General features: G+C 39.6%; 2 protein-coding genes and 1 non-coding gene across 4 annotated transcripts; 2 read left to right on the top strand and 1 right to left on the bottom strand.

Annotated features, from left to right (window-relative positions):
- The first annotated feature begins 319,304 nt into the window (after positions 1–319,304).
- Positions 319,305–932,424, top strand: SGCD (sarcoglycan delta). Of its 2 annotated transcripts, none has more exons than XM_052644383.1 (8): positions 319,305–319,437; positions 525,174–525,362; positions 696,188–696,289; positions 774,062–774,149; positions 780,622–780,741; positions 823,813–823,885; positions 928,049–928,172; positions 929,538–932,424. In XM_052644383.1, the coding sequence occupies exons 2-8, from the start codon at positions 525,174–525,176 to the stop codon at positions 929,709–929,711; spliced, it is 870 nt and encodes a 289-aa protein (XP_052500343.1). In that variant the 5' UTR covers positions 319,305–319,437; the 3' UTR covers positions 929,712–932,424. The 2 variants fall into 2 exon arrangements, with proteins under 2 accessions (XP_052500343.1, XP_052500344.1); XM_052644384.1 differs by lacking the exon at positions 319,305–319,437 and adding an exon at positions 497,371–497,502.
- TRNAC-ACA (transfer RNA cysteine (anticodon ACA)) lies at positions 405,925–405,996 on the bottom strand. The gene has a single exon. It is a non-coding gene; the product is annotated as a tRNA-Cys (tRNA).
- Positions 932,425–1,107,503: 175,079 nt separating the features above from the next.
- Positions 1,107,504–1,124,791, top strand: LOC128051057 (hepatitis A virus cellular receptor 1-like). Its single transcript, XM_052643549.1, has 4 exons — positions 1,107,504–1,107,549; positions 1,109,482–1,109,814; positions 1,112,697–1,112,728; positions 1,124,579–1,124,791. Exons 1-4 carry the CDS (start codon positions 1,107,504–1,107,506, stop codon positions 1,124,789–1,124,791), a joined length of 624 nt encoding a protein of 207 aa, XP_052499509.1.
- The last annotated feature ends 9,581 nt before the right edge of the window (positions 1,124,792–1,134,372 follow it).

Consider the following 1,134,372-nt stretch of genomic DNA (forward strand, 5'->3'; position numbering starts at 1 on the left):
CAATTCAATTTTTTTGGTAACTATGAAACAAAATAGAAATTTCCAAAATATTTGCTTGTTCCTCTGTAAAAATAATTAATTGAGAGTATCAGTGCATCATTTATCTTCAAGCCCTGTTAACATATTAATTGTAACGATGCCTGATAAGTTGTTATGAGTCTTTTCCCCAAACTGATTTCAAGTTTATAAACTCCAAGTAAGAGGTTTCAGTTTTCTGGGCATCATTTATGCTTCATAATCACCTTGAAAACTGTGTCTTTATATTTTCTTCCTCTTCTCAAATAATCAGCTTGCATCCTCAAAAATGGATCTGGTCAAAGAGAGAAATTTATACAAAGACATGGTATCTTATGTGAGGATTATGTTATAAAGTCTAGGCATAAAGTATAAGCACATATACCCACATTTGACCTTGAAAAACATATTAGAAGATTCCATTTGCAAAGTAATGAATTGCCTGTCAATGAAAGCACAGCCAGTGTTCCCTTCTGTTTTGGATTGAGTGACTATTTGATTGAGTCCTAGATAAAATGCTTCTCCTGGATCTAAGGGGCATACTTTAGGAAAAAATCATACCTTTAAATACTAGAATGATGCTCACATAGCAAGAATGCACACACTGAGATTAACAACAGATTTGTGTATCCCAAATTGTGCACACACAGGGGGTATGCTCACTGAGTCCATCAGGTAAAATGGTCCTCATTTTAAAACTTCTTTGTCTCTCTCTCTCAAGTGTATACAGTTGAAGTCTCAGTGTGTACATGCATAAGTGTTACGGGTTGTTTTTATATATCTCTCACAATATATATGTTGATACCCTGACAACCAGCGTCATGGTATTTGGAGGCTGGCTTTGTGGAGGTTATTAGGGTTAAATTGAATCATGAGAGCGAGGCCTTCATGATGGGTTTAGTGGCCTTACGAGAACAGGATGAGAGATTTCTGTTTCCCCTCAAGTGTACACTGAGAAAAGGTCACGTGAGCACACAGTGAGAAGGCGACCTGTAACTCAGGAAGAAAGCTTGTCCCACAACTGGACTATACCATCTCCTGATCTCAGACTTCCAGCCTGCAGAACTGTGAGGAATATATTTCTGTTGTGTAAGCCTGTGGTATTCTATTATGGCAGCCCAAACTGACTAAGACGAGTGATGAGAACTGAACTTTTGACTCTTTCCTTCTTCCCAGTCTGAGGGTGGAGTGGTTCTGGGAGGATGACTTCCGACTTGATGCAGGACTGTCTGATTCTTACTCCCATGCATGTAGACCCAGGAGCTGAGAAGGCAGACACTGAGTGGGGATGCTACAGTTAGAATGTGACGTAGCCTCAGGGGTGGGCTACACATCGGAGTCTAGGTGGCTTCCTAGGTCTTGGTCGTAGCATTCACAAAGCACCAAAATACTTCTTCCCTTGACTTAGTTCCACTGAGCACCATGTCCTTCTATTAAAAATTGAGCCCTCAACTCCCTTCCATACACACAATTTGGCTCCTGCTAACTTGAAGTGAGTTTCTGTTTTATTCAAAAGACCCTGATTAATCAGCTGCCACACCTTGAACAAACACAAACAACCAATTATTCTTAGAGTGGTATGAGTATCTTCCTGTAGAACTGAGATTTTGAAACTCAAAATTAATTTCCTCTGCAATTTAGAATAAATGACAGTATACACACACACATGCATACACACACACACACACACTCAGCTCATAGAGGCCTTGCTTTTCTCTTGGGTCTGTGTTGTTCTTTTTGACTTTCCCTTCCTTCTTTGCATGTAGCCCTGCGCTTTCAACTAGAAGTTTCTCACTTTTCTGTTTTTCTAAAGTCTCAGATATTTTTAAAATTTACATTGTGCTGTGCTTCCTCTCTTCATTGTACATTCTCCGTTTTCCTTAATTAAGCCATTCCTTTACATAGTAAAAACTGGTCTGAGGCACATTTGTTAATTGCCAGAGGGTGTTGCTAAGGATTAGCGTGTGGTTTCATTTTTATAAACAAGACTGTTTATAACATATTAGAAGAAAGTCATGACTTAGAGATACTGGAAAGAGATGTCATGCATTAATCAAAGTCCTTTTTACAGTGATGAAAGGAAAGCAGATTATTTGATAGTAAATGGAAGAGTGGGAAGGAAATGACCTTACAGCATTGTCATTCAGTCACTTCTTAACTGCTTTCTACTGAAACTTAATTGAAGAAGCTTGGTGCCACCATCCCTTACATTAGAAATGCTGCCAGCAGCACAGAATTTAAGTTGAAGATGGACAGTGACTAACCTAAGTTTGCATACTCAGTTAGAAACATCATTATAAGGAGCATTTTCATATATTACAAGAGTATTATAGCAATGGTTAATTCTGGGTTATCTATTCTAGTCCACTTGATATCTGAGTGACAGTTAATTTACCATTTGGTGCCCCCTTTATCTGTAAAATGGGGCAAACTTGCCTTGACCTCAGTGAGATGATACATAGGAAACACTTGGCATGGCCATTTTTCAGTTTTTAACTATGACCAAATTTTTGCCCACATATTCCACATATCTGCTGCCTTTTATATAATCTTTTTAGTTTAGTGATTTAATGATGGTAATATAAAGGCGTATAATATGTGCTTTCTTCTCAGTGGGTTTTTGAAGACACATTAAGGGGTCAAGTTAAAAGGCCAACCACTAGTTTTACAAATAACCTTCCTTTTCATTTTGCCCAAATGAAGTTATAACAGTGAACAATTTTATTACAGACTCTTTTCTCTGTAAATGTGTAGCCTTTCACCCCACTTAACCTTCAACTAGAAAACAGAGCTTAGAAACATTTCATAGTTGTAACCATTCTGGTGATAAGATGGGAGACTTTTAGGAAGGTATCAAATGGCTTTCTGTATTTCATACAACCTCCTGGGAGACAGAGGCTAAGATTCCTTAGTAAAGCTAATTCATTATCTGCAAACTCATTCTTCATGCCAAACCAGGGTTCACCGAAGACTAGGAAACACTCCCATCTGAATGATGGTGACTCTTCAGGACCTTGCTGTCTCTCTCTAATCTGTGATGTCCTTCGGTTGGGAGGGTTCACTTTTCTTGTCTTCTTGCCCATGTGCTTTGGTCCGAATAGATTTGCTTTTTAAAATTTTACATATAAATCTGGGAAGAACGGAACTTGGAGTTTTCTTGGTTGGTAAAGTAATAATTATCTTTGTGGCCACCCATGAAAGAATGCCTGGTTGGTGAAATCCATGTTCTGAGGGTCATGTGCAATGTGAAGTTGTAACTACAACATTGGAACCTCTCTTAAGAATGTTACTGATGATGACTTTTAGTAATTGGAGAAAAACATAGAGTACTTAACTGTATCATGGGATTTTCCCTGAACATAGGAATTTTGTGATGTTAAATCTTTAATTTCTAACTCAAGCGTACATACCAATCTGTTGACCTCTTGCCCAGTTAAGTAAGTATAAAAGTCAGAAATCAGTTACTTTTTGGTGTTTTCCTTCAGATTTTTTAATAATATAGATTTTTAAAAGTGAGTAAAATTCTAAAATGAAGGAAATATTCTTTTCTCACTCTATGAGTCTTGTATGTATGTATTGTGCTAACATACACACTTGTAGGTTGGTGGAGGCTTTTCTGACTGTATCTTTGTGTTTCATCCATCCTCATCCTTGTGGTTTGTGAAGGACTTTCGTCCACATCCTCTTATGTTCTGATTCTTTATGAAACATGGAGGTTTGATTTTTAAAAGTCATTGGTCTTAAATCACCAAATTTTTGCTTCTAAGAGTTTATACTTATTTTGCCAACAAACCCACCATTGCTATCTTGTCATACCATATCTTTCCCTCTAAGGGAATTTACTCATAAGTTTCTGAATAACACAGAAAAAGAAGATATGTAAAATAATATTCTCCTTCTAATGCTGCTGATTGCTTAGATCTTTTTTATTTCTCCTTGGATCCCATCATGTAGGTAATTCTTTTCTTGTTTCATTTTTAAAAATTCTTTTCTGTTTAACCTTTGTACCTTTCCTTCTTGAGCTGCTGGTAACTCAGTTTGATATTTTTTTGTTCAAAAAGAGTTTCCATTGTTCTTAATCATCTTTGTTGATTTGATAACTTCAAAGGCACAAATTTGAAAATATGAAAAATAAAACTGTGGAAACATGAAACACTCACTTTTCTGTACTTTATTTGTACTATGCTTTTTATTTTTTTATTATTTTTTAATAGGAAAATGTTAAAATTTATTATTATTATTTTTTTGGCTTCAGAACCTAAGTTTTTTTTTTACTTTACAATACTTTATTGGTTTTGCCATACATCATGCAAATTAGTACAGCCACTATGGAGAACAGTGTGGAGATTCCTTAAAAAACTGGAAATAGAACTGCCTTATGACCCAGCAATTCCACTGCTGGGCATACACACTGAGGAAACTAGAATTGAAAGATCACGTGTACCCCAATGTTCATCGCAGCACTGTTTATAATAGCCAGGACATGGAAACAACCTAGATGCCCATCAGCAGATGAATGGATAAGAAAGCTGTGGTACATATACACAATGGAGTATTACTCAGTCATCAAAAAGAATAGATTTGAATCAGTTCTAATGAGGTGGATGAAACTGGAGCCGATTATACAGAGTGAAGTAAGCCAGAAAGAAAAACACCAATGCAGTATACTAACACATATATATGGAATTTAGAAAGATGGTAATGATAACCCTGTATGCGAGACTGTACTGTCCCTTTTAAAATTTTACAAATTTATTCAATCTATTTTTCATTGTGCTGGGACTTCATTGCTGCACACAGTCTTTCTCTAGTTGGAAAGGTGTGCAGACTCCTCACTGTGGTGGCTTCTTTTGTCACAGAGCATGGGCTCCAGGGTATGTGGGCTTCAGTAGCTGGGGAGTGTGGGTTTGGTTGTCTGATTGCACATGGAATCCTACTGCACCGGGGATTGAACCTATGTCCCCTGCATGGCAGGTGGATTCTTAGCCGTTGGACTACCAAGGAAGCCCCACTGTACCATTCTTAATGAGAACAACTGCTAACATCCTTTGAGTATTTACCATATCCTAATGTCTGGCCAGCATATGTGTTCTGTGTGATTGTGCTCTTGTGTATGGATGTGTGTTTAAGTGTGTCTGTGAGTGCATACATTTGTGAGTGCATGTGTGTCTGTGTGGGAGTGACATATTTCATTTCTTAAACAGTTCTATGAAGTTGAGTACAGTTATTATCCTCCTTTTTTATATAAGGAGACAAAAATTCAGAGTAATGAATTGATTTAACCAGTATCACATAGCTAGTATGCAGTGGAATCAGTACTCAGAATCATGCTTTTGATGATGACACTACTGCCTTGGTACTTTTCATTTTGCATCATGACACAGTTGTTTGGGGACAGGTTTATCTCACTGTAGTGTATTAGAGATGCTGTAAATTCTTTGACACACTTCCCATTGAGTGGTTGAATCTATTTTCCCTTTCCTCCAATTTGAACTTTCCTATGACTGTGGCAGAAAGTGAAGAGGAACTGAAGAGCCTCTTGATGAAGGTGAAAGAGGAGAGTAAAAAAGCTGGCTTAACACCCAGCATTCAAAAAATGAGGATCATGGCATCCAGTCCCATCAATTCATGGCAAATATATGGGGAAACAATGGAAACAGTAAGAGACTTTATTTTCTTGGGCTCCAAGAAAATATGCAGAATCTATGCAGATGGTGACTGCAGTCACAAAATTAAAAGATGCTTCCCCTTTGAAAGAAAAGCTATGACAAACCTAGACAGCATATTAAAAGCAGAGACATTACTTTGCTGACAAAAGTCCATCTAGTCAAAGCTATGGTTTTTTCAGCAGTCCTGTATGGATGTGAGAGTAGAACCATAAAGAAGGCTGAGCGCGGAAGAATGGATTCTTTTGAACTGTGGTGTCGAAGAAGACTCTTCAGAGTCCCTTGGATTGCAAGGAAATCAAGCCAGTCAATCGTAAAGGAGATCAATCCTGAATATTCATTAGAAGGACTGATGTTAAAGCTGAAGCTCCAATACTTTGGCCACCTGATGCAAAGAATTGACTCACTGGAAAAGACCCTGATGCTGGGAAAGATTGGAAGCAAGAGGAGAAGGGGATGACAGAGCACAAGATGGTTGGATGGCATCAGTGACTTAATGGATGTGAGTTTGAGCAAGCTCTGGGAGGTAGTGAAGGACAGGGAAGCCTGGTGTGCCGCAGTCCATGAGGTCGCAAAGAGTCGGACATGACTGAGCAACTGAACAACGAACAACAGCATGACTATGAAAATGAAGCTAGGGCAGTTCTGGATCTCACCTTAAAAAGATTTGTAGCTACCACTTTGATCCTTAGGTGTTCAGAGCCAGTGTGTAGAGGTCCAAGGACCCTGACATTCCTTGCTCTGAGGAGCTATGAGCCACATGTTCCATGTGCTAAGTTGTGTCTGACTCTTGCCAACCCCATGGACTACTGCATGTCAGGCTTTTCTGTCCATGGGATTTCCCAGGCAAGAATACTGGAGTGGGTTGTCATTTCCTTCTCCAGGGGATCTTCCCCACCCAGGGGTCAAACCCGTGTCTCCCACAATGCAAGCAGATTATTTACTATCTGAGCTACCAGGGAAGTCCCCTATCCTTCTAAGGTTTGTCTGAATTCTTGGCTATCAGAATTGCAAACTATATTAATAACAACATTGTTTCAAGTCACTAAGATGTAAAGTGTTACAGAAGAATAGATAATCAAACCAAACATATTTGTGAATAATATACTCATTAGAAATAGGGATGCTATCTCATCATCTTTTCTATTTCTCGCTTCTATTTTAGAAGAACAACACAGTATCCTTCTTGCAGTTGCAGCTTGATTAATTTTAGTTGATTGAATAAATGAATGCATGGAGGGAAGCTATTGAGAAGATAAGCATGCTAGTTTTATAGAGCTCAGTTCTAGATGGCATCAGGGGAGACAGACAATAAAGAAATACTCTCAGGTGGTCAAGGGTGCAAATAAAGAAAATAAGGTAGGATAAGAGGAGATTTGTGCAGAGACTTACATTAGGTAAGTTGACTGAGTTATGCAGTACTTGTACGCCATGTGGACTGTGGTTTTTGATGCTTAAAAACCAAGTCGTTGGCATCTTTGTCCTCTGTTTCCATATACCCCTGGGTCAGTGGCAGTATTCTGTCTCAAGGCTGGAAAAGGGATGATGCCAGAATAAAATGGAAAATGGTGGAAAAGCCATTGGTTAGAATATCATTCAATGAAATCATTCTCTGAACATAGACATTCTCACACTTCCAAGCACTTGCAAGTGAAGTTCTGTCTACACGGAATGTTCTTTGCTACTGAAAGCTCTCTCGTCTTTTTCTTGTCAAGTTAAATGTTCCATTTCCAGACACGTAAATCTCTTCCTCTACTGCGTTACAGATCTTTGCTTTAACAGCACCTCTCTGTGATGCTTGCTCATCCTCCCTAATATAAAAGATGTTTATATAGCTTTCCCCCAGTTATTTGAGAAATCAGTGAAAGTACGATGTGTGTCTTACCATCATATCCAATATAACACTTACTGTAGTGTTTTCCAGTGGAAGATGCTTAATACATGCTTGTTAAAAGCAAGAAGCAGAGGAAAGAAATAAGGAAAAGGCCATACCTCTCTAACTTTATTTATGTAGGTTTGGCCCATAGAATGTATCCAATAAATAACTGATGAATGGATGAATGGGTGTGTGAATGAATTAATGCATGACTAATACAACACCATTTTCAGTATTTTTGAGCAAGAACAAATTCATTTTTTTTCATCATAAAATCTCTCCTATTAAATTCTTAAAGGCAAATATATTTCTGCAGATAGTGAGTAGTCCACATTAAACATCTGGGTATCATATTATTTATAATGTCTGAAAAAGATTGAATTACCCAGTGTTGTAAAACATAGTCACCAGATCATGCCCTCAAGTTTTGTACATTTAATTCTGTTAATGTTTTAATGGAAACCACATTATTCCAGTGTGAGAGCTGCTCCTGGGGAGTAATTGGATTTAGAAGCTAATATGTATTCTCTCCTTTCTCCTCCTCTTCCTCCTCTCTTCCCTTCTTCTTCCATCCCTCTCTTTCTTTCTCCCCTACGCCCCACGCCCACCATCAGAACACAGTCTATTAACATTTAAGTTCATTGACTAAATATTACTGACCTGAAAATGTTAATTTTTTTAACCTTGAATATCCCCGATTTAAGAAACGATTTATGCTGTGACACGCCTTAATGTGAGTCTCTCTTATATCTGTCTGTCCCTGTATCTACCTATCATTTGTCTGTTGGCATGTTTGTCTATTGATCTATCTAGCTTATTTAGTACAGTCCAAATGAAGAATTGTGAAATACATTTTTGTGACATATGCCTGTGGTCTCTTTACAGGGAGCAGCTTACTTAAACCTTTGCTTCCTCAGGTAGGTTTCTGTAAAGTATTGATTAATTTGGAGAATGTATGGTATTAACTGCAATTCTTATATGAGTAGCTGTCGAGGTAACATGGTGTGAGATTCAGAGCATGTTGAAAAGACATCAGATATGTTGTCTTTGGGTCACACTGGAAACGGACCCCTTTTATCCTTCTCTTGTGTCAGATGGCACGAAACATAACCCTGACCAACACCTCATATGTCACCTCTCCCTTTTGAATATCATAACTGACAGAAGTACATGTTAGTAAAGGTACAAAGCTAATTTCTGACTGAATGAAATAAAAATGACCTTGAATGAGTTGACACAGTTAAAAAAAAAAAATTAATGAATCTGATTCAATATGTTTAAAGAATTAAGCCAGACACTTTAAGCTGGGGCATTAGAATGAATGACCATTATCATTTGCTACTTAAATATCAGAAATTGAATGCTTGTTTGTCGTTTGCTGTTTGTTTAATTGGTTGGTTTCTGGCTGTAAAGAGAACATTGTGCTCATCCGAATTGATTAAGTACCTTGTTTCTCCATATTCTTTAATTTTGGATTCAAGGCCTGTATGTAATCCATTTGATGGTTTTATTTGCTTTTCTCTGTAATGTAACTTTGCTGACTAGGAATTGGTTTACTCTTTCATGTCTGAAGGCTCTGATAAATTGAGGAGCTTAGGCAGACAGCTCTTTTATCCAAGAGCCCTTCCTGGGCTGGTGATATTGCTGAAACCTGCCTAGACTCAAAAAAAAAAAAAGGCTCAGGAAGGAATAAGAGTCCTGCAGGGAGGAAGAAACAAGTGAAATTTTTTTGCAGTGCCCTCAAGAAAGAAAAAAAGATGAGTTTACTCACGCAGAAGTCTGTGCCAAAATGAGAGGATGAGAGTAGGCCTGTTCAGCCTTGGCTGATGAAAGGATAGTGAACTGAAAAAATGATCAAAAGTGACATCGTGGGTCAACTAAGAAACATCAAGGAGAGTATACTGCCGATCAGTCATGGAATTCACTGTCCACCAGGGAGGGGCTCCATGAATGTTTGCTGAGTGATCATGTAGAAAGTGTGGTAGGTGGTGTGACAGATGCAGTGATAACATTTGCTGGGTGGATCTTCCCCTTGCTGTCCTCCTTGACTCTGCTCTTCTCCTTCCTTTGCATGGGTGGGACCATGTCAAGCACAGTCTAGGGGATATAATGATGCTGGAGATGTAACTCTGGACTTAAAGGAAGTCTCAGTCTGACGGAGGATACAGAAGTAGAGCTGGAAATGTTTATCTGAATATTTTGTTTTGCTTGAAAGCAGAATCTGGTAAAATCATAGGAAGTCAATGGGGTTGGAGAAGCCTTATTACATTAGTAAATGAGCTGTGATTTTTATTATTGTCAAAAGTTATCTGTTCTGATTTCTTCTATTTTTATGTGCCAATTAGTTAGGAGCTTTACTAATTACCATTCCAATCAGCTGGTATATTTCTCTTTCTGAGAAAATCATGTTGCATCTTGCCTTTGCCTGTCTTAGTCACACATATCAACTTAAGGATTAGACTTACAAATATGACATGAATATGGCAAAAAATATTCTGTTCTTTGGGATTAATATGTAATATTTTTAAGATCCACATCGGTTAAATGATCTGAGCTTGTGAAAAGACTGTCTCATCAGCTTTCTGGAGGATCACAAGTGTACCTAGGGAGTCCATAGTGTTCTTGGATGAAAGAGATGAAAGAGAAAGGAGTTTGTTGTGGGGTTAAAGCAAAGGCAGTTTCAGCTGCAAGCTGACATCTTGGTGTTTTTTTTTCTCCTGTATGCTTTGAGCGGTGTACTGTTAGAGGGTCCTATCAGTGCATTCGGCCTTTTATGTGTCAAGACACATCAGCCAGTGGAGGAATACAATGTTATGACTAATGCTCATACTCAGTGCTGACTTTTGATGGTTTTGGGCTTCCAGTCCTGGCAGCCTGCCTGCATGCTAATGAAAAGTAGCCCCAGTGCTACTGATACATAGGTACAACTCATGATAAAGCACTATCCCTTTGGAAAGCTCTTCGCTGCGTTTTCCTCATCAGTCCATCATTTTGGCCTCGTTGCTGCTGCTAAGTCGCTTTAGTCGTGTCCAATTCTGTGCAACCCCATAGATGGCAGCCTACCAGGCTATCCCGTCCCTGGGATTCTCCAGGCAAGAACACTGGAGTGGGTTGCCATTTCCTTCTCCGATGCATGAAAGTGAAAAGTGAAAGTGAAGTCGCTCAGTCGTGTCCGACTCTTAGCGACCCCATAGACTGCAGCCCACCAGGCTCCTCCATCCATGGGATTCTCCAGGCAAGAGCACTGGAGTGGGGTGCCATTGCCTTCTCCTCTCCTTCTTTCTACACCACCTTTATTTTGCTTCAGAGAATCATTTCTCTCTCAGTAGGAACCTGTGGGAAATAGTGTAACGTGGTGCTGAACTTGGATGGTGTCTAGAGGCAGACTTCTTTGAATCCTAGTTCCATCAACACTAATCCCATAGCATTTGTAACCTTGCCCATCATCTGTAGTGACCATACAGTAAGTCTCCTACGTACGAACTTTCAAGTTACAAACTTTCAAAGATGCGGTTTTATTTTGGGGGGCTCCAAAATCACCGCAGACAGTGACTACAGCCGTGAAATTAAAAGATGCTTGCTCCTTGGAAGGAAAGCTATGACAAACTTAGCATATTGAAAAGCAGAAACATCACTTTGCTGACAACGTGCCATAGAGTCAAAGCTATGGTTTTTCCAGTAGTCATGTATGGATGTGAAAGTTGAATCATGAAGAATACTGACCGCCAATGAATTGATACTTTTGAATTGTGGTGCTGGAGAAGACTCTTGAGAGTCCCTTGGACTGCAAGGAGCTCAAACCAGTCAAAGGAAATCAACCCTGAATATTCACTGGAAAGACTGCTGTTGAAGATGGAAGCTTCTACCTTGATGTGAGGAGTCAACTCATTGAAAAAGACCCTAATTCTGGGAAAGATTGAAGGCAAAAAGGAGAAGGGGTTGGCAGAGGATGAGGTGAGCAGATAGTATCACTGGCTCAATGGACATGAATTTAGGGCAAACTTTGGGAAATAGTGGAGGACAGAGGAACCTGACATGCTGCAGTCCACAGGGCCTCAAAGAATCAGCAGGACTCAAAGAAAAGCGACTGAACAACCAAGATACCAATGTGCTTGTCAGCCCTCGTATACCAGCTGTTGTACAGTACTACTGAACTTCTCAAGGCACTGTACTGTCAGACTAAAAATGTTTTCTTTATGTTGTGTATGTGTGTTTGTTTTTTATGTATGTATTATTTGTACGAATAGTATTATAAACCTATTACGATACAATACTGTGTAGCTGGTTGTGTTAGATAAGCACCTAAACTGACTTTATTGGGCTTATGAACAAATTGGATGTACAATTGCGCTTTCAGAACAGAACTCTTGTGTCTGTAGGGGACTTGCTGTACTCATTTATTCTTATTGATCTACCTAGGTCTGTTCCCAATCAACTGAGCTCCTTAGGAGCTCCCTGAGTTGTCATTTTTATGTGGGCAACCTCAGCTGTTCGTCCAGAGCCGAGAACAGGATAGAAGCTCAGAGGATCAAGTGAAAGGGCTGCTGTCCTGTATAAGCACACAGATTACTGCAGAATAGGTGTGGCATTGTTCTTGCTTCATCTGTACTCTTCAAAGTTGAGTGAAAAAATATTTTGATAGTTTGATGTTTGGAGAAGTGTCTACTTCCACCTAAAAGTAATGGTAACCATTTCTCAGACTGCTTTTTCCTTGTAATATATATATTTTTTTAATCCTAGATGTGCTATAAGTTGGTGTTCAGATCACTGAATGAATGGAGACGGTTTAAGGAAGTCTAATCCTTTGAAAATTGCTAATAGATTTGAAACTGTTGTGATATTACCTTATTTATTAGTAATTGAATATTTTTGTTTGGTGTAGATAGGGTCTTTTCAACAAGTTGAAGACTTGTGAACTTATACTCTTCATGTTTTTTGGCATTTGAATTCTTGATGGAGACTTCTTGAGTGAGTAGGACATTTATCATTACTTCTCTATTGTGAGATTATCTTAAAAGAAGCCTTTTTCCTTTCCCTATTGAGTAGTAATGTCAAAGAGGAAGAAGAATGGGAAATATAAGTCTATGAATTTTTCTTGTAGTAGGAAAGTTAAAATATATTTTTTTGAAAAAGGTCCTGGTCAAATGAATGAACATTGACTTTTGAGAGAAAAGTGAAGATGAAAGAAATTTAGAAAAATGATAATTCATCCCTTTAATGTGAAGGGATAACAAACTTTCTGCAGACTCCTTTTATTTGTTGTTTATAGGCTTTGAACTAGTGAAGTTTTATATCATAGACCCCGAATCGTATCCCTGCATTTTTAAGTGCTTGAGTCAGAGCTGTCCGTGTAACAGAAGACAGGTGCCCACTCATGTGGTCTGAATCTTGATTTCAGAATGACAGTTTTCTTCTTGCTCTTATTTATATTTTGCGTGAGTTGAGAGATGCTCCTAATAATTCTTTCTTCTCTGACTTGAGTTGATTTCATCTTGGATTTGGTTATGCTAAATGTCCAAGATTTAAGACTGAAAGGATTCCAGTTATGATATAATGAATATAAACATCAAGGAACTGAAAAGAATAGTAGTACTGTTATGTAAGAACTTATTATCAGCATGCATTAATAGATATTTAATAAATTGAAAACTCAGTGATTAGATGTTTGGATCTCATCTTATTTAGCTTTTTTAGAGAAGACAATGCGTTTTGAGCTCTTGGGCTGCTCTCTCTGGGGTCACACAGAGTCGGACACGACTGAAGCGACTTAGCAGCAGCAGCAGCAGTCTTGCTATAACTGTGCTGTAACAAAGCAATTTTAGTAGAAAAAATGGATTTGGAGCACAGTTTCTTGTTGAGTTTTATAGAATTTGTTGGTTAGAGAAAAAAATGCCTTACTGAGAATGTGTTTGCTTCTCTGCTTACACGTTCTCATCTTGGTGCTGATGTTATTTGAACAATTGCCGACATGCCTTTTTACCTTCCAATAGTTAGGAGTAAAACGTTCATTCTCAATTTCTGTTTTGTTCTTGTGCCTTTAAAAACTTGATTAAAAGTCGGCAGGTTGCTCAGAGTTCTAAGTGAATAGACATTGTCATTAGCTCTTCGGTAATGTTCTCTGTGTTCTATAAACCAAGTAATCAGGTTTAGCTTGTAGTTGTTGTGTCAAAGTTCCCAGAAGGTGTACTAATGAAAAACAGAAAGGCAATATATGCCATTGTAATGATCCCGTGTTTTGTTTAAAATAATTTGAAAATAAAAAACTTTAACCCCATGTGCCTCTGACCTTAGAATCCCCAGGTTTCTCTCTGTCATTGTTTCAACTATTACAAGTCAGGGTGAATTAACCAAGGTCATGTCTGTATCAACATTTCAATTACCCAACGCTGTTGTTGGCTTGTTGAAATTGCTTTTATCTGGCAGGTTGAAGGGCAGTAAAGTTATAGTAGGGATAGCAGCTCAACACTCGGTGACTTCTTGATGTATGCTTCTTGTCGTTGGATGACTGTTTTTTAACATTTATAAGAGTACATTATATTTTATGATTAAAAAAACACTGGCACATCAGAAGGAGTTTTTATTGTTTGGAAACTTCAGTGGTTTAAGGCATTATAACATATCTCTAAAATAAGAGTTCCTTAATTTAAGCACAGCCCCAACTGTGGGAGGCTATTCTGTACATTGCAGGAGTTTTAGCAGCATCTCTGTCCTGATTCGCTAGATGCCAGTAGCATATGCTGTCCCTGCCACACCCCAACTGTGACAATCAGAACATCTCCAGACATTGCTAAATGTCTCCTGGGAAGGTAGGGGGAGATTCACCCTGGGTTGAGAACCACAGCTCTAAATTATAATTTTATCCAGATTTTATTATGTTGTTTCATTTTTGTTACCCTTTGTTATGACTTAGATGATCAGGTTTCATGTAATTTTCCCCTAAGAAGTTATTCTTTCTCTTGGGTACAGAAACAAATTTCAATTTGTACTACACTTCTTTACCTAACTAGCTCAGCTTCCCATATTTGTTTAAGCTGGTTTGAGTATAGGTAGATTATGCTGATTCAACTTTTGGATACTATGTTTAAGCTATTAACAAAACAATACGTTCTTTCTAGATGGATAATGAAAATTTTTATTAATAGTAATTGGAACCCAGGGTAAAGTTGCTGTAGTGAGGACCTTCCCATATTGATGTGTCCCCTTATCTCAATATGAATATCATGTATCACAAAATTTCATTATTTTAATATAGCAATAAGATTCATTATTATTTTGATGGCTGATACTAAGCACTGATTGTGCCAGGCAATGTAGTAAAGCTTTATTTATGTTGAATCATTGAATTCTTATAAATACCCCGAGGCAGGTATTATTGTTGTCAACTGCTCTGTGTAGAGAGAATAAAGAAACTTGAGAAAAGTTTATAGTCACTTACCTAAAGTCAAAGATTGTTCAAGGGCGGCTCCAGGGCTTGCATCTAGAGTTTCCTACTCTTAAAGGTTCTGCTGTGAACTTCTGTGCTGTTCTGCCTGCCACTTTCTGTTCACTGTAGCATTCCCTCAGGCCTATCATTCTGGTACATTCTAGACCACCTTTAATTGCCAACATAGACATGTCTGCCTGAGGGTTTTCTCCTGACCCCTTCTTAGATAGTCCTACAAGTCCACATTCAAGGCAAGCAATTTCAGAGAATTAACACCTACCGCTCATTCCCTCAGCAGCTTTCAACTAGTGACTGTTAGGAGTGGTTGGTACATACCCTGGGTTCCCCAGCCTTAAGGACAGATAGTTTTGCGGCTGCTACACTGGATTCCACACTCCCCCAGAAGCTTTGCACCCACTGTGGTGTGTTTGCTTATTACAATAGCCTTTGTTAGTTGCCTTTCCTATCTTAACTCCCTTTCCAGTATTTCACTTCCCAAGTCGACTACTTGCACTGGAAACCTTACCTTGAGGTCTGCTTCTGGAGGACCAGTTATGCTGGTTATGTTGCCAAAACTTTACTTGGATGATGAAGATGGTATATGGTTGATTTTTAACCCCTACTACAATTCTACATTAATAGAATAAAAACTTATTTTACATTTATATACAGTGGTGGAAGAGTGGTTCAGATATTTTCAGCTAAGTGTGTTGCAGTGTGTTTCTTATGTTGTAATATATTGATATATTACATTAAATTTTAATCTACCAAAATGTATAGCTATATGTTTAACCTAAATAAAATGCCATATGGAGACTCAGTCTTGTTAGCAATCAGTGCAAGAAGGCTTTGGTGACTTTGGAAATTTTTAATAGTTTTGTTTGTATACTGTTTGAATCTGTAGTATCTGAATAGACACTGTATTTTCTTCTACTTCCTTGAATGACTCTGCTAGATATTGTAGGCTGCTTACTCTTAAGATGATTAAAATCAGTTACAGGAAACAAAACGTGTACTCTTGAAGCAAACTAAAGAACAAGATAAATAGTAATAACATGATTTTTCAAAATTTTGCCATTTTCAAAGGATACTCATATATTGTGTTAGAGAAACTGACTGTATAATGGAAAGGTTCTCAGGCAGGAGTCCTGCTCTGTTTGTTTCCTAGGGCTGACATAACGAAACACCGCAAATTGGGTGGTTTAAAACAACATAAATGTGTTATTTCACAGTTTTCGAGGCTAGAAGTCCAAAATCAGGGTGCTGGCAGGGTTACGTTTCTCTGAAGCCTCTCGGGCTCGATCCTTTTCTGCCTCTCTCTACTGCTGTTGGTTTGCCAGTAATCCTTGGTGTTCCTTGGCTTGTACACGTGCCACTCCCAACTTTTATCTTCACATGGCCTTCCGCTTGTGTCCCTGTCTTCACCTGACCCTCTTGTTTGGACACAGTTTTATTGAATTAGGAGCTCATCCTATTTGATAGATCTCATCATAACTAATTACATCTGTAGTGCTTTTTCTTAATAAGGTCACATTTTGAAGTGCTGCGGGTTAGAACTTCGACCCTCTCTTCTGGGGGGACACCATTTAACCTGCAATACCTGGGTTGTGATTCTTTTTTTGTTTTTAACTGGCCACTGATGGCCTTGGGCAGATTCATTAGCCTCTCTGGGCCTCAATTTCCTCATCTATAAAAGAAGAGACATGGTTAGAATTTCCAGCTCTGAAGTTGTTTTTTTTTTTCTTATTTTTCCTAAGCATCTTGAACTATAAGCAGAAAAATCATATCTAATGTTTTGCTGTCTTATCCATTCAGATCCAGTAAAATCAAGGGAGTTGGCCAAGGCCATACTATTTCTTGCTGACAAATGGTGGATTAGAGTCCACCAGTACTTTTTCCCCATATCAAGTAATTTCTCTACATGACAGTCTCCTTTTAAGTGTGAATTATACAGATAGGAACAGCTTTGATTGACTGAACACATTCTAAGATCTGGATCAGTTCAGTTCAGTCGCTCAGTTGTGTCTGACTCTTTGTGACCCCATGGACTGCAGCGTGCCAGCCTCCCTGTCCATCGCCAACTCCAGGACTTTACTCAAACTCATGTCCATTGAGTTGGTGATGCCATCCAGTCATCTCATCCTTTGTTGTCCCCTTCTCCTCCTGCCTTCAGTCTTTCCCAACATCAGGGTCTTTTCCAAGGAGTCACTTCTTTGTATCATGTGGCCAAATCTGATCTGTGAACCTCAATTCTCAAGGTGTGTCTCAATCACCTGGGGCCTTTAAAAAGTAAAAACACCAGGCCCAACCATCAAGATTATGATTCATATGATTTCAGGTAGGGCTCAGGCATTGAAACATATTTTTAAAGTTCTCCAGGGGACACTAATGTGCAGCCATGGTTGAGGACCATTGACCTAGGTGATTTGCTAGACAGTTTTTATATGAATTAGATATACTCTTCACAGAAATCTTGAAATATGTTTGTTTACAGTCTTTTATCTGATATAATCAGATTGATGAATTAAATAATTAAACATGTTATATTAAAACAGTAAGCATTTAGTTTAAATCATGTGAATATGCACACACTTACCATTCTTTATTTATACAGTTAAAGCCTTTTCTTTGAGGATATGTCTGTTAATTGGAACAGAGTGTTCTTTTTTGCATCTACCATATCCGTAATGAATCATCTTTGATGTTCAGCTTTGGTTTCTTAAAGTGAAGCAAGAAATTAAGACAACTAGAAAGAGTTTTACTACAGGCCAAGGTGGAGTATTAGGGCTGGGATTTACTTTCATACTTCAGACAGCTAACATGTAAAACATGTGAAACAAGGGCATTCAGGACACTGGATATTAAACAGTGAATGATGTTGATCCTTGAGAAACAGGAAACAAGTTAGTAAGCCCTGCCATTGTTCCACTCCAAGCCTGGAGTGAATTTCCAGGTTGAAGTTCAAGGAGAGAAAAACCAGGTGTAGTCAACAGTCTCCAGAGTTGAGTATATAGTAGTGGATGTCCAGTAAGGTCAATAAAACTAGAACTTGTGGGATAGAGCACTGGACTGAAGAGAGCTGCAGAGAAGGGAAAATCTCCAGGGATCTTCAGTAGACAAGTACCTGAGAACAGTTGGAACTATCCTTCATATTTTCAAGAAGTAATAGAAAAGATTGTTCATGTTCAGACATGAAAAAATTATATATATATACATACATACATATATATATGTAAATATATCCAAAACTTGTAGACACAGAAATTGAAATGGTGCTGGTAAAAATATAGTGTTTGTAATTAACTTCTGCATTGCCAAATAAAATATTAATGAACCGAAAAATATAGCAATAAAAATTAAATCTATCAAATATATGAAACACAGACAAATATACCAACCAAAAAAATCGAAACAGCACATATGCTCATATACATATACTAAAAATGTAAGTTGTCAGAAAAGTCCAGTTCAAAGATAGAGACTAGCTTGGATTTAAAAACTAAAATCCAGCTATGTGTTGCCTACAGGAAAACCACTTTAAATATAAATGCACCAAAGGACAGTCCAAAAGAAAAAAATAAGCTAAGCTTTATCAGGGATAAGAACTCTGCTTTTTGAAAGCCACAGTTAAGAAAGTATAAAGACAGGCTTGAGAGGGAGTAAATATTTGTAGATCATATAAATAAGAAAGGTCTTTTATCCAGAATTTATAAAAAATTCTTAAATCTTACTAACAAAACAGTTTAAAAATGGGCCAAAGATTTAAATAGTCACTTTCACCAAAACATATAAAAAAGGCAAATATGGACATCAAAAGATTTTAATTTAGTCATTAGAGAAATGCAGATTAAGAGATACCACTAGACACCTATTAGAGTGATTAAAATTTTAAAAGAATGACCATACCAGTTATTGGTGATGACATATAGGAATAGAATTCACAACAGAGCTCTCATACATTGTCAATGAAAATCTAAAATGGTACAAATTTTGGAAAACAGTTTCACAGTTTGGAAAGGAACTATAACTCAAGCATTGTTTACTCAAAGGGAATAAAAATATCTGTTAATACAAAGAATTGTACACAGATGTTCATGGCACCTTTATTTGCTTTAGACAAAAATTGAACACAACTCAAATGTCCAGCATCAGGTGAATAGATAAACAAGATGTGGTATAGCCTTTCAATGGAACACTAATTAGCAGTAAAGGGAATGAATTACTACACAGAAAAACACAGATAAATCACAGAATAAATAAACTGAGTGAAAGAAGCCTACTAAAAATAAGTATATATTTTATGATTCCATTTATTTAGAAAAAAACAGAAAGTTTCGAAGATGCAATCTGTAGTGACTGAAGCAGCCCACAGAATTGCTAGGAAATGGAAGAGATGGGGAAGCATCCTGGGAGGTAGAGAGATTACAAAGGGACCTAGGAAACTTTGGAGTATGATGGATAGGTGCTTTTTGTTGATTGTGGTGATGCGCATGCGTCTATGCATATCTCTCACTTACCAAATTACACTGTTTAAATATATGTAATTTGTCTTACGTCAATTGTACCGCAGTAAACCTGTTTTTTTAAAACAGTTTTGAAACCATCTGTGTGCAGAGCCTTCTAAATTTTATAGTCTTTTATAAAGTTGTCTATGTCTAATTTAAGAGTACCATTTTATAAACTCAACCTTGATTGAATCTTGATGAAATATTCAACTTAGTTTTTGGCAAAACAACTCTTTTCCCATTGGAAATACATTGTTTCATGTAATAGTTGTATTATCTAATTAAGATAGCAAGCAAAATTTAAGATGTGCTAGCAAAACTGGCCTAATCTATGTTGAGAACAAGCACAGTCAATACATGGGAAGTGATCAGGGACTGTCAGAGCAGAAGAGGCTGTAGGTCTGTTAGAGCCATTTTCACTGTCTGTCTGTGGACCGCTGACATTCGCATCCCCTGGAAACTCTTTAGAAATGCAGAATCTCAGGTTCTGCATTTCTCAGACTGAATCAAATTTCTTAGATGATTCTTATACACATGAAAGTGTGGGAAGCGTTGCATTTGAGAATAGCCTGTTAGCTCTGAGAATTCCACATGTTATGACCATCTGGCAATACATTATTTTCTCATGGAAATGGTGAAGTTTAATTCCAAATATTAAATAGAAAGTGATTCACTTATTTTCTACTGTTATAATTATATTTTTTTCAGGTGCAGCTTTATTAAGGTATAATTCACATTCACTAATAGTCACCAATTTTACATAAACAATATTTGTGCCCCTTTGAAATTATTGCCTTACCCTTTCTCTTTGGCCTTTGTAATCACTGATCTGCTTCTATCACTATAGTTTTGCCTTTTCTAGGATTTCGTATAAATGAAATTACTTTGTATATAGTGTTTTGTATTTTTTCACTTAGCATGTGCTTTTGTGATTTATTCATGCTGCTGGGTCAGTAGTCTATGCCGTTTCTTGCTGAGTAATTTTCCATTGTATGGATGTACCTTAGAGTTGGTGGTGGGAGGCAAACCTGAACTAGTGTTTCGGGGACTCACCAATCACCATGAGACCCTACGTGGCTACAGAGGCTACTATGGCTGTGACCTTAAAAATGGCCCCCAAGTTAGAAACATGGATCCTCGTGGTGGGTGTAAACGCTTGTCCCTATCCCCCAACTCCAGGTGATAGTCACATCTTACAATAGGAAGATGACCTGGTGATTCACTTAGCCCAGGGCCATCAGAGTCCAGAAGGTTCCCTGAAATTGTCAAAAACCTTCAGATTTCTGGCCATTACAAGGTCACTAGAAATCCCCCCACCATACATACAGTGCTCTTTGGAGAGGAATATGAAGAGGAAGAGACAGAACAATTTACTTGCAGAGCTGAATATTTACCTAAATATCTTTACATATTTTTGCATGGGGCAAAGCCAGTGGTTTTCTTTCTCCCTAGTAACGTGTGTAGATGTATGTGGAAAGATCAGACCAATCAGTAGGAAAACAAAGATGTGACATTTTCTAAGGAACCCTGTCACACAGTGTGAATTTTGGACCAATTTGCTTTTAATAGAATTTATTTTAGAAGGTTATATGAAAACTCCAAATGGTTATGTCTTGCTTTTAACTGACAATCCCAACCTTTAAACGTTTTTAACCTTTTGATACATTTCATCATTTTAGAAAGGTTGCATCTTGGTTTAATCATGATTTTTAGTTGAGAAACTTTGTCAAAACTCACATCAAACTTGAATGTGGTCTTATTAATAGTTACTTTTCCTAAACTCTCTCTTGCAGTGATTATAATTAGCCACTGGACAACTGTATCAGAGCTAGCAGTTCAGTACCAAATCAAGAAAGATAAAAGTAATCGGAGGATTTGCAAACAATTAGGATACTGAATTTCAGGTATGTATTTGAAAGATTCATTTCCTTTTTGTAAGTCATTGCAATCTCATTTCACTAGATACCTTGTAAAGTATTCTTGATGAAATGCTTGCTTCATGGGAATCATTCTTTTCTTTGTATTTGGGTGTACTTACTTAGAGGCTCTCGAGAGATTCACTTAAGATTTTCAAGTTTTCTGCATTAGATATTTTTAAGAAGCACAATAAAATCCAGGGAATATATCTTTTGAAGTGGAAAGTCTGAAACAAAAATAATTTGATGGTTGTCACAGACAAAGCAACTAGAGCCCTAAAGTATAATTCAAGGTTTTTATAAACTCCAAGTTATAGGTTACTCTTTGACAAATAAAAAATGAGTTCTGAGTCTGGAGGTGGTTTAATGTGAGAACTTAAGTTGAGGAAAAGAGTGGAGAATCTGAAGGTGTGGAATAGCTCACACATGTATGCATTTTAAATTATTCATATAAATACACATGCAAATATAGATTGTTATATAGCCAACAAATATTTATCAAATGCATTTAATGTGCCAAACCTAGTCCTTGCCATTATTGAGCTTGCAGTATAGTGGGGAATGACTTACAATAGAGAAGTAATTAAAACAGCTTTGATAAGTATTATGATCACAGTTGTACCTGCTTATAGAAGGACTCGTTGGAAATGATACTTATGCTGGGAAAGATTGAAGGCAGGAGAAGGGACCGACAGGGGATGAAATGGTTGGATGGCATCACTGAATCAATGGATACGAGTTTGAGCAAACTCTGGGACATAGTGAAGGACAGAGAAGCCAGGTGTGCTGCAGGTCATGAGGTCACAAAGATTCAGACATGACTGAGCGAATGAACAACAACAGCATATAGGAATTTAACATGTTCAGGTTCTTTCTGCTTCACTTTCATGGGAGAAATATCTGAGAATCAACCAGATTTTACCTGCAGGTGGGGGTTTCTTCAGTTCCCAGATGGAATCCATGATTTCCTCTTTTCTCCTGGGTGCCTCCTAGAGATTGTTTTTCCTGTAGTGAAAAAGTCACTTCCAGGCTCCCATAGATTCCATGAGTCCTGAGGTGGCACCCTTTTTCCCCCACCCCAGCCTTATGTTAAGTAGATTAATAACCAGAAACAATAATTAATAACAATATCATATGGTATGTTTACTTTATACCAGCCACTATGCTGGTATAGTCTTTACAGAAGAGTACCATGGTATACACATTTAACTGCATGTATTTGCTGCTCCCTCCAGCCTCTCTCAAGAAAAGGAGACAGAAATTAAAATGTAAGCTGTATGGGTGATGCTGCTAGCAGTTTTTCTCAGTGAGTCCTGACCCCAGAGTGATGTGTCCTAGGAAGCTTGACACATTTTCCCTGGCACTTGGCACAATTTAAACATCTTGCTGAGGACCCTGTGCAGTTTCTAGGGTACAAATGATATTTTGATCTTGTGCAAGTTTTCACTTTATTAACTAACTTTTGAACGTAGCCCTTGATTTTCACACCCTACATATTTGCCTTATTTCAGTTGATTCTTCCAGAATTTCTCTAAGATAGAGACAAGTTATGATCTCTCTTTTAAGGAAAGATGGAATTGTGGCTGAGAGAACTTGTCTGGCTTGTCCATGTATCTAGTAAGAACATGGCATGTCCATGTTCTAGTAAGTGGCAGAGAGAAGAAACACACCCGACAAGTGTCGTTGGTGTGCTCCCTGGGATGCTACCTTCTTGCTGTTAGCAGTTCTTAGGAAACATGGAGATATTTGGTTGGAACCCTCGTGGCGAGAGAAAATCCAGAAAGGAGGTTCCTGTGGTATCGTCATGTCAGGAAATGATGTCAGCGAAGCAGTGAGCACCATCTTTGTTGTAGAGAAGTTTTGAAAGAACCTTGGAGAGATCTGAATGGATCTTGGGGTGGACAATTGAAATACTCTGGCTTGAATGAAGGGGGGCTTTGCCAGCTGAAGCCAGGAGCCAGATAAAGTATAACAATATTGAGCCTGCGTCATTCCCGGGGCAAGAGGCCTCCATCCAGACCCAGAGCTGTTGTCAAGGCTGTTCATGCAGCCTGGCTTCCCACCTGGCTGCAGTTTGAGACAACAGGTTCTCATTATGCTTTACTCTCTCTCTCTCTTTTGTAATGTGTTTTTGAAATTGAATTAAATTTGCCTCCGTCGTGGTGTGTGTAGATTTTTTAATGACTTCCTGGTGAGTTTTCTCCAAGATCTTTAACCACAATGCAAAGGTTCTCAGGGTAAAATGAGAGATCCAACCTGATGAGAAAACAATATTTTATTTTCTTACCTTCAGGTTTAACTCAAAGATGCTGTGTCTTGACCAAACAAGGTCTTTATTTCCCCCAGTGATTTTGCTTTCCCTGCTGGGATGGTCTAAGTCAATTACCCTTTTTTCCCTGAGGCTTTGTTAGTCTTCATTCTCAGAACAAAAAAATTCATACTGTTCTCCAACAAAATTGCCAATCTTCTTGAAATGATTACATTTTCCGTGGCTAGTGAAATACAGTCTCCATGGGAGAGCTGGAGATGAGGTCAAGATCCCCTGTAAGGGTTTCTGAGGGATCTGATCAGAAAAATACCTTCCTTCCTTAAATTCTTGAGGAGGAAGTAGAATCAGTAAGTTCTTCATAGTTCTTTAATTATGCATTCATTTATCCATTCAATAAATATATATTGAGAATCTATTGTGGTTCATGCACATAATAGAACAAAGAGACAAAACTCTTGTCCTCATTGAAATTGCCACATCACTGGGGGAGAGAGACAACAAACAAATATAAAACAAGATGTGTTGGATATTGGTAACTGCAAATGAGAATATGCGGCCTTCCCACGTGGTGCTAATGGTAAAGAACCCACCTGCCGCTGCAGGAAACAGGAGACCCTGGTGTGATCGCTAGGTTGGGAAGATCCCCCCTGAAAAAGGAAATGACAGCCCACTTCAATATTCTTGTCTGGAGAATCCCATGGACAGAGGAGCCCGGGGTCTACAGTCGATAGGGTTGCAAAGAGTCAGACATGACTGAAGCGACTTACCAGGGATGCAGGCAAAGAGAATACGTACACAGTGAGTGGGAAGCGGAGGGAGTCCGGTGGCATCTGGGTATGTGGGTATCTGGATACTGGTTGCTAGAAGTCTTAAATAGATTTCCAGGAAAAGTTTTCCTCCTAAAAGTCTGAAAGAAATGAGGGCTCTTTGGAACAACATTTTCCAGAGATGAAAACAGTAAGTGTGAAAGGTCTATTGTGTTTGGAGATTAGCACGGTGACCGGGGCAGAGTGTCCTGATCAGGAAAAAGAATGGGAGGTGAATCTAGAGGGTTGATGGGAACAAGATGTGGTGGTCCTGACAAGGTTGTTGGCTCTGCTCCAAGCTGGATAGAAAGCCTTAGGAAAGTTCTGAGCAGGGTAGAGATATCATCTCGGTGATGATGAACACAGCAGCTCTGGCTGCTGTGTTGAGGGCTGAAGGGTGGTAAGGCTGGTGGCAAGGAGGTTGTTTAGGAGGTGGTCTGAATTATCCAGGCAAGAGTTGGTGTTGGTTTGGATTAATAAAATGAGAAAGTAGTTTCCATGGCTTGGTTATTAGAGTGATTTAAAGTATTATCTTTAAAGTTAAATGAAAATGTCTCTGTATTTGAAATTTACTGTTACATCTTGACAACTGAAGCTTTTTTAAATGGAATTTTTATATAGATTTAAATGCATAAATCATTAATTAAGCACCTATTAAATATCCATCTAAATGATAGGAGCTGTATCTTCTCCTGAGCAAGTTATTTTAATCTCATTGGACAAGCTACAAAAACATATGAGCATGTATTCTGAAATACATTATGCTTAAATGTTTGTAAGAAACCTAGTATTTATAGTGCATCCATTAGCTACCAGAGTTTGTGCTGGACATTTTACATAAGGGAAGCACATTTAACCTTCAAAACAATTCTGTAAGAGCAGTTTTCAAAAGTTTTGGTTTTAGGACCCCTTGAGACTTTTAATTCCTTGAGGACCCCCCAAAATTTTTGTTTGTGTGGGTTATATATATATATATGTGTGTGTGTGTACACAATAGATATAGATATATAGATACTTATTATATTCAGAATTAAAGCATTTAAACATTAGTAATTCACTTGAAGTAATAATAAACTCATCGTGTTAACAAATAGCATGTATTTAATGTTGTTGTGTTGTTTCGTTGCTAAATTGTGTTTGACTCTGTTGGGACCCCAAGGACTATAGCCCACCAGTCTCCTCTGTCTGTGGGATTTCCCAGGCAAGAATACTGGAGTGGTTTGCCATTTCCTTATCCAAGGGATCTTCCTGACCCAGGGATTGAACCCATGTGTCCTGCTTTGGCAGGCAGATTCTTTACCGCTGAGCTACCAGGGAAGCCCCTTTATGAAAACACCATAATTTATAAAAATTTAAAATGCAGTAACAATAGCACTGATTTACATTTTTGCAAGTCTTCTTAATGTCTAGCTTAATAGATGTTTGGATTCTCGTATTTGCTTCTGTGTTGAATCTGGTGTAATATATGTTGTGGTTGAAATATATGAAGAAAATCTGACCTTGTACAGATATGAAGTGGAAAATGAGGAAATGTTTTAATAACATTTTCAAATAGTTGTGGGTATTGCTCTTTGATGCTACAGTGAAACTCAACAACTGGAGGTTTCTAGAAAGTTAATTGTAATGTAGAATCTGAGGTATATTGTTTACTTTTTTACTTTATTAAAAGTAACTTTACTTTACTTTATTTAAAATCCACTGATCGCCTCTCATGTACCCATGCATGATATTTTAACATCATACATTGGTCATTTGGAAAATATTGACTCATAAATGATGCAGATCTCCAAATGTTGACACATTTCACTATATATTATTTGTTAAATGTCACATGTGTTCCTCTATCACCAATCTTCTTAGAAGAGCCTTTCTATCATGGGAAACTATCAAGATCACAAAGACGCAAGTTTTCCAAAATTCTACGTTTTACTTAATCAGATTTTATCATTGGTCATGAAAGTTATCAATGGTTTTTCTTGAAGTAACAGGCTTGCTTCGTTGAGTTTCAGAAAGATGCATACCACCTATCCAAGTCACAATAGTCATAGTTTATCTCAGTCTCTGTTTCCAACAAAAATGGTACCCAGTGGCATCAGCACACAACTGAAACAGTTGCACACATGCTTTTCCGCAAACAACCATGCACTCCAGTGAGCAGTGCCAGTGCTTTATGTGGACCACTCGTTTTGTCACAGGGAATATTAAAGAAAATGAGCACATAAGAGTCAAGGTTTAATGCTATCAATCACATGTCTTCATTTAGGGCATTCTTGTGTGAGACAGACCTTTTCTTTTTCCTTCTCCCAGAGCTGAGTGGAGGAGAATACAGTGACCACTAAGACAGTTTGAAGCCACTACCTAGATTCACACTGGGGCACGAGCTTTACTCTCCATTACTTTTGCACCATTGGTGCCAATGCCAACATAATGACAAAGGGAGACAGCATCTTATTGTTACTATAAAATATTTGGTCACTGCAGACTCTAAGAGGATCTGAGAATTATGTGCCCAGCCCCAGCCCCACCTCATGGGTCTGTAGGCTGCAGTTTGAGAATTGCTCCTCTGTGCAATAGGTGTTTTGGAGAAGGCAATGGCACCCCGCTCCAGTACTCTTGCCTGGAAAATCCCATGGACGGAGGAGCCTGGTAGGCTGCAGTCCATGGGATCGCTGAGAGTTGGACACGACTCAGTGACTTCACTTTCACTTTTCACTGTCATGCATTGGAGAAGAAAATGGCAACCCACTCCAGTGTTCTTGCCTGGAGAATCCCAGGGACGGCGGAGCCTGGTCAGCTGCCGTCTATGGGGTCGCACAGAGTCGGACACGACTGAAGTGTCTTAGCAGCAGCAGCAGAAGCAATAGGTGTTTTAGGAGTGGAGAAACTGAGTCTTTGAGAGGCTAGTCAGCTCGTCTCAGGTCACATGGCTTGTCAGAAGCAGAATCAGGAGTCAAGCCAGACCTGTCAGACCTAAAGTAAGTGCCCCCCTGCTCCCCTCCCCATCCAACCACACAAAACGGCAGGCTTTAGCTAGGACCTTAAAGGAAGTGTAAATTTGATTATATACAAGGTTGCAGGGATCTGGATGATAAGAATAAAATAAGCTTAACTGTAAGGCCTGAAATGGGCACAGTTTATGCAGAGGGATAAAGGAAAGACTCAGACCAAAGTGGAGCATCCATTTGGCCATACATGATGTGGGTAGGGATGAAGGATGCAATGAACTGATCAAGGACTTGAATGTCAGTGAGGACACTGATTTTAATTTTTTAAAAAATCTTAAACAGAGCATATGTGATAAAAATAGCATTAAACTGGTATTAGTGGTGGAGGTATCACCAAAGGAAAGAGAATCGGGGCAGAGAAAATCTTGGATGACATATTAAGCATGCAGTAATGACTTAAACCATAGCAAAAGGGTGAGAATACTCAGAAAAATAAGGCAAAGGTAGAGCACCCAGAGTACAGGAGTTGGTAATGAGGGATACAAAGGGCAGTGATCCGGTTTACTCCCAGCTTTCAAGTGTGAGGTTCCGAAGAAGACACGGCATTTCTCAGAGGTTGGTGGTACTGGGGGAGAATATGCTGATGGTTATGGTGAACAGGCAGTGATTTCAGTGCAGCCAGCTGAGGATGTCTTGATGTCAGCATGGCCCACTGAAGATGTTTTGGAAACAGTTCACAGGTGGCCTTGTATTTTGTATTAAGGTTGTAATTGATAAAGATTGATTTCCTGAGAGTGGGTGGCTGAGGGCTTATCACAGAGGATGCTTATTGTTAGGCTAAAATGAAGAGCCACATTAGGAGACAGAGGAGTTTAAGAGGTAGATGTACATTAGTAGCAGCAGCAGTACCTGTAGTCATCATGGTAGTATTAGTTGCGATCAGTTCAGTTCAGTCACTCGGTCATGTCCGACTCTTTGTGACCCCATGGACTGCAGCACGCCAGGCCTCCCTGTCCATCACCAACTCCCAAAGTTTACTCAAACTCAAACTCCAGAAGTTTACTCATCCAACCATCTCATCCTCTGTCGTCCCCTTCTCCTCCTGCCCTCAATCTTTCCCAGCATCAGGGTCTTTTCAAATGAGTTAGTTCTTTGCATCGGGTGGCCAAAGTGTTGGAGTTTCAGCTTCAGCATCAGTCCTTCCAATGAATATTCAGGACTGATTTCCTTTAGGATGGACTGGTTGGATCTCTTACAGTCCAAGGGACTCTCAAGAGTCTTCTCCAACACCACAGTTCAAAAGCATCAATTCTTTGGTGGTCAGCTTTTTTTATAGTCCAACTCTCACATCCATACATGACCACTGGAAAAACCATAGCCTTGACTAGATGGACCTTTGTTGTCAAAATAATGTCTCTGCTTTTTAATATGCTGTCTAGGTTTGTCATAGCTTTTATTCCAAGGAGTAAGCATTTTTTGATAGTGGTAGCTGATAACTCTTGAGATCTTACTCTGTGCCAGGCTTGACATGCAGTAGGTCATTTAATTCTGAGAACAGTTTCATGGATGAGAACAGGTTTTAGACTCAGTTTATGAGATGGAGAAAAACACAGATTAGAAACATTAAATAGTTTATCCAAGGTCATAGCTCTAGCACCTTGACTGAGCCAGCCCTGCATCCTTACTCTCTCTGTCTCCAGCACTGCTCCTCCATCTTAATGCAGTCTTAGGGAAATCAAGGAGTTGAGTGTATTCAATATGTGCTGTGTTAAATTCACAAGTGAAGCTGGGGCTATGAGAACAGAGGAAGACCATCACATTAGGTTTTCATGTGAAGTCTCAACAGAGAGATAATATTGGAAGCAGGAGGCAAAAAGTAGTGATTTGTGTCTAAGCACATGAAGGGACTTAGCAAAATGGACTGCTTGTGGGAGAGATTTGTGATTAAAAGGAAAGAAAACTAAAATAGTTGTAAGTTAGTATGGATTAATAACTGAAATGGTTTAGAATCTAGGTGAAGGGAGGCTTTAGTTATTTGAAAGTGCTTAGGAATAATGGGTCAGGTGACAGGAAAACATTTGCATGTGGGTGTGGCAGGTGACAGAGGTGGGAGAAACAGGTAAGGGGCAGCAGGGTTCAGGGTAGATGAGCAACTTTGACATAGAAGAGTGACCTTTCTGAAATAGCAAGGAACATGGAGAATCATTCTTATAGAGACTAGACTTTACTAAGATGAATAGCAAAGTGGCTGGTAACCTAGGCTGGTGTTATTAGTGAATTAAGGAAAAAAAGAGGTCATCTCTTGTTATGAAGCTAAAAGCGAAGTTGTAGACTCTCAGGGTTGAAGGGGACTTGACTTTGTATGTCAATACTTCAGATTATCCCACTCTATTATAATTATTTTATCATGTACTTTGAAAAGACCTGCTAATTGATAAACGTGGCTTTCATGTCCTTTTCTTTCTTGTCCTTCCTTTGGTTACCAGAAGGAATCCTACTTGCAGGCAGTGTGCGTGCTAAGTCACTTCAGTCATGTCCGACTCTAGGTGGCCCTATGGGCTGTAGCCCACCAGGCTCCTCTGTCCATGGGATTTCCCAAGCAAGGATACTGGAGTGGGTTGCCATTTCCTTATTCAAATTTGCAGGCAGGGAGCCTCCTAATTGTTTCTGAGAACTATTGGATGCCCAGCACCTAGACTATTGTATTTGATACATAGCAAAGACTCAAGAATAGTTGTTGCATGAATGAATGAATTTAGTCTGTCTTAGACATCAGGATGCTTACTTTCCCTTGATTACTCCACTCTCTCACATTTGCATAAAACTCTGCAATTTGTAAGATGATTTTAATTTTTTCAGTCATTCTAATGAGGCTGTGACTCAGGTGGACTGTCACTGTACCCATTATATAGATGTGGATACTGACTCTCTTAACTTAAGTTTATAGCACAGGGTAGTTGTTCAGAGCCTGAACTTTGGAGTCAGATGGAGCTGGTCTAAGCATTGGCTCTGCCAGTCATGAGTTTTGTTCCTTTGGTGGGTTTCTTTACCTCTCCTGGGCTTAGTGTTCTCATATATAAAAAGGGGACATAAAACTATCTCACAAAGTGATTGAAAGGAATAACATAGTGGCTATAAGCTGTGTAACACAAAACTGGATACAACATATGGTCTTGGGGAGAGAGTGCTTCAGAAGGACATTTTCACATGTCACACAGACTCTGGAGCCAAACAGTCTGGGTTTGAACCTTAGCTTTGCTATTTGCTGCTTTGAGACCCTGGGCAATGAACTAGACTTTTGGCACCTCAGTTTCCTCATCTGTAAAATGTGGGTAATGGTCATACCATCTAACTCCCATGGTTGATATAAAGATGGAGTTGATAATTGTAAAAGGCTTAGAACAGTACCTCACAAGTGTAAGTGCTAAAAGTGTTAATAAATGATATCTGTTATAATTTTTAAAGGGTTAGTGTTAATTCTGCTTTACCAAGGATTTATATATGTATATATCTGTTGTAATTATTAAGATGACAGAATCAGTGAATGGGCTGCTGTTTCTTCTTGACCATCATTGGTGAATCAGCAGTTAACTCCCCAGATCTTATTTATATTATTAGTTCTTGCCTCATCCCTAACTAAATACTTTAAAGGGATCTGTTAGTTAATAAACCTGACTATCATGTCCGTCTCTATCTTGTTTTCTCTTTGTTTACCAGAAGAAGCCCCAGATGTAGAGTGATGGGCAGAAAAGGAGAAGAATCAAGGATTTTAATATTCTGATGATTCTATCATCTGCTCTGTCCTTATAAAAGATACCTTAAAATGAAGCTTTCCCTTAAATACCAAATCTTTAGACTCCTTCTCCACCTGCCCTGAATTCTTAATACTAAGAAATCTACTATGGAGATATATTGCTCTTAAATCAAAATAAAAAAAAATAAAAGTGATTTTGGAGTAGTCATGTTAAAATGTCCTCTTGAAATGCTCTCAAGATGATGTCTTTTTGCAGGTGAACCTTGTTCTATCTCTGCTGGTTTTGCTCAGAGGTCACTGTACTTGATTATTATTTTGGCTTATCACTATCAGCAGAATGAATAGAGTCCATTTTCACAATTGTTGCTTTCAAAGCAAATTACTTGGGATGAAAATCTTTGCAGGGTCAGAAAATAGATAAATATTCTCAACAGGGATAAAGGTGGGCATGGAGTGTATTGCATCATTGTTTTAGCTTTGTAACTTATGCAGAGAGATTTATGAAGAGAAGTTTTGTAGTTAGGAAGAAGACTCAACAGACGCATTTGCTGTTAACTCTCCCTACATGGTATGACGGGCTGTTTGTGCTAATCTGGGGGACATCCCCCTTAATATGTGAGGCCCTGCTTTACAGAATTATAACATTTTGGAGCAAAAATATTTTAATGTAATTATTCTCCCCTGTATTGATAAAATGTCTATTGTTCAAGACCACTGGTGAAATTGCAGGGCCCTCCATGTATACCCAGAATATGGTCCAGGAAATCTAGAGCCTGCTTCCATGTCTTTAGGATGTGCTGCCTCTCTGCCAAAGCCCTTATTTATTCAGAAAACCATTTTAGGGACTGTGATATGTCAGACCTTGTGGCAGGCAATGAGATGATAAGAAATACGTGGATGGGTGTAGCTGCCTGGGGATCTGGGTTAATGACCTAACAGTGGTTAAAATGAATGTCAGTGCCATAAACAAAATGCTGCAGGACCACAAGCAAGGAGGGTAAAAGGAAGAGGAACTGCTGTGTTCTGAGCCTCTGCTGTGCACCAGGCATTATACTATGTAGTGGGGTGCTGAGAGGGAAAACAGGAAAGTAGGGAATTGAGCCTTTGGTAGGTAGATGAGTTATGATGGAAATTTTACCCCTGCAAGTAAACATGTTCAAAGAATGGCTGGCTGATCAGCGCATAAATTTGTCAAGGGAGGGATAATGGCAAAGGGCTGGAAAGGAAGCTGAAAAGAGTTTGGTACCTGTGATGCTTGGAAGTGGGAACCACCCAAGTCTTAGCCACAGAAGCACCAGATCATTGGATTTACCATGCTGAGACTCTGAAACCTGGAGGATGAGTTGGAGAAGAGAATCAGGAGAGTCAGAGTTCTGTTAGGAGGAAAGAACAGTTGCCAAAGCAAGTGTTATTAAGAGCTGACAGTTGTGTTTAAGGGGAGAAGAAGCAAGTGGACAGTTGATTGAAGCAATGGGAGTTGATAGCCCCTCAGGAAGAGGGAGGGCCTTCTGCCTGTTCTGATCCATAACTCTGTGCATGTGATGATGTAGCTACTTATGAAAGATGAGGCTGAGGAAGAAGGGAAGTTAATGAGTTACTGTTTCCTGGCAGGGTAGGAAGCTGCAGCCTTAGTTTCCATCTCTACAAGGAGAATGAGAACATCTCCAGTCAGATCAAATAAGATAATTTATATGAAACTGCAGCACAATGCTCAGGACATCACAAACATACACACAGAAAACTTTATCATCTATTGGCACCTTTAAAATCCTGCCCTACATTTAATAGTATTTTTAATGCTACGAAGTTAATTTTAAAAGTCCAGTAACACCACTGTTAAAATAGAGAGGCAACCAACAGACAGATGACTGAATAGAATTCTTTCCCAGAATTGTAGATGAAAGTTAAAGGAGGGTATATGTTTGTAAGGAAATGGTTATGTACATCATGTACATTTCTGTTGCCAATTATTGAGTAGTTTGGCTATCTTCCTGTTTGTCCTAAAATTTTTATTAAGTACTTCTTCGCGTACCATGGAACGCCAGATGCTATACTGAGAGAATTAACTGCCTTAACTATATAATATTTTTTCCTGGTCTGTTAGTGAACTGTTATTAATGTTAAACTCATTGCTTGTCTGGTATGGGCAAGATTTGGGTTTATAATATCATCTAGGAAAATGTTGTGACAACCCACTCCAGTATTCTTGCCTGGAGAATCCCCATGGACAGAGGAGCCTTGGCAGGCTACAGTCCTTGGGGTCGCAAAAAGTCGGGCACAACTGAGTGACTAAGCATATGCACACACAACAAAATGTTGAGAACCAACATTTGTTGTTATTTGAAATGTTCTTATAATTGGAGCAACAAATCTATATCAGAACTTTATGGATAAAAAAAACAATCTGGTTTGGAAAGGACTTGGAGATTTTTTTTTTTTTTTTCATACCAAGTAGATATCCCCTGTACAGAAGCCAGTTTCTGGGACAGTCTCCAAGATCTTGCAGCTTCTCTTACGCAGGGCAGGGTGACGGTGATGATGCACTGAATATTCCTTCAGATGCTGGAGCGAAGGCCACAGTGCCTGGAGGGAATTTTCTGTGGTTTCAGCCATCTGAGACTGAGTTCCCCCTCTCCAGGAGAATTCTAAGCCTCACTTGGTAGATGTCCAAGGCAGTTACCACAATTCTAGTGTGCCTCAGTTAGCCAAAATTTCCATTAGCAGCTTTGCTGCCCCATGGAGGAAGTTAATGCTTACCCTCTCTACCTTTGGGACTTCTCTCTCAGCACCCCACATTGCCTGGGTAGTCAGGATTTCATCAAAATGAAAATTAGAGTGGTATAATGGCAAAAAATTCCTTAAGAGTCATAAAAGATGAATTCTAATGAGACTCATTAGCTGTGTGACCTTGGCAAGGCAAACCCCTCTGAGTCTCAGTTTTATTACCTCTACAGGGTAGATAATGATGCCCAGTGCTCAAGGTTGTTGGGAAATTTTAATGAGATTACTATATGGAGGAGCTCATAGAAACATCCTGGTACATGTAGTTGCTCAAGAAATATTGATCCACAGAGAGTTAAAAATTCTTATCAAAAGATTTGCATGTTAGAAAACTGAGGTGAAAATCTTTCCTGAGTCCGCTATGTGATGAATGTCAGGTTTCTTTGGAAAGAAGCCTGAATTCAAAGTTAACAAATCATTTGAGTTGGAGACTTCTAAATATTCATTCACAGTTGTCCTTTGGGCCTTAAGAATCTTCGCTTTGCAAAATGCCATGCTAGTGAGGCACAAATGCCTTATTATGGCAACAAATTCAGTAGTGGAAATACCTTGCTGATTTTTGGCAGTTTATCCATCAATAAATGTTCTTTAAAATGCACATGCAGAAGAGTTAGAGCAGCTGCCATTTTTGAGAGGCTTTTCTCCTCTAGGCACCGTGCTAAACTCTTTACATACAATGTGGACTTGTTCCTCTCTGCAACACTGTGAGATGGATTTTCCTCTCCCAGTTTCATGGATAAGGAACTTGAGACTCAGAGAGACTGAGTAAATTACTCAAAGTGAGACAGATAAGAGAAATAAGACTTAAAATCAAGGTGTGTGGTTCTTTTCTGCCTGTTGAGCCTCTGCCTCATATCCACAGCTATAGAGAAACATATCCACAGGACAGGGGATGTCCAGCCTGGGATTTCAGCCTCTTAGGTTATAGATGCCATCAGGGCCAGGGTAACAGCTGAATGGAGCCAGATGCTTGTAAGGGGTTTGTGACAGATGACTGAAAGGAAGTCATTAGGTTGGTGAGGACTCCCAGGACCTCGTGGATGTTGGGCACTTGCTCGGCTGAGGGGCACTTACTTGGATGAGAAGATGAGAGGTATTGAGTCCTGCTGCCACTCTGCTCACTGGGCTGGACCACCTGCAGGGCTGTGGCAGGGAGAGGAGCCTTTTTCTAATTTGCACAGAGGCACTATGGACTGGCCGCAGCCCGATCCTCCCCCATTTCACAGCCATGCCTCCCAGCGCCCCATCGGCGCAAAGAACCACAAGGGGCAGGAGCAAAGAACGCCGAAGAGAAAGCATAGACCCATTCCTTAGCAAGTGGAGTTCAAAGGAAGGTCACAATCAAACAAAATATTTAGGAAAGAGGAATCAAAGGCAATTAGATGTCTTTGAGGAATAAAAACCCACCAAGTGAATATTGACCTACTGTTTGAAAGGCCCCTGAAAAACTAGGGGAAAATTGCCCCTTACAGTAGAAACATACTTAGATATCCAGTAAGTAGCCACCAGCATAAGAGAAAATGTAAATATTAATGAAGTGACAGGGCAAGACATTTTAAAAGGAGCTTTTTTCTCTGAGTATCATTTGTAGAGGGGAATAAAATCTTTAAACTTTAAAGGGATGTATTTTTTTCTACTGTATACTGGAATTTTATAAAGCACTGCCTCCTGTCAGACTCTTTACAATGGACTTTATATTCTTTTGGCGAGAAGCATTTGAGAATCTATTAAAGCAGGTCAGGCCTAAGGTGTTATGAATTTATGATAGCAAAGGAAGAAGAGAAAGAAAGAGACAAACTGAGACAATAGAAGATGAGCTAAGAAGACTGCCTTATTTTATGACATGATGAAACCATCCGGGAAAAAATGGAAGCGTAGTGAGCTGATGAAGCTGTGGTTTGGGGCCTCTCAATGATTGTAAAGCCTGGCCTTGTACATGAAGAGTTATTTAAACGGAAATGTGAACTCATGTTTTGGCTTCTAATGCTTGTTCCAAATAATCTACCCGTGGGTTATTTTTGACTTTTTAAAAATAATTTCTTAAGAAAATAGTCTAGATAATTAGCTAAGAGAATCTTTATTTCTATGTCTATGTCTCTGTCTCTTTGAGAAGTATTAATACTTCTGTATCTTGAACTTTGTTCTGGCTGCCATATTAAATATTTTTAACCATAGGATTGTCCAGAAATCAGTTTGTAGTGTAAATGCACTATTTCCCTATATTCACTGACTAAATAGAAAACCCAAAATTTTTGAGCTTTAGAAAAACATTGTTCAAGCGGACATGTTAAATGACAACAATTATATGATAATTTAAGCCTGATTTCTTCTTGGGGTTGTGAGATCAGATCCATTATAAATATGAAATTTTAGAGGTGGGAGAGACCATTTGCTTCTATACTATAAATATGATACAAATATGAGGTACTCTTAAGTATCTTCCTCAATATAACATGGCCGTAAGTTGGCTTAAAGCTCAAATTCAGAAAACGAAGATCATGGCATCTGGTCCCATCACTTCATGGGAAATAGATGGGGAAACAGTGGAAACAGTGTCAGACTTTATTTTTGGGGGCTCCAAAATCACTGCAGATGGTGACTGCAGCCATGAAATTAAAAGATGCTTACTCCTTGGAAGAAAAGTTATGACCAACCTAGATAGCATATTCAAAAGCAGAGACATTACTTTGCGGACTAAGGTCCGTCTAGTCAAGGCTATGGTTTTTCCTGTGGTCATGTATGGATGTGAGAGTTGGACTGTGAAGAAGGCTGAGCGCCGGAGAATTGAGGCTTTTGAACTGTGGTGTTGGAGAAGACTCTTGAGAGTCCCTTGGCCTGCAAGGAGATCCAACCAGTCCATTCTGAAGGAGATCAGCCCTGGGATTTCTTTGGAAGGAATGATGCTAAAACTGAAACTCCAGTACTTTGGCCACCTCATGCGAAGAGTTAACTCATTGGAAAAGACTGTGATGCTGGGAGGGATTGGGGGCAGGAGGAGAAGGGGACGACTGAGGATGAGACGGCTGGATGGCATCACGGACTCGATGGACGTGAGTCTGAGTGAACTCCGGGGGTTGGTGATGGACAGGGAGGCCCGGCGTGCTGTGATTCATGGGGTCACAAAGAGTTGGACATGACTGAGCAACTGAACTGAACTGATACTTCTACATATTCGAAGGTTAAAATAGTAAGTGGTAAATGGTTTCTAGCCAGGGCTCATTGAGACATGCAAAAATCTACACTTCTTTTTGAGCTCTATTCTTTGGGCATTTTTTGGTAGCAGTTCTTTTGTAAAACTTGCACTGGAAGATGAGTGAAAACAGGTAAACTACCTAATAATTTAAGTCCCTATGGAGGAAGTAAAAACCAAATTCTTCCAGCTAAATATTTGGTTAACTAATAACGAACTAATAACTCTTTCTTTTTCAATTACTCCCCATTACCCTCCTCCTCCCATCTCCTGGCAACCCCTAATCTACTTTATAGAAATTTTACTGTTCTAGGCATTTTGTATAAATGAAGTCATACAATGTGAGGTCTTTTGTAACTAGCTTCTTCCACTTAGCGTGATGTTTTCAAGTTTCATATGTAGTTCAATTCAGTCGCTCAGTTGTGTTGCACTCTTTGCGACCCCATAGACTGCAGCATGCCAGACTTTCCTGTCCATCACCAACTCTCGGAGCTTCCTCAAACTCATGTCCATCCAGTCAGTGATGCCATCCAATCATGTCATCTTCTGTCATCCCCTTCTACTCCTGTCTTCAAGCTTTTCCAGCAGCAAGGTCTTTTCCAATGAGTTAGTTCTTTGCATCAGGTGGACAAAGTATTGGAGTTTCAGCTTCAGCGTTAGTCCTTCCAGTGAATATTCAGGACTGATTTCTTTTAGGATTGACTGATTTGATCTCCTTGCTCTCCAAGGGACTCTCAAGAGCCTTCGCCAACCACTTTTTATTTTTACATTCATAGCTGATTGACATTTGAGTTGTTTATTGCTTTGATTACTGTTAATAATAATAGTGTTGTGAACATTTGTATGCAAGCTTTCATGTGGACGTATGTTTTCATTTCCTAGGAGTTTAGTTGCAGAGTCACATGATAACTCTGTGTTCAGCACTGTTTTCCAAAGTGCCTGCACCATTTTATATTCTGGCCAGCAGTATAGAGTCCTATTCTCCATATCCTTGCCAGCACTTATTATCATCTGTCTTTTGAATTATAGCCATCTTAGTGCATATGAATTGGGATCTTGTGGTTTTGTTTGCATTTCTCTGGTGGCCAGTGTTGAACATATTCTGTATGTTTACTGGTCATTGAATGAATTTTACATTTTTAGAACTTGGTGAAATATCAGTGGTTCTTAGGAATACCGTTGTAGTTTGTTAAGACTTACTGAAAAAATGAACAGAAAGATTCAGGAAGAGAAATCAAGGGGGTGAAATTCTGGTAGAGATGTAAAAGAGGGATATTAATGCATGAAAAGTCAAGAAGGATGGGAAAAAGCTATGTTTTTTCCTCTACAAAGTATCAACTTGCAAGTAAAACCTGACAAACAATGAAGTAAACATTTGAGCTTTATTTTTCTCTTATTAGGGACATTATGTAGAGACGTGGATGGTGCCTGGCACTGGTTTAGCTGCTTGTCAGAGTCACCCGATGGTTGCGACACTCCCAGACACTACATGTAGTTTCAAAGTAGAAGAAAGAATCAGAGTGAGAGACTGTCCTAGTTGGATGTATTTCACTTTTATTTGTACAGTAAGGACTTTCCCCAGAACCCTAGATACTTTTACTCACAGCTTGCTAGCTACAGGTATTGTACATGATCACGTGAATTCTCCAGGAAAAGAAAGGCTGTATGTGGATTTAATAGTTGATAAAAGTTGATACTAAGACATGATATGAAATAGAAGCCTTTTGAGACCCTTACTAAGACAGTATTTATTTCTTTTTAAAAACTTCATTAATGTATAATTGATAAGTAAGATGCATGTATTTAAAGTACATAATTTGTTGTTTGACATATATCTATATGCACCCATGAACAATCACCACAATTGAGATAATAAGCATATATAACTTCCCCTTTTTTACTTGATCAATATACTAGGGAATTTTTAGTTTTATTAATACTTATGTTCTTAACAAACCAGTTCTGATTTTATCTATATTTTTTCTTTGTTCTGCTTTATTAATTTCTGCCCTTTTAAGATTTATTTTCTTATTCCTTTCTTTTGCTTACTTTGGATATTATTTGCTCTTAATTTCTCTAATTAATTATCATGGAATCTGAGGTTTGACTTTTAAGACCTATCTTGTTTGCTAATATAGATGTTTAGTTTTAGATTTCCCTATCAGCGTTATTTTTAGATGCAGCCCACAAATTTTGATATGTTTTCATTTTCATCCAGTTAAAACTACTTTTTAAATTTCTTTTTTAGCCAAAAGTTATTACAAAGTATGTTATTCAGTTTCTAAATATTTGAAGATATTTCCAGTTATCCTTCAGTTATTGATTTGTAATCAAATTCTGTCTTGGTCAGAAAATATCCTTTGTATGATTTGAATCCCTTTAAATTCATTCAAACTTTTTAATGGCCCGTATATAGCCAATCTTGATACATATTTTGCATGTACTTACATGTTCTGCTATTGTTGTATGGAGTAGTCTATAAATATCAATTAGGTCACATTGGTTGATAATATTATTTATGTCTTTTGTAGCATTATAAATTTCCTATCTACCTGTTCTATTAGTTATTAAGAGAAGAATGTTGAAATCTATGACTGTAACTGTGGATTAAGAATAGTAGTATTCTTAAGGTACAGATAAGATTCATTTATTCCTTACTTCAGAGTGCTAACTTCTGGGAATGAAAGAATGAATAGGGAAAATGTGGTTCCTATAATCATGGAACATATAGTGAGGCAGAGAGTGCATCATTCCTTAAAAATATTAGTAGCCCTGATTTGCCTTTAAAAAACAAAAAAAATTCCACTGATCTTCTAAGCTAGCCTGGTCACCCTCCACTTTATTCCTAAGTTTCTCCAAATACATTTTTTCCTTTATTCCTTCTTCTTTTCGAGTCATTCTTCTTACTATTGTTTGGCTGATCTTCTAAGGACAATTTTTAATTACATTCATCTATCCCTATTGATCCAGGCTCTAGCACAATGACTCATGAAGTTGCCATGACTACTGGTCATTGACACTTTACATCTGATGAATGAATTCTCTGTTTGACACCCTTGTCTTCTTATAGTCCTTCACATCCAATCTTAATTTCTTTTGAGATAATCCCTAAAATCCTTATTCTCTACCACTTATTGATATAAATGTTTTTTCTGTTCCCTTCCAGCATAAATCATTTCTCCATTTCCTGATCTCTTCACTAGGCGTGGATTACATGAGGTTATACATATTTCAATGAATAGGACACCTGTAAGAAATTAAGATTTTAAACAACAGATTTCATTTATTATTCCATTTTCTTTGTCTTCATGGCCAGCATTGGTGCTTTAGCACATCATTCAGTTATTAAACTTAGTAGGAAACCAGCAATATTTATGTTGAACTCACTTGAAATGCTATTCTTGTCTATTTATAAATCATCTACCACCATTTTGCTTTGGAAATTCATAACCAAAAGGATAAATACAAAATATTTATATTTTAATAAGAGCATGCTTCTTAAAAGTTAAAAAAAAAGCACATCACTGTGCAGTTATAATTTCATGACTCACCAGGGGAAAAATACTTCTAAAAGGAAGACAGGAAGCAACTTATCCAAAGTTTTAAATTATTTAGTCTTCAGTTTTAAATACCATCTCAGAAGGTTCAACATGGCATCTATTTTTAATCTTTAAAATCTTCCTTCTTTTCAGCCAGGATCAATTTTTATATAGTCTCAACACACTTTAAGGAAACAATTCACTATACCCTAGACTTCTTTGAACATTTACACCATTGCTCATATCAGCAGGAGTTTTCTTGGAATTCAACAGCAATTTTTATGACCGTACATGTTTTATACAATGTTGCAGCTTTTTTTTTTCTTTTTCTGAATTAGTTTTTCAAAAGAAGGAGATAAACACACTTGCCATTTTATAAAAAGTGAACAACACCTTCTGGCCTTACTCAGTTGTAGGAAATGAGTTTTCATGAAGATATGAAAGATAGGAAAGAGCAGTTTTTACAATTTACCACAGTGAGAGGACAGATATATATTAAAAGTAACAGTAGCAACAACAAAAACTACTGGACTTCTAGAAACTTCTTGAATAGGAGAAAAGGCTTAGTGAATTTGGGTTTGTCAAAGATTTTTAACATAATACAAAGAGCAAAAGGAAAAAAATGTTTTTGCTCTTTCAGAAGCACAGTTTTAAAAAATGAAAAAGCAGAGTGTAGACTGGGATAAAATACTTTGCAAACAGACATTAAACAAAGGACATGGACTATAGAGTCTATCTAGACTATATAGAGAACTTACATAAGTCAATAATGAAAAGCAATCCAGTGGAAATGGGGCAAAGATTTAAAGGGTTGTTTGACCAAAGAACATGCATAAGTGGCAAATGAGCACATGAAAAAATGTTCAACATCACTATCATTGGGGAAATGTGCATTTAACTAAGAGGGAGATATCATAGCACACCTCTAGAGCTCTTAAAGTTAAATTCTAGAAACCTGAAAATACCAAGTGTTTTTGAGTATGTGGAACAGCTCTCATGCATAACTAGTGAGAATGCAAAATAGTACTGCTGCTTTGGAAAACAGTTTAATAGTTTCCTAAGAAAGTAAACACGTACCCCTTAACATATGGCTGAGCCATTGTATTCCTAGGTATTTACCCAAGAATAAAGAAAGCATATGTCCACACTGAAGAACTATACATGAGTATTCACTGGAGCTTCATTTGTAATAACCCAAACTGGAAACAACAAAAATGTCTAGCAACAGATGAATGGATAAACAAATTGTGATATATCCATGAGGTGTAAAAGTACTTGGCATTAAAACAGCTGATGCATGCAGCATCATGGATGAATCTCAAAATGATTATGCTGAGTAAAGGAAGCCAGACAAAAATTGAGTACATACTATATGACTCCATTTATATAAAATCCCAGAAAACACAAGTTAACTTTATAGCAATGTAAAACTCATGTCCGTGGTTGCCTCGAATGGAAAAGGGTGATTGGAGAGACACAGGAGAAATATTACAGAGGAATACCAGGAAACTACTGGATCTGATGGATTTGTTTCTCATCCTCATTGTTGAGACAGTTCTGTAGATGTGAACATATGTTAAAAATTATCAAACCATACCCTTGAAATATATGCTGTTTAATGTATGTAAATTATAACTCAACAGATCTTTAAGACAAAGAAAATGATATGGATGGATATGGATGACAGAAATGAGCCCTTTGCAGAGCATTCTACTTGGGAAAATTATCTCAAATATAACCTGGTTCATTTGTTCTTAAAGACTCTTGTAACACTTATGATATTTCTCTAGGCCTCTATCTGCCTTCCATCCAGGTGCAGTCATTTAAAGGTGTTTCTATATTCTCAGAAACCAGTGTATTATTTATAACCAGAATTTAGATTTTCAAGATGGCTTTGCCTTTTTTTTTTTTTTTTTTAAGGTGTTGTGGCTTTTTCCCCTTTCTCTTCAAAGCTGTAATGGCAGCTGTCCAACCCAGAAGCAAGGCTGTCTGGTGGTCCTGTGGTAGTTCTGGTATAACCTTCTGAGGAGTGGACATAATCTCCATACTCACTTCTGTGAGCAACACTTGTGTGGTAAACTGACAATACTTCAGGGGGCCTGCTAGGACTGTAGAGATGTGCTTTGAAGGAATGCACATTATTTTAACATTTTGAGGATAAGCAAATAATAATTGAAGACATATCAGACATTATCTACCAATTGGGTTTGATGATCTTTACCCCTTCCCCAGTCTCCAGCTTCCTTTTGAAAGATGTTTTGAGAATTTCCAAAACATCTCCCTCTATCTTTAGAATGACATCAGTACAAGAACATCTGTATATCTTCCCATTTTAGCAACAGTATCACGTTTTTTAAAAATAAGAAGATGCAAAACACATTGGAAAGAAAAAAGCATAGATGGAGGTGATTTTATATTTATGTATTATTTACCTTCCAAATACCTTAATACAATATTTTGTGTGAAGGAGAACATTAGAATTTATTTGAAGCATAATACACTCTTAAGCCAAGCCTTTTGACCTTAGAATAAAATTTATATATTTATTTTTAAGAGTTAAAATTATAATTTCTTCATCTAAAACTTAACTTTCTTGCTTGTTTAATGATATCTATTTCTGTTAATATACATGCATGGGCAAATGTACTTATGGTTTGATCAGACTCATGGTGTTTGTCTATGTAGGTTTACTTAGGATACTAAAAAATATTTTATCACTTGATTGCTAGTCAGATGACAAGAGGCTATTAAAATACTTTAATGCATTGTAAGGACATACATATCCCACCTTTATTTGATGATCTTCACTGTACTTAACTAAGATGTGTTTCTTAAGGATGTGCTAGTTAGACTAATGAAAAACATGGAGCAATAGAGCCAACTGACAAGTGTTTATTTATATGCCCACTTTATACGCAGCATTTTGGAATACTTCCCCAGTCTTCAAGAAACATACTGTGCTGAGATGCTCAAAAACCTTTTAAACTTCAGCTGTCTTTCCTTTTACTCGTGAAGGATGTGCCAAGGTCTTATGGGCTTTAAAAAATTAAAGCCTAAACCATTCCAAAGGATTTCTACAAATGCAAATGCTGCTAAGAGGAAGACTGTAGCTGTTTGTGACAGGATTAAATTAAATCCAACTGTGTTTTTAATTAGAAGTATCTTCAGATCATATCAACATCACTGCATCCTGGAGCCATCAGCCCAGGTTTTCAGATGCTAGTTGACACTGAATTCCCACATGTTATTCTGATAGGATTTTTTATGCTCCAAAGCGTTAAGTGTAAGATAAAGTTTTTCCTTTTCTGGCATTGTGAAGTGTGAGTGTGATTTAAGTCAGAGCACAATAGGGTTTTTTGTCTTTCTGTGCCTCTTTTTTTCATGGGTTAAATGAGGTTCTGCGTCTGAGTGTCTGCAATTCATGAGTTAAAGTGGCTCTGACAGTGCCCCATGCAGTGTAAGCATTTCATAATGTTAGTTATTCTCATTTAAAAACATTTACTACAATTAGGAAGGCTTAAATGGTGAAAATTTTCAATATATTTTCTTCTGTTTTATTGAAGTCAACATTTTTACTGTGAATTAATGCTTGGCTCAGTAGGTAAAGAATCCACCTGCAGTGCATGAGATAATGGAGATTCTAGTTCAATCCCGTGGGTTAGGAAGATCTCCAGGAGGAAGAAATAACAACCCACTCCAGTATTCTTGCTGGAGAATTCCATGAACAGAGGAGCCTGGTGGTCCCCAACCCATGGGATTACAAAGAGTCAGTTGCAACTAAACACAAGCAAGCACACAATTCTTCTCAAAGTTCTTTTCAGTTCAGTTGACTTTAGTCGCTCAGTCGTGTCCAACTCTTTGCAACCCCATGAATCACAGCACGCCAGGCAGGCCTCCGTGTCCATCACCAACTCCCGGAGTTCACCCAGACTCACAATCATCGAGTCAGCGATGCCATCCAGCCATCTCATCCACTGTCATCCCCTTCTCCTCCTGCCCCCAATCTCTCCCAGCATCAGGGTCTTTTCCAATGAGTCAACTCTTCGCATGAGGTAGCAAAAGTATTGGAGTTTCAGCCTCAGCATCAGTCCTTCCAATGAGCACCCAGGACTGGTATCCTTCAGAATGGACTGGTTGGATCTCCTTGCAGTCCAAGGGAATCTCAAGAGTCGTCTCCAACACCACAGTTTAAAAGCATCAATTCTTCGGCGCTCAGCTTTCTTCACAGTCCAACTCTTACATCCATATATGACTACGAGAAAAACCATAGTCATGACTAGACAGACTTTTGTTGGCAAAGTAATGTCTCTGCTTTTGAATATGCTATCTAGGTTGGTCATAACTTTCCTTCCAAGCAGTAAGTGTCTTTTAATTTCATGGCTGCAGTCACCATCTGCAGTGATTTTGGAGCCCCCCAAAATAAAGTCTGACACTGTTTCCACTGTTTCCCCATCTATTTGCTATGAAATGATGGGGCCAGATGCCATGATCTTCGGTTTCTGAATGTTGAGCTTTAAGCTAACTTTTTCACTCTCCTCTTTCATTTTCATCAAGAGGCTTTTTAGTTCCTCTTCACTTGCTGCCATAAGGATGGTGTCATCTGCATATCTGAGGTTTTTGATATTTCTCCCGGCAATCTTGATTCCAGCTTGTGCTTCTTCCAGCCCAGTGTTTTTCATGATGTACTCTGCATAGAAGTTAAATAAGCAGGGTGAACAATATACAGCCTTGACGTACTCCTTTTCCGATTTGGAACCAGTCTGTTGTTCCATGTCCAGTTCTAACTGTTGCTTCCTGACCTGCATACAGGTTTCTCAAGAGGCAGGTCAGGTGGTCTGGTATTCCCATCTCTCTCAGAATTTTCCACAGTTTATTGTGATCCGCACAGTCAAAGGTTTTGGCATAGTCAATAAAGCAGAAATAGATGTTTTTCTGGAACTCTCTTGCTTTTTCCATGATCCAGTGGATGTTGACAATTTGATCTCTGGTTCCTCTGCCTTTTCGAAAACCAGCTTGAACATCTGGAAGTTCACGGTTCACGTATTGCTGAAGCCTGGCTTGGAGAATGTTGAGCATTACTTTAATAGCGTGTGAGATGAGTGCAATTGTGTGGTAGTTTGAGCATTCTTTGGCATTGCCTTTCTTTGGGATTGGAATGAAAACTGACCTTTTCCAGTCCTGTGGCCACTGCTGAGTTTTCCAAATGTGCTGGCATATTGAGTGCAGCACTTTCACAGCATCATCTTTCAGGATTTGAAACAGCTCAACTGGAATTCCATCACCTCCACTAGCTTTGTTCATAGTGATGCTTCCTAATTCCCACTTGACTTCACATTCCAGGATGTCTGGCTCTAGGTGAGTGATCACACCATCGTGATTATTTTGGACATAAGATCTTTTTTGTACAGTTCTTCTGTGTATTCTTGCCACCTCTTCTTAATATCATCTGCTTCTGTTAGGCCCATACCATTTCTGTCCGTTATCAAGCCCATCTTTGCATGAAATGTTCCCTTGATATCTCTAATTTTCTTGAAGAGATCTCTAGTCTTTCCCATTCTGTTGTTTTCCTCTATTTCTTTGCATTGATCACTGAGGAAGGCTTTCTTATCTCTCCTTGCTATTCTTTGGAACTCTGCATTCAGATGCTTATATCTTTCTTTTTTCCTATGCTTTTCACCTCTCTTCTTTTCACAGCTATTTGTAAGGCCTCCTCAGACAGCCATTTTGCTTTTTTGCATTTCCTTTCCATGGGGATGGTCTTGATCCCTGTCTCCTGTACAGTGTCACGAACCTCCATCCATAGTTCATCAGGCACTCTATTTATCAGATCTAGTCCTTTAAATCTATTTCTCACTTCCACCATATAATCATAAGTGATTTGATTTAGGTCGTACCTGAATGGTCTAGTGGTTTTCCCTACTTTCTTCCATTTAAGTCTGAATTTGACAATAAGGAATTCATGATCTGAGCCACAGTCAGCCCCTGGTCTTGTTTTTGCTGACTGTGTTGAGCTTCTCCATCTTTGGCTGCATAGAATACAATTAATGTGAAATCAATGTTGACCATCTGGTGATGTCCATGTGTAGAGTCTTTTCTTGTGTTGTTGGAAGAGGGTGTTTGCTATGACCAGTGCGTTCTGTTGGCAAAACTCTATTAGCCTTTGCCCTGCTTCATTCCGCATTCCAAGGTCAAATTTGCCTGTTGCTCCAGGTGTTTCTTAACTTCCTACTTTTGTATTCCAGTCCCCTATAATGTAAAGGACATCTTTTTGTGGTGTTAGTTCTAAAAGGTCTTGTAGGTCTTCATAGGACCGTTCAACTTCAGCTTCTTTATTATTATTGGTTGGGCCATGGGCTTGGATCACTGTGATATTGAATGATTTGCCTTGGAGATGAACAGACATTCTCACATTTTTGAGATTCCATCCAAATACTGCATTTTGGACCTTCTTGTTGACCATGATGGCTATTCCATTTATTCTAAGGGATTCCTGCCTGCAGTAGTAGATACAATGGTTGTGTGAGTTAAATTCACCCATTCCAGTCCATTTTAGTTCGCTGATTCCTAGAATGTCAACGTTCACTCTTGCCATCTCCTGTTTGACCACTTCTAATTTTCCTTGATTCATGGACCTAACATTCCAGGTTCCTATGCAATATTGCTCATTACTGCATTGGACCTTGCTTCTATCACCAGTCACATCCACAACTGGTTATTGTTTTTGCTTTGGCTCCATCCCTTCATTCTTTCTGGAGTTATTTCTCCACTGATCTCCAGTAGCATATTGGGCACCTGCCGACCTGGGGAGTTCCTCTTTCAGTATCCTATCATTTTGCCTTTTTATACTCTTCATGGGGTTCTCAAGGGAAGAATACTGAAGTGGTTTGCCATTCCCTTCTCCAGTGGACCATATTCTGTCAGACCTCTCCACCATGACCCGTCCATCCTGGGTGGCCCCACACAGCATGGCTTAGTTTCATTGAGTTAGACAAAGCTGTGGTCCATGTGATCAGATTGGCTAGTTTTCTGTGAGTATGGTTTCAGTGTGTCTGCCCTCTGATGCCCTGTAGCAACACCTACCATCTCACTTGGGTTTCTCTTACCTTGGACGTGGGGTATCTCTTCATGGCTGCTCCAGCAAAGCACAGCCACTGCTCGTTACCTTGGACAAGGTCACCCCTCCTGACCTTGAACATGGAGTAGCTCCTCTCCTCCCTCCTGACCCATGTAGCCACCGCTCCTTGGACGTGGGGTCCAAGTTCTTTTAGTAAGTATTTATTCCATTGGATCAACTAATATGTTTAAAGAAAAAGGGATTATATGAAAGAAAGCTTGGGAAACAAACCCCTGATTAAGTCTTATAAAGTTTATCTTGTTTTATTGAAGTCTTAGAGACTTTTCAGAGCCTTGAATATAATATTCTTTATGACTGTACAAAAGGGTTATTATGTAGGACTTATATGTTAATAGCAAACTCTTTCTGCTACCATTCGTCTTTCCTGATACATATTTTACTAAGCATCACCTTTTATTTAGTAGACATGATAAAATTGCCAAAAGCACTGTATCTCTTATAATACAAAATTGTTTCCCCAACTATGTAATATAGAGCAAGCTGTTAGTGTGGGTGACTGAATTATTTTAATACTGTATATGTTCATCAGTGGTCTTATGATAGAACTGGAATTTTTAGTCTCTGGGTAGACGTATAAAGTAGTTAGGGTGCTTTGGGCTGCAAGTACCAGATAAAAGAAATGACAGTGTTTATTATTTCATCTGATAAGTCTTGAGATAGATTGCAAAGTTGGTTGATTCATCAGTTTAGTGACTTGTCATGGCCTTCATTGTTCCCCACCCCACCCCGCCCCATTTTCATGTTCTCTTATGTGGGCTGCCAAGTTCAAAGCAATTCAAAACATCACAACCAAAAAACAGTGACCAGTTAAAAAACTGTAATATCCGATTTTGCCTTTATTAAAATGGGAAGGTATTTCTGGAAGTCCCCAAACAGATGTTGCTTTGAATTTCTCTGGTCAAATTTTATCACAAGTCCATGCCTAAAGCAATTTTGGCAATAAAACCACTTTGCCTGGATTAGAATGATCAAGATTTCCCCTGAAGCTAGTGAGTAATCTAGCATCCCTGAAGGATGTTTCCATCTGGAGGGAGATAAGTTAGGATTCTCTCAGCACAAAAGAAAGGGAGAAGTGACTGTGAAATTTGCCAGGCAATAGTATTTGTCACAATGTTGCATAGAATTGAGATTCTCAGATTCTTGTTAACCGTTATAACATTGTGGGTGCTATTTTCAGATCAAACAGAATTAATATAGTCACATGACTGTATATATAGTCACATGAATATATATATACACACACACACACACATACATAAATATCCATGTACATCTGGACTCTGGGGACTTTCATGGTGATCCAGTGGTTAAGGGAAGTGAAGCAGCTTATATATTCATGTGACTATGGAAGCTAAGATCCTGCATGCTGCACAGTGTGTCAAAAAAAGAAAATATTAAATTTAAAAAGAAAACTGGACTCTTTTACATTTGGGGAGATAAGAAGCAAGTTCAGAACTCAGTCTCATTTTATATATTAAGCTGAACAGCATGTGAATTTTTGTCACTTTTAGCTAGTTTGACTTGGTTTTGGATTATTCATAATCACTAACAATATAGTTTGCAGTTTTATGATTGTTGTTTAGTTGCTAAGTCATGTCCGACATTTTTGTGACCCCATGGACTGTAGCCTGCCAGCCTCCTCCATCCACGGGCTTTCCCAGGCAAGAATACTGCAGTGGGTTTCCATTTCCTTCCTTGCAATTTTATAGCTAGTTTTTAAGATTGGTAAATTTTATATTTCATACAACAAAGACAAAACACAGTCAGTACTCAAAAGGAAATGACTGCCATCATTTGCAAGTTACCACATTTGCAAAACTCAGTTCAGTTCAGTCGCTCAGTCGTGTCCTACTCTTTGCGACCCCATGAATCACAGCACACCAGGCCTCCCTGTCCATCACCAACTCCCAGAGTTCACCCAAACTCATGTGCATCGAGTCGGTGATGCCATCCAACCATCTCGTCCGCTGTCATCCCCTTCTCCTCCTGCCCCCAATCCCTCCCAGCATCAGAGTCTTTTCCAATGAGTCAACTCTTTGCATGAGGTAGCAAAAGTATTGGATTTTCAGCCTCAGCATCATTCCTTCCAAAGAACACCCAGGACTGGTATCCTTCAGGATGGACTGGTTGGGTCTTCTTGCAATCGAAGGGACTCTCAAGGGTCTTCTCCAACACCACAGTTCAAAAGCATCAATTCTTCAGCGCTCAGCTTTCTTTACAGTCCAACTTTCACATACACACATGATCACTGGAAAAACCATACCCTTGACAAGACGGACCTTTGTTGGCAAAGTAATGTCTCTGCTTTTGAATATGCTGTCTGGGTTGGTCATAACTTTCCTTCTAAGGAGTAAGGATCTTTTAATTTCATGGCTGCAGTCACCATCTGCAGTGATTTTGGAGCCCCCCAAAATAAAGTCTGACACTGTTTCCATGACTTAGGACTTATCAAATACTTTTTCCAAGTATTTAGTACTGGAGGCTAGTTAGATTGAACTAAGCAATCTTTTCCTTCTTGCTCTAGAAATTATTTGAGTTTTAGACAAAATGTAGACTTTTTTTTTCATTCTGAAGCTCAACTTTCCTGTTATGTATAAACTTCAAAATAAAGCTCATCGATGTGGTGCATATTTAATGAAATATGTCAAATAGCAAATTGTATTTCTAAAATTGTCAACTGCTCATTTTGTACACCAGAGTGATTTCTCTTTTGTGTAGCCAGATTCTTAGTGCTTTCCATCTGGGAGGCTGGTGCTAATGGTTGCTAATGCTCGCTGCTTTGTGAATTGAGCGTTGCTGCTTGTACCATAGACAGGGGCAAAATGATGCTGATTGAAAACATTCTTGACAACTTCTGTTGATAGTGTTGTCTCCTCCAAATTTACACCTCCAAGATGGGTGATTAGAACAACTGAATAATCACAGAATTTCCTTTGGATGCACATATCTCTTCTTGCAAAGTAATCTTTCAGGCTTCTGAAGTCTTTCAGCATATGAGATACAGTTTTAAAGGAATGTATTTTTTAAGAAAAATACAGGAAATATAGGGATTTTTCTTCTTTTCCAAGAACTGTATTTTATTTTGTTATGTTCAAATGATGATGAAAATAGCGAAAACAAACTGTACATAGCTTTTCAATTTTCCAGGGAATTTTTACATTAAAAAAAAGTCATCCTCAACATGTCTCTGTAAAATCAAGCATTTGTTTTAACAAACTGATGGATTGGATAACTCAGGCATGAAAATGGAAACTGGCTTGCCTATATTCTCATAGGCGTTGCAGAGTTTGGTTTACTTTAAATGTTTTTATTTTATGTTGTCTTTGATAGTAAAAAACACAGATTTTATTATTGTATTTGTTCTCTCTTTTTAGCTGGAAAAGCTGAATTGGGGAGTTTTGAATAACACCTCCATGTTTGTATAGCATGTGAGTAGCAGAAGTACAGGAACACCAATAGACTGCTGCTGCTAAGTTGCTTCAGTCGTGTCCAACTCTGTGCGATCCCATAGACGGCAGCCCACCAGGCTCCCCCGTCCCTGGGATTCTCCAGGCAAGAACACTGGAGTGGGTTGCCATTTCCTTCTCCAATGCAGGAAAGTGAAAAGTGAAAGTGAAGTCGCTCAGTCGTGTCTGACTCTTAGCGACCCCATGGACTGCAACCCACCAGGCTCCTCCATCCATGGGATTTTCCAGGCAAGAGTACTGGAGTGGGGTGCCATCGCCTTCTCCCACCAATAGACTAGCAGCTATGAACGATTTAGGTGCTCTGAAATTAGCCGCACCTCAGTTCAGAAGCCAGTCCTTCTGCTGATTATACGTGTGACTGGGGCAAAGAACCTAACTTCTGTTAGGTTCATATTTACCCTGTAGATGGTTGCAAGTTCATATTTACTCTGTAGGTGGTTGTAAGGATTTAATGAGAACATGCCTAGAATGTGATCTTCCGTGGCCTTATCCTTCAGTGGCTTGAAGCAGAGTTTTGGTTCTCTGGCCAGAGACTGAAGCCAAGTCGTGGCAGTGAGAGAACCAAATCCTAGCCGTTAGACCAGTGGTCAGTGACAAGGCCCTGACCCTTCAGCTTTGCAGAAAAGAACTCCTACAAGGATGAAAAGCAGTGAAACAAGTAAAGTGTTTATTAGGAGGAGAAAGAATATAGTACATGTGGATAGACACATGGGTGGATTCAGAGATAGTCACCTCCTCATGGAGTTTGAATCACTTTTATGGGGCATTTCATTCAGTTTTTCTTTGGCCAGGCATTTTTATCTGCCTGAGTCTGAGTCCATATTTAATAAATCTCAGGATCTTCCCATATGTGTGAGTGCATCTCTCAGCCAAGATGGATTCCAGTGAAAAAGCCAATGGTTAACTTAGCATCACTTTCCTTTTGACCTCCAAGGAGCTTTCTAGTTGGAGACATCTTCTTGACTTCCAGAATGAAAAATATGTGGTGTCTTTTATCTGGGTGGGGCCTAGCTTCCGCTCTCAGATTGTCCTGCTATTGATATTTTGGAGTTTCTATCCCCAGGGAATGAACACCAGCTGCTTACCCTGGAGGGGCCCATCTATCTCCTGCCTCAAAAGTACTTAGCATCCTGCATACCTGGCCTGTCAAAATCTGCATAAATATTAGTACCTCTGAAGTTTGCAGTGGTACCATTGCTTTCAAAATGCTCAGAAGGAATATTCTTAAAATTTGAATTGTCTTAATAACAGGTACTCTGACTTCACTATTGAGTGGATGGAGTTCCCTACAGGCGTGGAGATGGTGATACGTGCATCAGTCTTGAATTCTGCTACTTAATAGGCTGTTTGAAGATTCACTTTGATCCTTTAACACGTATCTCCTTTGGCATGTGTCACAGAACACTGCCAAAACCTGTCAGTCAGAGATATCTAGGTATGCTTTAAACACATTAATACACACACACACGCTATTGCAAGGCACCGCGTTAAGGGAGACGAGATGGTGGGATAAAGAAATGTGATGATTTACATTGTCATTATGCCTGAGTTTGCACCCACACAATTGTACCAGCATTTCTGACCTTGTGCCTCTACTCAGCTGAACTCCAGCCAGCAAACCTGCATTTGCATCTGTATTCTCACAAGGAAAGTTTTGAAAATGTTCTTTCTGTTTCTGCCTGTAAAAATCCAGCCACTACATTTCCCCCATGGATAAAAACATAGATTGTTAGTATTGTCAGAGTCTAATCTATCCTTCTGTTGTTTTTATTTCAGAATTTTACTTGCATTTGATTCCTGGGTGAGCTGAAAATATTCCTTCCTCTTAGAGGCAAAATGATCACCTGTGTTATTTCCTAAAGTTAGTATTGTAAGATTAAGAAAATAGAGATTTTAAGACCTCTATAGTGAAAAGAATCTTCGGAGACCTTTCAATCCAATGTTTTTATCTTACAGACAGGGAAAGTAAGGCTTGGAGAGGAGAGGGAATTTTTCATCTGGGCAATCAGACAACCCAGGTGTCCTTTCTTTTGTAAAATAATATTTAAAAAATCATTGGAGAATAGTTGATTTGCAAGATTGTGTTAGTTTCAGGTGAACAGCAAAGTGAATCAATTATCCATATACATATATCCACTTTTTTTAGATTATTTTCCCATATAGACCATTACTGAGCATTGAGTCGAGTTCCCTCTGCTGCATAGCAGGTCCTTATTAGTTATCTATTTTATATATAGTAATGTGTATATGTCAGTACCATTCTTCCAATTTAGCCCTCTCCCCACTTACTCTGTGGAGAAGGAAATGGCAACCCACTCCAGTGTTTTTGCCTGGAGAATCCCAGGGACTGCAGAGCCTGGTGGGCTGCCGTCTATGGGATCGCACAGAGTTGGACACTACTGGAGCGACTTAGCAGCAGCAGCAGCAGCCACTTACTCTGTGGTAACCATAAGTGTGTTTTCTCCATCTGTAACTCTTTCTGTTTTGTGGATAAGTTCGTTTGTCCCCTTTTATTAGATTCCACACAAAAGTGTTATGATGTTTGTCTTTGTCTGACTAACTTTACTGACTTTCAGTCTACACAATTTCCCTAAATGATGTTTCTACCTGTAATCAATGCCCGTTTAAGACATTAAGAACTAAAGGGTTCATCAGCCAACTACTTGTTTGATAAATAGGGAGATGAAGGCTCAGAGCATTTCAACGAAATCCTATGGGATAATTAATGGCAGAACAGGGAGTAGAATTCAGATTTGACTCTCAATTCAGAGCTCTTTCAAATCACATTGTTTATGTAAATGTGCCCATAAAGGGAATTCACTCTCACTAATCGTTTGTTTGGGAGGTTGTTATTGCCCTATTCTTCTTGGCTTCTTCGTTTTGTATCTGTGATATAAGCCATCTTGCACAGAACTTAACACCTCTGTTATGACCCAGGTGACACCTAAAGATGATGAATCCTATACCAAGGTGATTCATAGCTTTCCCGTGCGAGATGAAGGAGCTTGAGAGACTCTGCTTTCGTTTACTTTCAAACCGCTTGTTTGTCTTTCTGTGTGTCGAGAAGAGTCAACAGTAATCACTCTACTGATGTATGATCTGATTAGTGGTGCTGGGGCTGCTGCTTTCCTCAGGAACAATAAACCCCACACAGGGCCTGCCCCATCCTCTGCCATCATGCCTGGGAGCCTTCCAATTTAACCTTCAGCAGTAAATTTGGCTCATCATCAAGCTTTCAACTTCTACAGAAACTGTTTTGTACCATTACTTAAGGGCTTTTCTTCAGAGAGACTATTTAGAAGTTCTACAGTTTTATAATACATGCCTATGTCCAAATAAGGATGCTCAGGTTAATATATTCTGAGATCTGTCAAGAGTTGTATTTGCTTTTTTTTTTAAGTCTTGCCTCATCCCATCTCTCTTCTCTCTTTTCTTTATACCCTTAAAGATGGTATAGTCTTTATGGCATGGAGTTAGCTATTAACTTTAGAGATAGGCAAATTTGAGTTCAAAATTATGTTCTAGCTGTCATCTTGAGCAAATGGCTTGGAACTTTGTGAGCCTCAGTTTCTTAATCTATTAAGTAGAATTAGTAATACCACTTCCCTCATAAGGGCTTGTGATAATTAAATAATGCATGTTAAGAACTTAACAGAATGCTTGATATATAATAAATGATTAATAAATAGGTTGATGATGATTATGACAGTAGCCATGACATGTTTCCAAGGATACAGGCTTTCATTTATAAGATGAATAAGTTCTTTTACAGTGTGCTGACTATTGTGAATAATAATGTGTGCTTGGAATCTGCTAAGATAGTAAACCATAAATGTTCTCAACACACACCCACACAAAGGAATAACTGTATGAAGTGAAAATGTTGATTAGCTTGATGATGGTAATCATTTCACAGCATAGATGTTTATCAAAATATCACATTGTACACCTTAAATATATACATTTTTTAATTTGTCAATCACAGCTCAGTAAAGCTAAAAAAATAGTCATGAGTTTTGTATAAGTACTCTGTCTGTAATCTTCATCACAGGCAGAATAATGTTTTATGCTTTTTCCTCAACTTTCTCCTTCCCATAACATTTAGCATAAATGTGTGTCATGAGTGAAAGGGTATGCATTTCATTAATAAACATGAATTGATACCCACAGAGTCTAAAGCTAGATGCTCTTTGTCCCTGAGCTGCATGCTCACTTTTTAACATCCAGCAAATAGTTAAAAATTGCTTATGTATTTGCTGCTGAGAATGCAGAGACAAAAGATAAATTCCCTGTCTTCAATGAGTTCCCAGCCTCGTATAGCCAAGTGGATGTTAATGCTATCTGTTGAAACATAAGCAAGCATCAAAAGTCAGGGTTTATGAAAGCCCAGAGGATTTAGACAGGAAATGGGAAGGGAAGTTAGTAGGCGGAGAGAAACTACTTAAAAACACAACAGATTTTTTATATTAGGAGGTACAGCAAAGTTTTAAGAAAATAGTGATAATATGATGCATACATTCTTATGCTCTTGAAGGTGTGCTATGAACAGAATGCTTATCTTTCATACTTTGAAATTTGTCCAGCCGTAATCTTGCATATTAAATGTCAGCTTGAGGTTTGCAGACATGAACATCCACTCTCCAAAAGGAAATGTTGAATGTGTTATCTTCACTGTAAGTAGGTTCAAAGGAATTGAGCTACATTACTGTTAAAAAAGAAAATATCAAGTGGTGATGAGGCTTTCCTAATCAGTGATTCATCCATCCCAAATATAGATTTCAAATAACACTATAAATTTTCAAACCAGTAATTCCAGCATGACTACATGGAAGGTCCAGAAATGCAGATAAATTAGGCTGAATGAGGGTATTTTTCTGTGCCTTAGTTTCACTCTTACTAGCAAAGACTGAAATGCCATACCGACGGTCTTGATTAAATAACATAAACTAATACACACATTTTGAAAAGTGAAAGGTATAAGCAACTCCGTTTATCATCATCATTGTTATTTTTGCCCAGAAATATATTACAGAGAGAGAGAACTCATTTCTGCCTTATCTTGGGCTTCTGGAGAGTGAAATTTCCAGCAACATTTGCATTTATATAATTTTCTTTATTGCATATCTTAGTGGAGGTTGTTCGGGTTACAAGTAACAGATCCTGATTCTAACTAATCCAAAAAAGGTAATTCACTGGAAAAACAGGGTTATTTCATAACATTTTAAAGCAGTAAGTTCATCTAGGCCTTGGAAGGGACTGGAAGGAAGATCTGGAGTGTTCCCTGTGTGTCTGCTTTCTGCATCAATCTTTCTACAGCCAAAAGAGACTCCCCAAATGGTAGTCTTTGCCCTTTGATGATATTTGCTCAAACCATCCAGAGCCTGTAAATGTCCAGAGGAGAGAATCTCACTGGTGAACTCTGAGTCATGTGTCTATCCCTTGTCCAGTCAGAACAAGGATTAGGTTCATTTGGCATGAACTTGACTGCAGAGGTGCCTGTGTCAGGGCGAGGCTTGTGTGTGTCTATATGCAGCCTTCGAACAGGGATGTAAGTCATGGGTCAGGTAGGTTACCCAGGTGTTATGTGCTCTAGAGGAAAACATTCCATAAACCCTGGGGTAGTGCAAAGGATGCTCTTATGCTGAAGATGGAAGGAAAAAGCTCAGGTATTGAAGAATAGTGACAAGTTTAGGATGAGGAAAGATTTCTCAGGCAAGCTTCCAGAACTAGCAGTGGAGACTCCACCTTCCCTGCAGTCTTCTGTGAATGCTCTATCAGGGAGTGCTCACTAGGAGGGCTAACCGATGCGGGCTGTTCCCCTAAGAAATGACTGCCAAGTGAGCTTTGTCATTCAGAACCAGATGGGGCTGTGGATTTCCCAGAAGCCCCTGGTGAAGTCCTTGGCAGGAAAGCCACATTCTTTCTTTCTCTGCCATCTGAAACCTCCTGATGAGCAGCCCCAAGAGGAAAAATCCTGATTTCCCTTTTGTTTCATTGAGACAGAGCTATTCAAGGAACAACACTAGCCATGTGACTCTCACGGCTGGCATTGGGGATATAAATTTTGGGAGAATGGAGTAGTACAGATGCCGCTCTCCTTCACACGTGGATTGCTTCCTGAGAAGTTTGCATGGAAATTGAGCTTGCATGATTCCGGTTGTATTTTCTCTTTGCCTTGCAAAGTTGTTTTTGAGACACTTCTGCCTTTCTGTTTAATCTCCTGCTAGCAGTAGCTCTTCATGCTTTGCTATTTCAGGTTCTTTGTTCCTTGGTCTTTTGAGTAGAAAAAAGATTTATGAACATACCTTCATTTCTAACTTGACTACTACATTTTTCCACGTCAGTGTCTCTGAGCTTGTTAATCTCCACCTAGCTAATGATATCTCTCTTCCCTCACCAAGGTCCCTTTACCATCCCAGAACATCCCTTGTCTTCTCTGTGCATGGTCTTAAACCAAAGTTTCTATGTTCCGATACTTACTGGCTGTGTTACTCAAGCTATTCAACTTTTCTGTACTTCAGTTTTTGCCTCTGTAAAGGGCAGATGATCATATCAGGGATTCTTATAAGGATTAAAGGAGATTGTGTATGCGACCCTCTGAAAACACTGCCTGGCATATGTTAAACTCTCAGTAAATGCTCACTATTATAGTCACTGCGTTTGTCATTAATGGCATTATCATTTACCAGACTTTCAAGCTTGACAGTGATTTCCAATGACCTTCTCTGCTATCTCTCTCTATCAATTATTCATTAGAATATTTGTAATAATAATGATAGTCATAATACCAGCATTCAGTGAATGCTAAGCATTTATTATATGCTAGGCTTTAATTTATACTAAGTGCTTTACACCATTAGCTTATTTAATCCTCTCAATAACATGATCTTCATTGTAAAGATGAAGAAAGTGGAACTCAGAGAGATAAGATAACCGGTATAATGTTCGACGTTTAGTGGGTGGCAGAGCCCCAGTTTATATTCAACTTCATTTGACCCCAAAACTCATGCTTCTAATAACTTTGAGCCCCTGGAAGCAAATTCAGTCCATGGTTTCTCTGAAGTAGCTCTAGACTAGTTTCCTCCTCTCCATCCTGGTTCCTGCAGATCTCTCTTGTGATCCGAAGGCAGTTTTCTATCTGATCCCTCTGCCCCAGCTCGTTCCTTCTCAGTCCGTCAGCGCCCCTTCTCTTAAAGTTATTTTTTGAAAACGTTCAGTAGATCACAAGTTTTCATTGGCTCTGCATTTATGAAGCGTATCAGTCCTTCACAACAACTCTTCCCAGTTTGCCTCTTGCTGTCCAGTCTTTAGGCTGGATTCTTCATTTCATGTCTATACATTTGCACAGAATCTTGAGTCTGTTTTAATCGGCTTCCACTCTCCTGCTCTGGTTACCTGGCTGGTTCTGTCAAACTCTGTTCAATGCCCCATCTTGTCTCTTTCCCAACTCCTTTCATCACAGAATGATTGGTTTCTTTAACCTCATAACACTGTATTCATACATATTTACATTAAGTCACATGTGTGTTACTTATGCTTTTTTCTTATCTGTCTCCACTACTAAGCTCTCAGTTCCTTGAAGGCAAGGAACTTATCTGAGCTATCTTGTGTTCCTAGCTGAGTACTTGGCCCATGTTAGGCCTCTGTAAGCACTGAATACAGAAAGAAGCTAGAAAATAAACTCACCTACAGAGAAACTGTTTAAGTAAAGGCCCAAGGTAGATATTTTTTTAAAATCTTATTTTCAAAAATAAGTATGGCTCCTTTCACATTTATAATTTTTGGAAGTTTGGACATTTTGGATCATACGTTTCCGTAAAAATGAGACTTACCCTAGTACTCTAAGACCTAGTTTTCTATAAAGAAGTTTAGGGCTCCACAGGAAAGTGTTATCATTCTCTGGAGAGAAAGGCTTCTTTGAGTTTTTGCTGCATAGAAGATTCAGAAGGTGGTAATTAAAGTGATTAACAAGAGAATATGGATATGTAAGTAATCGGCCTTCCAATTATTCATTAGAGGTCTGTACCTCCTAGATAGGAGAATTGTTAATTTAAACACATTTCATTAAATCTTGGATCCTATTTTCAAAGGATGAACCAAGTCAGAACGACCTTCTAAATGGTACATGGAAGGCATGCTGGCAAGGTAGTCAGGAACCTGCTTTCTTACTCAGGTATCTTGTAGCATCACATGCATCGCCTGTCACTCATAGCCTCTGGTAAAAAAAAAAAAACAAAAACACACCACAGACCCTACTTTAGGGATGGGTTGGTATGAACTGATTGACCATTCTTTAGCTCCTGCAAAGTCTCATGGTCGCTGCACAGAGAGAGTGGTCACCTGAACCATTCTACAGACTGAATGGACCTGGCATATGAAGAGAACTGTGCCCAACAGACTTTCTTCTCACAAACATTGTTGCTGAAACTTAGCCGCTGTTCACTGGTGCTGAATACAAAGATGCAGACAGAGTTTTAGATGAAGTAAAAAAGGGTAGCTTTTATTGCTTTGCCAGGCGAAGGGGGCCGTAGCGGGATAATGGCCTCAAAACTGTGTGACCCACTCTGGAGTGGGTAGTAAGGAGTTTTATAGCACTCAAGGAGCAAGGTGTGATTAGCTCCTGGACAGTTCTTAGATTGGTTGGCATCAGGTGAAATTTCAAGTATCATCAACCTATGGTTTCAAACCAGTCTAGGGTCTGTTTTCTTGTGGTCAGCAGTTTTCAGTGGAGAGGGGTCTGCTTCCTGTAAAAACAACTTGGGAGTATGTATGGGTCAGGCCTTTATACTTTAATGGAACTGTGAGTTTGCTGATTCTGCTGTGTGGCAGAATTTAGACTAAAGTTTTGCCAGTTCCCCATCCCAACAGCTATTCTTTGTCTCTACATCTTCATGTTTCCCAATCATTAATTCTTGAGTCAGCATTTTACTTCAATAGACAGGGATACAGGGACTTGTGCAGTTTCAACATTAGCAAAGAAATGTGGCTAGAAGAAGGCATTCAACCAGTGGGAACAAATGTTGAGCATTTTTGATACAGAGCAGCGTATTTTAGGGACAACTTGCATCAGAATCAATTAGAATTCTAGTGAAAATGCATATTCACAGGCCCCAGCTCCTGACTTTGGATTTATGTATGACACAGATGGAAAGGCTTGTTTAAGAACTACTCCCCCTTGTTTACAATAAGGTTTCCTAGTCATGGCTACGTAGTGAGGTTTGCAACACCATCATAAGCCATGGGCAAGCTAGAACTACCAGAGAGCAAATGCCAGGAATGAATAGAAGCTCTGTAGAGACAGACAAATACCCAACAGAGTTTTTTTGATATAAGTTCTTTGGATTCAGGAAATCTGGTATGACCAAGCTTAAAGAGACAAGTGATTGGTTGTAAGGCTGTATTGGACTGGCCAAAAAGTTTTAAGATTTTACAGAAAAACCCAAACATTTTGGCCAGCCCACTAAAAGTTCACAGAATAAAAGGATGGAGAACCATGCCCAGAAGGGGAAAGAACACAGGGAAGCTGTGAAGTAGCCACAGGAGAGCCAAGAACAAATGTTCTTAACAAGGCTTTCTTCACTGTGGATAGGAATGAGCTCCAATCTATGGTTTCCCATTTTTGCATCACTCAGCTCAAGATTTATCATCTGGGGTGGTTCTGATGGTAGCAAAAGAATCCAGCTGGCCTAACCTAGGTCATACAGCCATCCCACTGGCAGAACAACCTGATTATCAGGCTCACTGGGTCTGCCCACCACACAGGAGTAGAATTTCTCCCAAGAAGATTGGGATGTCCCAAAAGCAGATAAAAAGGTTGTTAGATATCCCCCAACATAACAAATATCCTGTGGAGGATTAAGACTCAAGCTGGAAGAGAAAAGAGAGAGGTCAATATGTGGAGAATAATATTAAAGGGCAAAGGTTTTCAAACCTATACTGCTGATGGACCTAAATAGACTGGATATAAAATCAGTATTTGGAGCCTCCTGTTCTGGAAGCCCAGTTCAGTTTTTCTTCATTTCCCTTGTATGCTTCTTATTCTGGTCACCACTCACTCAGCCCAAGATTGTCCTTGGGCTTGTTCCATATGGCCAAAAGTGAAATAGAAGTTTTGAGCTCTGTCTTAAAGAGCTGAGTGATCTTGGCTAGTAAATGTCTATCCTAGAGCCTCATTTCTTCTTCTTTGTTAAATCAGAAGCTGGCCTTATTAAACTGCCTGTAGTCCAGTTTTGCAAAAATAGTTCTCATGTCCCCTTTTTTTTTCATCCTGATATTGATGATGACTATAAATGCAGTAAGGACTTCCCTGGTGGCTCAGCAGTAAAGAATCCATCTGCAATGCAGGAGCCTTAGGAGATGTTGGTTCAATCCCTGGATCTGAAAGATCCCCTAGAGAAGGAATTGGCAACCCACTCTAGTATTCTTGCCTGGAGAATCCCCATGGACGAGAGGAGCATGGCAGGCTACAGTCCATAGGGTTGCAAAAAGTCAAACAGAGATTCCAAAGTAGAATAATATTAAAAGTTTCTTTTGTTTTCAATATGTGTTTTGCTAAACTATTATCTTGGCACTCTCTCAATTTGTCCTACAAAGTAGAAATGAAAACAATATGACAATGCACCCAGCTAATCTTATGTGCTTTGGCCTATATAGTGCATGTCTGCAAATGAATGGCATTCAGGTGGAGTACTCATACCCACGGAGCTCCCATGGTGGAGAAGTGCTAGGAACTACAGCTCTTGTTAGTCATCCCAGTGGTAAGACATGATCCACTTCCTGAAAGGCCTTCCTGTATTCTCCTAGTTAACATGAGAAAAATCCTTCAACATGTTTTCTCCTGCTTTTAGTAACTGAGAGAATGCAGCGACAGCATTGGAACCTACATCTGCTTCTTGTGTTCCTCTTGAGAATTACAGAAGTAATCTATAAAGAGATGATACCCTAGTGTCTATTATTTCTGCTGCAGAAAGTACACTTGCTTAGGTGACTCTAGGATTAGTCTGCAGGCTTATGTGTTTGGACATGGGTCATTGTTTATTTTGAATTGTATTTTGAATTCATTGCAAGAATGAGGTAGGCATGGAATGTTTTAAACCTAGGCAGGACTGACAAACTTGGATGCTCACAGGGACTAGGCAGGACATGAAAGAATGTAGTTGGTGGTGCTCTGGGACGTGGAAGTTGCTGGTGCTCCAGGGAGTGAGTGGTGCTCCAGGGAGTGAGTGGTGCTCCAGGGAGTGAGTGGTGCTCCAGGGAGTGAAGGACACATACTTCATGTAAGGGTTAGAAATTCAGCACCAGACAATTGTTGCTCTTTGGGAGTGCAGGTTTTGTATTTGCTGCTGCCGCCAAGTCGCTTCAGTCGTGTCCAACTCTGTGTGGGTATTGTCTAGCCTTCTGATTTTTCACGATGACCTAGGATTTGGAATATTTGTATAAATTCTTTTGATATTTGAGTCTTAGCAATTTAGTTTATTTTTAAAAGGAAAATATTTATGTCGATAATACACCGATTGTAAATGAAAGATTCCCTAATCTATAGAATAAAACAATGAAAGCAATTTAGTCATCCAGATGTTGAGATAAATAATATTAAAACCTTAACTCTGTGATTCCCTGGATACTCAGCATAATGGAGTTGAATTAATAGAACAGTTGAGTACATTTTTTTTTTTTTTTGCATTTGATTACTAAGATCATTTATCAGAGAAAGGAATAGTGAATGAAAGGCATAGATTGGTTTTTGTGGTTCGGAAGGCTTGGATTTGAGTCCCAGAAGACCGTAAATTAGTCAGAGGAACAAGAGCAACTTATATGACTCATAATTTTTTTTCTTTATCTGTAAAATGGGACACTAGTTCCAACATCATAAACACAAGTGATTGTTAAATAAGGTAATATATATGAAACTTGTATACCATGTGAGCTTTCTTGCAGTTGGCTTTCCATTTCAGGATCTGGGCCAGCGTAAAGATCTACCCCCAACCCAGCTCCACCTGGGATTATCAAACTTCACTGTGCTGCTTTTATTCCAGGAGATCTGCATCCCTATGGCCTTCTCCCTCTTAGATGTAAATTATGGCCAGACACAGAATCTGATACTTATACAGTTTCCGCTGAAAAGCCCATTTACACTGAACATTCTGTGTACTGGTAAGTTTGATATAGATGCCTAGAGGTTCTGGGACAGGGATCACACATATTTCTCTATTCCTCTGTGTCTTTCTCACTCTCCATCTCATCCAACTCCCTAAATGCCTGCTCCTTACCCTTCATGCACCCCACCACGTGCAGATCTTTCTTTCTATTTCTTACACAGGTGGGGCCTCTTGTGGCCAGTCTGCTTTCCCAAGCCCCTGTGAATCTCTGGTGATTAAAATGTTTCTCCACCTAACCTTGATTATCTTCCTGAAGTTTTCACCATTCCTACAAGGTTCTGCATCATCTCCTTTCCCCTTATCTGCTTGTGTCTTTGAACTGTTAATTACTGGGATGCCTGACTATCCCCTTTTCCCTTGAGACGTGCTTGAGCTTTTGCTTATTTCTTTAGTGCTCTAAGCAGTTTCATGGGTTTTATCTCAGGGCACATGATGATGATTCCCTAGTTTTGATCTCCAGCCTGGACCCATCCCCTGAACTCCAGACTGCTTCCTTAACATCTCCCCTTGGATGTCTAATCATGGACATCTGAAATGTTACTTGTCCAAAACTAACCTGACCTTCTGATCTTTCACAGAAAACCCTTCCAGTGTTTCCAGTAAAACAGGATGTCCGTTAGTGTCAAATGCTGCGAATAGGTCAAATTTTAAGATGACTGAGAAATGACTTTTGGAATTATGAATGTGGGAGGCATCAACCAATAGGGAAATAATTGAAAGCTTGATGAGTTATAAAGGATAATAGGAGGGGAAGATTTAGAGACCATAGTAGAGACAACATTTAAGAGTTTTGCTGGAAAGGGCAGTGGGTTCAAACAATTAAATAGAAAACATTACCAATACAACAGCATGTTTGTATGTTGATGGAATTGATCCAATAGAGAGGAAGAAATTAAGAGTAAGAAAGAAGAATTGCCAGAGTTTGCCTTTGAGGAGGTGGGAGGAGATTGGATCTAATACACAAGTGAATGTATTGACTTTAGAAACACAAGCAGGTTTTCTACTGAAATATGAGGGGAGGTAGACTAAAGGCTATGATTATGTCCTTGTAGTATGAGGACAGAGTTAGAGGGAAAAGTAAGGTGGCTTTCTGTGGAAATTCTCTTCCAGTTGTTTCAGTTTTTTTTTTGTTTGTTTGTTTGTGTTTGCTTCTTTTGTTTTGTTGTTTTCCAGGAAAATAGTAGCCAAGGTCCATCAGCTAAGTGTTAGAATGGAAAGGAGGTGTTGAAGATTTTGAGTAACATGTGTTGAGAAATCAGTAGTTGTCTAGGAGTGTTAGAGAGTCATCATGTAGGGAAGTATAGAACGTTAGCCTTGTGTTGAGGGTCCTTGAGATTTCCATACAATAATTCACTGAAACCATGGTTATATGCTTTTCTCCATCCATGACAACTTGGGACTTGCATCCACACTACTTCTGGGGATTACAAGATAGCAGATGAAGGGAGGACCTGAGAATAGGGGCCTTCTTATGATGACAGAATATAAACAGGGTAAAATGCATAATGAAATTCATGCTGCTAGACTTGGGCCAGAAGGAAGTAGATGAAAGCATTAGTATTGAGAGATCAAGGAGTTGGTTTCCCTTTGAGCCCTAAAGAGAGTGGCAAGGCATCCTGGGTCAGGACACTTTGAGAATAAAGGGCTTCCTTCCTGTCTCCTACTCATGGTGTAAACTTGGCAATGGTCCTCAATCTTTCTGGCACCAGGGACTGGTTTTGTGGAAGACAGTGTTTCCATGAACCAGGGTAGGGGGATGGGTTTGGGATGATTTGAACACATTGCATTTATTGGGCACTTTATGTCTATTACTATTGCATCAGCTCCACCTCAGATCAGCAGGCATTAGATCATCAGGGACTCTTGGTGAAAAGGGCCTGGGGAGGTACAACCTCAGGTGCTGAGAACACCAAAGGGAGGCAAAATTTGCAAAAAATTGAGTCTTAATCAGGCTCGTGTATTCCCTCCTGTCCACTGCTGTTGGAGGCATGTAGGGGCTATAAGAGCTTTGATACTTTACAGGAAAATTGTCTTCCTACCCCTACAAAGTAAGGAGCAAGAGCAGTGTCCGCATGAGTGGACACTTTGCAAGCAAGATTGACGTTTTGTGCTCTGTTCTCAGGTACAGCTCTGATGGAGGTTTTGAAATCTGATTAATTAAGTGCTGCCTGATTGAATCCTTTGTCTTCAAATACATTTCTAAAGCTGCTCTTAGCAAAAGTTTCTCTTTCATTCGCAAATGTGATTGCTAAGTGAATTAAATGGAGTTCTTTGAATAACTGGAGGGAGAGATAGTAGTTGAAAGTTCTCTTTAACGGGCTTATTGTTTGAATTTAAAGTATTTGAGCTTGGCGATCCACAGTTGGGGGTTCATAAAATAACAATCGTGCAGCCCTCCCAATCTGCTGTCATCTTTCAGTCTTCACAGATGTCCTGGTGGTAAGTGAAACCTTGCATTTAAATAAATACATTTGGACCTAATTTCTGCTTTTCATGCTGTGAAAGAACTGTCAGATTTGAAGTGTAATGACTGTATGATTTCTTGTAATGGCACCAAAAAAACCTGAAAAACAGATTTGAATGTCATCTAAGTGAATACTCTGTGGGATGCAGACCCATTTAGAGATTACTTTCCCTTTGGCTTTTATACAACAAAGCAGGAGCACGTTGCAAGGAAGCGAGTATAAACTGATTTCTCAGGGCGTAATAGGCAGAGTGAAGCCTCCCAGAACCCAGAAAATGAAAAATGTTGACATTGTTTTAGCTGAACTTCCCTACTTCCATGAGAGAACTGACCTGCAGCCATTGTCTGAAAGATACGATCTTTGACCTAAACACATTTTTTCTCACACACTTTGACTTGTCTGGTGAAACAGACAGGAATCCTTGATTTTCCCAAGCTGGTTGGTTTTCCTATATTCTCCATTTTTCCTGGGATATATTAACATGTTCCAGAAAAACATCTATCTCGGATTTTTCAGTTCTTTACAAATGTCTCTTGACTTTCAGTTTGAGTAGGTCAGTGGATCACGGGATAGAAGAGCATATGTTGGGATGGAGACACCAAGCCTCTGGGTTCTAGTTCCAGTTCTGTGGCTATTAAGGGTGTTCACTTGAACGTTCTAGCCTTTGGGACTTTCCTGTCCTGCTTTTTAAATTAGTTGAAATAAATTTGTCTTTTTTTTTTTTTTTTAATTTGTCATTTTCAGTCTATGCTCCCTTGCATCCCAGGGTCTTCAGGGATACCTCAAGGGTCACTGTGGCATTTTCCAGCCTAGGAGGCAGGATCATTCCTCCCACCCATCATATAAATTTGTGTTGGTGAAAAAATAACCCTCAAACCTAAAGTTTGAAAATCAGTATCTTTGATAATCTGAATAATATTTTTTTCTGAGTTCAGTATCCTATCACATGTATGAATGTTTTCCTTCAAAGCAACTTTCAGCAAAACCACATATTGTTTTTCAAATATGTGTTTGAACAAAATGCTGATAATGGTTTATGGTGTGTTTTGTGGTCCAGTGAAGGCAAGGTCTATGTCTACCTGAATAGACATGAATAGACTTTTTTTTCTGTTCTATGTTTGATCTGATGCTAGGGGAATGGCAAGTTTATAATCTTTATTTTTTAATTTATTTTTACAGGTATATAATTGACATGATATTGTATAAGTTTGTTATACAGTGTGTTGATTTCATCCATATGTTGCAATATGGTTACCACTGTAATGTAGCTAGAACTTCTATCACTTCACATAATTATCTTTTCTTCTTTGTGGTGTGAACAATTAAGATCTAGTTTCCTAGCAACTTTGATATTTATAATGCAAATACAATATATTATTGTTGTCTGTAATCACTATGCTATACATTATATCTCCGGGATTTACTTATCTACTGGTTGCAATACTGCCTTCCCAATTCTCCCACCATTGGCCCTTCCTAAGCTCCCAACCTCTGGAAACCATTATTCTAACTCTCTGTTTTTAAGAGTTCACCTTTTTAAGAATCCATGTAAAAGTGATATCATACAATATTTGACTTTCTCTGTCTGACTTAATTTACTTAACATAATGTCCCCAAAGTCCATTCATCTTGTCACAGATTACAAGATTTCCTTCTTTCTTGTTGCTGAATGATATTCCATTGTGCATATATGTATATTACAATGTCTCTATACATTTATCTGTTGATGGACACTTTGGTTATTTCCATTTCATATCTATTGTGGATAATGTTTCAATGAACATGGGAATTCAGATCTCTCTTCAATATGCTGTTTTCATTTTTTTGGATGTGTATCCAGAAGTGAAATTGCTGAGTCACGTGGTAGTTCTCTTTTTAACCTGGAGGAATCTCCATACTGTTTTCCAGAGTGAATGAGTCAGTTTACATTCCCAACAGTAGTTCACAAGGTTTCCTTTATCCCTCTACATCCTTGCCAATGCCTGTTACCTCTTTGTGCGTGTGGGCATGCTCAGCCTCTTCAGTCATGTCTGACTCTTTGGCATCCCTTGGACCGTAGCCCGCCAGGCTCCTCTATCCATGGGATTCTCCAGGCAAGAATACTGCAGTGGGTTGCCATGCCCTCCTCCAAGGGATTTTCCTGACCCAAGGGTCAAACCCTAAGGATCTCTTATGTCTCTAGCACTGGCAAGTTCTTTACCACTGGCGCCACCTGGGAAGCCCCTGTTAACCTCTTTACAGTCTTTAAAATGAGGTGTACATTGAAAAAATATACCAACAGTATGAATAGATGCCCTGAGAGAGAGAGAGATCATAGGAATGCTTTGGGAGTATGTCCCCTGGCTAGGAGTATCCACTGGATTCTCTCAAAAGCAGTCAGTAACGCTAAAACAAGTCAGACCTTTTTGGTAGATGATCCCAGGGTTGGTACTGTTTTCAACATGATGTCGTAAACATGTGCTCTTCCCATACTTCCTTTCTGCCAACCTCTTCATTTTTTTCTGAGTTGCAGAATATCTCCTGGGACTCAGAAATCACAGGCTCATAAGATTACTGTCAAAGAACATAAGCAGTCAGGGTGGTCAGTGAAGGAGTTCTCTTAACACACTGCCTAGGAAGTAAAAGTACTCCTGGATGCCTCTAAGCAGATATCACACATCTCATTGGCTAGAACTGAGTCACTTGAATACTTTAGGCTACGAAGGAAACACGGAAGATGAATATTAATTTTTAGTTTCTCAAATAGGAGGCCAGCAAGGAAGAGAGAGATTGGAAATGGCTATTGTGAAGACAACTGCTAGGATCCACCAAATTAAGAGAGTCAGGAAAGATGTTATCAGAGGAGATACTTGATCTGTGCTTTGAATGACTTGCTAGAGCTTACCTGGAGGAGAATTGAGAGATGTTCTAGACAGAGAAACATGGAGAGACAGGCAAGGACTTGGAATTATAGAAAAGCTTCATGTGTTTGAGGACCAGAAGAAAGCTTAGTGTGTTTATGGGATAAGTTGTCATTGGGACATGTTATTACACAGCACTGAAAAAGGAGACAAGTAGATTTGTATTTTGTGCTAACAATTTATAGGGCATTTTGGTAATCACGTCAGAGTGAAATCTGTTCCTGTTGCTAACCCAAGAAAAACATTGGAGGAGATTATATGAAGGAGGGAACCCATCACACCTTGCCTACTATGACATCAGTTTTGATGAGAAAAAAATGATTTAACTGGTTGATACTGAAGTACATGTAAATAATATCTGTGTAACTGGTGATTTTATTTTAGCCAATCAATGTATCTTATCACTAATCCTAGAGCTTTGAGAAAGTTAACTAACATGAAAATGCATTGTTTCAAAACCCCTCTATTTTTAGAAATGCTATTAGCAGAAGCATCAGCTCTAACCTTTTTCTTGTTCTCTCTATGTCATGCACATTAATTAACACTTCCACCCTGAAAGAATGTGTTTCTTCCCATGTGCTGGGAATGATATTTTAGTAGCATGCTCTAGATTAGATACCTTGAGAAAAATAAATATGATGATTTAAAACTGCTCTTTGCTGTATATAATTTCCTGTTTAGACTTTTTTCCCCCAGATATAACAACTAGTTAGCATTTATGTTAAGCTTTATGAAGGGCAATGAGATTGAAACTTACCTTTACAGAATCTTTGAAAAATAATTTGATGACCAGTTAAATAGTACATGACAGCTGAAGGAATTATTATAAATACTAAGGAAAATAAATTTTAAGCACTTTGGAAATTCCCTTTTGCAGGCAGTTCACATGGAACTTAGAATTCTTAACTATTATTTAAATCAGAATTATCCAAAAAATAAACTCCAAAATGAAAAGCATAGCATGGTAAAACTGCAGTTCATACTTGAATTGATTAAACTATGCCTCTTTATAAAATTTATGACTGATCTTTACTGATGCAGGTTGGCTTTCCATAATTCAGCAAATGCTATGTTATTTGGTTACCCACACATGATGGACAGGGAGGCTTGGCATGCTGCAGTCCATGGGGTCGCAAAGTCAGACATGACTGAGCGACTGAACTGAAGTGAACTCACACATAGTCTTCTAAAAGTAAATTTGCATTGTTCATTTGGATCTTCCATGATATTAGAGATTTTCATTTGGTATTCATATTCCAGAATAATCTACAATCTTTGAAAGTCAGTAATAAATTTTTCTACAAGATTCTTAAAATTGAGGCTTGTGGCCACCCCCTTCTGAATCAATTTGTAAAAGCATCATAAAACAGAGTATGGAGAAAGCTAATTAAAAGCAATAACAACAACAACAAAAAAGCAATAGCAGCAAGTGGATAACAATTGCTTCCTCACCCTACACACAATTTTTATCTTTTTGAAAGTAGTGTTATAGCAGATTTTGGAACCTGTCCTAGTAAGAATTTCAGTTCAAAGTATAAAAATAAGTTTTTTTGATAGAGCATTTTACAGAAGTATATGAAATCCTTTGAAAATATGAATAGAAAGTAAGTTATGTTTTCACTATTAAATCAAGAGTTTAAGGAAGTATTTTTAAAATACTTTATCATCAAATTCTGGAGTCTGGGGGTATATCCTATGCTTCAAAAGTCAGTATAAAATACAAAAGAAACACAACAAATGAGTTAGTTTTTTATGTGTAACCAGATAGGCTGATCGAAAAGTGGCCATGTGAATGAAAGTACTGTGGTTTCTGGGGCCCTGAAACTGAATTTCACAAGTGAAATCAGAAACTCTTTGGGCTGAGAGGAGACTAGGGGCTCCTCTGACCTGGGAAAGTGGTGCCTTGAGAAGGTGAGTGATTTGCCTGAGTTCCTTGAATAATAAATGCAGATCTAGATCAAGGAGCAAGCAAGTCCTGAGAAAGTTAACTGAGTCCTGTGCTCATCTTATAAAACCACCTGGTAAGGGAGTACATTCCCATTTCATTTCTAAAACGATTCTGACCTCACCAGTCTGAAAGCTTCAGAAGTCTCTTATTTGGCATCTCTCCAGGAAGTTGAGCTTCTGAAAACATTAAAAAACATACCTTTGCATTTGTATTGCAATATGACTCTCCAATAGCTTCTGTGTCTACTTTTACATTTAACCCTTCCTTATTCCCTACCTATATGCTGAGAGTCTGTCCCCACTTTGTGGATCAAGACTAGAAATGAGAGAGTAATGACTTACTGGAATTTTACTGAGAATAACAGATTTCCTGTTCTTAACTGTAGGTTTCCTGAAATCTATCCTGTCTTTGTGTTCAGGGATTGGTATAAAACATTTAAAACAATCCTATACTAAAGATTAAGCCAACTTGAAATTGTAGACTCATGCAATTTTTATCTTTTCAGTCAAGTTCCAACATTTTGATTTGAAGCTGCTTGTATTGAAGCTATTTTCATCACTTACTGTGTGACTTGTAAGCAAGTCACTTTTTCTTCTGTTAGGCTCAATTCCTGCTTTTGTAAAAAAGGAATAGTAGTGGTTGCTGCTGCTAAGTCACGTCAGTCATTTCCGATTCTGTGTGACCCCCATAGATGGCAGCCCACCAGGCTCCCCGTCGCTGGGATTCTCCAGGCAAGAACACTGGAGGGGGTTGCCATTTCCTTCTCCAGTGAATGAAAGTGAAAAGTGAAAGTGAAGTCTCTCAGTCATGTCCGACTCTTTGTGACCCCATAGACTCTAGCCTACTAGGCTCTTCCGTCCATGGGATTTCCCATGCAAGAGTACTGGAGTGGGTTGCCAAAGATATGAGGATTTAATAATATGTTTAATAAGGCTAGTATGTGTTTTTTATTCATTCAGTCTTTTTTTGGTATCTACTATGTGTCAGGCTTTTCTCAAAGTGAGGACTTGTATGTTAGATAGTGTTGATAATAATGTTTCCTCTTTAAACTCAAAAGTGACTTATCCATACTTTTGGATTTTCAAGCCAAAAGTAATTATGGTTGTTATCTATGCCAATATTCTTATTTTACAGATGAAGAAGCACAGGGTAGTTAATTGGTTTCTCAGGGTCATGCAGTTAATTATTGGCAGATGAATGTAACCATTAAAATACAGTCCTTATAGACGTACAAACCAGGTCAGGATCCCTGCCTTGGATTCTTAGTTATTCTGGACCTGGGCTGCTGACTTTACCTCTTGACCCTCAGTATCTTTATCTGCAATTTGGAGATGAGAATAGTGCCCAATGGGATTATTATCAAGATTAAATTTGGCGTTTAGTATGTGCTTAGTAAGCATTTACTGTTTTTCTGCTATACCTTTGTTTTCTCAAAATTAAACATATTACAATTGTTCATGTACCCAATAGAATTCTCAAAGTAGGTGCCCAAGATGTTTTTTTCCCTTCATATGTAATGCATAAGAAAGCTCCCCTAACTTTTGGGCTATTAGATAGCATTCTGTAGAAAGGAGTTGTATACAGAGAATCTCCTTTCTCTCCAGCCCTATGTTTATACTTCAGATGTTTTCAAGCAAATCTTTGAACTATGATTGTGTATGCAGTTAGACTAACTGAACATTGCTAGAACATGAAACAAGACTAGAGTTTTGTTTATTGTGTGAGTTCATGTGTTGTATGTTGTGAGAAACAGAGAAGGCATTTTTATAAGGATGTCATACCATCTCTCCCCGAGCATGATGCGAGGTGGTCTTCTCTGGGCTTCCTCTGGGCTTTGCTAGGTTCTTGGCCACCCCCAACCCTCGCTTTCTTTAGGCTCTCCTTTTATTATCAATTGGCCCTTTCCTTCCTTGTATTTTTGTACAGAATCAAAAAGAGAAGATATGTTTAGACCAGCTAATAACCATTATTTTCTTGGGACAGACGCTTTGTTTTGTTTTGTTTTCAACAAGTTCTCCTCATAAGTCTCCAAGCTACCTGTCCACTGGTTGACCTTGTATGAATGGCTTAAATTCCCTTGGCTAGTCCAAAGCCCAGTCCTTGTTTCTGAAGAAGCCTGAGTACTTCTTCACTAAACAGGAGCCTCTGGTGCAGCAGCTTCCTACCCCGGGGACAAGGAATGAGGTAGGCCCTCTAATGGCCATGGATTACATACAAGTCAAAAACAAAACTCTTTTGGAGTAGCCAATGGATTATGAACTCCTTTCTAATCATCAGTAATGGCAGATTAAAAATTTAATTTAATAGATCATAAAACACCTAACAGTATGAGATTCAGGATGACAAAGTAGTAATAGAGAAATATCAATCCTGGGCACAGTGTGTTTGTTACTTTCACTTAATTCAGCTTCAGTTAAATGTCTAGCTTTACCTTGCTTGAATAGAAAACAACTTTAACCTCACTGTGGGGATTCTCAGAATTAAAGGCATTTGGGAGCACAGAGACCTCAGCAGGGCTTTAGAGCTTGAGCTTTGTGTTAGGAGGTCTTCTGCAATTGCTTTCATGCCAGCCTTGACTCATCAGCTATCTCAGAGATGTCCTGAGTGATCTCAGTGAATTTCTCACTCTGCCTCTGCATGCTAAATGTGTGGCCATGCACACGTGTGAGACACTGTGATAGTGTGTATATGTATATGCCTTTGGAAAGAATATCTTTTTTGTCTCTCATGGCTTGGTTTAAAACCACAAGAAGGAAGGATTTGGGGAAACATGTGATATATTTCTATAGCTGTTGGATGTTCTTCAAAGAGGAGTGTATTTCTCTGGCAACCATGTTGTACGTCACTCCCTCATGGTCTTGTCCAATCTTGATAGAATATACCTCATCACTAAGACGTGTAATAGGCTTCTTTTTAGAATTTCAACCTCCTTTTATTGTCATTAAGATTCATGTAACATGTGAAGAAAGCTGAGCGCCAAAGAATTGATGCTTTTGAATTGTGGTGTTGGAGAAGACTCTTGAGAGTCCCTTGGACTGCAAGGAGATCCAACCAGTCCATTCTAAAGGAGATCAGTCCTGGGTGTTCTTTGGAAGGAATGATGCTAAAGCTGAAACTCCAGTACTTTGGCCACCTCATGCAAAGAGTTGACTCATTGGAAAAGACCCTGATGCTGGGAGGGATTGGGGGCAGGAGAAGGGGACAACAGAGGATGAGATGGCTGGATGGCATCACCAACTTGATGGACGTGAGTTTGAGTGAACTCCAGGAGTTGGTGATGGACAGGGAGGCCTGGCGTGCTGCGTTTCATGGGGTTGCAAAGAGTCAGACACGACTGAGCGACTGAACTGAACTGAACATAAAATTAGCCATTTTGACTGTTTAAAAGAGGACAATTCAGTAACATTTAGTAAATTCAAAATGTTGTAAAACCGTCACTGGTTAAAATAACCAGACTTTATTTTCCTGTCAGTTTTTATTTGTTCATAGATTATGTTATGTTTCTAATGGAATTTTTAAACAGAATATTACCTGTTAAATGTTTATATAAGATGTAGATGAGGAAGTTTTCTAGACAGTGCTTTCATGTAAAAGATTATACTCATGGTCAGCTAAGCCAAGTGCTATTGACTATGACCTCACGTTTTGAATTGTGATTTTTAGTATAGTTTTTAAATAAAGTTATCGTCTTAAAGAAATAGCTTAAATAACATCTAATCTTTTGATCTAATGTGTATTACTTATATGTTAAACATCATTCTTCATTTCAATTAGTTATTAAATTACATTTAATCTTTTGCAAGGAGCACCCACTTGTAAGTTAGGAAACTGTCATTAACTGGACAACCTTGAACACAACAGTTTCCTTCTCTGAATTTCAGTTTCCTCAACCACTCCAGTACTCTTGCCTGGAAAATCCCATGGATGGAGGAGCCTGGTAAGCTGCAGTCCATGGGGTCGCGAAGAGTTGGACGCGACTGAGCGACTTCACTTTCACTTTTCACTTTCATGCATTGGAGAAGAAAATGGCAACCCACTCCAGTGTTCTTGCCTGGAGAATCTCAGCGACTGGGGAGCCTTGTGGGCTGCCGTCTATGGGGTCTCACAGAGTCGGACACGACTGAAGTGAATTAGTAGCAGCATCTAGAAGATGAATGGGATTTAGCCATTCAGCTGGGATCCTACTGTTTGCTGGGCATTGTCATATACTGGAGATACTGTGATGATAGCAGCATCTTTGTTGTCTTTCTTGAAGGGTAAAGGAGAAAGTAGTATGTTATAATGAAAGAATTTCCTGTTAAGATAACACTATGCCAATATAACATATACTGATCATCGTAGTATTACCCCTGTAAATTTCAAGGTAAAAGAGAAAAACAAAAAACAAAAACAAAGAAAAAGAAAACCACTTTTCCCTGAGTTAACAGGGTTGTCACTCTTCTTTCTATCACCTAGACTCATCTCAAAAGAGAGGGTAGACATAATCAGATGACTGTTTCACCCACTTGGGTGGCTGTAATCGAAAAGATAGATAATTGCAAGGATTGGTGAAGATACCATAACTTTCAGGCACTGCTGGTGAGAATGTAAAATGGTGTAGCCACTTTCTAAAACACTTTGGTAATTCTTCAATATGTTAAGCATAGTGTTACCATAAAACCCAGCAGTTTCAGTCCTGAATATATATACTGAAGAGAATTAAAAACATACCTTCACAGAAAAATTTGTACATGAATGTTCACAGCTGCTCTTATTATTCATAAGAGCAAAAATTAGAAATAGTCCAGATGTCCATCATTTGAGGAATGGATAAATCAGATATACATCTAGACAATGGAAGGTTATATGGTAATTAAAAGAAGTGAACTACTGATATGTACTGCAACATGAATGAACTTTGAAAATATTATGCTGAATGAAAGAAACCAGACATGAAAGGCCATATACTGTAGTATTTCATTTATATGAAATACCCAGAAATGGCAAATTTATAGAAACAAAAAGCAGGTTGTTGGTAGCCATGAGTTAAGGGGAGGGAAGAATGGGAAGTACTGCTAGTGGGCTTCAGGCTTTAGAGGTGATGAAAATATTCTGGAGTTAGTAGTGGTGATGATTGTAGAAATCTGTGAATATGCTAAACACCACTGAATTGTATTCTTTAAAGGTAGTTTTATGGTACCTGAATTATATCTCAGTAAAATATTTTTTTCAAAATCATTAAAAGATAGAGATTCATCAAAGTGGCTTTCTCCTTCAGTCCTCTTCCCAGGAACTTTGAAAGAGGAATGTAATAAGGTCTGAAATTAACACTTTATCAGTCAGAGAAGTAGAAGCCCTAGATAACATATATAGGACTTATATAGAGGTTTAACTTTCCCAATGATAATTTCTCATCTACTAGTTACATAGTAGATGAGAGGCTATTGCTTTGGTGTCTTGTGCTAGAATTTGAAGTGAGCCACCTAGGCAGTCAGGAAGGAAGATGGGTGTGCAGTGGAGAAGCAAGGGCAAACTGGAGCCTGCAAGAATGGACCAGAGACCTTGAAGACAGGTGAATCCACACATGTAACTCACTGCTTCCAATTTCCATGTTAGAATTAACTTGCAGGAGAAACTGGTGACCTTCATCCAGCAACTAAACACACAGGAGCTATAACCCTGTCTTGTGCCTTGCACCTACCTTTCAAATTTAAAAAGGTGGCAACAATTTCACTTTTGTCTTCCAGTTCTCAGATGAGATGTCTCATGTAGCCAGTGCTGCGAGGACAGGAAGTATGGAAAGCATAGCTCCTGTTATACTAGCTTGGCACATGAACAAATATACTATGTATACTAACTGAATTAAAACAAAATAGGTGGGAAAATCATGTTAGAGAGGGGACCAGATCCTTAGGCAGAGTAACATTTATTTTAGGCACATGGTATATACTCAGTTATTATTAGTTACTGTTAGCTTTCTGGAGATGTACGTTGAATGCAGCTATCAATCATAAGGGACCTTGGACAACCAAGGAAAGCTAGAAAAAAAAATGATGGAGGGATATTTGGCAGGACTCAACCTGCTCACCTGACAGGTGATGCCTACACTGACTATACCTGGCACTAAGCATGTGGCTAACTCTCCCTGAACTGATGAACATCAACCTTCTCTTCTTTGCACTCTTTGGCCTCCAAAAGCCTTTAGAGCCATTGTTCAATTCATTCACTGTTGTGTTCCCAGTGTTTATTATGATGTCTGCCACATAACAGGTGCTCAGAAAATATTTTTTGAATTAATGTGTGATAAGTACTGCATAAAGATTATTCACTTAATAGCAACAGTTTTGTGAAATCAGGTATGATTGCCATTTTATAAATGGGGACATTGAGAGTCTGAGTTTGCACTTATATAAAGTCAGACAGCAAGTGAGAGTTTGAACTTATTTCTTTATAATTCTGAAGAATGCATTGGTTGGGATACGCTGTGCATCTCCTTGGTCCATGCATTCAATTATTTTTCTCACTGGCTTATCCTTCAGTTTCTTATGAGCTTTGTTTCTGTAACTCATCAATGGACACATGCAGATAAATCTAGGAATTGGGAAGCATCATTTATGAACTCCTTGGGGCTGAGAGTCACAAATTCTATACTATGACAACTTCACCAAACAGATAGTCTTGTTGGTGTCTGCTTACATTGTCGAATGACAGCTATAGGCTTCAAAGGATGCCGTCTGCCTTACACCATAGTAGGTGCTCAATAAGTACCTGTGAAATGAAGGTAGCAAAGACTAGATGACTGGCTTTCTACCTGTTTTAGAACAGAATACATACCCTACTGATGATAAATCATTAATAGCCTCTTCATTCATGAAGGACACAGGAAGCATGATTTCATTTTTAAATCATTGATTAGCTTGAGGCGAATCATCTGGTGAATGTAGGCTCTAAGAAGGTGGGAGATAATCTGTCTGCAATTGTCTGTAATTCTCCTCCAGATGCTCCAGACAGGTCCCCTGCTGATTTCTTTAAAAGAAGAAAGTGTATTTTCTCCTCTCTATTTTAAAGGAAGTATAGTTTCAGCCTGTGAATCATTAAGTGCCAGTAATACCCATAGCTATTTTATTCCAATAAACCTTAAAAACAGTTGGTTTGCTTAGCAAACATTCAGAAGATAGAAAGTGTGCATTTTCCAAAGGGATCTTCTTTAATACTTGATGACAAGTGGGGTCCTGATAGAACAATATGGTAAATATCTCTATAAATAACCGTCATTTTCTCCTTTATTCACCCGCTCTTCCACAATGCCTTTATGCAGAGAACATTCTCATGTTACGGAGGGAGAGCTTTATCTGATGATTAAGTATCTCTCTGCACATCACCAGAATGCCACTTCTAGGATGGCATGCATTTGAAAAATAAGATTATAAGAACCATAGCAAAGATTATAGACCTTTTTGACTGGGATGAATATATAATAGCAGTTACTTCCAAGGGCAAGAAAAGAGTGTCTCTTTTTAGAGAGGTCATCAATGCATCAGTTTCCAGAAATTAATGCACAGTTTTTCCAGGTTTTTCCAGACCCTTAACAAAGTGAGAGGCTCTTGAACTTTACTGTGAATCTTTCATGGAAGACTTTAGCCAAAAATATTAATGTCCTTACCAGTATTGGGCATATGAAGTTCTCTAAACAGTTTAACAAATAAAGGCAAATTTGGGATTTTTTTCAGGGAATTCAAGATAAAATCTGAGAATTTATGAATTATTACTAGAGAATGAGTATTTTTAGGATGAAATTACAGTATAATATTCTAATTATACTAACAGAAGCAGAGGATATTAAGAAAAGGTGGCAAAAATACACAGAACTGTACAAAAAAGATCTTAATGGTGCAGATAATCATGATGGTGTGATCACTTACCTAGAGCCAGACATCCTAGAGTACAAAGTCAAGTGGGTCTTAGGAAGTATCACTACAAACAAAGCTAGTGGAGGTGATGGAATTCCAGCTGAGCTATTTCAGATTCTAAGATGATGATGTGAAAGTGCTGCACTCAGTATGCCAGCAAATTTGGAAAGCTCAGCAGCAGCCACAGGACTGGAAAAGGTCAGCTTTCATTCCAATCCCAAAGAAAGGCAATACCAAAGAATGTTCAAACTACCATACAATTGCAGTCATCTTACTCATTAGCAAAATAATGTTCAAAATTCTTCAAGAAGGCTTCAACGGTGTTTGAACCGAGAACTTCCAGATGTTCAAGCTGGATTTAGAAAAGGCAGAGAAACAAGAAATCAAATTGCCCACATCTGTTGGATCATTGAAAAAGCAAATGAGTTAAGAAAAACATCTACTTCTGCTTTATTGACTACGCCAAAACCTTTGACTGTGTGGATCTTCCAGAGATGGAAATACCAGACCACCTTACCTGCTTCCTGAGAAATCTGTATGCGGGTCAAGAAGCACCATTTAGAACTGGACATTGAACAATGGACTAGTTCCAAATTGGGAAAGGAGTACGTGAAGGCCATATATTGTCACCCTGTTTATATAACTTGTATGCAGAGTACATCATGGGAAATGCTTGGCTGCATGAAGTACAAGCTGGAATCAAGACTGCTGGGAGAAATAACCTCAGCTGTGCAAATGATACCACCTTTATGGCAAGAAGTGAAGAGGAACTAAAGAACCTCCTGATGAAAGTCAAAGAGGAGAGTGAAAAAGTTGGCTTAAAACTCAACATTCAGAAAACTACTATCATGGGATCTGGTCCCATCACTTCATGGCAAGTAGATGGGGAAACAATGGAAACAGTGACAGACTATTTTGGGGGGCTCGAAAATCACTGCAGATGGTGATTGCAGCCATGAAATTAAAAGATACTTGCTCCTTGGAAGAAAATCTATGAGAAACCTAGACAGCATATTAAAAAGCAGTGACATTACTTTGCCAACAAAGGTCCATCTACTTAAAGCTTTCATTTTTCCAGTAGCCATGTATGGTTGTTAGAGTTGGACCATAAAGAAAGGTGAGTACCAAAGAATTGATGCTTTTGAACTGTGGTGTTGGAGAAGACTCTTGAGAGTCCCTTGGAGAGCAAGGAGATCCAGCCAGTCAGTCCTAAAGGAAATCAGTCCTGAATATTCATTGGAAGGATTGATGCTGAAGCTCTAATACTTTGGCCACCTGATGCAAAGAACAGACTCATTAGAAAAGACCCTGATGCTAGGAAATATTGAAGGCGGGAGGAGAAGGGGATGAAAAGGATGAGATGGTTGAATGGCTTCACTGACTCAATGGACATGAATTTGAGCAACATCTGGGAGTTGGTGATTGATAGGGAAGCCTGGCATGCTGCAGTCCATAGAGTCACAAAGAGTTCAACATGACTGAGCTACTGAACTGCACTGCACTGAATGTTTTAATAATCTGGGAGTCAAAGGCAAGTGATAGCCATATTTAGAGTAGGTTGATAATATCATGTACGCTCATTTTTTTTTTCAGATGTAAAATGTTTAATTATTATTTAAAACAAATCTGCATCATATTATGAATTAGTCATTTTCAAATTTTGTAATGTAGAAGATCCGTATTGGGGTGGTTGGTTGAAGATGGGAAATAATTGTGGGATCGTGGTCTAGATTCATTATCTTTATTTGACTAGCCTGTCTCCACAGTATCCTCAGCTAATATCCCTTTTTACCCATTTTTAGTTGGAAGTTCTGCCTAATATATCCTGTATGAAAAGGTTCCTCTGTCAAGTATGGAAGTTTAAGAATTAGTGACTCAGGTAAAAACACAAAAGACTTAAATCTTCTCTCTCTCTCTCTTTATTTTTAAATAATAAGATTGCAGAATTCTAGTGACAGATTTTAGTAAGAGAAGCAGTGTAAGAAATCCAGCCGGCAGCCCACCAGGCTCCGCCGGCCCTGGGATTCTCCAAGCAAGAACACTGGAGTGGGTTGCCATTTCCTTCTCCAATGCATGAAAGTGAAAAGTGAAAGTGAAGTCACTGAGTCGCGTCCAACTCTCAGCGACCCCATGGACTGCAGCCTACCAGGCTCCTCTGTCCATGGGATTTTCCAGGCAAGAGTACTGGAGTTAGACGATAGGCAAGTCAAATTAGGGGAGAAAGTCAGTCCTGGGCTTTGATCCCAAGAAGGTCATTAGACTCCCTAGCTCAGGGACTTTTAGCCAAGATAGTCACTTGGTGGTTGTACATCATGTCAATTCTGATAATAAAAAATATCCACAAAGCACCATCAAAAGGCACAACACCAAGATGACAAATTTGAGTGAGTCAGTGCAAAAGAACTAACTAAAAGACGGACTATGCTGCCTACAGATAGAATGATTTTTCCTCCTTGAGGGAAAAAGCAATAAATGGTAGGTAATTTGTCTCTTTGTAGGGAAAGAGAAAATGAATCACATACACAAAAAAATTCCCAGTTTTAGGGTAGTGCACTGTCAAAATGGATGATACTCCCTTAACCTGATGATTCATTTATGTTCTATTTCTTTAATTGTTTTAGAATCTGCTATATAAATATTTGGTTTTTGTTTCTCGAAAAGGGGAGCTATACAGCTTATGCATCAAAATCGTGAGATGATGATTTGAGGGTCTGATTTGGTATTTAGGTGCTTTTTCCATCCCAGAGTTGACTTCAGTGGCTGTCATATCAAAGATAAGTAGGGTAAATGTCAGCTGAATAGCAATGTGTTATATGCCATTACCTGTGTGATCGCAAGCGCGATGTTGCCATTTATAGAAAGGCCACAGCCCATATTAGTCTATGAAATCCAGGATTTCTAGGGCCTCAGAATGTACAGATTATTGAATTTTGACCACCATTTTCAAATATTGCTGGTTGTATGTAAATTAAAACTTTTTCCAACCAGCTTTATTTCTGTATTTTATTCTTGAAGTTTCTAGAAGGTAATCTTCTATGAGTGTGCTAAATGTAGTCCCTTGAAGAATCCTTTACCTGGACCTGCCTTAGAAGACCAAATCATAAACAAAGATAAATGGGTTGAAATCTAAACATCCTCTTGACCTCAGTAGCTTTTGGGCACAGATAAGTTCCGAATGGTATACATATTGGATCTGTCAAAAAGTTCATTGCGGTTTTTCACTAATGCCTTATTAGTCAACCCAATCTTTCCTACACTCTGATTCTTGCTTAGACCTGCTAGTATCGAGCCTCCCACCCACTGGGCAGTCTTACAGAGAGTACTGAAAATGCTGAAGGGGCTTCTCTGGCAGTCAGAATTACGATGTAATAGCCGCTGTGTTTTTCTTCTCTTGCTTCTGTTCCAGTGTTGATGTTCTCTGCTTATGAATTCATTTGGGAGTGTCTCTGTCCTCCACTACTGCCAGTACCCACCATGGGAACACTAAATGTTAAAAAGTGATATGACCTAAAACTCTGAAAGCATCATGTCAAGGGGTTAGATCAGAGATGTGGGGCATGGAAAAATAGGATGGCTCAATTTCCAATCAGTGTCCCTTTTGTCACCTGTACTACACACACCAGCTCTGTTGTGCTATGCATCTTAGAGGGGCTCGCATAAGATCAACCTCTTCCGCTGCTGCCTGCATCTTCTTCTCTAAAGGGACAGCCCTAGTATGAGGAGGTGGGCAATAGCCTTCCACACATTAACCACTCAATCTCTGGCCCAAGGACTTTGCTCATAAAAATCTTTCTCTTTCCAAGTGTCCGTCCTCTCCATAATTAGACTTAGATGGAAAGTATGGTCAGAAACTCCATTTATTCCCAGCTTTGACAGCACTGATGCCTCCCTTGGTTCCAGAATTTTACAAACTTGTGATTTGAGGACTCTTGTGCTCACCATATTAGGGGCATGAAAAGACACCATACTTGGGTGAAATCCCAGATGTGTCTAGCACCATGTCATCTCTACAAATGGTATTGTAGAGGAATTGGAATACACTATGGAAACTTCAGAGAGGGTAGGTGCATTAACACGTACCACGAGTGTTTATTGCAGTGCTTCATATTAGCTTTTGTTCACCTTCAAAGCATTTCTCTGTGTTGGCGATAACATTGAGAAATTACACATCAGTGGAAAAATTGCTTTCCACATTTTTCTTTCAATGATTTGTGCTTCTCATTGGGGCATGAACACCTTGGGTTCTGTCCAAATGGTATTCAGGACAAGTTTCTTCAAACAGTGCCAAGATGAAGTGGTACAGCCTGCTCGGTGCATGGTAACCACAGAGTAAGTCATTTTGTTCCAACCCATATGGCTTTTGTATTTTAAGCACAATTTGGAAGCCAGATTGTAGTGTTGAATGTATTTTTCCTCACTACATGGCTTTCATTTGTTCACACTAATTTCCTTTGGAAAGGAACACAATAACCAGTTTATCTTAGTCCTGACTGACCTGTTTCGAACAAGGATGAAGGTAGTGAGGAGAGATGGGATGAGTCCAGACCAGGTTGGTTCATGTAAGAGAAATGATGGAAGGAACTGGGAATGGTTACCCAGGTGAAGGGACAAGTTAGGGATGAGTCTTGTCTATAAAGGACTGAAGAGATTTCATTGAATTTTTCAGAAATGCTGTAAACATTGACCTTTCCCAGTTTGACCACTCTCAGCACTAATTAGTACCTTATATTTTTGCTGTTGAGCTCATTCAATTAATCATTTAAACAGATATCATGCCTTATTATTATTTGATTGTTTTATATACCTAGTTTTTGTTTCTTGAATAATTATAAGCACCTTTAAAGTCAGGAAATTGTCATTCCTTCCTTTAGGCAAAACTTATGCTTATTACATTGAATTACATGTGAAGGTAAATTCTTTTTTTTTTCTTTTAATGATCTAAGGCCATAATATTGTAAACGTGTGGTGGAATTTAGTCTCTGCTTACCGTGCAAAATTCAGAGGCAAAAATATTAGGACTTTTAAAACAGATTCTTCTTTATTGGGCTCAGGAATATAGGTTGGAAATTCAAACCCAGAACAGAACAGATCATAAGAAATTGCTGATAAGCTTTTATTGAGCATAAAACTCATAAAATTTCAAACTCTGTTGGTCCTTCGGGGCCACTTATCCAGTGCCCGCACTTTATTAATGGGAAAATCAAAGTGCAGAGACACAAGCGACTTGCTCCAAGTCTCAGTGAGAGTGAATGGAAGGAAACCTGAGCTTGGGTCTTCCTTTCCCTGTATTGTGCCTTATATTGATATCACTGTTGTGGTTTTCAAAGTGTCCTGGAAGCCCGTCAACAGGCTTGGCATCACATTTTCATGAAGTTATAAATGTCTTTCTGTAATAAATGGGGCTATATTGGCAAACAATAGGCATTTGGTTGCCTTTCAGCATCGAGTGTTACTGCAAGGCTGTGACCAAGATCTTGCATCCGTTTAACTAACAATTCATTTTCATTTCTACTAAATGCCAAGCACTGGGCCAGGTGCAGAGAACCCAGTGTTCTAGATGACATCAATGTGTGCTTCTTGGCTCTTACTTCTGCTGATTGTCCCCAGTGGTACATGTAGCCTGAAGTCTAGTCAAGTCAGTATCCCATGTGGCAGATAGCCCTGCCACAGTGATAGCCATATCCTTGGCCATAGGCAATAAAGAAAAGTGAACATGATAATTTAATGGCCAAAATAGACTTTGCTGTATAAGTTTATGTGTAATAGTTACACAGATTTTTTTCAAGCATCTCCAAACTTACTTTTTGGTATATATAATTTTTATAGTTATATACTATATATAATTATAAAGACAAATACAATCATAATAGTTATATATTGACTCACTGCATGTATTCTTCAATAGATTCTGAAATGAAAACAAATATTTTATTGGAGAGAAGTGTCCTTCTCCTACACATAATTTGTCCCCTACAAAAGACAGAAGCAATTTCTATGCTTAGAATGCTGGCAGTAAACTTGACTATCAATTCACGTGGCTTTTACCAGCTTTGAAGCCAGGCAATTCTTGTCAAATTTCTAGTCTGAAGAAATGTTCATTCTTTCACATTTTGAACCTTGGGTATTTATTATGACATTCTTTCATATTTGCATAATTCAAAGTTGCATAAAATTAGACTGCAATGTTTTCTCAGGAGGGTGGAAAACAAAAAAAGTTGGAACCTTTGAGCAGGTGGTATAAACATTCAGGAAAAGTAGAAGACGTAATCCCTGTTCTTAAATAGCTTCAACTGCATTAGGAAAATCAAACAGATGTGTATAAAGCACATGAGTACAATCCAAAGCAGTATTTCTCAGCCTTTTTGCTATTGTTCCCCAAAAGCTTTTCTAGAATTTTTTTTTTTCTAATTGCCCCCTACTCCATGGAAATTTATATTACAGATCTACTCTCAGTTTATGTTCTATCTGTATATGTGTGCTTCATACACAATTTTAGTAAGATTTTTAATTCCTCAGTAACCAGTTTTCATCCTCTTAGGGGTATAATTTCCCTCATTTAGAATGCATGGTTTAAATAATACAGGCCTAAGTATATGATAATAAAGTAAAACACAGGTCAACTACATATAAGACCCTGAAGATGACAGTAATAGGCACAAGGCATGGACAAAGATGTATAAATCAGTGGCTACAGATGAAATGTGAAAAATCAAAATTAGCCAATATTTAATTGAATTTTGACAGGTACACACTATATTTACAATGGATAACCAACAAGGTTCTACTTTATAACACAAAGAACAGCTCAATGTCATGTGGAAGCCTTGATGGGAGGGCAAGAATACATGTATATTCCTTTGCTGTCCACCTGAAACTATCACAACATTGTAAATCAGCTATACTCCAATATAAAATGAAAAGTTTAAAAAGATGTTTGTGAAACATAATATTGTACCAGTTTCATGTTTTGTTCCATGCTAAGCTCTGAAAAATTATATTACATTTGAAAACAGTTTGTGAGTTAGATTTTCTCACTTCTTAGTAATCCCTGAGAAAATAAGTTACTTATAACCAAAGTTCAAAAACTGAATTATTTAAAACATTGCAAAATCTTTATAGCAACACACACACACACTTAAAGTGGGACATGAGTACATTTAATATATGTCACATAATGTTGGATGGCGGTTCCAAAAATAGCCTTGGGAAGACTTCCTCAGGAGTGAAAGCTGAGTCCCACCTTGACTGCACCGTGGGTACAATGTGCCAGAATTGGTATATGGAAGACAGAGGGAAGCAGAAGGAGGTGGCAGCTCCCCTTGGGCATAAGTGGTTGGTATCTTTATATATGTGTTAAAGAAAAATAGTTAACAGAATTAATTATCTTTGGTTAAGGAACCCTTTTTACAAAGCCCCAAAGGCCATATATTCATTGTACAAACTGAGTTCTTAGCAAGTGTGAAACATACAGAGATGCATACACAGACCCACCCTGAAAACAAAGAAGATATGTGCCATTTTTTTTTACTGTTTCCCAACAGAATCCTGTTACTTCCTGTGAGCCCTGTTTAAGTGTGTTTTTAATTGGGGCATGAGGGGTGGGGATGGGAGGGGTGGGGTTGGGAGGAAGTGAAAAATCTTATGATCTATAACAAAAGATAAAACAGAAGTTGGATGTGATATAAACTGTTTCAGAAATAACTTAGGTTTATTCTGGTTATATTTTAGTTGATTAGTGTTTTACAAAGTTTCTAAAAATCTTAAGTTATGATTTTCAGTACAGTGTGACAAGAGGTCACTGATCTTGAGTTTTCACCACAGGTTGCCCGACTTTCCTGGTTATCATGGGCGGTGATAATCTCCTTTTTGACAGATGGGGTTTAGGAGTTGTCCCACATTGAACTTGGATTTATTATGAACGTCAGATGGTCTGTATTGATCTTCATTTTTCCAACCTCATTTCTTGTTTCTTTCAAGTTACCTCTGGGAGATATGTAATATTAGGGCTACAGAGGATGCCTTGTTGTTGAGAAAAGTTTGAAAAGTTGGCTTTGGTTATGTTTCAAGTTTACATTCAGAATTTCAGGGAAAGGAAGTTGAACTGGATTGGAATGTTGGTAATAGTAACAGCTTGCAATTATGGGACATTCAGACTTTTTCAGATTTCAGTGTTGTCACTTCACAAGCTTCTTACAGATGTCCACAGGAGTAATATGTGCATTCTAGAATCTTTGAAAGATAATCAGGGAAGTGAAATGACTTGTCTATAATTATCTAGCCAGCCTATTGCTTGGCTTCCTTCTATTTGCTGTTGTTTAAACTGTGAACCTCTTGCTCTTTTATAACTTTTTTTTTTCCCATTTTTTTTGGGGGGGGGGCCATGTTTTGTTATTTTTAAAATTTATTTTGCACTTTTCTCCTTGTCCTTTAAAAAAGTACATCTGTATTGAGCAGTTCCAAGTCTCATATAATGAAGGTAAAATGAGTCATTAAATGTAAACCACTGCTTGCCTTTGAATTTGACATTTTGGCCATAACTTTATCTTCTAGCCCCTGGACATATGCCCCTCCCGTTTGCAGTGATCTTTGGTGAAACATCTCACCTCTGAACTTGGTTTGCTCATGGCCAAAATGGAGAATTTGTTACCCATTACTACTTGAGACCGATTACCTTGACTTCCTCTGGGTGAATAGTGCGACTTGAGAAGGTTCCCTTGGTGTCAAATGAGATTGCTAGTGGTATAGACCCACCTTGCAGGACTGGTGAAGAGTGAATGCAAGTTGGTTGCAAAAAAATCAAGCTCCTGAGGGCAAATCGGAAAGCTTAACCGCCGAAACCGTAGAGGATACGGCCCTGGCGCTTGAGAGCGTAGACCACATCCTGGCGGTGCCAGTCTTCCGCTTGGCGTGCTCGGTGTAGGTGACTGCGTCCCGGATCGCGTTCTCCAGAAACACTTTCAGGACCCCGTGGGTCTCCTTGTAAATGAGCCCAGAGATGCGCTTCACACCACCACGACGAGCCAGGCGGTGGATAGCTTAGTGATGCGCTGGATGTTGTCGCACAGAACCTTGCGGTGGCGCTTAGCGCCGCCTTTCCCCAGGCCTTTGCCGCCTTTGTCGCGTCCCCAGAAGCAAATCGACAGCAACTAACAAGTTGGTTGTATGGTCTTTTCCATAGAGAATAGATAGTGTAAGGCTTGCTCTTCTCATTATACATTTTGCTACTTAGAGTAAAGTTATTGAGCAAAGTTGAGGTTTGAGAGTTAAGGAATATGTTTTTAACAGAAACATCATCAGCATCCTAGGCATCTGGAAAATAAACTTTGCTAAATAGCAAATGAAAGATCACTGACAACTTTGCTCCTAGAAATACTGATATGCCAGGCTTAAAGGTAGCTTCTCAGTAGAGAACTCAGTCTTCTCTCATGTGGCTAATCTGTTCTGGTGGAAAGATGGCCAAGGGTGTGCACCTCTACAAAGGTTGGCAGTAAGATGCGTTTATTCCCAATGAAGGGCCTACTATTTTGCAAAGGGCCAGAGCTCCTCTAATGTTACCACTAATAAGACTTTTTCAAAGAGCCCTTGGGCTTCTTTCAGTGTGTCTGGTTGCGGAGGAGAATTCTCTTAAAGTAGGAATTAATGGTTTTATTTACTTTGTTAGGAAGAGCATATGTTTGAGTTATATTTTTTTGGCTACATTTCTCTTGATCTCTTAACTCTTAACTGAATTCTAATGCCTCGAGGCATTTGCCAGATGGCCACATCTTAGGAATGGTCCAAATTTTATTCAGGTGATTCTCTTTCATAGTTCACCCCCTCAAAAGAATGAAAAATATATTTGCTCAGGATATAAACATTTTGATATGAATGTGCCTCTCTTTTAAGCAAGAGAAAAAGAAAATAGTAATACTGGTCTCCTGGAAATTAACCAGTAAATATAGATAGCCAGAACAGAGCTTATAAATGGGTAAAGTAATATGATATAGTTTATACAGGAAAGTGAGGCCATATACTTCTAGAACACCAAACTTGCCTTATCTACCTCATCTCTACCTAATAGGAACAAGGTAGTGGAAGAGGAAGGATAATTAATCCTTGGTTAGATCCCGTTATTACTTGCCAGTAGCCATTGGATTTCCATTTCTGATCTAGTTTCTGAGACGTCTTTATTTTGTGATCCCTTAAGTCAACAGTTGTCTAAATTTCCATGTTTTATTTTCTCCTTTTCTTCCATAGATCAGCTTGGTAAATAAGTATGTCCGGTCTCTCATTATCTTTCCTGTTTGAAACACATACTTTAAGAGATGAAGAAGAAGGCTGAAATTGGTGCTTATAAAAAGCTTCCAGCTTTCTGATATGCATTGCTTCCATGGAGTAGTTTCCTGATCCCTATTATGAAGTTTATTTTTAAATAACACTAACAAAACACTAGCCAGTTTGAATTCATTTTCCTGTTTTCATAAAACAGTGAATTGGCAGATATTCAGAGAACTGGCAGATGTTCTGAGAACCAGGGCTTCCCTGGTAGCTCGGCTGGTAAAGAATCCACCTGCAATGCAGGAGACTCTGCTTCGATTCCTGGGTCAGGTAGTTCCCCTGGAGAAGGGAATGGCTACCCATTTCTGTATTCTTGCCTAGGAAATCCCATTCATAGAGGAGCCTAGCAGGCTACAGTCCATGGGGTCCCCAAAGAGTCAGACATGATCGAGTGACTAACACTTTCAGAGAACTAAAAAGAACATAGGACATATCAGAATAGAATTTTGGAGCTGGAAGTGGAACTAAACACCATTCAATCTAATCCTTTCTTACTGCAGGCAAAGACAAGTGAGTTCAAAGAAGTTAAGTTCCTTCCTAGTACATGGTTGAGCCGGGACATGAGGAATTACTTTTCCACTTTTTGACCAGTGCTTTTCCACTATCATGAAGAGTTATAATGCACAAGCAGGACCAAAGGTATAAAACTTCCATTCCAGAGGGGAATTTGCCTCAAATGAAGTTTACTTAGCAATTCTAGTTCTGTCTCCTGCCTACTTTCTCCTCCTTAATTATTGTTGTTAATTTGTGTTTATTGATTCATCTGCCAGGTGAACTGTTTCATTGCACAAGCTGGTATTATAAACCCTCTTAGAGATTACACACCAAAAAGGACAATATGTGGCTGTAATTTAAAACCTTGTTTTTCAGAACTTTACCAACATTTCCCTTATGAGAAATAGATTTTTCTTTGTAGCAGTCAGTTCAGCACCCATCACAAGACTGTTGGAAAGATGAGAAACTGGTTTCTTTTCCTTTCCTGTTCTTATTTCATTATTACCACTTTACCTTTTCAAACTATGCTTCATTACTTCTTTTGGAGGATGGATTGACTAGTTTATTGATTTATTCAATAAATATTATATTTGGTGACTACTATATGCCAGTGTTAGGCTGAACTCTGGGAAACAGAAAGACAAAAAAAGTACTGAGTTCCTGAGTTCCTGTGGACTTATCATCTAGCATAGGGAAGAGGAAACCTGTGGCAGAGGGACCAACTGGGACTAAGTGGCAAGAGCAGTTTCTTGTCTTTTTTTGCAGCAAGACATAGACAGAAAATGATAATATTGTATGACAAGTGGCAGGACTCTGGTGGTAATTTGGAAGCCTGAGAGGTTATTCTTGGATAGATGCAAATGAGTGATGTTATAATAGAGCCTGGCTGTGTACAGCCCTTAGCATGCAGTTGTTAGTATGTGCCATTACTCCACACCCTGTTACCAGGCAGCAGTTACCCCGGGACTGTTAGTGGTCCTGCTTATCCATGGGTCGGTAATGCAGTGGGCCCCTCCCCCAAGCGACCAACTGTCAATAAATGACCATTAGTGGTCCTGCTCAGCCATTGGTTGGCACAGCAGTAGGCCCCTCTATCAAGTGACCAGTTGTCAATAAGTGACCCTTAGTGGGCCCATTGGAGAAGGCAATAGCAACTCACTCCAGTACTCTTGCCTGGAAAATCCCATGGACGGAGGAGCCTGGTAGGCTGCGGTCCATGGGGTCGCGAAGAGTCAAACACGACTGAGTGACTTCACTTTCACTTTTCACTTTCATGCATGGGAGAAGGAAATGGCAACCCACTCCAGTGTTCTTGCCTGGAGAATCCCAGGGATGAGGGAGCCTGGTGTGCTGCTGTCCATGGGGTCACACAGAGTCAGACACGACTGAAGTGACTTAGCAGCAGCAGCAGCAGCAGTGAGCCCATTGGGCTTCCCTGGTGGCTCAGACAGTAAAGAATCCACCTGCAATGCAGAAAGTATCAGTTCGATCCTTGCATTGGGAAGATCCTCTGGAAAGGGAATGGCTCCCCACTCCAGTATTCTTGCCTGGAGAATCCCATGGACAGAGGAGCCTGGCTGGCTATAGTCTATGAGGTCACAAAAAGTTGGGCATGTCTGAGCAACTAAGCACAAGCGGGCTAATTTCATCCAACAGTCAGAGGAGAGGTGGTCTTCAGGCTGAGAGTGAGGTAAGAGGCGGATCCTGACCTTCTCTCCTCAGCTTGGATCATCAGATGAGCTGGGGCCCAGGGAACAGGTTGGGGGCTGTGTCCTACAGGGCTCTGGAGCCCATGCCGAGTCCACACACTGGCCAGGCCCAGACCGTGAGGTGGCAGTGGACCTCTCCCTCATCCCTGTCTCTGCAACCTAATGACAACAGCTGTCTACCTGGGTCATAGTCTGAGAGACCTGCCCCCATGGTGCCAGTGGTTTGAGAAACTTGAGGGCCAGTTGGGTCCTAGGCATCTAGCTCCCTCAGCAATGACAGGTGGGCAGGGTTTGGGGACCTGACACTGAGGGCACTGCTAGCTGGGCTCTGCCTCCTCTGAGCCAAGACCAGGACCTCAGAGGGTGAAAGTTGTGTCTTGTGACATTGCCCTTTCTTTTCAGAACAGAGAATAACATTTGTTTGGTGAAGATTTATAGGAACATGATTAGCCGATTGTGACCTGACCTCAAGAACAAAGGATCTGACACCAAGAAGTTCACATGCATCTCTCTCACCTTTCCTAGAAAAGGGCTTTTCTGAAAGCTTTTGGGGAATTTGGGGTTTTTAAGGCATGAGCCACCCGTTTCCTTCTGTGGCCTTCAATAAACCTGTCTCTGCTCCAAATTCCGATATTTTGGTATTGTTTGGCCTCACTGTGTGATGGGCATATGGACATGAGTTTCTATAACAGTATGTCTTGCCAACCTCAGGCTCCATAAGCCAGCCCAGGGGTGAGATGATCAACTTCTAGCCCTGGCTTGCTGGTTGGGATGTCCTGCAGTAGTCTTGGAAAGGAAATGTTTTCCTTAAATAAGGAAGTTATAGTAAAAATGGAGGAAAAAAAATTAACCTGAAAGATATTGGGGAAATGGGGTTGATATGACTTGGTGAGTAGTTGAGATATGGGGAAGAATTAAGGATGATTCTTGAGTATGTGACCTGATCACCTGAGTGCATGATGGTGCCATATACTGAGATGGTAAATCTTGCAGTAGATGGAAAAAGGAGGCAGAAGCTGCGATTATGCTTGAATTAGGCCCTTGAATGAAGTGCAGACAATTTCCAACGGAATTGACTGGGATCTGGGAAGGGCCAGGCTGGTTTAACCTCTGCTCAAGCCTGACAATTTAAGGAAAATATAGCTGTTTGGAGATCTCTGCATTTGCCCCTGAGTCCTGATACGACTTTTTTAGATATGGTTTATATTAAAGAGTAAAGTTTTAAGTAAGGAAAAATATTTTGTATAAATTTGTAGTGGGGTGCAGTGAGTTTTCAGTTGATGGTTCTGTGCAGTGGAGACTCTGAAATGGAGAGTTTGAACACAGAAGATTTATTGGGAATTCTCATTAGAGATAATCCTATAGGTAAGTGATGAGAGGAAGAATGGACAGAGGGAAAAGCAGATGTGGGATGAGAAGTCAGCCAGTTCAACCTGGAGCTCTGGATGCCACTTCATGATCCTGAACATGGAGGCAAGAGGGCCTGGTCTTTCTATCCCCACATGAACCATTTTTTTGTGCCTGCCTTCCAGAAGAGGGCATAACTTGAATGCACAAGAGAACTTGAATGCAGAAGAGAACTTGAATGGCACAGTTCTCAGAACAGGCCTGTCTCCAGCCAGTGAGGAACATAGTTGTGAGCCGTTAGCGGCCGATATTGCAAGTAGATGGGGGAGAGTAGGATAGCTACGCCAGCTCTGAAGAAGGGATCTGGGTGGAACCCTGGAGTATCCACCACTCTGAAAAGTGAAGCTTTCTGGTAGGCAGTCTCCATAAGCCTGGCTTAGAGAGGCGAACTTGGCATTCACTACTGTGTAGAAGATCATTGAGGTCATGGGTATGATCACTGTGTACAAAGAATTAGAACAGAACCTTGGGCAATGTCAAAACTTAAGGAGTAAGGTAAATAAGGGAGCCCCAAACATGAAGAGTGTCTAAGGAGGTTGGAAACTCAAGAAATACTGGTCACTGGAGCCAGGTAAAAAAGGCACATCAGCAGTGTACAGTGTTGCAGATCAACCTATCTGTGAAACCCAAACAGAATCACCAGCACAGAGAGCAGACTGGTGGTTGCCTAAAGGGAGGGGGTTGGGGGAGGAATGGACTGGGAGGTTGCATTTAGCAGACGTTAAGTTTTTATATACAGAATGGATAAACAACAAAGTCCTACTGTATAGCACAGGGAGCTATATTCAATATCTTATGACAAACCAAAATGGAAAAGAATATATGTATGACTGAGTCATTTTTTGACAGCAGAAATTAACACAACATTGTAAATCAACTATACGTCAATAAAAGATGATGAAAAAAACCAAAAACAATGCAGTGTGTCAGGAAGGCCTTGAAAATGCCAAGTGGATTTAACAACCAAGGACCAGTTGTGATTTGAGGGAAAGCAGTTTTGTTGGCATTCTGGAGGCAGAAGCCAGATTGTAGTAGGTGAAGGTAAGAGGAGAAACAGAATAAGTGACACAGTGTGTGCAGACAACTTTATTAAGAAGTTTGTGCCTTAAGGAAGGAAGGTGAGGTACAGCAGAAGGAATGCGCAGAATGGAAAATGTTTCACCTTGTTTTACTTGATTTTAGTGAAGGGAAGATTTGAGCATATGTGAGTGATGATTGGGGAACAGTGCGCTAAGAATCTGAAAAGATATAGAGGTGAGATGAGGAGGTTGAAGAGGAGGGAAGGGGTCAGATGCAAACCACAAATGGAGGTGGAAGCCTCAGAGTATTTCAGCTGTTTAAACTGGAAAGAAAACAGCTCACGTAGAGAGCAGCTCTTTTAAGAACTGCACAATAAACATTGGTTATAGCAACAGATGGAGTTTGATTCAAACTCCCTATTATCAGAGGCAATGCTGAAAAATACCCACATGCATATAAACCTTCTCTGAAGCCACTGGAAAATACTTAGAAAATGCACTAGGCTTAAAGAGGCAGGGATGAGAATGCAATCTATAACAGCTTCAAAGTAGCCCTTCAGCTAGAACACTTCAGCTTATTTTAACAAGAATGCTTTAAGCACCTACTATGTGTAAGGACTAGTGACAAAGATGTATACTGTGCAAAGAGCTGTGGACTTGTACTTGGGACACAGGTTCAGTTCTTGACTTATTGAGGACTTTCAGGGAGAATTCATATATTTGTTAAATAATTTTCCTTCTTAAATCAAAACCATTATTTCTGGTGTTTGAAAATATTAGCTTTATGAGTTTGGCAAGTGGTCAAACTTTGTGGTCCTCTGTTTCCTCATTTTTAATATGTTGTTTGATGATTGCTAGGCCTCCTTTGAGACCTGATGCTCTGGATTCACAAGATGAGAGCTTTGAGGTGTGACTTAGAAAGAAGACTGTTGGTAACCATGAATTGTCCCCAGTTCTCAGTACTTGAATTGATAGCATTCGATGAGATTCATAGAAGTTAAGTGACTTGCCAAAGTCCCACAGTTGGCCCTTGAGGATCTTGGTAGGAACTTGGCTGAATTCCCATCTCCCATTTGAGTCCTCATTCTTAATTCTCAAGTTCCTACACCTAGGTGATCAATGTCCTGTGTGTAATGAGAATACCCACAGAAATAGGGTAAGCATGGATTATCTCCTGAACGACACTCATTTATGTGGTGCTCATGATTTTAAAACATTACTTTTGTGTTAAAATTTAAAATGGCTTAGTAAAGAACAGAATATAAAATTAAAGGGAAAATGAAGTTGCCAAGGAATTTAATAGTTTACAAAATTACATTTGGTAAGTACTTTCTAAAGTTTATATGTATTGGGGTATTTATCAGCACTGCCTTTTGGGTTACTGTCCCAGATGCTGGGTTTGCTTCTTTTCTTTCCCTTGCTAGTAAAAATATTTTGTTGCAAAGTCATGCAAGTACTTGCAACCAAATGGCAGTATTTTCAGCCCCCAAAGAAAAGTAAGTTGTAGAGAAGGAGGGCAAGTGAGGTTGACTATTTCATCTGGAAAGACTGATAAATCACCGGAGGCTCCAGCTCAATCAATGCCCATTGAGAAATGTGGACATCAGACAATGCCCCAGTGTTCCAGTGGGTAATGAACAAATGTGTACAGTGGAGAAGAGATCGATCTCTTACGAGTGCTATTATCATAAGCATACAGCATGAAACATAGTTATTATTTGGAACAGGACAGCACAAGCAGGTGATACTCACCACTGTTAGTAGTATAGCTCCTTGATGTGATAGAAGATAAATCTCTTATGTGGGTTCTCATACTGCATGGAGGTCAGTAAGACTATTCAGGTGCTTTTCAATAAGAGCTTTGTATTTATATACTTTTATTTCACCCTTTTAACATTTTGTATGTTTTCTAAAGTGCATAATATACAAATATAATAGTGCATGTGTAATTTACTGTGAAGTGCATATATTAAGGGGTATACACTCAAATTTATTATATTAATGGGGTGCATTATCAAGGTTTAGAGGTTTAAAGACAAATTTCTGAAATACCTCTCTGGACTTTGGCAGTAAATCAGTGGAGCCTTCATCTTTTGTCTGGTACTAATGGTTAAGATCAGAAGTTGTTAGACCTTTAACCACAAAAACGGATTCCTTACTTCAGCGAAAAGAGCTGGAAAAATGACAAAGATGGCCATTCTTTATTTATTTCATGTTCTTTACATAATAGGCTCCTTATGAATGGATATTTCTGCATAAGGCCCTTGGAAAAGCCATCACTGGATCGATATGTTAATGTGACAGGCTCTCCAAACTGAGGAATGTCATTGCTTTTTCGATTAGAGTTCTAGAGAAGCAACAAAAAGCATCACAGAAACTGGACAAACAGATTTGGCTAATGCAAGCAATATTTCTTTATCAGGAGTACTTAGTATTTGTTTAGTGCCTTTTATTTTGGCATTTTACTATTTTGGGATGTCCAGAATTTGTTTTAGGTCTTCCCTAATAGCTCAGTTCTAAAGAATCCGCCTGCAATGCAGGAGACCCTGGTTCAATTCCTGGGTTCCCGTTGTTCATGATTTATTCTATAATAAACTAAAGTAAGTTGAACATGTAAAAATACCAAGAGGGTACAAGACAGTGCATTTGATTTCCAGAGGTTTGTATAATGCTGGTGTATTTTGTGGGAACCTTCCTATGTATGGGGGAATGATTCTCTGTAAGGAAGACTTTGAGGATGGTTAAACTTGTGAATAGTCTAGAATTAACCAGGCTGTAATGAACCGTGGGTAGAACTGTGCTGATTTATGACTGATTTTTTTTTTTTTTTTTATACTTCTTTCTTTCTCTCTGGCTGCACTGGGTCTTAGTTGTGGCACATGGGATCTTTCCTTGCGGCACAGTAGTTTCTCTCTAGCTGTGACAAATGAGCTCCAGAGGGACTCTGTTGTGGCTGAAGGGCTTAGTTACACTGTGGTGTGTGTGATCTTAGTTCCCTAATCAGAGATCGAATTCATGTCCCCTGCATTGCAAGGATTCTTAACCACAGACCCACCAAGGAAGTCCCCCTGACTAAATTTAATTAGTACTTAGCCAAGTGAAGAAGTGAAGAAATTATAAAATTATATTTAAATCGTAGTCTAAGTTTATTTGTTTCCAGTCTTATGCTGGTGCTAAAATATTCTCTTTTTTTGTAAAATTATGGTGAGAGTAATAAACACATACATACACACATACATATGTAATTATTCTTTTCTAGAAAATAAAAGAAGCATTTGTTCCCCCTCCCCTGCCTGCGGATTACTGACGTCCCTTAAAGTGAAGTTGCTCAGTCATGTCCAACTCTTTGTGACCCCATGGACTGTACTCTGCCAGGCTCCTCTGTCCATGGGATTTTCCAGGCAAGAATGCTGGAGTGGATTGCCATTTCCTTCTCCCTTAAAGTGAAGTCGCTCAGTCATGTCCAACTCTTTGTGACCCCATGGACTGTACTCTGCCAGGCTCCTCTGTCCATGGGATTTTCCAGGCAAGAATGCTGGAGTGGATTGCCATTTCCTTCTCCCTTAAAGTGAAGTCGCTCAGTCATGTCCAACTCTTTGTGACCCCATGGACTGTACTCTGCCAGGCTCCTCTGTCCATGGGATTTTCCAGGCAAGAATGCTGGAGTGGATTGCCATTTCCTTCTCCAGGGGATCTTCCCGACCCAGGAATCGAACCCAGTTCTCCCGCATTGCAGGTAGACGCCTTACCATCTGAGCCACCAGGGAAGACCTCCCTTAGGCTACTAACAATTTACTACTGAACTTGCTTCAGTGGTTTTTCAGTGACAAAGTGAAGGCCAAACCTCATGCTGTGTGTATAAGTGTTATCAAGCTGCTGTAACAAAGTACCACAAACTGAAATGGCTTAAAAGAAATTTATTTCCTCACAGTTCTGGTGGCCAAAAGTCTGAAATCAAGGTGTCAACAGAGCCATGCTCTCATGAAGGCTCTGGAGGAGGAGCCAGGAGCCTGCCTCCCATCCTTCCTAACCTCTGGTGATTGCTGACAATCCTTAGCAAGCTTCAGCTTCTGGAAGCATCACTCCAGTCTCTGCTTCTGTTTTCATGTAACCTTCTCTGTGTGTCTGTGTCTTCGTTTCATTTTCATTTTGTGTCCAAATTTCTGTTTTCTTATAAGGATACCAGTCATTGGATTATGCCCACCCCTCATCCAGTATGACCTTATCTGAGCTAGTTACATCTACAGGGATCCTATTTCCAAATAAGTTTACATTCCAAAGTTCTGGATAGACATGAATTGTAAGGGACCCCATTCAACCCATTGCATCTGGCATGAAAGATTGTTCATAAGCTTGGTCACAGTCTCTTAGGCCTCATCTTCCATCCACTTAATCCCATTCAGTCTGTATTTTGCTACCTGTGATTACTTAAGTCTGGATGCTGGATTTCTGGTTCCAAATTAGGCACTCTCTGAATATAGCAAATATTGAAATAACACATATATCAGCAAAAAGAGTAGTAATGTAGCTTACTCAGATTGTTCAGGGAAGAGAGATATATATCTTGTTTATTTTAGTGGAATAAATTGGTACATAAAATCAAAGTAAAGGGTATACCTTTTTTTTCTGAAGAAAATAAAAAAGAAAAGAAAAATACCTTGAGGCCTCATAATTCCTTTTCCTAATAAATGAGTCTAAGGAGAAAAGTCAGAGAAATAGAAAACAATTTGTGTGCAAAGGTATTACGTAGGGAATTATTTTCAATAACAAAAAATGGAAAACAAAGGAAATAATCCATGGTGGGGAATGTTTAATTAAATGAAAGTGTATACATTTCTATACCCTTTAAAATTTATGGTTTTAAAGTTGTGTTTTTAAAAATCAAGTTGATATTTGGAAATATTTACAATAAGTTTTTAAGTAAAAAAACCTAGAAATGAAATTATATGCAGTATGATCCCCATCACTTAAAGCAGGGGTTCTCAACCAGGGGTGATTTTGTCTCCAGGACACATGTATGATGTCTGGAGACACTTTGTTAGTAGAGCTAGGGGAGAGAAGGACCTGCTTCTGGCATCTAGTAGACAGAGGTCAGGTGCATTGCAAATGTTCTATAATGCACATGGCAACTCCGCTCAAAGCCAAAAAATTATGCAGCCCCAAATGTTAATATTGTGACGGTTGAGAATCCTTGATGTAAAGCATGTAACTGATTTATTTTTGCTTTTCTGTCTCTCTTCTTTAAAACAGAAATTATATCTTTTTCATAGGGTTGTGGTGAGAATTAAGTTAGGTAATGTAAGTAGAGTATTCAGAATAATGGCTGGAATTCCCAAGTGGTAAAGAAAATGCCCACTAATCCAGGAGACTTAAGAGATGTGGGTTTGATCCTTGGGTTGGGAAGATCCCCTGGAGGAGGACATGGCAACCCACTCCAGTATTCTTGCCTGGAGAATCCCATGGACAGAGGAGCCTGGCAGCCTACAGTCCATGTGGTTGCCAAGAGTTGGACACGACTGAAGAGTCTTAGCACACACACAAGCACAGGGTCGTGGTGAGAATGAAGTTAGGTGATATGAGTAAAGCTCTTAGAACAGAGACTGGAGCATGGTAAAGTGTGCAGTAAGCGTCAGTTATTATCTGTCACAGTGCAGAGAAAGAAGAAATACTCCGGAATATTGCAGTGATAACATTACAAGTGTTGCCAATAAAAGACCATCGGGACTGTACCTGTAGCTGAACAAGTCACAGCCAAGGAGGACAGACACCATGGAGGATCATGGGCTGTCTTAGCAAGACAGTGTTAGAAAGGATTATTACAGAGTTTGGTCTTTGGTTGGATGACTTGTGGGAGATTCTAAGGAAACAAAAGTGCTGTCAGAAAGTGGGGGCAGGTCTGTGACTGAGCATCCTTATAAGTCTTATCTGTAGGGAGGGCAGATGAATAAGGATAGAGATGTAATTGGTAAAGAAGTAGCAGGCATACATTTTGAATGAAAGAGGGAGTGCTTGATATTTTGTGGGAGGTACAGTGACTTTGTACTCATCTGTGCTGAGACAAAATTGTGAAGTCGCCTTGATTAGCCTCATTTTATCACGGTCTTAGACTGATCTTGTCTGGGGCTGGTATTTTGTATGATAGTTTATATTCAACAGGAAAATAACATGGCCAGCAGTGAGTGGTAGGTCTGACTCTGAGTATCAGAGGCTGCTTTTTCTTTCTTTCTCCCTGCCTCCTTTCCTCTTCCCTTCATCTATCTCTCCTTCCCCCCTTTCCATCCTTCCTTCCTTTCTCAGTACTTTAAATTTTCTTCACACTGTAAAAATATTTTCTTAACTTTCTACATTGAACTTACTTTTGTTATCAGAACAAATACACATGAATTAAAAAGTAAAAAATGGCATACTCATGGAAAAAGAAGTCACGTCTGCAGTATTCTAGAATAAAATATCATGTCCGTAAAATAGGCATAAGGAAACAATTGTGAGTAATATGTACTCTCACCAATATTACTTCATGACCGTTGCTATGGAGGAGCTTGGGGGAAAAAAAAGAAGGAATGTAGCTATTTGTTTGCTGGAGCATTCCCTAGGTGGCTCTCTTTAATATAGAAGTTATAGGGAAAGGTTCTTTGTGGTAGTGGCTTTTTAAATGAATTACACATACAGAAATTGAGTTGCTTCTTCACAGGAGGATATCAAGTTTGGATGACATTATGTATCGCTCAATTGGATCTTGACTTATAAAAAACAAAATGTGGTTTGTCTGTATTCTTTTAAAGAAAAGAAAAAAAAAACATACAGTCCATATGAAAGAAAGTATGAATGTCTTCAGGGTTTCACATTCAATAACAAGCAAAGAAAATAACGAAAAACTGGATTTTCTCTCTGAAATTTTCTACCAAGTGCCAGGACAAATACGTTAAATGTATTTTATGCAACAACAGGAAGCAAATATCCTCTATGACATCCTTACAATGTACATGAATTCTCTTTATATTCTGAATCCTTTTGAGATTGGGTTTTCGGGTCTATTGAACTTTGAATGGATTTTTAGTTATTATTTATTCTTTATTTTTAAAGTTAATAATTTCAATTCATTATAACAATTTCAAAGAGTACAGAAGGGTATAAAATGAACAGAAAAATCATTTTTCTTTTCCCAATTCTGATCCCCTAGTGACCTTCCAGTTCTTATCTAATTCCACATTTGTGACAGATATTACTGAATTTTTTTCTCTTTTTAATTGATATAAATGTATTTATTTTCAGACTTGAAATCTTGATGCAAGTTTGGGTGATAAGACAATATGTGCCATGAGGCCAGGCCTGATTTTCTCCCGATGGGATCACCTCAAGTCCCTGTGCATTTATTTGCTTTTCAGTTTGAATGAGAGAATGTCTCCTATAGAACAGCAGGCATCCTCATCTCAGCGAATGCTTTTGTATGAGCCCAGTGATTCAGAAAAGAGAACATTTTTATTCTCCCTGTCTCCATCTCCCATATCCTTTCACAGAGACTTGTAATTAACCTCATATTTCCCTATCAAATATCACTCCCTCTTGTTTGCTTCTGTTTCATTTACTCATCACTTTTAGTCTTAACACAAAGTAGCTGAGCTCTTGAAATCATCTCCCTTGCTAATCTCTTCTGCCCTACCCATTCCCACATTTCCCCCTCTAAAACTTAGATCTGGATCCTTCCACTCTGAAAAACTTCTCACGACTCTTACTGCTTCCAAGATGGAATCTTCTCTTTTTAGCACACACTTCAAAGCTTTTCTCCATATATTCAGCTTCTTTCCAGGTGTTATTTAGCCTCACTCACTGCTCCACAGCCTTTACCTAATAATAATTCATGCAACCAGTAGTGCTTATGTGTCTGCTGTGCTACCCGATTATGTACCATTTCCATTCCACATATTCAGTGGGAACATGTAGTCACTTATTTTAGTCCCTTCTGGAATATGCTGCTCTTCCTTTTCCATCAAGAAAAATCTGTGTCCCTTAATACTCAAGATCCTCTTTATGCAGAACTTCCTTAGAGTCCTCTATATTGACCATCGTGTTCTCTTTATGTGCTGATAGTACTTTGCTTATACTCACCAGGGTACACTCTCCCTTTGACAGTAGATGGTTACATGTGGCTTCCCTATGCCCTGTGAATGTAAGAGATTCTTTCAGTCCTCCATTTGTCTTTGTTTTTCTCATGGTTTGGAGCAAGTGCCTGATCCCTACAAAAACCTTCGTACAACTTAAAGAGTCTTTTGCACAAGACAATGATGACAGGTGGCTTAGTCTTAACTAAGAACTCTCTTAAGAACTTAGAGAATGTGCAGGAGACATGAAGATCTGAGATGAATGAGCTGAACAACTTCCACAACTGAGGTGGGAGGGGTTTGCCTAACTTCTTAGGCATATTGCTAAGGCAAAGTGTAATTTCTGTGGCTAGAGGACAGGGAGGGAGATGGAGAGGACACTAGTTATCAACGCATACAATAGGTCTGTGATAAGGCTGGAGTGTGATGGTCAATAAAAAGTTCAGTTTTTAAAAATTGAACTATAGTTGATTTACAGAAAGATACACACACCCCTATTTTCATAGCAATACTATTCACAATAGCTAAAACATGGAGTCAACCATCAACAGATGAATGGATTAAGAAGCTGTGGTACATATATACAATGGAATACTACTCAGCCATATAAAAGGAATGAAACTGGGTCATTTGTAGTGGTGTGGATGAACCTGTTATACAGAGTGAAGGAAGTCAGAGAAATGTAAATATCATATATTAACACACACATATATGGAATCTAGAAAATGGTACCCATTTTTAAAAATTGAAGTATAGTTGATTTACAAAAAGATACATGCACCCCTGTATTCATAGAAAAATGATTCACAGTAGCCAAAACATGGAAATAAACTAAATATCTATCAACAGATGAATGGATAAAGAAGATAAAGAATATGTGTGTATACACACACACACACACACACACACACACACACACACACACATATATATATATAATGGAATACTACTCAGCCATGAAAATAGAATGAATGTTTTTATTTGAATGCTCCCTTCTATAGTTCAATGAGCGTCATCCTCAAGAATGGGGTAGACTAGGTGCTTAGGCATCTATAGAGGTCTAGTAAGCTCACAGATTCTTAATAATGTTTTGTTCTACACTTATAATGGCTAAAACGAACATGCTTTCTAAATATCATAATTTAGGAAGCTGAGATAGATGATCTAAAGAGTAAGTCCATTCTCACTCACACATTTTTTAGTTTCAGGGACAACTCTCATGCCTGACTGTTGGGAGTCACTGAAAACTTTAGGGTTAAGATGCTCTTGCCCTCATTACTTGGAATGATTTTGAGGTGAAAGGTCACATTCCAGTGAGAACCATCATAGTAATCAAATCTCCGACATTTGTATCAGATCTTTTGATAAAACATTTATAATCTTGTTTTGAGGCTTTGATTCTAGAGTTACTTTTTTTTTTTTTTTTCAGTTTTTCTCCTTTCTTCTCATTTATTGTTACCAAGGTACTCACATTCTCCCTGATGATTAGAATAGCTTAACATTTGCAAGTGGTTGCAGGTTGATTTTTTTTTTTTTTTTTTTGTATGCTGATGATGGGAATGTCTCTAAACTAAATAATGATGTGATATGTGAAAAAAGTCAAATGTCTTATCATTTTTTAGCTTTATAAAAGCTTTTTAAGGTTAAAAAGCTTTTTTTGTTGTTATTTGCAATGGGTAAAAACTTATTATAAGCCTCTATAGTCTGAGTCCCATGGGAGGTTATAAGAAAATAGAAGTAGAAAACATTCAAATGACTACTTTGTTCAAAATTGCTTCAGCTGCTTAATGGATTATTTTTTCTACTCTAACATTATATTAATAAATACTTGTCTGCAAATATTTTTTAATCTAAATAGGCTCAGTTACATATGTACCAGAAATATTCTGTATCCTTTGTAGTTATTTTCCTTTACTGTCTTTTATATAATTGTTTCTATAGGAGACATATGCATTGTAGGCTTTTGTTGTTGTTGTTAATTGCATAAGAGTTGTTGAAGAAATGAAGCAAAATGATCTAGTTTTGTTGAGCAGGTGTTTTTGGTATCCTGCTAAATAATGCATTCTCTTAAATATATGCAAGTATATTTAGCTTTTTGGCACTGAATGAATTCCAGGTTCATAATAATTCTGGAAATGTTTGCTATTCTTAGTATTTCATTTGGCAAAATGATGTATAGCTTCTGAATCAGGAAATGGGTTCACACTTACTTTCAGTCACTTACTGTCTGTGTTTGTGCCATTAGCTTCTTCTCCAACTTGACATTAGTGAATGGCTCTATCTGCCTATCATTTATACCTCTGATACAATACTATTTCATTGTAGTACCTTTTCATGCTTTTAATTCATACATTTAATTATTTCCGGACTGCAGGTTTCTCTAGAGTGTAAGTTTCTTGAAGGAATGAATAAATTTTCTGGAACTTGGACACCCTGGGAAGCTAGCCTGGCTCTTGGCATTATTTGTGTGCATACAAAATCCAAAGGTATTTTCCTCAGCAAACTTCGTATCACTAGGAATAGTCACAAGAAATATATTTAGGTTCGCCTTATATATTGAATAGGACATTTCATGGATTATTTTGACTCATTTTAATTCAAAGATGATTTGAATTACACCCAAAACTGTCAGTCCTAGGAGCTATTTTTTTTCTGGAAGATTTCAGTTCAATAGAGGTATTCAATAACTGTCTCACACTGAACCATCATCAGATCAAAATATTTCACCAGAGTGGTAGAATTTTGCATTGACTTTCCAAATGTTTTTAATTTCCTTGATTTGAATGCCAGGGGCATTTGGCTTATCTCCTTTTACTTAATGAATCATGAAACAAACATGGTTATCAGATGAACCTACAATATTTGAAAAGAGTAGCTTTATTTATAAAGGCTTACATCAACTCATATGCAAAAAGGTGGAGACATTCAAGGTGACCACCCTCAGTGACTGGATTCCGTATTCAGTTTTTGCCTTTTCCTTATCATCCATCATTTTCTCTGTCTCACTACAGAATGTCAAGGCTAGAAAGGACCTTTCGGGTCTCTGCTCCCACATTTCTTACATTCTTGTTTTATAAATAAGGGAATAGTCCAGGAAGGCTTAGTGAATTTCCTAAGGATAAACCACTTACAGGACTACAAGTGAAAGCCACACTCCAAAGTTCTCATATCATCTGGCCCTGCCTATGAGCCTGACTGCTCTCTACCTGTATCCCCTCTCACTTTTCTCTAGCCACACATGACCTTTTGTGGCTCAGACACTTTAGACTCACCCCTCTCCAAGGGAAGAAGTTGTTTGTGGTTCGGTTGCTAAGTTACGTCCAACTCTTTGTGACCCCATGGGCTGGAGCACGCCAGGGTTCCCTGTCCTTCACTCTCTTCTGGAGTTTGCTCAAATTCATGTCCATTGAGTTGGTGATGCCATCTAACTGTCTCATCCTCTGCTGCTCTCTCTTCCTTTTGCTTTCAGTCTTTTCCCAGCATTTGGATCTTTTCCAATGTGTTGGCTCTTCTTATCAGGTGGCCAAAGTATTGGAGCTTCAGCTGCAGCATCAGTCCTTCCAGTTAAATATTCAGGATTGAGATGATAACACTTAACATTTGTGTCTGTCTGAAATGCCTACATGGTTTCTGACTCTTTTACCAAATATCAATACCACCTCTATTTCACTATATTTCCTTAGCCGCCTTCAGTTTCCTGCTTTATATTTATTATCTGAAAGTATAATGCTTAATTATTTGGTTTCTACTATTGTTGTTTATCTCCACCATTGAAATGTAAGTCCACAAACAGACAATTATTTATCTTTCCCCATTTCTAGAACAGAAGCTGGCCTACTATAAATGTCCAGTAAATAATTATTACATGAATGAATGAGTGAATGAATGAATCGCATTCTTACAATCTCTTGCAAAATGGTCAAGTGTATGGGCTTTGGCTTAAGATACAATTGACAGCTATGCCATTTCCATGAGTGCATCCTTGGGTGGGCAGTTAACCATTCTAAGCTGTAACTTTCTCAGCTGCAAAATGGATTACTTGTCTTGAACGTTTTGAGAAGGTTAAAATGATATGATGCCTATAAGGCATTTTCCCCAGAGCCTGTGTTTTGCATATTTAATTAAAATTTAACCATTAATATTATTCTATCAGCCATCTTCAAGTTATTTCTAGAGGAGACTGTGTCATTTAAAGCTCATTGTAGGAGTGACATCAGCAAAATGGTAGAATAGGAGTTTTCTACCATCCACCCCTCCAAACCCACAATTCTGACAATTATTCACCTATGAAATACTTTGGGGAAGTCAGGATGTCCAGTGGAGATGTTCAAGCACACTATTGAAACAAAAACAATCTAAGATTAGACACATTGAGAAGAGTCAGAGTAGCAGTTTCACCTCCTTCCAAGGAGGCGGAGTGTAGTGCCAAAAGAGACCTTCTTGACCTATGATTTCTTTCAGGGGTTAAACTGAGAGCTTGTGAGTGCACTTCTGGCTTCCCAGCTATGAGAGATACTGCCAAAGTAGCTCACTTTGTTCTTGTTCCATCCAGAATGCTAAGATGTGCTGCATAACTGGGGGCAGGGAAGGGCTAGGAGAACAGCAGTTAGGGTTCTTAGAGGACATCAAAAGGAGGGTAGATCCTACTAACCACTTCATGGATTCCATCAGGAAGCCTGCCTATGAGCAGCTAAGGACACCTGACCTGTGGATTCCCCCTGCTGGCACATAGTCACACCCTGTGCTCCACATGCCTCATTGACACAGACCTGAATCCTGTGGCTGGTTCCTCTTGTGTCCTCCAGAGAGCTGCAAGTACAATCCTTTGCAAACTGCTAGCCAGCCCTGACAGCTGCTCAGCCTCTGTTGCATGGGCAGAAAGCACCTCAGCATGCAGTACCCCAGAGAAAGCAAACAAGAGTGAGGCTGTCAGCACCCAGCCTAGCTTTGAAGAATAGAGAGACAGCAGATAATCTTAAGTATGCCCACAGAAGACCTTTTGGGTAGCAAGAACTATGAAATAGGTGTATCCATAGAAGAGCACTGATAAATCCTCAGAATCCCTATCAGAATGGACAGAAGATAATTTTATACTAACACCTACATTAAGAAAAGAAGAAAGCTCTCAAATAAATAATGTAATTTTACACCTCCAAGGAATGAGGTAATGAACAAATAATCCCAAAGTTAGCAGAAGGAAGGAGATAACAGTGATCAGAGCAGAAATAAATGAAGTAGAGAATAGGAAAACAATAGAAAACTCAGTGAAACTAAGTGTAGGTACTTCTGAAAGATAAACAAAATGAAAACCTTTAGCTAGTCTTACCAAGGGGAAAGGACAGAGTGCTCAAATAAATAAAATTATAAATGAAAAATTACAACTTATATCACAGAAATACAAAGGTGATTATCATAAGAGATTACTATGAACACTTATGTGCCAAAAATTGGATAACTTGCTATGGTTAAATAGACATCTCATCTACTAAGACTGAATCATGCAGAAATAGAAAATAATATCAGACCAATAATGTGTAAGGAGGTTGAATCAGTAATTTAAAAAAAAAAAAAAAAAAAACCTCCCAACAATAACAGCAACAAGAAGACTGAGGACCAGACAGCTTCCTTGGTAAATTTAAATGGTAAATGTTGATAGAATTAATGCCACTCCTTATAAAACTGTTCCTAAAGATTGAAGAGAGATAATATTCTAACACTCATTTTGTGAGGCTAGCATTAGCCTGATATCAAAGTCAGATAAGGACACTCTAAGAAAAAAAAATATAGACCAATATCACTGATGAACATAGATACAAAAATTTCCAACAAAATACTAGCAAAATAAATTTAGTAGAACATTAAAAGGATCATACACCATGATCAGATGAAATATTGATATATCCCCATGGATTGTTCAGCATCTGTGACTCAATAAGTGATATACCACATTAATAGAATAAAATAGAACTACCATATGACTATATTGATAGACATACACAGAATACATGTTTTTTTAAAAATCAGTATCCTTACATGATTAAAAACTCAACAAATTGGATATAGAAAGAACATAATTCTATATAATAAAGGCCATATATGACAAGCCCACAGCTAACATCATACTCAATGGTAAAAGGCTGAAAGCTTTTCCTCTGAGATCAGGAATAAGATCAAAGATGCAAGGATAAAAAATGTAGTATATGATTACAGTGAAATATTATTTAGCCATAAAAATAGTGAAGTTCTGCCATGTTGCAGCAACATGATGGTCCTTATGGCATTATGCTATGTGAAATAAGTCATATAGAGTAAGACAACTACTGTATGATCTCTCTTACATATGCAATCTAAAGAGCCAAATTCATAGATACAGAGAACAGATTAGTGGTTGTCAGGGACTTGGGAGTTGATGTGAGAAATGTGAGAAATGGGTCAAAGAGTACAGCCTTTCCCTTACAAGAGGCATACATTCTAGGGAACAAGTGTTCAGTAAGATGACTGTCATTAAGCAAAATGTATTGTACGCTTGAAAGTTGCTAAGATAATAGATCTTAAATGTTCTCAGTACACATACACAATAAAGTTCATTGTTTGAAAGTGGAAGAATGTGACCGTATCTATTTGTGATTTTATTTGTTTTTCTATTTGAAAATCTCACAGAAATAAGGAAGAGCTAAGAACCAAGCTCAAAAAAAAAACTAGGGATTTGAGTGAAACCATGATCTAGGCACCAGGAACTTGTGACACTATCATTCAGTTCAGTTCAGTTGCTCAGTCATGTCCGACTCCTTGCTACCCCATGTACTGCAGCACGCCAGGCTTCCCTGTCCATCACCAACTCCCAAAGCTTGCTCAGACTCATGTCCATTGAGTTGGTGATATCATTGAACCATCTCATCCTCTGTCTCTGTCATCACCTTCTTCTCCTGCCTTCAATCTTTCCCAGCATCAGGGTCTTTTCTAATGAGTCAGTTCTTCGCATCTGGTGGCCAAAGTATTAGAGTTTCAGCTTCAGCATCAGCCCTTCCAATGAATATTCAGGACTGATTTCCTTTAGGATTGACTGGTTTGCTCTCCTTGCAGTCCGGGGGTTTCTCAAGTGTCTTCTCCAACACCACAGTTCAAAAGCATCAGTTCTTTGGCACTCAGCTTTCTTTATGGTCCAACTCTCATATGCATACACAAGTACTGGAAAAACCATAGCTTTGACTATACGAACCTGTGTTGGCAAAGTAATGACTCTGCTTTTTAATATGCCATCTAGGTTAGTCATAGCTTTTCTTCCAAGGGAAGTTTTAATTTCATGGCTGTAGTCATCTGCAGTGATTTTGGAGCCCAAGAAAATAAAGTCTTTTACTGTTTCCATTGTTTCTCCATCTGTTTGCCATGAAGTGATGGGATTGGATGCCATGATCTTTGTTTTTTGAATGTTGAGTTTTAAGCCAGCTTTTTCACTGTCCACTCTCACTTTTATCAAGAGGCTTTTTCGTTCCTCTTCTCTTTCTGCCATAAGGGTGATGTCATCTGCATATCTCAGGTTATTGATATTTCTCCTGGCAATCATGATTCCACCTTGTGCTTTATCCAGCCTGGCATTTCACATGATATATTCTGTATTTAAGTTAAATAAATAGGGTGACAACATACAGCCTTGATGTACTCCTCTCCCAATATGGAACCAGTTCATTGTTCCATGCCCAGTTCTAACTGCTGCTTCTTGACCTGCATACAGATTTCTCAGGAGGCAGGTAAGCTGGTCTGGTATTCCCATCCCTTTCAGAATTCCCTGCAGTTTGTTGTGATCCACACAGCCAAATGCTTTAGCATAGTAAATGAAGAGTAAGTAGATGTTTTTCTGGAACTCTCTTGCTTTCTCGATGATCCAACGGATATTGACAATTTGATCTCTGGTTCCTCTGCCTTTTCTAAATCCAGCTTGAACATTTGGAATTTCTTGGAGAATTTTGAGCATTACTTACTAGCGTGTGAGATGAGTGCAATTGTGTGATAGTTTAAACATCCTTTGGCATTGCCTTTCTCTTGGACGGAATGAAAACTGACCTTTTCCAGTCCTGTGACCACTGCTGAGTTTTCTAAATTTGCTGGCATATTGAGTGCAGCACTTTCACAGCCTGATCTTTTAAGATTTGAGATAGCTCAGGGATTGGGGGATATCATCTCTCCTCTCTTTTTTTCCCCCTGACTTCTATGATACCTGTGAAGATTCAAATTTGGTTGATTGTGACTTTGATCATACAAGTTTGGTTGAGAGTAGATGGTATCTTGATTCTGAAGTCCTAGCCAGTGTTCGTTAGATGAAATTGGGTGTGTACAAACCAAATCACTAACTCAGAGAATTAGAGAATGTTAGAGAATGTTGCACAGTGCAGAAACACAGGAAGTCAGCCGTTCCTTCAGTAAAAAGTATTTGACTTTTGCATTTTGGAAAAGCAGTTGAGGATTTGTTTTCTTTGGTGAGCAGCAAGCCATGAAAATGACCTGGCTTATTTGGCACAAACTCACATCCCCAGAGCTGTGTTAGTGAGCACCTCTAACCTGTTGTTTTTTTTTTTTTTTTTTTGATAGCACTGAATTATGCAGGACAAAAGTTCCCTCAAATCAATACCCAAGCATGTTTAATATCCAGCTAATTGATAAACTGAATAACTCATGAAAATGTTGTAAAATGTGTGCTTCCAACTTGGTACAGCTTTAAAGAATTAAACAGCAGTTTTTGTTTGTATTTTTCCTTTTCACAAAATTGACTGTCAATTGTTTCTAAGAGAGAAGCTTGGTAATTGGATTATTTTATGATTAATAATTATTGAGCACTATACTGGAAATTTGTCATTAATTTTGACTGTTCAGTATCTGATCCTTATTCCCATGTTTGGAGAACTCTTTACTCTTTGATTAAAGGTGAGCATCACAGCCTTTTCCCTATTTATAGAAGCTGACAATGTTGGTTACTTGCTTTCCCTCACATTCTTACAATACGATGGGCATCTGGCTTACAGTCTGCCAACTGGTTGTGTCTGCCTCAGACCTGATTTTGGAATAATTACTTGGTGAATCTTGGTGTGCAACCAACAGTTGGAGGGGCAAGGTTCTTGATATATTGATAAGGTTCTTAAGCTACTAATGTTCACTGCTGCTACTGTCTCTAAGCATTTGACATAGTCATTATGCCAGCTGCCATGTCTAATGCTTGAGAACAGTAGTAGCAATGATGTCCTCATTTCATTCTGTGACTTGATTTGGGGTAATATACTTGGTCCTAAGCCCCTAGCCGGTTTTGAATTTTTCCAGTAAGTTTTTGAGTAAACTAATACTGTTTGATCGAATTCTTTTTGTGCTTTAATCAACCAGAATTGTTTTCTGTTGCTTGCAGCTGAGAATACTGGATGACACAAGGCATTTTTACATGTTTTTGGATATTTAGACTTTACCATACATTAGTGACTTTTGTTTATTCATTCATTTACTTATGAACTCGTTGGACATTTAATTCTGCTATTCAAAATATATTTGATGGGAAGCCAGTCTTTGCCAGAAATTGTGTTTGGGAGTGGGCTGTTGTGTTTAAAGAGATAGAGGGTGATTAACCTTATGATCTTCATTCTTGTGGGAAAAGACTGATACTAAACAAGTAAATAAACTAGATGGTATCAGCCAGCGATAAATGCTATGGAAGAAACTTAAAAGAATAATGCTGTCTTATGACCCAGCAATCCCACTGCTGGCTATACATACCTAGGAAACCAGAATTGAAAGAGACACGTGTACCCCAATGTTCATCGCAGCACTGTTTATAATAGCCAGGACATGGAAACAACGTACATGTCCATCAGCAGATGAATGGATAAGAAAGCTGTGGTACATATACACAATGGAGTATTACTCAGCCATTAAAAAGAATACATTTGAATCAGTTCTAATGAGGTGGATGACACTGGAGCCTATTATACAGAGTGAAGTAAGCCAGAAAGAAAAACACCAATACAGTATACTAATGCATATATATGGAATTTAGAAAGATGGTAATGATGACCCTGTATGCGAGACAGCAAAAGAGACACAGATGTATAGAACGGACTTTTGGACTCTGTGGGAGAGGGAGAGGGTGGGATGATATGGGAGAATGGCATTGAAACATGTATACTATCATGTAAGAAATGAATCGCCAGTCTATGTTTGATACAGGATACTGGATGCTTGGGGCTGGTGCACAGGGATGATCCAGAGAGATGATATGGGGTGGGAAGTGGGAGGGGGGTTCAGGATTGGGAACTCATGTACACCCGTGGTGGATTCATGTCACTATATGGCAAAAACAATACAGTATTGTAAAGCAAAATAAAGTAAAAAAAAAAAAAAAAAAGAGTAATGAATTAGAGAGTGGTGGGTGTGGGCTCCGGGAAATGTTTCTCAGGAGTCCTGTTTGACTTGAACCTTCAGGAAGGAGGCAGCCAGGAAAGAGTCAGGTGGAGACCATTCCAGGCCGGGAAACAGCAAGTCCAAACTAACTTAGCACTAGAATTAGAGACCGGGTCAATGTGTCTAACACCTTGCCCAAGGTCATAATACCTCTAGGATGTGCTGGAGCTGAGGTTTGAGTCCAGTTAATGTCTTATAAAGTCTATCTTCTCAGAAGCTATACAGACATATCTTGTTTCACTGTGCTTTGGATTTTGTGTTTTGCTTTATAAAAGAAAACGTTATAAAAAGTAATTTGTAAAAAATGTAAATTGTAAAAAGTAATTTGCGAAAAGCTTTTTTACAGATTGAAGATTTGTGGCGATCCTCCATCTAGTAAGTATGTCATTTTCTAACTTTGTGGCTCTGTATCACAATTTGGTAATGATTGAATAATTCAGGATTTTTTATTATGTTCATTATGGTCATCTGTGATCTGTTATCTTAACTTGCTAAAGGCTCAGATGATGGTTAGAATTTTTCAGCAATAAAGTATTTAATTACTGTAAGTACATACTTTTTAAAAGACACAATGCTTTTTCACACTTAATAGACTACAGCATAGTGTAGTCAGGTGCCGTGTCTACTTTTACATGTGCTAGAAAACTGAAAACTTTGTGTGACTTGCTTTATTGCAATATTTGCTTGATTGTGGTGATCTTGAACTGAACTCACAGCATCTCTGGGATATGGTTACAATTTGGCAAGTAAAGAAAGAGAACCAAGGAAGCCAAAAGGTTAAACCAATTTGCACAAAAAGAGACAGAGGGATACTTGATGGAGTAGAGCCTGGATCCCTAAAAGAAGGAAGAGAGAAAGAAAAAAGACCAGAAAGCAAGTGGTTTTAGAGAAAGGACTTGGAGGAGTCTGGAGCAGTCAAAATGCAATGTTGTGGTGGCTTCTATGCTAAGGTGAGCAGACGTGGGCAAGATGACTGTGTAAGGCACTGGGGATAAGCTTTGGTAATAAAGATTCAGTCTCTGTCCTCATGGAGCTTACAGTTTAGTGTGGAAGACTGACAGTAAGTTGATAAGCAATCAACACATCTCATTACAAATGTGATATGAACACAGTGCAGGGTGTTGAGTTGATAAGGAGAATGAAATTTGTCTGGGAATGGGGATGATCCAGGATGGATTGCCTGAAGAAGTAGCATTTAAGTACTGAGAACAGAGGCAGGAGATGAGAAGGATGCTAGCAGAGGTTCACAATTTATAAGTTACCCTTGGCCCTGTAGCATATTAAGAGCCAAGTCAGGATTTGAACCCAGAAACTCCAGTACTTTGGCCACCTCATGCGAAGAGTTGACTCATTGGAAAAGACCCTGATGCTGGGAGGGATTGGGGGCAGGAAGAGAAGGGGACGACAGAGGATGAGATGGCTGGATGGCATCACCGACTCGATGGACATGAGTTTGGGTGAATTCCAGGAGTTGGTGATGGACAGGGAGGCCTGGTGTGCTGCGATTCATGGGGTCGCAAAGAGCTGGACACGACTGAGCAACTGAACTGAACTTCCTGTAGTCCAAGTCTGTCCAGTGCTCTTTCTTTAAGTATAGTGTCTTCCCTCACACACAGGTACACACATCTGCATCTACAGACACTCAAGGGCTACATTGTCTGTTCCTTCTTGGCCTGTTGGTGCTTTCTGCAGGGGAAGCAGTGATTGCTAATGACGTTCCTGATGCCTGTGATACTTAGGTCACTTTATCGATCAACTGTGGCATTTGGTGGCAGTCTTGCCACCTGTCTCTTTCTATCAGTGTCAGAGAGTATTTCACTGCAGGCCACAGGTGCCAGCTGTCAGCCTGAAATAAACCAGGGTCTGCCCCAGGATAAGTGTGTTTAGGGAATCACTTCAGATTGAATTTCTCATCTGACAGCCTCTTCTGAGTCTGAGACTCCAAAAAGGTAAAATAAACAAATTATAGATGAGTAAACAAACATGTAGGCTTCCCAGGTGGCACAGTGGTAAACGAATCTGCCTGCCAATGCAGGAGATGCAAGAGATATTGGTTTGATCCCTGGGTCAGGAAGATCTCCTGGAGTAGGAAATGGTACCCACTCCAGTATTCTTGCCTGGAAAATCTCATGGATTGAGGAGCCTGGTGGGCTGCAGTCCATGGGGTCACAAAGAGTTGGATATGACTGAGGAACTAAGCATGCACACAAACAAACGTATGACTGTTTATGAGGCAATAGGCTGGCTGTTCCTAGGATCTCATTAGTCACTCTATATTTTTCTTCTCCTCTATTAGCCTATCATATGGTCTATTTGAAATATACATGCATTTAATAGCTTTACTTAATTAGGCCACTAACCAAACTGCTGATACCATGGCGATGATTTTTCTCATAAGGTAGTAGCTGTCAGTGGTTTTTCTCATAAAGTAGTAGCTATTCCTGGCAGGGAGTGCTTTGATTCAAGAGTTGGAGAAAGAAGAGAAAGGAGAAGGAAATTGAACTAACAGTTTTTGATTCCCCACAATACTGGGCACTATATCAGGTAGTTTACATATTCATATAGTATCTCATTTAGTCCTACTGTTGACTTAAAAAATGTTCATGGCCTAAAAGTTGAGAGTTAGCTTTTATTCGATGGGACCTTTTAGGACTTCAACCCCAGGACAGCATCTCAAGTGACTCTGAAATAATTGCACCAAGGAAGTGAGGGGAGGAGCCAGAAGTTTTGCAACAAAGGGCAGGTAGTCTGAACATCAACGGATTATTGTTAATTAAAGAAAAGCTGATATCCCAAGTTAAGGAATTTAGCATTTTTCTATGTTTGGGAAGATGCAAGAGTCTGGACTCACTGTCATCATACCTTTCATAAGCAACTCAGCTATCCTGGGCCAGTATCAGGATATGGTTTTTTCAAATCCTGAGCTCCCCTGTGGTTCAACTATAGTCCTGATGGCTGTCAGATCACAGGTTTTCTTCTTCCTGAGTGTCCTTAGGGCTCAGGAGCTCATATTGGAGGGCTGGAATGGGGCTGTTGACTGTGACATCCTTGTTTACTGATATAGTAGAAAATACTCCATTTCTCACTACCAGTATACCTGTGAAGTAGATACTATTATTCACATTTTACAGATGAGACAGCTGTCACCCTGAGAGTTTAGGTAATTTGTCTAAGGGCCCAACTGGTAAGAGTCAAAGTTGGGATTTAAATGTCAAATCCTATTCTTCTCTTAATCACTAGACTTCATGATCCTCACTATCAGTCTTATAGTCTGGATCACCATTATTACCCAGCAGAAGCTGCATTGTTTGAGAACAAAAGAAGGTCAATATGATGTCACATTTTTAGCAGAAATAAAAATATTCCATGCCCCCAAACCATAAAGAATTTTAAAAAGCAACTTGTATCTTTATCTCAGGTCTTGAAATTGCCTAAAAGGAATACAAAGCAAGTTATGTAACAAGTGTATCTGAAGAAACATATCTTTAGTCTCCTCTTCCCCAAGTCCACTCATCCCCAAATATTTCATTTTACATGCTCTATATTTTCCCCGAAGATATTTCTCCAAAGTTCGTCTCTTTTTGGACCTTTTTTTATCTTATTTGTGGATCCATTTTTCCCCCCATCAAGCAGTGCCCCTTGCCCCCTGCCTCTTTTAGTGTAAATCTATTGAGCCTTTGGCTTTTCAGGTGGCAAAGTGGTAAAAGAATCTACCTACCAAAGCAGGAGACACTGAGACACAGGATTCCCTTCCTGGTGTTGGGAAGATCCCCTGGAGAAGGAAATGGCAATCCACTCCAGTATTCTTTCCTGGGTAATTCCATGGATAGAGGAGCCTGGAGGGCTTCAGTCCATGGGGTCACAAAGAATCAGACAAAACTGAGCTACTGAGCATGCACGCATCTAATCTTTGTACTTCCCCAGCTCTGTTTCTTTACTTTCCAAATCAAAGTTGAGAAAGCTGACCTTGGCAGCATATTACCTGGTCTCAGACCTTGGCTCCAGCCCTTCCTGGGTGTCTAATCCTCAATAAATGATTTTACCAAGCTGAGTCTTAGTTTTCTCTTTCGTAAAGAAGATGTAATAATATTTGCATTATTGGATTCATTTTAAGATTAAATAAGTTCATGTATATAAACCATCTAGAACATTACCTGATATAGCATTTAAAAAATAATTAATGTTACTTTGAGCTTCCTAGGTGGTGCTTGTGGTAAAGAACCCTCCTGCCACTGCCGGAGATAAGAGGTGGTGATTTGCTCTCTGGGTCAGGAAGATCACCTGGAGGAGGGCATGTGATCCATGGGATTCTCCAGTACTTCTGCCTGCAGATTCCTAGACAAGAATACTGATTAGAGATGCTGAATAGAGATAAGAATAGTGAATAGAGATTCCTGGAGACAGAGGAGCCTGGTGGGCTACAGTCCATGGGGTCGTACGAGTCGGACACGACTGAAGGGACTTAGCACACAGGAATGTTACTTTAATTCTTATTGCTGTTACAACTTAAGGAGGAGTCAAGTACTGGAAACTCAGCTAGCAGGTGCTTTATCCTTACAAGTTGGAGGGAGGAGAAACTATGAATATTCTCATGTAATTTGGGGAACTACTATCACAGTTATATTACCATTAATTATTGCTGATATTGTTTAAGTCAATAAAAATTATAGTTACATTTGCATTAATAGCTATTAACATTTTTCAGCAATAATAATATAATGATTTTTTTTCCTAAGTGCCCCTATGTTCAGTGTCTCACATATTACCTATATTATCTTATTTAATAGTTATAACTCTTTGAGATATCATCATTAGCCTGTTTGACTGATGGAAAAAGACTATAAGAGGTGAAGTACCTTTGTCTGAGACAGTGCTTCTCAAGCTTATGTTCCAGCTTATTTAGAAAATGAAAATATTATGCTTTGGAATAAACTGTGATGAAGGTCATAGGTCATAAGGGCTGAGAAATCACTTGTAATCCATTATCAACCCAGTGGCTAGAATTCTTTTGTCTAAGCGAGAGTCAGGGTGAGGACTCAAGTCTGCCTGACCTCAAATTCCAAGCTGTAGGTGAACTGGTTCCCATTTGGTCATCCTCCCACCAATTATTGTAAGTTGTGGGGATATGCACATATATTTCTATATAGAACTGTGTAAACATATAATGAAAACACTGGACAGTGACGTGAAGCAGACAGATATTAGAGGGGAGTTGATATTTGAAAGAAGAGAATGCCACTGGGTGACTTTCCTGTTTACTTATACTTTTTAACTGCTATGTGAGCTAAAAACTGTAATCTTATTGACATGAGGAGTTAGAAGAAAGAATTTGGGGCTACTTGAGAAGCTGGAGAAGAGAAAATTCTATAAAGGAGAATACTATGAAGGGGAGCCCTTAATTTTTCGTATAAACTGTCCAAAGCTCTAAATGACTTCTGAACTATACAAATGTGAAAGCTGAAAGAACTGAAATTTCAGTTGATGTCCTCTGCAGTGGAGGCAGAATTTGTACTTTACATCAATTTAAATGTCTGCTAAAATAAGGAAATGACAACAAAAGCAAACATGCCTATACAGAGGAATATAACAGAATCCATAGTGTCATGTACAACATCCAGGATACTCTCCAGAATTACTAGATGTAAATAAAAACATATGAGCATACATAAGTCAATAAACAAAAATAACCCCATTAGCAGACACTAATTTTTTAAAAAAGTATTATAATTATGCTCAGAAGTGTAAAGTTTGCTCATAATGAATAAGCCCAGTTCATGCTCTTTATTATTATGCTATGTTACCTTCCAGATTTTTCTTAGTATACTGTTTCCCATATAACAGATTTGAAAAATAAAGGACGGAGAAGCACCTTGCCTAAATTTTTGACACCACTATGACAGAGTTAAGACCAGAGTCCAGGGAATTCCCTGGTGGTCCAGTGGTTAGGACTCCATGCTTTTAATACCAAGGGTGCAGGTTTGACACCTGGTTGGGGAATTAAGATATCACAAGTTACATGGCATGGCCAAAAAAAAAAAAAAAAAGACCAGAATCTAGGTGACTGTACTTGCTCAGTAGAATTTTCTGTAGAAGCTAAGACCTCACATGCTAGAGCTGATTTGAATCACTTATATAACCTTGTATTATTTAATTAATCTAAGCCTCATTTTTAAAGTAGTTACTGTTAAGAATTACCATGCTATTACAGATACAGTGCTTAACAAAGTGCTGACACACAGTGCTTAATAACACTTTAGTTATCATCATCTTTGTGTCACCACCAATTCCTAGATGAAATTCTACTTTACTGATATAATCACTATATCAAACAATGAAAAGGGAAGAATCTACCACAAGAATTTTCTCATGTATTGCTCCATATCCTTTTTCAAGATTTATTAGGCACCTTCTTTGTACAAGAAGTTGTGCTTGATATAGAGGAAAATATAGTCATATAAGACATAGTTTTTGCCCTCAGTGAACTGTAATACCTAATTTTGAAAAGTAAATAATTTACATGGCAGAGAAACAAATCCAGAACTGTGGTTTTTTCTTATTTTTAATATTTGATATAGAATAAAGTGTATGATTCCCCTTATGTTAGTAATGATAAGTAGCCATTCAGTCCCTACTGGTCCTCCTTTATTTGGGGGTTGCTGAGTTCTTCAGGAAGTTAAAGCAGATTATGGACCCATACCGTATCACCCAGAAACCAGCTGAAACATAATCTTAGGGATTCTATGTGGCAGAAATCTCTACTTCTAAGGATGTAACACTGGCTGTTGAAAAGCTCAAAGGAGGGAAAGAACCATGAACTGAAATGTACATCCTTGAGCCTTTGGGCACTTCAGTGGTCCTCATTCTGCCCTGCAGACGGCAGCCTGCTCCCTTTTGCAGAACAACAGCTCTGTAGGTATTTGGAGACAGTTAATGTGCTGAATGTCTCCATTTCTTTTGGTGGTTATTCATTTCTCATGGGCTCCAGACTCTTTATCAGCCTGTTACTTTCCTCTAACTGTGTAATAGCTCTGTAATTTGTTTCCTTTAATCACAAGAGGAACATATTCTTAGTGTAAATAAAGGTGAAACCAAATCAAAACACAAACAAATCCAAAGCTGTACAGTTTTGAGTGAAATAAAAAGTAAATGTGTCTACACCACTTAGGCAAATTACTTTCCTACAAACAACTGTCAAGAGTGTGGCTGCCTTACGAGATGATATCTCGGCATATGCTGTGCATTTATCTGTATGCGCAGATTTTTTGTTTGTTTGTTTTACTCAAATAGAATCACACTATGAGTACTGTTTTACAATTTTAAAAAACATTGTTCTATCTCAAATATTGGTTACCTCATTCTACCATATGAGAGAATATAACACAGAGCTTTTATTGTTTAACTTAGAGTTGGGGCTCTAGTGTTAGTCATCATTGTTTCATTTGTTCAAGGCATATGTATTGAAGGCTTAGTGCTCTAAGTGCTGGGATAAAAACTCTACCGTGAAGATGTGAACTTACCCTCAAGAAACTCATGGTCTAGTGGCAAACATAGATAATCTGACAAAATATTACAAGGGAATCTGTGATAGCACTGAATTTGTCTCTAAATTTCTGTTCTATCTTCCTCTCCTTTTCTTCTGTTTTTAGAAACTGATATGTAACATATCTTTTTTAAGTTAGATATTTTTAGATAGAGTTCATTTTTATCTGTCCTTAAATGTGCTACTGTAGGAACCATGGAAACCAACTGTAAATCTCACCATATTGATGGAAACTCGGTTAACAAAGAAATAACATGAATTTTTGTAAATATCATTGCCTTTATTCTCCGTAATTTTGAATGCAAAATATAAGCTGTGTATACAAAGGAATAGAAGTTACAGAGAGATACATTTCATAAAGTTCTTGTTTTGAAAAAGAATTAGTATTGTCTGCAAATGAAGACTTGTGGAGGTAATGAGGGCCACATTATTAAAAATGTTCAAACAGAGGTTGAGAAAGAATGTTAATACTCTCAAATGGAGTAACTGGCATAAAGTAGACATCCAATAAATATTTGTGGGAGAGAAAGAGGAGGAGAGAGGGCATGGAGATAACTTTCATTCATTTGTTCAAGAATATTTATTGATCACCTACTCTAGACCTGGCTCTCTGTTAATTACCAGAAACAGTAACAAGAATAGCAGAAATGATAATGATCCCTCCTGCTCATTGAATTTACACTGAATTTACAGGAGGGACATAAACACTAAGCAAAGACTTACACAAACCTCTAACTATAAGCTGTCGTAGGTTTTAAAACAGAAGTTTATTAAGCTACATAGAAGCATGTGTGGAAGGCTGAACTAGCCTGAAGTGGAAGGGATGACTTCCTAAGATATGAGGTGTATGAGGGAGCTGATAAATGGAGTGTTCAAGTGTAAGTACAGGTCATGTGGTTGGATAGTCCTGGAAACCCTCAGGCACCCAGGAAAGGCTGATATTAGTGAAAACCCATAGTGCGAGGTGGGTGGTAGGGTCAGGCGGGGCTTAAAAAGTAACCAGGAGTGAAGTTCATGGAGAGCTTTCAAGATCATATTGAAGAATTGGGTCTCACTTTAGGAATATCAGGGAGTCCAGAAGGACTTAGAGATAAGGAGGGATTTGGTGAAAGGTGTGGTATATGTATGTGCAATGGAATATTACTCAGCCATGAAAGGAATGAAGTTGGATCATTCGTAGAGACGTGGATGGAGCTAGAGTCTATCATACAGAGTGGTCAGTCAGAAAGAGAAAAACAAATATATATTAATGCATACATGTGGAATCTAGAAAAATGGGACATATTGGCGGGGCAGGAATAGAGACGCGGATGCAGAGAAGGGACTTGTGGCTGCAGCAGGGGAAGGAATGGGTGGGACGAACTGGGAGAGCAGGATAAGCGTGTATATACTGCCATGTGTGAAATGAGTAGCTAGTGGGAAGCACGGGGAGCCCAGCTCGGGGCTCTGTAATCACCGAGAGGGGTGGAATAGAGGGTAGAAGGGAGGTCCAAGAGGGAGGGGATATATGTTACACACATGGCTGATTCACTTCGCTGTACAGTAGAAACTAATACAACATTGTAAAGCAACTATACCCCAATTAAGAAAAATCACATTGGCTGCTTTGTGGAGAATCAGATAGTACTCTTCAGACCTGAGAATGTGCGAACACGAAGGGCAATGGGGACAGTGGACTGAAGTGAGTGGGGTGAAGTGATTGGAGAGCTTTGAGAGATGTAATGGACAGGGCACGCTGATGAAGTGGATGAGAAGAGGAAGTTACCAGCAGTAGAAGGGTGACAAGGTTAACTCTTAAGTTTCTTGCTAGTCCAAGTAGGTGAGTGATGGTGTTCACTGAGGCAGGAAGCAGTGAATTGCAAGCAATAGGTTTTTAGGGAAGAAAAAAATCCCAGTTCATGTTGAGGGTATGTTCCTTTTCCGGTACTTTAAGTCATAAGGCACTTTTAGATGCTTTACATATTCTATTCCACTGTCTCATCATCTTCATAATACAAGTTAAGTATTATTTTACTCATATTCTAGATGAGGGTATAAGAGTACTAAAATTAGATTGGTAGTGTAAAATCACACAGCTAGTCAGGGCTGAAGTTGTATTTGAAACCAAATCTAGCCAACTTTCAAGTCCCTGCTGCGTGTACTCTATTTTTCTAGCTGAGTGTTTAGTCATATGTTAGCTAGGTAGTTATACTGTTGAGAAATATAAACACACTGGAATGGGTTGCCATTTCCTTCTCCAATGCGTGAAAGTGAAAAGTCAAAGTGAAGTCGCTCAGTCGTGTCTGATTCTTAGCGACCTCATGGACTGCAGCCCACCAGGCTCCTCCGTCCATGGGATTTTCCAGGCATCAGTACTGGAGTGGGGTGCCACTGGCTTCTCTGGCTGCTGCTACTAAGTCTCTTCAGTTGTGTCCGACTCTGTGCGACCCCATAGACACCAGCCCACCAGGCTCCTCTGTCCCTGCGATTCTCGAGGCAAGAATACTGGAGTGGGTTGCCATCTCCTTCTCCAATGCATGCATACATGCTAAGTCGCTTCAGTTCAGTTCAGTTCAGTCGCTCAGTCATGTCCGACTCTTTGCAACCCCATGAATCGCAGCACACCAGGCCTCCCTGTCCATCACCAGCTCCCGGAGTTCACTCAGACTCACGTCCATCGAGTCAGTGATGCCATCCAGCCATCTCATCCTCTGTCGTCCCCTTCTCCTCCTGCCCCTAATCCCTCCCAGCATCAGAGTCTTTTCCAATGAGTCAACTCTTCACATGAGGTGGCCGAAGTACTGGAGTTTCAGCCTTAGCATCATTCCTTCCTAAGAAATCCCAGGGCTGATCTCCTTCAGAATGGACTGGTTGGATCTCCTTGCAGTCCAAGGGACTCTCAAGAGTCTTCTCCAACACCACAGTTCAAAAGCATCAATTCTTCTGCACTCAGCCTTCTTCACAGTCCAACTCTCACATCCATACATGACCACAGGAAAAACCATAGCCTTGACTAGACGGACCTTAGTCGGCAAAGTAATGTCTCTGCTTTTGAATATACTATCTAGGTTGGTCATAACTTTTCTTCCAAGGAGTAAGCGTCTTTTAATTTCATGGCCGCAATCACCATCTGCAGTGATTTTGGAGCCCCCCAAAATAAAGTCTGACACTGTTTCCACTGTTTCCCCATCTATTTCGCTTCAGTCATGTCCAACTCTATGCCACCCCAAAGACGGCAGCCCACCAGGCTCCTCTGTCCCTGGGATTCTCTAGGCAAGGATACTGGAGTGAGTTGCCATTTCCTTCTCCAAGAGGCTACTGAAGGAACCTTAATGACTATCCTCAAATGTTAACAGACTTAGAAACACTGTGATGTTTGGACCCAGATCTGAATATGAATAGGACTCATTCATCCACTAGTTTTGGACCTTGAATAAGTTGCTTTATTCTCCCCAGGCTTATATTCTTCATCTGCAAAATGGATATAAAGATACTAATCTTCCAGATGAAGAGAGATATCCTGAAGACGTACTTTTGAAAATTAATCCAGTCACGGTTAAGTTAAAGTACTAGCACAGCAGAGATGGAGATGGGAAAGAGCACAAAGGATCCATATTTGACTCTTTGCCTGCTCTCCCCAGCAGATGTATGCAGGTTGGTGCTGAGCAAAGAGTCATCCTTTGTTCCATGTGACTCAGTGGTGGGCAAAGACAGAGACTGGAGAAAGAGACGGTGTTGAGAGCACAGATTTTCAAGTGCTATGAACTTGAGTGAGAGCATGATTTATCTAAGCCTCACTTTTCTCATCCGTAAAACTGGAAAAAAGGGTTATTTAAAGATTTCATGAGATCTTAGTGCAGTGCCTGATATACAATAATTACTCAACAAATACACGTTGCTCATTAAGTAAATACCCAAGTCGGAGGCAGGAACAGAGAAATACACATATCTATTGCCCATGTTTATTACTATTAGTATGGATCCCAGTCTCTTTACTTTAACAGATCTATTCAACCAAATTATAATGCTTTTTGTTTGTTTCATTCAACCAGAAACAAACTTTAATTGGTTTCCCTGTAGCATGGACCAGAGAAATCAAACTGGCTTGGTGCCCTCTTACTTATACAATGAGCTGCAAACTTTCTGTAAGTCATCTCATTAGCTCCCCTGTGATATTTATGAAGCCTGGGATTTGCTAATTATCTTAAATGAGGTTAGGATCTTTAGTATGTGTTGAGAGGGGAGTGGTGGAGAGAATCGGAGAACCTTAAGAGACCTTAAATGCAAATCTTTACTGAACCATTTTTTGGTTATGTTCCTCAGTACGGTGTCTGACAAATACAGTATGGGGTCTTATTCCCCATCATCTGTGTGATGGAGTACCATCTGGGCTTGTAGAAAGAGACACAGTCTATACGATTTGGCTGAACTAATTAGTCAGTGAATAAATTATCAAAACCGACGAATGCAGTTCAAACCAGAAGTGACTGTGTGTTTTAAAATTTTTATTAGCTCAGCTGAGTCTCTGAAAAAATTTGTTTCTAAAGAAATTCATTACATGGAACTGAGAGCATGATTTCTCAGAAACAACAAAAAATTTTGACTTTATTTCTTTTTAAAACACTGAATGCTGCTTAAATGAAAAGTAAGATGCTAATAAACATCTGAATGTCCTAAGCTAGATCAATGGTACACACTAAGTCAGTTTAAAAAAGGTACTCCTTTTTCTAACCTGTCCTTGTGACAGGTGCCTTTGTGAAGTTCCAAAGGCAGAAAACATTGATGACTTTCTCTTACTAAGATATGTAGCCTCACATCCAATGATCTTCCTAGTCAATCAGAAGAAAGATAGCTAGTCTTTATTGGGTGCTATGTATCAGACATGTTGCTAAACATTTCTCTGTGGATTAGATTATTTAATTCTAATTTTTTAAAAATTTTGGAACAAAATTGTGAGCTAGGCACTATAATGATCCCTTGTCTATCTGTGGAGTAACTGATGTTCAGAGAGATGCCTGCCAAGGCAGGAGATATGAGACACAGGTTTGTTCCCTGGGTTGGGAAGATGTCTTAGAGGAGGAGGGATCTTTCCCAGTATTCTTGCCTGGAGAATCCCATGTATAGAGGAGTGTGGCTGGCTATAGTCCATGGGGTCTCAAAGAGTTGGACACAGCTGAAGGGACCTAGCATGCATGCACGTAACTTCCACGTGGTAGAGAAAAAGTATGAATGTAGATATTTTGTGCTCACTCTGTCTCAATGGTCAGCAAATTATGGCCCATAAGCTAAGAATGTTTTTGTCCACTTTTAAGGGATTGAAAAAGTTAAAATCAGTACCATACTTTGTGGTACATGGCAGTTATATGAAATTCAAATCTCGGTGTCCGTAAATGAAGCTTTATTGGAATGCAGCCATGCCTATTTGTCTACATACTGTCTATGGCTGGTTTCGTGTTGCCACAGCAGAGCTGAGTAGTTGTGACAGAAATCACCTGGATTGCAAAACAAAATATTTACTATCTGGCTCTTCACAGAAAAAGCTTGTTGGTCTCTGACCTGTCCTAAGCCTTTCATAGTACTACCTCCCAATCTGTGGTGAGGCCTTTGTAGTCTAGGCGCTTGACCACGGATGCTCCTGACATCTTCATTCCTATTGTGCTTGCTCTGGGAACACAGTTGAATGTCAGCTCTATCCACTGAATGCCTCATATGTTTTCAGGTCCAGATCAAACATCACTTACTTCACCTTTGAAAGTCTTGGTTGCCCCACTAGAAATCCCAATTTGAATCTGAATATTTTAAAAAGAGGATCCATTAGCTCACATGAGAAACAAAGAGAAATTACTCTCACTTTCCATACAGCTTCATTTAGGACAAAAAAGATATTATTGGAAGCTCTCTAGTACATGTCCGAAGCATTAAAGAGGTCTTAAGGGTTTTGAGGTCTATATAGTTCATGCCCCTCCTGCCATATCCTGCTTTTTCCCTCCAAACCTGCTATTTCACACCACCTAGTCCAGAAAGGATGACTCAATAGAGTCTATGTTTTAGTCTTCTCAAAAAAGACTGAGTCTCATAATGACTGAACTGTCTTAGGTAGTGGAGCCTAATGCCCTCAACCTAATGTCTGAGATCAAAAGAAGAATTACACTGACTGGCTCAGAAGTGGTTTAAAGCCATCTCTGAACCAGTCACCATGGCCTTAAAATAAATAAATAAGTAAATAAAAGGACTGCTGTGTTTGGATTAAATCAATCAATGTCTTAAACCCAGGGTTTAGGTCAGTATGACTGCAGTCTCATAGATGAGAAATTTGGAATATGATTCAGTTCAGTTTAGTTGCTCAGTCGTGTCTGACTCTTTGCGACCCCATGAACTGCAGCATGCCACACCTCCCTGTCCATCACCAATTCCCAGCGTCTACCCAAACCCATGTCCATTGTGTCATTGATGCCATCCAACCATGTCATCCTCTGCCATCGCCTTCTCTTCCTGCCCTCAGTCTTTCCCAGCATCAGGGTCTTTTCAAATGAGTCAGCTCTACGCATCAGGTGGCCAAAGTATTGGAGTTTCAGCTTCAACATCAGGCCCTCCAAACATGCAATATAGAAATCTTGTTAGGAAGGCTTTTCTGAATGCCAGCTACATCTTCCTGCCCCACAGCCTTCTAGACTTCTAGTTGCTTGAACACACTCCTGTCAGACAGAATTTTTCTTTCCTTTCTACCTCCATAGCCTTTCCCATCTGAGGCTTGAATTATCCTGAGTTTTATATAACTTTCAATGACTGCTTCTACTTGATACAGTTCAAAAATAAAGTCTCTTATAATTATTGATTCCTGTGCTGGAGGCAGGATGATTTCTTACCTAAAATTTTTCTTTAAGGAATCCTTATGTGATTTTAAAAGCATATTTTGTTGTTCATTTTAGGAGAGTGATGAATGTGAACTGCTGGGCCTCTTGAATGTTCATTTCTGTTCATATCTCCCCAATCTCAGTCTCTTGAACTAGATAGGATGCTAAGGGACAGGGGTAGAGATGTAGGTGGTGGGAGGGTCAAAGAAAGAATGTGAGTGAGGAACATCTGCTTTGTTTATTACTCCAAGCAAAAGATGAAGATTCTATGTTTTAACATAACAAATTTGACACAGCCATGGTAAAATATCACACTGCCATTTTTTTTTTTTTTTTTTTTTTACATCAAAGTGGCAAGATGAAAATCTGCCGTGCTCACCAAAACAGATGTATGGGATCTTCATGGAAGCATTGTGCTTGAAAGCCCAAAGTACTGAAATGATGTAGGCAACTATGCATAGTGAAATAGATACATAAGTTGTGGTACATACATACAGTGGAAATTATTAATCAACAGTCTACAACTGGACCTAATGATATGAATGAATCTCATGTATTTAATATGAGCCCAAATAATCCAAACATTATGGCATCTACTATATGATTCCATTTATACAAAATACAAACCATGCAAAACTGTCCTATATTGTTAGAAGTAAGGATAGTGGGTATTCTAAGAGTACATAAGGGCAATTTCTGTGTGCTGGTAATGTTATGATTCTGCTTAATATTTTCTACACAACAATTTGTCAAGGCATGCATTTATGATATTACATTTTTCAGTATATATTACATTTCAATGTAATTAAAATGAACATGGAAAAAAAAGTACCTGTAAGGCAGGCTATGTCAAAAGTCCTGTTGCTGTCTAGTTTTTCCCCATGTCCCCAAGCTGGGTTGGTATTTTGAACTGAATGCCTGAATCTGTAGGGGTCCCGGCTGGGGATGGTCACCCTTTCTATATAAATAATAGAATGAGGTCTTTAGCTTACTCTTGATGGAGGTTTTGGCTGAGCTAACCAGCCATGATTGAAGTACTAGTGAACCTCCCTGATCAGAAGCTCTTGTTTGAAATATCCACATGTGCTATGGCCATGAAATGCAATAGTCTACAGCCCTGAACTTTATCCAGACTCTCAACTTCACAGCAGACGCTGCTGCTCCAGATGCTGGTGGCACTTTCATGGGGAAGAAGGGTCCATCTGGCAGTTAAGCTTTAAAGTTAAGCTTTCCTTCTCTCCTTGATGGTAAAGAATAAATTAACAGGTGTTCATTTTTTGCCACTCGCTCTTCTTTGAACTAATTGCTTCTCACTTTGGGATCTGCGGATTCATATAATTTGTGCTGCAGCTTCATCTTTCAAGGTAAAAGACACAGTAATTGGGGAGCAGTGCTTCTGAGAGTTTCCCCACACCGAAGAGGAAGATGCTGATCTATGTGGTTAAGGTCACTTTCATTCCCTTATTGTGAATACCACCAGCATGCATTTTACTGCCTCAAAGTGGGTGTTTTCTTACTCCTGAGAATTTTTTTGAGTGTACTTGAATTTGCCCACTAATGCTTTATGTTAATTGGCCTTTAGGTGTTCCTATTATTGTCTTCAAACAGGTCAATTCCTCCTAGTTTTTTCATCATTTTCTTGGCCACACTATAAATATCCTCCATTTATCAATGCCTGCCTTGGTCTTACCGGTCCAAAGGATGCGTCTTGTTTCAAAATGTGGTTTCAGTGATGCTGAAACAGAAGACTGGGGATGGCTGTTTAGTTTTTGTGTATTTGGTATTTCACTTGTGTTTGCATCCTGGTGCTGTAATGAAATATCATGTAGAGCTCCTATAGGGCTGATAAGCCATCCTCAGTCCCTAAAGATAGCTCTTTCTGAGCATTACTGCTTTCCAAGAAAATCTCTGTCATTATGCAGAGTGTTATGCATTTCCTTTCAAACCTAGTCATTTGCATTTTTTGCCTTTGAAAAGGCAAATTTGCTTTGAAAAGTGTAATGAAATGTGCCCAAATGAAAAATGGGCCCTGAGGATGGCTGGTGCCAGCATGGGGCTTTAATTAAATGATTAGATGGCAATTTGATATGACCAGCTTTTGAACTGCATCATGTTATCATTTAGCTTTGGGAGGAGAAGCGCAGCTTGACCTTTAGAAACACTGAAAGATAATATGAACTTTGGTTCTAACAGCCACAGAGCTGTGTACAAAAACCCTTTTTCTAATTTTCCTTTTTCTCTGACCCTGGTCTCCCAGTTCTCGTGGTTCCTCACTTTTTCCCAGTCAGCCGTGTCCTTTAATGCTTCCGTGTCTTTGCATAGTCTGTTCCTGAGACCCAGAGTCCCCTTTCCACTTCTGGCCTTTCTAGGGAGTCTAGTGTTTCTTCAAAGCACAGCTCACTTCACATCTTTCCTTTCTTTATTGAAATCCTTCTTAATTCCCCTGCAATGGGAGCTAGTTGCTTCTTCTGCTATCCAGAAATCTACAGAGTACGCCCTGCCTCCTCCTGCTTTTATTAGAACTGAGCAGTGCTCCTTTATTTACATATTGTTCGAGGCTGCCTTTATGTTAAAATGGAAAGTAGAACAGGTGCAAGAGATCACCACCTACAAAGCCTAAAATATTTACTATCTGATCCTCTACAGGAAAATTTGCCCAGGTAAGCATTCCATACAATCAGTCCTCACCAGCTAATTAGTGACTGTGACCTCCATGAGGCTGGAAACTCCTAATGTTGCTCACCACTGTCTTCCTAGCAACAAACATAGGTCTGCCAGACAGAAGCTGCTTAGAAGATATCAGCTACATATTGTGGCTGTGAGAATTCAATGGAGTGATGAAGCTGTGTTGCCTTTGAAGTGCCTGGTACAAACTTGGCACTTAGTAAATGCTCATTTCCTGGACATCTATGCTCTTATTCTTACACCTGGCTGCCAGGTCATCTTGTATTTCCCCCATTACATTGTTGGTTTTTTTGACTGCCAGATTTAGTATTACTTTTGCACATACGCATTAAAGTACTAAATTGATGCTAAAGTTTAACCTTAATATCTCTATTTGTTATTTTTACCCAATATCTAGTGAGCATTTAATCCATCCTAGGAACTGTGATCAGAGCTTTTAATTTGTTGACTCATTGAATAGCTAGTGCTGCCTTTTACAGGCAGATATCCTTTTCCATCCCCCCGCAAAGCCTGAATTTAAATTTTTATTTTATTTTTAATAGATATATAGTTAAGAACTTGGCTCCCACGATTCTGAAAGCTGAGAAATACCAATATCTGCAGTTGGCTAGCTGGAAGCCCAAGAATATCTATGTGTAATTCATTTTGAGTCTGAAATCCTGAGAACCAGGAGAGCTGATGGTGTATTTCCTAGTCTATCAGGTAGCAGACTTAAGACCCAAGAGTAGCTGATGTTTCAGTCTGAGTCCAGAGACTGAAGAAGACCAATGTCCCAGCTCAAATGCTCAGGAAGGAGGAGGTTCCTCTTACTTAGTCTTTTTGTTCTATTCAGATCTTCGGGTGATAGGACGACCCACTCACTTTAGGGAGGTAAATCTGCTTTACTTAGGCCACCAATTCAAATGTTCATTTCATTTGAAACACTCTCACATAACAACCAGAGTGTTTCCAAAACACTCTCACACAACACCCAGAGTTAATTTTGGCCAAATGTCTAGACACCCGTTGGCCCACTCAAGGTGACACATGAAATTACTCCATAAGTATTTAATGGTTTAATAAATATGTAAATTTGATAAATGTAAAATTTTTAGAACAGTGTCTAGACCAGATAAAGGCTTAATCAACATTATTATTATGATTTTTCCCAAAAGTATTTGACATATTCTTGAACCAGGGTAGGCTTATAGATGATTATATAAAATGCAATGTGTAATATATCCAATTGGGACATTTGACAGGAACATTTGAGTTTAACATTATTTATGCAAGCACTACATTGTACATTTCATGGGAGATATTTTCTTTTTTCTCATTCTCCTCTGTGAAAAACAACCATCTAACATATTATTAGAACACTTAGATGTGATGATAGCTCTTTCCAGAATTGATTTAAGGTCAAATAGTTTTGTGGCATGTTAGTGTCTGTATAGACACACATAAATGAGAATGCTGCCTATGCTTTAGATATTAACTGACATGCCAATGTTTTGGTATGCATTAGTTAAAATAGTTACTAGAATAGAAACTTATAACGGGAATATAAAGATAGATCAATTAGTATCTCTTAAATGTCTCTTCTTACTTGGCCTTGAAAAGAAGTTAAGGATGTAAGAGAAGAAAATAGGAGTTTGTCTTTACCTGTAAATGGCTTATTGAATTAGCTATAAAGACAGTTGTGTAACCGGCATTGCAGAAATATAGGGAATCAGGTGTAAATTATATAATGTTGCCACTGGACACCTTTGTAATTCAAAGAAGAAGTATTCAAGTATTACTTGTAATTCAAAGAAGAAGTATTCAAGTATTACTTGTAACACTTGGAGGAGATGAACATTGAAATAATTGCATTTGCACTTTAAAAGTTTAGAATGCTCTTCAGAGAGTCCTGTGCTAATGGTCTCCTTGTTCTTCCTGTTTTTTCTCTCCCACCTTCCACAGCTTTGACATTCTTTCTGGTTCATCTGGGGTGGGCGTGCCACAGGCTGAAGGATTCCTTTGTGTGATTTAGTTCCTTCTTGCTGCTGCTTCTAAATCTTTCACAGTTATTATTCATTTGTAGGAGGTGATTTTATTGACTTGGCAGCTGGCTTGTTTAAAACTAGATTGATTTTGAAGTTGGGAATGTCTATAACCAATGGAACACTGAGTTTAAAACAATCAGACTAGATTTAATCAGCTCTGAGGAGAAGAAATCAAAACTACAAATACATGGAGCGTCTTCTCTGACTGATGATGAGTGCTCAGACTCTGAGCTTTCATGAAAGATTGAAGGTACTGTGGTTTACTTTTATCATCCTGGGAACGCTTGCTGTTATTAGTTCCCCAGAGCCACCATAACTAATTACCACAACGTGGTGGTTTAAAACAACAGAACTGTATTCTTCCATGATTCTGGATGCCAAAAGTCCCAAATCAAGATGTTCACAGGCCATGCTCCTTCTAAAGAGGGGCATCTTCCTGTGTCTCTTTCAGCTTCTGATGACTTCAGTGTTCCTTGGCTTTTGGTAGTAACTGCAGTCTCCCCTCTGTCTCCACATGGCCGTCTCTTTGTGCCACTATTTTTCTTCCTCTGCCTTCTCTTTTAAGGACATTTGTCATTGAATTTAAAGTCTACCTTGTTAATCTAGGGTGAACTCATCTTAACATCATTTTCTTTAATATATGTCCTCCAAAGACCCTTTTTCTAAATAAGGTTATATTCACACGTTAGAACTTAGACATACCTTTTGCAGGGGCTACAATTCAGCCCAGTTCACTTACTTACCTTCCCTGCCTTTTGGTTCATTCAGATGTCGATAGTAGCTACAATGTTACATTACTAGGTTGGCATGGCTAAAACCCAAAGGTTATAGGACATTTGCTGTTGTTTTTCAGTTGCTAAGTCATGTATACCTCGACTCTATGGATTGCAGCATGCCAGGCTTCACTATCGCTCGGAGGTTGCTCAAATTCAGGTCCATTGAGTCAGTGATGCCTTCCAACCATCTCATCCTCTGTTACCCCTTCTCTTCCTGCCCTCAATCGTTCCCAGCATCAGAGTCTTTTCCAATGAGGCTCTTCACATCAGGTGGCCAAAATATTGGAGCTTTAGCAGCCATGAGATTAAAAGATGCTTACTCCTTGGAAGAAAAGTTATGACCAACCTAGATAGTATATTCAAAAGCAGAGACATTACTTTGCCAACAAAGGTCCATCTAGTCAAGGCTATGGTTTTTCCAGTGGTCAGGTATGGATGTGAGAGTTGGACTGTGAAGAAGGCTGAGTGCCAAAGAATTGGTGCTTTTGAACTGTGGTGTTGGAGAAGACTCTTGAGAGTCCCTTGGACTGCAAGGAGATCCAACCAGTCCATTCTGAAGGAGGTCAACCCTGGGGTTTCTTTGGAAGGAATGATGCTAAAGCTGAAGCTCCAGTACTTTGGCCACCTCATGCAAAGAGTTGACTCATTGGAAAAGACTGTGATGCTGGGAGGGATTGGGGGCAGGAGGAGAAGGGGACGACAGAGGATGAGATGGCTGGATGGCATCACCGACTTGATGGACATGAGTCTGAGTGAACTCCGGGAGTTGGTGATGCTGGGAGGCCTGGCATGCTGTGATTCATGGGGTCGCAAAGAGTCGGACACGACTGAGCGACTGAACTGAACTGAGCATCAGTCCTTCCAGTGAATATTCAGGGTTGATTTCCTTTAGAATTGACTGGTTTGATCTGTTTGCTGTCCAAGGGAATATCAAGAGTCTTCTCTAGCACCACATTTAAAAGGTGTATTTGTGATAAAATGGGAGTGACTCAACAGAGGAATTTTCAGAGTCTGGTTGAAAATGTATACGTTAGTTGCTCCTCTGTTGTTAAGGAAGCCTCCATGAGGATTACACTGAAGATGAGAAGCAAAATGGTTTTCTGGTCTTTCAAGGCAGAGTGATTTTTTTTTCACTTTTAGCTATTATTTTCCCAAAATACTTGCTCTCTTCATTTCTTCAGATACCATCTAGAACATGAGTTATAAAATCTGTACTTTTTTCCATTAAATATCAATAAGAGGAAGTTTGATTTTAGATCAATAGCATTTTTCCACTTCAATAGACATTTCTTATTGCCTAAATGTATTTTATATGATAAGGCTTTTGAAAGTCCATAAGGTGACATACATGGCTGTATTGTTTCCACAGCTTTATTCCTAGTTGTATTTTATTTGACTTTATTCCTAGCCTAGTACAGTGCCTGTCATGTAATAGATATTAAGTACTATTATTGAGTGAATGATGTTCTATGAAGATCATATTTTCACATGGATTAAATGATGCATTTTGAGTCAAAATATGGCAACTTATTTCTAATTATATTCTAATATTGTCTCTCTCTGCTCACGTAATTTTTCTTCATTGGGGATCGACATAGCCATTTTGATTATTTCTTTGTATTTAGTTATAACATATGAAGAGCTGTCAAGGAGGAAATGAGCCAGGCAGACACTCAGAGATTCCACTCTTCATCACCAGTCTCTTCTGCCATTAGCTTCATACATCACATTCCAACCTGCTTTTGTGTTCCTTGAGGAGCAAGAGCAGTGCCTTCTACTTAAAAGGAAATGATGTTGCTTACTGCATCTAATATATGTAGACAGTGAATATCTCTGAATTAATATAAGCATGGGGCCAGCAAAGCATGAATCTTGTTTTGTCAAAATAGTCAGAAACATAAATCTTGACTCAGATTGCCTTTTGAGTCCTAGTTTATTCATTTACTAGAAATATTGTGCATTTAACAAGTCCAAGCCTCTGTTTCTTCATCTGTGAGGTAGGAATAATAGTACAGTTCTCCAAGTTTTGTTCTGAGGAATTGAAATCTCGTAGGCAGCCTACCCTGTGCCTATCACAAGAATGTTCACAGTAAACTTGAGTTGCTATGTTGATAAATAAATTCTTGGTTGAGAAGTAGGAGGAATTTTTCATCTAAAACCCCAAGCAAAACTCTTCACGTATCCTGTATCGGGACCTTGTTGTCTCCAGTGCCCCCAAATTCAGGAGTCTATTCTCCAAAGACTGCCTCCCTCACCTTTTTCTTCTCTTTGTGCCTCATTTTCCACAATAAAACTTTAATGAATATAATTTAAGGTCAGCCCAAATACAAATTCACTACCAACTGAGGAAACTTATTGTACACTTGGCTACAGTGAGGTCATTTATGGGTATCTGGCTTCATTTCTCAGTTTAATGTGACATACCTGAGCACATTAATCAGCCTTTTACCGTCAGCTGCAGTTTTTCTTCCTGTTTCTTCATTCATTCATTTCACTCATATTTATGAGCCAGACCCTTTGGCATGTGCTAGGCCACTGTTGAACTGTTTCTTTTCTTTCATCCTCTCTTCAATTCCTTTCCTATGGTTTTTCCAAGGCTTAATCCTAAGTCCAGCCTGGAGAGCATGCTAAGTGACATTGTTTAATATGTCCCCAGTTTCATGTAGCTAAAAAAGAGAGGGGTCTTTGTACTTACTTCACTTTGTGGAATCTTTGCATAGTCTTTACTTTCCTAAGACCATACAGCTTCATGGTTTAGAAAGATTGTTATGTTTTATTTTCTTGGGTTTTGAGCCTATTTCGTTGAGCTGCTTTTAGAGTGACTTTGGGTCGCTAGGATTTAAGTAAATGCTGAATAACGTTTTATACCTGCAATCAATGTTTTAGGAGATATTTTTTAGAAATATGATTTGAAAGTGTTAGCAGTGCCCTTATGATAGAGAGATTTTATGTTTTGCACAACATGCTACTTATATATCAGGCAGTACACTGAACACTATACATATTATACAGTTCTCATAGCAGCACCAAGAAAGGTGGATTTATTATTCTACTCTTTTTTCATTTCAGGAAACTGAAATGCAGAGGGATTGACTGATCTTTTTAAGGTCACAGACTACTGTGTTTAAGAAGTCTCTCATCAGGGTTTTCAAACTGTGACATTTGACTCCAAAGCCTTTGTCCTAACCCCGGGGATAAAGAGAGAGAAAAACATATTTAGTAAATAAATGAACAAAAATAATCAATTGCAGATCAGAACAGAGATTTTGTTGTATATAAGTTTTCCAGGGCATCAAACAAAGGACTTGATTTGTTCTTTCTCCCCACTCCCCTCCTTTCCTCTTCTTTCCTTCATCTGTCCTTCATCTGGGTTCCCCTTCCTTCTTTCCTTCCCCTTCTCTCTTCTCCTCCTCCTCTTCCCCCTTCCCTCCTTTTCTCTTCCTCTCCCTCTCTCTCCTTTTTTCTCTACCTATCCTTTGTTGCTTGGTGATAACTGACAGTGATAACGTGCATTTCCTCCAGCCCCTGCCAGGGCCCGGGCCTGGGAGGCACTCATAGGAGCTGACAGATGCTTACTCACATCTGAGTTGCTTGCTCACATAAGGGGTAGGACAACAATATCCTGGCCCCAGCCCAGCACCAAGCCCATGCCAGGTGTGCTTTTTGACATCTACCTGGTTCAGGCATGCATCTCTTTTCTGGCAAGTTCCAGCTCCATTTTCTCTGAGCACATCCTTGGGCAGAAACAGTTAAAAGCTTACATCATCCCCCTCATCTCACCCAAAACAATGTTTTTCAAGATAGTGTAGTTACGCTTTATATCTGTATATCTAAATGGGCTTATACAAGAGATTCCATACAGGACAAAATTAGAACTTACCAAGGCTCCAGCTTCTCTTCCAGAATACTGAAACAGACACACACAGGACAGCTAGTAGTCTTCAGTTTGCTCTGAGTCTGAGGAATGTTATTCCATAACTGTAACTGAGAATTCCATATCTCACTTTAAAGAAATAAAGCATTGGGATTATATGATGATGGAAAATTAATAATGGGGGCTAAGAAAGATCTGAGAAAAACTAGCTATGAATTCAATAATTAGAACTTTAAGGAAAACAATCATTAGTATAATTGTTTGCCTGTCAGTTTCATGGACTGAAATTTCTGATGTTCTAACAATGTATCAGGAATATTAAATATCAACCCAATTTACCTTTCACGTGCTTTAGAGTCCTTCTCTACTGTGCTTCTAATATTCAATAGCTAATATTTTTAGAATTATGCCTTGCTTAAAGACAAAAAAATGTTTCTCTTTACTTGCTTCTATTATTATTTTATATATTTTAATTTTTAAGTAATTATACCTCAGTCTTAAAAATAATTTTCCTTGGCTGATGAGTATTTATATTTCTCATTTTAATTCAATGGCAGCTTTAATTTGTATACTTTAGATGGGAAATAATTTAAAATGTTTCCCTGAAAACCAAGTATGAATCACTATAAATATCCAGTTAACCAGTTGTTCCCTTTGGCGTTTCATTGGCTGACAATTTAATATTGCAGCCAACAAATAAACATTGTGGGTATTTGTTGCTGAAGACTAGTGAAGATTAAAAATCCAATTAGCCATGCTCTGTGTTGCTCACCTACTGTCACCTGGTAAGGTTTAATCTCCACTGGACAGAAATTAAGACCAAGGGTTATCAGTTACTTCAGAACGCAGGAAAGTAAGGCATTTATTAAACCAAGTGTGGGGCATTTTATTTTTGATCTGTTGCAAAATCATTTTTAAAATTCTTATTGAATCCAAACCTTCTACAGACTAACACAAGTTTTCAGTGAAAAAAGTAACTTCTTTTAACATGAAAACAGAATGGTGTTTGGCATGGTAGAGGCTTTGTGCTTATGTATTTGATAAGTACATGTTTCTTATGAAGAAAAATCTGTGAGTTATTTAACAGTTTAACTGGAAGGATTAAGCAAATAGTTATAGTCTTGAAGACCTTCTAAGTAATAAAAATAATAATAACTATAAATAATAGTGAAGTGCTTGTGCGTGTGTGCTACGTTGCTTCAGTTGTGCTTGACTTTTTGCAATCCGATGGACTCTCCAGGCAGTAATACTAGAGTGGATTGCCATTTTCTCCTCCAGGGGATCTTTCTGACCCAGGGATTGAACCCAGGCCTCTTATGTCCCCTGCATTGGCAGGGTTCTTTACCACTCGCACCACTTGAGAAGCTTGTTAAGGGCTTACTCTGTGTCAAATGCTTTATTGCATTTAATCACTGCAGTATCTAATGAATTAGGAACTACTAAAATCCCTGTATGAAAAAACTTAGGCTTTGAGGGGTGATGTGATGTGTGCCTGGTCACACAGCAGTCAAGGGTAAAGTCAAAGCATAATATCAGATGTCTGTGAGAAGCTTTAACGTGTCTGTTTACCTTTGGAAGTGATTCTGAGTCATTGCCTCCAGAGCCCTCACCTTAATTACTGGTCTAGGGTGTACTGGTGGAGAAGGCAATGGCACCCCCACTCCAGTACTCTTGCCTGGAAAATCCCATGGACGGAGGAGCCTGGTGGGCTGCAGTCTATGGGGTCGCAAAGAGTCAGACACGACTGAGCAACTTCCCTTTCACTTTTCACTTTCATGCTTTGGAGAAGAAAATGGCAACCCATTCCAGTGTTCTTGCCTGGAGAATCCCAGGGACGGTGGAGCCTGGTGGGCTGCCGTCTGTGGGGTCGCACAGAGTAGGACACAACTGAAGCAACTTAGCAGCAGTAGCAGCAGCAGCAGCAGGGTGTACTGGGGCTTTGGCCTGCAAATGACACTGACAGGACTTTTCTGGTCCTTGCATTCAACTGGATCATAGCAAGGACTCTCACTACCCTCTAGACACTGTTCCAGTGGTTTCTTTGCAGCTGCTGTGCCTTCTAGGAGACTTGTGAGCTTGCATGCTAGGAAGCCTTCTGAGGTAGTAACACAAGCAACAGAAAATACATTAGCAGCAGAAGGCAATGGGTTATGCTTCATTTGAGTGTAGCAAGACTGAAATAAGAAAGTGTCTCGAACCGTTTAGAGAAGTGAGAGGGGTAAATGCATGGGTCACCACCTATGGGCGTCTTTCACAGTTGGTAGGATGGTAGAATAGGTGCTTGATTGGCTTGCATTGTGTGTGCATAACAGGACTAAGTGGCCTTGGAAGATATAAATAGGGAGTAGAAAATACGGGTGCTGCTGCAGAGGGCGGGGGTCTTTCCAGCCCTTTAATATTGAAATTTTAGTGCTGTCTTTTTAAAGTAGTCACCTTAGTGATCCATGCACTAATTTCAGCAGTGCTGCCAATGCTCATTTGCAAAAGCCCTTTGAAAAATTACTTTCAGAATTATTTTGAGGCACATGTGAAAATCTGACTCTGGAGCAGGCCTGGGTTTTATTACTCAGTTTAGTCACCTGCCTGTTCTTGGCTGTAAACTCATTTGAACTGTTTCCAATAATCAATGCTAACATTCAAGGACAAAGGTTTTCTGTCATTGTGGATATTGAAAAAAGTACCTTACACACCATTAAGGCAATCGCTAAGCTTGTCTTTGTATCCTCCATGGTGACCAACTCGTCAGCTAGCTCATCACCCATATTCAGCGGAAGTTTATTGACTTTAATAGAAAAGGAAAAAAACAAACAAACAAAAGTTCCAGACACTGGCAGTTTTTCTGGAATAATTTAGTATCTTAAGGCAGATACTTTTCATCAATAAGCTTTGAAATTTATATTCATAATTTTATTAAATCGATTATTTGATATCACCTTGAAACACTTATCTAGTTATAACTGTGTCTGATTGAAATTAGTCAAGAACTCATTAACTCTGCCATACCATGTATCAGTTTCCCAGAGTTTTCTTGTTTTACTTGAGAGTTGTCCTCTTGGCTCACAAAATGATCTAGAGCAATAACAATGGTGGTGATGATGACATTTCTTGAGTGCTAACTCCATTTTAGGTGTTGCTCTAATTATATTTCATGTCATATTTAATCCTCACAAGCTCCTCAAAAGGGAAAAAAAAAAGAAAGCTTTATTCTTATCTTCCTATCTGGAGATAAGGAAACAGAGACTCAGGGAATGGTTTGCAAGAAGAACCCAAGCTTCTTTGCCTTTCCACTATTGCAGTGATGTATTCAGTAGGTGCTCCGTTAAAAAATAAAGTTTTACCGTATTTCTCACAACTCATTTATCTTTCTCATATTAAATAAAACTGATCCCCAAAAGTCAGAAAAATTAAAATTACCTGAAAAAGAAGCACTGAAAAATTGATGCTTTGGGTGTGTCAATGCAAATACTCAGATTTTGTTCCTATTTCCTAGCTCCACAACACTCCTTGTACCTGAACGGATTTCTGTGGAAACTGTATTTGAAGTAACACATGTGAATGACTGCTTTCTTTCATAGTCACTTAATGCTATAGTTAGAGTCAAGCCATTTACATACACTCTAGATCTGTTTTGCTTTTCTTCGAGTTTATGACCAGGGTGGTGTTTTCCCTTAAGGAACGTGGCTATTCCTTTTGGACTAAACATTTTTTAGTATCTCCCTTTCTCCCATCAGGACTTCCCTGGTGGCTCAGACCGTAAAGCGTCTGCCTACAATGTGGGAGACCTCGGTTCAATCCCTGGGTCGGGAAGATCTCCTGGAGAAGGAAATGGTAACCCACTCCAGTATTCTTGCCTGGAAAATCCCATGGATGGAGGAGCCTGGTGGGCTACAGTTGATGGGGTCGCAAAGAGTCGGACACGACTGAGCGACACTCACTCACTAGACTTTCTCCCATCAAGGTGGGAAGAGAAGGAAAAAAGAGAAATGCACTTTTCATGGGTATCTGTGATATGATGGTCTAGCTTTTGTGTTCAGCTTTGACTATATTATTAAATTTGCTGGCCAAACAAGAAGGTCTTGGGACTGTTCATGATGTAACATGGGGAAGATTGTTGAAGGCAACTTTCAGAGAAAGGGGAAAGAATCCCTGTTGCCTCCTCTCACAATATTTAGACAGTCCATGCGGTCTTGTCCTGTACACCAGAAGTTGAGTGTAGTGACACTAAATATTCTCTCTGGTGTCTGTGCACCTGCGGCTGCCTCATGCTATGGAATCCTTTTTTTTGTTTTAAGTAGACTTCTGTGCTACCTGATGCTGTACCAACATCTCAGAGCTCTCTTCTCTGATGCTTCCTAGCCCTCAACCTACTTCATCTGTATCAGAGGCACTTGCTCATGACCTTGGTTCCCTCTCAGCAGAGGAAGGAGCTCCCAAGCTTGGGACTGTCCGTCTCTATGTCTGCCATAGTTCAGATTCTGCCTATAGCTAATGATGCACAGGTGATAAATCCCTAGCTATAAAAAGTAGAAAAGTTCTTTCTTATGTGTCATTGTAATTCTCTTTATTGCTACATCTCTTAGCTGATTTTAATAAATATGGGTAGGAGGACATGAAGAAAAGAGAATTTCCCTGCCTGGTGCTCTCTTCTTAAAAAGACAGTTTTGCTTCCTTGAGTTAAGCCATTTTTTAAATCATCGGTAAATGTTTGCAACTCTGATAAATCTCCTAAAACAGCCTACACTCACTTAAACACAAACCTTAAGAAACTTCTGATGCAAAGATAAGTGTCTGGAAGTCCTGTGTTATATATATTCTTATCAAATCCAAATAGAACCACTGTCCTTTTAATAAACACCCACCCAGTCAATGTGAATTCATACCAACTTGACTTCAACACCCTGATCGTCAACAAATATTCCAATCTCAGACCTACAGAGAAGGCAAATTTTGTTATCAAGCTCTGGGATCAAGTTTTCCTTTGCCACTTGTGAGACTGGGCAACTCCCTTGGTGTCATCTGAGTCTCCCTGTCCTGAACTGTAAAATGAGGGTAATTATATCCTTTCTTACTATTATGGTATTGATAGAAGAAATTAGTAAGGCATTATGTGTGGAGAAGGAAATAGCAACCCACTCCAGTATTCTTGCCTGCAGAATCCCATGGATGGAGGTGCTTGGTGGGCTACAGTCCACGGGGTCGCAAAGAGGCGGACACGACTGAGCGACTTCACTTCACTTATGTGGGGTAGCACTTTATAAACACCAGCCAGAGTCTAAAGTTTTCATGACAGCATTTCGAAAGCATTCCCTTGGTCCACATTGGCAAGTTGCAGGATGCTGCGGGATGCAGCTAGGTGTGAATCACCCTGCCAGGGTTTGATAGTCTGCTTTAGCCTCTGATACGCTGTGTGACTTTGGGTGAGTATAAAGCTCTCTGAGATTCGTTTTCTCATTTTTAAAATGGAAGTGACGGTGGCAGTCTGCAGTTCTTGAAGCTGTGAGAATATACTGAAGTCAGTTAGCACAAGGGTAAGTACTCATTCAGTAATATTATTAATATTCATACTGGTTGAGATAGTTGCCAGATGTTGATTAACTTCTTAAGATTTCATTCCACCAATCAGATTTTAATCAGCCGTAGTTACTAGCAGGCTTGTGTTTTATTTACAGTTCTTTCACAAAAGATAATTTAGGTTTTCTAAATATATACATATATACATAAGCAAACACATATTTTCATAGCTCCTTTATTGTGTTGCATATCAGAGATTTGTTGTGATAGTTGGTGGGTATTTTTCTTTCCAGAACACTTCTTTCTTCTAGAATCCTTCCTTGCTTTGTACTGGGAGTTGAGACTTTAATAATTCCCTGTTAGCCTCAGTGCCTTGTGGATGTCAAGCTGCCCGGGGAAGCGAACCTGAGTTATACCTCGCCTGTGATGAGTGTCTCTGTCCATTTAAGGTCCACTTATCGCCTTGAGCCCACGGCTTAGTGAGAGAAGAGTTGTTACACTTGGAGGGAAGTTTCCTATGTCATAAGCGGAGGTAGAGGAGCATGTTGTGAAACCAGCTGCCATGAAATTGAATTACAGGTGTCCTATTCTTGCAGCCTTAAATTGCTCCATTTTACTATGGGCCTTTCTGTTTGTTTGGAACAAATAACTGCAATTTACTAGGATGTTAAGAGATGATGGTGGAAGCAGTCAGAGGTGGTTTAAGGTTTCCATAATGATGGAAAATTACTCCTATCCATTTCAAGTATGGTTTCTCTCCCAAGCCACCACATTTAAATGTGAAGAGAGGAAATACCTCATTTTTTAATACTCTTCTCTCAGCACAATTCTCTTTAAAGGTGCTTCAGGTTCTGTTCAAGCTCTTAACCACACACCCAATCAGTTTTATTTATTATCCTCTGGAATATGTTCAGTAATGACTTCTGAGGTAGCCGGGAGTGAATGGACAATTTGCTTTCACTGCCTTGATGTCCTTAACCCATTTCCTCTTAATTTGCGGGAGATGGTGTGGGGCTTCTGGACACAGCAATCAGAAGCATTCATCAGAAGAATACGTCTGTGTATTTTACCTTTCCCAGGAGCATTCTTGTTTTCTTTTCAAGAAGGAATGTAAATAATTATAGAGTTTTTCGATTTCTCTTCCCTGGGACTATTCACTAATCAGATAAGCTGCTTCAGCACGTGGGTGGGATATTGTGGTAGTGGTCATTGTCGTTGTTTTTATGTGTAACAGACATTAAAGTGATCATTGTTTTCTCAGAATCAAGCAAAGATAGTGTACAATCAAAATGTATATTTTTTGTGGATGTTCTAAATTGAAAAATAAATTGTTCTGTTTCCTAAATGATAACTGTCTAGTATTTGAGAGATTTCTCATGAAAGGAAACTTGGAATTAAGTGGGAGATTTGCTTATATGTTGCATGGCACATTGTTATTTTCAGACTCCATTTCTGACTTATGGTTTTAGGATTTTTTGTTAAACTGTACAAGTATAAAGTAATATATATTTGGTAAAGTTCTTGTAGGGAAGAACAGAGGAATTTTGCACTTGCACTCCCACCCTTCAACCTCTTCCTTGCCTCATTAATATTAATAGTTAGGTGTGTATGTCTTGTGGATGTTTTGGCATGAATACACTGTATAATTGGTGCAGAGAGCAATATATGTTTTGCCTTGTGATTATTTTAAGTAAATGGGACCATATTTTATGATTACTTCTATGTTTTTCTTCTCACTTAACACTATATTTCGTAGATTGTCCACATGAACATATAGATTTAGGTCGTTCTTAAGTGCCGATTAGTATGTGAAGGTTTAGATGTACCACAGCTTATTTACATGTGGGTGGACGTTCACCTTGCATTATTTTGCTTTTACGAAAAAGGTGTAGCTGTGATCATCTGTGTCTATGCCGTTTTATGCATACGTGTGCTAGATCTCTAGGACAGACAAATAGTTTTTCTTAAAACACTGCATTATTGGAATCTGTTGACAGGCCATCCTGTTGATTGACTATTTGTCTTTGTTTGCCTGGAAGAAACCATGCAGAGCTGAATGTGCAGACTTCAAAATGGGAGGACCGTCAAAATTTTTTTTAAGTATATCCAAGAGTTCATGATAATCAACTTTTGGATCATCTTCCATAAAAGGGAAAATGAATGTGATTGAGAGTGGCCAAGGGATGTTGTATTTGAATTGTCTCACCACACTGTGCAGAACCCGTGGGGTGAGGACAACATGCAGGATGTATGGGATGCTACTTGGAGTCAGACCAGCCTCGGTTTGAACCCTGGGCCTCTGACATAGGAGCGTTTGAGATCTCTGGTAACTGGCTGTTTCTGAGCTTCTTTACAACAGAATTGACTATATATTGCCTTTCAGAGTGGTCATGAGGATGGAAAGGCTAGTGTGTAAGATGTCTAGGTGAACACCTGCCACCCAGTGGGCCATCAGTAGTGTATTACTTAGAAAGTATTACTACTCTCAACTCTATCATTTGCTATCCTTATGAGATTGATCAAGTTCACTTGTAGTCTCACTGTTTGGTCTGTAAAAGAGGAAGCCAATTTCAGTAATCTCAAATCTCCTTTGCAATTTTTTTTTCCATTTTGACAAGTAGCTCTTCTTTTTGAAAAACGTAAGTTTTGTTCATTGTCTTTGTAAGCCTTTTAGTTAGTAGAACACACACACAGGGTATATATTTGATGGACGACACTGCAGGATTAAAGACCCCTCTAAGGCAGAGCCTCGGAGAAGGCAATGGCACCCGACTCCAGTACTCTTGCCTGGAAAATCCCATGGATGGAGAAGCCTGGTGGGATCGCAAAGAGTCGGACACGACTGAGTGACTTCACTTTCACTTTTCACTGTCATGCACTGGGGAAGGAAATGGCAACCCACTGCAGTGTTCTTGCATGGAGAATCCCAGGGACGGGGGAGCCTGGTGGGCTGCTGTCTATGGGGTCGCACAGAGTCGAACACGACTGAAGCGACTTAGTGGCAGCAGCAGCAGCAAGGCAGAGCCTCAAAACAGTCAACAAGTGTCAGTACTCATCTAGAGCAGTCCAGGTGTGAGAGTTAGGTCTCCTTTACCTAAGAAGAGCCTTCCCACTCTGCTCTTCTAGCCCTCACTCCATTTCATCCTCCACTCATTCATCCTCTGTCAGGATGATCACATTATTCCATGACATGGATGTTGTTGTTTTTGTTCACTCACTAAGTTGTGTGCGACTCTTTGTGACACCACAGACTGCAAAACGCCAGGCTCCTCTGTCCTCCGCTATCTCCCAGAGTTTATTCAGTTTCATGTCCATCGAGTCAGTGATGCTGTCAAACTGCCTCATCCTCTGCTGCCCCCTTCTCCTATTGCCTTCAGTTTTTCCCAGCATCAGGATCTTCTCCAATGCTGTTTGCATCAGGTAGACAAAGTATTGGAGCTTCAGCTTTAGCAACAGTCCTTCCAGTGGATATTCATGGTTGATTTCCTTTAGGATTGACTGGTTTGATCTCCCTGCAGTACAGGGGACTCTGAAGAGTCTTCTCTAGCACCACAATTTGAAAGCATGAATTCTTTGGGACTCAGCCTTCTTTAAGGTCCAGTTCTCACATCCGTACATGACTACTAGAAAAATTATACCTTTGACTTAAATTATACCTTTACAGACCTTTGTTGGAAAAGTGATGTCTCTGCTTTTTAATATGCTGTCTAGGTTTGTCATAGCTTTTCTTCCAAGGAGCAAGCATCTTTTAATTTCATGGATAGTCACCATTCACAGTGATTTTAGAGCCCACGAAAATAAAATCTGTCACTGCTTCCACTTATTCCCCTTGTATTTGACATTAAGTGATGGGACTGGATGCCATGATCATGGTTTCTTAAATGTTGAGTTTAAAGCCAGGTTTTTCACTTTCCCCTCTCTCCCTCATCAAGAGGCTTTTTAGTTCCTCTTCATTTTCTGCCACTAGAGTCATATCATATACCTATCTGAGGTTGTTTTTGTCCTTTATCATACCCATGCTTACATGAAATGTTCCCTTGGTATCTCCAACTTTCTTGAAGAGATTTCTAGTCTTTCCCATTCTATTGTTTTCCTGTATTTCTTTGCAATGTTTACTTAGGAAGGCTTCTTATCTCTCCTGCTATTCTCTGAAACTCTGCAATCAGTTGGGTATATGTTTCCCTTTCTCCTTTGCCTGTTGCTTCTCTTCTTTTCTCAGCTATTTATAAGGCCTTCTCGGACAACCACTGTACCTTCTTGTCTTTCTTTCTTTTTTTTTGGTCATTGCCTCCTATGCAACATTAGGAACCTCTGTCCATAGGTCTTCAGGCATGTTGTCTTCCAGATTTAATGCCTTTAATCTATTTGTCACCTCTGCTGTATAATCATAAGGGATTTCATTTAGGTCATGTCTGAATGGTCTTGTGGTTTTCCCTACTTTCTTCAATTTAAGTCTGAATTTGACAATAAGGAGTTCATGATCTGAGCCACAGTCACAGGTCTTGTGTTTACTGACTGTTTAGAGCTTCTCTGTCTTCAGCTTCAAAGAACATGATCAATCGGATTTCACTATTGACCATCTGGTGATGGCCATATGTAGATTCATCTCTTCGGTTGTTGTAAAAGGGTATTTGCTATGACCAGCATGTTCTCTTGCTGAAACTCTGTTAGCCTTTGCTCTGCTTCATTTTTTACTCCAAGGCCAAACTTGCCTGTTATTTCAGTTATCTCTTGACTTTCTACTTGGCATTCCAATCCACTATGATGAAAAGGACATCTTGTTTTGGTATTAATTCTAGAAGGTCAGCTTCATGTTCTTTGGCATTAGTGGTTGGGGCATAGTCTTTGATTACTGTCTGGTTATTGGTTTACCTTGAAAATGAACTGAGATCGTACTGTCATTTTTTGAGATTGCACTTAAGTAGTGCATTTCAGACTTTTTTGTTGATTATGAGGACTACTCCATTTCTTCAATGAGATTTTTGCCCACAGTCGTAGATATAATGGTCATCGGAATTAAATTTGCCCATTCTTATTCATTTTAGTTCACTGATTCCTAAGATGTCAATGTTCAGTTTTGCCATCTCCTGCTTGACCACATCCAGTTTACCTTGATTCATGGACCTAATATTCCAGGTTCCTATGCAGTATTGTTCTTTACGGCATCAGATTTTACTTTCACCACGAGACACATATAGAACTAAGCGTCATTTCTGCTTTGGCCCAAAGCTCCATTCTCTCTGAAGTTATTAGTAATTACCCATCCATGCCTCCCCAGTTGGACTTCTTCTGACCTGGGGGGCTCATCTCCTGGAGTCATATCTTTTTGCCTTTTCATACTGTTCATGGGGTTCTTGAGGCAAGAATACTGGAGTGGGTTGCCATTTCCTCCTCCAGTGGGTCAAATTTTGTCAGAACTCTTCACTGTGACCCATCTATCTTGAGTGACTCTGCAAGGCATGACTTGTAACTTCATCGAGTTATGTGAGCCCCTTCACAAGCTTGCGATTAATGAAGGGAGATATGAATGCACAATTTATTTTTCATATCTGTGGATATTTAAATTGCATTGTTTTGCTTTAACAAGAAATGTGTTGCAGTAAATAGCTGTATATATGACTTTATATGCATGAGTATGCTAGATCTCCATGGTAGATGTAATGACCTTGCTGTCAGGCTGTGTCTCTCCCAGTGGGTGTTGCTTGTGCATTAACCATTACTCTCTATTTAGCTGTTTTATCAATAGCTAAACCACTATCATTTATTAAGGTGTTTAGATGCCGCAACATGTTACATACCCTAATTTGTTCATTCAGTAGTTGATAAATATTTATTGAATGTGATTTATGTGCTAAACACTTTTCCAAGTGCTGGAGTTACAGCAATAAACTCAAAGTTTCTAGTCTCATAAAGGGTTCATTTTAGTGGAGAGTCTCAGACAATAAGTAGAGAAACAAAAGCTGATACCATTTTTTCCCTTCATACAAATTTGTATGAAGAAAAATAAAGTGGATAATGATAAGAGATGCGAATTACATGGAGTTGTCAGATACGGCCTCTCCAAGGACTATCACTTGAGCACTGATTTCAATATATGTGAATATATCACACATTTTATCATATTTGTATACCTAGATGTTGTGTATGTTTCTGTACATCACTGGAAGATAAACATTACTCACCCCATTTTAAATATTAGTAAACTGACACTAAATATATATTAGAAATGATTTTCAGTAGCAAGTAGCAGAACATCCATCTAATATTGAGTTAAACAGAATTTTTTTTTTTTCTAATGGGAAAAGAACTCTGAGGAAGGAGGTAGCTCCTGACTCTGACTAAGGAATTCGGTGATATCAAGGTACTCATCTCTGATATTCTCAGCCCTCTCCTTTTAGACTTAGCTTGGCTTTCACAGGAGGCAAGCCTACATTCCAGGCAGAAGCAAGGATGGGGGAGAGGTAACTCTTCCACCCCATCTGTCTCTTATCAGGGAAGAAAGTAGGCTTGACAATTGGCTCTGTAGTCTTGTTGGGAAGATCAGTGTCTCCAGGCCACCTCTTTCTGTGCGGAAGACTGAGGAAATCTTCCTGTAATTAATCTTTGACTTTTCTGTAGAGAAAGATCATAATGGAGAAAGTGGACATGAATGTCAGATTGGAGTTGGCTTTGCCATGCATTACACACCCAATAGAGCATAGAGTAAGCCAGGGTTCAATTCAGTTCAGTCGTGTCTGACTCTTTGCGACCCCACGAATCACAGCACGCCAGGCCTCCCTGTCCATCACCATCTCCCGGAGTTCACTCAGACTCAAGTCCATAGAGTCCGTGATGCCATCCAGCCATCTCATCCTCTGTCGTCCCTTACTCCTCCCGCCCTCAATCCCTCCCAGCATCAGAGTCTTTTCCAATGAGTCAACTCTTCGCATGAGGTGGCCAAAGTACTGGAGTTTCAGCTTTAGCATCATTCCTTCCAAAGAAATCTCAGGGCTGATCTCCTTCAGAATGGACTGGTTAGATTTCCTTGCAGTCCAAGAGACTCTCAAGAGTCTTCTCCAACACCACAGTTCAAAAGCATCAATTCTACGGCACTCAGCTTTCTTCACAGTCCAACTCTCACATCCATAGATAACCACTAGAAAAACCATAGCCTTGACTAGATGGACCTTCTATGGCAAAGTAATGTCTCTGTTTTGAATATGCTATCTAGGTTGGTCATAACTTTCCTTCCAAGGAGTAAGCATCTTTTAATTTCATGGCTGCAGGCACCATTTGCAGTGATTCTGGAGCCCCCCAAAATAAAGTCTGACACTGTTTCCACTGTTTCCCCATCTATTTCCCATGAAGTGATGGGACCAGATGCCATGATCTTTGTTTTCTGAATGTTGAGCTTTAAGCCACTTTTTCACTCTCCTCTTTCACCTTCATCAAGAGGCTCTTTAGTTCCTCTTCACTTTCTGCCATAAGGGTGATGTCATCTGCATATCTGAGGTTATTGATATTTCTCCCGGCAATCTTGATTCCAGCTGTGCTTCCTCCAGCCCAGCGTTTCTCATGATGTACTCTGCATATAAGTTAAATAAGCAGGGTGACAATATACAGCCTTGACGTACTGTTTTTCTATCTGGAACCAGTCTGTTGTTCTATGTCAGTTCTAACTGTTGCTTCCTGACGTGCATATAGGTTTCTCAAGAGGCAGGTCAGGTGGTCTGGTATTCCCATCTCTTTCAGAATTTTCCACAGTTTATTGTGATCCACACAGTCAAGTCTGGTATTCCCATCTCTTTCAGAATTTTCCACAGTTTATTGTGATCCACACAGTCAAGTCAATAAAGCAGAAATAGATGTTTTTTTGGAACTCTCTTGCTTTTTTGATGATCCCGTGGATGTTGGCAATTTGATGTCTGGTTCCTCTGCCTTTTCTAAAACCAGCTTGAACATCTGGAAGTTCACGGTTCACGTATTGCTGAAGCCTGGCTTGGAGAATTTGGAGCATTACTTTGGTAGCGTGTGAGATGAGTGCAATTGTGCGGTAGTTTGAGCATTTTTTGGCATTGCCTTTCTTTGGAATTGGAATGAAATCTGACCTTTTCCAGTCCTGTGGCCACTGCTGAGTTTTCCAAATTTGCTGGCATATTGAGTGCAGCACTTTCACAGCATCATCTTTCAGGATGTGAAATAGCTCCACTGGAATTCCATCACCTCCACTAGCTTTGTTTGTAGTGATGCTTCCTACGGCCTACTTGACTTCACATTCCAGGATGTCTGGCTCTAGGTGAGTGATCATACCACTGTGGTTACACAGGTCATAAAGGTCTTTTTTGTATAGTTCTTCTGTGTATTCTTGCCACCTCTTCTTAATATCTTCTGCTTCTGTTAGGTCCATAGCATTTCTGTCCTTTACCGAGCCCATCTTTGCATGAAATGTTCCCTTGGTGTCTCTAATTTTCTTTTTTTCTCTCTCTCTCTTTTTTTTCTTCTCTCTCTCTCTTTTTTTTTTTTCTAATTTTCTTGAAGAGATCTCTAGTCTTTCCCATTCTGTTGTTTTCCTCTATTTCTTTGCATTGATCGCTGAGGAAGCCTTTCTTATCTCTTTGCTATTCTTTGGAACTCTGCATTCAGATGCTTATATATTTCCTTTTCTCCTTTGCTTTTTGCTTCTCCTCTTTTCACAGCTACTTGTAAGGCCTCCACAGACAGACATTTTGCTTTCTTGCATTTCTTTTCCATGGGGATGGTCTTGATTCCTGTCTCCTGTAAAATGTCATGAACCTCTGTCCAATGTTCATCAGGCACTCTGTCTATCAAATCTAGTCCCTACATCTATTTCTCACTTCCACTGTCTAATCATAAGGGATTTGATTTAGGTCATACCTGTATGGTCTAGTGGTTTTCCCTACTTCCTTCAATTTAAGTCTGAATTTGGCAAGAAGGAGTTCATGATCTGAGCCACAGTCAGCTCCCAGTTTTGTTTTGCTGACTGTATAGAGCTTCTCCATCTTTGGCTGCAAAGGATATAATCAATCTGATTTCAGTGTTGACCATCTGGTGATGTCCATGTGTAGAGTCTCCTCTTGTGCTGTTGGAAGAGGGTGTTTGCTATGAGCAGTGTGTCCTCTTGGCAGAACTTTTTTATCTGGCAGCAATGTTCTACTCTTCTATTCTGTGTTTATCAGATTTGAGGGGATAGTCATCATCTGCTACAGGATCTGGAGGAGGTGACTAATGCTAGCAACAGCTCCTACTAAAATTTCATTGCCACCACACAGGAGGTTACACTGAAGTTTTAAATGCTATATGACTGACACTGATAATATCACTCTTTGCTCTTTTAAGTGTTAACTCCCAGACACTGGAATTTTTCTGGCCCATCTTTTCCTCTGATCAACCTATTGTGTCATAAGAGTTTGCCTATGATTGATGGATGATGTTACAAATCCGTACACCACAAGCATGCTGGCAGATGCAATTTAGATAGTGGGTCACAGGGAAAGTACTAAAGCAAATGTGTACTTTTGAAGAAATACTGATATAGTATGACTTGAAAGTTATCCAGAGTTACAGAATAAGTCACCCTTATTGAGTATCCTGTAGGTTATATCTGTTTTTGCCTGTATGAACTCATTCATTGGCTTTGCACAGCTAACCAAGTAAGTAATGTAGGGATAATTATTGCCATCTTACATGGCTAAAGTAATACCTAGAAGAAAGTAAATAATCTAACATATTAAAATAAACTGAAATATTTTCTCATCATGTGTTCCTCAGTGTTACCAAAAAAAATAAAATAAAATAAACACCCTACTCTGTTAACATAGATTCAATTGCTCCCCTTCAGATGACTGCCCTGAATTCTGAACTATCATTGATGAGATACAGAATGATCATTCCTAGAATATATCTGTTCACTTGCTTTAGGATATTCTAGAAGCCTTTCAACGTGAAATGATTAAATGATTAACTGCTTAAAAATATTTTCCAGCAATTTTCTAATTGAAGAAAAGAATAATCCATGCTTATTATCAAAGGGACAAACAATACAGATGTCTACAGAATACATCTTTAGTCACAGGTCTAAAAGATAAATACTATTTGCAGATTAGTTTATATCCTTACAGACATTTTTCAGTAACCATTTGCAGTTGTTAATATTTTATAATAATTATTATTGTTGATATCACTACAAATGGAATATAATAGTGCTTTACAACTTTTGTTGCCTAAACTTTACTATGAAAATATGTTAAGCTCTTTCCATGCCAGTGTATCCACATAGACCTAATTATTTTTAATGGCCATATAGTAGTTTATTTAAGGATGGTTTATGATTCTTACATTCACTTCCCTAATAATGGTCATTTAGATTTTTCCTAAAAATTTTATTAACCATTATTGGACATATATATGTACCTTTAAGCAAGTGTCTAGTGTTTTCATAGGAAAATTACTCAGAAGTGATGTTGATTTGTTAGAAAGTAGTTGTGCTTAAAATTTTATAGATATTACAGAATTACTCTCCATCAGTAGTATAAGAGTGTCTATTGCTCTTCTGTTACCAACGCTAGGTATTAGGCACTTTGTCATTGTTAATCTGAAAGATAAACAATTATGTATCTATCATTTTTCATTTCCTTAAGTAATGGTGATCTCAATTATCTTTTCAAAGGATTATTGGTCACTAATGTTTTTGTCATTATATTTTTGTGTCCTTTTTCAATTAGATTGTTTTGTTTGATGATGAAATTCTTTAGATATTGTAAATATTTACCATAGGTATATTACCTACATTGTCAATCTTTTACACCTCATTTGTCTTTTAGCTGTGTTTATAGTATCTTTTGGGTTTCCCTGGTGGCTCAGCTGGTAAAGAACTCACCTGCAATGTGGGAGATGTGGGTTTGATCCCTGGGTTGGGAAAATCCCCTGGAAAAGGGAAAGGCCACCCATTCTTGTATCCTGGCCTGGAGAATTCCATGGACTACAGTCCATGGTGTCGCAAAGAGTCGGACACAACTGAGTGACTTTCACTTTATTTTCATAGTGTCTTTTGCCATGCCAGTTTAAACTGTTTTATCTATTCAAATGTATACATCTTTTTCTTTCTTAGTTTATGGTCTTATTGCTATGAAAAGAAAAATCAGAAACAGTCTGATTATACAGTAGTTTAAGTTGGAAATCCACTCGGGTGGAGCTTCGGCAATATGGGAGTTCACAGACTTGAATAATTACCATTCTATGGCTGATATTTACCTACATCCATTTGCAGTGTAGACCAAACCAGAATTTAATAACCATAGCATATTTACACAAACTTTCTCATTCTCTAACCACTTAAAATTAGTTCTGAAAGATGAATGACTTATTTTTTAATATAATCCCCTTTGAATTTAGCTCTAGTCTAAAAAGGTGAAAGTCAGTGACCTACTTGCAAAACCTCGCGAGTAACTTAGAAAATTCTTAGAAAGTTTCATGCTTTTGTTTTCTCTAAATTATTTGTCTAGTGGATGACACTGTAGCTCAACCAAAACCTGTAAATTATGGGTTTTCCAAATGAAGGGGATCTCAGTAACTCAGTCAGGTGAAGAAGAAAGAAAGAAAGGTGAAAGATTGGCTATGATATTTGGCCATTCAACTAAATCTGCAAGTTAGTGAGGCAAGATGAGTATAAATGACACATGGAATAAAAGGTATAGAATCTGTACCTGAGTATTCTCTGATTATGAGTATGGAGTTTATAGTCTTGTAGGCCTGGCCTTGAATTCTGACTTCTCCATTTAATAATTATGTGAGACAAGTTATCTAACTTCTCAAAGCCTTAGTTTCCTTCTGCAAAATAGGGGTAGTGCCTCTAACTGCCATTACCTAAAGATCACTTATTTTATCATTTCTGACATTCATTTCACTGTTGATTCTAAAGTCTGGGCAATCTGTTTTAACATCAGTACACTCTGGCCTCAGGTGCAAGTACTATTTAAAAATCATAGCAGATGAAAATGAGGGAAGCGAATAAAAACTGAGTAAAACTCCCATTAATTTGGCATTTTATAAGCAAGTTCTCCCTGGCAGTCAGTTCATGCTGTCTGTTAAAGTAGCCCAACTTTTCATTTTTATATTATTTTTTACATCTCAATCTTTCGTGACTTAAAACTGATGACATTTGAATATTTCTCAAGCCGTTCCTACATATTTATGAAGAACAGTTAATCCGTGGAAAAGTGGAGAGAGAGAGAAACCATAAAGTTTTAGAGCTGAGTGATTTCAGTCTCGTGTATAGTAGAGAAAATTGAGACTCAGGCAAGTTTTGTTACTTGTCCAGCAACAAACGTTAGTCATCATGATAAAAAGCAATAACTACAGTGCCACTCTGGGGGTCTTGGGGTGTTTCCTTTGTGTCCATGTAAGGGCAAGGAATGGGTGCAGGGTGACTTTCTCATCCATACATCCTCTTTCTCCAGACTGTCAGGGGCCATCTAGATGTCCAGGAGAGCTGTTCCCACAGGCCCTGATGCCCTAGGTGTCCATCAGTGTCCAGGGCCCGGATAGGTGCAGCTCACTCTGGACAGACAGCATCACCGAGTGTGCTGCTGAACCCAGTTCATGTGCCAAACAGACTGAAACGTCACAGTTTGGAGCAGAGAAAGATTTTATTGCAGAGCCAAGCAAGAGAATAGGGTTTTTTATGTTCAAAAGACCTGTTGATGGTTTTCTAGGGAGAATTTTTATAGGCAATATTTGAGGGTAGGGCTGCAGGGTACATGACCTTTATCTGATTGATTGGTGCAGAGGATTTAATAAGGTGATGTTCCAGGAATCTCACTCATCAGTCTCATGGTTCTAACCCATCTGGGGTCTGCTTGTGCTCAGCCTGAAGTTACCATCCTCCACCTGGGTGGGGACGTTAGTTCCTGTAGAGGAACTCAAAGATACGTGTGCATATCTCTCAAGGAAGAGCCAGGACAAGGTCCCCCACCACTACACTCATATTTCTTTCTGTATTCCCTCACCCCCCTAGTTAATCACTGCTTGAATTGGCCCTTTGGGACTCATGCAAGGTGTAGGAGGCCGAACCTTTTTTCCTACAAACAAGAAATGGGGGACACAGAAACGTTCTTGTGCTTAGGAGGGCCCCGTAGGGTCCTGCTTGGTTTCAGGGGAGCAGTGTGCTGGCAGAACGTATGGAGTTCCCTGCTGGACAGAACCTGCAAGGCCAGCTATTGGCAGCCTCAGTGAGATGATACGCACTATTCATGCAAACCCAGTGGATGGGATGTTGGAGCTTGCTGGTTTCCCAGAGATGTGGAAGACAAACAGGGGACCCTCATGGGTTGCCCCACAGAAGATGGGAGGCCTCTTGAGGTGGCCTGTGTCCCTTTGGCAGCTCCTCCAGATTTGCCCCTCCTATCAGAGGCCACTCTGTCCTCTAATCTCCTAGTAGCATCCTGATTCCTCCTTTTCCCCTCATCCCAGGACGTTTGTTCTATACCAGGGCAGAAAATTTTCCACTTTATTCAGCACATCCTTTCCAAAACCATTGCTACTTGTCAGTGAGACGGTGCATTCCCTGAAGCGGGAAATTGACTCTTCTGCATCATCCCCCCTAAGGAAATGACTACAGAGGGCCTCTCGGGTGAGTGAAGAGGAAAACCTTAGAACGAAACCACAAACATGCTTGTGTGTCTTTCAACAGTATTGTCCTGCCCATATCAGCATCAGTATCATCAACAGCACCATCATCACCATCACCGTGACCACCATCAAGCAAATACATTTATTGAGGGCTTATTGGGAAACTGCCAGCAGGCATTGTACTATGTCATTTTATTGCACAGGTTTGCTGTAGCATTGGTCCTATTTTCTCCATTTTGTAAGTGAGAAAACTGAATCTCATAGGGATTAAAAAATTGCATGGTGATTGCAACCATGAAATTAAAAGACGCTTACTCCTTGGAAGGAAAGTTATGACCAACCTAGACAGCATATTGAAAAGCAGAGATATTACTTTGCCAGCAAAGGTCCATCTAGTCAAGGCTATGCTTTTTCCAGTGGTCATGTATGGATGTGAGAGTTGGACTGTGAAGAAAGCTGAGCGCCAAAGAATTGATGCTTTTGAACTGTGGTGCTGGAGAAGACTCTTGAGAGTCCCTTGGACTGCAAGGAGATCTAACCAGTCCATCCTGAAGGAGACCAGTCCTGGGTGTTCATTGGAAGGACTGTTACTGAAGCTGAAACTCCAGTACTTTGGCCACCTCATGCGAAGAGTTGACTCATTGGAAAAGACCCTGATGCTGGTTGGGATTGGGGGCAGGAGGAGAAGGGGACGAGAGAGGATGAGATGGCTGGATGGCATCGCCGACTCGATGGACATGAGTTTGGGTAAACTCCAGGAGTTGATGATGGACAGGGAGGCCTGGCATGCTGTAATTCATGGGGTCTTAAAGAGTCGGACACAACTGAGTGACTGAACTGAACTAATATGTAATAAAAGTATTTTTTAAAATCTGTAGCAACACATTTTTTTACCAGCTGAACCACAAGGGAATCTCAAGAATACTGGAGTGGGTAGCCTATCCCTTCTCCAGTGGATCCTCCCAACCTAGGAATTGAACTTGGGTCTCCTGCATTGCAGGTGGAATCTTTACCAACTGAGTTATTAGGGAAGCCGGTAGAAGAGAGAGACACACCAATTTCAGAATAACAGTTACCTCTGTGAAGGAAAGAAATGGAAATCATGGTGAGAATTCTTTAATAAAAGTCTTGCACCATTTTACATCTTTAAAAGTAGGTATGAAGCACAGTGTAAACATTTGTTAAATCTGGGAGTGTGTATGGAATCCCTGATTCATTATTTTTCATATTTTTGGACATTTGAAATAGCTTATATTTGGAAAAAATGTAGAGCCTAAGAGAACTCTTAACTTTAAAAAAATTAATTACTAAGAAAATAGAGCTAAAATGATACAGTGGCTAAATAGTAAATAGTAGCTGAAATGCCAGATCCAGGATGCAGAGTTAGGTGTAACTGCTTCCAGAGCCCACACTCTTAACTCCCACACCTTGTGACTTCTCCCACATGAGCCAGTGCAGGAGGAAGTAATAGTGACAGGAGCTTATGGGGCACCAGACACTGTTCTCAGTAGCTGATGTGTATTAAGTCATTTATTCTTCCCCATGATCCTATGCAGGAAATACTCTTGTTTTCTTTATGTTGTAGATGAAGGCTTTGAGGGGCATGTGGAGCACAAATCACTTGAGATCTGTTCTCTTGGTGTCTGTCATCTGCTCCTTCCCCTCCATCCCGGAGGAGAGACCATGAATGAGGGTTCACAAGGGAGGAGCAATGTGTCCATCCCTGGGTATAATCCTTGACCCCACCTTCTTGCCCATCCCCTGTTTTCATCAATCACCAATCTTTCCTAAATCCCCAAACTGCCCACTTCTCTTCACCTCCGCTGCCTGCTGCTCTTCTGCTCTCAGTTACAGTCATCTTCCACATGCCATCGCCTTTTGATAGCTCTCCCTGCTGTCTCTCCTATTTATCTTCCAGATCTGAGCAGAGTGCTTGACACGCAGATTGCATCCCCTAAATCCCCTTCCCAGGGCTTCACATGGTTGTTAAAATACAAAGAAAATCTTAAGTGTAGTTAAAGATCAGGCATGATCTAGGATACCAGGCTTCTTTCTTGTCCACCTTCCCTTGGATTTCCAACCACTTGGCTAAGCACTTTCTCACCTGAGGTATGTCCTTCCCCACTTTTTTTTCCCCTTTGGTAACCACAAGTTTGTTTTCGATATCTGTGAGTCTGTTTCTCTTTTGCATATATATTCATTTATATTATTTTTTAGATTTCACATGTAAATGATATCATCTAGTATTTGTCTTGCTCTGACTTATTTCACTAAACACTTTTTTTCTCTATAATATTCACGAGTTTAATTGAAAAAGTAACTAATTACTTTAAAGCTTACTAGAAAATAAACACCATAACATGAGTCCCAAGCCTGTTTTCTTTATGCCTGTATCTTCAGGGTATAGAAAGTTCTTGGTGGGTAATGGTGGTTTAGTCGCTCAGTCATGTCCAACTCTTTGTGACCCCATGGACTTTACCCTGCCAGGCTCCTCTGTCCATGGGATTTTCCAGACAAGACTACTGGAATGGGTTGCCATTTCCTTCTCCAGGGGATCTTCCTGACCCAGGAATTAATGAGTGTCTCCTGTGTTGCTGGAGAAGGCAATGGCAACCCATTCCAGTACTCTTGCCTGGACAATCCCACGGACAGAGGAGCCTGGTGGGCTGCTGTCTATGGGGTTTCACAGAATCGGACATGATTGAAGCAATGCAGCAGCAGCAGCAGCAGCTCCTGTGTTGCAGACAACCTCCTGCACTGCAGGCAGATTCTTTACCACTGAATCACCAGGGATTCTCATACTCAATAAATGTATATTGAATAAATAAATGATTAAATGAATGTGTGGATGAATGAATTTATTTTTCTCTATTGGTGTGGTAAATGGACAGGAAGACAACTCAGCTAGTCCACTGCCTGTGACCTCAGTTTGTCTCTTCCCTATGATGCGGTGCATGGATCTGAAGGGTGAAAAGCTTGTCCAGAGTGGCCACCAAAAAGAAAGAGAAATGTCAGCTTACTATCATGAGTCAAGGTTTGGAGGCCAGCAGTCTAGGAAACCAAGGAAGTAAAGAGTGAAGAACTGAAGGTCACAGTGGATGTTTTCATGGTTGCGGGGGGCGGGGGGCGGGGGGCAGTCATATACAAGTGATTGGAATGCATACATCTATGAAAAGACCAAAATGTGGCAGAGTTCATATGTGTGTGGGGGTTCCATTTATGATTTCATTTGTCAAAAGATTAGTTCCAAAATGCTATTACATATAAGAATCACATTTGGCTTCTGAAAAATGCAGAATCCAGAGCATATCTAGAAAGCAATTCTGAATCAGTATGTTCAGATGGACCAGAGCCCAAATATCTGCATCAAAATAGTAAATAAAAGAGTGGAGGTGGGGGTGGAACATTGGAGGAAAGCGCAAACAGTTTTAAAAATCCTTGACCAATTGCAACCTTTTGATTTAGTGGAAGCACAAGTTATTGTGTACATCTTCATAGCATGGCAACTATGTCACTAGGTTCCCTTTAACAAGGTGGGTGATCCCATTATTACACCAATGAAATGTGCTAACTAATCTGTAGTACATAATGGCTTCTACTTGTAACTCTTACATGATAAAAATTCATGTTGGTTTGGCTTCCCTTGTCTAGTCAGCCCTCACCAAGTATAAATATCAACCCAGAACTTTTATGGTGATATCTTCTTAATTAAGCTCTAAAAAAAATATACCTGGGCTTCCCAGGTGGAGCTTCTCGTAAAGAACCCTCCTGCCGATGAAGAAGTTGTAGAAGTTGCAGGTTTGATCCCTGGGTCGGGAAGATCCCCTGGAGGAGGGCATGGCAACTCACTGGAGTATTCACGCCTGGAGAATCCCATAGACAGAAGAGCCTGGTGGGCTACAGTCCATAGGGTTGCAGAGAGTTGGACGAAACTGAAGCGACTTAGCACACATGCAAAAGGATATATATTGTCAGTCCTCCACCCTATAAATGCAAGCATTTCATGTTACTTTTACAAAATTATTATTCAGGAGCAGAACTGTTCCTTTGGAGAGAATGTTTTGGGGGAAGTTAGACTTAGAAAAAAAAAAAAGAAGATGGAAATTGATGAGCAGAAAACTGCCTTTAAAAGAGTATTTACAATGAAGAAATTTCTATTTAAAGCCTAGTTTAAAAACAACAACAACAAAAACCTGGCCTCTCAGATGACCAATTAGATCATAAAGCTGGCCTCATCCTGATTTCATTATCATGTAGCACAGTGTGTCTCCTAGGGGACTTGTATTTTCTTAGTCATGCAGCACTTCACAGCTGGGCTGAAAATGCTGCCACATTATTTCTGAATGCAAGAAACTTGTGATTCCAGACTCTCCTAGGATTTTAACTCTCTTGCCTGAACAGATTGACACAACAACAGATGGTCCACATTGGATCACTGCAACTACCTTGGATATTAAGGATCAAACTCTTTGGAATAACAACTAGTGCATTAGCTTTTGGAGACAAGTTTCTAATGGACTGATGTATACTTGTAAAAAAAAAACAAAAACAAGACTCAGCTCTACAGTAAAGCTCTCAGCTTCTTTTTATAATTTTTATTTTATATTGAAGTATAGTTGTGTTAGTTTCAGGTGTGCAGCAAAGTGATTCATTTATACATATATCTCTATCTATTATATTCAAATTCTTTTCCCATATAAGTTATTACAGGATATTGAACAGAGATCTCTGTGCTTTAAAGAAGGTCCTTGTTGGTTATATATTTTACATACGGTAGTGTGTATATGTGAATACCGCTCCCAATTTATCCCTCCCCCTAACCAAAAGAAAGGACTTCCCTGGTGGCTCAGACGGCAAAGCATCTGTCTACAATGTGAGAGACCCGGATTCGAGCCCTGGGTTGGGAAGATCCCCTGGAGAAGGAAATGGCAATCCACTCCAGTACTATTGCCTGGAAAATCCCATGGACAGAGGAGCCTGGTAGGCTACAGTCTATGGGGTCGCAAAGAGTCAGACACGACTGAGTGACTTCACTTTCATTTTCAACGAAAACCCTTTAGTGACCATAAGTTTGTCTTCTAAGTCTGTGAGTCTATTTCTGTTTGTAAATAAGTTCATTTGTTTCATTTTTTAATATTCTGCATGTAAGCAATATTATATGATGTTTGTCTTTCTCTCTCTGACTTGCTTCAGTTAGTATGATAATTAGGTCTGTCGATGTTGCCGCAAATGACATTATTTCATTCTTTTTAATGACTGGGTTATATTTCGTCAGATATATGTACCATATCTTCTTTATACACTCCTCTCTCAATGGACATTTAGGTTGCTTCCATGTCTTGGCTGTAGTAAACAGCACTGCAATGAACACTGAGGTATATGTATCCTTATGAACTATGGTTTTCCTCAGATTTATGCCCAGGAGTTAAATTGTTGGATCCTATGGTAGCTCTAGTTTTAGTTTTATATGGAAACTCCATACTGTTCTCTATAGTGGCTATAATAATTTACATTCCCACCAACAGTGTAGAAGAGTTCTCTTTTCTCCACATTCTCTCTAGCTTTTATTGTTTGTAGACTTTTTGATGATGGCCATTCTGACTGGTGTGAAGTGGTTCTTCATTATATTTTTCATTTACGTTTCTCTAATAATTAGCAGTATGGAGTATTTTTTCATGTGCCTCTTGGCCACCTGTATGTATTCTTTGAAGAAATGTCTATTTAGGTCTTCTACCCATTTTTTGATTTTTTTTTTTTTTAAAATTAAGCTGCATGAGCTATTGTAGGTTTTGGAAATTAATCCCTTGTCAAATCATTTACAAATATTTTCTCCCGCTCTGTGGGTTGTCTCTTTTATTGTTTATGGTTCCCTTCGCTGTGCAAAAGCTTTTGAGATTAATTAGGTCCCATTTGTTTATTTTCATTTTTATTTCCATTATTCTAGGAGACAATTTGAAAAAAGATACCACTGAAAATTATATCAAAGAATATTCTTTCTCTAAGAGTTTTTGTAGTATCAGGTCTTACATTTAGTTCTGTAAAAAATTTTGAGTTATTTTTGTGTATGATGTTATAGACTGTTCTAATTTCATTCTTTTAGATGTAGCTGTCTAGTTTTCCCAGCCCCAGTTGTTGAAGAGATTGTCTTTTCTCTATTGTATAGTCTTGCCTCCTTTTTTGTAGATTGATTGACCATAGATGCATGGGCTAATTTCTGGACTTTCTATTCTGTTCTTTTGTTCTATAACTCTATTTTTGTGCCAGAACCATACTGTTTAGATGACTGTGGTATTGTAGTGTAGTCTAAAGTCAGGCAGTCTGATTCCTCCAGCCCCATTCTTCTTTCTCAAGACTGCTTTGGCTATTTTGGGTATTTTTAGTCTCCAAAGAAATTAAAACATTTTTTGTTCCAGTTCTGTGAAAAATGCCATTGGTAATTTGATAGAGATTTGGAGCAATATAAGCTTCTTAAGGGAACACAATACCTGCTCACATTTGTGCTGAGTAAATGCAGGAGTTTAAGATGAATCCACATGACTATTCCTCCAGTCTCTGGTTGGGGAATATTACATTTCCAGGAACTGGATTTTGAGACAGAAATTAACATGTATTACTTTAATTAATGAGGGCTGTTAGGATCAATATTTGTGGAAGGGAAGGGAAAGAAAGATTGAGCAGATGGAGAAGTTAGGATGTGATGCAGTTTCAAAGACACCTCTGCCAACCTCATGGGGAGTTCTGAAGCTAGATTGGCTCTCTACCATTGTCCCTAGGTGAGACAAGGAAATTGAGCCTTGATGCTCCTACCTGGACCAGTCATTAGTTGTAGGAAGGCTCACAAGGGCAATTCTCAAAGAGGGTCTATAGTTGAGGACAATAATGTGTTCTGGGTAACATCCATCCTGATGTTCTCCGCACTGGTGCTTGGGGTGTCTACTGAGGCTGGCTCTGATGAGAGTTATGTGAGCATGGCATGGACTCTTGGTGATGGCACCTTGTGTGGACTACTGAAGGTTTCTAAACAGCTTCAAAGACACGTCTCAAAGGGCACTTAGTGCATGGACCGCAAATGTGATCACTAGTTTCATAACTCTCTTTTGTGCATCTTAAAAATATTGAGCTTATTCATATTTGAAAAGAAAGTATCTATATGTAATGGGAGTATACAAAAATAATTCATTCCAAAAAATACACACACACACACACACACACACAAAACATCGTCTCAGAACATATCAGTAACTCATGCTGGGCAGACTGGGAGACTGATGGCTTCTAAGCTGACAAAGAATGGTCTGTGGCAGGAATTTAGCAGTTAAGAATGGCAGTGTATGAAAATCTAGTGGTCCAACTCACAAAATCCAAAGGGACACAGCAAACTCAGGCTCACTCTGGATCCTTGTTCACCTTGGGAGGATTCTATCTGGTTCATAAGAGAGGGAGGTGTGACAGCAGGCAGAGGTGGTCTTCATGGTCCAGAGGATGGAGGAGAGGGAGCCCAGCTAGGAAAAGCCTCTGAACCCAGTAGGGAGAGGATGAGGAGTGAGTAACGAATGGCCAAGAGTCAGGGAAGGCTTGGTGGCCTGGAGACAGAGCCCCAGGCTGCTTAGTTTGTCTTTCCAGTATGCTCTCTGGCATTATTTGTCTCACATACATAAAAGTTTTGCTGCCCCAATGAGATAAAAATATTTTAAGAGTAAAGACAAGTTTCTCTTCTTTTATATCCTCCCTTTATCTATAACAGTACATGGGTTATTCTAAACCAACACTCTGGGGTCTGGCTGACTGGAAGGCAGGAAGGATAGAAAGAAGAGAACTGGGACTTCATGGTGGTCCAATGGCTAAGACTCTGCAGTCCCAATCCAGGTGGCCCCAGTTCGATTTCTGTGCAGGAAACTAGATCCCACAGGCTGCAACTAAAGATCCTGAATGCAGCAACTAAGACCCAGTACAAGTAAATAAATAAATTTTTTTTTTTTTAAAGAAGAGACCTAAAGGAAACAGAGGATTTGAAAACCCTCTAACCTGGGACACTTCTCTGCTTGTTCTTAGTGTCCATATCTCTATTTTGCTTCCAGTCTGAAATGTAAATATCACCCCCTTCCACTTTCCTTCACAACTCAAATTATACATTCTATCCCAAATATGCCTTCCCTTGCACCGTTCTTTTCCTATGAAGTACTCATCACAATATAGAAAGACCTGTTTGTTTTGTGTTTTGCTGTTTGATTCCTGTTTCCATTTAGACTGTCAGTGGTGCAAGGGGAGGGCTTTGTCTGTCATTTTACGTCATGTTTTCTGTCTGATGCATGTCTGTATTAGTCAGTGATGTTTGAACAAATAAATGAAATGAAAGAACCATGTAAAGAACTTCTTGTACTGGTGAGGAGGTAAGTTGAAGAGAAGAAAGTTCTCCGTTACTGGATTTGTAGTATATTTTACCTTTCCATGAATGAACTCAACATAAGTCTGTTTGGACACTGAAGACAGCGTTTTCCAATCCCACTAGGCTCATTTGTACTTGTAGGCTGGTAGGGTTTCACATTCACAGGGACCCAAGCTACACACGGCCTCACACTGCCCTTCCTCTGGCCATCTCTCTCTCCAGGTTACCTTTTGTCTCCCAGCGTGTCTTCTCTGTCATTTTATGTATAATTAACTCTGCCTGTGATAAGAATTTCTTTGACAGGTTTCCCAGCCAGTGGAGTAAATTTAGAGACCTAATTACCACATGCCTGAACTCTGGGCTCGCTTTGAGCCCTCAGCTATGATATTGCAGATGAATGACTTGGCCTGGCTGCTTTCTCAGGGGAAGGCTTTTTTGAAATTATTATGACTCCTATCTCCAAAGTATTTCAGATGCCAGCAATTGAGATTGGGCTCTGAAATTAGGATGTACTGGTTTTTGTACTTGACACAGCCCTGAATTTTTGCAGTTTTTATTTCTGCCTTGAACAGACAACCCCTAGTGAAGAGGAGTAGCGCATCTGGGAAATCGTGTGTAGGCAGTTTTCAGTTTTCTTTTTCCCTTTGCCAACAGTAGAGAGAAAAGAAATAGGCTGATAAACAATTAGTGAGAGGCAGCTTATTTTTTCAGTATTTTTTCCTGTCTTAAAAAAGTTCAGTCTTCCAGGTTCTCTCAGATGACATGGATCAGTAATAGCAGTGATGACAGTAGTGTTTGCCAAGTATTTCTCTGTGCTAGTCACTGCTCAAAGCTTAACCATGTGTCTTAGGTCCTCTCATACCTCCTGTTTTACTGATGAGAAAACTGAATCTCAGCACTTAAATAACTTTCCTACTAGCTGGCAGAGCTGTGACCCAGACACACTTGTCTTGGAATCCACACCTCAGGCTTTTAATACTACCGTCTTCTCTCTGTGATATGAAACTACTTGGACTGAAATTCTTGGCCGGAAAGATTTCAGAAAGAGAGCTCCCATAGAAATAACATTTTCTCAGGTTTCCAAGAAAGGATAGTGGTCAAACTACAAACATTTTGTTTTAAAGAATGTCAAACTTGTAATGATCGTAATTTTTGGCAGATTTTTGCTTTATTGATAACCATGTGTTACATTAATAACCCCCCAGAGTTACCGGGGCTATTGTACTGAAAGTCCCCTAAACCTTCAAGTTGCGAATTTTCAAAGATGTGAGCACATGCCTGGTTCCAGCAGCGAACCAGAACCTGTGTCATCAGTGTCAGGCATGAGTGACATTGCTGCTTGCCCTCCCTCTCCTGTTGATGACCATGCTTCACCTCTACCACTTCCCACACTTCTCCCTTCTCCAGTCAGCAACTCTTCTTTGCTTGTTCACTTGATGCCAGCCCTTGTATGCCAGCTGTTGTACTGTATGTACTTTTCAGGGTGCTATACTTTACGTTTAAAATGTTTTATTTTTTGTGTTTGTATTTTTATGTATTACTTGTGTGAAAAGTATTATAAATCTATTACATTACAGTACTATGTAGCCAATTGTGTTAGCTGGGTACCTAAGCTAACTTCGTTGGACTTACAAATGTGCTCTTGGATCGGAACTTGTTCGTTTATAGCAGACTTACTATTTTGCTCTCTGTTCAATTCTTGAGTGGGGAAAATCCCCTGGAGAAGGGATAGGCTTCCCACTCCAGTATTATTGGGCTTTACTGGTGGGTCAGATGGTAAAGAATCTTCCTGCATTGTGAGAGATCTGGATTCAATTCCTAGATTGGGAAGATCCCCTGGAGAAGGGAACCTGACTATTCACTGGAAGAACTGATGCTGAAGCTCCAGTATTTTGTTCATCTGAGAACAGATGACTCGTTGGAAAAAGTCCCTGATGCTGGGAAAGATTGAGGGCAGAAAGAGAAGAGGGCATCAGAGGATGAGATAGCTGGAATGCATCACTGATGCAATGGACATGAACAGGGGCAAACTCTGGGAGATGGTGAGGGACAGGGAGGCCTGGAGTGCTGCAACCCATGGGGTTGCAAAGACATGACTGGGTGACTAAACAACAGCAACTATATTATTCTAGTTCTAATTTGAGCAAGTTTACATAGAAACGTAGGGTTCAAGATGATTTATCTGGAATAACTCTTTGTCCCTCTGCTTATAGTCCCCTGATCTGTCTACAGCAGATGGCCACTGTCCCAGGTGTAAGTGGGTGGAAATTCCTTGATCGTCACTGACCTGTTCCAGTCCATTCAGAGTAACTATTATTTCTGTCTTTGGAAACATTAAGTGATCTCTTCTTGTATGAAGATGTTGATGCTTAATAAAAATTATTCATGTTTGTAAAATATTTTCTGCTTTACAAAGCATGTTCACGTACTTGGTTTTCATGTGATCCTGCATCAGGCAGGGCAGGAATTCATTCCCTTCTTAATACAGCAAGTTTTTGTTGTGTCTCCTATTTGCATAAAAGCATCCTTTCCATTTTGCAGGTGAGTAAACTAAATTTCAAAGAGAATAAATCACCTTCTGTGCCTTTTTCAGTCTTACAATGCCAAAATTAGGGCTTCTCTAAACCTGTGGTGAGCTGATGTTTGAAGCACAGACTCTGTACTTCACTTCCTAAGCCATGGATTAGAATTTTGCTCACAGGGGCAGCCTGAGTATCATTTCATGTATATAACATTTTCTAGAGTTATTAATCAACAAGAATTCCTTTGCATTAATCAGTAAACAGTCCCTTTCCTTTAGAAGCATGGCTCCTGTTTGTATTTTCTTTATGGAAAAATCCTTAGAGTGGCTTATAACACCCTCTCAATCTAGGTATTACATCCATCTTCAGCCCGATCCTACAATTCCAGCATTTTCAGTTTCTCACAGTCGCTCTGTTTTCTCTTGCTTCACAGTCTTCACTGGTCCTTCTTGCCTCAAATCTGCACCTTCTCAACTTGTTAATAACAGGGAAGTTTAGTTGACACATTCCTACCAGAAGCTCTGATACATACTCTTAGTGCCAAGCACCTCCCCTCCATTTGACTACTATTTGCACATGTATTTACGTAAATTTTGTTCATTTAATATTTCTATCCCCAACTGGACTGAAAGCAGTGGAGAAGATGCCTATTTTTGTTCACCACTAGGGAGCTTAATTCATGTAAAGGTTACCACCATGTATGTGCCTGACAAAAGTAGGTGAGATACTCCAAAAATAGATATTTGGGTGAATGAATCAAAGTAAGGCTCACCTGTATTGGATCTTTGATGTTCTCGAATTACACAAATCTTTAATTTTTTATTACTGCAGTAACAAGTTACCAAAAATTTGATGGCTTACCAAAATATCTATTTATTATTTGTCTGTTTCCATGGGTCAGAAGTCTAGGTACAAGATGACTCAGATTCTCTGCTTATGGTCACGAGGTCAAAGTTAAGATGTTGATAGGCCTGGGCTGTTGCCTGGGGGCAGTCTGCTTTTAGGCTTGTTCACGTTGTTGGTAGAATTCTGTGTGGTTCCAGGTTGTTGGCCAGGGGCTACTCTTGGTTCCTGGATAAACAACCCTCAGCCCATGGTCATGGACTCTCTTTGTATTTATCAGCTTTTGCCTTCTCCTCTGCCTCATTTTCTGACTCTTGTTTTTCCCACCTCTTCTGCTTTTCAGGCTCTTCCATAGCTTACCAGGATATTCTAGGATAATGTCATCAGATTGACATATCCTAGAGGTTAGGACATGGGCATATTTGCAGGACCCTTTTCCTACCTATGGACTTCCCTGGTGGCTCAGACCATAAAGCGTCTGTATAAAACGTGGGAGACCCGGGTTCAACCCCTGGGTTGGGAAGATCCCCTGGAGAAGGAAATGGCAACCCACTCCAGTACTCTTGCCTGGAAAATCCCATAGAGGAGCATGGTAGGCTACAGTCCATGGGGTCGCAAAGAGTCGGACATGACTGAGTGACTTCACTTTTCCTACCTACCATAAGTCAAATGTACATACATTTGTGTGTGAGTTATTGTAATGAAGAGAATGGCATTTGTAATAGAATGACATTTCTGTGGATTTCTTCCATTACTGTAGATGCCACAGAATTTGGTAGATAGGTTTCCTAGAAGTGGAGCTAATGAAGTTAGGGACTACATGGCTTCAAACAATTTAAAATAATAGCATTCTCACTCCATTACTTTTGAGTGGTAGCAGTTCACATTTGTGCACTGATTCCTTACAGAGCAGGAGTGCTGACTAAATGAGGTTCACAAAATGGACAGAGGAGAGAAGTACGTTTCATGGCAGATGGCTGTCAGCTTTAGTAGACGGCCGTACCTTTGGAGTTACCCCTCACCTACTTGTGAACACTTTGTCTCTTTCACGGGACCGACTCCTCTTGGGGGTTTGCCCAAGATGATAGTCTTTCTCTAAAAGGGGTTTTCCTAAACTTGGATGCTTCAGAATTTCTTCTTTGCCTTTTCAAATCCCTGATGCTATTCTTCTTCTCTTGATACAGTCAGGAATAGAGTATGATTGCATCTCAAGGGGGCGGGGGCTAATAATTTGAGATTTAAAAAATAGGTAATTTTTTCAATGATTCCATTAACTCACCTTCTTCCTTTTCCTCCCTGCCTTCTCCTTCCCTTTCCCTTCTGTCTTTCTTTCTTTTTAAAGGGGGTGGGGGCTAATAATTTGAGATTTAAAAAATAGGTAATTTTTTCAATGATTCCATTAACTTACCTTCTTCCTTTTCCTTTTCCTCCCTGCCTTCTGTCTTTCCTCCCTGCCTTCTCCATTCCTTTCCCTTCTGTTTGTCTTTCTTTTTCATTCATTTATTCGTTCCCTATATCTTATGACCAAAAATTTAAAAATACTCTTTAGTATTTGTGCGTAGGTCAGTTTACCTTTTATTTATCCATCCTAGAGATGATGATACACTCATTTAAAACATCCACTATCAGGTCAGTGTGAGAAATATTATGAAGTGTCTTCTATTCCTGAATATTTTCAGGGCATTTTAGCATATTAAAAGAATCTAGTATTTACCAAACTTATTTCACCATGCTCATATTCCCCTAGCATATATGATTCGTATGCATGGAACCTAGGTTCTAGAGAGCAATGGGAAATGGTACTTGAGAACACAGAACAAGAGAAGTTAAAGATGGGAAAAAGTACAAGAGGTTTCCTCTGTGGCTTGTGATGTGCATGACATCAACTCTGCCAGGATTAATACAGGAAGCATGTGCCCTGAAACAGTTTGTGGGTACCAGTTTATGGCCTGTTAGGAACCAAGCCACACAGCAGGAGGTGAGTGGCAGACCAGCGAGCCAAGCTAGCTCCCCACCAGTAGCATCACTAGCATTATTAGCTGAGCCCCACCTCCTGTCTCATCAGCCATGGCATTACATTCTCATAGGAGTATGAACTCTACTGTGAACTGTGCATGCAAGGGATCTAGGTTGTGCATTCCTTATGAGAATCATCCCAAACCAACCCCCACCCCGATTAGTGGAAAAATTGTCTTCCATGGAAGTGGTCTCTGGTGCCCAAGAGATTGGGGACCACTGCTTTAAATCACCATTTTGTGGGCTGATGACTCATCTTACCTATGTCCAACTCTTTGCAACCCCATGGTCTGTAGCCTGGCAGGCTCCTCTGTCTGTGGGATTTTCCTGGCAGGAATACTGGAGTGGGTTGCCATTTCTTCTTTCTTTGCAGGATGGGAGGGATGCAAATTGAGAAAAGCATGCAAAGCTGGGTCATAGGTTGAGAACTGATCATGCATAGAAGCACAGAGGAGAGTTTGGGACTCAGGCCATAGCATGCTGTATTTTGTATGGACAAAGCACTGAGTCCAGATTCATGCAGAGAGCTCCACACTCTTTCCTTCTGATACCTACTTCCCCAGTCATCTCTTCAGAGTTTGCATGATGACCACTGGAGAGTTTCAAGTTGACTCTTAAGAAGTGTGATTTACCATTGTAACAAAGTAACAACCCTCTTGAGCACTTATATTTGCAAGGCCCTGCACTAGACTGAGCGACTTCACTTTCACTTTTCACTTTCATGCGTTGGAGAAGGAAATGGCAACCCATTCCAGTGTTCTTGCCTGGAGAATCCCAGGGTCGGGGGAGCCTGGTGGGCTGCCGTCTATGGGGTCACACAGAGTTAGGCACAACTGAAGCGACTTAGCAGCAGCAGCAGCAGCAGCAGCAGCAGCACTAGACACGGTGGCAGCAAGGTGGATAGTAGAGTATAAGTTGTGTTTCTCAATTGCAGAACCCTTACAGAATTGTCAGTAGAGGAGCTGAAGATCATCTTTTTCATTAAACTTCCTTCATGAGTGTTCATAATGGCCTATTAAGAAAAAAATGTTGCCAATCCTTGTTTCCCTGCACTGATGCCACATGACAAAGAAGGCTCAAGTGGCATTCGAGAAGGATTAGGCAACTTTGAGTAAGGACTCAACAGAAATAGCTAACTTCCAAAAAAAAATATTCTTATAATTTGAATTTTCACTTATTAATATCCTTCCTGAACATTCCTCTCGTAGCTAATAGCATTTAATAGCCCCTCAAGCCCACAGTTGAGACAATTCAGAGTCAATTTTGAGTTGTCAACTTTCTTAACCTTCTAAAACCCACTGGTTTCTAAATTTTATCTTTCTGCTCCCCAAATATGTCTAAAAGCTACCCTCTTCCACCTGCTGCATGCTCCAGTATCACTGTCTAGTTTGACTCCTCATTTTTTGTCTGGTTTATAGAAATAACCTCCGAATGATTCTTGTTCCTCAATTTCTAGTGACTCCAGTCCATCTCCCTTCTGCTGCCAATTATCTATCCAGAACAGAGACCCGAATTAAGTCACTCTCTTGTTCACAATCCTTCAGAGGTTTCTCCTTGCTTATGGGATAAAGCATCAGACTCAGGTTGGTATTTATGAGGCCTCTCATGATCTGGCTCCAGCCTGGCCTTTCGGTTTCATTACCTGCCAGTTCTTAGGGCTCATGCCAGTATTTACTCCATCTGCCCTCTCTGCCAAACACTTTTACCCTAAGGCAATTATCCGAGTTCAGAATATTCCACTCTACCTCTTACTTCTCTCCAGCAAAGTCCTATTCATCTTTCCATTTCTAGCTAAGATGTCCCTCTCTCCAGACAGCCTGTTCTGATTCAAGTCTGTCTTCTCCCATCCCATCTTCTTTCCTCATCAACACTTAAATACATGTTGTTCGTATGCTGGTATGCTAATAACAACAATAACCATGGCAACTTCCATTAACTGACTCTGTCAGGCTGTTCTGGGCACAGTAGTTGTCTCACTGAATCACCCACCAACGTTATGAGAAGATATTATAGTTCTCACATTACAGATGAAGAGACAGCCTCAGGAGGAAGTTAAGTAACTCTTACAAGTTCCCCAGCTCGAAAGTGGCAGAACATGAGTTCAAACCCAGATCTTTTTGACATAAGCGACTGGATTGTTTCTGGTTGCTTCCCATGGTGCTCCAGAGTATGGTACCAGAAATGATCCCTTGCAATTACTTTCTGGTTATAGAAGCTTTTCTTTTCTGTGAGTTCTGAGGCTTTCTTTTCCTTAAGTATCTATAACTGTGCCTGATGTATATTAATAGATTCTTTAAAAAATTCTATTGCAGTATAGTTGAGTTAAAATGTGCTAGTTTCAGGTATATAGCAAATTGAATCAGGTTCACACACACACACACATGTATAAATATATACACACACACACATGCATCCATTCTTTTTCAAATTTTCTTTTCATATAGTTTATTATAGAATACTGTTTCCCGTGTTATAGAATAGGTCCTTATTAGTTATCTGTTCTGTCTATAGTAGTGTGTATAAATTAATCTCAGTCTCCCAATTTATCACTTCCTCCCATGTTTCCCTTTTGGTAAGCATAAGTTTGACTTTGAGATTTGTGATATCTGTAGGTTGGTTTCTGTTTTGTAAATAAGTCCATTAGTATCATTTTTTATTGGATTCCACATGTAAGTGGTGATATATGATATTTGTCTTTCTCTTTCTAACTTAGTATGATAATCTCTACGTCCATTTATGTTGCTGCAAGTGACCATTATTTTGTTTTTTTATGACTGAGTAAAATTCAATTATGTGTGTGTGTGTGTGTGTGTGTGTACACCACATTTTCTTTATCCATTTCTCTGTTGATGGACATTTTGGTCACTTCCACGTATTGACTATTGTAAATAGTGCTGCTATGAACAATGGGGTGTATGTATCTTTTGGAAATACAGTTTTCTTCCAGTATATCCCTAGGAGTGGGATTGCTAGATGATATGTTTTTAGTTTTTTAAGGAACCTCCATACTGTTGCCATAGTGGTTGTACCAGTTTGTATTTCCACCAGCATTGTAGGAGGGTTCCATTTTCTCCACATCCTTTTCAATGTTTATTGTTTGTAGATTTTTTGATGATGGCCATTCTGACAAGTGATAAATGGTACCTCATTGTAGTTTTGATTTACATTTCTCTAGCAATTAGTGATGTTGGGCATATTTTCATGTGCTTGTTGGCCATCTGTATGTCTTCTTTGGAGAAATGTCTATTTAGATCTTCTGCCCACTTTTGATTGAGTTGTTACTTTTTTCATATTGAACTGCATGAACTGTTTGTATATTTTGGAGATTAATCTCTTGGAGGTCACATTGTTTGCAAATATTTTCTCATGTCATGTAGTTTGTCTTTTCGTTTTATGGTTTCCTTTGTTGTGCAGAAGCTTCTAAGTTTAATTAGGTCCCATTTGTTAATTTTTGTTTTTGCTTTCATTACTCTGGGAGATAGATCAAAAAAGATATTGCTGCAGCTAATGTTGGAGAGTGTCCTAACACACCCTAACACCATACAGACTCAAAATGGATAAAGATTTAAATGTAAAGCTGAATACTATAGAACTCTCAGAGGAAAAATGTAGTTATAGATTCTTAAAAGATATTTTTTGAGTGAGAGAATGAAAGATTGAATGAATGGCAGTTAGGTTCTAACAAAGTCTTAGCTGGGTTAAATATATAGTATTTGTTTGTTTATAAATATCATGAGTTTGAAAAATTTTGTGTTGGGGACAATTCATCCAGGAAACAGGAAGGACTGAATGCAGAGATGTGTTAGATTTGTATTGCTTTGCTGTATAGCTCTATCCATTAGGAATGGCTGCAGGTAGGGACCTAAATGAAGTCTGGACATAGCTGTTGCTACCATTGGTTCAGAAGCAGTATCTCTACAATTCTTTGTTTCACCTCTGTGCATGTTGCACCATGATCACAAGATGACTGCTATAATTCAAATGTCACATCCACTTTTAAAACATAGAGAAGGAGAAAACAGGAATGGTTCCAATTACAAATTTTCCTTTTATTATAACAAAATATTTTCCAAGAGTTCCCAACAGACCTTTACCTCCATCTCCTTGACTCAAACCATGTCCTTGGATCTCTCTGGCTGTCAAGGAGATTTAGGAAGGGATAGTTAAAGATCCACCATGAATGGGGTCAGGGTCTTTTAACCAAAAAGAGAGGATAGAGATAATAGGTAGATAGCTAATGGCACCAACAATAGAATGTATGCTATTTTCCTTCATTGTTCACACTGAATTTACCTTTCAGCCCCCATCATGCTGTACTTTCCAATTTTTTATTGTCCTATGAGAAGGGGAGATACTCAAAACTAAAAGAAATGGACTGAGTGATATTTTGAAGATTAAATTATATTTGAAAGAGGTAAAAAATAAGTCCTGATCATTAACCAGGCAAGCTTAAGCATTTTAAGCTCCAGTTTCCTCCTCTGTAAAATTGGAATGATAATAATGACAATACACGTTTAGTGTGAGGATTAAATGAACTCTTGCAGGCTTCATTTCTCCAGAACACTGGAAGCATTGAGTCAATGTGGCTGTTGCTATTATTGTAATTATTACATTTTTTGAGTGCATGTCTTTTTGGAATTGGCAGGGAAGTGTAACAGTGAAAGATGGAACCAGTAAACCCATCTCCTCTTTTGTTCTTTAACTCAAATATGGGTAAATTTGTTTCTAAAAAGAGCCAGAGAGTATTTTAGTCTTTGTTGGCTATAGTGTCTCTCTCTTTGTCACATCAAAATAGTCACAGACAATATGTATGGATTCCAGTAAACTTTATTTATGAACACTGAAATTTGAATTTCACATAACTTTCATGAGTTATGAAATGTTATTCTTGGGTTTTTTTCAACCATTTAAAAGTGTGGAAATGGCTCTCAGGTCATGGTGGCTTTATTTGACCTCTGTGTCATTGCCAGTTCCTGGTTCCACTTAATACCATTGCCATCTTTTCTAGCATACTAGGTTACGGTTATCATTCACTCCTTCACACATGGAATCTACTTCCTATTTGAATAGGGAGCATTTCAATATTGGCAAGAGGAATTTTAATGTGCAAATCACTAATTCCTCTTACCATAATGACATGATTCCAAAGCAATGAATTTTATTTTGTATTCTATAAGGAGATAATGTAGCTTTGTATGGTATATATAAATAATATGTAGCTTTTAATAAATATAATGAGAATATTCTTGGCCTATGAGGAAGCAAGAAATCATCCCACACCTAACAGGTAGTGAGCAAGTTTCTTCTGTTCAGCCACCCTCGTGTCCATCTCACCTTTTTGTGTCACTGCTGCTGCTGCTAGGTCGCTTCAGTCATGTCCGACTCTGTGCGAACCCATAGACGGCAGCCCACCAGGCTCTGCTGTCCCTGGGATTCTCCAGGCAAGAGCGCTGGAGTGGGTTGCCATTGCCTTCTCCAATGCATGAAACTGAAAAGTGAAAGAGAGGTCGCTCAGTCATGTATGACTCTCAGTGACCCCATGGACTGCAGCCTATCAGGCTCCTCCGTCCATGGGATTTTCCAGGCAAGAGTACTGGAGTGGGGTGCCATTGCCTTCTCTGTTTGTGTCACTAGACTGTGCATATATAATATAGGATGACTATACCCTTGGTAATTTGGCACCATGAAGAATCATGGTTTGATTTGTAGAATTCCACCAGGAGTAAATAAAGTCCAGACTGATAGCTTGAGAATAAAAATGAGACCATGTTTGTTCTTTCCTTTTGTTCAATTTCTTCAAACCAGTTACTCAGGCCTCACCACCACTTCTGAGCAGCAGCCTTGAAGTCTTGAAACTCACCATGTCATATTGAAAATGAGAGACAACAGCTGTCAGAGCCAGCATTTGATGCCTTTAACTTGTTTCCAGGTACCAAAAGGAAAAGAAAAAAAAAAAAAGCATGCTTGCAAGATGTACAATTGGGAGGATTCATCATTTCTTAAACTAAGGATTCTGAGCAGCTATGAAATAGCAGTGCTTCCCTCTAAGCTGTTTTGCACAAAATCATATCTGTTTTATTTTTTCTGCAGCCAAAGAAACATGTTTAATATCAGTAATGGTACTGAAACAAGGCAGCCAGAGAATTTCTGGATATAACATGTATTGACTTGAAAAATAGCAGAACTATTATAAAGATAGAACGATATATCCATCTTTGCTTATTCTTCCTCCATCTGTGTTACAGATAAGGAAAGTTCATGAGTGAACTTATATGATGTTATCAGATTTTGTGATGCTTGTGGGGTAGGCTGGGATTTCCATATGAATCAGCTTATAAAAATAATATTTAACCTTGTAGTGAATGCATGCATTGTCATTTTATTTATTTATTTTTATACATAAATATCAGTTCGGTTCAGTTCAGTTGCTCAGTCGTGTCCGACTCTTGGCGACCTCATGAACCAAAGCAGGCCAGACCTCCCTGTCCATCACCAACTCCCACAATCCACTCAAATCCATGTCCATTGAGTCAGTGATGCCATCCAACCATCTCATCCTCTGTCATCCCCTTCTCCTCCTGCCTTGAATCTTTCCCAGCATCAGGGTCTTTTACAGTGAGTCAGTTCCTCCCATCAGGTGGCCAAAGTGTTGGGGTTTCAGCTTCAACATCAGTCCTTCCAATGTACACCAGTACCGGTCTCCTTTAGGATGGACTGGTTGGATCTCCTTGCAGTCCAAGGGACTCTCAAGAGTCTTCTCCAACACCACAGTTCAAAGGCATCAATTCTTTGGTGCTCAGCCTCTTCACAGTCCAACACTCACATCCATACATGACCACTGGAAAAACCATAGCCTTGACTAGACTGACCTTTGTTGGCAAAGTACTGCTCTGCTTTTTAATATGCTGTCTAGGTTGGTCATAAAATATCATATAGCTTACAGATGCACAATATAGTGAGTCACAATTGTTAATTTAGTTTTAGCTTTGTTTGTGCTGGGTCTTCGCTGGTAAAAGGGCTTTTCTCTAGCTGTGGAGAGTGGGGGCTACTCTCCAGGTGTGTGATGTGGGCGTCTCACCATGGTGGCTTCTCTTGTTGTGGACCACAGGCTCTGGGGCTTGTGGATTTCAGTATTTGCATCTCCTGGGCTGTGGAGCACAGGCTCAGAAGTTGTCGTGCATGGGGCTTAGCTGATCCGTGGCGTGTGGGATCTTCCCAGACCAGGGATTGAACCTATGTCTCCTGCACTGGCAGACAGATTCTTTACCACAGAGCCACCAGGGGAGCCCCAGTGAGTTATGATTTTTAAAGGTCACAGTCCATTTATGGATATTATAAAATATTGGCTATATTGCCTGTACTATACAATATATCTTTGTAGTTTATTTTATACATAATAATTTGTAACTCTTGATCCCCTATCCCTGTATTGTTCCTCTCCAGTTCCCTCTCTCCCCTGGTAACCACTGGTTTGTTCTCTATGTATTTGAGTCTTCTTCTTTTTTGTTATATTGAGTAGTTAGTGTATTTTTAGGTTCCACATATAAGTGATATCATACAGTACTTGTCTTTCTCTGGCTTATGTCCCTTAGCATAATGACCTCCGAGTCCATTTATGTGGCTGAAAATGGCAGAATTTCATAATTTTATGGCTAAGTAATATTCCATTGTATTTATATACCACATCTTCTTTATCTTGTCCTCTGTTAATGGACATGTAAGTTGTTTCCATATTAAGGCCATTGTAAAAAATGCTGCAATGAGTATTGGGGCACTGGCATTTACTTATTGGCTTATACTTTCTCTAGTTCAGTCGCTCAGTCGTGTCTGACTATTTTCGACCCCATGAATCGCAGCACGCCAGGCCTCCCTGTCCATCACCAACTCCCAGAGTTCAATCAAACTCATGTGCATCGAGTCAGTGATGCGATCCAGCCATCTCATCCTCTGTCATCCCCTTCTCCTCCTGCCCCAAATCCCTACCTGCCCCAATCCCTCCCAGCATCAGAGTCTTTTCCAATGAGTCAACTCTTCGCATGAGGTGGGCAAAGTATTGGAGTTTCAGCCTCAGCATCAGTCCTTCCAATGAACACCAGGACTGGTATCCTTTAGAATGGACTGGTTGGGTCTCCTTGCAGTCCAAGGAACTCTCAAGAGTCTTCTCCAACACCACAGTTCAAAAGCAGGGTGACAATATACAGCCTTGACATACTCCTTTTCCTACTTGGAACCAGTCTGTTGTTCCATGTCCAGTTCTAACTCTTGCTTCCTGACCTGCATATAGGTTTCTCAAGAGGCAAGTCAGGTGGTCTGGTATTCCCATCTCTTGAAGAATATTCCGCAGTTTATTGTGATCCACACAGTCAAAGGCTTTGACATAGTCAATAAAGCAGAAATAGATGTTTTTCTGGAGCTCTCTTGCTTTTTCGATATCAAGCAGATGTTGGCAATTTGATCTCTGGTTCCTCTGCCTTTTCTAAAGCCAGGTTGAACATCTGGAAGTTCTGCTGGATGTACTGCTGAAGCCTGGCTTGGAGAATTTTGAGCGTTACTTTACTAACATGTGAGATGAGTGCAATTGTGTGGTAGTTTGAGCATTCTTTTGCATTGCCTTTCTTTGGGATTGGCATGAAAACTGACTTTTTCCAGTCCTGTGGCCACTGCTGAGTTTTCCAAATTTGCTGGCATATTGAGTGCAGCACTTTCACAGCATCATCTTTCAGGATTTGAAACAGCTCAACTGGAATTCCATCACCTCCAATAGCTTTGTTTGTAGTGATGCTTTCTTTTTTTAAAAAAATAAATTTATTTATTTTAATTGGAGGTTAATTACTTTACAATATTGTATTGGTTTTTGCCATACATCAACATGTATCCACCACAGGTATACATGTGTTCCCCATCCTGAATCCCCCTCCCTCCTACCTCATCCCCCTCCCTCCTACCTCCCGGTACCATCCCTCTGGGTCATCCCTGTGCATCAGCCCCAAGCATCCAATATCATGCATTGAACCTGGGCTGGCAACTCATTTCATATATGATATTATACATGTTTCAATGCCATTCTCCCAAATCATCCCACCCTCTTCCACTCCCATAGAGTCCAAAAGACTGTTCTATACATCTGTGTCTCTTTTGCTGTCTCGCATACAGGGTTATCATTACCATCTTTAATATAAATTCCATATATATGCATTAGTATACTGTATTGGTGTTTTTCTTTCTGGCTTACTTCACTCTGTATAATAGGTTCCAGTTTTATCCACCTCATTAGAACTGATTCAAATGTATTCTTTTTAATGGCTGAGTAATACTCCATTGTGTATTTGACTTCACATTCCAGGATGTCTGGCTCTAGGTGAGTGATCACACCATTGTGATTATCTAGGTCATGAAGCTGTTTTTTGTACAGTTCTTCTGTGTATTCTTGGCACCTTTTCTTAATGCCTTCTGCTTCTGATAGGTCCATACCATTTCTGTCCTTTATCGAGCCATTGTTTGCATGAAATGTTCCCTTGGATTCTCTAATTTTCTTGAAGAGATCGCTAGTCTTTCCCATTCTGTTGTTCTCCTCTATTTCTTTGCATTGATCGCTGAGGAAGGCTTTCTTATCTCTCCTTCCTATTCTTTGAAACTCTGTATTTAAATGGGAATATCTTTCCTTTTTTCGTTTGCTTTTTACTTCCCTTCTTTTCACAGCTATTTGTAAGTCCTCCCCAGACAGCCATTTTGCTTTTTTGCCTTTCTTTTCCACAGGGATGGTCTGATCCCTGTCTCCTGTACAATGTCACGAACCTCATTCCATAGTTCATCAGGCACTCTATCAGATCTAGTTCCTTAAATCTATTTCTCACTTCCACTGTATAATAATAAGGGATTTGATTTAGGTCATACCTGAATGGTCCCGTGGTTTTCCCTACTTCCTTCAATTTAAGTCTGAATTTGGCAGTAAGGAGTTCATGAGCCACAGTCAGCTCCTGGTCTTGTTTTTGCTGACTGTACAGAGCTTCTCCATCTTTGGCTGCAAAGAATATGATTAATCTGATTTCGGTGTTGACCATCTAGTGATGTCCATGTGTATAGTATTCTCTTGTGTTGTTGGAAGAGGGTGTTTGCTATAACCAGTGCGTTCTCTTGCCAAAACTCTATTAGCCTTTGCCCTACTTCATTCCATATTCCAAGGCCAAATTTACCTGTTACTCCAGGTGTTTCTTGACTTCCTACTTTTGCATTCCAGTCCACTATAATGAAAAGGACATCTCTTTTTGGGTGTTCGTTCTACAAGGTCTTGGAGGTCTTCATAGAACTGTTCAACTTGAGCTTCTTCAGCGTTAATGGTTGGGACATAGGCTTGTATCACCGTGACATTGAATGGTTTGCCTTGGAAACGAACAGAGATCATTCTGTCATTTTTGAGACTGCATTCAATCTCAAAATTATATATGACATACTTTCTTTAGTCATATATTATTTTAGCATTTTCCTCCCCTCTTGGCCTCAAGGCCTTTCCCAACTTTAATGAATCTGAACCATTCAGTAATTGCTAATGTTTACTGGATGCTATCCCAAGCACTCATGCATCTTACCATTTAAATTTTGCAGGAACTCTTTGTGATATTATTATTACTTACATTTTTGAGGTGGAGGAACTGAGACCATGTCAGTGAACAATTTGCTGAAGTGGAGGAGTGAGGTTTCAACCCTAATAACTGGTGAGCATTTTCTATGGTCTTCACCATCACCATGCCAAATCTGCTGTATGTCTTTATCGAAGCCAGCATTTCTCAAACTTGAGCATGTCTCACAGTCCCTGAGGACATGTAAAACCCATCTCCAGTTTTGGGAGTCAGTAGTCCTGGATAGGGCCCAGGAATCTGCACTTCTAACAAGTTCCCAGGTTATGCTAATACTTCTCTTTCCAAGCTTGCAGGCACTTTGAGAACCTCAATGTAAACACCCTCCCAAGTCAGGGATATTATTCTTTGTCTAATTGTTTATTATCTGTATGAAGGTTTTGGAAGGTATAAAAATATTACCTAAAAGTAAAGCCCTATGCTTTTCAGAGTTTTATCTGAGCCAGACAAATTCCATTTCATGAGTAAATACCACATACACACAATTATAACATAGATAGACACACAAATAAATGGTTTGATACTTCAAAGCTCCATTTAAAGTCTTTCACTGTTTTTCACAGCTTGTCCTTGCCAGGGGCTATGAGGCATCTTCCTGTGACTGGCAGGTTAATCTCTTTAGGGCCAAGCTGTTTTTCTAAAACAGCATAGTGCAGTACATGGTGCTGAGTTTGAATTCAGACTCAAAGAGATCACAATGATTGGAGTTTTCAGCCTACAGCAGGTAGCTGCCAACCAGTTTTGCTATTTCACAGCTGTAAACCCAAGCTCAGGAGGGAGCCAGTGGTATGATTAGGAGACTTTAGAAAGATTTCATGATACGCTGAAGGGGAAAGGAAGCAATACCTGGAAAAAAACTTTTGAATAAAGATGATTTTTCACAGGTGATGTTCAATATGTGATGATAAGCGTTCTTTTGAACTTTCTATTCATTTATAACTATCATCTCCCTTCCTTCAGAAACTTTCTTTTTTATATCCAGTTATAAAATATTGGAAATACGTCTTTGGTTAAAAAAAGATGACTATTTGCTTCACTGCTATTCTTTGTCTTTATTCTTGCTGTATATATTAAGAATGTTAACCCAAGAAAAATGACTGTTTTGACTTTTTGACACTTTCTATGTTTATATTAAAACATGATTGAGATTGCTCAATTTCTATAGAAATTTAAGTAGAAAATCAAACTACTGAGTTTGGTGTATCAAATATTTAGTGAACAGTTACCAAAGTGCTTGAAATTCTGGAGGCATTGCCCTTAGATAGGGCGCAGGCATAATTGGTTTAATGAGGCTTCACTTGACTATACTTTCAGATATTGTAGGGTTTTATTTTTATAAATTGAATGTTTGTGGCAACTTTGGATTAAATCTATCAACATCATTTTCCTAATATCATTTACTCACTTTGTATCTCTGGGTCCTATTTTTGTAATTTTCATGATTCTTCAAACTTTTTCTTTTTATATATGTATTGGGGATTTCTTTTCAGTGATCTTTGATGTCACTATTGTCTAAAGATTATAACTCACTGAAGGGTCGGATATGTTTAGTAATTTAGCCATGAATATTTTTTCATGAAGATATGACAATGTTTTAGACATAATGCTATCACATAATTAATAGGCTGAAGTATAGTGGAAACACTGCTTTTATTTGCACTGAGAAATCATAAAATTTGTGCGACTTTCCTTACTGCAGTGGTCTGGAGCTGAACCTACAATATCTCTCTATTAGATTATTTGCCTGCACTCCAAGGACTTGATATCATACAGAGGATTGTTAGGAAATGCTTTCTAGAAGCTGGGTTGTTGTCATTTAGTTGGTAAGTTATGTGCAACCCTTTTGTGACCTCCATGGACTGTAGCCCACCAGGCTCCTTTTCTCCATGGGATTTCCCAGGCAAGAGTACTGGAGTGGGTTGCTGTTTCCTTCTCCAGGTGATTTTCCTGGCCCAGGAATCAAACCTGCATCTCCTGTTACTGGCAGGCAAGTTCTCACTTCAGTCATGTCTGACTCTGTGCGACCCCATAGATGGCAACCCAGCAGGCTCCCCTGTCCCTGGGATTCTCCAGGCAAGAACACTGGAGTGGGTTGCCGTTTCCTTCTCCAAAGCATGAAAGTGAAAAGTGAAAGTGATGTCACTCAGTTGTGTCCGACTCTTAGCGACCCCATGGACTGCAGCCTACCAGGCTCCTCTGTCCGTGGGATTTTCCAGGCAAGAGTACTGGAGTGGGGTGCCATTGCCTTCTCCGACCACTGAGATAATCAGTTCAGTTCAGTTCAGTTCAGTTGCCTAATCATGTCTGACTCTTTGTGACCCTGTGAATCGCAGCACGCCAGGCCTCCCTGTCCATCACCAACTCCTAGAGTTCACTCAGACTCACATCCATCGAGTCAGTGATGCCATCCAGCCGTCTCATCCTCTGTTGTCCCCTTATCCTCCTGCCCCCAATCCCTCCCAGCATCAGAGTCTTTTCCAGTGAGTTAACTCTTCGCATGAGGTGGCCAAAGTACTGGAGTTTCAGCTTTACCATCATTCCTTCCAAAGAAATCCCAGGGCTGATCTCCTTGCAGTCCAAGGGACTCTCAAGAGTCTTCTCCAACACCACAGTTCAAAAGCATCAATTCTTCGGTGCTCAGCCTTCTTCACAGTTCAACTATCATATCCATACATGACCACAGGAAAAAACATAGCCTTGACTAGATGGACCTTAGTTGGCAAAGTAATGTCTCTGCTTTTCAATATACTATCTAGGTTGGTCATAACTTTTCTTCCAAGGAGTAAGCGTCTTTTAATTTCATGGCTGCGGTCACCATCTGCAGTGATTTTGGAGCCCAAAAAAATAAAGTGTGACACTGTTTCCACTGAAACTGTTTCCACTGCTTCCATGAAGTGATGGGACCAGATGCCATGATCTTCATTTTCTGAATGTTGAGCTTTAAGCCAACTTTTTCACTCTCCTCTTTCACTTTCATCAAGAGGCTTTTTAGTTCCTCTTCACTTTCTGCCATAAGGGTGGTGTCATCTGCATATCTGAGGTTATTGATATTTCTCCTGGCAATCTTGATTCCAGCTTGTGTTTCTTCCAGTCCAGCATTTCTCATGATGTACTCTGCATATAAGTTAAATAAGCAGGGTGACAATATACAGCCTTGACGTACTCCTTTTCCTATTTGAAACTAGTCTGTTGTTCCATGTCCAGTTGAGATAATAGCCACCTGTAAATCAATGAAATTAAACATTCCCTCACATCCTACACAAAAATGAACTGAAAATGGATTAAAGACTTAAATGTAATATACAACACCATAAAACTCCTAGAATAACATAGACAAAGCATTTTCTGGCATAAGTTATAGCAATGTTTCTTAGGTCAATCTTCCAAGGAAACAGAAATGAAAGCAAAAATATACCAATGGGATTTATCAAAATTACAAACTTTTGCATCACAGAGGAAGCCATAAACCAAATGAAAAGACAACCCACACTAAGGGAGAAAGTATTTGCAAACAATGGAACCAACAGGTGCTTAATTTCCAAAATATAGAAACAACTCATACAACTCAATAACAAACAAAACAACCAAACCAAAAATGGAAGGAAGACCTAATTAAACATTTCTCTAAAGAATACATGCAGATGACCAATAGGCACATGAAAATATGATCATTTCACCAATCATTCAGTTCATTTCAGTTCAGTTCAGTTCAGTCACTCAGTCGTGTCTGACTCTTTGTGACCCCATGAATCGCAGCACGCCAGGCCTCCCTGTCCATCACCAACTCCCGGAGTTCACTCAGACTCACGTCCATCGAGTCCGTGATGCCATCCAACCATCTCATCCTCTGTCGTCCCCTTCTCCTCCTGCCCCCAATCCATCCCAGCATCAGAGTTTTTTCCAATGAGTCAACTCTTCACATGAGGTGGCCAAAGTACTGGAGTTTCAGCTTTAGCATCATTCCTTCCAAAGAAATCCCAGGGTTGATCTCCTTCAGAATGGACTGGCTGGATTTCCTTGAAGTCCAAGGGACTCTCAAGAGTCTTCTCCAACACCACACAGTTCAAAAGCATCAATTCTTCAGCGCTCAGCCTTCTCCACAGTCCAACTCTCACATCCATACATGACCACAGGAAAAACCATAGCCTTGACTAGACGGACCTTAGTTGGCAAAGTAATGTCTTTGCTTTTGAATATGCTATCTAGGTTGGTCATAACTTATCTTCCAAGGAGTAAGCGTCTTAATTTCATGGCTGCAGTCACCATCTGCAGTGATTTTGGAGCCCCAAAAAATAAAGTCTGACACTGTTTCCACTGTTTCCCCATCTATTTCCCATGAAGTGATGGGACCAGATGCCATCATTATAGAAATGCAAATCAAAACTATAATGAGGTATTACCTCACAGTGGATGCAATGGTCATGATTCATAAGTCATCATTCATAAGATATACATATTTGAATGCAGAGTTCCAAAGAACAAGGAGAGATAAGAAAGCCCTCCTCAGTGATCAGTCCAAAGAAATAGGAAAACATTAGAATGGGAAAGACTAGAGATCTTCTCACGAAAATTAGAGATACCAAGGGAACATTTCATGCTAAGATGGGCACAATAAAGGACAGAAATGGTATGGACCTCACAAAAGTAGACAATACTAAGAAGATGTGGTAAAAAAAAAAAAAAAAAGATCTTCATGACTCAGATAACCAAAATGGTGTGATCACTCATCTAGAGCCAGACATCCTGGAATCCGAAGTCAAGTGGGCCTGAGGAAGCATCACTATGAACAAAGCTAGTGGAGATGATGGAATTCCAGTAGAGCTATTTCAAATCCTGAAAGATGTTGCTGTGAAAGTGCTGTACTCAATATGCCAGCAAACCTGGAGAACTCAGCAGTGGCCACAGGACTGGAAAAGGTCAATTTTCATTCCAATCCCTAAGAAAGGCAATGCCAAAGAATGCTCAAACTACCACACAGTTGCACTCATCTCACACGCTAGCAAAGTAATGCTCAGAATTCTCCAAGCCAGACTTCAACAGTACATGGACCATGAACTTCCAGATGTTCAAGCTGGATTTAGAAAAGGCAGAGGAACCAGAAATCAAATTGCCAACATCTGCTGGATCATCAAAAAAGCAAGAGAGTTCCAGGAAAACATCTATTTCTGCTTTATTGACTATGCCAAAGACTTTGACTGTATGGATCACAACAACCTGTGGAAAATTCTGAAAGAGATGGGAATGTTAAACCACTTGACCTGCCTCCTGAGAAATCTGTATGCAGGTCAAGAAGCAACAGTTAGAATTGGACATGGAACAACAGACTGGTTCCAAATTGGCAAAGGAGTATGTCAAGGCTGTATATTGTCAACCTGCTTATTTAACTTATGTGCAGAGTGCATCATGAGAAATGTTGGACTGGATGAGGCACAAGCTGGAATCAAGATTGCCAGAAGAAATTTCTATCAATAACCTCATATATGCAGATGGCAGCATCCTTATGGCAGACAGCGTAGAGGAACTAAAGAGCCTCTTCATGAAAGTGAAAGAGGAGAGTGAAAAAGTTGGCTTAAAACTCAACATTCAAAATACTAAGATTGGCATCCAGTCCCATGGCTTCATGGCAAATAGATAGGGAAACAGTGACAGACTTTATTTCCTTGGGCTCCAAAATGACTGCAGATGGTGACTGCAGCCATGAAATTAAAAGATGCTTGCTCCTTGGAAGGAAAGCTATGATCAACCTAGTCAGTATATTAAAAAGCCAAGACATTACTTTGCTGACAAAGGCCTGTCTAGTCAAACCTATGGTTTTTTGAGTAGTCATGTATGGATGTGAGAGTTGGACTATAAAAGAAGCTGAGTGCCAATGAATTGATGCTTTGGAATTGTGGTGTTCGAGAAGACTCTTGAGAGTCCCTTGGACTGCAAGGAGATCCAACCAGTCCATCCTAAAGAAATCAGTCCTGAATATTCATTGGATGAGACTGATGCTGAAGCTGGAACTCCAATACTTTGGCCACCTCATGCGAAGAACTGACTCTTTAGAAAAGACCTTGATGCTGGGAAAGATTGAAAGCAGGAGGAGAAGGGGATGACAGCATGAGATGGTTGAATGGCATCACCGACTCCACGGACATGGGTTTAAGTAAACTCTGGGAGTTGGCAATGGACGGGGAGGCCTAGTGTGCTGCAGTCCATGGGGTCACAAAGAGTTGGACATGACTGAGGGACTGAACTGAACTGAACAGATAATAAATGCTGGAGAGGGTGTGGAAAAGGGAACCCTTCTACACTGTCAATGGGAATATAAGGTGTAATGCAGCCATTGGAGAATAGTATGGAATTCCTTAAAGAACTACAGCTAAAGACCATATGATCCAGCAGTCCTACTCCTGGGCAAATATCCAGAAAAGATTAAAACGCTAACTCAAAGAGATATGTTATAGGAACCCCAATGTTCATTGCAGCACTATTCAACATATCCAAGACATGGAGTCAACCTAAATATCCATTGACAGATGAATGGATGAAGAAGATCTATTATAGATATATAGTGGAATACTACTCAGCCATAGAAACAAACGAAATAATGCCATTTGTAGCAACATGGATCGACCTAGATATTATTATACTAAGTGAAGTAAGTCATAAAGATAAACATATCATATGATATCACTTATATGTGGAATCCACAATACAATACAAATGAACTTATTTCCAAAATACACTCATAGACCTAGAAAACAAACTTAAAATTACCAGAGAAGAGGGGGAGGGATACATTAGCATTTTGTGATTAATAGATACAAACTGCTGTAGGTAAAATAGATAAACAATAAGGTCCTACTATATAGCACAGGGAACTGATAAACCATAATGGAGAAGAATATGGAAAAATATATAGGATAAAACCATGTTTGTGTATATTTATATTATATATATAATTTATATAATATATGTGTGTGTGTGTGTGTGTATATATATATATATATATATATATATATATATATATATATATAGCATATGCAAGAGAGAGTTTGAATCACTTTCCTGTATACCAGAAACTAACACAAAATTGTAAATGAACTATAAAACAAACAAAAAGCTGTCTAGAGGAAATAGAATTTAAAATGAATTTGGGAAAGAAGTGAAAGTTGATCCTGTTCAAGAGGGAAAGTCTTCGGTGTTTGTTATCAGTCCATTCAACAGTTATGTGTGGAACATCCACTAGGAGGTGAGGTGAGGTTTTAGGTTCTGGGGTACATAGGTTGTAAGCTATGTTTCCTGCTGGTTTGCAGCTCAGGTTTGTTGAAGGAGATACACATCAAGTAAAGAATCCACAAATAATTCTCTGTTTATTCTCATCATAATAGGAGAGAGATGAAAAGGAAATGCAGGGCCCTGTGACAACCTAACACTGTGAGAGAGTGACTTAATCTCTGGGGTCAGAGAGTCTATAGCTCAGCTCTGTCATCCCCTTCTCCTCCTGCCCCCAATCCCTCCAGGCATCAGAGTCTTTCCCAATGAATCAACTCTTCACATGAGGTAGCCAAAGTATTGGAGTTTCAGCTTTAGCATCAGTCCTTCCAATGAACATCCAGGACTGATCTCCTTTAGGATGGACTGGTTGGATCTCCTTGCAGTCCAAGGGACTCTCAAGAGTCTTCTCCAACACCACAGTTCAAAAGCATCAGTTCTTCGGTGCTCAGCCTTCTTCACAGTCCAACTCTCACATCCATACATGACCACAGGAAAAACCATAGCCTTGACTAGATGGACCTTTGTTGGTAAAATAATGTCTCTGCTTTTGAATATGCTATCTAGGTTGGTCATAACTTTCCTTCCAAGGAGTAAGTGTCTTTTAATTTCATGGCTGCAATCACCATCTTCAGTGATTTTGTTTCCCCATCTATTTCCCATGAAGTGATGGGACCGGATGCCATGATCTTCATTTTCTGAATGTTGAGCTTTAAGCCAACTGTTTCACTCCCCTCTTTCACTTTTATCAAGAGGCTTTTTAGTTGCTCTAAGAAGGGCAGAAAGTGAAGAGGAACTAAAAAGCCTCTTGATGAAAGTCAAAGTGGAGTGTGAAAAAGTTGGCTTAAAGCTCAACATTCAGAAAACGAAGATCATGGCATCCGGTTCCATCACTTCATGGGAAATAGATGGGGAAACAGTGACAGACTTTATTTTGGGGGGCTCCAAAATCACTGCAAATGGTGATTGCAGCCATGAAATTAAAAGATATTTACTCCTTGAAAGAAAAGTTATGACCAACCTAGATAGAATATTCAAAAGCAGAGACATTACTTTGCTGAACAAGGTCCGTCTAGTCAAGGCTATGGTTTTTCCTGTGGTCATGTATGGATGTGAGAGTTGGATTGTGAAGAAGCCTGAGTGCTGAAGAACTGATGCTTTTGAACTGTGGTGTTGTAGAAGACTCTTGAGAGTCTCTTGGACTGCAAGGAAATCTAACCAGTCCATTCTGGAGGAGATCAGCCCTGAGATTTTTTTGGAAGGACTGATGCTGAAGCTGAAACTCCAGTACTTTGGCCACCTCATGTGAAGGGTTGACTCATTGTAAAAGACTCTGATGCTGGGAGGGACTGGGGACAGGAGGAGAAGGGGACGACAGAGGATGAGATGGTTGGATGGCATCACTGACTCGATGGTCATGAGTCTGAGTGAACTCCGGGAGTTGGTGATGGACAGGGAGGCCTGGCATGCTGCGATTCATGGGGTTGCAAAGAGTCGGACATGACTGAGCGACTGAACTGAACTGAAGAAGGGCAAAGAGGAAGATTGTGAGTCTGCAGTTCTCAAGGGCCTTTTAGGCATATAGTAAAAGTTCTATTTTATTTTTCCATCTTTATTGAGTTATAATTGACATATCACTTTGGATAAGTTTAAGGTGTACAGTATGCTGATTTGCCCTGTTTCTATATTGCAGAATGTCCACCACTGTGGCATTAGCCACATTGGAAGTCGTCATGTCATGTTTCCATGTCTCATGGGGTTGAATCTTCAAAGCTCTTAGATTCTTTTTTCAAATAGATGTATGCGTTTGAATTATAATTTTCATATCTTCCCAATAAATGCATAAATTTTCCCTCTTCTGTGTTGGTGCTACTAACATATTGAGACCAGAGTTCTTTTTTTGTGAAATGCAAGCTAAATCAGATCGAAAGAGAACTCTTCAAACCCTGCTTGCTCCTTTCTTACTGTTCTGTGCACACTCTGGAGAATTTATCCTTCTGGTTTGGTACAAATTAGACAAATAACTGCAACTCATTTTTGCTGAAGAAGGTCAGGATACATGTTTTTCACTGGGGCTGCCTCAGGTGGTGCAGATTTTAAAATTGCAGCTTGTCTCTTCTCTTTTTAATAAGGGAAAATTTCATCAGAACATTGAAAAATTAGCATTCCTAATCTGCGAGAACTCTTCCCGCAGGCAGAGGGAAAAATAACCTAAACACATTTTCATATTATTCATGAGCACTAATTGGTGAAAATGTAATGCCAAGAGAAACAGTATACTCAGGAATTCCCCCTTCCACAAGGTGAAATGAACTAGAACTGATTGAAAGGATCATCACTCAAGCCAAAACTTAGTATTGGTTATCTACTGCTGCATAACACACTGTTCTGCTGTAAAATGTCATGGAATAAAGCAGCTCCCTCACTGTGTTCATGGTTCTGTCAGTCAGGAATTCACACTAGACACAGCAAGAATAGATTTTCTCTGCTATAAAATGTTTGGAGCCTCACATGAAAAGACCTTAAATCTTGAACTGAGTTGATGTCTGGGTCTGGAACCATCTGTGGAAGATGGCTTTTTATTTTCTCTATTTCTGAAGATTTTACATCTAGAGCCCTCCTGTTGCTTGAGAGACTACCCTCAAAGGGTTAGCTAGTTTTTGGAGATAGCAGACACTTGCCCTTTCCTATGCAAACCAACCAATCTGGAGTCCATACCCCAACAACCCCCTTAATCAAGCTCGTATTTTAAAAAAGGAGCATGTGGAATGAAAGATATTATGGTGGCTCCTCTTTGGAAAATACAGTCTACCTCCAAGATTTTCACTTCATGTATCTTTCCTGAGAGATAATGGAAACCATCCCAGAGGGAGGCAAACAGAAAAAAATCACGACACACTAAAGGTTTATTATACTGAGTTCATTTTGGTTAAGAACTCTGGAGTCCAAAAGGACTTGGACTTCCAATTCTGACTTTTCTGGCTGTGTGACATTGGGGAACTCATTAAACTCTCCATGACTCAGTGTTGTCATCTAGAAAATGGGTCTGTTAGCAGCATCCATTTCATTTTGGTGTTGTGAACATTGAGTAGGTCTTACATGTAAAGCATGTAGTGTAACAATTAACACATGCAAGTCCATGCTGTACTTATGGTGCTGGTTGGTATTGTGTCTATATATTACCTCTTCTAGGACTTGAACTGTGAAGAACAATGAGACATCACACCACTGATGGTGGGAAGCAAGACCATCTTTAGTGAAGATACAATGTTATAGGTTTTATTAAATGAAAGTTATTCTAGGTGAAAAAGTTCATTATGTGGAATTAAATTCTAGCTTTGGGGTTTCAGAAAAGCAACCACCTGACTTTTTCTTATTTGTAAAACATACTAATTGTTTTGCTCTCTTCTTATCTTCGAATGAACTGTGAATTTTGAAACGGGTTGTGCCTGGCTGTACAGTTGTTTTATAATGATCCTAATGCAGATTGTCATGGAATCTTGGTACCATAGGGACAGCAAGGCTGCAGCGGTGTAGGTGAGAAACAGTAACTCAGATGGACACTGACTTGGTGCCAGGAACTGTGCTGAACACTTGACTAGATTCGTCAGGTTGAACTGTCATGATATACCTATGGGTACCATTGTCATTCACAGTCATATGGGATATCTTAGACTGTTGAGAGTAACTTACCAAAGACCACACGGCCCTTGGGAGTTGGATGGAACTCTGAAGCCCTTTGACTCTACAGCTCAAAATTTATCCTCTGCATGGCAGCCTCTGATCCTGAAAAACCACACTGACCCTGGTCCTTGGCCACACTTCTTAGTGATAAACATGTTGGTCAGAGTTGGGCTCAGTAGCTGTAGTCCATCCCTGTTACCTAAAAGATACCTGGCAGCACTTAGGAGAAGGAGAATGCTGTCTGCATAGAGGAGGAGCTTGGGCATCCCCTCTGTTCCACGAGACATATCAGAAGCATGTTTCAAAGGGTTGATGAGAATGTGGGGTCTGCTGATTTCTTAACTGGCATTATTTGTGCAGGAGCAAGCCAGTTTTCATTCCAATCCCAAAGAAAGTCAATGCAAAAGAATGCTCAAACTACCGCACAATTGCACTCATCTCACACGCTAGTAAAGTAATGCTCAAAATTCTACAAGCCAAACTTCAGCAGTATGTGAACCATGAACTTCCACATGTTCAAACTGGTTTTAGAAAAGGCAGAGGAACCAGAGATCAAATTGCCAACATCCACTGGATCATTGAAAAAGCAAGAGAGTTCCAGAAAAACATCTATTTCTGCTTTATTGATTATGCCAAAGCCTTTGACTATGTGGATCACAATAAACTATGGAAAATTCTGAAAGAGATGGGAATGCCAGACCACCTGACCTTCCTCTTGAGAAATCTGTATGCAGGTCAGGAAGCAATAGTTAGAACTGGACATGGCACAACAGACTGGTTCCAAATAGGAAAAGGAGTACATCAAGGCTGTATACTGTCACCCGGCTTATTTAACTTATATGCACAATACATCATGAGAAACACTGCACTGGAAGAAACACAAGCTGGAATCAAGATTGTGGGGAGAAATATCAATAACCTCAGATATGCAGATGACACCACCCTTATGGAAGAAAGTGAAGAGGAACTAAAGAGCCTCTTGAAGAAGGTGAAAGAGGAGAGTGAAAAAGTTGGCTTAAAACTCAACATTCAGAAAACTAAGATCATGGCATCTGGTCCTATCACTTCATGGGAAATAGCTGGGGAAACAGTGGAAACAGTGTCAGACTTTATTTTGGGGGGCTCCAAAATCACTGCAGATGGTGACTGTAGCCATGAAATTAAAAGACACTTGCTCCTGGGAAGAAAAGTTATGACCAACCTAGAAAGCATATTGAAAAGCAGAGACATTACTTTGCCAACGAATGTCTGTCTAGTCAAGGTTATTGTTTTTCCAGTGGTCGTGTATGGATTGATGCTTGAAGCACTGAAGAATTGATGCTTTTGAACTGTGGTGTTGGAGAAGACTCTTGAGAGTCCCTTGGACTGCAAGGAGATCCAACCAGTCCATTCTGAAGGAGATCAGCCCTGGATGTTTTTTGGAAGGAATGATGCTGAAGCTGAAACTCCAGTACTTTGGCCACCTCATGCAAAGAGTTGACTCATTGGAAAAGACTCTGATGCTGGGAGGGATTGGGTGCAGGAGGAGAAGGGGACAACAGAGGATGAGATGGCTGGATGGCATCACTGACTCGATGGATGTGAGCTTGAGTGAACCCCGGGAGTTGGTGATGGACAGTGAGGCCTGGTGTGCTGCGATTCATGGGGTCGTGAAGAGTCAAACATGACTGAGCGACTGAACTGAACTGAACTGAAACGATGTTTTGTGTCAGCGTTCAGTGATGAGATGGGCTCAAAATCAGTAGTGTCGTCTCTTCTCTATGTATGTTTGTTTAATGAGTGATTGAAGGTTGTTTAACTTATTTATTCAAAGTGAAAGTCGCTCAGTCATGTCCGACTCTTTGCTACCCCATGGACTGCACAGTGCATGGAATTCTCCATGCCAGAGTCTGGAGTGGGTAGCTGTTCCCTTCTCCAGGGGATCTTCGGAACCCAGGGATGGAATCCAGGTCTCCCACATTGCAGACCATTTCTTTACTAGCTGAGCCACAAAAGCCCAAGAATACTGGCGTGGGTAGCCTATCCCTTCTCCAGCGGATCTTCCCAGCCCAAGAATTGAACCAGGGTCTCCTGCATTGCAGGCGGAATTTTTACCAACTGAGCTATCAGGAAATTTATTCAGCATTTCAAAATCAAAAACTGCCAAAAGATAAATTACATATATATGTGTGTGTGTACTAAGTTGCTCAGTCATGTCCGACTCTTTGTGACCCCATGGACTATAGCCTACTGGCTTTGTCCATGGAATTTTCCAGGCAAGAATACTAGACTGGGTTGCCATTTCCTATTCCAGGGAATCTTCCTGACCCAGGGATCAAACTTGTATCTTTTGTGTCTCCTGCATTGGCAGGCGGATTCTTTACCATTGTTCCACCTGGGAAGCTGCATGTATATATTATGTGTGTGTGTATATATATACACACACACATATGCATATATAAATTTTATATTATTCATACTGTATAATATATAGAATAATATGGTATATATATAAATTTTGTACATATAAAATTTATCTTTTGACAGCCTTTGAATATACACACAAGCATACACACACACACACACACACACACTCTCACATATATGCCTCCTTGTTGTACTTCTGTATTTTTAATAGCAAGTTATTTTATCTATGTTTTTAGAAGAAGTTAAAATTTGCAACTTCTGAAGTATATATTTCTTATTGAGAGATTGTGTGAGGAGATTGATTACATGGGAAAGTGGTCCTATTGAGTGTAGTAATCATTGTGATGTTATTATTTAGTATTGGCTGTATGTGATACTCTAAGCATATTGTGGGTAATAACTAGCTTAATTTTTGCAACCACATAAGGAAGTGAATACTGCTGTTTATCTCATTGCACAGAAAGAAAGCTCAAGGTCACCCAGCTATTAAGTGTTGGAACTGGAGGCCCTGTTCTCTGTTTCTATGCTATACTAACTCCTAGTATAGTGAGAGGCTCAAGCTATTGATCTTTTAAACCCTGAGAGTTAGGAATATGTGCATGTGATTGGTAAGCTTGGGAGACTTGTGTAAGTACTTCACCGTTCCTCAATTTTTTTTTTTTTTTTTTTTATCATAAGCCTGCTTCTAAAGTCAGGAGTTATACTGACCTTAGTAGTGGATTTTTCATCATGGATAATACTGTGCAACATGGAGTCCTCTTCAACAACAAGGACAAAAATTAGAACGTATGGGAATGTCTTCCTCTCTCAATTTCACATGAACCCTTGAGTCTTACCAGAGAATTTACTTTCTGCCTGAAAGGCAGTTGTGTGTACTTTGTGAGCAACTCTTAACATTACCAGAGCTTATCTTCTATCTCCAAAAGCACTGCGTTCCAAATGATGTGTCGTTTGTTTGTATCTCAGAAGGCATTTTCCCATGGGGAGAATGCTATAATTCTAAATTAGGGTATCATGGTTGCATGCCTTCCCTAGTGCCCTCCAAAGGTACTGTGGAGGGGTGCTCTTTGAAACTACCAATTTGTGGACTTTTAAAGTTGTGTTACAGGGAACCCCTTTATATGATAGTAGTTGCACAGTCCTATACTGGATCTGAACTTTCCCACTGTCCATTCACAGGGCAGATTATTTTAAAAAGCACAACCTCAGGATATGAGATTTGGAAGGAAACTCATATGCACTGAGTGTGCATGTATCGGGGGCTGCCTGAAGTTAAGAATGGATTGTCTTGTGTGTTAAGATGACAAGCCTTGCCTCGAGCATTGAAGGTGCTGATACTTCTCATAAATAGGAAGATCTGTGCATCATGATAATTTTATAAAGTGATGAAATTATTGCAGTTTAACATAATCATCAAACTTCATAAAAATAATTTCCTCTCCCTTAAAAAAATAACTAGGGTTGGCCAAATATAGAAATTTACAGTCAGCAAATCAGCTCTGTGGTCTGTTTGTGACAAATCTGGTCACATTACCTACACATTGTCTGAGTTAGAAAATAATTTTAAAAATATCTTCTATTGTCAGGCAAGAAAATAACTTAGGAAAAGGCAGCTTTTAGTTCAATTCAAAGCTTATTTAAAATTCCATGTGGGTGTTTCCTGATAAAATTGCTGACTAACTAGTGCCATTTCTGTCTGCTCACTGGGTTCTTCTGTTGGCTTACATTGTAGTCAGAAAAATGCAAAGAACTTCCATTGATGGCTCACCATAAAAGATGATTCACTCATTTCATCAACTATTAGTGGCACATTTTCCTCTGTAGTGTAGATCTTTCTTGCCAACTTTGAATTGTGGGTCTGGCCACTTGGATAATTGCACCTTATAGTGTTTCATATAGGAAAATACCCATAATATGCAAACCAATGTATGTAAAATGTCTTTCTGGAACAGCAACGCAGGACAGTGTGAATATTAAGGATTGGCTGGTTACATATTTCCGAGGCATCTAAACTACAGGAATGGTTTCTGGTCTCCTGGCACTTGCCCTGGAATGATTTGGGGCATAGTGTACAAGAGTTAGATAAGGCAGTGGTTGGGGCATAAACTTAGGATTGGCTGGTTTGCATGTCAAAGGCATACATCCTACTGGGTCCTTTGCTGTCTCTAAGAATCAGCTAGCCCTAGGAGGCACAGACGCTCTCCAGTGAAAAAGCTGTTTGTTGTTGTTGTTGTTGTTGTTGTTTTCAAGATGCTAAAACATCATAATCTATAGAACATTTAAAAAAGCAAGATATAATGCACGACCTCTTAGTGTACTCCTGTGGTGTAGTCTCCCCTTGGGATGACCCTGGGCAAGAAGCCAACCCCACAGGCCCAGGAGGCGATGTGGGCATGTACAGAGAGTCTGGAAGGTCCTGGGCCCCAGGTGGACACGTTCCCTTGTCCTTCTGGGAATATGTGTGGTCAGAGGAGGTTGAGCTGGGGATTTCTAAAGCTCAGGACACTTCTTTCTCTCTTCTAAGGGAAGTACTCACTGTAACAGTGGGTTTTTTAACTTAAAAAATGATTTTTTCAATGAAGCCATATATGAAGCCCTAATTTCTGAAAGATTAGAAAGGAAAAGTACTCATATTGATGTCAGTACCAGAGCCTGTGATGTGCCCTGACTGGTTTTGACCCCTGCGTTCACATTCTGCCTTCCCTCTTCCCTGACATCAACCCCCACTCTCTCTGCTATTCACCCCTTCCTCTTACTCAATACCAGATGCACCTAGAGGAAACTGAGGGCTCTGACTTTGAACTCCACCAGTGGTTCCCAAATTTGAGCAGGAATCAAAATTGACCAGAGGACCTATTAAAACATATTGTAGATGGCTATCCTCCCCATCCCTGGAGTTTCCATTTCAGGAGATCAAGGATGACACCTGAGAATCTGCATTTCTTATAAGTTCCCTATCAGAGGTGCTGCTGTGATCCAGAGATGACATGTTAAAAAGATCACTGGCTTAGAAGATGATACCTAAGAATTCTCCTGCAAGCTTTTGCAGCTTGGTGTCTTTCACTGGAAACGTCCAAGTGTTGCCTGTCATGTAAATGCCATAGAGAAATTATAAAATAGGAACAGGCTTTGTTGAGCCAACTGCAAGATCTTCTCCTTGCTTTGTATTTGACATAGCTTCCTTCTCATCAGCTTCAATTTTGGATGCCAGTGATATGATCTAAGAGCTTATATTTAAATGGTTACGTGTGGCAGTTAGGAAAGGCCACTGCATTATCTCACATTTTCCATTTAGAGCTGAAACAGCTGTGTAAACAAATTATTTTAAGAGTAGAAAAATGTCTTCAAGATGTGATTGAAATGAGTGGTACGATTTTTGTCACCACTTTTTGAATCAAAAAATAGACACTAATTTGTTCTTTCGGTAACTGGCTGAATTTCAGAATCTTGTCAAAGATTCATTAAATTTTGGTTTTAGTTAGAAGAAAGTGTTTTATATTCCATTGATTCATTAATAAATGATATAATCACATTTTGCTCTCATATTAAGAATAACTTTCAGTCTGAAGAGAATCTTTCTGCCTCATATTCTCAGTTTTGAACTATTAATGTTTTCCACTTAAACAATATTCTTGTTGATTAACAATTCAATTTTCAAATACTTATGTTTTGTAAGAGGTATTATTGAACATCTAATTTGCTTGAGTTGAGTATTATTTTTGTATTATATACATTTATTATCTTGGCCAGAAATTATATGTTAAGTGAAATATATGGAAATGAAGACAGTATGATTAGGAGTAAAATAGTAGGAGTGATACATTTTTTGAATTAAAATTTAAAAATATAGTGTGTCAGCACTCAGGCAGAGCCCCACCTTCAGTGACTGACCTAGAAGGACCAGTGAAGATGAAAGGGCAATCAGAAAAGCACCCCCAGGTAGCCTGTCAGGCCCTCTAAAAATAGATACTTCTGAGGAGCTTAAGTTAGGTCAGACGATACAATTGGTTTGACTGACAATGAGACCCAGGATCAAAAGAGGTGCACAGAGATTGTCCTGATGTGTGAGGCCTAAGCTTGCAATGCAGCAAAAGAAGAGTCAGGAGCTGTTATGAGCTAAGCTGTGTCTCTCCCAAATTCATATGTTGATGATCTGTGCCAGTACCTCAGGATGGGGCTGCCTTTGGAAGTAGAATCTTAAAAGAGGCAATTGAGTTAAAATGAGGTGATTAGACTCCTGATCCAATAAGAGCAGTGCTCTTTTATAAGAAGAGATTAGTACACAGACAGGAAAATCCCTGTGAAGGCACAGAGAGAAGACAGCCATCTATAAACCAAAGGAAGGAGCCACAACGGAAACCAACCATGCTGATGCCTTGATTTTGGACTTCTAGCCTCCACAACTGTGAGGAAATTAATTGCTGTTGTTTGAGCCACCCAGACTGGTAATACTTGGTTATAGCAGCCCAAGCAAATTAATACTGATGGGTGTTGTGGGTGTTATGTTTTACGGATGAAATGTCCTGTGGGCATGCTCCTTGCATGCTCCCTGAGAGAGCTGTACCTCTCCCAGTCAGGTCCCACCTGGAGTCTGTTTGCTGGTGCCCCCTGGCTTCTTTTGTATCATCCTTGTAATGTCAACCTGCCCTTAATATGCTCTGCTTCACAGTGAATCTTCTCTGTCTAATCCACGGGATCACTGCTGAGACCAATACCTCTGGGTTCACGCCAACTTAGAGTATGCTGAAATTGCTCAGAGTGCTCCTTTAAAAATCAGATTTTTAGACTCCATACCAAACGATTCTCATTGAAGAGATCTACAGTAGACTTTTGCATTTTTAACAACTCCCTTGGCTGATTCTTTTGCAAGAGATCTAGGGGAAGGAAACACCCTTTTTTTTTTTTTTTTTTGGAAGGAAACACTCTTGATCAAAGACTGCCTTAAAACCCAACAAGAGGAAAAGCTGCATTCTAAAAATTTTCTGAGGGGACAGAGGATGGGGGAATCAAATGAAACACTCTAGTACATCTAGTATTCTAGAAAATTCCGCTGCTGCTGCTGCTAAGTCGCTTTAGTCGTGTCCGACTCTGTGCGACCCCATAGACGGCAGCCCACCAGGCTCCCCCGTCCCTGGGATTCTCCAGGCAAGAACACTGGAGTGGGTTGCCATTTCCTTCTCCAATGCATGAAAGTGAAAAGGGGAACTGGAGTCGCTTAGCCGTGTCCGACTTAGTGACCCCATGGACTGCAGCCTGCCAGGCTTCTCCATCCATGGGATTTTCCAGGCAAGAGTACTAGGGTGGGGTGCCATTGCCTTCTCTGAGAAAACTCTAGTAGATTTTTTTGATCTACTTTATTCACATTTACTTAGAATCAACTCTACATATTTGCTATGATCAAGGAAGCTCTGCAGAAGAGTCTGCACCAAAACGCAGTCATCATGGATAGTGGCATCCCTCAGGAATCTCTCATGCTACCTGCTGGTCACTAATGGCTCCTGACTTCCACTTTCCTGCCATATAGCTTTCCTCTGCCTGGACTGCTTCCTTTTCCTGACTAAATCCCACTTACCCCATAACTTAGCTTAAACGTTGCTTCCTCTCTGGAGTCCTGCCCCATCTCATCAATTTCTCTATTACTCCTTCTCAGAGCATGCAGTTATTATTTGCCTTCATAGTAGGTGTCATAACTTGCAGTTGTGTATTTATTTGTACAATCAGTTGTTTACTTTCTGCCTTCCCCAGTAGCCTCTAAGATCTGTAAGGACTTTGTTTTGTATCAGTTCATTGCTGTAATCTCAGCATCTAGCAACATGCTGGCAGAAGATAAAAGCTAGATAAGTGTTGGTTGAATGAAGAAAGGAGGAGGTCAGGTGTTGAAAAGCTCTGGGAGTGTGAATAAGGGCTTTAGAAGTCATTACATCACTTGGAAGGAAATTTAATTCGCACCCCCACTGCCACCCCCCATCTCAAAAGATCCTTCTCATCAGTTCCAGTGATGTGTATTTTCAAATTCCTTTCCCTCCTCCTCAGAGCTATCTGACCCAGGCTGAGGCTGACCGAAGGGTTTGTGGGAAGTCAGTTACCCAGTGGAAATGAGAACTAAAAGTAGCCTCATCCAGTATTTGATACAACTGGGCACACGGCCAAGATTTTTGACCAGATAAATGACTTAATGATTTCCACCCATCCTCATTCCAAGTCAGGGGGATTGATGTAGCGGTGGTCAAAACAGCTTTTGAATTGAAATCAATACTATTTAATATCTAAATTTCATTTCCAAATGTGACTAAGGATAAGCTAGTGGATTTTTGTTAGTGGTAGAGTTATATGTAAAGTAATGATCCTTAGGGCCACCATAGATTTTCCAATTACTGTTATAAGAGGGCAGAAAACCTGCTGTAGATGACCCCACAAGCTCTTGCCTTGATTTGCATGTTAAAGATGTTTTGATATTTTTCAAGTGGAAGATCAAAGCATTAGGGCTCCATTAGTCACTATATTAGGAACAAAGATAGAAACATAGATTTTGTTTTAATTTGAAAGCAAGTGGCCTTATCTTATATTTCATATTATTAGGGTTTCAGGGAATTGCATTTATGTTTTGCATGCTTAAATAGATTAAGAAAGAGAAGATTAAGCAATTCTCTTGAATTAGTATCTTCAAAGAATAAATAAATGGAAAGCATCTTAATTAGTTATGCTAGTCCTTATTTCAGAGCAGGATTCTATTTGATATTCCTGGCTAGAGGCAGTGCTTATTTAAAAATATACAAATGTGCGTAATTCTTAACTAAAATATTTGCGTTTGAGGGGTAACTCTTATTCAGAGCATATCCAACACTTGTAACTTGCTCCTTTCTGTAACAGTGCTGCCTCTGTTACTAATATTGTTAATGATCATGATAGCGATGATCCCTCCAATTTACTGAACAACCACAGGGTTCCCAGTATTATATGAGGTGCTTTTCATATATTATCTCATTGTATAATCACAACCACCCAGAAGATATAAGTACTGGTACTCTTTAGGAGAGGGATAGAAGGAAGTAATAATTTGCCCAAGATCAACCAGCTGGTTAGTGGTAGAACCGCAACTTAAGTCCCAGATCAACTTCCCTAGAAAGCTTGAGCTACTTCAACCATTCCAAGCTTCATCTTGATTAGGAAAGAAAAAAAAAATCACAGATCAAGCAAAGGTTGACGTTTGACCTTCGTTCATACCTTTCTGTCATGTGATCTTTCCAAAGAATGAACCATGACGATGCCATACAAATCTTCAATAAACTGGGGGAATGAGCCCACTTCCTTATTTTTTAACTTATTTCAGGTGAAATATAGTTGATTTGTAATATTATTTTAGTTTCAGGTATATGGCATAGTGATTTCAGTGGTTTTGCAGATTATATTCCGTTATAGGTTATTACAAAGTACTGGGCATAATTCCCTAGTCTATACAGTGAATCCTTGTTGGAGCCCACCTGTTGAAATGAATTCATATTTTTTTGGCTCCAGCCACATTTTATTAACCCCTCTTTTCTTATTGGGGCTTCCCTGATGGCTCAGATGGTAAAGAATCTACCTGTAAAGCTGGAGACTCAGGTTCAATCCATCCCTCTGTCGAGAAGATCCCCTGGAGAAGAAAATGACAACCCACTTCAGTATCCTTGCCGGGAGAATTCCATAGACAGAGGAGCCTGGCAGGCTACAGTCCCTGGGACTGGGGAAAGTCAGACACAACTGAGCAACTAACACTTTCACTTTCCTCATTGTCGTCCATTTGCTCAGCCTTCCAACTCTTTGTGACCCCCATGAACTGCAGCACGCCAAGCTTCCCTGTGTATCACCATCTCCCGGAGCTTTCCTAAATTGTACCCATTCCTGCCTCTGGTTCTTTGAGCACACTGGGCTGGGAGAGAAGTCATGGCACAGACCTAAATATAGACAAAAGAAAGCCTAATTGGTTGGCCTTCCATTGTGTGGTGAGCACTAACTGGCAGGAGGGAATGGGCCTGGAGTCAGTGACATGAGGATGGGGGCCACTTTGGGCATAGAGATTCAAAGGCTTCAAGATATATCTGTCGAGTAGGGCATTCACAGGTGGATAATGGGAAGTTGACTCTAGAGTTAGAGTATTTCAAGAAGCACCTGACACTGAAGACGTAAGAAACGCTTGAGAAGCATCCTGCCAGTCTCTTGGCCTTGGCTGCTTTCAGCCACTTCCCCTTCTTGCCTCTCCTAATGGACTTCTGATTGATCTTGCTTTCCAGCTTGCATTAGGACAGTTTGGGCTGAGTCTGTATTTCACTGAGGGTATTCTAACAGAATTAAGAAAGATCTCAAGGAAGGAAATCAAATCACAGTAAAATGAAAATTAGGTAGCTTTCAAGAGCAGTCTTCAATTTGCGGAGGGGAGGTGGGTTGTATTTCAGTGCCAGGGCAGCTTCGTGGGCTCACTCCTCTCGAGCTCACAGTCCAGGATGCATCATTAGACAGTACCTCACAGATTTTTTTTTTTTCCAGAGCTGTTAAGTAATATGATGGTATGAACAATGTTTAAAATCCTGGGCTGTATTATCTCATGGGTCTGAGTTTGAACTCCAGTTTTTCCATTTCTTAATAACAAGTTATATAATTTCTTGAGTCTGCACCTCTTCATCTGTAAACTCAGGGAAGAATAAGGACTTCAGTGTCTTCAGATCAATTGGGAGATGCAGATTGAGCCCTTAGCACCATCTCTAGCAGAATAAACATTCAATCAATTGGAGCTGTTCCTATTATTATCATTATCTTGTTGATGTTGTTGTTGTTGGAATGAAGGATCCCTATCGATTGTGTGTGAGACCTGAATTCTCTCGTGTCTGCTAATATCTCATCCCATTTTCTAAAGAAAGTCACTGACAGCATTTATTTGCATCATGGCATTTTCTGCCTTGGCATTGATTTTGAATTCAGAACCAACGTTGAAATGACAAACACCTTCAGTATTTTTTTCATTTGAGGTCAAAAGCCTTTCTTTCATTCACTGACTTGTTCAAGCAGGGTGGATAGTTATTGTATACTTGCAAGCACTTGTAAGCTTGTTACAAATGAATTGTCTGGTGGATTTAAACCTCTCTTCCTCCCAGGAAATGAAACTCCACTACTTTACTGAGCCTTGCTATCTATCTACTCATTTACCATAGCTGAGAGCCAGAAAAATTTGGTTCTGTTCACTTGACACTGGAAAGGAGAAATCACTGTAACTTCTACCACCCAAAGATAAAATGTAAAAATGTATCCCTAGATTTTCATCCTTCCATTTGTGCTGCACTGCCTAGTGGGGAAAAATAAAAGATAAATTAATGGATTATATTTTAAGCTTTAAAACAGAAATCAACTGTCCTAGGCTGACATGGATCATTCATCCAGCTGAGGGTTTCTCAAGCTAGTATTGTCCAATGACCAGAAATACCTGTGTTCAAAGGAGTTCTGACACCTTCCCCTAAAACCCAACGGCCCTAATAACCTTCTCTGGGGTTCTTGGTTGTCCTGGAGTTCCTGGGAAGTCCATCCTTTTCTCTGCTTTGTTTAACCAAGTTATTTCCTGTTCTGTTTCTGCTCAATCTTTGTAATTTTTTAGAACTGATACTTAGCAGGTGCTTGCTGATGCAGCTGTATATTTTTAGAATCTATTGAAATAGTTTCATGTGCTTAATCAGTGTTCTCTAAGAACTCCCCCTCCAAATGGGCCTTCCTCTGCCTGCCCTGATCTCCTTCCCATGATCCTCCCGTTTGCCCCACCCCACCCAGTTCCTCCTGTCACCTGAAATGCTAATCCCAGGCATGGCTGGAGACGCCCAGACCTGTTTCTGTTTTGTAGCCCCAGTTTCCAGTCTGCTTGCTCAGTGTTCTTGCTACAGTGCATGGTAAATATGTTGAACAGATTCTCCCATCCCAGTTCCATTTTCTTCCACAGCAGTTCTTGCTGGCCCATTCAACCTTGAGTCCAAATCCTTAGGAATGTAGGGTCTCTATCTCCTTCTTAGAAGGTAGGATAGACTTAATCTGCAAACCCTCCTGGTAGGTGAGAAAGAATATTTCATTTCACCTTTCTTGAGCACTGAAGAAAATCAAAACAGTTAAGTTTTCACATTAGAATGGGCTGACTGTTCTTCCTTCCAGATTCTGTCATGAAGTCTTGTTTTTTGTGTCCTACTGAAATAAGCTGTATTTCATTAAGGCTCCTGTGCGTTTACGAAGTGGACTAATATTGCTAAAGTGCTACTTATGTTAAAAGGGGAGGCGCTTAATCATCATCAGGGTTGGAACAAGAATAGAGTTCTTGGGGTGGTGGACAGGGTGGCAGGCTTCGTCTGGAAGCAGTCAGTAAGTCGGGGCATAGAAGCCAAAGTAGCATGCTAGTAAAACTACAAATTCAAGGGAGGCAGACATGTGAATAGGAACTTGTCAAGAAAAATGGTAAATGTCTTGGGTATTAGGTTAAAATGTTGGGAGAGGAAAGTAAGTCCTTTTGATATCATAGTGGAGCATTTATGAATGGGCCCACCAGTGGGTTTTCTAATTATCTAAGTGAGAAAAACATCTACTTCACTTGATTGATTATAGTAAAGCCTTTGACTGTGTGGATCACAACAAACTGTGGAAAATTCTTAAAGAGATGGGAATACCAGATCACCTTAACCGCCTCCTAAGAAATCTGTATGCAGCAGATTAGATGCAACAGTTAGAACCAAACATGGAAAAACAGACTGGTTCCAAATTGGGAAAGGAGTATGTCACGGCTATATATTGTCACTTTGCTTCTTTAACTTATATGCAGAGTACATCATGCAAAATGCTGGGCTGGATGAAGCATGAGCTGGAATCAAGATTGCAGGGAAAAACATCAATAACCTTAGATATGCAGATGACACCTCCTTTATGGTATAAAGTGAAGAAGAACTAAAGAACCTCTTGATGAAAGTGGAAAAGGAGAGTGAAAAAGCTGGCTTAAAACTCAACATTCAAAGACTAAGATCATGACATCCGGTCCCATCACTTCATGGCAAATAGAAGCGGAAACAATGGAAACAGTGAGAGACTTTATGTTTTGGGGCTCCAAAATCACTGCAGGTGGTGACTGTAGCCATGAAATTAAAAGATGCTTGCTCCTTGGAAGAAAAGCTATGTCAAACCTAGACAGCATATTAAAAAGCAAAGACACTACTTTACCAACAAAGGTCCATCTAGTCAAAGCTATGGTTTTTCGAGTAGTCATGTATGGATGTGAGAGTTGGACTGTAAAGAAAGCTGAGCACTGAAGAACTGATGCTTTTGAACTGTGGTGTTGGAGAAGACTCTCGAGAGTCTCTTGGACTGCAAGATCAATCCAGTCAATCGTAAACGAAATTAGTCCTGAATATTCATTGGAAGGACTGATGCTTAAGCTGAAACTCCTATTTTGGCCACCTGATGTGAAAAACTGACTCATTGAAAAAAACCCTGATGCTGGCCAAGATTGAAGGCAGGAGGAGAAGGGGACAACAGAGGATGAGATGTTTGGATGGCATCACTGACTTGAGGGATGTGAATTTGAGTAAGCTCTGGGAGTTGGTGATGGACAGGGAAGCCTGGCATGCTGCAGTCCATTGGGTCACAAAGAGTTGGACACGACTGAACGACTAAACGGAAATGAAGTGAGTGTGACTTGCTTGTCTTGCTATATGCGTGCATGCCTGCGTGCTGAGTCATGTCTGACTCTTTGTGCCACCATGGACTGTAGCCTGTCAGGCTTCTCTGTCCATGGGGTTTTCCAGACAAGAATATAAGAGTGGGTTGCCATTTCATACTCCAGGAGATATTTTTGACCCAGGGTCTGAACCTGCTTGCTATATACCATTGATTAAAGGCTCAGGCTTGGATAAGTTATGTGGGAACTTGTAGAACTTTGTCCAGGAGACAGAGTTTCTCTTATGAAGGTAATGATTTTACGGTCCTCTAGAACGTTAAGCCAATTTTGTATCTTTGATAGTGTTTTTCCAAGTTTCTTTTTTCCACAAAAATGATGATAAATATCCAGTTTCTCAAACGCTCATTAATATTAATTTCCTTGAGCAGCCCTAACAGATTGCCACATTTGGGGGAGGTTGGGCATCCCAGGTGATGCTAGTAGTAAAGAATCTGCCTGTCAATGCAGGAGACATAAGATATACAGGTGTGATCCCTGGGTCAAGGAAGATCCTTTGGAGGAGCACATGCAACCCACTTTAGTATTCTTGCCTAGAGAATCCCATAGACAGAGAAGCCTGGTGGGCCATGGCCCATGGGATTGCACAGAGTTGGACACAACAAAGCAACTTAGTAGGCATGCATGCACCCACACACAACACAACAGAGCTGTATTGTCTTATGATTCTGGAGTTCAAACTCACATGCTCACAGTACAAAATAAAAGTGTGGGAAGGCCATTCTCCCTCTGAAACCTGTAGGGAAATTTAACTTTGCCTCTTCCTAGCTTCTTATAGTTGCTTGGCAACCTTTGATATTTTTTGGCTTGCAGCTACATCACTCCAGACTTTCCTTCTGTACCATTTGGTGTTCTCTCTGAGCCTTCAGATTGTTTTCTTATAAGAATGCCAATCATAGTGGATAAAGAGCCCATCTTATTCCAGTGCAACCTCATTTTAACTCACTACATCTGCAAAGACACCATTTCCCCAGTAAGGTTGCACTGAAGGTGCTGGGGGCTTGGATTTCAGCGTATCATTGTAGAGGACACAGTTCAACACACAATAACCATCTTGCTTGTTCTCTCGTAAATGAGATAAATAAAAACTTTAGTATATTTTTGATGTATATTTATATGGGAGTCAGGTTTTAACACTTTGTAAATATACCTGGACCATCTTTAGAGGTATCTGAGGTTAATAAGAAAGTTGGGATGGAGAGTGGGTATGAAATCAGCCTGAAACTTTTCATGGACTTTGAGTCTTTGGCCAATGACTAGAAGAGGGAAGGAAGAGTCTCTAATTCCATGTCAGTCAGCCCAGCAGGTGGTGAAAAATTTGTCCCCTCATGTCATATATACCTTCTGCTCTATGAAACAACTTATAAAAGGAGGGAAAATTCATTAACACCATCGCTAGATTATTACATGAGATTTCTCATGGAATATATGTGTATGGACTTTTTCAAGGGGAAATGACCCTGTGTGTTCCAAACAACCAAGCTCACAAATTGTAATGCCTTGCTCAGTTGCCCTCTCAACTCTCCAGTTCCCCCAGCTACGGATGCTAATCCATCTCCATCTCTGCCATTATACACATGTGCATCTCTACAGGACCTTGGCCACATGGCTCAGTTAATTTCTGTGCTACTGGACTGCAGTTCTGACAACTGTGAGTTTAGTCCGTGGCTTCCGTGCTCAGATCTTCGGTGATGTGTCTTCCTTGCGTCTTCGGCACCTGTGTTTGGTACCCTTATTCTCTGCTCCCAGATCTCCTGGATATTCATTGCTAGTATAGTGTCAAGTACTCATTAGATGTGCAATAACTGTTTGATTAAAGGAATAAGCAAACAAGTAAGTTATAGCTGGCCCAAATGCTGCCAGCAGATCCACTTCCTTCTTCAAACTCTTATCTTTGTCATAGATCATTAAGAATTGCCAGCTTCTCCTTTGCAGGCTTTTAAGGCTCTCTTCAACTGTGTATCTCAGTTTGTCCTCTGAGTTATGGCTCTGACACCTTTTTGAACCTTTGAATCACAGTCTATTCAGAGGCTAACAGCTGTCTGTAATGTTAATCTACTACCTTTGAAATGCACATCCTCAGGCTTCTTTAAATGAGAATCTATATTTTCAGAAAGCCAAAAATCAGCATGGATAAAAAGGCCAGTTTTCCTTATAGACTCAGACAAATTTTGCAAATTTTCTTCTTTAATGATCTTGCTTTGCTTAAGTTCAAATATTTTACTTTTTGGTCCACTTAGAAGCTTGCTGATTTAGTTAATTAGATCCACATATACTATTATAGATTCTGAGAGATTTAATTAAAATGTGCTAATGTATAAAATCAAATGTGCGTCATTGGCTTCTTAATTTTCCAAAGTTCAGATAAAGTGAATAAGTGCTACTTACCATAACTTTGGGGTTGTTATAGAAAATCTATGCAAAGTAGCAATTAGATTCTCTATGTATTACATAATATCTTAAGCTTCCAGTGAAGATTTGGAAGTCTAATACAGTAATTATTTTGTGGCTTTTTGCAGATAAAATATTTAGAAAATTATAGTTTTGCGTGAGAATATGGCTATAGCTGTTAGGATGTCAAAAATGTATTAGGCAACTCGTACAACCTGTTAGTGCTCAAAACCAACTAATGTATAAATTGACTTTATCAATATATTTTCACCCAGTGCATAATAAGATGTGGAACTGAAATGATTTTTCATACAGTGATATCTAATGAGTCTAGTTGATTATAGTATCTAGTTGACTATAACTTTAATCTGTAAGAGTAACAACTTCAATTATTAAGTCGTTACTGTTACCATGAAGCACAAGCTGGAATCAAGATTGCTGGGAGAAATATCAATAACGTCACTTATGCAGATGACATCAACCTTATGGCAAAAAGTGAAGAAGAACTAAGGAGCCTCTTGATGAAAGTAAAAGAGGAGACTGAAAAAGTTGGCTTAAAACTCAACATTCAGAAAACAAAGATCATGGCATTTGGTCCCATCACTTCATGGCAAATAGGTGGGGAAACAATGGAAACACTGAGAGACTTCATTTTTTTTTGGGGGGGGGGGCTCCAAAATCACTGCAGATGGTGACTGCAGCCATGAAATTAAAAGACACTTGTTCCTTGGAAGAAAAGCTGTGACCAACCTAGACAGCATATTAAAAAGCAGAGACATTACTTTGCCAACAAAGGTCCATCTAGTCAAAGCTATGGTTTTTCCAGTGGTCATGTATGAATGTGAGAGTTGGACCATAAAGAAAGCTGAGCACCAAAGAATTGATGCTTTTGAACTGTGGTGTTGAAGACCTTTGAGAGTCCCTTGGACTGCAAGGAGACCCAACCAGTCCATCCTAAAGGAAATCAGTCCTGAATATTCTTGGAAGGACTGATGCTGAAGCTGAAGCTCCAATAATTTGGCCACCTGATGCAACGAGATGACTCATTTGAAAAGACCCTGATGCTGGGAAAGAGTGCAGACGGGAGGAGAAGGGGATGATAAGAGGATGAGATGGTTGAATGGCATCACCGACTCAATGAACATGAGTTTGAGCAAGCTCTGGGAGTTGGTGATGGACAGGGAAGCCTGGAGTGCTGCATTCCATGGGGTCACAAAGAGTCGGACACGACTGAGTGACTAAACTGATTACTGTTACCATACAGTGATATGACAAGGATTGTGCTTCATGTACATCATCTGATTTAATCTTTGGCACAAACATGGGGGTGAGAGGGACACTTTTAATGCCTATTTTACCGTTTAGAAAACTGAGGCTCCGTGAATTTAACTTCTTTATCTAAGTAACTCACCTGCTGTCATGCAGATGGTTAGAATCAAAGCCTGAACTTGAACCCAGAGCTGCCTGATACCAAGCCTCATGTTGGTAATGATACACTCCTCATGACTGCCTTTTCCAGAAAGTGTTGCTACCGATATATATTGTTATGGCTGATTTTATGTTTATGGCTCATTCACACAGTTTCATTATGCTTAGTTTCATTTCTTTACCAAACAGAATCATGACTAACTTGCATATCTTAGAGAAAGATATTAAAAGTTTAATTAGGAAATTAGTTTATTTTAGGCATTCACTTTGTTCTAGACATTGAACTAGATACTTCATGCATTAAATTCTTATGATGATTTTCAATCTGTAATCCCTTATCCAAAATCTACAAGCCAGGTGTGTTTTAGAATTCATTTCTTTTTTTTAAGAAACATAATACAATGTACATATTCTGCTGGGATCCTGGACAGAAGCCTACATCAAATCATATATATTTTTTAACAGTTAGACATTAGATTTTATTTTATTTGACCATGCCAGCACAGCATGCCAGATCTTAGTTTCCCGAGCAGGGATCAAACCCCTGTCCCCTGCAGTGGAAGCAGGGTCCTGACCACTGGACCACCAGGAAAGTTCCCATATGCTTTTCTGATGTCAGAAAAACTTGTGAAATGCATACATTATCATTCTAAATGGAATAAACAAAGACTATTCATGGTCCTATGTCCTTTCAGGTCACATATTACCACCAGGTGAGTTCATGTCAGGTTAGATTTGCTACCAAATAAACTCTGAAAACCGTTAATTTTTCATATCTTCTGGTTCTGAATTGTGGATTCTGGATTCTGGTTGTGTATTATCCACACACCATAGATTAGGAAACTGTGGCTTAGAATGGTTAAGTAACCTACAGTTCAGTCACTTAACATAAATAGTGGAACAATATTTACACAAGGGAACACTGTTCAGCCATAATGAAGAATGAAACCCTGCCATTTGCAACATAGTTAGAGTGTGCTATGATTAGAGAAGTATGTCAGAGAAAGACAAATACTGTGTATCACTTATATGTGAAATCTAAAGAATAAAACAGTGGATTCAGTGATATGAGCACAAGGTTAGTGAAACGCAAAGTCTTACTCATTTCCTCTGGTCCTGCTCGCCACCTGACCTGCCTGTGCCCTACCATGCTCTTAGCCTTTCTTGCTGCCAGGTCAGTCCTGCAAGAACACACAGATGCGTAGGCACAAATAGATTCTTTATATTATGGCCCAAACTTTCAATTACATTTTACCTTAAGCTAATAATTTTTCCACCTAAATTGTAAGGGCTCTGATCTCTGGTCAAGGTGTTCTGTATCTTAAACACCTTCTCCCCATTTCTTTCTGAGATAGTGCCTGAATGTAGGGGTTAAGGGTGTGGCCTCATTCAGTACATCTCAAATTTTGAGATGCTTATGAGTTGATTGGGATCTTGTTAAAATACATTAAATAAGTCAGTAGGTGTGCACTGGGCCTGAGCTGTTACGTTTCTCACAAGCTCCCAGGTGATACTCCTGACCCAAGGCCGCACTTGGGGTAGCAGTGACTTTGGTGACCGAATGCAGATTGGGACTAGTAGGAGTCCTCTGTCCCTTTGGTCTCCAGGGCAGAATTCCTCACCTAGCAGTTTGCTGTGATGTAGTTCTATAATTTACCTGGGCTTGATGTTAGAGTCTTTGGTCAGTGTAACTTGTATCCTGGTCCCCTTTGACTTGGTAAAAATTCCATGAAGTTCTGTGCTGGCTGGGGCCTTGCTGGCTCTTATGTGCTAAAGAACCCTAAGACTCTGTGCTGTCTTCTATCACCTCATTCCTGCCTAACAGAAGAAGCATTTTACTCTAACACTGGCTCTCAGCTTATAGTCCATGCCACTCAACCAATGAGTATATCATTATTGGTTACACTTTTATCTGCTGTAACTGATAGGATTTTTTTTTTCAATTTTTTTTTTATCTGCCCTTGATTTCATTTATGGTAATATTTCTATATGTAGCAATCTTTTATTTCTATGTCAGAATAATTAGTATTTTCCTTAATAGTTTTATAATTTGTCTCTATACTTTTAAAGACATTCCTAATTCTTTTTTAAAAAATCATTTATTTACTTATTTTCAGCTGTGCAGGGTCTTCGTTGCTGCACAGGCTTTTCTCTAGTTGCTGTGAGCTGGGGTTTCTCTCTAGTTGTGGTGTGGGGGCTTCTCATTGTGGTGGCTTCTCTTGTTGTGGGGCATGTGGAATCTTTCCGGACCAGGGATCAAATTCATGGCTTCTGCATCAGCAAACGGATTCTTCACCACTAAGCTATCAGGGAAACTATGGCATTCTCAATTCTTTAGATAGATATTTATTATTCAGTATTTTTCTTTCATTGCATGTATGTGTGTGTGTGTGTGTGTATTTTCATTTGTTTATGCTCACTTATTTGTACTTGAAATGTTTTGGTTGTTCTATGAGATAAGAATCTAGCTTAATTTTTCTAAAGTTGTTATAATATTATTCCATATTGCTTATTGAAAATATGAAGTGCTTGCCAAGAGACAGAAATTTCAACTTTGACAAATGCAGTGATAGAGCCTTTTGGCAGGAGGTAGGGGTGGGGGTGGGGGCTTCCTAGGTGATACAGATGGTAAAGAACCTGCTTGCCAATGCAGGAGTTGCAGGCTCGACCCCTGGGTCAGGAAGATCCTCTGAGGGAAGGCATGGCCAGTCAGTTCAGTTGCTCAGTTGTGTTCGACTCTTTGTGACCCCAGGGACTGCAGCACGCCAGGCCTCCCTGTCCATCAGCAACTCCCGGAGTTGACTCAAACTCATGTCCATTGAGTTGGTGATGCCATCCAACCATCTCATCCTCTGTCATCCCCTTCTCTTCTCGCCTTCAATCTTTCCCAGCATCAGGGTCTTTTCAAATGAGTCAGGTCTTTGCATCAAGTGGCCAAAGTACTAGAGATTCATCTTCAACATCAGTCCTTCCAATGATCGTTCAGGACTGATTTCCTTTAGGATGAACTGGTTGGATATCCTTGAAGTCTAAGGGACTCTCAAGAGTCTTCTTCAATACGACAGTTCAAAAGCATCAATTCTTCAGAACTTAGCCTTCTTTATGGTCCTATTCTCACATGACTATTGGAAAAATCATAGCCTTGACTAGCTAGAACTTTGTTGGCAAAGTAATGTCTCTGCTTTCTAATATGCTGTCTAGGTTGGTCATAACTTTTCTTCCAGTGAGTAGGCATCTTTTTATTTCATGACTATAGTCACCATCTGCAATGATTTTGGAGCCCCCCAAAATAAAGTCTGACATTTTTTCCACTGTTTACCCATCTATTTACCATGAAGTGATGGGATTGGATGCCATGATCTTACTTTTCTGAATGTTGAGCTTTAAGCCAACTTTTCCACTCTGCTCTTTCACCTTCTTCAAGAGGCTCTTTAGTTCCTCTTCACTTTCTGACATAAAGGTGGTATCATCTGCATATCTGAGGTTATTTTTATTTTTCTCCTGGCAATCTTGATTCCAGCTTGTGCTTCTTCCAGCCCAGTGTTTCTCATGATATACTCTGCATATAAGTTAAATAAGCAGGGTGACAATATCCAGCCTTGACGTACTCCTTTTCCTATTTGGAACCAGTCTGTTGTTCCATGTCCAGTTCTAACTGTTGCTTCCTGACCTGCATACGGATTTCTCAAGAGGCAGGTCAGGTGGTCTGGTATTCTCATCTCTTAAAGAATTTTCCATGGTTTATTGTGATGCACACAGTCAAAGGCTTTGGCATAGTCAATAAAGCAGAAATAAATGTTTTTCTGGAACTCTCTTTCATTTTTGATGATCCAGCAGATGTTGGCAATTTGATCTCTGGTTCCTCTCCCTTTTCTAAATCCAGCTTGAACATCTAAAAGTTCACGCTTCACATATTGTTGAAGCCTGGCTTGGAAAATTTTGAGCATTACTTTGCTAGCATGTGAGATGAATGCAATTGTGCAGTAGTTTGAGCGTTCTTTGGCATTGCCTTCTTAGGGATTGAAATGAAAACTGACCTTTTCCAGTCCTGTGGCCACTGCTGAGTTTTCCAAATTTGCTGGCATATTGAGTGCAGCACTTTCACAGCATCATCTTTTAGAATTTGAAGGCATGGTAACCCACCCCATTATTCTTGCCTGAAGAATCCCATGGACAGAGGAGCCTTTGTGGTCCATAGGATTGCAAAGAGTCAAACACGACTGAAGCAACTGAGCAGCAGCACCAGGGTTAGGGGGAGTTTAGTTCTTTTTTTTTTATCTGTTCATCAATTTTTGAAGTGTGGTACAGCTCTGTTATTTTTTGAAACTTTACTGTGAACTTTAATATCTGGAAGAGCATGACTAGCCTTCTTAGTCTGTTACGTAAAAATTTCCTTTGCTTGTCTTTTTATTTATTCCTTCCAATGAAATATAGAATCTTTCTTTCTGTGCCTTTATCTGAAATAATGTAAAAATCCACAGGAAGTTGAAAGAATAGCACAAAGAACCTCTATATGCCCTTTCCCCAGATTCAGTTTTAACATTTCCACATTGGCTTCATCATCCCTGTGCTCTGCTGTGGATGTGCTCATTGTGTGTCACTCTTTGTGACCCCATGGACCACAGCCCACCAGGCTCGTCTGTCCGTGGGATTTTCCAGACACGAATACTGGGTTAGGTTGCTATTTCCTCCTCCAGGGGATCTTTCTGACCCAGGGTTTGGACCCACGCCTCCTGCATTGGTGGGCAGATTCTTTGCTACTGAGCCACTTGGAGGCATTCTAAATGGGGTTGTGCTGTGCTGTGCTGTGCTGTGTTAAGTCGCTTCAGTCGTGTACAACTCTTTGTGACTCCAGGGACCGTAGCCCACCAGGGCTCCTCTGTCCATGGGATTATCCAGGAGTAGGTTATTTCCTCCTCCAGGGGATCTTCCCAACACAGGGATTGAACCTGCATTTCTTGTGTCTCCTGCATTGGCCGTCGAGTTCTTTACCACGAGCACCACCTGGGAAGTCCCTCATCATCCCTATGTGTCTACTATTATTTATTTAGATAACATGATATTATTTTTTTTTTTGATTTTCACATGAGTGGATTGCTTGCATATATCCCTTAATATTTCAGTATTTAATTTCTAAGAAAAAGGACATTCTCTTATATAATCATACTATGTAGTTGATCAATTCCAGGAAAATTTATAGTTATACAATATTTTTGTCTCTGATACATTTCATATTGCAATTTTGTTCTTATTTGTCCAATACTGTCCCCAGTTTGTCCAATACTATCCTTTATTGCTTTCCCCCACCCCCAGTAGAGTGTTTAGTCTAAGGTTATTGTGTTTGTCCTACTTAGTCTCCTTTCGACTAGAACAGTTCTTTAGCCTCTCTTGGCTTTCATGGTGATGTATTTTGGACAAATACAGGCTGTTTGTTTTCTATAATGTTCTGCATTTGGGGCTTGAAGATGCTTCCTCATAAGAAAGACTCAGGTTATGTGTTCCCAGTCAGAACATTATGTAAGTAATGTGTCCTTCCCAGGATGTCACATCTGGGGGCACATGAGGTCTATCTGCCCTCCATGGATAATGTTAGTTGTGGCACAGGTCAGCGTGTCATCCAATTTGTCTCCTGGATATTGAGCACTTTTTTCCTTGCAGCTAAGAAACAATCTTTGAGGAGGTCATTATTTTTGATGATTGTAGTCTGAACTTGGTTGCAAAATGTTGACTTTTAATTCGCCTACTCCTTCCAGATTTGTCAGTTGGTATTCTAAGATAAAGAAGAGCCCTGACATTTCTCTTGTTTATTAATTTATTCACTTATGTTCAGTATGGATCTGTGGGTTTCAATTTATTCAATAGATTAAAATATCTTAGTGATCTTGATTATTTTAATGTTAAATTTGTCCCAGGCTTGGCTAGTAGACACCAGCTGAAAGTAGTTTTTGTGTCCTAGTGGTATGTCCACTATCCTTTGAGCATATATTTTCTTATTTTTTTCATTAATTTTTGCTGCAATATAGTTGCTTTACACTGTTGTGTTAGCTTCTACTGCATTGCCATAATATATATATGGCAAAATGAATCAGGCCTATATATACATCTATCCCCTCCCTTCTGGACTTTCCTCCCATTTAGGACACCAGAGTACAAATTCCCTGTGCTATACAGTGTTCCCATTAGTTGTCTACTTCATCAGTCATTCAGTTCAGTCATTCAGTTGTGTCCGACTCTTTGTGACCCCATGGACTGCAGCAAGCTAGGCTTAGCTGTCCATCAGCAACTCCCATAGCTTGCTCAAACTTGTGTGCATTGAGTCAGTGATGCCATCCAACCATCTCATCCTTCTTTATCCCCTTTTCCTACTGCCTTCAGTTTTTCCCATTATCAGGGTCATTTCCAATGAGTCAGTTTTTTGCATCCAGGTGGCCAAACTATTGGTGCTTCAACTTTAGCATCAGTTCTTCCAATGAATATTCAGGATTGACTTCCTTTCAGACTGACTGCTTTGATCTCCTTGTAGTCCAAGGGACTCTCAAGAGTCTACTCCAACACCCTAGTACAAATACATCAATTCCTCAGAGCTCAGCTTTCTTTATAGTCCAACTCTCACATCCATACATGACTACTGGAAAAACCATAGCTTTGACTAGATGGACCTTTATCAGTAATCTCTCTCCTTTTTAATACATTGTCTAGGTTTGTCATTTTCTTCCAAGGAGCAAGCATCTTTTAATTTCATGGCAGAAATCACCATCTCAGTGATTTTGGAGCCCAAGAAAATAAAATCTCTCACTGTTTCCACTGTTTCCAGATCTATGTGCCATGACGTGATGGGACCGGATTCCATGGTCTTAGTTTTTTGAATGTTGAGTTTTAAGCTAACTTTTTCACTATTCTCTTTCACTTTCATCAAGAGGCTTTTTAATTCTTCTTCACTTTCTACCATAAGGGTGGTGTCATCTGCATATCTGAGGTTATTGATATTTCTCCCGGCAATCTTGATTCCAGCTTGTGCTTCATTCATCCTGGCATTTCATATGATGTACTCTGCATGTAAGTTAAATAAGCAGGGTGACAATATAAAGCCTTGACGTACTCCTTTCCTGATTTGCAACCAGTCTGTTGTTCTATGTTTAGTTCTAACGGTTGCTTCTTAACCTGCATACAGGTTTCTCAGGAGGCAGGTCAGGTGGTCTGGTATTCCCATCTCTTTCAGAATTTTCCACAGTTTGTTGTGATCTAAACAGTCAAAGGCTTAAGCATAGGGAATGAAGCAGAAGTAGATGGTTTTTTGTTTTGTTTTGTTTTGTTTTTTGGAACTCTCTTGCTTTTTCGATGATCCAACAGATGTTGGCAATTTGATCTTTGATTCCTATGCCTTTTCTAAATCCAGCTTGAACATTTGGAAGTTCTCACTTTATGTACTGTTGAAGCCCCACTTGGAGAATTTTGAGCATTACTTTGCTAGCATGTGAAATGAGTGCAATTATGAGAAAGTTTGAACATTCTTTGCCATTATCTTTCTTTGGGATTGGAATGAAAACTGGCCTTTTTCCAGTCCTGTAGCCACTGCTGAGTTTTTGAAATTTGATGAATTATTGAGTGTAACACTTTTACAGCATCATCTTTTCATTTCAGTTCAGTTCAGTCGCTCAGTCATGTCTGTCTCTTTGCGACCCCATGAATCGCAGCACGTCAGGCCTCCCTGTCCATTACCATCTCCTGGAGTTCACTCAAACTCGCGTGCATCGAGTCAGTGATGCATCATCTTCTAGGATTTGAAATAGCTCAGCTGGAAGTCCTTTACTTCCACAATGTTTGTTCATAGCGATGCTTCCTAAGGCCCACTTGACTTTGCACTCCAGGATGTCTGGCTGTAGGTGAATGATTGCACCATTGTGGTTATCTGGGACTTTAAACTCTTTTTCTTGTGTAGTTCTTCTGTGTATCCTTGCCACCTCTTCTTAATATCTTCTGCTTCTGTTAGGTCCATACCATTTCTGTCCTTTATTCTGCCCATCTTTGCATGAAATCTCCCTAGGTATCTCTAATTTTCTTGAAGAGATCGCTAGTCTTTCCCGTCCTGTTTTTTTCCTCTATTTCTTTGCTTTGATCCCTGAGGAAGCCTTTCTTATCTCTCCTTGCTTTTATTGGGAGCTCTTCTTTCACATGGATATATCTTTCCTTTTCTCCTTTGCCTTTTAGCATCTCTTTTCTCAGCTATTTGCAAGGCCTCCTTAGACAACCATTTTGCCTTTTAACATTTCTTTTTCTTGGGGATGGTTTTGATCACCGCCTGCTGTACAATGTTATGCAAGTTCAATGTTATATCCTTCCATATTTCTTCAGGCACTGTCTCTATCAGATCTAATCCCTTTATTTGTTGCTTCTACTGTATAATCATAAGGGATTTGATTTATGTCATACCTGAATGGCCTAGTGGTTTTCCCTACTTTTTTCAATTTAAGTCTGAATTTGACAATAAGCAGTTCTTGATTTGAGCCACAGTCAGATCCCAGTTTGCTGACAGTATAGAGGTTCTCCATCTTTGGCTGCAAAGAATGTAATCAATCTGATTTAAGTATTGACCATCTTATGATTTCCATGTGTAGAGTCTTCTCTTGTGTTGTTGTAAGAGCGTGTTTGCTATGAACATTGTGTTCTCTTGGCAAAACTCTGTTAGCTTTTCTGCTGCTTCATTTTGTCAAGCTTGCCTGTTACTCCAGGAATCTCTTGACTTCCTACTTTTGCATTCCAATCCTCTATGATGAAAAGGATATATATATTTTTTTTTTTTGGTGTTAGTTCTTGAAGGTCTTATAGGTCTTCATAGAACCATTCAACCTCAGCTTCTTCAGCATCAGTGGTTGGAGAATAGATGTGGGTTACTGTGATATTGAATGGTTTGACTGAGAACAAACAGAGATCATTCTGTCATTTTGAGATTGTACCCAAGTACTGCATTTCTGATTTTTTTGTTGACTAAGAGGGCTACTCCATTTCTTCTTAGGGATTCTTGCCCACAATAGTAGATATAAGGGTCATCTGAATTAAATTTCACCATTCCCTTCCATTTCAGTTCACTGATTCCTAAACTGTTGATGTTCACTCTTGCCATCTCCTGTTTGACCGTTTCAAATTTGCCTTGGAGATTTCATGCAAAGATGGGCACAATAAAGGACAGAAATGGTATGGATCTAACAGAAATAGAAGATATTAAGAAGAGGTGGCAAGAATACACAGACAAACTATACAAAAAAGATCTTCATGACCCAGATACCATGATGGTGTGATCACCCACCTAGAGCCAGACATCCTGGAATGGAAAGTCAAGTGGGCCTTAGGAAGCATCACTATGGACAAAGCTAGTGTAGGTGATGGAATCCCAGTTGAGCTATTACAAATCCTAAAAGATGATGCTATGAAAGTGCTACACTCAATAATCCAGCAAATTTGGATAACTCAGCAGTGGCCACAGGACTGGAAAAGTTCAGTTTTCATTCCAATCCCAAAGAAAGGAAATGGCAAAGAATGTCAAACTACTGCACAATTGCACTCATCTCACACGCTACAGAGTAATGCTCAAAATTCTCCAAGCCAGGCTTCAACAGTACATGAACTGTGAACTTCCAAATTTTCAAGATGGATTTAGAAAAGGCAGAGCAGAGCAACAAGAGATCAAATTGTCAACATCTGTAGGATCATCATAAAAGCAAGAGAATTACAGAAAAACATCTGCTCTATAGACTATGCCAAAGCCTTTGCCTATGTGGACCACAACAAACTGTGGAAAATTCTTCGAGAGATGGGAATACCAGACACCTTACCTACCTCCTGAGAAATCTGTATGCAGGTCAAAAGCAACAGTTTGAATTGTATATGGAACAACAGACTAGTTCCAAATTGGGCAAGGAGTTCATCAAAGCTGGATATTGTTACCCTGCTTATTTACCTTATATGCAGAGTACATCATGCGAAATGCCAGGATGAATGAAGCACAAGCTGGAATCATGATTTCCAGGAGAAAACCGATAACCTCAGATATGCAGATGACACCACCCTTATGGCAGAAAGCAAAGAAGAACTAAAGAGCCTCTTCATGAAAGTGAAAAAGGAGAGTGAAAAAGTTGGCTTAAAACTCAACATTCAGAAAACTAAGATCACGGTATCTGCTCCCATCACTTCATGGCAAATAGATGGGGAAAAAATTGTAACAGTGAGATATTTTATTTTCTTACTCCAAAATCACTGCAGGTGGTGACTGCAGTCATGAAATTAAAAGACACTTGCTCCTTGGAAGAAAAGTTATGACCAACCTAGACAACATATTAAAAAGCAGAGACATTACTTTGCCAACATAGGTCTGTCTAGTCAAAGCTATGATTTTTCCAGTAGTCATGTATGGATGTGAGAGTTGGAATATAAAGAAAGCTGAACACTGAAGAATTGATGCATTTGGACTATGGTGTTGGGGAAGACTCTTGAGAGCCCCTTGGACAGCAAGCAGATCCAACCAGTCAATCCTAAAGGAAATCAATCCTGGCTGTTCATTGGAAGGACTGATGCTGAAGCTCCAATACTTTGGCCACCTGATGCAAGAACTGACTCATTGGAAAAGACCCTGATGCTGGGAAAGATTGAAGGCGGGAGGAAAAGGGGACGACAGAGGATGAGATGGTTCACCAACTAGATGGACCTGAGTTTGAGTAATCTCTGGGAGTTGGTGATGGACAGGGAAGCCTGACTTGCTGAAGTCCACGGGGTCAAAAAGAGTCAGACATGACTGAGCAACTGAACTGAATTTACCTTGATTCTTGAGCCTATCATTCTAAGTCCCTATGCAATATTGTTCTTTACAGCATTGGATTTTACTTCCATCACCAGTCACATCCGCAACTGGGCTTTGTTTTCACTTTGGTCAGATTCTTTATTCTTTCTGGATCTGTTTCTTGATTCTTCGCCAGTAGCATATTGGGCACCTACTGATCAGGGAAGTTCATTTTTCAGTGTCCTATCTTTTTGCCTTTTCAGACTGTCCATGGGTTTCTCAAGGCCAGAATACCAAAGTTTCTTGCCATTCCCTTCTCCAGTGTCTACTTTATATGTAGTATCAATAGTGTATATGTGTCAATCCCAATCTCCTTTTTCCTTCCATGCCACCCCTTGATATCTATGTATTTGTTATCTACATCTGATTCTTTCTACTTTGCAAATATGATCATCTATGCCATTTTTCTAAATTCCACATAAATATGTACATATACGATATTTATTTTTCTCTTTCTGACTTCACTCTGTATGACACTTGTCTAGGTCCATCGACGTCTCTACAGATGACCCAATTTTGTACCTTAAATGCCTGAATAATATTCCATTTTATATATGTACCCCATTTTCTTTATCCATTTCCCTGTTGATGGACATATAGTTTCCTTCCGTATCCTGGCTGTTGTAAATAGTGCTGCTTTGATCATTGGGGTACATGTATCTTTTTGAATTATGGTTTTCTCTGGGTTTATGCCAAGTAGTGGGATTACTTTCTTATCAAAGATGTTTCAGCTTTAGAGACAAACATTTCTTCAAAGAGCCCTGGTTCACTTAGTGGGAAATAGGTAGCCAGAACCTGGTATCTGAGAGACTCATTACTGCTGAGGCAGTATTGCTGTAAGTCTGTTTAGCGGATGGATAAAGGAAATATATGTGTGCATGTATGTGTATATATATTTCAAAAACCATTCACTGCCAAAGGTTTCTTACTTTGGCAATTCCCTGATATCTTCTGGTACAGTAACCTGATTTTTGAAACAATGCAGAGAACTTACAACATGTTTGTACTTCACATTGTTAATCTCCCTTCATACTGAGACCTTGATCCCAACATCAACACATTTACTTTGCGTACTGTACACATAAAATATTTTCAAACCCTTAGCCCTATGAAAAACAGACCTCTCATAAAAAGCTCAAGATTTTATTGCTGTTCTTTTTTTTCCCCCTGAAGTCTGAAGTTTTTGTCAAAGTCAGTGTATGTCAAAGTACTGTGTTTCACAGTTCTCTGGATTTGGTCTCTGTTCCCTTCAATATTGTTGTTATTCACTTAAAATGTAGTTAAGTTCATTTACTTCTGTTCGTATTTAGTTTTAGGTTTTATCCTTTATCCTTGTTGATTTAATTTTGTTTTTGCATGCATAGACTATTAGCATGATTCTAAAAGTCAAAACTCTATCAAAAAAGGTATAGTTATGAAGGGTCACTGTAACCCTTAAAATCCATATCCCCTCCTAAGCCCTTGAGTGGTTTCTGATCTACTCTTTCTGTATTTCTTTATGCAAAATAAGCAGATTTGCAAATGTTTTCTCATTTCCCTTTGTTTCTTATGAAAAGGTAGCATGCTATTTTTAATCTCTCTTATTTTGCTCTCTTTACTGAAATGTATCTTGAAAATCACTTTCTGTGCTGTTCATAGAGATCTCCCTTAGTCTTCCTTATGGATGCTGGGTTCCCCATTTTGTATGTTCCATAGTTGTTTTGACTCATGGCCTACATTTGAACACTTAAGATAGTTATCAGTATTTGCAGTTTCACAGAGTACTGTAATGCGTGACCTTGTGCACCTATGTATATTTTTGTACTGTTGAAGGTGTATGTTCAGGTATATTCTCATTTATGTGATTGCTGATTCAAATAATAAAAACATATGAAGTATGTGATACATGTGCATATTCTCCTCCACTGGGGAGATGTTTTTAAATTTCGACCATCAATATATGAGTGACTGTTTTCCCATGGCCTTACCAATACACTATATAGTCAGGCTTTGAATTTTTGCCACTCGTATGGTTTCTCTTCAGTTCAGTTCGGTCACTGTCATGTTTGACTCTTTGTGACCTGATGGACTGCAGCACACCAGGCCTCCCTGTCCATCACCAACTCCCGGAGTTGACTCAAACTCATGTCCATTGAGTCAGTGATGCCAACCAACCATCTCATCCTCTGTCACCCCCTTCTTCTCCTGCCCCCAATCCTTGCCAGCATCAAGGTCTTTTCAAATGAGTCAGCTCTTCACATAAGGTAGCCAAAATATTGGAGTTTCAGCTTCAACATCAGTCCTTCCAATGAACATTCAGGACTGATTTCCTTTAGGATGAACTGGTTGGATCTCCTTGCAGTCCAAGGGACTCTCAAGAGTCTTCTCCAACACCACAGTTCAAAAGTATCAAATCTTTGGCACTCAGTTTTCTTTATAGTCCAACTTTCACATCCATACATGACTACTGGAAAAACCATAGCCTTGACTAGACGGACCTTTGTTGAAAAAGTAATGTCTCTGCTTTTTAATATGCTGTCTGGGTTGGTCATAACTTTTCTTCCAAGGAGTAAGCATCTTTTTATTTCATGGCTGCAGTCACCATCTGCAGTGATTTTGGAGCTCCCCAAAATAAAATCTACCATTGTTTCCACTGTTTATCCATCTATTTGCCACAAAGTGATAGGATCGGATGCCATGATCTTAGTTTTCTGAATGTTGAGCCTTAAGTCACGTTTTTCACTCTCCTCTTTCACTTTCATCAAGAGGCTCTTAAGTTCTTCTTCACTTTCTGCCATAAGGGTGGTGTCATCTGCATATCTGAGGTTATTGATATTTCTCCTGGCAATCTTGATTCCAGCTTGTACTTCATCCAGCCCAATATTTTTCATGATGTACTCTGCATATAAGTTAAATAAGCATGGTGACAATATACAGCCTTGACGTATTTCTTTTCCTATTTGGAACCAGTCTGTTGTTCCATGTCTGGTTCTAAGTGTTGCTTCCTGACCTGCATATAGGTTTCTCAAGAGGCAGGTCAGGTGGTCTGGTATTCCCATCTCTTTTAAGAATATTCTACAGTTTGTTGTGATCCACACAGTCAAAGGACTTGGCATAGTCAAAAAAGCAGAAGTAGATATTTTTCTGGAACTCTCTTGCTTTTCTAATGATCCTACAGATGTTGGCAGTTTGGTCTCTGGTTCCTCTCCCTTCACTAAATCCAGCTTGTACATCTGGAAGTTCACAATTTACATACTGTTGAACCCTGGCTTGGAGAATTTTGAGCACTACTTTGTTAGCGTGTGAGACAAGTGCAATTGTGCGGTAGTTTGAGCATTCTTTGGCATTGCCTTTTTTAGCAGTTGTAATGAAAACTGACCTTTTCCAGTCCTGTGGCCACTGCTGAGTCTTCCAAATTTGCTGGCATATTGAATGCAGCACTTTCACAGCATCATCTTCCAGGATTTGAAATAGCTCAACTGGTATTCCATCGCCTCCACTAGCTTTGTTCGTCGTGATGCTTTCTAAGGCCCACTTGACTTAACATTCCAGGATGTCTGGCTCTAGGTGAGTGATCACACCATCATGATTATCTGGGTCGTGAAGATCTTTTTCGTATAGTTCTGAGTATGCTTACCACCTCTTCTTAATATCTTCTACTTCTGTTAGGTCCATACAATTTCTGTCCTTTATGGTTTCTCTTACTGAATATGAAAATGAACATCTCTTCATATATTTAGAAAACATGCTGAAAACTTTTTATGACGTATCTTTAGCCTTCTTTTCCATTATGTTTTTGTATTTTTATTCCTGAATTTAAAAATTTAAAAATGTTAAAAAATAATATTACAGATATTATTGCAAATGTCTTCGCTTAATTTTATGTGTTTTGACATTGTATGTAGTGTTGTTTTCCATGAAAAAACTTTGTTTTCTGGCTTAAAATATAATTCACACATTGAAATTTTATTATTTTTATGCACTCAAATGCACCAATCTTTTTTTTTTTTTTAACTGCAACTGCATTTCGACTCATGAATAGGAAGTTATTCTCTATACCTAGGTTATAGAGGAAATCATCCATGTTTTCTTCTATAATTTTTATAGTTTCATTTTTTATACTTATTCATTTTTTTCTGATTTTTCCCATAATGTTTCTACCTAGTTCTCTTGAGAACCTCACTAAAGATTTTGTACTTTTTATTGTTGTTATAATTGAATACTTTCTCAGTTTTTCTTGTTGGTTATTTTTGATATATTAAAAAAATGATTTTTATACTTACTGGGAACCCTTAACTTTTCACATTGTCTTTTATTTGAGTAACATGTTAAAAACTGAATGCATGTACATTGTTTTCCTTATTTTTATGGCCTCTATATCTTTTCTTGATTTGTTACATTAGTCATAATATAATCAATAGCATTTATTATATATAATAAAACAAAAAAGAATCATAATTTCCTATCTTAAGATTCATGTTGCAACTTAAGATGCTGGTTATGACAGTGGAAAGTTTCATCTTATCAGTGACTTTCTTGGAAATGCCTATATTACTCCATCATTAAAATAAAAATTTAATTTATACCTAGACTACCTATGCTCCATAATTAACATTTTTAGATGATGCCTAGCTCAGTCTTTTTAAAGGAAACGTAGAAATAACTATCTGAGGTGTTTTAATATGCATCTTTAAAGATAGATAATGGATGGTATAGGTAGATAAATGTTAGACACAAGTATCTTATGAGTTTAACAGCTAGTAAACAGATGCTTATTTTTTAAACATGTCATATTTTTATATGTTTCTGTACGTGTATATTGATAAATTTTTCTTAATGGAATGAAGACCATAGCATGAAATGGTACTCAGTCTTCAATCCACTATCCATTTCTACATCCTCCATCTCTGCAAACTCTGTCTCTCCGTCCATCCAGTGAATATCTCCTATTCACCTAGTGGTGTAGAGCATAAAGCTAAGCTGTAGAAGACAAAGATTTTAAAAGTCTTTAACCCACAAAAGGATAGAGTATGTGTGATTCTGTTAAATTCCCTATGGATGTAGTTCAGCATTCATACGCATATACTTTTTTTTCCTCACCAAAGCACTGAGGGCAGTTCCTCATTGGCAACAGATAAATAGGAAATGTAAATCTCAGCAGTTGATGCTGCATAATCATTCTTAGAGTTTTATTGAGTTTTAACCAAGTAATTTCATTTACCTATAATTCAAAAGTTCATTGTCTTTTTTATGAAAAATGTCTGCCAGACAGGGAAATACATAATGTCCTCAGAGAGACATTACATTTGTCACTGTGAGGACAAAATTGGTGCATATTGACCCATCATTTATTTCCAGTTCAACCTCATTGAACATATTTAATGAAAATCACTGATGGTTCCTAGTATAATAAATTGATCTCCAAAACAAAACAGAGAAATTATAAGATTTGTATATTTTTACACTGAAATAGTGATGAAAACTTCTGTCACAACATTTCTTTTGTGATTTCAACAAACAGTTAAAATTATAGCTAGGGAGAAGTAAATCACCATATGCTCTGTTACTTCTAGATTGGGACTCAGAAATATGAATGTTGACAGAATTGACATATTAATTTGAGCTTTCCCTGAATGTTTCAGTTTAACTTTTGATTTTTCCCGCCCAAAGACTCAAAAGAGCCTTTCATTTAAAATGCATTACTTGGGGAACAGTTTTAATGATCTCACTTCCTTTCATTTAACTGGCAATATAACATTTCTTTGAAAAATGATATCTGCTGAGAATTGATTATTGAATGGAGATCAGTAATTTTAGGTTGTGTGGAACATCTATCAGGAATTTTCTAAAGGAATCACTGACTCTGTTCAGTGTGGTATATTTCATATGTAAGCAGTACATGCATTATATTAGGAAGTCCAACTGAAGGTTTGTCAACACAGCAGTTGTAACATGCTGAGGGAGAAACTGGGCGACTTGTAGTTGCACCCTAATGCATTGCTTCATTCTCTGTTCCACTCTTGCCTACATACCCCTCCACGTGGGCAGCCTTAATGCAACTCTGATCATGTTATTCCCTCTTTACATGTCTTCTGTAATTTCCTACTGCCTACTAGGCAAAGTCTAGATGCCCACATCTGCTACTGCAAGTCCTACACATTCAGCCTAATGCTTGCCTCAAAACTCAAATCATGTTGCCTGTGCACCTTCCCTGATTGTTTGCCTCTGGAATCTGCACACCTTCCCCTCTCTTTCCCTATGCCTGTCTACCTCCAAGTCCTCATGCCCACACTTTGCTCAGCCTGGAAGTCCCTTCTCAAGTTTGCCATCTCCAGTTGCCCAAATCCACTATAAAATAGTTCTTGATTCTTCCCACTAGATGTGACCCACTTCTGTGCTTGTTTTTATATATTTTCATATACACGAGAGGGTTTATGTTGTCCCTATTATTTTATTCTTCCCTTTCTTCATTTAACATATCTGAGGTAACTTTAAGTACTGAGCATGTATATCTCCTCTTCATTGTTAATATACATGTCTTTGTTGAGTGATTTTGAAGAATAAATGAGGAGTGCCATTGCTTCTTTCTTCTTAATTAAAGGTGAAATAGAAGCATTAGAAAAAGTTGAGGGAGCTAAGAAAAGGGGTTCAGTTTCTCAGTTTTTAAACAGCTTTCTTCTATTTTTAACAACCATGTTCTATCATATCATATGGGCACAGCATAATTTAATTAAAGTGATTCTACATTAATGGATATTTTAGTTGGTTTTGGTTGTTGCTTTTTAAAAGTCCATTATAAACAATTCTGCTTGTTGTAGAAAATGCTTTTAAATATTTATATTGGGGAATTTATGCAGAGATTATTAGTAGAATTTATCCTGGCAAGGAGATTGTTTTTTATCTTGAATGATAATTATTTTAATGGTGTCTCTTTATTGCCATCCCTCTCCTAAAGGACTGCAGGTTTCTTGATGGTAAAGGAGTCATTGTCATTATCATCATTAGTATGTATCCATTGGTCTCTATGCTAACTGCTTTATAGATGGGTCTCATTTTATTTGTAAAATTTATTGATTTACACCATTGTGTTTAATTTGTGCTATATAGCAAAATGACTCAGTTTTTTATATACATATATATAAACACAAATATATGTATATATTTTCTTTTTCATGTTCTTTTCCATTATGATTTATTGCAGAGTATCACATATAGTTCCCTGTGCTATATGGTAGGACCTTGCTTATCCATCCTGTATAGTAGATGCATTTCATTTAGCCATCAGAACAACTCCATGGAATTGCATATTACTAGCTTCATCAAATACACAGGCCTTGGAGTAGGAAATGGCAACCTACTCCAATCTTCTTGCCTGGAGAATTCCATGGACAGAGAAGCCTCGTGGGCTATAGTCCATGACAGTGACTAAACCACCACCATAGACATGAGAAAACTGACCCTTAAAGAGGTCAAGTAGCCTGCAATAGGAGGTGGTTATATTTGAACTCAGTTTATGAGGCTGGATTTGAACTTCCTCCTAACTGCTGTGCTCTCCTCTGCACCCATCTGGCTCTCTGGAGATATTTGCTGAGTGATGATGCCTGAAACAAAGCAAAGGGAAAACTTTCAGAGAGAATAAATGAAACATTGTTCATGTAAAGAAGAGATGTTTCTTCCTTGAACCAGACATTGTCTTAGCAGTTCTGTTGGTTATTTTCCTTGAGGATAACGATCTTCTGAAGGAAATTAGTGGAAAAGAAAAGCGAAGATCTGCTTAGTTAATACCCATAGATCCGTTAGTACATCCATGAATAAACAGTTTATTTGCAAGTTTTTAAGGAAAATTCTAACTACATTTCTTTGATGGGAAAACAAACAAGGAGAGGATAAAACCCTTTTTTTTTTTTTTTTTTTAAGTTTAACTAAAAAGTCATTCATTTCCAAAATTTTCACTGAGCATGCATTCCATGCCAGGTGTGATGCTGCCTCCTGGAGGAACCAGCAAGAGTAGAAACACCTTGAACAGTAATGAAGCTAGGATAAACATGTGGGCCCAGAGTGATCATGGGTGCTCTTTACAGGGATGCTTCTGGAGAATCAGGGAAAGCTTCCTGTGGTCACATGATAGCAGCCATCAGATGTTCAAGGAGTGTTGACCCCGGTGTGGGTCAGGTGGTAGGTTAGAGGTAGCCACTGAGGTAGAAGGGTGCAGGCTGAGTGGTGGGAGTGGCAGGAATGGCCTGGCCTGGATGAGATCCTCATGAGCCAGAGGAAGGAGTGTGATCTCAGCACCAAGGACAAGAAAAGTAGTTCAGGGAGAGGCTGCCGTTGGGCACTGTGGGTAACTTTTTTTTTTTTAATTTATTGTTAATTGGAGGAGAATCACTTTACAATGTTGTGTTGGTTTCTACTGAATAACAGTGTGAATCGGCTATAAGTATACATCTATACCCTCCCTCTTGAGCCTCTCTCGCATCCCCCATGCCTGCATCCCACCCCTCTAGGTTGTCACAGCTGTGGGGCGGTGAGCTCCCTATACTATGCAGCAGTTTCCCGCTAGCTGTCTGTTTTGCACATGGTAATGTGTGTATGTCAGCCCTAATATCTTAATTAGTCCCGCCCTCGCCCTCCCCCTCTGTGTGGACAAGTCTGTCTTTAAGTCTCTATTCATGCCCTGCAAGGAGGTTCATCTGTGCTGTTTTTCTAGATTCCTTATACATGTGTTAATCTATGGTATAACTTTGTACTGTGCTATGCTCCGTTGTGTCAAACTCTTTTGTGACCCCATGGATTGTTAGCCCACCAGGCTCCTCTGTCCATGGAATTTTCAGGAACACTGGAGTCGGTTGCCATTTCCTACCCCCGGGGTCTTCCCCACCCAGGGATCATGATCCGCATCGCTTGGATCTCCTGCATTGGCAGGTGGGTTCTTTGCCACTGCACCACCTGGGAAGCCCTTATAATAGCATTATTCTTGTTTAGTCGCCAAGTCATGTCCAGCTCTTTTGCAACCCCACGAACTGTAAGCCTGCCAGTCTTCTCTGTCCATGGGATTTTCCAGGCAAGAATACTGGAGTGGATTGTCATTTCCTTCTCCAGGGGATCTTGCTGACCCACGGTCGAACTCACGTCTCCCCTTATCAGGTGGATTCTTTACCACTCAGGCATGTAATTCACATACTATACAATACACTCATTTAAGCATACAATTCTGTGGTTTTGAGTATGCTCACAGAATTGTGTAAATATCATCTTGATCAAATTGCAGAATATTTTCATTACCCCGAAAGGAAACCTATCACACATTACATTCGTTCCTCATTTTTGCCTGCTTACTCCCCCATTCTCTCAAAGCTACTAATATACTTCCTATGTCTATGACTTTGCCTGTATTAGACATTTCATATAAATGGAATCATAGAAGATGTGACTTTTGTGTCTGGCTTCTTTCACAAACTAGAATATTTTCAAGATTCACCCATGTTGTAACATGTATCAGGATTTCTTTCCTTTTTTATTGCTGAATAATTACTGAATTTTATTGCCAATGAAATGCTGGTTATATTTTTATCTTTGTTGTTGTACAGTGAATTCAGCAGCTTCTAAAAATACCTCAGAGACATTAAATCCTAAAATAAGCTCACCTTTTAAGATAGTAGAAATGTGAAATTACATCCTGGTTATTAATTTTTATTCTTAAAACATTTAAATATCATGCAACAGAATTTTGCCAATATCAACTGTGACCTCTAAAATAAGATAATAAGCATTTTTTCCTTTAAAGAATACTATCTCCAGCATTTCTCAGTCTTTGATTTTTTGCAACATTATCAGGGCATGTAAACTTGACACATTTTATAATATCAGTTATAGAATAAGCAGGTTTACATACATTTGTTATACTTTCCTAGTAATGGGTAAAAACTGGTTTTCAGTACAGGAGGTAAGGTAGAGATTTTTTGTGGTATAAACACATGAACCTGTTTCTTTTGAAAAAAGTAAGTGGGACAAAGTTAGCTTCTAGTCAATATTTTTAACTGTTTTAAAACATGAAACTCTGTGCTATCTTGTGTTTTCCTTTTTTCTTTCTTCCTTTTCTTGTCATGACGAAATAAAAGACAGAGGTAGAATCAGATAGTAATCACTTTCCCCCTACTATATGAGAAACTCAGTTGGAAAATAATCTTCTGCTGTCAGATTACTAGGAATTGCACAGTGAAAATATGGTACAACAGGGTGCTTTTCTACCCCAGCTGTCGCTTCTTTGTTCCCTGGCTAAAAGAGCTCATCTTTTCCCTCTAAGTGTAGCACAGTGTAACGAGTGCAAAATTAGAATTCAAAGAGCTAGGGGAAAACAGAATTTGAATTAGGACTCTAGGACTCACATACTTTGGCTTATGATGTGAACCTTCTGAGCCTCCATTTCCTCACTTGTGAATTGGGGATGATGACATCTCTGACCTGGGAATCTTGGAAGGACTGAAGTAGAAAGCATGTGTAGGCCCCCACTCATGTGCCTGGCATACTAAATGGCAGTTATTAATGAAGGGAGGTTTTGACTACATGGGCCACACGTGGTTCTTTATGCCTTGCTTTCCATGTTTCTACATGTTCCAGTGTTGTCAAGAACCGTGCTTAATATTCCTCTCACCCAACCAATCAAATATTAGCGTTATATTTTTAAAGTTTATTATTTAAACTTTATTATGATTTTACATTTATATAAAATTAATAACACATTCTATTTATTTATATTATTTTTTGATTATTCTTAGTTTATATGAGCTCCAAAAGATTGGAAACACTTATAGCTCATTAAAAGCTTTCTGCAGCTGAGATTGACTAGATAGATCAGTAAATATTTCTAAATATTTCTTAAGTCGTGAGTCTACTGCTTTTTTTAGCACTGTGGAGGACTTAGTAAGAGGATTAGCACCTGGTTACCATTCTCAAGCACGTTGGAATATGAGTTTGATAAGTGCTGGTGAGGTTCCTTTCAGTGCTAAGGGGTGGGGCTGGGCTCAGGTTACCTGGAAGACATGTGAGAACATTTAGACAACTTCTCTGTGATGCCACAGCAGGGAGCCATGGAGATCGGGACCACCATTCAGGATGACCATTTGTTATTGACTCAGTACATCCTTAGATATCTGATAAGCTTGACACTTCAAGAGTCTTTGCCTACGCATGTCTCCTGTCTTCATCTCAACTTCCGCTTGAAGTGCATTTGTTTCTTCTGTGGCTACCGCTTGCCTGGCTTTCTGACTTTAAAGCTTTGCAAGAGAGAAGGTCTAGCTGGATTTCTGGTTGGAATACAGTGTCTAACATCCTTGCAGGGAAGCCTCTTAAAGAGAGGTGATCACATGGATTAGTTCCCCTGTGGTTTGATGCTGCAGTCATTGGCTTCCAAGATAGTCAAAGCCACTGCCAGGCTTTCTGGGGTTCCAGACGTGGCAGCCTAAGTACTGGGAGGTGTAGGAGGCCATGATGTTTCCAGCCTTTGCTCAGTAGAAGTGAATGGATGGCTCTCAAGATAGGGCATCAGTGTGTGCCTGCAGGCATACATGCTTGCTCAGTCGGTCAGTGAACACTGGGGTACCTGTGTGTCTTTCAGTTCTGGTTTCCTTAGGGCATATGACCAGCAGTGGGATTTCTGGGTTATATGGCAGTTCTATTCCCAGTTTTTTAAGTAATCTCCACATAGTGGAGTTCTCCATGGTACAGTTCTACATAGTGGCTGTACCCATCAACAGTGTAAGACGGTTCCCTTTTCTCCACACCTTCTCCAGCATTTATTGTTTATGAACTTTTTGACAATGGCTATTCTGACTGGTGTGAGATGATACCTCATTGTGACTTTGATTTGCATTTCTCTAAAAATGAGTGATGTTGAGCATCATTTCATGTGTTTATCACCTGGGTTTAATTCCTGGGTTGGGACGATCCCCTGGAGAAGGGAATGGCAACCCACTCCAGTATTCTTGCCTGGAGAATTCCATGGACAGAGGAACCTGGCAAGTACAGTCCACATTGTCTCAAAGAGTCAGACATGCCTGAACAACTAACACAGACACACACACACACTAGCCATGTATGTGTCTTCTTTGGAGAAATGTCTGTTTAGGTCTTTGCCCACTTTTTAATTGGATTGATTTTTTTTTTTTTTTTTTTTTTGGTATTGACCTGCATGAGCTGCTTGTAAATTTTGGAAATTAATTCTTCATCAGTTATTTAATATGCTGTCAGTTCTTTACCATGGAGTCAACATCAAAACAGAGCAGTTTGAGGTAAATTTCAGGAAACTGATAGACAGTACCTCTTTGCTGGAGAAAATAGCCCACCAGAGTGAATAATCAAGGAAGACAGGGGTAAAGTGTCAATCCCAAATTGTGTCCTATATCATGCAATACCCTTGGGATGTATACAATGAATACTTGCTAAATGGATTGTTGAAGGAAGAAACATTGGGTCTACAACACTGAGAAAGTCTGTAGGGGATGCAGAAGCAGGGAGAACTCTGGGTTTTGGATTTTCAACCCAGTTGTCTGCTCTGATACCTCTCTTCCACTTTTGAATTTCCTCTCTTGAATTCTCCCTCTGTCTCTCAGGTTGGTTTATATTTGCTCAAAATGTTTCTAGCCATGGTTTCTGGAAGGAAAAAAAAAAAAACTATTTTAGATATCATGGTGATTCCCAGCCCATTTCCCTGTAATAATTTTTCTTTGTGATATTTATTTCTGTGAGAATAAAGAATTCTGTAGTTAAATCAATTTAAGAACTGTTTGATAAATGAGAGTAGGCTATGTTGTGGTAACAAATGAATTCTGAAGAGTCAGTGGTTTAACTTTAAAAAGGATTTTTTTTCCTTGCTTATTCGAAGTCCTGTGGTACCTGGGGAACTTCCCAGGGCAGCCAGCTTGCGTGGGGTGACTTAGTGACATGATGTATTCCCATCAAATGGCTCTGTCTTTGGAACATCATGGCAGATGTGAATGAGCAGTAGCAATTTCTACTTCTTGAGATGAATTGTGTCACATTTCTGTAACTGTAGAAAGTTTCTTGAAGTTTTGAACATGGTAATCCATCTTCAAGATGGTCCCATTCTTTGTGATTTTCCCCAAATTCATGTGATCATAGAACTCCTCCTTCATGGAGCTACTTACCACATGACTAGTCCATGGAAGATATTTTGATAAAAACTGAGATAATTTCTATATTTCCTTTCTCACTGCTGCTATTAGCATCATTTATTCTCATCTCCCTTGTGGTGGTCCTATTTGTAAACCTTTATTAACATGGAAATTGCTAAAAAAAAAAAAAAAAAAAATGCTACTTTTCATTGCAATTCCTAGCTGCATTTCAGTGTCTCTAAAGAGCACATTCAGAAAAGACAGAGCGAACCGTTGGAATATAGTAGAAGTGATTGCTGGGTGACAAGGAAACAGTGGCCTTCTCGTAGTAGAATGGTTCATGCTGTTTTTACAGTCTACTGGCCTTTTATTTTAGAAGACTAGGAGATGAAAATATTATCACTCCTGTGAAATAACAGCTGCCACCAAGTTTCTTTGAGCTGCTGGGTGACATCATTGTCTATAAAATGAGTAACAGAGATGGTATCTCTAGTTGGCTATCGTTAAATCAAACTTGATTGGACTTTGAGTTTATCAAAGAAGAGTCACTGAATTTCTGATAAATGTGGTCCCCATTGATGGGCTCTGAGAAGAGTCAAAAAGAAATTTGCAACCTAGTATTATGTGGGGTAAACAGCAATAAACACTTGTTGCTAAATTGACAATATCACTCAAAAGATGTTTGCTGAGGATTTCCTCGTGCCCCACACTGTAATAAGTTCTTCCGGGATATAAGGAATTCCTAAGGAAGGAGTATGTTGTTGTAGCTGTTGTTCAGTTGCCAGATCGTGTCTGACTCTGCAACCCCATTGACTGCAGCATGGTAGGCTTCCCTGTCCTTCATTATGTCCTGGAGTTTGCTCAAGCTCATGTCTCCTGAGTCGGTGATGCTGTTCTAGCACCTCATCCTCTGCCACTCTCTTCTCCTTTTGCCTTCACTCTTCCCCAGCATCAGAGTCTTTTCCGGTGACTTGTCTTAGCGTCAGGGGGCCAAAATATTGGAGCTTCATCAGTCCTTTCAAGGAATCTGTTAAGGAACAAGAAATTGACATGGTGACAATTATCATAAAGATGATAGATTTTTTTTAGAACAAATATTAATCTAATAATCACACTTACAAGTGTATTAAAATGACTTGAGATGCATGTTCTGGGTGAAAGGAATATGTGAAATCCTAAAACAAGGAGCTTGATGGAGACAAGTGGTACACTATTTAGTCTGAGCTCCCAGACTAACAAGGAATGACCAGACTCAGATATGGCAGAGGAAAGATCCCGAATATAAGTGTATCACTCTGTGGATCTATACATTTTTGATTATACAAACTGTTTTTATATCAAAGAGTTCTTTGAGCCTGAGCTATGGAAGGACTTTGTCCTTAGAAAGACCTAAATGAAATTAGTTGAGTTTAATCATTAGCTTCCTAGTGATATCAACCGCAAATGTAACCGATTTCAAGAATAGCATTACCTAATTTTTCCCAGCCGCATGGATTCTGTTGGAATTCCCATAGTAAGCTGTTCTGAAGGGGCAGTTGCTAAAGAGTCCAGGCAGAGTATGGCTATTTGGGAAGAATTTGTCTGATGGTTTAGAGCAACAGTTAGCAAACTTTTTAAAAGGCCAGATAGTAAATATTTTTTAAAAGATTTTATTCATTTTTACTGGAGTATACTTGCTTTACAGTATTGTGTTAATTCTACTGGACAGCAAAGTGAATTAGCTATATGTTTACATATGTAAGCCCTCCTTTTTGGATTTCCTTCCCATTTAGGTCACCACAGAGCACTGTGTAGAGTTTCCTGTGCTATAAAGTAGGTTCTCATTAATTACCTATTTTATACATAGTATCAACAGTGAATATATGTCAATATCAGTCTTTAGACTTAGCCTGATATGGTTTCTGCCATGACAAAGCTCTGCTGCTATCATGCAAAAAGTACTGTACTGCTGACCAATATGAAAATATAGATAGATAAATATTTATTTGCTCATAAACTTTTAAAATTATTTATTTTAGGCTGGCCACAAAGACAGATATTTTTCCTTCAATTTTTAAAAATTAAGTATAGTTGATTTAAAATGTTGTGCCAATCTCTGCTGTATAGCCCAGTGACTCAGTTATGCACATATATACATTCTTTTTTATATTATTTTCCATTGTGGTTTATCACTAGATATTGAATACAGTTCCATATGTTATACATTAGGACCCTGTTGTTTATCCATTCTGAGTGTAATCATTTGCATCTACAAACCCCAAACTCCCAGTCCTTCCTTCTTCCACGACCCCTTGACAACTACAGGTCTGTTCTCTATGTCAGTAATTCTGTTTTTGTTTCATTAATAAGTCCATTTGTGCCGTATTTTAGATTCCACATATAAGTGACATCATATGGTATTTGTTCTCTTTCTAACTTACTTAGTATGATGGTCTCTAGTTGCATCCATGTTGCTGCCAACGGCATTGCTTCATTTGTTATGGCTTAGTAGTATTCCATTGTATGTACCACATTGTCTTTGTTGATACATTTGTTGATAGACATGTAGTTTTTTTCCATGTTTTGGCTATTGTGAATAGTGCCATCAATATTAGGGTGCATATATCTTTTTGAATTATAGTTTTATCCAGATATATGCCCAGGAGTGGGATTGCTGGACCATATGGCAGTTCTATTTTTAGTTTTCTGAAGAATCTCCATACTGTTTTTTGTAGTGACTGTACCAACTTGCATTCCCACAAGCAGTATAGGAGAGTTCCCTTTTCTCCACATCCTCTCCAGCATTTGTCATTTGTAGACTTTTTAATGCTGGCCATTCTGATGGTGTGAGTAAGTACCTCATTGTAGTTTTGATTTGCATTTTTCTAATACTTAGTGATGTCCGTACTAGCCATTTGTGTCTTCCACAAAGACACATATTTTTACTTCAGTTCTTTTTTTTTTTTCTGAATTGTATATAATTTCTGGGTTAAATGACTGTTGATGGCCATGATGGGAATATTGAAGATGAGGTTGAATCTGCACTCAGCCCAGAAAAAGCCCTTGAATGAGACATTATGCAATGGAATTAATTTGGCTGTGTTCCAGTAAAAGTTTATTTGTAAAATCAAGGGGCAGGCTATATTTAGCCATGGGGCATAGTTTGCAGACCCTTAGCTTAACCCATAATTCCTGAATACCTGGTTTTATTTACTATCAAAGAGCCCATAAAGTTTCTCAAATGAAAAAAAGCATTTTGGTGACATCCTTTTGGTATTTCAAGCAGGGTCAGCAAATACAGTGTAATTTTTGAAATTTAAGAAAAGCATATTTGCCCTTTCTATCAAAAGCAAACCTTATTCATTCCCATGTAATTTTTTAAAACCCTCCTTCTGGTACATTATCTCTATTAAGTATTAAAATCCAAGTTGGTTACCTAGTTTTCTAGAAAGGGAGGTGCTTTAATATAATTCAGCTTTAGCACCTTAGTATGAAGAAAGGCTTTAAAAATGAGTTCTGGATGAATGGAAGATTCTCTGAAGACTTGTCCACCTGGGGAGCAAATGAAATAGAATGCTGCCAATCAGAGCGTGGCTCCTGTCCTATGACTTTTATGTGTCTGATACTGATTCTAATTTTACTGGGATATAATGACAGTTGAATAGCAGATATCATGATAATTATTTCATTCTCTCCCTTAATAGGAGGGGTTACATTTTAAAATGTTATATGTTCTTCACAAAGCCTCATACATGAGAGGTACTTGGTATGCTTAGTAAGTATGCTTAAAATGAATAAATGAATGAATGAGCAAATAAAGCTAAGACTGCTTTTTTTTTTTTGGTATAATATATCAGTCAAGATGCAAGATTTGGTTAAAAAAAGGTTGTACAGCTGACTATCTACTTGTAAAAAAAACTTGAGGACCACAACAACAAGTAATTTTTATTTCAATTTCCTCTGAATGTTATGGAATTTCTAGGTTAAATGATTGTTGATAGCTGTGATTGGGATTGAATGTGCATTCAGCCCAGAAATAGCCCCTGAACAGTGGTTTATAATTTTTTAAATTAAATCAGTTGATTTTCTTATAGCTTAACTTTTTTTTTTCTGTTAAAAAATGAGTATAAGATAATGTAACAAATAGCACATATGTTCTCTAGTCATCGAGATCTGAGTTAAAATCTGACTCCTTGAATTACTAGCTATATGACCTAGGACAAGTTCTTTATCTTCTCATATCTGTTTTTTCCTGTATAAAATAATAGTAATCACACTTTTTAGCTCACAGCATTATCACAATGGTTAAATTAAAAAACTTAATGCTCTGCCTTAATTAGTATGGAAAATTCTGCCTAATATATAGGAATTCTTCAACAAACACTTGCTGTGATGATAATGATGGTGAGCTCTACAATCAGAATATCCTTTTTATTTTCTTAAGAAGGCAGTGATACTAGATAAGTCATTAAAATGTACGTGTCACATATTATGAGATCTGAGAAAGTTAGGAGGAATTTTTTTCTTTGAAAGAGATTTAATATTTCATCTGAATCACTAGATAAAAATTTAATAATCCTCCATCCCAAGGAAGAGAATAAAGCATGATGCTGTCCCAGACCTACTGTTGCTTGTCAGAGAAAGATCATCATTGTTAATGCTACCTGTTAGGGGGACATACGATTCAGCACAAAAATCACAAACCATGTAGACTGCTTGTTTAATGCACTATAAGTGTGAATGTTGGAGGAAATTCAGGGGGAAAGTATGAAAAAATTATACATTTTGCATTTAGCTTTTAGGCTTTTCTGAACTTTTCACACCACAATTTAAGAATTAATTTATTAAGGTCGCCATTTTCAACCTCATTGTCTGATTTGAATTTGAATACAAGCAGATTTTTCATTAGTATTGTTTGATATATTTAATATTGGTCAAACAAAGCTGTATTCAACTGATTATAAAACAGAAATAAATGTAAGTCCCATCTAATGGACTAATAATATAAACAAGTTTGGGAATTAAGCAACAAAGTATGGAGTCAAATAAGCAATTACCACTGCCTCGGAACCCAAGGCAACAACTGAATCATTCTTTTCCGGTGATCAGGAAGCTATAGTTAATGGAATGGGATAACCACTGATAAATACACATACACAGGTACACACACACACATGCATGTATATAGATACATGTAGACATTCTTATAGTTATCTTGTCATTCATTCAAGATACATGTATTGAGCCTGTTTCTATGGCAGGCATTGGAGATACTACAGTAACTTCACCAGACCTGGTCTTTATGCTCACTTTCTCATTTGCCCTCCAGCACAGGAAGATGATTACTGTCAGGAGAATGAAGTCCAGGGTTCCACAGGCATATAAGGCTGCCAACTCAATTATCTTCTCTCAGAAATGGAGTTTAGAAGCCAGCTAAGGAATAATAAATAAGCAGAAGAAATAGAGGAAAAATCAAACAATGATCAGTGAGCTAACAATAAGACAAGCAGTAGACTGTTTCCCTTTTCTGCCCAGTGTCCTTCCATTCCAGATCTGCTTGCTAGGGCTCTGGTTCTACATACACAGAAAAAAAAAAAAATCTCATTTCCACAATCTTTTGTTCTTACTGTTTCCCTATGTGGAAAGTTGTTCTCTCTTTTCTTTCTTTCTCCAAATTCTGTCCATCCATTAAGAAGCCACTCTGCCTCCAAGAAACCTGTGTTAAGCACTCCATCCCTCATAGACCTCTTTCTCTGACTTCCCAATTCCCCACAACTGAATAGACCACATCACACAATTTAACGTTTAATTACTAGTTAATGTAACCAGTGCTTAGTTACCTTACACCTGTGTCTTTAGTTTTTCATCCATTCCACTATAATATGCTAAAGGAGTTCTTTTTCAGAACTAGGTCCTGTGGGGAGATTGGGTCGAAGGTTTGGGGAGGATACACAGGGAAAGGAAAATAGCAATGAGCTGAAGAACCTCCTTTCAAGGAGCTTGCTATGGATTAGGAGTACTATGTCATATATGCACATTACTGTAGGTTGAGTTGTGTTCCTCACAATGTTGAAGAATGTTGAAATAAATCATAACAATGATCAGTTTCAAAGAATGTGACCTTATTTATAAATGTGGTTTTTGCAGGTGTAATCAAGTTAAGATGAGGTGGGTCCTAATCTAATATGAGTGGTGGACTTACAGGAAGAGGAGAATGGACACAGAATGCCAGGGGGAATCCCATTTGATTACTGAGGCTGAGCTTGAAGTGGTGTGTCTGTGAGTCAAGGAACTTTGATTGCTGGAAACACCAGACATTGAGAGAAAAGGCATGGCCCAAATAACAACTTAATTTTAGACTTCTAGTCCCCAGAATTGTGAGAGAAAAGTTCTGTTGTTGTCAGTTTCCCAGTTTATGGTACTTTGTTATGGTAGCCCTCCGTTCAGTTCAGTTGCTCAGTTGTGCCCAACTCTTTGTGACCACATGGACTGCAGCACACCAGGCTTCTCTGTCCATCACCAACTCCAAGCTAATATATCATGAGTCCAAAAAGGAAGGAGAAAAGATTGGAAATGAGGAATGATTGGGCCAGTTGAATGCTTCAGATGTCCTGAGGAGAAAACAATCATCTCTACAGGGGATTGGTTGTGTATTGGGGGAAGTTTTATGGATGGGTACTGGGTCTTAAGTTTTACCAGGGTTTGAACATCTAAGATGGGATGAAAGAAGAAATTACATTACATTTTTAGGAATTAGCATGAGTAAAGGTGTAGACACGTATGAATAGAATCATAACATGCATTGTGTCCAGGGAGAATTAGGTACTTTAGTTTTCTAGAGCATTTTGTGAGGACAAAAAGTCACTGAAGATGAGCTTGGAGAAGTAGACTCAGGCAAGATCATAGTGGGAAAACCTTCAACAAGAGGAGAAGAAAATCTGTCCCCATTTACTCGATAGGTACAGAGATTTGCAGAGTAGAGAGAGAGAGAAGTTTGTGTCCTTTGGGAAACTGATCTGATAGTACTGTATCCAGCAAAGACTCTGTAACACAGTTACTAGGTTCCATCCTTGCAAAATCAGATTCAGTAACTCTGGTGGAGCCCAAGAATTTGCATTTCTAAAGTTCTCAGGTGGTACTAACACCTCTAAACTGGGAACCCCCATTGAGGCCCCCTGGTGTAGAGAGATGGGAATTTGGAGAGACATGAAGCCCTTGGACTGCAAGGAGATCCAACCAGTCCATTCTAAAGGAGATCAGCCCGGGGTGTACTTTGGCCACATCATGTGAAGAGTTGATTCATTGGAAAAGACTCTGATACTGGGAGTGATTGGGGGCAGGAGGAAAAGGGGACGACAGAGGATGAGATGGCTGGATGGCATCACCAACTCGATGGACGTGAGTTTGAGTGAACTCCGGGAGTTGGTGATGGACAGGGAGGCCTGGCGTGCTGCAGTTCATGGGGTGGCAAAGGGTCAGACATGACTGAGCAACTGAACTGAGCTGAACTGAAGCCAATAAACCCTGTGGAGCATAATGTAATGAAAAGATAAAAGATAAACCAGAGCTGAGGGAGTGGTGGTGGGCATGAAGATGAGGTAAGTAATTCTCACCAGGTTGGTCTTGGCAGCTCATCACATGTAAAGATTCAGGGAAAGAGTGGCATTAGTTATTCCACATCTTTGACTCTGGGAGATTATTGTAATGCTTTTTGTTTCTTGTGTGTTAGTCTTACTATTTTCACCAAATTGAAAACTGTCTGAGGATAATGACTGTCATTTGGCAGGTTTGTTAAAAAAAAACAACTTTGTATTTAGTATAGTAATAACTTTTACTGAATGTATAATATATGCCAGGCACTTTGCATAGATTACTTACTTTAAACTTCAGTGCAAGTCTGTGAATTAGGTATTACTTTTTGTTTTATACAAGAGGAAAGAGGAGCTAAGAGAGGTTAAGTAACTTACCTGAGGTCACACAGTAGCTAGGGGTTAACCAGGATTTGAACCAGGCTGTCTGATTTCAGAGCTCATTTCCTAACTCTTACAGGACAGCTCTTCACTAGTATAGATCTAGGATCTAATAGATGCTAGATCATTATACCAGTTTACCTTATATGACAACAACATAATCCTAAAGGAAAATTAGGTGATAGGAAATAATTGTAAAAAAATAAATAAACTCATCCATAAATCCACTATACAGTGATAGGCACTGCTAGCATGTATGTTTGAATCTTTTCATGTTTCTCTCTAAGTCTGCACATTTATACATATTTGGATTACACTATACTGCTTATGTGATTTCATAACTCTTTAAAAAATTAACAATACCATCAGCAATTTTTTGTCAATAAATATACTCATATAACATCAATGTTCGTTGTAATTTATTTTCTGTTTTATGAATATGCCATAATATATTGAACTGTTCTTCTCTAGTTGGGCATCTAGAAATGTGCCTGGATTCTGAGGATTATCTTAAATGTTAACCCACTCCAGTATTCTTGCCTGGGAAATCCCATGGACAGAGGAGCCTGGCAGGCTACAGTCCATGGAGTCGCAAAGAGTTGGACGTGACTTAGCGACTAAACAGACAGATAGTCTGAGAATTACCTGTGGATGTATTATTAACCTGAAGTATAGACCTTGGAGCACAGAACTCTGAATTTTATTGGAAAGGATAAAATTCATGCAGTTAAATTCTCCCATTTAATAGATGAGAAAGCCAAGGTCCAGGTAGGTAAAGTATAGGTACTACATTCACAATTATAAATGAGGACTGTTATCTTCTCATCCATCTATTCATTTATCCCTTCATCCTTCCATCCCTCCATCCATCCATCTGTCCATCAAATATTAGTGAGTGCTTATTTGTGTAGGATACTGTTCTGTGTACAGCAGTGACCAAAACAGATCAAAGACCCTTCCATCATTGGAGCTAACGTGACAGGGGAATTCATAACCCAGTCTCTTTTACTGCCCCATATTGCCAGTTTTCTAGATCACTTGATTTTGTGTCATCCTATCAAAGATGCCAGCCAAATAGAACTGCTCAGTGCAAGAAACAATCCTTCTCTCACTGAGTTTACACCAAGGGAAAACTGTGTCTTTCATAGCAAAATAAACAGGTGTAGTCTGCTTAAACCCCCTGCAGGGGCATTTTGCTCCACTGTCCGGAGGTATTTAGGTATGCCCTGTCAATTTTTAATGGTCCTCTTCTCCTACCCTACTCCTTACACTTGAAGAAACACAATTTGTTTCCCACAAAAGACTGCAGTCAAGCTGAAAAATGCATTCCTTTGTTTGTTCCTGAGCCACCCACAGCTGAAAGGTGGGGATAGCAGAGGATAGGCAGCTATTTCTTTTTCATGCATTTCCAATAGGAATAGAGTTGCATTCAGCAGACCCAAAGGATTTGCTCTGAAATCTTTTTTTTCTTATAATGATGAATATTCCTCCACCAAACCTTTTGGAAGCATTTTATCAATTAGTGCAAGTGTAGATTTGTACCTCAAATATAAGTCTCAGAAGGTATTCCCCTGACTCAGACATGGAGTCAAGCCCTGTAATTGGGAGTCACAAAATCTAGGCTGCAGATTCCTACTTCACCACCTACCGACATGGGCATATTAACTTTTGTAAAGCTCAGTTTTTTTCATCTGTCAAAGAGGGCTAATCACTCATCTTTCAGATAACCCTACACTTCTTTGTAATAGTGCTTACTATATTTAAGTATGTCTTTTCTCATTTTGCTTTGGGACCAACTCTTCCCATATGCCCAGAACTGAGAGAGTATTCAGAGGAGACAGATCTTTCAGTCTGAAAACCAGGAGTGTTCCAGACAAACTGGGATGAGTTGGCTACCCTCAGTTATGCAATAAATATTAAGAGACTGTTTAACATATGTCTTCCCTGCTAGACTGCATGCTTTATGTAGGTAGGTATCTTGTCTGTCTTGTTCTAAGCATAGTGGCTAGATGCATTGCAAGCACTGATAAATATTTGTTGAGTAAATATGTCATAGTGAAAAGTGAAAGTGTGAGTTGCTCAGTTGGGTCTGACTCTTTGTGACTCCATGGACTGTAGCCCACCAGGCTCCTCTGTTTTTGGAATTCTCCAGGCAAGAATACTGGAGTGGGTTGCCATGCCCTTCTCAGTGGATCTTCCCAACCCAGGGATCAAACCTAGGTCTCATGTATTACAGGCAGATTCTTTACCATCTGAGCCACCAGGGAAGCCCTCAAATATATTATACTTCAGTTCAGTCGCTCAGCTGTGTCTGACTTTTGCGACCCCATGACTGTAGCACTCCAGGCCTCCCTGTCCATTGCCAATTCACAGAGTTTACTCAACTTCATGTCCATTGTGTCAGTGATGCCATCCAACCATCTCATTCTTCTTATTGTCCCCTTCTCCTCCTGCCTTCAGTCTTTCCCAGCATCAGGGTCTTTTCAAATGAGTCAGTTCCTCGCATCAGGTGACCAAAGTATTGAAGTTTCAGCTTCACCATCAGTCCTTCCAGTGAATATTTAGGACTGATTTCCTTTAGGATGGACTGGTTGGATCTCCTTGCAATCCAAGGGACTCTCAAGAGTCTTCTCCAACACCACAGTTCAAAAGCATCAATTTTTCAGTGCCCAACACTTGTTATAGTCCAACTTTCTCTCCGTACATTACTACTGGAAAAACCAAAGCTTTGACTGTCAGACAGACTTTTGTTGGCAAAGTAATGTTTCTGCTTTTTAATGTGTTGTCTAGGTTGGTCATAGCTTTTGTTTCCCAAGCAGTAAGCGTCTTTTAATTTCATGGCTGCAATCACCATCTGCAGTGATTTTGGAGCCCCTAAAAATACAGTCTGTCACTGTTTCCACTGTTTCTCCATCTATTTGCCATGAAGTGATGGGACCAGATGCCAAGATCTTAGTTTTCTGAATGTGGAGTTTTAAGCCAACATTTTCACTCTCCTTTCACTTACATCAAGAGACTCTTTAGTTCTTCTTTACTTTCTGCCATAACGGTGGTGTCATCTACATATCTGAGGTTATTGATATTTCTCCCTGCAATCTTGATTCCAGCTTGTCCTTCTTCCAGCCCAGCGTTTCTCATGGTGTATTCTGCATATAAGTTAAATAAGCGGGGTGACAATATACAACCTTGACATACTCCTTTCCCTATTTGGAACTAGGCTGTTGTTCTCTGTCCAGTTCTAACTGTTGCTTCCTGACCTGCATACAGATTTCTCAAGAGGTATGTGAGGTGGTCTGATATTTCCGTCTCTTTAAGAATTTTCCAGAGTTGGTTGTGGTCCACACAGTCAAAGGCTTTGGCATAGTCAATAAAGCAGAAGTAGTCCGAAATGCAGTACTTGGATACAATCTCAAAAACGAAAGAATGATCTCTGTTGGTTTCCAAGGCAAAACATTCAATATCACAGTAATCCAAGTCTATGCCCTAACCAGTAATGCTGAAGAAGTTGAATAATTCTATGAAGACCTACAAGACCTTCTAGAACTAATACCCAAAGAAGATGTCCTTTTCATTATAGGGGCAAAGGCTAATAGAATTTTGCCAAGAGAACACACTGGTCATAGCAAATACCATCTTCCAAAAACACCAGAGAAGACTCTACACCTGGACATCACCAGATGGTTAATACCAAAATCAGATTGATTATATTCTTTACAGCCAAAGATGGAGAAGTTCTATGCAGTCAGCAAAAACAAGACTGGGAGTTGACTGTGGCTCAGATCATGAGCTCCTTATTGCTGAATTCAGACTTAAATTGAAAAAAGTAGGGAAAACCACTAGCCATTCAGGTATAACCTAAATCAAATCCCTTATGATTATACAGTGGAAGTGACAAATAGATTCAAGGGATTAGATCTGATACACACACACAAACACACACACACACACATAAAGATCTGATACACAGACTGCCTGAAGAACTATGTACAGAGGTTTGTGACATTGTACAGGAGGCAGGGGATCAAGACCATTCACAAGGAAAAGAAATGCAAAAAGGCAAAATGGTTGTCTGAGGAGGCCTTACAAATAGCTGTGAATAGAAGAGAAACAAAAGGCAAAGGAGAAAAGGAATGATATACTCATTTATATTGTCACCCTGCTTATTTAACTTATATGCAGAGTACATCATGAGAAACGCTGGACTGGAAGAAACACAAGCTGGAATCAAGATTGCCAGGAGAAATATCAATAACCTCACATATGCAGATGACACCACCTTTATGGCAGAAAGTGAAGAGGAACTAAAGAGCCTCTTGATGAAAATGAAAGAGGAGAGTGAAAAAGTTGGCTTAAAGCTCAACATTCAGAAAACGAAGATCATGGCATCTGGTCCCATCACTTCATGGGAAATAGATGGGGAAACAGTGGAAACAGTGTCAGACTTTATTTTTGGGGGCTCCAAAATCACTGCAGATGGTGACTGCAGCCATGAAATTAAAACATACTTACTCCTTGGAAGAAAAGTTATGACCAACCTAGACAGTATATTCAAAAGCAGAGACATTACTTTGCCAACTAAGGTCCGTCTAGTCAAGGCTATGGATTGTCCTGTGGTCACGTATGGATGTGAGAGTTAGACTGTGAAGTAGGCTGAGTGCTGAAGAATGGATGCTTTTGAACTGTGGTGTTGGAGAAGACTCTTGAGAGTCCCTTGGACTGCAAGGAGATCCAACCAGTCCATTCTGAAGGAGATCAACCCTGGGATTTCTTTGGAAGGAATGATGCTAAAGCTGAAACTCAGTACTTTGGCCACCTCATGCAAAGAGTTGCCTCATTGGAAAAGACTCTGATGCTGGGAGGGATCGGGGGCAGGAGGAGAAGGGGACGACAGAGGATGAGATGGTTGGATGGCATCACGGACTCGATGGACGTGAGTCTGGGTGAACTCTGGGAGATGGTGATGGACAGGGAGGCCTGGCGTGCTGCGATTCATGGGGTTGCAAGGAGTTGGACATGACTGAGCAACTGAACTGAACTGATACCCATTTAAATGCAGAGTTCCGAAGAATAGCAAGGAGAGATAAGAAAGCCTTCCTCAGTGATCAATTGAAAGAAATAGAGGCTGGGTAATGGCTCGTCAATTTTAATTATCTTCTCAGATAAATCAATTTGACAAGCCATTAGCCAGACTCATCAAGAAACAAACGGAGAAAAATCAAATCAACAAAATTAGAAATGAAAATGGAGAAATCACAACAGACAACACAGAAATACAAAGGATCATAAGAGAACTACTATCAGCAACTATATGCCAATAAAATGGACAACTTGGAAGAAATGGACAAATTCTTAGAAAAGTACAACTTTCCAAAACTGAACCAGGAAGAAATAGAAAGTCTTAACAAACCCATAATAAGCATGTAAATCAAAACTTCAATCAGAAATCTTCCAGCAAACAAAAGCCCAGGACCAGACTTCTTCATAGGTGAATTCTACCAAAAATTTAGAGAAGAGCTAATACCTATTCTACTCAAACCCTTCCAGAAGATTGCAGAATAATGTAAACTTCCAAACCCATTCTATGAGGCCACCATCACCCTAATACCAAAACCTGACAAAGATGCCATAAAAAGAGAAAACTACAGGCCAATATCACTGATGAACATACATGCAAAAATCCTAAAAATTCTAGTGAATAGAATCCAACAGTATATTAAAAAGATCGTACATCATAACCAAGTGGGCTTTATCCAAGGAATGCAAGGATTATTTAATATCCACAAATCAAGCAATGTAATATACCACATTAACAAATTGAAAGATGAAAAAAAAACATATGATTATCTCAATAAATGCAGAGAAAGCCTTTGACAAAATTCAACAACCATTTATGATAAAAACCCTCCAGAAAGCAGGCATAGAAGGAACATACATCAACATAATAAAAGCTATATATGACAAACCCACAGCAAACATACTCAATGGTGAGAAATTGAAAGCATTTCCCCCAAAGTTAGAAACAAGGCAAGGGTGCCCACTCTTACCACTACTATTCAACATAGTTTTGGAAGTTTTGGCCCCAGCAATCAGAGCAGAAAAAAAAAAAAAAATAATAGGAATACAGATTGGAAAAGAAGTAAAACTCTCACTGTTTGCAGATGATATGATTCTCTACATAGAAAACCATAAAGCCTCTAACAGAAAATTACTAGAGCTAATCAATGAATATAGTAAAGTTGCAGGATATAAAATTCACACACAGAAATACCTTACATTCCTATACACTAACAATGAGAAAACAGAAATTAAGGAAACAATTCCATTCACCACTACAAGGAAAAGAATAAAATACTTAGGAATATGTCTACCTAAAGAAACAAAAGACCTATATATAGAAAACTATAAAACATTGATGAAAGAAATCAAAGAGGACAGAAATAGATGGAGAAATATACCATTTTCATGGATTAGAAGACTCGATATAGTGAAAATGAGTATACTACCTAAAGCAATCTATAGATTCAGTTCAATCCCTATCAAGCTACCAACAGTATTTTTCACAGAACTAGAACAAATAATTTCACAATTTGTATGGAAATACAAAAAACCTCAAATAGCCAAAGCAATCTAGAGAAAGAACAATGGAACTGAAGGAATCAACCTGCCTGACTTCAGGCTATACTACAAAGCTACAGTCATCAAGACAGTATGGTAACTGGCACCAAGACAGAAATATAGATCAATGGAACAAAATAGAAAGCCCAGAGATAAATCCACACACCTATGGACACCTTATCTTTGACAAAGGAGGCAAGAATATGCAATGGAGAAAAGACAATCTCTTTAACAAGTGGTGCTGGGAAAACTGATCAACCACTTGTAAAAGAATGAAACTAGAACACTTTCTAACACCATACACAAAAACAAACTCAAAATGGATTAAAGATCTAAACGTAAGACAAGAAACTATAAAACTCCAAGAGGAAAACATAGGCAAAACACTCTCCAACATAAATCACAGCAGGATCCTCTATGACCCACCTCCCAGAGTAATGGAAATAAAAGCAAAAATAAACAAATGGGACTTAATTTAACTTAAAAGCTTTTTCACAACAAAGGAAACTATAAGCAAAGTGAAAAGACATCCTTCAGAATGGGAGAAAATAATAGCAAACAAAGCAACTGACAAAGAATTAATCTCAAAAATATACAAGCAACTCCTGCATCTCAATTCCAGAAAAATAAATGACCCAATCAAAAAATGGGCCAAAGAACTAAACAGACATTTCTCCAAAGTAGACATACAGATGGCTAATAAACACATGAAAAGATGCTCAACATCATTCATTATCAGAGAAAGGCAAATCAAAACCACAATGAGGTACCATCTCACACCAGTCAGAATGGCTGCTATCCAAAAATCTACAAACAGTAAATGCTGGAGAGGGTGTGGAGAAAAGGAGACCCTCTTACACTGTGGTGGGAATGCAAACTAGTACAGTGACTATGGAGAACTGTGTGGAGATTCCTTTTAAAACTGGAAATAGAACTGCCATATGACCCAGCAATCCCACTGCTGGGGATACACACTGAGGAAATCAGAATTGAAAGAGACACATGTACCCCAGTGTTTATCGCAGCATTGTTTATAATAGCCAGGACATGGATGCAACCTGGATGTCTGTCAGCAGACGAATGGATAAGAAAGCTGTGGTACATATACACAATGGAGTATTACTCAGCCATTAAAAAGAATACATTTGAATCAGTCCTAATGAGGTGGATGGAAGTAGAGCCTATTATACAGAGTGAAATAAGCCAGAAGGCAAAACACCAATTAGTATACTAACACATATATATGGAATTTAGAAAGATGGTAATGATAACCCTGTATGTAAGACAGCAAAAGAGACACAGATGTATAGAACAGTATTTAGGACTCTGTGGGAGAAGGCGAGGGTGGGATGATCTGAGAGAATAGCATTGAAACATGTATATTATCATATGTGAAACAGATTGCTAGTCCAGGTTCGATGCATGAGATAGGGTGCTCAGGGCTGGTGCACTGAGATGACCCAGAGGATGGTGTGGGGAGGGAGGTGGGAGGGGGGTTCAGGATGGGGAACACATGTATACCCATGGCTGGTTCATGTCAATGTATGGCAAAAACCACTACAATATTGTAAAGTAATTAGCCTCCAATTAAAATAAATAATTTTTTTAAAAAGAAACAGAGGAAAACAATAAAGAATAAATATCTCTTAAAGAAAATTAGAGATAACAAAGGAACATTTCATGCAAAGATGGGCACGATAAAGAACATAAATGTTATGGATCTAACAAAAGCACAAGATAAGAAGAGGTGGCAAGGATACACAGAAGAACTGTACAAAAAAAATCTTCACAGCCCAGATAATCATGATGGTGTGATCACTCAGCTAGAGCCTGACATCCTGGAGTGTGAATGCAAGTGGGCCTTAGGAAGCATCACTATGAACAAAGCTAGTGGAGGTGATAGAATTCCAGTTGAGCTGTTTCAAATCCTAAAAGATGATGGTGGTAAAGTGCTGTACTCAATATGCCAGCAAATTTGGAAAACTCAGCAGTGGCCACAGGACTGGAAAAGATCAATTTTCATCTCAGTCCCAAAGAAAGGCAATGCCAAAGAATGCTTAAACTACTGCACAATTGCACTCATCTCACACGCTAGTAAAGTAGTGCTCTAAATTCTCCAAGTCAGGCTTCAACAGTATGTGAACTGAGAACTTCCAGATGTTCAAGCTGGATTTAGAAAAGCCAGAGGAACCAGAGATCAAATTGCCAGCATCCACTGGATCACCAAAAAGCAAGAGAGTTCCAGAAAAACACCTACTTCTGCTTTATTGACTATATCAAATATATCAGAGGGTGCAGTGAAAATAAAATTTGTTGAAGTGTCTAGCTCAAAGCCTAGCGTATCATAACTGCTTAGTAAATGTAAGCACGTCTTGTTATTTTTTTTCTGTCAATACTCCTTAGTCTCACATATTTTGTTGACAATTTTTATTTTTCATAACTGTCTTTTACATGTTTGCAGTGTAACTTTCATAAGGTAATTAGGAGGACTTAATGGATATCACTAGATAACCATTCTGTGTTTTGAGATATTTCAAAGGAATATCATCTAAGGTGTTTTTTGTACTGTTCCTTAGTGAATATTTGTTTGCTTTCCAACTTTGAAATGCTAATATCGTGAGTCTCTTTTGTCTCTTCCGTCTTTTAATTTGGGATTCTATTCTACCATCTATCAGTACAACTTCTCCCTGCTGCCAAAACTTTTAACAAAGTGGTTAAATCAGGTGAGTTTATATACCAGAAGAGTAGAATGGAGTGCCTATTTCAGTGGTTCTGCAAGAGTTGAATGGAGTTTGCCTCTCTAGAAACCAGTAAAGTAGATTGTACAATAATTATTTCCTATTATTAGCTGACATTATGGTTATTAAATTACAACAAAGATACATAATTATAAATTTTTTTCAAGTGTTATGAAGGGAAAGCACATGGAATCATGAAAGCATCTGAAGGAGGACCTGATCTAGTCTGGAAGGTGAATGATGACTTTCCTAAGGAAAACAATAGAGAGTTGGGGAGGAGAGTTAAGTAGACAGAAGGAGCATTGTGTGCAATGGCCCTGAGTCAGAGCAGAGCACCATGTGTTCAAGGAAAAAAGAGCAAGTGTGATGGAACTTTTAAAGAAGTAGAAATGCAGATATTTAACTTCCATAGTGAAGTCACTCAGTTGTTTCCAGCTCTTTGTGACCCCATGGACTGTAGCCTTACCAGGCTTCTCAGTCCATGGGATTTTCCAGGCAAGATACTGGAGTGGGTTGCCATTTCCTTCTCCAGGGGATCATCTTCCCAACCCAGGGATCATCTTCTCAACCCAGGGATCGAACCCAGGTCTCCTGCATTGTAGGCAGATGCTTTACCCTCTGAGCCACCAGGGAAGCCAAAACCCAGCATTTCTACAGGCCTTTGAGTTCACCTTATGACATCTGCAGAGTTCTCAGATCCTAATTTCTTAACTCCAAAAGCAGGCAATTCTGCCCATCAAATTTATCTAAAATGAAAGTTATCTATACAAACTGACTTAGAGACTTAGCTTAAGGCACAAAGAAATCTCGCTTTTGTTGTGTTCCAATTTTACAGATTCCATCCAAAGATTAACTAGCACATTGATAGGTGTGATTTAAATCCACGGAGACAGTTCTTTCTTCAAGAGAAAACATAATTAGGAATGAGTCATTGTCTTTTTAAAGAGTAAACTGTGAGGTCTAGAAAATTTGCAGACACAGGTCTTGCATGTGCTAATTCCCTGCCAATGTAGATAGACTAGGCTACCTTGAAAGAGGTTCCCTGTGAGGTTTTAGAGACCAGAAAGAAAACTCTTCTACAGAATATAATACTTATCTTGTCATTGTAGACATATTGCATCTGTGGTAGCTTCAGGGTACAGAGAGAAGGAAAAAAAATATGAGAAATGAAGAGAATAAATAATATTTAAGAAAGGTTGAAGATTAATGAGGCTCCTAAAGATAAAACTAGATAGGACACAGGACTTTCTGTGATTGTCTATCTTAAGTTTCTTTCAGGTCTAATGTGCAGATTATGCTGGACCTGGAGTAATGACAAAAAGAGTATAGACCAGGGGAAAATGACTTCCTTTTATAAAAACCCAAGCTGGTGCAGAAGACAAAATCATGTGGCCAGCGAGAGAGTATTCTACTCCCAAATCGACAATCTCAGTTTATCCATGGGGAAACGGGGGGAGAGATGATCTACAAAATTACCTAGCCACTGCTTTTCAAAAGTGTCAAGGTCAGGAAATGCAAAGGAAGGTGGAAAAACTGTCATAGATTGGGGAAGACTAAGGATATATGACAATTAAATGCAATGAGGGAGCCTGAGTTGAGTCTTGGTACAGAAAAATATGTTAATTAAAAAAACCAATGAAATCTAAAGTTTGCAGTGTAGTGAAAATTTTATACCCATGCTGATTTGTCTGTTTTTATAAATATACCATGATTCTGTAAGATGCTTATGTTAAGTGAAGCAGAGTGAAGTATACCTAGGAATCCTGTATTTACAATTTTTCTGCACGTCTAAAATCATTTCAAAATGAAAAATTAAAAAATGAGGCCACATATACACAAATACCATATGGTTACAATTTCACTTCACAGATAAGGAAACTGAAATTGAGAAAGGCAACATGACTATCCAGAGTCTTACTCTGTTACTTTGTTAGGCTTGGAGAACAGGGAGGTAAGAAATATTTCCCACCCTGGGGAGTCTTTTCTCTGAGTTGGTACAAAAGGCTTGGACATTCCTAAAAAGAGCTCTTTCCATCCACCATACTCCATATGGAGACTGTTTCAGTCTTTTTTCTCTCTGTTTTCACAAATATGTAAAATGGCACACATGAGGTCAAAAGTTTATCCTTAGTATGGGTTATAATTCTTCAAGACTTGGCCTCTGACCCACTCTCCAGGCTTATCTTCTCTCTACAGTTCATTCATCCTCTTCTTCCCACAAACACATCATGTACTTTTCTGCCACAGGAACTGTTTATCTGCCCAGGGAGTGGCACTTTTCTGCCACAGGAACTGTTTATCTGCCCAGGGAGTGGCACCCTTGCCCTCATACACACACAGCACTGTCCATCTTTAGGTCATAGGTAGCCTTCCATTTAGGTCTACACCACCACCTATGAACCAATTAGTCCATCTTTTTGTTTTTTTTAACCCTGGTAGTATTTTGTTCCTCTCTAGGGAAACAACCAGCATACACTTAGCCTCGCCTGTTCATTGTTTCCCTCCACCACACACTATTAATATATACATTTGTAACTGATAAAATTTATTGCCCATTAAAAAAATAACCTCTCAAATACTATTTGTTATTTTTAATACTGTATGCACTGATCCCTACCTACCCCTCTGCAGCCTAGTGCCCAAGTTAGATGCATTATACCCACACTGATAAGGTGAATGGGTGTTTCTTGGGGGAGAGTCAACATTTAAACTATCTATTGAATAAATAGGTCATGAGATGAAAGCTAGACAATTGAAGCATTTTTCTAAAGACCAACTGAGCAGTTAAGAGGAAAAAAAAAAACAGTTGGAAATCTAACTTAACTAGTTTGAAATAATTATATGTTTTCTCCTAATTTTAGCCTTTACACCTTGCAGGGTGTTCACTGAACCTTCTTTTTCTATAGAGAAAGTTGTCTTCCTTTTCTGTTTCACAGTTATGAAGGAAAGAGGAGTAACATATTGCAGGAGATACATTTGCAGAAAAGCTTCAGTAGCCTCTTGTCATGACTTCTATATAAAAGAAAAAAAAAATTCCTCTAAACTACTTTAGAAATGAAAGAGATTGTTGTACATTCCCTTCAGATTCTTCTGAATGGTGCATTCTGAAGATAAGTTACAGTGAATGTCATACCATTTATAGGAGCAGCAGGCTCCAGGCAAAGGTTTGTGTGTGTAAGAGAGTAGCAAAGAGCTAGAAGATGACTGAGTTAGGAGAGTACTATCATCTAGGGTCCTGATGTGGGTTTCCGCTCGCCAGTTGCAAAAGCATTAAGTGATAGAGAGATATGCCCTGTGTATAAATCTTTTTTCCCTCCTCCTCCTCCTCTTTTCGATCATCATCTTCTTCATTATCATCATATTCATTATCTTCATCATTTGTGTTTCATCACTTGCAGAGACTTTTTTATTGACCATGCTGTTAATTAGAGGATTTTATTAGGACACAGACTGCTGTGCCATAACCAGTGGAGGATTTACTGAAAAGCTTCAGTCCCCTGGCTTGCAAGAACCCCTTCCAAGAACGTCCATTTGATTTTGTGTTTATAATGTTGTTTTGTTTTTCTTTAAGAGCATACTCCCAAATTGTATAAGCTTCAGGCCCCATAAAATATGAAACTGCGCCAGTTACAATTATCTAGGATAAGAATTCAAACTAAAATACCGGTATGGAGTACATGACAAGCTAGATGACATGTGTTTTTATGCCTAGGGGGATCTTGCTCTACTAGCATACTGCATACCAAATAGAGACTCATTAGATCCTTGTTGAATTAAAACTGTTGACTGTGAAAAGCCACCACTTTACGCTCTTCTGCATTTGCTATTGCGGTAAATGAACACAAAGATGAGAGGTGTTGTGGTTAGGATCTCTCATCTTGCCTTTGTGAACCTTCCATGAGTGTAGGAAGATGCCTGCCTTTATTTCCATTTAGACGATATTTTTAATCTTTTATGATGGGGCACCTCCTATTAAACCTTTACATCAAGTTATTTTAGGGCTTTTAACATCCTCTGCTGAATCTGGTGCCATCATGGTAGAGCTTGTTCCAGTGATGTGTAAGCCTCTAATTTAGAAATGCACTGGCTGGAAGCCCATTTTGATTTTATAGTAGCCTATTAGTAAAACATCATATTTAGAATTTCAATTCAAAGAGGGATTACAGCTTCTTGGGATTTTTCTCTCATCCCTCTGATGTATAAACTGTACAATGTTCTGTTTTTCCTTCAAAAATGCCATATTTTGAAATTTTTTTTTTTTTTTTGGTATCCTTCTCAACATTAAATCAATGTCAGGACTTGTAAAAGTATTATCAGATATGTGTAGAGGGACGGTTGACACCCATCCCCCCACTATAAGTTGTGAACCAGGTGAAAAGCCATACAGGAAACATGGGCAAGTGGGATTTGCAGTGATGGTCTAGATCAATAGTGCTTCTGAATCAGGCTGACTTACCCATGTGGTGGCAAGCTGAGCCTGGTGTGGGTTGGTCGCCTGGTTCTTGGGTCCCTTTCTTATCTTACTGGTGAGAATTTTCCATCCTCCTCCTTTGGGCAGGAATGAGTGGGGCAGGGTAGGAGAACAGGGAGATATATTCTTAGCAATAATTTCTGAAAGAGCAGATGTTGCTGTTTTCTGAGGAAAAATAGAAATACTAGATTAGGGATGGTAGAAATTAGGGGTGGGAGGAGGATGGATGTTCCTTCTAAAGAACTGGTCAAGTTCTTGAATTGATTCAAGAATAGGTTTCAAGCGCTTCATCTATTTATTCATCAACCATTTATTGAGCACCAATTATGTAAAAAATCTCTAGATCTGTGGATTGTTTTCACACCTTCTAGCTGTAAAATCTACACGTTTTGCAGAGTTATACTCTCTATAGAAAGATAAATCCTTGAGAAATGAGACATTTGCTCCTGAGGATGCCAAAAGTTTGCCTGTCAAAATAATCAAATGCAAAATAGAATGAAATAAACATGAAAGGGAAATAATATCAAATTACAGTGTGGGGAGGTTCCAGGGGAAAATGGTAGCCTCTGAGTGTGGAGTACATTTCCACAGAGGCAATGACTTGGACTAAGCCTTGAGGAGAGACTGGACTTGGTTTATTGAGAATGGCAGCCAAGGACATGCTAGGAATAGGGAATAAATAGGTGACAAGGCACAGGTATAAAGCACTTGATCCAAATGAGGAATAGCATAAAGAACTATCTGGAGACTTGGAAAACTGAAGTGAGAGAACACTGAGATGCAGCTCCTCCCATGATTCTAATTAGTCTAGTCTTTTGTAAGTCTGCCTGGGTTAGACCATTTCCAACGAGACGGGAAGTTCAGTAGACTCAGAATTTTGATTTTATAAGGATTTCAGAGTGCCCTGAGTGACAGTATAGAATAACAATAGAAAATTCCATTTTTAAAGAAGTCCTGAAAATTACTTGCCTAGCCATTGTGATGTGTATATATGTGTGTGTGTATATGATAGTGTCTATTTCAGAGATGACAAAATTAAGCAACAAAGAGAACTGCTTGTCCAAGGCCACACAGCTACCAAATGATCCAGGAATTTAAGACAAATCTCTATGACTCCACAGCCAATGTCTTAACTGTGATCAGTTAAGTGATCAGTATTTGCTGCTTGGTAGGTAGGTCAAAAGTTAACATACTCTAAATGTCTTTCTGGAAGAACCAGAGTCAAGACATGAAGCTTCTTGTGTTTCTAATTGCGTCCTCAGACAGTGGAACAGAGCCATCTCATTGCTAAGATCCATTGCCTTAAGAAAATGAAATTGGATGGCACCTGCCTCTAACTCAGTCACACACATCGGGGCCCAACTGTTTCACCTTGATTTTCTTCTCAAGCAGATGGAAAATTGGGCAATTCCTCAATTAAATGTCACCAACCCTCTTGCATCCCCAGCAGCACATGCCTCATTTCTCAGGGGTTTGGCAACATTTCACCTCTTCAGTATCTCATTTTCCTGGCTCAGCACTGGAAAAGTGGGGGCAAAGACACAACTTTCAGCCTGGCTGTTTCTTTCTTCTTAAGTTGCTCTCCTAGCAGAGAAAGAACAGTTTTACTCCTTTGAAAAAGCTTCTTTCTTGTTACCTGGTGCATGACTGTGGAAACTTCCAGTTCTCATTCAGTTTTTCAGCCCATTTGGCACAGACTGGAAGGAAGAGATTTCTTCTTTGTATTGTAAATTAACACATCAGAGCTACCCTTTGTGGAGCCACTTAGAAAACAGGGTAAAATCCAAGACTCTTTAGAAAAGGATCATTACCATGTTTAAGACCAAGAATTGGCATCCGTTTCAGGAAGTATTGACTATACTCTAGCAGTTTTGTACTAGAGTTTTGGAACAAGGGAAAGGCAAATCCCAGATTTGTCAATCAACAAACATTTATTCAGTGTCTACCAGATAACAGAACACTGTAGAAAACATTGATGATTCTTAAAAAGGACTGTACCCCATAGGGCCCTACAGTCTCTCTAGGGAGAAAAGTTAAAATATGTATATTTAAATAACTGAGGGCTGAAGGTTCATATGTGCTCAAAGAGACATTGTTATGCATCCTGCATTTTCAGACAAAGAGAATAGCTGCTCCAGCCTAGAGAAGTCAGATCAGGCTTCTTGGAGAAACTGGGAGTAGGTCTTTACAAAGAGGTGAAATTCAGATAAGTAAGGAAGAAAGAATAAAACATTTCCAGTAAGAGGGAGTAGAGTGTTCTAGCCTAGGGCTGTGAACACATTCAATACTCTGTAAAGGCTGTTGAATTGAATAGAATCAAAATTTTATATTTCAGTTATATTCCTCTACTGCCATGTCTGATGGGTTCCTAATACTTTTCTACTAGAACAGAAGATGGTATTCAGTTCAGTTCAGTTTAGTCACTCAGTCGTGTCCAACTCTTTGTGACCCCATTAATCGCAGCATGCCAGGCCTCCCTGTCCATCACCAACTCCCAGAGTTCACTCAAACTCACATCCATCGAGTCGGTGATGCCATCCAGCCATCTCATCCTGTTGTCCCCCAATCCCTCCCAGCATCAGAGTCTTTTCCTATGAGTCAACTCTTCGCATGAGGTGGCCAAAGTACTGGAGTTTCAGCTTTAGCATCATTTCTTCCAAAGAACACCCAGGGCTGATGTCCTTTAGAATGGACTGGTTGGATCTCATTACATACCTTTTTAATGTTTGGGAATACTTTCTTGGGGGAAATGGATTAATTCACTCAACAAATCTTATTTGAATTAGATTGAATCTTGAGTTACCTCAACTATAAATGAAGGGAGGCTTGGACCCAGTAGAGAGATGATGCTGTTGCTTTTCCTTTTTTATCTTTTAGCAGCTTTCCTTACTGACAGCTATTTGATCATAATTGTGACTGGTTCACTGGGAGAAAGATGGGATAATGCAAATGGTTCAATGTAAGGTGTGAAGAAAATAAAATCTTTCCATAAATTGACAGGATTTTCCTAGAGAAGGATTTCGTATCAGTTTTTGTAAATGATATTTAATTTTGTATGGAAGTAATACATATATATGGGGCTTCCCTGTGGCTCAGATTGTAAAGAATCTGCCTGCTATGCAGGAGATCCAGGTTTGATTCCTGAGTTGGGAAGATCACCTGGAGAAGGGAACAGACACCCACTCGAGTATTCTTTTCTTGCCTGGAGAATCCCATGGATGGAGGAGTCTGGCAGGCTATATAGTCCATGAGTTTGCAAAGAGTCAGACACGACTGAGTGACTAACACTTTCACTTTCAATACATATATATAGTAGAAAATTTTAATTTATAAATATATATATACATATATGCATACACACAGTTTTGTATTTTTTACAGCATGACATAATGCTATACATATTATTTTGTAATCTGTGTATTTTCAGTTCATAAGCTTCACTTTTCCATTTCAATGTGTTTTCATCTAATTTAATACCCGGGCCTCATTCAGATTTCCCCAGTTGAATCAAATAAGCCCTTTAAGGCTGGTTTACTTAAATCAGTATTCAATTCAGGACCACACATGCACCTGGTTTTTTGGTCCTGTGTTATTCAGCTCAGGCTGACATAACAAAATATCACAGACTGGAAGGCTTAAACAACAGGAATTTATTTTCTCACAGTTCTGGAAGCTGGAAGCCCCACATCAAGGTCCAACAGGATCAGTTTCTGGTTAAGACTTCTTCCTGGCTTGTAGATGGCCACTTTTTCACTGTGTGCTCACACGGCCATTCCATTGTGTACGTGTACCGAGAGAGAGCTCAGGCACAAACTTGCCGTGTCTCTTTTTATAAAGACCCTAACCTCATCATTACTATATCATTAAATCTTGATTTCTTCTTTAGAGGGCCCATCTCTAAATACTGTCCCCCCCACCCCGGGGTTAGGGCTTCAATATAAGAATTTGGAGGGGACACAAACATTCACTTCTATAATAGATCCTTAAGACTCTTTAATCTAGTTTAAATTCCCCTCTCACTTTTATGATTCAATTATTTGAAACATGTTAATCTTTTATGAAACAAAATTATGCTCTAATCTCTATAAGTTGTTTGTAAGATCCTTTAACGGTCAGTATAAAGTCTCAGTGTGGAAGAGTAATCTCAGTACTGCAGGTTGATGTTTAGAGTTTTGCTCTTGACAGGCTGTTCACTATTTTTGCAGCCTTAGGAACATCATTTCATTTTCATGAGCTTTATTTCCTGTATTGGACCAGAATTCTTGACCACTGTGTCTAAGGAAGGAGTACTGGATGTCGTGTTTACAATAAATTACCCACAAGACTCTGATCCCTAGACAAGTTTAGGAAATAGCAGGGTAGATCCCATACTAAGGCTTTTTTTCATCTATGCTTCTGCTGTACACTATTAAACACACAAACTATACAAATGTCTTTAATCATAAGCTGTGTTAGTTTCTGTGGCTGCTGCAAGACCACAGATTTGCTGGTTAAAAGAATACAAATGTACTATCCTATGGTTCTGCAAGGCAGATGTCCTAAAATTAAGTATCAGCAGGGCTGTAGTCCTTCTGGAGACTCTAGGGGAGAATCTATTTCCTTGTGTTCTTTAACTTCCAGAGGTTACCTGCATTCTTTGTCTCATGTCTCCGTCCTGTGTCTTTAAAAACAGCAAGGTAGCATTTTCTGATCTCTCTGTTTCTGACCTTCTTGCTTCACTCTTATAAGGATCAGTTTGATTACACTGGTCCAAACTGGTTAATCCAGGTGAATCTCAGCATCATAACATCTTTCACTTAGTCACTTTGCAAAGAACCTGTTGTCATGTGAGGTGAAATCTTCACAGTCCCAGGGATTGGGATGTGGACATCTTTTGTTGTTCAGTTGCTAAGTTGTGTGTGACTCTTTGTGACCCCATGGACTGCAGCATGCCAGGCTACCCTGTCCTTCACTTCTCCTGGAGCTTGCTCATACCCATAGCTATTGACTTGATGATGCCATCCAACCACCTCATCCTGTGCTGCCCCCTTCTCCTGCCTTCAATCTTTCCCAGAGTCAGGTCTTTTCCAGTGAGTCAGCTCTTTGCATCAGGTGGCCAAAGTATTAGAGCTTCAGCTTCAGCATCAGTCCTTCCCATGAAAATTCAGGGTTGATCTCCTTTAGGATTGACTGGTTTGATCCCCTTGCAGCCCAAGGGACTCTCAAGAGTCTTCTGTCTTCTCCAGCAGCACAATTTAAAAACTTCAGTTCTTCAGCACTCAGCCTTCTTTATGGTCCAACTCTCATATCCATACACAACTACCAGAAAAACCATAGCTTTGACTATCCAGACTTCTGTTGGCAAAGTGAGGTCTCCGATTTTAAATATGTTGTCTAGGTTTGTGATAGCTTTCCTTCCAAGGAGCAGGTATCTTATCACTTTATGGCTGCAGTCACCATCCATTGATTTTGGAGGTCAAAAAAATAGAATCTGTCACTGCTTCCACTTTTTACCTTTCTGTTTGCCATGAATTAATGGGACTGGATGCCATAATTTTAGTTTTATGAAAGTTGAGTTTTCATCCAGCATTTCACTCTCCTCTTTCACCCTCATCAAGAGGTTCTTTAGTTCCTCTTCTGTTTCTGCCATTGGAGTGGTATCATCTGTATATCTGTGGTTGTTGATATTTCTCCTGGCAGTCTTGATTCCAGCTTATGAATCATACAGCCTGGCATTTATCACTATGTACTCTGCATTTTCAGCCTATCACATAGACCTTTACCACAAATTAAAATACTAACTGAAATAAATACTGAACATTTTACCTAAAAGACAAATTTTTTTGCCTTATTAAACTTTATAATGAAATTTGAAGGGTGAGTTTTCTGGACTATTACCAAAAGCAAGGAAAGAGGGAAAGAAGGAAGGGAGGGAGAAAGAGAGAAAACTTGCTGAATTTTGAGTGTATCCCTCTAGATAATTTTAAAATCAACTTAAAATTCAACAAATTTACTCAATTTTAAATCAACTTAAAATTCCAAAGTAACACAGAATTTCCATTCTTCCATGAAAATAAGACTCATAAATACCCTACTCAACATTTCAATGATTGGGTTGAAACTTAAAAATTAATATGCCAATTTGTATGTGACCACATGGGGAGATACAAGAGTTGTCTGCATTGTGGTAAACTTGATACCTACTCATAATATATCCAGGTTTCCCACTTCTAAAGTTTCCAAATTGATGTATAATAGATCAGATCCTATGACTGTAATGGATATTTATTAAATTAATGGACAACTGCCGAGTACTGTGCTCAAGCCCTGTACCAGGCTCCAGATAGAGATTGGCTGAGAAAACAGACTTGTCCCCATGAAGTCTGCAGATGAGAGTAGGAGGCAAATAGAAAACAGGTGAAAAATAAAGAAGCAAATGCATAAATCAACATACGCCGCATGAAGGAAACAGCATGGTGTAGGAGTAAGACTTAGGAAGGATATCTGGAAAGCTCTGTATAAGGAAGGGCCTGTAGAATGGGAGCAGCCAGCCCTGCCTTCAAAACTTCAAACATTGTTCTAAGTATGATGGGGAGCCTTTCAGTTTTTAAAGTGACTTCAATTTTTCAACAGATTATTCTGGGTATTGTGAAGAGACTATAGCGGCCAGGCCTTGATGGAGGTCAATAAAGTATTGGAGGGAAGAGATGTGTGGTGGAGAGATGTGAACACAGAGTCTACTTTGGCAGTGGAAATATCAGAGCTTGTAGGCAGAAAATACTAATGTCCAAATGATGTCTCCTGGTAGGGCTGGGTGTGTAACATGTAGGGCCCAGTGAAAAATGAAAATGCGGGTTCCTTGTTCAAAGAACAGGAAAAAAGTGTCACTAAAAATATAAAACTGTTTCTTCTCATCCATGGTCTTTTTCTTCATCTGTCATGATGTTTTTATTTGCTTTTTAATGCTGCTCTCCCTTGGGAATCAGGATACTTGTAGGACAAAGTCCAGACCCTCATAGGTACCCCTGGTTTCTGTCCCATAACTCAGTATGGGCATAGTCAAGCAAACTGCTGAGTTTACTGTCTTGCCAACAATGGGACAGATGGATGTGTTGTGCCCTGTACTGGGAAGTTAATCCCCCACTTCCATAGGCCTGCTGCTTCAACCATAGGAAACAGGCAACCCCCAAGGTATTGTAGCCTCTGCACGAGGATGTATTTGGTACCTGGATGGTGGTTGGGAAAGAGGCTTCCCTCACCAATTAGCCCTTACATACACGATGGCACTGCCAGCCCAAGGCTGTGACGGCCACTACTACTCCCTGTTGAGACAACACAGGCTAAATGTGCTTACCTTTGACTGTCTGTGGACCTGTGCTCAGGTCCCCACTGCAAAACTCAGTGCCTCTTCCGGCCACCAACATGATCTGGTCACCGTCAAGGGCAGAGGACAAAATGGCAGTCACAGGAAGGGGGCATCTAGGGATGATTCAGGATGCCACGGGACAGGAAACAAGAGACTGACAGCCTGTCCTGGGAGGCAGGGAGGTGGCAGGAGGCAACTCCTCATGTGAATCGAAGCTCCAAGCCTTTGGGGTGCTTCACTGTTAGAAGACCAATTAAGAAATTCAAGATGGCAACCAGAAAGCATTAAACTTTAAGTGCAGGACCTTTCTCAGTGCATGTTCTGTGTGACTCTGCTGGACACAAGCCCGTGAAGCTGGCCTGACTCCTGGGTTTCTGACTTAAGTTTCTTGGTAAACTCTGGGGCCCTTTGCTGTGATGAGGCAAGAATGAAAACTATCCAGTTTGCAAGAGGAAATCAGGTCTTCATTTTGACAAAGCTAAATTCCAAATGCCTTTGATGTATCTGGGGAAAGATGTGAAAGAAGCAGTTGGAAATCTAAGTCTAGAGCTTTTAGAAGTTCTGGTGGCTTTGAAATGTTCAGGGTCATAACCTAATCATCCTGTTAACTCTTTCTCACAAAAGTAAAGTGTAGCTCCAGACATCTGGATGTTTGGATTCTAGGTAAACAAAGATTTTCTGTGGTGGAATATCTCACACCTTTTAGTAAACCGCTGTATTTATTTGACCATGGCATTCATGAATTTCCAAAGGCCTTGCTTTTTCATATCTTTGCCTATATTCACAATTCCATTTCTTTTGATTGTTGCAATTTCCAAATAGTATTTTTGTTTCTCAAGAAAAAAATAACTCTCAAATTATTCTGATCTTCAGCGTATATGATTCTATATTGTGTTATAAATGCACAACGAGGGACACTAGAATCTTCTTTCTCTTAAAATATAATCAAAATGTGCAGCTGGGCTAGATCGTTTTGCCTTAAATATAGTTTAAACTTGAAAACTCTGGGCAACATGCTTGTTATTTGTGTATGTGTGTTTTTTCTTTTTCCATAAATATGTTTCAAAATGAAGCTATTTCAACCACTCACCCTTCCCCTGTTTTATGTGAAAAGGAGTCAAGAGTACAAGAGTTCTGTGCTAAAAGGAGTTACAAGATGTTTGCCTTCCGGTGATATGTGAGAAAAACCTTCCTCTAGTGCTTTGCCTGTAGCAGTATCTGGCTCCATGTATCTGTTTTCCTCCCCTAGATGGATTCAGCCCCTAGGCTAGTTCTTTTTTAAAAATTTCTTTTCTTTTAAAGGACAAAGTAAGTTAGTGCCTGATAGAACCTGCAGAGATGTGTTATAACTGTGGTTCCTTGTTAAGGTGTGACTGTTGTCTTTGACCTGTAGGCAGGACCCTTCTAAATTGGGTCTCTTCAAGATGACATCAGAGAAAACTAGGAACATGTTTATCAGAAGCTCTGGATTTTATGCCGTCTCCACCTCCAGTTAATGCTGCAGGCATTCCACTGAGAACGGGGGCATAATTAGAAATTATGTTAGAGAGAAATCTCTTCTTATAGATAAATATGGATCTTAAGATTGTCATCTGTATTCACCCTGTTACAGTGGCCCAGTTTAAAGGAATACATCTGTCTCGTACCTTTACTATTGTTAGATGGTAAAGAAAGGATGTGTCAGGGGACCATGTTTAGACTTTATATTTTACAGGGAACTTCCCTAAAGAACCGAATTTATCTGACGTCAGATTTAAACAAGCAGGATGCCTTGTAAATACGAATCATTCAGTAAATACCCATAAGACTTCAACTGGGCATGATTTGGAGAGTCAGAGCCATACACTCTAGCTCAACAACCCAGAAGGAATCTGAAAAGTTAATTCAGCATACAGGTAATAAAAGTTGCCATAAAAAAGCATGGTATTAGGAGCTTAGTGGCATAAAAACAATAATAGGTAGAATATCAACTCGGACTCATAAGAATTTAAAGAACACTAAAGCATACAAAATTCATTAGAATTAAATTCTTTTTCAAAATCAGAATAAAATGTATAAATCACTTACTCTAACATTTTACTTCTATAAATGACAACATGCACTACACTCATCAAAATGAGTAACAAAGTTGAGGTTAGACTATGTTCCGCAGCAAGTATTCATTTTAATTCTGTCAACTGGGCTTTCTCTGAAAGTGGCTTTAAGAGTGTTCTTATTGCAGTATCCATGGAATGTGATGATTGATGCCGACTTAGCAACCCACTCCAGTGTTCTTGCCTGGAGAATCCCAGGGACGGGGGAGCCTGGTGGGCTGCCGTCTGTGGGGTCGCACAGAGTCGGACACGGCTGAAGCGACTTAGTAGTAGTAGTAGTAGTAGTAGCATAAGAGGTGGTCAAAGCAGTTTTATCAATAGGGAGGAAACTAGCTTATAACCAAGTAGGTTTGAAAGAATTGTTATTGTTGTTGTTCAGTCACCAATCGTGTCCGACTCTGTTTTGACACCATGGATTGCAGCATGCCAGGCTCCTTTGTCCTCCACTACCTCCTGGAGTTTGCTCAAATTCATGTCCATTGAGTCAGTGATGCCGTCCAACCGTCTCATCCTCTGCTTCATCCTCCTCTTGCCTTCAGTCTTTCCCAGCATCAGGGTCGTTTCTAGTAAGTCAGTTCTTCGCATCATGTGTTCAAAGCATGAGAGCTTCTGTTTCAGCATCAGTCCTTCCAATGAATATTCAGGGTTGGTTTCCCTTATGATTGACTGGTTTGATCTTCTTGCTGTCTAAGGGACTCTCAAGAGTCTTCTCCAGCACTGCAGGTGGAAAGCGTCAGTTCTTCAGTGCTCAGTCCTGAGGTTTGAAAGACTGGGTGAGGTAAGCCCTGCCCAGAAAATGACCCTGCTTCTGACCAGGCCTTTAGATATAATTCCATTTTATATTAAAAGTAGTGTTATACATTACCATGAGGCTACGGTTAGCATTAGCCACACGGTGAGAAATTTGGGAAGACAATATAGATGTTTTAAAAAGATATATGAAGAAAAAAGCTGAAGAGAGAGAAACTTAGATTAACTATCATGTAAGAATTGAATCGCCAGTCTATGTCTGACGCAGGATACAGCATGCTTGGGGCTGGTGCATGGGGATGACCCAGAGAGATGTTATGGGGAGGGAGGTGGGAGGGGGGTTCATGTTTGGGAACACATGTAAGAATTAAAGATTTTAAAATTAAATAAAAAACTAGAAAAAAAATTGGTGAATCGAAAAAAATAAATAAATTTAAAAAAAAAGAGAGACTTAAAAACATTGAGCTTCAGACTTTAATTACTAGGCATAGGAATCACCTGGTATCTGGTTACGACACATTTCTGCCTGAGGTGGTCTGGGTAGGGTGGGGATTGGCTGAGGTTCTGCATATCTGACAAGCTCCCAGGGGAGCCCAGGGTGCTACATCCGGAGGTAAGATACAGGAGACAAGCCAACTCAGAGCAATATGTAGACCTAAATTTCATCCTGATTCAAACACTTAACCAAGGAAAGATTCATAAGAAAGTGGAAATCTGAACACTAAATATGGGTGTATTATGATATGACCTGCCCATATTTAGTGTTCGTATTTCCACTTTGATATGAACTATTGTTAAACTTGCAGGTGAAATAATGGTATTAGATCATGACTAATGAAAAGCTCATTTATTTTATAAAAGTACGTAATGAACTTTTTCCAGTTGAAATGCTCTGGTGTCTAGGATGGTTTCAAAATAACCTGGAATAAGGGAGTATGTGGGTTGGAGTATGGATGAAAAATAAGTTTAGTCACAAATTATTAATTGTGCGGGGTTATGGGAGGGATTGGGGGCAGGAGGAAAAGGGGACGACAGAGGATGAGATGGCTGGATGGCATCACTGACTCAATGGATGTGAGTCTGAGTGAACTCCGGGAGTTGGTGATGGACCAGGGAGGCCTGGCGTGCTGCGATTCATGGGGTCGCAAAGAGTCGGACATGACTGAGCGACTGAACTGGAAGTTTTGACACTAGTCTGCCTACTTTTGTATCTTTTTGAAATTTTCCATGAGAAAAATTATTTTGTAACTATCTATTGCCCATGCATAGAAAAAAAAAAAAAGGAAAAAACAACTAGAAGTCTATTCTACAAAATTTAATGGTAGTTATTGGTCATTTTTATTTTCTTCTTTGTGTTGCCCCATAGTTTCTAAATTTCTACAAGTCTCCGTGTTATTTTTAAAATCAATACCATTGTTATTTTCTGGAGAGGCCACTCATTACTGGCCCAGCTGAAAGTGTTTAGGCTTGACAAGCAAAACCAAGCCCCACCTGGAAGAACACAGGTGAAATGAATTAAGCTAGTTTTCCAGTAAAGAGAGAGAAACCAGGAAGGGGATAGCACATTTCTTTAGCTTCTTCCTCTGCTGAAGGAAACTTACACTGTGAGAAAAGGCTATGTGGTCTTTTGCAAGGATGAAGCCTTAGAACTAAGGGCTTGAGAGGTGTGGGATAAAAGTCTGGGACATCTTGAGTCAAGCTGTTTTAAACTTTTGTCAGAAAAAGTGCCTTAGAAATCCCTGCTTACAGCAAGCATCAGATCCTGCGAGACTGGAGCACCACGTGAATTTGGCCTTCTTACTACGTGTGGTTTGCCAGTGGCTCTGTGACAAGTGCAAGGTAAAAGACTAATGATTTTAAGCCACATAGGCTTTAGACATAACAAAGTTTGGGTGCAAATCCTAGCTGTTCCCCTTAGCTGCTCCGAAGCATTGACAAAGTGGTTTGCCTTCTTTAAGCCTGTATTTCTCCATTTGTAAAACAAAGAAACAACAAGGCCACTTCAGAGGCTTAAAAGTGCAATGCCTAGAAGGAGTACATGTGCAATAAATAGAAGTTATTCTTGTGGTTATTGCCAGTAGAAAATAAAATATTCACGCCAGCCATTTAAACCAATCTTTGAAGGGTTTCCCACTTTGTTACCTTTTTATCTTTTACTTTCTCCTTTTTAGCTGTTAATGGACTTCAGGCTTGACTATTTCCCCAAAGGAGTGCTGAAATGTTCTCAAACTATCAGTTATCTTTATGTATATGTTTGTCACAAAACTACTCAGGTCATACATTCTCCCACGATGCTCCTGAATTAGTGGATAAAATCCTGTGTAAAATGGAAACTCATGTTAAAGAAGAATTGCTCTGGATGTTGTAAGTATAGACTTGGAAAAAATATTTTTTGTACTGAAAAATAAAAATAGTGAAAGTGAAGTCGCTCAGTCATGTCCGACTCTTTGTGACCCCATGGACTGTAGCCTACCAGGCTCCTCCGTCCATGGGATTCTCCAGGCAAGAATACTGGAGTGGGTTGCCATTTCCTTCTCCAGGGGATCTTCCCAACCCAAGGATTGAACCCAGGTCTCCTGCATTACAGGCAGACGCTTTACCTTCTGAGCCACCAGGGAAGCCCCCAAAATAAAAGTAGGGCATATGAATTTTGATGAAATGCATTTAAGTGATGTAACAGAAAATTGATGTTGCTCTTTTTTGGAAGTAAAACAAAACCATAAGATAGAGCCACTGAGATGTGGGTTTATTCTGTACGGGCCCTTAGCCTAACATGGCCATTTCCTACTGCTGGGTCAGCTGGCTTGATGTGTCTTTGCTTTACACCTGGACTCTCAGGTGAATTGGTTTAAAATCTGCTCATTTCACAACTTCATCCTCATCTAAACCAAAATACTAGTCTTATAAACACATTTTACATTTGTGTGATTATTGTCAGTAGAAAATAAAATATCCTATAAAAGTGTCTCTAAAAGAATTGTAACTTCTGCAAAGAAAGCACCTTTTTTTGCTAAAATTGTCCAAGAGTTCATCCATGTTATTACAAACTATAGAGGCTATGCCTAAATTATTCTTCAGTGCCAAGAGAGTAGAAATATTACCTTTAGCTGAAGATCCTGAATTTTTTTTTAAAAAATCCAAAATTAACAAAAAGCATAACTGGGAAAAACGACACTGTAACTAGGGTTAATGAAATCTGTTATGTCCTGCTTGCTTCCTGATTTCTTTCAGGATTTACTTGTTCTCAGGCTTGACCCTGGAAGGGTAAATCAAATCTTGCCCCAGAATAGCAAATCTAGAGACATGGCTTTCTCACATCTGCTAGTATGTGAAGTTGTTGTTTTCAGTGTATACAGTGGATGAAGTAAAAGAAAAGCATGTTATTTGCCAGAAAAGTTGTCCTATCTATCAGTGGAGGCTGGAGGAAGCCAGCACCACGCGTGTTATATTTAGTAGAGTACAGGTACTTTACAGCTGTATCTTATACCCCTTCACTGCCTACCTGCTATTGTAGACCAGAGAAAAGCAATAGCTAAAGGATGTATTGAAATTCATAGAATAGAACTGGCATCCCATGAAATCAGGATCCACATAGCTTTAGTTTCTGCCTTAAGGCTGGGAGGGAAAGATCTAAAAATGAACCACGGCATGAATGTTAATGAATTGGACCCCTGAGGTGAAATAAAGCTATTTTCAGGAGGTGGTGTTAAAATCTAGGAATTGGAGTATAAATCTGTGCTCTACCAGGTGGTGGTAGAACAATGCATAAATTGCTGTTAAATAATTGGTAAGAAATAGCTAGGAGCAGGAGAAATTTATTTTTAATGTAAAGGAACACTGAGAAGTACACCAAGAACTCTCCAATGGGTTATCTGGATCATTTTGGATAGATTCCATAGATGATCTGACAGATTTGGGGACATGTGTTGGGGCAGTCTTCCAATCTACATCAAATTGCGTTACAGGGTAATGCCATCACAGAGAATTACAGCTGAAGGACATTTGGTAATAATCTGTCCTAGGGAGTTTAAATTTTTATTAACTGATAGAATTCTTTAAATATATTGATCAGTGAATATCAGATTATGTTGGACACCTGAGACTAATCAAGTCTTATATCAATTATACCTAAATTAAAAAAAAATCATTGAAACCATTGTCTAACCAACACCCGTCCTTTTTCAACCTTCCTGTCCACCTGCAGTGGTATGAAATGCCTCTTCAGCTATAAAATTATATATGGATGTAATGTCCCCTCCTTCCCTTTTACTAATTTTATAAGTGAAATTCAAGAGACTGGATTGTAGAAAATTTCATCAGGGTATAGATAGTAAAGTTAGGATGAGATGGCGTGTCTCCTGTATTGCATCAGATCTTACCTTCATTACATCCCTTTATCACCCAAGAACTCTATTCTACTGGTATTGGGCAAGGATAATATGACACAGGAATTTCTGATGAATTTTGGTGGGTGGAAAGAAAAATGGTGTTCAAGGGAGTCTTATTAAAAACTCTTCATATTATTCCAAATATGAGGTGATTAACATGGGTATTGGGTGATAGGGTTATGAACAGTACAAAATGTTTGATAGAGAAAATCTCACAGAGGCAGAGTTAATGAGCTGTCACGGCTGGCTAGAATAATTAGAAGACTCCACTGGATCATCTTTTTCATCATTTTCAATGTGCAACTCATTTCCCAGTTTACACTGATCTCTGTGATGACAATCTGAATAGCAATTCAAAGGCTGTTGTAGCCTTTGGGGCTTGACAGAATTCTATACTGATTGGTTTTGTCTTTCAAATCTGAGATCTTCTCCAGATTTGTCTTTTTCACGGGCAAAATATCATAGACCAGTAGGACTTCTTTTGGCTTTGGGTGCTTGTTTTAAAACAAAATAAGCTTGTTTAAAATGAAAGAAGCTCCAGGAAGGAGCAGAACTATTTTGGGTGTGGTCAATGTGCTGAAACAGGGAGAGAGTTAGGTCCCTTGGAAAATTGATGAGGTCATTCTGTGCCATTTCTGTTTTGTTGTGGTTGCTTCATCTCACAGATTTATCTTTGTATTCTTTTTTCCTTCCTCTGTATGTCTTCAATCCGACACAACAGGAGGGTTTTGCCTCCTCTTTCACTGATATTTTTTGTTATTTTTTTCCTAAGAACTTGTGGAAATAATCTTCATTTTTACTCTTCCAAATAAGTTTATTTCGTTTACCATAATTTTATGTAGTGTATAGAATAAAACTTTACCACCTTCTTCAGCTCAAAATAAACCTCCTAACACAATGGGGGATTCAAAAGTATTCCTAAGAAATCTGGTGAGGATGGAAGAGAGGAAAATAGGCATTCTACTGAAGCAGTGTCAAAGACTGAAACCAGTCCCCAGACTTCCTTAGAATTGCTAGCTAGCTGTGTGATAAAGTTTAGTCTATTTGGTATTACTTTATGGTTTAACATATGTATTACATCAGCAGTAGATAATCCTATTTTCTCCCAATTCCATCTCACCTTTCAGATATTTGAATTTTTATTCAAACTTTTCCCAGTTTTGCAATGATGGAGTTTTGAACTTGGGCCCTACGTATCTGGGTAATAAGCTTCAAACTTTTTTTTTTTTTTTTAAATAGGGTATGTAACAGGTTGCATTTGGGCATTTGCTAGAGACTTTCTTTGCTGTACATCCTGGGCTTCCAAATAAGATGTGCAGACTTTACAGAGGAACCAGGGAGTAAAATAGCTGTCATCTCTTCACTCAGAGAAGGCAATGGCACCCCACTCCAGTACTCTTGCCTGGAAAATCCCATGGACAGAGGAGCCTGGTAGGCTGCAGTCCATGGAGTCGGTGAGTCCAACATGACTGAGGACTTCACTTTCACTTTTCACTTTCATACATTGGAGAAGGAAATGGCAACCGACTCCAGTGTTCTTGCCTGGAGAATCCCAGGGACAGTGGAGCCTGGTAGGCTGCAGTCTATGGGGTCGCAGAGTTGGACATGACTGACGCGACTTAGCAGCAGCAGCATCTATTCACTGCTTACCGTGGGCTCAACACCAGGCCAAATGCTTTACATGTAATATGTTTGTTCATAATTCTAAGACTATTGGGAAAATATAATTATTAATTCCATTTTATGTTTGGGGAAATTTATGTTTCAGACAGGTAAGTTGATCAAGTCATACAGCTAGTTTCTTGGCCTGGGTTCTCCTTTAAGCAATCTCCAGGGAAATGACTACCTGGAGCAGGAGTAAAGTAACAAGGAGTGAAGGAGAGAACCAAGATGTGACTTGTTACTGAGTTGTACACCAATAGTAAGTTTATTGTTCGAATTTGCTGGAAGGATAGTTTGAGGAACTTTTTAGAAAATACATCTTAAAAACCTTAAAGCCTAGGGGATGAAAGGGAAACATTTATTCATTGGCTGTTGTCCTACTCTGACTTCTAGATTATGCATTTCTGAGTGCCAGTGGGTCCCATTGAGGTCTCCCACCACATCGTCAATGAACTGGGACAAGTACTTGCACTAGGTATGTGTCTAGGGCCCAAAGTAAGATGCTGTCAGTGTGCACCACTGTGAAGCTGGATACAGCCTGCTTAAAACTGATTGTTCCAGCAAACAGTAGAATCAGGGGTGGATGAGAAGTTGAGTGCTGATTCAGAGGAGGAACCAGAGCTGGATCCCAAAGGAGCCAAATTCTGAACCCAAGCCAGTCTGTTTCTAAAACATGCTGACTTTACCACCATCCACTGTGATCTTCAAATGCAATATTGGACTCATTAGGTGTGTTCTTTTGGGGTCTGTTTTAAGCATGTGACCATCTTTCTTAATGGAAAAGAATGCCTTGACTAATGTAGCAGAAGTGAAGTTCATCTTTAGCAGTTCTCAATATCTTTGCTTCCTTTCCCCCTCTTTGCTGCTCTTGGGCCGTGCTGTTTCAGTACCCATTTGGTCCACTCTTGTGTAATGGCCATCACACCTGTAATCCATCCCTTCTTTTATGAGCGTATCTATTGCAATCAGAATAGGAGAATGGAGAAGCCAGGAATTTTAATAAAACCTGTATTTTAAATATTCTTCTCCCTTACAGGGTGTGGCCTTGACCCAAGCATTTCCTGTCTTCTGAGCCTGAATTTATTTGCCCAAGAAGAGATATAATATTTGCATGATAGGATTATGTATGAAAGGGGAAAGGTGGAAGGGGGAAAATGTCTCTGAAAACACCTGGATAACTGCCCTCCTTACCCCCTCCCTCATTTTGTCCTCTTATAGATCTTGAGGGGACCTACACCCATTAAGCATATTTCAAATAAGATGTATGTCTTTTGTGACTTCTCTCTGATGGTATTTAGCTCTGTTGTCCTGAGCAGAAAATACATAGTAAGAATAAGTCACCATTTGGCAAACTCCTTCCTGTTTTTAAGACCCCATCTCGGATGTCAGGTCTCTATGAAGCCCCCTTCCCTCCATCGATACCAGTCAATTGCCCATTTCTGCCTTTTCCCAGTAATTTTTCTCTCTAACTCCAGCCTTCTGTTCTCTTATGGGGATTGAAGGAGGACAGTTCAGCAATAACATGTGCAGGCCAAATAAATCCCAGATAGTATTCGATTTATTCTTTAGGATAAAAGTTTCTTACCAAACTCAGAATCCAGAGCAGTAGGAATATGGGAGTGTCTTCTCTGGCCTGTCAGCTTGTCCCCAGGTGCCAGTCACTGTTTGGGAGCCCTCATCGTCCAGTCTTGAGGTCTGTCGTCTAGTACTCCCTGCCCTTACTTACACTGTACTAGGTCAGCAGAGAGTCTTCCTTTCACCCTCCTCTGTACAGTCTTTAATCTTCATTTGCTTCCTGACTCCTCAGCCCCACCCTATACCTCAGCATCTTCTACTTGTCTTTTTTCCATTAATCAACAAAATGTTTTATTATATTGGTGAACTTATAAAAAGTTATAAACATATATTGTTTTTAAATTCTTTTCAAAAATTAATAAAATATGTGCAAATTAAACAACTCCCACCAAAATATATGAATTATTTGAACATCAAATATACAAATGTGATGATTATTGTTGATATATTTAACATTTTTTTTATTGGTATATTGGCCACAGCTCTCTCAGGTACTATACCTCTAGGGTTTCCCTGAAGAATGTTTTTTGAAACATGATCTTAATTTTTTAAAAATGTAATTGCCTGCAGTCTTCATCAAAGATGCATCTTATACTTTTTTTTTCCTCTACTTTCTAAGAATTGGCATCTCCTGTAATCCAGCTTCCCTCTGCATCTTAGCACACTGTGCTCACAGGACTTTTCAGCCTGGTCGGTTTCTGTTCCTGGACAGAGCCGCACAAAGACAGATGTTTTTTGTTTTAATGTGATTTCTAAAAATTCTGTGGTTTGGCCTCAGAATAAAGCATCTAAAAGACAACCAATATTAATGAAGTTATGAAAATTAACTTCTTACTGTCATTTTAACTAAACCTTCTCATATAAATATCTGGTTATGTTTTCCAGCCTTGAGTTGAATTAACAAAAAGACAACCTCTCCACCCAAAAAACCCTTTCTGTTATCTTAGTCTAGACAAGTGCCAAACTTTAGGGAAGGCAATAGAATAGAAACAATTTGGGGCCTTTTTCCTCTTGGAGTATCTTGCTGTACTATTATCATTCACATTTTTTCTTTATTAGAAAATTTTATTAACTATAAATTCACATACAGTTGTAGGAAATAATGCAGAAAGATCCCTTGTATACTTTTTCAAGTTTCATTCACTGGAATATTTTGTGTAACTGTCTTAGAATTCACAAGAAGGATATTGACATTGATATACTCTGCTGCTGCTAAGTCGCTTCAGTCTCGTCCGACTCTGTCCGACCCCATAGACGGCAGCCCACCAGGCTTCTCTGTCCCTGGGCTTCTCCAGGCAAGAACACTGGAGTGGGTTGCCATTTCCTTCTCCATGATACACTCTAGCAATCTTATTCAGATTTCTGCAATTTTACTTGTACTTATGTGCACCTGTGTGTGCATATGTGTGCTAAGTGCTATACATTTTCATCACCTGGTTCATGGATCACTTTCACAGGCAAGACTCTTAACATTTTCAATCTCACAGATGCTCTCGTGTTTCCCTTTTGTAACCATACCCACCTCTTCCCTCCACACCTCTGTATCTCACTCTTGGCAACCACCATACTGCCCTCCATTTTTGACAAATAATTGTCATTTCAGAAGTGTCCGGTAAAATGAATATTTCAGTATGTGACCTTTTGTAATTAGCTTTAATTCAGCATAATTTCTTGCAGATTCATCCAAGTTGTGTGTATCAAGTTGTTCCTTTTTATTACTGAGTCCTATTCCATGGTATGCAAGTTTGTTAAATGTTCATCCTTTGAAGAACAGCTGGTCTGATTCCAGTTTTTAGCTATTACAGATACAGCCACTATGAATATTCATGCACCAGTGTTTGTATAAACGTAAGTTTTCACTTGTTTGGAATATGCAAAGAGTGCATAAATGGAGTAAATGCCCAGGAGAACTGTTGTTGGGTCATATGATAGTTGCCTGTTTAATTTTTTATTTAAAAACAATTCAGAACTGTTTTTTCCAAAGCAGCTGTGACAATTTAAAATGCCAGCAGCAATATGTGAGTCACCCAGATCTTCAACATCCTTGCCAGCAGTTGGTGGTGTCACAATTCTTTTTTAATTTTACAAATCGGATAGGTGGATAGTGTTATCTCACTGTGGTTTTATTTGTATTATAATGATGTTGAACATCTTTTCATTTGCTTGTTTGCCATCTGTATATCCTCTTCAGTGAAACTGTTTATCTGTTGTGCCCTTTTTCTAGTTGTATTGTTCTTTTAGTGTTGGGCTGTAAGACTTTTGTACATATTCAAGACACTAGTCTTTCCTTGAATATGTGATTTGCAAATATTTCCTGTCAGTCTGTAGTTTGTCTTTTAGTCCTCTTTGCATAGAATTTCAAAGACCTAATGTGGTTTATTTTAATGGGTCCCATTTGACTAGTTTTTGTGTGTTGTGGTATAAAATTCAAGAACTCCTGTCCTAGTCTTATTTACAGATTTTTCTCCTTTTTTTTTCCTAAAAGTTTTACAGGTTTGTTTTGCATTTCACTTTTTATGAGATAACATTGGTATAAGGTGTGAGGTTTAGATCATAATTCAATTTTTGCCTGTAGATGTTGAGTTTTTCCAGCAAAATGTGTTGAAAAGACTTCCCTTCCCTCCATTGAATTGGATTTCTTTGTCAAAAATCAATTGAGGATATCTTTATGGATCTATTCCTGTCTCTTCTATTCTGTGTCCATGTCCCCAACAACACAACATTGTCATGATTACTGTAGTTTTCTCAGAAACCTTAATTTCTGGTAGAATAACTCCCCCTACTCTTACTTCATTTGCTTTTTTTGTAAAGACAACTTTAGATACTCAAGAGCCTGTGCCTTTTCAATTCAATTTTAGGAAAAAACAAAAACAACTTTGCTTGATGTTTGATAGGCATTGCTTTCAACCTATAGATACATTGGAGGAGAAATGACATCTATCCTATGTTGAATATTTCAGTTCATGAATATAGTGTGTTTTTCCGTTTGTTTAGGACTTCTTTTATTTCTTCATCATTTTTTTGTATACAAATGGTTCAGAGGTTAAAGCGTCTGCCCACAATGTGGGAGGCCTGGGTTCGATTCCTGGGTCGGGAAGATCCCATGGAGAAGGAAATGGCAACCCACTCCAGTATTTTCGCCTGGAGAATCCCATGGATGGAGGAGCCTGGTGGGCTACAGTCCATGGGGTCACAAAGAGTCGGACACGACTGAGCGACTTCACTTTCACTTTCATAGTCTATATCAGTTTTACCTGTATATTTCTATATTTCTTTCTTTGAAGTGATTATAGGTGGTTATGTGTGTTTCAGTTTCTGCATGTAAATTTTTAGTATACAGGAATGTAATTGATTTTTAAAAATTTGTTTATTTTTGGCTGTGCTGGGCCTTGGTTGCTGTGCGCAGGCTTTCTCTAGTGGTGGCAAGCAGGGACTGTTCTCTGGCTGTGGTGTGCAGGCTTCTCATTGAGGAAGCTGCTCTTGTTGCGGAGCACAGGCTGTAGGTGCGAGGGCTTCAGAGGTTGCAGCACACCAGTTTAGTTGCCCTGCAGCATGTGGAATCTTCTTGGACCAAGGATCAAACCTGTGTCCCCTGCGTTATCCATTGGACCACCAAGGAAGTCCATAGAAATGAAATAGATTTTTTTGTGCATATCTTATCAGTGACCTTATTGAACTCATTTATTACTTCCATTTTTTTTTTTTTAGAATCTTTGAGATGTTCTGTGTTGACAATGCTGTCTATAAATAGAGATAATTTTGTCTCTTCCTTTACAACCTGCCTGCTCTTCATTTCTTCTTCTTGTGTTGTTGCAGTAGCTACACTTCCAGTACTGTGTTAAGCCATGGAGGGGAGCATTCAGCCTTTTACCATTAAGCATGATGTTAAATAGCTTTTTTTGATAGATGGTTTTTATCCATTTAAAGTTATCTCCCTTTATTCCTGATTTTTTAAAGAGTTTTTAAAATCAGAATTTGGTGTTAGATTTTATCAAATGTTTCCATCTGTCATTTGGTATGATCATATCATTTTTGTTCTTTAACTTCTTTATATACTTGATTATATTTATATTTATATATATATATATAAATTTTTTTTTGTGTGAAGTTGAACCTGTCTTATTGTTTTGAAATATATCTCACTTGGTTCATTTCAGTTCAGTCACTCAGTTGTATCTGACACTTTGTCACCACATGAACTGCAGCACGCCAGACCTCCGTGTCCATCACCAACACCCGGAGTTTTCCCAAACTCATATCCACTGAGTTGGTGATGCAAACAAGCCATCTCATCCTCTGTCGTCCCCTTCTCTTCCTGCCCCCAGTCCCTCCCAGCATCAGAGTCTTTTCCAATGAGTCAACTCTTTGCATGAGGTGGCCAAAGTACTGGAGTTTCAACTTCAACATCAGTCCTTCCAATGAATACCCAGGACTGATCTCCCTTAGGATGGACTGGTTGGATTTCCTTGCAGTCCAAGGGACTCTCAAGAGTCTTCTCCAACACCACAGTTCAAAAGCATCAATTCTACGGCACTCAGCTTTCTTCACAGTCCAACTCTCACATTCATAAATGACTACTGGAAAAACCATAGCCTTGACTGGACGGACCTTTGTAAGCAAAGTAATGTCTCTGCTTTTGAATATGCTGTCTTGGGTGATCATAACTTTCCTTCCAAGGAGCCAGAGTCTTTTAATTTCATGGCTGCAATCACCATCTGCAGTAATTTTGGAGCCCCCCAAAATAAAGTCAGCCACTATTTTCACTGTATCCCCCTTTATTTCCCATGAGGTGATGGGACCAGATGCCATGATCTTAGTTTTCTGAATGTTGAGCTTTAAGCTAACTTTTACACTCTCCTCTTTCACTTTCATCCAGAGTCTTTTTAGTTTTTCTTCACTTTCTGCCATAAGGGTGGTGTCATCTGCATATCTGAGGTTATTGATATTTCTCCCGGCAATCTTGATTCCGGCTTGTGTTTCTTCCAGTCCAGCGTTTCTCATGATGTACTCTGCATATAAGTTAAATAAGCAGGGTGACAATATACAGCCTTGACGTACTCCTTTTCCTATTTGGAACCAGTCTGTTCTTCCTTGTCTGGTTCTAACTGTTGCTTCCTGACCTGTATATAGGTTTTTCAAGAGGTAGGTCAGGTGGTCTGGTATTCCCATCTCTTTCAGAATTTTCCACAGTTTATTTTGATCCACCCAGTCAAAGGCTTTGGCATAGTCTATAAAGCAGAAATAGATGTTTTTCTGGAACTCTCTTGCTCTTTTGATGATCCAGCAGATGCTGGCAATTTGATCTCTGGTTCCTCTGCTTTTTCTAAATCCAGCTTGAACATCTGGAAGTTCACTGTTCATATATTGCTGAAGTCTGGCTTGGAGAATTTTGAGCATTGCTTTACTAGTTTGTGATATGAGTGCAATTGTGTGGTAGTTTGAGCATTCTTCGGCATTGCCTTTCTTTGGGATTGGAATAAAAACTGACCTTTTCCAGTCCTGTGGCCACTGCTGAGTTTTCCAAATTTGCTGGCATATTGTGTGCAGCACTTTCACAGCATCATCTTTCAGGATTTGAAATAGCTCAACTGGAATTCCATCACCTCCACTAGCTTTGTTTGTAGTGATGCTTCCTAAGGCCCACTTGACTTCACATTCCAGGATGTCTAGCTCTAGGTGAGTGGTCACACCATTGTGATTATCTGGGTCGTGAAGATCTTTTTGTACAGTTCTTCTGTGTATTGTTGCCACCTCTTCTTAACATCTTCTGCTTTTATTAGGTCCATACCATTTCTGTCCTTTATTGAGCCCATCTTTGCATGAAATGTTCCCTTGGTATCTCTGATTTCCTTGAAGATGTCTCCAGTCTTTCCCAATCTGTTGTTTTCCTCTATTTCTTTGCATTGGTCACTGAGGAAGTCTTTCTTATCTCTCCTTGCTATTCTTTGGAACTCTGCATTCAGATGCTTATATCTTTCATTTTCTCCTTCGCTTTTCACTTCTTTTCTTTTCCCAGATATTTGTAAGGCCTCCCCAGATAGCCATTTTGTTTTCTTGGGTTTCTTTTCCATGGGGATGTTCTTGATCCCTGTCTCTTGTGCAGTGTCAGAAACCTCCGTCCATAGTTCATCAGGCACTCTGTCTATCAGATCTAGTCCCTTAAATCTATTTCTCACTTCCACTGTATAATCATAAGGGATTTGATTTAGGTCATACCTGAATGGTCTAGCGGTTTTCCCTACTTTCTTCCATTTTAGTCTGGATTTGGCAAGAAGGAGTTCATGATCTGAACCACAGTCAGCTCCTGGTCTTGTTTTTGTGGACTGTATAGAGCTTTTCCATCTTTGGCTGCAAAGAATATAATCAGTCAGATTTCGGTGTTGACCATCTGGTGATGACCATGTGTAGTCTTCTCGTGTTATTGGAAGAGGGTGTTTGCTATGACCAGTGTGTTCTCGAGGCAACACTTTTAGCCTTTGCCCTGCTTCATTCTGTACCTCAAGGCCACATTTGCCTGTTACTCCAGGTGTTTCTTGACTTCCTACTTTTGCATTCCAGTCCTCTATAATGAAAAGGACATCTTTTTTGGGTGTTAGTTCTAAAAGGTCTTCTAGGTCTTCATAGAACCATTCAACTTAAGCTTGTTCAGTGTTACTTGTTGGGGCATAGGTTTGAATTACCATGATATTGAATGGTTTGCCTTGGAAATGGACAGAGATCATTCTGTCATTTTTGAGATTGCATCCAAGCACTGCATTTCAGACTCTCTTGTTGACCATGATGTCTACTCCATTTCTTCCAAGGGATTCCTGCCCGCAGTAGTAGATATAATAGTCATCTGAGTTAAATTCACCCATTCCAGTCCATTTTAGTTTGCTGTTTCCTAGAATGTCGATGTTCACTCTTGCCATCTCCTGTTTGACCACTTCCAATTTTCCTTGATTCATGGACCTAACATTCCAGGTTCCTATGCAATATTGTTCTTTAAAGCATTGGACCTTGCTTCTATCATGAGTCACATCCACCACTAGGTATTATTTTTGCTTTGGCTCCATCCCTTCATTCTTTCTGGAATTATTTCTCCACTGATCTCCAGTAGCATATTGGGCACCTACCAACCTGGGGAGTTCCTCTTTCAGTATCCTATCATTTTGCCTTTTCATACTGTTCATGGGGTTCTCAAAGCAAGAATACTGAGGTGGTTTGCCATTCCTTTCTCCAGTGGACCACATTCTGTCAGACCTCTCCACCATGACCTGTCCATCTTGGATGGCCCCAGAAGGCATGGCTTAGTTTCATTGAATTAGATAAGGCTGTGTTCTGTGTGATCAGATTGGCTAGTTTTCTGTGATTATGTTTTCAGTGTGTCTGCCCTCTGATGCCCTCTCTCAGCACCTACCATCTTACTTGGGTTTCTCTTACCTTGGACGTGGGATATCTCTTCACAGCTGCTGCAGCAAAGTACCGCCACTGCTCCTTACTTTGCCACTGCTCCTTACTTTGCCACTGCTCCTTACTTTGCCACTGCTCCTTACTTTGCCACTGCTCCTTACTTTGGACGAGGTCGTCCCTCCTGACCTTGAACGTGGAGTAGGTCCTCTCTGCACTCCTGCACCCTCGTAGCCACTGCTCCTTGGAGGTGGGGTAGCTCCTCTCAGCTGCGGCCCCTGACCTCAGATGTGGGGTAGCTCCTCTCGGCCGCGGCCCCTGACCTCAGACGTGGGGTTGCTCCTCTCGGCCCCCGCCCCTGACCTCGGATGTGAGATAGCTCCTCTCAGCCGCTCCTGCGCTGTCACAGCCTGGTTCTCTTGGTCGCCGTCCCTGACCTTGGGCTACCCTTGACCTCACTTGGTTATCTTATGTTAATTCTTTTTACATATTGTTAGGGTTGGTTATTATTGTATTTAGAATTTTTATATCTAAGTTCATGAGAGATACTGATCTACAGTTTCGATTATTTTACTCTTTTTTTGGACTGTCTTTGATTTTGGTATCAGGGTGATGTGGCCTCATAAAATTAGTTGGGAAGTGTTCTCACATCTGTTTTCTGGAAGAGATTGTGTAACATTAATATTTCCCTTTAAATGTATGGTAGAATTCTCCAGTGAAACCATCTGGGCCTGAAGATAACTTTACAGGAACATTTAAATTATTCAGTTTATATGGTTTAGGGCTATTAGAGGCTTCCCTGGTTGCTCAGGCAGTAAAGAATCTGCCTGCAATGAGGGAGACCTGAGTTCAATCTCTGAGTTGGGAAGATCCCTGGATAAGGGAATGAAACCCACTCTAGTATTCTTGCCTTGAGAGTTCCATGGACAGAGGAGCCTGGCAGGCTGCAGTCCCTGAGGTCACAGAGTGAGACATGACTGAGCAACTTAGCATAGCAGGGCTACCAGATAATCTGTTTAATCTTGATTGTATTTTGGTAGTGTATCAGTTTTCTAGTCTACTGTAATGAATTACAACAAACAGTGATTTCAAATAATAAAAATTTATTTTCTTATATTTTTATAGTCAGAAGTGTGATGTGTGTCTCACTGAACTCAGATCAAGGTGCTAGCAGGGCTGCATTCTTTTCTGGAAGACAAAGGAAGAATGTATTACCTTGCATTTCCCAACTTCTAGAGAATGCTAGCTTTCACTGACTTATGGGGGCTTCCCTGGAGGCTCAGACGATAAAGACTCTGCCTGCAATGTGGGAGACTTGGGTTCAATTCCTGGCTGGGGACAATCCCTTGGAGGAGGGCCTAGCAACCCACTGCAGTATTCTTGCCTGGAGAAATCAATGGACAGAGGAGCCTGGCCGGCTACAGTCCATGGAGTTGCGAAGAGTCAGACGCTACTGAGGGACTAACACTTTACTTTCTCCATCTCAAGACTGGTCTCCTTAATCATCAGTGCAAAGTCCCTTTTGGCTTATAACATAACATACTCATAGTTTCCCAGGATTAGGATATTGACATTTTGAGGGCCCTTTTTTTCTTCCTACCCTAGGTAGTTTGTGATTTTCCTCATATTGAACCATTTCTTCTAAGTTGTCAAATTTATGAGTATAAAGTTGTTTGTAGTACTCTTTTTTAATTGCCACAGGATCTGTAATGATATCCATTATTTCATTTTTTATATTAGTGATTTGGTTTTTTCTCTATTTTTACTTTTATCGGTTTTGATAGGGCTTCCCTGGTGGCTCAGAGGTTAAAGCATCTGCCTGCAATGTGGGAGACCTGGGTTCAATCCCTGGGTCGGGAAGATCCCCTGGAGGAGGAAATGGCAACCCACTCCAGTATTCCTGCCTGGAGAATCCCATGGACGGAGGAGCTTGGTGGGCTACAGTCCATGGGGTCGCAAAGAGTCAGACATGACTGAGCAACTTCACTCAGAGGTTTATTAATTATACCAACTTATTTGAGGAACCAGCTTTTTGTTTCATTCATTTCTTCTATTGGTTTTCTATTTTCAGTTTGATTGAATTTTTTACTCTGGTCCTTCCTTACACTAACTTTTCTTAAGATTTTTGCTCTTTTTCCAGGTTTTTGAAATGGAAGTTGTTATTGACATGAAACCTTCCCTAATTTTTAATCTAAGCATTGAGTTTAGTTCAGTTGCTCAGTAGCTCAATCTTTGCGACCCCATGGACTGCAGCACAACATGTTTCCCTGTCTATCACCAACTCTTGGAACTTGCTCAAACTCATGTCCATTAAGTTGGTGATGCCATCCAGCCATCTCATCCTCTGTAATCCCGTTTTCCTCCTACCTTCACTCTTTCCCAGCATCAGGGTCTTTTCCAAGGAGTCAGTTGTTCGTATCAAGTGACCAAAGTATTGAAGCTTCAGCTTCAGCATCAGTCCTTCCAATGAATATTCAGGACTAATTTCTTTTAGGATTGACTGATTTGATCTCCTTGTATTAATTTCTATGAATTTTCTTCTTATCGCTGCTTCAACTATACCGTATACCTTTATATACTGTGTGTTTTGCTTTCATTTAGCTCTGTTTTAAATTCCTTTGAATTCTTTTACTCACAGATTCTTCATAAGTGTTAGTTTTCATCATTTTTGAAATTTTTCTGTTGTCTTTCTATTACTGATTACTAGTTTGATTCCAGTATTTTTGAAAATATTCTCCTATATATGATCAATTATTTTAAATTTCAGGTTTGTTTTATTATTCATTAAATGTTACATAATTGTTTCTTTTTTGTGGTTATTTAATCCCTTGGTTGTGTCCAACTCTTCTGCAACTCCATGGACTATAGTCCGTCATGTTCCTCCATAGTCTCTTGAAAAAGTATACTGTTGTGTGGAATGTTCTAGATACTTTAGTTTGATAACATTGTTCAGATCGTCTATATCCTTGCTGCTTTCCTGACAGTAGTTTTATAACTGATTGAGATGGAGGTGTAAAATGCCATAATTGTGGATTTATCAATTTCTCTTTAATCTTATAAACTTTTATTTTTTTAATTTATTTATTTTAATTGGAGGTTAATTAGTTTACAATATTGTATTGGTTTTGCCATACATCAACATGAATCTGCCACAGGTATACACGTGTTCCCCATCCTGAACCCCCTTTTAAAATGTATTTTGAGGCTCTGTTGTTTCATGTGTACACATTTATGATATGTTTTCCTGGTAGTTTGATTCTTTTTTCAAGAGGTATTTCCCCTTTGGGTTTTAGTAATTTTCTTTGCTCTAAAATCTACTTTATTAGATTTTAGTATAGCCACTTCTACTTTTTTGAATTAATGTTGACACATATTTTTTCCATCCTCTTAGTTTATCTTTGTCATTGGGGTTTGAAGTGAATTTCTTATGAGAAGGATATAATTGTCTTGTGTAAATTTTATTCCACTTTACAAATCTGTTTTGAATGATATACTTTTATCATTTAAGTTTATAGTAAATATTTACAAATAGCCATATGATCTGTGTTACCAAAAAAACAAATTACTGATGAAGGATAACACAATTGGAAGAAACAAATCTTCTGGTTTTAAAATTTAGTACAGAGCTGTGGAGCCAAGAAAGTATTATTCAGGTCTAAGGATAAACATTCAGATCATTAAGAATTGAGAGCCTCAGAATGAACTTGCACATTTACTTATGGTCAACTGATTTTTGACAAGGATGCTGAGTGGAGAGAGAATAGTCTTTCCCACAAGTTATGCTGGTAGAGCTGGATAGCCACATGAGAAGAATGAGTGTGGAACCAAATCTCGCACTATATACAATAGTCAATGCAAACTGCATATAAGAGCTAAAATTAAACATCCCAGAAGACAACAGTGGCATAAATTTTTAAGACTTTCAGTTAAGAATAGTTTCTGAGACATAACACCAAGAACACAGCAATTAAAACAACAGATAAACTGGACTTAATCAGAATTAAAATTTTGTGCTTTAAAAGACACTATCAAGAAAATAAGATAACACTAGAATAGACAAAAATATATATTGTATATTCATATATATCATGTATCTGAAAAGGAACATGTGTCTAGACTATATAAAGAGAAATTATTTCAATACATTTTTCAAAACTATACATGAGATCAAGAAGCAAATGAAAAGATGTGCATGAGGTGATATGTCGTTGTGATTTTGATTTGTATTTCCGTAATGATTGGTGATGTTCAGCAAATTTTCATGCACCTGATAGCTTTGTGTATGTCTTCTTTAAAAAAATGTTCAGGTCTTCTTACCATTTTTTTAAACCAGGTTATAGGTTAGAAAACCATTAATTTGTATGAGCCCTTTATATAAATTGGATGTTAATTCCTCAGTGATCAGTGCAAAGAAATAGAGGAAAACAATACAATGGGAAACACTAAAGATCTCTTCAAGAAAATCAGAGATACCAAGGGAACATTTCATGTAAAGATGGGCTCAATAAAGGACAGAAATGGTATGGACCTAAATAGAAGCAGAAGATGTTAAGAAGAGGTGGCAAGAATACACAGAAGAACTGTACAAAAAAGATCTTCACTACCCAGATAATTGCAATGGTGTGATCACTCACCTAAAGCCAGACATCTGGAATGTGACGTCAAGTGGGCCTTAGAAAGCATCACTACGAACAAAGCTAGTGGAGATGATGGAATTCCAGTTGAGCTATTTCAAATCCTGAAAGATGATTGTGAAAGTGATGCACTCAGTATGTCAGCAAATTTGGAAAATTCAGCAGTGGCCACAGGACTGGGAAAGGTCAGTTTTCATTCCAATCCCAAAGAAAGGCAATGCCGAAGAATGCTCAAACTACCACACAATTGCACTCATCTCACACGCTAGTAAAGTAATGCTCAAAATTCTCCAGGCCAGGCTTCAGTAATATGTGAACCTTGAACTTCCAGATGTTCAAGCTGGTTTTCGAAAAGGCAGAGGAACCAGAGATAAAATTGCCAATATCTGCTGCATCATGGAAAAAGCAAGAGAGTTCCAGAAAAACATCTATTTATGCTTTATAGACTATTTCAAAGCCTTTGACTATGCAGATCACAATAAACTGTGGAAAATTCTGAATACCAGACCACCTGACCTGCCTCTTGCAAAATCTATATCCAGATCAGGAAGCAACAGTTAGAACTTGACATGGAACAACAGACTGGTTCCAAATAGGAAAAGGAGTATGTTAAGGCTGTATACTGTCACCCTGCCTATCTAACTTATATGCAGAGTACATCATGAGAAACGCTGGGCGGGAAGAAGCACAAGCTAGAATCAGGATTGCTGGGAGAAATATCAGTAACTGAGATATGCAGATGACATCACCCTTATGGCAGAAAGTGAAGAAGAACTAACAAGCCTCTTGATGAAAGTGAAAGAGAGTGAAAAAGTTGGCTTAAAGCTCAACATTCAGAAAACTAAGATCATGGTGTCTGGTCCCTCACTTCATGGCAAATAGATGGGGAAACGGTGGAATCAGTGGCAGGCTTTATGTTCTGAGCTCCAAAATCACTGCAGATGGTGACTGCAGCCATGAAATTAAAAGATGCTGGCTCCTTGGAAGGAAAGTTATGATCAACCTAGACAGCATATTAAAAAGCAGAGACATTACTTTGCCATCCAAGGTCTGTCTAATCAAGGCTATGGTTTTTCCTGTGGTCATGTATGAATGTGAGAATTGGAGTATAAAGAAGCCTGAGTGCTGAAGAATTGATGCTTTTGAACTGTGGTGTTGGAGATGACTCCTGAGAGTCTTTGAACTGCAAGGAGATCCAACAATTCCATCCTAAAATAGATCAGTCCTGGGTGTTCATTGGAAGGACTGATGTTGAAATTGAAACTCCAATACTTTGGCCACATGATGTGAAGAGCTGACTCATTGGAAAAGACCCTGATGCTGGGAAAGATTGAAGTCAGGAGAAGGGGACGACAGAGGATGAGATGGTTGGATGGCATCAGCGACTCAAAGGATGTGAGTCTGAGTAAGTCCGAGAGTTTTGTGATGAACAGGGAGGCCTGGTCTGCTGTAGTCCATGGGGTCACAAAGAGTGTACGTGACTGAGCAACTGAACTGAACTGATCAGTCTCATTACATGCAAATATCTTCTCCAATTCAGTAGGTTGCCTTTTTTGTTTTGCCAATAGTTTCCTTTTCTGTACAAAAGCTTTAAAGTTTAATTGGGTTCCATTTGTTTATTTTTGCTTTTGTTTTATTTGCCTTAGGAGACAGAGCCAAAGAAATATTGCTGCAATTTATGTCAAAGAATGTGCTGCCTATGTTTTTTTTTTTCTAGGAGTTTTTTAGTTTCTGGTTATATATTTAGGTGCTTAATACGTTTAGAGTTTACTTTTTGGTGCATGGTGTGAGAAATGTTCCGATTTCATCATTTTACATGTAGCTGCCAAGTTTTCCCAGCACCACTTATTAAAGAGAGTGTCTTTCTCCATTGTATATTCTTTCTTCCTTTGTCATTGATTAAGTATGTGGATTTATTTCAGGGTTCCTCTGTCCTGTTAAATTTATCTATTGGTGTTTTTGTGCCAGTACCAAATTATTCTGATTACTGTAGCTTTGTAGTTTAGTCTGTAATCAGAGCATATAATGCCTCAGAATTGTATATTTTTCTCAAGATTTCTTTGGAAAGTCACAGTTGTTTGTGGCTCTATATAACTTTTATGATTTTTCTAGTTCTGTGAAAATGTCATGGGTTTTTTGATAGTATTTGCATTAAATCTGTAGATTGCTTTGGATATTTTGGGCATTTTAATAATAAATCTTCTAGCCTATAAAAATGAGATATTTTTCTGCTTATTTGTATCTTCAGTTTCCTCCATCAGTATTTCATAGTTTAAAAGATGTGGGTCTTTCACGTTATTGTTTAAGGTTAGTCCTGGATATGTCATTCTTTTTGATATAATAAGTGGATTGTTTTCTTGCTTTCTTTTTCTGATATTTATTATTAGTGTATAGAAAACCAACAGATTTCTCTATACTTTGTATCTTGAAACTTTATTAAGTTCATTTATTAGTTCTAATAACTTTTTGGTGCAGACTTTAGGATTTTCTATATATACTATCATATTATCTGCAAATAGTAACAGTTTTACTTCTTTCTTTCCAATTTGGATGTCATATAACTTTGTAGTAGTCTCTTATGGTTTTTTTTTTTTTTTGGTATCTCTGTGATATCAGTTGCAATTTTTCCTCTTTTATTTCGTTTCATCCATTTGGGTCCTTTGTGTCTCTTTCTTGATAAGTCAGGTAAAAACCTGACTTTCCTGACTTTCTTGATAAGTCAGGTAAAAACTCATCAATTTCGTTTCTTGTCAAAAAACCAGCTCTTGATATCGCTGATCTTTTCTATATTTTTTGGTCTCTTTTTATAATATGTTGTTGTTCAGTCACTCAGCCGTGTCCGACTCTTTGCGACCCCATGGACTGAAGCACGCCAAGCTTCCCTGTCCTCACTGTCTCCCAGAGTTTGCTCGAATTCCTGTCTGATGAGTTAGTGATGCCATGCAACCGTCTCATCCTCTCCCATCCTCTACTCCTCCTGCCTCGATCTTTCCCAGTATCAGGGTCTTTTCCTGTGAGTGAACTCTTCACATCAGATAGCCAAAGTATCGGAACTTTAGCTTCAGCACCAGTCCTTCTAGTGAATATTCAGGGTTGATTTCCTTTAGGATTGACGGGTTTGATCTTGCTTTCCAAGGCACTTTTAAGAGTCTTCTCTGGCACCACAATTCAAAGGCATCGTCTTCAGTGCTCAGCCTTTTTTATTGTCTAGCCTTCACATACATCCATGACTACTGGAAAAACTGTATCTTTGACTATATGGACATTTGTCGGCAAAGTAATATCTCTACTTTTTATTACATTGTCTACATTTGCCATTTCTTTTCTTGGCTTCAGTCACCATCCACAATGATTTTGGAGCCCAAGAAAATAAAGTCTGTCACTGTTTCCCCATCTATTTGCCATGAAGTGTTGGGACCAGATACCATGATCTTCATTTTCTGAATGTTTATTTTTAAGTCAGCTTTTTTACTCTCCTCTTTTCACCTTCATCAAGAGGCTCTTTAGTTCCTCTTCACTTACTGCCATAAGGGTGGTGTCATCTGCATATCTGAGGTTATTGATATTTCTCCCTGACATCTTGATTCCAGCTTATGCTTCATCCAGCACAGCATTTTGCGTGATATACTCTGCATATGGGCTTCCCTTGTGGGTCAGCTGGTAAGGAATCCCCCTGCTATGCAGGAGACCTGAGTTCAATCTCCAGGTTGGGAAGAACCCCTGGAGAATGGAAAGGCTACCCATCCCATTATTCTGGCCTGGATAATCCCATGGACTATAGTCCATGGGGTCAAAAAGAGTGGAACATGACTGAGCTACTTTCACTTTTCACTTTCTTCACTGTGTGTAGGAGTTAAATATATATTTTTTTAAATATTGTTCCTCTCTATTCTTGTTTTATGTATTTACTCTCTAATCTTTATTATTTTTCTCATTCTGCTGACTTTGGGTTTTGTTTTTATTTTTCTAGTTCCCTTAGGTGTAAGATTTGTTTGAGATTTTTCTTCCTGAGGTAGGCGTGTCTCACTATAAAATTCTCTCTTAGAATTTCTTTTGCTGCATCACGTAGATCTTTGGAATGTTGTATTTTCATTTGTCTTATGAAAATTTCTGATTCCTGCTTAAAGTTCTTTGATAAATCATTACATATTTAGTAGAATGTTGTATAGTCTACAGATTGTGTATTTTTCTTTCTGCAGTTGATTTCTAGTTTCATACCATAGTGACTGGGGGAAAATGCTTGTTCTACTCTCTATGCTGCTTAATTATTCAATTTTTATGAAATTTTCAGAATAGGTAAATCTATAGACATAATGAGAGTAGTGGTTTCTTAGAGCTTGGGAGGATCAAGCTTTTGGGGGATTGGGATCCAAGTTGCCTGAGGTTTCTTTTTGGTTAATGAATATATTATAAAATTGATTGTTTAATAGATGTTAACACTTGGACATACTAGTTGTCATTTGAACATACAAGTTGTCACTGATTTTATAATTAAAAATGATAATGTTAATTTTTCTGAATTATATTAAGGCTGTTTTAAAATGTATGAAAACTACCCGTACACCATGCACAAAAATAAACTCAAAATGGGTTAAACACTTAGTTGTAAGACATGACACTGTAAAAGTACTAAAAGCGATTGTAGGCAAAACATTCTCTGACAAATTGTGTCAATGTTTTCTTAGATCAGTCTCCCAAGGCAATAGAAATGAAAATAAAAATGAACAAATAGGGCCTAATGAAACTTAAAAGCATTTCCACAGAAAATAAAACCATAAACAAAACTAAAAGACAACCTACAAAATGGGAGAAAATATTTACAAATGATGCAACTGATAAGAGCTTAGTTTCTGAAAGATACAGTTGTACAACTCTATAGCAACAGCAACAAAAATACCAGCAATCTGGTCAAAAAGTAGGCAGAAGATCTAAATAGATATTTCTCCATAGAAAAAGGCATACAGATGGCCAATAGGCACATGAAAAAAATTCTTAACAAAAGATTCCAAACATTAATTATTCAATTCAGTTCAGTCACTCAGTCCTGTCCGACTCTTTGAGACCCCAACCAGTAATGCTGAAGAAGCTGAAGTTGGATGGTTCCATGAAGTCCTACAAGACCTTCTAGAACTAACACCCAACAAAGATGTCCTTTTCATTATAGGGGGCTGGAATGCAAAAGTAGGAAGTCAAGAAACACCTGGAGTAACAGGCAAATTTGTCTTGGAGTATGGAATGAAGCAGGGCAAAGGCTAATAGAGTTCTGCCAAGAGAATGCACTGGTCACAGCAAACACCCTCTTCCAACAACACAAGAGAAGACTCTACACATGGACATCGCCAGATGGTCAATACCAAAATCAGACTGATTATATTCTTTGCAGCCAAAGATGGCGGAGCTCTATACAGTCAGCAAAAACAAGACTGGGAGCTGACTGTGGCTCAGATCATGAACTCCTTATTGCCAAATTCAGAGTTAAGTTGAAGATAGTGGGGAAAACCACTAGACCATTCAGGTATGACCTTAATCAAAACCCTTATAACTATAGGGTGAAAGTCCGAAATAGATTTAAGGGACTAGATCTGATAGATAGAGTGCCTGATGAACTATGGACGGAGGTTCATGAAATTATACAGGAGACAGGAATCAAGACCATTACCAAGAAAAAGAAATGCAAAAAAGCAAAATGGCTGTCTGAGGAGACCTTACAAATAGCCTGGAAAAGAACAGAAGCAAAAAGCAAAGGAGAGAAAGAAAGATATACCCATTTGAATGCACAGTTCCAAAGAATAGCAAGGAGAGATAAGAAAGCCTTCCTCAGCGATCAATGCAAAGAAATAGAGGAAAACAGTAGAATGGGAAAGACGAGAGATCTCTTTAAGAAAATTAGAGATACCAAGGGAACATTTCATGCAAAGATGGGCTCAATAAAGGACAGAAATGGCATGGACCTAACAGAAGCAGAAGATATTAAGAAGAGACAGCAAGAATATACAGAAGAACTGTACAAAAAAGATCTTCACGACCCAGATAATCACAAAGGTGTGATCACTCACACTCATCTAGAGCCAGACATCCTGGAATGTGAAGTCAAGTAGGCCTTAGAAAGCATCACTACGAACAAAGCTAGTGGAGGTGATGGAATTCCAGTTGAATTATTTCAAATCCTCAAAGATGATGTTGTGAAAGTGCTGCACACAATATGTCAGCAAACTTGGAAAATTCAACAGTGGCCACAGGACTCGAAAAGGTCAGTTTTCATTCCAATCCCAAAGAAAGGCAATGCCAAAGAATGCTCAAACTACCATACAATTGCACTCATCTCACACGCTAGTAAAGTAATGCTCAAAATTCTTCAAGCCAGTCTTCAGCAATATGTGAACTGTGAACTTCCAGATGTTCAAGCTGATTTTAGAAAAGGCAGAGGAACCAGAGACCAAATTGTCAACATCTGATGGATCATGGGAAAAGCAAGAGAGTTCCAGAAAAACATCTATTTCTGCTTTATAGACTATGCCAAAGCCTTTGACTATGTGGATCACAATAAACTGTGGAAAATTCTGAAAGAGGTGGAAATACTAGACCACCTGATCTGCCTGTTGAGAAACCTGTATGCAGGTCAGGAAGCTACACTTAGAACTGGACATGGAACAACAGACTGGTTCTAAATAGGAAAAGGAGTAGGTCGAGGTTGTATATTGTCACTGTGCTTATTTAACTTATATGCAGAGTACATCATGAGAAACGCTGGGCTAGAGGAAGCACAAGCTGGAATCAAGATTGCTGGGAGAAATATCAATAACTGAGATATGCAGATGACACCACCCTTATGGCAGAAAGTGAAGAAGAACTAAGGAGCCTCTTGATGAAAGAGGAGAGTGAAAAAGTTGGCTTAAAGCTCAACATTCAGAAAACTAAGATAATGGCATCCGGTCCCACCACTTCATGGAAAATAGATGGGAAACAGTGGCTGACTTTATTTTTGGGGGGCTCCAAAATCAGTGCAGATGGTGATTGCAGCCATGAAATTAAAAGGCATTTGCTCCTTGGAAGGGAAGTTATGACCAAGCTGGACAACACGTTAAAAAGCAGAAACATTATTTTGCAAACAAAGGTCCATCTTTTCAAGGCTTTGGTTTTACCAGTGGTCATGTATGGATGTGAGAGTTGGACTATAAAGAATGCTGAGTGCCAAAGAATTGATGCTTTTGAACTGTGGTGTTGAAGAAGACTCTTGAAAGTCCCTTGGACTGCAAGGAAATCCAACCAGTCCATCCTAAAGGAGTTCAGTCTTGGGTGTTCATTGGAAGGACTGATGTTGATGCTGAAACTTCAATACTTTGCCCAGCTGATGCGAAGAGCTGACTCATATGAAAAGACCTTGATGCTGGGAGGGATTGGTGCAGGAGGAGGAGATAACAAAGGATGAGATGGTTTAATGGCATCACCCACTCAATGGACATGGGTTTGGTTGGACTCTGGGAGATGGTGATGGACCTTGAGGCCTGGCGTACTGCGGTTCTTGGGGTCACAAGGATTGGACAGAACTGAGCGACTGAACTGAATATGTGAAATATGTCATAAATGAACCTATTTATAAAACAGATTCTCAGACATAGAGAACAGACTTGTCGTTGCCAAGGAGGAGGGCAGATGGGAAAGGGATGGACTGAGACTTTTTAGTTAGTGGATGCAAGCTACTGCATATAGAATGTATAATCAGCAAGGTCGTACTGTATAGCAGAGGGAACAATAACCTGGGATAAGCCGTAAGGGCAAAGAATATAAATATGTATGCATATATGTATATAACTGATTCACTTTGCTGTAGAGCAGAAATTAAGACACTGTAATCAAGCATACTTCAATTAAAAAATTAAAATATGTGGAAACTTTAAAAATCAGTACATCGATGCTTAAGTATACCATGTTATTTGTTTTCCATGTTTCCATTTTTTTCCCTCACCTTACTAAAGGTTGGCTCACATTTTTCAAATTTAATCACAATTCATTTATGATGTCCAAATGAAATTTTATTTATAATGCTGTAGATGAAAAACCAAGGGAAAAATGAAGACCTCTGAAAACATATGGCATAGGAAACTAGTTAAATATATAAAGTAAATGCTATGTGCTTATTGAAAGAATAAAGTAAATCTGTCTATACTGGAATGGGCAGAAGACTATGATATAGTATTAATAAGTAGATAAAACAGAATTCCCAAAGTGCATATAGAAAATGAACTTCCATATTTGTTGCCAAGTCTACTATCTAAGATAACCCTAACGATCCTGTATCCTGTGAGTTTTGCTTCTCCTTAGGTATGGACTGGCCTAGTGACCTACTTCTAACCAATAGTGTATATCTAAGGTGATGAGATAACACCACTGTGATTAAGATACAAGAAATTGTAACTTTTATTTTGCCTAGCAGACTTTCTCTATTATGGTCTGTCCTTTGATTACTTTGATGAAGCAAACTGTTCTTTGTCGAAATTTCCATGGAAAGGAAGCCAAATAACCTGCAAAAAACAGAATCCTGCCAATAACCTCATGCTTTTGAAAGTGGATTCTTACCTCAGTTAACTTTCTGGATTGATCAGTTAACCCAACCCAGATCAACATCTTAATTACATTCATTGCTATTATTATTTAGTCGCTAAGTCATGTACACTCTTTGTGACCCATGGTGTGTAGCCAGCCAGGGTCCTCTGTCCAAGGGTTTTTCTAGGCAAGAATACTGAAGTGAGTATCCATTTCCTTATCCAGCTTGATTACATTACAACCTTGTATAAAATGATGAAATAGAGGGGCCTAATTAATTTGTGCATAGAATCTCTATCTAATTAACAATTGTGAAATAATGAAGGTGTGTTCTTTTAAACCATTGTTTGTAGTAATTTTTTATTTAATAACAGATAATTAATACACTCCCATTTTTATATTAGTATGTACAGTGGAAAAGTTGCCAATTTTCACTTTGTACTTTTGTGTGTGGTGAAGGTTTTCATAAGAATATTACTTTTGTATCACACATATTGGGTTGGAAAAAGTTTGCTTGGTGTTCTCCATAATATGGAAAAACCTGAATGAACTTTTTGGCCAACTCAGTGTATTTGCGTATGAGTTATTCCATATATGTGTGCATTTTAACTCCACTTGTCTCTAATCTGCACACCCTGCATTGAAGCAAAATGATGTACAAATGATTTACTGACATAGTAGACATGTCTACTCTGATTTCCCCTCATTTCTTTGCCATTATTATGCAGTACTCTGTCTACTTTGCAGTTCTCTTTGCAAAGTTGTTCACATGAGAGTGTTCCCGAGGTTAAGTAATGGGACAGCTGAGCGTGCTGACTAGTGGAGTGCCACTAGAGTCAAAGAAAAGACATTGTTTTGTTGTTGATGCCTTAGAAAGGCAGTAAAAACAGGATTGGCTTAAAACAGAAAAACAGTAAAAGACATTTGTTTTTTATACTTTATAATAGTGTTATCTCCTGGGGTTGTCAAAACATTAATCATTATCAGATGTCTAATATATGTGTGCCCTTCCCTAGTGGCTCAATGATAAAGAATCCACCTGCAATGCAGGAGACGCTGGTTCGATTCTTGGGTCAGGAATATCCCCTGGAGAAGGAGGTAGCAACCCACTTGGGCTTCCCTGGTGGCTCAGACGGTAAAGCGTCTGCTTACAATGTGGGAGATCTGGGTTCAGTCCCTGGATTGGGAAGATCCCCTGGAGAAGGAAATGGCAACCCACTCCAGTACTCTTGCCTGGAAAATCCCATGGATGGAGGAGCCTAGTAGGCTATAGTCCATGTGGTCGCAGAGTCGGACACGATTGAACGACTTCACTTTCACTTTCTAGTATTCTTGCCTGGGAAATCCCATGGACAGAGGATCCTGGTGGGCTACAGTCCCTGCATGGGGTTGCTAAAGAGTTGACTTAGTAACAGAACAACAATAGTAGTATCAGTCAGTCAGTTCAGCTGCTCAGTCATGTCCAACTCTTTGCAACCCCATGAACATGCCAGGCCTCCCTGTCCATCACCAACTCCTGGAGTTTACCCAAACTCATGTCCATTGAGTCAGTGATGGCATACAACCATCTTATCCTCTGTCATCCTATTCTCCTCCCACCTTCAATCTTTCCCAGCATCAGGGTATTTTCAAAGGAGTCAGCTCTTCGCAGTATGAGTGTATGTAAATGTGTGTAAATTCTGTCTCTTTTCCCTAAGTAGGTAGCATTAGGCATCTATATTTCTTATAGAATCTGTCATTAGAAATCAAGAATAGTTTATATGTAATTATTTGACCTGTTCATTTTTCCAGTTAACAGTAGTAGTTTTCTTTAATTGTGCTTATTAGATCAAAATCTCAAAAAAATAGGAAATAATAAATCATTTTTCAAAAAGTACTGTTTTTGCAACCTACAAGGAAGGGTGTGATATGAGGACGGACTCTGCTGAAAACTGAGATTTTTTTTAAAGGATTTTTTAAAAAATTCCTTTGTTTTTCTTTCAAATTGATGTGTACACTAGTAATGAAGACAAAGACTGCCACAATCTACCTTGATTTTTAGATGCAAAACACTAGAAATCTAACTGCATTAGGAAATATGGTCATAGATGGGCCTGTTGAGGCTTCAGCTGGACATTTTGCTATGATGCAGTGCAGGTCATTTCCAGCTCGTCAATATAAGGCACATATGATGAGATGTATATGTCTTCATAGTGAAGTCTTTATTTTGGTCTAGGCTCTTACCTCACAGGTTTTCCATGAGTGGAACAGGACTATGTTGGAAACTTGGGAAAGCTGTGTATCTGATGGAGGGAATCTTGTTTTAGCACAGAAGTGATATTGAGAGTATAGGAGTTTACCTTTGCCTGAACTAGAGAAGTTTTCCTTTGTTGAATCCTTGTTTCTGGTTTGAGTTACTTATAAATGTATGTATCTTTCATATTTGAAAATGAAAGTACATCTACCATTGCGCCATTTCAGTAAATGTACTTTAATTACCTAAATTACGTATCAGCATTTTTCACTGGTTTCTCTCCTCTTTTGGCACATTTACCAAAAGACATTATAGCTTCTAGTTGAAATTCAAACTGTGAATTCCTATATTCTAGAGACATTTTGAAAACCAGATACAAAATAGATAAAAAAGCTTCAAAGATAATCTTAGAATAGAACCATAAATTTTTTGATTAAGTTACACTTTCTGCAAATGTACAGGATGATCTGTCCACTGGTGTCTTCAACGTTCTCTTTTTGTTTCTATAAAAAACTGTATAAGTTGGTGTTACCTATAGTATAAACAATGACTGCTTATAACCTCATAGAATTTGTGTTTCCCTTCATCAAGTCTTAGCTCTGATACTACTAGGTCTTTGAACAATCCTAGCCCATGCTCAGTAACTATTTGTAGGATAAATGTTACAGATATGGTTGTTTTTTTAAAAAAAGAAATTTCTGTAGACAGAATGAAAAAAAATATATATATAGTCTTTCAATGTAGAAGAAAATTAGAATGTTGCCAATATATCAGAATGTTTATCCCACCTTCTGTTTTACCCCAGCTTCCAATGACTGGACTGTAATAACTCTAGCCAGTGATGAATCTGCTCTCTAGATGCAAATGAACATTTCTTAATTGTTCTTTTATGTGAGAGAATGTGTGATACACTGGAAAGGGCATGGTTTAGCCTGGGATTTGTCATTATTTTAGAAGAATTCCTTGATGGTTTTTGATTTTTCCATGCTTGAAGAGGTTATTGGCCAGATGTCTTTTTTCCATGAGGTTGTTCTACATATTGTGACATTCGGTGATTCAGGCCAGCTGAGGTATACATCCAAGTTCTAACAGTTCCTGAGACAGTTTTTCAGATGAGATCAGGCACATTTAAGATGGTGTGGCCTTAGATCCTGGAACATTTTTTTCAAAAGTCATACATGGGATTTCCTGGTGGCTCAGACGGTAAAGAGACTGCCCGCAGTGCAGGAGGCCCGAGTTTGATCCCTGGGTTCAGAAGATCTCCTGGAGAAGGAAATGGCCACCCACTCCAGTATTCTTGCCTGGAAAATCCCATGGACAGAGGAGGCTTAAGGGCTACAGTCCATAGGATGGCAGAGTCGTACACAACTGAGCGACTGCACTTACACTTTCGCATGTTAAATAATACTGGTATTTGTTAGCTCAGCAGTATTACATCCAATTCTGTGGTCCTCTGCAGTGCTGAAACTTTGTTGAGTAAAACAAATCTATTGTTTCATTTCTTTTCCATAAAACAATTATGGCTTATGCAGAGTAATGCATAAGCTTTTGTATATAACATTTCTTTCAGGAACTCAGTGAGAGCCCACTATTGTATATGTTTACTTTTTTCTCTCTTACAGTTTTCTCTTAAAAACATTTATAGTTCAGAAAAGGCAAAACTGTGTTGGATTAAGTGGTATTTCCCCAGCAATACTCAACATGTTTTATAAATCAAAATGTTGATTATTTATTAGTTCACCCAAAGTGAAAGTTGCTCAGTCATGTCTGACTCTTTGCAACCCCATGGACCTGCCTGGTTCCTCTGTCCATGGCATTCTCCAAGCAAAAATACTGGAGTTGGTAGCCATTCTCTTCTCCAGGTGATCTTCCCAACCCAGGGATCGAACCCAGGTTTCCCACATTGCAGGTGGATTCTTTACCAAGAAGCCCAAGATAGGGAGTATCTTTATGTCTTAGTTAAACACAATTAAAAAATTAAATGGTTCTGTTTTAACGATGGAAGGAATATATAAATCTATATCTCTTCCCTGTACTTAGAAACAACCTCTGTCTTTTCACAGACAAATAATATGATATTGCTTAAATGTTGAATAAAAAAGAATCAAAGTGTAATGTAAACCTAATTATTAGTTTTAGACCCCAGCTCAGCAAAACTCCATCATGATGAATGATATATAGAATATTCCACAGTAGACTTAGAAAATAAATTTACAATGATATGTTAGGTTTGAAACTACTATAGAAAATCTCTAAGATCATCAAGTCACATTTGGAAGTTTCATGGAATCGGCAAAGGTGGAATATTGTTTTACTTTCCAGTAGACTTGCAGACATTCATAGCATAATTTAAATCTCTTTTAGAAAATGAACAAATTTGCTTTTCATTACATATTAATATGGCCCTAATTGCTTTATTACCATGAGCAATTTAGTTGTATTATTTAAAGTGTGCATGCATAAATACATGCTTAATGCTTTGGTTTTTTTTTTCCTGGGTATAAAATGCTTAAAATATTAATACAATGACCCAAGTTCTTTTGAAGGCATTCTTATTTTATATTTTGTTGACTATTAATTAAAGACTGTTTGCTAATCGTCCCTCGTTAGGTCACACATTAATAGAGTTTTTCTGTGGACAAGACACTGGTTAAACTTACTCTATATTCGAGAAATTTCTTAACCTTTCATGTTACATGAGAATGCAGCTAAATTGTAGTCTGCATGAAAACTCAGAGTAAATTCCATGGGAGTTCTTGAGGTGCAAATCTTGAGTCTTACACTAATTGTACTAACTTGAATTTGCATAATGCTTGATAACTCTCATAGCTCTTTCTTATCTCAATTTCACATCTGATCTTCACAGTATGCTCAAGAGGGTAGTAATATAGGTATTATACTCTTTAATTTGTAAGCGCTGTTGTTCAGTTGCAGTCTACGAGGAATCTGCCCAATATTCAATCCTACTTCAGAAACAAGGTTAAAGTATACTTGCTGGACTTTTGCCTTGTAGTATTCTGGGGGCTTCCCTGGTGGTGCAGAGGTTAAAGTGTCTGCCTGCAATGTGGGAGACCTGGGTTTGATCCCTGGGTCGGGAAGATCCCCTGGAGAAGGAAATGGCAACCCACTCCAGCTGGCAAGATGCCTGGAGAATCCCATGGACGGAGGAGCTTGGTGGGCTACAGTCCATGGGTCGCAAAGAGTTGGACACGACTGAGCGACTTCACTTTCACTTTCTATTCTGGTTTTAGGTCCCTGAAGTATTCGCTCTGGTGACTTCTGCGCTTTTGACTGTGTTCTATGCTTATAGAAAATTGTATTATATCAAGTGTCTAATTTGCTGTGAGCAATAGATATTAAAATAGTAAGGCATAATGGTCTTGACTCTTTCCAGAGCATGTCCTGGATTTGATTGTTTTGCTCCGTGCCTTGGCACATTTTTTAATCTTTCTGAACATTGGTTTCCTCATCTTTAAAAAGGAGATAATGGGTGTTTTTTTATTCCGTTCTGAGATTAAATGAGATAATGTATATAAGTATAAATGAAATAAGTATATAAGATACATAAAAAGCGTTGAATAAATGTTAGTAAATTCTAACTCTTTCTTTTGTAAAATGTATTTTAACCCACGAAGGAAGAAGAAATGCAGAATATTGTACAGATGAAGTATTTTACACATATTGTCTTGTAATACAATAAAAAACAAGAAACCTGCTGAGAATATGTGTACCTTTCTGATATAAATCAGTGACTTATGAAACCAATTAGCTTTGTAATATATATTCAGCGTTAATGGGCAAGTAAATAATTAATGCTATTGCCTTTGTAAATTTAGCTTTTCAGTTACAAATTAACATAATTAAAAGAGTAGTGTTTCAGTATGCATTCTACTAGCCAGATTTAAATCAAGCAATTAAACTGTAGGTTTCCACACCAAATGAGCTCAGCTCGTAATGACACAGACAACAGACATAAATTTTTTTTTCATGGTCAAGTTCATTACAAAAAGATGAAGGAAAATACTTGCAGTATGTGTAATCAAGTAAATTATTCCAAGCACCGCTTGTATAGTTTAAATTGTTTTTCTGGGTCTTGTACCTTTAATTCAGACCCTACACACTGTCAGTTTTTCTTCTCTGCCTGAGGAATGAGTTCTCCTTGCAGAGGATCCCATCGGATTTCATCAGAATGTTACTGTGCTGGTAACTTCATACATTGACCCCAATCTCTGAGAATGATCTGCTTCTGTTACAGGTATAGGACTTCAAAACTAGAGTTGAGATCATTTAAATAAAAGATTAGCTCTTTTTCATGACTTGGATTTTAAAGGCTAGCTGTGTGAAGACAGATTATATGAACATAGTGGGGAAGAGAAACAGCCAAATGGGGGGCATGACTGTTCTCTAGAATCAAAATTAATGTAGAAAGCAGTAAATGGTATTCTCCCTGAGATGTGAAACAGATGTGTCTTTCCCCGCTTTGAAATCAGCTCTGTGGAGGACTATCAAACAGATTTTAATCTAAAACAATTTATTTTGTGACTACATTGTTCCAAACTGAATGAGTAGAAAATGGGACCTGCTATGTGGGAATAATTGAACTACAGACATTTTTGATCTTTGAGAAATACTGGTATGTAATTAAACATGCACTGACTAATGATCTATGCTGAACCGTTCACCACTTTGAAGCACACTAGTAAAAGTGCAATTCTGGAGCATATTAGAAGGGACATATGTCTCACAAAAATGTCTTTATAGGGACAAATACAGCTGCTTCTCTTTCTTACCCACAGACATGTATGTGACGTGAATTCCCCCTTTAGTGACGTTGAATATATGAAAACATAATATTTTGATATTTTTCTTTAATTTTTTCAGTCTTCAGTGATAAATTATTTTAGTTTATTCAATATCTTGAAGAGGCTTAAATTCCTTGGTAGTAATTTTGGAAGATGTGTGTCCTGTTGTTTATGCTTTCTCTTGGAGGGGGTGATTATAGAATGCATTTCTTCCCCTTGATGTTTGATCTCTGAATATGGAAATATGGAGTTCTTGTCACCCTATACAGAATTAAGAGTTTTTAAAAATGAGATACATGGTCACTCCACTTCACTTTTCTGCCCAGAATTGTTTCTCATCTTTACACTACCCCTTACTTCTGATGTCTGTTATGAGTACTTGAAAGCAAATGAAGTCAGCAATTGCAACTAACCCAGGTCTCTGGCATTGCAGGCAGAATCTACCTTCTGAGCCACAAGGGAAGCCCAAGAATACTTGCCATTCTAGGAGACAGGCAGTAACTACCTCATTAGCCCATCTGTTTACCTTGGAGTAAGACTTACGGCTAGTGGTTCTAAATCTCATTTTGGATCAGAAACCAAAGGCCCTTTTTGTTTAGGGAAAATAACACTTTTTTTTTTCTTTGCAAAGTGAAGGGGATTCATGGAACCCCTAGCAACTGATTCTAGTTTCAGTTTGAAACCACTGAATAATAATTATTTGCCAGGACTGGCAGTTCTCTCTTTATTCTGTTCCAATTCAGTAGTTCTCTGTTAAAATATGCTTTCAAATTAGACTCTACCATTGGTCCCTGTGTGGTCATATTAATTTAAATTTGTGTAATATCCACTTTCCAATATGCTAGTCATTCTTGAAAATTAAGCCAATTACTGCCTCTTCCATGAAGTGCTCTTTCATGTACCCTCCTGGCAACCAAAAGTAGTTAACATTTGCCATCCCCATCCACAATTCCTGTTCAACTTTATGGATATGTCTTTCTGTACAAGTTAATATCTTCTGCCATTTTACAATGAAATGTGCACCACTCTTTTTCTTTTTCTTTCTTTCAGCTGTGCCACATGGCTTGCATGATCTCAGTTCCCTGACTAGGGACTGAACCTGCGTCCTTGGCAGTGAAAGTGTGGCGTCCTAGCCACCGGACTGCCAGGGAATTCCCTGTACCACTTTTTTTTTCAACTTATTCTGTATGGAAACAAACAGCAATTCCAGTATTTCTACATATTTTATTGATGTACATGTTTTTTATAATATTGTAGAAATATTTACTTTTCTAAGCAAGAAAACTAAGTTAAACAGGTTTGGGAACAAATCATAGTTGCTGTTGGTATGTGTACCATTTAACAGATTGGGCTAGAAATGTACAAGATGCAAAAAAGTAGTCCAGTGGTTTCAGTTAACATGGGTACTTCTTGTACATCTTATAAAAACTATGAAGAGTATTGTCTAATTTGGTAAGCTGGTGTATTGTAGGCCACTTAAGAGAGTTTCTATTGCAATAAAATAATCCATTTGAATCCTGGGAACCACTAATTATTGTGACAGAAAAACAGGAGTTATACAAAGATACACGCCTTCTAAAAACATTATTAATGTTTCATTTTAATAATGTTAATTTTCAATATTGTAGCTTAATTACTTTGAACTCAAGCATTATCTAATTACATTGAAATATCTTTGGGAAGCACTTATGTGTAGGTTTTAAGAGCTTTTGCTATTGAGTCAATGGCTGGGGACCCTTGTGTTTTAATAATTATACAATATTGGTCAAGGTTTTTAACTTTTTTTTTTTTTTGGTTGTGTCGTATACAGTATCTTATCTCCCATCCCTACCAGGTATGGAACCCACACGCCTTGCAGTGGAAGCACAGAATCTTAACCACTGAACTGCCAGGAAAGTCCACTGACTTTTAAGCTTGATTTTTCTCACCCATAAAATGGGATAATACTTGTAACCAAGTGTAGTTTTTATGCATTTGGATGCCTTACACATATAGCAAGCTTTCATAAATCTGATCTGCAATAAATAACAATAGGAAAAGTTATTAGGTATTTACTTTCCATATACTGTTTGGAATATATCTTCATGGTATATTCTTTTATGTATTTGGAACAACTTTGTAAAACTCCTAATTTTATTTACTTTAAGGATATTGAGGCCATTGATCAGATCTTTGGCAGGGTTGAGATGCATAGATGACATTTCTACCAAGTCTTATTGCCTTTCTTAAGCAAATGTGTTGCTTTTATTCAATACATTTTGTAAAGCTTTCTGTCTACATAACATGAATAGAAACTCGTGAATATGAGGGCTGATTGTATTCAGTATTTCACTTCACTGTGAATGAGACAAGCCAACATAGGTCCTCAGATGCACCACAGTTTATTATTTCGGGTTTGTGTTACCTTTCCAATACATAAAGAGCACATGAACAAAAGGAAAATATAAAAATGGCCCCTCTATATTCTTATTTCCTTCCAACAACTGCGATAGTAACTAACGCCAAATCCTCTGTGAATGTATACAACAGTGGACTCGTAAACTAGCTCTCCAAAAGGAAAATTCTTATTTTAGAGCATCTGCTGATGTTCAGGGAGGAAGTATTCCCAACATGTCTGATTTCAAGTTACCAGTGATTTAACAACCAGCTCACAAAATTCCTGAAAATTTAACATGTGGCTCTTGCTAGCTGGCTTTGACATACTGCTGCTAAATCCTTTGATCTCATCACTCAGAGTCCCCCTGCAGTTTCTTGCCTTCTTAGGAAGTAAAATTCTTTTCTTTCTTTTTTTTTTTTTCCTGGATACATGCCTTCTTCCCTGTTCTCCCTTCACGTCTTACCTTGCTGGCTTCATCTTGTTACTTTTAGCCTCTGTACGGATGTCAGTCATTCAATTTTGTTCTTCTCTGATTTCTGTACGGGGAGTGGGGTAGGCTGTTCTGTAGGCTGTTCTTCTAGCCTCTGTACAGATGTCAGTCATTCAGTTTTGTTTCTTCTGTGATTTCTGCAATGAGTGGGGGAATTGGGGATATGGTCTAGTAGAGAAGTGATAGGGGACTACTGAAGGCATGTCAGCTAGAAGTCCTGCTTTCTCCTTAAATCCAAAAATACCTTTATCCATTTAATTCTTCCATGTGGCTTGGATAGCTCTGTGTTCTCATCCCAGTTTGTTTTTCCATTGTGATTGGTTATAATGAGACTTCCTTAAGTTCCTTAAAAACATAGCATTCTCTCTTCCAGACTCTCCTACATGCAGTTTTTTCTGCCTAGAAATGTCTTGACATCTCTTCCTGTCTTCTCACACATTCATTCAATTATATACTCTTTCACCCTCAGATCTCGTGGGAGCATCTTTTTCTCAATACACCAAGGGAAGGTCATCCCTCTCTGATCCCACAGGGCCCGTGTTCATGCTACTAAATCATTTGCCACCCACTGTCTGACTTACCATCAACACAGTGACACATGTTTCAAAGAAGGGAGAACCTTGGTTTGGGGGTACATTTATGGATTAGGAACTAGGAGATCTTATATCATTTGGTGTAAGTCAGATCTCTCAGATGTAGTTTTTCTCATTTACAAAGCATTGTGTTTATATCTATTCCTGCATTTTCTGGAACTACTAACTCACCTGTGCTTTGGGCATAAGTGGGCAGAGTAATGTTAAAGATACCCCTTTGTGTCTGACTTTGAGACACAATAAGAGTTCAGTACCATGGTTATGCCCGTGGACTTTGGGATCTAATCACCTTGATTCAAATCCCAGCACTGCTATTTTGGGTCAAGTTGCTTGTTTTCCCACCTATGAAGTGGAGATTATAATAGAACCTTCCTTATAAGCTAGATAAGAAGAAGAAATGAGTTAATACATATGAATGGGACTTAGATTTTATCATCACTTTGACTGATACTTATTTTCTGTCACAAGCCTTATTTTATCTTTTTCCTTGAAATTATAATGGCCATATTTCTCCTTTAACTTATATGTCTGAGGTCCTATCCAAAAAATTCCAAGATAACATCTCCAACAAAAATTAAGAAAATACTTTTCACTCACCTATAACGTTCTTTTCTTCTTCTGCTTATAGCATACTTTGTGTAATTCTTTCCCAGGGCTCTAGGAGACTGTACACCATTGGGTTGATTATTAGCATCAGAATAATGAATTTCAGGAAGCATGAAGCAATTTCTTGTTCTCCTATTTCCTCTCAGAAATGAGCCTTTTCATGTACATTGGCAATTAAAAAAAAAATAAGTATGTTCTTCTCCATATCCAAGATAACTTTTTGAATTATTATAATGATTTGTTCCATTCTAAGGGGTAATTATCTATAATTTTATTTTTAGAGTAATATCCAGTAATTTTCAGAAGCTGGAACTTGTCATAAAATCATTGAGAGATTAATAATGTTCTTCTGACTACTTCAGAAGAGGGGCTCAGTTGATTCCAACCCTGTTTGAGAAGTGAGTTTAGCATCCAGGTTGCCAGCTTGTATACATGGTGAGGGTGGCAGGGCGGGGCAGGGCAGAATGAGAAAACATTCAGATAATACAAACATATTAGAAAATATGATATCAACAAAGAGCATATATATCCACTATTGAAGGAGGGAAGGGAATTAATATCCATGGAACATCTGGAACATTCCTGGACCAGTAAACACAACTTCCACATGAATGAGATAATAGAGACTCCAAGTCATCCAGAAATCATTGGCAAATCTGTTTTCATATATTTTTGAGGGCTTATGGGGTAAAGGTATTTGTATTCTCCAATTTGCTTGAGACCCTGAGGCCGGAAGGAATATGGCACCTCACAGTGATGGGAAGTGGGCCGTATGGCTAATACACACTGGGTAGGTGGAAGTGTATGATCCAAGATGAGACTGGTGAAATACGGGCTATGTCTCCAAAGATCTTCTAAATCATGTTAAGGATTTGAGACTTTATCCTAAGGGCAGTGAGAAGTCTTTGAAAAGTTATAGGCTGAGGAATAAAAACAATTTATCATGAGAAGCTCATTCATACTATAAAGAATGGATTGCAGTCAGCTAGAGATGAATTGATTAGAGGTCGGGTAGAGGTCTTTTATACTTTGTCCACCTGATGTAAAGAACTGACTCCTTGGAAAAGACCCTGATGCTGGGAAAGAATGAAGGCAGGAAGAGAAGGGGACAACAGAGGATGAGATGGTTGGATGGCATCGCCAACTCGATGGCCATGAGTTTGAGCAAGCTCCAGGAGTTGGTGATGGACAGGGAAACCTGGTGTGCTGCAGTCCATGGGGTCACAAAGAGTTGGACACAACTGAGTGAACTGAACTGAGAGGTCTGTTATCATCCGGCAACTGAGAACTGTACTTAGTGGCTCACTGTTGAGATGAGTGGCTCATGAATGTAGAGCTCTCCTTCACATGAGAGGCACTGTAGTTAAGCTTCTTGCTGGAAGTTTTTCTTGTTTCTTAGCAAGATGATGTGTTGCTATTCATGTGAAAGGACTTAGAAAAGCAACCAGAGTTTAATTTTTGCAGTTTGTGTTATGTGTTTATACACATCAGTATGTGTATGAATAGGTAAAATGTGTATATTAGTGAAAACTGGATGTTAGAGGCAGGGATTTTTTTTTGTTTTCCTATGTGATTGTGAATGAGTTCAAGGATTTACTTTTTTGTTTTCCTTTTTAATATACTGTTTTTTCCTCTTAGAAATTTCTCAATTTAGAACCTTTAGTAAGTGAGATATAAAATTAAGATAAAACTTTTTTGGATTTTTACCAAATGGTTCAGTTCAGTTCATGAGCATAACTTGATGCCAGATGGCTGGAACAATTAGCAGCTATTTCTTTAGACTTTAATGTTTTCAGAGAACTTCATGATAAGTGACTAATTTAGCTTCCCATTTGTCTGGGAAGAAGGGTGAGGGAAAAATAATAGCCATCTAAGGCACATTTAGATAACTCATAGAGATCTGTTGATTCTTAATAAATATTAAATAGTAGCTTAGCTTGGGCAGTGGTTGGAAGTACATACTTTGATAAGGCTTAGAATCAGCAAACCTGCATTTCCCAGAACTTCATATTTTGACTTAGGAATTGTTGCTATGATTTTTTGTATGTTTGCTTTAAAAATTGAAAACCAAGGTGCTAGACTTGGCATATATATTTTTCCTCCTTTCAGTAACCATAGGTATTATTATCTCTTTTATATCATGGAAAGCTAAGGCCAGATGAGTAGGTGAATTGCTTACATTTGAAGAGCAGGGGTTTCATTCAAAGGTTTGATTGACTCTGTAGTTACTGTTTTGAAATTAGACAACAGCTTTCTTTTCCTGGTCTAGGTAACAAGGCTGTTTCTTTTCCTAGCCAGATATTCTGCTGGTATGTGATGTGTATCTGTGTTGTTTTATAAAGTTTCCATAATCTGTCTCTTCATGCGGCCAAATATGTTTCTAAATCTAATTTAATCTTTCTGGTTTCTAATGTAATTTCATTGAAAGCTTATTTCCAATGCAGTGGTTTTGTAATTATAGTGGATCCTCAGCTTATGTGCATTAATTTACGTAAATTCAACTGTACGTGCATGGCAAATGAACAGAGAACTGTTTAAATAGTGTGGAAGATTCTGTTCCCCATTTCATGTAATGAGCGCATGCCCAGAGTAAGAGATGCAGGATTTTGCTTTGTTCTCTGTCTGTCCCAGGCTTTCACATCTCCTACAGGATGAAGACTTTGATCTAACTGAGTGACAATCCATTGATGAAAAATACTTACTTTTTACACTACCAGCCCCCTAAGATGAGTCTTCACTTCACTTGTTCAACCTAATAAACAGTTATCTGCTCTAAAACTGAATATTTTTTTTTCTCTTTTGGGCTTATCTATTCATTTAACAAACATTTTACCAGAATTATGTACCAGCACTGTTCTAAGTACTAGAAATACTATTGGGAATAAAACATTTTCTTCTCTCACAGAAATTCTGAGATCTATAAGTTCATTATCAACATTCTGTCTTTCTAAGACATTTTTAGAATCACATTGGATATGTATGATTTTCATTTTAGGCGCTGATTTGTTAAATTAAATCCATATGTAGGCAATCAGGCAGTTTCTTACTAAATACTCTCTTACAATCCTGCCATTGTGCTCCTCCTTGGTACCTACCCAAAGGAGATGAAAGCTTAAGTTTGCAGGAAAGCCTACATGTGGATCTTTACACACATTTATTCATAATTACCCAAACTTGGAAGCAGCCAAGATGCCCTTTAGTAGGTGACTAGATCAATAACATATGGTACATACAATGTAATGTTTTTTACTCAGAACTGAAAAAAAATATGAGCTATCAAGCCATAAGAGAACATGGAAGAAACTTAAATGCATTTTACTAAGTGAAAAAAGCCAGCTTGAAAAGGTAACATACTGTATGAATTAAACTATATGACATTCTAGAAAAGGAAAAGTTGTGGAAAAAGTAAAAAAGATCAGCGGTTGCCAGGGGGTGGTGGGAAGGATGAATAGAGAGGAGGGAATTTCTCAGGCAGGAAACCATTCTGTAGGATACTATTATAGTGGACATATTTGTCAAAGTCCATAAAATGTCCAACGTTTAGAGTGAACCCTGAGGTGAACTATAGACTGGGTTATTTTGATGTATCCGTGTAGGTTCATCGGGTGTAACAGTTGCACCACTCCAGTGCAGGGTGTTGATGGTGGGGGTAGATCTGCATATGTAGGGGCAGGGCATGTATGAGACCCCTCTGCTCAATTTTGCTGTCAACCAAAACCTGCTGTAATAAAGTCTACATAAAAATAAAGCCCTCTTTCCCATCTCAAGTTTATTTACACAATGCACACCTCTTCCTGTATACTACATATTCCGAGCAGTTTTTTGATAACATATATAAAACAAGTTGTACTTTTAATAGGATCATAAAAGTATTTAAGATGTCATGTGGACTGGCTTGGTCTTCAGTTATAGTAACTGAGCTTTAGAGACCTCGATCTTTATCATCCGCTTAACCCCAACTACTTGTGTGTCACAAGTCACTCCTCTCATCTGCAGAATAGAGGGTTTAATTGGCGGATTCCTACTGCCCTACCCAGTTGTTTCTTTAATTCATTTCAGGATGTTTAAGTGGTCATCATTAAAGGTGACATCCTTTTGTAAATATGACAATGCCATTATTACACTAAAGATATTGTTAGTTACGTAGAATTATCAAATAGTTCAGTTCAGTCTCTCAGTTGTGTCCGACTCTTTGCGACCCCATGAATCGCAGCACGCCAGGCCTCCCTGTCCATCACCAACTCCCGGAGTTCACTCAAACTCATGTCCATCGAGTCGGTGATGCCATCCAGCCATCTCATCCTCTGTTGTCCCCTTCTCCTCCTACCCCCAATCCCTCCCAGCATCAGACTCTTTTCCAATGAGTCAGCTCTTTGCATGAGGTAGCCAAAGTATTGGAGTTTCAGCTTTAGCATCAGTCCTTCCAATGAACACCCAGGACTGATCTTCTTTAGAATGGACTGGTTGGATCTCCTTGCAGTCCAAGGGACTCTCAAGAGTCTTCTCCAGCACCACAGTTCAAAAGCATCAATTCTTTGGTACTCAGCTTTCTTCACAGTCCAACTCTCACATCCATACATGACCACAGGAAAAACCATAGCCTTGACTAGATGGACCTTTGTTGGAAAAGTAAAGTCTCTGCTTTTTAATATGCTATCTAGGTTGGTCATAATTTTCCTTCCAAGGAGTAAGCATCTTTTAATTTCATGGCTGTAATCACCACCTGAAGTGATTTTGGAGCCCAGAAAAATAAAAGTCAGCCACTGTTTCCACTGTTTCCCCATCTATTTGCCATGAAGTGATGGGACCAGATGCCATGATCTTTGTTTTCTGAATGTTGAGCTTTAAGCCAACTTTTTCACTCTCCACTTTCACTTTCATCAAGAGGCTTTTTAGCTCCTCTTCACTGTCTGCCATAAGGGTGGTGTCATCTGCATATCTGAGGTTATTGATATTTCTCCTGGCAATCTTGATTCCAGCTTGTGCTTCTTCCAGCCCAGCGTTTCTCATGATGTACTCTGCATATAAGTTAGATAGGCAGGGTGACAGTATACAGCCTTGACGTACTCCTTTTCCTATTTGGAACCAGTCTGTTGTTCTATGTCCAATTCTAACTGTTGCTTCCTGACCTGCATACAGGTTTCTCAAGAGGCAGGTCAGGTGGCCTGGCATTCCCATCTCTTTTAGAATTTTCCACAGTTTATTGTGATCCACACAAAGGCTTTGGCATCATCTATAAAGCAGAAAAATATGTTTTTCTGGAACTCTCTTGCTTTTTCGATGATCCAGTGCATGTTGGCAATTTGTTCTCTGGTTCCTCTGCCTTTTTTCAAAACAGCTTCAACATCAGCAGGTTCATGGTTCACATATTTCTGAAGCCTGGCTGGGAGAATTTTGAGCATTACTTTACTAGCGTGTGAGATGAGTGCAATTGTGTGGCAGTTTGAGCATTCTTTGGGATTGGAATGAAAACTGCCCTTTCCCAGTCCTGTGGCCACTGCTGAGTTTTCCAAATGTGCTGGCATATTGAGTGCAGCACTTTCACAGCATCGTCTTTCAGGATTTGAAATAACTCAACTGAAAGTCCATCACCTCTACTAGCTTTGTTTGTAGTGATGCTTTCTATGGCCCACTTGACATCACATTCCAGGATGTCTGGCTCTAGGTGAGTGTGAGTGATCACATCATCATGATTATCTGGGTCATGAAGCTCTTTTTGTACAGTTCTTCTGTGTATTCTTGCCACCTCTTCTTAATATCTTCTGCTTCTGTTAGGTCCATACCATTTCTGTCCTTTATTGAGCCCATCTTTGCATGAAATGTTCCCTTGGTATCTGTAATTTTCTTGAAGATATCTCTAGTCTTTCCCATTCTGTTGTTTTCCCCTATTTCTTTGCACTGATCGCTGAAGAAGGCTTTCTTATCTCTTCTTGCTGTTCTTTGGAACTCTGCATTCAGATGCTTATCTCTTTTCTTTTCTCCTTTGCTTTTTACTTCTTTTCACGGCTATTTGTAAGGCCTCCACAGACAGCCATTTTGCTTTTTTGCATTTCTTTTCCATGGGGATGGTCTTGATCCCTGTCTCTTGTACAATGTCATGAGCCTCCGTCCATAGTTCATCAGGCACTCTATCTGTCAGATCTAGTCTCTTAAATCTATTTCTCACTTCCACTGTATAATCACAAGGGGTTTGATTTGTGTCATACCTGAATGGTCTAATGGTTATCCCTACTTTCTTCCGTTTAAGTGTGAATTTGGCAATAAGGAATTCATGATCTGAGCCACAGTCAGGTCCTGGTCTTGTTTTTGCTGACTGTATAGAGCTTCTCCATCTTTGGCTGCAAAGAATATAATCAACCTGAATTTGGTGTTGACCATCTGGTGATGTCCATGTGTAGAGTCTTCTCTTGTGTTGTTGGAAGAGGGTGTTTGCTATGAACAGTGTGTTCTCTTGGTAAAACTGTTAGCCTTTGCCCTACCTCATTCCATGTTCCAAGACCAAATTTGCCAGTTATCCCAGGTGTTTCTTGACTTCCTACTTTTGCATTCCAGTCCCCTATAATGAAAAGGACATCTTTTTTGGATGTTAGTTCTAAAAGGTCTTACAGGTCTTCATAGAACTGTTCACCTTCAGCTTCTTCAGCATTACTGGTTGGGGCATAGGCTTGGATTACTGTGATATTGAATGGTTTGCTTTGGAAATGAACCAAGATCATTCTGTCGTTTTTGAGATTGCATCCAAGCACTGAATTTTGGACTCTTTTGTTGACCATGATGGCTATTCCATTTCTTCTAAGGGATTCCTGCCCACAGTAGTAGATATAATGGTCATCTGAGTTAAATTCACCCATTCCAGTCCATTTTAGTTCGCTGATTCCTGGAATGTCAACATTCACTCTTGCCATCTCCTGTTTGACCACTTCCAATTTGCCTTGATTCATGGACCTAACATTCCAGGTTCCTATGTAATATTGCTCTTTACAGCATTGGACCTTGCTTCTATCACCAGTCACATCCACAACTGGGTATTGTTTTTGCTTTGGCTCCATCCCTTCATTCTTTCTGGAGTTATTTCTCCACTGATCTCCAGTAGCATATTGGGCACCTACCAACCTGGGGAGTTCCTCATTCATTATCCTATCATTTTGCCTTTTCATACTGTTGAAATATTTAGATACTTTAAAAAGTATGGATTATATACTTTCTTTGATCTTGTTTGTAAATCAAGATCCAAATAAGTTCCATCCATAGAATTAACTCTCATGTCTCCTAAGTCTCTTAATCCATAGGTTCCTTATGACCCTCCTTTCTTTTTCTCACACTCTGCTTGTTGAAGACAATAGCGCTGTTTGTCCTGTAGACGGTCCCACAGTTTAGATGTTCTTGATTGTGTCACTGTGATGTGTATAGCAAATGTCATAGTCACCCATATTTCCAATTTACTAGCAGATTAAATACAGATTGTCTGTTTCTGGCTAGACTGCTTCATAGATGGGGCTATGTGCTTCCATCAGAAGGCATGTAAAATGTCTTTCTTTTTTGACCATAGCAGCCATTGATAATCTACCAATATCTAGTATTTCATTAGGGCTTACAAAATGTTGGCATTCAAATTTTATTTTACACAAGGAAAGGCAGGACAAATGCTTTATTTTCTTTTATTTACCATTTCAAACTATTAATGTGAGTCTCTGTCATCTTCCAGATGTGACCTATGGGGCCCTTTTTTCTTAGTATCACTATACACTCATAAATTTAAATATATCTGTAGTGTTTTATTCCTTTGCAGTTAATATTCTTATGGATGTTCTGGTTTTCCCATCCGTAATTGGCATTTTTTATGAGTGTTGCTGAGTTTATAGGTTATTTGCATTTATTTTTCTTTTAATTTCCTATTGTTATCACTTGTCTCTTATTCTAGATAATTACTAGTGTTTTTCATTTCTCTCTTCAGAAAATCACTATATATTAGGAATATTACCTCTTTGCTCTTATGAGAAGGTTATTCCTAATAAGATTACATTAGTGATGTCAGAATATAAGTAACAAACTGGAAAACTATATTTACAGATTTTATCACAGACAAAGATGAATTCACACCTCAGTAGGGAAGGGTATCACAGAAGTTGGAGACTGAGACCCCAGGCTAAGACTTTCCAGGGCTCCCATCAACACTCTATGATGTTGCATGTCTTACTTTAATACTCTGAGCCATTACGTTCCCCATATGAAATAGCTCTGTTCAGTCACTCAGTCGTGTCCAACTCTTCGTGACTCCATGGACTGCAGCATGCCAGACTTTGCTGTCCATCACCAATTCCTAGAGCTTACCTAAACTCATGTCCATCGAGTCAGTTATGCCATCCAACCATCTCATCACCTGTTGTCCCCTTCTCCTCCTGCCTTCAATCTTAAGTATCAGGGGCTTTAGGGGAATCCTAATAACATTATCTCATTCATTTATTGGAAACATTTCATGAGCAAATACAAGCTCAACACAGTGCTGGCACATACAGGCTCAAAAAATAATATCTGAGACTCTTCTTGTTGATTACCAATAGTGATGGTAATCAATTGTGCTTTCATTGGAAGGACAGGTGTTGGGATCTATTCTATTCTTAGGTTATTCTCAGATTATTTGGGTTTACCCAACACATCAGCATGGGAGAAGACCTGGCCACTCCCTAGGCCAGTCTTTCCTTTTGACTACCATAGTGGTAGCAAAGAATACTGTAGCTTCATTTGGAAATCAATCACCAAAGAGTGTCGTAAGTGAATAATTTATATCCATAAACAGATGTGTCTATGGATTGACTCTATTGTGTTCTTACGCTGGGCCTAAGAGAAAATAAGCAGTGCACACAGTAGAGTTCATGTTCTCAATGACTTGGTCTAGTAGGCAAGACATGAATGTATTGTCACATATACTACTATTGTTACTCTCCTAAAATCCTTGTAAGGAATGATGGTAAGGTTTTATGTGATAAAATTCATAGCATCATGAATTAATATTAGTTAATTCAGACTGAACATTGGTGTGTTCAAATTACTCCTCATAAAGAACCCTTTGATTAGATATTGTGGTTTGTCTTGAAGATTAAGCATTGAAATGTTAAACAGCATGCCCAGACATAGAGATAGTGGATAGCTGAGTCAGGAAATAAACATGGGCTGGAATCTAAAACAGTATAACCTCTGGAGTTGATGTATCATGACAAAACAGTATCCTGGTTGGCAGCCTCCTGTTACAGGCTTTTGCTGAACATCATTCTGTGGTGTTCACAGTGCTGCAGTACAATAGATCTAACGTGTATGTCACCAAGAATAAGAGATCAGGGACCAATGTTTTAGGATTGAGGTGATACTTTTTAATACTTTTCTTTATTGTGTTACTATCTGGAGATATATGGAAAGCTGTCCTTTAAAATGGTCCCTGATAGCTTTATCACTGGCCATCTAGAGCATGTGATCCAGTGGCATTTTAAGGCTAACAGATAAGGAGGGTGTGATGAACTCAACTACCCTTAGGTTTAAGGCAGCACAGAACACCCACTATTTACATTTGGGGCCATGTGGGTATAGCATGTGCTGCCACTATGAATCTTGTTTGTATCCACATGGGATGTTGGTCCACAGGCAAATGTGACAGTTTATGATTAGGTGATTAAAAAAAGGCAAGTCATGCAAACAGCAGATCTCTTTAGGGAACTCATATGTATACTTACTTTTAGGCTTAACAAGGATGGCTTCTCTGGCAACACAGACCAATTTCCTAATGCAGAAAGAGGACCTGTGTTTCTAGATATCTGAAAGAGCAGGTGTCAGACTTGGAGGCCTAGTGGGCAGGTGCTCATGGAGAGGGGTGAGGGCGGGTGTTGTGTCTTCTATGAATACTATTAAAAGCACATCTTATGAGCTACTGCTGTTACTACGTACAAACCATCAGTGTTTGACCTACTTTATAAGGTTTGAGATAAATATTTTATTAACTAGCAAAGAAGAATACAGACCAGAAGTTAGTCCTAATGCTAAGAGATCCCCTAAAATTCCACGATAATGTTTCATGGCTTTTTTTCTAGAGTCTTTTTTATTTCACTGTTCTATTTAGAAGTCTGATCAGATAAGGAAGTCAGGTGCTAATGCATTGCAAGATCAGGTGTCTAAAGTCACCAGATGTGTTCTATATTCCTTAAAAATCTGCCCACATAGATTTTCTTTGGCTATCGCCTATCAGTTCTCTTGTATAGTATCCAAACTACAGATGGATATCAAATAAGGTCTTCAAATATGTAGCCAGAGGGGGGTGATTACAGTTCTGGGGGGGAGTACCTCAATCCCCTAAGTCTATTACATTGCATGGGCCTGACATTATTTTAGTAATGTCAACGAGTAGAAAATGTGATTTATATTTTGCAAATTGATTTGGTCCCCTATCTCTGCTGCTCGGGAAGCCACTATTCCAATGTGTCACATGCCCTCCTCTGACTTTGGAAGAAATGTGCCCTATCCTGTTTGTATTCCTTCACTGTCCTCAACAGAGACTGACTAGGGCCAGTTTTCACATTGACATTCTTAGGAGACGAGACAGCATTCTTCCCTCAGAGTTCAAAATGAGGGATTTCCAAGTGTCAGAACTAGGTTTAATTGGAAATAAAATCTAGGAAAGACTCAATTGTGATTGTCAGCATGCTTGGGGAACACCACTAAGCATCAGGGGGGCTTCCCAAGTGGTGCTAGAGGTAAAGAATCCGCCCAGTGCAGGAGACACAAGAGATGAAGGTTCAATCTCTGGGTCAGGAAAATCCCCTGGAGAAGGCAATGGCTATCCACTCTAGTATTCTTGCCTAGAGAACCCCTTGGACAGAGGAGCCTGGCAGGCTACAGTCCATGCAGAGTCAGAAATGACTAAGTGACTGAGTGCACACTGTGCTCTGAATCTGAATCCTGTCCTTTTCTCATTGAATGATTCTCAAGTGAATCACTTAATCCAAACCCGAACTTCCTCATACTTGAGGCATAGCCTTGGAGATATATGTGATGTATGCATAATGACAGTTCCCTTGGAAAGATAACTAGCACTGCTTCTCCAGTGTCTGGCAGGACCCAACCCTACTGGTGTAGGTAGATTTAAATTCACAATTTATCCCTTCCCCCAAACCCTTCAACTCAGAAATCCTAATCAAGATCCATTCTAGAGTTGCAGTACCCTCATGGCCCCCTCATTCTCTTCCTAGCCCTGCCTTTTCTAGTTGCCTGCCTCTCTTGGGATTGTGTCTGCATTTGTGGATCAGTGCACATATTTGTGCTGTACTCACAGGAGTCATTTTTAATGCACACTCAACCATTGGGTGTGGGTCACATTCTGCCACCTAACAGCCCCTAATTGATACGTCTTGAAAAATGGCATATTCCCTGAAGCGTTCCAGGCTGCCTGACACACAAAGAGGCCACTGCCTCTATGATGAGCATTCTCACCATGAATCACTGGTGATTTGAAAGGCACGTTGTTCTATCTTGATGTGATCCCTTTGACAATACTTGTAGTATATATGCTTTCTCAGTTTACTTTGCTATGTAATAGCATTAATTCCATCACTGTTTCCAAAGATTTCAGGAAAGCTAATTTCTGAAGTTGTTGTCTGAGACCAGTTTCCCATACACCCTTGTACACACATGTAGCACCTTATTAATGAATCATGTACTTGTGGATTTGGTGAATATTTTTTCTTTTGCTGACGGTGGTAAAGAAACCAGTATCATCTCAGAAGATGGGTGTATTGGGTAAGGAGTGGGGAGCATACTAAGGAAATGAGATTTTCTCCCAAGTAAACCAAGAGTTCCAGAATTCTCTCTACATATCAAGCAGAAATTAGGCTCCTTATATTAGTACAGTTCTGTCACTATGTTGGTGAACCATCGATTTTGTGGGGGATTGCCATGTCTTCCCACATCTGGGACAGAAGTTAGGAAATTGCAAAAGACAAAAGCTGCATGGAATGAAAACTGGACCAGGGTGGCGATGAAGTCTTTAATATTTCTTACCATATCTCCAGTCCTTGTTATTGGCAAACATTATGCACTCAATAAACATTTGTTAGTAAATGCATTTCCAACCAAGTAGTAGTATACTTCAGTGACTTAGAACGAAGTGTAAGTAACTTTTCCCTGAAGCACCTTAACTTTTTACTACGTTGTGGTGTAATGAAATCTGAAAGGTACATGACATATTTTTATGTTGTTACTACCCAAACAAAAACAGTTTCTTAATATTAGGAAAAAGGAAAAGAAAATGTGTTTGGATAGACTGGAGACTTGAATTCTCAAAGCAGTCAGCACAATTTCTTTAATAACTCCATATATCATTGTGCTGAATTATAGCATTGTTTGCGTTCAGATTTGTGTTTCTTGGCCTTGGAATGCAGGGATAATTGTAGACTGTGACTTGACAATTATCAGCCTGCTATAATAGTAGGGCCAAGATCATCCTCAAATTGCCAGGCATCAATCACCAAGAGGACAAGAAGTGAACCAGAAAATGAGTTTCTCATGTTACAAAGTTCTGTCATCTGCCCCAGACTGTAGGGGCAGTTGGGGTAATGATATTCATCTGAGCCTGAGGACCATCCAGAGAAAGTTGCTCAAAGTCACATCAAGGGCCGCAGAAGCCATCTCATGTGATAAAGGACAGGAACGACTCAAGCTCTGGAGGGGCAGTGAGATGCAGGTAGATTAAATCATGGAATGTCATGCAGAATGTAAGCCTGCAACCATAAAAATAAAACATTAGGAGCAACAAACTTTTATTGAGTACTTATGTCATGTTCAGTAATGAATGATTTATGTTACCCTGTTTCGTTTTTATAAGCATTCTAAAGGGATAGGTATTTCTATCATCTCACTTTTGGATAAAAATATGATCCTTCAGGAGACTGAGTTTCTTAGTTAGGGTTTTATTCTTGTGGAACCAGAAGTTGAGTTCTCTAATTATCCCAAAGCCTCTTCTTAAGTGTCGCCCTCTATTTCCTAACCAATCTTAGACTACGAAGAATAAGGGAGCCTTTTAATAATCAAAAAGGAAAATAATCATTTTTTAAAGCTGGAAGATCTCTGTAGGCCATGTGTTTTTGCCCAGCAATGAAGAGACTCTGCACCCTTAAAGCACAAGTTGAACTGGTGGCGAATTAGACCCAGATGCAAAGTCCTTTGCTGCCTGTGCCACATCTTTTCCCCAAAATATCTCTTTCCTTTTATTTGTCTAATCTTGGATCCCTTGTCTTCATCTACCTTCAGGGAGGGACAAGAAATAAAGTCATAGAGGGAAGGGCGGGGCAAACTGAGGAAGATTTGGAGAAAGTTAACAGTGAAATTGGAATTAGTATGTAGGCAGCTCCATTCCAGTGCATGCAACATGTACTCTTTATGTGTTTCTACAAATCATTTTGGGCATTTCATTTGTTTAATCCACAAATTCCTGTAATAATGCATGCCAGATTCAACTGAATCTATTTCTAACACCTGCACTGAAGGCTTTCACGTAGTCACAGTTACATAGAATCAAGTTCACTGGGACAGAATGCTCTTGGTTCAAATCTGGCTCAGCCACTTGTCACCTGAGTGACCTTCAGAAGGTTTACTTAGCTTTTTATGTTCATTCATTCAAAAATACATACTGATGTCTTTCTTTGTGCTAGGTTGTGGGGAAAGTGCTGGAAGAGATAGAAGGATACTGGCGATTAAATCCCTTGTAAATGTGGAGTTTATGTTTTATTAGAGAAGGCAGGTAATAAACAAGGAAACCATATAGAATATCACAAAGTTTGCAGCAAGTTTTAAACTGAGAAGGGGGAATGAAGAGATATGGTCAGGGTTTAAAGTTTTAAATAATATGACAACAAGAGACCTTGCTGAAAAGGTAACATTGTGACAAAAATATGAAGTGCTGATGGGAAAAAGAAGACTCCAGGTAAAGGGAACTGTGAGAGCTCGAATCTTCAGTAGTCAGAGGCATGTTTGGGGAAGAGGTTGGAGACCCACATGGCTGGAGATAAATAAATGGAACAAGTGGGAGAAAGGCAGTGGTAACAATGATGACTTTGTGAATGTCAGTGTGATTTTTGAGCAGCGTAGTGTCACTGTCTTACTCAAGGGGTGATTTGAGAGTGACAGCTGTGTTTTGAGCACACCTGCTGTACAGCGCTATAGGTCTATAATGATGCTTTGGACCAGTGTGGTAATATAAAGGAGGTGACAAGAGTGACCAGCTGTTGGATTTATCCTGAAGATAGAGCCACCAGAATCTGCTGATGTTTTAGAGGACATGGATGAAAGAGACAAGTCAAGGAAAATTGGGGACTGGCTAATGGGGAAACAGTGGAAACAGTGTCAGACTTTATTTTTCTGGGCTCCAAAATCACTGCAGATGGTGATTGCAGCCATGAAATTAAAAGACTCTTACTCCTTGGAAGAAAAGTTATGAGCAACCTAGATAGCATATTCAAAAGCAGAGACATTACTTTGCCGACTAAGGTCTGTCTAGTCAAGGCTATGGTTTTTCCTGTGGTCATGTATGGATATGAGAGTTGAACTGTGAAGAAGGATGAGGGCTGAAGAATTGATTCTTTTGAACTGTCGTGTTGGAGAAAACTCTTGAGAGTCCCTTGGACTGCAAGGAGATCCAACCAGTCCATTCTGAAGGAGATCAACCCTGGGATTTCTTTGGAAGGAATGATGCTAAAGCTGAAACTCCATCACTTTGGCCACCTCGTGTGAAGAGTTGACTCATTGGAAAAGACTTTGATGCTGGGAGGGATTGGGGGCAGGAGGAGAAGGGGACGACAGAGGATGAGATGGCTGGATGGCATAACTCCGGGAGTTGGTGATGGATAGGGAGGCCTGGCGTGCTGCGATTCATGGGGTCGCAAAGAGTCAGACACGACTGAGTGACTGAACTGAACTGAACTGAATGGGGTGAATTATATTGGCATTGACTGAGAAGGCGTAAACTAGGAAGAGTGTGGGCCTTCCTTGTCTTTGGAAGGATTTTGGTGTTTGGGCATGTACTATCTGACATATCTGTTAGAATTCCAAGTACAAATTTTGAACAGTCCATTAATAGGGGAATCTGGAGTTACCTGAAATATCTGGGTCTGGAGACACATTTCAGAGTTGTCAATATGTATCAGTATTTTAAGCTGTGAAACTTGAAAACACCCCCTTGTGGACAAGGAAAGACTTGGAAAGAAGGTTCAGGGCTGAGTTCCAGGAGACTGAATAGATCTAACAGATATAACCAACAGACTGTGGTCTTCTTGATAACAAGCAAGTTTGGTGTCTTAGAAGCCAAGTATTTTAAGATAAAGAAGTGATGTATTGTCATCCCTTTGTCTCATTTTAGCATTGACCATAGTATTAATTACTTTGGTTGTGTTTACTAAGATTTGCTTTCTTCACTGGTTGAAATATACCACAGATAATGAGTCACCATGAGAAAATCACATTTCCTCTCTGATCTTTAGTTTCCCTATATGTTGAGTGAGCGATTTTGGCTAGTCATGTCTTCAGAAAATGTCTAACCTTGATATACTATGACTTTTTCTGATTTGGTATGATTCTTTATGATCAGGTCTGAATCCATTCAAGTCACTATGTGTGTTACGTCAGTCAGAATACAGTGTGTCTTTTGTTTAGTTTCTTTACACCAAATGATCTGGACTCTAATGTCATTGTTGTATTTTTGTTGTTGGTATTGTTTTGAATATTTTCTTTCACTTGTGATCTTGTAGACCTGGAAGAAACCTCCATCCTCAAAGACTTGGAAAAGGCTGTCCTGGAGCCTGCGTGGAGGTTACAAAAACCATCCCTCTGGTGGTGCCCTGAGCAGATTATTTCAACCCCAATGTTGCCCTGAACATTGCATTCAAGATTTGAGAAGATTAGGACTGCTAAGGTATGGACTTGTGACTTTTAGCTTTTTTGAAGGCAAATACATTTAAAGATAGTTAATCATTTTCACAGCCTTCTGTCCTCCTCATCTGCTCTTTTCTTTTTCTCTTGCCTTTCTCCCTCCCTCCTTTTAAGCAATGATCTGGTCTTTTGTTACCAGCTTGTGGGATGTGGTGGGACGGATAAAATTATAATGGATGAAATGGAGGGCTACCTTGTCTCAGTAACAGAGGTGATCAGAGGGGAGGCAGTCTAAGTATGAAGAGAAATTTGTGCAGACATCTTTGATAGAAAAAAGAAATTGAGATTATTCCTTATGTGATAAGAGACATGTAAAGAAGTGGTGCATGTGACAAACTGGGTATTTCCATATTCTAAGTCCACAGGAAACTTTTGGCAAAATGTTGTATTATATCTTAAGTTTTTGAGGATAATTGTGTTTATATATCTTTTAGATGCATACCTAGGCTAGTGTTAGAATCTTCTGAGTTGAGTCAGGTGATCCCATCTTCTTTTCTAGTTACAATGATAATCATTCTTTGTATGTGTGTGTATTGTATATATGTACATACACATACTCACATGTGTATGTATTATATATGTATTTATATATATACACATACAATGTGTTGAGTGTTGTATACTTGTCCTATATATGTATAGGGATATATATAGAGATCATATATACATGATGATCTATATATATGGATGATCTATATATATGGAGGGCAGTGGGGAAAAAGGGACAGATGGAGAGAAGAGAAAGAGAGCCCTCCAAAACCACCACTCATGGCATGCTTATTGTGAGTGCCTCAGGCATTGTACTGTAAGGTTTGAAAAGTCACAAATACAACTGATAACAACCATCTGGAATAGAGATTTCTGTTCTGGGAAGCCAGAGAAGAAATAAGTAAAAATATTTTTTAAGGTTGCATAGCAAGAAGGGGTCAGGGTCCAGACCCTTTCCTAGACTTACTAGAATTTAAGTCTGTGCTCACCTATTGTGTAGTACTGTGGGTCTGTATCAGCCTAGGAGCACAGAGCATGTCCAAGAGAAACTGGAGAATATCTCAGACAATTCAACTGACAACTCATTTGCTGTCAATTTAATATGCCTCAAAGGAAAAAAGTACTCATAACCAAAGGCTTCTGGAAACTGGCAGAGCAAGGTAGCTGAGGTGTTGGCCTGGCTTCCTACTTGTGGCACCATAGGCCTCATCATTTGTGCAAGATGGAGGCCCAGAGCTGATGAAAAATTACTTGTAGCCAGAAGCTTGCTTTTATTGATTCTCTGAATTTCTCACTGATACAATAAGTGTGGTGTACACTTATTGTTGATCATGAATAGACCTTCCTATCAGGATGAAGTACATACACTTTCCGTCTGGTTTTTGTAAAAACCTCCAGTGCCTGTGGTTTAAGCTCTCATGTTCATGTTCCTCATAGTACCTTGGAAAGTGTGTAACAGACTGATGAAAATGTGAGGGTGGTATTTCAAACACACACTTCTCTTCCCTTTATTCAAGTTTTTTTTTTTTTTGGTAAAGAGAGAGAGATTGTTTTTCCTTCTTTGATTCAAAGGCCATCTTTAAAGCAGATTAAGTATAATTACTATTATACTTAAGTTCACGGTTCACATACTGCTGAAGCCTGGCTTACAGAATTTTGAACATTACTTTACTAGCATGTGAGATGAGTGCAATTGTGCGATAGTTTGAGCATTCTTTGGCATTGCCTTTCTTTGGGATTGGAATGAAAACTGACTTTTTTCAGTCCTGTGGCCACTGCTGAGTTTTCCAAATTTGCTGGCATATTGAGTGTAGCACTTTCGCAGCATCTTTCAGGATTTGAAAGAGTTCAACTGGAGTCCATCACCTCCACTAGCTTTGTTTGTAGTGATGCTTTCTAAGGCCCACTTGACTTCACATTCCAAGATGTCTGGCTCTAGATGAGTGAGCACATCATCGTGATTATCCGGGTTGTGAAGCTCTTTTTGTACAGTTCTTCTGTGTACTCTTGCCACCTCTTCTTAATATCTTCTGCTTCTGTTAGGTCTATACAATTTCTGTCCTTTATTGTGCCCATCTTTGCATGAATGGTCCCTTGGTATCTCTAATTTTCCTGAAGAGGTCTCTAGTCCTTCCCGTTCTGTTGTTTTCCTCTATTTCTTTGCATTGATCTCTGAGGAAGGCTTTCTTATCTCTGCTTGCTATTCTTTGGAACTCTGCATTCAGATGCTTATATCTTTCCTTTTCTCCTTTGCTTTTCGGTTCTCTTCTTTTCACAGCTATTTGTAAGGCCTCCTCAGACTTGGCAGAGGTGATACCATTTAATTAAAAGCACTAAAAGGAAACTGCCTGTGATCAAATGTAGGCTCCTCCATTTTGTTGTAATTCACTGAACTTCTGCCAGCCTTGGTTTCTTCATTTGTGGGATGGGGGTGTTTCTCATGCCCACTTGATACAGAGTGAAGATCAAGTGAAATTATGCTTGTGAAGTGCTTGCTGGTTCCTTACAATCCCTGGGTAAATAGTAAACTGCCATTTTTGGTTGTAGAGATTATATGAGGGATGACAATCTGGAGCAAAGAGAGTAACATTATATCCCATTTATGTGGCCTCTGAGTCATTTATGTATATCTATGCATCCACTTAACTGTAGCTGAAAGCAAAATACTGTCATTTTTTAAAAACTGTATCAGTTTCATTACAAGAATTTGGAAACTGTCAAGGAAGTTGACCCTATTGCCAGAAGTAATAATAATAATTTAATTAATATGCAAGAAATTACATTGAGAAAAAAATTGTCATTTAATGTAGATGATACATTTTATCTGTCTAGAGTGATTGAAAGCCAGCCTGAAACTATTTAGCATTTTTACGGGTATCAGCAAGGTTAATTATCTAAGGAATGGTAAGGAGCTGAATTCCTTTATGCCCCTCTCCAATTTGTGATGCTGTCATAACAGTTTTCACGAGACTTGGGTATATGTCTTTATTTTAGTGTGGTTTTGAAAGTCTCAGTTTCCATAGTAAAAATTTAAGATCAGAAATGTTGCAAATATGTGCTCACTAACAGTGCTTTTCCTGTAAAGTACAAATTAGTCTATCACCAATGTGCTGTAAGGTAGAAAATTCTCTTTTGCTGTTTAGTTGCTAAGTTATGTCCAACTCTTTGCAACCACATGGCCTGTAGACCACTAGGCTCCTTTGTCCATGGGATTCTCTAGGCAAGAATACTGGAGTGGGTTGCCATTTTTTTCTCTAGGGGATCTTTCCAACCCAGGGATTAAACCTGTGTCTCCTGTCAGGTTGGTTCTTTACCACTGAGCCACCTGGGAAGCCCCTAGAAAAATCTATAAACACCTCCAAAAATGTTATCAAAGGGAAATTGAAAGTTGCTTTTCAGGGTAGCATTTGTCCCTGTTTCTGTCACCACTAAGTATGGTAAGTTGGGTAGTGAGGATAAGAACCTTTCCAGTACTGTCAGGATATGTAGGGATATGTGTAGGGTGTGTATATTTCCTCATCTGGAATCTTTCTCATCAATAAATTCTTTCTTAGGCTGGTTTTATGCAAGTGTTAGTATTTGTCATGGTTCACTTTTGTATTCATCCATTTCCTTTGGATATGGAAATGATGTTTTTTGTATTTTCTGGGCCTCCTAGCATATCAGCAGAACAGTGGCTGACTTATCAAGTCTTAGGATGGCTCTTTTCTTATGGTTTTCCACAGCCTTCACTGAATTTACCCTGAAATTCATCATGCATTGAAATTGCAACTTAGATAATAAATATCTTAGTGTCAAACATGAAAGCATCAGCAAAGCTGCTTTGTGAAAAGAGAAGACTCTTGCTGGGGAATCCAGTGTGTCTCTTCTCACAGACGGCTTGGTTTATTTCTTTATTCAGCCAATGTATGGTGAGCATCTGTTGTGAGCTAGGGGCTGTGCCAGGTTCGCTGCTTATTATCTGCATGATACTTGTCCTCTCTTGGATTTCAATTTCCTTGTATGCAAAATGGGAGTTTGGGTCAAATAAGCCTAGATTTCAGCAAATAGTGCTGTATTTAATTTCAAATAAGCTGATAATTAATGTTGACATAGCAACATTTTCTGAACATGTTTGACAATTACCTGTAAGGATCAACTGAAACATAGAACATGATGATTCAAAGAGGTTGAGCTAAAGAAATTATAAAAATTCTGTATAACTCTACTTGTTGACTTTTAGCACTTAACTACCATGAGATTTCAGAATACCATTCAGAAAGCCTTACTTGGGATATTATCTGATTGTTCCCTCTATATATTTGAGAGATCTCTTTTTTTTATTTCTACCTCCAATACTGGCTCTTAAGAGACTATCTCATTTACAGATGAGGAAACTGAGGTGCAGAGAAGTCAAGTAATTTTCTTAAAACCACACTGGTAGGATAAGAAACTTTCTTTGGGTTGGACTCTTAAAATGCCTGTAATGAGCCCAACTCTATTCAACAAACTTTTTACCCTGCCCTGAAGGATACCTGCTTTAATGTTCTTTGATGATTTTAATGCTTCTGAAGGTGGCAGCATCCCTTTTTGCTCTGATTTTTTTCTAACTCAAACAACTACCACTTTAGGAATAGGCTCCTTTTGACAGTTACTGAAAAGAAGATTTGTGTTTCTCCCCTTGAGTATGACATTTTGCAGTCTGTTTACTTGAGTTGAATCTTACCCAAGGCCTTTAAAACTACAGAATTTGAGTTGTTGCTGTGTTCCAATCTTGTACAGATGTAGGTCTTATTAGCCAGGTTAAAATACCCTCCTCCTCAACCCGTTACCACCACCACCAGAGATGACAAAATGGCTATTTGAACTTTTCCTGCAATTTGATGTATGTCATTTTCATGATGCAAATCTAACATGAGTTAAATGTCTATCCTCTGCAAATTCTTATCAACAAGTGATCTCAGAAAGGTGTTCTCTTCAACTTGCGCATCGCTTCCTCTTTGCTTTGCTGCCAAACCTGTCCCCTCACTGCCCTACTCTGCCATTTCTTTTTCATGACACTTTCCGATGTTCACACTAGCAACTTCCTCAGATTTAGTCTGGATTGCAGAGTTGGTACATTCCCTTCCTATATAGTGGGTTGGCCAAAAAGTTTTGTCGAGTTTTTCCATGATATTTATTGTGAGGATCAACATGGAATTTGAAAACTGTACCACCCTCAAAAACTGTCCAGGCTTTCCCAATCCATCCTGCTCCTATTCCATCCTGCTTTTTTATATTATCTCTTTGCCAATTTCCCTCTCCTCTCCCCAAACTCAGCCTCTCCACCGGCTATGGTGACCCTCTCCATTTTTCCAAAAAAATATGCCATGTTTTCCTAAGTCACCACTAATTTGCTCCTGCTGGTTGTTTTGCCATTTCCTACCCACTGCACCTCTGCACATTCATGAAAACTCCTTCATCTTTCAAGATCCAATTCATTGAAAGCTTCAGAGACTCTCTTGAGCCAATGTCATTTCTTCTCTTTTGACTTCACTGCATTTTTTTTCAAACCTGATTGTAACTCTTACTGTGAAGAGAGGTTATTATAATATATATTATATATTGATTAGCATTATTATTATATTATATATTATAATTATATTACTAATATATATTAATTAACATTTATATATATGTTTATATATATTATTATATTAAACTGACTGGGTCTGTAAGTCAGTCTCCATCAGTGGAAAGTGAGATGTTCAGGACAGACTTTCTTGGGGACTTCCCTGTTCATCCAGTGGTTATGATTCTGTGCTTTCAATGCAGGGTGCACTGAAAGGAACTAAGGAACTAAGTCAGAAACTAAGATGCCACATGTGCTGTGGTGTCACCAAAAAAAAAAAAAAGACATTTTTTTTTTCTTGACTATATCTTCTATTTCTCAGTTCTTCCTGGAACACAGTAGGTCCTCAGCAGACACTGGAATGGCAAAACTGTGCTTAAATGTATTGCAGAATGGATTTAATTTAGAAATAGTTCGTTTTTCCCCTGGTTAATTAGTTCATTTTGGATTTTTAAGTTCTTTTATTTTGGTGATCATTTTTTATTTTGAATTTTATTTGCTTATCCTGATGTTTATATAATTATTTTAGAGATAAATCCTTATTCTCCTCCTGGCTACAGTGCCTATTCTTATTATCTTTTTTTCTCCTGTGTATCACTGTGCTTTGCAGCCTCTTTTAAGTCCTCATGACCCTGACTAGGCAAGGTTAGCACTCATCTAGCACATATGCTACCTCCCCCCTTTCCTGTGCCCTTGGCAGACATCACTAGTTAATCCCAGTTTAGGAATCTTAGAATCTTCCCAACACATCACTCCAGAGATGCCATGTGATTGAAAAAAGATGTCAGAAAATTAATGACTGTAATAATGGATTATCTTTCTTTTTCTGGAAATGGGAGCTCTTCAGTTCAGTTCAGTCTCTCAGTTGTGTCCAACTCTTTGTGACCCAATGCACTGCAGCATGCCAGGCTTCCCTGTCCGTCACCAACTCCCAGAGTTTCCCCAAACTCATGTCCATTGAGTCGATGATGCCATCCAACCATCTCATCCTCTGTCATCCCCTTCTCCTCCTGCCTTCAATCTTTCCCAGCATCAGGGTCTTTTCAAATGAGTCAGCTCTTCACATCATGTGGCCAAAGTATTGGAGTTTCAGCTTCAGCATCAGTCCTTCCAATGAACACCCAGGATTGATCTCCTTTAGGATGGACTGGTTGGATCTCCTTGCAGTCCAAGGGACTCTCAAGAGTCTTCTCCAACACCACAGTTCAAAAGCATCAATTTTTCGGCACTCAGCTTTCTTTATAGTTCAACTCTCGGATCCATACGTGACTACTGGAAAACCATAGCCTTGACTAGATGAACCTTTGTTGGCAAAGTACTGTCTCTGCGTTTTAATATGCTATCTAGGTTGGTCATAACCTTCTTTCCAAGGAGTAAGCATCTTTTAATTTCATGGCTGCATTCACCATCTGCAGTGATTTTGGAACCCAGAAATAAAGTCTGCTCTTACCAGGTGTGTTATGAGTATAAATCAATTTTCTATTGGACTTTCTATGTTATTTGAAAATAATTGAATATTGACATTAGTTGATTTTAGCATGGAAGATAAAACTCACTTGCCATTTCTGGACTGGAAGATTTTTTTCCAGAGCTTCCAGTTACTCTTTCCAAGGTCAGGACCTGATTGCTTTTAGAACAAATACATATCCCTTACCTTCCTTATTTCTGAAACTTGAGTCCTTCCTTAAGAAATTATGGATCTAGTATTAGAATTCTGGGAAAGTTTAACAAGCTACCAGACTTGATCCCTTAAGACTTAAGTTAAGAAGCACTTCTGCAACATTTTAGCAAATATAAGATGACTGAAGAGCTGTTTCTATAGTTTGAAAATACTATTAATGTTAAAGCCTGGAAATTTTCCAGGTTTTAAAACACTACTTTTAATAGATAATTTTCAAACTAGAGTCCAAGAAGGCTAGGTTTAGTGGTAAAGATATCTAGATTGCGTGTCTGACAGGTGGTATCTTATCTCTGAACAATATTTTAATGTAATTATTTTTGGTCTAACAAATTATACAGAAAAGTCTGATGGAAAATTGATTTAAAACCATAATACAGTTGGTAAAAGCTCCATTCCCCAGAAACAAGTAGAATCCATTTGTTGTGGTCACTAATTTTTTGACATCTTTCTTCTATCAGTTTCTATAATGAAAGCACATAATTTCTTCCCAGAAAAGGATTTCCACAAGTACATATACATGGTCTAGGTACCATTTGAGGATGTATCAGTATTTGGATTCACATAACTCCATCTCTGGATTAAAAGTTTGGAACCCTTCCTATAGTGATGTAGAAAGCCTTGTGACCCTAATTTTAAGTAGTGTCCTTCCTCTGTTACTATTTCTGATAGATGGTCCTGCAGGATGTGTTCTATTTTCTCTGACTGCTTCATGCATAATGATAGTCTTGAGATATATCCATGTTCTTGTGTATAGTAATAGATTGCTCATTATTGTCCTAAAGTATCAGTGTGTGAACTTATCATAATTTTTTGTTCATTCTCCTTTTGATGGACATCTTTGCTGTTTTCGGTTTGGGAATATTAAAAACCGTGCTGTTGTAAGCATTTGTGAACAAATCTTTGTGTGAAAATAAATTTTAATTTCTTTCAGGGTAAATATCAATGACATTTGTTTATATTCTTTTGCACTCTAACCATAAGTGAAACTTTCACTCCTCCAGTTTTAAATAAAAAATAACCATCTGATTTATTAAAGAAAACCAGTTGAACAGGAGAAAAACACATAGTTATGAAAAAAAGACAAATATTAATAATGATGTGAAATCACTACCAAGCTAGATAATATGAAGGACAGAAGAATATATTTAAAATTCTCTCATGAGTATCCTTGTTAATAGTTAAAAAGATAATCCACCCATAAGACAAGTACAGAACAGGATAAAGAAGGAACACTTAGATAATAAGAAATATCTCTTGTAAATTCAGTATTTTTTGTTAATGAAAATTTGAAAATAAAGTATAGATCTAATAGGACATAGAAAAAAGAAATCTAGTAGTAATAAGAAGCCAAATATAGAACAGTGTAGGAATCCTTCATCTCATTAAAAAGATCTCCAGAGATGACAGATAAATTTGATGCATTGGGAGTATTTTACTATTAAAGAAATGTAAAAGTCATATCGTAGAGAGACAATTGGTTGAATTTATATTTCACAAGCCAAGTGACAAAATGGGAAGTAAATAAATATTCCTGATGTGTCAGCTTCAAGTTTCAGAATTCTGAGAATAGTCTCAAACGCTTCTAGAACAGGGAGAAAAGGAAACCTGTTACAAAATTTTTGTCTTAATCAAACTTTTTATCAACGTTAGAATCATTAAGTTAATTGAACAGTTTCTTGTGTTTTCTCAGGTAAAAACTATTTTGAGCCTAGAATTCAGTTCTAAGCCAAAAGGTAAGTGAAAACAATATTTTAAAACATCAAGATATTGGAATCTTTCATGTACCCTTTCTGAGTATATTCCTGAAAATTAAGAATGAAATTATAGAAACAATTAGTAAAGGTTCCAAGAAATGGTGAGGCCAATGAAGAGTCTCTCCAAAAAGTCACACATGACAGTTGTGCAGGTTTAGAAAGCTTTTGGTCAAAATTGAAGAAGTCCAGGAATTCTAGGAAGATACCTTCAAGTAGGAAATATTTGCCAATGAGCTGAGGGATGGGATGTGAAGAAACCATGTCTGTTGTCTTCAAAGAAAAGAAGAAAGACGATTCAAACCACAAACTCAGCAAAAACAACAACAAAAAGTGTATTAGGAAATCACAGTCCAAATCAAAAGCATAACAAGAACAACAACAAAAAGAATTTGACTTTTGTGGTTTAAGAGTTATGACATTAAATCTGAAGAGAAATAAATGCCATTTTAGTATACTACCTGACTGTCCAATGAACAATTTATATAGTCGTAATAATCTCTTTTCGAACTTTAGGATCTGCCTATAAAGCAAGCACACCAGCAAGTTAACCATATGTTATAAACCTTGACAATGAAAGTAAGGGCAAGGTTGACAGCCAATGTTAGGTTTAGAGTCAAAGCTGAAATAAAGGTGACTTCATGAATATCTTTAACAAAATGGAAAGGTAAGATTTTCCCACATGAAATTAATGAAACGTGACAAAGTTTTAGATGTTTTTACTTAAATTAATTTATTTTTCAAAATCAATTTATTTTACCCGGAGGCTAATTACTTTACAGTATTGTGGTGGTTTTTGCCATACGTTGACATGAATCACCCACAGGTATACATGTGTCCCGCATCCCGAACCCCACTCCCACCTCCCTCCCCATCGCATCCCTCTGGGTTGTCGCAGTGCACCAGCTTTGAGTGCCCTGCTTCATGAACCAAACTTGGACTGGTCATCTATTTCACATTTGGTAATATACATGTTTCAGTGCTGTTCCCTCAAATTATCCCACCCTCTCCTTCTGCACAGGATCCAAAAGTCTGTTCTTTATATCTGTGTCTCTTTTGCTGTCTCACAGATAGGATTGTTGTTAGCATCTTTCTAAATTCCATGTATATGCGTTTATATAATGTATTGGTGTTTTTCTGTCTGACTTAGTTCAGTCTAATAGGCTCCAGTTTCATCCACCTCAGATGTGTTCTTTTTAATATCTGAGCAATACTTCATTGTGTATATGTATCACAACTTTCTTATTCATTTGTCTGCCGATGGACATCTAGGTTTCTTCCATGTCCTAGCTACTATAAACAATGCTGCAATGAACACTGGGGTGCACATCTCTTTCAGTTCTGGTTTCCTCTGTGTGTATGCCCAGCAGTGGGATTGCTGGGTCATATGAAAGTTCTATTTCCAGTTTTTTAAGAAATCTCCACACTGTTCTCCATAGTGGCTGTACTATTTTGCATTCCCATCAATAGTGTAAGGAGGGTTCCCTTTTCTCCAAACCCTCTCCAGCATTTATTGTTTGTACAGTTTTTGATAGCAGCCATTCTGACCAGTGTGAGATGGTACCTCATTGTGGTTCCATTTGTATTTCTCTGATAATGAGTGATGTTGAGCATCTTTTCATGTGTCTGTTCTCCATCTGTATGTCTTCTTCAGAGAAATATCTGTTTAGTTCTTTGGCCCATTTTTTGATTGGGTCATTTTTTTGTTTCTGGTATTGAGCTGCATGAACTTCTTGTATATTTTTGAGATTAATTCTTTATCATTTGCTTTGTTTGCTGTTAATTTCTCCCATTCTGAAGGCCATCTTTTCACCTTGCTTATAGTTTCCTTCATTATGCAAAAGCTTTTGCTTTAGGTCCCAGTTGTTTATTTTTGGTTTATTTCCGTTACTCTGGGAGGTGGGTCATAGAGAATCGTTCTGTGATTTATGTCAGAGAATGTTCTGCCAATGTTTCCCTCTAGGAGTTATATAGCTTTTGGTCCTACATTTAGATCTTTAATCCATTTTGAGTTTATTTTTGTGTATGTTGTTAGAAAGTGTTCTAGTTTCATTCTTTTACAGATGGTTGACCAGTTTTCCCACAACCACTTGTTAAAGAGATTGTCTTTTCTCCATTGTATATTTCTGCCTCTTTTGTCAAAGATAATGTGTCCATAGGTACGTAGATTTATCTCTGGACTTTCTATTGTGTTTCATTAATCTATATTTCTGTCTTTGTGCCAGCACTATACTGTCTTGATGACTGTAGCTTTGTAGTATAGTCTGAAGTCAGGCAGGACTATTCCTGCAGTTCCATTCTTCTTTCTCAAGATTGCTTTGGCTATTCAAGACTTTTTTAAATTTCTGTACAAATTGTGGAATTATTTGTTCTAGTTCTGTGAAAAATACCGTTGGTAGCTTGATAGGGATTGCATTGAATCTATAGATTGCTTTGGGTAGTATACACATTTTCACTATATTGCGTCTTCCAATCTGAGAACATGCTATATATATTTATCTATTTGTGTTATCTTTGATTTCTTTCATCAGTGTTTTGTAGTTTTCTATATATAGGTCTTTTGTTTTCTGAGGTAAATTTATTCCTATTTTATTCTTTGTGTCACAATGGTGAATGGGATTATTTCCTTAATTTTTCTTTCTGTTTTCTCATTGTTAATGTATATTAATGCAAGGGATTTCTGTGTGAATTTTATATCCTGCAAGTTTACTATATTCATTGATTAGCCCTAGTAATTTTCTGGTGGTGTCTTTGAGCTTTTCTATGTAGAGGATCATGTCAACTGCAAACAGTCAGAGTTTTGCTTCTTTTCCAATCAGGATTCCTTTATTTCTTTTTCTTCTCCGATTGCTGTGGCTAAAACTTCCAAAACTATGTTGAATAGTAGTGGTGAGAGTGAGCATCCTTGTCTTGTTCCTGACTTTAGGGTACATGCTTTCAATATTTGCCATTGATGATGATGTTTACTGTGGGTTTATCATATATGCCTTTTATTATGTTGATATATGTTCCTTCTATGCCTGCTTTTGGGAGAGTTTTTAACCATAAATTGGTGCATTGAATTTTGTCAAAGGCTTTCTCTGCATCTATTGAGATAATCATATGGTTTTTATCTTTTAATTTGTTAGTGTGGTGCATCACATTGATTGATTTGTGAATACTGAAGAATCCTTGCATCCCTGGGATAAAGCCCACTTGGTCATGATGTATGATCTTTTTAATATGTTGTTGGATTCTGTTTGCTAGAATTTTGTTGAGAATTTTTGTATCTATGTTCATCAGTGATATTGGCCTGTAGTTTTCTTTACTGATGGCATCTTTGTCTAGTCTTGGTGTTAGGGTGATGCTGGCCTCATAGAATGAGTATAGGAGTTTACCTTCCTCTGCAATTTTCTGGAAGAGTCTGAGTAGGATAAGTGTTTGCTCTTTAAATTTTTGGTAGAATTCACCTGTGAAGGCTTCTGATCCTGGGCTTTTGTTTGTTGGAAGATTTTTGATTACAGTTTTGATCTCTGTGCTTGTGATGGGTCTGGTAAGATTTTCTATTTCTTCCTGGTTCAGTTTTGGAAAGTTGTACTTTTCTAAGAATTTGTCCATTTCTTCCAAGTTGTCCATTTTATTGGTATATAGTTGCTGATAGTAGTCTCTTATGATTCTTTGTATTTCTGTGTTGTCTGTTGTGATTTCTCCATTTTCATTTCTAATTTTGTTGATTTGATTCTTCTCCCTTTTTTTCATGATGAGTCTGGCTAATGGTTTGTCTGTTTTATTTATCTTCTCAAAGAACCAGCTTTTAGTTTTGTTGATTTTTGTTGTCTCTTTTATTTATTTTTCATTTATTTCTGCTCTAATTTTTATGATTTCTTTTCTTCTACTAACCCTGGGGTTCTTCATTTCTTCTTTTTCTAGTTGACTTAGGTGTAAAGTTAGGTTATTTTTTGGATTTTTCTCTTATTTCTTGAGGTAAGCTTGTATTGCTATGAACCTCCCCCTTCGCACTGCTTTTACTGTATCCCATAGGTTTTGGGTGTTGTGTTTTCATTTTCTTGTTTTTATTCACTTTTTTATTTCTTCTGTGATTTGTTGGTTATTCAGAAGCTTGCTGTTTAGCCTCCATATATCTATATTTGTAATAGTTTTTTTTTTTTTTCCCTGTATTTGGCATCTAATCTTACTGCATTGTGATCAGAAAAGATGCTTTAAATGGTTTCAATTTTTTTTTTTTTTTTGAATTTACCAAAACTAGATTTATGGCTCAGGATGTGATCTATCCTGGAGAATGTTCCATGTGCACTTGAGAAAAAGGTGAAATTCATTGTTTTGGGGTGAAATATTCTATAGATATCAATTAGGTCTAACTGGTCCATTGTATCATTTAAAGCCTGTGTTTCTTTGCTAATTTTCTGTTTGGTTGATCTATCCATAGGTGTGAGTGGGCTATTAAATTCTCCGACTGTTATTGTGTTACTGTTATTTTCTCCTTTCTTACTTGTTAGCATTTGCCTTACATATTGAGGTGCTCCTATGTTGGGCACATACATATTTATAATTGTTATATCCTCTTCTTGGATTGTCCTTTGATCATTATATAGTGTCATTCTTTGTCTCTTTTCATGGCCTTTATTTCAAAGTCTATTTTATATGAGTATTGCTACTCATGCTTTCTTTTGGTCTCCATTTGCATGAAATATCTTTTTCCAGCACTTCACTTTCAGTCTGTATGTGTCCCTTAGTTTGATGTGAGTCTCTTGTAGACAGCATATATAGAGGTCTTGCTTTTGTATCCATTCAACCAGTCTTTGTCTTTTGGTTGGGGCATACAACCCATTTACATTTAAGGTAATTATTGATAAATAGGATCTTGTTGCCATTTACTTTGTTGTTTTGGATTTATAGTAGTAGTTTATAAACCTCTTCTGTGTTTCCTGTCTAGAGAAGATCCTTTAGCATTTGTTGAAGAGCTGGTTTGGTGGTACTGAATTCTTTCAGCTTCTGCTTGTCTGTAAAGCTTTTGATTTCTCCTTCATAGTTGAATGCGGTCCTTGCTGGGAACAGTAATCTGGGCTATAGGTTTTTCTCTTTCATCACTTTAAGTATGTCCTGCCATTCCCTTCTGGCCTGAATAGTTTATATTGAAAGATCAGCTGATATCCTTCTGGGGATCCCCTTTTGTGTTATCTGTTGCTTTTCCCTTGCTACGTTTAATATTTGCTCTTTGTGTTTGATCTTCATTAGTTTGATTAATATGTGTTCTGGGGTGTTTTGCCTTGGGTTTATCCTTTGGGACTCTCTGGGTTTCTTGGACTTGGGTGGCTACTTCCTTCCCCATTTTAGGGAAGTTTTCAACTGTTATGTACTCAAGAATTTTCTCGTGGCCTTTCTTTTTGTCTTCTTCCTCTGGAACTCCTATGATTTGAATGTTGGGATGTTTAACATTGTCCCAGAGGTCTCTGTGGTTGTCCTCATTTCTTTTAATTCTTTTTTCTTTTTTCCTTTCTGCTTCATTTATTTCCACCATTCTGTCTCCCACCTCACTTATCCTATCTTCTGCCTCAGTTATTCTACTGTTGGTTCCCTCCAGACTGCTTTGGATCTCAGTTATTGCATTATTCATTATTGATTGACTCTTCTTTATTTCTTTTTATCCTTGTGAAACATTTCTTTCATCTTCTCAGTCCTTGTCTCTAGTCTATTTAGCTGTAACTCCATTGTGTTTTCAAGATTTTGGATCATTTTTACTATCATTATTCTGAATTCTTTTTTTCAGGTATACTCCCTATCTCCTCCTCTTTTGTTTAGTTTGGTGGGAATTTATCATGTTCCTTTACCTGCTGAATATTTCTCTGCCTTTTCATTTTGTTTAGATTGCTGTGTTTGGGGTGCCCTTTCTGTGTTTGGGTTGCCTCTTTATTGTGGAGCCTGCTTCCTATGGGTGGGGTTGGACTATTGGTTTGTCAAGGTTTCCTGGTCAGCAGAACTTGTGTCTGTGTTCTGGGAGTTGGAAATGAATCTCTTTTCTCTGAAGTGCAACAGTGTCCAGTAGTGAGTTTTGGGGTGTCTATGGATTTGACATGGATTTGGGAAGTCTGTCTTTTAATTTTCAGGGCTGTGTTTCTGCTTTGCTGGAAAATTACTGTGGTGTGTCTTGCTCTGGAACTTGTTGGCTCTTGTGTGGAGCTTGGTTTCAGTGTAAGAACATAGACTTTGGGTGAGCTCTTGTCTATCTATGTTCCCTGGAATCAGGAGTTCTCTGATGTTGTCAAGTTTTGGACTTAAGCCTCCTGCCTCTGCCTTTCAGTCTTATTCTTACAGTAGCCTCAAGACTTCTCCATCCATACAGGACAGATGATAAAGCATCTAGGTTAATGGTGAAACAATTCTCCACATTGAGGGACACCTAAAGAGGTTCTCAGAGTTACATGGAGAAGAGAAGAGGGAGGAGGGAGATAGAGTGGTGAGGAGGAGAAGAGGGGCAGTCCAAAGGGAGAGACCAATCTACCCAGTAAGCAGTTCCCTAAGTGTTCTCCACAGCCTGGAACACCCAGAGAGATTCACAGAGTTAAATAGAGAAAAGAAGAGGGAGGGTGGAGATAGAAGTGACCTGGAGGAGAAAAGGGAGAGTCAAAAGGAGAGAGCAATCAAGCCAGTAATCACAACCCTAAGTGAAAATGGATATTGAAGATTAGATTCTTAAAGGTGCAAAATTGATAACAAATACCAAAAAGCAAAGATTAAAAATCTAGAGTAGAGGTTAGATTCTCAAAAATACAATATTAAAAATACAAAGCAAAATCAATCACAAAAATTATAAAAAATATATCTATGAAATTTGCTTTAAAAATAGGGTCTTTTTTTGCAAAGTAATAGTAGGTTATAAAAATGAAAATTAAAGGAGTAATAAAGAACTTCAATTTGAAAAAAAAGATCAAAAAGTAATAATAAATAGTATATCTAGAAATTTCTCTGGCACTGTTGTGGGCAGTATGGGGTCAGTTCAATTTCAGATAGTTCTTGTTACTGTCTGTTCTTGTTCTCAAAGTCTATAGGCCCCCTGCAATGCTTAATCAATGTTAACAACAGGGTTTTAATCTGATGTTCCTGTCACTTCCAGATCGGTTTCCTCTTCTTTGTTTATTTTGGCTTCCTCTGTTTGCAAGTCTCTTCAATGTCTAATTTCCACCCTAACACAAGGGGGCAAAGGTGGTCACTTATTTAGGCTCACTTGTTCAGTTGTGTTGTGGGGAGGGAGGGACACTGCAAACAAATATTGCTGACGTGTGGGGAGTGCTCGCAGTGTATGGACCACACTGGGTTTGCCCCAGCTCAAGGTGGTGTGTGCTTCCTGGGTCTACACTGCTTAGGCTCCAGGGTGTTTTGCAGGGGCACTATCCAAAGCGGGCCCTGCATTTTGTATACTTCCAAGGCCTAAGCCGCTCAGGTTCTTGGGTACTCTGCAAGGGCACAGACTTGACTGGGCCTGTGTTTTGTGCCCTTCCCAGGTCCAAGCAGCTTAAGCGACCAGGTACTTGGTGAGTGTACTGTCCCAGGTGGGCCCTGTATCTTAATCACCTCCCTGGTTCTGGCCGCTTGGTATTCTTGGTACACCATGAGAACACTGTCTCAGGTATGCTGTGTGTCTCCTCTGGGGAGATGATCTCAGGCTGCAACCCTCTTGGCAGATGTCAACTGTCCAGCATCCCAGGAAAATTGGTTAGCAACTTGGAGCCTGTTCAAAGTTTGGTGGAGGATGCCAGTCTCTTGTGACTGAGATTGCAGCAGCCCCTTGCCTTCCGGCTCTGGCTGTCACCCACCTGCCTCTCTGCCTCTTGGAGGGGGAGGGGCCTGCATGCAGCAGGCTAGCTCTCCTTTGGTATTCGCTCAATTCTTTGTTCTGTGAGCAGGCTGGGCTGCACCTTAGAGCCTTCCACAGGAAAGTTCTGTTTTGTTTTGTTTTTTTCTCTCTAACGATCCCACAGTTTGGGTTGCTATCTCACTTTAGCTCCCTCAGGTTGTCCTCCAGCATTCAGGTTTGCTCCTTACGCTAAGCACCTATTAGGCAACCTTCACCTCCCTGTCCAGTCCCCACTTGCTGGTGGCGGACATGAGCATCTGGGCTACTTCTCCGCTGGCAGTCATAGTTAGGTGCGTAGTCTGTGTGTTTTTTGTTTTTTCTCCTGGTTATGTTGCCCTCCGAGATTGCAAAACTCCCCACAGGCCCGCCTGTGAGAAGGTTTCTTACTATGTGGAAATTGCTCCTCCTTCACAACTCCCTCCATAGGATGGGTCTCAGTCCCTAACTCTTGTGTCTCTCTTTTTGTCTTTTATATTTTGTCCTGCCTCCTTTTGAAGAGAATGGGCTGCCTTTCTGGGTGCCTGGTGTCTTCTGCCAGCATTCAGAAGTTGTTTTGTGGAAGTTGCTCAACATTCAGATGATCTTTTGATGATTTTAGGGGAGAAAGCAGTCTCTCTGTCCTATTCCTCTGCTATCTTGGGACTACCCCTCCAAATTTTACTTAAATTTATGAATATGACCATAGAAGAATAAAATTAAGTTGGGAGAAGGAAAAGTAAGTAAAATGCTTGCATTTCATAGAGTTAACAGATAGTATCCTAAAAGGTTAAACTATGAGAGGGATACAAGCCTCAAGAGGAGAGTTACTGAGAATTAACCACAGAGGCCATGAAGTATGGTGGATCGCTTCTGGAAGCCCAGATGAAAAGAGTGGAAAAGTGAACTGTTGTGTTTCAGGATTATTTTGGTTTTTGCTCTGTTCTTGTGTTTTTCTGGGGGAAAAAAATTTAAAAGAAGCATAGGAAACTATACTCAATATCCTGTAATAGCCTATAAGGAAAAAGAATCTGTACAAGAAAGTGTGTGTGTGTGTGTGTGTGTGTGTGCATGCATTATACACCTGAAACTAATGATATTGTAAATCAACTATATTTCAACTGAAAAAAAAAGAAAAGGAATCCACCCTGGCCTCCAGAGAGATCACTTCTGATCCTTACAGACTCATTTTGTCTATAAGTATTGACAAAAATACTCTTCAAAAAATTATAAGCATGATCCTTATTCAAATATGTAATGAAAGTATGTCAGAGGTTTCATTGAGCTCATTAGTGAATGAGAATAAAAGCTAGAAAAGCTAGGTCAATAAGTATTTAAAGAAAGAGTGTCTGTGTAGTCTACCATGAAAGGTGTTGGGAATGAATTTGAATTTAGGACAAAGGGATTCATCCTACAGAGAAATCGAATTGTAATCTTCAAAGTATCTTTCCTCCAGGTTATAACTCTGCATGTTAACAAGTAGATTCTCAAAGTCTGAGCTCTAGTGAACTATAAAAATAGTGAAGGCAAACACTGGCGGATTCCCCTAGAGTGTTAAATAATCCTTGGGTGAGCTTGTTCAACAAGGTCCACGTTTAACTTTTGAAACGGTACCTTTTAGTCTCTAGATTGCCAAGTTTTAGGTAACTTCTCTTTATTAAAAATCCCAAATAGTACCTCATGAAAGCTTCCCTGACCTTCTCACCATCTGATTTTTCTCTCCCCTTGTCTGTGTGTCCATAATATACTCTGTCATAGCGATACCAACATTATGTCTGTGGTTCCTTGATTTCTTCCATCCTCCAGCAGAAAGCAAGCTTTCTCTACACTGACCTTTTTCATAAAAAATTTTCAAGCTATTTGTTGAATTAATGATGTAACTCTGAAACGTTATTGGCTTCAAAAATGGTATAGACCTAACAGAAGCAGAAGATATTAAGAAGAGGTGGCAAGAATACACAGAAGAACTATACAAAAATGATCTTCATGACCCAGATAACCACAATGGTGTGATCACTCACCTAGAGCCAGACATCCTGGAATGCAAAGTCAAGTGGGCCTTAGGAAGCATCACAACAAACAAAACTGGTGGAGGTGATGAAATTCCAAGTGAGCTATTACAAATCCTAAAAGATGATTCTGTGAAAGTATTACGCTCAGTATTCCAGCAAATATGGAAAGCATAGCAGTGGTTACAGGACAGGAAAAGGTCAGTTTTGCTTCTAATCGTGAAGCAAGGTAATGCCAAAGAATGTTCAAACTACTGCACAAATGCACTCATCTCACATGCTAGCAAAGTAATGCTCAAAATTCTTCAAGCCAGGCTTCAATAGTACATGAACTGTGAACTTCCAGATGCTCCAACTGGATTTAGCAAATGCAGAGGAGCCAGAGATAAAAATTGCCAACATCCACTGGATTATGGAAAAGCAAGAGAATTCCAGAAAAATTCCTCTTTCTGCTTTATAGACTATGCCAAAGCCTTTGACTGTGTGGATTACAACAAACTGTGGAAAATTTTTAAAGGGACGAAAATACCAGAGTCCACCTCACCCGCCTCCTGAGAAACCAGTATGCAGGTCAAGAAGCAACAGTTAGAACTGGACATGGAAAAACAGACTGGTTCCATATCAGGAAAGGAGTACGTCAAGGCTGTATATCATCAACCTGCTTATTTAACTTATATGCAGAGTACATCATGAGAAATGCTGGGGTGGATGCAGCACCATCTGGAATCAAGATTGCCAGGAGAAATATCAATAACTGAGATATGCAGATGACACCACCCTTATGGCAGAAAGCAAAGAAGAACTAAAGAACATCTTGATGTAAGTGAAAGAAGCGAGTGAAAATGTTGGCTTGAAACTCAACATTCAGCAAACTAAGATCAGAGCATCTGGTCCCATCACTTCATGGGAAATAAATGAGGAAACAGTGGAAACAGTGGCTGACTATTCTTTTGGCTTCAAAATAACTGTAGATAGTGACTGCAGCTGTGAAATTGAAAGATGCTTGCCCCCTGTAAGAAAAGTTATGACCAAACTAGACAGCATATTAAAAAGCAGAGACATTACTTTGGCAACAAAGGCCTATCTAGTCAGAGCTATGGTTTTTCCAGTAGTCATGTATGGATGTGAGAGTTTGACTATAAAGAAAGCTGAGCGCCAAAGAATTGATGCTTTTGAATTGGGGTGTTGGAGAAGACTCTTGATAGACCCTTGGATTGCAAGATCCAACCTGTCAACCCTAAAGTAAATCAGTCCTGAACAAACATTGGAAGATCTGAAGCTGAAGCTGAAACTCCAGCACTTCTGGCCACCTGATGTGAAGAACTGGCTCATTGGAAAAGACCCTGGTGCTGGGAAAGATTGAGGCAGGAGGAGAAGGGGACGACAGAGGATGAAATGGTTGGATGGCATTGCTGACTCAATGGACATGAGTTCGAATAAGCTCTGGGAGCTGGTGATGGACAGGGAAGCCTGGCATGCTGCAGCCTTGGGGTTGCAAAGAGTCGGACACCACTGAACAACTGAGCTGAACTGATCTTTATAATGCAGTGAAAAGAAATCAGAAATAAGAACACAGAAGAGGAATGATCAGTAAATGATTAGCTAGAAAATCTCCTACAGAATCTGTTGATGCGGCAATTTGTAAGTTGTCTCAGTAAATAGCCAGGAGAAATTCTCTTGTCTTTTACTGTAGTTATATTCATATCTTAAAGGAAGTAGAATTCACACAGAAGTACTGCCAGGCTAAATGATTTATTGTAGCCCCACCTCATTCTTAGATCTTTGTAAAGCTTTTTGTCTTAATACCAAATAAACTCTTCTCCTGTTTATTTCATACTTGGGGCTAAGGAATAGGGCCACTTTAACTTTCTTAAAACCCCTTAATCGTATTTTTTTCCCCTGCTGTTAGCAATGATCCCTCTCCAAACACAACCTATGAAAACATTGTACTTGGAAACAGAAATGACTTTTGACTTGTCTTGTCTCAAAGAATACTTAGAGCTTCTGCTGCTGCTGCTGCTGCTGCTGCTGCTGCTGCTGAGTCGCTTCAGTCGTGTCCGACTCTGTGCGACCCCACAGATGGCAGCCCACCAGGCTCCTCTGTCCATGGGATTTTCCAGGCAAGAGTACTGGATTGGGGTGCCATTGCCTTCTCCATAGAGCTTCTAGCCAGCCTCAAGAGTCTAAAAACTTCGGTCCAATCAAAAGAAGAAGCTGAATACTCCTAGCAGCTGTTTAGCATTATATATTTATATGTCTAAGTGGTATATATTGTCCTCTCCCCCCCAATCTCTCCCACCCCCCAACTAAGGGTCTTTATTTGAAGTAGATTAAATTGACTCCTGTTGATATAACTGAACCATGGTCTTTTGAGTTAAACTTAGCATATATTCTGATAAACACACTGAATTATGTTTTGGATGGTACTCTGCAGGTGCTTTTTGTATCATCCTGGAATCAAGCTTTTCAGCTTATCTTGGAATGTCAGAGGTAGGCATGGTTTCTTGACTCTCCCTTCCCAGTCTCGGACAGTCCAGGGGATGACCTGCTCACTAGTTTCATCTTGGAGCACAGGCCCTTTAACTCTTCCTCATGTTGGGTTTGATGACTAGATGGCTCTCCAGTGAAGGTCAAACACTACAGATTCTAAAGGGGCTTAGAGAAGGGGCCAGAACTAAGGTGACGTGGCTAATTGGAGCTCTTGAGGAGTGGGAGGGCCCAGGCTCTCCTGAAGGAGGCTAGCACTACTCAGCTCTAGCGGGTTGTTGAGGATATCTAAGTGAGCCTGTAGTGTCCAAGGTTGTCTTTCATGAGGTGCTGGAAATGCAGATTTGTATATGCAGTTGCTTAATTATCAGCATGGCCTGTGGACTAAATGAGATGTATTGGCAGGTGCCATTCACTTGGGAGCCAGCTGACCTCCCAAGACTAGACCTTGAGAACAAGGACCTCTTTAGCTTCCTAATTGCCCTTCAACTAATTATCCCTGTTTTCTTGTCTGTTCTCCATTCTGCAGCTAGATGAATCTTCTTTAAAATGCATACTAAATTGCATCTTTCCTCTGTCTCAACCCTGCACTTCCTGTTAGATTTAAAAAGGCCAAGGCTTTAGTTTATGAGGCTCTTTGTAGTCTTCAGATCTGCTCCCCTGTCACCACACTTTACCTGATTCTTTCTGTCCCCTCTTTCTGTGACTCCTTTTGTTTCCTCTAAACCTGTATACCAGCAACTCTAGACTTTGCCAGTGCTAGCCCACCCTACAGATGTTTCTCCACCCTGCTGCCCATGTCCTTGGTCTTCATTTGGGGAGCTTTTATACACCTTTCAAGGCCCAACTTTGCAATAAGAAACCTTTGCTAACCTCTTCTGCTGGGCTGATTCATCCTTTTCATATGTAGACAATGTGCCCTGACCCTCTATGTCATAATCATCAAACACTAGATTATGCTCATAATATCTCACTGGACTATAATTTCCCTCAATTGACAGGATAATTTTTGTCTTGTTTGATAGTTTCTCATCAGTACCTAATACAGTATCATGCACGTAGGTAGTTCAGACCTTAATAAATAGGCATTGATTTGGCATTAAATTAACACTGCTTGTTGCAAACATGACATATTGTGAGGATATTAGATTTCATAAGAGGGAGACTGTGGCTTCCTCATGGTAGTGTTTGAACTGGTGTTTTCTTTGTTTTGAGTCTTTTGGTTAAAATCTCTGATTTTGAAAGAGAAGGCAGTTGCATGCAGAAATTTTGCTTATTTTCATAATGAACTTGTTTTGCTTTTTGAATGATGGGTCATCAATTGTCCTCTATTGTCCTGAAAGACTCTGGCTGATCTTTAAATTTCCTTCATGACAATGAAGAGATGGAAGGACTCTCATAAACTCTAATACATAGTCTAATTTCATGTAGGCCTAGTGGTTGAAATCTGTAGTATTTCAAGGGCTCTTAACATAACTGGGATAGAAAAATATGTTGGTTTCAATAGGTAAACATATTGTGGAAAGAAAAATATTGAACATGTCATTACTCTGCATTTAAACTAAGAACAGAGAAGAACATAAACAGTTCAGTTATACAGTAATATAAATCTGGGTACATAAAGGGCACCCAATGGGGACAGGTGATAAATGGAAAGAAGGAGGGACAGAGAGAGGTTGAGGAATAGGTAGAAGAAATTCTTGCTTTCTTTTTTCTCTTCCCGCCAATGAGTGACTCAGAAGATGAAAGGGCTAAAGCCCTGACAGTTTCAGATGTAGTTTGCTGAGAACATCAAGGGATGGAGAGGCGAGCTAAAGAGGACTAGCCTTATTGCATGTGCGAGTTCCTTTGCATAAGTCATTGTGTATGTGAATCATTTCAGTCACATATCAGAACAAGAGCCATTGCCCACGTGTAGCCATCCAACCCTTGAAGTGTATGTGAGAAGTCCAAACTGAGATGCAATGTGAGTGGAAAATACACAGAAGATTTTTAAGACTTTGTTAAAAAAAGGAATGTAAAATATCTCTAATAATTTTAATAAATTTATTGAGAAAATTCACACACTGCAATTCACCTATTTCTAATACATGAAATATTGATTACATGTAGAAATTGTAATAATTTGGAGGTTAAAATATGTCATTAATGTGACTTTCACATTTTTCATCTGACTGCTTGAAAATTTTAAATGGGTGTCTTTCACTATAGTATTTCTGTTGGAAGGCACTGCCTTAGATTGTGGCTTGTGTGGATACACAGTCAAAATGCCTTTTGCTCAGTTAATATATGTGCTTTCAAAATTAGAAATGTTATGGGCCTCCTTCTCCTCTTTTACTATTCACCAAAAGTATATTAGAAGCTATCTTTCTCTCTGAGATAGTTAGAAAATGATCTAGGTGGGGTTTGATTAGCAAATGTAGAGGAAGGAAATTGGTAAAATCTCCACTTTTCAAATATGTTAAGCCTCACTTGGTGTAAACATAACTCAACATGTATTCATATCAGTTCATTTTCCCCAGAGAATCTGCTAGATTGTCCTCTTCAAATGTTTCAAACATTGTTTGGAAACCGGGCTGGAGCACAACTTTCTATTCATTCTGTGAACCAAAATGTTTCACACTTGCCACAAAGTCTTATGTAAATAACCTTGGAAAAGAACTGTTATGGTGAAGTGAATCAAAAATTAATTTTTTCCTTTCTGCCAAAAGCAGGACTTCATTCAGTTCCCTTATTGACTCTTCATGGGAACCTAGGATGTAATGGCATTTTTTTTTTTATTGTGGACATTGGTATATATAACTCTTTTCAAACCTTATTTACATTTCTATTACTATCTTCATGAAGGGAAGTAATTAGAAATCAAAGCTTTAAGAAAATAAATAAACATCACTGGCATTCTTTAAGACTGAATTTTCTTGAAATTCTGCTCCTTGTAGGATTGTATTTTTTACTTGCTTATACTTCATAGGCTCTTTTGTTGGTAGACCTGTGGGTGACCTTGACCTTGTCTTGGCTAACATATTCAAGGCCAAATCAAAGGACAGGCATTTGTACATCCAAAGGATGTCCAGGCTGCACCCAAGGCCATTTAAATCTGGGCTAAGTCCCCTGCAGCAGTATCTTTATAGTTCCTTGGAGCAATTCCAGTGTGTGGCCAAGTTTGAAAACCACCGCGTTTAAGATGACCTAGCACAGCTGGTTCTTGGAAACCACTGAAAGCTGGGAAATACTTTTTACACGTGAAATATTATGAGAAGATTCCATAAAAGCTGTGCTTTTCTCTAAAACAAGGCTGGTTCTGAAGCCCCCTACCCAGTCTGCTTCTTGGTCCCTGTCACTGAGTGGTCCCTGGGGGGCTTCCCTGAAACTACAGGGCTCCTTGGAAGAACTGATTGAAAACCACTGATCTAATCTGAGATCTTCACTTGACAGGCTCAAACCTGTTCTGTGACCTGACCAAAGATGTGTTTTTTCTTTCCCTCCCTTCGTTGTCCCTCTCCCACCTCCACCCTCAATTTCTCTCCTCCCAGGGATGATTGCAGCTAGCTAAGGAGCTGAAATAAAATAAAACTCTGTCTTAGATTGCAACAGTGACCATACCTCTCACATCTCTCCCTCTTCACCTTAGACCTCAGAGCCCTTGGAGGCAGTGAGGAAGCACCTTAGAACTCCCTAAGCACCAAGTATTGTTGGTGGACTAAATAAATAATGTCTGACAAATATATATACTCTTATTTTTCATATGCATGCAGATGCCACTGTGATTAATGGAAAATAAATTCATTCAAAGTGATAATGTGTGCCTACTAGCTTTGTGTCATTATGCATTTTATCAATCAATAATTGCAATATTAATAACCCTTACTGAACATTTACTATGTGCCAGATGCTGCATTTAGTGCTTTATGTGAGTAGGTATTTTATTCAAGCATGATAAGAACCCTCAGAGGTAAGAATTGCTAATTATCTCCATTGTGAAACAAAGAGGCAGAAGGGTGAACTAACCATCATGTTTACATAACTAAAGCCACCTGACTTAAAATTTAGCACTTAAGCATTCAACACAGCTACTTCTCAGCAGATAATCAGGGAAGTATTTTTTTCAGCAATCTCTTTTTCTTTTTAAAGGGATCTTAGTATCAAGAGGCCGAATAGCACTGTGCTCTAATACGCCCCTTCTTACATTGCTTCCTCATTTCTCCACAATCTCTGGATGTAGCTCAGGGGCTGCACAGCAACTGTCCACTGGGATGAGGCAGGGAGTGCTACTAAGAGAACCAGAGGTCACATTTGCATTTTAAGCATGTAGGAAAATCTATATCATCTGATTTTTGTGAAGCACACTGCTCTAAGGCCAGCCACCCCTCACATCATGCTTCTGCTTTGGTTAGAAACATAACAAAGTATTTCTTTACTATGTAAAACACATTACCATATCAGGAGCAAAGTAGTAAATGACCATAGACATTAAACCTCAGTGTCCATGTAGGGAGTGATAGTCAGGAGTGGCCTGGAGTACACATGTTCCCTCAAAACGGGCAGCTAATAATTCAGCTCTAAAAGATTGTGTGTGGCCCCTTTTTCTTTGTTCTGGAGAATCTGGAAAATTGGATTTTTATGTAAAATAATTCAGTTTTCCAGTGTTGACTTAAGTGATATAAAAACTCTGAAGAGGCCAAACAAATGATATTTTTAATCTAGTTCCAGCTTTGGGCCTCCAGGTCACAATGTTTATTTTCAGTGGGGAAGAAACAAAACCTGAAAAGTGAAAAGCAGGTTTAACCGGGAAATTTAGTGAGCAAGGCCTAGAACCAAAAGCACAGGGGTTTTACTCCTGCATAATTTCCTCAACTTCTGGTCCGTCAGCTTCCTGGCTGCTCTGTGTCATTGTCAACAGGCAGCTAAGTGGCTCTCCTCCCTCTATGTAGACTGACTCACACTGTCTTGCCAGTCACCAGGAAAATTGAGGTGGCAGCAGGCTTCCTGCCAAGGCTCAGTTTCTCATTAATGTTTACTTGATGAACACTTCAGCATGAGGAAAGTAGCAGCTTTGCTGCAGAGACAGCCCTTCTCTAAGAGGAAACAGAAAGTTGTGGATAAATGCTTTTTTGCTTCATGTGTGGGAAAGCCTTCCGAGGAGTTAACAAAAATTCAGTTGACCTGCCAAAATTCTACCAAGTGTGCTTTGCCCTTTTTATGCATCTACCAGGGTATTTCCACTTTCTAGCTGTTTCTGTGTGAAACTGATTGATGTCATTTCAGGGGTTCCAAAGAACTCTGGTACCATAGTCCTTTATGTCTCAGCACAGAAAGAATTCAACAAAAAACAAAATGATAGATAAGAAGTGATTTATTAGAATACAATGCTTATGAGCCTTACAATTATGCTGGCAAGGGGGTACCACAGCTCAAGAACTTCCTGGGCTAAAGTTTTAGAGTCAAAGGAAAAGTGGGGAGGGGGAGAATAACTGCTTTTTCTTGAGCAGCCATGCTTCCATCATCAGCTCCTCCACCAGGTTGAGCAGGAGAGTTTTCTTGTCCCTGCATGGTAGATACACAAATTATTGTTTTTCTGTGTCCTAGGGATCATTAACATACTGAGCTCACTGGGCAAAATGTGGGTCTCATGCCACCATTGTTTCACTGTTTTGGGGCATGTCTTTTCCTTCTGTTGCATGGTTTTGTTGCTAAGCAAGTCTTGTGGTTAGCAAACCTGCTTTCTTGAGTAATTCACAGTGGTGTCTCATACTTTTTCTATGTATAATCCCCTAGTGGAAATAACTTCTTAATCACCTATTCTGTTCCTTGTTGTGTGTGCTCAGTTATCGTGTCCAACTCCCTGTGACCCTATGGGCTGTAGCCCATCAGGTCCTCTGTCCATAGGATTCTCCAGGCAAGAATAGTAGGGTGAGTTGCCATTTCTTTCTCCAGGGCATCTCCCTGACCCGGGGATTAAAACTGCATCTCCTGTATTGGCAGGCGTATTCTTTATCACCAAGCCACCTGGGAAGTCCTATTTTTGTCCCTTTACTCTGTCCCTATCATACCTACTTTTAGCATCCCAAGTAAAAGGGAACATTCCAGAAGAGATCATAAGGGTACTAGTAATGCAAGTCCTTTGTACTGAAAATGTGTGAGGTGGGGCCTGTAGAGGAAATAGAAGTTGCAAAGGGTGCTCTGTAAAGTTAGCCAGAGTAGAAACAAGTCTTTCTGAATCCTAGTTCACTTTCCAGTAATTCCCAAGTCTGACTGCAGAATACCACAAAGAGCATTAAAACCCAGCTATGCAGTTTACCCCAGGCCTACTGAATTAAATTCCAGGGGTGGGGACTAGACATGTGCATCTTTCATATCCCTGGATTACTCCAAGACAATTTCTCTGCAGAGAGGTAGTTGTTAATCACTGACTTCTGTCTGTGACTTCACACCCTACTGGGTGTGAACTAAAAATGCTGCCCGCCATATGAATAAATAAAGGTTGTTGCAGCCATCAGGCACTACAGCCACCTTTACCAACCACTTCACCTCCCCTCACCGCCGCCCCACCGCTTGGTGAACCCTGAGGAAATTCGGGATGGAAACTTCATGCTCACCCTTGAATCATCAGACACTGCAGCCACCCTGATGGTGCACCCTGAGGAGATTCAGGGTGAGAAGCCCAGGATACTGGCCCCAGATGACAGAGGTACACATCAAAGGAATGAGTCCTGTGAGTCCCGAAAGGCTCTTGCATCTTCCAATACATTAATTTATTGTTGTTATTCAGTCTCTCAGTCGTGTCCAACTCTTTGTGACCCCATGGACTGTATCATGCCAGGCTTCCCTGTCCTTTTCTGTCTCCCGGAATTTGCTCAAACTCAGGTCCATTGAGTTAGTGATGCCATCCAACTATCTCATCCTCTGTTGCCCCCTTCTCCTCCTGCCTTCAGTTTTTCCCAGCATAGAAAAGCACTAAATTCCTTTACTTCAGATGTCTGATTTTCTTTAATTAACAGTAATCCTTTGATGTTCTGACTACCTGGTTTTTGTTGCAAAAACTCCTATATACCCTGGCTCCCCTACATGCCTCTTTCAGTCTCTCAGTATTATCTGAGATGCTGGGTCTCAGACTCAAGTCCTCAGTTTCGTCCACTGTATAAAACCTGTCAACTTTTAGGTTGAAATTTTTTTTTTTTTTTCAGTTTACCTGAGTCACAAATGAATTCTAATATAGACATACTTAGTAGAACCCTGGGCTTCCCTGATAGCTCAGTTGGTAAAGAATATGCCTGCAATGCAAGAGATCCCAGTTTGATTCCTGGGTCAGGAAGATCCACTGGATAAACGATAGGCTTCCCACTCCAGTATTTTTGAGCTTCTCTTGTGGCTCAGCTGGTAAATGATCCACCTGCAATGTGAGAGACCTGGAACTCTGGATATTTGCAGTTCTCTGTAATATTTGATTGTAAGACAGGATGGTTTACTTTTGCCTTCTAAGACAAATTCAAAGAGTAGAAATTGTTATTCATTGTATAGAAATGGTTCATTGTCATGGATCCCTGATGCTTGCCAAATTTTAGTTATAGCATGCTCAAAAATTTATTGTGTTTGAGATTCTAAGTTATTATGTGAGCGTCATCCCCAGGATTCCTCTCTAAGGCTAGAATAAAGAAATATACCAAACTTACCGAAAAGCAGTCTTTTGATAAGATGTTTCACTCAAGTCACTGAGATCTTTAATGTCTTCTCTTGTTGAGAATGAATAGCTGTCAACATAATAAAAGTAATTAAATAGTAAATAGGATTTAAAGCATCCCTTCTGTGTGCTAAAACTACACTAAATGCTCTTACATATTATATCTCATTTAATGGTCGTATGCAATGAGGTATGGGTATTCTTTTCAACATTTTATACTTGAGAAAACCATGACTTGGATTAGAAAATCTTCCCTGGAAGGTGTAGTTAAGAATAAGCAAAGCCAGGTGTTGCGTTCCATAGCTGACCCCTCAGCTTTTTACATGGGTCTCATGAATGACTCTCCATCAACATCCTTTAAAAAGATCTTTTATCTCACTTGCTCAGAACCTCTATCCATCAGTATTCCCTCACTTCAATTTGGCCGTGGACACTATAAAAACTGGGATGAAGTTTAGTAAGGGGACAAACATTGTGCCACTAAGTATACAGTCAGAAATGCAAACTGTCTCCTGCAGTAGGTAAACAAGAGATTTCTTCATTCTGCACAACTTTTCTTCATTGTGTGAGGGAAGCATTGTTCTCTTGCTTTTTTTCACCCATATATTTATTACTTTGATCATGTGTGCTGCCACACAAAGGGTTTTGAAAATGGAACATTTTCTTAACATGAGTTAAAGGAACTCTAGTATAATAGGACGGAGAAGGCGATGGCACCCCACTCCAGTACTCTTGCCTGGAAAATCCCATGGATGGAGGAGCCTGGTGGGCTGCCATCCATGGGGTCGCTAAGAGTCGGACACGACTGACTGAGAGACTTCACTTTCACTTTTCACTTTCCTGCATTGGAGAAGGAAATGGCAACCCACTCCAGTGTTCTTGCCTGGAGAATCCCAGGGACAGGGGAGCCTTGTGGGCTGCCATCCATGGGGTCGCACAGAGTCGGACACGACTAAAGCGACGCAGCAGCAGCAGCAGTATAATAGGAAATGGCAACCCACTCCAGTATTCTTGCCTGGAGAATCCTATGGACAGAGAAGCCTGGCAGGCTACAGTTCATAGGGTTGCACAGAGTCGGACATGACTGAAGCAACTTAGCAGCAGCAGCAGCATTATAATAGTTAAGTGCTTTTGGTCCTTTGGTTATATAACCTATTGTTTGATAGGAAATGGGGTACAATATAGTTTTGAGCCCTGAAATTGGAGGATTTTGAAATAATATGATGTCAAAATGTTAAATTCTGCAGTTACATTCAGATTTGGAAATAATGTGAATCACCCAAAACGGTCATCAAAAAGTACATAATGTTAAAATTTGATGACCCAAAGGAAAAGGAACCTGTATGTTTAGTATTTCTATATTAGGATATTAGTTTTACCAGCAAACAAAAAATCTTGCCATCATTGTGAAGATTAACTTATTATTGTGAAGATTCATGAATTCTTGAATTTCATGAATGTTGCCGGTAGGCATTTCTCTTTGGTTGCTTCATTATTTATGGAACTTCTGAGGGTTCTCCCATTTTAGCCTTAAGTTTCTATTGATGGAAAAGGACAATTGGGTGCTAGCAGTTTAGACACTAAAGCCAGTGATCTTCTTTTTGATTTTAATTTTTTTGACTGCACTGAGTTTTTGTTGCTGCATGTGAGTTTTCTCTAGTTGCAGTGAGCTGGGGCTACTCTCTAGTTGTGATGCTTGGACTTCTCATTTTGATTTCTTCTCTTGTTGTGGAGCATTGGTTTTAGGGTGCTCAGGCTCAGTAGTTGTGAAGCATGGGCTTAGTTGTCCCATGGCAACTTAGTGCTTCCTTAGTTGTCTCCTGGACCAGGGATCAAACTAGTATCCTTCCATTGCAAGACAAATTATTAACCACTAGACTACCAGGAAAACCCAAGCCAGTGATCTTTGCTGAGTCAAGCTCTGGTCAACCATGTCTATATCTGTAGAGCAAAGGTATTGAATTTCATTGGATGGTCTGGGAAGCTGCCTTCGAAGTTAACCTATGAGTTCCCACCAATCTTAGACATGTTTGGCATCCGCCATATGGGAAAGTGACTTTTTTCCATGAAGTTAAATTGGCCAGAGAAATAAATTTCCCTTATTTTTCCATCTAATGAATTAGGACACAGATGGCATACTGAAACTGAGATTGTAGCAGAGTTTAGAGAAACTGAATACCACTGTACTCTGGCCCCAGCCACAGTAGGGAGCTATAACCACTTCTACTCTTAACGGAGTCAGAGGAGAGTGTCAGGGAGGAAGAACCTCCCCTCTATACTTTTAGATTCTTCTGGCTATCTTAAGAATTAACTAGACTTGAGACAGATTAACAGAAGAAAATTAAACCAGAGTTTATTAACATGTATACATGGTACAAACCCAGAAAACAAGAGTGACTTGCCAACATGACTAGAGCCCTCACCTTAACTATCATCTTCAATTAAAGACAGAAGAGGATGTTGTGGGTGGTGGTTTGGGACTTCAAAGGCAGGAAGGCATTCACAGGAAGATGGAAAGCAAAGGCTTGGTCAACAAATAGTTTGCTGAGCTACACAGAGAAAATGGGACACTGAGTAGACTCTGATCTCTAGGCTCCAGTTGAAATAATATGATGAATTATAATAATAATGAATGAATAATAATCTGTTCATTCAATAATCTGTTCATGAATAATAATCTGTTCATTTCCGCTAGCACACCTATCCCAGATTCTTTGCAGATATACCTAGTGATAGCTGTATTCTGGAACGGGTTCTCCAAATTCTTTTATGCAATTAGGGGTAATGTCAGAATATCCTCCTTTGTCTTTTGAGCCTTGATGGTTTTCAGCTTGCAATAGTCTACTTGCCAAAGATACATTTTGGGGTGGCAAATTTTGCTCCCTTGCAGAAGCTAGAGGTAACCTAACCCCACTCTCCTTCTGGTCCATAATCGCCTGCTAATGCCCCATATTGACCAAACCCAACCAAAAGTGTTGAAGACCAAGGAGCCCATTGGTAAAATCCATTCAGATCAGTTTCCAGGGTACTAGGAATCATATATGGAGAAGGCAACGGCACCCCACTCCAGTACTCTTGCCTGGAAAATCCCATGGACGGAGGAGGCTTGTAGGCTGCAGTCCATGGGGTCCGCAAAGAGTCAGACAAGACTGAGCGACTTCACTTTCACTTTTCACTTTCATGCATTGGAGAAGGAAATGGCACCCCACTCCAGTATTCTTGCCTGGTGAATCCCAGGGACGGGGGAGCCTGGTGGGCTGCTGTCTATGGGGTCACACAGAGTCGGACACGACTGAAGCAACTTAGCAGCAGCAGCAGGAATCATTCTGAAAGGGCAGATTGAAGGACTTCATTATCATCTATTTGCTCAAATGAATCTGTTCAGCAGACAGAATCAAGAAGCTGGAAGGGATCTCACAAACCTAGACTTGGGATCTTCCAAAAATTATACAGCATACTAGAGTAATGGAAAGGACTAGAATTGAGATCTTCTAGCTCTGACTGCAAATGTAAGTTTCTGCTGTAATAGCTATCATTGAATTTCACATCATCTGTATTAAATACCTGGATGTGAGCAATGTGGTTTTTCCTTTAACCATTGTTCAAGGTGGAACAGTTCTCATCATGCTTTCAAGAGGCAGAATGCTGTGTTTGGAAGAGAATGGGATTTGGAGTTTCCATCCCAGTACTACAACTTTGGGCTTCCCTGGTGGCCCAGACAGTAGAGAGTCGACCTGCAAGCCAGGATAAGTTCAGTTCAGTTGCTCAAGTCATGGCCGACTCTTTGTGACCCCATGAACTGCAGCACACCAGACCTCCCTGTCCATCACCAACTCCTGGAGTTTACCCAAATACATGTCCATTAAGTTGGTGATGCCATCCAACTGTCTCATCTGCTGTCATCCCCTTCTCCTCCTGCCCTCAATCTTTCCCAGCATCAGGGTCTTTTCAAATGAGTCAGCTCTTTGCATCAGGTGGCCAAAGTATTAGAGTTTCAGCTTTAACATCAGTCCTTCCAAAGAACACCCAGGACTGATCTCCTTTAGGGTGGACTAGTTGGATCTCCTTGCAGTCCAAGGGACTCTCAAGAGTCTTCTCCAAAACCACAGTTCAAAAGCATCAATTCTTCTGTGCTCAGCTTTATAATCCATCTTCCACATCCATACATGACTACTGGAAGAACCATAGCCTTGATTAGACGAACCTTTGTTGACAAAGTAATGTCTCTGCTTTTTAATATGCTGTCTAGGTTGGTTATAAGTTTCCTTTCAAGGAGTAAGCGTCATTTATTTTCATGGCTGCAATCAACATCTGCAATGATTTTGGAGCCCCCCAAAATAAATTCAGCCACTTTTTCCACTGTTTCCTCATCTATTTGCCATGAAGTGATGGGATTGGATGCCATGATCTTAGTTTTCTGAATGTTGAGCTGAGATTGTTGAGCTTAAGCCAACTTTTTCACTCTTCTCTTTAACTTTCATCAAGAGGCTCTTTAGTTCCTCTTCACTTTCTGCCATAAGGGTGGTGTCATCTGCATATCTGAGGTTATTGCTGTTTTTCCCGGCAATCTTGATTCCAGCTTGTGCTTCCTCCAGCTCAGCATTTCTCATGATGTACTCTGCATATCAGTTAAATAAGCAGGGTGACAATATATAGCCTTGACATACTCCTTTTCCTATTTGGAACCAGTCTGTCGTTCCATGCCCAGTTCTAACTTCTGCTTCCTCACCTGCATACATGTTTCTCAAGAGGCAGGTCAGGTGGTCTGGTATTCCCATCTCTTTCAGAATTTTCCACAGTTTATTGTGATCCACACAGTCAAAGGCTTTGGCATAGTCAATAAAGCAGAAACAGATGTTTTTCTGGAACTCTCTTGCTTTTTTGATGATCCAGCAGATGTTGGCAATTTGATCTCTGGTTCTTCTGCCTTTTCTAAAACCAGCTTGAACATCTGGAAGTTTATGGTTCACGTATTGCTGAAGCCTGGCTTGGAGAATTTTGAGCATTACTTTACTAGCGTGTGAGATGAGTGCAGGATACCCAGGTTCAATTCCTGTGTCAGGAAGATCCACTGGAGAAGTGAATGGCAACCCACTCCAGTATTCTTGCCTGGAGAATTCCATGGACAGAGGAGCCTGGTGGGCTACAGTCCATGGGGTTACAAAGAATTGCCAATGACTGAGTAACAAACACTTTCTACAGCTTTTGTTAACTTACATGACAGGCACTCTGAGCCTCATTTCCACCATTATAAGAATGGTGTCCTATAATGGAATATAGGAATATCTGTCCTGCCTGTTTCACAAGATTATTTGAAGATCAGTAACCACGGGGCCTTATAAAATATGTGCTATCTATACAAAAATTTATGGTTGTTAATCATAATAATACAATCATAAAGAGAAGTTGTGAATTTTTGCTAGAGTAAAAATACAAGTTTTACTTATTTTTGATGCTTTGAATATCTATTGAGTAGTTTATTATAATTTTTTATTTTAAAAAGATGACCGATTTTTAATGATCAGTTTTTTGAGATTAGGTTTCAGGCAAATGAATATCTAGCCACAAAATCTTAGAATCCTAACCACTGTGTATATCATATGCTTTCTCTCACAACTACCCATTAAAAATAAAAACTCTCACACTTTTTGCTTCAGGAAGCATTCTATTTCAGTTGTAGTAACTTTTTTCTGGTATATTAAGACTATTTATGAAATGTTTAATATACTTTATTGCTTCTGCTAAACACAGATGGAATAAAAATTGAAAACAGTAAAATTTATAAAAGACAGTGTCTAAGGGAGAATAAAAGTCACTAATAATCTCCCAGTTGTAGGAAGCAGCATTGTGTGTTTTAAAATATATACATGGATGTTTTTCTTATAAAAGAGGAATCCATTGTTGTAACATTTTCATTTAATATGTTTTGAACGTATGTCCCATGTCATTAACTATTTTAGGATAATTTTAATGGCTTTATAAGAATACTTTAATTTCTTTAACCAATCTCATATTGTTAAATATGTCAAGTATTGTAAAGTGTTTTTCATTATCCAGAAAACATGATGTTTTCAAAGACTGAATTTATGGAAACAATAGTAAATTGTAGCTTTTTAGCAAAGAAATGAGTTTTTCAGCAGATTAGTTTTCAGTAAATATTTGAGTCAGTATGATTTACTGTATTAAATCAGCTGAGACATATTTTAAGTCTTTAAGTCAAATGTTTCACAAGTGCTTCACAATAAGATACAATAATTACCTAATGACTAAAACTATCTCAGAAAAGGAAATATATCATCATCTTAAATAAGTTAAATTTTTAAACAATTAGAACATGAACATGGAAGGAAATTTGTTCCTTTAAGAGGCATGTATCAATGTGCAGATAAAGATCTGGCCCAACATCAGTCTTATCTATACTAATTTGAGATTCTTGAATAATTGATTTCTTTAGTTTTTCTATTAAAAAAGGCTCCACTTCCTATATTTCATTCCTTCAATTCACTTATTGAAGTAATAAAGTAAACGTATTATATAATTAAATTTATTTGAAAATATTCTTTATATTCACAAAGATGTTTCTTTATTAATATAAATCAACAACCATAACAAATCCAGTTTTTATTGCATTCCGTTCGTACAAGAGACTGTTAACAATAGGTGCTTTTCTTTAACTGTATTTTCTAATATGAAGCACTTTCACTTTGCAACCTTGGGGGAGAAGTACATTACCATTCTTGGTTTTAATATTTAGCCTTAAGCAGCATTTATGCCCTTAGACTTCTACTAATGTTGAGCTTGACTTAACTTCACAGTTTCTGTGGCTGTGGTATATTTGGACCCATCCTCACCCAAGAGATATTATCTTACCATTTATGCTTACCTCATTTAACATTTTCTAACTCTTTGCTACCAGCTTGTCTCCTATTCTTGCCTCTACCCTAAATTTATTCACAGAGATCAACAAACCTTTTTCTTTAAAGAACCAAATAGTAAATATGTTAGCCTTTGTGGACCATAAACCTTCTCTTTATTTATAGGAATAGCCATAGATAATGGGCAAATGAATGCGACTGGTGTGTCCAATAAAATGTATTGGCAAAGACAGTACACTTGATTTACTTCAGGGGCCTTGTCTTGGATATTGGCATGAAACATTTCTTTGTGTATTTTCATTTATGAATATATATATATTTCTTTCTGAATCTCTATTATGAATTTTTTTAACTAAGGTAATCATTGCCCAAACATATCAAATATAGGAGTTTCCATTTTATCTTGAAGATACTCAGTTGTCTATTTTACCTCAGTGTTAGTCACTCAGTTGTGTCTGACTCCTTGCAATCCCACAGTCTGCAGCCCACCAGGCTTCACTGTCTGTGGAATTCTCCAGGCAAGAATACGGGAGTGGGTAGCCATTGCCTTCTCCAGGGGATCTTCCTGATACAGGGATCAAACCCAGGTCTTCTGCATTGCCGGCAGATTCTTTACCATCTGAGCCAGCAGGGAAGCCCTATTTTACCATAGGCGAAGAGTGAAAAAGCTTGTAAGATTGATGGAGAATGATAAATATTGGGTTGGCCAAAAAGTTCTTCCAGGTTTTTCCATAACAAACTTTGGCCAGTTCAATACTTTGTCCCTAATTCTATAGTGAATATCCACCTTTGTGTCAACCAAGATGCATTCTCTTTGTTAACTGAAGAATTCTTCAAATGGTATGTAAACCACACTGCGATGCTGATGACACCACATGTTTATTAAGTTCATACCCTTCTCCAGACACAGTCCTAGAAACTGTATGTTCGTCCTCATAACACATCTCTGAGGTCTGTACTCTGGGATCTGTTTCATGAATTGGGAGACTTAGAGCTTTGGTCAGTTACCCAAGGACACAAAGCTGGGGAACTGCAGAAATAACACTAAGATTGGCTGTCTTTGACAACAAAACCCATGCTCATCTATGTTAACTTTTAGCCACTGTTTGTGTTTCCCCTTTCTACTGTAAAACCAAGAATGTGTGATACAGAAGAAGTTGGAGAACTCTATCTTTGTAGTATAGACATGAAAAATTTCCTTTATTTCCCTTTTCTCTGTCCAGAATGGCCCTTAATTTGAATCATAATTGCATGTTTCAAAGCTGTAGGCAAATGGTTTTCATAAAGTTTTAAAATTTGGTGTTTTCTTAGTATAGCTATTTAATTCATAAGCTACAAATTTGGAAGTATAAAGATGTAATAGTTGATAATACCTGCATAGCCTCCCAAACTAGTCGAATCTGTTAAATCAGATTTAGTCATTTGTTATTAATTTCAGGTCAAATTAAGGATTTTTTCCCCTCTTCTGTTCCACCTTAAGTAAAGTACCAGAGTGCCTTAGTCCAGAATTCCTCAGAAATGAGTGTGTGAACAAAACAAATTAATGATTAGCCTAGAGTTTAGTCTCAGGATGGTGCAAATGAAGGGAAAAAGTAAAAGTAAAACATGCAAGGAAATAAGCAAAAAAAGGTTGGTAGATTACAGAACTGGCTGCAGTTTGAGAAATAAACACAGGTGTACATGCATGGTCAGTCACTCAGTTGTGTCCAACTCTTTTCGATTTCATGGACTGTAGCCTGCCAGGTTCCTCTGTTCATGGGGTTATCCAGGCAAGAATACTGGAGTGGGTCCTGTACTGGCAGGCAGATTCTTTACCACTGAGCCACCTGGGAGGTCGGAACACAGATGACTCCCTCCTATTGGTCAAAGTTCTGCCTACCCTTCTGGGTTTTATCAAATAGGATCTCTAGGCAACCTTTGGGAAATCTTCATTCTGTACCCAGGGAACAGTATTCCACTGAGTCTTGAAGGCAAGAGGTCGACTGTCTGTGATCTGATGGCATTAGGCTTGGAGGCCAGAGACGCTGGAAGCTCCTTTTGATGCGGCTATGATGGTGGCTGTGCTGTAATCAGCCCTCATGTGGAGTGAGGAGAGGAGTGATGTTGATGAATGTTGCCTTGATGGTTGTGCACACAGCTCTGCATTTTAGTAAATGGCTAAAGACCAAGGAGCCTTGTAGGGCTCAGTCAATCTCATGGGGAACATAAGCCAAATCCAGTAAACAGGGCTTTCCATGTGCCGTGTTACCATTCGCAGGCAAGTGGCCAAACTCCTTTTTAGACTTGACTCGTCTTTTTTTTTTTTTTCTGATTCATTTTCCTGAGAGTACAATCATCTGCTCACGTCCTACCATGGTCTCTGAGGAAATGGTGCCTGTTGTCATGTCTTATTCATTTTGACCTTGGGGAATATTTGGATTTCTAACTTACTCTCTCAACAGATGTTTCCTACCTGCTCAGAGGAGGAAAAGTCTTTATGGTCTCCCCAAGTTGCTCTGGATCCCTGGGAGATGATTCATATGTACATCAAAACACTGGTGGAGGGTGGATCTGAATCACTCTGCCTCTGTAATTCTGAGAATAATATGAACCACAATTGTCCTCTACCCTTAAAATTCCACTGGATTCTATACTCTCCATACTCAGGACCTGAGGAGTAGGCAAGGCAGAAGTCTATTATCATAGTAACATCTAACTATCTTTTATTTTTAATATCAAACTTCCCTCCTCAGTTAAGAGAATCACTTTACTAGATTTGGCTGGTGGGGTTTGGGGTGGGGATATAGCCAGACTTCCCTCTAATTTTTTCCTGTCATGAGGTGGATTGCAGAGACTTAACAGCCAAATATTTTAAATTACCTTTTTTTCCCTCAATAAACTATAATATGATTTCTCCCATTCGGACAGTGCTGTATTCCACTTTCTGGAATGAGAGATCATGAGGAAATACTAAGGTAATGAAAGTTGAGGGAGATAATGAATAGTTGAGTTATGCATATCATCTCACCACTTGTGAATGTGAATTGAGGAGTAAGGCACATGGGAGTAGAGTCCACTTCTCCGAAAATCAAGCCTTGAGGAGCCAGGTCAGGGCTAGTATCTTTATAGGAACGCATCAGTGTTCCTAGAAGAATCTACCCACTGGCAATGACCTTGACTTCCTCTGTCTTAAAGTTCATAAAAGACACTATCATTAAACCACATATAAGTCCCTCCATAGGGAGATGTGTTCAGTCTTGATCCTTGCTTCCATCCAGCATGCAAGGCCTCCTGGGTCTGAGGCATTGGTGCTAGAATAGTGGCATTTTTTCTTCATTTCTGCCTTGAAGTACTACACTCCTTTGGCTCCTTATACTGAAATTCATTCCCTTAGCACAAAGCCATCACCAGGCATCGCTCAACAAACTTTCAGAAATAAGCATGAGCTGATTTCTGGGTTTGGAATCTACCAGCACTGTTATCAAAAGAAATCATTTACATTTTCTGCACGTCTGAACTTTGCCTGCTTTGGAGAATGGCAGGGAAGGAAAGCTAATACAATTTGATAAAATGGCTAAAATGAGTCTATTTGCAGTCTTGCAGCTTTTAGAGCTGAGAATTTAAATATAGCCACATAGTCACCCATAAATGTAAATGTATGTGTATTTGGGTAGAGAATGGGAGCTGAGAGTCATTTTTAGACTTGAGGTTCAATTTTCCTGTTGGAATAAATATTGAAGCTTAGGTTGACTGCATTTAAAATTCTATCAATTTTTGGACTGGCTTCTTTTTTTTTTCCTTTTGCTGGATTTTTAATCCAAAGGATGTGAATGTCTGGTTTTTGTTTTTTTTTTTTTTTCCTTCCCTTTCTTCCTCCTCAGCCTTTTCAGCATTGTTCCCCATCCTGCTTTTGCAGCTCCCTTCATGAAATGGCACTGAACCCCGGTGTCAACATCATTGTTCTACAATAAGGGAGCCCACATCTCTGACTGTTTCCACACTGCTCGTGCCCATGCTAGAAATACCAAAAGAATGGCAGATGGAGATGCCTCCCATTTATATTCATTTGGTATTTGATTCTAGTGCTGAATGTGAGTGGGTCTTGGGTTTTATTTCCAAGTCAATAGTGAACTCAAATGTCAGTCATTTTAGAGGGGACATTTTAAGTAAGCATTACCTTTCTTGTCTTTTCAACATAAATCCAAACACGTTGGCATATGCAAGTGCAAGCTGTAAATGAAACCACGTGCAAGACTTTCTGAAGGACATGGGATAGACGACACAGATCCCAGCCTCCCAAGGTGTCAGCGTGCAAGATTTTCTGAAGGACATGGGATAGACAACGCAGATCCCAGCCTTCCAAGGTGTCAGCGTGCAAGACTTTCTGAAGGACATGGGATAGACAACGCAGATCCCAGCCTCCCAAGGTGTCAGCGTGCAAGACTTTCTGAAGGACATGGGATAGACGACGCAGATCCCAGCCTCCCAAGGTGTCAGCGTGCAAGACTTTCTGAAGGACATGGGATAGACGACGCAGATCCCAGCCTTCCAAGGTGTCAGCGTGCAAGACTTTCTGAAGGACATGGGATAGACGACGCAGATCCCAGCCTTCCAAGGTGTCATGAACGTATTTGATGAGGCAAGACAGCTGTCCTCAATTCGTAAATAACTCAAAGATTAAAAAAACTGATGAAGAAATTAATTCCCTTGGTTTCCTCCTCTGGAAAACCAACACTAATGGTTTCTAAGAGTTGTTGTGCCAATGAAATGAATTAAATATTTGATCAGGACCTAAAAAATAATGTAATTGCTGAGTAATTTTTATGTGTGTGTATATATGTGTGCATACATGTGTGTACATACCTATACACACACATCTAATGTATTTTCAAAATTGTAAAATGTAATTTTTATATTCTGTATAACTAGTATGTGTGTGTACACATTAAAAGATATTTATTATATTTCATTGACAATTTTGTGTTAGTTTCTAATGTATAGCAAGGTGATTCAAAGCTATGTCTTTATATATCTATTTATATTATTTTTCAGCTTCTTTTCCATCACAGGATTCCTGGGTCAGGAAGATCCACTGCAGAAGGGAAAGGCTACCCACTCCAGGTTTCTGGCCTGGAGAACTCGTAAAGAGTCAGACGTGACTGAGCGACTTTCACTTTCATATTGAATACAGTTTCTGTGCTATATTGTATGACCTTGTTGTTTATTTTATATATAGTAGTGTGTATCTGTTCCTTCCAACTCCTCTTTTATCCTTCCTCCCTTCCCTTTTGGTAACTGCAGTTTGTTTACTATGTATTAGACACAAACATTTTTAATTCAAGATATCTTACCAGATTATATACACTTGAGTCAAATTGTATTGATAACTAGGACTTCAGAAGGGAAGGAGGCAGTAGCCGTTGAGGCTGCAGTTTTGCAAGTTTCCTGGAGGTAATAGGAATTGGCACATTAGGAGTGGTTTTCAGTAAGGAGGGGCAGCAAAAAGCCTTGTCAGTGGACATTCTAGGTGATAGTACATCGTTTCTTTCTGTGTCATCTGTTACACAATCTTGATACTCAGCATTGTGTGAAATAAAAACTTTTTAAGAAAAAAAGACTAAGATCAAGTCTATTTCAGAGATACCCTTAGCAAATGAAATGTTCAGCCTATATCCTCTGAGAAAGGTAGCTGAATCACACTGTAACAGATTTTTACTTGACTTTAGGACTTTATTTTTGTGTTGCCAAAAATGCAAGGTGATGGAGCCCAGATGCTCCAATCTATACAACACACTGTCTGGAAATCTGTTGATTTTTCCAGTTGAATAACCAAGCCTGCAGGTGTATGAGCTTGTAAGAGTGCCCTGAACCTGGAGGATATTGATAGTTGCCTTCAGATTTTTTATACGAGTTTTAGATATCTTTCAAATATTGGTCTCTAAGGATAAATGTTTCAACCTGCTTGAAACGATGCAGTATCTTTACTGGTTTACTTACTGATTTTTCTGTCTCGAGTATCCCCTGATTGTGAAAACTTAGTAATAGATATTTTCAAAGGAGGAAAATCATACTTGTGCCTGAAGAATTTTAGACTAGTGCATCTTGCAAAGATTTTCTTGTAGGTTTTAGGAAATAACATTATTGAGAGAGATGTTTGAAGTATTACAAGGCAGTGTTTTTCTTGCTCCATAACTTACCTTGGAATAAGAGAAAATATGTTCCTTCAGTCAGCTACCCTTGGCAGGTTCTTAATTTCTTAGATCGTAGCTTCTCTTTGCTTCCTGGATCTGTTACTTGTATTGCCTTTTTGGAATTCTCAAAGGGCTCCAAAATTTAATGGATGTTTTCTTATTTCATGTACCTCATTTCCATTAATCTGTTAAGTAGATCACTTACATGTATCTCTTAAGAAAATAATACTAATTGTTGCTTTTTAAGGATGTAAAGTCAACTGCTTCGGAGAGACTGCAGTGCCTACAATTTTCTGAGTGTGTCCACTGACACAGTAGGGCAGAGCTCCATGGTACCATCTTTCAGGATGAACAAAGACCTCTGCCCAGAATGTCTACTGAGTTAGGAAATAACGCATGTTTGAAGTTTTGAGGAAGAAGATTTAGACGCCCTTGGGCTTTTTCTCTCTGCTTAGTGCTATTCATACACTACTCAAATCCTTTGTGCTGAAAAGCGAGCTTAGTTGCACCCTTGAAAGTGTTCTTCGCTGCCATTGTCTCCACTTTTCAAACTGTTCAACAGTTCTCAAACCTGCACCGTGAAGGCGGTTACACCCCACCATGCTCCCGCAGTTTCAAGTTTTTCTTTAGTAGCCTCTCTTTCTCTTCCATTCTCCACCCTGACTTTCCTTTCACTGCCTTCCCCAGTCTCCTTTGACTTCTGGTTTTGCCTCCCTCATCCTCAGGTTCCCCAACTCAGCATCTCCGTAGACATGTGGCTCTAATCGAATACACACTCCTCGTCTCAGTGCTCGCATGAGCCTTGCTGCCTCGTTCCCTCTCAGCCCAGATTCATTGCAAGGATCCTTCGCTGACTGCTCTTCCTCGGCTGACCATCCGCATTTGTTCCCCAGTTCCTCTGTCTTGAGGTGTATATTCTTACTGTGCTCTGTAATTTTCTTGCCTGGCACTAATTGCAGTTTGTTATTATGTGCATGTTTGATGACTTGTTTAACGTCATTTATCCTACTTTAGGTTTCAAGCTCTGTGAGGATGGAACTGTGTCTATTTTCTCCTTGTTGTATTCCTCAGCAGCTACTACAGGGCTTTCTACATGGTTGGGGCTTGCAGATGGATGGATGTTGGATAGATGGATGTTGGATGGATACATGCATGCATGCATGGTTCATCTTGGTTGATTTCAAGGAGGAAATATGGTGATGTGTTTGGCTATAATACATGGGCTTGATTGCCAGCTTCATCTCTTAGCTGTGTGATCTTGAGCAAGTGGGTTAAGCTTGAAAATGAAAAAAAAAAAAAATGATTTTGAGGAACAAATGAGATCATTCAAATAAAGCATTCAGTAAAGTACCTAGCACATACTAAATTATCTAATAGTAACTAAGAGAAAATAAAACTATCTTTTCAGGACTATCTGGTTAGAACAAGCAAAAACTCTCAAGTATTGCTATTAAACTAATGTAAAGTGTATTGCTTGCATGCTAAATTACTTCAGTTGTGTCCAACTCTTTGAGAACTTATGGACTGTTGCCTGCCAGACTGCTCTGTCCATGGGATTCTCCAGGCAAGAATACTGGAGTGGGTTACCAGGCCTTCCTCCAGGGGAATCTTCCCAACCCAGGGATTGAACCGATGTTTTTTAATGTCTCCTGTGTTTGTAGGCGGGTTCTTTACCACTAGCACCACCTGGGAAGCCCAGTGTAAGGCAATATTATTAATTTAACTTACAATATGGCCTTTTTATTTTGGTAATCAGATAGAACATATTAGGATACTTACTCCTTGGATGAATGTGATTTAATTTTCTTCATTTCTTAAGTGTCATCTCTCTGGAGGAATGAGTGGCTCTAACAATAACTGGAACTTTGACCTCTCCAAGACCATGTTCCCTGACGAATGCCATACGGCCATGCACCCTTAAATGATCACAACATATTTGTTTTACCTTTTAAAGTTAAAGAAAACCAATGTATCTTATATGTTATTTTAAAAAATCCATTTGATTTCATTTGTTGGTCCCAGTAATCCTTATAGAGAGCTTCACTCTCCCCATTTGGCAGATTAGAAAAAGAGGACTTCCCTGATTAAGTGAACTGCCAATTTGAGATAACAAAGATGTATTGAACACCTGTTCTGTGCCAGGTGCTTGGGGAGATAGAGGAGTCAGCCTTGAGCTGGGCTCTCAAGGACTGGAAGCTCAGCAAAAAGAATTAGACATGAGTCATCAGTAGTCAGTGGACTGCTGACCAGGAGTCTCCCTACACACCCTCTATGTGTCCTGGAGGTGATCAGTGTATTTCTGGAGGAAGTGAGGCTAAGTACATAAGCCCTTGTACGTAGGAGTCAAAACAGCTGATGTGAGAAACGTCTGATCTCAAGGCCTAATAAAGAACTTCCCAAGCATGACAACAGTTCCTAAGATGCTGAGGCTTTCCCAGTTTTTTCACTGTCAAAACATTAGAACTAACTGCCCCCAGGCTCCTTGATTATCTGCAACCCAGCTGCTCCTTTGACCACTTGAAAAATGAACTGGCCTCGCAGAGGAGGCTTGTTTATACGGAAGGATGGGATTACCTGTGAGTAGCTAATGACCTACTTACTGCACTCGGTCAGGTCTCGTCTCCCGCCCGGTGCTCTGGGACGCTGGGTGAGTTGCCAGCAGTCTTCTCATGTTGCTCCTTTACCTAACTGCATATTGTGTATACTTTAGTTCTTCCTTGGGGTAGAAGCAATCGTTTTCATTTGCTTCTGCAAATCATTTTAACTCACTGAACTTCATTTTGTCACCTGTACCATAGAAATAATAGCAGTCTTGAAATCAACCACAAAGCGTTGTTGATAATTAGTAAAAAAAAAAAAAAAAAAAAAAATAGGTATTTGCATTTATTTTCCTTTTGATTTATATTCTGGTGGGAGTGGGACAAACTAGTCAAGCGTACTGCTGTATAAGATGTCAGGTGGCTAGAAGTTCCATAAAGAAAAATGAAGCCAAGGATGCAACAGACAGAGTCAGGGTGCTATTTCAGATGGGGTGGAGAGAAGGTCACCCCAGACAATGGGGATCAACATGTCAGTTCTTAAGGGAAATGTCCAAAGTAGACGGAATAGCTAAGAGCCTGTGCAAAGGCCCTGTGGTGGAAGTATATTCAGTTCGTTAGAAGATTAAGAAGGAAGCCAGTGTGGCTAGAGATGAGTGAGCAAAGGAGGCTGGTAGATTACTCATCAAGGGAGGCAGTGGAGGGCTGTTTCCAGATGACACAGAGCCATATATACCTTGGCAAGAATTGTGGGTTTTTTAATCTCAGTGGAGATTTAAGTTCAGTGGAGAGCCATGGAGGGTTTGGAGCAGTGGTAGGACTTGATCTGTTTGACATTTGAGAAGCATCACTCTGCCTGCTGCATGGGGACTGTTGTGAGGAGGCTGAGTGGAATCAGGGAGAGCAATTTACCTGTGTGATGGGGGTTCTGTTGATGAGATAGTAATCTCTGTAGTCTGATGGGAGTGAAGAATTTCTAAGGGTCTCAGCTGAAGAGGGATACATGTATTGGTGGTAACCTCCCCACAGGTGGATGACCAGGGGCTTTGCAGCCAGGACCTGAAGAATTAGCACAGGCAAGGACCGAAGGAAAGTGGAGTCACAAAGACACTGGGCCTTAAACCAGTGAGTGAACAGTCCAGGCATGACACCATTATAATCACCAAGGATCCTGCAAGACCCTAAGAGGCAGCACCCTCTCTGCCATGATGTCGAGCAAGAGTTATTTTGGAGCCAATACACAGTATGGGAAATCTCTGAAATACAGTATAATGCTTAAAGAAGTCAGAAGAAAATGGATGTTTCTTGTATCACCAAGATTTTCTACTAGTTTTGGGGAGAGAGGCTGGAAATGGGATGACATCAATTATAGAAAATGCAGAGTAGAGTTTTCTTTTGTTTACCTGAATTGTAGCAGGAAATGTTGACCCTGATCTATTTGGCAGGGTGTCTGGTAAGTGATCTTACCTTGGTTCCTGCAGCAGTAATGCAAGAATGGAAGGGCAGGGGAACACCACCACTTACCAGCACTTCCCAGGGAGCCGGTGCTTTTGTGACATCATAACTTTCCGAATTAAGTCTTCTCAGTGTCTTTCTTCCCTGTCTAACTTCGGCCAACCAGGCAGTGCCAAAGTCCTTTTTATAGTTCTTCTTGCTCCTCTGAAGCTACGATGGGATGCCAGGTAAAACAAATTAGGAGGAGGAACAGTGAAATATCAGTCACATCATGAAAATAATTTGTTAACATGGGCAGAGACTATCATCCTGTTACCCTCCTGCTCTGGCTACACTCCAGGCTGTAATCACATTCCATTGCCGCATAAATCCCCATGTGGCTTTTGCAGGAGAAGAAATTGCTGCTTTCCCATAGTTCTCCACAAGTGCTTTCTTTTTGCAGTGTTGGAATTAGTACTTGGAAGAATATGGGCGTTTATAACATGTTGCCAGACACCTTCCATTAGATACACTGTTAGTTCATTTCCAAGTTGTGAAATAACCTTCTACTTCCTTGGTGAATGAGTGACCTGTCTTAGAGTCTGTCTGATTTCTGAGGGCATGATTTTTTTTTTCTTAAAGATTATATCTGTGGCTTGGGCATTAGAAACAGAAATATGTAATTTCTGAAGGACAAAAATAGGATACCAAAGCATGTAAATCAAAGGTGTCCATATCTACTGCTTTCCTCTTGGTATTTCAAGAACTTAATTTATAAATAAAAGACAGAACACCTATGCTGTGTTGTTGAGTCTTCGAAGATCTAAAGTCATTTCATTTTTAATTGCTGGTGGGTTGGTTAATGTAAGCTTGTGGCACTTACTGTAATGGATGAAATGAGTCCATCCACAATGTTATTTGCTTACATGCAAGTCCCTTGATTTTGATCAATAGATCTAAACAGGTACTTTCTTTTTTTTATATAGTGGTTTTTAAAAATTTCATTGGAGGATAGCTTATTTATATTGCTGTATTAGTTTCTGCTGTGCAGTTAAGGTGAGTTAGTTATACATATACATACATATACTTTTTTAGATTCTTTCCCCATATAGATCACTACAGAATAATGAGTCCCCTGTGCTATACAGAAGGTCCTTGTTACTGGTCTATTTATATATACTAGTTTCTATTTGTCAATCTCAGTCTCCTAATCTATCCTCCCCTTATCAGGCCTGATAGCTGTGAGCTGGTTTTCTACATTTATGACTCTTTCTGTTTTATAAATAAGTTCCTTTGTACCATTTTTTTTTTAAGATTTCACATATAAGTAATATCATATGTTTTCTCTGTTTCATGTACTTCACATGATATAACAATATCTTGGTCCATCCATGCTGCTGCAAATGACATAAATTTGTCATTTTTTATGACAGAGTAATATTCCATTGTGTGTGTGTGCATGTATGTGCTACTGCTAAGTCACTTCAGTCTTGTCCGACTCTGTGCGACCCCATAGATGGCAGCCCACCAGGCTCCCCCGTCCCTGGAATTCTCCAGGCAAGAACACTGGAGTGGGTTGCCATTTCCTTCTCCAATGCATGAAAGTGAAAATGAAAGTGTAGTCGCTCAGTCATGTCTGACCCTCAGCGACCCCATGGACTGCAGCCTACCAGGCTCCTCTATCCATGGGATTTTCCAGGCAAGAGTACTGGAGTGGGGTGCCATTGCCTTCTCTGGTATGTAGCCAGGACATGGAAGCCATCTAAATGTCCACTGACAGAGGAATGGATAAAAAAAAAATTGTAGAAAGTGCTGTAATGAACATTGAGGTATATTTTTTTTTTTGAATTATGGTTTTATCCTAATATGGGCTTCCCTGGTGACTCAGAATGTAAAGAATCCATCTGTAATGCAGGAGATCTGGGTTTGATCCCTGGGTTGGGAAGATCCCCTGGAGAAGGAAATGACTGTCCATTCCTATATTCTTGCCTGGGAAATCACATGGACAGAGGAGCCTAGTGGGCTACAGTTCATGGGGTCGCAAAGAGTTGGGAACCACTGAGCAACTAACACTTTTTCTGGATATATGTCCAGGAGTGGAGATGCTGGATCATATGATAGCTCTATTTTTAGTTTTTTAAGGAACCTCCATACTGTTCTCCATAGTGGTTGTACCAATTTACATTCTCACCAACAGTGTAGAAGGGTTCCCTTTTGTCCACATGCTCTCCAGGGTTTGTTGTTGGTAGATTTTTTTGATGATGGCTATTCTGACTGGTATGAAGAAACACCATATTGTAGTTTTGATTCGCATTTCCTCTAATAATTAGTGATGTTGAGCATCTTTTCATGTGCTTCTTGGCCATCTATATGTCCTCTTGGGAGATATGTCTATTTAGGTCTTCCACCCATTTTTGATTGGATTGTTTTACACACACACACACACACACACACACACACACACACACGACTGCATAAGCTGTTAGTATATTTTGGAGATTAATCCCCTGTGGCTTGCACTGTTTGCAAATATTCTCCCATTCTGTGGGCTTTCGTTTTGTTTATGGTTTCCTTTGCTGTACAAAGGCTTTTCAGTTCAGTTAGGTTCCATTTGTTTATTTTTGTTTTTATTTTCATCACCTTAGGAGGTGGATCAGAAAACATTTTCCTGCAATTTATATCAGAAAGTGTTCTGCATATGTTTTCCTCTAAGAGTTTTATAGTATTTGGCCTTACCTTTAGGTATTTAATCCATTTTGAGTTTACTTTTGTATATGTTTAGAGTGTTCTAATTTCATTCTTTTAGCTGTCCAGTTTTCCCAATACCGCTTATCCAAGAGATTGTCTTTTCTCCATTGTGTGTTATTGACTCCTTTTTCATAGATGAGAGTCCCTAGGTGCATGGGCTTATCTCTGGACTTCCTGTGTTGTTCCACTGATCTATATTTCTGTTTGTGTTCCAGTACCATACTGTTTTGATTGCTGTAGCCTTATAGTATAGTCTGAAATTGGGGAACCTGGTTCCTCTGGCTCAATTTTGTTTTCTCAGGATTGTTTTGCCTATTTGGGATCTTTTTTTGTTGCTATACAGATTGCAAAATTTTTTATTCCAATTCTGTGAAACATGTGATTGGTAATTTGAGTGATTGCAACAGATACTTTCTGAATATGATTCACATAAAATTGAATTTAAGGCCTAGGTTATATTAATGCTAAATGCAGTATGGTATCCTTGATTGAATCCTGGAACAGAAGGAGGACAATAATATACAAATTGGGGAAATTCAAATAAATTCTATGGTTAATGTGGAAATGTTTTAATTCAAAAGTATTGTACCAATGTTAACTTCTTAGGTTTGTTGAAGGTAACATATTTATATAAGATGTCAACATTATGGCAAGGTGAGTGACAGATATACAGTAGCACACTGTAATATCTCTACAGTTCTATTGTAAATCTAAAATTATTTAGAAATAAAAATTCAAATTAAAGATGAATATAATATAGTGGGAGATGGTTTGGAGATTGTTGCTGTGCCTTTCAAATCCAGTCCTAGAGGCAATGTCCCAGTGTACATACAACACAATGAACAGCAACTGTGGGGCAGTAGTGATGATAATGAAGTTATTAAGCCCAGTTGTAAGCTGTCGATAACCCTGTGTGGTGGGTATAATTTGACCTGCACTGAATGGGTAAGGAAACTAAGCCTTAGAGTAAAACATAACTCCTCTAAAATCAAAGTTTTGGTGATGGTGGATTCAATTGTCACCTCTACTCCTTGATAGACAACCTGCTCTCAAACAAGTAGTGGAAGGTATTCGTGTCAATTGTGGCCTTACCATTTATTAACTGTGATCCTGGAAAATTCCTAATGTCCTCTGGTTCTCTGATTCTTCATTCGTAAAGAGATTGGTTTGATTATGCATAAGGCTTCTATTAGCGCTGAAATACTCTGACTTGGTGACCTAAAGTTAGTTTTAATTGAAATCTTACCATTCAACTTTTCTATCCAGTGGAATCTTTTCAAGATTTATGGAAAATTGCCTTTTGGTCTGAAAGGGTGCTTATGCGACATTTAAGTTCTCATCCACATTCTTTTCTTACTCTGAGTACTCCTCCTTCAGTTCAATTCAGTTGCTCAGTTGTATCTGCCTCTTTGTGATCCCATGGACTGCAGCAAGCCAGACTTCCTTGTGCATCACCAACTGTCAGAGCTTGCTCAAACTCCTGTCCATCAAGTTGGTGATGCCATTCAAACATCTCATCCTCTGTCATTCCCTTCTCCTCCTGCCTTCAATCTTTCCCAGCATCAGGGTCTTTTCAAATGAGTCATCTCTTCGCATCAGGTGGCCAAAGTATTGGAGTTTCAGCTTTAGCATCAGTCCTTCCAATGAACACCCAGGACTGATTTCCTTTAGAATGGACTGGTTGGATCTCCTTGCATTCCAAGGGACTGTCAAGAGTCTTCTCCAACAGCAAGGTTCAAAAGCATCAATGTTTCGACACTCAGCTTTCTTTATAGTCCAGTGCTCACATCCATACATGACTCCTGGAAAATCCATAGCTTTGACTAGATGGACCTTTGTTGGCAAAGTAATGTCTCTGTTTTTAATATGCTGACTAGGTTTGTCATAGCTTTTTTTCCAAGAAGCAAGCATCTTTTAATTGCATGGCTGCAGTCACCATCTGCAGTGATTTTGGAAACAAAATAAAATCTCTCACTGTTTTCATTGTTTCCCCATCTATTTGCCATTAAGTGACAGGGCCAGATGCCATGATATTTGTTTTTTGAATGTTGAGTTTTAAGCCAACTTTTTCATTCTCTTTAACTTTCATCAAGAGGCTGTTTAGTTCTTCCGCTTCCTGCCATAAAGGTGATGTCATCTGTGTTATTGATATTTCTCCTGGCAACATTGATTCCAGCTTGTGCTTCATCCAGCCTAGCATTTTGCATGATGTACTCTGCATATAAGTTAAATAAGCAGGGTGACAATATACAGTTTGATGTACTCCTTTCCCAATTTGGAACCAGTCTGTTGCTCCATGTCCAGTTGTAACTGTTGCTTCTTGACCTGCATACAGATTTTTCAGTGGGCAGGTAAGCTGTTCTGTTATTCTCATCTCCTTATCTAATCCTCCTTGTCTCTGGCTAAACATTTACCAACCCTACAAAGTATGAATGCTTGTAAGAGAAATCTTACCATAAATAATTGTGTCTTTTAACAGAGATTTGTGTATGTTTTATTGTTGTTCATACACTAATTGTCTGACTCTGACCACATGTATATATTTATTTTTATCTTAATACATATTATTAACAGTACAGGAATGAACAGAGTGGTAAGCTATTCTGAAATTTGTTTCCTATCATAGGTTGGTTTATAAGAGTAAAACCACTATTACAAAATATTGTATGATTAATAAAATAATTTCTAATTCATGGGTTAATATGAATTTAATACTGTTTATATAATTTTAAATATCACTTAAATAAAATTAGCTCTTTTTAAAAAATATCTGACATAGGTAAATCAACATTAAGCCAAATAGAAAAAGTTAGAAATAAAAATATAAGTTTCTGAACCTCGGAAGAAATTAGCCAATGTGAATAGGTGTTTAAAAATTCAACATTTTGAAGCGACATATATTGCTTCATTATAACTCACTTTATAATATATAACCAAAATAAAGGACAAAAAAGAATCATGTGTACTTGGCTAAAATATCATTTCCTGGTATGTAGTGTAAAAAATTTATTTTTAAATGGCTTTTACTACCCTTCTTTGCAAGATATTGATGATAGCTACAGTGCTTCAATGTATTGGTGCACACACAAATACACAAATTAAGTTCATTTCTTTTCTTAACAAAAATAAAACAAAAGAAGCAAATAAGCAGTTATTCAACTGAAACGAATAAACTTCAAAGGGAAAATAATTGTCATTTTGCTAAATGCTGTTATAGTCAGGAAAAAGAAAGTGGATAAACTCTTTAACTATATAAGCATTTCATTTGTTTCAGTACACAAGATTAAATTGATGTCTTTCTATGTTATTGCTTTCATGAATAAAATCATTTTGATTCCTCTCATTCTGGTACCATTTTAACTACTCTTGGTGCAGAAAAATCTTAGTGAAGTCCTAAAATTTCCCATACCATGTTAAATATATAAATATATTTCCTTTACTTTAGAATAATGACATAATACCTTCTTTTATATTTAACTTGACCTTTAGTTATTATCCTTTTCATAGTGAGTTTTATGAAAACACTGTCTATAATTTTTTAATGAAGATCAATCATATGGAAAATTAAGTTCTCTGTATTGCACCTGCAATTACTAGTTCTGTGACTTTGCTAAGTCAGGAAACCTCATTGAGTTACAGTTTTTTGTGCATACAAGAAGCCTGATTATTTTTTCTTGGTTTATGTCAGAGGCTTAATGGATTAGAATGGCCACTGAGAAGTGTACAGAGCTGCATTTTGGTAGTTAAAATAGTTCAGTCATTCATTTTTTATTGAGTGCTTAGACAGTGTGCTAGGTGCTGAGTTCATGGTGCCTCCATGAGCAACGCAGACCAAAAAAAAAAAATCTGTATTCAAGGGGTTGAAATTTTAATTGGATAAGGTAACCAATGAAAAGTCAAATAAGATGATTTGACTTTGATTGCAGAAAGACTCTTTGAGAAAGTAACTTGTGAGTTAAGAGCCACAGCAAAGGGGATCTAAGGGAGGAACAGTCCAATGGAGGAACAAGCTACATTGAAGGAACAACCAGCTGGAAGGTCCCTGTATGTAGAGCATGATGAACTTTGAGGAAGAGAGAAAAAAGATGGAGAGAGAGAGAGACAGGGGGCAGATCATATGGGGCCATCTATACCATAGTCTTCTGGAATATTAGATAAGCTTTATGATTAAGAATTGCAGTTATTCCATAAAAGTTCCCAAAAGCAAAGTTCAGAGAGATTATTCCTCTGAGGCAGTTGGCTCTCGTGGATTGTTGAAGAATTACTTTGTTAGCATTTTCTTTCACAGTGGCCACAAAGTTAGAGGTAGGATCTGTAGATGAAAGTAGAAATATTGAAAGACAAATATGTGATGTCTTCCTGATTCTTCTCATAATTCATTGTTAATGGGTGATCCCAATTGCTCTTTGTAGCTCCCAAACATCTCTTTGATCTATCCTACTGTCTTCCTTTGCACTGCTGGTATTTTTGGTCCAAGCTGTCGTCATTTCTCTCCTGGGTAATGAAACAGACTCTGGAGTTGCACTTTACCATGTGTCTTCTAGAATCAGATCATGTCATGCCATTGCTTTCTCCGTTCATCCATGCTCACCCCACCCCCAGTTACTGAAAGTCCTTCTGTATTTTCCCATTACTAATGAAAGTCTGAATGTTTTTGCGTAAAACACAAGGCAATTCCTTTTTCCTTCATTTGCCTTCAGATTCATTGCCACAGACCGCTAAATGTTTGGTGTGGGATTATTATGCTCTCCTGTAAACTGCATACTCTGTCCATCCCACCTTCCCCCACACTTCTGCATACATTCTTTCCTCCACCTAGAAAGATTGTGAATGTTCTCTCTTCTCTCAAAACACTGTTTCTCTATGTTTCTGAGATCTCATGTCATAACAATCAAAGTACCCTTGTTACTCAGTTAACGTATTTTGCCAGCTACATGCAGCCATGTTTCTCAAGGCCAGGGGCTGTGTCCTACTTGATTTATCAGGTGGTGAGAAAAGGCATTTCTTGTGAATGGAGGAATGAATAAAAGTAGCTGACTGGGGTGAGCATAGCAGAGGAGTTAGAATGATTCTAGGTTGGCAGCATACATATCAGTCTGAACAAAGAAATAATATGAAACAATACAAAAACATGATCGTCAAACACTATCTCTCAGGACGTCATAATATTGGCAGTTGCATATGTGTGTGGCATGGAGAAGTAAAAAACTTCATGGCTTTTCATCAGAAGGTTCCAGAAGGGCATTGATAATTGTTGAGGTTGTTAAGAATAGAACAGCTTTCATGGGGAAGGAATGTAGACAAAGAACTAAGTGACAGCTGATGATCGACTCTTCTGAAATGTCTGTTGTCAGGGATTTGAGAATAAGAGTTGGAAAAATCCAAAAGTGATTAGGTGAGCAAGAACAGTAAACCTACTGGGAGAGAGAAGTGAGTCCAGGGAAAGAGTAAGATTTAGTGATGGGACAATGTATGAAATGAAGCAACAGCAGAAAGGTGGATGATGAGAGATCAGTACCTTTCAGTGATACCAACATAATTGGACATCTAGAGTAGAAGATGCGTGAGTAAAGGAAAGACATTATAAAAGAGCTAAGAATATTGAAAACAAATTGTATTTAGGTTAAATGACTAAGTATTAAGTATAAAATCCTAACTTTTTTCTAGTAAGTAGTTACTCTTTTAAGGGATTACTATTCATGCCAGTTCTGAATGTACATAAAAATAATAGTAAATTAAATAGTAAAAAATCAACTGAAGAAATAGAGAAAAAAACAAGTGCATCTGGCTCTTTTTTTTTTTTTGAATATAATTGATTTAGGATTTTTTTGCTTATTTATCACTTCTAGCAAAAGCTGAGAATTACTGTAGCAGAGATAAAGATGACTTTTTTAAAAATATAAGTAAATGAAAATAGTTATTCTAACAAAAAATACAATGCTGTGTTAGTTTCAGCTATACAGCAAAGTGATTCAGATATATACCTGTATATACTTTTCTATATATGGTATTTCCTGGTGGCTCAGTGCTAAAAAATCTGCCTGTAATGCAAGAGACTTGCAGGAGATTCAAGTTTGATCTCTGGATGGGAAGATCCTCTAGAGAAGGAAACCCACCAGTATTCCTGCCTGGGAAACCCCATGGACAGAGAAACCTGGCAGGGCTATAGTCCATGGGGTCACAAAGAATTGATCAAAACTGAGCAACACAACACCACCAAAATACATACATATATATATATATATATATACACACACACACATTTATATGTATAAAAATATGTATTTATGTATATGTATGTATGCATATAGATGTGTATGCATATACACATATATACATACACATACACTCATATATATATATTTTATATTTGTTTCCATTATAGGTTATTGCATGGTATTGAATATAGTTCCCTATGGTGGCTCTTATTTTTGGGGGGTATTCTATTCAGAAAAAAATATTTTGTATATTTTAATGTCAGCAACTATACTAGTTTTTTTACTACCAATATAGTTTTCTTTCTCTTCACACAAAGCCAGTCTTGATCAATCATCCCCCTGTCCTCCTGCAAAGGATGTTATCCAAAGATACAATAATTAACATAGGAAAATGTACCACTCTGAGAGGCTGTGACTTGGTGGAAAGTAAAGAACAGCAAGGAGTTTCTGGTTTTAATTCATCTTTTGAAAAATAGATAGGGAGTCAGTAACTACTTGTGCAGAAAAGAAAAATGGAAATATGCTCCAAGTAAATTTACTTGGAAATCATGGGCTCAGAAAGATAGGCTGTTATTTACACTCCCTATGAATTTCAATTAATATAATTTTGATGATGGTAATCAATAATGAGGAAAGTAAATTAAATTATATGTTAAGGATACAAAATGACTGTGCTCTCACTTTGAAGAGCAAAGATTTGTGTTCATTTCAGATAGACATATCTTTACCTAAACAAACACTTATGGTAGCTATTTTTTAGTGAATCATTTGTGTTATTTTTTTAAATAAGTGAAAAAAAAAGTTACTTACTGGCATGGTATAAACAAAGTTGCTGTTGGGTGTGAAATGAACCACTTGAAAGCTGGTCCCACTCTTTTCAGTGTGTGTTGGTTTTAGCTTAGTGTGCTGGAGGAGACATTTCACTTAGTAACCTTGCATTGGGTGGGTGGTGGGTGTCAGGTCGGCCAGCATTTGGTAGCAGCATGGCTGAATCTACTGAATTTACGGACTGGGGATGTCATTGTGCTCTCTCCTATTTTATCAACTCCAGCCAGGCAAAACTGTCTAGTTTTAATATTTTAATATGCTGAAATTATTTCTATGGACAAAGGCATAGTTATTTACTTATGTAGCCTTTGTTCAAATAGCAATATACTGTGGATATGAAGAATGGAAAGAAAAATAGGTTAGGAACATATCCAATGAAAATCTTATGCTATTTTTTTAAGTGCCAAGAGATAAAGAATGTTTCAGACATAAAAAGACAATTTCTTTCTATACTACAGCAAGCTGTGTTCCATTTTTGAAATCCTAATTTCAAACCACTTCTAAAGTTTTAGTTGTTGTGTGTGTGTGTGTGTGTTTAAGAAATGATGTGTGTTATTTTTGTTAACTTTGGTGGGGATGGGTGGCTGCATGTGTTTATCCTTCAAGACTCAAAAATACCTGACATGCCATAAAAGTCATGATTATTGTGACTGATTTCATAAAGATTTAAAAAATCTGGGGGCTTTCTTCATTCTATATTTTAGGTTGCAGAAGATGCTAGCAATATATTTTATAATTATATGTGAAAAATGTTGATTGTGGTGTTTTTCTAGTCTAAATATGTCTATCTTCAAAAAAAAAACCATTATTTCTCCTTCAGTTTCCTTTTCTCTTTGTTTGCTCTCAGCTTGAAATAATTACAAGGTGACATATTATCAGGGATGAGGCTAAAAAAAAAGATAGTGGGACCTCTAATTTCTTCCTATAAACAATGATACATGCTACAAATAGATGTTTGAATGTCAACTCTGAAACAAACAAAAAAGGAATGGATCCTAAAATCTTTTAACTTGTGGAAATATTTTTAATGAAATATACCTTGATTGTCTGGAAGGTGGCCTTGTGATCTAATTGGGGTAGAGAAATTGCCAGTGTAAACTTCAGAAAACACAGAAAGAGAATTGCTGCTTGATCATTAAGTTCTCCTGAGGGTAATGATATACCAGTTATCCAGGGAGTTTCTTGAATCAAATTTATTAAGGTATAATTTATGTACAATGCACTGCTTCCATTTTAAGTGTATAGTTAAATTTTGACAGATGTATATGTAAACGAAATGACTACTATCAGTGAAATGACCACTATCAACATCAACAAAATTTCCCTCCCAGCAAATTTTCTCAAGCTATTCTGTAGGCTATTCCTCTCCCCCAAAGGCCCCTTCCAGTTATAGGCACCAGTGATCTGCTTTTCCTCTTTGTATATAATAGCTTAGTTGGACACAGTAATCTTTTTTAAATTAAACTTTTCATTTTGAAGTAATTGTATATATACATGCAATTATAAGAAATAATACTGAGACAGTCCACATACTTTTAAACCCATTTCCTATGACCCATATCTTGCCAGACTGTAATACAACATCACAAACAAGCTCCAATATTTTGGCCACCTGATGTGAAGAGCCAACTCATTGGAAAAGACCTTGATGTTGAGAAAGATTTAGAGCAATAGGAGCAGAGGGTGGCAGAGAATGAGATGGTTAGATAGCACCACTGACTCAATGGACAAGAGTTGGAGCAAACTCTGGAAGATCATGAACGATAGGAAAGTCTGGCCTGCTGCCATTCACGGGGTCGCAAAGAGTCAACCCAACTGAGTGCCTGAACAACAGCAACATTGAAAGAGTAAGGATACAGAGCACTGAAATGACAAGGATCCCTTCTGTTGCCCTTTTATAGCCATGGCCACTTCGCTGCTGCCCCCATTCTCTACTTAACTCTGAAAACCACAGTCCTGCTTCATGTTATGTAACAACCTAAATGGGAAGAGAATTAGAAAAAGATAGATGTATATGCATAACTGAATCACTTTGCTATACAACTGAAACTAATACAACATTGTTAATCAACTATACTCCAATTTGTTGTTCAGTCCTTCAATCATGTCCAGCTCTTTACGACCTCTTGGACTGCAGCAGGCCAGGCAGGCTTCCCTGTCCTTCACCATCTCCTGGAGTTTGCAAAAACTCATGTCCCATTGAGTTGGTGATGTCGTTAAACCATCTCATCCTTTGTCATCACCTTCCCCTCCTGCCTTCAGTCTTCCCAGTTATTGGGGTCTTTTCCAGTGAGTCGGCACTTTGCATCAAGTGGCCAAAGTACTGGAGCTTCAGTTTCAGCTGCTGGCCTTCCAATGAATATTCAGGATTGATTTCCTTTAGGACTGACTGGTTTGATCTCCTCACAATCCAAGGGACTCTCGGGAGTCTTCTCCAACACCACAGTTTAAAAGCATCAATTATTTGACTCTTAGCCTTCTTTATGGTCCAACTCTCACATCTGTACATGACTACTAGAAAAACCATAGCTTTGACTATATGGATATTTGTCAGCAAAATCATGTCTCTACTTTTTAATATGATTTTTAGGTTAGTCATAGCTTTTCTTTGAAGGAGCAGCGTCCTTTAATTTCATGGCTGCAGTCACCATCTGCAGTGATTTTGGAGCCCAAATAAATAAAGTCTGTCACTGTATCAATTGTTTTCCCATCTATTTGCCATGAATTGATGGGACTGGATGCAATGATCTTTGGTTTTTGAATCTTGAGTTTTAAGCAACTTTTACACTCTCCTCATTCACTTTCATCAAGAGGCTCTTTAGCTCATCTTCACTTTCTGCCACAATGATGATGTCACCTACATGTCTGAGATTTTTTATGTTTCTCCCAGTAATCTTGATTTTGGCCTGTGCTTTATCCAGTCCAGGTTTTCCCATGATGTGCTCTGTGTATAAGTTAAAGAATCAGGATGACAATATTCAGCCTTGACAATATTCACTCCTTTCCCAATTTTGAACCAGTCTGTTGTTCTGTGTCTGATTCCTAACTGTTGATTCTTTACCTGCATACATGTTTCTTAGGAGACCGGTAAGGGGATCTGGTATCCTATCTTTTAAGAATTTTCAAAAGTTGGTTGTGATCCACATAGTCAAAGGCTTAAGTATAGTCAATGAAGCAGAAGTAGATTTTTTTTTTTCTCTTGCTTTTTCTAAGATGCAATGTGTGTTGGCAATTTGATCTCTCATTCCTCTGGCTTATCTAAATCCGGCTTGTACATCTCAGTTGCCATACTGTTGAAGCCTAGCTTGGAGGACATTGAACGTTACTTTGCTAGCATGTGAAACGAGTGCAATTATGTGGGAGTTTGAGCATTCTTTGGCATTGCCTTTCTTTGGGATTGGAATGAAAACTGACCCTTTCCAGTCTTGTGGCCACTGCTGAGTCTTCCAAATTTACTGGCATATTGAGTGTAGCACTTTCACAGCATCATCTTTCAGGATTTGAAATAGCTCAACTGGAATTCCATCACCTCCTAGCTTTGTTCATATTGATGCTTCCTAAGGCCCTTGGCTTCACATCCCAGACTTGATATCTCATTTGTGGTGAGTGATCACACCATTGTGGTCATCTGGGTCATTAAAATATTTTTTGTATAGTTCTGTTTATTCTTGCCATGTCTTCTTTATCTCTTCTGCTTCTGTTAGGTCCATACCATTTCTGTCCTTTATTGTGCTCATCTTTGCATGAAATATCCTCTTGGTATCTCTAATTTTCTTGAAGAGATCTCTAGTCTTCCTATTCTGTTGTTTTCCTCTAATTCTTTGCATTGATCAATGAGGAAGGCTTTCTTATCTCTCCTTGCTGTTCTTTGGATCTCAGCATTCAGATGAGTTTATCTTTCCTTTTCTCCTTTGCCTTTCACTTCTCTTCTCAACTATTTGTAAGGTCTCCTCAGACAACATTTTGCCTTTTTGCATTTCCTTTTCTTGGCGATGGTTTTGATTACTGCCTCCTGTACAATGTCATGAGCTTCCATCCATAGTTCTTCAGGTACTCTGTCTATCAGATCTAATTCCTTGAATCTATTTGTCACTCCCATTGTATAATTTTAAGGGATTTAAGTCATACCTGAATGGTCTAGTGGTTTTCCCTACTTTCTTCAATTTAAGTCTGAATTTGGCAATAAGGAGTTCATGATCTGAGCCACAGTCAGCTCCCACTCTTGTTTTTGCTGACTGTATAGAGTTTCTCCATCTTTGGCTGCAAAGAATATAATCAATCTGATTTTGGTATTGACCATCTGGTGATGTCCATGTGTAGAGTCTTCTCTTGTGTTGTGGTAAGAGGGTGTTTGCCTAGTGCGTTCTGTTGGCAAAACTCTGTTAGCCTTTACCCTGTTTGATTTTGTACACCAAGACCAAACTGGCCTGTTACTCCAGGTATCTCTTAACTTCCTACTTTTGCATTCCAGTCCTCTGTAGTGAAAAGGACATCTTTTTTGGGTGTTAGTTCTAGAAGGTCTTGTAGGTCATCATAGAACTGTTCAACTTCAGCTTCTTCAGCATTACTGGTTGGGGCATAGACTTGGACTTTGAGGGCTACTCCATTCCTTCTAAGGGATTCCTGCCCACAGTAGTAGATATAATGGTTATCTGAATTAAATTTTCCCATTACTGTCCATTTTAGTTCACTGATTTCCAATATGTTGATGTTCACTCTTGCCATATCCTGTTTGACCACTTCCAATTTGCCTTAGTTCCTGAACCTAACATTCCAAGTTCCTATGCAATATTGTTCTTTACAGCATCAGACTTGACTTTTGCCACTAGACACATCCACGACTGGGTGTCATTTACTCTTTGGCTCAGCCTCTTCATTCCTTCTGGAGCTATTTCTCTGCTCTACTCCATTAGCCTATTGGGCACTTACTGACCTGAGGGATTCATCTTTCAGTATCATATCTTTTGCCTTTTCAATCTGTTACTTGGGCTTCTCAAGGCAAGAATGCTAGTGGTAAAGAACATACCTGCCAATGTATTCAATGTAAGAGATGGGGGTTTGATCCGTGGGTCTGGAAGATCCCCTGGAGGAGGGCATGGCAACCCACTCCAGTATTCTTACCTGGAGAAACCCATGGACAGAGGAGCCTGGTGGGCTATAATAAAGAGTCAGACATGACTGAAGCAACTTAGCATACTCCAACATAAAAAGTTTAAAAAAAGGAATGAAAAGGAATACATGCAACATCCTGGATGAATTTTCAAAGAGTTATGCTGAGTAAAAAAGCCATTCCTCAAACATTCTTTATAATTCTATTTATATAATATCTATGAAATAACAAAAGGTGTAGCCTTTTAAGTATGCTTAAAAGACATACTCAGTGGAGGATGTTGACTAATTTGACAAGATGTAGAGAAAAGGAATGGCATTAAGGGTGGGGAGGGCTTAGTATGTGTACTGAAACAATGGAAATGCTTCTATAGCCATAGTTTACTATTTATATAGGTAAATGATAAATGTTGCCCATTGGAGCCTTAGTTTTTCTCTTCTACAGCATACTGGGGACAGCTAATATGTGCAAAATACTTAGCAAATGACAAGTCATATACATGTTTAATAAATGGTAATCATTTTTATGACAGTTTGGTTGTATTAGCAGAGATCAGAACCCACACATAATTGAACTTATTAGCGATTGTCAATATCCATATGCTGTTTGAGTTTTTAGCAGTGTCTAAAACTTCATACTGTTTCCCAAAAGGTCCAATGCTCAATCACTATTTTCAGAAATGAATAATTTAAGGCCAAAGCTCAGTCTAAGGCTGACAAATAACAAAATTTCAGAATCAAAATAGCAAAAAATTTGTTTGCATGTGACTAACAATATCATTTCCCACTGCCATCATCCTTCTGATATTATTTTTAGCACAGGCGGAAGTATATGTACTATATACACTTTGTGTGGTTTATAGAATGTTAACTACTAATGTTTTAATATTTAATTTTCCACTTTAACTATGCATGTATATACATATAGGTTTTTGAACAAAAACGATATTTTCCCATTTGGGCCATCTTTTTTTTTTTTTTTTCTTTATTTTAAACTTAATGTACTGTTACCATAGTTGGCAATTAAAATAGTTGTATTTATCCATTCCTCTATTGCTAGGTATTACATTATTTCTCCTTTTTAAAACTGTTAAGAGCAGTGCTTCAATAAATCTTATTCTACATATATCATTGTTTGCTTATTAAATCTGATACCTAAAAACATCATTTCTAGAAATTATCTTGCAATCAAATGATGTGCGTTTGATAAGAGTTTTAAAGAGTGTTCAGAAATTGCCCTCCATACCGATTGTGAAAGTTATTCTCTCCTCTCTACCCCAGTGGATGTGTATTAGTAAGTTACTGATTTTCCAGCTTTTTCACTTGATTCTTCAGTTGCTATATGCAAACAGATTAAAAAAACATGAGAGGGTATATTCTTTTAGAGAGGATAATAAAAGAGATATCCAGATATTTGGGTTGGAAGTGAAGCAATTTTCTTGCCATATGATCTTAAAAGAGTCAATTAAATATAATGTTCCTCAGTTTTCACCTCTATGAATATATTCCAGCTCCTCTCCTAAAAAAGTTATATTCCAACTCCTCTTCTAAAAAAGTATTTGCTAGTGATGGATACTAACTCTTAAACTACAAAGAGATTTTCCTTAATATTATTAAAAATATATAGAAAAGCTATAAACAAACTGCCACAAATGTAATACTTAATGATGAACTATTGAAAGCTTTTACTTAAGATAGGGAATGAGATAAGCATGCTAACTATCACTGTTATGTTTAAATATTGTGCTGTTGGTCCTAGCCAGAGCGATGAAACAATGCTTCAAAATAGAAAACATAAGGATTGGAAAACAAAAGATAAACTTGTCTCCATTCACAGCATGATTGTAGATTTGAAAAATCAAAAGAGAATCCATAGACAAACTCTTACAATTAGTAGGTGATTTAATGAGATTACTAGGTATGTGATCAATATTTACACCTATAACAAACATTTAGAAAAATAATTTTAAAAATGCCACTAGGATGATACCAGAAAAAAAAAAAATGTAATTAGGAATAAAGCTAAGGAAAGAAATACATAATCTCACTGCTAAAAAGTATAAAATGTTACATGGAAACATTAAGGAAGCTCTAACTAGAGGACTATACTTTGTTCATGGACTGGAAAACTTGATGTTGTAAAGATATTAATTCCCAAGTTGCCCCATAGTTAAAAAGAAAAATCTAGATTTGAGTAAAGAGATATTTTATTCAAAGGGATCATTAAAATGAATGGAAAACTATTGTAGTAAGGAAAGGGGTACTGTTGCAAGCAGGACATCGCCTTGACCACAATATCTACATGTGTCTGAAAAGTCAGGCAGGAAAATGCTTTTTTTTTTTTTTTTGTAGGCAAGAGTAGAAAGGAGCTGGTGTAGGGGAGTGGGGCAGGCAGATAAGGTGAGCAAAGTAGCATCCTCAGGTAGTTGTTCAGGGAAGGATTTTCTGTGTAAACAGTTAATTCTTGGAAAAGGGACCCTTTGTTCTGCACTCAAATGTTTGCTTAGCCAAGGGACAAGTCAAAATTCAGGAGTCTGTGGGGAGGAGAGAAGCTTGACTGAAGTTTAGTTCAGTCAAATTAGCAGGTAGGCATTTTGTCTAGATTAGTCAATGAGTGTAAAGATACTAGGGCTTCCCTGGTGGCAGAGGGTATAGAATCTGCCCGCAATGCAGGATACCTGGGTTTGATCCCAGGGTTGGAAAGATCCCCTGGACAAAGGAATGGCTTACCCACTCTAGTTTTCTTGCCTGTAGAATTCCAGGACAGAGGAGCCTGTTGGGCTAGAGTCCATGGGGTCACAAAGAGTCAGATATGACTGAGCAATTAACACAAAGAGATCGGCAAATCATTTCTGAAGCAACTAATGACAGTTTGGGGGAATCTGTATCTGGGTTTGTCATAGATAAGTATGGCCACCTGTGAATCATTAAGTCATGTAATGAGGGTAGTTCTTTGCAGGAAGCTCTTTCCTGGAACACACAAGGCTGGAGGAGATTTCTTGAGTTTTCTCATTTTACAGGAGCCTATGGCTTAGGTCGGAGAAGGCAATGGCACCCCACTCCAGTACTCTTGCCTGGAAAATCCCATGGATGGAGGAGCCTGGTAGGCTGCAGTCCATGGGATCGCTGAGAGTTGGACACGACTCAGTGACTTCACTTTCACTTTTCACTTTCATGCATTGGAGAAGGAAATGGCAACCCACTCCAGTGTTCTTGCCTGGAGAATCCCAGGGACGGGGGAGCCTGGTGGGCTGCCGTCTATGGGGTCACACAGAGTCAGACACGACGGAAGCAACTTAGCAGCAGCAACAGCAGCATGGCTTAGGTAAAGATCAATATTATCAGTTCATTGCAGTCCTAATCAAAATCTCTTCAGATCTTTTGTGGAAATGGACAAGCGGATTCTAAAATTTATATGGAAATACAAAGAACCAAAAAGAGACAAAACATTTGTGAGCAACAATAAATCTGAAGACTTAGCATTAGGAGATTTCAAAACCTATTATAAAGCTATGGCAACGAAGAGATTGTTATACTGGCCCGTGAGTAGAACAAATAAGAGATCAAGCTAAAGGATCTAGAAACAGAGCTGTGGTCACCTAATTAATGACTGTGATAGACTGATTAAATGAATGCTCTTGATTCTTCATCCCTTCCTTTATCTGTACTTATTTGCAGTTTCTCCTACCAAAGGATCGGAGTATCAGAGTCTAGTTCCTTGCCCCTTGATTCTGAGTTTGATCACGTGACCTTTGCTTGGCCAGTGAGATGTTAGCAAAGGTAACATGTGAAGAAGCTAGAAGAAATGCCTGCACCTTTCTGCTTCCTGCCTTTCTCTCTTGGCCATCGTGATGGCCATCATTCACCCAGCTAGCCTCCTAGAGGAAGCCACATGGAGCAGAGCCATGTTACCACAGTGTCCCAGCTGAGGTCGTCATCATAGAGATGGAACACCAGAGTGTCTGGAAAGAGCCAAATTTCAAAGAAAGGCAAATATTTACAGAATAAAAGAGGCAATTCCAGGAAAATTAAAAGTTGAAATATAATGAAATTGAAATAGTACTTGGCTTAGCTTAGCAATGAACTGTATTTACATAGTCATAATAATGATTTTAAAAAGCACATATGGATTTAATTAAAACTGATGAAGCTAATATCAAGTGGAAGAAGTAGGGGAAGTCAGCGGGGGTGGAGGTGGTGGGGTGACTGTTGACATAGGAGTTATCTCATCATCTTAGTAGCTAATCAGTAATGGCTAAATAAGGAAAATCAATAGTTTTGGAACATATAGTTGCTGTAACTGGAAACATGAAAGCTAATACTAGAAGGAACAAGGAAAAGGGTTGAAGATGTTATCTCTTGGGTGTGGAAGGCTGGGAAAGGAGATTGAGGGGACAGAAGTTTTGCATTTCAAGTCATCTTGTTAGTTGATTGTTAAATGAGGTATTAAGATCATTGTGCTGAGTTGCCTCAGTCATGTCCAACTCTGTGCCTCCGTATGGACTTTAGCCCGCCAGCTCCTATGTCCATGGGATTCTCCAGGCAAGAATACTGGAGTGGGTTCCCATGCCCACATCTAGGGAATCTTCCCAATCCAGGCTCGAACCCACATCTCTCAAGTCTCCTGCATTTTCAGGCGGGTTCTTTACCACTGGTGCCACCTGGAAAGCTGATGTACTGGGAGTACTTTGGTAAAACATTTTAAGTTGTTTGACTTAGAAGCTGTCCCAATCTACTCTTCATTTAACCCCTGATATTGTAATGCATTCTCACATTTTTATTGCTTTCCATTTTCCTTCCCTATCTAAAACTCAAGGGATATGCTAAAACAGAAATGTAGCGTGTTTTTACTTGACATGCCTCAGGCTTAACTTGGTTCAGTACGCGTGAAAAAGACATGACTGATTGTGAAGATTGGGCTCTTCCCATCACTTGAGTCCATCTATCCCTGCTGGTTTGCTGCAGCCGTTAGTTATGTCTCTAAGCCAAAGACAAGACCACCAGAATAAGGACACAGGTGATATGAGGACTGCCAGCCTATAATGAAAACAGTTTTGTCAAAAGTACTCTTAATCTTCTTTTTTTGAAGGACTGATCATAAAAACAATAAATTCACAAAGTTAACTGGATTTAAGATGATTCTGTAATATTCAGTATTCCTGTATCTTATTATAAGCCTTTAAACACTCATTCAATGAGTAATTATTCCTCTGATGCTCACTTTTCACATATCTTTCCTTTTAAATTAGTCTCTGAATTTTATTATATGTAAAATAACTGAAACATAAATTTGTTGCCTCAAAAAGCTCCCCTAGTGGTAGTGGTCAGACAGTAAAATGACTTGCTTCATTGTTGTCTGTGTTTCATTTTCTTCCTGTCCTCACTCTTGAGCTGTGTATTCCCATTAAAAAAGAATGTATGCATTGGTATCCTTTTTTCCCCTTGATCAAAAATAAAGGCCTATAGTTGTCTGATAAGTACAATTTAACTTGAAGTTAAGGATAATCCAGCATCTAACTTTCCCCCAAGGAAAACTTGCTAGAAACAATGTGAGTTATTTTTAACAAATTTCATAAAGGCCCTCTCAGGCAGGACCTCAGCAAATGTCACCTCTTTTGTGAGTCTTTAAGAATTCAGTGGACTGTGATTTTTGTGAACTAAGATAAAATAGCCATATCTCCCATGTGCTTCTTTTCTGTGTTCATGACTGCTGTGTTTAGTACACACACGCACACTCACACACACACCCCTTCTTATAGTTGTGTTAGTACAGTGTTGAGGCTTCATTAAAGGTACCCTGACTTGGGCGCTGAGATTCTGATGCTGATGGAGAAAGAATGATTATTTCCGTAATGAGGCTTCTTTCTGGAGTATTTGCTTTCCTGGTAGCACTAATGGTAAAGAACCCACCTGTGAATGCAGGAGATGTAAGAGACACAGGTTCAGTCTGTGGGTTTAGGTGATTCCCTGGAGGAGGGCATGGCATCCCATTTCAGTGTTCTTGCCTAGAGAATCCCGTGGACACAGGAGTCTGGTGGGATACAGCCCATAGGGTCACACATAATCGGACATGACTGAAGTGACTTAGCCCATGTGCATGCATGGCATTATTCCAAATGCTTGGCACTCGTGAGCTGAACACAGTAAACAGAGATCTCTGCTCTGATGAAGCTTATATTTTAGCAGGAGAGAGAGACAAAAACAATAGACCTACTAAGTAAATTGTTTATTATGTTATAATGTGGTATGTTCTATGAAATAAGATGTAGGTGAAGCATAGTAAAGGTGGTAACTCGTACCTGGAAATACTCTGTTTTAAAGGAAGACTGAGGCCAGTTCTGAGATTCAGTTTGCAGAACATATGCAGACCCATCGAAAGCCTGCTAGATTAAAAAGTATTTGGAAACAACTCCTTCCCTCAGCAGAAAGGCATTCCAGGAGCCACTGGTCCCATCTGCCATGGGTTCAGCCAGGAAGAAGAGGGCTATCATTTCCATCAATTTGCCTTCTCTAGCATATGATATACCAAAAGTTTTAGCTCTTTCAGCACCCACCATTAAGACGGTTATGGAGTGTGCTCGCCAGTGACACAGATGTTCTGTTTTTTGGACACTCAGAAACCTCCAGTCACTGGAAGTGATTCTCTGAGGAAAGTCTAAAGGCAAATTGACTGTAAAATATCATTGAAATGAAGAAGCAGGCTGCAATGCTAAAAATTTAGAGAGGAGTGATGAATTCTATGATCTCTTTAGTATTTATCATGCACAAACGTCATAGAATTTTAGAAATGGAAGGGGACCTTGCTGAGCATCTAGCAAAGCAGATATGAAATGAGAGTTAGAAGTGATGAATGCAAAGATCGTTTCATTAGGAAAATCTCCTTTGTAAAAAGAGTGATAGAGAGAGAGCTTCGATTGTGAAAATCAGGAAACTAGGGCCAAGAGCTTATCCATCAGAACACATGGCAATTAGACATTTGAAGACAGAAAGTGGAGGGGACTAAGGGCAGCAAAGGACAAGAATAAATCAGGAAAGTAAATGAGGCCCAAAAAACAAATAAAAAGGAGACAGAAAGCACTAGAGTTTTGAAGTTTGTTAGGTTCGGTTTTATGTCATTGCTAACATACAAACAGAGAGCATGCTATTGAGGACGGAGTATGTTGCAGCTTATTTTGAGAGCTATTTCTTTGGATGCTGTATTAAGCAAATGAGATACCATGAAAGGCCATTGATTTTGTGGTAGAGAGCATTGGGGAAAAACATTAGAGGATAGACTTTTTTCATTCAGTCAGTGGTTATTCATTAAGGAGCAACTAGGCTTCTTTTGAAAAATAGTCACAGTAGGTAAGCCTCAGAATGGTTGGTTTTCTCTTTTATTTATGACCTGCATTCAGACTTTTTGCTGCATCCTGTTACCTGGAGTGGAATGGGGCTTAGGCAACACTGTGGCATGACTAGTTCAGGCCATCTTTTCCAAAGGGTAACTGGAACCTGGGGATGTAAATCTGCTCCATTAGTTGTAGGAACCTGTGAGTCCACACTCAGACTCAGCCACAGTAAATGACATGACAGAAATGATACAAAAGAAATACCTAGAAGAGGGCCTAACACATAGTAGGTGTTCAATAAATATGTGTTAAATAGTTCAAGAACTGGTGACCAATCTACCATATATTTCAGACAGATCCATGCAAAGCATCTGCTTGGAGATAACTCCTTTGGAAAGAAATAGGATTCTGTGGTTTTGCATGAAGCGAAACTTTTATGTTTTGCCCTCTGAAACTTACTGGTATATAATTGGGGTGGATAAAAATTGCCCAAATCAATATCTGCTGTTGTTGTCACTATGTGACTGCATATTTCCAGGCACATGGAGTGCATCAGTGAACACAGTAGACCAATAACTACTCTTGTGGAGCTTGACAGGAGAATGAAAAATAATGAATGTAGTTACTAAGTAAATTATACATTATGTTAGAAGGTGATACGTACTATGAGGGGAAAAAAGGTGAAACAGGGTAAAAGTAATCGTTCACACATCTAGATGCCCTGTTTTAAAGGAGTAGCTGCCCCAGGCCAGCTCTAAGTATTTGTTGTATCAACTCAAATCCATCAGGAGTGGTTATCTAATAATACCTTCTTTAAAATTTGAAACCTAATATAATTAGCTTCTGAAAAATATTTCTTTACATACACAAAAAAACCACTTTGGATATGTATGACTTTTATCCTTTTCAGAAGTACAAAATAAGGGATTGCCATTTTTGAAATAGTTCTGTGAATTAGAGGGCGTGTCCAAAGGTGAATTCATTTTTAAAATCATGGCAAAATATACATAACACAAAGTTTACCATCTTAATTGCTTCTAAGTGTACGGTTCCGTGGTATTAAACACATTCACAGTGGTGTGCACCCATCAATACCTTCCACCTCCAGAACTCTTTCACCTTGTAAAACTGAACTCTGTACTTATTAAGTCATAACTTCCCATTCTCCTTTCTCCCCCACTTTCCAGCAACCACCATTTTGCTTTCTGTCTCTATCATTTTGACTAAGTACCTCAAATAACTGGAATAACATTGTATTTGTTTGTTACTGGTTTATTTCACTTAGCAAAATGTCCACAGATTCATCTTTGTTGTAGTAGATCTTAGAATCTGTTTCTTTTTAAAGCTGAATAATCCTCCTCCATACATATATATCACATTGATTATCCATTCATCTATGAATGGACACTTGGTTCACCTCCATGTTTCATTATTGTGAGTAATACTGCTGTCAGCTTGGATGTACAAAGATTTCTTTGCAGCTCCACTTTCAAATAATTTTAGGTGCACCCCCAGAGGCAGAATTTCTGGATCACATGGTAATTCTATTTTTTTTTTTTTTTTGAGGAACACATCATACTATTGTCCTCAGTGTGCATACCATTTTACATTCCAAACAGTGCCTATGTTTTTCAATTTCTCTACCTCATCTCCCACACTTCTATTTTCTGGGTTTTTTTTTTTATTTTTTATTTTTGGTTCATAGCTCTCCCAATTGTATGATGTCATATCTCACTGTAGTTTCACTTTGGATTTCCCTAATGAGTAGTGATGTTAGGCATCTTTTCATGTGCACACTGGCCATTTGTATAACTTCTTTGGAAAAAAAGTCTATTGAAATCCTTTGACCATTTTTGAACTCGTGTTTGCTTGAGTGTTCTCACTGCTGAGTTTTAGAAGTCATCTCTATATTCTAGATACTAATCCCTTAACAGATATATTACTTGCAAATATTTTCTTCCACTCCATGGTTTACTTTTTATTCTTTTGCTAGTATTTCTGCACAAATTTTCAATTTTCATGAAGACCATTTTTAAAATTTTCATATTTGTGGTCTAGAGGTCATATCTAAGAAATCATTGCCAAGTCTAATGTTGTGAAGCCTTTATTTTTTCCCATCTAAGAATTTTACAATTTATGATCTTAAATCTTGTGTCTTTGATCTGTTTTGAGTTAATTATTGTATATGGTGTAAATTATTAATCCAAATTTTTTATTTTGTATCTGAATATCTAGTTTTTTTTCCAGCACCATTTGCTAAAAAGACTGTCCTGTCTCCATTGAATGTTCATGGCACCCTTGTCAAAAATCATTTGACTTTAAGTGAGAGGGTTTATTTCTGGGCTCTTTACTATATTCCATTGGACTAAATGTCTGTTTTTATTCTAGTGCCACAGTGTTTTAATTACTGTAACTTTGTAGTAGTTTTTAAATCAGGAAATGTGAGTTTTCTGCTTTGCTCTTCCTTTTCAAAGTTTTTTTTGGGGAGCTATTTGGAGTCATTTGAGATTCCATATGAATTTTGAGATTTTTTTAATATTTCTGTAAAAAATGTCAACAGGATACTGAAAGGAAATACAGTAGACTTGTAAGTAGTATTGATATCTTTACATTATTAAGTCATCAACTCTGTTAACATGAGTTTATTTCCATTTATTTGAGTTTTCTTTAACTTCTTTCTGTAATGATTTGTAGTTTTCATTGTACAAGTCTTTTACCGCTTTGGTTAAGTAAGCTGAATTCATTTTTATTTAATAGATGGGAGCTAAGGGGAGGGATCTCAGGCAATAACTTAGCATCACCTGATTCATAGTCCAATCCCTATAAAGAGATTTTTGTCATTTTTGTAAAGTTTTCTCTTATAGAGATGACAAAAGGAAAGATCAGGGTGTGAAATGATGATCGCACAGTTGGGGTCTTAAAGACACTCAGGTATAATTCCAGTTTCCTGAGACTAGATTCTAGATTTCCATCACTTAGTGCAGTGAGTGATTGAGCACTGAGAGATGCATCTACCCATATCAAAGTCACAAAATGTGAATTAATAGAATTTACATTTTATTAATTCGTCAGTCATATAAATGCATATTTTCAGTTTCTAGAATACATGTATCTAGAGTCAAGGACATCCACTTTCTGAGACTCCAGTTATGATTTAAACTAGATATGTCATTGAGTTGGATCTAAACCCATGGTTTGCAGGTCATCAGTTTTATATGTCCAGTAAGTGGGTTTACATGTCTAGTTCCCTCCTTTCCTTATGGCTAGAGTTCCCTCCTTTCTCCTGCCTTTTTTGTTAAGAGAACACAAAGGAAACAAAACTTTGAGTTACAGATCATGGCTCTTTCATTTTCACTCTTAGTGGCTGTGTAAGTGCACTGCTAACAGCAAGAAATCACAGGCAAAGCTCTCTCACAGGAGAGAGGCAGTGAAGCTGTCAGTCAGGGTCACAGCTCAATAGGAAGCAACCAATGGGTCTTGGGGCTCGGTGGGAACCAGCCAGTCACTTTCACAGCTCAGCTGCCGGAGAGCCTGACTGGCAATCAGCACCCAACCTAGGGGTTTTGGGATTCCCTGGTTAAGTTCCATCTTCTCTCCTTCAGAAAACTGTTAAAATAAGCAAAATTATATGCTTTAGTACAATTCAAAGATGAATTGTAATGACTGAGGTAGTAGTCAGATTATATACATTATAGAAAGTTATTTTTAATGATCTGGGGATGAAAAAATGGTAGCCATCTTCCCTTTTCTTCCTTTTTCAGAATTTGGTTCCTGTTCTGTAATAAAGAGGGAATGTAAGAGATGGTAAGGGCCCACGCACATTTTATCACTTTGGGGCAGTTTCTCCATAATGGAATGATCTTGAAATCTGGTGGTGATAAAGTCAGATACTTAACAGATACCCTATAAGTGATATATTTCTGAGATTTTGCCTGCGTCTGTGCTCAGTAGTGTCCACTCTTTGCGATGCCAGAGACCCACAGACTGTGGTCCGCCAGGCTCCTCTGTCCATGGAGTTTCCCAGGAGAGAGAATACTGGGTTGCCATTTTTTCCTCTAGGGGATCTTCTAGAACCAGGGATTGAATCTGCATCTCTTGTGTCTCCTGAATTGGCAGGATGATTCTTTACCACTGCACCCCCTGGAAGCCCGTGAGATTTTAGCACATTCAATCAGAAAATTCTACTAGTGAGCACACACCCTTAAGGCGCTCTATTGGTTATCTGGTTGTTTTATTTATTTAATCTTTCTTAATAGGGACTGACAAACTTCTTCTGTAATAGACCCAATAGTACATACTTTAGACTCTGGCCGTGTGGTCTCCATTACAACTATACTGTCATTGTAAAAATGACTATAGACTACATGAAAAATACAGTGACTGTATTCCAGTAAAATGTGATTAATGGATACTGAAATCTTATTTTCACGTAATCACCATGCCATGAAATCTTCTCCATCATTTGGATATTTTAACCAATTTAAAAATAAATCTATTCTTAGCTCTTAGGCAATAGTTTGCTGATCCTTGTCTCACACAATCTAATCAACACAATGAACTTGTTTCCTTAATGTTATCAAACCCTAGTTCTTTGAGTATGTTTATAGAGAAGGACAGCTGGAATTTTGTTCTTCAAGATTATTTTTCTAAGGACTTTCTCAGGTCACCATTATTACCAATATCTCATTACCCTAGTCATTCAAGAAACATGTGGCTTTTCCATGCTTGTCCTGTGACTTAGCTTAGTCCACATTTGAACAATTAAGCTAGACTTAATTCTCTTCTCCAGTTTTGTAGGTTATTTTGTAAAAATGAATACTCTGACTCACAAGCTAGTATATGTGTCTTCCATTTAGTGACATCCACATACTGCATAGTTAGCTCCCTTCTTGCTCAGTATGGCAAAAAATCACAGTCCTCCTGCTCACCCGGTATGTCCCAAGATGTCTAGCCACCTTGGAGGCCAGACATAATAGAGCATGGCTCAGAGACAGAGGAAGGTGTCTTCCTTTGACCACCAGTATAAGGCTGAATTTCCTCACCTTGTCACAGGATCCCCCTTTTTTTAATCGAAGATATGCCAGAATGTCCACTCCCTTAAGAGGAGACCAATTTGCCCACAGAAAAGGGACCTTGTTCTTATTTGATTTTAACAAGTTTTATCTTTTGTGCTTAATCAAGAGTGCTTTTCTAGAACTATGTATTGCATATTGATTTTATGATTTTTTTCATCTTTATTGGGTTTTAATTGACACATGCAATTGTAATATATTTAGAGTACATGTAGTGATTTGATACATGTATACATTGTGAAAGGATTCCCAACATCAAATTAACTAACACATTGTTAGTGACAGTATTTAAGTTCTACATTCTTAGTTTCATTTTTCTACATTATAGTGTACCATGCTTTACGTTAGATGCTCAGGCCTTATTCAGCTTATAAGTGAAAGTTTGCACTGTTCCCTAGCCTGTCCCTATTTCCTTCACCCACCAACCCTAGGCAACCAGCATTCTACTCTGATTCTATGCTTTTAACGTTTTATTTTTTTAGGTTCCACATATTAGTGGTATGTTCTGTTTATCTTTCTCTGGCTTATTTCACTTAGTGTAATGGCTTCCAGGTCTATCCATATTGTCACAATGGCAAATGTCAGGGTTTTCTTCTTTAGGATTAAATAATACTCTATTGTGTGTATATATGATACGTATATCATATACATATGATGTATACATATGCATGTACATATATGTCACATTTCTTTTCCAATAATCAACAGACACTAAGTTTATTTCCATAAGTTGGCTATTGTGAATGATATTGAAATGAATGTGAGAAAATAGTTCTTTCTTGGAGATATTGATTTTGTTTCCTTAGGATATATATCCAGAAATGGGACTGCTGGAACATACGGTAGTTCTAACTTTAATTTATTGAGGAACATCCATACTGTTGTCCCTAGTGATGTACCAATTTACATTCCCACCAACAGTATACAAATGTTTCCTTTTTTCCACATTCTACCAAGCATTTTTACCTCTTGTCTCTTTGATACAAGATACCTTAACAGTTATGAGGTGCTCTCTCATTTTTGTTTGGATTTGCATTTCCCTGGTGACAATGATGTTGAACACCTCTTCATGTACATTTTGATCATTTCTGTTATCTTTTCAAAAATGTCTGTTCAGAGTTTATGCATGTTTTTTAATTGGGTTATTTGGTTTTGTGCTATTGAGTTGTATGAATTCTTGTACATTTTAGATATTAACCTCTTATGAGATACGTGGTTTGCAAATACTTTCTCCCATTCCATAAGCCGTTTTTTATTTTGTTGGTAGTTTTCTTTACTGTGGAAGTGTTTCTTAGTTTGATATAGTTGCCCTGATTTATGTTTGCTTTTGTTGTTTTTATGTTTGGTGTCAGATCAAAAAGTCATCACCAAGGCTGATGTCAAGTAATTTACCTGTGTGTGTGTGTGTGTGTGTGTGTGTGTGTGTTTTCCTGGGAATTTTATGCTTTTGGATGTTAGATTCAAGCATTTAATGCATTTTAGTTGATTTTTGAGTAGGCTGTATGGTAGTGGTCAAGTTGCATCCTTCTGCACATGGCTGTCCAGGTTTCCCACCACCACTGAGAGAAAAGACTATCCTTTACCCATAGCATACTCTTGGATTGTTTATTTTTAAATCCATTGACCGTATGTGCATTGGTTTGTTTGGGGGTTCTCTATTTCTTACATTGATCTGTGTGTCTGTTTTTATACCAATATAAAACTGTTTTGATTAATATGTCTTCATAATGTAGTTTAAAATCAGAAAGTATGGGCCTCTAGCTTTATTATTCTTTATCAAGGTTGCTTTAGCTATTTGGGGTCTTTTGTGGTTTCACAGGAATTTTAAAATTATTTGTTCCATTAATACAATAAATACCATTGAAACTGTGTTAGATACTGCACTGAATTTGCAGATTTCTGAGTAGTATGTACATTTTAACAATTTTTTCTAATCATTGAGCACAGAATATTTTTCCATTTATATGTGTTATCTTTGATTTTTTTATTAATGCTTATAATTTTTAGTGTATAAGTCTTTTACCCTCTTGGTGTTTATCAGTGTTTCTAAATACTTTATTACTTTATGCAATTATAAACATGATTTTTTTCTTGATTTCTCTCTCTGATAGTAATTACTAGTGTTAGAAATGCAGATAATTTTTGTATATTGATTTTGTGTCTTGCAGCCTTACCAGCATTCATCGTTTATTAGTTCTAACAATGGTTTGAAGGAGTCCTTAGGGTTCTCTACATATAATATTATGTCATCTGCCAATAATGACAGTTTTATTTCTTCCATCCTGATTTGGATGCATTTTACTTCTTTTTTTTAACCTATTTTCTCTGGCTAGGACTTCCAGTACAGAGTTAAATAAAAGTGTAAGATTAGACATCCCTGTCTTGCTCCTGATTATAGAGGTAAAGCTTTTAACTTTTCACTGTTAAGTGTAATATTAATTGTGTGCTAGTCATACGTGACCTTTATTGTGTTGAGGTACATTCCCCTCTATATCTACTTTGTTGAGTATGTTTTATCATAAGTGACTATTGAATTTTCTCATTCTTTTTCTGCATTTAATGAGATGATCATATAATTTTTACCCTTCATTTTGTTAATGTGTTGTATTATACTGAGTGATTTGCAGGTGTTGAAGCATTCCTGCATCCTCAGAATTAATCCCAATTGATCATGAAATATGAGCTTTTTACTGGTAAATTTCATTTGTTAACTCTGTTAAGGATTTTGGCATTTGTGTTCTTCAGGGGTAATTTTCATTTTTTTTTTTTTTTAGTAGTGTGATTTTGGTATCAGTGTAATGCTGGTTTCATGGGAAGTGGAAGGGTTTCTTCCTCTTCTTTTTTTCAGAGTTAATTCGTCTTTCAGTGTTTGGCAGAATTCATCAGTGAAACCTGAACTTTAATTTTTGAGAGAGATTTTGCATACTTACTATAGGGAAACATTTAACAGGAAACTTCCTGTGTGCTGTTTTGGATCTGTCAGGAATTCTCTGCTGCTGCTGCTGCTAAGTCACTTCAGTCGTGTCCGACTCTGTGCAACCCCATAGATGGAATTCTCTGCTCCTTATTAATTCCTGAATACTCAGGAATTAAGGGGAGAGGCAAGCCTCTCTCAGAATCCAGACATTTCCTCCATTAGTTTTTCTATACAGTAAGAAGTACCCTCTTCCTTCTTGTGAACAAGACGGTAAAAGTGATTGTTTACAACTCTCTCTCTCTTTAATATGGATTGCCTATGTTTTGTAAGTCTGGAATTTTAATCTTTATCTTTGCTGAGAATAACTGTCTTGTAAGACAGTATATATGCCCACACCATGTTGATTAAAACACCTTTGCTCCATCAGAGCTTTGGTCCCCGTGTCTTCCTTTCTTTTTCTTTCTCTCTCTCTCAGGCTATTTCTATGGGACGCAGAGGCCCTCTGAGTTAACTTTCCAGCCTGGGCTTCTAAGACCCTCTCGGGAAGGCACTCTGCGCCTTCACTCCATCGAGAGGGCGCCTGAGGCCTCCATGAACAGAGCAAGCCCCGTGCCAGGGGCTTTATTGGCTTTCTGTGTAAACCAAGGAATACCAGCCTCTTTCTCGCCTTTACTTTCTTATCGTCGACTCCAGACCAGCAGGTTCTGGTCCATTAAAGGACCTCAACAACTTACTCAATGTTCTTACTAGTAGTAGATCTTTTCAGATTTTTTATTCATATTCAGTCCTGCTAGGTTGAATGTTTCTAGGAATTTATCCATTTCTTAGACATTGAAAATCATCTGGACTAGACGTTGACTAGTTTTTTGCATATAATTGTACATAATAGTCTTTTTGGTCTTTTGTATTTCTGTATTGTTCTTTTTCTAGTCTTCAAGGTATAAAGTTAGTTTGAGATCATTTTTTCATTAGTCATTTATCTCTCTGAAATACCCTCTTAAAATTACTTTTGCTGCAATTTTGGCGTATTACATATTCACACATTTTGTAAATTGTATATTCATTTTTATTTCAGGATATTATTTTGATTTCTCACTTGATTTCTTCTTTGACTTATTGATAATTCAGGCATGCATTGTGTAATCTCTATGTATTTGTAGATTTTTCAATTTTGTTCCTGTTATTGATTTCTGCTATACCATTGTGATGGAAAAAAGGTGCTTGATATGATTTCAATTAAATTTACTAACACATATTCCTTGAACACATTAAGATTTTTTAAGTAAATAATTATTGAAGTGTATTATTTGAACATTTAATACTCTCTGTAGAAACATAGGTGTTTAACATGTGAAACTCTTTATTTTTGTTACTGTTGGCAAAAACCAATCATTTTTTAGTTTAAGTAATATATACATTGGTGGGGGGGCAATGAAAGAGTGATCACATTCTATTGTAGAATTTTAAACTAGTCTACATATATGAACTACAGAAGTAACACAATGACAAATAACTAGAATTTGAATTGGTTAATATAATATCTTTGTGTGATTAATATATAATAGAATTTAAATGTATTAAAATATTCTTAAATTAATAATATTATAATAGTGTATTAATATAATACCCTAAAGAAGTTAAGCTCCTTTGGAGTCCTGCTTCTCCATTTAATTTTGCTATATGATCTTGGGTCAGACAGTTAGACCATTTGTAGCTCAATTTCCTGAACCCCAAAGTGGAAGTGATAGCACAAATTCCATAAGCTTATTGTGAGGAGTAAAAGCAGATAATTGTAGAACACATATTGATAATTGCATAATAACAGTGGTGGTGGTAAAAGTGATTTTGGTAATGATGGTGACTCCAGTCAAACTGCAGGGAAAATTGAAACAAGCTGCAGCAGCAAATTAAGATAATGTCCATTATTGCCAAATTTTAATGTTCTTTAGGGAATGTTTATTTCTCTAATAATAATTTACCCCGTTTTCATTGTAAATGATGTTTCCAAAATTATTAACTAGATTATTAATATTTGGTTTTGATCTAGTAACCTCATTTAAACCCCAGGCTAGCAATTTCACAAAACCATTACCGTATTCAAACAGAGAAAACTATTCATTAGTCTTGCCGTATGCTTCCAGATGCTTAACATTAATCATTGTTTAGCTGGGTAAACACGAGTTTGCATTTTATTCTTGATGTCATTAGGGAAATTAGTGTAAATGAGAAATTTTCTTCTAAAAAGCTCTCAAATATACCAAAGACTTTTACATTCAAATGTGATGTGATATCATTTAACATCGTTTTAATCAGAAGTCAACTTTTTTGTATAATGTTAGAAAACTGTTTTTTTGTAGAAGAATTAGAAAATGAAGGAAAGTGTCAATAGAATTAAATCATTCGTCATCTTCTCACAGCATTCAGTAATAACCACTGTTAACGTGTTGATGCATTCAGTGTTGTTGTTTTTTCCCTTAAGCATATATACATATATTTTTTATTAAGGTCTTGTCACTCACACCAAACCTACTCTTCAGCATTGCTTTTTGATGCTGTGACAAACTGGGCAAACCATAAACCTTCTTTGCTGTTGATTCCCTGGCAGGTTCTGCCAACTGGAAGAGTAAGAAAAAAGTTGGAAGATGGTAGGCTGGTTAAAAGGAATTGCTTCTCTTTCCTCATTGTTCTACCAACTACATTTTACTCAGAGCTCTACTAAGGCAGCAGCTGAACTCTATATCAGTTGGTGTTAAACTCCACATTACTCCCATACTCCCAGAATGAAATCTATGCACTCTTTCTTGCATGCAACAGGTTTCAGATTTTTGGAGCCTTCCTCTGAGCTCTGAAAGCACCAGCAATAGACCAGGAGGGCCCTTTCTCAGAATTCTAGGTCCTGGATCCCTTGGAGCTTCTCACTTCTGATCATTGTCATTTCATTTCTTTGTTACCCCAGCTCCAGGGCCTGTTGCTGTTTCGTGTGGTTATTATCATTTTAATGCCCTAGATGCTTCCTTTGCCTTTCTAATACTCCTATATCTCTTGAACTATTACTATGTTAAATTCTGTGTGTTAAAAGAATGAATGGATCCTGATTGGTGTTCAATATAGAGTTCATTCTCAGCTTTTCATCTGGTTTTCATCCTCTTCTTGAAAATTACTTGTAAGACTACCTTTCCCAAATGCAGACTTTATGTATCTGCCAGTACAGACATTTTGAACAGTAGTATTATGATGCTGCCTATCAGCCAACTGGTGAGTCTTTTCAGTATCACAGTCTTTGCACATCATAATTTCTACAGCTGTTTAATATTATAGGCATTAAGTTTTCATTCTATATAAATGAAGGAAAGAAAAATAAGTGTTGATACTGAACATATACACTGTTGAACATGAATTGAATATAATTTGGGGAAAAGTTGGAGTTACTGCTAGTGGATACTTGGCCTTAAGCCAGTCAACACTTGTGTTGTATTATGAGAGAAAAGAACAAAAGTTAGTAATGTATCTTAAAAGCTAGAAATATATTGTAATGGATGATGTCTGAAAGACTATTTTGCTTCTATGGGACTAAAACTAGCCATAGTATGCCTAACTATGGCAAAATAGTTTCTCATACATGCATTCACTATTTATCAAACAAGGAACTTTACACAAACATTATTTTTTAGACTGATATATGGACTATGCAATGCTTTATAATCTTTGTTTTCACTTAATCTATTATGAACATCTTCGCATGTCATTAATCACTCTCAACAAATTATTTTTGATAACCATTTATTTAAATAATCCCTCATTGTCAGTTATTTATAGTTTATAATTTTTCAATATAAAAGTAAAGCCTTTTAAACTGTCCTGTAGATAAGTATTTGCATAAATTCTTAATGATTTCTTTAGAAAATTTTCCCTAAAAGTGCAATTGAGAGGTCAAACTATATAGACCTTTTTGTAGCCTTCTGATGTACACCACCAAATTCCCAACAGAAATGGTGTTTCCATGACATTTCCACTAATAATGAATGACGGCATGTATTTCCAACTGTCACTATTTAATTTGAGACATCACATAAAGTTTAAAATCTTTTTCTTACCCAATTCATAGCAATGTCTTGGTTAATATTTTTTTTTAATCATCTATTGAATTACCATTTTTTCCCACATGGTAAAATCTCATTAATTTTTAAACATTGAATCGATTTCATTTCTTTCTTCCTTCCTTTTTTCTATACATTGCTTGACTTTCATAACTGAAGTAGGGTTGAAAAAGAGCCAAAGGAGTAAAAGTGATTAATAAGAAAGGGAGAGTACAAAATAAAGGCTAGGTCAACGGATGAAACACCATATTGTTCTATGAATGTTAACACAAAGTGTAAGAGATATTATATTTTATATTTTTCTCTTTCTTATAAATCTTATATATATACGCACTGATATATATATTGATATATATATATATATATATGCATGCCTTTTGGGGCATGTTTTGGGCATGATTTCTCCGTCTCTCCTAGCTTCTCTTTCTGTTTGTTTTTCTCTTAAATAATCATTCTAGATTACTCCCAAGCCCCAGCCAAAAAAAGAGGGGAGTAAGAAATCGGGGGGAGCACCATAGTCTACTGAGTGGGCTGCTCCAGCAGAACACCACAGAGTGGACAGCCTGTAAGCAACATCTATATGGTACAGTTTATATGTGGAGTCTAGAAGTCCCAGATCAAGGCACCAGCATGGTTTGGTTACTGGTGAGATCCCTCTTCCTGGTTCATCAGTCAGTCAGTCAGTCAGTTCAGTCGCTCACTCGTGTCTGACTCTTTGTGACCCCATGAATCGCAGCACGCCAGGCCTCCCTGTCCATCACCAACTCCCGGAGTTCACTCAGACTCACGTCCATCTAGTCGGTGATGCCATCCAGCCATCTCATCCTCTGTCGTCCCCTTCTCCTCCTGCCCCCAATCCCTCCCAGCATCAGGGGCTTTCCCAATGAGTCAACTCTTCACATGAGGTGGCCAAAGTACTGGAGCTTCAGCTTTAGCATCATTCCCTGGTTCATAGCTGATGCCTTATTGCTATGTCCCACATGGTGGATAAGGCTAGGAAACTCTGAAGTATGTTCATCAGAACATTAATCCTATTCATTAGGGCTCCACACTCATTACTTAAGCCATCTCTAAAAGGCTCTACCTCCTAGTACCATCATCCTTCTGGGCTCGGATTTCAACATGTGAATTTGGAAGGGGTTCAGATCAGAGAAGGGAGGGAGGGAGAGAGAGAGGAAAGGGAGGGAGAGAGTTAGGGAGGAAGCAAAGAAAAAGCCTGTCCTCTTTTTTGACTCCAAACATGCTGGCTGTCACTTCTTCCCTCCTCACCTCTCTATTCAGCCCCTAACTTCATTCCCTCTTAAAATCTCTGTGTAAATATGCTAGAAATATTAAAATTCAGGGAGGTACTTTCTATATTAAGAACGCCAACATCTGTTCTTTTCTGCTCAGAACTGTGTTCATCCTTTTGTTAACTTTAGAGGCACTGTAAATGTGTGGGAGAAAACAAAGGAAGCATAAACGATGATCTTTACTGGTAAGGACAGATGCAGATGGTAGATAAATAGTCTAGGAACCGCTAGACTAGTTGGAGCACATCCAAGTAGAAACCTGGCCTTGTGGTAATTGTGTATAGGTGGCTCTTTTTTGTATCTCATTAGAAATAAGCTTAATGTTTTCTTCTTTACTCAATAATAATAATTTCAAGTCCTTGGATTGTGAGACACTATACTAGGGACCTTGCACTAATTACTTCGTTTGTTTTTCCCAGCAGTCTTATGGAATAGTTACTATTATGTTCCCCACCGTGTTGACAAGGGACCTGAGGCTGGTGGTTGGTAATTGTGTGTAGATGGTTGCACTGAGATTCTGCCTCTAGTGTCTCCGCTCTCACCTTTTACTGCCTTCAAGAAATGGCTGTCTCTGGACGCTCACCCTTTAGATGTGAAAGAACTAATGATTTCTTTTTGGTGCTTTATTGAGGATTTAAATGGCACAAAGGATTCTTACTGGGATTTTAATGGACATCGGTAGGAAATCTCTCAATATCCTTTTTTTTTTTAAAAATTTGAGGTGTGACAATCATCTTTTGTGCTTCAATTTTGAGAAAGTTATGGACTTGAGATACATTGAATAGGGCAAATGCGCTTAGAATCAGGACTTTTTAGTGAATGGGTGTTTTAATAATGATCTACTTGGCCTGAGGAAAAGGTGATGTGTGTGCGGTAATCCCATTCCCACAACGCAGACACACTGTTTTGCCTTAGTGGGGGGGAAAAAAAATCTAGGACATTCTGCCTATAGGACTAGAAAAGCCTTTGAAGGCTTTTCAATATGTAGTGTTAGAGAACACTGCTATTTGAGTGGATCAATAGCTTGAGAGAGTGGTGACTTGCCTTTGCTTATCTGGTCTGATCACTGTCACAGAAAAAGAGCAAGTTGAGGCTCTATGAGATTTTTGACTTGGTTACTTTGGCTATCAACTCAGAACCAGCCTTCTGTCAGTCCTTGAGTCTAGGAAAAAATATTTGCCTTAAAGATTTCAGAAGGGATAAATTAAATGAGGTGGGCACATTGTGAATATGCCACATGCGCTTGACTTTTAGGAAGTGGCAACTGTGAGGCGAGTTGCGTGTCACCCACCTCAACACCCGTCTTTAGTAATGGTATCAGGAGACGAGCAGTAAAAGAGATAAAGAGCACTGAACTGGGGTCTGGGGGCTCTACAGTGGCAAGTCTGACTGCCATCTTTTGGCTTTTTTTTTTTAACCTTTGGCAAATTACTGTACCTCTCTCTGCTGAGATAGCTTCCTTTTTAAAAAATGACATTGAAGTAATAATAATTACTTTGAAGTAATAAAAATGACATTGAAGTAATCATCTTGAGCTTTTATAGATCATTCACTCAACAAAAGTCTACAAACTTCATTAAGGCAGGGCTCTATCTCAATTCAGCTAAAGTATACCCACTGCCAGACCCATAGGAGTTGCTTTAGTGCTGAGTAAATACAGGTTCCTTAGTTAACGGGTGTCATTGATCTTTCCATCCCACTCCACAGAAGATACACAAAAAGTTCTGTCCATTTTCAAAACTTCATGAACTTCAGATAACTGGGCTTCAGATTAAAAACAAATATTGCCTACACAATTTTGTTGGCTTTTAATGTTCTAAGAATCTAATAAAGGCCCTATTAAAATGATGTGATGTAAAAGGAATCAAAGAAAATATAAATGGGAAAGTAACTTTTGCCCATAGATTGGAAGACTTAACAGTGTTAAAATGTCCATGCTATGGAAAGTGATCCACAGAGTCAATGCAATGTCTATCAAGGTCCCAGTGATAATTTCTCCAGAAATAGAGAAAAACACCCTAAAATTCATACGTAATCTCAAAAAATAACCGAATAGTTAAAATAGACTTGAAAGAGAACAAAATTGAAGGCCTCATACTTCACGATCTCAAACAGTAATCAAGAACCTGTGATACTAACCTAAAGAGAGGTACATAGTCCAGTGGAAAAGAGTAGAGCACAAAGATAAACCTTCATGTAAGTGGCAGATGATTTTCAACAAAGGTACCAAGGCTATACAATGGGGAAGGACCATCTCTTTAACAAATTAGATATCTATATGCAGAAAAATGAAATTGTCCCTTACCTCATACCATATACAGATATTAACTCATAACATTTGCAATTGCAAATGAGTCCAGTTTGGGAGTTAATGCAATGAGTATTTTCTAAGGGGAAAATGTGTTATTAAAATCAAATAATTGCTTTAGGCTACAGGAGAGAAGAGGACAAATGTATAGTTCCCAATATATCTTTTTTTTTTTATGTAATAAATGCTTTATCACTTTTAGTGTTCTCATCCTGAGCCAGGGATGTTTGGAAGTTATGAAATTTGAAAGAATGCTGGGTTTTTTTTATCTTTCAGGACTGAAGGTGCTTTTTAAATGTCAGAGTTGGTGTGTGGGAATCTAGGACACTATTCCAGTGTGTACCTTGTGAGAGTCAGCTATAGAGGCTGCAGGAGAGCAGCCATCTGAGTGACTACTGGAGTGGCCCTGACTTGGAAAACAACTCTCTGGGTCTTCTCAATGAAAGGCATTCACAATGCTGATGATGATAATTGCAAAAAAGTATCCAAGTTTAGAGTAATTCATTCTAATCACCATTCATTTATAACCTTAAAAACATAGCTTATACATAGCTGCCTCCTTGTTTGAGGGAAGACATCACTTAGGGGGTTTCTTGCTGAACCCTTAATGTTAAAAATGATCTCTTAATGGGATGTGACGCCATCAAGACTCAGTATTGAATACTTCTTGGATAAGTTTCCTTTTACTGGATTAGTGTTTTGGACTCCCCCGAACTTGGTACTTCTCCCAGTGCAATTCCAAACACGTAGTAGGCTTAAAATATATTCTTGTTCAGTGAACAAATGGAAATCAAACTGGCTTAGAGTTGTGAATTTACAGTATGATTCTGCTGTTGCTAATTTGGCCTTTGATTTTTAAATGAGGCTCAGCTATATTCTAGCCCTTGAGTCAATTTGAATCAGTTAAGTTCAGCTCAGTAGTATCCAACTGTTTGTGACCCCATGGACTGCATCATGCCAAGCTTCCCTGTCCATCACCAACTCTGGGAGGTTGCTCAAACTCATGCCCATTGAGTCAGTGATGCCATCCCACCATCTCATCCTCTGTCATCCCCTTCTGCTCCTGCTTTCAATGTTGCCCAGCATCAGGGTCTTTTCCAATGAGTCAGTTCTTCGCATCAGGTGGCCAGAGTATCCAAAGAACACTCAGGACTGATCTCCTTTAGGATGGACTGGTTGGATCTCCTTGCAGTCCAAGGGACTCTCAAGAGTCTTCTTCAATACTGCAATTCAAAAGCATCAATTCTTTGGCACTTAGCCTTCTTTATGGTCCAATTCTCACATGACTACTGGAAAAATCATAGCTTTGACTAGGTGGACCTTTGTTGGCAAATTAATGTCTCTGTTTTAAGACGTTGTCTAGGTTGGTCATAGCTTTTCTTACAAGGAGCATGTGAATGTCAATTGAATGGTACGAGGCTAACAATAAACTGTTGCAGTTGCTTTTAGCCCTGAAATTCCTTGACCCTCATTGATCAAACTAAGGCCACAGAGAAACATTAATATTGGAAGAGCCCTTCAAAGTCTCTTCTAAAGATGTTTGTGGTTCCGAATAGCAAGGTTATGGCTCCCAGGTTTCGAAATGCACATGAGCTTTCTGCTTCTTGTAAGGTCTCCCAGGAGAATCAGAATCCAGATACAATGAAGATACTAGATAAATTCGTGGATACCACAGTGGAATAATAGAGGTTCATTTTGTTGGTTTGTTTTTAATTTTAAAAGACCATAGTTTGAAAGTGATTGACTTTAATGCCACTGGGCATGGGCAGAATGTGCTCTGCTTGCTTTTTCTAGGTACCATGCTCAGTAACAGTGTTTCCACAGTATGTTTTATTAAGCACTGGTGATAAGTGTCTTAATTGATGTCTTCCATAAAAAGTGGATTCTGTGGTCAAGCAAGTTTGAGAAATGTATTTAACAAATTCAGATAGCTCAAAGTTTTGATACACTTGCATACTTTGGAAGCTCTAGTAAGGGATCAAAGAATATATCCTAGCCCAAAGATTTTGATCATATAAATTTTTATGGGGATTTTTCAGTATTAGTGTTTTATAGAAGCTGCTTGGGGAAACAATATTCTAATTTTGAATGTCAATTCACATATACCTTTTATTAGTTTCTGTATTTTCTATGACATTCTCTCTTCCATTTTGTTCTATTACATTGTGTCTATCCAATAAAAATTTCTATTTGGAGATCACATGTAGATTGTTGATACTTAGAATTTAAATTATTTTCTATCACTAAAATAATTTGGATCACAATGTAACCATGTCCTTCTGCTGACTACATAAATAAGGAAGTAGCTTGACATTTAACACTGATAAAGGGTAGCATCAGAAGGAAAGATTTTTGAGATTTGCTTGATTATTTGTGAGACTGAAAGTGAAAAGTGAAAGTGAAGTCGCTCACTCGTGTCTGACTCTTTGTGACCCCATGGGCTGCAGCCTACCAGGCTCCTCCATCCATGGGATTTTCCAGGCAAGAGTACTGGAGTCGGTTGCCATTTCCTTCTCCAGGAGAGCTTCCCAACCCAGGGATTGAACCTGGGTCTCCTGCATTGTAGGCAGATGCTTTACCATCTGAGCCACCAGGGAAGCCGACTATACAGGTATAAATTCATTGAATAGTAAAGGTCTTTAATGGTTATATATCCCAACTATTTATTAATATTAACCTCTTTTGTCATCCTACATGTATTGGATGTATTTTATGTTCCAGGCATTATGCTTTATGTTAGGGAGTGAAGTTGAATAAAAGATAATCTCTGATCCCATCTGATTCTTAAACTATATAAAATAATATATAGAGTTCAGGAAGACTTCCAGCCAGAAGTCAGCTTTCCAATTTTTTTGTGCAAATGTCAGTTTTGTCCATTAGAATACCAAAAGTCCAAGTAATGAAATAACTTGCTTGATATCACAGTTAACAAGAGGCAATGTAGAAAATGGTACCCAAATATTTGGGTGGAATTCAATGCTCCATCTAGTGGTCTAATGTTGTAATATCAGTTCAGTTTAGTCCCTTATTCATGTCTGAGTCTTCGCGACCCCATGAACTGCAGCACACCAGGCCTCCCTGTCCATCACCAACTCCCAGAGTTCACTCAAACTCATATCCATCGAGTCGGTAATGCCATCCAGGCATGAGATATTTTTTAACTAATGATTAACTTTGTATGATTAAAGTCAGAAATTTCTTCCAAGTTGGAAAAACACTGAGAAAGATCCCCATATATGATTTTATTAATCCAGTGAATATTTTTTGCTTGCTTACCATGTGCTAAATACTGTTCAGTATTTTGAAGACTGTGTCACTATTGAGCGTACATTCTAAATGTGTCCATATTGCTTAAAACTAGACTTTATTTAATCTCATGACTGCATTGATGGCCAATTGGAATTACCAATAAAAGCAAAAAGTGTGTTTTGGGGAAAGTTGTCATCCCATTGTGTCTTTTGGTTCTGGGTCCTGGACAATGAGGTGGATTATCACTTCCTAACAGTTGTGACTAGGTCTATATTTCAAGGAGATAAATGCACTATTGAGTGTGAGAGGGTAGTTTTTGTTGTCAGAGTAAAAATACCATCCACAAAATGTGCTTATGATGATGAATTTATGGCTCTTGAGAATTATGCATTAGCCAGTCTGAATTACTTCTTAAGGTCTTATAGTGTTATGACAGTGTGCTAAGCAAGTGGGTGACATAAATATGTTCATAATATAAAGTATTATGTATATAATATGAGGTTAAAATTTAACCAAGGAGGTAACATGCATTCACAGTAAGACATGAACTAGATTTAGACTGTTGTTTGGATTGATAAACCATGATTACATGCCAAGTGGATCATGTGGACAGCAAATCAGTTAGTGTGTTTTATTATTAAAACCTCCTGTGTGCATATCAGCACATGTTATCTTAGCAGGTTTACTCCCCTAAACCTCAGTCTCTTCATCTGAGAAAATTGAATGATAACAGTAACTGCCTTATGGAATCATTGAAGGAATAAGTGCAGTTATACAAGTGGTCGTGCGTGACTCTTTAGGTAATTGGTGTCAAACTGTGGTCTGCTTTTCCTTTCTCTCCAAAGAAGCTTACAGTTATGCAGGATCTCAGTGAGATGGCAAGATATGTTTTAAGTACCACTTGAAAGTCAGTGGAAGAGATTTATAACTAAATTGCTAGCTTGTGTCAGATGTGTCATTTGATAATGAATGCTGTAGATGTGGAAATAAGCATTTTAGCACCGTGTTCTCAAAAGACCAGAGAAAAATTCCTAAAATGTACAGGGATGATTTAGCTTAAGATAATGGCTCCACACATGTCACTTTCACCTAAGTATCATCCACTGCCTATCTTCCAGTAATTATAGATAGATTTTTTACTGTGGTCAACTGTTCATCCGCAATCATAGCAGGACATAAAGCAAGGACTCAGAATGTATAATCAGAATAGATGGTTCAGAACTTCCAGCAAACCAGACTCCCCCAAACACCCTGGTTATTTTCTCTGAAAAGCTTTGGTTTCTGAGAGCTGCTGTATGACTTATGATCATATTCCTTTATACTAGCGAGAGTTAAGCTTCTTCACTTGGAAGCAACAGAAACTAGTACAGGTTACACTTGAAATAAAGAGGAAATAGCTTAAAAGCAAAGAAAGGAAATGCTACCATGAGTAAACTGGGCTAATAAATGATAGAGTTTATGCTGAAGAACATTAGAAGGCAACATTTAAAAGGTTGGATGGAGCTAGACTGCTTAAGACTTTGGAAGATAACCACACAGCCTCCATTGTATAAAACAGTACTGTACTGTAATGTCAGAAACCTACTGAGAGAGTAAATGTCTATAAACTTTACACCCCCATCCCCAGTGTTTGTGAGTTTCCTAACTAGCATACAGGATGTCCTAGATTTCGTATAATAAATTATACCTTCTGAGACTGTAACTTGAATATACTTTTCTGTAAAGGGACAGGATAGTCACCTCCACCCTAAATGAAGCACATCAAATTTCAACATTTTTGAAATATCAGTACCTTATTAATTTCAAAGGATCCTAATCCCCCAATTTTTAATAAGGATGTATCATATGTGAAGGAAAATAATGGACCAGGAGTCAGTGGAATTCTAGTGCTAGCTCCATCACAGATAAGCTGTTTACCTGTGTGAACAAGGACAAGTCTTTGAACATCTCTACACGTTTTTTCATTTGTTCAAGGGAGTTTGTTATATCTTGTTCAAGCTGCCTTGCTCTATCTTGATGAGTCATTATGAGGCTTATGTAAGGTAGTGTGTGAAACTCCCCTAAAAACCATGAAGAGTTGCTTTTCTCTGTATAGATATTTGTGTGCATGTGTATAAATATAATACCTTATAGATAGTATAATTATAAGGTAATTTAGATTCCTCAGTGTGGCTGAATTGTCTTGTTGATCAGAAATTGTTGAATGTGGTATATTATTCAAATTTTAGTTTCAGTAAAATTTTCTACCAGAATACAACAGCAAAACAATGCCAACATCTAATGTTCAGTGAGTGCTCACTGTTTCTGAGATACTTGTTGATTTTTTTTTTTTCAAATCAATTAAGTCTTCTATGTAGAGGCATTATATTTAGTGTTGTATATATATATTTCCCCTTAACCTTATTATTTTAGATTTATAGGAAAATTGTGAAGATATTAAATAGAATTACCATATACCCCATGTGCATTATTTTGTGAGTGTATTTTTAATGCAGTTTTAAGAGCAGAACTATAAGGTGGGTATTATGATTTTATTTATGATACACACTAAGTGAAGTTTCATGTTTGTTTGCAGTTTCTTTCATCTTTAGAGTGTTTCTGACCAAGAAAGATAGTTGGATTACCTACTTTTATATGTGCTTATATAATCAACATGGCTTAGTTTTAAGTTCATTTGCCCTTTGTCTTTTATGTTAGACATGAATTTTATCCATTTTAATTTAGTTTTTGAAAATATAAAATGTTTATATGTTTAGAATTTAAACTGAATGCAGAGGTATCCTCAGAAAAGTCCCAATTCTATCTTTATTACCTTGATCCTGCATTCCCGTTTGTAAACATTTTATTATTTTCTATTTTATCATAGTGGTTATATTCAAACATATGTACCTATGCACATATATATATTTCTTTGCATACATACACATGGATTTATGTATATATATGTATGGAGAAGGTGATGGCACCCCACTCCAGGACTCTTGCCTGGAAAATCCCATGGATGGAGGAGCCTGGTAGGCTGCAGTCCATGGGGTCGCAAACAGTCGGACATGACTGAGCGACTTCACTTTCACTTTATACATATTTTACTCATATTTACACATATTTTTTACTCAAAATGTAGGCATGATAGATATTCTTTCACACCTTGATATTTTTACCTGGAAGTGTATGTTACAAATCACTCCATATTTGTTCATAAAAATTTTATTTTTATATGGCTATATAATACTCCACAATGTCATATTATTATGTAGTCAAACAGTCTTGTATGCCTAGGCATTTCAATTTTTCCCAATATTTTGCTGTCTTATTTAATGCCACCAAAAATATGCTACAAAGTTGTGAACATTTTTTCTTTTTTTAATTCTTATGGGTCAACACCTAGATTGCTTGGTCAGAGAGTGAATGCATATAGAGTTTTGTTAGTAATTACAAAATTTTCTATAGGGTTTGAATCATCCAACTACACTTAATGGTATATGAGACTATTGGTTTCTCTGTAGCCTCAGTAACACATTTTTGGTTAGAATCTTAGATGTGTTCAGTTTTATAGGTTAAAAATATATATATATATATAGTTTTATAGATTAAAAAAATATAGTATATTTTAATTAATGTAAGGTGAGCATCTTAAAGGGTGTTTTGCAGCATTTTAGAGTTAAATTTTTGCTAAACTAAATAGAAGACATCTTTGCACTTAACCGGAAGTGTATATGAGTTAGATACTGTGTAAAATAAACTATGAGAATGGATTAAAGTACTCAAAATAAGTCATTTGTACCAGGTGGCTCTGAAACTCCTGTGAGTTCTTGGCAAGTTACGCCTTTTGGAGTTGACTACTAGTCACAATAGCCATTTTTGTGACTAGTCCTAAGAATGTTTAGGCACTTAAATTTCAGCACCTTGGAGAGCTATCATTGACTGTGAGTTAAGTACCTATCAGCCATTCAGAGGATTTGGGGTTTCCTGGTTCCATTGAAAATATTGTCTGGGCTTCTTGAAGGATAGTCTCATTTGGCCCTCTTCACCCAACAACCATAGATGTGCCTGAACATTTTCCTTCAAAAGCCTTGGTTTCTGAGAGCTACTATATGACTTATTATCATATTCCTTTAGACTAGCGAGAGTTAAAGTTCTTCACTTGGAAGCAACGGATACTAATACAGGCTACACTTGAAATAAAGAGGAAACAGCTCATATTTCACAGGAAATATTTAACAGTTTCTCTATTAATAAATAGCACACTCATTGCTTTTGCCCTTAGAAGCGTTTCTTCATTAGGCATCTTTGTACATATATTCTTCTGTCCTGGTGCTTGTACTTCTGTAAAGATAAACCATAATTTGTAATACTAGATGGGTTTCTTTATGTAAGCATTTTTTATAATTCCAGGAAAATGCTTATTTTGTTCTAAGTTCCCTTTTATGCTAACACATAGGAGTCTCCTACAGCATACTTAGCATCGTTAAATATGAACTTTTTCAGAAGCGAATGGAGATATGCATTTGTTGCAATTTTGTAATGTGTATTCTATCATAATCATCTTCAGGCCTTTAAAAACATTTTGTTGTGGGTATGAGACAAAAATATTTTGAGGAATTCCGGGGAAAAAGAATACCTCAATGACATGTGTTCTGAAAAAAAAAAAAAGGTTTAAGCAAATGAATGTAGATGTTAATATTAAGGGTTCTATGGCCAAAATGTGTAAGCTTGATTGAAAAGAGAATGCATGGCATGGTTCTTTAAACAATGGCATCTCTGCAACTGGCATGTTATTATAAATATCTTTTTGTTAAGCATCTTGATGCTAGATATTAATTTACATAAGATCATGAAAAATTTTGTGTTCTTAATAGTGAAACATAGTTCAGTTCTAAAGATAATCTAAAAATCACACCCTAATCTTTTTAAAAAGTGTAATCATGCCTTCACACATCAGCAAGGAATAATATTAGCCATTGGTTTTCTAAGCTAACCATAAAATTATTAATTTATTTTTCTTTTGGTTTTCCTTCTATTGAATTCTTGATATAGGGAATTGATGTAGGGTAACCTTACAACAGGTTTAAATTCTGTTAATTTTTACTTTAAATTGTATTATTTTTGCACGCAAATCAGTTCTACTTCATCTCTTTTTCCTTAGTAACAGCTAAGAAAGGCTTAACCTAGAGATGCTTGACATTTTGAACTATGTTAAAAATTTTCACTACTTCAATTTTTTTTAATGAAGCAGGACAGAAAGAAATTTAACAGAACAGATGTTAATCTTTTGACCTATCCATATTGAATCACAGAGAGAGTAATAGAGCAATAGCTACTTTAAGATTGTAAGAATAGGTGAGTCTGTGTATGAGAGAAGTTTTTAATTTCTCTACTTTTAAAATATATTTTATATGTTCATCATAAAATTATGGCTGAAATCATATAATGATTAGCTTAATCATGAAACAATCTGTTTTTTAAACAATCTGTTTAAAAAAAACCAATCTGTTCTATAATGTTAACATCAATAACAATGTTATAGTTGTTAAAATGATGTTTTGACATTGTCATTTAAAACAACATTAAGACATTACACAGATCACTGACTAGGGGGAGAAAAGAAGACAAGAGACAAGATGACTGACATTTACTTTTGCTTTTGTCCTTCTTTAGTTGCTGAGTCTCGTCCAGCTCTTCTGTGACCCTATGGTCCCTCTGTCCATAGGATCTCCCAGGCAAGGTTGCCATTTCCTTTTCCAGGGGCTCTTCCTGACCCAGGGATTGAACCCATATCTCCTGCATTGGCAAGTTAATTTTTATTTACCACTGAGCCACCAGGGAAGCTACACATTAAGGCTGGCTGAAAGGAAAATTGCCATAGATTCACTGGCATCTATTTTTTCAGATGGCAATGGTTTCATAGACTTTACTCACATCAGATTTTGAGCCTGGATAGAACAATGTTAAGGCCAAAAGTTTATATTTGACAAAACTTTATTTTACCTACCTCTGTTTCCTAAATTGGGATTTTGCCACAACGGCAGCTGATTCCAGAACCCTCTTCTGAGGTCTTGGTGAGACTGACCTGAATCTTCTGGGAAAGGCCAGAGTCATGAGTTGGATGCAATTTTTACTCTATGTTTTGGTCACTATTAATATAACTAACCACAGCTATTTCTTTGCAGTCTCTAAAGCTCTGTCTACCAGTGGGTAAAAGAATGCTTAGTTCCCATTCTCTGTGCATATATTTTGTATACATCCATACGGGCAATATAAATAGTGAATGTAATAGCATATTTTATAGTTGTCATGCTTATCCGTGTTAGAGAGTAAATTTCCTGGGGGGCTAGGAGAACCATGACTGTTTTATTTTAGTTTTATTGACATCTGATTGACCTTTAGCACTGTATACATTTAAGGCATACAGAATGTCGATTTCTTACATATATAGTGCAAGAAAAGCTTACCATCATAGCACTAGCTAGTATATGCATCATATCACATAGTTACTGTTTCTTATTTGTGGTAAGAAAATTTAAGATCTGTTCTCTTTCAAATATATAATGTAGTATTATTAATTATAATTGTCATGCTGTCCATTAGGTCCTCCCACTTTTTTTTATCTTATAACTGGAAGTTTGTATTCTTTGACCATCATGTCACCATTTCCCCCTGAACCCTCATACCCTGGCAACCACCATTCTACTCAGAAACAGCTTTTTAAGACTCTGTACAATATGTGGTATAGTATTTGTTTTCTCTGACTTGTGTCACTTAGCGTAATACTCGGAAGGTCCATCTCTATTGTCACAAATGCTATGTTCTCTTTATAATTAGGGCCCCACTGGTGGCTCAGACAGTAAGGAATCTACTTCAATTTAGGAGACCTTGATTTGACCCATGGGTCAGGAAGATCCCATGGAGAAGGAAATTAACCCTCTCTCCTTTCCATCCCTGTTCCACAGGACCGAGCAGAGTGTTTCCATGTAGCAAACTTACCCATCCACTTACCCACACTCTTACTCACCATTCTGTGTGTAATTAGCCTAATAATAGATATTTCATCAAAAGATAAGATATATTCATAAGCAAGAAATGTACTTTAAGCATGTAAATGTTTCTGGTTAGTTTTCTTACTCTCCTTTTATAACACCATCTAGTTGAGATTTCCAAAGCTGTAGATCAAGAGCCCTCAATTCTTGTGTTTTTGGACCTTGTTAAATTTATTAGAACCTTATCTACCACAGTTTCTTCATCTTTAAAAGGACACATCTATTCAACTTTCCCTATAAGAAGAGTAAGTATATGAATAAAATGAGGAAAGAGTTCTAAGGTGGATAAGTAAATTTTTAAAAAAGTTTTGTTTAATTGGGTAAAATTGAAAGAATAAACACATTGAACATACACATTATACACAAATGCGCATATACATATGTGTGTGTGTGTGTCCTTTTCCTGTATTGCGTGTGTGCATGTATATATATCTTTGAGACAATTTCCATTCTGGTAGTCTGACCATAAATTATACTGACTTACTGTGTTGTGAAAGCATCTTAAATCTGATTTTTTAAAAAACATAATTCCTGCATTGAGGAAAAGTATTTCACTTGCTTGAGTGTTTCACTGACTCTGCTGAATGAGACCTTGTGATTTGAATAGCTCAATCTTCATTGAGAAGTAGCTAAAATTTTATAATACTTTATTGAGGTCAGACTAAAAATAGAAGCCAAAGCTTCAGTATATTGATAACTCTCAATGACATAGCTACACATAGCTTTTCTGCCATCCAGACATTTAGTTGATTCAATGACAGTTGAGGCCAGCTGTTAGATTTAGTTATGGTGGAAATGGTTGATAATCTTGCTCTGTTTCTATAGCTTTCAGAGTCTGGGCCCTCTGTGATAGAAATATTTTAGATTAAAACATGTAGAGATTCACAAAAACACCCTGGCAGCTAAGGCATATTTTGCAATGGTAGCAACAGTGCCAATTTAGAATATGATCTCTGCATTTAAATTCCCAGGGATAAAGTCCCCATAACTGAGGTTTTAGACTAGTTCAACTCCTCTGTAGATTTTGATGAATGCTAGAGGCAGGCTATAGGGCAAAATACATATCCACACATTGCTGCTTTCAGTTAAAAATCAGGTATCATTTTGATAAGTATCTGAGAATTCATCCATACTGGAACTGTCATAGTGATTCAAGGTTTGGGGAAGAAACACTTCCAGTTTCATTTGTTATTTACTTTGCAAAACTCAGCCTTTTTGAGTACATATGTCTGGAGTTTTATCTCTATAGAACTGCTGTTCCTAGGGCTTTCGATTCACACGTCAGAGTACTAGCAAGATACAGGAGTTTGTTCCATTTTTATTGTATGTTTGTGCACATGCTTAAATCTTAACATGTCCTGTTGCTATGAAGAATTCACCCATGTATCTGAAAAAGTCTATTAAGTAGACCAGCTTTTTAAAAAACCTTTATCAGTATAAATAAAAAATGTCAGGTACAAGCATGAAATAGCTATTGAAATAATCAGAAAACAGAATTGAATCTTTAAAGAAAGCATTAATAAGCAATGGTTTGAATGGTAGACTGGATATACCAGTTAGATTCAATGACATAGTAACTGTAATCATTGATAATGATAGTCATTCCCTTATGTTTAATATTCTCATTCTTAGAGATTTGTCAGATTATTGGCAACGACTGGTGACAGAGGTAGAACCAAAGCATTATGATGATAACAGCAAAGCTTTTTTTGAAAGTTCTTATGTGTACTTTAAGCAAGTTACATACAGTGTGTGCCAATTATCATAACGAAATTGTGAACTGGATGCTGTTATTCACAGTTAAAAACCTAGATTTCAGAGGGTAAATCACTTGTCCAAGGACCTGCAACTAATGCAGGACAAAACTAGTTCTGAGAACTATTAAAAGATCAGTCTGATTCTCAAGCTCATGGTTTTAATTGGCCTCAGTTTTTTAACAAGCATAACTGGAGCAACTGGTGGCTTTGATAATGGAAGACTTTGAAGTTTGTGTGAAATGGAAATATTTGAAGATCTATCATGTTGAAATGGTTGAGCTTATTGTGGGTGGCTCCATATGACATAACTAGAACCAAGGAGTACCTGTTGCAAATGTGAAAATTTATTTTCTTTTTATTAAAAAAAAGTAAAATGAAATCTTCTAGAAGGAATGAGTACCCTGTCCTTGGAAATTATTGACCTCAAGCTTCAGACAAAATTCAAGTAGAAGAGTTTCTCATGGAAGACAGAAAAAATGGACTAGATTATTTAAAAAGTTCTGTCTACTGCTGAAGATTCTACGCTTTAGGTTTTAACTATTTAGCAAGTGTTAATTGGGGAGGCAAAGTAGAAAACATCCATAATTACTACATTTTGAGGTCACTACATACCAAGATTTCACTTTATGCTAGTCACTCCATTGAGTGTGTTAATTTCTTTTGGAGGGTAATGGACTGACATGTTTTGACAAATTCTTACACTCAGCTTCTTTCAAGAGCTCTTACTGGAGAGTATAATGTGGTTAGTTAGGCAAATTTGTATTCATGGTGAAAGAAAATTTCAGGTAGAAGTTGGTACTTGAAAGAATTCTTGAAGCAAGTAAACTGGTATTTTTTTTTTTTTAGTGTTTTTTGTATTATTATTATTAATTGGACAGAAATTGCTTTACAATGTTTTGTTGGTTTCTGCCATACATCAACATGAATCAACCATAGGTATACATAACGTCTCTTCCCTTTTGAACTCTCTCCCACACCCACCCCATCCTGCTTCTAGGTTGACACAGCACCAAGTTGAGCTCCCTGTTCCATATAGCAAGTTCCCACTGGGTATCTATATGTTTTACATATGGTAATAAAAAATCAGAGACATTACCTTGCCGACAAATGTCCATCTAGTTAAAGCTATGGTTTTTCCAGTAGTCATGTATGGATGTGAGAGTTGGACTATAAAGAAACCTAAGCAATGCAGAATTGATGCTTTTGAACTGTGGTGTTGGAGAAGACTCTTGAGAGTCCCTTGGACTGCTAAGAGATCAAACCAGTCAATCCTAAAGGAAATCAGTCCTGAACATTCATTGGAAGGACGGATGCTGAAGCTGAAAGTCCAATAATTTGGCCACCTGATGCGAAGAACTGACTCATTGGAAAAGACCCTGATACTTGGAAAGGTTGAAGGCAGGAGGAGAAAGGGATGACAGAGGATAAGATGGCTGAATGGCATCACTGACTTGATGGACATGAGTTTGAGCAAGCTCTGGGAGTTGATGTTGGACAGGGAACCCTGGTGTTCTGCAGTCCATGGGGTTGCAGAGTTGGACATGACTAAGTGACTGAATTGAACTGAATGTATGTATATGTTTCAATGCTACTCTCTCAGATTCATGGTGAACTTAAAAATTCTACATCTACTAGGGGTGCATAAGAATGCAGTGTTTTTAATATTATTTGGAATCTCAAACTAAATAATACATTTTAAAATACATGCTAAAAGCAAGAAGGAGATACAGTTCTTTGACTTTTTAAAGAAAAATGGTTTAAAATAATTTTAGATTATTTCATTGGCAGTTGTTGGTCCTATCTGCTTGTTGAAAATATAATGTGAGAGGTGAAGCACCACTCAGGCTACCTTTGTTGTCAATTATGTTCTATTTACTTGTTTTTAAGTGAATTTCTTCCATCTTGATAATTCTAATATGCCTCCATAGTGACCTCTTCTATTCCCCTGTCCCCCCATGTACTTGTACTGAGATTCACTGCTCTTTATATGAACAAATAATTATATATATATGAAAATAGGCCTTACCAATAGCTGAGAAAGGAAGAGAAATGAAAGGCAAAGGAGAAAAGGAAAAATATACCCTCAGATCTGAATGCAGAGTTCCAAAGAATAACAAGTAGAGATAAGAAAGCCTTCCTCAGTGATCAATTGCAAAGAAATAGAGGAAAACAATAGAATGGGAAAGACAAGAGATCTCTTCAAGAAAATTAGAGATATCAAGGGGACATTTAATGCAAAGATGGGCACAATAAAGGACAGAAATGGTATGGACCTAACAGAAGCAGAAGATACTAAGAGAAGATGACAAGAAATACACAGAACTATACAAAAAAGATCTTAATGACGCAGATAACCACAATGGTGTAATCACTCATGTAAAGCCAGACATCCTGGAGACAGAAATCAACTGGGCCTTAGAAAGCATCACTACGAACAAAGCTAGTGGAGGTGATGGAATTCCACCTGAGCTATTTCAGATCCTAAAAGATGATGCTGTGAAAGTGCTACACTCAGTCTGCCAGCAAATTTGGAAAACTCAGCAGTGGTCACAGGGCTAGAAAAGGTGTTTTCATTCCAATCCCATAGAAAGGCAATGCCAAAGAATGTTCAAACTACTGCACAATTGCACTCATCTCAAACACTAGCAAAGTGATGTTCAAAATTCTCTAAGCCAGGCTTCACCAGAAGTGAACTATGAACTTCCAGATATTCAAGCTGGACTTAGAAAAGGCAGACGAACCAGAGATCAAATTGTTAACATCCGTTGGATCATCAAAAAGGCAAGAGAGTTCCAGAAAAACATCTATTTCTGCTTAATTGAGTATGCCAAAGCCTTTGACTGTGTGGATCACAACAACCTGTGGAAAATTCTTAAAGAGAATAGAATAGCAAACCACCTTACCTGCCTCCTGAGAAATCTGTATGCAGGTCAAGAAGCAACAGTTAGAACCGGACATGGAACAACAGACTGATTCCAAACTACAAAAGGAGTATGTCACGGCTGTATATTGTCACCCTGTTTATTTAACTTATATGCAGAGTACATCATGCGAAATGCAAGGCTGCATGAAGCACAAGCTGGAATAAAGATTGCCAGGAGAAATATAAATAACCTCAGATATGCAGATGACACCACTCTTACGGCAGAAAGTGAAAAGGAACTGCAGTGTCTCTTGATGAAAGTGAAAGAGGAGAGTGAAAAAGCTGGCTTAAAACTCAACATTCAGAAAACAAAGATCATGGCATCTGGTCCCATCACTTCATGGCAAATAGATGGGGAAACAATGGAAACAGTGAGAGACCTTATTTTCTTGTGCTCCAAAATCACTGCAGATGGTGACTGTATCCATAAAATTAAAAGACCCTTGCTCCTTGAAAGAAAAGCTATGGCCAACCTAGAAGCATAGTAAAAAGGAGAGACATTACTTTGCTGATGAAAGTCCATCTGGTCAAAGCTATGGTTTTTCCAGTAGTTTTGTATGGATGTGAGTGTTGGACTAAAAAGAAAGCTGAGTGCTGAAGAGTTTATGCTTTTGAACTATGGCGTTGGAGAAGACTCTTGAGAGTCCCTTGGACTTCAAGGAGATCAAACCATTCCATCCTAAAGGAAATCAGTCCTGAAGATTCATTGGAAGGACTGATGCAGAAGCTCCAGTACTTTGGCCACCTGATGCAACAGACTGACTCATTTGAAAAGACCCTGATGCTGGGCAACATTAGGAGGAGAAGAGGACAGCAGAGGATGAGATGGTTTGCATCACCGACTCAATGGACATGAGTTTGAGCAAGCTCCGGGAGTTGGTGATGGACAGGGAAGCCTGCCATGTTGCAGTCCATGGGGTCACAGAGTCCAGACAAGACTGAGTGACTGAATTGAGAGGCCTACATTTAGATGAATGTAAAGGGGAGTAGTTGGCAGTGAGCAGTTTCTTCCTAGCTTGAATGTAGTAGTTTATCAGCTGAAGGAGAAAAATTTGATAAAGAAAGGAATTTTGACTCTTTAAATTAAAAATAATTGAATTCATGATATAGGATTATAAAAACTCAGGGCCACTTGCGCAAATGGACTGAAGAAATTCTCTTAAGTGATTAGTTGAGACAGCTGGGTCTGTAATAGGTGTGTCTAGAAATCAGATGCAATGAGAGATTAATCATATAGTGTGTAAATTTCCCTCTTCAAATAAAGAAGCCTGCTAAGATGTAAGCAAACTGAGTTACACTGATGTGCTATAACAAGGGAGAACAATGCAGAATTCCAAAATGAGACCTATAAGGGAAATGAGCACGTATGTTTTATTGCTTGTGGTTTGTGTTGGTAGTTCTTAGGGCAGGACTTACAAAATTGGGCAAGACATTGGTCCCATTGATTTCTTAAGGAAACATTTCATGCAAATTTCATGGGAAATAGGTTGGACTTGGCTTAAATTTGTGACTACAGGGGCTTGAATGCTATGTTGATAAGAATGGAGAGCATAGGGCTGACATTAGTGATGCCATGGAAGCTTAAACAAGATATAGTGACAGATTGAATGCAGAGGGGGGACCTAAATGACATTAGTGGCTTGTGACCACTGTGACAACAAAACAGCAGGATAGATTGTGTGACAATTGCTTTTTGTCCAAGGACAACTACAGATGGAACAGGAATCACAACAGGGCATGTGTTTCTAGATAAATCAACATATGTGACAAGGTATGTATCCAATGAAAGTAAAATTAAAAATGATTCATCAGTTAATGAATCCAATTATAATCTATATCTTCTTTGACTTTTGCTTGACTTTTATAATAAATGTCAACATAGAGTAGTTATGAATTTGTATAAACATAACAGCAATTCTCATTTGTCCATTGCTGGCTTACTGTATAACATGCATTGTGTTAAGTATTTTATGTGCATCATTTTAATTAGTCTGTATATGTGCAGCTTTCACCCCCTGTGTTTAGAGGGTGTTTATATATAAACATTGATGTTTAGAAAGGTAGAGACTCTTGTCCAAAGTTATACAACCAGTAAATGGTAGAGCCAGGATTCAATCTCCATCTCTCAGACCCAGACCCATTCTCTTAAGAATTTGGCAGCCTTCTTCATAATTAACTTTCAGATCATGACCTACACTGGAGGAAAAAACATTATTCTTCAATTAGCATTTGAAGTGGACAAAGCATGAAAGGGAGTGGCCCAGGGAAAGAAGGAATATTTTTGAGCCGGAAAGGAAACAAACAGGCTTTTAGTAACCCAACCAACTACTGTACATCATTGACAACAACCACAGTACAGGGGGATTAATTTCCAGATTGTGCTTAAGCCCTAATTGATATATTTTCATTTTGTTAACTGGTCATTTTATAAGAACCAGTAGGTCTTGATGTAACTAGACCATCTCAAATGAACTGAAGGAGGAGCTATGGGGAAAGCGTTTTTACCAAGATAAAACAAACACCTGTGACTTCACCTCTTTGCAGAAATTAACTGTGGCTTTGATATCTCTTATTGAGTTTTGCGTCAAACCAGAAAATAAGGATAAAAGTGTATTTTATACAAGTCTCTTTGATTTTACTGTGGGTAAGTCGCTTAACCTCTTTGCATCTATTTTATCATCTCTGAAATAGAATAGCTTTCTTACAGACTGCCTTATTATGAATCTCCAATACAAGACTTTTGTTGTTGTTATCAGCGTTTCTTTATTTTTTAAATTAATTCTTAGTGGAGTACAGTTAATTTCGATTGTTGTATTAGTTTCTGAAGGCTTCTCAGGTGAATCAGTAGTAAGGAATCCCCCTTGCCCATGCAGGAGACCCAGGTTCGATCCCTGGAGCTGCGTAGATTATGCCAGACCCTTTTCGCAGGTCTTCTTTATGGCAGTGTTGGTGAAGATGTCCGGGCTTCCCAAGTGGCTCTGTGGTAAAGAATCTGCCTGCCAACGTAGAAGATACAGGTTCAGTCCTTAGGTAGGGAAGTTCCCCTGGATTAGGAAAGGGCAACCCACTCTAGTATTCTTGCCTGGAGAATTCCATGGACAGAGGAGCTTGGTGGGCTACAGTCCATGGCGTCACAAAGAGACAGGACTTAGTGACTATAAACAACAATAGTTTCTGTTGTACAACAAGGGGAATTAATTTTATATATATATACACACACACACACACACATTCTTTTTTAAGATTCTTTTCCCATATAGGTCATTACTGAGTATTGAGTAGAGTTCTCTGCGCTATACTCTAGGTCCCCATTAGTTATCTATTATATATATACACACACATATATAATATATACTTATCAGTGTGTATATGTCAATCCCAACTTCCCAATTATTTTAAAGCCACTAAAAACTAATTCAACATTCTGCCAGTGTCAAAAGGATCCTTAGTTTGAATATTTTCCTTTTCCCTTTGATGTTTTGCAGTTCAGTGTTAGTTGAACTTTAGTATCCAATACAGGATCTGCTTCTTGGTTGAAAATACCCCTTAGTGATAAAAAAAAAAAAAAATCTAGATATCAAGCTACCTTGAAATGTTCATTTCTTAAGACACATAAAAATAATTGGCACACTGTGAAGATTAATACGGTACTTGCCAAATACATGAGGCTATTTACAGAAAATTTCTTAGAAGCACAATCTCTTTAAAAGACTGATTATTGTTTTTATTATTAGAATTATAATCACTGACCCAAATAAGATGTTAAAAAATTCACAGAGCCATTTGAGAAACTAATGTGGAAAATATATAGTACCAGAGGATGCCATTCTTGCCACTCTCAATTTTGTCTCCAGGACCCACCTACTCAGCATCCTAAGTGCTAGATACAGCTGCTGGCTCAGAAATAGTTTGTTCAGAGAATGAATGTCAAGTTTGCCTGTCATTGTAAAACTCCAGTTTGATTTTTGACTCTTTAAAGAGTATCTTTAAAATCTGTATTGAATAAAGGAATGGAGAATCAATGTTTACTGAAGTAGCTATTGGGGCTGGCAGAAGAGATTTTTGATTTACATTCGAAAATATAGACAAAAAGCACAAATGATAAATGAAAACTAGAAATCTAGGAGATACTCCCTCATCTTTTGACTCAAGAGTTTAATTACTTTTACAGAAGAAAAACACTATTTTATACCACATGATGATTTACACAGCTGCATAATTTCTACTTTTATAAGCAGAAAAAAATGAGAAGCTGTTGGGCATAGAAGATATTTATTTGAAATAATTTTGTATACAAGTGATAGAATCAAGATATACACAGCAATAGTCCCTTGTTTTATCTCCAGTGCCTTACGCATTGCATGTAGTATGTACTTAGTAAATGCATAGTGTTGTAATAAGTGAGTTCCATAAGTCGAGGACAGTTACTGACTGTCATCAGTGTTGCTAATGATCATTCAGGCTGTTTGGATACACAAGCACACCACAAAATGTAAGAATCAGCTCCTCAGTATCCATCATACAAAAATAATCAGTTTTGTACACTGAAACAGGTTGAGAAAAACAGAAAGTAAACTGAATAGGGACTTTTGAGAGAAATGATTCAGGATAGATGAAACAAATAGGGGCCAGAAGAAGGGCTATTTTAAAGGGGAAGAAGGGCTATTTTAAAGCAGCTGGCATAGTTGCTAGTCTATCCATGATTTTTGCAAATGGCTTTATTTCATTCTCTTTTATGATGGAATAGTATTCCATTGTATATATGTACCACATCTTCTTTATGCATTTATCTGTCAATCTCTTAGATATCGTACTTAGTGCTGCTGTGAATGCTGGGGTGTGTGCATCTTTATCGATTAAAATTTTCTCTGAATACATGACCAAGAAAGGGATTGTTGAGACATATGGTAATTCTGTTTTTAGTTTTTTTAAGAAGCCTTCATACTTTTTTCCCCAGTGGCTGGTCCAGTTTATATTACCTCCAACAGTGCAGAACAGTTAGCATTCATTATTCGTAGATTTTTTAATGATGGTCATTCTGTCAGATGTGAGGTGGTACCTAATTGTAGTTTTGGTTTGCATTTATCTGATAATTAGCAATGTTGAACATCTTTTCATGTCTAAATAGGCCATCTGTATATCTTCTTTGGTGAAATGTCTGTTTAGGTCTCCTGCTTGTTTTATTGATTGATTATTTGTTTTTTGTTGTCAGTGAGTGAAGTAAGTCAGACTGAGAAAGACAAATATCATATTGTATCATTTATATGTAGAACTGAAAAACCCAGGAAAAGTTTATTGAGCCAGAGAATTAACTGACTCAGGATAAGTTGCTCAGATTATTTTAATAATATAGACTAAGAATTAGAAACTTAAAAACACAGTATATACTACTAGAGCTATAGACTAATATGGAGCTGGGAAGAAAGTTGGTATCAAGGTCACCCAAACTATAAAATTACTTTTGTTTGGTATGAGCAGAATTCATGTACCATATAGACCTGCCTAGTCAGGAAGATGGGAAAATTGCTTTGGAACTTGATGTATGTCCTCTTCCTAATTCCAGTTCTTATGGATCATACACATACCATGGTTTTCCTGCTCTTGGGGTCTCTGAAATACCCCAATAGCTTCTCTGACACTGTCAGCATTAAGAATGTTCCCCTGAGGCAGAATGTCAGTAGGCATTAGGGCATTAGTTTGGGCAACAAAACAAACAAACAAACAAAAAAGGTTCCTAATCTTTGCTAATAAGAACAGGCTGAGAACATTGTAAAGCAATTATCCTCCAATTCATTTTTTTTTTTTTTTTTAAGTAAAAGAACAGGCTGAGAAAATCAAGAGATTCTGTAAAGGAAAATGAAAACCAAAAGTAGACCCAACACTGTTTACATCTGTAGTGAAATGCACTCAGAGATTTAAAACTTCCATAAGCCTCAATTTAACACCCTCATGTTTTGCTACAATTAGCCTAAGTGTTTATGCTTTTGAAAAAATCAATGATGACATGGGTTAGAACTCTCTTGAATAAATGACCTGTGCAATGAATGAAATCCTTTAGAATCTATTCTTAAATGTCTCTGCTTGGCCTTTTCCAATATTCACTTCTAAGAGCTATTTACCAACAGTTACAATTATTGGACAACTGCCTAATATTGAGGCAAAAATCCATCTGTCTGTGTACTTACCCATGGATTGTTGTTCTGCCTTTCCTGAGGCTACAAACAGTCTAATGACCCATCTTATATTGGTCAGCCTTTCATGTTTCATCTGGTGATTTAATGCTTTTAACTCAGCTTCTCTGAGAAACTAATGGCAACAAATTGTTTCTTTAACTTATAAAAGCTGTATTATGACTGACAAATACAATATGTATCATTAAGAGGGACTCTCCTCATTCCAAACTTGGAGTGATTTGTCAGACTGTGATTTCTTAATGGAATTGTAGCCTCTTCTGAGAAGATTAACATGCCTATTAGTATCTCCTGTAATAAACATCTCATTTTATTCTAGGCAGTTCTGAGGCTTTGCATTGCCATTATTCACAATGTACTCCATGTATATTTATTGAGTAATATATTCTGGAATTCTTCCAGTACAATCCTTTAGCTCCCCAGTGTTTTCCCTTCCATTAAAGGGACCATTTATCCCATCAGAAAAGAAGTGAAACAAAAATACAGGAATTTTCTTTGTATATACAAAAACAAATGCCTTTTAACTGCTCTCTGATGTACAGTAGCTGGAGATGGAGAGCTGTTCTGGGATTGGCTAAAATAATTTTTTGATGCATAGCTTTCCCTCCTTGGAGGATAATGTATGTATTTTCTTGACAACAGGAAACCAAAGAAAGATTGCTATATTGCAGTTGATTTTGCCTATCCTAATGGAACCACGATGAAATTTGTATCCAAACTGAAAAATATTACATAAGGCAAATGAATGTAGGCTATGTCCGTTGCCTATACAAAATACCAAGATTGCTTCATATTTTATCCAAAGAAAGACAATTATTTGTACAATATGTTTGCAATAAAACATAATAAAATGAAGTAACAAATGTTATGTTTGAAAGCTCCTATACCTTCCAGTAATTAAACATAATAATTGGAATATTCTCAGCACAGTTTACCTGTCAGTTATCCTGCATATGGATTTCCACTTAGTTCCGCTAAATCTGTTAGAGAACAAGGATGTGTTCAAGAGGCAAGCTTTTAAAGACTAGGGCATTTAATATTAGTGAAGAGAAGTAAAAGGTTGGTAGGACTGTGAAGAAAGCTGAGCACCGAAGAATTGATGCTTTTGAACTGTGGTGTTGGAGAAGACTCTTGAGAGTCCCTTGGACTGCAAGGAGATCCAACCAATCCATCCTAAAGGAGATCAGTCCTGGGTGTTCATTGGAAGGACTGATGCTGAAGCTGAAACTCCAATACTTTGGCCACCTCATGCGAAGAGCTGACTCATTGGAAAAGACCATGATGCTGGGAGGGATTGGGGGCAGGAGGAGAAGGGGATGACAGAGGACGAGATGGCTGGATGGCATCACAGACTCGATGGACATGAGTTTGGGTAAACTCTGGGAGTTGGTGATGGACAGGGTGGCCTGGTGTGCTGCCATTCATGGCAAAGTGTTGGTCACGACTGAGAGACTGAACAGAACTGAGGGTGTTCCGGGGTACCTTAAGTTAAGCATTCACTTAACTTAGAGCTAGTTGGAGCATTGACACATGCAGGACATTGAGAGGAATAGGTGCAATCTTGGAATGTCAGCATGTTATCAAAAGGGAACATGTGGCCATGGTTTGATTCAGTCAAGTGAGAGCACGGATGCCCTGTTTCAAAGGAGATTAAGAGTATATGCTCAAAAAAAAAAAAAAAAAAAGAGTATATGCTCAAGCTTTCAAAAGACAAGTCTGTTGCCTCCAAAAGTGTTTTAAGAAATTGTGAAACTGTCTTCCGAAATGACTTTGCCGTTTTGCACTCCCACGAGCAATGAATGAGAGCTCCTACTGCTCTACATCCTTGCTAGGGTTTGGTGTTGTCAGTATTTTGGATTTTAGCCTTTCTGATGGATGTGCAGTGATATCTCGTTGCTATTTCAGTCTGTAATTCCTTAAAGATATGTGAGATTGAGTATCTTTTCATGTCAGTGTTTGCTATCTGCATGTCTTCTTTGATGTCTGTTCACATTTTTTCCCAGTTTTTAATTGGTTTGTCTATTTTCTTTTCTGTGTTTTCTTTGACATATAACATTATCTTAGTTTCAGGTATAAAATATAATGATTTGTTATTTGTATGTATTACAAAATGATCACTATAATAAATCTAGTTAGCATCTGTCATCATATATAGTTGCAGTTATTTTTCTTGTGGTGAGAACTTTAAAGAGCTACTCTCTTTTCAATTTTCAAATATCCAATACAGTATTATCATCATAATAACTGGTTTTCTCTTTGTTGAGTTTTGAGAGTTCCTTTTTGTTGTTGAATTCCAGTCTTTTATAAAATAGATGGTTGGCAAATAGTTTCTTCAAGACTGTGACTTCTCTTTTCATTCTCTTAATATTTTGCAATCATTAAAAAAATGTAGATTCTAACCTTAAAGTTTAAATTAATACCCTAGAGGAAAGCAGAGGCATGGATGGAAGGCATGAGCCTAGGACAGCAGTACCCTTCCCCACCTTTTCCATAGACAGGCCATTAGGACACTGGGCTGTGCCACACAGTTTGAAAAGAAATAACTATACTGCTGTAAGCAGTTGATCGATCAAATATTTGAAGGGAATTCAGTTTGATAGTCCCAACTGCTGTCTGGAAGTTTAAGACTTTGGATAAGGGAGAACTTTTCAACTGTCAGAATACTTCAAAGAGGGAATAGTGGTTATGGGTGGCAGATAGAGTAACCAACTTAGCAACTAAAATACATGCCACCCAATTACATTGGGATTTCAAATATTCAACAGATGATAATTTTTGTTTGGATATTTGGATAAATATGTCCCATGTAATGCTTGGAATATATTAATTTTTTCATTATTTATTTATTTATTTTTATTTTTTTATTTTATTATTTATTTATTTTTTTATGTCAATATTCTTTATTTATTTATTTTTTTAAGTTTTAAAATCTTTAATTCTTACGTGTGTTCCCAAACATGAACCCCCCTCCCACCTCCCTCCCCATAACATCTCTGTGGGTCATCCCCATGCACCAGCCCCAAGCATGCTGTATCCTGCGTCAGACATAGATTAGCGATTCAATTCTTACATGATAGTATACATGATAGAAAGCCATTCTCCCATATCATCCCACCCTCTCCCTCTCCCTCTGAGTCCAAAAGTCCGTTATAAACAGCTGCATCTTTTTTCCTGTCTTGCATACAGGGTCGTCATTGCCATCTTTCTAAATTCCATATATATGTGTTAGTATACTGTATTGGTGTTTTTCTTTCTGGCTTACTTCACTCTGTATAATCGACTCCAGTTTCGTCCATCTCATCAGAACTGATTCAAATGAATTCTTTTTAACGGCTGAGTAATACTCCATTGTGTATATGTACCACAGCTTTCTTATCTATTCATCTGCTGATGGACATCTAGGTTGTTTCCATGTCCTGGCTATTATAAACAGTGCTGCTATGAACATTGGGGTACATGTGTCTCTTTCAATTCTGGTTTCCTTGGTGTGTTTGCCCAGCAGTGGGATTGCTGGGTCATAAGGGAGTTCTATTTGCAATTTTTTAAGGAATCTCCACACTGTTCTCCATAGTGGCTGTACTAGTTTGCATTCCCACCAACAGTGTAGGAGGGTTCCCTTTTCTCCACACCCTCTCCAGCATTTATTGCTTGCAGATTTTTGGATCGCAGCCATTCTGACTGGTGTGAAGTGGTACCTCATTGTGGTTTTGATTTGCATTTCTCTGATAATGAGTGATGTTGAGCATCTTTTCATGTGTTTGTTAGCCATCCATATGTCTTCTTTGGAGAAATGTCTATTTAGTTCTTTGCCCCATTTTTTGATTGGGTCGTTTATTTTTCTGGAATTGAGCTGCATAAGTTGCTTGTATATTTTTGAGATTAGTTGTTTGTCAGCTGCTTCATTTGCAATTATTTTCTCCCATTCAGAAGGCTGTCTTTTCACCTTGCTTATAGTTTCCTTTGTTGTGCAGAAGCTTTTAATTTTAATTAGATCCCATTTGTTTATTTTTGCTTTTATTTCCAGAATTCTGGGAGGTGGATCATAGAGGATCCTGCTGTGATTTATGTCTGAGAGTGTTCTGCCAATGTTCTCCTCTAGGAGTTTTATAGTTTCTGGTCTTACATTTAGATCTTTAATCCATTTTGAGTTTATTTTTGTGTACGGTGTTAGAAAGTGATCTATTATTTATTTTAACTGGGCGGTATGTTTTATATGATAATCCCAGTACTAGATGATTCTGAGTCCTAGAAATGTCCAAAGTTGGGAGTCCATTTGGTAGAAATCTTTTTGAGGAGTTCAAGTTGAAAAAGGGTGCTTTCACACATCTTCCAGATTAGAGACTCTATGATTATAGATTGCTAAGAAATGAGAGGGGCGAGGTTTTGCAGTACAGGAACAGTTATTTTAAAGTGTTTTCCTTCTATTCTCACATCCTCAGTTTCTCTTGAAGGATCTCAGGGACCTAATAAATGGACTTAAGGAAACAGCTATAGTTAACATGTCCTACCAGTGAGCATCTTCATTTAATACAGAAGTTAGCAGCATCTGAATTAACAGGGGATTTTCAAGCAATAATTTCTGATATTTGGCATTATCAAGGAAGATGGCTCTGAGGCAGGCATGGCAATTTAGAGAAGGGGAAACTTTCTCAAATTTGAACTGTGGTCCATTTGTAAAATGTTTCCTCAGTCATTTCTCAGTTTTTGTACCAGTGCCTGATTTTGCTTAGTAAGACCCTCCTGTTTCTGCTCCTAGTCCATGAGGTTAATATGAACATGATACTTATGTCTGTCAGTCACCATCACAGACTCAATAGTCAGCTGATACATAAACTCACAGTCAAGAGCAAGAGTCCAGAGAACTTATAAGAACTGATCCATTTGTGCTGGATTTAGATATGGGCAAATGTCATTGTGCTTCTGGAAGCCAAGTGCTACCACATAGAATCTGAGTAGAATGCCACTAGAAGAGGAACAAATCCAAGAGATGGAGGAACCACATAGGGCTATTTATCATCATATGATCCCATGGGTCAACATCTGTACCTGGGTTTTGTGTCACTTGCAACCAAAAGTGTCCTGATGGAAGAGGAAGTGGGTGTAATCTACCAGTGTATAATTCATCTCTGATAGAGTAGATTTACAGAGCTGAAGAGTGTTTCCTGTAATACCATTGTGACTTGATCATCAGTCAAAATCTGTGACCTGATCATATTGTCCTTCCCATCCTAACCCTATCTAGTGGGACTTACAGAGAGAAGAGAGGACTTTTTAAAAGAAGAGGAGGAATTCTCAACAGAGTGAATAAAGCATAAAGTTTGGTTAAATAGCATGAATTCATTATTACAAATCAGCTTTGCATAATTGTGGATGTGACCTGGTTGACCTGGACTTCATAATTCCATTTGGTGTACAGCTTTGTTCTGAGGCAAAAGATCAATCATATTGCAATGTGTGAGTGTTTGATAATTTGTATCAGTACAAAAACAAAAAAAGGAAATGATTAAACATGGGGACATAATTATTAATATTTCAAAGATGTATTTTCCCCTTTGATTTGACTCTTATCTTCTACAAGCTACTTGTCTATAGGGTAAGAAGAAAATGGAACTAGAGAAATATGCTGGCTTTGATAGGTTTCTAAAAGCCAAGTGTAAATATATGTGTTTGGTGAGTACAAATATAGCTCAGAGCTTTGTCAAGAGATAGAGTCCTTCTTCTATTGATTATGAATTAATTTAATTTCTTAATGAAAGAGGCTGCTCTTTTCTTCTTTTCTCCATTACCAATAATTTAGGTTGAAATACAACATGGTTTATCCTCCACTTGAAACCATTGTAATTAAATTATCCACAGTCTTAAGGATTTTGATTAATCTGAATCTATTATGTAAAAGTTCATTGAAAAACTGGATGTACTTCAAATAACATTGTAATTGAATTTTTTTTTTATTTTTTGAGGAATTTATTTTCCAAAATGCTCTGCAAATCTGAGAATTCAAAGGTCTATCCTGTCTCTGTTATTATGGAAATTGGAAAATCTAGAGAAAGGAGAGATATTTTTCACGAAATCAGTATATTCTTCCTCACCACTTCATCAAATAATTCTTGAAGTAAACAAACATAGTTTAGTGGATATTGTAATATTGTATATTATAGAGGCATATTGTAATATTTTTCTGTTTCATAAAAAAATATATACTTATTGTAATATACCAAACAACCTTTATAGAAAAATTATTTTAGAAAATGATTACAGGAGAGAAGTCTGATTGATACTGTCTTTAGAAATAAGTTCTCTGTCTAGCATACACAGAAATGAACAGATCATGAATTGACCAAAAATTTTTTTTTTTTCCCTAAAATTGTACCATACTTAGGAATGAGACGGGAATACAGTGTGTGCCTTATTATACACTCAGGGCCAGGCTCATTTAGTTTGTCATATTATACTTTTGGGTTTAGCCAAAAGACATTAATTTCAGCTGTAGTAAGTTCTCAGTCTGCAGGAGTTAACTTTGCTACCATCTGGAGATTAGAATATCAACAGATCATTTTATACATACAACTTAGTTACCAGCACATGCTGCTAATTTTATATACATTTATTTTAATGTTCTCTTGCCTCCTGACACCAAAGAAGCCAGGTTATAACCAGGAGGGTAATGCATATCTGAGCTAGGATTTTTAAAAAAAATAAGTGAAATTTGAGTGTGTTGTCTCTAAGGGGATCACCTGTAGTGTTAGATTAAATGCCAGGCTTGCAGATGCACTGAAGGAGTTAGCTGAAGATTCTACTATAGTCACTCTTTCTGTTCTCACTGTTCTCCTGGCACCTTGGCTAGATGTCCTTTCAGCTGGAGTGACTATAATTTATGGAACAACCTGGGTCACTTTTGAGAGGAAAAGAGGATTCTATTAATAAATATATTAGAGCAACTGGTATAAACTGAAATAGATCTGATAAAACAGGATCTGTATTCACGCTAATTGTAGTGCTCTTAAGATAATTGTTCAAGTCAACAGTTATTCAGTAAATCCTTATGAACACCTAAGATGTGCCAGGTACTAGAGCTCCAGTGTACAAAGAGAGTCATAGCAGCTACACCCAAGGAGACTGTAGTCAGATGGAGAAGTGAAGAATCACTTTATAGCTCCTAAGGATAGAAGGAAAGGCAGATAGAGAGAAAAATGAATGATGTTACCTGTTTGATTTTGTATTTGCCATTTTGTATTTGGTTATACTTTATTCAATGGAGTATTACAACTCCCTGCCTTTTGCTGTAGATGCTACTGGAGTCCAGATCCTCTTCACTGGATGGGGTATCCATCTCCCAGCTGTTTCAGTAGCCCATGCCTCACAGCTGTCCAAGCCTCAGGATCACTGTCTCAGTCTCTTGGGATTGCACTTCACTATCCCTAAGGATACAGAAGCCTGGTCCTTGTGGCTCAAGCCCTCTTCCTGTGGCTCAGGCACAAGATGGATTTGGTGTTCTATCAGCCCTTATGGCCACTAAGTGTTTGCAGTGTGTCTAGTGACTGAATTTTTAATCTTACCAAATTTTAATCAGTTTAAATAGCTGTATGTGGCTTGTGGCTACACTATTGACCAAGCACACTTCCATGGTAAATGTGTGGAGCCAGATTTCTCACAGGCTGAAACAACTCCCAGGACCACAGAAAGCCAAGGGCCCTTATTTAAGCTGGTACTCAACTGTGGCTGGTGAATGTGTCATGAGCCCAAAGCACTGATGCCTTACAGTCTGTTCCAGAAGGCTATTAATGGAAGTTTGGCCTTGCTTCTTTTGCTGTGATATAAGACTCACAGAAGAATTCCTCATCAGTGTTCTCCTGGAGCTTCTGAGTGAGATGCTGGAGTTTGACCTGGATGAAAGTTGATGTTTTGTCGCTGGGATTCCAAACAATAGTCTGGAACGTTTTTCAACGAAAAGTGAGGCTGCAAAGTCTCCTGTGACAACCTGACCCATTCTTGGACCATTCCAAATTGGTTTGGAGCCTGGTGGGCTGCCATCTGTGGGGTCACACAGAGTCGGATACAACTGAAGCAACTTAGCAGCAGCAGCAGCAGAGCATCTTTGATTCAGAAATAGTGTCAGGTTTGCTTGGTTCGTCGAGGAAGAGTACAGTACAAAGTAGCGAAAGTTGCTCAGTCGTGTCCGACTCTTTGTAACCATGGACTATATAGTCCATGGAATTCTCCAGGCCAGAATACTGGTGTGGGTAGCCTTTCCCATTTCCAGGGGCTCTTCCCAACCCAGGGATCAAACCCAGGTCTCCAGCATTGCAGGCAGATAGATTCTTTCCCAGCTGAGCCACAAGGGAAGCCCACAAAGTAGTAGATTAGAAAAAAGCTTTTAAGAAATGGTGAGTTTCAAGCTAAAAATATATTTTTTAATCTCAGTTTTATTTATTTATTTATTTTACTTTACAATATTGTAGTGGCACACGTGTACACCCATGGCAGATTCATGTCAATGTATGACAAAAGCAAGCTAAAAAATATTGTTCCTATCACAGATTCACTGTGAAGCTTGAAGAGATAAATATGAAAATAATTTTGTACATTAGAGGAAAAATCATTTCATTTTTCATTGGAGTCTGCATGGAAACCACTTTGGGTATGAAACCGTTATGTCTAGTTTGTGCATGTGCAGTAAATGCTATATAGACCCTGCCCCACTACATGGGAACATTGACTCAGAGGCCAAGTCTTTTTATCTACTTGCTGTGGTGTCTGAAAAGCTTGCTTATCTTCTGAACTTCAGTTTACTTGCCTATAAATGAGAACATTCTATCCAGCCCCTCTCATGTGGTTTTGTGGGATTTCAATGGGATAACTAAATGTTTTGAACCTATAAACTTTTAGGAAAAGATACGCTCCTGCAATAGTTCCTTGGGGTTCTTTTTTGTGCTTTTTATTGTGTGTGTGGAGTCCACTGACCTCAACTTTATTTGTCTCAATTAGTGCTTGTCATTTCATAAAGCTGAAGTTTCCAAACAGGTAATTTAAATAAGTGGATTAACCAAGTGAGGGCTGTGGGATGTTGAGGGACTCACCCTATTCACAAACACCTCAAGCTGCTGCCATGGGCCCAGGGTTACCAGTGTTTTTTAAGTAAGTTAAAGGTCGACTTACAGTAGATTAAGTGGGACAGAGTTCGTTATTGTCCGTATTTAGCTGGTAGGTCACCAGTTTGCAACTTGCAAAAAGGATTTAAAATGTGTTATGTTTAAACATAGAATGCAATAGGGGAGAAAAGCTAAGAGAATCAAAGGAATTGAATAAACTGTTTTCTGTTGATCGATAAGAATTTATTAAGCTGTATCAGACTGAATGCTTTGGGAGATGCTAACAAAATAGAAAACATTGTCTTTGACCTCAGAGAGCGTGGAAAGTCCCTATGAAGATATGCAAGTGTGTGAGGCCTTAGGGGATGAGCAGAAGCCAAGCTCCAATTGGCTGTGATCTGGGTCAGTACAGCCAGGGCTGCTCCAAGTGTGGGCTGCAGCCTGGCACCGCAGTGCACTGTTACTCATCCATGATGAGATGACCGACACCAAGAACGAGGACTTAGAAAAGCCCAGACTGGTTTGACAGAGTGCTTTTTTGTTTGTTTAATTTTTAAAACTGAGGCTTACATTTTGTTACTCTTTGTCTTATTTTCTAATTTTCTTTTACTTATAATTTATATTTAGTGTATCTTGCAAAAGTGTTTGTGGTGGGTTGACTGAAAAAAACAAAAAGCAAACACATATCAACAAATCTCTGATTTTTCACCCCAATATGTAACATGTAAGTTTAAGGTATACAGTGGAATAATTTGATACACAAATATAGTGAAACGATTACCACTGTAAGGTTATTTGATACCTCTGTGCATGTGCTATATTTTTTTATCCATTCATCTGTCAGTGGCCACTTGGGTTGTTTCTGTACCTTGCGTATTATGAGTAATGCTGTATTGAACATGAATGCAGATATCTCTTTGAGATAATTATTTCATTTCTTTTGGATATAATCGCACAATGGGACTTGCTGAATCATATAGTAGTTCTATTTTTATTTTTTTGAAGAACTTCCACACTGTTTTCCATAGTGACTGCAGCATTCTACATTCCCATTTAATAATGCACTAGGGTTCCCTTTTCCCTACATCCTTGCCAACAATTTGTTGTCTCTTGTCTTCTTGATAAGAGCCACAAAATAAAACATTTAATTTTTTAAAAGGCAAGCCAAGCAGAGGGCATTAATGTAGGCATTCATAAGGGCACCTAGCATGTGGTGTTGGAGCCTGAGGAAATGTGAGAGATGGCTATGTTGGGCTGGTTGAGGGGTGATTCTGAACAAGATGTAGGAGTCTAAGAGGCAGGAGGAAGATGTGCACACAGGGTGGCCAGGATATCAAGGTCAGACGGGAAGCAGTATGAGAAAGTTATCCTGATGTGGTAAGCAAGGTAAGGAGGGTGTTCATGCGGGTTACCTCCCATGTGGGGAGGGTAGACAGAGTAACTGACCGTGAGATGTCAGAACTTAAGCAGGTTGGTGGCTATGTCCATGCCAGAGGACAGCCTGGCATGGAAATAAGGAGCCCAAGCCAGAGGGTGTGTCTGTGTGGGAAGGTAGCTTGGAATAGGCAATGGGCTTACAAAGGCTGAGAAAGTTATGCATGCATAGGGTGTCAGGGATTACACGAGGAGAGGAGGACTTCTGTGCGGTGTGGTGGTGCATGCTCGGTGAGGCGGACAGTCAGGAACGTAGCAGCCAGGTGTGGGATGAGCGGGCCATCTACATGAGGGAGACAGTTGTGAAAGTGATGGGAGTTTGGTTACATTCAGGGAAATTATCAAAGAAGTGAAGGTGCTAACAATAATAAGAGCTTGGTATCTTTGTTTTTGCTGGTGGAGACAGGAGTCCAGAATATGGAAAGAGTAAGCTAAAATAAACCTATTGGTGCTGGATTAGAATTAGAAGTAAAGTTATAATTTATGCAATGTTTTATATATATATAAATATATCAAAGAACTCATAAATATTCATGTGTTTTCAGTCTCTGCCTACTGAGATGCCCTTGAAACAGTGACACCCCAGTAGCACCAGACAAACATATCACCCAGTTTTAGACTTCTGCAGACCACCTTTTTTTTTCTCCTAAAAGAATTAAGGGTCTTTGAAGAAATGTCTAATTGTAAGGATAGAGCAAGGAAAATGTAAGATGAACCTAAAACATCTTAATTTGAAATAAAGCAAGCAACTGCTCAGGGTAGAGAAATGCCAAAAAGACACAGAGGCCAGCTCAAAGACCTTATATTGAATAAAGCTGGCATAATAATAGCAATAAAAGAAATGATAGGAATAGGTTAAAATACAGTGTATTAAAAGAAAAGCACACGCATTTATATCAGCACCCCTACTGATATAAATGAGTAAATTATCAAATATGAAGATTAATGAGGAACAGAATATTTACATTGCTTCAGATTGTCTCCTTCTAAAGTACTTACTGATTTTTAAAGAGTTACTTTCTAGTGGCATAAACTATCCTACTTAAGTCAGTCAAGTGGCCAAACACTGGGACTCATCAAATTGTGAGTCATTTGACGGGGATGCAATAATAAGAATAGCATTATTTGTGATGTTTACTGCCAAATGTGCAGACCTCAGTCTAATCAAGAGGAGATATCAAACAAACCTAAACAAACCTAACCTGAAGAATGTAGTCTTCAAATAATCCTGAAAGTCAAGGGGAAAAAATGAGACACTTTTTCAGCTTCAACAATACTAAAGACACAAGATATCAGGGTTCTATTGCTATAACATATTTTGAAACAATTGGAGGGACTAGAGTGAAGTCTCAGGGTTAAATGTTAGTAATGCATCAGTGTCAATTTTCTGCCTTTGGTGGATCTGTGCTTTGTTATAGAATATCCTTAAGTAGTATATAGGATGTAGGAAATACATACCAAAGTACTCTATAGTAATGGGATGTTGGGTTGGCAACTCTTGCTGCCAAATGGTTTAGTGGATTTTTTTAAAGGTATTTTTTTTCTCTGTTGGCATTTTTCTGTACATTTGGGATTGTTTGAATTTTAAATATTAATAAAAATGAAGAAAAATTTAAAAAGCAGAATAACCTAGGGAGATTTTAACAGCTCATTTCTTAAGTATTGAGAGTTATAAATAGTAGCATGGAACAAATTTTCTGTGCTTTGTTATTGTGAACCTGCCACAGAATCTCTCATTTCAAACTGTAAGGGAGAATTTAAATTATAAGTACAGGTAGTAATAGAATGAACCTCCATGCACCCATGATGCAGCTTCAACAATTTTCAAAACATAGCCGACATCATTTCATCTAAACCTGCATTCTCCCCCTAAAAGGGTTACTTAAAACAAATTCAAACATCATAACCATCAGTAAACACCCTGCCTGGTACACACCTCTGTATATAATCTCTCCTGTGTATTTTTCAGACTTAACCACAATATTTCTATCACACCATGAATGTGAGGAAGATTTCTCAATCTCTTCAAATAAACATTCAGTGTTAAAGTTTCTTCATTTATCACATAAATTATTTTTACAGTTGCCTTGTTTGCAGAGAGTCAGACACGACTGAGCAACTGAACTGAGCACATTGCATTTCTTTAACTTCTGTCTCAGTAATCTGTAAGCTTTCTCTTTTTCTTTCTCTATTTTTTAAAAAAATATTTGCTGTGTTCTAGAATTTCTTGCTTTCTGGATTTAAAAACAAATTATTGGAATATAGTTGATCTACAGTGTTGTGTTTCAGTTGTACAGCAAAGTGAATCAGTTGCACAGACACATATATCCAATCTTTTTTTAGGTTGTTTTCCCATTTACACCATTACAGAATATTGAGTAGAGTTCCTTGTGCCATACAGTAGGTTGTTATTAGTTATCTATTTTATGTGCAGTACTGTGTGCATGTCAATCCCAGTCTCCCAATTTATCCCTCCCTCCCTTCCATATTTTTGTGGGTTACATCAGTTCAGTTCAGTTCAGTCGCTCAGTCGTGTCCGACTCTTTGCAACCCCATGAATCGCAGCACGCCAGGCCTCCCTGTCCATCACCATCTCCAGGAGTTCACTCAGACTCACGTCCATCGAGTCCGTGATGCCATCCAGCCATCTCATCCTCGGTCGTCCCCTTCTCCTCCTGCCCCCAATCCCTCCCAGCATCAGAGTCTTTTGCAATGAGTCAGCTCTTCACATGAGGTGGCCAAAGTACTGGAGCTTCAGGTTCAGCTTTCCTTCCAAAGAAATCCCAGGGCTGATCTCCTTCAGAATGGACTGGTTGGATCTCCTTGCAGTCCAAGGGACTCTCAAGAGTCTTCTCCAACACCACAGTTCAAAAGCATCAATTCTTCGGCGCTCAGCCTTCTTCACAGTCCAACTCTCACATCCATACGTGACCACAGGAAAAACCATAGCCTTGACTAGACGGACCTTAGTTGGCAAAGTAATGTCTCTGCTTTTGAATATACTATCTAGGTTGGTCATAACTTTTCTTCCAAGGAGTAAGCATCTTTTAATTTCATGGCTGCAGTCACCATCTGCAGTGATTTTGGAGCCCCCCAAAATAAAGTCTGACAGTGCTTCCACTGTTTCCCCATCTATTTCCCATAAAGTGATGGGACCAGATGCCATGATCTTCGTTTTCTGAATGTTGAGCTTTAAGCCAACTTTTTCGCTCTCCTCTTTCATGGAGTTATTTCATGTGTTCATTTATCCCCTGCATTTCATGTAAACTTCCCATGGAACTGGAGGCTTTATCAGTTCAGATTCGAATTTGAAGGCTTATTTTGAAGGTGGTCCACGTATTTCTTATTGCTCTCTTTTAGAAGATATCTAGTGTCAGTTTGTCTGTCTTTTTGTTAAGATTGCTCATCAGGTTTTTGTATTATCAGTGCAGTCCATCCATTATAAAACGTCCTGTGGGGTGTTTGCTTTTTGGGTTTATAAACCATTGATTATTATTGCCTGGCTCTTTTGTTTCAATAAGGAATGGAAAATGATGACATTCAAATTCTGTCATTTCTCACACATTTATTATTGGCCTCTGTCTCTAAAGAATAACTCTCTCTGAATAACTATTTGATTACCCCAAGGTGCCATTCATACAAAAAGGAATGTGTCTGATCATCATCAAAAATTGTAAAAGTAATATGATGATAGGAAAATTGTTGAAATTGATGAAAGTGTCTTAGAGGAAGCAGTTACATAAATGCCAGAGAGACAACTATGAAAAGATACTGAATGTCTTTTTTATAAACTTAACATCTCACTGCTTCTCCTCATAATGCAGCGGTTTCCCTCCCACCCCTCCACCCCTGGTATTAGCAACTGGCTTTTACCTTCATTGGGGATACAGTTGTGAACCAAATGTGTGTCTTCTATCAGCTTTCCAGAAGACAATTGCTACACATGTTCTCCAAGTTAATTATTTAAAGGCTTTGTTAATGTGAGACAAAATGGATATTGATTAAGCTTGAGAAAAATATGCAAACTACATATGCAACCACAGTAACAGAATTCAGTTCATGTTTATATCTAATACATTTAAATGGTGACTGCCTTTGAGACATGCCAGGTTTCCAGTTTTTTATTCCCAACTATGATTTTTCTCTGTTGTTTGTAAGAACATTGGAGGATTATGGGCACCTTGCTGTTGTGTAGATGATCTGTCCACTAACCATAATTCATGCCCATCACCAAAATCACCCATAATGTTTCTGCAATCTAAATATTTTATGTTGTTTACATGTGTTTGCTTTGCTTCTGTGGAGCGATCTCTAGTCAGCTGTACTTGCATAAAAACAGCACGTTTTCATCTCTGCCGTACAGATAATGGCAGGAGACTGATGTTTGAGTGGGAAAAGAACACTTAAAACAGTAAAATTCTGTTGAAAAAAATCAATAGTTTGTTTTCTGTTTGGAAAAAAAAAAGGAGGGTTATAGATTTTCCCCCCTAACACATAATATTGATGAGTTTCATTAAAGCCCACAAGAAATTTGATTTTCAAGGGAGTTGTTCTTCCACATATACTGAGCTGATTGATTGAGGAAGTTGATAGTCATACCAGTTGAAGACAGGTAGAAACTGCTTCACATGAACAAGAAATATGCTAAAGCTAAGGGAAATTTTTCAAACCCCCAAGCAAAGGATGTGATATCAGTATATTCTACTATGTTTAAATATGTACAAATATACTTTAAAAATTTTGTTTAAAAAAATAATTTTCTTTTTTGTGTCCATTGTGACCCAATCAGTAATAAAATACCACAGCGTAATTCAGCACATCTTTCCATAAATGGCTTTGTACGTGCCATGAGTTTCATCATGCCGGACCTCAGAAATAGCATACAGTCCATGGATGTTGCCTGCTCACATCTTAATAATGACCACTTTAGGCCTCAAACATATAATTAGCTTCCCAGCACTGTGCATCTCAATGAGGGATATTGCTAAGTAACCAGTCTGCAGACTACTTAATTAGCATAAACAAAAAAAGCACTACCGCTTAGACTCTCTATCCTGGGGCACCAGTGGGCCCCTTTTCATCTGAAGCACTTCATAAGTAATTTTGAATAGAGGAAGAAATAATGAAGATTATTACCCCATTGCCCTGTTAGCCACACTTTGTGTTAGGACTGGAAAGAATAGGAAATTAGAGGCTCACATTAGGCCCTTTCATATGAATTTTGAAAGTCATGAATTGTTAAGTACATTTTATTCAAGACATAATAAGCATTCTGTGGAGGCCTGATCACTAGAAGTCATTTCTTGGTCCCTTCTTGAGCTTCCTCTGGTTTTTGAAGCTCACAGTGAGACTCAGTGTAAAATATGTCCCTGAGTTTATTCAGTAAGCGAGCTCTTCCAAAAGGTAAAATAGATTATAGTCACTATGTGTTCAGTAACTTAACAGTAGTTTTTAGCACCTACTATGTGCTTGGAATGGTAAGTACATGCTTACCCTCATGGAGTTTACATCCTTGTCAAAACTTTACAGAAAATTAACAATTTAAGGTAATGATAAGAGGAAGAAAGAGATGATATGATAGAGAGTAATAGTGACATGCTGAAGCTTCAATTCTTTGGCCAACTGATACGAAGAACCAGCTCACTGTGAAAGACCCTGCTGCTGGGAAAGATTGAAGGCAGGAGGAGAAGGGGCTGACAGAGGTTGAGATGACTGGATGGCATCACTGACTTAATGGACTTGAATTTTAGCAAGCTCTGACAGATGGTGAAGGACAGGGAAGCCTGGCATGCTGCAGTCCATGGGGTCACAAAGAGTCAGACGTGACTGTGTGACTGAACAACAAAATGGTGACGTGATAGAGTATACTTTTAATATAGAGGTTTTTAAATAGGGATTTGAAGTGATCTAACTTATTTAATGTCAGTAATAATTCTAGTTTCTGAGTAGAGAAACGATTAGGAGAATGAGGGAGAAAATAGGGAGAATAGTTAAGAGGTAATTGCAATCCCATCAAGAGATGTAGTACCTGTGACCACAGATTTCAGTGATGCTTGAGAGGAGGAACATGAAGGGATCTTGGTGTATATTGCAGATAAATGCAACAGGCTGAACTCATAGAAAGAAAGGAAGGGATCAAATGATGTTTAGCATTCTAACATGGACAGCTTGGTAGACTACAGTACTGTTGGAGCAGTCAGAATACCCCAAGGGAGGTATTTAGTTGTTTAAAGTAATAGTTTTGAAAACAATTAACCTTTTCAGTTTTAGTGTTATTCATTATCTCTGGTTTTCATATTGGATCCTGTTTTAAAGCAAAAATTGATTCATTCATGTTTATTGAGTACATACAATGCCTGGTGCTTCAGGAGGCCTAGGGATACAGTCCCTGCTTCATGGACATTAAACAGACAGTCACACTAATGAAACTAATTGTAAACTGAAATAAATATCCTGAAGGAACAGCACATGGTTTTCTGGTCTTCCAGAATCAGGGATGGGGTAGAAAAGCTTATGTTGAGAAGACATCTTGAACTCCATTCTGGAGGGTAAGAGAGAAAGAGAATAAAGGATGCCAAACAGTGTATACTCATGTGTGAGATGCACAGGAAGGAGGAAATTTTAGTGAGTGTGATGTAGAGGAATGGGATACTCCAGGTAGACGAAGGAAGTATAAATTCTAGATTTTTTTTAAAGATTTTTTTATACAGACTTTTAAAAACAGTGTTTGTTGAAGTTGTTACAATGAATTTGTTCCTACTATTTTATGTTAGTTTTTATTTTTGGCCAAGAGGTATGTGAGATCTTAGCTCCCAGACCAGGGATCGAACCCACACTCACTGCATTGAAAGGTGAAGTCTTAACCACTGGGAAATCACCTGGCTTCTTGATTTTAAAACAAAGTTCAGTGATATATAGAGAGTGAGAGGAGAGAACTAGAAGAGAAACCTCAAAAGGCAAGGAGGAGCTAGTTCTTCCTGGGCTTTGTAAGGCAATTATAAAGATTGAGGACTTTACCCTAAGATAAAGCCGCTGAAGTTTAAAAAGATGACTCCGGTCACTGTGGAAAAGGGGTTGGGGTTCTGTGGGAGATGAGTCATGAGGTAGTGGAAGTCTCTGAGCATGAGGTGAAGATGGATTAGACAAGGATATTAACAGTTGAGAAGGAGAGAAACCGTTTGTGATAGGCATTGGTATGGATGGGGTTTTATGGCTGGGGTTTGGCAAGCTGGTGTTCACGGTGATTCCAGGCATCTTGTCTAACAGAAGGGGATAAAGTTGTTGCTCACCAAATTATTTAACCCTGAAAGGACCCTGGGTTTGGAGAGAGAAACATCCTTTTTTTTTGAGATTTAACTGCATTCTAAGGTAACTTTGAAAGGCTGGATTGAAGATTTAAAGATGCCTTTGAGTATATGTATTTGTAGGACCAATCAGAGCTCCCGACTGTCTCATGTGGGTGAGCAGAAATGAAAGCTTTGAGTATGAATGGTAATGTACGGGGTGACAGGAGGGAGACACTGAGACTGAGCCTTGAGGAGCTTTAGCATTCATGGCTGCATGGAGGAAGGAAAACTTGTGATGGTGTGAAAGATGGATGGGCAGAGAAATAGGAAGTGAACAGCAGAGTGAGGTGTCATGGAAATAAGGAGAAGAGTTTTTCAGTTGAGAGACAGGTGTAACAGTGTCAAATGCTACTGAGAGGAAGTCATGTAAGATGAGGACTGAAAATAGATTAGCAAAAGTAAATCACAGTTTTCATGAGAATGGGTGCCAGATTGAAGAATACAGTAACAGTCCTACTTCTGTAGTTGGCATTAAGCAAATGTTTAGACCCTATGATCTGAGGCTTAGAAGTTCTAAGAGAAACATGATATAAGGTAAAAAGCTTAGGATCTGATATGAGAAGACATTAATGCAAGTCTTGGAGTCCTGGTATTTCTGCTTATTAGCTGCATGACCTTATAAAGCCTTCTCTTTTCCTTCCTCCAGTTCAGTTATGCAATTCTGTAGGAACTGGAATAAAAGTTACTTCATAAGTTTATTATGAAGAATAAAATGTTGCATGTGCATTATCTCAGTGCCTGGCACATAAATAGAACACAATCAAATGAAGATACATGTGAGTATTCTGCATTTTGAAAATTCTCTAAAATGCCTGCTATTACTCAGAAAATCAGAATCATAAACTTTATTTTTAAGAAGGGTATATATAAAAGAATACACCCTTGAAAAAAAATGTGGCTATCAAATTGGTAAGAAAAATTCCCTGGCCAAGTGCTTATATAGGTTTTAAATTATGGGCCTGCATATTTTACACATTAAAAAATGATAAGATAAAGAACTGTGTGATGTGACTGTCTCTGGGCTCCCATAGAATTTTATAACTGTAATGAACGTTGAAACTTTGATTCATTCTCCTGCTTGGATATTCTATGCTCTTGAAAACCAGCAGTGTCAATTTTGATTTCCTCTTTTTTGGCATTTACTGTGAAGCCAGACATAATTTATAAAGAAACATTGAAGACTACCTTTGTCACCACTGCTAATTTCCCAGATAGCGAGGTACCTTTACAAAATGAAATCTGATGTTTATACAATGGAGAAGTGGTAGTTATTCTCCTTATGATCTATATGGAAAACGTATGAAATCCGCAAGGACCACTGAGAAATTTAATGAGGCTTCAATTTAAAGATGTCAAAATCCAGTGTATGAAACTCCAAAAAATTTGCTTTACCCAGAGTCAGGGGAGCATAGAAAGGATATCCTGGACTGAGAATTAGTGTCCAGATTCTGCCCTCCCTGTAATGAGCTGTGAGTCCCTGAATAAGGCTCTCCTGCTTCATTTCCATTTTTTCTGGGAATAAAAAGATAAATAAGATAAATGAAAAAGTATAATCAGTATTCATATTTGTCTATAATATACACCAACCCTAGGATTCTGTAACAAAATCCAGAAATCCCTTTAAGAAAGACTCAGCTAGTATATTCTAATGTTTTTACAAATTATTACTAATAACTGTTCGACACAGAACTGGAAGTTGAGAGTTAGTGATCAGAGAAAATTAAGACTCTTTTGTTTGGAGCCAATAGAAAGTGAATCCAGACTGAAAATGAAGTGTATCTGAAATTACCTAGTAAGTCAATGGGGGAAGTGGTAATAAAGAGACAGCTAAGTATCTTGTTGCTCTTTTTATAGACACTTAACCAAGAGCTTGAAAACAATCATTGCTCTGGAGAGAGTTTAAAGATTTTTTTTTTGCTTTAGTTCATTGAATTTAGCTCAATTTTATGGTTTTCCAAATTACGCTTATCTTGGGAAACTTAAGATGTTATTAAAATATAAACACATTTTACATTAATAAGTATAGAAATCTTTTAGTAGAAATTAGGAATGCAAATCATTAACGATCTTTTCAAGTTTTTAAAAAACAACCAAATATCACTGTTCTTTTTTCTTTCTTTCTGTTTTGTAGATAGTTTTTACTTGTGCATTGTAGGCAACATTATAGATTTTTTCCCTCTATCTCTTAGTGCCCAAAGCAGATCTGGAAATATTGTGGCTGCAAAGTAATTGCTTTTATAAAGAGTTGAAGACCATGTTTGCATGCAGAGGATATGAATGAGATGTTAATAGGCTGTCTAGACCTAGACCTGTTCTCTCAAAGGCAACTACTATTAGTCATTTGGAGTAAGTTTTTTCAGGCCTCTTGCTATAGATTTTATACTCATAAATAAATGATCATGGAAAATATAGAGAATCATTGAGTGTTGTATATTTTCAGAAAAGAAACTGATTTTACATGACTTATCTTATAACTTTTATTTCTCATTTTTAAAAGTCAATACTATTATTGGATATATACCATTAAGATTTACCTTATTCTATTAACACTGTGTTTAGTCCCCCATTACCCTGAAGCTATAGTTTAGCCAACATCTCCTATAAGTAAAACCTTCATTTGAAGATTCCCTTAAGTTTATATGTAAAGTTAGTGACCTTGTTTTCATAACTCTAGTTGAATATGTTTACCTCCATTAATATTAATGAATTAATGTTGGCTGCGCTGAGTCTCCATTGCTGTGTGTAGGCTTTCTCTAGTTGCAGCGAGCGAGGGCTACTCTCTAGTTGTCACATGTGAGTGTCTCGTTGAAATGGCTTCTGTTGTTGCAGGGGACAGGCTCTAGGGCATGTGGGTTCAGTGGTTGTGGCACATGGGCTTAGTTGGACTGTGCCATGTGGGATCTTTCTGGACCAAGAATAGAACCCATGTCCCCTGCATTGGAAGGCAGATTCTCGACCACTGGACCATCAGAGAAGTCTTAATTCATTTTCTATATTGGTATTTTGGATCCAGTAATGTGAATATGTGGAATGAGAGGGACTAAATAATGTAGGATTTTGCATAAGCTATTGTAGACCTCCACGTTTGTCCTTTTAAAAAATAGTAATGATTAAATGAGAAATTGTGAAGATCTGAGACTATACATTCTGGCAAATGGAATTACTTTCTGAACTTTTCTGATTGTTGGTATTATAATGCATGAGTAGTGTTCAAACTTTTCATCTGAAGAACCCCTAATGGCAAAGGAGAGCAATGGGGACCCCGTGAGGCTCACACATAGCCTCAAGCAGTCTGCCAACAAGTAAGAAATTTCTCTGAAGTCTGGTATTTTATCTTAAATATTCATGCAAAGTCTTAGTGTAATAAAAAAAAGTATTTTAAACTACATAATATCTAGTAAACTTGACGCTGCAGGAAGATGCAGCATGTTTATCCTGTGCCTTTGAATGCCCACTAGTGCACTGCTGGATGCCCTTGGAGTCCGTGGGCCCTAGTTAGAAAAATGCACAAAATGCTGTTTATAAGATTCTCCTATTTAGAAGTATCTGGCAAAATCACTAATATCTGCTCTGCTAAAATAAAATATCCTTGTAATGCACTAAGACCTTATTTTTCTACATATGTCTATGCTTAAAAGCAGCAGAAGTTCACAATACTAGTTTAATTTTTTAAGAGGTGAAAACACTTTATTCTTTTTTAAAATTAACTTTTATTGGCGTATAGCTGATTTACAATGTTGTGTTAAGTTTTTGCTGTCCAACAAAGTGAATCTTTTGTGTATATATCCACTCTTTTTTTTTTTTCTTTCTATTCCCATATAGATCAGTACAGAGTATTGCGTGGAATTCCCTGTCCTCATTAGTTACATGTTTTATATTTAGTGCTTAGATGTCAATCCCAACCTCCTAATTTATCCCTCCCCTGCTTTTCCCCCTTGGTAACCATAAGTTTATTCTCTACATCTGTGACTCTATTGCCATTTTGTAAATGGGCTCATTTGTACCATTTTTTTTCAGACTCAGGCTATAAATTATATGTCACAGGACTAACTTTAATTGTTAACAATATATGTGTTGAATTGGGAGTGTTGATTAAAAAGAGACAAGGGTCTCTCACAGAACTGGTGTCAGAAAGTAGAGTTGGGCTGAAGTTGTGATCAGGAAAGGGGACAGAGTTCTGCAGGTGACTTGGGTTCTGTGCCTCTCTGGGCTGGCTCCTTTCTTCTTTGACTGTCCTTTTGAGTGTGTGGTCTATGCTGCTCTATCTCTTGCAGACCATGGCCCCGTATGTAGGGCCTCCCCACATCTCCTATAATAATTAGCCCTCTCTTTAAAGGACCGGAAAAATAAACTATTAATTTTCCATTCCAATACTATATTCTAAAGAAAGAGACTGTTTGCTAAAATCAGTCCCCAAACACGGGTATCCTTGTGTTGGGATGAGAATTCAAGACTAAGAAAAAAACCTCAGGGATGAGAAACATATTATGAACAAATCTCCATTCTCTTGTAATTGGCCCCTTGCCTTTTAGCTCTCCAGAGGGGCCTTCCCATTGCCATAGAACTTTCCATCATCTGAAATAGTGCTCTGAACACATGTAACGTATACACCTAGTAAATTAATTCATCAGAAACATGTCTAGACCTATTGTTAAAAAAATTGTCTGATAATATTCAGGTATCACAGATAACAGAAACTAGGGTCAGTTAACCTCAGTTAAACAAGGGGGAAAAAAGATTTAACTGCCCTCCAGCTGAAAGACAGGTTCAGGACAATTCTGAAAATAATTATCACTGTATACTCAGCTTACTCAAGGTTAAAAATGATATTGTCCCTAAATTCCAAGAGGATCTAAACTTTCTACTAATGGTTAAACTGAATATAGCAAGATCCATGAAGTCACAGTTACAGAGTAAATAATAAAAACAACCTTCTCTTCTGTCATTTTCAATGAATTGTCTATATATTTGAGGAAGGAGATGTCAATGTAAACTATAGTATAATATGCAAATAATGTCAGTTTCATTTCCTTCTTTTCGTTTCTTAATCTCTAGTTCTATTGTAATGGCTGTTATTGTTTTTCAGTAGCTAAGTCATGTCCGAATCTTTGTGACCCCTTGCACTGCAGCACGCCAGGCTTCCCTTTCCTTCACCATCTCCCATAGCTTGCTCAAACTCATGTCCATTGAGTTGGTGATGCCATCCAAACATCTTGACCTCTGCCATCCCCTTCTCCTCCTGCCTTCAATCTTTCGCAGCATCAGGGTCTTTTCTAATGAGTCAGCTCTTCACATCAGATGGCCAAGTATTGGAATTTTAGCTTCAGCATCTGTGATGCTGGGGGTCTTGGGAATTTCATTAAATCTAACAGTGATGGTTGGCATGCGTGACTCATTCCCACTTTAAAGAGAATGTTTCAAAGATCTAACCATTTATAAGTGTATTTGCTATGGCTATTTTCTAAAGTACATTTATTTATTTTAGGTTGGCTGTGGTGGGTCCTCCTTGCTGTGCACAGGTTTTCTAGTTGCAGTGCGCAGGCTGCTGATTGTGGTGGCTTCTCTTGTTGCAGAGGACAGGCTTCAGGGCACATGGGCCCAATACCTGTGGCACACAGGCTTATTTGCCACGTGGAATGTTGAATCTTACAGGACCAGGAGTCGGAACTTGTGTCCCCTGCATTGGCAGGCGGATTCCTAACCCCTGGAGCGCCAGGGAAGCCCAAGTTTATTTTTTTTAGGAGGTACTATTTATCAGGCTAAGCAACATTCTGTTCCTAATGAAATAAGAAATTGTACTCTTTTCCCTAAGAAAATGAAACTGAAGTCGCTCAGTCATGTCCAACTCTTTGCAACCCTATGGACTGTAGCCTACAAGGCTCCTCTTTCAATGGGGATTCTCCAGGCAAGAATACTAGAGTAAGTTGCCATTTCCAGAGGATCTTCCCAACCCAGGGATCAAGCCTGGGTCTCACACATTGCAGGCAGACTCTTTACCCTCTGAGCCACCATGGAAGCTCTCTTTTCCCTAAATATTTGCTAAATTCTATCACTTTTTAAGTATCAGTTGGAATAATCATATTGATTTTTTTCTCTTTAAATCTGATATTACTGTGAAAAGCAGTTCTGCATTTTCTAATAATAAACCATTCTCTCATAGTTGAGATAAATCCAGTTTTATCATGGTTATCATAATATAGTAATATATTGGATTCATGTTGGTAAGTTTTTTAAAGCAATTTTAAACTGTATATTAATTAGTGTGGTAGACTACTTCTTTTTCTTTCACATGTTGTTTTGGTGTCAGGCTAAAACTGATGTGGTGTTAGGCTAAAATTCACCTGAGTGTCCTTTTCTGTAGGGAAAAATGTGTGAAATTTGAATGTGTTCTTGAAATTTTCTTAGCACTCAAATGTGAAATCACTGTCTAGTTTCCACTGAAGGGCTAGATCCTTAGGTCAGTTTGGTAACTTATTTTTCTAGGTATTTTATTTAAGTTTTCAAAATTGTTCACACAAAGTCATTGTTAGTTCTTTTGGTTGCATTAATAGCCCTACTTTTTCTGTCATGTATGTTTTCAGTTATAATAGTTTTAATTTATGTTTTCTCTATTTTCTTGATCAATCTTGACAGAGGTTTGTTTATTTCATTAGTTTTGCAAATAATCAACTTTTGGCTTTATTGATCTATATTGTATTCTATTTTATTAAATCTAACATTTATACCTCTTTCTATTTCCCTTGTTCTGATTTGTTGTTTTTTGTAAATTTATAAGTTGAACACTTAGTTTAGTGATTGAGACATTTTCTATTAAGTTTTTTTTGTATAAATGTAAATTCATGAGGTAGTGAAAATACCTCCAATACACAGAAAATGCTGGTTTTACTCATATGCACCTAAATATGCTTTTATTTTTTCTGCACATCTGTTCATTCAGGAGACACTGACAGACTGCTCATGATTTCTCTAGTCTGTGTTTTCCAAGTGAACAAAGTGTAACCTAAAAACCTCAAGGAGTTCTACTCTTTTTTTAAATTTAAATATAAAACTATGATTTATATTTTGTTGAGATAGAATCATCAAAATGTACAAATATTAAGCATTTTATTCATTGTTTTAAAAATTGTATTTACTCCAAGCAATTATAAGTATAAACAAGAATGTGTGTGGTCTGTCGCTCGGTCTTGTCTGACTCTTTGTGACCCCATGGACTGTAGCCCGACAGGCTCCTCTGTCAATGGAATTTTCCAGGCAAGAATACTGAACTAGGTTACCATTTCCTACTCCAACAAATAAGAACAAAGAAGTACAAAACATTAATCTCCCCACCCCAAGAAATTTCCCTTTAGCCACATTTCAGTCTCATCACCTTGGGAACTGTGGTTTCCATCATCATAGATCAGTCTTTCCTGTATTTAAATTTCATATAAATGGAACTGCACAGTACATACTCCAGTATGTATTACTTCTCTAACATAATATTTTGAACAAAAACATACAGCTGTTGCATCTACCATGTGTTTAATTTTCTTTATGTTTTAGTCATTCCAGTCTATAGATGTATGACAGTTTGTATATCTCCTTTCCTACTGCTAGATATTTGTTTTCATTTCCCCTAGTTCTAAGTGATTTTTAATGAGGTTGGTATAAACTTCCTTTACAGTGTTTCTACTGACATATGCTTTCATTTATCTTGTATAATCATGTTAGAATGTAATTTCTAGGTTGTAGGGTAGATATATGCTTAACTTTTAAACAATTATTCTCAAAATATGGTCTTCAGATCTCTGGGCACCTAAAGACCATTGCAGAGGTTTCCAAAGGTCAAAATCATTTTTGTGGCAATACTAATCAGGCATTTGCCTTTTTCACTGAGTTGACATTTACAGTAATGATGCAAAAGTATCATTAGGTATAAAATGAATGAAGCCTTACAAATGATTGTAGTATGACTGTTTCCTCTTCAACACATATCTTCAGTACACTGGTTTCGATTTAGAACGTCCTTGATGACTCAGTAAATTCATTATGTTAAAACTGTCTCCTGAATACTCATCTTTTCAATTGCCTGCTACAAGGACTTTGCTACATATTGAAAGTGTAATAGCTATCTTAAGGAATAGCACCTGTGCAGTTGTTTTGAGTTACAAGCTGAACTAGCTACTTCTTTTCAAGGAGTGCTGTTTTTTTTTTTTAAATTGACAAACATTATTTAGATCTGTATATTTGACAGATACTTTCTTGTAAACAAAGTAAACTTGTCGCTTCAAAGACAATAGCTAACCATATTTGTTGTCAATGATAAAATTTTAACTTTGCAGCAAACTTTAGAATTTCAGAAAACATGTATTTCCTACCATAAGCTTAATAGTTTTGCAGTATTTCTAATGACATTGGTGATGATATTGCCAAATGTGATATCAAAAGATTGTATAATAAAATAAGTCAATGTTTGGAAGATCTACACAACTCAGAGAACCAGTGTTTTCCAAATGGTCATTTTCTGATGATAAAAATCATGCAGGGGGTAAAGTTCACTTGCTAGTGTAAGATGGGCCAGTAGATTTTAATGTAATTGAGTACAAAAAATTTTATTAATATGGTTTGATTCCATACTGCAACTCACTTTCAAGAATACCATTACCACTAATTGTTCATTTAGCACCTACAAAAATATCCATTTATCTGAAAAAGGCTATTAAAATAGTCCTTTCTTTCCTGATACCTTTTTCTGTAAGGCAAAATGTTCTTCATATGCTTCATCCTAAACTGTATCAAGAGATGCAGAGAAGGAAATACAAATCAAGCTGTCTTCGATTAAGACAGATTTAAAGAATTTTGTTAATGTGAAACGGTACCACTGTTACTAATTTTTGTATTGTTTTGACAAATATTGTTGTGTCTCATTAAAATATATTATTATTTTAAATGAATTAGCAAGGACATGTTTTAATTTTTCTCAATTTTAATTCTAGCAAGTAAATATTGATAAGTACCACAAAAGCAAAATCTCCTTGGGCTTCTTAAGAATTAAGAGAGTAAAGGTATTCTGACTTAAAAGTCTGAGAACCACAGTTTCATTAAAAAAAAAAAAACTACCAAATGTCTTCAATGTAACTGTACATTTAAAACTTTACCAGTATTGCATAAGAATTTCATCTCAAATATTTGCTATTTTTAATTAAAAAATAGCTAACCATTCTATTGGCGTGAAGTCATACCTTAGTGTAGTTTGAGTTTGCTTTGCTCTGTAATATCTTCTAATATCTAGTGGCTATTCCTTTATCTTCTGTGATTGTGTGTTTTAGTTGTGGCCTATTGTTTTATTGAATTAGTCATCATTTTTATTGTTTTGTAGAACTCTTTGTCTATTTTGGATATATATTTTTCCCCATTAGATACATCCTATAAAGGTCTTTCTCCTACCCCATAGCTTGTCTACTCATTTCCATAATGATACCTTTGAAGAGCAAAGTTTTTAAATTTGATTAAGTCTAATTTATCTTATTCTTTATGATTTCTGTCTACCTCAGACTTTACAAATGTATTCTCCCTTATTTTTTTCTAAAAGCTTTATTGTTCTGGATTTTATCTTTAGATTTGTGAGCCATATCAAATTAATTTTTGTGTATGGACTAAGAGAAGGATCAAGCGTTATTTTTTTCCTAAAGCTATCCAGTAGTTTTCTAATCTAATGATAGATTAGAAAAACTTTTCTCATTGAACTGATAGCAGTTTCTGATAATTACCCATATTCTTTACTTTTATGTACATCTATTTTATATGAATGCTACATGGTCTTGTTTATTGTAACTTTATAATAAGTCTTGAAATCAGGTAGCCTAAGTTGTATATTTTCCCAGTAGTCATGTATGGATGTGAGAGTTGGACTATAAAGAAAGCTGAGCGCTGAAGAATTGATGCTTTTGAACTGTGGTGTTGGAGAAGACTCTTGAGAGTCCCTTGGACTGCAAGAAGACACAACCAGTCCATCCTAAAGGAAATCAGTCCTGAATATTCATTGGAAGGACTGATGCTGAAGCTGAAACTCCAATACTTTGTCCACCTGATGCAAAGAGCTGACTCGTTTGAAAATACCCTGATGCTGGGAAAGATTGAAGGTGGGAGAAGGGGACGACAGAGGATGAGATGGTTGGATGGCATCACCAATTCAATGGACATGATTTTGAGTAAGCTCTGGGAGTTGGTGGTGAACAGGGAGGTCTGGCGTGCTGCAGTCCATGTTGGCATAAAGAGTCAGACACAACTGAGTGACTGAACTGAACTGAAGTTCTACGAATATATTTCTTTTTAAAAGGCTGTTGGTTATTCAATATTCTTTGCACTTCCAAATAGTTTTCAGTCAAGTAGCCTACAGAAATTTTATTAAGGATTTTAGAGTACTTAAGAATAAATCAATTTAAGAATGATGTCTTAGAAATATTGAGTCTTTCTAACTATGAACATGATTTAGATATCCATTTTTAGGTCTTCTTTAAATTCACTCAGTGTTACTTTATATTTACTATAAACTTTTCACACATTTCTTATTTATTTCAAGCTATTTGATTATTTTGATAATATTATAAATATTTTAAGTTGACTTTCTTAATCCCCATTGATAGGAAATGTTGATTTTATAACCTGTGACTGTGAAGTTTGCTTATTTGTTCAAGTAGATTGTAAATTCTATTGGGTAGATATATACTCACACAGTCTATAAATCAAAATTTACTAAATTTTCTCTCTTTCATTTCTTTTTCTTGCTTTATTACACTGTCTAGGAGCACTAGTAAAACTTTGAGTAGGGTTATTGAAAGTAAGCATCCTTACCTTTTCTCCTCGATCTTAGGAAGTGTTAAATCTATCACCATTAAATACAATTTTAAATACATATTTATCTTAAATGTCTTTTATCATGAGAAAATTTCTGTTTTTAGTTTCCTGAGGTTTTAGTCTTGAATGGTGTTAATTTTTTTCAGATGCTTTTTCTGCATCTGTTGAAGTGATTATGCGCTCTCTTGAATTATATTGTGATATGTTTTTTTGAATTTCTAGTTTCATGCATTGGAGAAGGAAATGGCAACCCACTCCAGTGTTCTTGCCTGGAGAATCCCCGGGATGGGGGAGCCTGGTGGGCTGCCATCTATGGGGTCGCTAAGGGTCGGACATGACTGAAGAGACTTAGCAGCAGCAGCAGCAGTGTTACATCAACCTGTGTTCCTAAGATATATCAATTTGGTCATGATATATTATCTAATTTATATATTACTGGATTCTATTTGAAAATGTTCCATAAATATTTTGTGCCTACAGTCACAAGGGATATTTTCATTTCTTGTAAGATATTTTTACTGGTTTGTTGTATTAACAAGGTTATATTGACCTTGTAAAATGAACAGGAATTTTTTTTCTTATTTTCTAAGTTTCTCTAGTATCAGAGCTATAGATTTGACTTTAAAAAAATTTTTTACTTGAACAATGTTTTGCTTTATGAGTCTGAGACCTCTGTTTTTAGATACATACATATTTAGTTATACTTCTTTGGTAAATTGATCCTTCTATTATTTCTGTTAGCACTTGGTTTTCAATCTGTTCTTTCTGGAAATAATATAAAAAGACAAGTTTTCTTTTGCTTAGTGTTTTTATGGTATTTTTTTTTGTACATTTTCTTTAAACATTTGTACATATCTGTCTTCATAATAAAACTCTGTTTCATATACACATCTAATATTTGGATTTCACATTTTTATCTAGTATAGCAATCTGTGCCTTTTACATAGTCTGTTTTTTAAAAAAATTATTGGAGTATGGTTGAATTACAATGCTGTATTAGTTTCAGATGTACAGCAGAGTGAGTCAGTTATGCATATACTTATTTTAATCCTTTTTCAGATTTTTTCTTATCTAGGTTATCAGAGAATATTGAGTAGAGTTTCCTGTGTAATATAGTAGATTTTGTTGGCTATCCAATGTATAGTAATGTACGTATATTAATCCCAAACTCATGATTTGTCCCTCTCTCAAAAGTTTCCCCTTTGGTAACCATAAGTTTATTTTTGATAAGTATATTTCTGTTTTGTAGAGAAGTTCATTTGTATCATTTTTTAAAATTAGATTACACATAAGAGTTATGATCATATTTGTTTTTCCATGTCTGACTTACTTTACCTAGCATAATAAACTCCAGGGCTAACCATGTTGCTATAAATAGAATTATTTTATTCCTTTTTTATGGCTGAATAGTATTTTGCTGTATATATGTACCTCATCTTCTTTATCCATTCTTCAGTTGATGGACATTTAGGTTGCTTCTATGTCTTGGCTATTGTAAATACTTCAGTGAAGACTGAAGAGCCTGAATCAAATTAGGGTTTCCTCTGGATATATGCCCAGGAGTAGGATTGCTGGATCCTATGGTAGCTGTATTTTTAATATTTTTAGGAGTCTCCATACTGTTCTCCATGATGACTGTACCAAGTTACATTCTCACCAGCAGTGTAAAAGAGCTTCCTTTTCTCCTCACCCTCTCCAGCATTTATTATGTGTAAACTTTTTGATTATGGTCATTGCATGTTTTGACTGTTTTCATTTAATATCTAACCATCAATTAGTTGAATTTAAACATTATATCTTTTAATATTATTTCTTTAATTTTGTCTTTCTTGTTTTATTCTTTATTCTTTTCAATGACTTTGAGTGATATATGTATTATATAAATATAACTATACTAAATATTTAATATTTTCTATATTGATTTTTAATGTTATTTTTAGTAATTTCTCTAAAGCTTATAATATTCATCTTCAAGTTATCTTAGTCATTGCTTAAGTGTATGATTTTAAAACCAGTGTTGAAATTTTATGTTGCTACTGTTCGGTTGCTCAGTCATGTCTGAATCTTTGTGACCCCATGGACTGCAGCATGCCAGCCTTCCCTGTCCTTCACCATGTCCCAGAGCACGCTCAAACTCATGTCCATTGACTTGGTAATGCCATCCAACCATCTCTTCCACTGTCATCCCCTTTCCTTCCTGCCTTCACTCTTGCCCAGCATTAGGTTCTCTTCACATCAGGTGGCCAAAGTATTGGAGCTTCAGCCTTAGCATCAGTCCCTCCAGTGAATATTCAGGGTTGATTTCTTATTGAATTGACTGGTTGGATCTCCTTGCAGTTCCAGAGACTCTCAAGAGTCTGTCCCAGCACCACAGTTCAGAAGCATCAATTTTTTAGCACTCAGTCTTCTGTATGGTACAACTCTCACATCCATGCATGACTACTGGAAAAACCATCACTTTGACTATCCGGACCTTTGTCAGTAAAGTATGTCCTCTTGCCTTTTGTGCTCTTATTATCTTGTATTTTATCACTACATATGCCAATAAATAAATAATTACTATTTTTGTTTTAAGTAATCAGTAGTGTTTTAAACAAATTTAATAAGATAACCTGGGATGGTGTGGAGGGGGGGAGGTGGGAGCGGGGCTTCAGGATTGGGAACACATGTACACCCGTGGCGGATTCATGTTGATGTGTGGCAAAACCAATACAATATTGTAAAGTAAAAAAAAATAATAATAATAAAAAGAATAATAACTATGTAAAGGCAGCTAAGAGTCATATATTTTACATTTAACCTAGATGCTCATATTTTTTTGTTACTCTTTGTTTTTTTCAAAGGTCTAAGGTTCCTTCTGATATTAGTTCATTTCAACCTGAAAAGTCTTTCTGCACTTCTTGTAGTGAGTGTGCTGGAGATCATTTTTCACCTTTTGTCTGAATATATTTTTTTATTGTTTCATTTCTATAGCATATGGAGTTATAGGTTGACAATCCCACTTCTATTTCCCACTCTCAACATTTTAAAGATATCATTTTACTATCTTCTTGTTTTCATTTTATTATAGTGATCCCAAATGTTTTCCTTTTGAATTTTTTTCATATGTTTGCTTTTTTTAGCAGTTTGACTGTTAAAATGGGCTTAGGTGTATTTTTCCTTGTGTTTAACCTGCCTGGGGTTCACTGAGGTTTATGGGTCTGTGGGTTGATACTTTTCATCAGTTTTGAAAACTTCTTGGTCATCTTTTCTGGTGAGAGCTTGCTTCCTATAAAAACAACTTTGGAATGTGTGTTAAGCCATAGTGCATATCTTTTAGAGAACTGTTTATTCAGTGATTCTGATTGTATTGAATTTATAGTCGAAATTATTACTAGTTTCCTGGCAGAACAGCTATTCTTTGTTTCTGCATCTTCACATTGCCTGATTGTTATCTCTTTTTTAAAATACTATTTTAATTTTTCAAAATTTATTTTTAAAAACTTTTAGTTTATATTGGAATACAGTTGTTAAATGTTCTGTTGGTTTTAGGTGTATAGCAAAGTTTTTCGGTAATACACATGTATATATTTTTTCAAATTTGTTTCCCATTTAGGTTGTTAGAGAGTATTGAGAAGAGTTTACTGTGCTATAGAGTAGGTCCCTGTTGGCTGTCTATCTTAAATAGAGCAGTGTATTCATGTCAATCCGAAATTCCCAACCTATTTCTCATCTCCGCACCCGTCTCCCCTGGTAACCATAAGTTCATTATTCCAGTCTCATATAATAAAATAGAAACTATAAAATAGTTTGTTTCTATTTTATAAATAAGTTCATCTGTGTCATTTTTTTTGATTTCCACATATTAAATGATATCATGATATTTGTCTGACTGACTTCACTTATTATCATAATCTCCAGGTCCATCCATGTTGCTACGAATGGCATTGTTTTATTCTGTTTCACAGATGAGATAGTGAAGGACAGGGAAGCCTGGCATGCTGCAGTCATGGGGTCATAAAGAGTTGGACATGACTTAGTGACTGCGCAACAAGCCCCATTCCATTGTATATATGTACCATTCCCCTGTCAGTGGAAATCTGGGCTGCTTTCATGCCTTTACTGTTGGAAACAGTACTGCAGTGAACATTGGAGTGCATGTATCCTTATGAACTATGTTTATCTCTGGATATATGCCCAGGAGCAGGAATGCTGGATCATATGTTAGCTCTGGTTTTAGTTTCTTAAGAAACCTCCATATTGTTCTCCATAGTGGCTGTACCAATTTACATTAACTCTTGAACTAGCCTTTAGAGACTCAAGAGAAACCTGGAAAACTAAAGCTAAAGCCTTTATACCAAAGGGGCACAGGGGCTTGTACAGTAAGTCCCTTACATGCAAATGAGTTCTGTCCTGAGAGCATGTTTGTAAGTCCAGTTTGTTAAGTCCAACAAAGTTGGCCTAGGTACCCAGTTAACACAGTGAGCTGTATAGTTCTTTACTCTAATAGGGTTATAACACTTGTCACACCAATAATACATAAAAAGAAACAAATACAAAAATGAAGAAAGCATTAAATCTTATAATACAGTGGTGCATACAGTATAGCATCTAGTGAACAGGCAGGGAGAGGACTGACTTGATGGAGAGGAGGTGGGGGACGATAGATCTGATGGATCATCAGCAATAGGAGATGGAGGACACGCTGCAGTTTCACTCACTCCTGATGTTGATGGAACATACCTTTTCATTTTGAAAGTTCACTACTTGGATATTTGTGTGGTGGGGACTTGCTGTGGATAGTTTTAATCTCCTCCCTTTTCTTTAATACTCTTCAATATTGAAAGGAAGACATTGAAGAAAGAAAGGGAGTGAAGTTTTGGATAAAGAGGTTAATCACAAACTCAACAGAGGAACTCAGTATTAGAGGGACTCAGTTTCATTACTACCATTCAGTGGGTTAGATTAGACAAATGGGGAGAAGTGTGTGGTTCCATAACCATAGTGACAGGGCAGCAGAAATGAATTTGAACTCAAATACTTTTGATTTTGGATAATATATTTACACTTTACTACAAAAGTCAAATAGTTACTGTAGCTTTTCATGAGTCTTTGAATTCCAGGCTCAGCCCTTACCCGTTGTTATAATTGGAATTTCTTTACTTCTTTTAGAAAGATTGGTCAGTCTGATTCTAAATATCCCAATCCAAATAGCTCTATTCTACTCTTAGTCTTTGTAGGAGAGAGAAAAAAGGTTTAAAATGAAACCAAAAGTACAATATTGGTGATGAATATGAAAAGAGTATAGGAAAATGTTATTCCTAATTGCTAATTAGGGAGAATGAATTTACTGTTTTTTGAGAAACTGACTACATTAAGCATAATTAATCCTGTTCATCATGTGTTTTCTTACAGAAACATGAAATTGGTTATACATCTCTGAGATTTGAGTTGTTTCATTGCTACTTAATTGCCACTTGACTATTTGAATCAAATAAACTGGGATTTGAGCTTGCTCACTAGTGGGAAAAATTGCCAGACTGTTAAATGACTTTTCTTTCTCCCCTTCACTGAAATTAAGACAATTTATTACTAATTACAATAGTATATTATGCATTCCTCAATGAGAATATGTTGACCTTCCCATTTTTACCCCAGCATTTTTCTTTGCTTCACAAATCACCAACTGCATAAGCATAATGAGATTAGTAATATACAGAACAGCTAGACCAGAGATGTGATATATTAATTTTTGACAAAAGAGAAATCCTAGAAAATCTCAGGGTAATAGCTCAAGTTTTTCATGAAGCAGCTAATATGAAAAAGCAAACTTTAAAAAAAAAAAGGCAAACTTTTGAGCGTTTATCTTATAAACAATCGTATAACAGATGCAGTCATCAGGAAGTAAAATTGACAAAGACTGTGGGTCAGATAATAATGTTTTAAAATTTTGACCTAGGAAAATTGTGAGTTTTTGAAACACTTGAATTGAAAGAAAACTGAGTTGATGCTTGCTATGGTCACAATATCGAATAAAACCCTCCATGAAGTATACTCAGAAAAGGCTTGAACCTGAAAATAATTTTAACAAAATAAAAATGAAGAAGAAGTCAGAAGAAAATCACTACTTAATAGTGTTGGATAGAATATTGGTCAACAAATTAAATTGGTTTGATGGAGTTTACTCCAAAATTAAAAAAAAAAAATCATCTATGTTGGTATAATGTGAATATGGTCCTCACCAACATGAAGTCAAAACATCCTCAGGATCAAATAGCAGAGTTCAAACAGAGTCAAAATTGTTCTGGACTTGTACAGGGCATTCAAATATACAATGTAAGCCACAAAACATTGTTATGAAACACTGCATATCATGTCCCTTTGACATTTTATTTCAAATATCAACCCTATTCTGCACCCAGCTCTGTGCAAACTTCAGCCAGTCATGAACTCTCTCAAGCTCAATTTCCTCATAAATAAGATGGAAATATCATATTTCCTTGATTCATTGTGCAGAGATAATTTAGTAACAGGTAGCTTGGCATGTGATTAATCACTTAATAAATGATAGTTTCCTTAATAAAGGTAACTGTGTTCCATTCCATTGTAAGTCTCCATCATGTTGAATAGTAGAATTCTCACCATTCTTTCTAAACTCTAAGACTTCTTTTAAAACCCATCATGGCTTTTCTTCCTAATCATGTCACATTTAAAAATTGATTCTCTGCTCTGAAGCCGTCATCCCTATCCTAACTATTTGGAAAACAGTATGAAATTGTCAACAGTTACAGGGCAAACCAAGACACAAACCTCACTGTCAACTGGATTAGCCTCTCTACCTAATATTTCTGACCCCACCCTTTTTCCAGGTTTTGCAGCAGGTTGTCAGAGGCCAGCCTGAAACAAAACTCTAGTTCCCTCCCTGGGAACAAAGAGGGGCTCCCTACACAGTGATGCCTTCTATTCTGGTGCCTCTTTCCCTCCACTCTCTCAAGCCCCCATGAAGGTGGCTCCAGAGACAGTATCCGAGGTAAACCGTGGGAAGAATGTAACTGCACATTGTTAGTGGTTTAGGTCTACTGAATGAGTCTCCATCAAGTAAAATAAAAAACCTAATGGCCTGTGAATAAATTTATATCTGAAAAATTTGATCAAGCCAAATTTAAAACTTAATATTAGAGTTCAATCTTATAATCTTTTTTGGTTGTTTTTACTTACATCTGGGCTTCCCAGGTGTCTCAGAAGGTAAAGACTCTGCCTGCAATGCAGGAGACCTGGGTTTGATCCCTGGGTGGGAAAAATACTCTGGGGAAGGTCATGGCAACCCACTCTGGTATTCTTGCCTGGAGAATTCCATGGACAGAGGGGCCTGATGGGCTACAGTCCATGGGGTTGCAAAGATTTGGATATGACTGAGCAACTAACACTTTTACTTTTCACTTACAAATTATTAAAATTTACAATGATATGAACGCTGATTAATGTCAATATATGGCAAAAACCACTACACTATTGTAAAGTAATTAGCCTCCAATTTAAATAAATAATTTTTTACAAAGTGATCCAAGGCAGTGATACTATGAAAAGTAATGTCATACTTTATGAAATAAGTTAGATGATAGGTATCTTGGAGATTGTTATCTAGTTTCAGTGTTAAATTTTAGAGCTGAAGCCCCCAAAATTGAATGACCTTTCTGTGGCCCCATAGAGGTAGGGTTAGGATAGCTGTAACACTTAAAGTGTCTGACGTAGGTAAGACTTCAGAGCTTGATGTCTGAGGACCCCAGCTTGAATTTCCTGTTCTGTCTTTAACATCTTATGGAAAGTAGGGCTTGAATTTCCTGTTTCTACATAACATCTTATGGAAAAACCCAAACAAACTTTGTGGACAAACCAATAGTTATACATTACCAAAAATGTCCCTTCCTGTCCCTAGGCATCAGTCTTCACCTCCTATTGGATATGACTATGAAAAGGACTAAGTCACCTCACACAGTGAGAGCACTTTATAAAGGAACTGACACTCAAGAAATGTTAGCTATTGTTAGTGTTGGTCCAGGGTCATATAGATGGCAGGAAAGAATACCCTGAACTGCTTTCTTCGTACTGTTTTTATCTAAAAAATAAACACTGGATGGCCTTGTTCTTAGCATGAACCATAAAATTTCTTTTAACATCAGCATCAACATTTGAGTCAAGCAACATCCAAATACTAAATGAGATTAAACATGTTTCCTCTACCACTGACATTGATCAAATGGATTAAAATAAGATAATGAATTTCTAATGGAGGTAGCTTTTTGGAAGAAAGAAAGGCCATCTCAATTCTTCTCAAGGGACTCCACAAAAATAAACAACTATTATCATCCCTGTAAATAGTCACTGGATAGGGACTGTGGTGAAAAATATTTCCAGTTTTAGTATGTGCTTGGATAGCATCAGGAGTAGTTTGATTTAGTGAATGACCTTCCTGAGAAAGCTCTGGCACTTACGGCTGAGTTTCCATGGCCTTTCCAAGTGGAGAAAGGATCGGCTTGCTGCCATGCTGTCTGTGGGGATAGTGGAGCTTGTGGGGAAATGCGGATTGGCCTCTACCCTTGTTCTGGTTTTATCTGATGCTAAGAAAAAGTATCTCTTTCCTATCTCTCTGAGATAGGAAATTCTTATGATGGGATCTGTAGATAGGCTTTGGAGGATTGGGGGGCAAGTGTTCAAAGTCTTTTAAAATGACATATAAACAAACCTCTGTGTGTTTGTTTTTCCTGATATGTATATAGCTTTTATTAAATATTTGAAGTCATCCCTGAGTTGAAAGTATTAAAAATGACTGCTTTGGTGTATCTTTTAGCTTAAGAATAAAAGAGATATGTCTGTGACTTTTTATTTGCCACAGAGAACAGCCCTTGGGACGCTGTTTCTGAGAGGAGATCATGATCCAAGAGCATGTTCCAGAGAACATGATGAATTCGTCCTGTCCCCTTACTCTCAGTCTAAAGTTAGCTAGCTAAATGAAGCAGTGGCCCAGGCGAATTTTGCAACAGCTGCAGTGGGTAAGCCCATGGGTTGCTATATTTTTCCAGTTAGGTCATGCCCAGGCAACTTACCATCACTCTGGTAACAGACCATGACTTCTGGCAACTTTTGACACAAAGCTCATGTCTAAATGAGAAAGGATGCAATCTCATGTGAAACTTTTGCTTTCCTTTCTTAGCAGAAGCAAAATTCCACTTGTCTTAGAACTTTCTATTCAATTAAGAGTGCTGTGGAGACCCAAAGATAGGGTCTCCAGTAGAACACCATCCATAAGAAGAGCACAGACATGGTTTCAAAACTGAGGACTGCCTTTTTTTTTTTTTTACTTTATTTTACTTTACAATACTGTATTGGTTTTGCCATACATTGACATGAATCCACCACGGGTGTACATGCGTTCCCAAACATGAACCCCCCCCCACCTCCCTCCCCATAACATCTCTCTGGGTCATCCCCGTGCACCAGCCCCAAGCATGCTGTATCCTGCATCGGACATAGACTGGCGATTCGTTTCTTACGTGATAGTATACATGTTTCAATGCCATTCTCTCAAATCTTCCCACCCTCTCCCTCTCCCTCAGAGTCCAAAAGTCCGCTCTACACATCTGTGTCTCTTTTGCTGTCTTGCATACAGGGTCATCATTGCCATCTTTCTAAATTCCATATATATGTGTTAGTATACTGTATTGGTGTTTTTCTTTCCGGCTTACTTCACTCTGTGTAATTGGCTTCAGTGTCATCCATCTCATTAGAACTGATTCAAATGTATTCTTTTTAATGGCTGAGTAATACTCCATTGTATATATGTACCACAGCTTTCTTATCCATTCATCTGCTGATGGACATCTAGGTTGTTTCCATGTCCTGGCTATTATAAACAGTGCTGAGATGAACACTGAGGTACATGTGTCTCTTTCAATTCTGGTTTCCTCGGTGTGTATGCCCTGTTCTCCATAGTGGCTGTACTAGTTTGCATTCCCACCAACAGTGTAGGAGGGTTCCCTTTTCTCCACACCCTCTCCAGCATTTATTGCTTGCAGACTTTTGGATCACAGACATTCTGACTGGCGTGAAGTGGTACCTCATTGTGGTTTTGATTTGCATTTCTCTGTTTCTTTAGGTAGATATATTCCCAAGTATTTAATTCTTTTCATTGCAATGGTGAATGGAATTGTTTCCTTAATTTCTTTTTCTACTTTCTCATTATTAGTGTATAGGAATGCAAGGGATTTCTGTGTGTTGATTTTATATCCTGCAACTTTACTATATTCATTGATTAGCTCTAGTAATTTTCTGGTGGAGTCTTTAGGGTTTTCTATGTAGAGGATCATATCATCTGCAAACAGTGAGAGTTTTACTTCTTCTTTTCCAATTTGGATTCCTTTTATTTCTTTTTCTGCTCTGATTGCTGTGGCCAAAACTTCCAGAACTATATTGAATAGTGGCAGTGAAAGTGGGCACCCTTGTCTTGTTCCTGACTTTAGGGGAAATGCTTTCAATTTTTCACCATTGAGGATAATGTTTGCTGTGGGTTTGTCATATATAGCTTTTATTATGTTGAGGTATGTTCCTTCTATTCCTGCTTTCTGGAGAGTTTTTATCATAAATGGATGTTGATTTTTGTCAAAGGCCTTCTCTGCATCTATTGAAGGACTGCCTTTTGTTTGTACAACAAACTAAGTCTTGCTTCCTGCCCAAGACTGTATTTCTGCATCTTGCTTGCTTGCTTGCTTTGTTTTTAATCTTCAAGAGTCAAGGGGAACTTAATGGCATTTGCGTTGTGAGGGGAAGGCAGACTGTGGCCTACAGCCTGTTTTTATAAAGTTGTTTTTGTTATAAACACAGACACATTTGTTTGTTTATGTATTGTTTCTGGCTGTTCATTTTGAGTGCTAAAATGGTAGACTTTAGTAGTTGTGAAGAGATGATATGACTTGCAAAACTCTAGATATTTAATACCAGGCTTTGGGAAAAAGGGTTTGTGGGCCTTTGCTTTAGAGTGAAAAATTGCCCTGGAGAAATTGGACCTTGACTTTCCTTATACCTTCCTTCGGATGGATTTCTCTGCATAGAAGCGAGAAACAGTAGAAGTGGCATCCGTGAGCCGGGTGGTGGGGAGGCAAGGGAAGACAGCGGGACACATTGAGGATCATTTCCATCTTTTACCCACGTGCCAGCTCCATAATGACCAGTCCTGATCCTCTTCTTTCCATAGCATTCTCTTAACTTGAAAGAGCAAATGCAAAATAATTGTTTTGCTTGTTTTGTTTGCTTATAGTCTGTCTTTCCTCAGATACAAGAAAAAGAACAGAAACCTAAACAGGCTGATTTGAACTCATTTTTGGTGCATGTCAATAGGAAGCAATGGGACAGGGAGAGAGACAGTGACAGTGCTAGAATTTCACTCCCAGCACCTTGTCAGCTCTCTGCTCACTGTGACCTCTCACTTGGGCTCAATAGAGCAGTCTTAGCACCAGCATACCTTTCTAATTGGGCTCCACTGGAACTCCGTGATGGAATTTTTCCATTTTACTGCCTGCACTAAATTTATTTCTCCTCTGACCTTTCAAAGAGTCTCATCATCTAAAAGAAAAGAATTTTTAGCACCCCTTCTGCTGTGGGAGAAGAGTCTTGGATATTTGCTATACAGGGCACTTGGAACCTTAGGCTTTGGAATTTTTAAAAGTGGGAAAGAACTGACTGCTGGCAGGTGGAGATGAGTCATTTGGGGGTTATCACAGGATCTCAGGAGAATGAGAAAACCTGATTTAAAAAAAAATTAAAAATAAGTCCCTATTGGCCAGAATCAGTAGTGTGAGAGCTACTGCTGCGTTTGTAAGGCTGTCATGTTCTTATTCAGAGCATAAGTAAGTGAAGAGTCCAATTCTCTTCTCCTCAGGAATTAAATGTAACTCCAAAGCCATGTCCCCTGGGCCAAGCATGTCTTGCAGGAGCTCCCTCGCCATCCACGGGGGTGCAGTGGCCTGAATATGGGGATGGTGCTAGAGCCTCCCTTGAATATGGTAGAAGACAAACAAGAAAATGCTTAACCCATTTAACCTTGACACTGGGCTCTGTGGCTTGAGATGGAGACCTGCTACCAGGGTGAGGCTAGAGCCACAGGAAGAGAAAGAAGCATTAACTCCAGGCACAAAAGTTGAGGGGATGCCAAAAACCTTCAAGGGATGGCATTCAGATTAATCCTATTTCAAAGCCAAATTTTGTTTTAATGCTTTTTTGTGTGTGTGGTAAAAGTCACATAAAACATTCTATTGTAACCATATTTAACTGTACAGGTCAGTGGCACTAAGTACATTCACGTTATTGTGCAATGCTCACCATCATCCATGTCCTAAATTTTTCACCTTCCTAAACTGAAACTCTGTCTCCATTAAACACTAAGTCCCCATTCCCCCTTCCCACCAGATTTTTTTTTTTAATTCAAGAGTAATGCAAAAATTCATGTTTAACAAAATAGCGAAATTTTAAATAATGATAGGTTATTTGTTTGCCATAGGACCCCGCATTATGGGACAGTGGGAGAACAGTTTATCAGTGGTCCTCAGTCTAAGTGGGTGTTATCCTCCCCCTAAATGGTTCATCATTAGGCAGCATGGTACTCTTTATAGTCATTGTGGGTGTGTGAGTGTAGAGCTTTTATTAACTTTTGGGACTTGGTTCAAAACATGGGAGGTTCTATTGATGTGTTCGTAGGAGAACTCTTAGACTTAGACTAAGGCTCCCATGTTGTCCTTACCCTAGGCTCCCATGTGGCTCCAGTGCACTGCATGATGCTGTCCTGCAAAAGGGCTCTGCTCTGATTTGGGCAAGCACAAATGTTAGATCAAGAAGAATGCCCAGATAGCCCTTTAATCTGGTTTCAGTGGCAGAGTAAAATGAATAGAGAGCACAGTATCTGAAAACCCAAGGGGGCGTGAAAACCCATGATTAATCTCTGCCATGTTCCTGCTTCTCTACCAGATGTGGAGCCTTGGCGAGTCAAATTTCTCTGGTTTTAGACATGTTCCTCCTTTTTTTCTTTTGGCTCAAGGCTCCCAGAATCTTATGAGTTGTTGCAAACTCAAATACCTACAGAATTAGAGCATGTTTGGCAATTGAGAGTTGCAGGTTTGTCAAAAACTGTATTAAAGGGTAGCACACAACTGATATTCAGGTGCAACCATACAGCAGTAGACATAGGGACCCAATATTCTGGGCTTCCTGATTCTTTAGGTCAAAGAAATATACTAATTATAAAATGTTGGCAACTGAAACAAAAAAACAACTTGAGCCAAATAAAATGTGTGTGAGGGCAGATTTTACATCATGTCTTAACCCTGTGCTCCCCCAGCTCAGCCACCTCTGCTTAGAAAGAATGGGAATGGGTGAACCACTCCATCCTAAGGGTGCAAAGTCTCAGAGAGGAGTATCTAAAAGACAGTTCCTCCCTGAGGGACCCTCCCATCCCAGGATATGAACAGGCCACCCATTATTCTGGTACAGAATAAAGCACCAGAATTTCTATTTGATTCTTTTTCTCATCCATTTAAAGTATCTATTAAAAACATTTATAAGGTGTATATACTGTATTAGTACAGAGGACATAAGCATAATATATAAATATTCATATAGTAGGAATATATGCTTAAAACATTTTTGTTGGAGTGGGTACACATAAAACAAACCCAAAGTATAAAGTGAATGAAATCAGATCTTCGTAGTGCTTCATGATGGCTACTGCTCTTGTACAAAATGATGCCATAAAGAGTGTCTGCCTCCTTTTCTTCATTTGGTAGCATTATCCAAGCCCCCATTACATTGTTCTGGCTTCAGAATTGCCAGGGTGGAAAGGACATGAGGATTGGAAGAGACAAATACTCTTTTCTACCTGGCATGCTTTTAATTGTTTATCATGAATAAAAAAAAAGTTTGAAAGAATTGTCCTTACCAGCCCATGTTGACCCCTTCTTTGTGAAATATATGTCATTATTGAGGTGCCATATTGGTCCAGAGGATGACTTGCAAATGTAGCAATCCTAAATGTACCCTCAGAATGTGAAACTCCTTGTTAGAACCTCAAATACAACTGCATAGCTGTCACATATTCGATACTTGCCCTGTGCCAGGTGCTGTCCTACATTCCGTATATAAATTGTCCCTAAAATGGTACTGTGTTAGTTTGAGATGTTATGCCCATTCTTTAAGATGTTGACACTGCCCTTCAGAGGGAATAAATGCCTTACCCAAGGTCCTGTAGCTACATCAAGTGGTTTCAACCTAATTTGACCAGAATGTTGAACCTATACTCAGGACCATTTTATTCTATAATCTTCTGTGTCCCGGTCAGCTCTGAGTGCCAGGCTTGCTCATTTCATCTGTTTCTCTCCTCGCTCCCTACCCTCTGTGTGTATGAGAGGGAAACAGACAGAGAAAGAGAGAGAGAAAATACAGAATCTCTCTGTTTACAGGGAGGGTCAGCATCTACTGAGTCTGTCCATTTTATTCTAAAAGACACTTTGGTATCATCACTAGGTGGCAAACCACTCATTCAAAGGCAGGTAGAAATGATGCAAGAAGATTGTAACAGTATTTCTTTCATTTTATAAGAGGCTTTGGATTTCAAAACCTTAGCTAAGGTTTTGAGCTTCTCATTAGGATAAATAAGTTGACCTTGTGAAGATGTGGTAACTGGGCAATGGGAATCAATTTCCTGTCTTTCTAGTATGTCCTTCAGTGCTGCAGAGGTAGCATGTACCACGCACTCCCTGTATTTTTTTTACACAAATAAGAGTTTTAAAATTCTCTCTGTGTCAGTTTGTGTGAATTTACTGCCCTCTTTTAGTGCTGACATAGTCTTAATTTATTCTTCATGCATTCAACAAACATTTATTGTGTGGCTGTTATATGCCTAGAACTGTTTTGGGCACAGATTCTCTACCCCTGTGGTCTTGCATTTTTGTAATGGAAATGAACCTTAAATCCACTTACAATGTATAATAGATATGTATCAATAATAATAAAATACATACAATGTCAGCTAGCAATCACTGACATATAAAATGAATGAGAGTCATTCAGTAACATTCCAAGGCATGAATGTGCCAAAATTTATATGACATTCCTCTATGATAAACATGTAAATTGTTTTCACATTTTTGTTATTAATCCACAAAGCAGGGAACATCCTTGTGGATGCCCCTTTTCTCTCATGTGCAAATATATTGTCTTGAAAGAACTTTGTAAAGTTTCAAAATGGTGTGTTCTGTTATTTGTAAGAAATCAACATCTTATGGTTGTTTTACCTTCGGAAGTATAAGGCCCTGCCAGGCCATGAGACTTTTCTGGTTCTAAGATTCACTATGTTGAAGGATTTTAAGCCAGAGAGATAGGGGATGGAGTGAGATGGGTGGCAGTATTGGGTGGGCCAGGTAACCATCTACCTAAGATGGTGTCTTTGCTGGGTTCCAAGAGGCTTCCTTCTGCTCTTAATCCCTCTCCCTGCTATTATTAATGGCAAGCTGGCTGCAGTACAAGCACTGTTATTGTTACCTCTCTTGGCCCTTGTCATATTTTATTCCAAGCTTGAGGTTTTGCCAATTGTTAGCAGCTAATAGGTATAAAAATAGCCCTCTTGTTGTAATGAAAGACATAAAAATGCAAAGAAGTTTGTGGGCTCTCTGAGCTGGCCTCTTCCCCTTTGCGGTATTCACTGCCGAGTATTGACCACGGCGTAATAAAACTTCAGGGAGTAAAAGGATGAAAGAGAGAACCTGGGTGAGAAATGATAGATCAGTTTTGCCCTTTGAAGAGGTGAGGGAAACCCTGAGTGGTTTTGTCATCAAGCTCTCATTTATCCCCCTGCCTCTACCTTGAGAAATAGCAGTCTGGACCTTTGCTTTCCTTTGGGATAATGAGGTGGTTTTAGCATCCGTGGAGGATATTTAGCTTTGTAGGGAAGATAATTCTTTTTTTTCCTTCTATCGGGCTTACAGATGCAAGGATGATTGAGGGGCAAATGATCATTCAAATCTCCATTTTTCTGTATCTCACATGTGCAGTGCATGAGGCCCTGTGTTGTCACCAGACAAACAAGACACACGTGACTCCTGATCTCATAGAATTTTAATTTGATTTGTGAGATGGATGTTAAGCATGCAGTTGTATACAAAGTCAATGAAGCACTGAACTGAGATGTGTGTTATGAAGGGAAATAATAGGTTGGTATAAGAGAGGGAAGAGAAGGAAAACATAAGATTAGAATAGAAGGGCGAGTGATGCTGGAGCCGGCACTTAAAATGAGAAGGAACTGGTCATGAGAATAGAAATAAGAGCATTCTGGCAGAGCGAGGAGTGTGTGTGAAGAGACCAGGTGGGAGAGGAACAGAAAGGAGATCAGTGTGGTTGATGCATTGTGAGCAAGAGGGAAAGGTGGCAGACAATAACACAGCCGGGTGTAGGCTGAGCCCGTCATCTGTAGTGTCTCTGAGCTATGATAGGAACTGGGTTCATGCTCAAGCAGTGAGACATTACCAAAGTGTTTCAGACACGGGACTGATGTAATTGGAGTGACATGTTTTTCAAGCTTCCTCTGGCTGTCCTTGCTTGTATAGATAGAAATGGGATGGGTGGACTTAGGGAAACTGCTTAGGAAGATTTCACCCCCATAAGAAATGACGAGGGCCCCATCTGGGAGATGGTGAAGGACATGGAAACAAAGAGGATCAACTCAAAATACTTTTTTTAAGGCAAAACCTAAGAAGACTTGGTGATGGATTGGAAGTCAGGAGTGATTAAGAGGGAGGCTTTGTGGGATATGGAACTCGAATCACAGTTATTTTAGTGAAGTATTTCTTGGTACAGTCATTTTGTGGCAGCTTCACAAGTACCTTTCAAATCTATCTTCCTGGAAATTGTAGGTTGTTGTTGTTGTTGTTAATGTATTTTTCTGTAGAAGTATAACCACAGAACAGACTCTGTAATATAGTTAGCTTTTCAAAAGTTATCAGTGGTATAACTCAGCATTCTATTCCAGTGTACCCTTCCATGTCAAATCGCTCGCCTTTGATTTCTTTTTGTGTGGTTTTTGTCTTGGTTTGATTTTTCACTGGGAAAAATAGCTTGCTTTGGCACAAGACTGAGTTTCCATCTTGAAGACTATCAAATATTTCTATGTATAAACGAGATTAGTCATTCTCAACTGGAAGCAGTTTTGTTAGAAAACTATTAAAGACTTCTCTGTACAAATCAGACCAGTGGTTTTCATATGGAGGCAGTTTTATCCTTGGGATATCTGGCAGTGTCTGGAGTTAAGTTATCACAACTGAGGTGTTTCATGAGAAGAGCCAGATATGCTGCTAAACATCCTTCAACACACAGGATACCCCCACAACAAGTAATTATCTAGCCCCAAATGTCCATAATGCCATGGCTGAGAAAACCTGAGCTAGAAGGATGTTTACTGGCTTGGGCTTCTGCATGTAGCTGGAGAGGGCTGAGCTTGTTATCAATGACGATAGTCCAGTATGGGCAGGGTAGGAAACAAAAAGGGCTGTAAGTTCTTTTAAATATCCAGAAACTTGCCACATTGTTCAGCATGCTCAATTCTGTAGACTTTACAATAGAAATAAAGAATTCCATGTAGGAAATCGAATAGAGAGCTGTAGACTATACTAATGAAAATGCGAATATTCAATTAATAGTTTCTCTTTCAGTTTTAGATCATGTTGCGAACAAATCTAACACTCAGGACATACTCCCAACAGATACTTCTCTGGATTTCCTCCAAATTAGATCTTAACTCCGCCTACCTTGTTAACATGATATCATAAGAAATACTTACCCCAAATAATCCAGTGATGAAATGGACCAGGTATATGAATAGACAGTTCACAAATGAAGTGATACAGAAAAACAACAAGTAAGAGAAGAGAAATGTATTCAAGAACTTCAAATTTTAAAAGATGCAAAATCAAATAGTTTTGTGTATCCAGTTTACCTGTGTGCTTAGTCCTTCGGTTGTGCCTGACTCTTTGCCACCCTTCGGTTGTAGCCTGCCAGGCTCCTCTGTCCATACGATTCACTAGGCAAGAATACTGGAATGGGTTGCTATTTCCTACTCTAGGGGATCTTCTTGGCCCAGGGATTGATCTGGTGCCTCCTGTATCTCTTGCATTGCAGGCAGATTCTTTACCTGCTGAGCCATCAGAGAAGCCACCTACACCTTGATAAAAAACAAGGAGTAGTAAAGGATGCTGTGGTTGGTGTTTGCTTCTCATATCCACCAGAACCCATTCCCCTTTGAGAAAGTGTTTATGAAAAGTATTGGAAAAGTGTGAATGCCCTTGACCGTTTTTCATGAGGAAGGACTATGCTAAGCTCTTTTCTAGGTAATTTTATTATTTGGGAAAACGGAGATAGAAAGTGTTAAGTGTGAAGAAGGTACACCACCTATATTACTTCTCCTGGATGGGAATCTTCAAAAAACTACAAAGAGAGTATAACTGTACATTCAGACAAAGACAATGGTTCCATGGAGAACCCACCCACAATTGCTGGCCTACAAATAATCCATGTAGGAATCTACTACTCTGTGAAGTGATTGGAGCCTGAGTTATATACTGAATATTATTGAAGACTGTACAGGGATTTTTTTTCCTTTGTTAAAATATTTTGCTGCTAGAATGTTCTCTAATGCATTGTCCAGTCTCTCCTTCCTCCCAGATAATATGAGATATTGCACTGATAATTTATAAAGAAGGCTGAATGCCGAAGAATTGATGCGTTTGAATTGTGGTATTCGAGAAGACTCTTGAGAGTCCCTTGGACGGCAAGGAGATCAAACCGGCCATTCCTAAAGGAAATCAACCCTGAATATTCTTTGGAAGGACTGATGCTAAAGCTAACGCTTCAGTACTTTGGCCATCTGATGCGAAGAGCTGGCTCACTGGAAAAGACTCTGATGCTGGGAAAGATTGAGGGCAAGAGGAAAAGGGAGTGACAGAGGATGAGATGGTTGGATGTCGTCATCAACTCGATGGACATAAGTTTGAGCAAACTCTGGGACATAGTAAAGGACAGGGAAGCCTGGCATGCTGCGGTTCATGGGATTGCAAAGAGTCAGACACAGTTTAGCGACTAAACAGCGAACAACATTGATCACTGTGTACCCCTCTTCAGCAGTGCACGTTTTTGTATGTATTAATGAGATTTTAAAAAGAAACAAACTCACATCCACTGACAACTGGCACCAGTGCTGTACCCCTCCTTTGCCTCTTGTGATCCTGAGAACTGCTCATCCACCAGATTGAATTTCCTAGAGCATTGTATTAATAGGCATCCAATGCCATTACCCCTGGAAACCCAGAGAGTGTCTGATTTGGGAATAGGAGCACACACATAACAGTGTGCAATTAGAATAGAAACTTTTAAAACATTCACCTCCAGATTGAAGCTGGAAAGTGCCAAGCAGTTTGAGGAATTCTTCCTGAGCTGCAGAGCCTTTTGAATATTTTATATTTTAGAAGACCTCATAATGGCATTTTTGTTTCCTGGTTTTCAAGTTGACATTTATTCAGTCTAATGGGAAGCTAGATTTGGGGAAGCATTCCTTTTCTCCTTGGCTTTTCTGCAATTATGCAGGGCAGAGAAGAAACAGTTTTATTGCTCCACTGGATATTTACAGTTGGATGATATTTTTCTTGTTCAGGGGCTGAATATACCCTGGTGTGCTATTTTAAAAATCAATCATAGATACATTTACATAGTTAGTACAAGCACAGGCAATCCACAGAGGGGGCACTTTTCAGTGTCAGGGAAAAAAGAATTAAGAATACAATTCCTGCCAGTAACTTTTTCGACCCAATATGCTCCACCTTTATTGCCTTTAATGTGGAGGAATTTTTACAGTGAATTAGTTTTCCCAGTACATTGTATTAATTGGAATCAAATGTCATTATTAGAGCAAACCCATAGAGCAAGGTGGTTTAATTAGGAGGCAGTTCCCAGAATTAAAGACATAGGCATTAGTGAAAACTCAATATAGTGTTACAAAGTGAAATTTTAACCTATTAACTACATCTATTCAACATTCAGTGTGCAGCAGACGTTTATTGAGTATGTACAGGATTCTAGAAACTATCTAGGTGATGTTGACAGAAAAATAGATGTGAGAGAGAAGGACAGGACCTTACATATTGGTATTTTGGAGACTGTTACATTTAGGAATATAAATGTTATCTTCTAACAATAGCATATTCATTTAGGGAATGAGTTATTAATTTAACTCTTTCAGGGATGGTTTTCATGATTTATGCAAAATAAAAATCTGTTTACTTATTTTTATACCTCTTTCTGATAATTAACATCAAGGGAAAAATGTGAAAAACAATTTATAAATTGAATACAAGGAATGATGATCCTAAGAATTGGGGTCAGTGAGTAGCAGGATCAGTGAGTGTATATCCTCTGTGGATGTGTGGGAAGGGAGATGATGGGAATAACAGAAAGGAAGGCTAGGAACAAAATGGCTCCTATTTATTTTTTGAAAAATAATTATTGAGTGGCTGTCATGTATTCAGTCCTATCTAGATGCATTGATGAAGTAGTGAGCAAAACAGACCTTGCCTCAGGACGAGGGGCGGGGCAGAAATGGTCTTCATGAGCATTATATTTTGTTGGAGTAGGGAGGGAAATGGAAGGTCCTAACAGAAAATAAATATGCAAAATATATCAAATGTCAGATTAAAGAAATACTAAGGCAGGAAAAATGATACGGGATGTGTATGTGTGCCTTCTAATTTAAATCTAGAGGTAAGTCCAGCTTCAGGCATGGCTAGAGCCAGGAAATGGATCAAATGAGCCAGGAAATGGATCAAATGATGTCAGTCACACTTTTTGTTTTTTCCCATACTTGATTTCCTTATTCTACCTTAAGCTCTCTCACTATAGTAACTCTAAGAGTTCCAGGCTTAAATCATCTAAAAATCTAGCAATTTCAGCAGATAAATCATGTTTCCCAGTAGTTCCAATATAAACTCCACAAGTGAGTCTCATTAGCATGGTTCAAGTCATATTTCAGATGTGAACCAATCATCGGTGACGGGAATATGTTGACAGACTAGCCCTTGGTCATGGGATCATTTCTGGCACTAAGGAGTGCAGTCAAGCCATCAAACTAAGTAAGCCAGAAACAGAGAAGGGCTCGCTTTCCAAGCAAAACGAGGATGCTTCTATAGAGGAAGGCAGGGTGAATGCTTGTATGGCATAATCTAGTATACTTTGATTTGCTTATTGTGACTTTGTTTTCTGAAGCAACAAAATAGAGCTAGAGTGTTTGTATGTAAAGAAAAGGACTTTTTATTTTATGGAACATCATATTCTCCATAATTTGAATAGTCTCTGGGTTGTGGTAAGCACTCTAACTTTTGCTAAATGAGCAAATGAGTAAATGAATGGCTTAGATACATGATCATGGCTGCCCTAGTTAAAGAATGTTTTTTATCATTGGTAGTGGGGAAAATTGTAAAGCAGCAGTGTGTGTTTAACTGCCTTATAGATTGAACAAGTGATGGCTTAATTCCTTTTAATATAGTTGGGTACTATTAGATACTTCATTGAAAAATTACTGATTTAGGCCAATGGGTGTTTTTATCCTTCACTCTGATTCTCTAAGTCTGATATATATGCGTTCTTAAAACTATTTTCTCTTAGAAAGGAAAAGGAAATTTCCTTTTTTGGAAGAGAGAAATTAGTATGCTTTGTATCTGCCTTCACTGTGAAAGACATTCAACTGCATACTTAAAATTTAAAATAAAAGTAGATAATCCAACTGGTAAATATCTTAAGTAGAGAAAACATATTCTTTTTGAAGATGAATGTACATGGTATCATCAGATATTCTTTGCCCATATATTATACTTCAAAAATTATTCTGGGTGATTAAGTGACTATTGCTAGAAAGATGAAATAGGACATTTTAATTATGCCCAATAACAGAGTCTACAGGCCTATTTTCCTTAAATTATTCCCCAGAAAACTTTGTATACAATAGGGATATTTAAATAACTGGAAACAAATTCACACTCGGTGGTCTTCAGGAGAATGGTTAGTCTTTATCCAAGATTGTGTAATCCGTTAAAGAGATGATAATCAGTATTGATCCTGAGGAAAGATCCCTGTAAGCATTTCATTCATAAGTGGTGTTTGGAAACTGAAAAACTGAGTTGTATTTCTTGGCCACAAATTGAGCCCTACTCTGATTCAGCATGATCGACAGATCAGTCTCCCGCGCTCTTCTTTAACATTTGTTGACACTTACTAATTCTGGCATCCACTCTTCCTAGCGTTTTTAAAAATAACATTCACCTTTGGACTGACTGTGCCGAGAATGCTACTCCATTGCCTCCTGCCATTGTGACACCTGCTCATCTCATGAATTTCTTTACCTGCGTTCATTATCCGTGACCATTGCTCAGTGTGCTCTTCCTTAGAAACAGCTTTTTCATCTTAACAGCAGTTTGCTGTCCCAACTCAGTGCTTTGCTAATTTGATCTGGCACCAGAAATCACCTGAAAGGTATGTTAAAACAAATAGTTGGACCGCTCCTCAGTGTTTCTGACCCAGCAGGTCGGTAGTTGTGTCTGATTTTGACTTTCTGACAAATTCTCAAGTGATGCTGATTGTGAGGGACCCTACCTAAAGAATCAGGGCTTAACCACAAAGAAGTAGTTGATTAGGATGAAAATCTGGTATTGTGAGGAAAAAAACATTATCTGTAGAATGAACATTGTTGCATTCTATCCCAGTTGGTTCTTTCATTTAGGAAATGGATTGCTAATTTAACTATTATGAGCTTTTGTTTCCTGAATTGTTAATTTATATGTATGCATGTGTAACTTCTTAGGGCATTTTGTGAGGATGAAAGTCAAGAAAGGATGTGAACTGCTTTTGAGCTTATGGTATCATATAGAAGATAAAAAATGGAGTGTTTAGCAAGTTCACAACACCCATCAGTGGATGTCTGCCGGGGAGGGAGGCTAAACGTAGAATGGTCCCCTTCCCTCTGTTTATCTATTCAACAAGCATTTATTGATCATTTAATAGGTACTAGTAGAGAGAGAAACGGCAGTGAAGAAAAGAGAGGAAAAAAAAACCCTGTGCTTCATTGACTTTAAGTTCTAGAAGGAAAATACAACTGAGGGTAACCACAGAGCACATTTTCAGGTAAAAAGTGAAGTGAATAAAAATAAAGTGGAGGGGCTCAGCCATAGTGTATGAAGAAAAGATTTTAAATTTGCACATTATATTTTCCCCCAATAACTGTAATAGAGATTTTCAAACTTTGCTGTGCAAAATAATCTCTTAACTTGATCAAAACATAGATTCTCATGCTCTATCCCCAGATATTTCTATTCATCAGGTCTGGGCTGGAGACTGGGAGTTAACCATTTGATCTAATGTGGTTCTAAATCAAACAGACTTTTAAAAAAAATAGTTGAATCTCTGTTTTAAGAATCTACAAGTATTAACTTATTTAATAAATAACATGGAAAGTATACCATTCCCCAAAGATGATCATGCTGCTTTCTTTGAGGTTTTTTCCTATAGCTTCTTTCTTTCCCCTTCAACATATATTAATGTTTTATGTCAGGAGCTCACTATGAAACTAAGAACTAGAAGGTAGTAAGAAGGCTTAGAAAAACATCTAGAGAGAGAAAGTAGTGTGGAAATGTCTGAAAGGATGGATGCAAAGAGAATAAAATGAAGACTAAAATCTCTATGCCAGAAAGCTGAAAAACTGAGGCAGTCTGGCTGAGGGGAAGGACTGTAGGTGGTAGGGTCTGCGGAATCTCAGCGTGACTCTGTATTTTGGTTCTTACCAGCCAGATGGCCTTGGACACATTATCTTCTTGGAACCGTAGTTTTACACACACACACACACACAAAGATAAAGTGTACATGTCTGTGTGTGTGTGAGAGAGAGAGCAGGCACATACGCATCCCCTTTGTTGGTATTGTTCTAAAGGTTAGAGATTTTATATGCCAGACTCCAGACCTTGTGTGTGATGCTGGTAGTGGTCTTGATTTGCAGGCATATGTTTGAGTTAGAATATTACATGAGGACTGAGAGAATCTAAGGCATACAAGTTATACAAGGTGAATATTGACACTTAGTCATGAACCTCAGAACATCTTTTAAATACAGGCATATGCCAGGGAAGTTGTCATGATGGGGAAGCAGTTTGGAAATAGTCATTTGGGTAGAAGAACTCTTGGGAGCTTTTCTGCCACTGAATTCTCTTTCCCTGTCTTTTCTGAGTAGTTGTCAAAGACCTAAGGAAATCAAGAATTCTGAAGCCATCACTTGGCGCATAAAGCATCTAACAGAGTGGAACTAAGAGTTTTTACATGATTCTATGTGCACTTCTAGGGCTGCTTCCTATTGCCCCCTGGATTCCAGTATGGAAGAAACATTCTTTGCCCATTTGAAATTAACTTTATTTGGCAGCTCCTCTGGGTTTATTCTTCTCTGGTCTTCGTTGATGACTCAGATGATAAAGAATATGCCTGCAATGCAGGAGACTCAGGTCCAATCCCTGGGTAGGGAAGATCCTCTGAAGAAAGGAACGGCAACTCACTCCAGTATTCTTGCTTGGAAATCCCATGGACAGAGGAGCCTGTCGGGCTACCGTCCATGGGGTCACAAAGAGTAAGGAAACAACTGAGTGACTTTCACTTTTTTTTTCACTGGGTTTTGTTGATGATTTGGAGTGTTTATTTTTTACAATAAGCTCTATGTGGTATACCCTGAAGAGCACTTTTATGTCCAGAGGAAAAGAGGAGGCTTTTTTATTCATGAGAGTCACTGTGTCTCCAACATAGAAAAAAAAAAAAAAACTGGCAATGTCACTGTGTTAGTGATTTCATGGAACCAAAGATGAAAAGAAATGCCTTTAGTTCTTTGCCACAGATCAGTGGAAGAGAAACTTGGGTTCTGAAATAAACGTGTCTCTAGCCCACTACTTTTTTTCTCAAATATGTTTCAGGTTGCCACCATCAGCTCCAGGAAATTTGTTTCATCCTTCACTTCTGTCACTCCCTGATTAACTTGGTTGAATCTAGAAACTGGCCCCTTGGATCCCGCTTTCTGATCTTAGAGTATTATTCCTTTACATGACATGTCATTTCTTTGTCCTGCAGAAAAAGCCCTGTAGACATTTTTTTTTCCTTTTTACTTTTTTGCCTGTCACTATGGCCTTCTAGCACAAGATGGGCACATTATTGATGTCAGGTAATTAGTTGATGAGATTGCACTGATTAAAACAAGGAGAGTTCTTGTTAGCTAACCTTATTCAGCGGTGGAATTTTTGAAATTGTGTTCTATGGAACATTAATCCTGTAAAATGCTCCATTTTAAGAAAGGCAGTGGTCATACAGGCTTAGGAAATGCTCTCTGTGTTAGTCCCTTCTTAGAGGTTCACAATACATATTGGATGCAAAGCTCTGAAAAATCAAGCATCACGGATCTCATTTTATACCATGTAATTATCTAGCTTTGGAAGCCATTCTCAGGATCCTCTTTCTATTGCTTCATTCTTTTTTGCAATGAGAACTGTTTGGAAACCCTGCTCTCCTAGTCTTTTATCCTTTAAGTCACTTTAAGCTTTCCAGCATCAGGCCAAAGAAAAGGAAAAAAAAATGTTTTCTCTTTTTAGAAATTCATGCAGGTTAGTTTGTTTTATGCTGAGAGAGACTGAAAAGTTAAAGCTACCCCTATTTTTCAGGTGTGGATACGAGAGTGAGAAAGAGTTTGTTTGTGCAAAACTTGAGTAAGTGGCAAGGCCCGGGTTCCCAGATAAATAGATAGAGGTGGCTCTTTCTCTTCTACTACCCGGATGCTTCCAGTTCTGTGACCTTGAACAAATCACTTCTTTGAACATAAATTTCCTCACTGATACACTTAGAAGGAGGTAATACTAAACTACGACATAGCAAAATGCAAGTGCAATATGTGTGCAAATGCATTTTATAAATTACAAAGTACTATTAAGATTACATTTGTCCATTACTCATATAAAATGTTAAATCATAACACCACTCTACTTTAATTTCACATTCATTAATAGGAACAAGAAGCAGTTTAGCACAGCAGTTAGGGACACAGACTTCATCCTTATGCAAGACAGAGTTAATCCCTGGGATTGCCTCCACTGTGATTTGGGGCAGTCACTTAAATTCTCTGTACCTCAGTTTCTTTATTTATGAATCAGAAAATTCCAGCACCTAACTCATAAGGGTGTCCTAAAGGTTAAATTATACATGGAAACACTTAGCACAGTACCTGGTGAATAGTTAACTCTTAAAAAAAATAATTGCAATTAATTTGTGCTAAGTTGCTTCAGGTGTGTTTGACCCTTTGCCATCCTTTGGACTGTAGCCCACCAGGCTCCTCTGCCTTGGAATTCTCCAGGCAAGAATACTGGAGTGGGTTGCCGAACTCTCCTCCAGGTGATTTTCCCAACCCAGGGATAGAACCTAAGTCTCTTACGTTTCCTGCATTGGCAGGTGGGTTCTTTACCACTAGCACCACCTTGGAATCCCAGTTGAAATTACTACCATTTCCTTATTTATCTATTGTAATTGAACTAGCCCTGGAAGAAGATTTCCTAAGATCGTTTCCCCCATAGACACTGTCTAGGGAACTACTATTTTATTCTTTGACTCCTTTCAAGCTTTATTTATTTACAAAGCTCTCTCAATGTCTCCTCTTTCCCAACCAGATTTGTTTTCATATTTCTTTCTGCCCCCCTCATCTCTTCTGAGCTTCCCTGGTGGCTCAGAGGTTAAAGCGTCTGCCTCCAATGTGGGAAACCCGGGTTCGATCCCTGGGTCGGGAAGATCCCCTGGAGAAGGAAATGGCAACCCACTCCAGTATGCTTGCCTGGAGAATCCCATGGACAGAGGAGCTTGGTAGGCTACAGTCCACGGGGTCACGAAGAGTCGGACATGACTGAGTGACTTCACTTTCACTTTCATCTCGTCCAAGAAATGGGTGAGACTGTTTGAAAGATTTAAATGTAAAAGAAAATTTTAACATAGAACATAATTTATACTTTATTTCTTACACCTTCTCTTCCTTTCTCTCTCACCTCTTCTCCAGAAGCTGGCTGCAACAGTCTCTAGTTTTAACAACAACAACAACACAAAGTCATTTGCCAGTCCTAGAATACAAAAATAAAAAACACAGTAATAGGAAAACTAACTTGTTTTCATTTTAAGGACCAGTGAGTAATTACAGGCATAATTTATTAGTTTTGATTTGCCAGAACCACTTCCCTTCCAAATGAGATTAAAAAGCTCCACTGAAGGTAATAATCTGTAGTTGAATTTAGTGTTACCTGAATAAGAAACATATCAACTCAAGCCTAATCTACCTGTCAGTCATTTTAAGGTTTTTTAAAAGGAAGATTTTAGCCTTTACATTGAATATAATGATGACACAGAGACATGGGAATTGAAAGGAGAAAGGGCCTTAGAGTCAGAACTGGATCTGTACTTTCTAGGAGCTATCTCCTCGAGCAATAATTCCCTGCCTTGAAATATTTAGATACTTCAGAGGTTGACAAACTATGCCCCCCACCCCAGGCCATATCTAGCCTATTACCTATTTTAATAAGGCTCATGAGCTAAGAATGGTTTTTATGTTTTTAAATAATTGAAAGCAAACAAAAAAGGAAAAAATAATACTTCACAAAGTACACATAGTGTATACAGTTCACAAGTCCGTGTTCAGAAAATGTTTCACTGGAATGAGACATACCCATTCTATGTCTGTGGCTACTGGCAGTTGTAATTACAGAGCTGAGAAACTGCAACAAAGTGTGCAATGTACAAAGCCTAAGATGTTCAGTATCTGACTCTTTACCCAAAAAATAGATATCAGTCCGAGGTAACACTAACCACACAGGGTTTTTGTGTGATAAAGAGAGATAGTGTAATTCAAGCCCCTGGTGCACAGTGGACACGGTCAGTGTTGGCTGCTAGGATTATATGTAAAGTTTTGTTAATGAAAAAATGCTAAGCATCTTCAGTTTTTGTTACAAAACGTAATATCCTTTAAGATCAAGTTTCCTGAAGTCCCTCAGAGTACCTCAGAATGGCTGTGAGCAATCAGATTTGAGGTAGTGAAGCTACTTGAGTCTTAAGGGCTGCTGGATGTTGTTATTTCAATGATGAGTACAGTTGGCTAATACCATTTTAGGGTACTGGGAACATAGATTGTGAGGGTAGTAGCTATCTCCATTTAATAAGTCCCAAGAATAGTTTTTCTATTTCTAAATGCACACTTCATGTTCAAATGCATGTTTTCTCTGCTAATACAGTTCTTTATTGAATTTGTAAATGCTGTTCAATTTGGCCTCTTTGAAAATGTACACAAGAAATCCAGCACAGCCCATGGCATTCTGATATTTTTCTATTAAATATTTAGGTGTCTAACCTAACATTGTCTTTTTGTACATCCTGAAAAGTTTATTTAACATTTTCTGAAACTCTCCAGAAATTGCAGTTCAGATTTCTTTGGAAGGAATGATGCTAAAGCTGAAACTCCAGTACTTTGGCCACCTCATGCAAAGAGTTGACTCATTGGAAAAGACTCTGATGCTGGGAGGGATTGGGGGCAGGAGGAGAAGGGGATGACAGAGGATGAGGTGGCTGGATGGCATCACTGACTCGATGGACGTGAGTCTGAGTGAACTCCGGGAGTTAGTGATGGACAGGGAGGCTTGGCAGGCTGCGATTCATGGGGTCGCAAAGAGGTCGGACACGACTGAGCGACTGAACTGAACTGAACTAAATCATTGAGTTAGTGATGCAATGTCTCAAGTTGCCCGTAATTAGTTACAACAAAGAGTTTTTAACCAGTTTAGTCAAAAATACATATTAAGCAAACAGAAGGCCAAGTCTTGTGAAGATAGTTAATTTTGAGGACTTTATTTTGATTGAACTTCAAGGATGTGATATTCAAGGTATTAGTTAACATAGCAGTTTAAAAGTTTCTGTCTCCTGAAACAGTCTACAAAGACTAAGCCTGAGAGTAAGCTTTAAATGGAAGTTACATTGGTCAACAAGCACTTTAAGTATTTAAGCAGAGCACAGGTTAACATTTTTAAGATTCAATTTTATGAATCCAACTTGTGAACTACATTATAAATATTGTTTTGTTTTAAGTGCTTCAATTCACAAGTACTGTCTCTACCACTAGAATTTTCTGGCCTGACTTTTGGTACTGCCTTTCTGACCTTCCTCCTTCCTTTATCCAGCAATGACTGTAGTATCTGCTCTGCCCCAAGTGGTGCCGTGGCTCTGGCAATGAATGAACAGACAGACGCAGTGCTTGTCCTCAAGGGCTGACAGTCTAGATGAACATTCACAGGTTGAATGAGCGGTAATGATAAAAAATGGCAAGTCGTGTGACAAGAAACAGTTCTAAGAATGCTGTGGAGCATGTGACAGAAGGCTTAAGATAGAGCTGGGTCCAGAAGAAAATGGACAAAGAGAAGTCTTCGTATAAGAAGGGACCTGTAAACTGTTTCCAGAACGTCATGCAGAAGGTATAAGACGGAGGTCATCCAGTGCCTTTTCATTCCTGTTAGGAATCTGTAAGAGAAATGGAAGGCTTAAATAGTTTATCTGAACACAGAGGCGAATACTGTCTAGAGAGTGTATTGTTGAGGGGCTCAGAGGAGGCAGAGAGACAGAAAGTGATGGCCAAAACCCGGATGCGTGACATTGGAGTCCTGGCTCCAGCTGGTATTAAAGGAAGATCTATAGAAGAAGTGGTATTGAATATTCTTCCCTGAAGGCTCAGGGGGTAAAGAATCCCCTTGCAATGCAGGAAGCACAAGAAATACGGATTCAGTCCCTGGGTTGGGAAGATCCCCCGGAGGAGGAAATGGCAATCTAGTCCAGTATTCTTGCCTGAAAAATCCTATGGACAGAGGACCCTAGTGGGTTACAGTCCAAATGGTCCAAGAGTCAGACACAACCGAGCGCCTGAACACACATAGAAGAATAGTACTGAATGTTACTTTCTTGGGCTTCCCTGGCGGCTCTTTACCTAAAGAACTCACCTGCAATGTGAGAGACCTGGGTTTGAGACCTAGGTTTGGGACCTGGGTTCGATCCCTGGGTTGGGCAGATCCCCTGGAGAAGGGAAAGGCTACCCACTCCAGTGTTCTGACCTGGAGAATTCCATGGACTTGATAGTCTATGGGGTCGCAAAGAGTCGGACACGACTGAGTGACTTTCACTTCACTTCTTCTATTACCTTTTTATTTAAAAAAAAATTTTATTGGACTATAACTGCTTTACAGTGTTGTGTTAGTTTCTGCTGTACAACAAAGTGAATCAGCTATCGGTATACATATATCCCCTATCTTTTAAGCCTTCCTCTCACCCTTCACCCCATCCCTCTAGAGCACCACAGCAACGACCTGAGATCCCTGTGCTATACAGCAGCTTCCCACTAGCTACCTATTTTATACATTTATCTTCTTAATGTAAGCTAGCATAACCCTGTTCTGTTATGTATAGCTATAAAAATGAGCTTAAGAATATAAATGTATCCAGTACATCATAATGAAATGGAATTGTAATAATTTAGTCACTAGGAAATTATTAATAGTTAAAATAATGGTAGGCTGGTTCACACTGGCAGTAGACTTTTGCTACCAAATAATGCAGATGTTCTAAATGTTTTTAGATAGGATGACTAAAAAAAAAATAATCCTTTTTGTGCAGAATTGAGTACTGTCTGGTGATATTTGAGCACTTACTACCTAAGAGTTTAGTAAGCACTCAGCGAATATTAGCTACTGTTGTGTATGTTAAAACTACTTTTATTGAGATTGTTGTGTTAACCCTTGTGCAGTTTTGTGAGATGGCTGCTGTTTCTCCCCCTTTACATACATAGACTCAAGGATAAGAGACTTTAAGTATGCTTTCCTGGCTAAGAGGTACCAGCACCAGGATAATAATCTTAATCTGTCAAGTTGCAACACAGAGCAAAGACATACTAACCCCTACAAATCACAAACATGGTGGCAAGTACAAAATTTTCCCCTCATTTAACTTTCCGTACTTGAATATAAAGAATACCTCTAAGTTCCTGCCTTAACACTAAAAGGCTACAATTTCAAAATCAAGTAAAGTACTCATGTGAAGTGTTGAAATACAGTGGATTCCAAAAATAACTCCAGGATCCCCAATACATTTATTCAATGTGGAGATGTTTTATATTTTGACTCAGGCTCCTAAAAAGTTAGGAGATGTTATTGATATTGATTATTTTACTACAAGCTTGAGTTTGACTTCACCCTTTACACTGAACTTCAGTGCTGCTGGAGCTCATATAATAATAGAATCTCAGTTTCTTTAAAATAAAATATTGATGTGAAATAATATCTTAGTGAGAGAGGATTGAATGAAGTCGCTTAGCTCACATGATTTCTTATAAATGTGTTAAATGGAGTGGTAAAAGGCTTGACCCATTCTTCTAGCTATAAACCCTTGCTAATGTATTATTCTGCACCCTAGGTCTGGAAATTTATAGGTGTTATTGTGACTATTCATGGGCAAGTTGCCTTCCCTAGAGTCTTTCATCATGTCAGTCTACGAAAGTGATTATATCAGCTCAGCAAGAGAGGTTTTATATCTCAATGGCAGACTCGCACTAACTAATCTTAAGAGATCCATGTCTACATTAGAGACAGAAGTTTTGTTTTGTTTTGTTTAATTTAGAGTGACAAAAAAGTGTTGGGTGGATAGAGGTAGCTACATCTACTCTCTACCAAAGGAGGAACCTAATGATCAAACTGCCGACATCTGCTGGGTCACAGGAAAAGGAAAAGGATTCCAGATAAACATCTACTTCTGCTTCACTGACTAAGCTAAAGCCTTTGGCTGTGTGGATCTCAACAAACTGTGGAACATTCTTAAAGAGACGGGAATACCATACCACCTTACCTGCCTCCTGAGAAACCTGTATGCAGGTCAAGAAGCAACAGTTAGAACTGCACATAGAACAACAGACTAGTTTAAAATTAGGAAAGCAGTATATCAAGGATATATGTTGTCCCTGCTTATTTAACTTATATGCAGAGTACATCATGTGGAATGCCAGGCTGGATAAAGCACAAGCTGGAATCAAGATTTCCGGGAGAAATATCAATAACCTCAGATATGCAGATGAAACCACCCTTATGGCAGAAAGCAAAGAAGAACTAAAGAGACTTGATGAAGGTGAAAGAGGAGAGTGAAAAAACTGGCTTAAAACTCAGTATTCAGAAAACTAAGATCATGGCATCTGGTCCCATCACTTCATGGCAAACAGATGGGGAAACAATGGAAACCGTGACAGGTTTTTTATTTTCTTGTGCTCCAGTATCACCATATATGGTGACTGTAGACATGAAAGTAAAAGATGCTTGCTCCTTGGAAGAAAAGCTATGACAAACCTACGCAACGCATTAAAAAGCAGAGACATTACTTTGCTGAAAAGATCCATTCAGTTAAATCTGTGGTTTTTCCAGTAGTAATGTATGGATGTGAGAGTTGGACCATAAAGAATACTGAGCACCAAAGAATTGATGCTTTTTAACTTTGGTTTTGGTTTGTTGTTGTTGTTGCTGTTGTTTTTAGAGTCCCTTGGACTGCAAGGAGATCCAACCAGTCAATCCAAAAGGAACTCAGTCCTGAATATTTATTGGAAGGACTGATACTGAATCTGTAGCTCCAGTACTTTGGCCATCTGAGGCAAAGGACTGACTCATTAGAAAAGACCCTGATGCTGGGAACGATTAAAGGCAGGAGAAGAAGTGGACGACAGAGGATGGATGGTTGGATAGTATCGCTGACTCAATGGACTTGAGTTTGAGCAAGCTCTGGGAGATGGTGAAGGACAGGGAAGCCTGGCGTGCTGCAGTCCATGGGGTGACAAAGTGACACGACTGAGCAACTGAGCAACAGCAACAAAAACAGACGAGAAAGGTGGGGCTTCCCAGGTGGCACTAGGGGTAGGGAACCTGCCTGCCAGTGTAGGGAGAGGGCATGGTACCCCACTCCGGTATTCTTGCCTGGAGAATCCTATGGACAGAGGAGCCTGGTAGGCTATAATAGTCCATAGCATCGCATAGAGTCAGGCATGACTGAAGTGACTTAGCTTGCACACATGCCAGTGCAGGAGACATAAGGGATGTGGCTTCCCTTCCTGGTTTGGGACAATCACCTGGAGGAGAGCAAGGCAACCCACTCCAGTATTCTTGCCTGGAGAATGCCAGGGACAGAGGAGCTTGGCAGGCTACTATCCATAGCATCGCAAATAGTCAGACAGGACTGAAGCAGCTTAGCACACAAGCAATGGAAAGATAATGTACTTGAAATCCAAACAAAAAGTTTGATAACAATAATTTAACAGAATCAGGCCAAGTCAACCCAACTGTCCTGTCAGTGATATCAGAGATACTCAAAGTTTTCCCAGTGAAGGGCATAAATGCCCTGGGAGTAATGAACCCCATCTGTTGTATCTACCATATCTTTCTCTGGTCCTTGCATGGAACAGCTGCTTAAGTGGAATCCAAGGTTAAAACTCCCTCTTGCAATGCCTGAGTGAATTTTGCCCACTTTTTCCCTTTCTGTGATTTTCCTTTCATCTTTTGCATCCATGAAGGACGTTTTATATGTTCTGTTCTTTCTATTAGATGTGCCAACATACAGTAGTTAGAATTGACTATACGTGTCAGGTAATCAATCTGTCTTTTTTTTTGCTGACTTTTGCATTTCTGTTCTCATCCATTTAACATTTATGCTTCTCCCTCAGATTTGTCTTAGATGGTCTTTATTAAATGGAGGTAGGTCCTTTACATCCCTTCGCCTCTACCTAGTTTGTTGGGAGTTTTGATCATGAAAACTTGCTAAATTTTCATCGAATGCTTTTTCCCCTGTATCTGTTGAGATTATTATATGCTTTTTGCCCTTCTTTTTGTTAAAGTGGTGCATAACTTTCATTTATTTGCATATGTCAAAGTATTCTTACATCCCAGGGTTGAATTCTTCTTGATCCTGATGTATGATCCTTTTGATGTGCCCTTAAGTTCAGTTTGCTAGTGTTTTGTTGAGGATTTTCACATCTGTGTTTTTCAGTGATGAGTGTGTGCGTGCTAAGTTGCTTTAAGTCGTGCCTGACTCTCTGCGACCCTCTGGAGGATAGCCCGCTAGGATCCTTTGTCCATGGAATTCTCTGGCAAGAATAGGGGAGGGGGTTGCCATGTCCCCCTCCAGGGGATCTTCCCAACCTAGGGATCGACACTGTGTCTCTTATGTCTCCTGCATGGGTAGATGGGTTCTTTTACCACTAGCGCCATCTGGGAAGCCATTGTCAGGGATATTGGGCTGTTATTTTTCTGTAGTGTCCTTATTTGTTTTTGATATGCTAGCTTTGTAAAATCCATTTGGAATTGTTTCCTCCTCTTCAATTGTTTGGAAAGGACTGACATTCATTCTTCTCTGACTGCTTGGTAGAATTCACCCCTGAAGCCATCTGGTCCTGGACTTTCCTTTGTTCAAAGGTTTTGATTTCTTGCTTCAGTCTTCTTACTAGTAATTATTTTGTTCAGATTTTCTCTTTCTTCATGATTCAGTCTTGGTAGATTGTATCTTTCTAGGAATTATTTATCTCTTCTAAGCTGTCAAATTTTTGGCATATAATTATTCATAGTAGTCTCCTTTGATCCTTTGTGTATCTGTGGTATAAGTTGTATCCTCTTTGGTTTATAATTTTATTTATTTGTGTCTCTTTTTTTTTTCTTTGTTAGTGTAGCAGTGGATTTGTCAATTGTGTTTATCATAAACAGAAACTCTTAATTTGTTGTTCTTTTCTGTTTTTCTGCTCTCTCTTTCCTTTATTTCTTTTCTGATCTTTATTATTTACCTTCTTCTATTAACTTTAGGCTTAGTTTGTTCTTTTTCTGGTAAGTTGGGTATAAAGTTAGGTTGTTTACTTCAGATTTTTTTATCACTGTAAATTTTCCTCTTAGAACTGCCTTGCCACATTCCATAAGTTTTAGTGTATTGTGTTTCATTGTTGTTTGTCTTAAATTGCTTTTTTATTTCCCTTATGTTTCCTTTTTTGACCCATTGGTTGTGAAAAAATAGTAGTGAATTTTTCAACTTTTTTCCTATTATTGATTTTTAATTTCATAACATTGTGCTCAGAAAAATAAAAATCCTTGGTATGGTTTCAGTCTTAAATTTGCTAAGACTTGCTTTGTGGTCCAATATCTGCCTTACCCTGACACTGTGCTGTGTACACATGAGAAATATATGTATTCTGATACTCTTGTATGGAATGTTCTCTGTATGTCTGTTATGGCCATTTGGTCTGTAATGTTTTTCAAAACGGCTTTTTTTTTTTTGCTGAATTTTTTTTTGGTCTGAGGGATTTAGTCATTGTTGAAAGTGGGTTATTGAAGCCCCCTATTATTATAGTGCTGCCTATTTCTCCCTTGAGTTGTGTTAATACTAGCTCTGTATATTTAAATATGCCAATGATGAGTATAGATATTTACAACTGTTATATCCTGTTGATGAATAGTCCTGTTTATCATTATACAATGACCTTTAGGTCTCCTGTCATGGATTTTGACTGAAAGTCCATTTTGTCTGATATGAGTATAGTTGCTGCAGCTGTCTTTTGATTACCATTTGCATCGACTATCTTTTCACATCCCTTCACTTTCAGCCTGGAGCCCTTCATGTTTTTCATTTTGTGTTTATCATGAAGGTTACATAAAACATCTTACAATTGCAAAGCTCTATTTTAAGCTGATAACTACTTAACTTTAATTGCATACGAAATCACTGTACACATTTACTTTTCTCTTCCCCAATTTCATTGTTTTTATGTCATTTCAATATTGGTTTATCCATTAACAAATTACTGTAGTTGTAGTTTTTAATGCATTTGTATTTTAACTTTGAAACCAGAGTTAACAGGATTTATGTACCACCATTTCAGTATTAGAATATTCTGAATCTGACTGTATATTTATCTTTACCAGTAATTTTTATACTTTTAAATTTTAATGTTAAGTATGCTTCTTTCATTTCAACTAGAAACCTCCAATATTTCTTAAAAGGCAGGTTCAGTGGTGACAAACTTCCTCAGCTTCTGTTTGGTTGGCAATGATGAAATATTTCTTATTAACAGCACTGTTCATTATTAATAAAATGCTAAATGTTTATTGAGCAACTATTATATGCCATACACCATTGTGTTTCACATGGTAAAGAATTCACCTGCAGTGCGGGAGACCTGGGTTTGATCCCTGGGTTGGGAAGATCCCCTGAAGAAGGGAAAGGCCACCCACTTCAGTATTCTGGCCTAGCGAATTCCATGGACTATATAATCCATAGGGTTGCAAAGAGCTGGACACGGCTGAGTGACTTTCACTCACTCATGATACTGGTGGATTTGCTCAGTTATATCTCTTTCACATATATGAATGAGCTCCTTTTAAAGATGAAATGACTTGAAATATATTTTCTTTCCTTGGCAGTTTTTGGTGTGTGTGTGTGTGTGTGTGTGTGTGTGTACATGTGCTGGTTTTGGGGGTTGAATTTTGAGGCTTGGCCTTTGCTTTGAAGCAGAAATAGTCATTCAGAAGGCTTATAATTAGTTTGGGATTCCTGAATCCAGTGTTATGTTTTGTATCATTTAGCACTGATGTGACTGTAAAAATAAAGATGAGTGATGCTATCATTTTTTCAAGTACAGGTTTTATTTATTTCTGCATAGCATGAAATGCCTATCATGGCATCAGGCTCATTTTTATTGATCCATAAATTTTATTTCCAAATAAAAATGTGATATTTCAAGAGTTTTACTTTCAGCAAGCTGTAATACAATGAGAAATTGTGGACCAAAATGAAATTTGAAAGAATTGATCAATGTTTTGTGCTTAAAATGAAAGAATGAGTGGAACCATCTATACCAGTATTTGCTTTTCACTGTTTAATTAACTTCTTTAGAAAATATGTATTTTAATGTGTTTCATTACTCATCACATTAAGTTACCAAATGTGTCAATTCCTCTTCAGAGTAATGATTAACTTGAGAATCCTTCATTGTGTACTATACATTTGAATTTCCAAAACAGAAAATGACTTCAGCTTAGACATTATCTCTGGCTAGTGGAGATATTCTGAAAACTGTGGGTCACTGATTTGTCTCTGAGCCAAACTTTCTGGTCCAGATTCCCTCCATGAAAAAAAGTCTCTTCAAAGTCAACCAGATAATTTTGCCCTTGACCACTGAAAAGCAGGATTGGATTTGCTCTGCCTGTTTTGAAGAAAAGCAGAGTGAGTATCATTTCCCATCAGGTATTATCTGTGAAGTGAACCCTTAAATGAAAGGCTGGTATAATGTTACTGTTCTAATTGTCTGCCATTAGTTTAACTCTAATTCAGCTGCTCTGGGCTTGTACATAGAAAATACTTTTTCTGTCCTTTGGTTAAAATATTGCCTCTTCATACTTCCGCAAGAGCCTTCCCTTGGCAAGATTACGAATATGTTTTAGTGCCACGTCATCATCGTTTACACCATACCTTTGTTTGAGTGCTGTGAAAGTGAGAGTTGTTCAGTCGTGTCTAACTCTTTGCAGTCCCATGGACTGTAGCCCTCCAGGCTCTTCTGTCCATGAAATTCTTCAGAAAGGAACACTGGAGTGATTAGCCACTCTCTTCTTCAGGGGAGCTTCCTGACTTTCCCAACTAGCCTGTTAGTTCCTGTGTTGGAGATGGAGCTGATTCCTTCCCTTTGGTTGCCACATATGGACCACACAGAGTCTCATGTGCTGTGCTGTGCTTGGTCACTCAGTTGTGTCCCACTTTTTGCGACCAAATGGACTGTGTAGCCCACCGCCCTCCTCTGTCCATGGGGGGTGCTCCAGGCAAGAATGCAAGAGTGGATTGCCATGCCATCCTCCACGGGATCTTCGCAGCCCAGGTCTCAAACCCCTTGTCATAGAGGTTTTTGTTCAGGGATAACCTTGTGGTTCAAACTGGCATACCTAACATCCTTTCTGAAAAATATCTTTTATTTGCCCTGTGACGATGAGCTTGGGACCACCTGTGGACATCTTACTGCCCAGTGGAGCAAGCAAAACTGAGAATGAAGTCCAGACAGGAAGATAGAGCCTTGGTTATATTTTAACTGCTACATTCCATCCCACCTTAAGATCCACTTGGGGTTAGAGTTGTACGATTTATGAACCTCAGCTTTTTTCATAAGGCTGATTTGACTGCTGTAACCAAAAGGGTCCTGGCCAATGCCTCTCTTCTGACTTGTGCCTTGAGTACTTTGTGCCTCTATATGACTTCATCTCCACTCAGCCTGCCTCTCAAGTAACTGGCACAGCAGATCCTCTACTCAATAATCACAAGCATGCTACTGTCAGAGAGAAGACCAAACCTGACTGCGTCTTGTATATATTCAGTTAGCTCTAACTTTTGCGCTCTGTTGGAGAAGGAAATGGCAACCCACTCTAGCATCCTTGCCTGGAGAATCCCTTGGACGGAGGAACCGGTGGGCTACAGGCCATGGACGTGACTGAAGTGACTTAGTACGTGTGCTCTGTTGCCTGTGCTTCGTCATGCTGGCTTTGTGCCTTTGTAGAAGACTGTTGCCTGACGCCTGTAATACACGGAAGAGCCCATTTTCAAGGCTCTGACCTTTAAAGGTATATTACTTTTCCATTACAATAGAGACAGAAAGTTGTAGCACAGGGCATAACCTTTGTCTTGTAGGAGGTTTGGAGGAATAATGTGACCAGACCTAAGAGGATAGCAGCAAACACAAGGGATTCTGCCACCAAAAATTTGCAATACCCAGCCATACCCCCTTCCTTTTTAATGTCAAGGAAGTTTGAATTCGACTTTTATTTTTCCCCTTGGAGTACATTCTATTTCTTTTTTTAAATTATTTTTAATTGGAGGATAATTACTTTACAGTATTGTGTTGGGTTCTGCCATATATCAACATGAATCAGCCAGAGGTATGTTATGTCCCTTCCTCTTGAAACCTCCCTCCCACCCATGCCACCCATCTAAGTTGTCACAGAGGGCCATTTTTGAGTTTCCTGCACCATACAGCACATTTCTACTGGCTGTCTAATTTTTCGTATGGTAGTGCATGCGTGTCCAGGCTGCTCTCTCAATTCGTCCCACCTTCTGCTTCCCCCGCTGTGTCCGAAAGCCTGTTCTTTCTGTCTGCATCTCCACTGCTGCCCTGCAGATCGGCTCATCAGCGCCATCTTTCTATATCCTGTACATGATACTCACTTCTCTCTTTCTGGCTTACTTCACTCTGTATAATAGGTTTTAGGTTCATCTATCTTATTAGAACTGAGTCAAATGCATTCCTTTTTATGGCTGAGTAATATTCGATTTTGTATGTGTATACAACTTTCTTGGTAGGTTGGTTTTCTAGGACACTAGTCCATCATCTTCTTGGTATACTGGCTTTCTGAATGAAGCCAGTGTTCATTTCTCTAATACTTCATCTCTGCTTTTATTGGCCTGTCATTTAGCAAGCAGTACAAGCTTGGGCATAGTAACTGTACCTGTACCTGAGGCCTTAACGGCTTTGTCAGGCACTTGATAATTTCTCACAGTCTTTTAGATAAACATGTGGATGGCTTATTAGTTTTTCAAAATATTTACACCTTATAGAAAAACTCAGTATTCTGAGTACAATATAATATAATAATTTAACATGTCAGAAGAATTAAATGAAGTTTGAAAATTTGAGATTTAAAAAACAATGGAGTTAGATGCATATTCCTCACTTGGATTAAAAAACTGCATTCACTTACTTGAAAATATTTATTGTACACTTCCTAAAAGCTATGCAGTACGCACAGAACTAGGATACAGTAGGGAGAAAGCAAGGCTAGTTTCAGGCCTGAAGGAGAGTATTTATTTTTTAGCAGGAAAGATTGGCATGATTTAAACAAAAATACAAATAAATACATAATCACATCTATGAATGCAAGTCTGGGGATGTATATAACAGGGGATTTTTAGTTCTGAGCTTCAGATACCTGAATCCTAGAGAAAGTAATAACAGAATATGAATTTAAAGATTGAATAGTAGTTAAGTAGAAGAAAACATAAGAGTGGAGCTGTATTTTCAGGAGAGAGTAGCGTTTTTTTTTTTTTTTTTTTTTTTTTTTTTTAAGATTTTCAAGTAGAAAGATCGATGATTTCTTTGAAGCACTGGAAGAAGAGGGAGACTGACAGCAGATGAGACTGAAGATGTAGGCAAGGGACCAGATCAAGCCAGGCCGTTCCAGTCTTAGTGATGGCGGCCGTTTTCCCCTTTCAAGCCGTGGCAAGCCGTCTAAGGATTTGAGTGCACAGAGCAGCACAATTAGGTTTATGTTGGAAAAGTTAGGCTACCACTGGACCTTAGTGATTCTTAGATTTGGCTCATACTAAAATCATTTTGGTTTTGGCCAAATCATTTTGTGGGTGGTGTGGAGCTCAAAACAAAATACTATTACCTGGTTCCTATCCCATTCCCATAGAATCACAATCTATTTGATTTTGGGCTCCTCAGTTCAGTTCAGTTCAGTCGCTCAGTCATGTCCGACTCTTTGCGACCCCATGAATCGCAGCACACCAGGCCTCCCTGTCCATCACCAACTCTCGGAGTTCATTCAGACTCACGTCCATCGAGTCAGTGATGCCATCCAGCCATCTCATCCTCTGTCGTCCCCTTCTCCTCCTGCCCCCAATCCTTCCCAGCATCAGAGTCTTTTCCAATGAGTCAACTCTTCGCATGAGGTGGCCAAAGTACTGGAGTTTCAGCTTCAGCATCATTCCTTCCAAAGAAATCCCAGGGCTGATCTCCTTCAGAATGGACTGGTTGGATCTCCTTGCAGTCCAAGGGACTCTCAAGACTCTTCTCCAACACCACAGTTCAAAAGCATCAATTCTTTGGTGCTCAGCTTTCTTCACAGTCCAACTCTCACATCCATACATAACCACTGGAAAAACCATAGGCTTGACTAGATGGACCTTAGTCGGCAAAGTAATGTCTCTGCTTTTGAATATGCTATCTAGGTGGTCATAACTTTTCTTCCAAGGAGTAAGCATCTTTTAATTTCATGGCTCCTAGCTCTAGTTATTTTAAAAGCTGCCTTCAGGTGATGTTTGGGATCTTTATTCCGTTGTCAGCAATGTATCAAACAAAGCACATTTCCATTAAATAATTAAGAGGGCATGTTAAACAATTGCTACATATGAATTTGACAGAATGTGATCACTTGCTGGTCTGATAATTCAAGTTTTGGATACTTTTTCTTAACATTAGAAGAGGAAAGTAACTTTTTAGAATTTTCCAGCTCGTAGTAATGAATGGTGTCTCATAGTGAGTTATCCCTCTTCAAATAGACAAGTTGAAAGGAGCCGGGTAGTTAGTCTGTGAAGAGACATTGCGTGTCTCAAAGCAGAGTCCTTTGGATTAAATCATCATTTTCTGCCTTTGTATAAAGTCTGACCTTGGTTTTTTCAGTTGTTTTATGATTTTTGCTTTTGTTTTGCCATTGTTTTATTTTAAAATTAAGAACTACCCTACCTCTTTTTTTCCCCAAAAGAAGCTGGGCCCCTCGACATGATTAATAAGTTCATGAACCACTTGCTATGATTTCTTTCAAAACAAAGGCTCTAGAACCCCAGAGAGAAATCGGATACTTTAGAATTTGTAGTCACCATTTCCTCAGTAGGATTTCTTCCTTGACTTAGGGGATTTTATTTTGTAGTTGCTGCTGTTAATTTAGACCATTGCCCATTGCCAAACATGGGAATTGCAATTGTTAATGGTCTTCTATTTTTAGAATGGTAATCTTGAGCTCTTAAGGTTTGGAGAGAAGGTCCAGTTCTCTGCAAATAGCACTTTGTTCAGCCTCGTATAACTGACTGCAAATTTGGTCTCACTGTTTACTTGCCTGTGAGTTAATCTTGAGGAAAGACTTCAGTGTTATGTGTAGAGAATAAATGAAGAGTAGTCATGTGGTTGGCTCATGTTCCAGTACAGCATTAGGGCGCTTGTCTATGCTTAAGGTGGTAGACTCCTATTATGTAAAGGGTTTTTGGCAGAAAAGTTAATTAGCCAATCAGATAGTTGATTCTAGGAACCCAAACTAAATGTGAGAGTATAATTTTGCTTTTCAGTGAGAGAAGGAGTCTGGTTTTTGCTCAATTCAATAAAAGGAAAAGTAATCCAAAATGTATTTATATGCACTCTAATAGACAGTTTGCATGAATTATCTCATGAAATTCTAATAATTCTGTAAGGTAGAGTCTGTTGTTATCCCCATTTTACAGATGAGAAAACTGAGGCCCAGAAAAGTCAAGCAAACTAATCAGGATTCACAGCCTTTAAGAGACAGAGCTAAGGTTAGATCCAGGCCATCAGATTTTAAGCCTTCTCTTGTGAAGGTTAGATGGTCCTGCCTTTCCCAAATGATGCTAGGATAGAGAAAACACATGGAAAATTCGCCCAAATCCTACTTTCTGGCCTCAGTTATAACACTGAGAGTCTTTGCACCTCTGGACAGTCATTTCATCATGTGGACCTCCATCTCCCTTTGCAAAATGAAGGGTTGATACAGTTTGTATCGGATCATCTCTGGGGTCCCCTCCTCCTCTGAAGTTCTCTGATTCTATAATTGTGACTTGACCTTAGAGGTACACATGCTCATTCCCCACCCCATCCTCCACAGACACTGCTTCCCAAGGCAAAAGTCAAATCCTCCTGAAAGAACCCATTGCCATTTAATGCTAAACCCCAGATCACACCAAATCTATTATTCACAACAGCCCCTCAGGAACACACAGCACTTTTAAAATCTGGCAAGCCAGTTCTTCAAAATAAGTTGCTAGTGGGATATGATTTTGAAGTACAATATTCGTACGCCCAGAAAAGAAAAGAAAAAACAAGCTCAGAATAAATGAGGCTTTCTCTCTAAATCACCTTATTCTACAATGTTACTTTTGACAGATTAGCTTTGGCTTTTTAGATAAGGGGTTTTCAGTGTGGGAGAAGACGGGTGTCCTCTTCATATCTTTAGAAATTTCCTTTAGTGTTTTATGGAAAGGTAGACCACAGGGTCCAGGAGAACGTACCTAAGACATTGATGGAGTGCCATCCAGAAATAATCACAGGTGCAGAGAATTAGGACACATCCTGATAAAAGGTACATTTTTTTCCTCCTTTCTACTTCGTTATAGAAAATATTACACAGTCTGCATTACAGAACACCTATTAAACCAGCATGCAAATGTTACATTTTCAGACCAGCATCTTATAGAGCAGAGAGCCACAAAAGTGCCTGAAAAGTAATTGCATTATTTATAGTGACATCAGTACAAGATGCACACAGCAGGATGAGGGAACATCTCAGAAGTACCAACCCAGTCTGAAAATGCTAAAAATATTGTTCCCCCTCCAACAATTGAAATGTTGAGCAAAGACAGAGGCAATGGCAGATAGGGAGATCAAATCAGAATTCCCATCTCTCAGTTGTAATAGGCTTATAATCAGGACTGGCAAGAGTCGGGGAGTTAGGGGAGCAAACATGGGTCATCAGCTGGGGATTGTGAGAGGAAGGAGAAAGTTGAAAAGAGGCGGCATGGAGCGGCAGCAAGAAGGGACTCAGCTCCCGCTTCTAGTACCCCAGAGCAAGAGGCCGTGTGGAGAATGGCCGAGAAATCAGCACTGGCTCTAGAAGCCCTTGCCTTTGTGGTTGTGTGAGCCCAGCAGACGCATGGGCACTGGGGCAGGGGAGTGCGTCTGTGCTTGACACATGTGTTTCCCATTGAGAGCTGGAGACAGCCCAGTAGCTGGGAGTGGGCCTGACAAAGCCGTATTGAAGCACAGAGTATGGTTTCAAAGCAGTCAGAAAAAGAACGGGAATGCTGTTCAGGAAATTCTTCAGGCATGGGCAGGGACTTGGCTGCAGTTCTGCAGCTGGAAACTCTGACTGGGGCAGCTTCTGAACGCAGGCTGGGCCTGCTCACCCCCGGCAGGCCGAGTGGCTGCCTCCTTCCAGCCGCCCCCCACACGCCTGGATTGTGTGGGACTCAGCAGCAGCTCTGTGAAGCAGAGGAGAGGTAGGGGACTGTTCGGTCCTTGCGTTTCCACGCTTTCTCTTCACTTTCTTACCTGCTGATTGTTTCGAAGTACTCCGAGTGTTTGTGGGTGGTGGTAGGGGGTGTGTGTATGTGTGGGAACCAATTAGAACTTCATCACTTAAACATCTGGTGTGGCGATGTAATCTTTTCTTCTCCCCCAGGCCCTTCCAAAATGTGGTTTTCAGCAGGGCAGAGACGCTTTGAAAAGTTAGGATTGAACTGGCAACACCACTGTGAAAAAGAAAAGTCTGTGAACTCATGTGTTGCCACCCCGTTCCAACCTTCTGTAACTTTTCTACGAGAAAGGACAGTTCATTGACAGGGAAGATAATTTTAGATGAAACTGTCTGTGTTCTTCGCTTCATGAGAGTTTGGAGAGGGGCATTTATAGCAGAAAATGGCTTTCATTTTAGAGGGAATTGGGGTTTGAAGTTTCTATTTTGGATTACGCTTTCAGGGTGTAGGAACAGAAAATGTGTGTATGAGATCCTGGCATCTTTTATTATCATGTGGGATTTTGACTGTCATTAAGGAGCTCAGTGATATATTTGCTTAGAAATATGCTGGATCAACATGTATAATTCTGTTTCTATAATAATTTTCAGTTTTCCTGAGTTGCAGAAGTATCTGGCAGTTCTCTCAGAAAATACTTCTGTAACAATGTTGTGAAGCGATTATACTCCAATAAAAAAATACTTCTGTATTTTATGACGTATAGATAACTATAGAGTCGTAGAAGGCAGTAATTTACTCAAAATCAATTAAAAGATAGACATGTAACCGTGTGAATTTTATTTAATTTATTCTATTTTGCACCTTACTGAAGAGAGTGCTTTTAAAAATAACAAATTTTAGATCATTATTTTTCATAGATATCAATTATAATGCAACTGATTTTTACCCCTCCTTCACAAAAGCTATACCTTACCCTACATTTAGCATTTAGAAAATGCAAAATATAATATAAATGCATTTCAGGAAGGGGTTCAGTTCTGAAAGAGCTGGACCAAATCTCACTAGAGCTCTGTGATTTCTGGCAGAGCCATGAGTGATAACAATGGTGTTTTCCAAAAGGGGCTTGGCCAGGAGTATAGTTGGAGAAATCGAGGAATGAATGGATTTGTGGCCGCTTTTTGAAAAGCAGAAGAGTAGCTAGACCTCTTAGGGTGGACCTCAATAAGGTTCGTGTTTACTTTTATTCTAAAATATCTCAACAAGTATCTGATAGCAGAGAGATTAGTGGGTGAGTAAAGAGTGCGGGGCTGGACTTGTTCATATCTGTCTGCATAAGACCTGGGATGCATGTGCAGGCATTGTGTTTTGTAGGTGGCAAGTCAGCCCTCTCAGTCGGCAATTTCATTTTCTCTACAGTCTGCACATGGAGGAGGGAATTAGGAAATGACTGGCAGCAGGAATTCTTATTCTGAGAAATGGCACACAAATATTTTCTTCATGGATGTCATCTTTGGGTTGGCTTGGCTTGGGTTGGAGTGAAGAGGGTTTGGAATAATTCCAAAAATGGGGAAGAAGATAGCATAGACAGTGACTACACTTGGGTTGCCTGTGGAGTGAGTAAGATGCCAAGACAGATTGGGAACCAGTGTGAACCACAGCCAAACACACTGCCTGTGAAAAAGGAGACTCTGGAGCTCTAATGTCATGCTCCTCTAAATTTAGTGCATGTTGAGCTGAACAGGCATGAAATAACAACTTCACGTTGCAGGGCTGTGCACAACATTGCCTGGAACTTGGAAGAAACTCTATAGTTTCCCTCTTTTAGAAGTACGGGAGGTGGAAATCCAGCTGCCCTGACGTTTAAAAAAAAAAAAAAAGAATGAAGGGTGAAGGAGGGTAGGGGTGAAGAAATTCAGGGCAGAGGTAGAAGCTACGGGGGGGAGGAGTGGCCACAATGCCAGCTGGGTGGAAGGAGATCCATGTGCACGGGTGAAACGTACATGCTAGAACAGCAAAGCCCAGTGGGCACTGATTGGTTCAGCTTGAAATGTACAGCTAAACCATGGCCTTGATGAGCAGAATTGTTTTACCCTGTTCACAGTAGAAGAGCCCATGGTCGGTCCACCATGCTCTGCCTTATGGAAGTAATCAGAATACACATTTTGTAAGAATGGCATTGCCCAAGGGTTCAGATTTCCTAAGTGAGGAGGGAGCAGGCTCTTAAGGCCTTATTTTTAACCTATATTTGTTCCGTCCAGAGATATTTCTGCTGGGAGTGATGAGTGAAGGGGCCAGGTGGAGATGGAGGAGGGGTGGCAGCGGGCAGAGCTTGTTTCAAGGCCTGCCCATGGATGCTTCATCCTTAAGACAAACTTTTGAAAAGGAATATATTAATAGAAGGATACATATGCTTTACTGAAATTCGTGAATTTAATTTTATCTCTTTTTTTATTTTAAAAACATCTCCAAGGGCATGTGCCACATTGTTGGTGAAAGTATTTAATGTTCTATAAGTTGAGAAGGTTCATGGAATTACGGAATTGACCATCTGGAAAGGATTAAGGCTTAACATCCTGTAGTCCAGAATCTGAGCTTCAGTGATATAAAGACCCCTTTTCACAGGGCAGGAGAAAGTCCATGCTCCCACTGTTTTAATCATACTGTTATTTAAACATGTACAAACCCCAAAATACTCACTTAGATATTACCTCTTTATTTTAATAATTTTTAACCATCCATAACACTAAAATAAATATATGAATTAAATACAGAGAAAAGTATCTAACAATATTCAGGTTATCAACATTGGTTTCTTAATATAGAGGGTGTTTTAGTGTGAGCATAAGTCTTATCAGACTCTTTGCAACACCATGGACTGTAGCCTCCCAGTCTCCTCTGTCCATGGACTTTTCCAGGCAAACATATGGGAGTGGGTTGCCATTTCCTATTCAGGGGAACTTCCTGACCCAGGGATCGAACCCACATCTCTTGTATCTCCTGCATTGGCAGGCAGATTCTTTTCCACTGGTGTCCCCTGGGAAGCCTAGAGGATCCTTTACTAGAATTTAATAAGGTTTACACCATGAACGTGGAACTAAAGATTATTCTAATTCCAGACACTCATACTCTTATATCTGGATATGTACTTGCTTCTTCCACGACTTTTTTTCTCTTCAAATGTACCTTCATTTGCATGTCAAGATATCCTTTGATGTGCACCTTGAAGGAATATGTCATTTTGTGTTATATCACACTCTACTCCTTTCTCTAGTCACGACAGTTGGAATCAAATCACTTGTTGCCAAATGACTGTACACTGAATCCAAATGCACACACCAAAACCGCGAGTAGTAGCCACCGGTCATGACTTGGATCTGCATTTCCTAGGATAAAGTTGAAAAAATAAAATAAGCACATCAGAGAAATGAGACAGGAAAACACAAGTACAAATCTGACAAAAAAACTCTCTGAGTCTGGAGAAAATCTGAGAATCCCTGTGCCTTGGAGACTCTACCTTTAGAAGTAATGATTTTGACCAATTCTGGTTCCATGGAGGAAACTCTGCAAGAATTTAGGAGGGAATGGCTCTGGAAACACCCCGTCCATTTTTCTAAACAGTACAGCCACTTTTATTTGTTTATATATATTGGGGTTTTGCAAGAAATTTCATTTGAAGAAAGAGTTTTAGTGCTATATCAGTGAAGGCTCCATTTGGCTGGAAATAGAAACCCTGCTCATAGAGTCGGAACATGTAGGACCTTACTTTTTGTGCATGTGATATATATTGCACCTAGATAGTCCAGGACTGTTGTGGCAGCTGAGCGGTGTCTCCAAAGATCACAGCTTCCTTCTGTTCGTTTTTTCATCTCCACGAGTCATGTTCAAGTCAGAACAAAAATGGCAAAGCATGAAGAAGAGAAATACTTCTCATGAACCTTTGCCTCTTTAATCAGGAAGGGATCCCTCCCACATAGACTTCCTCGTGTCTCAGAATATACCCAGAATTGGGTCATGTGCCTACTGGCCCCATGCAGGTATAGTACTATGATGCGTGGAGGCCCTCTGAGTGTGGAATAGGAGCCCACAGGTCCAGATCAAGAGTTTTAGAACTCTTCCAACTGTCTTTTACTTCTATTTTAAAGAAGTATACACTGAGACTAGAAAAGATATGTTACCTCCTGGGAGAGCACAGGTGTTCGGAGACAATGGCGATGCTTCTTGTCCCTTGACTCTGAGTCTAGTGTCAACTCCTTGTTAATGTGTGTGGCTTAGTAATGACAGGCGATACTTTGGAAGCTATGTCAGGGAAAGGAACAATAGAATCTTAGTAGTAGGAGGGCCCTCAGAAATCACCTGGTTCCATGGTCTTTCAAAACCTCTTGAATCAAAATTTCTGAGATTAGAGTTGAGGAATCCCTCTATTTAAAAAAAACTCCTCAAGTTATTCTGTTGAAGCCAACCAGACATTGGTCTTCAGAACTGAGTCTGTTTTACACTGTTGGGACTAAATCATTATTTACTACACAAGTGCTATTTATAGTACCGCTGACAGATGTCAGCCAGGTGTGACACCAGTTCATTCAGTGATGGAGAGCCTCACTATACTGCAAAGCAGCTCCTGGCATTGTTTATCCTCTCCAGCCTCCACATGTTGGGCCACGTTTACATCTCTGTACTTTGTCACCCATGGCCATTGCTATACTCCTAAGGCACATTAGAGGGTGATAGGAGGCCTTGGTGCAGAACTGAGGTGAAGAGAAGGAATAGGAGTAGCAGTGGCCACAAATCTTGGGATAGGTCCTGAGTTTACTAAGAGCTGAGTCTCAGTTTTTCCAACTGTAAAATGGGATCAGATGCCTGTAAAGTGTTTTCTCTCACATTCTACTTTTTTTTTCCATTCTCCAACTATTTCTTTATGAATGTCTTAAAATCTTTCTCTCTCCATTGTCTTTTCTGCACCCTTCTCTTTACCGTTTCTCTGAACACAGTCTAGGCAGCCTCCTCCTGACAAAAATAAAATTCCCTAAACTCAATTCCAGTCATCTAACAGGGGAATATTGTATGAGCAGAGCATCGTCATACATCTGTGAGCCCAAGGAGTGGAGGGTTATTGTAAGCAAGAAGCAGTACAGTGAGAAAGAAGAGTGGAAGAGGGGATGATGACGTGGCGGAGGGAGAATGCTTACGCTGTGAAGTGAGCCTAGGTTTTGAGGTACACGAACCTGGACTGTGACCCTGGGTATGTGACCTTGGGCAAGTTATATCCTGTCCATGAGCCACAATTTCATCATCTTTAAAATGGACATGGTAGCATCCAGCTCATAGTATGTTGTGAGCTTGTTCTTGGAATGTCCTTAGCTTGGTGCCTTGCACATGGTAAGGACTTAAGTATGTTAGCTGTATATATTTCAGATTAGTTCCACATGACGCAAACTGACAAAGAAGGAAATAGCCACATCAGATGATCCAGTGAAGCACTGAGACAATCAGCAGAGGAGAGTTTTATGCTGAATAATCCAGGTTACTTTTTCTTTGTCACCTTAATTTCTCTGAAGATTCCGCTGTCCTTTTTCCTTTCACCTTTGCTACCACACAGAAAGGTAATCATCTATCTTATGGTTTCAAATTCCTTTTGTCAAATGTGAACTGTCTTCTATAAAGGAAGCCGTGTAAGCTGTGACCTGTTGAGCAAGTCTGCAGGACTAGGGGTGGGACGTGTCACCACGGTTCACTAAGGGTATAAATCCTGTGAGATTGGTTTGCTCAAAAATCTGCTGGTTGTTGTCTCAGTGGAACTCTGGGTATGTAAGTGGATATGGAAGTGGTAGCTTTATTCTTCTTTTTAACCAATAATACAGTGGCATCTATTATAGCAAGCACAGTCTCCTGATAAAACTGTATCACTGGGGATTAGAAATTCCCTTCTTGTTCAGACCACAGAGCCTTGCCAGGATCAGACTTGACAGGATCAGACTCTGATGATTTCTCTGAATTTCAAATAATATACTTTGGAATTCCTAGAAACTCTGCCATTATTTCCCACGGTCAAAATATTTAAGCACTGAAACTGGTCTCATAAAGTTCAGAGTAAATAAACATCAGAATGAGCTCTTTTCTCCACTCCATCATTCCCCACTACCCTGTTGTCCCAACTCCAATTGGGGTTGTAGTCCCGGGCCAGCATAGTCAGTGAAGGAACGTGCTTCAGACCTAGAGACGCCTGTCTTTTGCTTCCTTTTCTTACCTGTAGTTGTCTTCTTCACTGTTCTATACTCCTTCTAGCTCTTTCCTTCTGTGTTTTTATTGCTTTCCTCTTCCCATTGTCAGTTTCTTTCTTTCTTTCTTTTTTCTTCTGTTTGTTTATGATGTTTACCAATGTCATCTGCCTCCCTCAGTGGGAAGGAGTGTTGGCAATAGACCAGAGTCTGGACAGCAGAATTTTTACCATATGATGACAAACATTACCTCCTAGGCTGGCTGTGACCTTCAGAGGTTTGTGGTCTTCCTTTGGTCACTGGTGAAGCTAATCCTGGTGTTTCGTAGGCCAAGGTTGCAAACACCAGGTCCCACACTGGCAATCCAGGGCTGGCCTCTGGACACATTTTGACTCATGAAGTGTTTTTTGTTGTTGTGGTTTACATCCACTTAGTTACAAAGCACTTACAAATTCAGATCTCTGGATTATGTAGAAGAAGCTGGAGAATAGCATCCCTGGCCTGATTTCTTAGGGTGCATCAGTTGGGGGAATGGGCAGCGTTTGTTGTTTTCAGAAGGCACCTGTCCACTTCATTCATTGATCCTGCCTGCCTTATCTGACATCAGTAAGCTCTCAATAGGGTGTCTCATCGGAAACACGGAATATAGAAAATCATTCAAGTGACCATTTTTTCAGTTCTTTCAAGGGTGGTGCCTACAGTATATTCTAGATACTTGAAAGAGAAGTTAAGACATCATGCCTTACTTCTCTCAGAGGACACCATCGAGATGGGCTAAGTGTCCATTGAGAAGAAATACAGTAGAACAGCATAGTGGCCAAGAGCGTGGGTCTCAAAGTTGGACATTCTTTGGAATCAACACCTCATAGAATTGTACTTAGGAGTAAAAATTTGAAATGTGATCAAAATCAGAACAATCACTGCCACTGGGGGTGAGAATTGATGAGGAAGGAACATAAGGGAACTTTCTACGGTGATGGAAGGATTTCCTATCTTGACTGAATATTTTTTATACAGATTTATTAAAGCTCAAGCTACATAGTGAATATCAGTGTGTTTGACTAGTTTTAAGTGATACCTCCATAGACATATATACATATGAGCATGTGTATATATAGACATGTGTGAAGGCATGCAAAGTGTATAATAACTTTTAGCTGTTACTGTTATCCTGCTTCTTTCTGGACACTTTGAGTATTTTTTAAAGAAATAATCTTTAAAAATTATTTCTTGGCTAAAAATGAGATGAAGAGATTTTCCCTTTCAGACCACAGATTTTATTGCAAGTACGTAAGAGCACAGATAATAGCTTGAGATCCTTGCCAAACACAATTGTCAAGGGATAACCTATGGGATCAATGCTTATTTTTTGGAACTATTGAATCACTGTAGAAGGGTGTGCCTAATTTGTTGCAGCTGTTTTTCATGATGCTGTAAAAATATATGGGTTTCAGAAAAATATCAAAGATAATTTATTACCTGGGTGAAAAATGCCTGTACTTAGAGTAACATGTGCCCTGGCTGAGAGATATAGTAGTCACTCAAAAAATAATATGAAGAATTGTTCTTAAAATTAGTATCTGTGTTGAGAAATTTTAGCTATAACTGTTACAAAAATACGTTCTTAATTAGTAATCACACTTTTTTGAATAAGTATACACACATATCTGAAAGCATTTAAAACTAAAACCAGAACTAGAACAGAGTTTTCCCTCAGGCACTCTGGGTTCAAATTTTTGCTGTCTTTAACAAGCTGAATGACTTCAAATAGGTTGCTTAACCTCTCTGTTTCTCAGTTGCTTTAACTGTAAAATCAGGATGGTAATTATATGTTTATGAAGATTAAATAGGTTCAGTATAGCATTAGAACGGAGTCTAGTACACAGTAACCATTATGTAAGTACTTATCGTAAGTTTTATATTCTTTGTGTTAAGAAACCTGGTTTTGTTGCCATTTGCTTTTGGGTACTGTTCAAAAGGCAGCTGAATGTTGGTTGATGAAAGTGATGTCAAATAGGAGCTTTAGTTGAAAAGACTAAAGCCTGAAATTTGTGGGAAACATGCTGGTTTTGGCTGGATGGCATCACTGACTTGATGGACGCGAGTCTGAGTGAATTCCGGGAGTTGGTAATGGACAGGGAGACCTGGCGTGCTGCGATTCATGGGGTTGCAAAGAGTCGGACATGACTGAGCAACTGAACTGAACTGTGGCTAACTTACTCTGCAACCTTGATGAAGTCGCTTCACGTCCCTGGACCTAGTTTTCTCATCTGTACTTGTGACTTGACCTATATATAGTCTATGCTTCCTTCAAGTGTTGTGTCTCAGTGTTTGATCTTACATGTTTGAGTCATGTTCATTATTTTATTATACAGCTTGGTCCCCAAGTCACAGAAGCTCTGTAGTGGCCCAACTGCAGTTGCAATCGTCTGGTTCTGATCCGAATCATCCTTGAGGATATAAGAAGCACTGGATTTATATACCATAGAGTAGCTGAAAAGGTTATAGAGGAGGCCACAATGGGTGGATGCAGTGCCCTTTGCCTGTGAAAATGACACTATTAAATTTGCTATCAGTATTTGAAATTACTTTTCCTGTTTAGGGTGTTCAGTTCACGTTCTTTCCTGGTTCTCAGTGCACTGTCAAGGACTAAGTTTAGAATGATGTATGAGTGGTATGCAGAGCCTGATCTTCCCTGACTATCAAGGTTCCTTCAGGTCTTTGCTCAGATACTGCTTTCTCCATGAGATCAGCCTTTTTCATGCTTTTAAAATTTGAACCTGCCCGGCTCTCTACCCCCAGCACTGCTTATCTATGAACTTTTCCTGTCTTTTTATTCTCTGATCTTTTACCTGTAGGCCCCATTCTCTTAGAAAATAACTTTCAAACATAGTTTTCATGTTGGTTAGCTATCTCTCCCATTGTGGCCTCCTGCCACTGCCTTGAGATTAGGGATCTGTGGCTTGCTCATCCATGTGTCCTAAATGCATTGAGTTTCACTTTCATGCATTGGAGAAGGAAATGGCAACCCACTCCAGTGTTCTTGCCTGGAGAATCCCAGGGACAGGGGAGCCTGGTGGGCTGCCGTCTATGGGGTCGCACAGAGTCGGACATGACTGAAGCGACTTAGCAGCAGCAGCAGCAGCAGTGCCATGGGAGGACCTGAAGGAAAACACAGATTTCTCAGGTGCAAGCACTGCATATGCCTTTTTAAATACACCCCATGCTAAATATATCTAAACAGTAGTTCTAAATGTCTTGCATCCTGTTCAGCAAAAGTTAGCTTTTGCCTCATCCTATGTTTAATGGAAGGAAACACAGAAATTGAGTCCAGACCCTAACCAACTTACTAGTTAGGAGCCCTTGAGAACATCCCATCGTTCCTTAGGACCTCAGTATCTTAATATATGAAATAGTTTTAATAAGATTGATCCCCTAGAGTGTTGTCAGAAATGTATGAGCTAATGTATCTGATAATGCCTAGTACAAATATGTATGTGTGTTTCACAAAGATATTTCTGTCTGAAACGACCTCAACCAACACCTCACACATCTAAATCTCTAGGATAGTGAGAATGAATGTTCATAATTATACTGAAATATCTTCTAATTCATCAGAGATAAGGATTTTGAATTTAAATATAAGGTGTTTCGTACTTTGCAGAAAGACTTTGATGATAATATCTATACAACACAAACACACACTCAAACCTACCTTAACCTAGCAATTCATTGTCTCAGGTCTTCTCTGAGAGGTCTGTTGGGACATCTGTGAAACCTGTATAACCCATTCCTGTGGCTTTACTTACATGCAGAAAACTTACGCATTTCATTTCTGAGCCCTGTCTTCCCTCTGAATTCCAGATTCATTTCTAAGTGCCTTTGTGACACCACCCCCATGGATTTTTCTGTGCATTTCAAAATCAGCATGACTAAACAGAGCTCTCTCTCCCCGCCCCCTCCTTTTACTCTATTCACCTCCTGCCCCACAAGCCACGGGTTGCCCAAAGTTCTCCATCCTGATGAAGGGCACTCTCATTCACCCTGCTGCTCATGCCAGAACCCTAGCATTCCCCTTGACTCCTGTCGTTTACTTACACATGCTCTCTGTCTTGGGAAACAGCGAATTCTCTTAGCTCTACTTTCTCAATATAGCAACTGGTCATATTCTCACGCAGGCTCTACCCAAATCTGAGCTACTGTCACCCTCTTTGGGTGACTGCAGGAGTCACAATTCCCCAGTTTCTCTGCTGACATTCCTGTCCCCTGCAGTATGTTCCTAAGAGAATGAGAGCAATTCCAAAGGGAAAATCTGATCACTCCTGTGCCTTGGTTCTCTGATAGTTACTATCACCGTCGATGTCATACCTGTGGTTTTACTGTGGCACGTAAGACCCAAGGTGCACCCCTTCTGCCTGCACTTCCAAGCTTACTTTCATACACTCTTCCCTGTGTATGCCCTGATGTATCCATACTGTTCTTGAAACATGCCAAGTGAACCCTTACCTCAGGGCCTATACACCTGCTGGTATTGTTTCCTCTACTGGAGTGCACTCCCAAATGTTTTACTCTCTTGCTTGTTCATGTTTTTTCCTCAAATATTTCTACCGCAGAGAGGCTTCTCTGACCATCCTACAGATAAGAACTTCCCAGTCTTTGTCCCCTTCTCTGGCTTTGCATTTTTATTCATAGGACTTTTCCCAAGAGTAAGTATGGCAAGTTTGATATTTGCTTGTCTGTTTCTCATTTCTTCCACTAAAATGTAAGGACCAGGAGGCAGGGAATCTGCCTTTCACTGCTTAATGACTACTGCCAGCACATTGTAATACCCAGTAAATGTTTATTTGTTTAAATAAGGATTCGTATCAGAAAATTAGTGGAAACAACCTCAGTGTTCACCCTACAAGTTGGTTGAGTTAAATATCATGTACCATACAATTTTAAACTAACTTAAAAAACAGATTTCTGTGTTTTTTATTGGACTATCACTGAGCTATATAAGTAAGTCAAGTTACATTGGGAACAGTAAAGAATGAAAGTATTCCCTTCTTTTTGTAGAAAAGAAAAATTTAAATGTGAGTATGTATGCTTTGAGTGTATATATTGCATAAATCATGCATGTGTATTGAACATTTATATAGGAATAAGAAAGAAGTTGGTAATAGTTGCCTCTGTGGAGAAAGGCTAAAAGTGTAAATGAAAAAGAGATTTTAACTGTATCTCCTTCAGCTCTTATAAATACATGCACTTGTCTAATTATTTTTTTTCAGTAAAACAGTTCAATACTTACATGTTCAAATTCTTGAAAAACTAGAAGATGTAATACCTAACTTATAATTAGTCCAAATATTTATTTAAATAGGAAATGCTATTCCTGGATCATTTTATACAAACAGACATTCACTTTTCTGGGCAGATTTTACAAGGAAAAAAAAAATGTCAATTGTTATATCAAAGGTAAAATACAGTGTTGTTACAATTGTCAAAACTGTATGAAACATTAGCAATCCAAGACTAAAACCTTATATGGATGGCTGAGTGAAAACAACCTTGAAATCAGATCATTTTAAATCTGAGACCTCAAAAATTAACATGACTAATGTAAAATTATTTATGTGCCAGAATCATCCAAAATGACTCTGATTTACAATAAATTCTAGAAACTGTAATGAACCTGGGAGAGGACTTGCTTATGCTTGCTATTTATATAAACTGGTTACAGTCGTAAACAGTGATGTAATTCCTGTTTACTTTTAAGTGTTCTGGAAATTCCAACATGCTGCAGCAGCATTAATCCTAGCTCACTTGGTTTGTATCATTCATTTCATTTCTAAATAACTGAATGTGTTTATTGGTCTAGCCATGTTAATTCTGAACTATTACCATAGCCTATGAGCAGAGTATAGTTAATCCACAATCTCTCTCTGCAAACCTCTCTCTTAACTCTTTCATCTGAGCTCATCAGTGCCCACTCTGCTGACCTTCCTGCTTCCATTGAGGATGCTGTTAAGGCTGAGATACTTGCTTGTGTCCTCTGCCAGAAAACTTATTCTAACTCTAGGTCTCACTTGAGTTGTCCCTTGGTCAGGATGGCTTTCCATGACCAGCGTGGGTCACCCCCTACTCTCTATCATGGATCCTGCCTTGTTTATTTCCTCCCACCTACTTTAGTTCTAATGGTTTCATCCATCTACTTGTTTACTGTCCATCTGTCTCATTAAAAATACAAGCTTAGTAAAGACAGAAATGCCCTACTTATCCTTTTGGAGACCTGTATAGCCCCAGGCTCTACTGTGGTAACTGGTGCGTAGTTGTTAGTTGCCCAGTAGTGTCCGACTCTTTGTGACCCCATAGACTGCAGAACTCCAGGGCTCCCAGTCCCTCACCATCTCCCTGAGTTTGCCCAAGTTCATGTCCATTGCATCAGTGATGCCATCCAGCCATCTCAACCTCTGATGCCCTCTTCTCCTGTCCTCAAATTTTCCCAGCATCAGGAAAGAACAGAATCAGCTGTTTACATCAGGTGACCAAAATACTGGAAGTTCAGCTTCAGCATCTGTCCTTCCAATGAGTATTCAAGGTTGATATCCTTTAAGACTGAGTGGTTTGATCTCCTTGCAGTCCAAGGGTCTCTCAGGAGTCTTCACCACCACAGTTTGAAGGCATCAATTCTTCGGTGAAGTGCCTTCTTTTGGACAAGGAAATGGCAACCCACTCCAGCATTCTTGCCTGGAGAATCCAATGGACAGAGGAGCTTAAATGGGCTGGGGTCCATAGGGTCACAAAGAGTTGTACACGACTGAAGTGATTTTTCATGCACACCTGCCTTCTTTACGGTCCACCTCTCACAGCTGTACAAACCTTTGTCAGCAGAGTAATGTCTCTGCTTTTCAACACAGTGTTTATGTTAGTCATAGCTTTCCTGCCCAGAAGCAATCATCTTCTGATTTGATGGCTACAGTCATCGTCCACAGTGATTTTAGAGCCCAATAAGAGGAAATCCATCACTGCTTCCACAGTTTTCCCTTCTATTTGCCATGAGGTGATGGGGCTGGATGCCATGAGCTTAGTTGTTGTTTTTTTTTTTTTTTAATATTTAGTTTTAAGCTGACTTTTTCACTCTCCTCCTTCGCCATCATCAAGAGGTTCTTTCATTCCTCTTTGCTTTGTAACATTCAAGTGGTATCTACATACTGAGGTTGTTAATATTTCTCTTTCCTATCTTGATTTCTAGCTTGTAAACTCATCTAGCCAGGCATTTCTCATGATAAAAAAAACAGGGTGACAACATAGTAGATGGGCACAATTTTTTTTTCTGTTGAAAAATAGATTGGGATTGGGATTTCCTTCACCTACGAGGTCTGTGCTTTGCTATGTTTCTTTCTCCCATGGTCTATGACTGTACAGAGAATTGCACTTTTTAGCATTCTCATAAATCCCTTTATGGAACAAGACACTATGAAGCCTGGTGGGTGGAAGAGTCAAGCAGGCCTTAATAAAATGCCTCTCAAAGCCTCCGTGTCCTCATCTCTACCCTATTAGTAGAGTGGATCATGGCCCATAAAATTTTACGGGCTCCAAATAAAAAGCTTCAAGAAACTTGATAGCACTGATGTGTCTTTAGAAAGTTTACTGATTGTTTTTTAATCATCCCTCAAAACATAATCATTTTCCACAGATGACTGATAATGCAGATACTGTAATGGTTTTCTAGATATCTGTTTTATTTGGGGAAGAAATTTTAAAAAAATTGTTCTTCTCCTGAAGAAGAACCCAACTGAAACAAAAACACTAAACATAGAAAGTGATGGTTTCTAACAGCATTTTTCTAGAATAGGAGTTCAGCCTCATGAAGGATGCCAGCTGTGTATGTTTCTACCCAAAGCCCTTCCATCATCCTTATATCAACTGATAAAATATAGGAAGGAGAGCAATAGAAGATTTTCTGGTAACTATCTGGTATCTACTATAAATAGATTTAGGAAGGGGAGTGAACATGGGTATGACCACTTGAGTATGATAAGGCCAGTTTCTGTGTTAAGATGTCAAAGGCTTGTCAAATTTGTTGGATTTAACACTTTGAGACTCAGTGTAGGAGTGCCTTAAGCTAGGCATGTAATGTGACTTCCTGAATTAGAAGAGCAACAGCTACAAGACCAAGGATCACTTAAGCTGAGCTTGGCTCAAGGATCTCTGTGAAGACTTCATAGTGATCATGGCCTTCGTACAAATCATATGGCTCCTATGACTGATGCTGGGCATTTGTGAGGTCATTGAAAATAATCTTCATGGTAGCCAAGTCACCAAGTCTTGGTAGTGTGACCAGTGACAGAAGTGAAACCAGCCACACAACCTAAGAGGAGGTTCTGCACAAGTCCAAATCATAAAAATGGATGCTCTCCTTGAGACTGTCACATTAAATGAATGTCAAGACCATGCTTTCGGTAATACTGCATGATCCTGTGTCTGAAAATTTGAATGTGTGAGACCATGAGGTTACAGCTCAAAAACAGGCTTTTAAAATACCCATCCAGAATGATTTTCTTTGGAAATTCCATGTCTGTTATTCTTGCAACTATTTAATTAGCCATTGGCATGGGTGATTTTTATATTATGACATTGCCCTGATGATTGGCAATTCCTCTTTAGTAATAGCAAAGCAGCACAAAGTTTACAACATTCGTTCTCTGGGAAATGTAATCCTATTGCATTTTGTGTGCAAAGAAGCAGGGTATCTTTCAGTCACCTGGATTTGTTAATGAGCAGGTGAACATTGAAAATAGCCTCATGAAGGAGTAAAGTAATGCTTTGGAGTTAATCCTATTTAACATCAATATAGTTGCATGTGCCTTAGGTAAGGGAGAAAAGTTGTATGAATTTTCATTCTTTTCCTTCTGATCTTAGAGCTGTTTACTTTTACTGGAGGATATTCTTTGCTGTTTAGCACTGGCTTGATTTTTATTTGTTCATTGAATAATTGTATGCTATTATGGGGCTTCCCAGGTGGCACTGCTGGTAAAGAGCCTGCTTGCCATTACAGGAGATTTAGAGAAACAAGTTCAATCCTTGGGTCAGGAAGATACCCTGGAGGAGGACACAGCCACCCACTCCAGTATTCTTGCCAGGTGAATCCCATGGACAGAGGAGCCATACGGTTGCAAAGAGTCAGACATGACTAAAGTGACTTAGCAGAGCACAGCATGCTATTATATGTAATTTTGCAAACATATGTATAATTACATTATTCAGTTCAGTTTCAGTTCAGTTGACAGTCATGTCCGACTCTTTGTGACCCCATGAATTGCAGCACACCAGGCCTCCCTGTCCATCACCAACTCTCGGAGTTCATTCAAACTCACATCCTTCAAGTCGGTGATGCCATCCAGCCATCTCATCCTCTGTTGTCTCCTTCTCCTCCTCCTCCCAATCCCGCCCAGCATCAGAGTCTTTTCCAATGAGTCAACTCTTCGCATGAGGTTGCCAGAGTACTGGAGCTTCAGCTTCAGCATCATTCCCTCCAAAGTAATCCCAGGGCTGATCTCCTTCAGAATGGACTGGTTGGATCTCCTTGCAGTCCAAGGGACCCGCAAGAGTCTTCTCCAACACCACAGTTCAAAAGCGTCAATTCTTCAGCGCTCAGCCTTCTTCACAGTCCAACTCTCACATCCATACATGACCACTGGAAAAACCATAGCCTTGGCTAGACAGACATTTGTTGGCAAAGTAATGTCTCTGCCTTTGAATATGCTGTCTAGGTTGGTCATAACTTTCCTTCCAAGGAGTAAGCGTCTTTTAATTTTCATGTCTGCAGTCACCATCTGCAGTGATTTTGGAGCCCCCAAAACATAAAGTCTGACACTGTTTCCACTGTTTCCCCATCTATTTCCCATGAAGTGATGGGACCAGATGCCATGATCTTCGTTTTCTGAATGTTGAGCTTTAAGCCAACTTTTTCGCTCTCCTCTTTCACTTTCATCAAGAGGCTTTTTAGTTCCTCTTCACTTTCTGCCATAAGGGTGGTGTCATCTGCATATCTGAGGTTATTGGTATTTCTCCCGGCAATCTTGATTCCAGCTTGTGTTTCTTCCAGTCCAGCGTTTCTCATGATGTACTCTGCATAGAAGTTAAATAAGCAGGGTGACAATATACAGCCTTGACGTACTCCTTTTCCTATTTGGAACCAGTCTGTTGTTCCATGTCCAGTTCTAACTGTTGCTTGCTGACCTGCATATAGGTTTGTCAAGAGGCAGGTGAGATGCTCTGGTATTCCCATTTCTTTCAGAATTTTCCATAGTTTATTGTGATCCACATAGTCAAAGGCTTTGGCATAGTCAATAAAGCAGAAATAGATGTTTTTCTGGAACTCTCTTGCTTTTTCCATGATCCAGCGGATGTTGGCAATTTGATCTCTGGTTCCTCTACCTTTTCTAAAACCAGCTTAAACATCTGGAAGTTCACGGTTCACGTATTGCTGAAGCCTGGCTTGGAGAATTTTGAGCATTACTTTACTAGCGTGTGAGATGAGTGCAATTGTGCAGTAGTTTGAGCATTCTTTGGCATTGCCTTTCTTTGGGATTGGAATGAAAACTGACCTTTTCCAGTCCTGTGGCCACTGCTGAGTTTTCCAAATTTGCTGGCATACTGAGTGCAGCACTTTCACAGCATCATCTTTTAGGATTTGAAATAGCTCCACTGGAATTCCATCACCTCTACTAGCTTTGTTCATAGTGATGCTTTCTAAGGCCCACTTGACTTCACATTCCAGGATGTCTGGCTCTAGATGAGTGATCACACCACTGTGATTATCTGGGTCGTGAAGATCCTTTTTGTACAGTTCTTCTGTGTAGTCTTGCCATCTCTTCTTAATATCTTCTGCTTCTGTTAGGTCCATACCATTTCTGTCCTTTATCGAGCCCTTCTGTGCATGAAATGTTCCCTTGGTATCTCTAATTTTCTTGAAGAGATCTCTAGTCTTTCCCATTCTGTTGTTTTCCTCTATTTCTTTGCATTGATCACTGAGGAAGGCTTTCTTATCTCTTCTTTCTATTCTTTGGAACTCTGCATTCAGATACTTGTATCTTTCCTTTTCTCCTTTGCTGTTCACTTCTCTTCTTTTCCCAGCTATTTGTAAGGCCTCCCCAGACAGCCATTTTGCTTTTTTGCATGTCTTTTCCATGGAGATGGTCTTGATCCCTGTCTCCTGTACAATGTCATGAACCTCTGTCCATAGTTCATCAGGCACTCTATCAGATCCAGTCCCATAAATCTATTTCTCACTTCCACTGTATAATCATGAGGGATTTGATTTAGGTCATACCTGAATGGTCTAGTGGTTTTCCCTACTTTCTTCCATTTAATTCTGAATTTGGCAATAAGGAATTATATTATTGAAAACATTCAATTTTTGAGAATTTTTGATGCATAATTGGTATAGAGGGAGGGAAAAATAAGATGGTCAGTCACATCAAACAGCAAATATTTATTCTGTATCTATTGTGGTCTAGATATTGCTATACCCTTATAAATCAGATTATTACTTCCTTGTTTCACATTTGGCCTTGGGTTTTCACTGACTTTTCAATAACATTTGAGTCTCTTATAACCATCTCCAAGGCCCAGCATCATCCAACTCCAGCCACCATTTCAGCCTCATCTCATGCTCTTCTCTGCTTCACTCAGTGCAATGAGTCACACAAACCTTGTCCACACTGGGGCCCTTGCCTTTGCTTTCTTTCTTCCTCCTGGATTCATTCTTTTCCCTCTTCCCTTACTTTGATGTCTTTTATTGTCCTTCAGATCTCAGCATAAATGTTGCATCCTTAGATAGTTCTCTCTAGATGAGTCTTGAGTCTATATAAAATAACTTTCATCCTGTGATAATCTTTTTCATGTTCCCAGATATATTTCAGTGTAGACACTTTACATGGTTCATTTTGTCTCTAAGAATTTGCTGTTCAAAGTCCCCCAACACTCAGCCTATGAGCTTCCTGAAGGCAAGGTAAATCTTCCCTGTGATATCTTGAGACTGTGCAGTTTATAGAATTTGTTCGATGAGGGAATCAATGGATGAAAGACATTTAGAGAGGTTTAACTTGAGATGGAAACTGGAGTGAAAGTGATAAGTTTAGTTTAACATTCATAGAGTTACGGAATGAAAGTATAACACTGGGCATTGTCTCTGAGATGGGAGAGATAACACTGACTCCTGACATGAACTTGAGCTAAGGAGGCAGAGAGGAGAGGTTGAAAAGACAGAAATCAGAGACAGAAGGAAGGGGCCTTGGGACAGAAGTGTCATGAATTCCAAAGAAGGACAAGATTTCCAGGGGAGAAGGAGATGTTGTTTAATAACCGCAGCTTCAGCAGGTCCAAGAAAAGGACATTGAATTTTGACCAGGGACATAATTAGTGATTTTTGAATGGGCCATTTCAGTAGATAAATGAGAATATGAAGTTTTTAGTATTTGTCAAGGACCTGGGACCCTGGGCATCAATGAGAGTAAATTTAGGCAACATGTGGAGAAAAATACAAAGGTAAGCTAAGATTGTGTTTAATGACAAAGAGATTTGTGCACAAAACACTGAAGACTGCAAAGAATGGTAAATTCAGTACATTGCTAAAAAGGATGATAGAAATGAAAGCTACAGGGCAGGAATGCAGCGAAAATGTGAGGGATGGGAAAGCATACCTTTAGGGAATGGGAGGAAATGGGTGATCTGGTGAGAAGTAACACAAGTGGAGGTAAAGGAGGACCCTGGGCTGCTTTTTTATGTGTTGGATGTAAGTTTGGGTTCTTGAAACGTGATCCTTGGGCCTTTAGTATCCAGAATCAATTTTGGTGCTTGCTAAAAATACAGATTTCTCAAATGAGCCTTCAGTTCAGTTCAGTCACTCACTTGTGTCCGACTCTTTGCAACACCATGAATCGCAGCATGACAGACCTCTCTATCACCAATGCCCGGAGTTCACCCAAAACCATGTCCATCCAGTCAGTGATGCCATCCAGCCATCTCATCCTCTGTCGTCCCCTTCTCCTCCTGCCCCCAATCCCTCCCAGCATCAGGGTCTTTTCCAATGAGTCAACTCTTCGCATGAGGTGTCCAAAGTACTGGAGTTTCAGCTTCAGCATCAGTCCTTCCAATGAACACCCAGGGCTGATCTCCTTCAGAATGGACTGGTTGGATCTCCTTGCAGTCCAGGGGACTCTCAAGAGTCTTCTCCAACACCACAGTTCAAAAGCATCAATTCTTCGGCACTCAGCTTTCTTCACAGTCCAACTCTCACATCCGTACATGACCACTGGGAAAACCATAGCCTTGACTAGACAGACCTTTGTTGGCAAAGTACTGTCTCTGCTTTTCAATATGCTGTCTAGGTTGGTCATAACTTTCCTTCCAAGGGGTGTCTTATAATTTTATGGCTGCAGTCACCATCTGCAGTGATTCTGGAGCCAAAAAAAACAAAGTCTGACACTGTTTCCACTGTTTCCCCATCCACATGTGCCTAAGTCTTACAAAAGTGATTATTCCTTGATGCAAAGCCTATGAATCTGCATTTATTGTTTGCCAGGGTGGTTCTTGCACATTCAAATATCAGAAAATCCTTCCCAGTGGAATATAGATAGTTGCACCTTTTATCAAGCTCCTTGGTCGCTCAGATGGTAAAGAATTCACCTGCAATGCAGGAGACCCAGTTTCCATCCCCTGGGTAGGGATGATACGCTGGAGAAAAGGATGGCTATCTACACCACTATTCTTACCTGGAGAATTCCACAGACAGAGGCCTGTCCATGGGGTTGTGAAGAGTTGAATACAACTGAATGAATAACACTTTCCCTTTTTTCACTTTCACTGAACCAGCTAAGCAGTGATGTATCATGATGATGTTCTACTGAAGTTTTGGTGTATACTTGAGGTTCTTTATGGGAGGGACCAGAAGACTTTCCAGGTTTTATGAAGCCTGGAACTTAAATAAATTGTGGGACTATTTTAAGGAAAAGAATATTAGAAATACAAACTCAAGTTTGTAAAGATGACCATGTACTTAGAATGAGAAAGGGACTTAAATTTTTAATTTTCAAAAGCTGAACTGTCATAAAATCCAGAAACATAACATTCATAATTATGTGTCTGACATATTTTTTCTACAGTTTTGGTTGCATATCCTTTGATTGCCTCTTTGTATGACAACTCTTGTCATACACAAGTGATATGTGGTGCTATCACTTTCTGTACAGACAATAGAAAGGTAATTGTCTCCTATTCCAATTTCAATAAAACTTGAAAAAAATATTGATGGTTGTGAAGCATAAAGCATGCAACTTTACTTACAGAATACGGACACGGAGCGCACACACCCTGAAAACACAAGACTTCTGATTCTCTTTTCCATGCTTCCCATAGAAAAAGAAAAACTGTGGGGAACATTTGTTTTCTGGGCTGCATTGAGTGTATTCTTGACAGGATAGAATTTCTGTTTTGACTGGGTGTCAATGAAAATTGAATTCTATGCTTGAAATTTTAAATAACTGATGATGAGGAAAAAAAAAAAAACCACCTCCAACTAGCTCCTGGCTCCTCTGCTACCCCCCTGTGTCTGGTGCTTGCCATCAGAGGACATGTTTACATGGCCACACGTCCTTTGGTCCTACCTTCATGATGCCATGCTTGGTGAGTTGTCACCGAGGGTTGAAGGAGAATTCCTGCAAGACATTCTTACACAAGGGGAGCTGGCCTAATGTACCTCTACAGGGAAGTGGCTGCAAATCATATAAATACATATCATCTGAAGTATGTGAACTCCCAATCCAGATTCCTCTTATTTGGACCTCCAAAATGCATGTAAATCCTCCAAAGCCACCCAAAATAAAGGGAAGTTGAAAAAGACAGTCTTTTTCATTTTATTTTAGTTGGTTTTACAAAAATGTGTTGTGAGGTTAATGCACTACTAGGGAGGGCCCCTGAGAAGGCCATGGAAGACACTGGACAAGGGAGCGTCTGAAACTGCAGCTTTGCAGCAGATTTATCCCAGGAAGGACCCAAAGAAACCCAGATTGGAGTCTGGATCGCCTCTTAAATTTTTATTATTTCAACATGTTTCAGTTTTTTTTTTAATTTTTTACTAGAAAATTCAATTTACTCAGCTTATCTAAATTTTCTTCTTCCAAGCAGGATTATTGATAACAGATGTATCCATTACCTTATTGTTTGGCAGGCAACACTTTGTATTTATTTTCTTTTAAGAAAATTTATTGGAGTGTAGTTGGTTTATAATTCTGCATTACTTTCAGGTGTACAGCAGAGTGAGTAAGTTATACATATATCCACTCTCTTTTAGAATATTTCCCCATATAGGTCATTACAGACTATAGCGTTCTCTATGTTACACAATAGGTTTTCATTAGTTATCTCTTTTATATATTACTATTGCCAATCCCAAGTTTCTCCCTCTCCCCTTTTCCCCCTTGGTAACCATGTTTGTTTTCTACATCCATAACGCAATTTCTGTTCTGTAAGTAAGTTCATCTGCACCAACTTTTTTAGATTCCACATATACGTTATAATCATTTGTACAAGATGGGTCCCTTTCTCCCTCCCTTTCTCCTTCCCTCCCTCCTTCCTTAAATTGCAGACTGGAATTATTATTATTATTGCTTTGTTTTATGTGACTCCTTAAGGTAGGCTGGGAATATGATTCAGATCCAGGAGTCCTCATGACATGCATAATCTGTCACTACACCATATATCAGAGAATTAGGTTCTGATCCCCTCTCAGCTACTAACTCCTGTGTGGTTTGAAGGGTCACTGCTTCAGCTTGCTGGCTTTTAACTCCTCAGCTGGTCAGTTCACACTGGGGCAAAGTTAGTGGTTTCTGGGAGTCCAAAGGTTCTGCAAAAGTGCTTCAAGGGTGGCCAAGTCCTCTTCCTTTAAGCAGAGGAGCTCTGCTGTTTCATATGCTAGACTTTGAGATATTTTTACCTTGAAATAGTTGCATTATGGAAAAAAAAATTGCAACTGATTCACTTTGCTATGCAATTGAAACTAATACAACATTGTAAATAAACTATATTCCAAACTAATTAATTAAAAAAAAATACAACAAGCAGCGGCAGCAAAGAAGGCATCTGGCTTAATAAAAAACAAACAAACAAAAGGGGCATTTTTTAGATAAATTGTCCCAAATGCCTGGAATGACCTGGGGAGCTTTCCAATTCCATTGTAGCACTCATAATTTAATTTTGTATCTGTTAAAAGTTTGGGGTTTTTCTGCTTAATCAGGGCTGAGACATTACTGTAGGTCAGTGGTATGTAACCTTGTCTACACTTAAGGATTATCTGGGGAACTTTAAAAAATTCTAATGCCTGGGTCTTACCCTTGTGATTATTATTTTGTTAACCTGAGTGTAGGTGATTTAAAAGCACCACAGGTGCTTCTGATGGACATCAGGACCCTAAGTGGAGATAATCATTGCAACTGTCAAGTTCGAATAATCTGTGTATGAAAAAAAAATCACATGCATGATGTCCATATCCACAGCTCCATAAATATTTGTTGACTATTCATTTCCATTTGATAGCTAAGTTACATAATGCCCTCAATTGCTGGAGACAAATGTTAGAGAAAAGGCACGAGGTGTGGTGGCAGTATTCGCTAGCTTCTGTACACTGGTTTTTTCAAGAATTTCTCATTGTTCTTCACACCTACAAGGGTCAAAAAAAGCTATTTTTGTCCTTGCCCCCCCACCCCCCACAAACCCTGGAGCCACACACAAATGGGTCAGCTTCTCTAGTGTTGTTAGCTGATATATAAAACTCGTTGATTAGAATCAAAGGATCTTGCAAATAGGATTCTAAGATTTTGTTTAATTTATGGAATATGATTCCTTGGAAAAAAAAGGTCTAATTTCTTTCAAACTTATAAGACATTTTCTTCCCTTCTCATTGATCTTGGTGTGTGAAAAGGTCAGTGAGAGATGACATTGCTGTGTTCCCATGTTGTTTTAAATACCCCTGACTTGCAGAATTATAAGGGGCTCAATAATACCATTGAGATACTTTCATAATGTGACACTCACTGCTTGGTTGGGAACTCAGGGCTTTGGGAACCAGAAATGGAAATTTGCAAGGATACAAGCGAGAACTTTCTCCTGTATTTGGCTTGGACTTTTGTACAACCCCAGATGGCAGTAGATTTTATAATAGGTGGAAAAACATTCAGCATTTGTTCATCATTCATGCATTCATTTTTCACTTATTCATTCTACACACATGGATTTAAACGTATACTCGTATTAGAGCCTGATTTTGGTGCTAGGTAAGTATTCAGAATGGCATAAATGTGTGTAGGTCTTCACTGAACATTTGAATAGACCTTAAGTAAGAATTAATTTGGCTTTTCAAATGGAATTCCACTGGTGTATAAAGGCCATGAGTTCTCTGGGGGATTTTTAGATTCCATGTGTGCATTTCAGTGATTAGCTAAAAACCATACAGTAATTATATTCTGAACCATCCAGAAGATGACCTCATAACCAAAGATACAATTTTAGGGTCTACAGTTTGTCTGTCACCATGCTCACCTTGGCACAGTTATCGCTAATGTAATTGCTATTGACTAAGATGAAAATCAATCTAATTATAATCAATCTGATTTCAGTGTTGACCATCTGGTGATGTCCATATATAGAGTCTTTTGTGTTGTTGGAAGAGGGTGTTTGCTATGACCAGTGCGTTCTTTTGGCAAAACTCTATTAGCCTTTGCCCTGCTTCATTCCATATTCCAAGGCCAAATTTGCCTGTTACTCCAGGTGTTTCTTGACTTCCTACTTTTGCATTCCAGTCCCCTATAATGAAAAGGACATCTTTTTGGGTGTTAGTTCTAAAAGGTCTTGTAGGTCTTCATAGAACCGTTCAACTTCAGCTTCTTCAGCATTACTGGTAGTGGTATAGACTTGGATTACTGTGATATTGAATGGTTTGCCTTGGAAATGAAAAGAGATCATTCTGTTGTTTTTGAGATTGCATCCAAGTACTGCATTTCGGACTCTCTGGTTGACCATGATGGCTACTCCATTTCTTCTAAGGGATTCCTGCCTGCAGTAGTAGATATAATGTTCATCTGAGTTAAATTCACCCATTCCAGTCCATTTTTGTTTGCTGATTCCTAGAATGTCGACGTTCACTCTTGCCATCTCCTGTTTGACCACTTCTAATTTTCCTTGATTCATGGACCTAACATTCCAGGTTCCTATGCAATATTGCTCTTTAGAGCATTGGACCTTGCTTCTACCACGAGTCATATCCACAACTAGGTATTATTTTTGCTTTGGCTCCATCCCTTCATTCTTTCTGGAATTATTTCTCCACTGATCTCCAGTAGCATATTGGGCACCTACCAACCTGGGGAGTTCCTCTTTCAGTATCCTATCATTTTGTCTTTTCATAGTGTTCATGGGGTTCTCAAGGCAAGAATACTGAAGTGGTTTGCTATTCCCTTCTCCAGTGGACCACATTCTGTCAGACCTCTCCACCATGACGCGTCTGTCTTGGGTGGCCCCACAGGGCATGGCTTAATTTTGTTGAGTTAGACAAGGCTGTGGTCCGTGTGATTAGATTGACTAGTTTTCTATGATTATGGTTTCAGTGTCTGTGCCCTCTGATGCCCTCTCGCAACACTTACCATCTTACTTAGGTTTCTCTTACCTTGGACGTGGGGTATCTCCTCATGGCTGCTCCAGGAAAGCGCAGCCGCTGATCCTTACCTTGGACGAGGGGTATAAATACCAGATGTTCAAGCCGGTTTTAGAAAAGGCAGAGGAACCAGAGATCAAATTGCCAACGTCTGCTGGATCATGGAAAAAGCAAGAGAGTTCCAGAAAAACATCTATTTCTGCTTTATTGACTATGCCAAAGCCTTTGACTGTGTGGATCATAATAAACTGTGGAAAATTCTGAATGAGGTGGGAATACCAGGCCACCTGACCTGACTCTTGAGAAACCTATATGCAGGTCAGGAAGCAACAGTTAGAACTGGACATGAAACAACAGACTGGTTCCAAATAGGAAAAGGAGTATGTCAAGGCTATATATTGTCACCCTGCTTATTTAACTTCTCTGCAGAGTACATCATGAGAAACGCTGGGCTGGAGGAAGCACAAGCTGGAATCAAGATTGCTGGGGGAAATATCAATAACCTCAGATATGCAGATGGACACCACTCATGGCAGAAAGTGAAGAGGAGCTAAAAAGCCTCTTGATGAAAGTGAAAAAGGAGAGTGAAAAAGTTGGCCTAAAGCTCAACATTGAGAAAACTAAGATCATGGCATCTGGTCCCATCACTTCATGGGAAGTAGATGGGGAAACAGTGGAAACAGTGTCAGACTTTATTTTTGGGGGCTCCAAAATCACTGCAGATTGTGACTGCAGCCATGAAATTAAAAGACGCTTACTCCTTGGAAGAAAAGTTATGACCAATGTAGATAGCATATTCAAAGGGAGAGACATTACTTTGCCAACAAAGGTCCATCTAGTCAAGGCTATGGTTTTTCCAGTGGTCATGTATGGATGTGAGAGTTGGACTGTGAAGAAAGCTGAGCGCCGAAGAATTGATGCTTTTGAACTATCGTGTTGGAGAAGACTCTTGAGAGTCCCTTGGACTGCAAGGAGATCCAGCCAGTCCATTCTAAAGGAAATCAGCCCTGGGTGTTCTTTGGAAGGAATGATGCTAAAGCTGAAACTCCAGTACTCTGGCCACCTCATGCGAAGAGTTGACTCATTGGAAAAGACTCTGATGCGATTGAGGGCAGGAGGAGAAGGGGATGACAGAGGATGAGATGGCTGGATGGCATCACTGACTCAATGGACATGAATTTGAGTGAACTCTGAGAGTTGGTGATGGACAGGGAGGCCTGGTGTGCTGCCATTCATGGGGTAGCAAAGAGTCGGACTTGACTGAGCGACTGAACTGAACTGAACTGAAGATGAAAATAAGTGGAGAAAGGTCTTATTCCTAGAGAATACATTATGCCTGCATGAGGGCAAATGAAGTAAACACACCAAAATCAAAGTTGTGCAGCCATTTGAATGGAGAAAAGCAGTAGGCTGTGTCACATGGCTCATGGCAGAGTAGGGATGCTGTGCTCAGAAGATGCTGTGCTAAAGCTCTTGCTACCACAATATGCTGTGTAGTTTTGCAGATCATCATTCTTCTCAGTAGGCAGTTATTTTCCATTTTGAACGATACGCATTGGCAATTTTGTTTGTATTTAATTTTAAAATTTGTTTTGGTTGGAGAATTTTATAGAAGTAATGTTTACTTAGATTTGTGTTGGTTCCTAATTAGTAGTGCTAGTATAAAGATAATTTGTGTCAACAGCAGGGGTTGGAAAAACCTTCCTTACTTTGAAGGGGATTGGTATATTACTTAATATTGGCAGATTTTTTTTTCTAATTTATCTCACTCTGCTATAATCACTGTTTAGTTCATTTTTCCCATTAGCCTGCAAGCTCCTGGAGCAAATATTCACACCGTGCTTGACTTTCAGACTCTTTTATATTTATTAAATAAATGTGTTGATAAGAATTAGAATCATCTAACTCCTAAGGGCTACTTGAAAGAGTAGTGAGATCTCTGTCAAGGGAGGAATTTAAACACAGGCTATGACTTTTGGAGGATTCCTGAAGCAAGTGAGCACATCAACACCTCTTTGAACTCTGGAAGGCAGGATCAAAATTGTTACTTTTGCCACTGTGCTAGGTCGCTTCAGTCATGTCCAACTCTTTTCAAACCCCATGGACTGATTTTGCCAATGACCTTCCAGAGATCATTTTACCCCAAATCAATTGCCTAAGTAGTAGTAGCATAACGTTAGTCACTCAGTCACGTCTGACTCGTAGTGACCCCATGGATTGTAGTCCATCAGTCTCCTCTGTCCATGGGATTTCCAGGCAAGAATACTGGAGTGGCTTGCCATTTCCTTCTCCTGGGGATCTTCGTGACCCAGGGATCGAACCCAGGGGTCTCCCATATTGCAGGCAGATTCTTTACTCTCTTAGCCACCAGGGAAGCCCAAGTAGCAGTAGTATCCCAGCACAATGAACTGTTGAGGTTATTTATTTTGCAGGTGAATTCTCAATTTTACCCTGAATACTTTCAGTGTCTCCCTCATAAAGATGTCGGAATTCTAAGAATCATTTAGAAAGTGAATTCCTATAGGTCCGTCTACACCCGCAATATGTATGTGGATGTCTCAGAGCGCATGATGAGAGATGGCTGCATGAAAAGAGAGGGCTCATGCATGAATCCAGAGGAGCCACTTTTGTCCAGAGGATACCGATTTTAGATTTGTCAGGAAGGCAGAAACATATGGACAGCAGTCAGCCATATCTCTTCAAGTTGATTTTTTCCTGTTCTTTTTTCCCCCCTCTTTCTCCTTGCAGTTTAATGTGAGTGCTTCTCTCTCTCGGCTCATTTATTTCAGATGCCTCAGGAACAGTACACCCATCACCGGGGCACCATGCCCAGCTCTGAGGGGCCGCAGGTATACAAAGTGGGGATTTATGGCTGGCGGAAAAGATGTTTGTATTTCTTTGTCCTACTCCTGATGATTCTAATACTGGTGAACTTGGCCATGACCATCTGGATTCTCAAAGTCATGAACTTCACAATTGTAAGTAAGACCATACAGTTTTCTTTAGCTCTTTTGTGGGGAAGGGAAAGCATGGGGAAGAAAAAAGAATGTGGAAAGTGATGGTAGTAAAATTAAAAATAACCTACAAGCAGTGGGTTTGATGGGGGCAGGGAAAGAAAAGCATTGCTGCTCAGATTACATGTTAGGATTGACTTCTTTTAAATCTCAACTGTTCAGAGGCTGGTAATCCAATTGTGGGATGTTTCTCTTCTTTTGCAATCATGTGAGCTTTCCCTACATTTTGATAACTGTGTTTCTATAGCCTGTAACTTATAAGTAATTTGAGTAAATAATGTAGGGAGAAGGATGAGATAAAGCCCAAAGTAGTAAGTTTGTGTTTTTTATTTTTATTTTTTTATTTTAGTAGTAATTAAGAAAGTTTTCATGAGGTAAAGGTTGAAACATCAGTGTTCAATTAGCCTTTGGAGAACATTAAAGAATTTTCAGTATCTATTTACACCTGGTAGTTAATGGAGCATTTCCTCGATTTTTAGGAATAGAATCAGAGGAGTATTGCCATTTTACTTTTTTTCTTTTTAAGAATTTGTGTTTACACTTCCTTGAAGAAATTCTTGATCTTGGTACTTAGGGCCATGCAGCAGGTTGGACATTTGCTTGTTGAAGTTCAGATGAAAAGAAAATCTTGGCAAAAAGATTTTTGGAGTTATTCTGAGGTATTTCCCTAGAGCTTTTGTAAAGATTATAACAGTATAAATAAATTCTTGCATTAGTGAGAGCATAGTCCTAAAAATGCTTTCTTTTCCTCTGGTAATGTCAAAAGTAAGTAATTATGTTGGCAATATAAAAGATCTCCTGTGTGATAAGAAAATGTAACCGTAACATAATTAAAAGTAAGGTTTTCATGTGAAATACAAAATAGAATAGTGGATATTTGTCTTTCCTGAATTGTAGAGCTTATTTTTAATCCCTCACACCTGGGCACAGGTAGACTTTCTTGCCTTTGCTCAGGCCATTTCTTCTCCTCGGGCTGCTTTTCTCCATTTTCTGCCTGGTACAACTCCTCCCTGATGCTCCTGTAGCTCCATTTATGTATTTATTATTTCACTTATCACTCCAGATAAAACTTTTTACATGTGTCTCCCAGGCAGCGTGAACTTTGATAATAGCAGGGGTGGCATCTCTTTTCTGTGGGCCTTTGTTCATTACTCATGAGACGGGCTATGGGCACTTGACTCATGAGGATTACATAAACCAGTGTTAGTGCATTGAAAGGGCTCACTTTTAAAATCGAAATATAGCTGATTTACAATGCTGTGTTAATTTCTGCTGTATAGCAAAATGATTGCGTTATACATACGTATGCTTTCTTTTTCAGATTCTTTTCCATTATGGTTTATCATAACATATTGAATATAGTTCCCTGTGCTATACAATAGGACCTTGTTGTTTATCTATTTTACATGTCATAGTTTGTATCTGCCAATCCCAGACTCCCAGACCATCCCACTCCTATCTCCCTCCAGGCAACCACAAGTCTGTTCTCTGTCTGTGATTCTGTTCCTGTTTCAGATAAGTTCATTTGCTTCATATTTTAGATTCTGCATATAAGCGACATTATATGACATTTGTCTTTCTCCTTCTGATTTACCTAATGTGATAATTTCCAAGCACATTTGTGTTGCTACAAAAGGCATTTCGTTCTTTTTATGGTTGAGTAGTATTCCATTGTGTATTTTTACCACATCTTTTTTATCTGTTCATCTTTGATGGACATTTTGGTGGTTTTCATGCCTTGCCTAGTGAATATGCTGCTCAGAATATGAAGGTGCATGTATCTTTTTAAATTATGTTTCTGTCTAGGAGTGGGATTTCAGGATCTTGTGGTAACTCTATTTTTAGTTTTTGAGGGACTTTCTGTAGTGGCTGCATCAACTTACATCCTTGCCCACAGTGTAAAAGGGTTCTCTTTTCTCCACACCCTTTCCAGCATATGTTATTTATAGATGTTTTAGCGATGGAGAATGGTTCACTTTTCAATATTTGCAGTAAGCAGCAGCAAATTAAGCTTCTGAGTTGCAGTTTTAAGTTTCAAAGACGATACAGGTCAATTTCCAGTGTATTGTACGGGGTCTAACAAAGTATGTTCTAGAATATTGGAGCACATTAGGTTCTACTTCTGAATTAGAATCTGTAAATATTTTTTGAACTTACTTTATATAAAAAAAAAATCAGAGAAGTGTTTTAGGTGAGACAGAGAGGGAGGTATGATCCAAGTTGTAGTCTAGATACTACTCACGCAAGGATGCAATATAATGGAGAAACTGTCTCAGAGTTTAAGGCTCTAAAATGTGTCATGAATCTGCCCTTAAGTCCAAGGGTCCATAGTTGTCATTTGTCAGTATGCATGTTCTGTGATGTTTTTATTTCATATTTCAAAACCTTTACAGTAGAAAAATTCTATATCGTAATATAAAATAGAAGACTGAAGCTAGGGCAGTAGAATGAAGAATAAATGTTCAAAAGACGTTAAAAGATGGAAGTGACATACCTCAACCTCACCTACTGTTTGGGTATGAGTTGTTGAGGGATTGAGAGATAATTCTGGAATACTCCAGGTTCTTGATAGTGAGATGGTTGGATGGTGGGACAATAACAACAAGATTGAATTCATTGTCTTTCCACTGAAATTTAGCTGAGACTCATGTATCCCTCTCATTCCCTGTTTGGGGCTGTTTTTGTTATATTGACATAGTTTGACGTGAAGTTAATGTATAGAACCTGAAAGATTAGAGGGTGAATGTGGTGGAGAATATGAACTCAAACCTAGATAACTGTGATATTACGCAAATCTGGCTTCTCAAGTATGTTTTATCTGGCAGACTCAACAGTGAGATGTCTATGTAAATGTATATTGAGTGACAATTCACTATGAATGTTATGAGTTTGGGGAGCAATATGATATTAAGGTAATAATCTATATAAAATAGGCTATTTCGTGTAGTTAACTAAATTGATTGCCAAAGTTGACAGTTTTTAAAGATTTACCAAACCAAGTGCTTACTGAGGTGAGAATAATGCTATTGTTAGTCATAATGGGTAATTTTGTAACAGTAATGCTTTTGAGCAAATAGAGCTGAAGTGTCACAAAACTGGTCTTTCCCTGGATGGTAAAAACATATTCTCCATAAATCACAGTATAATGCATATCCCTTTAGAATTATAATTCTATTCCACAAATAAAAATTTACTGACAGTGAATATCTTGAAAAAGAATGAGGCGTTCACCAATGTTACATTGGTGAGTGTGGAGTGTGTGAACACAGGAAATCCAGTACGATCGGAGTGAAGCAATTTCTGTGAGGCTTCTGGACGATTGTCAAGGGGAAAGACTGATTATTTGGTACACCTGGAATGTTTAGTAATTTGGGATTTGGAAACGTTTACACCTTAATCAAACCCTCTGAGTAATGACAAACCAAGAGTGATGTCATCTGCAAGTGTTTCTGAGGACTTGGCAGTTTATCCAATATCGGGCATCCAGAATTTTCTATGCTGTCAGATTTGCATTCTATGCTGTCCCCAAGGGTTATGCTGAAAGAGTCCTTCCATTATAACAATCTGGACAAGCATCCAACCAAGTTTTATTTGTCCCAGATGTAAATCAGAATAAAAATGATTTTTTTCCTCTGCTTTTAGCAGATTACTCTGCTGTTCATTATTAATCAAGATAGAATTACAGTCTCCTACACTTTTCCAGTGTTTCCCCTGCTTGGAGGAATGTTTAATTTCCCTTTGTTGTAAAGACCCATAGGTTCACCTCTCATAGTTTATCACACACTGTGCTTTACAAAGAAACTAGTATTATTTATTAAGCATGTGCTTAATATGCGCTAGTCACTGCTTGGCAGTTTAAAAAATTATCTTGTTTAATTTTCCAAACAACCCTACAAATTGGGTATTACAATCTCCATTTTAGTAAAATAAAACCCAAGGCTCACAGAAGTTGAGTGGCTTTCTAAAGGAAACAGCTAGTAGTCAAAGAACTGGTGCTTGACTTCAAAGCCTACCCCTTTATACCACAACGTACAGTCAGTTCAGTTCAGTTCAGTTCAGCTGCTCATTCATGTCCACCTCCTCTAGCTAATTGCTGCAATGACCTGGCTTTCCAACCCAGCTCTGAAGCTGCTGAAGTGGTTCATTACCTTTGTTACCCGCCTTGTGTCATCAGATCACAAATTTGCTTCCCATCCAAGATATCCACTGACTTTTCCTGTGTGGAGTACTTCCTGATAGTTATGTGTGTGCAGGCCTTAACTCAGTTCTCTTTATCCTACAGCCAATGACCTCTCCCTTCACTGCTTCTACCTTTTGTTATAGTCCCTTGTAATGTTTATATAAACATTTAATGCAAACTGAATAATGCTATCCGTGTCATAGGTTGGTGTGTAGACTCTGAGTTAGCACCTGACCTGTAGGAAGATTTTGTGTTGGAAACAGAAAATGATAGGAGAACCCCACTCAGGGCAGTAGTTAGGGGCTGACTTAGCACAAAGATGCTCTATGTTCACATCTGAGTTCTGCTACTTTGACAAATTTTTCAACCTTTCTGTACTACCATATATTGGGAGTAATAGCAATACCTACCTGTTTATATGATTGTTGTGAAGAGTGAATGAGGTGATAAATGTGAAGTGCTTAGAAAAGGAGCTTGTTCCGAAGTAAATGCCTTCTGCTAGTGTTTACCATTATCATCATCATCATTTATTGAAGGCTCATTTTGCATCAGGCTGTCTGCCATTGCAACTTATAAATATCTAACTTAATCTTTATGTGGATTGGTATTATGATACCAACTTCACAGGGAGGAGAGAAGCTCAGTAACTTGATTTGGGATCACATAGCTAAAAAGTGGCAGAGGAGAGGTTTGAATCCAAACAGTCTTAGTCTGGAATATGGTTTATTCATCTCTGTGATGCATTGTGGGCAGTGGAGAAATCCCTAGCATGAGTGTCAAGGAATGGGACACCTGGTGGGCTATGAACTACATCACCTTTTCCTTCTGGCGCTCAGTACAGAAATGAATGCAGTGAACTAGGTATCCTTTAGGACTGCAAGGCATCTTCTTGTTTGAACACTACAGTTTTGTCTTTGGAGCTTGGCCTTGACCATGTGAGATCTTCCTCTGTAGAGGGCTGCTGCTTCTACCAGTGTATTCCAGCAGCTCAATCCAAATAACTTGGCCTCAAAGACCTCCCAAAATACTGCAGTACTGATTGTCTACAGTGTCATTTAGCACAAGTGCTTATTAGTGGCAAAGCTTAAAATGTTTGATTTCCAATGAGTGTGCAATCATTATTAGATGAAATAGGTACCTTGAACCACCTCTTCAAACATCCTCATCTTGCAGCTGATTGAACCAAAGTAGATGATGAAGTTGTCTGACCCAGCTTTAGCATCCCAACCATACTGGGAACTCCTCAGGAGCAGGGGTTGTATTCTATTCATATTTATAGCCATGGACCAGTGCCTGGTATGCAGTCGGCTTTCAATGTGTGTTTGTTAATTGCCAAACACATGTGAGTGTTTTATACAGACCACATGTATGAGATGATGGATGTCAAGTCGTTGGTCCATGCTGGGCACACAATATGTCCTAGATAAATTGTAGCTAGCTATACTAGTGTTTAACAGATCCTCTAACTTCTCTTTCTTTCTCCACTCATTAAAATTACAAAATCCAAACCATTGTATCTATGATTAAGAGAATGTCCATTTGTTTAATAAAAACTAAAGCAGAACTTACTTTGTAATGTTCCTGTATAATCTTAATAAAAATTCCTATGAGGTAGACACTACTATCATGCCTATTTTGCAAATGGGGACGAGGAGGTTCCAAGAAGTGCAATAACTTATCCAAGGTCACACAGTCAGTGAGCGCTGAAGCTGAAATTGGGTCACAGGAGTCCGGCTTTTGAGCCTGCACTCTTAATCAGTAGACTATGCTGCCCATTTTCCAAGTGCTATTTTTCATGAAGACAAATTGAATTTGTTCAGTGCAATGTCTAAAACATGATTTATTTACCCTAAAGTAAGATAAAGATCCACTGAGGGTCAGAGGAAGGCATTCTAATACTTGTAAATTGGACACAGTGTAAAACAGTAAAAGCCAGAGCGAATGGGCAGTGAGCTCCATAACTCAGAACACTGACACATCATCTGTTTGGAGACGGGTTGAGGAGCCATGACCCAGTCAAAGTAACTCAAGCAGAGGGGAGTGAGGGTATACTTGCAGGGGGAACAGGACAGGGGCTTTCCCGGTGCGTGGGTGGGTCTCACAGCCATGGGACCCAGAGTACTCTTAGGAACCAACGGCAGTGTTGGGGATACCCATCCTCTGATTTTACTGGACCATGTGGCCTTGATATTGCCCTGTAACATTTGCTTCTGTTGGCAGGCCAGGATCCCTCTACCTTTGTGGAGCTACCAGTTACCTCCTGTGTTTATCCAAGTTTCCTGCTTCCTGGCATCTTCAACATGTGTGTGCCTTTGACCTTTTCTCTGCAATGACTTTCCCCTTCTGCTCCCACTTCTCCCCACCCTAGTCTCCTCCTGTTACCCACTTGAAATTCCAGAGAGGGAACTGCACTGGCTCAGCAGATTGTACACTTCATGCTGTACTTGTTTATTATGCATGGACCACATGACATGCCCCATCAGCTGTGGCCTGGGAGGGTAGAATCATTTAGTCAGTCCTGCTCATCAAGCAGCTGGGCCAGGACTTCCCTCCCATAAGGTCAGAAATTCGCTTGAAAATCACACCTATATTTAATCTTCCATACACAGTGCTCTTTTTAGGCTTTTCTCTGATTTCTCAGATTTTCTCAGAAGTCCTCCCAGATAAACCTGACAACTCTTTTGTTTTTGCTGTCCCTGGTACCCTGCAGTGGGAAGACATGCGGTACTGCATTATTTAACTTTCCTGTTTCCCCTACAGAGACAGTAACCTTAAACTATTCACCTGTATAGTGACAGCATTCAACAACTTGCTTAGTATATAGTAGATATATAGAATGTTTGTTGAATAAATGAATGCAAAAAATTTATGAATAGCTCGTCACTTCAAATTAGTACGTAAAGATGGGTTAATAGAGCTTTATATGGCTTTTAAAAAGAAGTATTAGTTGATTTATTAAGGTAGACAGACCATAAATGAGATGAGTGCTTGAATTTGATTATGAAAAAGTATTTTTAATGCAGACACTCCCTCCTGTATATCAACTACCTGCTACATTTTAATTACACATGTCAGGAGTGTGAAATAGACAAGAAGCAGGAGAAATCATGCTAGTTCACATACAGATTTGCTCAGGAAATGGGAGAAAATGATATTACTGGCTTTAGTTGTATCTTTCACTTAACATTGTTAATGAATGTATTTTGAATAGCAATTGCTTCAGCTCTGATGCCAGTGTCACTTGAGAACTTGGAAAGGCTTTTTATATTGAGAACACTGTGTTTCCGTCTCTCAGGGCTCTGTCTCTGGAGGTTACTTTTTCATCCATTAGCTCAAATTCATCAAGCTGAAAAATGACCACAGTGTTATTTTTAAGGCGGCATGAACATTGTAATGCAGAAAAACACAGGACAAAAATCCACTCTGTTCCATGAAAGTCCTGGGATATGGCTCTGTCATGTCCTATGTCATTTGAAACTTACTGTGTTTTATACCTTTTGCAAGAATGCAAATCCTCAAGGATGAGTTTAGTCCTTGTAATTACTGCAAAACGCTATAAAACAAGCTTGTTACAAATTTGTGCAATTTATTGGGTGCTTTTGCTACAGTTGGATTTGGTATTTCTTAAGCACGTTGTGCAGCACTGTGGTTTTTCTGGTCATTAAAGATTATAATGAAGAAAATCCTGTACCTTAATAGAGTATAATTTACTAAGAAGAAAAAACATGTGAAATTTTAATAAGTTCCCCTAAGTGACAGAATTTTTAAGGGAGTGTGAAAGAAGAAATTAGTCAAAGGTGGAAGGCCCTGGAAGGCTCCTTAGGTTGAGGCTTAAAGGGTAGAGAAGGACCTTTTGAATGGTGTTGAAAGCAGAGATAGCGCTGTGACTGAAGCCTGAATGCAGGGATGTTAAATGCGGGTCACCTCAGATACTGTAGTTCTTCTAGTGCTGAGAGGCCAGGCCTCTGGAGAGAGGAGTGGGTGGGGAAAGAGGCAAGCAGGCACTGATGCTAGTCAAGTTCAACAGGATGCAAATTATAGATACTCTTGGGAGGTCAAACTGGGAAACTTGAGTTCCAATTACAAACAAATCACTGTGCAACAGTAACTTATTATTTGGATAATATGTCTGACCTTTCCCACTTATTATCACCTTTATACACTCAAAATTCACTTTATTTGTGATTCTAGAATTGAGAAAAAGAATGTCAGAAAAATCTCTCTGGATTTCTGTCTTCTTCCATCACATATAGCTGCTCACAGAAGGAACTTTTAGTTCTTTTTTGGTCATGCAGCTGTGAACTCTGAATGACTCTCAGAAATCAGAAATTGCAACCACATTATGGGGCTCTCTCCACTCTTACTGAGACATTAAGCAATCATAGGAGTGAAGTTCTGAATCCCAAGAGGGATCAGTTCACCACTGTGAACTCAGAGACCAATCCTTCCACTGAAGAAAGGTTACTCAGAACTTCCCCAGTGGCTTGGTGGTCAAGAATTCAGTTGCAATGCAGGAGATATGGATATGTGAGTTCGATCCCTAGGTCAGGAAGATCCCCTGGAGAAGGAAATGGCAACTCACTACCATAATCTTGCCCAGAAAATCTCACGGACAGAGGAGCCTGGTAGGATGTAGTCCATGGGGTCACAAAAGAGCCGGACACAACTGAGAGAGTAGACAATAGCAACAAGAAAGAGACACAGCAGTAAATATGAAGTTTCAGGTCACTTGGACTGTTTGTGTCACTAGTTAGAATCTCTAACCTCAGAATGGCTTTGTAAATACTTGGTCTCAAATTGCATTGTCCCATATGGTATTAAAATTAAGTCACAGGAAAAATTCAGTTCCTGAGTCATGTGAGCTACATTTCACATAAGTTAATAGCTACATGGAGTGAGTAGCCACCATCCTCACCAGAAAGAAAGAAAAGAAGGAAATTGAAGCCGCTTAGTTATGTCCAACTCTTTGCAACCCCATGGACTGTATCCTGCCAGGTTCCTCTGTCCATAGGATTTTCCAGGCAAGAATACTGGAGTGGATTGCCATTCCCTTCTCCAGGGGATCTTCCCAACCCAGGGATTGAACCAAGGTCTCCTGCTCTGCAGGCAGACTACATTCTGAGCCATCAGGGAAGCGAGCCATCCTCACCAGAGCAGATAGAAAACATTTCCGCTAATGCAGGAAGGTCTCTGTTACAAAACAGGTCTAAAATCTGTGGGCCTACTTTTCAGACAGCTCGGAGAGCATGTGAAGTGAACGTGGAAACAGATTTTTCATTTCCTTCCATATAACAATTGGTGCCTTTACTTTCTGTGCCCTAGACAGGTTTTAAGGCCTGGCATGCTCAGTTGTGTCCAACTCTTTGCCACCCTTTAGACTGTAGCCCACTAGGCTCCTCTATCCATGGGATTTCCCAGGCAAGAATACTGGAGTGAGTTGCCATTTCCCTCTCCAGGGCATCTTACCTACCAAGGCCTGGAGTCATAGGCTTAAGGTAGGAAAGTAAGCAAACAAACAAAACCCTCAATTTAACAGAAGGTAGGGAAGCAAGGCTTCCCTGGTGCGTCAGCTGGTCAAGAATTTGCTTGCAATGCAGGAGACCATTGTTCAATCCCTGGGTCAGGAAGAGCCCCTGGAGAAGGAAATGGCAGAGCCCTGAGCAAAATAAATGATTGTTCTTGTATTCAGCCACGAAGTTTTGGGGTGGTTTGCTGCATAACAATAAATAAGAGACTAATTATTCATTAAATAATGGAATGCGTTAAGGTTAAAGATTAAAAAAAATAACAACAGTGCATTAGAAATATTTCCTGGCATTGAGCATCTTGGATTTTCCTCTAAATATAGTGGGAGCACACACAAACACATACACTTTCAGAGGAGAAAGTGACTCAGTCTCTCTCATTCTGACTGACAATATGGGAGGATCCCTTAATTAGAAATTATATGAGCTACAGTAGACCATATATATCATTTGGTCAAACTCCATATTCTACAGGTTCAGAAAGTAAGACTCAAAAGTGGTCCCGGTGACTCCCCCACTCAGTACAGCTCTTTACCCACAAAAGGTCCTATATCCTAGTCTCTCTACCTATCCAATCAGGAATACTGAAAGGAGGGGAGTAGCAGAGATTGGGTGTGAGGAAAAGGAGCAAGCTGCTATAAATGTAGTTATTTGGGGCATCTGAGGGGTAGATCTCAGTGGGAACTTCAGTCTGGCCTCTGATGTCTAGGGCTTTAGCTGAGAAGCCTCCATGACAGGTGTTGATTCTACAGTTCGGACTGTAACCATCTGGAGGTGTGCTTATATGTGTGGGCAATTGATGCTGACTGTGAGCCGGAACCTCTGTAAGCCAGATCACCTACACATGGCCTGTCCATGTAGGCTCATGTGGGCTTCCTGTCCTCATGGTAGTTGGGTTCCAGGGTGTGTTTCCCACTTAAATGAGGTAGAAGTGCCTAATGCTGTTATGACCTAGGCTCAGAAGTCAGATAGCATCACTACTTCACTCTGTTTGTGAAGGCAGATACAAAATCCTGCCAGAATTCAAGAGGAAGGCACAGAGAATCCCCTCTACATGCGGGAGTTTGCAAGGTTCTAGAGGAACTTACAGGATGGGAAATTGTTGTGGATTGAATACACACACACACAGAAGTCGCTCAGTCATGTCTGACTCTTTGCGACCCCTGGATTGTAGCCCACAAGGCTCCTCAGTCCATGGGATTTTCCAGGCATGAATACTGGAGTGGGTATCCTCTAAAACACAGGTCATCATCTTAATCCCTGGAACTTTGTATTACCTTATTTAGTCTTATCTAGATTAAGGATTTTGAGATGATTTCTACTCGGACCCCAAACCCAGTGGCAGTCTTCTTCATAAGAGTAAGGCAGAGAAAGATTTGACACGGACAGAAGAGAAGCAGACTGCATGGCCAGAGAGGCAGGGTTTGGGGTGACGACACTGCAACAGATGCCCACAGACTCTGCAAGACGGAAAAGGCAAGGAAGGGATTCCTCTCTAGAGCCTCGAGGGGCAGTGGAGCCCAGCTGACACCTTGATTTCAAACTTCTGGCCTCCAGAAATATTACAGAATGAATGTCTTTTGTTTTAACCTGTCAATTTGTGATCATTTGTATGGTGGCTGTAGGAGATAGGGTTCTGGCCACCTTTGGAAAGTACAGATGGTCCCAAACTTAGGATGGTTTGAATTATGATTTTTCAACTTCATGTTGCAAAAGTTGTGTGAATAAAGTAGATCCAGTTTTAAATTGTAATTCTTTCCCAAGCTGTAGATGGGTGGTATGGTCCTATCTCTGGGGTGCAGCAGCTTCTAGCTCCCAGTCAGCCACGCCCTCACAAGGATAAATGACTGGTACACTGTGACCTATTCTGCTTTTCCCTTTTAGTGAAGCATCTAGTAAGTCACATGATGTATCCCATACTCTATTATAAAATAGGTCTTGGGTTAGATGATTGTGCCCCACTGTAGGCTGCTGTCAATGTTCTGAGCATATTTAAGGTTGGAGAGCCTAAGCTGTGATGTTCAGTAGCTTACATATATTAATTGTATCTTGTATCATTTCTTTAATGGCTTAAAGCAATATATATATATTGGCCACACCATGGTGTCATGTGGGATCCTAGTTCCCCAGCCAGGGATCGAGTCTACATTCCCTGCACTGAAAGTTGGTATCTTAACCACTGGATCACCAGGGAAGTCCCAAATGCATTTTTGACTTATCTTATTTGCAACAGATAGTGAGCTTTTCAAAATTTGACCCTATTGTAAGTCCAGGAAGAGCTGTACAGCCTGGCATACCACCACCACCACCACCAAGAACAACTGCCATTGGCTATCACACACCACACCTTGCATTGAGCACAGTGCTAGGGGCCTGCCTGAGTTCTCTCTGTTTTCCTCGCAGTGACACTGTGAGGGGTCTGCTATTATCTCCCCTTCATCTACAAGAAAACTAAAGCTCAGAGCTTGCTTAACCTGCTTTTTTACCACCTTTTTCAGCTAGGAAGTAATAATAATAGTTTGTATGTCTATTACATACTTCATATACAAGGGCAAACTGTCTGTACATATACATATATCTGTGCAAGTGAGTTGAACTTGAAAGTTTATGCTTTTAACTTTTTCAGAAATGTTTGCTGTCAAAAAATAGACATAACTAGTAATGTGTTTACTGGCAGAACTTTCAGTGGTAATGATGGTCACCATTGTATCTAGGAGCAATAAAGAGTGCACATTTTAAAATTACTTCAAAACTGGCTCAGTCATTGACTACTTCAGACAGTTTTAGCTTCAGGAAATTTTAAGGAGTTGCTAGCTACAGAACCAGTACCTGTGTTGTAAGAATCACGATTTAGTTACCTTTTGGATTACTTTTCTGCCTTCACTAAGCCACATGTGAATCATCTAAATTGATAAGGAGTTGCTTTGTTAAAAATGGAGTTAAAGAATAGAAAAAATTCTCAGGAGTATAGCCTTTATATTTAATGGTGAAACCTTCTAACTGGAATACCTGTATGGCTGAAAGTATGCATATTTGCCAGCTTTTAATTATTGGTCAGCTTTATTAAGTGTAAAAACTTATTAGCATCTCATAACACTTGGTTTGCTAATAGTAGATGCTGTATTGGTACAGGATGAGTTAGTGAGTGGAACTTGGGGACAATTTAAGCCTTTTTCAGTGGAAAACAATAGAGCAGTGCACCATTTCATAGCCACTTACTAAGGACCGAATGTGATGGACTCCCAGTGTGTTGTTCCCTACACACACACACACACACACACACAGATGCACACACACACAGGTTTAAAAAAATCCATAAAATTGTTACTATTACAATTTTATGTAATAATCATCACTGTATTTCAGCAAGTGTTTTCAAGTGACTGCTACTTACCAAGGGACACAGTAAGAGAAACAGAGCTCCAGTCAGTCCTCGTAACCACTGGTACATTTGTAAAAGTTCTTGACTCCTTGGAACATTGGTCCATGTTTGCTGCATTACGTGGGTCTCTACCAGCATCCCATGGGGGAGACATAGCAGGGATAACGTAATTTTACCCTTTTATTTATCTATTTACTTTACAATATTGTATTGGTTTTGCCATACACTGACATGAATCCACCATGGGTGTACACGTGTTCCCCGTCCTGAACCCCCCTCCCACCTTCCTCCCCATCCCATCCCTCTGGGTCATCCCAGTGCACCAGCCCCGAGCACCCTGTATCATGCACTGAACCTGGACTGGGGATTCGTTTCACATGTGATAATTTACACATTTCAATGCCATTCTCCCATATCATTCTGCCCTCGCCCTCTCCCACAGAGTCCGAAAGACTGCTCTATACATCTGTGTCTCTTTTGCTGTCTCACATACAGGGTTACTGTTACCATCTTTCTAAATTCCATATATATGCGTTAGTATACTGTATTGGTGTTTTTCTTTCTGGCTTACTTCACTCTGTATAATAGACTCCAGTTTCATCCACCTCATTAGAACTGATGAAGGGGCAACTAGGGATCAGTGATCTGCTTAAGGTCTCATGCCTAATAACTACTACAATCAACCTTCCAACTTTAGAATAAACAAGAATGAACAGTGAGTTGTAGAGCTTTGCCTTTTGCAAACTCAGGCAAGTCTTGAGTCAGTGTCTGTGGAATATTTGGTAAAAGACTCGATATATTCTCATTCCTTGGCTAGCCATTGTATCTGGGTTGGCCAATGGCAGGGAGTTTTGATCATTAATGTGCTGTCTGTAGTTGGCCATGTTAAGTAAGCTTGTTTTCTCTCTCTGAAATTTCTCTTAATTCTAAGTTAAAAAAAAAAAATAGTGCTCTTCCTAAAAGCCAAAGATAGAAGGAAATGATCCTTTGGGTCACTCAGTCAGTCACTCATTGACTTAAACCAACTTTATGTCATACATAGTTGGTTGCTGATTTGGAAGTGAATGCTTTTTGGTTCACATGAGCAAATTTTTATTTTCTTAATTGAAACCTGCCTTGCAGTTCTTGGCAAGGAGGTTTCCATGAGAGCAGAGATAATTTGCATCTTGTTCATTCACTGGTGGAGAATTTCTGATTTTTGTGATTTTCTTTGAAAAATAATTTCCAGGTCCCAATTAAGTGACTGGTTTCTATTTGAAATCTTCAACTCTGCGAATCTCTTGTCAGTCTTAGTTACCAACTGTGACAACCTAATGAATAAGTAACATTTATTCAACAAATGTTTATTGAACTCTTCCTGTGGGGGGAGCACTGTACTAGGTTCTGGAGGTACGACAGTGAACAGAAGTAAATGGTGGCCTTCCTCAGAGAGAGTTTGCTGTCTAAAAGGAGAGACTTGATCATATGATCAAACAAATAAATGTAGAAATGCCACCAGAATGAGCGGATGCTGCAGGAATGTACAGAGGGGATGAAAATGAAAGTGAAGTCACTCAGTCGTGGCCGACTTTTTGTGACCCCATGAACTGTAGCCTGCCAGGCTCCTCCATCTATGGGATTTTCCAGGTAAGAATACTGGAGTAGGTTGCCATTTCCTTCTCCAGGAGATCTTCCCAACCCAGGGATTGAACCCAGGTCTCCCACATTGTAGGCAGACACTTTACTAATCAAGGAGGAGAGGTTTCCAAGACAAGACGATTGTATAAATGCTAAAAATGAAATTGAAGAGTGGAGTAAGAGGTGATGGCAATCTAGTATGTGGATCTCGTGAACATCTGTTACAGTGGTCTCCACTGGGAGAGGAGTTGGGCAGTGGGGAGAGGTGGGATGATGAGGCGGATGGGAGAGGACAGTGGAAGGTGACTTTGCCTTTCTGTACTATTTTCTAGTGACATTTTGCAAGGAGAATGTATTTAGGTAATACTTGTGAGATTCAAAAAAGTAAAGATAATGAGCTAAAATGAAAAAGAGAAGAAAATCATAAAAAAGAAGCAAGAATGTGTCATCATATTTGCTTTCTTTAAGGACCACTTGGCTACATTGTGGTTGAATTGGGGACCTCATCTGTAAGGATAGATACGGACTGTAATTCCTCACACTTAATATAAATACTTTCTGTATTAGAAAAAGGGAGGGTATTTTGAACAAGTCTTTTGCGTTTTTCATTGCTACAAACAGAATCTGGCCACTCATAGGTGCGTTAACTCCTGTATTTGCGTATAGATTATTGTCATCAGTAGGGTGACTTGTACTGAGAGCTTCTTCTGTGCTGGGCATGATACTGAGCACTTCACATGGGGTATGTTATTTCATCCCTAGAAGACGGGTCCTTTAACTCTCTCCCTTTTCTAAATGAGTGAACTGAGGCTTCAAAGAGTGGTCAGGTTATTTTTCACCTGGTTTCAGTAAATGACAGAGCTGGGATATGAAGGGAAACATGAGCCCCAAACTCCTAACAACTGCATTGTACCCCCTTCCTTGGTACTTTCCAGGCTGAGAGTGGGACAGCTCAAGAGTCAGCAGCAAGGCCTCATAAAAGAGCCCTTGACACGTGTGTGTGTCAGCAGTATATATACTGCTAATGGTCTGCAGTATACCCACTCTGATTTTAGAACCTTCTAAGTGTCCACACATTCAGATGAATACTTCTTACTCCCACCTGACAGTATGCTTCCTACACAGTATATTGAGAAATTCTCTTTGGTGTTCTCTAATGGACCTTATTCCCTTCTTTCATATTGTACAAATCACTTACTGAGCTTTAAGAGGTTCAGAGGCCTCACATCAGCAAACTTAAATATGTAGGAGTAAATCCTTCCAGTCTAGACTGCCCTGCTTCTTTGCTCATTTTCCATCATGCTGTCATTGTCCAGAGTTGCTATGAAGTCAGGCTGCCAACTGATGCTTTGGAAGGATCCTGATGTGTGAAAAATATGATTTTAGAGAAGTGGGAGTTGTGGTTTACAGGATCTTGAGAAAACAGACCTGGGTTCAAACCTCAGCTCTGCTGCTGGTGAGCCAGGTGATTGGTATTGGACAAGAAGCTTAACTTTGAGCTTCACTTTACTTGTTTGTAGTAATGCATTTCAGGAGTTGTGTTAAAGATTGGAGTGAACCAGAACACAGAGTGTTGTAGATACCCAGTGAATGCTTATTATTATTATTGTCAACTTGGACACTTAGAAAAGTGCCTTATAAAGAGGAAAAGAGGATTCAATTGCAGAAATTCAGCACAGATTTATAAGCTCACTTGTAAAGAAATGACTAATGGAGTCTTAAAAGCATATTTAACTTGGGTGTGGCTGAAAAATCATCTATGCTACGAGAATTACAGTCACTCCAGGGCTTTTTCTGAATGCATTGTTGCTGACTGAACTTGAAACAGAACTGTGTGAAACACAAGAATGAGAATGAGAAGCAAACTACTTAATAAACAAAATATGAATTCTGATATGTCCTCTGAAAGATATGGCACTGCATAATTGGGCATGGTTTGCTGCAGACGCACATCAGCGTGTGTCTCTGGAGAAGTGAAGTTTAGAACAAGCCCGAAGAATGGGTTGTGACAGCCGAGGAGAACTGAGGGGGATTCTAGACATAGGGAGAGACAAGTTCAAAGCCGTAGATGGGGAGAAGGCACGGAGTAGTCAGCCCCCTATGGAGGTATGAAGAGAAAAAAGGGAACGTACTTGCACTTGGGCGCCTGCTCTGCCCTGTGTCTTTTATGAGAAGCTTTTACCAGCTTGTTCCTGATTTGTATGATTGTATGCTTACTTCAGGTGGTTCAAAGGTCTCACCCTTGTGGAAGTCCTATGCCTGTAGCTTGGCTATTCAATGCCAATATCCCTATCTGCCAGGAAGATTGATTGTCCAAACGTCCTATAAATATTGGTGATGGTTTGACAGCTGCTAACATCGTTGGCTAGCTTCTGAGGTGGCACCATCATAGAAGACTTTTCAGTAAGGGGCACATTGGAGAGGAATTTATGAATATACATTTCGTTTGGTTTATTGCAGAGTCCATAGTCCACAAGTATTGTAAATGGGCTCCACTCTCTAATCAGGGAATTATAGCAATCTATTAATTGCCATTTCTGATTATTTGCATTTAATTAAGGGGTACTCTTGAGAAATGAAGGACAGCATAACCTCAAACTATAGCTTTACATCTTGCATAATTGACTATAATTTCTGTCTTTAGAGCTTTCCTAAACTGTTTATTTCTCAGATGGTTCCTAAAAACTATGATTTTACCTCTTTCCTTTCAGTGGATGACCAAGGGTTTCTCATAAAAGCTTACATGGTTTAGTTTTCTCAACTAAATTAAAGCTTAATTAGCCCAAAATCCAGATCTGTAATGTGTTTATAAAACTTATACAAGCATAATTAATTTCACTTAATTGCATAAATAGCTTTCCCATGCAAATAGTCATCTTTTCTCTGCTGACCTCTAAATGTCAGCTTTCAGGTTATCTGTGTTTCTGGCCATCCCTGGTAATGTGAAATCAACTTGCATAATTCTAAAAATATTACTCTTTCCTTTGATTTATGACTTTTATCATGGAAGTCAGTGATTACCTCGGCAACCCATGTTTCATGTGTTGAAAGTGTAATGAAAAAAGCGTACTAGAATAGCATTGCTTTTGTTTTGATGTAAACCCAGAAGAAAAATTAGATAAATGATTCTGATACATTCTCCTAAGCCCGCTGCTTCTCAGAAAGTTACCTAGGCTTTTTTAGTTTATTTGAATGACAGTTCAAATTACATTGATCAGCGGCATGTCAAAAAGAGTAGCTTTTTTTTTTAATCTCCTGATATTTCCAGGATTTCTCTTCCAGAGAAGAGTGATGACTTTACCATACACTGAGAGTGATTCTCTTGCCACAGAAGCTGTTCCCTTTGCAGAAGTCTTTAGAAAGCCATTTGTAATATTAAGAAATTATTCTGTAAAAACATACCTTCTCAGTTGACTGGAAATTAAACTTACTTATAGTTTCCTCATTATTTCCTTAAAAAGTCTTGCCTATACATTGAGGATGTTGCAGTTCTCCCCTTTTCTCTCTGTTCATTTTCTATAAGGGTGTGGTTATTGCTTTTGTAGCTCTTTCAGAAGGCCCAGAAGCTTGTTTCCCAGAAGCACCAAGCAAAACTCACCATCTGTCTCACTGGCCCGAATGGTGTCACATGCCCATCTCTGGACCAGTAGTGCTGGCCAGGGAGCAGGATTATCGTCATTGGCTTGGACATGAATCACAAGTCCCATGCTGAGCACACAAGGCCTGTGCAGGGAGGTAAGAAAGCAGAATAAAAATGAAGGTCATCCCAAATGAAGTGATGAGGATGGTTGGAAGGCATCACAGGTTCATCTCATGGTGCTGAATTTACTGCATTTTTCTGCAATGATAAGAGCAGAAGCCCCAGAAGCCTCTTGACTTTAGAGTGACTTTTGCTTCAAGATGGTCAGTGTATGTGGATTTTGAATCTGAAAAGTGTTCTTCCTGCTGTATTTCTCTAAGGTTCATTAACAACCAGTATCATAGAGCCAATTCAAAAGGAACATGTTTTCACTGACTATCTCCTTATTAGCTTCAGGGCTACATTTTTTAAAATGCATAATGAAACCCATGGAATATTTCAAAAGAATGTGGCACTTTGCAAAATTGGGTTTGGGGGATGTGCATGGCTTAGAGTTGGAATGAAAAGTGTATGGTGATTGCATGAATTGAAAAACCTTTGGTCCATCTCTTGGCTGCAGCTAGCCGTAAGCATTTGAAAAGAGAAATCTAGATTGTGCATAACTTTCAAAGGATCTGTAAAGATTCAGTATCTTCTTAGTCTTGTACACAGACTCTAGAAAGGTCATTTTCCCCTATATGTGTGAAGACAGCCTTCCTACCTTTGTAGAAGTTTTGCTCATTTCAGAGGATAAGAAATGGGAAGTGGCTATTGTTAGTGACAGGACAGTGCTTCAAGAATAATGAGAGTCACTGTTCCTTCTCCCTAAGGATTGGTAGAACAAAAGTATACACATACTTGGTAGCTTTTCTAAATAGCAATCATTATCGTTTTCTTTCCAGAGCCAAGTGGAGTCTCATCATTATTAAAGTCAGGGCACTTGAGGTATGGTCTGGGCTTTGTTACAAGCTCTCAGACTTTGGGTACACTACTTGTCCCCTCTGGGCATCCTGGTACATGCTGATAAAATGGAGAGGCTCAAAAACACATAGAGCCAAGTTATATTTCAGGTAGTTTTTATCTTTGAAGCTGTAAACATCTGGAAGGGGGAAATGGAGAAAAGGGACTCAAGGTTTTAAAAATTGTGTCTTCCTTAGCCTCTCTTAATGATGTACATAAAATCTCTAAGATAAAACAGCAAATAAGAAATTATTCCATCATCAAACTAGGAATGACAGTCAATCTCTCATCAAACTCTTAGAATAATTTTCATGAACCTTTAAGGTTTATGGAATTGCATCTTTGGTAGGCTGCAGTCCATAGGGTAGCTAACAGTCAGACATGACTGAGCGACTTCACTTTCACTTTTCATGCACTGGAGAAGGAAATGGCAACCCACTCCAGTGTTCTTGCCTGGAGAATCCCAGGGATGGGGAGCCTGGTAGGCTGCTGTCTATGGGGTCGCACAGAGTCCGACACGACTGAAGCGACTTAGCAGCAGCAGCAGTACAATTAAACATACTATGTATTCAGCCATCAGAAATACAGGATCCTCCCCTTTTAGAAGTTTCAGTTCAGTTCAGTTCAGTCGCTCAGTCATGTCCAACTATTTGCAACCCCATGAACCGCAGCACGCCTGACCTCCCTGTCCATCAACAACTCCCGGAGTTCACCCAAACTCACGTCGATTGAGTCCATGATGCCATCCAACCATCCCATCGTCTGTTGTCCCCTTCTCCTCCTGCCCTCAGACTTTACCAGCATCAAACTTTACCCAGGTCTTTTCAAATGAATCAGCTCTTCGCATCAGGTGGCAAAAGGATTGGAGCTTCAGCTTCAACATCAGTGAACACACCAAGACTGATCTCCTTTAGGATGGACTGGTTGGATCTCCTTGCAGTCCAAGGGACTCTCAAGAGTCTTCTCCAGCACCGCAGTTCAAAAGCATCAATTCTTCAGTGCTCAGCTTTCTTTATAGTCCAAATCTCACATCCATACATGACTACTGGAAAAACCATAGCCTTGACTAGACAGACCTTTGTTGACAAATTAATGTTTCTGCTTTTTAATATGCTGTCTAGGTTGGTCATAACTTTTCTTCCAAGGAGTAAGCATCTTTTAATTTCTTGCCTGCAGTCACCATCTGCAGTGATTTTGGAGCCCCCAAAAATAAAGTCTGACCCCGCTTCCACTGTTTCCCCATCTATCTGCCATGAAGTGATGGGACCAGATGCCATGATCTTAGTTTTCTCAATGTTGAGCTTTAAGCCAACTTCTTCACTCTCCTCTTTCACTTTCATCAAGGGGCTCCTTAGTTCTTCTTCACTTTCTGCCATAAACATGGTGTCATCAGCATATCTGACGTTATTGATATTTCTCCCAGCAATCTTGATTCCAGATTGTGCTTCCTCCAGCCCAGAGCTTCTCATGATGTACTCTGCATATAAGTTAAATAAGCAGGGTGACAATATGCAGCCTTGACATGCTCCTTTTCCTATTTGGAACCAGTATGTTGTTCCATGTCCATTTCTAACTGTTGCTTCCTGACCTGCATACAGGAAATATTGCCTTTTCATACTGTTCATGTGGTTCTCAAGTCAAGAATACTGAAGTGGTTTGCCATTTCCTTCTCCAGTGGACCACGTTTTGTCAGACCTCTCCACCATGACCCGTCTGTCTTGGGTGGCCCCACACGGCATGGCTTAAGTTCATTGAGTTAGACAAGGCTGTGGTCCATGTGATCAGATTGGCTAGTTGTCTGTGATTGCGGTTTCAGTCTGTCTGCCCTCTAACGCCCTCTCTTTGCCTCTACCGTCTTACCTTTGATTTCTCTTACCTTGGTTGTGGGATATCTCTTCACTGCTGCTCCAGCAAAGTGCAGCCACTGCCACTTACCTTGGATGTGGGGTATCTCCTCTCAGCCGCTGCTCCTGACCTTGGACATGGGATATCTCCTGTGCCGCCCAGCTGAAGTTTCTTAGGAGATGCTTTGACTTTGACTTGTATTTGGGCCCTGAATGCAAAATCTAGTATCAGTAGCAGCTGGGAAGATGAACATTTCCTCTTATTTTCTTTGTGGTTGCCATTTTCAGTCAATCTGTTCTTCAGTTCTCTAACCCATGGGTCCCCATGGTAGCAGTACCAGTCCACGGCCTGTAAGGAAATGGGCCACACAGCAGGAGGTGAGCAGTGAACGAGTGAGTGAAACTTCATCTGCCAACCCTCATTGCTCTCCATTGATTGCATTACCACCTGAGCCATCCCCACCCCCATCCATGGAAAATTCATCTTTCACAATATCAGTCCCTGTTGCTGAAAAGGCCAGGGACTACTATTCTAACGCCACAGGGAAAACACATACACATTTACACACACATGCACCCCACTCCAGTACTTTTGCCTGGAAAATCCCATGGATGAAGAAGCCTGGTGGGCTGCAGTCCATGGGTTGCGAAGAGTCGGAGACAAGTGAGCAACTTCGCTTTCACTTTTCACTTTCATACATTGGAGAAGGAAATGGCAATCCACTCCAGTGTTCTTGCCTGGAGAATCCCAGGGATGGGGGAGCCTGGTGGGCTGCCGTCTCTGGGGTCACACAGAGTCGGACATGACTGAAGCGACTTAGCAGCAGCAGCAGCATGTACAGAAAACACAAATGGATACATATAAGCACAAATACACATATGTAGACAAGCATGCATAATACACATATTTGTGCATACCCATACACATACATGGCTCAAGTGGTTAAGAATCTGCCTGCAGTGCAGGAGACACAGGTTCAAATCCTGGGTCAAGAAGCTCCCCTGGAGGATTGGAAATGGCAACCCGCTCCAGTATGCTTGCCTGGAAAATCCCATGGACAGAAGAGCCTGGCAGGCTACAGTCCATCGGGTTGCAGAAGGTCAGACATGACTGAACACACATGCACTTGTACATGCATGCACATGCATGTACACACACACATAGGCATGCAATTATATATATACACACACATTTATGCATAAAGCTAGATACAAACTAGTGAGAGGCCACAGTCCCCAAAAACAACTGCCAGAAATAGGAAAAAGCCAAGGCATCATGTGTTTTGGGAGATGCGGTTCCCATGTAGAAATCTCTTTAAGCAAGAGAAAGCACAAGGATGCGTGAGTGACCAAGCAAACCGGAAGGTGTCCTTCCTGAATTCCCTCTGTTCAGAGTGTGAGAGATGAGAGCCTTCCTGATACCTAAACAGAGTTCAAGCTGTGGATGTGAGAGGGACGTTCAGTCAGTGTCCATGGGGACAGAGGGTACACCCAGGAGCAGCATCGCACCCGCATAGGTCCTTCCCCTTTGAGTAGATGAAGCAGTGTGGAGCCCATGTGGGTGGCAACCACATGATAAGGAGCAGGAACATCATCTTGAAGACACGAGGAAAAGCATCCTCCTGTGAATGATGTATTTACAAATCACAAAAAGGTTGAGAAAACTGAGGGGTAGGTAGTGGTGAAATGGGGAAAGGTCATTGTGATTTCTCAGTGGCAGAAGAATGGAAATGTGTAAGGACAAGTCAGAAGAGACAAAAAGGTCATAGAATCAAGGAAAATGACATAAGGGACATTGTAAGAGAACCAAAAGCCAATAATGAAGTTAAAACCCACTGCAGACTCAGCAAAGGATTCATACTGAGAAAAAGCCAAGTGAAGAATAAAAAGGAAGTGCTTTCCTAGAACAAATAAGGGAAAAAGTGACAAATTCTAAGAAAATAAAGATGATTGCATAGTGAATAGGGAATGAGTTACACAATTTTTTTTCCCAAAATCTGTAGAAATTCCCAAGGAACAGATGGTAACAAAGACTAACATATCAAAGACATAATCTAGGAATGTTTTTCTGAGCTAGTCATATTTAAAGGTTTCATTGAGAGCCAGATAAAGTAATAGACAACTGCATCTAAGTCCATCCTGGCAAAACAGGTTTTTCCAGTGTAAAAACAGAAAAAATTTACAGAAAAACAGAACTTGTACTAATCAAAGTATTCTCTTGTAAAGTAAAGCAGAAAACAATGAAATATCTACATATTTTCAAAGGGAAATATGAATCCCAAGAATGTATAGTCAGATGAGTTGTTTATCTTAGAGAACCTGAGGTGTTTTCTGACTAGTTCAAGCCTCACAAAACATACTTTGTATCTTCTCTGTTTGATCTAGCCAACTAAAACTAAATACAAATGAAAAAACCCCAAATGAGAGAGTTGTGATATAAAATAACTGCTGAGTAAGCCTTAAAACCACTTACAGGTGAAATATTTCTAATTTTTTTTCTGGAAATTATAAAATACAATTATAAGCAAAAAATGTAAAATATTTTTAAAAATCCCTAAAATCATGTATCCAAGATCCATATATATCCTTGTGGATCCACAAGGACCCACAAGCAGTAAATAGGGCATGCAGAAATGGGGGCAGGAAGATGTAAATTTTGGCAAAATTCTGTATATTAGATAGGCACAATTACAAAAGAAAAACAAAAGCTATTGCTGTCTTCAGACTTCACTTTGACAATCAGTGAAATGTGAACTTAATGTTAAAAACAAACTTAAGGGCACATTTTTTCTAAACCTGCTGGCAAGCGAGGAAGACATTGTAACTCAAAAATCAGTGACAGAAAGCACTAAACAGACAAGCATGAAGGGTGTTCAGATGAATTTTAAAGACTCAGTCTAATTAAATGCTAGTTCTAACATGGAAACAATCACGTAGCTTCATGGCATATGTGAATATGCAGAACACCATTTAATCATAGATCTCTGATGAGGGAGGGTCATTTGGACACTCCACACTGCTCCCTCATACGTTGTGGACAATTCCTGCCCTGGATTTGCTATGCAGTAGCCTTGGTCACTGGTTCTAAGCACAACTAGGCAGGAAGTTAGAGGCAGGCTCCGCCGTGATGGAGCCACCCTGGAGACAGTGTCTGGTGTGTTCCACTCTGCTATGGTTGCTATTGTAAACGAAACAGTTTCTCATGGTGCCACTTGGACTTGGTGACTCAGCATGAGTGTTGTGCCAGGGATAAATAGCATGTCTTTTCTGAGCAAAGTTTGACCTTCAGAAAGGCCGTGGAATCTGTATCCTTATATAGAAACCATTGTTCTTAGTTCTTTGGGACTTGAAATCTCTTTTTTTTTTTAATTTTTTTTTTTTATTTTTTAGTAAGAAGCTTCTCAAGAAACACTAAGACTCACCTTTACTGACCCAAAACTGGGATTTCCCTTCAATGGCTTCCGCATGAATAGTCTGTACTGTATTCTTTATGTAATTATATTTATGATTTTTTGTCTTATTTTCCAATATGAAATGTCTGTTCCAGGGAAAACCTCTCTCCTTAAAAGCATTAGGATAGGCTTCTTTGCTGCTCACAGTAATTTTCTCCTTCTTTTGAGACCTCTGGAGCACCATTTCTTAAAAGGTAGTAAACATTTCATCTATCTAAGGCAGTGGGGTGGACCAGATCATTCCCTGGGATATCTTTTAACTCTCAGGCCTGTGTGGGGGGTATGGCTGTGGGTATGAGAGAGGGTTTAGGCTTAAGAAAAGAGAGTATTACCCACTTCATGACAAAGGCTATAAATTGAGATCTCTTTAACCCCACCCCCCAGGGCTTAGAACTGTGAGCCTAGTTGATGTTCCATAGAGGTTTGAATTTGTGATATTTTATTTCCTCATGCCACCTAAGGGTACAGGAGTAAATCAAAGATGAAAGTGAGGGGTTTCCTGGTGGCTCAGTGGTGAAAAATCCACATGCCAATGCAGAGACACGGGTTTGATGCCTGATCCAGGAGGATCCCACGTGATGCAGAGCAACAAAGCATATGTACCATAACTAAAAATAAAAATAAAATTTTAAAAAGATGAAACTGAGGACTTTGGATTAGGAGTCAAGAAATCCCATTGGCAGATCTGTATCTAATGTGGCCTAAGACAGTCCTCTTAGATTCCTCTGGGTTTAATTTCCATTCGTGAAATAAAGGGTTTGAGTTAAATCAGGATTTATGGGCTAGTAGTTGACCAAACTGGCTATCAGAATGTATTATTGGACCTTCAGAGCATCACAAGTTGTTGTTGTTGTGGGAAGCCTTTGGAAGAGGTTTGTGTGCCCTGCTTCCCCACAACCCTCACCACGCCTATCCATACCACTCTTCTCTGTTTGCATTATGAACCTTTATATTTGAAGGTCATCTGAAAAAAAAAATTGTTTCTAACATTAGCTTTTTTGTTTTACAATATCTGAATAGTCGATGTGCAAAGGCATTTTTAATAGACTTTGGTGGTTAAAAACTATAACCAATACAGTACTGTAAAGTAAAAAAATAAAATTTAAATTAAAAAAAAAAAAACTGTTTGACTAATTAGAACAGATTGGTGTGGGGAAAAAAAGGTCAACCTAGGAAGACACGCCAGATAAATTCCAAATGAGTTTTAAAATGGAAATAGTAAAGTGGAATCCATCTACTTGTTTTCAGGTACCTTCTCTTCATAGTCATTAGTTTGGCCTGAACAACACCAAAATGGTCCTAATGGCCCCAGCTTACAGGTTGTCTAGCTTGGTTAAATTCTTTTCTGCTTTAAATTGTTAATGATTCAACATTTCATGGTTTGAGTCAGGTGCTCTCAGAGGGCGCCTTCCTTAAAGGTCAGTCACACTCCAGAAACCTGCCTCCAAGATTAAGATCGCAGATTCTGCTCAGTGACCTTGGGAGAATAATGATTCATTACAAACAGGACTCAGGAAGTACCACTCTATGGCAGGAGACCCCTCGTTGGCAATGTCAGGAAAAGCAAAGAGGCTGGTGAGACACAGGATTGCTGGGAGAGGCAAGGACAATGAGATTGAGGATGACTCTCCAACAGAGGGATGTGCATTGCTAATGAAGAATGTGGAACATGCCTTGTGTGCTAGACAGAGTTAAGAGGTACCTTGCAAGAAGCCTAAGAAGTAATTATACTTCTTAGTGTTATACTATTATAACAAGGTAATGAATGAGCAAACTGAGGCTTGGAGAGGTGAAATAACCTGTCTGTCTAAGAGTGCTTTCAGAGTTTGCATAATATTTCATGAAGAGCATATAACTATTCTCTGCACACTGGTGTCTGATGAATGAAGTATGCATTTTAATTCATTTATTATGATGCTATGACATCTGAAAGTAAGTTTCCAGTAAATGTTGATATGAGAACCTGTTTGTCACCTGCCTGGGATTGTCAATACAAAATCCACATACACATTCCAAGGCTGAAGCATACACATACGAAGAGGGAGTACAGGTGGATGCTTTTTTTTTTTTTGGACTTCTTAAATAGAGATCATTTTATGACATTAGCAGAAACCAACTAAAGTGGACGGGTAAAGTTTTGTGAACTGACCAAACAAGAGTGATGAGAAATAAGAGTATTAATGTAATCAGCAGACCAGTATACATTTAATAATAATTTGACTCTATTTCCTAAGATTCAGTGGGAGGCCAATAGAGGATTCATTGTATTTTTTTCCTCCAACTTGGAAACAGCAAGCGGAAGGGAAAAAAAAAGATATTTTTAATGAAATGTGGCTACCAGCTTAGATCTCTATTTTTAACCTATCCTAGTCCCTGAGTGTATTTTTCCCCTATTTAGGAAATCTACAACGACAAATATGTTCAATTCATTTTCTTACCTTTCTGCTAAATACAGAGAACAGTTGCCTATATTTCCATGACTAAAGATTATTTTAAGTAGGGTTGAGAATAGTTCCGGACATGGAACAACAGACTGGTTCCAAATCAGGAAAGGAATACATCAAGGCTATATATTGTCACCCTGCTTATTTAATTTACATTCAGAGTACATCATGTGAAATGCCAGGCTGGATAAAGAACAAGCTGGAATCAAGATTACCGGGAGAAATGTTAATAACCACAGATATGCAGATGACACCACCCTTATGGCAGAAACTAAAGAACTAAAGAGCCTCTTGATGAAAGTGAAAGAGGAGAGTGAAAAAATTGGCTTAAAACTCAACATTCAGAAAATTAAGATCATGGTATCCGGTCCCATCACTTAGTGGGAAATAGAAGGGAAAACAATGGAAACAGTGAGAGACTTTATTTTGGGGGGCTCCAAAATCACTGCAGATGGTGATTGCAGCCATGACATTAAAAGACCCTTGCTCCTTGGAAGAAAAGCTATGAACCTAGATAGTATATTAAAAAGCAGAGACATTACTTTAGTGACAAAGGTCCATCTAGTCAAAGCTATGGTTTTTCCAGTAGTCATGTACGGATATGAGAATTGGACTATAAAGAAAGCTGAGCAATGAAAATTTGCTGCTTTTGAATTGTAGTGTTGGAGAAGACTCTTGAGAGTCACCTTGGACTGAAAGAAGATCCAACCAGTCAATCCTAAAGGAAATCCATCCTGAATATTCACTGGAAGGACTGATGCTGAAGCTCCAATACTTTGGTCACCTAAAGCGAAGAACCGACTCATTTGAAAAGACCCTGATGCTGGGAAAGATTGAAGGCCAGAGGAGAAGGGGACAACAGAGAATGAGATGGTTGGATGGTATCACTGACATGATGAACATGAGTTTGAGGAAGCTCTGGGAAGTGGTGATGCACACGGAAGCCTGGCATGCTATATAGTCCATGGGGTCGCAGAGTCGAGCACAGCTGAGTGACTGAACTCACTGGAGATCAGTTCAAACAGATGGTCCTCTGGTGTTTGGTTTTTATAAAACTAGGTGTATATATATATATATATATATATATATATATATATATATTTTTTTTTTTTTAACTTAAAATTTTTTAGGATTTTTTTTCCAGTGTAAATTGACTATTATACACTAAAATAGTTTTAGGATAAATGTAGGGAAACACTATTTCTTTCATGTTTCTTATAAGGAATGGAAAAGGAGAAGGCCTGGAAGTGTGGGACATTGTTTGGCATGAGTTAAGTTTTCCTCTTGGAACCCATTTGTATGTCCAGGATGAGAGCCACAGACAGGAGAGAAGAAAGATATGAAAGCATCGGGTATGTGACATCCCTGAAGGAAGCAGGGATGTCAGCCTGGAACCAGAATTCCTGTCTCCTCCTTGGTCACCAACACAAGTGCCTCCAGAACCGTTTGCAGTGCTGACTCTGAGTCAGCATTTTGTATCCCCGAGTACTGGGGAAATTGATTTCCTTTTAAATGCTTCTGCTGTCTTTCTTGCCTTCCTCTTCCACTGTTACTTCAACCACTATCATTCAGGCCCTCTTTAATCTCATCTAATTCCTATTGGCCTCTGCATGTGTGACCTTGCCCAATTAATCCTTCTCACGTGCTATATCGCTTCTCTCCTCAAGTGGCCATCACTTCTTGATTGCCAACTGTATGAAGACAATATTCCTCTGCCTAACTTGGAAGGCTTCCTAATCGGGCTGCCCCTCCTTTTGTACCCTTAACTTTTCACACGCTGCAGGGAATGTTTTACCATCCACATAGGGCGATGTATGGTGCTCCTGTGATCTCCATGTCTTTGGGCCCTGTGTTTAGTCTATCATTGACTTTTATGAAGCAAAAGATAAAAGGATGTGTTGACTATTCTTACCTCCCTTTTATTTGTTGAATTTTGACTTTAGGGTAGCCACTGACTAAGGATTCAAGTTATTCTGTGGTGACTGCCAGGTTCATGACCCTATCAGTTTTATATTTCCTTATAAAAATATACTGCCTTTTCTTTAATTCTTTTAGTAACTAGAAAATGAAACAGCTAGTATTAACGATGGAAAGCCAAAGTCTCAAGACTTGTAAGGCAAAACTGGGCATCTATAGATGTGTTGACAATGATGAACTTATATTCTCTACTGGGCCTTCTTTGAACTTAGGTTAGCTGACTGTTTGAAATTATAATAGAAAAGAAAGAAATTAAAGAACATGGTGAAATGTATTATTAAAGAAAGAAAAAGAAATTATAGCAGACAGTGTGATTGTCAGAGGAGGTTTTACAAGTAGCTAAGGAAAGAAGAGAAGCCAAAGGGAAGGGAGAAAAGGAAAGATACACCCAACTGAAAGCAGAATTTCAGAGAATAAACAAGGAGAGATAAGAAGGCCATCTTACACGAATAATACAAAGAAATAAAGGAGGACAATAAAAAGGGAAAAACTAGAGATCTCTTGAAGAAAACTGAAGATACCAAGAGAACAGTTCATGCAAGGATGAGCACAGTAAAGGACAGAAATGATAAGGACCTAAAAAAAGCAGAAGTGATTAAGAAGAGGTGGCAAGAATACACAGAAGAACTATGCAAGAAATGTCTTAATGACCAGGATGACCACGATGGTGTAGTCACTCACCTAGATCAAGACATCCTGGAATGTGCAGTCAAGTGGGCTTTAGGAAGCATTATTGAAAACAAAGCTAGTGGAGGTTATGAAATTCCAGCTGAGCTATTTAAAAACCCTAAATGATAATGCTGTTAAAGTGCTGCACTCAATTTGTCAGCAAACTTGGAAAACTCAGCAGTGGCCATAAGACTGGAAAAGGTCAGTTTTCCTTCCAGTGCCAAAGAATGTTCAAAGTACTATATGATTAAACTTATTTCACATGCTAGCAAGGTAATGCTCAAAATCCTTCAAGCTTGGCTTCAGCATTATGTGAACCAAGAATTTCTAGATGCACAAGCTGAGTTTCAAAGAGGCAGAGGAACCAGAGGTCAAATTTCCAACATTCGTTGGATCATGGAGAAAGCAAGAAGATTAAAAAAAAAAAAACTTTACATCTGCTTCATTGATTATGCTAAAGTCTTTGACTGTGTGGATCACAACAAACTGGAAAATTCTTAAAGAGACTGGAGTAGCAGATCACCTTACTTGTCTCCTGAGAAACCTATATATGTATTAAAAAGCAACAGTTACAACTGGACATGAAACAACTGACTGGTTCCAAATTGCGGAAGCAGTATATCAAGACTGTGTATTGCCAACCTGCTTATTCAAATTATATGCAGAGTACATCAATGCAAAATTCTGGGTTGGATGAATTTCAAGCTGGAATCAAGATTGCCAGGAGAAATATCAACAATCTCAGATATGCAGATTATACTACTCTAATGGAAGAAAATGAAGAGGAACTGAAGAGCCTCTTGGTCAGGGTGAAAGAGGAAAGTGAAAAGCTGGCTTGAAACTCAATATTCAGAAAAGGAAGATCATGGCATCTGGTCCCATCACTTCATGGCAAATAAAAGGGGAAAAAGTGGAAGTAGTGACAGATTTATTTTCTTGAGCTCCCAAATCACTGCAGTGGGTAACTGCAGGCATGAAATTAAAAAACACTCGCTCCTTGGAAGGAGAGCTATGACAAACCTAGACAGCATCTTACAAAGCCGAGACATCACTTTGTCAACAAATGTCCATATAGTCAAAGCTATGGTTTTTCTAGTTGTGATGCATGGATGTGAGAATCGGATCGTGAAGAAGGCTGAGCACTGAAGAACTGATGCTTTCAAATTGTGATGCTGGAGAGGACTCTTGAGAGTTCCTTGGACTGCAAGACCAAACCAGTCAGTCCTAAAGGAAATCCCCCATGAATATTAATTGAAAGAACTAATGCTGAAGCTGAAACTCCAATACTTTGGCCACCTCATGCAAAGAGTCGATTCATTGGAAAAGACCCTGATGCAGGGAACAATTGAAGGCAAAAGGAGAAGGAGGCAGCAGAGGATAAGATGGTTAGATAGCATCACCAACTCAATGGACATGAGTCTGAGCAAACTGCTGCTGCTGCTGTTGCTAAGTCGCGTCAGGCAGCCCAACAGGCTCCTCTGTCCCTGGGATTCTCCAGGCAAGAATACTGGAGTGGGTTTCCATTGCCTTCTCCAATGCATGAAAGTGAAAAGTGAAAGTGAAGTCGCTCAGTCGTGTCCGACTCTTAGTGACCCCATGGACTGCAGCCTACCAGGCTCCTCCATCCATGGGATCCTCCAGGCAAGAATACTGGAGTGGGTTGCCGTTGCCTTCTCCAAGATGAACCTAGTGGTCTACAATCCATAGAGTCTCAAAGATTTAGACACTTGTGACTAAACAACAGCAACAGTCTTTAAAGGTTGTTCAAAAGATAAGGCATAGTAGGACTTTACATTTTGTAGTGTCTTTATGATATGTTTATCTATTATTTGAATTGCTTGGTTTGCTTAGATAGATCTTTTAATAGTTGTGTCACGCGATGAGGAAAGATGGTCTATAGTTATCAAAAGTGGATCACTTTTAGGACAGTTCTTGTCATCTCCCCACTTCCTGCAGTCCATTAAGAAGCTGTTAGTCAGGGCTCATTTGATTTACCTTCTCCAAAAAGTTGTCTTCAGTTGCTCCTGGATTTTTCCACCCTTCAATTTTGGCTGCTCAGTAATGATAGTAGTATAGATCATCACAGTTAATATTTTCCTAAATCACTGCAGATGGTGACTGCAGCCATGAAATTAAAAGACGCTTACTCCTTGGAAGAAAAGTTATGATCAACCTAGATAGCATATTCGAAAGCAGAGACATTACTTTGCGGACTAAGGTCCGTCTAGTCAAGGCTATGGTTTTTCCAGTGGTCATGTATGGATGTGAGAGTTGGACTGTGAAAAAGGCTGAGCGCTGAAGAATTGATGCTTTTGAAGTGTGGTGTTGGAGAAGACTCTTGAGAGTCCCTTGGACTGCAAGGAGATCCAACCAGTCCATTCTGAAGGAGATCCACCCTGGGATTTCTTTGGAAGGAATGATGCTAAAGCTGAAGCTCCAGTACTTTGGCCACCTCATGCGAAGAGTTGACTCATTGGAAAAGACTCTGATGCTGGGAGGCATTGGGGGCAGTAGGAGAAGGGGACAACAGAGGATGAGATGGCTGGATGGCATCACTGACTCAATGGACGTGAGTCTGAGTGAACTCGGGGAGTTGGTGATGGACAGGGAGGCCTGGTGTGCTGCGATTCATGGGGTTGCAAAGAGTCGGACTTGACTGAGCGACTGAACTGAACTGAACTGAATCCCTATGTTCAAGGAATCAAATTATACATTGATGTATATACATCACTGACAAGAAATGTATACAAAATAGTCCATCAGTTCAGTTCAGTCGCTCCGTCGTGTCCGATTCTTTGCGAGCATAGGGCTATTTAAGTTAGTTACCTCAGAGCAATGGGACTTTACTTTGACTTATATGAATTAAATATTTTGAAGATTTTGAAACAGTGTTCAGTATTTTGGCAGAGTACTGAACACCTTAGATTTACTACTCTTTGGGTAGTGAAACTTATTCTGTTAATTTTCCGTGCATCTCTTTCAAGCTTAAAGATCTTTGAATGGGCTTTTGCTTGTCCTTGTTCTATTTCCTTTAGGGAAATCTAGAAAGATTTCAGTCATGTATCATTCTTTGCCCTTGTGTTTCTTCCTGAGATACCCTAAGGAAGGTGATATTTTATAAAATGTAGAGAAATGTGATCATTTGCATCTTCTTGTACCATCCCAGAGTAATGGAATAACGTTTCTTAATCATTAAACATATTTGGTGTTTAAATTCAGTTAATAATCAATTAGCATTCAGTTGTCCAGACATTAAAAGAGACTTCATTTATATTGTTGTTAGCATTCATGTCTTTTAGGTGATTCACAGAAGAGTATAATTTGCTCTGAAAGGTATCTGTAAGGGAAGATATTTGCCAATACAATTACATTTTCAATTTCCCATTTCTTTTTCTTTAACCTCCAATCATTCTGTTGGACTTAAAGAAAACCATGATCTCATATTATTTTATATCTATCCTTAGTTAATGCTAATTTTAGTTTTAATGTTTCATCTTTAGCATCTTTTCTTCTATTGATTTGGTAGGAGTTACCTTTAATCACTTAAAAGTAAGTAATGCATTAAGACTGCCCAAGGCTAGTTTATATTTGGAAAAAAATCACTCCATTTAAGAATTAATTTAACAAGAGCCTATTACATATTTTTTCTTTGGAAATTCACCAGGAATTCTTGCCATCTTTGTGAAAGCATCTATTATCCAGAAGAAATTAGGCCTAATTTTAGAGAATGTCACCATGTGTAAAATTTTCTTGAATTTCCAGAAATTACCATGATTCTGACTATAATAATAATGTTTAAGATTCAAGAATTTCATCACCAAAAGAAAATAAGTGTATAGAAGTTTTAATCAGAAGATTACCTCTTCACTTCAGGCCTCCTAAAACCATTTAAACAGTAAAAAGAAGCACAGACAGTCAGGGGTAGGCTATTTTTAAGTCAGTCCAAGGGGTGTCATGCTCTTGTGGATATTTTTGTTTGTGTTATGTTTGTGGCTGTCGAGAGGAGCACATCCCCCAGTGGTCAATATGTAGAGGTGGGCATGGAACAACCACTCAGAATGTGTTGTATTGATGAGAAAGCAGAAACCAAGACCTTAGATACTTCTTTCAAGGTACTTTGCTGAGAGGGGAACTAGAGAAATTGAATAGAAACTAGAGGAGGAGATGTGGTGCCAACAGACCTTTTATTTCTATTTGTGGCAGCAGTAACTATGATGCAAATGGTACCATGTGGAGAGTAACGATGTGAGAGAAAGAGGGAACTAAGACCTGAGGAGGGAAGAAAGTGTTCCTAATGCAAAAGGGCAAATCGGTGACCTCAGTGTTCAGATTATTCATTTCACTCTCTAGCCTAAAATCTATTTTTGAACTCTGAGTGGCTTTCTTACCCAGAAACTATCACAGAAGGTGTTTTTGGACCAGGACCACCCATGCCTGGCTTGATAACATAATTGGCATTTGGAGATCTTCAAAGCTCTGGAGAAAGAGATAAATGACCAAGTATGCTGCTGCTGCTGCTGCTGCTAAGTCGCTTCAGTCGTGTCCGACTCTGTGCGACCCCGTAGATGGCAGCCCACCAGTCACTGCCGTCCAAGTATAGCGCAAAGCAAAAGTATTTGGTGGAGTAATCACTGCCAGTCACCTTGACTTGGCAGCAAAATATGAATACTTTTCTTGATCAGCAGCTACTGCATTTTCATTCTCCTAGAGCAATACCAGACCACCTAACCTGCCTCTTGAGAAATCTGTATGCAGGTCAGGAAGCAACAGTTAGAACTGGACATGGAACAACAGACTGGTTCCAAATAGGAAAAGGAGTACGTCAAGGCTGTATATTGTCACCCTGCTTATTTAACTTATATGCAGAGTACATCATGAGAAACGCTGGACTGGAAGAAGCACAATCTGGAATCAAGATTGCCGGGAGAAATATCAGTAACCTCAGATATGCAGGTGACACCACCCTTATGGCAGAAAGTGAAGAGGAACTAAAAAGCCTCTTGATGAAAGTGAAAGAGGAGAGCGAAAAAGTTGGCTTAAAGCTCAACATTCAGAAAACGAAGATCATGGCATCCGGTCCCATCACCTCATGGGAAATAGATGGGGAAACAGTGGAAACAGTGTCAGACTTTATTTTTAGGGGCTCCAAAATCACTGCAAATGGTGATTGAAGCCATGAAATTGAAAGACGCTTACTCCTTGGAAGAAAAGTTATGACCAACCTAGATAGTATATTCAAAAGCAGAGACACTACTTTGCGGACCAAGGTCCGTCTAGTCAAGGCTATGGTTTTTCCAGTGGTCATGTATGGATGTGAGAGTTGGACTGTGAAGAAGGCTGAGCGCCGAAGAATTGATGCTTTTGAACTATCGTGTTGGAGAAGACTCTTGAGAGTCCCTTGGACTGCAAGGAGATCCAACCAGTCCATTCTGAAGGAGATCAACCCTGGGATTTCTTTTGAAGGAATGATGCTAAAGCTGAAGCTCCAGTACTTTGGCCACTTCATGCGAAGAGTTGACTCATTGGAAAAGACTCTGATGCTGGGAGGGATTGGGGGCAGGAGGAGAAGGGGATGACAGAGGATGAGGTGGCTGGATGGCATCACACACTCAATGGACGTGAGTCTGAGTGAACTCTGGGAGTTGGTGATGGACAGGGAGGACTGGCTTGCTGCGATTCATGGGGTTGCAAAGAGTTGGACACGACGGAGCAACTGAACTGAACTGTATTTTCATTTTCTTCCTAGAGCAATAGAAACCTAGCAACTTGTTTATGACCTTTCTTTATATATAATAAAAGAGACTGTTTCTTATTTTTGCTATAAACAAAGCAAAATAATATTTTTTTAAAAATCTGAATTATTTTTTAAGCAGAAGCCTCCTGTATGAATAAATAACATGGAAGAAGCAACAGTCTTTTTGCCCACCAAACTGTAACAGCATACCACCTCTACAGCTGGTATAAGAGCCATTTTAAGTCAAAATCACAGATTTTCCTGCTGGTGGCATTCTGGTCTCAGAAGGGCAATTTTAAATAAACATATATGATCTGTTTGAAATGAAGCACAGCCAAAATGAATGTTGAACCCACTTCCTACAGGACATCACTCTTCACACTCTTTTTTTGAACCCTTTATGTGTATGTTTTCATGTACATGTAAAATACCAAATTTATAGCAAAATTTCAGGCAGTGTTTCTTAGGATTTCCCACCCATCACTCCTAATTTTTTTTTTTCCTCTTTCATTCTTCCTTTCCCTCCCACCGCATTTCTCTCTACCTCCCTATATGCTTTAAAAAAAGTTTGAGAATAATGTGAAGATACTCACGTCCCTCTGCTCTTAAATATTTCATGTGTATTTCTTAAGAAAGATATCCTCTTAATAAGCAGAGTAAAATAATCAAACTACAGGCTGCTTCAAATTGCTCCAATTATCTAACCCACAGTCCAGATTCAGACTTCATCCATCGTCCCAGTAATATCCTTTCCACATTTAAACGGTTTCTGAAACATTAGTAATATTATCTGTGGTCCCCTATTCCCCCTTGTAGTCACTAGGAAACTTCAAGACAATGGAGGGTGATCACTCTTTTCGAAACTAAAAGCGTGCTGTGTTAGTATTCTCCCAAGTGTGCTTCACGAAAAGCTTATTCTAGGAAATGCTATGAAATACAAAGATTTTGAGTTCAAAGTTGAGGAAAAGCTTATACAATACTTATACAATACTCACTCCACCTTCGTTCAGTGCTCCTTAGAGATTTATGGAATATGTTGGCTTATAAATAAGTATGAGCACTTACATACTTACACCATAAGGAAACTTGATAATTTGTTTAACCCAGAATTTCTCCAGTTTAGCAATAACCTGACCAGTGTTCTCACCTACCTACAACATTCAGTTTGGGAAATCCCGTTCTGAATTTTCACAATATTTATTTTATTTTAAAATTTTATTTCTCTTTTATTTTGTTAATTGTGGCCCACTCAGTTGTCACTTGGAACACCAAAAATGACTGTTATGTTTTATAGCAAAAAAATGTAATATCTAGACTTAAAATATTCCTGATTTCCCATGACTTTACAGCAGTGCTTTGCTGTGAAATGACATCTAGAATATTAAACAGGTAAATCCCATATTAGTGAATAGCAAAATGTTTCTTACTCTCATGAAATACAGTGGCGAAGTGGTGGGTGCTCTTCTCCTCACAGTTACTTAAGAACCCAGATTGAAGGAAGTGTTGCCATTTTTATTGCAATGACCTACCAAATCACCTTTCATGTTGCTTCCATCCATGGAAAGGAGAGCAAGAGAGTACAAAGAATTATGAGAGAAACTTCCCTGAGAATGGCCTGCATTGTTTACATACATGTTCCCTTGATGAGAATTTAGCCACAGGATTGTGACTATGGAAGAAGGCTGGGTGTGCTACTCCAGGCTGGGAAGCTGCTTCAAAGCAGCAGCTCCATAATACGAAAAGTGAACCAAAGTTTTTAGTGAAAAACTTGCTGTCTCAACAACCTGTATTTGTGTGTGTATAATTTGTGCTTGTTACATATTTCTTGTGCTGACATATTTTATCCTTTGTCCCTAAAGCTGTCCACCTAGGTTTGGTCTCAATGTTCCTATAAGTCTCCAATAAGACAGATATTATTCTCTATTATGAAACTTTTTATCTCTGTATGAGTGGGAAAGCGATATATCTTCAAGGTCAGAGCCTGAAGAATGGGCTCTCCTGTATTTTTGAGGCTATAAACCACATACTTTCACAATGAGGCAGAGCAAAAAGGACTAAACACAGGCAAAAAAGCACAAAGGTTAAAGCTAAAGAAATAAATTCAATATGGAGTCAGGTTTGTTCTTTGTTACAGGAACTCTGGCCTTTGCATCTCCAGGTCTTACTTTGGTCACATATTGGCTGGTAATAGATAAGAACCAAAACTGACAATCACTGGAAAATAATGACAAAAAGAAAAAAAATAAAAAGCTCACTTCTCCAACAGTTTCCCATAAGATATAAACATCTTTACACCACTGCAATAGAAGGTAAAAAAAAAAAATTAAAGAGGGAAATAATTATATGTAAAATCCCAAATCACTACTTAAAAAAAAATAAGTGTTATGGGGATAATGAAGTTAATAGCTACTATTTAATTAAACTTTAAGCTAATTAGTTTAATTAATTCATCTGATGAGCATCTGAATATTGCCAACATTATTCTGAACCTTTGGAGTATGGTTATAAAATTTGAAGGGAGTGATCTAATGACGCTCAACATTGGTTGTTTACTGAAAAATAAATTGAAAATTAATGGGTGCTAAACTCCAACTTACATTGTAAAACTTACCCTGATTCTTGGAGGAGGCACCTCTGTGCACCTCACCCCCACACACTAAAGGCTAGCCTGTTCAATATTCTTACAACACATTGTATTTTCTTATTGTAGTGCATGTCATAGTCATAACATAGTTATTTGCTATTATTTGTGTAATATTTTTTACCTCCCTTCTCTAAATGGTAAGCTCCATAAAGATGGGGCTTACCCATTTATCTGTCTTAGTTCAGTTCAGTTCAGTCACTCAGTCGTGTCCAACTCTTTGTGACCCCATGAATTGCAGCACGCCAGGCCTCCCTATCCATCACCATCTCCCGGAGTTCACTCAGACTCACATCGATCGAGTCCGTGATGCCATGCAGCCATCTCATCCTCAGTCGTCCCCTTCTCCTCCTGCCCCCAATCCCTCCCAGCATCAGAGTCTTTTCCAATGAGTCAACTCTTCATATGAGGTGGCCAAAGTACTGGAGTTTCAGCTTTAGCATCATTCCTTCCAAAGAAATCCCAGGGTGGATCTCCTTCAGAATGGACTGGTTGGATCTCCTTGCAGTCCAAGGGACTCTCAAGAGTCTTCTCCAACACCACAGTTCAAAAGCATCAATTCAAAAAAAAAAAAAAAAGGCATCAATTCTTCAGCGCTCAGCCTTCTTCACAGTCCAACTCTCACATCCAGTCATGACCACTGGAAAAACCATAGCCTTGACTAGATGGACCTTAGTCCGCAAAGTAATGTCTCTGCTTTTGAATATACTATCTAGGTTGGTGATAACTTTTCTTCCAAGGAGTAAGCGTCTTTTATTTTCATGGCTGCAGTCACCATCTGCAGTAATTTTGGAGCCCAAAAAAACAAAGTCTGACACTGTTTCCACTGTTTCTCCATCTATTTCCCATGAAGTGATGGGACTGGATGCCATGATCTTAGTTTTCTCAGTGTTGAGCTTTAAGCCAACTTTTTCGCTCTCCTCTTTCACTTTCATCAAGAGGCTTTTTAGCTCCTCTTCACTTTCTGCCATAAGGGTGGTATCATCTGCACATCTGAGATTATTGATATTTCTCCTGGCAATCTTGGTTCCAGCTTGTGTTTCTTCCAGTCCAGCGTTTCTCATGAGGTACTCTGCATAGAAGTTAACTAAGCAGGGTGACAATATACAGCCTTGACGTACTCCTTTTCCTATTTGGAAACAGTCTGTTGTTCCATGTCCAGTTCTAACTGTTGCTTCCTGACCTGCATACAGATTTCTCAAGGGGCCGGTCAGGTGGTCTGGTATTCCCATCTCTTTCAGAATTTTCCACAGTTTATCATGATCCACACAGTCAAAGGCTTTGGCATAGTCAATAAAGCAGAAATAGATGTTTTTCTGGAACTCTCTTGCTTTTTCCATGATCCAGCGGATGTTGGCAATTTGATCTCTGGTTCCTCTGCCTTTTCTAAAACCAGCTTGAACATCAGGGAGTTCACGGTTCACGTATTGCTGACACCTGGCTTGGAGAATTTTGAGCATTACTTTACTAGCATGTGAGATGAGTGCAATTGTGCAGTAGTTTGAGCATTCTTTGGCATTGCCTTTCTTTGGAATTGGAATGAACTGCCCTTTTCCAGTCCTGTGGCCACTGCTGAGTTTTCCAAATTTGCTGGCATATTGAGTGCAGCACTTTCACAGCAGCATCTTTCAGGATTTGAATGAGCTCTACTGGAATTCCATCACCTCCAATAGCTTTGTTTGTAGTGATGCTTTCTAAGGCCCACTTGACTTCACATTCCAAGATGTCTGGCTCTCGATTAGTGATCACATCATCATGATTATCTGGGTTGTGAAGATCTTTTTTGTACAGTTCTTCTGTGTATTCTTGCCACCTCTTCTTAATATCTTCTGCTTCTGTTAGGTCCATACCATTTCTGTCCTTTATTGAGCCCATCTTTGCATGAAATATTTCCTTGGTATCTCTGATTTTCTTGAAGAGATCTCTAGTCTTTCCCATTCTGTTGTTTTCCTCTATTTCTTTGCATTGATTGGTGAAGAAGGCTTTCTTATCTCTTCTTGCTATTCTTTGGAACTCTGCATTCAGATGCTTATATCTTTCCTTTTCTCCTTTTCCTTTTGCCTCTCTTCTTTTCACAGCTATTTGTAAGGCCTCCCCAGACAGCCATTTTGCTTTTTTGCATTTCTTTTCCATGGGGATGGTCTTGATCCCTGTCTCCTGTACAATGTCATGAACCTCAGTCCATAGTTCATTAGGCACTCTATCTATCAGATCTAGGCCCTTAAATCTATTTCTCACTTCCACTGTATAATCATAAGGGATTTGATTTAGGTCATACCTGAATGGTCTAGCAGTTTTCCCTACTTTCTTCAATTTGAGTCTGAATTTGGCAATAAGGATTTCATGATCTGAGCCACAGTCAGCTCCTGGTCTTGTTTTTGTTGACTGTATAGAGCTTCTCTATCTTTGGCTGCAAAGAATATAATCAATCAGATTTTGGTGTTGACCATCTGGTGATATCCATGTGTAGAGTCTTCTCTTGTGTTGTTGGAAGAGGGTGTTTGCTATGACCAGTGCATTTTCTTGGCAAAACTCTATTAGTCTTTGCCCTGCTTCCTTCCGCATTCCAAGGCCAAATTTGCCTGTTACCCCAGGTGTTTCTTGACTTCCTACTTTTGCATTCCAGTCCCCTAGAATGAAAAGGCCATCTTGTCTTAATCACTACTGAATTCCCAGAGTCTAGTGCAGTAATAGACACTCAGGAGATGGTAGGATACACAAATGTCCATTCTCGCTAAAAATAAAGCTAGAAATGCACTTTGGAAAGGGTGTATTGATGTGTGCTTACATTCAAGCCCAGTGAAGCGTGCTGTAAACACCTGCTCTTTTCAATAATATCTATTAGGTACACAAAATTTCTGTTATAAAAATTATTTTTTAATTACTTTATGATCCTACAATTTCACTTCTAGATATATATCCCAAAGGAGTGGAAGCAGAGACTCAAACAGATATTTGTATACCAGTGTTCATAGTGGCATTGTTTACAGTAGCCAAAAGTTGGAAGTGACCCAAGTGCACATTGGCAAATAAATGGTTAAACAAATCATTCTGTATATATGCAGTTGTATGTTATTCAGCCTTAAGAGGAAAGGAAATCCTGACATACTGCAACATGGATGAACCTTGATGATGTTATACTAAGTGATGTAACCCCATCACAAAAGGACAAAGCTGACTGTGCTTATATGCAGTAGCTAGCACAGTCAAATTCCTAACAGAGGGGAAGCTGAAAGGTAGATGCCAGCAGACAGGAAGCGGGGGGAACTACAGTTATTGTTTATTAGGTACAGAGTTTCGGTAGGTAAAAAGATCTCTGGAAATGGATGGTGGTGATAGCTGCACAGCTGTGTGAATGTACTTAATATTACTGAACTATATATCTAAAATGATTAAGATGGTAAATTTTATGTTAGGCATATTTTAACACAATTTAAAAGAATCAATTTTGTTTTAGTTCTTTGTCCAGCATTCTGTAAACCCAGGCTCAAGTCTAGACCTCTCTAATGTTTTTACCATTGATAAGCTCTTCATGTGTAAAAATTCTGATACAAACCTGCTTTTTTCAAGGAACAGTTTGCTTGGCATTTTCCCATCACTTTACATAAACCAAAGAATCAATCTTTTCTTTTTTTTTTTTCAATCTTTGTTATTTGGTATCTGTGAGCTCTTTGATAATCAGTTTATTTTCTCTTGACATCAATTCTTCACATGTAAAATGAGAATATAATCTATTTGGTGTAACACCCTGCGGATAAAACAAGATGTGGTATATGGAAAAATCTTATAAAGTTCTGTACAAGTGAAAAATAGTTTATACTTTCATCACATATAAATGTGATAAAACATAGATAATCCTAAAGAATAAAATAAAAATCACCTGTAATACCACCATCCTAGAAACCACCATTTTATAATTCATCCATTTTCTAATTCATTACATTACCAGGTGCCTACTTTGTGCCATTTGCATTTATCTCCATCCATCTACTTACTTATTTGCCCACAAACCTGTACATTAATTATTTTATTCAGTTATTCTTTTAGCATTCAATTATTAGTAAGTGCCAAGCACTATTCTAGGTTTCAAAGATGCAAAAGAAACAAAAGCCAAAAAAATGCCCTAAATAAAGCTTGCATTCTGATGTGTTGTCTGACATTAAGGAAGATAAAAGAAAAATAAGCACATGGCATTTTAGGTACTGATATTGCAAAGGAGGAAAAACAGATGTTGATTAGAAAGTCATTGGTGAAATGAAGTTAAAAGTTTAGATTAGTCCAGGGAAAGCCTCATTTAGGTGACTTTGAGTAAAGGCCTCCAAGAAGAGGGGGAGTTAGGGATGCTGATGTCTGGGCAAAGAACATTGCCTCAGAGGGACCAGCATGTGCAAAGGTCCTGAGATGGTGTGTGAATAGCATGTTCAAGAAACAGATATGAGTGTCCTGTGTTGGTCAGTCAGTATGATGACAGAACATTAGGGACAACATCAGAGAGTTAGCCAGGGCCAAATCATGAAGTATCTGTAAATCACTTTATTCTGAGTGACAAAGGAAGCCACTTCTTCTGCAAAAGAGGAATGGCCAGATATCTTTTTTATCAGCATGGCTGTGTCTGCGGTGATGAGAATGCAGTGCAGAATAGCAGGGGGAAAATAGGGATGAGGTAGGAGGCTATTATAATAATCCAGGTGTGAGATGATAATGATGGCAGAGTAGGGAGGAATTATTTTTTACTGTTGACAGGATTTGCTGTTGGATAGGATGCTTATTTTGAGGGGGAAAAAAGGGTTAATACAGGATAACACCTGTCTTTTTACTTAATAGATTCCTGCAAGATTGAGGCCATTATCTCAGATACAAAGAAAAAGCAATACCTGAATGCAAATGACACGTGGTCCTATGTAAGAGCTTATTTTAGGCTTAATGCATCTATTGTTTTATACTATCTTCCTGCATTTGAATGAAAGCAAAGACTTTCAGAGTTTGGACTCATGCAGCTCTAGAGCTCATTCCAGACCTCATGTTTGTGACCTTGTGTGTTCCCTAGAGTTACTGGTGGTTAAAGCTTGAACCTGACCCTTGCATTTTGTGTTCTCAGTGGAAATCACGATGGCAAATATCTGCTTTAGACTATCTTTCCAAGATCCTGTGGGCTCATCTGTGTTCCCTCTGGGTCACAACAGAATTGCTGCAATAATGGAGAAGGTAGTGTACTGTACTGCATTGACTTTATCCAGGTCACATCCAGATAGAAAAAATGCTATCCTATTTAACTAAATCTTAGAGACCCCTGACTTGATCAGTACATAATTTGTATTGTATATCTTTTTCTTCTTAAAAAAACAAAATTAAACGTTATCTTCTGTATCCTGCTTGCAGTTTACCAGGCTGAATTTACAAAAGCTAGAGGGATATGCTCTTCAAGAAGTCATTTATTTGTTTAAAAACAATCTTATAAAATAATTTCTACAAAGCACTGTGATTTATAAGGCTAGAAAGTTAATTTTTAAATTTGTGTTTTGTGTTTCTGACACCCAAGAAGCAGATATTTAGAATATATGTTGTAGAAGTCAAAATAGATAATGGCTTAAATACTGTTTGAACTACTTCCTAGCCATGTGGATTACATTTCTGAACTTCAGTTTCCTCATTTGCAAAGTGGCAGTAGTAGTACTTAATCGCACAGGATGTTTATGTGACGCAAAGGAATTTATGTAAAGAAAGAATATAATATAATACAGAGTCTGGAATTGTATATAGACAGGTTGTGGTTTCTGTTCCAATTGTAAATTTTGAGAAAACACACGAGGGTAAAGCAAAGACAAGGGCTGTATTGGAGTGTCTTTTGCTTCCCATAAGAAGGAGCAGTCTTGCATGAGCTGTATCACTGGAATTTGAGATATGGCTTCTGTAGTGTAGGTTACAGAATAAATTGGGAGTCAATTGAAAAAAATCTCCAAATAGTCTCCTGCCTTTCTCTTCCATGACATCAGCTAAAAGTAACAGCAGTTGAGAAACCACAGAACAAAAAGCCCGAGAAGAATTGAGCTGGAGGTATCAAAAGAAGCCAGGGTGGAGGCCAAGGTAATTAGGCTTGTGAATTAACTGTGACTTTGTAGTAGTTTTGAGGGTCTCTAAATAAAAGTCATGAGGCTCTCAAGTTAGAAAATGGTACAGCTGCAGAGCAAAGCCAGCTTGAATACTCCTCTCATTATGTAAGCAGCTCGGGTTAAAACACGCACACACACAAACCACACCGATTAAAGGAAAATTAAGGTTCCTGGTGCAGAGAATAGGTGCCCTCTGAGAGTCATAATCAAGTTGGAGTATCATTTTTCACTATTCGGGCAAGGAAAATCAAAACAGTCTTCAGCTTTCACACAGAATGCAAATACCCATCTCTACCTTGGAGATGGTGATTTGGGTGGGCTGAGCACAGGGCATGACAGAAAAGTTGAATTACAATGCAAACATTAGAACCCGATGTGAATGTAGTACTTTGCTCAGACCAATAAATGCCATCATGTAAGTAAGCATGTATGTATGTATTTATCATCAAGAGGTATTTTAATGTTTTTCTGCTGTATACCACAGCTAGTTGTCAGTGTGTATGTTAAAAGGCATACTTTGCTATGGAAGTCGTAGAATCATAGCATCTTAGACCAGAAAGGGGTCAGTGAAGAGTTTGGTACTTAACAGTTAAGAAAGTGTAGTTCATGGTTAAGATTGTGGTTCTAAAGGCAGTCTGCTCAGGAGTGGATGCCAGCTCCACCATTTAAGACTCTTTGTCTAAGTTACTTAAACCCTTTTTTTTGCCTCAGTTTTATCATCTGTAAAGTGGAGTAATAGTTGTGTGTTCATCCTATAGTTGTTAGAAGGACTTATTGCCTCATCCAAGCTCACACCACTTAGCACGTGCCAGGCGATAAATGGAAAGACTAGAGAGGCAAGTTGTAGCAGGGAATAATAGCTTTATTCATAAAGCCAGCAGATGGAGACGATGGTAGACTCGTGTCTCCAAGAGTTATCATACCCAAGTTAGAATTCAGATTCTTTTTAAAAATTGATTGATTGATTGATTTTGACTGCACTGGGGCTTCATTGCCGTGGGTGGGCTTCCTACACTTGTGGCGAGCAGGGGCCACTCTGTCGCAGTGCGCTGACTTCTCTTTGGGATGGCTTCTCTTGTTACAGAGCATGAGCTCTCGGTGCGCGAGCTTCAGTAGCTGTGGCACATGGGCTTAATTGTCCCACAGCGTGTGGGATCTTCCCTGACCAGGGCCTGAACCCATGTCCCCTCCAGGGGCAGGTGGATTGTTAACCACTAAACTACCAGCAAAGTCCCTAACTTCTTCCATACTGAAAGGAGAAGGGGATGTGTCTGGTCCTCACAAACTTCTTGGTACTGGAATTCTTCGTACTTTGTTCTTGCAGCTGCACCAATAGGTCTGATCACAGGGTTCTGTAAACCTCCCAACAAGGCAAGTGCTATTTTCTGTCCTGCGGCTTTTTATCTCTACACAAATGGAAAAGCATTATACCTTTAAAGGTCAAGTTTGGGAGGCAGAGCCTTAGAGAATGAGCTACCATGCATATTTCAGACTAAAGGTAACATTCTTTAGAAGGGTGTAGGGCCAGCAGGACTAAACACTAGCAATATGAAGTCAGATTTTTCTTCTCTGATACAGACTGCATGACATAATCTGTGTAAAACATTCAGCACACAGTAAGTGCTGAATATGTTTTATTATTATTATTATTATAAATACTATTTTCATATTATCTCTTTTAGCTCTCATAACTTGATAAAGTATGCAGGGTTTTTATTCTTACTTTACAGCTGTTATTTTCTTTCATGCTTAGTATTTGATTTCATAAAACAAGCCATGCCTTGGCCTCAGAACCTCATACCTGTGTCCCTCCTGGTTCCACCTCTCAACCATCTGACTTCTTTGGACTTCCTCTATCCTCACACTAATGCCTTTCTGTGATAAGTTCGTACTTTCCACACATTTTAGTAATAAATAAATGTTAAATATTAATTTTACAATTATAGTAATTGGGGACTAGAAAAGGCAGCCTCACTCGGTCAGAGGGAAGCCACACTGAGCTCGTAGAAGCTGTGCGGGTCTTTTTGGTAGCGATTTCAAAATTGACCATGAAGGTGACGTCTGCTCTGGTCAAGTTCAGCTGTTAAATCGAAAGGTCAGGAATGTTCTATCACATAAGTAGCAATAGTGGAGGCAGGAATCAATGCCAGGGGTGTCTCATTCCCAAACTCATACTCTTTCTTACCACCAAGCCTTTGAGTATGTGGTCTCTTTTCTGGGAACACTGCTCTGCTTGACTCTGTATTTACTTTCTTTAGCTCTTATACGTCCACTGTCTCTTAGCATAGAAGTACTTTCTTCCAGGAAGACTTCCTTGATCCCTTAAATCTAAGTTAGACACTCCTTCTGAATGCTCTCATATCATCATAGATGTTTCCTAACAAAGCCTTTCTCACACTATAGTGTAATTGCTTGATGACTTGGCCCTTACTGCTAGGATAGAAATTCCATGAGAATCAAGATCTTATCTGTCTTGTTCATTGAGATTCTCCTGTATGCCAGACACTCTTTGGCGAAGTGGAGCTAGAACAGTTAACCTGTGTTTAGTAATTTAATAAAAGCACAAATAGGTTTTTAAAAAGTTAAATTGGTTAAATTCCAGGACGAGAAAATCTTTTGGGTCTTATCTATAGACAAGAACACTAAAAAGAGTCCCTTAATAAATACCAATTTTAAAAGTTCACTTATAGCAAAATGCCTAGGTATGTTTCCTCAACTGTTATAGTCAGTGGCATCAGATATGCTTTAAGGTAGATACTTAGAGAGTCTAAGAATTTTGGATTCTAGGCTAATGTCTAATATAAAACTATAAAGACAAATTGTGCCGTGTTTGTGTGAAAACTTTTTCACTCTAGGCTTTGGGTGATTAGGAAAAGAATCTGGCCTGGACATTAAGTCAGAATGGGCTGGATGTTTAATATTTAGTTTCTGAGTAGCTGTCTTTCCAATTGGTGCCTTCAAATTGTGGTAGTGGAGAAGACTCTTGAGAATCCCTTGGACAGCAACGAGAGCAAACCAGTCAATCTTAGAGGAAATCATTGAAAGGGCTGATGCTGAAACTGAAGCTCCAGTACTTTGGCCATCTGATATGAAGAGCTGACTCACTGGAAAAGACCCTGATGCTGGGAAAGATTGAAGACAGGAGGAGAAGGGGATGAGAGAGGATGGCATCATTGGATGCTGTTTGTTGGATGACATTGACTTGATGGACATGAATTTGAGCAAACTCTGGGAGATAGTGAAGGACAGGAAGCCTGGTGTGTTGCAATCCATGTGGTCGCAAATAGTTGGACATATTTTAGCACTGAACAACAACATCAATACAGCACATGGTGAAAGTACAATCTGGACACCCAGTTACTACAATCATCGTCCACTGTATCACTTATGATAGACTTATGTGTAAATATCTGAGTTTGACTGCAACTTTTAAAAATGTACCTTGTTTAAAAAGTCAGATAAAATTCAGGAAATTGTCACTTTTCTGTAAACGAGAGGGTCTCAATCATCCCTTATAATGTTATTGCATGCCTGTGAAATGAAGTAAGAGGAAGTGTTTTCTGAAACACAAAGCCCCTTAAAAATGGGGATGGCATTTTGCTAATGGTGAGCTGCTCAGGGCTCCTTTCCTGTCTCTGACTTGAGAGTGCTCTAGACAACAGAGGGTTGGTGTGCTCCTATAATCGCCCTTGGTTATCCAGTCTTAATTGTCATTACCATGGGATCAGCTAGGGTACTCTTAGGTTCATCCGAGTATTTTTAGCATGCCCCCCATTTTTTGTTTTTCTTCAGTGGCAAAGTCATGTCCAACTCTCTGCAACCCCAATAGACTCCAGCTTGCTAGGTTCTTTTGTCCTCCATTATCTCCCAGAGTTTGCTCAAGCTCATATCCATTGAGTCGCTGATGTTATCTAACCATTTCATCCTCTGTTCCCCTCTTCTTTTGCCTTCAATCTTTCCCACCATCAGGATCCTTTCCAGTGAGTCAGCTCTTTGCATCAGGTGGCCAAAGTAATGAAACTTCAGTATCAGTCCTTCCAATGAGTATTCAGGGTTGATTTCCTTTAGGTTCGACTGGTTTGATCTTCTTGCTGTCCAACGGACTCTCAAGAGTCTTCTCTAGCAACACAGTTTAAAAGCATCAATTCTTCAGTGCCCAGCCTACCTTATGGTCCAACTCTCACATTGGTACATGACTACTGGAAAAACCACAGCTTTGACTATACAGACCTTTGTTGGCAAAGTGATGTCTCTGCTTTTTAATACACTGTCTGGGTTTGTCATAGCTTTGCTTCCAAGGAGCAAGCATCTTTTAATCAGATTTTTAGCATACTTGAAGTATTTCAGAAAGTTCAACCAAGTTAAGGTGTGTTTATCCAGTGTTGTTTCTTGTTTTTGTTATGTTTGAGGAAGTGTACAGCAGTTAAAAGTGTGCTTTTAACATAATGCCATTCATGAGCAGTCAGGAATGAACATTCCAACATGTCTAACAGGTTCTGGGATCTCACAGCATTGGAGATCTGTCAGGGATAGACTTTCAAATCAAGAACACTTCTGAGAATAAGCTTGCCTTCCCCTTTCCTCTTGTTCATGCTCAGTGATAAATGGTCTTATCATGAATTTGGTGACATGAAAGCATACGAGCTTCATGCATTTGGGTAGGTGACAGCTCCAAACGATATTGTTGAAAAAAAGAGCATGCTTTGTTCAAGTGTAAGTATAATCAGTGTGTGGTGACTGGTCCAGGTTTTGTAAATTCAGGTTCTGTTTCCCTGTGTCGTGTTAAGCAATGGATACAGAAACACCTGCTGTCTCTATTGTAGTATACCCTGCCAGATGATTAATGTGCTTTTAGCTTAAATAATTGGGAGGGGCGGCACCTCAGGGAATGCTAAACATATTTTTAATTGCTATATAAATATGTCATTTCCTTGCTAATTCAAGTTATGCATGGGAGGTTATATAATACCAGAGGGCCTCCAGGCATGATATATTACACCTATGAGCTGAGTTGAAGGACTAACAGGGCCCAGCTGAAGATGAAATATTCTTTGCGAACTCTGTCTTAGCAGATGAAGAATAGATGTTGAAGCCTGACATTGCTTTATAAGAGCAGAATTATTGTTTGGCAGAGAGTACAGTCACTAAATAATTTTCTGAGATGTTGGAAAGAAAATACTTGTTCTATAACCAAAAAAAAAAAAAAGTGCCCCAAAACAATCCCAAGAAAAATGACCTTATTTGGGAGAATGCACATGGTGAAGGAGAAATGAGCATTGTCTTTGGCATGAAGCAAATATACAAAATGGTGAAGGACATTAATTTCCCACTGCCAACATTCATATTATGATCTAAAATTGACCTCATCAGTTTTGATATCTCTGAAAGCAGAGATTCCTTTGAATGTAGTTCTTGTGCTCAGCCTTTTCCATTCAGACTCTTAGAAAAGGGGAGAAAGAAGGAGATTCTAAGTAACACTTAAAAGTATGAAGTTGTGCTAAGTCAGTTTCCCGGATATTGATGCTTTATCACAAATTATGTAAGAACTTTGTAAGTTGGATTTCACAGTCTCAGTCTGCAAAAAAGTCATATTTAAATTGTGCTTTGAATCCACTTTTTGTTGACAGCATCACCAATCTGTGATTCTGAATTATTATCAGAAGCAACTGTGTAATAGATAAGCAAGGTGACTATTAAGATATTCACGATATGAGTACAGAAACCATTTGCTCTTTTAACAAACCTGCTGATGATAGTTTCCTTGAACACCTCTTGTTTGTGCCTTGGACCCTGATTCATTAAAGAAAGACAGTCAATGGATGAAATGCAGTACACAGATTCATTCAAGCACCAGGTGACAGGCCAATGGCAGTCTGGGAAACCTAGTAATTTGATATGGACAGCAATCAAACTGCTATCAAATGTGCCCAATCACAGATCATTATTTTATTTGCAAGGGCCTCGGGGTGTCCTTTAAAGCTGAATAGAATCAGAAATCAATTAATGACTGATTGTTGTTTCTCCTACAAATTGATCTTGGATTTGACAGTCTGAAGATCTCATTGTGCCAGAATCCATCCAAGGGCTTTGTTAAAATACAGCTAAGGGTTTAGATCAGTTAATTAGACCATTTCCTCTAAGTTTTTCAAGAAATGCCTTCTTAACAAAATATGTTTAGCTTAAAATTTTCATATTTCTACTCTGGTAACCTTCTATGGTTTTATTAATCTATGACTCTTACCAGATTTTATTAATCTATAATTTTTAACAACTGAAAAGCGATGATGATGATGCATTTGTATTTTAAATATCTCCCTCTGAAAGTGAAAGCCTACCTTATATAGATACTATTTTTACATATAAAATTGTGAAACAAGAAGGTCCCAAAGCTAGCCCCATAAAAATCAGTTATTTGTGGCATCACATGTACATATCTGAAATGTTGGTTGGACTTTGTGATGGGCTTGGGAGAAGAAAGACAAGATCCTTCTCTAGAGTGAGCCTGTCACATTCTCCTCCTTGTACATTCCCTCCCACCATCCTCCCACAAGTGTGCACACACAAACACTCAAACATCTGAAGATGCGAAACTTTCTGAAGCTTTCTTTCCCCAAACCTCTTCAAAGATAAGCTTTCCTTGTGTTTTATTCCCATGCTCCTCCTGTTGGCTACCTAATCTGGGAGGCTTAGTAAATTCGTCCACCTACAGGACAGATCTCCATTTGAAACGATGTTCTAAAAGGTTTACCCAAAGTTAGGCAACTGGCAGGAATTCCTGAACCTTGTTCCACTGGTTAAGAAAGACATTTATATGTCTCTAAACTTGGGTTGTTCCTTATCTCATCCAGAGACTGTGTGTCTACCGCAGAGATCCTCTAAAAAGATTAAAACTCTTGCTTATGACAACTGGGACTGACTCCAGAATGAGAGAGTTCCAAGGACATTCTAGACATTCTGGACATTGTTTGTTTTGTCAGCTGTACTATATAGCATAATGATTAAGAGCAGATACTCTGGAGCCAGACGGCCATTACTTCCTAACTATGTGACCTTGGCCAAGTTATTTAAATTCCTTGTGTCTCAGTTTGCTCATGATAATAACAATCCATACGTTGGCGAGTTGTTATATGACTAAATGCATTAACAGCGCATGGTGTATAGTAGTTCTATATCTGTACTTGTAACTATTATTGCTTTGAAATTATGCAAGACAAAGGAAAATCCAAGTTTACAATATTGTAAAGTAATTAGCCTCCAATTAAAATGAATGAATTTATATTAAAAAATAAAATATTACAATTTAAAAAAATGACACTTTGTTCTTAAACTGCGGACAAACATAAAATACTCTTGTGCAATATTGCTTTAGATTGCTTATTACATTATTATACACTGTGCTTCTTTTTAGTTCATAGTTAACCTCTAGTTCTTTATATATAAACTATTCTAAAAAAGCATGGCAACTGACTCCTGTTTGCAGCTTTGGTCCTTTCAGCACACAAACTCTGAGTGCATTCTAAGGAATTTCTCAGATGCAAGCAACATTACATCACACTGAGTGAAGACTTACCCTTGTATGGTTCCTTTTTCAAACCCTGTGTCCCTTGATATCTGTCTCGCAGCATCACCGCTATCATTTCCATGTAAAAGTGATAGAATGGCAACAGGAAGCTCACGTATTTACTCCATCCACACACTGACACCCTGACACCAGAAATACAGCAGTGAGGAGTAGGTAAGGTCCTCCATTTCTTAAAGCCTACAGTCTGGTGAGAGAGGGAGGTGCTGAACACATGTGATAAAGGGGGCATGTCACAGCAAAGCACAGCACAGGGAAGACCTGCTTAGGCAATAAAATAGAATCTAAACAGTGCCTTTACTCTGTTGTTAATCAAATCCTCAAGTGTTCTGGGTATTTATTTTTATAACATTCCTACTGTTTACATCCAAACCCACTTCCTGCTATCTGTGGGGCACTAGAGGCAGCTTGCTCTGGTTCATGAGAGCCAGTTGTTAAATTTATGGAATTTTGCCAATTGAATAAGTTATTAAACATGCTGATTATTAAAATTATATTTATTTATGAATATAAAGTTAAGTAAATTAATTAAAATAAGGATAATAAGTACTCAAAACCTACCACTTATTATTTTTATTGCATTATCTAGTTTATTTATGTTCTGGAGGTTGTTTAGACTGACCACTGTATGTGGAAATACTGCAATACTGCAGGTATACCTGAGGTATTTCTTCTCAACTCTTTAAGGTTCAGTTAAGTCAAGTTGATAGACAATAGCTTGAAATTGGCCATGGTGGGTATTTTTATATCACAACAATTAGCAAAAGCTGTGAATTGGGTGGATTGTTTTTGGTTTGGGTTTGTTTGTTTGTGTTTTCTTTTGTTTTTCTTCCTGGGGAGCCTGTTTTTAAATATTCATTCACATAGCACTGTTTTACTTCAATGCCTGACATCCAGAACATTCATCTGCCTCCCTGGTCTGGCTGGCTACGGTTAAAACGTTATGTGATAAACGAAAAGAATGTGAAAGCAGCAGCCTGGTGACTTAGCTTCTGATACCAATGCTGTGAGTGAGTTTTACATTCTGGCCATTCATTTAATAGTTGTCAGTTATTGACATTCAGAAATGAAACGGATAAGATCTGATCTGTGCCCTTAAAGAGGCTACATTCTAAGATCGATGGATATCTATCTGATTCCAGTCGATTCTGATACAGTGGTGCTTTGGGAATGAGATGAGGGAACATCTCATGTTGGATACATGAGAGGATTTCACTGAGAATACGACTGTGAAGCAGGATCTTAGCAGAATGTACTGGCTCTCGGTAGGCAGAGAAGCACCTGGGCAGGTATGATGTAGTCATGCCTGAATAAAGGATACGGAAGTTCTGCAGGTGACGGTAGTGGGTGAAACAGAATTATAAATTAGGACCAGATTGTGATCCTAATAGTTGTGGAAGGCCAACAAAGCTTTTAAATTATTATTTTTTCAAGTGAATAATGATCTCTTCTTTATTTGAACATACTAGGTTTGATACCTACAGAAGGAATGAATTGGAAGGGTCAGTGTACCAGACAATAGCTGAAAGATCAATTTGAGTATCACCAGGATAGAAGAGATACTATGTGTGGGTGGAGAGACTGAAATTACTAAGTGATAATAACCATTGCTTTAGTATTCCACAAAAAGGACAAATATTTCCTTTGACCAGGGCCATGTTAAGACTTTTCAAGATTCCAGGCACTTTTGCTTTAATGAGCTCCAAACTGTGTAAAATTCTTAAAGAGATGATAATACCAGACCACCTGACCTGCCTGTTGAGAAATCTGTATGCAGGTCAGGACGCAACAGTTAGAACTGGACATGGAACAACAGACTGGTTCCAAATAGGAAAAGGAGTACGTCAAGGCTGTATATTGTCAACCTGCTTATTTAACTTCTATGCAGACTACATCATGAGAAATGCTGCACTGGATGAAGCACAAGCTGGAATCAAGATTGCTGGGAGAAATATCAATAATCTCATATATGCAGATGATACCACCCTTATGGCAGAAAGTGAAGAGGAGCTAAAAAGCCTCTTGATGAAAGTGAAAGAGGAGAGTGAAAAAGTTGGCTTAAAGCTCAACATTGAGAAAACTAAGATCATGGCATCCAGTCCCATCACTTCATGGCAAATAAATGGAGAAATAGTGGCTGATGATATTTTTGGGGGCTCCAAAATCACTGCAGATGTTGACTGCAGACATAAAATTAAAAGACACTTACTCTTTGGAAGAAAAGTTATGACCAACCTAGACAGCATATTAAAAAGCAGAGACATTACTTTGCCAAAAAAGGTCCATCTAGTCAAGGCTATGGTTTTTCCAGTAGTCATGTATGGATGTGAGAGTTGGACTATAAAGAAAGTTGAGTGCTGAAAAATTGATGCTTTTGAACTGTGGTGTTGGAGAAAACTCTTGAGAGACCCTTGGACTGCAAGGAGATCCAACCTATCAACCCTAAAGTAAATCAGTCCTGAGTATTCATTGAAAGGACTGATGGTGAAGCTGAAACTCCAGTACTTTGGCCACCTGATGTGAAGAACTGATTCATTTGAAAAGACCCTGATGCTGGGAAAGATTGAAGGTGGGAGGAGAAGGGGACAACAGATGATAAGATGGTTGGATGGCACAGACTCAATGAAAATGAGTTTGAGTAAACTCTGGGAGTTGGTGATGGACAGGGAGGCCTGGCATGCTGCAGTCCACGGGGTTGCTAAGAGTTGGACACGACTGAGCGACTGAACTGAACTGTACTGGTCCACAAAATGTCTTAAAAATATATTCTGCACAGTGTCAGTACAAAAACAAACAAACAAAAAAACAGTGTACTAATACATATAAATTATTTTCTTCCACTGGGCTTCCCTGGTGGCTCAGAGGTTAAAAAGCATCTGCCTGGAATGTCGCTCAGTCATGTCTGACTCTTTGCGACCCCATAGACTGTAGCCTACCAGGCTCCTCCCTCCATGGATTCTCCAGGCAAGAGTACTGGAGTGGGTTGCCATTTCCTTCTCCAGGGGATCTTCCCGACCCAGGGATCGAACCCAGGTCTCCCGCATTCCAGGCAGATGCTTTACCATCTGAGCCACCAGGGAAGCTCTTCCACCTAAAGCTCATTTTTTTCCTTTTGATTTTAAAAGGAAGGAAACCATTTTTGTGGGTCCTTAGAAGTATTTTGGACCCCTAGCTTTGTGCCTGCTGTTCTAAGTGGAGAAGTCATCTCTGCTTCTGCTCCATTCATAAAGCCAGTAAGCAAATGAGGGAACAGTCAGGCAAACTCTTAAAAGATCAACTCAATACAAATTTAGTCTTAGCATTCTCACTGGATAGAACAAGCTTGAGTAATGACACTGTGGTGATAACTTTGTTCGTTGAGTTTTTCGGCGGATTGAAAATCACAACACTGTCTTCAAAGATGTCTGTCTTTTCTTTATTCACTGTATGACAGCATATTTATGGTTGTGCAGGCAGTGTGCAAGGTAGACGTGTATACATGGTGGAACCAAATAGAAACAAGCAAAGGCTAATTTTTCAGAGTTTGCTATAGCATGAGAGTTGGTCACCATCACCTGTGTTTGGCAAAGACTCAAAGGCAGGTAGAAAAATAGGAAAGCTTCCCAAATGCCTGCTTTGGAGGCTGTGGGAGAGACGAAGTTGTAGGCAGACTCACTTGAGATCAGGTGTCTATGTGATTGGTTAGGGGAGCTTATTTGGCTTTCTTTTGGTTGTTCTAAGCTGGAAGTGGGGACAAAAGGAGGGAAGGTGTCAGTTATTAAGTCCTGGCTATGTGGGGCTGGCTGTTAAAGAAATGATTATTTAGCTTCCTATATTGACACTGGAGATAGCAGTCTGACTTCTTGCAAATTTCATTTACAGCAGAGCTGTCTTCCTGAGTGTGTTACTGTCAATAAGGGATTAGTTTACCCGGCAGCTCGTTTTGACTGTAGGTTAAAAGCATCTTTGTTTATATGGTCTGGCCACTGTCCATTTGTATATTCAGTCTTTTATCATGTACCTAGCTCTGGGCAAACTGTGTCTCTCATCCTTTTAGTACTGCTGTGTAGAAGGTAACATTTGCAAAGAGGAATTGGATGGTAGAGAGGTTAGTGATTTGGTACCCAGAGGCAGAGTCTCAAATCCACAAATGTCTGTCTTCAAAGCCTATGTCTTGCAAAGTGAGGAGGCTGACTAGATGACGAGTCTCTTCTAGGTCAAATTCGCTGATTCCAAACTGGGTCGCATAAGTCTTTCAGTCATAACCTCTGTTGGTCCACCAGGGCAACTATTTCCTGCCAACCCAATGACATCATGATGTGAATTTAGGCACATCCACAGGACCTTGAGGACGTTCCTCTTTCTTCACCTATAATTTGTGGAACTCAAAAGAACTGAAGTCCACCTACCTGGCCACTTCCCAGGAAGCAAGAGTCTTGACCACAGCAAGACATTTTCCCCAGGAATGATTTAATTTCTTGCACAGGGAGTGATTCAGCATGGATGAAGAGAATACACTATCATGTCATTCAGTCATGCCTTCTGTTTCTCAGCTTTTCCCCAGTGCTGTAGAAATGATTAATTCCTTGGGATGGAAGCCAGGAAAATCATGAAAATAGCAAAAATATTTCGACTGCAATTGGAGGGCATATAAACTTGTCACAGGAGTGATGAGAAAACTACTGGCTTGCCTCTTATTAGCAGCAAGATATTTTATTTATATATGTGGTTTTGTGTGCATTTTTATTATTGCAATGCAAAGGGTATCTAGTGGGTTTGGGGCTTAGGGAAGCCAGGTGATGGAGAGGAATTCAGGGAAGATATTTCACACCTTGGTTGGGTTTCTCAGCTGTGGAATGCTGAGCCCTTTGCCAGCAGTATTGATTAGTTAATATGTATTGAGGGTCTCTGAATGTGAAGCATGGTAGGTACTTATGATATGGAATTTATTGACCTCTGGGCAGTAAAGAGTAAGGCATGTGTAAGAGACAGAAAGAGTATGTTCTCCTAATAGTCATGATAGCTTCCATGGATTGATATCTTCGTATGTTGCCAGACCTTCTACTATATGCTGTCCATGAAATTATTTCATTTAGCCTTCACTGCAACCCTAGAGGTAGGTTACTTTTGTGGTTCCTATTTTGAGGTTAATAGAGCTTTAGGGAGGTAAAGTGATGATCAGTGCCTATAGATAATAACAGATAAAGTCAGGACTCAGCCCAAATACTCTGACTCCCACGCTTAAGCACTAACTGCCAAGCTCTGTTTCCTCCCACCAAAAAACAATATCTGGGCCAAAACGGGGGTGGGATTTGTTGTTCATTTTTGTCTGAGGTTTCCAACTATACTATAGGAGTCTGAAAGGTTTGCTAAGGAGCCCAGAGGAAAGGATATTGACCAAGCTCCCACCCTGCATCACCCTAGGTGGCTTGGCACTTGGGTTATCCGTTTACTACCTGGACTTGTAAATTCTTTAGAGAGATGGTTCTTTTGGTGAGGAGGTAGTGGAGAGCAAACAAAATTTAAAAGAACAAAAACACTTGTTCTAGTCTGTTGTCTTCATTTTAGAGTAGGGGTTGGGAAACTCTTCCTATAAAGGGCCACATCATAAAACTGTTAGGTCTCTGAAGCCTATACATGGTTTCAGTTGCATATTTTTTTCTTTTTGTTTTTTATTAACTCTTTTTTTAATAGTAAAAATATCATTTTATTTTTTTAATTAATTTAAAAAATAAATTTATTCATTTTAATTGGAGGTTAATTACTTGACAACATTGTAGTGGTTTTGCCAAACATTGACATGAATCAGCCATGGACGTACATGTGTTCCCCATCCTGAACCCCTCTCCCGCCTCCCTCCCCATCCCATCCTTCCGGGTCATCCCAGTGCACCAGCTCCAAATTTTTCAAAAAAATCTTAGCTTACATGTTGTACTCAAACAGGCCATGACTTTAAACTGGCCCACAGATTATAGTTTGCTGAACTCTATTTTAGAAGATAAATTGGAATTTTGGAGAGGGAAAGTGATTTTCTTAGTCCACACAGCCAGATTGGAACTCAGATTGTCCAGAATATTTGTGTGGACCCTGTTGGCCAAACTGAGTGGGTATATCTTCCCTGTGTTCATGATTCCCCAGACACAGTGCCCAGTGCTTCAGAGATTCACATGCTTAAATGAGGTCCTGGTCTCCCCCAGCAGCTGAGAGTCTACAGAGAGACAAGACTTCAAGCATAAGATAAGTTAACCAGCAATATGGAACCCTCTTCAAAATAGTACATAAGTCATTGCCAGCAAAGTGACTGACATTTCAAGTGCTGAGTTCCAGTGAAACAGGGTAAAGTGATTGCTGGCAGCTGTTAAACTGAGGGCAGAAGCCCCCTTGATGAGTTTTGGGGCAAAGGGATCTTTTATTCTCCTTCTTTCCAGCTTATGAATGGATGGTTTGGAATCTATCCTGAGGCTGGCAGAGGAAGGATTTATTAACACAGGACCCTTATGCTTTTCAGCCAACATTCAAATCTTTTTAACCCCTTTTAACAAGTGTTAGGAGAATATTGAGAGCTGGCACTCCTGGTTAGATTAATATCTCCCCCAAGGGCCTGCCTGGAGTGCCCTTATCAGTCATTCCTTCTGCTCAGGCATTAAAGTCCTTAGTTTGATATGTACCTCTGTCATCTCCTAGACTTGACAGTATCAGTGATAGAATTATGGGTATTCTTATTCACATGCAAATGTTAATCGGATTAATATCATCACCCAGCCAGGTTCTATGAGAAAATGCAGTTAACTTTGATTTGAAGGAAACGAAAAATTAAAAAACTGCAGTGAGGGATGTGGTGAGACAGAGCAGGCCTCCCTGCAGGTTTTTTCATGAACCTGTTTGGAACAAGACAGCCTTTATAGATGTTCCAGTATGAACAGCCTACACATCTGATGGACAGTTGAATGAAATGATCTCTTGGTTTGTAACCGATGTAATAGCTCAAATATTCAATGACTAGGGTTGATGCGAGGAGTGGGGAGTAGAGTATCCTAGAAAACCACCTTCTTTTCTCATAGTCATGTGTGGTAGAGATGTCTGGCTGTTTACTAAAGTAATAGGGACCTCCCTTTTTATAACATTGAGTTCTTGATGGTGGGTGACTGCATGCTGCTGCTGCTGCTGCTAGGTTGCCTTAGTCGTGTCCCACTCTGTGTGACCCCATAGATGGCAGCCCACCAGGCTCCCCCGTCCCTGGGATTCTCCAGATAAGAACACTGGAGTGGGTTGCCCTTTCCTTCTCCAATGCATGAAAGTGAAAAGTGAAAGTGAAGTCGCTCAGTCGTGTCTGACTCTTAGCAACCCCATGGACTACAGCCCATCAGGCTCCCCCGTCCATGGGCTCTTCCAGACAAGAGTACTGGAGTGGGTTGCCATTGCCTTCTCTGGGGTAACTGCATACCAGGGACTAAAGTGCCTAGACTCTCTTGCATCTGGTTATGACCATGTAACTAGTTTTCACTCATAGAAATACAGTTTTCCACCTACATGTCTGACCCATAAAATTGCCCTGTCCACACCTTTCCATGTTCTTTTCCTCTTCTGCCTTGCTGGATAGAGAACATCCAGGGTGAATACCACATACTGAGGATGGTTAAGCACCCATAAGTCTGGGTCTTCTGGTGTATTGTCTTATATGATAGCCATTAGCCATAGTTAAAATTATAATAATTTGCATTAATTATAATTTAATTAACATTTAAACTCCAGTTCCTCAGTCACACTAGGCACCTATCAAGTCCTCTATATTTTCATGTGACTAGTGGCTGTCATATTGGACAACTCAGATAAAGGGCATTTCCATTATTGCAGAAAGTTCTATTGGAAAATTCACCTCTCTTGTATTTGAGATTTTATATATGTTGACTGTATTTTAGCAATTAGCTTCCTCTTAACTAATATATGGATCACAACAAGATTGACACAGAGGTTTTGCTGAACAAGTAACGACAAATATTTGGTTGACCTAGTGTTCATCAGGTACTGTTCTAGAATCTGGAAATATGTCAGTGACCACAACTGTCAAAACCCCCTGTTTTAAAGGAGCTCACTGTACCTGGCAGTATGACTTGACTGTGGATTTCTTAAAGTGCACATCCAGGCTATTGTTGTCTTTGTAGCAACAATAACATTCTCTTGATCAGTTCGCTGCATTGAACTACATTCCAAGCAGCAGACCCATGGCACCAGAGGTCTGGCTTTGCAGATTCAGAAGATCAGTTAAGTAACAGTGACCTAGGAAGAAACAGCCTCCTGTGAGCATGTGTTTGGTGGCTCTACTGGTCACTGTTTTAATCTGTTTGGGCTGCTATAATAAAATACCCATGGGTAGCTTATGAAAAGTGAAAGTGAAAGTTGCTCAGTCATGTCAGACTCTCTGCAACCCCATGAACTATACAGTCCATGGAATTCTCTAGGCCAGAATACTGGAGTGGGTACCCTTTCCCTTCTCCAGGGGATCATCCCAACCCAGGGATTGAATCCAGGTCTCCCTCATTGCAGTCATATTCTTTACCAGCTGAGCCACAAGGGAAGCCCAAGAATACCAGAGTGGGTAGCCTTCTCCAGTTCCTGACCTAGTTCTCCTGCATTGCAGGCAGATTCTTTACCAACTGAGCTATTGGGGAAGCTTATATCAGGGTATATATGTCAGGGTAGCTTATAAATGACAGAAATTCATTTCTCACAGTTATGGAGGCTGAAAAGTCCAGAATCAAAGTGCCAGCAAATTTAGCATCTGGTGAAAGCTGTCTCCCAGGATGCAGATGGCCAACCTTCCCATGGGGGAAGGGGCAAGGGATCTCTGCAGAGTCTCTTTTATAAGATACTAGTCTCATTCATAAAAGATTTAAGCACTTCATGACCACCGCTTCTTAAAGACCCCACCGACTGATACCATCACCTTTGGAGGTTAGGATTTCCGCATATGACTTTTGGAAGTCCAAACATTCAGGCTTATAGCACCAATTTCATTGATGACCATGACCTTCTTAAAGCCTTTGTGTCCTGGGGCTTCCTAAAAGTGTCTGAGTGAAGTAGTCTCTATATCTGCTAGAGGCAGGTGTTTTAGTCCTCTTGGCCAGGGCAGTGAAGACAAGAGAAGGATGAGAATAGCTTGCAAAGCAAATGATTGACACAAGTCATGTTAAATTGTCCATCATCCCTCTTCATTTTCCCTTACATGTTCTTACACAGTGTGTGCGCTTCATACATAGCTTTCCCTACGTGTTCATTGTTGATCTGTCCTGCATACTAGACAGTACATCCTCAGGAGGAAGAGGCTATATCTGTCCGATCTACCATGGCATTCTTGGGGTCTAGCATGTAGTGTCATGCCATAGACAGTTGTTCTTATCACTGTAAGTTGCCGATTGTGCAATTAATATATTTTGGGCTTTCAGAATATGGTGTGGCAGGTTTTTTTGTTGGGTTTTTTTTTTTTTTATATTGGAGTATAGTTGATTTACAATGTTGTGTTAGTTTCAAGTGCACAGCAAAGTGATTCAGTTATACATGTACATATTCTTACTCAAATTCTTTTCCCATTTAGTTTATTTCTAATGAAACTGTAGAATTCATGGAAGTTGATAGGTGTTACATGGAAAAGGGGTCTGGGGGCAAATGTGTTTGGCTAATACTGCTTTGAGCAGGCATGTTTCATTATTGCAAGCCTTCTAATACAGTGGTTCTCAATCAGGCTCACCTGGAGGACTGTTGCAATACAGATCACCGGACTGCACACCCATTTTTTTTTTTTTTTCCCTTAATGGACCTGAGAATTTTAACAAGTTCCCAAGTGATGCTGACGAGACTGGTCCACTGCGACTACACTTTGAGAGCCACTGTGGAGGTATATTTTTGACTCATGGAGAAAAGATAGTTTTCACCATTTCTCTAAAGTATTTAACTAAAGGTCATTTTAAATCTAGAGTTCTGTCTGACTAGGTTACGCTGACCTAGTTCACCCTCAATTGTCAATAAATTATAAATTAGGGTACATACATTGTAAAAGGGACATCTGGGCAGAGACCTATTTGAAGCACAAATAATGTGCTTAATTATTCTGTAAGAGTAGCATTGCAACATATATATTACCATATGTAAAATTAGATAGCCAGTGGAAATTTACTGTATGACACAGGAGTTCAAATCTCGAACTCTATAACAACCGAGAGGGGTGGGATGGGGTGGGAGCTGGGAAGGAAGTTCACAAAGGAGGGGACATATGTATAGCTATGGCTGATTCACGTTGATGTATGGCAGAAAGCAACACAATATTGAAAGCAATTGTCTTCTGATTAAAAATAAATAAATGTTTAAAAATTAATGTGCATCATTCCAAAATAATAATGTTGAGGCTTCAAAATTTGAGAGATGGAGTATCAAAAAGTAGCACCTGTTCTTCCTAGTTGTAAAATGGGCTTGAGCACACCTATAATGCCTGGAAAATTACTGTTTTATAACTCAGATCATAAGCATTATTATTGTTTAAAGCAACCTGGATGCTTTGTCTCTGCAGCTGTTCTAGTTTAAACACACACTGCTTGGCCCTGACAACTTGCAGCTTTTTGCCTCTCACACTCTCTTGTGATTTGAAATGTGTTATTCATAAGTGTGCTGAGTTCCAAGTATTTGAAAGAACAGATGTGGATCTAGAGGAATAATAAGTCTTTGCTAATATCGCTCTAAAAAGCAGTGTGTTTGTACATATTTGTATCTATACATTTTGCTACATGAAGATGAGGGCCTGCATTTGGTTCTTTGGGTTTAGGGAGGGTGAAATGGTGGAGATGACTATAGGGTAACCTGGTGCAGTTTGCATATTACTCAGTCAGCTCAGCACTAATTAATCTCCTAGACGCAGTAGGTGACATTCAATATATATAAACGTATTTCTTACCCTCATGGAGCTTATCATTTGGGGAAAAAAACATACTCATCGAGTAATGAAGGCAGAGGTTTTTCAGCTTATTTGTGCAGCCAGTTAAGCAAACCCACAAACAGAAATCCAGATTCCCAGTGGGAGAGAAATAGATGGGGAATTTGGGGTTGGCAGATACAAGCTATTATATATACAATGGACAAACAAGGTCCTATTATATAGCACCAGGAACTATATTCATTATCCTGTGATAAACCATAATGGAAAAGAATATGAAAAATGAGATATATGTATATATATGTCTAGTCAAGGCTATGGTTTTTTCTGTGGTCATGTATGGATGTGAGAGTTGGACTGTGAAGAAGGCTGAGTGCCGAAGAATTGATGCTTTTGAACTGCGGTGTTGGAGAAGACTCTTGAGAGTCCCTTGGACTGCAAGGAGATCCAACCAGTCCATTCTGAAGATCAGCCCTGGGATTTCTTTGGAGGGAATGATGCTGAAGCTGAAACTCCAGTACTTTGGCCACCTCATGTGAAGAGTTGACTCATTGGAAAAGACTCTGATTCTGGGAGGGATTGGGGGCAGGAGGCGAAGGGGATGACAGAGGATGAGATGGCTGGTTGGTATCACCAACTCGATGGACGTGAGTTTCAGTGAACTCAGGGAGTTGGTGATGGACATGGAGGCCTGGTGTGCTGCTATTCATGGGGTCGCCAAGAGTTGGACACTACTGAGCGACTGAACTGAACTGACTGATGCACATATATATACATACATACATACATGTATGTATGTATGTATAACTGAGGGCTTCCTAGGTGGTGAGGTGGTAAAGATTTGCCTGCCAGTGCAGGAGATGCAAGAGATGTGGGTTCAATCCCTGGAGGAGGAAATGACAACCCAGTCTAATATTCTTATCTGGAGAATATCATGGACAGAGGAGCCTGGTGGGCTACAGTGCACAGGGTCACAAAGAGTCAAACACAACTGAGTGACTGAGCACACACCCATGTGTAACTGAATCACTTTGCTATATACCAGAAATTAACACAGTTAACACATAATTCACACAATAACACATAATTCACAATTGTGAATTAACTAGACATCAGTAAAATAATTTCTTTAAACTTCTAGACTCCAAGGAGCCATCTTAGACCTACTAAATCATATATGAGGAGAGTGATACCAGATAATATATATTTTTAACAAGCTTTCTGCACTTAGTCTCTCAGTCATGTCTGACTCTGTGCGACCCCATGGACTATAGCCCACTGGGCTCCTCTGTTCATGGGGATTCTCCAGGCAAGATACTGGAATGAGGTGCCACGCCCTCCTCCAGGGAATCTTCCCAGCCCAGGGATCAAGCCCAGGTCTCCTACATTAAAGGCAGATTCTTTACCATTTGAGCCACAAGGAAAGCCCATGGATACTGGAATGGGTAGCTTATCCCTCCTCCAGGGGGTTTCCTCAGCCCAGGAACTGAACAGGGGTCTCCTGCTCTCTAGCTGATGCTAATGACCAGGCAGGACTAGAAGCCACTGAATATCCTTAAAATTTTTGAAAAATTAAAAGTGCTCTATTGTATACTATTGTGATAGTTCAGTTCAGTTGCTCAGTCGTGTCTGACTCTTTGCGACCCCATGAGCCACAGCACACCAGGCCTCCCTGTCCATCAACAACTCCCAGAGTTTACTCAAACTCATGTCTATTAAGTTGTTGATGCCAACCAACCAAGTCATCCTCTGTCATCCCGTTCTCCTCCTGCCCTCAATCTTTCCCAGCCTCAGGGTCTTTTCAAATGAGTCAGTTCTTCGCATGAGGTGGCCAGAGTATTGGAGTTTCAGTCTCAACATCAGTCCTTCCAATGAACACCCAGGACTGATCTCCTTTAGGATGGACTGGTTGGTTCTTGCAGTCCAAGGGACTCTCAAGAGTCTTCTCCAACACCACAGTTCAAAAGCATCAGTTCTTCGGTGCTCAGCTTTCTTTATAGTCCAACCCTCACATCCATACATGACTACTGGAAAAGCCATAGACTCGACTAGACGGAACTTTGTTGACAAAGTAGTGTCTCTGCTTTTCAGTATGCTGTCTAGATTGGTCATAACTTTCCTTCCAAGGAGTAAGTGTCTTTTAATTTCACGGCTGCAATCACCATCTGCAGTGATTTTAGAGCCCCCCAAAAGTAAAATCAGCCACTGTTTCCACTGTTTCCCCATCAATTTGCAATGAAGTGATGGGACCGGATACCTTGATCTTAGTTTTCTCAATGTTGAGCTTTAAGCCAACTTTTTCACTCTCTTCTTTCACTTTCAACAAGAGGCTTCTTAGTTCCTCTTCACTTTCTGCCATAAGGGTGGTGTCATCTGCATATCTGAGGTTATTGATATTTCTCCCAGCAATCTTGATTCTAGCTTGTGCTCTCTCCAGCCCAGCGTTTCTCATGATGTACTCTCCATATAAGTTAAATAAGCAGGGTGACAATATACAGCCTTGATGTACTCTTTTTCTTATTTGGAACCAGTCTGTTGTTCCATGTCCAGTTCTAACTGTTGCTTCCTGACCTGCATACAGGTTTCTCAAGAGGCAGGTCAGGTGGTCTGGTATTCCCATCTCTTTCAGAATTTTCCACAGTTTATTGTGATCTACACAGTCAAAGGCTTTGGCATAGTCAATAAAGCAGAAATCGATGTTTTTCTGGAACTCTCTTGCTTTTTCCATGATCCAGTGGATGTTGGCAATTTGATCTCTGGTTCCTCTGCCTTTTCTAAAACCAGCTTGAACATCTGGAAGTTGACGGTTCACATATTGCTGAAGCCTGGCTTGGAGAATTTTGAGCATTACTTTACTAGCGTGTGAGATGAGTGCAATTGTGCAGTAGTTTGAGCATTCTTTGGCATTGCCTTTCTTTGGGATTGGAATGAAAACTGCCCTTTTCCAGTCCTGTGGCCACTGCTGAGTTTTCCAAATTTGCTGGCATATTGAGTGCAGCACTTTTACAGCATCATCTTCAGGATTTGAAATAGCTCAACTGAAATTACAGATGACCTATTCTGTATTTGTTCAGTATTTTAGAGTTTGTCCTACCCAGTGGCGTTCTTCTCTTGGTTGTTAGGACTGAAAGGTGGGGAAGCTGGAAGCACAGCACTGTTGGGAGAGGGAGCCTTTCTGACTGATACTGCAAAGTGATATCAATCCACACAAGTGGGCCAGGGCTGGTTCACTAACTTAACACATTATTGATTAGGGGATTTTTGCAGAAATTAATGCCTGTGGCTGGAGATTTGTTCTATAACTGAATATGGGAGCACTCCAGTCAATAACATTCAGGTAACTAAACACATATGAATATGTCTCTGGTCAATAACTTGTTAACAGATATTTATCTAGAACCTACTGTGTGTGACATTGTTTGCAGCACTGATGATGTGATAATAAACAAAACACGCCATCTCTGCCTTCGGGGCCCTACAGTCTAGTGGAGATATATACACAGGAAATCAGTAGTCATAGTTTTCTTTTCCCTTTAAAAAAAAGTGGTGACATAAAGTTTACCATTTCAACCATTCTGCAATGTACAATTCTTTGGTGTTAAGTAGATTTGCACCATCATGCATCCTGAAACCCAACCATCTCCTGAAAATTTTCATAATCTTGAATTGAAATTCTGTGCTCGTTAAATAATAACTCCCTATTTCTTCCTCCCCACTGTGCCTGCCAATCACCATTCTACTTTCTATGACTATAAATTTGACTACTCAATGAGACTTATCTAAGTTAAATAATACAATATTTGCTGTTTTGTGACTGGCTTATTTCACTTAGCATAATGTCTTCAAGGTTGATCCATGTGGCAGCATATGGTAACATCCCATTCCTTTTTAAGGATGAGTAGTATTTCATTGCGGAGAAGGCAATGGCACCCCACTCCAGTACTCTTGCCTGGAAAATTCATGGACGAAGGAGCCTGGTGGGCTGAAGTCCATGGAGTCGCACAGAGTCAGACACGACTGAAGCGACTTAGCAGCAGCAGCAGCAGTATTTCATTGTGTTCATCAGCCAAGTTCCATTATCCATTCATCCATCAGTGGACATACTTTTTGGCTGTTGGACATAATTTGCTATAAGTTAGTGTTAGTGTTAGTCGCTCAGTCGTACCTGACTCTTTGCGACCCCATGGACTGCAGCCCTCTGTCCATGAGATTTTCCAGGCAAGGATACTGGAGTGGGTTGCCATTTCCTTCTCCAGGGGATCTTCCTGGGTTGCTATAAATATTTGCGTGTAAATATCTGAGTTCCTATTTTCCATTCTTTTGGCTATAGCCCTAGTTGTGGGATTGCTGGATCAGATGACAATTCTGTATTTATAAGAAATATGCTCCCATCCCACACTTCCCCTTGTTCATTCTTCCGTCCATTGTCTCTGGTGAAGAAATGCCAGTGCACTGTATTTCAGCTATCATGATAAGAAACCAAGACAAGAGGTTCCACCCCTGGGGTCAAGTTGCCTGTAATGCATCCCTTCAAATCACAGTTCCTCCATCCCTGGTACAATTTCCCAGAATCCTGTTTCCGTGACCCAGAGAAAAAGCTGCTGGTTTTTGAGAACTTGATCTCTGTTAAGGTTTCACAAAGGCCCAGGGCATAGGCACTGGGGAGTTTTAATCTCAACTTTGCTCTATACTGTGCAGCAGCCCCAGGCAGGTCATTTAACCTCCACAATTCCCTGTATTTTCCAACTCACTGAGATGGTTGTAATGACCTCCCTTCGGAGCTAGTGGTAAGGAATACATAATGATAGACTAAGGGATATTTGGAAAGCTATTTGTCGGATGTTCATTTGGCTGTGGAAGACTTAGGGTTTCTTGTTCCCTGTTTTTGTGTCTACGTCTCAGTCATCCCCTTGGATGTCGCTCTCAGGTGAATTTCCCCACTGCTGCACAGAGACTGATCCACTTTTTCTAGTTTTTTGGTAGTCCTTGCAGTTAAACTTCTGCTCTGTGCAGGGTTTGTACTTCCAGATCTTTGGGGAGAAGATGGAAAAGCACTTAGAGAAGGGCTTAAGATTTCCTGCCACCTTTGTGTGCTTGGTTGCTCAGTCATGTCTGACTCTGCAACCCCATGGACTATAGCTCACCAGGCTTCTTTGATCATGGGAATCTCCAGGCAAGAATACTGGAGTGGGTAGCAATTCTTTTCTCCAGGGGATCTTTCCGACCCAAGGATCAAACCTGGGTCTCCTGCTTTGCAGGCAGATTTGTTACCATCCAAGCCACCAGGGAGTATTCTTTGAATATTCAAAATCGAGCACAAATTGTATTCAGAATGTTGTTTCCATTCTTTTCAACTTGCCTGTGTGTGTATAGTGTTGCTGTCTTCATCCACAGTTCTCTGTGCTTGACTTGCACCATCTTTGACACAGAATTGCGCTTCTTTGCATCTGTCAGGGAAATTCCAGCCACTTGGAGAATCTTAGAAATGCAGATTCTACTGAAGATTTTATAGGGGAACCAGAGCAAGAGCATCTCTAGTAGCAAATACCTTGATATTTTCATCAGCTTTGTCTTCCTTCCTAAGTCACACCACTCTGGGACTGTCTCCCCTCCTCTGCTTTCCTCCCCTGCTGCATCCAAGATCTCATTTCTAATTTTTTTCCCTCTTGCTTTCCCATCTTTCGTCTCAAATTCCCCCTCCTCCCACTCCCCAAATCATACAGAGCAGCACAATCACCCCAGCTTGTCCCACAAAGGATTTTTCCATAGGCACCTTTCCTCAGAAGGCAGTGGTGGATTGTGTAGTTTTCTTTTACTTATGTAAAAAATTGGTCTTATAGAACAATATAAAACCTTTTTCTGTTTTGTTGTTGTTCAGTGGCTCAATGTGTCCAAGTCTTTGCGACCCCATGGACTGCAGCACGCCAGGCTTCCCTGTCCTTCACCATCTCCTGGAGTTTGCTCAAACTTATGTCCATTGAGTCGGTGATGCCATCCAACCATCTCATCTACTTTCTCCTCCTTCTCCTCCTGCCTTCAGTCTTTCCCAGCATCAGGGTCTTTTCCAGTGAGTCATCTCTTTGCATCAGGTTGCAAAAGAATTGGAGCTTCAGCATCAGCCCTTCCAATTCAGGATTGATTTCCTTTAGGATTGACTGGTTTGATCTTCTTGCTGTCCAAGGGTCTTTCAAGAGTCTTCTCCAGCACCACATTTTGAAAGTATCCATTCTTCGGGGTTTTATGGTCCAAATCTCACATTCACAGATGATTACTGGAAAAACCATAGCTTTGACTATATGGACCTTTGTCAGCAAAGTAATGTTTCTGCTTTTTAATGTATTGTCCAGGTTTGTTATAGCTTTTCTTCCAGGGAGCAAACATCTTTTAATTTCATGGCTGCAGTTACCATCCTCAGTGATTTTGGAGCTGAAGAAAATTAAGTCTGTCACTGTTTCCATTGTTGCCCCATCTATTTGCCATAAAGTGATGTGACCAGATACCATGATCCTAGTTTTTTTTGAATGTTGAATTAGAAGCCAGCTTTTTCACTCTCCTGTTTCACCTTCATCAAGAGGCTCTTTTGTTTTTCTTCCCTTTCTGCCATAACAGGTAGTGTCATCTGCATATCTGAGGTTGTTGATATTTCTCCCAGCAGTCTTGATTCAGCTTCGGATTCATCCAGCCCAGCATTTCACATGATTACTCTGCATAGAAGTTAAAAAGCAGGGTGACAATATATAGCCTTGACATACTCCTTTCCCAGTTTTATAACCAGTCTGTTGTTCCATGTCCAGTTCTGTTGCTTCTTGACCTGCATGCAGATTTCTCAGAAGGCAGGTAAGGTGGTCTGGTATTTTCATTTCTTTAAGAATTTTGCACAGTTTGTTGTGATCCACACAGTCAAAGGCTCTAGCATAGTCAATGAAGCAGAAGTGGATGTTTTTTCTGGAAATCATTTGCTTTTTCTGTGATCCAACAATTGGCAATGTTAGCAATAAATCTCTGGCTCCTCTGCCTTTTCTAAATCCAGTTTGTACATCTGGAAGTTCTCAGTTCACATGCTGTTGAAGCCTAGCTTGAGGGATTTTAAGTATTACTTTGCTAGCATGTGAAATGAGTGCAACTGTGTGGTAGTTTGAGCATTCTTTGGCATTGCCCTTTTGGGGACTAGAATGAATAGTGACCTTTTCCAGTCCTGTGGCCACTGCTGAGTTTTCCAAATTTGCTGGCATATTGAGTGCAGCACTTTCAAAGCATCATCTTTTAGTATTTGAAATAGCTCAGCTGGAATTACATCACCTCCGCTAGGTTTGTATTTTTTAAGTAAGCTCTGGTCCATAGCGTCGCAAAGAGTTGAACACAACTGAGCAACTAACATGCAACACAAAGATACCCTTTGTATCAATAATATTTTGATTGGACTGTTGCTTCCTTTCTTGGAAGCAGAATCCTATTCCCCCCAGCTAAAGTCCTCACTCTCTGATATTCACATCTTACAGAATTTCCTCCATTTCAGTGAGGGAGGAACATGTGAATATGATGAAGTATCACCCCTATAACTGTGTTGTTTTGTTATATGACCTAAGGAATTTCGCATATGTAATCCAAGTTAATAATCAATTCACTGAGTTACTCAAAAGAGAGATTATCTGGGTGGGCCTGACCTAATCATATAAACCCTTTATATTCAAGTATAGTGATCAGTAGAGAATCCCGTGGACAGAGGAACCTGGTGGGCTACAGTCCATAGGGTCTCAAAGAGTCAGAAATGACTGAAGCGACTTAGCCACACACACGTAGAGATCAAAGACTGAGAAATTCAGAAACGGGAAGTGCCAAAGGAGGGATATGGAGGGGACAGAGTACCTTCTGGGGCCTGTGATCAGCCCCCAGCGAGAGGGAGGAAGCCTCAGTCTTGCAGCTGCAAAATGCTGAATTCTCCTCCCAACCACATGAGCTGGAAAATGATCTGAGGCCCAGAAAAGGACACAAGCCATTTGAAACTTTGATGTAAGCCTTCTGAGATCCTGGGAATTGAATCCAGTTCTATGCCTGGACTTCTGACCTTCAGCAACCATGAGCTAAATAAATGGGTGTTGATTTAAGCCACAAACTCATGGTAATAATCCATTACACAGCAATAGAAAATTACTATGTGATCTTTATTCTGGGCTTGCTTTCCTTTCATTGTGAATGTTAGGATATTATTGCTTTTTTTTGAAACAGTAATGCGAGTAGAGAATACATTTTCCTATGTTTAATGAAATGATTTTACTTTGGAGAAATACAAAGCTGTGTTAACCATCACCTGCCTTATATGGTTTGTTAGGCAATTTTAGTCAACAGTGCAGTTGCCAAGTCCAAAAATCATAGACTGAAAATGTCCTTTCTCCTCTTGTCATTAAATGTTTCCTTTCTCTAAAGCTCACATCAAATCAACTTCTTCACAAGTGTTTCCAGGTATTTCCATCCACTGAGAAATCTCCTTCCTCTTAGTGAGTTCTTAACATCTGTGCCTGAGTCATAACTTTTATTTTCTTGTGCAGAGAGTTTTGAATCCTGTGTAGCTTATAAAGTTTTCCACTTTGTGTCTTGCGTCCCCAGTTAGAGCCTTCCAGACAGGACCATGATGTCAGATACAGGGGGATGTTCCCGTACGTTTGGACTGATTGATTTTACAAGTAAGGACCAAAACATGCTACTAAATAAAGCTGATCAACTCACCTTTTGAGTCTTTATCCACTCCTCTATTTAGATATCACCTGCTATATTTGGCCCCATTTTTGCTAAAGAAGAAAGAAAAAAAAAGGGGGGAGGGGCCCTTTGGGCATAAATCCCTCTTTCACAGAGAGAAATAATTTGAGTAGCAGCTGGTCCATGTCAATAAAGACTAAATGACCATCATGTGTTCAGCGTATGGTCGACTTGTTAGGAATCCTATGTAAAGCAAGAAATAACCTGAGAGAGAGACCTTGGAGACAGCAGGGAAGTGGGTTGTCAGTGGTGGTGTCCTTCCTGGAGGCATCCTGTTATGATTCCTGGGCCAGGAGCATGGACGCTGTTCAGTGGCTTCTCATTAACCACAGGGATGCATCAGTTCTCGCGGCACACCAGGCCCTCGGCCCCTTCCAGCCTCAGCCCCGCTGCTGTTCCTCTGCCTCTGCTGATTCATTTATCTTCATCCGCGGACAGTTCTCCTGGGCCCCGTGATTGCCTGTTCTGGAGTGAACGTTCCTGCTGTCTCTTTCCCAGTGCCATTCATCTAGTGATTTCTCCATTTTCCCTTCAAGACTGCAGTCTTGTATCACCTCCATGCAGACTCCCCTGAGGTCCCAAACAGTGGGATTATTCATAAACATTTATTGAGTACCTAGTTATCACCCACAATGCTCACAAAAACCCAATGAGGTGGACATTATCCCTGTTTTAGCAAAGGATGAAGCCAAGATTTAAGAGGGTTAAGTTACCTGCCTGAGTGTTTATAGCTCCTAAGTTTCCCTGGTGGCTCAGAGAGTAAAGCGCCTGTCTGCAATGCGGGAGACCTGGGTTCGATCCCTGGGTTGGGAAGTTCCCCTGGAAAGGAAATGGCAACCCACTCAAGTATCCTTGCCTGGAGAATCCCATGGATGGAAGAGCCTGGTGGTCTACAGTTCATGGGGTCGCAAAGAGTCCGACACGACTGAGCGAGCTCACTTCACTTCACTTCAAGCCAGAGCTTAATCCTGGGACCGTTTTAATCCAAAGCCTGTGCTTATAATGTCAAGGTCCATCTCTTCACCCCTATGCTGTGTTGACACCTGGGCCCCCAGAGCTCCTTCTGCATTGGCTCTGGGAGAGTTCTCATTTCTTCCTGACATACTTTCTTCACATCTGTCTCCGTCATTGGTCTGTGAACCTCAGTGAGGTCAGGATTGTGTTCTCTTTATTTTGGTGTATATTCCCAGTGCCTCATAAAATGTAGGACACACCTAAGCTTAATAAATGAGCAATTACATAATAGCAAAGGGAAAACAAGGATCAAAGGAAAGGAACATTGAAAGGAAACTCTAATCTACTCTAAATTAAATTTTCTATGTTAAGGCCAGTAATGGCCTCATTAAGAGGGTACCGAATTCAGCTTTTGTTTCATTGAAAGGGAAAGGAGAATTGCAAGGAAAAAAACTCAAACAGCATTCCCACAGAGTGAGGGGAATGTAGGGAGGAGGAGAGTAGTTCTGTTTCTTTCTCAGTCATACAGGGGTTTTACTGTATCATTGATGTTTCATTCCGCTTACTTAATAAATATTGCATGAAGTCTGCTCTATGCCATTATGGAGCATTTAGAGGAATGGTTTTAAGACATTCGACTCTCAAAGCTCATTTTCACAAACTTGCAGCCTTATGGCATCACATATAGCACACGTGGAGAAGAAAGATCTCTCCCTTGAAGCAGAGGGTAGTGACATTTAATACTTGGTTTGGGGAGTAAAAATATCCACCTCAGGAATGGTGATGTCAGGAAAGAGAAGCTGTGCCAGATAATATTTACTTTATATCAGCACTGAATACATAATTTGATATTATAAAATCGTACCATGGCCTAATAAAAGTTCATCACTGGCACCTTAACCTTTTTTATTCTTTCATCCTTACATATGAAGTTTTCTCCATAATTTAAGCATTTTACACGGGAGGCAGCCAGTGAAAACAAAATGATGCCACTTCCCTACACACTCCTGACTTGTACACAAAGGACTCACAACGGTGGCAACCCTGGCGGCTTCAGTTTCCTCCAGCAGTTTCCTGAGCAGGGATCCAGATTGGCTTTCACTTTCTCGGCACCCCTGCTCCTCTGCCAGCTTTCTCCTCGTTCCCCTTCTTCCTGCCATCACCTCCTCAGTGCGTCTTCAAAGCATCTCTCTGTCTGTAGTCATTCTGTTCCATGGCAAAGGAAACGCTGCCTTTCTTTTCCAAAGTTAAGTCCACTCTGCCTAGGGAAGAAGCACAGTGAACACTGAGAGCCTCAGGGTCAGGTGTGTTACTTGCAGGAGGTGATTGTAGATGAGTTCCTGTGCTTCTCTAAGTCCGTGTGTCCACACCCTGGGTGACAACCTCTCTGTTGCTTAGATCTCTGCTCTCAGTCATCACAGTTTCTCCCCAGTGAATGGAGCTTGTATTCCCTTGGCAGTAGGAAGACAGACATTGCATAGTACCATAATTTAAAAATACAATCCAATATACTTACTACTCCTTTACCCTGCAGGGAAAAAAGTAAACTTTCCTTGACTCTCACTCAGAGTCCTGACGCTGTGATTACTTTCTCACTTTACTTTGATTACACTGCAAGAGAAGATCCTTTTTTCTCTGTGTCCACTGCCTCATCAGCTATTCATTCACCCCTTAACCCATGGCAAACCCCATTCTTCCTTCCTCTGTCTTTGAATAACCAATGACCTAATATTTAAATCCAATAGCAGTTGTTCATTTTTTCCTTCTCCCTGATGTCACTGTGTACTTTACCCTGTGGTGGGCAAATTCTGTTTTGAAATAACATTTTTCTGTCCTGTCTAATTGGGTGACTCCTCCCTATTTTTTTTTTTTAATTTTATTAAAGATAACGCACTTCTTTTGGTCTCCCAAGCTTCAGACCATAGCATAAATTTTGAGTCAGTCAGTCAGTTTAGTCGCTCAGTCGTGTCCGACTCTTTGTGACCCCATGAATCACAGCACACCAGGCCTCCCTGTCCATCACCATCTCCCGGAGTTCACTCAGACTCACGTCCATCGAGTCAGTGATGCCATCCAGCCATCTCATCCTCTGTCGTCCCCTTCTCCTCCTGCCCCCAATCCCTCCCAGCATCAGAGTCTTTTCCAATGAGTCAACTCTTTGCATGAGGTGGCCAAAGTACTGGAGTTTCAGCTTTAGCATCATTCCTTCCAAAGAAATCCCAGGGCTGATCTCCTTCAGAATGGACTGGTTGAATCTCCTTGCAGTCCAAGGGACTCTCAAGAGTCTTCTCCAACACGATAGTTCAAAAGCATCAATTCTTCGGCGCTCAGCCTTCTTCACAGTCCAACTCTCACATCCATACATGACCACAGGAAGAACCATACCCTTGACTAGATGGACCTCAGTCGGCAAAGTAATATCTCTGCTTTTGAATATGTTATCTAGGTTGGTCATAACTTTTCTTCCAAGTAGTAAGCGTCTTTTAATTTCATGGCTGCAGTCACCATCTGCAGTGATTTTAGAGCCCAAAAAAATAGTCTGACACTGTTTCCACTGTTTCCCCAACTATTTCCCGTGAAGTGATGGGACTGGATGCCATGATCTTTGTTTTCTGAATGTTGAGCTTTAGGCCAACTGTTTCACTCTCCACTTTCACTTTCATCAAGAGGCTTTTTAGTTCCTCTTCACTTTCTGCCATAAGGGTGGTGTCATCTGCATATCTGAGGTTATTGATATTTCTCCCGGCAATCTTGATTCCAGCTTGTGTTTCTTCCAGTCCAGCGTTTCTCATGATGTACTCTGCATAGAAGTTAAATAAGTAGGGTGACAAAATACAGCCTTGATGTACTCCTTTTCCTGTTTGGAACCAGTCTGTTGAGTCACCCATTGCTTTTAATTGCTCACTTTCAACCAATCAACAGGCCCTGCTGAGTCCTCATTTGTTGTGTTTATCTTTCCACCCTACTCCTCTCCCTCCCATTCTGAAGACAGTTTAGTTGTATTGACTTTATTCCAGCCTCTTAATAGTGGCCAAACTATTAAGCCTTTGATAAACAACTTGTCTAAGCTTTGGTTTCCTCATCTATCATAGGGCTAATAATAATAACAGTAATAAGAATAATAGTTTCCACTTCCAAGAGTTACTGTGAGCATTAAACAAAATGATAGATAGTCCTATCTATTCATGTACTAAGTAATTCCTGTATATTAGCTATTATATGCTTTATACCACTTTTAACCCCAGATAGGTTGTTTTGGGTTTTTTGTTTTTTTCAGGTTTTTTGTTTGTTTTATTACTGGAGCAAGAGGCAGTCATCCCATTTGTAATTTTGTTATGCTTTCCTCCAGCTTCCCCCAATCTAGTACTCTGTAGACTCCAGGCACACATACTAGATCGGTTAAATACTGTGCAGTGGTGAGGGTTTTGGAAGAGTATAGGCTTTGAATTTGTCAGACCTATCTTGAATCCTTATTCTGCTATTGATGAGCTGGATAACTTTCATCTGGCTTCCAAACCTCTCTCTGAGGTTCAGTTGCCTCAACTTAAAGATTACAATTGTCATAAAAGACCATCCAGGACTGGTGTCAGAATGAAAAATACCAAGCGCATAGCATAGTACCTAATGCAGAGTTCATGCTCAGTAAATGATAGCAGTTGATACTATATCATCTCCCCCTCCCCACCCCTGCTCTCTTTAACCTAGAGAATTAAATCCTGAAAGTCATGATGGACTGTCAAGTTCATCCACAGGTCAGCCTCAACCTGCCTTTCCACTGCCGTTGCGGTTTTATTGCCTGTTGCCTCCTTATGTGAACTGCTTGACCCATGAAAGGGTCCTTATTTTATTTTATTTTCCACAAACTGCAGTCTTTGATTTCTACAATTTTTCCAACTCCTCCTTTCTGGAATCCCGATACCCTCCCCCTCCCTCTTGACCAAACCCTCTTGTTCTCCCAGGACCAGATCTAATCTAAGTCCATGAGATGAAAACATACGAGAGACTTTAAGATAATTACGCATCTAAACCTTTCTAGGCCAGTCTGTAATTGGAACTATATCACGTTTAGTGTATAAACACATATTAGCAAATGATTTTACAGTATTTGTGTTGTTTTAAAATGGTATTCTTTGTGTGTCTTGTACACATGTATTTGTTTTTCTTTGTTTTCATGATGACTTTTTCTTTGTGGCCTGTGTTTCTTCTGCCATGCTTCGTGGCTCTTGAACACCTACACACGAAAAGCTTAATAAACCCTTGTCGGTGACTTTCTAGATTTATTTTCATGGTATTTGCAGCTTTGCACCATCTGATTCTTAGGGGTTGCCCCATTTATTTCTTGGCCCCTGCACAGAACCTGTTTCTCCAAGAGACTCCATCTGCTTTGCAGAAATGAGCTCATGAATCATTTTCTTCCCCACTTTCTTTGTAAACTGCAAGAAAAAGCAGGCAGCCCCTCTGGCGTAAGTGGAAGTAGGGATCAGATGAAGCAGCAGCAGTTGGAAATAGGCTCAAGTTTGTCAACTCCTGGTTCCGATTATTATCCCCAAAGTGTGTTGAGAAATGAAGCAGGGACAGTTCTTTTCAGTGGAAGGAACAAGGTACTTTGGAGCTGGGCAGGACCACTCTCAGATCCCAGCTCATCCTATTGTCTGCTTTGAGACCTTTGAAGAGTCAGTTAACCTCTCTGAATCTCTACTTCTTAACCGTAAAGCAGAGGGAAACAATGTCCACCTACCAGGACTTTTGTAAGATGAGATTGTATGAAAAGGCCCGCACAGTTTCTGGCACAGAGTAGACATTTAATACTATTATTCTTCAGTTCCAGAGGTGTTTGGATGCCTCCCAAAGTGAACACTGCTGAAATTACTGATGCATATGCCACAGGCTTTGCTAACAACTTCTTATCCATGCTCAGGCCAGTGGTAAAGTCCTTTTTTTAAAAGTTGGTTATTTGGTTTTTCCTGCCTCACAGGAGGAAACGTTGATAAAATACACTTGTGTGTTAGAGCTGTTTTTGTTATTTCTGACCTGACAGCCAGCAAGAAAAGTCTGAAAATTACCTTTTCCCTTTACTTTGAATTTTCACGACCTAATCAATTTTTATGTTCCCTAAAGAGGAGAATTCAATAAAGGAGTTTCTGGGATTTGGCTAGTATTTTTTAGTCACATATTCCAGGGGAGACTTCAGTAAAATGTAAGTTTCACCTTTGTGTTTTATGTTCAGTCTTTTAAAGTGACTTTGGGAAGTGAAAACGGCAACCCACTCCAGAACCCTTGCCTAGAAAATCCCATGGACGGAGGAGCCTGGTGTCCATGGGGTCACAAAGAGTTGGACACGACTGAGCAACTTCACTTTGGGAAGTGAAATGTTGAAACGCTGGACTGGATGCAAATCAGGGTAGCACCCAATTTGGCTACATCCCACCTGGGTGAGACACACAGTGTGGAGACCTTTAGCTTCCTCATCATTTCCACTCGAAATTATTAGCATGACCCTCAGTTTACCACATTTACAAGAATTTCTTAATCATAAAATTAGTCTTCATACATAAAAGAGCTTCCAAAAACTGTAGTACTGTATGCATCCAAACCACATTCCGTAAGCCCCCTACATACGTATCTACAAGTTGTGAACTTCCAAAGGAGCAGATGTGTGTTCCACCAGCATCAGGCGTGAGAGACGTTGCAGCATGCCCTCTGTCTCCTATTGCTGATGATCTTTCTTCATCCAGTTAGTAACTCTTCTTACCTGTTCACTCGAAGCCAACACCTATATGCCAGCTGCTGTTCTGTACTCCTGTACTTTTCAAGGTACTATACTGAAAGAATAAAAATATTTTCTTTATTTTTGTGTTCGTCTTCCATATATTATTTGTATGAAATGTATTATAAAGTTATTCCAGTACAGTACAGTACTATATAGCTGATTTTATTAGTTGAATACCTAGGCCAATTCTGTTGAACTTAATGTGCTCTCAAAACAGAGCTCATTCAGATATAAGGAAGTTACTGTAATAGTAGTTTTTTTTTTTTTTTTCCTTATTCATGTTTACAAATAATATGGCAACAGAAATAGCATCAAAAGTTAGATGTCTATTAAGGACCTTCTTTGTGTCTCATAACTTAATCTTTTGGATTTAGTTCCTTTATTATTTTTTTCATTTACTAATGAGGAAAGGGAGACAGAGATCGGAAGTTACTTTTGACTGAAGTCTCATATTAACAGAGGTGCTGATGTTCAAATGTGATCAGTCTGTCTCCAGAGTCAATGAACTTAATACAGAGAACTTTCATAGCCTGGTGTTTCATACTGTGAAATATTTAGTAATCATCATATGTCAGGTGGCAAAAATCATAGCAGAAGCTAGAATAAACGAAACAGGTCTGGTTCTGGCTCTCATGGATCTCATAGCCCAATGGCATAGATTAAAGTAAAACAATGTGAATGGGAAAATAAATAATTGCATATGGTGATAAACACTGTAACTAAAAACCAGCAGGAGCTGAGAAGGAGAATAAAGAGTCAGCGGAGACCTCTACTGGGGTTGGATGAACCAGGAAGTCTTCTTCAGTTGAGTTCAGTTCAGTGGCTCAATCGTGTCCGACTCTTTGTGACCCCATGAATCGCAGCACGCCAGGCCTCCCTGTCCATCACCATCTCCCGGAGTTCACTCAGACTCGCGTCCATCGAGTCAGTGATGCCATCCAGCCATCTCATCCTCTGGTGCCCCTTTTCCTCCTGCCCCCAATCCCTCCCAGCATCAGAGTCTTCTCCAATGAATCAACTCTTCGCATGAGGTGGCCAAAGTACTGGAGTTTCAGCTTTAGCATCATTCCTTCCAAAGAAATCCCAGGGCTGATCTCCTTTAGAATGGACTGGTTGGATCTCCTTGCAGTCCAAGGGACTCTCAAGAGTCTTCTCCAACACCACAGTTCAAAAGCATCAATTCTTCGGCGCTCAGCCTTCTTCACAGTCCAACTCTCACATCCATACATGAACACTGGAAAAACCATAGCCTTGACTAGATGGACCTTAGTCCGCAAAGTAATGTCTCTGCTTTTGAATATGCTATCTAGGTTGGTCATAACTTTTCTTCCAAGGAGTAAGCATCTTTTAATTTCATGGCTGCAGTCACCATCTGCAGTGATTTTGGAGCCCCCAAAAATAAAGTTTGACACTGTTTCCACTGTTTCCCCATCTATTTCCCATGAAGTGATGGGACTGGATGCCATGATCTTCGTTTTCTGAATGTTGAGCTTTAAGCCAACTTTTTCGCTCTCCTCTTTCACTTTCATCAGGAGGCTTTTTAGTTCCTCTTCACTTTCTGCCATAAGGGTGGTGTCATCTGCATATCTGAGGTTATTGGTATTTCTCCCGGCAATCTTGGTTCCAGCTTGTGTTTCTTCCAGTCCAGCGTTTCTCATGATGTACTCTGCATATAACTTAAATAAGCAGGGTGACAATATACAGCCTTGACTCACTCCTTTTCCTATTTGGAACCAGTCTGTTGTTCCATGTCCAGTTCTAACTGTTGCTTCCTGACCTGCATACAGATTTCTCAACAGGCAGGTTAGGTGGTCTGGTATACCCATCTCTTTCAGAATTTTCCACAGTTTATTGTGGTCCACACAGTCAAAGGCTTTGGCATAGTCAATAAAGCAGAAATAGATGTTTTTCTGGAACTCTCTTGCTTTTTCCATAATCCAGCGGATGTTGGCAATTTGATCTCTGGTTCCTCTGCCTTTTCTAAAACCAGCTTGAACATCAGGGAGTTCACGGTTCACGTATTGCTGAAGACTGGCTTGGAGAATTTTGAGCATTACTTTACTAGCGTGTGAGATGAGTGCAATTGTGCAGTAGTTTGAGCATTCTTTGGCATTGCCTTTCTTTGGAATTGGAATGAAAACTGCCCTTTTCCAGTCCTGTGGCCACTGCTAAGTTTTCCAAATTTGCTGGCATACTGAGTGCAGCACTTTCACAGCATCATCTGTCAGGATTTGAAATAGCTCTACTGGAATGCGATCGCCTCCACTAGCTTTGTTCGTAGTGATGCTTTCTAAGGCCCACTTGACTTCACATTCCAGGATGTCTGGCTCTAGATGAGTGATCACACCATCATGATTATCTGGGTCGTGAAGATCCTTTTTGTAAAGTTCTTCTGTGTATTCTTGCCACCTCTTTTTAATATCTTCTGCTTCTGTTAGTTCCATACCTTTTCTGTCCTTTATCGAGCCCATCTTTCAAGAAAATTAGAGATACCAAGGGAACATTTCATGCAAAATGGGCTCGATAAAGGAAGTCTTCTTAGAAGGGGTGATGTTTATGCTAAGACCAAACAGATGAGAAGCAAGAAGACTTGCATATCTGGGACAGCTCAACTTAGCTGTTAAATAGACACACACAGCACAATGAAGCCCAAACATAACACCTTTTTTAGACTTAGTAGGCATTTCACCTTTTAAACTCAACAAGTTGGACAAAGCATCTTCCAACAGTTGAAGGGTCCTTTTTTTTTTAAAGTTGAAACTTCTAATTTCTTAAAGAAATTGCTCAGTGACATCACTAGCATTTGCCTGGTTCTTGAGCCTTTTCAGCATGAAAAACAGGCATTGCCTTTGCTGGCAAAACATTCAAAATGGATTCCTTACGAGTTAGCCTCCCAGGACTGAAGCTAGAAAAGTCGGAAAATAAAGCCTTTTTAATTGAAGCAAATACTTTAGCAAGAAGCTTGGGACTTCAAAATGGAAGACACAGTGCTTAGATTTCCAAGGTGAGAGTCATATGGGACACTTTGCTTACAGTGGTGCTTCATGGGAGAGAGAACCATTCATGTGAATTTAGGTTATTCAAAATGTCTGGGCTTTCAAAAGGCTGAATTTCAAACTGCATTGCAGCCCATTTATTTTGTAAGAATGTAACATGGTAATGTGATGTCCTGGTGATCCCTTTCCCTAAAATCAGGATTGCTCAGAGAATACTTAAAGTAATAGTATTGAACTGTCTCCAAGCCCTCAAAGGAAAACTCACTATCAAAACTCATACGAGACATTTCCATAAGCTATTAAGGCAAGTTTCTTGTAAATTTCTACCAAGCACCACTTTCAGATGTTTCATGGATTCCCTGTTGCTTGAAATTTATAAACCCAATGCATAAAAATAAAATAAATGCCCATCAATAAGATATACGTTCATCTATAACAATGCTGTGCAACTCAATACTGTGTACTTTCAAAAGAATCAGGTAAATAAGATAAAATCATTGTAAATGGATATTCTTTTTAAAAAAACATATCAGAGTATGGCCAGTTAACAACATTGTGATATTTTCAGGTGGACAGCAAAGGGACTCAGCCATACGTATATATGTATTCACTCTCCCCCAAGCTCCCCTTCCATCCAGTCTACCACATGACATTGAGCAGAGTCATAAATGGTATGTGATTGATATAATATTGATAGGAAGTAAAGGATATACTTTACTGAAATTAAAAGACGCTTACTCCTTGGAAGGAAAGTTATAAGCAACCTAGATAGCATATTAAAAAGCAGAGATATTACTTTGCCAAAAAAGGTCCATCTAGTCAATGCTATGGTTTTTCCAGTAGTCGTGTATGGATGTGAGAGTTGGAGTATAAAGAAAGCTGAGCATTGAAGAATTGATGCTTTTGACCTGTGGTGTTGGAGAAGACTCTTGAGGGTCCCTTGAACTGCAAGGAGATCCAGCCAGTCCATTCTAAAGGAGACCAGTCCTGGGTGTTCATTGGAAGGACTGATGCTGAGGCTGAAACTCCAGTACTTTGGCCACCTCATGCGAAGAGCTGACTCATTGGAAAATACTCTGATGCTGGGAGGGATTGGGGGCAGGAGGAGAAGGGGACAACAGAGGATGAGATGGCTGCATGGCATCACTGACTTGATGGACGTGAGTCTGAGTGAACTCCAGGAGTTGGTGATGGACAGGGAGTCCCGGCGTGCTACGATTCATGGGGTCGCAAAGAGTCAGACATGACTGAGCAACTGAACTGAACTGAACTGAAAGGATATACAGGAGAGGTTGGCATACGTGTTCTGTGGAAAAAAAAAAAAGAAAGATAGTGAGTATTCTCAGCTCTGAAGCCATATGGTTTCTGTCACAGCTCCAAGTCTCTGCTGCGTTAGCGTGAAAGCAACCATAGACAGTACATCAACAAATGAGCATGGCAGTGTTCCAATACAGCTCTTGTTTCCAAAAACAGGCAGTGGGCCCACAGAATGGAGTTTGCAGACCTTGGTTATAATCTATGGAGAATTTGAAATAATTTGTTATTAAGCAATAATTAAATATCTGAAAGGATGTAAACCAGATTGTCTAATTTTGACTATACTTTAGAAATGCAATAATGGAGTGATTTTACCAGCACTTGTTATAAAAGCAACAGTTGCTTTTATAACCAGAAATAGAGTGAAGGTATTTCCTAACTTAAAGTTTGAGAAAAATCAGACTGCACTAATTCTGGGTGGCTCATCCAAATAAGTGATGTTTAACTGTAATTTTTACTGTGCCTTTAGAGCAATTGCTGGTTTTATATTCCTTGGAGACAACCCTGAGAAGTACAGAATTAAACTAATTGAATATAGACAAGATCAGAGTGTAATTACCCTCAATCATGAGGCTTTTCAGTCTGGAAGAGTATCTGAAGTGAAGGTCTAGCTCGAATTATACTCTAATCTCATATTCTAGAAGAAGGTGAACCTCCATGCAAATCCTCAGGGAATGCAAATTTTCCAATATAAAAAACTTTAGGACTCATTCTGGTCTGGTGTTTCTCTGCTACTTGAACTTTGGATTATCAGAGCATTGGACTGCTTTTGCTTGACATTGTGCTGGATTAGAATGTGCCCTTAGTATTTTTCCTAGCATATGATAGTAATAAACACAACTGAAAGAAGAAAATAGATTGTCCCAAAGTCTGTTCTGCATGGTTATATAACCATGGTTATGTAACCATTGTGCCACCATGGTTATAGTAAGCTCTCCAGTAAATATTACTGGGCATATAAGCATTTCTTCCTTTTAACTACCCTGGTGTAATGTCTAGGAGGGAGATAAAATGCTTTAACATCTACATTTGTTTGTTTGCTCATTCACAAATACCTCACCAGGGCCCCATGATATTGAGAGGTCCTGTGCTGTATGCTAGGAATATAAATCACTTAATTTGCAGTGTGATCCTGGGCAAACCTTTTTCATGTTTCTGTTGTCCTGTTGATCTCATAAGAAAGTCATTTACAGGAAGTTCTCCGCCTTGGGCAGATCCAAAACTTTAGGCAGATTTGTGGTGCTATCTATAGCCTTAGAGCACATTAATGACACCAAAACCTTACCAGCAAGAAATTTGTGTTCTTTTAAAAATTTAATCATGTAAATAAGTGAAAAATGGCACCTGATTGTTTTATTCTTTTTCTTCATAAACTGTTAATGAATTTGAAGAATGCACATTTTTGGCTTTAGGTCAAATGGAGTTTCAATCCCATATCATGCTCTTAGATTTTCTTTGCTAAGAAAATTATTCTGTAGTGTATTTCCTGTATTCAGGAAGTAAAAGCAAGGGCAGGAGAGAACAATTCTTTATTAAAAACTCATTTTAGGGAACAAAACTGATTTTAGAAAACTGTTTCCACGACACATTGTATGTTGATAATGCAGTGATGCTGCAAATGTTTCAGCTGGATTCCTTCATCTCATCACCCAAAGAAAAGCCTCAGTTTTTCTATTTTTACTCTTGTTCCAAATGCCACAAGTTTATTTCCATCTCTGTTTCACTTTTGGAGGTAGTACCCCAAGAAGCAAGGCAGTAGCATTCCTCTCTGCTGCTGCTGCTGCTAAGTCACTTCAGTCGTGTCCGACTCTGTGCGACCCCATAGATGGCAGCCCACCAGGCTCCCCTGTCCCTGGGAGCATTCCTCTCTAGTCATTAGTAAATGATCTTGGGCATTTGAAAATGCAGAACACTCTATAAATACTTTGAGACAATGATGACAAGAATACCTCACCAATACAATATTGTAAAGTAAAATAAATAAAGATAATTGAAATTTCAAAAAAAATAAAATAATACATACATATTTTAAAAAATGGGGGGAGCAAATGAATTATTTGAAGTTTACTTACTATTTGTAAGCAATTTTCAGAGAGTGTCTTGGGTGTTGTCACAGTGTCTTCAGTCCAGCATAACAAAATACCACTGTCTGGGTGACTTAACAGTGATTTGGTTGCTCATAATTCTGGAGGCTGGAAGTTCAAGATCAAGGTGCAGCAGGGTTCACTTTCTTGTGAAGACTCTCTTTCTGGTTGGAAATGACAGCCTTCTTGCTGTGTCTCTAGATGATGGTAGAGGAGCAAAGAGTTTCTGATATTATTCCTTCTTCTTCTTTTTCTTTTTTTTTTAAATAAGGGCACCTGTTCTATATGATCGGGGCTCTATACTTGACCTCATTTAACTGTAATCACTTCCTTAAACGCCCTATCTCCAATACAGGGGAGATGGAGGCATGTTAGGGCTTTGGCATATGAACTTGGCAGGGGGGACACAATTCCGTTCCTGGTAGTGGATACTAAAAAATTGAACTATTGCTGGTCTAGAGCTCAGCTGTCAACTTCATACTATGATTTCTTACCTCCACCCCTTGCACGGTTCTTCTCCCCTCTGAGAATCATGGAGAGGATGGAAAAATATAAGACAGCGGTTGGGTGACTTTTGCCCATTGGCTTGTCAACATAAAAGACAGTTACAAGGATCAAACAAGGTTGTAGACTCAGAGATCTCAGAAATCATGCATGCTAAATCTTTTATCCAGATTTACACATAGAGAAATTAAAATTCAAAAAGATGAAAAGCCTTGCTTTACATTCTGATAATCAATTATTGATATGATGTTTAAGGTCTTCTGACACCCATCACGGTGCTCAGTGTGGTAGTGAACATGATTGTGCTTTCAAATGAAAGGTCATATGTAAATGAGTTCTACCTTCATGGGATAAATCAACATCAGTTAAGATATTTGTAGCTGCAAGAAACATAAATCAATGCTGATCCTAATCAAAAGGCTATTAGGGTCTCAAGAATCAGTGAGCAGGGGTAGGAGGATTTGGTTAGGTGACTGGACCTACTCTTGCCACAGAGAAGGAAGTATCTCCAGCCTCATTTGCAGGATATTGTCCCTGCTGTGCAGGCACAGCCTCTTCTACCATCACCTGGATTGAGTTCAGACCAGTCCTATGTCTTCGAGACCTCATAGGATGTCATAGTGCCAGGAAGGGGGTTTACAATCATCCATTTGTGTTCATGCACTTATGCCTTTGCTGCTTGAGACTGGTGAGGGAGAATCTGACCCCTGCAACTTCCATAAAGAAATATAGGCCCTATCTTTATATATAAATGGGGGATACTCCAAAATGAAATTGGTTAGGCACAGGATATTTAAAAAATAAAAGCTAACATCTACTACCATCTCCAGCCTAAGAACTTTCAACAGTTGAAAATGATCTGTGCCAAGGTCAGCTCATTTCAAGTGAAAAAATTTCAGCTTTCCCTTGAGTCCTCTGGTCTGCTGTTAGACTGTTGTATATTTGGCATTATCATTTATTTTCCACTCAGAATGGAATCTAGTGTTGAACTCTCTTCTTTTATATGTGTTGATTTCAGCATTCTCTTTCCATTGTGTTTCTAGAGATACATTGCCACTTGGGTGCTTCAGAGTGGAAGTAAACTTTGTAGCTACTTTATTAGCTTACTAAAATTAAGAGGTATATCTCAGTTCACTCTTGGGGGTGTTTTCCAACCACCTACAGAATCCAGACATACTTGTCATTCATGGTCTGACTACTGAGAAATGACATATACATATGAGCACTTGACCACATGGGTTCACTTTTTCATTTGTGAATTCAATTAAAATAGAAGTAACAACCTCAGTTACTTTCCTCTTAAACAGCAAGAGATGTATATGTCTTAACTGAATGAAGAAGAGTTTGTTACCAGCAGTATTATGATCCTAGATTACATGTCTGCAGAGAATTTTCAGTATCCTACCTCTGTTCCCCAGAGCATAGCCACAAAAGGAAGTTTAGGAACTGAGATTTTGTTGGTGAGAAAAAGATATGGATCTTTAGTCTCTGACACCAACACTTCCATCACTTTTTTTTTTTTTTTAGAATCAGATTTGTAGTTTTGTGAAACAGGAATGCTGCCTCTCAGGCTGGCATCTGGATGCTATTTGTGGAGCAATTCTAAATGTGATCAAATTGTTCTAGTTTCTGGCAGGCAATAAGGCTGAGATGGTGGTAGGTAAGCAATTGGCCGGTGCTTGAAATGCAAGAGGAGATAGGGATTTATGGCTATCTCCTGTAACATGTCCTTTTTCCCAAGTAGACAAGAAAACACAGTGTTGTCTTGATGCATGACCTAGCTCTTCTACTGAAACATCTTTTAAACATATTCCTGAGCTAAGACCTAACTCGTTTGCATCATTATAGGAAGAATTTTTGTTTTTCCCATTTCCAAAAGTGATAGTTGCCAAGGAGAGCATGTGTTTATGTGAATGCAGGCTAAACATTGAGAATTACTTGGTAAATGAATACAGTGGGCTTTTTCTGTTTTTTTTTTTTTTTTTTTTTTTTTATCCTTGCTCAGGGATAACTCCACACCAAGAGACAGCAGAGCTGTTAGTTCTGTTAAGAGAGTAGGACTTTTGTGACATAATCGATCCCATCCTCTACCTCAGTCTCTCCCATTCCAAAGCACTTGAAGACAGTCCATTGGCCCAGGTATATCTGGCTTTAGTTTCCTCAACCTTTTCCCCATAGTAACATTGCAAAAATACTTTCTTCAATTTTTCCCTCAACATGATCATCTTTCTTCCTTCCCAAGTCTTCCTTCTCGAAGTATTTATATCCTATTTCTGTCTATATCCATATAGGTTATATTCTATATCCTGCTTGAGTCTAGAACACTGATAGACCTATCTCTGTAGTTTGAATAAAGTCAGATTAAAAACATCCATATAAGTTCTACCATGTGATTTTACATATAAAAATGTTGAGTATATCATAAATGAAAGGGAAGCTATTTTTAATGTTAAGTGGCTAACATAACATGTATGTGAACCATGAGGGAAATACCAAATGAAGCTTCTTCATATGGCATTTTTACTAAGCTTTAGGAGCTTATAGAATATTAAAAGAACACTCCGTAATATTCCAACTAACTCAGGTTACTAATTTTGTGTGAATTTTACAGAGCTGTGAGTTTCTTTGCCTGATACTACTATACAACTTATGTAAAAAATGATTTCAACCGAAGCCAATTTCTAATTTCAATTATTCCCTTACAAATAAATTTGTTGTGTGTCTTCTCCACACATTAGGGCAACCATGTTCAGGTTTCTTCCCAGATAAGAAATCAGTGTGGTATTTCCTTGGTGGTTTTTTGAAGGGATTCTTTGCTGTATAATTGCCAAGACAATTAGCTACAAGCTCCAGGTAATATCTCTTAGAAATGAAATTTCCTTCCCACTGTAAGAATTATGTTCCTCTTCAGTAGTGTTGACAAGACAGAGAGCCGTTTGGGATGTTATGAGTCTGAAGTGGCTATCTGTTGGTGATCCATGCTTCAAAGTGGTTATGATTCAGTTCTAGTCAACTGACATTTATGGCTTTTAGGATCGAGACAGGGGCTTTCAATTCAGCTCAATCAGGTGTCTGCAAATAAGCATCTGTTATGTTTAAGTTTCCTGATGTCTTTCTTTCAAACCTGTTATCTCCCCTAAATCAAATGCTTAGTTCAGTAGAGCCTAAAATAATAACAACTCCAAACGGTCCCAATGGAATGCTTTACAGAAAACTGTTTTAAGAAGGCAGAGAGAAAGTGCATGGGGGATGTAGAAATGAAATGGCCTAATTTCTCTCAAGCCCTCTAAGCTGTCATTAATAAAGAGGGTAATAACCCAGCCTAGATTACATAGTGTAGTCATGGGTTCTTTCCTAGGTCAGCTCAGTTAAAGCATTGTAATAACCAGGCTATAGAACTTCCTGTGGGATGGCACCAAGAGCAACACTTTGCCAGTGTGGATTTGCATCCTGACTCTGAATCTATAAACTATGACCTTGGAAGAGCTGTCCATCTTATATTAGCCTTGGTTTCTTAATCTATAAATTGGGGAAATATTTTATCCACACACAAATATTTAGTAAGCCTCTAGTATGTGCCTCAGTTCAGTTCAGTCACTCAGTCATATCCGACTCTTTGCAACCCCATGGGCTGCAGCATGCCAGGCTTCCCTGTCCACCACCAACTCCCAGAGCTTGCTCAAACTCATGTCTATTGAGCTGGTGATGCCATCAAACCATCTCATCCTCTGTCATCCCCTTCTCCTCCTAGTATGTGCCTTACTGTGCACAAATTGTTGGGAATGAAGATTTTGAAAAGAATCAGGGTATATCATTGCCCTTATGAAGCTTATATTCTAACAAAGCTTAATGGCAATTATTATTATTATTGTATCCCCGATGTCTGCTGAAGCAACCTACAATTTGAGATTTAAATTATATGTAAACCTCTTATTATATGCCTTTTGAGTAATTTAGCAGCTCTCTTGGTATATTCAGGAATTCATGGAAGATAGAGACTTATCCTTATTCTTTCCACTTCTAGTTCCAAATTCTAGCCTTTGCTATATTAGCACAGGTTATGAGTCTTCTCGGACACTAGTGGTAAAGAACCTGCCTGCCAATGCAAAAGACGTAAGAGATGTGGGTTCAGTCCCTGGGTTGGGAAGATCCTCTGGAGGAGGACATGGCAACCCAATCTAGTATTCCTCCCTGGAGAATCCCTGTGGACAAAGGAGTCTGGAGGGCTACCGTTCATGGGGTAGCACAGAGTTGGACACAACTGAAGCGACTTAGCATGCACACACATGGATCTTCTCACTGATAAACCGTTCTGTAAATTGGTCTGTAAATTGGTCACTTGCAACCCATCCTTCTTCCGAATTCCACCAACATGAAGCTGTGGATCCAGCAAACTATTACATGTGATTTGCAATGACAGGAGTAGCTTGCATCGCAAACTCCTTAAAATGTAAAAAATGTTTAAATAATTTAAATATATTTGGCTGTGCCCATTCCCCAGAAATTTCTAAATGTCCGTGTATCTCTGCAGAGTCTGCCCTCACAATATTGCTAGGCCCTTCTCTCCATCAAAGTGCCTCACCTCCCACAGCAGTCTCCTGAGCATTGAATCGCATACAGATATCCATCTTGTTTGACGGATACTGGTACCTGTTGTTAAACTTACATTTTTCCCATCCCCAATGTTTTGCCCTTGGTGTTTGGTACCCCGAGCTATTGAGTTATCTTTATTTTATTTTGCAACTACTGACAGCTTTGTTTACCGCAGTCAATGAACTTTACAAACATAGGTCAGTAGGACTAGGCCTGCAACAACAGACACTTGGCCACATGTGTGATTTTTCTAGTCCTCAAGTCTTTATATTTGTACAGCAGCCTCCCAAGTGGGTGTGTAGTCTGAAGGAGAGAGTGAGTGGCCATGTGGGCAGACAGGTCACTTCTCCATAGTCATAGAGTCTGAATTGCTCAGATGGCCCTTAAGCAAATGAGATCCTTTAGTAATATGCACTTGAAGTTCTCTGTTGTGGCCAGAAAAGGCTTGTTACGAAATCACAGATGCTACTTATAAAACCTGGAGAATTCCTTCACTTGCTTCTTCTTGCCTTTGGAGAGTTTTCTGATTAAGCTCTGGTTTAAGGATTAATCCTAACCCCCAACAAGCAAGTTTTTACCAGGCCCAGCACTTGGGATAAATGTGGCATGACAGCGAGTGCCCTCTAGAAATTACAGAGATAAGTAGGGGCTCATATTATGCTGGGCCAGGGAGTCCACAAAGTGTTTGTGGAAACTTACACCTTCCGCCCATCAGCTCAGAGTGTTTTATCAGCACTTCACTAATGTGGTTTCTGATGAAGGTCACAAAGTTAAATGTCTTGCCCAGTAGCCAGGATTGATAGTTCATATCTTGATCTTATCACAGGGCCTCTTTTTCCCATTCCAATTGCTTTTTGAGGACTTAGAACTGCTCATTTGGGAGACCTGTTTGTGGTGAGTAGGAGCCCAAGTAAAAATAAAAATCAAGCTATGGAAGGCACAATCACAGTGTCTGAAACAGTATTGCAGCTCGCTACCCAAATGTGGGATCTAACCCATCTGCTTCTGTCAGAATGATGTGACCCAATAACAAAGTCATTATTTTTTCTTCTGTCTTTTGTTCCTCTTTCTCAGACATCAAAGTCAAGCCTCTTTTCAAACAGACATCTGTCAGAGGGATCCACTTTTTGCTTTCCCACCTTCCATTCAAATATAATTGATGGCAGCAGTTTCACAGCAGTTGTTTAAAGGAATCCACACATGAGATAGAAAGAGAGTCTTTGAAATGAACATGCACCTAGATCCTTGATAACATATTGTCCTCCTCGCTCCAAATTCATAAATACCCTGTTATATAGCTTCTTTGATTTTCTTATGTATAAAGCAGAGTATCTCAACAACAGCCTTATTGATATATTGGGCCAGCTGAAGCTGAAGCACCAATACTTTGACCACCTGAGTCAGCAAAGAGCCAACTCATTGGAAGAGACCCTAATGCCCGGAAAGATTGAGGGCAAAAGGAGAAGGGGATTACAAGGATGAGATGGCTGGATGGCATCATCGACTCAATGAACATGAATTTGAGCAAACACAGGGAGATAGTGAAGGATACAGAAGCCTGGCATTTTGCAGCCCATGGAGTCACAAGGAGTCGGACACAACTTAGTGACTGAACAATGACAATGGCAATTCTTTATTGTATGGGTTGTCCTTTGTGTGTAGGATGTGAGGTAGCATCCCTTGCCCACTAGATTTCTGTAGCACATTCCCCTCCCCTGTTTTCATAACCAAAAACATCTTCAGAGATTGCCACCTGTTCCCTGTGGGACCAGTTCCCTCCTGGTTCTAGCTGAGAACCATTGATGTAAAAAGAGGCTAATGTGCCCTTCCATAGGTTGCTGCTGCTGCTGCTGCTAAGTCACTTCAGTCAGGTCCGACTCTGTGCAACCCCATACATGGCAGCCTACCAGGCTCCTCTGTTCCTGGGATTCTCCAGGCAAGAATACTGGAGTGGGTTGCCATTTCCTTCTCCAATGAATGCATGCTAAGCCGCTTCAGTTGTGTCCGACTCCATGCGACCCCATAGATGGCAGCCCACCAGGCTCCTCTGTCCACAGGATTCTCTAGGAAAGAATACTGGAGTGGGTTTCCATTTCCTTCTCCATCCATAGGTTTCTAGGAAGACTAAAGAGAATTTTGTGCCAATAGAGATCAAGAAATCTGCAAGTCGTGAAAACTGGGGGCCAACAGTATTTACCCACAAACTAATTGACTTACCCAAACACCAAATTCATGATGCGGGAATAGTCTTAACAAGAGTATGTAGGTCCATTTCACAAAAGTACTTAGAAATAGTTACACAAGCAAAGAATATAGGTCTCCTAGCATCCCAGGTACCTTGGGTATGCATGTATGCCTAGCATCTTACATCATTTCTTTCTTGAATTAATTTTTATTAGAGTATAGTTGATTTACAATGTTGTGTTTCTTCTGTACAGCAAAGTAAATCAGTTACACATACATCCACTCTCTTTTAGATTCTTTTCCTCTATCAGTCATTACAGAGTATTGAGTAGAGTAGGTTCTTATTAATTGTCTGTTTTACATATGCTATTGTTCAGTGACTCAGTCATGTCCGACTCTTTGTGACCCCATGGACAGGAATGTGTGTGTGTCAACCCCAGTATCAGTCTCCCAGTTGATCCCTCCTCCCTGTCCCCTGTGGTGACTATAATTTTATTTGTTCTATCTGTGGCTCTATTTGCATTTTCTAAGTAAGTTCATTTGTACCTTTTTTTTTTAAAAGATTTTATATAGAAGTGATAGCGTATGGTATTTGCCTTTCTTTATCTGGCTTCACTCAGTATGACAATCTCTAGATCCATTCATGTTACTACAAATGACATTGTTTGTTTTGTTTTTTTATGGCTGAGTAACATTCGGTTGTATGTATTCACCATCTCTTCTTCAGCTACTATGGGAAGCAGTATGGAGATTCCTGAGACAGCTAAAACCAGAGCTACCATATGATGTGGCAGTCCCACTCCTAGACAGCATCATTTCTTTGTAAGGATTTTACCTCTATCTTTCTGGAATAGTGCCAGCCTTTAGTGTATGTATGTTGAAAAATAATGTTTAAGAGTTGGAGAAGAGAGGAGGAGGATGCCCTTGCAAGAGAAGCCCCATGACCTCGTGGTCCCATGGGCACAGGCTGAGCCTCAGCACCCTTGTATTAACTCCGTGGTTCTGCTTAAAGCTGGGTTTGCATCTTGACTCCAAGAGCCATGTCACAGTGGAACCTTGGCAGGTTACTGTACTGTTCCATGCCTCAGCTTCCTCCCCCATAGAGTAGGGATGTTGACAGTGCATTCCTCATAGAATTGTGGTGAGAATTACGTACAGTGATATCTGAAAAGTGTATACCTGCTCCATGTGGCTCAGTTAACCTTAGCTAATAGGATTATTGCCATCATCATCATTGTCATTGTAGTTAGACTGTGAAACAGATTTGTTTTGAATGCCAGATGCAGAAAGTTGAATTAATCACATTGTTCCAGTCATGGCCTATTTTTATCATGGGTCTGTACAAGGTTCTCCTCTTCAGTTTGTATGCATTTACTTCCTTTCATTCTCATATCCTACATCCACTACTCTTCCCCCACCATAGAAAATTATTCTAATGTAGTTACTGAGTCTCATTTTCTGCATATGTTCTTGCAAAATGCATGTTGTTTTATATGCATATATCTTTAATTTACAGGAACAATATTATGCTGTGATTTTTTTTTTTCATACTCTTTTCACTTAGCTTGTTACTGTGTATTGCTGCACTTCTTTGCAGGTCAATGATGGCAAGATCCCCTGGAGTAGGAAATAGCAACCCACTCCAGTATTCTTGCCTGGAAAATTGCATGGACAGAGGAGCCTGGTGGGCTACAGTTCATGGGTTAGCAAAGAGTAGGATACAGCTGAACAACTCAGCAGAAGGACAGACAGTGATGTACACCGAGCATTTGCCTTTGTGTTCTCCTATTCATAAGAGCCCACGTGGCCGCTGACATTCAACAAGTAACACAATTGTGAATATCCTTGTATGTAAACCCTTAAGATAACATGAGAGGATTTATTTGGAATATACACTGTTCACCCATTCCTGTTAAACAAAAGCTGAGATAGGAAAGCATTTCAAAATTTCAGTCTCACCACACTGGTATCACTGCTGCCTACAGTTTCATTCAGAGCAATCACATCACTGCATGAAGAGGGTAACAGTGATAAATACATCTATTTATTGTGTGTTTTTTATATACTGGCTGTTTTGTGTATTGAGGGTCCCCCAAACCACCTTCAGGTTTGGTGATTTTATAGAACTCCCAGGACTGTGAATGGGCACACTCAGGGCTGTAAGTTAGTTTAGAAAATGATACCAAGCACAATCAACAAAGGAAAAATGTGCACAAAGCCAAGTTCAGAGGAAGCCACATGCAAACATCCAGAGCCCTCTCCCAGCGGAGTCACACCACATGCACTTCACTCTCCCAGGAACAAACTGTGACAACACTTGTGAAGTGTTGCCAAACAGGGAGCTCATTAGAGACTCAGTGTCCAGGGATTTTGCTGGGACTGCTCATGAAGGCAGCCTGTGCCTGGGAGCCACCAGAATTCCAGAAGGAAAGCAGATAAAGAGCATGAACTCTGCTGTTTATACAGGTTAGGAACAGCAGGCCATTCTTATCAATTCTGAAAATGGTGGGAAGCTCCTCAAATTCCAGTTCACAGACTCCAGCCAAGGGCCATCCTTGCAAGTAGGCCTGTTAAAGGATAGTAGTCATGCCTTGCTGTGTTAACTCTTCCTCAATACTTATTTTCATTATCTGTCAGTGTACACAATGGCAGGAAAGCAGATGATGGCATTGTCTTTTTAAAATGAAGAAACTGAGGCTTAGAAAAGTTAAGTAACTTGTTCCAGGTCACTGAGCTAAAAAGGAAAAGAACCAAAATATACCCCAGTCTTCCTAGAAAGTCATCTCTTTCTTAGGCTGCTTTCAAAAATTGACAATATCTCTGCCATTAATTTAGGCCTGTCCCTAATAATTAGACACAGAAGATTTGATAGTCCCTTTCTTTGCTGAAAATAGTTTGATCCTTTGTTTTATTTTTTATTTTGGAAGCAGTTTCTGGGAATAAGCTTAAGTAATGAACCTGACATCAGCTCAAGGTGTAGCCATTGCAACAGTCCGAAGCAAGGGACATTTTTCTTAGACTGTTTAGATGAAGGGTGTTTCGAACCACAGAGAGAAAAAGCTAAAATGTGCATTGCAACACATATAAAGTGAGTTTAATATCTATATTGCCATCAGTTTAGAAAATGGGTCTCTTTTCTGATTGAGAAGAACTCCTGGCCATGTGCCAAGCACTCAACATCTATTATTCCCATCATAAGTGTGAACACCAATGCGTGAAGATGTTAAACTTGCCAGATGCCACCTAGCTGGTAAATGGTGGGACACGAATTTGATCAGGCAGATGCCAAAGCACGTTTTCTTGTGTGTGTGCTGTACTGCTATCCCCAGACTCTAGTCTCGTGAAGATCCAGGGCAAACCTGACTGGGGAGACAGATCACTATGGACAAAGCAGGAGAGCAAAGAATCAACTTGGCAATCGATCCACCTTACGCCCCAGCTCAGCACTGGCTTGGCTTGTCCTTGGTTATACAAGAGTTTATACCTCAGTCCTGTTTCTGAAATGAGGTTAATCATGGCTTCTGTATGAACCGAACAGTACTGTTGGGGTGATCACCTAGGGTAGCTAATGTAAAAGCGATTTGAATATTTAGGAAGGGCTTATATCAGATATGGCTCCTTTATGTCTTTGGGCACAAAGGTCTTTTACCAGGGCATAAAACTGAAAACTGTAGGAGTAGGTCTGTCAATGTGGGAAGCTACATAAAGGGCTGAAATGATGCTAACACAAGTTGGCTTCTCGCTGGCTAGCTTTCAGGCTCCTTTTTCCTTCTAGAAGCCCCCTTTTCAAAAGTATCGCCCTTTGCAGTTACAAGGTGGGGAGGGCAGTCACTGACCTTGCTGTCTCTGGGTGTGTGTCAAGTGCCTTAGGAAAACAGGGGAAGCTTTGAACATTGCTTGAACTGAGATGCCCAGAATTAAGTCTTATTGCCTAAGATTGAACTCAGTTTGCTGACACACTAGGTCATAACCAATCATGGGTACCAGGAGATGTCCAGTGCTCATTGGCTGTGCCCAGGACACAATCCCACTCTTGTAATTGAGGGTAAAACCAACACCATCAGATCCACTTGGAAAAGCAGTATAGGAAGTGTGGGTCGCAAGTGTTGATTACATTTGTAATGAAGATTCAGTGGCGTTCTTGCAGTGCTTTATGTACATAATTTCATTAAAACATCAAAGCTCTAAGAAAGCAATGGATCCCCTAACCTGGCTGGTGTGTAATGGGCAACACTGAGATGCTCATTTCTGAACGATGCACTTAGGGCAGAGGGACAGCTCCCCACAGACACACTATTTATTAAATGTGCAGGTGGAAATGCATTTCAGCACAGCAGGAACTCCCTCTCCAATCTCATTTAAGGCTTTATTTTTCAGCTCTTGTCATATCAGCCCACTTAGGGAAGGGTAACTATATAAGGTAATTATGAAGGTAGTATTTAATTAGTTTTGGTTTCGAATCAAGGTATTTGCTGCAAACCTGGCCAGCAACACTGATGGACAGTAATGAATAAAACCCTGTGATTAAAACATCTGTCACTGTCAAGCAGGGTCGATTCAGGGTGGGGATTGGCTCATCACCAGGAACGTGATGATGGCCACAGTAAGCCAAATTAGCCAAACTTAATGTCCCCCTAATCATTAGACGATCGAGCTGACAGTGATGGGTCGCAAACATGCACCAATGAGCAGTAATGAAGTTGCTACCAGCTCAGTTCAGCATAGGTTTTTCAGGCTAATTAGCTAGACAAAAATGTTAATTTAATCAAAGAAACATGTATTCATTAAAGGTGTGTAAGAGAGCTGGAGGAGAAAATTGGCTCAGTCATTGAGGAGGTAAAATTATAGCTGCCAGGAAAGCCATCTCGGCTTTGAAGAATCATTCCTCAATTTACTGTATCTCTTTAGAAAACAGTCTAGTTACACTTCAGTGTGTCACGTGGGCTTTTTCTTCAGCTCTGATTATTGTAAAGGGGCGATCATCTGCAGAGCAATGTAGAATCAGAGAAAACGCTTATCTCATTTCATCCCCAGCGGATTAATTAATTCCTCTGGCAATGTTCTTTTGTTTTGATTCATGGACTGTCAGAATCGAAGCAGTTCGTGGGGATTATTTAATTCATGTCATTCTCTTTACAAGAAGGAAAACGAGGCACAGAGAGGCTTTATCACTTGCTCAAAGTCACACAGCCTAACATCTTCTAATTTGTAACTTAGCCACCACATTCCCTGTAGAGTTGATGGAGCATAATGTGTGAATTAAGAATTACGAAAGGTATACCCCACTTTTGTCACTAGGCTAAGACATCGCAGATATTTTTTTACAGAAACATTTATCTCCAAAGATTAGGATCTAGCTGTACTTGTAATTGTGAGGAAAATGAAAAATCTATATGATGGACAGATACAATTTGACTTTCTTTTGGCATATGATGATACCTGTGGAAGTGCTAGAATTAATGAGTGCTGTTTAGATATCAGCCCTTCCTACCTCAAGCCCTAAAATGATTTTCTGTGTGTAATCTTGAATATGTCTTTGGCAAGTGATGTGATACAGGCATTCCCTTGCAATTTCTGTATCGTGTTACCAGCATGTGTCACCAGAATTCAGAATTATGCTAACATCCATGGCTTATTAACCACTTACTAAATTAATGTATTCATTCCTCCATTTATTAATCCTACAGATACTTCTGAAGATGTTTGAGGTGGGAAACATTGTTCAGTTTCAGCCTTTGGAGAATCCTCTGTGGGCTAAGAAGGGAGTCTTTTGGCTCCCATTATTTGCCTAAGGTATTTTCTGAGCAAAAGCCTTTGATCCTCCTTTTGAGGTGCAATTTTATTCATCTTCCAGTGCTTATTTGAAGATTCTTTTCTCTAAGTAGCCATCCCAGGCTCCCACACCCAGTGAGAACCTCGTCTTTGCACCCAGCCCAGCACCATAAGCTTATATTTATCATGGCAGCTGTCACTCAGATTAAATCTGCCTGATTTCCTGCCTTTCTCACTAAAATATGGTTTCTCACAATGTGATCCTACTACCACTACATCAAAATCTCCTGGATTGTTGGTTAAAAATTAAAATCTGTTGGCTGTTTCCCAGACTTAGTGAGGGAGGGTGGAAGAGGTTTAAAGTGGATTTTAGCAAGTTTCTTAGATGATTCCTATACATTATAAAATGAAAACATGGGCTTACTCTCACAGCTCCTTTAAGAATAGACAGGTACATCAAGTACTCAACATGCATTTATGAAATGAAGGAAGGACGGACTAAATACATGGATTCCACTCGTAAGAAGTGAGTAATAAGGTCATGTTGCAGGAACATTCCTAAAAACTTTGACATCTAGCTTTGCTAGTACAGGATTCCAATTCTTATCTCTGATGCTACAGAAGCTTAGTTAGAAGTAATAAAATGTTGGAAGTTTAAAGGTTCTTTGAAGATCTTCCAATCCACCACTGTGGCGAGATGATCAGATGAGAAACTTGCCTAAGGTCACAGAGCACATTAATGGCAGAGGCTGCATGAGAGCTCGGCTTTCATTCAAGCTCATCACCTTCCCTACTACACTGTGCTGTGATTTACCCAGTGAAGGAGCAAAGTGATGCTGCCATACCTCAATTTGGGGGGAGAATGATTCAAATTCTCTCCTATTTCGTAAAGAATTAGAAATATATAGAATTTCTGATAGTTCTCAGATAACTAGCATCCACCCCTCCTAGAAAGTCCTTCTTTATAGATAAGCAACTCAGTCTAGTTCAGGGAGAAGCTCTTATCTAAATGTCAGAATATGGGTACTTTTAAGCTTTAACAGACAATCAGGAAGTCGAGTTTCATGGAATGGGAGCACATTGTGCTTTGAACTGCCATTTATTCCACTGTGTTCTGTATTCATCCCCATCCAATCATCATGATTTTTGCCATGTTCAAATACCAAACATTTTCCTTCGAATGGACTTTTTATAAATTGGATTTATCATTAATGGCATTTGTGTAATTTTAAGTTTGTACAAGTCATTTTTTTAATGTCTACTTTAAAATATTATTTTAAATGCCATCCTCGTATGTCATCTTATATATTATCAGTCATACACACATCATACTTTGGAATACAACATCTCATGATTTTAGTTGGGCTTTCTGATCTTCCCGTTACAACCCAAGGGGGAGTATTCCTAAACTTTGGGAAGAAATTTTTTATTGTGGGATTTAAATGAATTTAAAATGAAAGAATCATCTTAATTCCTTTCACAGTATTGTGTCTGGCAAGGCAAATTTGACAGTCTTCCATGTGAATATCATGCCCAAAGCCATTTGATTATTTTTGCGAAATGACAGATGGCACAAAGGTTGCTAAGGTAGAAGTTAACATTTCTTTGTATGTCTGGCAAATTTTATAGCATATGAATGCTGTTTTGTTGCTGTGATTAAACAACGCAAACTGTTGCATTAGCATCTAAATTTTACATTATTCTCAAGAAAACAAAGTCTTGGTAACAGATGGAAATGATTGATATTTATCTAGCAACAAAAGAAAATCTCAGTTTTACTGCTAGATGTTTAAATCTGGACCAGAGAAGGAGGTGACAATGAAGAGAAATGAAAGAAGTGTGTACATTCCACTTTCAAAAGCTAGTGTCTTTTTAGATAGATAGATAGATATAGATAGATGAGTATAAATAAGTACGTGTATATATATGTGTGTATATGTGTGCCTATATATACACACAATGTATATTTTTTTAACTTTTGGAAACGATAACCTAGTTAAAGTTTTGGAATCATCTCTTTGGACCTGTTACAAGTGGATGTTTGAGTAAGAACTCCAAATTGTTTCTAGCTGCACATTTTCTAGGTTTGAAGCAGAGAAGCTATGTGAATCCTGGCAGCCTAAAGAGTATTACATTTAGAGAGACTGGAGCCTTATGCCTAAGTATGCTACCTAGAGGACGCATCGCATCAGGAAGGCTGGCTTTGCAACCTGGAAATGGCATCACGCTCGATTGGGAATTTAAGGATCTCTGTGAGGGTTTTGAATTAGGAGAGCATATTTGTCAGATTTAGGGACAGTAGGAAATCGAGCATTTTTGGAAAACCATAAATGAATTAATGTAGTGTTGAAGACAAGCTGTGAATTGGCCTCTCAAAGGAGGTGTGTAGTAATAACCTGCTGTAAAAATTACCACCGCCTTTCTGGCAGTTTTCATGATACGCTCCTGCTTCGAGAGCTGACATTTGCTGGCAGTCACTGTAGCTTATGGACCTGTTATTCTGTGAGGTGGACTTTGGCTCCGTTTTCTATATGCTTTCAGGTGGGCAGTTTGCAGCCAGGGAGGAAAGTCTGTGGGAAGATAAGTAAAGATGGAAAGATCTTTTTCAAAAGATTGTTTTTATAGGGAGCAACAAAATGACTCTAGCGGAAGAGGTGTTGATATTTCTAAATGAAAGAAAGGAAAGGTCACCTCATCTCTCTCCCCTCCCAAGCAGCTTTCTTTTGCTCCTCCAGCTCCTGCTTTGCTCTGCTCTTTATAGGCGTTTGGAGGACTGTAATCTCTACTGTGATATTTAGCAATTGGTCATTTCCTACCATGTCACTTGTCCTCTCCATTCCTTCTGGGGAACCCTCTCCAAATGGTGTCCCATTCTCTACATGTTTAACAGTCTTCTGTACCCTATATAGCACCTCATTTAATTAGGACTGCTGAGTTGGTCCATCATAATAATAACTGCCATGGTAATCAAATAATAATAACTGTCCTAACAACTTATTTTATTGAATGCATTTTAGGTGGTGGACATTGTTTAAGCTTTCCAGGAATCATGTGCGTGTGCATGCTGAGTTGCTCAGTGTAGTCAGACTTTACATGTCTGACTCTTTCCAGGAACTGACTCCTGAGTTAATCTTTGAACAATCATTCAGTTCAGTTCAGTTCAGTTCAGTTCAGTCCCTCAGTCGTGTCCGACTCTTTGCAACCCCATGAATCCCAGCATGCCAGGCCTCCCTGTCCATCACCATCTCCCGGAGTTCACTCAGACTCACGTCCATCAAGTCTGTGATGCCATCCAGCCATCTCATCCTCGGTCCTCCCCTTCTCCTCCTGCCCCCAATCCCTCCCAGCATCAGAGTCTTTTCCAATGAGGCAACTCTTCACATGAGGTGGCCAAAGTACGGAAATTTCAGCTTTAGCATCATTCCTTCCAAAGAAATCCCAGGGTTGATCTCCTTCAGAATGGACTGGTTGGATCTCCTTGCAGTCCAAGGGACTCTCAAGAGTCTTCTCCACCACCACACTTCAAAAGCATCAATTCTTCAGTGCTCAGCCTTCTTTACAGTCCAATTCTCACATCCATACATGACCACAGGAAAAACCATAGCCTTGACTAGACGGACCTTAGACGGCAAAGTAATGTCTCTGCTTTTGAATATACTATCTAGGTTGGTCATAACTTTTCTTCCAAGGAGTAAGCGTCTTTCAATTTCATGGCTGCAGTCACCATCTGCAGTGATTTTGGAGCCCCTAAAAATAAAGTCTGACACTGTTTCCACTGTTTCCCCATCTATCTTCCATGAAGTGATGGGACTGGATGCCATGATCTTCGTTTTCTGAATGTTGAGCTTTAAGCCAACTTTTTCGCTCTCCTCTTTCACTTTCATATCATTAAGGGAGGTTATTTTATTTCCTTCATTGAAGACAGGAAGTGTTGAGTACATTGCCCAGAGTCAGAAGGAATACTCAAGCCCAGGTCATCTGTCTGTACAGCCCCCACTCCTAACCCTCAGGTGGTAGAAACTAAGAAACACCAGCTGACTCAGTTTCTAGAGAAGTTAGGCTGCTCCAGGCACTGGCCCAAGTGGCTTCCAAGGTATAAACACATTTATTTAATACAGTAATCCAATGGAATGGGCAGCCCCATCCTCTTTTCCATTGGAAGAAATGTGAGTTCAGAGAGGATTTTAGCGTTTCAGTGTCATGCGGCTAAGAAGTAGAATACCCGGGGTGTCTGTTCTCTTAACTAGTATTAGGACATTGTCTTCAAGACATATATGCTATTTACCTGGATGGTTGGGCTTCCCTTATAGCTCACTTGGTAAAGAATCCGCTTGCAATGCAGGAGACCCCAGTTCAATTCCTGGGTCAGGAAGATCCCCTGGAGAAGGGAAAGGCAGCATTCTGGCAATATTCTACCCACTGCAGTATTCTGGCCTGGACAATTCCATGGACTGGCTACCCACTCCAGTATTCTTGGGCTTCCCTTGTCGCTCAGCTGGTAAAGAATCCGCCTGCAATGTGGGAGACCTGGGTTTGATCCCTGGGTTGGGAAGATCCCCTGGAGAAAGGAAAGGGAGTATTCTGGCAGTATTCTACCCACTGCAGTATTCTGGCCTGGAGAATTGGGGTTGCAAAGAGTTGGACATGACTGAGTGACTTTCACTTTCACTTTCTTTACCTGGATGGTTAACAATACTTTTTACTTGAAGAATCCTTAAAAAAGCTTACCCCTTCATCAAGAGAAATGAATTGTTCCTAGTATTCTTTCTGATCTAGAGTGGTATTTCCCAATCCTTTTATTCACATTATTCATCATTGTCCCTTGAGGATGCTGCTTATGTCTTTTTCCAAAACCATGCCCTCCCACCAGGAAGTGTTAATACGATAGATATATTATGTATCTGTTTATATGTTATATGTATATCTTTGCTTTATGCATGAAAAGAAGAAATTTTAGCTACCAAGAACTTATTTTTCAACATTATTGGGGGTGATATTCACTCTAGCCCCAATGAAAATTCATGGGTGGGTCTTTCTTAGCCCTATTTTTTAAGCTGTTTGGCATGAGCTTTTGGAAAGCAATGCACAGAAAACTTTTGATTAAACTAAGAGCTCACTGTGCAGGATGCTACACATAATTAGCCAGGTATCCTTGACGTTTGCATCCCTATTGAATCCCTTGCCTGGTTGTATCAGATTTCTTGGAAAAAGATAGAAATGAACAATATTTGCCTTCTGTTTCTTCCACTCAATCTTTTGAGGCCCAGTGCTCATAGAAGACTCATCCTACAGAAAGTAAGTTGCTCTTTGTGCTGACATGAAATTCACATAATCTAAAATTAACTATTTTAAAGTTAACCATTTTGTGGTATTTAATATATTGAAAATGTTATGCACCTGCTATCCCCCTGCCCCAGTCTGGCTCCAGAACATTATCCTCATCCCGCAAGGAGACCCTGCACCCAATACGTGTCACTCTCCGTTCCCTTAGTCCCTGGTCTCCACCATCTGCTCTGCATCTGTTTCTACTGAGTTACTCTTTCACATACTTCTTAGACATGAAATCATACAACATATAGTCTTTTGTGTCTGGTTTTCTAAACTGAGAATGATGTTTCAGTCATGTTACAGGAGACACTGGTACTTCAGTCCTTTTATACAAGGAATGAAAACTGCATGGCTGGATAATATGCCTTCTTATGACTAATGTTGCATTTTGTTTATCCACTGATTGGTTGATGGGCATATGGGTTGTTTCTACCTATGGCTATCAGGAATAATGCTGCTCTGAATAATTTGTTGGCATTTTTTGTGCAAGCATTTGTTTTCAGTTTTCTTGAGTATTGACTGGAAATGATGGATCCTATGCTAGCTATAATTGTAATATTTTGAGACACTGCCAAACTCTTTTCCATAGTCACTGTACTGTTTTTCATTCCCACCAGCCACATAAAAGGATTCTGATTTTCCCACATCATCACCAACACTCATTTTTCATCTTTTTTTTATTATTGCCATCATACTGGATATAAGTGATATCTCATTGTTGTTTTGGTTTTTATTTCCCTAAAGACTGATGATGTTTAAGATTGGTGATGCTAAACAGCATTTCATGTATTTATTGACCATTTGATACATCTTCTTTGGAGGAATGTCTTCACATCCTTCCCCCCACCACCCATTTTAAAAATCAAGTCATCTTTTTTTTATTGTTATTCTCTATATATTCTAGACACTAGACCTTAATCAGATGACTAATTTGCAAGTATTTCCTCCCATTTTATGAACTGCCTTTTTAATTTCTTGATGGTGTTTTTGAAGCACAATGAGTTTTTAAATTTGGTAAAGTAGATAAAGTACAAATCATTGACTTGTTTCTTTCCTTACTTGTGCTTTTGGTATCATATCTGAGATACATTAGCATCTTAATGGGCTGTTTACAGCTAATAAACTCTTAACTCTAAAGTACTGAAACTTTAATCCTAGGATTTCAGGCCCTTTAGTAGAAGGGATTAAGATGAGTTTTGGTGGGAGTGGCCTTGAAGGAATGTTCTTCAAGTCAACACATTATCAGCCACCTCTTCTGAGCAGAGTAAAGCCACTCTGAGCATACAGGAAAGGAACCTCTAACAGGTATAATATGCTGATCATAGGTACAGCTTTGGAGGCAAAAAGACATAAATTTGAATCCATCACTTACTTGGTAGCTGTGTGTCCTTGAGCAAGTTAATGAACCTCTCTTAGTTTTCTTGTTCTTCAAAGGGAACTCCCCTTCAGGAGGACAGTTTGTAAATAGCTTAATACACTGTGTTGTGCACAGTGCTTAATGATAAGTGCTACTGTTGAATACATTATTAACAATTATTACTTCATTAATCAGTATATATGGTACAAAACCAAAATGAATGATAATTCTCATGGTCAGGGGCTCTGCATTATCTATGCAGAAGTTCTTCTTGAATGTGACTAATTGAAAGATGATTGCATAGATAAATTTGCATTTATAATAAAAAATTTTCCATGACCATGTAGCTCAGTCTTCCCCTGTAAGTTCTATAATCAGAGACCTATTGGTCACCTGTATAAGTGCAGGGACATCTCCCCTAAAAACATTTGTGCAATCCAGTCAAGGCAGTTTCCTTACCTCAGTTCCCTGCAGTTTATTACTAGGGCATCATCAGGCTTTGGGGTTGATTTCACACGCTCCCTGAGTGCTACAATTGGATAAATTGCTCACAGTTACCCAAGTTAGAAGTGGCTGATTTGGATGGGAGAACTGACTCTTGTGACCGTGCTCTGTCATAAGAGCACTTGCCTAACTGTGAAATTAACTTCTTATCCAAGGAGGGAGCTAGCAGGTTACGTGTGAGAGCTGGAAGCTTCTAAATCTGGCAGTCCACTTTGGTGCCAAATAATGGTGCATTTTCTGGGGTGGCAGGAACAATTTAACAGCGTTCAATAGGACAGACCACTAGTTGTAACTCAAAAGGTGGCAGCAGTGTTGTTTCTTCAGAGGCAGGTGTATGTGTTTAGTTGCTAAGTTGTATCCAGCTCTTTCCGACCCCCATGGACTGTAGCCCACCAGAATCCTCTGTCCATGGCATTTTTCAGGTAAGAATACTGGAGTGGGTTGCCATTTCCTCCTCTCTGAGATCTTCCTGACCCAGGGATCAAACCCAAGTCTCCTATATTGCAGGCAGATTCTTTACCTGCTGAGTATAATTCTTCTAAGAAATTGTGTATTTTTTTCCCTCTGAGCTAATGAAATTTATGTGGATCAGTTAGTATGTTCTGCAGTTCTGATTGCATTAAACAGTAAAAATTCTAAAGATACTCTTAACACTAGGAGTCAAGATAATAGAGTACAAAGCATTGAAATAGAATTGGGATACCCAGTTTTAAACTTCTACCTTTCCTCACCTCTGGACCTTCCAAATATCTCCACATCTCTGGAAGTCTGTTTTCTTAACTGTAATGGGAAAATTGGAGTGAAAAAATTCTTTAGGTGGTTGTTAAATTATTTCATTTTTCAATAGCAATGCATATACCCTGCAGGATAAAATTCAAAGGTACAGCTACTAGGGTGTATTTCAGTCCGCATTATACATGCAGCTTTGTAGCCATCTCCTTTCTATTTCCATGATATGTTATAAGAAATTCCCTAAGTTTTCAAGGCATCTTTAAAACTATCATTGATAATCTTGCTTAATAAGCCCTCATTCTCTAGTTATCTGTGTGGGTAAAAAACCCTTTGCCTTCTATTATAAATGCTTTGAATTTTATTCATTATTTAAGTTAATAAATGGAGTTTAAGTCCTTACCTTATATCAAATACCATGCCACATGTCGGGGCTATGCTAAAAATAGAATATGTTCCTTCCCCTCTGGAGTTTATGTTCCTAGTGACGATGGCAGGTAATAAAGATATGAACAAATAAAACAGTTTCAGGATATAGTTGCAGTTGCTATTTCTTTAATAAGAAAATAGCTTAAATCTCAACATTCAAAAAACTAAGATCGTGGCATCCGGTCCCATCATTCCATGGCAAATAAATGGGGAAACAATGGAAACAGTGACAGACTTTATTTTCTTGGGCTCCAAAATCACTGTGGATGGTGACTGCACCCATGACATTAAAAGACACTTTCTCCTTGGAAGAAAAGCTATGACAAACCTAGACAGCAAGTTAAAAAGCAGACATTACTTTGCCAATGAAGGCCCATATAGTGAAACTATGGTTTTCCCAGTAGTCACGTATGAATGTGAGAGTTGGACCATAAAGAAGGCTGAGTGCCAAAGAATTGATGCTTTTGAACTGTTGGAGAAGACTCTTGAAGATCCCTTGGACTGCAAGGAGATCCAACCAGTCAATTCTAAAGGAAATCAGTCCTGAATGTTCACTGGAAGAACTGATGCTGAAGCTTATTCTTCAATACTTTGGCCACCTGATGCAAAGAGCTGACTAATTGGAAAAGACCCTGATGCTGGAAAAGATTGAAGGCAGGAGGAGAAGGGGATGATGGCGGACGAGATTGTTGGATGGCATCACCGACTCAATGGGCATGAGTTTGAGCAAGCTCTGGGAGATGGTGAAGGACAGGGAAGCCTGGCCTGTTGCGGTCCATGGGGTTGCAAAGGGTCAGACATGACTGAGTGGCTGAACAATAAGCTTGTGTTGAAGCATAAGAAAACTGGATCTGCTTTAGAGGGGATTGGATTTTCATGCAAGCAGCCTTCTTTTCACCTATTTGTGGGCTATTTGCTTTTAATATGCTCAAATTTGAGGTTAGTACTGTAAAGGATAATAATAATTTCATAGACCCTTGGTAGAATGAATGGCTAACTTCTTTTTGAAAACAGTTTTTCGAACATGAGTCAGCTACAGCAATGCATTGTTCTATAGTGGTCCCAGCCCAGAAATTAGTAGACTGGATCTCTGTCCCCATTGTCTGGACTGTGAGTATAAGAGGTTGGTTTGGGCTGATTAAAGGCTGAACTCTTGTCTATCTCTGGTAGTTTTATTTGAAGGTTTGTGTTTCACTACACTCTGGGTCACTGCTGATTGCATGTAAATAATATTCTTGTAAAGACTTAAGGCCCATAGACAGGGAACACAGGATCCATTCTAGTCTCTGGCAGAGAGTCACAGAACTTGTCTGGGATTCAGTTCCTCAAGGTGTAAATATGAGGGATGACTTGGCATGCCATCGCATCTTGATTTCATCCCATGCACCATGTGTAGTATGGGTCACTGAGTCAGGGCACAGTGGAAAAGGATGGATGACCATGTCTGCTATCGGTGAGGCAGAGAGGAAGCTGTGAATTAGATCATGTCTCTAGTTTCTCACCTGGCTACAGAAATCTTCTACCTTTATCAATAAAAATCTCAGCTAATTGAGATTTTCTGCCTTACAAAGGTGGGCTTTAAAAACAGATTCTTGTTGGATTTGGATGTCCCACCAGGTTTTCAAAACTTTTTCTGTTTGTGTGTGTGTTTGTCTTTTCCTTCCAGCTGTCAACTAATCATCATTAAATGAATGACAGTGACTGTCGGGCTCTGTATATCCCCTCAAGAGCCCGGGAACCCTGCTCAGAAAATAGCACTTCTGTCTTTGGGAATAGGCAGGCTGCCTCTGCTGAAATGTTGAGCTTAGAAGTTGGTTAGGCTTCCAGATGTGTTCTGACACAAGAGAGAGTTTGCACTTTCAGAACCGAGCCTCCAACAATGTGCCCCATGCTCAGAGGTTTGCTTCCTTTTGAGAGACAATTTAGTTGAAAAGGTTGACCATCCTAAGCATGGGAATCTTTCTGTGCCTCCCCCCCTCCTCATCTCCACCTCCTCCTCCAGAGGTCCTTTCCACCAAAACAAATACTTCTATTAGAGGAGAATGGTCTTCCACTTCAACTATCATAAATCGCTTTTCCATTCTGTAGAGATTGTGGTTAATTTCATTATAGTATATAATTGATGAAGCACATTCAGCGCGAAAATGTATCTATCCACTGTAATTACATCGACATTTTTAAGCTTAAAAAAGTGTTAGAGAAAGAACTCATTTCGCATCTATAACCAAGAATGCTCCATGTGTTTTTACAAGAGGATAATAAAGACATAAATGGGATAGATGGGGCTAAGTAGTTTTACAGATGGTGGTTGCATATTAAAGATTAAATTGCTGTCTATAAATAAAACCACTTTTACAGTAACTAGGTTACTGCTTTATCTTAATTTAGGTGTAATTGAGAGCATTAGCGTTCTTCATAATAGCCCAATGAATGTTCCTGCAGACTGTAAACAGGGCTCCATGGAATGCTAGCTGATGAATTTCCTTTGCTACTGAGAGACCCAACTTAAAAGGTTACTCTAGAAACTGCTGGTTTCCAGTTCTTAACATTGATTTCTGATTCAGAGGATTTTAGAAAGATCTTGTGGGTCCCCATAAGGAGGTCAGATATCTCAGTTTTCATTGTATTGTGTGTGTGAGTGTGTAATGCACTGGGGTATTTTGATCTCCAGTGTTTTTTTTTTTCTCCTTTTCATATTTTTGTCAAAATGAGTATATTCAGCCCTAAATATAAATCTCTAGATCTTGGGTTTCCATCTTCCTGGTGAAATGAGAACCATAAAGTCAAAATGATTACAAAATAGGAATTTACTTTGAAGTGTATTCATTTGATTTGAGGATGAGAAAAAAAATAGAAAATAAAAAATCCCACCTTTCACATGGGAATGGAATAGTAAAACTCAAATGTCTCACTTTTATTTATATTGTCACTTTACAAGTCTAGAGTCCGTGTGGAAATGAGGCAACACAGTAGCATAATTAGAGTGAGGTCTAAGGAGCTGGACTGCTGGGTTTAAATCCTCCTTATATTATCTGCTGCCCCTGTGTACTTGGACAAGTCCTTTGATTTTTTTTTTTAAGTCCTTTGATTTCTTTGTGCTTTGCTTTCCTTCTCTGCAGACTGGCATCATCATAGTATCAAGCACATACGATTACTGTAAGGATTACATGACTTATTCATGTAAAACTGTAGGAGCAGTCCTAACACAGCGATAGCTCCATAGTGTCACTGCCCATATGCACACACGCGTGCGCTCATACAACATGGTATGTTGTTACCATCACATGCTCTTGAGATACTTTTATTTATTAACTCCTTAACCGTATTTGCAGGGATTGGGGGTATGTAGAATGTGCCATGTAGTATGCTAGTTGCTGGGGATGGTAAATTGCAAAAGCACAATTTCTAATTCTAGGAGTTCTAAAGCAATATGTAAGTTCTAAAAGAGGAAGAACCTTGTCATTCTAGTCTAGCATCCTCAGTGTCTGACACAGGGTTGGTGCTGAGAAAGAGACTTGCTAAATGGATAAATTGGCTCTACCACAGGTCCTGCGCTCCACCTCCAGAGGCTCAGAAGATGTTACCCCAAAGCAAAATGGTCTTACTCTTTTTCAGAGAAGGAAGACTAGGTACTGTATAGCAAAACTCAGTGTCCTCTGCAGACACTAGAAAAGTTAAGGATGTTTGGGAAAAGCTTGCATAAGACAAAGTAAGTCACAAAGGCAGTTGCCATACTACAGTAGTGAAAATTCTGATGGACCTGAAAGTGTAGAGAGGGCTTTGATAGCTTAAGAAAACTGAGACACACTAATATTGTAAAGTGAAAAAGAAGGAAAAACTGGTACATTTGGCCAGCTTCAGGACTGCAGAGGAAAACAAATCATATTTAAAAGTCCCTTTCATTTCCTGGTTTGAAATGTATTTTGTGATTTCCCCCAACAGACTTACTGTCCTAATTAAATTTGTCCTAGGAGAAGGGGACAGATGGCAAGAATTCTACCTCCCTTCACTGGCCCAAAGAGCTAGGTTTGCGAAAAAGGATGGCTGAGTAGAAATAATTGTTGTGCAAATTAGCCCTTGGTGAAATTCCTGGAATGGAATGATTTTCTGAGGATGAACTAATATAGAAAAGACTATGAATCCCAGGCCCCTCTCACTAGAATCCAACTATAGAATCATGAAGTTTTAGAGTTGGAAGAGATCTGGAAGCCCTCCACTCCAATACCTTTATTTTATAGATAGGGAAACTGAGACCTAGGCAAATTAGGCAGCTATCTTAAGGTCACACATCAAACAGTGGCAGACCAGGCACTTTAGCCTTGTTTCCACAGGAAGTGATAGAGACCATGGATGCTATTCCCAGCATGCCCTAGCAGGAGGGTATTGAACAGATGCAAACAGAACTCTAGAGACGGAAGAAAGTAACTCTTAAGAAGTCCACAGGGATTTTAACAGTGTTTTATTGGGAGTTCTGTAGAATTACAGGGATAAATATTTTTCTGATGTTCATTTACACTCCTTCTAACGATCAACTCTTTCCTTAAAAATAAGAGAGGTATGATTTGGATCATATAAATAGAACCATATAAAATTGCCACTTATCTGACCATTTTTGACACATGAAAGTTTCTGTGACACTCTAACACAATATAACACACAAATGAGTGCTGATTTGATAGTCTAAGAACATAGCAATGTGACCAGGAATAATTATACTTCCTAAATCCCCTAACCAAATTTGCTAGCCCTGTTATGGTCATGTTGCCTTAATTGAAATTCATTTTTCTCTAGTAATCTGATCATGCCTCATAAAATATAAATACCATAAAGGGCAACCTGGCTGTTATATTTAAAAGTAATAATATTACTACAAAGTTTTAAGTAATAGTAATCACTACTTGTTACTGAGTCCTTACCTGTCAGGTACTATGCTAAATATTTTATCTACATTGTCATATTTAATTTGCGTTACCTCTGTGAGGCATAGATAATTTTTTTAAGACTTTATTTTTTAAGTAGTTTAAGATTCACATCAAAATTGAGGGGAAGGTTCAGAGATTTCCTTTTATATTCCCTGTCCTCATACATGCATGAAGTGAAGTTGCTCAGTCGTGTACTACTCTTTCCGATCCCATTGACTGCAGCCTACCAGGCACCTCCATCCATGGAATTTTCCAGGCAACAGTACTGGAATGGACTGCTATTTCCTTCTCCAGGGGACCCGATCCAGGGATTGAACCCAGGTCTCCCACATTGCAGGCAGATGCTTTACTGAGCCTCTAGGATGCCCATACATGCATAGCCTCCCTGACTATCAACATCCCCCATCAGAATGGTACATTTGTTACATTTGATAAATCTACATTGAGACATCACAATCACCTAAAGTTCATAGTTAACATTACAATTCACTCTTGGTGTTTTTCTTTCTATAGTTTGAACAAATGAACAATGACATGTATCTATCATTTATGCTATTGTATCATACAAAGTATGTTCAATGCCCTAAAAATCCTGTGCTCCTTTGTATTCATACCCCCCTCCTCTTCCCACCTCCAAACTCTGGCAACCACCCATCTCTTTGTTGTCTCTATAATTTTGTTTTTTTCAAAGTGCCAAATAGTTGGAATCACATGGTATATAACCTTTTCAAATTAGCTTCTTTCACTTAGTAATAATTGTGTAATGTTCCTACTCCATGCCCTTTCATGGTGTGATAGTCTGTTTCTTTATAGCACTAAATAATACTCCATTGTCTGAATGTACCATAGTTTATCTACTCATCAACTGAATGACATCTTCTTTATTTCCAAGTTTTGGCATGTATGAATAAAGCTTCTAAAAACATCCATGTGTAGGTATTTTGTGTGTGTGGACATAAGTTTGCAACTCCCTTGGGTAAACACCATAAAGCAACATTGCTGGATCCTGTGGTGCAAGGATGTTTAGTTTGTAAGAAATCACTGCACTGTCTTACAAATTGTTTGCTAGTCACTCAGTCATGTCCAACTGTTTGCAACCACATGAACTATAGCCTGTCCATGGAATTCTCCATGCAAGAATACTGGAGTGGGTTGCCAATTCCTCCTCCAGGGGATCTTTCTGACTCAGGGATTGAACACAGGTCTTCTGCATTGCAGGCAGATTCTTTACCATCTGAGCCACCAGGGAAGCCTACTACTGCAATATGGTTCAATCTGAAATGCACTGAAATAAACAGGTTAATAGGAAAAAGATAAATTGGAGGCATGGAACAAGACTTTTAAAAAATAAAGAAGGTTGAAGCGACCAGCAGACACCATCTCTCAGTATTAGAAGGCCTGAATCACACAGATTGCTTTTAATTCCTTGGTCTTGCATATCCTTGGTTAGTGATAACTTTATTTCTTCACACAGCTTAGCCATGTAAATCCACCACAGAGAGGTGACAATATAGATGAATACCTAGGGGTGGAGAAGAAGCCAGTTTTATTTTCTTGAATCTATCACAGGCTCCTAAATAATATATAAAGGCAAGGAAATTTTGGTTCCATTAGAGTAGATGTGGTATAATAATGCAATACAGTAAATCAAGTATTTTCAAAGATAGAAATAGAATTTAAATGATTGGCTATACCATTTTGCATTCCCACTAGCAATAAATGTTGCTCCGCATCCTTACCAGCAGTTGGAGCTGCTGTTCCAGAAACTGACCGTTTTAATAGGTGTGTAGTGATATGTTATTGGTGTTTTAATTTGCATTTCCTGATAACATATGATGTGAGCATGTTTCCATATGCTTGCTTCTACTATATATATATGTGTGTGTATGTCTTCTTAGATGAGGTGGCTGAAAAGGTCTTTGTCCCATTGTTTAATCTGTTTGCTTGTTTTCTGAAATACTATTCTTAATATCTGTTTTAAAGGCGAGGAATATGAGAGTGAATGAGATTAGCAAATTTGCTCAATGTCAAGCCAGTTTTCAAACTCAGAAGGTAGAATTCAAACCCAGGTCTGTCTAGATCTAAGTTTGTACATTTGAAATATTTATTGTTTGTTTATTTGGCTGTGCCAGGTCTTCGTTGTGGCACACAGTATCTTTGATCTCCATTACAGCATGCAGACTCCTTAGTTAGGGCATGTGGATTATTAGTTGTGGCATGTGAGAGCTAATTCCCTGATCAGGGATCAAACTTGGTCCCCCTGCATTAGGAACATGGAGTCTTAGCCACCAGACGTCTGGGGAAGGCCCTCTAAGTCCGCACTTTTGATGCCTGCTCTCTCTTAACCTTTGTAAAATGCCATTCTCCAGCATCCTCAAGGTTAAGCATCCTTTCTCTGTGTGAAATTGCCAGTGATGAGAACCCAGAACTTCCTGCAGCACAAGTATCATGGAATGGTTTCAAACACGTATCCTAATTTGTTACCCACCCCCCGCCCCCCACCCTGCAAGATGCCTCCTATTCACTTCCCTGCTCTGTGCACTCACTGAGGCCCATGCTGTACTTGTTGCCTAAGACATCAATTTCAGTATGACCACCTGCCTGAGTTTTCACAAAGTAAAATGAGATCGCGTTAATTAGAACACTCTATTGGGGATGGATGATATTGATTTCTTAATCAGAGCATGACAGTGGAAAGAAGCTATTTAATTTCTTTATTAGTGTGGTCTACTGTACATTTCTGAACAGCAGCATGCTCTTCACGGGACACCTTTGGCAATCCCATCCTTTCACGGAGTACAACAGCCAGAGCTGGAAATATCTTAGAATATCTCACATTGCCCAGAAATTAGTTTCCGGGACATTTCTGCAGATACACAGACTTACAGTCTTGGCAGTTGTCTGTTCTAAGGACAGGCAGTTGCCCGTGGTGATATATTTCAGGAATAATCTCATTCATAGGAAAGCTTAAAGTAGGCAAGAAGGTGCCAAGCCCTTACTTCTCTTTTTTGTGAGGGTTTTATCATAGCACTCGAAGCATCTGTTCAGTCCCTTTTTATGATGGAGTCCACACGTCCTAGTAGAGTGTCCTTTAAGAGATTAGCTCAATAGAATTGGGTGGGTTTTACTCTACAAAGAGTTCTGGGATCAGATAAGTTTATTAGACAAAATGCAGCAGGTTTTGTTCTTCTCAGTATTTAATTTATCATCATTTGTCAGGTTATTTGGGTCATATTCCATCCCCCCCACCCCACCCCCAACACACACACACACACTGAACCGTAAACTTTGTAAGGGGAGAAATCAGTCTGAATTTCCTCACCACTGATTCTACAGTAGCAATGGGCATAGTCAACATATGTTGGCAAACTAAATGAATGGATGAGTGAATAAAGAAATTAAGTAAAGGAAATTAGGTAAATAAGCATAAAGAGGTAGCCTGAGAATCTACCAGAAGGTGAGAAATAAAAAGATCAAGAGAATGAAAAAGGAACTTTACTAACTTAATTTCTCCAAAACTGGGCTTGCTATAAACTCTGTATCCCAGACTGGGATTGTTTGGATTTGTTAAGATGAATGGTTGTATGTATTTTTAGGTTCTGAAAGCCTGAAACTGTGGGTTCTCCATATGGGAAGGAGGATGGGAGCATCTGGGAGCAAACATACTGTGAGGACCCTCTTCTTACTACCCTTCACAACCTGACAGCTGGTCAGATGAGCCCCATAAAAAAAAACTGCCACTCTATTTCAATATCATTCTGTCTTACTCCACTCAGAAAGCTTCAGTGGGCTGCAATTTGGTTACCCATTTTTCCTGAAGGTTGAGTTTTTCCACCTTTGCTTGCATCTTGGCTGCTGTGATTGTCCGTAATAGTCCATTTTTCATGTCCACACCATTGGTGGGAACCCAGGTGCAGTGCATGGAGATGTGGACAGGTGTTTAAACACTGCCTGGGCTCTTGTACACAGTGCTTTGCATGCTGGAGGGGAAGGCTGGATGAGAATAAATTCCATACAATAAGGAATGCTGCTGCTAAGTCGCTCCAGTCGTGTCCGACTCTGTGCGACCCCATAGGCAGCAGCCCACCAGGCTCCGCCATCCATGGGATTCTCCAGGCAAGAACACTGGAGTGGGTTGCCATTTCCTTCTCCAATGCATGAAAGTAAAAAGTGAAAGTGAAGTCGCTCAGTCGTGTCCAACCCTTAGTGACCCCCATGGACTGCAGCCCACCAGGCTCCTCTGTTCATGGGATTTTCCAGGCAGGAGTACTGGAGTGGGTTGCCATTGCCTTGATGATATATCTAACAACATAGATGAGTGTCAACATTGTTAAACTTGTGTGAAAGAAGCCAAATGCAAAAGGATATATTTGTTGTAAGATTTCATTTGCACAACTCCAGAAAATATAAACTAGTTTATAGGGATAGAAAGCAGATCAGTGGTTGTGTGGAACTGAAGGTGGTGGGAAGGAATGGATTATAAAGTTTCATGGAGAATCTGTTGGGGATAGAAATGTTGTATATCTTGATTGTTGTAGTATTTACATAGGTCAATATAGTTGTCAAAACTCATAGCATGGCATACTTTTAAAGATATACACTTTGTTGTTGTTCAGTCACTCAGTTGTGCCCGACCCTATATACTGCAGCACGCCAGGCATCCCTGTCCTTCACCATCTTCCAGAGCTTGCTCAAACCCATGTCCATTGAATCGGTGATGCCATCTAACCACCTTGTTCTCTGTCATCCCCTTCTCCTCCGGCCTTCAATCTTTCCCAATGAGAGTCTTTTCTAATGAGTCGTCTCTTCGCATCAGGTGGCCAAAGTATTAGAACTTCAGCTTCAGCATCAATCCTTCCAATGCATATTCAGGACTGATTTCCTTTAGGATGAACTGGTTGGATCTCCTTGCAGTCCAAGGGACTCTCAAGAGTCTTCTCCAACACCACAGTTCAAAAGCATCAATTCTTCGACATTCAGCTTTCTTTATAGTCCAACTCTCACATCCATACATGACCACTGGAAAAACCATAGCTTTGACTAGATGGACCTTTGTTGGCAAAGTGATGTGTCTGCTTTTCAATATGCTGTCTAGGTTGGTCATAGCTTTTCTTCCAGGAGCAAGTGTCTTTTAATTTCATTGCCACAGTCACCATCTGCAGTGATTTTGGAGCCCAAGAAAATAAAGTCTGTCACTATTTCCATTGTTTCCCCACCTATTTTCCATGAAGTGATGGGACCAGATGCCATGATCTTCGTTTTCTGAATGGTGAGTTTTAAGCCAGCTTTATCACTCTCCTCTTACACCTTTATCAAGAGGCTCTTTAGTTCCTCTTTGCTTTCTGCCATAAGGGTGGTGTCATCTGCATATTGAGGTTATTGATATTTCTCCTGGCAGTCTTGATTCCAGCTTGTGCTTCATCCAGCCTGGCATTTCACATGATGTACTCTGCATATAAGCTAAATAGGCAGGGTGACAGTATACAGCCTTGATGTGCCTGTATATAAATCATACCTAAGTAAAAAATAAATAAATAAATAAAAAGATGTATTATACTGGAAAAGATTACACTCAAGATCTGCTTTGCTTCCTAACCCTAAGATGCTGCTATTTCATTCTTTAGGTCCAGGGTGTTGCTGATCTAGTGGACATACGAGAAGTCTGAAAAAAAGCTTTTCGTATCAGTATGAATCCACTTACGAGATAAAGACCACACAGGAAGTTGAAGAGGGAAGGTTTAATCTAAGAAAGTTATTAACTTCTGATGAAAGAGTAGCTGTAAAATGTAAGGAACCTCCATATGGTGCCCTAGGGCTGAGTGAGAGCACCCAACAAAGGCCAGACTTGGAAGGGACCCTCTCCCCAGGGTCAGGATTCAGACTTTCTATGGAAAGGGTATGTTACCAAATGCAAGTTCATGTGCTCAATGCACAGTGAGGCAAAAAAACACATTGAAGTCTGGAGCAGAGAAAGGTTTCTTGCAGGCCCGTGCAAGGAAATGGGTGGCTTGTGACCCTCCAAGCCCCCAAACTCCTTGAAGCACTTTTAAAGACACGGTGAGGGAGATGTGTGGTTAGTTGTTGCAGACTCCTTGGGGTAGCAATCCTTTGTTCCTGTAGCTGTCCACATGTGTCAGGTCCTTAATGGCAAAAGGTGTTACTGTAAACCTCCAGCAGACAAATATTACTCCGTGTTCTTCAACTTTTTAACTCTATATAAATGGACTCTTAAAGGTCAAAGCCCTGAGAATGGGCTATCCTGTACATTTTCAGGCTATAGGCAACATTCTTTTATAAAAGGTGTAGAGTCAGCATGAATAAGCACAGGAAAAGGAACAGATCTAATATAGAGTCAGATTTGTTCTTCCTGATTACAGGTATATTTCAGCCCACTGGATAGTAGAGGAGTTTGCTTGTTGGTCTGGATCAGAGCTGGTCTGTAGTCACTGAGCAAGTGGCAGGCAGTCTTCTGAAGGGCAAAGGGGGTACACCTGACCAGCAGCTGGTGGTATGAGTATGCAGGTGAAGGAGGTCCTAGGGTAGGTAACCCATACATATGGATAAGCCTGCGGAGGGAGTGATGGCTTAGTGATATAAATGGGATCTTCCTGATTGCAGGAAAGCTGAGTGTGGACCTATAGTAAAAATCAGGATTTGGGGAGGGCAAAGTCCTGGAGCTTATAGCATCTCTGTCAAGAAAGCTGCTCATAGGTTATTATTGTCAAATTGAGCAGAGGCTGCAGTGTGGCCAAGGGATTCTGAGCAGGTGGCTGGGTCAGACCTCCACTGGAAATCTCACACCCACAATGCTGATCCACAGCACAGCAGCAAAAAAGAGCAAAGGACCTTCTCCCTGTGTGTCCCTCCAAGGGAAACTCAACGCTATTTTTGCCATTAAGGAGAAAGTGAAAGTGAAGTCACTCAGTCGTGTCCAACTCTTTGTGACCCCATGGACTGTAGCCTACCATGCTCCTCCATCCATGGGATTCTCCAGGCAAGAATACCGGAGTGGGTTGCCATTTACTTCTCCAGGAGATCTTCCCAACACAGGGATCGAACCCGGGTCTCCGGCATTGCAAGCAGACGCTTTACCATCTGAGCCACCAGGGCAGCCATTAAGGAGAGCTGCTTAAAAAAAGCCTGGCCAGTTGAAAGAAAGCAGGTGTTGAATTTAGAGTTGAGAGACAGTTAGTTGATACTTGGCATGCTTATTGTTATGGGTTGAATTGTACCCCCACCCAAAAGGATATGTTGACATTGTAATACCTGGTACGTACCTTTGACTATGAACTAGGTTGGGCCCTAATCCAATGTGACTGGTGTCCTTGGAAGAAGTGAAAAAATGCTGTGTGAAGACAGACACACAGGGAGGATGTCACATGACAACAGAGGCAGAGATCAGACCAAGGCAGCTGCAGGCTAGAGAGCACCAAGGGTCAAAGCCACCAACAGAAGTGGGGAAAGATTCTGCTGAGAATTTCAGAGGGAACACGGTCCTACAGACACTTTGAAGTTGGACTTCTGTTCTCCGGAACTGTGCAAATAAATCTGTATTGTTTTGAGTCACCCAGTTCATATTACTTTGCCCTGGCAGCTCTATGAAACTAATACAAATTTGGTCCCAGCAAGTGGAGCAACAACTATCTAAAAACTGCAGAAATTGCTTTGAAATCAGGTAAAAAAGACAGAGGCTCGAAGTGTTTCAGGGGACTTGATAGAAGAAGCCTAGATGACCTCGTAGAGGTTGTTCATAGAAATAGAAATGTTAAAGGTGATTCTGGTGAAAGCTCAGAAAGAGGAAAGGAGAGCTGCAGAGAAAGTTTTTCTTGTCCTAGGGAATACCTGCAAAAGCAGAATGCTGCTAAAAATGGGAACATTGACAGTACTTCTGGTAAAGTCTCAAGATTGAGGGACAAGTTACTGGGCCCTGAAGGAAGTGATCTTTATTATTAAGTGGCAGAGAACTTCCTGAGTTATGCTCTGCTTTTGGGAAGAGAGAGGAGATGAGGTGAGATGAACTTGGATACATCAATGAAGGGGCAGCATGGTCGTTCTTTGCTGCATAAATGTCAGGTGCAAAAGGGACAAATACTGATGAATGAACTGTTAAGGAAAAGAGAGTTCCTGGGGCTACAGGAAGCTGGAAGAGGCAAGGAAAGGTCCTCTCCTAGAGGTTTCAGATCCTGCTCACACCTTGATTTTGGACTTCTAGCCAACCCCCAACCAACCCACCCCACAACATCGAGACATTTCTGTTGTTAAGCACCTTATTTGCCTTATTTGGTTAAGACAGCCCTGGGAAATAAGTACACTTGGCAGATTTCATTCATTAATTCAGATTTTGAGTTAAAATCTTTTTAATAATTATGTTTGCTTTGTTGGTTAGAATATAGACAAAATTGTACTTTATATGTTGTAGTAAAAAAGTACATTAATCCAAAAGTAATTTGAGTTCGGTGAACATGCCTTGATTGAAGCCTCTGCCAGAAGAAGTATTTTGACTTTCTGGATTTGAGCATTGCTCAGTTATCAGCATTTCACTGGAACACAGACCTAAAGCACATTTGTTCTGCTAACTTTCTGATTTGCTTTCCCATGTGTGAAAAATTATACATTCTTCAGATGATATATTTATTCTAAATAGTAAAGATTTCAATATGAACACCTTATTTTTCTTAATTAATACAAACAGTTCTGAAAATAACCTTTAAAAAAAACTGCTTTGTTTCTTCAAATAAGCCACTATTGCTATAACTTTGGTCCCCTAAAAATAGTTTCTGGCCTGTATAAAAGGCTGACTTGACATCTACTGATTAAATATACAATTGACAGGAATTATTTTTTAAGACTTTAAAGAGCTAAAAAAGAAACCATTTCAATGAAAGAACAAAAAGCAAATATTTGACACATTCATTAAAAAATATATCAAATATCACGTCCCTAAATGGGCACTTTGGGTATGATGGGATATTCACTAGGACACCAAATTTATATCATTGTTTTTGGCTTACACTAAGAAAAACACAGAAGCAAAATAATTTTTTTCTATTTTAAACCCATTGTTATGTCTGCCTTTGCCTTAAATCCCCCTGCCCAGTGGTATCTGAGCCTGGGTCACAGAGTAACCTTAGAAGACTCAAAAGAACGCTTTCCCCATGAGTTTCTTGTGTACAGATAATAAAGGGTACATGTCCCTCATGTCCTATTCATGCTTGGTTGGGAGACTTGCCTTCCCCTTGAGAAAGGGGAGGAGATAGACCAATGAACCCCTCTAACTTTATTTTCTCATTGGGGTTATGTATGTGCAAATGATAGAGTTAGATCTTGAATCCAGTCCAGGCTCTTGGTTATTATCTCTAATCCCCCTGGTTTTTACCTATAAAATGTAATTTAAAGTTTACCTTCATGCAGATGGTATGGGCTTCCCTGGTGGCTCAGTGATGAAGAATCTGCCTGCCAATGCAGGGAATGTAGAAGACTCAGGTTCGATCCCTGGGTCGGGAAGATCACTGGGAGAAGGAAATGGCAACCCACTCCAGTATTCTTGCCTTGAGAATCCCATGGACAGAGGAGTCTGGCAGGCTATAGTCCATGGGGTCACAAAGAGTCAGAAATGATTTAGCGACTGAGCATGCATGCAGATGGTATATGAATTAAATGAGATGATTGATATAAAGGCTTAAACCCAGTTGTTTCTGAAGAGCTCAATCATCATCATCCCTATCACCTTCACCTGTAAAACAGAGATAATGGTGACTTTTTGTCAAGGGTGTTTTGAATGTAACATCACAGGGCACTTTTGTAAAGTGTTTAGCTCTGTGATGGGCACATAAGTAAGTTTTCAATAAGTTTTAGTTTCTTCCTTGAAACTTGAAACTCAGAACAGTTTAGGAAGATAACCCATTTTAGTAGAAGATTCTTAGAGGCTAAAGATAGTGACTTTTTTGGGAAGGTATTCAACCTGAAAAATGAAGAATAAAGTAAAGCTCTTTGAAAATATATTAAGATTACCTTATTTTTTTCATTCAAAAGATAGCATGTAAAGGCGGAGAGAATTCTTGATTGCATGCTATGCTCAAGAGAAAAATGAACCTGTCCAAGCACTCTGAATGAAATTCTCTTTTTTGCCCTTTCTATCTCCTTCCTGTCTTTGTGTTTTCCCTTTCTCCTGTCCACCATTTTATTTGTATATAATTGTGTACACATTACATAACTCATTATTCTGAATGCTTGAACATATAGAGAGAAGATATGTTTCCTGCACCCAAGTGTTCTGTTTTCTAGAAGAAAGCTGACTGAGTGTAGTGTTTATAGTCTGTTTCACATACTGCTGTCATTCTAATTCCTTAAAATAATGCTTCTCAAATCTCTGTGCATGAGAATTACTTGGAAAGTTTGTGTAAAAATGTTGTCTCTTCATTTAAGAAATGCCAAACTAAGTTAGGGCCAAGGGAAGTGACGATTCTTTCTCATTTTGGCTGCATATCCTTGGATTGTTTGACTTCCCCGTCTCAGAAACCTCTAGTCCCATTTTGCACAAAAAGAAACTAAGAGCCCTTTGTTTTTCTACAAAGACCATGTCTTCTCCTAGCAGTGTCTGTAACAAGGTGACAAATATGTAGTGACTTAAGGAGTAAATATAATGCATTTTGTACTCAATCAGTGCATAGAGAATTAGAAATGGCCAGTTATCGTGTTGGCTATTTTCTATTTTAGTGAGGCAGTTTTGCACCATTAACTAAGCTGACTTGGAAAGGTCTCAGTCCAATTGGATAGCAGACATTTAGCTACTTCTGTTTCCCTCGCAAGTTAGCTTGGATTTCATTTTGATGTTTCCTCAAGATTTGAACTCAAGCAAGAAATAAGTATTGTCCTTAAAGTTTCCCTGCTCATTTACTGAGGAACTTTTCTTTTTTAGAGATGCCAAGCTGACCCCCACCACCCAGACTACCAAAATGTGTTTCTTTATTTCCTGTGGCACCATTATAACGAAACCAAAGGCACCATTAATGGACTGATACCATCAATAAAGCCTTCTGTTTGACTGAGGTCTTTCCTTTCAAACCTAAGCTGAAGGTCAATTAGAACAATGATGGAAGGCAGTTAATTTCCTGTTTATAAATACAGACTGAGAAATGCAGTATTGATTGCTGTACTTTAAGGAAGGGACCACTGCTCTCATCTGTGGGCAGTCCAGGACGATGTAATTTATAAGGGCAGAGGGTTCAGTGTTACTGCGTATGACAAGTGAATGACTATTTATTTGACTAAGACCACATTAGGGCTATGAGTCTGAAATACATGAAATAGAGTTCTGCCCTTTTAAGAGCTTAAACAGTTAGGCATCAAATCAAGACTCAGACATATTAAAAGAATTGTAAATCATTATCATAATTGTGGAAATGCTAAGTGCTTTTGGAGTTCAAAGAAGGAAAAGATCCATTTGATCATAGGCATTGCAATAGAATTCACAGAAGAAATGGGATTTGACCAGGATTCTAATGAATGGGGAAAGTAAGAGGTGTGGTCTCAATAATCCATGCCACACACAGAGAGTGATCAGAAGGGTATGGTGTGGAGAATGTGTGGGGACAGGGTTGTTGAATGAGTGGATAGCTGTTCTGGAGATTATTATCTATAAGCTCATTCATTCTGTAGTTTGAAATGATTGAGCTGAAGGTTTAATCAAGGAGACCACAACCCCATATTTCCAAATTAAAGGATAGATTATGATGGCATATCCTACAGTGTACTCTATAGGAAGTTAAAATATGGGTCATGAAATTATGGTTCCATAGCCAAATACGTTTTCAAATAAATAAAATTAAAAGGGTTACATTTTGATTATAGGCTTCTCAGAACCGTGAACAAACCACCATAAAGTTATCATTCTCTAATAATTGAATGGAGTATGTAGCATTTCCAAAGATGACTTGACCACAGAGAGAAATTAATTAAATATGTTTGAATATTTACACACAATATATACAGACAGGTAGGAGGGTGAAGTATAGGTTGGTAGGTAGAGATTCCGATTTTATTTTTCCAGAGCATCTCATAGAGAAAGTGTTTTCAGAGCATACTTCTAGAAGTAGTCATAAAAATATTATCTTTTTTTTAGCTAGGCTTTTACTAAGTCTAAATAACTTTCAATGTGCGATTTTGCCAATGTCCAGATCATTCATTTCTTATGACAGCTCTTTCCCCTTTGTAATGTCAATTCTAAGAAGCCTATGAATACCTTCTTTGGAGAAGAGACTATGTAGATCTTCTGCCCAGTTTTTCATTGGATTGTTTCTTTATTTTTTTTATATTGAGGTGTGTGAGTTGTTTCTGTATTTTAGAGGTTAATCCCTTGTGAGTTGCTTTTGTTTGCAAATATTTTCTCCCATTCTGAGGGTTGTCTTTTCATCTCATTTATGGTTTTCTCTGCTGTGCAAAAGCTTTAATGTTAACTAGGTCCCATTTGTTTATTTTGTTTTTATTTTCATTACTTTAGGAGGTGGGTCAAAAAAGTTCTTGCTGTGATTTATGCCAAAGAATGTTCTTCCTATGTTTTCCTCTGAGAGTTTTGTAGTGTTTGGTCTTACATTTAGGTCTTTAATTCATTTTGAGTTTATTTTTTGTGTATGGTGTTAGGGAGTGTTCTAATTTCATTCTTTTGTGTATAGCTGTCCAGTTTCCCAACATCACTTATTGAAGAGACTATCTTTTCCCCATTGTGTATTCTTGCTTCCTTTATCATAAATTAGGTGATCATAGGTGTGTGGGTTTATATTTGGTTTTCTATACTGTTCCATTGATCTATATTTCTGTTTCTGTGCAAGTATCATACTGTCTTGATTACTGTAGCTCTGAAGTATAGTCTGAAGTCAGGGAGCCTGATTCTTCTAGTTCCATTTTTCTTTCTCAAGATATCTTTGTTTATTTGAGCTATTGTGTTTCCACACAAATTGTAAAATTTTTTGCTCTAATTCTGTGGATAATACCATTGGTAATTTGATAGGGATTGCCTCAAATTGTAGAATGAAGTAAATCTGAAAGGTAAAAGCAGATATCATATATTAATGTGTATATGTGAAATCTGGAAAAATGGTACTGATGAAGCAGGGCAGGAATAAAGAGGCAGATACAGAGAACAGACATGTGGGCGTGGGGGGAGGGGAGGTGGGATGAATTAAGAAGTTGGGATTGACATATATCTACTGCCATGAGTAAAATGAATAGCTAGTGGGAGCCTGTTAAGTAGCATGGGAAGCTCAGGTGCTCTGTGGTACCCTAGGTGGGAGGTGATTAGGAAGGGGGCATGGGGTGAAGATCCAAGAGAAAGGGGATATATGTGTACATATAGCTGTTTTGCTTCATTTTACATGAGAAACCAACACAGTATTGTAAAGGGACTGCTAAGTCGCTTCAGTCGTGTCCGACTCTGTGCGACCCCATAGACGGCAGCCCACCAGGCTCCCCCGTCCCTGGGATTCTCCAGGCAGGAACACTGGAGCAGGTTGCCATTGCCTTCTCCAATGCATGAAAGTGAGAAGTGAAAGTGAAGTCGCTCAGTCGTGTCCAACTCTTCACGATCCCATGGACTGCAGCCTACCAGGCTCCTCTGCCCATGTGATTTTCCAGGCTAGAGTACTGGAGTGGGGTGCCATTGCCTTCTCCGTGTAAAGGGACTACACCCCTATAAATTATATATATATATATGTTATATATGTTATATATATATGTTAAATATATATATATGTTATATATATATAGTTATATATATATTTAAAAGAAGTCTAAGAAAATGTCAGAATTTGTGGCATAAGAGGTGTGGTGCCTTCTCAAGAATGTATGGTGTTTTTAATGGTAAAAAGAAATTATATATAGTTAGCGAATTGGGTTTATCTGGTATTGCCTGTCTAGTTAATCGAACAAATATCAAAATGAACACCAAATTCTCATTAGACTTTCAAACTGGGATAGCATTACCAGAAACTCTGGAAGAAAGAAAATAAGTACTTTATATTACTATTAAATGAGAATAAAGTTTAATGACAAACAATTGGCTAAAATTAAACAATTTTAACTTTTGAACCAAGACAGCTATGATGAAGTCCAATTTTCTTAAGAAATTATGCATCTGTCCTATAAATAACTTCTTTATATATAAGATATTGCTGGAAGATTCATTTTTGCCATGGGCTTTCATTCTTTTTATTTTTTGGTCCTTTCCCCTCTAATGTCCCAGGAAAGGTATAAACTTTTATTCTGAAGTTAATTTTCACAATCTCGTTTCAAACAATTAAATCTTAAGACCTTTATGCCAGTATTACTCAGGGAGCAATAAACCTTTAGGAAGGAATCACAGATTGGGAATCCTGTACTTACTGGTTTGAGTTCTGAAAATTTCCTTTGTGATTGACCAAGTGCACATTTTATCTCCTTCATTCATGGATAAATCAGTTTTGCCTTGTCCTTAGAACTCTATATTAAATCAAGAAAGTTTAGACACTAATCATGCCTTGAGACCTTGAGCTTCCCACCTTTATAGTCCTTACAGCTATTACAGACACAGACCATGAGTAGACTGTGGGTGAAGGACAAAATAAATGAAAAGCTGAATATAATAGAATAACAGCATGCATGGATTTTATATATCCATGTTCAGTTGTATGACATGGAGAGAGAGAGCATGAGGAGAAGGGGTAAGAAGAAGGAAATGACGTAATCGTTTGTATTCTTCCTCCTGTTCAAATAAGACCTTGGCCTTTATAGTCCCATGTGTGTGTGCTTAGTCACCCAGTCATGTCCAACTCTGTGACCCCGTGGGCTGTAGCTTGCCAGGCCACTCAGTCTATGAGATTTTTCAGACAAGAATACTGGAGTGAGTTGCCATTTCCTCCTTCAGGGGATCTTTCCGACCCAGGGATTGAACCCCCATCTCCTGTATTTGCAGGTGGATTCTTTACACTGAGCCACTTGGGAAGACAAAATGCAAATAAAAATAAAAGCAGTCAGTGCTGAACTTTTATATTTCTAAGAGTCCAGCACTGGCTTTAAGGAACTATTATTAAAAAACAAATACAATATTGTAAAGTAATTAGCCTCCAATTAGAATAAATATATATTAAAAAAAACTTTCGCAGTTAACTTAGACTGTAAATATGTATACTTTCTTTTTAATTTTCACTTTGTTCACTTTTCTACTTATTCCAATGTAAGATGCTGAAAGTCATAGGATTACATAAATTTAGAACTGAAAGAAACCAATGAAATTATTTAGCTTAACCATCTTTATTTACTATTAGGAAAATCAAGATCCAAAGAGAGGAAATAAGTTTACTGAATTTCAGAAGGGGAGATAAAATTTGGTCTCTTTAATTATAATGCATCTTTTCCTCAGCGTTTAGAAATCAGATAATTATGCTTGGTTAGAATTTTCATGAAAGGAAATAAAGTGGACTTTGAGTGGCTGGGAGTAAAGATGGCAGCAGACAGCAGTGAGGAATGTTTTATCTTATGGATAGAACCCAAGTGTTTTGAATACAGACCCTTTCTTTGTATTTACATTAATATTCCCCAAAGAAGGAAAGCTGTAGTGTAATTTTTAAGCAATGAACTTGTGTGGAACTGTGCAGAATAGACAATTATGATTAGTATATATTCTGATTACATCATGCAAAATGCCGGACTGGATGCAACACAAGCTGGAATCAAGATTGCCAGGAGAAATATCAATAACGTCAGATATGCAGATGACACCACCCTTATGGCAGAAAGCAAAGAGGAACTAAAGAGCCTCTTGATGATAGTGAAAGAGGAGAATGAAAAAGTTTTCTTAAAATTCAGCATTCAGAAAACTAAGATCATGGCATCCAGTCCCATCACTTCATGACAAATAGGTAGGGAAACAATGGAAATAGTGATAGACTTTATTTTCTTGGGCTCCAAAATCACTGCTGATGGTGACTGTGGCAATGAAATTAAAAGACACTTGCTCCCTGTAAGAAAAGCTATGACCAACCTAGAAAGCATATTGAAAAGCAGAGACATTACTTTGCCAACAAAGGTCTATCTAGTCAAAGCTATGGTTTTTCCAGTAGTCATGTATGGATGTGAGAGTTGGACTATAAAGAAAGCTGAGCGTCAAAGAATTGATGTTTTTGAACTGTGGTGTTGGAGAAGACTCTTGAGAGTCCCTTGGACTGCAAGGAGATCCAACCAGTCCATTCTAAAGGAAATCAGTCCTGAATATTCATTGGAAGGACTGATGTTGAAGGTGAAACTCCAATACTTTGGCCACATGATGTGAAGAACTGACTCACTAGAAAAAACCCTGATGCTGGGAGCGATTGAAAGTGGGAGGAGAAGGGGATGACAGAGGGTGAGATGGTTGGATGGCATCACTGACTCGATGAACATTACTTTGAGTATGCTCCAGAAGTTGGTGGTGGACAGGGAAGCCTGGCGTGCTTCAGTCCGTGGGGTTGCAAAGAGTTGGACATGACTGAGTGACTTAATTGACTGACTGATTGATTCTGATTAATTATATCCAGATTCATTAAGAGTCTGTTATTTTTGGGAAAACTCAGCCCTAAAGTAAACCCATTCTCTCTTCTATCAAATGCTACTCTATATTGGAAAGATTGTAATGGCACTTTGGAAAGGTGTGATCATCCCTGGGAAACATTAGAGTAAAGCACATATTAGCAGCAGCAAAGAAAAGATGCTAACATTTCCCAAAGAAGGTCTCTTGAGGGTCCAACATATAATTCTTGGTTCTCAAGCAAATAATGAACTTGTAATAAGGGTCTATGACTATTATGCTTTGAAGTATATTTTTTGTCTGAACTGTATATTTATTGGGATGAATGTCAATACAGATGATGTGGTTTGCATTGAGGTCTGTGCAGTGTCCACTAGAGAGGATGAGAAGGAAGAAATGAGGTCTTTGTTCTCATCCCAAAATTGCATGATGTTTTATGGGTCCCTGAACTTTTTGGTGTTTCATCTCCTCCACCCAAAATGAGGGTAATAAAAACTACTTAGCTGATGATAATGATGGTAGATAGATTTTAGCTACACTTACTGTGTGCTAGGTACTATGCTAAACACTTTATATGTATTATCTTATTTAAAATTCACAACAGATCTATGAAATAGCTACTAGTGTGATACTCATTTTACAGAACTGAAGAAACTAAGAACTGCTATGTCGTTTACCACTAAATAATACCATTCGTAAGTGGAAGAACCATGTCTGAATCCATGCTCCCAGTCACCCTTTTATATATGAAAGCATTTTGAGAATAGACATATACAGAAATATAGGGAATTGTTTTTCTTGGTTGCACTCTTGTAGAAATCAAAGCAGTGGCAAGAAAGATTACTTCATTTACTAGATCCCCCTCTTTTAGACCTGACGGTAGGCTCTCCTGGTGGCTCAGTCAATAAAGGGTCTGCCTGCAATGCAGTTGACCTGGGTTTGATCCCTGGCTTGGAAAGATCCACTGGAGAAGGAAATGGCAACCTACTCCAGAATTCTTGCCTGGAGAATTCCATGGACAGAGGAGCCTGGTGGGCTACAATGCATGAAGTCACAAAGAGTCGGGCACGACTAAGTGACTAACTTGCACTTTTCACTTTCCTTTTTTAGAAGCAAGCAAAATAGTGCTTTAATTTCCTATTCCAGCTATCTTTTCCCGCTGAGCAAATTTGACTTGTATAACATGAGTGTTCCATGTTAAGTTTGTCAAATACTGTACTGACATTTAGGAGTAGGCAGAGTGTGGCAGAGGTGTTTTGGCCCCCAAATAATTGAAAGGCTTTTGTATTGTTACTGATTTTCTTTTTAAAGTCAAGACTCCAGCTGTTCCCTGACTCTAACATTAATTACAGCATTTTTCTGCAGTTGAACTGAAACGCTACATGGAATAAGGTCATTCTACACATTTTACATTTGTTGAGCTCTGTTTGGAGCAGAGTCCTAGCTGTAACTTGAGAATACATTGGATGTTACTAGGTATTCACACACATTTTTGTTACCATAAGTTATATGTTTACCAGAGGGGGTCAGGGTTACCACCTTTAGGATTCCCTCTCGGAGATCACCCACCTACCTTTTAAAAGATCAGCGCTTCAAGTATACTTTAGATTGTGCTTTCCAAACTCTCATGTGTACATTAGTCACTAGGCAGGCAGTGAAAATACAGATGCTAATTCAGGAGGTCTGGGGTGGAACTAGGTGATGCTGATACCGTTGCAGTGTAGTCTGAGAGTTGACATAGTAAAGGACACTTCTGTATCCTAGTGGAAGGAACTGATTCATCATTTCAATTCAGGGGGAAAAAGTTAGGGGGCAACTTCTTAAAATTGATTGTAGTAACTTTCATAGGAACATTGTGAAACTGGTAAAATTTGTGTGTAGACACTTCCTTAAATACAAGCAAACACTCTGTTTCCATCTTTCCTTCTGTTCTCTTATTCTCTGAGTCATTAAGTGAATGTTCTCCCCCAGAGGCCCCATGGGCACCTGTTTGCCTTTCCCATTTGACCCGTATTGTGTAAGACTTCTCCCTCTTCTTTCTCTCTCTAACCTGCATCAGAAGTTAGCTGTGACCTTCCCCATACATTCACAACCTTACCCTCAATGTACTCAGTTCACAGTTTTGATTCAAAGACAAACAATTCGAGGACGTTGGATGAAGAGAGATTTTCAAGCCAAGGACATTGCTGGGGTCCTTGAGATGATGGCACGCAGATCCTGGTAACTGTTAGCACTGATGGACTCTTCCAGCGCTTGTTCTGTCTACTCAGCAGACAGTCCTTTGTACTTGCTCCTCTAGATACTTGAGCTTCCATGCTGAGCGGCATTTCCTTTTTGTTTCAGAAGCTCTTATTTGATCTGTGTTTGTGAAGAGAAAGAAAGTAGTATACTTATTCCTTTCCCTGTGGGACCACATGTTTCCAGTCTCTCATTTCTGTGCCTCTTCCCAAGCTTTCTCTGGAGCCAGCAACGTCCTACACAAGTTATAGACAACACAGGAAGGCAGCTTAAATTATTTTTCAATATTTTCTGAGAGTGAAAATGCCAAGACATATATTTTAGTGAACACATGCAACTAAAAACTTCAGTGTTTCCTTAACTGAGGAACTAAGGCACTAGTAACAGGGACACGTGACAATTTCATCTCAGCTCTTGGTAAAGACTCTAGGGAGAGAAACCATTACAAGAAATAAATATATTTTATCCGTATCCACAACTATTTATTTTGAAAACACTTTACAAACACTAAGTAAACTGCCTACTAGCTTTAAGAATAATGAGGACAGACCATAAGGCAGTCAGCCCAAGTGCTTTCATGGAAAAGCTTTTCTTTCATTTCTGGTGGTTCTGGAGTCACATAACTCTTCCCACAGTCATTTCAGGACATGACAAGGGAGAGAAAATGTACAGCAAAGTAATCAAGGGTTTGCCTTCCTGGGCCAGGTAGGACCTGGTTCTAGGTACTTACTAGCTGCATGGTCTTACATGGAGAACTTCAGTGGCTGCAAGATCTGGTGTCCTCATCTTTTGAATAGGGGCTGCTGAGGACTATACATTTTAGGCTGGAGGCAGGACTAACTTTCTTAGACACAGTGGGTACAGCACCCATGATACTTTTGGAGTGCCACAAGAATATTTCCAGTTTGAGTTGCCAACATCCAGTGGATCATCAAAAAAGCAAGAGAGTTCCAGAAAAACATCTACTCTGCTTTATTGACTATGTCAAAGCCTTTGACTGTGTGAATCACAGCAAACTGTGAAAGAATTCTTAAAGAGATGGGAATACCAGACCACCTGACCTGCCTCCTGAAAAATCTGCATGCAGGTCAAGAAGCAACAGTTAGAACTGGACATGGAACAACAGACTGTTTACAAATCAGGAAAGGAGTACGTCAAGGCTGTGTATTGTCACCCTGCTTATTTAACTTATATGCAGAGTACATCATGAGAAATGCTGGACTGGATGAAGCACAAGTTGAAATCAAGATTGCCGGAAGAAATATTAATAACCTCAGATATGCAGATGACATCACTCTTATGGCAGAAAGCAAAGAACTAAAGAGTCTCTTGATGAAAGTGAAAGAGAAGAGTGAAAAAGTTGGCTTAAAACTCAACATTCAGAAAACTAAGGTCATGACATCCAGTCCCATCACTTCATGGCAGATAGATGAGGAAACAGTGAAGACAGTGGCTGATTTTATTTCTGGGGGCTCCAAAATCATTGCTGATGGTGACTGCAGCCATGAAATTAAAATATGCTTACTCCTTGGAAGGAAAGTTATCACCAACCTAGACATCATATTAAAAAGCAGAGATAAATCACTTTGCCAACAAAGGTCTGTCTAGTCAAAGCTATGGTTTTTCCAGTATTCATGTATGGATGTGAGAGTTGGACTACACAGAAAGCTGAGAGCCAAAAAATTGATGCTTTTGAACTGTGGTGTTGGGGAGGACTCTTGAGAGTCCCTTGGACTGCAAGGAGATCCAATCAATCTATCCTAAAGGAAATCAGTCCTGAAAATTCATTGAAAGGACTGATGCTAAAGCTGAAACTACAATACTTTGGCCACCTGATCCAAAGAAATGACTCACTAGAAAAGACCCTGATATCGGGAAAGATTAAAGTTGGGAGGAAAAGGGGACGACGGAGAATGAGCTGGTTGGATAGCATCACTGACTCAATGAAAATGAGTTTGAGTAAGCTCTGTGAGTTGGTGATGAACAGGGAAGCCTGGTGTGCTATAGTCCATGGGGTCACAAAGAGTTGGACACAACTATACGACTGAACTGAAGAATATTTCAAAATGAGAAGAAACACTTTAAAGCCAGAGAGGGCTTTTTATTATGCAATGTGTTTATTTTCATAAGCATGTTGGGGTTTGGAACACATTTTCTGAATAGGGCTAGACCATAAACATTTAAAGCTTTGTAGATCAAGATGGTCTTTGTGTTTTTGTAACTCCTTGAACCTGCTATTGTAGTGTGAAAATACCCATAGCCAATACACACACACACACACACACACATAGGTACACACCAGTTTGCATGGCTGTACTCCAATAAAACCTTATTTACAACAGGCAGCAGGCTGGATTTGATTCCTAGGTCTTAGTTTCCTGACTCCTGTCTTTAGTAATTATTGATAATTGAAATGAATTTTAATTTTATCCATTCACTTTCTGTGAACCATCCCATAGAGAATGTGAACAAGAGGGAGAAGAGGTAAGTAATAGCCTTTGTGATATTCCAGACAGCCAAACAGAAAAACTCCTCAAAGTCTTAGTTATTCACGATTCATCTCAGGAGAACAAGCCATCATATTTTTCTGCACTGTACCCAGGAAAGAATTCAAGCATAAGATAACAAAATGCTGTGGTCACACCTCAGTGTTCTCAGAGACCACCTTGTGTAGAAAAGTAAAATACTTATAAAGCAAAGCATCTTTATTGAGAATCAACATATGTCCTTAATCATAAGCAGAAATTGCACACAACAATGTACCGAGTTATGCTCTGCAGCTCTCCTTTTAATTTGAAGCTGTAGAAGGTCTCTGCCTGTGATTCCTGGGGCCAATCAGGCAGTTTCAGAAAGACAGAGGATATTAAATAATTATGTAGGAGGAGCAGAAAGATCTTCCTAAGAACTAAGCCTCAGCTGAATCAGAGGTGAGCCTGACCCCATGCGTTATAAGGTCTGTTCGTGACTGGAGAGGAAAGCCATATACAACCTCCTGAAGTCAGAACTTGGTTATCATCAAATTTGGCCTAAGAAACAAATGGCTAAATTGGTGTATATCAGTGACTGTGTATATAAAATAGTGGTGGCTCCTAGAAGTAAGAGGAAAGGGAAAGACATTGCCTGGAGTGTTACTGAATACAAGTTTCTGTGCCCAACATGCAGTGAGGTCAAGCAAACAAAAACATCAGAGTTTGGAGCAGAGAAAGCTTGCAGGGCCATACAAGGAGATGGGTGACTCATGACCCAAAACACCCCCAAACTCTTCAGAGGATTTCAGCAAAGCACTTTTAAAGGCAAGGTGAGGAAGAAGCATGGTTAGTTGTTGCACACTTCTTGATGTAGGAATCCTTTGCTCTTGTAGTTTTCTACATAGGTTAGGTCAGGATGTTCCTATAAACCTCCAATAAGACAGATGTTACTCTCTGTTCTGCAACTTTTTATCTCTGTATGAATGGACTCTTAAAGGTGAGAGCCCCAAGAATGGGCTATCCTGAATGTTTTAGTTTATAGGCAACATTCTTTTACAGAAGCTGCAGGGCTAACATGACTAAGCACAGGCAACAAAGCCCAAGGGTTAGAGCTAAAGAAACAGATCTAATACAGAATCAGGTTTGTTCTTTCCTATTAGTAGGAATAAATTTGGACTCAAATCCAGACTTGGCTATTTATTTTGTGTGAGAAAGGTTGTTTTAACAGAAGCCTCAGTTTTTGTGATGATCAGAGTAAAAAATACTTACTTATACAGTGTACGTGGCAGTTGTGAGGATTAACTGAGATTTTATATGTAAAGACTGTACATCATTGATTGACATGAAATAGATGCTCAATGAATGGTTGAATTTTAATTCCTGTTAGGAATAATGGAAGAAGAAAAGGGAGGACCTAGAAAGCATTGGTGATAAAACTTTGGGCTGTAGAATTTGATAATTCCCTCTGTTCAATTGTTAGGTGTATTATATTGCCTATTTTCTGATCTTGAGTTTTCTCTTCTGAAAAATGGACATAAACAAGATATACCTCATGAGACTGGTAAGATTAAATATGGTATGCAAAAGAAGCCTCACATAGTCCTGTTATGTTTTTCAGTTGCCAAGTCATACCTAACTTTTCGTGACCCCGTGGACTGCAGTACACCAGGCCTCCCCATCCCCTACTATCTGCTGGAGTTTGCCCAAGTTCATGTCCATTGCATCAGTGATGCCATCTGACCATCTCATCCCCTGTCATCCTGAAACTCTCATCTTTAGTGAGCTTAGGCAAAGATTGAAAGACTGTGTAAGGAATAGGCACAGTGCCTAGCATAGGGCAGGATGCTGGCACATTGTAGAGGCTCGTCCCTTTCTTCCTTCTCCTCATCATTGCTTAGTATGAGGCATGAGTTTTGGGGTCCCTCCTAGAGACCTGTAGTGACCTTTAAGGACACACATAAGTCTTCTTAAAACTGTGCATATTAGAGGTTAGGGTTTTGGGATTTTGTTTTTATCCATGTGTACATTTTCCTGAGTAAAGAATCATAGCTTTTATTCACTTCTTAGGGGGATCCATGACCCAAACTGCTTTACAAGCCATGCCATTAGACAAAGAGTTCGTATACTTTGAGGAGATCTTTTGTAGCCTGAATTATAATAGCTTATGATGATAATCTGAGTGATCAAGAATTGTTCCCTTAAAGTAGTATACCATATTCAAGGAGATAGATAGCCAAAACTGTGTAATAGTATATTTCAGTGATATTTCCAGATACTAAAGATTCTCATGTGAAAGGATGAAATTAAAGATGTGAGTTTCAATACTTGGGAAAAGCAGGATATGTGAAATAACTTATTCCTTAATGATTCCGGGTAGGGATCCTATGATAAAAATAAGAATAATAATAATAATAACATCCAGTAGCACCCCACTCCAGTACTCTTGCCTGGAAAATCCCATGGACGGAGGAGCCTGGTAAGCTGCAATCTATGCTAAGGGTCAGACACGACTGAGCGACTTCACTTTCACTTTTCACTTTCATACACTGGAGAAGGAAATGGCAACCCACTCCAGTGTTCTTGCCTAGAGAATCCCAGGGACGGGGGAGCCTGGTGGGCTGCCGTCTATGGGGTCGCACAGAGTCAGACTCACTGAAGTGACTTAGCAGCAGCTAATATGTATTTACCATTTTGCAGATAATTTTCTAAAGAGTTACTTATATGTATTACACCACTTAGTCCTCTCCATAACCCCAGGATAATTCAAAATTATGCCTGATTTCTTGGCATCAGTCCTTTCCATGAGTTGGTATCAAGCGGCACCTAGACATCCATTTGATGGGGACTGAAAGCAGCTGCAAAGACAGAATTGAGCCCGTTAGCTATTGCTAGTAATGAGCGCTTGACTCACTTGCTGTAAGGAGAGATGCTCTGAGGGCCAGAGCTGAAGAAAAGCACAGTCAGAGAACAGACATGGCAGGTTAAGCAGAGTTCTCTAATGCTGCAAATTCTAGAGTCTCCCACATTCATATTGATTTACTAAATTCAGAAAGTATGCTTGTAAAGAGAGGCATAATTTATGAAGTAGTCAGCTTCTAGCAAGGGAGTTACATGTAAATAACATACAATACTTCCAAGCCAACCTAGGAAGCTGAGAGCCTAGGGAAAAGAAATTGGTTTATATGTAAAAATGGTCTCTTTCTGGATGTGAACAGGTTCTCTCCAAATTCAGATTCATTTATTTCTTGAGCACCTTGTAATAAAGAGAAAATATGAAAATACTTGTATTTTATAAAGGATTGAGAAGGGGACGACAGAGGATGAGATGGTGGTATGGCATCACTGACTCAATGGACATGCGTTTGAGTAAACTCTGGGAGTTGGTGATGGACAGGGAGGCCTGTGTGCTTCAGTCCATGGGGTCACAAAGAGCGACTGAGTGACTGAACTGAACTGATATCAATAATAAAGAATGGCTATAGTAAACAATAAAAGAAACTCAATTAAAAATGGGCAAAAGACTTAAATAAGTGTTGCACGAAAGAAAGTTTGTGAATAGCCAATAAACACATGAACAGATCCTCAACATCATTAGTCACTGTGAGTGCTAAGTCACATCAGTCATGTCTGACTCTGTGACCCAGCGGACTGTAGCCCACCGGGCTCCTCTGTCCATGGGATTCTCCAGACAAGAATACTACAGTGGGTTGCCATTCCCTTCTCCAGGGGATCTTCTTGACCCAGGGATCAAACCCATGTCTCATGTCTCTGCATTGGCAGGCAGGTTCTTTACCACTAGTGCCACCTAGGAAGTCCCATTAGTCGCTGCTGCTGCTGCTAAGTCGTTTCAGTCGTGTCTGACTCTGTGCGACCCCATAGACAGCAGCCCACCAGGCTCTGCCATCCCTGGGATTTTCCAGGCAAGAGTACTGGAGTGGGTTGCCATTGCCCTCTCCAATGCATGAAAGTGAAAAGTGAAAGTGAAGTCGCTCAGTCATGTCCGATCTTCAGCGACCTCATGGGCTGCAGCCTACCAGGCTCCTCTGCCCATGGGATTTTCCAGGCAAGAGTACTGGAGTGGGTTGCCATTGCCCTCTCCAATGCGTGAAAGTGAAGTCGCTCAGTCATGTCCGATCTTCAGCGACCCCATGGGCTGCAGCCTACCAGGCTCCTCTGCCCATGGGATTTTCCAGGCAAGAGTACTGGAGTGGGTTGCCATTGCCTTCTCTGCTCAGTAGTCACTAGGGATATCCAAGTTAAAACACCATTGAGACAGTATTCCACACATGCCAGCTGACTAAAAGATCAACTACACCATATGTTAAGGATATGGTGTAACTGAAACTTTCATATGATGCTGAGCCTGTAAACATTACAACCACGTAGCAGAATTATTTTATATTCTCATGTAAAGTTAAACATATATCCACTTTATGATGCAGGAGATTCTGTTTCTAAGTAGCTAAGAGAAATTAAAATATATTTCCACAGAGGACTTTCAAAAGAATATTTATAACAGCTTTTTCATAATAACTAAAAAATGGAAATAACTAAGTATCAACATAAGAATGGATAAACTGTGGTATATGTGTGTGTGTGTGTGTGTGTGTGTGTGTGTGTGTGAGTCACTCATTCATGCCCAACTCTTTGTAACCCCATAGACTGTAGCCCACGTGGCTCCTCTGTCCATGGAATTCTCCAGGCAAGAATACTGGTGTGGGACGCCATTCCCTCCTCCAGGGGATCTTCCTTACCTAGGGATCAAAGCCTGGTCTCCTACATTACAGTCAGATTCTTTACCATTTGAGCTACCAGGGAAGCCATATATATATTTACCAATTAAAAAATACCAAACTACTGATACACACAACAATACAGATGAATCTAAAGCAATATTATGTTAAGTAGAAGAAACTAGACACAAAACAGTATATACTGTATGACTCCTCTTATAAAAATTTCAGGAACAGGCAAAACTGAACTGTGTGCTAGGAATCAGAACTGTTCTCTGTAGGATTTAGGAACTGACTGAAAGGGAAACTAGGGGACTTCGGGAGTGAGAGTATTCATTGAGATGGAAGTTTCATGAGTCTGTGTTTGTCAAGATGTGTTAAATTGCAAACTTATAACCTCTGAATTTCACTGTATATAAATGTTCTTAAAATGAAAAATGAAAAGAAAATGGCTGGTAGGATTCAAATAAGGTCATCTAATACCATGTACTTCATTTACCCAGTGCCTAAATTGGTAATTTCAACTAGTAAGTCCCAACTAAGATCTCATTTTAGGTTTGAGTGAATGTTTCAGCCATTTCATTCCCTCACCCCTTTTAGCATCTTTGCACCACGTAGCACCTTTACTTAAAGATTTTTCTTTTTCTTTTTTTTTTAGAGTTTTGCAACTCTTTTCTGTCCAAATAGATGGTAAATTCGTTGGGAGCATCATCTAATCAGTGGCCCTCAAATTTTAATATGCACAAGAATTACCCAGGGAATTTATTAAAATGCAGATTTCCAGGTCTCATCTTGCAGATATTGAGTAGATTTGGCTTTAAGCTGAAGAATCTGTGTTTTTTTAAGTAGCATTTCAGATGATGGTCCACTGACCACCTTTTAAGAAATGCTTACCTCTATAAATTGAATTATTTCTGTCATATCCATGAGGCTTTGAGTGCTGTGTGCCAAGAAATAAACTAGTAAATAAACTAGATGAGTATGAATCCCTCTAACACCAGTTTTCAACTGTGGCTAGATTTTTTTTTTTCCTAGAGGGAAACAGTATTAAAAGCTTCAGACAAATTCTAGGAATGATCCTAAATTAAAAGATCATTTTCCCCAGCTCTTTCATTGTCCAGATGTGGGAACTGAAGTCCAGAGAGCAACAGGGACTTTTCCACAGCTGTTTAGTTAGCAAGAGCTGCGTGGAGGCTAGAACTCACATCTCCTGACTCCTTATCTAACTCAGTTCTCCTTGTCATGCAATGACTTTGTCAAGATCAGAAAGGACATTGTTTCTCAAATAAGGGTGATTTTATCCCCCAAGGGGCATTTGGCCATGCCCAAAGATATTTTTGATCATCACTATTAGGGTAGTGATCAGAGAGTGGTATATGGCTGCTATTTAGAGGGTTGAGGCCGGGGATGCTGCCAGGCACTGTACAGAGCACACGACACAGCAGAGTCCCTGCCACCAAGAACTGTCAGGCCTCACATGTCTGTAGTACAAGGTGGAAGAGCTGTGGGCTAGTTGCTGTGGAGCTCAGTGGTCCCAGATAAGTCTTCCTGGACATGGCTCAGCCTTGTGCAAGCACCGTGTGTTAGGATCTCCCTCAGCCACTCTGGGGGCTGCTGCTCCATGTGCTTCTTGCCCACCCTGGCTCTAAATCCGAGGCCTGGCTGCAGACTCTCCTCTCTTGCTGCAGGCAGCTTGGACAGACTCCTTAGCACTGCTGTGGCAGCACATGTCATTTCTTCGACACAGCATCTGCCAGCAGCCTACCAGGGAGTCCTGAACATGGGCCACCCCAGCCCGCCAACAGCTCTCTGGTGAGGCAGGAGCTGCTCCAGCTGGTCACAGAAAGAGCAGCCAGCTGGGCTTGAAGGAAAGCAGATTTAATTTGGGGTCCTGATTGAAGTAGAAACTAGTTTAGAGATGTGCCCTCTCTAATTTGAGATTTTTAAAAGGATAATTTGGGTAACAGGTAGAAAGGGAACCTTGTAACTCAGGCTATAAGGAAGGAATGATGCTCATTGTGTGCCCCGAGTCTGTTTGGCCTAGTTTTCAGTGTGTTAGGGTAGCATTAACTTGATATGCACACACTGGGTCTCAAGGGTTCAGTACTTCCTAACCATGTGACTTTGGAGATTTATCAATACTAAACCACTTCAAGCCTTACAAAATACTGATGATAATAGTGCTGATACTATAGAGTCATTTTAAAGATGAAACGAACTAATGAGTGTAGAGAAAGATTATAGTGAAGTGACTGGTATGCAGTTAAGTGCTATAAAAATGATCACTAATCGTATTAATTTCCTGCACCACTAACTTGCAAGATATGGAAGGCTCCACCTGCCTCTGACAATACAGCAAGCCCACCTCTTCTCTTTTATGCCAGTATACGTTGGACACAGGTTCTCCCTGCCTTCATTACCACCAGCTACCCTCTTTTCAAAGTAATTCTATCTGTTCTTTCAACCATCCACAAAGGGGACCCTCCCTTGTCCCCACAAATCAGCCTTTCACCTGCTGACCCCCCAGTTCTGTTTCTTCTTGCCTGAACTGACTACTCCTGCCCACAGCCACATTTGGAAGTGGGCCTCCTATGTCATGGCCTGTCTTCAGCATGCCAAAGCTCATGATGATGGTTGAGTGTTTGGGTTCTCCCAAGGCTGGTGATATTAGAAGAGGTCAGAGCACACTTGGGATCCACTTGAAAGAGGAAAAATAGCCCTTTGCTGCTCTGTACCTTTTCGTTTCTTGTGGGCCACAAAGCAGCCCATGTCTTATTTAGAAATCTGTTCTGACTAGTTCTATCACCTTATTTCTCTTTCCCATTTCTCCAAAAGGACTTCAATCCATCCAAAAGATGGGAGGAGACAACATACTCTATGACTTCTATTTTCTTCCACTCCCTACCCCAAGCCGACACTTTTAGCGAAGTCTGCTGTAACCAAGCAAACACTCCTCAAAATACCAGAGCTGCACACAACTCCTGGAAAGCTCTGCAGGAATGTCTATTTCTTCTGCAGCTTCAAGCAATCAACTCAGTGTGTGGCAGTTATGAGGAGGCCTGTTTGAATCCTGGAAGTTTTGGGTGAGGGCATAGAAAGAAGAGCAATAAAGCACTTGGGGGAAGGAAGTGGCCGGAACTGAGAAAGGGAGAGAGAAGACAAAAAAAGATGTACAGAAGGGGTAGCACATTTCTTGGAAAGGGGTGTACTGGGGCTTGAAGGTGAAGATCCCCAGAACTGCAGAGTGAGAAATCAGAGAGGCAGTCATCTACTTCATTGTGATTGGCCCTGCCTGAAGGCAGCAGTCAGCTGTGTCCTCTTCCTCACTGCTAATGCCAGAGCAGGCTTGGGTGGCCCGGATGTCCATGTGATTTATCAGCAAACCGCAGCAAGAACTGGATTACTTCCAAGTAGCCCCCTGTGTGCTGGCTCTTGAACTTGGGGTTTAGGAAGACCACATAGAATTTGCACCTTCCAGTTACATGTCTGCCTATCTGTTGACATCTTCCAGTTACATTTCTGTGGTTTGCATTTTAACACCATAAAAATGGCTTCGAGTTAATCTTTGAAACATTCATAAAATCCATACAATAATGAAAAGAAAGCATTTCCAGAAATGAGCTCAGTATGCGCAGGTGGGAGCAGCCGAAGTGGAAGCAGAATGAACATGACAGAAGAGCTGAGAAAGGGAGGGATTAGAAGAGATGAGCAGTTCAGTAATCATTATTTTTACCCCTAACATCCAGAAAAGCTAAATTCTGGTGTAATCATTATATACAAATATGGCCGTAAGGAAACTTAAAGATGAAAACTTTTAAAGAGAGGCAATTGCAGTTCATTTTGAGATCAGGGTGTAGAAGAATTATATCTGAAACAGGAGAAAGGAAAAATGCCCTCAAGAAAACAGGGCACAGAGTAATGTCTCTGTGGCTAAATGTTGCACACAGGGGGATTGGAGCAGAGTGAGGAGTAAATCCCCTGACTTCTTCAGCAGCATTGCTACAGCGGAAAATTGTCATCCGAGGGAGGAACCCATTTTGGCAGCCTCGTGTAACGATGGCTCTGGGAATCCTCATCAAGTACTGTCTGATCGGTAAAGTAAATCCTTTTGTTTAAAAATATACACCCAGCCAGCTGGTATCGCTGATCTAAGTAACAGCTTTGTCCCAAAATAGATCTTAGTACTGTGATCTCAGCAGGGATTTCTGTTTTAGAGAAAGATATTTTATGGGACTACGAGAAGGTTTGTTGGAACTTCCAATATCCTTGAACTGCAAGCAGCAGCAATTTTAGACACTGAGTGTTAATTCAGTGAACTTAAGAAAAGAAAAAGGAAACCCATACAATTGTCAGTGCTAAATGAACTGAGAAGTAGTTTGGAAAAAGCATGTTAGACTCAATTCTTTCTATATTCTGTTTTTACTTCTAAGGAATACTTCAGACTTCAGTGTTGTTAAATCCCATTGAGTAGAATGGAACCAACAGAATATAGCATTTGTTTAGATATGTATATGTTTTGTGTTATACTGTGGTGGAAGAGTACATTGAACAAAGCAAGTGAGACTTTTAAGATGCTATTGAACAGCAAGGTTATCTCCCAAATGCAGTGCAACCCTTTAGAACCCTTGATACACCCAGTGTTTCCTCTGATCTTGGATGAATGTAAGACAGGCTGTCTGCCTTTGCTGGTGAGTCAGATAGAGTCATCTGGACAAATCAAGTCACAAAAACAATCCCATTTCAGTAATTCAAGGGAGAAGAGGAAAAGACGGAGAAGGGTCTTCCTTGCCCAGTGCTGTTGTTGGTGCAAGTGTTCTCTGAACTTGACTTTTGTTATGGGGACTTGATTTCAGGAGGACTTTGTAGGGATCTCTCACTAACTCTTGCCTTGATACTGACAACTGCCTCTTCCTGGCTGACAGCCATGGTTGTCTACATATGTGTGTTTAGATTTTTGTATTTGTCTCTTTGGCATCCATTTATCACAGAATTAATTATATAGTAACTATAGTTGTTTGTTTGTTTGTTTGTTTCTGTTCTTGATGATCTGACATTTAGGGGCCTTGCAGACACAGGAAAAGACTGTTCCTCCCAGGGCTATTTATAGACCCTGAACAACACAGAGGCTAAGGGTGCCAACCCCTCTCCAGTTGAACATCTGCATATAACTTTAGTCGGCACCCCCTACCTATGGCTCTGCATCTGCAGATTCAACAGCTGTGAATCATATAGTATTGTAGTATGTACTTATTGAAAAAAGAGCCGTGTATAAGTCGACATGTGCAGTTACAGTTCAAATTCATGTTGTTCAAGGATCAGCTGTAATTTACAGTGGTAACACTTGCCTAGGAGCATACCTTTCACATGCTGTCCCAAGTCTATAGTCTCTACCACCTCCTTTACTGACTTTCACACACCAATTCAGTATGTCCCCTGCTGGAAAGCATCCCAGAGTGAGGTGTCAGACAAACAGAGACCACCCCCTAAATCCAGAGCCCACTGAAATTTTGCAAACAGCCAATCCTAGTCTGTTTACTCCGCCTAGCCTTGTCTTTCCTGGGGAAAACCCAATGAAGTCTCTGAGCTAGGCTCTCCCCTCATTCCTGCTTCTCCCTGACCCAATCTGGTACTTCCTTATGTGGCCCTGTGGGCCCCCTTCTCTCAGGAAATAAAAGAAATAATTTCTTCTTTCCATGGCATTGGCCTCTTGGTGTCATCATTTAGACACCTCCAAAGATTAAGCAACTTTTCAGGAATCTGAGTACATATTTTACAGTATATGGTGTTTCACAATTTGAAAAAGCTTTTTTGGGAAAGTGGTTCTGATTACATAATAACTGGACTCAGAATCTCACAGCATGCAGTTTAAAAATATTTAAGAGCAGCCAGAAAATGTGAAGTTAGAGTCATAGACAGTTCATCTAAATTTTCTTTTCATGAACAGCACTAAGAGTAATGGAGATAAAATGCGAAGTGCAAATTTACCTTCAAATCACTTATTTTCATTAGCTGCATAATGCAATTTCCCAAAGACTGTTCTGTGTAATAATCATTCTGTAGACAGTTACCAGAGAGTGAAGAAAAACATAGTATTTTAATCAAATGCTCTTGGTATCTCTAGATCAAACTGCCACCGCTATCTAGGGAGTGCACAAGATAATAAAGAATAGGAAAAACGTGGAACTACAGGAAATACTGGAGGGGCAGCATGGATCATGGGGACTTGAGTCTAGGATTTGAGTGTAAATGTTGCCTTTAGCTAGCTCTGTGAACCTGGAGTATTGAATAGCATGTCTAATGCTTACCTCAACCATCAAGTGGAAATAACTATTTCTGCGGTAACAGCTATGACTTCCATGGCTTGTCAAATGTATTCTTGTTATTTATCTTTCTCTAATTTCTGATTGGACCTTCACTGAGACTGATGAGCAGGAATTTGAGTGGGCTCCCTCCCTCAAGCCAGGAGGTGGCTTCATCCACAGACCCTGAGGGTGGTCAACTGTCCTCATGCGAGGAGGGTCAATATGAGATCAGGTAGCTCTGCGGGAAGCTCTGCTACCTCACTGCTGCTCTCAGTCACAGAAAGTTTGCGGAAGCTCCCAAAACTACTTCAGTCTTGACAGGGATCTCTGCAGCCACCCCAGTGGAAATGTGTACCCTGAGGCATCTGTGTTCAAGCCATCCACAGAAACACAAGTCTTCAGCACCTTCTGCATCTTGCTCAGTCACTCTCCTCTTGCAGCCTTGGGAGCCAAGAGCTCTCCCCTCTTAATCTTTTCTGGTAATCCAGCCGGCTCCTCAGTTGTTTCTGACCTGAAAACTAAAGCCCTCCATCCAAGTATTTTATTTGATCTTCTCATTATGGAGAGAGAGAGATAAAAAATTTTAATTAGTAGAATGTTACATTTTTTAAAAAATATACAAATTATTTTTAAAAACTGTTTAATTAGAGCTGAGCGGGTATGTCCCTGTCAGGGTCTGCACTCTCTCCAGGCCTCCACCTGGTGTCCATTTCATTCATCAAAGTCATTTGCCCAACTCTGGACATTTGATTTGGGGACCGCTGCCTTTGACTTGAAAGCACTAAGACCTTTGGAGGATACAATCTTTTTGCTCGCATCCAGATATGTACTTGAGCTCACAACACCAAGAACCCCTTTTCATCCCAACACAATGGCATATGAATAGACAAGAGAGACAAGTCACCAGGAAAGTTACCCTGGCTTTTCTGAAAGTCTTGGCATGATTTCACTCCTCCTCTTTGCTTCTCAAATTGTGTTCTTCTAGAGAAGGTGGAATGCACACTTCATGGAAACCACCCACTCGCGGGTCCCTGACTGAAATTAAGTGCCAGAATTTGACTCCCGGTTTTCCCAGCGTTTTCCACAAAGTAGTAATGTACTCTGACCCAAAAGAAGTTATATGACTTTAAGCCAAAGCAGACACCACCAGCTGCTGTCTTGATGATGGTGGAAAGACCAGTTCTCCAGCTATCTTACCTGATACTTCTTCTCCACACCTACTTGGGCATGGCTGAAACAAGACAAGTTGGTGTGACAAATACTCTTGGCAATCAATAGGGAAGCACCACAAGAATACCTTCAACTGTACACAACACTCTGCATGGTTTAGAGAGAGTGTACTTGACTGATAGGTAGTAGAAAAATCCAGAGAAAATAAGGCTTTGATTAAAATTTTTTATTCTATTCTTCTGGGATTTCCTCAGGTTTGTGGTTCTCTTTAGTTGGCATCTCCTCAGATGGATTCCACTCATGATAGCAAAATGAAAGCAGCTGCTCCAGGCATCATATTTGCATACCAAATATTTATAGCTTAAAAGAGCTTCTCTGCCCTGGCTCACTTTGCTTAAAAACCCTGGGCTTCACTCTGATTGAATCAGCTTATTTCTCATGTCCAATATGAGCCAATAACTGTGCAAGGGGAATCAGACGAACTTGATGGGTCTGAGTCGGCTGAGGAAGGAGTCAGTTCTACCCTAATTGCATGGCTTCTACCACACATTATAGATGAGTCATTACCATAACCTCTACTAACTTATTTAGTTAACTAGATTGGAGGGGAGAGGGAATGAAATCAACATTTTCTGAAACTGTACTCTCTCCTAGGAATAATGCTAAGTGCTTTACTCTTCCTGAGATTTCCATGACTGAAAATCGCCATGCTTTTTAGAAAATTCTGTAAGCTAAATCTCAGAAGGTTAAGGAACTTTCTGCAAGGTTTTAAAAGGCCCATTAGGTATTAACACTCAGATTTTACTGCCTGGAAAGGCCATACCTACAGAACACTATGTATGTAAAAGGTCACAATATTCACTGAGAATTGTGTGAAAGAACAGTATCAAGCAGTACAAAGACAGCTTGGAGAGTGAATCCCAACCCACCTGCTAATAGTGTTATATGAGATGGTTTTCAACACCTCTCTAAATCTCTCAGCGTTGGTTTTATCATTTGATGAGCTGAACACAATTTTAGAATGGATCCCATAATGTTGGTGAGAAGATTAGAATAATATTAACAGATACAGTAGTGAAGCTAAGGTAAGATCAATAACAAAAATATTTCCCTGTCACCGAGAATATTAGTATTTGAAATTCCACAGTGAGGCCTTTACTCCTGTAACCTCAAGTTTCTTCCATTTAAAAAATGTAAACGCTCTTAATTAAAGTCTGATGCATTGAGCTAGTGCTTTAATCTTAAAAATACAAGGAAGGGCCAGTAACAATGGGTAGAGACAGGGAGAGACCGTTACGACTCAGAGGACTATGACGCTCTGAACCTGGAGCCTCTGACTGCATGAAAAGGAAAATGTCTACTCAGCTTTACCAATTGTAATCATGTAGGAATTTGAGCCTTTTATTTTGCTAAATATTAAGGTTTTTCCAGAGAAACCCACAATCTAAATGGCTTAGTGTTTGCTCTGTTTTATATTTTATTTAAAACGCTGTGTGTGTGCTAAGTCACTTTGGTCGTGTCCGACTCTGCAACCCTATTGACTGTAGCTCATCAGTCCTCACCGTCTCCAGGATGAGAGAGGCGGATCCTCCAGGCTAAAATACTGGAATGTGTTGCTATTTCCTTCTCCAGGGGATCTTCTTGACCCAGGGATTTAAAACACTAACTGTATCCAAAAACTACGTCTGCTTGCCCAGAATGTCTCACAGGCACCTACTTTAAAACTTCTGCTATTGTATGTCTCTTGATCTACATGATCCTGGGGTTTTCTCATCGACATTTGTCAAAAGAGGGAGATAATAATAGTATCTGCCCTCATGGGAATTTATTGAAGAAGAATGAAAATATTTCTACACTGAATTTCAGATCCCTTCCAAAGACATGTTATTAAACAAGACTGCTGAATAGATGTATTTCATAGAAGCACCTGGGGAAGAGGCACACCTAGATGCTGAAGCCAGGGTGGGGGATCCATGAGCAGTTTTCTTTAATTACCTTGTCCTCTACTAGCAAGGCTGTGAAGGGACCTTATGCTTCCTTTGGCCTTTATAATCCCAACTTATCCCATATACCACCTGCTGGGGTCACAGAGGCTGGGGACTCAGGAACCAGCACAATCCACAAAGCCAGTCAGCTGGTCCCATGCCCCTGGCTGGAAGAAGAAGTTTCCTCCTTTCCCACTCCCACACCTGGCCATCTGACTATGGAGGCTTTAATAAGATGCTAACCTGGGGAAACTGACTGCTGTGGGGCCTGAAATATCAGTCTCTGATCCAAGACCCAATACTGGGGATGGAGATTTAGATTCCAGTACTGTGAGGTGAAAGAGACTGAGTAGGTCACTGCAGCCCAAATGATCACAGTGATTTGGGTTCTTATTGGAAGTTTCCAGAAATGCCAAAAAATAGAAAAGGCTTCAATCTGTACTGTCTGATACGGTAAATATGAGCCATGGGCCACATGTAAAGTTATGGAGGATTTGAAATTTAGCTTGTCTACATGAAAATATTCTGTAAACATAAAATATACACCAGATTTTGAAGTCTTAGCACCTAAAAAGAAAAAAAAAAGTTGGTTACATGATGAAACAATGGTTTCTTTTCACTTTGTAATATGGCTATTCAAAAATTCCAGCTTGTATTTGTTTTTCTCTTGGACACCATTGGCTTAGACCTGTCTATAAGGAAAAGTTATTTCAAATTTATTTTAACTCATGCCACTTCCACTATGTAAACTCTCTCTTGTAATTAAGAATAATGTGCTCAAAGATACCTAAATAAGTGTTCTAAAAAATTAATGTTCTAATATTTTCTTGGGTAATCTTTATTATTTTATATATTGCCATAAGCATCATTGGAGAAGGCAACGGCACCCCACTCCAGTACTCTTGCCCGGAAAATCCCATGGATGGAGGAGCCTGGTGGGCTGCAGTCCATGGGGTTGCAAAGAGTCAGACACGACTGAGTGACTTCACTTTCACTTTTCACTTTCATGCATTGGAGAAGGAAATGGCAACCCACTCCAGTGTTCTTGCCTAGAGAATCCCAGGGACTTGGGAACCTGGTAGGCTGCTGCCTATGCGGTAGCACAGAGTCGGACACGACTGAAGTGACTTAGCAGCATAAGGATCGTAAAGTGATATGCACTGCTTCATTTTCTCCCTCATTCTGATTTCAGTACTCTGAGTGCACATGCCTATGCTCTAAATTTTAGAATCCCATTCTGGAATGTCATTGGTCCAAATCTGACACTTAATCTTGTCTCCCTTCCTGATCAGATGTCATCTCTTCTAGGAAACTGCTAGATAATGAGGGCAGCCTGTGTCTGATTAGCCCTTTTGTTTTTCTACTCCCAATCCCTAGAACATGCATTCAGTGTCAAGCATAGTACAGCATAGTATTTGAGTCCAACCATTAGACTTTGACAAGCTTGATTTCAGATTTCAGCCTCATTATTTCCTTGGGCAAATTCCATCATTCCTTGGGCAAATAACTTGTTTCTGAGACTTATGCATGTGTGCATAATGGGACTTGCCTCAGGGGTCATTACAAGCAGTCAGTATATACTGAACATTTAGCTTATTGTCTAGTATATTGTAAGAAATAGGTAATAGTTTTTCATTGTGTTACTGTTATAGGTTTACACATATAAACATCAAATAATGATTACTGAATCAGTGATCAAAATAGTATAACTCTCAATGTTTTTCTTTTTTCCACGATGAAAGTGGCAGATGTTCCTTCCGTCAATTATTTTATCTCAAAAATAAGAACAGCAATGCTTGCTCACTAGGCTTTGGTGAGAGAAACTCTGTGTTTTCTTTCGAATAAATACCCTCTCTAAAGTGAAATATGAAGATAATATTGTAAATGAGCAAGATTATAAGCTCTTTTAATCCTCTTTATATAATCTGAAGAGGTATCAGGAGCTAAAAACAAAAGTAAATTTATAAAATACTTTTTAAAACACTTACATGCATAAGCTTACACTTATCAAGATGTCTTCCCTACATGATACTGAGTTAGACAGAGAAGACAGTATTATGCTTTTAGTCTGTTTGGAAATGGTATCTACAGTGTTTGAATGGTCTGGGGCAGAGTTTCTCCATCTCAGCACTTTGGACCAAATAATTTTTATGGTGGGAGGTTGTTCTAGGCATGTTTAGCAGCAACGCAGCCTCTGCCCTCTTGATACTGTTAACCACCACCACCCCCCCACCAAAATCATGACAATCAAAAATATTTCCCAACATTGCTATATGTCTGCTTGGGGAACAGAATCACCCCTGATTGAGAGCCATTCATTGAAGGCCATACAATAGTGAGTGGAAGAACTTTTCATGGAAGCCTGCTGTTACTGCTCCTATGATCCTAGGAGTATAGAGTGGGATCAAGAAGGCAGAAGGAGCACTGGCATTTGAGCCTGTGAGCTAGCAGAAGGGATGTGCAGGTGAATAGCAGGAGAATTTCCAACAAAAAGAGGTTGAATGGGGAAGAGCTAACCTCATGCAGATGCCATGAACAAAGGCATAAGTGCATTTCTGTTAAAAACTTGAGCTGGAGATGTTTTATCTTGAGTAGTATGTTTCCAAGCTTCAGTGACAGCAAGATGGGTATAAGGGGCAGGAGTTTGGGTCTGAATTTTTTTTTTGACATTTGTACCCACACTTGATGTGGGGCTTCCCTGGTGGTTCAGATGGTAAAGCATCTGCATGCAAAGCAGGAGACCCCGCTTCAATCCCTGGGTCGGAAAGATCCCCTGGAGAAGGAAATGGCAACCTGCTCCAGTCTTCTTACCTGGAAAATTCCATGGACAGAGGAGCCTGGCTGGCTACAGTTCACGGAATCACAGGGTCAGATACGACTGAGCCACTAACACTTGATATGGATGGCTCCAGAGTTTGATGGAGGATTGTCTCCGTCAGTTGAAGTATTCACTCTTAGCATTGCCATCTAGCTGGCCTAGCCTGACCTGCCGGCCCATCCACGTTATTTACCCCATGAACGCCTTTTGTTCCAGTCTTAGTTTGATGGTTACCTGGTACAGTTCATATATTCAAACAGCATGAAATTTGGGACAGAATTACTTTACTTGTCTGCAACTCTATAGCCAGTGATTGGTTAAGATGATTTCAAAAAATATGTCCAGAAGTGTGACTTTTTCATTCTCTTCATTTCCTAAGAAGGAGGGTTAGGCTTACCCCAGCAAGGTTTTTGTTTGTTCCCTCTCCCCCCACCCCTTCACACCCACCATATAAATTTTTATCACTTTAGGAATCTTATTTCCTTATCTGAGCCATCGGTTCAACATGACCCCCTGGTTTAGAAGTGCTCTTGCGGCTGCCTGGCTCGGGGCCTTTGGGTGCTGGCCTGTTGTCACACCAAGTGTTGGTCTTAATTCTCAGCTTTGTGAATCAGAGCTCTACACTTTGCCCCATCTGTTTTCCTTTTATATTTCTAACATAGGCCTTTTATTTACTCTGTTCATTCACTTATCCATTTATCCACCCAACAAGAATTTATTAAGTTATCTACCCTAGTTAAAGCCATAGGCAAGTTCCCCCAGTGCCTTGAGCCCCATATTAAACACTGGTTTGGAGAATTGCATTTGACTGACACTTATTTCATTTGTCAGATGAAAAATAGAATTGTTTTTCAGTTGCTATAGAGTAAATGATATCACCTCTAGAGTGTTTTTACTCAATGCTTGGCTTCCTTTGCACCATTTTATGCTAGCAAATCCATTTTGTTTGATTAGCACAATAAGGAATTTTTTCAAAACAATTTTTTCAGACAGTTGGGATCACCTGTATAGAGTAGTATAAAAATCATTTCATTAAATTTTGAGGTCTTCATTTTGACCACTCGTGTGAAACTGGGAAAGTAACCTCTCTAAAGTCAATGTCATCCTCTGCAAAATTACGAAATTGCACTTGATGATTGCTAGGGCCTTCTGGCTCTAAAATAAATTCAAAATATTTGGAGGAATGTTGAGATTTTTTATCCGGGATGTTCTTTCTGATGACCTAAATTTTTAGGATTCTGCAAACACAACTCTGGAGTGAGGTAAGGTCCATGTTTTAATTCATTGCTTGGTATTTTCTGTTGTCCTGTTCCACAGGAAGTTAGACCTTCCTGGTAACTTTCAGGAGGTCTGACTGATTTGGGCATTGCTCAGTACTAACAGAAAGCTAAAGTGGAACAAGCACTGGATGAGGAGTCAGGAGACTAAACTATGGCTGTAGCCCTGCCACTTCAACTTGTGTGACTGTGGGCAGGTAAACCCTGGAGCCTTATCCCCCATTTATTTTTCTGTTGAAATGGACAAGTTGATTTACGTCACCTGCAAAATTTCTTTTTTGCTCTATAATGCTTTAGTTTTATATGTAGATATTATCAAACCAAAACTTAGGTTTGCTCACCCATGCACAGTAAAGCCAATCTACTGACCCCGGTTTGTAGTGAAAGAAAAATCAGTGTTTATTGTAAGGTGCTGTACAAGGAGTCCAGAACACCTAATCAATCCTCAGAAAGCCCAAACTCCCTGACGGTTTTCAACAAAGCATTTTTAAAGGCAAGGTGAGAGAGGGATCCCAGGGTTTGTAATCAGCTTGTACGCAGTGCCTTGACTTTGAAAGTGGAAGTCTTAGTCACTCAGTTGTGTCTGACTCTTGGCAACCCCATGTACTGTAGCCAACCAAGCTCCTCTGTCCATGGAATTCTCTAGGCAAGAATGCTAGAGTGAGTTGCCATTCCCTTCTCCAGAAGATCTTTCTGACACATGGATCAAACCTGGGTCTCCCACATTGCAGGCAGATTCTTTACTGTCTGAGCCACCGGGGAAGCCCAGACTTGGCTTTAATGATTCACCAAAGATACCACATTTATTTAAAAAAAAAATAGTACTGATTGAGCTCTTATTATATGTCAGACATTGTTTCAACAATAAACAAAGTGTTTTGTCTCTCTTTGTGCCATCAGTGATACACAAATAAGTAAAAGTGGAATGTCAGATACTGAGCAGGACACTAGCAGAGATGAAGCAAAGATGCTCTGTTACATGTCGTGGTCAGGAAAGAGCTCTTGAAGGCTGTCACATTTGAGAAAGAGTTGAATTAAGAGAAGAGGCCAGCTGTGTCGAGAGCTTGGGGGAGATCATTTCAGGCAGGAGGACCAGCGGGTACAGAGGTCTTGAGGTTGGACCTGTTTGATGTGTTCAGAGGACAAGCAGGAAGACCAGTGTTGTGGCTGCAGTGACTTTGCCTGCAAGCCCCTGAGATCATGGACTTGGGTTTTACAGAATTCTTACTTTTCTTATATGCGTGCTTGATATTTAACAGGAATCAGCCTCTGACATTTTAGAAGACAACAAATCTTAGATGTCTGACTGAGAGGGAGAAAGGGTCACCCTGAGGTTGTGGAGAGAAAATTGATACAAATTGCAGTTGACGCAGTATGCCCATCTTAAATGCTACTGACTCCTGATACTCAGAACAGTGGTTCACATTACCTCCCTTCTTTTGTCTTTGCCCACTGACAGCTGAAAGGAGTGAGATGTCCAGAAATCTTGCAGTTTCATTTGTATGTGGAGTCAATTCTGGAGGGAAGTTCAGGTGCCTCCTTTTCTTCCATATTTCTTAATTTCTCTCCTGAGATCAAAAGCCTCTGTAAAGTCCAGTACTTCGTACCTGCCATCTGGCAAGTAATGTATGTTGCTGTGACCCTGAAAATAAGAGTCCAACACCACTTATCTATTTAACCTGAGGTGTACTCTTTTCAGAGTACACCAGGCCAGGCAGTTTGTTTCATATGTCTGGTTTTGATCTTACTTAAAAAAAAAAAACAGCAAGCACATTTCTAGGTATTGAATTTCAGTAAAACCCCACTACTCATTACAGTGTTCTTCTGTTTCAAGTTTGCAAAGCTGACATCATCCAGGAGATTAGAACCAGCTTTGGGGCATCTTCACTAACATTCTTACTCACTTGGAGACAGATCTTAGAGTAAATCTCATGGTACCATAACCCAGACTTTGGAGCTAAATCCGGGTGAGAGAGGAAGTAACCTGGAGCCAGTTAAATGGCTTTCTCCATGGAGATGATATGTCCTAGGGTTTGAAAGCTGACATCTGTGGCAACAGAAAGAAACTTTGTGAATACTCCACTAGTCTGAAATTGACATCCCATAAACCAGGTTTCTTCCAATATATAGAAAGTAACTCACATGAGTCCCATTATGTCAGGCCAGAACCTGAGGGAAATAACTCCATGAGCTTTAGCCTGGATCCACTAAAGAACACATTCTCTAGCACGTGACATTATTATGAAAGATGGGGAAAATCTGTAATAATCCTAGCCTCAAGAATCTCTATCCATAAAGAAGGATTTTTTTTTTTCTAAAAAGACCATGTTAAGGCCAAATCTCTTTCTACTTTAAAAGAGGGGAAATAGTATTGATAAAACACCTACAGTTTGCCACTTTTTATGCCAGATAACTTAACACAGCCTTATATACTGTGGTAGCTTGTTGATTTTTAGCAAACTGAGGGGCAAAATATTAAGTGATTTGCCCCAGGTCACACAGGTGAAAAATGAGTAGAATCGACATATGAGGATGAATCTTTTTGATACTAAAGTTGTCACTGCCTGCTCCATAAAAATGGGCATTTTAAAACCTGAAGTTAAGGAAGAAAGTATTGAGTTATTCCCTAAGCTAACATCTTCATTGTATGATTACGTATTAAGCTGCACATTTTTTAAACTATTCACTTCCCCTCTTATTAAACCACTCTAAAATGATTTTTTTGTGTTTCCTAGACTGGATGTCATTCTCACACATATGTTAGTTATGGTGGTATAGTATACTTTTTTTAAGGCTTGCCCATTATAAGTTATTATATGATAAGAAAGGCAGCTTAGATGATTAGAAATGATTCAATACTTTTCCTAAAACGCTCTGGACAGAATGAATAACATATGGCCATTTATGTTGAAGGGGTTCCTTTTACCTGAGCTTGATGATTGCCAGGGGTCATCTTGGTTAAATTAGATTTTAATTCTGAAATATTGTTGTTGGAAATGTTCCCACTGGCCAATTCATATCTTGTGAATAATAGGATTTGAGTCAAAATTGAAAGTGCAAAGAAAGCGAATGAGGAATGTCTGTCAAGTAACTGTTTTGAAAAAAAATTGTTCCTAATACAAAAAGTTTTAAAAGTGCAAGAAGCATTACCATAATGCATATATCTGTTGTTCCTGAAGAACGAGATCTCCATAGATGAACACTTTCTGGTTAACTTGATGTCTCCTCTGCTATACCTTTTAAGCATGACCTGAGAGATATTGTATTCTTTCCACTTCTATTTTATGCATCTCTTTCTGCCACGTTTTGAGTATAAGAGAAGGTACTCTCTTACTTGTTAACCTCTCCTACATAGTTGGACTGTGGAGAATATAGGAATTCATAAATCATTCTATGTTTTCCTTATACCCAACAATCATAGAAAGAGCCACCAATAAAATAAAGGGAAATCTCTCAAGATCCTTCTACAAGCATATAAACACTAACAGAACATGAAGAAGCACCCTCCTTCTAGCTGGTTATAGTAATTATAAATCTTTTCTGAACTATTCCCAGCCGGTTTGCTGCTGTTCAGTGGCTAAGTCGTGTCCGACTCTTTGCGACCCCATGGACTGCAGCGCATCAGGCTTCCCTGTCCTTCACTATCTCCCTGGGTTTGCTCAAACTCATGTCCATTGAATCAGTGATGCCATCCAACCATCTCATCTGTCACCCAACCAGTTTACGTGATATTAAAGAATTAATTTCCCAGTACCTGTGACAGCCCCATTCCTATCAATGTCAAGATTACCATAAGCTCTTTCGAGTTGTGATATAGCTTCTTCTTTCATGATCACATTGTAATCTTAAGCCTGGCATCATTTTCTGGGAGAGAGCCAAGTGAAAGTGTGACTGGGTGCTTGATAACTCTTAATACTGTCCTATAATAGGGCTTCCCTCTTATGGGACACAGAAGGGTTACCAGGCTATGACAGTAGTGATTATTGTTCCCAAGCAGAGGCTGAGAAAGTCTTAGGTCTCTCCAAGAGTGTGATTTGGTCACATCTTTAAGGGGGGTGTGGTGACTGAAGAGTTATGTAATGTGGATAAATGTTTTTGAAAGTCTCCTTTAATTCAGAAACTGAATTTGGAAATAGACTTCTCTATTGGCCTGCATTAGCCAAGATTATCCTAAGTAACAGAACCAATAGAATGTGTGTGCATATGTAAGTATAAAGCCACTGATAGTAAGGAATTGGCTCATATGATTCTGGAGCCTGGACAGTCTCAAGATTTGCGGTTGGTAAGCTGGAAACCGAGGAGAACCAATAATGTGGTTCCCGTCCGAAGGCCAGTAGGCCCCAGTTAAGAGCTGCATTTCAGTTTAAATGTGGAAAAATCCCCACTTACTAGAGAAATGATTAGCCCATTTGTGCTATTCTGGCCTTCAACTACTTGGAGGGGTGCACCCACTTTAGGGAAGGAAATCTGCTTTAGTAGGTCTACCTATTCAATGTTAATCTCATCTGAAAACACTCTCACAGACATACCTGGAATAGCGTTATATCAAATATCTGGTCACCCCATAGCCCAGTCAAGGTGACACATAAAATTAACCATCACAGCTATCATCTCAAATAAGGTTTAAAAAGTGGTTATGATTGGGTTCACAATGAGTTTTTAATCTCCTCTCTCTGCTCTTTTTGCCCAGAGAATTGCCCCAATTCTGGATCTCAGGAACTGTTCAGACTTATTCAAGATGCTCTTCTTAAGGGATGGATGGGGGTACAAGTAATATCTGGCATGGTTATTTAAAAGAGAATAAAAGGTAAATAGAATCCCATTAATCTGCTTTAGCCTCTTACTATTTGATGATTTAATTCTCTATGTTGAAATTACTAAAGAACTATCTTGACCAGATAGGAAGGCAAACTCAGTTTTAGCAAAGCCTAAAACATCCTTCCCCCTTTCCTTTCTTCTTGGTTTACTAACTTGAAGATACTGGGTGATCTCTAATATTTCACTTTGTACTAGTAACTGTATAAGAAAAATTTAGTGGCAAACTCCCTTAGCTTCTTCATAACTGCCCCTTATCTCCTTCATTCTCCATCCTCTTGACACTGGCAGCTCTGTAACTGACCCTCTTTTTCCTTCTCTTACCCAAGCCTCTCCATGCATATCGAATCAAGTAAGGGAAATTCTGTGTTAAAGAGTGTGGCTGCCATGGAAGATCAGAGAAGGTAGTCAGGAAAAGGAAGGAAAGGGGAGATGGATGTGGGATCCAGGGGATGGAGTGATGCATAGCTTGATATAGGGTGTTGTTGAGTACTTGTAGTATTCTAAGCACTGCGTTTAAGCAGATCAAATGTGTATGCATGAGCAGATACACACACACACACACACACAGAATCCTGAAGGAGTGATAACAGGCTTCCCATTTTACTAGAAAAAGCTCAGGGAAGGTTCAATGACTAGCATGGGACCTGAACTCAACAATGAATCATTCTGATTCCAAACCTCATGGTCTTGATCACTGTGGTCTCTGAATTTGGCTAGGCAAAGGAAGTGGGGAGTACATTCCAAAAAATATTAAAATTAAAGAAAATTGCAGAATCAATGATCAGCAAGTTCTCTTTTTAGAAAACAATTTTGAAATTAACTTGAAGTAGTGAATTCATCAAACTTGTATCTAGCCCTTTCATGAAAATCTTGTTGGAATTTATCTAAGTTAAAATAGAGACCAGATCTCAGCATTCCCTTCCTTAACACGTTCATTTGTCACCAATCAGGTAAAGAATAAAACTCCAGACTCCTTAGTAGCATCTTCTCCAAGATCTGGTCGCTTACAAGCATTGGGATTCAGCTCCTACTACTCTCCGTCTTATGTAGAGGTAGATGTCACTCCGCTATAGTCATCCTGGCTTTCTTGGAGTTCCTCAAATACGCCAGGCTCATCCCCTCTATCCATGGATCTTCCTATGACTGGCTCCCTCACTTCATTTGGATGTTTTCTCAGAGATAAATTCTTGGACCTCCTATCAAAAATTGAAATTCTCCTCCCTCCTCACCTTCTACCCTCTTATGCTGCCTTAGTCCTCTTCACAGCACTTCATAGCTCTTGCTTGTGTAATCCTCTGAATAAAAAGAGTGCATGACTTTGTTGACTGAGCAGATGGGGTTCTCTGAGCACTCAGTGATTCCCTGTGCTAAATTCAGTTGTCCTACTCTTTAGAGAACATGTGCATGAAATGTGAGAGGATTATTATGCCTTAGGAGTACCCACAAGGGAAGCAGCCCTAGGCATCTCCCCCAGACAACTGTTGCTTCTCATTAGTTTAAGGCAAAGGGTAATTGTGGAAATTGACAACACGTCTGGAAGACTGGGAGTACATCCTTTAGAAGGCCAATTTGGACATCAAAACTTGAACAGAAGGGCCAAATTAATAGGTAACACAGCTCTAGTGCCAGAAGGGCACGTGCCAGCCTTCCTGTTTCTGAACTCATCCGTTGAAACCTTTCTCACAAGTATCAAAAAGGCACTGGCCTCTTTGAAGCTATAACTTGAAGTCTCATGAAAGACACTATTGTGTACAACTGACAAGTTTTCCTAATGAAAATAGAGGGAAGGCAGGACAGCTAGCTCCCTTGGGGTGCATACCCTGGTGAAAGGATCTAGTTTGAAAGGAATTTTCACAGCATACATTTTTCATATCACTCAGGCCAGTGTCTTAATCAGGCTTTACTAGTGGAGAGTGTTCACCAAGCAGCAGGGAATGCCATGGTAGGAATTTAATCTAAACACGTGGCATGAGTCTAATCATATTTCACTTATTTTCTTTTATGTGTCTCCTTAAGATAAATGAGTCCCTTCCTTTATCAACAATAGCTCAGGATTCATAAGCTCACATTTTTCACCTGGGACAGGGGATATAGCAACTCACACTTTATTATCCATCTCTCATTTTCTTCCCGTTAAAGAATCAATAAATTCTCCACCGATGTCTCTTTTTAAAGGTTGCTTACAAGTTTCTGTTTCAGAACAATGTGTTGGCATTGGCTTTTATGCCTAAATCCTCCCCAAATCTGGGTGTACATTGGGAGTGATTTGTAAGAGTTTTTGCAAGAATGTCTTTGGCAAAACCACAAGTCACACAGGACATGCTAATTGCAGCCTCTCTGGGTTGCCAGCACCAGTTCCCAGTGACAGCTGTAATTTGTTGTTGTCCAGAGAGTATCTCCTTCCTGTGCATCACAGAATAAGACTTTTTAAAGTGAAAAAGACCTTAATGTTCGTACTGTCCAACTTCCCATCATGAGATGGAGGAAACAGAGGCAGAACAGCTAGGCTTTCCAAGTCTGCACTGAGGGCTAGTGGAAGGGTCAAGGCTAAGCCCAGGTGCTGTCTGTACTCCTCTCGTGATTCTTAGGAATGTGCTTACATTTCCTTGAAAACGTTCTTTAAAGATTATCTTTAACCCATGTCTTGAGGTACACAATAATCCCCATGTTGCTCTGTTTTCCTAGATGGTCACCAAGCACAGTACTGGTCTGGGTGAGTGGTACCCAGGACATGTTGACTTTTCAACCAGACTTGACTTCATTTGAGATCTAACTTACAGTTCTTGGCAGCTGACAGAAGACTTCTCATCCATTCAGTCAAAATTTACTGTCTACCTACTCTGTGTCAGGGTTTATGACAGGTGATTAGGATAAAAAGACAGTTAAGGTACTATTCCTGCTGCTTGAAGTTTGCAGTCTAGAGAGAGAGAAAATAATAGGCGAGCATGATAGAGTATGCTCTGACTGTTACAGCATCTGCTATGAATTGACTTATGCCCATGGCGCTAGTGATAAAGAACCCGGCTGCCAATGCAGGAGACATAAGAGATGTGAGTTCACTCCCTGGATTGGAAAGATCCCCTGGAGAAGGGAATGGCCACCCACTCCAGTATTCTTGCCTGGAGCCTGGCGGGCTACAGTCCATGGGGTCGCAAAGAGTTGGACACGAATGAAGCAACTTAGCATGCACACAGACATTTCACAAGCCATATCTCATGGCCAAACCTGTCATAAGTGGGTGGGGAAATATAGATGTACATGTGCCTAAAGATATAGAGAGCAGCAGGGTGTTCAAAGTGGTGGTTGCTCTGTCATTCTGTGTCCTAGTTGCTTTATCATTAAACTTCCATGGACATGTAGCTTGGGTAAGAAAGAAATCTTTATCATTTGAAGCCACTGGGAATTTGTTGTTGTTACCATGGTATTTTGACTGATACACAGGAATTGTCTGATTTAATCCTCTATTTATAGGATATTATTATCTTTTAAGTATTCATATAAGGAGAGTGAGATATGTAAGGGTACTAGCAAGTTAAGTGGTCAAACTAGCACTGTAACTATGCAGTCTGATTCTAGAATTCTTATTCTTAGCCAATATACCATAATGCTGTGTGTGTGTGTTTGTGTGTTCCCATTACTGAGATAAGGTGGTTTCTAAAAGATTGAGGAATATCATGGAAGACTTCTCAAGGAAACTGAGAGGTATGCCCTAAAGAACAAGTAGGAACAAAGTCATTTAGAAATACAGAGAATGAGGCTTACTCCCTGTGTGTATGCATGGGAAAGGAATTCCCTCTCTTTGGCCAATTGTCTCATCCCCAGGAAAATTATAGAGCAAAGGATGCCCATCTATATATTACTACTGGCATCCAGGCAATATAGAATGCTTCAAGTACCATGGCCTTGGACCTATAAATCATTAAAAACAACTTGATGGGATGTTATAAAGCATAAATGAGAAACCACAATTCTGATTCAGTGAGGCAGCAAAGCAATTTGACAGATGTATGTGTCTTATATGCCCCCTTCTCTCTCTCTCTCTCTCTCTCTCTCTCTCTCTCTCTCTCTCTCTCTCTCTCTCTCTCTCTCACACACACACACACACACACACACACACACACACAAAATTCTAACCAGTCTTTGAGGCTTAGCTTTGGTGATAACTGGGTAGTAATAAGGAGAAGAAAGAAAAACTATAGGGTAAGTTGACATGGATGGTAAAAGAAGGAACATATGGCTAAAGTCGAGATTATATAGCAACTGACACAAAGGATCAGAACCGGTGACCCAGACACTGAGGGGTCATCTGGTCTTTGCCGTTGTGTTGTCATTCAGCACCAGTTATGCTCCAATATTTAATGCTCGCTGGAAAAGATCAATAGCAACTTCCTGGACTACCCACAGTGTAATTGGGTTAATCAGTAAATGCTTCCTGGGTCCAGTGCAGTTGCTGTGTCTTCCGCACGCTGCTCCTCCGTCCCCAGGCTTGGTCCTGGATGGGAACAGAACCCTTGCCAGCATCTTTCTTTTATCGCTGCACACCAGCTGAGGACAAATACTGGCGTTGTCTCTTACCAGTTCCCTCCTGAACCTGCTACCTCTTGCCCCAGCACACGTCTCTGAACCTGTTCTCTTTACTGATTCGGACAATTTGAAAGCACATGTCATGTCTCCTGAACTGGGTTTCTTTTTTCTTGGAATATCAGTGCATGTCTATTACTCTTAAAAAAAAAAAAACTTGTTAAGGTTAAATTTACACGCTATAAGACTCAGCCCTTTAAGTGTCATTTTTGGTAAATTTACTGGGTTTGGCCACTATCATCACATTCCAAATTTAGAGCAGTTCTGTAATGTCAGTAAAATCCCTTAGGGTTTTTTAAAGTCACTCCTAAATCCTAATCTACGACTACTGCTAATATACTTTCTGCCTTTATAAATTTGCCTCACTGGATGTTATATATAAGCAGACTCATATAATACGTGATCTTGTCTGTCTGGCTTCATTCACTTAGCATAATGTTTCTGAGATTTATCTGTGTTGTGGCATGGATCATTTTGTTCCTTTTGCACTGCTAAATAGTATTCCATTGCGTAGATATAGAATATTTTATATATTCATCAGTTGGTGAGCATCTGGCTTGTTTCTCCTTTTTGACTATTAAGAACTTTAATGGATATTTATGTTCAAGTCTTTGTGAGCATAGGTTTTTATTTATCTTGGGCAGACAGCTAAGAGTGGAGTTTCTGGGTCACGTGGTAACTGTGTGTTTAACTCTTGAACAGTCAAATCCTTTTGTAAGTGCCTGCCCCCACATCGTGTTCCCACCAGTGGACTATGAGTCCCTCTATCTCCACACCATTGCCATTATATGGGTTACTTGTGTTTTGTCCTTTAAACGAGAAGCTCCTAGAAGGGAGGGACTCGATCTTCAGTCCTCATCACTTTGCATTTAACACAGGGCTGGGCAAACAGTTGGATCTTAACCATGCAGTATGCAGTGTGGTAGTGAAGGACTTACATTTCATAATTAGACTATCAGGGCATCCGAACATCAGTCTTCTCAACTATGAAATGGGCTAACATTGCCTACCCACTAGAGTTATAATGAGGATTAATGGACATGTCAGTCAAGTGCTTTGCCTAATGCTTATAGCAATGGCAGCTTTGTTATTGTTTTTCATTTGCATTGATGCATCCTTTCTGAGCCCTCTCTAGCTTACTTTTTATTGCTCTTGCAGTCACATACTTAGTTGTAGACAATGTATTGGGCCAGAAAGATGGAGTAATGAGTGACACACTACCCCTCGTCTCAAGGAATCTGAAGTCGAGTGGAAGGACACAGAAGGCAATGGCTCATTGTACTGCCGTGGGTAAATGCTGTGATGGAGGTGCTCACGAAGTGTGCACATCAGAGAAGGGCCCCTAGACCCAGAAAAGACATCTGACCAAAACCAAAGGGCTGGAGAGCCTTGTTGGCCAAGGGAGGGACATTAGTGAAAACTGAAAAGGGAAAGAATTTGGAGGAATTGCTAGCTTGCTTTGTGACAGAGTGAAGGCAAACTGATGAGATGAGGCTGGAGGAGTGGCTGGGGGCAGATGAAGAGGTGTTAACTGTCCCATTAAGGAGTTTCTGCTTTACATGTGCCGCTACCAGGCGATTGCATTTTACAGGCTGAGAGGATGGTTCAGTATGTGAATGGCAGAAGTGGCTGCTTATGGATTAAAGGGAGGGAAGGTGGAGTAGTCTCGAAATCTATAACATTCTGGTGGAGAATTTCTCAACTTTTTGCTTTTCATTATTGCCTCCCCCTCCCCGAGAGCATTTTTAGACTCACCACCCTCCCCATAATTGTCTCACTCCCCTCACCATGAAATTCTAATTATATTAAAATACTGTGTATGTACTCTATATATAAGCACTCTTATACATAAAGAGTGTGATTTGCATCTTTACCCAATCACCAGTTTTCACCCATTCAGTACTATACCACCCTAGTTGAGAACTCTTGCTGTATTTTGAAATCTGCTCAAGGGACAGGTTGAGCTTTTAACATCTTTGCAGTTCCCACAGTACACCTTTCAAAATACAGCTTTATTTGAAATGACATTATAATACTTCACAAGTATTTGCTGAGCACATCCCAGGAGTCAAGCAATGTTGTAGGAATTGAGAGAACACAACAAAATCCCATCTCTCCTGAAGCTTGCCTTTCTGAAGCAATCTGTGTGCAGATACAGTTGTTTCACTCTGATCAAAACCAAGCAATGCCTACCATTAAAACTGTTACAAGAGCTCATCTTGAGACCTGCTTACTAAAATAGGACCTGGCATTACTTCAAGCTTGAAAATGTGCTGATGGAATTAAAAACCTGTTTGATGCTGATATAGCAAGAAAATGAGAGGAGCAAGAAATAATACTTTCTTTAGAGGAAGGTAATGCTGATTCTCATCCGTCATTCCACAAGGGCCAACAGGGCATTCCACAGCGCTCAGGATGTTTGGACATCTCAATGTTTTGCCCAGCACTAGTGGGTTAGCCCTGGAGGGCACTAGTCACTGCCTTTCACTGGCAATGGCTGAGAGAACTGTGGTCCCTTTGTGTCTTGAAAAGGGATCTCTCTGCTATTCCAGGGAAGGGGGAAGTTTGGAGAGGCTGAAGCCCTGCAGCCATTTCTCTCTGAGGTCCTAACTCCCCTAGGGATGCTGGCAGGACAGTGGTCTCTAGAACTCATGGAAATCATAGAAGCCTTCTCCATCCCCAGTGGAAATAAATCTCATCTTCTACTTGCCTCCCTGCCCAACATGCCTGACACAGTCCATTTATTGAGTTACCTTTTACAAATGATAAGAAACCCCAGTGCTTTCAGGCCGCCTCTGCTTCTTTGCTCTCAAAATCTCTAAGCTACGTGATTATAAAGCCTGAGAACCTATCTGAAGTGGTGATGAAAGGGGCTGGGGTCTGACATGGGAGAGATGAAGAAAGAAACAAATTAATATTTCAGTCTATTGTCCTGCCACTCTGAAATCTCTGCATTTATTCTCGACTCATCTTGTGGAAAACTGGCCACTTGAAACAATCAACTGGACAGTCTGACCCAGATACAATATAAAGAACAAATGCCATCATCTTTGGTCCAGCTCAGAGGGAGATTCCCTCTAGATTCCACCCCTCTGTACCTGTCCCCAGGCCCTATCTCCTCCAGAAGACCGTACAAGGGGCCACTCTAACTTGGCCCGGAAAAAATGTGTTTGTGAAAACTCTTGTGTGCTAGGCAGGGGGTAGGCACAGGGGACACTGTACTGACAGGTCAGCAGAGACCATTCCCTCACTGGGACAGTGGGTCCTGGGTTCCCACTTCTGTCCCAAGTGTACTTTGTCAAATGTAGGACCATTGGCTGGATGGTGTTGGCTCAGTCAAGGCCAGCTAGTGGGCTGCTAGAATTTTTGTGCTTCCTTCAAAGAATGACATTTTGCCATTTGAAGAAAGGCGGGGGGGAAATGGTCTATTTCTAATTACTTTGGGAATGACTGTGAATCTTCCCAATGCTTCTTTTCCATCTTACTGGAAAGGAAGTTTTGATTCAAAACTGACCTAAAACTCCTGTCTTAATAATACCTGTAGCTTCTTGTGCAGTTAAAGTAAAATAGCTTTAAATAAGGCTGTTCTCAAGCTGTTTCAGTGTGCATTTAATCCAGTCTGATTGTTCCAGAACTATCAAGGAGATGCTAATGTGAGAACATATTTAGTTGGCTACTCTAGTCTGTGTTATAGTTTGCAAATAGAGGCTAATCACAGTGATTCAGGTTCTTCCCAGGTGGTGCAGTGGTAGAGAATCCAGCTGTCAACGCAGGAGATGCAGGAGACCAGGATTTAGTCCCTAGATTGGGAAGAACCCCTGGAGTAGGAAGTGGCAACCCACTCCAGTATTCTTGCCTGGAAAATTCCATGGATAGAGGAGTCTGGTGGTTCACAGACCATGGAGTTGCAAAGAGTCAGACACAACGGAGCACACACATGCACAATGACAATAATTCACACTACTGGAAAGAGCTTTCCCACCACATATCTTGGGCAGACCTAGGGACTGGGACAGAAAGTGGAAAAATGAAGTGATGAGGCAGAAGTGTGGGAAGAATCTGTAAATGGAAGAAAAAATAAGCGTTTGGCAAATTGGTAGTGAGTGACCGAGCATGCACACTTCTTACCAAAAAAAAAGCATTTAAGTAAAAGTTAAACTGCTATTACAAAAGAGTTAGTTGACTGCTGGATTAGATGAGCTTTTCTCAAATGTTGCTCTTTCTTGTATTTCCTTGACTATTCTTCTTTGGCTGTGTGCCATCTCTATTCTAAACAGCTCGGAGGACATGTTTGAGAAGGGCTGTTCCTCTTTCTGCCTCCCCATAGCTTGCAGCACATAGTTAAGCACACAGTAGGCTTCCAGAAATAGCAGATGATTTAGCCTGTGCCTAGTCCCATGGGAGGCAATTAGGTTGTAATAAAGAGCCTTTAGACTCTGGGAAGGTGGAATAAAGGTATTTGACCATAAAACTGGATGGTGTTAGTCTTGCAGTTGGAGATGACCCTCTCTACAGTTGCTGAGCACACCAACCAAATAAGTGAAAATCAAAGTGGTATTAAGAAACATACTTTAAATATACATTAGACTGGGTTAGAATAATGAGTAAAAGGATAGAGTCTGAATTTGATAGTCTTGAGTTTAAATTCCTGATTCTGTCATTAACTAGGTATGTGACTGTGAGTGAGTTGTTGCTGTTGTTGCTTAGTCGTGTCCAGCTCTCTGCGAGCCCATGGACTGCAGCTTGTCAGGCTTCCCAGTTCTTCACTATCTCCTGGAGTTACTCAAACATATGTCCATTTTGAGTCAGTGATGTCATCCAAGCATCTCATCATCAGTCATCCCCTTCTCCTGCCTTCAATCTTTCCCAGCATTCAGGGTCTTTTCCAGTGAGTCAGTTCTTTGCATCAGGTGGCCAAAGTACTGGAGTTTCAGCTTCAGCATCAGCCCTTCCAGTGAATATTCAGGACTGATTTCCTTTTGGATGGACTGGTTTGATCTTGCTGTCCAGGGGACTTTCAAGAGTCTTCTCCTGCCCCACAGTGCAAAGGCATCAATTCTTCGGTGCTCAGCCTTTTTTATTGAGTCACTTACCAGTGAATAAGTTATTTACCAGTAAATTTTATCATGTATAAAATAAGGAAAATAATGATGATCTCATAAGACCGTTGAGGAGATGACTTTAGATAATGTAAAGATGCATGTGTGTTAAGTCGATTCAGTCATGTCCAACTCGGTGTGGCCCTGTGGACTATAGCCCAGCAGGCTTCTCTGTCCATGGGATTCTCCAGGCAAGAATACTGGAGTGGGTTGCCTTGCCTTCCTCCAGGGGCTCTTCCCAACCCAGGCATTGAACCCTCATCTCTTATGTCTCCTGCACTGCCAGTTGTGTTCATTACCACTAGCATCAAATATATGACATAGTATAGATTTTTTATAAAGATTGATTTTTGAAATAAAGCATGAAAATGTTTTATAACCTCTTAAAATACAAAAGTTGTTACAGAAAATTATATAGTACAGATAAGCGAAAGGAAGAAAATAAAGAATACTCATATTTTAGGCATACAAAAATAGCTAACCTTAACTTTAAATATATGTTTTTGTATAATTTTTTCCCTGGGAAATGTTCTCTAGAATTTTTCCTCTTAAGTGCATGTATGTATGTATATAAATATGTATATATAGTTATAAAAGTGGTATGAAATATACATATGTATTTGTAAATCAATTTTTTTCACTTAATAATGGACTGTGAATATTTGCCTGTGTTCTTAAATATTCCTCTACAAGAGCTACATCATATCCCATTGCAGCATATTTACCCTTTTTACGTGAAACTTTTATTTTCTAATTTTTCATGTTTTTATTTTATAAAATGAGATGGCGATGAACAACTTTGTAGCCAAATGTTTTCGCATCTATATGATTATTTTCTTATAGTTAAAATCAAGAAGTAGCATGGTAATTTCAATAATGATAAAGAAAATGAAATTAAAGTGTAAAAAACACAGAATATAGTAATTGAAACATAGTAAGTCATCAATAAATACTACTAGGGTATTTATGAATGAACTGTAAGAGAGGAAGGAGATTTATTTGAAATTAACTTGCTGATTACCCCAAATATAATCTTTTATTTAAGAATATTTAGGAGTTCCATTTGCTTTGATAAATACACATCAGAAAAAAAAAATAACTAATTTAGGAAATATTAAAGGCAGGAGGAGAAGGGGGTGATAGAGAATGAGATGGTTGGATGGCATTGCCGACTCAGTGGACATGAATTTGAGCAAACTCCAGGAGATAGTGAAGGATAGGGAAGCCTGGTGTGCTGCAGTCCATGGGGTCGCAAAGTCAGACACAACTGAGCAACTTAACCACAAAAGTCTATCTATAGATGTCAGGTTTAGTATGTGTTTCTGTTACAGATAATCCAAGCTTATATTGCTCACCATAAGACAGGCCAAGAAATTCAGAGATGAGTTGTTGAGGCAGGGAATAGTGACTTTATTCAGAAAGTCTTCATACTGAGAAGATGGTGGACTAAGGTCCCAAGTGAAAGTGTTAGTCGCTCAGTCATGCCCGACTCTTTGCAATCCCATGGACTGCAGCCCATCAGGCTCCTCTGTCCATGGGGTTTTCCAGGCAAGGACATTGGAATAGTTTGCCATTTCCTTCTCCAAGGAATCTTCCCAACCCAGGGATCAAACCCAGGTCTCCTGTACTGCAGGCAGATTCTTTACCAGCTGAGCTACCAGGCAAAGATGCAAGGGTCCCAAACAACCATCTTATACAAGTTAAAATGCAGGCTTCTTTTATACTAAAAGTGGGGGGAATGGCTTGTTGTTGCAGGAATCCATTGTTTTTGCATCTGTCCATGTGGGTCTGGTCAGAATGTTAGTATAAACCTATAACAACATAGCTGACGTTTTCTGTTCTGCAACTTTTTGAATATGAATGGGAAAGTGTTATACCTTTAAAGGCCAGCACCTTGAGAATGAGTTATCCCATCTTTTTCAGTCTAGTCAACATTCTTTTACAAAAGTGCAGACCAGCATGACTAAGTACAAGCAACAGGGAGCTCAAGGGTTAGAGCTAAGGGAATAGATCCCAACTTGGAATCAGGCTTGCTTTCTCTGTTACATTTCTATGAAAAGGTCTGCTTCTCCAGTTAATGGAAGTCATCATAATAACCCAAAATACAATAACTCATACACCCTTTTGGTGGGGGGAGGGCTGTGTGGATATTTGCTTTTGCTTTTTCCCTTTGTTGTGGATCCTCCCTGATGCTAGTGTGATATGGGCATTCCTTCCAGCCTACTGCCCCTCACACTGGGTTTCAATGCCCAGGCTAGGACCCTTTTGGAAAAGCTGTCCCCACAAGTAACAATAGAAATATACAGATGACCTGCTATCCATGAAAGAACAATATTGACCAAGAAAGATCTGTTCTCATCCATGGACTGAAGTGCTGTTATAAAGAAAATTGGGAAAAATGTGCATTCTCCACTTGGTCGCTTAGAGTCCCCCTACCCCCGTACAGCGTCTATGCCAAGTGTATTGAGGCACAGAGCAGATGGCAGTGCTGGCGAGAAGATATGGGAGACTTAAGTCAGAAGCTTTAGGAGTCTGAGAAAACGCAGCTTAGTGATGTAGGTTGGGTGAAAATTGTGGTGACCTAGAGAGCATTTGATTCAGGCTGCTCTTTACCTCTAGCCAATGGCAGATATGTGAGAAGGCAGACTCGGACTTGCCATGCGTTCAGTTTTCATGAGATGCTGAAAACCCGAAGTTTTCATTTGAATTTTGCACTTTTCAAATGGTTTTGGGAAAATGCAGGAATAAATTTTTAATGTATTTTATATATTCATGTATATTTTAAATCATATATATATATATATAACATAGGGTTTATTTAATTAATCTAAATCCCCAGCTTGCAGTCTGCAGATCTGGAGATTTGTCAGTCTTCATAACTTCCTAAGTCAGATCCTTAAAATGAATGAGTGAATGAATGTGCATGCGTGCATGTGGATATATGTACATGCATACCTACACAGACATGTTATTAGTTCTGTCTCTCTGGAGAACCCTGGCTGATACAGATACAAACACACACCTTTACTTGGAGAAGAAAGAAATATAATGTGACAGAAATATACTGTGACAGAAGCTAGACTTCTTTGAATATATCTTGGTTTATAGATTTGACTTTGGTGCCATCTAAATAGTTCACAAATCTATAACAAAATAAGACTTTAAAAAAGCATTCATGAAAAATTGAAGCAGCAGGTGGGTGGACAGGGATGAAACAGTTGAACCTAACTGACAAGAGGTTGCTGACATAACCATTTAGAATAGAACTATTTTAAATGACTTTAAAATGCAGCCATTTGGCTATAGTTTACTAGTTGTACATACTCAAGATTTTTTAAGGGCAAATTTTTAGCTGCTTTTCTTAATCATAATGTTAGTATGATAGTGGCATTGGTTTTTCTGAAACTGCTCTTTGTGTCTTGTGGGTTAAGTCAAATGAGTAGTCATAGTGGTGTTATTGAAAACAGGGATTTTTGGTATGGAAAATAAAACAGTATAAGATCCATGAGGTTAAATGAAAACCTTCAAGGCCTAAGTTTGAATTGAAATTTCATGAAAACTCATGATATATTCCATTTAAAACATATACACAGCTCATTTTCTAGCTCTCTTCATGTAAACAAGAGCCAGTCACATAAACAAGCTCTTAGGTTATGGTATCTAAATACCATTTCCCACTGAAATGAACCCAGGTCCTTAGTAGAAATGGCTGGTTCCAACCTGGTGCAAGGCTTATGTAAGATAACCCTGGAACATCTTACCATGCCAGAAACAAGAGGGTGGTTAAAGATGCCTGAGTCTTAATTAAAGGACTTGAAGAGATCCCCACTGAGCAAGAAGAGAACAGTGTAAACTTCAGTAGGAATAAAAACTGCACTGGAATGAAGCAAACCAAAATGTTCATAATGATATTTTTTAAAAAGAAAACCTTTAGTCATCTTTAGAGAATATTAGGTAACCAATTCAAATTTTGAATGTTAATCAATAAAGGAGGAAAAATCAGGCATCTATCATGTTTTTATATAATTTAGGGTAAACATGTAGTTGATGATATATAATTTCTGTTGATGCTATACCCCAGAAAATAAATTAAGAAATAATTACTTTATCACCAGTTTGAAATCTCTGAAATAATGGATCCTCTCAGTCACCAGTGGCTTATGACATCATTACAAAAGATGTTCACTGCTTCCTGATAGAGCATGTGGTAGGCAGAAAAATGCCCTCCCTTCTAAAAACATCAATGTCCTAATCTCAGAATCCATCAATATGTTGCATTACATGGCAAAAGGGAATTAATGTTATGATAGAATTATGGTTGCTAACCAGGTGATCTTAACATAGATTATCCTTGTATGCTTCGTGAACTTTAAATGTCCAAACCAATGCAATACTGTAAAGCAGTTATTCTTCAAGTAGAAATAAATTTTAAAAGTTTTTAAAGAAGAAAATAAAACTTGTAAAAATTATGAAATCTGAATAAAATCAGTACCTAAGTTATTTAAAAAACAGTGAAAGAAAGAGACAGATAATTCATTGTTGGAATGATTCGATGTAAGAAAGATTCAACCAACCATTGCTGACTTGCAGATGGAAGGGGCCACAAGCCAAGGAATGTGGGCAGCCTTGAGAAATGAGAAAATGTCGAGAAATGGGTTCTGTCTTAGGGCCTTCTAAAAGAGTGTAGCAGCCCTACTGTCACCTTGATTTTCCCCTTTGAGTCCTGGGTCTGACTTCTAACATACAAATAATAAATTTGTGCTGTCTTAAACCATTGAGTTTGTGGTTATTTGTGATTGACAAAAGAAAACTAATACATTTCATTTTCTAGGATGTATTTTCCTAGAAAACTGACCCTGAATCTCCTCAAGCTTCTTGACTTACAGAAAATTCAGGAGAGAAAGGAACACATGACATGAAATTATGGGAATGTTCAGCAAAATCAAAACTGAGGAAAATGCTATTGGAAAAAATGTCATTTTGTTTATCATATAAGTGTGTTTTTTTGTGTGGATGTGTGACAGAAATTGAGGAGATTTAAGGAGATGATCTAGTATTTTATGTATCAAACAACTGCAATAGGGAACTTGATTTCAAACAAAAAGATATAAAGAGAAGAATATTCATGAGACTTGAACATTGACCCTGGGTACTTGATAATATTTAGCAGTAATTTTATTTATCTTTTTGCTGTGGTAATGGTATTATATAGGCTTATGGTTATATTTAAATAAAAGAGTTGGATATAGTAGCTGTAATAGAGAAAAGTAGCCATAAGTTGATAATTGTTGAAGATGAATGATAACTACATAGGTGTTTGCTATTTATCCTTTCTACTTTTATATTTCAATATTTCCATGCTGCTGCTGCTAAGTTGCTTCAGTCGTGTCCGACTCTGTGCAACCCCATAGACAGCAGCCCACCAATAATAAAGTATTAATAAATATGTTAGTAAATAATTTGACTCCTTAAATATTTTGTGAGCTGAAGACACCATGTCCAAAGGATGGATTAGACCAACAGACTGCAATTTGTCATTTCTTCATAGTTTCAGAAATCAGATCTTTTACTTTAACCTGGGAAATCATCTTTTTCTTCTTTCCACACTCATCTCCTGCCTCCATTCTTTCACCACTGCCTAGTCAAAAGGATGCCTTTCATCTGTGCTGCTTAGATTTCTGCTTGCTTGAAAAATTTACTCAATTTTCCAAGATTGTTTGAAATAGATTTTCTCAGAATAAGTTAGCAAAGAGGGTAATATGCATAATCACACTGAACAATGCCTCCTAGTATATTATGTCTTCATTTTGACCTCCTCTCATTCCATGTTCTTAAAAAGAAAGGCAATAATTTTGTTTCAATTTTTGAAAACCTAAGGTATTTTTGAAATTTGGACTAATCAAATTTTCCATGTTCTCTCTGTGCCTCTATTTTAGGATGGAATGGGAAACTTGAGAATCACAGAAAAAGGTCTAAAGCTAGAAGGAGACTCAGAATTCTTGCAACCTCTCTACGCCAAAGAAATCCAGTCCCGACCAGTAAGTTTCTGTTGGAAGAAGGAATCATTGTTTCTCTTGAATCTAAATCTGGGGGGAAATCATCTTGCCAATGACTGAATATAAAAGGTTGAGGAAAGGGGTGGCAATGTACGTAGTAAGATGCCTTTGAATTGGAACTTTTGAATGCAATTGCCTCTGTAGTACAAATGAGATGACCTCTCTGAGCCTCTTTCCAACCCTGCCAAATAGAGAGTGATAACCTTTATTAGTGAACTTTCTAGATTGTGCTGCAAAGAAAACAAGAAAAAAAATGTGGAAGTGCATTAAAGTGCTATACAAATCCAAGAAAGTCTTCCTATTGCTATTAATTGTCAAGTATTTCAAAGCCCTCTTTAGAAATAGAAGTTTTCTAAAAGAACTAGAGAACTAGTTCTAAAGAACTAGAATTTTTTATGAAGAATGTGGACAATATGGCAAAGGTTGATTAGAATCAATTTAATATATTAACAGCTATGCTCAAAAATGGTATTTAAATGATCACACTAGAGGGTGTGCTCTGTCCCATGCACTTTGCTGTTCTGATGGGTTATCATTATCTAATATAATTCACAGATTGGTCCAATAGGATGATGTTTATTGTTGTCTTCATTTACAGATTAAAGAATTGAGGCTTGGAGAAGTAGATTGTTCCAAGCCACGTTCTTATGAACCAGCAGAGTAAGGATTTCAACTCAGGAAATCCAATTCAAAAGCTTCTCTGTTAACCATGGCCTACTACCAAAGCTCTTTCTCTTTCTTCTTATTTTATTTTTTTAAGTCTTGATGAAGTGATCCCTAGACACCTTGATTTTATTAGCCGATATTATCAAAATTAGAATGTGTTTTGAGTATATTTTGATGTTATTTGTTCTTTAGCTTTCATTTTTGCTTTTTGGTGGGGTGGTGAAGTGTTGAAAAGGATTATTAATGTATTTGCTCTGCCTTGGATTGGTTCTCATCCACCTGTGAACAAATAACATGGAAGTTCTTCAAAGTACCATTTGCATTGTGTGCATCAATTAATGAAATTCAGCAAGTTGAGGCAGTGGGTAATTTTATCTGAGTGCTATCTAAACTACTGAGTTGTATAGACTGAACACAACTACTGAATTGCCAACAAGTTTACTCCCTTCTCTGTCTGGTGAGAGGGAGGGAGCCATGGTGTTAAAATCAGCAAGAAGACCAAATTAATTCAGTCACCCAGTCAGTGATTATGAAATTCAACAGGGACTCCATACCATACTGGCTTAAAGTACCAAAAATATTGTAAACGTATCCATTGTTTCTGTGGAAGCTATATCCTAGAAGGAATAATTGGATAAAACTGTAACGAGGGTTGGGATAGGATTCTGCATTGGACTGAACAGTCAATTTCAATCATTTAAGAAATGACAATTGTGTTCACTGCTCTTGATTTATATTTACTCTTCCTAACCTAGCAAGTGGGCTTCCCTGGTGGCTCAAGATGGTAAAGAATTTGCCTCCAGTGCAGGAGACCTGGGTTCAATCTCTTGGTCTGGAAGTCCCTAGGAGACAGGAATGGCTACCCACTCCAGTATTCTTGCCTGGAGAATCCCATGGACAGAGGAGGCTGGTGGACTACAGTCCATGTAGTCACAAAGAGTAGGACGTGACAAGACAACTAATCACACACAACCTAGCAAGTTGGTTAGTTAAACCATCCATTTAAGTTACTAAATATACAATAGGTTAATAATCTTACCTAGATTAAACTAGTTTATCTCGTTAATTTGTATTGGTCCTTTCTCTCTAATGGTTTGTCCCTTTTTCTTTAATGGGCCAGGTAGTAAATATTTTTATCTTTTTTTTTCTTCCTTTTTATAATTCTTTAAAACTGCAAAAAAGAAAAAAAAAAATTTTATCTCAAGGGCCACAGAAAAATAGGCTGCAGGCTGTAGTTTGTCAACCCCTCTTACCTATTTAGCTATATTTCTATAAGTGTGTCAGTGATCTGGCTAGATTTCTTGTGTATAATAGAGCAGATTTTAAGATCATGGGTAGAATAGTTGATATGTGCTAAGAAAAATGTTGCAAAATAAGTTTCCCTGGTGGAGAATTAGAGCCATATAAAGAAACTGAGACACATGTCTTAGAAGACCTGTAAAAGGGTACCTGGTTTATCTCTTAGGCCCATATGTAGGAATTGGACTTTTAGCAAATATGTCAGCCAAGCTATCTGAAAATCAATAGTCATCTGATCCCAAGTCAAAGATACGCTTAATTAGAAGCTTAAAAAGTAATGATGGTCTTGGAAAAACTTACTTTAATATTGAAAAAGCAGTGAGTTAAATCCAATGCTTTCAAGTCCTTGTTTAAAGAAAATTAAAGGGTTAAAATTCATTATTTTTCCATTATTTTTTAGAAATTGGTTTTCCTTTCTAAAAGCTCAGACAGTACAGAATCTGCTTGAAATGCGAGGGACTCGGGTTTGATTCCTGGATTGGGAAGATTCCCTGGAGAAGGAAATGGTAACCCACTCCAGTATTCTTGCCTAGAGAATTCCATGGACAGAGGAACTGTAACCTGGCTGGCTACAGTCCATGGGGTCACAAAGAGTCAGACATGACTGAGCAACTGATGCAAACACACACACACACACACACACACACGCAAAGCTTTTAGCTTATATGTTTCTAAGGACAAAATTAATGTGTTCTAAGTGAAGAAAAGAGGGCATACAATGTGTATATACGATAAAACCCATCAGAAAGTCTCTTGGCCTCTACCTGAAAGATGTGCCTTGATCCATCTACTTTTCTCCGTTGCAGGCACCCCCCCTAGTTCAAGCCCCCATCCGCTCTCATTGCTGTAACCGCTTCTGTCTCTGCTGCCTTTCACTCTTAGCCTCATTATCCAAACTGTAGCCAGAGTAGCCTTTTCAAATGTCAAGCCGCTTCACCCCTTTGCAAGGGATTCTCTGTTGACTTCCCATTACACCTAGAATAAAACCCAAACTTCTCACTGAGGCAAAAGAATGATATTATAAGCTAGGGATTTGGTCTGTAGGCCTCTCCTTACCTGAAGCACAGGAATTATTGCCAGAACTAAATTGGGATTCAGGGAGCAAAGAAGGTAGAGAGACTGACTGATGAGCAGGTTACCAGTGGAATTTGCCACGCTTCCTGAATCATAGCCTCGCATAACGCTCACACGAACCTCACATGCAGTAGCTTTCCATTCTCTATTCTGGCATCTTCAGTTTACTGTGTTGTTGCTTTCTGATGTACCTCACCATTGCATGCATGCCACCTCTGGAAGATTCTGCCCTGTACAACAGTCTGCCTTGTCACTTTGCCATAGATCACGGCTGTTTCTCTTTCATGGGGTGTCTCCTTCTCTTTTCCTCATTGAAAAGAGATCAGCGTCCAGTTGAACAAGATTACTCAGCTCTTCTAAGTGAGAATAACTAATGAAGCAACTCTTGACTTCATTTTGGTTTTGTGTTTCATTGATCTGAGAGGAGCTGAAATTGGTTAGGCAATCCACCCTATGTTCAATACAGTATCTGATTTCATTATTGAAGGTTGCGCCCTTGGAAAAGTCACTACAAATTGATTACTGCTATAGCAATCACTTAGGAAGATAAATTAATGAGAAAATGTTCATCTCTATAAAAACTCTCATCTGGGAATTCAATGAAAGACCTGGGTTTCTCTAGCTTTAGTACATGGATGCATAGCTTCTAAGTGGTAACGTATCATGCGGCTCAGGAAATTGCCTGAAAAGGACACACTAAATTAACTATTCTACCATCACATCCAAAGACCACCCCGTCCCTAGTAATTCTATTTGAATGCATTAGCACAGAAATTTATAAACTTAAGGCATTTAATGCCATTAAGACTATATTTAAATCCCATTTCAGTGTGGTAGGCATCTTTATAATTGCAAAATACAACTATGGGTTTTTGGCACAAGCTGCTAGTAGATAGATTGAATGCATGAATTCTAAGTAGACTTTTCATCTACTTTTTATCCAGAGTATCATTCTGGATAAAAGTAGCAGATCCCTGCTTTTTTAAAGAGGCATCTTCCCTTGCTTCCCATGATGGTGGAACTAGTGTTTTTACAAAATTTAATATGATGTGGCAAGAGAAGGGAAGCCAGCATTTATTGAGCAAATACTCTGTCTCAGACCTACACAAGGGGAGAGTTGCACAGTGAGTTATTTCCATACTCTCCTCAAACTATACTTGGGGTGAGTATAGGGCTCCTAGCTCATTGCTGTATTGAATTTGGACATTTTGGAGAGGAGAGAATAGAAAGAAAAGTTGGAGGAGGGATACAAAAATTGATTTAACAGAATAAAGTAGAAAATTATTGTATAAAGTTTAATGATATTTCTGTATTTTTCATACTTTTCATCTAAAAACTTACCTATTTTAAAATGTTCTACCTACCAAAAACTGTGTGTCGAATAAAGAAATCATGTGTAAATGGGGTTCTTAGAAGTTGCTTGTATCAAGAGTCAGTCTAACACCATCATCAAGCTCACATGCTGTATCACTGGCCTTGGGCGGCAACCAGAGCTACTGTTTAACCAGTGAGTGATCTTTGAGCAATTTCTTAACTTGGCAAATTCTTGTTTTCTTACCTGTGTAACTAAGGTGATACTAATATATACATCATTGGTGGTTGTAAATAAATAAGGTAATATTTGTTAAGTGCTTCATATAGAACTTGACATGAAGTGAGTTTTCTGCAATGGGCGTTCCTGCTCTCACCTCCATCCCCTGATGATGATGTTGATGATGGTGACTGATGATTCGATGACAAGGACAATGACTGTCTCTATCTGCGTCATCGTCATGTAGTGAAGATCTCATCTGATGTTTAAACTTCTTCTGAACCAAATGGTCTCTCATCCTCTTCTTCATGTCTTCTTAATCACAAATTCAGTGAAAATCTCTAAGGAAACTCTTTTCATATTCAATAACTTTTAGCCTTCAATTTTTCTTTCACTGAGTCACACTCTGTCAATGTTCAACTCACGTTTTTTTCCATGCTTCTGCTTAAAAATTTTTGCTGGCTCCTGCCCTCATAGATTACTTTCTGGAAAAAAAAAAAAAGATTTTGTTATATGCTAAGTACCTTAAAATGTTTATATTCTTTAATCCAGGAATGACATCTCCACTCATTTTATGATACAAAAAAAGCAAACCATAATAATATAGAAATTAACACACACATATTTCAGTGTTTTATAAACATTAGTCTGAATGTTGTTTCCTAAGAGGCCTGAATTCCATATATAAAATGGATTTCGAGGGTATCCCATTTTGTCAGTGTTTATGAAAGCTGCAAAGCTGCTAGGCACTCATTGAAACTCTGAGCTGCTCAACCTCACTATGGATTTTTACATTTAAGTGAAAATGATTTGATGACAAGGACAATGATTGTCACTATCTGCACCATCATTGTGTGATGTGAGCTCATCTGATGTTTAAACTTCCTCTGAACCAAATGGTCAAATCATTTTTGTTTTATGGAAAGCTGAGTTTTTAAAATCCCATTTTGATTTTAGTATGATATGAATTGAGACTTATTCTATCAGCCTGCATTAACAAGGCATATCTAGGCTGAAAGTAGAAAGTCTCTAAGAATTCAATTAAACCAGTAACTTCATTTAATGTATGGAGCTCTAAGGCTCACAAAAGGAGTCTGAACTTACTCAAGTTATGCCTAGCAAAAGTGAGAACTGCAATCCAGGACTGCAGTATTTTCTTCCACATCAACACACAGCATATGTGATCATTAATTTTCTCATGACACTGTCTTCAGTGCAATAGGTTGAGTTATACATGGCCATTTCCCTCTCATGGGGAATAACTTAACTGCAACACACGTTAAGTTCTCAAGAGAATTCAAAAGCATTCAGAAAAGGAAACTGGAAACAACAGTGGATAATGCAGCAAGACCAACCTTAATGAAGGCTGATGTAACCACTGAAATGATATTCTTTACTTCATCAAGTTATCGGTGAGAGCGAAACTAAGTAATTTAAGTGAGCTGCCTTATAAACTATGAAGTCAGCTACTGATATGAAGGCTTATGACAGAATTTGCAAACTGAATCCAGCCCAGTTTATATGCTTCACACAATGCTTTCCTTTGAATGTGAATTTGTTTCTAATATTTAAATATCTGAAGATGTGACATTTTAAATATATATATATATATATATATTCTCACACACAAAACCATGCAGAAAATCTGGCAGAGTGCTTTAATATTCGTAAGGACTGGGGCGCTGTAGACGGTGCCTCCTTTAGAAGCATATTTATTCTCCATTGTGCCACAGCCACCATCAGTCACCATTTGTTTCATACCTGAGCTGCTTAGCTGGTTCATATAACGGGCCCCTGAAATTCCATGAGGACGTACAGCCCCTGGTTTATGGCGCTGAGAATAAGTTGACTTCTTCCCATTTGTAGTCACTCGTACTCACAGCGCTTCTTACTTCCTGTGTGTCTCTTTTGCCCCAATTTTCCTCTAGTTGTCTGGCTCCTATGGGTTTTGACATAGTATATAAGCTCAGTGACAGGAGATAGCAGACTCAGAGCCTCTGGAAGCTGAAGTTCTGGCACACCAGGGTCATTCTCCATCCTGGGTTATTCTAGAACACACCGCTTTGTCTTTCTTCCTTTAACCATGACTGTGCATGACTGGAAAAGATGCAGACAAGGGGAAGAAAGCTGCAAATTTGGATTTGGCATGCTTTCCATGAGGCAGAATAAAGTTACATGGCAGACAAGCACAAGCTTTGTCTAAAGAGGCTCCATTGACAAGTTAGTTATAATAAGAGGAGCCATGTCTCTGGTTAGTTTACAAACCAGACGAAAGCCGTGGTGTCTTTTCCTCAGTACTCAAAACAGCTTCAACTCCCAGCTGAACATAGTGCACACAAACAGTATTTTCCATGCCACTTGCATGGAACATGAGCATCTTGCTGTCTTTAATTAAGAAGTTAACTGGACCATGAAGTATTGCCCACATAAATAAAAGTGATTTGTATTAAGTCAGAGGGGCGCATGAGGCATCTTTGCATTTCTTAGCTCATATGTAAACTATAGAGATTATTAAAAATTGGAAGGGTCATCTATAAAACCATCTGCACCAAGAAGCAGATTGCCATTCCTGAAATGTATCTACCTTTTTATGTGTCATCGTTTACTGTGAACAATGGAGTGAAACAGCTGCTTGCTTTTTTTTCTTTTCTAACCAGACACACAAACTTTGAATAGATCGATGCTTAATCCTTTGGGCTGTTTGTTTGCTTATCCTGGGAAACAGATAGTTATTCAGAGGCTTTGGTTGCCTGAGAATTAAAATGGGCTGATGGGGTTTTTGTTCTTTCTTTAATTTGGGAGAAATTGACTGTGTGTACTTTTCTTGAATGAAGATCGTACTGGAAATAGAAGTTACTGAGGACTTTGGTCAGATCTCAGCTGTAACTAGAGTTTTCATAGAAGAGCTAGGTCCAAACTTCAAATGAGGTTGAGAATGTCTAATTGTATTGTTTACGGACCACTAGGAAAGCAGGCTGCCCCCAGAATTCTTTCTTGTCTGCTGTGGTGCCCAAAGTTCACCATTAGAATCTCATCTGTTCAAAGACTTGGAAATTTGTATTCATTCCAGTCCCCTACTGAAAGTACCCTTCCCCTCATGGAAATACACATTTCCACAAAATATTTAAGGTAACTTGTAAGAAATATGTACAGGGACAGAGTAAGAAAAGATGCAATTGGTTAAGAATAGAAAAGTATAAATTAGAGCAGGAGGCAGAGGTGGAGATACTTTAATACATACAGGAGACAGGCAGAAATCTGTGCATTCCTCTTGATAAGCCTGGAGTTTGACTATGAAGTTTCCAAATAGAGACCGTCACTTGTATAAAACCTTTTGTCTCTACCCTCTAGATATAAATACTGTGTCCTGGATGGGAGGAGAGTTGCAGCTGGCAGCTAGGTGTTTCCAGAAAGAACGTTAGAGTCAAAGTTGGGGAATCTGGGTGCTCTTCTTGTCCTGCTGGGGTTAGCACCAAGCTCCGGAGCAAGTCATTCCTCTTCCCTCTCAGTGTGTCTGTCATAAAAGAGGTTGGATGTGCTCAGTGGTTTTCTGCAATGTTGTTTTTAAAGCCATGGAATCTTTTTGAAGTCAGATTTTACTTGAAAGCCTAGATCTGAACCAGATGGAAGCTGAACTCCTGTGGTTGAATAAGGACTGGGGCGCTGCAGCCCATGGCTGTGTCCACCCAGTGTCCCTGTCATCCGCCACAGGATGCCCAGGCCCTGGGAGGGAGGTTCATGTATCACAGTCTGAGAACATAGGCTGGATGAAAACCTAGACTGTTCCATCCAGGCCTCTGCTCAAATGGCACCTCCTGGTGGACAGCTTCCCTGACAGCCTATCTAAAATATATCCCTTAACTAGTAATGTTATTCTCTGCCATCATATCATATATTACTTAGGTATTAATATACTTAGGTATATTAATGTCCATTTCTATACCATAGGTGCATATTATATGACTGAATGACTGAATGACTAGTTGCTTCTTAATACCGCATCATCTCCATGATTACAGGGGCTTAGAAAAGCAATTGTTAAATGATGGATAAGAGAAGGTTCTAAAACACGGTTTCCCATGATTTAAACTTCGTTTCGTCATTTACTAGCTGTGAAATGCTTGACCTTCTCTGGGCTTTACTTTCTTAATCTGTAAAATGGGCCTAATAACAGCACTACCTCATAAGCATATTATGGGATCATAAGAGTTAATTCATTTATATAGTTTTATAAAATTTATTACATAAATGTCACTTTGTAGAATACTGTTTTGAGCATAAAGCCCTATAAAAATTTCAATATGATAATTTATGATTATTAAAATTTATTAGTATTATTATTTGCTTTGTTTACCACTGTTGCCCTGGCTTCCAACTAGTGCCTGCCTTATGAAAAGAAAGCAAATTGTTGTTGTTTTTTTTTAATAAATTACTTTATTAGGGTCCTTCTGACTCAGAGATTCTCTAACACTTCTCAGGTGGGGAGATAAAGACAAATTTCTCTTTTTATAGGAGCTTTAGAAGGATTAATTTTCTTTATCAGCTGCATGCTAAGTATCATATTATGTAGAAGAGGGTGTGAGCAGCTGTGTTGTAGGAAACCCTGGGGAGCAGGACAGACCAGATGAAAGAGGTAAAAGTGGTCCTAAGGGTACCAAAAGCCCATCTTTCCCTACTTGACTCTTCTGCACTGCTGTAAGCCTTGATTCATGCCAACCCTGGCTAATGGAAGCTCACAGGTATGGAGCTGTGTGTTACAGGAAAGGTGAAGATACTGAAATTTAACACTTTCCAGCCCTTCAAACTTTGAGCTTCTCTACATCATCACTGTGGCACATCAGCATCCTTTCACTCTTTTGGTTTCTGGGACATCCCAGTCACGTGTAATGACTATGTGAGGTGAGACTGCTTCCTGCTTATTTCATAAACAATACTGAAGACAGAAGAATACATGCCAGAATCTACTGTGGTTTGGTTTTTGTTCCCTTAATGGTAGGAATAAATACTCTTTTAGTTAGGGGGCATCTCACAGCCAATAATACTTGTTGAATATTGGGGGAGAATAATGGAGCGAGAAGTTAGCATTCAGAAATAATTGAAAATAGAGTATTAGTTGCTCAGTCATGTCCGATTCTTTGCAAACCCATGGACTGTAGCCTGCCAGGTTCCTCTGTCCATGCGATTATCCAGGCAAGAAGGGCAGTCCAATAAAATTTATTTTAAAAAAGGAAGAAGGGCATTTTAATATATTCATAAACATTTTGTTCTTCACTAGGCAAAAGGCTTAGCAAAAGAGTCACTTAAATTGTTTTCTTAATGCTTCAGTCAAAACATACTCATCTCTTGTTGCACCCAACACTTTGTAATTGCTGTGGGTGTTGCACTGTTAGTCTTAATTTTAAGAAAACTTGCTCACTATCAAAAAACACTGATAATTTTTCAGGAGATATAATTTCAGAGACTGAAAACACACTTCCTTGCCATGTGAAATTATAAGCAAATACTCACTCTTTGATTTTGTGATCTCCATCAGTAGCTGAGTGTAGTTCTTTGACGCATTGCTCTGTAAATTATTACCAGTAATGTTTTAAGTGGCAGTTGCCTAAATTATGAGTGTGGGACTTTCCATATCCATGAGTGTTTCTGTTTTTATCAGCAATGATTCTGCCTCCAGGCAGATACCAAATGGCTCACAAAGTAGATGAAGCTTTTAAGACTGATAAATGTTTTACAGATGTACTTGTTGCATTCTGGAGGGAGATGAGGACGGAGAGGTAAATGGTGATGAAAATCACCATGTTGGAAGGATAAGGCAAACACTCTACCCTGTTTTTTTTCTTTGCTTAATGCAGTATGGTAGATTTCGCCAACTAGGAAGCCACAGCTCCCATTTTGTAACATCAGAGTCATAGAGATAAAAAGTTATCTCTCTACACTCATAGACAAGTACAGATGGTAGGATAATTGCAGTCGTCTACTCTCAAGCTGTGTAGCTTGGTTTAGGACTCAAGGCTCAGGTAGTTACATTAAAAATATGAGAAGAGAAGACAAATTATCTTCAGGGAGTAGCTCACTGATAGATGAGAAATGGAGCTTGCTTTATTTTTAAGTTATCAATGCATAAATAGCCATATCATTGGATGGATATATATTCCCCATGTTTGTTTCTGACTTTAGTTGTTAACAAACCAAGTGTCTTCATTTATCCTATAGCAGTCTTGGGTTGTTTTTTTTCTTTTGGACTGATCTTACTGTGTGCGTTTTCTGAGATGTGGAATCTACTCCCATGCTTTCTGTGGCTGCCACAGAGAATTTGCTAAATCACAGTGGTTCTTTGACCATATCTTAGCAGCCCTCTGGTTAGGAAGGACAGGAAGAAGTTTAGTGAAAAGAAAATACAATGTGGCTACATTACAGCAAAATTAGTATAAAAAGATGGCTGATACCAACTCAGTTTTGGATTGTATGGGGCAGTTGCCCCCTCTAAGTGGGTGGAAGAAGCAGGGACTGTTTATATTAGGGTTCCTTCCACCACAGCTTGACATAGGGCTTATGATCCTGCAGGAGTCAGCAATGTTCATTTATCATAAAGTTACATGAATTTGAATTTTAAAGGTAGCCCTTATGACCAAAAGCACATTTGTTTTTAAAATTACCCTTGCAAAGTTTTTATATCACCATAAAGTACAGTGTGCATGGGCTTATGAGCACAACATTGTAAAGTAAATAAAACGATCAGGACACCCAGTGAGGCTAGGCTGAGGAGGGGAAGACACGACACTCCACGGATGCCTGGACCATTCTGTTACAGGATGACTAGCAAGTGGCTAGTCATCCTAACCAGGAGGTGGAGAATGATAAGGAAACGTTAATGTTGCTAAGTACCTGTCAGATTTGGCTCTTCTAATACTGAGTATCTGCAACTCAGACAGTAAAGCGTCTGTCTACAATGCAGGAGACCCAGGTGCAATCCCTGGGTTGGGAAGATCCCCTGGATAAGGAAATGGCAATCCACTCCAGGACTATTGCCTGGAAAATCCCATGGACAGGATCCCTGGTAGGCTACAGTCCATGGGGTCACAAAGAGTTGGACACTTCACTGAGCGACTTCACTTTCACTTTCACTTTAAATCATCTTGATGGAACTGTTGTCATAGAGATTAAGTGAACTGATAGGTTCAAAATCACCTCCCAGAGAGTCTCACTCATAGTAATTCCTCAGAAACATTTGTTGAATTTGAATCCAAGTAATATGAGATTAAACCCTCATGGTGTAAGTAGCTAATAGCCACAGTTCTCATGTAAAATTATCTCATTCATTCCTTAGAGTATCACTAAAAAGGACCTATCATTTTGATCTTCCTTTTAGAGATGAGCAGTCAAATAGAAGGCTTAAGGAAAAACATGCATTTACTATTCCAAACCATGTTGACTCTAACACACATTCTTAACTGAAATAGTGTAGTACCTCAGGGCAACACATAAGTATTGGCCTATGCTGTTTGTCTAACTTGCTTTCCCTGTAACCCAGAGAAACATGTAGGACCCTTACTAGTTTCATGAAGAGTATCTTCTTTTTATATTTTTTGGCAATAGCTGCTTCTCTGACCATCCCCGACTCCTCTACAGATGGCTTCTGTTCTTTGCATAGCCTTCATGCAGTCACAGCTACATGTAGAGGCCAATTTTTCCCCATTCCAACCACAGATACCCTAAACTGTGCCATCTCCTGCTATACCATTATTGTTCTTTAGCCTTGCCTTCTGTTATAATTATAGTATCTATTTGGAAATAATCAAAGATCCATGTGTTAATGAAGTCTGACCCAAAACATTATCATGATGTTCTAGAGATCTTAAATTCTGCAGATATGACTTTGTCCAGAACCTCAGACTACAAGTTGCTGGTTTCTCACTCTAAGCCCACCAAAGTGGAGGTAATAGGAAATAATAAAAACTTACCGAATACCAAATTTCTGAAGCCCTGGCCTTTGTTAACTCCAGTTCCTTATCTGAAACTACAGAACATGGAAAATATGAGTGACTATTTTCTTAATTCTTCCAATTCTCTAAATATCCAATACCATCCTAGATTCATAAAAGAGAAGTTAACTCACTATGTATAATGTATGCCTTAGGGCCTCTAGGCCTAATTACCTCTGGGAACCCCTTTGAAGAAAGAATGCTCTCTTCTTCATTCTAAATTCAGCTTCTTTTACAAGTTCCTTAAATATATTATGTACAAGATCCACTACCATTCTTATTCCTTGAACTGTTTTTTTTCATTTCTTAACAACCGAAACTGACATATTTACAATATAGTTAAAAATACAGGAACACTCAAATGCAGTAAGTGTTCTTAGATAAAATTTTCTTCTAAAATGAACACTTTCTTCTATCACCTTCAGGTATCATGGTGGGTGTAAATATCATCCAGTGTAACACTGTTAATTTGTGTATTTTCTTCGTCCAGTAGTAATTAATGACAGCCCAGGGAATAGCTGAATGTTTTCCTGATCATTTGTATAACTGATAATTAAATGAAAACATTATATTTGGACACCATCTATATGCCTATCTTTCTGTTTTTTTTTTTTTTTTTTTTTTCGGTAAAGATTTATATGATGAGCTTACCTGGGCCTACCCAACTCCACTGAGTCATCAGTTGCTGGCTGCCCTGCCTGTGCAGCCGTCAGCACACAGCAGTGGAACCCTAACTTGTATATGTTCTCAGTCACAGTGTAACACTGCTTGCCCTCGCCCACCCCCTCCTCCATTTTCCAACCTGTTCCCAGCCTTCCTCACTTCTAAATCAGCTTTCTGCTTATGAGCTTGCCCTAAGCTGGTTTGTTACCCCCAGTTCTGCTTTTCCACCTTTGATGAGGGCTTTCTTTCTCAACTGTGGGGTGAGTTTTCCCTGTTTTTCTCTCTAGCCTTCAGCTATCCTGGATCATCACCCTACCTGGTTCCCTCTTGTCAGCATATGAAAATCCCCTCTCTGGATATGTGCATTCCCATGGAAAGGCTTGCATCAGGGTGATTGTGTAGGTAACATAGGTACCTAGGAACTTCCCCAGTGGTCCAGTGATTAAGACAATACTCCCAAAGCAGGGAGCATGGGTTCAATCCCTGACCAGGGAAATAAGGTCCCATGTCTCACATGCTGCATGGTGTGGCCAAAGAAACAAAGAAGGAAAAGTACCCACGCTTCGGAGTCAGGCCAAAACTGAGTTTAAAGCTTGGCTTTACTACTCACTAGATTTGTGACTTGGACCATGTTACTCGATATCTCAAACTTTAGTTTCTCTATATATAATCTGAGGTAGCCAGATAGCGTCATAGTGTTGTTTTGAGAATTAAATGACAAAACAAGTACAGGGTGCCTAGATCAGTGTTTGGTGTTTAGCCTCTATAAATGGTCACTATTGTAATTAAAGGCTTTGTGGTAGAAAAAACCTGGAGACTGGCTTAAAGGACTAGCAGTTTGGGCACCACTGTGTCACTGAAAATAGAAATAAGGTTTTTATATTCCTCTCCATTTATTAATTCCAGTTACACTGGTCAGATGACTGATTTTGAATCCTACCAGAATTGCACCTTCTGAGCTGAGGCAAATGGGAAGGGAAATCTCTGTTTCCCAGAAGCAAAAGCCATTTCCCAAGAGGTGTCTGTTCATCTCAAGCATGCGAACGCTGCTGTGATGGTTTCAGCAGAGAAGGTTCAGGACATCACATACCAGTGTTAGCCTTAAAGAATGATGCTGGGGCTCTTGCCTCTTGATCTGCAGGGTGTGCCCAGAGGAAAATAGAAACAAAAGCAAAGGTAGGTAGCCCCACTTGGCACAGCTGATTGACTTTATTAGGTCCTGATTATGCTGCTCATATTCCATGAAATTAAAAAGCTTACAAATGTTATGAGCCATTACCCTTCCATTTAAGAGAGCTTATGACATGTTAGCAACATTTAATGAAATTCTTTCAAAATGCCATCGGCAGACTCAATGAGATTCCATGTTGAAACTCAACTTGAAGAATTGTTTGAGAAAGTTTGTTCTATACCTACCTGTCATTGTCATGGTGTGTGAAACCTACCTCAAGGCCAGAAATTTCTCATCAAAGGTGACTTGAACCTTTGATGCAAAGAAAGATTTCTGCTTTGACCCTGAGAGTATTTTTTGCAGTTTACAAAGTGATTATGAAGCCTGCCGTGTTTGTGTTTGTGCTTACAGTGGCAGCTCAGGATAGCCTGCAGTTTTACACATTGACACAACTTAAAGCTTAAGTCCTTTCTATTTAATTCCGTTGTATATTTATTGAAGATCTAAAACATTCTAGGAACTAAGCTGAATATTACTGCCTGCTCTGTCTTCAGTGAGCTCTTACAGTATAATTTGGGAGATAAGACTTTGTGCAAAAAGACAATTAAAGCATAGGAAATGAGATGATTGAATCCTTGATTATATGGTACTGATTATTTATATAATTAAAGCTCAAGAAATAAAAGTATTACAGACAATGGAATGGGAAGTTTTACCAAGTGTAAGAAAGATGAGTAGGAAGACATAAATTATTTAGGAAGGATTAATACTTTCTGGTGAATCTTTCATTTTAACTTTTATGATGGTATATTTAATGGCGATATCCATTTATTTTGTCTAATTCTAAAGGATTACTTCTTATACCACTATCTTGTCAGTAATGTCCCCTAGTATTTTTTGAGATGTTATAGGTCGAAGAGTATACTAGGTGCTTGATATATATTTTCATTAAATCCTCTTAGCATTCTTAAAAGGTTGATTATATTAGGTTGCCCAAAAATTCCATTCAGGTTTTTCCTATAACATCTCATGGAAAAACCCAAACAAGCTTTGTGACTGACCCAATATTATGTTCATTTTGTAGGCAAGGAGAACTGAACTGTAAAATAGTTAGGTAATTTTTTCCAGCTCATCTGTGGAGCAATAGGAGTTCCAGTCCAGGTTATGAACTACCCCAAAGCATGTGCTTTCTATCTCTGTATCAGTCTGTTTTGAAAACAGAATATGTCAATAAAGCCACCCTTCTATTCCATTGCTTTGTGAACTTTGTGCACGAATACAGAGTTCTGTTGTAGTTCTGTTGCAGGAATCCTATTCTCGGACTTATTCACTGTTGTATTCATTGTCCATCATAGTGATTGGCACTCAGCAGATACTCGTTGAATAAATAAGTAATTTGCAAAACAAAAGGATTTAACTTGTAATTACATAGAACTCATAATTAAGATGTAACTGTATTTTTGTCTTCGCTATTCCTTTCAAACTTGACTTGGGAATGGTCTTCCATTCTCTCTCCTGCATAAAAACTTGGGCAATTCCTCGTGAATTTTCAGCCCACCTAAAAGGTAAGAGTGTGGTGGTATTTAAGGGACAAAGTACAGGTCACTTCAGAAATTTTAGATGTCTCATGTGACCTATTTATCTCTTCAACCTCATTCAATGTTAAGTATTTATTTCTTTTCCCTAAATACAGCCTTTAGCTAGTGACTCCCTTTGGAAGTAAGGGTAGGACCCATTCTGGCTGTCTCTGCTCTCATCTCCTGAGTTACTAGCTGCTGGCTAGAGGTTAAGACCTTACCAGGGTAGTGGTAATAGTAGAGGGTAGGATATTCGTTACTCGACTGGGTGCCTTTGTACCCTCTGGGACTGGTAGATGGTTAAACTGCCTTCCTCCCACATGAAACATTTCCTGGAGTCTTTGTAGATTCCTGGCCCTGGAGATGTTTACGTCTCCTAGAGCTCCTATTGTAACTTCCCTCATGGCTCAGACGGTAAAAGCGTCTGCCTAAAATGAGGGAGACCCAGGTTCGATCCCTGGGTTGGGAAGATCCTCTGGAGAAGGAAATGGCAACCCACTCTAGTACTCTTGCCTGGAAAATCCCATGGATGGAGGAGCCTGGTGGGCTGCAGTCCATGGGGTCACAAAGAGTCGGACACGGAAAAGCAGGTGAAGCATTCCATTCCTGGACACGGTACCTCATCCCTCCTTCAGGTCCACATAAAAACTTCTTGCCTCCCAGAAAGTCCCCTTCAGTAGGACTTCTGATGTCTCTGAGACAGCTCTCTTTCCCATTTACCCTACCTCTGTTTTGTGAAAAACAGCCTTCCCTGGAAAACTCTGAGAGCATACATGCCCTTCCTAAATCAGCAGCCCTCTCCTGCAGTGCACTCTGGATTAGAAGTCTGTGCTGACTTCAGAGATGAGAAACACACGTCAGAATCTCAGAGTGGGTTCAATGCTGCCTTTTCTCAATGGAGTTGAGATTAGAAAGTAGCAGCCCCCCACTAAAAATATATATTCACACATCCCCTCAACTCCCCATGCTCAGTCATGACTGAGCATGCGTACAAAGTCTGATGGAAAACCTGTTTTTACTATCTTTCTGAAGATTTCCTGTGATTGGCTGACATTAACGGTAAAATGGTTAGGAGTGCTGGTTTAACTTGTCCTACCGTATACTGTATATAAAATTCTTAACGCCATGATGGAATTCAGAAAATGGATACTCAAGTGAGTAGAAAGAAAAACAAGAATGCTACTTGGCTGGAAGAGAGATTCTGCTTTTACAACTTTCCTTGCCATCTCACTGCTCTGGGCCTAGAGAAGCACACTGACTTTCCTTCCTGTAAGAATTAACTAAAGGAGAGAGGATATATTTCCCTCACTTCTGAGCTTCAATAGCCCTGTTCCAGTGTGCTTTCAGAAGATGTCTAGGTTAACAAATCTTTCTTGGCTTTCTCAGAGCCCTCACGATATTTAGAATAGTACATTAGCCAAAGCAAACATGGAGTAAGGTAAGCTAAGTGGTTGGCTGATTCCATTCCATAGTATAGTGATGTCATTTGGAACAATTCACTTTATTTTTTAAAGGAAGAAGGCAAATATTTGAAGAACAGATGAGAGAAACTACAGTGAAAAGATGTTGCTTCCAGTGAAGGTGGTCAGCATTTGGAATTGAATACGTTCTGCTTTTGTGTTTGTTTTTTTCTTTTGATACTGTATTTTACTGACTTGGTTACTTTGGAGTATTTGAGGATGAGTGGCCAGAACGACTTTCATGTCCTATTCCTAGAGACTTCCCTCTCATGATCAGTTGGAGATGCTGCCTGTGAGTTGGCTGCCATTTCAGTAACTCATCTCTGTTATTGGGGCTCTGTGGGTATTCTGCTCCCAGTATTTTGTGCAGAGCAGGTACTTAGCAAGTGTTTGTGACCTTGAATTAAACCCCCTTCCTTTCTTCTTAGAAATACTGCTTGTTAGGTAATACTTTAAAAAACACTCTGAGTTACTTCTGTTTGTATCCTGTTGTAGTAAACATTTGACCAAACTCTATGGCACAGAGTAGGTGTTCAACAAATTATTACTAAATGGATGAAAGAGTTAAGGAGAGAGGCAAGGAGTTTGGGGCGAGATGTCTGTTGTCTACTGGGATGTCTTGACCTGGCCCAGTCTTGCAAGGTTTGTGCTCTCCCTTTATCTTTTCAAATTTCTCTGTTTCATTCTTAATTCTTTCCTAAGTAATTCATAATTGCAATTTATTGCAATAAAACTATAGATAATAGCTAACAGAGATCAAATTGCCAACATCCGCTGGATCATGGAAAAAGCAAGAGAGTTCCAGAAAAACATCTATTTCTGCTTTATTGACTATGCCAAAGCCTTTGACTGTGTGGACCACAATAAACTGTGGAAAATTCTGAAAGAGATGGGAATACCAGACCACCTGACCTGCCTCTTGAGAAATCTGTATGCAGGTCAGGAAGCAACAGTTAGAAATGGACATGGAACAACAGACTGGTTCCAAATAGGAAAAGGAGTGCATCAAGGCTGTATATTGTCACCCTGCTTATTTAACTTATATGCAGAGTACATCATGAGAAATGCTGGACTGGAAGAAGCACAAGCTGGAATCAAGATTGCCAGGAGAAATATCAATAACCTCAGATATGCAGAAGACACCACCCTTATGGCAGAAAGTGAAGAGGAGCTAAAAAGCCTCTTGATGAAAGTGAAAGAGGAGAGCGAAAAAGTTGGCTTAAAGCTCAACATTCAGAAAACGAAAATCATGGCATCCGGTCCCATCACTTCATGGGAAATAGATGGGGAAACAGTGGAAACAGTGTCAGACTTTATTTTGAGGGGTTCCAAAATCACTGCACATGGTGACTGCAGCCATGAAATTAAAAGACACTTACTCCTTGGAAGAAAAGTTATGACCAACCTAGATAGTATATTCAAAAGCAGAGACATTACTTTGCCGACTAAGGTCCATCTAGTCAAGGCTATGGTTTTTCCTGTGGTCATGTATGGATGTGAGAGTTGGACTGTGAAGAAGGCTGAGCACCAAAGAATTGATGCTTTTGAACTGTGGTGCTGGAGAAGCCTCTTGAGAGTCCCTTGGACTGCAAGGAGATCCAACCAGTCCATTCTGAAGGAGATCAACCCTGGGATTTCTTTGGAAGGAATGTGCTAAAGCTGAAGCTCCAGTACTTTGGCCACCTCATGTGAAGAGTTGACTCATTGGAAAAGACTCTGATGCTGGGAGGGATTGTGGGCAGGAGGAGAAGGGGACAATCGAGGATGAGATGGCTGGATGGCATCACGGACTCCATGGACGTGAGTCTGAGTGAACTCCGGGAGATGGTGATGGACAGGGAGGCCTGGTGTGCTGCGATTCATGGGGTCGCAAAGAGTCGGACACGACTGAGCGACTAAACTGAACTGAACTGAACAGTTTCATATATTAAAGTCAGTGGGTGTGTGCATTATGGGAAAAGGTTACAGAGAATTCAGAACTCAAAACAGCATTTTCTGGCCTTTTGGCAGAGCCTTTAGGAAGACCCTGTCAGAGTGTTCCTTGTGGTCATAAAATCATGTCAAAGAATACACCACTTGCTCTGTGCATATCTGAGTCCACCCTTTGTGTGTTGAGCGATACTTCTGGGAGCTGTAGGGAAAGGAAAGTGTGCCTGCTGGTCTTAGCACTCTTGGGTCTCCCTCTGTATATGAGTTTCAACTCTGACACAGTTCAAAGATGGATTTATCTCTAGGGCAACAGGTATATTGTAAAAACCACAGTCTTTGGGACCATACAGGTCTCGAACAAATTGCTGAACCTCACAAAGTGATGCTTTCTTCAACTGTAAAATTGTGAGTATGAGCTCTTGGAGTCAGGAGCCTAATAAGCACCATACACAACATTAAGTGAATAATAGATTTGCTGTTTTACATATACAGCACTTCTTCAAACTATGAATTACCGCCAGTGCTTTAGGGAACAAAACAAATGGGTTCTGAGAAGGTTTTAATGTGTCCGAAGCTTTTCAGGCAGTTAGGACTTGAACCCTAGACTCCCTGATTCCAAAGTCTATATGCTTGACCAGGATGTCACGTTGTCTAATTATCTCAAATTTGGTATGGCTTAGAAGTCAGGCAGAAATAATGTATGTACAGCACTTAGCACAGTCCTTAGGGCATGCTTCATACTCAAATGGTAGAAGTTATTATTATTCATTATTTTACTTACGGTTTCTCTCTGTATTTAATACCAAGTTATTTAATGGAGAGTAAGAATTACAACTTTCTCTCTGGGGGAGATAATTGGTGTACCAGATGCTTTTTGTTTTGTTTCGCTTTTCTCCATATTTATATTTGTGGCAGAATTTGGATGTCTTCCAAGAGGATGTCTTCCCTTTTGTATGTGTAACCCTAGCTAGGCCATATCATTTAAATGGAAAGCGTACTTCTATTCCTCCCTGAATATTTACGTGAACATTAAATTCTCCCGTACCTTAAGCTCATGATTAATTTAACAAGTATCCATCCGTTGATCCTTACTCTGCATCCCAGTTTGCTGCTTTGTCTCACCAAAGGGCAGGTCAAATCTTGATGGCCATGTTCTCCATGTTAGGAGCAGTCATGCAGAAGTGTAGTATCTACCCAGTTGCTTTGCTGTCAACATGGTGATCATGCATGATTTTTATGGCAGTCAATTTTTTACTTTTTCTGCAAATATATACTGAGCACGTTCCCCCACCCTGGTGATAGGCTGGATGCTGTGAGCTAGGGATACAATTTTTCAAAAGAAAAATATTTTCCAGTTTCTATGGAGTCAGTCATCTATAGGGGATGAGTGGAGGATAAACAACAACAAAAAATGAGTAATTAACAATTGAGCTCTGAGGAGAACAAAATGAATGAGATGGTGACAAATTACAGAGGAGAGTCTAGTTTAGATATTGTTATAGAAGCTAGCCATGGCAAGAACAGGGAGAAAAATGTTTCAGATCAAAGGGATGGGAATGCAAAAGTTCTAAGGCAAACAGCTTGATACACTAAAGGAGCAAAAAGACTAATACATTTAGAGGCATAAGGAAAGGAGAAAGTTGTACAAGCTGAGGACAACTTGTACTCAAGTACAGTGTGTTGAGTGCAACACATGCAAGCAAGTCTGTACGGGTAAACTTGATGGGCTGCGATTTTATCCCAAATGAGCTAGGGAGTCAGAGAAAATTTTAAGCTGACGAAAGATATATTTTGGTTTGTGATAACTGCTGTATAGAGGAAAAATGGACCATAGGAGGGAGCAGAGGTGGGAGCTGAGAGACCACAGAGGCACCTGCTCAGGGGTTTGTGTAACAGATGGCAGTAGTTCCAAATGGAATGGTGGCAAAGAAGATGGCAAGTTGAGGGACTGGGAAAGTGGTTTTGGGGTACAGTTGACTAAGCTGCCAAGACAACTCTGGAGAGCAGGAAGAAGAAGAGAAAGAGAAATAAGTGATGATTCTTGGCTTTCTGTTGGAACGCATTTAAAAATAAGTTAGTCTTGCCGAGGTCATAAGTTAAATCCTTACTGTGGGTCAGGGGCCGTGGAGGAAGGCATCATAAGAAGGAAAAGGAAATGAGGCCTAACATGAATGGAGACCCTAAAATATGTCAGGGACTATGTTAACCTTGCATATGCCATTTAATCTACTTAATAGCAATCCTAGAAAGTAAGAATCATGACATATTCATTTTACATACAATGAAACAGTCTCAGAAAGTTAAGTAACTCATCAAAGGTCATAGAATTGGCAAATTAGGGAACCATCAGTGAACCAGATCTATCTCTTTCTGAAGCCTCATCTGTGTCTACAATAGCGTGCTCTTTCCAAGAGCTGACATAATGCCAAAGTGCTCAATAGTTTATTCCTTGAAAAGTGACTAGCATTCTGCTAGGTATCTGTTGAATATTCATTATATGCTGCTTAAGTAATAGATTTGAGTCATCAGTGCAAACATTTGTCTTTATTGAAATGTCAAAGATTTCAAAGGCTAGTGAATCTTATATATATATATATATATATAGTATATTTCAAGATGGGTGGATCAAAACAGTAGACAGAATATTAATGATAAATTTAGAAAACATTTATTTCCTCCCTTCTTCAATAAACTTGGTGGAATAAAGCATGCATTCTCCCTATCCCCCACTAAACTGTTTGAAACTTTAAATAAAAGCCATGCTAAAAGATGCTAACCAGAAGCTCCAAATTATTGGTATTAGAAGAGCTGAGAGAGAGAGAATTCCCCATATACTCAGCTGCTCAGAGGATTACATCATATGTTCGACTTCTGTTAAATTTAGCTTTGTGTATGTTTGCTTATAACACGCTCTGGGGCATACTAGTCTACGTCTGATGCACTTAGAGTTTGACTGTCTTTACCTTGGACAAAGGGCTACATGTAGCTTAAATGGAAAGAGAACCTTACAGACTAAGTTATTAAAACTCGGGGGTAGAGTTTACAGACTGTAAGCCAGGCCTAATTTGGAAGGTGTGTGTATATGTATGTGTGTGTGTGCATGCATACACATAGGTAAATATTTGTGTTTATTTTGGGAGGGAGCAAAGGCTGTAACTTTTTAAAATATTTTTGGGTGAAATATACTAATATATTGACACAGCCTCTGATAGTCCCTTTCTTCCTAATACAGCCATTTCACCTACATATAGTAACTGTCTTCCCTTGCAAGGTGGTTCAGTTTGAAATGGATGTATTGAACATGGTCACCTTTGATTTCTACATCTAAATGCAAGAGTTTATCAGAATGATCTCTCTGTATTACATGAGTGCAACCTGACTTTCTGAGACCAGCTTATATGAGTGCAATCAGCTTTGTGGAAAACAATTAAGTACTCTTTCATATACAGTCAGGTAATATGCATTGTGCATATTAATTCACATAATGCTTCTAGAAACCCAGTGAAGCAGGTACTATTATTATCTCTATATTGCAGGTAAGAAAAGAGTAAAGTAAGCCTCAGAGATATGGAGTAACTTGCCCTCATGCTAATAAGGTACATAACCAGCGTTCCTACTTAGTCACTCCAAATATAGAGAAACCCATTTTTGTCTGTGCTGTCTCCTCATAGTAATAGCCCGTCTTGTGCTTTCTGCTTGGCAACCTTGCAGTGGCTCAAAATTAAAAAAAACTGTCCAGACTATCATACCAAACCAGGGGCAACTATAAAACAAGAAATTCTGAGCAGGAGAGCCTGATACTAGTCCCCAGTCTTTAGAGATTAGGACTTGTAGACCATATAAACTAGGTATGTGAATTCAGGTGGTGTCGTGGTAAAGAATCCGCCTGCCAATGCAGGAGAGGCAGGAGATGTGGTTTCAATCCCTGGATCGGGAAGATCCCCTGGAGTAGAAGGTATCAACCCATGCCAGTATTATTGCCTGGAAAATTCCGTGGACATGGGAGCCTGGTGAGCTACAGTCCATGGGGTCCCAAAGAGTTAGACACAACTGAGAGACAGGGCATACACAAACAACTTAAGACATAAGGGAAAGACTGAAGTCCAGATGAAGGCAAGGCCATTTCATGGATTTAGAAACCAAAAGGGATTCTGTTATAATTTTTTTCAATTGGAGTATAATTGCTTTACAATGTTGTGTTCTTTCTGTACAACAACATGAATCTGCACTATGTATACATGTATCCTCTCCCTCTTGAACCTCTTTCCCACCCCACCCCCCCATCTCACCCCTCTAGATCATCACAGAACACTGACCTAGGCTCCCTGTTGTATGCAGTAGCTTCCCACTAGTTATCTGTTTCACAGTAGGCTCTCCCGTGCCCTGTAGGCTTACTGGTCTTTACCCAGTAGATGTGAGTAGCACCTCACGTAGATAGCCATCCTGACAGTCAGAAAACATCTGCTAGACGCCCCCATTGACAACCACGGATCTAGATGAAGAAAGAATGCAAGAGAATCCATTCACTCATTCAACAAATACTTGCTAAGTGCTACTCAGTTTTAAGTATCATGCGACTTCAGGTCTTTCTTAGAAAAAGCTCAGTAAAGGAGAACTTCTGAATCATAGGATTAATCTGGAGACTTTAGACAACATGGTGCTTTTGTGAAAGGAAATGTGCTCTGGGTCTAATCCATTTCAGGTTTGGGCATTTTTACCTTGGGCAACTCACTAGCTCTCCTTGAAATACAGTGTCGCTCTCTGCAAACTAGAGATAATAATAATACTGAATATATGAGTTGGTTTTATGGATTAAATGGGATAATAAAAGTAAGAGGCTGGGCCAAGTGCCAAACACACAGTTAAGTGCTTAAGTTGTCCTTATCATAAGTGAAGTTTGTCATATTCAGAGTGACCCAGAGATACTCTTTGGTGCTCTAAAGCAGTAGTTCTAACTACTCAACCTATTTAAATGAGTTTGCTTTTAGGACAAGTGTCGAAAAAATAGCCACTGAAATAATTGTTCTGTAAAGTTGGGAAAATGTCCACAAACTCTGGTAGACCAATGTGGAATCAGTCCAGTGGGCACACTGGCTTGCAGTTTTGTCCTTAAAGAATTTAAGAGATAAACAACATCTCTTCAGGAAGCAGCTTGCAAAGCTCAGCTGGGTGTATTTCAGAAAAGAGGGACTTTGTGAATTAAATCTCTTCTTTGAGAAGCAAAGTATGTGTGTAAGGATGAAGTAAGGAGAGGGACCTCTATTTCAAGGCAACAAGGAATTGGTTACTTAGTCTGTATTACATCCAGCAGCCTAGGTGATATTAGCAACAGTGTTGAAGAGAGGCAACAGACAAGTTGCATCATTATTTTTCCTTTCTGTAGTCAGGGCAAGAAACTGGAATATCTTGCAGTAAAGAGATAGCCAGATAAACTCACCTAGCCAGTTAAAACTGGCCTTCTAATCCTCAGTTCTTTGAGTAACTTCCTAGGGGAACTTGGATAGATCACTCAGCCTACCTGGATATCAATTTACCTGTCAACCTCTCAATTAAATAAACAGATTATTTGAGAATTGCCTGATTATGGAAACCAATTTCCAATCTTTTCTTTCCCAGCAAATATGGAATGCCTGGCTATGGGTACACATTCTGCTACATCCCATGTTTCTCCGTTGGAGCCGTCCAAACAATCCACAGTGAGAGCCCCAGAAGGTTCCAGATCAGGGGTGAGCTGTGGATGACCAGAGGAAGCAGTCTCTCCATTCACTAAGAGTATTAATAGAATTTTCTGAATTATAACCACCCACTAGAGATTGGGCACAGGATATGGTGGTAGTTTAGTATAGTACAGTATAGTAGTAACTGTTGTCTGGATACTGAAAGTAGAGTCTAGCAAGGGAGAAAAGAAAAGGACATTTATCTGGAGAGAAAAGTAAAGACAGCTTGTTCTGCCTTATTGAGCTGGTGAAGGAAATGGCAACCCACTCCAGTGTTCTTGCCTGGAGAATCCCAGGGACAAGGGAGCCTGGTGGGCTGCTGTCTATGGGGTCACACAGAGTCGGACATGACTGAAGTGACTTAGCAGCAGCGTTATTGAGCATCTTGGGCTCGGCCCCTACGTGAGCCTTCATAGGTGGTGTTCCCATCCGTGTGCCTTCAAATGTTGGATGTGAAGGTTTTCAGGTACATGGATATAGTCCCAGCAATCCTGGGCATCCCCACTCACTATTATTTTGGCCCATGAGGACGTTTGAGTTTTGTTTCCACCAAGTGTGAAATAAAACCCATGCTAGCATGTTGGCAGCAACAAACGCACTGGCAAAACAAAAGTAAAGGTCACAGTGGTTTTACTCTTGGCCAAAAGGGCAAAAGGCAGCTTTTTCAAAGGCCAAAGAAAAAGAAACTACAGTAGACAAGCGCAGTGTTTTCTCCATAAATATGGGCATTGGGATGTTTTATCAGGAAGTGATGATGATAATGGTTAATATTATTCTGAGTTAGGAACTTAAACGTATATGCACGTAAAGGTACTAATAGTAAGAATGACTCTAGTAACTTCTGTTATCATTGACCATGTTAAGTAGCGTTTGCTTTGTTTCCCTTAATCTTTTTATTTTTGACCCATTTTAAAAGTTTCTGTTTAATTTGTTACAAATCTGCTTCTCTTTTATGTTCTTTTTTGACAGGAGGCATGTGTGCTTTTAGGTCCCAGACCAGGGGTTGAACGCTCAGCCCCTGCATTGGAAGGTGAAGTCTTTACCACGGGGCTGCCAGGGAAGTCCCAGTTTCCCTTAATCTTAACACTCAAAGCTAGATAAGAATAGCCTCCTTTTTTTCCTCCGAAGGATATCTATTTTTTTAATGTAATACTTTTTGTGAATTAAAAAAGAAAAGAAAATTATCAAACTAGAAGGCTTGAACTTATTACTGAATAACAGTTCGGGCAGCTCAGCTCAGTGCTCTGTGATGACCTACATGAATGGGCGGGAGGTCCTTGAGGGAGGGGATACACATGTACGTATAGCTTATTCACTCGACTCTACAGCAGAAAGGAATCGCCTCACTTTTTAGGAAAGGAGACTTGTTAGAGAGATGAAATGAGTTGCCCAAAGTCGCACAGTTGGTAGGGAAGAAGTCTAAGGTGTCTTCTGACCAGGTGACCTATTTATATGCTGGCTGTGCCACTAACTAAGCTTTCTCTCCTTTTGAGCACCTCAGTTTCTTTGTCTGAAATGAAGAGGCTGAACCACATAGTTCTTCAGATGTCTTCTTCCTTTAATATACCATTATTCTAGGTAGTACATTTTTTTAAGTGTGTATCCCATGAAATGAACTATATAATAATATAATGAGGCTTCTGTGTGTTTGCAAGTATTGCCAGGGTCAATAGATTGTTCCTTCCCATGTCCAGTCTTTATCAACAAGTTTTATCTATGGCTACCGTGCAAAGGAAAAGGAGTGCAGTGATAGCAATATGTTAATGTGGAGACAGGGAACCTCAGGGTTCTGGTCCCAGCTTTGCCACTGCACCCATGGCTGTGACCAAGATACTGAGCCTCTCTAAAGCCTCAGTTTTATCATCTAGCAAATGGGAACCACACATGCCCAGCTTGTCACACGGCATTTGGAGGTGGAGGCTTGCAGGGTTGCACGTGCAGGTGGCGGAGTCCAACACTAGGGGATGCTGAAAGAGGGTTGAGATCACAAAATAAATGGAATGAGGATGGAGTTAACAACAAGAAACCAAAGCCAATGGCTTTGGCTCCCGGTTCTGTAACTAATTAGTGAATGTTTCACGGGGATATCAGTTTCTTCATTTGAAAAATGGAAGCATTAGTCTATATCAGTGTTTCTAAATTATCTGGCAAGGATGAATAGTCTTCCTAAATGTTCTAGAGATAACATTTGGAAAACAAAGCATAATCTCTCCCCATCTTAGATTCTAGCATTGGCCTATTCTGAAATGCTCTGGAGTAAAGAAACATTTAATTTTATTGAACTCATTTTTCAAATTAAATTGAGCATGGGGTACTTGTTAACATCCCATGAAATATAATTGGGAAATTAAGGTTAGGTGCTGTGATTCTGTGAGGAATTATAAAGAGATTAAGATTTATATGTTATATCTAGTTTATATCTACAAGTGTCAGGGATCATTTTTCTTTCTTCTCTTTTTGTTATCTCTATCTCTTACTTAAAATGTACCTTCTTAGTTGGTAAGCCGGTGGATATACATATGTGTATTTTATTAGCAAGTACTTTGAACATTAGTGTGCCTGCTACTGTGGTAGATGCTTGTGGAAAACAGAACAAAATAAAATAGAGCTCTTTAACCTCCACCGTGGACGTTCCTATTTATAAAGGAAGTCCAGATGCTGAATGGTTTTTAGGTTATTTTGTTTCACTGAATTCTATGGCACTGAATGTGAGAGAACACAAAAATGGAGATCATCATGGGCTGAGATAATTAGAGAAAGCTTTATAGAACAATTTGAATTTTGCTAGACTTTGAAAATTTGTAACATATGATACTGTCAGGTAGAAATAATATGGAATAGTCGAAAATTAGACAGGATTTGAAGGGGAGGAAAAGTATCTGGACTTGTTGCAGAGGGCCCTAATAGCCACCATTAGTTATCAAGCAAAGAAATAGCAAGGGGAAATTGGAGATATCTAGGAGGTGAGATGCATAGAGCATTTGGTATGATCCCAGGGCAAGTGACTGGATACAGTACTAAGGCATCATTATGCGGGAAGAAATACACTGAATTTCAAACAAGAAAGATTGTGTTTGTGTCCCAATTCTTCTATTTAAAAATATTTTATAATTAATTTTTGTTGTTTTCTAGCCTCTCAGTCATGTCTGAGTCTCTGTGACCCTGTGGACAGCAGCACGTCAGGCTTCCCTGACCTCCACCATCTTCCAGAATTTGTATAAACTCATGTCCATTGAGTCGGTGATCCCATCCAACCATCTTGCTCTCTGTTGTGCCCTTCTCCTCCTGCCTTCAGTCCTTCCCAGTAACAGGTCTTTTCCATTGAGTTGGCTCTTCATATCAGGTAGCCAAAAACTGAACCTTCAGCTTCAGCACCAGTCCTTCCAATGAATAATCAGTGTTGATTTCTTTAGGATTGACTGATTTGGTATCCTTGCAGTCCAAAGGACCCTCAAGAGTCTTCTCCAACACCACAGTTTGAAAGCATAGATCCTTTGGCACTCAACCTTCTTTATGGTCCAACTCTCACATCCATTCAGGACTAAGGGGAAAAACATAGCTTTGACTCTATGGACCTTTGTTGGTAATGTCTCTGCTTTTTAATATACTATTTACGTTTTGTCATGCTTTTCTCCCAAGGAACGAGTGTCTTTGAATCTCATGGCTATTGTCACCATCGGCAGGAATTTCAGAGGCCAAGAGAAGAAAGTCTGTCATTTTCATTGTTTCCCCATCTTTTTCCCATGGAGTGATGGGACCAGATGGCAGGATCTTCGTTTTTTGAATGTTGAGTTTTAAACCAGCTTTTTCACTTCCTCTTTTACTTTCATCAAGTGGCTCTTTAGTTCCTCTTCACTTTCTGCCATAAGGGTGGTGTCAACTGCATATCTGATGTTATTGATATTTCTCCCCACTATCTCAATTCCAGTTTGTGCTTCATCCAGCCAGGCATTTCACAATGATGTTCTCTGCATATAAGTTAAATAAGCAGGGTGACAATATATAGACTTGACGTACTCCTTTCCCAATTTGGAACCAGTCCACTGTTCCATGTCCAGTTCTAATTGTTGCTTCTTGACCTGCATACAGGTTTCTCAGGAGGCAGGTAAAGTGGTCTGGTATTGCCATCTCTTGAAGAATTTTCCAGTTTGTTGTGATTCACACAGTCAAAGGCTTTAGTGTAGTCAATGAATCATAATTATATATTTTTTAAATTATCTTGCATTTTCTTTGGTTCAACACATGTTCATAATTTGATCTCTGGTTCCTCTGCCTTTTCTAAATCCAGATTGAATATCTGGAAGTTACCGTTTCATATACTATGGAAGCCTAACTTAGAGAATTTTGAGCATTACTTTGATAGCGTGTGAACTGAGTGCAATGTGTGGTAGTTTGAACATTCCTTGGCATTGCCCTTCTCTGGGATTGAAATGAAAACTGATCTTTTCCAGTCCTGTGACCACTGCTGAGTTTTCCAAATTTGCTGGCATATTGAATGCGGCACTTTAACAGTGTCATCCTTTAGAATTTGAAATAGTTCAGCTGGAATTCTGTCACCTCCACCAGCTTTGTTCGTATTGATGCTTCCTAAGGCCCACTTTACTTCATATTCCAGGATGTCTGGCTCTAGGTGAGTGATCACACCATGGTGGTTATCTGGATCGTGAAGATCTTTTTTGTACAGTTCTTCTGTGTATTCTTGCCACCTGTTCTTAATATCTTATGCTTCTGTTAGGTTCATACTGTTTCTCTCCTTTATTGTGCCCATCTTTGCATGAAATGGTATCTGATTTTCTTGAAGAGATCTCTAGTGTTACCCATTCTATTGCTTTCCTCTGTTTCTTTGCATTGTTCACTTAATAATTCTTTCTTATCTCTCCATGCCCTTCTTTGGAACTCTGCATTCAAATGGATATATATTTCCCTTTCTCCTTTGCCTTTAGCTTCTCTTCTTTTTTCAGCTGTTTGTAAGGCCTCCTCAGACAACCATCTTGCTTCCTTGCATTTCTTTTTCTTGGAGATGGTTTTTTGTCACCAGCTCCTGTACAATGTCAGGAACCTCTGTCCATAGTTCTTCAGGCACTCTATCAAATCTAATCCCTTGAATCTATTTGTCACTTCCACTGTATAATCATAAGGCATTTGACTAAGGTCATACCTGAATGGCCTAGTGGTTTTCTCTACTTTCTTCAACTGAAGTCTGAATTTGGCAATAAGGAGTTCATGATCTGAGCCACAGTCAGCTCCTGGTCTTGTTTTTGCTGACTATATAGAGCTTCTCCATCTTTGGCTGCAAAGAATATAATCAATCTGATTTTGGTATTGACCTTGTGGTAATGTCCATGTGTAGAGTCTTCTCTTATGTTATTGAAATGATTGATTTATTTAAAAGTATATGTTGCCATTTGGGAATAGATAAGCCATCATGTTGTAGGATGTTAAGCAGCACCCTTTACCTCTACCCCCAGAGGTGAACACTCCCTCTCCCAACAATGCCAGATGCCCCCCTGGGGGACAAGTGGTGAACCACTTGGGGTGTTCCAGAGGTGTTTGATAAAGAGGAATCACTGTACTTAAAGGTGGAGACAATGTTGATATGATTTTTACATCAATGAAAGAGTGATAAGATTGAATTTTGACTTCAAGGGCTGTGGTCTGTGTAAATGGAGGAAGATTAAAATTTCTGTCAATTATGAGATTCTTAATAATACTTTGGGCTGCAAGTATCAAATATGCAAACTTGAACAGAAAGGAAACCTATTAGTTCACTTGATATGTGGTCTTAAGATAAGTTAAACTCAGCCAGTTTTGGTTGATTCAGTAGCTTTCAGTTTCATCATGGGCTCAGTTATTCCTGGGCTTTGGACCTATCATCCATAGAATTGGGCTTGTTCCCCTCTGAGTTATCAGATGGCTATCGCAGTGACTGTGTCTAATCACTTCCATATTTGTGTCCAGGGATAGAAAAATAGCCAGATGCACGACAGATTAATAATGTTTCTTTCCCAGGAACCATCAGAAATCTGTTCATGAATTCCTGGCCCAAACTAACTTAGCACCCTACCCTACACCCCATTCCCTGAGCCTCTCTGATGATATAGCTAAGATCTGTTTTGTAAAGTGGATGTGGGATTCTTCACCATAATATCCCCCGTACTATCTTTAGAAGGAAAAAAGTTATCAGACAAGTATGAAATTTGATGAGTTCAGGGTAAAACCTTATGCATTTTGAGCTAATCACCGTTCAGATGCATTTAGTGTTTGGGTCAGTGAGAATACCAAATTGACTATAAGCTGAATCATGAGAACTCTCAAAGGAAGAATGTATTGAGCATGTATGCAGAGAGAAGAGAGCAGAGAGGGCCAAGGACTGTAATCTCGGAGGAAATCAGATGTGGATAATTAATTCAGAGATGTGAGAGATTTGATCTAGCTTGAACAAAGAGCTGGCTCAGGCACCTGCTGGGCATGTGATCTTGGCCAAATCATTTTTCACGTGTGTTCCGTCTTCCTAGTTTATAAGATTAGAAGAGTAAAACCTTCCTCATAATGCTGGGGAGAGGGTCAAATGAGATGGTACACACAGCACGGAATCAAGTGGTAGGTGTCCGGGAGCTTTGGTGAACCATCGCTGGTGATGGTAGGTGAGGTGACTGTTAGTGAACCCGAGGAGTAAAAGGAGTGAGGAGAGGAGTACAGAGGCCTTTGGAAGAACAGGGTCGGTGCCTGTGATCTTGCAGGAGGAGATGGCTTCTCCAAGCATTCTAGAAGGATTTTAAATAACACTCTTAAAATACTCTATATCTGGCTAAGCATTACAAGACTGAAATTTAGCCCAGCTCTGAGCTACTTAAAGACCTGCCAATTTACAAAAGCTGCCAACTCAGACAGGGAGTTATTTTGGTGATCTTTTTCTTCCCACTACCTCATTCCCTTTCCTGTGTCAACAGGCAATGTCCACAAGTTTTTAAAATATCAACTTAAACCAGAAATATGTTCAGTATGTTCACTAGAAATGTTCACTATTCCATGAGCATTTAAATATTTACCTTGCCCAAAATACAATATCATCTTTGATCACAGATTGGTACTAAAGGAAAACATCTGTTCCATGTTTTGATTTGTTTTGTTAGCAAAACAGAACATAGAATATGTCCATCATCAAAGCAGGATAAGCTCAGATTGTTAGCCTAGATGTAAACATGTAAGAATATTATAGCACTGGATTTTCAAGATGTATTAAAAATGTGATTCTACCGTTTAGCATACTTGCCTACAAATATTTATCCATTGCATTAAACACACTTTGCTCAAGCACCTGCTCTGTGCAGGGCATGCACTTGGTTTGGTGCCCCAACAGTATAGAGATTCCTAGGTAAGGCAGAGGATAGGGACCTAGAAGGACTTAGCATTTACAAGGCTTAGCTGCTCCTCTAGTAAACGAGCATGGAACAGGACATGTTAGATAGAAGGATGTGTGTCATCTTGCCTAATCCACTTAGCCACCTCATTGCACTATGTGTCTACTGTTAACGAGGGCATCAGCTTCTTCAGTTGCATAATCTTTAGGTACTTTGTTTAAACACAAACTGTTTATTAATAGCCTCTCAAGCTCTTGGTTTTCCACACCATTGCCTAAACTCGGAGCTCATATATAGCTGAACTGAAATCCTGTTGTCCAATTCTGACTGTGGTGTCCAAAGACTTTCTGCTAAATCACTCTGCTTCAGAGGTAGACAAGAAGTAATGGCTGCCTCCAAGGAATTCTCCAAGGAATTTACTGTTTCATAGGCAAGTGAAAACTCAACACAAATAACCATTACCATCATCATAAAAGCGAAAAGAGTACTGAGCCCTTGCTAAACACCAGACAGTAGTGTGTAGTGTTCCAAATATTTTACATACATTAACTCTTTCACAGCAAGCCCCATGAGGTTTCTATCATTATGAGAACAATGCTGCAGAATGGGTAAGTTGAGGTACAGAAAATGTAAGTAGAAACTGACACACGGAGTTAAAAAGAGGTGAATCTAGGGTTTAAAATCAGTAAGTCTTTGGTAAAGCTCATTACTACCTTGCTACCTGTCATAACCACCCTTCAGGGTTATAAGTGCAGACTTCCCTGGTGGTCCAGTGGTTAGGACTCTGTGCTTCCACTGCAGTGGGCTTGGGTGGACTGTATCCCTGGTGGGGTAAGTTCACATGGAGCCAAAGAAAACAAACAAACAAAACAAACAAACAAACAAAAAAAAACAGAATAAAAGGTTGCAAATGCGCAGAACCTAAGAGAAGTTATCAGTTCAGTTCAGTTCAGTCGCTCAGTCGTGTCCAACTCTTTGCAACCCCATGAATCGCAGCACGCCAGGCCTCCATGTCCATCACCAACTCCTGGAGTTCACCCAAACTCATGTGCATCGAATCGGTGATGCCATCCAGCCATTTCATCCTCTGTCGTCCCCTTCTCCTCCTGCCCCCAATCCCTCCCAGCATCAGGGTCTTTTCCAATGAGTCAGCTCTTTGCATCAGGTGGCCAAAGTATTGGAGTTTCAGCTTCAGCATCAGTCCCTCCAATGAACACCCAGGACTGATATCCTTTAGGATGAACTGGTTGGATCTCCTTGCAGTCCAAGGGACTCTCAAGAGTCTTCTCCAACACCACAGTTCAAAAGCACCGATTCTTCGGTGCTCAGCTTTCTTGAAAGTCCAACTCTCACATCCATACATGACCACTGGAAAAACCATAGCCTTGACTAGACGGACCTTTGTTGGCAAAGTAATATCTCTGCTTTTGAATATGCTATCTAGGTTGGTCATAACTTTCCTTCCAAGGAGTAAACGTCTTGTAATTTCATGACTGCAATCACCATCTGCAGTGATTTAGGAGCCCCCCAAAATAAAGTCTGACACTGTTTCCACTGTTTCCCCATCTATTTCCCATGAAGTGATAGATAAATTGTATTTCTTATCTGAGTAAATGGGGAAGGCATGGAGCTGTGAGGAGGAAACAGTAATTGATCTATTCTCTAAGGAACCGTAAGGATTTGATTATATAGAGCTGGGGAAAGGGGGATTTCAGGATAAGGACTTTTCAACTTTGAGCAAAAACAGAAGAGATGCTGATGCCTCTGCGGAATAATTGTTTCACATTGTGGTGAGTTTTGTGATAAGCTATAGGCAGGCTTTGCTCCCCGCCCACCGCCAGCCTCATTGCCACCATTGATACCTGTGCACTGTGAGCCTGGGACACACTGGCAGCCCGGGAGAGCTGACTTTATGTCTATTGATTTATCCTCAGACTCCTATGTTCACAGATACATCACCAAGCATTCCTGCTCCCAGAGTCAGTGGAGGGAGGTTTATGACTCAATTTTATTGGTTCGCTTGTGCAGACAAGTGGCTTCAGTTGTGGAGGAGTCGTTTGAAATAAAACATCATTATTAGACTTTCCTCTCCCTCAGCCCCGTCTTGGCCTGCCGTTCCCTCTGAGCTAAGGGTCAAATGAGGATCTGCTGGAGAACTTTTCCCCTGTAGACTAAAGATAGTCCTGTATTAGCAAATAGAAATTTAAGAACTGAGCACAGTGCCTTTTTTTTTTTTTATTTTAGTTACTTTATTTTGATTGGAGGCTAATTGCTTTACAGTATTGTGGTGGTTTTTGCCATACATTGACATGAATCAGCATGTGGTATTGAAGGGATTCAGGGATTATCAACTCTACAAAGGTAGCACTTAACATTTCACTTTTTCTTTCTCATTGCATCATCTCCTTTGCTTCAATTAAGTGAGTAACTCAGAGATAAAGAGAGACAGTTTTCACGGACGGGCATCTCACTGAGTATACGTGTTCCTCATGGCATGACCGTTTTGCCCTTCCAGTATCCCTTCTAGCCTAAGCTATTACCCTTATTCTCCATACCTGAACAGGGTCATGCCTTCAGATCTTTCTGACCTTGACCATAGTCACCAAAACCTGTGCAGTACCCTCCCCCAACCCCAGTAATACAAGTGTTCTTTGCACTTACTATTTTTGCTGCCTGGGAAGTTTTTTAGGTGAGATATCTATCTCATCCTCTCTCTTTATCCAGATCTCTGCCCAGATTCTCACAATGTCAGAGTGTCATTCCATTGAAAAATTCACTAACGCTTAAAAAATTGTATTTTTTTTCTTAGCACTGATCAGTTCAAGACATATTATTTACTTTCGTTCTGTCTCACTCCACTCTGTACCTGTATACATATACCCACACACCTGGATCTTCTCTGATCTCCTAGACTTTTGCTCTCAGAAGGTCCCTGTCAAGTCTAACCTTTTTGGCTCCTTCTCTTGAATGTGTTTGTTCATGGGAAGTGGACAGAAAATTTTCTGTTTTGTATTCTTTATCTTTAATGCTTGACCCATGGTGAAAATATGATAGTTATTGAATACATGGAAGCATGAAATGGAAAGAATGAAGAAGAAAAGGGAAAGGACGAGGAGAGGAAGAGAAAGGAAGAAAGAAAGAAACGATATACATTTCTCCTTTTCCATGTTTCTTCGATAACCAAGTCACAGTAACATCCAGTTCTTAGACACCCTAGTCTAGCACTGTCTCCATCATAGTTTGTTGTTATACCCTTTGATCCAGAATTCACCATTTCCTTGCTTTTCCATTCCATGCATCCCTACATTTTACTTTTCCTCATAATTTCTACCAATTTTTTTCCCATTCTTCAAGGGACAGATGAAGCTATCATCTTGCCATGAAGCCTTTTCTGACTAACAGGAATGAATGAAGCTCTTCTTTGTTTTCCTCTTCAGTTGGCCTGACCTATCACTGGGGCATTTGATTAGGCTTATTTTATTGTAAGGGATGGCATCTCTGATGGACGGCCCAGGCAAAGGTCCACAGTGTGGACAGCTGTAAGCAGATCTTCCCCTCAATGGATCTGACATTCAATGTTGAGAGTCAGCTGGAGCTCATGCCACAGACAGATAAGCACATATTTCTCTCTAAACTTCCACTTCTCTCTTCATTTCCCTGGTGACATCTGGGTGAGAGCCTATAGAACAAAATGTGTAAATAGTTTTCCTCTTGGTTTCCAACTCAAAAGGCTTGATCCTGTCTGCCTACAGTACATGTAAAGAGAAATTGGGAAATTGAATCTGAGCCAAGTAGAGAAAGGAGGGATTGTAATGGTTATTGATAAGCAGTGCCTGCTTTAGGCTAGGCATCGGAGTAGAGAACTGGTGATGCCATGGTTTCCTCTTTGCCATCCCTACCCTAGGAGGATCTCACATTCTGTATTTTTGTTTCTGACAACTAACTGAAAGCAAGCATGCTTCTGTTATGTATTCATTTTTTATTAGAACCAAGTGTAAACAGAGGACTTTTTTTTTAATCCAAATATATGGTTCAAGTACAAATGGGTCTGGAAGCCATGTAAATAGGGATAAGCAGCTGACCTACTAAGAATAAGGATCAGCTCATTAGAAAATAAGAATTCACTCCCGGAGTACCCTCCATCTGTAATTTCTGAGATAACAATAATTATTAATGATACTACTACTAATAATAATAATATGGGCCATTTTACAGTGGAACACAGCTGTTCTCTGTTTGTCATCAGCCCCAAATACTTTTAGATTCTTTTTCAGAACCCTCTTTCATCCATTAATTTGTCTAAACCCTTACCAAACCTAACTTGTTAGTTCATTTCCCCATAAAGGATATCAAACCATACAAATGTATATCTTCTTTAAGATGCCCTAAAGTCACTTGTTAGCAAACTTTGAAAAAGGTCCCCTGATTTTATGCGTTTGAAGATAAGACCATGATCAGTTGGAATTTCAATCGGCATTGCCCTGAATCTGTTGATCAGTTAGGTGAATAATGACACATTAACAGTATAAAGTCTTCCAATCCATGAACACAAGATGGTTTTTCCACTTATAGATCTTTAATTTCTTTCAACAGTGTTTTGTAATTTTAAGTGTACATGTCTTATGCTTCTTTGGTTAAATTTATTCCTAGAGTTTTTCAAAAATTTTATTACCATTAGAATTATTTTTCAAAATCTCTTAAGCTTTAGGTATTACTCCTTTTGAAGATTCATCTTTTCTGCCTATAAATTCACATTTATGTCTTCATAATCTTTCTTCCTATAGAGATATAATTCATATAATATAAAAAGTTTCTTTTTAAAGCATATGCTTCAGTGGATTTTAGTATATACACTATATTGTGTAACCATAACCACTGTCTATTCTAGAACATTCCCATCACCACAAAAAGAAACCTGATGCCCCTCAGCAGTTACTATCCATTCTCTCTTCCCAACCACCAGGCCCTGACGGCCCCTGATCTGCTTTCTGTATCTATAGATTGGCCAGTTTGCAATTTACTTAAGTGGAATCATGTATAATATGTGGCTTTTTGTGTGAGGCTTCTTGCACTTAGCATCGTGTTTTCAAGATTCATCCACATTGTGGCATGTACCAACATTTTATTCCTCCCTGAGACTGAAGTATTCCATTGTTTGGAGGTACCACATTTTTGTTTATTCATTCATCAGTTCATACACATTTGAATTGTTTCCATGTCTTGGTTGTTATGAATAATATTGCTGTGATTATTCATGTGCAAGTTTTTGTGTGAACATATGTTTTCAGTTTTCTTGGGGTGCATATCTAGGAGTGGAATTGCTGGGTCATATGGCGGCTTTATGTTTAACTTATTGAGAAACCACCTGCAAAACTGTTTTCAACAATGCCTGTATCATTTTAGATTCCCACCAACAATTAAAAGTTTTCTAATTGCTTCATGTCTTCAGGTTTCTGGGGTGTTTTTTGTTTTGTTTTTATTGTAGTCATTCTAATGAGTATGAAGTGTTGTCTCACTGTGGTATCTGTATGTATTTCCTGGATGACTAATGATGTTGAACATCTTTTCATGTGCTTGTTAGTCATTTGTATATCTTCTTTGAAGAAATGTGCATTCAAATCTGCTGTTCACTTTTTAAATTAGATTATTCATTTTCATTAGTTACAAAAGTTCTGTATGTAATCTGGATACTAGACCCTCTTAAGATATGTAACTTTGTAAATATTTGCTCTAATTCTGTGAATTATCTTCACTTTCTTGATAGTGTCCTTTGGCACCAAAATGTGGTGGGGGTGGGCAATTAATTCTTTTGCATATGGAGACCCAATTATCCTGGCATCATTTGTTCAAAAGACTATTTCCCCCACTGAATAATTTGGGTATCCTTGTTGAAAATCAGCTGTAAATGTATGAGTTTATGTCTGGACTCTTGATTCTATTCCCTTGATTTCTATGTCTGTTCTTATACCAGCACCACACTTTATTACTGTAGTTTCTTTTTTTTTTCTAATTTTATTTTATTTTTTTACTTTACAATACTGTATTGATTTTGCTATACATCAACATGAATCCACCACGGGTTTACATAAGTTCCCACTCCTGAACCCCCCTCCCACCTCCCTCCCTATAACATCCCTCTGGGTTATCCCAGTGCACCAGCCCCAAGCATCCTATATCCTACATCAAACCTAGACTGGTGATTCGTTTCTTATATGATAGTATACATGTTTCAATGCCATTCTCCCAAATCATCCCACCCTCTCCCTCTCCCACAGAGTCAAAAAGTCTGTTCTGTACCTCTGTGTCTCTTTTGCTGTCTTGCACACAGGGTTATCATTACCATCTTTCTAAATTCCATATATATGTGTTAATATACTGTATTGGTGTTTTTCTTTCTGACTTACTTCACTCTGTATATAGTAAGTTTTGAAATTGGCAAATATGAAGCCTCCAAACTTATTTATCATTTTTGGGTTTGATTTGGCTATTTAGAATCCATTGCCTTTCCACATGAATTTTAAGATCAGCATGTATATTTCTGATAAAATATTTGTTGAAATTTCAGCAGAGATTGCCCTGAATCTGATCAGTTATGTGAATATTGCCGTGTTAACAGTATCAAGGCTTCCAATCCATGGACAACAGATGTTTTTCCACTTATTTAGATCAACAATGTTTTGAAATATTCTTATTCCTAAAAGTTTTTTAAAATGCTATTATCAGTGGAATTATTTTCTAAAATATCTTAAGCTTTAAGTGTTTTTCCTTTTGAAGGTTCATCTTTTCTGCCTGTAAATTCCATTTTAGTCAATAATCAAATTTCATATATGTATTTAATTTCCTGAGCAGTTACTTGAATACTTGATACCTAAAACATTTTCTGATATAGTGTTTGGAATGGACCCAGAATCAGGCTCCATAAACCCATTTACCTCCCTCCAAATAAGCTAAGCTCAGACAATCTTACTGTGTTCCTTAGTAGAGCAGGAAGCCCCTTAAGAAGATTAAATTAACTCATGGTTATTTGTCACCTAAAATCTCCCATATCATTTTTGTCATAATCTCTCCCTTGAAGGATCATTATTTTTTTTTAGAAGTTATCCTTTGCTGTGATTTTCTAGATTCTCACTATCCCAATATCCAACTCAGTTCTGCCCATCCTTATTATTTCCCTGCTGAAGACTTTTTCTTCCTTTGCTATATCACTCAGTGCACAATAGACATCTACAAACCAGGGAAATCATCTGCCGTTAACCATGGCTTAAAATGGCTTTCAACTAAAGCTGAGATCCTCATGAGTTGGCACTTTATTTAATTGCATCCCTCTAGTTCCTCTGTTTTTCTGGAGTAAAAAGAGTAAAAAAAAAAACAGTCCTGTTCATTTCACAAACTTTTATCTAGCATATAACGTGGGAGACTCAGGTTCATCCCTGGGTTGGAAAGATCCCCTAAAGAAGGGAATGGCAACCCACTCCAGTATTCTTGCCTGGATAATTCTGCAGACGGAGGAACCTGGTGGGCTACAGTCCATGGTCGCAAAGAGTCAAACATGATTGAACAACTAACACTTTCACTTTTTCAAGAACCAATGTGAAGTCAAATTATATACATTTTATTCTTGGCTTGCTTGAGAACTATATTAGACCTTTCTTAAACATTTTCTTTTTTGATAGACAACTACATAAATTTTAGGACATGATATGAATATCTTTGCAGACTTAGAGGAAATAGCCACTTTTTTGTAACGGTGGTTACAGGTTATACACCAAAGAGTTATATTTACACATACAGAGCTACATGTTTTACTGCATAATAATTTCTATTGTTAACAGACATAATGTCACTTAATTAAGAGGACATTGTGAGTGATAAGGGGGTCTTGGTGTTTCTATTCTTAGTTGCCAATGCTTTCCCCACTTTCAGTGTCTTTTTCTGCTGTGGAGGATGAGTGGTTTTCATTTTCCATTTCTGGCTAGTGGATACTCTTTATGTGACAAAATCAACCATGGATCTAAAATTCCCATCTGCAGAATATTTCTGTCTTCTAAATATTTTCCCGGGAAGTCATCAGTTGGTTGATCATTTTCAGCCCGCAACCACATAGTTACATCTGCAGCTGAGGAGGATGTTGAAGACTCCATAGCAACACCATCTGTTTTTCACAGAATGTTTTTCTTTCTGATAAAGATGGGAGGTGTTAGTTGTAATTAGGCAAGTTGCATGCTGGGATCAGAAGCTTATTTGATTTACCAGGATTTCTGCACCAATAAGTACCTCTGACCCTGTGGGTATTCATAAATTCAGGGAGAGTTAGAACTAACACTGCTATTGTCAGTTATAATTTTTCACACTAGAACAGAAGTCCGCAAAGTACAGACACCGGGTCACATCCAGCTGGTGGTTGGGTTTTTATAAATAAAGTTTTATTGAGACACAGCCACACCCATTCATTTATGTATTGTCTGTGACTGTTTTCACAATATAGCAGAGTTGAGGAGTTATGACAGAAGTTATATGACCTATGGAGCCTAACATATTTACTATCTAACACTATAGTTCTCTTGCCCTTGTACTAGAATATTATTAGACGATTTTTCTGTTGTCACTAGATTTGTATGACTTTCGTGTCAGGCACATGACCATGTTAGATTTGAAAACATTAACTTACAACAGAGTATCACCATCTCTAGGAAGCCTTCCATTACACTTCACCTTTATTCCTTATCAAGCTGGGTGTAATGTTCTTTTCCTGGCCTCATCTAATGCTATAGATAGGTCTCAATTACTGATTATATCATATGATGTTCAATAACAATATATAAACCAATTAATGTCTTTGCCTGCTGTTTTCTGTAAGCTTGTGAAAATTCTCACATTATGTCCTGATTTAGGTAGATGTTCATAAAATAAGGGAAATATTATCATTCTAGGGCAAGGAGTCTGCTTTATTTGTATCCCTGTTGCCTAACATCAGTACCGAGGGCAAAGAATGCACTTGGAAAAAAATGTTGAATGAATGGGTTGAATGAGTTATTAATTAAAAAGAAGATGTTATTTAACTCTATTTATGTCTGTGCGGGGTCTTTGTTGCTGCGAGCAGACTTTCTCTAGCTGCGGCGATGGGGGCCACTCTCTAGCTGCGGCGATGGGGGCTCTTCTCTAGCCGCGGTGATGGGGGCTCCTCTCTAGCTGCGGCGATGGGGGCCACTCTCCAGCTGTGGCGATGGGGGCCAGTCTCTAGCTGCAGCGATGGGGTCCCCTCTCTAGCTGCGGCGATGGGGGCTCCTCTCTAGCTGTGGCGATGGGGGCTCCTCTTTAGCTGCGGCAATGGGGGCCCCTCTCTAGCTGTGGCTAGGCTTCTCACGCAGTGGCTTCTCTTTTGCAGAGCACAGGCTTTCAGACGTGCAGGCTCTGCAGTTGTGGTGCCTGGGCTTTGTTGCTCCATGGCATGCGGGATCTTCCTGGATCACAGGTCAAACCCACGTCCCCTTTCCTTCCAGGTGGATTCTTTACCACTGGGCCACTAGGGAAGTCTCTTTTTTTTTTTTTTTTTGAAGGCAGTTTTGGATATAGATTAATTGTGTGGTGTCTAGACTCCAATTTCTTTTTTGTTTTTTTTTTTTAGATTTTTAAAAAACTTTCTATTTTATATTGGATTATAGCCAATTATTGATGTTGTGCTAGTTTCATTAGTGAAGGGACTCAGCCATACGTATCCATGTACCCATTCTCCCCAAGCGCCCTCCTACCTAGGATGCCATGTAATATTTAGCAGAGTTCCCTGTACTGTGCAGTAAATCCTTGTTAATTCAGTCAGTTCAGTTCAGTCGCTCAGTCGCGTCTGACTCTGACCCCATGGACTGCAGGACACCAGGCTTGTTGGTTATCTGTTTTAAATACAGCAGTGTGTACATATCGCTCCCAAACTCCCCAACTCCCCAACTATCCCTTTATCCCTTCCCCCCAAACCTCAACCCTGATAAGTTCATTATCTGAGTCTGTGAATCTAGACTCCAGTTTCTTGATGTGAAGCTTCATTTCTATCACTTATGAGCTCTGAGTCTTTGCTCACCTTACTTAGTCTCTCCTGCTTCAGCTTTCTTGTCTATAAGCTGGAAATAACACTATAACCTCTCTCCTATGTTGTTGTAGAGGACAAAACTGAATCATCCATGCAAAGTTTTAACATAGCACCTGACTTGTACTAAGTATTCAACATACCATGGTCATTCCTGGTGACGTTATTTTTTTAAATCAAAAGGCAGCTGGCTATCATGTCACCATTAATTTTGTCACACTTCTGAGTTATTACTTGCAAGTATCCATGATGATATCATTTATACAAAGAGCCACTTTTTTGGTTTCCTACTCTGTGTCAAAGTGATGGGGCTAGAAAGTAGATCAGACCTCTTTATGATCCTTAAGTATCTCATAATCTAGTATACTGAGCCCAAAGCTGCCACCTGGAGAAGGATGTATATAGCTCAGTCACAAAGAGGGTCAGAGATTATCACTGAGGACTATTGCCTTTTCTGGTACATGTTTATGGTGAAAGAACAAAACCCTAAATGAATGAAATAAGTTGTATCTAAGGAATGTCAGATACCAATCAAGGAGTCCAGTTTTGTGGGCAGAAAACCTTCCAGATCCTCAATGTTCCTCTAGGCATCATTTCCGTCTGCACTTGCAGATGGCTCTAGTTCAAAACAAACAAAAAATCAAACAAGAAATTCAGATTGTTGTGAAAACCTAAGAAAAGGTTCTGTATTCATTAGCTTTGAGTTGGGTGAATAGGACTGAGAGTACCTGGAAGGGGAAAAGCAGGCATTTGATGAGTGCCAAGGTCATTTGCTATGCAGAGAATAGGGCTAGGAGTTCCTGTTCTGGAATCTAACAGATAGGGGTTGAACGTCAGTTCTACTATTTAGTAGTTAGGTGATCTTGGACAGCCCCTCCCCCTCTCTGTTTTAGTTTTCTTTTTGCTAAGATGTGAATGGTCCTTTTATAAATTTCATCAGGTGGCTGTGGGATGAAAGGAGATAACATAAAGGGTTTCATAGTGCCTAGGACATAATAACAACTCAATAACATGAGCTTTCAGTTAGAGTAGAGGTTAAATACAGGTAAAAACAAAGGACCATCGAGATTTTGTTTAGTTATCCAGAGGAGGAGCATGTAAATGAAGATCGACCTCTTTCTAGTGGAAGAAAGATGAGTGTCTTAGCCTCTAGCCTCAGGAACACCGATCCGTTTTCAAAAGCACCGCTGATTCTCTCAGACCAGGAGGTTTTCCATCATGAAGCCATCAGACTGAGGTTCCTCCATCTGCCACTACCCTCTTCCCTGCGCTCAGCCTCTGTGTGGTGCTTCTTCACACTATGCAGTACAAGGAAGTTATCAATTGACCAGGCAGCAGGGTCTTACTTGTACTACTAAGCTTGCAGAGAGGAACTTGGGTTCAGTACATGTTGGAGCGTTGAAAACAAAAACAAAACGATAAGTGCTGTCTACATAGAGATTGAGGTTACTTCTTCATAAAAAAAAAAATCTATGGTAGCAAATTGCCGTGAGAGTCACAATAGAACAATAATTAAAAGCACAGAATTGGGAATAAGAAGTTTCAAGTTTGCTGTTTTGTAGCTGTGAGACTTGGAGTATGTTACCTGACTCTCCTCAATTTCTTCATCTGTGAAATGGGAATGATGATGTGGACATCTCTGAGGTACTGGGAAAAATGAAAGGTTTTGCATATATCTTGGTAGCGGTGATGTTAGGCAAGATGCCAAGTTCCTGCCCTTCCATAGGAAACATGTGCACCCTCTATTCTTGAGTCTCTTGGTGATCTATGCCTGTATAAGGAAATTTTCCTTCCCAGGCATGTCCCGAACGAATTTTTAACTCCGGATTCTAAAGGTACTGAGAGGACGTCCCTAGTGGCACAGTGATGGAAATCAGCCTGCCAATGCAGGGGACATGGGTTCAACCCCTGGTCCAGGAAGATCCCACACGCTGCAGAGCAACTAAGCCCGTTTGCCACAACTACTGAAGCCTGCTCATTCTAGGGCCTGTGAGCTGCAACTACTGAGCCTATGTGCCACAAGTACTGAAGCCCACGTGCCCTAGAATCGCACACCACAGCTGCTGAAGCCTGCGTGCTTATAGCCTGTGCTCCACAATAAGAGACGCCACCATATGAGAAGCCTTCACAGCACAACTAGAGAATAGCTCCTGTTTGCCGCAACTAGAGGAAGCCCACAGGCAGCAATGAAGAGCCAGTGCAACCAAAATTACAGTGTTATTTTCTGTCTAATGATATTTATCAATCCTAGGAGATAAAAATTATGGGTATCTTCATATTGTTCTATCCAACAAGAGAGTTAAAAGATCAATATCAGAAATTTTCATTAAAAGCCTCCAGTGATAATAGAGATCAGAGTAGAGAAATATTATTATAAATATGCTTTTCCATGGCGATGGAGTTAGGATTCTGTTATGAGCTTGTTTTATTCATGATTAGTTATCGCTGTCAGTTTTCTTTCATCACCTTTATGTTTTCTTTTTCTCTCACATTACAAAACAATTAAAGAATTTGGCAAGGAAATGGAGCCAGATGTAACAGTTTCCTCTTACATCCCTTAATAGAAGCAAACATGCTGTAATGTAATTTTTCTTCCCTCGGCCAGAACTGCTCCCTCCCCCAAATTCTCAGCTGTAGAGGAGTTACAAAACTCCTTGAAGGTGGAAAAACCCTTATTGTCAATGCAATGTAATTAAATTTATATAATTTTGCATCAGCTGGCTGAAGAGGGAAATTGGGAAAGAAATCCTCCCATTTTTCAAAGTTACTTTGGGCTACCACCCAGAAATCCTGCTAACTGCTGACATGAGTTTCCTTATGGGGGTGGCATTAATGCAACTGTGGGCTGTATTTATGCCATAATGAAGGAGACTCATGGAATTCAGAGATTCAGAAAACAAATTTAACTGAATTTTTAATAAGGAAACAATACAATGTAGTAATTATGAACATTGGCTCTGGAGTTAGACAGTTTTCTGACCAGTTTTAATTTGTCTTCTGCCTATGGTTCTTTGGATGAAATTAGATGACTCGATTGGTGTCCTTGATCTTTACTTTCCCCACCTGAAAAACAGATGAGGGATAATAAAAGTTCATAATTAATGAGATTGTTATTGCATTGAAATGGTTCGATGCATGTAAAGCCCTAACTCTAGCACAACATACATGCTCAATAATGAGAGCTGTTAGTTCAATTATTTATTAGCCATGAAGGCTCCACAGCAACCACATTAATTAGAATTCACTCCACGTGGAAGAGAGAAATGCACAGGAAAAACCAATCTTAATTTAGGATAAGATTGAATTAGAGAAAATGTGGACAGATGTTCCATGCAGGAACTCCCACTTGCATATAGAACACCGTGTCCTTCTCTTGACAAGGGCTGATTCTTCTTCCACACTTTGGGCCTTCTCTGAAGTCATTTCTCAACTCTGGCCCTGAGTTTTCCTCCGCTGCAAATAAGGAAGTCAGAATAGTGATCTTGGAGGACCATTCTGGGTCTGACTTCCTGAAGATTCTTCCAGGATTCGCTCAAGCCATGTTTAAGCTATTGTTAGAAATATTCATGCTTGCCTGAATATGTAAAAACAAAGAATGGTTCTTCATTTGAAAGAAATTAACAAGCAAGAAAATAGCAAGAGACTGTCTGAAATATATTCAGCCTTACTTTAGTCCAATAAACAAAGCAGGGAAGCTCTTAGAAAGGTGTTTCCTGACGACTCAGGCTTGAATAACATAGTTTTGATGGGTTAGAAACATAGATCAGAACTGTTCCTGTTACGGTAGGGTCAGTATTGCCTGCTTCTCTGAATGTACAATGAATCAACCTAATGGTACTGAATGGATTTAAGTGGTTTTCTCAGTTTTTAGGCAGGTTCCTCAAGTCAGCCCTTCCAGTGCAGATGCAATCCATAAATGGGCCAGTTTTTGTTACATGTAACCTTATTTCTTTCATTGATGTACTAAGATGTGGTCTTTTTAAAATTTATTTTTATTTGGAGAATAACTGCTTTACAGTGTTTTATTGGTTTCTGCCATACATCAACATGAATCAACTATAGGTATACATATGTCCCCTACCTCTCTGAAGAAATGGCATCCCACTCCAGTATTCTTGCCTGGAGAATTCCGTGGACAGAGGAGCTGGGGGGCTATATCTGTGGGGTCGCAAAGAATTGGACATGACTGGAGCAACTGTTGTTCACTCCTAAGATGTGATCTTATGGAAAGAATGCTAAATTTAGAGTCAGGGACTTGGTTCTAAGTTCCAGGTCCCATATCCATCATCTTAGATGTTACTTCAATTCTTGCACTGAATTTCAGCTATCTTCTCTTTAAAAATAGGGTCAGTATTAATCATATTAAAGGGTCAACAGAAAGATTAAATAAGATAACTCATGCAGAGCCCCAAGCATGTGTGTTGTACATGTCAGGCACTAGGTATGTAAATGACAATTTTCTCACATTTAATAAATATCTCCTGACCACTTGTTATGTGCCAGGCACTGTTTTAGCAACTTGAGTTACATTAAAGACAGAAAGATCCTGTACCTTTGGGGCTTATAGTGGGAGGAAACAGACAATAAACATAAAATGCTGTACAACACAGGCAGATAGCCAATATTTTATAAAAACTATAAACGGAGTATAACCGTTAAAAATTGTGAATCACTATGTTGTACACTTGAAACTTATAAATTACCCTTACCTCAGTTTTTAAAAATTTAAAGAAAATAAAAAATCCAATAAACATAGAAAGCCAGTAAATTATGTACTATGAGAAAAGGTAACCATTACTGTGAGAAAGCAAAGAAAACTGGAGCCCAGTGTGCAGGGCATGAAGGGCCAGTGTGAGTGGGAGAGGCTGTGGACTTAAGTTGGTCCGGGGTAGGCTGGTGGTCAGGGTAGGTGTCCTGAAAAGTTGCCACTTGAGGACATGAAGGAGGTAAAGAAATTAGCTATGAGAACATTCGCTGGGAGAAATTTCCAGGCTGAGGTGCCACGGCCCTGAGGCAGTGACCAAGAATGGGGACAGCAGATGAGATCAGACAGGTAATGGGGTCCAGACCCATGGAGGATTTTGCAGGCCCTTGTAAAGGCTTTGGCATTTCCTCTTTTTTGAGCAAAGGAAGCACATCATCTAGCTTAGATTTTCAAAAGGACCACTTCAGTTGCTATTTTAGGACCGCGGTGATGCAGAGGGTGGGAGAGGAGGTGAGGCTGAAGGCAGGGAGACCAGATAGAAGCTGTTCAGATTCCAGGGACCAGGTAAGGGTGGTCTGGCCATAGATGGTACAAACCGATCAGAATCCGAATATCATGTAAAGATCCTTCTTCCTACCTACCTTTGATTTCTTGGTTATAACAATATTTACCTAATTAACTTAAAGAGCTGTTAACAGGAGGAATATAGTGATGACAGACAGTTATTAACACTGACTCTGATACAGACACTGTGAAAAGTACTCATCAACCCTGGGAGATAGAAATAATTATTAACTGTTTTTGACAGATGATCTGAGGCACGGAGAGACCAAATAATGTACCTAAAGTCTCACATTTGCAAAGTGTTACAGCTGGGAGTTCAACATGTCGCATCTGAAGTTATGCTCTGAGGATGTGACCAGTGCCATGAGACTCGCAAAACTGTTCTCGAGAGACTTGCCACACTCAGTGTCTTCTGTCTGGAATCTGTATCAAATAATAAGGAAGTTAAATTATGATACTTACTGGTAGAACTTTGTCCTCTGAGTTGCTAGTCTGTTGAATGGTTGGTGAATTGATTTATTGGAAAATAAGGAAAGAAAAGAATGAACAGTTATATCAAAACACTTTTTTTTAATATGCTCTCACAAGGTCATGGTGCATTTTTAAAACATTTTTGATTGTGCTAAAGCACACTTAAAATAACCCACTTTTACATGTACAGTTCAATGTATTCACATTTTTGTGCAACCATCTCTACCATCCATCTCCAGAGCTCTTTTCATCTTGAAAAACTAAAACTGTACCTACTAAGTCCTCATCCCTGTCTGCCCCTGAGCTCTGGCACACCCCAGTCAAATTTCTAGGTCTAAGGAATTTAACTCTTATAGGTAATTTATGTAAGTGGAATCATGTAGTATCTGTCTTTTTGTGACTGGTTTAATTCATTAGACACAATGTCCTCAAAGTGTATCCATGTTGTAGCATGTGTCAGAATTTAATTCATTTTTAAGTCTGAATAATATTCCATTGTGTATATATACCACATTCTGTTTATCCATTCATCTGTTGATAAATCAAAACATATCTTGAGAATCTTAGAGCACGTTAGCTGCTTGCATTTTAGAAATCACATCATTTCATAATAAAGAAGAGGCTTAAAAGTAGATAATTCCTTCTGAGCTCCTAGACTGTAATGAAAAAAGAGATCTGAAGGCTCAGAGACTCAGAAACTGATTTATCTAAATTAACAGAACAATCTCATAGTTCACAGAGCAGAAATCTCTGTTGACACTTCTTCCATAGAGTCATAAATATGGAGTGTTTTTCACTGTATATTTTCATCTCATTTATTATGTTTCATTTGTCTTAAATTAAGCTAATCATTTTGTTTGCATAACAGTTTGCTTTTTGGGTTGTATTTGGGTTTTGTGAAAATTTAACTTTCCACAGTAAAGTAATAAATTTGTTCAAATATTAACCTTGGGGAAATGCAATTTGACAGTTCTTCAAAGAATGTATGAAGCTAATTATAAGTGAAAGTCATTTCAATTTCAATAATTAAAGAAAAAACCTGCCAGTACTGGATTATTCTCTTTCAACTCATATCATAGATCCATCCGTCTTACGGTCTGACATGTGCTTGCTGATCAAATTGCATGAATCAAAGAAGTGAAAACCTAATTTTGTTGGTGTTCTGTTCAGACCATATTTTTCAAAAATGTGCATAAACTTAATTTCAAAAAACTGATAGATATCTACCAAAATGAAGATATTTCTGGTGTTTACATCTGAAAGTCACTTACTTGGCTTATTTTACCTGTTTTAGATGGCATTCTGTCTTATTATTGGAGTAAAATAACACCAGCTTTAAAGGGCCAGGATGCAGTATTCAATAGAATAATCAAATGTCAGGATAAAAAAAAACTTACCCGAAAACTTCCCCAGCCCCCATTCTCAACTTAGGCCGAATCTGTGTGGTGGTCTGTGGTCCTCTAGCCTTTGCTCAACGTCCTCTATCCTGTGTCACCCACAGTATAGTCATCTGTGCACTCCTGGCATAACAATATGTCCTTTTTACTAGTTTTACTTAATGTTTTCCTTTTACAATACTCCTTGCTTCTTTGATGCTTTAAAAGAGAAATGAATTTTATTCTAAGTGAAGACCAATGTGATTTCCCATGGATAGAAGACAGATTTTTAAAATACCTATAAACAGCAGGGTAGTAAGCTTGAAGCCAACTCTGCCTTTGGTAAAAATGAAAATGTAAAAGTGCTACAGAGATATTGATTTCATTGTGTGCTCAGACTGAGATAGTATCTCTAATATCCCAAAAGGTAGAGGCGAGTTGGCAGGCAGTGATTTTCTTATATGTAATGCCGTGTTCTGTGACACCTAAAATCATCTTGAATACTACTGAGTCCCAAACCTCGGCAAACAAGGACTCTTCCTCTCATTCCATTGTTTGGAACAGCTTGGCGGTTAGAAAGTTCTCCTCTCATCAGTTTGACATCTGTCTACATCTATGGTTCACCCACAGATTGTCCTATTGCTCAGAGCCATCCAGAGTAAATGCATTCTCTCCCATAACAGCCTTTGTTTATGTTCAGATAGCTCTTACATTTAAGCTAGCCTTCTCTTGGCTAGATTGCCTCAGTTCTCTGCATCTTTTCTCATATGAAATAATTCTGCAGTAGTATTCACCCACTTTTGCTACCCCACTATTTTTACTGCCTGTATTAGTCATGATTCTCCACAGAAATAAAACCAGGGGTGTGTGTGTGTGTGTGTGTGTGTATGAGTGGATGGGTAGATGGATGGATGGATAGACACAAACATACATACATTCATACGTACATGCGTAACATTAAGGTATTGGCTCAGGAGATTATGGAGGCTGGCAAGTCCAAGATAAACAAAGTGGGCTGATAGGCTAGAGGTAAAAGTGCAGCTCAAGTCCAAAAGTCATCTGCTATAGAATTCTCTCTGGCTTGGGAGTTCAGCCTTTTGTTTTATATAGGACTTCAACTAATTAGATGAGGCATACCCACATTATACATGGTAATATGCTTTCTCAAAGTTCACTGGTTTAACCCTGATTTCTTCCAAAAACACATGAAGTTGATACATAAAACTATCTACTGCCATTAGTATTGCATCATGCCTTAAGTGTCATGATTAACAAAATAAGCTAAGAATTAGTAATTTTTCCAAAGCATGAGATGAAGCTTATTGAAATGTGTAAACCTCTGAACATGACAAATTCAATATTCTCCTGAAAATTTTAACTAAGCAACCTGGATATTTTGGTCAGTGAATGATAGGTGCTGGATGATGACAGTGCTATTATGATTATGGTGATTAGCCATGTTGACAATAGTGGCTAATAATGGATTTGCAGTGGGCCCTGCTCTCACTGCTTTTCTCACACTATCTAATCTTCGTAATAACCAGTGTAGGGTCACTTTTATTTCTATTTTATGGATACAGACCCTGAGCAATAGAGGACTTAAGTAATGTTTCCAGGTTGATATAGAGCTTCCAAGAAGTAGAGATAGAATTGAAACTCATGTAGTCTAGTTCCAGAGCCCTTATCATAGCCACCTCTACCCCCAGCCACTATCCTTCACCCACTGAATCAGTGCAAGTGTTGTAGAATGCACAGGGTGACCAGAAAGTCTGGGAACATAAATGACTGCCTGACATATCTGAATACATGCATTACTAGTTAATACCCATGATTGACTAGCTGGAAATGTGCTCAGTGGCTCCACCATTCCACACCAGAGTGGTGAGGGTCTGCTTGACTGATCATCTCTAAACCTGCTTTGGACATGTGGACACATGCAGTGGATTGCCTTTGTGCCAGATATGAACCCTTCTGACATGCTAAAAATGCAGGCTTATTGCATAATAAAGAGACAAGAATCATCTGAGCCAATACATCAGAGATACTATGCAGGCTTGAAAATTTGTTAATATACCACATTTATTGCAATTTCTCAGTTCATTGAACTATGCATTGCTAATAAGAAACACATTAAACATATCACATAATACATCATGCATTGTCATATAATACTATGGAGCCATTTTTATGTATATACAGCAAAGTTTACAGATTTTATGACCATGCTCTATTTACCATCTTGGTTGTTCGCCTTTTCCTATCTCCATTAATGTGTAGAGTCTAGACTGAACACAGTATTCCATATGTTCTCTGACTATTTTGAACTGTGGTGTTGGAGAAGACTCTTAAGAGTCTCATGGACACAAAGAGATCCAACTAGTCCATCCTAAAGGAAATCAGTCCTGAACATTCATTGGAAGGACTGATGCTGAAGCTGAAACTCCAATACTTTGGCCACCTCATGCGAAGAACTAACTCATTTGGAAAGACCCTGATGCTGGGAAAAATTGAAGGCAGGAGGAGAAGGGGACGACAGAGGATGAGATGGTTGGATGGCATCACCGACTCAATGGACATGGGTTTGAGTAAACTCCAGGAGTTGGTGATGGACAGGGAGGCCTGGCGTGCTGCGGTCCATGGGGTCGCAAAGAGTTGGACATGACTGAGTGACTGAACTGAACTGAACTGACACATGGTAAAGCAAGGCCATCTTCCTGCCCTTAGTTCTTTTAGGTATTGATAATACCATCTAAACCATGTAGACTTCTCTGGCAGTCAGTCCAGTGAACACAAGGCAATATGATTTTCATTCATAGCACAGTCATTTTTCATATCTACCTTGTACAAGACACTGTTTTAGCCATTGGAGACACAGTGGTGAACAAAACTAAGTCCCTGCCCTCAGTGATCTTTTGTAGTAGGAGGAGACAGGTTAAAAACACACACACACACAGTCAAATAATATACATAATACATGTTGTGTTGTGCCAAGGTAAATGGAGAAAAAGAGAGCATTCTGCTCTTTCTTTATAAAAACAGAGAATGAAGAGGTTACTGCATTCGCCAGGTGAATATCTAGGGGAGGTCATTCTGAAAGCAAGGCACAGGAAATGCAAATGTATCAGGAGGGAGAGACACTTGGTTTATTTGAAGACAAGGAAGTTAGTGTCCATGGAGTAGACATACAGTAGTGGCAAGGGCCTGGGAGGGAATAAGAATTGGACAGAGGGAGAGACCAGATCACAGAGTCTTGTAGTAAGGAATTTGAGTACAAGACTAGTTGTGATAGCCACTGGAGGGTTTTATCTTTTTTCCTCTCATGGGAATGACATAATCTGTGTTGAATTTAAAAAGGATTACTCTGACTGTTTGGGGGATAACAGACTTTAGGAGGGCAAGAGTGGAAGCAGGGAAATCAATATGAACTACAGCTATTTTTGTATGTCCAAGATAGGTTGGTTTTTAATTATCTGTCTACCTTGATTTATAATTTCATTGCACTGCAGTCAGAAAATGTGTTTTGTATGACACTGGTTATTTGAAATTCCTTTGTGAACTAGCACCACGTCAGTTTTTGTAAACGCTGTAGTCTATTTGAAAATTATGGAGATCCTCAACTTGTTAGGTGCAGGGTCTACATGTCTGTTAGTTCAAACTAGTTAAATATTGTTCATTCAAATCTTGGATGTTATTTGGTCAGCAGTGTCTATAATTTTCTAATAGATTTTTGTTAAAATCTCATCCTAGGGTTTACCAAATTTACTTCATGCTTCTGATAACTTTTAATTAACATTTTAAAGCTGCATTGATTATTAAGTGTCTAGTCATGATTTTATAGATACTTGAGTTTTTATTTTATATGTAGTTTCTGCTTAGACATTAATACCTTTTGCCCTAAATACTAGTTTTTGTCTAATACTAGCATTGATACACCCAGTCTTCTCTTAGTAAGTATTTGCATAGCATATCTTTCTGCCATATCTTTATTTTCAGCCTTTCCATGTGGTTTTATTTCAAATATTTCATAAATAGCGTTTACTTTGATATTTTATATATATAATGGATTTTTTTTAAACTTGTACCATCTTGGTTTGTATTTCTTCTCTATTATTCTTTTGGCTTCTTTTTAATTTATATTTTTTAAATTTTATCTTTTCTTCTGGTGGATGAATTGGTTTTTTCCTCTTCCCTCTCTTTCTCCTCTGCTGGTTTCAGGACCACAGATTGTATTTCAGTTTGTTTAATGGCCACTTTAATTTACAACATGTATGCTTACTAAGTAATTGTATCTTCCCCTTACATATAATATAGACATCGGTCTATTTTAACCATATACTAAGCTTCCTAGCACTCACTCCTCCTCTTCCCCATCCCCAGCACACAAACTGAACTCAGCTTTGCCTTCTTACTGCTTGGAAGGCAGTACTCAAGAGACGAGTACTGGTGAGAACAGAAAGGTTGCTTTATTCAGCAGGTCAGAAACCTGGGGAGAAGGAGGACTCATCTCCAAAAACCAATTCATAAGATTCTGTTTGAACATCAGAGTCTTTAGAGGTAGAATCATTTGGGCAGGGCATCATCGTCTTCTTTATTTTCCACTGTGTACAGATTTTTCTTCTGATTGGTTGGTAGTGAGGTAACAGGGTAGTGTTCCAGGAATCTTCTCAGCCTAAAGTTTCCTTCCTCCAGCTGGGTGAAGCCCTAGTTCCTCTGGAAGAACACAAAGGTGTTGTTACGTGTATTTCTAGAGGAACCAGGACTCTGTCCCAAGGCTGCACCATTGTTTCCTGATGCCTCTTCCTTTGTTTCTGTATTCCTTCCCTTTCTTTAGAATCAAACGTTTGAATCTGCCCTTTGGAACTCAGGAAGGCCAAGGAGGCTGAATGAAGCCTATTTTCTACAAACAAGAAATGGGGACACAAAAAGGATTTGTACCAGGAGGGCCCCCCAGGGTCTTTGTTTTTGTTCAGTCACTAAGTCACGTCTGACTATTTGTGACCCCATGAGCTACATCACACCAGGCTTCCCTGTCCTTCACTATCTTCCAGAGTTTGCTCAAACTCATGTCCATTGAGTCAGTAATGCCATCCAACCATCTCATCCTCTTCTGCCCCCTTCTTCTGTTCTCAGTCTTTCCCAGGATCAGGGTCTTTTCCAGTGAGTCAGCTCTTGGCATCAGGTGGCTAAAGTGTTAGAGCTTCAGCTTCAGCATCAGTCCTTCCCATCAATATTCAGGGTTGATTTTCTTTAGGATTGACTGGTTTGATCTCCTTGCAGTCCAAGGGACTCTCAAAAGTCTTCTCCAGGACCACAATTCGAAAGCATCAATTCTTCAGCTCTCAGCCTTCTTTATGGTTCAATTCTACATCCATATATGCTACTGGAAAAGCCATAGTTTTGACTATATGGACCTTTGTCAGCAAAGTGATGTCTCTGCTTTTTAATACACTGTCTAGGTTTGTCATAGCCCTTCTTCCAAGGAGCAAGCGTCTTTTAATTTTGTGGCTGCAGTCACCATCTGCAGTGATTTTGGAGCCCAAGAAAACAAAATCTGTCACGGTTTCCTCTTTTTCCTCTTCTATTTGCCATAAAGTGATGGGACCAGATACCATGATCTTAGTTTTTTGTATTTTGAGGCTTAAGCCAGATTTTTCAACTCTCTTCCTTCACAGGATCCTGCTGCTTTAAAACCTCCTAGCAGGAGAGTCTCTAGTTCACAGAGCACTCTTGAAGTCCCCTCTTCTTTGCCTGAGCTAAGTACACAGTCGTTATGGCCCACTTCCAGACCTAACTGTCAACAGACCCCTGTCTGTAGCCCGCACTCCACTTAGTGGTTCTTTCTCTAGACCATGCACATGGTTGTCCTTTTTTTTTTTTCTTTGTGGGAAAATACACATAACAAAATTTACTTCTTGAATCAATTTAAAGTATACAATTCAGTGTCATTAAATACCTTCACAATGTTATGTAACTATCAGCACCATCTAGTTCACAATTTATTTTTTTTTATTACCCTAAACAAAAATCCTGTATCCATTAAGCAGCCACTCCCTGGTACCCTCTCCCCCCACATCCTGACAACCACTAATCAGTTTTCTGCCCCTATTCTGGATGGGCATCTTCTGGGTGTTTTATATCAATGGAATCATACAGTATGTGGCATTTTATGTCTGGCTTCCTTTACTGAGTATGTTTACAGGGTCCATCCTTGCTGTGGCGTATATCAGCATTCCATTCTTTTTCATGGCTGAAAGATATTTCATTATATAAACATACACCTCTTTTTTAACATTTTATCTGTTGCTGGGCATCTGGGTTGTTTTTACCCTTTGGTTATTGTAAATAGTACTACAATGAACATTTGTGTATTTTTTTTTTAAATATTTGTTTTCATTCTTTTGGGTCTATACCACAGAGTAGAATTGCTGGATGATATGGTAATTCTATGTTTAACTTATTGAGAGGCTGACGAACTGGTTTCCATAGTGGCTGTACCAATTTCCATTCCCACCAGCAATGTTTGAAGGTTCTGATTCTCCACATCCTTGCCAACATTTGTTATTTGCTGATGATGGTGATGATGTTTGTCATTCTAGTGGATGTGATGAGTTGTATGTTTTCTGAGTCCAACTCTGACTTATTGGTTTTCCTCTTCTTGTTGCTTTTGTTGTTGATGTTACTGTAACATTGCTATAGGCTTGGAGCACAGGAGTGTATCAAAGCATGTACTAATCTCCCCATTTCAGTTGGAACCTCATATCAATTCTGGCCATATTCTTATAGTGGAAAACTGAGTTAGCACCCACAAGCCAAAGTACCTGACCACATAATACTGTTACTTTTCTACAGAATGAAGAAGAAGATATCTTTTTGGACTGCTGTAGACTTTTATCAATTTAATTGAAGTTTACTTTAGTTGATTTCCTCTTTAGACATCTCCCCTCTTCCAATGAACTCATACAATGTAGATATTACTTAGCTAAGTGAGGGAAGTGGAGACATATATGCTTTTTCTACAAAAATTTAGCTTTCTTTTCCATGACAACTACAAAATCATTCCTCTTCTCTCCCTTTTGATTTGCCCATAAAATTAGAAATTTTTGTCATGCCAAAAAAGAAATTAAGAACACACAAAAATACTTAAGAAACTTATATATTGCCTGTAACTTTAAATATTTAATGACATGTCATATTATTTTATGAATATGTTTTTATATTTTATATTCATGATATTCCTGATAATTAACATATTTTCTATCACAGTTTTATATGGTTGTGAAAATAATGTGTGCTCATTTCTTTTTTCTTTTTTGAACAAGAAAATTAAAGTCACATATTATCTTCCACTTCTTAAGAGCTGTAAGGACCCAGGGAGCATAACGTTAAGTCCCAGCACTGTTTTAGATTACCAGCCTGGGTTCTAGGTCAGGTTCCATGTAACCTGGGGATAATCACTGCTTAACCCTTCTGTAAATCTGATAATTAGATGCATACAAAATGCAAACAGTGCCTCAAGTGTGAAATATTTTGTTTGAATACTCCCCTTCCTTTTCTGCCTACCCTTCATGAAATACCTATCCAGGCAAACCTGTTCTAAGGTGCCATATGGAATTTGTGTTCATGTCCTCACTTTGAATCAACAGTTACATACCATATCTCCATCCTCCACTCACCTAGTTCTCCATGGCAGCCGGTGAGGCAGGCTTACATGTAAGGAGCTTCAACCATGAGCCCTTCAGACCCCTCTTTTTGGTCAGAATGCTTTCCATGCCTCCTTGATCACTCCAGAGGGTCATCTACTCTACCTAGACACAAATGCTATGCAGGACATTCTTCTGGCCCTCTTATATCAGTTACTGTTACTATATGCTGAGCTCTTTCTCTCTAATACGCACTGTGCTATATGTCGTGCATGTGTTGATTTACTAGTTTCAGCAGCCTATCAGATGGGAACTATTCTCCCTCTATTTAATAAATGAGGCAACTAAGACACAAAAAAGGTTAAGTTGCCTGCATGCATTCACATCACTAGTGTCTAGAAGAGCCATGTTGTATGCTCAGCTCATCTGCCTAAAATTAGCCATGGAAAAGCAGAAATGTTTCATGTCCTCATAACTCTGCCAGTGTATTGGGGCTGACAGAGCTTTCAACTGTCAACGTCAGTGACCTAATACTCTTTTAAATATATATGCATACATTTAAAGGTACCAACACGATGCTAAATTCCTTACCTGTGCTGTTTTATTTAATCGTTCCAGTTCTGTAAGGGAGTTACAGTTAACATGTCCACTTCACACATAATTAGCCCCATTTTCCAAGTGAGAAACCCCAGACTGTGTGGTCTAGGGCCCCTAACTCAGAAATGTCCAAGCTGGGTCTCAGCTGATTGCTACATGGCTCCAAAGCCCAACACAACCACAGCAGCACAGCACAAGGAAAGGCTCGCATGACCCAGAGTTAGGGGTTGGTTAGGTTGTTTCTGTATCACTAGTACTGGTTTGTTAAGAGGCAAAGTCTCTATTGTGTCCCTTAGCATTGGGCTGGGTCTATATCTCGCAAAACAAATCACATTGCAACACTCCCACACCATAAACTGGGCCTAAGCAGCAACTGCCTCTCTCTCCGTGTCAGCAACGCCAGCCTCCACTTGCACTTGCTTCCGTCTGCAAGGCTCATATCATCTTGACCCAGATTGTTCCTCAGAGATGCTTTCTGCCTCCCTCGCAGGCCACGCACCATTCTCTGAAAGGTCAAGATCCAGAGCTAAAGGCCTCATTGATGGAGAGAGGAAGGCATGCAAACTGAGCTGAGGAATGTGTGGGGGCCACACAGCCAGACTCGTGCTCCGAGGTCTGCGGGTGCTCATGGGTCACTGCAAGGAAAAGCCCTGTTTGCAAATATGCCCCAAAGCCAGGCGAGTTTGGCCTCTGAAGTTTCTGTAGCAAAGAACAGGAGTGAAAGAGTTTTTATCTGTTGTTTTCTGTATTAGGAAAAACAAACTTCCTTGAGTAAAGCTTATCTTTATCTTGATGCCTATTGAGTTTTAATGCTATAATACTGAAATCTGCTTGACCTCATGGGGAAAAGATAGTGCTGCCTCCCAGTACCAAGGGATTTCACTGTTTATTGGCTTTTTCAGAACCCTGGTCATGTCTCCCTCCCCCTCTGTGGAGACTGCCCTGACTATGCCAGCTGATACCAAACTCTTCCCTTCATCACAGCTCTTATCCTTTCTGTTCAGGTTACATGTCCCACAGCAATAGGGACATATAGAAGGGAAGTGCTTATGTCTACAGTCCCAAGTTCTCTCTGTCATTTACCAGCATGCAGGCCTGGGCAAGTTGTGCTTCACACCTAACCTCAGTCTTCTTTTCTATAAAATGTCCATAACACCTGCTCACTAGAACTATAAACATTAATCAATCCAGTAGGCATTATTGAGAGTCTGTCATGTGTCAGCTTCTCTGCTAAAAAGTCCTTTGTTGGTTTATAAAGAGATAAAACTAGAGATACTGGGTCATTTAAAGCAACCAGTAATGTACCACTCCCCACATGGGTCCTCCCATGTTTTCTGTCAACATGTAGTTTCAGAAAAATAAAGTTATAGGATTAAGTAGATTTTAGAACTCCTGGGTACACAAAGCTAAACAAATTATGTTGATGTGGGACTTCTTAGATCTGATAATAGATTAACAAGTATTATGCAGCTAGAAGTTAGAAGTAACATTGAATTTACTGAACTTTCCCACGCCTACAGAATCTTTTTGTGCAGGTTTTTATTTTATTTTGAAGAATGGCTACTCACATATTATGAAAAAGTTTTCTGCAAAATACTAGGAAATGCCAAAAAGAAGGTTCAGTCAATTACTGAAGCTGGCATCACGATATCTGCTGTACAGATGAAACCGTCACCTAAGATGATGTGCAGGAGAGTGAACTGGACATCGTCAGGTGACCCATCACAGTCTGTCTCCAATGTCATACTGGTTTTGGAGTCTTGCTTAAATTTTAAGATTATCTTTCCAAATACAGCACAAGCTCTAGGTGGCCTCTTACACTGCTGTTACAGTTTCTAGCACTAGGCTGGGCAACTAGAAGGGTGTCCAAGACTGACCTTGGTATCCCCAGTCAAGCAGGTATAACACATCTGTTTTTTTCTGTATGCCCAAACAGTATCTGCAATAGCTGCACCCTCTCAGAATTGAGTCCAGGTTACAATATGTCCCTTTGGACTCTGATTGAAATGTACAGGTAGTCATTCTCAGCTTAAAGGTATCCCATTTAACCTTCAGATCTGACCTTACCCCCATAGAGGAGAATCACCAGCATTTTCTTTTCTCCTATGGAGGTAGCTGGTGACTCAGATGGTAAAGAATCTGCCTACAATGCGGGAGACATGAGTTTGATCCCCGGGTAGGGAAGATCCCCTGGAGAAGGAAATGGCAACTTATTCCAGTATTTTTGCCTGGTAAATCCCATGGATGGAGGACCCTGTGGGTCTACAGTCCATAGGGTCACAAAGAGTCAGACACAACTGAGTGACTTCAGTTTATGGAGATACCTACATTTCAGGAACCTTGACAAGCAAATTTGAATTAACTCATAATTATATGTTTCTTGCTGACTTGTTTATTGTATATATAATTAGAAACCCACCCCTCCATCATCTCTGGACACTCTCACACATACCGCCACACCAGACTGGAAGAACTGCTGCCTTTTATCGTCCTAAAAAGTCTCTTTCAATTCTTTGTAACCTTCAAACTATGAGAAATTTGACTTGAGATGTTACCTTTAAGTGAAGGATTGCATTATTATACGTCTGCCCTCTCATAGAATCCCAAAGTGATGATTTCTAGAGAAAGTAGAAAGGAAAATTTAAGCTGCCAGAAAGAATCAACATGAAAGTGCACAGATTTCTGTGTGAGTTTTGGCAGTTGAGATAGTTTAATTGTGAACATTTTTCTAAAGGAGCTTTTAGTATTCATTGTGGATGTACAGTGCAACTTAAAGATAGAATGTAGAGTTGAAAGAAATGGCAACTCTGCACCTCAATTTACTAGATTCTGAAGAAATTCATACCTACTGTGCCCCAGCCTGAATTCTTAAGTCCTCAACCTTCCACCTACCAAACTCTCCCTTCAAGTATTCTCTCTCTTCCACACTATTCTTTGGGTCAGTGAATGACCTACTACCTCTCCAGTTGCCCAGAAACACAAGTGCCATCCTGGACTGTGCCCCTCCCTCGTTCCCAAGCCTAGACACTTATGAATTCTGAAATATACGTTTAACCTCTCTGCTAATCTCCCCTATCCCAACTCCAGGTCTAGCTGCCATCTTCTCCCACCTGGATGTCTACAGTAGTTTCCCTCCTGGTTTCTCACATCATTCCTCACAAGGTAGCCAGAGGTTAAGGTGAAAATAGGCTCACATCACTCCCTTGCTTAAAATCCTTTGATGACTTCCTGCTTCTGGAGAAAGTCTAGTATCATTTAAGTGACATGTAAGAGTAAAAAGGGAAGGCGAATCTATCAGATATTTAGATGTACCATAAACCATAGAAATAGAGGAATATAGTATAGATGCCCAAAGAGACAGACAATAAAATAAACTAGAAGGTGCTGGCACAGACTTATGTATATTTGGGATAAAGATAGTACTGCCTATTAGAAGGGAAAATAATCTGTTGGTAGACAGTGTTAAGGAAAATGGCTTCCATTTGAATTCCCACCTCAACTATTTACCAAAGAGGATTCCACGGGCAATGAGGACTTAGTATGAGAGATGACACCCAAATGTGGGTAGAGTAGAATACAGTAATTCCCCTATATATGAACAGATTCTGTTCCGGGAACACATTCATATGTCCTACAAAGTTAGCCTAGGTACCCAGCTAACACAATCAGCCATATAGTATGTACTAGGTTCATAATACTTTTCACACATGTAAAATGTGTGAAATAAAAAACAAACACAAAATATAAGACATTTTTAATCTTGCAGTATAGTGATAGAGTACAACAACTGGTATACAGGGGCTGGCATCGAGTGAACAGGCAAGAATTATTGACTGGAGGGGGTGGGAGATTGTAGAGGGGAAGGATAGTCAGTAATGGAAGATGGAGAGCAAGCTGCAGTCTCACTCTTGGCTTACATAATTGGACAGGCAAACCTACATTCATTTCTCTGAAAGTTTACAACTTGAAGGTTCTTATGTAGGGGACTTACTGTATAGAAAAAGAACTAAGGCAGGGAAAGATTTATTTGTAAAACCCCAAAGAACCATCCTTAAGGAAAAACAAACGAGTTTTCTTACATCACAATCAAACATCCCTGTTGGTCAGAGGACAGCATGGACAGAGATAGCAAAACCGATGGCAGACTCGGGGGACGTGTTTCCCTCTCTCTCTTGATCTTTAATCTCCTTTCCACGTTGGCCTTTCTCTCTGTCCCTTACAAATGCCAAGCTCCCTCCTGCCTAAGGGCCAGCACACCTGTCTGTCACTCTGTGGAAAGTTCTTTTTCATCGGGTTTAGCTAACTAACTCCCATTCACTCCTATGATCTCAGTCACAGTGTCTCTCCCTTAGGAAGGCCTTCACCGACTGCCCGGATAAGGGTACGTTTCTCTTGCATGTGGGCTCAGATCAGCTTCTACTTCCTGTTTATTGTACTCATTGCAATTGCAATTATATAATCGTTTAAGGAACTCTTCGTTTCATGTCCATCCTCACCACTAGGGGTTGTAACCTCCAGGAGAGCAGTACTATGCTCAGAACTTGGCACAGTGCTTTATGTCTAGAAGATAACCTTTGAAATGTTCATGAAGTGAACAAGTGCTGATTAAAAGAAGCTATATTCCATACCATATGCCAGATGGATGCTACAAGCCCAGGGAAAATCACAGGCACTATTTAACCTTTATGTCAACAAAAATTGAGGGTAACGATGCACGCCTCTGCTTCTCCCTGTCATCTAGAGTCTCAGCATTTGGCTCTCATTTGTACTGCATGAGGTTCCTTGCACTCCAGTAGGTGGTGAACAAGTATTTGTTGATTACAGGTCTATACTGCCTCCTCCCACCCCTCTGTTTCCTGTGTTGATCGCATCAGCCATGCTTACTGGCTTGCCTTTTGAAAACTCTGACAGCTGATGTCAACCTTCATTTAATTGCTTCTTTTGTTGACAACTCTCACTCTCTGTTGACTGTTAATTTGATCTGAGCATTCAGTTATTCAGCAAATATTTATTGAAAGCCTGCTGGATGCCAGGAATGTAACAAGCACGGGGAAAGCTGGCGGTCCACTTCCAGTTTTGCTATGCTAACATGATACCTCAAAAGAATTGTTGAACAGAGCAGTTCAATTTACTTACATATCCAGAGAGACCTAAATGCACCCAAATCTGGGCACATCATGGAGAGTATCTGAACAGGAATGTGGTGATGGAAAAACTGGACCAGCTCCCAGCTTAGTGTGCTTCACAGTATACCTTCATTATTCATGACTGGAAAATGTTTTCAAAACAATAGAAATACACAAAAGATCATTATAAAAAGATATGCCAAGGTAAAATAGAAATGACCATACAATAATATTGTTCCTACATATTTGTCATGTTTGTAAAGGGCTTCCCTGCTAGCTCAGTTGATAAGAATCCACCTGCAATGCAGAAGACCTGGGTTAGATCCACGGGTTGGGAAGATCCCCAGGAGAAGGAAATGGCAACCTACTCCAGCATTGTCCCCTGGGAAATTCCATGGACAGAGGAGCTGGTAGGCTACTGCTCATGAGGATCAACTCAAAGATAACCAAAACATCCTAACTTAAAATATTCATGATAATGAAAATATTTGATGCTTGCTGAAGTTATACTTACAAACTACCTTTTGGTATGACTTTAATGGTGAATCTAAGTTTGTGTCAGTTTGCTTATTCTTAGTCACATCAAGAGTAGTATTTCTTAAAAATACATTCAGACATAAGGAACTCCCTTGCGGTTGCCAAGGGAGTGGGGGGATGGTGGATTGGTAGTTTAGGATTAGCAGATGGAAACGTGTATATAGGATGGATAAACAAAAAAACATGGTCCTACTGTATAGCATAGGGAACTATATTCAATATCCTGTGATAAATCACAATAAAAAAATATGAAAAAGAATGCAGCTATATGTATACCTGAATCATTTTGTTGTACAGCAGAAATTAATAGAACATTGTAAGTCAACTATACTTCAATTTTTTAGAAAAGTATGATTTAGTGAACATTGATCAGAATAGCCAATACATTGTGATTCCTACCACAAAAGAAGCCAACGACTTCTGACTACCCTGTGTTTTGTAACCTGACCAGGGGAGAAAGAGAGCATATAAAGACAAAAGGGTTTCCCTTGTGACTCAGCTGGTAAAGAATCTGCCTGCAATGCTGGAGACCTGGATTCCATCCCTGTGTTGGGAAGATCCCCTGGAGAAGGGATAGGCTACCCACTCCAGTATCCTGGCCTGGAGAATTCCATGGACTGTATAGTCCATGGGGTCACAGAGAGTTGGACGAGACTAAGCGATTTTCACTTCACAAAGACAAAAGAAATGTAAATTAAAAAAAAGAGAGAGTGTGTGTAAAGAGCCCTGGGTAGAAAATTGGCTGTGAGAGAGCCCCTCCACTATTGTTTACTCTAATATTGCCAGAGATAAAATCCTGCAGACAGAAGTTTGTTTAGGGGAGAATTTTCTCATAGGATCTACTTCAGAGTGAAATCACATGTCCATAATGTGTTAAGCATCCGGCCTTCTCAGAGATGAGTGCCCTTTCGAGGTCTCTTCCTGAAGTTCTGGATCTTGGAATTTGGCAGCCTAATATAGCATTCCAAAGGACTACTTAAATTTTTAAATAGTTTTATATATACAGATGGAGAAGGCAGTGGCACCCCACTCCAGTACTCTTGCCTGGAAAATCCCATGGACAGAGGAGCCTGGTAGGCTGCAGTCCATGGGGTTGCTAAGAGTTGGACAGGGCTGAGTGACTTCACTTTCACTTTTCACTTTCATGCATCGGAGAAGGAAATGGCAACCCACTCCAGTGTTCTTGCCTGGAGAATCCCAGGGATGGGGAAGCCTGGTGGGCTGCTATGGGGTTGCACAGAGTTGGACAACACTGAAGCAACTTAGCAGCAGCGTATATACAGAAAGGTTGTAAAGACTGTGCAGTGCATTCTTGTATACCCCATAGTCAATCTCCCCCGTTACTAGTGTTTAACATTAATATGGTACTTTTGTCACAGTTAATGAACCAATATTGATACAATGTTACTAGATTAAAATAAATCATTTTTTCAGATATCCTTTGTTTTTATGTAATGTTCTGTTTATTTCCAAGGTTCTCGTCCAGGATACCACATTTTGTTTGTCATGCTTCTTTAGGTTCTATATGGCTATGGCAGTTTCTCAGACTTTCCTTGGTTTCAGTGCCCTTACCATTTTGAGGAGTACTGCTCAGGTGTTTGCAAAATGATCCTCAATTAAGATTTGTCTGATGTTTTTCTCATGATCAGATGAGGGAAATGGGTTTTGAAGAGGAACAGTACCAAGGTAAGTTTAGTTCAGTTCAGTCGCTCAGTCGTGTCCGACTCTTTGCAACCCCATGAACCACAGCACGCCAGGCCTCCCTGTCCATCACCAACTCCTGGAATTTACCCAAACCCATGTCCATTGAGTCAGTGATGCCATCCAACCATTTCATCCTCTGTTATCCCCTTCACCTCCTGCCCTCAATCTTTCCCAGCATCAGGGTCTTTACAAGTGAGTCAGCTTTTCGCATCAGGTGGCCAAAGTATTGGAGTTTCAGCTTCACATCAGTCCTTCCAATGAATATTCAGGACTGATCTCCTTTAGGATATACTGGTTGGATCTCCTTGCAGTCCAAGGGACTCTCAAGAGTCTTCTCCAACACCACAGTTCAAAGCATCAATTCTTCAGTGCTCAGCTTTCTTTACAGTCCAGCTCTCACATCCATACATGACTACTGGAAAAACCATAACCTTGACTAGAGAGACCTTTGTGGACAAAGTAATGTCTCTGCTTTTTAATATGATATCTAGGTTGGTCATAGCTTTCCTTCCAAGGAGTAAATGTCTTAATTTCATGGCTGCAATTACCATCTGCAGTGATTTTGGAGCCCCAAAAAATAAAGTCTGACACTGTTTCCACTGTTTCCCCATCTATTTCCCATGAAGTGATGGGACTGGATGCCATGATCTTCGTTTTCTAAATGTTGAGCTTTAAGCCAACTTTGTCACTCTTCTCTGTTACTCTCATCAAGAGGCTCTTTAGCTCCTCTTCACTTTCTGCCATAAGGGTGGTGTCATCTGCATATCTGAGGTTATTGATATTTCTCCCAGCAATCTTAATTCCAGGTTGTGCTTCCTCCAGCCCAGTGTTTCTCATGATGTACTCTGCATATAAGTTAAATAAGCAGGGTGACAATATACAGCCTTGATATACTCCTTTTCCTATCTGGAAAGTATCCCTTTCCAAATCCTTTTCCTATTTGGAAAGTATCCCAAGGTAAAGTATCCCTTATATCAACATGACTTACCACTGTTGAAGTTGACCTTGGTCCCCTGGATGAGACAGCGTTTGTCAGTTTTCCCCTCTGAGACGTTTCTGTCCCCTCTTCCATGCTGTGTTCTTCTAAAGGAAGTCACTAAGTGTATCTATCTTTAAGGAGCAGAGAATTAACTGAAAAATGTTTGGAATTCTTCTACATAAGAGAGTTGTTTTTTTTTTTCTCCATTTATTTCTTTAATCATTTATTTATATCAGAACTGGACTCACAGATATTTATTTTATTATGCCTTGGGTAATAATTAAATGCTGCAATATTTATTTTGTTGTTCACATTGAGCTTCACAGCTTGACCATTGGGAGCTTTTTCAGTTTGTCTCCTGTGTTCCTTTGACACGGTCCCCCATAATTGTGGGATGTTTTTCTGGGTTTTGTTTGTTTGTTTTTGAGCACTTCTTTCCTTCTGACCCTGTAAGATGTTCCAGGCTCATCTTTCTTATTTCTTGCCCCTGTCCTTAAATTGGCTGTTTTCTAAGCGCAAACTTCCTTCTGTAGGTTTTTGTTTGTTTCTTTGTTATAGTTTACATATCATTTTGATAGCTGCTCTGCTGGGCCCTTGGCATATACTATCTTTTTTAATCCTCATATCAGCAGCATTAGGTAGCCTTTAACTCCATTTCATAAATATAAAAAGTGAGTCTCAAAAAGGATTTACGCAGTGCTACACAGTTAGTTAATAAAAGAGTTAGGATTCAAGCCCAAATCTGACTCCGGAGCTTGCACTCTGAACCGTTACTCCACAGGCCAGGTTCCCTTGTGTTCTAAGTCAACATTAGGTGGAAGTTCTGCTATTGTAAACTGCTGTGCCATTTTGTTAGGCAGATAAGGCAGAAGCCAGCCCAGTTCTCCTCTGGGAAGTTGCTGCAGGATGCCAGCCACACTGATCCCTTCCTTCTCTGAACCTCATTCCCACTGAGAGTCGAAAACCTTCCCTGAATGTGGAAATTCTTTATGTGCTTTCTTGGGGTTTTCTCTGTTTATCTGCATTCCTAGATCAGATTGTTAGTTCCTCTGAGAGCAAAGAAAACACACTACCAGGAAGGATTATGAAGATAAATAACTTCAGAACAGACTGTGTTGATGCAGCTGGCATCAAAAGCAAGTATTAAAATCTGTGCCCTTCAATACCTGGACAGCATAGATCTCAATGGAAGGGACGCTCTATTATTGTCATGGTTATTTTCCATTTCCTGATGGACTAGGAGCTTTTCCTTTCCTGTTGTCCAGGGCCAGTTGAGTTCAGTCACTCAGTCATGTCTGACTCTTCGCAACCCCATGAATCGCAGCACGCCAGGCCTCCCTGTCCATCACCAACTCCCGGAGTTCACTCAAACTCATGTCCATCGAGTCAATGATGCCATCCAGCCATCTCATCCTCTGTCGACCCTTTCTCCTCCTGCCCCCAATCCCTCCCAGCATCACAGTCTTTTCCAATGAGTCAACTCTTCACATGAGGTGGCCAAAGTACTGAGTTTCAGCTTTAGCATTATTCCTTCCAAAGAAATCCCAGGACTGATCTCTTTTAGAATGGGCTGGTTGGATCTCCTTGCAGTCCAAGGGACTCTCAAGAGTCTTCTCCAACACCAGAATTCAAAAGCATCAATTCTTCGGTGCTCAGCCTTCTTCACAGTCCAACTCTCACATCCATACATGACCACAGGAAAAACCATAGCCTTGACTAGATGGACCTTTGTTGGCAAAGTAATGTCTCTGCTTTTCAATATGCTTTCTAGGTTGATCATAACTTTCCTTCCAAGGAGTAAGCATCTTTTAATTTCATGGCTGCAATCAAAATCCACAGTGATTTTGGAGCCCCCCCAAAGTAAAGTCTGACACTGTTTCCACTGTTTCTTCATCTATTTCACATGAAGTGATCTTCGTTTTCTGAATGTTGAGCTTTAAGGCAACTTTTTCATTCTCCTCTTTCACTTGCATCAAGAGGCTTTTTAGTTCCTCTTCACTTTCTGCCGTAAGGGTGGTGTCATCTGCATATCTGAGGATATTGATATTTCTCCTGGCAATCTTGATCCCAGCTTGTGCTTCTTCCAGCCCAGCGTTTCTCATGATGTACTCTGCATACAAGTTAAAGAAGCAGGGTGACAATATACAGCCTTGACGCACTCCTTTTCCTATTTGGAACCAGTCTGTTGTTCCATGTCCAGTTCTAATGGTTACTTCCTGACCTGCATATAGGTTTCTCAAGAGGCAGGTCAGGTGGTCTGTTGTTCCCATCTCTCTCAGAATTTTCCACAGTTTATTGTGATCCACACAGTTAAAGGCTTTGGCATAGTCAATAAAGCAGAAATAGATGTTTTTCTGGAACTCTTTTGCGTTTTCCATGATCCAGTGGATGTTGGCTATTTGATCTCTGGTTCCTCTGCCTTTTCGAAAACCAGCTTGAACATCTGGAAGTTCACAGTTCACGTACTGCTGAAGACTGGCTTGGAGAATTTGGAGCATTACTTCACTAGCATGTGAGATGAGTGCAATTGTCTGGTAGTTTGAGCATTCCTTGGCATTGCCTTTCTTTGGAATTGGAATGAAAACTGACCTTTTCTAGTCCTGTGGCCACTGCTGAGTTTTCCAAATTTCCTGACATATTGAGTGCAGCACTTTCACAGCATCATCTTTCAGAATTTGAAATAGCTCAACTGGAATTCCATCATCTCCACTAGCTTTGTTCATAGTGATGCTTTTTAAAGCCCACTTGACTTCACATTCCAGGATGTCTGGCTCTAGGTGAGTGATCATACCATCGTGATGATCTTGGTCATGAAGATCTTTTTTGTATAGTTCTTCTTTGTATTCTTGCCACCTCTTCTTAATATCTTCTGCTTCTGTTAGGTCCATACCATTTCTGTCCTTTATCGAGCCCATCTTTGCATGATCTTGACGAGATCTCTCGTCATTCGCATTCTATTGTTTTCCTCTATTTCTTTGCATTGATCATGGAGGAAGGCTTTCATATCTCTTCTTGCTCTTTTTTTGGAACTCTGCATTCAGATGCTTATATCTTTCCTTTTCTCCTTTGCTTTTCACTTTTCTTCTTTTCACAGCTATTTGTAAGGCCTCCCCAGACAGCCATTTTGCTTTTTTGCATGTCTTTTCCATGGGGATGGTCTGGATCCCTGTCTCCTGTACAATGTCAGGAACCTCCGTCTATAGTTCATCAGGCACTCTATCTATCAGATCTAGGCCCTTAAGTCTATTTCTCACTTCCACTGTATACTCATAAGGGATTTGATTTAGGTCATACCTGAATGGCCTAGTGGTTTTCCCTACTTTCTTCAATTTAAGTGTGAATTTTGCTATAAGGAGTTCATGATCTGAGCCACAGTCAGCTCCCGGTCTTGTTTTTGCTGACTCTATAGAGCTTCTCCATCTTTGGCTGCAAAGAATATAATCAATCTGATTTCAGTGTTGACTATCTGGTGATGTCCATGGGTAGAGTCTTCTCTTGTGTTGTTGGAAGAAGGTGTCTGCTATGACCAGTGTGTCCTCTTGGAAAAAGTCTATTAGCCTTTGCCCTGCCTCATTCCATATTCCAAGGCCAAATTTGCCTGTTACTCCAGGTGTTTCTTGACTTCCTACTTTTGCATTCCAGTCCCCTCTAATGAAAAGGACATCTTTTTTGGGTGTTAGTTCTAAAAGGTCTTGTAGGTCTTCAAAGAACCGTTCAACTTCATCTTCTTCTGCATTACTGGTTGGGGCATAGACTTGGATTACTGTGATATTGAATGGTTTGCCTTGGAAACAAACAGAGATCAATCTATCGTTTTTGAGATTGCATCCAAGTACTGCATTTCAGACTCTTTTGTTGACCATGATGGCTATTCCATTTCTTCTAAGGGATTCCTGCCTGCCGTAGTAGATATAATGGTCATCTGAGTTAAATTCACATATTCCAGTCCATTTTAGTTCGCTGATTCCTAGAATGTCGATGTTCACTCTTTCCGTCTCCTGTTTGACGACTTCCAATTTGCCTTGAATCATGGACCTCACATTCCAGGTTCCTATGCAATACTGCTCTTTACAGCATCGGACAAGGACAGTATATAGTATGTTCTAGACACTCGGTATACATAAGATGCTTAAGAGAAGTTCTTGGGTCCTGGACTAGACACCATTTGCTCTTGACTTACACAGTTTAACCTGCCTTTTCCACTTAAGAAAGCAGAAGTAAGAAGTGGCCCTAGAGATAGACTGATAGCAGTGAGAAAGGATAAGCCTCTGCTTCATTCAGAAACCTCACTCAAAGAGACAGTGAGAGGACAAAACTAACAGGAGTAAGCTCACATTGTCACAGAGAGAGGAAGAAAAATGATGGAAAGGGATGACAGACAGTCAGGGAGACGGGGCTGACCAGGCAGAGCTGGGATCTACAAACATGCAGTGAAAGAGAGTAAATAATCAAGGAAGAGGATCCATGATACAGAGCCCGGAAAGTCTCAGGAGCTAGATATCCCTGAAGACTTGAGCGTCACTGTCCAGAATCAGTAGAACAGGGTTACTTTTCCACAAAGCACTTGAGGCGCAGTGCCCAGAGCCCGCAGTAGTCATGATGCACTCTGGAGTGAGGCTGACAAAAGGCCCTGGTTGGAAAATCTGCATAAAGACCAACTGAACTCAGCATCTATACCCAGATCCCACCCCCAACTGACCCAGCTAGGAAGTAACCTCTCCAGCCTAGCAAAAGATAGGAGGCTTGTTTTCTAGAATGTTAAGCCATCCAGAAGGATTAAAAAGTCTTCTCTCAAGAGAAAAGAGGCAAGAATATATAGGAAAGAGAAAAATCACAATTGGAAAATAAACCACTTAAGCCAGTACATAGATTAAATTTGTGCGTGTGTGCAAGTGATGATAACTGCAATGAAGAGCAAAAGGATAAATTTGAAGTTGTAAATGAGGAGATGAAAGTCATAAAACGTTGGGGAGGGGAGTAAGAAAATGAAGATTTTTTTTAGAATTTGTTTGCACCTCTATGACCACCCATATGATCACCAGTGTAAAGCAAGTAAATATAATAATGGTTTAACATACTTGAAAACAGGGTAATCACAAAGGAGGAAACATTCAGTAGATTTACAGAAACCAAAAGGAAGAGAATTCAGGCATAATTCAAAAGAAAAGCATCTAGCCACAAAAGGAAAAACTGAAAGAAAGGAACAAAGAAAAAATACAAAATCAACTAGAAAACAGGATTTTAAATGGCATTAAATACCTACCTCTCAGTAATTACCTTAAATGTCAATGGACTAGCTGCTCCAATCAAAAGACGTAGAGTGGCAGATTGTATACCAACAGGCTGCCTTCAAAGGAAAACTCCAATTCAAATGATACATGCACCCCAATGTTCATAGCAGCTCTATGGACAAAGCCAAGACATGGAAGCAATCTAAATGTTCATGGCCAGATGAATGGATGAAGAAGATGTGCCACCTATACACAATGGAATACTTCTCAGTCATGTAAATGATGAAGCAATGTCATCTATAGCAACATGGGTGGACCTAGAGATTATCACACTAAATGAAGCAAAAGACAAATACATGCCACATGATATCCCTTATATGTGAAATCTAACATATGATGCAAGTTAACTTATTTATGAAACAGAAACAGACTTCCAGACATTAGGAGAAAAAAAAATCTTGTGGTTACCAAAGGAGAAAGAAAGGAGGGATATATTAGGAGTTTGAGATGATCAGATACATGCTATATATATATAATAAACAACAAGGTCCTACTATATAGGACAGGAAATTATATTCAATATTTTGTAATAAACTCTAATGGAAAAGAATATGAAAAAGAATATATATATAGAAAACTGAATCACTTTGCTATATGCCAGAAACTAACACAACATTGTAAATTTACTATGTTTCAATTAAAAATAAAAGTTAAACCAGAATAACTCTAGGCTCTGGTTGTTAGACATAGAATGAAGCACTGAAAACAGGGTTGAAGGAAAGTCTGTCCAATGAATAGCAACATATCCAGCCCTCTCCCCTTCTAACATCAGAACTGATTTCTAAGGTTATATCTACCACCTGCCTGGCAGGAATTTAGAGAATCCCTCTTTGATGAAACTAACCTACAGGTACTGACTGCCCACAGATATTGACATTTGGAGGTTCTCCATTGAATTAGCCAATTCACCACTACAGTACACTATGGCAGGGTTTGCCCTTCCAGAAACACAGAGCTTCCAAAGAGCTTTTTTATTCCCCTGTAAGACAGAATGAAAGTGTTAGTCACTCAGTCAGTGTCCAACTCTGTGATCCTATGGGCTGTAGCTGGCCAGGTTCCTCTGTTCATAGAATTCTCCAGGCAAGAATACTGGCGTGGGAGGCCAGTATTCCCTTCTCCAGGGAATGCTCCCAACACAGGGATCGAACCCAGGTATCTTGCATTGCAGGCAAATTCTTTACCATGTGAGCCACCAGGGAAGCCCCAGAGAGAGGATAGTGTGTCAATCAAAGAAGGGATGGTATAAAAGGAAGGAGTCAAAGAATAAGAAAAAGCTTTTGAAAATTACAGGTACAGTAGTAGAATTTTTTTTTAATCAGCAGAAATATTGGAAATTTAAAGCTGAGGTTATTTCCGAGAAAATAGAACCTAAAGGAAAGGATTCAACATTAGAAGGAAAAAGAAAGCATTTTTTTACATGAAGCATTTATCTGGTCTACAAAAAGAAAAAAATAGTGGGCCAGAAAGGAAAAGGAAATGTAATTAAAGAGCTTGATTTCATTTAGCTGTGGACAGTATACACATAACCTTAATAATGTAGATTCTGAATATTGATTTGACCAAAATTATATGCAAGAGTCCATACCATTGCAGAAATTCAGTGGCTAACATCTAAAGCCAATCAATCAAGAGAGAGCTCAGAGCATATTTTGGGCCACAGGGAGGGAAGTACCTGAAGGAGAATCCTGGCAAATTGAAAGCTCTTGTGACGGTAAGAGATATGAACCACTGCTCTTCAATATAAGCTTTGGAGTATTTGATGTTTATATAGACTGTCTTCATATAAGAACAGATAGTTTCAAAATGTCAGCATGATGGAGCCATTAAGTGTTCAAATAGCTACCTGCATACAGTAACCCCTGGAAAACACTGTGGGACAAATAATGTTTATTGAGTGGTCTTGAGTCTTCAAGAAAAGGTGTGATTCTGTTCTGCTTGTTCTGCTTTAGAGAAGCAAATTAATGGGGGTTCTTATCCATCCAAATGCTAGAGGCTTTAGTTGTTTGAGGAGAGTCCTGATGTGGACTGTCCTGCTGTCTCGAAGTGGGGGAGGTTTCACGTGCCTTCTTCCTCATGCCCCACACAGCTCAGCCTGTGTCCAGGAGAATCTGGGCTGATTGGCCACTGACTGACTTGCCCAGGTCCAGATCTCTGATAATCCACAGCCCAGTTTTGGGTCTACCAGACTCCTTTCTAGTAGGTGAGGCTAAGCCTCCCCCTGGTCTCCCACAAGCCCCTTGTCCTTGGATGGTTGCCTTGAGGTTAGTTAGGGAAATTCACTGGCCCCAGAGCAGGCTGTCCTGCAGCAGAAATTAACCTCCCCAGCCCCAGGGGCTACAGTGGGGAGCGGGAGGGAGAAAGGAAATAGAAGCAGCTAAGTGGGCAGAATTTAGTGTCTCCTCAGACAGGGAAGTGTTTCTCTTACTCATTATGATACCAAGAGACCCCAGGGGTGTTTTCTTGGCTGCTTTTCCCTGGTTTAACCTCAGTCAGCCAAAGCAGAGAACAAATATGGCACTGACCCAGCTGTCAGGGGAGGCACTTCAGAGTTTGTTAGCTGGTGGTTCCTGCTGTTTTCCCAGCAACCTTTCTGTTATCAGGTATTTGGGAGGATCACAGCAAGATGTCCCAGGCTAGAAGGAGGCTTTTTGTTTAAATCCTGATGTAGCAAAGACTGTTTGCCAGCGTGATCAAGAGATCAATTAATGCTAAGGTATTATATTTTGACATAGCAATAAAAGGGAATGGCTGGCTATATTTTATCTCTCACTGTAAACTTTGATCAAAGCTGTTAGGAGATTTGTTTTTTTCTCCTCAATAGAATTTTGTGAATATTAAGGACAGGCAGGTACATTTGAAAATACTGGCATCTGAAAGATAACAGTGGAAAACTTGCAACTATAGGGAGATCCTTTGAAATCTGGAAACAGAATAGTGGACGTAGAAGATACCCAAAACTTAGTTCACAGGTGGATTGTAAGGATGAGGATATACAAAGAAAGGTCATCTTCCCCGCCCTCCATTCTTTCTTTCTCCCCCAACCCCCTCCTCCTCCTGCCTCTGTCACTATACTGCCCTGTCCACCCTGTTCGCCAACCTTACCAACTATAGGGGACTTACTGTGTGCCTGGAACGTAGAAGGTTAATTACATATAGAATTTAATAGTTGTAATCAGATGTGTATTTTAATAACTTAATAATAATACGTGCAACATCACATATCAAGAAACTTGAGACAGAACCCTTAACTTGCTCAGTCAGCCAATAGGAATGCGGTAGAGATTGGAAACTAGGTAGCTTGACTTCGGGGCTTCGACTGTGTGCTTGGCTCATAGAGAGGGCTCGGTTGTGTTAGCCCCAGCTGCTGCTGCTGCTATCAGTGTTGCAGAGAATGAACCAGAGAGCAGTTAGGTTGCTCAGAATCACACAGTGGTCAGTGACTGTGGAGCTTATACAGCTCTCTGATTCTGGGTCACCCCTCTCTCTGCAGCATCAGGTTGCTCAATATATGAAGAGTTAGTACATTAACTTCTGGAAACCTATGTCCCCCTTGGAGTTTCCAAGTTCTGAATTCTCACATTGCTTGAACTTAAAAAGCTTACCTTTTAAGTTTTCAGTAGAAGAGTTAAGCACTGCCAGAAGCAATGGCAAAGACAAACAATTTTTGGTTAATATTTGTTTTCTAACAGGGGAAAAAAGAACTGTGTCAACTTTAGATTCAGTGTATTTCTTCTTCCCTATTCCAATTAAAAAAACAGAACAAAAAAATATTCTTTATTCACCAGGAAAAATTTTAATTTTAAGCCATTAATGGAGGGTGGGGGTCAGTGAATCAGTGGTTGCGTGGATGTGGCAGTTCTCTCTTCCCTCAACACTAGGACAGGAGCCCTCACTTAAGGTTAGCTGGTTCCTCAGGGCTTGAGTGAGTCGTCCATCCATTTTAGCAGTTAACCTTGGCTGAGAGGGCCCTTGGCGCTAACCGTCAGTGGGTGGACAATGCCTGGGTGGTGGCCGCCCCACGCCCCTCTCCGCCTCTTGCAAAAACAACTCAGACCTCGACCTGAGCTGCAGTCAGCACAGCCTTGCCTCTTCACCATCTCCAGGCACAGGGCTGGGCCCACGAATCGCCAGTTTTAGAAGGAAAAAGAGATGAGAGAGTCCATAATCTTTCTTGTTTTTCCATTCCAACTTGGGAAAATCCTATCCTACCTTGGGAAATTCAGCTCACACATGACTACCCCCTTGGCTTCTCTCTGCGCGTCCTTAAGCCAGGAATAGCCTCACGCTTCAGGAACGTCTCAGCACGCCGTTTGCCACTCTCTAATCACCCTTGCCGTCCCCTGCCTGGTATTGTAGGTGTGTGTGCTGTGTCATTGTTCCCATTGGAACGTAAGGCTTTGAAGGTGAAGGGGGTCTTTCCCATCTTCATTTTCCAAACAATTCATGGCACAGTGGTTTCTCTGTATTTGAGACTGAATCCATAGTGGCTTTACTAAATTTTCTGGCAGATGCCATGTGAGAGAGGGCTGCAGAGAGAGGGGTGACCCGGAATCAGAGAGCTGTATACGCTCCACAGTCACTGACCAGTCATGGCAACAAAGGTTTGAAAAGATGAGGATGACTACCCACAGTCTTTTTTCTAATAACAACTATCTGGTTACTGACATATTCTGTCAGAGATTCATCCTTTGTTTTATAGCTTTAGTTTATTCCAAGCAAAGAACATCTAAGTTGAGGGTTGACAAACTATGGCCTATAGCTGCCTGTTCTCAAATGGCCAGTGAACAGAGATAGTTTTTGGTGGTGGTGGTGGTTTAGTCGCTCAGTCGTGTCCGAAACCTTGTGACCCCATGCACCGTAGCCTGCCATGGGATTTTCCAGGCAAGGATATTGGAGTGGATTGCCACTTCCTTCTCCAAGGGATCTTCCCAACCCAAGAATTGATAGTTTTTAGTATTTTTAAAAGGGGGGAGAAGGGGGAGGGGGGAGAAGAATGATATTTTATGACATGGTAAGATTATATGTTTAAAATTATATGAAATTCAATTGTCTTTGTCCATGAAGAAAGTTTTATTGGAATACAGCCATACCCATTTGTCTACATATTGTCTATGGCTGGTTTGCGCAAAAACAGCAGATATGAGTAGTGAACACGGAGACAATATGTCCCACAAAGCTGAAAATATTTATTATCAGGACCTTTATAGAATAAGCACGCCAGTGTTTGTTCTGAGTCATTCTCAGAAATGTCTGCCACCATGTGAAAGAGGAATCAGGTGCTCTTTTCGATAAAAGGGAGATGGATTGAAGGTAGAGGATGCCTGGAAGAAAAAAAATCTGAATAAAGAAAAGGAAAAAGGGGAAGGCAGAGGTCTTCTTGGAGATGCTGGATCTCCTGGGTTGTGTGTCCACATGCGGTAAACATCCCTACAAAAAGCAGACCATCCTCCCGCAGCGCACCTGGATTCTCACAGCTGGTGGACCTGCTGGAGGGGTGGACCTAGTGTTCACACAAGCCTTTGCTCTCCACTGAGGGCCCTGCATGATTAATCTGCAGAAACTGGTGAACCAGAGAGGGTGAAATTAGGAGACTGTCATCATTCCAGATCGTCCCGTGTACCAGAGCTAACGACCATCTACAGCAAGAGCTAAAGGGCTCTGTGTTCTTAAAGTATTGGATTCAACAAATTTGGGTGTATATGTGTATATGAAATGTCTTTTGAGTGTATCTGTCTATCTGTGTGTCTCTTTGGGGAAAATCCATTTTGGCTGAATGCCAATTAATTATCATATATGTGGGGATGACTAAACAACTAGGATTTTCAAATAAAATACATCAATTCGAATTTTATTTCCCAGGTGGTTCAGTGGTAAAGAATCTGCCTGCCAGGCAGGGGATGCAGGTTCTATCCTTGGGTTGGGAAGATCCTCTGAAGAGGGGAATGGCAACCCACTCCAATATTCTTGCCTGGGAAATCCCATGGACAGAAGAGCCTGGAGGGTTATAGTCTATGGGATTGCAAAGAGTCAGACACGACTTAGCCACTAAACAGCAAAAAAAAAACACAAAGATCAGTTCAGCCCTTGGAGAGTTGGGATTACAGTTATTTAGAAATCTTTTGTCACCATCTATAAAATAAAAAACTGAATCTATTTTATAGTGTAGGGAACTTTATTCAATATCTTATAAGAACCTATAATGGGGAAAAAAAGAAATCTGCTATTTTCATGTGTTTCTCTTATTTTCTTATTACAGGGTAACGCCCTCTACTTCAAATCTGCCAGAAATGTTACAGTGAACATCCTCAATGAACAGACTAAAGTACTAACTCAGCTGATAACAGGTAAGAAAAGAAAGAACTCAGCAGGGCCTGGTCCAGGCTAAGCACTCAGAAAGCATCGAACGGAAGGGTGAATGAAGCACCATGTGACGGATCTAAGAAGGAACGTCTGCTCACACATTTTACAGCCTCAGAAAAGAGAACAAAGCATGTGTTCCATGATGCTACTCAAGGGTAGAGGCTCATTCTATACACACATTTAACTTATGCAAATCTGATGATACTCATTTAGAGGGGAGGGAGGAAGAATAAACAATTTTTCATGTAGCATGGCCCCTAAACACCAGCCAGCTGCTTCAGCTGGTGCTCAGCCACAGGGAAGCTCTCTCCTCCAGTGCTGCAGGAAAAGCTGGCTGTGTTGGATTAATTGGGAGATAGCACAGCATATACAAAACCGTGCACATCATACTTTATGGATTGTAAAAGGGATTTGTAGTGATAGTTTGAATCCGTGCCCTATTTGCCCTACATGCTGACTTTGAACCTAGCTCCATTGCGAGCTGCAGCTGTATTCCTCCCCCACCCCGAATATGTTTCTGTGGTTCCTTTTAATAGAGCAGATCTGCTTCTAACAGCCATGGAAAGCACTCAGTGGGGTTTAAGCTGCATAGTCCTGAAATTTAAACAAGGTTAGGTTATTCACAATAACGACTCTAATGATGAACACGGGTCTCATGGTCACATAATGTTTTGGGTGGTATTACCCACTCTGTAGGTTATGAACAGCAGCAAACAGGATCCTCTGTGTACCCCCACAGCAGATGGGAGAAAGGGACTATGTCTGAATGGCATTGTTAGACTTCCAGACAGAAGATGCCATTTGTTTGGCTTCAGGGCTGAGAGAGAGGTATACAGATGGACATTTTGAGAAGCCAGTTGCCTGAATGTCCTGATAGATAACTGGGACTGAAACATCTGGAGCTCCACTCATCAACATGCCACAGGGAGGCAGGTGCCTTTGTGCCCAGACTCTCACTGGGGCAGGGGTGGGGGAGTGTGCCTCACTCTACCGCTGCAGGATGTGGGTGTCTGGAGGGACGCAGTCAGCCGGTGGGTGACTTGGACCAGCTCCCACTGGAGGAGCTGCTGTGGCAGAGCCCGAAATCCATAAACAACAAGCTCTCCAGCCAGCGCCCGGCTCAGTGGCCTGGCTTCTCTAACATCTGGCCCGCAGTCACGATGCTAAATAATTAAATAAACAGCTTCAGTAAGCAGTGATTTAAGCAGCATGTGTGAAAATTGCCTCCAGGAGGGAAATAAATCCGACCTCCAGCTCCCAGATTCCTGTGTTCAAAAGGAACTTATTTAGCCTGTTGATCATTTGCCATTTATTTGCAGTGGGAGATTTGGTTGACTTGAGAGATTTTGTTTTGATAAGGCTGGAATTGGATGCATGACTGTTAGGAAGAGTCAGTCTCTCTCTCCCTCTCCTTCCCCACCCCTCCCCCCATCCCCACTTCTTACTCCTCTTCCAGCTCCGCTCTTTTCTTCTCTCCACCCCTCTTCTCCCTCCCTATCTCTCCTTCTCCCTGGTCTCCCTCTGCCTCCCCCATTTCCTCCCTCTTCCCTCTTTCTCTAATTCCTTCTTTCTTCCTCCTCCTCCCTCCCCTTTCTCTCTCTCCTTTTCCTCTCCCTTTGTTCTCGCTTGTCCCTCTCTCCTCCCCCATCTTCTTTCTGTCTCCCCTGCTCAGGGAAGACCCCAGAGCAGAGACCCCTGTTTACCTCTTAAGGTAAAGCACAAGGTAATATCAAATGAGATGGGCTAAAAGCCAGCCTAGCACCAGCTGGTAGCAGACTTTCAAGATGCCTTCTAGAGTGGATAGTGCATACGTCTAAGTAGAATCTCCAAAACAGATAGCCAAGCACAGACTCCCTAAGGTTTTTCTTCAGGGTTCTCTTACATTGATACACGTGGTGGAAAGCACAGAGCAGGTCCAGGAGAAAATACCTCCTAAGGCCTGTTACACTTTGCGGTGCGCTTACCTGACAGCAAATGCTACCAGCTGCCCGAGCAGCCAGGTTTACTAAGACAGTCCTGAGGATTCAAGAGTTCTCCTGCTTATTACCTAATGACTGTCTCAAAAGCCCAGAAGAAATTCTAGTGTTGGCAATTCAGATGATCTTTTCACAAGGAACAATGTTCTAAACGAAGGTTAGGTTCCCAGGCGAAATCACAAACACATATTTGGCTCATGCCTCTGCTGGTTTAGCACTGCCTTGGTAGTAGGTGCAAAGGGAGAACCCTCTGACCTGCAGAGAGGAAAGCTGCAGAAGTCTGACACAGCATCTGTCCAGAGTGGGAAAAGGCCCCAGAATGAAGGGGATGAGGAAAGAAATGAAACTTCAAGGCCCCAGGTCCTTCCAGCTTCCAGATGGCAGTGGCAGGACTGGGACACGGCTGGTGCACCCTGATGGGGGAGGTGAATTGAGGAGGTGCTTCACACATAGACCACTGTCAGCAGAAAGGGATTAACTGAAAATGAGTTTCAGGTTACAAATTATGATCTTTTCCATCCCAGAGAGGAACAGTGAGTTTTCCGGGAGACCTCCTGAGTGGTCTCCAGCTCCATTTACTTTTCTCTGTAGAATTTTTTTTTTTTTTTAAAGATTTCACCAACATTCACAGAGGTTTGGCAGCCCCAGGTGAAATCAACAACAGAACAAACCATCTGCACTATGGAGCCAGTGGTCTCTCTTTGGGGTTTTGGCTAAAACGCCAACTGCTGAGCTTTATATACACAAATGATTCTGGCCCCAGGGATGAAGTCCCTTTTGAATTCTGAGAAGGCCTGAAAAACAAAATAACTTAATTGTCTTGTGTTCTCTGTTAGCTGTCATCTCTTCAGTACACGCACTTGCATCTCACACACCGTTAACAGGTTCAGAGAAAACTCAGCTTACACACAGGCCAGTGTCCTTGACTCCTTGGGAGTATGTCTCGTGGTCTTGCCTTGAAATCACAGTCCAGGTGTTTGTGTTCCCAAGTCATTACACCATATCTGAATGAATCCAGATTGGGCAAATTGCACTCACCCCATGCCCATGCTGAGATCCTTCATTCATTCATTCATTATCACTAGACTTCCTTATCTACAGTCTTCACCCTAAAAAGAAATAGTAGCATCCTCAAAGCATTTCCAAGTAATACAGGTTTTACTGAAGGTTTTGCTGTGACCGAGCGGATAGCTGCATCTTAGCCATCCTTAAGCAGCCTAATCCCAAACCCTCATTGTACACGTCTGTCCTTACAAGCCTCTCTCATCCTTGACTCTATCTTCCTAATACCTCGCATTCTCAAGAGCTCCTCTTCTCATTGCACCAGCCTCCTTTCCCTTTCCAGACAAGTAAACATGCATTTTCTGCCATGAAACAATTCTGAGACTGCAGTTCCAGATGCAGATCTACCGTTAGCTCACTTGGTGACCTTGAGGGAGCCCTTGGCTTTGCTGTCACTGGCTTCCCAGGTGGCACTAGTGGTAAAGAACCCGCCTGCCAATGCAGGAGACACAGGAGATGCAGGTACAATCCCTGGGTTGGGAAGATCCCCTGGAGGAGGGTTTGGCAACACACTCCTGTGTTCTTGCCTGGAGAATCCCATGGACAGAGGAACCTGGTGGGTTAACAGTCCTTAGGGTCACAAAAGAGTCAGACACATCTGAAATGACTTAGCACACATATTCTCACATCCAGCACAATGGCAGTTAGAGAAGACAACGTCTTAGTCCCATGCCATTTGGAAATGTGTGCCCTGTCTGCTGTTTCAATCCCCCACCCATTAAAGAGCTTCTCCAATGTCCTTTGTTTTGTCAGAGGTCCAGCTAAATTGACAAAATGATGTGAAAGCGGGAAGTTCACTCAGAGACGATCACCCTTCATTTATTTCAGTGTATTGAGAACATTACATTAGCAAAATGGCTGTGGTCATGACCCCAGTGGTGATGATCACAAGAGCAGCCCCCCTACATTTCACAGCTCTTTTCCACCTACAGAATTCTTTGTATAAACACAGTATAATTCAGTCATTTTAACCTTTCTTTGAGATGGATAGAAGCGATGGTAGTAGCACAATTTCAAAGATAAAGAAAATGAGGTTCCGAAAGATCAAATGATTTTCCCAAAGTCATATTACCAGAAAATGAGGAAGTTGGGACATGATTTTTACCTTCTGATGGTCTTCTGATAGTGCGATAGTCTTGCCAAAGAGTAGAGTGGCAGACAGCAGACATCCAGGGGCCGACCTGGCTCTATCCGCCAAGCTTTGGTGTTCTGTGTGAACAGAATTTCACAGAACATCAACATCAGACAAGGCCACTTAGTGGCCATGAAAGATAGGGACAAAACAAAAAGCAAACACAACTGTGATCATGTCTGAGCATAGATTAAAAATAGAAACGTTTTTCCAAACCACAAGAATGACCAAACTATCCTCTGTCCCCCTCTAATATGAGTGACTGCTGTTTATCTCTTACAGTTTTAGCATTGTTCTGGTCCTCCCTCCTCTGGATAAGATTTACTAAAATGCTAATCATAAATGTGCTGTCCGTTCCTGACAGTATCTAATCCAGAACCTAAAGCCCTTCCCTCACATAACCTATCATAAAGGGCCAGATCCTATAAGTTCTTTCTTCTTGATGAGAAACTCCACAGTTCCGCATGGTGTGTGTTCTCTCTTATGGCCATGAGCTAAAAATCCAATTTGTTCAACTCCAGTGTATTCCTAGTGATCTTTACATGGAAGGCATTGAAGGCCCTTTCATTACTACTTTTTACTAATAAGTGACACGTCTTGAAAAATGACTAGATTAAAAAAATGCTACGCAATTTTTTTCCTCCACATCCAGGAGTTCCGCATTCTTGTATTCACCAACTAGAACTAGAAATATTTGGGAGAAAAAAATTCCAGAAAGACCCAAAAAGCAAAACTTGAATATGCCCCCATGCTGGCAACTGTTTACATAGCATTAATATTTTATTTACAGCTATTTACACAGCATACATTGTATTAGGTATCCTAAATAATTCAATAATTTAAAGCATGCAGGAAAATATGTATAGGTTATATGTAAATATCATCCTGTTTTATATAAGGGACTTGAGAGTATCCATGGATTTCAGTATCCAATGGTATCCTAGACCTAGCCCCCACAGATACTAAGGGAGAACTGTATCAGAATCCCCTGGGCAGTTTTGCAGAAAATATAAGCTTTCTGGACTCTACTCTCAAATTTCTTTCTATATGAATTTCAGACCAAAAGATAAATTCCTTTTTGATCTCAGGTAGGATCACTGAGGATGATTATACCCCTAGGTTATCCTGATGCATTTCTGTGGTCGAAGTTTTTGGAACCTTCTGAACGTCTGGTATTTAGGTAGCTCCATTTCTTTAAGAATTCTAACACACTAACCTGTTCTAATTTTTCTGTAGTACCTAAGGAGAAGGCAATGGCACCCCACTCCAGTACTCTTGCCTGGAAAATCCCATGGATGGAGGAGCCTGGTAGGCTGAAGTCCAAGGGGTTGCTAAGAGTTGGACATGACTGAATGACTTCACTCTCACTTTTCCTTTCCTGCATTGGAGAAGGAAATGGCAAGCCACTCCCGTGTTCTTGCCTGGAGAATCCCATGGATGGGGGAGCCTGGTGGGCTGCTGTCTATGGGGTTGCACAGAGTCAGACACAACTGAAGCGACTTAACAGCAGCAGCAGCAGTAACTAAAACTCTCTGTGGTTTTCTGTTTGATTTACTAATACATGTTTTAATGTATATTGGCAGGTAAGTGCTGAGGGATCAGGGACTTTGTCTTCCTTTCACCACTACTATAGCCCCAGCTTCAAGCATAGCATCTGTTGTTATAGATAAGCCCTCTAAAAGTTATTTTTTATTGAGTGAAATTCCAGCATGAAAGATTCAATAGCTTTCAAGACAATTACAATATATTATAGCCTCTTCTGCTAGAAGATGAGTTATATACTTGTCTGGTGTCAAAAACAGCCAGTGGGTCAAGGGTAAAGAATGAGACAGATTTCAGCTGAATTTAAAGATGCCCTTTTATGAAAGCAGAGAGCACTCACCACCTCTTGAAGAACTGGCATGTCTTTGGCCAGTTCCAGCAGTTGGGGCTGGCCAAAAAAATGCCAGTCCTTCAAGAGGTGGTGAGTGTTCTGTGCTTTCATAAAGACAAGCCAAAATCTACAGTATTTGACAGTAATTTGGTGGTTAGCTGAGGGAAATCTCATTCAAGCATTAGTTTGGAGGAAGGAGCTGATGGTTTTTAAAATCAGCTGGAGAGCATATGATTAAAAGTAATTGACAAGACATGGCTAGAGTCACGAGGCTGGTTGTCACGGCTGACTTCTGAAAACCAATCCACTTACATTAAAGTCCAATACAATCTTGTCAGATGTGTATGTTCTGTGAAAAGCTCTTTGAAATTGAATGTAGTGGGACTAATGTATTCTTTCTCTCCCTCTTCTAGGGCCAAAAGCCATCGAAGCTTATGGCAAAAAGTTTGAGGTAAAGACGGTTTCTGGAAAATTGCTCTTCTCTGCAGATGACAATGAAGTGGTAGTAGGAGCCGAGAGATTACGAGTTTTAGGTAAGGAAGCTTCAGTCATTGAACTGGTTTGATGCTACTGTGTATATTTTAGAGGCACAGTGAAATGGTGTCTAGAAGAGTGATTTAGGCCAATTACTTATCAAGGTAATTTTACTGTCATAAAACAGGGAAGAGGAACCTCCCAGCTTTCACCTTGAAAATTTCTCGAATCATGGGTCTTCATGGCATGCCTGCTGGCACCAAACTTCCGGTGGGGATGTGTGCTCATATCAAGAAGTGCACTAATCCTCACAGATTGACAGTCCTACAAGAAGCAGTCAAGACTTGTATACATTGTTATCATGATCACCAAACCAGGTTATAAATTAAGAGTCACCTCAGAAACTTCTGAAACATTGAGGTTCATAGAGCCAACTGTGAACCACTAAATTAGAAGTCATGGTGGAAGGACCCAAGAATTTATTTGTAAAAACATTTGCAGGAATTTCTTTTTTGGGTCCACTGTTGAAATCATTGAATTTGACTGTGCACTGAAACAGTCTAGCAGGGTGGGTTTAAGAGTTCCTGTCCTAAACCTGGCTCTTCATTCCTGCCCTGTCACCTACTAACTGTGTGAGTTTAGACAAATTAACAACATCACTGAGCCAGTTTCTTTTTCTTCTCAATCGAGCTAAGAACATCTGCCTTCTCAAGTTCTCCCTAGGGTTCGATCGAATCATGTTTGATCATATTATACACACTTATCACAGTGCCAAACACAAAATGGTGTTCATTCAGTGGTAGCTGTAGGTACTGCTGCTAATACTCATGCTGCTATTAATACTAATCCTGCTTTTCCTTCTCTTGCTCCCTAAGAGTTACTGAAACATACCAGTTAAACGTTCAGACTCTGGAATTAACCCATCATTTTAATCCTATCTCTATCCTTTACTAGCTGTGTGAACCTAAAGCAAGTTATCTGACTTCTCTGTCCCTGTTTTGCTCACCTATAAAGTGGGGGTAATAGAAGTATCTACCTTCTGAGATTGGAAGGATTGAATGAAATAATCTATGTAAATTTGTTAGTAAGGTGGCTAAAAAAATAGGAAGTGATCACTAAGTACTAGCTGTTATTATCTTAAATTATGTTATTTTTGCTTGAGCTTATTGTTTGTTGTCTGCATTATTAGCTATTGGAAGAAGTTGCATCTTTCTTCTCCATTAGCGCTGTGTTCTCCTGGTCGTCACCTCCACCCTCAGTCCGTCAGTTTGGTCGGTCTGTCTATCTCTCTGGTATAACATACATTCATAGCTAACTTTCTTGCTGGATGACTCAAGTTTTCATCCCCAGACCCAGCATCTTCCCTGAGTTCTAGGTCTTTTTCAACTAGGTCTATTTCAAACTGAGATCTTGAATACCTAGTATAATAGCACACACACACAAGCACACAAAAACACACCCCCTCACACCTCTACTCTCCCACTTGTATTTACCCCCTTATTTCCCCATCACTCTAACTGATCCCATTTTGCTTCCCACTGTCAGTTTCAAAACTTTAGCATCGTTCCAACCAGCCTCAGGCTCAGCAGAGTCAGCAGGTGGCCATGGGCATATCCTGACAGAGCTCAGTGGCATGGGAGGGCCAGGTACAGAGGCAGTGAGCCAGGGGTGGTCTAATCACTTATCAGGTGCTCACTGGAATGTAATCTGGAACAACTGCTTTCGTCTTTCAGGGCTTTGCTTCTCTCTTGTCTGTAAAATGAGAATTGTCTAGAGCAGAAGTTTCAAGCAGTTTTGTTTTTTTTTTTAATTTGGCAACAGAGACTTTTAAAAATAAAATTTCATACCAAACCCCAATCAATAAAATATGTAAAAGAAGAGCACTGCTCTGGGTTGTGGACGGGGCTTTTAAGGTTTAAAGGTGAAGTTGTGTAGCGTCATTGTTCCCCACCCCCTTGCTGTCGGGAGGCCTCTTAGAACTTATTTATAAAGGCCTTTAAGTAGATAGTCTTTAAAAAAGAGTAAAGTCTACTGACCACTTGCTATGATCCAAGTGCCACACTTTGTGTGCATGATTACCCTTAGACCTCACCAGCACCTTTTGGGGCAGGCACCCTTCTTATCACCCTCATTTTACAGAGGATAGAGCTGAACTGTCGGAAGGGGTGAGCCATAGGATTCACATACAGGTATCTGAATGCAGACTTCTTCTCATTAAAGCAGTATATTTTGCTGCCTTGTCAAATTGGTCCCTTGTTTAGATGAGTGAACTAAGGTGAAGAAACTTACCAAGATCAAGTACCAGTAAGTGGTGTGACTGTTGTTCACATTCTTGCCTATGAACACTATCCTCAATGCACATGGCTACCTGTAAATATAGCTCTAGGATCTTTGCCAACTCTTAAACGATAATTTTTTTCTATTATTCATAAAATAGCACTTTCTATGTTAGTTCTAAGTTTTTGTGGAAAAAACAAAAAAACACAGAAACTGTAGGTTATCTTTTTATTCAAGAGCATTTTGCTATTTCAGCTCTAAAGTATTTACCCAGGGAAAAAAGTGCTGGCATCTCATGCCACAGTCATTTTTTAAAAATGGTGTTTGGCACTTCACGTTAGTCTCTGAACCTTCATGAGTCACCCCATTACTTTAAAACCTGACTTTGCAAAGATACTTTAGATGTCCAAACACTGTGGTTTCATCTTTGTATATGAAATTCAATGATGGTATTACTTAAGAACTCCCCTCCTCCATCGTGACATAAACTAAGTGTTGGAGATAATTGTAGTATTTGGTTGCCTGAAGGCAGGTGAATAATTTTGCTGCTGTTGTTTCTTATGCTGGTGATATTTCACTTGCACAATGATTTAGGATAAATCTGTCTCTCTCCATCATCAGAAGCATTTGTTTTTGTGTGTGTGTGTAAAAATCTCAAAAGGAAGCATCATAATAAATACCATTGCTGCTACCAGTGCTAAAAAGATGAGGAAATGACCACCCCACAAGTCTCACATCCTACTCAGTGAAATGAGCCTAGTGTGTTGCAGAAATGAGCTTCCTGTCATCTGGGATCCAACCATATGGTGTGGAACGAAAAGTTTAGGCAATTTCATTTTCAGCTTAATGAGAAGTTTGTCTTTTTGAGTCATCAGACTGCACAAGCTCTTGGGAGATTGGAGTCTGGATGCATATTTCATAGTAGAATCTAGCATACCTGGATTGTGAATCTTCACTCAGATATTCAGGAACTGAGTGACCCTATCCAAGTTTATTTTTCTCTTTAAGCTTTAGTTTCTACATGTGTAATGCAAAGAGAGAGGAACACAATAAAGAACGGAAGTAAGAATGAATGAATATAGTAAGAAACTTATGTAAATAAATCAGTTATTTTAGTTGAATAGTTGAGTAAGAATAAGCAGTAGAAGGTAATAATACTAAGAAAATAGTGTGTCTTAGATACAGTAGCTTAACCAGGGGCTCAGGCCAATTGCTTATGTTCTTCTATGGATAACCACACCCACCTATTCAGTTTTCAGGACGATGACCACCTTGGGCACTCTCCAAAAACCCTGAATAGTCTAGCTAAAGGACTAGTAAGCATACCTCATGTAGAACAGTCAGCTATCTAGAGTCTTTTACCCTGAAGAAGATGTGGAGGAATTGTGGAGGCAGACAATAGTTGCTGATCTTTCATAATGTGCATTTTTCCTGGGTAAAGAAATCAGGCAAGAGCTGCTTAGTTGAGTAGCTGAAAGAACAGGTTTAATCCTGATTTCTGTCATTTGCTGGCCAGTGCCTTGAGATACATTACTTTCCCTTTCTAGGCTTCCTCCTCCTCTGTGACGTGGTGTCATTTGAGTCACGAGCCCTGACTCTCACAGGAGTTGTGAGAACTAGGTGGTACAGTGTATGTACTGAGGGTCCGCACACTATTTGGTCCTCAGTATGCTGACTGTTGTAGTGCTGGCGATGGGTTTTATTGGTCCACTTGAGCATCAGGGGACCCAACAAGTCCTAAACTTTTACATAGCTCTTTTAGGTTCTCAGAAAAAGGTACAGAAGAAATTGGCTTAGGACTTGTCGGAGTGATCAGGTATCAGTTAAGTGTGGACTGGTAGATTTTCTAGACCCAGCTAGGGTCAGAAAAGAAAACACCTTTTCAGAGTAGGAACTACTTATGAGAGGAACTGAAGGCCTGAGTTGATTTCCCAAAATTGTAGGGTCTTCCCTTTCATTCAGAGACAGTGATTCTAAGAGCATGGCCCTAGAATTAGGAGCATTGACTCTGATTTGCTTGTTTGACACATAAATTATCAAGCTCTACCCCAGACCTATTGAATCAGAAACTCAAGCGTAGGGCAAGTCCTAGGTGATTCTGATACAGGCTAAAGAACCACTGACCCAAGATAATCACAACTAAATAATTTTGCCACCACTTGGCTAGTAGCTCTCCATTGAGTTCATGCTCAGCTTTTTCCACTTTGCTCCCAAAATAAATATAACTAACACAGATTGAGGGCTTATTCTGTGCAAGATGCCAATCACTTGCACTGAGTACAAGCATTTGATCCACATCACAACCTTAGAGGAACCTGGCTCATCAACTTGATTTATAGAGGGACAAACTGTGGCCCAGAGTGATGTGAAGCACACCCAAAGTTGCACAAAGAGAAACTGGTGGAGGCAGGATCTGAATGCAGGCAGTCTTACCCACAGTGCCCGAAGACCTCTGTCACGTGCGTCTGTCATGTGTGTCTGTCACATGTGTCTGTCACGTGTGTCTGTCATGTGTATCTGTCACGTGCATGCATGCTAAATCGCTTCAGTCACGTCCGAGTCTTTGTGATCCCATGCACTGTCGCCTGCCAGGCTCCTCTGTTCATGGGATTCTCCAGGCAAGAATACTGGAGTGGATTGCCATGCCCTCCTCCAGGGGAACTTCCTGACCCAGGGACTGAACCCTTGTCTCAGGCATCTTCTGCATTGGCAGATGGGTTCTTTACCACTAGTGCCACCAGGGAAACCCCGACCTCCATCACGGAAGCCTCAGCTTCCCTAAATTCCATGACATGGAGCATCGCACCGACGGGGAAGGAGCACTGGGCAGCAGTTCTCCAGCTCTTCCCCTCCTTGCAGGCTTCGAGAGACACTGCTTTTCCCACAGTTCTCCCACATCTGTAACTGCTCCTCTGCTTCCTATACTCACTCTTCTTTCACCTACTCAGTGACGTGGATTCACTCCTGGCATCACAAGCAGACTTCCCTCCTGGTCACTTTGTTTTCTCTTTTCACATTTCTATGGAAAATCCTGTACTTACTTACACTTTCAGTAATTGCCATTTTCAGGTGACCCTCGAATCTGTGTTTGCCTTGAACTGTCTTCTCATTTCTAGTTCCAAATTTTAAGAGTCTGGACTTTTCTGTACGGAAGTATCCCATCACTTTCACTTCATCACTTGCAGCCGAGCTTACCCGTTGCCCCATCATACCCTGCACCTCTCTCCTGCCTGCCTTCCTGATTCTCCACATGGGCCTCATCCCCCTAGGCTGCAAAGTCTTACTTTCCTTCAGGTACCACACGCTGTCTTTCTTCCCATGGGCTTCAATGCCTTTGTCAACCTTAGATTTTCCATATTACAAAGGTGGCTTTTTTAGATCTTACACAAGAGAATTTAAGCTTATAGCCAAGTCTGCTCTTTTAATTACCAAACAGGTGTCAAATTAGCATGGATGATGAGGCATGGTACAGTTTAACTTTAATTACAGAACAAAGATATGAAATACCAGTTAGGAAGGTCTTTAAAAAGCATCAAATGTAGACATCATAAAAGCCAGCACATCTTAGAGGCATGTGCATGGAGACACCAGAGAAAACATAATTTTGATCTTCATTAATGACCAATTTCATTGAACAATGAATCGGACATTATAGCCTTCATAAACAAAGCACAATTATAAAGTGTTACTCTAATTGTTAATTAGCTCTATTTATACTCTAGATTAGTTTTTTAAATATGTCCTCTAGATGCCACTTGATGCTAATTATCCGAGTTACAGTATTATCAATTGAAAAACATTTTTAATTAAATCTAAAGCCATTTAAATTAGCATAAGATTTATATAAATTTAAATGTGGTCTGATGCTTTTTTTTTCTTTTTTAAGACCACATCAGATGATGCATTTAGCCATTTGAATTAGTTTTTGATGAGATTCTGTACTGCAGCCTGGCAATTGACAATTATGATGAAAAGAGGAGAGTGTTCTTAGTAGTATTTATTCATTAAATATATGTATCATATATGTGTGTGTGTGTATTTATATGTGAGATATCTCCACATCACTGTTATGGTAGTCATGGAGATACAGAAATGACTGTCACTGTTCCTGCTCATTCAGGGAACTGTCTTCTCAGGACGATGAAGCATACATGCAAATATCTGAGAGCCCAAGCAGAAAACAAGCTTCTAAGAAGGAGAGAAGCAAAGTGACTCTAGAATTATAGCATCTAGATGGAAAAGGGTGGTATCCCAGAGAGAATTTAGAGAGCTTCTTAAATGAAGAGCATGTTTGAACTAAGTCTTGAGTATGAATTGAGGTGGGGGGAGTGCATACAGAGATTGCTTTCTTTGCAAATGGAATAGCATTTCTTTACAAATGTCAGGACTCATTTGGTTGTAAATTCTAGGATTCTAACTCAAAGCCAGTGGTGAGGAGATTACTGCCTTGTGTGGTAGAAAAGTTCAGTGGTAGCCGGCTGCAGGCTAGATTCATTACCTCAAATAATGGAGCCAACCTTCAGTCTCCCTTTTTCTCTTACCATCTCTCAGCTCTGTTTTCCAACCTTGTCTTGTGCCTACCTCTGCTGGTAGGCAGGAGGAGTGCTTACCTTCTTAAAATAAATCCAACCAAGTCCTTGTTTTTATGCTGGCTGGACTGACTGGAACCGTATGCCCATCCTTGAACGTGCCGTCTTGACTTCGGTGATGAAATCTGCTGTATAGCACAGCCTGGCTGATATCCCACTGTTGGAGCTTGACTGGAAATGCCTGAGAGTGAGACAGAGCACGGTCCATTCTCAAAAGGAAAATTGAGGTGCTGTTACCAGGAGGAGGACTGGGTGCTAGGCAAAGAAAAATAGCAAATATTCATTATAATTTTATTATAGTAATCAAAGACATGATCATGGAAAATCACGACTGTTGGGCATGCAGTAGTGGAACCCAGGCATTATGAACGGTGTCAGGGGAAGATGCTCTGTGAGTTCTCTCCCCCTTGACTGCTCAGGCCCAGATAGCCTGGCTTCCTCACCTTACCACCAAGCATGTTTTCACCACCCAGCATCTGTGCTTTCTCTTCCCTTTGAATGGAATTATCTTTTCTCGTCTATGTATAAAGGAGTTCCTTCTTTACGTCTTAAATAACATTTCATCAAAGAGGTCTCCTTTGACTGCCTTAAAAAAAAAATAGCATGTTCCTGCTATTGAAATCTATACCAGGAGTTGATAGAATATGGCCTGTGGGTCAAATCAGGCCACAACCACTGCTTGGTTTTGTAAATAATGTACTGGAACGCAGCCAGGTTCATTTGTATTGTCTGTGATTGCTTTCACCCTCCAACAGCAGAGTTGAGTAGTTGAGACAGATCATACTCCCCACTATTTTGCACTTTACAGAAGTGTTTTTCGATTCCTGGTCTGTACATTTACCTGCTTTATTCCTCTTCATGGCAAGTATCACAACATGGCATAGTGTGTTTTATATATATATGTGTGTGTATGTGTGTGTTTATTTTTTTCATCCTGTCTAGCTCATCAAAATGTAAACTTCATGATACCAGGAACTTTTATTTATCAGAGTCTAGAATAGTGTCTGCGCTTAATAAGTGCTTAGTAATATTTGTTACATGAAAGGACTGTAATTTTTGAACATTGGAATGTTAGATAACCAATCCGGATAGTACAGAGAAACAGACGCAGTAAGACCTTGCATCTAAATTAAGAGATTATTATAATACCTGTGTTGATGATTCATAAAGTCCTAAATGAGGAGAGAAAGAGAGAACAAATGGGAAGGATCATCTTGAAGGAGAGTGAACCTGGCAATGAACTAGATGTGGAAAGTCAAAAGGGAGGGAAGTTGAGATGTTCCTAGTGTTGTACACCATGTCAACCTGACAGTTGTGGCATTGTTAAGAGAAATGTACAGGAGTAGCAGCAATTTAGGATAGATGATGAATAGTCAAAGCTGTGGTTTTTCCAGTAGTCATGTATGGATATGAGGGTTGGACTATAAAGAAAGCTGAGCACTGAAGAATTGATGTGTTTGAATTGTGGTGTTGGAGAAGACTCTTGACAGTCCCTTGGACTGCAAAGAGATCCAACCAGTCCATCCTAAAGGAGATCAGTCCTGGGTGTTCATTGGAAGGACTGATGTTGAAGCTGAAGTTCCAATACTTTGGCCACCTGATGCGAAGAGCTGACTCATTTGAAAAGACCCTGATGCTGGGAAAGATTGAGGGCAGGAGGAGAAGGGGATGACAGAGGATGAGATGGTTGGATGGCATCACCAACTCAGTGGACATGAGTTTGAGTAAACTCCAGGAGTTGGTGACAGACAGGGAGGCCTGCTGTGCTGCAGTCTATGGGGTCCCAAAGAGTCAGACACAACTGAGCAACTGAACTGAGCTGAGCTGAGCATGCACTGGCACTTGTTGCCCAAGCACCTCTTGGAGGGAGAGGCCAAGTGTCTGGTGGGGGATGCCAGCCAAAACAAAAGCCGCAAGAGATGCTTTTCTGAAGAGTTTAGCAGAAGAGTAAGAGAACCATTTGTACAGACTGAACAGGTGGACTCCAGAGAAGAGATGGTCAAAGAGGGCATCTGGGAGCAAGAATTTAGAGAAGCCTATCAAATAGGCCGAAACAAACCCCCCTCTTTCTCTGGTGGAGACTCAAGACTGGAGACAGGACTGCCTTTCTGGAGGCACCTTCAGAATTTGAGAGCCTCCTCCTGTGTTCTTACGCTTTTCTTAATCCACTCTGCTTTTTCCCTTGAAAAGGAACTTAAAGGCTTTAGAATGTGGCATAACTGGGTTCTGCCATAGCTACCAGTTACCTGAAGTTGGCTGTGTTACTCAAATCATTTAGGCTGTGTTTGTGGGTGCTAAATAAACAGCCTCTCCCCTTTTCCTTTTCCTGCATCTCTCTCTTTTTTTCCTTCTTTCTCTTCTTAATGAAATATTCCATCAGTGAGTAGAAGGAACCTGAGAAAGTCTGCAGGATTATATATGAAAAAGTGGACACACTTTCTCTTCTGTGGTGGTAAAAACTGAACAGTTCTCTGATCCTTGGGAAAGGAGGTTTACCAACCTAATAGTAACATTCGAGCCTGCTCTGTGTTACCCTCAGCAGAGATCATCTGCTGGAGATTCAACTCTTTACAGAGAACTGCTGATTGTACAGTTCTGGCACCTCATTCCAAGGTTGGTTTATTATTTAGAGGCATACAGAAATAATATATTAGATCATAAAGATACATTCTCCCATAAATAATGTAGTGAGAAATTCACATATAAAAGAGTCTCAGATGAACACCCCCAACCTTAAGAATCCAGAGATACTTATTGAGAAAAGGCACAATTTTACAATAGAGAGATAATAATGAGCTTTCAGAGGTTTCATTGGAAAGGCTCCTGGGAGTACAATTCTTATAATTCTCCAAAAAATAAAAAAGAACAAGTCTCAAAGCCTGGGTAATTCCACTGCCTGGTTTCATATGTTCATCCACCCATGCACACAGGCATCTTAAACTGGGACGGGTCAGCTTTCCCCCACACTTAGGGGTTGATAACTGATGCAGGAGGAAAACTTGTTTGCATAGCCCCACACACTTTTCCCCTGGGCAGGAGGGAGATGTGATTTCATATCATCAGGGTGGATTAGTCATTCTGTGTAAACATCCTGAGCTAGCCCACAGACATTGCCTTAGCCAACCCCCACACTTGCTGAGCCATGTCTTCCGCATCTGGATGGAGGGATGGAGGGAGGAGGGAATAATGGCAGTTGGGGACATGTGTCAGCTTTCTTGTTTGCTTAAAGAGTTGATGAGGTTCCATCTTGGCTGCTTGTAAGAGAACCAATTCCCGCCCTTACTGAGAGAGGGCCATGTGTGTTTTTTTGTTTGTGGAACCGAGACAAATTTAATTTCTCTATCAAGCTACAGCTAATGGGCTTTCAGACATCTGTCGGTTTGCTTTCATCTTCAAAGTTGTCTTCTTGCCAGTTAATGCCCAGAGGAGAGTGTTTTCAGACCAGGAGACAAACTATTCAAGAGCTTCTATCAGGCCACCTTCAATGACAAAGTTTTACCAAAGAGTCTAGCTAATGAGTCTCCATTCTCATTAGTTCTGTTGATTGTTGGAGAATATTCTTATGCCACCAGAAGTCACCTGAGTTGAATTCTCTTTTTCCTTTCTTCCCAGCAGAGGCCAAGGGGAATGTTTGTATTCTGCGGTGACAGTAGGAATTTAATGAAATGACAATGTGAATAAGAAACTCTCAGTGTGCAGAATAGGAAAGGAAATTAACTTGATTCTCCTTTATTGGAGGGACTTGAGTTTAATTCTACTTATTTGAGTGGGAAAAAAAAGGGATGCTAAGAATACATTTTATGCTTTTCCTCCCACCTTGCTCTAAGCTTTTGCCATGAACTACTTTTTGAATCTTAACTCCTTGGACACCCTATCTTCCCCAGGAACAGCAGGCAAGGCGGTGAGTGTGAACCTGAACAAAAGAAATGAGGGGAGATAGAAGAGAAAATATCCAGTGCCCTTCAGGACACAGAATAGAAAAGCAAATGCCAAAGGTTCTTCTTTTAGGGACAGTAGTGTTGGAAAGCAGGATGGTTTTCTGAGTGTGGGCTTTGGAGACAGACTGCCTGGACTCCACTCCTGGCTCTCCCAGTACAACCTTGGGTAAGCTCCTCAATCTTTGGAAACCTCACATTCTCATCTTATAATGGAGGGTGATAAAAGTACCTACATGATACATGGAAAGTCCTTGGCATGGTGCTAAGCACAGCATAAGGTGCCCCATGTATTGATACTGGTTCCTCCTACGAATTCCTACAGAGCAGCATGTGTGCAGCTGACATCAATCAAAGTCCATTCAGGGATGAGGAACATAACGTGAAGGTCCCTCGATCACAGTCAGTTATAGTCTAGCAGGGGTACCAAAGCAGCACACACCCATATTAAATAGCAGTGAAAAAAACTTTTTTTTAAGTTAAAAAAGGAAGGCAGCCCTTGGTTGCAGTTTGTTCTGGACTCAGGGGTTAGGAGATCAAGCCTGTGAAGGTGACCTGCCAAACATCCTAGACAAGAGGTTGTGATGGCTGGGGCCAAGGTAGACTTTGCAGGTGCGGGTGGGTGAGCAACAGCTGCCTAAATGGCAGGATCAGCAGAAGCAGAAGCCCAGCTCTGTGGTAGAGGATGTGGGATGAGCTACCATTGTTTTCTTTTTTCCCCCCAGCAAATAAGCATATTTGAATTTATCGCTGGGGAAGAGCTTGTCATTATCAGCATAGTGTAAATAAGAATTGCTTATTTCTCCAAAATCCTGAATTAAGATGATGTCTCAGGGCTCTGCTAGAGCTTCCCTGGGATTTTCTCCTTTTGGCAGTGTCCTGGGCAGGATGTGGCTGCAATGTTCACAGAAATATTTGAGAGGATTTTCATGCTGTAAGCCAAAAGAAAAGTCAAGTAGAGTTGGACACTTAGAAGTTATTTATGATACAGAAACTTTCACGGGTCGCAAAAAAAAAAGAAAGTGACTTCAATAGGAAGGTTCTTGGCATTATTCAAACCATAGTGTAAACAGTTCTCTCTACAAAATTACAAAACTACAGAAAAGAAATTCAATCATATTCAGCCAGTATTAGTTGAGTGCTGACTCTGGTCAACTGCTGTGCTGACCACAAGGACACCCATGCCCCTTGCCTTTCTACAATGCACAGCCAAGCAAGAAAGACAGATGTTTTCAACATCTACAGGAGAAGAAGGATGTGTCATCGTGGGAGTAGTATATGATGGCTAGAAACATAAAATTAGGAGGTTTTAACCTAATTTTGCAAGTAAGGGAAGTCTTCCTGAAGGAAATGGTAATTAAGTTGAGACTGGCAGGACAAATGGGAGTTAATCAAGAAAAACAGACTGGGAGGAGCTAATTGTGGACTGGCATCGACTCAATCCTGAGGAAGCAAAACCTTTCATGAAAAGTTTCAGGAGTCTAACCCAGCCAGAGGGTAGAGGTCAAGGAGCAGGGTGCCCAGACAGGACAAAAGACAAGCTATAAATGTAATGATTAGCATTTATTAAATGCTAATTCTGTGCCAAGTACTCTTCAAATCTCTTCATGTGTTAATTCTTCCAAAGGCCTTCTGTGATAGGTTTTTTTATACTTACTTTGCATATGAACAAACTGACAAATAGAAAGATAGTTTCCCCAATGTTACATCACAGGTTAAATGGCAGATGTGAGATACAAACACAGATAATCAGACTCTAGGGCGCATATTTATTTTTTTTATAATACCTTTGTTGAGATGTAGTTCACATTGTCTTACAATTAACCCATTTGAAGTGTGTAGTTCATTATTTCAGTATGAAGAGCCTATCCTTTTAATATATGCTACATAAATGTAGCTACTAATATACATATCTATATTATTTATGTTTCATTTGTATTCATGGTATATATATTTGTTATGTATGTCATATATATGTGTATATATAAGTATATACTTAAGGAGATGTACATGTGTATAAACCTATCATAAAACCATAGTATTATAGTGGGCACTGTGTGTTGTATTAAGGTATGGACTTAATAGTGGAGAGACACTGAAGAACTTCAAATTGGGGAGTGACAAGATCTGATTTGTGATTTACTGGGTGCTGTGAGGACAACTAGCAGTAGGGGGTGGGTTGGACAGATCCAGTAATCAGAGGACCAGATGTACCTATGAGGTCTATGCTTCGTGGCTTATTTCAAAGACATTCCAAAAAGAAAGTCATGATCTTGTTCTACCAGACTTGTGCTCACAGCTCCCATTGTTCTTTTTTTACTCTCAGACCAAAGGAAACAGGCTTTCCATATGAGAAAGGGCAGGATTATGTCAGTTGGAAAAAGCACAAGCATGGCCAAAATGAGGTCTGGACACAGTGCATTTCTTCCTGCTGAATTGCTTGATGGGAACCTATCAGAGGTCAGAGCACATTTCAGATACTTGTATCCTGGGCTTGTGGAAGAGATTGCACTTAAGCAAACGAAGGAGAGGACTGATATGAAATCAATATGCAAGGTGCCTATGAGCTATGGAGGAAGGCAATGTGCTTTTCTCCTTTGGCTGTTAAATATGTCTCAGCTGCCAAGGAAAATGAGTTTTCCTCTCGACTTCCTATCTGTCACGCTGATTGGTTACTGGGGAGCGTTCAGGCTCTAGTGCTTCAGCTGTATGTTTGAGAGCGTCCTTGCATGAACAAGCTCCCCTGGACTAATTCTTCCTCCCAGGACTCTGAAAATATGTGTCTCCTTAGCAAACTCTGATCAAACGATTTCTACTGGAGCAATGTAAAGTGCCAGGGAATTGTTTTTATAATGCATGGTCTCTGCTGCCTTTGAGAACTTAGGCTAGAGTATGAGATGTGAGAAATGCATCAGAAAAACATGCACCCTAAAAGTACCCAGAGAATTGAGGTCAAGTGTGAGAAGTCAGGGAATGTCTATGCTACCACAAATCACAGATGGGCTAATGTACAAGACTCCATGGAATCCTAGAACGGAATGTAAAGTCACCCTTTGCATAGTAGTGTTGAGTTAGATCTGAATATTTGTTGTCATCTTATTTGATTCTCAGAACTATACTAAAAGGTACTCAAGATAGGGAGAAAAGAGAAAGGAACTTTCCAAATCTCCATCTTAGAGATTAAGAGACTGAAGCCCTTGGAGGTAAAAAGAGATTGCCTGAGGTTCCTCAGCTAATGTGTGTTTCTGCCCAGCTTTCATACCTTGACTTGGGCAAGGCATGTCACCCACGCCTCACAGTAACTGGGATCAGACCCTGCTATGAGTATGATCCTCCCCCAGTCACCCCTGGGGATGATGCAGAAAGTACTGAGGCATGGGCTATGATCTCTGAACACTTGCCTGATACTTATGTTGAATGGTCATTTGAAAGCAAGCATCTCCCTTTTTCTGCCATGGAACCTTTTGTCAGGCTAATGAAGATCACTTCTCAGAATTGTATTTTTATCCCATTATACAAAATTACCAAACAAAACCAATGTTAGACAGTCATCAATATATAAAAAACAATTTTGCGATGTAGTAACATGTCTTTCTTTGTTACAAACACCTTAAAAGATGTTGTTATAGGCCTCATGATTATCCTCATTTCAAAGTAGTGATGAGCATGAATGATATTTTTGAGAAGTACACAACAGTTTTATTCTGACATGAAATAATCTGTAATTTCTACTGATGACACAGCCCCATGGAGATAATTACTGCAGATCATTTTCTACATTCCGATCAAAGGACATCGTAGATTTAATTTAGGGATTAAGGAAAATAATGATGCGAAATCTGCCCCTTCAAAGCTCACTGATGCCCTGAGTTCTAACTATGAATCCCAGGTGTCTATAGGCCCCAGGCAAGGTGCCTTACTCTGATGTAAGTGTTTTTGTTGTTCTTTAGTAACTAAGTTTTTGCGAACCCATGGACTGCAGCACACCAGGCTTCCCTGTCTCTCACCATCTCCCAGAGTTCACCCAAGTACATGTCCATTGAATCGGTGATGCCATCCAACCATCTCATCCTCTGTTGCCCTTTTCTCCTTTTGCCTTCAATCTTTCCCAGCATCAGTTTTTTCTAATGAGTCAGCTCTTCACATCAGGTGGCCAAAGTATTGGAGCTTCAGCTTCAGCATCAGTCCTTCCAATGAGTATTCACGGTTGATTTCCCTTAGGATTGACCGGTTTGATCTCCTTGCTGTCCAAGGGACTCTCAAGAGTCTTCTCCAGCACAAGTCAAAAGCATCGGCGTTCAGCCTTCTTTATGGTTCAGCTTTCACATCCACACCTGACTACTGGAAAAACCATAACTTTGACTATACAGACCTTTGCCATCAAAGCGATGTCTCTGCTTTTTAATACGCTTCTAGGTTTGTCATAGCCTTCCTTCCAAGAGGCAAGTGTCTTCTAATTTCATGGCCGCAGTCGCCATCTGCAGTGATTTTGGAGCCCAAGAGGAATATCTGTCACAGCTTCTACTTTTCCCCTTTCAATTTGCCATGAAGTCATGGGACCAGATGCCATGATCTTACTTTTTTAAATGTTGAATTTTAAGCCGACTTTTTCACACTTCCCCTTCACCCTCATCAAGAGGCTCTTTTGTTCCTCTTTATTTTCTGCCATTAGTGTAGTATCATCTGCATATCTGCAGTAGTTGCTATTTCTTCTGGCAGTCTTGATTCTAGCTTATAACTCATCCAACCAGGCATTTCACATGATGTACTCTGCATATAAGTTAAAAAATCAGTGACAATATACAGCTTGTCTTTACTCGTTTCCCAATTTTACGTCAGTCAGCTTTTCCATGTAATGCTCTAACTGCTGCTTCTTGACCCACATACAGATTTCTCAGAAGGAAGGTAAGATGGTCTGGTGTCCCCATATCTTTAAGAGTTTTCCACAGTTTCTTGTGATCCACACAGTCAAAGCTTTTCACATATCAACGAAATAGAAGTAGATGTTTTTCTAGAATTCCCTTCCTTTCTCTATGATTCAAGGAATGTTGGCAATTTGATCTCTGGTTCCTCTGCCTTTTCTAAACCCAACTTGTACATTTGGAAGTTATCAATTCAAGTACTGCTGAAGCCTAGCTTGAAGGATTATGAGCATAACCTTACTAGCATGGGAAGTGAGCACAATTGTCCAGTAGTTTGAACATTCTTTAGCACTGCCTTTCTTTGGAACTGGAATGAGAACTGACCTTTTCCAGTCCTGTGGCCACTGCTGGGTTTTCCAAATCTGCTGACATATTGAGTGCAGGACTTTAACACCATCATATTTTAAATAGCTTAAATGGAATTCCATCACTTCCACTAGCTTTATAGGTGGTAATGCTTCCTTTATACTCCAGGATGTTTGGGTCTAGGTTAGTGACCACACCATCAAGGTTATCTGGATCATCAAGGTCTTTTCTGTACAGCCCTTCTGTATATTCTTGCTACCTCTTCTTAATTATTCTGCCTTTGTTAAGTCTTTACTGTTTCTGTCCTTTATCATGCCCATCTTTGTATGAAATATTCCTTTGATATCTCCGATTTTCTGAAGGAGAGCTCTAGCCTTTCCTATTCTATTGTTTTCCTTTATTTCTTTGCATTGTTCATTGAAGGCCTTCTTATCTCTCCTTGCTGTTCTCTGGAACTCTGCATTCAGTTGGGTGTATCTTTTCCTTTCTCCTTGTAAGTACTTAGCAAGCACTAATGTGCAATCTCTACATTAAGCTGGGGATTCAGCTGGAATATACCAAGAATAAGACATAATTCCACACTCTGAGGTATGTCTATGTCATTTCATGTTTAATATCATGGAGCAGATGAAAAGGCTTCCTTTTGCACATAGAGCTAGCACTATGATTAAATTCTGAGGATGGGATCAGCTTGGAGCTATTAGGAGGAGGATATCACAACATACTGGGATCAAACAGTCATCCTCAACAGGGGTGATTTTGCCCCCCCCCCCCCCACCATGGAAATGTACATGAATGTCAACAAATATCTTTGATTGTCACAACTTGAAGTGAAGGAGGTGGGGGCATTTCTCCTGGCACATGATGGCTGGAGGACAGGGGTGCTGCTCACCATCCTACAATGCACGGGACAGCTCCCACAACAAAGAACTGTCTGATCCCCAGTAATAACAATACTAAGTTTGAGAAGCCACGAACCAGAGTAAGGTGAAAGTGAAGGTGAAGTTGCTCAGCCGTGTCCGACTCTTTGCGATCCTGTGGACTGTAACCTACTAGGCTTCTCCGTCCATGGGATTCTCCAGGCAAGAATACTGGAGTGGATTGCCACTTCCTTCTCCAGGGGATCTTCCTGACCCAGGGATCGAACCCGGGTCTCCCACATTGGAGGCAGATGCTTTAACCTCTGAACCAACCAGAGTAAAGGTGTACAGAATGCTGAGGGAAGCCCCCTATAAATAAACTCGAATATCCCTGATTCTCTGCCCTTCATCCTCTCAGAAGATCAGGTGTCCTTCTCTCTGATTTCTCAAGGTTGTAGATAACATTCTTTCCCCCTCCAAAGTGCCTGATAGGAGGCCGTACACACAGCAGGTACATAGTGAATGTCAGTCATTGGTAAGGGTGTTCCTCCTGTCTTTGTAGCTCGGGGCTTGGCCCTAAAGTAGTGGCAGAAGCAAAGGACTAAAGATGGGAGCTCTGCAGGAGATGGACTGGCGGAGACAGAAGTAACAGGAGTCAGGGTTTGAATTTCTGTCTGTCATTTGGAGCAGTGCGATGCCCTACTTCTATCTGTGAATTAAGAATTGGAGCAAGATGGGGCAAGATGTTCCTAATGAGAAGTTCTGTTATTTCTTGACACAGCATGTATTATGCTTGTCACATAGGACAGATATGCATTCCCTTATTTATATAATCTTATATATAGTTGGGGCTTCCCTGGTGGTTCAGATGGCAAAGAATCTGCCTGCAATGCAGGCCACCCGAGTTCAATCCCTGGGTTGGGAAGATCTCCTGGAGAAGGGAATGGCAACCTACTACAGTATTCTTGCCTGCAGAATGGAGAGAGGAACCTGATGGGTCCTTGGGGTCGCAAAGAGTCGGACACAACTGAGTGACTAGCACACAGACACAGACACACACGCACATAGTTGAAATAGGCATTAAAAAAGCATTCGTGACTTTACTGACATTTGTTAAGGACCTCATATGCATTTGTCTCAGCTTTATGTCTTTTACATTTATTATATCACTTGTTTCTGATGCTTCCTCCCAATCCCCTTTTCAATGAGAACAATTGTTGTTTTGTCAGTACAAAAACCTTCTCTTTCCAGGGCAAAGGATAGACTGCACCTGTCATTCCAGGTATTTAAAATGGCAAATACTAAGCGGTATATTAGATGGCATGCCTTAAAGACTACTGCAGTAACATTCGTAACAGGTCTCATAGTTGGATCTGTTTCTTTAAAATTGTGAGATGTGCCAAAATCGGTAACATTTCCTTTCTTTCCTTTAGGGCTGATTTGGCCCAATCCTGGAATGATTCCTCAAGTTATGATCAGTTATCTGAAAGGAGGATGGTTCTTCTGGGGTCCCTGGGACTCTGGAAGTCCTTGGCTGTAATGGATTGGAGGGATGTCAGTGTCATCCATTTAGTGAGCCTTCTTGAGCTGTTTCCATTTGTCATGAAAATCTGGAAGGAGTTTTTGCATTGCCTGAGTAAGAAAATTCAGAAAAATGAGACTGGGCTTATTGATATGTTAGTGTCCAGTGTCCCTAAAATTAGACCTTGGAGTGGGACTTTTTGAGAGCTATAAAAACATATAGGGCAAGTTTAGCAGACCTAGATGAAAGTATTGCCTTTAGTCTTACGTGTTGAGCTTACTTATCTGGCTTTAATGGGACCTACTTATACAAGGGACAAGTTTAAAAGATTAAAAAAGGAGAGTTTATTTGATACAGGGAGATTGCTGAATACTACCACTTATCACGAGCTTTGTATTTTGCTAAGCAGGTTGAAAAGCTCATTCACCCCTCATTTGGTCTCCATAACCTGAGCCATAGAATGGCCAGTGGGTTATGCTCACTTTGTAGATGCAGAACAAAGCCCAGAACAGTAAGTTTGGTTTGAAATTCAACATGAGAGCACCAGTATTCAAACATCTTAGTCAGAACTGTGCTATAACATGTAATAGAAAAAAAAATAATAATAACCTAACCGTGGGTTAAAAGACCCAAGTTCTAGTACCACACGACTATAAATTAAAGCTACATTTCTGTTTAATAAAGTATAGAAGCACAATTTGCAATATAGAAAGACTATATCCCATTAGCTATAAAGATGAAATGGCAAGAGCCAAGAATGACTCAGTTCAGTTATCAAAACATAGGTTTTGAAATTCCTTGTAAGTTGAAGATCTAAGGGGTATCTCTTCTCAGAATATCTTTAGTCAACCTCAGTAGCCTATTTGATAATTTCTCATTTTTTAGCATATATTTCTTGATGTACAGGAGTTCCAATATTTATCTTCCATTATAGATCAGGACTTGGACTAGGGTTCATTTTTAAATAAGAGATAAGAAATCACTGGTATTGGGTATCCTTGAGAGCTTAAAGCTGATACATGTTTGATTTCAAGGCCTCACTATGACAGCTTCTCTCTTTTCCTTCTTTGTTGTTTAGTCACTCAGTCGTGTCTGACTCTTTGCAACCCCATGGACTGTGCAACATGCCAGGCTTTCCTGCCCTTCACCATCTCCCAGAGTTTGCTCAAACTCATGTCCACCGAGTCGGTGATGCCATCCAACAATCTCATTCTCTGTCATCCCCTCTCCTCCTGCCTTCAGTCTTTCCCAGCGTCAGGGTCTTTCCCAATGAGTCGGCTCTTTGCATCAAGTGGCCAAAGTGTTGAAGCTTCAGCTTCAGCATCAGCCCTTCCAATGAATATTCAGTGTTGATTTCCTTTAGGATTGACTATTTTGATCTCCTTGCTGTCCAAGAGACTCTCAAGAGTCTTCTCCAACACAATAGTTCAAAAGCATCCATTCTTCAGCACTCAGCCTTCTTTATAGTCCAACTCTCACAGCCCTACAGGACTATTGGAGAAACCGTAGCTTTGACTATACAGACCATTGTCAGCAAAGTAATGTCTCTGCCTTTTAATACTCTAAGTTTGTCATTGCTTTTCTTCCAAGGAGCAAGCGTCTTTTAATTTTATGGCTTTAGTCACCATCTGCAGTGATTTTGGAGCCCCAAAATAAAGTCTGTCACTGTTTCCGTTGTTGCCCATCTATTTGCTATGAAGCAATGGGACTGGATGCCATGATCTTTGTTTTTTGAATGTTGAGTTTTAAGCCAATTTTTTCATTCACCTCTTTCACCTTCATCAAGAGGCTCTTTAGTTCCTTTTTGTTTACTGCCATAAAGGTGGTGTCATCTGCATATCTGAGGTTATTGATATTTCAGTAATGTCAGTATTATTTAATTACTTTTCCTTCTACCATCCTAATTACCAAACCACAGAAAGGAAATACCTAGAATATTTTAAGCTTATTACACAATGAGCAAGCTGCATGGAGGCATCACATTTGACTCAGTGAGGAGGTGGAGGGAAGAGATGGGTGTTTTTGTGAGTGAACCACAATATAGGTTTTAAATGGAGTCCCTGGAACACAGCCTCCTGGCCTCAGTCAGGTTTCGGTATTGAGGCCCGGTGTGCCCACTTAGTTGTGGTGGGATCCTGAGCCAGTCAGCAACCTCACTGAGCCTTTTGTGCTTTCCGAGACAGTCATGTTGGGAAATAAGACATGTAAAGTTTACCACATTACTGAGCCCAAGCTCACTCTGCTCACCTCATAACAGGCCAATAATTGAGAAACTTAAATTGTTGGGGTAAAGAATACTGGCTTTAATTGGAAAGCTAGCAGACTGAGAAGATGCAGGTTAACATCTCAAAAATCCAATTTTGGGCTTGTTTTATGCAGAGAGGGGAGAGGCCCACTGAGGCATCAACCAATGGCTGAGAGGGACTGCTATCACTAGCTAACAGCCACATGCCTGGCCCACCCCTATTACAACTGCAGTTCCTCAGATATATTACTAAGTTCTCAATAAATTAACTATATTTTATCATTTAAAAATTAATTTCCTCTCTCAAAACCTGTTTGCTCATCCACAGATGGAGATGATAATAGTACCTAACTTGTGAGTTGTTATAATGATTGAATTATATAATACAGTGCAAGTGCCTGGATTCAAGTTAGAGTCAATTACTGTTCTTATTAGAACCTTGAACATTTCTTTTAAGCCAGTAGTTAAATGAATATTGAAAATACTTGTGCAAACTAATATTTAAAAGAGAAAAATTCTAACTGCCCAATAACGTATCAACCAGCCCAGACTTAAGTAAAAGCCAAAATAATGCTGATAAAGAAGATCTCTAGCAAAGAAACACAAGAATGATATTCTCTGCCCAATGAGTCACATAATGGGAAAAAATTGGGCCAAGCATGAGATCATAAGGGATCCAAGGATAGCTGCAAATGTTTGGGGCCTAATAAGGAGACAGCAAATAGGAAGAGAACAGCAGGACCACTGAAGAGTGAGTTCATGCTTTGGAAGAGTATTTTCACAAGGTTATCCAGCCACCCGTAGAGGGCAATAGAAAGAACTCCTCTGGAAAAATCAGTAAGACCAGAATCATAAAGTCTTTCTGCATCTAGAGCATGTCATCAGATATAAACAAATTGATTAGCCCATATAAGTAAACTATCACCTTCTATTTCTTAAATTCCAAGGGATAATAAAAGAAAACAGCTAAGAGAATGCAAAAATATAAGAATCCAGGCCTGGACTCTTTTTCTGTACAGGGCCAGATAGTAAATATTTTATGTTACTGGACCATGGGATCTCTGTCACAGCTACCCAACTCTGCTATTGTAATGGGTGAAACTGTTAACAAGCACAAATGCCAAGACTGAAAAATCTCTCTGTAGACTGTGGAAGAAGTGGAAGCTTTGGCGTGTTTAACACAGAATCTCAGGGTTTTTGCAGTGCCTGAAACACAATAAATGATGGGCAAATGGCCATCTATTGGGCCATTCAGCCATCATTTATTGGATGATTTGACAGTGGCAGTGGTTTCTGTTTGTTTCTAAATGAGGCCATCATCATCACAGGTAGCATTTGTTGCATTCTCATTGTAGGCCAGGTCCAGTTCTGAGTGCTAAACCTGTGTTCCCTCATTGAAGCTTTACAACTGCTTGGAAGGTAGATACTATCATAGCCATTGGATATTCGTAGTATGGTGTACTATCTTATTAGATTCTCAACCTTAAATTAGTCAGTTATGTTCAGTTCCTGTGCTCCCTTCATAAAAGTGTTTATGAGAATGAAAAAGTAGATGACAGTCTTCACAAACTGCAAAGTGATATTCAAAGATGAAGCCATCGTTATTGCAACCAGATCTTGTAAGCATGAACAGGTGAGATGGTGCAGGATAAGAAGGCTTGACCCTTGGTGTGTATTGACCCAATTTGTGAACAAATTGGAAAACACTAGGGCAAATTGTGGGGGTCTGTAGAGATTATTACTGTTGCTCACCATTATCATCTCTAGTACCTAGGACATTGCCTAACCCATAAAGCAGGCACTACATAAATATCGACTGAAGGGAGAAATGAAGGTACAACCAAACAGAGGAAAAAAGGAAAGAAAAATTCACCTGCACCGACCAGGAAGGACACTCTATCCATAAGATATTCTGGGTGTTATTAGGTTCTCCCTGAGCCTGGGATATAGATCACAGTATAAAATGAGGGGAAATGCCTGACCTATTTACTATTGCCTTGAAAGCTGGAACATTTTAATAGTGCATCAGAAAGGCATTTTTCAGGACAGTTTGGTAATTCATCTTCATTTCCTTGTATACACAGTGCATTCTGTTTAAAAAGAGATACTAATGTATTTACGTGAAAGCATATGGATTTACAGCCTGGGATAAAATATATTCATAGATAGTATACCTTAATCCTGTTTAGGGAAAAGGAAGAGTCAACTGGAGTCAGATTAGTATTGATGAACTGTCACTTGGATTGACAAAGCAGTGCACAGTACACTTAGCAAATACCCAAATCGAGCTACAAAGCTCCGTAGATTTGGGTTTTGACACCTGCTTTTTTTTTTCTTTCTTCTTTAAAAGGAAATCAGTTGTACGTGTAAGAACATACTCTTTGACTGATTCAGACCTCATAGACACGTTTGTTTGGGTTTTTTTTTTTCTTCCTGTGTGACATTGGCACTGTTTTTAAGAGTAGAGGGAAAAGCTCGCAAAATAGACTTGCCCCCGACAAACAGAGAGAGATGCTAAAGGCATCTTATACGAGGTCACACGGGAAGGACATTTTCAAGCATGCTCGCTTTCACAACTCTTGTCCGGTAGTGAAAATTGACTGGCTTTGTTGCCCTGTGGATTTCCATTTAATATTGAGCATGCATTTGCAGTATAGAAATAACAGTCTCTCTCTAAAGATAGACTTGTTTGTGGGCTCCAGAGAGCAGTTCTCCTCTCTTTAGTGGTATGGCTTATTAGGGATAGTCATAAAATTGACTCTCCCACCCCATGGGGAAAATAATGCATTATACAAGGTGCTTCCAATTGCAAGTGAGAGAAAACTAAATTAATTAATCTAGCTTAAAGAAAATATTTTTTTAAAAAAATACAAAAGATGGGAATGTGGTCACTCAGTAGATAGTTAAAAATTTCAGATAAGACAGACTCTGGTGCTTTTAACATCTGTTCCCCTGCAGAGATTTCCTTCAGGTAGTTCCTTACTGGACATCATCTCAGAAAGAATGAGACAGGAACACTGTTGTCTAAGCAGCCACAGCAACCCTTTGAAAAGAACTTATTGGCCCTGTTTGTGTCACATGGTCTTAGAGCAAAGGCTCTTTCTGGGAAATCAGATATTCTCATTGGCCAGCCTGGATCACATTCCCTTCTGTAAGTGTGTAAGTGGTGGGGAAGGCCACGTGATTATCAACCCTAGTTGGTTTCCCCAAAGCAAATAATTGTTCTAAGGTCAAAGTAAAGTGAGGAAGTGTTAAACAGGAAAAGACATTGTCACCCTTCACCTCTCACCTTGGTCATAGGCAGATGTAGTGTCTTCTTTTGAAGTTCTTTTTCCAGACTTTGTTTCTTGCTAAGTCTCAAAAATTATTAGTGATAAAGAACACAGTTGAAGAAGTTTCCTTCTTTTTACTAACCTTTTTTCCATAGCTATATTTCCTAATCTAAGTTGAATGCCAAGCCAAGGTTTGATACCTGTTAAGAAACATTAGAAGCAAAGGGGAATGGAAACTCAAGACTATGACAGTTGCACTGATTCCGGTTTAATGTTGAAAAGTAAGGGAACTGGAAAGCCTCCACTTCCATTCACTGAAGAGCTGCCTCCTCGTGGTATTTGCTTTTTGAAGAGGCTAAGCTCTTAAGACTCACTTAAGGCTACTTATCCATGTTGTCAAGTATAATGAAATCAACAGGAAAGCCTCTAGAATGCAGGTGTTTCCTCTGCCCCTTGGGGCCATGTGACCTCTTGTTTTCTCTGCTCTGCCACATTTTCTCACTGAGATGCTACTTCTTATGTACCTTTCAACATGACTGACAGCCCCAACCACGTGTTATTTATTTATTTACTCAGGCTGTGCTGGGTCTTCATTGCAGTGTGCAGGCTTCTCACGGCCGTGGCTTCTCTTGTCACAGAGCGCAGGTTCTGGGCCCACAGGCTCCAGTAACCGCCGCTCATGGGCTCTAGGGCGTGGCCTCAGTAGTTGCGGTGCACGGGCTCAGTTGCCCCATGCTATGTGGGATATTCCTGGACTCGGGATCAAACCCTTGCCCCCTGCATTGGCAGGAGGATTTTCAACTACTGGACCACCAGCAAAGTCCCAAACCGCATTTTTGATGGTTAAAATGTAAGCTGTTTGTCTCAATTTTTATCCCAGCTCTATTTTCACTATCTTTGTAACAGTGGGTAACTTATTACTTAATCTGCCTGAGTCAGTATTTCTCAACTCATACGGTTACCAAGAAAATGAAAGAGACTATATCTGTAAAAGCAGAAAATGTTAGTTGTCTTGTATCTGTCACTCACCAGCATTACTTACTGTGTTGCTTAGTTTCAGTTCTCAAACTAGAATCTGACTGGCCAGGTGTGTCCAGGTAGCAACTCAAACTTAAGAGCACTAAGGTGATCCTTCAGCTAAGAAGTGGTTGTGAGTAGAATGTGCATAACTGGACATTACTACTCTGGGGTGGTCTGTGCCTGGAGGAGGATATGTGGGGAGTATAACTCTTAATTCTCAAACTCATAATGGAAGGAATAACAGGTTCAGCAAGGAGTTAAGAACCTGGGCTCTGCAGCCACATTTGCCTGAGTTCAGATTCTGGTTGCCACACTCACCCTCTGTGATTCCCTTCTGCCCCTCACTTTTGTCATCTAAAAATTGGGACATGATATTGTGTACCTCATAGAGGTACCGTGAAAATTGAATGAGTTACTCCAAGTGAAGTACTTGGAGAAATGCCTGGCAAATAATAAGCACTTAATAGATGTCAGCACTTGATATGACTTTTATTCTCTAAACGTGACTCTTAACTCCTGTGATGGTCTGGTATGAAATTTCATTCCGATCATTACTGGGTTGCTCAGGAATGGGAAAGAATATGTGGCATCAAGAAATATGAACAAGCATACTAATTTTTGGTCGATTAAGATCACATCTGATATTTTCATTTTGCTGGCCTGTGTGGTCAATGAAAGTATGTCAACTCTCAACTTTCATGCCATACAGAGAGTTAAGGAATCTTTGCTGATGCTCTGGGCCCCTGTGCAGGGAGGCCTGCCTTCATGACACTGCTGAGGAGCGTGACACTGCTGTCCCTTCTGAGAATCTGTCACTTCCCTAGGGGTGACTCTTGACTTCAAAGGATCTTAGATCTCTTGGTTCTTATAAACCAAGGGCAAAATTCGCCTCTCCCTTTGGCTTCCTTCAAAAGTACTCCTCTCCTTCCCCCTCACCTATAGGATAATCAGCACACTATCTCACTAAGTTTAGGCCTTTAGAAGGAACAGGATTAGCTGATGATTTAAGACAGCTCTGCCTCTTTTTTTTTTTTCAATATTTAATCAATTTTATTATTTACTTTTGTGTCAGTTTTTTGGGGTATAATTGCTTTACAATATTGTGTTAGTTTCTGCTTACAACAAAGTGAAATACCCATAATTATATACACACACATACACACACATATATATATATCCCCTTCCTCCTGAACCGCACTCCTACGCCCCATCCCAGCCCTCTAGGGCACCACAGAGCACCAGGCTGAGCCCCCTGTGCTATACAACATCCCCCACTAGCTGTCTGGTTTACATATGGAAGTGTGTACATGTCAATGCCACTCTCTCAATTCACCCCACCCTCCCCTTCCCCCACTGTGCCCACATATCTGTTCTCTATGTCTGTGTCACTATTTCAAGGCAGCTCTGCCTTTAATCCATTGAAAACCTTCCATCATGAAAGTCAGAAGCATTTTGCTAAGTTAAAGTCAAACCTCACACTCTCTGCTGAATGATTGAATTTGTATGACATTCTAGAAAAGGTAACACTACGAGGTCCAAGAACAGTGGGAGCCAGTACTTAGGACTTGAAAGAAAATTGACTCCAAAAAGGGAGCTCAAAGGGGTTTAGAGTGAAGAGATTGTACTGTATTTGCATTTGGTGGTTCATACAGGACTCTATGGGTTACAACTCATAAAGCTATATTCCGCGAAGAATGTGCCATGCTGTGCTAAGTTGCTTTAGTCGTGTCCCACTCTATGCGACCCTATGGACTGTAGCCTGCCGGGCTTCTCTGTCCGTGGGATTCTCCAGGCAAGAATACTGGAGTGGGTTGCCATTTCCTTTTCCAGGGGATCCTCCTGACCCATTGATCCAACCTGCATCTCTTAAGTCTCCTGCATTGGCAGGCAGATTCTTTACCACTAGCGCCACCTGGGTAGTCCACTACAAAAAATACATTTTACTTTGTGGAAAGAAACAGCAAAACTATGCAAAGGGCCTAACTTTATGCTTGGAATGGAGGGAAGACAAAAATATGGGGATAGTGAACAGAAATCAGTAGTTTAAAAAAGATATCAAGCCACAGACAAAGCTAAAGAGATGGAGCATGCCTGGTCACATCATGTTAAAGAGTTGGGCTTCCGGCTGAAGGAAACAGGAACTAATTAAAGGGTGTAAATCAGACAAGAAGCCTGCTACAGGTGGGCGCTGGGAAGCTGTACTGAAAGTAGTCAATTGAAGAGGTTACAAGAGATAGTTCTTACAGCATTGGTATCCGGCTGTCCCACTGAGACCATGTAACCATTTGCTTTCCTGGACAAAAAAACTGTAAGGCTGTCACAGTACAGTGTAGCTGATACTGACCAGTTCATGCCTCTCCCCTCTAGAAGCTTCTTTTTCACTCTGTAACTTTCCCTGCTTAAGTGAAATTAAATCCAAAGCATTTAAGTTTGCTGGTAGCTGCTTGTCTAGGAAAGCACAGAGACCCCCACAGTGTGGTTCTTGACTTTAAGTAGCTTACTCTGTTATGAAGGGAAAACACATTCAGCAAACCATCTCACAAGACAGAGGAAAAGGAGCACCACCCTAGATATGAGTTGTGTACTTTGGAGGCACAAAAGAAGCTGCAGTTAGTGATAGCAGAGAGGACCTGGGAAAGTTTCACTATGGAGATGGCACTGGAGCTAGGCCTTAAAGGATGTGATACACTGAAAAAGAGAGAGAGGTACTTTCTGGCTGAGAACAACATGAGCAAAGGCAAGCGAGTGGGAAAACACAACCCCACCCAGCAATCTGATACTTCCGTGTAGTAGGAAGGTACAGTGACAGTGGTTGCCAACTTTTGGTCATTTGGTGTGTAGGAAAAAAAAAAAATAGAAATGTAGGTGAAGAGTCTGCCTCTTAAAGGGTCAATTTTCTTCTCCTCTCTGCTCCGTCTCAAGTAAAATGGTAGTGAACCTTAGGAAGAGAAGAACAACAGGATTCTTGTAAGGTGACTCAAACAAATAATAAGTAGGCACTTGTTTTTCTCCCTTAAGAAGTCTTAATAGCAGACAGTTGCTGGTAAATCCCATGGACGGAGGAGCCTTGTAGGCTACAATGGGGTCACTAAGAGTCGGACACGACTGAGCGACTTCACTTTTACTTTTCACTTTCATGCATTGGAGAAGGAAATGGCAACCCACTCCAGTGTTCTTGCCTGGAGAATCCCAGGGACAGAGGAGCCTGGTGGGCTTCCATTTGTGGGGTCGCACAGAGTCGGACACGACTGACACGACTTAACTAACTTAACTTAGTCGTCTGACACAACATAGCTGAAATCCTATCGGTCTTTGTCTCATGGTAGGAAGATGGTTACCACTCCAGATATTATGTTGATGTTCAGGTAGGCAGAAGAATGGAACCAGCAACATTTTGTACCTTCCTATTAGGACAGTAAAAGCTTGCCCAGTGCCTCACTCTAGTAGACTTCTACCTACGTCTCATTCGATAAAATCATGACACGGCCACCCCTTGCTTCAGATGAGTCTGAGAAAGTGATTATTTAGCTGAGCATTTTGCTACCATGAAATACTAGTATTTTTGTTGTCAGGGAAAAACAGGTGTTGATAAAGTAACATGCTGGCCGTATAAATTCAGTGGATAAGGTAAAAGTCACACAGAAAATATTACCATTTAAGTCACCTGTAAAATCTTTTGATTTTGAGGCCTTCATTATATGTTGTATTCTGAAATTTAATCATTCAAGTGTTTTAATACTTTCAGACGTTCAGCACTTTCATTATGATTTCAACTCGGTGGTTTCACTTTTGAAGTCATTATCTTCTTCAACACCTGAAAATGACTTTATAAGTTTCTCCAATTATTTTTTAGGCAGTGTTTCTTTGTGGGCCTCAATTAGTGTTTCAATTTCCTTCTCCATAGGAAAGCATCACCTCCAGCCTGCCTGGCCACAGGAACAAAGGGTTCATCTACTCTTTCAATGACCGGGAAGCCCTTAAAATCGCGCGCATGTCGTTCTCTTAGGTCTCGCCAGCCTCCATTGCCTCTTGGAGTCACAGTTGCTCTCACACTGTGAGAGACACTTGAGAACTGAGACTCAGAGGAAGCGGTGTTTTCAGGGCTCCCTTCTCACCCTACTCCCAAGTAGAAGGGCAGGCTTTTCCTAGCTGGTCACACATTTCATATCCGTCTCTCCCTTTCTCTCTGCACTGGTGGCCTGACTCTGGACACCTGCCCCACAGAGACCCGGAGGCAGCTGTGAGTGGAATGCCACATTCATCCCATTCATGGGACACATACTGTATTATTTCTGAGAGCCAAGGAGCCTCTGTCCCTCCCATCTCTGCTTTTCATGCCGAACATCTGTTGCAGGTACTCTGATATTCATATACTGCCCTGACTCTGAGGTTGCCTTATTCCGGTGTTCCATCAATGCAATACAAAGCCAGTGTGTTGAAGTTATGTGTTTCATTGTGTGGTTTTATTTACTATCAACAATAATGTAGTCATGAGAAACTGAAATGAGGTTGCTTGCTGCTTGAATGCTCCCTTTTAGTTTTTCCAATTTTGGCTTAATGATACGCCAAGCATGAGTTCTGGTCTGTTGGTTTCTGGAGTAGAGTTTGTTTAATTAAACTACTTGTCTCTTCATATCTTACCAGAATATTTTTTATACATGAATCTTAAATTGCTCCGTAGTTTCACATTCTACACAATTATTTAAAGTGTTCACCTTGATGGTATGGTTTGTTCAGTTACACTGCTAGAATACTTGAAAGGAAACACATCTCATTCTTCTCTGTTATTATGATTCAAATTATTCAGTGTTTTCTGGTCATTCTGGCCTCTTGTTTTCATCAATATCAACTACTCTAATACATGTAAGAATACAGGAGTGGATAATCATTTCCTTCGCCAGGGAATTAGGCCCCTATCAATTTTGGTTACTAACCATCAGTTCAGAGCTGCATCTTAATATCTAATATCCAATATTTAATGCTCAACTGTCTTACTATAATTTTCTTGTCACAAAGTAGGAACTCTTGTTATAGCCACTTCTCTTCCAACTTACTCCTCTACCCACAAGAGTTCACCTCAGGCTCTTCATAGAATGTCTCATATGATGTAAATGACACCCATGTTGTTTTGAGCACTTTAATATACTAGGCTCACATAGCACTATATATTTAGAGAGAGAATATATATATGTATATATTAGAGGACAATTCTCTAATACATGTTTTAGATCCTCACAATAGCTTTATGAGAGAAGTAGTATTATCCTTGTTCCTCAAAGCTGGAAACTGAGGCTAGAAGAAGCTAAATGAGTTACCCAGTATCATATTCCTCTTCACAGTCTTCCTGTGCAGTCCTGAACTTGTTACATTCTACTTTCAATCTGCGTACCTGTTAAAATCTCCAACCTAGATGAACCCAAATATCCCCATTCTGCTTGCTCACATCAAAGCAATTGAGAAAATTCCCCTCGCTGCTGCTGCTAAGTCGCTTCAGTCGTGTCCGACTCGGTGCGACCCCATAGACGGCAGCCCACCAGGCTCCCCCGTCCCTGGGATTCTCCAGGCAAGAACACTGGAGTGGGGTGCCATTGCCTTCTCCAATGCCTGAAAGTGAAAAGAGAAAGTAAAGTCACTCAGTTGTGTCTGACTCTTCGCGACCCCATGGACTGCAGCCCACCAGGCTCCTCCGTCCCTGGGATTCTCCAGGCAAGAGTGCTGGAGTGGGTTGCCATTTCCTTCTCCAATGCCTGAAAGTGAAAAGAGAAAGTAAAGTCACTCAGTTGTGTCTGACTCTTTGTGACCCCGTGGACTGGCTCCCACCAGGCTCCTCTGTCCATGGAATTCCCCATGCAAGAATACAGGAGTGGATAATCATTCCCTTCTCCAGGGGATTAGGCCCCTATCAATTTTGGTTACTAACCATCAGTTCAGAGCTGCGTGTTAATATCTAATATCCAATATTTAATGCTCAACTGTCTTACTATAATTTTCTTGTCACAAAGTAGGAACTCTTGTTATAGCCACTTCTTCTCTTCCAAGTTACTCCTCTACCCACAAGAGTTCACCTCAGGCTCTTCATAGAATGTCTCATATGATGTAAATGACCCCCATGTTGTTAAATTCCTCGGACACTGTAATTCCTCTTGCCTCTAAGTGCCAATTAAGCATATAGGTAACTTCTCCCACCTTCTTGGAATACTTGTCACTCTTGACTTCCTGTGTTACCCCATTTCTATTTCTCTGGCCAGTTACTTTGTTTCTTTTGATGGCTTATCTTCCCATACCCAAACGTTAAATGTTAGAATCCATTAAAATTCTGACCTTGCCATCTGTTGAATTATTGTAACCATTTCTTGATTAATTTCATCTATTCCCTTGGTTTTCATGATCTTCTGTATCCTATTGATTTTAAGTTTATATTCCAATGGTTTACAACTCCACCTTGAAAAACATATCTTGAGCTGTAACAGCTGACTACAAAGACATCTTAATCTGGGAACTCCATAGATAATTTCAACAGAGCCAAAATCAAACTGTGCTTCCCCCTACCAAAACGTAGACATCTGTCACTCATTCATCTCTCATATCACTATGTTCTTTCAATTCTCCACTTGCTCTCACATTCACCCTTTCCATTTTTCACTGTGAGTTCTTAAGTGTGGGCCATCATCATTTCTCACCTGGCCTACTGAAACAGTCATCCAACTGATTGTTGTGCTTTTGTTCTTGACCCCCTATAATGCCTTCTGTATACAGGCTTACCTTGAAGATATTATGGGTTTGATTCTAGACCACCACAATAAAGAGAATCTCACAATCAAGCTAGTCACACAAATCTTTTGGCTTCCCAGTGCATATAAAAATTATGTTTGCCCTAAATTATATTTGTCTGTTAAGGGTGCAATAGCCTTATATTAAAAAGTATACATACCTTAATTTAAAAATACTTTATTGCCGAGGAAAAAGACACCATCATCTGAGCCTTCATTGAGTCATGATCTTTTTGCTGGTGGAGAGGCTTGCCTCCATGTCAATGGCTTATGACTGATCAGGGTGGTGGTTGCTGGATGCTGGGGTGGCTATAGTAATTTCTTAACAATGAAGTTTGCCACAGTGATTGACTCTTCCTTTTATGAAGGATTTCTTCGTAGCACGCAATGCTGCTCGATAGCATTTTATCCACAGTAAAACTTTTTCAAAAATTGGAATCAGTACTCTAAAAACCTGCCACTGCTTTATTAAATAAATTTATATAATAGTCTAAGTCCTATGTTACCATCAGAATAATCTTCACAGCCTCTTTACTGGGAGCAAATCTCATCTCAAGAAACTACTTTCTGGAACTTCCCTGGCCATCCAGTAGTTAAGACTCAGCTTCCATTGTGAGGGGTGCAAGTTTGATCCCTGGTTAGGGAACTAAGATCCTGAATGCCACATGGCAAGGCCAACAAAAGAAGAAAAGAAACTTTCTTTGTTCATCTGTAAGAAGCAACTCCTCATCCATTAACATTTTGTCATGAGATTGCAGTAATTCAGTCACATATTCCAGCTTCCAATTCTAGTTTTCTTACTGTTTTTTCTTTTACATCTGCAGTTACTGCCTCCAATGAAGTCTTGAGCACTTCAAAGTCATCCATGAGAGTTAGAATCAGTTTCTTCAAATTCCTGTTAAATCTGATATTTTGATCTCTTCCCATGAATGTTCTTAATGGCATTTAAAATGGTGAATTCTTTCCACAATTTTTAAATTTATTTTGCTCAGATCCATCAGAGGAATCACCCTCTCTGGCAGCTATAATCTTAAGATAGATAAAACTTGAAAGTCGAAATTATTCCTTGTTCCATGGGCAACAAAATGGATGCTGTGTTAGCAGGCATAAAAACAACTTTCATCTCATTGTACATCTCCATCAGAAGTCCTTGGTGACCAGTTGCATTGCCAATGAGACTTAATATTTTGAAAGGACTATTTCCGCGATTTTTTTCCTGAGCAGATCTCAGCAGTGGGCTTAAAAGTTCTTCACCCTTTTTTCTGATATTCCTCTTAAGCAATCATTTCAGTTCTTTATTCCCCTAATTATACCCCTCCAATGAAATTGTAGTATAATAGATAATGTATATCTATTTATGTATATTTGTACTTTATTCTTGAATGAATTAAGATTCATTTTGGCTCCAAGACCAAATTTTGTATTTTGGGAACTACTTTACCCACATTGGTAACTACTTTACCCACATTGAGAGTGCATGTTTTATACGAATTTTTATGAAAACTCAATTTAAATTTGTTCTTGAATATCTTTCTAACTATAATAGTACTACATAAAAGGGTAGAGATCAAAGCTTCACAGTGAATATTGCTTTAGCATTGTGCCATACACATCGTACATAATTGTTTACTATTTATAGACAACAAATATTGCAATGCTTAGAGTGGCTATAGATACTGTATTTCTGATCCCATAAAGAAGAAAGTCTGAATCTGTTTTCCCCACCAACCCATTTATGGAGTAGGCCCTCTATAAATATTTGTTAAGTGAATTAATCATCTGTACTTTTAGGTTAGGCAAATCTGTCCTGATTCCTAAAAATAATGTATTTGGTGCATATCCTAGAAACAACTTGTAATGACCACAAATGTTTTCTGTGAGCAGTTTATTAAATGCCACCAGCATCCAGGGAGATACAATGGGATTAAGTTATTACTTCAAGTGACTTTTTTCACTCAAAGTTACTGCCTTGCATCTATCTGCCTGTTGCTCATGTGTGGGGCGGCTTTCAGAAATTGACAGCCTCGTTCAATGGTTAATTCTGAAATTTGTGAAAACTCTACAGTCTCATTCATTACTGGATTCACTTTAAACTGTTGATTAAACATAACCCAACTCACTCCTTGAAAAGAATTTTTCACTGAATAATAATACTATTAAGAGAAAGTCAAACCTTCATGATAGGAACTAAATACAAAAGCACTGTTTCTGTGGAAAATTCTAAGGAATTTCCTGTGATCATTTCTCCCACAGTTCACTCTCTTATACATACCTTGGGTAATATGCTGTAGAGAAGATTGGTTTTCAGGAAAAATGGATCTCACTAAGACATTATAGATTTAAGTATCAAAGTGTAACCATGTCATGAGTCTGGACTTACAGAGCCAAAAACCATTATCTCGTGTATTTTAGGAAGATTTTAAGCAATAGGAGACATATGATCATGTGTTCAGCTAAAACATTAGAGTAACCAGAAAATTGTCTTTCACAGAAGACAGTGTTCACTATTCAAAGAATTATTACATTATTCATAGTTTTCTTCTAATGCTTATAAGCTCTATAAGAGACTTAAATTTCTCTTTGTCATGTTACCTGTACCTCCACGGGAAAAATACAGTTGGATGCAGAGCAACTTCTGTTATTGAGTAAAGGCAATTTCAATTGCAGTTAAAATAAAAAATGTCAAAGAAGCTAGATTTTACTGGAGAAGTGTGAGGTTGCCTTGAGCACAGCTGGCTTTGGGTATTAATCACTTGGCTTTGACCACAATTTCAGCTGTTGCATTGGGCCCTGAGGTCATCCACTGTCTCCCTTTTATCCAGCACCTCACTAGATCCCATTGGTTTTCCTCTCGACATATCTCCTAACTCATCCACATTTCTCCACCTGACTGCCAGTTCTTTAGTGCAGCCTGTTATCATGTCTGCCCTGCTTTGCCTCATATACCTTTGCCCTCCACAAGTGTCTTTTCCACGATACAGTGTCTCAGACAACTCAGGCTGCTATAACGGATACCAGAGACTGGGTGGCTTAAACAGCAAGGCATTTATTTCTCACTGCTCTGGAGGCTGGGAGGTCTGAAACCAGGACACCAGCATGGATGAGTTCTGGTGAGGGTTACAGGTGGAGCATGTGACTTTTCAGTTCAGTTCAGTTTAGTCGCTCAGTCGTGTCCGACTCTTTGCGAACCCATGAATCGCAGCAGGCCAGGCCTCCCTGTCCATCACCAACTCCCGGAGTTCACTCAGACTCACGTCCATTGAGTCAGTGATGCCATCCAGCCATCTCATCCTCTGTCGTCCCCTTCTCCTCCTGCCCCCAATCCCTCCCAGCATCAGAGTCTTTTCCAATGAGTCAACTCTTCGCATGAGGTGGTCAAAGTACTGAGTTTCAGCTTTAGCATCATTCCTTCCAAAGAAATCCCAGGGCTGATCGCCTTCAGAATGGATTGGTTGGATCTCCTTGCAGTCCAAGGGACTCTCAAGAGTCTTCTCCAACACCACAGTTCAAAAGCATCAATTCTTCAGCACCCAGCCTTCTTCACAGTCCAACTCTCACATCCATACATGACCACAGGAAAAACCATAGCCTTGACTAGACGGACCTTAGTCAGCCAAGTAATGTCTCTGCTTTTGAATATGCTATCTAGGTTGGTCATAACTTTTCTTCCAAGGAGTAAGCATCTTTTAATTTCATGGCTGCAGTCACCATCTGCAGTGATTTTGGAGCCCCGAAAAATAAAGTCTGACACTGTTTCCATTATTTCCCCATCTATTTCCCATGAAGTGATGGGACCGGATGCCGTTAGGGGGACACAAATATGCCAACCATAACATGCTGCCACCACAGTCTGAAAAATGCCAACTTGCTCAGGTCTGCTTAATATTTTCACCTTGAGGCATCCTAATTTCATATGTATTTGTCCACCATATCATGTGGCCATATATATATATATAATCTATATATATATGTATAATATATAAAATTTATGTATATTTATATATTTTAAAATATGTATTATACACACACATACATACATATATATACCTTCACCATGACTCTTCATTACCTGGGCCAACCTACCTCTCCAGTGTCATTCCACACTGCTCACCGGTGATAAATATGGTCTGGCCACACCAATCTTCCTTACTGACCTCAGCTTCCCCACCCTGCCATGTTTATGTAATCTTTTCCCTCTCTTGACTAGGTCATTACTAAACACTTAAATATCAGTGAAACTTCCCCTTTTCAGGGAAACATACCTGCCAGACCAACCTGTGGCTCCAGGTTCTTTACTTTCAAAGACATGTTTGATTTTCCTTTCAAGTCTTTTATCAATATTTGTTACTAGTATATTTTATTTCTGAGATTACTTAATTACTGATCTTTAAACTCACCATTGTATCCTCCTGGAATATACTACGTTCTATTGGTCTATAAGCTCCATGCCTCTCTAGTTCACCTCTACAGTGCCCTGCTTAATAAATATTTGTTAAATACATTTAAGTTTGGGCTTATCAAGCCTACCTTCCCTGCCCCTCTGGGCCATTGGGTTCATTATCTGAAGGTTTGTAAAATAGCAGGACTGGAGGTGGCCTCATGCAGTCACCACCCCTACTTTGTATAACAAATGGGGAAACAACACCTAAGGGTAAATTGCCAAAGATCAGCTATAAGCTTATGGAAAATCAGGTCTTTGGTTTCCCAGTTCTCAGTTATTTCAAGAAATCACATCATCATTTCTCCTTTGTCCTATTTTCTTATCACCATTTTTTGGACTGACATTCTTTCTGTTTTGTAATCTAGTATTGGTATAAAAATAGAACTTTATCTTATCAAGTAAAATATGGCTATTATTAAGGACTGTCAGTCAGGATATATCTATCCAAGCAACAGGAATTGGAAAACTTAGGACAGTTTGACTTCAAACAGTGATCATCAGATATTTTAACTCATATATGGAACCTGTTGAACATTTTAGCTCCATGGTTTTAACAAAAAGATGATTTTCAGTCTATTTTCATTAATACAAAAGCATTAATCATAATTATGTCCATATTAAAGAATGTATATCAAGAAGAAATTTAGGAGAGCAAACCCATTAAGCTTATTTAATTCCTTCATCAGTTTTCTAAACAGTATTCATAAACCATGTCTGCCCGTCTTAAAAGTTTTTCTTGAAATCGATGCCTGTAACAGTAGTCCTTTTCCTATATTTCTTGATCTCCAAAGTTACTAATTACGTCTTCTATCACTGCAATTTTTTTGTGTGTGTCTCATGTTTCTCTCAAGTCCAATTTTCTGCAATCTAGATTTTTCTTCTAGTATTTAATCCATGACTGTTTTCAACAGGTACAGATTTAGGCACTTTAATGTTTATTATTTTTATAAAATTGGAGTTGCTCGAGATCAATAAAGAGTTACAAACCAGGTTTTTATTTTGGTTAGTCTCATCTACAATAAATTTTGCTCTCTATCATTTATCTCTTACAATCTATTTTCTGGTGATTATTTCTACTAATTAATTACAGTTTAAATTGGATAAATGTCTCTCTCCTTTGATGTTCCTTTTTCCTTAAATACTGAGATATTTTTAGCATTTCTCTTTGGTATTCCATTCCAGGGCTGGGCACACTGGTAAAGAATCCACCTGGCAATGCAGGAGACAGAAGAGACTGGATTTGATCACTGGGCTGGGAAGATCCCCTGGTGAAGGGAATGGCAGCCCACTCCAGTATTCTTGCCTTGAGAATGCCATGGACAGAGGAGCCTGACAGGCTACCGTCCACAGGGTGGCAGAGTCAGACATGACTGAGCACACGCGCACACACACACACACACACGCACGCACGCATGCGTGCGCGCACACACACACACACACACACACATGCGTGCACACACGCACACACACACACACTCTCCCAGGGTTACTGTTTTCCTGGTAGGAAATGAAGGTGACTAAAGACAGTCTTCTGTTTAGATTAGATTGTTACCTTAAAAAATTTTCAATTTGGGGAGAAAGCAGTTTAGCTCTGACACTTCTCATCCCACCCTTCATTTTATAGTGAAGGAAATCAAGGGCCACAGAGGGTTGTGGGATTTTCCCAGCATTACAGAGATGGGAATGGATTTCAGGTCTCTTGACATACAGAACACTTTGAGGGAAAAGCATGACTAAACTTGGCTCTGAACTTAAGTATACTTTCCAGAGAAGGGAAGCTGGCTTTTTTGTTACTATGGCAACAAAGTGCATTAGGACTTTTTTTTTTTTCTTGGTGAGTTTACCCCCTACCTGTGCTAGTAGGAAAAAAGAGCCATTGAGCTGATCTTTATGATGATTCAAAACACTTTAGAAAGATCCTGTCACATGCTCTATAAGTTCCTGATTGATTGTGTGGAATTAAGTTATTGGGCAGAGAACCAGCTAATGGAAACACATTGATGAAATCATTTTGGAGGGATATTAAATGGAACTTAAAATAAAACTGAAATGACTTTATGGATTTTTCACTCAAACTGTTTATGAACATTTATTGTCAGTAAATTATATTGTGTCAAAGAAGGAATCAGTGGGTATGGCTTTAATAGAAATCTTTTTGAAGTAATAAAATTGATAATACTTTATTATCTAAAAATGGCTAGAGAGTGGGATGGGGAAATTCCTCCTGATGGATGATTGTCCACTCTGCAGAATGGGAAAGTGAAAAATGGTGTGAAAACAAGAAATTGGATAGGACTTGGAAAGAAATGGTCTTTTGGAAATGTGTTATTTCATTGTACATGGGAATTATTTTTAGAAGACAAGTGTTAAGGAATTTAGCAGGTGTTACTTGAGGCTATAAACATGGGTGTTTTTTCGTGTTTCATAAAAGATGAGCAAGTAGAGAGTTACTTAATCTGCTGAATGAGGGTCTACAGTAGGGTCAAGAGCATTAGTTTCAGAGCTGAAATGCTGGAATTCAAATCCTGGCTCTCCCTCCTCATGTGTGACCTAGGAAAATTTCTGGACATCTCTGAATCTCCCATTGTACCTTCATAATAGCAGAAATTAATAGTCCTAATTTCCCAGGGTTTTTTTGATAATCAAATGAAGACAGTTGCAATTGTTTCTAGGTTTTAGTACATGCTTTAAATTTTCATTTTTAAGAGTCATAGAGGACCCAGATAAGAGGAGGAAAGAATAGGGTTCATGGACATTTTCATGAGAGTAGTAGTATTTTATTAGCTGTCATCTGATGATTGCTATGGACCAGAAATCTCATTTAGTGTCCCAAGATCCCTGGGAGATGAGGGTATTATCAGTATCCCTTCTTTTCAGAGAAGAAAACTTAGCATCAGAGAGATTTATGTCCAAGGTCACTTAGCTAGTGAGAGATTTTGTTACCTCCCCCTGGAAAATCATATACGTGAGTCCTTCCTCCAGTGCATATAGGACATATGGACCCCTGTGGCTGAAGTCCAGCAAAAACAAAATCAGAGGGCATCTGGGTGGACAGTGGAAGCTGAAGGAGCTCGAGTGTCATGCCCTTGACTTTGATCCACATCAGAGCCTATCAGTCACCCATCTTCTCCACCTATCAGAGCTCAGCCCCTCTGGGTTTTGCTGGCTTGCCTTCAGCGAGTACCACATTGACTGGCACTGAGAAAATAAGACTCTAGGGCACCATGGCTAAACGTGAGTTCTTTAGTCAGATGCCCAGATGTGAAGCCCAGCTCTAGCACTCACTGGCCATAGGACCAGGAGCTAAACATGCCTTTAGCCCCAGTTCTCTTTATCTACAGGATAAGCAAGTTTCTTGGTCTGTGAAAAAAAATGCAAGCCTTTAGATTGTATTTTACTTTAAAGAAATATTTATGTTTAACCCAAATAGCATTCCTTTATAAGCATACTCTTATTTTAGAGGTATAGTTAAAATGTATTGGGTCGTGATTGTGAACATTCATTTAATATGTGAGACATGAGGAGTTTTAGAGCAGTAAACTAGTTCTCTTATAGAAGTGGCAGTACTTACTGAAATGAATCCAGTAGAAGTCTTGGAAATCTAAAGTCAACTCTGCCTATATTCTCTATTGGACCTTGCCCCTGCCCACACTGAGCTTAGTCTAGTTGAAGAAATGAGATGTCTCCAAGGTAGACCCCGAATAATGTGTGCTCAGTACCTCATGAGTGCTGTGGCCATCTTACAAGTATTTGTTGAGCACCTGCACTGTGCTAGATGGTGAGGATATGACACAGAGCGAGACATGTTCCTAGCCAGGAGTGCAGCGGATGCGACTGCAGGTCAGCGAGCTGAGGACCAAGCTCAGCTGTTCAAAGGAGACCATGTTGTTTCTTTCCACAAACACAGAGAATGAGCATCTGTAATGTACTGGGTGCACTATTGTCACACTATATACGTATATTTAGAAGGGTGGCAGAGCTCAGTTCCCCCAGCTACAATAGAGGAATTCCTTCTTGAGCCTAGTCCAGCAAGATGTAAGAAGTAAAGTGGCAGATGAAGTTTTGTTTCTGTACTTGACAAGTAAATAGGGTCAGCACAAAGTCTGGATGGGATATAAAATTGGCCCAAGCTTTTGAGGTTCATTGTTCATAAGAGCTTGCCATTCTTTGTTTTGGGATTATTGGTCGGAATAAGTCTATGCTATACTATGTGTGTGTACTTGGCACAGTTGCAGAAGTTGCAAACTAGATCTTCTTTGGCTTCAAAGGTCTTATAAAATGATGGGCATGAGAAAGAGGTGAAACATGAGTCTTCACAGCATTCTAGTAAAAATTCGAATGATGAAAGCTGTCCATGGGCTGTGTTCATTGCCAGGGGAGTGTGTCAGACAATGATGGCTGATTTGGAAATAGGTAATACTCTTTCTGTTGCAGCTTTCATGGAATTCTCGGTAGAGGAAAAAGAGATGTGAGCTGAGACTAGAGAGTATAGATAATAAATAAACAAATAATTCTCTTCTTATTGAGACATATAATTGTTCCTTTAAATTACATATATTACATAGAAATATAAACATTTTTAAATACAGTTCAAATGATTAAGAACTAAGCATCTCTAAGAATGTCAAAGGGAAGTCCCTGATAACTGCAGTACCAGCAGATGAGAGTTGTTCAGTGACAGGCGAGATGGTGCTGAGAGGTGGCTGAGGGCATGGTCTTGGGTTTCAGACAGCCCAGAGCCACCTTCTGATGTGTCAGTCACTGTCCTGTTCTGCAAGCCTGTTTTATCTACTTGGCAGCCTTCACAGCGCCCCTCAATAGATCCCAAAAATGTTGGAGATTTAAAATGGATATTCTGTAAAATCAAATATAACACATATGTAACAAAAGCTACATTGTAATTTGTAATCTACCCCATTCTTATTCAGTCACAGCATCAGTCAGAGTTCCTTAGAGAAACAGAACCAATAAGGTCTGTATAGAGAAAGAGACTTGTAAGAAATCAGCTCACACTTACAGAGGTTGAGAAGTCCCACAGTCAGAGTCTGTTAAATGGGAGACTTGAGGAAGGCCAGTGGGATGGTTTAGTCTGAGTCTAAATGCCTGAATACTAGGGATGTCAGTGGTGTCAATTCCAGTCTAGGTCTGAAGGTCTGAGAACCAGGATCGCTGACAGCAGATCAATGTTCCAGCTCACAGGGTCAGGCAGGAAGGGCGGAACACTTCCATCTTCCAGTTTGTTGTATTCGGACCCTCATCTGATAGGATGATGCCTACCCATATTGGAGAGGGCAGACTACTTTACTCGGCCCACCTATTCAAGTGCTACTCCTAATCACATCTGGAAATTCCCTCACAGACACATCCAGAAATAATGTTTAGTCAAATATCTGGACATCTTTGATCTGGTCAAGTTGACACATAAAATTAAGCATCACAGTTATTAAGAACACAATAAAGCTTCAATCACAGGAGCAAAATAAATAATATATACCTAATAAAACTGAACATTCTTATGAAAATTTATACCAAAAATTGAATTTAATGGGGCTGTGGGTACATTTTGATATATTTGAAATGATGTGATTTGGGATCTTAGAAAGTAAAAATGTCTATGGACAGTGAAAGATCTTAAATGTCCCCACATGAAGTGCCCCTATGACACTTGGAACTGTCAGTTTTATGGGCTTGTTGTAGTGAATAAATTATATATATATATGTATATATACATACATATATATATATGATAGTATCTAGCAATGTGATAGTTACTCAAAAATGTTAGCTGAGGATGATAGTTATTATTCACAGAATAATGTTATTAATCTTACTAATAATAATAGTCACCAGAATATTATTTTAATGACCATATATAGTATTATGGAAGAAAAAAATTTTTATTTTGCTTGTGGTCTGCTACACCTATCAAATAAATGTTTCCATAGTTGCTACAAAAGCCAGGAAATCAATTCATTTTCATAGACTCATTAGTATGTGTCAGAATAAACCTGGATTTAGAATAATAGTGGTTAATGGAGGATTTCTACACATTATAACAGTGCAAGAGGATTCCTAAAATTCACACATGAATGCAAGATATTATTTCACCCCTTCTTACAGCATCAAAGAAATACACTGAACATATAAAAGTAAACACCTTTACTTCAGAGTACAGGATACTGCCTAAGTTTAATTGTAAAACAAATATCCATTGCAATTGTCTGTGATAAACTGAGGCTTAAATGATTTGAAGACACTTTGAGAGTAGACAAATCAGATAATCACAATCTTTATGGACGGAAAGATTCAACTGGTGTTGACAAATTGTAAAGATAAAAGCTCATGGCAAAATCAAGAGCTGAATGTCTAGATTGGGTTGGGAATCAATATTAATACTCAAATTGTAATAGTGCTGAACTTTAAATGATCTCTCATAGTGTTCTTCTCTTTTGTTTAAGATTTCAAGAGAATAGTGTAGAACTTGATTTGCTGAAAAATATTGGCTTAATTTTCATTAGGCAAATACCTTATAGTCTTACAGTATTCTCCACCATCTAACCCACTGCTTAGATGTTATATGTGTTAAGTGATTTGTGCCCTGTGCTGCAGTAACAGAGTTCCAGTTGCTGGTTTTCAAAACACTTTCAGCTGGACAACTGTTAATATTTTATGAGAGACAAGATTCAGACCATGCCATTTCTAGGCATCTGTTTTTTACAAGTCGACATGGTATTTGCCTCATGACCTTACTCTGATCTCAGCAAGAACACATTCAAAAGAAGTTACTAGTTTTTTCAAAGACTGTTTGCATGAGTTGATTCAATGCTCTCCTAGCACAGAGACGTGCCCTAGAGCCAGTGGCAGATACGTGTGTATTGGTTTGTATAAAGGATTCACCGCATTTAACTCCACTCATTGTGCTGACCCATCCAACACTCCAACCTCTGTTTGCTTTTTTCTTTTGTTTGCAGGAGCAGAGGGCACAGTGTTCCCTAAATCTATAGAGACACCTAATGTCAGGGCAGATCCCTTCAAGGAACTAAGGTAAACTTCTGACTATGGTTTGCATTGATTAAGTGGCTATTTGCTCTCTCTGTACAACTGATTGATGATCCATTTTAAATACCTATGATGTCATAGTGTCATGAGTATATAAACTGGGAGAGGTTATAAAGGATGTGAAGATAAGTTACAACCAAGAGAAAATTTTTTCTGAGTACTTAGGGTTGAGAGTTTGGAGGAAGAGGTTGCCAGTCTTGTAATAAGATTTAAGATTCATTCATTTGCTATGCTTATTTCATGATGTATTTTCTGATACGATAATCCTCTCATATTAGAGAACTAGTCAGTAATTGGTGCTAATCAGCCCAAAGAAGTGTGGTGTTTAAAAGAAGCTAAATAGTAAATACAATACTTTTTTTTCTTTATATATATATATAAAACACAAGCTATTTTCTGGAATGATTTGGTGCTAGGACTAGGTTCTGTGGATTTTCCATATACTGGTGTTAATCAGATATTCATAAGTATGCTGCTTTTAGCAGAAAAGGGCTCTGCAGTGCCATGTACTTACGGCAAACAACTATGGAAAACAAAAAGAATGATAGACATACAGATGGACAAAGAGGGAGAGAGAGCTATAACCTAAAAACCATGCCTACCACCAAAGAGCTACCCCCAGCCCTCCTAAAGAAACGCATATAAAATGGTATGGTGATACAAATATAACTTTAGTTTTCACTGTGTACTTAGGTTGTTGTTTAGTCACAAAGTTGTGTCTGACTTTTTGTGACCTCACGGACTGTGGCATGCCAGGCTCCTCTGTCCTCCTCTAACTCCCACAGTTTGCCAAGATTCATGTCCATTGAGTCAGTGATGCTATCTCACCATCTCATCCTCTGCTGCCCCTTTCTCCTTTTGCCTTCAACCTTTCCCATTATCAGGGTCTTTTCCAATGAGTCAGCTCTTCGCATCAGGTGGCCGATGTATTAGAGCTTCCGCTTCAGCAACAGTCCTTCCAATGAGTATTGAGGGTAGATTTCCTTTAGGATTGACTAGTTTGATATCTTTGTTGTCCAAGGAACTCTCAAAAGTCTTCTCCAGCCCCATGGACTTATAGCCATGAAGAATTCAGTGAATATCAGCTTTCTTCATTTCTCATATTTCTTCTAATTAAGACCAGTCATAAATCACCATAAAGAGCCCTGAATAACTCTTTCCTAAAGACATCAACTATAAGTAAATGTATCTGTGTTGCACAAGTCAGATCTTCTCTTTGACATCCAATCCCAAGATCTCTATTTTGCTAAAACAGCAGCAGCCACGTTGGAGCAGGCGTTTCCTGAAACAAAAATACATCTTCAGTAAGTGGAGAATATATCACCTCATTACAAAACCATAGCATTCTTGCCAAGCATGTAAGTCTTTATGAATATAGGGAAATAAATCAGGCCAATGGAAGAGGATAATTGGTAGGGAGTGAGAACCTTTTCTTAGCAAAATCTCATGTACTATGGGCTGTATTTTTTAAACTATACACCACACTGCAATGTTTTACATTTTACTGGAATAACTTTTCAGCAGGGCTTCTAGAGGCCAGAAGTTGCCTGACTCTGTGTTGATGAGATCCTGTGTTTCATATTAATGTGCTAAAGCTAGAATCTTTTAAGCAAATGCACCCCCAAAACCCTGCATTTTATAACTCTGAGGGAGCTCATTCTCTGAAAATGGACAGAATCCTTGTGGCTATAATGTAAGAACTCTTTCAACCAAACTAATGTGTGGCCCAGTTCCCTTTTCTTCACAGTCCTCTTTAGGAGCAGGGAGTTTTATTTGAGGAGGGGTTCGAATTTCTGTCTGTTTGTTTTTTACACAACTAGTGACTAATTTGCAGTGATCAGCCCAAACATAAGTGCTGTCTAAAAGAAGCTGAACTCTAAATATCATACAGACTTTTTTCTATGCAACAAACTCTTACTGGAAGACTTAAGAAATAGGGATTTAGGCTCATTTTGCTTTAAACAGAAAAATAAACCTTCTGTAGTTAATAACAAACACAATCATACCAAACAGCTAGAAGACAACTCTGTCTAGCATCAGCCCACTGTAGAGATCCACATCCTGAAGAACTGAGGACAGAGTGTTTGCTCCTACGAAGATGAGGATGCGCTTCCTGTCCTCTGCACACAACCTCTGGAAACCTTGAAATCTGACTTAAAAAGATTAAACCTCTCAAATTTACAAGTAAATATAAGTTTAGTGCAATGAAATAACAATTTTCAGGACATTGTTGCTTGTCATCTTTCATTCTAAAATGATAAGCCTATTCTATAGTGGCTAGAAATAACATTTTGTTACAGGAAGCATAAACAGACTTCTTTACTATGTATCCCTAAAACTGGTCTTTTTTTTTTTTTTTTTTGCCCCTGTTTAGATTGTGTTGATGCAAAATAGCTTGAACTGGAGGCTAGAATGAATTTGAAACTTGAATCAGGAGGCTGGAATGTGATCATTTGGCCCCTCTGTCCTTCTGGAAGTTTTTATTTTTTTTTTTAAATGACACTTTGTGGCAGAACTTCTGACCAGTTGAAAGAATAATCAGATAGATTAGCCCAGACCAGTGTGTCTGTGAATGTTTCACATTTTCCATCTAATGGTGCTGCATTTTTACTCCCAGTTATTGACTGGCATTGACTTTGGATATTGAGTAAATAGGTAATGAACTGGCTACCTAAGTCTTCTGGACTCTGGCTTTAAAGTTGGGTCAGTTTTACTGACCTACCACCGGTGTGTTTTCTGGTTATAGAAAAGTAGAGTGATCTAAGGGAGTTCCCTGGACTTGTACCAGCAGGTCACACTGTGAACTCTTCAGGTGAAGCAGAAACAGTCACTCCTTAGTGGCAGCTGGATAGAGGGGAAAGAGCCCTGAGCTGAGAGTCAGGTACCTACTGCAAGCCTGCAATGTGGCCTTGAGCTAATTTTAGAACTCTGTGGTCCCTAAAAAGCTAGGTTACTTCTTGCTTCAAATGTCTAATCGCTTTACATTATTTTTCTTTTCTTTTAATTTTTTTTTCAATTTTACCAAATTTATGTTTAAGTAATATTGTAAAACATAAATATTTATTCCTTTTATAGACAAGACTAAGGAAGAGTAAGACCAAGCATCTTATTCTTTATTTTATTTATTTATTTTTATTTTTTTATTTTTTATTTTTACTTTATTTTACTTTACAGTACTGTATTGGTTTTGCCATACATTGACATGAATCCACCACGGGTGTACATGCGTTCCCAAACATGAACCCCTCTCCCACCTCCCTCCCCATAACATCTCTCTGGGTCATCCCCATGCACCAGCCCCAAGCATGCTGTATCCTGCATCAGACATAGACTGGCGATTCGATTCTTACATGATAGTATACATGTTTCAATGCCATAGCTTTAAATTTAAAGAAGAGTTGCAAAATTCATGGAAATGATTCAATTCACATGCACCCTTCACCTGATAGTCCTCTAATGTTAACATCTAACATACTCATGATAAATTTGTCACAGCTATGAAATTAATATTGTTACCTTGTTCAGTCACTAAATCATGCCTGACTGTGACCTCATGGACCACAGCACAGCAGGCTTCCCTGTCCTTCACTATATCCTGGAGTTTGCTCAGACTCATGTCCATTGAGTCAGTGATGCCATCCAACCATCTCATCCTCTGTCACCCCCTTCTCCTCCTGCCCTCAATCTTTTCCAGCCTCAGGGTCTTTCCCAATGAGTGGCCAAAGTATTGGAGCTTCAGCATCAGTCCTTCCAATGAATATTTAGAGTTGATTTCCTTTAGGATTGACTGGCTTTATCTCCTTGCAGTTCAAAGGACTCTCAAGAGTCTTCTCCTGCACCATAGTTCAAAAGCATCAGTTCTTCAGTGCTCAGCTTTCTTTATGGATCAACTCTCACATATGAACATGATTACTAGAAAAACTATAGCTTTGACTAAAGGGACTTTGTGGGCAAAGTGATGTCTCTGCTTTTTAATATGCTATCTACATTTGTCATAGCTTTTTTCCCAGTGAGCAAGTGTCTTTTCATTTCACATGGCTGCAGTCACCGTGCACAGTGATTTTGGAGCCCAAGAAAATTAAATCTGCCACTGTTTGCATTTTTTCCCTCCATCTATTTGCCATAGTGATTGGATCAGATGCCGTGATCTTAGTTTTATGATAAAGTGTTTTAAACCAGCTTTTTTCCTTTCTCTATCACCTTCATCAAGAGGCTCTTTAGTTCCTCTTTGCTTTCTGCCATTAGGGTAGTATCATCTGCATATCTGAGGTTATTGATATTTCTCCTGGCAATCTTGATTCCAGCTTGTGATTCATCAAGTCTGGCATTTTGCACGATGTACTCTGCATATAAATTAAATAAGCAGAGTGACAGCATACAGCCTTAATGTACTCCTTTCCCAATTTTGAATCTGTTTGTTGTTCTATGTCCAGTTCTAACTGTTGCTTCTTAACCTGCATACAGGTTTCTCAGGAGCCAGGCGATGTGGTCTAGTATTCCCTTCCCTTTAAGAATTTTCCACAGTTTCTTGTGATCCACACAATCAAAGGTTTTAGCATAGTCACAGAAGCAGGAGTAGATTTTTTTTCTGAAATTCTCTTGCTTTTTCTATGAGCCTACAGACATTGGCAATTTGATCTCTGGTTCCTATGCCTTTTCTAAATCTGGCTTATACATCTGGAAGTTCTCAGTTCACATACTGATGAAGCCTTGAACTATTTTGAGCACTACCTTGCTAACATGTGAAATGAGTGCAATTGTGTGGTAGTTTGAACATTCTTTCGTATTGCCTTTCTTTGGGATTGGAATGAAAACTGACCTTTTCCAGTCCTGTGGCCACTGCTGAGTTTTCCAAACTTGCTGGCATATTGAGTTCAGCCCTTCACAGCATCATCTTTTAGGATTTGAAATAGCTAGAATCCCATCAACTCCACTAGCTTTGTTTGTAGTACTGCTTCCTAAGGCCCCTTGATTTCACACTCCAGGATGTCTGGCTCTAGGTGAGTGATCACACCATCATGGTTATCCTGATCATTAGGACTTTTTTGACCAGTTCTGTGTATTCTTGCCACTTCTTAATTTCTTCTTCTGTTAGGTCCTTGCCACTTCTGTCCTTTATTGTGTGCATCTTTTCATGAAATATTCCCTTGGTATCTCCAACTTTCTTTAAAAGATCTCTAGACTTTCCCATTCTGTTGTTTTCCTCCATTTCTTTGCATTGTTCAGTTAAGAAGGCTCTCTGTGTCTTCTTGCTATTCTTTGAAACGCTATATTCAGTTGGGTATATCTTTCCGTTTCTCCTTTGCCTTTAGCTTCTCTTCTTTTCTCATCTGTTCGTAAGGCCTCTTCAGAAAAGCATTTTTCCTTCTTGCGTTTCTTTTTCTTCAGGATGGTTTTGATCACCACCTCCTATACAGTGTTACAAACCTCTGCCCATAGTTCTTCAGGCACTCTGTCTATCAGATCTAACCCCTTGAATCTATTTGTCATTTCCACTGTATAATCACAAGGGATTTGATTTACATCTTACGTGAATGGCCCAGAGGTTTTCCCTACTTTCTTCAATTTGAGTCTGAATTTTGCAATTAGAAGCAGTAAGAAGATCATGATCATGAAATTTCCATTGTATCCATATAATCTTATTTTATATAAGATTTTTTAAAAGGATGCAGTCACCCAAATGTCTTATAGATTGATAAATACACACAAAGGACTTTAACAAAAAATTTATTTGTGGAGATGTGAGTTAGTGCATCTTTAGAACGTCCACTGCAGTTCAATTGGAATGTTTCTAATGAGAATTTTTGTTCTCTTCTTTAAAAATAACATTCTATACCCAGATTTTCTTGGTCTTATTAATGGGAAACAAACTGAATTAAAAGCTCTCAGCTTTATTTGTACTTAGATTGACTTCTCAGATAAACAACTAAAACTGAAATATCCATCCAGTGCTTCCCAGCTCCCCAGCCAATCAAACACGAAAAAAAATCGAACTATTCTAGATACCTTTTCTGTTGGGATAACGTTTGTTTCCTCAAACCCCTTTCTTGGCTGTTGGAGAGTTTTTGTTTGGTTTGGTCTGTTGTTTTTGTTTGTTTGTTTGTTTGTAAATAAGAGGCAGATTTTAGGCCTCTGGCATTTCTTCCGATAAGCTCTCAACTCTCAGCCACAGGAGTGAGAGCTTCCTGTCTGCTAGAGTTTTCACTGCTTTTCCTTCCATACTTACTGTGGGACTTTTCTCCTGTGGAGCACAGGCTCTCGGCACACGGGCTTGAGTGACTGTGACTTGCGGGCTCATGGTGTGTGCTTAGTGTGGCACCGGACTCAGTTGCACCGCGGCATGTGGAATCTTCCCGGACCAGGGATCAAACCTGAGCCCCCTGCATTGGCAGGCGGATGGATACCTATCCACTGTCCCACCACAGAAGAATGCCCATTTTCTGATGGGGATTTCTTTTTATATGGAACTAAATGTGAGCTGTATATTTTGGAGATGAATCCCCTTGTTGGTCACTTTGTTTGCAAATATTTTCTCCCATTCTGTGGGTTGTCTTTTTAGTTTGTTTATACCAACTATTTTTTTTTTTAACACTTTATTAAGAGTCAAGGCATGTGTTAAATACTCTGTAGAGCTAAATGCATACTCAAATAATTTATAGTTAAGGAGAATAAAATGGAAAGGAATTTTAAATTACTAGGTAATAAGATCTAGGGTATGTATGAACCAAATCAGAGGAAACGCAGAGAATGACAAAACCTACCTAAATGAGTTAAATAAGCTTTACAAAGGAAATAATTTTTTAGTTTCCAGAAGGAAAAAAAGCAGAAATACATCTCAGAAATCAAAAAGTGTGGTTCTCTACAGCCTTTTAATATAGGGGAAAATACCCCAACCTATTTCTCTAGCTCCCGAGAATGTTACTGTGTTATTCACAAGCATAAGGGACTGTAATTTCCGTATAACACTATGTTCTTTAAAAAATTGCATGAATGCAGTTTCAAATATGGTCACAAAAGACTGAAAATTTTACAAGCTTCAACAGTATTGAATTGAATTCAGAAATGAAAGTTTCAGTGACAGCAAACTCATTCTACAGTCCCAAGTATGGTGATGTTTTGTTACTGTTTATTTTTTTCCATAATGTTACCAGGATTTTAATGATAAAACTGAAAAAGTATAAAATACATCTATGGCTCTGAATAATGCACTTAACCATTTGCCAAGACTTTTTCTTAACCAAAGTGAAAGTGAAAGTCACTCAGTCATGTCCGACTCTTTGCGACCCCATGGACCATACGGTTCATGGAATTCTCCTGGCCAGGATGCTGGAGTGGGTAGCCTTTCCCTTCTCCAGGAGATCTTCCCAACTCAGGGATGGAACCCAGGTCTCCTGCATTGCAGGCGAATTCTTTACCATAAGAGAAGCTCCCCCCACTTTTTTTAAAACCAGATTGGTACTAAATCTGACTCCTTTGGAGATGTGTGAATTTAAAGTTTATGTGTCTCATGGGGAAACAAGGATTAGCAAAGCTTCCACAAGTTGACAAAAATGAATTGATTTTTCTTTAATTGTATTTTTAAATGTCTATAGTCAGCTAAGTATTTATTGGCTCTCGGTGGTTTATAAATTTAAGTGACAAGAACAGTCTGTCACAGCTTTAGGGTTCATTTAATTAGAGGCTTGGCAATCCTCTTCCCTTCCCTTCTTTGTCCTCTTCAAAATTCACAATACCAAAAATAATTGGTCAACAGTCTGATTTAAAAAATATGTACACACACAGGTAAAGGGAAAGAAACACACACACTGAGACAAAGGCAGAAACACAAAGAAAGAGCTGGCGGGAGTGGGGAGCGCAGCAAAGAGGTAAGAAGCTGTGTATTGAGCTTTCAGCTACTGTGCATGGTCAATGAAGGAATACCATTGTGGAGGAAATTTAATTTTCTCCCTTTAAACATTTTGCAGACATGTTCTGTAATTTTCTTTACTTCTTATTCCCTCTTTTCTACCCCCTCACTTCATATACTTAGACTAATTTTTATAGTTCTGTTCTGCATGTATTAGATTTAGAATTATCTGATCCTATAGCACAAATATTGAAGTGAATCAAAAGAGAAATGAAAAAAATATAGTAGGCCAGATAATAGCACAGTTACTTACTCCAGGGCCGTACAATATAGAATAATGATGAAATAGTACCCCTGTTGGTCAAGAGCCTGTGCTTTTTCTTTTTTCAACTTTTTATTTTGTTTTGAAGGATAGCCAATTAGCAGGGTTGTGATAGTTTCTGGTAGACTGCAAAGGGACTCAGCCATACATATACATGGATCCATTCTCCCCCCAAATCCCCTCCCATCCAGGCTGCCACATAACACTGAGCAGAGTTCTCTGTGCTATACAGTAGGTCCTTGTTGGTTATCCATTTTAAATATAGTAGTGTGCACATATCCATCCCACACTCCCTATCCTTTCCCCTGAAGAACTTGTGCTTTGAATTTGGCCCCTATGTTTGTCTGCTTTGTGAACTTAGACAAGTGTCTTGAGTTCTCCTAGCCCCAGTGCCTCCAATGGAGGAAAAGTTCAGTGAATACTAATTTGATACATGTTAGCTATTTGGAGAACCCTCAAGAAACTCTCTCTCATAGGGGTGCAAGAACTCAGATGGAAGTTTCCAGAGTTTAATATTTCTTCAACCCATAAAAAGTTTCCATCAAGTCATGGTGACCAGCAATTCTTTCTCAAAGACAAAAGCAAAAAACTATTGAGTATTTCCATCTGCTATTAACTGCATTTTATATAAGAAAAGGATATAAGAAGACAGAGTAAAAGACGGTCTCATAATTGAATACAGGACAATCTCAATTAACTATATTAACGTGTCATTGGATTTTCTCCATTTTCTCATTTTGCCAAAAATGCTTGTGACTACCTTACAACTCTTCTCTTCACACATTTCATAGTGCTTGCCAAGAAAAATAAGATCTGAGAGCCACAGGCCAGGGCTTAATGAGGTCCACTTGACTTTAATACTGTCTGGTTTAAAATCACAAAACTAATACAGCTTGTGCATCTTCAAGACCAGTCAGTACATATATATGTCCCTTTTCTTCCTCACTTTCTCTTCCTCCTATATTCCAACATCTAATCATTATTCTCGTTTGTTCCTATTAGTATCAATACTAGAGTTTTAATTCTTCTATACGTATTTCCCTTTTCCTCCTTATGCTCAGTCTTTCTCCAGTTATCCTTTGCACCATGTTTCTCCTAGAATATATAAGGAGAACAACAAGAGGTAAGGGATAGGAGATATTTAAGGTATCTTCACCTTTCTTTTTGCCTTGTTTAGCAACAGTTTCATATCTGATAGATATTCCATCTTAAAGATATTAAACCCATGAGTCTGTGTTCATCTGCTCTCGACATTATAATTCTATCATTAGAGGCCAGAGAATGATAGATGGCAGATAACATCACAGGGGAAACTGAGGCTCAGACATAGATGAGTCCCATTCAGACAGGAAGAAGAAGAGCAAAGTTCATCTCTTCTGGTCTCTGGTGAATTGTGGGAAGAAGATAGGAAATGTACAAAAAGCAGGTAGTGAAATATGTGTCCTGATGACGTTTCTTTCGTGAGTCAAGGAGGGAGGAAACCAATTAAGTAGGATTTATGGAAAGTCAAAACCAGAGGGTCATTGTGCATTTTCACTTGGGGTTCTAGGAGGAAACCAACTTGTAAGGCAATCCCACAACCCACTGGAAAGAGATGAAAAGGGGACCTAGGTCAGCAATCTGGAATCTCATTTAGTTCCAGGGGTGGTAGGTGGGGGAAAGGCAGTTTGTAGAAGTATTTATGTAGTGTCGTGTCAAGGAATGCACTTGGCTAACTGATGATGTGAGCTGGCTGGTCCTGGGGAGCGTCACTGCAGTGGGGCTAAGAGCACCAAAGAAGACATTCAAGTTTGGCACAATGGGATACCTGCCCAGATCTCCGGGTCTACCAGTACCATTCAGTCCTGGCTCAGTGGGTACTGTGGGAACCCAGAGAGAGTTTATCCAGTGAGGACTTGGGCATGAAGTTCTAGCCTGATGCAGATCAAAGCAGCATCTCCTAGAATCTCAACTTGCTCTGTTCCTGTTACCACATGCTCACATAAGCCCACTCCTGCCATATCTGTAATGATATATGAAAGAGCGAGAACAAAATTTAGACTGATTATTTATCCTAATGAGAAAGTTGAAACTTCTCAATTACAGAGAGGACACCAGAATAGAGTAATTTTTTCCTCAACAATCCAAAAGGATAAGATTGACAGAAAAATTAAGTCAGGTAAGAACACTAAAGAAATGCCTTTTGTTTTCATGGATGAGCTTGGTTTTTTATGTTGGCCAGCTTGCAATACTTGCTTCCTGGGTAGCTCCAGCGGTAAAGAATTTGCCTGCAGTGTGGAAGACCTAGCTTTGATCCCTGGGTCTGGAAGATCCCCTGGAGAAAGGAATGGCAACCCACTCCAGTATTCTTGCCTGGAGAATCCCATGGACAGAGGAGCCTGGTGGGCTACAGTCCATGGGGTCTCAGAGTTGGATATGACTGAGTAACTAACACTTTCACTTTCAGCTTGCAATACAAGGTATCATACCAGTCACAAAGTAGCTAGGTGACTTTACCAAGCTTCCCAGGCTATAAGTCTTTCTCTGTGTCTTGTAGGGACCACTAAATATGAGCAAAAGCATCTTTATCTGCAAGTTTTGATTAGATTAGCATTGATTAGAATTATGATCTAGATCTGATGCTCTCAATGTGCTTGCCAAGACTGGTCCTGGATTTTTAATCCTTTTAAGTCCATAAGATATGAGGGGGAAAGCCTTAATAACCAAAACATTCCACAAGACTTTCTCTCAAAATCATTACTGGACTGTCCATGAAATCTAGAGTCATCAGTCTTGTTCAGTGAGGCATCTGATCATCCTATAATGGCCAGCCCATTTTTGTCTGAATTTGAGAGGCAGTGTGACATATTATCATTATCTAAGACAAGTGGCTTTCTTTAAAAATTCAAATTCTATCCTTTAGGTTAATTTTTTAACTTAAGGCTATAAAATATGAAAAAAAAAAAAAAAAGGGTTCCAAAGATAAGCCCATAACCGGGAGGGGTATATAAAATTGCACTTTTATCCATGTCGTCGGGGCAGGCAGGACATCATGAAGTAAGTGCTAAGCTCTCTGCCTTTTAGAGCAGATTGGGCATGTGTATATATCTGCCAAAATTCCTGAGTTGAGGCTCCCTTCTGCCTCAATACAGAGCATCCTGACTTTATGACTGTTTCTATTTTGATTAAAATGTCAGTAGCTGCCATTTATTATGTAAAGTGTGTGCCAGTAGATTGTTCTATTATTCTTGAAAAACACACAATTACTTCTGAATCTCTCTTTCCTACCCCCCAGTAGTATTGCCCTGCTGGGTGGAAAGACAGAAAATCTTGTTTAATTATACCCTTCATGATCCTGGCTTGAAGCCAGTCTTGTTTTACTCCAGTTATAACCTTTTCAAAACAAAGAGTAATGAGAGTTTAGAGGAACAAACTGACAAATAGTTTTTACCTGAAATAAGTTGAGATCTAGAAGTAAAATAAAAAACAAAAAACACCAGTCAGTGGATGTTGTATGTTTTCTTAATCCAGAATTTTCCATGGTTTGATAGAATATACAGTTGACCATTGAACAATGCAGGGGTTAACCTGCAGATAACTTATAGTTGGCTCTCCATATCTGCTTATTCAACCAACCACAGACTGTACGGTACTGTAGTATTTCCTAATGAAAAATATCCACAGATAAGTGAACCCATACAGTTCAAACTTGTGTTGTTCAAGAACCAACCTAACATAAATAAAACTAAGACCATCTTAGAAAGAGCTAAATAAATCTGCCTGACGTCCTAGCCTTGAATTACGTGCCTAGTTGTGCTAAAGGTCACTTCTTTGTCTGCTGTTCCTCAGTGGCTCCCACTGACTTGAAGATAAGCACCAACATTCACACGCTACCTTAAAGTGGTTGATCTGGCCCCACTTGGCAGCTCTAGCCTCTCATCTCTTATTACGCTTGCCCCTCCTTCCAAGCCTTTGTTATGTTTGTTTCTCCCTCTACAAAGACCTTCACTGCCCCAGGCAAATAAGAATGGTGTAGTGAAAACAGCATCTCTGGTTTCCCATAAACATGTGAGAAGCCTCAAGTCACAAGCCTGCTAATCTGTGACAACAGACAGGTGGCACTGGAATAGGACTTGTCTGTACTAACAAAGCAATAAAAATTGAGATAGCAAAGGCTCCTTATGGACTAGGACCCCTTATGGCAACCCTTCTCCCCAGAACTGGTGTTATCAAACAAGTTCGTGTGCCTGCCACACAGTAAGGCCAGACAAGTCAAAACATCAGAGTTTGCAGCAGAGAAAGATGTATTGCAGGGCCAAGCAAGGAGAATGGGTGACTCATGCTCTAAAACCCTGAATTCCTTACTGTTTCAGGAAGAAGTTAGTATAGGCAAAATTTGGGATGAGAGAGGCAGGGTGTGTGACTCTCTTCTGATTGATTGGTGGTGAGGTAACAGGGCAGTGCTCAGCTCCACTTGGGTTGAGGGCCTTACTTCCTGCAGAAGAACTCAAAGATATGTTTAGGTGTGTTCCTTCAAGAGGAACCAGGACCTTGCCCCATTGCTGCGCTAGTGTTGGAGGGAGGGGTGTGCCCACAGGGTCCTATTCGGTTTCAGTAATACAACTGAACCCAGAGAATATTGCTTCTTGGATTCACAGTCTATTCAGCTGTTGTCCAGATGCATGCCTGGACATGCATCCTCTGGCTGGTGGAGACCAGAGGAATATCCTCACTCATCACAAAGCCAGGCTCTCAAGACATAGAACAAGACGAAAGGAAAACCTTGTACCTATGCTTCTCCTTATGACAAGTAAAACAAAAGACAGAGACAAGAGGAAAAGATGACCATATGGGAGGAAGAGAACCAGTGGAAAACAAGAGTTCCCATAGTAAATCTTTACCAAACTTACTATACCCAAAGAACTTATTCACACAAATAGTTTCTCCTTCTAATCTACAGTGGAAAAGGAAGGGGCAAGACATTTTTACTTTCCTCTCTTGACCTAAAGAATACTGCAAAGCAAAATTCAGGAGAGCTGACTTTGGTAAAAATTCTTAGTTTTCTCCTACTTCTGCCAGTTTTCCAGGATCTCATCTGCAAGCTCTAGAACAAGCTTGATATTTCAGAAAGTTCCATCTGGGTTGCCAAAATTGTGGGAAAGAAAAAGCAATTTTCCCTCTATAAGTTCTTGGCTCAGACACCCTGGTAATGAAAGATTAATATGGGAAAAAAAGGTTTAATGACATGTGTACTTCCTATATACATGAGAGGTAGCCAGAAAAACTGAGTAACTCCCTGAAGTGGCCCAAGCCAACACCTTAAATATCATCTCTAGCTAAAAACAAAAGGTTTGGATGAGGAGTGCAGGGGAGGCCAGTTATGGAATATTGTCAGGAAAAGCACAGTAAACAAAGGCAAGGTTCTATGCAGATTTGTCATTGCCTTCTGCATTGATAAGAGTTTCTAGAAATTCAGCCTTCTTTGCCTAGTACAGAGAGGGAGACCCCTTACAAATGGAGATTTTAGTTATAAATGTAAATGTCTCTTACAGAAAAGTAACATCTACTTGGTTTTCAGAGCTTCTGCCTTGTCTGCTGTTTCTTAAAAATCATCAGCCTAAAATAAGCCTTATGCCAAAGAGATGTATTTTGGAGTGATATATTTTGCCCCTATTCAGTGTTTTTCTTTATCTTTGTGGATTTGTGCCTTTTTTGGCCCATTTACTGCAGTTGTATTAGCATTTCCAGAACAAGCAGAGATAGACATATGTGTTGAGTTTGCTGTTGAATCAGAAGCCTCCTCAATCTACAGGCTACAACCATTCTTCCTTTTCTTGATTTCCTCGACAGTGTCTTAGAAGCTGTACATGCAATTCTCTTTTCTTGAAACATTCTTCTCTGCTCTTTATGAATCATCCTTTATGAATCATTCACTTGTTAACTCTCAGTTTAAACTTCACACAGTCTGGCACAGAGTCCAGCACACCCCAGGCTCCTACTGGTCTTCCTCATAGCCCCTACTTATCTTTATTTTTGAATGCACTGGCTCAGCTATCTTCCACATTTGCCATTGCCCACAAAGGGGTTTAGGTTAGGTGAATCATCACAAGTTCATTCCCTCCAAAAGTACGTGCTCAGCCAGCAGAACGATGAGTAACTGCCTCTTTTACATTTCTTTGTAAAGAGTTTGTAGAGAGTCTCCTGGAGTCTCTCATTTTGGCCATATGCTTATTTATCCCATGCCTTTCTTTCTTCTATTCGTCCTAAGTCATTTCCAAAGGAGAATAATCTATTCTTTTTTCTTTCGCAAACAGTTTCAAAATTTTAGATTTCTATTTTGCCCAAGGTTCTGCTATAGTCACACTCCAGTAGAACTTTGCTTTAACGTGAAGCCTCCAGCCTGCAATCCCTATTCATTTTCTCAACCATAGTTATCATAATTCATAGAGGAATAAATTCCCCTTTCACCCAGTTCTCTATTTCATGGTTGCTTTCTATTCACAAACGAAGATGAGATTCCAGGTCTTTGGATTCTTTTCAAAAACACAACCTGACTCATTAATGATAATTTTCCTTGCCTGGCATCTGAGCTCAGGCACACTCACTCTGGAATAACAAAGCACAGACAAATTTGAAGTCCTTTGACGATCCAAGCACATATGCCTAACCTTGAATAAAAAATAGATGCTAATAAATTCAGGGTCTTAAAGATGTGAATTATAGTCATTTCACACTTCGTGGCAACTTCATGCTGAAGAAATAGCTTAAAACTTAATTACGATGCTTGTCCCTTCATTAAGTACAGATGACATTCCTCAGATAGATTTTTGCAATGACATCTGAGGAAGGGGGTTGAGAAACTTTTTAGTTATTCATGATGGAGAATATTGACTGTGTACTGATTAAAGGAATGAGTTGACACCCTTCTTAACATGATGCATCTGTCTGTTCATTTATGTTTCTCCCTGTGGTCTTCATTGAAAGCTCTTTGGGAAATAAAGAAAATGCCCTTCAGCATTTGAATACTGAACCCTTCAGCACATTGAATATATAAAATGTGCATGATGAGTGAGATTAAAATGACGAGCAGGAGGCACTGGGCTCCTGATTACTCTCTCCTGCAGATGACTGGGCTGCTCAGCGAGGACCATTTGTGAGACACACAACCATAATGGAATAAACATGTCCTACTCTTGCTGCTTGAGGAGCTATTACAATGCCTTCAATAATTCAGGGATTCATTCCAAAGTTTAAAGTCAGTTCTTAGTGAATGAAGTATGGAGGGTTTTGCTTCATGTCACATCATAATCTCATAGCTTCAGCCAAGTGGAGATTAAGTGAACAGGTGAAGGTACGACTCTCTTCCCTCAATATTTGTTGTTGTTCAGCCTCTCTATCATGTCTGACACTTAGTGACCCCATGGACTGCACCACACCAGATTTCCTTGTCCTTACCAGGTCCTGGAGTTTGCTCAAATTCATGTCCATTGAGTTGATGCAATCTGTCATCCTCTTCTGCTCATGCCTTCAATCTTGCCCAGCATCAGGGTCTTCTCCAATGAGTCAGCTCTGTGCATTAGGTGGCCAAAGTATTGCATCTTCAGCTTCAGCATCAGTCCTTTCAATGAATGTTCAGGACTGATTTCCTTTAGGATAGATTGGTTGGATCTCCTTGCAATCCAAGGGACTCTCAAGTGTCTTCTCCATAGTTCAAAAGCATCAATTCTTCAGCACTCAGCTTTTTTATGATCCAACTCTCACATCCATAACTACTGGAAAAACCATAGGTTTGACTATATACTTTGTTGGCAAAGTAATGTCTCTGCTTTTTAATATGTTGTCTAGGTTGGTCATATCTTTTCTTCCAAGGAGCAAGTGTCTTTTAATTTCATGGCTGTAGTCACCATCTGCAGTGATTTTGGAGCCCCCAAAAATTAAGTCTGTCACTGTTTCCACTGTTTCCCCATCTATTTGCTATGAAGTGATGGGACTGGATACCATGATCTTAGTTTTTTGAATGCTGAGTTTTAAACCAACTCTTTCACTCTCCTCTTTCACTTTTATCAAGAGGCTCTTTAATTCCTCTTCACTTTCTGCCGTAAGGGTGATGTCATCTGCATATCTGAGGTTATTGATATTTCTCCCGGCAATCCTGATTCCAGCTTGTGCTTCTTCCAGTGTGGCATTTTGGTTGATGTACTCTGCACATAAGTTAAATAAGTAGGGTGACATCTTTCCCAATTTTGAAGCAATCTGTTTTTTCATGTCTTCTGTTAGCTTCTTGACCTGCATACAGATTTCTCAGGAGGCAGGTAAGGTGGTCTGGTATTCCCATCACTTTAAGAATTTTCCACAGTTTGTTGTGATCCACACAGTCAAAGGCTTTGGCATAGTTAATAAAACAGAAGTAGATGTTCTTCTGGAACTCTCTTGCTTTTTCTATGATCCAATGGATGTTGGCAATTTGATCTCTGGTTCCTCTGTCTATTCTAAATCCAGCTTGAACATCTAGAATCTTTTGGTTCACGCACTGTTGAAGCCTAGCTTGGATAATTTTGAGCATTACTTTGCTAGCATGTGAGATGAGTGCAACTGTGCAGTAGTTTGAGCTTTCTTTGGCATTGCCTTTCTTTGGGATTAGAATGAAAACTGACCTTTTCCAGTCCTGTGGCCACTGCTGAGTTTTCCAAATTTGCTGGCATGAGTGCAGCACTTTACCCGCATCATCTTTTAGGATTTGAAATAACTCAACTGGAATTTCGTTACCTCCATTAGCTTTGATCGTTGCGATGCTTCCTAAGGCCCGCTTGACTTCACATTCCAGGATGTTGGGCTCTAGGTGAGTGGTATAACCATACCACTGTGGTTATACAGGTCATAAAGATCTTTTTTGTACAGTTCTTCTGTGTATTCTTGCCACCTCTTCTTAATATCTTCTGCTTCTGTTTGGTCCATACTGTTTCTGTCCTTTATTGCGCCCATCTTTGCATGAAACGTTCCCTTGGTGTCTCTAATTTTCTTGAAGAGATCTCTAGTCTTTCCCATTCTGTTGACTTCCTCTATTTCTTTGCAATAATCACTGAGGAAGGCTCTCTTATCTCTTCTTGCTATTCTTTGAAACTCTGAATTCAAACGGGTATATCTTTCCTCTTCTCCTTTTCCTTTCACTTCTCTTCTTTTCTTAGCTGTTTGTAAAGCCTCCTCAGACAACCATTTTGCCTTTTTGCATTTCTTTTTCTTGAGAATGATCTTGATAACTGCCTCCTGTACAATGTCACAAATCTCCATCCATATTTCTTCAGGCACTCTATCAGATCTAATCCCTTGAATCCATTTCTCACTTCCACTGTATAATCATAAGGGATTTGATTTAGGCCATGCCTGAATGGTCTAGTGGTTTTCCCTAATTTCTTCAATTATGTCTGAATTTTGCCATAAGGAGCTCATGATCTGAGCCAGAGTCAGCTCCTGGACATGTTTCTGCTGACTGTATAGAGTTTCTCCATCTTCAACTGCAAATGATATAATCAATCTGATTTCAGTATTGACCATCTGGTGATGTCCAGATATAGAGTCGTCTCTTGTGTTGATGGAAGAGGGTGTTTACTATGATCAATGCATTCTTTTGGCAAAACTCTGTTATCTTTTGCCCTGCTTCATTTTGTACTCCAAGGCCAAGTTTGCCTGTTATTCCAGGTATCTCTTGACTTGCTACTTTTGCATTCCAGTCCCCTGTGATGGAAAGGTCATCTTTTTTGGGTGTTAGTTCTAGAAGGTCTTGTAGGTCTTCATAGAATTGATCAACTTCAGCTTTCAGCATTAGTGGTTGGGGCATAGATTTGGATTACTGTGATATTGAATGGTTTGCCTTGGAAGCAAACAGAGATCATTCTGTCATTTTTGAGATTGCACCCGAGTACTGCATTTTGGATTCTTCTGTTGACTATGAGGGCTATTCCATTTCTTCTACAGGATTTGTGCCCACATTAGCAAATATAATGGTCATCTGAATTAAATTTGTCCATTCCGGTCCATTTTAGTTCATTGATTCTGAAAATGTCAATATGCATTCTTGCCATCTCCTGTTTGACCACTTCCAATTTACCTTGATTCATGGACCAGGTTCCTATGCAATATTGTTCTTTACATCATCATATTTTACTTCCATCAGCAATTACATCTACAGCTGGGCATTGTTTTTGCTTTAGCTCCATCTCTTCATTCTTTTGGAGCTATTTCTCCACTCTCATCCTATAGCATATTGGGCATCTATTGAACTGGCAAGTTCATCTTTCAGTATCATATCTTTTTGCCTTTTCATACTGTTCAGGGGTTCTCAAGGCAAGAATGCTGAATACTTTTTGCCATTCCCTTCTTCAGGGGAACACATTTTGTCAGAACTCTCCACCATGACGCGTCCATCTTGGGTGTTCCTACATGGCTTGGCTCATAGTTCCATTGAGTTAGACAGGGCTGTGATCCTTGTGATCAATTTAGTTAGTCTTCTGTGATTGTGGTTTTCATTCTGTCTGCCCTGTAATGGATAAGGATAAGAGGCTTATGGAAGCTCCCTGATAGGATGGACTGTCTGTGGAGGAATCTGGACCCTATTCTGATGGTTGGGGCCATGCTCAGTAAATCTTTAATCCAATTTTCTGTTGATGGGCTAACGGCGACCTCCTCCAAGAGGACTTACACCACAAGCCAGGCCTCCCAGGTCTGCTGCAGCCAGTCTCTGTGCCCGTGGCAAGCCACTGGTGCTCCCTGCCCTCACAGGAGAGACTCGAACATTGAAAGGCAGGTCTGGCTCAGTCTCTGTGGAATCTCTGGGTCCTGGTGCACGCAACGTTTTGTATGAGCCCTGCATCTCTGACGGGTGTGGGGTTTTGATTGTAAACATGATTTTGCCTCTCATACTGTCTTGCTGGGGCTTGTCCTTTGCCCTTGGACTTGGGTATCTTATTTCGGTGGGATCCAACATTCTCCTATCAATGGTTGTTGCAGTTTTGGAGTTCTCAGAGGAGAAGATGAGCATATGTCCTTCTACTCTGCCATCTTGGAGCAAAGTGAAGACTGCCAAGTAGGGCACCAGCCAGCCTTCTTTTTTCACCTGCAGAAACTACTATGGGACCAATTATGGGCACTGGTCTTGACCACCTGGGTGACAAGGGTCATGCTTATGAAAGGATGTGGATCAAAATCGGGCCCAATGGCTCTCTCATAATTCTAGCAAGAAAGTGAAATTACAGTTAAACTCTTATGAGGTTTTGGATTTTTTTAATTTTCACATTGTCTATTTTGCCCATTTATTTTTACATGTGCCCATAAGTTTTTGACCCTCCATTGAAGTACACCCTTAGCAGTTACACTGTTTTCTTCCCCTGAAGGCCACAACGAGTGCTTATTTTTCATGAGGGTTGAATGGATTTTTATCTCATAACCGCAGGCTGCTGCCACTGAACTCTTGCTTCCTGCCTGCACCATATTGCTGGGCAAGATTAACCTGTAAGATATACTGACTGCTGTGGCTTTTCTAATAGACCTAATTCTCTTTGGTAATAACAGTTAGACACCTCTGTGGCCATGAAAAGCAAACTCTAGGAGGATTTTCCAAAAGGCTTTGTCACTTGACCAGACCCTACAAATGAGGTCTAGTGGACGAATAGCACACAGGTCCAAGTACTGGTTCCATGGATCTGATCATCCTTCTCTTCCTGGTGTAGGGAGAGATGCCCCTTACAAATGGAGATTTCCTTTAGAAGTGTAAATGTCCCTTACAGAAGGATAACTTCTTCTTGGTTTTCAGAGCTTTTCCTATGTCTATGGTTTCTTAAAAATAATCAGCTAAAACTAATCCTTATGCAAGAGAGGCATATTTTTGGGGTAGTATATTCTGTCCTCCTTCAACAGCAGAAAAAGCCCCAGATTCATCTTTCTGGCCATTGCCTCACTGATATTTTGCCACAAATGAGGCAAATGAGGAAATGTCTGTTATTACAAACACAGCCATAGCATGGGAAAATGCACAAAAGCAGATCAACAAAGTTTACTTTTCTGTCATAATCTACTAACCTTTGGGACTTATCTCAAAATAGAGATTAGCTGGAGCCAACCAGAAAGCATAGAACACTGTTCTTAAAGAATTTTTGCATCATGTAATTATTATTCATTTATTCACTTGATTTTTTATTTATGTCCCTTACTGGGATGCAAACACTAAGCCAGTGATTTTCATATTAGAAGCGCTTGAGTTGAAAAATAATTCTGATTCCTAGTCCCTATTCCAAAACAATTGAATTAAAATTTCTAAAGGTACAACCCAGATGTTGATATTGTTTAGAGTATAACCAAACATAGGTTCATACACTCACAGATCAACAACCAATAAATTGAGGGGCAAGTTTCAGTAGAAAAGAAAGATACAGAAAAACCCCTACAAACAAACAAGTTCCAATCCGAGAGCACATTTGTAAGTCCAACAAAGTTAGCTTAGGCACCCAACCATCAAAATCACCTGTATAGTACTGCACTGTAATAAGTCTATAATACCTTTCACACAAACAATACATAAAAAACAAACACAAAAAATAAAATATTTTTAATCTTACAAGACCTTGAAATGTTCAATAGTATAGTACAACAGCTGGTATACAGGGGTTGTCATAGGGTGAACAGGCAGGATCAGTTACTGACTGCTGGAGGCGGGAGATAGCAGAGCTGAAGGGTCATCAGCAATAGGGAGCAGAGGGCAAGCTACAATTTCACTCACAGCTGATACTGATGGCACCTGCTATTGATGGTTCCGGTTCATCGCTGGAACCAGGGGCACATTCACAGCTTTGAAAGTTGTCACCTTGAAAGTTCATATGTAGGGGACCTACTGTACTTTATTCAGAAAAGCTGGCAATCTGGAGAGATGGTAGCCTTCTCTCAGGAGATCAACTGCAAAGATTCTGCTCAGCCATTAACAGTTTTTTAAAGGGAAATAGGAGAAACTGTCTCAGGTCCTCATTAGGGCAGGAGGTAATATTCTTCATCAGCTTTCCACTGTGTGCAAGCCTGCTGACGTCTCCTGATCTTTGGAATGCTGTCTTGCTCACATGGTCTGTCTGCAATTGGGTGTCCTCTTGCCCTCATGGTCCACCCGCCATAACTGAGGGGAAGCTAGGGGTTGAGAGTCACTCATTGTTTAACTACTTAATTCTTCATTCTTACTCCTTCTAATCCAGGAAAGGAATCAACAGGTTAGGCAAGGTATTGTGTATATTTAGTAAATCAGAAATCAGGAGCAAAGTTAACTGTTGTTTTATGATCCCATTTTTTATGATTAAGGTCTAAAGAAAACGGGGATGATCAAAAAAAAAAAAAAAAAAAAAAGGAGGCAGAAGAGCTGCTTACAGAAACGTGCCTGGTGATTCCAGGTTGCAGAGAAGGTTGAAAAATGGGTTCCGAGGGGACAGGTACCACGTCACACACCCTCATCGCCATATACACACCAAGTATTGTGAATTCTGAAACCATGACTTGCACATCAGTGGATACTAAGTAAAAATTGTGAAGTGGATGGCTAGAGAGATGGAAGAATAGGTGGGTTGAGTAAGTGAATGAATGGAAAAAATCAGTGATTATAAGTTACTGGAGTGAAGTTCTTATGGTAGTTGTTATTAGATCATTGTTTACAGTTGACCTTATAATAGGTGAGATTCTACATACTACTGTGCCGAAGAAAGATCATTAGAGTTTTTAGACAAGTATATGGAAAAGTAAATAGCAAGCTGCAGGATGCACGCACCATCCAGAAGTGAAATTTACTCTGCTTTCCTTAATGTGACATTAATCTCCTGTCTTGGCACACTCCCATCTCTTACTGAACAGGCAGCCGTTACATCAAAGGTAATGGTTCATTATTATTTCTTCAGTGAATCATGTTTGTCTGAAGGGAGCGAAGATAACAAAGAGGAAATTATAGTTTGCGTGGGGTGATATGATTGCTTGTAAACCAAGCAATAAAAGAGAAGCGTATACAAGCAATTGAGAATTCTGTCTTTGTCCACCAAACACAGAAAATGTGCAGAGTGAGCAGCTTATGCACTATTCACATTTTAATTGGGGGTGGGAGAAAACTGCTGAAGTACCTTCTACACCTGGGCAACCCACAATTTCCTCGTTATAGCGTTGATTACACCCCTGGATAATTCTGTGGATGCCAGTGCAATGCTGTGCACACCAGTGTTGATTCCAGCTCTTATTCACGTAAAGGCACAAGAAGTGTGTGTTGATACAAAAAGTAGAAAGTAGCATTGTAGAGGGTTTCTGTTGAGTGACCAAGTACTGCTTTGTCCCTATGTTACTTAGATGTCAGAAGAGATTATCCTGTCCCCTAATACCTACTTAAGAGTGACTGATGAAAAACTCCTTTTTCCAGATTGAGCAAAATGTATTGTCCTTCCTAAGGAACCTCCTTCTAGTTTTGTGATCACCTCTGACTTTGGCTTTTTATTCTGTGAATATGTTTAGTTTAAGACTAAGAACTACCAGTAAACCGTATGCTCCTTTTGTGCAAATTAGAGATACTTCCTCAGGTCACTTCCAGCTGTCAGAAGTTGTCACAAGACAGTGATTTTTTAAAGAACAAGATACCTGTTGCATGTACTAGAAAATTGTTTATGCCAAGGATGTGAATCGCCCCTCCACACACACGTACACATGTGCTTTACCTGGATAACTATGTTTGAGCCCCTAAGGGCATCTCACTGTCCTGCTCAAGCTGTCTATGCAAAAGCACACTAATGGGAACACGGATCACAGTATTTTTTTTTTAATTTAATTTTCACCAAAAAGATTTACTCACACAAAGCTCTGGTGTATACAGCAGATTTTACAAAAGTTATGAAAAAGGAAAACAAGCTAAAATTCAATAGTAAATATCCTCATTCCCAAAATTCTCTAGGCCGTGTTATCTGATCCTCCCGTTTCTCTAGAGCAGTCTTTCTTTGTCTCTTTCTATGGTCTCTCTCCACTTTGTACTCCTGCCCCTCAGATATCTGGGTCCGTTCTAATGCCTATAAGTTTAGGTATCTTTTGGATAACTCATGTTCCTACAGACCCATACCCTCAGGGTCTTATTTTTTCCCTCAAGCTGCACATCAAAGTGTTTGCCCAAAGAGAATGCCTTCCCTAAGATAAATTCTGGGGAAAGCATTAAGAATTTGTCTTTAAATCTTACTACAAATATCTAAACTAGAATTAGTAGTTCAGTGTGGTAGCTGGTTTCCATCTAGTAAACATTCTATAGGCTGTAAGTACGAAGAAACCATTAGGAGAGAAAAATTCATAAGAGCTGAAGATGCATATGGCCTTTGTATATGAACTGGTCCAATTTTCTCAGGTTATAAATGGGGAAATCTAAGCCTAGAAAGGGAGAGTGACCTGCCTCAAGTCACACAGCTAAGTGGGGTGGTCAGTCCTGGAAACAAAGTCTCATAATTCCCAGGTCTGGGAACTTTTTAGTACTCTACCACCTCTGACGACATTTCATTTGTAATTTCTAATCACTCACCTACCAGCCTGTTATCATGACTATTAGAATCTTGACATTAGAGTCAGGCTGTCCTAGCACTATTACTTGTTATCAAGGACTTAATTCCTCTGAGTTTCTGTATTCTCATTTGCAAAATGGGGATACTAATACCAAATGTAAGAAAGTCCAGGTTGCAGTGCACTCTGTGTTGGTTTTAGAAGGCTGTTAGTGTTTTAGAGTCATGTGCTTTATCCACTCAACTAGTAAGCCTGTCTTAGAAATGCTTTGAATTCAAAGATGGTTAAATTATGTTCCCTACCTCAGTGAATTGCCTGCTAAATTTGAATTTCAGCTCTATAACAAGCCTAGGTAAAAGCTTGTAATGAGTTTATGAACTGAGAACACAGATTAAAAGTCATGTGTTATTTGTCTCAAAGATGAGTAAGAAATCACCAGAAAGATAAGAAGGTAAAAGCAACCCATTAGGGTGAGGTAGCATCCTTGGTGCAGCATGGAGGCCTGAAAGCACACACATGAAATGTTGGAAGTGGGATGAAATGTCAGGAGAGTCACTCTTTGAGACAACAAGTGATAGGTGATGCTGGAGGGGCATATGAAAAGTCTTGAATGAGGTGCCAAAAAAATTGGGTTTTTACCTATAGATAATGGGGAGAGTAAACAACTGCAAAGTAAAAAATTGCGGTCCTATTAATTACTACAGTGATTTTTTTTTCACTGATTAACATTTCACTGTTAGCCATGTTCTTGATTAATTCTCAACTTGGGAGTACTGGGGGAAAATAATCTGGTTCTAAGCTGTCTACCTAAAATGAATTACCTCAAGTGAAGGAGCCAAACCAAATGCTGTCATGAAGGTGAAAATATAATCTCATCAGTCTTTTATTTAATTTTGAGGGCTTGCATAATGAAGTTCACTGTAGCTAAAATAACATGTTTCCTGCCCCTGGATTTAATGAAAACCAACTTTAAATGTGCATAAAAAGAGTGAAAAGCTGGGTGGATTTTCTGTCTGGTGCATGTCTCAAGACATTAGTTAGTGCAGATCAAATAGGAAGCTTGTTCCCAACTTATATGAAGATATCTAATTGTTAAAAGGTAAAAGATAATATAGAATGTCAGTTTAATTTAAAAAATAAATGCAGTGCCATGGCTAAAATGGTGTAAAAACATGGGTAGTAAGTTTGTAGATCTTTTGTTACTGAGAAATAAAATGCTGTGTTTTCTCATAGGATGTGGTAAGCTCCTGAATATTTCTCAAGTAAAAGATTATAGAAAATGTCTGTAGATGCATATGGCCCTGTAGAAACATACATGTTGAATAGCTTCTACTGTGGGTGAGTAGCAAGAAGGGGGTTCTTTAGCAAACATTCATGCTGGAACAGTGAAAGAAGCAAACAAAAAATCATTGACTTTTGCCTTACCCCAGTCCTCCCAAATCAAATTGCATAAGTACAAAAATCTTTTCCAGTTCAGTTCAGTTCAGTCGCTCAGTCGTGTCCGACTTTTTGCAGCCCCATGAATCGCAGCACGCCAGGCCTCCCTGTCCATCACCATCTCCCGGATTTCACTCAGACTCGCATCCATCGAGTCGGTGATGCCATCCAGCCATCTCATCCTCTGTCGTCCCCTTCTCCTCCTGCCCCCAATCCTTCCCAGCATCAGAGTCTTTTCCAATGAGTCAATCCTTCGCATGAGGTGGCCAAAGTACTGGAGTTTCAGCTTTAGCATCATTCCTTCCAAAGAACACCCAGGTTATCTTCAGGCTATATAACTGATTTAGAGTTGACCACAGTGACCAAGTTAAAGAAAAATAAGGCAATATAAGCAAGGGACATTAAAGCACTAGGAAGAAAATTAATTGGAAATGTAGAGAGAAACCAGCATGTCCACCTGTGGTGAGAGACGGAGGACATCATTTGATCAGCAGGGGCTGGGTTCTCTATGGCTTTGAGGTGTTAGGGGTCAAGGACTGGGTGAAACTTAGTTTTACACTTGATAGCACTTAATAGTGACTCTCGATGTAGTATCAGCTCCCAGAGTCTCCAAGGCATCAACACAGGAGGTGTCCATGAGCACAGTGAATTGATGGGTGACTGACAAGGGTGATGCCAGTGTTTCCCTTCCCCATGTCCCATTTACATAAGAAGCTTAACTTGGAATCCACAAAAAGCGAAAGTAATAAAGCAACTGAGCATTTTAGTGCAGGAGGTAGGTACCAGAACTATGATAAAATATGGGCGGAAAAGCCATGTTTCTCTAAGAGCAGGAAGTGGGAGAATCTGAGTGGATGATAGCCAAGCAAAAGTTTTAAAGGGAGTAATGCTCAGCTTATCAAGATGTGTCTTTCTACCGAGGGAACCACGCTGGAACGTGAGAAACATCTGAAGGCGGGATTGTTCATTCTGTAAGATTGTAATGAATTGACAAGCTCTTTGAGCGAGTGAGACAGACATACACCTTTCCATCAAAGACTTCATCAGTCCCCTCCCTTTTGCATCATTTATATCTTTTGTGGCACTTAAGCATCACTTTCTCAGGCGCCGCCCCATGCCTTGAGCTCCTACAGCCCCCACGTTTCTCCTCCATTTCGCCAGAGCATTGACTTCCAACTCCTGTTGCTCATTCGCTTTTAGGCTTGTTTATTCATGTCTGTAACCCTGATTAGCCAAATGCACTGTGAAGGCAGAATCATTTTCTCACTTTTTTTCCCTAACGTCTAATACAGTGCCTAACACATAATAGTTATTCAATAAGTACTTGTTGAATGACAGATAAACAGGTGAGGTTAAATCGGAGCCAACTTGTCCAGTTAACTCTGAGAGGAGATGGGTAATGCTGCAGGCACAGTTGTATTTTTGCTGATGAGAGAACCACTCTCACCTTCATTGTGCCTGACTTGGGTCTAAATGACTCAACTCCAAGAGCATGTCTCCTTGGGAATTTAATTAATGAGAACCAAGAGTCAGCGCTTGGTAATCATCTAAGCACCTGCAGAGGACCCTGAGCTCTGGACTACAGAGACCTGAGTTGAGACTCTAGCTCTGCCACTTACTAGTCATATGACCTTCTGCTAATCACCTCCCCTGTTGAATGCTCACTTGCCTTATCTCTAAGAGAACAATCGTAGCAGATTCATCTCGTAAGGCATCCACGAGGCTCGGTAAGCAAACGAAAGCATGGGCACACAGAGATATTTAATTATGGCAACCCACTCCAGTGTTCTTGCCTGGAAAATCCCAGGGACGGCAGAGCTTGGTGGGCTGCCGTCAATGGGGTCGCACAGAGTCGGACACGACTGAAGCGACTTAGTAGTAGTATTCAAGGGAAACTTTGGAGAGTTTAGGGTTGAGTCAGTGAAACTACACAGAAAGAAGAGACCAAATGATAAGATGACAATGCAGGGAATTGTAACTCATGTGTTTAGTTAGTAATCGTGTCCTGCACAAACCTGTGAGATCTGTGCCCCAGGGGTCAAGTTTGCCTACTGTCATGTGTACAGGGCTGGGCACACAGCAGCTCATTAGTAAACTTGGATGGATGGATGGATGGATAAGTTCCCAGGTAGAACATTATTATTTGCCAAACTGTGTTCTAGTTAAAGTAGTTAATGATCTACACTAGAGTACTAGTTAAAATGCTAGTTTGAACACCTCGAGGGCTATGCTAGAGTTCACACCATCAAGGCTTAGCACAAGAAAGGGTGGTGGCATTCTAGGTTGAAAAGGATGGGGGGCGGATGATGAAGTGGCAATGCTGTGACAAGAAAGAAACATGTTAGTGTGCCCTTCCCGGGGTCATGGCCTTATGCTTTACATGGGGAATAAATAGTCTGTGATGCCCTGACCTCTGTTTTGTTTTCCTGTACTATGGACCCCAGCTAAGCTGAATTATTTCCAGATAGTCAAATTCTTTTTGAGCCCACTTGATCTTTCACTAGTCCCCTGCTTGGAATATTTCTATATCCTCTTTTTGCATAACTGCTCCTTATTCTTTGGGTCTGAGTTCAGACAACATCTCCTCCTAAGGTTTCACTGAACCCTCAAACTAGTTGGTCTTTAATACAATCATAGCAATTGTTCTGTGCTGTGTTTCCATGCTGAGACTTTCCTTCCCCCTGGGTAGGCTGAGGAAAGACAGGGACAGCCTATGCCTCATTCACAAAGCTTACCAGCCTCTAGCATATATTAGTATTTATTGAATGAATAACATCATTCTAAGATGTGAAGCCTAAAAGAATCATAGAGTAATGTGCCGCTAGAGAAATAGGAAGCTTGTCGGGGATGTTTGGGGCTTAAGGCTGAATAATCGGAGTTTTTCATTTTCTTTGAAGTAACAGCGCCAGATGAATAAAAATTCATAGGAAGCAATGGAACAGGGCCTGAAAGAGAGAAGGCCGGGCTAGAGCGGATGGCATCTCAAGAGAACAAAAGGTGAAAAGACAGGCACATTCAGGGACTGGAAGGAAGAAAAGGAACTGACAAAGGAGCTATGTTACAGAAACCAAGAAGGAAGAAAAGTATTTCTCAAAGGAGTAGATGTGCTCAAACACTGCAAGTGGAATTTTGAAACACTCTTAAAGCAGAGGGCAGATGCTGAAAGGAAGTGGGTGGGGACACCTGTTTGGGCGCTCCAGCAAGGAAGAAGGTGGGCTGGAAAAGAACTCACATGGGCTGCTTGGCCAAGGGCAGCAGTCACCAAATCAAGTTAGAACTATGCCTTTGAAAGGCAATGACAATTGAGAGATGGAAGATGGCAGAGGAAACACGGAGGGAGGTGGATCTGACGTGGAAAGTTATTATGTTTTGTTTCTAAATCTTTGGCCCTTATGCCACTGCTGCAGGGAAATGGGCTTAGGTGCTGTGCTTGGTAGGGTGCTTTAGCGGTTCCCAAGCATTTGATGAAGCATCCCATGAAGTGGTTGGAAGAGGGGAAAGGGCCATCATGAATATCTTTGCTTTGTAGCTCCTAGGAATTTGGCTGTTTCAGTACCCACAGGTACTGGGCTGCCTTGGCCCACTTCCTAAGTTTCCTTCAAGCATGCATGCTTTGTCAAGAAGGTTTACAGTACAGTTGGGAAGACAACAGGGGTACTGTCATTTCCTTTAGTGTCTTGGCAGTAACCTCTATCCATAGCAGCTACTTCACAAATGTTTATTGAAGTTCAGTCAAGCTGGGCTGATGTTCTTTGATGCTACGAGGCTTGACTCTCACACTCTTTCTTCTAAGCGGGTGAAAAACACTTCAGAAAGAATATTACTCTTCCATGAATTACTAAGAGTGACAGTTATATTCTGAACACTGTGCACAACACTTTACATACATTTAACAATCAGAATGATGCTGTGAGTTAGGTACTATTTTTAGCCCCATTTCATTGATAGGGAAAGAGAGGCACGGAGAGGCTGAGGAATTTATTAATCCAGGTCATGCTGCAAGTTAAGTGGTTCATTTGAACTTAAATATCTGTCTAAATCTAAAGCCCACTAGGCTAGACTGATCCTCAGATGTCCACTTTTCTCTCAGGGTCTCCATAAGGCATGTAACCAGGGAATGTTAGGGCCATAATAGTCACCTATAACGCACTGCTTTCCTACCTGTTCCTTCATTTACCCTGCAATCCTGCTAGAAGCCAGAGTTGCTGGAATAATTAGCACAGACACCACCTCTCTTGGCAGGAGAGCCCTGATGGATAGTCCCTCTAAGCAGGTTAGTATCTAACACACCATGGGACTCAGCTCTCTTCATCCTGGAGAAGAATTCCTACTGAAAACAGGATAGCCACAGTCCTTGGTACAGTTTCCCCAGTTGATAACAAGATTGTAAGTGTCCAGGGAACAAAGCTGTGGCTGATAACTGATCTATCCGATGATTTGAGCATGGTACTTTCAGGTTACTGGTTTCACTCCTTTGAGTAATTGGAGATGGTTCTGCCTAAATCTCGGATCCACTTTGCTTTAGGGAATTCTGTGGGCAAAGGCAAAGCTACAGAGAATTTGATCTTGAGGACTTCCCAGGGTCAGTCCTTAAAACTGACCACTTCTTCTCATTGTGAGCCTCTGTCAGGATTTCACAGCTGTGGCTGTGATTTATTGACTTGTCTGATTCCCTCTGGGGGCAGTCCCATTTTTCAGAGCTATCCCATGCTCTGAGCGGCTCTTCACACAGTGGCCTTCCATCAGGGGCACTGCTCCAGCAATCAGCAGCTCCAGAGGCACTCAGACCTCACTAGACACTGCAACGATCGTCCACATAGACGAATCTTGGATTTAGAGAAATACACTACTGTGACAAACAGAGAAGACAGATTAATAGAGAAAGCAGAGCAGGCCAGAGGCTGCGGAATGTGGTGACAGAATTCCAGGAAGTTAAGTCACATGGCGGTAGCACTTGATAAGGCTGTAGCATCTCAGTGCTCCGCTCTCAACCAGCAGGAGGAATTGGCATTTGAACCAATGGAGGGTCTCTAGAGCTGAGACATGATCTCTGATCTGGACTGAAGCAGTCCAGAAATCAGAATTACAAAGACACATTTGAGTGAAACAAACTTGCCTTTGCATCTTTCAGTTGCCTGTTATTTTCTTTTCTTCTTTAGAAACCATTTAGCAGGGGTCATGAAACAGAACATAGAGAAAGAGGGAGAGGAGTTGTTGACTGGAGGTAGAAAATTCAGCGTGTGCTGGCATTCTGTCACTGAACTGAAGTGCTCTTGGAGGCTCTTTTTCCTCAACTTTGAATGAACCCCGACTGTCTCTTTTATCAGAGCTGCACAGTGAAGGAGACAGCAGCTAATGTGCCTGGTGAAATCGGCAGCCTCAGCCAGGGAAATAAATATACAACGTTTGCATTCACTGACCCTTCTTTCCCTCTGCATCAAAACTTGCGTCATAAATCGCTATTCACTGACAAGTTGTGTTGATAGGAATTCAAGCCTGATTCCAGCACCAGGGAAACATGCCATTCACTTAGTGCCTCTGACCATGGGCCTTGCCCCTCCCGGACTGAACACCATGTTACTGCCTGCTGGAGGAAGGGGAGGTGATACCCTCTCCTCATCACAGAACTAATTCCCAGATATGCACTTGAGTACCTTCGGACCAGGAGATTCACCCACTATAGGATGCTCGAGAAATCATGCTGACATCTGTTCCCACCCCTTCCTGATGCCCCCCACCACACACATGCATATGTGCACACACACACACACACACACATACCTCACCATCTTGCTGCAGAACAAGAAGAGTTGCAGAACACTTCAGCATTGAATTGCCTTGATAATTTTTTTTAAAACACTTGCTATTTTTAGCAGAGTGGCCAGCCTGTATAAATATTTGGTATTTAAATCTCTGTTGAATGAAAAGTTAACCTAATGAATTTTATCTATTAGGCTGTTGATAATGAATTTTCAACATGTTGAAAATTCATATCATGAATTTTCATATCATGTTGATATGAATAAGATGTTTGATCTTTACAACAAAAATAGCAGCTACTATACCTCTTCTCTAACTTAGGGTTCTCCAGTAGTGGACAAGAGAAACACATTCTGACTTACTTACCTGAAAGACTGTTTTTGGAAAGGATTTCAAGAAGCTTCCAAAATCAACAGAAGGCTAGCAAATGAAGCCCAAAGACAAAGAAGAACTAAGGTGGTGTTAGAAGTTCAGAAAGAAGACATCCTGGAAACAGGATGAGTAGGACCAGGAAGCCACTGCTGGGATGGACAGACTGTACCTGGTTTCCATCCCTTTGTCCTTCTGCTTAAGAGTCATATTTCAGCCAAGTGTACGGGTTATCCTGGTCTCCACGGCTACCACTTGTCTCAGGGAGTATGCACCTCAGGTTACAGCTCCATTGAACTTATTTGGTGAGAAGAAAATACCAAAAGGAACTCAGGGTGCTATGAGAAAAGGAAAATAGATTCTGGGCAGCCAAGCACCCCATCAGTTTCACTGTATCCCTTTATAGGTAGGAACACCAAAGCTCAGAGTTTGTTTCAAAATCACACACATGGTGCTTTAAAACATGACTCATACCTGGATTTTCTGTCTGTTCTCAAATTCTACATCCTTTCCTTTATAACACATACAATATGTTCATTGAGACCTCAAAATGAGGCACTAAATGCAATGTATATCCTACATTCACTTCTAAATAGAAAAAGGACATAGGAGAAATTAGTAAAACCAAATACACTGACTATAGTTCAGTTGATAGTATTGAATCAGTATTAATTTCTTAGTCTTGACAAGTGCAGCATGGTTTTATATGAATAAGATGTTGATGTTAGGGGAAAGTGGCTGAAGGATATGTAGAAACTATCCTTACTATTTTTACAACTTTTCTCTAAATCTAAAGTTAGTCCAAATAGAAAATGTCTTTAAAATATCAGGTGTATAGTTCTCCTCAGCTTCTTTGGGACGCAGTGACACACGTTTATCGATAGCCTTTTAGACACAAGGTATAGTAGAATTCCCCAAACTCTCAAAATCTCGATCTCTGTACCAATGGAGGAACCATCCAGGAAGAGCAGTAATTATCACAGAAAGGAATCTGGTGACTGGCATCATACTCAAATACCTGATATCTGAAGCCCTAATACTTTGGCCACCTAATGCAAAGAACTGACTCACTGGAAAAGACTCTGACGCTGGGAAAGACTGAAGGCGAAAGGAGAATGGGATGACAGAGAATGAGATGGTTGGATGGCATCACTGACTCAATGGACATGAGTTTGAGCAAGCTCTGGAAGTTGGTGAAGGACAGGGAGGCCTGGCGTGCTGCAGCCCATGGGGTCACAAAGTGTCAGACACGACTGAGCAACTGAACTGATTGTACTCAGAAAGTTCGGAAGAGGCAAAGAAATTTGAGGGCAGAGTTTGGGGAGAGGTGGTATTTGAGTTGGTCATGAAAGGATGGTGAAATTTGGGTTTCCAAAGAGAGGGAAGAATGAAGCATTATCTCTGGATCAAGGAGAGAATAGACTGAGATGGTGAATGGGGTAGGCAAATGGAAGACCCCACTGTCCAGACTGAGAATTTGGGGTTTCCTTCTCTCTGTTGTAGTCAATTGAAGTCCTCAGAGCTGTTTTTGGAAAGGATACTCCAACTTGATGTGTAGGAGAAATTCTGAGTCGGGAAGCAGGAGGTAGGAAGTACGGTGAGAAGATGATTCAAAACTCAAGAGATAATTCAAATCAATTCCGTGTCTGGTGGGGAGAGGGAAGGGGCAAGATAGAGGAAGGGGATTAAGAGACGCAGACTACAATGTATAAAATAATTAAGTAGCAGGGATATATTGTACAGCACAGGGAAATATACAGCCATTATTTTGTTTAAACTTTAGATGGACTATGATCTATGCATGTGTGCTCAGTTGCTCAGTTGTGTGATCCCAACAAGAACTCACAGAGTTGAGCTCTTCAACTCTGTGATCCCATGGGTTAGCCCCTCAGGCTCCTCTGTCCATGAGATCCTCCAGGCAAGAATACTGGAATGGGTTGCCGTGTCTTCTTCCAGGGAATCTTCCTGACCAAACTAGTGTCTCCTACATCTCTTGCATTGGCAGGTAGAGCCTTAGTGAGCCACCTGGGAATTCCAGAGTATAATCTTTAAAACTATTGAATTACTGTGTTGTATACCATCCCAAACACTAATATAATGTTGTAAATCAACTGTACTTCAATGTAAAAATCATCACACTAAAAAAAATTCTGTGTCTTAAGCACTAGAAATGGTCACTACTGAAAGCCTTTATTTTCAGAACTATCTGATAGATGCTGTTATTCTTGGTGGACTAGAGAAGCAAACTGGATGTGGAAGCTGGCATATTGCTTGTAGTTGTCTATGATATTTTGGTAAAAGATTATCATCTCTTTCATCATATCAAACAGCTGTTAGCATTTTCATGCTTAAAAAATATGTCATTCTTATTTAAATGCATATTTAAAATGTACTATCTGTCAGGCATGGTCCTAAATGCTTTATAAATATTAATTTTCTTGATTCTCATATTTTTTACTCTTAAGAAGTAAGTACCATATTAACACTCTTCTAGAGTTGAGGAGCGGAGAAGGCAATGGCACACCACTCCAGTATTCTTGCCTGGAAAATCCCATGGACAGAGGAGCCTGGTGGGCTCTAGTCCATGGGGTTGCTAAGAGTCAGACATGACTGAGTGACTTCACTTTCACTTTTCAATTTCATGCACTGGAGAAGGCGATGGCAACCCACTCCAGTGTTCTTGCCTGGAGAATCCCAGGGACGGGGGAGCCTGGTGGGCTGCCATCTGTGGGGTCGCACAGAGTCAGAAACAACTGAAGCGACTTAGCAGCAGCAGCAGAATTGAGGAAACCAAGGAGCCAGTAGGTTAGGTAACTTATTAAGATCACAGAGCCAGTAAAGAGCTGAGATTCCGGCCCTGGCAGCCTGGCTTGAGACCTTGCTCTTAATCAGCACCCTATTTTATTTTTGTTTTATTATTTGTAAGTTGTGATTAAAACAAAACAGATGATCCTGAAATAGCAGTGAGGCTAGAGAAGGGGAATGAATAGGAGAGACTGTATTTGAAGAAGATAAACAAGATGGCAACTCCTTGAATACAGCTGGGAGTAAAGGAAAGAAAACCAAAAGGTGACTCTTAAGCATATGAGTCTTGCAACTGAAGTTTTATTGGAAAATAAAGAAGAGATTGCTCACGGGTCTGAGGCAGGGTGGCAAAAAGTAGATAAGCTTGAGTTTATATGCTGGTGAGTTGTTTACAGAGAGACACACAACAAGCAGTTAGACTTTTGGGAACACTGCTCAGATACGAAAGCCATCTGCTTCGTCATGACAGTTGGTGCCACAAGAGTAAAAGTTATTGTCAGGAAAACAATTATAAATAGAAGACATGGCTATTTCATTAACAAGTGCTTCTTTTTATGAAGAAGAGCCTGCAATAAATAGAGATAGGAAGAAATTTCAGAAGTGCATGAAGGAGAAAATATGTGTTTAATGCGGAAAATATGCCAAACAAAGTGAAGATCAAGAATGGTACATTGCAGCGACTTCCCTAGTTGTTAAGACTTTGCCTTCCAATGCAGGGTGACATGGGTTTGACCCCTGGTTGGTGAGCTAAGATCCTACATGCCAAAAAACAAAACATGAAATAGAAGTAATAGTGTAACAAATTCAATAATCACTTAAAAAAATGAAATTTAGGGAAATAGGATGAACGGTAAAGCCAGAAGGTTAAGGTTGTGGCAGGATACTTTTTGAAGGTCAAGATGGGACACAAATTGCTATTATAAGCAGACAAGAACTGTAACGTCCACTAAATTTAAATTAAGAACAAGTAAACTTAAAAATTCAGTTCCTCAGCCACATTAGGCACCTTTCAAGTGCCCAGTAGCTACACGTGGCTGCCCTGATGGACCGCAAAGAGAGCATTCCCATCATTGCAGGAAGTCCTTTGTGCAGAGTTCAGCTAAACTAAGGGTCAAGAGACTTTCTGTAAAGGGTCAGATAGAAAATATTTTAGTGTCTGCAGGCCACATGGTCTCTGTCACCAGTACTGAACTCTGCCATTATTGCTTAAAAACAGCCATAGAAAGTTCAAGAACAAATAGGTTCCCCCCAAAATTATTGTTGGATAGTGATATCTAAATTTTAAATGATTTTCATTTCATTACATGTTATTCTCCTTTAGATTTCAGTTTAACCATTTAAAACTTAAAGCCTATTCTTAGCTTGTGTGTCACACAAATACAGGTGTCAAGTCAGAGTGCGGCTATAGGCTGCAATTGACTGCCACCTAGGCTAGAGCTGTGTGGATCTCAGCAACAGGAGCCACACGTGCCTGAGCATCTGCGTGTGCTGGATGGGCCGGACAAATCTAAAAGTAGAAAATGAATATATGTTAGCCCTGAGCTTCATCTGCTCTTCACCATCCATATAGATAATGCAAATGAGATAAAAAATACTTAATCAAAATTGCATGAGCTGTGTTGGAATGTTAAAAGGAAGGCTGTTAATGTAAAATGATGAAAAGGAAATTTTGATGTGTGACATTAATATGCTAGAACCGCAACTTGTGACTAGGTAACTAGATCTGTAGCTGTATGAAAATCAATGAGACACTCACTGTAAAAAAGGAAATCCTCATATTCAGCCCAGTTTCCTGAAATACCAATATTTGTAATCCTAAACACGTCATCCTGAGACTCTACAAGGTCCTACAGAAAATGCAGTAAAATGCAATGATGACCTTTCTGGTTTACAAGACATTGATAGTAAGGACTTCTCTTCTCATCTAGTAACTTCTTTATTGACAGCAGCTCCCCAGAGTCCTGAGAGGAGGAATCTCATGATTGATCATTAATGTTTGCATGAGTGAGAGTATGGGGACTCACGGCCCAAGTGCTAGAAATTTGTTTTCCCTGTACCTGCAGCATGACACAATGGCAGAAGGACGGGGGGACTAGATTCTGAAACAAAGTGAAGAGCAGAATCCATGATACGTAGGCTTTTTTTTTCCTTTTATTATGGAATATTCTAGACATCTATTAAAGAATTTACAATGAGCCCCTACGTACCTATTGCCTCGCTTCAGCAATTATCAATTCATAGCTAATCTTTACTTTCCCTTCCCCTCTTTATTAAGAAGAAAAGCCCAGACATCATAGCATTAATGAGCCATTTTGTAAGTTATTTATTTATTTTGGCTGTAATAGGTCTTTGTTGCTACGAGTGGACTTTTGCTAGCTAAGGCGTGCAGGGGTTACTCTCCAATGGTGGTGTGCATGCTTCTCATTGCCGTGACTTCTCTTGTTGTAGAGCATGGGCTTTAGAGTGGAAGCGTCAATAGTTGTGGCCCGTGGGCTCATGAGCCATTTTTGGACCAGTTTCTGGCCTTGCCTAGGATGCCTCCATTGTTATACAATAAATACTTTTAAATTGTTCAGTGTTTTTCAGTGTGTGGTATTAAGGCACAAACAGACCGAGCTCTTTATTAAAGGGTCTAAAAATGGTTGATTAAAACAAAACCTTCAGTTAACTACATTATAGTCTAATAAGCCTATGGAATTGTTATGTAGGAACTTGAACATGGGGTTTATAATGTATGCACTTCTAAGTATGCTTATCCTCAGGCTCAGCCATCAACTGCTATGTGCTAGCTGTGTGTCAGACACCATACTCAGTATAATCACCTCCTTTCATCCAGAGCCCTGCAAGACATTGTTTTCACAAGATCAACTGAGGCACACACATGCTAAGTGATGGGTCAGAGGCCAGGCAGAAAGTAAGGCACTTGAGGAAATAATTTGCTGTTTGAATGAAATAAAACTTCCAATATGCCTGAGTGCCCTCTACCTTATTTAACATAACTCTAATTTTCCCTTTGGTAGATTTCACTTTTTCTAAAGTTGTCATTGAAACCCAAGTCTAGTAGTGACATGAAGTTTGGATAGCCTGACAAAAACCATGAACAGACACCTGGAGGGGAACAAGTGAGTTTAGAGCTAATATTTATGACCATGGAAATAAGGAAGGCAAGAAATCCTATTACATGCTCGGACTGCCTGGAGAGAAAGAGACCAGCGTGTCCTACATCCCCAGGCTTTGGAGAGGAAGTACGTGATCTGACCTCAAAACCACCTTTATTATCTTTCACAATAGTTTCATTTCTACCTTTAGAACTGAGTGGGAAGCTGGAAATGAGAATGAGAACACATTCTTAAGTTCATGAATGTTTGGAGGCAGTTAGATATTTATGTTAAAAAATCAACATCCTGGGGACACCAGTATATCTGCCAGCATACTATAATAATGAATGGGAAAGGAAGCAGGGGGACTTGACCTCTAACTGGCTGGTTGTTATCCCCAGCCGTCACTTCTCTCTGATCTTATTTCCTTGTTAATAAAATCAGAAGGGTAGACTATCAGAAATTTCAGCTGATAGCTTGCAGACACATCCTTTAGCATATGGATTGTGTTGTTTTCATTTGAAAACAATATTTTAAAATATTTAAAAATTGTAAGACTTCTCATCTTTTCTGACCCTTCTTTTAAACTGCACGAATTGAGAATCTCCAAAAGAGCTGCTGCCTTCAGAAAGGATGGATGATCTCCTATTCTCCCCAGTCACCACCACCCCTATTGTCTCCCTGACAGTGAAGTTAAGGGCTAGTTTCCATTTCTCTCTGTCCTTGCAGTGACTTCTGACATATTTCACTCTTACAACTCATACATCCCCTGCCTGGTCCCTGGAGACCTCTGCAATTATAACCTGGACTTTATGAACTCTAAGGTCTTGGAGAGTCCATGGTTGTCAGGTAAAATATAACATCCCAGATGACTAAGGTTGTAGTATGTGTCTAATTAAAGTTTTCCAGCAGTGGGAGCTTTTGAGTCCAAACTTCAGGCCTAACCTCTTCACCCAGGTCACTGTAATTTTCAGAGGAAGTGCTAACTCTGGATCTGGGAGATGAGGTGAGAGCGCTGGAGTCCTGTGTTCTGTTTAATTACATCTCCCTACCTTTGCTTTGCCTCCATTTTCAGCATTCACTGAGAGTTGTTGTTGTTGTTGTTCTTTCTTAACTTTTTTGGCTACTGATAGTCAAATCTGAACTGTGACCAGCTAGAGTGTTCTGGACACTTTATCTATTTTTTACATAGTCTTTTACAATTTTCAAACTGCTACTGCTACTGCTAAGTCGCTTTAGTCGTGTCTGACTCTGTGCGACCCCATAGACGGCAGCCCACCAAGCTCCCCACCCCTGGGATTCTCCAGGCAAGAACACTGGAGTGGGTTGCCATTTCCTTCTCCAATGCAGGAAAGTGAAAAGTGAAAGTGAACTCGCTCAGTCGTGTCCGAATCTTGGTGATCCCATGGACTGCAGCCTACCAGGCTCCTCCGTCCATGGGATTTTCCAGGCAAGATTACTGGAGTGGGGTGCCATTGCCTTCTCCATGGAGTATGTACTGCTACACCTATTTCACAAAATTGAGGACAAAATAGGATGTTATTAACAAAGATTTTTACATTTCAGTCTTTTCCCTTAAATCAGACCCAATGCTTTGTTTTTAAAGCTGTTTCCTAAATACAAAACTAAAAACGTGTTTATTTAATTAAAACATCATTCTCTGAGGTCTAAAGATTTCCAGACTGCATTATTCTCCCTCCCCACTGAGACATGATTGAAGATTGATATGATACATTTTATTAATTAGGGCCGTCTGGTTTCCCCACAGAGAAAAAAAGAAATGTATCATCTTTTATGCCAGCTGATTAAAATAAAAATCCACTTAGACTTAGCCTTTTGTGGTGGTGCTATACCAAAATGACGAGGGTGTGAAATGTGAAATATTTACTTTATCATTTTCAGGAAAAAGATATGAATTGTAACAAAATTCATTGTTTCTCAGAGCACTGAGGAACGGAGTATTATGCAGGATCTGTATATTCTGACTGTCTAATTTATGTGCAAACTAATCAAAGTGAGTTGAATGAAATTGTTAGGACAAATACAGAGAGTATGTCCTTGGTTTCTCCTCCTTGGTTTCAGAGACGTTGCTGGTTATGTGTGTTTATGTTTGTGTATATGTGTTAGTAAATTTTATGCATCAACTTGACTGAGCAATGTACCCAGATACATTATTTTAAATGTTTCTGTGAAGACATTTTTTTTTCACTTGGGATTAACATTTAAATCAGTTCAGTTAAGTTCAGTTGCTCAGTCGTGTCCGATTCTGCAATCCCATGGACTACAGCATGCCAGGCCTCCCTGTCCATCACCAACTCCCAGAGTTTACTCAAACTCATGTCCATTGAGTCGGTGATGCCATCCAACCATCTCATCCTCTGTCATCCCCTCCTCCTCCCACCTTCAGTCTTTCCAGCATCAGGGTCTTTTCAAACAGGTCAGTTCATCATATCAGGTGGCCAAAGTATTGGAGTTTCAGCTTCACCATCAGTCCTTCCAATGAATATTCAGGGCTGATCTCCTTTAGAATGGACTGATTGGATCTCCTTGCAGTCCAAGGGACTGTCAAGAGTCTTCTCCAACACCACAGTTTAAAAGCATCAATTCTACGGCACTCAGCTTTCTTTATAGTCCAACTTTCACATCCGTACATGACTACTAGAAAAACCATAGCTTTGACTAGACGGACCTTTGTTGGCAAAGTAATGTATATCAGTATACTTGAGTAAAATAGCTTACCCTCCATAAAGTGGGTAAACTTCAACTAATCAATCAAAGGCATTAGAAGGAAAAGACTAACCTTCCCCGAAGAGAGAATTCTGCCAGTAGACCACCTAGTGACTTGTACAACATCTCTTCTCCAGCCTTCTGGTTTGCCCTGAAGTTTGAACTTGTCACTGTCCATAATCTGATAAACCAATTTCTCAAAATACATCTATCCATATCCATACATATTTTTGGTTCTATTTCTCTGGAAAATTCTTAACTAATACTGTACATGTGTATGTATATGTGTGCATCTGTTTTAGAGAGAGAGATTTTGTGTGTGTTACACCCTAAAATAACTGAGCCTCTAAACCAGGATTTGGCAAACATGTTTTATAAGGAACAAGAGAGTAAATATTTTAGGTTTTTGAGAGACATATGACCTTTGTTGCAACTACTCAGCTCTGTTATTGTAGCTCAAAAGTGGTCATAGACAATGTGAAACAATTGGACATGGCTGCCACTGCTGCTGCTGCTAAGTCGCTTCAGTCGTGTCCGACTCTGTGTGACCCCATAGATGGCAGCACACCAGGCTCCTCTGTCCCTTGGATTCTCCAGGCAAGAATACTGGAGAGGGTTGCCATTTCCTTCTCCATGGACATGCCTGTGTTCCAGTAAAATTTATTTATAAAAATCGGTGGTTAGATTTGGCCCATAGGATATAGTTTGCAGACCTCTGCTGGACACTCTGAAGGTGTGGTCTAATATAGTTATTGCAACAGTTATTGTTTGCTAGATAAAATATTCAGCATTTACCACATGTCCTAGTATTTGATGGCATGTAATGTATATATATTTCTACAGCTCAAATGTACAAGATGTAAAATCCTTATTTTTCTGTAGCAACCTAATATCTAATTTTAGCTCCTATTCTACTAGAGTGCAAAACTTAAACTACCATTTTGGATTCAGAATCATTTCCCCAGGGCTTATTTTGTAGGGAGGGAACATGCCTATGAAACACTTGATGACATCTTCCCTACTGATATCCAGTGAGGTGCCCTTGTCTTATCTGGCCTCTGGTCATCATATGTCACCACTGAGATACTCCTACTTCTGTAAGGAGTCTGCAAGGCTCCTTTATGTCCAAAGATTCTTTGTCCTATCTGCATACCACGCTTGTTAATTTTTCTGTTCTTGCATCACTTGGAGGCAGAGAAATTTCCTAAAGGCAGAGAATATTCCTAAAGAAATTTCCTGAAGTTCATGACCTAATGCCTGAAAACACCAGCTAGCCAACCTTTCCCAGGGTCTTGCCCCTCTTGGGCTCTTTCTAACATTAATTGGGTACCATAAGCTTAACTTTCTCTCCCCCTCACCCCCTCTTCTCCAGGCCCAGCCTACAGAGCAGAGTATGGGACTGAGCAGTGTCCAGATTGTCACAACCTGCCTCTGTCTTTCATCCCTCCCCAAGCACGGTCAGCTTCTCTCTAGGAGTGAGAAAGCCCCACTCTTACTCACCATGTCTTTAGTCAATTCCAATCCCCTCATGAGCTTTTCACATTCAAAGGCACCAGAAGACTCATTTCCTCTGAGTGTTTTCATGGTATATCATTTCTGAGACCATAAGCAAAATACACCTGGCTCTTGGATGGAAAGGATGGCTAAAGTGAGAGAAAATACAAGATAAAACAGTGGTCAATATTTGATAATACCATCATGTTACACTGAAAACACATGGAGTGGGGTGAATTTCTATACCCATTTATAGAACTAGAAAGCAGAGTTTAGAAGAACCAAACCATTTGCCCAAATAGCAGACCCAAGAATCAAATGAATGCCATCCTGACTCCAAAACCAAGATTTTGAACCACCAGTGGGTTTTATTAACCAGTTATTTATATAGGACGTTCTGCTGTTGGAGAAGACTACCACTTCTGGAGTCTGATTACTAATTTGTGAGTCAAGATCAAAAGAAAATGAGCAATGAAAATTAGTTTCTTAGTGGAAAGGAACTGATATAGTAAGTAAGGGCTACATGTTTGGAGAAAGCAGAGATTATCATGGGTTAGAGTTGGGTTTGCATAAAGAGGTAGTAATTGAGTTTAGTTTTCAAGGACTAAAATAAATCAGTTAATGGAGATACATAAGTTTTAGGGAGGAGTTCTGTATCTTCCTGTCTTGGAAGCAGATGTATGGCCCCAGGCCATTAGTACATGTCCAGTCACTTGAGAGAAGCCACTGGTTTTACTCATTGGTACCTATCCCAGTGACGGGAAACATTTGTATTTTCATCACTCCAACCGTGAGGGCTCTCAAGTCATACCATCCATTTTTTAATCACTTCTCTTCTCTTATTGGTACTTGGGAAATTTTCAGATGCTACTCACTTTGAGATTCTCTGAAACTGTCCAGGTGGAGCCAGGAAAGAAGAAATATCTCCCTAGCTATGCCACTCAGTCAATGTCAGTCAGACACCAAGAAAGACCTGGAATTACTCATTGAGACCTTTAGTTTCCTCTCATGATCTCTGAGAAGCTAAGCAGTGGTCAGTTTGGTCCTGGAACCATCCCCAGGACCTATCTGGAGTTTTAGTTGGCTGACCCTCTTCTTCTTGTCCAGTGTCCTAGACCCCTGGGCCATAGGCAAGATCTAAATTGTGAACATATTCCCCCTCCATAGCCATTTGTTAAGCTATTTTGGGTAGGAAAACTGTTCTTATGCATTCTTGGAGTTTCCAGTTTTTTTCCTCTTACTATTCCATGTCTTCGGCTTATCAAGCCCACAAACAGAAAAGAAAACCCTGTCTCAAAAGATCAACTCTTGTAATTATATACCTCTTCTTACAAGAGTCTATGCTAGAGCTAAAAGTGAAATTTCTGACTTTTTATTCTGGGGACTCTTAGAACACTCCTCTCTCCTGCCGCTTACTCTCCATGTGTGTGTATACCCACACCGATTTTACAGACATGGAAAGCCATCCTTGATTCCAGAAGTTTAGGTTTCTGGGTGTTTGTTCTCTACCTATGAGATAGCAATTGCCAGTTATGCTTTTTTATACCTGAAGGCTACATCCAAGTTTAAAGACCGATTGCCTTATGGGGTGATTGCTAAGGAGGTTTTTGTGGTTGTTTTTTTTTTATGGTGATGATAATATTCTAAAAGAGATGATTATAACAACTTATTAAATATAATAAAAGTCATTGAATTGTATACTTTAAGTCAGTGAATTTTATGTATGTGAATTGTCTAAATAAAGCTGTCTAAAACTATTTAGAGTAAAAAAGTAAAAAAGGTGGCACAGCCCTCCAGGCCCCTGACCATATGTAAGAGGAGGTCATGGAAACTCCTTGGAGGCATTCTGTTCCCCGAACATTGTGCTCTGTTGTCTTCCTCCACGCTTCCTCTACTGAAAGACTCTACATCACTCTTTGCTTCTCTCCCCCAAATGTCATACATAGATACGTATTTGACGTAGAGAATTTCAAGTCATCCTTTGGGAAACAGTTCAGACATTAGCTGTTTCCATGACATTTTCCTTGACCAGCCAAATGTGAGTTAAGAGCTCCTGCCATGTGCTGATACTATAGCATGAAATTTATTGCAGCTGTTTCACACTCTATCATAATTGCCTCCTCACCAGACTGTGAGCTTTGTGGAAGCAGGAATCACTTTCTTCATGTTCACTATTATATCCCTAGTGCTCGGAACAGTGCCTGGAAAATAGTAGAGTGGATTGATGGATGCACAGGCGAATGGATGATCTAACATATCGCTTAGGACTTTTCTATTATGGGATAAAAATGGATGTGTGGTACAAAGAAGGTGTTTTCAACCCTGAAGTGAGGAGAAAGAAAGAGGTAGGGGTATAACCATTCAGATGGATCATTTCATTTTTTCAGAATCCTAATATTTTTGACTGGTGTGTAATGAAGGCTTTCTCTGGGGATAGTGGATCATCCACATTTGCTATTATAATTGACCTAGCTCTGCTATCCTGCTGTTCTCCCTGCTTGTTTATAAATTAGAGAACATCTTTCAACTTGGTGGGGGTGCTGTATTCTAACAACAGAACAGTAACATGGCAGTATGTTAGGATAATTTACAGACATCACTGCAACTCAAATGGGATGGCCCATACTTTCAAGGCATGAAATCACTCACCAGGACAAGATCAAATAGAATGAGAGGTTTATTTACAGGACCAACAATATTTTTGAAATTGAAGTATAGCTGTTGTACAATATTACGTAAGTTACAGGGGTGTAGTATAGTGACAAGGACAGATCATTTTTAAGCAGGCCAGGAGCAGGGATAATGTGGTAAAGAAAATGAATTCTCTGGTTGATCACTTCTTCCTTTTCCATCTGCTCCCTCACTAATGGCACCCACAATGTTCCACCTTGGCCACCGATTCTATGTATCCCAAGGCCAGCTTTGAAAATATATTATATATACATGTGGGGGACACATGTATACCTATGGCTGATTCTTTTTGATGTCTGGCAGAAACCAACACAATTCTGTAAAGCAATTATCCTTCAATTAAAAAATAAAGAAATTTAAAATGTAAAGAAATATGTCAACCTTTTATCAATATGTAAGAGTCAGTTGGACAGTGCCTTAAAGGCCACCTGGTCCAACCTGCTACTTAATGCAGTAATCCCTTCTGCAGTGCTCTGAACAGATGGTATTCAGCTTGTTCTTTGCGCATCCCTGGCAACAGTTACTCATTACCTCAAGACACAACTGATGATGGCACAGCAAGTCTGTTTCAGAGGAGCAAAGTCTTAAAGCACACAGTTTGGAGACACACCAGCCTCAGACTCATGACTCTACTGTTGATGGCGGGGTGCCCTTGGACAAGTTCCTTACCCTCTATAAACTTTCTTTATCTATAAAAGGGAAGTCAGCATTATCTGACTCTTTATATTATTAGGGTTAAGTGAGAAAATATATGTAAAGCATTTAGTATATCATATGATACTTAAGAAATATCTAATAAGTAGTAGTTTAAAGATAAAAACAAGTGTTTAAAAGATTCTAAGAGTAATATTTGCATGTAAAGGTCAAGAAGAGAATGGGCCAAAATCACCATGATTGTTGGTCTTGCCACTATCTTATTCTAACAGATATGGCATCTTATGACTCTACTTGGATTTGAAAGAAAGGACTCTGAACTCATTCCTAGTTAAATAGACTTAGGAGTATGGTATTACTAAGCAGAGACAATAATGTGTGGAAAATAGTTGTCTAGACATTGAGAGTGGAGGTTTTTGTGGGAATCATGACATAGCCTTGGACACTCTATTTTCTTAGTAGAAGAAAAGTGGAATGGTAAAAGTAGGTAAAAACTTGGGGGTCGTGTCTACGCTCTTGGTTGTCTTGTTTTGCCAAACTCTCTGTTCCTACTGTAACAGCTAGTGACAACCACTGATGACACAAAATCACACAAATGGATTAGTTTGGAAGAAAAAGCCAATTCTCTACTATCAGTGCCCGCATGCAGAATTTGATCATTTTTTTCTATTTCTAAAGCTTGAAATTACTTAGCTTCTCAAGGTGCTAATTGGAATCTCTGTCTGATCTCTAAAAGCAATTGGCTATTGCTTCACAAACAAAAGACCATTGTTCTTGATTTTTCTGAATTACCTTGCATTATAATCAAGAGATATCCTTGCAAGTAAGAGGGTCACAAGTTAGGGCCATGCTCTCAGTTTAGCACACCAAAAAAGTAGTAGAATTTGTCATGACTCTTCAACAACTATAATCAGCTACTTCTTAAAGGACAAGTCAGCACCAGAACTTATTTTTTCAAAGTGACCATGAAGTACAAGGGAAAGAACTCATGAGAAATATCCAGAAGTGTTCAGTGGTGGCCAAGGACATTTCACCTTTCCCATAATCCACATCTCAGTCGGAATCATCTGCTAAATTAATGGCACATCTTGTTCATATGAGCTGAACATAAGATTGGTGTGAAATGAACTTCCCAACAATGAGGACTGCAAACTTTCTTTTACAACCATAAGATCATTACGTTTTGGTCACCAGCTTTCATCTTGTAGACTCCAGCTGCAAAAACACATTTGGGTCCTGTTCCTTTGGACGAGAAAGACATGTTCAAGCTCAGGAAGAATATGAAGGCACTTTCTATATGAAGAACTTTAGGGAAAAGCCAGGGTTTTTTCCTTCAATGAATTTAGCCCTAAAAATTCCTAGAGAAACTGTAATGACTGATTTTATTTTTCCTATACCCTGTGCTTTTGAACTTGTTATTCCTTCTACCTGGCAACCTCATAGTCTCAACCCCTGATTCTCTGTATCAGGTTAATTCCTGTTTATCTTAAAGCATCACCCATTCCTGGGCTGTCCCCAGCATCTCTGTATCTTTGTATGAAGCCTGCACTATTGTCTTTTAATTTACCCACTTGCCCACCTGTTTCCAGAAGCCTGTGCACTCTACCTTTGTACCATTATTGTACCTAATAGCTTCCCAATAATGATTTCATTCAGTAGTTTTGACAGAAAACAAACTATTCTAATTGAGGTATTTTATTTTTCTTATTCAACACATTTCTATTGAGTTGTTATACCTGAGGAAGAGGAAATTGTAAGGGAATGAGATTTTAAGGTCAGCAGGACTGAGAGAACAGATTCTAATTTTTAAAAATTACCTTTGGAAATCTCTGAAATTGTGTCTGTAGTACATGGCTTTATATGTTCAACCCTTTACAATAATTCTAAAGCACTCTAAGGTTTGACAGTCACCGAGTTAAAATGTGGTGCAAAGGGCTGCCTAAATGCGTATACCTGGGCAGCCAAATCATTTGATATTTAAGTAACTTAAGTTCCTGTGAATCAGAGAGTGGGTGTAGTGTTCCTTCACACCTGCTGCTGCTGCTGCTCCTGCTAAGTCGCTTCAGTCGTGTCCGACTCTGTGTGACCCCATAGACGGCAGCCCACTAGGCTCTTCTGTCCCTGGGAATCTCCAGGCAAGAATACTGGAGTGGGTTGCCATTTCCTTCTCCAATGCAGGAAAGTGAAAAGTGAAAGTGAAGGTGCTCAGTCATGCCTAACTCTTCATGACCCCATGGACTGCAGCCTACCAGGCTCCTCCGTCCATGGGATTTTCCAGGCAAGAGTACTGGAGTGGGTTCCTACACACCTGAGATTTCTTTTAATTTTAAATCCCTATAGGCTTAACATGTATCAAGGTATTTGTTTTAATAACTAAATGAGATAATAATTATAAAAACACCTAGCATAGCCTGCAGTACCTGTGAGTGTTCCATAAATGTTTGTTCAATTGAAAAGTATATCTTATTTGATTGGAAGTATATACACATTTGCTTTTGAAAATTAACCACCTCTTTTTTGGTTGTTCTTACTATGGCTTCACTGACTTGATGCCCCTGTCACTCCTGGGCCTTGGCATCCTGGAGCCCAACAAGCAGAGTTTGATTCTAATGACAGTGTTTGCATGGGATACATGAATCATGTGACTATACTACATGTGACCATGCTCTGCCAGCCACCAGAAAAGATTGGTTGGGGTGGAAAGCATGTTCCTAGCCTTGGAGAGCCCCATGTCATGTATGAAAGATGTAGATTGCCCAAATAATTACCAGGGGTCACCTGTAATGAAAGAGGGAAGTCAGAGTGGCTGAGAAGCTTATTACAGTCTAGTCTGAGGGTCTAGAGGAATTGGTATTTAAGAAGTAATTAGCTGAATGTTCAGTTCAGTTCAGTCCTTTAGTCGTGTCTGACTCTTTGCAACCCCATGGACTGCAGCACGCCAGGCCTCCCTGTCTATCACCAACTCCCAGAGTTTACTCAAACTCATGTCCTTTGAGTCAGTGATGCCATCCAACCATCTCATCCTCTGTTGTCCCCTTCTCCTCCTGCCCCCAATCCCTCCCAGCATCAGGGTCTTTTCCAATGAGTCAACTCTTCGCATGAGTTGGCCAAAGTATTAGAGTTTCAGCTTCAGCATCAGTCCTTCCAATGAACACCCAGGACTGATCTCCTTCAGAATGGACTGATTGGATCTCCTTGCAGTCCAAGGGTCTCAAGAGTCTTCTCCAACACCACAGTTCAAAAGCATCAATTCTTCAGCACTCAGCTTTCTTGATAGTCCAACTCTCACATCCATACATGACTACTGGAAAATCCATAGCTTTGACTAGACAGACCTTTGTTGGCAAAAGTAATCTCTCTGCTTTTTAATATGCTATCTAGATTGGTCATAACTTTTCTTCTAAGGAGCAAGCGTCTTTTAATTTCATGGCTACAATCACCATCTGCAGTGATTTTGGAGCCCCCCAAAATAAAGTCTGTCACTGTTTCAACTGTTTCCCCATCTATTTGCCATGAAGTGATGGGACCAGATGCCATGATCTTCGTTTTCTGAATGTTGAGTTTTAAGCCAACTTTTCCAGTCTCCTCTTTCACTTTTATCAAGAGGCTCTTTAGTTCTTTGTTTTCTGCCATAAGGGTGGTGTCAACTGCATATCTGAGGTTATTGATATTTCTCCTGGCAATCTTGGTTCCAGCTTGTACTTCATCCAGCCCAGCATTTCTAATGATGTACTCTGCATATAAGTTAAATAAGCAGGGAGCCTTGATGTACTCCTTTCCCTCTTTGGAACCAGTCTATTGTTCCAATTAACAATAGGGAGCAGTGTTTAGAAGGGGAACTAGTGGAAGAGCCAGAGACCAGAGAGCCTCAAGGAACAAGGGAAATCCAGTATGGTTCAAATGTGGGAGGTAGGCTTAAACACTGCCTCTGCCCACCCTAGCTATGTGCCATCCTTGGGTAATCTGATTCTCTGCCTACCCTCTTTCTTCTCTGAGGCATCAGACTCTCCACCAGCGAAGAATATATAATCATATCAACCAGTCTCTCTCTAAGGTCACAAGCTCCAACCTCAACTGGGTTATAGGTACAGAGCAGAAACACTCCAACATGTCTCCAGTTCATTCCCTCATGGTCCTAGAGTTACTTCAGCCTACTCTTTTACCTTCAAAACTTTAATAGCCCCTTCACTATGCCTACCTCTTTTCTGATGGCTTTGTTTCCTTTCTCTCTCTCTCTCTCTCTCTCACACACACACACACACACACACAAATAGATGCCATCAAGAATGGCCACACATTTCAACCACAACATCCACCTGTCTTTTCCATCTGCCTTCCTCTAGTTGCCAGGATCAACTGCCCATACTTCTCATTAAAACAGCCCCTCTACTCCTGCATTGAATCCCATCCCCTCGCTCTCATTCAAGGATATTAGTCTAACAATTGACCACCTTCATTTTTTTCCCTCTGGGTCATTCTGATCAGTGGTCTCATGTCTGAGCTAGGAAAACTAAGATAAGGAATAGAAGAAATCTTCCCTTAACCTCTGTATCACTACTGGCTACCCCATTTCTTTCCCCCCTTGTAAGAAAACATCTTGAAAAGGCTGTCTCCACTCTCTGTCCTCCCATATTTCCTTGCTCCCTTCCAGGTAGGTTTTCTCCCCGACTCCAGAGAACACTTTCTAGTCTTCAGTGACCATCACCAGATGTGGATTGACCTTGACTCTCATAAAGCTTGTGCTTCAGTGATCCTCAGTTTTACAAGTGCTTTCAAGACCCTAAACTTAAGTTACATTCTCTCTGTCTCAAAGAGTCTTCAGATTATATAAACCTTAGACCCCAAAAGCTGGATCTGCCCCTTACTTCTGCATTGACATATCCAGTGGTCAGTGTTTCTAGTCCTCTTCTTACTATGAGCATCTGATGCTCTAGATCGCTCCCTCACTCTTAAAGACGTTTCTTTCCTTCAGGCACCTTCTCCCTAGACCCACCTCCTGATCTGCTGGCTCTCCTTCTCCATGTCTTGGGCTATTTCTTATCTCCTCGTCCCTTTAATCATCATTATGCCCAGGACTCAACCCTGCAACCTCCTCATCTACAATCATTCCCTAGATAATCTCATCCAGCTTTATGGTTTTAAATACCATCTCTAAACTGATGACTTACTTATTTACCTTTAGCCCTGGACTTTTCTCCTGAACTCCAAATTTGTATGCCTACATAGTTACTCACTCTCCCTATTGAATGTCTAATGGATATCTCAAATACTAACTAACTATAAGTTCTTAATTTTCCACCAATCCTGACCTCCTGTCATCTCTCCTGTCTCAGTAACTGATAATTCTATTATTCCAGGTGCTCAGGAAAAAAAAAAAAAAAATTCCTCTTTCTTTCATGTTTTACATACAGTCTGCCAAAAAAATTCTGTTGTGTCTCTCTTAAAAATAATTATCTGGCATCTAACCACTGCTCTCTTACCCCATGTTGCCATCCTGCCTTGCCTGAATTATTGCAATTACCTGCTAACTCATCCTCCTGCCTCCACAATTGACTGTTTATACTTTCTATGTTTTAGTCAAAGTCAGATCGTATCACTTCTTTGCTCAAAATCATCTAACTGGGAGGAGGGGGTAAAGAGAGAAAAAGAGAAAAAGGGATACCCAGGGAAAATCAGATGGTTCGAGGACCAGTGAGTGCTTTTAAGGAATTAGCTCATCATCCTCAGTGAAATGGAAGGTCTCTGAAGAATTATAAAAGGGGATTTACCTAGATTTTCATTTAAAATGATGTTTTGATAATACATTCAGCCCTGAGAGAACAGAGTCGTAGGAGTTCTAGTACCCTCTAGAATTTGAGAACTTGGAGATACGTAGGAACCAACATTGTCATTTATGTTTACAAACAAAGATAGAAAATGATAGCATCTCTGTGCACTGATTATGCTTGTTTGTTTTTTAAATAAAGAATTAATTCATTCCCAATTCTTTATACTCTTACAAAAAGGTAAAATCCAAAAAAGTTTCAGATATTAGACAGACAATCCAAAGAACCAATACAAGTTTTTTGTTTTTTTGTTTTTTTTTGAGGTTATGTTAGAGTTGTATCTTTGGTCTTGATCTTCCCTGGTGGCTCAGTCAGTAAAGAATCTGCCTTCAATGAAGGAGACCCAGGTTCAATCCCTGGTCGGGAAGATCCCCTGGAGAATGAAAAGGCAACCCATTGCAGTATTCTTGCCTGGAGAATTCCTTGGACAGTGGGGCCTGGTGGGCTACTGTCCATGGGGTCACAAACAGTCAGACACAACTGAGTGTACTTCACGGTAGAGTTGTATCTATGATTTGATTCTCGAGGACGTCAATGATCTTCCTCCTCTGTTTACCTTATTTATGTATGGGACATATTCAGATAAAGGTTTTATCAGTCAGTTGAAATTCTCAGATTCTTTTCTGGCGCTAGATGTGTCTGTGTTGGGTATTACAGGATGCTATTAGTAATAAAATGTTGACTCAGCACTGCAGCTGTTGTTTAAAAGTGTTTAAGGGCTGGGTGGGTAAAATTTGCTTCATTCATTCCAGTGACCCCCTGCCTGGAGTTGGCTTTCCTCTTCTAAAAGTGCCGATCTATATTTCCCATCTTCTTAATAACTCGTTTCTCAGCCGAACATCCATCTTTCCATGAACTCTTTTACCCCTTTATCATAAATTCTACCTGGGCGTCAAGTTAATAGTCTAGCAAAAATGTGTATATTTTCCCTCTCTAAGTCATTCCCAAACAAACTCAGGGAGAAATGTATTGAAATGCAACCTAGTGAAACCAAACCGGAAAGAATCGAACTTTCTTTGGGAAATGCTTCTCAGTTTAAAAAGAAAAAAAGTAATAAGTGTTCTGCATTTTATCCTTCAGGAAGCTCCAAAGTCAAAATGACTTCATACAACTTCTGTTTCTGATATGGTCAGAGTTCTGTTTGAGGGGAAATTAACCATCCACAGTTTAATAAAGTCAGACTTCATTTTAATTTAGGTTTTTTGTTACTGTTGGTGGGATACAATTCTCTTGGGTCTCTTGTGTTTTTTGTGAGTCTTGTAAGTCTAGGTGCATTTTTTCCAAACCCTTTTCTGAAAGATGTTTACATTGTGAACAGCTTTAGGAAATAAAGCGTCTCCTCCCAAACATAGGGCAGCCATGCTTACTGTCCAGTAGTATAATGAAGATCTCTCTCCAGAGCAAAGGACAGGCAAGGTGCTGCCCAATTTAAGATGATTTGAGTTCCTTAAGTTCAAGGTTCCTCTCCTGTGAGACAGGGCACTGCACTTGCAGACGTCCATCAGGACCCATTTTTTGCCTCGCTCCCACCCATGAGATTTAGGATGAGGGAAATTGTCAGTGGTATGATGATGTTTATGCTGCTAGCAATGCCATCAGTAAATCTCATGTGTCTGACCCGGGAGCATCATATGATCTTCAAGCCACCTCATTAGCTTCCAAGTCATGTGAAGTCTCAGACTCTTCACCTATTGAAAACTATGAAAGAGACACTTTGAAATGTTTTAAACAGCAAAAAATATTACTTTCAAATCTGTACTGAATGATTCTGTACCTTGAAATATATGCCCCTGAGTTTGTCCATACAGTTATTTATTTTTGCTTAAGTTATTCCTTCTGCCTGAAATTTCCTACCCTTCATGTATTTATCTAAGTCATTTAACAGCTGTTATTTGAAATTTTTTCTGAATGGTATTACTTTTTAATGTATATTTAAGAATTCAATAGCTTATATTGCAAAAACTTATTGAAATAAAAGGATTAGACTTTAAATGCAGTTTGCACTACACCAGGCAACAATTTTAATAGGAAATATTATTCCTTTCCTTCGTTCATCTGTTTATCTTGTACCTATTTTGTTCCACGTTCAGTGTTGGATCTTGAGAATACAGAAACAGGGAATTCTCAATAGAATGAAGCACAGGATAAAGGAACGTAATGAGATGAAGATGAGAAAAAAATCCATACCCGTATGGATTTTATAATCTTCTCCCACCGTAATGCTTCACTGAGAGCAAGGTCTCCACAAACCATGGCCTTTGCAATTTATTTAGAATTCCCTGGTACCCTATGACTCTGACCCACCTCTTTCTTGGACCATTGTCTATTACCACAGAGGGAGACACAAAGAATGTCTACCACGTGGACAAATATATTAGTAAGAACTTTGGTTGCAAGTGAAAGAACTCCTAAGTCAAACTGACTTTTCAAGGGCCCTGGGGATGGTGATGATTAGCTCACATAGTTGAAAAGCACCGCAGGTGATATGCCCAGACATGTCTCCCTCCAGGCTCTCAAACGGTAGGACATAATCTCCACTTTACTTTTTCCATTTCTGAGCTCTGGGTTCTTTTGTGTGGTTCCATTCTCTGGAAGGCTCTCCCCCAGTTCTGACAACATACCTCCCAGGCTTCCAACCTATCTTTAATTCACTCAGGGAAAAATAAAAAGAAAGCAAGAATCCTTTCTCAGAGGTTTCAGTAAAAGTCCTGGAATTAAACCCCAGCAGTCTAACTTGGATCACATACTTATACCTGAATCAGTGCTGCCAAGGGAGTACAGTACTCAGATTGGCCAGGAATGGGTCATGTCTGGAGTTGGACGTAAAAATAGACCCAGTCAAATCATATTATCTGAATATAAGGAAGGGGTAGATCCCCAAAGAAATTCTAGTTACTGTGGCTAGATAAATAGGGGGCACACAGAAACAACAGATGTCCCTTGTTAACCTAAAGATCTTTTTTAAAATGTTCAAAAAATAGGAACTATTTATGAACATTTTTTCAAAGTATCAAATACTATAGTACAATTGGAAAGTAGGTTACTCAAGTCTGTTCATAAAGCAGGCATCAATTATACAATGATCACTGATGTACAGTACAGTATCTTCATGTTTGCGTGTGTGTCCTAAATCACTTCAGTCATGTCTGACTTTTTGCGACTCCATGGACTGTAGCCAACCAGGCTCTTCTGTCCATGGGATTCTCCAGGCAAGAATACTGGAGTGGGTTGCATGCCCTCCTCTAGAGGATCTTCCTGACCCAGAGATCAAACCCAATCTCTTATATCCCCTGCATTGGCAGGCAGGTTCTTTACCACTAGCACTACCTGGGGTGATGGTGCCCTATCTTCATGTCTGTGTTGCTTTAAATGGTGGTCTAAATTGCATATCATTAAAATACAATGAAACCTTGATGGTGTTGCTATTCAGTCCAAAGTTGTGTCCAACTTTTTGTGACCCCCCATGGACTGCAGTATGCAGGCTCCTATATCCTCCACTATCTCCCAGTGTTTGCTAAAATTCATATCCATTGAGTCAGTGATGCTGTCTAACCATCTCATAGTCTCCCTTCTCCTTTTGCCTTCAATTTTTCCCAGCATCAGTGTCTTTTCCAATTAGTCAGCTCTTTGCATCAGGTGGCCAAAATATTGTAGCTTCAGCTTTAGCATCAGTCCTTCCAATGAATATTAGAACTTATTTCCTTTAGGATTGACTGGTTTGATCTCCTTTCAGTCCAAGGGACTCTCCAGGGTCTTCTCCAGCACCACAGTTCGAAAGCATCAATTCTTCAGCACTAAGCCTGCTCTGTTGTCCAACTCTCACATCTGTACATGACTACTGGGAAAAAAACACAGCTTTGACTATACGGAACTTTGTTATCAGTGATGTCTCTGCTTTTTAATATGATGTCTAGATTTGTTATTGCTTTTCTTCTAAGGAGCAAGTGTCTTTTAATTTCATGGCCACAGTCCCCATACACAGTGATTTTGGAGCCCAAGAAAATGAAGTCTGTCACTGCTTCCACAGGATCTTAGTCTTTTGAATGTTGAGTTTCAAGCTAGCTTTTTTACTTTCCTCTTTCACCCTTGTCATGTGGCTTTTTAGTTCCTCTTCACTTTTTGCAAAATTAGAGTGGTATCATCTGCATATCTGAGGTTATTGATATTTTTCCTGGCAATATTGATTGCAGCATGTGATTCATCCAACCCAGCATTTCGCATGATGTACTCTGCATAGAAGTTAAATAAGCAGGGTGGCCATACATATAGCCTTGTTGTACTTCTTTCCCAATTTTGAACCATTCTGTTGTTTCATGTCTGGTTCTGTTTCTTCTTTCCTGAATACAGGTTCTGAGAGGACAGGAAAGGTAGTCTGGTATTCCCATCTCTTTAAGAATGTTCCACAGTTTGTTGTGATCCACACAGTCAAAGGCTTTCACAAAGTCAATGAAGCAGAAATAGATGTGATTTTTTTGGGGGGGTGGGGGGGGGAAATTCCCTTAGTTTTTCCATGATCCAACGGATATTGGCAATTTGATCTCTGGTTCCCCTGCCTCTTTGAAACTCAGGTTGTACATCTGGAAGTTCTTGGTTCATGTAACTGCTGAAGTCTAGCTTGAAGGATTTTGAACATGACCTCGCTCACATGTGAAATGAGCACAATTGTACAACAGTTTGAAGATTTTTTGACATTGTCCTTAATGATCATTCCATTGGGATTGGAATAAAAACTGACCTTTTCCAGCCCTGTGTTCACTGCTGAGTTTCCCAAACTTGCTGACATTTTGAGTGCAGCACTTTAACAGCATCACCTTTTAGGATTTGAAATAGCTGAACTGGAATTCTGTCACCTCCACTAGCTTCGTTTGTAGTAATGCTTCCTAAGGCCCACTTGACGTCACATTCCAGGATGTCCACCCCTAGGTAAGTGACCTCACCATCATGGTTATTCAGGTCATTAAGACCTTTCTTGTACAGTTCTGTGTATTCTTCCCAGCTCTTTTTAATCTCTCAGGGCTTTACCTTTTCTGTCCTTTATCAAGACCATCTTTGCATGAAATGTTCACTTGATGCCTCCAATTTTCTTGAAGAAATCCCTAGTCTTTCCCATTCTGTTGTTTTCCTCTATTTTTTGCATTGTTCATTTAAGAAGGTCATCTTATCTCACCTTGCTTTCCCACATTTTTTTAAAAATGTAGTTATCCTCAAGGTACCACCATTCACCTGAAGGTAGCTTACCTGTTAAAAAAAATTCTGAATTACTAGCCTCATAAACATACCTGTTATTTTCTCCCTGTTAATATCAACCCAAGGAACCAAATCTGATGTGAAAGTTGAGATATATTGGAAGAAGAGAAATGACATTTTTATTCTTCATTGAAGGGCTTTGATTTATAATAATCCATGCATTGTAAGGATTCAGCAAACTTTTTTTAAAAACTTCTATATATCAAATGCTAGTAGATATTTCTCTTCTCACAAGATAAAATTCCAGTTTCTAAATAGAGCCACCTTTTGTGATACTAATTTTAGCATAGTTTGCTAAAGAAATCCACTTGTGATAATAGAAATAAAGATTGTTGTTCATAGTTGTTGTTGAGTCACTAAGTCGTGTCCAACTCTTTGCAACTCCATGGACTGCAGCATGCCAGGCTTCCCTGTCCTTCACTATCTCCCAGAGTTTGCTCACACTCATGTAAATTGATTTGGTGATGCCATCCAACTATCTCATTTCCAGGACATGTAAGGTAAATTGTATATTATAAAAGAGACTTGTCTCCCTTCCCTGGAGATTTACACTGCCTTGCACTTGTCAAGAGTCACATGATTTGCATTGAACAATGAAGAGTGAGCAGAAATGACAAATGCTACTTCCAAGCAAAAGCCTTCAGAGCCATTGCTTGATTCTGCCATTTTCTCTCTTCCCTTCTGCCACAAGATCAACAAATTGTCTTTTTTAGCCATTGAAATTCTGGATCCTTGTTACTGTGGCATAGTTTAGCCTGAACCCACTGATACAAACCCAAGGCTTTATTAAAGGGATATCTCAGCGCCTGAAGTGTGATTATCCTCTCAGTTTAAAGATAGCCTTGTGAGCCCCTCCCACCTGAAGGTCAGAGAATTTCAGCCAGTACTAATTAGGAAAAACTCAATATTTGGAGCATTGGCAATGAGCTGTGTGTGACTAGCTTGCATCGATTCTGCACAGACACTGCGTACCTCACAAAGAAGATGAGTTCCTTTTTCATGACTCCATGATCACAGGTATTGACTAGTCCCTTATTACTTTAAAGAACTTTAATATCTGATTTTGTGTCTTGGCCAGTCCTTTAATAATGATGTGACTTAGATCGTGCCCTTCACCACTGTTTTGCAGCATCTTGTTTCTATTCACAGTGATTTTAAACGTGTTTACTAAAATACCCCAATCAACCTGGAGCAATCATATTCAATTTTGTCAGCGATTCTAAAGTAAAAGTCAGTTGAAGGGTATATTTAAACCCTTATTTTCCCCCATTTCTCAGAAAGATACTGCAGTATAGTGTATCATTTGTCTTCTGGGTATATAATCTCAAATTATATGTATCTATGCTGTGTGCTGTGCTGTGCTCAGTTGCTCAGTCGTGTCCAACTCTGCAACCCCATGGACTGGAGCCCACCAGGCTCCTCTGTCCATGGGATTCTCCAGGCAAGAATACTGGAGTGGGTTTCCATGCCCTCCTCCAGGGGATCTTCCTGACCCAGGGATCAAACCTAGGTTTCCTACATTGCAGGTAGATTCTTTACCATCTGAGCCACCAGGGAAGCATATGTATATAACATAGCAGGTGTAATTTCCAACCTAGAATAAAAAGCAGATGATTTTTTTCTTACTTACCTAGAACCTCTATTCTTATGGATAGCATAAAGTAGTTATTTAATTCAGGATATCACTATCTTTCACCGTTCTTACTCTGGGTTTGGGTCTCAGTTAAGGTAGGAGTACTAATAACATGACGAGACTACTGGGTAGTGGCAACTGAGTCCTTGTCATTCTCCAGCTGCACTGACATCTGCTAAGATGCCTTTGTTTTTCCTGATCCTCGGTCATTGGCGCTGGTAGGATGTAACTGCATCCCCTAATCCTGGCAGGAAGACCTTCACTTTGTCCATTCATCTGTGTCACGTTCCTGCTGCCTTTAAGTGGTGGGACATTTTGCTTCCTCTGGTGTTATGCCCAAAAGCACATTGAGATGCCTTCAGTCTGTCTGTGGGATCCCTCAGGCAATCATTTCTTCTTGAATTCTTGACACTTTGCTAGCCTTTCCTAGGAAGGGGGATGAGGGTACATGGTCTCTCTGCTTTCAAATTGTCCAGAGTTAGCTGGAGGCTTCAATATTCTGCCCCTTCCTGCACTTGGACTTTGCTGGGGCAGGAAATAGCTACTAGGGAACAGTCTTGAAATCTTCACTATCTATCCTTCTTCTCTTGTGATGTACACCTTTCTTCCTTTATCCAGAACATTGTTGATTCAGTCTGTTGATATGTTGCCTTAATTCTTCAACTGGTCTTTGAGACCCATTGTTTATACTCTAACTAGTCCTTTTGAGATCCGAATGCCAAGAGCTGGATTGTCTATTGCCTGCATACTGCTGTGTCATTCCGTATGTGAAATAGTTTTTATAGAATACTGTACCTGTTACCTAAATAGGAAGAAGGGTTACAGAATCATGGGAGGCAGTCCTAGTCTGTCAAATACCCAAACCTTAGCCTTTTGGTACAGCATCAAAGGCCAGACATTTTGGGGGAGAAATTGGTATTTGTTTTCATTGGTATTTTCACTGGTCTTTCCATCTATTCTTGTCTGTGGACTAGGGTGGTGCGAAGAATATACTATAAATCTTCGCCAACCAGTATGTCATGGAACACATTATCTGGCTTCATGCATTCACCTCCATTTCCTTTGTTTTAATTAGTACTCTCAGTCCCTAAATGTATTTTTACGTATTTTAGTGGACTGTCAGATCTTACAATAAGGATCCATCTTTTCTCTTTTAACAAGAAAAATGTCATGGTTATTTTAGATAACAGGTGTTATGGTTATTCCAGGTAACTTAAAGAATAAGATCAAAATGGACAGAATCAAATGAAAACTCAAAAAGAAAACAATGAACTGAATGTGAAATATTTGTTCCTTGCTTCTAAATATTAGTTTACATTTTATAATAAGCAGTTATATTTTTCTTGCTTTTATAGATAATCTTAACATGAGACTAATTCTGAGCTAGATTATGAAACAAGCCATTAATGATGTAGGTTGAATCAATAATGGTAAACAATCATGACAGGGAAACTGAAAAATAACCTTTAAATGTCATTTTTTTTTTCAAATGAGAATTGTTGTGTACTTGAAAAAGCACTTAATTAAGGTTATAGAAAGGGTTTCGAAGTTTGGCTGTGCCATTCATAAACAATGCATTTCACTTCTCTAAGCTATAGTTTCTTCAACAATAGAAGATTGTACTAGTGAGTGTTTCCCAAAGTGTAGAATTCTTGCTGTGTCACTGGGCATAATTTTAGGAGGGACATTAAATAATAAAATAACAAAGCCATCCCCTTTTCCACTCTACCATCTTGATTAAGACCCTTGTCTTGATAAAGTCATGTTGTTGCTAGTTCTTGGTGCTTATTGGGGTTACTGGTGTTACTTCTACCTTTTAAACCAAAAGAAATTGAATTCAGAACTTTTGGTATATAATAGTTTTTAGATAAAACACTGTTGTTTTTTGGTAAAGCATCTGCCTACAATGCCAGAAACCTGGCTTCAATCCTTGGGTGGGGAAGATCCTCTGGAGAAGGAAATGGCAACCCACAACAGTACTCTTGCCTAGAAAATTCCATGGATGGAGGAGCCTGGTGGGTTGCAGTCCATGGAGTCGCAAAGAGTCGGACACGACTGGGCAACTTCACTTTTTTTCACTTGCTGTTGTTTTTATTGTACTAACTCCTTGGTTATCTTCTCTGGGGCAAGGAATGTAGGATTATTTGTTCCAATTCAGTGAAAAACATCCTGGGTAGTTTGATAGGAATCACATTAAATCTGTAGATTGCTTTGGGTAGTATGGTCATTTTAACAGTATTAATTCTTCTAATCCAAGAGCATGAGATATCTTTCCATTTCTTTGAATCATTTTTAGTTTCCTTTATTCTCAGGATATAAGTCTTTCACCTCCTTGGTCAAGTTTATTTCTCAGAATTTTCTTTCTTTAGTATGATTTTAAGAGAGACAATTTTACATTACCTTTCTGATATTTCATTGTTCATGTAACAAAATACAACTGATCTCTGTATGTTTATCTTGTATCCTGCAACCTTATGGAATTTATCAGTTCAGTTTTTGGTTTTTGAATTAGCAGAATTGAGTAGATGGAAAAGTTGTCAGAGTAGCTTAGTAGGTATAATGATTTTGTGCTAACCCTAAACTCAGGACAATATGCAGAGGTCACAAAGATCATGTGGTGACCAACAGTGGGGAAGAACTTGAAATCACAGAGTATTTCCATGGAGAATACAGAAATGCTGCCAAGTCGCTTCAGTCATGTTTGACTCTGTGCGACCCCATAGATGGCAGCCCACCAGGCTCCCCCATCTCTGGGATTCTCCAGGCAAGAGCACTGGAGTGGGTTGCCATTTCCTTCTCCAATGCATGAAAGTGAAAAGTGAAAGGGAAGTCACTCAGTCATGTCCAATTCTTCGCGACCCCATGGACTGCAGCCCACCAGTCTCCTCCATCCATGAGATTCTCCAGGCAAGAGTGCTGGAGTGGTGTGCCATTGCCAATACAGAAATGAGCTAGCTACAAATATCATCTGATATCTGTTCAAAAGGAGCAGAGGGTTTCCATGAGGTTGAGTTGGTCCTACTTTTCCCCTTCCTCATTTACCTGATAATGAACATCCTCTCTGTGCAAACAATAGTGTAGTGAGAGAATCTACATGAATTTAGCAGCTAGAGTCGGAGTAGCTCAACAACGCTTCATCAGATCTACCTTGGGAGAAACTTGGAAAGGGATGAGGAAAGGGGTTTGTGCAGAAAACAAAGATTGAGAAGATTCAAATGTTGGAGAAAGACTTCAAAGCAATATGAAAAGCGTTAAAATGATCATACATGCCTGAGAGTTTCTGGGGAACTTTTTTTTTCTTCCCCTGAACTACAACTTGTATAAAGGATGGATATTACACAACTATTGTTTCTGCCTTTTTTACCTATCAGCGACACTGCCAGACAACAAACTTCTTGGTTATCTTCGTTTTGGGCTTGGGAGGGAACCACTGAGACGTCCTCCTGCTTGTGTTATTTCCACTTTATTCTATGGATTTGGGAAGGGAATCAACATGAAAGGCCATCTACATCTCTGAAATTCAACTTCACATCTCCCAGCCATCAGGGACTTTTGAGAAGCAAGGAGAAAAAAGTCCAGACTGCAATCCAAAACCCTTATGTAATATTTCAGCTGTGGAATTGGGGGAATGTGTATGTATGTATGGTGGGGGGGGGGGGTGCTTCTTAAACTTTCATTTCTTTGTCATTTTTTTTCCACTGGGGATCATAGGAAATAATCTAGACCAGATGATATGAAGTGCCTGGAATATGAAGATTCTTCCCTCCAACCCCTCTTATTGGCTTCAAGAATAATAGTAAACAAAGCCAGGAGGTTTAATTTTTTCAAAAGATGCATAAATTTCTGTGTAGATCAAAGCTTGATGAAGGATATATGCACAGTAAATAATAATTGGATGCCACTGTCAATTCTAACACCCTTAGAAGAAGAGTTTCTCAGAAAAAAAAATATTGGGGGGGTAGGGGAAGTAAAATCACTTGGTTATACCAGGTACTTCAAAAAGTAACTTCCGTTTCTAAATCCAGAGCAATATTCTGGGGTGCTTTGCAGTATTTGCCCTGCAAAGGTAGAGTTCTAGAATTCCCTGCTTAGTCAACACTTCTAAGGCAGTATGGATGGGTTCCTGCCAAGTTAACATTAAGTTCCTGCAAATGCATCTTTCAATATCACCCTCACAGAACAGGCAGAGATAAGTGGGAAAATGAAGTAGAGGGGGAAAGTTGCTTCTGATGCATGCAGCTCTGGCAGCCATCAGCATCAACATAAGAACTTTTAATCCATCGTGTGTTGCTAGAGGATGACCCTGTCTGTTGGCACTGGTAATTGCTGTGTTTTACCTCTTGCTGTGGCTTCAGAGAAAGGTTGTCCCCAAGCCCTAACCTGGCTTTGCTTGGTGAGAGATCCCTGGAAGCTACTATTTTAACTTTAATCTAGTACATTCATTTTTTTTAAATCAGGTCTTATATTTTAATGACTTCCTGAAACTCCCCAAAGTGAAATACATCATAAATAAGTATCTCTGCAGAAGTATGATAGCCTAATAGTCTGGCCAGTTGTCACAGGAGAGGGTAACTCTACAGGCTTGGCAGATCTTAAGAAACATTTATGAGCTATTGGTACTTGGGGGTGTTATGGAGGCAGATAAGATAGTTATTATTTATCAACTCATTTTTGATAAAGTTTATTTTCCTAGCCAAGGCAATGTTCCTACTTACCTATTCCAACCAACTCTTCTGTTATGTGGAAAGTGTTGAATTCAAATATAAGAAACTAGACTCGTGTTAAGGGGAAAAAAATGTGTTATAAGGTTACTGGGTTTCTCACAAAGCTAAGGCCCAGAATCCAGCTTTTCAGGCAACAGTTAAGCTCGGATCTGGGCTCTGCTTCATCTGCCCTCGTTGCTCCTCCTCCTGTGTGGCAGGATGAGCCTGTGTCATCATGGTGCACACCATGTCCTTGTGTTGACACGTCCTCTTCCTTAGGCTGGTGTGCACTTTTACAGGTTCCTTCTAAGAGATGTCCCACCCCTTTTACCAAGTAGCCTGGTTCTCCATGCTGTCCCCTCACTGCTTCCTTCATGGTATTTAAGATAAAGGGAAACTATCTTGTTCGCTTGCTTATTACCCCAAGCTTGAATGTAAGTTTCATGACGAGCTTGTTCACCTCTATATTCTCATCATCTAGACATTGGCCCCACACAGTAGGTACTCAATGATGACTGAATCATTATAGAAATATAGGCTCAGCTTCTATGATTAGGGATCACCAGGCAGTTAAAAAGGAAAGGGGGCCAGTGTGAGTTGGAGAGACTCCCCAAAATGTCCATAAGCACTTGACTACCTTAACTGACCTCTAGTATTTTCCCACCTAAGCAATAGGATGTGCATCACGTGCTGGCCCTGGCCTTCTCCCTTCGCCGACCCACACCAGCTTAAGGAGCTAAATCACTGTGCCATTCATAGATCAGGTCCTCGATCCTATCAGGACAATATTCCAGTTACCTCTTCATGCCAATGTATATAAATGGAATCTCTAGCTTGAGAGTAATACTTAGAGTTGATCCTCATTTTCCTTTGATCCCCTACTTGTGAATTCACCTACTCACGTAAAATTTATTTGGGACTCAAAAATCACTATGTGTTGTTGATTTCATGGGTGTGTGAAGAGTGGTGAAAACTCTGAGTCACTCAAATGCACTTGTTTCCAGTGGAGGTTGGCCTAGGCAAGTTTCTGCCTTATTATTTTAGCTCCCATGCTAGAAACAGCTATCCTTTTTTGTGATCGCTGCATTGCCACTTTTTAAAAGTGATTTTGCTATTTAAGGTGGCCTCCAAGCATAGTACTGAAGTGCTAGCTAGTGTTCCTAAGCACAGAAGGCTGTGATGTACCTTGCAGAGAAAAGATGTATATCAGATAAACTTCACCAGGCATGAGTTACAGTGCTGCCCGTGAGTTCAATGTAAATAAATATATTCAATATTAATATATATATTAACTGTCTTTAAACATAAATCAGGATAACGTTTTCATCAGCTGACAAAAAAATATTATGACCACATGTTTGTAGGACCCTAACCTGTATTTCCTCTAGGAGTAGTGGTTCAGTGTTTGATATTTCAGTATTCATCCTGACTCTACAGAACATAGCTGTCGTGAATAGTAAGAATCAACTGTGTGTATTAATCTAGTGAGACCTTCTATGGGATTCCATACCAACTTTTATTGATTATATCACGTAGACCTTCCAGATGTTTGCTTGAAGCATATCTTTGTTTTTGTATTTTTTTCAAATCAAGCCATTCAAAACACAAATCTTTGTTGAAGAATGTGTACCTTTTGATGAATCCTTTATTTTTCTTGGCCACTTATCTAAGTTCATCCCAGGTCATTGGTGTCAGATTCATGAGAACTATATATACATCTGTGAGTACTTGTGCTTTGCCACTGCTGACTAGAGAAAAAGATATTGTATTTCTCATAGTCCACTGTTGACAGGCCCAGGACAGGGCTCACTGAGCTGTGAAAGTTGACATTTGGTACACAGCCACCCAGCCTACATGGTGGTGGAGCTGCACTGAAAGCTTGTTACACACCTGCTCATTCCTCGTATTGCCTGTCACTTGTCTTGGACCTAAATTAAAGAGTTATCATGGAAAGAAGGTCGGAGATAGATAAGATGAATAATGAAGATTAACCTCAACGGAATCATCAGAAATTGAGTAGAAGAAATGAAAAGGACAGGAGATTATAGCCTTTAAGGCTGGTAGATGCTCATCAGTGAAGGGCAGTTTGGTTGGTGAAGTCAAATTTCAAACTCAGTGACAATTATGCAGGAGACAGCTGCAAAGAGAGGTGGACACATCTTGCTGGTATGTTTAGAATTTACACGTTGTCTCCTTTAGGGGCTCAGACTCGGCTTGCTCTTCTTGCTGGCTTCTCCCAGCCTGAGTGACTGATCCATGTTGCCATCTCCCCATCAGTCTGTCCTCACTTAATAAACATCTCCTTGGAGTAACTCTGTGCTCCAGGCAAGGTCAAACTTTGGGGATACCAGAGAGTGTAAAGTTTAAGTGTTTGGGCTGTGACGTAGTTAATGCCTGGGTTTGAATGGTCATCCTGTCCCTTATTAACTACGATGTCTTAGGCCAGTTAGTTAACCTGTCAGGGCCTCAGTTTCCACATCTGTAAAGCACAGATAACATTAGCACCTACCTCATCAGGCTGTCGTGAGGATTAACTGAGATAATCCATGTATTGGTCCTTTGCACACCACCTGACGTAGATGGAGTACTTGTCTGAGATACAGAAAAGGGGCCATCATGCCAAAGGGGTGCTTTGCTTTACCACTTAGCAAGGCAAGAATGGTGCAAGATGAAGCAGGCGGGCCGGATCCTGCAGGGCCTCAGATGTAGCCAAGGGGAGGATTTGGAAAGTAACGCTAAAGTGGGTTTAGGAAGCTTTTGTGTGGTTTTAAGTAGAGCACTGACAACATGTTTTGAAGAAGCAGTGTTGGCTCTAAGATCATTTCTGCAATATACTCTTTAGCTAGAAATGTTTGCAACATGGCCTCTATCTAATTCCCTTCCAGTTGGATTGGTCTGTAAGCTACCCCACATGCTCCTAAACACCTCAGCATCAGAGGGACCCACTAAGCTTGCCTGATGTTGATAATGGCAGCACAGGCAGAAGAAGAATTTATAGTAACCGAAATCGCTGGTATGCTCACCCATGCCAGGCTCACATTCTTTTATTGGGCTTGACAACTACATTCCAAGGCTTTATTATCCCCTTTTTAGGAAAGTGAAACTGGAAGTATCTCAGCTAGGTATATTAATAAATGCAGGTTTTCTCTTCTTGCCCTCCCTAGCTTCTCCCCAATTTCCAGAGGGCACTTGAATATGATGAAGTGACATCGCTGAAGTCAGACAGTGCCTTAGCACTGCCTCACACCTCTGTACTTCAGTGTTCCCATCTGGAAAACGGGACTAGCACCATGTATCTCACACAAGAGCTCTGAGGAACATTGCGATATCTCTGCAAAGTGACGAGCACAGAGCTGGACGCGGAGGAACCGCTCCATCCGAGTTGCAGTGTTATCTTCTGTTTGCACTGAGGTAGTGGGCGGTTTTGTTTCCTAAAAAGGCAGCTCCTTACCTCTTTGTCTCCCAGACAGTACTACGTGGGGGAAGTGTGCCTTTCTTGCGGCTACTCTTTCCACCCTGAATGGAGGGGAATGAGGATGCTCTGAGAGCACACCTTCAGGAAGTTAAGCTCCAACTCCTCCTAAACAGGTTCCCTACAAATTGTGCTTTTTAATTAAACCTTTCAAGGGTTAATTAGGAAACCACATAAATCATTTTTGTTTCAGAATACGTCTTTGTGGTTGGGCTAATTATGTGGTGAGATTTAATACGATTTTTCCTCGTATGTGAAATTAATACGTTGAATATTTCTAAAAGGAAGATATTGAAAGCATTTACCTGAATGTCAGGTTGAGAGCCAATAGAGTCTGAAGGAGTTCCACTTAAAGCGATGCTGGGAAAAGCTAGGCTGGTTGCCAGGGTCATTTTATATGGGATGCCTCCAAGACACACATTCTGTCTCTTAACCAATAAGTCTAACTGTGCAGCCTTTAACAGTGCCTCATTACCAGGAGGAAAAAAAAAAAAAATCTAGGTTCCTCATGGAGGTACTTCATTCCAGTTCCAACTCCCACCCTCCCGTGTGCGTGCTCCTCTCTGGCTGCACGTGCCGTCCCCACTGCCCCCAGGCTTCCGTAGCTCTGGTGGCCCTCTGTACACGCAGCTTGCCTTGCCCACCCCTGCTCATCTGCATCTATATTAACCCCTTCTTTATTTTTTGTATCTGATGCTTTAACATCACTGGGCCTTGCTAGGACCCCTCCTCTCAGAGGTAGCTAATTCCTAGAGACAGGATGTAGCTCACCTGCGTGCAAGCACACACCTTTCCTGTGCAAACCAACCAGTCTGGAGTTCATACCTGCCGTCTACCCCTTCCTTTGTCAGGCTTCATATTCTGCACCACTCCCTGCTGTCAGGGCCGGGTTCCAGAGACCTACAGACAGCTCCCATGCCCCAGGGACCTGCCGAGGTTATTCAGACTAGCCACCCCTTCTCTGTCTTGCCCATTTCTTCCCATAGAAACCAAGTAAAGGCTCTTGCCCATGGCTTTCCCTCACTCCCTCTGCCTCCTGACTGACTCTTATGCTTCCCTGTGTGGCATGTCATGCCTCCTGTTTCTAGGGAATCTGTGAATATATAGCAAGCATCTTCCTTCATGACAGCCATTTCATTGTGGCTCACCATATCTGATTAAAACAAATCTTGGGACAATTGAAACAGCATTTTTCAAAGTGTAGCTCATAGGCACTTATTACTCCACCACACTTTCTCTGTTCCTCTTGAAAAGGTCTCATTCATGTAAGCCATGTTGAAACAGAGATGTCTGTTTCCCTAAATTCTGTCTCATGTTCATCTCTGAACACCCAATATTTAGCACAAGGCCCAGAGTGTTTATGTATGGAGTAGACATGGGGAATAAGTGAATGAATGGAAAATATCATAACCTTTTAAGCTGCATCCATTAGGAAAGGGACCTAATGGTTGATGATCTGAGGTAAAGCTGATGTGATAATAATAGAAATAAAGTCCACGGTAAATGTAATGCACTTGAATCATCCCAAAACTACTCCCCTAACCCCGAAGTCTGTGGAAAAATTGTCTTCCACGAAACTAATTGCTGGTACCAAAAAGGTTGGGGAACGGGGCATTGGGGATGAGTCAGGAAACGGCATAGTGTGCATGTTTCCCTAATCTGCATGGCGCACTGGAGCTTGGGGTTTCAGAGCACAGCTTGGAGTCCAAGGTCAGTCCCCAATTCCAGGTGTCACATCGACCACTATGGCTTTGGACAAGGTATTTCACCTCTGGGTGTTTTTTTTTTTTTTTTTCACCCATAAAACAGGGATGATAGCAGTATCTCTCTCCAAGTCCTAGAGGATTAAAAGGAAAAAGGCCACAAGTCTTTTCACAAATTCTTTTCTGTAGTGCTCTTTCCTGCCCCCTCCTTCACCTCCTGACAGCCCCTTATCCTTTACATCACAACTCAAGAGTTGCCCCTTTAGGAAAGCTTTCTATGCCTTCTCTAATGCGGGCAAATCTCCCTAATGTGGATTTCTTTAGCCCTGTGCATTTATCCTTAGTCGTATCTGTCGTCCTAATTTCTCACTGATGGTCATGACTTTTGAATGGCTCTTTCTCCTTAGACTGTGTATGAGTCAGGTTTCTCCAGAGAATTAGAACCCAGAGGATAGGTGCCTGGTAAGAAAGAGGTTTATTTTTAGGACTGGTTCACACCATGGAGGCTTGGCAAGTTCAAACTCTGCAGGGTGGGCTGGCAGGCTGGATACCCAGGGAAGAGTGGCAGTTCGAGTGCAAAGGCATTCTGTTGGCAGAACTCTCTCCTCTTCCAAGGAGGTTCGTCTTTTTCTACTCTTAAGGCCTGTGATGATGGGATGAGGTCCACCCACATTGTGAAGAGTCATCTCCTCTGCTCAGAGTCTACTGCTAGGTTTGTCCTCATTTGAAAAAAATATCTTCACAGCAACATCAGGAGTAGTATTTGAGCAAATGTCTGGGTGCCCTGGCCTAACCACATTGACACAGAAAATTAACTGTCACAGACTGTAACCTGTATGAAGACAAGATTCTAACACTGCTGCCTGGTGAACCTGGTACGTTGTATTCCCTTAGTAAATTATGAGGGAACAGCACCTGAACGCAGTTAGTGGTAGATGGTGTTAATCTTTATAATCAGAACTTTTAGTAGTGTTAGGATTATAAGGAGGAGATCTCCAGGACCCATGATTGTAAATGGTTCTGGTAGATGAAGGCAAGTTTTCAGAACATCCACTGGTCCTGGCCATCCTCACAAGGTCTTCAAGGGGGAGAGTGGCCCTGAAGTAGAAGAAGCTTGGTGTGTGCAGCAAACAGCAAGGTAACTGATGTGGCTAAGACAGAGTGACCAAAGACAGCGCTGTCCAGCAAGGAGGGTACAGAGGCAGCAGGTGGCCAGTGCTATAAGCCATTCTGAATGGTTGGGAAGGCTGGGTGACACAGTGTCCACTTGTGGGTTTTGAGCTCAGCAGTGAACTCAAGGCTTCCAAGAATCAAAGGCGATCCAGCAGAGGGCCCCCTGCGGCACCTGACCCAAAAGTACATTCTTCTAAAGAGAGGTTTATCTTCTGATTCACCCAAAGGTACCTTTTGTTCATAAAGCCTGCCTTCTAAGGGTTGCTTTGGCTCAGATGTGCCACCTTTAGAAATCTTGACTTCTGTGAGGAGAAAAGCAAGAACAGGTAAATAGGTGCTTGCAAAATCCAGGGACGATAAGATGGTGGCTCGGACCAAGGTGGTACCACTAGACTTTCCGAGAAGTGCTTGGATTCCAAATGTATATTGAAAGCAGAGACAGCGGAATTTTGTGACATAATACTGTGTGACTGTAAGGGAGAGGAGTCAATGATAACCCCCAGTGATTTTTGCCTAAGTAACTGGAAAGATGAGGTTACAGATGACAGAGATAGAGACAGTTGCAATAGAACCACAGGCATAGGGGCTGGGACTGCAGAAATTAGGAATTTAGGTGCAATGTGTTAAGTTTAATATGCCCGTGGATATCCGGGTGGAAAAGCTGAGTAAGCACCGAGAGATACAAGTCTAGAGTTCAGGGCAGAGCCCAGACAGATGCCAATGAGGAAGTCATCCATGTAGAGAGTATATCTAGGCCAAGAAATGCATTAAAATTAGCTGGATGGCGAGTACTGACTGAAGTCAGGGAAATGAGGAACTAGAGGAGAAGGGGACGACAGAGGATGAGATGGCATCACTGACTCGATGGACATGAGTCTGAGTGAACTCCAGGAGTTGGTGATGGACAGGGAGGCCTGGCGTGCTGCGATTCATGGGGTCGCAAAGAGTCGGACACGACTGAGCGACTGAACTGAACTGAACCAGTAAGATATGAGAAGAATTGAGAGAGGAGTGTCCCTGAAGCTCAGTCTTGTACATTTCAAAATGAAAGGAGTGATGGACAGTGTCAGTTACTGCCCAGACTGGCCACTGAGACTGACACTGAACCACTGGATTTGTCTCCATGCTGGAAACAGCAAACATAATCAAATATTTCAGGTGGTAACATCAAAGGGAAAGAAGTTAAGCAGTAGCTGGAGGGGTATTTGGGATTCACAGAGATAATACAACAAGTTTGTGTTAAATGAGGATGATGCAGGAGAGAAAGGGGATAGAACAGGAGAGGAGAGAGAGCTCTGGGGAGAGAAGAGCTAGGATGTAATTACAGGGTTTAACCTGGGTGTGTGGAGAGCTCGACCTGGTGGAAGGAGAGAAAACAGTATAGTTGCAAGTTGATTGGGTGATGGAGACATGGAACTTTTCTTCTGCTGTCTTTATCTTAGTGAAACAGAAGGTCACTAGCAGAAAGAAAAAAAAAAAAAAGAGAGACTCTCACTTTCCCATTGGATCCCAGGACCACCCAAACTGGACTTAGGAAGAACAAGAGCCATTGATCTCAGAAGCAGTGGATTATTGTTTGAATGACTGAGTAATCCTTATAGGGCTTGAATGTACTCTAGTTTATTTCTAGAGTGGAATCGCATCTGACAAAGGAAACTGCAAATAAATTCTGCTCTTTACTCACATTTCTCAAAGAACGTGATGGGGAACCCACCTCACAGTCTTTAGCATTTCTCATTGTCACCTCCATCTTCCCCTCTTGGTCTGTTTCCAAACAACACTCTGCCACTGCTGCAGCCCCCATGGTGGGGGATTCTTATCTGCACCCCTCTTTGTCTGGATTTTGTTAGGTAGACCAAATTTGTCTCTAGTGTTTCTCCATTCTGAAAGCTGGAGAAGGAAAAAAAGCAGCAAACGTAAATCTGTTGGGAAAAGAACAGGGAAAGCAAGGCCTTATTTGGGGGCTGACATAAAGAGAAGGGAAAGCTGTGAACACTCGCACATTAATAATTTTTGTCTTGTCACAACAGCAATCAAATCCCCAATGACAGTTTTGTCATAAAATCTATACAGCCCCTACTCTCGGTTTTGGTCTTGGCCTGTTTTCTGGGCTACAGACTCAGGTTCACCACAGTTCTTCTGTGGCTGTTCAGCTCCTCTTATTACCCTGTGTTTTACTACCTCTTTCTAAGCTTAAAATGCAGCATTTTATACCAAATAGAGAACCTCAGAGAAGGAAGCGTGGAGGTCCTCTTACCCAGCATTTCATGCTGTTCTGGAATCATTCTCATAACTTCCCTGACACCTAGCCATTGGCCTCATTACATCCTAAAGCAGCCCATTCCATGAACGGAATGTGTTACATTCCAATGAGCTAAATCTCTGTACTTCTAACCCCTGATTCTCTGACTTAGCTCTGGGGCTACACAGAACAAACCCATCCAGTCCCCTTTGTGTAGGGAACTAGCCATCTTCTTTCCTCCATCTTGTCTCCTAAGTGTTCAGACAGCCTCTGAATCACAAATCAATCTACACTGAGGATGAAAGCTTTTTGCATAGTCCTGCAGTTCAGTTGCTCAGTCGTGTCCGACTCTTTGCGACCCCATGAATCGCAGCACGCCCGGCCTCCCTGTCCGTCACCAGCTCCCAGAGTTCACTCAGACTCACGTCTATCGAGTCCGTGATGCCATCCAGCCATCTCATCCTGGGTCGTCCCCTTCTCCTCCTGCCCCCAGTCCCTTCTAGCATCAGAGTCTTTTCCAAAGAGTCAACTCTTCGCATGAAGTGTCCAAAGTACTGGAGCTTCAGCTTTAGCATCATTCCTTCCAAAGAACACCCAGGGCTGATCTCCTTCAGAATGGACTGGCTGGATCTCCTTGCAGTCCAAGGGACTCTCAAGAGTCTTCTCCAACGCCACAGTTCAAAAGCATCAATTAATTCTTCGGCACTCAGCCTTCTTCACAGTCCAACTCTCACATCCATACATGACCACTGGAAAAACCATAGCCTTGACTAGACGGACCTTTGTTGGCAAAGTAATGTCTCTGCTTTTGAATATACTATCTAGGTTGGTCATAACTTTTCTTCCAAGGAGTAAGCGTCTTTTAATTTCATGGCTGCAGTCACCATCTGCAGTGATTTTGGAGCCCAAAAAAATAAAGTCTGACACTGTTTCCACTGTTTCCCCATCTATTTGCCATGAAGTGATGGGACCAGAAGCCATGATCTTCGTTTTCTGAATGTTGAGCTTTAAGCCAACTTTTTCACTCTCCTCTTTCACTTTCATCAAGAGGCTTTTTAGCTCCTCTTCACTTTCTGCCATAAGGGTCATGTCATCTGCATATCTGAGGTTATTGATATTTCTCCCGGCAATCTTGATTCCAGCTTGTGTTTCTTCCAGTCCAGCGTTTCTCATGATGTACTCTGCATAGAAGTTAAAGAAGCAGGGTGACAATATATAGCTTTGACGCACTCCTTTTCCTGTTTGGACCCAGTCTGTTGTTCCATGTCCAGTTCTAACTGTTGCTTCCTGACCTGCATACAGATTTCTCAAGAGGCAGGTCAGGTGGTCTGGTATTCCCATCTCTTTCAGAATTTTCCAGAGTTAATTGTTATCCACACAGTCAAAGGCTTTGGCATAGTCAATAAAGAAGAAATAGATGTTTTTCTGAAACTCTCTTGCTTTTTTGATGATCCAGCGGATGTTGGCAATTTGATCTGTGGTTCCTCTGCCTTTTCTAAAACCAGCTTGAACATCAGGAAGTTCATGGTTCATGTATTGCTGAAGCCTGGCTGGGAGAATTTTGAGCATTACTTTACTAGTGTAGTCTTCACCTGCTAGTAAATTAAACATGAAAGAGAATGTACCTGCTTCAAGCAGAGTTCCAAATAGCCTTTTGCTTAGGGAGGATTAAAAGCTCCTTTAATGCCTGTATAAAATCCAATGAAAAGGTTAGAGCTGGATGAAATTGTATTTTTAAATGATATATCTAGCATGAATACTACAAGGGAAGGGGCATGATTATCTGAAGCTGAGAGGCAAGATTAGGGAAAGGGTCATTCACGTGCATCCCAATGAACTGTAGCCTCAGTCCTGCTCTTCTGCAGTTTTATTTAGTGTCTGCACATTCCAGTGATTGAGCTAGGTGTTAGGATAGCAGTGGTGACTATTCCTTCACTTATAAATTCAACATATTTCCTGTGGACCTGCAACCTGCTAGCACTATTCTACCAAAGGGATATAGAAATGAACAACAAAATCAGAAGAAAAAAAAAACCCTTTCCACTTAATATTCTAGCGGGGGGGTGGGGGGAGAACTTCACAAATAAATGTAAAACTCTAATAGTTACAAACATGTAGGAAGGGAGTAAGGGGGATTGAGGTCAGAGATGAAACTTGAGGGGTTGGGAGAATCCAAGTAATAGAGGGACTTGTGAGTCATGTAAAGAATTTCCATCTCTGCCCTACGAGCAGTGAGGATCCACTGAAATGTTTTAAGCTAGATATGTGTGTGTAGTAGGATCTAGTTTATATTAAGGAGAGAATGGATTTAATGTAGAGAATGGATTGGAGGGGACCATGGTGAAGACAGAAAATTATTACAGTGATTCACAGAAAAGATTTTTGTTACTTGCACCAGAATGATAGCAATGGGTATAGAAACAAAGAGACAGATTTAAGAGATCTCGAACAGAAAACCAATGGGCATCATGGTGATTTGAATTTAAGAGGCAGGGAGAGCAAGTGTGTTTTCTTTTCAAATATGTAAGTTAATCTTACTTCATTTTTAAAATAATTGTATTGGAGCATAGCTGGTTTACAGTGTTGTTAGCAAAGTGACTCAATTATACACACACATATATTTGGTCTTTTTCAGATTCCTTTTTCATATAAGTCATCATAGAATATTGAGTAGCATTCCCTGTGCCATATAGTAAGTCCTTGTTTATCTATTGTGTATATAGTGGTGTGTGCATGCTCATCCCAAGCTCCTGATTTATCCGTCGCCCCACATTTCCCCTTTGGCAACCATGAGTTTTTGATATCTGTCAGTCTGTTTCTGTTTTGTAAATAAGTTCATTTGTATCATTTTTAATTAATTCCACATACAAGTGATATAATATGATATTTGTCTTTCTCCATTTGAATATGGAAATCTCTAGGTCCATGTATGTTGCTGCAAATGGCAATATTTTATTTTTGTGGCTAATGTTCCATTGTACCTATGCACCACATTTTCTTTATGCATTCATCTCTTGATGGACGTTTAGGTTGCTTCCATGTGTTGGCTGCTGTAAACAGCGCTAAAGTGAACACCGGGGTGCAGGTATCTTTTCTAGGTATGATTTACTCTGATACATGCCCAGGAGTGGGATTGCTGGCTCATATGATAGCTCAATTTTTAGTTTTATATGGACTGTTCTCCATAGTGGCTGCATCAATTTACATTCCCACCAACAGTGTGGGAGGGTTCTCTTTTCTCCACAGCCTCTCCAACATTTATTGTTTGTAGACCTTTTAATGACACACCTTCTGACCGGTGTGGTTTGATTTGCATTTCACTAATTAGTGATATTGAGTGTTTTTTCATGTGTTTTGCCCATCTGTATGTCTTCTTTGGAGAAATGTCTATTTAGATCTTCTGCCCATTTTTTGATTGGATTTTCCGATATAGAGTTGCATGAGCTGTTTGTATATTTTGGAGATTAATCCCTTGTCAGTGGCTTTATTTGCAAATCTTTTCTCCCATTTTGTGGGTTGTCTTTTCATTTTGTTTATGGCTTCCTTTGCTGTGTAGAGATTTTAAGTTTAATTGGGTTCCATTTGTTTTTGTTTTTATTTCCATTACTATAGGAGGTGGATCCAAAAAGATATTGCTGTGATCGATGTCAGTGTTCTGCCCATGTTTTCCTCTCAGAGTTTTCATATGTATAGTGTCTGGCCTTGTATTTATGTCTTTGATCCATTTTGAGTTTATTTTTGTGTATGGTACTACAGAGTGTTCTAATTTCATTCTTTTACATGTAGTCCAGCTTTCCCAGCACCACTTATTGAAGAGATTGTCTTTTCGCCATTGTATATTCTGGCTTCCTTTGTCATAGGTTTGACCATAGTTTGACCATAAATGCGTGGGTTTAGCTCTGTACTTTCCATCCTTTTCCATCACCAAAATAGCGACCTCTGCAAGAGCTCAAGCTAATCAAATATTCTTTGTAGCCTCTACCACCACTGTCCTCTCTCCGGCACCAGTGAGCCATAGCCAACCGCATCTCCCCAGGAGCACCTCCAAGACTGGCGTCTCGGTTTCCTCCTGCACTGTGGAGCTCCTGACTGAGGTCCCCCTGGCCTTCAAAGTTGCCTAGGGAGGATTGGAGCCCATCCACTCCTGGGACAAACCTGGGGACCTACCCATGCCAGAAGCTCTTATGGTGGACCCGCCCCACTGCTCGTGCCTCCACTGTGGATGAGCATCTCAGGATGGGGAGTACAAAGCAGCGGTGCCCACCTGTGGTGCAGGTTACTCTATGCTTTGCCCTCCTGAAACCTGTTGCTGCACTCTTCTCCTTGGCTTCAAAGCTCCCCCTCCATCCAGGCTGATCTTCTTGCTGGTAAGGAATCTTCCTAAGGTGTGGGGACATTTCCTTCTTCACAGCTCTCGCCCCAAGGTGCAGGTCCTGTACCTTCCCTTACTGATTCCTTGTTTTCCCTTTGTCCTGCTCCATTACATGGACGTTTTATTGCCCTTTCAGAAGTCTGAGGTCTTCTGCCCTGTTCAGTAGATGTTCTCTGTGAGTTACTCCTCTTGGAGGTGTATTTTGTTTTCATGTGAGAAGGTGAGCTCCCCATGCTGCTTCTCTGCCATCTTTATCCTGTCCTCTGTGTTGGCATTTTAAAGGGTTATTTTTAGAAGATAAGTACTCATTTATGACTTCCTGAAAACATATAGACCTCATCTGAATAGACAGAACCACATAGAAATCAACACAAGCCCATCCTTCAGGAGAGATCTGGATATATTTGCGAAATCTCTCTCCTTAAATATCCTCCAGCTTGAGATCTCCAAGTGAGCCTTGCTGAGAATGCATTTTTGTGTGCGTGTTGTGGTAAAATATAACTGCTCTAAGATTCTTCTGCCAGGATGCTCATTTTTAATACGGTTTTCACGCATTGCTCCACAGGCCTTCTGCTGTAGCAAGAATGCATCCTAGGTACTGATCAAGAGTGGCAGTGCCACTCACTGGACTAGCCAACACCATGACAAAGCCAGATCTGGAGAGGAAAGGCCATGGTTAAAGTGGGGACATGTTGAGTTTGAATGTTTGAGATGAAACAATAACGGGAGTATTGATAAGTAACATAAGTCTGGATTTCTAAGGAATTACCTAGAATGACAACACTCAGAATGATTTTGGCTATGGCAAGGAAGGATCATGCTAGGTCAAGGAGCAGCATGCAATTTATCCTTGGAAGGTTGGACTAGAGAAACCCTGTTCTGAGCTTCTGGATTTATTAAGAGGTGGTCTTAGAACCATTTGGGTATCTGATAGAAGTCGTCTTAGTACGGAATCAATTGTTTATAAGACACAGGAATATCAGATAAAGGTAGGTGGACTCCATGAACAGGAAGGGGGACGCCATCTGGAAGTAAGGCAATTATCCTTTCTCCGTATATGAGTATTCCCTGCTTCTGTTGTAGATACAACAAACTGGCCGCCTCAGGCCTAATCAGAGTGGTCAACAGAGACAGGCTAGTCCCATAATCAACTCCAAGTCTCCAGCGAAAAAACCGTATTGACACATCTTGCAACATGTGCTAACCCTAGTACAAACATGCCAGCCCAGGGCATCTTTCTTCAACAGCCCACTGCAGAGGCTACAGGGGCAGAGTTTCTGAGAAAGGACAGAAACAGGCCTGACCAATTGATTAACATGTCTGCAACATAGTATAATTAACGCTCATCCAATTTGTGAAGGGAACAAAAGCTCTCTGCTTTACAATCAACTCTTAATTATCTTGATGGGTGTTAATTTGTACATCCATATTTCTCCTTGGTTAATTATTAATCTTATCTTATGGTTCCTGTCTACCATATTGTCTAACTCTCATTTTCCTGGCATCTAATAAAACCTGGTACTGGATCGTCGTATTTCCTTTTCAAATTCTAGTCATCTCCCCAAGACTTTTACACCTCTCAATTGTATTTGTGTCACTGTTTGATCTTGTCTTGTGTCTGATTTTTATGTAATCCATCTTGAAGGTGGCTATGCTTAAAAATTCTGAAACTCCCTGAAATATTTTAGACCTATTTGCATTTTTATTTGTTTTTCAAAGACCTGTGAGGGTGGTGAACCTGACGCTGAAACAATTGCCCACTCAGACACTCTTCTTTCCTGAGAGTGCCACGAGCCAGCCCCTAAGTTCCGCCTGCCTCCATCCTGTGTTGTCATGCTTAGTAAATGACAACATAAAGACATCAGTCTGGATGGCATTTTCTCCCTCTGTATCAGCCCTCCTAACCTGCCTGCCACTCTTTGTAATATTTAAAGCCAGATAGTCTCTCCAAACACATCCCACCACATCACTCCCAGTTAAAGACCCTTCAGAGGACAGATTCCACACCCCTTTCTTGGTCCCAAAGGCCTTTTCTCACCTCTTCAGCCCCTATTTCACCACTATCCATCTCCACCTCACCCTATTCTTCATGCATAACACACTCCTATGCTTGCTCTGCCTGAAGAAATCCCCATCTCCTATTACTTTCTCCTTGGGAGATTTCCCCAAGCTCCCCACTCCCACATCATATCCTCTACCTTCTCTGACTTCTCTTACAATCAAGGTTCTTGCTACCATATTTCAGCTGTAAGTTTACAGGTTTGTCTTCTCCAGGTGAGGCAGTGTAATGAGTGCCAATTTTAGAACCAGAGTGCTTGGGTTCAGATTCAAGTTTGGCTGCTACTTTAGTTATGTGACCATTTGCAAGTTGTTTAACCTTTCTGTGCCTCAATTTTCCCAAAAAGAATCTCTTAAATAGTACTTAATTATATAGTCTCAACACTTAGCACAGGCTGCAGTCCATGGGGTCACAAAGAGTCGGACACAACTGAGCAACTTCACTTTTTACTTTCATGCATTGGAGAAGCAAGTGGCAACCCACTCCAGTGTTCTTGCCTGGAGAATCCCAGGGACGGGGGAGCCTGGTGGGCTGCCGTCTATGGGGTCACACAGAGTCGGACACGACTGAAGCGACTTAGCAGCAGCAGCAGTACATAAACTAGTAAATTTCTGTAGAACGGCGCTCTATATTTAATCAATTAATATTTGATTAATGGCAGATGTGATAGAATGCAGACAGACCAATACTATCCTCTGGTCAATTCTCAAAGACAGAGTGATTCAAAATGTTGGTAAAAATTCAGATGACATGATAATGTCAGAATAGTGGTATTTCCAGGTATATATATGCTAGTATATACTTAAGCATACTGCAAAGAATAAAAACCCTGAAGTTAGAGTTAAGTTAGAATCCCATCTCTGTTGCTTACCTGTACTTTCTATAAGGTAAATAGATCCTTTTTCTTCCTCTATCTCATTCCATAAACAATAACAATATTATATATTTTAAGCCACAGACTAAGTAAGATTATATGTATAAATTACCTACCTCACTGGCCAACAAGGAAGGTAATCAATGTAGTTCACTTGATGAATCACCTTCTTTTATAGAAGTTTCCTTTCAAAGTAAAAATACAGAAAGAAGGCAGTTTGAGGAGATCAGAACAAGTAAAAATTTTCACTTTATCTTATGAAGTTACTTGACTGCATTGACAAATAGCTAACGTCTTTGAACTCAAAATGTTCCAGGGACTGTTCTCAGTGTTTTACCATCAGTATCTCATTTAATCCTCCCCCAAAGCCTGTAAGGTCTGTACTAATATTATCGTCAGATGGCAGAGGCTAAACCAAAGCTTGGAGCACTTTTTGAAAACCAAAAGATCATCATCAGAAAGAGAAATGACTTCCTGACAAATACCAAAGTCTTTTCTAAAACCCGTGGTGGCCTGATACCATAGAATGGGAAGGAAGCAGTTGACCAAGGTGGATAGATTTTTCTTTGCTCGGATACTGGGGCTTCTCATAGTCATGATACTTTCTTCATGTCACCCCTCCTAATTTCTTACCTAGATAATAGCCTATAAGGACAAAGTTTTTGTAAGAGACGGAGCCGCTTCAAAGGCTTAGGCTTAGTAAAAGCCTGCCTCTTTGAAATAGTAGTTATTCATTTGTTAGCCAACAGGTGGCCCACTAGTTACCTAAGAGCATTATTTTTTCAACTTCACTGTGCACAACAGCATGTGACCTTATCCAATTACCCCAGGATTCAATGACATTAATAAACATGCTGTAAAATCAGCTGGGTTGCAGAAACATCCCTTTTATTGTAGGTTAGCACCATATTACCTGATGATTAATGTTGTCTAACCTGGGGAACTATATTGCAGGGAAGTTCAGGATTTATCGATAAATACGATGATAATCCTCTGTCTTTGTTTACATCGGTAATTAATGTAGTTCAGGAGGGAGCCCTTGAAACCTTGTATAAGCAAGATTTATCCCCATTGGAATAGACTGCAGCCATATGTCACCATTCAAAAGGTAATTGGTACATTTCATTAGAAAGTAATTGAAAAAAAGATTTATTTTAATGCCTTATAATAAATAATCTTGATAAACACTATTGTTAGCAGAGATATGTGCACCGTATAAAGATTTTGCATCAGAATATGGTATATACTACATATCATTCTTGGATTTTTCTAAGAAGTTTTTACTTTTTTGTGACTCTGAAGAAAGGATAGCCTCTTATTATGCTATTGGCTTTCCTGTGGGGTCTAGACCTTCTCATTATACCTCTCTGTTCTCATAATTTTCCTTATGACAAAACCCTGGTTTATTCTATATTCCTCAAAAGACAGTCCCCTACACATATGAACAGAATGTTTCTAATGGTTTGGAGCAAGGTCCTAAGAGACTGGGCTACAAGGTCTGGCACTTTGGCTGAATGGCCGTTATGATAGACATATGCCTTAGGATTTTAGAAAGCATTGAACAAGTTGATGTACACAAAGGCTTTAAACAAATTCTTGTTATACAAGAGACACTCAGTGAATGCTGTGGTGGTTTAGTCACTAAGTCGTGTCTGACTCTTGTGATCCCATAGGCTGTAGCCTACCAGGCTTCTCTGTCCACGGGATTCTCCAGGCAAGAATACTGGAGTGGCTTACCGTTTCCTTCTCCACAACGAATGGTATACTTAGTACGCTTAGTATGATTACCATCTGTCTCAGGGTCTTGCTATCCTGAGCCTTTGAGGAGACATCTTGAGTTCCAGGGTGTGCTTTTATTTAAATTGCATTGTAAAATCAAAGGTAGTTTTTTACCAGCATTTTCCCCCCATTTCCATTTTGTTATGTGATGAAAATAAACAAGAGCATGAAAAACAGAGAAATGTGCACCCTTCTCAATACTAGCCATGACTATAAAGACCTTTTCACTCCCAACTAAAGTCTGTGAGGTTAAAAACAGATTAATAATTATTCTGAGAGTTTTATGACTTTGTGAGTTACTTATACAGAGTAATACAATCCTACTTAGTTCCTCATCTCAGTTTGTTGAGAGCAAAATAATCCCCAAAGCCATCTGCAGATTAAGATAAAATCATGCTTTTAACAGAGGCCCAACTGAAATAGCAAAACAATGGCAGAAGGGAAGTGAATTAAATAATTCTCTTTCTGCATCCCTGATAATCAAGCCATCTTCACGAACTTTTCTCTGCCTATCACAACTGTATCATGATAGAATAGTTCAGACCTGTGCTATATAATCATAGCTCTATAAAGTGACTGTTAGAATCCTCGTTACCTTTATTTTATACCTGGGGAAGGGGAGCTCTTATCCAAGATCATACAGTCACTGTGTGGAATGTCAGGCTCCAAGTTCTGTGTCTCCTTACTCTGTTTATTTCAGTGTTGTGCTTCTCAAATTAGGATTCAGAACAGCATAGGACAAAGTTGACATATCTTCCTGGAGAATGTTTTGCCTAAAAATTTTAAGGTAGAAATCAAATAATTATACATTAAATAACTTTTTCCATTAAATAGGGATATTTTATACTACAAAATGCACTAAATTATATTCCTTTCAAAGATACATGCAAGAAATGTCAAAGAAACACTGGACTTTTAGTGGGTCCTGTGCCCCACAGAAAAGTATGAATCCTCTATGATAATAATTCAGTGGAAGGCTTTGAGAAAGCTATCTTGAAGCCAAATGGTCCTGGTTACCTGAGTCCTACCTCTGAGAGTCAATACCTGGGTAGCCTTGCATGGATCATTCCACTTTACTGAACCTCATTTGTTTAACAGGAATTCTACCACATACTGCTTAGGAAGTCCTAAGGATTCCCTAGACCATGTGAAAATCCAAAAGCATAATAGGTGTTCAGTATATAGTGAAAGCGTTAGTCACTCAGTTGTGTCCGTCTTTGCAACCCTGTGGACTGTAGCCCACCAGGCTCCGCAGTCCATGGGATTTCCCAGGCAAGAATACTGGAGTGGGCTGCCATTCCCTTCTCCAGGGGATCTTCTTCCCAACCCAGGGATCAAGCCCAGGTCTCTTACACTGCAGGCAGATTCTTTACCATTTGAGCCACCAGGAAAGCCCCAGTACATAGTATCATCATTATTAAATATGCCCTCTGGTTTGTTCAGCCACCAGTTCCCACATAATCCCCAAGCTAACTACTCTGAGCCCAAGAAAGAACCACTGGCCCCTCTCCATTTTGCTTTCAAAACTATTTCTAGGAGGGATTGGGGGCAGGAGGAGAAGGGGACGACAGAGGATGAGCTGGCTGGATGGCATCACTGACTCGATGGACGTGAGTCTGAGTGAACTCTGGGAGTTGGTGATGGACAGGGAGGCCTGGCGTGCTGCAATTCATGGGGTCACAAAGAGTTGGACACGACTGAGCGACTGAACTGAACTGATGGTATTATTTTGACTAAAAGGGGATCCCTAAAATGAGTTGTGAAAAATTCCAAAGTATGTAAACTAGGTATTAACTAGCTTATTTATTTTATGGCTGGACCCAAAATAGAAAATTTCAATTAAAACCATATAGAAAACCATTCACTTTAAATCTATGTAATCTAAAGGGTTTCCGCAATGGCTCAGCAGGTCAAGACTCCACTTGCAATGCAGGAGATGTGGGTCAGATCCCTCAGTTCAGAACATCCTCTGGAGGAGGAAAATGGTAATCACTCCAGTGTTTTTTAATTAAATTTATCCATTTTTAATTAAAGGATAATTGCTGGGCAATATTGTTTTGTTTTCTGCCAAACCTCAACATGAATCAGCTATAGGTATACATATGTCCCCTCCCACCTCCCTCCCCTCTAGATTGTTACAGTGCCCCAGTTTGATTTCGCTGAGTCATACAGCAAATTTCTATTAGCTATCTATTTTACACATGGTAATGTACATGTGTAGAAAATCCCATAGACAGAGGAGCCTACAGTCCAAAGGGTCGCAAAGAGTCAGACACAACTGAGCAACTGAACAGACACACATTATCTAAAATGCCTTTCAACACAAAGCGCTCTGTAAGTTTTTATTATAATTTACTTTTACCCCCAAGCCCTAACACTTCATCCTGTTACTGTAATGTTCATTCCCAGTCAATAAAGGCAGTTTTAGAGTAGCATTTAGAAGTATGCTTTCTGGTGCGAGAGCTGTGGTTGAAACATCTCTGCTGCTTCCTCCTAGTGATGTAACCTTAGGCTTATCATCCCCCCCAGAAACTCACTTTCAAACTAGGATCATTAACAATAATGCTGTAATGACTTCCTTCTAGAATTGTTTTACTGAGCTCAGTTCCTAGAACACATGGTACGTATGCAATATTTTTTAGCTATACTTTTATATGAATCATCTTTTACAAAATTAAACTTGAATTAAGCATAGTTATTCACATATGAAATATTAACTTTCACTTTTTAGTCTTCTAGGAACTATGTAGCTCACCTGTAGGTCCCCACAGATAGAGGTTCTCGTGGATGCATGCTCAGTTGCTTCACTCGTATCCAACTCTTTATGACCCCATGGACTGTAATTATCCTGGCAAGAATACTGGAGTGGGTTGCCACTTCCTCCCCTAGGGGATCTCCTCCACTTGCACACAGATTCTTTACCACTTCAGCCACCTGGGAAGCCCAGAGTTTTCCTGTACAACATGTAAACAAACAGATACAGAGAATTCTTTAAGATGTCTACTGACTGTTAGCACTGAGGATGAAGATATCGTGACAACCTCACTCAGGGTAGGAGAGCTCTTTCATGATAATCATGTCAGGTAACACACTCATTTGCTATTCATCTTCCAAAATCTGTAATGAGGTATATTTTAGGGCTGAGCAAGGCAGCCTTCCCTTTGCTGCCCCAGTCTCCTCGTTGTGTGCAAGAGACCAGGTCCCCATGGCCATGTAGCAAGTTAATGCCAAGGGGCTGAACTGACTTCTACTTCTGATCAAAGCTAGTGATTTCATTTAAAGGAGAAATCTAAATAATATTTCTTAATTTTCATTCTTAATTAAAATAACTGACAGCTTAGCTCTTTGTTGCACATGGAGTCAGGTTAGCTGCACGGGTCGTTAAACATTCTGAGAGCATTAGGTCTTATTGAAAAGACTGGAAAGTTATTACTCATTAATAGTGTGGAAATGTTCATCATTTCTTTGATATGCAAATCAATTACTTGGTTTTTATCTCACTTGAGAAAGAATCTCCAAATGCAAGGAATGTAATATTTTGGAGATGGTAGGATGCAGAACTAGAGAGTTTCTCTGGAAAGAGCAATTATGATGTCTGTGGTTTTATATGCAGTCAACTTGGAAACCTCAGGTTGTGAGAAACATGATTTCCTGCAAAATCCAAGCATCTAATCACCATTCAGAAGCACATGTTAGATTCCTAATGCACAATATTTGTGATCAGTTTTTACCTCTGGCAGAAGTAACTGACAAATTCTACCCAAACCTGTCAAGAGTTTTCCCCTCTCAAAGTCACTGACATTTTAGTAAATCTTAAAACAGGAAACATAGAGTATGGAAGAAAAATGGACTTCTAAGTCACTTACCTTTGAAATTTTTGACATCCAAGCTCTTTTCAAAGTCTGCATGGGGCCACTGTGTAAACCAGGATGTCTCCTATGGATAATGAAATGTTAAGAAACCCATAGGGGTTTAGGGGAGGAAAAAAACGGAAAAAGAATCATCTATTCTAACCAGTTTAGGAGTGGAAATGAATAGGTATTTCATTTTTATCTGGATAAATACAGTAATATAAGCTATCACCTATCACCACAGCCTATGTACTTGATGAAAATGTCATCATCTATATTTCCACATTTAAGCTTCCTAACAGTCTTGGGAGGGAGATACTCTCATCCCTACAGAATATGAGAATCTGCTGAGCCTCAAAAAGGCTTAGTTAGGGACTTCCCTGGCAGTCCAGTGAAGACTTTGCTGTGTAGGGGTTGCTGGTTTGACCTCTGGTCGAGGAGCTAAGATCCCACATGCTTCAGGGACAAAAAAAAACAAAACATAAAACAGAAGCAGTATTGTAACAAATTCAATAAAAACTTTGGAAAAGTAGGTAAGCCTTTTTTTTGTTTGTTTTAATCAAACACCCATCAGATGGAGGTGCTTGGACTCAAAATCATGATTCTAAAGCTCAAGCTTTAAACATTATCCTTTATTCCTATCCAAGAAAGATTAAAATATTTAAGAGGGGGAGCTATGGCCTTCATGGACAATCTAAAAGGAACATATTACATGAAACCAACTACAACCCTAATAGAACAAGTCAGAATGGGGTAGTTACTAGCAAAATGGGCCACAAACTAAGGGAGAGAGAGATATAAAATTTGGTTTGGGTCTAAACTCAGTATGAACACTCATGTGACCTCCAAATTTAATGTTATTAGACTGCAATAATAAATTGTCCAGAATCATACCAAGATGGTAAGGGAAGAGTGTTTTTTTTGTTGTTTTGTTTTGTTTTTTTTGTCTTGGATCTTACTCAGAACATACTCACAGCACTGTATTCAATGCTAGGTAATAGAATCTAAGAGGGACACTGATTCAACAAATAATTATTAAATGCCAGGTAACATTCTTGATGCTGGGCATAAATATAGTATAATTACTACCTTTGTAGAGTTTAGTCTAGAGCAAGAAAGAGACTAAAACAGGGAAACGGACAAGTAATTACAAATTGTCTTCAGTGGCCTGCAGGGAGGCCACTGACTGAAGCGTGAGAAGGAAACAGACATACCAAGGAGCATAGTGGAGGATGGACAAGTGGCTCTACCAGCTGTCCAGGGGCACAGGGAGGTCTCAAGTCCACAGGAAGGTCTAGTGAAGAAAACCTCAGGATAACTAGGGTGCTTGTTTTATAATGTGGAGTACCACTATGGAGACTCCATATTACAGCACAAGTTACTGGGTGAGACCTCCACCCAGTACATGGAACTAATTTTCAATGACCAGCACCGTGGACTAACCAGGAATCAGGGTGCTTGGGTTTGATCTACAACTCTCTAGGCATGTGGCCTGGACCATGACATTTTTTTTTTTAGAAATGGATGAACTTTTACTTAGTTTCCCTTTGAGACTTTAACAGAAAATGGTGTGATCCCCTACTTACACTTTTCTAAATTGGACAAAAATTGCTTTACAATGTTGTATTGGTTTCTGCTGTACAACATCATAAATTGGTCATAACTAAATGTACCTTCCTCCTTCAGCCTCCATCCTATCCCTCAATATCATCACAGAGCACCAGGTTGGGATCCCTGTGCTATACAGCAGCTTCCCACTCATTGTCTATTTTACACATGGTAATATATATATGCTAATGCTACTTTCCAAATTCATTCTACACTCTCCTTCAACTGTGTCCACAAAAGACACTTGTACCCCAGTGTTCACTGCAGCACTATTTACAATAGCCAGAACATGAAAGTAACCTAGATGTCCATCAACAGATGAATGGATAAAGAAGTTGTGGTACCTATACAATGGAATATTACTCAGCCATAAAAAGGAATGAATTTGACTCAGTGATAGTAAGGTGGATAAACCTAGAGCCTATTATATGAGTAAAGTAAGTCAGAGAAAAACAGATATCATATATTAACACAAAACTCAGCAGTGGCCACAGGACTGGAAAAGGTCAGTTTTCATTCCAATCCCAAAGAAAGGCAATGCTAAAGAATGCTCAAACTACTGCACAATTGCACTCATCTCACACACTAGCAAAGTAACTCTCAAACTTCTCCAAGCCAGCCTTCAACAGTACGTGAACCATGAACTTCCAGATGTTCAAGCTGGTTTTAGAAAAGGCAGAGGAACCAGAGATCAAATTGCCAACATCCACTGGCTCATCAAAAAAGCAAGAGAGTTTCAGAAAAACATCTATTTCTGCTTTATTGACTATACCAAAGCCTTTAACTGTGTGGATCACAATAAACTGTGGAAAATTCTGAAAGAGATGGGAATACCAGACCACCTGACCTGCCTCTTGAAAAACCTATATGCAGGTCAGGAAGCAACAGTTAGAAGTGGACATGGAACAACAGACTGGTTCCAAATAGGAAAAGGAGTATGTCAAGGCTGTATATTGTCACCTTGCTTACTTAACTTCTATGCAGAGTACATCATGAGAAATGCTGGGCTGGAAGAAGCACAAGCTGGAATCAAGATTGCCAGGAGAAATACCAATAACCTCAGATATGCAGATGACACCGCCCTTAAGGCAGAAAGTGAAGAAGAACTAAAGAGCCTCTTGATGAAAGTGAAAGAGGAAGAGAGTGAAAAAGTTGGCTTAAAGTTCAACATTCAGAAAACGAAGATCATGGCTTCTGGTCCCATCACTTCATGGCAAATAGATGGGGAAACAATGGCAACAGTGACTGACATTATTTTTTTGGACTCTAAAATCACTGCAGATGGTGACTGCAGCCATGAAATTAAAAGACGCTTGCTCCTTGGAAGGAAAGTTATGACCAACCTAAACAGCATATTAAAAAGCAGAGACATTACTTTGCCAACAAAGGTCCATCTAGTCAAGGGTATATGGTTTTTCCAGTAGTCACATATGGATGTGAGAGTTGGACTATAAAGAAAGGGCCAAAGAGTTGAGGCTTTTGAACTGTGGTGTTGGAAAAGACTGTAGAGACTCCCTTGGACTGCAAGGAGATCCAACCAGTCCATCCTAAAGGAGATCAGTCCTGAATATTCATTGGAAGGACTGATGTTGAAGCTGAAACTCCAATACTTTGGCCACCTGATGTGAAACGCTGACTCATTGGAAAAGATCCTGATGCTGGGAAAGATTGAAGGCGGAAAGAGAAGGGGACGACAGAGGCTGAAATGGTTGGATGGCATCACTGACTCAATGGACATGAGTCTGAGTGAACTCCAGGAGTTGGTGACGGACAGGGAGGCCCTGCATGCTGCAGTCCATGGGGTCGCAAAGAGTCGGACAAGATTGAGCGACCGAACTGAACTTGACTGAACAGAATGTAGAAAAGATACTGATGAACCTATTTGCAGGAAAAGAATGGAGATGCAGACATTGAGAATGGAGCATGACAGCTGACCTCTCTGAATCTCCCTGGGGCTGGTAGTGAATACCAGATGGTATTAAGTATATGAAAAGCACCCAATATGCAGGGCTTAAAATATGCATTTGCTAATGGCATGTGAATCTCATTATGTTGCTAAAACTTGACATTGGGCTTTCATTTGAGACCTCTGAGGTTACTTTGAATCGGGCTATGTAAAAGAATGACTCAAAAATACAGGGTGAGTCACAGTGGTTTTTAGGAAACTGAAGTCAGACGTCACATCAACTGAAAATTAAAGATTTTCAGTTTAAAATTATCCCATCAATTGAAAATTCAATTATGAATTTTCAAGTTGACAATAGAATGGGCCACGGTGTTTAACATGATGGAACCCAATACTATGCTCTGAAAGTTGTCAAGTATCAAAATCTCTCTCAGCATTAATTTAAATGGCCCATTACACTGATTCAAATCAGGTTCTTGAGAATTACTGTTGGTTCATTAGTGTTTCTCAAATAGCCCAACTGAAATATGGGAGTGATTTTTAAAGCACTTTTCTTTAAATAGGAATTCAACTTTGAGCTCTTAAAGATTCAGTGAGAGCTAATGAACTTAAGATCAATGAAGAAATTGTTTGACAGTTACACACATTCTTTGAGTAACGAAATCCCACTGATTGAAGTTTCATATATATAATATCATTGGATAAGCAACAGAGAAATGCAGTTGCTCAGATAGTACAATGGGCCCATTAAGTAGGCACTGAGGTTTCCATTTATCAACTTAGCTGCTCTGGTCCCAGCCTGAATTACTAACTATTCTGTTCTCATCAGTAGGATGGTAGGGTTCCATAGTAAAGTTTGTCTATCTACAACTCACGCATAGATCTGCTAAGTCAGTGGTTTCAACCATCATGACAACAATGTCTCAGCATTCTCATTTAGTTTGTGTGGGCATGACCCAGGTTTTGAAAGCTCCCCCATGTGGTTCTTACCAGATTGAAATTTCCTAGTCCCTGACATCAGCCAATCCAAGAACTCCCTAAAAGCAGTTTCTTTAACCAAAATGCCACAAACTTTATGTTCTCTCCCACCAGTTCTTTCTAAGTCATTTTCCTTTCTATTATAAATTTGTATTACACTTTTCCTCAAACTTAGAACATACACAGTCATTTTAGGTGTTGGTGTCACTGTGAATCTTGTTTCCTAAGAAGGACGGGGGTGCTAACCTTCTATTTCAGTTACCACATACATTACTTGGTTTTTATGATGTTTCGAAGGTCATTCCCAAAGTAACAAAAGCCACTGTTTCCATTCTCTGAGGATGGGAACAAAATATGATCTAAACACTTGTCTCGGTTTGGAAGTGATTAACGTAGATACTTATGATGAAGGAAATGAAAACAAGAAATCTGGATAAATAATCACTGTTTCTACAAAAACAATTTCAACAAAAAATGAGCTTGAAACGGGGAGAACAAACTGATAATGCCAAGAGCAAATAAATTATTCTCTGAGATTTAAAAACAGACCTGTGATAGCATTTAAAGTTTTGTGGGTATTTCTGATTCATGGCATTCCCAAGTATCACCACCCCATGTTTCACAAGTCCTTGAAATGAAATTTGAGCAGAGAAGAGGAGGTTTCAAATCCATGCAGAAATGTGCCAGAAAACATCAGGTTTTGACAGAGAAAACATCTTTCCAGGGTTTCATTAACCAAAGAGACACAACCAGTTTTTCTCCTTGTCATATTTCCTGGCCGCACTAGACCTACGAAACCATGTCAGAGGGGAACCAGGAGAGTCTGGGCACTTTGGACTCTGGTCAGGACTTTCCTTTGTCCCCAGCTATAGAAAGAGATGATTTCAGAGGACACCATCCTGACTTGGCCAGAACAATAGTTCCTAGTCTCACCAGCCAAACCAACTCAGCTGCCACTCCATAGAAGTGGACTGTTTTGGAGTGTATAAGCAACTATACCATTGCCACAGCAACACAGATATACACCAACAATGATCAAACATGCCTCTCACTTTTCCGTCTCTAGCCCTGTAATCCACCTGGTCACTTGATGTTCTCAAACACCTTCAAATCAACTTCTCTAACACTCAACTCACAAGACACTGTAAGTGTCCTTTTTACATTGTTCCCTATCTTTGTGGCTGACCATCACCAAACGCTAGAAATCATCCTTGATGCTGATTTGGGTATGATGATGAAATGAGTCTTCTCCCACCTGCATAACCACAGACTCCTATCTCCTTTTCTTGCACTGATAAAAGAATGAAATTAGAACATTGTTTAACACCATACACAAAATAAACTCAAATTGGACTAAAGATCTAAATGTAAGACTAGATACTATAAAACTCTTAGAGGAAAACATAGGCAGAACACTTTGACACAAATTACAGAAATATCTTTTTTGATCCTTCTCCAAGAGTAATGGAAATAAAAACAAAAAGAAACAAATAGATCCTAATTAAACTCAAAAGCTTTTGCACAGCAAACCATAAACAAAATGAAAAAACAACCCACAGAATGGTAGAAAATATTTGCAAATGATGGGATCAACAAGGGATTAATCTCCAAAATTTACAAACAGCTCAGCTGGCTCAATGTCAAAAAGAACAAGCAACCTAATAAAAAATGGGTGGAAGATCTAACTAGACATTTCTCCAAAGAGGACATACAAATGACCAAGAAGCACATGACAAGATGCTCAACATAATTATCAGAGATATGCAAATCAAGAGAGATATCACCTCATACTAGTCAGAATGGCCATCATTAAAAAATCTTCAAACAATAAATGCTAGAGAGAGTGTGGAGAAAACACTGTTGATGAGAATGTAAATTGTTACAACCATTAAGGAGAACATTATGGAGGCTCCTTAAAAAGCTAAAAATGGAGCTATATAATCCAGCAATCCCACTCCTAGGCATATATCAGAGAAAACCATAATTTGAAAAGATACATGAATACCAATGTTCATTTAAGCACTATTTACAATAGCCAAGATGTGGAAGCAACCTAGGTGTCCATCTACAGATGAATAAGGAAGATGTGGTATATATACACAATGGAATATTATTCAGCTGTTAAATGGAATGAAATAATGCCATTTACAGCAACATAAATGGACCTGGAGATTATCATACTAAATTAAGTAAATCAGAGAAAGACAAATATCATTGTAACTCTTATATGTAGCTAGTCACTAGAACCTCTTGGTGATTTAGTCACTAAGTCGTGTCCAACTCTTGTGGCCCCGTGGACTATAGCCCACCAGGCTCCTCTGTCCATGGGATTTTCCAGGCAAGAACACTGGAGTGGATTGCCATTTCCTTCTCCAGAGGATCTTCCCGACCCAGGGATAGAACCCAGGTCTCCTGCATTGCAGGCAGATTCTTTACCAACTGAGCTATGAGGGAAGCCCAACTCTTATATATAGAATCTTAAAAATGATACAAATAAATTTATTTACAAAAGAGAAACAGACTCACAGACTTAGAGCATGAATTTACAGTTACCAGAGGGAGTGAGGGGAGTGGGGAAGGGATAGATTGGGATTGGCATGTACACACTAATATATTTAAAATAGATAACTAACAAAGACCTAGTGTATAGCACAAGGAACTCTGCTCAGTACTCTGTAATAACCTAAATGGGAAAAGAATTTGAAAAAGAATATATATATGTATAAGTGAAGCACTTTGCTATACACCGGAAACTAACACATTGTTAATCAACTATATTCCAATATAAAATTTTTTTAATGGAAACACTGAGAAACATTTCTTAACATAAGAAATGAAAATAATTATTATTTGCCAACCTTTAAAGGAGAGTTGATTTTACTATACAGTTCCCAAGTCCATCATTTGAAAAGCCAGAAACCTGGACCTCTAGAGTACAATGGTAGAGTAGTGCAAGTCCTTTAACCAGTTGTTCTGGTTGAAAAGAATTAAAACCAATGGCAAAAATGTTTTTAAAATATTTTAAATGTATTCATGAGCTAGAAATGATGTATTAGTCACAGTCCAAAAGCTAAAACATAGGAACCCAGAGAAGTAATCTGAGCATGGAAATCACCCATAACTTTATAGATTTTACTAAACTAGATGAAATTCAGCTTGTTTTATGGACTGAGGGAACATGGGAACATGAGAAAAATCTCAGTGTCCACTGAATGGAAGTAATCCATTTAGAGATACCACAGATTTAAATGGGACCCCAATGTACCAAACCCTCAATGTACAGATGAAACAGAATTCAGCCTACCTGGTCTTGCCTTCCTCTGACTTTTCCACCCTGAGGATTGCAAGCGAAATAGCCAGTTTTTAACTTCAGCACTGGAGAGAAAAATTTCTCCAAGGCTTGGTAACTTCAAATTGACCCTCCCTCTGCCTGAATTCATATTACCTGGTTGGTTCCGAGACCTCAAGGAAAGAAATTAGTTTACACTAGGCCCAAACTGAAGGTGGCATCAGTGACCAATGGAAACAGATGCAAACCCTCTCTAGAGAAAATCACCTTAAAAGTAGGTCTCTGATAACTTCAGCAAATTAAGATCCAAGACACAGAAAGCCACAGAGGCAAAAAGTATGGTATGTCCTCAGAAGCAAGGCACCATTAGCAAGAGAGCATTGAAACAGGCAGCCAATTTAGATGCACAGAAGTTTCCAATATGAGAATTAGCAGAGAAAATATAAAGTAATATGTTCACTATGAGTAGAGAAACAAAAGAAAATTGAAAGAATAAAAAACAAAGGAATATAAAAACGGCTAACAACTGAGCAATAGAGATTTTCTAAAAATGAAAATATAATCTCAAAAAGCAACACTCCACTGGATGTGATGAAAAATAATAAGAAGAAAATTAAACGAACATGAGACTGTGTCTAAAGAATCATCCAGGAAGCAGAGAGGCAGAATAATGCAAATGTCTAATCCAAGATTCAGCATGAAAAGAGAGAGAACAGAGCAAAAACCATTTTCAAAGACGTATCAGCTGAGTGTTGTTCAGAAGTGATGAAAGACACAAAACTACAAATTTAGAAAGTAGAAAAAAATTCAGGGAGAGCAAATAAAATTGAATCCACATCTAGGCACATCAAAATAACATTGCAAAAGAGCATCTGGAGAGAAAAGAACAAATGGAAGTTCTAGAACTGAAGATAGATTGACAGCTGACTACTTAACCACAATAGTGAGAACCAGAATACAGAGGAATAATCCTCAATTCCTGAGAGAAAATAACTATCAGCACAGCGTGACACATCCAAAGAAAAATCTCTTTTACCAAAGAAGGCCGATTAAAAAATTATTTCAGAAAAATAAAACTGAGGATTTGCCCCAGCAAACTCTCACTAAAAGAAAATGTCAAAAATTTTCTTGGTTTTAAGAAAGGGAGGTTTACGAAGACAGAAAAAATAAAGATAGAAAGTGGAAATGCATATTAATAGATCTACATAAACACTGAATAAGCAATAATCTGGCTGGATTAAACAACACAGAACCAAAACCCCTAATAATACATACAGATAAATCAAGAATATCTGGATTGTTACATTTTAAAAGAAAATCCATTAAAGACTCAATATTATTAAGGTATCCACTCTCCTCAGAACTGATCTATGGATTCAACACAATCCCAATCAAATTGCCAACAGGCCTTTAAGACAAATGGAAAAGGAAAGAATCTAGAAAAGCTAAACCAATGTTTTCCTTTTGCAAAAGCTAAAGAGCTCACTTTAGCTAATTCTGACTTCTTCCAAAGTTGTATCAAACAAGACAGTCTGGTGTTAGCATAAGGACGGACAGGGAGGCCTGGCATACTGCGGTACATGGGGTCACAAAGCGTTGGACACGGCTGAGCAACTGAACTGAACTGAGGCAAATAGATAAATGGAACAGAGTAGAGAGTGTAAAAATAGGTCTATATAGGTATGGTTAATTGATTTTCAACAAAAGCATCAGTGCTATTCAGTAGAGAAAAGATTAATTTTTTTTCAGTAAATGGTGCTGGAACAACTAGATAAACCTACTGGGGAAAAAGTGAACCTCAACTCTAAGAAACTAATTCACAATGGATTATAAATCTAGATGTAAAACTAAAACTATAAAGCTTCTAGCAAAAGACAAGGAACACTAATGTATCCTTGGGGTAGGTGATGATTTATTAGGGAAGGTACAGAAGTACTAAACATAAAAATATGATAAATTGACACTCATCGGAAGACATTATTTAAAAATGAAGGAAGTCATCGATTGAGAGAAAATACTTTATACAGATAGATAAATAGATTTTAGATATAGGAACATATTCAGATATACATGCATATCTGAATTTTCTGAAAATGTATCTGAAATTTCAGAGATATGTTGATATATACACACCAAAAAAATTTACCTAGCATATACAGCAAATCAATAACAAAAAAACACAAATAATCCAATGGTTTTTTAAAAAATGCACAAAAGTTTTAAATAGATCTCTCCCAAAAGAACATCTTCGAATACCCAAGAAACACATGAAAAGCTGCTCAACATGATTAGTCATCAGGGAAATGAAACTTGTAAAGAAGAATCATTTTATAGCCACTGGGATAGCTTTAATTACATCAGTATTTGTGGTAAGAAAAAATTGCACAAGTATCTTGGAAACCAGTTTGGCAGTTTTCTTATTGTATTAATGTATGATGGTACAAAATTCAGCAGCTTAAAAAACAAGACATTTATTATCTCAGTTTCTGTGGGTCAGAAATCTAGGTGCAATTTAGTGATGCCTCTCACTCAAGATCAATTATCAGGTTGCAGTTAAGCTGTGGGCCAGGGCTGCAATCTTTTCAAATGCTTGTCTTGAGGAAGATCTATTTATAAATGCAGTTGTTGGTAAGACTCAGCTTCCTGTAGACTATTGGATTGAGGGCCTCAGTTCCTCACAGGCTAATGGGCTCCCCCATTTTCTCAGATATCTTCATAGGGCAGTGCTCAGCATAGCATCTCTTTGAGTGAGGGAATGAGAGCACAAAGCCAAAATGGAAGCCACACTCTTTTTTTAAGTTAGTCTCCTAAGTGACATTCTGGCACACTTTACTTGTGTAGAAGCAAACCACTATGTATACTTGCTCCTTGGAAGGAAAGTTATGACACACCTAGACAGCGTATTAGAAAGCAGAGACATCACCTTGCCAACAAAGGTCTGTATAGTCAAAGTTATGGTTTTTCTAGTAGTCATGTATGGATGTGAGAGTTGGTCCATAAAGAAGGCTGAGCACTGAAGAATTGATGGTTTTGAATTGTGGTGCTAGAGAAGACTCTTTAGAGTCCCCTGGATAGCAAGGAGATCAAACCAGTCTATCCTAAAGGAAATCAACCCTGAATATTCATTGGAAGGACTAACGCTGAATCTGAAGTTCCAATACTTTGGCCACCTGATGCAAAGAGCCGACTCATTGGAAAAGACCCTTGTCAGTGGGAAAGACTGAGGGCAGGAGAAAGGGGCCGCAGAGGATGAGATGATTAGATACCATTACCGACTCAATGGACATGAGTTTGAGCAAACTCCAGGAGATAGCAAAGGACAGGGAATCCTGGCATGCTGCAGTCTCTGGGGTCGCAAAGAGCTGGACTTGACTTAGCAACTGAACAACAACATATCCAGCCCACATCTAGGAGACAGAATCACCTAAAAGCATGAATACCAGGAGGCAAGGATCTTTAGGGATTATTTTAGATGCTATCTTAGCACATTTCTCAAAGACACACCTATGCTATAACCTAATAGTTCTACTCATAGCTACTTATTTTAGAGAAATGAAAAATTTTATCCTCATAAAGATGTATGCAATATAGCCCCAAACTCAAAACAACCAAATATCTACTATCAAGAGACTCGATAAAGGGTGCATACTTTCAGTTATCAGCTGAATGAGTTCAGAAGAGCTAGTGTACAGCACAGTGATGACTATAGTTATTAAATAATGTTTTATATGTATTATATGTTTTATATGTATTATATGTTTTATATGTATTATATGTTTGAAATTTGCTAAAAGAGTACATTTTAAATATTGTTACCACATGGGGGAAAAGGTAAATATGTGAGGTGATGGATAGTTTAATTAACTGCAAGAATCGGTTCACAATATACACATGTATTAAAACATCGTGTTGTACAAATATAGACAACGTTTATCTCTTAGTGAAAGTAAAAAAAACCTGTGCATTTCATTGTATGTAAATTTTTCCTTAATAAAAAGACATCTGAAATTTTTGAAAAATACAGTTAATATGAGAGACACATCTAAAATATAACCATACAGAATGGATGATATTTAAAAGAATAATGTGTTCAAGGAAAATACTGACAAACAGAACAACTACACTAATAGGCAAAATGGCTTTTAAGGCAAAAAACATAAGAAGTAGAACTATTTTATACATGGAATCCTAAGCTGGTGTGTATTTAATAACATACCTCTCTTTATAACTAATAGATCAAACAGGCATATATCTTGAGTTAATAGACATAGAACATAGCACCAACAACTGCAGAACACATATTCTTTTCAGAGAGGCATGAATATTTTTAAAAATTCACATATACTGGACCAAAAATCTAGTCTCAATTTTTAAATAATTTATTTATTAAAGAGAATATTTTCAACTATTGTAAGATTATTAGTTTAAAACTAATGAATAAAGTATACAGTAGAAATATATACTAGAAAATCTTACATATTTAGAAATTAAGCAAAGTCCTTCTATAAAACTTACCAGAGGAAAAATTATACTAAAATGGCAAAATATTCACACCTATATTATTAACACTTCTTTGGTATGCTGCCCCCCAGATGCATATCCTTAAATGAAAATATTAAAAATTAAGAAGGCAGAACATTTTAATTAACTAAGGCGGCAACACATTTTAGAACTTACTTAGAATAATTCTGCAGTTCTATTTAGAACAAAAGACAAGGGAAATTCAAGCACAAAAAATAAGCATAACACAGGGTTGACAAAAGCAAAAGTTAGCTCTTTGAAAAGACTAATAATTGACAGTACTGCTCAAGGGGAAAAGAAGACACGAATATAAATATTTGGAACAACAAAAGACATAACTACAAATGCTGGAGACAGTTTTTAAAATGAAAATATTATAAAAAGCTTTGCCAAGAAGTTTAAACCTCTCTATGAAATGAAAAAATACCAAGAAGAGAGATAACTTGCCAAAGTCAACCTGAGAAGAAGCATAAAACATGTATAATCCTGTAATTAACTTTAAATGGAAAAATATGTCATTCAATGCCCAGGTTTCTCAATGATTTTAAATATACAAGAGGTAAATAAATCTAATCTTTCATTAAAAATTTCAGAATAAAGTGATAGAATTTGACAAAGACATTGATGATATATAATGACGTTAGTGAAGTGAAAGTCACTCAGTGGTGTCGATTCTTTGCGACCCATGGACTGTATAGTCCCTGGAATTCTCCAGGCCAGAGTACTGGAGTCGGTACCCTTTCCCTTCTCCAGGGGATCTTCCCAAGCCAGGGACTGAACCCAGATGGTAAATCGTCTGCCTACAATGCAAGGGACCCGGGTTCAATCCCTGGGTCAGGAAGATCCCCTGGAGAAGGAAATGGCAACCCACTCCAGTATTCATGCCTGGAAAATCCCATGGATCAAGGAGCCTGGTGGGCTACAGTCCATGGGGTCGTAAAGAGACAGACATGACTGAGTGACTTCTCTTCTCCTGCATTGCAGGCGGAGTGACAGCGTTAAGGTAATACCAAAAATTGAGTGGATTATTGAAAAATTTTCATAATTCACCACATTAATATATTAAGTATATTATCTCAAAATATGAAGAATACAATGGTACTTGATAAAATTCACAGTAATGAATAATAGAAACTCTTAGCAAAATAAGAATAGAAAGGGACTCTCATGATGATAAAAAGCATTTCAGGGGCAAAAATAAAACCCTAGAACAAAGAAGTTTTACTTAATGGTGAATTTTTTAAAGCTTTCCCTTTCAAGTCAGGAAAAGGCAAGGTTGCCCTTTCCTTACTATTAATTAGCACTGTATTGGACAATCCTAGACAGAACAGTATAGAAAGTAAAAGAAATGAAAAGTATAAGAAATCAAAAGATATTAAACTGTCATAAAATAACTAGTGCCTACCAAGTAAACCTGGGTTGGGAAGATCCCCCGGAGAAGGAAACAGCAACTCCCCTCCAGTATTCTTGCCTGGGAAATGCCATGGACAGAGGAACCTGTCCATGGGTTCCAGAAGAGTCAGACATGATTTAGCAACTAAACAATAACAAGAAAACCAAAATCAACCTGTGTACAAATTATGAAAAATAAGATAATTTGTTGTTGTTCAGTCGCTCAGTCATGTCCGGCTCTGTGACCCCATGGACTGCAGCATGCCAGACTTCCGTATCTTTCACCGTCTCCTGGAGTTTGCTCAAACTCACGTCCATTGAGTCGGTGATGCCATCCAACCATCTCATCTTCTGTTGTCCCCTTCTCCTCCTGCCTCATTCACCTAGGTGTTAACTATAAGATCAACATATCGAAAACAACAAACAAAAACCTGAATCTCAATACAATAGGAAAAATAAGTAAGTGTAAGAGAAATACTTTTTAACCAAAATATCATTTTCAGTAGCCACAAGAGATATGCTGAATCCACATAGGAAAAAAATGTCTAACTTTATTGAAATACATCCAAGAAAACTTAGTAGAGACAGATGAATCATCATGGAGAGAACAGAAATCCAACTAAAATTCCTACAGGTCTTCCTTCATTTGATGCTGAAATTAGGTAGTTAGAATAAGAAAAGGAATCCAGAAAGGCAGAGGCTAAAAGACAAGGAAGGGAAAAGCCTCCAGCCCAATTTTGGCTCCTCTTTTTTATGTTTTGTTTTGTTTTTTCTCCTCCCCCTGGGCCTGCCTTATGTAAATTGGGCTAGCCAGGAATGCTGTTTGTTTTCTCTGAGGTCCTCACTCCCGTCCTCGGACCTTCCTTTGTTCTAGTTTCATGGACTTTTCCCTTCCTTGTCTTTTAGCCACTGCCATTCTGGACTGCTTTTTCCTATTCTAACTACCTCACAGCTGTCTTGAAAAAGTAATGTAAGAGGACTTGTCTTATGAAATGTAAAGAATTTAAAAGTTGTAGTAAGTTAAAACACTTAATTGTTATCACAGGGATAGATGAATAGAATAATGAAATAGACTAGAAAGACCCATAAGTGTCTGGCAACATCATTTATGAAAGACCTAAATATAGGCTTTTCAGTATATGATGTTGAGATCCTTCACCTACATCTGTTTTTACCCCAATCTCAGACCATACACAAACATGAATACCCAATGAATTAGAGACTTAGCAAAACATAAAAGTTTTAAAAATAATATTGGAGAACTTCATGGTTTCAGTATAGGGAAGGATTTCTCAAATAAGACACAGAAAGCACAAATGCTAGAGGAAAAGATAATAAAATTTGGGGCATTAAAATATAAAACTTTGTTCACCCAAAGATGCAAAGCATAAAATGAAAAGATAAGCTACTGCCTCAAAAGAAGGAATTATCAATAGATATCAATTGTTTTTGCTAAACAATTATTTTTGAGAATACATAAAGCATGATTATAATTCACACAAAATCACACACAAAAAAAGACATTTCACTGAAGAAGAGTCCCAAATGGCTCACTAGCAAATAAAAAGATGCTTACCTCCATTACTAAACTAGGAAATGCATATTTAAAAGACAATATCATCCCATTTCACACTCATTTCATAATAAACAATATCAAATGCTAGCAAGAAACAGAATAAATAGAATAAACTCTATACATTACTAGTGGGAAAATAATAAAGCTGTAAATAAGCATACCCTAGGAGCTAGCAATGTCACTCTTCACCAGTGTGTCCTAAAGAAAATTTACAAATAACCACCGGGATGCACATCAGAGATGACTTAGTAGGAAAAAAAAACTTGGGATCAATCAAAATGTCCAGCAAAAGGATGGACAGTAAATCATGATGTGTGATTAACCCGAGGGAATCAAATAAATTATAGCCGGGCATGGCTGTTCCTCAGGAACAAACTGTTGAGGCCAAAAATAAATAAATCACTAAGTGGAAACATTCTGTGCATAAAGCTCAAAAACACATGATAGTGAAGAATGTATCATTTAAGCAGGCAAATGTAGTAATGTAATAGTACAAAGAGAAGCACGAAAACAGTAAGCAAAATTCATAGTACTAGTTACTCTTGAGAGAAGGAAATTGATAGAATTAGGAAAAGACGCTCAGGGAATTACAAATAATTTTTTTTGCTAAGTAGGTGGTGAGTATACCTGGGTTGGGAAGATCCCCTGGAAGAGGGCATGGCAACCCACTCCAGTTTTCTTGCCTGGATAATCCCATGGATGGAGGAGCCTGACGGGCTATCCATCGGGTTGCAAAGAGTTGGACATGACTGCGCGACTAAGCACACGCACGCACGCGCGCGCGCACACACGCACACACACACACACACACACACACACACACACACACACACACACACAATCTCTATGGCAATGTCATTCTTTTTACCATACTTATATTTGGAGAAACCTTTGCATCAATTCCAACAGTTTAATGATTTGAAATGAATTTTGTTTTCTACCAGTAGCTCTGGCAATAATAGGCCAGATTAGAATATCAGCTGCCTCCTGTCTAAAGCATCTCCATCACTTGCCATCTATGATTGCTCAGAGACTAGTTTTCCTTCGAGCTTTCTTATGGGTCACTCACTGACATAACCTATCCAGCCTTCGTGGACATCTGGTATGACAACGTTGTTTCAGAGTAGTGGTTCTCTAAGTGTGGTCCCCAAACTATCAGCTCAACATCACCTGTGACTTGCCAATAGTGCAGGCATTCAGGCACCACCCTGAACCTACTGTATATAACTCATGGGAGCCTGGCAGGGGATTCTGCTGCTCAAGTTTGAGAACCACTGTCCTGGGCAACACAGGCTAGCCTCAGGCCTCCTCTCCTAGGCTTCTGTCTATTTTCAGGCTCTTTCAGTCCTCCCAGAGGAGTCACATTTGCTCCTATCGGGAGCTGTATTCATTTCAAAGAGTCTTCACCACCTTCCAAATCAGGAGGAAGCCTCCCTCCATTTTCCCTGCTCAATAACCAACTAAGCAGCAGAGTCATGGTTGTTAATCTGCGGTCAGAAATTGACTGAAATCACCACAAGAGTGCTTTATCTGCTCTGTGCAGGCCCTCAGGGCTCTTGTAGGAGCTTTTGTCACACTGGAAAGACTTAGCCTGTGCACATACTATTAAGTTTGCCTGAACAATAAAGGATGTTAAGATGGGGTTTGAAACACAAAGCCAGTTACCCTTTGGTCTCTGGCCAAGGAATTGCCATTTCTACCTTATTGGAGCCTTTGACACTAGGAAGCAGAGTAGCCGCGTTTCTTGTCACTTCCGAAGCTGTGAGAGGGAAAGAGGCAGCGGTCATTTCTAAGTTCACTTCTCTGGCCTGGGAGCCCTCCTGCTGATTTCAAAGCCCATAGCAGGTGGTGAGAGTAAAGGGAATTCCTAAGCCTGTCTGAAAAGCCAAAGCTCCAGCTGATAAAGTTCTCCAGGCTCCAAACATTGTTTTTCTATCTTGAAATTTTCCCCTCAACTATCATTTTGTATCAGCCATTCACCTTGAACAATATATATCAAATAGGAACACATTCACTGTATCCTGAATTTTGATGTCACTGATGTCAACCATTTCAGTAAACTGTGAAAACCATTTAGGGTAGGAAATAAGTTTCCCTGTCACCTTACCCTTATTTACAGAGGTTGGTTTTGGAAATAAAAGTGCTAATTCCATGAAGAGAGAGTTGGCACTTACTTACAAAGCATGGGGTGAAGACCTAAGGCACAGGAAAGAAGTCCAGTTTTCCTGGCACTGATATTATACACTGGACAACACACTGGGGTTTGAATCTTGGTTTTTCCCTTTTACTAGATGTACAACCTGAAGTCATTCACCTTAGTCTCCCTTGCTTGTACAACCAGGACTAAAGGAGTGCTGAAGGCACAGCATTTTGTCAGGATTAAATGAGATAACAGGCTTCCCAGGTGGTGTGATGGTCAAGAACCTGCCTGCCCAGTACAGGAGATCCAGGTTTAATCCCTGGGTCAAGAAGATCCCCTAGAGTAAGAAACGGCACCCCACTCCAATATTCTTGCATGAAACATTCCATGGGCAGAGAAGCCTGGTAGGCTACAGCCCATGGGGCTGCAAAGAGTCGGACACAACTGAGCACACACATACCCAAAAGAGATAACACAGTATACAACACTTCCCGCAGAGCCCAGTCACCTGCTAAGTATTCAGTAAAGCATACCTGATGTTTGTGGCAAGAAATAACACTAACAAAATAGGTCAGACCAAGCTGTCAATGGCTGGATATGTCCAGTAGCTCCTATATTTTCTAAGAAACTTGCAAGGGTTTTGATAAGTGGCATATTCAAAACTGACTTCAGGAAGATATATTTGTGTGTGAAGTACACTGGGAAAAAAAGGAGGAGTTAGACACAAAACTTGGGAGGTTTCAGTAGTGCAGATTAGAGATAAACTAGTATATTGAGGATGGAGAAGTCGTGAATTACTCTCAGGGCAGGAATAGAGACTCAGTCATAAAGAATGGGCATGTGGACACAGCTGGGGCAGGAAAGGGTGGGACGATCTGGGAGAGTATGATTGACATATATACTACCACGTGTGAAATAAATAGCTAGTATAAAGTACAGGGAGTTCAGCTTGAAGCTCTGTGGTGACTTTAGAGGGATGGGATGGCGAGTGGGTGGGTTCAAGAGGGAGGGCTATATGTATACATAGAGCTGATTCACTTCATTGTATAACAGAAATGAACAGAACATTGTAAAGCAATTATACTCCAATTTTTTTAAAAAAAAGCTGAGTTAACCATTGTAATAAGGGAAGGAGAGAAGATCAAAGGAAAGGGAAAGAGAGAATATGGTTTGAGGACTGTATCAAGGTGGAGAAGTGCCATTGAGAAGATGGTGAACGAATGTGGAGGTGAGTAGGCAGTATTGTCAGAAGGGTAGTTTATGCCATGGGATGAATATTAGTGAAAACAGAAGGTTAGGCAATGCTAGGATAAGGGGTATGAATCAGCCAGACCTTATAGGAGAGAAGCAAAGAAAATGGCAGAAAACCATCGGCAGATTTTAGAAGTAAGCTATAGGAAGAGCTCGACTGAGTTGGATTAAGTCCTAGACAAGGCTGAACTGCAGGGACATCGTTCTATGCTGTTCTAGTGACAAGACCCTCCCTTCCTTGCCCAGATGTTCTAGTGAGAAAAACTGCAGGCAAAAGAAATTTGCCATAAACCAAGATGGAACCATACTCAGCTCAGCACCAACATGGTGAAGATGTTGTGAGGAGGAAGGGGTAGGATGGGGGATTTTTGCCACACACAAAGGGGTGAGGTCACAAGGGAAAGGAGGACTGAAAGAGAAGCTCAAGCCAGCCCTTTCCAGAGGACTAGAGACTTCAGGGACCCAGACCTGGGAAACGGAGAAGAACCGTTTGTTGGCACCTGTGCAGTATGGCTTGGAATCACTCAGGGTGGCACCCCACTGGTGCCTTGCTCTTCTTGCCACTTACTGATGCCCATGAGAATGTGCCCTACCCATGGGGGCTGGTGGAAGCAAAACATGGAGTCAGCGGTTGGCAGAGAAAATGACGTGATGTTCCTTTTAAACATGTTCAAAGTGTTTGAAAATTAGGAATGGAGAAATATAAATGCAGAAAATTGATCTGATTTAGAGTGGTTTGGTGGCCATTGCCGAGAGCTATGCTTTCTAAGTTGGAGTGTTTTATTTGTAACAGGGAAGAGGATCTTCATTCAGTTCAACTGGGTGATAGTGTTAAAATCTAGAATACTTATAGGATGAGTTTTAGTTCATATTTTTTGCATCAAATAAGAAAGGCAAAAAACTTTCTATGAAGCATTATCCTCTTTTGTGCCAATAATTAGCACAGAGTGTGGCTGATTCTTTCTCTCAACTTAATTTACATACAATAAAATTCACTGTTGGATAGTATAATTAGTCCAAAAAGTTCCTATAAACACATGGATGTACGTAACTACCACTGTAACCAAGACAGAGAACAGTTCTGTCACCAAAAAAGCATCTACCCTTTATAGTTGAATCACTTCCCTCTCACTCCTAGCAACAACTTATCTATCCTGAGTCTTCTTTTGACAACTGCCTATTTAAGAAAGGCCTGAGATTTCTTTATGACTTGCTAGTGTCATAACAACAGTCACAGCAGTAATAGTAATGATTAACACGTATTAATCATACATTTCCAATGTGCCAGGCACCACTTGGGGCACTTTAGATATGAGGAAACTGAGGCTTTAAGAAATTTTGGAAAAGAGAGGAGGAAAGGACTTTCCAAAGTCATACCATGGCAGCTCCATGGCTTGGGTCAATCATGTCCAACTCCTAGGTCTATTTTCTTAACCTCTACCTATTCCCAGGAAGACACAAAGTAGGGCAAACTGGAGAGAATACCTACCAATTTTAGGAATCTTAGTTTAGACTTGAAATTGCCTTACTCTAGAGATAACTTATGTAAGAAGCTGGTTAATCATGCTAATAAAGCAACAATCAACTAGGTGTAAGACAGAACAAAACTAGGAGCTTTAAACACGTTCCTCACAATCTTTATGGTGTGCAATGAAGATAACGCCCAGATATGCTATGTCCACCCTAATAAAGTTGATCAGGCGTGTGAAGCAAAGCTGGAAGCACTTTCTCATCAGATACTGGTGTCATCTCAATACTCAGAAGCATCAGCTTCCTCCTAAATTTACTAAAAGAGTGAAACGCGATCTTGACGCTTAGCCTTGTGTATATTTCAGGTTGGAGTCCCCGACCCGGTCCCTGGTGATGGAGGCCCCAAAAGGAGTAGAAATAAATGCAGAAGCTGGCAACATGGAAGCCATCTGCAGAACAGAGCTGAGACTGGAGTCCAAAGATGGAGAGGTAGGCATGAGAGGGACAGAAGCCCAGAGAGACACAGCTCCAATGAGCCAACGATTCTTCTAAGACACATCACTGCTTTGCCTCTGAAGTTGATCATACAGTGTAACAACAAAAAGAGCCAATTGGGAGGTTTTATTTCTGGATCACATATATTGAACAGCACAATTATAAGCCAAACCCACAACCCATAAAAGTTATGACTCATTATTTGTAAAGTGCTCAGCTAATAGTGCATATTACAAAAACAGAATTATAAGGACAGCTGTAAAAATGAATGCTAACTCCAAACCCTCTCATCACCTTAAAATAGATTTAGTTGGCTGGTATAATTAAACTCTAAAACACACAAGACTATTTAAAGAGAAGCTTAGTTTACTTGTAGTCATTTTTAAGTGTACATTGCATGCGTCTACTTTCACCGAAAATGGAAAAGTAAGATCTAACAGCTATCCCAAATCAGAACAAGTCAAAACCAGATAGGCAATGAGAGGCTAAGAGACGAAAGGCTACAAATACTCATTCTCTTACCCCAATACAGTCTCACTTTGGTGAACAGAAGAGCTGCTTGTGTTTTTGCAAGCAAGGTAAGCCAAATCCCCAAAGAAAATACAATTCAAATGCAAACTTTTGAAAGTGCCTTCATCCTATTCATAAGTGAATTTTTCTATTTAAGATTTTTTTAAAGAGGAAAAATGAGTTTTTCAAGCAAAACTCTATTCCGCTTTCCATTTCTCCTTAGAGGTTATCAGTCTCCACCTACCTCTGTTCACTAAGCCCGACTTTTGATTGGTTTGGCATGTGCTATATTTGTTTTAACAGAGCAAGTCAGATAGAGCTTTCAGTTATCAAAACTGTCTCCACAGACAGCTGCAGACTCCAAACCACACACATTTAGAAGGAGTGACTACATCACAGATGCAATTTATAGCTATCAGGATCTGGACACTGGAGGGATCAATTATAATCCTGACACTTAAGCAAGAAGTGCTGCATGTTCTTGAAGCCCCACCCCATACCTAAGTGTATAGAGAGGCTGAGAATAGCAAAGAAAAGAAAATAGTAAAGAAAATTGTTACCCTACCATTTCCAAATTTACATCACTCTAGGAATCCGTTCACATTCCACATGATATACTATTACAAAATACTAATATATACATGATGTTGCCAGTGCAACACTGTCTGACTAGAATACAAGCTTCTGGGAGGGAAGAGACTTGACCTGTCTTGTTCATCCCTGAATTCCCAGCATCAACAATGCCGAGTACGTAGTAGGTACTCGTTCAATTTCAACTGAACATTCTTATCCACTGTTTTGGAATGTTAAGAGGATAAGTGACTCTTCCTTCCTGTTTCCTCTCTTTAGATTAAGTTAGATGCTGCGAAAATCAAACTACCTAGACTGCCTCATGGATCCTATACGCCCACAGGAACGAGGCAGAAGGTGTTCGAGATCTGCGTCTGCGCCAACGGGAGGTTATTCCTGTCCCAGGCAGGAACCGGTTCCACCTGTCAGATAAACACAAGTGTCTGCCTGTGAGACCATCTGTAGTGGACACTGCCGGCAGCATCCAGGCCTTTTTTGGCTTTAGACCCTGGCTGCCAGCTATTTTTACTAGAACACGGAAAGCCTATCAAAGACCTTGTGTGTATGTGTGTGCGTGCGTGCGTGCGTGTGTGTATGCGTGAGTGTGTTTGCGTGTGTGGGTGGATATAAATATATATAAATATATATAAATAAATATATATATCCTCTGTATAAAATGAGGTTTCAGTACAAAAGGAACCATGGGTGACCCTGTGATATCCACTGTCATTGCTATCCCAACCCTGTCAATGTACATGATAAAATCAAAACACTAATTTGGGCCCAATATTCTCCAGACCCTGCTGAATCACACAGTGTATCGACACTTACTGAATAGCCCTCTACATGTTTGAGTAACAGCCTGTCTTTTCTTTTAGTGTCATCACAAGGCAGTGATGGCGGGAATTTGCAAGTCGCCCTCAGTGGCTAAGACCCCTGTAGTAAAAGCAGACCCTTAGTTCCCTTTATGAGCTTTCACACAGCCAGCCATCTCCTCCCTCTTCAAGTCAAATCCCTCTAGAAGTCAGACAGAGGAACTCAGACTGGCTGTGCTACTTTGGCATCCAAATGCATCCAGGCTTTCATGGTTGTGGAATTTGGAGGATGGATTTTAGCAAAGTTTGAATGACTCTCCCAACTCCTGCTAGCCTCCTTCCTTCAAACCCGCATATTATCCCACAGTCAAAACAGGAGCTGTAAATCAGCACAAAATAGGATAACAGCTGCTCCTCAGTCGGCTGGAAGCTACTCAGAGGCCTGACAGACTAAGAATAAATGGCCGATATGTCTCTGTTTAAAGGGAAAAAAATGGCTCAAAATCTGTTACAACCTCACTTTTGACTTTTATCCAGCGGGCTCCTACCCAAAATGATCAAGTCAATCCAAATCCTTAAGAGTGGAACCCCCTACCCCTATGGGAAGCTATCGGGAGGTGGCAGTCAAAGAGTGGCATAGGGAACAGAATTGTTTTTAAATATGTTTCTGGGGACTGGTAGGTAATTTAGAGGCACGCCTTTTATTTTTAAAGGCATGCACAAACACTCTGCCTCCAATCTTCTTACATAGTTTTTCAGTATCGGGATATTCATTTTCCTAAATTGACCATTGTTTTCTCTAAGAATAGTGACCCGAGAATCATAGCCATGCAGTACCATGTGCCCCCAGGAATGTTCATGGAATATTACTCTAGACAAGAGTCAAGTGTCTTCCTTAGAATCACTGTGTCCCCTGGTGCCCAGTGGTCCCTGCTCCCCTGCAAATGGCAGCAGCTCCCTAATTCCCGCCATCAGCTACCTCCCATCACCCCCACTTTCATCATCACGCTCCAGGGTCACCCTGGCCAGCTCTTGTGCTGGGACAGGAGATTACACCGTCTCTGTTCAAAGAGGGGGAAATGTGCCTGTGCCTTACGTCAATGCACTCAGCAAGGAGAAGCACATCCTGTTTATCTTGTTGTTACCTGTAGTTTATTTTGGGTGATTGGAGGGAAAGGGTAAAATGATGACCAGGCATCTTAAAAGCTGGTAGACAAACCAAGTGGCTGACAGATGTAGACTCCGAGGAGCCTGGAAGGGAGACATAACTGGTTTCTACCTCCCTGGATGCCACTTGGCAAGCAGTGGCCCCACTGAAGTCGTACTTGTAGGCCTGAATGGCATTTGTTTTTTCCTCAACAGGGTTCTACTTTTTCTTACTTCACAAGCAGAGGTGACATTTGCCATAGAAAATAAGAGGTTTGGTGTTTTTGAGATGACACTCAAGCATCGGGGGGCTGAGATTGCACACATGGGGGGTAAAAACAAACTGTGTGTTGCTTGGTCACTTAGCAGTCGGGGGAAGAGGGATGGTTCTAGCTTGACCAGTGGCTCTGCTGGCTTCTGGATCCCGGGCTCCCTCCAGTCACTCCTGCTCAATATCCATAGAGAAGAACTGGATTGCTTAATGATGAGACCATATGATTGTTTATTTTGCAGCATTAGGGTCTAAAAAAGAAAATGGTTAAAAAAAAAAAAATCCAGTTGCTCTGGCTCAGTACTATTTATATATGTAGAATCACACTGCCAGAATCTGCATGTACCATATCCAGGGTTATTCCAAGCCAAGAAAGGCCCTCCTTGACAACTCGGAACATCTACCCCATATCTTTCAGATCAACAGTAGTTATGAGGTCCTTTGTGGCTACATACCTGAAGACAAAGGGTTTTTGCGTTTTGTTGGGTTTCTTTTTTAACAGAGACCATCTTTGCATTTTGTCATCTCAAGTACCTGTTCTAAGGATGACAAAGAAACAGAAGGTTCACTGAGCTCTTTCATCTAATTTTGTTCTAATCGTTAAATGAAAGTCTGAGAGGAGCACCTTGGGAATTTTATGCCAATAAAAAAGAGTGGTGTGATCCCATTTGCAAAATTTAATCCTAAAAGTACTCAGATCACAAATAGAATAAAAAGAATAATAGCAACCAAGACTAGAAATCAAGCACCTATGGGGACAGACATGATATAAAATTCTGATTTTCATCTGTGCTGAGTGACTACAATATAGGTAATGAGCAGGAAGTTTGGCATGGATTAAATTATGTATTTCAGTTCAGACTTTAGAATTCGGTAAATGCATATTAAGTCCTCAATGTACATTTTTCCCCCTAACTTCCTCCATGTCCCTGGTCATGACAAAACATTTCACTTGAATTCTGGAAAAACAAAATCTCTTCTACATTAAAATCTGATAATTTTAATTTATAACAATGAAATGCTTTCTAATCTTTATATACAGTATCACATCTCTCAGAATATTAAGCAGTGGGTGGCATAATGAAGAGCTTAAATGAAATTTCAATATTCTAGAAGTTCTAGTATTTAAATACTTTTCAGGAAAGTTTCATCTCCAAATGTTTAGCACCTAGTTTATTGGATATCTGCTAATAAGTTGTTAAAGCTGAGTCTTAAGGAATGACTAGTATGAAGGAGGTTTTCAAAAGCCCTTTTGGTGTCATCAGTCTAGGTGGAAACTTGATATGAAGCTTTATCTTTCTGTTACCAAGAGATAGAACCTATAAACTTGAACTGGCTTTTAACTTCATTTAGGTCAGTTTCCGTTGGTTGATTTTCATTGTACGTCCAGCACCACAGACCAAAGATTGCTTGACCCTCTAGCACAGGGGTCAACAAACTCTGGTCCCTAAGCCAAATGGGACTCATCATCTGTTTTTGTAAATAAAGTTTTATTTTAACACAGCCACATCCATCCACTTACATGTTATGGAGAGCTGATTGCATACTGGACCAGCAGGGTCGAGTATCTGTGCCAGCAACCTCGTGGCCCAGTTACTCATGACACAGTTACTAATTGGTTTTTCGGTAAAAGTTTGCTGACACCTGGCATAGAGGTCATGTGTAGTCTCATCTGTGTTGGACACAGCAGGAGAGAAAGCAAGTGATAGCGGTACATTTCCAGGCATGCTTGGGAGTATAAATATGTGGTTATAGAAAAGATGTTCCACCTTACATTGCACGTAAAAGATATCCACTTGTCTGAGAAACACAGGCTCACAGGATTCTTGGGAAGAAGGAAGATGGAATTAGGGAAGGGTTGAGTGAAAGAGGAAGGCTGTGATCCTCCAAAAGGTTTTCCTAGGATCCTTAATATATAGGGGTTCCTTGAGTTAGCATCATCGTATGACATGAAGTGAAGCAGGGGTCCTTTGATTTACATCTAGAATATCTTTCCTGAAGAGACTATTTCTGCAGTCTCTGCTTAGAGGTTTCTATCTCACCTTCTCATATTCCAGAAAGACACCCATTCCATGGTCCTCTGAAGAATATTTTTGACTTAACACATCTTTTTGCCATCCATCACCTCAGTTATTCACACCTACAGCAGACTTGTTCTCTTATGACTACATCAGGCCTGAAGAGTTGGCAGGACCAATAAATAATTAGAAATATTCAAAGAAATATCTTAAAATATGTAAGAAGAAAAAATATAGAATTATTTCATGAAGCTACTGCTGGGGAGTTAGAGGTCAGGGGGCAAGGCTGCCTTGATGTTGTCTTCAAGGATCTGGGTCTTTGTTCTCTGGTGTAATAGGAGTAAAGGAAAGACCTACTTTGAATTCCAAAATCTCTGCCTCTGCATGGTAAGGCAGGTTCCTCCCAGAGATTTGTCCCTTCAGTCAGCACCCCTGTTGCTAATCCAGGACTTCATATTCAATATTGCTAAAGTAGCATCAGTTATGAATGATTCTTTGTAAGTAGTAGTATTCCTGTTAGGGAAGGAAAGGTGTTTATTTTTTTATCCACCATTTACCAGTCTCTAATCGACATTAGTTAAAGGAGTCCTTCAGCATTTTATCTGGATTCAACTAAGAGAGGATTAAATTGGCCTTCACAGGAGCAACTACATGAAAATATCGTGATTTATTTTAGGCAAAAGGTAGCCTGACGTTTGAACCAAGGAAGTAAACAGATCCATTTAAGCACTAGATCCTTATTTTTTTTAAGGCTCTCGGAAAGGTGAAAATCCCATTTAAGTAGGTTGTAAACATGACCCCTTTTCTCTATTTCTCTTGCTCTGAGAAATCTTAGGCACAAAAAGAATAACAAAGCAGTTCCTGGAATGAAACATTTGCATGGTGCCCCAGTAGCAGGTAGAGGGAAAAAGTCATAATAAAAGAAACAACCTTAGAAAACAGGCCTTTTATCTCAAAGATAAAATGTCTCTCGTTTGGTCTTTCATCACTTTTTCCTCAGTGGAAGGCTCCTCTAGTCCCAACATATTTCCATTAAAATAGTCAAAGCTACTGCACTGGGGTGTCAGATGCATCTCTTTCTTTGTGGTAATCAGAATTTCAAATTACACAGTTGCCTCTGAATTTCTCATTCACAAAGCTAAACCACTGATAAGAGATAAAGCTTCAGCCAGCACAGCACACCGCACACATTAGCACTTTCAAAAGCAATGTGATTTCTATGGTTCTTAAAAGCTTTCTTCATAATGGAGTCCTTGAAATTTCTCAAGACAGGTCTGAATGGCAAAGGGAAAAGAATTATTTGTGGGAGGTCCTCGTTTTGAGTATTGTTAGAGCACAAGAATAAAAGAAAACATCCCCTTGGGGGTGACTCATTTCTTTGGTTTTATCCCACCCCACATCTTCTTTTTAGATACTGACAGAGTAGGATATATTAGCATCTTCCCCTGGAAAAAAGAGCAGTTCAAAGCATGCAACAAGAGGTGTGATGTCAGAACAGTATTAAGGATGTTAACCAAACCCATCAGTAAATAGTCTCAAACATACCAACAGCAATGCTGACTTCTTAACTTTTGCCCAACAAGTGGTAATATCAGTTCCACCTCCAGGAGGTTTGCAACTGTACAGAGGAAAACACTATCAACAGGAAGTATTTTTAGAGTTCAAATCCAGCTGTCGCAATGGGAAACCAGAATACTATTCTAAAACACCTTGTTAGGCACGTAGACACCCTCACTAGACAGTGAAGGGATTTCACTCCATCACTGAACATGACCTAAAGTCAGACAATAAAACAAGCTGACCTCTTTCAGACAAGAGAGAAGACCTGTCTTACCTAAAATCTATTCTGCACTCCTAGACTCCTCTGGTAATCCCATTTCTTTACTGTCTTCACAGCCTAATTCTATATTTGCATTATTTTGGTGAAATCAGAGACAGCTAAGATTTCCTAAATCCCAAATTGATCCATAGATTACAAAGGAGCAGTATAGCAAAGTACTGTCTGAGGGCAAAAGATATTTGATGACCAAGAAGACACGGCTGCTTCTTTAGTCTCCATATTTATATAATCCACAAAGTCCTAACATTTGGGGGGATGTCATAGTTTCTTTTGAGGATCTGAGCAAGTTGTGAACCTTCTTCTCAAATCACACCCATGAATCTTACATGAGGTCAGAGAGGTCTCCTTGGACCCACAGCCTATTCTAAAGCATGGCAAGAGCTGGGTTCTGTTTCTCCAATTATAATGATAATGTTTATGAACTAATATTCATTGAGCACTGTGCGCTAGCCACTGTGCTGCGTGTTTTATATGCATCCACTTATTTCATCCTCAAAACAGTCCTTTGAGTTTGGTTCCATTATAGTTCCAATCTACAGATGTGGAAACTGAGCGTTAGAAAGGCTGGGAAACTTGCTCAGTCACTAGTTAGAAAAGGGCGGGGCTGGAATGCAGGTCTAACTCCAGCCCACTATGCTGTGAAGTCACCAGCAGGTCAAGCTATTTGTCAAGCTGTTAAGAAATGTCTCCTACCGGTTTTTACACTAGTCCTTCTTGTGTGGATGAGACTATAAAACTGTAGCTCCTTTCTGTCTTGTCTCATGAGTGACAGCACCCAGCACTGACAGAGACACACCTATGGTAAAAATATAGAAGATCTGAGTAACAGAATCTGGTACCAAAAAAGAATAAAACACCAAATAGTTTGCTTTATGATTCTTGTTAAATCAGGCTCCTTCTCCTTATAAGTTCAAAGATGCCTGGGTTGTCAGCCTTACATTTAAGAATTAAACTTTAATCCTCAATGATCTATAGTTGAGGCTACACAAATAAGCATTTCTGCTCACACAACTCTCCTTCCCCTGTATTTCACTTCAAAAGACCAATGTCTTATTTTAGGTGAGTGCTTTGATACCAGTTGGCTCTCATTCTTCCCCACATTTAGCTGTGGCAAGACTCCATGACAGAATCAAATAGAAAGGAATTCAACTGTCTGTATTTCCCTACAAGAAAATAAGACTGGCAAGAATTCAGTTAGCACCAAGCATTCAGGACCAAGCTGGCCCCTTTGGCTGGGATAATGGTTCGAGTCTCACACCCTGTACCTGTACCCTGTACCTGTACTCAGGCCATCATTACCAATTGATCTGAGTTGGAAAGGGGACCCACCTGCCAATTCCTGTTGCAACAGTGGCACACTTTAACCTTGAACCTGTACAGCTGACACCCGTGTTCTGGTTTCAGCAAAGAGGCTGGTGGCATTCCAGTGACTAAGGGAGCAGATGTATGCATCTGAAGTTCCTTATAACTCCGTGGCTTTGGGGCACTTTCATTTTCTAAGCCAAGGGATCAGGGTTTGATCTCTAAGAGTTCAAAGACTTAAAATTATTTTGAAGAATTAACTCAGCCAGGGACAATCGGAACAGGTTAAACTGGTATGCCCTGGTGCAGCTCCTATTAGCCTGCCCCTACCCAGAGCTTTGTAGTGGCGCAGTGGCAGAGGGTGGGTCTGTCCTGCTTTTTCTGTGTTTTCTCCACATCCCATGTCTGACCCCTGGAGGGCTACAGACAGAGCCTCTCATTGTTCCTAACACAGTCAATCCCAGTGCTAACCAGGGTCCTGTCGTGCTCCTGTGGCTCTGCCACCTCTTAAACCTTAGTAAAGGGATGAACTAAAACTGTCAAATATCCTGTTTTAGGGTAAGTCATTCAGGGATTTTCTTTTACTGATGTATGTGTCCAAACAGCAAATTAGGAAGGGATATCTTTAAAGGGTCTCATGGAACTAACATCACCAGAGCCAGCAGTCAGGTTCCCTAGCAGACACAGGAGATCTTGGCAAAGTAGAAGGAAGAGTCTGCAAACCTGAATTTGCAATGGACACAAAACTAACCTAATTTATAGGTAGTGTTTGGTGAGGCAGTAATAGAGTTTGCCATCTGTTAACCGCCTACCCAGTCAAGTTTCTCTCTTTTTGAGGCCACATTAAAGCAGAGGCATGCTTCTTCAGGAGATCAGGTTTGAGAAAGGAAAGGCAGGGAACCATCCATCTCTGTGCTGGCTAAACACACTCCTGGAGAAGCCAGATTCTGGTGCTTTCATAGTAAAGATAAGGTCATAAAAGTCCTATTTGCTTGGAGATTTTGAAAAAGGAACCCCAACCCCATTTCCCTAAAGCAATTGAGTTCAGCCTTTGGATTATTTTTTTTAAACTTGGTTTTTTGTTTTTCTCTCGATTTGGGTGTGATGTAAGAAGAGCTTTTTAGTTTTGTTTTGAATAACATCAATCCTTGCACACTCTATGCAAAAATTTTGTAAGCATTGCAATAATGCTATGAATTACAAGGAACTATTTTAACTTTATTACACTTTCTGTATAAAAAATTTGTATTTAATATTATTTCAACTGCAGTCTTGTAAAATATATTAATAAAAATAATGATTGGTAAGAAGGAAAGCACCCTTGTCCACTTCTTTAGGGAATTCCACTTGCACAGTTGATAAAACAGTTACTCCTGTTGACTCTGCCACAGAAATAAATTTTAATGTTAACTTCTCTTCTCCTTCTCTTTGATCAGTGGCCTAACACGTTGTTAAGTCATTTTTGTTTTTAGGAAGAGATTCACACAGGCTGCTTTTTGAAAGAGAGCTTATTATAAGGTAACACCTGCCTAGAACTGGGGAGTCCCCAGGACTTGGAGAAGGTAAGGGAACAGCCATCCTCTACCACTTTCCTAAAGACCTGGACAGGCTCCTTCTGCTGTAGTTCTCCGCTCCCATCTCTAAATCACTGAAGAAGCCAGTCTGCTTGCTCTGCGTTTTTAATCAGGATACCTTAACTCCTGGTCAGCCTATGGATCAGCCGCCTGTAAGCCAGCTGCCCGTCCCCGGTCCAGTTTTTATCCTTTTCCACAGAATACCCTAACCCTGCTTCCCAAATGGGGACAGTGTATGACAGAAGGATATCATGGCATTACACACCACAGTCAATCCTCCATTTCAGCATCTCACTCTCCTGGCCTGCCAGAGTACCACATTTTTGAACGTACTATTCCATCCACCTCAAATGCCCTTCCAAGTCGCACCACCCTATCACAGGGTATCATCCTTCAGGATCCCATCCCCATGTCACCTTTTCTCTGTAGCCCTTATCATTCTTAAGTCCCCCATTAATTTGTTCTAACTTATTTCATGATCCTATGTTGTATTGTGATTTACCTATTTACCTATCACCCTGAGACCCTAGAATGCTTATATCCATTTTTAAAGTTTATAATAGAATAATGACATATGAATAGATTCTCACAATTGCATGTTAAGGTAGAGAGGTCATTTTCTCATCTAGAAAATCTAAGACTAATTTTATTTTACATATCCAATGCATGGCAGAACCCATATGCATTCCCCATTGTACTTTCATCATAAGTTACACCTCCCATCAAATTAAGCTCCTGACTACAAATGATGCTGAAGCAACATTACAGAATCCTCAAAAGGTAAAATGCTGTAGAAAATTTTTCTGATAAGTGGGGTGCAGTAATTTTAGTACATGGTTTCCTTTTCGGGGAAAACTTACCAAAGAAATCTAAATCAAAGAGAATGAAGTCAGAGAAGTCACCATTCAAGATGCATTGGTGAAAAACATGCTGAAGCATGGCTAAAATGATAAGGAAACACTAATGAGAGAGGAAGGCTGTTACTGGTGACTTGAACTAATTGACATGATTGTTAATACAAAATTACAAAACAGATGAAATACTGAGTCGCTAAAAAGAGTTCTATTCATTTTCCTTCACAAGAGGAACTCTTTTAAAGTGGCAAATAGGTATAAAACAGCAACTTTTACATTTCCTCCAACTTGACTCCTTTGAAAAAGATGTAAAAACTCTGTAGTTCAGTTAGCCACCAAGCCCCACTTTACCCAAGGAAAAGAGTCCTGGGTACAGAGCCAGGGAATGGGAGTCAGTGCAAAGAAATACATGCATTTCAGGGGAAAAAAAACTGTGAATAGTATGTATGAATTTGCTTCTCCAATTAAGTTCAATGACAGGCTAATTTTAGTCTGTGCATGCTAATTTTAATTATCCTCAATAACACCAAATATTTGGTGTTTGGATCAGTTTACAGCCCCCCCGAAGACCCTCCTGACCCATCAATGGAGAACCGAGATCTGCTTTGAGACTCCCTGGCACAAGCAATTAAGCATAATAATAGAATCCTTGTGAGATTATTTCAAGGAAAAACTTAGAATGTAAAATGGGTAGATATCATGTGAGAATACTATCTCCCAAATTATGGTATATTTTCATTGAAAGTAAGTATTTTGGGATGGCAAAGTTGAGGACAGTGGATATTAAATCAAGGTAGAAACTGTAACATGAAATCATCTAATTTAATCTATTAAAAGACCAAGTCAAGAACTGCACTTAAAAACTTGGTGGGCAAAATTAACCTATAAAACTTAAATAAGAAGAAAATATTTTACAGTAGACTTCATGGTAAAAAGTATTAGGGGAACTTAATTATGATGATATATAATGATAAAGTTCCTGTCTTGCAGACTGTATATAATTAAACCATTATGCTGAACAGGAAAGTAACAAAAACCCCAAATCCACAACTTTGAAGTATAAGAATAAGGAAAATAATTGACAAATATAATTGCTCTTTATAACTTACAAATTGGAAAACCATTATACATATAAAACACATACACTCCCCTTATGCATGTCATCAAAAAAACTTCCCTTTGACTGTCCCATGATCATATAAAATAAATATAATCTGTAAATGAAAACATTAAAAAAAACTCTTCATTCTATAGTCTCTGAAAGTAGAAATGGATGGTATATTTAACATAAAACCCTAGGAATTTCAGATTGAAATATATTTTCCTAACTAATTGGTGATTAGCCTATTTAAAGAATGAAAAACTCTACAAAGTATGCTGTTTGGCCAAAGCAGTCTTCTGGCATGATAAACTTATCATAGGAAAATGAATAAACAAAGCATTCAGCTTAAGATTTCAAAATAATCAACAAAAGAACAAATATAAATAATAAACATAAGGTGGCATAAATAATTCTAAATTCTACCAGGGAAGCCCTATTAATAATTCTAAAATTTACATCTTAATAAGTAGAAAGCAAAAACCTAAGACAAAACTGCTAAGTATTGAAAAACATGAAAGCAAGCTTAAGAGATATGTAAAAGTTTAAATGCTATAGCGACATGCTATTCTCTTATAAGAAAAATAGAAAACTCCAATCATGTACAATTTTAAAAATCAGCTCAAATTTAAAAAGTTACAGTTAGTGCTTGTTTCTTAAATAAAAATGAAATAGTTTTGCTTAGGAAATTCTATCCAAGATATACTTTTTCTGATATTAACTCATATTTTACATATAATATATATGCATAAACATTCATAAATTTATGCATAAAGAAAAACTACCATAGAGTTGCTGTAACCTATGCTTAAAAATGTAAAGATTTTGGAGAGACAAATATAAAATTAAGAGACCAACTCTTAGCTGAACAGACTAAAATTGGTATTTTTTATCTCCAACTTATTTTACATGTTTAACAAAATTCCAATCAAAATCCCAACAGAAATTTTCTTGAAAGTAAAAATTCTAAATTTTTTCAGGCAAAATTATTTTTTTTTTAAGTCAAGGAACATTGCATACAAAAAGCCACTAAAATGATGTAAACCTAACAGGCTATTTAAAGGCACAAAATAGCAGTGATGAAGATAGCCATATTTCAAAAACAAAAGAGAAAGATCATTGCACTTGGCATTATTTCCCTACCAAGAAAATACCCTCTCCTTTCTTCATCCTGGCTTACCCCAGCTCATCTTCTAAGACCTGGCTCAGACATCTTCCCTCTCAGAAGGTTTATCTGACTTGCTTCTCGGTGGAGTGAGCAACCCTTTGTACCCTCAGGGAACTCTGAACAAACCTCTATCAAGGCCTCCCTTGTACCAAAGCAACCTGTCAATTCTTCTACTCATGCCGCTAGAATGGGAGCTCAAGAACAAAGGCACAGCCTCCTCAGCATTTTACCACCTAACCTAACCAAGTGTCAGGTACATAAACAGAAACGGTTGAACAGACCAGAAAACTCAGAAACAGACTCAAGTGAATTTGTCTTATATCAATGTATCACTTCAATCTACTTTTTATTCTTAAGCACTCCAAAACAGAGAGCAAGAACAAGATGGTGACTTCTGCACTCAACATACAAGTGAGCAGCTTTGACAATGAAACAAATAGCTGCAGATATGAACTACTAATGAGGTGCCAGGGAAACAGGTAGCTGGAATGCCATTACAAACCAATAGAAAAAGTGCTATTTGATTGTTACTAGGGAAACTGATCAGCAATTGTTTTGGTGAGGGTAGGGAGGGGAAGTTTCAGATTCCCCCCTAAAATACCTCTAGTGGGTCGGAGTGAAATATCTTTATTCATCTATTTTCAACTGAATCTTTATTCTCCTCCAAATGAGTAACACACACTCCTTTCTCTTGACTGTCTCAAGAGTCTAGCAGGATAAACAGAGATCTAAAAAGGCCAACTATCATGTAATGTGTAAAAGATAAAAATAATAGGAAACTGACAAGCAACCAACCTATGATGTGAGGAAGAATGACAACAGAAATTGCCAAGAAGAAAGACTAACATATTCAAATACACAGTTCTCTAAGTTCCTGCCTTCCCCACACCACACCTCACAGAGAACTATTTTTAAAACAGTAAAAAACAATGGGGCTTCCCAGGTGCCACTAGTGGTAAGGAACCCACCTGTCAATACAGGAGACATAAGAGATGTGGGTTCAATCCCTGTGAAGGGAAGATCCCATGGAGTAGGACATGGCAACCCACTCTAGTATTCTTGCCTGGAGAATCTCATTGACAGAGGAGCCTGGCAGGCTAGAGTCCATGGGGTCACAAAGAGTCGGACATGTCTGAGCACACAGAGAACTCTTTTTAAAACAGTAAAATAATAGCATTAAATAAGAGAAATGGTTAAAAATTATGTGTTTTTAGGAACCCATGCAAGTTAATAAAGAACCAAGACATCACTAATAAGCAATAATTAGTAATAAGCAAGTAATCCACACAGGTTGGTCATGGAAGAAAAGTTATGACCAACCTAGACAGCATATTAAAAAGTAGAGACATCACTTTGCCAACAAAAGTCCATCTAGTCAAAACTATGGTTTTCTCAGCAGTCATGTATGGATGTGAGAGTTGGACTATAAAGAAAGCTGAGCTCCGAAGAATTGATGCTTTTGAACTGTGGTGTTGGAGAAGACACTTGAGAGTCCCTTGGACAGCAAGGAGATCAAACCAGTCCGTCCTAAAGGAAATCAGTCCTGGGTGTTCATTGGAAGGACTGATACTGAAGCTGAAGCTCCAATACTTTGGCCACCTGATGCAAAGAACTGACTCCTTGGAAAAGACCCTGATGCTGGGAAAGATTGAAGGGGGGAAGAGAAGGAGATGACAGAGGATGAGATGGTTGGATGGCATCACTGACTCGATGGACATGAGTTTGAGTAAGCTCCGGGAGTTGGTGATGGACAGGGAAGCCTGGCATGCTGCAGTCCATGGGGTTGCAAAGAGTCAGATATGACTGAGCAACTGAACTGAACTGACTGAACTGATAATCCACACAAACAAAAATACACCCTTTTTTCCTTCTAAAACATTGGAAGATGTAACAGAGAATAAAAGAAAAACAAAAGAACCTGCCTACCTTTTCTATCAAAAAAAAAAAAAAAATGTGAGACATGTATCTCAACATTGGTGCAGTGGACATTGGCGAAAATTTTCAAAAAGTAATTCACCAATATTTTTAATGAGTCATAAAAATCTTCATAAATTTGGCCCAGTAATCCCATCTTCCTCCAAGCAACAATATTTAAATAGGAAAAACTTGTTTAGTGACAGTGATAAATAAACACTGCAATAGGATTTAAAGATGGGAAAAAATAGCAGTACTACCTAACGAATTGAAAGGCAAGACTAACAGACCATGGTTGGTTCAACTTGATGGAATATCTTTAAAGGGGTTATGAGGAGTTTACAGTAAAGCAAGATGCAATGTTGAGTGTGTAAAATGATTTATACACCTGACTCAAGACTTCCAAGAAACTGAAGGTGACTTATTTAGATAGTGGTACTGTAGGCATAGTTTTCTTATTATCATTCCTGTGTTTATGTTTGTATAATAAACTTTTCAAAAAAGACAAGTATCTGCTCTTTATCTATAAAACAGATTTAATCACACACACTTTGACACTACCAAAAATCTACATGAAGGAAAACATATAGGCCAAAATTGTTTATGCAGTGTTGTTTATTTTTGTTAAAAATTTGGAATTTGCCTTTTTCCCAACAATAGGGTTAATAAATCATGGCACATTCAATTCACGGACTATTATAAATGTTAAAATAATTTTAGAAACCATAGGGCAAAATAAAATAAGTCAAAAGACCTAAAATTACATGAAAACTAATTACAGCTATATGAACATACAGATACACATATATAAATATATATACATATATATAAATATATACATATATACAAAAATATATACATATATATAGATAAATATATATGTATTGTTAAGGATGAAAAGGAACCACTGATAATTTTAAGTTACATTAAGGTGATGTGAATACGGGTGAATATTTCTGTTTTCCTAAACTCTTTTTAAACATGGTGATTTTATAACTGTTAATTTTGTAAAGTGAATGAACAGAAATCTCCTTCAAATTTTGCCAAAAAAATTAACTTAAAACTTTTAGTCCATTTTTTCAACTCAACCAATGGGTCAAATTTGAAAAGACCTCTGAACAAAGAGAACACCTAGGGATCTAAGGTGGTCTCTCCTTCCATTTCACATTTTCTCATTTTTTCATAAGATCTTTGAAAATGTTCTTCTGGGCCCTGTGATGGTTACAAAGCTTGACTACAGATTTGACATCAAAGAACAGACCACACATCTAAGCTCTATTTGGGCACCAAGGTTGTAGGAACTTGGCTCCCCTACTGGACTTCAAGTAAGGACCAGGTAAGGAAGGATCCAACCCTTTCCCCTTTCAAGAGACTTGAAGGTGGAACCCAAGGAAAACTTTTACCACAACTTGACCTTTATAGCTACCTTAAGTTGTAAGAGTGATAATTGATGCAGCCCAGTCTTGGAGACTCTTTTTGATCATCTGATCACTGCTCTCTTCATTTACTCTCTTCCCTCAAACTCCCCCTCAACCTCCTGCTGCCTCGATATTCTAGGATTGTTTTGTCAAGGTAGACCTTATAGCCTGTAATTTCAAGTGGTTTCATATAGCCTTAGTACATCTTTAATCCCTCCCTCCCATGATTTCTAGGCTTCAGAACATACTCCCCTTAGTTCCCATGATACTGCAACGCATGACTCCTCCTTCACCAACGGATTTCTCCTCTTTATAAAAGACTTCATCATAAGTAATCCACCAAGGTCTTCAGATCCCAATAATTAATCCCTTCTCCAGTACTATGGGGCTTCCCTGGTGGCTCAGATGGTAAAGAATATGCCTGCAATGAATGAGACCCGCGAAAGATCCCACTCCAGTACTCTTGCCTGGAGAATTCCATGGACAGAGTCTGGCAGGCTACAGTCCATGGGGTCGCAAAAAGTTGGACACAACTGAATGACTAACACTTCCAGTATTATAGACAGTTACCACGGGGACTCTTCTCTACCATTTAAAAGCGAATTATCTGTCAGATTCTATAATTTGACCAAACTAGTTTTTATTCCTTAATCTTTCCTTCTATAGTCAAGTGAGTATTTGCCAATAAAATTATGCTTCTCAGCAAGAAAAGAGTTTAACATATGATGGTGGGTATAGACACTGAGGAGGGGCATTGGTTTTGCTGTCAACTAGTCCTGTGTCTGAGCTAGACTAGTGTCTAAGACCAGGTTCCCTCATAAAGAAAGCCAGTAATTATAACCTCAATTACATGGGTTCCTGAAAACTTTATCCATCCCCATTCAGTTCTTCTGTAGTTTTCCTTAATATCGTGTGTAGAATTTACTCTTTTCCTTGAAAAAAGAATATTTCTTCTCTTGAGCCTCTTCCTTTTTTTCCTGTCTTGCTATATTTTGCATACCAACATAGTCTCCTGTAATACATACAATCCAAAAGTATTCTCTCAAGCCTGCTCACCTCAAGAAAATTTACCACCCAAATTCTTGCAAACAGTCTATACTATTTCAACTTTCACACTTAAAATATTCTCCAGGATATGATTACAAAACTTTCACAGGACTAGAAAGAAACAGACACACCTGAAGGGCACAGCAAAATCCTGTGCACAACAGAACCCAGGGAAAAGGAGCAGTGATCTCGAAACAGACAGGGTCAGACCTGCCTCTGAGTGTTTGAGGGTCTCCTACGGAGATGTGTGTCAACAGTGGCCTGCTTCAGGGACAGGCATACTGGCAGCAGCAGTCCTGGGAGGCACATGTTGGCGTAAGTCCTTGTGGAGGTTGCCTTTAGCCCTATCATAAAGCCTGTAGACTCTAGGACTGGGTTACTTCAGGCCAAACAACTAAGAGGGAGCACAGCCCCATTCATCAGCAGAAATTTTTATTAAAGATTTGCTGAGCATGACTCTGCCCACCAGAGCAAGACCCAGATTACTCCATAGCTAGTCCTTCCCATCAGGAAACTTGCACAAGCCTCATTCTCAACCATCAGAGGACAGACAGAAGAAGCAAGAACTACAATCTAACAGCCTTTAGAACAAAAACGACAATCACAGACAGATAACCAAAATGATGACATGGATTACAGCCTTCTGTAACTCAATGAAGCTATGAGCCATGCCATGTAGAACCACCCGAGACAGATGGGATATGGTGGAGCATCCTGACAAAACTAGGTCCACTGGAGAAGGCAATGCAAACCACTTCAGTACTGTTGCCTCAAGAACCCCAAGAACAATATGAAAAGGCAAAAAGACATGACACCAGAAGATAAGTCCCCCAGGTTAGTAGGTGTTCAATATGCTACTGAGGAGGAGCAGAGAAATAGCTCCGGAAAGAATTAAGAGGTTGGGCCAGAGCAAAAAGAATGCTCAGTTGTGGATGTGTCTGTGTAAAAGTAGTCCAGTGCTATAAAGAATAATATTGCATAGGATCCTGGAATGTTAGGTCCATGAATTAAGGTAAACTGGATGTGGTCAAGCAGGATATGGCAAGAATGAATATTGACATTTTAGGAATCAGTGAACTAAAATGGATGTAAATGAATTTATTTCACATGACCGTTATATCTACGACTATGGGCAAGAATCCCTTAGAAGAAATGGAGTAGCCCTCATAGTCAACAAATGAGTCTGAAATGCAGTACTTGGGTACAATCTCAAAAATGACAGAATGATCTTGGTTAGTTTCCAAGACCAACCATTTAGCATCACAGTAATCCAAGTCTATGCCCCAACCACTAATGCCAAAGAAGCTGAAGTTGAACACAAGACCTTTTAAAACTAACACCAAAAAAAGATGTCCTTTTCGTCATAGGGGATTGGAATGCAAAAGGAGGAAGTCAATAGATACCTGGAGTAACAGGCAAGTTTGACCTTAAGTACAAAATGAAGAAGGGCAAAAGGTAACAGAGTTTTGCCAAGAGAATGCATTGGTCAATGAGTACACAAACTGCAGCCATGAAATTAAAAGACATTTCCTTCTTGGAAGAAAAGCTATGACAAAACTAGACAGCATATTAACATGTTTTTCCAGTAGTCATGTAGGGATGTGAGAGTTGGAGTATAAAGAAGGCTGAGTGTCGAAGCAATGATGCTTTTGAACCGTAGTGCTGGAAAAGACTCTTGAGAGTCCCTTGGACAGCAAGGATATCAAACCAGTCAACTCTAAATGAAATCAATCCTGAATATTCACTAGAAGGACTGATGCTGAAAGTAAAGCTCTAGTACTTTGGCTACCTGATGCAAGAGCCGACTCATTGGAAAAGACTATGATGTTGGGAAAGATTGAAGGCAGGAGGAGAAGGGGACAAAAGAGGATAAGATGGTTGGATGGTACCACTGACTCAATGGACATGCAGGAGGAGAAGGAGATGAAAGAGGATGAGATGGTTGGATGGTATCACTGACTCAATGGACATGAGTTTGAGCAAACTCTGGGAGATGGTGAAGGACAGGGAAGCCTGATGTGCTGCAGTCCATGGGGTCACTAAGAGTCAGACATGACTTAGCAACTGAACAAAAATTTTTGTCTTTAGGTCTAATTATACTGATCTCTAAAATGGTTACCACTGACTTCCTAGTGGTCAAATCAGTCAGCATACCAGTAACTATTTCTCCATTCTGACTCCATGCAGTTCAGAGTCTATACTCAAAGACTGTGATGATGGCTACACATCACCCAATTACCTGTCCAATTTCCTTCTAGAACCCCATGTGGCTCAGGCATCCAGCCTGGCCCATGACATCCACATGACCCCAGGAAACATGAACTTCACCAATAAATAATGGATAAATTAAGCCAGAGGGCTCATAACTCCATTTTTATTTTCCATTTTGATGAACATTTAGTGATTTCACAGTATCTCAGAAAGATCTCTGACCTACATTTCAAAATTTGCATTACTGATTTCATTCCTCTGACAGATCTATCGAGATTCTGATAGTTAGAAAAACATTTCCACAGAGAAACAGAAAGGCACCCTCAACCCGCTCTTTTACCAGGATGGTAAGTTTATATCACCACCCTTGCCTCCTACTTTCTCCTTTCCTTTGAGTCTTCCTTTAGGTCTTGTTTTGTTTTGGATATCCATCAATCTTTCTTTGTTTATACAATGAGCACAGTAGGCAAAAAGGCAGTGACCTTTCTCTTATGCTTTTCCTGCCTCTGCCAAATAGGGTCTTCATATGAATTGCCAAATAATCCTTTAAAATTATCCCCCTTAATTGTCACAATAACTTTATAAATTAGGGCACAAATGGGGACTTAGTGACTATCCAGTGTATATGCCCAGCAGAGGAAGATATAGAGTCTCTTCAGTGCATTTCCATTTACTGAGCACCAACCACATAAAGGGGGTTCCAGGCCCACGTGCCACTGCTCCTTCAAAATGTGGCAAATCAACCTTGTTTCCTTTCTGGCCAGTAGTTAGTTATTTGTGACTGTGATAAGCCTTGAGCCTGTAAAATGAAGGTGTCCACTGAACGACCTCCACTAGCCCTCCCATCGGGTAATTTCACATAGTGCTCTGTATACTATTTCTCAACTGTGACCAGTTCTGAATGGAACAGGATCAGTCCACCCATTCATTGACCAAGTATTTAAAGAACATGTGTTGAGTGCTGGCCATGCTTCGGGGTGTTTGAGGATTAAAATAAACAAGGCAGACATGCCTCCATCATCATGGAGTTTATGGTCTAGTGGGAAGGGGCAATGCAAAAATATACAATATCGATAATTTCCAGATATCTTACAATCAATTCCTATTACATAAAATAGTAATAGAATTAAACTTCTCACTGAGGATGGTGACATCTGAGCTGAGATTTGATAAGAAGTTAGGCACACAAAGAACTAAGAGAAGGGCGCCTCAGCAGAGGAAACAGAAGTTCTTAGAAAAGTGAAGCAGGTAATTAATTTCATTAATTAAAAAGACTGAACATTAAAATACTTTGCTCTTCTTCAGTTTCTTCTGTGAATGGGACATATGGAACATAATTGCTGTCTTTTACCTTTTTACCTGCTGGAAGAGTCTGAATAGTATCCTTCCCTCCAGGAAAGAATGCTCTTTTTTAGCTACTAAGGATGGCTTCCTTGATTAACCTTCAAGGTTTGTAATAAAAAGCAAACAAAGGGTACAAGGGGATGCCTTTGAGGCTAACAAGAAGGGTGAGTACAGAAAACCTGTGAGATTAATAAGGAGGAGACAGAGGTCAGTAGTAGCAGACAATTTGCACCACACCATGCCAGGGAGGGACCAAAATTTCCAGAAACATGTTATGCCATACCAGAGATTGGAGGCTGGAATCCAGGGACCAGAGTCCCCCACTTAGCAAAGATTCCTATGCTTCCACATCCAGTCAAGATGATGTAATGAGCTTACATTTTAATGCCCACACTCTGTTCTAAATACTTTTCAAGTGGTAAGATGGTCTCTAAAAAGAACATAAACATAATATTAAAGCAGAAACTGATAAAAATTCAAAGGCTGAGACTAAAGCTTTTGAGTTCTTAATGCCCAGGAACAGAGGCTGTCTGTGGGCAATATCCTCACTGCTTAAAATAAGGAAGGTAGGATGCACGAGGAAGGGAAAATGCTTACAGTTGACCGCTGCCTGCACAACAGGTAAGGAGCAACTTCCTGCCTACAGAACAAAGAGAATAGATAAAGCATTACCAGCACCTGGAAGTGTCCAAAGTTCCCCTGATGTTGCTCTGGGGGAGAAGACTTGGAAAGTAATGTAAACTTAGTTTTTCTATATTCAGGACTCTTGCAGGCTCTAGACAACTTAGATTTTAAAAATAAAATAAAATTTTCAGTCAAAGAAAGCCATCAGAACATAAATCTGAAGCTAAGGGGAGTGGTGTGAAATCCAAAATATATGTGAAACTGGCTACCCAGCTAGCACTAGTGGTGAGAAACCCACCTTCCAATGCAGGAGACATAAGAGACGTGGGTTCGATCCTTGGGTCAGGAAAATGCCCTGAAGTAGGAAATGGCAACCCACTCCTGTCTTCTGGTTTGGAGAATCCCTTGGACAGAGGAGTCTGGTGGGCTGCCATCCATGGGGTTGCAAAGAGTCAGGACACTACTGAAGAAACTTAGCACATGCACACAATACTAAATGGGCAAGCAATAAGGCCACAGCTTAAAAAACTCAATCCAGATGACTAATATTTTAGAATCATCTGGAAAAAATGTTTAAGTAGTTAATCTTCAAAAACATCTTTAAAATGGGAAAACAGATATGAAGCAGAACTTCTATGAAAGTATCAGGTAGAACTTTTGGAAATAAAAAGTAGTCACTGACTGAAATAAACAGTTAATGGGAAAGGTAAACTCTATCAGAAAGGGAATTAGTAAACTGAACATTAGTATTAAATAGACTGCAGCATGAAAAGGAATAACTCTTAAAGTATTAAGAGAGATGGAGATTAGGTACAGAGGTACCAGCATATGTCTAATTGAAATGTCAGAAAAATAGAAGATGTGTTGGAGAAGGAATATTTAAAAAGATATACTAAAGATTTTCTAGAAAAAAAAAGCAAGAGTTATCAATTTTAACATACAGAGTACTGCACAAGATAAATAAAAGTAAATTTATAAATAGACATATTTAAATAAAAGTGCTAAAATTATGTATAAAGAGAAAATCTTAAAGGCTATCTGAGAAAGGGAAATGTGCTATTACCCACAAGGAGATAACAATGAATAAATTACCACCAGCTTGTATCATTAAAAGTTCAAGGGAAACTTGAACTTAAGGGACGTGATTATCAAGATAAAATGGTATATTCAGTTAAATCATTAGATATAGAGCAGGAAAAAAATTAATTTGCACACACACTGTATTGGATGTATATACACACACAAATAGGATGATGGGAAACCCTCTAGAAAAACTACCAAACAATGAACTCATAGAATAATAAAAGTTACCATAGGAGGATTTAAAAAGGCTGGTGCACGGGGATGATCCAGAGAGATGATATGGGGTGGGAGGTGGGAGGAAGGTTCAGGACTGGGAACTCATGTACACCCGTGGCTGATTCATGTCAATGTATGGCAAAACCAATACAGTATTGTAAAGCAAAATAAAGTAAAAATAAAAATTTAAAATAAAAAAAAAGAAAGTAAAAAAAAGGCTCAGAGAATAGTTGATTCAATTACAAAATGGCTAAAGGATTCAAACAAACAGTTCTCCAAACAGGATATAAAACTGAACAGTAAGCGCTAGAAAAGATGTTCAGTTTAATTAGTCACTAGGGAAATGCACACCAAAACCTACAACGAGATACCTTGCCACACCTAATAGAATGGCTTTAATAAACAGACAGAACCAAGTATTTGTAATGATGTGGGGAATTGCTGGTGGGATGGCACCTTGGAAAGTATTGACACTTTGGTAGTTTCTTAAAATATATAGTACGTATTCTATAATGGAATATTATTTGACAATAAAACAGAATGAATTACTGATACAAGTTACAACATATATGAATGATGAAAACATTATGATAAATGAAAGAAGCAAGACACAAAAGGCCCAAAATCACATGATTCCATTTATACGAGATGTCCAAAATAGGCAAATCTATAAAAGCAGAAGTTAGTCCATGGTTGATAGAGGTCAGTGAAATGGAGAAAGAAGAGAGATCGCTGATGTACATGGGGTTTCTTTTTGAGGTAATTAAAATATTATGGAATTAGATGGTGGTGATGATTGCACAACTCTGTGAATGTACTAAAACTACAAAACTGTTCACTTCAGAAGTGTGAATCTTGTGCTTTGTGATTTATCTCTCAATAAAATTATGGTTTAAAAAAGTTTGAGGGTGGTTGGCTATAGGTAAAATAGTATTTATATGGAAATGTATGATCGTAATGGTATGTAATAGAAAACAAGAAATCTACCTTAAGAAGTTAGAATAAGAAAAGCAAATCAAACTTAAGAAAGAAATATAGAAATAGAAATAAAAAAAGTAGATAAAAACATACACAGAAAAATATCAGAAAAGTTTTTTTCTCTGAAAAGATTAATAAATTGATAACCCCTTATAAAATCCATCAAGGAAGAAAGAGAAAAAACACAAATTAACAATATTTAAAGAATTTTATAGTTTATTATTACAGAGTCTCTAGGCATGAGAAAGTTCACAAGAGGATATTATAAATGACTTTATACCAATAAATTTGACTATCTTAGTGAAATGGAATATTCCTCAAAAATGCAATTTACCAAAGTTGACAAAAAGAAATAAAATTCTGAGAAACTAAATATCTTAAAGAGGTTGAATTCATTATTTGAAACTTCCTAAGAATTCTCAAGGCCGAGAGTTTTTCACCAGTGAATTCTTCTAAACATCAAAGCAATAACTAAGTGCAATATTTGGCAAAAATGTCTAGAAAATGTTAATAATAGGAAGGTACTTTCACTTTTTTGCGTGTAGGGCCAGAACAACCTATTTCCAAAGTGTAACAAGGACTTTACAAGAAAAATAATTACAGACAATCTCTTTCATGATGATACATGAAAAAATTCTTATCAAAATGTTTCCAATTCTATACCACCAGAAGCATAAGCAACAACCAAAAAAAAAAAAAAAAGCAGATAAATTAAGCTTCATTGAAGTTAAAAATATATATTCAAAGTCACTATCAAGAAAGTGGTAAGACAATCCAAAGAACAGGAAAAAATAACTCTATAACTGGTAAGGGCCTAGTATCCAGAATATATAAAGAAAACCTACAGCTCAAGAACAGACCACCAGCCTTATTTAAAAATGAGCAAACACTTGAATAGACATTTCTCCAGGGAAATAATAAAATTACCAATAAGTACATAAGAAAATGCTCAACATCATGGTCATTAAGAATATGCAAAGTAAAACCACCATGAAATATTATGTCACAGCCACTAGAATAACTATGCTCAAAGAAATAGAAAACAAGAGGTGTGAGTAAGTTGTAAAGATACTGGTACCCTCATACATAGCTCAAAGGAAAGGTAAAATGGTGCAGCCACTAGGGAAAACAGATTGGTGTTTTCCCCAGTAACTTGCACATTTTAAAATGGTTTAAATGAATTTTACATTGTATACCACAATTTAAAAATGCAAGTTGATTCTATTAATTAAATGAAAAGGCAAATATCAGGATCAGATGGAGTTAATTCTGGTTGTGCAAAAATGTTTTAACATTTAAAAAGAATTAATGTAACTTACCATACTATCTGGAAAAGACAGAGGAAAGACAGAGACCATTTGGTTATCTGATAGATTCAGAAAACTATTTAAACATAACTTTGTGATAAAGTCAATAGAGAGATCAGCACATTTCCTGGATACATGATTACAAAATAAAAATGAAGAATGTTCAATATATTAGCAAAAGACAATTAGAAAATATAATCGGATGAACTACCCCATTGAGCCTAGTAACAAGATCCGTGAAGTACTTAACTATAAATCTCACCAAAACTATATTAATTCTATCTGAAGAAAATTATGAATATTATAGAATATAAGAATTTTTAATAAATGGAAAGATATTCCCTATTAGTACATGGGTAGATTCACTATCATTAAAAAGTCTATTTTTCCCAAACTAATATATTAATTTTCAATGCAATTTTGATAAAAATCCTAGAGTTTCTCATGCAACTTGATAAGGTGATTGTAAAATCTATAGAACATTAATGAGCCAAGAATATCTACAACAATTTAAGAACTCACCCTAGCAGAGAAAGTGACTATGAAACTATAATGATTAAAATCATGCTGTGTTGAACCAGAGATAGGCAAACAGACCAGAGGAACAGACTAGAGAACCCAGAAGCAAATGCATACATAAATGAAAAATTGGACCATGACAGAAGTGGCATTGCAAACTGGTGGAAGAGATGGTGTATTTCATAAATGATACTGGGGAAATTTTTCCCATATGGAAAAATGGAATCAAATTGTATTTATACCACAGAACATTTCCTGAAATATATTTTAAATGGATGAAAATCTAAATGGGAGCAGCAAACCTTAAAACTTCTAGCAGAACCTATCAGAATATGGTTTTCTTTCAACAGGGCAGAAAGGACTTCTTAGAAAATGATAACAACAACAACAAAAACACTTGCAAATTTGATTTGTTTAAACACTAAAACTTCTATACAACAAATAATTCGATAAGGTAAAAGTACAAGTCACAGACTGAAAAGAGATATTTAAAAAGCATTTAACTCAACTGGCATCAAGAATATGTGAACAACTCATAAAAGGTAAAAGACAACCCAACAGAAAGTAAACAGGGGGCAAGCAAAGGAAACACACTGAAGAAGAGCCTTCTAAAGACCAGCACATATAGGACAAGATGCTCCACCACACCAGTAACACAGGAAACGCAAATGCAGTCTGCAAATACAGAGCATCGCGTGCTTCTCAGATTGGCTGAAAGCAGGAAATCTGACAGCAACAGCGGCGAACAAGGATGCGTTCTCACACACGGGCAGTAGGAACTCAGGTGACCTAATCACCTCGGGGAGCAAGCTGGCAGTGAGGATCATAAGGCTGTAGACGTGCCTGCCCTTTAACATGGCAAATCCACTGCGAGGGACGCACCCAAGAGAAAACGGCACCCACCAAAATAAGACACGCATGAAGACAGTTATTAAGCATGGGCTTGCCATGCTTAGTAGGGAAACAGAAGAGCAGAAAAATCTAACTATCTGTCAAGAAATCAATGAGTACACAAACCGCAGTATTTTTACACAATGAGAATATCAGACAGCAGTTAAAATGATAAGTCCAACATTCCAAAACAACAATTGAGCAAAAAAATAACGATGATACATACAAGTTGGTTATAGTGAAAAAAAATTTAAGTACACTAAAGAATATTATTTTCCATTTTTAATGCCTACATATGTTTTTTAAAAGGAGAAAAATATGGATAATTGGATAGGAAGGAGTCTCACCAACTTTAGGATTGTGTTTAATTCTGTCAGGGCAGAGAGGGAGGTGAAAGCGAGTTTGAACTGTATTCATATGTTCGAGTTTCTTAAACAAACAAAGAGCAGAAACAAAATAGCTAAAGCAATATATTAAAATATAAGGTGTGATAAATCTGGATGGTTATTTCTGCATAAGCCTCTGACCTTTAGAGCAAAGTCTGCCGCAAAGTTACCCTTTGCCAGCAATGTGTTAATTTTCAAGTTCCTGTTTTTTGTCAGCATCAGAGGAGCATGGCCATAGAATTGGAATTAGAGTTTAATAAATTCCTCCTTTAAACTATTCCTTGTAAAACTGTACTCGAGACTCTACGCCTATACAAGCCTAGCATGGAAGTAGGAAATAAACAGTAACTCGCAGAGAAAATGCACCATATTCAGTCCTAAAATGAGAGCCTGTCGGTGGCAGCCTATCACTGAGAGAAGCTAGAAAACCATACCAAGATTCAGCATCAGGAAAATAATATATTATCATGGTACAAATATATTACAACACTCTATATGATAACTAAAAACATGTTTTCTAAGAATGTGAATGACCTGAAACAGTAGCAACTGTACAAATTTATATGTAAAATTAACTGAAAAACATGATGTAAAATTAAAGCACAAGCACATTTTGAACCAGCTAGGCTTCAACAGTACATGAACTGAGAACTTCTGTATATTTACGTTGGATCATAGAAAACACAAGAGAATTCCAGAGGAACATCTACTTATGCTTTATTGACTATGCCAAAGCCTTTGACTATGTGGATCACAATAAACTGTAGAAAATTCTTAAAGAGATAAGAATTCCAGACCACCTTACCTGCCTCCTGAGAAACCTGTATGCAGGTCAAGAAGCATCAGTTAGAACCAGACATGGAACACCACCTGGTTCCAAATTTGGAAAGGAGTCTGTCAGGGTTGTATATTGTCACCCTGCTTATTTAACTTATATGCAGAGTACATCATGTGTAATGCTGGGCTGGATGAAGCACAAGCTGGAATCAAGATTGCCAGGAGAAATACCAATAACTTCAGATATGCTAATGACTACACCCTTATGGCAGAAAGTGAAGAGGAACTAAAGAGCCTCTTGATGAAAGTGAAAGAGGAGAGTGAAAAGCTGGCTTAAAACTCAACATTCAAAAAACGAAGATCATGGCATCTGGTCTCATCACTTCACGGCAAATAGATGGGGAAACAATGGAAACAGTGAGAGACTTTATTTTCTTGAACTCCAAAATCACCACTGCAGATGGTGAGTGCAGCCATGAAATTAAAAGATGCTTGCTCCTTGGGAAAACAGCTATGACCAACTTAGACAACATATTAAAAAGCAGAGACATTACTTTGCCGACAAAGATCTGTCTAATCAAAGATATGATTTTTCAGTAGTCATGTGTGGATGTGAGAGTTGGACCATAAAGAAGGCTAAGCGCTGAAGAATTGATGCTTTCGAACTGTAGTGTTGGAGAAGATTCTTGAGAGTCCCTTAGAGAGCAAGGAGATGAAACCAGTCAATCTTAAATGAAATCAAATCAACCCTGAGTATTCAATGAAACGACTGATACTGAAGCTGAAGCTCCAGTACTTTGGCCACCTGATGCGAAGAACTGACTCCTCGGAAAAGACCCTGATGCTGAGAAAGATTGAAGGCAGGAGGAGAAGGGACTGACAGAGGATGAGATGGTTGGATGGCATCACTGTCTCGATGGACATGAGTTTGAGCAAGCTCTGAAAGTTGGTGATGGACAGGGAAGCCTGGTGTGCTGTAGTCCATTGGGTTACAAAGAGACACGACTGAGCAACTGAAATGAACTGACAGTTTGAAACATGTAAACACATTAATAAAAAAAAAAAAAATTAAAGGCCTAGAAAGATCCCTCAAGCTCTTTGTGTTTTTCTTTTTAATTCACTGTTGTATACTTTCACAAACTTTTTCAAACGTGCAATTATTACTTTTACATTTAGAAAGAAATCCATTAAAGACATTAAATTGGAGAAGAGCAACATACCTCTTCCCTAACGTAAAAAGAAATTATAGTTTACCAAAGGCACTTTTCTCTGTGTCCTGGATGTTAACTGGTGTTTTCTGTTTTGACACATGCCATGTCTGTTTAAAGCTTTAATCCTGATTTAAAATAATATGGTATTGCTTATTTACCTAGACATTAGGATGCACAGCCTGGGGCAACACTCTCTAATCTTATAAAAACAAAGACAACTATTCTCTCATCTGATCTTCAGAGAAACTCTGACTGAGCTTCGCAGCTAGACTCTGGCATTCTGGCACATGGATACTTCAGTCCTAAAGTATTCAGCATTTGGAAATGTTAGAATGTTATTCTTCAAAAGAAGAAAATGTATACTGAAGAATTTAGTTAGATAAGAGTTGGGTCCCCTCTCCTCAGCTGTTTTCTTAGAAATATACAAAAAAGAGACAGAGAAGAAGGAAACAAGTGGAAGAAAGAGTGGGGTGGGGTACAGACCAGATCAACTGTCATAATTCAAATACTGGCTTGAATTCAAAAGTCGCTGGCTATATTTGCAATACAGAGACTGCAGCAAACACTTCATTTGAAATTAGTAAGAGAATGAGGGCATCACGAAGAGATTAAGAAACAGATTTGAAGTCAGTTCAGATCCGGGTGGTTGTGACCAGGAGACTCAATTGACAGCCTGGGTGTCTGTTTCCTCACATGTGAATGGGAAATGTAATAATCCCAAAGTGGGCTTCTGCTGTTTCTAGTCTGTCCAGCGCTGATGCCTTGGGGAGCCCCTCCTTTGCTGGTTCCTGTGGTTCTGGACGGGCTACCAGCCACAGTTCCAGCACGGAAAAGAAGCTTCGCTACTGTCAGCGGCCATTCCCCTGATTGCCATAATGGATCCCGGGGTCAATACATAAGCCAAGGCTGGCCAATCGGAGCCTTTCTGTGGGACTGTTCAATCTGATGCTGCCGGGGAAAAAAAGAGAGAGCGATCTTCCCTTTGGATCATTAGTCAGGAAATAAGGTTCCATTTTCCTAGCCACACAGAGAAAGACTAGCTGCAGTAAAAAAGAATAAAGACGACACAAACACAGAAGGGGAGAGAGAGAGTGCCTGATTGAGGGTGAGAGGCAGGAGGCAAGACTGAGGTCTCAAGCAAGAAGCAAGGGGACTGGGGACAACAGTGAGCAAAATGCCTAATAGCCGGAGGAGAGCTGGAGAGCTGGATGAAGAGGAAAAGCTGCAACAAGAGCAAGCTGTGGAGATGAGAGAATGCAAATACTGGAGATCAGAGACAACAAGAGCATATGAGCCTCAGAGATGAGAGAGAGAAGAGGAGATTCAATTAAGTGAAAAGGAAAGGATTGGAGAGAGGAGGGGCTGTGGGAAGTGGGAGTAGGGGAGAGAACAAGGGACTGAGGGATGAAGACAGAGGGAGAGGTGGGGAGAGGGAGGAAGTATAGTGAGTTCAAAAACCTAAGTGCTCGCTGCACGCAGAATCAAACCTAGAGCTCCTTTCTGGTGTTCCAAGTCCATGATGCTTAATCTGCGTCCAACTTTCCAGGCTTATGACTGTCTCTAATACCATCCCACGTGTCTACTTGAGTTTTGGAGACATACTCTGACCTTTTCCACCTCTTTGCCCTTGGCACCTATAGCCTCAGTCTAGAATGCTCTCCCCTCACTTCCATTCTCATTTGAACACAGTATTTCTTTTGTTTCAGTGTGAAAATTCAAACAACCACCTCCAAGAAGTCTCTGAGAGATTCTAGTTGCCATTAATTCTTTATCTAAAAACCAGCTGATAGCAACATCCCTGGTGGTCCAGAGGCTAAGACTCCACTCTCCCAACGCAGGGGGCCTGGGCTTGATCCCTGGTCAGGGAACTAGATCCCGCATGCCATAACTAAGACCTGCACAGGTAACTAGCTAGGTAGCCAAATAAATAAATATTTTAAACAACCCAGCTGATAACTTTTATTATGGCACTCATATGCCTAGTATATCTCAACTAGTTGGAGGATTTAGAGAGCAGGTGTGGCTTACTCATCTTTTAAGCTCCTTCCACTGAAATTCTAGGTGTAGGCATTTTACTAATAAAAACTGTCCAGTAAGCATTGGTTGCATTCACCTGAACTTAAATTTATAGCTCAGGGACTGTTGACCTTGTCATACAGTGGTTCCCCTAAAATATCACCCAAAGAACTTGATACAACATTTTATTTCTTCCTAACATGAGAACACTACCTTCAAAGAGTCTTCATATACTTACAAATGGAAGAGGGCAAGCTGAGAACATTTATGATGTTTTAAGTCTACTGAGAAGCATGTCTTTCCATGCAGGGAGTTTGGTTAGGACTGGGTAAGAATCGTGATAAAGTAGTTTGGAATTCGTGGACACAGTATAGTGGAATTTTGAGGAGGCATGCTCAAAAGATGTTAGGATGTAAACTTGTTTACTGTTTTTCCCTACTGGAAGAGTTGGTGGATCTTCAGAATGCATGATAAAGTTATTTGCAATATTTATTTCCTTGGGCAAGCATTTTCCAAAAGAGTAAAGTTAAATTAATGAAGAAAGTATAATGGTAGAGCGATGTTAATGTGGATAGTAAGCGATGTGAGGGGTAGAGGGCTTCTTTCTTAACATCAATAAGAATTTGCCAGATATTCAGTGACAGCATTGTAAGGATGGCTTTCAGAAGAAAACCAAAAGAAGTAAAACATGTCAAAGCTTCTTTTCTGTCTCATCATCCTAAGTCTTTTCCATTAGTTGATTGCCTCATTCTTTTAAATGAGACTTAAACAACGAGGGCAGTATCCTATGATTCCAGCATACAGACTCTTCTAGGAAATTTAAATCCATATATTTTCAGAACTTTCAAGATGCCCCTAAGGTTCTGAATGTTGGAGAAGAACAAAAGAGAATGGTAAAGAATGGAGAATTTTGGTTATGCCAGTAATGCCAAATAAGCTTACATTGCATGTCAAAAGTCAGTTCCTAGAGGGTTCTTTTGAAGAGATTCTGAGGCCTAGCAGAAGGAGCAGTGTGACTGATTACAGATGTCTGGCAAGGGCTCACGAAGGGCAGTGGTGGTCTGCATGTTAAATTCCTGCCATTTCTGGATTATCAAGAAGACTATACCTACTGTTCACCACATTCAGATTTCTTGCTTGGTTTTGCTTTGATTTTTGCTTATCATTCTTCCTGATAGAGCCACATTAATTCCAAGTGGCCTCTGTGTCCTTATTCCCAAAATCTGTGTGAAGTCTTTGGAGAGTTCCATGAAAATGCAAGTATTATTTCAGAGCAGCAACATAATTAAATATCACTTTTAAGTATGACTTAGCCAGAAGATTTGGTTGAGGGACATGAGGTAAATATAATGAAATGAGGGAAATGTGAGGGAAATGAGGGAAATTAGAAGAATACTCTGATAGGATGGGTATTCAAGAGGGTAGGGTAAGAGGATGGAGAACTCACCTCCTCCCACAAATACATCAGAAATACATCTACAAATAGAAGAATTCCCACAGAACACCTACTGAATACTAGCTGACATCAAACCTATGAAAGGACAAAAAGATCTCCTTGTGACTGGGTAGGGTAAAACAAAGAAGAAAACAGGAAGTGGGGTGGGACCTGCACCCCTGGGAAGAAGCTGAAAAAGAGGAAAGGTCCCTGCACGCAGGAAGCCCCCTTGCTGGCAGAGATATCAGCCTCCTGGACAGAAAGAGAGCTTCAGAGGCTCCAAGGAGAGCACAACCACCAGTTTGCAACAGGCAGAACAGAGAGAACCACGCAGAAGTAGCTTGCACCACTACCTCGCATGCCCCAGCCGGAGCTCCACACCCGCTGGCACAGGCAGGCTGGAACTCAGGGTTCAGCGGACACCCCAGGGAGAGGACTGCTGTTGGCTGTGCAGAGACAGCCTGAAGGGACAAGAGTGCATTACGGCTACAACCCTGGGGGGCGTATTTGCAGAAATCCAGACCTAGCATAGAAGCAAAGTACTATTGTTAAGATGTGTGTGAAGGGAAGGATGGAGCTGCCTTTATCGTCTCTTTTTCCATGCGCTAGCCCCTGCCTCCATGGGCTCCAGCAGAGTGCACCCCTGCCACTGCCTCTGAGTTTCCCACCTCCACGGGCTCTCATGCCTCAGTCACCACTTCAGCAGGCTCCAGGAACAGACATCAGTGGGTTGCCCACTCACAGAGGCAGGACTGAAACCACAGCTGAGCCCCGGGGGCTGTAAGATTTAAGATGCAGAGACGAACTCGGCCTGCAGCTGCATGTGCCAGGTTAAACTTCTGCCACTGGCTTCATACACTCAGCACCTGCAGGACATGTGAGTGGACAGTGGGTATTCACACAACTGGAAAGTGTCTGGTGTTAGCAGCTGTAGGCTTTGTGGGCATGTACAAATGGGGGCTGGGCCAGGCCAGGGTCTGAGCTGCCTCCATAACTCCCACAGCGGGGCCAAGTGCATGACTACGGCAGTTCCAGGACCTGACTTCAGGGGATCTGTGCCGGTGCTCTTGTGAAAACAATGTCTGAGGGATAGGGCCAATTTCTGGGATATACAAGATTGAGATGGGGCCAAGGGCAATGCCAACAATAGTGTATTTTGTGAGCCTGCGCAACAAGTGACAGGTGACACAACAGAGCACAATCAGCAGTGAACAGTTTTCACACAGGGGGAACACTCAGTGCTTCCTCTTCCAATAGAAGCGCTGAATTCCATCTACTGTACACCACAACTCAGAGCTCAGAAATGGATCTGGGGGCCTCTACTCCGACAACTAGGGAACAGACCAGACCCCTGACAAGGTGGTAACAACCACAGAGTGAAGAGGCCCCTCACAGTAGCCACTGCAGGGTCTGGTCACCGTAAGACTACTCAAATCTCCTATCACGGGAATAATGGCCAGCATACACTGAGAGAAGAGGCAGCAGGCAGGCACACTAAGAGCAGCCCTTGCATGTAAATATATTAAAGCCACACAGGCTACGCTGGGATGCTGCCACATAAAAACAGCCCTCAAGACCATAGAGGATAATTGTTTCTCCTAAACTCACAGGGCAAGAGAAATAGAAATCAATGAAGAGGCAGAGGAACCACTCCCAAATAAAGGATCAAGAGAATTCCCCTCAAAGAACAAACAATGAAACAAGCCTCTTCAGTCTGATGACTTCCCTGGTGGATCAATGGTAAATAACCTACCTGTAATGCAGGAGACCTGGGACAGTCCCCTAGAGAAGGGAATGCCTACCTACTCCAGTATTCTTGCCTGGAGAATTCCATGGGCAGAGGAGCCTGGCAGGCTACAGTCCATGGGGTGGCAAAAAGTAGGACACAAATGAGTGACTATCACTTTCAGCTTAATAGACTCTGATTTCAAAAAGGAAACAATGAAAAACTGAAGGAATTAAGAAGAGTTGTTGATATAAATGAAAATTATTGTAAAAAGGAACTAGAAACTATAAGGAGGAGCCAAAAATTCATTTGTTGAGTTGAAGGCTGAGCTAAAGGCAATGAATAGCAGAATGAATAATGCAGAAGAAGGAATAAGGTATCTGGAAGATAGAGTGATGGAAATAGAACAGCAAACAAAAAGCCAAAAGAAAAAAATAAAAATAAAGCAATATAACAGACCTATGGGATAATATAAAGCATTCCAATCTGCACATAAAAGGAATCCCAGAAGGAAGAGATACAGAAAAGGAGAACAAAAACGTATCTGAAGAAATTATGGCTAAAAACATCCCAAACTTCAAAAAGAAAACAGATATCCAAGTACATGAAGCACAGAGACAAGACCAAACAAGACAAAACCAAAGAGACCCATACCAAGACATATTATAATAAAAATGGCAACATTTAAATAAAGGATTCTAAAGGCAGCAAGAGAAAACAGTTAAGTACAGGGGAACCTCCATAACGTTATGACCTCATTTCTCTACAGAAATGTTGCAAGCCAGAAGGGAGCAGCACAATATATTCAAAGCTTGAATAGGGAAAAGTCTGCAACCTTACCTAGTCTGCTCAGTAAGACTATCATGTAGAATAGAAGGAGAAAGAAGTTTTCAGATAAACAAAAACTGAAAGAATCCAGTAATACTAAGCCTATCTTAAGAGAAATATGGTTTCTTAAATGGTCTTCTCTAAATAGAAAATAAGTAAGAATCTATAGGGAAAAGGAAAACACAATTGGAAAGTAAATAAATAAGCCAGTATACACATTCAAAAAATAAAAATATTTGGGAGAAAGCAATAATAACCAAAATGAAAAGTAAAAGGGTGGACATGAAGATGTAAGAGAGAATATCAAAACCATAAAATGTGGAAAAGGATGAAAATGTAGATTTATTTTTCCCAAGAAAGTGTTTGAGCCTACGTGACTAACAGTCTAAAGTGAAAGTTGCTCAGTTGTGTCTGACTCTTTGCGACCCCATGGAGAGTTCATGGAATTCTCCAGGCCAGAATACTGAAGTGGGTAGCCTTCCCTTCTCCCGGGGATCTTCCCAACCCAGGGATCAAACCCAGGTCTCCCTCATTGCAGGTGGATTCTTTCCCAGCTGAACCACAAGGGAACAGTCTAAAGCAAATAGATATAGAAAAGGGTTATATATTCTTGAAAAACAAAGTAATCACAAATCAAAAACTTATAATAGATTCACAAAAGCCAAAAAAAAGAGAATATAAGCATAATCTAAAATGAAATCATTAAACCACAAAAGGAAGAACAAAAAAATACAAAGAGAAAATATAAAATCAATGGAAAAACAAGGTTTAAAATGGCAATAGATACAAATCAATCAATGATTATCTTAAAAGTCAATGGACTAAATGTTCCAATCAAAAAACACAGAGTGGCAGACTGGATTTAAAAAAAGGAGAACCTACAATATGCCGCCTAAAAGAGAGTCACTGGAGGGCACAAGAGACACACAGATTGAAAGTGAAGGGATGGAAAAAGATATTCCATGCTAATGGAAATGACAAGAAAGTGAGAGTCACAATACTCATGTCAGACAAAATAGACTTGAAACAAAATTAATAAAGAAAGGTAAAGAAGGAAAGTGTGTGCTTAGTCACTCAGTCATGTCCAGCATGTTGCGACCCCATGGACTGTAGTCTTCCAGGCTCCTCTGTCCTTGGATTCTCCAGATGAGAATACTGGAGTGGGTTCAGTTCAGTTCAGTTCAGTCGCTCAGTCGTGTCCAACTCTTTGCGACCCCATGAATGGCAGCACACGAGGCCTCCCTGTCCATCACCATCTCCCAGAGTTCACTCAGACTCACGTCCATCGAGTCCGTGATGCCATCCAGCCATCTCATCCTCTGTCGTCCCCTTCTCCTCCTGCCCCCAATCCCTCCCAGCATCAGAGTCTTTTCCAATGAGTCAACTCTTGGCATGAGGTGGCCAAAGTACTGAGTTTCAGCTTTAGCATCATTCCCTCCAAAGAAATCCCAGGGCTGATCTCCTTCAGAATGGACTGGTTGGATCTCCTTGCAGTTCAGGGGACTCTCGAGAGTCTTCTCCAACACCACAGTTCAAAAGCATCAATTCTTCGGCACTCAGCCTTCTTCACAGTCCAACTCTCACATCCATACATGACCACTGGAAAAACCACAGCCTTGACTAGATGGACCTTAGTAGGCAAAGTAATGTCTCTGCTTTTGAATATACTATCTAGGTTGGTCATAACTTTTCTTCCAAGGAGTAAGCGTCTTTTAATTTCATGGCTGCAGTCACCATCTGCAGTGATTTTGGAGCCCCAAAAAATAAAGTCTGACACTGTTTCCACTGTTTCTCCATCTATTTCCCATGGAGTGATGGGACCGGATGCCATGGTCTTCGTTTTCTGAATGTTGAGCTTTAAGCCAACTTTTTCACTCTCCTCTTTTACTTTCATCAAGAGGCTTTTCAGTTCCTCTTTACTTTCTGCCATAAGGGTGGTGTCATCTGCATGGCCTATTTCAGGGGGTCTTCCCAACCCAGGGATCAAATCCAGGTCTCCCTTATTGCAGGCAGATTCTTTACTATCTGGGCCATCATGGAAGCCCCCAAAGAGGGACATTATGTAATAATAAAAGGTTCAATATAAGGAGAGGATATTACACTCATCAGAAGGCAACCCGCTCAAGTATTCTTGCCTGGGAAATCCTATGGACAGAAGAGTCTGGCAGGCTACACTCCATGGGGTCACAGGAGTCAGACATGACTTAGTGACAAAAACAATATAGGAGAACCCAAATACATAAAATAAATATGAGCAGACATGAAGCAAGAAACTGATAGAAATGAAATAATAATAGGAGATTTTAACACTCCTCTCATCAAAGGACAGATTTTCGAGACAAAATTAATAAGGCAACAGAGATCCTAAATGATACAATAGAACAACTAGATTCGATTGATATTTTCAGAACATTACATTACCAAAAAGCAGAATGCACATTCTTTTCAAGTGTACATCATCTATTCTCTATGACTGACCACATACTAGACCACAGAACAAACCTCAACAAATCTAAGTGTGGAGGAGCTATTTCAAGCATCTTTTCTGACCACAGTGGCATGAAACTAGAACATGACCACAGGAAAATAAGCAAGAAAAAAAACTATTACATGGAGACTAAACAACAAGCTGTGAGAAAACCAATGGGTCAATGATGAAAATGAAGAAGAAATTTAAAAACACCTTGAGGCAAATAACACAGCCATACAAAATCCATGGGGTGCAGCAAAGGCAGCTCTTAGAGGGAATTTGCTAGTGATATAGGCCTTCTTCAAACAAAAAAGAAAGAAAATTTTCAAACACTGTAACATAGCACCTAAAATAATTTTAAAAGAACAAACAAAACCAAAAGTCAGCTGAAGGAAGAAGATAATAAAGGTCAGAAATAAAATCAATAAAATAGAGATTAAAACAGTAGGGAAAAAAAAAACACACAATAAAGCCAACTCTGGGTAAACAAAATTAACAAACCTCTGGCCAGGCTCACAAAGAAAAGAGACAATTCCAAATAAACAAAAAATGAAAGAGGAGAAATCACAGCTGATATTATAGAAATACAAAAAACTGCAAGAAGATACCATGAACAACTATATGCCAAATTAAACAATCTAGAAGAAATGGACAACTTTCTATAAATATGCAACCTGCCAACACTGAATCAAGAAGAAACAGACAACTTGAACAAACAGATTACAAGTGAAATGGATCTCTAATTTAAAAAACTGCCTACAAACAAAAGTCCAGGGCCAGATGTTTCACAGATGAATTCTACCAAACAAGGAAGAACTCACACCAATCCTTCTCAACCTCTTCCAAAAGACTGAGGAAGGAATACTCCCAAAGACGTGCTATGAAGCCATCATATAACTACAAAGAAAATTATAACCCAATATCTTTGATGAATATAGATGCAAAAATTCCCAACAAAGTATAGCTAACTGAATCAAACAGCACATATGAAAGATCATATACCATGACCAAGTTGGATTCATCCCACAGTCACATGGTTCAATATGTGCAAATCCATCAATGTGACACACCACATAAGCAAAAGAAAAGACAAACCTGCATGATCATCTCAAAAAATACAGAAAAAACATTCAATAAAATTCAATATCCATTGATAATAAAAACTCTTACCAAAGTGGGTACATTGGGAACATATCCCAACATAATAAAAGCTATTTATGACAAACCCACAGCCAATATAATACTCAAGGATGAAAAACAAAGTCTTCCCTGCTAAAGTCTGGAACAAGACAAGGATGCTCACTTTCACCAATTCTCTTTAACACAGTGTTGGAAGTCCTAACCACAGTAATCAGTAAAGAAAAAGAAATAAAAGATATTCAAATTGGTAGGGAAGAGGTAAAATTGTCATTATATGCAAATGACATGATAGTATATACAGAAAGCCATAAAGACTCCAACACAAAACTGCTAGAGCTGATAAATTCAGCAAGGTGTCAGAAACACAATTAACATACAAAATATGTTGCATTTCTTTAAGCAATGAAATATCAGAAATATAAATAAACAATCCTTTGTAAAATTACAGCCCCAAAAAACCCTCAGTAATAAACCAGACTGAAGAAATGAAAGACTTATATCCTGAGAACTATAAAATATTGATAAAGGAAAGTGAAGATGATTCAAAGAAATGGAAACATATACCATGCTCTTTGATTGGAAGAATTAATATTATAAATTCATTGTTAACCATCGGATTCTTGCAGAAACTAATGACTATGGCCAGCAATTTTTATTTTGGCTAGCCGTAAATTAATTTTGTTATTTCACTAACACTTTGCAGGTTATTACATTCAATAGTTACACCTGACACACCTGTAAAAAGTCTTCTCCAGCACCATGAGTTTCATTTTCACTTTGTGTGTCAGAATCAATCACTAAGGTTTCTTGACTTTTGGTTGTTCTAATGTTCACATTGTCTGAATCAGAACAATATTCTCTAGAACTATCATTTTCTGAGACACTAGTATATATGTCACTCTGACAATCATAAAACGTCTCTGCATAAAATTTACCAAAAAATTCTATTTCATTGAAAATTTCTCAATGTGTCATTTTTGAAACTCTGATGGTAATACCCTTGCATTTACAATATACACAAGGTTGGAACAAAAACCTAATGGAGCAAAATGTGATTGATAATGATAATCATAAGTTATATGAAGAACCATGATCAATTTTAAGCTCTAACAACTTCACACATGATGTTAAATTGTATCACTCCATAAAAACACAGTGATATGCCTCTGGTCAATAAAGTTCAGGTAACAGAAGATATCAAACTATAAAACATTTTCAGTCAATAATGTGTTCAAATGGCCATATTACCCAAAGCAATCTACAGATCTACTGTGAAACTTATTAAATTACCAAGGACATTTTTCATAGAAATAGAACAGTCCCAAAATTTATATGGAACCATAAAAGATCAAAATTGCCAAAGCAATCCTTAGGAAAAAGAACAAAGCAGGAGATGTAACCTCCCCAGACCTCAGACAATACTACAAAGCTACAGTAATCAAAACAGCATGGTATTGGCAGAAAAATAGACATATGGGTCAATGGAACATAATAGACATCTCAGATATAAACCCATACACCAAAGGACAATTAATCTTTGACAAAGGAGGTAAGAATGCACAATGGGAAAAGAAAGTTTCTTCAGCAAGTGATGTTGGAAAAGTTGGGACACTCTCATGTAAATCAATGGACTTTGAGCCTACCCTCATATCACATATAAAAATAAACTCAAAATGGCTTAACAACTTAAATATAAGACATGACACCATAAAACTCCTAGAGGAGAACATAGGCAGCATTCTCTGACATAAATGGTACCAATATTTTCCTTAGGTCAATCTCCCAAGGCAACAGAATTGAAAGCAAAAATAAATGGGACCCACTCCAACTTACAGCAACATGCACAAGCCTAGAAATCATCATATTAAGTGAAGTAATAGAGAGAAAGACAAATACCATATGATATCACTTATACATGGAATTTAAAATACAACATAGATGAGCATGTCTATGAAAGAGAAACAGTCACAGACACAGAAAATCAACTTGTGGTTGCCGAAGGGGAAGAGTGGGGGAGTTAAGGATTGGGAGTTTGGGGTTGGCAGATGTAAACTATTATACATAGAATGGATAAACAAGTTTCTACCATATAGCGCAAGGAACTACATCCAGTATCCTGTGATAAACCAGAATGGAAAAGTGTATGAACTATATATATAAACACATACATGTATGTGTAACTGAGTCACTTTGCCATACAGCAAAAACTAACACAACACTGTAAATCAACTATACTTCAATAATTTTTTAAAAGAATATTCTGATAGGGAAACAGGACTGAAAATAGTATCAGGCTTCTTGACCACTGACTGGCCCACAGGTGGGAATATGACCCAAACTTGCCAACAGAAAGTGTCCCTGGGATTTCCTAATCTCATGGTAGGAAAAGAAACTCGTACCTCTGGAGTTGCTATTTGTGGTTGATTTAAGCCTGAAATTGCAGCAGTGTCACTTCTCCAAAGCTTGCCTTGTACCTGATGTCTGGATGAATTCAACCTGTGGAATGAGATACTGGGGTTAGCTCAGATGGAGAAATAGTGCACAGAAAGCAAGAGGGACAGATACTGGATGACTGTATCCAAAGTTGGACAATGGCCCCAATCCCTGACTTTTCAGTTGCATGAACCAATAAATTTATTTTGATTAAGCCACCATTTGATTTTGACTCATTTCAAACTCAAAAAGTTCCAAGTAGGATTCATTAGGCCTACATCTAATGATCAGTCTTCAGATACATATAATTCTGTGGTTTTTCAGGGATTCTTCTCTCTCTTGTAGCCCTTCTACCCATTTGGCATAGATTGCTTCCCTGGTGGCTCAGATGGTAAAGCGTCTGCCTGCAATGAGGGAGACCTGGGTTCAATTCCTTGGTCGAGAAGATTCCCTGGAGAAGGAAATGGCAATCCACTCCAGCACTCTTGCCTGGAAAATCCCATGGACAGAGAAGCCTGATAGGCTACAGTCCATGGGGTCACAAAGAGTCGGACTCGACAGAGAGACTTCACTTTCACTAACACAGATTTTATACTAGTCATCTCTATCTTCTATACTGCATGAAACCCTGGTTAAAATTCATAAAAATTCACAAAAGGCTAAATATGCCCTACAGTGATGCCTGCATATGTGGGGGGATAGAAGAAGTCATTTGGGGAGATGAGAAAAATTGAAAAATATTCACATGATCTCTGACAATCTCTTTCAGAGTGTAAAAATGCTCTGGGACTGTAATATTAAAATTCAAAACCTATCAAATCTTCCTAAAAAAAAACAAAAACAAACAATTTTGTGGAAAGGGAAGAGGAAAAACATACACATCCCCCACCAATGCTGGTGTTACTTAAATTGGCCTCTAGAGGTCCGTGCAACCCTAGCCAATGCAACCCTCTTCTGATACTGCAAATACCTCTTGGACTTCCTTACAACAGTGTTTTGTAAACTGTTTCCTGGAACCTGTGGGATACTGGTAAGATGCAGCAGGGATATCATTAAGGTGAAGGAGAGGGCAATAGGGCAGAAATTTGAGTTATCATCCTGCATCAACCATATTCTTTTTAAAAAACTATCCCTTATGGATGAACAACAAGGTCCTACTATATAGCACAGGGAACTAATCAATATTCTTTAATAAACAATAATGGAAAAGACTATGAAAAAGTATATATTTATATATACACATAGAACTGAATCACTTTTCTGTACACAAGAGACTAATACAACATTGTACATCAGCTACATATCTATATATATATATACACACACACATACACACGCACACACACACGTATATATAATGCATTGGGCTCCCAAAGAAAACTTATTTGCAAAAGGTTTTGAGTGTTTGAAAATTTAGAAACTACTTTAACTATAGAAACAGCAGCACTCAGGTACTGTGTTCTTAGATGTCTTACATATTGAGAGTCAGATAATGGAAGAAAGTATCAATGGTTTCATGTTGATAGAGAAAACCTCTGATACTGAAAGTTGTGTGCAATATAAGAGTGCAAAAGGATCATCCTCTTTCACCAACACTTTATTTATTTTTTAAAGTATTTATTTGGCTGTGCCAGGTCTTAGTTGTAGCATGCAGGATCTTTCAGTGCAGCATATGGTATCTAGTTCCCTGAGCAGGAATTGAACCTAAGCCCCCTGCATTAGGAGCATGGAGTCTTAGCCACTGTGCTACCAGGGAACTCCCTCACCAACACTTCATTAAAAAGTAAGTTCTGCTCATCTTACTCTACAGAGCACACACCAGTGATAAGCTCTGCACTTGTTATAAAGTGACATAAAGGTTGAGGTCAGGGCTCTAGTGCCACCACTGGGGCTCAATCATCTTCATGTGAAATTCCCTAGTAGCTCAGTGGTAAAAAATCCACCTGCAATGCAGGAGACATGGGTTTGATCCCTGGGTTGGAAAGGTCCCTTGGAAAAGGAAATGGCAACCCACTCTAATTTTCTTGCCTTGGGAAACCCAATGAATAGAGGAGCCTGGCAGGTTATAGTCCATGGGGTCTCAAAAGACTTGGACAGGACTTAGTGGCCAAACCATAACAACATGTGAAATTTCACCATTTGAGATCAGAAGCTCAGCATGCAAAGAAATTTCTATCGTTGAAACATGGAGACCCCCATATATTAGTAAAATTTCTTCAAAGCAGTCTCTTTATATGTGATCGATAATGAAAAAAACAAAAAACACCTGCACAAGCACATCTTGATGCAAAGAAGAGATAGAAAGAAGCTATTAGGAAGCACTTGTAGAGCAAGCCTACAGATGTATTATGGTTTTATATAACTATTTTCCAATACATCAGGAAGTAAAGTTATTGTGACCTTGTTAATTTGACAATTCTGTTCTTTTCCATAACCAAAAAATGTATTCAGAGAGACCATCTAATTCTTTATCCTAAATCTCCATCTTCAAAGCAGATTTTCTTTTCTCCCTCACATTTCAATTCCATTTTTCTGCTTGAGGTAGTAAGTTCAGGGAATTTTCAAAGAGACAAAAGTTACTCAAAAGAATATAAATGTCAAACACATGTAAATTTCCCCTGCTCCATTTTTTTCCCCAAGTCAGGAATGTCCTTTGTTTTCTCCTGGTATGTTTCAGCTGGCTGACATCTCTGGTTGAGGAGCAATCATCCAGGGAGCATCCTTACAATGTAATGACAATCAGTTACCAAAAAATGTGCAGGCACTGATAACAGGATTCTGAAGGGTCAGAAATGAGTGGAAGAAAATAAGCATTTCAAACAAGTGCAGAGCAGCTGCTGCTGACCTTGGCTTAAGATTGCATCCAAAACATCATTAGTTTTCTATTGTACAATAAAGGGAAGCCAAGTAAAATCCTGATAAAGAATCATTCTGGAAAGGGGGAAGAACACTACTGTTTCAATGGTATTCCTATGGTTAAAATTCTTTCAGAAACATCTTTACTCCCATTTGAATCAGTTTAGCTAAGATGAAGGAGGTGCTAAGGAGGAGGCAAAATATATCTTCAGATTTATACCTTCTTTGAGGATGATCATACAGTTTTTATGGAACTGAGTAACTAAAGCAGGTACATTTAAAGAATAGATGCACAAAAGATTTCAGCAAACTTGTGACGACAACATGAGGAATTAATCCCAAATATATGACCTCTTAAGAACAAGTATGCAAAAGTGAGAGCAACTGAAGTAGCTACCTATTCTTCTGTTCCTACTGAAATTCAGATGGTTAGATGAAAAAGATCTTACAGACTGGGTAATAACCTCTACCTTGCCGATTAAAAAAGAAAAAATCAAGAGCTCAAATAAATGAACTTGTTCATGGTTAAGCAATTAACATAAGATAGATCAGGGATTTAAAAGTAAACTTTTTGATTCTAAAATCAAGTCATAATTTTGTGTTATCTGTTTTAAGAAAGTGAAAGTGACTTAGTCACATCCGACTCCTAGTGACCCCATGGCCTATACGGTTCATGGAATTCTCTGGGTCAGAATACTGGAGGGGTTAGCCTTTTCCTTCTCCAGGGGATCTGCCCAACCCAGGGATTGAACCCATATCTCCCACGTTGCTGGTGGATTCTTTACCACCTGAGCCACCAAGGAAGCCCATGAATATTGGAGTGGGTAGCCTATCCCTTCTCTGGAGGAACTTCCCAATCCAGGAACTGAACCCAGGTTTCCTGCATTGCAGGCAGATTCTTTTAATACTAGAATGGGTAGCCTATCCCTTCTCCAGCAGATCTTCCCGACCTTAAATGGGGAACCAGAGCAATGATGCATCAGGAGATTACGTCACATAAGCTAAAGAATTTTAGTCTTTTAATCTAGAGATAAGTGACTCAATGAGCTTTATAGGAGCTGTGGGAAAATATCTGAGAGGTCATAGAATGAAAGAGGAGAAATTATTTAATCTGTATGTTTTATTAAGCAAGAACATGTGGGTTCTATTTCCAGCTATGATAAAGAAGTGTGATTCAGACTAAACTTCCCATTAAGAACAACTGTTAAAGCTATGCAAAAGAAGAAGGAAAGCTCTGGACTACTTACATTCACTAGAGCATTAAGGCAGCCAGGATTCAGTAGATCAAGATCCTGAGGAGAAAGAAAATATATTGAGAATACCCACATATTTGTCATTTTCCCTCTACAACACCCTCATGCATTTTTAGAGAAAAGCAGAGGGGCAGATCAGGGAGTGGCAATTAAAAGGTTCTATGAATCTCACTAGGTTGCAAAGATCAAAGTAAATTAGCTCAAGGCTACCAAAAAAGCCAGCATTTAAGGGGACAAATGTTTCTAGATAATCCCCCTAAAAACAAGATAACTCATCACTAGCAAAGTGTCATTAAAGAAATACTAAAGATAGTTCTTTAGGCAGAAAGAAAATGATTCCTGGTAGAATAAGAATTCTAATGCAGAAATGAAGAGCACTAGAAAGTGTAAATATGTGGTTAAATCTTAATGAATATTGACTATTTAATAAAATACATCTTGTGGGAATAAATTGTACATAAATTTACCATACACACACATTATGACTGGATATATTTTATACATAATTTTAATATGTGACAATAATAACACAAAAAATGGGAGAATGGTAAATGGAGTTAAAAATTTTTAAGCTTTCATTAACCCTATAAGGGATAAAAGTAAAATTCTATTAGAATAAGACAAAGATTCATCTTGTAATTTAGGATAAACTTCAAAATGAAATAAAATAATGTACAGTTAAGATAATAGAGAGAAAAGAGAAAAATATACAAATATTTTACTAATTTAAAAGAGGCAAAAGGCAAAAATAGCAGAAAAAAGAAATTAAAGGTGGGGCATAGTAAAATCATACATTCAAATCCAAATATTTATTTGTAATTACATTACATACAAATGGATTATACATCCTACAAAACCATAAACATGGTCAAATAAGTGAATAAAGAACAACATATTACCATATGTTGCTTCCAGGAGACACAGCTAAAATACAAGACCCAGATAAGTGATAATAAGAGGAGATATATTTTGCAAACACTAATTAAAATAAAGCTAATATGTGAGATGTGAGTCGTGAGATGTGAGCTAATATGTGGATGTGAGAGTTGGACTATAAAGAAAGCTGAGCACCAAAGAATTGATGCTTTTGAACTGTGGTATTGGAGAAGACTCTTGAGAGTGTCTTGGACTGCAAAGAGATCCAAGCAGTCCATCCTAAAGGAAATCAGTCCTGAATATTCGTTGGAAGGACTGATGTTGAAGCTGAAACTCCAATACTTTGGCCACATAATGTTAAGAACCAACTCATTTGAAAAGACCATGATACTGGGAAAGATTGAAGGCAGGAGGAGAAGGGGACGACAAAGGATGAGATGGTTGGATGGCATCACTAACTCGATGGATATGAATTTGAGTAAACTCCAGGAGTTGGTAATGGACAGGGAGGCCTGGTATGTTGCAGTCCGTGGGGTCGCAGAGAGTCGTACACAACTAAGTGACTGACCTGAACTGAATGTAAATATAAAAATTTAAAACTAAGAAGATTTCAATAGAAAAGTATCAGTGATAGAGACATGTTTTATAATAATAAAAGATAAAATTTGACTGCAATATAAAAGTGCATACATCTAATAACATAGGCTCAAAATAATTTAAGTCACAAACTGACCAAACTAAAAGAAGAAATAAAAGTACACAGTCATATAGCTTGAGAATAACTCACATTTCTCAGTAGTAAAACAGAAAAACAATTAGATATATTTTATGAATTCAATAAACTAACTTGACCTAATTTGTGTGTGTGTGTGTGTAAAACACTATACCAAATAACTACAGAATATAGTCTTTTCAAGTGTTTTTCTAGTAGTTTTACCAAAATTCACTGTGATGTAAGAATGTATCTTCTAACCACAGTGGAATTAAGGCATAAATCAGTAACCAAGAGATAACTGCCAAATCTTCAAATGTTTATAAATGAAGCAAGTCTTTTCTACATAATCCATAAGTCAGAGAATGAAGCAAATTAGAAATGGTTCCCAGGTGGCGCTAGAAGTAAAGAACCCCCCTGTCAATGCAAGTAGACCTAAAAGACATGAGTCCGATCCCTGAGTGGGGAAGATCCGCTGGAGAAGGGCAGGGAAACCCACTTCAATATTCTTGCCAGGAGAATCCCACGGACAGAGGAGTCTGGCAGACTAGGCTCCATAGGGTTGCAAAGAGTCAGACACAACTGAGGCGACTTGGCCTGCACTCATGCACAAAGCAAAAGTATTCCAAACTGAATAACTATGAAAACAAAGACATGAGAATTTGTGGAATGCAGCTGAAGCAATGCTTACAGAAAAAAATTATAGTGTCAAATGTGTATTTTAGGAAAAACAATCTGAAAAAATAAATAATGATCTTATGCTGCTGCTGCTGCTAAGTCGCTTCAGTTGTGTCTGACTCTGTGCAACCCCATGGATGGCAGCCCACCAAGCTTCACTGTCCCTGGGATTCTCCAGGCAAGAACAGTGGAGTGGGTAGCCATTTCCTTCTCCAATGCATGAAAGTGAAAAGTGAACGTGAAATTGCTCAGTCATGTCTGACTCTTCACGACCCCATGGACAGCAGCCTACCTGGCTCCTCCATCCATGAGATTCTCCAGGCAAGAGTACTGGAGTGGGGTGCCATTGCCTTCTCCAAATTATCTTCTAAGAAACCAGAAAAAGAATAGCAAATTAAATGCAAGAAAGCAGGAAATATTAAAGAGAATATTAAAGGAAATATTTTAAAAATCAATGACAAATAGTCTACAAACAATAAATGCTAGAGAAGGGATGGAGAAAAGGGAATCATCTTACACTGTTGGGGGGGAATGTAAATTGGTACAACTACTATGGAAAACAGTACAAAGTTTCCTTAAAAGAATTAAAAATAGAATTACCATATGATCCAGTAATCATACTCCTAGGCATATATTCAAATAAAACCGTAATTTGAAAAGATACATGTACCTACTATTTACAATAGCCAAGACATTGAAGGAACCTAAATGTACATCGACAGAAGAAGGAACAAAGAAAATGTGGCACATATATACAATGGAATATTATTCAGCCATTAAAAAAGAACGAAATAACGCCATTTGCAGTGATATGAATGTACCTAAATATCATACTAAGTGAACGAAGTCAGATAAAGACATTTATCATGAAACATCACTTATACATGGAATCTAAAAGGACAAAAATAAAATTATTTATAAAACAGAAATAGACACACAGAAATACAAAACAAACTCATGTTTACTAAAGAGGAAGAGAGGAGAGATAAATTAGGAGCTTAGGATTAACATATATATACTACTATATAAAACAAATAATCAACTAAGACTACACTATAGCACAGGGAAATCTACTCAATATTCTTCAATAATCTATATGGAAAAAGAGTCTGAAAAAGAATGGATATGTGTATATGTATAACTGAATCATTTAGTTGTATATCTGAAACCAACACAATATTATGAATCAAAAAAAATAGCAAGGAAAGAAAAGAAAGCCTTGCTCAGTGATCAGTGCAAAGAAATAGAGGAAAACAATAGAATGGGAAAGACTAGAGATCTCTTCAAGAAAACTAGAGATACCAAGGGAACATTTCATGCAAAGATGGGCTCAATAAAGGACAGAATTGTATCGACCTAAGAGAAACAGAAGATATTAAGAAGAGGTGGCAAGAATACACAGAAGAACTGTACAAAAAAGATCTTCATGACCAAGATCATCATGATGGAGTGATCACTCACCTAGAGCCAGACATCCTGGAATGTGAAGTCAAGTGGGCCTTAGGAAGCATCACTATGAACAAAGCTAGTGGAGGTGATGGAATTCCAGTGGAGCTATTTCAAATCCTAAAAGATGATGCTGTGAAAGTGCTGCACTCAATATGCCAGCAAATTTGGAAAACTCAGCAGTGGCCACAGGACTGAAAAGGTCAGTTTTCATTCCAATCCTAAAGAAAGGTAATGCCAAAGAATGATCAAACTACCACACAATTGCACTCGTCTCACACACTAGTAAAGTAATGCTCAAAATTCTCCAAGCCAGGCTTCAATAGTACATGAACCTTGAACTTCCAGATGTTCAAGCTGGTTTTAGAAAAGGCAAAGGAACCAGAGATCAAATTGCCAACATCCACTGGATCATGGAAAAAGCAAGAGAGTTCTATTTCTGCTTTATTGACTATGCCAAAGCCTTTGACTGTGTGGATCACAATAAACTGTGGAAAATTCTAAAAGAGATGGGAATACCAGACCACCTGATCTGCCTCTTGAGAAACCTGTATGCAGGTCAGGAAGCAACAGTTAGAACTGGACATGAAACAACACACTGGTTCCAATTAGGAAAAGGAGTACGTCAAGGCTGTATATTGTCACCCTGCTTATTTAACTTATATGCAGAGTACATCATGAGAAACGCTGGGCTGGATGAAGCACAAGCTGGAATCAAGATTGCTGGGAGAAATATAAAAATCCTCAGATATGCAGATGACACCACCCTTATGGCAGAAAGTGAAGAGGAACTAAAAAGCCTCTTGATGAAAGTGAAAGAGGTGAGTGAAATTTGGCTTAAAACTCAACATTCAGAAAACTAAGATCTTGGCATCTGGTCCCATCACTTCATGGCAAATAGATGGGGAAACAGTGGAAACTGTGGCAGACTTAATTTTGGGGGGCTTGAAAACCACTGCAGATGGTGACTGTAGCTATGAAATTGAAAGATACTTACTCCTTGAAAGGAAAGTTATGACCAACCTAGACAACATATTAAAAAGCACAGACATTACTTTGCCAACAAATTTCTGTCTAGTCAAGGCTATGGTTTTTCCAGTAGTCATGTATGGATGTGAGAGTTGGACTATAAAGAAAGCTGAGCACCAAAGAATTGATGCTTTTGAACTATGGTGTTGGAGAAGACTCCTGAGAGTCCCATGGACTGCAAGGAGATCCAACCAGTCCATTCTAAAAGAGATCAGTCCTGGGTGTTCATTGGGGGGCCTGATGCTAAAGCTGAAACTCCAATACTTTGGCCACCTCATGCAAAGAGCTGACTCATTTGAAAAGACCATGATGCTGGGAAAGATTGAGGGCAGGAGGAGAAGCGGTTGACAGAGGATGAGATGGTTTATTGGTATCACCGACTCAATGGACATGAGTTTGGGTAAACTCTGGGGGTTGGTGATGGACAGGGAGGCCTGGCCTGCTGCGGACCATGGCATCACAGAGTCAGATATGACTGAGCGACTGAATTGATACTAAATATAAAATAAAAACTTAAAGTTAAAATATCAGTGAAATGGAAAATATAATAGAAAAAAAGGGAAATTTGCTTCTTGGAAAAGATTAATAAAATTGATACATATCTGGCAAGACTGATTACAAAGAAAAATTTTCAAGAATTAAGAATGTTTATCATTAGAGGTTTTAAAGGTTTTAAAAATAAAAACATTTAGCTTTCAGATAAAATGTAGAAGGTCTGAAGGGACCCCTGTACCCATCATATAACCTAAAGATAACATGAATCTCCCCTATCATATTTAAGATAGAGAAGACTTACAGACAGAAGTAGTCTAAGGAAATTAAGTTACAGGCAAGTCTAAGGGATTTCTAGGTGAGCAGATACCAGTGGCCAAATTCTATGCTGCAAAGACTCCCAAAGGGGCCAGTGAAAAACTGAACATCAAATTTTCAGGGATACTTGTAGACCTTGTGAGCTGGCATGCATAGACAGAAATCAGAAGCTCCAAATGCAGGGAATTTGTTCTTGCCTGCCAACCTTCCCCAAAAGAGCTTTGCTGAGTGTGTGTCAGGGGCATGGAAGCTGAACTAGAAAGCAGAGGGAGCAGTCTGCATCCAACATGCTTAGATTCCAAAGTCCTACTAGATGGATAACTTATAATAGACACAAGACAGAACAAGTTAGTTCTAAAGACATTTGAAAATGTGGAGAAAACCTAACCAAAGCTGTAACTCAGCCACAATTCAGCTCGAAACTTGATCAGATTGATAAGACAGACTCTTCTGTAACTTATTGACAAGGGAATGGACATGCCTTCACTTGTACAAAATAATATTTACTCCAGGGACTACAATTTTTTTTTCATCACACAATTGTGGGAATGCAACAAAAAGTCCTGAGACCAGTGTAGAAGCAATATGATTCCTAATTAAGAGGAAAAAAACTGGCGATGGGAGCAGACTGAGGAATGGCTCAGATATTGGAATAAGCAAAGACCTTAAAACAACTAAGGGCTTCCTTGGTGGCTCAGATGGTGAAGAATCTGCCTGCAATGCAGGAAACCCCAGGTTCGATCCCTGGGTCAGAAAAATTCCCTGGAGCAGGGAATAGTTACCCACACTGGTATTCTTGCCTGGAGAATTCTATGGACAGTAAAGCCTGGCATGCTGCAGTCCATGGGGTTGTAAAGAGTCGGATAGGACTGAGCAACTATCACTTTTCTTCACTTAAAATAGCTTAAAATATATTAAAGGGATTAGAAGAAAACACAGACAAAATGGACACAAAAAATGAGAATGTTAAGAGAAAAGTAAAATTTCTACAATAGAACCAAGTGGAAACTAAAAAATTACCACATATTAAATTAAATGTATTTAATGTATTCAAAGCAGAATGGACATAGCTGAGGAAAAAAATTTCAATTATTTCATCCAGGTCATAACTGTCAAACTGGTTTAAACCAAAAATAAAGGGAAAAAATGTAAGCACAGACATAAAATAAATTCTTACATGCAGACAGAAAAAAAGTAGATAGGTTATATTCAGGAAAACAAACATAAAATGATAAGTATTTTTCATCAGAAAACAAATGCAAGACAAAAGACAACAGAATTGACTTCTTTAAGTGCTGAAAGAAAAAAAATTTGGAATTAAAAAAAAATCAGCGTCTGTATAAATACAGTTTTAGATAAATGAAAGCTGAGACAATATATCACCAGCTTTTTAGGCTAAAAAGGAACAATCCATGACATCAGCATAGATCAGCCACACAAATCTGCAGACTAGAAAGATCAAATATATGCAAAAATATGAAATAATAGTTTTAAAAATTAAAAGTAAATTACTGGATACTTTTTAAAAACCACAATAAGAACAATACATTGAGGAGTTCATAATACATGTAGAAATAACATGTATGACATCAATAGCATAATTGGAGAGAAAAATAAATGTAATTATACCCTTACAAAGTTTTATATTGCTCATGGTGTAGCAAAATAATAATTCAATTATCTTGATAAGTGAGGTAAAAATTGAGGATGTTTACGGTAATCCCTAGAGCAGTGGTTCTCTACAGTGGTAATTTTTCTTCCAAAGGGACAGGAGCTACTTTTGGCTATTTCATTTTTGGTTGGGAGAGATGGGGATGTTTCTACTGTCATCTAGTGGGAAGAAGCCAGGGTTGCAGCTAAAAATGCTACAGTGCATAGAACGACTCTCACAATAAGGAAATTTCTGGTCTCAACAGCAAAGTGCCTTGAGGTTGAGAAAGCCAAAATACAAAGAGGTCACTGAAATAACCATTAAAAAAGTATGGGTGCAATGAGGGGGTTGGCTTCACCTGGAATAATTTACAAACACAAGATTAATCCAAAAAGAAGTCAGAGGAGACAAAAGATGGGACAAATAAAAAGATAACAAACCACTAGACATAAAAGTAAATATGTCAATGATTACATTAGTTTTTTTTTTTTAACGGACAAATACTCCATTTATTGGCATAAAGTGGTTCATAATAAGACAGATTGGCAGACAATCTGGCAGACAATTTTTGCAGACAGACTAGAAAATATAAAACTATCTTTTGTTTACAAGATACACTTTAAAAATAAATGTACAGATAGGCTAAAAGCAAAAGAATTGGAAAAATACACACTCTAACCATGAAAGCTTGTGTGACTATGTAAATATCTGACAAAGTAGACTTTAAGACAAAGAGTATTAGTAAGTAACATTGCATAATAACAAAATGGTTGGTTAATCAATAAGATATCATTCCTAGTATGTACATTAAATAATATCATTTCAACATGCATGAAACAAAAACTAAAACTAGATTTGATAGAACTGAGAAGACAAACCCACATAGTCAGATGTGTTATCTCTCTCAGAAACTGAAAGAGCAGTAATGGATAGAGAAAAGTGTTTAATAATCTGAATTTAGGTAGAGAAGATTTCAAACAACACTATTAACCAATCTGACCAAGTTAGTTAGTTAGTTAAGTCGCTCAGTCATGTCCGACTCTTTGTTACCCCATGGACTGTAGCCCACCAGGCTCCTCCATCCATGGGATTCTCCAGGCAAGAATACTGGAGTGGGTTGCCATTTCCTTCCCCAGGGTATCTTCCCGACCCAGGGATCGAACCCAGGTCTCCTGCATTAGAGGCAGATGCTCTGAGCCACCAGGGAAACCCCAATAGATGTGCATTTAACATGACAAACAACAACCTTTTCAAATGCTCAAGGAACATTCTTTAAAATAGACCATATGTTGCTCTATAAAGCCGGTCTCAAAACTTTAAAAACAATGAACGTAAAAATGACAGTCACTTAGCTGTGTCCAACTCTTTGTGACCCATGGACTAGTCCATGAAATTCTCCAGGCCAGAATATTGGAGTTGGTAGCCTTTCCCTTCTCCAGTGGATCTTCCCAACTCAGCGATCAAACCCAGGTCTATCTCCTGCAGCCATAAGTTCAGTTCAGTTGCTCAGTTGAGTCCAACTCTTTGCGACCCCATGAACCACAGCACGCCAGGCCTCCCTGTTGATCACCACTCCTGGAGTCCACCCAAGCCTGTGTCCATCATGTCGGTGATACCATCCAACCATCTCATCCTCTGTCATCCCCTTCTCCGCCTGCCCTCAATCTTTCCCAGCATCAGGGTCTTTTCAAATGAGTCAGCTCTTCGCATCAGGTGGCCAAAGTATTGGAGTTTCAGCTTCAACATCAGGCCCTCCAATGAACACCCAGGCCTGATCTCCTTTAGAATGGACTGGTTGGATCTCCTTGCAGTCCAAGGGACTCTCAAGAGTCTTCTCCAACAGTCAGTCAGTTCAGTTGCTCAATCCTGTCCAACTCTTTGCCACCCCATGAATCTCAGCACACCAGGCCTCCCTGTCCATCACCAACTCCTGGAGTTCACTCAAACTCATGTCCATCGAATCAGTGATGCCATCCAGCCATCTCGTCCTCTGTTGCCCCCTTCTCCTCCTGCCCCCAGTCCCTCCCAGCATCAGGGTCTTTTCAAATGAGTCAACTCTTCGCATGAAGTGGCCAAAGTATTGGAGTTTCAGCTTCAACATCAGTCCTTCCAAGGAACACTCAGGACTGGTGGTCTTTAGGATGGACTGGTTGGATCTACTTGCAGTCCAAGGGACTCTCAAGAGTCTTGTCTAACACTACAGTTCAAAGCATCAATTCTTTGGTGCTCAGCTTTCTTTATAGTCCAACTCTCCCATCCATACATGACTACTGGCAAAACTATAGCCTTGACTAGATGGACCTTTGTTGGTAAAGTAATGTCTCTGCTTTTTAATATGCTGTCTAGGTTAGTCATAACTTTCCTTCCAAGGAGCAAGCATCTTTCAATTTCATGGCTGAAATCACCATCCACAGTGATTTTGGAGCCCAGAAAAATAAAGTCAGCCACTGTTTCCACTGTTTCCCCATCTATTTCCCATGAAGTGATGGGACCAGATGCCATGATCTTTGCTTTCTGACTGTTGAGCTTTAAGCCAACTTTTTCACTCTCCCCTTTCACTTTCATCAAGAAGCTCTTTGGTTCTTCTTCACTTTCTGCCATAAGGGTGGTGTCATCTGCATATCTGAGGTTATTGATATTTCTCCTGGCAATCTTGATTCCAGCTTGTGCTTCATCCAGCCCAGCGTTTCTCATGATGTACTCTGCATATAAGTTAAATAAGCAGGGTGACAATATACAGCCTTGACATACTTCTTTTCCTAATCGGAACGAGTCTGTTGTTTCATGTCCAGTTCTAACTGTTGCTTCCTGACCTGCCATAAGGGAAGCCCTAAAACAATGAAAGAAATTTCCTAAAGTTCCCTGCCCAGAAGTCAATGAAAAAGATAATTAGAAAATCTTCAAATATTGTTTGAAAATCAAATAATATATTTCTAAATACCCATGAGTTAAAGAAGAAATAATATTTAAAATCTGAAAACAATTTAAAGGAAAAACAATGACAATTCAACATGTCAAAATTTGTGGAATGATACTAAAGCAGTTTGGATGAAATTTAATTGCTTTATATACATATGTTAGAAATATGTTTAAAATCAATTATTTAAGCTTCCTACTCATAAAAAAATAAAATTAGGGCAGGCAGGCAGTGTGGAAAAAAGAGCAGAAATCAAAGAAACAGAAAAGAGACAAACAGAAAAAAAAAAAAAAAAGAGCAGAAACCAAAGAAACAGAAAAGAGACAAACAGAAGAAAAAAATTTTTTTCAAAAAAGCAGAACAAAAGAAAATGAGTTCTTTGAAGAGATCATTAAAATGAACATCCTTGTAAGACTCATTACGAAAGAAAAGAAAATACAAACTATGGCTGTCAGGAATAAAAAAAAAATAACACCACTACATATGTTGAAAGATAACAAGAGAATGTTATAAACAACCTTATGCCGATAAATTTGTCCAGCTATATGAAATGAACAAAGTGCTTGAAAACACCTTACCAAAACTGACATCAGAAACTAAAGAAAAATTAAGGGTTTCTGTATTAGTTACCATTCCACAAAGTAAATTCCTGACTTGATGGCTTTAGTAGTATTTCTACCAAACACTCCCATATACATGAATAATACTAGTCTTGTGCCTGTGTGCTAAGTCGCGTCACTCGTGTCCAACATTTTTGTGATTCCATGGACCACAGCCCACCAGGCTGCTTTGTCCATAGGGTCTGACACAGTTATTCAGAGATGAGTAATAAAAGAAACCATTTCCAATTCATTGTATGAGGCCAGCATTATCCAGATACCAATATTGAACAAAAATTTTTATAAGAAAAGAAATAAAATCTCTAAAAGAATACATCAGCAAATAGAATAGAGAAATACATGAAAGTGGATTATATATAGCAACCAAGGGAGTTTTAGCTCAGAAACACAAGGTTAGTTTAACCTTTAAAAATCCATTAAATAGATATATTCCATATTCATAAATTGGGTAATAAATTATTAAGGTATCAATTATCTTACCCCAAAATTAATATATTAAGTCAATGCAATCACTACCAAAATCCCAATAGGCTTTTTTTTTTTTTTTTTTTTGCAGATATTAACAAAGAGATACCAAATTTGTTTAAAATATAAAAGACCTAGCCTAGCTATGGGGTTCTCTGGTGGCTCAGACAGTAAAGAACCCATCTGTAATTTAGGAGAGCTGGGTTCAATCCCTAGGTTGGAAAGATCCCCTGGAGGAGGGCATGACAACCCACTCCAGTGTTCTTACCTGAAGAATCCCCATGGACAGAGGAGCCTGGTGGGCTACAGTCCATGGAGTCACAAAGAGTCAGACACGACTGAGTGACTAAGCACACCTAGCTATGAAAATCTTGAGAAAAATAAAAAGTTACACTCCTAAATTTCAAGACATTCTATACTTTAGCTATTAAGACAGAGTGATATTGGGAACAAGAATAGACAAATAGATGAACGGAACAGTCTGGAGTAGAAGGTAGATCTACACACATACGGTTGCTTTCTTTTGCCAAAATTAGAAAGGAAAGCCTATTCAATAAATGATGTTGAAACAACTGAGAAAAAAAAAAAAAAGAACTATACTATCCTACACATAAAAGTTAATTTAAAGTAGATTGTGAACTTAAAGTTGAAAACAATAAAATTCTAAAATAAAATTTTTGTGCATGTCTTCTTTTTACTGAAGCAGACAAAAGTTCTTAAACAAAACACAAAGAACACAAATTGTTTTTTAAAAAGATATAATTGACTTAATCAAAACTAAAATCTTCAGCTCATTAAAAGATACCTTTAACAAAGTGGAAAGAAAAGCCACAGATCAGGGGGAAATATTATATATAGATATATATATCTATATAGATGTGATATATACAGATACGTAGATATAACAAGAGACTCATGTATAATGTGAAAACTCCTACAAATCAGTAATAAAATGCTCAATGTTTAAAACATGACACAAACTACTATGTATAAAATAGATAAGCAACAAGGATATATTGTGCAGCACAGGCAAATATAGCCATTATTTTGTAAGAACTTTAAATGAACTATAATCTATAAAATACTGAATTACATACATTTTACATCTAAACTAATATATTATAAATCAACCATATTTCAATAAAAGTATTCTAGAAAAAAATGAGCTCTCCTTCCCTCATGTTTACTATTTCAAATGGCTTGAAAAGGCACTGTCCCAAGAAGATATTCAAAAGGCCAATAAACACGTGAAAATATTCTCAACAGGGAAACTCAGATTAAACTAAGGGGTACTACTGCATCCATTATTAATGCTAAAATTTAACACATTGACAAAACCAAACATTGGAGAGTGTGTGGAGAAACTGTGAACATTATACATCACTGGTGGAATATACAGTGGCTCAACCATTCTTAACAACTGCCTATTAGTTTCTCATAATGTTAAATGTATACCTACCCTATGACCCTCAATTCCATGCCTACATATTGTAAAAAGAAATGTCATACTACAAAAATATTTGTACAAGAAGACTGATAGAAACTTTGTAATAACTTAAAATAAGAAGCTATCGGTCCATTAATAGAAAAATTGATTTAAAATGTGTACTATATTTATATAATGGAATATCATATGGCAGTAAAAATAAGAATACACTACTGATGAGTATAACACCAGATGAATCTCCAAAACAATACAGTCAGAAAAAGAAGTCAAACACAAATATATACACTGTTTACATGTTGATATGTATTATTCTGTTTATATAAAATCTAAGAACAGATAACTATTATTTTGCTTTGTATATCAGAATAGGGGTTACCTTGGGGGCGGGTGTGAGTATCAACTAGAAAGTTTTATGAGGGAACTTTCTGAAGTGTTAGATCTTTATCTTTATCTGGGTGATTTTTATACATGTGATGTTCAAGCTGGTTTTAGAAAAGGCAGAGGAACCAGAGATCAAATTGCCAGTATCTGCTGGGTCATGGAAAAAGCAAGAGAGTTCCAGAAAAACATCGATTTCTGCTTTATTGATTATGCCAAAGCCTTTGACTGTGTGGATCACAATAAACTGTGGAAAATTCTGAAAGAGATGGGAATACCAGACCACCTGACCTGCCTCTTGAGAAATCTGTATGCAGGTCAGGAAGCAACAGTTAGAAATGGACATGGAACAACAGACTGGTTCCAAATAGGAAAAGGAGTACGTCAAGGCTGTATATTGTCACCCTGCTTATTTAACTTATATGCAGAGTACATCATGAGAAACGCTGGACTGGAAGAAGCACAAGCTGGAATCAAGATTGCCAAGAGAAATATCAATCAATAACCTCAGATATGCAGATGACACCACCCTTATGGCAGAAAGTGAAGAGGAACTAAAAAGCCTCTTGATGAAACTGAAAGAGGAGAGTGAAAAAGTTGGCTTAAAGCTCAATATTCAGAAAATGAAGATCATGGCATCTGGTCCCAACATTTCATGGGAAATAGATGGGGAAACAGTGGAAACAGTGTCAGACTTTATTTTTTTGGGCTCCAAAATCACTGCAGATGGTGACTGCAGCCATGAAATTAAAAGACGCTTACTCCTTGGAAGAAAAGTTATGAGCAACCTAGATAGCATATTCAAAAGCAGAGACATTACTTTGGTGACTAAGGTCCATCTAGTCAAGGCTATGGTTTTTCCAGTGGTCATGTATAGATGTGAGAGTTGGACTGTGAAGAAGGCTGAGTGCTGAAGAATTGATGCTTTTGAAGTGTGGTGTTGGAGAAGACTCTTAAGAGTCCCTTGGACTGCAAGGAGATCCAACCAGTCCATTCTGAAGGAGATCAACCCTGGGATTTCTTTGGAAGGAATGATGCTAAAGCTGAAACTCTAGTACTTTGGCTACCTCATGCGAAGAGCTGACTCATTGGAAAAGACTCTGATGCTGGGAGGGATTGGGGGCAGGAGGAGAAGGGGACAACAGAGGATGAGATGGCTGGATGGCATCACGGACTCGATGGACGTGAGTCTGAGTGAACTCCGGGAGCTGGTGATGGACAGGGAGGCCTGGCGTGCTGCCATTTATGGGGTCGCAAAGAGTCAGACACAACTGAGCGACTGAACTGAACTGAATCATGGATTAAAAACTCAGTGAGCTATATACTTAAGACTTGCACATTTTACCTTATTTAAACTATACTCAATTTTAAAAGAGATAATAGGAGGAAATCATGAACAACTTTATGACAACGTATTTGAAAGTTTAGTTGAAATTGAAAATTTTTTCAAAAGTTACATTTTAAAAGTATAAATATCCATCTATCTAATAAAGCTATTTAATCTGTAATATAATGTCTATGACAAACAAAACTCCAAACCTAGGTGGCCTTCGCCTATGGCTTTCTTCCAAGCATTTTAGGAAGAAATAACAATAATATTACACAAATTTCACCAGAAAATAGAAAATAATGAAAACTTTTAAATTGGTTTTATCAAATTAGCATATCTTGATGCCAAAACTTGACAAGGACATTACTAGAAAGCCAAACATTAGGGCAGTCTCTCTCATGTTTAAGTTCTTAGGCACAAAAATTTAAAATATAAGCAAAATAAACACACCAATAAATATATAGAAGATATTACATCACGTTTAAGTCAGATTTATTCTAGAAATACAACATCAGCTTAACATTTCAAAATCAATCATTGTGATTGCCACATTAACAGAAAAATTATCAACTCAACAGATAAGGAAACACTTTTGATAAAATTCAATACCCATTCATAATTTTATTTTTGACTTCCCAACCTGGGGATTGGCAAAAGCACTGGGAATCCCCAGGGAATCTGATTTTGAAGGACAATGGGATTTGATAACAGGATTTCCACATGAATGTGGGAAACAGAAAGTCTTGGAGTGCACCAACAAAACCTTGTATGCACCAGGATACAGGGAAAAGGAGCAGTGAGCCCACAAAAGACTGAACCAGGCCCACCTGTGAGTGTCTGAGGGCCTCATGCAAAGGCATGGGTCAGCAGTGGCCTGATACAGGAACATGGGCACTGGCAGCAGCTGTCCTGGGAGACACATGTTGGAATGAGTCCTTTTAGAGGCTGCCTTTAGCCATACCATAGAGGTGATGGGCCGTCTCAGGCCAAACAAACAACGGAGAGGGAGTACAGCCTCACCCAACAACAGAAAATTGGATTAAAGATTTACAGAGCATGGCCCTTCCCACTAGAGCAAGACCTAGTTTTTCCCCACAGACAGTCACTAATATCAGGAAAGTTGCACAAGCCTCTTGTCGTCATCCATCAGAGGGCAGACAAAGGAAGCAAGTACTATAATCCCACAGCCTCCAGAACAAAAGCCACAATCAGAAAAAAACTAACCAAAATGATGGCATGGATCACAGCCTTGTGTAACTCAATAAAGCCGTGCCATTCAGGATCACCCAAGACGTGTCGGGCATGGTGGAAGATTCTGACAAAATGTGGTCCACTGCAGAAGGGAATGGCAAACCACTTCAGTATTCTTGCCTCAAGAAAACCATTAACAGTATAAAAAGGCAAAAAGATATGACACCAGAAAACGAGCCCCTCAGGTCAGTAGGTGTCCAATATGCTACTGGGGAAGAGCAGAGAAACAGCTCCAGAAAGACTAAAGAGGCTAGGCCAAAGCAGAAATGACACCCAGCTGTGGATGTATCTGGTGGTGAAAGTAAGGTCCAATGCTATAAAGATCAATAGTGCATAGGAACTAGGAATGTCAGGTCCATGAATCAAGGTAAACTGGATGTGATTAAGCAGGAGATGGCAAGAGTGAACACTGACATTTTAGGAATCCGTGAATTAAAATGGATGGGAATGGGCAAATTTAATTCAGATGACCATTATATCTATTACTATGGACAAGAATTCTTTAGAAGAAATGGGAGTAGCCCTCATAGTCAACAAGAGAGTCCTACATGCAGCATTTGGGCGCTATCTCAAAAACAACAGAATGGTCTTGGTTCATTTCCAAGGTAAACCATTTAATATCACAGTAACCCAAGTCTATGCCCCAGTCACTAATGCCAAAGAAACTGAAGTTGAATGGTTCTACAAAGACCTACAAGATCTTTGGGAACTAACACCAAAAAAAGATGTTCTTTTCATCGTAGGGAACTGGAATGCAAAAGTAGACAATCGAGATATCTGGAGCAACAGACAAACTTGGCCTTGAAGTACATAATAAAGCAGGTTTTTTACTCCAGAGTACAAAGAGTACAGAAGTACAAAAAAACTTAAAAGACTTTTGCCAAGAAAACACACTGGTCATAGCAAACCCCTCTTTCAATAACATAAGAGACATCTTTATACATGGGTATCACCAGATGGTCAATAACAAAATTAGAGTGATTATATTCTTTGTAGCTGAAGATGGAGAAACTCTATACAGTCAGGATAAAAAAGACCTGGGGCTGACTATCATCAGCTTCTTATTGCAAAATTCAGGCTTAAGTCAAAGTAGGGAAAACCACTAGACCATTCAAGTATGACCTAAATCAAATCCATTATGATTATACAGTAGAAGTGACAAATAGACTCAAGGTATATTAGATCCGGTAGATAGAGTGCCTGACAGAGGTTCACAACACTGCATAGGAGGCGGTGACCAAAACCATCCCCAAGAAAAACAAATGCAAGGCAAAATGGTTGTCTGAGGCAGCCTTACAAATAGCTAAGAAAAGAAGAAAAGCAAAAGGCAAAGATGAAAGGGAAAGATACACCCAACTGAATGCAGAGTTTCAGAGACTAGAAAGGAGAGACAAGAAAGCCTTCTTAAGTGAACAATGTACAGAAATAGAGGAAAACAACAGAATGGGAAAGGCTAGAGATCTCTCCAGGACAATTGGAGATACCAAGGGAACATTTCATGCAAAGATGGGCACAATAAAGGACAGAAAAGGCAAGGATCTAACCAAAGCAGAAGAGATTAAGAGTTGGCAAAAGTATATAGGAGAACTATACAAAAAAGATGGGCTCGATAAAGGACAGAAATGGCATGGACCTAACAGAAGCAGAAGATATTAAAAAGAGGTGGCAAGAATACACAGAAATGTACAAAAAAGATCTTCCAAACCAAATAATCATGATGGTGTGATCACTCACCTAGAGCCAGACATCCTGGAATGTGAAGTCAAGAGGGCCTTAGAAAGCATCACTATGAACAAAGCTAGTGGAGATGATGGAATTCCAGTTGAGCTGTTTCAAATCCTAAAAGATGATGCTGTGAAAGTGCTGCACTCAATATGCCAGCAAATTTGGAAAACTCAGCAGTGGCCACAGGACTGGAAAAGGTCAGTTTTCATTCCAATCCCAAAGAAAGGCAATGCCAAAGAATGCTTGAACTACCACACAATTGCACTCATCTCACACACTAGTAAAGTAATGCTCAAAATTCTCCAAGGCAGGCTTCAGCAGTACGTGAACTGTGAACTCCCAGATGTTCAAGCTGGTTTTAGAAAAGGCAGAGGAACCAGAGGTCAAATTGCCAACATCCGCTGGAGCATGAAAAAAGCAAGAGAGTTCCAGAAAAACATCTATTTCTGCTTTATTGACTATGCCAAAGCCTTGACTGTGTGGATCGCAATAAACTGTGGAAAATTCTGAAAGAGAAGGGAATACCAGACCACCTGACCGGCCTCTTGAGAAATCTATCTGCAGGTCAGGAAGCAACAGTTAGAACTGGACATGAAACAACAGACTGTTTCCAAATAGGAAAAGGAGTATGTCAATGCTGTATATTGTCAACCTGCTTATTTAACTTATATGCAGAGTACATCATGAGAAACGCTGGACTGGAAGAAACACAAGCTGGAATCAAGATTGCCGGGAGAAATATTAATAACCTCAGATATGCAGATGACACCACCCTTATGGCAGAAAGTGAAGAGGAACTAAGAAGCTTCTTGATGAAACTGAAAGAGGAGAGTGAAAAAGTTGGCTTAAAGCTCAACGTTCAGAAAACGAAGATCATGGAATCTGGTCCTATCACTTCATGGGAAATAGATGGGGAAACAGTGGAAACAGTGTCAGACTTTATTTTTGGGGGCTCCAAAATCACTGCAGATGGTGACTGCAGCCATGAAATTAAAAGGCACTTATTCCTTGGAAGAAAAGTAATGACCAACCTAGATAGCATATTGAAAAGCAGAGACATTACTTTGCCAACAAAGGTCCATCTAATCAAGGCTATGGTTTTTCCAGTGGTCATGTATGGATGTGAGAGTTGGACTGTGAAGAAGGTTGAGTGCTGAAGAATTGATGCTTTTGAACTGTGGTGTTGGAGAAGACTCTTGAAGAGTCCCTTGGACTGCAAGGAGATCCAACCTGTCCATTCTGAAGGAGATCAGCCCTGGGATTTCTTTGGAGGGAATGATGCTGAAGCTGAAACTCCAGTACTTTGGCCACCTCATGCAAAGAGTTGTCTCATCGGAAAAGACTCTGATGCTGGGAGGGATTGGGGGCAGGAGGAGAAGGGGACGAGGATGAGATGGCTGGATGGCATCACTGACTCGATGGACATGAGTCTGAGTGAACTGCGGGAGACGGTGATGAACAGGGAGGCCTGGCATGCTGTGATTCATGGGGTCGCAAAGAGTTGGACACAACTGAGCGAATGAACTGAACTGAAACAAAAAGGTCTTAATGACCTGGATAACCAGGATGGTGTGATCACTCACCTAGTGCCAGACATCTTGGAGTGTAAAGTCAAGTGGGACTTAGGAAACATTACTATGAATAAAGTGAGTGGAGCTGATGGAATTCTGTGTGCATGCATGCTAACTTGTTTCAGGGTGTCTGGGTCTTTGCAGCATTATGTACCATGGCCTGTGAGGCTGCTCTGTCCAAGGCATTACCCTGGCAAGAATATTAGAGTGGGTTTCCATTCCCTTCTCCAAGGTTTCTTTCTGACCTTGGGATTGGATCCATGTCTCTTATGTCTCCTGAATTGGCAGATGGGTTTTTTTCTTTTTTCACCACTGGTGCCACCTGGGAAGACTGATGGAAGTCTTGCTGAGCTATTTAAAATTCTAAATGATGAATATGCCAGCAACTATGCCACATTCAATATGCCAGCAAATTTGGAAAACTCAGCAGTAGCCACGGGACAGGAAAATGTCAGTTTTCCTTCCAATCCCAAAGAAAGATAATGCCAAAGAATGTTCAAACTGCAGTACAATTGCACTCATTTAACATGCTAGCAAAATAATGCTCAAAATCCTTCAATCTAGGCATCAACAGTAGGTGAACTGAAAAATTCCAGATGTACAAGCTGGATTTAGAAAATGCAAAGGAACCAGAGACAAATTGCCAACATCCAGTGGAGCAGAGAAAAAGCAAGGGAATTCCCAAAAAACATCTACATCTGCTTCATTGACTTTTCCTCATTTTATATTCTTGCTTCCTTTATCATAGATTAATTGACCATTAAGTGTGGACTTATTTATGGGCTCCCTAGCTTGTTCCATTGATCTATGTGTATCTGTTTTGTACCATACTGTTTTGATTACTATAGCTTTGTAGGATAGTTTGAATTTAAAGAGCATCATACCTGCAGCTTTGTTCTTTCTCAAGAGCGCTTTGGCTATTTGGGGCCTCCTTTTGTATTTCCATACAAATTTTAGAATTTTTTTTTTAATTGTGTGAAAAAAGTCTCATTCTTAATTTTTTAACACTTTTGCAAACTACAAATAGTAGGAAGCTTTCTTGATTTGGTATTATGTCTAATATCTTAATGATAAAATTCTGAAAAATTCCTCTTGCTGTGTAGAAATGTACAAATATGTCAGCTATCACTGCTCCTATTTGACTTTGTAAAGGAGTCCTGACTAATGAAATAAGGCATATAAAAGAAGCAAACAACATGGAATTTAGAAGTGAGGAACTAAAACTATGTAAAAATCCAAAAGAATCTATAAATAAATAGAATTATTAAGTGAACTTAGAAAAATTGCTGAATACAAGGTCAATATACAAATTTCTGTTGCATTTCTCATGCAAGCAAGACCCAAGAATGATAAAAAGGAAATATAATGTAATTATATTATTATTTATAACAACATAAAAAACAATTATATGTATGGGATAATTAGAAACAGATAAAGTCTTACAGAGAACTATAGATATTGCAAAAAGAAATTTTAAAAGATATAAATAAATAAAAGGAAAGAATCCATGTTTGTGCATTAGAAGCTTCAATGTAGTAAAGACATCTCCTTCTCTCAAACTTATTTACAGATTCAATGGAATCCCTATCAAAATACCAGCAAGTTTCTTTTTTTTAAAGAAACTGACAAGCTTATTCTAATACACATGAAAATGCAAAATGCCAAGATAAACTCAAATAAAAAGAAGAGAGTTGGAGAATATATTACTAGGTAACAATATTTATTTGAAGTACTAGTAATTGAAGTGTGGACCTGGCACAAGAATATACACACAAAGCACAGAAAGTGAAGAGAATTCCTAAGCAGATCCACACATTGTTTTGGTTACTAGACTTGAAGCAAAGGAGAAAAGTATCTTTGAAATGCAGTAAAGAAAAGATAGTCCTTTAATAAACTATGCTAGATTAAATGGATATCCACACTAATAAAATCTCATGGTTGCCATTCTTTTCCCCATTTTATAGAGGATGATGGCACTGAAGAGGAGAATGCTGTTAACTAAGACCAAACAGCTGATAAACCAGAGCTACCCAAAAGGCAGTCCGTCCCAGTTATAGGCCACGAGTTTTATATACATTGTCTCATTTGACTCCTCCAAATAGTCTTGTTTTGTCAAAAGCTTGTACATAAGAAAATAAACTAGAAGTTAAGTAACTTTCTTCCGACAACCTGTGATAGGCAGAGGGAATGAACCCATCTCTGAAAAGATGCCCATATCCTAATCCCCCAGAACATGTGAATATGTTACTTTACATGGCTAAAGAGACTTTGCAATGTGTATGGATCTTGAGATGGGGGAGACCATGCTGGATTATCTGGATGGGCCAAATGTGGTCACAAGGGAGGCAGAGGGGTCAGAATCAGAGAAGCGATGTAACCTTAAAAGAGTAAGTCAGAAAGAGTGAGTTGAAGATGTACTTGTTGGCTTTGAAGATGGTGGAAGGGGCCTCAAGCCCAGGAATGTACATGACCTCTAGATCCTGGAAAAGGCAAAGAAATGGACTTTTCCTAAGAATTCCTGGAGGTAACAAAGCCCTGCTGATACCTTGATTTCAGCCTGCTGAAGACCAGAAGACTTCTGACTTCCAGAATTGTAAGGTAATAAAATTTTGTGTGACTATGTTTGTGGTTATTTGCTTCAGCAGCAGGAAACTAATGCACATAACCAATTAAGATTTGCTTCCAGGTTTCTCTGTCTGCACAGCCTGTGCCTTTATTCATAAGGGAACATATCTTAGTGGAATTATGGTAACAGGAAAGCAAAGCATTTATCAGAATGGTTTGCCCTACAGAGATCTTTGGTGCTGTCTAATTGATCATTGATCATGGTGTCTTTGAAATAGGCAGCAAATTACTAAAGCCTTTTTGATTTGTGTAAGAATTACAGGCATACTTAGCAACTGTCAGAATCGTCATCAAGTGGGAGCTCTGTGAATCACTCACCTTTAAAATATATGTAAGTATACAGACATGTGAAATGTACACATATATACATGCCTGTGTGTGCACATGTGTATGTATATCCACACCATACACATTTGTCAAGATCTATATAGCTATGCATACAGATACATGTATGTACATACAAATGGATGGATATGTTTGCATGTATGCAAATGAAATGCCCTTGAACAAATACAGAAGAAACTTTATAAAAAGTGCTTCCAAGGAGGAGAAATGAGTTCCTAAGGGGTATGGGTTGGAAGCTTTTAATTTAACAATTACATATCCTTGTGTCCCTTTCAAATATTGACTCATTTAACTGTTTGCCTATTAAAAGCATACACACGAAATTTTATTTTAAAAGAACTATTCTATCTCCATCAGCAAGAGTTAAGAAAAACTCCATGTGGTTCCCCCCTCTCCCCCACCCAGGACCCTCAATCTCACCCAGCATGCACTTTTTCCACTCTCTGCCTTGAGACTGTGAGACCTCCTCTTACTGTGTCCTTTATCCCTGTTCACTTGTATGCCACCCAGGCCCTCCTAACTAGCCCCCAGCGCCTAACCTCTCATTTCCCATGGCTCCCTGCATAAGTCACGAACCTCCCCATGCCCTCTTTCCTGGCTTGATTTTTCCCTGTAACATTTATCAGTATCTGGTAAACTGATCTGTAAACACCAGCTGCTGCTGCTGCTGCTAAGTCACTTCAGTCATGTCCAACTCTGTGCGACCCCATAGACAACAGCCCACCAGAGTCCCCCGTCCCTGGGATTCTCCAGGCAAGAACACTGGAGTGGGTTGCCATTTCTCCAATGCATGAAAGTGAAAGTGAAGCCACTCAGTCGTGTCCGACCCTCAGCGACCCCACAGACTGCAGCCTACCAGGCTCCTCCGTCCATGGGATTTTCCAGGCAAGAGTACTGGAGTGGGGTGCCACTGCCTTCTCCGAAACACCAGCTACTACTACCAAATCTTGATGATTACCTGAACCCTCCACCAGAGAGCATGCTCCACTAGGACAGGGATTCTTGCCTGCCTTGTTCACAGCTGCAGCCCAGCACACATTAAAATACCTGACATGGCAGGCTCTCGGTAAATAAATCCTAGGGAAGGAAATGAGAGAGGGAGTGAGTGAAGGAGTGATGGAAGGTTGACTGCTTTTTGGGAATCCCAGTTCTGCTGGCACCGAGGTGAGGAAGAGATGAGCAGAGAGAGGTCTATTCTTTATGGCCACCCGTCTATCTGTCTGGCATGGATGGGTAGAAATAAGCAACTGCTATTGAGACATGTGTCCTCTGCTTTAGGTCAGGTCCCCTCCACCCACTAATGCCCTGTGGCACCTGCCGCAGCAGGAGCACAACAAGAAAGATGCGGGAGGTGACCAACCAGCCAAGAGGTTGGGGGGCAGGTTAAGGGGCTCATGGCCTGGTAACCACCTAACTCAGAAAGGGACCACATGACAGTCACTTTCAACAGGCCAGACAGCACCAGGAACAGCTGGATAAGAACTTTCACACTTTTCTAGAAGGAGGAACAATCCTGCGGAAAGAGTAACTGAGAACGATGCTGGGAACTTGCTGCATGACTTGTGTTAACGAGGGAAAATGTTTCAGGGGATGAGGCCCGAACTTTTCGCATATACAGATATGCACCTGGAAGTAGGCTTGTTTCTAACAATATCACCTGTGAAAAATTACTGCATCACTTAGTAAATACTGACTGAGCACTCTTCTACATCGGGCACAGGCTTAGTGCCTGAGGACACAACACTCAACAGGACAGAGAAGTCTGTATGGAGCTTTTGTTCCAACAGGATAGGCCAGCAATGAAGAAGTCACCCAAATGACGGGCATTGTCTTTGAAGGCTGTGCTTGGTGCCACAAAGGAGATGCATTGAAAGAAGGTGGGGAGCCCTCTTTGAGGACAGGTGTGCAGGAAGGTGTGGCAGAGAGAAATGGGGCACCTCCCACCCCCTTGCATGGTGCTCAGGATGCTTGCTCCCCACCAGTGGTCCTCAGAACACCCCGGTGGCATCGTGGCACATGTGTGAGCTGAGAACTGAAGGATGACAAGGAACGGCCTGTGAAGATCTGGGAGAGGCTCTCTCAGCTGCGGCAACAGTTAATGACAAGGCCCTGAGGCTGGGAAAATGGGCGACGCTCAGGCATCAGCGTCGAGGCCAGCACGGTGGCAGCACAGGAGCAAACTGTGCGGACAACGGCGGGGGCGTGGGAGGCGGGAGGAGAGCTGGCATCCGCTGCACTGATGCAGGCGACGATGCAGGCCCCATCCACTGGACGGGCCCTGCGCAAGCCGTGCTAGGAGGTCCGAGAGGCAGGGGGAAGAGTTTCGACTTTATCTCCTGGCTTGAAGACATTCACGAACAGTGAATATACCGTGACTCATGGCTAATGCCATAAATTAAGCCTGTTCTCCAGTAGTGCTTGTCCCTAATAGGACTCTGAGCTTCCCAGGTGTTCAAGTGGTAAAGAATACACCTGCCAATGCAGGAGACGCAGGACGGAGATGCAGATTCAACCCCTGGGTCAGGAAGATTTCCTGGAAGAGGAAATGGTTGCCCACTCCAGTATTCTTGCCTGGGAGATCCCATGGATAGAGGAGCCTGGCAGGCTACAGTCCACAGGGTCACAGAGAGTCGGACAGGACTGACCATGTGCCCGCACATACAATATGACTACACTAAGGGCTTTCCTTGTGGCTCAGCTGGTAAAGAATCTGCCTGCAATGCAGGAGACCTGGGTTCTGTCCCTACATTGGGCAGATCCCCTGGAGAAGGGAAAGGCTATCCACCCACTCCAGTATGCTGGCCTGGAGAATTCCATGGACAGTCGATGGGGTCGCAAAGAGTCAGACACGACTGAGTGACTTTCACACTTACACACTAAGGACACAGAAATGAATACACCAGAAATGTTTGGTCCTTACATGAAAACATCTACAAGCAGAAGTAGAAAACATCTACTTCTGCTTTGTTGATTATGCCAAAACCTTTGACTGCATAGATCACAACAAACTGTGGGAAATTCTTCAACAGATGGGAATACCAGACCACCTTACCTGCCTCCTGAGAAATCTGTATGCAGGTCAAGAAGCAACAGTTAGAATGGACATGGAACTACAGACTGGTTCCAAATTGGGAAAGGAATACATCAAGGCTGTATATTGTTATCCTGCTTATTTAACTCATATGCAGAGTACATGATACGAAATGCTGGGCTGGATGAAGCACAAGCTGCAATCAAGATTGCTGGGAGAAATATCAATAACCTCAGATATGCAGATGATACCACTCTAATGACAAAAATTGAGGAGGAACTAAAAAGCCTCTTGTGGAGGGTGAAACAGGAGAGTGAAAAAGCCGCCTTTAACTCAACAATCAAAAAACTAAGATTAGGGCATCTGGTCCCATCACTTCAAGGCAAATAGATGGGGAAAAAGTGGAAACAGTGGCAGGTTTTATTTTCTTGGGCTCCAGAATCATGGCAGATGGTGACTTCAGCCTTGAAATTAAAAGATGCTTGCTCCTTGGAAGAACAGCTATGACAAACCTAGACAGTGTATAAAAAAGCAGAGACAACACTTTACTGACAAAGGTTCATGTGATCAAAGCTATCATTTTTATAGTAGCCATGTATGGATGTGAGAGTGGGACCATAAAGAAAGCTGAGCTCTGAAGAATTGTTGTTTTATTATGTAGTGCTGGAGATCAAACCAGTCAGTCCTAAAGGAAATCACTGAATATTCACTGAAAGGTCTAGTACTGACCCTGAAGATTGAATACTTTGGCCACCTGATGCGGAGAACTGTCTCACTTGAAGAGACTCTGACTCTTCTAAAGACTGAGGGCAGTAGGAGAAGGGGCAACAGAGGATGAGATGGTTGGATGGGATCATCGACTCAATGCACAGGAGTTTGGAAGGTAGTGAAGGACAGGGAAGCCTGGAGTGCTGCAGTCCATGGGGTTGCAGAGTCGGACATGACTTGGCGACTGAACAACAGCAATACAACATAGTGTATATTACATTAGCATATTTTATGTTACAAAATTGCCACTGCTATTTACATAAGACTAGTTACCATTTGTCAACATACAAAGTTTTGGCAATATTATTGACTATATTTCCTATGCTCTACTTTACCCCTCTCCAGACTTATTTTGTAACATAAAGTCTATACTTTTTATTGACCCTCACCAATTTCACTCATCCTCCCCCAACTTCCCTCCTAACAACCACCAGTTTTTGCTCTGTGTCTGTGGGTCTGTTCTGTTTGATCATTTGTTTTGTTTGAGCCTATATATAAGTTAAATCATATGATATTGTCTTTTATGTCTGACTTATTTCACCTGGCAGAGTATCCTCTAGGTCCATAAATATTATCACAAATAAGATTTCATTCTTTTTTATAGCTGAATAATATTTCATTGTATATATATCATGTATTCTTTATCCATTCATCTATACATGGATACTAAAGTTACTTCCATATCCTGACTACTGTAAATAATTCTGCAGTCAATGTAGGGGTGCATATATCTTTTTCATTTCATATTTTGTTTTCTTTGGAAAAACACCCAGCAGTAGAATGTTGGATTATTTGGTACTTCTATTTCTCTAAGACCCTCCATATGTTTTCCACAGTGGTTATGCCGATTTACATATCTACCAACAGTGCACAATTGAACCTTCTCTCCACATCCTTGCCAACACCTGCTATTTTTTGTCTTTTTCATAATAGCCATTCTGACACGTATGAGGTGATATTTCGTTGTGGTTTTAATTTGCATTTCCCTGATGATTAGTGACTAGTGGCCCCAGGACTAGAAAAGGTCAGCTTTTATTCCAATTCCAAAAAAGGGAAATGTCAATGATTGTTCAAACTATCACACAATTGTACTCATCTCACATGCTAGCAAAGTAATACTCAAAATTCTCCAAGCCAGGCTTCAATGGTATGTGAACTGTGAACTTCCAGATGTTCAAGCTGCACTTAGAAAAGGCAGGGGAAGCAGAGATCAACTTGTCAACATCTGTTGGATCATAGAAAAAGCAAGAGAATTCCAGAAAATAATCTACTTCTGCTTTATTGAGTATGCCAAAGCCTTTGACTGTGTAGATCACAACAAACTGTGAAAAATTCTTAAGAGATGGAAATACCAGACCACCTGACCTGCCTCCTGAGAAATCTGAATGCAGGTCAGGTGGTCTGGTATGCAGGTCTGTATAAAATCTGTATGCAGGTCAAGAAGCAGCAGTTAGAACTTGACATGGAACAACAGACTGGTTCCAAATTGGGAAAGGAATATGTCAAGGCTGTATATTGTCACCCTGTTAACTTATATGCAGAGTAAATGATGTTGGGAGGGACTGGGGGGCAGGAGGAGAAGGGGACAACAGAAGATGAGATGGATGCTGGATGGCATCACTAACTCGATGGATGTGAGTCTGAGTGAACTCCGGGAGTTGGTGATGGACAGGGAGGCCTGGCATGCTGCGATTCATGGGGTCGCAGAGTCGGACACAACTGAGCGACTGAACTGAACTGAACTGAGAGTAAATGATGCGAAACGCTGGGCTGGTTGAAGCACAAGCTGGAATCAACATTGCTGGGGGAAATATCAAAAACCTCAGATATGCAGATAACATCACCATTAGGGCAGAAAGTGAAGAGGAACTAAAGAGGCTCTTGATGAAAGTGAAAGAGAAGAGTGAAAAAGTTGGCTTAAAACTCAACATTCCATGTTGATGTATGGCAAAACCAATACAATACTGTAAAGTAATTAGTCTCCAATTAAAATAAATAAATTTATATTAAAAAAACTCAACACTCGAAAAACAAAGATCATGACATCCAGTCCCATCACTTCATCGAAAACAGATGGGGAAATAATAGAAACAGTTCAGTTCAGTTGCTCAGTCGTGTCCGACTCTTTGCGACCCCATGAATCTCAGCAAGCCAGGCCTCCCTGTCCATCATCATCTCCCAGAGTTCACTCAGACTCCCATCCATTGAGTCAGTGATGCCATCCTGCCATCTCGTCCAATGTTGTCCCCTTCTTCTCCTGCCCCCAATCCCTCCCAGCATCAGAGTCTTTTCCAATGAGTCAACTCTTCTCATAAGGTGGCCAGAGTACTGGAGTTTCAGCTTCAGCATCATTCCTTCCAAAGAAATCCCAGGGCTGATCTCCTTCAGAATGGACTGGTTGGATCTCCTTGCAGTCCAAGGGACTCTCAAGAGTCTTCTCCAATACCACACTTCAAAAGCATCAATCCTTTGATGCTCAGCTTTCTTCACAGTCCAACTCTCACATCCATACATGACCACTGGAAAAACCATAGCCTTGACTAAACGGACCTTAGTCAGCAAAGTAATGTCTCTGCTTTTGAATATACTATCTAGGTTGGTCATAACTTTTCTTCCAAGGAGCAAGTGTCTTTTAATTTCATGGCTGCAATCACCATCTACAGTGATTTTGGAGCCCCTCAAAATAAAGCCTGACAATGTTTCCACCGTTTCCCCATCTATTTCCCATGAAGTGATGGGACCAGATGCCATGATCTTCGTTTTCTGAATGTTGAACTTTAAGCCAACTTTTTCGCTTTCCTCTTTCACTTTCATCAAGAGGCTTTTTAGCTCCTCTTCACTTTCTGCCATAAGGGTGGTGTCATCTGCATATCTGAGGTGATTGATATTTCTCCCGGCCATCTTAATTCCAGCTTGTGTCTCTTCCAGTCCAGCGTTTCTCATGATGTACTCTGCATATAAGTTAAATAAGCAGGGTGACAATATACAGCCTTGACGTACTCCTTTTCCTATTTGGAACCAGTCTGTTGTTCCATGTCTAGTTCTAACTGTCGCTTCCTGACCTGCATACAGACTTCTTGACAGACTTGATTTTCTTGGGCTCCAAAATCATGACTGCAGTCATGAAATTAAAAGACGCTTGCTTTCTTGAATAAAGGAAATGGCAATCCATTCCAGTATTCTTGCCTGGAGAATCCCATGGACGGAGAAGCCTAGTAGGTTACAGTCCACGGGGTCGCAGAGTCAGACACGACTGGGCGACTTCACCTTCACCTTCTTGAAGAAAAGCTATGACCCACCTAGACAGCATATTAAAAAGCAAAGACATCATTCTGCCAACAAAGTTCCGTCTAGTCAAAGCTATGGTTTTTCCTGTAATATGGATGTGAGAGTTGGACTATAAAGAAAGCTGAGTGCTGACAAATTGATGCTTACACACTGTGGTGATGGAAAAGACTCTTGAGAGTTCCTTGGACTGCGAGGAGATCAAACCAGTCAATCTTCAAGGGAATCAGTTCTGAATATTCATTGGAAGGACTGATGCTGAAGCTCCAATACTTTGGCCACCTGAGAGCTGACTCATTGGAAAAGACTCTAATGCTGGGAAAGATTGAGGGCAGGAGGAGAAGAGGACGACAGAGGATGACATGGTTGGATGGCATCACTGACACAATGGACATGAGTTTGACTAAACTCCAGGAGTTGGTGAAGGACAGGGAAGTCTGGTGTGCTGCAGTCCATGGGGTCACAAAGAGTCAGACATGACGGATCTACTGAACAACAACAAACAAAAAATGAAGGAATCAATTTTCCTGGGTATTCATTTTAGAGTCTATCCCTTTCTAGATATAAGTACTCTATCTAGATAAAAATAGGCTCTTTCTTTCAAAGCCTGTTTCTTCCTTCATATGACTCTCTCCTTTACATCATGAATAGTTTGCACACAGCCAATCGTGCTGTCCAATGGCTGGGCTGTGTGCTCATCCTCGCCACCTCCCAGTGAGAACACCAGATCAGGAGTTAAGTGAGCTGAATTGGGAGTCCTCTGCTACCAGCTGCGAGGTCTGGAGTAGGTTCTGCCCAACCTGGACTCCCCCTTCCTGCTGTGTCCAATGAAGCTGTCTAGAATCCACTGTCTCTAAGCCTGGGAGCAGCTCTCTCATCCTCTCTGCACTTGGTCTATGAAAGGGGCACATCCTCGGGGTTGGAGAGACCCCTGCCTACTTCCCCCTCTGTGTTTCTTGCTCCACCACATTCACAACAGAAAGTTATGCAGCACTGAGAAACTGGTACTCACAGAACTTTCCAAACCTCTTCCAGATCAAGTGAAGTTAAATCTGGATATTTAAACTTTCTGGCATATACCAAATCCCTCCAGCTATGCTGAACAACTTCTCCTTGAAATAAAAAAGGGATACAGTCAAAAAGATGAGTTAATCCTAAGCATCTCCCGAAGGACCTTCCCTCATCCTGACAGAGCCAAACAATTAGCCCAGGCTGGCAAATGATCAGCAAAAAACTCCAAGGAAGAAGAGACAGCATTTAAGTGTCAGCTCAGACATTTTAGCCTGTTGTTCTGCAAGTTCCATATCTTAGCCCACAACTTTGTTTTTTCTTTAAGTTTGAGCCAACTAATATATAAATGAGAACATTTTACATAAAAACTCAGATATAATATTTCTCTCAAAAAAATCTGACGATCTGCCTGTGCTGAGTCTCCACCGCCTTGCTGACATATAAAACCACCGCCTCTTTACCCTTTTCCCAGTGTTTCCCCAACATGTCACCAAGGGAGACCGTGCTTCATCATGCTTTTACAGCCTTTCTGTTGTTGTTTTAAAGCAGAAGAAAATTTGTATCAACACTGGTAAAGCCAGATATACATCAAATGGACTGATCAAGAAAAATGGAAAATGGTGTTTTTCTAAGAGGAAGAAGAGAGCCTTGCTTCTTGTGTAAGCAAATGTGAACCCACATGACTCTTTTATCTGCCTTCCCCTGTGGACATTTAAGTTTGAGAGAATTTAGGAAGCCTTGGGTGTGGGCTTCCCTGGTGGCTCAGAATCCACCCGAAATGCAGGACACCCAGGTTCAATCCCTGCATTGGGAAGAGTCCCTGGAGAAGGGAATGGCTACTCACTCCTATATTCTTGCCTAGAGAACTCTATGGACAGAGGAGCCTGGCGGCTACAGTCCACGGGGTCACAAAGAATCAGACATGACTGAAGTGACTTCGCATATAGAGTATGAAAAGACAATACTGACACCCAGTGGTCCATTAACCAGCTCCCACTCAGTGTCCTAAATTCCTGAGGAGGGCTGGCTACTCAAACTCAGACAAAACTGTCTTCAGGTTCTAGAAACACAGGAAAGACAAGACCACCAGTAGCTAATGACAATAGAGCAAACAAATAAAAATAGCATGTACTGTTTTTTTTTCTAAACCTTTCTGATGGGGATCTGGCTAAATCTTGGTTTGGCTTAACTATCTCCATTATACCAAAAGCATTTGTATTCAATAATGTATTTCTCTTACAAAACAGAGACAATTATGCTTTTGAAAATGCAAGACTTCTTCCCCAAGAGGTAAAAGCTCAAAAACCCTGAAATCTTCCATAATGATTTCTTTTATTTATTAATTAGTCTTCTAGGCACTGAAAAGTAAATAATAAATACCCAAGATTATGCATGTGTGCCGGTCACTCCATTGTGTCAGATTCTATGTGACCCTATGAATTGTAGCCCGACAGTCTCCTCTGCCCAAGGAGATTCTTTACCCATCAGGGAAGCCCCTAAGATTATCAGGACAGAGAATCTGTTAGAGTTGTTTGTGAACCTCCCACCACAGCCCCAAATCCTTCAATCTGGAATAATAATGAGGTTACCACAGGAAGGAGAGCTGAGGCAGAACAGGCAGAAGAATGCATTTTGAGAGCTGCTTTCATTTCCTATCAGCTAATAGTCTCCAGAGTCTTAAAATCAGCAAGATCTAAAATATAATCTTTGGTGATATTTAGTTTGACTACTGAATGAAAGAAAAATAAGTTTAAAGTGTATTTTAATAATTATTGTTTCACATCTAAAGCCTTTGAGAAAAAAAAAAAGCAACCTGGTCTTCCAATCATAAGCTGACATCTCAATGTAATACTCTAAACTGGACTTCAGAATAATAGCACTGGTGAGAAATGTAGGATGACATGATGCAGATTTTAAAAAATATCTAAAGTTCCTGCCATTTTATTAGACGAAAAATCACCAGCTCGTATCATGGGAAAACTGAAAAGCTCAAGACACATGTTCAGGTCAAATAGAGGGAACAGATTCAGAGAGTCTCTCTCCTCTCAGGAACAACAACATCAAGAAAAACAAGTGCTGAAAAGAAATCAGCCACAACCAAACAAGGAAATCAAACGTCAAGATCTCTGCAAGGCAGAAGGAAGGAAGAAGACTGGCTCCTGTCCTATCCCCAGAGGGTAGTGAAAGTCCTAAGAATGTCCCTTAATATTCCCAAATTGGACAAGAAATGCAAGAAGAATGGTATCCTTTTTGTCTCTTTTGACCTCAAGGAAGTAATTAGAGCTTCCCTCATAGCTCAGTTGGTAAAGAATTTGCCTGCAATGCAGGAGACCTGGGTTCAGTTCCTGGGTCGGGAGGATCCCCTGGAGAAAGAAATGGCAACCCACTCCAGTACTCTTGCCTGGAGAATCCCATGGACAGAGGACCCTGGCAGGCTATCATCCATGGGGTCGCAAAGAGTCGGGCATGACTTTGCGACTAAACCACCACCACCAACTACTTAGAAATAACACTGGTTAGCAGAAATGAAAAGGAAGGGAACAGTAGCACGGCCCACTGGTGCAGAATCATAGGCTACTGAACTCCACACTCAAGTGACGGAATCATCTAGACGGCATCACCCTATGCTTCATTAACTGGAGCAATTCCAGGCATAGGATAGAAAACGAAATTTAAGGAAAAGGAACAGAAACCAGTACCTCTAAGAAAGCCTGCACCCGACCCCAGCTGAATCCTTCCCCCATCACACACACAGAATAGAGAGAGGAAGAGGGAACACAGGGCTTGAGCCTTTCAGCTGTAGCTGGAAGATAAGTCAAGTCTCAGGTAATGGTGGGAAGAGGGTGGGGAGAATTCTCTTAGGCTGTAGGCAGTCTACAGAGCAGCTCTTTTAAGCAACAGTCATGCAACAGGGATTGAGGTTTTAATGTGAAAATACCCAAGAAAATACAGCATGAGAAAGAAGTTAAAAAGATTAATATCTTGATCTCACAGAAAACATACCCCAAGGATCATTCCCAACTGCTTCGTCCAGTGGAAAAGATTAATGGGAATAAGATTATTTCAAAGCAATAAACAGAAAATAAAACCTCTCAAAGTCCCACCAATAAATCTACAGAATTAAATATAAAGGGCTATGGCCAATGGAAGGAAAGAAATTAATAACCTAACTAAAATAATACTATTTTAGAAGTAATGAATAAATTAGAAACAGCAAGAAAGAGAACAGGTAAAAACTGAAAGAGAAATTCAGGACATAGAAGAAAGGCAAGGTAATCATAGTAGATATGGAGGGAGGAAATGAAGTTTATGAAGAGCAGATATTATATAAGAGAAAGCTCTTTTTATATTCTTTTTAAATGTTTATTTTTTATTAGCATATAGTTGATTTAAAATGTTGTATTAGTTTTCTGTTGAACAGCAGAGAATATATACATACATATATCCTCTCATTTTTAGATTCTTTTCCAATATAGGTCATTAGAATATTGAGTAGAATTCTCTGTGCTATACAGTAGGTTCTTATTAGTTATCAGTTTTATATATAGTAGTGTGTATATGTCAATCCCAATCCCTCAATTTATCATCCCCTGTCCCAGATTCTCCGTCGATTCAGAGGGAAAGAATCCCCTTGCAATTCAGGAGACACGGCAAGAGCCCCAGGTTGATCTCTGGGTCAGGAAGATCCCCTGGAGAAGGAAATGGCAACCCACTCCAGTATTCTTGCCTGGGAAATCCCATGGACAGAGGAGCCTGGCAGACTATTGTCCATGAGGTCACAAAAGAGTCAGACACAATTTAGTGACTAAATAACAACAGCCTGTTTTTATATCTTAAAGACAGAAAATCTCTGGAGTAGTGCTATGGTTTAAACTGTGTTCCCCAAAGAGATGTATTAAAGTCCTAACAGTTTAGTACCTGTGAATGTGAATTTATTTGTAAATAGTCTTTGCGGATATAGTCAAGTTAAAATGAGATCACACAGTAGGTGGAACCTAATCTGCCTTTTATACAAGAAAACAGGGACACTGGGAAGAGAACCTGTGTGAAGACAGAGGACACCTATGGAAGGGCAGCCTAGGGAACAGGGAAGCAGGGATTTGAGCACTGCACCCACAGACGAGGGAACCCCAGGGACTGCCAACCTTCCCTGGAAGCCTGGAGAGGAGAAAGGAAAGGAGGTGCGCTCAGGGAGAATCGACACCACCAAGTCCCTCTCTTCAGCTAGTAGCCTCCAGAACTGTGGGAGAATAAATTTCCATTGTTTCAGACCACTCAGTTTGTGGTACTTTCTTACAGTTAGATGTTCCAGAAAACTAACACAAGTAACAATGCCTACAAGTGGAACAGAAGAATAAATCATTTAACTAGGTACTAATAAGAATTGTTTAATGAAATAAAATAAACTGGAAAAGTACAGATGGGCAGGATAATACCATATTCCAGAAAGCCTGAAAGAGCTGATGGACACCAACGACTGCCATGGTTAAACAATTAAACTTCAAGAAGAAAAAACAAAAAAATTTTTTTCAAACTTGGAGGCAGAAAAAACTCAGAGGCTCTGATAATTTCTGATCCCTTTTCTTGAAGAATAAAATGAAAAATTGTTTCTGATGAAATAATGAAATCCAGCCAATCAAGGCAGAAATCAAAATAGATCTCAGCTATGCTCAACATTCAGAAAATGAAGATCATGGCATCCCATCCCATCTATTTCATGGGAAATAGATGGAGAAACAGTGGAAATAGTGTCAGACGTTATTTTGGGGGGCTCCAGAATCACTGCAGATGGTGACTGCAGCCATGAAATTAAAAGACGCTTACTCCTTGGAAGAAAAGTTATGACCAACCTAGATAGCACATTCAAAAGCAGAGACATTACTTTGGAGACTAAGGTCCATCTAGTCAAGGCTATGGTTTTTCCACTGTTTATGTATGGATGTGAGAGTTGGACTGTGAAGAAGGCTGAGTGCCAAAGAATTGATGCTTTTGAACTGTGGTATTGGAGAAGACTCTTGAGAGTCCCTTGGACTGCAAGGAGATCAGCCCTGGGATTTCTTTGGAAGGAACGATGCTAAGGCTGAAACTCCAGTACTTTGGCCACCTCATGCGAAGAGTTGACTCATTGGAAAAGACTCTGATGCTGGGAGGGATTGGGGGCAGGAGAAGAAGGGGACGACAGAGGATGAGATGGCTGGATGGCATCACTGACTCGATGGACATGAGTCTGAGTGAACTCTAGGACTTGGTGATGGACAGGGAGGCCTGGCGTGCTGCGATTCATGGGGTTACAAAGAGTCGGACACGACTGAGCGACTGAACTGAACTGATGCAGAAGAAGCTCAGATAAAACAACGTGGGGTGAGTACTGAACTGTTTTAAATATAGTACTAAAAAAATTAACACTGGGAATTAGGGTTGGGAAATATAAATCTTCATAGAAATTTTATAAATCTTAGTGAAATATTTTAAATATTATAAACTGTATTAGAAAACAACTAATTATGTTTTGAAAGAAGGACACGAGTCAAGGAATACTGGATATAATTTGAATATGAGATTAAAAAATAATGAATCTAAACTATTTAGTGTTTCACCTCATTTTCTTTTTTTTAACATTCAACAATTTTTAACAAGTAGTGATCAAGTTTTAGACATTGTGTTTGACACCAGGAAGTCTTCATGAGTAAGACACAGTCCTTGACTTTCAAGGTTTATATTTTAACAAAAATAATAAATCTGATATTTGAACTTTATTAGATTTTTATGTTGGCATCTTCATGGTTATCAGGGCTTGCCAGGTGACTCAGTGGTAAAGAATACACCTGCTAGTGCAGGAGACTTGGGAGATGCAGGTTCAGTTCCTGGGTCAGAAAATCCCTTGGAGTAAGAAATGGCAAGCCACTCCAGTATTCTTGCCTGGAAAACTCCATGGGCAAGAAGAGCCTGCTGGGCTACAGTCCATGGGGTCACAAAGAGTCAGACATGACTGAGCATGCATGCACATCATAGGTAATTCACACCCAAGTATTAAACAGACATTGGTCAAGGGGCTTTATACATTTCTTACGGATTTTGTGCAACAGAGCTACAAGAAAGGTACATTATTATCCTCATTATACACTCTAAGAAATATTTACCTAAAGGTCATTAACTTCAAGCTCACCTCTACTTCTTTCTGTCAAGTTCTCCTAAAATTCATTTAATAGTTTTTTTGTGTGCAAGAATAAAACAGGAAGAGGAAAAGAAGGAGGAAGGGAACAGAAAAACTGGAATCCAACTTGAGCCCAAATATTCATTAGCTGTGTGAGATGCTTAATTTTATGAATCAACTCAAATGAGGATGCCTAGATAGATGGTAAAATATTATTTCTGTACATATCTGTGAGGGTATCTCTGGAAGAGATTAAAATTTGAACCTATAGAGTGAAGAAGACCTCCCTTACCAATTCAAGTGAGTATCATCCAACCCATGATCCGAACCAGTGCAGGTGAGCGTTATCCAATCCACCCAATAGAACAAAAAAGCAGAGTAAGGGCACATTTTGCTCTCTTTGCTTGAACTGAGACATCCATTTTTTCTCTTCTCTTAGATATCTGTACCCCTGGCTTTCAGGTTTTGGACTCAAATTAGGATGTATGGCCCTCCCCACCCCTAATTTTCAGAAGTTTAGATTTGGACTAAATTATACCACTGGGTATCCTGGTTCTCTTGCTTGCAGGGAAGAATATGGGATTTCTCAGCTTCCAATCTCAAAGAAAGGCAATGCCAAAGAATGTTCAAATTACCATACAATTGCACTCATTTCACATGATAGCAAGATTATGCACAAAATCCTTCAAACTAGGCCTTAGCAGTATGTGAACAAAGAACTTCCAGATGTACAAGCCAGATTCAGAAAAGGCAGAGGAACCAGAGATCAAATTGCCAACATATGCTAGATCATAGAAAAAACAAGTAAATTAAAAAAAAAAAATCTGCTTCATCAACTATGCAAAAGCCTTTAACTGTGTGGATCACAACAAACTGTGGAATATTCTTGAGTAGGTTGTAATACCAGACCACATTACCTGCCTCCTGAGAAACCTGTAAGCAGGACAAGAAGCAACATTTAGAACCAGACATGAAACAATGGACTGGTTCATAATTGGGAAAGAAGTATGTCAAGGCTGTATATTGTCATCCTGCTTCGTCAACTTACATGCAAAGTACATCATACGAAATGCTGGGCTGGATGACTCACAAGCTGGAATCAAGATTGCCTGGAGAAATATCAGCAACCACAGATATGCAGATGATATCACTTCAACGGCAGAAAGTGAAGAGGAGCTAAAGAGTCCCTTGATGAAAGTGAAAGAGGAGAGTGAAAAAGCTGGCTTAAAACTCAACATTCAGAAAACTAAGATCACTTCATAGTGAATGGTTGGGGGAAAAGTGGAAATCATGTCAGATTTCATATTTTGGGGCTCCAAAATCAATGTGAATGGTGACTTTAGCCATGAAATTAAGACACTTGCTCCTTGGAAGAAAAGCTATGATAAAACTAGATAGCATATTAAAAAGCAGAGACATCACTTTGCCAACAAAGGTCCATATAGCCAAAGCTATGGTTTTTCCGATATTCTTGTATGGATGTGAGAGGTGGACCATAAAGATGGCTGAGTGCTGAAGAATTAAAGCTTTTGGACTGTGGTGTTGGAGAAGACTTTTGAGAGTCCTTTATATTGCAAGGAGATCAAACCAGTCAATCCTTAACAAAATCAGTCCTGAATATTCATTGGAAGGACTGATGATGAAGTTGAAACTGCAATACTTTGGCCATTTGATGCAAAGAGCCAACTTATTGGAAAAAGGCCCTGATGCTGGGAAAAATTGAAGGCAGGAGGAGAAGGGTATGATGGATGAATTGGTTGGATGGTATCATTGACTCAATGGACATGAGTTTGAGCAAACTCAGGGAGATGGTGAAGTAGTGAAGGACAGGAAAACCTGGTGTGCTGCAGTTAATAAGGTCACAGAGTCAACTGAACAGCAGCTTCCATATCCATATGAGCCATTTCTTATAACAAATCAATCTCTGTCTCTGATCTTTCTCTGTCTCTCTGTGTATGTACACATACACACACATGTATATGTACACACATGTATATGCACACACATGTATATGTACACACATGTATACGTACACATACACATGTATATGCACACATATATGTACACATACACACATGTATATGTACACACATATATGTACACATACAGATACACATGTATATGTACACACCCAGATACACATGTATATGTGCACACACAGATACACATGTATATGTACACACACAGATACACATTGTGTACACACAATGGTGTATGTGTACATATATCCTATTGGTTCTGTTTCTCTAGAGACCCCTAACTAATACACAGTGATACAGTGTGACCTTAGACACAGGACTATTCTCCATCTCATAGCAGAGGGATGGTGCTATTTGTCCACACATCAGTTTGCCTCTTGATCCTTTAATTATAGAACTCGATTTCAGGTCAGTAGATACAGAATAAGAACTATTATTCCCAACTTCCTTGGCAGCTGACTGACCATGTGACTATGCCATAACTCAATGGTTTATAAATAGATTTTGTGCAACTTGGGGGAAGAGACGATTAAGGAAATGAGTATGTTCCCCCTCCTTGCCACCATCCCCCCTGCTGCTTAGAATATCAAGTGATGACCGGAGGTTTTTGCATCATGGGGATGGGGCTCAATACTAAGGAGGCAGGAACAGAAAGCTGGAAGCAGTCTGGATCTCAGATGATTATGGAGCTCCCCTGCCCCAGGAGGCACATTGGTAAAGAATCTACCTGCCAATATAGGAGACAGGGGTTGGATCCCTGGGCCACGAAGATCCCCTGGAGAAGGAAATGGCAACCCATTCCAGTATTCTTGCCAGGAAAATCCCAAGGACAGAGAAGTCTGGCAGTCTATAGTCCATGGGGTCACAAAGAGTCGAACAGAACTAAGTGACTAAGAACCCCACACCCCCCACCCTAGAGCTGAAATGCTTGCATCTGGACTTTAAAGAAAAAAAGCATGAATGTTTATCTTCTTTATGCTATTATTTCTGTGTTTCAGATACAGTTAATCTAATCTTTAGTAATGCAAATGGACTTCCTTTTATATTTAGAAGTTGCAGCACCTTACCCATACTGAAAAGATTGCCAGGTAATATCACATTGGAGCAAGGGTAGGGGACAAAGTCACATGTTGCAATGAATAAAGTAAAGCTCAGAGAGAAGCAACTTACTCACTAAGACCAAAACTCAGATTTAGACCTGGATCATTCTAGCATCTGTAGAGACTGGCTGGTGCAATAAAACTGTCATCTGGGGCATTTTTCACTTTTGAACCCATGTACTCTCCTCCCCTGAAGCCTCCTCAGAGTGAGAAGAATAGAAGCAATTTGATCCCTCACCAAGACTGGAAAACTTCCAAGATATTTTAATCATGCAAAAATGAAAAGGCCAAAAAGACAACGGACACCTCTTTCAGAAGCTGGCATACAGTTTTCAACCAACAGAGACAAGGGGCGATGGAGAGAAATCAGAGAATAGCTACTGACAATTCTGAGGATTCCCACCACACTGACCTCTCCACCTTGACAAGGACCTCTGATTGCCTCCCAGATATTTGTCCCAGGCTTGTCTCTCTCTTCAGCTCTACTGGGATGCTGGAAATTCAAGAGGATCCATGTAACAAATAATCATCAAGATCTACAGGCATGCCAATGTACTTAACACCAGGATATCCAAGATGAATAAGACATAGCCTTTGCCTTCCAAGTTTATAATCTTCTGGCCAAAATAATAACTGCAGTTTATTAGATGTTTTACATGAGCAAAATCTGGGCAGCTCACTTGCTAGTATGAAATATGCAGTATTCAGTGCCTATTATGGGTTCCAGGCAACAGATCTGAAGGAAATGTATATTATCTTCATTTTAAAGATGAGGAGGTAAGGCACATGGCAGTTACATAATTCACCTGAGGTTACAAAGCAAGATGTATATATTGTTTCCTTTAAGACTTGCAACAGTTCCTAGTCCTTGGTACTTGTGTAATACCGTTAAGTATCATGTTTCATCGTTGGCAAGGATGTGGGGAAATGGTCACATGCAGACCCGTGTTGGGAGTATTAGCTGACAGAATATTAATCAATGAAACATAAACAAGACTGAGAGAGAGAAAGCGGCTGACTCGAAGTCTCACATGGGTGAGAAACATGAGCCCAGGGAAACCACTCCAAACTGAACCTCATATGAAACCCTATGTGCTATGATCAGATGAACAGAGGACCTATGTTGGCAGCCCCAGAAGGACATGTGAGGAAGAGGGTTGGGCAGCATTCAACATGGACTGACCTAGAGGTGATCATATTGAGTGGTGATCATATTGAGTGAAGGTCATATTGAGAAATATTGAATGGTACTACGTAACTGCAGAATCTAAAAAGAAATGATACACATGGAATGCTTCTTAATGAAAGGACACATCAAAGCAGAGCCCCAAATGGTGATTGGTCCAGAGTAGGGAAAGTCTTGTATTGAGACAGCAAACTTTTGCAAGCAGATGAGAACTTGCCTCCTCTGGCAAAGTCCTAGGCCCATGTCTGGAGGTTGGGATGGGAGGGATGAGATGGATAAAGATATGAATGAAAATGAAATATTTGTTTGCTGCCCTCTTAGCCCCCAAGAATACACAAGCAAAGCCACATATATAGGGGGAAAAAATCCAAGCAATGAAAAAAATCATTTGTGATGTCTACTATAAAAATATTCACAACCTCAAAGTTGAGAGTTCTGTTTCATTCAGCGGGATTTTTTTAGAACTTTCAAGCCCAAGAGGCAGCATTTCATGTGACCCTGAAAGGACTACGTCAAGGAGGCAAGGAAGAGTGGGGCACTAGGATATATAGGAGTTTTGCAACAAAGGGTAGGTAGTGGAAACATCAAAAGATTAGTCTTAAAGAAAATCAGAAATCCCAATGTAAGGACTTTCGTGCTTTTCTATGTTTGGGAAGATGCAAGAGTCTGAGCTCACTGAAATCATTCCTTTGATATACCTCAGCTTTGTGGGGCCAGTATCCTGTGTTTTTACATCCCAAGCCACCATAAGGAGTGTTGGCAGTCTGCTGGTTGCTACATGGCAGATATTCCGTTTCCTTCCTGAGTTCTCTCAGGGCTCACCAGCTCACCATTGGTAGAGGCTGCAATGTCTGATGACTCTGACATCCTTTGTTTATTGATAAGGCAGGAAATATTCCCTTTCTTAGTAATATGGTTTCACTTTTGTAAATATCTACCTATCAGAGGCCCAAGTAAATTCCATAGCCAAATCTTGCCACAGTATCGTAATTAGAGAAAAAAGAAAGGATGAAATCAAAGAAACAGTTCTGAAAGTAGAAATAAGTTCTCATGTGAGTCAAAGGAGATCCAATGCATCAGGTCATACTGCTTACCTCTTTTTTGCTCTCTTTCTGGTCTCTCAGCCTGATGTTACCTCGAACCCTTCACTTCCCTCCATAGCTCACACCCAACTATCTACTAAAATCTCCCTGACTTGTGCTGTGATATTATGATTTATAATAAGAAATATATATTTGGTCTTCCTCTCTAGTCTAGCACAGAATACTTGAGTGAATATCCCAAATGATGACAGAACAAAGCTGTTTTGTTATGTTAATGAGTGACTTAGATCACATTTAGGGACGAAGGCTTGTTGCCAGGAGAACCAATTATCAATGAAAAAATGTTGCCTGCCAAGTAAGTAAATAGAGGATGTTGTAGCCATCAAGAGTTGCAGCAAGGACCAGGAGCCCTGAGGACGGAGACTAGCTCGATGCCGGCTGCCAAGCCCTTAGTCACTGCACCAACCCCCACCCCCAAGGATGTACCCTGAAGGCGCTCAGGATGGAAAAGAGCAGCATGCTGGCTCTAGACAGCTGAGGTGCAAATGAAAGGGATGATTTCAGACAGCTGCATCTTCACATAACACAGAAAAGCCCTGAATGCCTTGAGATGTTTGGTTTTCTTTAATTACCAGTAATCTTTTGATGTTCCATTACCTCAGAGATATCTGAGGGGCTGTGTCCCAGGATTAAGTCCTCAGTTTTGTCCACTAAAGAAAACATAATTTTCAACTACTAGGCTGTACATTTTTTGTTTCGGTCAACACAACCATGTAATTAGACGTTGGAACGTTCAGTTGCCCACCCCACCCACTTCCTGATATCTAGGGAAGGAAGAGGGACTAGAGGTTGAATTGAAGGGAGGCCTGGCATGCTGTGATTCACGGGGTTGCAAAGAGCTGACACAACTTAGCGACTGAACTGAAGACATATGTAGAGGACTTCCCGGTGACAGGACCCCAGAGCATGCCCTACTTGCCACTGATAGGGGATTAAACTGTGGTACCCTAGGGTATCTGTGAGCAGAGAGAGACAAGTAAGCCCAAGCAGCTGATAGGGGAAGCTAAAGAACGCAGAAACAAGAGACAATCAGCCAGATATACATCCATAAGCTCAAACAATTAATTAGTCTCAGGGACTCCTAATTATGTCTCAAAGGTAAAGGGAAAGTCTAATGCGTATCCCACAGTTGTTTAGTTTATAGAAACTAGACCCCAACTAGGAGTGTGACTCTGAGTACATGGTCCCCAGACCAGCGAGAGCCTGAAGATTGATAATGTTAAGCCCTGTGGCCTCGCCTGGTTATTTTGTCACCCACCAATCAGAAACAAATGTGCACTAGCTGACCCTGTTCCCCATCACCCTCTCCCCTCAGCTCACCTTTAAAATCTCTTCCCCTAAGCCATCCAAGAGTTTGGGTCTTTTGAGCATTAGCCACCCCTACTCCTGGCTTGATAAGGTCTTCCCTGGTGGCTTAGATGGTAAAGAATCTCATACAATAAAGAATCTGCCTGCAGCGCAGGAGACCCAGGTTTGATCCCTGGATCACGAAGATCCCCTGGAGAAGGGAATGGCTACCCACTCCAGTATTCTTGCCTGGAGAATCCTCATGGACAGAGGAGCCTGATGGGCTACAGTCCATTGGGCTGCAAAGAGTCAGACACAACTCAGCAACTGAACAGCAAACACTAATTTAGTAAATAAAATGTTTCTCTGAGTTACGTGAGCCACTCTAGCAAATAAGCAGAACCCAAGAAGAGGGTTGTTAGAACCTCTAATCTATAGTCAGTTGTTCAGAAGCTCAGGTGACAACCTGGACTTGCAACTGGCATCTGCAGTATGGCAAGGAGGTGCAAGCTTACAGAACTGAGCCCTCAACCTGTGGAATGTGATGCCATCTCCAGGAAAATAGTGTAAAAACTGAGCTGAACCACAGGACAACCAGCTGATGTCAGAGAACTGCTTGGTGGCCTGGGAATGCCAACCCTTTCATGAATCAGAATTGGTGACCAGAACCCTTGTATGCCTTCTTTCCTCCACTTGTCTGTACACAGGCCTCTGTTCCTATGGTTTTCTCACTCTGAGAATCTGTTACACTCTTTCCAAATCATCCACCTCCAGAGACCACCCTGGTCTTCAACAACGCCCTTAAATGACAAACCAAGGAAGGTCAAGAGGAGATAAGACGGAGGGGAAGGGAAGGTGTGGAGGAAAAGGAAAATTCCAAAAAGGCAATATAAAAATATCAGTCATAAAGCTATGGAACAGAGATTCTTGATAGTATTTATTTTTCTTATCAAAAGAGACTGTCACAAAATTCACAGACACAAAGAGTAGATTGCTGCTGCTGCTGCTGCTGCTGCTGCTGCTGCTGCTGCTAAGTTGCTTCAGTCGTGTCCGACTCTGTGCAACCCCAGAGACGGCAGCCCACTAGGCTCCTCTGTCCCTGGCATTCTCCAGGCAAGAACACTGGAGTAGGTTGCCATTTCCTTAGAGGTTTCCAAAGGCTGGGAGCAGGGGGAAGAATGAGAGTTACTGATAAACAGTTACATCATTTCTACTTAGGGTAATGGAAACATTTTGGAAGTAGATACTGATGATGGTTGCACAGCATAATGTATTACTAATGCCCCTAGATTATACATTTAAAAGAGTTAAATGGCAAATTTTACGTTACATATATTTTACCACATTCAAAGGAGGAGGGAGTGGCACAGCCTTTGCTATTTTTTCCCCCTTGGCCCCTTCTTTCTGCCCAGAGTACAGATAATGCCCACATCGGTACAGGAGACAAGCAGACAGCAGGAGGTGACAAGCATGAGGATGAAAGTCAACATATTAAAGACGAAAGAGCACCAGGGTCCTTGCGGCACCAGCAGCCTGACCATCTCAAACTGACTCCCCCCAGATTTTTAAGGATAAGAGAAAAGTAAATTCCTCTTTAAGACAGACGGTAAAGCATCTGCCTGCAGTGCGGGAGAGCCGGGTTCGATTCCTGAGTGGGGAAGATACGCTGGAGAAGGAAATGGCACCCCACTCCAGTGCCCTTGCCTGGAAAATCCCATGGAGGGAGGAGCCTGATAGGCTACAGCCCATGGGGTCGCAAAGAGTCGGACAAGACTGAGCGACTTCACTTTCACCTTAAGATACTTAGCAAGTTTCAGTTACTTGCCACTGAGCACGCTCCTCACAAATGCAGCCCCCCGGCGCCTTCTCTACATAGTCACATGCCTGCACATGGCACTGAGGACCCTTCCCAGCCTAGCCCTAAGTCCCCTTTGCAGACGCTCCACACCCTCTTTTTCTCAAGTAGACTCCAGACTCTCACTTTGCATTTTCCTAGACATGATGCTCACCTCTCTGCATCTGTGCTTCTGCTCATGGCAGTTCCCAACTGCAATGTCCTTTCCTATCGTCTCCTCTTGGCCATGCTTCAAACCCAGCAAGACTTCCCCTCACTCTGGCAAGATGTAAAGATTCTCCCTCTGAAACTTCAACGCCTTTGTATCCCATGGGTCGCCAGTCTCTTATCCATCAGCGAGTCTATTCTCCTTTCACATCCTGTAGGAAACTACTTCCACCCACGACCACTGGTCATCCCCTTACTGCAGGCTTTGCTTCTCACACCTAGACAGTCAAAATAGCCTCCACTTGGCCTCCTTATTCTATTTTTGCCTCTTTCCCTCCAATCAACTTCTACTACAAAATTGACTTATTAAAAATTAAAAGTCTGAGGACTTCCCTGGTGGTCCAATGGTTGAGATTCTGTGCTGCCAATTCAGAGGGCGCAGGTTCAATCCCTGGTTAGGCAACTAAGATTCTACATGTCATGGGGCACAGCCAAAAGATATTTTATACATACACACACACGTGTGCATGCTCAGTCACTCAGTCATGTCTGACTCTGTGTGACCCCATGGACTGTAGCCTACCAGGCTCCTCTGTCTATGGGATTCTCCAGGCAAGAATACTGGAATGGGTTGCCATGCCCTCCTTCAAGGGATCTTCCTGACCCAGAGATCAAACTGTGTCTCTTGCATCTCCTGCATTGGCAGGCAGATTCTTAATCACTGGGCCACCAGGGGAAGCACTCCCACCCCCTCCGCCACCACGACATACACACAATCATATCATTGCCCTTCACAAATCCCGCAGGTAGCTTCCTAACACATTAGAATAAATTCCAAGCTCCTTTCCCTGTTTGGCCTACAAACCTATTCATCATTTGGTTTCTGTCTGCCCCTCCAAACTCAATCTTTATCCCTTTTCACGTGTGTGTGTGTGTGTTTTTTTAAACTAGATTGGTCTTCTTCTTTTCCTTAAAAATGCCAACCTAATTCCAGCCTTAAGACATTTGCACCTGATGTCCCCTCTGCCTGGAATAATCTCCTGCCGAATCTACACATGGCTGGCACCCTCATTACTAAGAACCCTCTACTCAAGTATCACCACCCCCAAGAGTCCCGCCCTGATCACTTTATCTAAAGTAGACCCCACAGGACCACTCTGGAAGGTTCACTCTGTTTCTCTTCATTACATTTCTCCACAGCCCTCCCAAGTTTAAATTCATTTTCATTTTCTTGTTTACTATAGAGCTCCCCACTGGAATGTCAGCTCATTAGGGCAGGAGCTGTATTCTGTTCATCCTTGAATCTCCAGCATCCACCACAGTGCCAGGCACACAGAAGGTTTGGAGACTGTAACTCATCCTGCTTGTGTACCACCTGTGTACCTGGTTTCATTATCACCACTAGGTGAGGACTGGTAACACCAAGGCATCTTCAGCATTTGCTTCAACTCAGCCTCCTCCTCCCTCCTTTTATCTTTCCACCTACTCCCTGCCCCTATTACAAGTTCAGATCATCCAAATAATGGTACGGCGAAGGAACAGCTCAGTTTCTGGTTTTAAGTCTGTCAGGGAACTCGGATCTTACAAAGATCTGACAAAGATCTTCCTTACTCTGTAAGTACTCTCATCTTACTAACAAAAAATTGCCCTCACCAAAAAGATTAACTACTACAACATGATTTTGATGCTAATTCTTTTATCATTTCAGTTTTCTTTCTCTATTTCATTAGAAAAAGCAAAGCCACTTTGAATCCCTTTTACAAAGAAGGGAGACAGGCATTTTAACATACAAAAGGTGACATAAAGTTTAATATCCAAATAAACAGAAACAATGACGGCATGAAATTTAAAAGGACAGAATCACTAGTTACCAAGAGTCTGTACATGTAAATAAAAGTTAGCTACTCTATTTCTGCTCTAAATTATTTCGCTAAATGACTGACACTGAAATCTAAGGTTCCAAGTTTCCCCACTATCCCTTGGCAATGCCAGCCTCACTCCAGACAGCATGTCTGCGGGAGCTATGTCCGTGATGGAAGTCCTGATGATTAAAGTCTTCAGCATCTACATCATTGCAGATAAAATGATTAAAACCACAGCCCCCTTTAATGCACATTGCTTGGTGAAAGAAGCCAACCTGAAAAGGATTGGCTGTGGGATTCCAACTACAAGACATTCTAGAAAATACATTTAAGTATCAGCTCAGTTCAGTTGCTCAGTCGTGTCCGACTCCTTGTGACCCCATGAATCGCAGCACGCCAGGCCTCCCTGTCCATCACCAACTCCCGGAGTTCACTCAGACCCGCGTCCATCGAGTCCGTGAGGCCATCCAGCCATCAAGTATAGAGGTAGTAAAAAGATTAGTGGTTGAATGTAGTTAATAAAACTAAATTGTATGCTTAAAATTGGTTAAAATGGTAAATTGTATGTTTATTTTACCATCTTTTTTTAAATGCAAAAAAATCAGCAATTGCTGGAGTTTCAGTGGGAGAGGTGGGAAAGGATGAGAGAGGAGGCATGGAGGATGGTTAGGGCAGTGAAACTATTCTGTATGATGCTGCAATGATGGATACATGTCATTACATATTTTTCAAAACCCATAGAATATATACCACAGAGAGTTAATCCTTATACAAAGACTATGGACTTTAGTTAACAATAATGTCTCAAAATTGGGAGATCAACTGTAGAATAAATGTTAGTAATGTGAGATGTTCTAACAGAGGAACCTGAGGGGAGGCAAGGGAAAGGGGCAAATGAGAACTCTCTGGACTTTCAGCTCAATTTTCTATAAACCTAAAACTGCTCTGGAAGATAAAGTCTATCAATTTTTTTAAAGTCCCTTTTCTGGTCATTTGCATCTACTCAAATAGAAAATTTTTTAAAGTCCTTAGTGATGAATTATAGATTTGGGATGACATTACCTTAATTACATGTTCATATTTCTTAATTACTGAATGAGTTTTCTGTTTAATAAGTATTCTTGAATATCAAACAGCGGATGGGGCAGATATTTATTAAATGTCTACTTTTTACAAGGCTCTGTGATAGACACTCATATATTTTAAAATAACTAAACCAAAATATTTATTCAAAATTGCCCCAGGGGAGGGAAAAATTAGTATTTTCATAGCCCTCTTCCTAGGTGCAGAGGTTACCTTGCTCCCCATTCTCCCCAGCAATGCTAGAGGAAGTGGGGCTGCCTCTCCTGTCCTCTGTACATTTTTATGGATTCCTCAGCTCCTCTCAAAAGATAGAAGATAATTTCTCAGAGCAAACAGCCACATTGATATTCATGGGATAAACGGTTTGTAACCGAACAGTAACACCACACTAATGTAAATTTCATACACAGCTTCCAAAAGGTTAAACAATGCTACTTAGCTCTACTGTGCCCGGAAAGCAAATGACAGCTAGAGGTACAACCCTGGAGCCAGGAGGAGTCCTTATGCAGAAAGTTCTCCGAGTCCGAAGGTCTTACTCTCCACTTGGGAGGGGAATTATTCACAGTCAAGAGTCCCCTGAAAGCAAATGATCCAGCACGCGCACAAACAAGCCCCACTCAAAGTGAAAGACCGCAGGAAAAGGGTGAAGGGAGAGAGGGAAGCTGGACTTATTTTCAAGTTTGCTCTATGAATATGTATTTTTAATCAGCTCTTCCAAATATGCTTGCTGCGTGTCACTCTCCTCTCCACTGGTCCTTAACTGTGCATTCTGACTCCACCCCCTCCCTGTGATTCAATCAGTATTTGAGTACCAAGGAAATTAACAATGAAGAATTCAGACAACTTCTTTGCCCCCAAGGAGTTTTATAATCTGTAAGGAGTAAGACAGTAAACAAACTAATTTCAGATGGTGTTCAAGACTGTGAAGAAAAATAAAACTGGGTGATGATGTATCAAGGAGAGAGAGATGGTGGCAGGGTGTTTGGTGTACTGAGCTTAGGTAACTGGGTCATGAAAAACTCCCCATAAAGATGTGAGATTTAAACTGATAACAAAATGAAGAGGAAGCATCAATCATCTAAAGATGTAAAGGCTCAGAGTTTGGGATTAGCAGATGCAGACTATTCTATATAGAATGGATACACAACAAGGTCCTACTGTATAGCACAGGGAACTATATTCAATATGCTGTAATAAACCATAATGGAAAAGAATATGAAAAAGTGTATGGTATATATATGTGTGTCTGTTTAACAGAGTCACTTTGTTGTATGGCAGAAATTAACACAGCATTGTAAATAAACTACACTTCAATAAAAAAAAAAAACACTAGCAAAAGAAACGCATTACACTAAAAATACAGAAAAATGTATAGAAGTCCCCAGGCAGCAAGAGCCTTCCACATTCAAGACTAGGAAGGACATGTGTGTCCAAGAAGAGTGGAAAGAGTGGTGGTCAAGGGCCAGGTCGTGGAGGGCCTTCAATCATTCTGGGTTTCATGCTGCATAATAGGGAAGCAACGAAGGATTTTAATTTAAAAGCAAAATAACATGATATATGATTTTTAAAGACTGATTTTACCATGATGTGTGCAAAAGACTGTAGAGGAACCAGACTGGAAAAGGAGATGCATAGGAATTGGAAGAGGACCAGGTGAGAGGGAGTGGCTGCTTGGACCACTAGGTGGCAGTGTCCCGCCTAGACCCCACAGCACAACCAAATATGCCCAACCCAGGGGACACTAGGGTCAAAATCCAGCCATGGCCCAGCTTGGAAAGGAGCTGATTCAAGCTGAATATAGCAGCCTTTAGACAATGGTACCCCACTCCAGTACTCTTGCCTGGAAAATCCTAGGGATGGAGGAGCCTGGAAGGCTGCAGTCCATGGGGTCACTAACAGTCAGATACGACTGAGCGACTTCACTTTCACTTTTCACTTTCATGCATTGGAGAAGGGAATGGCAACCCACTCCAGTGTTCTTGCCTGGAGAATCCCAGGGACGGGGGAGCCTGGTGAGCTGCCGTCTATGGAGTCTCACAGAGTTGGAAACAACTGAAGCGACTTAGCAGCAGCAGCAGCAGCAGACAATGTGCCCACACCAAAGGAATTTCTTTTTCACACGTGAAATTGACTTTTCTGCTTGGGAGCCCCTTGAATGAGTTTGATGGGGAGAAGAGCCTCAGTTTGGAAATACCATAGAGGGTGACCTTAATACAACTTGCTAATAATAGATTTAATTTGTGGTGAGTGAAGAAAGAATTAAGGGCGACTCCTAACATTTTTGGCTGGAGTACCATGATGGGTTGCTCCACTTACTGAGATGTGGAAGATTGGAAAAGAATTGTGTGATGCTAAAGACCAAAAGTTTTGTTTCTAACATGTTGACTGAACTGTCCATTAGAGATCACATGGGCAATCACGTAAGGGGAGAGTTTGGAAAGAGGAGATGAGAAAGGGGGATGGAAACTGGCTGGAGGGTGGCAAGAATCAGAGATCAGAGGAAAAAGTTGGCAAATTCCACATTTGACTCATTCAGTCACCAACACGCACTTATGCGATGAAATAGGACATGAAGACTGTTCCAGAAATAGCTGCCTGGCAGGTGGAAGCTGTGTGGTGCTCACTCAACATCATTTTCAATCAGAGCCTCTCATATAAATCCAGACAGCAGATCATCTACAAATTTCATTAGCTATATTTGTGCAGAATCTCAATTTGACCATAAAAAGAGAATGTTTAATATAGTTTAAGGTTCAATGGCCTTTCTTTTTAAAAGGAGACAGATGAAATGGCCACAGATTAATGCTTCCGGTCGTCCTCAATGTATCAGAGTTACGAAGACAACAGAAAAGAGTGGATAGTACAAGTATGAATCCTGAAGAAAAATACAAGATTTAGCTGTCTACCAAACTCTCCTTAAAAAATTATTTTCTCTAATTGTTTGCACATCACAGCATCTGACAATTGCCTCTTGAAGCTACTTTCAGAAGCCAAGTATCTCACACTCACGGAGAACACCCCTATCACCTTTTAACACCCTTCTCCTTTGGGTACAGATAGGTACTATGTGCATATGCTATTAATAATGAAAACAAAACACTCTGCAATAATTTTGGCCAGATCCATAAATATTTATAAGGTCTTGGGTGAGTTCATACACATTTTCATATCATTTAAGAAGAGTTGTCCTAATGAGCACTTGACCTAGATTTCAGTCCTGACTATGTCATTTGCTTGTTGTTACTTGGTGCGAAGCAGTTGCCAACAGTCTGTTTAGCTGTAAATAGGAAGGACTTCTCTGGCTACTTCACACAGAGATGAGCTAATTAAAAGAAACGAGGCTGTGTAAACTTATCTGCCATGTCTATTGCTAGGAAAAGTGAGCCCAGGCCCATTAAAAACTCAGTGTTGTCCTGAAATTTCTTACCTTGTAATTGCTGGGATATCAGAAATCAGATGTGTCTGGACTACTTGATACAAACACAACACCAAGTCTGTGTTCTTCACACTAGCACATAGCAGTTGATTAATTGAGATTAGTTTTGTGCAATCCATGTTTCCTTCATTCCTCACCAAAGAGAGGTCAGAGATGAATTCGTTCAAGCTTGTTTTTAAATTTGAGGAAAGCAAAACCCAAATAGGTGAAGGGACAGATGAAACTTCTGGTTTCACAGTAAATCTCTCTCAGCCTGAGTTTCCCCATCTGTTAAATAAGGGAATTAAACTAGATAAGTAATTTTAAACCTGTGTGAATCTGCTATAAAGCAAGAAAAACTCAGCTTGGTGCTCTGTGTCTAGAATGGTGGGATGGTGATGTGTGCGAGGGGGGTCCAAGAGAGAAGGGATATACGTATACCTATAGCTGATTCACATCATTACAGACCAGAAGCTAACAAAACACTGTAAAGCAATTATACTCCAATAAAATACATGCATACATACATTAAACTGTGTTTCACAGCAGAGCCCACCCACAGAGAATGTGGTCTCCCTCCAGCCAGAGCAGCCTGCCGATTGGGGACTGTATATTTCAGTCCTACATCAGGTTCAGTTCAGTTCAATCGCTCAGTAGTGTCTGACTCTTTGCAACCCCATGGACTGCAGCATGGCAGGCCTCCCTGTCCATCACCAACTCCCCGAGCTTAATCATTCATGTCCATCAAGTCAGTGATGCCAACCAACCATCTCATCCTCTGTCGTCATCTTCAGTTTGCATAAGATTAGTTTAAAAAAGAATTTCAAAAAGGATTTCATGCTGCTACTGCTGCTGATGCTAAGTCACTTCATTTGTGTATGATTCTGTGTGACCCCATAGATGGCAGCTCACCAGGCTCCCTCATCCCTGAGATTCTCCAGGCAAGAACACTGGAGTGGGTTGCCATTTCCTCCTCCAATGCATGAAAGTGAAAAGTGAAAGTGAACTCGCTCAGTCGTGTCCGACTCTTGGCGATGCCATGGACTGCAGCTCACCAGGCTCCTCCGTCCATGGGATTTTCCAGGCAAGAGTACTGGAGTGGGGTGCCATTGCCTTGCCTTCTCCTTCATGCTGCTAACAACAGCTAAATATTTTAAATCACTTCTTTATTTATGAAAGTTGACAAACTAGCTGGGCTGAATGGTGATTGCAGGCTTCTGGGGGCTAGAATACGGTCTAAATGTTAATGACTTCAGGCAGTTCAAAGCTCTAAAATTCATCTGGTCCCCACACCTTCCTTTTGTCTTATACCAACCCAAAGTACCTGCCTAGGTCTCAAATTGCCCCTACCTCCCTTCCATCCATACTGGGGGGAAATCCTTGCTCAAATTCTTATTTCCAAGTTTAGGATGCCAGTGTGGCTGCTATGAAATCTACCAGCAGCTTAAATAAGAGAGATCACGTCTCTCTCCCACAGCTGTGTAAGCAGCCCAGGGCTGTGGCAGCTCCATGGTGTTTGCGTACAATATCCTTCCTGTCTTGTCCTGCCAACCTCAACCTGCCCTTAGGGATCAGGGAGCCCAGATAAAGCTCAGGATTCCTAAAGACAGAATGAAAGAAAGGTGACTGGGAGACAGCTATTGGTTTATACCACATCTTCACTATCAAAGTTTAAACTCTGAGGGCAGAGACCATAAGGGAAGTATCCTCATACCCTACATGATGCCCAGTGATGTATAAAATCTGCGCAAGTAGCAGTATAACACTCACTTACTTTAAGATGGAAACCAACAGGGAAAGGAACAATTCTAAGTAATAAAAGCAGCTGAGCACAAGGGAGCAACTCAATTTTGGACATCCTTAACTTGAATGTTTGTTCAGTCAAATTGACAATTATATAGACTGTAGGGGCAAAGACTGGGCTGGGAATATAAATTTGGGGTGCTTACCATGCAAATAATAGCTAGAGCTTTGGCTGAGAAAGTAGGGGAAATGGAGGTAGGAAAAAAAGAGGGTCAAGGGCTTCCCTGCTGGATCAGTGGTAAAGAATCCATCTACCAATGCACGAGACACAGGTTTGATCCCTGGTCCAGGAAGATCCTGCATTTTGTGGAGCAACTAAGCCTAAGCACCTGAACAATTGAGCCACAGCTGCCGAAGCCTGCACACCTAAAGCCTGTGCTCTGTAACGAGAGAAGCCCCCTCAATGAGTAGCCTGCCCACCACAACTAGAAAGTAGCCTTCACTCACAAGTAGAGAAAAGCCCATGTAGCAGGAAGACCCAGCACAGCCAAATAAATAAATAACATTATCTTAAAAATAAGAAAAGCAAAAGAGAGGTTCAAGAACTGGGTCAGGGAGTATGTTAACATTTAGGGTTGAGATAAGGATAAACCAGTGAGAGAGACTGAGAAATGGCCCAAAGAAAGGGTTTCAAGAAAGTGGTGGTGATCAGTGGTGTCAAATGCTGCCAGTTAGGCAGAAAATAAGGAATCAGAAGTCAATACTGGCTTTAGCAAGGGGAAGTCAAATGTCATTGATTACTGATTGAGCAGGATGTTAAAAACAAAAAAACTGACTGGAATAGGCTAAGAAGGAAGGAAAAAAAAAAAAAACCTAGAGACAACAGCATAGATGATTCTTCCAGGGAATTCTCCTGTAAAGGGGAACAAAAAATGGAGTGCCACTGACAAGGACATAGGGGAAGGAAGGGTCAATAAAACTTTAGATGTTTAGGGAAATAACCTGGTCCATTGATAATAGGAATGACCTATTAGAGAAAGTTCAGTGATGGAGTTGAGAGGGGATGATTATAGCGATGTTCTTGGGCAGACATCACCAACTAGTGAATACTGAAATCAGATTGATTACATTCTTTGTAGCTGAAGATTGAGAAGCCCTTTATAGTCAGCAAAAAAGAGACTGGGAGCTGACCGTGGCTCAGACCATCACCTCGTTATAGCAAAAACCAGGCTTAAACTACAGAAAGTGGGGAAAACCACTAGGCCATTCAGGTATGACCTAAATCAAATTCCCTATGATTATACAGTGGAGGTGATGAATAGATTCAATGTATTAGATCTGGTAGACAGAGTATGTAAAGAACTATGGACAGACATTCATAACATTGGAGGCAGTGAACAAAACCATCCCAAAGAAAAAGAAATGCAAGAAGACAAAGTGGTTATCTGAGGAGGCTTTAAAAATAGCTGAGCAAAGAAGGGTGTGGGTGTGGCATAAGCCCTCTTGGAGGAGGTCACCATTAACCCCACCGCCGAGCCACAGAACTTATATAGGACTGCGGAAACAGACTCTTGGAGGGCACAGACTAAACCCTGTGTGCACCAGAACGCAGGAGAAAGGAGTAGTGACCCCACAGGAGACTGACCCAGACCTGCCCGCGAGTGTCCAGGAATGGCCTGCTGCAGGGTCAGGGGCACTGTGTGAGGCAGGAGCTCACCATTTCCTTACCTCCACCATAGTTTGGTCTCAGGTCAAAAAACATGGAGGGAACACAGTCCCGCTTATCAATGGAAAAGTGAATTGAAGATTTACTGAGCATGTCCTGCCCATCAGAATAAGACCAAGATTCCCCTACAGTCAGTCTCTACAAATCAGGAAGCTTCCATAAGACTCTTATCCTTATCAGAGGGCAGACAGAATGAAAACCAGAATCACAGAAAGGTAATCAAATGATCACATGGACCAGAGCCTTGTCTAACTCAATGAAACTATGAGTCATGCCGTGCTGGGCCACTCAAGATGGACGGGTCAGGGTGGAGAGTTCTGACAAAAAGTGGTCCACTGGAGTCAGTTCAGTCACTCAGTCGTGTCCAACTCTTTGCGACCCCATGACTCGCAGCGCACCAGGCCTCCCTGTCCATCACCATCTCCCGGAGTTCACTCAGACTCACGTCCATCGAGTCGGTGGTGCCATCCAGCCATCTCATCCTCTGTCATCCCGTTCTCCTCCTGCCCCCAATCCCTCCCAGCATCAGAGTCTTTTCCAATGAGTCAACTCTTCTCATAAGGTGGCCAGAGTACTGGGGTTTCAGCTTTAGCATCATTCCTTCCAAAGAAATCCCAGGGCTGATCTCCTTCAGAAGGGATTGGTTGGATCTCCTTGCAGTCCAAGGGACTCTCAAGAGTCTTCTCCAACACCACAGTTCAAAAGCATCAATTCTTCGGCGCTCAGCTTTCTTCACAGTCCAACTCTCACATCCATACATGACCACTGGAAAAACCATAGCCTTGACTAGATGGACCTTAGTCATCAAAGTAATGTCTCTGCTTTTGAATATGCTATCTAGGTTGGTCATAACTTTTCTTCCACGGAGTAAGCGTCTTTTAATTTCATGGCTGCAATCACCATCTGCAGTGATTTTGGAGCCCCCCAAAATAAAGTCTGACACTGTTTCCATTGTTTCCCCATCTGGAATGGCAAACCACTTCAGTATTCTTGCCATGAGAACCCCATGAACGGTATGAAAAGACAAAAAGATATGACACTGAAAGATGAACTCCCCAAGTTGGAGGGTGCACAATATGCTACTGGAGAAGAGTGGAGAAATAACTCCAGAAAGAATAAAGAGACAGAGCCAAAGCAAAAACAATACCCAGTTGTGGATGTGACTGGTGATAGAAGCAAGGTCCAATGCTGTAAAGAGCAATATTGCATAGGAACCTGGAATGCCAGGTCCATATATCAAGGCAAATTGGAAGTGGTCAGACAGGAGATGGCAAGAGTGAATGTTGACATTATAGGAACCAGCGAACTAAAATGAACTGGAATGGGTGAATTTAACTCAGATGACTTTTATATCTACTACTGTGGGCAGGAATCCCTCAGAAGAAATGGAGTAGCCATCATGGTCAACAAAAGAGTCTGAAATGCAGTAGTTGGATGCAATCTCAAAAACGACAGAATAATCTCTGTTCATTTCCAAGGCAAACCATTCAATATCACCGTAATCCAAGTCTATGCCCCAACCAGTAATGCTGAAGAATCTGAAGTTGAACGGGTCTATGAAGACCTACAAGACCTTTTAGAACTAACACCCTAAAAAGATGTCCTTTTCATTTTAGGAGACTGGAATGCAAAAGTAAGAAGTCAACAAACACCTGGAGTAACAGGCAAATTTGGCCTTGGAATACGGAATGAAGAAGGGCAAAGGCTAATAGAGTTTTTCCAAGAGAATGCACTGGTCATAGCAAACACCCTCTTCCAACAACACAAGAGAAGAGTCTACACATGGACCTCACCAGATGGTCAACACCGAAATCTGACTGATTATATTCTTTGCAGCCAAAGATGGAGAAGCTCTATACAGTCAGCAAAAACAAGACTGGGAGCTGACTGTGGCTCAGATCATGAACTCCTTCTTGCCAAATTCAGACTTAAATTGAAGAAAGTAGGGAAAACTGCTACACCATTCAGGTATGACCTAAATCAAATCCCTTATGATTATACAATGGAAGTGAGAAATAGATTTAAAGGACTAGATCTGATAGATAGAGTGCCTGATGAACTATGGAGTGAGGTTCGTGACATTGTACAGGAGACAGGGATCAAGACCATCCCCATGGAAAAGAAATGCAAAAAAGCATAATGGCTGTCTGGGGAGGCCTTACAAATAGCTGTGAAAAGAAGAGAAGCGAAAAGCAAAGGCGAAAAGGAAAGACATAAGCATCTGAATGCAAAGTTCCAAAGAATAGCAAGAAGAGATAAGAAAGCCTTCCTCAGTGGTGATTGCAAAGAAATAGAGGCAAACAACAGAATGGGAAAGACTAGAGATCTCTTCAAGAAAATTAGAGATACCAAGGGAACAGTTCATGCAAAGATGAGCTTGATAAAGGACAGAAATGGCATGAACCTAACAAAAGCAGAAGATATTAAGAAGAGGTGGCAAGAATACACAGAAGAACTGTACAAAAAAGATATTCACGACCAAGATAATCACAATGGTATGATCACTCACCTAGAGCCAGACATCCTGGAATGTGAAGTCAAGTGGACCTTAGGAAGCATCACTACGAACAAAGCTAGTGGAGGTGATGGAATTCCAGTTGAGCTATTTCAAATCCTGAAAGATGATGCTGTGAAAGTGCTGCACTCAATATGCCAGCAAATTTGGAAAACTCAGCAGTGGCCTCAGGACTGGAAAAGGTCAGTTTTCATTCCAATCCTAAAGAAAGGTAACGCCAAAGAATGTTCAAACTACCACACAATTGCACTCAACTCACATGCTAGTAAAGTAATGCTCAAAATTCTCCAAGCCAGGCTTCAGCAGTACATGACCGTGAACTTCCTGATGTTCAAGCTGGTTTTAGAAAAGGCAGAGGAACCAGAGATCAAATTGCCAACATTCGTTGGATCATCAAAAAAGGAAGAGTTCCAGAAAAACATCTATTTCTGCTTTATTGACTATGCCAAAGCCTTTGACTGTGTGGATCACAATCAACTGTGGAAAATTCTAAAAGAGATGGGAATACCAGACCACCTGACCGGCCTCTTGAGAAATCTATCTGCAGGTCAGGAAGCCACAGTTAGAACTGGACATGAAACAACAGACTGGTTCCAAATAGGAAAAGGAATATGTCAAAGCTATATACTGTCACCCTGCTTATTTAACTTATATGCAGAGTACATCATAAGAAACGCTGGACTGGAAGAAGCACAAGCTGGAATCAAGATTGCTGAGAGAAATATCAATAACCTCAGATACACAGATGACACCACCCTTATGGAATAAAAGTGAAGAGGAACTAAAAAGCCTCTTGATGAAAGTGAAAGAGGAGAGTGAAAAAGTTGGCTTCAAGCTCAACATTCAGAAAACGAAGATCATGGCATCTGGTCCTATCGCTTCATGGGAAATGGATGAGGAAACAGTGGAAACTGTGGCAGACTTTATTTTTTTGGGCTCCAAAATCACTGCAGATGGTGATTGCAGCCATGAAATTAAAAGACGCTTACTCCTTGGAAGGAAAGTTATGAGCAACCTAGATAGCATATTGAAAAGCAGAGACATTACTTTGCCAACAAAGGTCCGTCTAGTCAAGGCCATGGTTTTTCCAGTAGTCATGTATGGATATGAGAGTTGGACTGTGAAGAAGGCTGAGCGCCGAAGAATTGATGCTTTTGAACTGTGGTGTTGAAGAAGACTCTTGAGAGTCCCTTGGACTGCAAGGAGATCCAACCAGTCCATTCGAAAGGAGATCAGCCCTGGGTGTTCTTTAAAAGGAATGATGCTAAAACTGAAACAGTACTTTCGCCAGCTCATGCGAAGAGTTGACTCATTGGAAAAGACTCTGATGCTGGGAGGGATTGCGGGCAGGATGAGAAGGGGAAGACAGAGGATAAGATGGCTGGATGACATCACCGACTCAATGGATGTGAGTCTGAGTGAACTCCAGGAGTTGGTGATGGGCAGGGAGGCCTGGTGTCCTGCAATTCATGGGATCCCAAAGAGTCGGACACTACTGAGCGACTGAACTGAACTGGGAGTTGGTAATGGACAGAGAAGCCTGGTGGGCTATGGTCCATAGGGTCAGAAAGAGTTGGGCACGACCGAAGAGGCTTAGCACACATAGATATTTGCAACTTTGAAACATTTCATCATATAATGTTAATTTAAAATGATAATATCATCACCATCTCATCCAAGAAGCTTATGAACTGCTGCTGCTGCTGCTAAGTCGCTTCAGTCGTGTCCGACTCTGCACGACCCCATAGATGGCAGCCCACCAGTCTCCCCCATCCCTGGGATTCTCCAGGCAAGAACACTGGAGCAGGTTGCCATTTCCTTCTCCAATGCATGAAAGTGAAAAGTGAAAGTGAAGTCGCTCAGTCGTGTCTGACTCTTAGCAACTCCATGGACTGCAGCCTACCAGGCCCCTCCATCCGTGGGATTTCCCAGGCAAGAGTACTGCAGTGGGGTGCCATTGCCTTCTCCGTTGTGCACTGAAAAATACCAAACTCATAGAAATGCATTTGCCAAAATTTGAATTTTATCATTGGTGGCAAATATCAATATTTTTCTTAAGGAATCAGCTCACTTTTTTTCATTTTCAAGACATTATTTACCAATAATTAAAACTGAAAAACAAAGCCTGTAACGTACTCCTTCAAGTAAAATTGGTATTCCATGAAAATTGTAAGTGAAAGTTATCAGTCATGTCTGACTCTTTGTGACCCATATGGACTGTACAGTCCATGGAAGTCTCCAGGCCAGAATACTGGAGTGGGTAGTGTTTCCCTTCTCCAGGGGATCTTCCCAACCTAGGGATCAAACCCAGATCTCCCGCATTGCAGGCAGATTCTTTACCAGCTGAGCCACAAGGGAAGCTCAAGAATACTGGAGTGGGTAGCCTCCCTTCTCTAGCGGGTCTTCCTGATTCAGGAATTGAACCAGGGTCTCCTGCATTGCAGGCAGATTCTTTGCCAACTGAGCTATGAGGAAATGAATAATAGTGGTCAATTCAGCTTACAACCCAATCACATGTGTGTTTTGGTATGTAGCAGAATTACTTTATGTGTAGTTTCCATTTTGTCACCCAGAATATTAGAAAAATATTTTCATGGATCAAAACTTATTTAATATGTTTTAATAATTTATCAAAACATTCTTAGATGCAATTGGTACACATAAATGCATATACTCAAATATATGGTCAATCCTCATTATTCACAGATTCTTATCTGTGAATTTACCTAAATTTCTTAAATCTCATCTGTGACTCCAAAATCAATACTGTGGTGCTTTCAAGGCGTTTCAGAGACATAGGCAGTGTGTTGAAAAAATTAAGCCAATCAATGTACATAGTCTGAGATGAGACGGAACAAGGCAATAGCCTGCCTTTGTGTTTCAGCTCTCATCATGTAAATAAGTGTCCTTTATACAGTTTATTTACTGTTGCACTTTTAAGCTTTCTGTTGGTGATTTTGCTGTTTAAAATAGCCTTCAAACATAGTCCTGAAGTGCTGTCTAGTTTTCCTAAGTGCAAGAAGGCTGTCATGTGCCTCATGTAGAAAACATGTCAGGCAAGCTTCTTTCAGGCATGAGTTTAATGCTGTTATCCAAGAGTTCAATGTTCATGAATCAGCAACATATATTAAATAAAGTGCCTTTAAACTGAAACATGGGGCTTCCCAGGCAGCCCTAGCAGTGAAGAACCTTTCTGCCAATGCTAGAGATGTAAGAGACACAGGTTTAATCTGTGGGTTGAGAAGATCCCCTGGAGGAGGGCACAACAACCCACACCAGTACTGTTGCCTGGAGAATCCCATGGACAGAGGAGCCCAGTGGGCTACAGTCCATAGGGTCACAGAGAGTCAGACACAACTGAAGTGATTTAGCATATACAAACTGGAACACATATATAGTAAGATTACATGATGATTGGTTGATGAAAATATCATGATCAGAGGCTGATAGGAACATACCCCTATATTTCACCTAAGAGTAAAAGTTCATCTTGCTAATGGTTACCTAAGAGTAATTCATTCACTTTGTGCTTGGAGTAGCTTACTATGGTGAGTAATGAGAAGCAACCTTATATATGCATATATGTAAATATATGCATGTGTATATAGTCCATGTATGGCTGTAAAGAATTCAATAATTACTAATAAGACTTGGTTCCGTTGCTTGGATTTTCTCTAAGGGCTAAGTGGGCTCCTCTGGTGGCTCAGATAGTAAAGAATATGCCTGCAGTGCAAGAGACCTGGGTTTGATCCCTGGGTTGGGAAGATCCTGTGGAGGAGGGCATGGCAATCCAGATTTCTTGCCTGGAGAATCCCACGGACAGAGGAGCCTGGTGAGCTACAGCTCATAGGATTGCAAAGAGTCAGACATGACTAAAGTGACTTAGCACAAGGTATAAGCAGTTTTATACCATTCCTTTGCACTATTAGTACAAATGACAAACACACACACACAAAATCCTATCTTAGGGGTCCAAAAAAAAAACCAAAAAGGTTTTCATTACCAAGCAGATTTATGTAAAGTATTAATTTCTGCCTTAAAATACATCTTCATTTCCCTGGTACTGTATATATAAATTTTACTGTTATTACTTTTTATACACTGAGGGAGGCAGCATTTCCAAATGCTTTCAAGATTGTGAATTCCTCAGGACCATGGTAAATCTTGACTTCCCTGGTGGTAAAGCGGGTGTCTACAATGAGGGAGACCTGGGTTCAATCCCTGGGTTGGGAAGATTCCCTGGAGAAGGAAATGGCAACCCACTCCAGTACTCTTGCCTGGAAAATCCCATTGGTGCAGGCTACTGTCCATGGGGTCACAAACAGTCGGCTGGACTGAGCGACTTCACTTCACTATGGTAAGTCTTGACAAACATTTAAACAGAAAGAAATGTCATGCCTTGGTTTTGTCCTTTTCATTTGTTAATGAACGCTTTTGTTTTGTTAATATAATTAACTGCTCCTATGGTACCTCTAAATTAAATCCATTGAGACATATTAAATCATCTATAGGTTACTCATTTACACATTTTAAGGCAGAATATGATCATATATACAGAGCATGACTTGAGGGAGTTATAAATGGAGGAGATAAACTTGGCTTGAGGTGATGACAAAATGAAATTACTAAGGGGAAGAGAGACATTTTTTATTTTAAACTACAGATATTATTGCCCAAAGGGAGGAATAGACAAATAGATCACCTATATTGCCTTCATGGCTCACATATCATTTGATATGAGAAAAGGAGAAAGGACACTTTAAAAATAAAAGGAAAAGGGTAGGTAATATGAGAGGATAAAAGGGGAGATAAATTGAAAATGAGGATTAAAAGTGAAGAAATGCTGAGAAATTATTGATAGATATATAGAAGGCTGAATAGACAATCTTTCAACAAATTCTATCATTCCAGCCTAATGAAACCTCTCACTCTGTTCTTCAGGCACTAGCCATACTATAAGGTTATTAAAGATGAGATTTTAATCTTTAGTGAGATGAGGCTATAAAAATCTTGACTGAGTTGGTATTGACTCTCCTAGAGCTCACATGGAGAAGGCAATGGCACCCCACTCCAATACTTTCGCCTGAAAAACCCCATGGATGGAGGAGCCTGGTAGGCTGAAGTCCATGGGGTCGCGAAGAGTTGGACACGACTGAGCGACTTCACTTTCACTTTTCACTTTCATGCATTGGAGAAGGAAATGGCAACCCACTCCAGTGTTCTTGCCCGGAGAATCCCAGGGATGGGGGAGCCTGGTGGGCTGCTGTCTCTGGGGTCGCACAGAGTCGGACACGACAGAAGCGACTTAGCAGCAGCAGCAGGGCTCACAGGGTGCTCTGTAAAACCAAATAACCCAGACTGTGGGAAAGGTACCTATAACCTTGGAAGGAGTTAATATTCACTCTCTCAGTTATCTTGCAACAATACCAATAATAGGGCAAGAAGTTGGAAAATGTTCCTCTCTTCTCTTTGGGGGATGAGGGGAGGAAAAAGAATGGAACAGTGGGGTGCAATCTGAGTTTAACTCTGAAGCACAAAGTTTCAGGGTTTTTAAATCATGAGAAGCAAACTGGTTCTGGTCACATGGACTTGAGCCAGAACCACTCACGGAGCCATGTTCCTTGCATCCTGCCAGTCTAGGCAGATACAATCGTTCTTTTGAGTATTTCCCAAACTCCTTCAGATGTCATTCATCACTGGGTAGAAGTTGCCTCAGTTGGGTGGGATGAACGTTAGGAGGGTCTAAGCCAACAGTCTTCCCTGGTGACTCAGTTATAAAGAATCCACTTGCCAATGCAGGAGGCCAGAGACATGGATTCGATTCCTGGGTCAGAAAGATCCCCTGGAGAAGGAAATGGCATCCCATTCCAGTATTCTTGCCTTGGAAATCCCATGGACAGAGGAGCCTGGCAGGCTATAGTCCATGAGGTTACAAAAGTCAGACATGACTTAGTGACTAAACAAAAACAAGCCAACAGTTAAGGCAGAAGGGCAGTTAGTCACCCTGGTAAGCCTGCACAGTGGCTACACCAGCAGTCCCAGGGAAGGAAAGGAGACCCATGGATTAGTGATGCCTCGAGGGTCACCTGCAGTAGAGCCAATAATATGACTGTTGGAGGAAGCCAGCATGGCAAAACCTCAAGACTCAAAATTCCTGAGCAAATACAAAAAAGAAAAAAAAAACACCTAGCAGCTCTTCAAGGAGAATTAACTTTCAGCAGGGAAGCAGTAAGGGGACCATATCTCTTAAGAGCTCTTTACTTTCTCAGTAGCTCTAGGGTCAGCAGGTTAAAAGACTAGCTTTGGCTAAGGTTTAGTGTTCATGTTTCTTACAAATTGTCTTTTCATTAGGGTTTTAGAGCCTGTACTTTGAAGTCAGTAAATGATGCAAGGAAGCAGACTCAATTGATCTGTAACAAAACCTTTCCCCTTGCTACAGAGCTGCTCAGCACTTGCCCTCTAGGAGACTTCCCTGCAATGCCTTGCCTTTGTCCTTCCTCTGCTGGTTTTACTGAAGACAGGATGCATTTAGCCCAGATGGTAACACAAACCTTGTGTGCAATGGTAACTTTACTGCTCCAACTTTGAAATTGGTTATAACAGCCCTTATCAGCAAATAAAAGCCTCCTGCAGCAGACAAGCAACGTGATTGAGAAACCTATAAAAAGCCAGAGAAAGCAAGCCAGATGAAGTTAAAACAAATTTCACCTCTAAGTCTCCATTGATCTCCACAGTAAATATTAAAAACTAACGTGCTTCTTGGCCTTCTTTTGATTGTAAGTCATTATTATTGCACTGTTCTCACATCTACTAGTACTTTCTTAGTTGAGACCTTCTAGTAAGACACTCAAAATGGGCATTTTTAAAGATAAAAAGGCACATCCATGCAGATTCCAAACTCATAACGTTGTGAGTTTTCCAGGGCTCATCTGGAATTATACCATACACAAAAGCAATGAGAGTCCTAAAAACTAGATTTTGGTTTCATAAAATATGTGCTTAAGTTTTATTCAATAAAGAATATAGGCAGCTCCAAACTAAGACAGACAGGTTATATAGAATTCTCTTTCATGAGAAAACAGTCTGGCTATGTACAACTAATGGTATAAGCACAAAGGCTCCCACCTATAACATGCTCATATATTAAACTTCATTTCTATACCTAATGGCAATAAGAAGGTTGAAGTAATTTAAAACCACTTATTCTGAAAAAGAGAACCCTTGTGATCATGATTTTTAATTATCAAACACTATAAAATTCATTTGCTGGAAAAGAGTTTTCACTATAGTGTATAAACCCAAAGGTCTGAATTTAGGTACTATCAGAAAAAGTTACAGGGAAAAATCTGTTAAGAATAAATAAGAATATTATTACTAATTAAAAAATAGTAACCAACTTTGGAATTGATATTCACTGGCTGTATTCAAACATAAGACACTAATATACTACAATGGGCCCTCACTCAGGAGCTTCTTAAATAGATCAGCAGTTTCAAGCTAATTTTGTATATTTTAGCAGTAAAGTTCCAATTGACAATAAAATACTAATTTCTGGGTTTCCTAAAGAAATTATGACAACTACAGAAATCAGAATCTTTCTGCTCGTCTTCTGAAAACCATTCCAAAAAACATAACACGAATGAAAATCCATTTCATACTAGGAAACAGGTAATGCTCTCAACTACAAGTTACAGTAAAGAAATAAACATTTGACAGCAGTGTCAAGTTGGAGTCCATATCAGAGCAGAGCCACATACGACAATGTGGAAAAGATGGGCTTGATAAAGGAAAGACATGGTCTGGACCTAACAGAAGCAGAAGATATTAAGAAGAGGTGGCAAGAATACACAGAAGAACTGTACAAAAGAGAGCTTCATGATCCAATCACGATGGTGTGATCACTCACCTAGAGCCAGACATCCTGGAATGTGAAGTCAAGTGGGCCTTAGAAAGTATCATTATGAACAAAGCTAGTGGAGGTGATGGAATTCCAGTTGACCTATTTCAAATCCTGAAAGATGATGCCGTGAAAGTGCTGCACTCAATATGCCAGCAAATTTGGAAAACTCAGCAGTGGCCTCAGGACTGGAAAATGTCAGTTTTCATTCCAATCCCAAAGAAAGGTAATGCCAAAGAATGCTCAAACTACCACACAATTGCACTCATCTCACACACTAGTAAAGTAATGCTCAAAATTCTCCAAGCCAGGCTTCAGCAATGTGTGACCATGAACTTACAGATGTTCAAGATGGTTTTAGACATATTTTAGAAAAGGCAGAGGAACCAGAGATCAAATTGCCAACATCTGTTAGATCATCGAAAAAGCAACAGAGTTCCAGAAAAACATCTATTTCTGCTTTATTGACTATTCCAAAGCCTTTGACTGCGTGGATCATAAGAAACTGTGGAAAATTCTTCAAAAGATGGGAATTCCATACCACCTGACCTGCCTCTTGAGAAACCTATATGCAGGTAGGAAGCCACAGTTAGAATTGGACATGAAACAACAGAGTGGTTCCAAATAGGAAAAGGAATATGTCAAGGCTGTATATTGTCACCCTGCTTATTTAACTTATATGCAGAGTACATCATGAGAAACGCTGGGCTGGAAGAAGTATAATCTGGAATCAAGATTGCCGGGAGAAATATCAATCACCTCAGATATGCAGATGACACCACCCTTATGGCAGAAAGTGAAGAGGAACTAAGAAGCCTCTTGATGAAAGTGAAAGAGAAGAGCGAAAAATTTGGCTTAAACCTCAACATTCAGAAAACGAAGATCATGGCATCTGGTCCTATCACTTCATGGGAAATAGATGGGGAAACATTGTTAGACTTTATTTTTTGGGGCTCCAAAATCACTGCAGATGGTGACTGCAGCCATGAAATTAAAAGACGCTTATTCCTTGGAAGAAAAGTTATGACCAACCTAGATAGCATATTCAAATGCAGAGACATTACTTTGCCAACAAAGGTCCGTCTAGTCAAGGCTATGGTTTTTCCTGTGGTGATGTATGGATGTGAGAGTTGGACTGTGAAGAAAGCTGAGCACCAAAGAATTGATGCTTTTGAACTGTGGTGTTGGAGAAGACTCTTCAGAGTCCCTTGGACTGAAGGAGATCCAACCAGTCCATTCTGAAGGAGATCAATAGTGGGTGTTTACTGGAAGGACTGATGCTGAAGCTGAAACTGAAACTCCAGTACTTTGGCCACCTCACGTGAAGAGTTGACTCATTGGAAAAGACCCTGATGCTGGGAGGGATTGGGGGCAAGAGGAAAAAGGGGATGACAGAGGATGAGATGGCTGGATGGCATCACCGACTTGATGGAGATGAGTCTGATTGAACTCTGGGAGTTCGTGATGGACAGGGAGGCCTGGCGTGCTGTGATTCATGGGGTCGCAAAGAGTCAGACATGACTGAGCAACTGAACTTAACTGAACATGGGGGAACACAGACAAAACTGCTTATCCACAAAGAGAGCCCAAAGCTGAGTAGTCATATTCTCAAAATGAACTGAGACCTCATGTAGCAGTTCAACTGCACACAACTGCTGTCGTGTGGTTGCTAAATCATGTCTGACTCTTTGTGACCCCATGAGCTGCACACACCAGGCTTCCCTGTCCTTCATTATCTCCTGGAGTTTGCTCAAACTCGTGTCCATTGAGTCAGTGATGCCATTCCAAACAACTCATCCTCTGTTGCCCCCTTCTCCACTTGCCCTCAATCTTTCCCAACATCAGAGTCTTTTTCAAAGTGTTGGGTCTTCGGATCAGGTGGCCAAGTATTGGAGTTTCAGCATCAGCCCTTCCAGTGAATATTCAGGGCTGATTTCCTTTACGACTGACTGGTTTGATTTACTTGCTGTCCAAGTGACTCTCAAGAGTCTTCTCTAGCACCACATTTTTAAGGCATCAGTTCTTTGGTGCTCAGCCTTTACAGTCCAACTCTCATTTTTGTACATGACCACTGGAAAAACCAAAGCTTTGACTATATGGATCTTTGTCGGCAAAGCCTCTGCTTTTTGATACGCTCTCTAGGTTTGTCATGGCTTTTTTTCCAACTGGCTAGCAGGAAATAAGAAGGAAAAGGTCTGGTGTTGCTCAAGAACACAGGAGGCAGGTCTGGAAGCCAATGCTTGTGTGCGTGTATGAATGGAGAGTGGGAGTGGAGGTGACTTGGTGTGTAAGGAAGACCAAAAGAGTGAAAATGAAATAGGGTAAAATGAATTAGAGAGAAAAATATTAGGCATAGAAGAGAAGCAAAGGCCCAGAAAAACCTATAACTGTAGTTGTTGAAGACAAAAATAAAATTTTAAACATGAAACAGAGCTATTCGTCATCCAAACAAAAAATGATCAAGGAAGATTTGGCAAAGGACTAGTGGTTCTTTAATTTACATATGAAAAATACATTTAATTATATACCTGAGACCAAAACAAAGCAGATAAATATAGAAGAAAAGTAAGTAAATGTTAAATGTTCTGTCAAAGTAGGCATATTACAATTTTTAAAATGGGAGGAGAGAGAGAAGTAAAATAATGATTGCCTCAGGAAACAGATGGATGCTGAAAGGCATCGATATCAAGATTGCCATTAGCACAAACTATATACCTTCAAAAACAAAAATATATGTGAGAAAAAAGACCACATAGAAAAATAAATACAGAAAACTAAACAGAGAATGAGATATTTCATGTATATACTGCTATATTTAAAATTTATAACCAACATGGTCCTACTGTATAGCACACAGAACTCTGCTCAATGTCATGTGGCAGCCGGGATGAGAATGGATACATGTATATGCATGGCTGAGTCCCTTCACTGTTCACCTGAAACTATCACATTATTGTTAATTGGTTAAACCCCAACACAAAATAAAAAAACTTAAAAATATATATAAGATATTTGAAACCAAGCATAACAGCCATATCAGTAAATGTAAAAGACTTGATTCATCTATTAGAAAAAAATATTTTCATATTGACTTACAAAGAAAATCTCATGAGAATGGAGAGTCCAGAAATAAACTCATGCAAATGTGGTCAAATTATTTATAACAAAGGGGCCAAAAATATACAGCCCTCCCTGGGTATCCACTGGTATTGCTTCTAGGACCTGCCATGGATACCAAAAAATTCATGGATACTCAAGTACCATAGTTGGCTGTCCATATCCACAAATTTCACAACCGCAGAACCAACCACAGAACCAACCACAGAACATGTGTTAATTTTGCTGGTTGGCTGAATCTACAGATGCAGAACCTGTGAATACAGACAGCCAACTATATACTTATTGAAAGAGATTCACATATATGTGGAGCCACACAGTTCAAAACCCCGTTATTCGAGGGCCAATGATACAATGGGAAAATGACAGTCTCTTCAATAAATGGTGATGGGAATACTGAATAGCCATATGCAAAGCAATCACACTGGACCCCTATCTTACCTCATACACAAAAATTAACTCAAAAGTGTTTAAAGGATTAGATTTAAAATCTGAAACCATAAAACTTCTACAAGAAAACACAGATGTTAAGTTCCTTGCCATCAGTCTAGGTGAAGATTATTTTTCGGATCCTACACCAGAAGTAAAGGCAAAACAACATAAAATAAAGTGGGATGACATAAAATTCAGAAGCTTCTGCACAACAAAGCAAACTATCAACTAAATGATAAGGCAACCTGCTGAATGGGAGAATATGCTGAGTACTCAGTCATGTCCGACTCTTTGAGACACCATGGACTAGAGCCTGCCAGGCTTCTCTGTCCATGGCATTTTCCTGGCAAGAATACTGGAGTGGGTTGCCATTTCCTTCTCCAATTGAATGCAAGAAAGTATTTGCAAATCATCTATCGGGCTAAGGGATTAATATCTAAAACATATAAAAAAATCATAAAGCACAACAGCAGAAAACAAGCAAAAATCCATTTTAAACATAGGCAGAGGATCTGAACAAACATTTTCCAAAGAAGTCAAACAGATGGCCAAAAGATACATGAAAAAGCTCAATGTCACTAATCCTGAGGAAAATGCAAATCAAAACTTCAGTGAGCTATTACCACGAAGACAGGAGATGACAAGGGTTGGTGAGGGTGTAGAGAAAAGGGAACCCTCATGCACTGTTAGTGGGAATGTAAATCGGTGCAGTCACTATAGAAAACACTATGGAGTCTCCTTAAAAAAAAACTGGAGCCGATTATACAGAGTGAAGTAAGCCAGAAAGAAAAAACACCAATACAGTATACTAACACGTATATATGGAATTTAGAAAGATGGCAATGACGACCGTGTATGCAAGACAGCAAAAAAGACACAGATGTGTATAGCGGACTTTTGGACTCAGAGGGAGAGGGAGAGGGTGAGATGATTTGGGAGAATGGCACTGAAACATGTATACTATCATGTAAGAATCGAATCGCCAGTCTATGTCCGACTCAGGATACAGCATGCTTGGGGCTGGTGCACAGTGATGACCCAGAGAGATGTTATGGGGAGGGAGGTGGGAGGGGGGTTCATGTTTGGGAATGCATGTACACCCGTGGTGGATTCAAGTCAATTTATGGCAAAACCAATACAGTATTGTAAAGTAAAATAAAGTAAAAATAAATAAATAAATAAATAATAAAAAAATAAAAAGAAAAAAAAAAACAAAACAAAACTAAAACTAAAAATAGAACTACTGTCTGACCTGGCAATTCCACTTCTGGATATTTACAAAAACACTAACTCAGAGATATATGCAATCCTGTGTTCATTGCAGCATTATTTTAGAAGGCCAAGATACGGGAAAAACCTAAGCATCAACTGGAGAGATGAATTGCTAAAGATGTGGTGTATATGTATGATGGAATATTATTCAGTCATAAAAAGGAAATCTTGCCATTTGTGACAATATGGATAGCCCTTGAGGGTATTACACCAAATGAAATAAACCAGGCACAAAAAGATTGATTCCACCTATATGAGATACCTAGACTAGTCAAAGCCAGAGAGACAGAATGTAGAATAGTGATTGCCAGGAGTTGGAGAGAGGGGAAAATGGAGAGTTATTATTTAACAAGTAAAGGATCTTAATTTTACAAGATGAAAAGAGCTGTAGAGATAAATGATTGTAATAGTTGGACAACATTATGAATATATTTAATACATCTGAACTGTATACCTAAAAATGATTAGGATGTTAAATTTTATGTATGTGCTATGCTTAGTTGCTCAGTTGTGTTCAACTCTTTGCAACACCACGGACTGTAGCCCACCAGGCTCCTCTGTCCATTGGGATTCTCCAGGCAAGAATACTGGGATGGGCTGCCATGCCCTCCTCCAAGGGATCTTCCCAACCCAGGGATCAAACCCAGGTTTCCCACATTGGAGGCGGATTCTTTACTGACTGAGCAACCGGGAAGCCCTAATTTTATGCATATATTACCACAATAAAAAGAATTGAGAAAACAAAATAGAGAAAACTCCCTTTTACAACAGCACCAAGCAGGTAAAATACCTAGAAACCACCTTAAAATAAATTCAGGACACTTGTATGAGGAAAATATTCACACATTCTTGAAAGACACAAAAGTGTCCTTTCATTAAGCAAGTGAAAAGACTTAAACAAATGTCCTTATTATAGGGCAAGATTAATCAAATTCTAAACTTTGGATGACAGTTCTCTATCTTATTTTCATAAATACATCAGTTCAGTTTAATCACTCAGTCGTATCCGACTTTGCGACTCCATGGACTGCAGCACGCCGGGCTTCCCTATCCATCACCAATTCCCGTAGCTTACTCAAACTCATATCATTTGAACTGGTGATGCCATCCAACCGTCTCATTCCCTGTTGTCCCCTTCTCCTCCTGCCCTAAATCTTTCCCAGCATCAGGGTCTTTTCAAATGAGTCAGTCCTTCGCAGCAGGTGGCCAAAGTATTGGAGTTTCAGCCTCAGCATCAGTCCTTCCAATGAATATTCAGAACTGATTTCCTTTAGAATGGACTGGTTTGATCTCCTTGCAGTCCAAGGGACTCTCAAGAGTCTTCTCCAACACCACAGCATAAAAGCATCAATTCTTCAGCACTCAGCCCTCTTTATAGTCCAACTCTCACATCCATACATGACTACTGGAAAAACCATAGCTTTGACTAGACGGAACTTTGTTGGCTAAGTAATGTCTCTGATTTTTAATATGTTGCCTACGTTAGTCAAAGCTTTTCTTGCAAGGAGCATCTTTTAATTTCATGACTGCAGTCACCATCTGCAGTGATTTTGGAGCCCAAGAAAATAAAGTCTCTCAGTGTTTCCATTGTTTCCCCATCTATTCGCCATGAAGTGATGAGACTGGATGCCATGATATTAGTTTTCTGAATGTTGAGCTTTATGCCAACTTTTTCAGTCTTCTCTTTCACTTTTATCAAGAAGCTCTTTAGTTCCTCTTCATTTTCTGCCATAAGGGTGGTATTATCTGCATATCTGAGGTTATTGATATTTCTCCCAGCAATCTTGATTCCAATTGGTGCTTCTCCAGTCTGGCATTTTGCATGATGTACTCTGCATATAAGTTAAATAAGCAGGGTGACAATATACAGCCTTGACGCGCTCCTTTCCCAATTTGGAACCAGTCTGTTGTTCCATGTCCAGTTCTAACTGTTGCCTCTTGACCTGCTTACAGATTCCTCAGGAGGCAGGTAAGATGGTCTGGTATTTGCATCTCTTGAAGAATTTCCCACAGTTTGTTGTGATCCACACAGTCAAAGGCTTTGGCGTAGTCAATAAAGCAGAAGTAGATATTTTCCTGAAACTCTCTTGCTTTTTCAATGATCTAATGGATATTGGCAATTCGATCTCTGGTTCCTCTGCCTTTTCTAAATCCAGCTTACCGAACTTCTGGAAGCTCATGGTTCACATACTGTTGAAGGCTCCGTTGGAGAATTTTGAGCATTACTTTGCTAGCATGTGAGATGAGTGCAATTGTGTGGTAGTTTGAGCATTCTTTGGCATTGCCTTTCTTTGGGGTTGGAATGAAAACTGACATTTTCCAGTCCTGTGGCCACTGCTGAGTTTTCTAAATTTGCTGGTATATTGAGTGAAGCACTTTAACAGCATCATCTTCTAGGATTTGAACTGGCTCAACTAGAATTCCATCACCTCCATTAGCTTTGTTTGTAGTGATGCTAATGTTTGTTTGTAGTGATGATGTTCGTATAAATGCATATATTATCCTAAATTTAAAGCTAACATGTTTGTTTTCTGGAACTACATGGGTGGTTTTACTAATAGTTTTAAACTTCACAGGGAAAATATCATGCACAATTAGCTTTTTAAAAATTTGAGAGGAAAAGGAATGTGAGCTAGTCTTCCCAAATGTGAAAACATTACATTTCCATAATGAAAAGAATGCAGGAGGAGCAGGTGAACAGATGGTAAGACAATGGCACAGGAAGTCCAGAGCAGACCCAAGTAGGTACGGAGTTTCATATACGATGGTGGTAGCATCTCGGATCAGTAAGAAACAGAAATATGTGTTTTTAATAAATTATATGAGATAGCCATTCACTAGGAGAAAGATAGATATTTGGGAGGACAAAGTCTGGGTCCATTTCTCACAAATATACTGGAATATAGCACTTCAAATGTATCAGAGATATAACCAAAACAATGGAACCATATATATATACACACACACACTTTAGAAGAAAACCTGTGTGAATCCCTTTAAATCTGGTTGTGGGGAAAATTCAGATATAAAGAAAAAACTGTTAAACTTAACCCCATAAAAATTAAAATTTCTGGATGGTAAAAATTGTTGAGGCCTGATAGAGGCCATGACTAAAATAGGCCGGAGCAAGCCTCCCGGAAACAGCTGAGACACTGCCCAGGCGGGATCAAAATTACCCCCACCAGTGATGGGAGGCCTCAGCCTGTCAGCATGTTCCCTGTAGCCTGGTCTGTGCCAATCGGGACGAGGATAGAAATCTCCTAAGAAAGCCCGCGTGCATGAAAATCTAGCCAATTAGTAGATGCAAAGAAACCCTTGTAACCAATCCAACCTTGCCAATTCCCTGTCTTTGTCCTAAACCTATAAATACTACTGTAATCCAGGGCTCGGGGCTCTGGCTCTATTCCACTGTGTTGGATGTGGCCGGGGCCCTAGCTCGAGCTAGCAATAAATTCCCTTTTTGCGTTTGCATTGCCGTGGATGTCTTGTTCTCTCAGTTCTGGGGATATGGACCTTGGGCATAACAAAAATAATAAAAGTAAAAATGCAAGTGACATGTTTGCCTAATCTCACAGCTAAGTAAGGAACGCTTGAGGGATAGAAAGAGAAACCTGATTTACTAGATAAATGGGCAGATGAAATAAATAGACATTTCAGAGGGAAAAAAATGTGTACAAGTAGTTTTTGAATCTATGACATTCATACCTGAGAATATGATAAATATGTAAAAGTATGCAGCATTGCTAACTAGTGGTCTTACCAATAATGCTTCACTTGAATATTGTCAAAGGAAAGTGGAATAAACTCAGATGATGAAACACATAAGACAACTGAGTTATAAAAGACTCAGGAAAGAAAAAGACGGAGAAACATTCTAGAGCAAAAGAGACTAAGAAATGGCAATTGTTGTAGAAGGTTCCCGAATGACTCCCAGGGATCACCCCAGATGATACTCCCCCCTTTACATGCCCCATGCAGCGTGTGCATGTGCTCAGGTCCTGTGTGTGCGTGCACTCATGCGTGTAAGGCCAGTTTGCTCCTGATCAACAGAGCACAGCACAGGGAACGGGCTGACACTCCTAAGATTAGGCTGTAAGAAACCAGGACATCCTTCCGGCTGCACTCTTTAGCTCTTCTCATTCACTGCTCTGGGTGGAAGCAGGATGCTGTATTCATAGGCTGCCCTGAAGGGAGGAATCACCAGCCCCACATGGCAAATAACATTAGGTAGGAAAACAGTTTTCTACCACTGAATAAAAAATTACCAGAAACTTAGTGACTTTAAAAAAATACACATTTACAGCATCACAGTTTCTGTGTGTCTGGAGTCCTGGAGTGGCCTTAGTTCTACTTAGGGTCTCAGAAGACTGTCCTCAAGGAATCAGCCAGCTTGAGTTCCTTTCTGAAATTCAGGGTCCTCTTTGAAGGTCTTGTGGTTGTTGACAAGCATTTAAAAAGAAAAACACAGTAAAATACCCATAAACAAGTGTATGGCTGAGTGTGTGTATATGGAAAGAAAGAGAGGTGGCAACATGCTAACTATTTGCAAATGCACATAAAAGTTATACAGATGGTCATTGTATTAATATTAATCTATATAAATTATTATATAATTTTAAACTGTCTTATAAATTAAAATTGTCAATTCTTCTGTAGGTTTTTAATTCTTCAAACTAAAAGTTTACATATCTAGGATGGATATTGCTGGAATTTCAGTATATAAGTAGAATTCTTAAATATGACTCCATAGTGCAAGAGCAAGGTGTGGTGATTAATTCCAGAGCCCTGTCAACTCCTCAGCCTTGACAGTGACCAGAAGACACTCCTGGAATAAAACTTCATGAGGAACACGCTTGATTAGAAGGCCACCAAAATAAATCAGCTTGGAGGTTTTATCCTATCCTGAGCATTTACAACTTTATGCTTCTTGATTCATCATCAAATCTGATCATGAGTCAACTGTTTTGCCTTTATATAACAAGGAGCTTAACTATTTGAAATCCCACACCTTCCATGAGAAGTTATTAGAAAGCTAATTAAGGGTTTTGAACTAAAATAAAACACCCCTATCGCCAATTTTATTTCATGTGGAGAATGCATCAGTTCAGTTCAGTTGCTCAGTCGTGTCTGACTCTTTGCGACCCCATGAACTGCAGCACGCCAGGCCTTCCTGTCCATCACCAACTCTTAGAGTTTACCCAAACTCATGTCCATTGAGTCAGTGATGCCATCCAACCATCTCATCCTCTGTTGTCCCCTTCTCCTCCTGCCCTCAATCTTTCCCAGCAATAGGAAACACCTAAGATTCTGGTTAAAATGTAGATTCTGATTCAGTAGGTCTGGGGTGTGGCTGAAAAGTTGGCACTTTTGAGAAGATCCCAGGGGATGCTGCTACTGCTGATGCAAGCACATTTCAAGTTGCATGGCCTCAAATCACCTTCCCAGCAGGCTGTAATTTAATGTGAAGTTCAACTTTCAGTCATTCCAGTGCTAGTAACTTACCTGTGGATTCATTTTCTCAAGAAAGCAAAAATACATATAGAAAGAGATTTTCTATAACAAACTTACTATTGCAAAAAAAAAAAAAAAAGGAAATACTCTTAATGTCTATCAACAGGAGAATGGCTAAATTATGGTTTTTCTATATAAGGCAATGCTATCTCTTTTTAAAAACTGTCTACCCTGTGACCCATAAATTCCAATTCTAGGTATTTTCACAACAGAAGTGAAATAGGTCCACAAAAGACCTATGCAAGTAAACGCACAGCAGTTCCACTCATAATGGCCAAAAATTGTTAACAGCCCAGGAGTCTATGAAGAGGAAAATAGATGAACAAACTGATATATTCATTAAATGTACTACTACTCGCCAATTTAAAAAACCAAAACAAAACATAACTACTGCTATCCTCAACAACGTGGATGAATCTCAAGAACACCATACTAAGTTGAAACAAATCTTAACACCAAAGAGTACATACTTTCTGGGATTGTGATAAAATTCTGTTTTTTGATGGGGATTTGGGTTACAGAGTATCAAAACTCATCAGATGTTACACTTAAGATTGGTCAATTTAATTTTATGTAAAATTTATCTCCCAACAGGTAAAATGTAAGCAAACACTGAACTCTAGTTAGTGATATGCATAGGAAATACTTAGGGGGAATTTTATCAGTGTCAGCCACTTATTTTAAATGCATAAAAAATGAATTGAGAGACAGACGAATGGATATGTGAAAATGCAAATATTGTCAAATGTTAATGGTGGAACTTATGAAATGGGTAAAATTTCTTTAACTTTTCTGCACATTTAAATGTTTTTTCATATTGAACTGTCAGGAAAAGTGAGGTAGATGTGTGTGTTGACATGGAAAGATCAGCAAGATCATTATGTGTAGAAAAATAAGTTACAGATACACCCATAGACATATGTGAGATTTCTAGCCAGATGGACAGGAAACTTCCTTGCTGTTATGTCTGAGGAATAGGAGAAGGTGTTGGTAGTAGCGATAAGGAGACTTTCTGAAAGGGAGAAAAGTGAAAGTTAAGAAATGCAGAACTGTCAAAAATAAGATTGCACAAGCAGAGGAAGTAATGACCCAAAGCAGCCAAAACTGAGCTCAGTATTGTACATAATGATACACATGCTGGAACACAAAACTTGCATGTATGTCTGCTCTGGCATTTACACCTCGTACAGAAACACGAGAAGCTTCCCTCAATTCTGCTGATGCTCTGTGTAGTCAACTTTTATGATACTGAGAACACTCTGCCTGATATTTTAAATTAAAGTCAATATTCTACTAGGTGTTGGGATGTAATAATGAAATCAATTTAGTCTCTTTTCTCATCATACTTCTGAGATAGTGAATATTCAGATACTGAAATATGTTGGAATGTGATCTACAGTATTGGGATTTCCAGTATTTACAGATTTGGGACGTCTGCCCAGGCAGCGGCTCCCTCCCCAGGGAAGGCTTCTCAAGGGGTGTAATCTCAGGGGCATACTTCTTCCAGCTGACCTCAAATCTCTGGCCTTGGCTGACTGGGCTAGGATGAAAACGTGGACCCAAGATGGTCTAATCAGATCTCTCTCTCTTGAGTTCAGAATTAAATTAAAATCTATTCATTAATGTTTTTCTGCTGTTGGACATGTAAGCTCAGGAACTATGGTGATGCTATTTTCTACCATGTACACAGAAGCATAGAAAGCTAATGGGCCAAAAGAAAGAGCATGGGGGTTGTGCAGAGAGAAGTGAAGACAAGTCAATGAAGCCCCCAAGGAGCTAAAAAGAACAGCTATTGGATTTCACATCCCTGCACTTCTGTTCCTGGTACCTCATACAGTGCACTTGGGGGTCACTTCCCCTGGGTTCTGTGAGAACTCTGAAGCTGTCCAAAAAACTTCTTATTTTCTTAAACCAAGGAGAAGAATTTCTCTTTCAGCTTGAAAAACCATAACTAAGGCAATTATCATGGAAGAATGTGCCAAGTGCATTTCAAGAGGTCAGAGGAGATCCCATCTGAGACCCAGAATTCAAGAAAATTCACATTAATACTACATAGAAAGTCATCTGGGACCAGGCTGGGTGGCCCTCAAGGCTCTAAACCTTGAGACTGCCTGTTCTGTGATTCCCCTCATCCATCTCTCCCAGCTAAGGGTCTGGAGGCAGAACGTGGTCTAGAGTTGCGAAAGTCTGTATCAATCATCTCTCCTAAATTAATTTTCAACGGAAAAAAGAAAGAAAGAAAGAAAAAAACAACCTTCTAACCACAAGTAAATTTCACTCCAAATTCTTTGTATTTAAAAGTCTCCAAAAAAAAAAAAAAATTCTCCATGAAACCAAAGATTCTGAGTCATTAAATAACAACATCCATGTATTATTTGTGAAACTTGCTCTTTCTCATCTTCCATATTGTACCAATGGAGAAAAAAATGAACGGCTATAGGTTCAGACAAGTAGAGAGTCAGGGTTTTGTGATGTGAGGTTCTCATGGACTACAAAAAAAAAAAAAAAAAGCCAGGTTCTGCATGTGCTGTTTTGGACAAGCATACAGAAAAACTGAGAGCTGGCTGCCACTTGCTGGCTTTTCAGTGCCTGGTGGAGTCATGGGTCCCTGTGCTGTCTAGTTCAGCACTCCCTCTCACATGGAATAACATTTCTTTGACAGACACAAAGGCCCATCAGAACAGAGTTAACTTCCTTCGGACTTAACATATGAGTAGTAGTTGTTGTTTAGTTGCTAAGTCATGTCCTATGCTTTGTAACCCCATGGACTGTAGCCTGCTAGGCTCCTCTGCCTATGGGATTCTCCAGGCAAGAATACTGGAGTGGGTTGCCATTTCCTTCTCCAGGAGATCTTCCCAACCTAGGGATCAAATCCATATCTACTGCATTGGCAAGCAGATTCTTTATCACTGAGCCATTAGGGAAGCCCAGTGTATGTGTTACACATTGCCCAATGTATTTTGGTTTCAAATAAAGGAATTCACATCTCTTTTTGACACAGGCTGGGACTGGGGATCCTTTGCTTCAATGCTTGCACCTGGACATATGTCTCCTTGAGCAACAAAATACAAAGAAAGCACAAGGGACTAAAAATAACAGCCTGCATGAACAGTTAGGGCAAAATATGGACAAAAAGATATAGAAAGACTGAAAAAACCCAACTGCCACAGGGTGTCAGGAGCAAAAGCAGAGTACTGTGCTTGCCTTGCTGTACACATACACACACCACCAGAGAGGTGGGCAAAAAACCTAAGGCAGCCCTCTGGCCCGACCCCTGCACACACTCTTACCCTCACCCCACGTAAGGAACTAGCCCACTTCACACCTTGGGGAACAAGCAAAGGAACCATTATGCCCTTTTGCTCCTCCCCTCTGCTCCCCCAGGGGCCAAAATAAAGCTTTGCCTGAATTTCTTGTCTGGCCTTTAGTATATTTCTGTTAATGGGGAATGGCCAAAGTTAGTATCACTAACCTTGGTACTAATGGCCTGGTTAGTACCACTTCCATTTCAGTTACTTCTTAGTTGTACACTAGCAATAGCTGCCAAGATAAGGCAATGTCAATGCGTATTTGTTCATTCCACAAATATTTAAGTGTACCTCTGCTGGGCTACCTACGTGCCAAGCTCATGGGGAAGGTGGAATAAGTATCTATAAGGAATCTTGTGTTCTTTGAAGGACAATAATACAAGGTAAGGGTACATTTTAGGTAGCTTGGCCAAATGACATGGGGACATTAGGCAGAAGCCAGAACACTAGAAGGCAGCTGCCTGAGAAAAGAGCAATCCAGGCAGAGGTAAACTATATGTGTAAAGGCCTCAAGGAATGACAATGCCAACAAGGTATCTCCAAGGAAAGCAGGTAATGTTACAGAGTGAAAACAGGCCTTGATCTGTGTAAACAAAACATATACTGAATGATGAACAATGGTCCTGACTCCTTAATACTCACCAATTTTCATAAATTCCTTTGCTATCTATGTGCCCCATCATTTTTCAAAGCTCCAAGGTAATTCATTATAGAGAACAATGGCTCTTTGAACAAAAAATGTACTTTCCCCCTCATTTTTACCCAACTCTGTTTCATCTGCCAGGTCAACATGAGAAACCATCACATAACTTCATTGCTTACAGATTTGATACATAGGCTCACAAAAATATAATAAAATAAAGCAGTCTTAATGTCTTTTATTAAACTCAGGCTGTCAATACAATTTAAGGTATAAACTTAAGATTAGTCAAGTTTAGTCAAGTAACTTTCAAACTGCTTTTTGTAGGCAAACAGAGAGATCAATGGAAGAAAAAAAAAAATCCAAGGAACCCCATCATCCTATATACACACACACGCACACACGCACACACACACATTCTTACACATAAATAGAATTGAAAAGCAGTGAGAAAATGTGGATTGTTGAATAAATGGTGGTGGGACAGCTGGCCAGACATAGAGGTAAAAATAGAGATGTATCATCACTATTTATGCCAAAATGGGTTCCAGTGCATCAAAAGGTTTAAAATAAAAAGTAAAATTGTGAAAGCCAAAGAAAACATTGCAATTTTAAAAAGTTATATTGGAGTAGGGAAAGCTAAAGCAAGATATATAACCCCAAAGCCAGAAAGATTGAGTTATGATTACATTAAAATTCAAAATCATAAACAGTAAAAACAAAAGTGCTAGGCAAATGCAAGATGAGAGAAAAGTCAAACTTTTCCCTTCACAAGAACATTCTGACAAATCAATGTCAGAAGAACAAACTCTCTTTCATGTACCCAAAAGAGGAAATAATATGGTTAGGCACTTGGCAGAAAAAAACTGCAAATGGATAAGCATATGCACAAATGCACATTCAAAATCAAAGAAATTTTATTTAAAATTATGAAATATCACTTATCATATTAACAAATACTGACAAATTTGAAAATGTAGTGTCATTAAGGGCATAAGAAACAGGCCTCCCTTTGGTATTATTGGTGCAAGAGTAAACCGGTACAGTCTTCTTGGAGGACAATTTGACTACATCCATAACAATCTAAAATCCATATGTCTTTTGACTTAGCAATTATACTTCAAACAATTTATCCCAATAGATAAATTCTCATACATGTGTTAAAAGGAATAGCTAAGGCCACAGTATGATCTATAATATTTATTATAAAATTTGAAAGGAAGCACTTAAACATTCATTGACAAGTAATGCATTCAATAAAGGACAGCATCATCATATATTATAATACTGTGCAACAATTTAAAAGATGAAGTCAATTTATACAAATAGGTAAGAGAAGACTTCCAAGACACAGTGGTTAAGTCATAAAAGCAGGACAAAGTCATCAGATATTATACGTACAGACCACACACAAGAAAAATATACTAGCAAGTACTAATGCTGGAAAACACCTATCATATTCAGTGTGGCCGAAGTTGATTGGCTTTAGTAGCCCATGATCATATGGCCAGTGAGTAGAGAGGCAAGGACTCAAATCCAGATTTGTCCAACTTTAAAGCTGCTGCTGCTTATCATGATTCCAGGGGGCACAACAAAGATGGCAGAGTGGAAGGATGTGCACTCATCTTCTCCTGCGAGAACACCACAACTGCAACTAGCTGCTGAACAACTGTGGACAGGAAAATGTTGGAACCCACCAAAAAGAGATACCCCACATCCAAGGGCAAAGGAAAAGCCGCAACAAGATGGGAGGAGGGGCACGATCACATTTAAAGCCAAACCTCATCCCCGCCAGAGGCACTTGGAGGGCACAAACAAAACTTTGCGTGCACCAGGACCTTGGGAAAGGCGCAGTGACCCCAGGAGACTCAGCCGGACCTGCCTCTGAGTGTTTGAGGGTCTCCTGAGGAGGCGTGGGTCAGCAGTGGCCTGCCACAGGGACAGGGGCTCTGGCAGCAGCAGTCCTGGGAGGTGCAGTGTGTGGCTTAAGTCTTCTCAGAGGAGGTAGACACGAGCCCCATCTTAGAGCCAACTAGGTGATACACAAAATGGAAATCAATGATACCAAAGAAGACCTCCCACTGTTGTGAAAATTCTAAGCCCCACAACAGACTTCCCAACCTGGGGATCTGGCAAAGGGACTGAGAATCCCCAGAGAATCTGACTTTGAAGGTCAGTGCAATTTGATTACAGAACTGCCACAAGACTGGGCAGAGATTCTTGGGGGGCACAAACAAAGCCTTGTGCACACCAGGACACAGGAGAGAGAAGCAGTGATCCCACAAGAGACTGAGCCAAGACTTGCCTGTGAGTGAGTGGGAGTCTCCAATGGAGGCGTGGGTTGACAGCAGCCTGCTGTGGGTCAGGGACATTGACTGCAGCAATCCTCGGAGGCACAGCTGGCATAAGTTCTTTTGGAGGAGGTTGCTATTACCCTACCATAGTTTGGCCTCAGACCAAAATACAGGGAGGGAACACAGCCCCACCCCTCAGAAGAAATTGGATTAAAGATTTACTGAGCATAGCCTTGCCCATTAGAGCAAGATCCAGTTATCCTCACAGCCAGCTCATCCCGTCAGGAAGCTTGCACAGACTCTTATCCTCATCCATTAGAGGGCAGACGGAATGAAACCCACAGTCACAGAAAAGTAACCAAAATGATCACATATATCACAGCCTTGTCTAACTCCTTGAAACTATGAGCCATGCCCTGTGGGCACCCAGACTGAAGGGTCATGGTGGAGAGTTCTGACAAAATGTGATCCACTGAAGAAGGGAATGGAAAACCACGTCAGCGTTCTTGAATTCAGAACCCCATGAACAGTATGAAAAGGTAAAAAGATATGCCACTGAAAATGAACCCTCAGGTAAATAGGTGTCCAATATGCGACTGGAGAAGAGCGAAGAAATAGCTTCAGAAGGAAGAAAGAGGTTGAGCCAAAGTGGAAACAAAGCCCAGTGGCAGATGTGTCTGGCAGTGAAAAGTGAAGTCCAGTACTGTAAAGAACAATATTGCGTAGGAACCTGGAATGTTAGGTCCATAAATCAAGGTAAATTGGAGGTGGTCAAACAGGAGATGGCAAGACTGGACATCAACGGTTTAGGAATCAGTGAACTAAAATGGACAGGAATGGGTAGTTTAATTCAGATGACCACTATATTTACTACTGTGGGCAAGAATTCCTTAGAAGAAATGGAGTAGCCCTCATAGTCAACAAGAGAGTCTGAAATGCAGTTCTTGGATGCAATCTCAAAAATGACAGAATGAACTCCATTCATTTCCAGAGTAAATCATTCAGTATCACAGTAATCCAAGTCTATGCTCCAACCAGTAATGCCAAAGAAGCTGAAGTTGAATGGTTCTATGAAGACGTACAAGACAGCCTAGAACAAACACCAAAAAAAAGATGTTCTTTTCATTATAGAGGACTGAATGCAAAAGTAGGATGTCAAGAGATACCCGGAGTAACAGGCAAATTTGGCCTTGGAGTACAGAATGACGCAGAGAAAAGACTAACAGAATTTTGCCAAGCAAACACACTGGTCATAGCAAACATCTTCTTCCAACCACGTAAGAGATGACTCTACACATGGACATCACCAGATGGTCAATACTGAAATCACAGTGATTATATTCTTTGTAGCTGAAGATGGAGAAGCTCTTATTCAGTCAATAAAAATAAGACCGGGAGCTGACTGTGGCTCAGATCATGAACTCCTTGTTGCAAAATTCAGACTTCAGTTGAAGAAAGTAGGGAAAACCACTAGGCCATTCAGGTATGACCTAAATCAAATCTCTTATGATTATACAGTGGAAGTGACAAATAGATTCAAGAGATTAGATCTGATAGAGTGCCAGAAGAACTATGGCAGTTCATAACATTGTACAGGAGGTGGTGATCAAAATCATCCACAAGAAAAAGAAATGCAAGAAGGGAAAATGGTTGTCTGAGGAGGCCTTACAGCTGAGAAAAGAAGAGAAGCGAAGGCAAAGGAGAAAAGGAAAAATATTCCTATCTGAAAGCAAAGTTCCAGAGAAATAGCAAGGAGAGACAAGAAAGTCTTAAGTAAACAGTACAAAGAAAAAGAGGAAAACAATAGAATAGGAAAGACTAGGGATCTTTTCTAGAAAATGAAGGGAGCATCTCATGCAACTGTGGGCACAATAAAGGACAGAAATGGTATGGACCCAAGAGGAGCAGAAGAAAAGAAGAGATGGCAATAATACACAGAACAACAATACAAAAAAGGTCTTAATGACCCAGACAACCATGATCGTGCGATCACTCACCTCAAGCCAGACATCCTAGAGTATATAGTCAAATGGGCCTTAGGAAGCATTACTATGAACAAAGCTAGTGGAGGTGATGGAATTCCAGTTGAGCTAATTTAAATCTTAAATGATGATGCTGTGAAAGTGCTGTACTCAATATGCCAGCAAATTTGGAAAACTCAGCAGTTGCCACAGGACTGGAAAAGTTCAGTTTTCATTCCAGTCCCAAAGAAGGGCAAGGCCAAAGAATGTTCAAACTACCATACATTTGTACTCATTTCACATGCTAGCAAGATTATGCTGAACATCCTTCAAGTTAGGCTTCACTAGTACGTTAGCTGAGAACTTTCAGATTTACACGCTGGATTTAGAAAAGGCAGAGGAACCAGAGATCAAATGCCAACATATGCTGGATCATAGAAAATGCAAGGGAATTCCAAAAAGAAAAAATATACTTCTGCTTCATTGATTACACTAAAGCCTTTGACTGTGTGGATCACAACAAACTGTAGAAAATTTTTCAAGAGATGGAAATACCAAACCACCTGACCCGCCTTCTGAGAAACCTGTATGGAGGTCAAGAAGCAGCAGTTAACTCTGGTCATGGAACAACAGACTGGTTCCAAATAGGGAAAGGAGTATATCAAGGCTATATATTGTCACCCTGCTTATTTAACTTATATGCAGAGTACGTCATGTGAAATTACGGGCTGGATGAAGCACAACCTGGAATCAAAATTGCCAGGAGAAATACCAATAACTTCAGATATGCTGATGACACCACCGTTATGGCAGGAAGTGAAGAGAAACTAAAGAGCCTCTTGATGAAGGTGAAAGAGCAGAGTGAAAAAGCTGGCTTAAAACTCAACATTCGAAAAACTAAAATCATGGTATCAGGTCCTATCATTTCATGGCAAATAGATAGGGGAACAATGGAAACAGTGACAGATTTTATTTTCTTGGGCACCGAAATCTCTGTGGATGGTGCCTACAGCCATGAAACTAAAAATGCTTGCTCCTTGGAAGTAAAGCTATGACAAACTGAGACAGTGTATTAAAATCAGAGACATCGATTTCGTGACAAATGTCCGTCTAGCCAAAGCTATGGTTTTTCCAGTAGTCATGTGTGGATGTGAGAGTTGGACTATAAAGAAGGCTGAGTGCTTAATGCTTAGCGCTGGAGAAAGAGTCCCTTGGACAGCAAGACGATCAAACCAGCCAATCTAAAGGAAAACAAACAGACTGATGCTGAAGCTCCAATAATTTGGGTACCTGATGTGAAGAGCCGACTCATTAGAAAAGACTCTGCTGCTAGGAAAGTTTGAAGGCAGGAGGAGAAGGGGATGACAGAGGATGAGATGGTTGGATGGCACCATTGATTCAATAGACATCAGTTTTGAGAAAACTCTGAAAGACAGTGAAGGACAATGAAGCCTGCCGTGCTGCAGTCCATGGGATGGCAAAGTGATTGAACAAAAACAAATGTCATTTGATGAAGAAAAATAACCAAAGCAGCAAGAATACAAATGGCACGACCTTTCCTATCTTCTACTTCCCAAACTACCCAGTGTAAAAATGAACAGATCCATAATGAAGGGAATAATAGAACTTTTACAATAGAAACGCATTTTCATGTTTAAGTCCTTGAAGGGAAAAAGCTAGCATGGTGATAGAGGAATGCTTATCTCTGTCTCCCTTTCCCAGGGATAATCTGGAAAAATACCAGAATTTTTCAACCTAAGAGTCGTTAGTCACTAACTGAGTTTTAGGTACAAAGCCCATCAGGCTGGATTCTTACCTTCTGGCCATCTACAGACCTGGTGTTTTCTCTACCAGTTTCAACTAAATTCTAGCCAGTTTAATAATTAAATAAATCCCCAGCTTGACAGTTTATGTCAAATAAACCTATTCATCTATCGCCAGAAATATAAACATTGTTCTAACACACTGCCAACTCACTGGGAAAGAATGAAAATCCTTGGATGAATTCTAAAATTTGCAGCCCTTATAACCTGGCAAAATTGCATTCTAGCCCTTGGGTTAAGTTTTTCTACACCGAACCAAACAGTGTAATTGCCCAGCCCTCAAGAATTCACTTTTCTTTGGGAGCAAGTTCTAACACTGTGGGTTAGGCAGAGCCCAAAGACCATCTCTGTGCCCTGTGATCCTGCCATACAGATGAAGCAAAGAGAACAAGTTAAAACTAGGGGCCAAATCCTCTATCCCAGGAATCTGAAGTTTGGAGAAAAGTGGCTGGGAGCCTGGTTTATTACTAAGTCAGCTGAATGGCAATACTCTAGAGACAAAGTCCACAAATTCCTGCCACTGGAGTTACCAGAGCTATCCAGGCATCTACCCTCCCCAGACTTTGATAATCCTTCTTCCATTTCTGCAAGCCTGCCCAGAGTCCTTTCTCCCTAGGCTGTCCAAGACAGCTTCTATTGTTATCATCATCAACAAAACAATGTGAACAATACTTCCACTTGTTGCCTAGCCAATACTCATTTCCTGTATTCCTTGTTACCAGAATGCTGATGTTGTTTGCTTAAAGTAATACTTAGTTAAATACTCAATCCCCCATCCTCCCTTGCAGCTAAAGGAAGTCACATGACGCAGTCCCCCCTATGTGTAAGTCACTGGTGGGCCTGCCTGAAGGCCTCCTTCAAAGTGACTGGATGCTGGGGCCTTTTTATTTTTTGTCCTTTGCTCTTACTGTTCCTTGGCTGGTGATATGATGCCTGGAGATGACTCTGCACTTTTGTAACCATAAGGCTGGGAGCCACTTACTAAGGAGAGTGGGCCAGGAATAAAGGAGGAGCCTGTGTTCCTGAAAGCATCCTTCAACAGCCGCACTAGCTCCATCTCAAGATTTTCTGTATGAGAAAAATAAACCCTACATTTGTTCAGCAAGTTAGGACAGGTTTCTGCAACAAATAGTTGAACACGGTCCCAAGGGACACATCACTGGTCCTTTTGTGACATATCTCCTATAAATTCAATTCACTGCAAGTGTTACCCACCAGGGCTCTTTGCCTTTTCCAATCAATAGAAATTGACTGGAGATCAGACAAATTCAGGCAAGACTTTACTGGGGACTCTGCTATAGCAGAGGGGAAGAAGAATAAACATTAGGTTTCCTTGCTTGCTTGCTCACTCCCTGAGGCTGGGGGGGAGTTTGTTCCTTATATGGGGTGAAGGTAAGGGTATGTCCACAGGTCAAGTCAGAGGGGTGGCTTAGGTGGTTGGCCCACATCTCGTGGTATTGTGTGCAGGGGGCATGCAGAGTACCCTGCTTTTGCTCCTGGCTCTTCAAAAGTGACAGTTGGTTTTTCAGTCTCTGTATCTTTTGCCAGAATTTGTCCTAACCCTGTATGCACTTGGTTACTTTTAGTCCCATACAGTTTCTTTGTATTTTGTTGCTCGAGGACAAGTGTGTCCAGGTGCAAGTATTGCAGTACTGCAGAAAAAGGTCCCAGGTTCAAAGTCTTGTCTCCCAAGTATTAGGAGAAGTGTTCTTGCCTGGAGAATCCCAGGGACGAGGGAGCCTGGTGGGCTGCCATCTATGGGGTTGCACAGAGTCGGACACGACTGAAGCGACTTAGCAGCAGCTTACTTGTACAAGTTGTCAGTCAGTCAGGAAATAATGACATAAGGACAGATTTGCCCTCTTGTGGTTAAAATATGCAGATGCATTGGAGAAGGAAATGGCAACCCACTCCAGTGTTCTTGCCTGGAGAATCCCAGGGACGGGGGAGCCTGGCGGGCTGCTGTCTATGGGGTCACACAGAGTCGGACACGACTGAAGCAACTTAGCAGTAGCAGCAGCAACCCATCCTATTAAAAAGTAAGAGTTAAATAAGTGATGAACAGAAATGCAAACAACTGCTGTGGAAATACAGGAAAATATGAAATCTGACTGACAGGAGAGGGAAAACTGAATAGCAACAGTGGAAACTCATCTGAGCCTGGAGAAATAAACAGAATTTTGATAGGCAAAGTGCCTACAGGCCAGACACAGGGCATGAACAAAGGCTTGCAGCTCTGTTAGGAAATGGCGGTTGAAGAACTCCTTTTCTGCTGTGATCGTATAAACACTGACAATGACAGCTGTCATTTAACTCAATACTTACTCTGCACCAGCTCTTTTGCATGCATTTTCTCAGTAAATCCTTACAACGAGCCGCAAAAAATAAGGTACTATTGTTCTTATTCCCATCTTACAGTTGCAGAAATTAAAGTATCAAGAAGTTAAATCATTTCTCCAGGACGACAGAGGTCATAAATGGCAGAGACAGATCCTGGCATGAATCATTCTGGCTCCACAGCCCAGCCTCTTAATCTCTCTGTCCAGATGCTTGATCATGTCCTGATAAAGAACTTACTAAAAGATGAGACTGGCTACTGGCACATGGACCAAGTGGAATCCAATGGCTAACATGACTACTAAATTCTTAAGAGTATTGTATTGTCAAGAGCCTGAACGACAAGTAAGTGACTGTTTAAGACTTGAAAATAACAGTTGGGCTGCCAATCATCACTTATCAAGAAAGGAGCTGAGTTAGCTCCCAAGAAAAGTATAAACATCCCTATAGCCACAATACTTGTGATACACTCTCCCCAAAAGCAGAGACAGGCTCTGGGAAGATCAATTTACAATGGAAATACTCCCAAGGGAGCAGAGTGGAAACCTCTGAAGAAACGTCCTCCAATAATAAGCCAGGAAGTCCCGAAAATGTGAGCCTTTCGAAATCGCTCCGCACCAGGGACTACTGTGTACCTCTCATTCTTCCCCATTCCAGATGGAAATGATAATTAAAAGTATTCTAGCCCTGCCTCTTTCATCACTGCATATTGTCATCTTAGATGAAAAAGTAGTTTTTTTTTTTAAGTCACCAAAACATAATCAAGAATAACAATCTGTTTTCAGCAGTATTATGGGTAGATTCTTATCCCCTCAAACTAGATCCCACACACAGCACTTTCCATTTCACTGTTGGACTCAGAGGAAGCAAAAGTACTTCACAAGGAGGAAGTAACATATTTGTGTTCCGACACCACCGCTTCCCCCTGCCAAAACTGAACTTAATTAGAACCATGAGCAGTAAGCACACAGGAATGGTATAGCTACGCAGAGAGTGAGGGGCTTTACACAGCCAGGGCTGCGATTCTTCGGTCAATAGCAAGTTGAGGGTGGAGGCCCAATCTAAATTTCACAAAGTAAACCAGAGACTCTGGAATGAGCTAAAGTGTCCCCAACGTTGGCAGCACTACTTGTTTCTCATCATAAGCAAATAATCACAAGTTCTCTCTGGAAGAAACCATCTTCAACTTAAAGTCAACCTCATCAATTCTCACAACCAAAAATTACCACACACATGAGGAAAGGAAGCACCATGAAGGAGAGTTGGCAGACAGAAACAGTGACAGATTTGAACTCTTTTCTCAAGGACTTGAAATAATAGAATCAGGGTGAGAATTCAAAATGGCACTTTATGGTTTTAAAAATAAGAGATGGAATCAGAAGACTATCAAAAATGAACTGGTGGTTTAAAAAATGGACCAAATAACTTATAACTTAGAAATAAAAATATTTTATTATTATATATGAAATGTATTGTATACATAATGGTACATACTTACTATGCATGTTTCAATAGGTATGACAAATAGTCTAAACATTGCTAATTAGAAAATATGTAGTTTGGAAGATGTATATGAAGAAATTACTCAGAATGAAGCACAGAAAAATAGACATGAAAATTCCTAAAATGGAAATTTAGGGTAAAACGGGGGGACAAAAAGATTCAAAAATCCTAGATAAAACATTAGCAAGGGGATTTAGCAACTAATTAACTATATGCATGAGATAATTTTTTGACAGTAATAGAAGAAAAAAGATAGTCTTATTTTATACAATAAAAATTCTGATAAACAATTTAGATAAACTCAATCAGTAAAATAGGTATAGGAATTCCTTAATCTGATTAAGGAAATACATCTGAAACATCTAACAAATATTACACTTAGTTCTGAAAAGACGGAGACAATTGCTTTAAAAGTCAGCAATTGTCTGAGTCTTTTCAGTACTAAGTGTAGTATTGTCCATCACTGTTTCTGTTCTATTCAGTTCGGTTCCGTCATCAGATGTGTTGGACTCTTTGCAACCCCAGGACTGCAGCACGCCAGGCTTCCCTGTCCCACCAACTCCTGGAGTTCACTCAAACTCACGTCCACTGAGTCGGTGATGCCATCCAACCATCTCATCCTCTGTCATCCCCTTCTTCTCCTGCCTTCAGTCCTTCCCAGCATTAGGGTCTTTTCCAAGGAGTCAGTCCTTTGCAGCAGGTGGCCAAAGTATTGGAGTTTCAGCTTCAGCATCAGCCCTTCCAATGAATATTCAGAATTGATTTCCTTTAGAATTGATTGATTTGAGAATCTTATGAGTATTCTCCAACACCACAGTTCAAAAGCATGAATTCTTCAGTGCTCAGCTTTCCTTATAGTCCAACTCACATGACGACTGGAAAAACCATAGCTTTGACTAGACGGACCTTTGTTGGCTAAGTAATGTCTCTGCTTTTTAATATGCTGTCTAGGTTGGTCATAGCTTTTCTTCCAAGGAGCAAGCGTCTTTTAATTTCATGACTGCAGTCACCATCTGCAGTGATTTGGGGGCCCCCAAAATAAAGTCTCTGTTTCCATTGTTTCCCCATCTATTTGCCATGAAGTGAGGGGATCAGATGCTATGATCTTACTCTTCTGAATGTTGAGTTTTAAGACAACTTTTTCACTCTTCTCTTTCACTTTCACCAAGAGGCTCTTTAGTTCTTCTTTGCTTTCTGCCATAAGGGTGGTGTCATCTGCGTATCTGAGGTTATTGATATTTCTCCTGGCAATCTTGATTCCAGCTTGTGCTTCATCCAGCCTCGCATTTTGCATGATGTACTCTGCATATAAGTTAAATAAGCAGGGTGACAATATACAGCCTTGACATATTCCTTTCTCAATTTGGAACCAGTCTGTTGTCCTATGTCCAGCTTTAACTGTTGCTTCCTGACCTGCATACAGATTTCTTGGGAGGCAGGTGAGGTGGTTTGGTATTCTGATCTCTTTCAGAATTTTCCAGTTGTTTGTGATCCATATAGTCAAAGGCTTTAGCATAGTCAATAAAGCAGAAATCGATGTTTTTCTGGATCTCTCCTGCTTTTTCGATGATCCAACGGATGTTGGCAATTTGATCTCTGGTTCCTCTGCCTTTTCTAAATTCAGCTTGAACATCTGGAATTTTATGGTTCATGTACTGATGAAGCCTGGTTTGAAGAATTTTAAGCATTATTTTGCTAGCGTGTGAGATGAGTGCAATTGTGTGGTAGTTTGAGCATTCTTTGACATTGCCTTTGGGGTTGGAATGAAAACTGACCTTTTCCAGTCCTGTGGCCACTGCTGAGTTTTCCAAATTTGCTGGCATATTGAGTGCAGCACTTTCACGGCATCATCTTTTAGGATTCAAAATACCTCAACTGAAATTCCATCACCTCCACTAGCTTTGTTCGTAGTGATGCTTTCTAAGGCCCACTTGACTTCACATTCCAGGATGTCTGGCTCTAGGTGAGTGATCACACCATAGTGGTTATCTGGGTCATGAAGATCTTTTTAGTACAGTTCTGTGTATTCTTGCCACCTCTTAATACCTTCTGCTTTTGTTAGGTCCATACCATTTCTGTCCTTTATTGTGCACATCTTTGCATAAAATGTTCCCTTGGTATCTCTAATTTTCTTGAAGAGATCTCTAGTCTTTCCCATTCTATTGTTTGCCTCTATTTCTTTGCATTGACCACTGAGGAAGGCTTTCTTATCTCTCCTGGCTATTCTTTGGAACTCTGCATACAAATGGGTATATATTTCCTTTTCTCCTTTGCCTTTCACTTCTCTTCTTAGCTATTTGTAAGACCTCATCAGACAATCATTTTGCCTTTTTGCATTTCTTTTTCTTGGGGATGGTCTTGATCACTGCCTCATGTACAATGTCACAAACCTCCATCCATAGTTCTTTAGGCACTCTATCAGATCTAATCCCTTGAATCTATTTGTCACTTCCCCTGTATAATTGTAAGAGATTTGATTTAGGTCATACCTGAATGGTCTAGTGGTTTCAATTTAAGTCTGAATTTGGCAATAAGGAGTTCATGATCTGAGCCACAGTCAGCTCCTGGTTTTTTTTGTTTTTTTTTTTTTGCTGACTGTATAGATCTCCTCCATCTTTGGCTGCAAAGAATATAATCAGTCTGATTTTGGTATTGACCGTCTGGTGATGTCCAGGTGTAGAGTCTTCTCTTGTGTTGTTAGAAGAGGGTGTTTGCTATGAGCAGTGCGTTCTTTTGGCAAAACTCTGTCAGTCTTTGCCCTACTTCATTTTGTACTCCAAGGCCAAATATTTTCTATAAAATCATAAATTCTAGTTGGAAGAGCAAGAGAGAAAACTTAAAAGTTCATTGTGCTAACTGAAAGAAGAAAAGACTGCCCACAGGCACACCTAACACTTAGAGACTGGTCTCTAAGATTCTTCTCCACTGAAAGAAACCACGGTTGATTCTGATTCCAAGATTTATGCTAGTTTGGGACGAGATAAACCTGGAATAGACCAGAAAGTAAGGACGTATGCAAAAAGTGATGAGAGCATGTCACAGGGGCACAGAAGGCAGCTTTTGGCACCAACATAATTAAGGACAATAATGAATTATAAAGCACCAAGAGAAAATATAAGAAAATATGAGTTCATTTCTATAAAATATAGATAAGGAAATAAAGTAGAATAATTATACTACAATGCTAAGGGCTGAACAGTGAAAATACAGGGCATGCTGCAGCTAGAAAGTTAAGTTTGCAACCATGTTAATAAAGATTAGGTCCATAAATATTAAATCTATAGGGAAATTTCCATGAGGAGCAGGATAATTGCACAGGCTTTATTATTAACTATAAGGGGGAAACATCGAATAGTACAGTGGAGAAATCAGATAGCACCTTCACTGAGTGATCAAAATGACCACAACAAAGGAAACACGGATGGACATCAGATGATACCAGATGGGGTCCTCTCACTCATAATCACTCATTGGGTGTCCTAGCCCAGAATGTTTAACTCAAATGCAGTTACAGGGAACCATTAGGCAAATGCAAACTGAGAGACATTCTCTTAAAAATGTGGAGAGAAGGGAGAGGAGAGAAAGGAGAAGGGCCTAAATGCAATGTGGTATCATGGATTGGACATGGGAATAGAAAAAAAGACACCAGTGGAAAAATAGATGAATCTGAATAAAGTCTTTGGTTTATTTGAATTTCAGTAGAAATTCAAAAGTAGGGTTGTTTTCAGGTTTAACTTTGTGGTTTGACAGCAAGATCAAGACACCAAGTTTGTTCTATCCCTCTGTTCTGCCATCCTAAGTGTGGTAGCTTTTCCCCTCGGGCTGACATTCTTCATAGCCACAGTATAGCTGCCAGCATTCCAGGCATCACATCAAAAACAGTAATGATGCAGACAGAAAGGGTAAATTTCTTATGTTTCTTTCCCATAAATTACAAAGCCTTTCTAAAAGTCCCCAAACAAGAGAAGGGAGAGTTAAAGACTTTGGGAAGGTCATGTACACACTGCTATATTTAAATTGGATAACCAAAGGAAAAAAAAACCTTTTGTACAGCCCATGGAACTCTGCTCAATGTTATGTGACAACCTGGATGAGAGGAGGGGTTTGGGGGAGAATGGATACATGTATTCGTATGGCTGAGTCCCTTCACTGTTCACCTGAAACTATCACAACATTGTTAATCAGCTGTACCCCAATACAAAATATTTATGGTGTCTAAAAAAAATTAAACTTTAAAAGTAAATAAATAAAAGTCCACAAACAAATTTTCCCTTATGTCTTCAAGGCTAGTATTGCATTATTCACTCAATTCCCAAACCAAATATACTCATTCCTAAATAAAATATTGGCAAGGGGATTGAGGTCAGCATGATTGTTTTAGACAAATCATTCTAGGTAGAAATGATGTTGGGATGCCAACCATCTAGGCAATAATGTTAATTCTGATTGGTGAGAAAAAACTTTGATGTTATTCTTTAAATATTTTTTCCTTTTTATCTCAAAATCAAAAGATAAATCAATCCATCACCCAATGAAATGCAGATGTCTTAAAGGTCATCATATTCAGTCCTCTCTTTGAATAGACATGGGACCAGTTTAAAAACTCACATTTGTTGAGTTCCTACTAAATGTCAGATATTATGCTAAGTATCTCATCACATTTAAACCTCATTAGCCACCTTGAAGTCTCAGTAATTCTCACTCTATGAATGATAAAAACTAAGTCTAGAGAAGGAAAGTGACTTATATGGAAGCACACGTTGAGTAAGTAGTAGAATGGGGGCCATACCCTGATCTTTGAACAAATACCTTTTTCTTCAATCAGTCCTGCCCTTGTTGCACACAGGGATGGAAAGAAACAATTATCACTGGAGATATAGATTCACAGGCTAAGGACAGTTGGCAAATATCTCCCTACTGTAAGGTATTTTCCTCAAAAACTATGTAAGAAAATTATGATTGATTTCAGAATTCTTAAGATTCAATCACCAGACAATATGTTGAAGCAGGGTGGTAGACTGCTTCAAAAGATGGAAAACACCTGTCCACATGCATCCCTATATTCATAACAGTGCTATTCACAAAAACCAAGACATAGAAATTACCTAAATGTCCATCAAGAAATAAATGAACAAAGATGTAGTGCATATATACAAGAGAATACTACTCAGCCATAAAAAAGAACGAAGTAATGCCATTTACAGCGACTTGGATGCAACTAGAGATTACTATACTAAGTGAAATAAATCAGAGAATGACAAATACCATTTGATATCACTTATATGTGGAATACGAAATAAGGTACAAATAAACATCTACAAAACAGAAACAGGCTCAGACAGGTAACAGACTTGTGGTTGCCAAGGTAGGGGCGTAGGCGTGTTGGAAGAGGATGGAGCAGGAGTTTGGGGTTGGCAGATGCAAACTACTACATTTAGAATGGATAAACCACAGGGTCCTAATGTACAGCACAGGAAACCAAACTCAATATCCTGTGAAGATATGGAAAAGAAGATAAAAATGGAAAGTATAAAAATAAAAAAAGAATATTTATGTGTGTAATCGAGTCATTTTACAAGGAAACATTGTTAATCAACTATACTTCAATAAAAAATAAAGCTCAAAAAATAAAAAGTTAAATACAAACAATAGGGCATAAACCTGATACATAGGATTAAATAATAAAAAATAATTTTTTATATAGTCAATCCATCAAATTTCCCAAGAAATATAGAAAGCCTTTGTGTAAAGAAGATATTCCTGAGTTTCTCATTTATGCTCACACTACCACCACACTTCTGACACCAGATGTGTGTGTTTTCCACACATCAAGCAATTCTCTGTGATTCCAGTTGGGTGTCCTACAACTGGATTCCATTCTAAAGCTAACTGGAGTTAACACAGAGTCCACAAGGCCAGGGCTCAATCCCAGGAGACTACCCCCGACTTTAGACCTCAATCTCAAGCAGTAGGTCCATAAGCTACTCACAACTTCTGTCCAACTTGGCTACAAATCAGAGGTTCCCACGATTTCCTGCCTTAATTTTCATTATTTGCTAGAAAAGCTAAAAAAAAGTCATGGAAATACCGAAGTTCCCTAGGTTATTACATAATAAAAGATAGGATCAAGATATAGATGAACAGCCAGACGAGGAGATACACTGGGCAAGGTCCAGAAGGGTCCCAAGAACAGGAGCTTCTGTCCCTATGAAGCTGGGGTATACCACCAGGCCTCCTGGCATGCAGATGTGTTCACCAACGCAGAGGCTCCCCAAATCCCATCTACTGGGATTCTTGTGGAGGCTTCCTCCCGCAAGCATGGTCAAGTATTTACTCCATTTCCAACCCCTCTTCCCTCTCTGGAGAATCAGGGGTGGGGCTAAAAGTGGCTTGGTTTTTCTGGTGACCAGAAGCCCACCCAGGAGCCCATCAAAACTCACCTCATTAAAACAAAAGCTACCCCTCCCCGACTGTACACAAGAAATTCCAAGGAATATAGGCACTCTGTTTCAGGAACCAAGTCAAAGGTCAATATATATATATTTTTATTATCTCAGTCTGGCATCTCCATTGTGCTTATCTGTGCAAAACAACTTTCATAAATATTGGGACACCTTGGCTTCCTTAATTGATGGGCACATCAGGGGCGTCAACAACCCCGGTGACTTAGGGTTAGATGATTAAGAGAAGAGCAGCCGTGTGACGGGAGAAATCTTTGAGGAGAAAAGATGAACCTGGCCAGTCAGATGGAAACTGAACAGCCCAGTTCTGGGGAGAATCACCAGCCTGCGGTGCAGGCATGATGGATGGGCCCCTGCAGGGTGGCCTGAGATTGAAGCCAGACTGTCACAGACAGACAGTAAGCCAGGAGAGAGAAGCAAGAAGTTAGATGGTGCTGTCAACTTGCCAGGGGATATGCAGCAAAGAGTATGGGACCTGCATAAAGAGTTGAAGAGGAAAAAAAAAGAAGGTGAGGTGGTGAACAAGCTTTTTTTTTTTTTAACAGCCTCCAAGGACACTTGTGAGAAAATCTCTGGCATCTGATGCTATAAGTGGTGTGTTGGCATCACATTTCAAGAAGTGAAGTTCTCTGCTGGTACTAGGTCTGCAAGCTGAGGGGAGCCAGGTGAGGATCCCCACCTTCTAGCAAACCTCGGAGACGCAAAGGGTGTGTCCTCTGGAAGACAAGAAGCTAGTGCACCTTCCTTTTTAGGAACTAAACAACAGTGGACAAGCCAGAAAAGTCAGCTAGTCTGCCCCCGTCCCACTCTGGAAGGAAAGGATGCACTCAGACTGTGCATGACAGAAGGAGTGCGTGAACGGTAACTTCATAGTGGAACGACAAGCCTCAACCAACCAAGAAATCCAAAAACCCCAGGGGAAAACCAGTGTGTTCACAAGGTGCTCTGAAAAATCCTAGGCGTCCTGTGCAAATATCCCAGGCAAAGAACTAGTGAGCAGCAGGGGAGAACAGCAGACAAAGCAGCCACAGGCGCCAAGTTACAGCTAACGATCAAGACTGCAATATGCTGCTGCTGCTAAGTCGCTTCAGTCGTGTCCGACTCTGTGCGACCCCATAGACCGCAGTCTACCAGGCTTCCCCATCCCTGGGATTCTCCAGGCAAGAACACTGGAGTGGGTTGCCATTTCCTTCTCCAATGCATGAAAGTGAAAAGTGAAAGTGAAGTCGCTCAGTCGTGTCTGACTCTAGCGATCCCATGGACTGCAGCCTACCAGGCTCCTCCATCCATGAGATTTTCCAGGCAAAAGTACTGGAGTGGGGTGCCACTGCCTTCTCTGTACGATATGCTATGGAGAAGGAAATGCCAACCCACTCCAGTATTCTTGCCTGGAGGATCCCCATGGACAGAGGAGCCTGGCAGACTACAGTCCATGGGTTCACAAGAGTCGAATACAACTTAGCGACTATACCTCCGCCACGACCACAATATGCTAGCCACTGTGCTAAGCATTTCACAAACAGTTCTCATAGCAACTCAAAAGAGGTGATGCTTTTAACATTCCTATTATAGTATTAACATACAGGTAAGGAAATTGAATGAAGCACAGAGAGGTTAAGTAACTTGCTCAGGGTCACACAGCTAGTACTTTGCTGCAGTGGGAGTTAAGCTCAAGTCTTCTCCACTGCGTTATACTGGGGCTCTCTGTCAGATTTTCCTGTGGTGAAAGAGTTTTCTCCATGCACACAAGAGAGGGTTTATCTAAGGTGCCTCCACAGGCAGCAACCTTAAGACTGACAGGTTGAAGCTTATCAAAATCTCTGATGGCAGCTCCTGAGTGTCAGAGTCATAGCTGCTCTGTGGTTCACCCTGCCATCTGCTAAAATAAGGAAAATATTAAATATTGACCTCTTGTGGCTCAGCCAGGCTTTGTGAGTTTTCAGGATTTAATGTCTGAAAATCACCTCCTGCGGGTACTGGGGGCATTTCACAGTAACCCTCCTGCAGACATCACCTTCTTTCTATTGCTCACCCCAGGACTAATAAAGGAGCAGGGGCCCTTCTGAGGGCTTCATCCAGACAACCATCATGAAGGGCAACCTCAAAACAAGAAAACAGGGAAAGAGGAGATAAGGAGCAAGGGGGCTGTCAGTGGATATGGCAAAAATGCTGAATAAACACGAGAACTGGACAAATGAAGGTTGTTCTTTTATGCTAAAGAAGGAAAACAGTTTGACTTCTGGAGAACTGCTGTTTCTTTTTATGAGACCATGAAAGACAGCCCCGTTTTTTTTCCTTCCTTGCCTGTTAGAAGACTCAGTTAAATTTTATGCCCAATTTCAGTCTGTTTCCTTACCTTAGGTTTTTGGCAACCAGCTTCTTCCTTACAAAACTGAACACTCCCCCAAATGAGGTAACTGTGTCTTGTTATGATCAGGCTTCATATTCTCACGGAAAAGCAGGCAGAAGATAGAAAACTGCTATGCTTAGAATGAAGAGAATATGTACTGGCTTAAGAATTGTGTGCTAAAAAAGACCTGGTCTTTACTAGGATTTGCTCAAAAACAATTTCTACTCCAGGACACAAAGTCCAAGGGAAAAAAAAATAATTGCTCTAAAAAATTTTATACTTGAGTTATAAATGTCTAAGTTTGAAAACTTAAAATGTTTATAAGACAGAAAAATCTAAAACAAACATGGTTATAGTAGCAGCTGGGTGGTAGGCACACAGCTCTAGCTTTTTCTTTGCATTTGCGATATCATAATTTTGAAAATAAACCCAAACTGCTGAGAGAGAAGACCAGCTGGCATGAGAACTAGAAGCTCTAGGCAGCCTGGTTTTTGTGATATAAACTGCTCTATTTTTAATCAGAAGTTGAGTGAGACTGAGATAAGGAACAAAACTCCTGTCTTCTCATCAATCAATCATTCAAAGACTTTTAGAGAGTTCCACTGTAAACCTAGTACATTTCCAGGCCTTAAGGACATAAAGGTGAATGGAAGAGATACAGTCTCTACCTTCCTTCGGCTCACAGTCTAATGGAAGGAAGGGACAAGAAGTAAACAAACTAAGGACTAAATAATTACACATGGGATAAGTATTCTGAAAAAAGGCCAATAGCATTCAGATAGAAGATAACCGCAAGGGGGGCTTCACCCAGTTTAGACAGGGTGATCACAAATGGCCTCTATGGGGAAGTCCTATCTAGCTGAAGCAAAAGGAACAATCCAGGTGAGGTCACTGGACACATAGACGACCTGATGCAGGACAGGGCTGTGTGAGTCCTAAGGGCAGAGCAAGGCAAGATTGGCTGATATACATCAATGGGGACGAAAAGGACCTGAGATGAGGTTTAACAGCCAGGGGCCAGGCCAGGCTTTAGACACATGGGAAAGAGTCGGCCTTTTATCTAAAACAAATACGGCAGCCACTACATACCTTAGCTGCAAGGGAGTAACATGTTCTCAGCTTCCCTGGTGGCTCAGAGGATAAAGCGTCTGCCTGCAATGCACGAGACCTGGGTTCCATCTCTGGGTTGGGAAGATCCCCTGGAGAAGGAAATGGCAACCCACTCCAGTATTCTTGCCTGGAAAAGAGCTCGCTGGCAGCTGAGTGGCTTGGAGTTGGTAAGAGGGGAAGCAGAGAGACGAGTAAGAAGCAGAATCAACTAATGGCAGACGAAGTCCAGTGCACCACCCGATTTTGTGAATGAAGTTTTATTACAACGCCACGTGATCATCTGTTTACTGCTGTCTATGGCTGGTGTTACACTATAATGGCAGAGTCCAGGGGTTCACAGAAATGCTCACTTACTCATTTGAGAAATACTCAGATACTCATTTGAAAATGTTTGCTATAAATGTTTGCTAAATGTTTCCTATAAATGTCTGGCCATTTATAGGAAAAATTAATCAGTGCCTGCATAGAAGTCTGTGGCAGTAGCCACAATAATATATAGAGGAAAAGGAGTGCATCAAGGCTGTATATTATCACCCTGCTTATTTAGCTTTTATGCAGAGTACATCATGAGGAAAGCTGGACTGGAAAAATCACAAGCTGGAATCAAGATTGCTGGGAGAAATCTCAATAACCTCAGATATGCAGATGACACCACCCTTATGGCAGAAACTGAAGAGGAACTAAAAAGCCTCTTGATGAAAGTGAGAGGAGAGTGAAAAAGTTGGCTTAAACCTCAACATTCAGAAAACGAAGATCATGGCATCCGGTCCCATCACTTCATGGGAAATAGATGGGGAAACAGTGGAAACAGGGTCAGACTTTATTTTTTGGGGCTCCAAAATCACTGCAGATGGTGACTGCAGCCATGAAATTAAAAGACACTTACTCCTTGGAAGAAATGTTATGACCAACCTAGATAGCATATTCAAAAGCAGAGACATTACTTTGCCAACTAAGGTCCATCTAGTCAAGGCTATGGTTTTTCCTGTGGTCATGTATGGATGTGAGAGTTGGACTGTGAAGAAGGCTGAGTGCCAAAGAATTGATGCTTTTGAACTGTGGTGTTGGAGAAGACTCTTGAGAGTCCCTCGGACTGCAAGGAGATCCAACCAGTCCATTCTGAAGGAGATCAACCCTGGGATTTCTTTGGAAGGAATGATGCTAAAGCTGAGGCTCCAGTACCTTGGCCACCTCATGCAAAGAGCTGACTCATTGGAAAAGACTCTGATGCTGGGAGGGATTGGGGGCAGGAGGAGAAGGGGACGACTGAGGATGAGATGGCTGGATGGCATCACGGACTCGATGGACGTGAGTCTGAGTGAACTCCGGGAGTTGGTGGTGGACAGGGAGGCCTGGCGTGCTGCAGTTCATGGGGTCACAAAGAGTTGGACACGACTGAGCAACTGAACTGACCTGAATCAGCATTCAACTGCAAGAATGGCTGAGCATCTACTGTGTGCTTAGGAGAAACACAGGAGCCTAGAAGTATACATGCTATATAAGACGAAGAGTCTTCTTTGATAATATTCAGTAGCATCAGATCCATCCCCTCACTGAATGACAAAATCTGCTCTTGCAAAGCCTCAGCTATTCCCTCCCAAACCTTCAACTTCAGCTCAAGTCCTACCCCCTCCACCTAGCTTTCCTTTATTCACACCTTACTCTCTTTTTAAACTGTAGTCCTAAGTATATCCCATGTTCAGTCCTTTAGCTTTGATCAGTCTGTGAATATTCACAGACTTGGATAACCAATACTTTTTTCTTCATGGTGATGAAACCATGAAATAGCCCCGCCAGGCCCCTAAGCTCTGAGGTGCCAATTAAGCCTCTCGCCCAATGAGAGAACTCTAGATCCAAGGCTATGGCAGTTGGTTCAGGGTCAGAATATAGCCCTAACAGAATCTCTCCCTCAAGCCTATCTGCTGAAATTCATAAGAATTGTTATCTCTTGACTTGGCTGCCACGGTACTAGAAAGCTCTAAGTCCAGGACAGTCAACATTCCTGACCAATGTGCTCATTGCAGACACACACAGCCCACCTTCAGTGAGGTGAGAGACAGTGGAGAAGTAAATTGAGAGAGGTGTGGGTCTCCATGGGCTTCCCTGAGCCCTGCATCTCACAATACCTCTCATCCTTACTAACTACACAAGCCAATGAATCCGAATTATTTAAGTTGATTGTGTTTCTGCCATTTACCACAGCAATCTTCATGAAATAGGCAAGGACGCCTGCCAAAAGATAACCAAGGCAGGGCTCTCTGGTGTCTCTGCAAGCCCCAGTCTTGTACCAGGGAACTTCAGATTGCTGGGACACTAGATGCTGGCTGGTTGGTGGGCACCTAGGCCCCTTACGCCTTGATCTTGGCTGTTAGGGATTCACCTATGATCAGGCTTTGCTAAGAAGAAACCTAGAGAAGGTATAGTACAAAAGATGCTCTATCTTCTGCTCATTCGGGGGCTGGCTTGGCACAGTAACTTGCCATGTGATTTCAAGTAAGTCCTTCATATCCTAAAATGCCCTACTTTAAATGAGGAAATAGGCCTTTTGGAACATTGCTCCCCATTCTCTGATTCCTGACCCTAGGTTTGTCCAATTCCTGGGAAAATGAGCATTTTTAGCCCATCATTTTGGAACGAAGGTGACTGTTTTCATAGAACATTATTTGATTTTGTTCTGAAAAATTTAATCTCCTAGCCACATGCATAGGCAGGTCTGCTATTTACATTGGACTCCTCACTCTGCTCTGGCTGGGGCAGTCTCCACACACCCGGGGACAAGCTAGGGGAAATGAGAGCACTTTGTTTTTATCGTGGTTATGTGTGTCTCATGAAACATTCCAAGTGCTTCTTGAGAAACAAAACAAGGAAGTACAAAAAGGGGATTTACAAATGACTTAGAGGCCAGTATAACCCATGAGGAATTTTAAAGCTGGCTGAAAGTGTTGTTTTCTTATTTCCTATAAAAGTAACTTATTTTAAAAAATCAAATCAGATCAAGAAGTTCTCTGGCAATGGTTTCTTGTTTCCAACCCTTAGCCCCATCTCTCATGAGCTGTTATTCATGAACTATTCTGAATACAACACAGATTAGACCATTACAGTGTTTCTCAGCTGGGGTGCTGTTAGCATTTTAAATGAGACTCTGTGCACTCAAGTCCCCTGCATCGCAAGATGTTTGCCTGCCTACTTAGCTAAATGCCAGCCATATAGTCCCCTACCGTTGTGACAGTCAAAAAAATACCTCTGTGCCTTTCCAACAACCTGAGGGGGACTGGAACAAGCACTTTTCAAGTCCATTTAACAAATGGGTTCACTGAGGCCCAGACATGGGAAAGTGACAGGATTTCCAAGGTCACACAAGACTAAGAAATGATTTTGAAGCCGCATGTTTTGACCATCCAATCCTAGTTATTGTTATACTACTTAACCAATCTCTAATAGCAGTGGGTTTCAATTTGCTGAAGCTGTTGACAACTTAGAACCAAGTTATTACTATTAATGCCAATACCAACCATTAACCCCCAATTATACTTTGATTGCACTTGATACATTCTTACAACATAGTCCAGCAAGTTTTTTCATCCTCATCAGGTTTTCATTACCATAAGCTCATCATACTTGTACTGGTTAGTGGACAAGGAGTAACCTATCACAATCCAAAAGCAGGGTCATCATTGCCATCTTTCTAAATTCCATATATATGTGTTAGTATACTGTATTGGATGACCCTGTATGCAAGACAGCAAAAAAGACACAGATGTGTATAGCGGACTTTTGGACTCAGAGGGAGAGGGAGAGGGTGGGATGATTTGGGAGAATGGCATTGAAACATGTATACTATCATGTAAGAATAGAATCACCAGTCTATGTCCAATGCAGGATACAGCATGCTTGGGGCTGGTGCACGGAGATGACCTGGAGGGTTGTTGTGGGGAGGGAGGGGGGTTCATGTTTGGGATCGCATATATACCCGTGGTGGATTCATGTCAATGTATGGCAAAACCAATACAGTATTATAAAGTAAAATACAGTAAAAACAAAAAGTTAAAAAAAAAAGATAAAAAAAAAAAAAAAAAGAATCCAAAAGCAGGATCCTAGTTCTTGCTCTGTGCTCTCGAGAGCAGAGAGATGAGCTGGTGGGAGCACACCCAGAAGGCAGAGACTAAAGATATTCAGCAATTCAGGAAGAGCTACTTTGTCCATAAAATCCTACCATTTCTGACATTAGGAGCACTGTTTGGTTAACGTTTATGTCTTCCCATGAGTTGCTCTTACTGTATAACCCGCAAGTGGTCCACAATACCTAGAGGGGAGGGTGTGTGTGTGTGTCTGTGTGTCTGTTAATTGCTCAGTCATGTTCAACTCTTCACAACCCCAGGGACTGTGGCCCACCAGGCTCCTCTGTCCATAGAATTCTCCAGGCAAGAGTACAGGAGTGAGTTACCATTCCCTTCTCCAGGGGATCTTCATGACCCAGGGATCAAACCCAGGTCTCCTGCACTGCAGGCAGATTCTTAGGGCCACCTGGGAGGCCCTAGCAATAATAATATATTACAGTGAAATCTTCTCATTCCTTGCCTGTTTACAGCTCCCCAAATCCCACCCCATTATTAGATTTGAGAAGAGGAAATAGAAAGGAAAAGAAGTATGCTTCATTAAAGAGTGGGTTGATGAAAGTGAAAGAGGAGAGCGAAAAAGTTGGCTTAAACCTCAACATTCAGAAAACGAAGATCATGGCATCCAGTCCCATCACTTCATGGGAAATAGATGGGGAAACAGTGGAAACAGGGTCAGACTTTATTTTTGGGGGCTCCAAAATCACTGCAGATGGTGACTGCAGCCATGAAATTAAAAGACGCTTACTCCGTGGAAGAGAAGTTATGACCAACCTAGATAGTATATTCAAAAGCAGAGACATTACTTTGCTGACTAAGGTCCATCTAGTCAAGGCTATGGTTTCTCCAGTGGTCATGTATGGATGTGAGAGTTGGACTGTGAAGAAGGCTGAGTGCCAAAGAATTGATGCTTTTGAACTGTGGTGTTGGAGAAGACTCTTGAGAGTCCCTTGGACTGCAAGGAGATCCAACCAGTCCATTCTGAAGGAGATCAGCCCTGGGATTTCTTTGGAAGGAATGATGCTAAAGCTGAAGCTCCAGTACTTTGGCCACCTCATGCAAAGAGTTGACTCATTGGAGAAGACTCTGATGCTGGGAGGGATTGGGGGCAGGAGGAGAAGGGAATGACAGAGGATGAGATGGCTGGATGGCATCACGGACTCGATGGACGTGAGTCTGAGTGAAATCTGGGAGATGGTGATGGACAGGGAGGCCTTGCGTGCTGCGATTCATGGGGTCGCAAAGAGTCGGACATGACTGAGCGACTGAACTGAACTGATTTGCATCTCACTCTTCTACTATGGACGGAAAACCCTGGTAGGCTACAGTCCATGGGGACGTGAAGGGTTGGACACGACTGAGCGACCTCACTTTCACTTTTCATTTTCAAGCATTGGAGAGTGAAATGACAACCTACTCCAGTGTTCTTGCCTGGAGAATCCCAGGGATGGTGGAGCCTGGTGGGCTGTCATCTCTGGGGTCACCCAGAGTCGGACATGACTGAAGTGACTTAGCAGCAGCAGAGGGGATGTTGGAGAAGGCAATGGCAACCCACTCCAGTACTCTTGCCTGGAAAATCCCATGGATGGAGGAGCCTGGTAGGCTGCAGTCCATGGGGCCGCAAAGAGTCGGACACGACTGAGCGACTTCACTTTCACTTTCTACTACAACAGAGTCCCTGGCAACAGGAAGGAAAAACCTGCCTCATGTCATGTGTCTTGGACTCCTCCTCACCCTCACGCACATCTGATCCATCAATATTGTACAAAGGTGAAAAAGGACAGAGCCTTCAAGACTCCGTGTTCTTGTGGTATTTTCAAAGCAATTCATGAGCCTCTTTTAATTCATTTGGTCTCTCTGAGATGTGCTGTGAACAAGCCCATATGATCAATGATGGAGCAATGCCCAGTCACTTTTTCAGAGTTTTGGTAGAACAACAGGTCTGGAGTTGCATTTTAATAGCGATACTCTCTTACCATCCAGAGTATTTTATTCTTCCGCAAGAATTTTACACACACACACACACAAACCAACTTGACTCAAAATTTTAACACAATGTGAAAAGAACAAAGCTAAGGTCCCGAGTATAGATACTTTCTGGCTGAAGGCACTTACAGTAGTACGTACGACTGCAAGGGGAATGCCAATTAATAGCTAATAACCATCAAGGGAAAATGAATATATATATATATGTATATATTACACACACCCCTCAAATAAGCTTGTAATGGCAGAGTTTTCTTTTTCTTTTGTGGACTCTATAGCTTGTGGGATCTTAGTTTCCTGACCAGGGATTGAACCTGTGCCCTCGGCAATGAAAAGTGCTGAGTCCAAACCACTGGACTGCCAAGGAGTCCCTCTTTTTCATTTTTTTAGTAGTATTATTAGGGGTTCATTAGAAAACAATCATTTAATTTCTCTAAAATATCAATTATGGTTTTGCTGCCCAGGAGTACAATTTTTTAACATGTTTCTTAATACCATATGACACTTTAAGATTTTGTCCTTCTCCTCCTCCAAAACCAAAGGAGGGTCAATTTTGAGCTATGAAAAATCCCTTTTCTATTCTTTTCCTTTTCTGGGCCATGCCACTCAGCTTATGGGATCTTAGTTCCCCGACCTAGGATTGAACCCATGCCCTCTGCAGTGGAAGCATAGCATTCTAGTCATGGGACCACGAGGGAAGTCTCTCCTTTTCTATTTTTGACAGTCATCTTCCAGAAGAACTGGAGAAACTAGCTGCAGTCCTGGAAAAAGGCTGCCAAGCACAAGGCTATCCTTTCCATCTCCTCTCCTTTTGTAAAGCTGAGAGCTTGCCCATGTGTTTATCCAAATCTATTCCTCAACAACTATTTGAGGCAAACAAGGAAAAGGCATAGAAAAATTTACTGTTAGAGAGAGTTAAAAAAAAGATAAATTCAGGACAGAAAGGAAAAAAAAAAATAGAGAGATCCTACAAAAAAAAATGCAGTTATCTGGCATGCCTTAAAGCTAGTCATAACTATTTAAAATTACTTTGCATATAAATACCAGTTATCCCCATGGGAAAACATAACCGCCCCCCCCCCCCCACCAACCCACCCTCCAAAGAGAAATGCCTGGAAGTGATTGAGTTATACATCTACTGTTCTACAGTAAAGTTATACCATTAAAAAAATGCATTACTCCTTTTTCCACACCCCAAACTCGATTTCAGTACTTTCTTGTGAAGTATATTGGCAAAGTAGAACTTTTTGGTGGTGAAAAAACAATAACAAAAACTTGGACGCAAATCAAAATAACTGCATCAGACACAAATCAATAAGGTGGATCTTCAACTCAATTATTTCCCCTCTGGGGATGAAGTGCGCTCCTGATGAGATATTTGTAAATACGCTATTGGCATCTATTTGGTTTGCTTAAACATAGTCGCCTCTCAATCTACAGCACTATTTCACTCTTCTCCTCCCCAAGGCCTGGCCTCCATCCTCAAGAGGTAGTCATCAGAAAATAGGGAAAGGGGTGTTGTCTTGCTGCAAACTGCAGTTGGTAAAGGAGTAAATGATCTTATTTTGAAAAGTTTGCCAGAAGGTGGAGAGAAGAGTTTTGAAGGCTTAAGTGAATCAAATTCAGTTTGGCTTCAATATTCTTTGACTAATAAAGGAAGATCTCAAATTCCTCCAATTGAAAATAACCAAAATCCTCAAGCAAGAAAAAAAAATCCTCTTTTGTATTCTCTTGGGACCAACATTATTGTGTTACGAGGCCTGGGCAAAGCCTTAGGACACCAAAATATGCGTGTGTGTACACATATACGGGGTTTCCCTAGTGGCTCAGGAGTTCAAGAATCTGCCTGCAATGCTGGAGTCAAAGGAGATAACAGCTTCGATCCCTGGGTCAGGAAGATCCCCTGGAGGATGGCATGACAACCCACTCTAGTATTCTTGCCTGGAGAATCCCATGAACAGAGAAGCCTGGCGGGTTACAGTGCATAGCATCACACGGAGTCGGACACGACTGAAGGGACTTAGCACGCACATACATATATACATACACCAGTAGGGCCATTCTTCACATTCTTATCCAGGGCAAAGCAGGAAGCCATTTTGGAAAAACAGTCATCACAAACATTGCGGACGAAAAGGCAAGAAACTTGACAGAGACTCTCTTCTTAATGGCATTCAAGCTCCTCTAAGCCCTTCTCAGCTCAGCCTCATCTGTGCACCTGGTTCTCAAGAGCGAGACTCTAGCTAACTCTCTTAGAACCACCTCCCATCCTCTGAGGATAACTGTTTACTGATCAAACTCCTCATCCCCTTCCATCTACCACGTGATAATGCATCACTCTGGCCTGCCTTCAGCAAAAATCCTATTAAATGGGTTTAGCCAGAAATCCCTCTTGGCCCCTCATGTTGGCTGTTAGTAACCTCCCACCCACTAACTCCCTTTCAGCCCCTTAATTCTAAACCCTAACCCAATTTAGAATTGAACACAACTACACTGATGTCTCTGTTTACCTGCTGCAATATTTCCTCAGTAAATATGATTTTAGCATTTTAACTGCTGTCTGCTCTGGTTTGCTTTGACAGAAGTGCAACAAATTTTTTAAAAGTCCATGAAAAAAAGGTGTTTCTTGGATGGATGTCATATATGTGAGCACCTGCTTGTTTTTTGTGGGTTTTTCTTTTCATCAATTTAGTTTTAATGTGGAAGAGAGTCATGAATGCAAGCCTGTTTTATGTTCTTGTTTTAACCTGTTAGCTCAAAAATTCTTTCTCTTTTCCATAGAAGTATGTGATAGCTACAGGGATTCAGGATTTCCTATGGCTCCCACACACTGTGCCTTAAAGATGACTTTTCTTTATTTAGAAAAGGAGCTTATTGTTTAGTCACTAAGTCATGTCCAACTTTTTGAGACCCCATGGACTGTATTACAGTAGCCCACCAGGCACCTCTATGAGATTTCCCAGGCAAGAATACTGGAGTGAGTTGCCATGCCCTCCTTCAAGTGACCTTCCCAATCCAGGGATTGAACCTGCGTCTTCTGCATTGGCAGGTAGATTCTTTACCATTGAGTCACCAGGAAAGCCCCAAAAGGGAGCTACATTGCAATAAAATATACACATCTTACATCAGTTTAGTTCAGTTCAGTCGCTCAGTTGTGTCCGACTCTTTGCGACCCCATGGACTGCAGCATGCCAGGCCTCCCTGTCCATCACCAAATCCCAAAATTTACCCAAACTCATCTCCATTGAGTTGGGGATGCCATCCAACCATCTCATCCTCTGTAGTCCCCTTCTCCTCCCACCTTCAATCCTTCCCAGCATCGGGGTCTTTTCCAATGAGTCAGCTCTCTGCATCAGGTGGCCAAAGGACTGGAGTTTCAGCTTCTGTATCAGTCCTTCCAAAGAACACTCAGGACTGATCTCCTTTAGGATGGACTGGTTGGATCTCCTTGCAGTCCAAGGGACGCTCAAGAGTTTTCTCCAACACCACAGTTCAAAAGCATCAATTCCTCAGCTTACATATCTGATCTGAAAAGGAACTTTGAAGGTGGTCAGGTCCCTTTAAGCTTAATCGTCTCAAGTTTCCTCCACCTGGAATCTTATTCAGTGATCAGTGAGGTTCAGAATGTTGTTCTAGTAACATTTTCTCTTAGTCATCTTGGCAAGTGCTAAGAGAGCAGAAGGGAATATTTGGAAGGATTTTTTATGAACAAAATCCAGATGAGGTATTTGTGATTTGAGTGTGGGCTGAGGGAAGAAGAAAATTTTAATGACATAGGAAAGGTAATTAACCCAGAAAATGCCAATACTCATATATTCTGATTTATTAAAGATGTGTAGTTTGTTTTTGAAATTGTCTGTCCTGTAGGATGAAGAGCAATGAGATAAACCAGAAAGGCAGGGATAGGGACCTGGATTTTAGACTTTATTCTCACCATTAGGGTTAAGTAAAGTAACAGGCACTGGGGGAAATGATAAGAGGTAGTTCACCTGAAACTATCACAACTGTGTTAATCAGCTGTAGCCCAATACAAAAAGGTTTTTTTTTTTTTTTAATTTAAGATATCTGCTTAGGGAGGTGGGGGTGGACAGATGGCCCACAGAACCCATTAAATGTCCAGTCAGGCATGGTGATGATATCTCTGGGCAAAGTGAGCCATCAAAGGTTTTGAAGAGAGTAAGGACCTTGATTGAAGTGGTAGTTTAAACAGTTCTCTGTAAGCCTTGGTCTTCGATGAACCAATGGAGGGGGAAAACACCATAGGCAGAGAAGCCAGTCAGGAGGCTACTGTGATAGACAGTGTGTAATGAGGGCCTGAAGCAGATGAACCAGCAGGGGTGTGAGATGATGGATATGAGGAAGCCCCAGAAGGAGAGGTCAGGCATAAGATGCTCTGCTTGGAACATGCAATCAGGAATGACATTTGGACACAGCTTCTCGCAACAGTAGAACACGAGGGCTAACATAGGTAACAGGGCTATTGGAAATTCAGGACCCAAGTAACAGCTAAAATTCACCAGGTTCCCACCAGACTTCAGACCACTTTAACTATACATGAGGTACTGAAACAGCAGATTCATACACACAACTAAACTGTATGCAACCTGCTGCAAAAACCACAGCTGGCTCTTAGGAGCACCCTGCTCAGTAAGCCAGGATTGGAAATGGTTCTCAGCCTCTCTCCCTTAGCAAACACTTTCGCCTTCTACCTGGGTTGCTCAGCGACAGTGCCAGCCACTTGCTAGGTTAACCTGATACCCTAGGGCCCCTCTCCCTAGGTGAAGGCTTTAATAGCACATGAATGCTGCCCCTGATGCCACAGCAGCTCTCCCCCAGCCCCGAGAGAGCACTGTACTCTGCTCAGCGCATCTCCCAGAACCTCAACCCTGGTGGTTCATCCCTCTGCCTCCACAACAGCCTTCTTAGTTCCCCTCTGTCTTCACGGCTCCCACTTTGGGACAAACGTCTTCTCTCAGTGAGAACTTCTAGATGACTCCAAAAAGTTTGCGTCTGACCAGCTTTCACCCAGACTGTTATTTCATCTAGCTTCAGGGAACCATGAGCTTCCTTCCATGTCTCCCACTCTGTTCCCTGAAACTGCAAGTTCAAGATACTGGGAAACATCCAAAAAGTCCACCAATTTGTGATAGTTATTCAATTATGGACTCCATACAGTTCAGCACCATTCAGGTGGCCCAGCGGTAAAAGAACCTACCTGCTAATGCGGGAGACACAAGAGATGTGGGTTCCAGCCCTGGGTCAGGGAAATCCCCAGGAGTAGGAAATGGCAACACGCTCCAGCATTCTTGCCTGGAAAATTCCACGGACAGAGGAGCCTGGCAGGCTCTAGTCCATGGGGCCACAAAGAATCGGACACAACTGAGCACATATATTCCTAAGGATTCCTCAAACTACTGGGGAACATCCAAAAAGCCCACCCAATTTGTGATGGTTATTCAATTACGGACTCTCCATGCAGTTCAGGGCCATTCAACACTTAAAAGAAAGATCAATGAAGCTCATCTATGCCTGCTGGGATGGAAGCACCACTACACTCAGTGCGACAAAGAAAAAAAATACATAGTGTTGTGTGTTGCACTCTTCCAGCTAGGAAAGGGGCTGTAGGTGGTTGTAGTTTTATCAAACAGCTCTGGTTGAATGCTGTTTTTAAATTTTAAGTGGTCAGTCTCAGAAATGCAGTGCCCGTAGATTTGCCCCAGGTGTGAATGCGTCAGGGGAAACAAAACTTACAATGAAATTATTCTAGTCACTGTTTGACTCCTTATATTCTATGGAAATTGGTTAAAGAATAGTTTTCTGCTAATGGCTTGTTTCCAGGATACCATTTTTCCAATTACTCACAAAGAGCAGAGATTATTAACCCTGTGATTTTATTCCAGTGGGACTGTTCAAAACCGCACTTGCTGCCATCCACAGAGGTTAAGCAGTGAATTATGAATGGCACAATGATAATGAAATTCTCAGAACGAACTTCTGCGGGCTTCAAATAGGTTTTCTTGGTGGGGTGAAGGGTGGTCAGAGAGGGGAAAGGCAAGCATTAATAGTCTGAAGGTCTGACACACTCAGTTTGATTGTACAGCATAGTAAGGATGCCCCTAAAGCCTTGATCTGTGAATTTGCCTTAATTCCACACAACAAACATTGTTAAGTCACACATCTGAGAGACTGGAGAATTAAATGCAGTAGGAACCAATGGCGACAGTAGCTGCTGCCAAATTAACTTACCTGGAGCCTCTTCTGAACATCCAACAGGAGATTTATTACCAGACTCTGACCTGGGCAGCTCTCTCTGCAGAAAGAGGAGCGGACTGGCTGAAAATAGCTGCCCCACCTCACCCTCCCCTAATGAGTTCATGTGAGATCCGTGCCCCCTTGACCCTTCTCCTCAGGTGAGTCCACCAGATGCAGGTCATTAGGAGGCTGGGAGGGACAGAGGGCTGAGTCTGGGCTCAGCGGCAGCCCCCCACCACCTGGAAAAGCTATAGATGCTCCTGTGGGCATGTCACAAATGCAGAATTACGGGCCAGCCCCTGACCTACAGAATCTGCATTTTAACAAGATCCTCAGGCAATGCATAGATAGGCACACACGATGTGAGGAGCACCAAGGGTGAGCAGCGCGAATGGGACATGCTGGCTGCATTGAATTCAAAGAAGCAGAAAAGAGGGGGAGGCCCTCCCTTTTTCAGCCTCACCTTACAAAATGTTCAAAACTTACTATTTTCTCAAATCCTGACTTTGGGAAGATACTCCTGCAGAGAAGCATAGCATCCCCAGCTCACCGTGCATCCAGGGAAGAAAGGTGGGGAAACCTGCCATGAAAGCTGAATCTAGAGCTTGGTCTGCTGTCAGCAAGTCCTCTGTCCTTTCTGATCAGATTCCTCATCAGTAACATGAAGACTTCAGAACTAGACAGTCTTCTCAGCCTTCGCCTAGGCAGTGATGGTCTATAGTTCTCTCACTGAGAAAAAGAATCTCCACTAAGAGGTCTCTAGATCACAGATAAAAATGCCCTCCCATCTCCCCCCTTTACTAATCCCTGGATTGCACAGGGCCCCTGTGGGAAAAGCCTCTTTAGCCCTTTCTGAATTCCCTGGCTGTGTTAAGCCACCCACTCATCACTCTTCCACAAGACTCTACATTTACTTGGGGCCTGCTGGTCTGCATTTCTTGGACTCAGTTTCAGCGAGTTCTCTTACTAACTTTAAAGACACAGATTTTTTAACGTCTGAGCTTTCCTCAATTTACCTGGTCCGTTCCCAGAAAGAAGGATAACACACACACGTATACACACAGAATCTGTGAAGATGCAATAATTTAGCTGTTTTGGTATTTGCCATGTAGGGATAAACACAAGCCGCAGTGGCTATCAACACAGCTGATTATTGTTAACACAGAATCCTAGGGTAAAATGTCTCCTTAAACTTGATCCTTAAAGATCAAGTACCCTAAGTTATCTTTTTGTTGTTGTTTAGTTGCTAAGTCATGTTCAACTCTTATGCAACTCCAGGGACTGTAGCCCACCAGGCTTCTCTGTTCATGGGATTTTCCAGGCAAGACATATTGGAGTGGGTTGCCATTTCCTTCTGGGGATCTTCCTGACCCAGTGATTCAACCCGAGTCTTGGGCACTGGCAGATGAATTCTTTACCACTGAGCCACCAGAGAAGTCAAAAATTTTATATTTAAATATCGCTTTTATAATATTCTGACATATTGTCCTTCAGGCTCTGAATATCACCATTATTAGTAAAACCAATAGCAGCCGCACCATTCCACTTGCTCTCTAGAAGTTTCCCTAAGGTTATGGACCACAGAGCAACTTTCTGGTCTTCTACCTACCAGGACTGTCTCTTCCTTATAAAGCCCCTCAGCACCCCTTTTCTCTAGCGTAGCTTTCAGCTTGTGTTCCCTAATTAAGCATTCCCAGTACCTCTTAAGATATCGTTTAGCATTTCTTTAGTAGGCTCACAACCCTTTCAAAGCATAGCACCTGGACTTGAAATCAATTGTCTGGAAGTGGAATAGGGCAGGGCTTAATTAGGGCTGTTTTGCTGGTTCCGTTCTTTGAGAAGGAAGTGAAAGGATCACATCATATGGCAGGATGTTTATTGAGATATAGTTCTTGTTTTGTTCTTTCTGTTTGTCTCACCATGACACCCAGACCAGGTAATGGGACTTCTGTGCTCCCATGCTTCTGGGGAAGTTTGCATTGCAAAGTTAAGAGAAGTTGAATGTTCTTAACTTCTCTTTTCCAGGATCTTGTACTTGGCAAACTTGTAGGGTGGCAAGAAGAGCAGAGAGCTTCTCAGGTGGTACTAGTAGTAAAGAACCTGCCTGCCAATGCAGGAGACATAAGAGATGCGGGTTCGATCCTTGGGCCAGGAAGATCCCCTTGAAGAGGGCATGGCAACCTGCTTCAGTATTCTTGCCTGGAGAATGTCATGGAGAGAGGAGCCTGGCAGGCTACAGTCCATGGGGTCACAAAGATTTGGACACTACTGAAGTGACTTACCATGCACGCATGCAAAAAAGCAGAGATAGAACAGTGCCAATGCAATAGAAGGGTTAAAGCAAGAGGGAAAAAAAAAAAGACGAGATGCCTCAAGTATGGGCAGGAGATGGAGATAATCCACAAAGTTGTGGAGACTTTTGCTGTGTTAGATACAATAGACATGGTTTGTTTTTGGAGAGTGGAGTGCCTGCCTTAGGGGCCCGGGGGAGTTGGACTCCAGTCCTTGAAGATCTCACCTGGGTAAACAAATATTCTTGGACTAAGCTTGGCACAAAGGGAACTGAGACATTTGTCTTCAAGAGATTCCACTCAGACTTGGTAATGGGGATTTCAGTGCAGTCTAGGATGGATTGAAAATAAAGAAATATCTCACATTCCAGCAATAACTCATGTCTCCAAAACTTGGATGTGACTGAGGGAAAGGAATGGAGCCTCCAGAAATGACTGAAATGTACTTTCCCTACAGCCTCCCAGGTTACAGGTTTAGTTTGATTTAGAGAAAATGAAATGCTTTGATTTTGTTTTATATCTGCACTTATTGTTTAAATTTCGTTTCTATTATAACTGTATGAAGTATTGTGAAGGGACTCAAAATAATGATTTCTTGCCTAAGTGAAAGTCCTATCTAATCTAGAGCTAACATTTTGATTTCGCTTGATAATGAAAGGAATTACAGTCAAATGGAAAGCAATGTGACTACTTGTCATTTTGTCTCTGTGTGTCTTACTTTCCTCCCCTGACAAATAGAGATAATAAAGACATAACTCCACAAAGATTACTGATAGTATGTGAGATTCCCATGCAGATGGCCATAAAATTTTAATAACCCTGGAATTTGTGGAATTTGTTTAGGATATTGGTTAAAAGCTTGGGTCCCAGGCTCAGAACATCTGGGTTTACACCCTAGCTCTATGTGAGCCTGCATGGTTTTGGGTAAGCTAGCTACCCACCCCAGCTCTCAGTTCTTCCATTTCTTTAACTTTAAGATGGGGATAATAATAGTAGCTAGTTTGTAGGAAGGCATGAAAATTAAATAACATAACCCATGTAATGGTCCCAGCAACATGCTTGGTACATGCTAAGTGTTAATTAACTATTACACATTGAGGAAATTGAGGTAAAACATTAAAAAAAATTAAATACATCATAAAAGTGTCATCATTAAGTACCTGGTATTCTATTGATTTGAAAAGAAATTTTCCTATTTTTAAACATCTGGACCTAAAATGTATATAATTATAACAATAAAAGGAGAGGAAACACTTATATCCACAGATGGGGACTATTACTTGTTGAGGTCTAAAAATAACACAACACCGTGATATACCAGATCCAGTTTCCATAAATACTCTTTTAATGATTAAATGATGGAGAAGTAAATGACAATACTCAAAACTTCTTTTGTGCATATATGTCTGAATATGGACATCTTTAAAATGAAACAGTTTCCTTAATTTGCCAGGCAGATGATACAAAGGTTTAATCAATAATTCATCTTGGCAAAGAAACTCATTACTCAGCCAAGGCTATGACGAAAATCCTGTTAGGAAGCCTTACTTTGGCTAAACAAGACAAGTAAATTAAGAGCAAAGTGAATAACCCAATTCTCTATAAATCATTCATTTCAGGATTAAACACTATGGATTTCTCCATTAAATATGTATCCCAGGCCTGGGTACATATTAACTTCTATATTACTCAGCCCTGAGAGATAGCTAATACAGTCCTCTGGGAGTCTCTATGAAACTACCAGCCTACTGAGTAGAACAAAAGCAAATAATGGAGAGTTTTGGAGAAGGCAAGGACTGAAAGCCAAGAGTCCTCAAAGCCAACATTTCACACAACCTGGGCGCCCCTTCCAACTTACTCTGAAGGCTGGTCATCCTCTTCTGTGTAAATGCTGTGAGTGGAGGCTTTACTACCCATTTTTGATAAAGCTCTTTCTATTTCAAGTGGCAGAAAACTCAACTCAAGCTAGCTTAAGCAAAATGGGGATTTATTGCATCATATCTCAGAACATGAATAATCTAACTTCATACTTTCAGTCTTGGCATAATCAAGACTCCATCAATGTCACCAGGGTTTAATCTTTATTCCCATATTTACTCTGAGCTCTCCTCTTCTTCTCAAGTGGACTCCCCTTGTGGTGGCACAATGGCAGCTGCAGCCCTCTGTTTTTGTCCTTCAGAGCCAGTAGGTAAAGATCCACACCTCGATAATTCAAAGAAACCCAGAATTGTTTTTGGCTCTGATTGGCCTAACTTGGGCTGGTGCCCACCCCTGATTCATTCATTATTGTGAGAAGGGGGGTAGGTCTGTGCAGTGCTCTGATATCCCAGGCTCAGTTTACATGCCACAGTTGGCAGGGGGATGAGTCAGCTGCAATGGAACGATAATGAAAGGGAAGAAGAGAGGTATTGAAAGAATCAGTCCAAACAGAAAAGGAGAACAAATGAATGCTTAGTGACCAAAATCCTATTCTACACAATAGTCACCACTGACCATTACTCTAACTTGTCCTAGGAAAGCAATCCTTTAATTAGATGTAAATTGAGTTTTGGAATTTCCATTCCCAGTCCTTAGCCTTCTGGAATCACATAGAACAAGACAATTTTCTCTTCTCACTGGCAGTTCTTCAACTCTTTTGTAGATAGACATTGAATCCCCTTTGGTCTGCTGTCCTCCACATTAAATGTATAACATGCCAGGAAATAGACTTTTTAGATGGAGAATAAATCAAGGTATGTTATTAAGCAGATTTTATAATCTTATTGTGAAACTAAACACAACATTTTGTTCTGTTTACCTTTATTTCAAAGAAACTGGTTTTATTAATAACATTGGCAGGACTACTGGGGAAAATAAACATTTTCAAGGACAGTTGATTAAGTAATATCAATTAGGTAATCTACACCAACCATCCAATTGTGGACACAAAAAAACCTGAACAAAACATTTAAAAATATTCTTTAAAATATCAAAGAGCTAACAAAATAATCAAAACCCACTAGATCTAAAACTAAAGAATATGCCAAACCAGAGACATAATAGTGCAACTTGAAGCTTCTTTTGCCGTGGAAGCATCTTCTGATCTGGAAGGGATATCTGCAATTTTGTTTGGGCTGCCTGATTAAGTCAGAGAGAAAGTGTCAAGGTCTAGAATTCACCAAAGTTAGGGATTTTGATAAACCACTATCCAGCATAAACTAGGACAAAATGAGCTATACCCTCAGGAGAAGGATGAACCTGTGGTCAAACAGGCTTGCAACTGTCACCAAGTCATCTAAGTAATTCATGAAATTTCAAGCTTCTCTTGTGGCTCAGCTGGTAAAGAATCCGCCCGCAATGCGGGAGACCTGGGTTCGATCCCTGGGTTGGGAAGATCCCCTGGAGAAGGGAAAGGCTACCCACTCCAGTATTCTGGCCTAGAGAATTTCGTGAATTGTATAGTCCATGGGGTTGCAAAGAGTCAGACACGACCGAGCGACTTTCACTTTCACTTTCAAGCTTTGAAGATGAATTATGGTAACCCTAGACTGGTGACAAAAAGCCTAGAAAAAACAAATTCAAAAAAAGTTCTTTCTGGAGAAGATCACATTATACTGGGGCTCATACAATCAAGATAGCCAGGCATATAAGAAATGAAGACAACAAGAGCAAGAACCTACAGAGACAAAGGACAACAAGAAAAGAGCTGAAAAGACTTCAAGTAGTGGAATATGTATACATGTAACTGAGCCACTTTACTGTACACCTGAAACTGCCACAATATTGTAAATCAACTCTATTTCAACAACAGCAGAAGACTAAGCCAAACACTCTCACAGGAAAACACAGGGGTATATTTTCATTACCTTGGGTTTGTATATGGATTCTTAAAGAGGACACTAAGATAACCACCAACAAAATAAACAGACAAAGTGAACTTCATCAACATTAAAAACTTCTGTGCAAAGGACATTATCAAGAAAGTGAAAAGACAACTTATGGAATGGGAGATAACACTTTCGAATCATGTATCTGATAAGAAATGAATACCCAGAATATATAAAGAATGCCTACAACTCAATAACAAAAGGACAAATCCAATTTTAAAATAGGAAAAGAGCTTAAACATATGCTTCCCCAAAGAAAATACACAGATGATCAATAAACATATGAAAATGGGCTCAACGTCATTAGCCATTAGTGAAATGCAAATCAGAACCAGGAGATACCACTTTATACCACCTAGAATGGCTAAGCTTGTTTGTTTTTAAGGAAATAAAGAGCATTGGTGAGAAAGTAGGACAACTAGAACCCTTGTACGCTGATGGTGGGAATAGAAAATGGTGCACCCACTGAGGAAAATGGCATGGTCGTTCCTCAAAAAGCTAAATGTAGAATTACCATATTTCCCAGCAATTCATCTTAGACATACACCCCCAAAAATATTAAGCGGGGACTTTAACAGATACTTGTACACCAGTGCTCATTGCAGCATTATTCACGATATCCAAACAGTAAAAACAACCCAAGTGTCCATCAGCAGATGAATGGATAAACAAAACATGGTGTACATATACAATGGAATATGAGTTATCCATAAAAAGGAATGATGTTCTGATACATGCTACAACATAGATGAAACTTACAAACATTACACTATATGAAATAAGCCATACATAAAAGGACAAATATTATATGATTTCACTTATATGAAAAATCTACAATAGGCAAATTCAGAGACAGAAGGTAGAATGGTGGTTGCCAGGGGCTGAGGGAAGGGGGACTGGGGAGTTGTTGCCTAACAGTTACCATGTTTCTGCTTGGGATGATTAAAAAGTTTTGGAAATATATGATGTACATATTATTGTACAACACTGTGAATGGAATCATACTACTGAGTTATACATTAAAATGGATAAAATAGCAAATTTTATGTTATATATTTGTGTATATATATGTATATATATATGTATATATATATATATTTATAATGACAAAATTTTTTTAAAGAAAGAATCCAGATAGAAACTAGAGCAATTTTCTTATAGTCTTCACCACTTGGTAGGGGTGGAAAACTCCCATAACGAACCAAGATATATAAGATGGATTTAAAATTCAAATAGAAAATAACTCAGCATACAGCAACATAAACATTCAATGCACTGTCTACATTCCACATTCTTGGTCTTTTAAAATTATGATTCAAGTTCAAAATGGTGCTCTTACTATAGTCCAAACTTCTCCATCATACTGGAAATCCAAAGAGATGGCTGGTAGGTACCAAAGACACAAATGAGAGGCAGGAAAGGACAGCAAATGACAACCATCAACAGATGTACTGAAGTCACAGGAGGGCCAGCATTACCTTGGGAGAATTTAGGATGAAAACAGAATTAAGTCAAAAGCCGAAACTCAGAGGTGCTCAAGAAAATTAGCTGTGAACCAAAAGTAATAGCTGAGAGAAGGAACCACAGACAAGAGGACAACGCCCTGGGGTCGACCATAATAGACTACAGAAGAGCAAAATCAAAGCCCAGCACCAGGCACAAAGATAAAGATAAAGCAAGGTCAGGGTTCAGAAGAGGCTGTCCAGGCAGAGAGGTCAGGAGTTAGGAAGGGTAATAGGAGCATTATGTGGATGTGGGCCTCTGAGCCTTCCTCGAGGGTCTCTTGCACCCTGCTTCAGAGCTCTACCGAGAGAAGTTATAAAAAACACAAGTAACAGGACACAGTTCCAGACTCACTGAATCAGCATCTCCAGGCAGCTTATTAAAAAGCAGAGAGATAACCGCTGACAAAGGTTCATCCAGTCAAAGCTTTGATTTTTCCAGTAGTCATGTATGGATGTGAGAGCTGGATTATAAAGAAAGTTTAGTGCTGAATAATTGATGCTTTCAAATTGTGGGGCTAGAGAAGACTCTTGGGAGTCCCTTAGACTGCAAGGAAATCAAACCAGTCAATCCTCAAGGAAATCAACCCTGAATATTTATTCGAAGGACTGACACTTAAATTCCAACACTTTGGCCATTTGATGTGAAGAGCCGACTCATTGGAAAAGACCCTGATGCTGGGAAGGATTGAGGGCAGGAGGAGAAGAGGGCGACACAGGATGAGATGTTTGGATAACATCATCAACTCAATGAACATGAGTTTGAGAAAATTCAGGAAGCCTGGTGTGCTGCAGTCTGTGGGATCAGACACAACCAGTTGGACACCACTTAGTGACTGAACCACAAACAATATGCATTTTGGCATTTTTCCAGATGCTTCTTATGGGCTTCCTTGATAGCTTGCTGCTGCTGCTAAGTCGCTTCAGTTGTGTCCAACTCTGTGCAACCCCATAGACAGCAGCCCCCTCCCCACGCCCCCCGTCCCTGGGATTCTCCAGGCAAGAACACTGGAGTGGGTTACCATTTCCCTCTCCAATGCAGGAAAGTGAAAAGTGAAAGTGAAGTTGCTCAGTCGTGTCCGACCCCTAGCGACCCCATGGACTGCAGCCTACCAGGCTCCTCAGTCCGAAGTGCTCAAGAGTACCAGAGTGGGTTGCCATTTCCTTCTCCTCCCTGATAGCTTAGTTGGTAAAAAATCCACCCGCAATGCAGGAGACCTCGGTTTGATTCCAGGGTCAGAAAGATCCGCTGGAGAAGGGAAAGGCTACCTACTCCAGTATTCTTGGGCTTCCCTTATGGCTCAGCTGGTAAAGAATCCGCCCGCAATGCGGGAGACCTGGGTTCGATCCCTGGGTTGGAAAGACCTCCTGGAGAAGGGAAACACTACCCACTCCAGTATTCTGGCCTGGAGGATTCCATGGACTGTATAGTCCATGGGGTCGCAAAGAATTGGACAGAACTGAGCGACCTTTACTTCGCTTTGCTTCAGATGTGTAAAGTAAAATTAGGCTCCTAATTTGTGATTAGGCTCTCTAAATTGTGATAACTACAGATCATTCACTCAGCTTCTGAGATAGACCAGCAGTCCCCAGGTTCAACACTAGCCCACAGGATTGATCCACACTGGGAGCTTGCAGGTCCTCCCAGCAAGTTTTAATAAACACAGACTCTGAGCTTATAGGGCTGGACAGAGAGCTATGACAGCAGCGCCTACTAGTCATGGAGCACCCACCCCGTGCCATGCTTTCCTGGCATTGCTACATTTAATGCTTACTTATGAGGAGAGTCCCATGATCGGGCCCAATTTATAGATGATGAAGCTGAGACTAACAGAAGCAAAGCAGCATATCCTGGGCCTCCTGGCCAGGCTGGAGCAGCTTCAGGTTCTGGGCCAGTTTGACTCCAAGACCTATGCTCTTTCCATATACCACAGTTTACAAAATGTTTCAACAGTTATTTTAAAAATGTAGGGGATAGAAGAGGAGGTTTTAGCATTAGTTGATGCTGAGTCATTGGTTAATGGAAAAAACCTTTTTCACCATGGCAAGTCCAGGGCATTATGGGTAAGCAAGACTGGACTGTCTTCTCTAATCATCTTGATTCCCCAGCCAGAAGGGCTTGTCAGGATATGTAATCTCGTTTGGCCTTTTTTTTTTTTTTTTCCATTTCAGTGAAGAAGGGTCTGAGATTAAGTTTGGGAAGAGATCAAAAAGCAAAGCTCAGAGGAATAGATTAAAATGATGCCGAGGCATCGTGAATCACGAGGGGAAAAAATGATAGAATTTTGTTGATAGAGCTGCTGAAGGAAGATAAGACACTGAAGGCATCTCAGAGCGAAAGGGGGGCTGGGTTGAGAAAGAGAACAGAGCAGAAGGAAGAGATAACCTGGTGGAGAGCAGAGATAAGAGGCAGGGTGAGGCAAGGCCAGGGAGGAAGACTGGATTCTCTGCAGGCTCTCCAGGACTCTGTCTTTCTTTTTCTTGTTCTCTCTCAGAATATATCTTAAAAGGGAGAAAGGAGGCCATATTTGTAGTATATTTGTAGTATACCTTAAAGGTTCAATTCTGATCACTCAGTCTCTGTGCCTGAAAACATAGTCACATTTGCTGTAAATCTAAGCCAGCCTCTTCAAGACTGTGAGACCTAGGCCCAAGACCCTCTGGCATCACGTCCTTTACATCATGGCATTATCCCCCTCCCCCATTTCTAGGTTGGTCATATTCAGACAAACATATGCAGGGAGAACACCTGATTTTACTGAGGTTATTAGGGGGAGACCGACAACTCCCAGCTGACTAGTCCTTCCCACCTCACATACTAGCATAATCCCTGGGAGGTCACCTGGCACTTTGTGTGCCAGGAGGGGCCAGAGTACAGGATGGAGCCTTTGGCTTTGGAGCTGTTCCATAGCTTGAGTGCCAGCTCGACTACAGAGGAGTTACTCTGTATCTGAGCTTCCATTTCCTCATCTCTCAAACAGGGATAAGACCAGCAGCTCCCTCACACAGTGATTGTTATGATGAAATAAAATAATGCACGCACAGTGCTCAGGGCAGTGCCTGGCACACAGAAGAGCTCAAATCGTGTTCGCGTGACTGCTGGCCCTGTTAGTATGTCCAAGTGCAAAGCTGGGTGCATATGGCAGGCACCCCATGAAGATGATATTGAGCCCCTGGGTTGAGGAGTCAGGATGCTTGATTCTAGTTCTATCTCATTCACCATCAAGGGAAACAGGGGTGTCACTGGACCTCTCTGTGCTTCCATTTATCTCCTCTATAAAATGGAGTTCTGCCCTTCCTCTGACACAAACTGCTATGTGTTTTAAAATGCTTAGGAAAGCATGAGAGCATAGAAATACAGAAGTGGTCCCTGCCATTACTCTATCACTGCACTTTTACAAAGCTGATCACTCACTACTGATCTTATCAACTTTCACTGTAGCTAAGAACTGTTGCTATAATTTGCCTTCAACTCCTAGGGTTGATGTGTTTCCTCCTTCCTCGATTGACTCCAGACACTGGCATCAAAGTCACAGCTGCAAGGAAGTGTGCAGGAAGAATTCCAAACCTTCATTCTTTTATCTCTCTTCCTTCTTTTTGCCTCTTAGGTACATTAGAAGTGATTCAAGTCTCTATATTTTGCGCTTAGCCTAATAAATGGCTTTAGAGACTATAAGTGTCTGGGAATGAGGAACAGGTCTCTCTAGTTCATTCTTAGATGCCAGCACCCAATAGGATCCTTGGCACATAGGAGTCATCTAGCACACTTTTGTTAGATGAATGAATGTGCTTGAAATCAAGACTGTTTCAGTTCAGTTCAGTTCACTTCAGTTGCTCAGTCATGTCCAACTCTTTGTGACCCCATGAATTGCAGCACGCCAGGCCTCCCTGTCCATCACCAACTCCTGGAGTTTACCCAAACTCACGTACATCGAGTCAGTGATGCCATCCAGCCATCTCATCCTCTGTCGTCCCCTTCTCCTCCTGCCCACAATCCCTCCCAGCATCAGGGTCTTTTCCAGTGAGTCAACTCTTCATATGAGGTGGCCAAAATATTGGAGTTTCAGCTTTAGTATCATTCCTTCCAATGAACACCCAGGACTGATCTCCTTTGTGATGGATTGACTGGATCTCCTTGCAGTTGAAGGGAATCTCAAGAGTCTTTTCTAACATCACAGTTCAAAAGCACCAATTCTTCAGCACTCAGCTTTCTTCATAGTCCAACTGCCACATCCATACATGACTACTGGAAAAACCATAGCCTTGACTAAACGGACCTTTGTTGGTAAAGTAATATCTCTGCTTTTGAATATACTATCTAGGTTGGTCATAACTTTCCTTCCAAGGAGTAAGCATCTTTTAATTTCATGGCTGCAATCACCATCTGCAGTGATTTTGGAGCCCCCAAAATAAAGTCTGACACTGTATCCACTGTTCCCCCATCGACTTCCCATGAAGTAATGGGACCAGATGCCATGATCTTCGTTTTCTGAATGTTGAGCTTTAAGCCAACTTTTTCACTCTCCTCTTTCACTTTCGTCAAAAGGCTTTTTAGTTCCTCTTCACTTCTGCCATAAGAGTGGTGTCATCTGCGTATCTGAAGTTATTGAGATTTCTCCCGGCAATCTTGATTCCAGCTTGCGCTTCTTCCAGTCCAGTGTTTCTCATGATGTACTATGCATATAAGTTAAATAAGCAGGGTGACAATACACAGCCTTGACATACTCCTTTTCCTATTTGGAATCAGTCTGTTGTTCCAGGTCCAGTTCTAACTGTTGCTTCCTGACCTGCATATTGGTTTCTCAAGAGGCAGGTCAGGTGGTCTGGTACCCCCATCTCTTTCAGAATTTTCCACAGTTTATTGTGAGCCACTCAAAGGCTTTGACATAGTCAATAAAGCAGAAATATATGTTTTTCTGGAACTCTCTTGCTTTTTTGATGATCCAGCGGATGTTGGCAATTTGATCTCTGTTCTTCTGCCTTTTCTAAAACCAGCTTGAACATCTGGAATGCAAAAGTAGAAAGTCAAGAAACACCTGGGGTAACAGGGACATTTGGCCTTGATATCTGGAATGAAGCAGTGCAAAGGCTAATAGAGTTTTGCCAAGAGAACGCACTGGTCATAGGAAACACCCTTTCCAACAACACAAGAGAAGACTCTCCACATGAACAGCACCAGATGGTCAACACTGAAATCAGATTGATTATATTCTTTGCAGCCAAAGATGGAGAAGCTCTACACAGTCAGCAAAAACAAGACCGGGAGCTGACTGTGGCTCAGATCATGAACTCCTTATTGCCAAATTCAGACTTAACTTGAAGGAATAGGGAAAACCACTAGACCATTCAGGTATTACCTAAATCAAATCCCTTATGATTATACAGTGGAAGTGAGAAATAGATTTAAGGGCCTAGATCTGATAGATAAGAATCCCTGATAAACTATGGATGGAGGTTCATGATATTGTACAGGAGATGGTTCAAGACCATCCCCATGGAAAAGAAATGCAAAAAAGCAAAATGGCTGTCTGAGGAGGCCTTACAAATAGCTGTGAAAAGAAGAGAGGTGAAAAGCAAAGGAGAAAACGAAAGATATAAGCATATGAATGCAGAGTTCCGAAGAATAGCAAGGAGAGTTAAGAAAGCCTTCCTCAGTGGTCAATGCAAAGAAATAGAGGCAAACAACAGAATGGGAAAGACTAGAGATCTCTTCAAGAAAATTAGAGATACCAAGGGAACATTTCATGCAAAGATGGGCTTGATAAAGGACAGAAATGGTATGGACCTAACAGAAGATATTAAGAAGAAGTGGCAAGAATACACAGAAGAACTGTACAGAAAAGATTTTCATGACCAAGATAATCATGATGGTGTGATCACTCACCTAGAGCCAGACATTCTGGAATATTAAGTCAAGTGGGCCTTAGAAAGCATCACTACAAACGAACCTAGTGGAGGTGATGGAATTCCAGTTGAGCTATTTCAAATCCTGAAAGATGATGCTGTGAAAGTGCTGCACTCAATATGCCAGCAAACTGGAAAACTCAGCAGTGGCCACAGGACTGGAAAAGATCAATTTTTATTCCAATCCCAAAGAAAGGTAATGCCAAAGAATGCTCAAACTACTGCACAATTGCACTCATCTCTCATGCTAGTAAAGTAATGCTCAAAATTCTCCAAGCCAGGCTTCAGCAATATGTGAACCATGAACTTCCATTCTTTTAGATATTATTCTATTTTGCCTTATCTTCCAGTCTGAAATAAAACATCATATTTTTGTCATTGACCTTCCTTTTCTCCTATGTTATTTGCAATGAAACATTTATAATCCATACTAAGGATTTAGGTGTTAGCTGTTGTATAAGGGTTTTAACATGTATTCTCTTATATATATCTCACAATGACCTTCTAGCCAGGTGCAAATATTATTCCCACTTCACAAGTAAAGATATGGAGGATCAAAGAGTTTATTAGAGAAGGTAACACATACTGAATGAAGTCTGTCTCTGTTTCAACATTATACATTTTATGTTTATTAGCTCATTTGATTTTTCACAAAATATTATGAAATAGTATCATTATCACTTACATTTTAGAATCCATGAGGGTTATACAACTTGTCTGGTAGATGATAGGCCTTGATTTAACTCATGTTGCTCGATTCTGGTGCCATTCTGACATCATGCCACAGTGTCCCTGCCCCATCTACTTGCTGGAAACACATATTGAATAGAACTTTATTTGCATAAAAATGCTTTCAACCTATTCAGAGAACCTGCATGCCTCTGTGGGATTTTTCTTCCCTTGGCTAAATATTCCCAATTCCTTCCCAGTTTCTTCATTTAGTTTTTGGGTGGCAAGTGGATGGTTAAAGGCCACTTTAAACATAAACACACACACACACATATATAATTGTGTAAGTATAAAAGTCTAGAACTCTTATTAGATTCTCCAAGAATTCTGCAAAGCCCCAAATGATTAGGAACCTAATTCAAACACAAACAAACAGCAATAACAACAACACAATTAACATTCTCATAGGTTTCCTAGACCCAGGTAAATGCAGTCTGTTAGGGGAATATGAACTGTTACACCTCAGTTAGATGGGAACTCAGATCATTCCATTGAGCCTGGGGATTAATTTCTTTTCTCATTTGGCCACAGGAGTGCGAAATGGTCCCTAATTGTTTCCTTCAGACTCAACATTTCTCCTGACTCAGGAGCCTGAAGTCAGCATGAGGAGACTCACACGACTAAGTCATTTCCTAAGCAAAATCCAGGGGCCTGAGATTAAATTCCTTGTGTTTATGCCTCAGCCTCACTTTTACTACCTCAGTAACATCCCAAATTATTTTTTTCTAGTCCTTTTCCCTCCCAGTCTTCTGGTAGCCCTAGGTGGAGGTTAAAAGACCTCTGCTGGGAAGAGTAAGTCTCAGCTCCACCACTGTATGCCTTATTTTTTCTTTTAAAATCTCAAGTTTGTGTCTAAGCTTTTCTAAATCTCTTTCCTCAAAATGTACCATGGAGATGATAGTACATGTTTCACAGGGCTGTGACTTAGGAAATGCATGAGGACAGTGCCTGGTCCATAATTCCTGGTGGTGAATGAGAGCCCTCAGGCAGGACTCCCATCCCGTCTCCTCACTGCATCTCTGTTGATCTTCCTACTCACATACCTTCATTCTCAGGCCACACCAGCTGGGGAGCAAGAGGCCACATCTTCCAGCTCCCATCTGACTTGGTTCCTTCCAAGTATAGAGACATTTTTTGGTTTTATGATTTGTTTTTTTTCACTGTTCATCAACCAGGGGAACAGCTGATGAGTGGCAAAATTACAAACTTGAGAAGAGACAAAAATTAAAAAAAAAAACACAACTCACTATTAGAATAAATCTGAGATTCTGAAAGCTCCATTGACTCCTTTTTACATGGCTCTACAGAACTCTCAGCTATGTTTCTCTCTAGGTTGGACATCTTTAATCTTCAGAGGCCTCTCAGTTGTTTCTTTCCTGCTCACATCACTCAATAGAGAGGCCCCATTCTATGATTTAGGCTCAGAAATTGGGTGTGTTTTTTGTTTTTTTTTTTAAAGAGCTGTGGTCAAGTATGCCATGCAAGGGCTTCCTGACTTGTATTACGTATTTTAGAAGACATCTCCAAGTATGGATCTCCTGCTGCAGGGCCCTCCTCTACTCTGAATGTGTTTGGTCTGCAGACACCATCTGAAGAAACCCTACCTAGGTAGGCAAATCCTTACCTCCACTCTGTGGCTGCCTAGAAATGGAGCTCAGAGACATGGTGTGACTTTCCCAAGATCACACAGCAAAGCAGAGGGAGAGCTGAGACTCGTTCCTCGGTTTCAGATGCTTTAAATTTGGGCCCAGAGACCCCTGAGGGTGATGTTTTCAGTAGAGAACTGATATTAAATTGAGGCCCAGAAAAGGCCAGTGAGGTGAGAGAGGGCTTGCAGTGAGTTAGGGAGATTGCTGAGACCAGAGGCCAGTTCTTCTAATCCCATGTACAGTTACTGTTTGTCCCATGACTGGCAGCAACTATCTCTCAGGAGAGCTCCCTGAGGGCAGGTTTTCCTATTTGCTCCTCAAGTATCAGGATTCACTTCTTCTCAGCCCTGAATTGGATCATAATGCTCATCAACAATATGAAGTCCAAGCAGTTTTTAATGACCCCAAACGTGCATGAGGACTTGGCTGTCAACCCAGGAAAACTGCAAATAAAGTGAACACGGAAATAAAGTGAACACTGCTCTGATAATAGTCACATTTCTCTTTCCTTGAGGTTCTTACAATAGGTTTTTCTTGGTCTCAGGGTGGGATGGTGGAAAAGTGGGCATGAGGAACTGTTAGGAGCATTTATTCTCTTACTGTATCTCTCTGTTTTACAAAACCAGCCAAAGCTCCACGGTCTGAGCAAGCTGGCCTTTCCAGCAAATCAAGGGATTCTTAGAGGGAAAAGTGGTTGGAGATGAGATTGTATATCTTTTATTTGGGACTTCATTTGGATACATAGAAATATGTAGCATGATACTTGGTAAAGGCCTTTTGAATCTATGATTCATTAAGCATGGCTTACCTGGTTGCTTCTCTATGCAGGAACCACAACATATATAAGTGAGGAAATCTTGACCTCTGTCCATAAAAGTGTGGGATACACAGGCTTGGGTGGAGCAAATAACCACTCAGTGGGCTTTGTTTGGGGGTAGACGTGTGAAGAAGTGCCCTGGGGACCCAAAGGAAGGAGAGGAGTCTAACTGGGAAAGGAGGGTCAGGATGATTTCTCTCAAAGATCCTTGAATTGGCTCTTCATGGATGAGAGCATTACATTGAGCAGAGTAAACAGGCAGGGTAACAGTCTGAGGAGGGATAGGATGACTTATAGGAGCATGGAATCTCTGTGATTGTTTGAGTCTAGTTTAATTTAATGGAGACAGGAAGCTAGGAGTAGCCTAGGTTCTTAAAGGCTTCGATTGATGGACTGAGGAATTTAGATTTGACCCCAGGGTCCTAGGAAACTGTTCATGTGTTTGGAGAAGGGAATGGCACTTTGAGCTCTGGTTTTGGAAATATTGTGCTGGTAAGACTGTGGAAGCTGTATTGGAGAGGAGTAAACCCGGGGCAGAGAGGCTCCCCAGGAGGCTCCTGCTGTCATTCAGACAGGAGAGGAGTGTGTCAGCTAGGATGATGGCAGCAGTAACAGCAGAGAAGGGACAGAGTCAGGGCCATTGAGGACCTGGAACTGAGAGGAGCTGGTGACTGGAGCAAGAAGGAAGGATGACTGATTCTCTGCACTTGGGATTGTAGGTGATGTGATGGGTTCACTGGTAAAGGAACCCCAGAAGGAAGAAGGAAAATTATTTGGGTGATGTTGAGTTTGAAGTGCCCCTGGATAATGTCTGACAGGAAGTTGGAAATGTGGGGCTGGGTGGACCTACAGATGCCTCGGTGGGGATTGGTGTCCTGTAGGAGACAGGAAGAATAAAAGAAAAGCAGGCCCCCACTAGGGCCACAAAAGAAATTTATAATCATTGATAAACTGGATGCTATAAGGCATGAGACTCTTGGAACAAGTCCAGAGGGAACAATTCATAATCTTGAAAACAAGATACGATCCTGGGGTCAGAAAACTGACCTCAGCCTGTTTCTCAACTGGTGTCTCAGAATCACATGTTTTACGGATCTGGTAGAAAATTTATAGATAAGAATGTTAGTCTTAGTTACTGATTTGTTATTGATTACTGTTTCCTAATTACTCAATGGTTAATGGTCATTTTATTCTTTGGCCCCAAAGGCCACATGAGTTATTGTTTAACTCCCCGCATATTCTTTCATTCACGGCTGAAAGTATAATAAAGCTGGCTTGGATTCAGTTTCTGCACCTTCACTTTGGAGCGGTGTTGGTCCCCTGATCCTCGCTTTTCTCTGAATTCTTGTCTTCTTTCTCATTCTCTCGCCATATCGCGCTTTCAGAAACCAGGCTTGTCAAGCCTGTCTAGACAAGTGGCGCCGAAACAGGGACCCGAAAGTCAATCCAGCCTGCGAAGCTAGCTCCTAGCGGCGTAGAACGCAGGGAAATTTGGCCAGCTAGGCGGAAGAGGAAAGTACTTGGTAAGTACCCCCCTGCGGATTTGTCAATCAGGGTAATGATGCGGCAAAATCCTTCTAAGCATTGTGATTATATGCAAGTGTTAAAAACTTCGTTTAAAAGTTCGGGGGTCGACATATCTCAATCCTCTTTTAAAGAATTGTTTTCTGCCATTGAGAAATATTGCTACTGCCTTCTATGGGGTCGCACAGAGTCGGACACGACTGAAGCAACTTAGCAGCAGCAGCAGCTCCAGATAAAGGGACTTTGAGGCATGAGGAATGGGACGAAGTTATGCGTTGCCTGCGCAGTGCCTACCAACGCGACGAAAAGATTCTGTCTGTATGGTCAGTAGGGAATCTTATTAGCACAGCTGTAGGACTGCTGCAATCTGAAACCTCAGATTCAGGGGATTCTGTAGAATAAATACAAGAACAATGGAGGAAATGAATTTATATGATAACAGAGGTGATGAGGAAGAGAAACAATCAATAGAAATGAAAAATAAGAGCCAAAAGAATGATAGAAGTCAAGAACAGATCTTTCTTGCTCGACCAAATGCACCTTTTGTCGAGCCCCCTCCTTTCAATCCTGAAACCCCTTGGGATGATGGATTTGCTTTTAAACCACGGATAACTGTGCCTAATAAAATGACGCCTTTACAAAAGGGAGTTCGTATGGCACAATTGCAGGGGGATGAAGACGCTTTAATTCTCCCTGTGGCTGTAACCCAAATCCCATCAGATCCTCAATTCCCACAAGGAGGAATGCATTATGAATGATTATAGGGCCATACCATTTAAAACTATAAAGGAGATAAAACAGACACGCACCTAATGTGGAACTAATTCTCTTTATACTATGGGACTAATTCAGGGACTTTCACAAGCTGAACAGTTAATTTCTTATGATTGGGAAATGATAGCCAGAACTTGCCAATCTGCCTCAGAATTTTTACAATTTAGGACCTGGTGGCAAGACGAAGCAAATCGCAAGCTTGCAGAAATGCAACAGCCAGCCCGCCAGTTGATATAACACTTGATCACTTAATGGGTAGTGGGGCACATTTTGGCATTCAAGCTCAGTTACAATTTGATGATCAGTTACTCACTCAAGTGAGAATGATATGTTTAAAAGCCTGGGAGAGAATAAATCCAGCTGGACAAGCCTCGATTTCATTTACTCAAATTAAACTATCAAATGGGGAACCTTATGTAGATTTTATTGCCAGGTTATGTCAAAATTTAAATAAAACAGTTGCACAACCTGGTTTGAGAGATTTGCTGATGCAAGTTCTTGCATATGAGAATGCTAACTCAGAATGTAAAAAGGTGATTCAGCCTCTCAAAGCACAGGGTGCTCCTCTAGAAGAATATCTTAAAGTTTGCCAAGACATTGGGTCAGAACCATATAAAATGCAACCTCTGGCTCAAGTATTATCTAAAGCTAATAAAAAGACAGATATGAGATGTCACCAACGTGAAAAATTGGGACACATTAAAAAAAGACTGCAAAGGAAGAAGATGGTCAGTTGATAAATTACATTATTGGCTCTGATGCCACTCCTGTTTGTGTTGGTTTTGGAAGTATGTGTCTTAAAACAGGATATCAAAAGTGGCTGTCAGATGTCAAAGAATCACATGATGATAAGACTTCCCTCCTTCTGTTAACTGCTCTTACTTTTTTTAGAAAAAGAAGAAACTTCCAGCATGATGAATCCACCTGACCTTTCTGATTGTGTTACTAAAGTTAGCGGTGGTATTGAAAATTGGTTAAGATGGAAATTATGTAAAGGATCAGAAAGTCACTTATTATTAAATGTTGCAGAATGCTCCATTATTGACTGGGGACCCCGAGGAACCCCTAAACTTGTAGAATCTAAAGTGTCTTCTCCATGGGTATATAGAGATAAGACAATCAGTATTTATGGCAGTCAATCTCTCACATGGCATGGGGCAGGATTAGCTCCCCCGTGCCTCCTGCAGATCATCATCCTATTCATGATGAAATGGAAAATACCCATGGCACTAAAGAACTAATTGCTTGGAGGGAAAAATATACTGAATATATTTTAAATGACCGAAAAGCTACCTTTAATTTTACACTATTCAGACTTGTGTAAGAATTCCTTTTGTTTTTATGATCAGACCAGCAAAATATGATCCCAGTTTGGGATTAGTAACATGTCCTAACTCTTCATTTTATGCATGTATAAATAATACCATTCCTTTTAATGAAAGTTGGCAGGGTATTTGCATTCTTAAAACCAGAATTGGCATATGGGTTCCAGTTGATTTACAATGACCTTGGTAAGAAAGCCCTACATTATATGTTATTGAAGAAAAATTGAAAAATCTTAAATGTGTTAAACGTTTTCTGGGATTTCTATTGCTGCCATCTTAGGCATTATAGCTATTACCACTACGGGAGCCGTAGCCGGAATGGCTCTTCATAAATCTGTACAAACAGTTCATCTTGTATAAGAATGGCATAAAGATGCCGATTTCCTTTGGACCACTCAAAAAAAAATTGATGGAAAGTTGGCCTCCCAAGTGGCCGACCTTCAAACATCTGTTATTTTATTAGGAGATCAACTAGTCAATTTACAAAAACAGGTGAGACTAAGATGTGATTGGAACTTTACTTCCTTTTGTGTAATGACTTTCAAATATAATAAGACTCAGTTCAAATGGGTTAAAGTTAAACAACACCTATTGAACCAAGATAATATTTCTGTAGATATTCAATATCTACAACACGATATATTAAAAGCTTCTAATAAACATCTTGATGTAATTTCTGGATCAGATTTTCTTGATACTGTTGCTAATAATCTTTTTTCTTTTAATCCCTTAAGACAGATCAAGACATTTGGATATGGAATTGCTCTGGTTATGGGAGTGCTATTAATTATGTGTTTATGTTTCTGTATAATCTGGAGAAGAATGATCAAGAGACAACGAAGCCAACAACAGCAACTAACATTTCTCACCATTTCTCATCATGTGCAAAATCAAAAAGGGGGAGATGTAGGAGACAGGAAGAATAAAAGAAAAGCAGGCCCCCACTAGGGCCACAAAAGAAATTTATAATCATTGATAAACTGGATGCTATAAGGCATGAGACTCTTGGAACAAGTCCAGAGGGAACAGTTCATAATCTTGAAAACAAGATACGATCCTGGGGTCAGAAAACTGACCTCAGCCTGTTTCTCAACTGGTGTCTCAGAAACACATGTTTTATGGATCTGGTGGAAAATCTATAGACAAGAATGTTTGTCTTAGTTACTGGTTTGTTATTGATTACTGTTTCCTAATTACTCAATGGTTAATGGTCATTTTGTTCTTTGGCCCCGATGGCCACATGAGTTATTGTTTAACTCCCCGCATATTCTTTCATTCACGGCTGAAAGTATAATAAAGCTGGCTTGGATTCAGTTTCTGCACCTTCACTTTGGAGCGGTGCTGGTCCGCTGATCCTCGCTTTTCTCTGAATTCTTGTGTCTTCTTTCTCATTCTCTCACTGTATTGTGCTTTCGGAAACCCTGCTTGTCGAGCCGGTCTCAACAGTGTCTGATGACTGGCACTTCCCTCTGATCAAATAATTATTACTGTGATGATACAGTGTAAGTGCTGAATAGGGACTTCCAAAGCGTTCATATGTATCATCTTATAGGGGAGCATTCGAGACTATCGATATTATTCTTGGAGTCATTGATACTAAACAGTAGTTACTGAGTGCTTATTATAGGAAAGGGCTGGGTTTGATGCTTTCAGAGCATTATCTTATTGTGAGCCCTTGTCCAGATGTTTGGGGTGATTCTATTATTACATTCATTATAAAGGAGAAGAAACTGGTATTTGTAAGATTAAAACATTTGCCAGAGTTTGATATGTGACATTTCAAACTGAACAACCCTCATTGTCCTGAGACCTGGACTAATTTTCCCGTAGTGCCATGACAGGGCCGGACGCACCATGCAGGAGCAAACATCCTCCCATCCAAGAAGACTAACAGTGAGAAAGAAGGTGGTCTTCTCCCCTATCCTTCTTCCTTTGATTATACAAATGTAACCCACTAAGTACTTGAGGCAGCACAATGCTCACCTGTCTCCTTGTAAGTCTTACAAGCATCCTGTTTTAATGGATCACGTCTCATCCATCACTCCTCAGGCTCTGGCTCAATTTTTTCTGTGCTGAGGCATAAGGAACCTGAGCTAGTTGGAACCCCTGAAAAGCCACCTAGTGGTGTCCAATCTGATACCATCTGCCTGGAAGCGTACAAACCAGTCAACCTTCACTTTCTTTCAGGCCAAGAGCATCATGCACCCTTGGGTAGCCATCCTGGGCCTCCTACTTCTTCTGACAGGTAAGCAAACAGGTGGGCTGTGCTTTGGAAGCCCTGAGGTTGGGGGAATATAGTGAGTATGTAGGTATGGTCAAGCAAGGTAGATTTCTAGGACATTGTTTAAAAATAACGGGGTCAACTAGTGAGCGAAGAACAAAGCTTAAACCTTAAGCCAAAGAAATTGCTTAAACACCAAGAATTATAAAATCTATAGCTAGATGAACAAGGCATGATTCAGTGCATACGCATATGCTGCCATCTGTGTTGTTCATGTGTATGCATGAACTTCTCATGTGTATGTAGCAAACAGCAACCATTGTTATCACGGCATGGAAAGGAACCGGAAGAAGAAATGGGGATGGATGGGAAGGAGAGTTACCTTCCCTCTTTTCCAGTGGCTTAAGACTCCATACTTCCAATGTAGTGGGTATGGGTTCCATCCCTCATTGGGAAACTAAGATTCCCCATCTGTGCTGTATGGGAAATTTTTTTTTAATAGATAATATATTTTCATTCAAAACATTCTATGAGAGAGGAGAGAAAATGAGTGATAGATATACCCTAAAATTTAAAAACAATCTTTACAGGTAGAATATGAGTAAAAGTACAATTTTAAATTATACTTCTATAACAAATTTTTAAAATTAATATGTATTAGCTTTGTGATACAGAATGATATTAAGCAAAATTGAATATTATCAGAATTCCAGTGAAGAAAATACTCTTATACTATGTAACAATGAGTGTCTTATTCCCAAAGCATTTCCCAGACTCACAGCCCAGTCCTAACTATGAAAAGTGAAAGTGAAGTTGCTCAGTCCTGTTGGACTCTTTGTGACCCCATGGACTGTAGTCTACCAGGCTCCTCCATGCGTCCCTGGGATTTTCCAGGCAAGAGTACTGGAGTGGGTTGCCATCTCCTTCTCCAGGAGATCTTTCTGACCCAGGGATCGAACCCAGGTCTCCCGCATTGCAGGCAGACACTTTTTACTGTCTGAGCCACCAGGGAAGTCCTGACTGTGATTAGCTGTTCAGTCTCATATTTCTTTTAGGAACTTTTTGCCAATGAGCAGTGTTTGAGCCACAGGTGAGTCTTCCTGCCTGTTCGTTTCTAAGAGGCAAACTTAGTATTTTACTGAATATTCTCCAACTTTTTCGTTTCACCTGGATAAGTGGACTGTGATTCATTGCCCAGAGCTCAAGAAAGGATCCCTGCTTAAATTTTTTGGAATGACGCTAAAGCCCATAAAACTAATTTCTCCTAAAAGTATTATAAACCCATTTTCCTAAGAACTGACTTCTAAAGAGTTTACAAGACTTCTGCTTTCCAGCCAATGATGTTTAATAAAATATTAGACTTTTTTTTAAAATTTAAATAAGAGAGGGTATTATGAAGTGACTATGTTCAATGGCCATTGGAAAATTCAAATAAAAATTGAAAATCAAAACTTTGAATGCAATAGTGTTTTAAAACCAGATTTCAGTTAAGACAGTGATTGAATCTAGGAGAAAGGAAGAGCCACCAGTATGTTTTACATGTTTAATAAACAGTTACCTGTCAAATACAGGATGAATATCCACATATTCATGCATTACTAGATGCCATTTGTCTCAATCAAATCTTTTGGAGAAAAGTTTGATCATATTCACCAAAAAGGCTGAACATATATCTGATCTTTGTCCTGATATTTTCCGTAGAAAATCTGTCCTATTGGGTCATTTTCATCAATCGAGAAAAATGTTTATATGATCTTTTATCTTCAGTCATATCTAATAAATAGTGATGCTGCTGAAGAACATGTTAACATGGAAATTTGCTCATACTAAATTCTAAAAACTCAAGATACAGTCACATAATTTCAAACCAAATAAGCTATATAAAAAAATTAAAATTATTAAAATTAAAATATTGAGACCTCATGTTCTCATGCTTTGGTTTCTCTTTATTTACAGATGGTGTAACCTCTTACAGTCAAGTGACTGCAGTGGCCGGTCAGTCTGTCAGGCTACCCTGCTCATATACTGGAGAAATCACATCCGCATGCTGGGGCCGAGGAAAATGTTCTTGGCTGAGCTGCGGAACAGACATTATCCAGACTGATGGATACAACGTTATTTTTCAGAAGGACAGACGTTACCAACTAAAAGGATATATTGGTGAAAGGGATTTGTCCTTGACCATAGAGGATGCTGACCCATCTGACAGTGGCTTGTATTGCTGCCGTATTGAGAAAAGAGGGTGGTTCAATGACATAAAAATCATGCAAGAGTTGAGTATAAGGACAGGTGAGTTTGTGTTCCTACTTCCTTCGATCAATTCCTGTAGGTTCCCAGAGATAAGAGTTTTCTGTTTGGTATTAACTTCCTCTTCCTTTAATAGGGAAATAGGAGGTTCTTATAAGTTTTGTTTTCTAATAACTCTGCAGTAGAATAACTTGTATTATTCTACAATACAATAATACTTGTATTATTCTACAATGGAGTGAAATATTAAGACTAATTTTGATTCAGGATCATAGGCTAGAGGACCTTTCCAGTCAGAATCTCCTAAAGCAGTGCTTCAGGAGTTCTAGTCACTTAATGAAATTCACTGTTCCACACTGAGGTATACTGAACATTTCTATAGACCTAAATTTATTCCGTTTGAAAACTACCCTTTTCTCAAGATCATATCTTAAAAGAATTTTTAAATGTTCTTTCTTAACATTTTAAGACTTACAGAGAATTTCACGTATATAAAATAGATACTTTGACAACAGTCAACACAGTCTTGTTGTGTATACATTGTTCAGTTCAGTTCAGTTGCTCAGTCGTGTCTGACTCTTTGCCAACCCATGGACTGCAGCACGCTAGGCCTCCCTGTCCATCACCAACTCCAGGAGTTTACTCAAACTCACATCCATTGAGTCGGTGATGCCATCAAACCATCTCATCCTCTGTCGTCTCCTTCTCCTCCTGCCCTCAATCTTTCCCAGCATCAGAGTCTTTTCAAATGAGTTAGTTTTTCGCATCAGGTGGCCAAAGTATTGGAGTTTCAGACCAGCATTAGTCCTTCCAATGAATATTTAGGGTTGATTTCCTTTAGGATGGACTGGTTGGATCTCCTGGCACTCCAAGGGACTATCAGGAGTCTTCTCCAACACCACAGTTCAAAAGTATCAATTTTTCAGCACTCAGCTTTCTTTATGGTCCACCTCTATCATCCATACAAGACTAGGGGAAAAAGCATAGATTTAACTATACTGATCTTTGTTGGCCAATTGGGGTCTCTTCTTTTTAATATGCCGTCTAGGTTGGTCATAGCTTTTCTTCCAAGGAGCAAGTGTCTAAATTTCATGGTTGAAGTCACCATTCACATTGAATTTGGAGCCCCAAAATATGAAATCTGACACCATTTCCACTTTTCCCCCATCTATTCACTGCATAGTAATCTTAGTTTTCTGAATGTTGAGTTTTAAGCCAGCTTTTTCACTCTCCTTTTTCACTTTCATCAAGAGGCTCTTTAGTTCCTCTTCACTTTCTGCCATTAAACTGGTATCATCTGCATATCTGTGGTTGCTGATATTTCTCCAGGCAATCTTGATTCCAGCTTGTGAGTCATCCAGCCCAGCATCTCGTATGATGTACTTTGCATGTAAGTTGATGAAGCAGGATGACAATATACAGCCTTGACCTACTCCTTTCCCAGTTTTGAACAGGTCAGTTTTCATTCCAATCTCTAAGAAAGGCAATACCAAAGAATGCTCAAACTACCACACAACTGCACTCATCTCACATGCTAGTAAAGTAATGCTCAAAATTCTCCAAGCCAGGCTTAAACAATACATGAACCATGAACCTCCAGATGTTCAAGGTGGTTTTAGAAAGGGCAGAGGAACTAGAGATCAAATTGTCAACATTTGCTGGATTATCCTAAAAGCAAGAGAGTTCCAGAAAAACATCTATTTCTACTTTATTGACTATGCCAAAGCCTTTGACTGTGTGGATCACAATAAACTGTGGAAATTTTTCAAGAGATGGAAATATCAGACCACCAGACCTGCCTCTTAAGAAATCTGTATGCAGGTCAGGAAGCAAGAGTTTGAACTGAGCATGGAACAACCGACTGGTTCCAAATAGGAAAAAGAGTACAACAAGGCTGTATATTGTCACCCTGCTTATTTAACTTACATGCAGAGGTATCATGAGAAACACTGGGCTGGATGAAGCAAAGCTGGAATCAAGATCACTGGGAGAAATATCAATAACCTCAAATATGCAGATGACACCACCCTTAAGGCAGAAAGTGAAGAACTAGAGTCTCTTGATGAAAATGAAAGAGGAGAGTGGAAAAGTTGGCTTAAAGCTCAACATTCAGAAAACTAGATCATGGCAACTGGTCCCATAACTTCATGGCAAATAGATGGAGAAAAAATGGAAACAGTGACAGACTATTTTCTTGGGCTCTAAAATCACTGCAGATGGTGACTGCAGCCCTGAAATTAAAATACACTTACTCCTTGGAAGGAAAGTTATGACCAACTTAGACAGCACATTAAAAAGCAGAGACATTACTCTGCCAACAAAGGTCCATCTAGTCAAGGCTATGGTTTTTCCAGTAGTCATGTATGGATGTGATAGTTGGACTATAAAGAAAACTGAGCACCAAAGAATTGATGCTTTTGAACTGCTGTGTTGGAGAAGACTCTTAAGAGTCCCTTGGAGTGACAGGAGATCCAACCAGTCCATCTTAAAGGAAATCAGTCCTGAACGTTCTTTGGAAGGACTGATGTTGAAGCTGAAACTCCAATACTTTGGCCACCTCATGCGAAGAGCTGACTCATTGGAAAAGACTCTGATGCTGGGAGGGATTGGGGACAGGAGAAGGGGATGACAGAGGATGAGATGGTTGGATGGCATCACCGACTCAATGAACATGAGTTTGAGTAAACTCTTGGAGTTGGTGATGGACAGGGAGGCCTGGTATGCTGCAGTCCATGGGGTTACAAAGAGTCAGACACGACTGAGTGACTGAACTGAACTTAACTGAATATTGAACCAGCCCGTCGTTTCATGTCCAGTTCTAACTGTTGCTTCTTGTCCTGCACACAGGTTTCTCAGGAGATGAGTAATGTAGTCTGCTATTCCCATCTCTTCAAGAATATTTCACAGTTTGTTGTGATCCACAGTTAAAGGCTTTCACATGGTCGATGAAGTAGAAGTACATGTTTTTTTAATTCTCTTGCTTTTTCTATGATCTAGCATACGTTGACAATTTGATCTCTGGTTCCTCTGCCATTTCTGAATCCAGCCTGTACATCTGGAAGTTCTCTATTAATGTACTGCTAAAGCCTAGCTTGAAGGATTTCAGTAAAATCTTGTTATCATGTGAAATGAGTGCAATTGTACAGTTATTTGAACATCCTTTGGCATTGCCTTTCTTAAATTGGAAGCTGAGAAGTCCCATAATCTGCCTTTCAAGCAGGAGAACCAGAACACCCAGTGATATAATTTATTCCAAATCTAAACTTCTGAATATTAGGGGTGGGGAGGGCAATACATCATAATTTGAGTCCAAAAACCTGAGAGCCAGGAGTCAGATATCTAATAGAAGGGAAAAAATGGATGTCTCAGTTCAAGCAAAGAGAGTAAAATGTGCCCTGACTCTGCTTTTTTGTTCTATTGGGTCGATTGGATAACGCTCACCTGCACTGGTTCGGATCATGGGTTGGATGATGCTCGCTTGAATTGATGAGGGAGGTCTTCTTCACTCTACGGATTCAAATTTTAATCACTTCCAGAGATACCCTCACAGATATGTATGGAAATAATATTTTACCATCTATCTGGGCATCCTCATTCAAGTTGATTCATAAAATTAAGCATCTCACACAACTAATGAATATTTGGGCTGAAGTTGGATTCCAGTTTTTCTGTTCCCTTCCTTCTTCTTTTCCTCCTCCTGTTTCATTCTTGCACCAAAAAAAAAAAAAAAAAAAAAAAAACTATTAAATGAATTTTAGGAGGACTTGACAGAAAGAAATGGAGGTGAGCTTGAAGTTAATGACCTTTAGGTAAATATTTCTTGGAGTGTATAATGAGGATAATAATGTACCTTTCTTGTAGCTCTGTAGCACAAAATCCATAAGACATGTATAAAGCCCCTTGACCAATGTCTGTTTAATACTTGGGTGTGAGTTACCTATGATGTGCATGCATGCTCAGTCATGTTTGACTCTTCGTGACCCCATGGACTGTAGCCCAGCAGGCTCCTCTTGCCCATGAAGTTTTCCAGGCAAGAATACTGGAGTGGCTTGCCATTTCTTACTCCAAGGGATTTTTCTGACCCAGGAACTGAACCTGCACCTCCCAAGTCTCCTGCACTAGCAGGTGTATTCTTTACCACTGAGTCACCTGGCAAGCCCTGATAACCATGAGGATGCCAATATAAAAATCTAATAAAGTTCAAACATCAGATTTATTATTTTTGTCAAAATATAAACCTTGAAAGTCAGGGACTGTGTCTTAGTCATAAAGGCTTCCTGGTGTCAAACGCAATGTCTAAAACTTGATCACTATTTGTTAAAAATTGTTGAATGTAAAAAAAAAAAAGAAAATGAGGTGAAACATTAAACAGTTTAGATTCATTATTTTTTAATCTCATATTTGAATTATATCCAGTATTCATTGACTCGAGTCCTTCTCTCAAAACATAATTAGTTGCTTTTCAATACAATTTATAATTAAAATATTTCACTAAGATTTATAAAATTTCTATGAAGATTTATATTTCCCAACCCTAATTCCCAGTGTTAATTTTATTAGTACTATATTTAAAACAGTTCAGTACTCACCCCACGTTGTTTTATCTGAGCTTCTTCTGCATAGCTGAGATCTATTTTGATTTCTGCCTTGATTGGCTTGATTTCATCATTTCATTTCATCAGAAACAATTTTTCATTTTATTCTTCAAGAAAAAGGGTCAGAAATTATCAGAGCCTCTGAGTTTTTTCTGCCTCTAGGTTTGAAACATTTTTTTTTTTTCCTTCTTGAAGTTTAATTCTTTAACCATGGCAGTCATTGGTGTCCATCAGCTCTTTCAGGCTTTCTGGAATATGGTATATCCTGTTCATCTGTACTTTTCCAGTTTATTTTATTTCATTAAACAATTCTTATTAGTACCTAGTTCAATGATTTATTCTTCTGTTCCATTTGTACGCATTGTTACTTGTGTTAGTTTTCTGGAACATCTAACTGTAAGAAAGTACCACAAACTGAGTGGTCTGAAACAATGGAAATTTATTCTCCCACAGTTCTGGAGGCTACTAGCTGAAGAGAGGGACTTGGTGGTGTCGATTCTCCCTGAGCGCACCTCCTTTCCTTTCTCCTCTCCAGGCTTCCGGGGAAGGTTGGCAGTCCCTGGGGTTCCCTGGTCTGTGGGTGCAGTGCTCAAATCCCTGCTTCCATGTTCCCTAGGCTGCCCTTCCATAGGTGTCCTCTGTCTTCACACAGGTTCTCTTCCCAGTGTCCCTGATTTCTTGTATAAAAGGCAGATTAGATTCCACCTACTGTGCGATCTCATTTTAACTTGACTATATCCGCAAAGACTATTTACAAATAAATTCACATTCACAGGTACTAAACAGTTAGGACTTTAATACATCTCTTTGGGGAACACAGTTTAAACCATAGCACTACTCCAGAGATTTTCTGTCTTTAGGATATAAAAACAGGCTGTTGTTATTTAGTCACTAAATTGTGTCTGACTCTTTTGCGACCCCATGGACAATAGCCCGCCAGGCTCCTCTGTTCATGGGATTTCCCAGGCAACAAAGCTGGAGTGGGTTGCCATTTCCTTCTCCAGGGGATCTTCCTGACCCAGGGATCAACCTGGGGCTGTTGCCTCATCTCCTGAATTGCAAGGGGATTCTTTCCCTCTGAATCGATGGAGAATCTGGGACAGGGGATGATAAATTGAGAAATTGGGATTGACATATACACACTACTATATATAAAACTGATAACTAATAAGAACCTACTGTATAGCACAGAGAATTCTACTCAATATTCTAATGACCTATATTGGAAAAGTATCTAAAAATGAGAGGATATATGTATGAATACATTCTCTTTGCTGTTCAACAGAAAACTAATACAACATTTTAAATCAAATATACTCTAATAAAAAATAAACATTTAAAAAGAATATAAAAAGAGCTTTCTCTTATATAATATCTGCTCTTCATAAACTTCATTTCCTCCCTCCATATCTACTATGATTACCTTGTCTTTCTTCTATGTCCTGAATTTCTCTTTCAGTTTTTTTTTTAAATTTTTAGTTTTACTTTATTTTACTTTACAATACTGTATTGGTTTTGCCATACATTGACATGAATCCACCACGGGTGTACATGTGTTCCCAAACATGAAGCCCCCTCCCGCTTCCCTCCCCATAACATCTCTCTGGGTCATCCCCATACACCAGCCCCAAGCATGCTGTATCCTGCATCGGACATTACCTGTTCTCTTTCTTGCTGTTTCTAATTTACTCATTAGTTCTAAAATAGTATTATTTTAGTTAGGTTATTAATTTCTTTCCTTCCATTGGCCATAGCCCTTTATATTTAATTCTGTAGATTTATTGGTGGGACTTTGAGAGGTTTTATTTTCTGTTTATTGCTTTCAAATAATCTTATTCTCATTAATCTTTTCCACTGGACAAAGCATTTGGGAATGATCCTTGGGGTATGTTTTCTGTGAGATCAAGATATTAATCTTTTTAACTTCTTTCTCATGCTGTATTTTCTTGGGTATTTTCACATTAAAACCTCAATCCCTGTTGCATGACTGTTGCTTAAAAGAGCTGCTCTGTAGACTGCCTACAGCCTGAGAGAATTCTCCCCACCCTCTTCCCACCATTACCTGAGACTTGACTTATCTTCCAGCTACAGCTGAAAGGCTCAAGCCCTGTGTTCCCTCTTCCTCTCTCTATTCTGTGTGTGTGATGGGGGAAGGATTCAGCTGGGGTCGGGTGCAGTCTTTCTTAGAGGTACTGGTTTCTGTTCCTTTTCCTTAAATTTCGTTTTCTATCCTATGCCTGGAATTGCTCCAGTTAATGAAGCATAGGGTGATGCCGTCTAGATGATTCCGTCACTTGAGTGTGGAGTTCAGTAGCCTATGATTCTGCACCAGTGGGCCGTGCTACTGTTCCCTTCCTTTTCATTTCTGCTAACCAGTGTTATTTCTAAGTAGTTGGTGGTGGTAGTTTAGTCGCTAAGTCATGCCCGACTCTTTGTAACCCCATGGACGATAGCCTGCCAGGGTCCTCTGTCCATGGGATTCTCCAGGCAAGAATACTGGAGTGGGTTGCCATTTCTTTCTCCAGGGGATCCTCCTGACCCAGGAATTGAACCCAGGTCTCCTGCATTGCAGGCAAATTCTTTACCAACTGAGCTATGAGGGAAGCTCTAATTACTTCCTTGAGGTCAAAAGAGACAAAAAAGATACCATTCTTCTTGCATTTCTTGTCCAATTTGGGAATATTAAGGGACATTCTTAGGACTTTCACTACCCTCTGGGGATAGGACAGGAGCCAGTCTTCTTCCTTCCTTCTCCTCCTGCCTTGCAGAGATCTTGACGTTTGATTTCCTTGTTTGGTTGTGGCTGATTTCTTTTCCGCACTGTTGTTTTTCTTGATGTTGTTGTTTCTGAGAGGAGAGAGACTCTCTGAATCTGTTTCCTCTATTTGACCTGAACATGTGTCTTGAGCTTTTCAGTTATGCCATGATACGAGCTGGTGATTTTTCCTCTAATAAAATGGCAGGAACTTTAGATATTTTTTAAAATTTGTATCATGTCTTCCTACATTTCTCACCAGTGCTATTATTCTGAAGTCCAATTTAGAGTATAACATTGAAATGTCAGCTTATGATTGGAAGACCAGGTTCCTTTTTTTTTTTTTTCAAAGGCTTTAGATGTGAAACAATAATTATTAAAATACACTTTAAACTTATTTTTCTTTCATTCAGTAGTCAGACTGAATGTCACCAAAGATTATATTTTAGATCTTGCTGATTTTAAAACTCTGGAGACTATTAGCCGATAGGAAATGAAAGCAGCTCTCAAAATGCATTCTTCTGCCAGTTCTGCCTCAGCTCTCCTTCCTGTGGTAACATTATTATTCCAGATTGAAGGATTTGGGGCTGTGGTGGGAGGTTCACAAACAACTCTAACAGATTCTCTGTCCTGATAATCTTAGGGGCTTCCCTGAAGGGTCAATGGTAAAGAGTCTGCCTGCAGTGCAGGAGATGCAGGAGATCCAGGATACATGGATTTAATCCCTGCGTCAGGAAGATCCCCTGGAGGAGGAAATGGTTACCTACTCCAATATTCTTGGCATGGAAAATCCCTTGGGCAGAGGAGCCTGTCAGGCTACAATCCACAGGGTCACATAGAATCTGACACAATTGAGCGACCAGCACACATGCATAATCTTCAGTTCAGTTCAGTTCAGTTCAGTCGCTCAGTCGTGTCCGACTCTTTGCGACCCCATGAATCGCAGCACGCCAGGCCTCCCTGTCCATCACCAACTCCCGGAGTTCACCCAGACTCACGTCCACGTCCATCGAGTCCGTGATGCCATCCAGCCATATCATCCTTTGTCGACCCTGCTCCTCCTGCCCCCAATCCCTCCCAGCATCAGAGTTTCTTCCAATGAGTCAACTCTTCGCATGAGGTGGCCAAAGTACTGGAGTTTCAGCTTTATCATCATTCCTTCTGAAGAAATCCCAGGGCTGATCTCCTTCAGAATGGGCTGGTTGTATCTCCTTGCAGTCCAAGGGACCCTCCAGAGTCTTCTCCAACACCACAGTTCAAAAGCATGCATAATCTTGGGTATTTATTATTTACTTTTCAGTGCCTAGAAGGCTAATTAATAAATAAAATAAACAATTATGGAAGATTTCAGGGTTTTTGAGCTTTTACCTCTTGGGGAAGAAGTCTTGCATTTTCAAAAGCATAATTATCTCTGTTTTGTAAGAGAAATACATTATTGGATACAAATGCTTTTGGTATAATGGAGATAATTGAGCCAAACCAAGATTTAGCCAGATCCCCATCAGAAAGGTTTAGAAAACAAAACAGTACATGCTATTTTTATTTGTTTGCTTTATTGTCATTAGCTACTGGTGGTCTTTTCTTTCCTGTGTTTCTAGAACCTGAAGACAGACAGTTCTATCTGAGTCTGAGTGGACAGCCCTCCTCAGGAATTTAGGACACTGAATGGGAGCTGGTTAATGGACCACTAGGTGTCAGTATTGTCTTTTCATACTCTATATGCGAAGTCACTTCAGTCATGTCTGATTCTTTGTGACCCCATGGAGTGTAGCCCGCCAGGCTCCTCTGTCCATAGAATTCTCTAGGCAAGAATATAGAAGTGAATAGCCATTCCCTTCTCCAGGGACTCTTCCCAACGCAGGGATTGAACCTGGGTGTCCTGCATTTCGGGTGGATTCTGAGCCACCAGGGAAGCCCACACCCGAGGCTTCCCAAATTCTCTCAAACTTAAATGTCCACAGGGGAAAGCAGATAAAAGAGTCCTCTGGGTTCACATTTGCTTACACAAGAAGCAATGCTCTTCTTCCTCTTAGAAAAACACCATTTTCCATTTTTCTTGATCAGTCCATTTGATGTATATCTGGCTTTACCAGTGTTGATACAAATTTTCTTCTGCTTTAAAACAATAACAGAAAGGCTGTACAAGCATGATGAAGCACGGTCTCCCTTGGTGACATGTGGGGAAACAGTGGGAAAAGGGTAAAGAGGCGGTGGTTTTATATGTCAGCAAGGCGGTGGAGACTCAGCACAGGCAGATCGTCAGATTTTTTTGAGAGAAATATTATATCTGAGTTTTTATGTAAAATGTTCTCATTTATATATTAGTTGGCTCAAACTTAAAGAAAAACAAAGTTGTGGGCTAAGATATGGAACTTGCAGAACAACAGGCTAAAATCTCTGAGCTGACACTCAAATGCTTTCTCTTCTTCCTTGGAGTTTTTTGCTGATCATTTGCCAACCTGGGCTAATTGTTTGGCTCTATCAGGATGAGGGAAGGTCCTTCGGGAGATGCTTAGGATTATCTTTTGTGACTATTGGGCTGCCGTCGATGGGGTCGCACAGAGTCGGACACGACTGAAGCGACTTAGCAGCAGCAGCAGCAGCTTTTTTATTTCACGGAGAAGTTGTCCGCATAGCTGGAGGGATTTGGTATAGGCCGGAAAGTTTAAATATCCAGATTTAACTTCACTTGATCTGGGAGAGGTTTGGAAAGTTCTATGAGTGCCAATTTCTCAGTGCGGCATAATTTTCTGTTTTGAATGTTCTGGAGCAAGATACGCAGGAGGGAAAGTAGGCAGGGGTCTCTCCAACCCCGAGGATGTGCCCCTTTCATAGACCGAGTGCAGAGAAGATGAGAAAGCTGTTCCCAGGCTTAGAGAGATGGCACAGGCTTTAGAGACAGTGGATTCGAGACAGCTTCACTGGACATAGCAGGAAGGGGGAGTCCAGATTGGGCAGTACCTACTCCAGACCTCGCAGCTGGTAGCAGAGGACTCCCAATTCCAACTCACTAAACTCCTGATCTGGTGTTCTCACTGGGAGGTGGTGAGGATGAGCACACAGCCCAGCCATTGGACAGCACGATTGGCTGTGTGCAAACTATTCATGATGCAAAAGAGAGAGTCATATGAAGGAAGAAACAGGCTTTGAAAGAAAGAGCCTATTTTTATCTAGATAGAGTACTTATATCTAGAAAGGGATAGACTCTAAAATGAATACCCAGGAAAATTGATTCATTTTTTTGTTGTTGTTGTTCAGTAGATCAGTCGTGTCTGACTCTTGGCGACCCCATGGACTGCAGCATGTGAGGCTTCCCTGTCCCTCACTGACTCCCAGAGTTTACTCAAACTCATGTCCATTGTGTCGGTGATGCCATCCAACCATCTCATACTCTGTCATCTCCTCCTCCTGCCCTTAATCTTTCCCAGCATCAGGGTCTATTCCAATAAGTCAGTTCTTCCCATTAGGTGGCCAAAGTATTGGAGTTTCAGCTTCAGCATCAGTCCTTCCAATGAATATTCAGAACTGATTTCTTTGAAGATTGACTGGTTTGATCTCCTTGCAGTCCAAGGAACTCTCAAGAGTCTTTTCCAACACCACAGTGCGAAAGCATCAATTCTTTGGCACTCAGCTTTCTTTATAGTTCAATTCTCACATCTATATGTGACTACTGGGAGAACCATAGCTTTGACTAGATGGACCTTTGTTGGCAGAGTGATGTCTCAGCTGTTTCATATGCTGTCTAGTTGGGTCTGGAGAAGGCAATGGCACCCACTCCAGTACTCTTGCCTGGAGAATCCCAGGGACGGGGGAGCCTGATGGGCTGCCATCTATGGGGTCACACAGATTCAGACACGACTGAAGCGACTTAGCAGCAGCAGCTAGGTGGGTCATAGCTTTTCTTCCAAGGAGCAAGTGTCTTTTAATTTCATGGCTGCAGTCATGATTTTGGAGCCCAAGAAAATAAAGTCTGTCACTGTTTCCATTGTTTCCCCATCTATTTGCCATGAAGTGATGGGACTGGTTGCCATGATCTTAGTTTTTTGAATGTTGAGTTTTAAGCCAACTGTTTCACTCTTCTCTTTCACTTTCATCAAGAGGCTCTTTGGTTCTTCTTCACTTTCTGCCATAAGGGTGTTGTCATCTGCATATCTGAGCTTATTGATATTTCTCCCAGCAATGATGATTCCAGCTTGTGCTTCAACCAGCCCAGCATTTCACATCATTTACTCTGCATATAAGTTAAATAAACAGGGTGACAGTATACAGCCTTGACATATCCCTTTCCCAATTTGGAACCAGTCTGTTGTTCCAGGTCAAGTTCTAACTGTTGCTTCTTGACCTGCATACAGATTTCTCAGGAGGCAGGTCAGGTGGTCTGGTATTCTCATCTCTTGAAGAATTTTTCACAGTTTGTTGTGATCCACACAGTCAAAGGCTTTGGCATAATCAATAAAGCAGAAGTAGATGATTTTCTGGAGTTCTTTTGCTTTTTCTATGATCCAACAGATGTTGAAAAGTTGATCTCTTGTTCCCCTGCCTTTTCTAAATGCAGCTTGAACATCTGGAAGTTCACAGTTCACATACTGTTGAAGCCTGGCTTGGAGAATTTTGAGCATTACTTTACTAGCATGTGAGATGAGTGCAATTTTGGGGTAGTTTGAAAAATCAATGCATTGCCCTTCTTTGGGATTGGAATAAAAAACTTACCTTTTCTAGTCCTGGGACCACTAGTCACTAATCATCAGGGAAATGCAAATTAAAACCACAATGAAATATCACCTCATACGTGTCAGAATGGCTATTATGAAAAAGACGAAAAATAGCAGGTGTTGGCAAGGATGTGGAGAGAAGGTTCACTTGTGCACTGTTGGTAGATATGTAGATCAGCATAACTACTGTGGAAAACACATGGAGGATCTTAGAAAAACAGAAGGTCCAAACAATCCGACAATTCTACTTCCGGGTATTTTTCCAAAGAAAACAGAATATGAAATCAAAAAGATATATGCACCCCTACATTGACTGCAGAATTATTTACAGTAGTCAGGATATGGAAGTAACTTGAGTACCCATCTATAGATGAATGGATAAAGAATACATGGTATATATACAATGAAATATTATTCAGCTATAAAAAAGAATGAAATCTTATTTGTGATAATATTTATGGACCTAGAGGATACTCTGCCAGGTGAAATAAGTCAGACATAAAAGACAATATCATATGATTTAACTTATATATAGGCTCAAACAAAACAAATGATCAAACAGAACAGACCCATAGACACAGAGCAAAAACTAGTGGTTGTTAGTGGGGAAGTTGGGGGAGGATGTTGTGGGCTTCCTTAGTGGCTGAGACGGTAAATCGTCTGTCTGCAATGCAGGAGACCCAAGTTCGATCCCTGGGTTGGGAAGATCCCCTGGAGAAGGAAATAGCAGCCCACTCCAGTATTCTTGCCTGGAAAATCCCATGGACCGTGGAGCTTGGTAGGCTACTGTCCATGGGGTCGCAAAGAGTCAGACATGACTGAGCGACTCCACTTTGGGGGAGGATGAGTGAAATTGGTAAGGGTGAATAGAAAGTACAGACTTTATGTTACAAAATAAATAAGTCTGGAGAGCATAGGAAATATAGTCAATAATATTGCCAAAACTTTGTATGTTGACAAATGGTAACTAGTCTTATGTAAATAGCAGTGGCAATTTTGTAACATAAAATATGCTAATGTAATATACACTACGTTGTATTGCTGTTGTTCAGTCGCCAAGTCATGTCTGACTCTGCAACCCCATGGACTGCAGCACTCCAGGCTTCCCTGTCCTTCACTACCTTCCAAACTCCTGTGCATTGAGTCGATGATCCCATCCAACCATCTCATCCTCTGTTGCCCCTTCTCCTACTGCCCTCAGTCTTTAGAAGAGTCAGAGTCTCTTCAAGTGAGACAGTTCTTTGCATCAGGTGGCCAAAGTATTGGATCTTCAGGGTCAGTACCAGACCTTTCAGTGAATATTCAGGGTTGATTTCCTTTAGGACTGACTGGTTTGATCTCCAGCACCACTTATTAAAGCAACAATTCTTCAGAGTTCAGCTGTCTTTATGGTCCAACTCTCACATCCACACAAGACTACTGGAAAAACGATGGCTTTGATCACATGAACCTTTGTCAGTAAAGTGTTGTCTCTGCTTTTTTATACACTGTCTAGGTTTGTCATAGCTGTTCTTCCAAGAAGCAAGCATCTTTTAATTTCAAGGCTGCAGTCACCATCTGCCATGATTTTGGAGCCCAAGAAAATAAAACCTGCCACTGTTTCCACTTTTTCCCCATCTATTTGCCTTGAAGTGATGGGACTAGATGCCCTAATCTTAGTTTTTTGATTGTTCAGTTATAAGTCAGTTTTTCAATCTCCTCTTTCACTTTCATCAAGACACTCTTTAGTTCCTCTTCAGTTTTTGTCATTAGAGTGGTATCATCTGCATATCTGAGGTTATTGATATTTTTCCCAGCAATCTTGATTGCAGCTTGTGCTTCATCCAGCCCAGCATTTTGTATCATGTACTCTGCATATGAGTTAAATAAGCAGGATAACAATATACAGCCTTGATGTATTCCTTTCCCAATTTGGAACCAGTCTGTAGATCCATGTCCAGTTCTAACTGTTGCTTCTTGACCTGCATACAGATTTCTCAGGAGGCAGGTAAGGTGGTCTGGTATTCCCATCTCTGGAAGAATTTTCCATGGTTTGTCGTGATCTACACAGTCAAAGGCTTTGGCATAATCAATAAAGCAGAAGTAGCTGTCTGCTTCTGCTTGTAGATGTTTTCATGTAAGGACCAAAGATTTCTGGTGTATCCATTTCTACATCTTCAGTGTGTGACTGTGAAAGTTGCTCAGTCATGTCTAAATCTTTGTGACCCCATCAACTGTCCATGGAATTCTCCAGGCCAGCATACTGGAGTGGGTGGATAGCCTTTCCCTTCTCCAGGGGATCTGCCCCATGTAGGGATAGAACCCAGGTCTCCTGCATTGCAGGCAGATTCTTTACCAGCTGAGCCACATGGAAAGCCCTTAGTGTAATCATATTGTATGTGTGTGCACATGGTCAGTCCTGTCTGACTCTCTGTGACCCTGTGGACTGTAGCCTGCCAGGCTCCTCTATCCATGGGATCTCCCAGGCAAGAATACTGGAGTGGGCAACCATTTCCTCTTCCAGGAAATCTTCCTGACCCAGGGATTGAATCTGCATCTCCGTCCTGCGTCTCCTGCATTGGCAGGTGTATTCTTTACCACTTGAACACCTGGGAAGCTCAGAGTCCTATTAGGGACAAGCACTACTGGAGAACAGGCTTAATTTATGGCATTAGCCATGAGTCACGGTATATTCACCGTTCGCGAATGTCTTCAAGCCAGGAGATAAAGTCGAAACTCTTCCCCCTGCCTCTCGGACCTCCTAGCACGGCTTGCGCAGGGCCCGTCCAGTGGATGGGGCCTGCATCGTCGCCTGCATCAGTGCAGCGGATGCCAGCTCTCCTCCCGCCTCCCCCTCCCCCACCGTTGTCCGCACAGTTTGCTCCCGTGCTGCCACCGTGCTGGCCTCGACGCTGATGCCTGAGTGTCGCCCATTTTCCCAGCCTCAGGGCCTTGTCATTAACTGTTGCCGCAGCTGAGAGAGCCTCTCCCAGATCTTCACAGGCCGCTCCTTGTCATCCTTCAGTTCTCAGCTCACACAGGTACCACGATGCCACCGGGGTATTCTGAGGACCACTGGTGGGGAGCAAGCATCCTGAGCACGGTGCAAGGGGAAGCCAGGGGCGGGAGGTGCCCCATTTCTCTCTGCCACACCTTCCTGCACACCTGTCCTCAAAGAGGGCTCCCCACCTTCTTTCAATGCATCTCCTTTGCGGCACCAAGCACAGCCTTCAAAGACAATGCCCGTCATTTGGGTGACTTCTTCATTGCTGGCCTATCCTTTTGGAACAAAAGCTCCATACAGACTTCTCTGTCCTGTTGAGTGTTGTGTCCTCAGGCACTAAGCCTGTGCCTGATGTAGAAGAGTGCTCAGTCAGTATTTACTAAGTGATGCAGTAATTTTTCACAGGTGATATTGTTAGAAACAAGCCTACTTTCAGGCGCATATCTGTATATGTGAAAAGTTCGGGCCTCATCCCCTGAAACATTTTCCCTTGTTAACACAAGTCATGCAGCAAGTTCCCAGCATCGTTCTCAGTTACTCTTTCCGCAGGATTGTTCCTCCTTCTAGAAAAGTGTGAAAGTTCTTATCCAGCTGTTCCTGGTGCTATCTGGCCTGTTGAATGTGACTGTCATGTGGTCCCTTTCTGAGTTAGGTGGTTACCAGGCCATGAGCCCCTTAACCTGCCCCCCAACCTCTTGGCTGGTTGGTCACCTCCCGCATCTCTCTTGTTGTGCTCCTGCTACGGCAGGTGCCACAGAGCATTAGTGGGTGGAGGGGACCTGACCTAAAGCAGAGGACACATGTCTCAATAGCCGTTGCTTCTTTCTACCCATCCATGCCAGACAGATAGACGGGTGGCCATAAAGAATAGACCTCTCTATTGACTCCAGACACTGGCATCAAAGTCACAGCTGCAAGGAAGTGTGCAGGAAGAATTCCAAATTCTCATTCTTTTTTCTCTCTTCCTTCTTTTTACCTCTAAGGTACATTAGAAGTGATTCAAGTCTCTATATTTTGTGCTTAGCCTAATAAAGACAGAAATGGCTTTAGAGACTATAAGCATCTGGGAATGAGGAACAGGTCTCTCTAGTTCATTCTTAGACCCCAGCACCCAAAGGACCCTTGGCACATAGGAGTCATCCAGCACACTTTTGTTAGATGAACGAATATGCTTGAAATCAAGATTGTTTCAGTTCAGTTCAGTCACTCAGTTTTGTCCGACTCTTTGTGACCCCATGAATCGCAGCACACCAGGCCTCCCTGTCTATCACCAACTCCTGGAGTTTACCCAAACTCATATTCATTGAGTCGGTGATGCCATTCAGCCATCTCATCCTCTGTCATCCCCTTCTCCCTCAATCCCTCCCAACGTCAGGGTCTTTTCCAATCAGTCAACTCTTGGCAAGAGGTGGCCAATGTATTGGAGTTTCAGCTTCAGCATCAGTCTTTCCAATGAACCCCTAGACTGATCTCCTTTAGGATGGATTGGTTGGATCTCCTTGCAGTCCAAGGGACTCTCAAGAGTCTTCTCCAACACCACAGTTCAAAAGCATCAATTTTTCAGCACTCAGCTTTCTTCACAGTCCAACTCTCACATCCATACATGACCACTGGAAAAACCATAGCCTTGACTAGATGGACCTTTGTTGGCAAAGTAATGTCTCTGCTTTTGAATATGCTATCTAGGTTGCTCATAACTTTCCTTCCAAGGAGTAAGCGTCTTTTAATTTTCATGGCTGCAGTCACCATCTGCAGTGATTTTGGAGCCCAAAAAATAAAGTCTGACACTATTTCCACTATTTCCCCATCTATTTCCCATGAAGTGATGGGGCCAGATGCCATGATCTTAGTTTTCTTATGTTGAGCTTTAAGCCAAATTTTTCACTCTCCTCTTTCACTTTCATCAAGAGGCTTTTTAGTTCCTCTTCACTTTCTACCATAAGGGTGGTGTCATCTGCATATCTGAGGTTATTGATATTTCTCCTGGCAATCTTGATTCCAGCTTGTGTTTCTTCCAGTCCAGCGTTTCTCATGATGTACTCTGCATAGAAGTTAAATAAGCAGGGTGACAATGTACAGCCTTGATGTACTCCTTTTTCTATTTGGAACCAGTCTGTTGTTCCATGTTCAGTTCTAACTGTTGCTTCCTGACCTGCATATAGGTTTCTCAAGAGGCAGATCAGGGGGTCTGGTATTCCCATCTCTTTCAGAATTTTCCAGTTTATTGTGATCCACACAGTCAAAGGCTTTGGCCTAGTCAATAAAGCAGAAACAGATAGTTTTCTGGAACTCTCTTGCTTTTTCCATGCTCCAGCAGATGTTGGCAATTTGATCTCTGGTTCCTCTGCCTTTTCTAAAACCAGCTTGAACATCTGGAAGTTCACGGTTCACGTATTGCTGAAGCCTGGCTTGGAGAGATTTGAGCATTACTTTACTAGCATGTGAGATGAGAGCAATTGTGCATTGAGTTTGAGCATTCTTTGGCATTGCCTTTCTTTAGGATTGGAATAAAAACTGACCTTTTCCAGTCCTGTGGCCACTGCTGAGTTTTCCAAATTTGCTGGCATATTGAGTGCAGCACTTTCACAGCATCATCTTTCAGGATTTGAAATAGGTCCACTGGAATTCCATCACCTCCACTAGCATTGTTTATAGTGATGCTTTCTAAGGCCCACTTGACTTCACATTCCAGGATGTCTGGCTCTAGGTGAGTGATCAAACCATCGTGATTATTTGATTTGGAAGATCTTTTTTATACAGTTCTTCCGTGTATTCTTGCCACCTCTTCTTAATACCTTCTGCTCCTGTTAGGTCCATACCATTTCTGTCCTTTATTGTGCCCATCTTTGCATGAAATGTGCCCTTGGTATCTTTAATTTTCTTGAAGAGATCTCTTGTCTTTCCCATTCTGTTGTTTTCCTGTATTTCTTTGCACTGATCACTGAGGAAGGCTTTCTCATCTCTCCTTGCTATTCTTTGGAACTCTGCATTCAAACGGGAATATCTCTCCTTTTCTCTTTTGCTTTTCGCTTCTCTTCTTTTCACAGCTATTTGTAAGGCCTCCTCAGACAGTCATGTTGATTTTCTGCCTTTGTTTTCCATGGGGATGGTCTTGATCCCTATCTCCTGTACAATGTCACGAACCTCCGACCATAGTTCATCAGGCACTCTGTCTATCAGACCTAGTCCTTAAATCTATTTCTCACTTCCACTGTATAATCATAAAGGATTTGATTTAGGTCATACCTGAATGGTCTAGTGGTTTTCCCTCCTTTCTTCAATTTAAGTCTGAATTTGGCAATAAGGAGTTCATGATCTGAGCCACAGTCAGCTCCCGGTCATATTTTTGCTGACTGTATAGAGCTTCTCCATCTTTGGCTGCAAAGAATATAATCAATCTGATTTTGGTGCTGACCATCTGGTGATGTCCATGTGTAGAGTCTTGTCTTGTTGTTGGAAGAGGGTGTTTGCTATGACCAGTGCATTCTCTCAGCAAAACTGTATTAGCCTTTGCCCTGCTTCATTCCGTACTCCAAGGCCAAATTTGCCTGTTACTACAGGTGTTTCTTGACTTCCTACTTTTGCATTCTAGTCCCATATAAAGAAAAGGACATCTTTTTTGGGGTGTTAGTTCTAAAAGGTCTTGTAGGTCTTCATAGAACCGTTCAACTTCAGCTTCTTCAGTGTTACTGAACAACTATTCCCAGTTCTTCCATGCAGACTGATCCTAAGTTTTGCCTGAATGGCAGTGTGCACAGCCTGTAATAATTGGTGTAAATTGGTCCCAGACAGGTTTCAGTCCCCCTTGGTAAAGGATGGGTCTGTGACCCAGTGAAATGTATGGGCAGTGAAATACATGGGGAAGTTCTCTAGTTGATTCTAGGAAATAGTTCCCATATTGATAAAAGGTATATATCATATCAGGGGGAAAGTCCCATTTCCCATCTACCTCTTCCTTCCTGCTTGGGATGCTTTTGTGGAAGGATATTTTAGAGCTGTGGCAGCCATCTTGGGATCAAGAGGGAAGAATCAAGGAAAGTCACAAAGACTCTGACATCTCATTGTCAACTGAAGAATGTCACTCCCCATCTGGCTCAAAAAGGATTGAGTAACTGCCCCTCCAGCTGCTGATCTTTAACATATCCAAAGGAAGTTCAGAGTAGAGATCAGGAATGAGGCACTCTGTTCTCTGGTGAAAAGGGCAGAACAGGCCTTCTGATAATTAGATATTTTCAGGGGAAAATTTTTATGAACTTGGATTCTTGCATCTTCATATACTTAGAAAAGCACTAAAACCATTAACTGTTTCTTGTGACCTGATGTCACCGCTAAGATGTCCATTCCCTGTAACTAGCAGCGGCCTCCTAAAAAGGTGTGTGCTTGGTGGTTGTACTCCTGTCACCAAATTCACACATACACAGGGACTCCTATTACAATTTGGTGCCAAAGGGCACAGGGTTGCCTTTGACCAAGTTGCTTCTTCTACACAAAGGTTTCTACTGAACCCATTCTCCACTTTTCCCTTGACATCTTACTGCCTTCTCATTATCCCTCTGATATCTCTTAACAGACTTATAGCATCACCTTGCCCCTCTAGACGTTCCTTCTCTGTTTATCTTTGCTGTTTTCTCATTATCACTTTCCACAGGCCAAATATCATATCTTGGTTTTTAATTACTCTAATGGGCCTTGTCCACAGTAATTAGGACATTGAGGTCATTATCTTGTCGCTGCAGATCTTCTTGAGAAATTTTATTGATCTTTTCTTGGAGCAAACTCACATGGGGGTACTAGACCCACATAAACTTGTAACTTAGGCCAAGAGTTATCCTGATTAATTAGCAACATTGCTTTCTGGTGCAAAGCTGCCCTCCCTGTAGACCAGTGCTTTGCAAACATGGCTGTATAGTAGAATTGCCTGAGGTGCTTTCAAAACTCCTGAAGCCCAGGTCTCCCCAATGGTAATTAAACCAGGAGAGCAGAGGGGAATCCAGCTTCAGGATTTTTTTAAGTTCCCCACAAGGTTCCACTGTACAGACACGTTTGAAGATCAGTGCTTTAGACAAGTACGCCTTGATCTTTAATGTGCATGTGAATCCCACAGAGGTCTTGTTTAAATGCAGATTCTGAAGGTCTGGGGGTGCCACTGATATTCTGCATTCCTAAGAAGCTCCCAGGTGATGACAACAGCTGTCTGAGGCCCACATTTTGCAGAACAAGGGTCTAGAATATAGATTTAGTAGTCTATTCTAATGCTGGAAGTGAAAGTGTTAGTCACTCAGTCATGTCCAACTCTTTGAGACACCATGGATTATAGCCTGCCAGGCTCCTCTGTCCGTGGAATTCTCCAGGCAAGAACACTGGAATGGGGAGCCATTCCCTCCTCCAGGGGATCTTCCCGACACAGGATCTCCTCCCTTGCAGGCATATTCTTTACAGTCTGAACCACCATTCCGAAATTAAATTCCCCTTGGGTCCAATTGCAAAGTCACAGAAAAAAAAAAAAAAAGCCTGAAGTAAAGCCAAGTGCAGGGACACGATATTAAAGAACTCAAAGGAGTGTTGCTTTTGATCTCCAATTTAGTTATGTACCTGGGCTGACCAACCATCCCAGTTTGTCAGACACCGAGGTGGTAAGGTTCTTGCGTGCCAGAATTTTCAGTCTTAAAATTGGGACAAATTGGTCACTCGAGTTAATGGTGGCAGCTCTAAGAAAGCAGCAGTCAAGCTTTGTACTGCAGTGTCCGATTCCTTCTTTCTGGGAACAGGAGGGAGTCCAACAGGGTCAAGTGTGTGCTGGGAAAGACAAGCATAAGGGAAAGAAATGTGAGTTGCAGGCCCAATAAGAGCTTAAAGAATGTGACTTCAAAAGAGTAAAGAATCAAGCAGATCCAAGTGGAATTAGAAAATTCTGAGAAGATTATCACATAGCCATAGATACTCTTATCCTATCACCTGGGGCTCCCCAGTGGTAAAGACTCTGCATGCTAATGCAGGAGACACAGTTTGATTTCTGGGTCGGGAGGATCCCTTGGAGATTGGGAGTGGCAACCCACTCCAGTGTTCTTGCCTGGAGATCCCCATGTAGAGAGGAGCCTGGTGGGCTCCAGTCCACGGGGCTGCAAGAGTCAGACATGAGTGAGCACAGCGTACAGTGTGTACAGATAAGTCTAGGGTTTGTGGTTTAGCCCTCTGCTCCAGCACTGGCTTTCTGTATAGCCCCGCTGGTAACCCGTTCCTCCTCTCTGGGCCTCAGGCTCAGCAACTAAGAAGTGGGAGGTGAATCAAAGGATGTGAAGGGTTTTTCCTGCCTCCCCATTCCCCGATGATTTATGCAACATGAATAAAGCTACCACTGCAGAAGTGCGCTTTAACAGCACAATTAGATAGCGAACCCCCCTTCTGTTTTGGGAGCAGCCATCTCCAAGGCTCCTCAGGATACTGCAAAGCAGCGTTAGTTTCCTCATATTCAGGAACACTTCCCTTTGCTGGCCTTTGATGCTCAGAGAGCCGAGAACTTACAGTTCTTTATTTCTTTTTTTTCTTGAGACTGTAACATGTTTACAAATCTAAATGAAACTCTATCTCAGACCCAGCCTTTCGGTTGCAAGTGGCTTCCTCCTTCTGCTCTTGCCTCCAGGCAGGGAACCCACTTCTCAACTTTTTGTTTTCTTCAGAAAGACAGAGTCTCCCCAGCCACCCGTTGCAGGATTCCTGTTAACCTTTCATTAAGCCTGCTGACAGCTGGCTTCATTTCTTCATAACTTAGTTCAACACATTCCCATTTCAATGGGTCCCACCTGGCTTCATTAAGGTTCCTGCCAGCTTCTCCACTAGCAGCTTCCTCCACAAATGCAAATCGACTCTGAGTAAATAACATGGAGACTGGGGAAGACTGAGCTGTAAAGTGGTTGGCACTGGAGAACCATCATAACTCTCAGGTTGCCCTGGATCTGAGTCAACTGAAATCTAATTCAGACCAACTCTGGTCAGTGCCTCAGGTTTAAATGTGTGAAATCTTACAAGGGCTGTCACGGTGAAGGACGGGGTAGTGGCTAGAGCATGGAGTCCTTCAGGCCTGGTTCCAGATCAGCTCTGTCACAGGGGTAGGACTATGAGCAAATTCTTTCAGCTCTTTCTGTTTTACTGTTTTCTCGAGAATAATATACCTGTTTCACTGGGTGGCTGTGAGGATCCAGTGATCTTGCCTTCATTTTTTTAATTGGAGGATAATTGCTTTACAATGTTGTGTTGGTTTCTGCCATAGAACAAGGTGAATCAGCTGTAAGTATACATATGTCCCCTCTTGATTGTCAAGGTTGACACAGAGTAAGGGTTTATCTTCCTGTGTTATACAGCAACTTCCCGCTAGTTATCTGTTTTGCACACGGTAATGTATATGTTTCAATGTGGTAGAGACCCTGGAACACAGCAAATGCTTCTAAGGATGAGATGTTATCTCTTTCACTTAGCCTAGAAAGGTCCAGGTTGCAGAATTAGGCTGCTCTTAACCCTCAAGGCCTGACTGTGGGCATACCGTGTAAAAACAGCTGTCAGAGCTCTGCCTCCGCTAAAGTCTTTCCTTGTGGAAACGCAAACATGACGCATGGTTCCTATGTGGGTTTTGTCTCATTTAAATTTTTAAGCTTCTTGAGGGACACGATTCTCTCCTCTGGGCCAACCACACAGTAGATGTTAGGGGGTTGTTTGTAGATGCTACCAATTCATCCTGATGCACAGAGAGGGAAAGAGGAACCAGTACCCCAACCACCTGCTCTGATCACGGAGTCTCAGGGTAAGAATTCTGGATGTATTCATTCTTTATCCTGTGACTCCCACCCTCCACCCCCTAGAACTTTGAATCTCCCACTGGCTGCCTTGTTCCAGTTCGTGGCCATCCGGTTCGAGGATGTTATTTACTAAGTGCGGTGTGAGTGCCTGTAAGTGGACACACAACATTCCATGTCAGTTTAGGCCACTTCACTCCCATGTCTCCATTCCTCCCTATCAGCTGCCTGGCCTCTGATTTCCCCGCTGCAGCCTGGGGCAGAGCCTAAAGGTGTTTCCTCTGAGTCCCCTTGAGTGGAAAATAGGAGACAGGACTCTCACTTCTGCATTTGGAAGATTCCTCTGCCACAGCATGGAGGACAAACTGGGGAGGGAAATGAGCGAAGTTGGTGAGTGTAGTTAAAAGCTACCCTAAGAATCCAGCAGAAAGTAATGCTAGCTTGACTGAGGACCGATAATGACTCCACTGAGACCTTGGCCACTGGCTGCTGGAAACTAACACCCACCGCCACCCCACCCCACCCTGTTGCCATGCCAGTCATCACTGGGCCCTGGTTATAAAAGAGTCTTTTCTTAAAATCTCCACCTTCCTGTTAGAAATTATATGCTGCCATAGTTCTCAAATTCTAACATCTTAACTTTGAATAAATTAAAACATAGATCTCTGGGCTCCTCTCTGAGGTTTCTGAGTCAGTAGCTGTGAGGTGGGGAGGAGAATGGGTATGAATAACAGGTTCCAGGAGATGCTCGGGTTGCTGGTCTGAAGTGCCCAGTTTCAGAACCACAGAGTGAGAGCAGTGGTTCTCACCAACCACTCAGAGCATTAAAAATAAATAAATAATAAAATCAGATGCCTAGGTCACACACCCCAGATCAGTTACCAAGAGACCTCCTAAAGGGTGGAACTCAGAAATCAACATAAAAATTCCCCAGATAATTGCAGTGTTCAGCTAGGGTTGAAAGCTACTATCTGGAGGCTCCTGGAGGACATTCTCATTTGTAAAATACTGTGATTACTCATTTAAGTGTTTCTGAATCTGATCAAGGGTCAGAAACATACTTGGGAAAAGATAGTAGATGGCTCCTGGCAAAACACAAATATACTCACTGAGCTGAGATATTAGGTTTAGGGAGCATGGTATTTGCTGTCATCTTTTCCAGGCAGACCCAAGTCGGTGGTGGTATTGGTGGTGGTTTGGGAAGGTGGGTAGGGAGCATGAGCTAAGTTAGGGTGGGCTGTCTCACTAACCCACAAAATATTGAAACCTGAGCGTTTGTACAAGGTCATCTAGTCTCACCCCATTTTCCAGATGGGGACACTGAAACCCTGTACCTGATTCTAGGTCCATAGCCCCCCACCCACCCATCCCCAGTTTCTAAATCTGAATTGAGCCTGCTGGTCATTTCCAGTAGTTTGAGTTCACATAGAGTGGAAAGCCAAGCCAAATAAAGAAGCAACTCGTGTGCTGCCAGTTATTTCCTTCACTTAGTCCAACCCTGCCACTCATCTTGGCACCAGGTGAAGCAGGTGAGGCAGAAGCTTGCTGCCCTGGGCAGGTGGTTCTCCACGTGCTCAGGTGAGAGGGGGTGCTTCTATTAACTGCTCTATTTGTGTGAACTAACAATGGAGGAACCTAGAGGCTGTTGTGGATAGGTCATAAAACTGGTATTTTTTTCCCTCTCTTAAAGTAATGTCAAGAGAATCAAAATATAAAGCATGGCTACCTGGAAAGACTGTGCACCTGTTTCATGAGTAGCTACTGTGCC

This window comes from Budorcas taxicolor, chromosome 7 (assembly GCF_023091745.1).
Source record: "Budorcas taxicolor isolate Tak-1 chromosome 7, Takin1.1, whole genome shotgun sequence".
NCBI classification, from domain to species: domain Eukaryota; kingdom Metazoa; phylum Chordata; class Mammalia; order Artiodactyla; family Bovidae; genus Budorcas; species Budorcas taxicolor.

Excerpts from the sequence above, each read along its gene's own strand:
- LOC128051057 (XM_052643549.1), top strand. The coding sequence starts at position 1,107,504 with ATGCACCCTTGGGTAGCCATCCTGGGCCTCCTACTTCTTCTGACAG. Across the intron at positions 1,109,815-1,112,696 it reads AGAGTTGAGTATAAGGACAG|TTAAAGGCTTTCACATGGTC; the intron begins GTGAGTTTGTGT and ends TGTGATCCACAG. Across the intron at positions 1,112,729-1,124,578 it reads ACATGGTCGATGAAGTAGAA|CACGGCTTGCGCAGGGCCCG; the intron begins GTACATGTTTTT and ends CGGACCTCCTAG.
- SGCD (XM_052644383.1), top strand. The coding sequence starts at position 525,174 with ATGCCTCAGGAACAGTACACCCATCACCGGGGCACCATGCCCAGCTCT. Across the intron at positions 525,363-696,187 it reads AAGTCATGAACTTCACAATT|GATGGAATGGGAAACTTGAG; the intron begins GTAAGTAAGACC and ends CCTCTATTTTAG. Across the intron at positions 823,886-928,048 it reads GATCCCTTCAAGGAACTAAG|GTTGGAGTCCCCGACCCGGT; the intron begins GTAAACTTCTGA and ends TGTATATTTCAG.